Below are 1093873 nucleotides of genomic sequence, written 5' to 3' on the forward strand. Positions count from 1 at the left end.
GAGAGAAAACCTAGTACCAACACTACATTTGTAACTGTAATACGAAATTTAACTACTGAATATTCACCCGCTTTTCCGACATTCCTTCTCTACAAAATGAATTCTGACTATTCAGTACTCTGTTTAATGTGGACGCCAATACCATTGCCTGAAAATTTCAAATGGGCCCTTCTGAAATGCGATGCAGTTGAATTGAATGACAAATTTCATATAAAGAGTATATCGCTGCATGACTTTGACAACGATTACGTTCTTGAAATTGGTCTTTATCCCAGCTTGACTATAGCAATGCAAAAGAAATTGCATCGATTTTTGGAAGCACGTACGCATGCGAACAATAGTTTTGAACAATGAAATTCACGAAGAGCAAGCTAAGATCACGTATTTCGGACGTCCAGTTTGAATAGGGTCTGATTCTTGTTTCATCTGACTTGTTACCAGAAGTAGAAAACCTTTCACAAAGCAAGCTGCGTCAACTGTCACAATTATTCTCTGTCATTGAAGTGTAAATACATGTGTCTTCGGATTGGTATGATTGAGATTGCAGCAATGTAGGTTGATATACCGAAGTGAGCGTAAAATATAGTACTAAGAAAAAATCCGGCCCGCCAAAAGGTTGTACACCCGAAATTTGGCCCGTGACTAGCAAAAGGTTGCCGACCCCTGGTTTAGACGAAACAGTCGCAATTTTGTGCTCGATCACGGAAGTGCCACACAAACGACCATCAGAGCCATAAAACACGTCTTGAAATTCACTCGAGAGGGTGAATTTCAAGTTGGAAATTGTTGAGATCTTCCACGCCGTCGACCAGACACTCTAGATGAGGAGGTAGGGAGTCAAGATGATGGGCGATATCCTGAACAAACGTGGGAGCGCAGTATTCCTTAGGCTGACACTCTTGCGGACACAAAACTCCCAGTAACAAGGCAGCTGGCAACATGATGTCATCACCACCAGAATTAACCAACAGCAAGCGTATCCTATCCAATTCTTGGTTAACCAATCCAGGTACCAAATACAGACCCCTCGACTGATAACACTGCATGGTCAACACATATTTTAGGCAGACCAAGTAAGAGCGGTTATGGTGGTTCTGAAGGGCGCTGATTCCGAATATGACCTTAGTTATTTTCAAATAGGCTCTAATTTTGGAGATAACCCATGCGGCTATTTTAACCAAAATCTCCCATTTTCGCTGTACAATGGCTAGATAGAAAATCGGCTCAATCGTACTACAAAGTTCACAAATTTAGTCTACTTGTTATTTTTACACACAGAAGACTCTTTTATATAAAAATACAGCATAAGCACTATATTACGGGTATTAAGATTGATCATAGTGGGAGACTTTCACAGATATCATGCACATAAATAAACTCCAGCCATATATAAGTATTTACCTATATGTGGCAATAATTCAATCCGTTTACGTCAACCACGTATTGTATATTTAAAATAAACAGTTGGAATATAATATTAATAATTTACATTTCAAGCACAATTGTTTTTTCGTACGATTTTTGCCTGTAAGCAATTTAGTGCAGTTTCTCGAAAGGTTCCAGCAATGGTCCGCCATAATATGTTCATTGTTCATCTCATCCACCGGCGTAGCCAGGGAGGGGCGAAAGGGGCGGTCGCCCCCCCCCCCAAATTTTTGGAATTTTTTTTAAAAATCAATAGATATTACAGTATTTTGGCGTAGATGTATGTAACCTCAAATTTTTCTTCGCGCGATTTATTGTCCATTCATGTCTTGATTTTAATATCGGTATCACGAAAAAAAACTCTTCCGCAAATACCCATTATTGAATTTAGCTATTATTTAGAATTCTCTATTATGAAAATACAACAGTACCAGTAGATACAATACAGTAGCCCGAGGTCGTTGGGTTGATTGAGTCATAGGAGTGTCAGTTCAGTATGGGGTTGGGGACTGATAACTCCGGCAACTTCCGTTCCGGGACACACGAATATATAGAAAGTATAGGCTACATGCGACTCCGCAAAGTGCGCTTCCAAAATGATTGACGGCCATAAAACCGACCCATGTATTCCGAAAGCCTTCGAGAAACATTTTCTGGTGCTTAAATGGCTGCATGGCGCCTAATGATCCTGTCCCTGCAATCAGACCCCTACAACATAAATGCGACTGGAACAGGAAAATATCACCACCTCACGTTAAAAAGTGCTGATTTGAAATTGAACGAGTCTGATCAAAGGAGTTTTATTATTTGGTCTGATTTGTATCAGCGATTCCAATCTTTAAAGTATAATAGCGTCAATCTGTACCAGAGGTTACGAACTAACCGCGTGCTTCAACGAAGTGATAAGAATGGACACCACTTACTCATATAGACGAACCAATATTATTGATCAAATTAATCTTTCATTTATTAAAAAAAAAACATTTACGTTCTGCGCGACTATGGCCGAAATTCAGACTGATTGTTCATCACTTAGGGTGGATTGCACAGATGTCGATTAATCCCTAATCGACGATTAAACGTCAGTAATCGGTTGGCTTCCGTGGCACAGATACCGATCTGCCACTAATCGGTGAATTTTAATCGGCCAAATGTTATCCGCCGAGCGAGGTGTCTAGAAAGTTAATCGGCTGCGTGCTTCGCGTTGACTGCGGTCCGGGCTGGCTATAGGTACACTAGTATTTGGTATTGAGATGGTGTTAACTGGATGTTCTGACGCGCAGTTGCGGTATTAGCTGAAAATATTGTACTCAGACACTACTACAACTGTTGGCGCATATTATCGGCGTGGGCCTACCACAGCCGATAGTAACTTATGCTATGATTATTGGTATGACATTTTTTACAGACTGTACACTAGGGCTCTTCAAAAATGACTTTTTTTCTCAAATCGTACTGGCTACTTGATAAAATTGTTAGGTTACCTAATTTAAGCCTACACACAAAATTTGGTTCAATTCCAGCCGGTAACCGCTTTGCTACAGGAGAATAAAGTTTCTATTTATTATAAAAAAATAAATATTAAAAAATTTGAAAATTTTCTGTTCACCCCATGAAAGTGTTAGGCTGTCTATAGAAACGATGCTCACCAAATTTGGTTCAATTCCAACCAGTGGAAGCGGAGTTATGGCCGTCGAAAAATTTGGATTTGAATAAAATAGTCTTTACGGTGACCGATTCTTTGTTTATTTATTATAGTTGTGCTCACCGTAAATACTATTTTATTCAAATCCAAATTTTTTGACGGCAATAACTCCGCTTCCACTGGTTGGAAAAGAACCAAATTTGGTTGGCATCGTTTCTATAGACAGTCTAACACTTTCATGGGGTGAACAGAAAATTTTCCAATTTTTCATTATTTATTTTTATATAATGAATAGAAACTTTATTCTCCTGTAGCAAAGCGGTTACCGTCTGGAATTGAACCAAATTTTGTGTGTAGGCTTAAATTAGGTAACCTAACAATTTTATCAAGTAGCCAGTACGATTTGAGAAAAAAAGTCATTTTTGAAGAGCCCTACTGTACACTGTACAGAATTCGATAGTATACTTCGGAAATAAAATACGAGGACGGAAAATTGCAACAGACAGGAAAAGTTTAGAATAATTGAATTGATAGAAGAATATATTGAAACCAAGGAAGACAAAAAGACTGATGGCAAAACAAAAAGATGCGGCCTGAGATGTAATCAGTAAGAAATATGCAGCTATGAATACTGGTCCTGCGCGTGCAGCCGTACAACTGGCCAAATCCAGAATGTATTGAAAAATTTGAAACGAAAAGCAAAAAAAATATATGCATCACGACGCGTCGAACGGCCCGGACCTCCAGTTGACGAACTCCTTGGAAAAGGTTTTCAATAGGTAATTTTACTGGCAGTTCTTTAAAATTCGCAGGAGATGTATTGTTTCCATCTGTGTTTATCGTGACTCTCTGCGTGCTTCATACTCACGTTTTCACGCTCGTTTTGAACTGAATAGACAAATTTTGATGATCATGAAAAACATTTTTGTAATGCCCAACAAACCAACGATATCCAGAGACTGTTGCACGTCATCAGCTATACGAAAACGACACATGGGGAACACTGCTCGGCAAATTCCTAATCTGAACCACTCCTTGATCAATCTGCAATTGATTTTTATAGCACTGGTATATTTATTATCACTTTTCAGACCTTATTCCATCTCAAATTGAATGTTTGAAACATCGGTATGACTACGATTGCGTATTCGATAGTCACACGAACAATGGTGAGTGCATTTAGGACATAAACTTTTTTAATATGTTACAACCAACGGCAGAGGAACTTGCATCCAATTTTAACTTGCAACAGTCTGGCTTTGCTACTGTGCAGTGCAGGTGCCTGAGCAGTATCGTCGGCCATATTATTGTTAGGCTTGCAACTTGACTTGAAGATTTGACTTCGAGTCAGGATTTCTCATACCGTATGCCATATTGAAGCAGTGACTCGAGTCAAATCCATTCATCCTATTCCAACTCGAGTCAAGTCATGATTTTAGTCATCCATCCTTCCTATGTTTCGCGAGGTTAAGATAAACCATGAAAAAATAATTTGAAAGTAACTTTTCTAATGTATTTCTCTAAAATTTTCAAATAAAATGTTTATTCAGATGCATATTCTAAAGATTCAGTTTGCACCTTCATCATCGACGAGGATGGGAACACAGAGGCGGGTTCTTCATGTCACAACAGCGATGGTAAGTTGAGGTACTAATTTGAAATCCATATGAATCGTGTTGGTACTAACATAGCCACACGAATACTTCAAATAGAACATTGCGGGTTGTTTTGATTGACATTGTCATTAACATTGCTCTATTGAATTTGAACTCTATTGAATCAATACAACTGTTGTTAACCATAGTTTTCTTGCAGCCAATGAAATTGCTGCCCTTTCGTTGTTGATGGCGATGTGACGCTTCCTTCAGTTCCCTCGACAGACTTCAGGATAGAACACCAGACCGGTAAGTGTTAGCATACAATGATGGTGATGCAACCCACAGTTTATTCATTACTACATTCAGACATGCAAGATGAAACAGAGAACACAAAAAGCTCAACGCCAATTGTCTTGAAAAAGAGAGCCAGGTGTGTTGATGAAAAAATTCTTATTTTAACTATAATGTTGGTGATCAAAATGTGGTGTTCAGAAATGAGCGTCCTGGAAATGGCAAAGGAGCAGCATGATATCAGAATGAAATATTTTGACTTACAGATGCATATCAAGTACCAGAAACTGGAAAAAGAACTGCAAAATTGAGAAGATACACCAACGAATCGAAATAGCACAAAAACCAAACTTGGACAACTAGTTAATTGGCTGTATATAATTAGAATAGTAAGTGCAAAATGCCAGCAATATATTTCTAACTTAATTTCTGGTTTTGCTGAAAATTCTACAGTAGAACTCTACAATACTAAGCGAGTTGTGCAGATTCAATTTCCAAATTTTCACATATTCAGTAATCCCTATTCTGATTTAATTGAAAAATAACCACGGTGTCTATAATTCTATTCTAATTTGTAAAAATATGCAGCCATAATTATCATCATAGTCTAATTTTGAAAAGCTGATTTTCTAGTTGTCCAATTCTGACTACAGCATAGGCTACTGGATCTCGTAATAAAAATAATTGACGAGGAATTGAATGTGTGGTTATTGTGTTCAAACACCAGATGAAATACTCAAGACATTCCAGAGAAGTGATTTTGAACAATCTGTCTGCGCTGAAGTTGTGCTCGGTTGTGCCGTCACGTTATCGGTGTCGCTAACCTCCAGGGTATATTCCAACGGATTGATTTGCTCTGTCTTTGACCAATCTACTGGCACTCTCTCTTCTGCTAGGCTCTCTAACATCTGGAGGGTAGCAAGAACATCGAGGTATGGATCCATTGTTATTCTCAGTCGATATTGCACTATATTAATGTAGCTCTCTATAAAACAGGTTGTATTGAATTTTATGGTTGACCAAATTCTTGATAAACTGAAGTGGGGTTTGGCTGTCAACAAACAAGATTACTCGAATGGGTAACAGCAGATAACTTTGCATTGCAAAATTGTAACATAAATGTATTACAGCACTTGAGCACATGTATGCATATGACTTATTATATGATAACATCGTCACATTGCACAACAGTTAGATCCTTGCAATGGCTGAAATTTACTTCTACACTCCTGCAGAGCCAATTATCATAGGTTGGGAGAAATCAAAATCGTATGAAAATGTGTGTGTATGAGCTCACTTTGTATATAATCACATTGGTGAAGCGGCTATCATGACTAATGCATCAATAAACGGAAAATAAAATTATATCTGAAAGTATCTATCTAGTTCTAGATATCCCTGAGTAATGAGATAAATGTCCTGCAATATACGAAATTTGCAGTAGAGTTTCTGGCACAGCAATACCGGTATAAGACGATGATTTTGGTACGCTATTCCTACAATACCTCTTTTCATAACCTCAAAACGTTTGTTCTGACGTTCATAATCTTACACTGTGCAGTATCAACAGTTTAGTTAGCTGCTATACGCACATGACATCAACTAAACATTCATATCTATGAAGAGCGCATCTCTCCCTTATGACGACACAGTTCATATCGCCACCGACCGAAAACAGCTGATTGCTAACGTACGTCATTTGCGTCGATTTGCGTCAGTAATCCGCGATAAGATAACTCACAGGCGAATCCGTATCTGTACCACAGAGTCACCAGGTGACCTTGCTCGCTGATTAAATTATCGCCGATTAAGGCAATCGGTGATTACTTTTCAATCGGCATCTGTGCAATCCACCCTTAATGTCAGCGATTTGGGCTCGTCCGCGAAACGACCACCTAATACAAGCTTAGTTGGCAACTGGAAACTTCCACCGGATATATGTGTGTGTGCGTCTAAGAATCGCATGTATGAAATTTCCCATGGCAGTATGTACGGTTCTGCGACATGTTCCCACGGGAGAGCTCCCCTAAAAAATTGTTTTTCTGGCTACGACCTTACGTGCAGCGTGATCTCTTGAGTGGTACGTGATCTCTTGAGATTTTGAGTGGCCCGCGGGTTAATTCTCGAAATTACTAATATTATCAAAAAATAAATTACCAAAAACCAAATAACCAAATTTTGTTTAGCTTGACCGCGAAATTTAGGATTTCACGACTAAACAATCAGTTTCGGCGAATTGGCGTAGCCAGGGGCCAGCCACATTTTTCGTAGATCGTCCTATATAATGTACAATATTTCGCGTGGCTAGGTCGGGGATCAACCAGAAGTCTTCATGTCATAATTGTTATTGATTTTGATACGTATTAATATAAGTATTGTTTTCACCGTTACCTATTATCCGGTACTCTCCTATCGGAAGAGTCAAAAAAGCTCATCAACATTCATATATAGTTCATATGGAACATATAGTTCAAGATGTATATTGTATAATTAAGTGCCCCTGAATGTTTGATGACACCACTTCTATCAGCACTGCCAGTAAATCTGATAATGAAAACGTATTTGCAATATGCAAATAACAATAGAATGAACCAATTTCATTCATTAACCAAGAAAATTTTTCGCGCTTCGCGCGAAGGTGTTGTCATCGGGGTTTTCCACAATCATCATATTATCACATCATGTCTGTGAATGGAATATATATATAACGATCGCCCCAGATGTTGTGTTAATCATCCAATAAGGGCCAAAGTCCATCGTTTTTTTTTTATCTATTTTTCTTTATCTTTAAGGTTGATTTACGTCATCGAATTTTTCGCCCCCCCCAAATATTTTTTCTGGCTACGCCCTTGATCTCATCTGCCCTGATATCTTTCTTTTGTTGTTTTGACGTCTTGGTGGAACCTCTCCCCTTGTTTATCAACAAGATGATCAGGAAATATATCAAGATGAGTGAACACGAAATGAACTTGAATGATTTTTTCCAAGTTTTCCATATGCAGATACGAATTTTCGGATCTACTGTTTGTAGTTCGGTGCTGTGTGATCATCTAAAAGTTTTATTTACTACATTTTAGAAGAAATTCCATGCAGTGAACTCTTCCCTGAGACGAAATTGGAATCATTCATCAGTCTTCAAATCTGAAATCTATCAAGGATATCAGATTTAAGCTTTTCGTTTAATAGGAATACTAGGTATATCCACTTTGTTGACTATGCGGCAATTATCCATTAACAAGTCAACAGAAATGAGACGCATATGAGTATTGTAGTAAAGCTTTTCAAAGACAAATTTATAGCTTTATACTTGTCTTTAATATTGGTAGAATGACCAATTAATAGGGGAGACCGGGGACAATTGTAACACTTTTTGTATTTTCTAACATTACGTGTTTTTTTGTCGTGGAAATTTCACTTCCAAAGTTTTATATAAGGAAGCCAACAACTCGATAGTTGATATAAAAACTAAATTGGAACTCAATCAACAATCAATCATGGAAATTTAGAGTCACAAAAATCGCTGCTCAAATGTTAGGGTATACGTATTTCCTGAACACGAGCCAATCCAGCAAAACTAATGTGATATTCGTAATCAGCAACCTCAAAGACCCCGGAAACGGCTGTCAGATGCTGTGTCATTTTTTTTTCATTTTGTTGACCAGTGTTATATACAGGATAGTCCACAAATTTACGGAGGCACATGTGCAATTATCATTTTCTGTTAACTGCTCTGGAATGTATGTATCGAAAATGACATTGCGCGTTGTTCACAAAGACTCATTTTTAACTCTGGATAACCAATGATGGCGTCACAAACGCATCCAGCACCACCAGTATGACGTGTAATAACGCTTTCGCCAAATTTTGAGGTTACCGGTATCGGTTCAAAATACGTTTCATGTTGCAGTTATAGGCGGCTGTCAGCGTACTGGTGCGGTTGTGTGTCTTGTCTACTCAAACAAGCAAATAGCTGCTCCGTAATGACAAAAGTTTTGAAAAAATACGACGATAAGTTATGGTATTGGGGAATGAAGGCTCGGAGTACATCTGAAGTGGGTAATGAAGGCAAAAAGGTTGGGAACCACTGGTCTATAGTAACCGATATCAAATTTCGTGCAATATGAATGGCTGACCACATCCCGTCGTAACATTATCGGCATCATTGCAGTTCAGCAAAATCTATTTTTGGGACAATGTTGAGCTACTAAGACGTCTCGTATGTTCACAGTAAATGCAAACCAATACAATAGAATTTCGGAGTTTGCGAAACGACCACTAATGTAGCAATTACGAGCTCACTCATGCTACTTACTGAAATACGGACATGTCAAATCGATAGTCGCATAGGAAGTTGAGTCTAACAATGTAACGCAATCTTTGAGTTTCGTTCAATTGTGGTACACAATAGATATGGTGTAGTCCTTGAAATTTATATAGTCTGACGATGGCACTTGTCGGTGGTGGAAGTTTCTGCTAGGTTGGATTACTTGTGATCCTCTTATGAAGATAGCGAATAAGGTAAAGGAAGGTTTATCTGTTAAAAAATAAAGTTACATAAAAGTGATGTATATCATGTAATACTATTTCATATGTGCAAGATATAGCGAGGTAGGGTTTTATACCAGTTCTCTCCATATGCGAATCGTCCATAGGCAACTTTCCTGATCGTTATTTAACATCGTTTTCAAATGAGAATGTTGTACCAAACCTATTATGGTATAGTAACGTCTTCCAACTTGGATGCCACATAATTCACATGCTTTCATCCGTCCGCGTTTCTCGTAAAAGAGTGTGAAAACTCTTTCTCTCGGTACTTGTATGCGTTGTATAATAAATTTTAGTTCATGACTCGTGGAAATTAAGCCGTATGTACTAGGCCAGGGTTTTTCAAACTTTCTCATACTTTCAAACCTTGTCTCCAGCGCCCCCAGGGTGCGGAAACGCTCAGGGGCGCAATGGGGGGTGCTGAAGAGAAATGGCCTCGCAGTAGATGGTGTAGTATATATCAGAGTTGGATCAATTGTAATTTGTAATTGAGCTGAATGTAATTAATTACATTTTTCAATGTAATTGTAATGTAATTGTAATTGAAGCATTTTCATTTTGTGTAATTGTAATTGTAATTTGACAAAAATTTTGCTCAATTACAATTTCAATTACATTAAATTGCTATTGAGACCTGACAAGCACAACATAAAATAATTGACTTATAATGCATTCTCTTTAAATGTCGACAAGGAATTTGGTGGATCCATTTGCGGAAGCCCTTGACTGCGCCCTTGCGGGCGAAGTTTTTTTATTTTTACCGCTATGCTGGCCTCGGCTGCCATTGTATACAATTATTAGATTACTAACCAACGGATGGATTCGCAACACGTGACTCAAGATTGAATACGCCGAGAAGCGAACTGCTGAGCCGGCTAAAAGCAGCAGAATTGATAGTCCCATAGCTGGCGATCCAAGCGTCGAAATTTGATATGTATGGTCCTAATCGAAAGCTAGTGTCGCACTGATTCCGCAATGAAAGTATATTTCCAGGCAATGGTACCATCCCAAAATAGTCGTAAAAGTCTGGGAATCGGCATTGTTCTGAACAATCGCCGGGCGTAATTGGTCATTGTTGTGGTCATGCTGCTGCGGCGCTCTCACTTTTCAGAACAGTCGGCCTTAAACGGCTATTTTGGAGCAGTTACATTGCCCTGACAAGATTTTAATTTGTATTTTCGGAATTAGTGCATCAATAGCTTACGATAAAGAACAGATGCATCAAATTTGGACGCTTGGATCACCAGCTTTAGGACTACAAAGTTTGCTGCTTTTAGCCGGCTCTGCAGTACGTTTGTCGGTGCATTCATCCGTGACTCACATCTTGCGCATCTATCCGTGGGTTGGCAATCTACAATACAATTTCAGATCACGATGCTGCATCGTTACATCGTCTGGCTAACTAACCAGACCACTGGATATTATATAACGTCTTATCTGACAAAGCACGGTTTTGTTTTTACTCCTCATCCTAATTCCTACGTCCCTCGATAAAAATAATATTATTTCTTTAATTATATACTATATACGCAAATCCAACACGTGCATATATTATAATACTTTTTTCAACGACATACTGCACCCTATCCTTAATCCTACTTAGGTAAATAACATTTTACATTTCCAGTTACGTGAGCCATAATTACCGAGCATACAAAACACGCTTATATTACGTCGAAATGACATCTTACATAGCATACTATGTACGCACATTAACGCATTTATTACTACACAATCTGAACTAGACTTGAATTGTTGTTAATTACGACGCTACGGATGTCAAGGAGCACGGTTGAATTTATGATTATTCAATTACATGTTCAACAGCAGCAATTGTAATTGTAATTGTAATGTAATTGAAGCATGCAAGGAGTAATTGTAATTGTAATTGTAATTTGATATTTTTAGCATGGAGTAATTGTAATTGTAATGTAATTGAAACATGCATGAAAGTAATTGTAATTGTAATTGTAATTGAACTGAAATAATGTAATTGATCCAACTCTGGAATATATAGTAGATTATAGTATATACATGGGGTCACCAACTTTTTTGCAGCCAAGAGCTAGTTCTTGGGTACTGATTGAAGCGACATGTTACCATTTGCTCCCGCCGTCTCGTCATTTATTCAGTTCAGCAAGACTTCTTTTAGGAACAATGTTGCGCTACCAGGGCACCTCGTATGTTTGAGTAAATACATACGAGACAGCTATAAACCTTATAATGCTGACGTGGGTATTGTCCATGCATATGGAGACTCATGAGGGAGATATTAACTATTTTTAAAGCTATCTAGAACCAACAGAGACAGAATGCAACATATCGTAGGCCTATTTCTATATTTGTGAGCAATGTTCCCTCTAATTTTTGACAAGTCTGCGCATACTCATCAACTCACTGCGCAGACCCTTGGACATTACTTCGGATTTTTTTGTGCGCAACTTAGAGATTTTCTGTGCGCAGAGACCGTGTCAGCGCTGCGCATTTGCGCACGTGCGCTGCTTTGAGCGAACATTGTTCGTGAGCGTATTTTCAAGGAAACACAAGGTGATACGTCATCACCAGTATAAGTACAGCCAACACATACATGGCAAACCGAATTTATTGTTGGTTATAACCTCGATGATATCGTTGTCAAATATGATAGATTATTTTTGATCCATGTGATGAATTCAACCCTCCTATTGCTCGGAAAATGAAAATCGTTGTGACATGTTTCTGGTCATCACACGGATTTTGTCTTAATAGTTTTCCCTGATGATTCAGACTTTGAATAGTGTAAGTTTTGCATTTATTGTGATGTGAAGTTCAATAAGTGAGTATAATCTGGGTTCCGTTGGTTTATCTCGTCGGACTCCATATAATGGAGTATTGGGCACGCTCCATACCACAGCTTTCCTGGGTGATGATAAACAGTGAATTTATGTTTTGAGAAATTTCTGTTATATAATGCATCACGGCCCGAAACTGCCAGAAATAAATCTGATCGCTTCGAGCATAATTGGTGTATTTTATTACATCAAATCCCATTTGTTCACATGGTTTTTGTGTGTTCAAAATTTGTGGATGTTCACAGCTCCTGAATCAGAGTAATCGAATTGAATCCTTTAGTCACGATGCGTTATTCAAACAAAATTTCTCAAATATTGTAGGCTATTTACTGTCCTTGCATTCTTAGTACTGTCTGATAACATTAACTTAACATTAATTTAACATTACTTGATCGTTATCATGGCGGAAGGGGGTGAAGACCGATATTCTGGTGACGCTGATGTGCCTTCATCATTATTATCCGAGAAAAGCAGTAAGTAATTACTGGGATATTTGAGTTCCTATTTGTTTCCTCAATATTATCCATATAAAATAATGTTTAAGTAATTTAATGTAATGATGTTGGTGCGCTGCATAATCTAATATTAGTAAGACATTGTGGAAAGTTTCCATAATCGTAAGTCGAAACTTGATTTACAAATGCTTACAAATGAGCATGTATCGTAACATCGGACGTTTTACAATATTCTCGCGCACCCCAGGATCTGCAAGGTTGGCAGAAGGCGAAAACATCAATCAACGGATCATAAACAGCTCGGTCAACGTTGTGGCAAGAGATCAAATTCGCAATACCACCATCAACTACAATATGAATTCTGGAATTGAAGCAATTCCAACAGACCAACGTGAGTGCTTAATCCGGAACTTTGTAGTGCAGCCTGTTTTATTGATTCAATGGTCTTAGTCGTCAAATGTCCCAGAATGCAGCTCCAGCACAAAGCAGAGATGAGCATCAGTGATGAGCATCGGACGGACTCGGATAGCATTCGGACCGGATATCAGTTAATGTTGTGGCAGTCGGATGGGATTCGGATATTATCGCAGATTTTTTTGGATATAGTCGGATAGTTGTTACTTTTGATACGGATATTTCCGGATAGTTGTACCCAGATGTGAGATTTGATTACAGGCCCATAGAAAGAAGTCAACAATTCAATAACCAAATACAGAGAGCCGATACCGTGTGATAAGACTGGTAGCAGCCTAAAAAATGTTTGTCAAGACTCCAAGAAAATATCAATCAACTAACGCCACTACCATTCAAGAGAAGACAATACTATAAAGCCAGCCATGTTATCACATTTATTTGCTAAAACAGATCGAGTATACCATACTTGCCAGTCTAACGATATATAATATGTGAACTGATAAGTTGGTATGATTAGACACGAGCTCTCCTGACCAGGGCTTTGGAGCAACCCTAAATTTACATTGCTCCAGCTCCGGCTCCGGAGCTTTCTTCTATCATACATTAGCTCCTGCTCCAGCTCCGGAGCCGCATTATTACAACTGCTCCAGCTCCGGCTCTGAAAACTATCGAAGGTGTCTGTCGATATCAGGGGTGGCAACCCGCAGCCTGCGCGCCATATGTGGCCCGCGAGAAGGTTTTGAGTAACCCGCGAGCTAATTTCCCATTATATTATCGAAATTCTTTAATATTATCGAAATTGAATTGCTCAGATTGTGAACTTGCAAGGCCAACCAAAAATATAATTAGTATAGCCGCGACACTTGGGATTTTGATGACTAAAATATCAGTTCCGACGCATTGGCAGATCCAGGGTCCAGCAGTCACATTTTCAGTAAATTTTCGTACATTACAATAAACTAAAAAAGTAGTAAAATTTTTATTCACGCTTCGCGTGTTCAATTGTCACACGATTTCTTTCTCTGTAGCCTAACCCCACTTGAAAATGAAAAAACGCCTGATTAAGCCGAGTGAGTATAACTATATTAGCAATTACAAGAGAAAGTATATTCGCGTTTGCGCTCGCGGAAAGCTCGTCGACGATGAAATGTAGGCACAAAATGATTGTCGGAAATGTTTGATATCGTTATGTCCAGATGCCGAATAGTCATGTCCTGGCAAACTGAGCCCAGCGGGCGGTATACAGTCGACCGGCAATATACCCAAGTGATAATGATATTAACTTTGAAAAAGTTACGCGCCTGGCGCGGCTAGTGGCAATTCACTCGTTCGTCAATTTCATGTAGCCCTTTAGCCGAAAAGGTTGGCGACCCCTGGTCTATATAGATTACTAATTTACTCGTAGGTTAGTTATCTATAGCAGTGCTTTTCAACCTGTGTGACGGTTCGCACTGGTGCGAATGAAAAAAATTGCAGTGCGAATGACGAAGGTGGTGCGAATGGTGCGAATGAAAAATCTGGATGAGTGCGAATGAAAATCGTGAATAATTGTTAATTTTATTTTTCTGACGTGGAATGATTCAAATAAACCTAGTAGGAAATTCAAGAGCAGTGTGTGTAACTGTTGTAGTTGAGACGCAATTGTAAAACATATTTTAACTTGACGCACCGTTATTCGTAGCTCTCACAAGCCGTGGTGAATGATTATTTTCGCACTATAATTATTACGTAATAAAAAGCCTGCTTTGGGAGCTAGTGTAGTTGCTGACATACAGTATATCAGCCCGTCAAGCCCCAAGGTCACTGTGTTGGGTACTGTAGGCAATAAGGGAAACACGCAGAAAATATGACTTGATCATGAGAATCAGCCGACCTTTGGTTTGAATTCATGATAAGATTTGTCCGAATGTTTTTTTCTGGAAAACATGGACGAAGACCGTTGGGATGAATTAGTGCAGGGGTGTGCAACGAGCGATTTGAGGCCTATGAGACTCATACATTTCGGGGTCAACACGTTTTGCGTCGGGGCACATGAAGATGTAAAGTTTTGGCCAACATACCGGTGATGAAATGAGGGGCCGCTGATAAAATGGGGCGCCAAAAACATCAGCGGCGACAAAACCTTGGCCAAAAAGGACCGTCACTGGATGGGTAACCGTGCGATATGGATATGCTCCGTGCACCGAATTGTGCTGTTATTACAATCTGAGAAGACAGTAGTACAAAGGCGACACGCTGAGGAATTTACTTCCCCTTAATTTGAAATCGCGTGCGTCAGACATATTGTATAGAGCTGTGTTGGGTAATTGTGGTGTGCACGTTCTGCATGTCACACATGGCCGTCAAATCGTATTATTCTATACTGCAATCCTAAAAATGAATTCCTTATCATGAGTGCGGGTCGGGTCGCGAGATGCCACAAAAACTCAGATTTTGGTGATAGTCTAAAAAGCTTGCCTTAAAGTTAATAAACTGTTATGAATTTTCAAACTAGATTGAGCTGAAGAGCCGACCAAACAGTATCGTGACTTTATTTGCTCTTCTCATATAGGCCTAGTCGTGAGACAGAAAATGGGAAATCGAAAAAAAAGTTGGAGCAACGTATCATAAGGTATAGCGAGCTCTAATCTGCCTACTCTCCTTGGTGGTATTTGACCTTATTTTGCAAGACATAATGCGCAAGCCTCAATACAAGATGTTACTTCTTCACCCTTTCGACAAACTGGAGCCTTCGGGACCATAGTGTCATCTCTGAAAAACGATTTCTGCCAGCAAGCGTTTTTCACTTGCGGAAAATACGCTGTATTTTGGATAGGAGTGCAGAACAGTTCTTAAGACCTGGCCATCAAAGCACTATGGTAGGCGGTATTGTACAAAGCCCAACAACTTGTTTGGCCGAGAAACGTTTTAGTGAAATAGTTGAAATCGAAACGAGGGAAAAGAGTTGCCGTTTCAATGAGACACTTCATGGCGTAAAAGCTATAGTAGCCAAATAGTTGCACATCTGAACAGAATATACTGAAGTATCTTCATCTTCTTTTTGTATAACAATTTTCGGTTGGCTTGTGCGAATGAAATGTATTTTTCAAATAAAGTGCGAATGAAGCTCAAAAAGGTTGAAAAGCACTGATCTATAGTAATCTAGAGTCCATCAGCCGTCAGTAACATCGGATGCAGTAACGAAGACATAAGTGCCGCCGTGCCGCATTGTGACGACATAATGAATACTTGTCAATTGTCGATAACATCATAGTTGCACTAGAACGCGCTTTACTCCATGCCATTGCTGTGTACAGCATTAAAATTCTGATGCGGCGTTTTAACACTGGCACCGTACTCGTTAACATTAAGCCATACAGCTCAATTCAATCTTTAAATGTGCGATTATTATTCAACTGTAACTGTAGTAAGAGCAATATGGGCGGATATAACGACGTGATCACTAGAAATTCGATTTGTACCAAATGGCCAATGGTTTGACGTTCGATATTGGTGCACTCGTTACCAGTCCATCCGGTGTCGATCAATTTTATCGGAATATAATATTTCCCCGTTGAAACGAATCGAATAATCGAATTAAACACTGTGTCATGCATATTGCGCCATGCCCATAACGAATTAAACTATAATGCAGTATGCACATTGCACATTTACAAGTTTACGAAACAGATGATTACAATTTGGAAATCGCGTATCAAATCAGTAATTTGTCTCCAACATAAAATGCCATGGGGTTTTGGGCTACTCTTCTGAATGACGATGATGCGCTGTAATGAATTCCAATTAGCATGCATAATTGCATACTCAGTAACACTGTCCAATTTCGCAGTCCGATTAAAGAACTATCACGAGAGAACGAGTATCTGCTCATACGATTCATAGCAACGATGAGATGGAATTTCTTTGCTCGTTCTCGTCATATCGACATGTGCAACGAAATCGCGTTTTTATCCACTCTCCCATTTCGCGTAATACATAGTGATCATTATTTTCGAACCGTATACAATTGGCCAACAAGGTTGTGCTGATGATGAAATTGCGGGTATGCCGAATACCCACAATATTCACAGGCATATTTCGCATACCGAGGTTTGGCACTAATGTATGAAAATTGAACATTGAACATACGACTGCTCTGCTGTTAAATCCCCAGGAACATGGTTAGTCGGAAAAGGTAGCGCCAAAGAGGAAAATATTCTTAATTTCGCGAAGGCCTGCTGTTGAATTATGTGAACTCAGCGGATACTGTTGTTGCGCATATAATAGCATCTTATGAAATATGTCGGAGCCGGAGCTACCCCTCAAATAACTGGCTCCAGCTCCGGCTGAATTTTATGTAAAGCTCCGGCTCCAGCTCCGGTAAAATACACTGCTCCGGGGCTCCGGGCTCCGGCTCCAAAGCCCTGCTCCTGACATAGTTATCATCAGTAAGGTATTCTCGCAGGGCAGTGTCTGAAGTTCGAAAAATTGAAGGTATTGTTTCAATATCAGTCACAGAACTGCATTTGCTCCCTGCCTTGACATGTAGTTTTTAAACCCAGAGCTGACGAATGTCACAATAGGGCATACAATCTCCAGAATCATCAAAGTTGTTGTCGTGGAAGTATTCTGTAGAATAATATAAGTCACATCCCCCTTTGGGTACTTGTTGCATGACTGATTTTTATTCTACCACAGTAGTTGTATGATAACTTTTCAATCACCACTATAAAGCGGTGCTTGTGCTATGGCACAATCTTTAACTACCATGAATCTTCCGGCAGTTCATGATCATAAAGGAATATATTCTGATGACGTTCAACAATGTAATAACGCCATTTTGTTAGAAGGTATTTCCGGTGTTGACTTGGACTTCGCGTCAGCTTGGCACTTCGAGTTAACAGCGATTCACACACTTGCAGCCGGGCCAATGAAATAAGAATATGCATACAAACATATACAAGTAACTCTCTGGAGTCAGATAATTATATAGAAAGTTATATAAGAAGATATATACACAGATAAAATGTATGATAATTATTATAATGATGCCTTTACGATACAGTAGCCGACCAGTAATTATATGCTCTTTGAAATCATTCAAGATAGATGCATACCTTACTAAGGTAAACTAATACCATATACCAAGGCTATAAAATCCAGAATTCCTATATACAGTTACAACGAAACGCAAACCTATTTAACTCCTGCTAGTGCTTACACTTCCCTTCCTTCAGCAGCTATATTTTCTGCAATAGGGTTGACGGAATCAATCATCCAGAACCACTGAGCCATATAAACAAATGCTGTTAATTGGTTTTTGTCAAGCAATGGTATGTTCAAGTAAATTTGATTTCAGTTGAAGAATTGTGAAAAAACCTTTGGCGTGATTATGGTGCTTTTTTATATGATTTAAACAAGAGACCGTGTAAACAGTTTGAAAGTCAACGCCAAGGATTGGTGATCAGTGCGTTAGACATGCGTCATGTCTCTTGAGTGGAGCTCCACCAACTGTTCGCAGTGTAAACTGTACTGTTTACGATCAGGGAGGTAATCCTTGAAAAGATCCAGCACAATTCCTCAAATACCATAGCACTCAGGTTTATCAATTAATATACAATGATTGACCGTATCTAATGCTTTCCGCAACTCAAGGGAAATACCTATTCCGTAAGTATGTGTAGCTTTCACATTGTGATAACTAGTGAGAATGTTGAGGTGGGCATGGATGGTTGAATGAAGGCATTGGAAGCCATATTGACGAACATTGATTACAGCGTGTTTCGACAAAAACACCATTAACCGAGAATGCATCAGTTTTTCAAACAGTACCGCAATGCTAGACAGTACAGATATGGGTCTATAAATGTCAGTAAAGTATCTAGAACAGAGGTGGGCAAACGTTTTAGCTCGTGGGCCGCATTTAACATATGAATCCATTCGCGGGCCGCATTATAGTATAATCGGAATTATAATACAAGATGCGAACTTTTATTTGATATTATAGAAAACATGGAGACATGGATATGGATTAAAACAATTCAAACATTGATTTGATGATAACGCAAATGGGTCAGAAACATTGACGAGATTTTACAAGCCGGCCATATTCAATCAATTCTTCAAAACTAGGGATGGTAGTAGGTTGCGCCGATTCTTGATACAGGACGGCAATTTGAATATGTGAGCAACGATCGATTCATATAGATATGATGATTCTGCGTTTGGTTCAGTTTCAGAACGCACAATACCAGTGTTGGGATGACTCGAGTCAGATTTTTCGCATGACTTGACTTGACTCGAGTCACTTCGCTAAAATGACTTGACTTGACTTGACTCGGCGTATCAGAAATGTGGATTGACTCGTGACTCGGAGCAAAATTCACGAGTCAATTTCAAGTCATCAAGTAATCGATGTCGATAAAAATCACTGTATCTTGCATATGTTCGGAGTGTTCGCGAAACGCTGGTGTAACTCGTGAGAGCGACCAATCATTCAATGATCAATTGATCATGTGTTTCACAGAACCTCGATTGTTCTCTCACAAATAAATTGACCGCGAACGTAGTGATCGAAGCTTACAGCTTACGTTGTCGTAACTCTAGTAGTAAAGTATAGCGAAATGTTTATTTCTGTTCTCTGTTCTTACCTTAACCAAACCTAATGTTTTTTTGAAATTGAATTCGAATATTGTTTATATAATTCTGAAGCTCTACCATTGGCGCAGGCTCGAATTCTATCATGTCTTTTTGTAAATGGGTAATGTATTGCAACTTATCAATTTGTTTCTCTATTCTCTATTTTGGCTGGTAACTATAAACTGAGGCTATGCAATTACGCAGTTCAACATTTCTACGTATATGTGAGCGATGCAGCGCCCTTCTTGCGTTTATATTTAACTCTATATTCGTTCATCGGTTCGGAGTCAATGACCACTTAATCTGCAGTTCAGACAGCTAGCAAATTGCAATGACGTAATCATGTCTCATACTGCGAAAAGCCAACTTGACTTGAAATGTGACTTGACTCGTGACTTGACTTGACTTGACTCGAGTCACCTTTGAAAATAGATTGACTTGACTTGACTCGAGTCAAAATGTGCAATGACTCGAAATGACTCGTGACTCGAAGGTAGTGACTTGATCCCAACACTGCACAATACTGACATCATCATGACAAGCATGTTACCTTTAATTAAAAATTTGCAGAAGGCTTACATTATTAAACTTGCCTTTTTCACATTCTTTTATGAGGACGACTTCAACATAATTTAGTGATTTCTATCATTTGATTAATTCGGTTGATTTATTTGGCACTTCATAATTTGATACATTCGGCCTAGAATTAGGATGTTCGAATTTCAGTGATGCTTCGAATTATAGCAACAAATTCTTACAATATTTTCATATTTTGACAAAATAGATATTGCGTTACCTCCGACACCGAAACAGAAGTACCTATCAATTGATTCTTTATTGATTGCAAAGCATTCATCTTCCACTTATCGCTTTTTCTATTGATTAGGACAACTCGTTATGAATTAATTGATGCCGCAGTTATGAATAATTTGCACCTAACTGTGCATAGGAAGAATATACCCAACACACGCTCGAAAGGTTTTTTCCAGGTACACCATAGAAAGTTGTAGTTCTAAGTTCTAACCAAAAATCACAATTTTTATTAGAACTAATTACTTTTCCGTTTCGATTTTCTTCGTTGTTTAGCAACCGAAACATTTCAAAATGCGTGAGTCCCGTCCCGAGGTCGGGCTACTTCGCCAACCATAAAATCAAAATATACAATATCAAGATTATAACTTGATCAATATCATGATGAAATATTTCCTCTAGTAATTCCTCTAGTAATTAGATTTGTAGTGCGCAGTTTATATCAATATCTCTATTACATTTCTCGATGCCTTCGCGGGCCGCACATAATGTCATGACGGGCCGCCTGCGGCCTGCGGACCGTAGTTTGCCCACCCCTGATCTAGAGCCTGCTTTATGCACTGGAGATATTTTTTCTATTTTCAAGCACTCAGGAACACAACCTAAATTGACACACTTACTGAAAAAGCACCCGCAATGTCTTTCAGGTGGTCATTGGGGATTTGATCATGTCTTGTTGCTTTTCCAGATTTAAGAGAGTAGATTAGAGCTTCAACTTATTCTGGTGATGTCGGTTCGAAGAACATGGAAGAGCTAACCCTTGTTAGGTATTTCCTCGGATTGACCCCGGACGCCGGAATTGTGGAGGCAAGTCTTGGTGCAATGGATGAGATGAATTCGTTGAAGCAGTTGACAACCTCTGTTGGTTCCTTAACTGTACTGTTATCATCATCAGAGCGCAGATAAGATGTTGGTGAAGATTTCTTTTTGCTAATTAACCCTCGGATAAGTTTCCATGAATCTTTCTGATTGCCACGGCAGTTAGTGAATAGATTCCGATAGTAGGATTCATTTTTCCCTTTTCTTTATCAAGGATAACTTTTTTGCGTATTGTCTATGCTGTTCCACCTCACACGATGCTCTACTTTTAATAAACTTGCGATAAAGATAATTCCTGGTTTTGATAGCACGTAGGATGCTTGGTGTAAGCCATGGTTTTAGATGGAGTTTTTGTTTGTGCCTTGTAATTCTTTGAAGAGGAGCATGAATTGAATATCAATGAGTGTTTTGACATCGTGGACAAAGTTGTTGAACTTGAGGTTGAGTCAGCAGTGTTAGGGACATCTACAAAATTACCAAACTTGTTGCATGCATCAAGAAACAGGTTTTCGTTGGATATTTTACTCCGATCCCTTCGTAATGTATGGTTGGGGGAGGAGTCTTCCTCCTCAGGAGGTCTATTTCACAGAGAATTGGGTAATAGTCGCTTATGTCATAGGCAAGGGTTGCTGGCCCAAGTTCAACATCGGTAACATTTGTGATGATATGATCAAGTAGTGTATGGGAGTGTGTGGTAACCCCTGTCGGCAGTGTTATTAGCTGGGCTGCTCCGAATAAGTTGATGTTATCCGTATACCGTCTGGTATGCACCGTTATCTTCACAATATTCAAATTAATATCGCCCAATATGATGAACTTTTGTCACTTAAGGGTTAGATTTTCAATTGATTTTTCAAACAGGTCTAAAAAATTCGTCAAGCAACAGGAAGGGTGTCGATAAAGTACACCAATGACATAGGACCACAGTGCCGTTGAGGTTTAATGTAACGTCAGTCCATACTTCATCAACAGATGGGAAGTTGAGTTGGTATGAAGTACTGCGAACGTATGTATATCCATCTTCCACATATATACCTAATCCTCCTGCATTTGTACTGGAGGGAGAGGGCTGAAAAGTGAAGTTGGGTAGATCAACATTTTCAAATTAGTTCGCTTTAAGTCTAGTCTCAGTTATAGCAAGTATGCACGGTGGTCTTTGCATGGAGGATAACATCGTACAAATAGGCCCTATCAGCGGGTTGTTTTAGCAATGATCGTACATTCATATGCACAATAGTAAGTGTTCTTTCAAGTTGTCCGGAGATATTTCGCGGCATGGTAAGGAATTTATAAAAGTTTTTTTCGGTATCATTTTCATTAGTACCTGGATCAGGTAAATGACGGGAGAAGCTATTGCATGTAAAGTAAGCTTCAAATATTTTTTCTCCGGATGTAGAGGCTTTAGTGATTCAAATTCTTGTCACACATCGTATTCAAGTCCTCTGTATTGTTGACTTGTAGAGTAGGTGTGTTTTCATTCAGCCGCATAAGCACTTTACCGTTGTTGGTCCAGAGATAAGCATATCCAAGATCTTTCTTCAGGTCCCTTGCAGTAAAACGTAAGTTCCTGTGTTTTTCTGTTAAGTTTTCAACAATGTAAACCTTATGTGCATGTGGAATCTTTTCAGATGACTGGAGATTGGAGCGGGATTCATAAATTCCGTTTCTAATTTTGCGCGAAGTAAATTTAGCAACGATTGGTGGAGGCTTTGCTTTAGGGTCGTTCGATTTGAATTTTCTGTGGGAAAAGCTGATACAACTACTGTCGTACATGAGGTGATTTTTGATATGACCTCCTTAACCGGAGAGTCTGTGTCCTCAGTCGAGCACAGGAATACCATGGAATTTTAGCAGGTCCGATCTTGCCTGTTTGTTCATTTCTTCAGTTCTCCCCATAAGGTATTAGATCTCTGTTTTCTGGTGATCAATAATCTCTTCATATTTTTAATCGTTACGGTGTTTTTCTCAAATTGTTTTTCGAAGTCATCAAACTTTGCAGCAATGAACTCTTGACTTTCTTGGACTTTTAAAGTTCCTTCTGCATTGAATCTAATGATGTCTGACAGAGTAGTTTTCAGAGCAGCAGATTCAGAGGCATTCGCTGAGTTGATCTCAGCGAGACATTACTTGACGATTGCTGGAAGTTGGTTTCGAATCTGTTCAATTATAGCTTGCTGGTCGTTTCCTGATCGCGTTATCATCAGAGAAATATTTCTAGTTATATTACTATAGTATAATTTAAATCTTAATTCAACCACTGCTCTAGAATAAGAGGTAGGCCACACAACGCTTTCAAACCTGAAAATGGGCCACGGCTGAACAAAGGTTAAGAACCCCTGCACCAGATTCTGCGCAGATAATATAGCTTTATTCACAATCTAAATATATATATATATATATCTTGAATATATAGGTTATATTAGGCTTACCATACGACCTCTTTTAAGAGGATTTGTCCTCTTTTTTGACTTTATTGAAAGTGTCCTCGGAGGACGCCCTTTTGTCCTGAGATTTGAGATTTTGTCCTCTTTTTTAAAAGTTTAGGTCAGATTCAGAGCAAATTGCGAGTGATATGCCGCAAATTAGCACAGAAGTGAAGCTCCTGCGGCTATTTTGGAGTGAAAAACGGTGATTATAGCTCTGAGCGAAAAGATGACCTATTTTGTTTTAGTCATCCACCTGGTAACGTGGAGAGTAAAGCGGTATTTTGAGCTCTGAGCGGAAAAGATGACTTTTTTTTTTGGTCAACCGATCACTAATTGGGAAAAATTCACCGGTTTTTGAGAATTCTTCTCCGATTTTGCAAGTCTGAAATTTCTGAAAAAGTGTCCTCTTTTTAGATTTCCAAAATATGGTAAGCCTAGGTTATATGAAATATTACCAAAGGCGGTAATAGCTTTTGTACGATCATTTATATTAATAAAATATCATGAAGAAAGAATATTTTTTTCTTCCAGAGAAAGCTTTGGCTCTGCTCAAACGCATAAACGACAATGCGTCCCAAAAGACGGCGGACAGAATTCTCGAAGACATCGGTGCCGACGACGACCTCAGCAAACCTGATTTCCAAGTACATCCCCAGATGAGAAGGGTCACCAAGTCAGAATATTTCAAAGGCAATTATGTAGAGGTGCAAGGAATGAAAGTCGCAGTAAAAAGAAAATTATTCTTCTGGCAAAAGAAAGAGATTGTAAAAAATCAATTTAGAAAAGAATTCGGATTCCTCCGACAAAAAGTTGACGACAACAATTTCATCGAGCTAGATGAAGTTCTGCAACAAGTCATCAACGGGAAAAGTTGTATCACCGCTATAGTTGCGTCTGCGGGATCTGGGAAAACCACTCTCATGCGCAGAATCGCCGGAAAATCTTTAGGTCATTCACTTACAAATACAGAAGCCGTCGCCAGCTCCTCTCAGTTGAAGTACAAATTAATATGTTATATAGAAATAAAAGGCATGCGAGATGAAGGTTTGATCAAACCATCAAAATTTCTCTTCGGTGGCCTATTTCAGAAGGATATCGACGAGGATCATGCATATCAGTGGTTGCTCGAACATCAATCAGAGGCAGTTTTATTTTTTGACGGCTTGGATCAGGCTACGTGGAAAATCAACAGAGATGGCGACAAGAAAATAAATCCCTATACTCCAGCTGAAGCAGAAACAATCATGTACAATATCCTCTCACGTAATCTACTCGGTAATACAAAGATCGTCATCTCTTCCCGGGAATTCCAAGTCTCGGATTTACCTGCGGAAGCGCGACCTGCCGACATCATCACACTTTCTGGTCTGACCCTAGATGACGCAAAAAAGCTTTTTGTGTTTCTGATACGTCAGCAAGGGGATGAAGCATGAGCGAAGATAGAACAGATGTCACCAAGGCTGATCAATTTAGTTTCCATTCCCGTTTTTCTGGTCTTAACGGCGGTGATAATGGCCAAGAATCCGAACGAACCCCCTCCTAAGACGGTCACAGGACTCTACAAAAAAATTATATCCACTCTAAGCAGCGTGAAAAACATTACTCAAGCTGACGCTATCGCCGGAGTTATCAATAAATTGAAAGCGATGGCATATCGGGGCATGGAAGAAGGGAGAGTGACATTCTCTGAAAATGATTTGAAGAAGTTTGAACTTTCAAAAGAAGAAGTTCAAGATCTCATGATGAAGGTTCCAGGAAATAATCTTCTCGGTTGCAATCTGTTGGACGGCAATTTCATTTTCTTTTTCTGTCATCAAAGTTTGCAGGAGTTCCTTGCAGCGGGTTTCGTGGCTGAAAAGTCGCTTCCAAAGTTCATGATATTCAACTATGAGGACCTTCACAAAGAGCGATGGTCTGTCGTCCGCAGATTCGTGTGCGGCATCATTTACGACGACACCTCGGATAGTCTTCATGATGGTAAGTCTCATCGGAGAATATAGTTTTACTTGATTTAGGCTACTTTTCTCGAAAAGTTATCGTATTCCCGCTACCTTAAAGACTCTAAAAGTCGTAAAACGGATAGTTATGAAACATATTTTACCGTATTATAATTATCCTGATGCGTTGGCTTGATTTACCGCAGAAGGATCATATTTATCTCCGAAATACGTTTACCGAAAACATTATCGAATCAATTTTAAGGGGGATGGAATGCATTAAAGCCATATTCGTCACAGGTCAATTGAAAAACCCGCAAAACAAAATTATATTACAGTGATACTTTCACGGACACTTTTCATGACTATGTCATATTTTCCTATTTTTTGGGAGTATACTACATAACTCTTTCAACAAACGGACATTGATGACTGTCATTTCCACGAGATATCAATGATGAGCCTCACAGTTAGATCACATCTTGGATTGCCGACATTCAGTTGCTAGGTACATAACGACAAAAGACGCTGGCGAGTTACTTGCAAAATTATATGATAAAATATGAATCCACAAGAAAACATCCAGTCAACGTACAGGGCTGGGAATTATCCGTCTCTAGGAGCGAGTGTGGTATGGTCATTTGGTCATATATTAACTAACGGAGTGATTCAATTCTGAATTGAGTTTTAGGCTTTGAGTCCAGTTTTAGATTACAAACCGCGATCGCTCATTGTTCCGAACGATCTCTCGACGCAATTGGCCATTGTCATGGTGTCATGGCGGTTGAATTGTTCGAATAATGCCGATTTCATGACTTTTAGGGTTATTTTGGGGTGGTTCCATTGCCTTGATCATACTTTGATTTATATAATTTCAATAGTTTTCGATTAGGATCAGTTTCAAGAGGTGGTCAAAGTAGTCGAGAAAGCGACGGAAAGATCTACTCAAGTACGAGTAGAAGTACTTCTTCCATAAGCCACCTAAAACTACTTGAAGTAGACGTAAACTACTGACTTTGAATATACTCAAGTAAGTAAGGACTGCGACGTTCGCATAGACTGTAAAAAGCTGCAAATAGAGCTATGCGGAAGGTGTAGAGAGTTTGATTCGTATTGATGCATTTCAGGAGGTATCAATTTTCGATAGAATAAGCATTCTTTCGCATCATGAGTTGCAAATTATAGTATTCAAAGGTGATCTGCAAAAACAGGTGTAACGTTAAAAAAAGCGGATTCTCCAGATTAACAGGAGATGTCATGGGCTGCTAGATTACGATATGATAGGTAGTCTAATTGCTAGATGGCGAAACGGTAGTTTCAAACGTTATGGTGGGTCATATTTACTACGACAAAATATTTGTTATGGGTGACAATGCGGTATGAGCGGAACCAAGCAATCCGGGTACTGAAATTATATTCACTGATACTTTATTGAAAACATATTTGTCACTCCACAACTACTGTGCGCGAAGCGGAACAAAATTTCTGGGGTTCACTTGACTTTGAATATTGAATGTTGGTACTCCGTGAAAGCAGCCCCGAAATTCCTCAGGCTATCTTTCGTATTGGGGGATTAAACCACTTTTACTTGACAAACTGAAAATAGCGAAAATTAAGTAAGTAGAGCACGAAATATTACGAAATAGAAGTAGAGAAAATCAGATCTACTTGAAAAAGTATCAGGAGTAGAGAAAAACAAATTGAGTACTTCCAAAAAGTAGAAGTACTTCGGTCCTGACCACCTGTGGTTTTAATGTAATTATATATTCTGCAAATTCTAGCAAACTAAAATCTGGTTGACAGGCAAATTATCATGAAATTTTGATGATTTCAAATGAGGAAAAATCATTCTTGACCGCATGACAGTATGATGGGTATGACTGTCTGTTTGTATTTGACCAGTATTTTTAATGTATGCTCGTGGTGGATTTTATTATAATAAACACGATATTGAAAACATTTTGTCAAAGTGTCATGTCCTGAAAGATAAGGTTAATATATCTGTCAGAAAGCAACAATGATTCAGGCAGAGAAAATGGTATCTTTTGAAACATCATCTCGACATCGAATGCGCATGATATGCCGCGTGATCGCTTTCCATTTTGTTGACTGGGTAGTATTGTGGGACACAGGGGAACAGCATTTTCAACAACAACAACAATATATGTAAACTACGAATTCAATATCAGCATTTCAAAATGCCTTACCAAGCACCCTTCCGAAATCTCAAATCAGGTCGCGGGCCGCAAAATATGACCTCGAGTGTTGGTGACCCCTAATTGATGCTCTGCCGCACTGCTGTCACAGTGCAGTAAGAGATCAATCTAATCAGATCTTCTCCGTATCTGCCAGTCTGCGTACACAGTTTGCGTACGCACGTCAGCCACAAATTTGTGATGGGCAATAAGAATTTTTAACGACACGGCCATAGGTGTTACAGTTTACAACAATGACATCAACGTCATGGATTCATTGTGTCGCTGTGAAAACATACGTCCGAGTCGAACATTTGTGGGCAAATAGGCCTTCAATTCGTCTACTTGGCTGTGCCTCTGTGAACTGAACGCTGTGGTTTCTCTTTGCTCAATTGAAATGTCATATGATGAGGTGCATTATTCGCCTAACAGTCTCAAATCGATGGCTGAAAAAACGAATTCTCGCTGGATCGATTCGTTCGCAACTCAAGGAGTATGTGCACAACGACCACTTTCGCATGGAACTGTATATAGCAATCTATGAATCAGGAGACGGCGATCTTATGAGAAAAATATCCGAAGTCAATGCATCTGGCATCTCATTGAGTCACGACGAGGCTCATATCGTTGGATCGCTTGTAGCAAGGAGTAAAAGTTTGGAGTGCTTGGATTTGTCCAACTGCAACATCAACGATGAGCTTTTGGCGATCATTACGTGGTGTCTAGAAAAACGAACACAAGTGAGTTCAAGCACAAAGCACTTCGATTGATATGTCGCTCGGTAGGCAAATAGCAAATCGCATGTCTGGCCCTAGTGAGTGCTATGTCCACGGACCGCATATTCAACATGCGAGTTCATGGTCGTCCACTATAAGTAGCGCGACTTCCAGCGGTATATAACAAGTGACTTGACAAGAAAAGCAGTAGCCTATTCGTCAAATAAAATCGCATCGTGCATCGAATCTCAATTTTCCCATCTTCGTCCGTAGACATATTTTTTTATTACTTGCTGGCGTCTGAATGAAATCATTTTGATATGAGGATAGGATTTAGATCAGGGATGTCAAACTCAACTTGCGTCGCTGGCCGGATTCAAACCTTCAGATCACTCACGGGCCCGACCAGTCCAATTATTTCAAAATGTTCCCAGCAAACACCCGATGTCCAGTTGACTTCCTGCGGAAAAGACGCAGGACGCCCAGTGTTACTTCCATGGAGTGGATTTGTCGACTACTAGAAGCGTCCTAAACACTTCCTGAGTTGGTCTACTATGGACGTGAAGCGACTCCATATGGACTCATTGGATCTGCTGTGAACGTGGCGTGACTCCCTATGGATGCGTCGGACCTACTGTGGACGCGACGTGACTCCCTATGGATATGTCATTTACCACCTGTTCTATTCCTCAGGATTACCGTATCAGGACTCCCCTCCTAACCTGGTGCAATTACATGGAATTCAACATCATATAAACTAACGAACTGTTTATATTGGGTTACTGTAAAACGACAATTGCAAAATACAAGTACAACATTAACTAATGAACTATTACTGGTAAACAAAGTTCAGGCTTACGTGAAAAATCGATCAGGAAATCACTACGATTAAATGTGTCAGTGGGATTTTGCATATAACAGCAAGTTCTAAGTCAATCTTATATTACCCTTACAAACATTTCAATTGAAGTGCATCATGAAATTAAAAATAAACGTGTCACATGACTTTGAAAAAGTACAACTGCTAATACAACTAAAACAGGGAAGAGCATGGAGCAATCATAAGTAAAATTTACATTGCATATTATAAAACGATGCATCATTTGCACCGCATCATGTTAAGAGCGCGAGTGCGTATTCGCAATAAACTTGGTTGCAACAACAGTTTTCTTCTTGGTCTTTGTTTTGCCTGAAACATATACAACAATGTCAGCAAATCATTTGTAGAGCCACTCTGCTGACATAGCACATGAAATTTGCGTCAGAGCTGCTTCAATTTCTATTCCCTCATGCATTAATTGTGATCCGCTACTTTTACTTGTGCTGAGTGATAATTTATGACGATACTACAATGTCTACTCGAGTACGGGAGCTTCTGACGTTGTGATACAGAGTATGAAACCCGTCAATCAAATTATATTGTGGAAACACCTCAAGTACATACTTCAGTACTTTCCAGAACTTCTACTTTACCTAAAATAGTTTTGATAAGCCATGTATATCGCTGCTTGAGTGCTTGAACCCGAGTAGAAATACATTGCGTTACTCTTACTTGTACTAGACTACTGACGCTACAAATATTTCTAATTGAGTGCTGAACATGATTGCTTTCCTTATCTCTGTTTAAAAGCATACAACTACGACATTCCTCAAGTCTCCATATTTTGACCATGTCGACACTTGGAAGTAGTTTGATGTCTTGTAAATAGCTATTTATACTATTTAGTACGGTACTAACGATGAATACTTTGACCACCTTTATTTGGAACTTATCACCTACTACAACTAGGGCTTGCCACGAATCTGAATAGAGCAACGATAAGTCGAAACAGATGATCTTTTAGGGTACATAAATTGTATTGAACAAGAATTAGAATTCCGATTCTATGTACCACTGCGAGGCCTAAAAACATAGATTCGTCATATCGCAGAACACGGCACATGTAGGACGTAGCTACGCACGATCGTGTGAATGACAAATGTATTGTCTCAAAGTACCATAAAATAGGAATTATCTTAAATCTAAAAAACATTCTTCGATATGATGTAGAGCCGGTATTCATTTTCTTCGAATTCGCATACGAGATAGATATTTCAACTTTTCCTTGTTCATAATGTTGTCACATCATATAGAGCAGAGGCTTCAAATTCAAATGTGGTCGTAGGTCAATTTCCGGATTTTTGACGACGCAGCAAGATAGGGATATTCAATGTATAATTTCCATGTAGGCCTTATTTGACGGGAGCTTGCAGACAGGCATTCCACAAACATCTCGAGAATGTAATTTACTATTGTATTATTCACGTTTGACACGAAAAAAATCACAGTTTGAATATTTCAATAAAATTATTTTTGTGCTGGGCATAATTTGTTAAAATAATGAGTTATAGAAATGATGCAATAGGATGCATCATGACATCATCAAACTCTGGGTTATACTATTTCAGTTGGTGGACCTTTGACGTGTCACAGTTGTATTTTAAAATCTACTGAAATTTGATCTGGTATCAGAGCATTTGAGCGGTGTAGCCTAATCCGGGTTTTGATATAGTCGTGATAAGTAGGCTGTTGCTACTGTCATTACCAAAGTCAAATTAATTCAGAATTAGATGTTGGCTTCGATTATTATTGGAACATATCAACAACTTTAGCCATAGTAATAGCATTGTTTCTTAGCCTTAGCGATCGCACACTTCATGCTACTCATAAGATTTCTAGCAGCCCAAAATTTATTTTCAACACAATTTCTGATGGTACCTATATTAAAATCAGATAGTCAATTCACATAAAATTGCGCATAGCACGAGAACCACAGCATATAGGTCTAATTCCACGATGCATATCGTACCACAAAAGGGTCTACGGGCCCTGTTCAAGAACCCCTGGGATAGAATAGAGCACAAAATCTTCTTTTAGAACTTTTTACTTCATTTTGAAGTGAATTTTACAAGCCTAATAAATGGCTAATTGTACAGCAGAAATTCAAGGCGTTGCAACTATTTAAACTCCGGTGCAAACAATATGTACTTTGACCACCAACTATGATTAAACGCTAAGAATGCCTACGCAACACCTTGACCAAATCTACTTTTTCAAACTTATTATTTGTATACTTTCCAGAAGTGCATTATCTACTTCCATTTCGAGTAGATCTAACGCAACTTTAAAGTTGTTACCTCTAGGTGTGTATAAATCCATAACATTACATCTACTTCAGTTCAAAAGATGATTACTTTCACAGCCTCTGGTTTCCATGAAGTGTATTCAATGTTTTATACCTTTTGACTTTTTCCTGAGGATGACGCAGCACCGATTTTACTGCAACGCTTGTTCCATGTGGCAGTAGTTCTTCCGAACGTTTTTGGTTCCAGTCATCAAGACATACTTTGTCCAGTGTTCTTGACGTTGTTGAACACTATCAATTGAAGACATTGCCGATCTAAATAATCAAAGATAATATAATGTTTGTAGTGAAGCCATTTGTCAAGAAGCCAAGCCAGGAATCTAGAATATCCAGTAAAAAAAAAAAGACAATGAAGTTCAAGCTGGACCATTCGCACATTCTACTCACTACAATGACTAATCAGTAGGGCTGAGCACATTGGTATGGTTACTCAAATCTCGAACGAGTATCAATTCTTATGATTCGAGCCAAGTATGTGACTATTTTCAAGACAGCCTACTGAAATTACACGCTCTGTGCCACTATAACAATGCAGTTTATAATAAAATTATAGTTCCACCCAGCAAGTTTTAGCAGCCCGATTGCGAACCACCGTCAATTGTATATTTCCGCATCATCGATGGCACTTTTTTCAGGGTAATAAATTGCTAATTAATGAAATATCATAAATCATCATATATAGTTCGTAACTTCAACTTACATAATTTAACATCTTGATCCATGAACAATGCACCACTGCGGCGCCTTCCTCTGACGTTTAGAACTACATAACATTGCCTGTTCAATATCTAGTCTCCTGGTAGAAATGAAGTAACTTTGTATACACAAACACAGATATGTCCCATCCATATATAGTAAGAATCCATTGATAATAAGGTTGTGTTTTCTTATCGACGGCAAGATGACCATGAGCAATCAGCCTTCCTTAGGGCCCATCCATAGCCTACTTTTTTGATACTGCTGCAATGTAGGCAATGTTTCCGTGTATATATACTAATATCGAAAGTTATAATCAAGCAATAAAAGTATGCACGGAGGCCGTGCCAACATTGCGGTAACATTGCCAACAACCCGTCTGCACCAGGCCATGAACATGTTAAGTTTATAGAGTTTATAATTGGTTTAGTGTTTGAGTATCCTTTGATTAGAGCGAGGTTAAAGATGGGCTAACAAACTATTATAATGTTGTTCCTAAAATACCCTAAATATAAACCAATATTGCCAAAAATTCTTACATGTTCACTGAAAGCCTCAATTATTTTATTAACGCTATTATAGATGGTTATGGTTATATACTGTTGTGGACACAAGAATACGAAAATGGATGTTAATGTGATGCAACAATCTTCATGCATCCACAAATTCAGCAATCACACATTCCATAAAGGAACATTCCACATTTCTATAAGCCTATACATAACATTTCAAAATTCAGTATATACCGATATGTTATAAAATACCGGTACATTACTTTATGCGGCATCTGGTTTGCTGATTGGGTCCTGCAGTCCTAGGAAATCCTTGTAAAACTTTTCACAGGATGCACATGAAATGGCAAGTTATTGCTTGTGAGACATTATGGAACAGAGCACAATAAATCAGACTTCTATGATCAATACATTATCATATAGTATCAAATGTAGCCTACTACAAGAATTATCAGCTTGCATGAGTTACCGATTAGCAGCGGGTCGATCAATTCCGTCTGTAGGTGATATTACAGCCGTGTCACTATAATCATATAATCGAATTCATTATATCGCATCAGCAGTTCATGATGATCGAGACTATTGCTGTTTATTAAATATAGCACTCAAATACTGAGCTCCCTGCCCTTCCGGTACTCATGATAGAGACATCTCACAGTCCACGCTGTTAACGTTTCCAATTATGAACTAAACCATTACTGTGATAATTCGTCCCTCCGCCATTGCTACATACGGTGATCAAATTGAATTACACGCGCGGCGCATGCGCGATGCTCGCCAAATAGAAGAAGGCAGGCTTCTGGTTTTATGGTTGGATGAATCTGAAGCAACAGGCGTGTTCGACTCCATTATCGAAATAGCCGAGAGGATTGCTTACTGCGTTGTTCCGTGATTGGAATAGTCATCACAATCCCATCATGACGATTATCAAGTTCTGATATCGGAATATTTCACATGCATTACGAGTATTTGCCCCTGATGTGGGCATTTTCGACCCAGTAATGTCACAATAAAATAAGCCACTGTGTCTCTGTATCGCGCATTATATCGAGCCTCTTTAGCACTGTGCGACCGCAATGATCGACAGCCGGGCTAGTGAAGTTCCACGCGATGAGAAAGTCACACCATATCAACATTCACGGCTTCACTCCACTAGATTTCACTTGTATCATGACTGTATACAACACAACTTATTCAGCATTCACTGCAGAATAATGCACATTTGAGTTCATAAAAACGATTTCCCAGTAAGGACATCCAAATCAACTCCTGTGTTGGTGGCATCCAGGCATCACACGATTATGACATCCACTGGAATGGTAATTGGTGACTGGCATAGGAGCACTCTTAAAGTTACTTCCTCTGGGGGTCTCTTGGAGTTACATAATTGGACGTCAATTTGTGACCTACTGAGCAAGTCCTCAGTTACTAAAAGTAGGACGTGGGACGACTGGGCACAATTGTGGACGTACCCGTAAGTCCGTGGGAGATCGGGTGTTTGCTGGGTTACCTCAAAATCCATGCCATTTTTGTTCTGTAATGCTGTATTATGAAGCCGGTTTACATGATAGTATATTACATTATTTGACGAATCATATGGATTCTAATCTAGTAACAGCTTTATTCGCAAACAATCAGTTTGGCAAAAGTACGATTTACCAGTGGAATAGATATATAAACCGCTAAAGCAGTGGCTCTAACGACGGTATAAGTTGGTATGCTTCTATGCTCTCTTACTGTTATAGTCCTAATCTGGTGTTAGCCCTGACTATACGTTGTGAAAAATAAGATAGATTTAACTTTAAATGCTGACGTTGGAATTTGTTTCATCAATATTAAATCCCGTTTCTTGTTTCTGTCGAGGCTGAGAACCTTTTCACCCAAAATTGACACACCGGTGCGAAAACATATATAGGAATTAAATTCTGGTCACTGTTTTTCTCCGTGCGACTTGTGTACAACGGTTTCGCATTGCACTTTCGCTTCTGTGAAGAACTACGTTTCGGTTCATTTTTACATAAACCTGTGAACTCAGTGCGCACTTTTTGCCACTAGTTGGTTATCATGTGACCTATGGATATAACTCAACATTTGTTTTTTTGACGGATTATTTATTGGAAGTAGCATTGTTCTTACTAAAAATCTAAACATTTTGTTATAAATGTGATTTATATTACAAGCATTTTCCGATTTACTCAGAATTGCTTTACGGGACGGATGAAATCGTCTTGCGGAACGGATGCGTCCCGCAGGCCGTCTGTTTGACACTCCTGATTTAGGCCATCGCAGTGCTCTGTTGGTATTTTCCGAACGCATTGTTACATCACAGTAACACTGCTTTTGTCGAAAAATTCGTGCATGGATGATTGTCCGAAATTCTCAAGGTATTTAGAGTAGGACGAATGTTCCCCAACCATTGAACGTTTATTGCAGGGATTGTGGATTGCGGTATACATTAGAATTGAAGTAGGTTCAAAATATTTTCCTAATCAAGATAAACAATAATAGCAAATTTATATTACTCAAGTTTTTTGTACGCGCTGTGCTCGACGTGGTATATTTTGTTTTAATTTTGATATGGGGCCACCTTCTTCGCAAAAAATGCAATCGAAAGTTAATAACAATAACCACCATTTACTGAAGTCAAATTGTAATCACAATTATAAGAGAACAGTGTATTCCTGGAATCGGTTGAAGCCGTTTGGATGTTTTAGTAAAAGGCAGTGGTTCTAAACATGAGGGTCGTTTGTTTTTATTATGGGGATCACAAAGATGTTGAGCGTAATCAGCTTCCAAAATAAGCCCTGAGTAAGTCCGGGCAAAGCTTTAGTAGTTTGATGGCATATTGACAGAGATTGTGCTCATACCTCATTGTGAAACCCGCTAGTAGGTGCTGATGACTGTCACAACTCACAATAATATTGTAACACTAGTAAACATTAGGGTGGTCCTTAAAAAATGAATTTTGGAAAGTTGTTGGTCTGACCCTGCCAAAATGTTCCATGATGACCAAAATCACTTTATTTTGCTAAGTAAGCTCTGTTTAAATGTGTTGGCGAGGCACATTTTGCGGAGGTCAGCAACAACCCCAAATGCCAACTGCAGTTGCTCCTCGTTTTTTTATTGTGAGATGGGCAAAAACATCCTGAGGCATTGCGTTGCACGTTCTGTGTGGTCGTTGGAGACGAACAATGTGAGTGTGAGTGCGAATAATGTCAACATATCTAAAACTACAGAGTGGAGGATTGTAGGGAAACAGCGTAATTGACTGGCGTGGCGATGTTTGATGAAGATCTGGACAAGGGCACCGACCATAATATAGTTGTTGCTATAAAAGAGACGGACTATGAGAGTATGTATTAACTACAAACACATTTCATGGAAGACTTAAATCTAGGGTTACCATATTTTGGGATCGGGAAAGGAGGACACTTTTTCAAAATTTCCAGACTTGGATTTGCGGAGTAAAATTCGCAAAAAATGGTAAATTTCCCCCAACCTTGTGGTTGGTTGACTAAAAAAAGGTCAACTTTCCGGCTCGAGTCCGGAACTACAGTTTTTCTTTCACATTCTCTATTGGTTGACTAGAAAAAGGTCGTCACTTACGTTCGAACCGCGAATTTCCTGTTTAGCGTCATTTATGCCCATTTTCACTCCAATCTATCCATCAACTTAGCTTAAAAAGCTGTAAAGGAGGATGAATTGCCAAAAAGGGTGACATTTAGGCGAACTCGGAGGACATTTTCAAAATCCCGAAAAAGGAGGACAAATCCTCCTAAAGGAGGGCGTATGGTAACACTACTTAAATCGACAGAGAATACAACACTTATTTTGAGAAAACCTGCGACTTTCCGACAGTGTTGGGATGAATCGAGTCAGACTCGAGTCACCTTTTTACTATGACTTGACTTGACTCGAATCACTTTGCTAAAATGACTTGACTTGACTTGACCTGGCGTATCAAAAATGTAGATTGACTCGTGACTCGAAGCAAAATTCACTAGTCAATTTCAAGTCATCAAGTAATCGGTGTCGAAAAAATCCCTGTGTCTTGCACATGGTCGGATTGTTCGCGAAACGCCGCTATTCTAACCCGTGAGAGCGACCAATCATTCAATGATCGTTCGTTCTACTGAGCCTCCATTGTTCTCTCACAAATAAATTAACCGCAAACGAAGTGATCGCAGTTTACAGCTTACGTTGTCGTAAAACAGTATAGTAAAGTCATTTAATAGCAAAATGTCTATCTCTGTTCTTACCTTAACCTCTTGTTTTATTGAAATTGGATTCTAATATAGTTTATGTAGTCCTCAACATTGGCGCAGGCTCGAATTGTTTCATATCAACTTGTAAATGGGTAACGTATTGCATGTTATCAATTCGTTTCTCTATTCTCCATTTGACTGGTAACTATAAACTGAGGCTATGCAATTACTTACGTAGTTTAGAAGTTCTACGTGTACGTGAACGATACAGCGGCTTCTTGCGTGTATATTGAACTCTATATTTATTCATCGGTTCAGGATCAATGAGCAACTGACCACTCAATATGTATTTCAGACAGCTAGCAAAATGCGATGACGTTATCTTGCCTCATGCTTCGAAAAGACAACTTGACTTGAATTGTGACTTGACTCGTGACTTGACTTGACTTGACTCGAGTCACCTCCAAATATCGAGTGACATGACTTGACTCGAGTCAAAATGTGCAATGACTCGAAATGACTCGTGACTCGAAGGTAATGACTTGATCCCAACACTGCTTTCCGATGGTGCCTTGAATGTCCGTCAGTTAAGTGGAAGGGCAGTCTGGTTTTATTACTGAAAAAGCTTCACACTCACATTGTTTGTCTCCAACGCAATGCTTCAGGATGTTCATGCCCATCTCACAAAAAACGAGGAGCAACTGCAGTTTGCATTCGGGGTTGATGCTGACCTCCAAAAAATGTGCCCCAGCACCCTCAAGCAGGGCTTACTTGGCAAAATGAAATGATGTTGGTCATCATGGTACCTCGACCAATTATCAGCTATTAACCAGACGAGGAAATCCAGGCTTTCCAGCGTTGACCCAATGGCAGCTATGAATTTACTATGTACGCTCCATAGCTTACATAGGTAAAATTTCGGATCCCTTGAGCCACCTCTAAACATTAATGAATATCAATAAAATTTTACACATTGTGTTTTTTACTCAAAGGGAACATTTTGAAAGGGTCATATCAACAACTTTCCAAAATTCGTTTTTTAAGGATCACCCCAGTAAACATGCATAAATATATTAATCTGGAAATAATTAATATTCTTGCAATCCAAATCCGTGTCGATTTTAAAATTATTGGAAATAACGGCAATGAATTCGCATCATATTGCTTCGTGAAATATGTATCCAAGGAAATTTTAATTTGCTGACGAATTTGCTGATGTCACGAACTATCAACATTGGTTTTGTAATGCACGTTGTATTGAATATCCTTCGCCCTTAACGTAAATAGATTCTGGCTTCAATACTGTCTTTCACGATCCGTTCTCTTCAACGTTCCACAAAATATTTCCAATGTTCCAGCTGAAGGAAGTGAATTTGTGTGCCAACAATTTCTCAGCAAAAGCACTACGTTCACTTCTCGGACATCGTCGGATTGAATCGCTATCTGGAAAATCGGATTGGGAAGTGAGGTCGAATCTATGATTTATTTGTGTATTAACGAGAATATATAGGCGACTATATTTGCGTCTGTGGCACACAAGACTTTATCAGGTGATACGTGCCACTGAAAACCTTTAATAATAATAAGAATAAGAATATAGGCGACGAACTATAATTTTATGTGGGTGTGCGGAGACTTGTGGCGTGAAAATCGCTCGTGATCCGTGACGTCATAGTCATGAGAGAAAGCATTATACTACATGCCATCTGTATTCATTCCGAAGCCGTACAGCAGGGCAGTCAAACTCAAATTGCGCCGCGGGTCGGATTCAAGCCTTCAAATCGCTCGCGGTCCGGACTAGTCAACGGATTCCAAAATGATACCTCGTTCTCCTGCTTTTCATTTGAATACCTTAAAAGCAGATATAGATAATACACGGATCATAGGATTTTCAAGTAGAAAGTCGCAACATCGTTCGCTGTTCGTAAACTATGGAATTGGCAAAAATACGATGATTGTCCGGTTGAATACAGTTAATAACCGCTAAAACAGTGGCGTTAACGACTATTTAAGTTGGTATAATCTATTCTTCCTTTGATTTAGTCGTGTTCTGGCGTTAGCCCTGCATATGCGTTGTGAGGAATACAGGGTATTCAATTGTAATTTGGTTTATTATTACTACATCGCGAGTCCGTTTCCGTCATGTCTGGGGATGTATTGGATCTATAGTGACACAGCTGTGCGACCACAGATACTTCAATTATACATTTGTGCAACTAATTTATTTTCCATGTAAACTGCATATAACGGTTCCGCATTGGCGTTCTCGCTTTTGTGAATAACTACTTTTTGGTCCGTATTTTTGTGAAACTCTGAAATTGGTGTGCACCTTTTGCCGTCTTGAAATCGGATGTCGATTTCACCGAGTTGCTACAAGTGGTAACTAAGTTGAAACCACAGTTCCGTAGTCAGGTGGTTATAATGGAACCTATGAACATAAAAGTATTTCCCGAAAAAAATCTCAATATTTGTTACAAATGTGCTGGAAAATATAAGAAATTTTTCAAAAATAATAAGAATTACTTTGCGGGACGGATGAAACCGTCTGGCCGGCCGGATGCTTCACACTCCGGCCGTACAGTATTTACCAACTGATAAGATGTTTGAATATCCGCACCAGACATAGGGTAATCGCGATTAGTAATCATAATCGATTACGACGATTACAACATTTTGAAGTAATCGTAATCGCAATCGATTACATTCGAAAAAAATCCGAAGTAATCGTAATCGTAATCGACTACTTCCTGATTTTGCTGTAATCGTAATCGTAATCGCGTGACTCAGAAGTAATCGTAATCGCAATCGATTACATTCGTGAAGTAATCGCCCCATGTCTGATCCGCACTGTCATATTAACATCGGATTTAGTGAAATGTTGCATTAGGTAGCGTAGTGGCAGCAATGACAACGCTGGGCTAATGTCACGACCTCATCAACAAAAATCCGCTTTCTACTAAATTGATAATGAATTAAATGAATCCAATGCAATGAAATTCGATATTGGTGCGATCGATACCAGTCAGTCTGGCGGTGATCAATTTGCGCATCAATATTTTGATAAAATATCTCACATTTATGTAATCAAACACTGCGTGCCGCTACAAAATTCACTGCATGAGTAACAAGTAACATTGAAAGCATCGTTACAATTATGGAGTGCGAATGTACAGGCCGATTTAATATATCGCAATGCGATATTGCGATATATTACTTAAAATATCGCAGATTAGAGCCCTTAATATATCGCAAATATCGCACCCCATATAAACCCACCCAAAAGCATTGAAACCACTGGTTTTGTCAGGGAAAGTATCGTATATCCCACTACTCGTGTAAACAAGCCAACAACGAATCGAAGTCCTTTCCTTGTCGAGCAAACAAGACTCCTTCAAGAGAAAAATCAGATATTGCAGAGTTGAACTCGTCTTTGCGGTAGTTGATGAAGGAGAAGTCTGCTTCCACACGAGATGTGGTGGGCATGACCGTCGCTAAACCAGCAGCAAACTGACGTAAGGATGCAAAACGCTGTCCAACGGTGGCCCACACCTTGTTGAAGGACGCACTGTTCCCCACCTTCAGCAACGAAGCCTTGAATCTGGGCTCCTTGGCAACGGCCTCTTGCAACAGAAGGTGCTCATCTGTGATCCTCTTGAGAAAGTTGTCATCGAAACTATGCTTGATGAGAGGCATGTGCTTTTTCACGAGATGCACGAAGTCAACTGTAGAAGTCTCAATCAAGGCCAAAGGTGTTTGGGAGACACTTCATCAAATTCTTGACCATAGCAGTTTCTTTCAGCCTTCATTTCCATAATTCCATTCAAAGCGACAAGATACAAAACCGATACTGATCGAAGTACTGAATTCCTTTCTGCCTCCCGTTCACGTCGTCCTTCTGAAAAAGAACGCTTGCAGCTGAGCCTGAGAGAAAAACTCTTTGAAAGTGTCCGGCATTGCTTCCTGATTATCTCTTGCTTTAATGTACTCCTTCCACTTATTGGGATGCTGTTGTTGCATGTGGTTGAGAACGTTTCCTGGGTTGAACTTGTCCTTCGTGAACGTTTAGAACGCTTTGATCTTCTTGCGTTTCCGAACCGCTGCATCAGTTGGATGGGTTTCACGACCAAACACTTGGCAGAAAGAACACACAACGGAATCAACGACGCCTCTGGCATCACGGCTTGCAACGCGTATGCCGAATCGCTCAACGTAGGCCTTCTGAAATGGATACCTGCGTTTAGGAGGCATGTTGTTATATGCGGTCCCGCAGACGTTGTGTCGTTCTTGCCACGTATAGCCACAGTCACAGTGGCACTTATACTCACATAGATTGCATTGCTTTGTTCTTTCCTGTGTCGTAACACTTACTGACCGCAGAAACCGATCGTTTTTAATGAGGGTGGAAATAGGACGTAGTATATAATTCGCTGATCGATATTTCGCGGCTTGCAACGCCTATGCCGAATCGCTCAACGTAGGCCTTCTGATATGGATACTTGCGTTCAGGAGGCATGTTCAACAAGGCAAAATAAGGAATGGCAAGTGCCAGCAGCTGCTCACGGCCTAGGAAGCGCCCACGGCCTGCCGTACGGCAGATTAATATATCGCACTTTTCTAGGCTTAATATATCTCATTGCGATATATTAAGGCAATTGCGATATATTAAATCGGCCTGCGCATGTAGACATGAATTATTACGCAACAATCGATTACAAGTCCTAATCAACATAATGCGCATCTGGTTTTTAGGGCAACACAAAGAGTTTGACATCGTATAGCGAAATTGGTTACTGATTATAACAGCGTATTATAGGAGTCAACATGATGTGTTTAAAGTAATTCTGAGTTACATGCTCACAATAGCAAACTGTCCGATTTCGCGCTACCGCTAAAAAAGACGAAAACTGCTCGTGAATTCGTGTAAATGCAGAAATGCGGTTTCGGGTGCTTACGATTTGATTGATGGTCAACTATATTGACCAAAATAAATTTGTCTAAATTCGTACATTTTCCCCCCTCATTCTGCCAATATACTTCTCACTTCATATAAACGAGTATTTTCGGAGATATCGAGCCGCAAATGTCGCAAAATGCCAACACCGAAAAAACGCCTGTTAAATCAGTGTACCGTGTGGATGACTCATATCACATGATAATCTGTTATGCTGCGGCCATCAATGTATCTGTGATATGACGTTACGATATTTGGTGGATGAGCGATACAATGCACGATCTCAAGTTTCCCATTTAAACAATATTCAGGTTGTCAAGCTGGCTGTAGCAGGATGGGATGTTGAATTGAAGAGCAAAGAAGATGTCATCAAGATAATTGGTGAAAAGGTTGAAGGTCACTTCGATATCAAGGTTGAATATCAAGATGATGCAACTTCGATACCGAGTCCGTACAAATTATTGGAATGTACTTTCGCCTATTCCACTGAATTTACTATTTACCTAGCTGTAAACTCCACTAGGCACGTAAAGCGTTTACTTTGCGTTGTAGTGTAGCCAGAGGTGGTCAAAGTAGTCAGGAAAGCTACTCAAGTAGAAGTAGAAGTAGCGTCGGAAAAATCTACTCAAGTACGAGTAGAAGTCCTTCTTCCATAAGCAACCTAAAACTGCTTAAAGCAGAAGTAGAATTGACTGACTATAAATCTACTCAAGTAAGTAAGTAGTTGTTAAAACGATCGTAATTCCTTCGCATTGATTGTCAAAAGCTGCAAATTGAGCTATGCGAAAGCTGCAGAGCTTGATTCATATTGATCCATACCAGAAGGTACCCAAATTTCGACAGCATAAGCGTTCGTCCACATGATGGGATGAAAATGATCGTATTGATATGGAAATGCGATACTAATCCTCTGTTTACTCGAACTGCACGTTTTAGAAAATATCATGGTATAGCACCCTCACCCATATTATAAAGCTACCCGCTACCGAGATTGTATTCACCGATACGTTCATGCAATCATATTGGTCACTCCATATCTACTGTGTGTGGAGTGGGACGAAAATACTGGACGTTACTCAACTTCTATATAAATAAATGTTGATACTCCGTAAAAACAGCCCCGAAATTCCTCAGGCTGTCTTTTGGATTAGAGAACTAAACTACTTCTACTTGACAAACTGAAAATAACGAAAAGTAAGTAAGTAGATCACAGAATATTATGGAGTAGAAGTAGAAGTAGCAAATTTTAGTTCTACTTGAGTAAGTACTGGAAGTAGAAGAAAACTACTTGAGTACTTCAAAAAAGTAGAAGTTCTGCGTTACTGACCACCTCTGAGTATAGACAGGCATAGCCTTATTATGACCGTCATGAAGACGAGATGCTTTTGTTGAGAATAGTAACAACTTATGCTGATATTATAAGTAAAGTGTTTTTTTCGTGCTGAATTTATATTCTTTTATCGGCTCTGTCCCTTAATATTCAAGTCCATTCTAAATTTTAGGTTGCATAGCTCAAAAATAGAACGATTGCCGATAGCGGTTCTTGCACATCGCAAAAAGAAGCATCATAGCAATCGCCTTGCTCCCTCAAGCCATTAAGTGACATTAATCTCTCATGCTTGATAGTATCTCCGAGAGTTTCTTGTTGGTGAATTGTGACGTAACTGACAGCATTTTATTTTTACAGGATTCCAACCTATCTTTCAACCGGGTTCATACCGTAACAGAAGTTGCATTTCTTGGAATACTTTTTGATACAGAATTTATCCAATTCGAAGAACAGAAACAACTCTTGGCCAAGCAGGATGATTTGCGGAAGATATCTGATCGTAAATTAGAAAAAGTATTAGATATATCTTTCTTCTACTATTTATTAAAAATATTTCCTATTCAATTTCCATGGCACTTTTAAACAAATTTCAGACGTTATCAGATTTGGATTAGGATGTAGACTCGAGACGAAATTAATTCTGGATTTGGAGAGGATTTTGATTTTGAAATTTCAACTTCGCGCACCTCTCGTCGACAAAAATTTGTACTCTCAGTTTCTACTCAACTTGCGTGTCTACTATTGCGAGTCGAGTCTCAAGTGCACGCAGATGTGATTAAAATAGTCAGCCTTGCTAATCGAGAAGAAATAGAAGTAATGTTTCAAATTTATACGCAATTACAAGAGAAAGTAGCTGCTTCCACAACGTGTTAAGACTAGTTCAAGTGGAAGTAGGAAGTTTTAAATATGAAAAGTACCGAAGTAAGTATAGTTTTGATCGTTGGTTTGTAAATGTTTGGTGATTTATGGCTAGCGGTCACTAGATAAATTTCAAGATGCGTCTCTGCGAGCAATTCAAAATGGTTAATGTTACAAATTTGTACAATGCTGGAAATTAGATTCCACAGTCACGATCATGTCGATTTCGATTTCCTACGACGATTTCACATATCACAGTGATACAAACGTAACACAAAACTACTTTCTATTTTTCAAAATCCAATGCATGAAAAGTATGAAATTTATCGTGGAAGTAGTCTAAAATCACAACCAGTAGTGCCAGCAAGGAAAATCTACTCGTGTACTCCAGAAAATTGAAAGTAACCCGTTGATGAATCTGGTCAGTTGGGAAGTGCTTCAACTTTTCCGGAGTACTCAATACAGATTAGCTACTTGCACTACCTCCTCTCGCGGTTATATTTTAAAACTACTTCCATTTCTACTTGAACAGTTTTTCGAATAATTCACTTACTTGTTACAATTTGGATTCTCAAAATTACAAAGTAGTTTATGGATAATTTCTCATCAATTTTGGGAAAGAAATTGTCATATTCAGCACGTGCGGTGCCTAGTTTAGACAGAGCTGGTCAATGTAGTTGTCCACACTACTCAAGTAAAAGTAAAAGTACGTGTTACAATTATACGCAAATACAAGTAAAAGTAACTGCTTCCAGGTCGTGTAAGACTACTTCGAGGGGAAGTAGCAAATGACAGGTCTGAAAAGTACTTAAGTAAGTATCTTCAAAAAATAGTTTCGGTGGAGGGGTCGCAAATGTGTGGGTGTTTATCGGTTGTGGTTACTTTTTGAATTGCAAGATGCGTCTTTCCGACGAACGCAAATGGACTAGTAACGTCACAAGTTGGACCAATGATGAAAATAGTTTAAACAGGTACGATGATGGTGATTTCGATTTCTTATGAAGATTCCACGCATCAAAGTGATACGAACGGATCATAAAACTCCTTTTTAGTTTTCAAAATCCTATGCGTGAAAAGTCTGTATTTTGCCTGAAAACTGTCCAAGTTCAAGTAGAAGTGTAAGTAATCTAATAGCATAACCGCTCGAGTACGTAGCGCAAGTGAACAAAACCTACTCGAGTACTCTGGAAATGTAGAGGTAACTCGTTGATAGATGTAGTGAGTAACGAAGTAATTCTACTCTTCAGGAATCCTCGAGTAAAGTTTACCTACTTGCACTACTTACTCAATAGGTTATGTTTTAGAGTACTTCCAGTTCCACTTGAACAGTTTTGTGACACAAAACTACTTACTTCGTACAATTTTGATTCTGAAAAGTGTAAAGTAATTGAAGGATGATTATTTTTCATCGAATTCATAAGTGAAATTGTCATATGAACCACGTACTTTTAAAAAGTAGAAGTCGATCGTTGCTGAGCGTCTCGCAGTGTACGCTCAGGCATTGGTGTAGTAGGAGATGTAAAGCAACAATGCCTGCTCCATATCGTGGTTTTCGAATTCAGATAGTTAAAATTTAAAATATGGTATGCTTCTGTTGGTGCCCAGAATTTATGCAGGTTTCAGTATGTTCTCCTGTTCGGGTAAGATTTAGCCTTCGTGTAAACATACCTGACAGCGTTATATAGCATGCGTTTCTAACAACATATGTACAGTAGTACGGTAGTCAGTAACGAAGTAATTCAACTTGTAGCACTTCAAGTAGACTCTTCATACGTGTACTACTTACTCAAGTGGTTATGATTTTAGAATACTTGCACTGCAACGTTTTCATATTTTGGCACAACTAGGCTTGGAATACTTAATTGTTTATCGCTACTTCTACTTTCACATGAGTAGAAATTGACCGGGTTACTTCTACTTCTACTTAAGTACCGACGGTAATTACTTTGACCACATCTGCCTGTATAATATGTTTGTACAGTAACTAGAATATTGATAGAATATTCGTAGGTAGATTGTGTCAAGAAATCAAAATTGGGAATGTGTCTGAAACCAATGTAGTATATGCATTACGTAGAATCACATATTTCTAACGAATCTCTATCATATAAACTATATGATGAATCATTTCAATGGGTCATCATCATCACAAATAAGTCATCTTACCTCACGAAATCAATATTTTGCTCAGATAAGCAAGATCTTGATCGATTGCACAGAAGAACAAAGTATCGATTGGTCGTTGATCGAAAGTTCCTGGAAAAAGTATCAAGTAAGATTCTTCAGTCGATTTTCTAAATGTTTTAAACGCATCTATACTTCCGTATCATTATATCTGACATCGAACCCAATGATCCTTTCGGCGGCTATCTTACCGACCGGGAATAACTGTCTTTAATTGAATTTCCGTATCTTATAGTAAAATTGATCAACATATCTCATTCGCATTTGAGGTGGAGCACTTGCATATCGCTGTGAATGGCAAGATACCCGTCGATGATTACAACCGAATTTTGGAGCCCGGGAGAACAATTTCCGATTCTTTGAATATCCATGCGATGTTTTACGTTGCGAAAGAATTCAGGAAGACTCTAGAAGCTTGTCAGCAAAAGAAGGTAGTACTTGTCATCCGGTATTAGTTGCATATATTGCATATTCTTCTCCCACCATCGCACCTTTAATATCGAATTCTATCGTACAATACAAGTCCCCTTCACATTAACTTATATTCAGGCCGTGTTATTTTTGGCATATGCCAAAACTGCCAAAAATAACTTATTTTTGGCATTTTTCGATTTTTATTTTTGGCAGTTTTGGCATCGTCCTCTAAATAGATAGTTTCAGCCTCGAATTAGTCACAAAAACGCTTTATTTGGGCTAGTTTGTCAAAAGACACCACAACATGTGCAGCATTCACGTATAATCAGTGCCAACAAACAATAGGAAGAAGAAAAAACCTAACGATTTCATAGGTTAATATCAAACGAAACCACAAAATGTGCAGTAGGCCTATCCATCGGAATCGGTGCCAATAAGCAAAAAAAAGGAAAGAAAAGCCAAACAAACACGCGCAACAGCTGATTGTTACAGCTGTTGAATAGACTTAAATCGTTTGCACTGTAACAGTGCTTCCAGACTCAGGTCAGCTAAGTTTCTCCTAAATTCATTTCTCGCCCAGCGAATCTGGGAAATATCGGCTTCAACAGTAGTCGATGAGGGAAAGAATGTTGCCAGTCATCCACAAAAGGTTTTCATAGCTTCAAAATCTTTGGAGGGCCGAACCGGCTTCCATGCATCATGAAAAGAGATCACTTCGCCAGTGCCATCGATCTCATCGCGGAAAGAATTTTCTTCCCGATCCTTTTCCAGGAGTTTCCTGTGTTTGTCTCTCAACACATTTTATTTAGTAGCCCGACTATCATTTCTCCTTCAGTCTACCGATATATTTTGAGAGGACTTTTGTCACTTCAGGTGGCTTTAATATTACCAACTCGCATGGAAGAGTCCTGGGAAGATTAGCTTGTTTAAGAACATTGACGCAACAAGACTGTCTGGCAAAACGAGACTATGCAGCTCATCAATAGCCAGACAGTTTGTTGCGTCACAATGTTCAACTCGATCACAATGCAAAAATCGTGGTTGATTTTGGGGGTTCCAGTTCCATGAGCAGAATATAATTTATATTTTAATAATCAGTACTGCGGCAGCTTCTCATTGATACTCGTTTTATTAAATTTAGCGCTCGACAAGCCGGTCAAAAATGGTCGTAAAATTGCCTTTGGACAAATGGAAAGTAACACGCAAACCAAATGCAGCCAGCCGTTTAATCTCGCTGTGCCCACACCATTTAGGACACCATGCATTCACCCCTAATGAGTGGGCTGGACCCAGATTAAGAAACCCGTCTTTCACAAACGCTCTTCTCGCTTGTAACGCGGTCCTGTTAACACAACACCATGAACGAAATACACTATTTGGCAAGTCGTGTTATTTTTGGCATATGCCAAAAATTGCTTATTTTTGGCATTTTCAAATTTTTATTTTTGGCAGTTTTGGCATCTGGCTCCTGAAATGCCAAAAATAACACGGCCTGCTTATATTTCTTTCCCTAGATATGCACTGCAGTTGCAACGTTAGTGATTCTTGGTAATAAGTTTATCAGAAGTACCTTGAAATACATCACGGTCCCTGGTGAAATGGTCAACAATAGCGGAAAGCATCATTCTATATACAATATCAATAGTAAATATTTCTCACCGCAGATCGAATATATCAGATGCATACTCCGACGTGGATATCGTGCTTCACTCGATGACATTTCGTCCCTCATCAACAACGCTAATTTGAAGAAAGTAGCATTCATATACTTGGATAAAGATGATATGTTGAAAGGAGACGAATTGAAGAAAGCCCAGAAGATGGCAAATGATGTCGATGCTGAGCTGGAAGTTTTATACAGTGAGTTACTGTTTGGTTGCATCGTATCTTAGATACGTTATATAAGGTATTTCAAATATGCGCGATCGTTTTGCATGAAATGGTCATTTCAGACAACAGGCCTAATTTGTTGCTAACGCAGCTAGAAGTCCTGAGTTTATAGTGTAATGCATGACGTAGCGTCGCGTCGTTACCAGGGTTACGTGATTACGAACGGTATTAGTAAATTTAAGTTTAATTCGATATCCCATAATTAATGGAATTAGAAGAGCTTCTTGGAGGTACAGCACTTCAATATACAATTGAATAATATATTCATATTGAAATGAACCCGAATACTTTCGGCTGGCATGATTACCCCTGACGACTGTCAGCCGAAAATATTCGGGTTCATTTCAATATCAATATATTATTCAATTGATAGGATTAATTCTCGTACGACATTCCGGCATGACTTCTCATACGTTGCTGATTGTGAACTTGTTCAGGTATTCTATCAATCTGGAAGCAAGGCGTCGTTGAAGTGCAAAGAAATAGTATTTCACCATTTACTGTTGACGTAAAAGTAGTATGAGAACAAAATTACTTGAGTAACCGAAACAAGTAAATAATAATAACATACTCGAGTACCACAGGAAAGTATACGTACTTTGCTGCTGATGATACCTTCACCTTTTAGGAGTTTGGTAAAGAGATATCGAGCTTGATAAGTGGGTGATGAGTTAAAGAAGTTTGTGCACCACTTTCATGTACTTTTATAATTATAGGACAAAATTGAATACTTCATGTATCTTATTTGCGACATCTGGTGGCCATGCAGACTCCGATTGTTTTTGAGAGTTACTAACACGAGTTTATGAATGATCAGAAGTGGTCAAAGTAGGCAGAATCAATACTCAAGTAGAAATAGAGGTAGTGCAGTAAGCTACTACTGAAATACAAGTAGAACTAGCAATTTCAAAGAAATATCAAAATTACTTCAAGTGGAAATAGAAAATGTAATAGTCAGAAATGTACTCAAGTAAGTAGTTTCAAATAGTAAATTTGATCGAAGCGTCGCATGATGTTAGCAGGAGATATCTACTTTCGAAATTACAAGATATATCTTCGCAGCTACTGCAAATCGACTAATGACACTGCAAGTGAGCAGAAACGTCGAAAATATGCTCATGCAGTTACCGTGATACATGGGATATTTCACACGGTTTCTATATATGACACTCTCACTTGGACATGACGTAAACTCATCCCGGAACTATTTGGATACTTCTTCGAAATCCAAATTGTATCAAGTAAATATTTCTTCTAACAACTGTTACAGCAAGTAGAAAGGGAAGTAGTCTAAAATTGTAACTCTTGACTAAGCAGTGCAAGAAGGAAACACTACTTGTGTAGTCTGAAAAAGTAGAAGTAGATCATCACAGACCGCCTATTTTCTGTCATACTACAGCATCTCACATATCATATTAGCAGTGACATGTACCATTTTATTATCGGGTAGCACCGTCACTAAAATTTAAATCCCAGGAATGCACATTGATGTACGTTGTGCATGTGCGTGCATTCTTCATGTAGAACTGAATTATAATAAGCAACATTGCAACGATTCCGAAAACGTTTTGTCCAACCTAATTGATATGACTCATTCCTTTCGTTTCATTTCGTATCCTGCAACCGCCGCGCTCGCGCGCTGATCAACCAGCCGTGACACACGATGATGAAGATCGACTAGCAGCAAGGGAGTCGGCGCGCGTTTACCTATATTTAGATCTCTTTTCATCACAGTTGCCGTTGGGGTTATCAGTCATAACCTAATAAAATATTGAGCTGCTGTAACTTGTGCGTTATTCCGCAGGTTTTAACACTAATCAACAACTATAATTCAGGAAATAGCATTCGAATTACTTTGTTCGATTTTACTTTGACGTGTAAGCAAATACGCGAGTTCATATTCGTTTCGGGAAAGTATCTCACAGAACGTGGAACCGGTGCAAAATATTCATCCAATATAAATTTTGGTGATTTAAATCGATTATATCGACAATACGTAAATAATTAGCTGCATATTACAGGAATGTTTTTCAAATAAGACACAGTTATTTTCACCCATCATGCCATCGTGGGCATCATATTGTATGTGATTTCTCGTTTCATTGACCAATAAGATAACTGTAGCACATTAAAAGGGCACTGCCCTCTAAATATGATGTTGTATGAAACGAAAGTTAAGAGTGTGAACAACATTTTGGCCGCAGCAATTTTCCCTTGAAAGTCACCATTTTCAAACGAAAACTAGAACAAATAGTATCCCAATTTTTACTACTCCACTTCATACATCTATATGGTATTGAGGCAGCGTGTCATGCCTTCTGCCCACTTTTTGATCGGATGTTGATATATGATCCGCAGATGGATTTGCATCTGTACTTTGACATAACTTTCCATTTTCATCAAGTGTCGCCCATTACCGGATTGGACATGGATATGGATGCGATTCAAAATTAAATATGGATTTGTACTTGGACTGGATCCCTCATCCGGAACAGGATTTGGATTTCAAAATAGTAGATAAGCGCAGGTGGAGTACGCCTAAATGCTATAACTAAACCGCCGTGTATTTTAAGACACAATTCATTTATTTTATTTTATTTCATTTATTATATTATATTTTTCAACTCGCTTCGAGCCTGATGACTGTTTCAGATATTACGAAATAGGTTCAGCAATTAAACACAATTCATAGGATGCATTCATATTTTACTAACAAGTATTTTATATTTGGTAAATTGTTTCTCATATCAGTGCTCCGAGAAGAAGGTGCCTGGCATCGACTCGACGGGGATTTTTATGTGAGGTGAGTATAGATGTTGCGAAGTCTGACCGTTGTAAAATGTGAGTTGAGATTTATCCTTCCATTTCATCGTCGATCCATACTCATACACATCCGGTTTCAAACAACAGCCTAGAAAAATTGTGTTGCAATCTGTGTATTAATCATATTAATATACATTATTAACTGTTTTGATGCTGGATGGTGACGTGATACCGATGCCACACGGGGCATCAAACGAAACTTCGGTGAAAAAACTTCGTTTATTCTGCAAGAATATAATACCGCTGTCACTCATCATTTCAGATCGAGTTGCAACAAATTTATTACGTTATTCCTAGTCTTGCGAAAAATTGAAGATTGTTAATAAAAGAAAATAAAAGTAGTCTGTATTAATACCTGCTTCAATAAGTAGTGAAAGTGGGCCAGAAGTACTTTTGTAATTAAAAAAATAGAAGTACTTGGTCAGTGACCACCTCCATCAATGTATAATACCAAAGTAGATCTTCGGCAGTACTGCGTCACACCAATGCATAATTACTAGGGCAAGTTTTTGTTGCACTAAAATGGCGAGAAAGTTGCATTTAATTTTAACAAAAGTTGCAGTAAAAAGTTGCAATTATAATTTTTGTCACATTTTCAGGGTATGAGATACTTGAAAGGTTTCGCTGTATAGCATATAGTTCCTTCAGGGCTGTCAAATTTGTTACTTCGTCATTTAACGAACGGTCTGGCGACACCGCTATAAATTACATTCTTTCCCGGCACACAGCAAGGAAATTACACAGTGCATGAATAATTTCCCCCACAAAAACAAAACAGCATAGCGATAACCCTTTCCCCAAATAAGTCGAATAACACACCCCAAATCCCCTAGGTCTGCAAATTTGACCAACGGCATTACAAAAAACTCACTCTCAGCGACTTCAACAGAATCAATGGCCTGAAAAAGGTGATCCAGGGAAAATATAATTTTCGGCGGTCAAGCCTGGGCGTTCGTGAGATTGGAAACTCTCAAATTTAAACGACAGAATTAATAAAGCGACATATTTACATATTGTTCGGGCACAATTGTGCTTTGCGGGGGTAGTTGCAATTCTTGCTTGCAATTCATTGTGTAATAGATAAAAGCAGTGAGATGCAGCTGCTGACCCATCATATAGTTCTTTGTTATGCAAATCAAAGACAATAAAACCATTCTATAAGTAGTTTGTAGTATGATTTTAAATCAATCCTTTAGATTTGTACGCAATATCTGATAAAAGTTGCAGTGAAAGCTGGCATGAAAAACAGAGAAAGGTTGCGAAAGGTTGCACTATAAAATCCCTCCAAACACCTTAACACATCATTGTATATATATTCCGAGTATCTAGGAAGCTGCGGGAAGCTGTAAAAAGTTGCAAAAGTTGCAAACGCTTGCCCTAATGATTACCAGTTGTATTCAGATGAAGTTGATCACATTTTCTTGGAAAAATATTGGATTTTATTAAGTGAGATCCGATGAGATACTCGCAGAATGAAAACTTTGATACGGCGGATCTCGAACAATAACACTGGTCCACACATATTTTTAGGCGGACAAAGTAAGAGTGGTTTTTGGAGTTCTGAAGGGAGCTGATTCCGAATATGACCTTAGTTTTTTTCAAATTGGCTATATTTTCGGAGATAATCCATGGGGCTATTTTGACTAAAATCTTATATTTTCGCTGTATGGGCTGAATAAAAAATCGGCTCAGTCGTACTATAAAGATCAGAAATTCAATCTACTTGTTATTTTGACACGCTGAAGACCATTTTAAATCAAAATACATCAACTCAACGGAATTATATTTCGAGTATTAGACTTATCATAATTGGAGACTTTCACGGCTATCGTGTACAATGTACATAAATAAACCTCAATTATGTAAGTAGTAGGGTTTGGTCAAATATACCCCCGCCAATCCCAGAAGGCCACGTCGCCTTAATTGCCACGCCTACATTGCCACATCATCCGAAGATATTCTAATGTTTTGTGAATTTCAATACCGATTTTCCATGCGTATTTAGCAATATGTATTGTATAACTTCCTTCCGAGAAATATACCGATTTTCCATGTATATTTAGCAATATGTATTGAATAACTTGAAATGTATCATCACTAATTAATTAATATAAAATCCGATTTTGAGCGCTGCGACTTGAAAATATTAATCCCTACGCTTCTGATGAATGATTTTATGTGATAAGGAGCTTGGTAACATTCAGATTCTGCAACGATTGTTTGGATATACATTTTAGCAATACCCCGCTAAACTATAGGCGGTTATATTACTCTATTGGTCGGAGATAACTCATCCATCCATATTTTTAAACTTGATTTATGTGTACAAGTTACGGTTTCTGCGGTCTCCACATTTATGACTTATTTTGATTAGACGCAGGTAAGCGATTCTCAAGTTCGGAGCTATGGAAACAAATCAGTCGCTTGTGCTCGTTCCGAAGTCCAAACAGCTTACTGAGTTTAGTAGCATATACGCGAATCCCAAGGCGAAAATAATCGAACGAACTATAGCCGCAGGCGCGCGATTCTCAGGGCTGTAATTATACAAACACTTTATCTGCATATACGCGAACCCCAGCGTTATAACGACAGGGACTAATTAACGCGTGCTGAAGCCGTAAATTTAGTCAACTTCAATGAGATAGCCATGATTTAAAGATGGTAATATCTCTTAATGACTTTAACACTCTGAATTTTAAATTTTCCACACCTATGAGTTGAAATGTTGTTAAGTAACTAATGTTTTCAACATGACCAAAACGCAAAGTGCACGATTTTCCATGTTGATCAAATACCACAAAGCGAGTCATTTAAACCTTGTTGCTAGATAATACCGCTTTCGGCTACAACAAAGTTGCTCTGCAACAAAAAAAAAATAGAAGCCCTAATGATCATGCAGAGGAAAAGTTCAATTATACATCGAATTATTCGAATAGACTATCTACATTGTATAGGTATGAAGTGAAATAGAACGGGTTTGACGCAAAAGTTGCTATTGATCATAGACCAAGCTTGCTTTCAGAGTTGGAACCTAAATGCATATGAAAATTTAACTAGGTTTTCCCCACACGCATCAAATGTAGGCCTACTCAAGTGTTTATGAGGTGGCGAATAGTTCGAAAGTTGTTAGTATGCAAGGATATCACATAGAATTGTGGTGTTTTCTGTAAACTATAATCCAGTGATCTATTTTCAATGGGCTAATTCATGCTTAATACTCGAATCTCGCTGTGGTTACAAATTCGGCATGCTAATGCACTGAGTTTGAAGCTAAAACATCTTTTTTCACGCAGCCAAGCAAGCCCGGAACAAGCATATAGTGACAAGGCAGATTACGCAACACTAAGGTTGGCTAATTCATTTCTTGACTATATTGAAAAATCGACAGCGTTCTGCGTATAGCTATAATTTTTTCGATGCAGCAACGCACTTCAGATTAAGATATATATAGCAACGTACATGTTTTATAGAATATATTAGATCCAATACCTATACTAAAGCCGCAAAACGCATTGGGGCATACATGGATAATGTGCGCAGATTGAATTACACCGAGATTTCCCCTATATCGCATCATTTTAAATAGCTAATAACGTAATAATGAGTTCTGTGCACGACTATAATGTTAAACGAGGATATGGCTGAATTCGGATAAATTCGTATGCAAGTTCCCTCCCTTATTACTCGTTTCGCGCAGTGTGGTTACAATATTATGAATTAATTAGCTAGAGCAATAGTTTATCACCTATATTTAAATTCGCTCATTTCATTTCAGATCAAAACGCCGACATCGCATATGCGCAATTTACGCTCGGAAAATTTCACATTTATCACAACTATCGCGATATGCACTTCACCTAATGACGCAGGTGAGTTAGGCTGCGTTTCCGTATAGATTCGCACTAAATTTGGTTATAATTACGCGGGTATGCACTTCAGATTTGAGATGGATGTTAGTCTATGAATTCTTGCTTTACTCACGACCTAAAGTTGATAAATTGCGAGTTGTAGCAAGCATCTAACTACTGAGATTATGCTGATTTTACAAGCCCATAAGCCGCTGATTTTAGATACGTAATGGAGCTGATTTAATAGGTAGTGCAGTGATGCTTTATCTTACCATTTCTGATAGTGAATAAAATATAAAACCAATATAAACCTATGCTTATAGTGGTACGAATAGCATAGCTATATAATTTATCGGCTATTCTAAGATTCGCTACGCTTACTCGAGTATTTGGCTCAATTATACTATCGGGTAGTTATAGCCAGAGGGATTCGATGGTGACGTACTAGTATAATGCACATTTTGGAGAGATTAAGTAAAGCAATGATCTCAGATAAATCCGTTAAATTAAGGCAGAAGTAGCAATTTACGAAGAAAGTTAACATTCTAGGCCTATACTTCTGTTTAATACTGAAAATGTCGTGAAGTTGAAGCGAACTGAAATCATAAACACTTTAGTATTAGGTCCATATACGCGATAAGCTACTTTAGTATTCTGATGGTTTGGGATAAAATGTAATTTTTCGTGCTTTTTTATTTTTTTAATAAAATCAGTATTCATTTTACAGAAACGTCGTGTAAAGGTAAAGTACTTGTACATTTCGGAGTACTCAAGTATATGTTCTGGTTAGCTAAATTTCGATGTCATAGAAATACCACAAACTGTGCTACTTGTACTTCTTCAGAGTACTCAATTAGGTTTTTAGCTATATGCAACAAATACTTTCGGGTGTTTTTGATATTGGACTGCTTCAACTCCATGATAATTATAGTATTAAGCAGAAATGAACCTACAATACGAACGTTTTACTTACTCGGAAATGGCTACTTGACAAAACCATGATCAAGGATTGAAAGATAATTTTTTGCTATTTTTCATTGACATAAGTCATTCTGGAACGCGAAAACGCATTGTACGATATAGATGAAACTTGAGCAAATCCTAGGATCCTCATTTCCAAAGTAGCTTAGATCTCGAAATAAGCTTTGACTCGCTATTCTCCTCAAGCCATGGAATCATCACGAGTATCAGCACCTTCGATCACTGAAGAAAAGGATGAAATTATATCCGAAACATATTCCTTGACCAGGAATTTTATCATGTACGAACTCGACGGCTCAAGCGTTAAGGTAAATACGAAAGCAGAGAGAACCTTACGTCAAGTTGGAGATGAAATGCTCGAGCGACATCGAACAGTCCTAAACGCAGTTTCCAAACGTCTCCGCTATAGTGATGTTGAAGTCAATGAAAAATATAAAGAATATTTACCCGATGAGCGGCTGTTCCTGATGCTAGCTGATGAAATTTTCAAAGATACCAAAGAAAATTGGGGGAGGATTGTCTGCCTTTTTGTGCTCGGTAGCATTCTTGCTCGCAAAAACGAGGATGAACATCACAGGGAGCATATAGAAGCTATCATACAGACAATTGGGAATTACATTGCTAGCAGAAGACTAAAGTGGATAGTGCGAAATGGAGGATGGGTAGGTGATTTACATGCTTCGCTTAGGATTTATAAATTATCTTCTATTTTTGTTACAGGATGGCTTTGTAGGATTTTTTGATAATGCCGCTTTCGACTACAATAAAGTTTGGAAGGGACTCGTGTTTGTTGGAATCGGACTGACATCTATAGCAATGGCATTATCAAGATAACGGATGTTCGCATGTTTTATCTCATGTAATATTTTAAGAATAAAATTCTTCATCGTTAATCGCATCCATTTTACTGTAGGATGTATACAGTTTCAGTATGAATGATGGGTCCTATGGTGCTTGACGAAAGAAGTTGGTCATCTATTCTATATTCCGAAATAATCAAGTTTGTGATTTTTTACCAGCACCTAGCCTCATATAAACTTTAATAGAATCACTTATAACTCATCAGTTTACTCAAGTAAATCTAACTTGATACTCGAGCACTGAACCTTAATTTTCCAGCAGTATGATAGACGCCCTCCGATGGTACTCAACATCGTGCAATTCTGCTCGAATACAAGTACAAGTAGAGATTTCAAAGTAAGTAAGTAACTGGTTATGTTTGTAGACTATAACTCCACTTCTATCGTTCAGAAAGGAAAGGACGTAGTTTATTTTTGTCCTTGAAGTTTGAGATGTTGAGCAGAGAAGTACATGTACTTCTTTAAAGTACTCAAGTAGGCTAAAATGCCAAGCTACCTTGTAACTAAGGCTACTATTTGTCATAATAACTACTATGAGCGCACAATTAGCTTGTTCAAAATCTCCAAATTTCAGGGATTCACTGATTGAATTGATATGTATTGAATTAAAATAATGCTGCCTACGAAATTTGCTAGATGTGAACGCATTTTTATCAAGATGTTCAAATTTCACTGACAACCTCTTGAAATTGTTACAGTGTCTAAAACAGAGATCTCAAACACGCGGCTCGCGAACCGTCAATTTAATAAACCGTCGAACAATCAGGGTTGGAGACAAGATTTTTCCGTTCTATGTCATGACAATACCAACAAACACCGTGCAAAGTTTCAAGGTTGTCATTCGATGATTAAGGAATTAAGAAAACTACTTCTACTAAACTTCTGGACTTTTACTAAACTTATACACTGCATCTGATCAAGTATAGATAGAAAAGCAAAGCTAATATAAAATTCCACGAAGTACCGATTCTGTAACTACTGTAAGTAGGCAAACCTTAGCTGAGTATACTCCGAAAAAACAGGAGTAATTCGTTACTCACCAAATAAATGGATATCATTCAATATGAGTGGCGTTAGGATATCCGTCAAATACTTTCCGTCATTCTATAGAAGTTGCGTTTCTGACTACTTAAAAGTTGCTAGAGCTCATGCTATTTTATCGTCGTATCGATGTTCGTTTTGAAAAGTACCATGCTCAATGGTTCATGTTCACATTATTCAGTTAAATTAGGTTTTGCGCAAAGAAAAAGGACTGTAAGTAGGCAATCCTTAGCTGAGTATACTCCGAAAAAACAGGAGTAATTCGTTACTCACCAAATAAATGGATATCATTCAATATGAGTGGCGTTAGGATATCCGTCAAATACTTTCCGTTATTCTATAGAAGTTGCGTTTCTGACTACTTAAAAGTTGCTAGAGCTCATGCTATTTTATCGTCGTATCGATGTTCGTTTTGAAAAGTAGCATGCTCAATGGTTCATGTTCACATTATTCAGTTAAATTAGGTTTTGCGCAAAGAAAAAGGACTGTAAGTAGGCAAACCTTAGCTGAGTATACTCCGAAAAAACAGGAGTAATTCGTTACTCACCAAATAAATGGATATCATTCAATATGAGTGGCGTTAGGATATCCGTCAAATACTTTCCGTTATTCTATAGAAGTTGCATTTCTGACTACTTAAAAGTTGCTAGAGCTCATGCTATTTTATCGTCGTATCGATGTTCGTTTTGAAAAGTAGCATGCTCAATGGTTCATGTTCACATTATTCAGTTAAATTAGGTTTTGCGCAAAGAAAAAGGACTGTAAGTAGGCAAACCTTAGCTGAGTATACTCCGAAAAAACAGGAGTAATTCGTTACTCACCAAATAAATGGATATCATTCAATATGAGTGGCGTTAGGATATCCGTCAAATACTTTCCGTTATTCTATAGAAGTTGCGTTTCTGACTACTTAAAAGTTGCTAGAGCTCATGCTATTTTATCGTCGTATCGATGTTCGTTTTGAAAAGTAGCATGCTCAATGGTCCATGTTCACATTATTCAGTTAAATTAGGTTTTGCGCAAAGAAAAAGGACTGTAAGTAGGCAAACCTTAGCTGAGTATACTCCGAAAAAACAGGAGTAATTCGTTACTCACCAAATAAATGGATATCATTCAATACGAGTGGCGTTAGGATATCCGTCAAATACTTTCCGTTATTCTATAGAAGTTGCGTTTCTGACTACTTAAAAGTTGCTAGAGCTCATGCTATTTTATCGTCGTATCGATGTTCGATTTGAAAAGTAGCATGCTCAATGGTTCATGTTCACATTATTCAGTTAAATTAGGTTTTGCGCCAAGAAAAAGAAAATTCACGCAAAAGTCGCTATTGCTCCGTGATGATTTTGATGTTGTTCCATACCGATTTGGGAGGTAGTACACCTAATTTCGTAAAGTACACAGAAAACTACTTCTACTAAATTCCTACACTTCTAAACTTCTACACTGAATCTTGTAAAGTATATAGAAAAGGAAAGCCAACGAATAATTCATGAAGTTCCGATAGGCTATATTTGAGGTAATGATTCCCATGCGAATGAAAAGTAAGTAGAGAAGCTTAGTATATCAACGATATCGTTGCCAGTCATTGCGTCGATTCGCTGCTTGAAATCCTCAAGATCGATTGATGTTTCGAGGTTTCGCGGTTTCGCTTTGCTATCATCCGTACGAGCAGAATGTCTGGATTAGGAACAACTACGCCAGGACCATTAATGCTTTCGATACAGTGCAATATGAATAGCGCTACGTTGATCAATTCAAATTCAACAATGGCTCCCGCGCACGATTATGTAGCCGGATTTTCGTTGAATATTGACGACACCCACAAACCGAAAGATCTCTTTCCCCTTCACATCTATGATAGAGTTATGACTCCAATGACTACGAATAACTTGAGATTCCGTCGGATTAATATCCGAATCAAATAATACCAGAGTATCTTTTCCGACTTTTAAAACCCGCACTGTCGCGTTCAGCCTATGTCGCAACACCACAATATGCGGCCATACAAAACGATGAATAGTAGCTTTTTGTAGTACCATATCTGCGAGATATTTTCAGTTGGGTGTAATTTCACGCTGCTCACCAATTTACAGCTCACAGTGCAACTGAATTGGCGTTCATACTAATTCTACATAATTTTTGCATGTCAGGCAATTACATCAGCAGTAAAACGCCGGCGGCTACTCATTTGAAGCTTGTTAGTATCTGAGATAAATGGCGCTCAAGCGTAGCATGGAATCGCTAATACACCATACCAAATTTCGTCAGACATGTCATGATGTAACACCTTTAAAACCAACGCAGTTCTATACAGACTTTTGATGCAATAGCGATTACACAGTAAGTAACTAACTGAATATGTTTGTAGACTATATCTCCACTTCTACCATTCAGAGATGTTGAGCACATAAGTATATGTACTTCTTCAAAGTACTCAAGTAGGTTTTTGTCTACACGCATCAACTAGTCAAGTGTTTATGACACGGAAATGATTCATTAAGTATAGCGCAAGCAGGCCAAACCTATACTTGAGTACCCCAAAATGTACAAGTACTTCCAAATGAAGATATTCATTGAGCTGAATAAACATAAAATATACTCTAGACTACTTTATCGATACTTTACAGTTTCAGTTTTAGATAAAATTTGTCCCTTTCACCTAATTACAACTCCTCGATATCTAAACATGTTTAGAATATATTATTTGCGATGATACGAACCCGTGAAGTACTCAAGTAGCTTTTCGTAGGATATAGATGAAACTGACAACACTCACCAAGACCACTGGTCCACTGAAAAAAGTACATTGTAGCAGTAAAGTCCTACTAAAGTACAAGAAGTAATGATTTCCCAGTTAGTTAAAAAGTAAGTATTGCAGGTATAGTTTGATCGAAAAAGCGAAAAACTCTGAAATAGAAGTAGATGCAGTGTAAATAGGTAAACACTTCATTGAGTATAGCGCAAGCAGGCCAAACCTATACTGGAGTACTCCAAAATGTACAAGTACTTCGCTAATGTAGTAAGCAGGCCGATATGAAGATATTCGTTGAGCTGAATGAACATAAAAATACTCCCGTGCCCCGAAATTTATGTATAATCTGAATTGTATTTTCTGGAGGGAAAGTATTATCTAGCGTATAATGAATGTTATTTATTTTTTGGAATATTAGTCCTAAATACACATAATAGAATATCTAAGGGAAGTATCGAAGTTTCATAATAAACATGAAAATACCTGGTGTCGTTGAGTTGAATAAACATAAAAAATATTCCCGCGCCCCTCGTTGTAGGATTAGAGGGAGTTAGAGAGTTAGGTTTAGGTGGGCGCGGGAATATTTTTTATGTTTATTCAACTCAACGACACCAGGTATTTTCATGTTTATTATGAAACTTCGATACTTCCCTTAGATATTCTATTATGTGTATTTAGGACTAATATTCCAAAAAATAAATAACATTCATTATACGCTAGATAATACTTTCCCTCCAGAAAATACAATTCAGATTATACATAAATTTCGGGGCACGGGAGTATTTTTATGTTCATTCAGCTCAACGAATATCTTCATATCGGCCTGCTTACTACATTAGCGAAGTACTTGTACATTTTGGAGTACTCCAGTATAGGTTTGGCCTGCTTGCGCTATACTCAATGAAGTGTTTACCTATTTACACTGCATCTACTTCTATTTCAGAGTTTTTCGCTTTTTCGATCAAACTATACCTGCAATACTTACTTTTTAACTAACTGGGAAATCATTACTTCTTGTACTTTAGTAGGACTTTACTGCTACAATGTACTTTTTTCAGTGGACCAGTGGTCTTGGTGAGTGTTGTCAGTTTCATCTATATCCTACGAAAAGCTACTTGAGTACTTCACGGGTTCGTATCATCGCAAATAATATATTCTAAACATGTTTAGATATCGAGGAGTTGTAATTAGGTGAAAGGGACAAATTTTATCTAAAACTGAAACTGTAAAGTATCGATAAAGTAGTCTAGAGTATATTTTATGTTTATTCAGCTCAATGAATATCTTCATTTGGAAGTACTTGTACATTTTGGGGTACTCAAGTATAGGTTTGGCCTGCTTGCGCTATACTTAATGAATCATTTCCGTGTCATAAACACTTGACTAGTTGATGCGTGTAGACAAAAACCTACTTGAGTACTTTGAAGAAGTACATATACTTATGTGCTCAACATCTCTGAATGGTAGAAGTGGAGATATAGTCTACAAACATATTCAGTTAGTTACTTACTGTGTAATCGCTATTGCATCAAAAGTCTGTATAGAACTGCGTTGGTTTTAAAGGTGTTACATCATGACATGTCTGACGAAATTTGGTATGGTGTATTAGCGATTCCATGCTACGCTTGAGCGCCATTTATCTCAGATACTAACAAGCTTCAAATGAGTAGCCGCCGGCGTTTTACTGCTGATGTAATTGCCTGACATGCAAAAATTATGTAGAATTAGTATGAACGCCAATTCAGTTGCACTGTGAGCTGTAAATTGGTGAGCAGCGTGAAATTACACCCAACTGAAAATATCTCGCAGATATGGTACTACAAAAAGCTACTATTCATCGTTTTGTATGGCCGCATATTGTGGTGTTGCGACATAGGCTGAACGCGACAGTGCGGGTTTTAAAAGTCGGAAAAGATACTCTGGTATTATTTGATTCGGATATTAATCCGACGGAATCTCAAGTTATTCGTAGTCATTGGAGTCATAACTCTATCATAGATGTGAAGGGGAAAGAGATCTTTCGGTTTGTGGGTGTCGTCAATATTCAACGAAAATCCGGCTACATAATCGTGCGCGGGAGCCATTGTTGAATTTGAATTGATCAACGTAGCGCTATTCATATTGCACTGTATCGAAAGCATTAATGGTCCTGGCGTAGTTGTTCCTAATCCAGACATTCTGCTCGTACGGATGATAGCAAAGCGAAACCGCGAAACCTCGAAACATCAATCGATCTTGAGGATTTCAAGCAGCGAATCGACGCAATGACTGGCAACGATATCGTTGATATACTAAGCTTCTCTACTTACTTTTCATTCGCATGGGAATCATTACCTCAAATATAGCCTATCGGAACTTCATGAATTATTCGTTGGCTTTCCTTTTCTATATACTTTACAAGATTCAGTGTAGAAGTTTAGAAGTGTAGGAATTTAGTAGAAGTAGTTTTCTGTGTACTTTACGAAATTAGGTGTACTACCTCCCAAATCGGTATGGAACAACATCAAAATCATCACGGAGCAATAGCGACTTTTGCGTGAATTTTCTTTTTCTTGGCGCAAAACCTAATTTAACTGAATAATGTGAACATGAACCATTGAGCATGCTACTTTTCAAATCGAACATCGATACGACGATAAAATAGCATGAGCTCTAGCAACTTTTAAGTAGTCAGAAACGCAACTTCTATAGAATAACGGAAAGTATTTGACGGATATCCTAACGCCACTCGTATTGAATGATATCCATTTATTTGGTGAGTAACGAATTACTCCTGTTTTTTCGGAGTATACTCAGCTAAGGTTTGCCTACTTACAGTCATTTTTCTTTGCGCAAAACCTAATTTAACTGAATAATGTGAACATGAACCATTGAGCATGCTACTTTTCAAAACGAACATCGATACGACGATAAAATAGCATGAGCTCTAGCAACTTTTAAGTAGTCAGAAACGCAACTTCTATAGAATAACGGAAAGTATTTGACGGATATCCTAACGCCACTCATATTGAATGATATCCATTTATTTGGTGAGTAACGAATTACTCCTGTTTTTTCGGAGTATACTCAGCTAAGGTTTGCCTACTTACAGTCCTTTTTCTTTGCGCAAAACCTAATTTAACTGAATAATGTGAACATGAACCATTGAGCATGCTACTTTTCAAAACGAACATCGATACGACGATAAAATAGCATGAGCTCTAGCAACTTTTAAGTAGTCAGAAACGCAACTTCTATAGAATAACGGAAAGTATTTGACGGATATCCTAACGCCACTCATATTGAATGATATCCATTTATTTTGTGAGTAACGAATTACTCCTGTTTTTTCGGAGTATACTCAGCTAAGGTTTGCCTACTTACAGTCCTTTTTCTTTGCGCAAAACCTAATTTAACTGAATAATGTGAACATGAACCATTGAGCATGCTACTTTTCAAAACGAACATCGATACGACGATAAAATAGCATGAGCTCTAGCAACTTTTAAGTAGTCAGAAACGCAACTTCTATAGAATGACGGAAAGTATTTGACGGATATCCTAACGCCACTCATATTGAATGATATCCATTTATTTGGTGAGTAACGAATTACTCCTGTTTTTTCGGAGTATACTCAGCTAAGGTTTGCCTACTTACAGTAGTTACAGAATCGGTACTTCGTGGAATTTTATATTAGCTTTGCTTTGCTATCTATACTTGATCAGATGCAGTGTATAAGTTTAGTAAAAGTCCAGAAGTTTAGTAGAAGTAGTTTTCTTAATTCCTTAATCATCGAATGACAACCTTGAAACTTTGCACGGTGTTTGTTGGTATTGTCATGACATAGAACGGAAAAATCTTGTCTCCAACCCTGATTGTTCGACGGTTTATTAAATTGACGGTTCGCGAGCCGCGTGTTTGAGATCTCTGTTTTAGACACTGTAACAATTTCAAGAGGTTGTCAGTGAAATTTGAACATCTTGATAAAAATGCGTTCACATCTAGCAAATTTCGTATGCAGCATTATTTTAATTCAATACATATCAATTCAATCAGTGAATCCCTGAAATTTGGAGATTTTGAACAAGCTAATTGTGCGCTCATAGTAGTTATTATGACAAATAGTAGCCTTAGTTACAAGGTAGCTTGGCATTTTAGCCTACTTGAGTACTTTAAAGAAGTACATGTACTTCTCTGCTCAACATCTCAAACTTCAAGGACAAAAATAAACTACGTCCTTTCCTTTCTGAACGATAGAAGTGGAGTTATAGTCTACAAACATAACCAGTTACTTACTTACTTTGAAATCTCTACTTGTACTTGTATTCGAGCAGAATTGCACGATGTTGAGTACCATCGGAGGGCGTCTATCATACTGCTGGAAAATTAAGGTTCAGTGCTCGAGTATCAAGTTAGATTTACTCGAGTAAACTGATGAGTTATAAGTGATTCTATTAAAGTTTATATGAGGCTAGGTGCTGGTAAAAAATCACAAACTTGATTATTTCGGAATATAGAATAGATGACCAACTTCTTTCGTCAAGCACCATAGGACCCATCATTCATACTGAAACTGTATACATCCTACAGTAAAATGGATGCGATTAACGATGAAGAATTTTATTCTTAAAATATTACATGAGATAAAACATGCGAACATCCGTTATCTTGATAATGCCATTGCTATAGATGTCAGTCCGATTCCAACAAACACGAGTCCCTTCCAAACTTTATTGTAGTCGAAAGCGGCATTATCAAAAAATCCTACAAAGCCATCCTGTAACAAAAATAGAAGATAATTTATAAATCCTAAGCGAAGCATGTAAATCACCTACCCATCCTCCATTTCGCACTATCCACTTTAGTCTTCTGCTAGCAATGTAATTCCCAATTGTCTGTATGATAGCTTCTATATGCTCCCCGTGATGTTCATCCTCGTTTTTGCGAGCAAGAATGCTACCGAGCACAAAAAGGCAGACGATCCTCCCCCAATTTTCTTTGGTATCTTTGAAAATTTCATCAGCTAGCATCAGGAACAGCCGCTCATCGGGTAAATATTCTTTATATTTTTCATTGACTTCAACATCACTATAGCGGAGACGTTTGGAAACTGCGTTTAGGACTGTTCGATGTCGCTCGAGCATTTCATCTCCAACTTGACGTAAGGTTCTCTCTGCTTTCGTATTTACCTTAACGCTTGAGCCGTCGAGTTCGTACATGATAAAATTCCTGGTCAAGGAATATGTTTCGGATATAATTTCATCCTTTTCTTCAGTGATCGAAGGTGCTGATACTCGTGATGATTCCATGGCTTGAGGAGAATAGCGAGTCAAAGCTTATTTCGAGATCTAAGCTACTTTGGAAATGAGGATCCTAGGATTTGCTCAAGTTTCATCTATATCGTACAATGCGTTTTCGCGTTCCAGAATGACTTATGTCAATGAAAAATAGCAAAAAATTATCTTTCAATCCTTGATCATGGTTTTGTCAAGTAGCCATTTCCGAGTAAGTAAAACGTTCGTATTGTAGGTTCATTTCTGCTTAATACTATAATTATCATGGAGTTGAAGCAGTCCAATATCAAAAACACCCGAAAGTATTTGTTGCATATAGCTAAAAACCTAATTGAGTACTCTGAAGAAGTACAAGTAGCACAGTTTGTGGTATTTCTATGACATCGAAATTTAGCTAACCAGAACATATACTTGAGTACTCCGAAATGTACAAGTACATTACCTTTACACGACGTTTCTGTAAAATGAATACTGATTTTATTAAAAAAATAAAAAAGCACGAAAAATTACATTTTATCCCAAACCATCAGAATACTAAAGTAGCTTATCGCGTATATGGACCTAATACTAAAGTGTTTATGATTTCAGTTCGCTTCAACTTCACGACATTTTCAGTATTAAACAGAAGTATAGGCCTAGAATGTTAACTTTCTTCGTAAATTGCTACTTCTGCCTTAATTTAACGGATTTATCTGAGATCATTGCTTTACTTAATCTCTCCAAAATGTGCATTATACTAGTACGTCACCATCGAATCCCTCTGGCTATAACTACCCGATAGTATAATTGAGCCAAATACTCGAGTAAGCGTAGCGAATCTTAGAATAGCCGATAAATTATATAGCTATGCTATTCGTACCACTATAAGCATAGGTTTATATTGGTTTTATATTTTATTCACTATCAGAAATGGTAAGATAAAGCATCACTGCACTACCTATTAAATCAGCTCCATTACGTATCTAAAATCAGCGGCTTATGGGCTTGTAAAATCAGCATAATCTCAGTAGTTAGATGCTTGCTACAACTCGCAATTTATCAACTTTAGGTCGTGAGTAAAGCAAGAATTCATAGACTAACATCCATCTCAAATCTGAAGTGCATACCCGCGTAATTATAACCAAATTTAGTGCGAATCTATACGGAAACGCAGCCTAACTCACCTGCGTCATTAGGTGAAGTGCATATCGCGATAGTTGTGATAAATGTGAAATTTTCCGAGCGTAAATTGCGCATATGCGATGTCGGCGTTTTGATCTGAAATGAAATGAGCGAATTTAAATATAGGTGATAAACTATTGCTCTAGCTAATTAATTCATAATATTGTAACCACACTGCGCGAAACGAGTAATAAGGGAGGGAACTTGCATACGAATTTATCCGAATTCAGCCATATCCTCGTTTAACATTATAGTCGTGCACAGAACTCATTATTACGTTATTAGCTATTTAAAATGATGCGATATAGGGGAAATCTCGGTGTAATTCAATCTGCGCACATTATCCATGTATGCCCCAATGCGTTTTGCGGCTTTAGTATAGGTATTGGATCTAATATATTCTATAAAACATGTACGTTGCTATATATATCTTAATCTGAAGTGCGTTGCTGCATCGAAAAAATTATAGCTATACGCAGAACGCTGTCGATTTTTCAATATAGTCAAGAAATGAATTAGCCAACCTTAGTGTTGCGTAATCTGCCTTGTCACTATATGCTTGTTCCGGGCTTGCTTGGCTGCGTGAAAAAAGATGTTTTAGCTTCAAACTCAGTGCATTAGCATGCCGAATTTGTAACCACAGCGAGATTCGAGTATTAAGCATGAATTAGCCCATTGAAAATAGATCACTGGATTATAGTTTACAGAAAACACCACAATTCTATGTGATATCCTTGCATACTAACAACTTTCGAACTATTCGCCACCTCATAAACACTTGAGTAGGCCTACATTTGATGCGTGTGGGGAAAACCTAGTTAAATTTTCATATGCATTTAGGTTCCAACTCTGAAAGCAAGCTTGGTCTATGATCAATAGCAACTTTTGCGTCAAACCCGTTCTATTTCACTTCATACCTATACAATGTAGATAGTCTATTCGAATAATTCGATGTATAATTGAACTTTTCCTCTGCATGATCATTAGGGCTTCTATTTTTTTTTGTTGCAGAGCAACTTTGTTGTAGCCGAAAGCGGTATTATCTAGCAACAAGGTTTAAATGACTCGCTTTGTGGTATTTGATCAACATGGAAAATCGTGCACTTTGCGTTTTGGTCATGTTGAAAACATTAGTTACTTAACAACATTTCAACTCATAGGTGTGGAAAATTTAAAATTCAGAGTGTTAAAGTCATTAAGAGATATTACCATCTTTAAATCATGGCTATCTCATTGAAGTTGACTAAATTTACGGCTTCAGCACGCGTTAATTAGTCCCTGTCGTTATAACGCTGGGGTTCGCGTATATGCAGATAAAGTGTTTGTATAATTACAGCCCTGAGAATCGCGCGCCTGCGGCTATAGTTCGTTCGATTATTTTCGCCTTGGGATTCGCGTATATGCTACTAAGCTCAGTAAGCTGTTTGGACTTCGGAACGAGCACAAGCGACTGATTTGTTTCCATAGCTCCGAACTTGAGAATCGCTTACCTGCGTCTAATCAAAATAAGTCATAAATGTGGAGACCGCAGAAACCGTAACTTGTACACATAAATCAAGTTTAAAAATATGGATGGATGAGTTATCTCCGACCAATAGAGTAATATAACCGCCTATAGTTTAGCGGGGTATTGCTAAAATGTATATCCAAACAATCGTTGCAGAATCTGAATGTTACCAAGCTCCTTATCACATAAAATCATTCATCAGAAGCGTAGGGATTAATATTTTCAAGTCGCAGCGCTCAAAATCGGATTTTATATTAATTAATTAGTGATGATACATTTCAAGTTATTCAATACATATTGCTAAATATACATGGAAAATCGGTATATTTCTCGGAAGGAAGTTATACAATACATATTGCTAAATACGCATGGAAAATCGGTATTGAAATTCACAAAACATTAGAATATCTTCGGATGATGTGGCAATGTAGGCGTGGCAATTAAGGCGACGTGGCCTTCTGGGATTGGCGGGGGTATATTTGACCAAACCCTACTACTTATGTATATAAGCATGTACCCAAATACTCAAATAACGTTGCAATATTTGAATCAGTTTTTTGTCAACCACCTATTTTAAATTCAAAATAATCAGTTGGAATATAATATTATTAAGTTATCTTAGACCAAAGTTCTTGTACTACACTGAAAAAAAAATTTACCTCGATTTACCGCGAAATGTCTGGAAGCAGGGTGGCCAGCCACTTGGCAGTAATATAACATTACCGTCACTCAATGTAAATTCAACTTACAACCGTCCGGTAATCTAACTTTACATGCCAGACTGTAATGTTACAGTCACCTCTGGTATATTCAATCTACATTTTCTTCTGTGTACTTTTACCACTGAGACTGTAATTTTACCGCCTTACCTACCTACCTACCTACCTACCTACAACCCTACATGCTGTCCTTGTAAATCAGATCACATGCCAGCTTGTAAATTCACGTCTCAGCCTACATCCATACCTATCCCAAAGCAACGCGATGCCAAAATACCGCAAAAGTTTCTTCACGCTCTCAAGACGACATTAGGACAACTGTATATTCATTCATGATTCACGATGAAAAAGTATTGCTGCTGGAGGTTGTTTAGGAGGCATGCAAATATGGCACGAGTGGTCCCAAGAAAAGATGAATTAATTCCAACGCCGGATAAACTTCCAATTGTTTCTTTTTCTCGTCTTCATTCCTTCTGTGTGACTAGTATCTTGCAGTTCCACTAAAAATAATTCATGCATAAGTCGCTATACTAAGCCAAGTTGCTAACTTAGACATGACTTGTAAAGACTAAGACAAATAGGCTAACAAAAATATAACAAGTTTTGAAGTACCGGTACTGGTACATTGTGAGTTGACGACTCCTCATTTGACATGATATAGCAGAGATTCATGACATAAATGATCAATGTATTGAAAGAAAAGGTGCCTCATTTGATGCGGCATGTGAGCCAAACATCGAGCAGTGGATGAAAACATATCTAAGCTATGACCCGATAAATGTCAATAACAAGCTAACAGTTTCAACTACTCCGCGGCAGAGTATGTGGTGTCACAGGTCATTATACAACTCGACTAATATCCCAAAATAGAACTGAGAATGGGGCGACTGAAATATTTAAATCATGAAACCAAAGTCATCCGGGTGGTGTGCACAGTCGTAGATATTCACGGATAATATACAGTAGATATTCACTAATACTATACAGTAGGCTACTGTACCTTTTACGATGCGTATCCCATTCATCAGTCCTGAGAATCTTCAACGAAAGTCTCTTCTTTCTTCAATCACAAGTCACAAGCTTCGCACCGTCAGCCTTTGCATGCAATATTGATGCATTTTGCAATATTAATGGCCGACCAGTCGGCTACTCGGCTCGACACGCAGACGACTTTGAAATAAGTGATATTCATCCGCTCACATATGCTACCAATAATATTTACTGTCCACGTTATAATGTTCAATCCAGTTTGGTTTTTCATACAGAAACATCCATCAACACCTATAGTCCCTTTCTTTTGCATCTAATTTCGTATATATTGATATTTATCGCTCCACGTGTGGTTGCCTACTTACTTAGCTAACCGGACGCTATTTGTGATGTCACAGTTGACTGTTGGTTGTTTACTACGAATCTCAGAAAAACCTGCAACGCGCAACCTAAGGTAACCTATTATAGGTTGCCGCGTCCGCCATTAAGAAATGGTCAACTGAGCCTGCTGCTGTGCTGATATTTCTAGTTTCAGGAATAAGATTATACATCCTAAACTGATTTTTGTAACTCATTAGCCCTATCTGTTACAACAAATCTAACCGCCGAGACCGACCGTGTAGCCATAGCCTTATAATATAATGTATATGGTGTAACTACATTGTCAGCTGCTTCTTGCACCCAACTATGCACTATACCGAAATTGGTACTAGCGTCAACCAGTTCCGTGTGACCTAATCCTGTCTCGCGAACGAGGTTGAATCAGGTCAAATCGCAACCAGAATGATATCACAGTGACATGCACTTCCACGTATCCACTGGTTGCTGGGGCTTGGAAGCTAATCAATTTTGCCAATAGCTTGGTAAAATGCCGTAGCGAGTAACTGTCAGTAACCTTGCGAAGAAATTCTGGTAACTTGACTTAGCAGCTAAATTAATGTAATATTACATATCAAAATGTAAAATGACAAACTACACGCTGCTATTAGCTGCGACCGGTAATTCGTTGTAAAATTTACAGAAATTTCTTTGTAAATCTACCAGATTTATTTGTGTGTATTTTCGGTTGTAGGCAATTTAGCGCAGTTTTTCGAACATTTCCAGCAATAATCTGCGATAATATGTTCGTCGCATTTACACTGATATCTTTCTTTTGTTGATTTGATGTTATTGGTGGAACCTTCTACCTTTCTATTTCCTCTAATCAACAATATTACCAGAAAGTATATCAAGATGACGAAACAGGAAGTGAGATTTAATGCTCATGTTTGCTCCACGGTTTCCATATACAGATACCAATTCTCGGACCAAATGTTTGTAGTTGGGTGCTTTGTGATCTTCCAAAAGTTTTATTTACTACATCCTAGAAGGGATTCCATGCAGTGAGCACCTTTCTTAATATGAAATTGTTATCCTCAGTCCGTATCCGAATCTGAGATCCATCAAAGATTCCAGACTTGAGCTTCTAATTTAATATGGATACAAGGTATACCCACTTTGTTGGCTTTGCGGAAAATTACCAATTTTCAAGTGAAAAGAGACGAGACGCATCTGAGTATTTAAATTATGCTTTTCCGAGACAAACTTGATAGCTTTATACTCCTCTTTCATCCTGGTAGAATGACCAATTGGTATAGGAGAAAATATATTTCCATTGTGCAAAAGTACAATTTTTAGGCTTGACATACTGCTTTTTAACAAACAGAGTTCTCGCATCAGGTCATGTTAATATGAATGGAATAACTGAGAACGACATGGGTGTTCATTATAGCCAATTATCTATTTATTGCGCCATATAAAAGTAGAAAAATCCAAGATTTACTTCCTACCAAGTGAAATATTCAAGGGTCAATACCAGTGGTTCCCAAACTTTTTCGGTGTGAGGGCCAAATTTAGAATTTCAGAGTACGGTCGGGGCCGCACGAATACTACGGCTATGAAACGGACCCAAACAGTCATCATGGGTATTTCGGAGTAGCTTTATTGCCCTGGCGAGATTTCAAAACTGTACACTGTTTACCGCTACTTATCTGCTGCATTGGGTGTCCGTTGAGTGAATCAGCTTTTCTCGTCGAAACGCGGGAAGCGCGAGAAATTTCTTTAGTTTCATGACTGAATCGGTCAATATGATCGGGAATTGCAAGTATTGCTATCAATTTTCATCTTGTCTCTGTTCACGTAATCTGATTTACCGGTAGAGCTGAGTGAGGTGTGTTTGTAAAGGTATAGGCCCCCTCAATAGGAATTAAACATATCCGGGGGTATACCCGTTGGCAGGAACGTAACGGCACTTCGTCAGGACCCCGGGCTCCCATAGGATGATAAACTGACCCCGCATGACGTTGTTCGCTTTTGCCACGAAATTAAAGTTGTACTGTGTATTGAGACAGCGCGACGCCCGAATATTTCGATAATTCAAGATAAAATCGGTGAGTAAGATCGGGAATTGTATCGTTGTCCTCTTTGCCCACGTAATCAGATTTACCGGTAGAGCTGAGTGAGAGGTGTCTTGAAACTGCAGACCCCGTAAAATTAAACATCTTCGGGCGGGCAGACCCCTAGGTATGACTTCTTCACATGATGTTATTTCGTGACATATTGATGTCTGCTATATCAAAAAATGTAGAATTGCCCAAACCTACTAAACTGGAAGATCACACGATTTCAGATTGGTATTTCTTCACTGGCATATCATTTTCTTTCCTGCAGGATGGTATTTGTCTTGTGAGGTTCGGATTGCCAAGACAAGAACATTCGGCGCCAGTCATTTAGGCGCCTATATGGACAAATAAACCGATATGTATTTTGTATATAAAACGAAGTTTTTCGTATTTCGAAGTTTATGGTCAGCATAAAAGCAGTCCTTTACGGTCAAGGCTTTCTCGCTGCCGATCGTTCACACTTCTTGGAGTCACATGTTACATGGCCTAAAACTTTATATGTCTTGGTGCGTTCTGGTGCGGTCATGGCCAACGCTGATATGCACATTTCTATAAATATTGCGTATTTTTTCCTGGGGGAGAGTACCAAATAATCAAGATATGCGGTGAATTGAAATCGCGCACCGCGCGAAAAATTTTTGAAGAAGTTGCATAAATTTTCAAAAAATACTCTATAATTTATGCCAATTCACGAAATAATTTTGGGCCCCCTCCGAGCTCGGCCCCCTCAATTGGGGGGTTTGGGGTGCGGCAGTTACGGCCCTGAATATAGGACTACCAATTATGCTGCTTTTAGCCGACTAATCAGTATGCATCTCGGCGTATTCAACCGTGAGTCACGTGATGCACATCTAGTTATCATAGGGTTACCATACGTCCTCTTTTAAGATGATTTGTCCTCTTTTTTGATTATTTTTAAAGTGTCCTCGGAGGACGCCCAAATGTCTTCTTTTTTGAGATTTTGTCTTCTTTTTTGAGGATTTTGGTTACGTATAGGGCCAAATTCGACTGATATACATTAAGTCAGCACTCTAGGAACGCTACGGCGGCTATTTCGGAGCTGGACAGGGAAGTTTTTTTTCAGTCAACCATCTGTTAATGTGAAAGAAAAACTGTATTTTCCTGGAGTTGAGCCTCTTTTTCTTTTTTAGTCAAGCGACCACGAGGAAGAGATTTTCCTCCGGTTTTGAAAGTTATCAATAACTATTTATATCTATACCTACTGCTCGTTCAACTGGAAAGTTAGGGCACATTGCATTGAAACAGCAGTGACATAACGTTAGCAGTCTATACTCACAACTTTCCTGCAATTCTATTATCAAAAACCACAGAGTTCAAGTCAAGCAAGAGTATTTTATAAATATATATTTTATTTTTGTCATTAATCGATTTCCTAATATATTTTTGGGGCTGCATGCGGCCATCAGGGCCGCACTTGGGAATCACTGGTCAATACGGTGATTTTAAGCTTTTTAGTGGTATAAATATCTTCTTTTTTAGAGCCAATCTGGCAAAACTAATGTTATATTCGTCATCAGCAACCTTGAAAACACCCAGAAATGGCTCTAACATGTTCTGCCAAATTCTTTTTTTGTTGATCAGTGTAATCTGTCCGGATTGGTTAAGTGCTGGAAGTGAAAAATACAGCTGCTGGTCGTAATATTAAGTCACATAATTTGTAAAAACTATTGAAATACCCACAGATTCAACTCGTACAGAAGTTTGAGTGATCTCGTCAATTTTTAACTAGTTTATAAGTAGAAGTTATGTTATTGTAAATGAAGGTTCGAAAAGTACTGAAGTATGTGAGGTTAGAATATTATTATTGGAACGGGTTGACGCATATGCAAGTGACAACTTATAAATTTGAGTATGCATCTCTTCAAACAACGTGTGCTCAAGAATTGTGGTCCAAATAGACACAATATTAGAATTATTACTGGTCAGACTCGAACAACTGGAAAATTTTCATATTTTCCCAATTCGATTAGAATTAGAACTATAGCTAAAGTTTTTTTTATTAAAATTAGAGTACAATTTGAATTAAAGCTACTTGGCAATTTCCAAATTAAATTAAAATTATAATTATAGCTGCACAGCTTTTATCCGAATCAGATTGGAATTAGACTTACTGAGTTCGCTAAAACTTGGACATTGAATCAATATCCGTTAATATCGAATTATCGTTCATTCTTATGAGCATGAGAATAGCAAATGTCTGTACCACAAGCTTGGCTCGTCTCGCACTACACAGTTTTCTCAGTAGCATTTACAGGAAAACAAGAAATAGGGTTAGCATAAAAATGAGAGCGCAGGGACATTAGACAAATTCGATTAGAATTAGAGTACAATTAGACAACTAGAATTATTCAATTACCGAAGTGTTATAGCAGTACGCTTATTGTCACTTATTTTAAGCTACCTTAATGAAGAAACGCACGTCCCTATTTTATGACGATTACACTCATACAGATGATCATAGTGGCATTAAAAGGATACTGTATATTGAACAAACTGTCGAGCTACTTTTCAAGTGTCATTGATACTCGATAGTGTTAACTGCGCCGCAATTTCCCCAATAGAAATGTAAACTGTCGACAAAGTCCACCAGCAAGTACACCGTCCCCGCCAATACCGCTCACTGAAATACGATGTGTTGCCTGCAGGTTTATGTTCATGAAATGCGTGTACTCAATAAATATGTTATCGTATATTGGACTTTGTACCGGTGATACCTGAGAACCGTCTTCCGAAGATATAAACGCACAATCCACATGTAGATTAAATCCCCAGAATACATCCGACTATGAGCCCAGGTACTCTACAAAAAGTCGAATTCTAATTTGTGCAGTGTAATTACGTACCAGCACGAACAGTCATCTACTCATCTCCGGCTCATAGTCCGAATAGTTTGCTATCGTGGTCTATTAACTAGGATTTTAATTTATTCAGAGGTTCCTGTTTTTCAGCGAGGAGAGAAGAAGAAGGCTGATGAAGCAACGTAATCGCGTACAAGAGCACCCAATTCGTCATCAAAAAATTGATGTCTACGAGCAGAATGACTGAGTTGCATTTTAGAATTCAAGCTGACGATGTCACATTCGATTGATGCAATTGACACGTGACCTATTTTATGATGTGATTGATATTGGTATTTTACATTTAAGTAACCAAAAATGATTGCCGACGAAAATAATGGTCATACCAAGACCGTCACTACAATTCTCGCTAATTTACGACGTAAATTACTGCTTTAATTAATTTGACCAAAACTAAATTTCACTGAAATGGAGATTAATTCGTCATCATGATGATATTTTCCTATTGTAATGATTGAGTCGCAAGTTAGAACGGAATGGCGCGATGTTAAAATGTATATCATTTCTTACGTGGTGGTGGTTTTCAGATTGTAGATTTTGTTGTAGTCACTAGGGTACTGTTTTTATATTGTACGGACCAAATATTTTGTTAAGGTCAGTATACATCTGATACTAACCTCCAGGATGGTTGTAGAACCCTGTAACTGTGTAAGTGTTGTAGTCACTAGAGTTATGTTTTTAAATGATACGGTCCGAATATTGAAGGACTCAATTATGCTTGAATTTATCCGTCGAATCAACAATCGTTGTCTAACTGTAATAAATAATATCAACCAGACATGGGGTTTTCGTGATTAGTAATCGTATTCGATTACAACGATTACAGCATTTTCAAGTAATCGTAATCGCAATCGATTACATTCGAAAAAAATCTAAAGTAATCGTAATCGTAATCGACTTTTTCACATATCTAATCAATTTCATTGTGAAAGAACGATTACTTTTTATTTGTACAAGGACTATGACATATGAACTCAGAGAGAGATGGTATTCTTTTTCGCCTGCACCATCGAGATGCTTTGACGACGGTGTTGCGATACGGCCCCATGAGGTCATATAGTATGCGCCCTCGTTTTTTTTTCTCCTCCATGCTATCCGTGATTGCTGAGCGCCTAGCAGAATAGCTGCGGATACCAATTTTCGAGTCTTTGGTATGACCCGGCCGGGGATCGAACCCACGACCTACTGTTCGAGAAGCCGGACGCATAACCATTACACTATATCGCTCGGTGAACAATGAACATTCTTGAGCAATGACGAGTCGGATATTCTACCAGGTTATTAATGCCAGAAAAGTCGGATTTTCAGATGCTACTGCCCATTATTATGTCACAAGTATTGGATTTGCTCGTCATTGCCTAAGGCAAGGGTCGGCAACCTACGGCCCGCGGGCCGGATCCGGCCCGCCAAGCGAAATCGTCCGGCCCGCGACATAATAATTAGTTATCACAAGAATACGGCCCGCCGCTTCGTAATGAGTTTCAATCTGCAGTGCAGCGCTGCATGAAAAAAATGCGGCATTGCTACGATATAATAGTAGAGCCTAGATCGTATTAGTATATTGCTACGCCATAAAACGAAAGTGGTTGAAGTAGGAGATGGAGATAGACTAGACTGCATCAGTGCTTATCAATCGGGTGTATCTCGCAACCGAAGGTGTTCCATGCTTTTTTAAAGGGTTAATCACTCTAACGGGGTGTGACAATAAACGTGTTCTTCCTTTGCTTCAAAAAACGCTTGGAGCATCTCTGACGCAATGACGGAATTTCAAACTGTTCAATTACAGATAACTAGCCTCCGTATGTTAGTGAGCCTGTCCATAGTTTGATTTTCCAGAAGGCATTGTGTGCCAAGACAAAAAACCTGAATAGTGTTTTGGCCGCAATGGTGAAAACTGTTAATATGATTTTTGTCTCATCAACTGAATCAGTTACGCCAGATATTACTAGAAGTAGAGAATCAATATGGCGATGTCATGTAGGCCTGTATCTGTCATGTTCGCTCATTGAGTCGAGCAGCTATGCTTACACGAGTGTATGAACTGAGAAATGAAATAGCAACTTTCCTCGAAAATACAAATATCGCCGACTCATAAATCTTGTAATCGAAAATGGGTATCTCATCTTGCTTTCCTGGTACATTTAACGTCACATCTGAACAAATTGAATTTGCAACTTCAGGGGGAAAACAACTACATACATGAGATGTTGAGGCGCATTCAAAACAAATCTGTGACTCTGGAAATGTCAACAGTACAAAGAAAATTATGCTCACTTTCCAATACTGGAGGAGAGAAAACCTAGTACCAACACTACATTTGTAACTGGGATACGAAATTTAACTACTGAATATTTACCCTCTTTTCCGACATTCCTTCTCTATACGAAATGAATTCTGACTATTCAGTACTCTGTTTAATGTGGACGCCAATACCATTGCCTGAAAATTTCTTATGCGCCTTTCTGAAATGCGATGCAGTTGAATTGAATGACAAATTTCATACAAAGAGCATTTCGCTGCATGACTTTGACAAAGAGTACGTTCTTGAAATTGGTCTTTATCCCAGCTTGACCAGCAATGCAAAAGAAATTGCATCGATTTTTGGAAGCACGTACGCATGTGAACAATAGTTTTGAACAATGAAATTCACGAAGAGCAGGCTAAGATCACGTATTTCGGACGTCCATTTTGAATAGGGTCTGATTCTTGTTTCATCTGACTTGTTACCAGAAGTTGAAAACCTTTCACAAAGCAAACTGCGTCAATTGTCACAATTATTCTGTGTCGATGAAGTGTAAATACATGTGTCTTCGGATTGGTATGATTGAGATTGCAGCAATGTAGGATAATATACCGAAGTGAGCGAAAAATATAGTACTTAGAAAAATCCGGCCCGCCAAAAGGTTGTACACCCGAAATTTGGCCCACGACTAGCAAAAGGTTGCCGACCCCTGGCCTAAGGAAATTAACACGCGGTATATAGATATTCGACGTACTTGTACATTTAGTTGTGTGAAAAAGCCACTACACCTCGCAGCAGGATAATAATCACAACTTTGCTTTGTTTCAAATAGTAACGTATGTATTGATGTTTGGTTACGCTTATTTAAATGTGGTTTGACTGTTGCTGCTTGACGAGCAGTGGGCCTATATACGTACACCGGACAAATATTTGAAATTTTATACTCGGCGAATTGAACATGACGATTTTCACATCAAAGAATTAACTATCAACGGTGCTGATATAAATCATGACCGAGTCGTTATTTTCCGTTACTCGCAATTCACACAATCTGTATTACATGCCGAATTTTATGTTCACTTTATCTTATTCTCATATCGCCCAACTTGAAACGGGCACCATTCATAATCTCGCAATTCTTTACTCGCCATATGGATCTGCCACCATAGCCATCCGCTTATACACCATGCTAGCATGGGTTGGAGCTAGAATCAGGACCGAAACAACACTTCGTACCCGAAACGTTGGTCTCGCGACCCCACAGGATAATCAATCAAACTTCTGACGGGTGAAGTCCACCTGACCCTTCTTGTACGACCAGGCTTGTAGCCACAACTGGTCGACACGTTTTGACGCGATGTGTATTCGCGCTGTGTAGGCCTATTTGCTTTCAAGTTGCGTCAAGTGTGAAAAATATTTCAAGTTCATGACTAAATTTCGTCTATAATATTGTTAATTGCATATATTACTATTCATTTGTGATCCTCTCTCGGCCATGGGGTCCGATATACCGGTTGAGCTGGGGGAGGTGGTGTGTTCGAAAATTTAGGGGACGCAATTCATAATCATAACATCTTCGGGCGGTCCTAATTCGTGACCTCCCGTCTGCTATGGTATAAAGTTAATGGATATTGGACTTACCCAAACGTAGCGGACTATTAAAAAAAAATCTTTCGTGAGACGCACACATAGATTGTCTTTTCACGCATTTCGCGCATTTTCCTCTATGGGTGCCCCGAGTGGCATTTGTATTGTGAGGCTCAGATTGGAAGGACAGGATCATTCGTCGCGCCCATCAAGCGCAGTTATGGACAATGAATACGTAGACAAAGTTTCGGCCAAAGCCTTTCTTTGGTAGCGTGAAGTCGCATGTTGACCGAAACTGCAAATGTCTTTGTGTATCGTGGTGCGGTGATGGCCTGCACCGAAATGCCTATCTCTATAAATTATGCATATTTTTTCTTGAGGTGAGAGGTATGCGTTTCAAAATCAAGATATTTAACGACATTAAATCGCGAAGCGTGAAGAAAATTTTCAAATTAATTTAATCTCTCGAAAATACTCAATAATTTATTTTGATTTACGAAATAATTTTGTGTCTGCTTCGAGCTCGCTCCCCACCCTCTTGGTAGGTTTGGCCAGAACGCAAATCGTTGGGTGCAAGAAATCGTCAGCTATAAAGTTAAGCAATATGGATATATTTTAAATGACGTAAACAACAAATGACGTCATCTAATTTTAAAAGAAAGTTGTTCTCTGATGAGGCCTTTTCATCACAATCGTTATTGTCTTTCAATATGTGTTCAAGGAAAATTCTAAGCTAGGCTAAACAAATGTAATCGTTAGTAACCGTGATTGCTTTTCCAATGTAATCGTAATCGTAATCAACTACTTCCTGATTTTGCTGTAATTGTAATCGTAATCGCGAGATTCAGAAGTAATCGTAATCGCAATCGATTACATTCATGAGGTAATCACGGCATGTCTGATATCAACCAGCTGTTACATACGCTATCATGAAAGTTTGGGATGTTATTTTGTTAAGGTCAGTATGCATCTGATACTAACCTTCGCGATGGTTGTAGGACGCTGTTATAGTTGTTCGCTCATGAGGCCTTTTCATCACAATCGTTATTGTCTTTCAATATGTGTTCCAGGAAAATTCAAAGCTAGGCAAAATTAATGTAATCGTTAGTAATCGTGATTACTATTCCAATGTAATCGTAATCGTAATCGACTACTTCCTGACTTTGCTGTAATCGTAGTCGTAATCGCGAGATTCAGAAGTAATCGTAATCGCAATCGATTACATTCATGAGGTAATCACGGCATGTCTGATATCAACCAGCTGTTACATACACTATCATGAAAATTTGGGATGTTATTTTGTTAAGGTCAGTATACATCTGATATTAACCTTCGCGATGGTTGTAGAACGCTGTTATATCTATATAGATACCAAAATCTCGATATGTGTTAGTGATCATGTAGTTTTATAGCTTTGGAATACTTGAATATAATAAAAAGTACAAAAAGAGCATAAATAAGACAGAAAAAAAGTATTTCGATGATCTTCAGTGTTGGGATCAGGTGACTACCTTCGAGTCACGAGTCATTTCGAGTCATTGCACATGTTGACTCGAGTCAAGTCAAGTCAATCGATTTTTGGAGGTGACTCGAGTCAAGTCAAGTCAAGTCACGAGTCAAGTCACATTTTAAGTCAAGTTGGCTTTTCGAGGTGTGAGGCATGATAATGTCATTGCAATTTGCTAGCTGTCTGAAATACAGATTGAGTGGTCATTGATTCCGAATCGATGAATGAATATAGAGTTAAATATACATGCGAGAAGGCGATGCATCGCTCACATATACATAGACCTGTTAAACTGCAAAATTACATAGCCTCAGTTTATAGTTACCAGCCAAAATAGAGAATAGTGAAACAAGTTAAAAAGATGCAATTCATTACCCATTTACAAATAGATATGATACAATTCGAGCTTGCGCCAATGGCTGAGTATTATATAAACTATATTCGAATTCAATTTCAATAAAACAAGAGGTTTGGTTAAACAGAAATATACATTTTGCTATGTTATTACTTTACCACTAGAGTTACGACAACGTAAGCTGTAAGCTTCAATCACTTCGTTTGCGGCCAATTTATTTGTGAGACAGTAATCGAGGCTCAGTGAAACGCACGATCATTGAATGATTGATCGCGAACAATACGAACATATGCAAGATACAATGATTTTTATCGACACAGATTATTTGATGACTTGAAATTGACTCGTGAATTTTGCTCCGAGTCACGAGTCAATCCACATTTCTGATACGCCGAGTCAAGTCAAGTCAAGTCATCTTAGCAAAGTGACTCGAGTCAAGTCAAGTAATGCGAAAAAGGGGACTCAAGTCTGGCTCGAGTCAAGTCATGACTCGAGTCATCCCAATACTGGATCTTAGATTTTCAGTGTGCAATGTCTTCACATTCTGCGTGATGGATTACGATAGAAACTAAATTCATAAAAAATTAAAAATATATATATATAAACTATAAAATTTTGTTAAAAATAAATGAAATCCATGGTAATGTCAATCATGTAGGATTACTTGTGTTTCATCATCATTTTGTGTTGTCTCTTCATATCTTCTGTTGACGTCAGGAGAATGTTGAATAATAATTTTACACTGTTCATAATTTTCAATACCAATATATTTCATGGGGAATTTTCATCAATAACGTTGATATTATTATGTTATTGAGTGACAATGGCTGGACTTCAGGACGAAGATTTTCTTTGCTTCTTTGCCGATGTCCACGTTTTTTGTTTCCTTGCTATTTTAGATAACAATCGTAATTTTTGATAACCGTATGAATGTGATTCATTATTCACTTGTTACTGAAATGTTACGATTCTTTATAATTGATATGGAATAACACTACGGCATTATCAACAACCAAGAATGTTGTTAATGACTGCTAAGTACCTCCAGTCCCTCCACCTTGGACCGAGAGTGTGGTGGTAGGAATTTCGGTTATTTTGTGTGGTTTTGGACTGCGTTTTCATGTTAATAAATGTATAGAATTGGTTTGAAAGAAAGATTAATTAGTCATTTGAGCTTCACATAATCGTTTGGTTTTCGGGATGGGAAGAGACTTATTCAAAGTATTTTATTATGCGATTGCGAAGAAGGCGAGAAGAGGTTGCACAGAACTGAGGAGAAAATGATTGACAATCGTTGTATATGTCAAAACTTGATTCGCAGGTGAGGTAGGTAGGCGTAGTGCAGATTATTATTAATATTATATTCTTTATTCACAGTAATATTATTATTATCCTTTATTCACAGTAAAACTGGTAAATACACACATAATCCGGGGAGTAACCTGCCCCCAAAGGAAAATGGCGAGATTGGAGTACATTTTTAAAATTTCAGTAATACATTCAAATTGTTATTCACAACAGTGGTGCTTTTAGCCTGTTTAAGGCTTTGTGCTTCACGACATTACAATTTGTACAGTACAACGAATGGCATTTCTTCGTGTCTTTAATGTTCTTGCACTCTCTCAGGGCGCTCTCTTTCACGCGCACTTCATCGTCGTCTCTTTTTGCTACCGACTTATAGCTCGGCCCACTGTGATTGGGCTTTTTAAGTCACTGCGACTGTAGTGAGGTTGACGATGGGGAGCCCATAAAACCTCCGACACGTAGAAATTAGTCCGAGCCGGGATTCGAACCACTGCCATTGGTGTCGTGACGCTGGCGCCAACTGCGCCACTCGCTTCACATGCGTCGTGCAGATGTGAGGATACATATCGCCATTTGTCACTCAAATGATGGAGTAAAATTGTATAACGTGTAGGTACTGCAAGTTGACAGTATCTACTTGAATAATCTGAAAAAGTTGATTTATTTCAAGAAAAGTTGAGTACCTTGAACCACGGCTTTGGAGCCGGAGCCGGAGCCCGCAGCCGTGCATTTTCCCCGGAGCTGGAGCTGGAGCCGGAGCTCTACATGAAATTCAGCAGGAGCCGGAGCTGGAGCCAGTTATTTGAAGGGTAACTCCGGCTCCGACGTATTTCATAAGATGGTATTATATATGCAACAACCATATCTGCTGAGCACACATAATTCAACAGCAGGCCTTCGCGAAATTAGGAATCTTTTCCTCTTTGGCGCTACCTTTTCCGACTAACCATATCTATGGGGATTTAACAGCAAAGCAGTCATATGTTCAATGTTCAATTTTCATACTTGAGTGCCGGACGTCGGTATGCGAAATATGCCTGTGAATATTGTTGGTATTCGGCATACTCGCAATTTCATCATCAACGCAACCTTGTTAGCCAATTGTACGGTTCGAAAATAATGATGACTATGTATTACGCGAAATGGGAGAGAGGATAAAAACGTGATTTCGTTGCACATGACGGTATGACGAGCACGAGCCGAGAAATTCCATCTCATCGTTGCTACGAATCGAATGAGCGAATACTCGTTCTTTCGTGATAGTTCTTTAATCGGGCCGCGAATTTGGACAGTGTTATTGAGTATGCAATTATGCATGCTAATTGGAATTCATTACTGCGCATCATCGTCATTCACTCCAGTAAGGATTTTCGAGCGTAAATAAGGGATGGCAGAAGAGTAGCCCAAAACGCCGTTACACTCAGCAAAGATTTGTCGCGGTTCGAGCTACTCAATGCGATGTCAGGACCCCATGGTATTTTATGTTGGAGACAAATTACTGATTTGATGGGCGATTTCCAATTTGTAATGATCTGTTTCGTAAATTCATTCTTGATGTCTGCTTGAAACTCTAGTATTCCCGGATTATCGCGCACTGTGACTTGTAAATGTGCAATGTGCATACTGCATAGCTTAATTCGTTATGGGCATGGCGCAATGTGCATGGCACAGTGTTCAATTCGATTATTCGATTCGTTTCAACGGGAAAATATTATACTCCGATAAACTTGATCACCACCGGATGAACTGGTAACGAGTGTACCAATATCGAACGTCAAACCAATGGCCATTTGGTACAGTTCGAATTTCTGTTGATAACGTGGTGATATCCGCCCATATTGCTCGTACTACAGTTACAGTTGAATAATAATCGCACATTTAAAGATTGAATTGAGCTGCATGGCTTAATGTTAACGAGTACAGTGTCAGTGTTAAAACGCCGCATCGGAATTCTAATGCTGTACACAGCAATGGCATGGAGTAAAGTGCGTTCTAGTGCAACTATGATGTTATCGACAATTGACAAGTATTCATTATGACGTCACAAGCCGGCACGGCGGCACCTATGTCTTCGTTGCTGCATCCGTTACTGACGGCTTACAGCAGGAGTCGCCAACTCAAAACGGGTCGCGGGCCACTTTTCAAATTTCGTAGAGGGCACGGACCGCATGAATTCGACATCGATGTAAAATAGGAAACCACGTTCTAAAACTCTACGTCAGTACAACGGTGAGCTACCTAACATATGCAATGGCCATATTTGACCACAAAAGAAATAATATTTCATTAAAGGAATACAAATACAACAAAAAAATCATTATCACCAATTATATTATATTTTGAACTGTGAGCTGTGCACGATGCCTGGAAACGCTTTTCAGCGACTAAGGAATCGATATTAGGAATAGCGAGATTCGTTACTACCCAGCAAACACAAAACCGTAAAAGGATCATCCGGGATCATCTCGATTAGGTTCTGATTTTCTAAGTGTCGAGGGAATGTCTAAAATACGTAGTAGGATGGTCTTGTGGTTATATTCAATCAGAATAAATTCATACTCGGTGTTGTTCCATCTCATGCATTAGGCTTCGTTATATCCGGTAGTTAACCTAATGCAAATTTTCTATCTCTCGCTGGTATGACTGAAATACGTAGAAAGGATGACTTTGTCGGTACATTCAATCACGATGAATTCCCATCCGGTTTTGTTCGATCTCATGCAGTAGCTTCGTTCTATCCATTAGAAAACATTGTTCTCCCTTCGTTTTATTGCGTGAGGATGTCACCGGTGTTGTATATTCGTGTTGTTGCTCTAAGGTCGAACAGTTTTGTTTTCTTCTGATATAAATGATCTTCATTATATATATATTCGCTCTTTCGGTAATCTCGCATGTTCAACGAGTATGGCTAATAGTTTTATTCAGAGAATAACTAAATAAGTGAGATGTTGTACGTTTAGGAATATGATTATCGATGCGTGACTTCTAGAATATTTCGGCGATTCAAATTTTACGTCATCGCGCGGGACAAAGATTTGATGCGCAACAGGTCGCAGCCAGACATAGTTCGCTCTTTCTGTATGGTAAATGCCGTAAATATATAGGAATTGTGACTGACTGAGGTAGCGGGTTAAAGGTATATACGCAGTAGCATATAGCTTATGGGGTATTTCGAATTGCCTGTAGTATATGACGCCTTGAGCTGTTTGACTTTTTGCAAAACAGGTGTGGACAACTATAGAAAAGTTTCAGCTTTTCCAGGCTAGAATTAGAGCTAAACCGTTTTTTTCCGAATTAGATTACAATTATATTACTGGCGTTTCGCTCTAATTTAGTGAAATTAGACCACTATAATTATCTAGTTGTCCAAGTCGCTTCAAACATCTGAATTACCGGTACCTATACCTACGGTATATCATAATATTTATGCTTGAATTTTCGGCACTTCTTCGATGGCAGTCAGAGATCGAAAAGTGTTCACCATGATCACCAATGAATGTTTTCCATGTACATGAATAAAAATTTATAAACGTCAAAATATATTGTTTTTGCGTTTGGAGTTGGGTCAGGGTTAGGGTCAAAGTTGGGTTTTGGGTATCCCTAGATTAGGGTTGGAGTATTAAGGTAGGGGAGGGGGACATCAGGGTTGCTGGAGGGGGATATTAGGGTTGTGAGAGGGGGAAATTAGGGTTGGGTTAGCGGGATATTAGGGTCGGGGTTAGGGGATATTAGGGTTGCGGGAGGGAGGATATTAGGGTTAGGGTTGGGGAGGGGGGATATTAGGGTTAGGGAAGTGGGATATTAGGGTTGGGGAGGGGGATATTAGGGTAGGGGTTAGGGGGAGGGGGACATCAGGGTTGCTGGAGGGGGATATTAGGGTTGTGAGAGGGGGAAATTAGGGTTGGGTTAGGGGGATATTAGGGTCGGGGTTAGGGGATATTAGGGTCGCGGGAGGGAGCATATTAGGGTTAGGGTAGGGTTATGGAAGGGGGATAGTAGGGTTGGGGAGGGGGATATTAGGGTTGGGGGAGAGGGAGATTGGAGGTGGGGTAGTGTATCCCAAGATTAGGGTTGGGGGGATAATAGGGTTAGGGTTGGGGGAGATGGGGTAGGATATACCAAGATTAGGGTTAGGGGGATAATAGGGTTAGGGAGGGGGGATATTAGGGTTGTAGGTGGGTTAGGTTCCAAGTTGGGGTTGGATTACCTCTAACCGGGGTTTAACCCACCTCCAATCTCCCTTTCCCCAACCCTAACAGCCCCTCTCCCACAGCCCCTATATATCCCTTTTCCCAACCCTAATCTTGGGATACCCTGCCCCAACTTTGACCCTAACCCACCTCCAATCCCCCTACCCAATCCTAATATCCTGCCAACTCCCAACCCTAATACCCCACCTCTTCCAACCCTGTTCTTAGGGTACCCTAGCCCCAACTTTGACCCTAACCCATTTCCAATCTCCAGTTCCCCCACCCTAATATCCGTCTCTCCAAAGGCACAAAGAAAACAATTTATTTTGACGTTTATAAATTTTTATTCGTGTTCATGGAAAACATTCATTGGTGATCATGGTGAACACTTTTCGATCTCTGACTGCCATCGAAGAAGTGCCGAATTTTCTAGGTATATAAGTCATATAGATACATACCTGTAGAACACTGATTCGTGATTTTATAAAAGTTGGTGCAAGAATGGACATTTTCAACTTGATGTTGATTAATGAAGCAAAATTTGATATTTCTGTGCAATTATAGCTCGAATCCAGTGACAAGATTGTTAATCGTTGAAACCAAACGCAGCTTGTTTATGTCGGCCCAGAGAATTTGGCTAGCCAGACCATATTGATAGAATATGGTCACAGTAAGATAATATTTTGGGCTAATTTACATGAACTTTCCAACATTTGATTTGATATGTCCGCTAAAACAGTTGTTATTCTGCTTTCGAATAAGACCTAAATTGCTGATTTCAATGGTAACTGTGTTTGTCAAAGGCTGTAAAGGTAATATCTTTTCCATGTTAGATGTTTGTTTGTTAGTTTGTGGTGTTCATGGTGGTGGTTCGACTACACTGGTCATTTTACACCAGGCCGGTTCTTATTATTATCATTCCGTATCTGCCCGATTACCAGTAAACTCGGCCGCACAAACTCGGCACTTGGTGAATTCGGCCGTGGTAGATCTGGTAGCGGTACCGGTCGCCATGATTGGTTACTGGAATGTTTGCCGGTGAACTTGGCGCTTTGAGTGGTTGTCAATGTTGTACGGGGTCAGGGCATGCGTAGATCACACAGTCACGGCATGATTAGATCACAGATTGCGTGATCGCGGGAAATAACGCGACGCTCTGCACTTGGTGAACTCGGCCCTTGGAGGAATTGGCACTAGAACACCTTCGCATTAGAAATGCATTTAATATGAATGAACAGTATCAAAAAGGAAATTTAAACGTGTCGTGGCTCGCGGTAGATCTCGTAATCTTGGGATCCTTCAACCCTGTTATCGAGACACCCTAACCCCAGAGTGGAATCGTCTCTCCAAAGGCAAAAAATAATTTATTTTGACGTGATCATGCGAAAAATTTGTTGATGAGGAACACTGGCTTGTCGTGATCGATAAACGAAGAAGCGCCGCTTGATCTTCCACATTTTCGATCTCACATACAACGCCAAGATCCATCTTCTCAAAACCTACACGACACAGGCCCGTCACTCACGCCATCGATTCCAAGCAGACCGCGCGTGGTCGGTATATGAGCGCTGCGTTATTTCCTGCGGCTACGCAATCCGTGATCTAATCACGCCGTGACTGCGTGATCTACGGATGCCCTGACCTCCTTACAAGATTGACGAATCACTTGATACTACTATTATTAGTTTAATAATTCATATTAATAGCTGTTAATACACTTCATTACAAAATTTCCCGAGGGCCGAATTCACCAAGTGCCGAGTTCATCGGCAACCATCTGCCCACGGCCCACTCCTAGGCTTTTTAAGACATGGCTATGCGGATCAGATGGCGAGGAGGAGCCTAGATAAACGGCCAACACTTCGGTAGGAATTATGGAGGCGACGTGTCAGGCTCGAACCCGCAATTCATTGGTGTTTAGCTATAATGGACCGTAAAATGGCAACGTAGCATTTGACATTTCGTGTGGCAATTGACTTTTGTGTGGAAAATTGTGTTCGTTTCAGAATTTATCCGAAACTTTTATTCCGTCATAGATTGTATATGATAAAACGATATCGTAATTGATCCTAGAAGAATTCCAAAGCCACTCACCACAAAGGAGGATTTAAAGAAGTTTGATGACATATTGAATGAAAGCAAAAGCCTTTGCAAGAGATGTGGTATGTTGAATCTGTTTTGTTATTTTCAAATGCTTGCCGATAGCAGACGGTATATATAAACGTAAGATGTGGAAGCTATCAAGGTGTTATGTTTATTATTTTTAGAAATTCAGTCAGTCAAAGTGGACGATCGTATTGCTTGGATTATATTTGGGCTTATTTTAGCATCTTTGAGATGCAACTCTGAACGTGGACGGTCATGAACAGTCAACTAATTCTGTTCCTATATTGACATATCAGACATTTGCACTCGTACCGTTGGCGGCGACAATATTGGTCAGTCAGCAAAAAGCATCATGAAGAAGGTTGCCAGTCTGGTGACATTATAGCAGAGTCGGAAAGAATGGGAAATACGTTTTCATCAACCTCCATTTGAAAAAGATCACATATAGTAAGAGACATTCATGATATGCTGTAAATGTCACTGTGTTCTTTGTCTAGTCACCCCACTCATGTAACTATTGAGGCTTCATGCCAGGGTTGTAACCAAGTCACAAGGCTCCGAGTCGCAAGTCAATCTCACTTTTATAGTTTTGACTCGAGTCATTTTCAATTCACCACCGAGTCAAGTCCAAGTCAGCGAGCATAGGGCCGAGTCCGAGTTATGGTATTATGACTCGAGCCAGAGTCATTGTGTTAGCTGCTCAGTTTCCAATTTAAGTCTTGTTAAACCAACTTTTTATATATTTTTTTGTGATATCGAGTGGGTCGCATTTATATTATACGAATTTTCCTTACTTTTAGCAGTTTCTGGCCGCATTTTCAAATACCAGTATCAATAGACGAAATCCCAATAGCGATTTGCTGTACTATTCTTTGAAATAATAATGAAATGTCGGTCTTGGCCGTCTGAGTCTCAAGTCATGCGCAATGAGTCGAGCCATTTCAGTACTTTGAGAAGATGACCTGAGTCAAGTCGAGTCAACAGAAAAACCTGACTCGAGTCTTACAACCCTGCTTCATGCAATGAGCATTTACTTTGAAGATAAATAGTAATTAAATAACTGGTTGGTGGTACAAAATTTTAATACCGCTTTCAAAAGTACCTTCATGATAAACGTTATTGAAACCCGAAGAACTTTTCGTGTGCCTATTAAAGAGCTACCGGCACCATAAAGGAAGCAAAACAGAGTTGAATTCAAAACCAGATGGAGAATTATGAAGCATTAATGTCGAATTTAGAAATAACATCAATGGAGCCAGAACACAGCAACAATGCAGTGCATAACAACGGTTGCGTAAAACAGTATGAAAGCGTGACACAATTCTTTAATTATTTATTATAGTGGTGCCCAACGTAAATACTATTTTATTAAAATCAGAATTTTTCGATGGCAATAACTCCGCTTCCACTTGTTTGAATCGAACCAAATTTGCTGAACATCGTTTCTATACATAACCTAACACTTTCATGGGGTGAACAGAAAATTTTCAAATTTTTTCTATTTATTTTTATATAATAAATAAAAACTTTCTTTTGCTGTAGCAATGCGGCTACTGGTTGGAATTGAACCAAATTTGGTGTGTAGGCTTGAATTAGGTAACCTAACAATTTTATCAAGTAGCAAGAACGATTTGAGAAAAAAAGTCATTTTTTAAGAGCCCTAATGTCCATGTCAGAGAAACGTTTTAGGGTAGGCCTACTCACATGTCTCGCAGCGTTCTCTACATAATTGTCAATTGCGATACAAACTGTTCGCTTGTATTGGTTAAGCCATCCAACTTCGAATTGTAAAATGTTGGGAGTCTTGATATCAAATTTTTGAAAGGTGCACTTTGAGAAGATTTCGGAATCTGTCAAATTATACAAAAAAATTTAGCAAATTCTTTGACATATTTCATCCATTTGGGACTCGATCAACGTAAAAGAATTAGTAATTATTTTATACAATATATTGTATTTGTAGTTGAAGTATAGTAATAATTCTTATGGTTACCGCACTTGTAACGATTCACGGCCATAACTGGAATAATTAGAATGATGTAACTTTCAAATTGTCATGCATTTTGCAACAACATTGTTCCCAATTTTCAAGGTGCTGACCATTGGAGGAAGAATCACCCTTAAGCCGGGAAATCACGATCCGTAAACGCGGCCGACTGTTTCTCTCCTCAAAAGGAAGGAAGAGAAAAAGGGAGCAGAAATAGCAAGAGTGTGACAAGTCGCGTCCATTCGCTTTAATGCGTATTTCCATCCGCGAAGCGCGCAGTAGTAGGTGGGAAAACTAATGGGCGTTTGGTTAGCGCTTTATAAGGTTGACTCCAGCGCTGTATTTGCTGAATGTTGCGGTGAAATAGGGGTGTTGTCATTTGGTATCAATATTGACTATTAAAAGACCATTTGTTAGTGGTCATGGATTTGTTCGGCCAGTATGCAATAATTTCTGATGGTCACTTCCCGGGCTTCTGTTCTCTAACCCCTCATGATTGTTATTCTGCTTCTAGTAAGACTGTCGATTCTAATGTTTTATCGTATCATTTGTCGGAGGTTTCGCTCGCTTTTTTACAACGTTTTGCTCTCTGCTAAGTCAATTACTGGCTGAGTATCACTACAGCCTAAGAAACTGCACTAATTCTCATTTTAATGTCTTGCTGGTTATCTTGCTGTCAATTCTAATAATTTGTTAATGTCTATACCAGTGCCGCCACTCAAATGTTTTGTTCTCTGTACACAATATTGTTAGGTCTTCAGCTTTCCAGGCAGAGTATCATTCCACTTTCTAGACTTGAGTATATATCTCTCCAACTAGCTGCCAAATAACTGATTCATTTGGATTGTTGAATTGATCATTTTTGACAGAATGTGAAGAAATTTTAGTCAAGAATTCTTGTTGTGTTAGTGGCTGTTTTCAAAGATTGCTGGAGTAGTCATCGTTGATCTTGATAATCAAGTAGAAGTGGCGATTGAAGTCATTTCTCTAGTCATATAATAATAAAAAATATAATAATAAAAACTGGAAAACTTGAGTGGAAATAGTCCAGAATCAAATCCATTTTAGTAAGTATGGGTGAAAAAAATGTAGGAGTCATTCGTTACTCGCTACCTCTGCCATTTTCGCAGTACGAATGTCTTAGCTAATAATCGTCATTTTCATTTTATTTCTACAGGGTGTTGAAAAGAAAACGCCAGAGGGATTATCATCATCAGACGATGAAACCTTCTGATTACTGACTGTTCTCATAGTTTCATTCATTGCTACTTGGCCCTACAAGTAATTTCGTTCGTTTCATTTTTTACACCGGCATTATTTACTTGCCAATTCGTTTTGAATTAAATTACCGCAAATGTGATTAATATGTAGTAGATAATGTGGTGTGTGTGTGTGTACGCAGCCGTGATCAGGTTATCCCCAGTGGTAGAAAACAGGTTATTATATCAGGATATTCTTTTAATGTAGGATCTACATTCTACTCACCATGTTTAAAGGCTGTAGCATCTGCATAATATTTACATTATTGAAGGACATGGAAAAGACATTGAATTGAGTCGACACAAAATCCCCCTTTCTACGACCTGCCGAGATCTAATATCTACTATATCAGGCTCGGCTTTCTACATCTTTGGTCTGTACTGTGTTTACTGGGTAGCTGAAAGACCATCGCCACGTAAAGCTTGATCTTGTGGGGAAGCCCTAAGCCAGTGGTCCTCAAACTTTTTTAGACACACACCTGAAAATTCGTCATATCACAAAATGCAACCAGAATGCTAGCAATCCCAGCGGCTAGTTTGATGGCATGGAAGGTCATGGCTGTTGATAACATAAATCTATAAGATGAATTCCGGACTATACACATAGCAATAACTACGAAGTAGAGGTAAATCACGCGGAGCGCGAAAAAAATTTCATTTGAGCGCATCTCCGTCTCCCCTTCAGATGCTTTCGCACCCCCACAAGGGGCGCGCGCTCCCCAGTTTGGGAACCACTGCCCTAAGCCGTTTTCTATGCGTCTCCGTCTTGGCAGTGTTTGGGCCGTTGCAAGTCAAGACAATATGCCCATTCACATCAGCTGATTCTCCCTCGATGGAACGCTGTTGCCATCACCGCAGCCGTTTTAGCTATAATGACGAATATTGATGTTGGGCACAAGAGAACAGCTTATTTTGAAACAACAACATGTTGAAACTGTAGTTAATTTCAGCATTTCAAAATGGTTTTCTTAGCTTTCTTCCTAAATCTCAAATCAGGTCGCGGGCCGCAGAATATGACTTGGCGGGCCGCGTGTTGGTGACCCCTGGCTTACAGACTCTAGATTACTATAGATAACTAACCTACGGGTAAACTAGTAATCTATATCGACCAGGTATGGCCAACCTTTTCGGCTAAAGGGCCACATGAAATTGACGAACGAGTGCGATGCCCACTAGCCGCACCAGGCGCGTAAAAAGTTAATATTATTATTACTTGGGCATATTCCGGGTCGACTGTATACCGCCCGCTCGGCTCAGTTTGCAAGGACAGGACTATTCGGCATCTGGACATATCGATATCGAAGATTTCCGCTAATATACGACAATCATTTTGTGCCTACATTTCATCGTCGACGATCTTTCTGCGAGCGCAAACGTGAAAAGACTTTCTCTCGTAATTGCGAATATAGTTAGACTCAATCGGCTATTTCAGGCGTTTTTTTTTCAGTTTCATTTTTCTTGCTACAAAGCAAGAAGTCGTGTGAAAATTAAACACGCGAAGTGTGAAGAAAAATTTTACTACTTTTTAGTTTATTGTAATGTACAACGATTTACTAAAAATGTGACTAGACCCTGGATCTGCCAATGCGTCGGAACTGATATTTCAGTCATCAATATCCCAAGTTCACAATATGAGCAATTCAATTTCGATAATATAACATAATTTCGATAATGTAATGGGAAATTAGCTCGTCGGTTACTCAAAACCTTCCCGCGGGTCACATATGGCCCGCAGGCCGCAGGTTGCCACCCCTGATATGGACAGATACATTCGATAGTTTTCAGAGCCGGAGCTGGAGCCGGAGCAGTGGTAATAATGCGGCTCCGGAGCAGGAGCTGGAGCTAATGTATGATATAAGACAGCTCCGGAGCCGGAGCTGGAGCAATGCAAATTTACGGCTGCTCCAAAGACCTGCCTTGAACTACAAGTACAACTCGGGGATTTCTAGAACTTCAGGATGCGACATGAAGTGCGTGACGTCATCCTCAGTGACCCGAAGCTGGCCCACGCATTTACACAATCAGCTGTCAGAAGCGAAGGAAGTGCTTATGCTTTGTATGATTTGCGCTATCTGTGTGTGCTTTTGTCGCTTTTGTTGACATGTGATCAGATCTATTCATACACGGTCAGCCGTCTGAAGTGAAGGACATGCCTGCAAGTTGTGGAATTTCCGCGATCTACATGTAGCTTTGTAAAGTGTATAAGAGCATGCACGATTTACCCAACAGGTGTATGTTTGCGAAGGTAATATGTCTGATATTCGTGTCATTTTAGATCAGCTTTCACCAGGGAATGCTTATATGGTGTTATTTCGCGCAATGCCGTTGATAATGTTCATTGCAACATTTTATTGCAGCACTATAATGTAATAGCTACACACTAACCCAACGTCTACGTAACGATTTTTCAGTAAGTAAGTAAGTAGTTATGTTTGTAGGCTATTTTTACTTCTATTTAACTGGTTTTCATACAAATCTGCTTGCCTTTAAAACTTGGTGAGGTTTAGGTTATGTCTGTATTACTTTGACGAGTGCTATTGTCACACTTGAAAATCACAGTACCATCTTTAAAACATGGCTATCTCAATGAAGTAGACTGAATTTACGGCCACAGAATGTGTTAATTATTCTTGACGACCGGAAATACGCGCGGAAGAAATAGGCAGCATCGACCTCTCAGTGGAGATATAATATCCGAGTTGGAGCTGCGTAAAGTAGATGTCTTCCCTCGAGCCGAGATCGATTTTTTGCAATTTCACCTATGGGAATGATGTATTTGGAAATTTCGCCTTGAGAGCCCCAATTACACTGGGTAGCGTGAAAAAATGTCATCAAAAACTATTGTTTTTCTGATTTTGCATGACCAAAACCAATACCAATTAGGATTCAAAAAGTTCAAATTTGGCTCTAACTTTATGAGAATAAATATAATTACTAATCATGGTACGGTGTTTTTAATGACGAAACTCGTTTGCAGCATAAGCTAAGTAATTTCATAAAAAATCACAACCTACTTGAATGAACTTGTAGAGGATTGTAAGATAGTCATGTCATCACCATTTGTATACCGCGATAAAATACCTATGACGCAGTCGATTTGTAAATATTTGTAGCGTTTTTATTGACCTAATGAGGCTCTAAAATAGAGTAAACAGAGCGACGGGTATTTCACGGATTCTTTGAGTTGTATGGTAGAAATGTATAACTGGTAGGTCATGAACAGCAATAGTCCTGTATCTCGACTACTAATATTTTCGCTTCAAGCCGAAAATTACATTGAAGCATATATACTAGGGATGGTGTGAACCTCTGAAAGGTTCAGGTTCGTGTGAACGCGAACCTTTTTGAGAGGTTCTATGTGAACGCGAACGTGAACCTCTTGACGTCACGTGACGTCATATTGCTAATTCCAACCTTACATTTCAGTGAAGTAATAGCCTATAATAATGTAATTGTACATGATACCTAGCGACGACTCGGGCCACAGAAATCCACAATGCTGAAGTATTTATTGTAAACGTTGCTTAATGTATCAACTGGGGCAATCAAATGATATAATAATCCCATAAAATCAATATCTTCCGTCGCTTTGACTACAATTTCGATGAGGACTTGCAAGGGACAGTATGCTTACGCCCTGGCGGTCTATGCCAGATCGGACAATGTATTCGGCGCCTGAGTATTGCCACGTTCATATTGAGCAAATTTAAAACGGGTTTCTATACTTGTTACCGATATTACCCCGATAACAAGTTATAATGCAGTAGCCATACCCCACTCACCCGGATTAGGTTTTTATGATACAATAAACATATGAAATCAAGATTGAACCGGTACGCCTGCTAAATTTTTTACATCAGACAACGATACCAATTTCATTGATTGCTTGAATAAGCATCATTTGCTGACTGCATGTAGTGTATTTCGCTCTTGATGTTGTGTGATTTCGGGTCAAGCTCACAGCAGAGAGTCGCTAAATATATTTACAAACGCAAAGCTGGATATTTCGAGCAAACTTCTGTAACAAAAAATGTAAAATTTTTGAGATTGTCAAGGTGCATATGCTCGTTTAGTGTTGATATTTTATGCTGTCAGCGCCATTGATAGAATGGACGGAAGTTGAAGTGAAAGAAATTTCATCAAAGGATGTTATATTGAAGTGAAAATTGTAATTTATGAAAAAGGTTCACAGTGCAGAGCCTATCAAGGTTCGCTTGTGAACGTGAACCTTTAAGTTCCGAGGTTCACACACAGAACGCGAACGTGAACCTCACGTTCATACCCTCCCTAAATTATATACGGTCCATTTCGGTTGAAGGTCAGCCATTTATATAGGCTTACCATATTTTGGAAATGTAAAAAGAGGACACTTTTCCAGAAATTTCAGACATGCAAAACTGGAGAAGAATTCTCAAAAACCGGTAAATTTTTCCCACTTCGTGATCGGTTGACTAAAAAAAAAAGGTCTTCTTTTCGCTCAGAGCTCAAAATAACGTTTTTCTCTCCACATTGCCAGGTGGATGACTAAAAAAAAAAAAATGGTCTTCTTTTCGCTCAGAGCTAAAGTCACCGCTTTTCCTTCCGAAATACCCGATGGAGCTTCACTTCTGCGCTAATTTGGGGCATATCACTCGCATTTTCCTCTAAATTTGACCTAAATTTTCAAAAAAGAGGACAAAATCTCAAAAAAGAGGACAAAAGGGCGTCCTCCGAGGACACTTTCAAAAAAGTCAAAAAAGAGGACAAATCCTCTTAAAAGAGGACGTATGGTAAGCCTACATTTATGCATATTTCGTTTTAAAGTCGTTGAAATACATACTACACTCCTTGAAATCACACAAAGCCAAATAATTCTCGAGAAATACCCGTTAAAAGTTTAAATATAAGGTTGACAAGCATAACGCCGATTGACTTTTGTGCGACATTTGCGCTCCATTACTCTCGTAACATTACGCTTATTAGTCGGACGACTTGTCATAGTTGAGTGAATTTGGGATTGAGTGACGACCGATTGTTCTCTATTTAGGCTTATTCCGCTCGAATGATTAAGAACAACTGGTTTCGCTGACGTAAACAGTATCAGTTACAGACATGGGGTGATTACTTCACGTATGTAATCGATTGCGATTACGATTACTTGTGAATCCTGCGATTACGATTACGATTACGATTACAGCAAAATCAGGAAGTAGTCGATTACGATTACGATTACATTTCAAAAGTAATCACGATTACTCACGATTACATTTGTTTTGCTTCTTAGAACTAATTTCAGAAGAGATATTGGAAGACAATATAAGGCATGCGATGAAAAGGTCTAATGAGATAACAACTTTCCTTATAAATCATACGTCATTTGCGTGTTACGTCATAATGCACCCATTGCCCAACTCTATACAGGCCTATTCGTCGCACCCAACGATTTGCATTCTTGCCAGGTCCGTAACTGCCACACCCCAAACTCTCTAATAGGACCGGGAGCGAGCTCGAAGGGGACTCAAAACTATTCCGTAAATCAACACAAATTATTATAGAGTATTTATTTTCAAGAGAGTTAGGTGCCTTGAAAATTTTCGTCGAGCTTCGGGATTTAATGTCTCTAAATAGCTTGATTTTGAAATGCACACCTCTCTCCGTCAAGAAAAAAAAGCATGCAAAATTCATAGGAATAGGCATTTCGGTGGCGGTCATTTCCCCGCCACGACACACCAAAAGACGTATGCAATTTCAACCAACATGCAACTGCACAAAGTGTGCTACCAAATAATGACCTTGGCCAAAACTTTGGGTATGTGTCAAATGTCAGTAGCCGCGCTCTGTGGGCGTGACGAATAGTCCGTTCCTTCCAATCTAAACCCCAACAATGCAAATACGACCCGGGGCACTCACAGAGGAATGAAGACATGACAATTTGTGTGTGCGTCTCACGAAAGTTTTTCTTTTAGTCTTGGGTGACTACAGTATCTTTTGATTAAATAGAGGACGGGAGGTCACGAATTAACAACATACAATAAAGTAATTATAACAACCTACCAGATGCTATAATTATGAATTACTTGCACCCAGCAATGTAATGCAATTACCAATATTATTGACAAAATTCAGTCATCAACTTGAAAACTGACCACCCTATTGGGGCTCCAATACCCAGGGTTGTAATGACTCGAGTCGCGATTTTTTGGTGACTAGACTTGACTCGAGTCATTTTTTAAATGCGTAAATTGACTCGACTCGAGTCAATTTTTGTATTGACTCGACTTGTACTCGAGTCATTTTGCATGACTCGAACTAAGTCATATGACTCGAGACTAGAACGGCCAAGACATACATTCCATGTAACTTCGAAGAATAGTAAAGTTACCACATGATTTGTATTTCGTCTATAAGTCCTAATACTTGAAAATAGGGCCGTAAACTGTGAAAACTGATAAAAATTATTATATTATGAATACGAGCCATTCTATATCACTCGAGAAGAGTTGAAAAAAGAGGGTTGAATCGGATTGATTTGAAAAAAGATCTGTGAACATAACGACTTGGCCTCGTACTCGAGTCAAACACTATGACTCGGACTCGACCCTATACTAGCTGACTTGGACTCAGACTTGACTCGGGGGTGAATTGAAAATGACTCGACTTGACTCGAGTCAAAACTATAAAAGTGAGATTGACTTGTGACTCGGAACATTGTGTCTTGGTTATAACTTTACCAATACCAACGTTTGGAGTGGGGGACGAATTGCTGTTTTGGTTCTGATTGTACCTACAACCCACGCTAACATGGTTTATAAGTGGATGGCAATGGCGACAGGTATAAATGTCGAGTGAAGAATTGTGAAATAACGATTGGAGCCCGTTTCAAGTAGAGTCATATGAGAATAAGATAAAGTGAACTTAAAATTCTACCTTCTACTTAATACAGATGCTGCAAATTGCCCTTACGAGAAACGGCAAAGAGTAGCTCGTTATGATATATATCAGCGGCTGTTGATTTTAACCATCGTAATGTGTTATTTGACGAGTACAAAATTTCAAATCTTTGTCCGGTGTACGTACAATACATACGTATACTACTACATAGATAGGCCTACTGCTCGCCAAGCAGCAACGGTCAAACTGCGTTTAACTGAGCATAACCACACATCAATACATAAGTTACTATTTGAAACTAGGCAGAGTGGTGATTACTTTCTTGCTGCGAGGTAGTGGCGTCTGGAGTGTATTAATAACCTGATATGCAGCATGGCTTATACTGTTCTAACAATCACACAACAATGTACATCGAATGTATATTTACTACGTGCGGACTGTGGATAATTCTTACGCAAGGACAAGCAAAGCTAATACTTCTGACGTAATAATGAGCAGTGGCGTTTGAAAATCAACCGTTTGCGATATAAATAACCTAGTATAATATCTCTTCCTCGTTCACGAATGTTCGGTTATGTCATATTCATTGTACAAATAAAAAGTAATCGCTCTTTCACAAAGAAATCGATTAAATATGTGAAGTAGTCGATTACGATTACGATTACTTTGGATTTTTTTCGAATGTAATCGATTGCGATTACGATTACTTGAAAATGCTGTAATCGTCGTAATCGATTACGATTACTAATCGAGATTACCCCATGTCTGATCAGTTATATCCCACGTACACTTCCGTTTTCTTCTACCCTACGTCGATGCCTCTGGATTTATTTATCAGCATGGTATGTTCTCTCAGAAGGAAAAGTATATACGTTAGTAGGGGAGACCGGGGACAATTGTAGCACTTTTCGTATTTTCCAACATTACGTGTTCTTCTCGTGGAAATTTCACTTCCAAAGTTTTATATAAAGAAGTCAACAACTCGATAGTTGATATGAAAACTAAATTGGAACTCAATCAACAATCAATCATGGAAATTTTGGGTCGCAAAAATCGCTGCTCAAATGTTACAATCGCCCCGTACCCAGGGGTGACCCCGTACCACGGTAGACTATAGTAACATTGTTCCAGCTACACATATTACGTTGTAACTACTTGAGGTACTATTCGTCCAGACAAATTATTCCAGACCAGAAAAACTTTACTCAAGGGTCAAAAATTTCGTTTTTTGCTAATTATTCCGGGGTTTCGCATAGTAGCTCAACGTAACTCCAGGTATAATAGGAGAGATAACTACTGCATGCGCACTTAAAATATCAAGCTGATTTCTCCATCCTACTAGCGGTGAGGTCGATTGTTACATTTGCCCCTAGTTACATCTGTCCCCGGTCTCCCCTATGTGACAGGGGTTCTCAAACATGGTCTCTGCCAACGAGAGCATTTGCTGGGGCAGGCTACGCGTGCGACAAATTTCTGCAACGGCGGTTTTGACATTTAAGTGACAAACATGAAAAACGCCGGCCATCCGACAGTCGACGAGCATGTCCACATTCATGTCGAAATACAAGCAATTACTACTAAATAAATACAGTCCATCCTGAAGATTACCGGACCACGACTGACCTATCGATCTCGCTTCCCATGACATGCCGCCCTATTTATTGTCGCTTTCTTTTTCTATACTGTCTTCTTTGCTTTCATTCAGTGTGCATGCCTCCTCTTTACATCGCCTAGGCCAAGGTGAGTGTCAGATTCCATAGACTGCTCCTTGTCGCTTCGACATCTTCCTGTCTTTTCATTGTATCGCATTTTTTGTGGTGTATTGAACTGATAAAATTGCTAATAAACCAATGATGATGATGATGATGACGTTTGAGCTTACCAAATGCAGCGTTTATTCTGGCTTCACCCCCCACTCTTTTACAATGTCGTGTAATTTTACTGGCCACAGCTGTATTAAGTATAGTGAATTTCTGTTTCTCTAATGTCCAAGTGATGAGAGTTGCTTCGTATCCTATACTGTATAGCTGGGATGGATTAGTTCTCAGAGCCAGTGTTATCAGCTTATATGAAGGGTAAACGTGATTAGCACAATTGCAATATTCATTGCAATGCATACGTATTTTGGAGGTGACGCGAGTCAAGTCGAGTCAAGTCAAGTCAAGTCACGAGTCAAGTCACGGTTGAAGTCAAATTGAATTTTCGCAGTATGATTGAGGGCAAGTTTTTGTTGCAGTTTAATCCGTGGAAAGTTGCATTTATTTTTGAAAAAAGTTGCAGAAGTTGCATTTTGACCACATTTTGCTCGGTTGACTAAAAAAAGATCAACTTCCCAGTTTGACTAAAAAAAACAAGGTCAATTTTCCGGCTCAGCTCCCAAAATACCCGTAAAAGCCTTACTTCGGTGCTGATTTACGGTGTTTCAGTCGAATTTGGCCGTGTATTTCACCAGAATCGAAAATACTTCCATGAAAAATCGAGAAAGTTGTGAAATGTTGCAAAAAGTTGCATGGAAGAAATAGGCAAAAGTTTCAAAAAGTTGCACTAAAAGAATCCTTCAAACAGCTTGAAACAGCATTCTACATATCTTACGAGTATTTAGGAAGCTGCCGGAAGCTGTAAAAAAAGTTGTAAAAGTTGCAAAAACTTGCCATAGTGATGATGCAAAGTCATTGCATTTTGCTAACTGGGTGAAAGACAGATTGATTGACCATTTATTTTGAATCAAATAACGAATATAAGGTAAATAATATACGTGCAAAAAGGCGTTGTATCGCTCAGGCACACTTAGTAACTGCTAATACAATGCGCGAGTAACTGCTATAGCTACATGCTACAGTCTGTTATTATCAGCCAAAATAGAGGATCGAATAGGAAGCCTCGAGAAGTTGAACCAATTGATATGGTAAAATACACTACCCATCTACACATCCGCGAGAATATAAACGCATAAACTATGTTCGTTCGAATTAAATTAAACAAGAGGGTTGGTAAAGGTGAGCAATGCGTAATGCAAACACTGAGCAGCCTAAGAAACAAAGACACTTTGCTATTAGATTCATCTACCACTAATACTACTACTGCGACGTAAGCCGTGATCGTTTCGTTCAATTTACAATAAGTGAATGACTGGTTGTCATCACAATTGACATCGGCGTACCGCGAACAATCCGAACATAAGATAGGATGATTTAATCGACACCGTATACTTGATGACTTGAAATTGACTCGTAAATTTCGCTCCGAGTCTCTAGTCAAATGACATTTCTGAAGCGCCGAATCAAGTCAAGTCAAGTCATTTTTACAAAGTGACTCGAGTCAAGCCAAGTCATACGAAAAAGTTGACTTGAGTCTGACTCGAGTCAAGTCGTCACTAGAGCCATCCTAACCCTGGATACCAGGTTGTAATTCTATTAGAAACGAGCAAGTTGAAGCCCAAAGGCTCACCTTCCATAAATATTATTCCCAATTTAGTGCGAAAATGACACTAGAAAAAAACTTCATGAAATTTTGACAAGCTTCATCATATCTATACGGGAAGTTAAAAGGGGGATAAGATAAAATTGATACGACACGGACGGTTTAGTCCAGAGGTCTCAAACTCAACTGTGGTCGCGGGCCAATTTTCCAGTTTTTGACGGCGCCGCGGGCCGCAGCATCAATGAGGCTATTCCATGTCTTTCCGAGTAGGCCTTAGTTGACGGGATGAAGTTGTGCTATTAAAAGTCAGCTGATACAGCAGACTGACATTCAACACACATCATAAAAATGTGATTTACTCTTGCATCAATTTAGGCCTGGCATGAAAAATCATCACATTAAGAACTATTTTAATAGAAATGTTGTTGTACTTGATATATATTAATTATAAGATATAGACGCCATGTGAGCGGAAAAATATATAATGTTATCATAAAAGCTATCACGTTATAATTTTGCAGCTACTATGAATATTGTGAATTCAACAGATTGATAATAATAGAGATTGATCTGATATCACAGCATTTGGGGTTCAGCAGTGTAGCCCAATCCAGGATTCGGGTATACTCCTGATAAGTGGGTTATTAAGCTCATGGTCAATACCTTCGAATATAGAGCAGAAAAATATTAATATAAATATAATAATGAATGTGTCATAGGTATAGAAATGTCGGAACGCCGAACTACCCATTGTTATTACATCTTGGAGCGTACCACTACGGCACTCGTACCTTTCAGTAGCCTAATAACATGATTTAGTGACCCAAGATGTAACTAATAGATTGCCAATGGTTGCCAAAACTACTTGCTTAGTAAGCGAAATACCATGCTGCGACCTTCTGGTCCATTACTATTCCCATGACTCCGTGTCCACTCGGGTCATTTTCATGTAACCATTGAGTCAGCCCGAGTTAGAGTAATTCTAATAAAGGTCGCGTCCAAGTCTAACTCACAAATTTCAGTCACGCATCGTTTAAGCATAGTGCTGTAAACGATTATCGTCTAAGGGTCAGGGTTTATCATCATGAATTGGAAATGTGGCGAAATAGTGAAACTTCTACTGCATGGACGCAAATAGCGAAGTTTAATGAAGAGTTGAAGGCTTTCGGAGCAATAGAGCGAATTTTCACTTCAAAAGATATATGTGCCACTTATATATTGTAAAATTATTTAAAATCCAAAATGTCGTCGCGGGCCGCACAAAATGATCTGGCGGGCCGCATGTGTTTGAGACCTCTGGTTTAGTCGCAATGAAGCGAATGCAGGATTGCAAAAGTAGTTAAAGCTGTCAAATTGTAAGACAGAAAGACAGGGACATATTTAGATTCGAACCTCTTGATTTAACTCAAACTGCCTTGATTAATTTACCTATATTCGGAGATGGGATAGTCGAGAGTAGGCCTTTTAAGTCCGGTGGACGAATTGTTACAGTTCAATGATTTTGTACGGCACCGTCAAATCGGTTGATACTTCTGAGGAATCTGACGGCACTACTCATTGTTTATTTTGTTAACATGAACTTATTCATGCTATCGGTTACGGCTTATTGAGAGTACGCTCGACTTCATATCATCTATCTACTATATCAATTTGAGCTGTTAAGATTTGACTAACTTAAAACTTAGTGGTTTTTAGTCCGATTCGCTTTCCCAATGTCCCAAAGCTAGTAAGCTACCTAGCTACTTTATTCCTGATATGATCCCTTGTATTTATCTGCAGTTTGAGCTGTGAAAAAGTCGAAAGAAAGTAGGATAGCCATATACGTTTACTGTCGCGATTTTACTTTATCCAACAAATGTAATGAAAACATTGATTTCTGCAGCTGGGTATATGGGATGGTGCAAAGCCGCCCTATAGAAAAGTGTTTTGAGTTTAAATCGTTAGTGAGTTGGCTTCAATGATGATTAGTCGATCCGGTGATCATTTCTCTTTTTGTTGTTATTAATGGTATTCACAGTGTTTGTCGACTACTATGGTCCTTTACACCAGGCCAATAATATTCATCTTGTTTCATAGCTGCCGCAAGGCCCACTTCTATGCTTTTATAACACACGTCTTGTACGGATGAGATGGCGAGGAGGAGCCTATAGATAAACATCCAACACTTAGGTAGGGATTCTGGAGTCGACCTCGGTGATCATTCCTAATTACCATAAAACCATTTCTTGATTGGGTTAACCTGTCAAAGAATTAAAGTGTTGGTTGTCATTTCGTTACTCTTCTTTCATGTTGGTGTTTGATAATAATCTATCATAACTGAAGTCCTAAATGCGTAAAATTATTTTCAATATGAATCTACGCTCAGTGAGTCGACAATATTGAGTATAGCGTTACATTTAAAACAAAAAATATTTAAAACGAACATGTTGAAATCCACTTTAATTGTTTTTATTGTTGTTTTAAGACATGATTTTTAAGAGACGAAAAAAATATGAAATTACAAACAATGGTTCGTGCGAGTGCAGGGCGTAAAAATGCGCTACAAAATAACTTGGAGGAGTACATGGATTAGTGCGCTGCATAGAAATGCTTGACATTTCCCACATTCTCGTCATTGTTATCCATAAATAAGTGATCTCTCCGTCGTAAGGGGATTGAAGGTACTATCCAAACGGATTTAGAGTCACAAGGTATTCGTCAACGTCGATTTCATCCTTTGGTATGGCATCGGGTTGAACAATATTTCATCAATACTTTCTTCAGATTTCCCCCGAAAATTCGATCCAATTTCAGTATTAAGTCCTGCGATTTCTGAGTGCTAGTCGTTCCAGGCGAATAGTGACCATTGTCAAGAGCGTGACCAACAAACATATAAAATATGGGGAACAATACAAATTCCGTACATGGTGAGCTTCGATTTTATGCCACCATGACGCAGTGTTGGGATTAGGACTGCATTAGAACAAAAACGAACGTCACGTATTTTTAAGTGTGATGTCACATTGGATTGGCATGACCAATTGAAAATATCAAGTGAGCATGACTCCTTCGACGAAAAGGGCTCCCGACCACTCTCATAAACGTACCAAAAACATCTTTAATAAGGGCTACATCGTTATGCACCATTTTTACGGTCGGTGGGCATCATCATCAGAACACTCATTCCGTACCACTGATCTATATCTACTTACAATAACTGTAGAACTGAGGACGATTTCAAGGGTTCCAGTCTTTCCATATCGTATGCGTCGATTGTATTGGGGGAAAATCATCCGTAGGTTCATACTGCATGTTTTTTAAAGCATTTAAACCAGATCTGGGCAAAGTGTGGCCCGCGAGGAGTTGCTTCGAATTCAAAACATAAAACCTACTTTTTAATGTTGCTGTGGGGACTAAAAGGATAGGCTGTATAAAAAACTGTAGCGAAAATTCGTTGACTTTCAAGCCTGTTCATTAATAATATGCTGTGATTACGCAGTCTATAGGTACCTCGCATGTGTAATCCAGATTCAAAATAATGTCAGTGTGGCAAATTATGCCGTGACAATCAAAGTCACAAGAATTCACCAGACCTTTGTTGGCATTGTCGCATTACGCATTACACTAGTGGTTCTCAAACTACAGCGCGCGCCCGCCTTGCTGACATGAAAGCATCTGAAGGAGGGCAACAACTGGGGACAACTGGAAATTTGTTTCGCTCTCTGCGCGAGTTATCCTCGATTCATGGTTATTGCTCTGTGTATAGTCCGAATTTTGTATTTGAGAATTCTCACATCAACAGTTATAACCTTGCATACCGTCGACCTATCCGTTGTGATTGTCAGCATTCTAATTGCATTTTGTGATATGACGATAAGAGGGGGTCACGGAATTTTTCCCTTTCCTAAAACCCCCTGACTAAAAAATGTGAGAACCACTTCATTACACGGTATGCGTTTCAAATTGTTACGTGATACGTTTCCAAATCTCTCATTCGTAAAACAAAGTCAGTCGGTACCCATGATTACTATGATTCATCATCACCCATAAAGGGTGAACGGAAATGATCAAAAAAAGAAAGTCGAAACCTGAAATTTAAAAAATATTTGTAGCAATAAATATTTGTTTACCGAAGTTAAGGGTAAACCATTCTTTTTAGTAGTTAGCGCCGAACAGGTATATATGAGTTATATATCAGGAGTATAATTTAAGTCGGTCTTCTGACAAAAACACGAAGTCATACACTCGGTCAAGGGAAGGCTAATTTCAGAAGAACTGCAAGCTTCGCTCCACAACGAGGCCAAATAATAATTTTGGTAAGTCACCGTCGCTTTCTGATTCCCTAATATCAACACATCCACTGAGCTACATGTATTAACAATGTAATGCTTTCAATTTGGAAATAAAATTAATGCGCTGGAGCAGGCATATAAATTTTTTGACTCGGCCCGCCAAAGTATATTTTGCTTCTTATTTAGCCCGCGGAGAAAAATAATTGCCCGACCCTGATTTAAACAATTATGTCATGATTATACAACGTTTAAAAAATACACAATTAATTTTAAAAAGTCGTTAGTTTAAAACACTGTTTAAAACGTGTTTAAAAGAAAGTGTCTGTTTTAAATGCATCGCTAGTTGAGATCCAGTCTCTAACTTCGAGTCACAAGTCATATCGAGTCATTGCTCATTTTGATTCGAGTCAAGTCAATTCATCCGATTTATGAAGGTGACTCGAGTCAAGTCAAGTCAAGTCACAAAGTCGTGCCGAATTTTCGTGGCATGATTCAAGTCACTTCGTTTTGTAGATGATTGAAGAACAGATCGACTCGCTAATAATTCTGAATCGATTAAAAAATATCCAGTTATGTATACCTTCAACTGGGCGTGGTATATGTGAACGAAACCTACACAGAACTGCTAAACTACGTTGATGCAAGCCAATTATATGATAGTTGACTGGTCGACACATATTTTTAGGCAGACAAAGTCAGAGTAGTTTTGTGGGTTTTGAAGAGCACTGTCGTCCTATAAAGTTCGGAAATTCAGCGGAAAATTACCCATTTACCAGTCAAAAGAGATGAGACGGATATTATTATTTTAGTTAAGCTATCTGAAGACAAATTTGGTAACATTATACTCCTTTTTCATTTTGGCAGAATGACCAATGGGTACATGAGTAAATAATTTTTGTTGTGTAAATAAAGTACAGTTTTTAGGCTTGACAAACCATGCTTTTTGACTCATAAGGATCTCGCATCAAGTCATATCAACATTGATGAAATAACCGAGGACGACGTGAATGCTCTTCATAGTTAATTACCTATTTATGCGCAGTATAAAAGTAGAAATATGTACGATTTACTTCTTACCAAGTGAAATATTGAAGGATAAATACAGTAATTGTGGGCTTTTTAGGTGTATAAGTATATTTTAAACTCGAGCCAATCTGTCAAAACTACTGTGATATTCGTAATCAGCAACCTTGAAAATCCCAGAATCGGCTCCTAGATGTTCTGCCATTTTCTTTCTTAAATTTGTTGACCAGTGTTATGAAACGTCAGAATGTTAGAACAAATTGATTTGATGTAATAGTAATACACCTACCCATTCATACGGTACAATTAAAGCCTCCACCATATTGATGAATGTATCTATCATAATACTAACTCTAAACTAAATCTTACATGAGGTTTGTCAAAGTCGGCAGTCTATTAACTACTATATATAGACTATGCTACTAGGCTACAACATAAGCTTTAATCACTTCGTATGCGGTCAATTTATTAGTGACCTATATCGACGGATGGTCAGTAAGATCAGGCCGCGCCATCGGTGAATATACTGGTTGCTCACACCGGTCATACAATAATGTCGAGAACATGAACGTACAGGTACAGCGACTTAGTGGACACCGATTATATTTGATGACTTAAAATGTCATGAGTCAATCCAGATTCATGAAATACCAAGTCAAGTCATGTTTCGAATTGCCCCAACACTGCCATGACGACAGGAATCTTCAACTATGTAACTTCACGGTTGATTGAGATTTATTATAGTTCCTTGTGACTTACAAATGAAGGTATAGGGAAATTATGGCTTCTTTGAAATAAAATTCCCGACCCAGTCTTGAACTGACTGAAGAATATTTTTGACCAGGACTACATCGCTATACATTTATTTGTAAGGTGGGAATCATCATTATCAGAATTCACTATTGATTCGTGGGCCGACTGAAAATGTCAGGCGCACCTGATCAGTCCCATTGGACGTATGTTTGACCTGGTGGAAGGTGACATCTGCCGATCCAATTTGACCGCGACACGGCAGATTGCGAGGCCAGCCCTGTAATGACTGAGCTATAACGGCTTACCAACTTGTCGTAAGCCGTACAGTACATACGAGATATTTTACATCGCTGACTTTAGATATCATAAGTAATGCTGTTTTGATGTATATGCAATTATATCTCGAAACCTCATTCGGCTTGAGACGTCGTCGCGTGCGGACCTCTTGCTGCGCTTCCTAACTGAGTAGTCTGAGATAGACAAGCGCTCTATAATAATTAGTGATCTACAACGCCAGTATCGGATGGAAGTCTCTTCCTCTGGCAAACGCAAACTGTCGTGTGTTTCTACGGACGTGGTCAATAGTGATAGTGATAGCGATGCTCGTGCTTCTTTAGCGAAAGTCTCCGCTAAGGATTATGCTAGTCAGCCTACGAAGCAACCTCCTAGCACCCAGGAACCGGAATTGAGCGAGCGACCTCAGGATGGAGCAGGTCAACAACATAGTAGCCAAATGAGAGTCGTGGTATCAGGTGAAGGCCTTTCGTTGAAGCGCCTCCATCCTACAGTAGTGCATAGGGCACTCTATTCATTGATCGGCGAATATGAGGGACCTCGTCCTCTTCGGTCAGGAGACCTTCTAATCACATGCACTAGTCCGAAACAGGTTCAAGCTCTCCTCCAGTCTGACTGTTTGACAGACAAAGTTTCCGGCTCTAAAATTAACGTAAAAACCTCTCTGTACCCCGAAAAATCATTTGCTAGCAGAGCTGTCATTTCTGGCGTGCCCCTAGATATCAAGGAGTCAGAACTACTCGACAACCTTAGCGGTGTTGGAGTATCAGCCGTAAAACGCCTTAAGAGGAAAGTCGACAAAGGTTACGACTCCTGTTCCGCCGTTCTCCTCTACTTCCGCTGTGACAAGGTACCCGAGAGTGTCAATTTCTCTTACCTTCGGTTCTGGACTAGGCCTTATAATCCTCCCCCTTTGAGATGCTATCGCTGCAATAGGTACGGCCACTCCAAAGAATCGTGTAGAGGAAAAGCAACTTGTAGTAAATGTGGTAGTTCTGACCACGAACATGCCTCGTGCACGAAGGAAAAATTTTGCATCAACTGCAAAAAACCTCACAGTGCCGCATATGGCGGTTGTAGCGTATATAAAACCGAAGCTAAACTGCAAATTATCAAAGAACGTACAAAAATCAGTTATTCCGAAGCGAAGGTCGTGTTGAACTCTGCCACCGTTGCTACCTCTTTGCCTACTTCTCATATGGACAGGACTTTTAGTGAAGTCCTTGCTAACGACTCTTCATATTTTCGACAACCACGACCTCGTCGCACCAAAATCAGTTCGATCCTTAGCAAACATACCATTTCCGCTCCTGCTCCCAATGACGGGGATTTGCGACATTTCAGTCAGACCAAATCGAAAGAAAATACTGTTAGCGATGCTGCTAGCCATAGGCCTACCGAATTGGAAGAGAATACCCCTATGTCTTCGTGTCAAACATCCACCCCAGATCTTTCGCAGTTACTTTCCCTACTTGTTGGAATCGTTGAATATACGATGGAGGCTGTCAAATCAGGTCAATGCAATGCGCTTGAAATCGTTTCCAGAGCATGCCTTAAGCATGGTTTTTCGGCTCCTGCTCCTAAAGTAAATGTCTAATCAAGCTCTTCGTTTCATCCAATGGAATTGTAGAGGTATTTATCGTAAACTACCCGAGCTTAAACAATATATCAATAACCTACCAAATACCCCTGATGTGATATTGCTTCAAGAGACTCATCTCATCGATAAGTATTCCCCCAAGCTGACGGGTTTTCGGGTCTTTCGTAAAGACAACTCGCTTCATTCCGGTGGTCTGGCCATTTTCGTGCGGGAATCTCTCCCCGCGACTGAGATTCAACTTGACACCCCATCTTGCATTGAAGTGTTATGTATATCCATCTGTCACCTACGCATCTGCAACGTCTATATGAGCCCTACCGCAATTTCAGAAGATAGCGCTTTTGTTTTCCTTGAATCGCTGTCACGTCGTGCACTAATCTTCGGGGATTTTAATGCCCACCATCTTTCCTGGGGGCAACGAAATAACCGACGGGGCCGCCTCCTATTTGACGCTTTCGACCAAAATGGATTGGTGGTGTTGAATAGCAGCTCGCCAACCCATCTTAATATTGCCTCTAACGCCATAAACCGATACTCGCTACTAGATTTATCCATCGCGTCAGCCGACGTATCCTCGAAGTGCCGAACCGACGTCACGGATCGTTTACTGGGAAGCGACCATTTTATTGTGATAACTACTTTCAAAGAAACGTTTTCAAATGAAACAAACAGGAAAAACTCGTGGAATTTTCGCAGAGCAGATTGGGCGGCCTTTGAAAGAAAAATCGATAGGAGCTTAGAATCTTCGGGCTATGAAGATGTAAACTTTTTGAACAAGAATTTCTCAGAATGCGCACTGGACGCGGCGCATTCGTCAATTCCAAAATCTCATTTCTCGAACCGAAAACCTTCTGTGCCATGGTGGAATGCGTCTTGCGATAGAGCCGTAAGACGCAAGAGAGCTGCTTTCCTCAAAATGAAACGGACCTTCTGCATGAATGATGTAACCCGATATAAACGCTTGCGGTCGGAATGCCGGAAAATGATTCTTTCTTCTAAAAGGGCAAGTTGGGAAAACTTCTGTTCTTCTCTGAATGATTCCAGTAATTACTCCAAAGTTTGGAAGGTAGTTCGCTCCTTTTCTGGTGTTCGTTCCTACAATATCATACCTCCGATCACTATTGGTGGCGTCGTTACCGGTAGTGACGACAGGTCGAAGGCTGACGCTCTAGCCTTGCACTTTTCGTCGGTTAGCAGTGATAGCAATTACACGTCAGCATTCCGAACAAGGAAGGAAGCGGTTGAGAATCAAATATCCTCCCGAATCACCAGTCTCTCAGCGCCTAACAATGATATCATTAACGATCCTTTTTCCATGGCCGAACTGAAATCAGCCATTTCGTCGCGAGGAAACACCAGCCCGGGCTTGGACGATATCGCTTACCCCATGTTAAAGCACTTGTCTGACAAGTCTCTAACATATATCCTCCGTTTGATCAACTCTTCTTGGAGTAATGGCCTTCTTCCCGACACCTGGAAACACTCTGTTGTTGTCCCCATATTGAAAGGTGAGAAAGACCCAGCTGCGGCTAAATCCTATCGTCCCATTTCGCTGACTAGTCACCTATGTAAAGTAATGGAGGTGATGGTAACGAGGCGCTTGAGATGGCACTTGGAATCTAACTCCCTTCTCAACGCCGCTCAGTCCGGATTTCGTCATGGGCGTAGCACCATGGATAACATCATGCAACTTCATGATACCGTGTACAAAGCGGTCAACAATCGGTATTCCGTGATTGCAGTCTTTTTGGACATCCAATCCGCGTATGATATGGTATGGCGCAACGGTCTTTTGTTCAAACTAACAGAGCTTGGAATAAAGGGCCAAACGTTGAATTGGATAAATAATTTTCTGTCACACCGATCTTTTCAAGTTCGAGTTGGTGGTTCTCTCTCCAACGTTCATTTTTTAAAAAATGGCCTGCCACAGGGCAGTGTCATCAGCCCTCTGCTCTTTGCAATCATGATGGCCGATCTTCCCCTGTTGGTAAACACCTCCCATGCCCTATTCGCCGACGACCTCTTACTTTGGGACTGCGGTCTCTCCATCCCAGACCTACTTCTGTCCATGCAGCGCTCTCTGGACTCCATACAAGAATGGTGTGACAAGTGGGGTATGCTCTTGTCCAAATCCAAAACCGTCGCAATGTTATTTACACGAAAAAGAAAAATACCTCCTCTTGCTCTCCAACTGGATGGTTCGAATATACCGTTCGTGGAAACATTCAAATATCTCGGCGTCGTTTTTGATAAGAGGCTATCCTACAAAGCACATATCGAATACATTTCCTCTAAATGTAGTAAAAGATTGAATTTGTTGAGAGCTCTAACTGGGACAAGTTGGGGAGCCAGTAAGAGGAGTCTCCTGTGTGTCTACCGTTCCCTCGTTCGCTCCATCATGGAGTACGGAATGCCGGCGTACTTTTTTGCACCGGTCACGCATCTGAAGAAGATCCAGGTTATCCAGAGTAAAGCTTTACGGATCTGTACAAATGCCATGCGCAGCACCCCGATTTGCGTGATTCAAGCCGAATGTCGGGAAATGCCTCTGCATCTGCGGCACAAGTTTATTTCAATGAATTACCGGTGCCACCTGATGAACCAGGACCCGAGAAACTCGTTCATCAGCCAAATTATTGAAGATTCCTGGCATGACATTTACTGTCTCACAAATCCAAGCTTTCAGACATTCAACACCTATACTAAATCACCGCTATTCAATGGCTTCATATTGGACAGGTACCGGCTTCCCTCGTCTCCTCCTTGGTTGTTACCTCAACCACGTGTTGATTTATCTCTCCTCTCGGAGAATGCTTTACGTGGCGTTATTGAGGCCTATAACCAGACTTGTTTAAGTCACGTTGCCGATAACTACGATGCACACACGCTAATATACACGGACGGATCTAAATCGCTTGTTGGAGGGGGAGCGGCGTTTTGCATCCCTTCGCTTGACGTTTCAGTTGCCCAGGCTTGTTCAGCCGAGCACTCTGTCTTCTCGACTGAAATGATAGCGATCGACCTAGCGCTGAGTTGGATTACACGAAATCGCAACTCGTCAACCGAATATCTGATCATGTCAGATTGTTCGAGTGCCCTGGCTTGCATTCGTAACTTCAACATGTATCCTCGCCATAAGCTGGTTTATGATATTTTATTCTCCCTGTCTCGATTGAGGGAACTCGACGTCAACGTATCATTCCTTTGGATTCCCGGCCATGTGGGCATTCACGGCAATGAAGAAGCTGACAGATTGGCAAAGAATGTCTCCACCACTCCGTCAATGTCCGAAGATATGCCGACGCTCTCCGAACAAGAAACCCGGCACATAATCCGTCGCCACTGCATGGCATTGTGGGATCAAGAATACCAGAGCTCCGAAAACGGCCTACGTTACAAGTCCTTCAACAGTTCTGTTCTACATCCTTCCCCTGGTTATGGTAATCGCCTTTATGATAGTATAATCCTTCGATTGCAATCAGGTCATTGTCGATTAAATGGCCATTTGTTCAAACTTGGAATGGTAGACTCTCCTGCGTGTTGTTACTGCCGCTACCCCGAAACTGTGGATCATTTCTTAATTAGTTGCCCTAAATATGACTTTCATCGTTCATTTCTTATTGATAAATGTGTTCAATTAAAAGTGAATTTCTGTATTGATGATTTGCTCACTGATTCTCGTATAGTCCCGTATGTCGTTGAATTTGTGTTATCGTGCAACCGCTATTTATAAACGTATAGTCTGTAATTTATTTCTGTAATGTTCGTGAGTGAATCAATTTTTGGAATCGCCTTATCTCACTTGATTGATTCGATGTCATTGTGCTATTGATCATTATTTCGTGTTAACTCCCTTATCTGTGTACTATGCTCAATGACTGTGGTGCAAAAGGCCGTCAGGCGATAAGCGCCAGTTTTTTGTTTAATAAACAACAACAACAACATCTCGAAACCTCTGTGTTGGCTGATGTTATCTGATGTCCCGTAATCAAGATGGCACCAGCAGAAGCAGAAATTTATACGCTCATAGCCGCGTCGGATGATGACAAGGTAGTTGAACGTCTTGAGAACCTGCTAAAGGCAGTAGATATACCAGACAACAAGAATTTTATATCTTTTGCCGAATCGCTGATCAAAGACAAGATTCAAATAAGGATTCGTAGCATTCTGGAACCGTATTTATCTCCCAAAAATGCCATCGGGGTGACAATCCTTTCCCATCAATGTGGGGACAATGATTTTTTGAGATATACTGATGATTTTGTTAATCAAAATCTGGACATGGTTATTGATAACAAGTCCTTCAGAAATTTGGATGCTGAGGACATTCAGCTGTATTTAATGAGCACCACACTTGACATATCTGTTACAGCGAGTGTCTTCTCAGCAAACCGAAAGTTCAACCAAACAATTCCACATAACGAAAACGTGAAAGCACTGACTGCAGCAACGCAAACAGCATTAATAAGCAAAGCTGTTTTTGATGACAATTGCATACTTGATCTTTTAGAAATCGTGAAGGGAACTTCATGTCATGAAATCGGATGCATTCTTGCACCTTTAATATCCCCCAAAAATTGTCTAAGCATTGCAATTTTGGCGAAGGAAATTGGTAACAACTCTTTACTGAGTTTTGTCAGTGTCTACATATGTAAAAACACCGACGTGATAGCATTCGGAAACCCTCTGAAAGTAATGACAATGACAAACTTCTGTAGATTTTTTTTGTCATTTAATATCGATGATTCCACCAAACTTCGACTGCTAGATGCAAAGTTAATACATTATTCTACTAACACGGAAAATAAGGACAGCCCTAAACCCGCGGAAATGGAACATATCGCTGCAATCTCAACAGCTGTGACAATACCATGTGAAGAGGTTGATTGTGAAAGGTTGGGCAAATTTTGCCATTTCAAGTTGAAAAATATTATTGATGATTTCAATTGTCTTGATATTGCCGTAATTGCCCATGAAAACCGACTCGATGAATTACAAATATGGACTGAACACCACATTATCAACAACTTTCCTCGAATCTTGTCCGGAGTTTCCTGCGGAAATTATTCGAAAAATATGCTTCGGAGATATATTGACATATCTTCACTGAGCTTTGTGAAACATGGTATGATGCTCACGTACTTACTTGATCACATAGGCCTATTCGGCGCCAGGAATTCAAGAAATGAAAATACCCTAATCTCAATAACTGAATCACGGGCATTAAGAGGACTGAAAGAATGCATGCGGAGATTTCGAAGCATTATTGCACGTGAATGGTTGCTAGCAGAATTGAGAAAACTGCCGTCCATAAAGAAACAGTTAATTGGGAGGAGCGGTGGTATGATTCAGCTCGACGGATGTAGTTTGACTTTTCCAAAAGATGCCTTAACAGATAATACACAGATAACAATGACCCTAAATACAAACGAAGATAAGCATCCTGAAACAGGAATTATCATAACACCTATTCTAAGCGTTGAACCATCCATGTCATTTCTAAAGCCTGTTGTTGTGAAAATGGAAACTTGTTACGCTGCATCCACGGTAATACAAGTATCCGTCGTACTCTTCAGCAAAACATCTGAATCTGAATGGAAGATGGAACAGGAAATTGATATGACTAGCGAATATCAAATATCATTCTCCACAATGCATTTCAGTGACAAAATTGGGAAGCTGCGCTTACATGATACTGAAAATGGGAGGTTTAGACTTAAAAACGACGTCTTCATACAGCAAGACACTGGAACGATTACATCATATTTTTACTGCTTTGAGAAGGATCGACTTGATATAAAACGCGTGATGAGAATGAGCAACTGCGCCTGTTTCACTCCTCACGCTGTTAGCGTGCGGGGATTGGGAGAAGACGATATAGAACTGGAAATTGTCCCTCACAAACTTGAATTGAGTCCATCTCTTATCTTAAAACGGGACGCATGGATACCTGATAAAGTTGCAATTGCAGACGTAATCGCAAATGGTAACTACCAACTTGATGCCGACCCGGGTACTGTGGTTACTGACCTCGCTGCAGGATCTTTCGTTTCTGGTAAATATCGAATTCTTGTCAACCACAAGCAAGCTGCGCTAGCTCTAGTGAAGCGAGAATGGCCTGTCAAACTTGATCCGGAATCGAGAGGTTGGTAGTTTGCTACGTTGCCGATCGTGCATGTTCAAACAGAATGATGTACACTGTAAAGCAGGGGTCACCAACACGCGGCCCGCGGGCCGCATGCGGCCCGCGAGGTCATATTTTGCGGCCCGCGACCTGATTGGGAGAAATTTCGGTATAACGCTTGCTAAAGCATTTTGAAATGCTGAAATTCATTTCAGTTTCAACATATTGTTGTTGGTGTTCAAAGTAAGCTATTCTACTATTCCCAATATCACTATTCCTCGCTATCTGATACAGTTTCGGCATGGTAATATCATTTCATGGAGGAAGAATTTGTTGATATAAATGGGCATATTGCCTTGACGTACAATGGCCCACCATTGCCGAGACTAAGACGCTTGAAAAACGATTTCAGGCTCTCCAAAAGACCATGCTTTACGAGGAGATAGTTTTCCAGCTAGTAGCGCTACCGTGTCCAGCTATCCCCAATATCGATACTTTAATCCAGGGGTGGCCAATCTCCGGCATTAGAAGGAAAAGTATGCGGCCGTCGACACTTAATTCAATTAGGATGTGTTGGCGGCCGTCAATATGCAAATTGAACTTGCGAATTGACTCCCTAATTAATGAGAGGTTTGAGCGATTCTTGAAATTTTCTTCGCGCTAAGCGCGGTTTAATGCTTGTTAACTTTCGATTTTAATATAGTAGTGTCCTTTGTAATTTGAGTCCCACAGTACAGATGCAAACAGCTGAGGAAAGTGATGCATGCGCCCCATAATGAAATACAATTTTTATTCGTGTTCTCCTCATCATGAATGAAATTTTTTCGGGTAGGCCTGCATCTGGGCGAATCAAATAGGCTATATCTGCACTATACCGACAAATCTGATGGGAGGTCAAGAAATAACTGCATGCAACAAAGGGAAGTAATAAGAATTGGCACACCCAAAGATGCAGCACAGCATTAATAACTTTCCTAAGTTTTCCAATACATCGCCCGCATCAACTCTACCGGTGAATCTGATCACATGGTCCGAGAAAGAATAAATATTTGATAGTAATATGTCAAACTATGCTAATAATTATTGACAAAATTCACTAATGAAAATGAAAAAATTTTCGCTCTTGGCGCGACTACAGAACTAATCCCTGTGGCTCTTCATAACATTACTACTCACAATTTCGGTGCGCATAGTAAACCGATATGAGTAAATAGATTACTCCGGAGTATACCGGCAATGGACATGGACAATTTAACGTGGATATTTAGCCCCAGTTTATTCATTATGCGGCCGCAAGCTACATGAGCAATCGAAATGCGGCCGTGAATAGCAAAAAGGTTGGTCACCCCTGTTATAGTTGCTACAGAGTGTTGTCAGGTATCGTGCGCAGCTCATAGTTCAAAATAGAATGAAATTGATGATCATGATTTTTTTGTTGTATTTGCGTTTGTACAATAAAATATTATTTCTTTCGTGGTGAATATGCCCGTCGCCCATGTTAGAGAGCACAGAATTGTACTAACGCAGAGTTATATGAAACGTGGTTGTTAAACTGCGTTGCCTATTTGAATCTCCATATTGAAGTCTTGCGGCCCGCGGCCTCCAGGAATTTTGGAAAGTGGCCCGCGACCCATTTTGAGTTGGCGACCCCTGCTGTAAAGAATACTATTACCATCAGTCTTCTAGTACCTCCAAAAACAGTCATCAGTAATCACGCCCGAGTATCTATATCACATTATATAGTCGTATACTTTATTCAGAATATATACAGTTGCAGTATTAATTACACTGTAAATCCAAGGGTGGGAAAATAGGTGTATTTATTACATTTCCACCGTAGCGTGTGGTGTGAGTCGGATAAACGGAACTTTCAGGTATCAAATTGTGCTTCCATACCCCTTCCAATGGGTTAAAATGAGCTAAAAGATGGTAGACGAAAACAGAGTTGGGAGTATACTCCGCTGAGTGGATATTGAAATAGCAATAACCAGAGGTGTTCAGTAACTTTACTGAAGTAGTTTTCCTCTATTGTCAGTACTTACTTAAGTAAATCTAGTTTTCCGCTACTTCTGCTTGGTCATATTATGTGACTTACTTAGTTTCGCTAAGCACAATTTGTCAAGTAGAAGTATCATGAGAGAGATAGAGAGACCAAGACGAGAAGGCGAGGGGCTGTTTTCGCAGAGAGTCCTGGATTTTCGTCTTGCGAAAATTTTCACTATCATCAAGGGCACGTGTCGAAAAAAAATTTGAGTTCCACTGTTCCAAACAGTGTTTCAAAAAATGCCACTTGAAAGTTAACTTGTATTTTTTGACGTTGTAAAATTATTCCACAATTGTGTAAATACATTCGAAAAACATGTAGTGAGAGGCTACGGCCGATTTGCACCCGACAACCTCAAAATCTCGAAAGTTTTTTGTGTCAATGGAGCCACATTTACGCAATATTGTCAATTTCAATCCACTGTGACGTCGTAAATAACGATTCGTGACGTCATAGCTAAAAAACAACAAGAAATATGTTATAAAAACGTAACATGCTTTGAATATGTTTGCTTTAACTTTATTTTTGTCCTAAATGCTACGCTATCTGTATCGCAAAAAGAGGGAAATGTCGCAAAAAGGCTAAGAAACACCATTCTATAGCAAAGCTATCATTTGCATCACATGATGCAGTCGAACCCTTATGCTGTTGAAAATATATATCTCTTAGGATGTAGCAACATGAACCCAGCTCACTGCACTTTCCGCGAAAGTCAGTTTCCAGGTTTCAGCTGTCATTGAGGTATTGCAGGGTGTTCATCGGTGCCACTTTTCAGAACTACTTACTTACTTGAGTGGTTTTGGACTGCTTCAAAAACAACTTCTACTTCCACAATGCTGCCCCGCTACTTCTATATGAGTAGCTTTCTTGACTACTTCAACAATAATCCAAATATTTTACGGGAACGTGCATGTAGTTTATGTTGAACGGGGTGATTTATAGTGATTTTAGGCTGAATCTTCTCATTAGCTACCCCCCTCCTAATACATTAGGCCACTTCTCTACACCTGTGATTTAGCCGTCTGGAATGTCGCTATCATTGATAGCTAGGGCTGGGCAAAATCGAGTACCTGAGTGATTCGATTCTGAATCACGTAAAATGCTTCGAGTCGAGTCGAGTCGAGTCGAGTAATCGAGTATCACTCATTATGACGCCGTAACAGAAAGTAATATGTCAAGGTTCAAATATGTACCTTTCATGCGACCACAGAGAATATTATGCCTGTTATCAATCACATTGAAGATACTTTGGTATTTTACGACCATACCGATTTCACTGCAGTTGGTGACAATGTTGTGGGATGATCATGACTTCGGAAATGTGCTATTTCCAGTGACGTTCCTAGCTTTGTACTATATGTTACGCATGCTACGATATGGCGAATGAATCTTTCAAGGCTTCAACAGCGAAAATTAGTATCGAAACTGTAATTATCGTTGATAAATTAACATTCAGTGGCGAGGAGCGTATAATTTCAGTACTCGAAAAAATCGTCATTTACTACTAGACTCGACTCGAATCACTAAAATTATTACTCGATTCAGCTTCAAGTAATCGAATCATTGTGCCCAACCCTATTGATAGCCAATAGCCTACATTGGCGTACTTTTGAAAACATATCTCTTGCAACGAGCTGGTGAACACGGCTTCAAATCTAGATTGCAAAGACAAGTATCATCTCGTGATCTGCAGTCTCAATCACAAAAACATTGCCCTAATGAAAATATAATATATGGAACTGTGTGTCGTACCGCATCTGACGATAAGGATTAATCTGCATACCGGTATTATGTTTGCTTCGTTACGAACCATATGAATATACCGTGTTCTCCACGTAATTCCGACGAGTTAATTCTTTATAATTATCACAATAAGGTGAAATTTTGTGTTTCAGAGCCTCCTCGTTATCTCGCTGTTGGGAACGCTGTCTTGGCAGGAGGAATCATGAATCAAGAAAATAAAGACTGCAATAATTCGATCGGGTAACGGAAACCTGAACCAGTTACCCGATGAAAATGTTTGTGTACACAATCATGCAGTGTTCGGTTCAAGTCACTACCTTCGAGTCACGAATCATGTCAATTCATTGTACATTTTGACTCGAGTCAAGTCAATCACGAGTCAAGTCACAATTCAAATCAAATTGAATTTTCGAAGTATGAGTGACGATTGAAAGTCATTAAATTTTTCTAGTTGGACTGACAAACATATTAATTGGCCTTTTATCTCGAATCAAACAACGGATATAAAGTTAAATATACATGCAAAAAAAACTTGTATAGCTGCATGCTACAGTCTGGTATTATCAGTTCAAACAAGAGCAGTGGTCCTCAAGCTGGGGGTGGGGGCGAAGACACCGTCAACTGAAAAATTTTTCGCGCTCGTCGCAATTTACCTCTTGCTCGAGGTATTTACTCTGACTATGTTTAGAATTTATTAGTGGAGAATTCTGTCATCAATAGCCATAGCTTTCAATGCCATCAAACTATCCCTTGGGATTGCTAGCATTCTGATTTATCTCTGTAATATTTTGCTATATCACAATAAGGGGAGGCGTGAAATTTTCACTATCAACAAAGGGGCGTGTCTAGAAAATTTGAGAACCACTGAACTAGAGGATCGAATACGAAGCCCCGGGAAGTTGATTTCCTTGTGTCGGCACCATATAGGACACTATGGTTGAATGCAGCCATAAAACAATAATTATGCGACCCTCGGCACATAATAAATTAGCGTGTGTTGGCAACCTTCAATATGCAATTTGACTTGACGAATGGTTCCCAAATCTTTAAGAGATTATGAACATGAAAATGTTATTCACACTTGGCGCGATTCAGGGTGAGTTGGATTTGTCGTATTTAAAATAATAGTGTAGTCAATCTCATCTATAAGTCCCACCGGACAAATGCGAACCGCAGAGGAAAATTAAGCGCCCCATAAAAAATACCAAGTCGGAATCGTGTGCGTCTTACGATTGCAGGTTTTTCCCGTACGTTTGGCTGATTCCAATATATATTTCGAATATGCCTACAATCCTGATGGAAAATCAAAAATAACAACATGCAGCAAAGGGATTAATAAGAGACGGAAGATGCATCATCAACGATTTTGTGCCCAAAATTTTCGAATAATAAGACACCGCCTCGATCAACTCTATATCGGTTAATCTGATCACATGGACTAAGAATGGATAAATATTTGACTGTAATATATGAAACAACCAATATTGTTGACGAAATTTATTTTCCTGACGGAAATTGTTTTTCGCATTTCGCGTGACCACAAAGGGAATCCGGATACTTTTTCCGAACATTTATACTCGTGATTTCGGCGAAGAGATAGTAAGCCTGCGGGGTGTTCTGCTACTACAATTTAAAACTTTTATACTCAACGTATATTTCAAGAAATCGGTGATGGCACAGAACACCACGAGGGCTCTCCGCGGTGCGAAGTTCCCTGCAGTAGTCAATTTAACATGAGTATTTGACGTCCAGATGGGCCATGACGACACTCCGCTGGAATACGGCCGTATGCCATGTATGGAATCGAAGCATGGCCGTGAATAGAAAGGAGGTTGAACACCCCTGGATTAGGCTTACTATACGGAATCAGTGAGTTATGCGGTCAGGGTTGTACGAGTTTCGAGTAATTAATAAAAGGGTGTACCACGACGAAAAAGGTTGAAGAGCACTGGTCTTTGGAATCAGACACCCACCTTGGGCTAGGCGATCTATAGAGGAGGCCTGCACACTGAATGAAAAGTAAAAAAAAAGATAGAATAGAAAAAGCAAGCGACAAAAATGGGGTGGCGTGTCATGGAAGAAAAGATCGATAGGTCAGGTAGTGGTCCGGTAATTTTGAGGATGGACCAGTGTTTATTTCGTAGCAATTGCTTGTATATCGACTCGAATGTGGACATGCTCTTCGACTGTTGGATGGCCGGTGAGATTCTGTTCCACACGTCAGGTCCGGCATATTTGATAGGGTGATGATCTTTTCGGTCGATCATATGATATTTGGACGACGTGGATGTGCGTGTGTTGTACTTGTGCGCTTTTGATTCCGAGGTGAAGAAGTCATTTAAATATTCGGGGCAATGACCACAGTGGAAATGATACATAAACTTGGCGATTTCTGGATTCCGCATATCCTCTATGTTTAGGACACCGAATCTCTTAAGCAGCGACTTGTTGAATGGACAATAGGGTTGTTCAAACATACCATTTTTTTCCAAATTTCACTCGCTTAGTGATAAAATTGTCATATTGCCAAAACAAGACGCTACACACCAAATCTGAGTCAATTCCGACCAGTAAAGGGCATGCAATCTTAAATTGAAATTTCGACCATTTTTGAATTTATAGTATTTACGGTCAACAATTTCGACACTTCGATATGACCAAATATCGTGTTCCAGGCATGCCTGAAGGGAAAGTGATGCTTTTTTCACGGGCTTACATATTTATACTGGGCTGTGATAGAGTTGAGATAATCAAATTGCTAATTAATGAAAATTAATTTGACATTGCTTTGCTGGAAATGAGTCAACGAAATTGAAATAGTGTCGTTACAACGATAGTGATATATATTAGCAAATAAAATACTTTCAAGGCTGTAATCGGGCGCCATGAAGAGAAACTGAACGGACGCACAGGTAAAATACAGCAAAATATATTTCCCAGGTTAATATCGATACCCGAAAGTATCTTTTGACGTGACGATGTAGATTTGACGACGTTTTGGCTGTGTTTTTCGCGATGCGTTATGAAATGTGCTTTTCACGACTCCCATCAACCCCCACAAGGCCAATTACAAATGCTGAGCCATTATTTTCGAATTTTAGCTGATCTACATCATCATCGGCCAGTTATATGTACCGTAGTGAACTCGCGCCAACCAACAATGGAATGCTTGAGGTATGTCATGTTACCAGTTGGTTGATAATAATGATGACATATACGTCCTCATATCAACAATTCTTCTGAACCACTTCATATCATCATCGAGATTTGGTGGTGAAAAAAGACCCGATGAAATTAAGCACTCGAAAGGAATGGGAAGAGCTAGAACGAGCCACGGCATAAAGTGCAACATTGAAAATGAACTGTGACATTGGGCACTAGTCCGAGGTAGATGTTAGTTTAAGAGACCGCAACTGCGCGTCGTTCGGCATCCTCCTATGAGTTCATTACATCGCAAGGTGTTATCGCATTGTGTAAGTCTTGATCCGATAAAAATATAATCTCCAGATTATTGATCATTGTCTTTCCATACAATTGTCTTTACTTAGCCTAGTATTACGACAATGTGCTTCATTGCGGAGCGCGGAGTACTGTTATCCACAAGCTCAATTGCTCCTAATACGTGAAATTCACACTGGTGCGACAAAAGATATCGCCTCTAGTCTGGGAAATATATTTTACTGTATTTTACCTGCTTGGAAATTCATTTTCAGTGCTAAAGTACTCATATGCGATGTTTATCACTATCGTTTTCACGGGGCTCTTTCAATGTAGTTCGAGCTTCTAGGATACTGTTTATTTTTATCTGACAAAATTTTTAATCAGGCAAATATTTATTTATTATTCATTAATATAGCGTAACTTGAAGATTGCTTGTTTGCAAATTTATTAATGGCCTGAATCATTATTCTTGTGGTAGATGGACTTTATGTGCGTTCAATATGTTGGCGTATTGTTTCATAGGGTTTCGGAACCTCCCCATTTTTCCTCGTTCTGTGGCCATTTGCCCCGATGTTCTCTACCAAGATTCAAAATGTATCATATCTCTAGCTCGATGAATAATACATTTTATATTTTTTTAGTGAAGAAAAGAGAAAATTTGGGGTTCGCCGAAGGATCGGAGATTAGTTAAACGCCTGGTTTGTAAAAGTAACGAAGCACTGCAGTACACTCAGGGTTTCTGTCACAGTTTAACAAGACTTTATACTCATTGTTTTTACCTATGACATCAAATACTTATGAAACAATTCCTACCGAATACCTGATGAATGTAAAACTGCAAAGTGGTGGTCAGTATATTGTAGCCGTTCGGTCGTAGTCCTCGCTATCTAACTGAATGCGGCTATATTACTTCAGGTTCGACTGGATCCAGAGACACATTGCAGATTCGACGGATATATTACAACGAAGGCAGGCACAATAAACACATCAATACTTCCAATCCAATCCAAGACTTAACACAGTAACAACTCCACACAAAGATACTCCAAGACCAACTCCATCCAACTACATACCAAAGACTCAACTCCTATCCAACTACATACAAAAGACTAACTCAAATCACTTCCTCTTTTCCAATACCGCATGTTACCCTACGCATGACTGGTCTTACAACCAGATAGTCCGGAGTCATTATGGCTCCGGAACCGAGCGGTTACACAATTCTCTTTATGCTTGAGCATTGAGCGTTCCAGGTGCCGATATGATGGAAAATATTAGTGCGTTCAATTCTTAATGACTACCTTCCGCAAGCCTCTTGCATGCAGGTCCAAGTCAACTATAAGAAGATCGATGTACAGAATTATATCACGGTTATAAATCATATTGTCTATGTGCATACCTTCCTACGTCCCTCCGTGCAAGTATCATGATGATTAAAATGTTGTGTTAGATTTATTCGGTAATGTAAGTCTAATCTGAGGTATAGATCCTGATTTCCTGTACCAAGGGTGTTATATATTCACATTAGGGTTGTCCAAAATTTGGAAAATCTTAAAAATACCCGTGATGGTGTCTCATTCCATAGATTATTGATAAAAAACAACAATGAGTCTGAAAGAAGCTCACGGGAAAGGCGTTAAGATTTCGGGCAAAGCGTTTGAAAGTAGCTGTCCAAGAATGGGCGTGCCACCGACCATAGAACGGCGAGAAGACTAGTAATCAAATAACCACGGCTCTTGATTGGGTAATCGGCTATGCTTCAATGATCACCACAGCAACAGCTTGCTGCTTATGTGTCCAAGGAGTCTGCTACCTGTGGGGATTCTGAAAGCGCGTTGTTGGTAGGTTGGCAGACGATAATTTAAGATTAATTAGGGACATGTTGAGGTACGAAATACATGATGAACAAACAACAGCTGCTTCACAAAAACTTTTACAGCATGACTGCTTTATTGTGAAAGAAACGGCTGTAGCCTACAAGCCGCGTTTTCATCGAGGGAAAGCAAAAACTCTTATGCAAGTGGTGATCGAATTCCCCGTTTCAGAAGGGATCCATGATCAGTGAATACAAATATAAAGCTTGACAATGACACTATATATTGTGTGATCTTATTGGACCCAAGTTGTAGTATATAGTTGAAGTTTTGAATGCTCTAGGGGTCGACTGAATCAACCGGTTATGCTTGGTTGAATTCACATGTAAGTGTTATCAAAGTTAATGATGCTGCAGAAAAGAGGTGTAAAGTAAGCACAGACTTTGCTGGATATGATATCCTAACTATGCTGGATACTATGCAGCATAGTCTGTGCTTTTCTTCACGCCTATTTTCTGCGGGATCGATAAGGACTTTGATATACCACATCCAGCATAGCCTGTGCGAGTGTGCGTTATCATTAGGGACTTTAGCAACACTTACAAGTGAATTAAATTTACTGTAGGCATCTGATGAATGCCAAGCATAACCCGCTGATTCAGCCGATCCCTATGGCATTCAAAACGTCACCTAAGTATTACAGCTTGAGCCTAATAAGATCACACAAAGTACGGTATCGTGTCATTGTTAAGCTTTATATTTGTATTCACTGATGATGGATACCTTCTGAAACGGGGAATTCATTCACCACTTGCATAAGCGCCTTTGTTTTCCCTCGATGAAAACATGGCATGGAGGCTACAGACGTTTCCTTCCAATAAAGCAGTCATGCTGTAAACGTTTTTGTGAAGCAGCTGTTGTTTGTTCATCATGTATTTCGTACCTCAACATGTCCTGAATTAATCTTAAATCACCATCCGCCAACCTACCAACAATGCGCTTTCAGAATCTCCGCCGGTAACGGACTCCTTGAACACCTAATCAACAAGCTGCTGCTTTCGTGATCATTGAAGCATAGCCGATTAGCCAATCAAGAGCCGTAGGTGTTTGATTACTAGTCTTGTCGCCGTTCTGTGGTCAGGGGCACGCCCATTCTAGGACAGCTACTTTCAAACGCTTTGCCCGAAATCTTAACGGCTTTCCCGCGAGCTTCTTTCAGGCTCATTGTTGTTTTTTATCAATAATCTATAGAATGAGACACTATCACGGGGTATTTTTAAGATTTTCCAAATTTTGGAGAACCCTAATTCACATACGTAGGCTAGGGTTGTTCAGAATTGACCGACTTTCAAAAAGTCTAGGTTTTCAGTCCGTTTCCCATGCCTTATACTTTAAAAACAAATTCTGGCTACTTTTTTTTGTAATTCATCCCCTGCATCCGTGTGCATTTTGCCGTTTTTTCATGCACCAAAAAAATTCTTCGGAATTTGGGGATTCCCCCGTTGTGAGTGACTCGACAGCAATCGCATTTGTTCTCGTTGACGTGAAGCGGATGTTCTAGCGTTGATGACGCGCTAGGCACGGCGGTGAAATGGGGATCATTGATTACTCAGGTGTTTTGCTGCTTTGTTGTTGAAGAACTGTGTTTACGATTGAGGTGCACGACTTACCAGGTAGCTTTTTAACTCATGCTGTTAGCGAGTCTAGCGCAGGATTAGTGATCATAGTATTGTAGCAGTATTGAATTATTCGATCTAATGGACCTGATACTCTTTCTTGTCTACTGAGATAGAAAACAAAGCTTGTAAATGTCTTTTCCAGTGACTGTGGAAAACAGCCAATCGGTTGCTCTGAATTTTATGTTATTTCCTAAGATAGCAATATACTTACTGGTCGGAGTATTTCCAATTTATGAATCATTATCTTCCAGAATCAATAAGTGGATCTAATCCGACTATTCTTGCTCAAGTTGTGCAGTATGTGTTTGACCTTAGAGAACTGAAATGTTTCCAACTATTCTTCGTTGCTTGGCTGAGTTGATGTATATTTATTTTTCTAGGATTAGCTCTAGTGCGAAATATCTAAAAAAAAAAGAAAATTGCCATCTAGTGATATAGTATCAAAGAAAACTAGAAGATCACGGTCGCAGACACAGCATTTCCTAGCTGGGCCCTCTGAGGAAACATTACGAGATCGAAGCTGCTTACTCTTAGGAAAGTTATGCAGTATGTGTGACACCTAAGAGAGCATTCACATGCGAAAAATGAACCAGTAAAGTTACACATCCAGGAGGTAGGAGATGAAGTACGGTAATAGGTTTTTGGTTGCTGGCTGCGACAAAGACCATCACACAAGTCAATGCCATTGAAAGATTAGAGACAGTGTGAAAACAGAAACCAAATGGCTGTCACTAAAGGCCAGCAATATGTATCAAGAAAACAAAGTGACTTTGAAGCCAAGTTGAGTAAGCTATGGGCATAGAGGAGCTCCTGACGCGATGAAGACAATTGAAGCAAGTACACTTCTCTCCGGCGATAAGAAACATGAATACAAAACATTTTATCAGGATCAAAGGGGTCCGTGATTAGCAACGATTGGTGGCAAAGATACAGTGTCGAAAGTGAAAACCATGCAACAAAAGAGACGGACCATGAGTGCGAGAGAGTGCACCAGCTTCAAGTAGCGAAGGTGAATTTACAGAGAGCTCATCTATATCTTCGCAGGTAGATGACACTTCCCACAGCAGTGATTTTGAAGTGGCGCAGTCGACACCGGGTCATTGCTTTAAATTTGTGACTCTAAAAGCGCCTGTAAACCTGTTCAACGACAAAGACATATGCCAGGTTTCCGATCGCTTGAAAGTCAGCCATAATGCTGCTACCATGATAACTGCAGCACTGATTAAAGCTTGCGATGGTGACCCTAATGACTTTCATCCTTCAAGATCTGGAATCTATCGACGACGCATTGCAAATCGTTTTAAAATTTCTGAGTCTATTGTTGAAAAAATAGCAAACGATCCACCAAAGCACATCACATTGCACTGGAATGGAAAGCTCACTGGGAGTCGTTTAGGAGAGCAATTTGAGGCCTTGGCAGTGCTGGCATCGTCTACGTGTTGTAACGCATTTGAGAAGGACAAACTTCTTGGCATTCGAACTCTGGAGAGTGCTACAGGAAAAGCACAGGCTCATCCGTCATTTGAACTGCTGGAACTATATAATTTAACAGAAAATGTCAGAGCTCTTGTGTTTGACACAACATCCTCAAACAATGGAACAAATTGTTCTGTTACTTGAAGAATTGATAAACAGGAAAGTTTTCTACAGTCTTGTCGCCATCATATTCATGAACTAGTCATCCGGGAGATTTGGAAGTGAAGTGTGTATTTGGATCGGCGACCACAGGCCCTGAAAACACAGATTTTAATACCTTCCAAGAAGTGGAAAGATATTGATCAATTAAGAAGCTCTAAAACACTTCAGTTTGATGAAGGCAGCGGGTTGGTGATGAAAGCTGATGAAGCAAAGCAAGAATAATTCCACTGATTAAGCCATATAATGGAAAGCAGAAAGAAGTATTGATAAGAGATGACTACAGAGACTGTGCAACAGGCGCCTTGGTGATTTTAGATGACCAATATGTTGATAATCGTTTTCGCAAGCCTGGTGCTACTATAGCACTGGATGGACGAGTCAAGTGCTGTACTGTCAAAAAATGTTCATGTGGAGTGAGCAAATGGGCTATTCTGTAGAGTTCATTAGAAAGTTGGTACGAATAAATATTGCCCAGTTTTCTGTCCCAGCTTAAAACTAATATTGCATGTGACGCACAGAGTAATGATCTCAAATTTCTTCATGACATGACAGACTTTACATCATGCGATTTCACAGTGGCTGATGTGGCATATAACAAGATGTGAAAACATCATTGGCATCTCACCGAGGAAACGGTGGTATCTGCAATGTTCTCGGCTAAACCAAAGATTCCTGACAAAGTGAAGGAAGCGATGGCTGCTAAATTGCTGCAAATGCCAATTCTTGAACAATTTCGCAGAGGTATACCTCTGAGTCTAATCTCTGACTCTGTCTCTGAGTCAATGAGTATGGTTGCTTTAATTGGACCGGAATCATGGTTTCTATTCGATGCTATACATGCCGAACATGATTAGTTGAGTCTTCCAGTTTCGGAATGGCATACAAATCCGCATTTTGTGACTGCTCAAGAATTTGTGAGTAGTGTTGAAGTAGTTAAAGACGCAGCAAAGCGTTTGGTAAAATTGAATACCGACTTTGATGCTTTAAAAACAGATGACAAAGAACAGCGGACGAGCCTCTTACAAGCCGTGGAAGATCACGGGAACAGATATGCCGATTTCTCTAAAGCAACCATTTCATCCACCTGATTTAAGTAGTATTTGCCGAGTTGATCTATTTCTTTTCCTTATTGTTTCGTTTCCTTTGAACAATGTGATGTTTAAAATGTGGCTGTGAGTGAATGATACATTCACAGTTGTATTGTTGCACATGGTGATCCCGGAAATTGATGGACAATCTCAGGTGGGGTTGAGGAGTGTAGGATATGTGATCCAACAACATGACTATCAGTCTTAGGCAGTTTTGAGGAGTTCTAAGGGAGTGTAGGACATGAAAATGGTGTCCTGAACCGGCAATACTTTCTTTAATAAGGTTATGTAGCACTCCAAACCGCAATAGCTGCATAAACCCAGCTTATATATGACTTTTACTAGCCTAGTCCGAATGGCGACACTCAAATTTTAGGGGAATCCCCTATTTTTAGCCGATAATTTTCCAGCTCAAAATGCACACGGATGCAAGGGATGAATTACGAAAAAAAGTAGCTAGAATATGTTTTTATGGTATAAGGCATGGGAATCGGACTGAAAGCCACGACTTTTTGAAAGTCGGTCAATTCTGAACAACCCTAACGTAGGCTATATCACGGGTGGTAGACATGTGTGAATACACACGTTGAGTTTTTAAATCCACAATACCTTCCTGATCATCATCGCGTAACAAACTCTCTTTGGAGTGACACTACTGAGTAACTACAAATTCAAATTACAAACATACCCATCCCCACTCCAGTTTATTAGGTATCTTGCTGACTCTGCCGTTCAAATCTAGGCTTGTTGTGTTGTCATCGAAGGATTTTATAATTTAAAAGAAATGATATCAAAATTATATCATTTAACTATTCTTCATCGCATAAGTTATCATTCCGATTTAGAGAAACTCATTCAACCGTGTATGACTGTCAGTAGAACATGCCACAGATGACGTCGCGGATGCCTTAGGAAGCCGCTTAACTGTAAATGTTTGTTACAGAGGAGGCAGTAAATTCACACGTTTGCTGTTGTCTACAATTGTTCGTTGAGCGTTAATATGTAGAATGTAGGCCTACATTTAAATTGCCTTAAGTTTCGAAAAAAAAACATCATATGGCTCTCACGGAAATAAAATTGAAATTGGGAAGCTTGCAAAAGTTTACCGACCTCTACGGCTAAGCTTAATTGCCCCTGCTCAATAGGGGTGTTCAAAAATCACTTTTTTTCAAATTGTACTTGCTACTTGATAAAATTGTTAGGTTACGTAATTGAAGCCTACACGCCGAATTTGGTTGAATCCCAGCCAGTAGCCGCTACAGGAGAAGAAAGTTTCTAATTATTATAATAAATAGTAACTTTCTTCCCCGGTAGCAATGCGTCTACTGGGTGGAATTAAACCAAATTTGGTAACATAACAATTTTATCAAGTAGCTAGTACAATTTGAGAAAAATAGTCCTTTTTGAACACCCCTACTGCTCAACTATTGTATTCCATTATGTCGCATGCTCAAACGTAGAACAACCGGTTTGAATATTTTGTTGTGGTAATTCATGGTTGGTGTCAACTGCTATGGTAATTTACACCATGCCATTTGTTCTTCATTTTTATTCCGTAGATGCCGACATGTAACACGACCCACTTCTAAGCTTTTATGAGACACCACTTACGCCAGTGGTTCTTAACCTTTTTTCCTCCAGCGCCCCCTTTCAAAAATTATCGTGCTCCAGCGCCCCCCAACCTCATATTGTAAGTAATGTAATAAAGACTATGAGTAAGAGGGAGGGCCGTAACAGCACTTCGTCAACCCCCCTAAAAACGATTGCCTTGCGCACCCATAGCGTGATAAACCAAACTTCTGAAGGCTTCACCCCCTAGAACCCCGTAGCGTGATTTCGATGGTCAGCAAAGTTTGTGTGGCCTGGTTGCTCTAGGTACCCAAATTTTCTATAATGCCTGAATGAATAGGTGGTAATTACATATTTAAGTCGCTATAAGCTTTTTATCCTCTCAGCCTACGTAATCAGATTTACCAGTAGCGCTGAGTGAGCTGTTGTATGTGATTGTGATAAACCGACCGCCCCTCATCACATTGTTCGCTTTTGCCATGAAATCAGCGGTACTGTTTAGTGAGCCAGTCCGAAGCGCGAAAACTTTCGTTAATTCATGATAAAATCGGTCAGTAAGATCGGGAATTGCATATATATAGCTATCAATTTCTTGTCCTCTCTGCTCACGTTACCAGATTTACCGGTAGAGCTGAGTGAGGTGCAATGTTCCCTCTAAGCTGCGCACGTGCGCAGTGCTGACACGGTCTATGCGCACAGAAAATCTACGTTGCACACAACAAATCCGAAGTTATAACCTTTTTTTTAGTCGTTACGCACTGTTGTCCAAGGGTCTGCGCAGTGAGTTGTTGAGTGTGCGCAGACTCATCAAACGTAGAGCGAACATTGTGAGGTGTCTTGGAAACTGTAGGGCCCGTAACTAATAATTAAACATATTCGGGCGGGCGAACCCGTTGGTACGACTTTGTTGCATGATGTTATTTCGTGACTTCCTGTCTGCTATATCAAAACATATAGAATCGCCCAACAGAAATATCTAGTTTTAGATATCCCTGTCGCCCAATCGTACTAAACTAAAAGACGCACACGATTTCAAATTGGTATTTCTTCACTGGCATATAATTTTTCCTTGCAAGATGGAATTCGTATTCGGGGGTTCAGATTGCCAAGACAGGAACATTCGGTGCCAGTCATTTAGGCGCCCATGGACAATTAAACCTATATGTCTTTTGTAGGCTATATATAATGAAGTTTTCGATGTTAATTTGCTCTGAATACTCATTAAGGATATGTCCTACCAGCACATCATCTACTGCGAAGCCATTTTTCTCCAGCGCCCCATGCCGCCCCCCTGAGCCCAGCGCCCCCCATGTCGCCCCCTGAGCGTTTCCGCCCCCTTCAAAATCGCCCGCGCCCCTTGGGGGGCGCTGGAGGCAAGGTTAATAACCACTGGCTTACGCGGATGAGATGATGAAGAGGAGCCTAGCCAGTGTGAGTAGCACAGGCTTTATAACTTCACATCACTGTACTGTACTGTACTGATGCAAACCTAAGCGTCAAGTTCGTTTTCGGTGCGCTAGTGCCAATTAAATCGTTCTCGCTCGCATTGACGTGAGGATGAGGGTTCTTTGAACAAAATAAAAACAATTTTTTTTATAACATCCTTGTTTAATTTCGTGGCATTTCAACTACAACTTACTTTTTTGGTGTCACCGGCATAGCAAAAATTACCACTAGACAAAATCCAATATCTTTCTATCTTATATTAACATAACAGAGCGGAAATATGCTTGAGGAAAAGAAATGGTATTTATACTAGGTCCATATTCATGTTTAATAGTATACATAAAATCATTATACTGTTTGATGAAATCAAACACCTTGCTTTGTAACAGAAACTTGAATTTTGTTGCAGTTTCAAAATCGATCGCGAACCATATCATCATGGACATAATTTGAATGTCACTTCACAAAAGTTGCTCGGAATGTAGGAAGAAAGCGTGTAACAATTTTCTAACATTATTTTGTAACGTATCTTGTGTGATGTTCGTCACGGGCCTGGTACTTTGACAGAACGCGTTTGGGCTATGTTATTACAGAACCTAACAGAATCTATTTTGAACACTTTATCGTGAATGCTAGCGTGCGATCTACGTAAACAATTTAATGGGCGTATCACATCAGCTATTGTATGCCTTCATAAAGCGACGACCATGAACCGGGTATATACACAAATAGTGATGATATTGTCGCAGCGTTGAAAGCTAAAGATGAGTATAAATTATATTAGACATTGGTTAACTATTTAGCGACGGTGAGAGGGAGATAGGTAATTACGCAGTATAGCATCTCCCAATGTATATTTTGATGTTATTGGCTGCGAATATAAGCGCGATACTATAACCCACTGAACGTCGAAAGCCTAATAAATTTAAGCTTTGCTCGCAGCTTTGACCCATGTATTCTTTTGCTGAAACATGATCTGAGCTGAGTCACTACACAAATTACCGTGGTTTCGTGATCTGTCCAGTTGGTTTTTCATTACACTCTCTCATACCTCCAACAGTGGAGAAAGTTTTTGCGATGGTCATATGTTTTTTTTAATATTCTTGATTTTTGACCAGTGTTTCAAGCAAGTCACAAGGTTTCGAGTCACCAGCAAATTCTTCTTTTATAGTTGTGACAAATCGAGTAATTTCTGCTTCATCGCCGAACCATAAGTCTTAGTTCAAATCAGGCAGCAATAGGTCGAGTCCGAGTCCAAGTCGTACAGTACATTGTTGAGATCAAGACTGCTTCAACTTACTTATGTGAAACTCATGGATGATATAGAAGGCATTCATAATATACCAATTTTTCTCAGTCTTACTTGGAGGTTAATCTCGGCTCGCCCGCACCCGCTGATCTGCGTAACTTTGTTGTAAAAAAGTCCCATCGAAAGTGGATCCTGCTATAAATTGGCGACTCGGGTGTCTTAGTAACCAATTTTAGGTCTATCTCCATGGTGTAAAATGACCACAGTTTTCGAAATACCACAAACATTAAATAACAATAAGTAGGCTACGCTGAGTTCAGGATTTATGACAAGATGATGATTAAAGAAGGAAAAGGGGAAGGGAGGCGAGCTGCACAGTTGGTCAAGTGCCAGCGTCACGACACCAATGGCAGTGGTTCGAATCCCGGTTAGGACCAACTTCTATGTGTCGGAGGTTATATGGGCTCCTCATCGCCGATCCCGCTGTAGTTACAGAGTATTGATGAGCCCAGACACAGAGTTATAAGCCACGCCCTCAAAAAAGTCGGCAGCCGAGAATCGGAATCGGACGCATACAAGAGGATATGCCTGAAGCGTGAATGGAAGAGTGATTAAAAGTCGTCCCGTGATTAAGCTGAAGATGAAGATTCTTGCATGTACAAAGTCACTGCATCTGAACTGTATATTATATGTTTTGTGACACACAAGGCCTAAACGGCGATAAGCGTCACCGTCACACCGTGTGTAATAATAATAAAGGAAAAGGGTAATCTAGTTACGCCATGTCATTTAGCGGTGACTAGAAAAAGGTCAACATCACCTCAACATTTCGACCCAATTACCCGGGGTGCGGAGCTTTTATTTAGTTATCGCCCTCTTGAATGCTACTACATGTGGGTGACTTGGCGTTCTACCGCCATTGACAGCGGAGGTCCCGGTTTCATTGATCGGCAGTATAGCACGTTCTGAAGCGTCGGAGACTCCATTCCCCCGATGTCGCTGAGGTTACTTCGGAATTATACCTAAGGCCCTGAGATATAGCAGATCAAGGACGATTTCAAGTATTACCGAATGAAAACAGTAAGGAAGCCTAAAACAAGAAAAATCAAGATAGAACACCGTTATATCTGGCATTAGGCTAATGGGGGAGGGGGGTGCCGGATTGAGGGATTGTGTTTGGTCGTTTCGACATCGTCCTCTTATCTGTTAATCACATCACAGTGTGTGGAAAAAAAATTAGAACCACCGTTTATGCCGTACTCCGAATAGGCGTGCTGGTTAAGCGCGAATTGTCATATCACCCAGAATTTTCAAAGTAAACAGAAGAGGAGGCCTCATATACTCGTTGCGTCGAATATAAAAGAAAAGATGGATTGTAACACGTAATTACACGTGGTTAATATGTAACAACGGAACAAATGTGGAATTCATTCAGTTTCGTATTGGTTCATTGACCATTTGGCCAATATTTGGAGATGTCTCGTTTTATATCGGTAAGCTATCGAGAGGGCGAACTGTTATATTTCAGTGAGTTCGTATACGACACCATCGAATCGGCTGATACTTCCACTAACTGGGTGATTCTATTGCTGGTTTATTTGGTCCACATTTACTGTTCCATTCTTTCCGATATAGGCTTATTTACAGTGCATTCTAGTTCTTATCGACTTTCGAATTATAAGGCTATATTGATTTATTTAGGGTTGCATTTAAAACAAACGGTGTTTTGAAAATTTTTGTTCAAAACATGTTCCCAGCAATGTTTTAAAGAAACGTTGTTTACTGATGCCATAATTGTGTAAATATTTTCGAAAAACATGTAGTATGAGCCTGCGGACGATTTGACCCAAATAAAGTCGACGTATACCATATGGAGTGGCTGGAACACTCAGAATTGTCGTTGGGCAAACAGTTATACTAAGTAGATATGGATCAGAGATCTCAAACACGCGGCCCGCGGGTCGCATGCGGCCTGCGAGAACATTTTGTGTGGCCCGCGATGGCATTTTGGAATTTCAAGTATTCAACAATATATTCAAGTGCCATAAATATTTTTTGGATAAAAGAACTTATAGTTCACCCTAAAACTACTATAAAAATCACTGAAATCTGAACAAACTATGCACTATCACTTCACTTTTAAAAGCTACGATGCGGTAGAGCAGGGGTGGGCAAACTTTTGAGCTCGCGGGCCGCATGCAACTTCTGAATCCATTCGCGGGCCGCACTATATAAAATTGGGATTATAAACCAAAACGCAATATTGATATTTGATTATATCGCGAGGACATGGAGATATGTGTCAAGTCAAACATTGCTTTGATGATATCGTACATGCATCAGAAACATATATAGTGGCTAGATTTCATAGGCTGGCGGACCTCAATAACCAATTTGTCAAACCTATAGAGATGAAAGTCTGTTGGCCCGAATCTTAGAACAGGATTGAAATTTAAATCTGTGAGAAGTGATCTATTCATAGATTTACTAATTCCACTTTTGGTTCAGTTCCAGGACACACAATGCTGACAACATCATGACCATGTTAGCTTCTACTATGTGTAGATGAAATATATGTACCCTCATTCTATGCATACAGACAACGAATCTACCTAAGACACGCTCGAATCGTTTTTATAAGCACATTACTGAAATAATTAAAAATGTAGTGGCCAATCTGAAATTCCGCTGGTGATCCAAATTATGTCAATCTTGTTGCAGCTATCCCGCTGTGATATTAAGTATTTACTTTAGATCAGTGGTTCTCAAACTTTTTAAGACACGCCCTCCCCCTTGTGGTGGTGAAAGATTTCGCGCCCCCTTACCGTCATATCACAAAACGCAACCAGGACGCTATGCAAACCTAACGGGTATAGTTTGATGGCAATGGAAGGTTACGACTGTGGATGAGAGGGTTTTCTACATGTAATTCAGACTAAATGCAGAGCAATAACTGCTATGAATTGGATGTGAATCATCGCGCGAAGCGCGCAGTTGAGCTCAGTTTCGCGCCCCCTTCAGAACCACTGTCTTAGAAATGGTTAGAATTATCACGGTGAAATATACTAAGAAAAAGGTAATCAAGTCCCTGCAATAATTCGATTTTTAGTACGCATTTTATCAATATTTAAAAAAAGTTTCTTTAGACTCTCGCAGGCCGCACAGAACGGTGTTGCGGGCCGCATGCGGCCCGCGAGCAGTAGTTTGCCCACCCCTGCGGTAGAGGGTAGAAGATCAGCTATTACGTCACGATTACGTTCATGATGATAAAACATGACCCGTTGATGATTTGTGACTGAAAATTGTGAATTGGTTTGGTGCGACCTTCCGTAAAATTACTCTATTTCGGAATGACTGGGTGATTAAATAAAAATGACTCCAGTTGAGTCTGGTCAAACGGTAAATTTAGAGAAGGACTTGCGGCTCGGAACGGTGACTTGGTAATCCTACGGACGCAAAAATCAATGAAACTGTCATGGGGAATAGTAATATATCAAATCGTCGTAGCTTGATTTGCGTAGGGTATAGCTATCAAATCTGGTCAGTATGGCAGCCATTGCCACCCACGTAACGTATATTTGGTTACATGTTGGGTATTGTTTGTTCTCATTATCCATGTTATTATCGGTGGCGAGTAAGGGAGTACTACGCTCCACAGCTGTAACACCAATGAATTCTTCGCTGATTGGACATTTCTATTCCAGTGGTTCTTAACCAGGGTCCGTAAACCCCATTGGGGTACGAAGCACCTCACCAGGGAGTACGAGAGGCATTGTGGAATTAGGCCTATATGCTGTGGCATATTTTCTTGGCCGATTCATTCCACTGGAAAATAGTCTTTGCGCTACGCGCGATTTTATGAGAATGGGCTTTCCGATTTTAATATAGGTACCATCAGAAATTGTGTGGAAAATGGACAGGGGCTACGAGAAATCTTATTGGAAGCACAAGGCGTACGATCGCTAAAAAGCATATGAAGCAATGCTATCACTATGGCACAATAATGATTATATTTAAGTTGTTATTGATATGTTCCAATAATAATCGAAGGCTAAATCTAATGCTGATTTGATTTGACTTTGTCAATGAAAGTAACAATAGCCTATACTTATCACGACTATATCAAAACTATGAATAGGGTACACCTCTCAAATGTTATGATATCAGATTAATCTTCAGTATATTTTAAAATATTCTACGTAAAATTGTAGCACGTCAAAGATCCACTAGCTGCAATATTATAACCCGACAGTTTTACGATGTCATGATCAGACATGGGGTAATCGCGATTAGTAATCGTAATCGATTACGACGATTACAGCATTTTGAAGTAATCGTAATCGCAATCGATTACATTCGAAAAAAATCCGAAGTAATCGTAATCGTAATCGACTACTTCCCATATCTAATCGATTTTTTTGTGAAAGAACGATTACTTTTTGCTTGTACAAGGACTATGACATAAACTGAATATTCGTGAACAAGAATGAGATAATATACCACGTTAGCGATAGCACAGACGTCTGTTTTCAAATGCCACTGACTCATTATTACGTCAGAAGTATTAGCTCCGCTCGTCATTGCGCAAATGCGCACACATAGTAAACAGACATGCGATGGACATTGTAGTGTTATTGTAAGAACACCTCCCGTGGTGTATATCAGGTTATCAATACACTACAGAAGCCCCTACCTCGCAGCAGGATGTTGACCGCCACTCTGCTTATAGTTTCAAATAGTAACTTATGTATTGATGTTTGGTTGTGCTTAGTTAAACGCAGTTTACCGTTGCTGCTTGGCGAGCAGGAGGCCTACGTACGCACGTGCACCTGACGAAGATTCGGAATTTTGTACTCGTCGAATAAAACATTGCAGTTTCCACAACGAAGCATTACAAATAAACAGCTGCTGATATATATCATAACCGAGCCGTGCTTAGCCGTTTCTCGTAACAGCAGCTCGCAGTATAAGTATTAAGTAGAAGGCAGAATTTTTATGTTCACTATATCTCATTCTCATATAACTACTTGAAACGGGCGTCAATCGTTATTTCACAGTTCGTTACTAAGCATTTGGACCTGCCGCCACAACCATCCGCTTATATAGCCTGACGTGTTAGCGTGGGTTGTAGCTAGAATCAGCAATTCAGCCAAAACAGCAATTCGTTCCCCTGTCCAACCGTTGGTTAATTTTCAAAACTGAATTCGTCAATAGTATTCGTAATTGCATTATATTACTATTCATTTATAACCTCTCTCAGCCCAGAGTGTTAGATTTACCTGTAGAGCTGGGGCACGTAATTCATAATCGTAGCATCTGGTATGGTATTATATTTACTTTATTGTATGTTGTTAATTCGCGACCTCCAGTCTGTTGTATAATCAAAAGATATTGTTCTCGCCCAAACGTAACAGACTAAAAGAATACCTTTTGTGAGACGCACACACAAATTGTCATGGCTATATTCCTTTGTGGATGCGCCGTGTGACGTTTGCATTGTGGGCCCAGATTGGAAGGACAGGAGTTATAAGTCACGCCCACCCAGCGCGGCTATTGACAATAGACGAATACCCTAAGTTTCGGCCAAGGTATTTCTTTAGTATCACATCCCTTAGAGTTTCGTGTTGTCCGAAACTGCATGTCTTTTGGTGTGTTGTGTGATCGTGGCGCGGTAATGACCGGCTCCGAAATGATTGTTCGCATAAAATAGCCTATGAATGTTTTTTTGAGGGGAAGAGGTATGCATTTCAAACCCAGCTATCTACTGGAGCAGGGGTCACCAACCGTTTTGAAACAATAAGCTACTTCTTGTGTAGTGTACTGATTATTGCGACGACCGACGGGTTACCACTTACTCCCACCGTTTATCCGTGTTCAGTTGGATTTCGTCACTTAGAGTAAGACAATCAGAGCACTGGGCCGGGTTTCCGCCCCTTACCAAGAACAAAAAACGCTCACTCGCCGGAACTCACACCAGCTCCTCAGGGCTCAGTTGCGTTGCTGCAGTGCGCGCCGAAGCGCCAATCTCCGCGTCGAGACTGGGGAATATTAACTATAGATTCCCGTTGAGCCGCCGCGTGGGCGAAGACAAGTAATGCCCCGAGCGACTGCGTTCGTAAGTTCCTTGGGGTCGGCCGACCCATGTTCAACTGCTGCTCATATGAAACCAGCTTCAACTTTCAAATCTCTCATTTGGATATTTGCTACAGCGACCGCGGGCGACTCATTTGGTCCGCGTTGGTGACCCCTGTACTAGAGACATTTGAAACGCAAAGCTCGAAGAACATTTTCAAGAATTAATTAAATTCTCGAAATTTATGTTGGTTTACGAAATACTTTTGAGTCCCCTTCGAGCACGCTCCCCACCCTATTAAGGAATTTGGGGTGCGGCAGGTAAAGACCTGGCAATAATGGATGCGATAAATCATCCACTATAAAGTTGGGCAATTGGTATATTATGACGTATGAAGCAAATGACGCATGATGTATGAAGAGAGTTGATATCTCATTAGGCCTTTTCATCGCAATCCTTGTATTGTCTTCCAATATATCATTTAAGAGTATAGTTCTAAGAAGCAAAACAAATGTAATCGTGAGTAATCGTGATTACTTTTCCAATGTAATCGTAATCGTAATCGACTACTTCCTGATTTTGCTGTAATCGTAATCGTAATCGCGTGATTCCGAAGTAATCGTAATCGCAATCGATTACATTCATAAAGTAATCACCCCATGTCTGGTCATGATGCATCCTCTCGCATGATGATGTCTATAACTCATTAATTAAAAAAATTATGCCCGGCACAAAAAGAATTTTATTCAAATATTTGAAAACATGATTTTTTATTCGTGTCAAGCGTGAATAGTACAATATTAATTACATTTCCACGATGTTAGTGGAATGCATGTCTGCAAGGTCCAGTCAAATAAGGCCTACTTGGAAAATATACATTAAATATCCCTATTATTGATGCTGCGGTCCCCGTCGTCATAAAAAACTAGGAAATTGGCTGGCAAACACATTTGAGTTTGTGACCTCTGAATAGATCATTGGTACGGAATGGATGTTCTGATGATGATGACCGCCGACCGCATAATGCTGCAGAGCGGTGTAATCCTGATTAAAGATATTTTTCGTCTGTATATGAGAGTGGTCGGAAGCCCGTTTCGTCGAATGAGCCATATTGACCCTATATTTTCAATTGCCAATGCCAATCCACTGTGACGTCACAAAAAATATTCGTAATGTAATGGCTTGAAAAAAATACAAATAAGGACATGTTTTAAACATGTTTGTTTTAATTTGATTTTGATTTTATATGCAACCCTACATTTATTTGATTTAATATACTTTGGAATCAAATATTCAGTTTCAGCATAGGCCCAAAGCTTTATGGGAATACCGTTTTCAAAACTATCATATATGGACGAAGACCTCATGCTGTGTATTTGCAAGGATGAGGGAGGAAAATGTGGGATAAGACCGGCCGGTAAGATGAAAATAACGCTTTTTCATCAGTTAGCAAGATCAATGAACATCTGAACGAGTTGGGTAAGAATAAATTTATCATGGTAGTGTCTATAGTTACGCTTGTTACCATAAAATGTACATTAGGGATGCTCAAAAAGTTTTTTTCGAAGTTCACGGGACCACTTTGCTAACCAACTTCGACACAATTCGAATCAGCAGTAGTAGACCAACCAGACCCAATTTAAATTTCGACTATTTCTGGATATATAACAGCAATCACGGTGGAAAAGTTCGTCACTTCGACATGACCTAATATCGCAATCAACGTTGCCTGGCGAGAATCGTTTCCACCTTGACTGGGGCTTGTGATAGAGTTTGAATTAAGATATCGTGAATTAATGAAAAAATATTGACATTGATTGTCTGGAAATTACTCCGCTTCATTGTAATAGTCATGTGAAACGATGGTGATTTAATACCCAAATAAAATACTTTCCACACTGCAATTAGCAACCACGAAAAAGAGATCAACTTACAAGCAGTTAAAAGACAGCTATATATATTTATCAAGTCATATTCAATATCTAGAAGTATACTATATTTTGGCGCGTGTTATACACACAAAAAAAAAATTACCTCGATTTACCGCGAAATGTCTGGAAGCAGGGTGGCCAGCCACTTGGCAGTAATGTAACATTACCGTCACTCAATGTAAATTCAACTTACACCCGTCCGGTAATCTAGCTTTACACGCCAGACTGTAATATTACAGTCACCTCTGGTATATTCAATCTACATTCTCTCCTGTACATTTACGAGCGAGTCTGTAATTTCACCGCCTACCTAGTACCTACAACCCTACATGCTGTCCTTTGTAAATCAGATTACTAGCCAGCTTCTAAATTCACGTACATCCATACCTATCACAAAGCAACGCAATGCCAAAATACCGCTCTTAAAACGACATTGGGGCAACTGTATATTCATTCATGATTCACGATGAAAAAGTATTGCTGCTGGAGGTCTAATTCTTCTTTACGAGGAATGCAAATATAGCACAAGTGGTCCCAAGAAAAGGTGAATTAATTCCACCGCCGGATAAACTTCCAATTGTTCCTTTTTCTCGTCTTCCTTCCTTCTGTGTGACTAGTATCTTGCAGTTCCACTAAAAAGAACTCATGCGTAAGTCGCTATATTAAGCAAAGTTCCTAACCTAGACATGACATTACAATAACTACTAAGACAAATAGGCAAACAAAATTACAACAATTTTTGAAGTACCGGTACATTGTGTGATGATGGCTCCGCCTTTTAGATGATATAGCAGAGATTCATGACTTACTTTACCTAATGCAGCGGTTCTCAACCTTTTTGGACATGCGCCCCCCCCCCCCCCTGCACTTATCGTCACGTCAAAAAGAGCACATCATCTAATACAGAGATAGGCAACTTTTTTGCTAATCACGGTCACATTTCAATTACTTAGGTAGCCTAAGGCCGCATTCCGGGGCATAGCAACCTATATTGCATCTAAGTCTGTCTTAAGCAGTGCAGTTCGCCAACTATTACCAACAGCTACCCAGCGCACTGAGCTTTAGGCTACTGCCAAATCTATGAAGTAATGAATGACTTACACGTGGGAATTGTTCTAAATTTTCAAAGAATATCAAAAATTTGCTCAAATGAAGTTGAGTGCGACTGCTGGAGTTTGAATTTGGCGAGCTTTCTTGAATACGAAATAAGTTTCTTCTTCAACAATCGTCTTCTGAAAATGGTTGTGAAACACATGTTTAGTCAGAATTCAGACAAACTTATTCAATTTCTCGCGGCCCCCAGGTTGAGAACCACTTATCTAATGTATTGAAGCAAAAGGTTTCTTATTTGAGGTGGCATGTGTGCCAAACAAATCCAGCAGTGGATGGAAACATCTCTATGCTATGGCCCGAAAATGACATTACCAAGCCAACAGTTTCAACTCCTCCGCGGAGGAGTATGTGCTATGTGGTCGCTATATAAGTCGACTAATATTCCAAAATAGAACAGAGAATGCGGCGAATGAAATATTTCAACCATTAAATCAAAGTCATCAAAGGCTGGTGCGCTGAGTCAGATATTCACGGTAACAAATACTATGTAGTACCACTGGCGTAGCAGCATGCGGTGCCGCCCCTGGCTCTCGATTAAAATGCCGCCCCCCTAAGTAGACCGCAGCAAATTTCGCCATAGATTCCAGTTCAAGCAATCTTATCGATAAAAATAATTACAAATAATACGCCGCGTTTCAGCGTCACCGTCTCAACATTGATAAGGCCACAAATAATCAAGACAAGAAATAGCGAACGAATGTATTGTGCACATAGGGGAGGCGAGTGGCGCAGTGTGTAAATCAACTGCGCTGCGGCACCAATGGTGGTTAGTCCGAACCCATGTTCAAGCTAGTTTCTATGTGTCGGAGGTTTATCTGGGCTCTTCATCGCTGATTCCGCTGTACTAACAGTGTCTTGAAAAGACCCAGAAACGCAGTAAGCCACGCTGCACAAAGTCGGCATCCGAGACCAGAAGTTGAATGCATGGGAGAGTGAAATGAAGAGTGAATAGTGAAATGAAAGTGAACGATCGCGAAGCGCTTGAAGAAAGACGCAAATATCAACGATACTTAAAAAGACAATGACACTGAACTGTATAATTTCCATGTCGTGATGCACAAGGCCTAACAAGCGTCATTGAAGTGCCTTGAATTCATAATAATAATAATAATATTGTGCAAATAGAAAATCAATAGCCACCTTAAAACATAACATTTCGGGCTTTCGCCGAAACAAAATCAGCGATAATATCCTCAAATTCAAGTTTTTGAACGTAGTCTCTTTCTATAGACAGACTGGATAGAGCTGATAGGCGATCATCATTCATGGCAGAACGTAAATACGACCTAATCAGTTTGAGCTTTGAGAAGCTCCTCTCACAGCTCGTATTTGAAACACCAATGGTCAGATAAAGTTACAGACACGAGCATAAATACGGTGTCGATTCAAGTAGCTTTGCATTAACTAACACCTGTAAAACATCAAACGCTGTTGCACTATACGATCAAACGTGGTTTCACTGCTCCGCACCAGCGTCTTAAATCTGTCAATTTCCGCAGCCTACTCCATAAAGTCCACCTCGTCGTCATGAGTGCTTTTAACCCTTTGTAAACGCAACGAGTCGGATGAACATACGCAGCCACGATTTTCACGTAATAAGGTATTGCTTTCTTTCACGTCAATTTGAAACATCTTCTACGTGCTAATCTTCGATATAAGGACTTTCTTAGAATAGCATGACCAACACAAGTCATAGAAGGTAACTGTAATTGGTTATATGACGTCTAGAACGGACGATAGAATGGTTTATATTCCAGGCGTTCATTCACGCAAACCTCATTACAAATTCAATTTTGCGGGAAACATTTTTTGCGTGTTCAATCTCCATTTCAAGCAGGATATACATTGATATAATAGGTTCTACATGGTCTTATGTATGCGTATTCATAATAGCTATCCATATAAATCGATTGTTACAGTTTAGAAACTAATGGAGGTGGAGCTATCTTAGAATAAATAACGACTCCTCCGGGTTAAACAATCGCGGTCCAGTATACTGGTGAATAAATTGGGACTTTCGCTTTGCAGCAGCGCCTGGGGATTAAAAATCAAAACATATCATTTAAGTGGTGTATGCCGGTAAACCTAGTTTCAGCTTCAAGTTTAAATCTGCTTCTGTATTTCTGCTTGTCTTGCTTTCTTCTTCTTTCTAAAGAAAGCTCCACTCTCTTGACACGTTTTATTTTCGAGTCTTAATTAACACTTGTATAAATTGAAGCGCAATCTGTCAATCTGCCAATTATTACCATCCTAAGCAATTCCTAGGACTGGTTTACCTTCACAGCTATCTCGGTCTGCTGTACCAAATCGTAACCCAGAGTATAGATCACTAACCTACGAATAGATGCGCAACTTAGTTCTCACACTTGAATACGCAGACAAGCCTACTGCTGAGCCAGCTAAAAGCAGCATTATTGGCCTTGGTCATCCTATAGTTGGCAAGGCCCTCCGAGCGCTCAAATGTAACAATACTGATCTTAAAAGCTATTGGTGCCCTGATACCGGAAATACAATTTAAATGCTAGTCTGAAAATCGGCGTAGTTCCGAATAATCGCTCGATATAATTTCCATTATCATGGTCAATTGGTCATTGTGTTGCGATTGTCAGGAACAACCGGCCATGACGGCTATTTCGGAGTGGTTCCATTGCCATGTTAACTTATTAATTTGTGTTTTCGGAATCAGCGCAACACTATAGCTTTCGATTGAGACCAGTTTGATTAAATTTAACTCGCGGGACGCCAGCTATAGGACTACCAATTACGCTGCTATTAGCCGGCTGGTGCAGCCTCATTTTGCCGCCCCCTTCGAGCCTGCCGCCCCTGGCGCAGAGCCAGAACCGCCAGGTGGCTGCTACGCCAGTGTGTAGTACTTTACCTTTTACGATGCGTATCTCATTCAGCATTCTTAGGAATCTTCAACGATCCACTTTCTTCGAGCACAACAAGCTTCGCTCCACCCGGGTTGGAATCCCGGTACGTTTAGCGAGACACAGATTCTATATTGGCGCTCCACCCTTTGCTCAAATCTCAATAATGGCCAGACGACGATACGATAATCGAATGATTTCAAAATGGGTGGTATTCATCCGCTGACATGCAACCAATAATATTTACTGGCCACGTTATAATGTTTGATTTTAGGTCGTCATTTTTCATACAGAAACATTTATCATTACATATAGTCCCTTTCTTTTCCATCTAATCCCGTATAAATTGATATATATTCCACGTGATGTTCACTACTTACTGTACTTACTTAACCAGACGCTCCTTGTGATGTCACAGTTGTGCGTTGGTTGTTTACTACGAATCTCAGAAAAAGCAGTAACGCGTAACCCTAACCTACTGTAACCTATGACAGATCGCCATGTCCGCCATTAACAAATGGTCAACTGGGCATGCGGTGCTGATATTTCTAGTTTCCCGAACAATATTATACATCCTAAACTGATATTTTAACTTATCAGTCCTATCCGTTGTAACCAACGAGACCGGCCGTATAGCCATAGCCTTGTAATATAATATAGTGGCTATGGTGTACCACATTAGCTACGGTTGTCTTTTACCCTAGTATGTACTTTACTGAAATTGGTACTAGGGCCAACAATTTCCGTATGATAGACCCCAGTCTCGCGAACGTGGTTGAATCAGGTCAAATCGCACCACAAAAATGATATCAGTAACATTCAGTTCCACGTATAACATTGGCCGCAGCGATTTTGAAGCTAATCAATTTTGCCAATAGCCTGATAAACTGCAGGAACCAGTAACTGCCAGTAATTTTGCGAAGAAATTCTGGTAACTTGACTTTACAGCTAAATTAAGGTAATATTACATATCAAAATGTAAAACTACAAACTACTCACAGTTATTGGCTGCGACTGGTAATTCATTGCAAAATTTACAGAGATTTCTCAGTAAATCTACCAGATTTTTTTCAGTGTAGGTAGTTTTCACGAGGTTAAAACGAAGCTGAATGCTGAATTCTTCACAATGCATTGTCATATTACGATATCATATTATTTGCTGTATGGGGCTCCACACTCGTCTCTGAAGAGAATTACGACTTACGGGTAATAATTTCTACTTTCGGTGAAAGCATATTATTCTTCGGACATTTATATGTAGTGACCTCGTTTCATCTAACGATATAATTAGAATTGCATTTCAAACACTAGTGCAGAGGTTCTGAACCTTTTCGACCTCTCGGCACCATCTCACAGGGAAATATAGTTCGCAGCACTCCATAGCACTTAGAATACCCTGAGTGGTGAGTAGTGTACATTACACCACTGCACCAAAAATAGCTCGCGCATTCGAATAAGGAATCGCGTCCTTCAGATAAGGGGTCGGGTTTGATATGTTAGTTTTCAATGTCCTGTTTGCATTGTTTGAATGAATATTCAATGAACCATCCTGTATGCAGATAATTATTATCGGATATTTTCGGACGGGATCACGGTCATTTCTAGAATCTGGCCTAGGAAATGGATTGGAATCGGAATATAGAGCTTTTAAAAACAGGATCACCGTAGGACCAGAGAATTTGTCGATCCACTCCTCACTTCACTGTATAGACCTAGCCTACTGGCCACTACACCCGATTTCGAACCACACTTTGAATTACGTAATAATTATAGTTAGCAAATATTAATTCACTACGGCTGGTTCGAGACTAAGTTTATTGGGATTATTCTATGTCAAATAAAGTAACAATTTTTTACGATTTTCATCCGCACCCATACGGATTCTCATTCGTCTCCTTCACACAAGTGCGTGCCATCCCACGGTTTGAATGGCACTGGTATAGTATATAGGAGGTGTTAGTCTTTACGTTCACTTGTATATTCTTCGTGCGTGAGTGATGACTGAAGTGAGATTATTACCTAACAATGCTTCCGTACTGATTTATTGAGGATTGATCTCAGTTAGGCCACTTGTTTTCATAGTGCAGTGTTGATTGACTGTTGTTATCTTTTGAATGCAACTTTTAATGCCAATTTAGTTAGAATCAAGAGCAAATTTCTCAGGATTTGGATGCGGAAAACCCTCCCCGTTTGTGAGTCATAATTAAATATTTTTTTAAATTTGCAAACACTTGATTTTTTCCAAGATTTAAAAATTGACCTTCAAAATTTGAAAACTGGACATAAGTCACTTTGATCGACTGCGACGATATGCTGTCACACTATACTTTCATAGTTATTATATACAGCTTCTGACGAATTATTTTCGCTCTAGGCCTGACGAAAAAGGCGACGGGGAAGTTACTGAATCACACCGAAAGTGAGCAACAATGGGAATGGGAAGAAGTCAGCAATTGCAAGATGTATTATATTATGATATACGATGATGATGGACAGCGCGCTTACGATCAGGAGATAATCGCATCCCCCAAAACAACCACACATACGTTTCGAACTTCACGCGAGTTCGCACATTTAAAAGCTTTGCCGTTATTTCTGGTAAGCAAACAAAAACGAGGAAATAACCAAACTTCACATGGCTTTGTTGGTGTTTACAAGGCACAGGGTATCACGAATGTCGATCTTGTAATAGATCTTTCCCGGATGGAAAATATGAATCGGAAAACGAAAGATCCTGAGACGGGAAAGGAGACTTGGGTAACAAAGAGAAAGACGCCGGTCCATTTTGGATTTTCATACGACAGCGAAGGAGACATCGACGATCACACGAGGATCGCGGTGAAACGTTTTGCCGAAGATAGGCCCGAGGCAGAGATAAAGAAGCAGATTGAATTGGCTATACAGGTTGGAGGAAAATACTCCGTGAAGTATCTCGCATCCACCAAAATTGACAAACACAGAAAAAAGCCTACCTGGATAGCAATAAAGGGTTCCATCCTTGGAACGCTGGATGTATTCATTGATAAAAAATATTATTATCTTATAGGTGACAACATTAAAATTTGTTTCAAACAAATTCTTTTAGGTTTGAAGCATATGCATGATCAGAACATTATACATGGAGACATGATACTTGAAAATATTCTCATGTGGTCAGATGGCAAACGATTGAAGATAGCAGAATATGAGGAAATGAAACAAGTTGCAGACAATGAACTGAAAACCGGGATAAGGGGAGACTTGCAGGCTACCGCTAAAATGTTTTACAAATGTTTGAAAATGAATTCGAAATGTGACACAGTACCAGTCTTCGACAAGTACATTGGACCCCGTCAATCGGGGACGGTTTCAAATGAATGGTTGCGTCTACTCGATGATATGGCGACGAAGCACTTGGTACCTGGAGATTGCGACACATACTTGGGCGCGTACCTTATTCTGCACATGTATTTTGATGGGCCATGCACTGCAGAAGTATTGAAACATCCATATTTTTGGGATGAACACAAAACGATGTTATTCATCACTCGCATGGAGAGCTACCTTCATAGCTGTAAACCACCAAAAATATCATCCAATGACAAAGATAAAGGCGCGACTGGGAGCAGTGTTGATAAGCCACTGACAAATTGCAACGAACGTGAGCTGGTCGCATGTATTCGGGAAGATAAGAAGGAAATGGAAGTCATGGAGAAAATCGCTGCTACGTTTGGCAGGGCATGTGAAGTTATGAATTATCCCAAACTAATAAATTGGAAAGAGAAATTACGAGTGTTTCTAATCAAACATTGCAACACTCCCGTAAAAAGGATGCCTTTAAAAACGATTTCTCAATATATTGAAGTCAAGGCCGAAAAAAAGACGAGTTATGACGAATCAGATCTGACTTCCTTTCTCCGTTACATCAGAAATACACATGGGCACTACAACGAGAATAAGCCAGTGAAATTCTTCAGTTCGGATAGTGATGTATTAAATGTGTGCTCCAAAGTATACCCATGGATGCTTTGCTTGCTACATAGATCCTTATGGGAGCACCGTGATGAACAGTGGTTGCCGCGTGACCTTCATCAGTTCTTCGTGACGCCTCAATTACTCGAAACCTTGGATTATATTGACTGCAAGTAATACAAACGATTAGGATCTGCCCTTCAGTTGAAGTTTTCTGAAGTATTCGTAATTCTGGTCACATTGTATGATCATGTGAAGGCCTAGTGTAGTTTCGAGGATATCGGCATCGTAATCAATTATGATATTATTGCAACTAATTATATTAAACGAATTATTATGTTTATATTGTTTAGTCATTTGCTAAAACTTTTCGGCTGGCTTTTATTAGCAGTAAATTTCAGAACATACATGTATCAATCCATTTCGAAATTTAAGAAATATTTCGTGTACGTGACTTAATATTCACAAACACTAGAGTAGACATTGTGTCTGATTCTCTGTCTTTTATTGATTACAGGCGATCCGACCTAAACACAGAGTTGCCAGATTTGCCGATGTGAGGCAGTTGAGCCCAAAAAATTAATTTGAACCCTTGACCCTTCATTATCAATAGGCCTATTTAGCTTTTTTGGGAGCAGTTAAGACGTACCATCAAACTCATCAGAAGTTATTCATATAAATGTATCTCGCAAATTGAGCTGACAATGTTATGCTAATGTCAAAGATTCGAGTGGAAACACTGTATGTAGAAGATGAAGATTTGGAATTGTTGTAGAATGTAGACTGTGTCGGAATCGTAAATACAGATTTGTGAACAGGTGGACGAAAAAGCATCTAACATGGCTGGAAGCTAAGTAGCAGAAAAAGTCTGTAAAATAGTACCCTTATAATACTTAATGATTGGTCGAAATTTCAAAGAAAAATGCATTAACACAACCGGTGAAAAACCTAAAAATTAAGTATATAAGCTGGTTGAGTTTCAAATGTAAAGAAAATATTCTCAATTTTTAATTAAAATTCATAAAATTTAGTCAGTCCCATCTTATAGCATGAAAGGTTTTCTTTTACGATTTTATATTCAGCTGGAAAAGTCTTGAAATAATTTCAGTTATTGTAGTTGCATCCGATTTAGTTGAGGTAGTGAATTTGGTGTCCTAAAACAGTATAAACGGTATAAAACTGAAATTCCAGATGATTGACAAAAGGTCTACGGGTAATGTTGCAACGCCATCAACGTTATTGAACAATTTGGCCCTTTTCGGCGTTTTTTGGCCCTCTCTCTCAAAAGATTTCTTGCAACCCTGCCTAAACAGTGGCGGAATTGTGAGTGGTGGTAGCCTACTTCGCTTGCAGTGGCGTAGGCCAGGAAGATTGATAAAATCGAAAAATCGAAAAACCGTCCTACTGAAATGCCAATTTTATCTCCTATTATTATAAGCTCATGCGTGTGCTCACGCTCGTGCGCAGCTCATAGTTCAAAATAGAATGCAAGTGACGATCATGATTTTTTGTTTCATTTTTTTTTTTTTTCATTCTATAATTATATCTTTTGTGGTAACTATGCTTGAGAGTACATTGTTGTACTGACGTAGATGTATCAAAACGTGACTGTTTTATCTCGATATTGAAGTCATCCGACCCGCGGCCTCTACGAATTTTGAAAAGTGGCCCTCGACCCGTTTTGAGTTGGCGACTCCAGAAATTCATAGTGGTGTACACCACGGAACTCGCGACCATGACGTCACGTAACTTCAATTGTAACGGAACTGTCAATGGAAAGCATTGTATGTTTCTTTCTTAATTATAATTACAGGGTCAATATGGCTCTTCGGACGAAAAAAGTTCCCGACCCCTGGTGTAACGCTAGAAATTGAGAACATTGAAACAATCCATTCATCATCAGTGGCGTTGATTGACACAAATAGATGTGATAAAATTATGACTAATATCCAATGATTTAAATTCTCATAGGCCTACGTCACGGGAGAGACGAAGCTTCATCGCCAATTTTCCTGCCATTACCAAGAATCATTAGAGATTTTTGAACAGTTTCTGCAAAAAGGAATCGGCCATCTCAAACGGTCAGCACGGGTCCTTACCGGACGAAGGGCCATTATTACTACAGACTGAACAGCTCTCCTTATCCAACACCAATCCATTATTTGCGAGGGTCTGTCACAAAGATTGCGTAATTCATCAACGTAAGAAAACATTCTGAATAATCCTGTCATGCATCACCCCATCCACATGACATGGGAGTGATTACTGACGATAAAATCGCCGTGTACGTTTACAGATGCCTCATTTATTTCATCGGCGTAAAGAAGAATGTGAAGTTCAGTGCACCAGATCCTACCAGTAACATAGTTCGTGTCTTCATCAATAAACCGTGAGCCTGTCATTTGGAAAATTAATAAAATGGGCCTCTTTGGGTAGTACATATGGAATCATGCAAACCTTCGCGTCAAGTTCGTTATCGGTGCGCTAGCGTCGCAAATTAACTCGTTCCCGCTCGCAAATAACGTGAACAACGTGAGGATTCTTTGAACTGAGTTTTTTTTAAATATGGCATCCAGGGCTTATTTTGTTGCATTTCAACTCCAACATACGCTTTTGTGAAGAAGACGAAATCCAGTTGATTTCTGTCGACTTAATCCCATATTAACATAGCATAGCGGAAATGTGCTCGATGAAGAGAAATGATATTTATGTCAGACTCGCGGGCTACCTGAGGCCCGCGGGCACCGGGTTGGTGACCCCTGTTGTATACTCTCAATAAAAAGTGGCAATTGAAGCAATTACGCACTAAGAAAGTAAGGCAATTTCTGATTGAGCGAAGTCAAACTGTAAGGTTAGCCTACATCAGATTACAGTCGCAGACATATGAGGTCACACATTGCATTATGAGGTCACACATTGCATTGTGTTGCTACACAATCTGTTTTACTTCTCTACACTGAAGTGGGACGTCATTTGAAGTTCAGAGACTTCCACAAGTGAAAGAAATAGTCAACACACGGGAAGCTGAAGGCGTTATTGTAAAGAGCGTCAAAGATTCAGTGAACGATCCAAAGTTGGCGAGTCAGTTAACAGAAATATGCCTCCACTACAAAAATATTTCAAACTTGATACTGAAAATGGAAAGTTGTGCGTACACTATCAAAGAGGCTAATGCTGATTTAAATGCCCTCGATTTTCGGAAAAGATCCGCTTGAGCTCAAAAATTACATTAAGAAGCGATTGGACAAAACATGAAACAAATTATGGAGCTACAAAGACAAGACATTTCAGCAGCGCTGTATGCAAAACTGCAGAAGTGTCAACCAACATCAGCGTCTGTAGAGAGCTCATTTTCCTCACTTAAGTCATTTTTACGTCCAAATCGTAACTTTAAAGACTCCAATATTCCACACTACATAAAACTGTACCACAAAAGTGGTTTAAAATAAAAATGGATGTGTATTACTTTTATGTTGTTCATGTTTTACTCGTCATTTCCATGAGGGACGTTGGTTACATGTAAAAATACACGATTTTCGCATAAAGTCATATAAAGTCATATTTTCCCAAATATAAAGTCATATAATTGATTTTTACGACACATGATATAAAAAAAGGTGATATCATTGGTGCATCAGGGCTGTTTAAATGGATAATTTCATCCAAATAATTAGAATAAAAACACCGCAACATTTCAACATATCAAAAATAGAATATCACTTGAGAGGTTGGGCTGGTTGCGAAAGTATGTGAAAAGTATTAAATATGGTATGGAAGAATGTTACTATGGTATGGAAAATTTTCCGGTATGGTATGGAACGATTGGACGGGTATGGAGTATCGAAAATTTCAATTCCATTCCATACCATACCATGCTGCCCTGCACATGGTAGCCCTATTACCCACAGGGGGAGGTTGATGGCGGTCTCTCCAGACCCTTGAAAAAAATTCTTGACATGACTTCGGCATTGTTACTTCTTGTAACTTCGTGACCATTTACGGCGGTACTGATAATTATACTTCAGTAGCAACGTTTACTACTTTGACCACCTCTGGTTGTTTGTTGTCAGCTAGCTGACACGTGACTCAACAGCATGTGCACTGGGCTAGGTTGTAATCGGCATGGATCAAGAAATAAATACAAGCGAAATCAAACCATTCGAGAGATCCATCATGAGATTTAACAAGAATTGCGAAAATATAGGCAGCTATATAGAAGACATCTTTTTATGCTGAGTGGTGAGGTTCTGATCAATTTAAAATATATAATTGCATGATGCGAGTGCCTACAATTCGCTGAAGCACCTACTACAAGTTTGTTTGGGTCGTTCGTAATGAATGACCGCTGTCTTGCTGGAAGATCTATACTAATGAGAAAAAGGAATCCTAAAACGCCTTTATGCTTCGTTACATTGATTCGCAAACTGTGTGTCGCGGCACACTAGTGTGACGCCACATGATTCTCAGGCGTGCCGCGAAATATTTGGCAATTTTTGAAAATAGTTGGTATATATTCTAATGAATCAACTCATAAACCAGAAATCCTTACGCAAATAATGAGCACATTGTGTGGAGTTCCCTTGCACTAGCACAGCAATACTGGACAGTAACTGCTGTCAACAACTTTGGGTATTAGGTAATCAATATATAATTCCATATATTTGCAGAATAAGAACAGATCTTTCATTTACGAATGGAACCGTGTGAAAAATTGAAGATATTGAACTGTCTGCTTTCCGATCGTATTCCATGCGCGGAATAGCATAATTTTATTATATCTAGCCGTTGCATCTTCATAGCTATGTGAACGGGGCCGTAATTGCCTCGAAGGATCCAAAAATCATTTCGCAAAGCAACATACAGTAAAATATTTTCGGCAGATACACACAACTGGAATATTTATTTGCGCTGCGCGTGATTTGTTTTAACTGATTTTCATGTTGTCTTCTTTTAGGGGTACCACCCCTTCCAGGAGATGAAAATATGTTTTAAATATCCATATCCATAATTTACAGTGGTGTTGATGCAATAACCGCATTCGCAATTTTAAGAGGACCAATACATTATTGTTGCAGGTAACGGCATTTCAGCTCACGAATAGCCTTGACCGTGCGGCATTGCCAATTAAACATGGTGATGTACGATTACATGCCACAAAGTTTCGAATTCATCACCTCCATAATCTCTACCAGTGATTACGACTCGTTCATGAATCGCGTATTACCGTCATTCGTTCGCTACGGCTTGAGTGTGTGTGTGTGTGCGTGCGTGTGTTTGTGAATTGCATGTTTAAAGTATCGTGACGTAAATACCCGTAGAGGTAAGGGGGGCGTCAGCTTGAACAGTGAACACCCAATGCAGGCCCGTGATCAACTTTTTTGGGGGGAGGGGGGCGAGGTTGACAAAATATTATACGGTATCGGTCCTAGGCTCTTTGAACCTGGCATGAACATGTTGTAACCCAGAGAGACCGTTTGAAATTGACGACGAAATGCTCGTATGTGTGGCAACAATGCAACATCGTTTTAGTCGTATAAGTGTGCCGCGATCGTTTTAGAATTTTCCTATTGCCGCCAGCTGCAAAAATTCGGGAACCACTGCTCTATTGACATTGCTGTGGCGTTGCCAACTCACCAATGTAACCATACGTTGCCAATATAACAGTACATTACCTAAAGCTGAGTTGACAAACTTTTATTGGTATTTATAGTTGGCATTTGAAATTGGAAAACTTGATGTCCCGGAGCGGAAATTATGGTATATAATGAAATATCAAGTCCCCTCAAGCAGTGTTGGGATGACTCGAGTCAACTTTTGCGTATGACTTGACTTGACTCGAGTCACTTTGCAAAAATGACTTGACTTGACTTGACTCTGCGCTTCAAAAATGCAGATTGACTCGTGACTCGGAGCAAAATTTACGAGTCAATTTCAAGTCATCAAGTAAACCGTGTCGATCAAATCACTGTATCTTGTGCATGTTAGGATTATTATTCACGATACGCCGGTGTCACTTGTGAGAGCAACCAGTCGTTCACTGATTGCACATTTCAATGATCCTCCATTGTTACATCACAAATAAACTGACCGCAAACGAAATGATCACAGCCTGCGCTGTCGTAACGGTAGTGGATTAATCTATTAAGTCTCTGTCCTGACATTGCACAGCACCCCAGCTGTATAAAATACAAGAATTTTTTAAGGTCTACTCAGAATTGCTTCGCGGGCCGGATGAAAATATTTGGCAGGGTCGTATGTTTGATACCCCTGATGTATGTAGCTATACACAGGGCCGTAACAGCACTTCGTCAGGCCCCCCCCAAAACTTTGGTCTTGGGCCCCCCATAGGGTTATAGACCGAACGTCTGGGGGGCTTCGCCCCCCAGACCCCCCTCCGCCGATACACTGTATACCACTATTCATCATATTCATTGGGAGTTTCTTTAGTGGATCAGCTTTTGTCGCCTAAGCGCGCGAAGCGCGCAAAATTTCTAGAAATCATGATTTCATCGGGCAGTATGATCGGGAATTGCATACATTGTTATCAATTTTTATCTTCTCTCTTCTCACGTAATCAGATTTGCCGGTAGAGCTGAGTGAGGTGTGTTTGAAAAGGTAGGACCACTCAATAATAATTAAACATCTTCGGGCGTATACCCATTGGCAGGAACGAAACAGCACCTCGTCAGGCCCCCAAAAACGTGGGTCTTGGGCTCCCATAGGGTGATAAAACGACCCCCCCTCCATCACGTTGTTCGCGTTTGTCACGAAATTACCTGTACTGTATTGCGAGCCAGCGCGAAGCGCGAAAATTTTCGATAATTAATGATAAAATCGGTCAATCAGATCGGCGATTGCATATATAATATGCTATCAATTTATTGTCCTCTCTACTCACGTAGCCTAATTAGATTTACCGGTAGAGCTGAGTGAAGTGTCTTGAAAACGTGAGGGCCCGTAAATAATGATTAAACATCTTCGGGCGGGCGGAACCGTTGATATGACTTCGTTACATGATGTTATTTCGTGACTTCCAGTCTGCTATATCAAAAAATATAGAACCGCCCAAACGTAGGCTTCTAAACTAAAAGACGCAAACGATTTCAAATTGGTATTTCTTCACTGGCCTAAAATTTTTCCCAGCGGGATGGTATTTGTCTTGTGAGGTTCAGATTGCAAAGACAGGGACATTCGGCACCAGTCATTTAGGCGCCTATGGACAATTAAACCTATATGTATTTTGTATATATAGCGAAGTCTTTGGTCTGCATAAGGGCATAGACCAGGGGTCGGCAACCTTTTGCTAGTCGCGGGCCAAATTTCGAGTGTACAACTTTTTGGCGGGCCGGAATTTTTCTTAGCACTATATTTTACGCTCACTTCGGTATATTATCCTACATTGCTCCAATCTCAATCATACCAATCAGAAAACACATGTATTTAAACTTCAACAACACAGAACATATGTGACAATTGCCGCAGCTTGCTTTGTGAAAGGTTTTCAACTTCTGGTAACAAGTCAGATGAAACAAGAATCTGACCCTATTCAAAATGGACGTCCGAAATACGTGATCTTAGCTTGCTCTACGTGAATTTCATTGTTCAAAACTATTGTTCACATGCGTACGTGCTTCCAAAAATCGATGCAATTTCTTTTGCGTTTTTGGTCAAGCTGGGATAAAGAACAATTTCAAGAACGTACTCTTTGCCAAAGTCATACAGCGATATGCTCTTTGTATGAAATTTGTCATTCAATTCAACAGCATCGCATTTCAGAAAGGCAAATTTGACATTTTCAGGCTATGGTATTGGCGTCCATATTAAACGGAGTACTGAAAAGTCAGAATTCATTTTGTAGAGAAGGAATGTCGGAAAAGCGGGTGAATATTCAGTAGTTAAATTTCGTATCACAGTTACAAATGTAGTGTTGGTATTAGGTTTTCTCTCCTCCACTACAGGAAAGTGGGCATAATTTTCTTTGTAGGCCACTGTTGACATTTCCAGAGTCACAGATTCGTTTTGAATGCGCCGCAACATCTCATGTATTTAGTTGTTTTCCCCCTGAAGTTGCAAATTCAATTTGTTCAGATGTGACGTTAAATGTACCAGGAAAGCAAGATGAGATACCCATCTTCGATTACAAGATTATGAGTCGACGATATTTGTGTTTTCGAGGAAAGTTGCTACTTCATTTCTCAGTTCATACACTCGTGTAAGCATAGCTGCTTGACTTAATGCGCGAACACGACAGATATATGCCTACAGGTCATCGCCGTATTGATTCTCTGCTTCTAGTAATATCTGGCGTAACTGTTTCAGTTAATGAGACAAAAATCATATTAACAGTTTTCACCATTGTGGCCAAAACACTATTCAGGTTTGTTGTCTTGGCACACAATGTCTTCTGGAGAATTAAACTATAGATAGGCTAACTAACATACGGAGGCTAGTTATCTATAATTGAACAGTTTGATATTCTGTCATTGCGTCTGAGATGTTCAAAGCGTTTTTGATGCAAAGGAAGGACACCTTAATTGTCACACCCCATTAGAGTGGTAAACCCTTTAAAAAAGTATGGAATACCTTCGATTGCGAGATACACTCGATTGATAAGCACTGGTCCAGTCTAGTCTATCTCATCTCCTACTTCAACCACCTTCCTTTTATGGCGTAACAATGGACTAATACGATGTAGGCTACTATTTATAATAGAATGTAAACGTTTACATTCTATATTTATATCGTAGCAATGCCGCATTATTTACATGCAGTGCTGCACTGCAGATTGAAACTGATTATGAAACGGCGGGCCGTATTCTTATGATAACTAATTATTATGTCGCGGGCCGGACGATTTCGCTTGGCGGGCCGGATCCGGCCCGCGGGCCGTAGGTTGCCGACCCTTGGCATAGACCTTTTCGGCCAAGCTTTTCTCGCTGCCAATCGTTCTGGCACACTTCTTGGAGTCGCATGTTATATGGCCTGAAACTTGATTGTATGTCTTGGTGGGTCGTGGCGCGGTAATGGCCCAATACCCAATAATAAAGAGAAATGGCTACTTGAATTCGCGCGCAGCGCGAAAAAAATTTGAAAAAGTTGCATAAATTTTCAAAAAATACTCTATGATTTATGCTAATTCACGAAATAATTTTGGGCCCCCCATCGAGCTCGGGCCCCCCCCAATTGGGGGGTTTGGGGTGCGGCAGTTACGGTGCTGGCTATACATATACAGTTATAGAAGAATTTTATTAGCAGTTCTACGTGTGCGTGAGCGATACAAAGCATTTTTGCATGTATATTTAATTTTATATTCGTTATTTTATTCAAGATAAACGGCCAATTAACCTGTCTTTAACGCATCTAGAAAAATGTAATGACTTTGAATGATCACTCATACTTCGAAATTTCAATTTGACTTGAATTGTGACTTTGACTCGTGGCTTGACTTGACTTGACTTGACTCGAGTCACCTCTAAAAAACGAGTGACTTGACTTGACTCGAGTCACCTTCAAAAATCGATTGACTTGACTTGACTCGAGTCAAAATTTGCTACGACTCGAAATGACTCGTGACTCGAAGGTAGTGACTTGATCCCAACACTGCCCTCAAGTTGGGCGGTGTATCGAAACAAATCTTTCGTAGCCTACAATAATAGCGAATGTATCCAAATCGCCACAGTGTTTGGAGCAATAGCAACGAAAATGCAGGATCGAGAATACACAAAACGTCACTTTGCTCTAAGCAACAGTGCTGAAAATACGCAAGGTCTCTTCAAATAAGGAGAGTTGCGGCCATCTGAATCTGTTAGCAAATATTCTCATTCGATGTCGTAGCGTAAATATCGTTAGTTAAACAAGTGTACATGACGAGTGAATCTTATATGTATGCATTCTCTAGTATAAACGTACTCAGGCAACAGAATTAAATGAGCAGATTACTGCAGTGCAGGAGTTCTATTAACGCCCCACCGTGCCTACAGAGAAAACAAATCTCATTAAATTTGTGGAAGGTATCCTGTAAATATTCAGGGATAGTTTTCAGAAATTTGCACTTCAGACCATGTCCTGACGATAAGCACTGGCTACAGCAAGAAAGAGTTATAAAAGTAGTATATTGAATATATTATGTGGATTTGCCTGCATCGGTGCTATTATTTTACAGGCGTCGGTTAGGCCCACTTAAAGCGTGCATGTTAGAAATCGATTCACTCTCCACGCTATTTTTGAATCCAGAGATATTTATCCTTGTCATTTTGTCGTAGGATATCTCATGAGATAGTCCTCAAGTGCATGCGAAAGTGTGCAACGGCATACGCGTTCTATACTGCCATTCTTCGGTATAAAAGTTCTTTAACGTTAGCAACCGCGCGCTGTCAGAAGATAACAGGCATATGAAAATAAATTGACCTCGCCCTGACGACAGGCCATAGACGCCAACGAGATCGCCGCGCCTCATTCTTCTTCCGATACTATTCAACATTCCCTTATTTGTTCCTATATTGTTCCTATTTTGTTCTTATACGGTGCTTGAAAGAGAACAGGCTATCTCAGGAAAATGCGAATCTTATTTCGATTCCGATCAATTGTAATGACAACATCTGTTATCATCTGCTGCTTTCCCCCTTTATTGATGCAAGAAATAAATGAAAATATTGTAAGCATTTCGAGCAGCTTCTCCCGAACGTCACAAACATGCTAATCGTGACTGTATGACTCACGACTAAGCTTGGTTAAAACAAGCGATTCAGTTTCTGGGATATTTTGATTGTAGAGTGTACGCATCTCCCAATAGGCCTAAATAAAATTAGGTACGATGCACAGAATTGAAACTATCTCTATTCATGTGTGCTGCCTGTGGTCACGGGACTATTAGAGACCACCCTTTTGGCGCCAAAAGACACACAGAGGCTGATAAAGTTTTAGCCAACATGAAGCTCGATCCAAGAAAGATCGCCGGCGATAGAACGTTGGCCTGAGATCACTCGAGATGGTTCTGACCTTGCAATAATAGTCCCACGGTACGAACGCCGACAGCAGCGGGAAATATTGCGCAGTGAATAAATGCAAATTGGGAATCGCACGTCTCACCAAAAAAGATTTTCTTTTGTATTGGTGCCTGTGTACGTTCTTATGAGTGACGACAACTTTCTCCGGGGGTCACGACATAACAGCATGCTTCAACCATGTAATATTTTACAATTGGCCTGGCCAACGTTTACCCTCCAGAACCTCCTGAATAGTCTTACTGCATGACATGAACAGATAGTTAAAGATGTATAATTACGTGACTTCTAAGTTTTTGAAGACACCACTCTTATCATATCTACCGGTAAATCCGGGGTTGTAACCAAGTCACAAGGCACCGAGTCACAAGCCAATCTCAGTTTTATAGTTTTGACTCGAGTCAAGTCGAGTCATTTTCAATTCACCACCGAGTCACGGTATTATGACTCGAGTCGAGTCCAAGTCATTGTGTTGACTGCTCAGTTTCCTGTTAATGTCTTGTTAAACCCACCTTTTATAACTCTGTTTGGTGATATCGAATGGTTCGCATTTATAATATAATAATTTTCATCACTTTTAGCAGTCCGTGGTCGCATTTTCAATTACCAGTACCAATAATAGACGAAATCCCAATAGTGTGTTTACTTTACTATCCTTCGAAATGACTATGAAATGTTGGTCTTGGCCGTCTGCGCCTCGAGTCATATGACTTGGCTCGAGTCATGCGCAATGACTCGAGTCCAAGTCGAGTGAATACACAGATTGACTCGAGTCGAGTCGAGTCATTTCCGTATTTTGAGAAAATGACTCGAGTCAAGTCGAGTCATCAGAAAATCGTGACTCGAGTCGAGTCATGACTCGAGTCATTACAACCCTGGGTAAATCTAATATTGATGACATATATGCAATATGGAATTTATAATATTATTGACCAATTCACCCATTATCTTCGAAAATGTTCGCCCTTCGCGCCGCAGTAAAGGAAAAGGAAAGGATGTAGTTTATTTTTGTCCTTGCTGTTTTTGCGGCATATACACCGACTATTGATAGTGGCGAGAAATCGTAGTTGTATAACCCGCGGCTGCAACATCAATGGGCGCGGGTTCGAGTCCGACCGAGGTCGACATCCGAATTACGATACCTAGGTGTTGGAGGTTTAACTAGGCTCCTCCTCGCCACCTCATCCGCGTCAGCGGTGTCTTACAAAAGCCTAGTGGTGGGCCGTGCTATAAGTCGGCAGTTACGGAAAATAAGAAGAATATCGGTCTGGTGTAAATGACCATAGTAGTCGACAAACACCATGAACAAAACAAACAAACAAAAACCGACTGTTGATATACATATACACGATCTGGACATGTGAATATCATGAGTGCATGATGTGCATATGCCGCTGGACATAAGGAATGTGCCGATATAGCCTTGTACGGCCTTCTAAGTCTTTCACCACCCCTAAATGCTATCCCAGTAACGCAGGAGCGCCAAGCGGGGAAGTCATGGATAGTGGATACCAGTGTTGCTAATCAGGTCTTTGGTTTGACCCACCGTGGGTTCGTTTCTTCATTCTAATTCTGTAGCTGCCACCTTGTAGCACGGCCCTACTTCAGGCCTTTATACTACACCGTTGCTAAGCAGGTGTGCAGGTATTGATGTTGAAAGCTTCCGTCAGGGCGTCCATCACGTTCGGAAATTAGCCCGCACTGCAAAATACGAGTCAATTGTGCTATAATGATGGTCTGATCACGGACATCACGAAATATGCAACTCTATGTACGTCACTCATACATATACGGTTAAGATAATTTGGATTGATCTGACAAAATTCATCGTTTTTGGGGAAAGAAAAAAAATACTATCAAATTCACGGAGCGTACCAAATTATAATTACATCAGCAACTGGTACATATATAGTGAGGACGTCATAAACACCGGACCCTAATGTTCTTTTTCACAATGGGGTGGCGTTATAATGTGGCAAAATTGATAATTGTGCTATATGTAAATGCCAAATATATATTATCATAGCGACTAGTTATCGATCGTTTAAATCGCCAAATACTTATAGTCGCTTGTATATGGCGACAAAAATAGCATAATATCAAGCAGGCGCGTACCCAGCCGAGCAAAAAGGGGGTTGAAAAGAACAGGAGAATTGAAAACGTTTCATACTTACCAAGTACCAGGTATTTAATAGGGTCCAGTCATGCTAATCATGTCTATATTCATAAATCAGACAAGCCTACTCGTCTTGATCAACTTACATATACAAGTTGTATGTATATATTCCCGCTACCACCGTCGCACGTATACAGTCTAAACTCGAAGAGAAACAATGAAGAAATTTTATTTGGACATCAGATTACCTGCGAGATGGAATGTTAATAATATGCCGTGCGCATATCGATTTACAAATATTTGCTCCATTTTCCTTGCAAATGAATACACATCTCAGCGGGTGATCGCGATCGTCCAGTGCACCTTTGATCTTGCTAATTGAAAACACAGATGCGGTCTCGTAATCTTCATTAATGTGTCGCTTATTTTATCACAGGGTCATACGTCATACCATACGTCCTCCATTAGGAGGATTTGTCCTCCTTTTTCCGGTTTTTGACAATGTCTTCCGAGGACGCCCAAATGCCCTCCTTTTTGAGATTTCGTCCTCCTTTTCGAGAATTCTGGTCACACATTAGGCAAAATTCTACCGATATACCATACTAACGTTCAGGCGGGTATTTCGGGAGCTGAGCGAATGTTGAACTTTTTTTGTTATTTTTTAGTGAACCACATGATAAAGTGACGGAAAAAAAAGTATTTTGGGCGCAGAGCGAGAAAGTTGACCCTTTTTTAGTCAACCGGCCACGAAGTTGGAAAAATTTTCCATCTTCAAAGATTTTCCTCCGGTATTCTAAGTTTGAAAATTTTGAACAAGTGTCCTCCTTCCTCAATTCCAAAATATGGTAACCTTATTTTATCACTAAGCAACAGCATGCAAATAGTGATACATACCAGGAGCATGTAAATGTAAATACATTTCTCATTTCAAAATTGCGCAATTCACCAACTCTGAACGCAATTGTGGGTAGAGGTGGTCAAAGTAGTCAAAGAAGCTGCTCAAGTAGAAGTAAAAGTAGTGACGAAAAAATCTACTCAAGTACGAGTAGAAGTACTTCCTCCATGAGCAACCTAAAACTACTCGAAGTAGAAGTAGAATTGACTGACTTTAAAAGTAATCAAGTAAGTAAGTAGTTGTGAAAACGATCCTAATTCGTTCACATGGATTGTGAAAAGGTGCAAATTGAGCTATGCGAATGGTGACGAGCATTAAGGCATTACTACACTTGCTTTTAGCTTTCAATACAACATCCATTGTAGCAGTATATTAATTAAACTCGAAGACTTTTCGGGTGCCTCTTTTCAAGAGTTATCGGCACACTAAAGGGATTTAAACTGATTTAAAAGCAAAACCAAAAAGGCAAAGTATGACGCAACAATCAAAATCACAGACCATGAATTCGCATTGTGTCAATGGCAACAATAACAAACTACGAAGTATACGGACATACGGTACTATAGTAGCAGCACAATTTGTAAATAAACAGTTACACGCACGGAACAACACGCACTAATGAGAAATTTGTAGGTTATAGAGGAAATCTTTCTGTCTGCATAAAATAGGTTTGCTCAACTGAATAATAGTAGACTCCAACACTTTTAAATGAAACACAGACCTACCACGCGCAATGACAGTGAACATATTGTCATCATAGTGCTGTGCACAGGCAAGGTTTTCGCTCAGATGCTGACCGATTGACGAAGCATATGCTTGGTAATCATCATAGCAGTCTGTTTTTGCAGCCAATTTGCACTGACGTGCGAGCTCCGTGCGATCATTTGCGCATGTTTTTGACCGAATCAATTTTTGGATATGCTGCTTGATACGCTCAAACAATCTTTGAGATGTACGTCCTGCATACCTACTATCACAGTGGCACTTGTATTGGTAAACAACATTACTTGCATCAAAGGCAGGAAGTACATCTTTTCGAGAGTTGGGTAACAAGGGTTTCGTCGTGTACACCAGTGGTTCTCAACCGCCGGTCCGCGACGACATTCCTGCCGGTCCGCCAGGTATATTACAATTTTATACCTTAATTCCAAGATGCAATGGTGAAGGTTTGTCCATTGATAAAATAAATGAAACATCAAATTTTAAACTGATTCATAACTTCGGGTGGTAAAATTAGGTTCAAGATGTGTCATTTGAGGACATGCGAGCGACAAGTACAGAACAGATACAAGCTGATTCATCGCTAAACAGCGCAGTTTGCGCGATCATTCGTTTTCGATTCATTCATTTTGTACAGGACCGTACTTGGGACAGCCCAAACCGCCCAATTGGAGAGGGCCGAGCTTGAAAAGGGCCCAAAATTCTTTTGCAAATGAACATATATCATAGTGTATTTTTTGAAACTTTTTGAAACATTTTTCAATTTCTTTTCGCGCTTTGAGCGATTTAGTGTCTATAATTGTCTTGCTTATTAGGTGCCCTTCTCCTTGGAATATGCATGATTTATAGAAACAGGCATTTTGGCGTCATCCATTACCGCGTGACGACGTACCAGCACACAATGAAGTTTTGGTTAACATGAGACTCCGAAAGTTCTGCCAAAAATGCGACAGTTAGAAAACCGATTCAATCATGAATGAAAATCTTCCCTATTGTCACGATTAAGCTGCATAAACTCTCTGCTTACACCGAGTGGAATGAGTGTTCTCCCAAGTACTGGTGAAGCATCCATCCAACTGTCGGGTCTAGGCGGGGACGAAGCCCCTGGAAGTTCGGCTTAACGCCCAGTGGGCTGACCAACGTTTTTGGGGGTGGCCTGACGAAGTGCATTTTCGGCCCGGATTTGCGGATTGCCGGTAAAGCTGCTGCCTGCTGTATAAGGTGTTTTCTTGCGGCACGCATTGTATTCGTAGTTGCCAGAGTAGCCTGCGTCTAGACTCTAGTGGCAGTGAGCAATGTGCAAGGTAGCACGACAAGGTTCTTGGTTCGACTCCGAAACACTTCTTTGCTCGATATTATCAAAGAGAAGGAGAGTATTCGAGTTGGCGTGGTCGGTTAAACCCTCGGCCTTCGGTGCGAAAGACTGTAAACGACTCTCGGCGGTAGCAGCACGTTTGTCTGGATAAGGCAATTTTACCTCAACTCAGCAGCCTCACTTCCATAAAATAACATAGATGCCATCATGGAGATAATTAATTACGATCCAAACCCTCTAAATGTCACTCTCTAGCACCATAAATTGCACAAAAAACGGTTGCATACTATACATTTTGGCTTCATTTCCGTCTTGAAAGTTCACCGGTCCGCCAGACATTTTTTGAAATTTTACCGGTCCGCGAGGTGAAAAAGGTTGAGAACCACTGGTGTACACTACATGCGTGTTAACGCTGTAGTAGCAACGGTGAACAGCCGATTTAATAAGCTTTTCAAATCGGCTAGACACGTTACCTAGCCAAGGTAGGTGTAAAAATGCCGGGCATTTTTCTGGGCCATATTTTGGAGCTGTATCCGATTTTTTCAATACCCTAGAGATGGAGCATTTTAATATGTGGTCCGGATAGCCATTTTTGGAGAGAATCAAGTGGATATCATCCAATTCGCGTGACAGTTTTTCCGGTGAGCAGAGGCGCAAGGCGCGATTAACGAGAGATGAAATGAGGTTTAATTTACGCCGCTTCGGGCAGAATGAATCCCAACGAATATAATGACCAGTGAAAGTAGGTTTTCTGTACACCGACGTTGAAAACGTTTGTCCTGATATCTCTACTAAGACGTCTAAAAAGGGAAGGGCAGCATCAGTTTCCTTTTCCACGGTAAATTGTAGAGCTGGATGGAGACAATTCAATTTTTCGAAGAAATTATTACACTCTCGCTCATTTTTAAAGGCAACAAAGGTGTGTACCACGAACCAGCTATTTAAACACTTGCTTTTATGCTTCAAACCTTCGTTCGTATCGCCAGCGAGTCGTCTCGTCTCGCCCACTACAACAAGCGCTCGGCCATCAGCAGCCGCGAGATCCAGACCGCCGTCAGGCTCTTGCTGCCCGGCGAACTATGGCTAAGCATGCCTTGTCTGAAGGCACCAAAGCCGTCACCAAGTACACCAGCTTCAAATAGATGGTCATTGGTCCATGGTCGACGCCGAGAATCGACAACAACGGCCCTTGTAAGGGCCACCCGCTTTGTGCGTTTTGGCTTGCCTGCTCTCGCGAGCGTTATCAATTCAGTTGTTGTGCCGTACTCAGTCATTTACGAGAAGCGTAGGTAAGTTGCGTTTCCGGTACCGGTACTGTGGTGACTAGCTTATCTGTTGCGCGAGCAACGAGACGGGTTCGCGCATTACAAAGTAGTGCGTGCGCGAGGTATGAAACTATAGATTACTAACCTGCGTAGGTTAGTAATCTATAATGAAACACAGCGAGACGGACGGCGGCATGCCGCGATCACAATAACCACAAAACTTGTTAACAGAGCGCCGATTCTTAACCCTATCGATCAGTGGCGGCTCGTGACAATATCGGGTGGTGGGGCAAGGGCTGCAAGCGACTTTTATCAAGATGACGTCACAATGGCGTTTTCCAACGTAAACAAGTAACTTAATGATGGTACGGTGACATGAATTTCCCGGCAACAGTTATTTTAACGTATGTGCCACGAGAGGTCTGCTAGTGAGCTGTGACTTGAAGTGTAGTAACTGCGTAAACGGCGTACGGAACAAAGATTCAACACGGTTCATGTTCGCATTAGACCTGACTAATTATCTGCAGAAATGGAAATGACTATTACTCGAGAGATAGCGTAAGCCTAATTGGAAAGGTCAACGAATTCGGACAGATACGCAATTGTTATCTCATAGATTGGGCCTGTCCTATTGAATCCAAAACATCATTCTAAAGAACTAAGAATAGCAGCCTCGGAAATTTGGTCTCGGTAGTCGGTACAGCATAAGAGATTTTGGCCTTGAAACTGGAGACTGTAACACGACACATACGTTTTTATTACTGTCTTATAGGTCTGCTGCGAAATCGCCTTTGGAAAATATATTACCGAATAAATACGTGGATGAAAGCCTTAAACTTGGTACACTGTTACATGACATTATCGAGAAGTGGCCTCATGGCCCTTTTCGGTATGGTACACTGTCAAAATTAATGCGAACAGACCAACACCGAATTTTGCGTAAAATTTACTGAGGAATAGGCTGATCAAGTGATCAGCTGTTAGCCGCCATCGAAAACGAAATAACTATCGCGCTTGACAGGGGGTTGTAAGCAAATGGCTTGAAGGCCACAATTTCACGGTGAAATTGACATTGGAGAATATAATATCAAAGTAAATATTTGAATGCAAACTGAGAATGATATCATCATCTCTGTTAACGTTACCGCAGATACACCGGCTTTTGCGTGAAATCCGCAATGTGTTGTAGGTCAAAGTGTCAGATCGGAGCACATCTTTACCACACTCGACCTTGATAACGAAATTACTGCCCTAATCGTTGAGTGTCAACCTTGAGACTTGGCACAGCGTTCGATACTAAAATCAAGACATACATACCGTGCAAAAGCTTATGACGGATCTAGGTAAGGAGCATCGTTAAAATCAATAGAGACCAATACCGGCTTTGCGTATAATCTGTTAGCGATAAATGACTAGTCAGCTCTCACTCGAATTAGGAAGCCAAATTACCACTAACACAGTTCAGTGACAAACTTAAAACTTGGTACAGCGTTCGATACTAACATTAAGACTTTCTGTGCCAAATGTCATAACCGATCTCGGTATTGAACATCGTCAAAACCAATGGATACCAATACCGGCTTTTGAGTAAAATCTGTTTGCGATACATGACGGATCAGCACACACTCAACTTCGGAAACGGAATTACTACCCTAAACTTTAAGTAGAAACCCTGAAACTTGGGGCAGTGTTAAATACCACCATCACGACATGACAGAACAAGTTTCAAGAGTTTTCATGGTGTGAAACTCCATTAAAATCGACCTATACCAGCAAAGGTCGACTAAACGCAGATGACGGTAACAGAGTTCAGCTATAGATACGATTGTTACATCACACCTTAAGGGCACAGAGCTGTCGTGCCCCGGTTGCTCGGTAATTTTATGAATAGGAGAGAGTAAATCACCGTTTCTTTATACGGCCGTAAACCAAACTTTACGCTGATTGGTCGAGAGACAATGGCCATGGATACGACGCAGCAACGGAGGACGCTGCATTTACCTAAACCTATAGTCGGCACTACGATGTATTCCTATCGCCGTGTAGACTGTATAAAAACGACAAGATTACAGTCAAATGTTTATTTCTTTATCCATAATAAAATTAGGAAAGGAAAGGAAATATTTAATAACATATACTGAAATATAATGCCGAAATACTGCTGTGTTTATGAATGCAGTGCCACCAATGACAATGAACTGGGGAAGAACAGATCTTTCCATTCATTTTCTTTCAACGTAAAGGACAGGAAGGCTTGGGAATGCCGAGTATAAGAAGGCAGGACTATTTGTGACATACATTTGGGCCTGAATTTGATGCCAATAAGAGTGATTTACTTGTAATTATCTAGCAGCAGTCAAATATAAACTAATTTTCTGTGATTTCTGCTCAAGTTCAAATTTCATGAGCTCATCGCATGTGCTGTTACGATACCTCAAGCACACCAGTGTGGATGAGGTCTGCTCAGCTAGAATCACTCTATCATGTGAAGCACCCAGATATCCATATGGAAAAAGAACAAGACCGATCTTTGCTACATTCACATGAGTGATGCTTAGTAGTCTTGAATGGCCCTTTCTTCGTGCAATAACCCGCACGATATTGAATACCTGTTCATACTGTACTCAAGGGCGTAGCCAGAAAAAATATTTGGGGGGGCGAAAAATTCGATGACGTAAATTAACTCCCCCCTTAAAGATAACGTAAAAAACGATGGTCGTTGGCCCTTATTGGATGATTAACACAACATCTGGGGCGATCGTTATACATATATTCCAGTCACAGACATAAAGTGATGTGACAATATAATGATTGTGAAAATCTTAGGCGTCAAGGCTTTCGCGCGAAGCGCGAAATTTTTTTTATGGTTAATGAATGAAATTGGTTCATTATTACGTTTTGATTATCATATTCACTGGTAGGGCTGATAGAAATGGTGTCATCGAACATTCAGGGGGCACTTGAACATATGTTAAGAGCACATGCACGGCAAAACTATTTAGAGTTTCTAGAGGGCGAGCGCCCGACGGGACAGTTGTTATTATTGCTGTTACTTCATGACTTGCAGAGAAAGCTGTCACCACTCGAAAGATCGCTCACACGCAAGGTCGTAGCCAGAAAAGCAACTTTTTATGGGGGGAGGGTCAAATTGCTCATGAGTTTAGGGGAGCTCCCTCGTGGGAACTCCTCGCAGAACCGTACATCCTGCCATGGGCAATTTCATCACTACCCTTTATACATACGATTCTTAGACGCACACACACACACACCATATGAAAGCTTCCATAGTTGCTAACTATAGCTTGTATTAGGCGATCGATTCACGGACGAGCACAAGTCGCTGACATTAAGTGATGAACAATCAGTGGTAATCTCGGGTCTAGTCGCGCGGAGCGTAAATTTTTTTTAATAAATGAAAGAACTTGGTCAATAATATTGGTGCGTATGTAATCTATGTATGAGTAAGTGGTGTACATTATTAGCCTATTAATTACTTCGTTGAAGCACGGTTATTTAGCAACCTCAAGTAAAGATTGACGCTACTTTATAGATTGGAATCGCTAATACAGTCTGGTATGTATTCGTACCGAATTAAAAAACTCCTTTGATCAGACTCGTGCGATTTCCAATTAACGCTTTTTAACGGGAGGTGGCGATATTTTCCTGTGCCAGTCGCATTTATGTCGGAGAGATCTTATACAGGGACAGAATCATTAGGCGCCAGCCATTTAAGCACCCGAAAATCTATATCGAAGGCTTCGGAATATATGTGTCGGTTTTATCGCCATCAATCATTTTGGGAGCTCACTTTGCGGAGTCGCATAGCCTACTTTATATGCCTTCGTGCGTCCCGGAACGGAAATTGCCCGAATTAACACTCCCCAACCCCCATACTGAACTGATACCCCTGTCAATCAACCCAACTACCTGGGTTACTCTAGTGTATATACTGGCGTTGTTGTATTCTCATAATTGAGAATGCAGCTAAATTCAATTAGGGGTATTTGTTTCGGGATACCGATAATAAAATCACGTCGTGAACGGACGCTTAATCGCGTGAAGCATGGTTGCATTCATTTTCCCCAAAATTCTGTAAGACTTATTGATTTTACGAAAATTTTCCTGAAATTTGGGGGGGGGGCGATCGCCCTTTTCTGGCTACGCCACTGACTGTACTGTCCTTGAAGTGATTTGAAAAGAGATGTTGCATATGGAGTAGGCTATCTGCTGTCTTGTTCCCCTCAAAGCACTCCAAAACCCTACCAAAATTGCTATTTGTGAGTCGAAGAGCCCTATGTATTTACCCATTCTGCACATCCTCTCTGTTCTGATGTCCTCTGGGCTTAGGTAGCTAATCTGCATATGACTGACTTCGTTGGCTTCTAACCCTAAGATTCAGGTGATGGATTTGAAGATTCCATTTCAAGACTACACGATGGCGATTCTAAATCATGATCACCCGATAACAATGTAAGATTTGCATGTGCAGCATCCGCAACATTGGAGGAAGACAGTTGACACGGCATGGAGTTCAGGGTCCGCCTCTTTGCAATGCGCATATCTTCTGCTTCACCACGGAGATTGCGACTGGGAATCGCACCTCTCTTTAGACGTGACTGTATTGGTGTATCTATAATGCACTAGCAGCAGAATCTTCCTTGCAAAAGTGGTGGGAGCAAATTATTATTATTATTGTACACAACAGTGGTGCTTTTAGTCTGTTTAAGGCTTTGTGCTCCACGACATGACAGTATTTGAACTGATCAATGCATTTATTCTTGTCTTTGACATTCTTTCCACTCTCTCACGCATCGGCTCGCGATTCATCGGGTCGTTAGCTGCCGACTTGTATCTTGGTTCACTGTGATTTCTGGGCGATGAGCAGCAAATGAAGCTTGTGGAAGTAGGATTGAAATCCTGCCTTCTTACTCTGCATTCCCAAGCCTTCCTGACCTTTGCGTTGGAAGGAAATGAATGGAAAATCTGTTCTTCCCCAGTTCATTGCCATTGGTAGCACTGCATTTATATACTCAGCAGTATTTCGGCATTATATTTTAGTATACGCTACTAAATTTTTAATTTTCTTTCCTAATTTTAATATTGATGACGAAATAAACATTTAACAGTAATCTTGTCGTTTTTATACAGTCTAGACGGCTATAGGAATACATCGTAGTGCCAACTAGGCTTAGGTAAATGCAGCGTCCTCCGTTGCTGCGTCGTATCCATGGTCATTGTCTCTCGACCAATCAGCGTAAAGTTTGGTTTACGGCCGTATTGTGCGCGGCTTTGAGAGAATAGACAGTGAAAGCTTGTTATGAGCGCTACCGGGGCAAGCCCCGGCTAGGCATTCGCAAAGCGAAAACACAGAAGAGAATTCGATTTTCGCAGAGACTTCGCTATATATGGGCATTTACAAGCGAAAGGACAAGAAGTATACGATTTTCGCTGTGATTTCGGTTTATATAGATAGGTGTGCGTCTATAAATGGTGAAGAATTGTTATTGAACAGAATTTTAGGTGGGGCAATGCCCCAGTTGCCCTATAGGACGAGCCGCCACTGCTATCGATATCGTAAAGTTCGGGTGGCTCTGAAAAGAGCCGTTTCTTTTGCGTCGTGCCACTCACCGGCAACTTAAGCTCTCTCATCACGGATGCGTCTGGCGAGCTGGATGGGATGTCGTTCGGCATGTTGGTGACGCGCTTGTCGTGGATCGCGCACAAGTTGGTGTCTTCGAACAGGCCGACGAGGTAGGCTTTGCTGGCCTCCTGCTGCAGAGCCATCACGAAGCTAATCGCTATGGGAGCGGAGGTCGGTCTTAAAGTCTTGAGCGATCTCGCAGACCAGCCTCTGGAAGGGAGGCTTGCGGATGAGCAGCTCGGTCGACTTTGGGTAGCAACGGATCTCACGAAGGGCCACTGTTCCGGGCCTGTGACGATGATGTGTAAATGATCGATGCGTGATGCTGCTGAAATTTTACGTGGAGGGATGGTCGTCTCATTGGCGTCCGCTCGATTTGCGTTTTAGTACAATGGCTAATGGCTATGTGAGTGGCAGAGACGCCGTCACTTACTCAGAGCACGCCAAGAGAAAGACCATAGTCTACGCTTTGAAACGCCAAGAACGAACTCTGTAGAGGTTCGGCGGTTGAGCGACTCGCTACTGCGATCACAAGAGAATAACGGCTCTTTTCAGAGCCACCCGGACTTCATGAAACCGAGTAGAGAATATCTCGCTACCTTCTTTCGGTCGACCGAATAGTCATCAATTAATTTATGGAATAACTAACTAACCAAACGAGTCGAATACACATCTTCGGCGATGTCCGATAAACTGAACTGATCAGACTTGATCTAACGGACGAGGGTGAAGGGGTCAGGGTAAGAATAAGTGTTGTGCTGTGTGTCGCGTACGGGCTTCATCCCGTTGTTCACCCGTGAATTACTACCGTCGTTTACCCGTGTCACATGAAACGCAGCAGAGCACGTATGTCATTCATTTGTCGGAAAAGAGCAGAGCGCACTCAGCAAAGGAGAGTAAAAAAATCGAAGATACACACATCTACACTACAACTTCACTCAACTTCACTCAACTTCACCTTTTATCCACTACTTTTCCAGATTTTATGTTACATCAAATCTACCCAAAATACCAATCTTTGGATTTTTGTTGGTAGGTTAAGCCCACCTATGACAGCTTACGGAGGAAGATCCTTTGGCTAAAACACCAATGCCCGTATTATGAAAAAACTCATAACACGAGAGTTACGTAGTACTCGTATTAAAACGCGATTTAGGACTTACGGAGTTTGGTATTACAAAAATAAACTTATTCGGCGCCTATCAAATACTCGTTTCAGCGTCAGAACCGGGAAATCGCGTCGGAAAGGTGAGTAATACCAGCGGTACCGGTTCGGCACCCTAGTTTATGGTTACTCGAGCGGCTTATTTTTGTATTTCCGGACAACAATGGTCGCTCGCCTATGAAACATAAGCGAAGCATGTCATTTGCGGATTATATCAGTTCTAGTTCAGTCAGAGTCATACACGCAATCTTATCAAATGGATTCTGAGAAGAGGGGAGAGAAGAGAGTCAACTATTCCGAATATGAAAAGGAATTATTGATCAATTTGGTGGCCAGAACACCGATTTTGTTGGATAAATCGACTGCTCGATCCATATGCAATGTCAAGGAGTCAGCTTGGAAAAAAGTTCAAATGGACTTCAATATCGATAGAAATACAAGAAATGTCAGTGATTGGACGAAGCTCCGAGTTCTATACAAAAACCTCAAGACAAAGGCGGCCAAAAAAATGACGGATATCAATAAAGAAAATTTCAAGACTGGAGGTGGGCCGTTCAAGGATCACGAGTTATCTCCTATTTCAAACAAGGTTTGTAGACCAACTTTCCTTCTTTCTGAAAATTGCTAGTCTAGTTTCTCATTTTAAATGGTGTGATTCCATTTCCAGCTGCTTGCAATGGAGCCTGCTCAATTCAATCCAATATTACCAGACTCCGAGTTGGACACAGAAAGAGCTTCTTTTCCACAGTTTGGTGGGTTTATTGCAAGTACAGAAAAAGGTTGGTCGTATTACTCTTGTGTGCATCTGCTGTTCAACTCACATCGCGAAACCCATTGATCCAATCCCCAATACCAACTATATGGTGGGGAATAATATAACCATTCTGGACCCGCTTCAAACAATTCTTTTGTGAATGGGATAGCCTACTACAGAGAACTGGAGAAAGAATTGTGCATAGTATATGCCTTGTACCTATTATAGCTGCCATGTCAGAACAGTATGATATAGTCAATTCATGCGACTTGTACATTATGTACAACGATTGCAAGGCCGAACTTTTCATACTGACTTCAAAGATTAATGTGCTACTAATAACTCCCTATACGGTCGAAAAATACAATCACGGATGTATCTTACAAATTATCACGACAACGACTTCAAAAAAACTCTATCAATCCCACCTGAACTAATAACTCCCTTCGGTCGAAAAAAAAACAGAATCTCCTCGCGTACCACCTGGATGACCGCGTACCACAGGTTGAGAACCACTGCCCTAACACATCATTTATCTGTTCATCTCATGGAAAATACATGCGGCACCAAGTATGTCTTGTTTGAATTCAGATGAATTGATCACACTGACAGCTGAGGTATTGTCTCCCTCGAGCACAGCACCTGTTGACGACTCGCTACTATCTGCTGAATCAAGCAGACATCCCCTCTCTTCGAAATCATTAAGAATGTATGCCACTACTCCTGAGAAACAAGCTTCTCACAAGACACCAGGTATAGTAGCCAGAGCCGTAACAGCACTTCGTCAGCCCCCCCCCCAAAAAAAACGTTGGTCTTAGGCCCACGTTATACGCGGTGATGGTCAACGCCGATAATCCAATTTCTATAAATGTTGTGTATTTTTTCTTGGGTGAAGAGTACCCTATAATCAAAGCTTGAGTTCGCATAGGGCACGAAAAAATTTTGAAAAGTTTTCATAAATTACTCTAATTTAAGCTAATTCACGAAATAATTTAGGCCCCATTCAAACTCGCCCCCCCCTGATTCGGGGGTTTGTGGTGCGGCAGTTACGACCCTGATAGTAACCTATTCTTGTAACTATTTAGCTATGTGTTGTATTGCTGTTTGTCTGGATGTCCGTAGCTGAAAACTACAAAGAGATATTTTTTCCTCACTAACACATAGTTGTTAAATATAATTATGTTTTTAGATGATACTGCAACTGTATCTGTACCAAGAGATTCTGCACACGGACATCAACCACTACTAGCTTCGAAGTCAAGTGGAGGCCCACATGCTCGTTCTGCGAAGAGAAAACTCCATATTGATGAAGAGTCGGAATCAAGAAATGAACTTTACAAATTGCAAGCCATCAAACTGCGAAAACAGATAGAGCTGCTCGACAAACAGCTGCGTTTGGCAGATACTCAACTGGAGCAGTCTTGCAACAAAAAATAGATGTTGATGAAATTGATAGTATGCTAATTCATCATGGGTTTGAGCATATGCTATTTTTCATAGGTCAGTTCTTCACATTTTTTTGCAACCGCGGTTCTTTTCCAATCTAATATCTCATTCGTTATCATGCGTAATGGATGGAGGAGTATCACAAACCATGTTACTGCTCCACATGAGGTAGATACATATCTGTAATGATGCCTGATTAATAAGGTATCCTTTTGTACATATGTTTGTATTCAAACTGTTTCCTGCCAATTACTTCATGTATTTTTGTTCCTGCTTCATGTGTTACCGCTGACTTCCTCAGTTCATGCTGTGCTTGCCGCTATGTGTTTTTGTTGATGCTGTTCTATGTTCAATTCTTCCTGTTGCCTATGACGCTTGCCCCATGACACTGAATAAAAAATGCCTGTTCGAAGATGCATATGTCTCCATTGGTTGGATCACGATGCGATTGGCTTTACTATGAGTGCCATATATATCAGTAATAGGATAGCTAACGATATCTTTATCAGTAACATACCACCAGAGGTGGTAGCTAGGTCATGAGTTTGCATTGAAGTACCAACCACCATTTTGCTGCTGTAAGTATGCTATTCTCCAAGGACATTTTTCTACCTATCTCAGTATGAACATCCTGATATTACCATTCTCAGGCGACCATTGATTTCACATCAATATTTCTCCAGGAAAAATCATTGTATTGGAAATTAGAATAGCATGAATCGCAACAGCATCAGGTCATATTTAGTTCTGCACAGATGTAAAGTGCAATCTTATCAGTTGCTGACGGATGGCTGAAGCTCGTGCATAATCTGCACGTTGGCCTTGCGGCGAAAAATCACTATCGTCCACCTCGTCATCCCTTAATTCATCAAATGATGCCTCAATCATGCCACGTTGCCTGAGGAAGTTATACATGCAGACACAAGCTGGAATTACATGCAGAGTTGTGCTGACTTTCAATCTCAGGCCTGTTTTTAGGCAAGAAAATACTCTCTTCAAAACACCAAATGCACGTTCAATTGTCAATCTGGTTTTTTTGTGGCTTTTGTTATATGACAGTTCAGGCTGACGCAAGGGATTGCGTAATGGTGTCATCAGGTAACTAGTCAATGGATATCCTTGGTCCCCCAGCAGCAATCCATTTGAGGTCGACTGATTTTCCAGATATCCATACAATGAAGAGTTATGGAATATCCTCGAATCATGTGCAGAGCCGTACCATTTGGCATAAATGTTGGTGAAGATAAGTCGTGCATCACATACAGCCTGAAACAGAAATGCATGTATTGGTATCGTGAATTACTATTGTATGCAATACATGCACTTCACAATGGCAACGTGGACAAGGTGTTTATTACTAGAAATTAGTTCATTGAATAATAGTTTCAAGAAATCGTCCACACCTGCATCAAGTTGTATGATGTAATATATCTATTGTCATATAATATTGCAACATGAGAAAACTTAATATATTTATTGATAGATATTGGGCTTGAAGCAGGTGTTGCCTATATCGCTTTAGCTTAAAAATCACAGTTATGATATTCACCTGGCAGTTTATGGAGAAGTAGCCTTTTCGGTTTCTGAACCGTTCTGCATTCTCACCACCTGGACTCTGAATACGAACATGTGTGCAATCAATTGCACCTATCACATCTGGAAATGATGCGATTGCAAAAAATTCCTCCTTCACACTCCGTAGGTTGGAATGAGGCCATCGTACGAAAGTGCCGAGGTTAGCAACTATGACTTTTGAAACCTGTAAATGAAAATGACTTGATTAGCAAAAGGGCAAGCAATCGACCACCATCACTTCCTTACCTCCCTGATAACATTTGATACTGCTGGCTGCGAAATGCCTTCCAAATCACCAGAAATCAGTTGAAAAGAACCGCTGCTCGTGAAGCGCAAGAATATCAACATTTTATGCAGTACTGGTAGAGAAACCCCTTTACTAGGTTGTCTGAAGTCATTCTGAATGATCGCAATGAAGTCATGAAGGCCTTGTTTTGTGAAGCGATAGCGTGCTCTAAATTGGTCGTCAGAGATATTTTCCATAGGGTTTTGCAAATCTGCCAGTCGACGTTTCGGTACTCTTTCATGAACTATATCCCGATCATACTCTTCCCCAGTCCACCTCATAAACTCTAAAAAGTCCATCTTTTCATAAGCAGTCGCGCAGTACAGCTTCCACGAACCAAGCAAATGAGAGATAATTCCCCGTTTTCGGCGACTTACATTTTACAAGAAAACGAGTCTTACCGAGCGAAGAAATTCGTTCCGTGATACCATCACGGATCCACTGGTTTCATTCTCGAATTACGCTCGGCATCACAAGAATCGGCGACGCGTGACCATAAATAATTCCCGTCTTATGAAATAGTTGTTGTGATGCGAAACAGAGATAATTCGGCGAATTATCGTTAATGCGAGTGTTACATTGGTTTCAAAATACGGGCACAAATGTCTTGTTTATCGCTGTATTTTAACGACATATCTACAATTAAAACTTCAACAATGACTTTGGTGGATCAATCGCGCTTTCTCTATACTGCGCCCTTGCGGGCGCAGCTCATAGTTTTTATCACATTTTTCAAACTTCCGGACATGAAGGCATAATTAGCATTCCTCCTTGCCCCAGTTTAAACACTATATCCCAGATATCTGGGAATCCATGTTTATGGCAACCCTGAAGACTAGCCGTCCGAGGATGAGGTTCTGCATCGTCCATTTTTCTTGTATGAACACAAACTGATTTCCTTCGTCATCCGCATGAATGAGTACATGTGTCGTGTTAAAAAGGGCCAAGACCTCAACAGTCGAGGTAAATAATACTAGCGCCAAAGTCATTGAGCACAGTGTGTGATTAAGTCGAATGACATTTTGACAAGCCCAATTCAATGAACTTTGTGATAGATTGACAACGTGAACAACTTGACAACTTCTGTAACCGCAACGGTTGTTTTTAGTTTGGTTCGATTAAAAAGTACGTGGAGTCGGATCCAGAGTCAGAGCATTTCAACATACTGCCACTCCGGCTCCAGCCAGTATGCGCTTCCCCAACTCCGGCACCGGCTCGCATGAGCGCTTCAAAAATAAAATTGACTCCGACTTCGACAATACAATCTCAACGCTCTAAAACATTGACTTACCCTATGGCTATTCGACCCTAAGGATCAATATTGATACTCGATTTGGCTTCGAGTACCCGAATCGTTATGGCCGGTTCTAATTTTACCATAACACTCCTAGTGATCGTCATTCGACTATTCATGTTGTTAAGTTCGACATCATAAAGTTTGGCCAATGACGCAAATCAAAACTGAATATTGTGATTCCATGTTTGAATGTATAAATCAAAGTGCGTCGGTCAATGTTTCCAAGTTAGAGTGTAAATATGGACTTTGTTTACCTTATAAGTCACTATTTGCACTTATGCTCAATGTATAGTTGTATACAAAGCAGAATTGTAACAGACGGGTTAGGTTTTTAGGTCATGACTCATGAGTCGGCGGGGCAGACAGGTCGCGCGATATCTGTTTTCACACCAGACAGTTTACATGACTGGTCAGACAGTTAGATGCGGTTAGTAAGTTTTCCCAGTTAATTTTTATCCTTAAGCGAATCTATTAGGCTTGGAAACTGAACTCGGTACTTGGTATTATGGATGGTGCGAAAGTGAAGTTCACCTTTGCGTTCCATGTGAACCTCAGAAATTTAAGAGGTTCGCGTTCGCAAACGAATCTTGGTAGGTTCTACACTGTGAGCCTAGATATTACACTTATTCAACGTTATTTCAACTTCATTGACTGAAATTATTTCAGTTTCAACTTCGGCTCACTATCTACATGACGCTGGAAGTATGGAATGAAATTCATCACTAAATTGGACCTTGCTAATTTCAGAAAATATTTGCCGTGGTAAAAAAGTTTGATTGAGGTATTCAGTTTTTCCGTCAGTGAACATCTAAAGGGGCACTACACTCTAAATACGACGTGGCTTCAAATAAAGATAAAATCGGGAGAAAAATTTGGCCGTAGTCAATTGCTCCAGAAAGCCACCGTGATGGAAGTGCAGCTGAACCAAAACTCCAGCTATCCCATTCGACGCCAGTTGAATAAATAATTTCTGCGGTGGCGCGGTGGCGACTCTCCGCTACTTAACCCGTTGCGAAATTGCAGGTACGATATGTTCACTTTCGCTTTTTCGGCCCGTTTTTTTCGGCGCGAGCTCAATATTCTAGTCTCGTCATTTCTTAATGTAGATGCATAGTCCTACGCATCACGTACTACCTAAAGAAATGATGTGACTTGAATATGGAGGTCGTATCGAGCAAGTGCAAGTAAAGACATCGTGCCTGCAATTTCGCAACGGGATGCAACGGAGACTTGTATCAATGCCACCATAGAGATTTATTTATTGAACTGGCGTGGAATGGAGATTGTTAGAATTTTCGTTTAGCTGCAGTTCCTTTACAGTGGTTTTCTGAAGGAAATGGCGCCGGCCAAGGTGTTTTCTCGATTATATCTTTAATTTGAGACCTCATCATATTTAGAGTGCAGTGCCCTTTAAGACACTCTACGGTCATTGCTGTTAGATTTTCCCGCAATCACAAAACATCGCGAACATATTACATTGCATGTGGGACGCAGTAACTCAGCGAACCGCGCTGGTTCAACCAATCAATTGACAATTTACCGACATTACGAGAATGCATCGTTTTTCAAGGTGAAAAGTTGTGTTAGTACCATGTGTAATTGTACCAATGTACGTTGTACATGCATACAATACACGCAGATATTTGAGGACTTGAATATCCTTCGGACAGAGGCACAAGACGTTTACAGTACTACTTTTTTCGAAAATGACAATTAAGAGAGCTTGGTTGCTTTCACACCATATTTAACGTCCACCTGAAAAGTAATATAAAAAAAAATCAGAAACAATCAATCCAGATCGATGCTAATTTCAACAAGCGGATTCAACAATGCAGGCTTATATCCAACAATACAAATGACTATACACAATTACACATAGTTGTTGACATGTGAATACTTTTCTACAATGTACAATTGTAGAAATATACATGCGTTACTGTAGTCACTGGTAATGTGACGAGCAATGTTACCTCTAATCTGCGCACGTGCGCACGTGCGCAGTGCTGACACCGTCTCTGCGCACATAAAATCGAAGTTACGCACTATTGTCCAGGGTCTGCGCAGTTAATTGGTGAGTGTGCGCATAGTATCGTCAAAAATTAGAGGGAACATTGGAGACGAGCGTGACTGCTGTCCAGATTTCACATTTCCAGTTTCCTGGATATTTTACATCTTCAATCTTCAATCTACTATTATTGCGTTCCAAAAAACTAATTCAATTGGTTCCTCAAGTATTGTGCAATGTGCACGTGCACAATTATATCCTTACGCAAATATCGTGTTTGAAATTAGAATTGTGACCTCACGTTACGTCAGAGGTTCGTGTTCAAGTTGGCGTTCACAACAAACCTTTTGTAAAGATTCTTGTTCACACGAACCAGAACCTTTCATGGGTTGGAACCATATCCTTACTTGGTATACTAAATTACTACATGGATATATAGATCTGACTTATATAATCATCTTCGTATCAGGTTTAGCTTAAGGAAGCTAAGGAACCGAATAGACTCATTTTTAATTTTAAAAGATGTCGCGACGTCGGTATAATGTTTTCTAAAAGTCAAACTCGGATGGATATTATGACTGTGTAGGACTTACGATAAACATTATACTTATACAACTTTGTTACAAGAACTATGATATTTCTGTAAGTATTATAGTTGTGTGTTGGATTATTTGAATATTTAGATGCGTGGCCATTTGCGTAAAAAAGTTCTTGTGATACCAAAACAGTTTGTAGAGTGTACGCAATCATTTGGTTTCGTAGTGTGAGGATATTGAGTAAAGTCGATTACTTTGTGTGATGTAAATATCCTTCGTACTTTTGTAAGAGTGTTGAGGATGATCATTCGTATCCTACAAAGTAACTAGTTGATGCAAACAAAATAATGAATGACCGCTAACGCATTGAGTTCATAATCCAAGATAGTGAAAATTGTTTACTGTTACACTAACATAATTCGTATCCAGCAAAAGGATAGACACCAAAGGGTCGATGGAGTTTAAATCTAGATTGTATTAAGCGAAGTGATGAGTACCTCCAGTAATAAAATCGAAACGGACAAAACAAATTTTCTGCGTCTTGGTTGTTGTGAATAACTATTTGGTATGACATTAGTTGAGTGTGTGACAATTCGTATCTGTCGAGGTTGAATGTTTAACCATATCGAAATGAATCCAGAACACATATAGTATACATTGATCACAATAGAATCGATGAGAATGTTAACCACATAGAGTGTCTTCGTAAGAAAGTCATTTCCAACACGGTTACTTCGATCGGTATTAATTCCATGTCATACAAAAACATTAAACCTTTGTATAGTTTCGTTTTACGAGAGCATCAAGTGAAGTTGATTATTTTTTGTGTGAGGAAAATATCTTGTATTGATATTGCACACTGGTTTCATTACCCAAGTGAGTGAAAATTGTTTTCGGCTGGACAGATATGATTTGTATTTAGAAAAAACGACCCACACCGATTAAGCGACGCTGTTTAATATCCAATGAGTGAGTGAAATTTCTTAGGGGTTTGATTTGGCTAGGTAATTGTCGGTGATTCAATCACATACAAGTATTTGGTCTTTCAGTGACTGAGTATTGTGACGACATTTACTTTGACGAATGACAATGGGACAATTTACAATTTCTCTGATCGTGTGTGTTGCACAAATAGTTCTAGTATGCAATCAGTGAACATCATACAAATTGACAACGACTTTCAGTAGTTTGGTTAGATGATGACAATTATTCTGGAGGTTCAAATCCATATCACTACTACGAACAGCAATACAAACACATTTTTGTAGATTTCGGTGTTGCACATACTGTGATTTTATTATTGTTATGAGTTTTGTATTAACCAAGGTCGGTTGAATAGGATCCATCCAGTAAAGACATTCAAAATTGCTTCTCTGCTGATCAAAGTCTTAGAGTGTAACCTCGTAATGTTTAACATTTCATGCATTCGACAGAGAGTGTGAACAGAGTTTAACACGGATTAAATGACACCGCCCGGAGTCCAAAGTGATTTATTCGTACTGAGTAAGGTTCGTATGTTTCAATTCACTGTCACAGATTATGACAATAATGTATTGTACCGGTTAACCAGCAAACGAAATTGTTGTTTCATCTTTAGTCTTGGTAACTGGAGACAATTATATACGCAGAGTGATTTGTACCAAGATGAATAATTTTCCAATCAAGAACATTTCAGACAAATATAGTTTTACAACTCAACATGTTAATAACCATGGTAGTGAAATTTTGTTGCTGTCATAATAACCTTTACCACAACGACGGGTCTAATTAACGCGAATAATTTAATAATAAATTCATGATCAACTATTACATATGTCACATCAATGTATCAATCCTTATGTTTACAGAATGATAACTTTCGATATAACACCAGCTTTCGATTGTAAGAAATGAATTCTCAACTACGTTGGTCAGACTTTCAAATCTCGTATACTGAAACATATTATGTTAATCTCAAGTCGTCAGCACCGAAGAGTAATTACTTTTGACGTACAAAATACACCGAGTAATAATTACTTTGTCTTGCAGAATATACCGCGTAGTAATTCCTCTATCTTACAGAATAGTAACGACTTTTAAAGTTGAATAAAAAAGATGCCCTCGTAGGGATATGAATACAACCGAACTTGTTATGGATTTTAGGTTTTAGTGATTGTATGAACTCGTGTATGCTTGGCTGTTTTTCATACTGATACTGTTTGAGTTGGTCGGGTAAGTTACAAACGGATTTACTTGACAAAATTTTTGCGGTTGACTCTTTGAATATGGTAAGATGGTAAGATGTCGAGACGTAATACTATTTCCGTACACTCAATTACAACAAAACATAACCCGCATTCAAATAATCCGTAAGCTACAAGTGGATTTAAAACTTGATGCTGTTTTGTGGTTAACTCAAGTCAGTGGTCATGTTTGTGTTGATTTCAGGAATGATCATGACGAGTTGGCCGGGTAAATTAAGCAATGCGGTAGTAACTATGACCGTACAGAGTTGCTGACATTCCAATATCTTTTACGCTGTAATATACGGATTCACTTTGATAATTTAATTCTCAGTTATTGTTCAGACATTCAAATCTCGTATACTCAAATTATAATAGGTTTATGTCAAGTCGTATATGCACCGATTAGTAAATACTTTGTCTTACAGAATAGTAACGATCTTTACAGTTGAATAAAAATTATCGGTCATATGAATACAACCAGGATGAATTAATTCAAGTTTGCGAGTTGTAGTGATATAATCAAGTAAGTGAAAACTATATTTTTAACACCGGTTAATGTTGTGAATAATTCTTTTGAGTATGGTAAGATGTTAAAATGTCTATTTGACAAACGGAAAGCCGAATCGTGAATAGATTGTAATGTTTCATTACTTGTTTCAAATCAATGTGCGTATAATATCGAAATGGTCCTATAAAAGATGGTAGTCATGTTTGTCAATCCTATTTCAATTCACACTACACCAAGTCAAAATATTTCGTTTCGGATTACCTCAATTTACATATAGAACATCTCGCGAATGGATTCCGACACCGTGCTATAACTAGATCGCTATGTCTGATGCATTATCCTGTAAGTGACGTAGGGTTTTACAATTATTTCACACCTTTTTGAATAAGCGTCAACTTCGCAAAGATTAGGGTTGGATCAGAAATAAGTGAGAATTTGTCGGTATTCGAATCACCGTCTGCGACGGTTCTGTTATTCGTTACTTATTAAATTTTACCAGTGAAATCCAGTTCTGTGACATACTGATTATCAAAATATTACACTGTAGCGATTGGGATGTAAGTAATGGTAAGACGCGAGAAATGGCTATGTCTGAGGTGTTATCTTGTCAGAGATCGTGGGATTTGTAATATATTTCACACCTTTTTGAAGTGTTAGTTTGTGAGCGTGGTTATTGTTGGTATTGGAATCACCGTCTACGCCGGTTCTGAGACAAACTAATTACCAAAATATTACTTGTCTGTGATTCCTACCTCTGTAACACCAAAACACGAGTGATGGGTATGTCTGATGTGTTATCATGTGAGCACTCGTAGGATTTTACAAATATTTCACACCTTTTTGAAGTGTTAGTATGTGAACGTGGCAATTGTTGGTATTTGAAGCGCCGTCTACGCCGGCTCTGTGGTAAACTAAATACCAAAACATTACCATGCGACTGAATCCTAGATTTAGCAAACTATTTCACACCTTTTTTGCTGAAAGTACGACATGTCACCGCAGTCTATACCCGAAAGTACGAATCACCGCCGCGGCCATAAGAATAACGATATACTGAAGTCGCACTCACTGTAAACGTTGGGATTACCTCAAATTGGTCATATATAATAATTTGCGATATACATACTAACTAAGGACCAATCACGTGATCAATATACCTGATACTCATTCAACACCGTGCGAGAGATGCCCATACCCGAAAGTACGATATGCCGACGCACCCATAAGAACACATGGCGAATCACCACCACAGCCTAAGAGCCTATACGCGAAAGTACGTCATGTGAAAGTACGACGTGCGAGAGATGCCTATACCTAAAAGTACGATGTGCCAACACGAGTTTTCAATACGATGTGCGAGAGATGCCTATACCTAAAAGTACGACGTGCGAGCGCACCCATAAGAACACATTACGATGTGCGACCGAGAGGGGGGGTCAAAAAGTACGATGTGCCGCCCCGAGTTTTCCATACGATGTGCCACCAAGCCCATAAGAACCAATGGCCGCTCGCGACCGATCATACTAACTACTCACAAAAATATTTTAACAAATTATGCCCGACACAAAAATATTTTAACACATTATGCCCGACACAAAAACAATTTATTCATATATTTGAAATATGATTTTTTCCCGTGTCAAGCGTGAATAGTACAATAGGGAATTACGTTTTTACGCTGATAGTGGAATGCCTAGTCCGCAATGTCCCCTCAGATAAGGCCTAGTTGGAAATTATACATTGAAAAGCCCTATTATTGATGCTGCGGCCCGTGGAGTCATCAAAAACTAGGAAATTGGCCCGCGAGAACATTTGAGTTTAAGACCTCTGATCTAGTGAATTTTGTTCTTGCTATTGTGCGATTGCAGTCAAAGCCCACTACCGAAAGTAATCACAATCGGAAAGCTGAACATTCCAGGCACAGTCTCTAACAAATTAGATAATTTTTCTTAAACTGGTTAAGGTGCATGCTATAGTTTAGTGCTGAATTTCTTTACATGTTGCCAGCCCCATGCGGAAAAAGATGCTATGTCGAAATGAGAAGAATTTCAACCAAAGATGTTATAATGACGTGGAAATTTGTAATATATGAAAAAGGTTCGCATTGCAAAACCTACCAAGGATCGTTTGCCAACGCGGAGAGGTTCTGAGGTTCACACACCGAACGCGAGCGTGAACCTCACGTTCACACCATCCCTAATAATTACATTTCCTAACAAAATATTGCAACGCATGGATGCGAGACCTGAAATACGGTGTACACGCCTATGAGGGCCACAGGTGTGCTATCGACTTTCAATAACTATATGTTCAAGCAAAATCGTGAGTGGAACAAGTTACGCCTCACTTTTCTATTACATTTGTGGCGAGCTCTAAATTAGGAAACAACTAAATATAGAACCATCACATATCCTTATTGTTAGGTCAATATACCGTGACGGTAGTCATGCAACGTTGCGTAGTGAATAGCGATACAATCGAGCAACACCGACCTTATCTCTTTTATTTCAATACGGCGAAAACCTAGGCTACGTTTGGGACTTGAAGCTGTTTTCCAAGTTCTGTTTTTTGCTGTAATTCACAATTCCTCACGCATGTATACACATTCCACAATGCACACGATGTCAATGTTGACTGAGTGAGAAAGCGGTATTGCACCAATCCCCAAGGGGTAATCGCAATTGGTAATCGTAATCGATTACGACGATTACTGCATTTTCAAGTAATCGTAATCGCAATCAATTACATTCGAAAAAATTTCGAAGTAATCGTAATCGTAATCGACTGTTTCACATATCTATTCGATTTCATTGTGACTTGTGACATTGTGAACGATTACTTTTTATTTGTACAAAGACTATGACAATAACTGAACATTCGTGAACAAGGAGAGATAGTATACCAGGTTAGTGATGGAACAAACGTCTGATCTTCAAACGCCACTGCTGCTCATCATTGCATCAGACGTATTAGCTTTGATCGTCATTGCGAAAGAATTATTCGCACATAGTAAATAAATATCCAAGGTACATTGTCGTGTGATTGTTAGAACACCCGCCATGCTGTATATCAGGTGATCAATGCAATCAAGACTCCACTACATCGCAGATGGATAAAAATAATCACCACTCTGCTTAGTGCCAAATATAGTAACTTCTGTATTGATGTTTGGTTAGGCTTTGAAAACGCAGTTCGACCGTCGCTGCTTGGCGAGCAGTAGGCCTGTGCACGTACGTTATGACTGCACAAGAATAATTTTTTTCCGGATTTCAGCCATTCACTGATTAAATTGCCAGATTACCCTAAAAAACGCTGCATGCACACCAAATTTGGTTAAATTCTAACAAGTATAGGACTCCGCAGATCCAAGTAAAACATATTATTTATTAGGAATTTTTTATTGAAAAATCAAATTTTTCTGTCAACGCCGTGGAATTGTTGAGCTGTCTTTAAAGACGATGCAAAACAAATTTGACTCAATTCCAACTAGTAGAAGCCGAGTTATTTGGGATTTTCGTTGATAATTCTCGGATTATCCGTCAATGGCATTTCGAAAACGAATAGAATAGGCTCGTTATACGTAATACAAATGAATTGATGCACACCTAAGCGTCAATTTCGTTAGTAACAATGTCAACTTCATAGAGCTAGCGTCAATAATTAAATCGTTCCCGCTCTTGATAACGTGAGCATTGAGCAACGTGAGGATACTTTGAACATAATTAAAAAAAAATATGGCATCCTGGGTTAATTTTGTTGCATTTTCCCTCCAACATATTATGTCGCCGGCATGGCACAAATGGAGTAAATGTGCTTGAGCAAGAGAAATAATATTTATGTCAGATCGGATTGATCTAGACCCTGGCTGCAAGCGGCTCACGTGTCGACATTTGCGGCCTAGATTTATGTTTAATGGTACATCTAATCACTATAATGTTATTTTGATGACGATAGAAACTTTGTTCCATATTTAAAATCGATCGCGTATCTTATCAACATGGACATAATTTGAATGTCACTTCGTAAAAGCTACTCGGAATATATAAATAACGTGTGTAATAATTTCCTAACGTTGTAATGTGACGTATATTGTGTGATGTTTGTTACGGGTCAAGTGCTTTGACAGAACGCGTTTCGGCGATGTTATTACAGAACCTAACAGAATATTTTTTCAGCATCTTATAATGCCTGATGCACGTTCTGCTACAGCGATTTAAAGTCATTGTGCGTGCAATCCACCTGAACAATTTAAAGGGCGTATCGCATGAGCCAGCGTAGGCTTTCAGAATGCGACGACCATGAACCAGGTATAATGTATAAACACAATCACTGATGACGTTGTCACATCGGAGAAAGCTAAAGACGAGTATAAATTAAATTAGACATTTATTGAATATCTAGCAATGGTGAGAGGCAGATGGATGATTGCGTAGTACTAGACTCAGTACAGCATGTCCCAATGTATATTTAGATGTAAATACAAGTGTGATACTATGACCCGCACTGTACGCCGAAAGCCTATTAAATTTAAGTTTTACCCGCAGCTTTCACCCATGTATTCTTTTGCTGAAATATGATCCGAGCTGAGTACGCAATATGTTTGTATCAGTATAAGCTATTAGCAATTTGGAAATTTAAATGAGTTAACGCAATAGAATATTTCATCTCAGACTGCCATTCTGTTTCTTTGAGATAGAGCGAAACAGCTTCGTGGTTTCTCCAATTAAAAAAGGCTTTCAACCAGTTTGCAAATTTGGAGATTTGGCGGCACCCTGAAAATGCTTCGCGGACCCCCGGTTAAGAACCACTGCACTAATATCATGAAATTGTGAAGTTGAATATAAATCCCTCACAAATTTCGGACCCAACTCTGTTGTTTATTTTGTAATTGCATGTATGACAGTGGTCGGGAACCTATGGCTCGCGAGCCATATAAATACAAGCAAAAAGGTATTCTACGTATCATGAATGAAACAGGAATAGCTTGAGAATGTTGCTAATTATGTCGCTACGGTTGTCTACCGATCAATTACATGTTTAACAGTAATTGTAATTGTAATTTGATATTTTTGCATTGACTAATTGTAATTGTAAAGTAATTGAAACATGCAAGGGAGTAATTGTATTTGTAATTGTAATTGTACTTGGCACGCGTGCCGGGGTTTGCCGACCCCTGTCTACATTACAAATGATTTAGCATTAAACTGCTCGTCGATATTTGGTTTCCCAACCTATCAATCGTATACATAACTCCCGTTCCACCGGGACAAAGAAAATTGAGAGATATGTACCTATTACTATTTTTGTCAGCGTCAAAGCCAATTCCTGATGTATGATTGGAATTGCGTCACGCGCGCGGTATTGTTGCAACCGTAGCAATGTAAGGGATATCTCTATTCAGGCGTCGACACAAAATTCCAAACCAAAACACGGCCCCGCGATAAGGATAATGATCGACTCCTCAAATTGTTGAGGGGTAATAGCTTTAGGGCAAATTAAAGGTAGTCTATACGCTACTGTTAGTGCATTGACATGGGTCATTCGGGCTAGGAGTGATCGAATTATCGAAAGAGTTCATAGATAAACTCAGTGGTTCATAAACTGGCGTTGCATCCCAAGGAGGAGGTAGTGTACGATTCTTTTCAAGGCGCGAGCCGTGCTTTGATCTGCAACTTAATCTCGAGCAAATGGACTAGTCAAGGGGTCGGAAGCCTATCGTTCACTGGCAGTATATGGCTCTTTTGATGACAGGATACTACTTTTCTGACAAAAGAATTAATTAGTCAAATAATGATATATATGATTTATTAATATGGCGTGACTTGAAGATAGCTTGTTTGCAAATTTTCATAATGGCCTGGATCACTGTTCCTTTGGTAAATGAAACATATTTATGTGCGTTCAATACATAGGGGTATTTTTGCATAGAGTTTCGGAACCTCCCCCTTCTAAAATCTTTAGCATTGATGTTAAATATTGCCTGATAATAACTGCTCATTTATCATTCAACTACAGTATAGTTTTGTTTTTTATTGAAGAACTGATCCAGTAACTGTGTTCCAACGACATCATTCTGTATACCGCAGATATGGCGTTTGAGAGGAATCCCATGCAGTTAACGATTTGACTAGCGATGGAAATTGAGTTCGACTCCCCTACTTATAGTATGTACATGGTACGGTCGGCATCACATTGTTGAATGGGGCCGGTACTAACATATTGTTCCACATTTTAAGGGATTTAGCTTTAAACTGCTCGTCGATATTTGGTTTCTCAGCCTATCAATCGTATGTGTAACTCCCATTCAACAGGGATAAAGGAAATTGAGAGATATGTACAGATTACTATTTTGCAACGGCGACAAAGTCAATAAGTGATGAATGATTTGAATAGCGTCACGCACGCGGTATTGTTGTAACCATACCGATGTAACCAATATCTCTATTCAGGCGTCGATATAAAATTCCAAATCAAAACATGGCCCCTTGATTAGGACAATTATCAACTCCTCAATACAGTTTGGGATCACAGCATTAGGATGAATTAAAGGTAGGCGATACGCCGCAGTTAATGCATTGACATTGTTCCTTCGGGCTAGAAGTGATCGAATTAGCGACAGAGTTGTTGGATAAACTCAGCGGTTCATAACCTGGGGTCGCGTCCCAAGGAGGAGGCGGTGTACGGTTGTTTTCAGGGCGCAAGCCGTGCTGTGGAGTGCAACTTAATCTCGAGGTTTCATTCATGAGCCCATTGACTAGTCGCGTGGTCGGAAGCCTATCGTTCACTGGCAGTTTATGACTCTGGGATACTGTTTTTATTTCAGACAAATTTTTTAATCAGGCAAATTTTGAAACATTAATTACTAATATAGCGTAACTTGAAGATAGCTTGTTTGCAAATTTTTCTAATGGCATGAATCATTATTCTTGTGGTAGATGAAATTTATGTGCGTTCAATATATTAGAGTCTTTTTGCATAGGGTTTCGGAACCTTCTCCTTCTGAAATCCTATGCATTGATGGTAAATATTGCCTGATGATAAATGCTCATTTATCGTTCCACTTCAGTATTTGTTTTCTATAAAAAAGCAAATACAGTAACTGTGTTGTGGCGATTTGCACCGATTTTCTCTACCAATAATAATCAATGTGTATCAGATCTGTAGGTAAATGAGTCATACCATAGCCTAGTACAGAGGTCTCAAACTCAAATGTGCTCGCGGGCCAATTTCCTAAAATGTGATGACCCGCGGGCCGCAGCATCAATAAATAGGGGTATTCAATCTATAATATCCAACTAGGCCTTATTTAACGGCACCTTGCAGACAGGCATTCCACAATCCTCGAGAAAATGTAATTTACTGTTATACTATTCACGCTTGGCACGAAAAAAATCACATTTTCAAATATTTGAATACAATAGTTTTTGTGCCGGGCATAATTTGTTAGAAATAATGAGTTTAGACATCATGCGAGAGGACGCATGATGATATCGTAAAAGCTGTCGGGTTGTAATATTGCAGCTATTGGATCTTTGAAATGCCACAATTTTATGAACAATATTTTAGAATTCACTAAAGATTGATCGGATATCAGAGCATGTGAGCGGTGTAGCCTAATCGAGGTTTCTGATATACTCGTGATAAGTATAGGCTATTGTTACTGTCATTGTCAAAGTCAAATTAAACCAGCGTTAGGTTTTCTTCGATTAATATTGGAACAGATCAATAACAACTTAAATATAATTATTATTGTTCCGGGCCGCGTGTTTGAGACCTCTGACTTAGACAGATACCTTTACAAGCCGAACTCGAAGTGTATTCCCTCAGCAGACTACATGCATGTCTGTTATCAAAACAATACAGGAACCCATCGCTGGGCTCAATCAAGCATATCATAACACCACAGACGGTAAGCGTCCTAGAGAGCTTTGACCTTCTCCGGATCTGGTTTAATACCTTTACTAGTCACTATCATACCCCAGAAAGGTATCTCTGGCTTCTTGAAAACACACTTGTCAGCGTTCAGGGTCATTCCAGAGTCCTGGATGCGTTTCATGACTTTTTCATGAGCTAGGTCATGTTGCTGAGGAGTCTCTCCAGATATGATGACGTCATCATGAATGACATGGGCCCCTTTGATATTAGCAAAGAGCGGGATCAGAGATCTCGTGATTTCGCCTGATGCTGGTTTTGCACCCATTGTGAGTTTTCGGTAACGCATGAGTCTATGGCCAGCATGGAATACTGTGACTACTCTCGACTGCTCATCTAGCAACAATTGGTGGAAAGCTGATTTTAAGTCCAGTTTGCTGAATACTTTGCTGCCTGCCAGCCTTGCTTTGATTTCCTCCACTCTTGGTATGGGAATGTTAGTAGCCTTGATCGCCTGGTTGACTTGCCTCAGGTCGATCGTCACGCGTAGGCTGCCATCGCTCTTCGGCGTAAGCACAGGATTGGAAACCCCTGGCGCTGGACCTGTGTGTTCAGTCAGTCAGTCAGGTTTAATAACATTGTTCTTTACCCGTTTTAGCGATCGTACCCCCTGTACTTTCAATTAGATTTCCAGCGACCACTGTCAATTTTCAACACAATTTCTGATGGGACCTATATAAAAATCAGGAAGCCCATTCACATAAAATCGCGCGTAGCGCGAAGAATATTTTCCAGTTGAATAAATTAGCCCAGAAAATATTCCACAGCATATAGGCCAATTTCCACAATGCATCTGGAACCCCCTGATGTGGTGCTTTGTACCACGAAGGGTCTACGGACCCCTGGTTAAAAAACCCTGGAATATAAATGACTAATCGCCGAAGAATCCATTCGTGTTACAACTGTGGAGCGTACCACTACCTTACTCGCCACCGATAATAACATGGACAGAGAGAACAAACAACATCCAGGATGTAACCAAATCTACTTCACGGGGGTCACAGAGCGCCAATGGTTTCCATACAGACCTGATTAGATTTCTATATTCTATATACCCTACGCAACGCAAGCTACGGGCTTTTGCTATATTACTATTCATTCCCCACGACAGTTTCATAGATTTTTGCGTCCGTAGAATTGCCAATTCCAAGAGGCAAGTCCTTCTCTGATTTTAACGTTCGACCCTGCTCAACTCGAGTCATTATTAGTTTATCAGCCAGTTAATCCCAAACCGAGTAATTTGACGAAAGGTCGCACTAAACAAAATCACGATTTTCAGTCACGAATCATCAACGGGTCATGTTTTGTCATCATGAACCTGAAATGTGACGTAATAGCGATCTTCCACTTAATGGTAGATTTTAGGAAGTGATGTGATAGTGAAGTTTGTTTAGATTTCAGGTTTTTGTAGTAGTTTTAGAGTGAACTTTAAGTTCCTAAATCAAAAAAAGATATATGACACTAGAATATATTGTCGAATACTTGAAATTGAAAAATGCCTTCGCGGGCCGCACAAAATGTTCTCGAGGGCCGCGTGTTTGAGACCTCTGGCCTAGTAGAACCACTGCTCTTTCCCATGTTTTAGTAGTGACGCAGTGTTGACCCGCCTTAAGTATGCGTTGCGAGGAAGACAAGAGTTTAACTGTGAATCCGAACGCTGGTATTTGGCTGGTTCGTCATTATTTCATAATCTTCGGGGTTTCTACGGAAGCGAGGAATCTTTTAAAATAAAAATTATACAAAAGACGAAAACACATATTGTCATTGTATTGTTTGCGTAACCATCTTCTTTATGTAACTTGCATAGAAAAGTTTTGCATTAGCGTTTTCGCCACTGTGAATTGTCCATTTTCCAGAAAATTGAGAGTCAACTGTTTCTATCACCTGGAATTTCAAGACGATTTCGCCAAATTGGTACTAATAGTGACTAGAGTGGGATAATTACAATGTGGTAAAGTTAATATAAGTCTCATACAAATGTGATATATAATACAAGTATTTTTTCATTGATTCAGAATTGCTTCACGGATCGGATGAAATCATCTGAGGGGCCGGATGCGGCCCGTAGGTCGTATGTTTGACACCTCTGGCATAGTTTAATTATTATCTGAGCATCAGAGACGTCGGATCTCATGTGGGCCTATATCTTAAATTGTAGATATGATATGAATATTGCATGTATTAGCGATTAGGACATGAAATATTATGGAGGATTCCATTTTAGAATAACAATATGTCGTCACATTATTTCGGAAGTCGGTCGTTGAACTAGAATCCACACTGAAGGCCACGATGGTGTTCGAAAAACTACACAAATGTATTCAACATTAAGTGGAATATTTTATGATTGTTGGCCTTTGTAGCTAATCTTACAAAATGCTAGCAACAATAGAACCCAGTGATGTGCGGTGAGGTTCATGGTTGATGAGGCACTCACCCTCTATAGCAGTGATTCTCAACCTTTTTGGAATATTCACCACCAATGTTCCCTCTAAGCTGCGCACGTGCGCAAATGCGCAGTACTTTCACGGTCTCTGCGAACAGAAAATCTAAGCTGCGCACAAAAAATCTGAAGTGATGACCTTTTTTTAGTCGTCACGCACTGTTTTCCAAGGGTCTGCGCAGTGAGTTGGTAAGTGTGCGCAGACCCGTGAAAAATGAGAGGCAACATTGATCACCACCTTATCACGCTAAGCACAAGTTTGCGGCCCCCAATATTTAGGGACCCTAAAAAGAGGACATATATACGGGAATAGACTAAAAATAAGGTCATTTCCAGAGGTGCGCTGAAAAACGGTTTGCGCGTCCACTTTCCGATTAGTTATGTCTTGGGCGATATTTTTTACCAGAAGCAGGGAAGATTTTGACCAAAAAAATCAAAATTTTCACATTTTTTATCGTAAAAACTTATTTTTTGTCCAAATTTTGACCTTATGTATGTAAATTAGCTGCTTTCCCACATAATGTTAGAATTCTACTACTCAATCTTAATTTCTGGTTAAAACTGTCTGTCCTTATGAAGTAGTTTTGCCGAAAATAAAACTTATTTGATTTAGAAACTGACAACTCTTTCCACGAAAAAAACTTTATTTTAACGAAATCCGGACCTATGAAGAATTCCAGTAGTTACATCGCTCATTATGGAGGAAATAAATAAAATTTGTTATGCTGCAACGAAAGACACTTTCCTACATGCTCGGGTCGAAAGTGCCTGTCCTCACTAAATAGCTTGCAAAAAATGGAGAAAGAATGTTCAACAGCAGCAGTTGTTGGCTGGCAACACTGAGGTTATCCTACGCGTACACTGCTGGTGAGTGGTGACACACCGTGTTGCTTCATTCTGACAATGTTGTCTATACACCACAATCTTTCATCACGCACTTCTTGATATAAGAAGCAGTGCACATGCAGTTTGCTTCAGTTAGGATAAGGTCATTTCATATATACCATGCATGATATGCCTTTTGAATATAAGATATGAGGATCGTTACGTTACCGTCTCAAAGTAGCCGTTCTGAGTGTACTCAATTAGGACGCATTTTGTATGAAATATACCTTCACTCATCCCCTCAAGATTGATGCTGAGCAATCAAAGGCCATTAACTCTGCCATTGGCAAACATCTTGTGGATATTTCCGCTTGTCATAACATTATCAAGACAACAGATTTCGCTTCGTTGGGAGGCGTCGCTCATAGACTTTCATTTGTGAACCTTGAGATCGACTTTTATTAAAATACACCACTCAAGGCTGTGTCAACAAGAGAGGTTCGTGTATCATTTTGAAATGATACATTGAGCGGTTCTTATTCGAAATTTCATGCTGGTGACCTGGTATGTTGTGATACGATTGATGATGTAGGCATACAGTATTCGTTCCAATTCTATACTAGTCGATAGCTATTACCCCTGACGAGAGTCAGCCGAACATATTCGAGTTCATTTCAATATGAATATACTATTCAATTGGATATTTTACCTGTATACTGTGCCTCAAAGAAGCTGTTGAATTGAGAGATAATATAAATTTCATATACAAATATTGAGCACGAATCTACCTAGCAATGGCGCGAATCGGTTTCTCATCCTTGGCAAAGTTAGTTGAACTGGATATTTATAGAAGAACATTCGTTATTTTGCAAATAAAAAGCGATAGCGCGTCACGCCACACCACGCCACTAGCCACGCAAAACGCGAAAAATTTTCAAAGTTTATTATTATTATTAATATGGTTAAAAGTTGTAGTGATGCTTATCTCCCTTAAGGGTCTGGTGCACCACGGTCTGAAGTTACCTACTGGTATAAGTACCCTTGCAGTGTATTTCAATCTCGTCTATATACGTTCAAATCTTAAAGGATTCTACGACATGATAGCACGAATTCACCCACAGGGGTTAATAGCTCGGGCTGGACTAATAGGTTATAAGTCGTGAATGGGATGTCATGATTACGGCATGACTCAATGAGAAAGGACCGTTGAAAATCGTATCTTGCACAATTCCGTAGAAAATGGTCGACAGTTTCGGCGATATTACAATGGAGACATAGCGGAGTATCTGAACATCCTATTTTGAACGAATGGGCGTTAAGCCTACAATGGCCGGAGCGCAAACGGAACATGATCACCTCGAATTGCCGACATGCATGCTTTGACGGGAATTTATTTGAAATGCAACTATGGAAACGCTTATAATGCTTATAATCAATGTTCCCACTAAGCTGCGCATGTGCGCAAATGCGCAGTGCTGAATCGGTCTCTGCGCACAAAAAATCAGAAAGGATGTTTTTTTTCTAGCTGTTGCGCACTGTTGTCCAATGGACCACGCAGGCGCGCAGATTCGTGAAAATTAAGATGGAACATTGCCAGGGCCAAATAGTGCTATCACTGAAGTCAGAAACCGAGGTACAAGTGCGCCCCGCAAAGGTAACTATTGCGCTCCGTGAAGAAATTAGAGTTCACAATCACCTGCGCCTCACGGAAGATATTTCTTTTGGTGTGGTATCGTACACGTGAGCGATACTGATATCATTTCAATAGCGCATTATTTTCTGGGAATGGCGAAATAACATGGTTTAACAAAGTTATAAATAACAATGGGCTAGCTCGAAGTTAATCTGCGAGAAACTAACGAATGATAGTCTTCTTCGCGTGGCATGAACATTGCGTAAGATTTACTCAGGACCGTAACTTTCGCACCCCAAACCCCCAATTGGAGGGGCCGAGCTCGAAGGGGGTCCAAAATTATTTCGAGAATTAACATAAGTTTGAAATTTTTTGAAATTTTTCATAAATTTTTTTTTCGCGCTACGCGCGTTTTATTATTGTAAGATATCTTATTATTGGGTACCCTTTCCCAGCAGAAATTAGGCATGATTTATAGATATGGGCACTTAGGCATCGGCCATTACCGCACCATGACGCGCCAAGACATATGAAGTTAACGGCTATATGAAACATGCGAATCCAAGAAGTGCGCCAGAACAATCAGCAGCGAGAAAACCGTGGGTGAAAAAGACTGCCCCGGTGCTGACCGAAAACTTCGATATATACAAATATATGTGTAATTGTCCATGTCCATAGGCGCCTAAATGGCTGGCGCCGAATGTTTCTGTCCTGGCGATCCGAGTCCCACAACAAGACAAATGCCATATCGAGGGAACATTGTTTTCCAGTTAAGAAATACCAATTTGAAATCGTGTAAGTCTTTTACTTTGGTACGTTTTGGCGATTTCAATATCTTTTGACATAGCAGATAGGCCGCAGTGGTTCTTAACCTTTTTTCCTCCAGCGCCCCCTTTCAAAAATTATCGTGCTCCAGCGCCCCCCAACCGCATATTGTAAGGAATGTAATAAAGAAAATGAGTATGAGGGAGGGCCGTAACAGCACTTCGTCATTCCCCCTAAAAATGATTGCCTTGCGCACCCATAGCGTGATAAACCAAACTTCCGAGGCCTTCGTCTCCAAGAACCCCGTAGCGTGATTTCGATGGTCAGCAAAGTTTGTGTGGCATGGTCGCCCTAGGTAACAAATCCTTCTATAATGCATGAATGAATAGGTGGTAATTACATATATAAGTCGCTATAAACTTTTTATCCTCTCAGCCCACGTAATCAGATTTACCAGCAGTAGCGAAGATTGAGCAGTTGTATGGGAAGATGGAGGGCACGTAATTGATAATTAAACATAAACGGGCGTGCCCGTAGGTAAAATTAATTCGTTACCAGGGCCGTAACAGCACTTCGTCAGCCCCCCCCAAAAACGTTGGTCTTAGCCCGCCCCCATCGGGTGATAAACCAAACTTCCGGGGGCTTCGCCCCCAGACCCCCTTTCGGCTATCCACTATTTGCTGATACTAGTCATCTACATTGGGTGTCAATTTACTGAGCCAGGTATTCCCGCCTAGACGCGCGAAGCGCGAAAAATTTCAATAATTAATGATTGAATTGGTAAATATGATCGGGAATTGCATGTATATTGATATCAAATTTTATTCTCTCTCTGCTCACGTAAACAAATTTACCGGTAGAGCTGAGTGATGTGTGATTGAAAAGGTAGGACCCCTCAACCTCAATAATAATTATACATCTTCGGGCGTATACCCGTTGGCAGGAACGAAACGGCACTTCGTCAGGCCCCCCGAAAAAACTTGGGTCTTGGGCTCCCATAGGGTAATAAACCGACCGCCCCCATCACGTTGTTCGTTTTGACACGAAATCAGCTGTACTGTTTAGCGAGCCAGTGCGAAGTGCGAATACTTTCGATAATTCTTGATAAAATCGGTCAGTAAGATCGGGAATTTCATATATGTTGCTATTAATTTCTTGTCCTCTCTGCTCACGTTACCATATTTACCGGTAGAGCTGAGTGAGGTGCAATGTTCCGTCTAAGCTGCTCACGTGCGCAGTTCTGACATGGTATCTGTGCACAGAAAATCTACGTTGCGCACAACTAATCCGAAGTTTTGACCTTTTTTTAGTCGTTACCCACTGTTGTTCAAGGGTCTGCGCAGTGAGTTTATTGAGTGTGCGCAGACTCATCAAAACGTGGAGCGAACAATGTGAGGTGTCTTGGAAACTGTAGGGCCCGTAACTAATAATTAAACATATTCGGGCGGGCGAACCCGTTGGTATGACTTCGTTGCATGATGTTATTTCGTGACCTCCTGTCTGCTATATCAAAAAATATAGAATCGCCCACCAGGGATATCGCCCAACAAGAATATCTAGATTTAGGTATCCCTGTCGCCCAATCGTACTAAACTAAAAGACGAACACGATTTCAAATTGGTATTTCTTCACTGGCATATAATTTTTCCCTGCCGGATGGAATTCATCTTCTGGGGTTCAGATTGCAAACGCAGGAATATTCGGTGCCAGTCATTTAGGCGCCCATGGATAATTAAACCTATATGTCTTTTGTAGGCTATATATAACGGTGTTCATTTTCTCTGAATACTCATTAAGGATATGTCCTACCACCACATCATCTACTGCGAAGCCATTTTTCTCCAGCGCCCCCCATACCGCCCCCCTGAGCCCAGCTCCTCCCATATCGCCCCCTGAGCGTTTCCGCCCCCTGGGGGGCGCTGGAGGCAAGGTTAAGAACCACTGAGATAGGGGGTCACGAAATAGCATCATGTAAAGAAGTCATTATTTCAACGAGTACGCCCGAAGATGTTTTATTATTATTTAGAGGGCCTATCTATTCCAACACACCTTACTGGATCAGCTCTACCGGTAAATCTGATTATGTGAGCAGGAAGAGGATAAAAATTGATAGCAATATATATGCAATTCCCGATCATATTGGCCGATGCAATCATGAATTATCGAAATTTTTTCGCGCCTAGCGCGTTTAGGGACACTACTACTAAATGAGCACCAAATGTACGTGATAAGTACCGGAAGAAGCCTAGAGCCGTAGGGGTGTCTGGGGGGCGAAGCCCCCCAGTAGTTAATTTTATCATTCTATTGGAGGGTGGTTGCGCACTGTTGTCCGAGGGCCTGCGCAGTGAGTTAGCGTGTTTGCGCAGACTCTTGAAAAATTAGAGGGAACATTGCTTATAATGCAAAGTTTATAAATCAACTAACTCAATGTTAGTATTACTTGAGTATATTGAGGTCTATTGTATACCGCCTGCAGGGCTCAGTTTGCAAGGACAGTACTGTATGATATCTGGACACATTCACAGCGAAGGTGTCCCCTAATATGCGACAATCATTCTGTGCCTACGTTTCATCGTCGACGATCGTTCTGCGAGCGCAAACGCAAAAAGACTTTCTCTCGTAATTGGTAATATGGTTACACCAAATCGGGTAAATTAGGCATTTTTTCCTTTTCAGGAGGGGTACCAACAGTGCTGGCCCAACGATTGGTGGGGCCTGGCCGAGACTTCCGGGGGATCATGATCACGCGGAGCATGAAGTAAAACCACGGAGAGCCCTTGTGGTGTTCTGTGCCTTCACTTATTTCTTGAGATATGCAACGCGCAAATTTTCTTACTGTAGAAGCAAACCATCCCAGCAGGCTTACAATATATAATTTATGTACCAAAATCGCGAGTATAAATGTCATGAAAAGACACTAGGATTACGTGTGTAGTCGCGCAGTGCGCGAAAATATTGCCCCTTTAATAGATTTCATCGAAAATGTTGGTAGTTTCACATATTATTGTCAAAAATTCATTAATTCTCAGCTCACGTGATCAGATTAACCCGTAGAGCTGATGGAGGGTGTTTTCGAAAATATTGGGTACAATATTAATGATGATGCATCCTGCGGTTCCTATTAATCACTTAGTTGCATGTTGTTATTTCTTGGCCTCCCATCAGGATTGTTTGTATTATTATTAATAATATTTTATTACACATCAATGACAGTGGTGATAATCGCCTGTTTAGAATTCGTGCGCCACGACAGTGCATTTCCTAAAGTTTAGTATTTTTGCTTTGGGTAATGAGGACGACTTTTGCTTGCACGCGCACTCCCAATCTTCATTCTCTCTCGCTAACGTGCGTCCACTTTCAGGACTTTGCTGCTGACTTTGAAGCTCGGTTAACTCTTCTTCTGAGCTTTTCATGACGCTACGTTAACAGGGGGTCGGCGACGAGGAGCCTAGATAAACCTCCGACACATAGAAACATGGCAGAGCCGAGACTAGAACCAGCAACAATTGGTTACATAATGACGACCGCCAACACACGCTAATTTAAATATGTGTAGAAGATCGCAAAATTATGGTTATGCGGCTGAATGAGGCCGTACGTCCGCAGGTTGAGCACCCCTGACGTAGCCGAAATAAGGATGGACATTTGAGCAAGGCTGCAACGTATAGTAAATGATAATACGAATAAGGGCTCGAGGTTACTGGACCACCATCGCAAACTCGCAAACTCGCAAACTCGACCCCGTGGCTGCGTAAGTAGGCTATGTATTCTGCACTATTCATAAGCTGGCCGCAGGAAGCACAAATTCAAAATGTCCGAGATTTAGCGGTGATTTCCTCGAGAATCATCAGACAAATATCGCAAGCTGAACACATGCTACCTCCACCCTGCTCTACTCGAAAAGGTAGTAATAAGTCCATTACCAAAGGTTGAATGATGAGAAACATTTGCTTATGACATCACACTGTACGACATTACACATCCAGTCATTCTGTTTTGAAGCATAAACTGGCGTATTTTGTGATAGCTATAGTCATCGTATCATCGGTTTATCATAATGTGGATTTGGTACACCGCTGTACACCCCATCCGAGTGGCACACCCTTTGAAAATTCTGGTACACCCTAGGGTGTACGACAACCCCGGTTGAAGAGCATTGGTTGATTGTATCAACTAATTCGTGTGATTGGGGTCGAGACTACTGTATATCTTGTTTATGGGGTAATATTGGTAGCAAGTATGGAAACCCGTGCTCAATATCAATGTAACAATAGTCAGAAGTCGAAAATCCTCGTCAAAATTGCTGGCAAATCGACGGAAGATATTGATTAAGGGATGATTGTAACATTTAATTGCTTCAATCGATACATTGACGTTTACAAAGTCTCCATGTACTTCGGCATTGTGGTATCATGTGACCTGAGTCGTCGCTAGGTGTCGTGTAACATATTATGTCATTTAATCGAAATGTAGGGTTAGAATTAGCAAGCACACGACGTCATAGGTTCACGCTCGCGTTCACACAGCACCTTTCAAAAAGAAGCGTCGAAGATTTCCCTCCTGAACGTCGCTGAGATTACATCAAATTTACAGCCAAAGCGCAGAGATATACTAGAATCTAGATCAGTAGTTCTTAACCTTGCATCCAGCGCCCCCCTGTTGGGCGATTCTATATTTTTTGATATAGCAGACAGGAGGTCACGAAATAACATCATGCAACGAAGTCATACCAACGGGTTCGCCCGCCCGAATATGTTTAATTATTAGTTACGGGCCCTACAGTTTCCAAGACACCTCACATTGTTCGCTCCACGTTTTGATGAGTCTGCGCACACTCAATAAACTCACTGCGCAGACCCTTGAACAACAGTGGGTAACGACTAAAAAAAGGTCAAAACTTCGGATTAGTTGTGCGCAACGTAGATTTTCTGTGCACAGATACCATGTCAGAACTGCGCACGTGAGCAGCTTAGACGCAACATTGCACCTCACTCAGCTCTACCGGTAAATCTGGTAACGTGAGCAGAGAGGACAAGAAATTAATAGCAAAATATATGAAATTCCCGATCTTACTGACCGATTTTATCATGAATTATCGAAAGTTTTCGCACTTCGCACTGGCTCGCTAAACAGTACAGCTGATTTCGTGTCAAAACGAACAACGTGATGGGGACGGTCGGTTTATCACCCTATGGGAGCCCAAGACCCAAGTTTTTTCGGGGGGCCTGACGAAGTGCCGTTTCGTTCCTGCCAACGGGTATACGCCCGAAGATGTATAATTATTATTGAGGTTGAGGGGTCCTACCTTTTCAATCACTCAGCTCTACCGGTAAATTTGTTTACGTGAGCAGAGATAGGATAAAATTTGATATCAATATACATGCAATTCCCGATCATATTTACCAACTCAATCAATAATTATTGAAATTTTTCGCGCTTAGCGCGTCTAGGCGGGAATACCTGGCTCAGTAAATTGATACCCAATGTAGATGACTAGTATCAGCAAATAGTGGATAGCCGAAAGGGGGTCTGGGGGCGAAGCCCCCGGAAGTTTGGTTTATCACCCGATGGGGGCGGGCTAAGACCAACGTTTTTGGGGGGGGCTGACGAAGTGCTGTTACGGCCCTGGTAACGAATTAATTTTACCTACGGGCACGCCCGTTTATGTTTAATTATCAATTACGTGCCCTCCATCTTCCCATACAACTGCTCAATCAGCGCTACTGCTGGTGAATCTGATTACGTGGGCTGAGAGGATAAAAAGTTTATAGCGACTTATATATGTAATTACCACCTATTCATTCATGCATTATAGAAGGATTTGTTACCTAGGGCGACCATGCCACACAAACTTTGCTGACCATCGAAATCACGCTACGGGGTTCTTGGAGACGAAGGCCTCGGAAGTTTGGTTTATCACGCTATGGGTGCGCAAGGCAATCATTTTTAGGGGGAATGACGAAGTGCTGTTACGGCCCTCCCTCATACTCATTTTCTTTATTACATTCCTTACAATATGCGGTTGGGGGGCGCTGGAGCACGATAATTTTTGAAAGGGGGCGCTGGAGGAAGAAAGGTTAAGAACCACTGATCTAGATCAATGACGAATTCAAGGAATGCCGCCTGAAACAAGAAATATCAATATATAATACGTTACATCGGGCATTAATAGGCTGAGGGGGGTGCCAGATTGAGAGATTGTATTTGGTGGTTTCGACATCGTCCTGTCTGTGAAAAAAATAAAAGAAAATATGGGCGTGTTAATTAAGCGCAAAGTATCATGTCGACAGTATTTCTCAACGCAGACAGAAGTGGTGCTCTCATCGTCTTGTTACGCGGAATAGAAAATAAAACAATTGATGCTAACACGTTTTTATAAATGCTAAATACGTAAAAACAGAACAATATTGGAATTTATTCAGTGTTTTAAACCAACGCCTTTTTAGAAAAACAATTAAGCATTTCTTTGGAAACGTTGTATAATTATGCAATAATTGTGTAAATACTTACGAAAAACATGTAGTATAATCCAAAGGACGCTATGCCCCTTAGGAGGTGGGGCCATATTTTGCATAATTGACCTTCACTTTTCAAATTCTCACCGTGACCCCACCAGGTCTTGAATCAGGGCCGTTCCAGTTTAAAAGTGGGCGGAGTATAGCCCTCTACCGATTCCACCCTTGATCGACACCCCATGACATGTCTGAGGTTTTTTAATCAGTTTAAATAAACAAGCTTTCCCCCCAAAAAAATCTTTCTCTCTCTAAATTTTCAAGGCTGACCCTCAGGATGGCGTCCGAGAGTGGAATGTGATGCTTCAGTGCGTAGCCACTGTTGCCTGGTTTCAACAAGCCGTCAACCATGGTTGTAAACCGCGCGGTTCGTCAGATATCGAAAAATGGAAAATACATATAAAATTTACAAATGGGCGTGGTCAGTGAGTGGTCATCGAGGTCAAGTTCATGATCAAGACTCAATCGGCCCCTACAGTCCGGTTTATGGCATAAAACAACGCGATATGCTTTCTTTGTCATATCCAACCATTTGCAGGCACAGTAAACCTGTTTATGACTCTTATGCCGACTGAATTTGCACTTGAACTTGACCTAGATCTTGAAAATCACTGAAGCGTGACCAAAATTTACAAATCCCCCTCAGAAAACTCCCCAGAAAACGTTTTGATGTTTGAAACGGTGAAAATTTACACAGAAAACCGTACGTGTCGACTTCTGATGTTCTGACAGATTTTCCGACAATATTTCCCACTCGGAAAATATCCGGAAGTTTTAAGTGATAACCATATTTTATTTTATTTTTAATTTTTTGTTTATTTTTATAAACTAAAATTTTTGAGTAAGGTACCAAATACATCGAAAAAGTCTCAGCTTTTCAAAAAACGTAGTACCCGACGTCTAGGGCGTGTCAACATGGAGAAATCGGTGTCGGAGACATGCCATATCAAATATGATACGCCCACCTCGAAAGGGTTAATAAAGTCGACGTGCACCACATCGAGTGTTTGGAACACTCAAAATCGTCGTAGGCTCGACAGTTATAGCAAGTCAATAAGGATAATTGGTACGGAACGGGTGTTCCGACGATAATGACCGTAAAAATTTTGCATAACGATGTAATCCTGGTAAGACATATTTTCGGTCTGTTTAGGACATTGTTCGGAAGCCCGTTTCATAGACGGAGCCATATTAAACCAATATTTTCAATTGCAGTGGCAATCCATTGTGACGCCACAATTAAATATTTGTGACATCATTGCTAGAAAAAAATATAATAGAAAATAAAAATATCGACCATGTTTTATACATGTTTCGTATAAATTGATTTTTGTTTTAAATGCAACCCTACATTTATTTGATTTAATATAAGCCTACTTTGAAATCATAAATTCAGTTTCAGCATAGGCCCAAAGTTTTATAAGATCGCCATTTTTATTACTCTCATTGGTTGGTGAACAGATATGGATGAAGACATCATATTGTGCATTTGCCAGGATGAGAACAAAAATTGTGGAATAAAACTGGATGAAAAAGCTGAAAATAATGCTTTTGCTTCCGTTGGCAGTATTGATAAGCATCTGAAGGACTTGGGTGAGCATTTGACAATGACTAGTTACACTTGTTCCCATAAACAGATGACGAGGACTATGTTCAATACAGCAGATTACAAAATAGGTCGTCTTATATAGCCTATGCGCATTATGGGCGTTCAAAGAAGATTTTTATCCAACTTTCACGGGACTGCGTGTTAAATCGTCAGGTTGTCTAGAGAAGATTTTTCAAGCGTCTTAAAACTATGCCAAAATTGTGTGAAAACCATCGCGACTGCTTCGGTCTAAATATGCAGTGATTTTTGTAATTATGTTTAGAGTCCATCCTGTAGTTTAGACGAAGAGCAATAAGCAATACGAGTAAGTTGTATTGGATACCGTGGTACCGTTTTGCATGAGTACATATTGATAGAAAATATGATGGATCGTAAAATTGTTGTTAGTTAGTTAGTTATGTTGCTGGAAAATATAGGCAATACTGCACTTGGTTTGAAATTCAAATTCCACTTTCACAAGTCCAAAGAACACAAATTAATAGAAAGAATTAATAAAAGAAGTACAAATATCAATCCAAATTCTAGAATATACTAGAAATACATTTGCCATTTCTGAAAAGCGGAAACTATATTTGATATCCTTCGTTTAGAAAGGCGGCCTGTTAAAACATTGTCTCGCGGTTAAAAAACTCAGAGACCACTTCAGCAGATTATGACATGCCATGTGCTGCTAGATTACGGTACGATAGTAATGTGCGAAATTGCTAAACGGTAATTCCATACGTTTTGTTTAGTCCTATTTAGTTTAATGAAACATGTCACATAGGCGACAATGGGTTGTGAACGAAACCACGCAATTCATCACAAACATTAAATTCAACGATATACATCTGCCACTCCATATCCACTGTGCATCCACTCGAAAAACTGTAAATACCGACGTAAGTAGGTCACAAAGTATTACGAAGTAGAAACATAGCAAAAAATTGATGTACTTGCAAAAGAACTGAAAGTGGAGGAAAACTACTTAAAGTACTTCGAAAGAGAAGAAGTATCTTGGTACTGTTGTCTATGAAATGCTGCATTAGCGTCGTCGACAACATCAGCTTCACTTTTAGCGGGGATCGTGGAAGTTTGAATGTTGTCTTGTCATTATAGCAGAGTGGCCTCGCTATCCACAGACAGGATGTAGGATCGTTACGAAATGTTTAGGATCGCTGTTTTAGTCGGTGATTTCGTATGGATACTTAGGAACGAGTAAAATGTAATTATGTGGTGATCGTCATTCAGAAATTAAACAGTGTGTGCGGCTCCCGGTTGGTTTGACGAGATCGAAAGTAGGTTCGAATGGCTCTCTGCATGATAAAGGATGCCAACCCTTGCTATAGGAATAATAACGCGAGCAATTCACAGATACTGCGTAGCACAGCGAAATATATACTTTATGTTGTCACAAGATATATCCTGAAACAGTCCACATAACCACATAATCGAATACAATAAAGGAAAATTAAGAGATTCCCAACTGGCTGTTGTCAAACGAATTTTTTTAATCACCGTCCGTCACACTCCACTGCACATAGGAAACCATTGGACATTCCGTTTGGATGCTTTACATACCCGCTGATCAGTGCTAACTATGCTACTATTTATCGTATATGGATCTTATTTGTTTGAAAATAATTATTGTCGAAGTCCTAATCACGTCATCCTACGACAATTTCGGTTCTGGCTATGAATGGTGGTCAGCACTTTGTAGAAGACATGACACTTTACTTCAATTGTTATTATATGCAGCTTACGACGAATTGTTTCCGCTCTAGACCTGGATGCGAATTATGCGAAAGGGAAGTTACGGAATCGCAGCAAAAACGAGCAAGTATGGGAATGGGAAAAAGTCAGCAGTTACAAGATGTATTATATTATGATATACGACGATGATAGACATCGCGCTTACGATCAGGAGATAATCGTATCAAACGATAAAAATATACTCATACGTTTTCAACTTCACGAGAGTTCGCACATTTAAGAGCTTTACCCTTATTCCCGGTAAGCACACAACAAGAAGGAGATAACAAAACCCAACATGGCTTTGTTGGTATTTACAAGGCGTACGGTATCACGGATGTCGATCTTGTAATAGATCTTTCTAGGATGAGAAATATGAATCGGAAAACCGTAGATCCTGCAACGAAAATAGAGACTAGTACAATGAGAAAGACGCCGGTCTTTTTTGGATTCTCATACGACAGCAACGGAGACATCGACGATAACACGAGGATCGCGGTGACACGTTTTGACAACGATAAGCCAGAGGCAGAGATAAAGGAGCAGATTAAATTGGCTATACTGGTTAGAGGAAAATACTCCGTGAAGTATCTCGCATCCACCAAAATTGACAAACAAAGAAAAAAGTCTACCTGGATAGCAATAAAGGGTTCCATCCTTGGAACGCTGGATGTGTTCATTGATAAAAAATATTATTATCTCACAGGCGACAACATTTAAATTTGCTTCAAACAAATTCTTTTAGGTTTGAAGCATATGCATGATCAGAACATAATACATGGAGACATGATACTTGAAAATATTCTCATGTGGTCAGATGGCAAACGATTGAAGATAGCAGAATATGACGAAATGAAACAAGTTGCAGACAATGAACTGAAAACCGGGATAAGGGGAGACTTGCAGGCTACCGCTAAAATGTTTTACAAATGTTTGAAAATGAATTCGAAATGTGACACAGTACCAGTCTTCGACAAGTACATTGGACCCAGTCAATCGGGGACGGTTTCAAATGAATGGTTGCGTCTACTCGATGATATGGCGACGAAGCACTTGGTACCTGGAGATTGTGACACATACTTGGGCGCGTACCTTATCCTGCACATGTATTTTGATGGGCCATGCACTTCAGAAGTATTGAAACATCCATATTTTTGGGATGAACACAAAATGATGTCATTCATCACTCGCATGGAGAGCTACCTTCATAGATGTAAATCACCAAAAAGATCATCCAATGACAAAGATAAAGGCGCGACTGGGAATCGATCGAATGATGAGAGCAAAGGAGTCAATTCGATATTAGTCAAAAGAAATGATGATACGCCAATGCCAAATTGCAATGATACTGAGCTGGTCCCATGTATTTGGCAAGATAGGAAAGAAATGGAAGTCATGAATAAAGTCACTAGTACGTTTAAAAGCGCATGCAAAATTCTGAACCATTCAAATGTCATAAATTGGAAAGAGAAATTACGAGTGTTTTTAACTAAACATTGCAACACTCCCGTAAAAAGGGGGCCTTTAAAAACGATTTCTCAATATATTGAAGTCAAGGCCGATAAAATGACGAGTTATGACGAATCAGATCTAACTTCATTTCTCCGGTAGATCAGAAATACACATGGGCACTACAACGAGAATAAGCCAGTGAAATTCTTCAGTTCGGATAGTGATGTAATAAATGTGTGCTCCAAAGTATACCCATGGATGCTTTGCTTGCTACATAGATCCTTATGGGAGCACCGTGATGAACGGTGGTTGCCGCGTGACCTTAATCAGTTCTTCGTGACGCCTCAATTACTGGAAACCTTGGATTTTATTGACTGCAAGTAATACAAACAATTAGGATCTACCCTTCAGTTTACGTTTTCTTAAGTATTCGTAATTCTGGTCGCATTGTATGATCGTGTGAAGGCCTAGTGTATTTTGGAGGATATCGGCATAGTAATCGATTATGATATTATTACAACTAATTATATTAAACGAATTAATATGTTTATATTGTCAAGTCGTTCGCTAAAACTTTGCGACTGGCTTTTATTTGCAGTAAATTTCAGAACGTAAATGTGTCAATCAATTTCGAAATTTAGGAAATATTTTGTGTGCGTGACGTAATATTTACAAACACTAGAGTAGACATTGTGTCTGATTCTCTGTCAGGCGATTCGGCCTAAACACAGGGTTGCCAGATTGACCCTTTTTAGAGGCAGTTGGGCCCAAAAAATTAATTTGGCCCCTTGGCCCGTCATTTTCAATATTTGACTCTTTTTGGAAGCAGTTACGACATACTATCAAACTCATCAAAAGCTATTCAAATAAATGTATCTCGCAAAATGAGCTGACAATGTTTATGCTAATCCCAAATATTCGAGTGAAAACACTGTATGTAGAAGATGAATATTTGGAATTTTTGTTGTAGAATGTAGACTGTGTTGAAATTGGAAATACAGATTTGTGAACAGGTGGACTAAAAAAGCATTTAACATGGCTAAAAGCTAAGTAGCAGAAAAAGTTTGAAAAAGAGTACCCTTATAGTACCTAATGATTGATAAAAATTTCAAAGAAAAAAGCTTTAACATAACCGGTGAAAAACCTGATAATTAAGTATATAAGTTGGATAAGTTTCAAATGTAAAGAAAATGTTCTAAATTTTTAATGAAAATTCCTAAAATTTATAGCACAAAAAGTTTTATTTTACGATTTTATATTCAGCTGGAAAAGGCTTGAAATAATTTCAGTTATTGTAGTTGGATCCGATTTAGTTGTAGGTAGGTATAATACTGGAATTCCAGGTGCTTGACAAAAGGTCTATATAGGTAATGTTGCAACGTCATCAACGTTATTGAACAATTTGGCCCTATTCGGCGTTTTTCGGCTCTTTCTCTTAAAAGATGTCTGGCAACCCTGCCTAAACAGTACTGGAATTGTGAGTGGTGGTACTTCGCGTGCAATGGCGTGGGCCAGGAAGATTGAGGTTCGAAATCGAAAAACCGTCCGGAAATGCCAATTTTATCTCCTATTCTTATAAGCTAATTTTTAATTATTGAATTGGCATCATTCTGTTAGGTTTCAACCGAACAATACGATGCCTCGTATCGGAGAGACAACACCGGAAGTCACACTGATTTACAATAAATATTCATTATAATGCTGTTGTTTTGTTTGGAATTCATATTTTGGTGATTTTATTCTTTTAACACTTTGTCGATGTACAGTTGATGTTGTGCAACAATAATCCATCGTGATGTATTACATTTATGACAGCGATAATTTGGGGTTCTGCGTATGCTTGCAGATTAGCGTAAGTCAGTGGTCCTCAACCGGGTCCGCGAAGCATTTTCAGGGGGTCCGCGAAACCTCTAAATTAGAAATATGGTTTGTAAGCTTTTTTTTATAATTAGAAAAATCAAGACGTAGTTTTGCTTCATGAGTCCTGAAATTGCAGTACTCACATTAACAGAATGGCCGTTTGAAATGAAATATTCTACTGTACAAACTCAATTTATCATAATTGCCGAATTGACAACAGCCTACTGATGCAAGAATGTTGCTGTTTGGAGATGTTTTGTTGGCGTTTTGGAAATAATTTGTTTCCAAAATCCATATCTCGTGTGATATACATAACCGCTAGTCCAGAAAAACTTCAAGACGAGCTGTTAGATAGAAATGGCTATAGGCTGGACGTTAATTAGAAATATATTTCTCAATTTTGCTGCCATAAAGCCCTATATGTTGCGATCATACCAAAGATGTCGTCGAAAATATTACGCATTATTATTACGTTCACCACCACCTATCTCTGTGGAAATGATTTTTGGCACTCGTTCATATCAAATCCACGAGACGAATTTTCAGATTACGAGCGCTATTTCAAGAAATGCTGCTATACAGAATTCGATTTTAAATTATGAAAGGCTTCCCAAGTTTTACATAAAGAATGATGTTATTATCAGGAAAAGTCATTTTGTTCTTGTTTATCACGAGCTTTCAGTTACTATTTGCACTAGACAGGTCGCGGCTGCACGATAATTTAGCTATAATCACTTAGTGTGTGTAAGTATGCGGGGTCCGTGACAGTACAAAAGGGGTCCGCGAAGACAAAAAGGTTGAGAACCACTGGCATAAGTGCTTCACGGGCTGGTAACGGTTGCCAATCACTGTTTGTTGTTTGTAATGTCATATTTGAATCCATAAAACGATATTGTCGGTCGATATTTTCAAGTTACTGCGCAAATATGTAGGCTACTCAGTTTACTTTGAAAATAAACGTGTGACTTGGTACTATAACATGATACTAACTAAATGTAACTATTTGACTGATACAGCCGTGTTTTCCCAGGTTTAGCCTGCCATATACGCCAAGCTAAGGAACCTAAAAACTTCATTGATCGATTATCACTGTATTGTGGTGTTGTAATCACGACAAATGGGTTTATTGAAGAGCAACGAGGAATACATCACATTATGCGTGTGCAACAAAGGGGGTGATGAATGCCCAATTAAAGAACCGGAGAACAATATGTTCGGCAGATGTGATGAGATTGATGATTGTCTGGAAGAATTAGGTGAGAGCTATTAAGACCTGGGTTTCTCAAACTTTTCCCACTGCGTGCACCTTACAAATTATCTGCTGGTATGGCGTACCCCTTGGGACAGGGGTCTGCGAAGCATTTTCAGGGACCCGCGACCCATGGTTGACAACCTAGTTTGTATTTTTTAATTAAAGAAAACAAAAAAAAACGTTTTGCTTCAAGACTCACATAAACAGATGAATATTCTATACTGAGCAAACTCGTTTTAATGGCCTATAGTGACACGAACATAATGCTGTTTAGAGATCTTTCGTTAAAGTTTTCAAAAGAGATTGCAAAAATTCATTTTCCCGTGTGATATACATAACCGCTTTTCCTGAATAACTACAAGATGACTTGCTAGTTAGAAATTACTAGCCTGGACGATATATATTCTGCTTCTCAATTTTGGTGACATATTTAACATAGCCAATATTGTATTCTGAAGCGTTGTGGGCAATTATTACATTCGCTACCACCCATCTTCGTGGAAATGGGTTTTCTGCACCTTTACATATCAAATCGATGGCGTGGATTTTCAAGACACAAACGCGTAGCCTATTTCAAAAATGCAGCTGCAGAATTCTCTACGGAAATCTTTGCCAATTTATACATAGACAGTATGATGTTATGTTCAAGGATCAATTTTGCTCTTCATCCCTATCCTGCATGTAATATTAGCACTATACAGATAGCGGTTGCACGATAATTGAGATTGTTCGTGGTATGCATGGTATTTTTCGACTACTATGGTCATCTACACGTGGCCAATATTCTTAATTTTTATTCGTTGCTGCCGACTTGTAGCAAGACCCACTTCTACGCGGATAAGATGGTAATGTAGACGAGGCGAGTAACGTTACACGACAATGCAAGAGTTCGGTTGGTACCGAGCCGCAATTAACGGTGTAGTTGATGAGTTTAAACTTTATTCTCGATTGTCGCATAATTTGTAAAGTCGGTGTTGTAGGAAATTGTCACAGTGCCAGAAAATTGACTTTGCTCGCATGACTTCGAAAATTCTCCCGTGTACCCCGGTATGAAAACTCTGGGTATAAAAGACCATCATTAAAATTACCATGATTATGAAGCTTCAGCAAAAATGCCGTAAGCCTTGTTCGAAAATTGTAGTTTGAAAAATCAAAATGTTCACAACCTACGAACCATCCGTCCCTACGCCTGGACACCCTCGCCGAAATTCAGATCTACCTTTTAACTATAGTAGTATATGCAACTATCGAGTGTTTTTCGAACGTATAGTTCCGAATCCTTGTCGGCCATTCTCGCCATCTAAGACTATGGTTCTCAAACTGGGATGTGCGCCCTCATAGGGAGGATGGGCTGTATAACCATCCATAGGGAGATAAAGAGAGAAAATTGATGTTTCTTGCACTAGGAATGAGTTTTTGCGCTGAAACTCCCAACTTTTACCAACGGCAATATTCCTAATCGTATTAATATATAAATATTATAATTGCGTCATTTGAGTTGTACCCTCGCTGCACCGATGCTAGATTTTTATCTAATACCGCACAGTGCACCGAGTAGAATATGTATCTGAATGTGACTGGCGAATGCGTGTAGCATTTTTGATTTAGTTTATGGTCAGAGTTACGTTTGACCTAAGTTCAAGTAGGGTAATAGAAGGGTTTAGACCAGTGGATCTCAACCTTTCGTGTTTGCGGACCCCTTAGAACCGCCTCGGACCCCCGCGGACGCCCAAGTTTTAGTTCAAAGTTAGTTCTATTATCGTGCAACTGTCATATCTGTCTTGTGAAAATTCTAAGTGTAGGTTAGTGATAAACATCAACAAAATAACCTCTCTTAAAAAAAAACATCGGACTATTTATGCGTAAATTGAGAATAATGTTATTATTTTGAAGCGAAATATAGTCTTGATATATAAGGCCACGTCTTGAAAATCCACACCGTCAATTTGACGTGAACGAGTGCCGAAAATATATTATTTTTTACAAAGATAGCTGGTGGCGAATGTAATAATAACGCTAAACGGTTGCAGCGATGGTGTTTGTCGACTACAATGGTCATTACCCCAGACCGATATTCGTTATTTTGGATTCAGTAACTACCGACATGTAGCACGGTCCACTTCTAGGCTTTTTATATGACACCGCTTACGCCAGCGTTTCCCAACCTTTTCCCACCCACGTACCACTTCGAGGTTTTATACAGTGCTCGCGTACCACAGATATAAGTTACGCGCGCCGAAGGCGATCACAAATGTTTCCACCATTTATGACGTCATTATCACGTACTTGACCTATGTGGGTGTAATAGCTATGGCGATTTTTTTTTCTGACTTAGAAAATGGAGGATTTTAACCTAAAAATCAAAATTTTGACATTTTTGACCTAAAAACAACAACTTAATTTTGACCAAATTTTGACCTCACGTGTTATGCAAATAAGGTGTTTTCGCACATGATGTTAAAATTGTACTACTTATATTCATTTCTGGTTTGGAGTGTTTGTCCTTACGAAGTTGTTTGGCCTGAAAAAGCGTTTTTAAGTTAAAAAATGACAAATATTTACATGATAAAACTTTATTTTAATGATATCTGGCCCTATGAAGAATCCCAGTAGTTCCACCACGTATTCTGGTAGAGGTAATATAAACTTGTTGTAGTACAACAAAAGATACTTTCCTACACTCTGGGGTAGAAAGTGTCTGTCCTTACTAAGTAGCTTGTCAAGAATGAAGGAAGAACGTTCAATAACAGCAGTTGTTGGCTGACAACACTGAAATTGTGCGTACACGGCCGGAGACACACCGTGCCGCTTCATTGTGACAATGTTGCTTACATCATAATTTTTCATCATGCGCTTCTTGATATAAGATACCCAAGCAGTCTTGCTTCAGTTAGGATATTGCGGTACGTTGACTATGACACCATGTCAATTATCAACCTTGTTTCGATTGACCGCTTCATTCACGATAAGGAACCAATAGGCCAAACCTGGGCAAAGTGCGGCCCACGGGCCAAATGCGGCCCGCGGAGCTATTCTGTGCAGCCCGCGAAAGGATGCTTGAAATTCAAAACATAAAACCTGCCTTTTGAATGTTGATGTTTGGAGCTCAACTAGACAGGAAATTCGTTTACTTTGAAGCCTGTAATTAATACGACACGATTACGCTGTCTACGTAGGCTACCTCGCGTGCGTAATCCAGACTCAAAATAAAGTCTATGTAGCAAAGTATGGGTAGCAATTAATGTCACAAGAAATCATTCTTACAATATAGTTTAGTCCAAACCTTTTTTTGCTGTCATTGTCACATTACGCATTATACGGTCCGTGTTTCAAATTGTTACGTGATACGTTTCCAAATCCCTAATTCGTAAAGCAGATGAATCAGTGCTCGCGATTACTGTATGAATCATCATATCTATCATCACCCATAATGAATGAATGGGCATGTCAAAAAATGAAGCTGAAATACAAAGAAGGTTAGAGCACTGAATATTTGTATACTGCAGTCCGAGGTAAACCTTTTAGTTTGTGCCGAGCACGTCGCCAAGATTTTGGATTTTAATTAAAGTAGGTCCTATGACAAAAACATGAAGACAGACACTTGGTCAAGTAAAGGCGAATTTTAGAAAAACTGCAAGCTTCGCTCAATATTAAGGATATTTAAGCTGCACATTGCTCAAAAGGCAGCGACCAAGATAATTAGCTTTGTAGTCCTACCATCTCAAAGACATTTCAGTACTGTGGTTCTCGAACCCAGAGGCGTGAAAGCATTTGTAAGAGCGCAAAACCGAGGTTAAATGAAGAAATACCCCCAGCTCAGTGGCTCTCGAACCGGAGGACGTGACAGCATTTGAAAGGAGCGCGAAACCGTTGGTAAATGAGAAAATACTCCCCTCTCATAGTTATTGCACTGTGTATTGTCCGACTTTGATATTTCAGAATTCTCCCATCAACAACCATCTCCTACCATGCCATCAAACTATCTGTTGGGATTTTTAGCATTCTGGTTGCAGTTTTTAATATGTTTTGATATCATGATAGGGGGCGCGAAATTATTCATTATCATGAAAGGGGGCGTGCCGAAAAAGTTTGAGAACCACTGTTTCAGTGTCTTAATAGCAGAACGTGTATACAGGTTTAAAGAGAGTTGAAAATGTATCACGTTTAACATTGTTTAGAATCATGACAGCAACCCTAATATCCCCCTAACCCCAACCCTAATATCCCCCGTCCCTAACCCCAATATCCCCCACCCTAATACTTCACCGCTAATCTTGGGATACCCAAAACCCAACTTTTACCCAAACCCTCTCCAAACGCAAAAACAATGTATTTTGACGTTTATAAATTTTTATTCGTGTTCATGGAAAACATTCATTGGTGATCATGGTGAACACTTTTCGATCTCTGACTGCCATCGAAGAAGTGCCAAAAATTCACCCTATTAATACCAAATTCTATTAAACTAGGCATTATAAGCCAGGGTTGATGGAATGCAATGAATTGTTTTTTCACCATTAGTCAAAAAAACTTGAAAAAATTCAAAATCAACCCTATCTGAACTAACTCCGTTCGGTCGAAAAAAAAAACAGAATCTACTCGCGTACCACCTGGAAGACCTTCGCGTATCACTAGTGGTACGCGTACCACAGTTTGGGATCCACTGGCTTACGCGGATGATATGGAAGAGGTATGATCGCAAATAGTATGGCACCAACCAGAGTTGGATCAATTACATTATTTCAGTTCAATTACAATTACAATTACAGTTACTTTCATGCATGTTTCAATTACATTACAATTACAATTACTCCGTGCTAAAAATATCAAATTACAATTACAATTACAAGTACTCCTTGCATGCTTCAATTACATTACAATTACAATTACAATTGCTGCTGTTGAACATGTAATTGAATAATCATAAATTCAACCGCGCTCCTTGACAACCGTAGCGTCGTATTTAACAACAATTCAAGTCTAGTTCAGATTGTGTAGTAATAAATGCGTTTATGTGCGAACATAGTATGCTATGTAAGATGTCATTGTGACGTAATATAAGCGTGTTTTGTATGCTCGGTAATTATGGCTCACGTAATTGAAAATGTAAAATGTTATTTACCTAATTTCTTATAGGTTAGGATTAAGGATAGGGTGCAGTATGTCGTTGAAAAAGTATTATAATATATGCACGTGTTGGATTTGCGTATATAGTATATAATTAAAGAAATATTATCATTTTTATCGAGGGACGTAGGAATTAGGATGAGGAGTAAAAACAAAACCGTGCTTTGTCAGATAAGACGTTATATAATATCCAGTGGTCTGGTTAGTTAGCCAGACGAAGTAACGATGCAGCATCGTGATCTGAAATCGTATTGTAGATTGCCAACCCATGGATAGATGCGCAAGATGTGAGTCACGGATGAATGCACCGACAAACGTACTGCAGAGCCGGCTAAAAGCAGCAAACTTTGTAGTCCTAGAGCTGGCGATCCATGCGTCCAAATTTCATGCATCTGGTCTTTATCGTAAGCTATTGATGTACTAATTCCGAAAATACAAAATAAAATCTCGTCAGAGCAATGTAACTCCTCCAAAATAGCCGTTTAAGGCCGACTGTTCCGAAAAGTGAGAGCGCTGCAGCAACATGACCACAACAATTACCAATTACGCCCAGCGATTGTTCAGAACAATGCCGATTCCCAGACTTTCACGACTATTTTGGGATGGTACCATTGCCTGGAAATATACTTTTATGGCGGAATCAGTGCGACACTAGCTTTCGATTAGGACCATACATATCAAATTTCGACGCTTGGATCGCCAGCTATGGGACAATCAATTCTGCTGCTTTTAGCCGGCTCAGCAGTTCGCTTCTCGGCGTATTCAATCGTGAGTCACGTGTTGCGAATCTATCCATTGGTTAATAATCTAAAAATTGTATACAATGGCAGCCGAGGCCAGCATAGCGGTAAAAATAATAAAAAAACTTCGCCCGCAAGGACGCAGTCAAGGGCTTCCGCGAATGGATCCACCAAATTCCTTGTCGACATTTAAAGAGAATGCGTTATAAGTCACTTATTTTACGTAATGCTTGTCAGGTCTCAATAGCAATTTAATGTAATTGAAATTGTAATTGAGCAAAATTTATGTCTAATTATAATTACAATTACAATTACACAAAATAAAAATGCTTCAATTAATTACATTCAATTATAATTATAAATTACAATTGATCCAACTCTGGCACCAACCAGCCCAGTCATTTCTGTAACACGAGAAATGTTCAGTGTCCGTGAGCCTTGGAGCTCAATAGTGACTTTAGCGGTCATCCGTACCCGCGTGCTTTGTTATTCAGTTTGAGTATAGAAATTAAACATGGAACGGCAACGACCGATTTTGCAGCTTCGTTCCGCTTCGCCGAGGCTGGAGTGGAGAGTTGTTTTGCGTAAGCGACTGTAGGATTTCTGACAATCCAAAAGCTGTCTTCCCGAGCGCAGAAATTATTGAATCTGGTCTTGATCGAAAGCTACTGTTGCACCGATTCCGAAAATATAAATTAAAATAATGAACAGGCACTGATCCACCTAGAATCTGTCCTCCAAGTCTGAAATATCGGCATTGTTCAGAACAATCGGGTAACCGCAACACAATGACCACAACAATGACCCGTTGCGACTATCCGATTGTTCGAACAATGCCGTTATTTCAGACTTAGAGGACGGATTCTAGGTGGATCAGTGCCTGATCATTATTTTAATTTATATTTTCGGAATCAGTGCAACAGTAGCTTTCGATCAAGACCAGATTCAATAATTTCTGCGCTCGGGAAGACAGCTTTTGGATTGTCAGAAATCTTACAGTCGCTTACGCAAAACAACTCTCCACTCCAGCCTCGTCGAAGCGGAACGAAGCTGCAAAATCGGTCGTTGCCGTTCCATGTTTAATTTCTATAGTTTGAGGCTTGGTGCTGGTGATAAGTTTTGGTCAGTGATTCAAATTAGTCAAAATTAGGGGTATAGGCCTAAGGGATTCGATTATTGTATTGTTTGGTGCATCATTGAGGTAATTGTCGTTATTCATTTAGATTATCAGTTTAGCCTAGAGAGTTAACTGTTGTTAACCGATTTGTAACCGCTGCCTTGAAGTTGACGTGGACTTTCATTTGATAAATTTGTGATCCTATTTCTGTAATTGCTTGAATTACTTTGACCGTGTCTCAGGGGTAGGCTCGGATAATAGGACGCATAGAAACTAGGTAGTGGTTGGAATCGAGTTAGCAAGCTACTCGATCAGTCTAAGTTGATACAGCCAAGTCTCTAATCGAGCCAAATATAACGTACTATCGTAACTAGGCTACGATCAAAAGTACGTTACAATTTCTATGTAACAGCTCGTTTTGAAGTTATTCTTGAACAGCCGTTTTGTATATCAAAGGAGAAAACGGGGTTCTGCTTACAAATTTTCGCTAAATCCCAACAAAACATCTCTAAATAGCAATGTGTCTGTATCAGTAGGCTATTGGCAATTTGTCGATGAAAATGAGTTTTCACAGAGGTGGAATATATCATCTCAGATGGCAATTCTGTTTATGTGCGTCCTAAAGTTTTACCAGATAAACGAAAATGCTTCGTGATATAAAAAAAATACTAATTAGATCATCAACCAATTCGCGAACCCCCTGTTGAGAACCATTGTATTAGACACGCACGGTTATTTTTGGCGAAATATACCTGTGGAAATGTTTTAGCGCTGGGAGAGATTTACCTCCAGCTCTTAATTCTTGCTCTGCGTATAATCTGAATCTCGTATGTCGTAATTCTCTCATCACCCATAACCGTCTATAAACGATGCGTGGAAATTGCAAACATTCTGGTCGCTCTTTTCAGCATGTTTTTGCATCTATCTACAAGGTGGCATGTCTAATAAAGTTTGAGAGTCAGTGATCTAGGAAATAACTTTCTTGCTGCAGGTATTTTACCAAAGGCAAAAGGACGACGGATCAACGAATCCTGGGAGTGGGATAAGGACGACAATTGCATTTTATATTACGTGTTATTGTATGACAATTTTGGAAATCGAATTCGCGATCAAGAGACTATCTTGCATCGTAAAACAACTTGTTTTAATACTACCAGGTCCTCACCTGCAGTGGACTGTATCCGAATTTTAGCTTTATATAAAACAACAGAAGAGCATGGTTTCGTCGGTATCTACAGGGCGCACGGACTCGAAGATGTAAAGCTTGTAATAGATCTTTCGAGGATGACTAATACGAATCGCGAAAGCAAGAATAATAGTAGAAGGCATATCCATTTCGGATTCTCATGTGACGGAGAGGAGGATTTCGAAGATTGTACGAGGATTGCAGTGAAAAGATTTCTTCCAGGAGAAGATGAGTCAGAAACCGAAAGAACCAAAAGAATACATGATCAAATTAATTTAGCAATATTGGCGGGCGGGCAATATACCACAAAATACCTCGCTGCCTCAGAAATTAAGGCAGGAAGGGACATCTGGATAGCAACGGAGGGCTGCTCTCTCGGCACGCTAGATGTGTTTATTGACAAAGGGGGAAAGTTTCGCATTAATCATGAGAACGTTAAAATTTGTTTCAAGCATATTCTTCTAGGTTTGAACGATATGCACAGTAAGTCCATTATACACGGAAACATGACACTCGACAATATGCTCGTGTGGCGTGATGGGAAACGTTTGAAGATTGCGGAATATGATGAAATGCAACGGTGTCACAAGGGAGATGACATGGAATCAAAGATCGATAAGGAAATAAGAATGACTGCCAAAATGTTTTACAAATGTTTTAAAGGGAATTCGAAAGCTGATATGGAAGAAGATGAAAAACCCTCAAGCTTGGGTTCGGGTGATGATTGCGAATCGATATCGGATGTGAATTCCATGAAACATGACGGAGCTTTACCGGAATCCTGGATAAGTAGACTTAGGTTCCTGGCGTGTGGATGTTTCACGGGAGACTGCGATGCGTACTTGGGTGCATACCTTATGATACATATGGACATGGATAAGCCACAAACAGTAGATATATTGAAACACCCCTTCTTTTGGGATGAGCACAAAGCGATGTCTTTCATCACTCGAATGGATGGCTACTTGTATAGAGTTCGGATGGTAGAAGGAATAGAATTGCGGGGAAATGCCAATGCAGGTAATACGTCTAAGAGGCCTGAAACGAATGCGGGGAAAACCGCAGAAGAATCTGTGGTGAAATCCGATGGAACTAGAGATGCACCGGATAATCGTTTTGGCGGCTCGCACGATGAAATGAATGTTTTGAAAACAATACTACATAGGTTCAGGAAGGCTCGGGAAGAAATATATCCAGATCTGTCTTGGGTGAAAACTCTGAAAGAATTTTTGAAGCGTCGTAATTCACGACGAATGAGGCCGACAGCTCTTAACCGGATGTTAACGGATATTGATGAAAAGGAAGGCCAGGAGGAATACATTTCATCAGATATGACGACATTTTTACGATGTATCAGAAACATACATTACGACTACATGGAACCTGATGTGAAATTCTTTGACTCGGATTCAGATCTCTTGAAGTTCTTCAACGGTATTTACCCGGGGATGACGTGCTTGTTGCACCGGGCTTTATGGCATGAACGCGACAACGCTCATCTGCCACGAGACCTTCGTCAATTCTTCGTGACGCCGGAATTCCTCGAAACCCTGGACTTATTGGGGCAATGAGGATAAAGCTACCATTCAGGGTACTTTCGAGGACAATGATAATGACACTTGAAACAGTTGTGCCATGGATATTGTATACATGTATGCCTATATCAACGGTAAAGGGAATCATAAACGATAATGGATATCTCCTTATTCCGTTCATACCAAGTGTTGCATTTAAGACATAGTTGTTTTAAAACACTTTGTTTAAAGCATGAGGCTTTGTAAAATAATGTTTGTTTCTAAGTTGTAACATTATGACATAATTCTCAAAATACTTGCCACAAACATGTTGTATGAGCCTACAGACAATTGCAACCAGATATAGCCGAAGTAATATGGATATGGGATTGTTGGAACCCTCAAAATCGTCGGTTCAACATTAATAGAACAGATATTTCGTCAAAGGAGCTATATTTACCCTATACTTTCAATTGTTAATGTCATTCCACTAAGACATCACAATTGAGTATTCGTCAGGCCATCGCTTGGAAAAAAATGTTTTGAATTATAAGCCCTTGTTTTAAACATGTTTGTTTTAAATTGATTTTTGTTTTATATGCAACCCTATTCATTCCGCAGTGGATTGAAAGTAGGAAGATAGCAATGCCGGAACGAATGGAATGTTCCGAAATTTCCTGTACGTGACTCATCATCAAGCTCCAAGTGCAAGGTGGTTTTGTTTCAAAACAGAATTGGCATAAGCTCCTTTCAGTGATGCGGATTGATAGTATACGCAAATACCATGCAGTGTAAAGGTGTGAAGAACAAGATTGACTGTTAGCACTTAGCACTGACTGACATTCAAAGCATCAATTTAAATAAACATTTTCGTTTCTCTGAGCCCACAAATCCGCTTCCATATAGTAGGCCATGTAGCTAAGGGATGATAATGCACTTATGCAAGAGCGAATTTTAATATCGCACTTTACAGTATGTGGACGAGGTAGAGTACGTAGTGTGCATATATTTATATGTTTATGTTTGTTTATATATTCTGAATATATTGTTGATAAAGAATCAAAATAGAGTTACTCAATAATAAATGTAAACGCATTACAGTTGTAAGTTGTCAATGAAAGAACTAAAGCTCTTAGGTTGGTAGTATCCTGAATTTACGGCCAATCCGTGAGTTGACTGGTGCAACGATTACGAAGTAGGATTTTAATATAGCCTATGGTAATCAGCATATTTTGAAATCCGTGAATAATACTATAAATTACCCTGTTACTCCTGTTATGGTGGACCGAAAAATATTTTTCTGCGGGCCGCATTCGATCCGCACGCCAAGGGAGTACAGTCTGCGTTTAATTCGCCATTGGAAATCTGCATACAATCTTACACCAATCAGGTTAGCACCAGGGCTTTGGAGCAGGCACAAATGTTAAATTGCTCCAGCTCCAGCTCCGAAACTCTCTACTATCGTGAATGAGCTCCGGCTCCAGCTCCGACTCCAACTGTTGTTATGAGTTTTGAATTAACCAAGGTCGGTTACATAGGTTCCATCCAGTAAAGATATTCAAAATTGCTTCTCTGCTGATCGAAGTCTTAAAGTGGAACCTCGTAATGTTTCACATTTCACGCATTCGACAGAGAGTGTGATCAGATTTTACCACGGAGTCCGAAGTGATATATTCGTATACTGTGTAATGTTCATATGTTTCAATTCGATGTCGCAGATTCCGACAATAAAGTATTGCACCGGTTGTTAATCAGCAAACGAAATTGTTGTTTCATCTTTAGTCTTGGTTACTGGAAACAATTACATTTGCAAAATATTTTGTGATATCCGCGATACGCAAAGTGATTTGTATCAAGGTGGAATAATATTCCAATCAAGAACATTTCAGACACGCATAGTTGTACAACTCAATATGTTAATAACAATGGTACTGAAAAGTTTGTTGCTGTCATAATAACCGTTACCATAACGCCGGGTATACTTAACTCGAATCATTTAATAATCAAGTTATGATCAACTAGTGCATTCCCTGAGCAACCTAAATCTACTTGAAGAAGAAGTAGAATTGACTGACTTTAAATCTACTCAAGTAAGTAAGTAATTGTGAAAACGATCGTAATTCGTTTGCATTCATTCATCCCCCATATTATATGGCCCGTCGTTTAGTTGAAGAGCAATACGGAGAAGTTGTATCGGATACGATGTAAACACTTTGCGCGATTAGTAAACTTCAATAAAAAATATGGTGGATCGTGAAAATGCCATATTGTGTAGCTTTATTTCTGGAAATTAAAGGCATTACTACACTTGCTTTTAGAGGTGGTGTGATAGGGTAGTGGTATAATCCACGGCTGCAACACCAATCAGCTGCGGGTTGAGTCCTACCGAGGTCGACTCCAGAATTACTACCATAAGTGTTGGAGGTTTATCTAGGCTCCTTATCGCCATCTCATCCGTGCAAGCGGTGTCTTATAAAAATCATGGAAGTGGACATCGCTACAAGTCGGCAGTTACGGAATATAAATGAAGAATATCGACCTGGTGTAAATGCCTATAGTAGTCGACAAACACCATGAATATCACAAACAAACAACACTTGCTTTTATAATTCAACATGTATGTTCTCCAGACAAGAGAACTGATACCAATTAAAATTCAAAGTATGATACTGGGAATTGAAGCTGAAATGTGAATAAAATCTTCGTGGTATTTGTACAGATGGAGCGCCTGCAATGCTAAGTAACACAAATGGCTTTGTGACAAGATTTTCAGAATTTGTGTCGAAAAAGTACGATGATAAGCAGCTCACAAACCTTCATTGTATTATCCACCAAGAAACCCTTAGTGTCAAATCTGTTGCCCTAAATGACACATTGAAAGACGTCAATCGCATCATCTTGTACAATGTACATTCGTACAAATGGTCTTCATTATAGGCAATTTCAAGAACTTCTGCAAGAGCGCGGAACGTCGGCAGAAGACATTCTCTACCACGCCGCAGTTCGTTGGTTGTCCCAAGGAGACACATCTCGTCGTGTTCTACAGTTGCGAAAAGAAATACTGGAATATTATTCCACAATAAATAAAGACTGCCCCTTACAAAATGAGAGCTTTCTCATATATTTGGCGTTTCTTGTGGATTTTCTGTCGCATGTTAACATTTTAAACCGAAGCCTGCAAGGAAAAGAAGCAACGATATGCACCATGCGGTACAAAAAAGTATCGGATTTTCGTGACAAATGTCGTCTCCTTAAAAATCATATTCAGAAGCGTGATTTTTTCCAATTTACACAACTTGAGTCTCTCATCAACAGCTGCGAAATAAAGGTAGAAAAGATTACGATCACTTTATTTTCGGGGGTTTTTGATACAGTGTTGCAGGATTTCGCAGATAGTTTCAAAGATTTCCAAAAGATCTCACATACATTACGACTTGTTGCCTTTCCACACCTGTTGGAAACGGAAAGTGCTCCGCCACACCTTCAGATGGAGCTGTTGGAATTGAAGAATGATGAGCAGTTGGTGACAAAGTTCAAGTGCGAGGAAAATTTGATTGACACGTGGAAAATGGCCCATGGATATCCACGTTTGCGAGAATTGGCTAGAGAAACTCTTGTTATTTTCGGAAGCACTTATACGTGTGCGAGTCTGCCTTTTCGCAAATGAAATACCTGAAAAACGAGTACCGAACTCGATTGCTGAACGGAAACCTAGAGTCGCAACTAAGACTTATGGTGTCGCGTGAGGTTCCCAATTTTCCAAGTTTGTCTTCTCGTATGCAAAATCAAGGAAGTCACATTATTACAATGTTAGAGACTTTCCTTAAATAAATTCGTTTCAAAATATGTTTGATATTAACAGATATGATAAGATTAGTAGATATCAAGTTTTTAAACAAAGCTGAAATGTATTCTGAGGGCGGCCAAATTTCTTCGATTTAAGCAATTATACCGTCTTTATGCTAGTGGATTGCACTAAAGTTGCGTGAAATGTGAATTTCGGCATTAGCAAGGGCAATGGGCATGGCTGACTTTATCAACCCAAATAACGTTGACTTGGGAACAGGTATTTCGGGATTCAAAACGGAAAAATAATATTGTTTTAGTCAACTCACACATGGCGGCTGGCGGCCGTATGGCGTCGAAGTATTCGAAATGCGGCCGTGGACACCGAAAAGGTTGCCCACCTCTGTACTAGACTAACGACGCACGCGATTTCAAATTGGTATTTCTTTACGGGCATACAATTTTTTCCTGCGGAATGGTATTTGTCTTCTGAGGTTCAGATTGCCAAGACAGGAACATTCGGCGCCAGTCATTTAGGCGCCTATAGAAAATTACACCTATATGCATTTTGCATATATAACGAAGTTTTCGGTCAGCGTAAGCGGGAAGTCCTTTTTTGCCCAGGTTTTCTCGCTGCCGATCGTTCTGGCACACTTCTGGGATTCGCATGTTACATGTTCTAAAACTTTAAATGTCTCGCCGATATGTCCATTTCGATAAATCTTGCGTATTTTGTCTTGGGGAAGAGTAGGCTACCAAATAACTAAGAAAGTTGGCAACTTGAAATCACATGCAGCGCGAAGAATTTTGGAAAAGTTGCATAAATTTTTGAAAAATACTCAATAATTTATGCTAATTCGCGAAATAATTTGATACAATAGTTTGCTCGAAATATCCAGCTTTCCTTTGGGAATAGACTATTTAGTCACACAACATCAAGAGCGAAATGCGCTACATGTAGGTAGCCAGCGAATGAGCCTTCATTCCACCAATCAATGAAGTTGAAATAAAGAATACATCGCTGTCTACTGTAAAAAATTTGACAGGCGTACAGGATCCATGTGTATTTTATATGTTTATTGTATCATAAAAACCAAACCCATGCGATCGGGATGTGGGCTACTGCATAACGTGTTAATGGAGTAATATCGGAAGCAAGTATACAATCCCGTTCTACACTTTGCTCAATATCAATATATCAATAGTCAGTGTCAGACATTGTCCGGCTTGTATAATCCCTTGCAAGACGTCGTCGAAATTGTTGGCAAACGACGGATCGAAGTGATTTTCCGGGATCATTATATCAGTTGATTGCTCCAGCTGATACGTTTGGTTACTTTTAAAATGTCAGCTTGCACTTCAGCATTGTGGCATGATGTGGCCTCAGCTGTGGCTGTACATTAATATATCACTTCACTGAAATATGTAAGGTTGGAATTTGCACGTAACGTCATAGATAAACGTTCGCATTCACACATAACCTTTCAAAAAGATTCGCGTTAACACGAACCTGAACCAGGGGTTCATACTAGGGTTAGTTCGGATATCAATAATTTTCGCTATCCGGATAACGGATATATCCGGATATTTTGGAATTTATCTAACCGGTTAACCGGATAATAACTGCTAAGTGAGACAATCGATTTCATTAGGTTTGCATGTAAAACGGATCGCAAAATCATTACACAGTGTTATTGTAGAGTACCTACCTACGCGCGCAGTATGAACGAATACGAGAAAAACCACGCAAATTTTATGTTCACTGCTTCTGCAATGCCCTCTTTATAAAGCACAGATGCATCAATTGTGGGATCCTGTAGCCAGGACCGGAATTTTGTAACAAAGAGTCAACATTCATTGAATGCTTTTTCAGCTTCCACAGAAGTGGGCTGAATAGAAAGCAGCGCTTCGTAGAGAGTCAAAAGGTTGGCAGGTCGTACGCCAAAAACTTCAACGGCTTTACATCCTTTTGACCATCCTTATGTTTAGGTTTGGAGTACTAGAAGGACGACTAGCTGATACTGGAATTGATGCCGACATGATACCTCGCTCTAATTCACGTGATCAGGCACGCAGCCAGCCGAAAATGTAGGGGGATTGAAATAAAATCAGGGGGTTTCGATTTTTCTTCGAATTAATCATCAGCGGAAATCAATTACGCTTGCACGCACGCACATTATTGCGAACATTCGATGTCATTCAGTTTCGCGGTGTCACTCTCAGAATCACTAATTAGAATACACTTAACGACATATCGTCAACAAGACGTCGAGAGATAGGAGCCAATGCATGCTGGGTCCGAGATGGTTAGGCCAGCGATTATATCGTTCGTAGGCCTATTGCAGATGCGATTGTGTAGGTCAACGATAACATCGTGTGCACCAAGCCAATGAAGATGCGATTGTGCAGGCCAGCGATGGAATAGTGTCTGTGGCCTATTGCAGATGCGATTCTTCAACCCAGTGGAACTATCGGCTTGTTGAAGACGCGATAAATCAGGTCAGAGACGATAGCCGAGCGCGCGGCAATCAATGACCTAATTTAACGATCTTCTCAGCAGGAGATCGCGCAACATTACATTGTGCTATAAGTACAGACGCATCTCGCTAGTTGGCAACACGCTTATCGTTAATCGGCCGCGCCAACACTGATTACGACTTATTGAAGCTTACTAAAACGTGTAAAATGCATTAGCCACGATTCTTTTTTATCCGGTTAACCGGCAGAAAAATATCCGGATATCAGATAGTGAAAATACCTGCGGTTAACCGGTTAACCGGTTAACCGTTATCCGGATAATCCAACCCTAGTTCATACCATCACTGCTATGAATGCAATATGCGCCGCGCCAAAACACCTGACTGCAGCTATACCTGGCCATCCACATTATCAGGCCCGATCGTCAGCCTAAATGCCGCAAAGCTGTAGTCTTGGGCCCCATAAAGCGATAAACCAAACTTCTTGCTAGGGGCAATGTTCCCTCTAAGCAGTGTTGGGATGAATCGAGTCATGACTTGACTCGAGTCAGACTCGAGTCACCTTTTTTGTATGACTTGACTTGACTCGAGTCACTTTGCTAAAATGACTTGACTTGACTTGACTCGGCGCATCAGAAATGTGGATTGACTCGTGACTCGGAGCAAAATTCACGAGTCAATTTCAAGTCATCAAGTAATCGGTGTCGATAAAAATCATTGTATCTTGCATATGTTCAGATTGTTCACGAAACGCTGCTGTAACCCGTGAGAGCGACCAAATCATTCAATGACCGTGTGTTTCGCTGAGCCTCGATTGTTCTCACATAAATTAAATGACCACAAACGTAGAGATTGAAGCGTATAGGTTACGTTGTCGTAAACTAGTAGTAGTGAAGTATCTTAACAGCATAATATTCATTTCTGTTTTCTGTTCTTATACATTCTCCAAACCTCTTGTTTTATTGCAATTGAATTCAAATTTAGTTTATATAATCCTCAACCATTGGCGCAGGCTCGAATTGCGTATCATATCAATATATAAATGAGTAATGTATTGCATCTTATCAATTCGTTTCTCAATTTTGGCAGGTATCTATAAACCGAAGCTATGCAATTACTAACGTATAGTCCAGAAGTTCTACTTATATGTGAGCGGTACAGCGCCTTCTTGCGTGCATATTTAACTCTATATTCGTTCATCGGTTCAGAATCAATGACCACATCAATCTGTATTTCAGACAGCCAGCAAAATGGAATGACGTAATCATGCCTCATACTTCGAAAAGGCAATTTGACTTGAATTGTGACTTGACTCGTGACTTGACTTGACTTGACTCGACTTGACTCGAGTCACCTCCAAAAATCGAGTGACTTCACTTGACTCGAGTCACCTTCGAAAATCGATTGACTTGACTTGACTCGAGTCAAAATGTGCAATGACTCGAAATGACTCGTGACTCGAAGGTAGTGACTTGATCCCAACACTGCCTCTAAGCTGCGCACGTGCGCAGATGTACCATGCTTTCACAGTATCTGTGCGCAGAAAATCTAGATTGCGCACAAAAAATTCGAAGTAATGACCATTTTTAGTCGCTACGCACTGTTTTCCAAGGGTCTGCGCATTGCGTTGGTGAGCGTGCGCAGACTCGTCAAAAATTAGAGGAGACATTGGCTAGGGGGCATCGCCCCCAGCCCCCACAGCTGGTTGGTTGTTTCGTCAGTAGTTGTGAACACTTTCAGTCTACTGAGTGTAGGCCAAGAGTTTTTTAGGGGTAATTCATGACGGAATCGGTCAATTAAATTATAGATCACTAACCTAGATACGCAACACACGTCATCACGCTTGCTTGCTCGGAGGAAATTACTGCTCAGCAATCTGAACGCAGCATAATTGCAACCCTGTTCATACGACACACGAAACTCATATCAACGATGCTCACAAACACATATAACGGAACCCACACGATATGCAAAACTGCACTGCAAAGTGTAACGACTCTCCACGTAGCACGCACAGCCAACAGCCTAAACCTAGCCCAGCAGCAGCCTTGCCATCTACAAGCGAGTGCGAACTACCAACGGGGCAACATCACTCCCTGGGTGCTCGCGCAGCACCGTCAGTGACTAGGCCGTGCTCCAGCCAACCATCCGCCAGAGATTCCGGTCGGTACGTCCAACTCAAGCCTGCAAACAGAAGCCCAACTACCCACTATACCTCACGCCCTAACCGCCTCACGCCCGGAGCATATTCGGAATACTTTTTATAACGTGCAACGGCAAAGTAATGCAGCAACAGCGATCAGAACATGGCATGTAACTACCAGCAGTACTCGCACGCATATTGCGCCAGCGGAGTGTTAGTTTCCGACTCAGTCCGCAAGGTGAGTTTATTTGGATCGGCCCCAGAATAAGTCGAAGCGGCTGACGTAGATATGACCCCTTCAACAGTAACGCCGGCTTCTTCGACGTAGGGCATGGTCGCCCCATCATACCCCACGACCCAAATTACTTCTTCGACGGTGGAGTCTTCGTCGTCGGCCAAAGGCAGCCAAACGTCGTCATCGACATTAAATCCGAGAAGATCGACGAACAACGCTCTGGAATTGGAACAGGTTTCATTCACGGCATGACGTCAAACAGACTGCGTCACTCACTTGCGATCAGCCGCGGTCCTCGCGTTCTGATTGGCGATATAAAGGCTTAGGTCATCCTCGTCAAAGCAAGCACCAGTTGCTCCGTCCAACGTAGCAAGGCCGGCCCCGGCCTGGTAGCAACATCCTTTGTATTTGAGCCAACCCTGAACCACTTCCTGAAACAGAGCAGTCGCACCGATCACGAAATCCAGAGGCAGACAGAAACCGTATTTACCGAAACTCCGGATAATCCGCTACACGTCTCCGGCTCCGGTTCTGGCGTCGTTGACGTCGTCGTTGACGTCGTGGTTGACGTCGTGGTTGACGTAGAGGTTGGCGTCCCTGGCACCACTGCAGTCGTCCGTGGTGAGAACAGACCTGCAATGGAAGTTGTACCTGACGACGCGAGGTGTCACAAGAGGCTCGGCTCACGCTCGGCAGCGACAACATGCGGCAGGCAGCTAAATTTATGTCCGGAATGGTTGGATACGACAGGACAAAGTTTGATCTTCGTTCATAGGCCCGTTTGCATACGCTACTCACTCAGCCAAACTCGCGCCCAGAGATAGTCCAACAGCAAACTCTGTAAGCGGCTCTGTGGTCTGCGTACGGTTGAACCGTATCGATAAGCCTGGTTGTATCTTGGAGCCGCAATGTACTGGGACGGAGGCCATACCGCCGTGTACGGGGGAGGGTATCTTGGAACCGCCCTGTACTGAAATGAGTCGTTCATTACAAATCAGAACTTGGGTCAGGCACGCGCTAGAACACTCACCTCCATTACTGTCTGCCTGATTTCCGGTTCATCTGGTTCGTTGCTAGAGACGAACTCGAAAGCGACAAACGCCACCGCTGCCATGATGATGAAACCTGCCACGGATCTCATGTCGGACGAAATCTCAACTTGACGATTTCAAACCTGACTCTGCGTCAAACTGGCAAGTCGAACAGCCAGCAGCTTTCAAGTGAGTTTGAAATTATCGTGCTGCAGATACTAATCAGACTCTAATCATATCGTTTAACGGCTTTTCTGATGAAATGTCTTGAACTGCCTGGCGGGCGTATCGTGCAAAATGCCAGATATCGCAGAAATGTTCACGCGAGTCTGCAAACATGAAACACAACGGGACGATACACAACCAACAGTAGATGTGAACGCCGGCGGCGATAATTCCGCAACGTACTCGCGTCATAAACAATCGACTTCCTTAATTCAAACCTCCATGCCCGATAACATAGGCCGGATATGCATGGAATATACAGCACGATACCGCAGATGAGTCTGGTTTGTGATTGAAATGCGTGGCCTGATAAATGGTCAGTAACGTGGTACGAGGAGAAAGACATAAATCACGTGATATACGGATGTGAGAGAGAGCCCGGGCGTCACATCGCCTCTAATAAAGGGCGTGATTAGCGACAACACAAAATGACATTTAAATGAATTCAATAGCAGTACCAATACGAAACATAGTAATTGGAACATGAACACATAGCGTGTGGTTTAAGGTGGTAAGACCTAATTATGCAGTGAATAAAGTATTGGTAGAAAGGCGATAACATCAATTTAAAATGCGATATTGTAGCCTGATGTTGCAATATTTATACAACATGATAGCAATGAAACCGTATGAGACAGCGTGACGATAACACGTTAAGGGTAAGATTAATTATAGTCAAAATGGCGAATTGGTTATCTGAGGCAGTTTTTTATTTTAATAAAAGAACAATAGACGAAGGAAAAAGTATGTATACAAAGAAATTGACATTAGGTTTGGCGAATGCGACATACGCTAGAACAAATTGGTGGTAACTCGAAAATGAGTGTCTGTAATTTGTAAATGCAAAATCCTCTGAGCGGAATCTAGTGTCTGGGTTTTCTAGCGACCAGAGTCCTTATGTTTACAGCATGATAACTTTCAATATCACGCCAGCGTTCGATTGTAAGAAATGAATTCTCAACTACATTGGTCAGACTTTCAAATCTCGTATGTTCCGAAATATATTATGTGAATCTCAAGTCGCCTGCCCCGAGTAGGATTTACTTTTGTCTTGTAGAATATATCGAGTAGTAATTACTTTATCTAGCAGAATAGACCACGTAGTAGTTACTTTATCCTACAGAATAATAACAACTTTTACAGTTGAATAAAAAAGATGATTCGTCGGCCTATGAATACAACCGAACTTGGTATGGATTTTAGGTTGTAGTGATTGTATGTACTCGCGTAATCTTGTTTACTTTTCATGCGGATACTGTTAACTTGGTCTGGTAAGTTACAAACGGATCGACTTGACAAGGTTTTTATATTTTACTCTTTTGCGTATGGCAAGATGTTAAAATGTTGAGATGTCATAGTGATCGTATTTCTGAAACTCTCTTTGACAAACGTAAAGCCGGCTCGCGAATAGAGTTGTAATGTTTCATTACTTGTGATAGAGTTGGTAAGTGATAAGATGCGTGTTTTTGTTAAGAGTTTGATTTCAAGTTGATAAATACAATGACTGTATAATGTGCATACTTGTGATTCTTGATTCTTGTAGAGCTAGTTGGTATTGATTTTATAAGTGTGAAAACAGCGGCGCGGAATGTGTGAATAATCCGATGTGTTTGAAAGTTGGTGTCAGTAATATTCAGGTTACGTTCGATTCAACAGATCGCGTTAAATGGATTTCTCAAAGGATTAGAGTTGTGCCGAATCAACACATTGAAATACATATGAACTTGATTTGTGTGGGGAGTTTAATTTCAAGTTGACAAATTGACACATTGATTGAATATTCTCATGATTCGTATCACGCAACTAAAGTCAAACACTATTCCAGAGGTGGGAAAACACTGACATAGAAATCGCCGGAAAGTGTCAAATTGTTGGTTTTCGAATCACCGTCTGCCGCGGTTCTGTGACAAACTAATTACCAAAATATTACCATAAGAATGATTTCTACCTCTGTAACACGAAACCACGACAAATGGCTAGGGGGAGAGGAGGCCAAGATGAGACACTTTTCTGATAATTCAAGGCCACTCAAAGAGTAATGCCTTCTGAGGGTTAATTTTGGTAACAATGGAAAGCCTGTGATCTGTACTTTCTATGACGATGGCTTGAGTTATATTGAACAACATACTGATGGATTTCTTGGCCCTCAAAAATCCTTGCTCAAATGTCTCAACTTACCCCCAGGTGAGGGTAAGATGAGACACACTGTGTTAAAGATGAGACACCAACCAATTCCTGCTCATTACACCACCAATTCATCCCATATGACGAATCAACTAGCAACATCGTGAATAAAATATAATAATCATGAAATAATTCATTTTTAAAAAGAATTGGTACATCATATACAAATATAAATGACATCGAAAACCAATTAACCATGAGATCCAGCAACAATAAGAGTTTCGTTATTATTTTGTCTTGTAACAAAGTACTAGATAAATAATGCATTTTGTGTGCCTTCAACAGTAAATTTTTAATCTTCCGAGGCCTTCAATAGAAAAGCCCTCTGATACCCATGTCTCATCTTACCCCCATGATTTTGTCTCATCTTACCCACACACCTAAATTAACATATAAATTTGAATTAAAAAAATTCTGTCCGTTACTTTTCAGAGGTAAGTGCATGATTACACTGCCAATATTGCACTCAACCAGCTCCAGTATTCTTGTTTTATAATATTAAGTAGGCTACTATGATAGGTATGCCCTTACAAACATGAATTCACATAACTGACATAGACCATGAAAATATAGTTTTTGACATTTTTCTGCCCAACCTCAAATCTGTTTGCCTTGTTAATATGGTAGGACTATGGAATGGCATTCTGGGAACAACATAGTTGAAGGAATCTGTCCATCTGAAAATTTTTCTTTGAAAAAATTGCATGTCTCATCTTGCCCCGTGTCTCATCTTGGCTTCCTCTCCCCCTATGTCTGAGGTGTTATCTTGTGAGCGATCGTAGGATTTGCAATTTATTTCATACCTTTTTGAAGTGTTAGTTTGTGAGTGCGGCTATTGTTTGTATTCGAATCGCCGTCTACGTCGGCTCTGTGGTTAACTAATTACTAGGGCAAGGTACTGGTTGCACTAAAAACCTGAGAAAGCTGCATTTATTTTTTTAATTTTAACAAATGTTGCAGAAGTTGCATTTATACGATTTTTTGAAATCTTGAGGGTATGAGACACTCTAAGGTTCCCGCAGTTTAAAATTTGCATGGTGTCTGCTTGTTCCGTTTCTTCCTTCGCTATTCAATCGATCATGGTTACATTTTTATTTACATAGGGTTTGCACAATTTACCAGTTAGTTCAGGGAGTTTCATGACTAATGGAAAAGTGGGTGTGACGCATATACCCGTAAAAATTGCTAGGTAAACTCGGCATACCCAGTATACCTGCGTCCGGCGCCTATGGTGGGCTGCATTGTCACTTGAAATCCATTAATTTAGTCTTTATTATAGTTTTATATCATATTTTGCGCAATACTTAATAAGAGTTGCATGAAAAATATAGACAAAAGTTGCAAAAAGTTGCAACATAAAACTCCCCCAAACATACTACACCATACTACATACATTATGAGTATTTACGAAGCTTCGTGAAGCTGTAAAGAAAACTTGCCTTACTAATTACCAAATATTACCTTTCAAGTGATTCCTAGATTTAGCAAACTATTCCACACCCTTTTACTGAAAGTACGACATGCCGCCGCGCCTATTTCAACTACGTTAGCATACGACCGTAAACGTTGGGATTAACTCGAATCGGTCATATATAATATATAAATTAAGTAAGGATCAATCACGTGACCATTTACCGTACCTGATACATAATCAACACCATGCGAGATGTGCCTATACCCGAAAGTACGCGCAACGCGCCCATAGGAACACATGGCGAATCATCACCACAGTCTATAGCAAAAAGGGCGAATCACCAGAGATCTCGTAAGAATACATGACAGGTGAATCACCGCCACAACCTATAGCAAAAAGGGCTAATCACCTCCACGAGTTTTCACGGCGATTCTACCACCACGACCTACACCTGAAAGGACGAATCCCCGCCACGCCCATAAGAATTTATGCCGACTAGTGGTTCCGTGAATTTAGAAATATGTCTCGTCTCTGTTCGCACTGGCTTGGCGGTTACTTGGGTGTTGTTGGTTCGTAGATAATTAGTTACAAACATCATGCTTATCCATACAGATTCGGGCCTTATCAAAGAAGTGCTGATCCGGCTCCGGTCGTATCAGAAAAAGTACTGATCCGACTCCGATCCGGTTCGGCCTAAATTTAAAAAAAAATCCGGCCGGATATCCAATCTGACTCCGGTCTATGCTCCGCACTGATGGCGACTCACCCCCGAGAGGGGGGTCTAAAAAGGCGAATCATCACCACGAGTTTCCAGACGAATTACCGCCGCACTCATAAGAGCCCCAGGCAAATCACGAACCATCTACTATACTACTCACGTCAATCGATTTTCGACGGTGCCTCGAGTCAAGTCAAGTCACTCGATTTTTGGAGGTGACTCGAGTCAAGTCAAGTCACAAGTCAAGACATTATGCAAGTCAAATTGAATTTCCGTAGTATAGTGATGATGCAAAGTCATTACATTTTGCTAGCTGTGTGAAAGTCAACTTGATTAGCCATTTATCTATAAATAATATAAAGTTAGGCTACATATACATGCAAAAAGGCGTTGTATCGCTCACACACCCGTTGAACTGCTAATAAAATACGTGAGTAACTGCATAGCTATATGCGACAGTCTGTTATTATCTGCCAAAATAGAGGATCGAATACGAAGCCTCGAGAAGTTGCAACAAAATGATATTGTACAATAGACAATACAATACACTGCCCATCTACAAAACTGATTCGATTTAAATTATACAAGAGGGTTGGTAAAGGTGAGCACTGCGCAATGTAAGCACTGAGCCTTCTATGAAACAAAGATACGTTGCTATTGGATTAATCTTAGGCTTACCATATTTCGGAAATGAAAAAAGAGGACACTTTTTCAGAAATTTCAGACATGCAAAACTGGAGAAGAATTCTCAAAAACAGGTAAATTTCGCCCGCTTCATGATCGGTTGACTAAAAAAAAAAAAAAAAGGTCATCACTTCCGCTCAGAGCTCAAAAATACGTTTTTAACTCCACATTGCTAGGTGGATGACTAAAAAAAAAAAAAAAAAAAAAAAAAGGTCTTCATTTCGTTCAGAGCTGAAATCACCGCATTTTCCTCCGAAATACCCGCCGGAGCTTCACTTCTGCGCTAATTTGCGGCATATCACTCGCAATTTCCTCTATATCTGACCTAAATTTTCAAAAAAGAGGACAAAATCTCAAAAAAGAGGACAAAAGGGCGTCCTCCGAGGACACTTTCAAAAAAGTCAAAAAAGAGGACAAATCCTCTTAAAAGAGGACGTATGGTAAGCCTAATTAATCTGCTGCTACTACTACTACTACTACTACTACTACTACTACTACTACTACTACTACTACTACATAAGCTGTGATCGTTTCTTTTCCGGTCAATTTATTTGTGATGTAACAATTAAGGCTCATGAAAGGTGCAAAAGTGAATGAATGACTGGCGCTGGTTTCACATGTGGCACCGGCCTATCGCGAACAATCCGATCATACATAAGATGAGGTGATTTAATCGTTACCATTTACTTGATGACTTGAAATTGACTCGTAAATTTTGCTTCGAGTCACGAGTCAATCCACATTTCTGAAGCGCCGAGTCAAGTCAAGTCAAGTCATTTTTGTAAAGTGACTCGAGTCAAGTCAAGTCATACGAAAACACTGACTCGAGTCTGGCTCAAGTCAACTCATGACTCGATTCATCCCAACACTGGTGTATATTAACATGAATAGATAGAAATATAAGCAAGAGAATTTTTAGTGCGGTCCGTAGGCCTACTTGCCATAGTTCGGACATATCTGAATATGTTTGGCCATTAATTGCTCAGTCAATGAATGGTTGCGCGTTAAAAAGCACATTATTTAGTCACAGGCAACTTTTTCAGTGGGGGGGAATTTTAGCTCAAATATCGGCCAACGGGGGCACGAGACGAAAAAAGGTTGGGAACCACTGGTCTAGGCCTATCTATTTCGACCTCACTCCCCTCTCTCTCTCTCTCTCTCTCTCACTCTCTCTCTCCTTCTCTCTCTTTCTCTCTCTCTCTCTCACTCTCTCTCTCTACTTCTCTATCTTTCTCTCTCTCTCTCTCTCTATTTCTCCCATTTAACGTTATATCCTTTTGCTTTCAATTTATTACGCAGTACTCGGGTTACCATACGCCCCCTTCAGGAGGATTTGTCCTACTTTATCGCGTCGAAAGTCCGACTTGGTTTTTCGGTTGTGGAGTTAGAAATATGCCCTTTATTGATAGTCAACAAAGCAGTTTTAGCCTAAGTTAAAGCGGATCTTTTTAATCAACAAAACAGTATTTTCCGTAAAAATCTCAAATTACCCGTATTCTCGTAAACCAATATAAATTTTGTAGAAAGTGTCCTTTTCCGGATTACAAAACATGGTAACCCTATTCAGTACTTATCATTTAGACGTTCTACAGCAGCCAAAGGCGGATGTTCCATTGAAAAACTGCTCCAAATCTTCTCATGGACCACATGCAGTCTTTCAATCTCACATGCACCTCGGACTAATGCTCGATATAACCGTGTTCGATCTTCAACTTTCGACGGCTTTTCTTTTCCATCCTCTGTTCATTCGTACTTCATAGCAGTGTTGGGATGACTCACTTTTTTCGTATGACTTGACTTGTCTCGAGTCACCTTGCAAAACTGAGTTGACTTGACTCGGCGTTTCAGAAATGTGGATGTGAAATGTGACTCAGAGCAAAATTTACGAGTTATATATTCAGATTGTTATCGCTGGTGTGACTTGTGAGAGTGAGCAATCATTCAATGATTTTTCGTTTTACCGAGCCTCCATTGTCCGATCACAAATAAATTTACCGCAAACAAAGTTTTCGCAGCTCGTAAACTATGTAGTGAAGTCATCTAATGACAAAGTATATATCTATAGAATGTATATAGAATGCTCATAATTGCGGTCGGTACCCACCTTAACCAAACCTCGTGTTTGGATTTGAATCGAATTTTTATGAAATTAATAAGTTTATATTACTCGTCAACCATCGGCGCAGGCCTAAATTGTATCTCACAGATGTGTAGGTGACCAGTGTATTGCATCATATCAATTCGTTTCAACTTCCGGAGGTTTCCTATTCTCTATTTTGCAGGGTTGTAACCAAGTCATAAGGCTCCGAGTCACAAGTCAATCTCACTTTTATAGTTTTGACTCGAGTCAGGTCGAGTCATTTTCAATTCACCACCGAGTCAAGTCCGAGTCCAAGTCATCGAGTAGAGGTTTGAGACCGAGTCATGGTATTATGAATCGCGTCCGCGTCCAAGCCATGGTGTTGACTGCTCAATTTCCATTTGAAGTCTTGTTAAACCCACTATCATAACTCTGTTTGGTGATATCAAATGGTTCGCATACTAATTTTCCTCCTTTTTAGCAGTTGCTGGTCGCATTTTCAAGTACTAGTACCAATAGACGAAATACCAATAGGGTTGTTATGTTACTATTCTTCGAAATTACAATGAAATGTCGGTCTTGGCTGTATGAGTCTCGAGTCACATGACTTGGTTCGAGTCATGCGCAATGACTCGAGTCCAAGTCAAGTCAATACATAGATTGACTCGAGTCGAGTCATTTCCGTATTTTGAGAAAATGACTCGAGTCAAGTCGAGTCATCAGAAAATCGTGACTCGAGTCGGACTCGAGTCACTACAACCCTGCTATTTTGACTGATACATAGACTTGAGGCTACACAGTTACTTCGGTAGTTTAGAAGTTCTACGTATGCCTGAGCGATACGAAGTCTCTTTTGCATGTATATTTAACTCTATATTCGTCGCTCGATTCCAAATCAATGACTACTTTCAAACGGTTATCAAAATGCAATAATGAAATTATTCCTCATACTTCGAAAAACCATCTTGACTTGAATTGTGACATGACTTGACCTGACTTGACTCGAGTCACCTCCAAAAATCGAGTGACTTGACTTGACTCGAGTCCCCCTTAAAAATCGATTGACTTGACCTGACTCGAGTCAAAATGTGCAATGGCTCGGGTTGACTCGTGACTCGAAGGTAATGACTCGATCTCAACACTTTTTCATAGGGTCTTTCTCCGTACTTTTTTGTAAAGACTCCGCGAGAACAGTAACACAATCTAGCACATTTCGACAATCACCGCTGTCGAGACGGGAACTAGGATTTTTCTAGTTTATGGATTAATCCACAACTCTCTACTATTCCGTTCAATATCTGATTCTAACCAGATATGGCCGACTTGCTGATCCCTAGATATGGTTGAAAAATGACATCCTAATTCGGAGCCTGAGAAGAATACTGCAAGTAGTACTATAGCAAGTTTGAATACATCTGATGTGACGGCCAGAAAATGAACCCTGCTGTATGTGGCGCATAAACATTATTTCGGGACAGCAATACAATCAATATTTTTGCACATGTCTATTTCTCAGTATCCCCCCGCTAGCTTTGAGAGGAGTTGAAGGTAGTGATTGTTCTTTCGTCCTGGTGCTGAACAATTGATTCATAGGTGGCCTGCATTACCAACACATTAAAAATTAGAAAACAAAAAACTTCTATGATAGTGTGAAATTGTCACGACAGCCGGGCAAACATCCCGTGTATTGAGGCGACTGGATTTACTATAGAAAGTCGCACCTATTTGTGTTGTCACACCCCACATTTTAAGAACCCGTGAACTAGAATAAGCCAAACCATGTTGCTGGTGGTAAACAATTTTCGACACATCATAAACGAGGAGCAGACGAGTTTGAAGAATTCAGTTTCGACAAGCAGAATATGCTTGCTACCCAGAAAAATTGAGGTGAAACGGCAGCTGGCAACTTGCAAAAACTCAGAAATACAATTTTAAAACATTCCGGATATTTGGTCATATTTTAGCCTCCGCAGTTTGAACACAATCCAATTTTTATTACATTACACTGGGCAACAATTTTGAACGAAAAATTAGTTGACTTCGATTTTGCACTTGATTTAGGCTATATTTGGGGTGCTATTTCCATAAATGCCACTGGGCTTCTTCTATCAAGTTAAGTTTTTGCTCTACGACAAATGCCCAAAATATGCAATTTTTCACGAATTTATCCATATTGATTTTTCATACCACCTAGAAATCAACACTTTTATCATAGAATACGTTATATATCCAAAGGGTCAATTGAATTACTAGGAAAAAAGGTACTGGTATCGATCTAGCTAGACCGATGCTTTCATAGATTTTTGGTTGGAAGATGCAATCATCCGAGGATATTACAGACACATATTTGATGCAAACTGCAGGATATGGAAATAAAAATAAACATTAGATTTACTATCAGCTATAGGTCCAATGCCCCATTCAGCTTATCCAGTGTAACTTTAAACTCCTCTACGCTCGATAATTGGGATCAAGATGAAGGTCGTAGGGATAGCAGGCCTAACGATGAAAATTTTGAAATCGAGGATGATTCTGAACGCAGAGTAGTCCATCAACACAAGCTAAATGATCTGACATAGGCTTTGGGATTTGGAGGAGAAATATTCGGAACTTTTAGCATCCTTGCGAATTGAGAAAAGATTACTTGGCAAGAGATAGACGATATCTCACTTCCGATCATGAGAAACGGCGTTTTCATCGTAGGGCTACTATCGGTATAGCTCTGTGAATTGCCGTGACACTGGCATTGGTAAAATACTGTTACCAAGGGTTGCTGGAGGAGTTGGGAGTACAGATTTACAACTCAAAAGACTGGCAAATGTCAACTGGTAACTACAAAAGGATCCCATAGTGTGGCATTCTCCAAAATGGCAATATATTAGGTGCATTACCAGTAGCACACTCAGATAGTCATCCTGAATGATACATAAACATTGAGAATAATACAGAAACATTGAATTGTTGCAATGTCACAAGCACGATTGGATCATACGTGTCAGCTTTGAAATATTGTGTTTCTTAGTGGTCCGACAATAAGGATGCACATGTAACCCTGATAAATATCTCCCACTGCCATATGTTTATGTCGGACAGCAGACATTTAAAAAAGCCAAAATATCTCAATAATTTACCGGAAAATTTTGGCATAGTCTGCGAGGGGAAAAGAAAAAGTGGCCTACCGCTCCTATCTGAAAATGATGAGGGTAAGATACCAGAGTAGATTGCAGCTTCGATATTTTGGCTGAATACTGCTCGGGAAAACCCATAGAACTATGAGTTATTAGCGTACATTCGGACCGTGAAACTCGAACTTTATTAGTCATGCAGATGCAATATCAGCTTGAATCAACCAAATAAATCAGTGCAAATTTTTAATTAGAGTCTATTGATCTGCTGTCGACTACTTGTGGTTTTTGAAACGTTTCATTAAAAAGTAGTACTTTTATGAGGGTTGAGAGCCTATGTGGTGGGTGCCTAACCCAAAAACTTGACGTGATAGAGAAAAACCAAAGTCATTTTTTAATTCAGCATCCAAAAGTTAGTAAAAAACAACTGTCAGATCGAAATCAACAAAAGTTGTGTTGACCAGTGTTATCTTAATAAAATATTGCAAAATATCAGAGTCTACAATAAGCACGTGCACTTCGCACATATATGACAGTTGGCTGCATATCCGCCATCATTTCAAGAATCAAGACATCCTTGCTCACAAACGCACAAGTCAGTTAACGATGCCTCACTCATGCAGGTTTTCTTCAACTTTCAAGATTCTATTCGTACGACATCAAAGACATTCAAATAGATTTTGAAACATTGTCCAACTCTACAAATATTCTTTGATATTGCTCAAGGCCCATCCCTAACAATCCCTCATCCTCAACTCTCGTATCGCCCGCTTGATCTAGCTGTCTCCTGTCGAACAAGGCTTCAGTGAAAACGCAAAGCTCGCTCTCATGATCTCCCGGTCTCCTCACTGGTTCGGCCATCAAAACAGATATTTACATTGGGTCAGAGGTTCTTAACCTATGCTCGCTGGAGGTCACGACACACATTCGACTCATGCGTACGATTTGCGATGATACGCCCGTCTCAACCATAGTAGGTTGGATGCAATTATAGGCGTGATCACTGGTCGAAGTGCGACTGTTGTGGTGGCACGCTGTGTGCAGTGGTGTAGGCAGGAGATGCTGGGGTTCATATTTGAAACGCCGTTCTTATGACATGCCGATTCTATCTCCAATATTTACTTACTAATTGGCAAGTGCGCCGTTGATATCCCGCTGTTAAGTTACGATCGAACAATGCGACGGCACGCATTTCTGAATTGGTCGCTAAAAGGAACAGCGGAATTCACTCTCATTGGCAACAAATATTCATTATATGGTGCGTTTCGTGTTAAAATCATGTTTTAATATGGTTGTGTTTCTTAGATACTCTCTTGATGTACTGTACATTTCGTGTACCAGTGATCTGTAGTAATGTTTTAGAAGTGTAGTTTGATGTGTAAGAGGTAGGATATTTATTGTTGTGACTTATTCAAAATTGTACTCTCCGACGGCCTGCAGGTTAGCGTATGGGTTCCCCGGGTCATTGAAGGTTAAAAAACAGTGCATTGGATGTATTCCCATAAAACGAGTGAGCCTGACATTCACATTTGCGCATCGACTAATCATATCTCCCTGTTAATTCCACATAATACGTACTCTCATACAATAACGTCAGCTGTACCGTAAGTGTTCTTGATTCTGTTATTATTTCATAATGGTTAAGTGAGTGTCCTTCAGAAAAGATCAGTGCCGTGATTTTATCGAGGACCCATTACATAGTAGGGGAGATGTGGTACCGATGGACAAAAAATCGGAAAATGATCGCTGACCCTGAAATGTTCAGCCGAAAACAGCAGATCTTTTGCTGGCTCAGCACTTTGATACAAGCTCTACCTATCGCGCACATATACATGAATATCCGTCTTCTCAAAAAATATTAATGGACGTTCAAAATTTGTTGCTCGAACGTGTCATCGGTTCCCACCCGGTGGGTCCAATGACACACGACCCGGGGACCTATGACACATATACCCTAAAAAACTCAAATGTGACTACTTTTCTTTCTCAGTAATATAATCTAAGCTACAGCAAGCCAAAGAAGAATGTTTGGTCGCAACTGTCAAAAAATAGAATAAATATTAACTCAAAAGTTGTCATAAAATCACGTTTCGATTTAGGCTCGGACTTATAAATTTGAGGGTACATACATATTGCCTGAAAATCGACAGTGTGACTTCCAAATACCTCGTCATATAGCGATAAAACATCATATGAAATTATTACATAAAGATTTTTTATACGTAGGCATGTTTCATTTGTTTCCTGATTAGTATGCTTGATTATTTTGCTTGATTTGGCTATTGTATCATCGGTCCCCACCCTACGAATTTTATACATAAATCGAAAAAAAGTCCACTCAAGGAAAGTACTGAAAAAAAATAATAGGTGCCATTATATAGCCTGATACAAGCCCTACACTTCACAATAAAATGATTGCTGGTTTGTTCGTGTTGAAGGTTACAAAGAAAAATTTATATGTCGATCTAAATTTAGTTTACACCCCCTAAAACAAAAATCATCTGTGAGAGACTCCATTGCTCGCGCACGTCGAATTTTTTTGTACGTGAGGAAAGATTTTGCCAGCATGCAATTGTAGACAAGTTCACGGAGAGCAATCATGGAATTATCATAGAGAATTTTCAAAGTATTTTCGGTCCCAGTGATCCATCGGTACCACATCTCCCCTACTTGTCGCCGGTGGCTCGTAATTTAGAGAATAATTTGAGAACAAAAGCGAAGTGTGGTTATTGTATAAGAGTCTCGAGGAGCTATAGTTTCGTCCATTGAAATAATTCCACTTACGAATCTGACTATACATCGCTCTGGTACATTTACTGACTCAAAACGCCCTTAACATGTCTCTGATACGTCATTTTCGGACGATGAGTTAATGATTTATTGCTTTTGTTCACTGTATTTCGACCTATTTTAAGAATAGTGCACCCTTTATAGTTGTAGCTCGGGCCCATGTACCCGGTTACAATTACCGTCATCGCAAGCAGTTAGATAGAATGAAAAAATGGCTCATCAATTCTGTATGTCTTTCAATTGTCAAATCCCGGTGTTTGTCCTCATTAATTTATGGTACCGACTAAATAAATCTTATAAATATTGGTCCAATAAAGAGCATGATATCCAAGACACGGTCGGAGCTACCTCAGTTTCACTCACAGTATAAAAACACTGTCTTGTGGTGTCTTGTTTCTCATGCATCACGCTCCTCCGTAATGGTGCGCCCCATGCAGATTTTTATGCACCCTAGGAAGCACTGATGTACAGTTCTGCCTGTTTTCTTTCCCTGTTCTATTTTTGTTGAATATAAAAGTAGTTGATGTGAGATGTAGTGTTGCCATTAGTGTCGCTAATTGGACGCTACATTTGATATCGACGGAAAATATTTTTGCATGGTTGTATAGAATTTAAAATCGACAGCACAACGTAGCGATAGAGTGGTCAGCCTCTCGGTGACTATAGAACAGCGGTTCTCAACCTTTTTTTACACGCGCCCCCCTTGGCGATGGTAAAAAAAATCGCGCCCCCTGACCCCCCTTACATTTCTCATCATGTCAAAAAGAGAACATCATCTAATACAGAGGTGGGCAACCTTCTTGCAAATCATGACCGCATTTCGATTACTTATGTAGCCAAAGGCCGCACTCCAGGGCATAGCCGCAATGAACGATCTGGGCGCAGAATACCTATGGTAAACTGTCCATATCCATTCCCGGTGAACTCCTTACTATTCTACTGTTCACAACGGTCTACTGTACGCACCGAAATCCGGAGTGGCAACGTTATGAATAGTGCATAATGTCGCGCGGATCGCGAAAATCTTTCAGAGCCGCGAATGAATTGTTATTTCTAGAGGATTCCCATTCCTGCTCCAATTAAAAAGGGCGCTACTGCATTAAAATCGAAAAATGAAGTCTTGTTGAATTGCGCGGAGCGCGAAGAAAATTTCAAGATTAAATAAAATCTCTCGAAAATTTGGGAGTGAATTCGTAATTGCAATTTGCATGTCTACGGCTGCCAACACATATTAATTGAATTAGGCGTCGACAGGCGCACAAATTCCCTTCTACGGCCGCATGCACCCGTACGGGCTGCCCACCCCTGATCTGGTAGTATCCATAAGGTATATTTTACGCCAATTTTGAATCCGCATTCCAGTTGTTTAGTCTTTTACATTGCTGAATGCTGACAAACTTCCCTAAACTTGTTTGAAAATACCATAAAAAACATTGAAAAGGACATCAATTAATTTCAATGTAGTTTGCACTGAGACAAATTATGATGCTGGTAGTGACTACAGAGAGCACGGCGTCGTTCTGTCCTGCCATGCTAAATTTGATCAGTTTTGGAAATGAATTCAATTGTGTTGATTTATAGCCAAATTGAGGGCGAAACCGGGCAACCTATATTGCATCTAAGTCTGTCTTGGGCAGTGCAGTTAGCCAGCTATCAACAACAGCTACCTAGCGCATAGAGATTTAGGCTACTGCCAAAGCTATAAAGTAATGAATGACTTGCACGTAGGAATTTCTCTAAATCTTCAAAGAATATCAAAAGTTTGCTCAAATGAAGTTGAAGTCAGCCTATACTCCGTTGAGCGCGACTGCTGGAGTTTGAGTTTGGCAAGATTTATAGAATACGAACTAAGTTTAATCTTCAATAATTGTCTCTTCAGAATGGTTGTAAAACACATGTTTAGTCACAATTTATGCAGACATTGACAAAATTGAAAAAATATCTCGCGCCCCCCAGGTTGACAACCCTTGCTATAGAATGTTCGTTAGTTAGATCACTCTCCGGGCCAGTTCAAGACCAGACCTGACCGTTGGCTGGCCAACTGGTATCCACTGATTCCACGCCATAGGATCGGGTCGACGATATGGTGCGATTTCCAGAGTTGATAAAATTATTATTGTCACTATGATTGATATTTAGAAAATTAAATGTTTTAGTTCACGCTATTGAAGTTGCATTTGAGGAACAAAAATGCAAAGCGATTGTAATTTTAATCCTAGCTTTTCGAAGCAAGCACATTTGAGGTCTCGAAATTTGAACCGCTTTTTTGTGGAAGGCGAAGCGAAGCACTCGCTTGGCGGTCCCGTTTGCAAAATCGGAGTCCAGGCCACTGTCATTCGTCGACGTACCAAAGAATATCGTTGACCAGGACTGCATCGTTATGCTGCCTATTTACGGTCGACGGTCGTAATCATCAAACATTCATTCTGTTCAAGTAATGTATGACTTATGTGTTTCAACTAATGAATCGACGACGATGTCGCAGTCGACTAAGATAGGGTCACCAATCACCATATATCCTATTTCAAGAGGATTTGTCGTCTTTTTCAATAAATTGAAACTGTCCTCGGAGGACGCCTACATGTCCTCTTTTTTCAGAGAAAAGTGTTGCAATGCGATCAAAAACTGGACTCCGACGCACCTGACGCCAGTAGTATAGTAGATCGCTCAACCATTGCTTGGGGTTCTTATGGGTGCGGTCGCTTATCGTATGGAAAACTCGTGGTGGCACATCGTACTTTTTGACCCCCCCTCTCGGTCACACATCGTAATGTGTTCTTACGGGTGCGTTCGCATGTCGTACTTTCAGGTATAGGTATCTCTCGCATATCGTATTGAAAACTCGTGTTGGCACATCGTACTTTTAGGTATAGGCATCTCTCGCACGTCGTACTTTCGCATGTCGTACTTTCGCGTATAGGCTGCGGTGGCATGGTTACCCTTTCGGGTATAGGCTGCGGCGGCACGGTGCCGTGAAAACTCGTGGTGGCATGGTTACCTTTTCAGGTATAGGCTGCGGCGGCATGGTGCCGTGAAAACTCGTGGTGGCATGGTTACCTTTTCAGGTATAGGCGCGGCTACATGGTGACCTTTCGGGTATAGACTGTCGATGATTTGACTAACGTTGCGGGTATAGGCTGCGGCGGCATGGTGTTGAATATGTATCAGGTATGGTAAATAGTCACGTGATTGGTCCTTAGGTAATGTGTATATTCCAAATTATTATATATGACCAATTCGAGGTAATGCTAACGTTTTTGGTGAGTGCGACTTCAACATATCGTTATTCTTATGACCGCGGCGGTGATTCGTACTTTCGGGTATAGACTGCGGACGGCATGTCGTACTTTCAGCAAAAAGGGTGTGAAATAGTTTGCTAAATCTAGGAATCACTTGCAAGGTAATATTTTAGTGATTACTGATTAGTATGTCACAGAACCGGCGCAGACGGCGATTCGAATACCAGTAATAACCGCGTTCGCAAACTAACACTTCAAAAACGTGTGAAATATTTGTAAAATCCTACGAGCGCTCACAAGATAACGCATGAGACATAACCGTCTCTCGTGTTTTGGTGTTACAGACATACCGATCGCTCACAAGGTAATATTTTGGTAATTAATCGGTCACAGAGCCGGCGTAGACGGCGATTCGAATACCAACAATAACCACGCTCACAAAGTAACACTTCAAATAGGTGTGAAATATATTACAAACCCCACGATCGCTCACAAGATAACGCCTAAGACATAGCCATTTCTCGCGTCTTGCCATTACATACATCCCAATCGCTACAGTGTAATATGTCGATGGTTTTTTACTATCAAGTAATAAGTAATGAATAACAGAACCGGCGCAGACGGTGATTCGAAAACCAACAATTTGGCACTTGCACGCGATCGCTATATGTTTTGACACTTCGGAACAGTGGTTGACTTCAGTAGCGTGATACAAATCATGAGTATATTCAATCAATGTGTCAATTTGTCAACTTAAAATCAAACTCACTACACAAATCAAGTTGATTCGTATTTGGATGTGTTGATCCGATACAACTCTAATCCTTTGAGAAATCCATTTAACGCGATCAGTTGATTCGAACGTAACCTGAATATTACTGACTCCAACTTCAGCCGCATCGAATTATTCACACATTCCGCTGTTTTCACACTATATAATCAATACCAACTAGCTCAACAAAAATCAAGGATCACAAGTATACCCATAAAATCATTGTATTTATTACCGAGAAATCAACTGCTTAACAAAAACACGCAACTTATCATTTACCAACTCTAGCATTACCAAAAAATTCAGGTATTGTTGATTGAAAATCCTTGAGTCCTTATCATCAAAAATGTTATAGTGCGGCATCGGAATCCATTCGCGAGATGTACTAAACGTAAATAGAGATCACCCAAAATAGAATATCTCGACTTTGACATAGTCTGAATTGAAATAGATTGACAAACATAACTACCAACTTTCACCCAGTCACATTTCGAAATTATACGCACATTGATTTGAAACAAGTAATGAAACATTACAACGATTCCGTTTCCGTTTGTAAAATAGAGTTTCAAAAATACTATCACTATGACATCTCAACATTTTAACATCTTGTCATACGCAAAAGAGTAAAATACAAAAACCTTGTCAAGTCAACCCGTTTGTAACTCAGCCAACCAAAGCAAAAAATGTCCGTACGAAAAGTAGACAAGACTACGCGCGTAATCACTACAACTCGCAAACATATCAAGCTCAGTTTATCCATATCCCGTCTTTTTTATTCAACTGTAAGATGAAGTAATTACTACTTCGTGCGCGACTTGAAATTAACATATGCTTCTAGTATACAAGCTTTGAATATCTGACCAACGTAGTTAAGAATTCATTTCTTACGATCGAATGTTGGTGTTGCATTGAAAGTTATCATGTTCTAAACATCCTTATTAACACATTGGTTTGACATACGAGATTTTGTAATAGTCGATCATGACTTGATTATTAAAGTGTGACGTAATTAAACCGGTGTTGGTTATTGTGATATCAACAAACTTTTCAGAGATATTTTTATTAACATATCAATTTGTAAAATGAGAATTGCATGTGTGAAATGTTCTTGATTGGGAAATTATTCCGGGCTGGTACAAAACAATCGTTGTATTGCAGACAACAGAAAATACTTTACAAATGCAATCGTTTACAATAATTACGACCAATGATGAAACAACAATATTGGTATTATTACATTCAACAACCAGGACAATTATTAAAATCTATCGTTTGCTATAACCGGTGCTAAAGATGTAAAAATTCCATTATTCATACATTGAACACCCGATACAAAATGCTTTATAATCACGATTCGTAACGAGTAATTGAAACGACTACGTGTGGAGTTAGTATATCACAATGTCATATCGTTACTATTGAATCCAACAACAACGAAACAAGATCGTTCTTCAAATTTGAATGCGTGTATTTCGATTACCGAGTTGCTGTATAGGAGAGAAGAGTCTACAGTTAGACCATGTTGTATGCTTCGATTAAATCCACAAGACCACATGTAAATCTATTCACACAACTCGATGACATTCATATAGTGTTACTAAAATTAATTATTACCTATTTACACAACGTTAAAATAACAATTCATGTCGTAGTAAGTAAGTTACTTGAACTCGTGCTCGATGAAAACGAATGGTGACAAGTATACTTTTGTGTTTGAGTGAAAAATATTTATTTAGAGTAGGGACAGTTTGTGACCAACGAATGCAAATCGATCATGATATTACAATAGGCTATACGCTTTCGTCAACATAACGACCTGGCGCAGGAGAAACACTTCAACGTTTTTTCAATAACCGGAATCTTGAAACTTGTTACTTGTGTGATTTACAGCTGGCGCACAAAGGTTAGCAACATTTTTAATATAGCAGCACCTTGTAGTTGTTTTGATGTATGGAAAATCATCCGATTACTTGTCACTTCTCGTTAGTAAAGTAAATTGTTTTGCGCGTTAGATTTGCGGAACGTAAGTCGAATACATACTCTTTTATGGAAGTAACTAGATTACTGTCATGACATTGATAGGTCTATCAAACAGGGACCACGGTTTTGTTTTTGAAATACGTCAATATGTCGATATAATATTTTCTAAAAGTCTAACTCGGGCGGACATTATGAATGTGTAGGACTCACGATATACATTGTACACATACAACTTTGAAGATCTTCTTGGAGGTAGAAAACTTCAATATACAATTGAATAGTATATTCATACAACTATGTTACAAGAACTATATGATATTTCTGTAAGTACTATAGTTGTGTGTTGGATTATTTGAATATTTAGATGCGTGAGCATTCGTGTAAAAAACGATATCAAAACATTTTGTAGAGTCTGACCAACCATTCCACAGCTAAGTATAGTATGGGAATATCAAGTGGAGTATTTTGTGTGATGTAAATATCTTTCATATTGTGATCTGAAAAAGCCGCGGGGGTATCAGTCGTATCAAGCAAAGTAACTAGTTGACACACAAAAAAATATTGAAGGAAGACTCGTCTGTTGTTTTCATAAGTCAAGAGAGTGAAAATTGTTTTTGTTACACTAAATTATTTTCCGCTACACTAGTATAGTTTGTATATAGAAAAAACGATACACACCGACGACGTGATGTTGGTCAAATCGTTATGTAAAGAGTGAGTAAATCCTCTTCCATGTTGGCGTGATTCAAGTCGATAGCATGTTACACATAACCATCATTTGTATTGCGTGTGATATTGTGAAGATGATACCGCAACAACACAACAAGTAATATTTTGTGTCGCGTGTTTGCGCTTTAGGAACAGCGAAGTGTGTGATATTTTGGATATGCGTGCTCAGTTGAAACTAGGGTTGTTTTCGGGTCTTGTGTCGGACAAATCAGAACTATGTCTAGAATTCAAGCACGTCCAACTAAGTTCTTTAGTGACTATGATTACATCTACTTTGACGAAAGGAAATGGATACTATACTAACGAACAAAAAGTGCAATATGGTTTTACCAGATTTAGGTGTAGGATATCTTTTCGTCGATTTCTTTACCGGAGTCTGTTTTCAAATATTTCTAGTACACCTAACTATAGGACGCATTTAGCAAACGTCGTACAAATTGTTTATGTGACGGTAACGACTTTGAGTGACTTGGTTTCGATCCTTTTTGTAAAAGATTGTCGGACAATGGTGTTATACTTTTCTGTAATGGTTGAGGTAATGAACAAGTTCCCAAGCAACTATTAATCGGCCGTACGACGTTGGTTTAACAATTCATAATATGTCTAAAATGCTTGCTGGTGTCATAAGACACAAATCGAAATGCATATCAATCAAGACCTTTGCATGCTCTGAGTTTCGTGATGGCATTTATTTCGCCCGATAGAAATGAACTTGTATCAATAGTAACGCGAAACGCATTGATCATTTTCGGTGTTGGTTGTGCTCCTGATTTCTTTGTCGTTATGCACTCTAAAAATAATTTCTGCATACTGAGTTAGGATGCGTTTGGTGAATATCATACGTATTGTTTTCATGGTGGTAATGACTTTCGGTTGTTTGGTTTTATGATCACAATTACTTTAGACGATTCAAATGATAATGAATGATCACTACTAACAACAATACAAACACATTTTGTAGATTTAAGTATAGCTCATATTTTGATTTTATTAATGTTGTGGGTTTTGTCTAGTAGAATAGGTTGCAGCCAGTAATGATATTCCAAATTACTCTTGTGCTGATCAAAGTCTTAGAGCAGGGGTTCTCAACTTTCCTTGTATAACGGGCCGCATTTTAACAGCAAAAGACGCTGCGGGCCGCAGAACAATATTACCTTGTATTCATGGGCTACTATTAAATTTAGGCTATTGTAGCCTATTTACCAGTCGTATACGGGCATTTAGTACATTTTTATGCATTATAAAGCATTAATGGACAGCGTTCGTAAGTTTGCATCTGCTGCTTGTGAGAATATGTATCTTTTAGCGGCGCATGTAAATCCCTTCATGGAGCGTGCATTACATTCGTGGCCAAGTTGGTATGGTATATGGAACTTCAAATCCTTCCACCAGAGAGCCGAACTCTCTGTTCCAATGCGTGGGCGAGCAAGTATAAAATTACGATAGCTTTTCCGTTACAGAGGCCATTATCACATTGAGCTCTGAGTGATATGAGAATACGTCTATTGTTTGAGGCCATTTCTGAGCAAACCAATCAACCCTTCTCCTTTCCGCCCATGCCTGGGGCCCTGCACCAATAGTTACAGAAGTCATATTTGTCAAGTTGATATTTTTCGTTGGTTCCCTCCCCACGTTTGCCCAGCCAGTATGTCCTCTGTATATATGTCCACTCTGATAAAATTCAACCAGATAATTATAATTAGTTATGCAATGTCGGTGGATTCGTCCAAGGCTGGGTTAAAGTAGTCTACGCGGCAACGTGTTTCAGAACATGCGATAAAAGATTGACTGATATTTGATGTTACTCGTCTGGTCACGATTGAATCAGACGACTGTATCTTCGAAATTTGTCAGGTGATGTTGTCCTTGCTGCTAAGTTCCGCAAACAGCAAATATTCGCAAAGTATGTTACGGTTTTATTGAAGTCACACCTTATATATCAGATTTCTTGGGTTTAGTGATATTCGAAGCAATTTTAAACGATGCGTCTGTAACGTCGTCGGCAATCTCAACAACCGTTCGCAGGGAGTCAAACACTCTTTAAAAGTGTAGGCATACTACGTGGCGGGATTCTCTTGAACCAGAGTCAAGCCGAATAACGATTCAAAACAATAACAATCTGAAGTCGAGCATATATCAAGAAACGAGAACGCATTAAAGCAGTGGTTCTCAAACTTTTTTCAGACACGCCCCCCTTTTTTTATAGGGAAAAATTTCGTGCCCCCTTATCGTCATATAGCAAAATGCAACCAGAATTCTAGCAGTACAAACGACTAGTTTGATGGCATGGAAGGTTATGGACGTTGATTAGAGAATTCTCAAATATGAAATTCAGACTATACACAGAGAAATAACTATGAATTGGGGATAATTTGCGCGCAGCGCAAAATTTCTTTCAGTTCACCGCAGCTTTGCGCCCCCTTCAGATGCTTTCACGCCCCAAAAGGGGCGCGCCCCTCAGTTTGAAAACCACTGCCTTCAAGAATGAGCAGTCAAACGAAACAAAGACGGTGCGATAAAAGAGCTTAAGTATCAAAATTAATTTGTAACAATACCGTGTCATTTGTAATTGCGTTTATAATGAAAGATGTCGCGGGCCGCAAAATATACGTCTGCGGGCCGCATGCGGCCCGCGGGCCGCGGGTTGAGAACCCCTGGTTTAGCCGCTTCGACTGGTACTCGATACCAAAAGTGATATTTTCACACTCTGTAAGGTACGGATGTTTCAATTCACTGTCACAAATTCCGACAATAAATCGTATCAATTGTTGGATTCAATGGTAACGATATGACATTGTGATATACTAACTCCACACGTAGTCGTTTCAATTACTCGTTACGAATCGTGATTATAAAGCATTTTGTATCGGGTGTTCAATGTATGAATAATGGAATTATTACATCTTTAGCACCGGTTATAGCAAACGATAGATTTTAATAATTGTCCTGGTTGTTGAATGTAATAATACCAATATTGTTGTTTCATCTTTAGTCTTAATTATTGTAAACGATTGCATTTGTTAAGTATTTTCTGTTGTCTGCAATACAACGATTGTTTTGTACCAGCCCGGAATAATTTCCCAATCAAGAACATTTCACACATGCAATTCTCATTTTACAAATTGATATGTTAATAAAAATATCTCTGAAAAGTTTGTTGATATCACAATAACCAACACCGGTTTAATTACGTCATACTTTAATAATCAAGTCATGATCGACTATTACAAAATCTCGTATGTCAAACCAATGTGTTAATAAGGATGTTTAGAACATGATAACTTTCAATGCAACACCAACATTCGATCGTAAGAAATGAATTCTTAACTACGTTGGTCAGATATTCAAAGCTTGTATACTAGAAGCATATGTTAATTTCAAGTCGCGCACGAAGTAGTAATTACTTCATCTTACAGTTGAATAAAAAAGACGGGATATGGATAAACTGAGCTTGATATGTTTGCGAGTTGTAGTGATTACGCGCGTAGTCTTGTCTACTTTTCGTACGGACATTTTTTGCTTTGGTTGGCTGAGTTACAAACGGGTTGACTTGACAAGGTTTTTGTATTTTACTCTTTTGCGTATGACAAGATGTTAAAATGTTGAGATGTCATAGTGATAGTATTTTTGAAACTCTATTTTACAAACGGAAACGGAATCGTTGTAATGTTTCATTACTTGTTTCAAATCAATGTGCGTATAATTTCGAAATGTGACTGGGTGAAAGTTGGTAGTTATGTTTGTCAATCTATTTCAATTCAGACTATGTCAAAGTCGAGATATTCTATTTTGGGTGATCTCTATTTACCTTTAGTACATCTCGCGAATGGATTCCGATGCCGCACTATAACATTTTTGATGATAAGGACTCAAGGATTTTCAATCAACAATACCTGAATTTTTTGGTAATGCTAGAGTTGGTAAATGATAAGTTGCGTGTTTTTGTTAAGCAGTTGATTTCTCGGTAATAAATACAATGATTTTATGGGTATACTTGTGATCCTTGATTTTTGTTGAGCTAGTTGGTATTGATTATATAGTGTGAAAACAGCGGAATGTGTGAATAATTCGATGCGGCTGAAGTTGGAGTCAGTAATATTCAGGTTACGTTCGAATCAACTGATCGCGTTAAATGGATTTCTCAAAGGATTAGAGTTGTATCGGATCAACACATCCAAATACGAATCAACTTGATTTGTGTAGTGAGTTTGATTTTAAGTTGACAAATTGACACATTGATTGAATATACTCATGATTTGTATCACGCTACTGAAGTCAACCACTGTTCCGAAGTGTCAAAACATATAGCGATCGCGTGCAAGTGCCAAATTGTTGGTTTTCGAATCACCGTCTGCGCCGGTTCTGTTATTCATTACTTATTACTTGATAGTAAAAAACCATCGACATATTACACTGTAGCGATTGGGATGTATGTAATGGCAAGACGCGAGAAATGGCTATGTCTTAGGCGTTATCTTGTGAGCGATCGTGGGGTTTGTAATATATTTCACACCTATTTGAAGTGTTACTTTGTGAGCGTGGTTATTGTTGGTATTCGAATCGCCGTCTACGCCGGCTCTGTGACCGATTAATTACCAAAATATTACCTTGTGAGCGATCGGTATGTCTGTAACACCAAAACACGAGAGACGGTTATGTCTCATGCGTTATCTTGTGAGCGCTCGTAGGATTTTACAAATATTTCACACGTTTTTGAAGTGTTAGTTTGCGAACGCGGTTATTACTGGTATTCGAATCGCCGTCTGCGCCGGTTCTGTGACATACTAATCAGTAATCACTAAAATATTACCTTGCAAGTGATTCCTAGATTTAGCAAACTATTTCACACCCTTTTTGCTGAAAGTACGACATGCCGTCCGCAGTCTATACCCTATACGAATCACCGCTGCGGTCATAAGAATAACGATATGTTGAAGTCGCACTCACCGTAAACGTTAGCATTACCTCGAATCGGTCATATATAATAATTTGGAATACACACATTACCTAAGGACCAATCACGTGACTATTTACCATACCTGATACATATTCAACACCATGCCGCCGCAGCCTATACCCGCAACGTTAGTCAAATCATCGACAGTCTATACCCGAAAGGTCACCATGTCGCCGCGCCTATACCTGAAAAGGTAACCATGCCACCACGAGTTTTCAAGGCACCATGCCGCCGCAGCCTATACCTGAAAAGGTAACCATGCCACCACGAGTTTTCACGGCACCATGCCGCCGCAGCCTATACCTAAAAAGGTAACCATGCCACCACGAGTTTTCACGGCACCGTGCCGCCGCAGCCTATACCCGAAAAAGTTAACCATGCCACCGCAGCCTATACGCGAAAGTACGACATGCGAAAGTACGGCGTGCGAGAGATGCCTATACCTAAAAGTACGATGTGCCACCACGAGTTTTCCATACGATGTGCGACCGCACCCATAAGAACCCCAGGCAATGGTTGAGCGATCTACTATACTACTAACGCCAGAGTTGGCAACACAATAAACTAAATATACGGCGCGACGTCTATCCTGGGAGTATAGAGATAGGAAAGCTGGCCTTTCTATGGTTAACACCGTACTATTGCTTGAAAAATTTCAATATCACCCGTTTTCTTTCCTGGTACTAGAGCTTTCAGACTTTGTGTCCTTTTTTGAACAAATAGTTTGTTTTGGAAAATCGCAATTGTTTAAAACAATTAGGCCTATTCAAAACATAGTTTGAAAACAAACCAGGAGAACAAAACCACCTGAGACTGACGTGGTGAGATAGCGTAGTGGTATAACCAACAGCTGCTCAGTGTTGGGATGACTCGAGTCATGACTTGACTCGAGTCAGACTTGAGTCACCTTTTTCGCATGACTTGACTTGACTCGAGTCACTTTGCTAAAATGACTTGACTTGACTTGACTCGGCGTATCAGAAATGTGGATTGACTCGTGACTCGGAGCAAAATTCACGAGTCAATTTCAAGTCATCAATTAATCGGTGTCGATAAAAATCACTGTATCTTGCGTATGTTCGGATTGTTCGCGAAACGCTGGTGTAACCCGTGAGTGCGACCAATCATTCAATGATCGTGCGTTTTATTGACCCTCCAATGTTCTCTCACAAATAAATTGACCACAAACGAAGTGATTGAAGCTTACAGCTTACGTTGTCGTAAACTATTAGTAGTAAAGTAATATAATAGAAAATTATCTATTTCTGTTCTCTGTTCTTACTTTATAAACAAACCTCTTGTTTTATTGATTTTGAATTCGAATAGTTTATACACTCCTCAACCCTTGTCACAGGCTCGAATTGTATCATATCGATATCTAAATGGGCAAAGGGTAATGTATTGCATCATATCAATTCGTTTCTCTATTCTCTACTTTGGTTGGTAACTATAAACTGAGACTACGTATATGTGAGCGATACAGCGCTTTCTTGGGTATATATTTAACTCTATATTCGTTCCTCGGTTCAAAATCAGTGACCACTCAATTTCTATTTCTGCCAGCTAGCAACATGTAATGACTTAATCATGCCTCATACTACGAAAAGGTTACTTGACTTGAATTTTGACTTGACTCGTGACTTGGCTTGACTTGACTCGACTTGACTCGAGTCACCTTCAAAAATCGAGTGACTTGACTTGACTCGAGTCACCTTCGAAAACCGATTGACTTGACTTGACTCGAGTCAAAATCTGCAATGACTCGAAATGACTCGTGACTCGAAGGTAGTGACTTGATCCCAACACTGCAGCTGCTACAAAAAAGGATTGTGGATTCTAGTCTGACCGGGGTCGACTCCAAAATACCTACGCCAAGTGTTTTAGGTATGTTTAGGCTCCTCCTTGCCGTCACATCCGTGTAAGCGGTATCTTGTAAAAGCCTAGAAGTTTGCCGCGATACAAGTCGACATCGACTGAATAAAAACGAATAAAATTGACCAATGACCATGGTAGTCGACAGACTGCTGCATTACAAAAACTACCCAAAACCTAGCACTATCCCTGCCAGCGCGTGTGCCAAGCCCGTGATAGGCGTCATTAGGGTTTCCGAAGAAATGACATCCGGCGTGCAAGATTGTTCAGATTACTGGTTCACCGTGACACGGATTGCCAAAGAAAAAGTTTACCAAATTTACTCTGTTGCTATATGTGTAAAAGCTGTAAATCTGCGAGTGTAACTCGAGTAGCCTTTCCAACTTCGAGTGTTGCTTTTCAATCAGGTCTCTCAAAACATTTGGAGAGATATCACCCAATTACTACATGGTGGCTGAAAAATTTCCGTTGGATCATACGTGATCGATGATAATTTAATTAATCTCGCCGAGACTGCTGTTGATATACTGCGTTAGCATGATAATGAGCCGCTAACGAATTGGTGAGAATTCACTAGTGTGACAAAAGTGTCCATGGTGTTACTGTTGTTCGCTTAGATCAGTGAACGACAACCTATATGACTCGCAGAACAAGTGAAAAAATTGGAAACTTAGGGTGGTAAGATATATACGCTGACCAATAATGGAGAATTCTGATTCATATCAAATTCAAATCCACGGTTATGCTATACGCTGCCCGCTTCAGTGACATACACAGTGATGTTGCTTCACGCTTTTCGGCAGAAAATTAGTACTCTGAAAATTTGATAATGCGAAATATGAAGGGATTCAATGGGGCGGTCTTCGAAATGAGCAAAATGTTATTCAGATTGGAATCAGTTACTTGATATCGGAGGCTATTCTTTGCCACGCTGTTTTTTTTGTGTTTCTGCTAGCCAACGGTGCGATTTAGCCTTATTCCTGAGCTTGATGGCCATCTCTCGTTCTGAGCATTTGTGAAACGGTTGATACGTGGATGTGACGCGATGAGACGGACTGGAAAAACTAGTTCCTTATAGTTGTATGATTAAACTAAAAATGAAATGTCTTCATCTAATTCTAATGAAATCCAAGGTTGCAATGATTCGAGTCGCAATTTTTTGGTGACTTGAATTGACTCGAGTCTTTTTCTTGTAAATGGAACATGACTCGACTTGTCTTGAGTCAATTTGTGTGTAGATTCGACTTGTACTCGAGTCATTGTGCATGATTCGACTCATTCTATATGACTTATTTTAATCTCGTAGATCAGGAGCGATAATATTGAAAAATAGGCCCAGAACCTATCATTTATATGTTTGACTAAACATGTTAAGAGTGAGAAAAATTAGTATATTGTGAATCCGATACCTTCGAGATCACCTAAGACTCCCACAGAAGTGAGTTGAACCCGACTTGAACTCGATAATTAACATGAACAGTCATCAATATGACTTGGACTCGGATTCGAGTCTTAACACTGTGACTCGAACTAGGCCCGTGGCTTCCAGACTTGGACTCGGGCTTGACTCGTTGGTGAATTGAAAATTACTCGACTTGATTCCAGTCAAAAGTATAAAAGTCAAGTTCACAACCCTGATCAAATTTGTGAAATGTTTCTATTTGCTCTAATGGTAATTCTAATACAATTTCTGGTTTTCCTGAGTTTGCTACAAGAGAACTGTGTATCGCAAATCGAGTCAAGCATTGCGAACAGTCATATGTCATTATCAAGCTTATGAGAGTGACTTCACATGAACTGAGCTTATTTTTTGTATTTCTTTGTTATTTGGAAAAAAGTGTACAGATTTAATTGTAATTGTTATCTAATTTGGAGTAGTGGAAATTCTTTAGTTGTCTGACTCTGCCATGAAACCTTGGATTGGTGGGTGGGTTGGTTCGGTATGTATGGTGTTGTGACTGCATTGGCTGTAGAAATGTACATCTAGCCGATATTTGGCAACATGATTCCTGGTGGGGTGATCCGACTATGAGCGATAGAAACTCAACAATTGACTGCGGTCGAAAACCAACCCGCAGCCATCATTTTTAAATGCCTTCGTGGTGTCACGTAAATCTTTAATTGCGAATTATTTATTCTTATTATTTAGTGGCGGCATTATTTTATATATATTTTTCATTATCGAAAAAGACAGGGTTGCATGTAAACCCTGATCTCATAACCCTTCAAGTTGGGGTATCTTCTTAAAAAGATTGCCGACCACTGTTCACGGTTGTAATCAAGTCACAAATACGCTAATTACCGATTATACATTACCTTTGCTGTGGGAATTCACAGCGAAGACAGAGAGACAATACTAACTAGTATAGTAGACTTTATTCAATTATCGCCATATCTATTCGATCACCAACTGCACAGTTGCGACGCAAAAGACCATAGATGTTATAGGCGTCACTCAAATTTTCTTTAAATATAATAATAATCATGTCCCAAGGATCTGAGTCACAAGGCAATCTCACTTTTATAATTTTGATTCGAGTCAATTCGAGTCATTTTAATTCACCGCCGAGTCAAGTCCGATGCAAGATGGGAGGTAGAGTGTCGAGTCCGAGCGCACAGACAAATGTGTGGCGCATACAAAAACTCCGAAGTGGTGACCTTTATTTAGTCGTTACGCCCAGACTCTTGAAAAATTAGAGGGAACCTTGGTGATATCGAAGGCTTCGTGTTCATAATATACTAATTTTGCTCGCTTTTAACAGTTTCTGATAGAATTTTCAAGTACCAGTACTTGGGTTACCATACTTCTAGAACCGAAAAAGAGGACACATTGTGAAAATGACATTAACATACATGAAAATGGGCAATTTGCAAATTTATACAAATAGTCAATTTTCACGAGTAATTTTTGGCGATTTGACCTTTTTTTAGTTATCTCTTTAGCCTAACACGAATTGGCAAATTGCGAAAAAAGAGGATATTTTTGCATACTCAGAGGACATTTTAGTTTTCTTGAAAAAAGAGGACAAATTATCTTGAAAGAGGACATATGGTATTCTTAACACAGGGGCGGGCAACCTCTCCGGTTGGCGAGCCGGATATGGGAAAATGAAGCACTTGGCGGGCCGGATTACAGAATTTAGACATTATGCGCGTATTTATTCACCTACAGAAGGAATCAATCGTATTTAATGTAAACTTGATGTTTGAAGCATATAGACACCAATAACAGTGTTTAATGAATTTATTAACATTAGCTGTTAAATCAATCAGACATCTGTAGTCAGTCAGAGTTGTCAACAAGTTTTTTCAACTCTGGCTGAATATCCTATGTATAAACCAGGGGTCACCAACACGCGGCCCACGAGGTCATATTGTGCGGCCCGCGACTTGATTTGAGATTTCGGAAGAAAGCTAAGAAAACCATTTTGAAGTGATGAAATTGACTACCGTTCAACATATTGTTGTTTTTGTTGTTTCCAAATAAGCTATTCTCCGTTGCTCAACATCACTATCCGTCACAATAGCTAAAATTGCTGTGCAACAGCATTCTATCGAGGGAGAATCAGCTGATATGAATGAGCTATTGCCTTGACGTGCAATTGCCCAAACACTGACAAGACCGATGCGCTTAGAAAACGGCTTAGGGCAGTGGTTCTTAAGCTAGGGGCGCGTCCCCCTTGTGCAAGCGTGAAAGCCTCTGACGGAGCCACGGAGCTGCGTCCAGCTGTTTTTTTTTTCGCGCTTCGCGCGATACCTCATTCTCGTAATTGTTGCTCTGCGTATAGTCCGGAATTCATATTATAGAACTCTCATCAACAGTCATACCCTTGCGTGCCGTCAAACAATTCGTTGGGATAGCTGGCATGTTGGTTGCATTTTGTGATATGACGATATGGGGGGGGGGGCGCGAATTTTTTCAATATCACAAATGGGGGCTGTCTAACAAAGTTTGAGAACCACTGGCTTAGGGCTTCCCCACTATTTCAAGCTTTATGTGGAGATGGTCTTTCAGCAAGTAACGTATCTTGATGATCCCAATATCGATTCCTTAGTTGCTGAAAAGCGTTTCCAGGTATCCTGCACAGCTAAGAGTTCAAAATCAAATAAAATTGATGATAATGATTTTTTGTTATATTTGTATTCCTTCAATAACATATTACTTCTTGTAGGGTCACTATGCTGTTGTTAGGTGCATATAGTTGTGCTGAAGTCGAGTTTTAGAACGTGGTTGCCTATTTATAGAGATATCGAGTTCATGCGGCCCGCGATCGCTACGAAATTTGAAAAGTGGCCCGCGACCCGTTTTGAGTTGGCGACCCCTAATATAAACCCTTAGTAAACATGAACATCAGTGGAAATCAGTTATATTGGAACGCAGCCCTGTCTCGTTAATGTTCATGGACAAAATATATGCAGCCTTCAGTATGTAGCCACACCCGAACAGAGCAAGTAGGCCTACTTTCATGTCCATCCTTCTCCAGTTGGCAAACTTGGATTCATTCTGTGACGCATAAAATTTGTCAATTCTTCCGGAATAGAATTTCACTTTCAGGGTGGAAACTCTCTGCGGGCCGGTCAAAATCCCTTCACGGACCAGATCCTGCCCGTGGGCCGTATGCTGCCCGTCCCTACCTTAACCAGTGCTGATAGACGAAATACCAATAGTGTGGTAACTTTACTATACTTCGGAATCACAATGAAGTGCCTGTATGGGTTAGGCTTACCATATTTTGGAAATCTAAAAAGAGGACACTTTTTCAGAAATTTGAGACTTGCAAAACCGGAGAAGAATTCTCAAAACCCGGTGAAATTTTCCCACTTTGTGATAGGTTGACTAAAAAAAAAGGTCATCATTCCGCTCAGAGATCAAAATACCGTTTTTCTCTCGACATTGCTAGGTGGATGACTAAAAAAAAGGTCATCTTTTCGCTCAGAGCTAAAATCACCCTTTTTCACTCCGAAATACCCGCCGGAGCGTCACTTCTGTGCTAATTTACGGCATATCACTCGCAATTTGCTCTAAATCTGACCTAAATTTTCAAAAAAGAGGACAAAATCTCTAAAAAGAGGACGAAAGGGCATCTTCCGAGGACACTTTCAAAAAAGTCAAAAAAGAGGAAAAATCCTCTTAAAAGAGGACGTATGGTAACCCTAGTATTGGTAGTCCCAGTCTCGAGCCATATGACTGGGTCCGAGTCATGCGCAATGACTCGAGTGCAAGTCGAGTGACCAAAAATCCCGACACTATTCGAGTCGAGTCATATTAGCAGTTTGCCAAGTTAGTAAATGTTATGGACCCCGGGTCAAGCATTATGCATCATGGGATCGGTTCCAGTCTGTCTGAATTGCGGATAACTTGCGCCATCTGCGGTGCCAGGTCGTCCGGTTTCCATTACGGAATCCACGCTTGCGAAGGGTGCAAAGGTTTCTTTCGCCGAACCAACCGCTTGAAGCTGACGTACAAAACTTGCTACGACTCGTGCAAGGTAACTGTGAAGACCCGCAACAGATGCCAATATTGCAGATATGGCAAATGCATTAGCGCCGGAATGTCGCACAATGCCATACGCTACGGTAGGTTATCCCGGCTGGAGAAGCAAAGGCTCGCAAACAGGTTTTCCGGACGGAACTTTTACCGAGCAATACCGCCTCCAGATCCGTCGGCCTTTCAACTGGTCCAATCCATTGCGTCGTCGTTTCAGCTGCACATTCGCACCACGAACCGCAATATGGATAAAGTATGGAATTTACTGAACAGTCATCAGTTGCCATACCATCACATTGACTCGGTACATGGTCTTCAAATGCTCCGTCAATGGCTACACGCGCCTTGGGACCAGTTACTACAATTCAATTGCAGACAGCACAATGAATGTAACAGAGAAAACAAGCAACAACATTCAGATACCGGTGGATTCAGCGATAGATCCCAATGTGCTTTATTTCGCGCGAAAAATGCAATTTCAACTAGCTGATGGTGTCGCCGAAATATCGTACTTTTTGAAAGGCATATCGGGTTTCCGAGACCTGCCTGTTCCAGATCAAGTGATCCTCTTGAAATATGGCTCCTGCGAGGCGGCCTTCTTACTGCTGTCAACATGCATGCGAGAACAAGGCATGCTGCTACCGACTGCGAAGATTTTCTTTACAACAAATATTTTGGAAAGTACGGGCGTACTTAATTCCATTATGAAACCGAAATTGGAATTCGCCCGGAAAATCGCTGCCTTCAATCTAAACGATAAAGAGTTGGCCCTGTACACTGCCGTGATTCTTCTCAGCAGCGACTGTCCTTCTTTATCATCCGTGAAGAAAGTCGAATCCATGCGTGCGAATGTACTGCAGGCACTTGAAGCCGCGATAGACGACGCCAGACACGAGCAAGTACAAATTTTCGCGATGCTTCTTCACGGAATCGCTGATTTGAAACATATGGTTTTCGAACGAGGGTGGTAACGACGGAGGGCTTGATAGACTTCTTGACGCCATTGGTGGATGAAATATTCGACTATCAACTCTGAGTGTGCTGCGTTGGTAACCAGCACTTGGTGAAATCTTCAATATAACTGGGAAAACTATTATTATTATCATAGCGATGCATCAATATAGTATTAATAAATTCGAAAATATATATTTCACTAAATTTTCGATGAACGGCACTATAGGTTTATTTGGCATGTGGAATTCAAAACATGATGAATTCGGCACTTGGTAAATTCAACACCTTCAAAATTCGGCCCTGTTGAATTCGGCATTTGTTAAATTCGGCACATGGTGAATTTGGCACTATACACACGTGGTATATGTATATTTATATTTACGTCATTGCAAATGTATTTGCTGATATTGATGTAAACTGATATTGTTATAAAAGCGACGTATCAATCTTGTATTACTAAATTCTACAATGAAAGATTTACCGAGTGTGGGCGTGAATTGTGATAAGCCTACACGAAGGCCAGGGAATGACTTCAGCACCGATATGGTCAACTCATCATTAGAAAGATATTACTAATTGGTACTATTTTATTATCAAAGCGATTCGCTGGTATTGTACGGAGGTTCGGGCAATCACGTAGGTACGTGGTCGTAAAAACACCAAAATATCTTTATGTGGTGTAAAACTAGCTTATTGTCTTTGTGCAGTGTTGGGGTGACTCGATCGAGTCATGACTTGACTCGAGTCGAGTCACCTTTTTCGTATGACTTTACTTGACTCGGCGTTTTAAAAATGTCGAGTCCGACTCGAGTCGCATTTTTTTGACTCACACTTGAATTGAGTCAGGTTCTTGAAATTCGGAAAGCGACTCGACTCGACTTGAGTCAATCTGTGTATTGATTCGACTTGTACTCGAGTCATTGTGCGTGACTCGGACCACAGTTTGGGAACCACCGATTTAGATCGTTCTGTTTAATGATGGAATCTCGTAATGTTGATCCAGTGCTGGGGTGTCGATAACCACAGTAATACACCAAGATATTAATAGACATCGATTATTCGGCTCATGTTCGGGGCTTTGTAAACTGTTTCTTACGCATTATACTTACTGAGCCTCAACGAACGAAGTGCTGCCAGTAGGGCTGTGGAGTCGGAGTAGGTGATTGGCTAAATTTTTCCTCAGTTGAATCGCAGTCTTTAAATTATTACCACGCTTCGGAGTTGCGGAGGTGAAAAAAAAATCTGGCGGAAGTCGGAGTCGTTAAAAAATTACTGGCTGGAGTCGGGATTGGAGTTTGTGAGAATGCTCCTGACTCCGGGCGGCCCATGAGGTTTGATTCCGCGTCGGAGGTTATACTGGGCTCCTCTTTCCAGGGTTGTAACCGAAGTCACAAGGTTCCGAGTCACAAGTCAATCTCACTTTTATAGTTTTGACTCGAGTCAAGTCGAGTCATTTTCAATTCACCACCGAGTCAAGTCTGAGTCCAAGTCAGCGAGCAGCGGGTCAAGTCCGAGTCATGGTATTATGACTCGATTCCGAGTCCAAGTCATTGTGTTGACTGCTCAGTTTCCAGTTAAAGTATCGTTAAACCAACTTTTTATAATTATGGTTGCTGATATCGAGTAGTTCATCGCGTTAATATTAAAATAATTTTTTCCCAATTCTAGCAGAGTCTGGTCGCATTTTCAAGTACCAGTACCGACAGACTAAATGCCAATAATGTGGTTACGTTGCTATTCCTCGAAATTACAATGAAATGTCGATCTTGGCCGTCTGAGTCTCGAGTCATATGACTTGGTTCGAGTCATGCAAAATGAGTCGAGTCATTTCCGTATTTTGAAAAAATGACACAAATCAAGTCATCAGAAAATCGTGTCATTACAACCCCGCCTCTTCCCTCGCGTCGCTGTTCTTCCGGCGGCAAAAAAGCTCAGAAAAGGAGCGCACTTACAGGGAATTGAAAGAGCTACAAAGCGCCGATGAATAGCGACAAAATATCGAAGAAAGAACCGAGCGTAATGGTGATGCGTCCGGCTCGTTTGTCGGTAGGTCGTGGATTCGATCCCGGTCAGGTCACACCAAAGACTCGAACTTGTTTCCATAGCTATTCTGCTAAGCGCTCAGCATCCAAAGATAGCACAGAGGAGAATAAACGAGGATGCAGACTAGATGACCCAGGGATTTCTAGAAACTAGTTTCTAGATATCCCTGGATCAACTTTCGGTCCTATCGCATCTCCGTCGTCAGAGCATCTCGATGGAGCAAACGAAAATGAATATGATCTCTCTCTCTCTCACACACACATCGGGCAACTACGTCGAGGTGGATGCCAGCTCAAGAGACCGCGACTGATCGGTCGTTCGGCATCCTCCTATCTGTTAATTACATCGCATTGTAATCGTGCGGGTCCTGTTCTGATAAAATATAATCTGACGATTATTACGATATCACTGGACTGGTTATTTTAGCTGCAAATAGAATACAGTGGATTTCCAAGGAAGATAACTGCTGCCAAATTATTTTCACACCTTCAAATTTAATTGAGACCCCGCCATATTTAGAATGCAGCGCCCCCTTAAATGTAACAATATTTAGGCTTCATATATATATAATACTCAGAACCGTAAATGCCGCGCCCCAAACCCCCAATTGGGGGGCTCGAGCTTGAAGGGGGCCCAAAATTATTTCGCGAATTAGCGTATATTATAGAGTACTTTTCAAAAATTTATGCAACTTTTTCAAAAATGTTTCACGCTTCGCGCGATTTCAAATTGCCAAGTTTATTAATTATTTTGTAACCTACTCTTCCTCAAGACAAAATACGGAAGATTTAGCGAAATGGACATATCAGCGAGACATTTAAGGTTTTAGGACATGTAACATGCGAATCCAAGAAGTGTACCAGAACGATTGGCAGCGTGAAAACCTGGGCCAAAAAGGACTGCCCTCTTACGCTGACCGAAAACTTCGTTATATATGCAAAATACATATCGGTTAAATTGTCCATAGGCGCCTAAATGACTGGTGCCGAATGTTCCTGTCTTGCTAATCTGAACCTCAGAAGACAAATATCATTCCGCAGAGAAAAATTATATGCCAGTGAAGAAGTACCAATTTGAAATTGTGTGCGTCGTTAGTTTAGTACATTTGGGCGATTCTGTATTTTTTGAAATAACAGACAGGAGATCACGAAATGGCATCATGAAACGAAGTCATACAAACGGATCCACCCGCCCGAATATGTTTAATTATTATTTACGGACCCTACAGTTCCCAAGCCACCTCATTCAGCTCTACCGGTAAATCTGATAACGTGAACAGAGCGGACAAGAAATTGATAGCAATATATATGCAATTCCCAATATTATTGACCGATTTTATCATGAATTACCGAAAATTTTCGCGCTTCGCGCTGGCTTACCAAACTGTCGGCCTTATCTCGTGACAAAGGCGAACAACGTGATAGGGGGGTCGGTTTATGACCCTATGGGAGCCCAAGACCCAAGTTTTATTGGGGGGCCTGGCCAAGTGCTGTTTCGTTCCTGCGAACGGGTATACGCCCGAAGATGTTTAATTATTATTGAGGGGTCCTACAATTTCAAACATACCTCACTCAGCTCTACCGGTAAATCTGATTACGTGGGCAGAGAGAGGATAAAAATGGATAATAATATACATTCAATTCCCGATCATATTGACCGATTCAATCATGAATTTTGAAATTTTTCGCGCATGGCGCGTCTAGACAATAAAAGCGGACCCACTAAACCAGTGTCTCCCAAACTTTTTTTTAGCTACCGCCCCCCTGGACAACGAATAAAGCGCCAGCGCCCCCCGACACCCCCCTCACACCACGCCTAAATGATAAAACGAAAGTTGTTCTGCATTTATTACAGATTATAATGAGACGGATGAAGCTGTTGTATTATTATCATCATCCTCGACATATTGGGTTTGAGTCGTGATAAGAACAATCTTATTCTAAAATCTCCAGGGTTCACGTCCCGTACTGTCAAATCGATTTCTGGTGTGAGCCTTATCACCTTATCACGGCACTTAAAACACGTTCTATCAAATATGAGCGGGGAAGGGCAATGACGAAAAACTCTAACCGACTCCAGTGATAGTATTGCTATTTGATTCAATTGTGTATCAAGAACGATTGATTGGAGGTACTGAACTTTGGGTTGAACTCAAACTTGTTCTACACTGCAATGTAATCAGCTCCTCAATCATTTCATGCTCGTAAACTTCACTGAATGGATTGAATATCCGGAGAGGAATTTCCTATTGGAATATATCCTGGAATCAAATCACCATCTCCTCGTGCAATTTTCCGAGTTGATTGCCTTATGTGTTTCCATCAAATTACGGTGAAATATCACGGGCTTATCTTTGAATCCGGACAGTGCCATTTCAACCTTTATCAGGTTCATCATTGCTAAGAACGGATGTATTCTACTCATAAATTTTGGAAAATATGCCCGTCAAGTGGAAGCGATATAGTTTCTCGCAACCAGAAACGCTGTGTCGAAGGCCACGGTCGCGGCACTGTGGTAAATCCACGATCGTTTGAGACAAAGCAAAATCACGCAAGGAAGTTTCTGTAATGCCATCACACCTTGCAGTGAGCAATACCTGCTCAAATTCTCACAACAAACAGTGAACCACGCTTTCCAGGGATACTGCCGTCTGCTAAATTAGTCCATTGATGGGCAGGTTCAACATTGTGAAGTAACAATGGACTTCTCCGGTACAGCTGAATAGATAGACGGACGACCCTAATTGCCCTGGCGTAATCGATTCCGCATTTTTACTGCGAATTTAGCTGCTTTATTTATCAATAGTTTCAACACTACGCAGCAGTTGTCTTCTAAACCTACACCGCCCCATTTTCTCTCAGCGCCCCCCTACCGCCCCACTTTTAGAGCCAGCGCCCCCCAATCACCCATTTCGTGGCCAGCGCCCCCTTCAAGCTTGGGAACGCCCCCAGGGGGGCGCTGGCGCCCACTTTGGGAACCACTGCACTAAACGGACGCTCAACACAGTTGATGAGTAGCGGTATACAGCGTGTAGCCAAAAGGGGTCTGGGGGCGGTTTATGACCCTATGGGGGGGGGGGGGGGGCAAAATCAACGTTTTTTGGGGGGGGGGGGCTGACGAAGTGCTTTTACGGCCCTGATAATACGACATCTCAGCGAGACCGTGAACGTTATCGCGCTGATGTTAGTCATACAGACCCCAGCACCACGGGTATAACGACAGGTGTCTACGGTTGCTACTTCCAAATCCGAACTATTGCAGTAGACGTGGATTATATCGCACCATCTGCTCGTCCACTGAAATAGGCTAGAGCTTGCTTTGGAAATGGAAATAGACTCCTCTGACCTACAACACTTCGTATCAATCGCTAGTTATTGCAACGAGACCAGCGTCATAGCTACACAAGGCTCCAACACAATAACACAACCCAATATTTTCGCACACGTTTATTATTCAACATCCCAACGCGGGCTTCAAGAGGTCGGTTAAACCCACGGCCTTCGGCGCGAAAGACTGAGAACGACTCTCGGCGGTAGCACATTTATCTGGACAAGGCAATTTTACCTCGACTCAGCAGACTCACTACCATAAAATCTCTTGGATTCCAACATGAAGATAATATAATTACGATAAAAACCCTCTAAATGTCACACTCCAGCACCAGATAATTGCAAAAAACGGTTGTATACTTTACATTTTGGCTTCATTTCAATTTTTGAAAGTCCCCCGGCCGCCAGACATTTTTTTGAAATTTTACCGGTCCGCGAGGTGGAAAAGGTTGACAACCACTGGTATATCAGTCCTGATACTTGAGAAATATAGGGCCAGAAGCTGTCGAGAATGAGGACAATTCAGAGGTGGTTAAAGTAGTCAAGAACGCTACTCAAGTAGAAGTAAAAGTAGCAACGAAAAAATCCACCCAAGTACGAATAATTTAAAACTACTTGAAGTAGAAGTAGAATCGACTGACTTTAAATCTACTCAAGTAAGTAAGTAGTTTTGAAAACGGTCGTAATTCGTTCGCATGGACTGTTACAAGCTGCAAACTGAGCTGCAAAAGGTGCAGAGCTTGATTCATATTGATGCATCACAGGAGGTATAAATTTTCAGGAACATAAGCATTCGTCCGTATCATGGGATGAAAATGAGAGCATTGATATGGGAATGCGATACTAATCCTCTGTTTACTCGAACACCCTGATTTAGAGAATATCATAGTGTGGTGCTCTCCCCTGTTGTTTGGTCGAAGAGCCATACGAAGAATTTGTGTCGGATACGGTGTTAACACTTCACACGATTATAAAACGTCAATAAAAAATATGGCTGATCGTAAAAATGCCATTAATGAAGCTTTATTGTCGGAAAATCGAGGCATTGCTACATTTTCTTTTATTCTTCAGCATGTATGTTCTGCAGACAAAAGAATTGAAATTAATTAAAACTCAAAGTATGATACTCGGAATTAAAAGAGAAATACTCAAAGCGGAAATATATTTACCGTCTTTTGTCCAGAAAGGGGATCTGCTAAAACAGGTGTAACGTTAAAAAAAAAACCCGGAGTCCCCTTTTCCAGATTAGGACACGTCATGGGGTGCTAGACTACGATGTGATAGTCAATTGCTAGATTGCGAAACGGTGGTTTCAATCGGTATGGTGGGCCATATTTACTGTGATGAAATATTATATTTGAAATGGCGACAATGCAGTGTCAGCGGAACCGCGCAAGACGGTGCCTAAATTATATTCACCGATACTTTCGTGAAAACATATATTTGACACTCCAAAGCTACTCTGCGCGAAGCGCGACAAAAGTTCTGGGCTTTACTTGACTTTTATGAAAATTAAATGTTGGTACTTCGTGAAACAGCCCCGAAATTCGTCAGGCTATCTTTCTTATTGGGGTTAAAAACGACTTCTACTTGGAAACTGAAAATAGCGAAAAGTAAGTAAGTAGATCATACGATATTACGTAGTAGAAGTCGCTAAAATCAGATCTACTTGAGTAAGTACTAGAAGTAGAGGAAAACTACTTGAGTCCTTCGAAAAAGTAGAAGTACCCCGTTACTGACCACCTCTGGGAAAATTAGTATTGCGGATCCCTGGCTCCCTCTCTCCTATCTGTATGGAGCAATACTACATCACGGTCGGTTCAAAACGGGTCCGCGAAGACAAAAAGGTTGAGAACCACTGCTCTATATGGACTACTGACTTGGACTAGGACTTGACTCGGTGTTGAATTGAAAATGACTCGACTTGACTAGAGTCAAAAGTATTGAAGTGAGATTGATCTGTGACTCGGAACGTTGTGACTTGGTACAACCCTGTCCTGTTGATTTTTTCTACCACTTTTGCATTACATATGCAGCATCATAAACATTGCACAAAAAATGGAACAATTTTACATCCAGCGAGCCGACCTGCTTGATGTTAATTTTCTTCTTCGTGAAATACTCAACCGCTTCTGCCTTCTGGTAGTTTGCCACCTCCCGGGTTACCGTGGCCGAGAATGAAATTGTCGTTTACTCCCCACGTGTACACTTCTGACAGATCGGCTACGCTTAACACGCACGGCATCTGTAACGTTGATCATTGCCGCATGACTAGAGATGGGCAAATGATTCGAGTTTAGTAATGACATTATTTGTCTCGTTTATACGAAGACTACTAAGTCAAAATTTTGTCAAATTTGTAGCGCTAGGTCAAATACTGTGAAAATTGTTTGAAGGCAAAAAGTTTTTGCAACCTGAATTTCGTTTGTATTGTAAATGTCTGCACTTTCGATGAACTTATCATTAGACATTTTATATCTTGTAGCCTACTTGATAGGCCTACCGTCGTAGACGGCCCGCTGTATGCTCAGTTTAAATCGCAAACGGTCAAATGAAACATATAGGGATACATGGTGTTATGGTCAACGTACTGCAATATCCAAACTGAATAAAAGACTGCGTGGGCATTGATTCTTACATCAAGAGGCGCATGATTAAAAATTGCGATGTAGAGATCATCAAAAGAATGAAGCAGCACACTGTGTCACCAGCAGTGTGCACAGGATTTCAGTGTTGCCAGCCAACAACTGCTGCTGTTGAACGTTTTATTTTCATTCTTGGCAAGCTACTTAGTATAAGGACGGATACTTTCTCCCGAAAATTTAGAAAAGTATCTTTCGTGGTACTATACAACATATTTTGATTATTTATACCATAATGAGCAATGTAACTACCGGGTAGGCTATACTAGAATTCTTCATAATATGTCCAAATTTCTTTAAGTAAAGTTTTTTCCTGTAGAAATTCGTCAGTCAAAAATGTTTTTTCAGGCTAAACTACTTCACAGTTTCTTCTAACAGTAGCAAGTACAATTTTATAAAAAAAAATTTTAGCACACCTAATTGCACATAAGACAATACCCAAGCAATAAAACATACATGCCTCTTCTAACTAAAACCCTAACTGTAAATATAACCATTACAGCACCTCATAAGTTTGCCTGTAAAATACCAAAGATTTGACCCACGGTGTCCAATCCATCATGGAGATATCCAAAGCTGTAATTCCGTCCTTATCTCTGATCCACAAATTAGCACCATACTGAGAATACAATAATGTGACGTCAATAACGGATTTACATGATTGCAACTGTTGATACGGAGCCGGATTCAAGAAAAAATATATTTGAAATGGAACTCTGGTTCTTGCATAGATATCTCATGTAAATTTCACATATTGCCAGAGTGCCCTAGATATGGTACAATCGTTAACTATCAATGGACACAGGACAGCACAACGGTAGATGTTACTGTATCACAAGTAAGCCATTCGTTATAATTATGTCATTTTTAAAACTACCTCCATATTTGAAGCAGAATGTGATGTTAAACAATAGTTTTGCAGGCCTCAACACATAATTAAATTAGCGTGTGTTGGCGACCGTCAATACGCAATTCGAACAGACGACTTGGTTCCCAAATCTATGAGAGAATTTAAACTTGAAAATTTTATTCACTCTTGGCACGATTCAGAGTGACTAGGATTTTTTGTTTTTAATATAATAGTATAATATGACTCCCACCGTGCAAATGCGTGCAAATGGGATTCCTCGAGTGCGCCTCTGTAAAAACTGGTATTTATTGTTCGAAAAAAGCTCGAAACGAGTGGTAAGGAACAGACGGGCCAAGCCTCACCATTGATAACTCAATTCATCGTAAGTAGCTTAAAATTTCTTAAAACTGATAATAATCGAATGTGACTGTCACACTGATTCCGAACATCTGAATGCTGATAGACTTCTCAATTCTCAAAGTATTCGGCGATAACATAACGTTGCGCTATACGCATACATTTTATCGCCGGTTGTACATAGAGCTATATACTTACCAATCAAGAACGTGGATTGGATAGCTATGGCGTTGTTTGAAATCCCAGTTTGTAATCGTGAATGTCACATCCACAACTACACTCTAAATTCGAATGCGTGCAGCGGAACGCAAACTTACATGCCAAATCCATTTTTTTAAAACTACCACACAACGTGCTGGAGCCGATGTGTGCCTGGCTATCCTGTGTTTCGTGGTGGTGTGTTCATGCTGACTCGTGCAGAGCTCGAAATTAATACCAGCCATCCATGAACTTTACTCAACTCAAAAAACATTATATTGCAACGAAAGATGAATACAGAACATTCATTTGCAAACGAAAATGTGTGAATTTCTAGCTTGCACAATTGTAAAATTTAAGATTTTCCAAGTACAAATAAGAATTACAGCTTCAAAGTTATCATAAATCAGATTCTAATTAGAGCAAAGAAACATTTCACAAATTGGGGTCGAATTACAATCATAGCTACACAGTTTCTTTCACAAATTAGATTCTAATTAGAGCAAAAAAACATTTCACAAATTGGGGTAGAATTGGAATAATAGCAACACAGTTGTTATTACAAATTAGATTCTAATTAGTGCAAAAAACATTTCCCAAATTGGAGTAGAATTAGAATCATAGCGACACAGTTGTTATCACAAATTAGATTCCAATTAGAGCAAAACACATTTCAAAAATTGGAGCAGAATTAGAATTATGGTAACACAGTTGTTTTCACAAATGAGATTCTGATTAGAGCGAAAAAACATTTCCCAAATTGGAGTATAATTTGAATTATAGCGACACAGTTGTTATCACAAATTATATTCTAATTAGAGCAAAAAACATTTCAAAAATTGCAGCAGAATTAGAATTATGGTAACACAGTTGTTTTCACAAATTAGATTCGAATCAGAGCAAAGAACACATTTCAAAAATTGGAACAGAAGTAGAATAATTACTACAGTATATTTTCAGAATTAGAGTAGAATCAGAATTATAGGTAGTTTTTATTTCAAATTTGAGTAGAATTAGAAATATAGCTATAGTTGGTTTCTAAATTAAATTCGATTGAGAGCAAAGAAACACTTCACAAATTAGAGTAGCATCAGAATTTATAGCTACACAGCTTTTTTCAAATTAAAGTAGAATTATAATTGTAGCTCGTTTTTTTTTCGAAATTAGAGTGGTATCAGAATTATAGTTGCGTTCAGTTTTTTTTTTCAAATTATAGAGTCGAAATAGAACTATAGCTACACTGTTTTTCCAAATTAGAGTACAGTTAGAACTATAGGTATAGTTGTTTTCACAAATTAGATTCGAATGAGAGAGACGAAGCACTTGACAAATTAAAGTAGAATTATAATTATAGCTAGTTTTTTTGTTTCAAAATTAGAGGATAATCAGAATTTTAGGGACACATTTTTTCACTCTAATTAGACCACTAGACTAGTACTAGAATTGTATGGTTCTCCAAGTCAGCAAACGAAATCAAAATCATTCCTGGGATTTCTGAAATCTGCTCATAAAACAGAGAAGCTTGTTTGATTGAAACCCAAATTTTTGTCTCCAAATCAGGACATACAATTAAATAGTATATTCATATTGAAATGAACCCGAATATTTTCGGCTGACACTCGTCAGGTGTAATCGTCAGCAACTAGTAGAGAATTGGAAAGAACATTGTATATCACAGCCGAAAATATTCGGGTTCATTTCAATATGAATATACTATTCAATTGTATATTGAAGTTCTGTACCTCCAATAAGCTCTTCAAATCAGGACATACTGTAAAATTGACAATATTTGGAAAACTTTTGGATATGCGAGGTTCCAAACATAACAACACGCGAGAAGATCCAGCACCATCTCAAATGGTTCCGCTTTATTGTGAGACGATCCCTTTATGCGGATGCCATTCGCCACGATCCATGACTGCAAGTCACCATTTTCATGGTGCGCTAGTACGAGTTGCCGGGACTCGGCTTTGTGGCCGTTAATTCGACTGAATTGGCCTGGAATTGAAAAAACATATCAAGTAAAATTATATTGACAATGATCCATGTGTGAATTGAAAGCACAAGATTTAGATTAGGTAGAAATGCTTTTATGGAACTTCTGCACAATGAATATGTAATAAAGATAGAGCTGAATGGGTCAATATACTTCTGTGTCAATATGGTTTAACAAGCTTAGCTCATGGGAACAAGTGATAGCAAATTCTGTCGTCACGATATGCTGTCTAATCGTTGACACGTATGGATTTTTCCACATAATCAGATATCTTCTGCAAATCAGTACTTGATCATATGAAGTTCTGATTACTATCGAGGGTAAACCATAAACTAGTAAGTTTACTAACCTTTATTGATCCAATCAGATTTGATCAGAATACCATCATACAGGTTCCTTTTGGAACGACACAAGAATTATGGACTCATCATGAACTCAAAAGTCAGGTCAACCAAAAATTACATTAGCAGCAGAAAACATTTTCCAGGGTATGGGACGAATGGGAAAACGAATTTACACCAGATCATTCTATCTTAGACTTGTAGCCTTATGAAAAAGATGATGTAATACAAAAATATTTAATAATCATTTATTGTTTCGAGGCCTTTTTTCAGTTCGAGTGTGTTTATTGAACCGTCATAACGTAAACAATCAAAACATAGGCCTCGCATACCATATTTTCAGCACATAAAAACAATTGTGTAGCATTTTTGCAGCACACGTCTGAACTCAACAGACCCCGAACTAGAACACATGTTTATGGCGCAACAATTAACTCAACATGCGCCGATGTTAGGTCACGAAATTTTCAGACAACTAGCGGTACTTTTGTGATGGTCTGTTAAGTTCGAACTTGTGCCAGATTCTGGCATGCAAAACAATCCAGATGTTACGGATAACGCTGAACAATGTTTGCCGAAAATCAGGTCAAGAGTAAAAATCGGTACAAATCTGACAAATCAGGACATTATGGTACATCTACGTTCATTGTTCACAAAGTACCAGGTTAAGCAAGCAGCAAATCTTACAACTCACCTCATAAAGCCTAATCGCCCTCAAATCATGCTGTGCCCCTATTCTCCTTTCAGTTACTGCATTTTGTAACTCCGTCAGGAGTATAAACTCATCGGCTTCTTCTCCCTAAAAATAAATATAATCATAATAGCCATGCAGAAGATTTGGTTTTGGGAAATTCCAGTTATTGCATTCCGGTTGATATGAAGGCAAGAGTTGTGCCACAACAATCTTTAAGGTATAGGCTACAATATAAGATTGCAACAAAAATAAACATGACTATCACAACCAATATTCATTCTAGAATAGTTAGCCATTACTAACCTCTGCATCTGTCTCTACTCCAAATATTTTGTCATGAGTACCGGTAGTAAGCATTTCGCAATACTTATTACGCATCGCTTCGACACTCCTCGGAATGAGCATTTGAAACTCCGGTCTGATCTATTGCAAATGCAAAGTGTTACTATGGAAGCGGTCAGTAGTGAGCTGAGCATGCATACACACTTCTATAGGTTATATAGAGGCAGTGGCGGCTCGTCCTATAGGGCAACTGGGGCATTGCCCCACCTAAAATTCTGTTAAATAACAATTCTTTGCCATGTATAGACGCACACCTATCTATATAAACCGAAATCACAGCGAAAATCGTATACTTCTTGTCCTTTCGCTTGTAAACGCCCATATATAGCGAAGTCTCTGCGAAAATCGAATTCTCTTCTGTGTTTTCGCTTTGCGAATGCCTAGCCGGGGCTTGCCCCGGTAGCGCTCATAACAAGCTTTCACTATCTATTCTCTCAAAGCCGCGCCCAATAAAGAAACGGTGATTTACTCTCTCCTATTCATAAAATTACCGAGCAACCGGGGCACGACAGCTCTGTGCCCTTAAGGTGTGATGTAACAATCGTATCTATAGCTAAACTCTGTTACCGTCATATGCGTTTAGTCGACCTTTGCTGGTATAGGTCGATTTTAATGGGGTTTCACACCATGAAAACTCTTGAAACTTGTTATGTCATGTCGTGATGGTGGTATTTAACACTGCCCCAAGTTTCAGGGTTTCTACTTAAAGTTTAGGGTAGTAATTCCGTTTCCGAAGTTGAGTGTGTGCTGATCCGTCATGTATCGCAAACAGATTTTACTCAAAAGCCGGTAATGGTATCCATTGGTTTTGACGATGTTCAATACTGAGATCGGTTATGACATTTGGCACGGTAAGTCTTAATGTTAGTATCGAACGCTGTACCAAGTTTTAAGTTTGTCACTGAACTGTGTTAGTGGTTATTTCGTTTCCTAATTCGAGTGAGAGCTGACTCGTCATTTATCGCTAACAGATTATACGCAAAGCCGGTATTGGTCTCTATTGATTTTAACGATGCTCCTTACCTAGATCCGTCATAAGCTTTTGCACGGTATGTCTTGATTTTAGTATCGAACGCTGTGCCAAGTCTCAAGGTTGACACTCAATGATTAGGGCAGTAATTTCGTTATCAAGGTCGAGTATGGTAAAGATGTGCTCCGATCTGACACTTTAGCCTACAACACATTGCGGATTTCACCCAAAAGCCGGTGTATCTGCGGTAACGTTAACTGAGATGATGATATCATTCTCAGTTTGCATTCAAATATTTACTTTGATATTATATTCTCCAATGTCAATTTCACCGTGAAATTGTGGTCTTCAAGCCCTTTGCTTACAACCCCCTGTCAAGCGCGATAGTTATTTGGTTTTCGATGGCGGCTAACAGCTGATTACTTGATCAGCCTATTCCTCAGTAAATTTTACGCAGAATTCGGTGTTGGTCTGTTCGCATTAATTTTGACAGTGTACCATACCGAAAAGGGCCATGATGCCACTTCTCGATAATGTCATGTAACAGTGTACCAAGTTTAAGGCTTTCATCCACGTATTTATTCGGTAATATATTTTCCAAAGGCGATTTCGCAGCAGACCTATAAGACAGTACCAAAACGTATGTGTCGTGTTACAGTCTCCAGTTTCAAGCCCAAAATCTCTTATGCTGTACCGACTACCGAGACCAAATTTCCGAGGCTGCTATTCTTAGTTCTTTAGAATGATGTTTTGGATTCAATAGGACAGGCCCAATCTATGAGATAACAATTGCGTATCTGTCCGAATTCGTTGACCTTTCCAATTAGGCTTACGCTATCTCTCGAGTTATAGTCATTTCCATTTCTGCAGATAATTAGTCAGGTCTAATGCGAACATGAACCGTGTTGAATCTTTGTTCCGTACGCCGTTTACGCAGTTACTACACTTCAAGTCACAGCTCACCAGCGGACCTCTCGTGGCACATACGGTAAAATCACTGTTGCCGGGAAATTCATGTTACCGTACCATCATTAAGTTACTTGTTTACGTTGGAAAACGCCATTGTGACGTCATCTTGATAAAAAGTCGCTTGCAGCCCTTGCCCCACCACCCGATATTGTCACGAGCCGCCACTGTATAGAGGGAGCTTGATATGAATGCAATAAGATTAATTTCACTGGATAATAATAATATTGTCATGAAAGAAATGTCATGTAATTGGATAAACATGTGAGTCAACTGCAAAACAAGATGTACCGTACACAACTTAGTCAAGAATTGTAGTTGTATCACTAGGTATAAACCCAAATTGCGTCAACTTAGAGCAGTGGTTCCCAACCGGTGTGCCGCGGCACACTAGTGTGCCAATTGGACTGCTCAGGTGTGCCGCGAGCAAATGTGGTAAACTATGTCGAAGTATATCAAAAATCCTCATTTTGAGTGTGTCATTGTTGGTTTTTCTATTGAATTTACCCGATCAAGACACGCGATGCACAATCTGATGCAGTGAACAGATATAAGGATGCCGAGTCGACCGTAGTTACTGTATCTCAATCTAGTATTTCAGTCTGGCATCTCCATTAGGTCATGGATTGGGTCTTTTTCTGGGCTTTTTATCATAAAGACGCTCTAAGCACAGCAACGTATAGGGGCGGATAATCTAATAAATCTGCAACGCTTTGTAACTTGCTACTGCACTGCCATGAATCAAACTGGCGCATCCACCGTCAATGGGTGTGATCTGCTAGTTTGCCCACATACTAGCATCAGTAGCATTTAGGACGGTGATAACTAAACTCGGGGAATTGGACCGTGATATTGAGGTGTGGCCGAAGTGTTCACCTTTTACTTGTCTCCCATCAGAACCGTAGGCAGAACAGGGACATGACGGAGGTTGATGGCCTTTTTATGTTTCAATTTGTAGTCGTATTCTTGCCATGTCTTCGTCATCGATGATCATTTTACACCATGCCGATATTTCATATTTTGATTCTTGAGATGCCAACTCATAGCACGGCCCACTTATTGTAAGACACTGTTTTTGCAAATCGGAGAACGAGTAGGAGCCTACATAAACCTCCAACACCTAGGAAGACATTCTCACCATCGAGAAATGAACTCATTTGAAAGTGATGTTCACGTTTAGAAATTAGAATTGTCAACATTGCCATTTGCATTGCGTTTGTTAGATAGCATGCCAGCACTGCAGGTAAAATGTAGGCTCAGTGCGCAATGTTATGTTGCAGGCGACAAATTCGAGAATTGAGAAGTGAAGTTGATCAAATTATATCAGTTACAAATTTCCCCGCCGCTGAGGTCTATTATCCCGATTGGCTGGAACTACAATTAAACTGCGGGTGGCTGCCAGTTAGACTATTGAGGTATACTATCCTCACAGGTGCTTTTACACGGTCTGCGTGGAAATGGGTTTGGCATCCATGTATATTGTATAATACACCCCTGTATTTGTTAGTAGCGATCGTGATGGACTCTTCGATGCGACGGTTGATTACACCGACAATGCGGTAGTGGGCAGACGTTATTGTCAAGTCAATCTTATGAAATTAAGCTGAACCTTAAGTTTAAACGAGATCACAGCAGGCAAGTTATGTGGTAACAGAGGTAATAGCTGATAGTTCAAAACTTCACACGGAAACGGAGGAAGCTCTTCATCCGGTCTGCAATAAAATTGTAAAAAAATGCTTGGGAAGAATTGAAAACGATTCCCATGTCAAATGATATCATTTGTAGACGTATTTGTGAGATGTCCGCAGAGATAATAGAAAACTCAAGCAGAAAAACGCCTACTTGAGTGCTCCGAAAAGGTAGCAGTACTTCGTCAATGACCACCTCTGTAAAACTATGGTTGCTGCTATATACGCATTTTGGTAGTTTGCCTCTGCTGTAAGCCAAAAGAGTTCGGAACCACTGTGCTAGTGTGCCGCGAACTATTTTTAATTTTCAAAGTGTGCCGCGAGGTCAAAAAGGTTGAGAACCACTGAGATAGGGAATTGCATATATATTGCTATCAATTTCTTGTCCTCTCTGCTCACGTTACCGGATTTACCGGTAGAGCTGAGTGAGGTGCAATGTTTCCTCTAAGCTGCGCAGGCGCACGTTCGTAGTGCTGATCAGAGTTGGATCAATTACATTATTTCAGTTCAATTACAATTACAATTACTTTCCTGCATGTTTCAATTACATTACAATTGCAATTACAATTACTCATTGCATGCTTCAATTACATTACAATTACAATTACAATTGCTGCTATTGATCATGTAATTGAATAATCATAAATTCAACCGTGCTCCTTGATAACGTAGCGTCGTAATTAACAACAATTCAAGTATTCATGCTTCATTCATGATACGCAAATACCCGTTAATTATTAAAAAGAAAAAACGTTTTCGAACTATTCCAGTATGCAGTATGTCGTTGAAAAAAGTATTATAATATATGCACGTGTTGGATTTGCGTATATAGTATATAATTAAAGAAATAATATTATTTTTTTCTAGGGACGTAGGAATTAGGATGAGGAGTAAAAACAAAACCGTGCTTTGTCAGATAAGACATTATATAATATCCAGTGGTCTGGTTAGTAAGCCAGACGAAGTAACGATGCAGCATGGTGATCTGAAATGGTATTGTAGATTGCCAACCCACGGATAGATGCGCAAGATGTGAGTCACGGATGAATGCACCGACAAACGTACTGCAGAGCCGGCTAAAAGCAGCAAACGTTGTAGTCCTAGAGCTGGCGATCCAAGCGTCCAAATTTGATGCATCTGGTCTTTATCGTAAGCTATTGATGCACTAATTCTGAAAATACAAATTAAAATCTCGTCAGGACAATGTAACTGCTCCAAAATAGCCGTTTAAGGCCGACTGTTCTGAAAAGTGACAGCGCCGCAGCATAGCATGACCACAACAATGACGAATTACGCCAAGCGATTGTTCAGAACAATACCGATTCCCAGACTTTCACGACTATTTTGGGATGGTACCATTGGCTGGAAATATACTTTTATTGCGGAATCGGTGCGACACTAGCTTTCGATTAGGACCATACATATCAATTTTCGACGCTTGGATCGCCAGTTATGGGACTATCAATTCTGCTGCTTTTAGCCAGCTCAGCAGTTCGCTTCTCGGCGCATTCAATCGTGAGTCACGTGTTGCGAATCCATCCGTTGGTTAGTAATCTAATAATTGCATACAATGGCAGTCGAGACCAGCATAGCGGTAAAAATAGTGTGGCGAGACATCGCAGTGGTTTAATCCGCGGCTGCAACACCAATGGATGTGGGTTCGAGTCCGACAGAGGTCGACTTCCGAATTCGATACCTAAGTGTTATAGGTTTACCTAGGCTCCTCCTCGCCACCTCATCCGCGTCAGCGGCGTCTTACAAAAGCCTAGAGGTGGGCCGTGCTATAAGTCGGCAGGTACGGAAAACAAGAATATGTAAATGTGTATGATATGTGTAAATGTGTAATATGTAAATGATCACAGTAGTCGACAAACACCATGAATACCCTAAAACAAACAAAAGCGATAAAAATATAAACTTTCGCCCGCAAGGGCGCAGTCAAGGGCTTCCGCGGAAGGATCCACCAAATTCCTTGTAGACATTTAAAGAGAATGCATTATAAGCCAATTATTTTATGTTGTGCTTGTCAGGTCGCAATAGCAATTTAATGTAATTGAAATTGTAATTGAGCACAAATTTTTGTAAATTACAATTACAATTACACAAAATAAAAATGCTTCAATTACAATTACATTACAATTACATTGAAAAATGTAATTAATTACATTCAGCTCCATTACAAATTACAATTGATCTAACTCTGGTGCTGATACGGTCTCTGCGCACAGAAAATCTACGTTGCGCACAACAAATCCGAAGTTATGACCTTGTTTTAGTCGTTACACACTGTTGTCCACGGGTCTGCGCAGTACGTATGTGAGTGTGCGCAGGTTCGTCAATACGTAGAGGGAACATTGTCAGGTGTCTTGGAAACTGTAGTGCCCGTAACTAATAATTAAACATATTCGGGCAGGCGGATCCGTTGGTATGACTTCGTTGCATGATGTTATTTCGTGACCTCCTGTCTGCTATATCAAAAAAATATAGAATCGCCCAACAGGGATATCGCCCAACAGGGATATCTAGTTCTATATATCCCTTTCGCCCAATCGTACTAAACTAAAAGACGCACACGATTTCAAGTTGGTATTTCTTCACTGGCATATAGTTTTTCCCAGCCAGATGAAATTCGTCTTCTGAGGTTCAGATTGCCAAGACATTCGGTGCCAGTCATTTAGGCGTGAATGGACAATTAAACCTATATGTCTTTTGTAGGCTATATATAACGAATTTTTCGGTGTTAATTCGCTGTGAATACTCATTAAGGATATGTCCTACTACCACATCATCTACTGCGAAGCCATTTTTCTCCAGCGCCCCCATATCGCCCCCCTGAGCCCAGCGCCCCCCATACCGTCCCCTTAGCGTTTCCGCCCCCCTTTAAAATCGCCAGCGCCTCTTGGGGGCGCTGGAGGCAAGGTTAAGAACCACTGGTTTATGACAATGGTCGGAGGGCCTTTTCGTCTATGGAACCATCTTTACCCTATCCTATATCTTAAATAGTCAATGACAATACACTGTGACGTCACAATTAAAATTTCATTGCAGAAAAACAAGGAAAAACATGTTTTAAGCAAGGTCCATGTTTAGACATGATTATTTTAAATTGGTTTTTGTTTTAAATGCAGCCCTATACATATGCATCACACCATACTCCATAACCCCCCACAATAAATATTGTCGGCGCAACTTCAATAAATGCCTGAGTTAATGCCGCCAGGTTTATAAGCTCTTGTTACAAGCTTCGTGAATTGCGTAATGGAATCGATTTTTAAACTCGTTCAACTATGAATGCTTTACTAGTCGGATAAATGATTCTCATTATGTTTGGAAGGTAATTTCCAAAGTGCCGTGTCGCTGATTTCATATCGTAGGCTATATGCTAGTTTACGAATCTCTAGTCAGCATAATGTGTAGTTTGATCATGCACCAATGAAATATTTATCATTTATTGTAATTTTCTTACAGCCTGGTCTAAATGTTGATGCTGAGCGACTGCCAAAGATTGAGCCATACCTTCTGTCAGAAACCATAAAAACGGAAACTGAAGGTATTGTGATAACATTGGACTAGGATTGTACGTACGAATGACTAGGGAGAAGCGAGTGGCGTAGTGTGCTAAGCGACACCGCCACGAGACCAATGGTTGTTGGTTCGGGTCTCTACTTGCAGTGAGTCCCACTTTTAGGCTGTTTTACGACATCGATTACGCGGATGAGATGGCGATGATAGCAATGATCAACGCACATCAGGGGTTTTCAACACCGGGCCCCGCAGCATCTTTCATCACGAAAGCAGTTACTACTGATGTGGTATTGTTACATATTAATTTAGCTACTTCGCTCTTTCGTCGCCTCATCTCTGTTTTGCTCATTGGTGACTCAGTCTCTGAGTGATACAATCACGACTCACCCTGACTGACTTGAACCAGGCCTGTACAAACTACTGGATTTTCAAAAGGCGTAACTATAACCATAACTATAACTATAACTAGTACTAGTCAATTTTTAAAACGTGCAACTGTAACCAGAACTAGAAATACCAAATTTTCAAAATCCACATGTTGAACTAACTACAACTACTCAATATTAAAAATCATCTACTAGAACTAACTACTACTAGTAAAGATTCAAAATAAGCAACTAGACCTATACACAAGGTTGCCATACCGTCCTTATTTCTAAGATTTGTCCTTATTTTGAAGGTCCACGTCTTAGAAAACTCAACTGTCCTTATTTCTAAGAAATGTCCTTATTTTTGACTTGCGTCCTTATTTTGTCTTATTTTCAACCACTACAGAACTTCGATCGTTTTCCTCCGGTATTTGTGCTGCATAATATTCATAAATTATGCTTTTGCGTCGAGATTTTATGACATCATAGAGGAAAGGAACTCTCGTGACGTACACACCATAAGATTAGACTTTTAAGTGGTGAGATAGCTCGGGCCGTGAGTGGTTTCGTATGTACCAAGTTACCATGGCGGACGTCATTTTAGCAGTAAACAGCATTACCAGGTTCCTGCTGTTTGGTTTACAGCAGAATAAGCTTAAGCTGTGGGGAAGGCAGCATTTCTTGAGTATGGAAAAAAGGCGCAGTGCAGTCGATACGGTGGTCAAAAAGTGGTAAAGCTAATAATCATTGATAAATTTTGCACTTGCGCACATAGTTTTAGCTACTAATAAGGCTAAATCTGATTAGTAAAAATGAGCAGGCGTAAAATCGTTTTTCGTGACGATTATGAGAGAGAATTCAAAGATATCTAACGAAGTTTGAAGGGCGAGTGTTTCGCACATAGCAATATCTGCAATTGTGACATCGATCTGGATGCCATAGGAAAGACCGCTATTTCAACTCACATTGATACCCAAAAACACAAGAGGTGTGTCATAATGAGTAATTTGAGCCAGTCGATGAATAGTTTTTCCACAAGTCGATCAGCACCAACGACCACAGACGACAAGGCAGCTGCTGCAGATGGTACCTGGGCATTCCATACTGTCAAACTCCAGCAATCATTCCTCACCAACGATTGCACATCGCAATTGTTCGAAACAATATTCCCCGATTCCAACATCGCAAATAAGTTTTATTCGGTCAGGACCAAGACTACAAGCATTGTTACTCGAGTTCTTGCTCCATTCGCTCAAAAATATTTTGTCTAAACATGGTGTACGCCTACGGCCTTTCCATTTTGGTTGACGCCTCTAATCACAACGAGGTGGAGTATTTTGGTTTATGACCCTCTGGGGTGGGGGGCAAGACCAACGTTTTTTTAGTGGGCTGACGAAGCGCTGTTTCGGCCCTGAGTAAAGGTTTGTTTGTTTTGGGGTATTCATGGTGTTTGTCGACTACCATGGTCATTTACACCAATCCGATATTCTTCTTATTATTATTCCGTAACGGCCGACTTATAGCACGGCCCACCTCTAGGCTTTTATAAGACACCACTGTCGCGGATGAGGTGGCGAGTAGGAGCATAGGTAAACCTCCAACACTTAAAAGGTATCGGAATTCGGAAGTCGACGTCGGTCGGACTCGAACCCGCACCCATTGGTGTTGCAGCCGCGGATTATACCACTGCGCTATCTCGCCACCTGAGTAAAGGTAAACCGAGATCTGAGCTCTCGTGAGATCCATGAACCACTTTCTAATAACAAGGAGTTGCTGGAGCAGATTGTTTCCGGCGAAAAGTATGGAATGTGGTATACCACGGCTCGTATAAATACAAAGTATGTTCAAAAACGTTTTTCATGCTAATATAATTTTTCGACTGTCCTTATTTTTGGGTCGATGTCGATGGCAACCCTGCCTATACAACTACAACTAGGCCTACTCCAAAAACCGGTAGTTAGTTGACCATCAACTAACTAAGTGAGCAGCTTGTACACGTCTGTCTGGCTAGCTCTACCGGTAGCCTATGCACAAATGTGGTAGACTTTTGTTTTGTAACTCACTGAAAATTAGGGGTTCCTCGAAGGCTTGTGGATTAGCATAGAGCAGCCACATAAGGAATGTACGCGGGAAGTGCAGAAAAAAATTGAATAAGAAAAATCTGTCTCAAAGGACCCTACTTCATGTTGATTTACAAAATAATTTGGATTCACCTTCGAGCTTTGTGTTTCACTTTTTGCAAGAAACAAATTTATGATAATGCACGCAATTAGCGTGTTATGAAAAATCATCTTGCGTTCCACATTTTGCACGCGTGCCAGGGGTAGCCGATCCCTGGCGCAATATTCAGAAGGAAGTCGATATAAAGTGGATTAATTAAAGTCGGGATTATGACATAAGCACGTAGCATTCGGCTGAGCTTGCGAGAAGACGAATTTAGAAATCCTGCCAGCGAAATTACCAAAACAACAGGACGATTTTTCCAAGCTAAACACTGCTCCATATAATGACCAAGCTGTAACATCCGAAGCATTTTGGTGTCTTATTAGAAAGACGTATCTAGGGGTTGGTGTGAATAAAAAGAGGTAAAAATGTTTCTTGTTTACCATAGTTTTAAATAATTCCGTGGGATAAATATTATTATGGAACTTTACCTCTACATTCCTAATTGTCTAATAGTAACACATCCACTCAGAAGCGCGTGCTAACCACGTAGTTCCCTGCTTTCAATTTATAAATTACCGGAATTTAATACGACGCTGAATATAGTGCAAACTTTTGACTTAGCTCAGTAACGTAAAGTTTTTTTTTCGGCCCAGATTTCGTTGATGATCAGGTGTTTTCGTGCCGTGCAACTAGTGGTAGTTGGCAATGAGCAGGATAGCACAAGGTGTTTGGTTTGACTCCAAAACTCCTCTTCTCTTGTTGTTTGTGGTATTCATGGTGTTTGTCGACTACTATGGTCATGTACATCAGGCCGATATTTTTTATTTTTATTCCCGGCCCACTTCTAGGCTTTTTGTAAGACATCGCTTACGCGGATGAGGTGGTGAGAAGGAACTTATAGGCAGGGCCGTAACAACACTTCGTCAGCCCCCCCCAAAAAAAACGTTGGTCTTGGGCCCCCACATGATGAACCGAACCTCTAGGGGGCTTTGCCCCCCAGCCCCATTCTTACGCTATCCGCTGTTGACCGTCATACTTGTCATCTACATTGGGCGCCTTTGGCTGTGCCAGCTTTTCTTGCCTAGACGCGCGAAGCGCGAAAAATTTCTATAATTCATGATTGAATCGGCCAGTATGATCGGGAATTGCATATATATTGCTATAAATTTTTATCCTCTCACTGCTCACGTAATCGGATTTACAGGTGAGGTGGGCTTGGACAGGAAGGACCCCTCAATAATAATTAAACACCTTCGGGCGTATACCCGTTGGCAGGAACATAACAGCACTTCGTCAGGCCCCCTAAAAAAAACTTGGGTCCTTGGCTACCATAGGGCGATAAACGATAAACGTACACCCAATCACGTTGTTCGCTTTTGCCACGAAATTAGCCGTAGGCTACTGTGCAGTGAGGCAGCGCCAAGCGCGAAAATTTTCGATAAATCATGATAAAATCGGTCAAAAAGATAGGGAATTGCATATCTATTGCTATCAATTTTATGTCCTCTCTGCTCACGTAATCAGATTTACCGGTAGAGCTGAGTGAAGTTTCTTGGAAACTGTAGGGCCCTTTAGTATGACTCCGTAACATGATGTTATTTAGTGACCTCCTGTCTGCTATATCAAAATAAATAGAACGCCCAAACGTAGGCGTAAAGTAAAAGACGCACACGATTTCAAATTGGTATTTCTTCACTGGCATTCATTGGTATTTGTCTTGCGAGGTTCAGATTGCCAAGACAGGAATATTCGGCGCCAGTCATTTAGGCGCCTATGGACAACTAAGCCTATTTATTTGTATTTTGTATATATAACGAAGTTTTCGGTCAACATAAGGGCGGTCGTTTTCGGCCATGGTTTTCTCGCTGCCGATCGTCCTGGCCCACTTCTTGGAGTCACATGTTACATGGCCTAAAAGTTTATATGTCTTGGTAAATCATGGCGCGGTAATGACCAATGCCAACATGCCTATTTCTATAAATCTTGTGTATTTTTTCTTGGGGGAAGACTACTCAAAATTCAAGACATTTGGCAACTTGAAATCACGCATTACGTGAAAAACTTTTGAAAAAGTTGAATGAATTTTCAAAAAATACTCTATAATTTATGCTAATTCACGAAATAATTTTGGGCCCCCTTCGAGCTCGCCCCTTCGACACCAATTGGGGGTTTTGGGGTGTGGCAGTTACGGTCCTGCCTATTGGTAAACCTCCTACACGAATCCGCAATCCATTGGTGTCGCAGTCGCGGATTATACCACTGCGCTATCCCGCCACACCTCTTCTCTCGATATTGTCGAAGAGAAGAATATTATTCGAGTTGGCATGGTCTATCAAATCCGCGGCTTTCGGTACGAAAAACTTTGAGGACTCTCAGCGGTAGCACGTTGCTAAAATCACATGGATGCCATCTTGGACATAATTGATAATAATATTATTAATAATATTCGTTGGGTTATAATTTTCCTCTGACCAAGTAACACACAATGTAGAATGCGATACGAAACAATGCGATGCAACGAACAGATTGGAGGATGTCGAACGACACCCATCTGTAGCGATCCTTTACTCTAACATCCACCTCGGCCTAGAGTGCCCGATGTCACAGTTCTTTTCGATTATGATCTTTTTGAAGCAGCGGCCCTTTCTACTAGTTCTTTCCATTCCTTGTGAGTGCTTTCTTTCTTCGGGTCTTTTACTGAGCTTTTTTCGCCATAAGAACGGCGACAGCGGGGGAACAGGAGCCCAGATGAACCTTCGACGATAACCGAACCGGTTCCAAGAGCTTAGTAGGCGCTTATCGTTACCACTACGATCAACACCCTCAAACATCACTCTCTAGCACCATGTATACTTGCATGTAAACGGTGGAATATAGGCTACTTCACATTTTGGGTTAATTTTATTTTAAAATCCCACCAGTACGCCAAATACTTTCTAAAATGGTTTGGCGGACCGGTGGGTCTTTAAAAATTGAAATAAACGTCAAACGTAAAGTACACTGTAAATTCTGAAGTGTTGCTCAACCCGGAAAATTGAACACGAAACGTGATCCAAAAATTGAACGCCTAGAAGTGTTGCGAAGTGTTCAAATTTAAGGTGTTTACCTAAAAAGTGTTCAGTCTCAAAGTGGCTGGTTGACTAGTCACCGGAACGCAGGGCTCAAAGTAAAATCAGATTTTATTGATTAATGAATAAATGACGCTTATAATACCCAACCTGGGTGATTAAATACGTGCAAACATTGAAATTTCCAATAGCTGCTGTGACAGGGTTTCATAAATTCAGATCAGCAGTTGAAACCGTTCCCGGAAGAGTCGATGAAATCACGAGCATCACAAATGATTAAGAGCAAACTTACTACAAATATCATGCAAATCGCTCAATGATGAAAATGAATGCATAGGGAATTAGGGATAGTGATTGATAACAAAATATCATTTAGTATCCTGAACTTTCGTGACGGGGGCATGGAATCAAATTCATTGGTTACGTCCGTTAGCGGAAAACATGATCAACACAAATCATTACAACTTATTTAAAACTGTTCAAATTACGGCTTGTAAATTTCTAATTTTATTGTAAACAAACAAACAATGAATGTATCAGTATCACTACCACTACCACGATAAACAACCATAAGTATTTTTTCACTCTTAATGAAATTGGGCCTGCTAAAAATATCCTAGGGCTTGTATTAGAAGTATTTATATCAGCTTAATGCCAATCACTTTTGTTTAAATAACAAAGAAATCGTTTCTTTGAGTCCATACAAATTTTGCAGATTTACAGAAAAGATTTTGTTGTTATTTACCAGTCTGCTGCAAAATATGAAATATGGAAGTCATTAGGGCAGTGGTTCTTAAAAATTTTTGGACACGCTCCCATATGATAGCAAAACATTTCACACACTCCTTGTTGTCGTATAATAAAATTTAAAAAAGCAACCAGAACGCTAGGAATCCCAACGGATAGTTGGATGGCAGTGACGGTAATGGTTGTTGATGAGAGAATATTCAAATATTAAATTCTGACCATACACAGAGAAATAACTACAAGCTGCCATGCATGCATGTGCGAAAAAGATTTTAGTTTACAGCGGCTTCACGTCGCTTCAAATGCTTTCTCCTGTTTGAGAACCACTCCTTTAGGGTATGACAATCCAATGCGTAGCAGCTAAAAACGTCAAGAATGTTTCTGAATACTCCATTTTCACTGAAGCAGTTTTATATTCTTGCCAACAGCTGCAATCCAGGCTCGGCCAATCTCTGATTCGTGGCGTGCCATGGCGTTTGTTTCTTTTGTACTGGTCGACTCCAAGTTGTGCTCCTTGAAAATGTGAATAAATTCCAAAGTTTTGAATATGTCAATGAAAATTCTAAATTTTATGCAGAAATAAATATAAAGATTTCACACACGCAGGTTACACAAGCTTAGGAAAGGCGCTCGGATACGTGTAAAATAGGGTGGAGTGAAAAAAAGAAAAATTTGAATTTCAAAAAGTGCCTTTGACATTTGGTCCCAAATCTTAAATGAATCACTTCTATCATAATTTCAGGTTTTTGCACCCTCTAGTGGCCGTGCAATTTCACCGAACGAGCCGAAAATAGCTGATTTTGCCATATCTCAATAACCGCTTATGCTAGAAAGCTAGTTTAGGGCTTAAAAGCTGCGGAAGCACCATGTTTCTATCTCACTGCCATAGAACTTTGTCTTGAAAATGTACAGAAAAAAAGTTATAAGCAAATTATTGATTTTTATAGCGCCATTAAAAATGTTGGTTAGTTTTACCAAGTTTGCAATGCCAATTTGCATGTTACAATTTGTTACATTGCTGCTTCAACAACAAAATCATGTTCGGCGGGATCTATCAATTAATTTCTATATGAACGTAGCACAATTATGATGAGGAAGAGAGAATGATTGAACTTTCATCATAGTACATCATCACAAACCTTTATGTCATGAACTTGGTGGAACGAGTATCTTCCTGTTCAACACTACAACAAACGATAGGCCTGGATTGTTCCAAAAGTGAATCAATTACAGCAATTCAGCTATATAATTCATATCTACCTCATAACTGTATGTTTTGTTGAAGATGATGATTTTCATGTCACTTGAGACATTGTTAAACTGTTTTATACATTATACATATTGTACAAGCTGCTGTACTCATCTTTGGAATATTCTAGAACTTTGATAGTCAACCTCGAGTCTTCCAGTAAGAGTGATGATAACTCATTTTGAAAGTGTTCCGGTTTCTGGTGTATCTTGGAGTTGATCATATAATAACTCTTGTATATTGGTTTCAAAACTGACTCCACCATGTGCAGTGGTTCAGGCCGCTGGCTGTATGAACAGGTCACTGTAATACACTCTGCTATGTCTGCGAATTGAACTGTCATTGTCTAGTAAAAGTACAGATTCAGAATTTCATCATGTTCGACTTACTGCAGATTGTGGTTTATCATATGTACAAGTTATTGAAGTAATGTTAACAAAAAAAGATCCAAGACTGTTGTTGCTTGCAAGAAGTTGCATATTGGAGAAACTTTTCAAGGTGTTGATGGTTTTCCTTCTGGAATACGCCCAACTAAAAGACAAGTGACTGAGGGTATGCTCAACTTTGATCACTTTAGTTCTGATCAAACAACTCTCTTTATCTGTCTACCAGAAGGAAAACCATCACCACCTAGAAAAGTTTCAACACTGTGCAACTTCTTGCAAGCAACAACAGTCTTGGATCTTTTTTTGTTAACATTACTTCAATTACTTGTACATATGATAAACCACAATCTGCTGTAAGTCGAATATGATGAAATTCTGAATCTGTACTTTTACTAGGCAATGACAGTTCAATTCACAGACATAGCAGAGTGTATTACAGTGACCTGTTCATACAGTCAGCGGCCTAAGACACTGCACATGGTGGAGTCAGTTTTGAAACCAATATACAAGAGTTATTATATGATCAACTCCAAGATAAACCAGAAACCGGAACACTTTCAAAATGAGTTATCATCACTCTTACTGGAAGACTCGAGGTTGACTATCAAAGTTCTAGAATATTCCAAATATGAGTACAGCAGCTTGTACAATATGTATAATATATAAAACAGTTTAACAATGTCTCAAGTGATATGAAAATCATCATCTTCAACAAAACATACAGTTATGAGGTATATATGAATTATATAGCTGAATTGCTGTAACTCAGTGGTTCCCAACCTGTGGTACGCGTACCATTGGTGGTACGCGAAGGTCTTCCAGATGGTACGCGAGTAGATTCTGTTTTTTTTTCGACCGAAGGAAGTTATTAGTCCAGGTGGGTTTCATTTTGAATTTTTTGGGAAGTTTTTTGACTAGTGGTGAAAAAGCAATTCCATGCATCTCATCAACCCGGGCTGATAATGCCTAGTTTAATAAAATTTGGTATTAGTAGGGCTATTTTTTTACAAAATTGAGCGTTAAGTCAAAAAATTGTCAAAACTGTTTACAAAGTCAAAAGATTTTTGACTCCTCCATTTCGTTTGTATCGTAGATTCGATATTTTAAATCTTGAAGCCTATACTTTATAGGCCTACCGTTGTAGGCGGCCCATTGTCTGCTCATCGTGGATCATAAATTGTCAAACGAAACAAATAGGTTGACAATTGACATGGTGTTATTCTCAACGTACCGTAATATCCTAACTGAAGCAAGACTGCTTGGGCATTGCATGGATGTTTTATCAAGAAGAGCATGATGAATAATTGTGATGTATGAATGACAACATTGTCAGAATGAAGCACCATGGTGGGTCACCAGCAGTGTACGCACAGTTTCAGTGTTGTCAACCAACAACTACACCGCTGTTAAACGGTAGGCTATTTCTCCATTCTTGGCAAGCTACTAAGTAAGGACAGACAATTTCCACCCGAGAATATAAGAAAGTATCTTTCGTTGTACTACAACAAATTTTAATTAACTCCTCCATAAAACGTGGTGTAACTACTTGGCCGGATACCGTTAGAATAATGTTTTTTCATGTCAAAATTTGTCAGTTTTTAAGTCAAAAAGGCTTTTTCAGGCCATACTACTTCGTAAGGACAGACAGTCCGTACCAAAATTGAATATAAGTAGTACAATTTTAACATTATGTGCGAAAACACCTAATTTGCGTACGTGAAGTCAAAATTTGGTCAAAATCCTCCAATTTTTAGGTAAAAATCGCCCTACACCCCACATATCCAATTACGTGATTATGACGTCATAAATGGTTAAAACTTTTTTACCGCCTACGTCGTGCGTAAATTATGTAGGTGGTACGCGAGCACTACATAAAACCTCGAAGTGGTACGCGGATGGAAAAAGGTTGGGAACCACTGCTGTAACTGATTCACTTTTAGAACAATCTAGGCCTATCGTTTGTTGTAGAGTTGAACAGGAAGAAGGACTAAAATTAGCATAACGACTAATAAAAACATCTTGAATCAGGTCTGCGTTTTTTTCGATTCGGCCATTTTGACATTTACATTGACATTCAGACGCACATGCAACAGTAAGAATGCAGAACTGTAACTCAAAATGACAGTTATAGCAGAACGTCGCAGGTCTATGTAAATTTGTATGGTCAACAAAAAAGAAAGATTACGGTACCTGTTTCAATAAGACATGCGCTTGGGTCCTGGATTATATTCGTTTGTCTCTCAATTTGGCTTTGAGATGACAGTTGACTTCATCAACCTCGTTTCGCTGAAAATGTAATTGATTGCAAACAAGATCCAACAATAAATGTAGTAGAATTGTTATCCCTATGGGTTCGGTTTTACATTATTATAATTGACATACGGTAGGCTTTACATATAACTTTGATTCCAAGATTTTATAGGTGCTTCGAATTGAGACGAGAAAATATACCAGACAAAGGACACATTGATTGTCTTTAGTACAAAAACTTTGTGACATCTTATCAAAGGTGTTGAATACTTTTCCTTCATTGCGGTAATTGTAACTGTTCTCAATCTTTCAAAATCCTTCATTCCTGATTAAATTTAACTAACAAAATTAATTGGAATTAGCACGACATGGGAAATGATCTCCATTTGATGTTCCAAGTATAGTTCAGTAAGCGGTAGTTTAAATACAAGTTACACCAGCTCTTCACATTCAACAACACCTCTGTTCAATGTACACAGATCAAGCCTCTCTTCAGCTCATATAGCATATATAGATAGTTTTTGAGAAAATTGGGACTGCAAAAACCAGCACATTACATAATCAATGGTGATATATGAAATGAATAAATAGACTTACATAATCACATGTTTTCATGGGTTCTTGAGGCAAAAGTAGGCCATGTATCACAAAAGATGACTGCACCGGTACAAAATCCGTTCAGATGACTGCTCACGTCACTATCAACATTGTCTGTTAGCAGAGGCACGGTGAAACCAGGGTTCTTTTCGAAGAGTCGACATCAGTTGGATGAATTTGAGGATCAATCTAAGACTGTTGAAAAGAAAATACTTGTTTTAAAAATTTTCAATACAAGGGAACTATTCAATATTCTAACAGCTTCTTCGAGGTACAAAACTTCAATATAAAATTAAATAGTATATAATATAATAATATATAGTATAATCGTCAGCAACTAGTGGAGAACTCGAAAGAACGTTGTACATCAACAATATTATCACAAAATATGACATTACCAGCATTCAGTATTTACTTACGCAGATATCAGACTGGATGTATTGTATGTGACAAATGGGTGTCTTTCATAGAACAATTATTTATTGTAATGGAAAGTTGCATGTGACCTTAACACCAATTTTACTCCAGCCCGAGTACCATACTTTCCTGGATTGTTAATCCTTTTAGTGAAATTTTACCAGCAAACATTCATAAAAATAACCGAATGCAGCTGAATCAAATTCATTATCTAAGGATATACCAGTTTACTTACGAAACATGGCGATGCTTACCAGTATTTCAAACAACAAATCTATTTCAAAAAAGTGCCATTTGCAATACATACTACCTGCACTTTAGGGCATTTTTCATATTCTTTCCATCAGCTGCAACCCAGGCTTGATGAGTCCCTGATTCGTGGCATGCCATGGCGGCTCTTTTTCTGTACTGGTCAAATCCAATTGCTGCTCCTAGAAAATACAATAAATACCAAAGGAAAATTGTAAATTTTATGCACAAGTAAATATAAATATTTCACACAGGTAGGTTACAGAAGCGCAGGAGAGGTGCTCAACCCCCAGGTTGAGAACCACTGACCTAGTCCATTATAGTTCAGTAAGCAATAGTTAAAGTACAAGTTACACGAGCTCATTACTTTCAACTACATCCCTGTTCAGTGTTCAGAGTATACAGTTCACTGTACACTGTACAGTGTACACAGATGAAGCCTTTTTCAGCTCATATTGAATAGTCCGTAAGCTACTCTGCGAGATAGTTCGTGAGAAAAGTAGGACTGCAAAAACCAGCAAATTACATAATCAATGGTGATATATAAATTGAATAAATAGGCTTACATAATCACATGTATCCATGGGTTCTTGAGAAGGTCTGCATCGCATAAGATGACTGTGCTGGCACAAAACCCGTTACGAACGAATCCTCACGTCACTGTCAACATTGTCTGATAGCGCAGGTACGGTAGACCCAGGGGGCTCTTTTTAAAGAGTAGACATCAGTTGGACGAATTTGAGGATCAATCCAAGACTATCGAAAAGAAAATATTTGTTGCGAAAATTCGCAATACAAATGAACTGCTCAGTAATCACGCAGATATCATACTGGATACAGTTGTTATTTTCTGCAATAAGTTGTGCATGACTGAACGGTGTCTTTCATAGAATAATTAGGTAATGGAATGGAAAGTTGCACATGACGTTACCATCAATTTACTCTGGCACAGGTAGTATACTTCCTGGATTGTTAACAATTTTAGTGAAATTTTATCAGCAGACACTCATAAAAATCTTCATCACAAAGATAACCGAATGCAACAGAATCAAATTCATTCTCTACGGCAGTGGTTCCCAACCTTTTCCCACCCACGTACCATTTTGAGGTTTTATGCACTGCTCGCGTACCACCTATATAAGTGACGCGCGTATCCACCATTTATGACGTTATACTCACGTATTTGACCTATGCGAGGTGTATTAACAAATTCTATTAATCTAGGCCAGGGATGTCAAACATACGGCCCGCCAGACGATTTTATCCGGCCCGCATAGCAATTCTGATTACATTGAAAAAAGATTGTACTATCCATCACATCCACAGTAATAAACCAAATTACAAAGTCCGCGTTGACAGTTAAATATATCATATTCATCACAACGCATACGCAGGGATACTAGTCGCGCGAAGCGCCAAAAAAATTCAGATTCACCGATGAATTTCGTCATTGATATTAGTAGTTTTACATATTACCATCAAACATTTATCCTTTCTCATCACTTGTGATCAGATTCACTGGTATAGAGCTGATGTAGGGGTGTTTTCCAAAATTTAACGCAAGTTATAAATTATGATACATCTTCGGGTGGGCCAATTGGTTAGTCACTTTGTAGCAAGCTGTTATTTCTTGACCTCCCATCAGGATTGTTAGTATAGTGAGGAGCACACGATTCCGAGCTGATATTTCCATGTGAGGCGCATCATTTTCCATTGATGTTCGCATCTGTATTGTGGGGCTCTGATTGCAAAGGGTGCTACTATATCAAAATCGAAAAATGTAGTCGCATTGAATCGCGCGCAGCGCGAAGAAAATTTCAAGATTAATTAAAATCTTTCAAGAAATCGGGAGTCAATTCGTAAATTCGAATTGCATGTCGACGGCCGCCAACACATACTAATTGAATTGCGTGTCTACGGCCGCACAAATTCCCTCTTACGGCCGCAGGTTGGCCACCCCTGGACTAAAGCAAAGTGAAAACTGAAATATGTCTACTGGTATCGCCGGTAATGCCATTGTATTCAACCGGACAAACATCGTATTTTCGCCAATGTTATTGCTCGCAAATAATGGTGTTGCGACTCGCTAGAATGAAACCCCTACGATCCGTGTATTATCTATATATGCTTGATAATAAAGTATTCCAGCGAGAAGCAATGGCACGAGGCAACATTTTGGATTCCGTTGACTGGTCCGGCCCGCGAGCGATTTCATGACTTCAATCCGGCCCGTGATGCATTTTGAGTTTGACACCCCTGAACTAGGCATTATCACCCAGGGTTGATGGGATGTATGGAATTGTTTTTTCACCACCAGTCACAAAAAGAACAACATAATAAAATAACAATACACATTCAAAGGTCAATTTATTTAATGCGATGGCTGCATTTGTTTATTTTTCACTAGGTTGTCGATGCGTGGTATACGTTTGCTTACAGCGCATCGGAAGTCATGTATGGGCGCAACAAGTCGGTTTCGTTTCTTCGACTTGATAGTCATCAGGGATGAAAATCCTTGCTCGCATTCCCACGTATAAGGGAAAATTAGCAGCTGATGGGGAATAGCGTGAGACGACGGCTTCAAAAAAACTCAAAATCACCCTCACCTGAGCTAGTAACTCCCTTCCGTCGAGAAAAAAAACAGAATCTACTCGCGTACCACCTGGAAGACCTTCGCGTACCACTAGTGGTACGCGTACCACAGGTTGGGAACCACTGCTCTACGGATATTCCAGTTCACTTACAAATCACCGCGATGCTTACCAGGATTCCATACAGCAAATGCATTTCAAAAAGGTGCCAATTTCAATACATACTACCTGCGACATAGAGTTTAGTTCAGTTACCATATCATAATATAAACTCAGAAAAGTCAAATTTGGAAATTGGGCGAAACCAATACTACCCCTTTTGATCCATGGTTTGTTGAAAAGATTGTTTGTTTTGCTGTGCTATTATTAGGGCGATTTTTTGGACTTAAAAAGGGAAATTTGACTAAAAAATCCAAATTCAAACATATTTTGATGATGAAAAACTTAATTTTTACCCCATGTACTTAAATTAGGTGTTTCTTACATAATGTTAGAATTGTATTACCGGTACTTATCTTCATTTCTGGATGGAGCTGTCTGTTCTTCCGAAGTAGTTTGACCTGAAAAAATCTTATAGCATGAAAACTGACAAATTTTTACATGAAAAAACCTTATTTTATCGAAATCTGGACCCGTGGAGAATTCTAGTATTAGTTACATCTCGTATTATGGTAGAAATAATTAAAACTTTGGTGTAGTACAACGAAAGATACTTTCCCACATTTTCGGGTAGAAAGTGTCTGTCCTAACTAAGTAGCTTGGCAAGAATGAAGAAAGAACGTTCACCAGCGGCAGTTGTTGGCCGGCTACACTGAAGTTGTGAGTACACTGCCCTCTCTCTCATTATGACAAGGTTGACTACGTCACAATTTTTCGTCATACGGTTTCTAATGGAAGAAACAATGCTCACGCAGTGTTGCGTTAGTTAGGATAGTGCAGTAGGCTACGTTGAGCATTTGTTTCATTTCACAGTATATGATTCACAATTAGCAGACGATGGTCCGTCTACAACGGTAGGACTATAAAGTAGGCTGCAAGATGTAAATTATAAAATGATAAGTTCACCAACGGTGCAATCATCTATGATACAAATGAAATGCAAGTTTGCCAAAAACATTTTGATTTTGTAAACAATTTCGGCAATTTTTGACCTGACGGTACAATTTTGACAAAATTTTGACCTATTTTGACATGTCACAAAATCGCTTCAGTAAGCAGTACAGTGTAAAATGTGTACAGTTGAAAAACAATCAAAACCGTTGCATGACTGTCATACCGGTATTCAATTGCTGATATTGCAGTACTTGTCCATAATGGACCACAATATCGCCTACATAGGGTTATTTCAGTGTGGATGGAAAGAACATCCCTTTATCTATATATCAAAAAAGTTAGTTCGATAGCAGCTTCCCATCAGTACCTTGTACTTGGTCGCAGCCTGGTATATTATCAGATTCGAAGCTCGATCCTCCAGCAATAAGATCAGACGTATTATATACTACAAAACATCTAAAGAACATTCATATGAATAAGGGATATCAGTAGCCTACAAAAACATCTAAAACAAACGACCTTACTGTGCACAATGGCAAAACGAGTTCATTTTATGACTATTCTCACATTACATATATTCAATAACATTTACCGCATTTCCATACCTTACAGTACATGGACGTTATGATCCTTTACGCTACCAGGTAGCAGGAACTGCTTTAATATATCCATTCTGCCATTCAGTTTTCCATGGTGTACCCTACTCTCTGCTTGAAGCCTGACGAACCACCAATTCAAATTCGAAACTGAAATCGAGCGCGCTCTACCGTAACGAAGGTGGCGACCCCTCTGCGTCACAGGGAAATATGTATATTTTATTGTAATATTACCCCTAAACTTGATGGTTTGGTCAGTTGAATAACATTATTATACATATACCATGATTTTATGTTATCTCCAATCCCACCGATACTTTACGAATGTGAAATTGACGATAAATTACAAAGTATAAATTTTCTTGAAAATAAGCCGCAGTGGCGAAGTGTTACATATGAACGGAGAAATACGCAGAAGCGTTGCGACGATAATGGCCCAATGCGTTTATATGCCCAAAAAGTGTGTCTGTACGCAGAAAAAAGTGTTATGAAGTGTTCAATACGACCTTGCGGATTTACAGTGTAAAGCTATCGTTTTTTGCATACTAGAGCAGGGGTGGCTAACCATTTTGCTTTTATGACCGCATTTCGATTACTTGTGTAGCCTGCGGTCGCATTCCAGGGTGTGTTCGTGATGAACTTAGTGGATGCTGCTTTCTGAAATAATTCTGGACTCCCTTCGAGATCGCCAGTGCGGCATTTGCGGTTCTGGTTAAATCACACCTACTTGATTTGACACCATATTTATGCTTTTATCTGAAACTTTATCTTACCATCGGTGGCTCAGTTGTGAGCTGTGAGAGGAGCATCTCAAAGCCCCTCAGTTGAATTGTAATTTGAAGTGGGCCACAGAGCTATCTGGAGAATTGTAGAATTAGTGAAAGTTTAGTTGCATTTTTTATGTTCATATATTCAAAATTATATTCATGTTATCGAATCATACGTATGCTACACAAAGCTGATGAGATCTGATGAGACATGATGTCACGTTGGTTGTTTGGTTCGTATGGGTTTTCATTGGTGCCCGGCTACTGTGGCCCTGTGCACCAGCCCGAAAGTTCGATTAGAACAAGTCTTTTAAATTATTCGACTCGACAGGAGTGCGAAATCTATAATAGGCGTTGCAGTGAAAGGGCTCGTCAGAATTTCTGATAATGCAATGTTAAGGCAATGATTCCTTGCAGCTTCGATGATATATTTATATTCTATTAGTTGAGTATCCCGGACATTTTAGCAGGAAATGTTCCACTGATTCCAACTGTGCGCACAGTTCACATAATCCATTTTCATGGCATCCGATTCTGTGCAAATGTTCGTTCAGGCCGCAATGGTCAGTTTGGAGTCGGATCAAGATCGACGAGTCTCGTCTTGAGAGGCACGAAATTCCGCGAAATGCTGCATTAATGCGCATGAGACCTTGGTATTGCGAGTCTTTGTTGACTGCGGGTCATACTTCCACTTATTCCAGCAATAGTCAGTAACGATGGATTTGCATTCGTTTGGAGATAGATTTCGGGTCTGTACGATGTCAGAACATTCATCTGGTGCTGCGGAATTTGCGAGTCGATCTGCCTCTTCGTTTCGACCAACGCCCCTGCGTCCTGGAACCCGGATAAAGTTGACTCGTATTGAACGCTCAGAAAGGCTTCTGCAAAGCAAAATTATATAGGATACCATTTGATTATCACGTTGTTGAGATCGTAGAGCGAGAAGGGCACTTAGACTATCCGATATTATAGCTATATTTGACTGATCTGGACGCTCGCTACGCACCCCATTTAGGCTATTTAGAATCGCAATGAGTTTTGTGGAAAAAACTGATAGATTCCCATCCAAGGCAATGCGGAAATCGACTCCGAATCCTTTTACGTGGATACCTGTTCCACATCTAAATAATGGCTCGCATGGAGTCACAAATGTACAAGTCGAAATGGGATAAGGGATACGGCGACTTTAATCCCCCCCAGCTATGACAATCTCCGGCCAACAGCAATGAAAATAAATTCGATTACATGATAACTGAAAGTTAATGCTGAAACAACCAAGTCTTCTAGTAGGATCATACGTCGTGTGCCCTTGAAAAGTGTGTGAATTGAAAAGTAACCACAATTGCAGTTTTTATCAATTTTCAACTTCCTGTAAAAGTATGCGGCACCAACGCAACGAATCGTAATGGGTTGAGGAGTTGACGCAGCTCATTAATCTTTGGAGTCGGTCTAATAATGTCCGGCCATGAAATCATTGTACATAATGTAAGATTCACATGAATTCTGGTTTCATTGCATTAATGTTATGACCAGGGCTTTGGAGCCGGAGCCGGAGCCCGGAGCCCCAGAGCCGCGCATTTTCACCGGAGCTGAAGCCGGAGCCGGAGCTCTACATAAAATTCAGCCGGAGCCGGAGCCGGAGCTGGAGCCCGTTATTTGAGGAGTAGCTCCGGCTCCGACGTATATCATAAGATGCTATTATATATGCAACAACCACATCCGCTGATTTATCATAATTGAAGAGCAGCCCTGAATTTTAATGCTGCTGTGCACAGCAATGGCATAGAGTAAAGTGCGTTCTAGTGCAACTATGATATTATCGATGATTTACAAGTATTCATTATGACGTCACACGCCGACACGGCGGCACCTATGTCTTCGTTGCTACATCGGATGTTACTGACGGTTGACAGACTCTAGATTACTATAGATAACTAACCTATGTGTAGATTCGTAATCTATATAGACCAGTTATGGCCAACCTTTTTGACTGAAGGTGAAGGGGCACATGCAATTGACGAACGAGTGCGCGGTCAACTAGCCGCGCCAAGCGGGTAAAATTTTCAAAGTTTATAAATAAACTAGGTCAATAATATTATTACCTGAGTAGTGAGTATATTGCGGGTCTACTGTATACCGCCCACTAGGCTCAGTTTGCAAGGACACGACTATTCGGCGTCTGGCCACATCGATTTCGAAGGTCTCCGATAATATGCGACAAACATTTTGTGCCTACATTTCACCGTCGACGATCTTTATGCGAGCGCAAACGCGAAAAGACTTTCTCCCGAAATTGCGAATACAGTCAGACTCAATCGGGTAAATTAGGCGTTTTGATTTCATTTTCAGTGGGGGGGTAGGCTTCCAAGCAAGAAATCGTGTGACAATTAAACACGCAAAGCGTGAAGAAAAATTTCACTACTTTTCTAGTTTATTGTAATGTACGATGATTAACTGAAAATGTGACTGGACCCTGGATCTGCCAATGCGTCGGAACTGATATTTAAGTCATCAACATCCCAAGTGTCACAGCCATATTTGTAATTTTAGGTTGCCATTGCAAGTTCACAATCTGAGCAATTAATTTTCGATAATATAATAGGAAATTACCTCGCGGGCCACGCAAAACCCTACGCGGGCCACATTTGGTCCGCGGGTTGACCCATTCGATAATTTCAGAGCCGGAGCCGGAGCTGGAGCCGGAGCAGTGGTAATAATGCGGCTCCGGAGCTGGAGCTGGAGCTAATGTATGATAGAAGAAAGCTCCGGAGCCGGAGCTGGAGCAGTTTAAATTTACGGCTGCTCCAAAGCCCTGGTTATGACATCGCAACTTCAATAGGTAGAGGCATATACCATGTACAATTAGCAATATTACTAGTAATAAAAGCATATTAAAATAGTCTTTCTCCACTTCTATGTAGTACACGACCATTCACCAAAGAATTGTTTGAAGCGGGTCCAGAATAGTTATATTGTTTACCGCCATAGTGGAACTAAAACCCGAATCACACAGTGAGGGACCGGTTCATTGAGCTAAACGACTTGAGTTGAACAGAGGATGTACTGTACACAAGGGTTATATGATCTTGCAGGGCCGTAACTGTCGCACCCCTAACTCACAATAGCGGGGAGCTCGAAGGTGCCAAAAATTATTTCGTTGGTTGTCTATTGGAGATTTATTTACTTTGAACATTTTGTCGCACATATGGCGATTCCATGTTCTCGCAGGTCTACATTTAAATATGAACAATAATAAAACAAAAATGCGCATATTTTAGAGAAATAGCCATCTTGGCGGCGGCAATTAGCCTAGCACATATTGAAATGGACTATGACTTCATAAGAGGTGGGCCACTGAACATTTTCAAATCGGAAAATAATCCACAGCCAAGAAATGGCCGAGAACCCCTCCACTAGCCGTATTATACCAGGGGTGGTAACACTAGGTGAAAAATCTCAGCTGTAATAACGTACAACCCCACGGCGGAGGCAGGCTGTGGCATCTCCGGACCCCTAAAAACAAGTCATTCGGTCATTTTAAGCTACGTCGAGTCAAGTAAAATTACGTTATTTTTGGTGGTGACTCAAAGTCTGTTCAGGTCAAGACATATCAGCGTATTTTCGTAATATGGAGCATGATTCAAGTCATAGCACTTTTCAAGAAGAATATAGCACAAATTGATTGACGAATATATAGTTCATATACTAGGCTTACCATATTTTGGAAATGTAAAAAGAGGACACTTTTTCAGAAATTTCAGACATGCAAAACCGGAGAAGAATTCTCAAAAACCGGTAAATTTTTCCCACTTTGAGATCGGTTGACTAAAAAAAACAGAGCTCAGAGCTCAAAATACCGTTTTTCTCTCCACATTGTCAGGTGGATGACTAAAAAAAAAAGGTCATCTTTTCGCTCAGAGCTAAAATCACCGGCTGTCACTTCGAAATACCCACCGGAGCTTCACTTCTGGGCTAATTTGCGGCATATCACTCGCAATTTCCTCTAAATCTGACCTAAATTTTCAAAAAAGAGGACGAAATCTCAAAAAAGAGGACAGAAGGGCGTCCTACGAGGACACTTTCACAAAAGTCAAAAAAGAGGACAAATCCTCTTAAAAGAGGACGTATGGTAAGCCTATTATATACAACATGCAGAACTGGTGCTGTATCGCTCACGCATATTAAGAGCTGTACTACACTACGTAGGTAATTGCCTAGCCTCACTCTACAACTATGAGCTATATACGAGGGCAGCATAGGCTATACTACACCTCCTAATCCCATTGCACTGGGAATGTGAATTACATTTAGTGCAATTAAAACCAAACATGGTTTTGACATACTCGTGTTCTTCACTCTTTCAGGTCGAACAAAATATCCTTTTAAACAAGTCACGAAAAGTATCAGCAGTGACGGCGGGATAATTGAAATTACCGACTGTTCCGTGACATTTCCACCGGGGTGTTTTCTACAGACGCAACAAGTATCAGTAACAGCGGAGATTAATCCATACAAATGGCCAAGTGGGAAAATTGGAATCACTCCAACATTAGATGTCTCCGCTCATTCCTTATTGAAGAAAGCGGAAGTTAAACTGACGACATGGCTTCTTTCTGATGACGACGCTAAACAGTCGGTCGACGTGCTTGTTAAAAAAAATATGAAGTGGAGTAAGATCTACTCTTGTTCGGTGGATGCATCAAGAATTATCAAATTTGAAGTCCAGCATTTCTGCCGTATTGGGTCTTTTCTGCAAAAGCTCATGCCGCCACCTTGCTACGCATTGCAGTCGGTAGTTTACTGCAGTAGGAATAGTTTTGCCGTTGCTGTGATGTTGGACAATGAAGAAATTAAAGGTAGCTGCCTCCAAGATATCACATCATTTTTCGACAGCTCCATTGTGAAAGAAAAGAGGTTTAGTGTATTTTCCTGTACGGAAACAACTGTAGTAACGACTTATCTGTTTTGCGCCCGTCCAAGTCCGGGCTTTATTTTCCTTCCTGCAAAAGAATACCGCCACCACATCTCCGACGTTTTTCGTTGCAGAGCTCCTTCAATCTCCCATTTGTCAGTAGAAAGCAAAAAGAAACGACAGACAATAACGATCGGATTTCAACTGAAGAGAGACGGTCACAAACAAGATCACTCATTGGTTTACGACTGGGAGCCTGAAGCGACTGAAGATAGAAGCCATTTCCCCAACGACACATCGCGCATTACATTAAAAGATTGTGCCATAAACACATTACTTTGGAAAGGTGGAACATGCCATAGTGACAGCAAGGGTGATGCTGTGACTCTCAACGCGCAAAGAAGTCGAAGCACGTCCATTTAATCATATAGCATACGATCGTTGGGCATGTTGTTTGTAGCCACATGAACTTGGTATAGAAGCACTTCTGTTTGTGCACACACGTATATATATGTGTATATTGTATAATTATGTATTGAATTGAATTCTGTCGTCGTTTTGCTAACTCGTCGATCAGATTTATGGCGATTTTGATTTAACAGTTATCCCTGTTATCAGATGGATTTTCTACGTCTTCAACCCAGCCAATTCTCGGTAGATGGCATATCATTTCAACTGGTGTCAACCCGAAGGAAAAGAATGCGACAGGAATTAAATTATCGGAGTAATTGTTCCTTCAAATCATGATGCAGATATCTGATCCGATGTGGAACCCCTAACACCGTCAGAGTAGAAAATTGTAGCCTACTAGTTTCCTCATTTGATGTAGGCTACTTTATGGAATGCATTACATCATTCAGTCAGACAAATTGTCGCCACTGCAGGGCAATAGCCCAAACGTACTACCTAGGTTTGCATTTAAAACAAACATGTTTAAAACAAGGCCCTTGCTTAACACATGTTTTAACCCTTTGCGACCGGCAGACCAGTATACTGGACCGCGATTGTTTAACACGGAGGAGTCGTTATTTATTCTAAGATAGCTCGACCTGCATTACTTTCTAAACTGTAACAATCGATTTATATGGATAGTTATTATGAATACGCATACATAAGACCATGTACAACCTATTATATCAATGTATATCCTTCTTGAAATGCAGATTGAACACGCAAAAACGTTTCCCGCAAAATTGAATTTGTAATGATGTTTGCGTGAATTCCATTGTATCTTCCGTTCTATACGTCATATAACCAATTACAGTCATCTTCTATGACTTGTTGTTGCTCATACTATTCAATGAAAGTCCTTATATCGAAGATTAGCACGTAGAGATGTTTCAAATCGACGCAAAAGAAAGCAATACCTTATTACGTGAAAATCATGGTTCCGTAAGTTCATTCGACTCGTTGCGGCTTCAAGCAGATGTACAATTGCTTCAGGCAATTGCAAATTGTACATATGGTTGGCCATTATCCTGGCATATTCATCCATATCCCTATCATGGGGTTTAGTATTGTATAACAAAGCCGACACCAGCCCTAACACTACACAAATAAGCGTGAGAGTTAGGCTATTTTGGTACCAGAGCCTGTAATAACAACATCATATAGTGGCAGTTATATATCGGTTTAGATGGCACACGAAGTTACCGTTGGCTTCTATGACTACTGTTGATCATACATGGGACATTAGCCGTGCAGATGACAGTTCAAATTGATGTGAAATAAAGCAATACTGTATCACATGAAATGACTTCTCGAGCGTTTATGGGCACTGGGCAGTGTCGAATAAGCCAATATGTGTATACTTACGAATCCGTTATGCAGTTGCAAGTTACATATAACAAGCCACTGGGGTTGATACCACTTCAATAGCATGGAGATGGAGATATATAATATAGTTACTATGTTATGAAGAATTGGAAGTGAATTGCCTTCCGCGAGATTGCGCGATTACGTAATCGATTACTCATCGGCGGCGGCCGCGTGATTCGTGGTTATCATGTCTACCTTTCCAAGATCGTAGCGCTGGGCTATGAAGCGCTATAGAAGCGTGTAATGTCTCGTTTGAACGTAGAGATTCATGCGAAACGCAATCAGGTGGTCATATACCAAGAGAGGGCCTAAGTATGACGTCAGGAGATATAGAAGAACAAAATTGTATTTTATTTTCAAGAAATCGAGAACATTTTCTCGCACACCGCTATTCCCTCTGGCGTATGAGCCGTAAGAGTATCTCAGACCGCTAGGCGGCTACTTCAGGTTTACGGCAATATATTGGGCGTCGATTTAAACCATATGGTTGACATTTTATCGTCTTTTTTGTGGATGCAGTAACATTTTGGTCAGTTGGCCGGCGATTAGAAAGGGTTAATTGTTTTTTGCTTGTTTTTTAAGTATTGTCGTCACTGAAGATCGAGTGTGACGTCATAGTCGATCGACATTGATAATTGAAAATATAGGGCAAATGTCGCTCCTTTGACGAAATAGGCTTCCAATCCCTGTCATATACGGAGCAAAAATATCATTGACCAGGACTACATCGTCATGTAGCCTTTTTACGCTCAGCGGTCGTCATCATCAGAACATTCATTCCGTGCAATGATCTATTTTTACGTACTATAGCCAGTCGCAGATTCCAACCATCCCATGTCGTATGCGACTGATATTTCAGGTGGTAATCGTATGTAGGCTCATACAACATTTATTTTGGAAAGTATTTACACAATATGGCATAATCATCTATCTTTAAAAAAAACATTTATATACGCTCAGTAGGATTGTTCAGAATTGACCGACTTTCAAAAAGTCTAGGTTTTCAGTCCGTTTCCCATGTCTTATACCTTAAAAACAAATTCTGGCAACTTTTTTTTGTAATTCATCCCCTGCATCCGTGTGCACATTGCCGTTTTCTCATGCACCTGAAAATTTCTTCGGAATTAGGGGATTCCCCCGTTATCAGTGACTCGACAGGAATGGCGTGTGTTCTCATTGACGTGACGCGTATGTTCTAGCGCTGATGAAGCGCTGAGCACGGCTGTGAAACGGGGATCATTGATTAGTCAGGTGCCTTGCTGCTTTGTTGTTGATGGACTGTGTTTACGATTGAGGTGCAGGACTTATCAGGCGGCGTTTTGACTCATGCTATTAGCGAGTTTAGCGCGTGATTAGTGAACATAGTATTATAGCAGTATACAACTATTTGATATAATAGACCTGATACTCTTTTCCTTTCTACTGGGATAGAAACAAAGCTTGCAAATGTCTATTCCAGTGACTGGGGAAAACCGCCAGTCGGTTGCTCTAAATTTTTTGTTATATCCCAAGATATCAATATACTGGTATGAGTTTTTCCAATTTAGGAATAACTATCTTCGATAATATATAACTGGATCTAATCTGGCTACTCCTGTGCAAGTTATGCAGTATGTGTTCGACCTAAAACTCTAAAAGAACTGAAATGTTTTCCACTATTCTTTGTTGCTTGACTGAGTTTATGTATATCTGTTTTTCTAGGATTAGCTGTAGTGCGAAATGTCTGAAAAAAAAATCGTCATCTAGTGCAGCAGTACCGAAGAAAACTAGAAGAACACGATCGCAGACACAGCATTTCTTAGTTGGGCCATCTGAGGAAGCCATTACGGGATCGGAGTTGCCCACTCTGAGGCAAGTTATGAAATATGTGCTACACCTGAGAGAGCATTCATTTTTAAAAAATAAACCAGTCAAGTCGCACATCCAGATCGCAGTAGATGAAGTGATTGGTTTTTAGTTTGGCATAAAGACTATCACAAAAGTCAATGCCACTAAAAGACTGGAAACAGTATGGAAACAATGGCTGTCACTAAAGAAAACTGCAGGCCGGCAATATGTATCAAAAAAACAAAGCGACTTTGAAGCCAAACTGAGTAAGCTATGGGATATAGGAGCCCCTGACGCGATAGCGACAATTGAAGCAAGTAGACTTCTTTCTGACGATAAAAAACGTGAAGACATAGCATTTTATCAGGATCAAAGGGGTCCGAGATTAGCAACGATCGGTGGCAAAGATAAAGTGTTGAACGCGAAAATCCTGCAACAAAAGAGACGGACCATGAGTGCAAGAGAGTCTGCACCAGCATCAAGTAGCGAAGGTGAATTTACAGAGAGCTCATCTATATCTTCACAGGTAGCTGACACTTCTCACAGCACTGATTTTGAACTTGCACAGTCGACATCTGGTCATTCCGCTAAATTTTTGACTCTAAAAGCTCCTGTAAACCTATTCAGCGATGAAGACCTATGCCGGGTTTTTGATCGCTTGAAAGTCAGTGATAATGCCGCTACCATGATAACTGCAGCACTGATTAAAGCTTGCGATGGCAACCCTAATGACTTCCATCTTTCAAAATCTGAGACCTATCGACGACGCATTGCAAATCGTTTGAAAATTTCCGAATCTATCTTTGAAAAAATATCCACCAATCCACCAGAGCACATTGCATTGCACTGGGATGGAAAGCTCACTAAGAGTCGTCTAGGATATCAATTTGAGGCCTTGGCAGTGCTCGCATCGTCTGCGTATTCCGGCGCATTTAAGAAAGGGAAACTTCTTGGCATTCAAACTCTGGAAAGTGCTACAGGAAGAGCACAGGCTGATGCATCATTTGAACTGCTGGAACGTTGAAATTTAACAAAATCTGTTAGAGCTCTTGTGTTTGACACAACATCCTCAAACACTGGTAAAAACAAAGGTGCGGTTCCGTTACTTGAAGAATTGATTAACAGGAAAGTTTTCTACAATGCCTGTCGCCATCATATTTATGAACGGGTCATTCGAGAGGTTTGGAAGTGTTTGTTTGGATCAACAACCACAGGCCCTGAAAACACGGATTTTAATACCTTCAAGAAGAAGTGGAAACATATTGATAAATCAAGAAGCTATAAAACGCTGAAGTTTATTGAAGGCAGCTGGTCGGCGATGAAAGCTGATGAAGCAAAGCAAGAAATAATTCCACTGATGAAACCCAATGATGGAAAGCAGAAAGAAGTCTTGATAAGAGATGACTACAGAGAATGTGCAACAGGCACCTTGGCGATTTTGGATGACAAATATTTTGATCATCGTTTTCGCAAGCCTGGTGCTACTCATAGCGCTAGATGGATGAGTCAAGTCCTGTACTGTCAAAAAATGTTCATGTGGAGTGAGCAAATGGACTATTCTGAAGAGTTCATTGAAAAGTTGGAACGAATCAATACATTCATTGCTTTGTTTTATGTTCCAGCTTGGTTGAAAACTGGTATTGCATGTGACGCACCTTGGAATGATCTCAAATTCCTTCATGACATGAAAAACTTTTCATTATGCGATCTCACTGTTGCTGATGTGGCATACAAGAAATTGGGAAAACATCATTGGTATCTAACTGAGGAAATGGTGGTATTTACCATGTTCTCGGCTAATCCAAAGATTCCTGACAAACTGAAGGAAGCGAGGGCTGCTAAATTGCTGAAAATGCCAATCCCTGAAAAATTTCGCAGAGGTATGCCTCTCAGTCTGATCTCTGACTCTGTCTCTGAGTCAATGAGTATGGTCGATTTGATTGGGCCAGAATCGTGGTTTCTATTTGATGATTGGTTGAGTCTTCCAGTTTCGGAATGGCATACTGATCCGGATTTCGTGACTGCTCAAGAATTTGTGAATACTGTTGAAGTAGTTAATGATGCAGCAGAGCGTATGGTAAAATTGAATACCGACTATGCTGCGTTCATAACGGATGACAAAAAACAGCGAGCGAGTCTCCTACAAGATGTGGAAGATCACCGGAACAGATATGCAGATTTCTCGAAAGCAACCATTTCATCCACCTGATTTATGTAATATTTTGCCAAGTTGATCTCTTTCTTTGCCTTATTTTTTCGTTTCCTGTGATGTTTATTATGTGGCTGTGAGTGGATGGTACATTTACAGTTGTATTCTTGCATATGGGGATCCAGGAAATTGATGAACAGTGCTGGGTAGGTTTGAGGGGTGTAGGATATGTGATCCAACAAAATGACTATCAGTTTTAGGTAGTTTTGAGCAGTTTGAGCAGCCGTGTGGGACATGGAAATGATATCCTGAACTAGGAATGCCTTATATAGTGGGGTTTTGTAGCACTCCAAACCGCAACAGCTGCATAAATCCATGTTATATGTCACTTTAACTAGGCTAGGTAAAATCGTGACACTCAGATTTTAGGGGAATCCCCTATTTTCAGCTGCTGTTCTTCCAGCTCAATGTGCACACGGATGCAGGGGACGAGTTACAAAAAAAAAGTAGCCAGAATATGTTTTTAAGGTATAAGGCATGGGAATCGGACTGAAAACCTGGACTTTTTGAAAGTCGGTCAATTCTGAACAACCCTAACGCTCAGCCATCAATATATACGGAAATCACGGCAAAATTTCTTCTTGTGCTTTCCCCGGTAGCTCTCATAACAAGATTTCACTGCCTGTACACTAGGGTTGTCCAAAATTTCTAAAATCTTAAAAATACCCCGTGATTGTGTCTCATTCTATAGATTATTGATGAAAAACAACAATGAGCCTGAAAGCAGCTTACATGAAAGCCGTTAAGATTTCGGGCAAAGCGTTTGAAAGTAGCTGCTCAAAAATGGGCGGGCCGCCGACCATAGAGCGGCGAGAAGACCAGTAATCACGTAACCACGGCACTTGATTGGCTAATTGGCTAACTTATTACCAGGGCATTCTAGTTCTTATCGACTTTCGAGTTATAAGGCAGGGTAGCATTTAAAACAAATGGTGTTTATAAACTCTTTGTTTAAAATCTGTTCTCAACGGTGTTTTAATCAAACGTTGTATAATAATGCCATAATTGTGTAAATATTTTCGAAAAACATGTAGTGAGAGCTTGCGGATGATTTGTCCCTAATATAGTCGACGTATACGATATGGAGTGGCTGGAACATTCGAAATCTTCTTTGGGTCGACAGTTATAGAAAGTAGATACCCAGCAAACACCCGATGTCCAGTTGACTTCCTGCGGAAAAGACGCAGGACGCCCAGTGTTACTTCCCTGGAGTGGATTTGTCGACTACTAGAAGCGTCCTAAACACTTCCTGAGTTGGTCTACTGTGGACGTGAAGCGACTCCATATGGACTCATTGGATCTGCTGTGAACGTGACGTGACTCCCTATGGATGCGTCAGACCTACTGTGGACGCGACGTGACTCCCTATGGATATGTCATTTACCACCTGTTCTATTCCTCAGGATTACCATATCAGGACTCCCCTCCTAACCTGGTGCAGTTACATGGAATTCAACATCATATAAACTAACGAACTGTTTATATTGGGTTACTGTAAAACGACAATTGCAAAATACAAGTACAACATTAACTAATGAACTATTACTGGTAAACAAAGTTCAGGCTTACGTGAAAAATCGATCAGGAAGTCACTACGAATAAATGTGTCAGTGGGAATTTGCATGTAACAGCAAGTTCTAAGTCAATTTTATATTACCATTACAAACATTGCAACTGAAGTGCATCATGAAATTAGAAATACACGTGTCACATGACTTTGAAAAAGTACAACTGCTAATACAACTAAAACAGGGAAAAGCATGGAGCAATCATAAGTAAAATTTACATTGCATATTATAAAACAATGCATCATTTGCACCGCATCATGTTAAGAGCGCGAGTGCGTATTCGCAATAAACTTGGTTGCAACAACAGTTTTCTTCTTGGTCTTTGTTTTGCCTGAAACATATTCAACAATGTCAGCAAATCATTTGTAGAGCCACTCTGCTGACATAGCACATGAAATTTGCGTCAGAGCTGCTTCAATTTCTATTCCCTCATGCATTAATTGTGATCCGCTACTTCTACTTGTGCTGAGTGATAATTTATGACGATACTACAATGTCTACTCGAGTACGGGAGCTTCTGACGTTGTGATACAGAGTATGAAACCCGTCAATCAAATTATATTGTGGAAACACCTCAAGTACATACTTCAGTACTTTCCAGAACTTCTACTTTACCTAAAATAGTTTTGATAAGCCATGTATATCGCTGCTTGAGTGCTTGAACCCGAGTAGAAATACATTGCGTTATTCTTACTTGTACTAGACTACTGACGCTACAAATATTTCTAATTGAGTGCTGAACATGATTGCTTTCCTTATCTCTGTTTAAAAGCATACAACTACGACATTCCTCAAGTCTCCATATTTTGACCATGTCGACACTTGGAAGTAGTTTGATGTCTTGTAAATCGCTATTTATACTATTTAGTACGGTACTAACGATGAATACTTTGACCACCTTTATTTGGAACTTATCACCTACTACAACTAGGGCTTGCCACGAATCTGAATAGAGCAACGATAAGTCGAAACAGATGATCTTTTAGGGTACATAAATTGTATTCAACAAGAATTAGAATTCCGATTCTATGTACCACTGCGAGGCCTAAAAACATAGATTCGTCATATCGCAGAACACGGCACATGTAGGACGTAGCTACGCACGATCGTGTGAATGACAAATGTATTGTCTCAAAGTACAATAAAATAGGAATTATCTTAAATCTAAAAAACATTCTTCGATATGATGTAGAGCCGGTATTTATTTTCTTCGAATTCGCATACGAGATAGATATTTCAACTTTTCCTTGTTCATAATGTTGTCGCATCATATAGAGCAGAGGCTTCAAATTCAAATGTGGTCGCAGGTCAATTTCCGGATTTTTGACGACGCAGCAAGATAGGGATATTCAATGTATAATTTCCATGTAGGCCTTATTTGACGGGAGCTTGCAGACAGGCATTCCACAAACATCTCGAGAATATAATTTACTATTGTATTATTCACGTTTGACACGAAAAAAATCACAGTTTTGAATATTTCAATAAAATTATTTTTGTGCTGGGCATAATTTGTTAAAATAATGAGTTATAGAGATGATGCAATAGGATGCATCATGACATCATCAAACTCTGGGTTATACTATTTCAGTTGGTGGACCTTTGACGTGTCACAGTTGTATTTTAAAATCTACTGAAATTTGATCTGGTATCAGAGCATTTGAGCGGTGTAGCCTAATCCGGGTTTTGATATAGTCGTGATAAGTAGGCTGTGGCTACTGTCATTACCAAAGTCAAATTAATTCAGAATTAGATGTTGGCTTCGATTATTATTGGAACATATCAACAACTTTAGCCATAGTAATAGCATTGTTTCTTAGCCTTAGCGATCGCACACTTCATGCTACTCATAAGATTTCTAGCAGCCCAAAATTTATTTTCAACACAATTTCTGATGGTACCTATATTAAAATCAGATAGTCAATTCACATAAAATTGCGCATAGCACGAGAACCACAGCATATAGGTCTAATTCCACGATGCATATCGTACCACAAAAGGGTCTACGGGCCCTGTTCAAGAACCCCTGGGATAGAATAGAGCACAAAATCTTCTTTTAGAACTTTTTACTTCATTTTGAAGTGAATTTTACAAGCCTGGTAAATGGCTAATTGTATAGTAGAAATTCAAGGCGTTGCAACTATTTAAACTCCGGTGCAAACAATATGTACTTTGACCACCAACTATGATTAAACGCTAAGAATGCCTACGCAACACCTCGACCAAATCTACTTTTTCAAACTTATTATTTGTATACTTTCCAGAAGTGCATTATCTACTTCCATTTCGAGTAGATCTAACGCAACTTTAAAGTTGTTACCTCTAGGTGTGTATAAATCCATAACATTACATCTACTTCAGTTCAAAAGATGATTACTTTCACAGCCTCTGGTTTTCATGAAGTGTATTCAACGTTTTATACCTTTTGACTTTTTCCTGAGGATGACGCAGCACCGATTTTACAGCAACGCTTGTTCCATGTGGCAGTAGTTCTTCCGAACGTTTTTGGTTCCAGTCATCAAGACATACTTTGTACAGTGTTCTTGACTTTGTTGAACACTATCAATTGAAGACATTGCCGATCTAAATAATCAAAGATATTATAATGTTTGTAGTGAAGCCATTTGTCAAGAAGCCAAGCCAGGAATCTAGAATATCCTGTAAAAAATAAAGACAATGAAGTTCAAGCTGGACCATTCGCACATTCTACTCACTACAATGACTAATCAGTAGGGCTGAGCACATTGGTATGGTTACTCAAATCTCGAACGAGTATCAATTCTTATGATTCGAGCCAAGTATGTGACTATTTTCAAGACAGCCTACTGAAATTACACGCTCTGTGCCACTATAACAATGCAGTTTATAATGAAATTATAGTTCCACCCAGCACGTTTTAGCAGCCCGACTGCGAACCACCGTCAATTGTATATTTCCGCATCATCGATGGCACTTTTTTCAGGGTAATAAATTGCTAATTAATGAAATATCATAAATCATCATATATAGTTCGTAACTTCAACTTACATAATTTAACATCTTGATCCATGAACAATGCACCACTGCGGCGCCTTCCTCTGAAGTTTAGAACTACATAACATTGCCTGTTCAATATCTAGTCTCCTGGTAGAAATGAAGTAACTTTGTATACACAAACACAGATATGTCCCATCCATATATAGTAAGAATCCATTGATAATAAGGTTGTGTTTTCTTATCGACGGCAAGATGACCATGAGCAATCAGCCTTCATTAGGACCCATCCATAGCCTACTTTTTGATACTGCTGCAATGTAGGCAATGTTTCCGTGTATATATACTAATATCGAAAGTTATAATCAAGCAATAAAAGTATGCACGGAGGCCGTGCCAACATTGCGGTAACATTGCCAACAACCCGTCTGCACCAGGCCATGAACATGTTAAGTTTATAGAGTTTATAATTGGTTTAGTGTTTGAGTATCCTTTGATTAGAGCGAGGTTAAATATGGGCTAACAAACTATTATAATGTTGTTCCTAAAATACCCTAAATATAAACCAATATTGCCAAAAATTCTTACATGTTCACTGAAAGCCTCAATTATTTTATTAACGCTATTATAGATGGTTATGGTTATATACTGTTGTGGACACAAAAATACGAAAATGGATGTTAATGTGATGCTACAATCTTCATGCATCCACAAATTCAGCAATCTCACATTCCATAAAGGAACATTCCACATTTCTGTAAGCCTATACATAACATTTCAAAATTCAGTATATACCGATATGTTTTAAAATACCGGTACATTACTTGATGCGGCATCTGGCTTGCTGAATGGGTCCTGCAGTCCTAGGAAATCCTTGTAAAACTTTTCACAGGATGCACATGAAATGGCAAGTTATTGCTTGTGAGACATTATGGAACAGAGCACAATAAATCAGACTTCTATGATCAATACATTATCATATAGTATCAAATGTAGCCTACTACAAGAATTATCGGCTTGCATGAGTTACCAATTAGCAGCGGGTCGATCAATTCCGTCTGTAGGCGATATTACAGCCGTGTCACTATAATCATATAATCGAATTCATTATATCGCATCAGCAGTTCATGATGATCGAGACTATTGCTGTTTATTAAATATAGCACTCAAATACCAAGCTCCCTGCCCTTCCGGTACTCATGATAGAGACATCTCACAGTCCACGCTGTTAACGTTTCCAATTATGAACTAAACCATTACTGTGATAATTCGTCCCTCCGCCATTGCTACATACGGTGATCAAATTGAATTACACGCGCGGCGCATGCGCGAAGCTCGCCAAATAGAAGAAGGCAGGCTTCTGGTTTTATGGTTGGATGAATCTGAAGCAACAGGCGTGTTCGACTCCATTATCGAAATAGCCGAGAGGATTGCTTACTGCGTTGTTCCGTGATTGGAATAGTCATCACAATCCCATCATGACGATTATCAAGTTCTGATATCGGAATATTTCACATGCATTACGAGTATTTGCCCCTGATGTGGGCATTTTCGACCCAGTAATGTCACAATAAAATAAGCCACTGTGTCTCTGTATCGCACATTATATCGAGCCTCTTTAGCACTGTGCGACCGCAATGATCGACAGCCGGGCTTGTGAAGTTCCACGCGATGAGAAAGTCACACCATATCAACATCCACGGCTTCACTCCACTAGATTTCACTTGTATCATGACTGTATTCAACACAACTTATTCAGCATTGACTGCAGAATAATGCACATTTGAGTTCATAGAAACGATTTCCCAGTAAGGACATCCAAATCAACTCCTGTGTTGGTGGCATCCAGGCATCACACTATTATGACATCCACTGGAATGGTCATTGGTGACTGGCATAGGAGCACTCTTAAAGTTACTTCCTCTGGGGGTCTCTTGGAGTTACATAATTGGACGTCAATTTGTGACCTACTGAGCAAGTCCTCAGTCACTAAAAGTGGGACGTGGGACGACTGGGCACAATTGTGGACGTACCCGTAAGTCCGTGGGAGATCGGGTGTTTGCTGGGTATATATACGGAATGGGTGTTCTTATGACGATGACCTCTGACCGTAAAATTGCTGCCTAGCGATGTAGTCCTGATTAAAGATATTTTTCGTCTGTTTATGACAGCCTATAGCGGAAGCCCGTTTCGTCGACTGAGCCATATGTACCCTATATTTCAATTTGCAATGCCAATTCACTGTGACGGCACAATTAACGATTCGTGTTGTCATGACTAAAAAAGAATACAAATAGTTGCCGAGTTTTAAACATGTTTGTTTTAATTTGATTTTGATTTTATATGCAACCCTACATTTATTCGATTTAATGTACTTTGGAATCAAATATCCAGTTTCAGCATAGGCCCAAAGCTTTATGGGAATGTCGTTTTCTATACTCTCATTCCTCAGTCAGAAGATATGAACGAAGACATCATTCTGTGCATTTGCACGGGGGAGAATGTGGTATAAGACTGGACGAAAAAGCTGAAAATGATGCGTTTGCTTCAGTTAGCACTATTAATAAGCATCTGAAGAAGTTGGGTGAGCATTTATCTGATTTGGCGACGTCTATTGAAATTTATATTTCACACCTCCAGAACATAAAACATCTGTTAAAGACTCCATATCTCGCGCACGTCGAAGTTCTTTGTATGTGAGGACTGTAATCATAAAATTATGATGGAGAATTTTTCAAGTATTTTCGGTCCCAGTGATCCATCGGTACCACATCTCCCCTACTATTTCTGAAAAGCGGAAAATATATATCATGTCTTTTGTTCAGAAATGTGATCTACTAAAACAGGTTCTAACGCTTAAAAACTCAGAGACCACTTGGCCAGATTAGGTCATGCTATGTGCTGCTAGATTGCGATACGATAGTAAGATACTAAGTTGCTAACGGTAGTTCCATGCGTTTTGTTTAATCATATTTACTGTAATGAAACATTCCATAATGACGACAAAGCGGTGTAAAAGTAACCACGCAATTCATCAACAAAATTAAATTCGGCAAAACTTCTTTTAAAAATCATGTTTGTCACTCCATATTCACTGTGCGCAAAGCGTGACGAAAATCACGAAATCACCAGTGTTGCGATCATCCCCGCTATAACTACCAAAGTACAGAAGTCGCCGGGCAAGCAGCACACAGTGGCGTAACTTTGGCGAAAGACGCGAATGCCCTCTTCGAACTTTCGACATAGACTTCGTTCATATTCACTACGTAACAGAATATGTTGTTTGGTATGGTTGTACACCTAAAATTTAGGGGATGATTCATCACCTCATGAGAGGCCCACGTTTAGGAGTTTGTTTTCTTTTTTATGAGGCAGTTTCGGTTTCGGCCATGAATGGCGTTCAGAAGTTTTTATATGTCGTGACACTAAACTTTCATTGTTATTATCTACAGCTTCCGACGAATTGTTTTCGTTCTAGGCCTGAAAGATAACGCGAAGGGGGAGTTACTGAGGCGCAGCGAAAATGAGCGACAATTGAAATGGTGAGAAGTCAGCAATTGCAAGATGTATTATATAATGATATACGACGATGACGGACAGGGTGCTTACGATCAGGAGATAATCGCATCCCCAAAGATAACCACACATACGTTTCCGACTTCACGCGAGTTCGCACATTTAATAGCTTGGCCGTTATTTCCGATAAGCAAACAAACCCGAGGAAATAACCGAACTCCACATGGCTTTGTTGGTATTTACAAGGCGCAGGGTATCTTGTAATAGATCTTTCTAGGATGAGGAATATGAATCGGACAACGAAAAATCCTGTGTCGGGAAAAGAGATTTTGATTACGACGAGAAAGACGCCGGTCTATTTTCGATTCTCATACGACAGCGAAGGAGACATCGACGATCACACGAGGGTCGCGGTGAAACGTTTTGTCGAAGATAGGCCCGAGGCAGAGATAAAGAAGCAGATTGAATTGGCTATACAGGTTGGAGGAAAATACACCACCAAGTATTTCGCATCCACCAAAATTGACAAAGACGGATATAAGCCTACCTGGGTAGCAATAAAGGGTTCCATCCTTGGAACGCTGGATGTATTCATTGATAAAAAATAATATTATCTCATTGGTGACAGCATTAAAATCTGCTTCAAACAACTTCTCTTAGGTTTGAAGAGTATGCATGACCAGAACATAATACACGGAGACCTGATACTTCAAAATATTCTCATTTGGTCAGATGGCAAACGATCGAAGATAACAGAATATGACGAAATGAAGCAAGTTGCCGACAATGAACTTAAAACCGGGATAAGGGAAGACTTGCAGGCTACCGCTAAAATGTTTTACAAATGTTTTGAAAATGAATTCGAAATGTGACACAGGACCAGTCTTCGACAAGAACATTGGACCCCATCAATCGGGAACGGTTTTAAATAAATGGTTGCGTCTACTCGATTATATGGCGATGAGGCACTTGGTACCTGGGCATTATGGTATCTACTTGGGCGCGTATCTTGTCATGCATATGTATTTTGATGAGCCAGACACTGCAGATACATTAAAACATCCATATTTTTGGGATGAACACAAAATGATGTCATTCATCACTCGCATGGAAAGTTACTTGTACAGAGTTAAAATATGGCTAAGACGGACTAATTACATGGATGAACGCGTGGACGAAATTCGAATGGAAGATGCGACTGACATCGAAAGAGAGGGTTCGATTGCACAGACGATCGACGTCGAAACGGACGATGAGCCTCGGTCTCATTGCTATGAAAAAACAGGAAAGGAGATAAGCGGGGGCAATGTACCAAGTCAAGCGGCTGCCACCAAAAATATTGTGGGATCTTGTGATTTTGATGAAGAAAAAAATCCGAATAAGACTCACTCGATCAGGAATCGCGATCAAATTGAACATGTAGAAACAGGAAATGAGATAGACGGCGACAGTATAATAAGTCACGTCGCTGATAACAAAGATGAGATCATGAAATCTTGTGATACTGCCGAAGACAAAAAACCTAATGAGTCTCAGTCGAGCAAAAATTAAGAGTCAAATGCGGACAAACAAAAAAGTATTGGAAACAAAACAATAAGTCAAACTGAGGATGATGTTGCTGAATCTCATATAATCACAAACTCCCTTGATAATGTTAAACGAACAATTGCTCATAGGTCTCAGTTGAATAGCATTGTCAAAACGGATGATGGTACATGCATTGGGAGGACAAGAAGGAAATGGAAGTCATGAAAAAAATTAGTGATACGTTTGCAAGCGCGTGTTGCGATATAAATCGGCAAGAAATAAATTGGATAGAGAAATTGAGAGTGTTTTTAACCGAGCATTCCAGCGATCCCAGAAAAAGGAATCCTCTAAAGAATCTATCCAAATATCTTGAAGGCGAAGTCAAAAAAGGGGAGAAGTATATAAAATCAGATCTAATATCATTTCTTCGTTTCATCAGAAATACACATGGGCACTGCAACGACAAGCCAGCGAAATTCTTCAGTTCGGATAGTGATGTATTAGATGTGTGCACCAAAGTTTACCTGTGGATGCTTTGCTTGCTACATAGATCTTTATGGGAGCATCGTGATGAAGAGTGGTTGCCGCGTGACCTTCGTCAGTTTTTCGTGACGCCTCAATTACTCGAAACCTTGAATTTCCTACCAGAAAAGTAAACAATTGGAACAGTGGAAATGTGACGATTTTTTCGTCGCACGGCACTAAACGTATGCAGGCCTAGTATAGTTCAGAGATTACCCATATTATGATATATTAAATTATGACATTAATCCAACCATTGACATTGAAGCAATTTGAGTGACGATAATGGTGACTCTCGTTATCGCAATTTCATTTAAATGCAGTGCGGGGTTTTAAAAGAAAACAATATTACGTATATATATATAGCCCACATATACATAAATATTGGAATTGCCGAGACGCACCTGAAAAACCTTCATATTTGAGACGCACACGATTCAAAATTGTTTTCCGTTTTGGTTCGAATCATATTCCTCTGCGGTGTTTTAGTTCGAATTTTACTCAATTATCGTGCAACCTTCATATATCAGGTGCCAATATTTACTGCGCGAAAGTGATAAACAGCAACAAAATGACTTTTCTTGAAAATAACGTCCTAGGCCTACTACTTATGTATGAAAATTAAAAATTATGAAGATTTTTATTATTTTAAAGCGAATTCCGTAGTTGCATTTCTTGAAATACCCGTTCGGGTCTTGAACACCCGCGCCGTCGATTTGATATGAATCAGTGCCAACAATCCATATCCAGAAATATAGGTGGTGGCGCAAGTAATAATAACTAGGGATGGTGTGGACGCGACGTTCACGTTCGCGTTCTGTGTGTGAACCTCTGGAATTTGGAGGTTCGCATTCACAAACGAACTTGTGTAGGTGCTGTATCGTGAACCTCTTTCATGTAATACAATATATCATGTCATTATGTATTAATGTATTTCGTTGAAAGTCTTCATTTTAACTTCGGAACACTCTCTGCATGGCACTGGTAGCATAAAAAAAAATTCAGCACTAAGCGAGCATGCAGAGTAGCAAGAGCGAAATACACGACATGTAGGATGTCAGCGAATTGCGCTGACATCAGTCATTTACATCAACGAAACTGATATAAAGAATGCATCGATATCTAATGTAATAATTATTGATCAGGCCCACAGGATCTATCTTGGTTTGATATCCTCTCCGTATTATTAAAATAAAATCTGTCCGATTGGGGTGTTGGCTACTGTATATCTATAGTTTTTGAGACAATGTCTGGTGCAAAAACCGGCGTTTCACCCTTAACAATACATATGTCCTGTCTAGCCGAGTTCTACGGCTGCAGATTGGCCACCCATGGACTACAGAAATTGTAGGTGTACACTGGACAGGTATGAAATATTTCTACATTCACCCGAGTACTTAAATAGGCCTGCCTACATGTAGTAAGCACCGAAATATTAAAGCAGTGATTTCAACCTTTTCGGATGTTGGATTTCATCACGATTGAGTCGAAATTTACTCTTCACAGAGAGAATATATAAAGGTCTATGCCCAGCGGAACTCAAGATATATCCTTGTCAACGGGTATTCATTTCCTCCATGCGTTTGACGCTGTAGTCTGAAAGAATTCTCTGTCCGGTTTTCAGAAGCGGGCTTGGACGGCTTTAGGTATAACAAATATCCCCCATTTTTGCATTCGAACGCAGAAATAGACTACAAATTTTCCTAGAAACGAACAACAACTCTCGCCTATTATGTCTTTGTAGCATATTCAGTGGTCAATGAGAGCCGCAAGAATGGTAGGGGAGATGTGGTACCGATGGATCAAAAAAGTGCAAAATGAAAAATGACCTTCTGCCCCTCAATTCTTCGGCCGAGACTTGCAAATCTTTTGCTGTCTTTTCACTTCGATACAAGCTCTACCTATCGCTGACATTTACATGAATATCCGCCTTTACAACAAATATTCATAAACTTTTAAAATTTGTTGCTCGATCGTATCATCGGTCCCCACCCACTGGGTCCAAAGGCACACCACCGTGGGACCTATGAGACATACGCGCAAAAATTCAAATTTGTCAACTGGTTTTGTTATGTACTATAATCTAAGCTACAACAAGCCAATGAAGAATGTTTCGTCGCCACCTTCGAGAATAAAATAGATTTTATCCACTCAAATGTTGGCATAAAATCACTTTTTGATTTACTCCCAAACTTACAAAATTATTGCCACATACATATTACCCGCAAATCGACATTTCGACTTTCAAATACCCCGTAATAGCGATAGAACATCACAGGTAACTATTATTTACTGTATCTATATATGTAGGCGTGTTTCGGTTGTTAAGTGATTAGTTGGTCCATCTATTCTGCTTGATTTGGCTATGGTACCATGGGTCCCCCACCCTATAAAAATTGTAATTGAATTGAAAATATTTCACTCAAGGATGTTATTGATTCGAAAAATATGTGCCATTATATACCCTGAGACAAGTCCTATTTTTCACATCAAAAATTATGGCGGGTTTGTTAGTCGGGAATGTGATATAGAAAAATGTATATGTCGATCCAAATTTACATTACACCCCCTGAATCATAAATCATTTGTCACAGACCCAATAACTCACGCAGGTCGAAGTTTTTTGCTTGTGGGGAAAAATTCTGCGAGCATGCCATTGTAGACAAATTCGCGTGTATGGGATAATGACAGGAAATTTTTCAAGTATTTTCGGTCCCAGTGTCTCATCCACACCACATCCCCCCTACGTTGAAGCCGCGGTTGGGAATCGCTGGATTAAGGTAAGTATCTCATGTAACTTGATATTCAAAAGATTGTCCGATCAAGGAAGGGCTGGCTTTCTACATTGAACCGCCATTTCTCCAATCACCGGGATTCTTGACATGAATCAAGGCATCCCAACATAGTCCAGATGGCCGCCGATGCCCCTCAAAGCATGCCTATGCCAGGTTTCCGCAACACAGGCAGGGTTTACGCCGGGTTCCCTGTTTTCACGATCAACCTGACTGATGGTCGAACCTGGAGAGACTGAGAAGTAAAAATGAGGAAACTAAAACGGTGCCGTGCACCCACATAGTGAAGGCACGGTATGGTATGGTATGGAAGTATGGTATACTATGGAACGAAATTCGGTATGGAATATGGAAGAGTGCAAGTATGGTATGGAATGTTCTTTCCATACTTCCAAACTTTTTCCATACTTTGACAGTTTTGCCAGAATCATTACAATGCTCCTACTTTCCATTTCATAAAATGATTGCATACCTCCAAAAATCACTCCCTGTCAAAGTCCATATCTCAAATTGTGATTCTTGACTCACCCACCCTGGTCAAAATCTAATTAAAGACAACAAAGTAGCGCTACGTGCATATGAAGGAAAATAATATTAATAATGAATATTCAAATCAAATCTAAATATCTCAAAAACGAATGATATTCGACCGCTGTCGCGTTAACTTGCATTTCGCTTATTGTAACTTCCACTCCGTAAACTACCGAGAAGTTTTAAAATCGCAGAGTCTGAGAATGTAAAAGTTACATGAATGTTCTTATCAATTTGTTGAACTTGGAAATAATTTCATGCGCTCTGGTAGGATGATCGTCACGCAATATCTATTTGACACAACCATCATTGTAATTCAAAATATGTAGCTTGTCTTGGAGCCAGGGCTTTGGAGACGGAGCCGGAGCCGGAGCCCGGAGCCGGAGCCGTGTATTTTCGCCGGAGCCGGAGCTCTACATAAAATTCAGCCGGAGCCGGAGCTGGAGCCCGTTTTTTGAGTAGTAGCTCCGGCTCCGACGTATTTCATAAGATGCTATTATATATGCAACAACCACATCTGCTGATTTATCATAATTGAACAGCAGGCCTGAATTTTGTTGCTGTGCACAGCAGTGGCAGAGAGTGAAGTGCGTTCTAGTGCAACTATGATGTTATCGACAATTGACAAGTATTCTTTATGACTTCACAAGCCAGCACGGCGGCACCTATGTCTTTGTTGCTACATCGGATGTTATTGACGGCCGACAGACTCTAGATCAGTGCTCTTCAACCTTTTTGGACGTGGTACACCCTTTTAACGTTTTCTCAAAACTCGTACACCCCTGTTCATTAGGGGTCTTCAAAAATAACTTTTTTCTTCAAATCGTACTGGCTACTTGATAAAATTGTTAGGTTACCTAACTTAAGCCTACACACCAAACTTGGTTCAATTCCAACCAGTAGCCGCATGGCTGCGGGAAAAGAATGTTTCTATTTATTATATAAAAATAAATAACAAAAAATGTGAAATTTTTCTGTTCACCCCATGAAAGTATTAGGTTGTCTATAAAAATGATGTTCTTAAAATTTGGTTCAATTCCAACCAGTAGAAGCGGAGTTATTGCCGTCAAAAAAATTGGATTCGAATAAAATAGTATTTGGTCACAGAGTCTATTCGCAGCCAGTTAGGCCGCCCGCCACGCAAATTGGAATTTATTTCGTGTCAGCGCCAAAACAGCATGACATTACGAACGATAATCAACCTAAATGTAACAGTATTGGGGAGAGAGTAGGTAAAGCTACTGCTGCAGAAGCGGTAATTCAGATCAGCGATGATAGCAGGCGCACCAGCCGACTGCGTATCAGGCCTGCCTCACACCACACACAGTCGATAGTAGCACATGCGCTGGAAGAGATGTCAGTAACCTCAGATCGTATGCCGCTATACACAGTCTATTGTCGCTAATTGGCATCACTAACAACAAAATACTAAATTGCAAATGTATGGCGAAATATTGGACATAAAATCGGCATTTTAAAACAAAAGGGTTTCGATTTCAACATGGAAGCTGTTTCGACCCTGGCTGGCTACGTCACTTCATTTATGTGCATTGCGGTATTTATTAACGTCGGGTAGGAAGTACCGATTCAAGAAGTCTGAGCTATCGCGGCGGTTTCCACAAAAATCACTAAAAGACAAATGACTATAGCTGAACACATGTTTGTTAACCGTCTAACACCAAACGGAACCATTGGTCTATTGCCGACGGCTAAATGAATAGGAGAAATATTTGCCTATGACATCACAATCAAGCGGTGTACAGTATTACCTTTGAGATAACATCGTACCATATTGCTCATTAACCTGTGCGTCAACCTGTACTGACCCATAAACCTGCCTTTGTGGTAGCTAGCCATCGGCTCTTTGTAATTCGGGTCTGGTACACCCCTGTACACCCCATCCGAGTGGTACACCCTTTGCAAATTCTGGTACACCCTAGGGTGTACGACAACCCCGGTTGAAGAGCACTGCTCTAGATTACTATAGATAACTAACCTATGGGTAGATTAGTAATCTATATAGACTTCGAATGACCAACCTTTTCGGCTAAAGGGGCACATGCAGTTGACGAACGAGTATGCGGTCCGCTAGCCACGCCAAGCGGGTAAAATTTTCAAAGATTATAAATAAACTAGTTCAGTAATATTATTACTTGAGTACGTTGCGGGTCTACTGTATACCGTCCGCTAGGCTCAGTTTGCAAGGACACGACTATTCGGCGTCTGGCCACATCGATATCGAAGGTCTCCGATTATATGTGACAATCATTTGGTGCCTCCATTTCACCGTCGACGATCTTTACGCGAGCGCAACGCGAAAAGACTTTCTCCCGTAATTGCGAATACAATTAGACTCAATCGGGTAAATTAGGCGGTTTTTTTCATTTCCAGTAGGGGGTAGGCTACAAAGCAAGAAATCGTGTGACAATTAAACACGCGAAGCGTGAAGAAAAATTCCACTACTATTTTAGTTTATTGTAGCCTAATGTACAACGATTTACCAACAATGTGACTGGACCCTGGATCTGAAAATGCGTCGGAACTGATATTTTAGTCATCAACATCCCAAGTGTCGCAGCTAGACTTGTAATTTTTGGTTGGCATTGCAAGTTCACAATCTGAGCAATTCATTTTCGATAATATAATAGGAAATTACCTCGCGGGTCACGCAAAACCCTCTCGCAGGCCACATCTGGCCCGCAGGTTGGCCACGCCTGATATAGACAGGCCCACTCGATAATTTTAGAGCCGGAGCCGGAGCTGGAGCCGGAGCAGTGGTAATAATGCGGCTCCGGAGCTGGAGCCGGAGCTAATGTATGATAGAAGAAAGCTCCGGAGCCGGAGCTGGAACAGTTTAAATTTACGGCTGCTCCAAAGCCCTGCTTGGAGCGAAGGTACGATATGCCGGCCTCCAAACACGAATTAAACTTCATGAAATTAGGTTATCTCTGATAAAAGAATATAAACCCTGATCTTAGCTAATGAATCTAATGTGTGGCCAACAGATTGGCGGGAAAAATCGACATTTGATCCGCTGTAACAAAATGATTGTAGTGATGTAAATATATATTCTAAGATATATTCCAATCCAGTGGTTTCGAATAGGTGGATAATATAGGGGTTTCTGGTCACCTGTACAATAAATCACATTATTAACCTCGTTTATTAAAGGTATGTATGAAATGCTGATCGTATCTCTAATATTTAGGCCTGTTAGCTCATTTGCAATTCAGCAATTCGTATTACCAGTGTCTCCAATTAGCGAGAATCGACTGGACGCCACGCGATCTCCGCATATACGATGTTATTCAGTCGCATGCGAAATGGTGTGATTGAAATCACATTATTCGTTATAATAAGAGTTCATATGTATGTGAATATGTATTCAGGGAGATCGAGGACCCGCTAATTGATAGCATAGCCGGACTTGTTACATATGAAATGACATAATTCTTTTCGAGTTATGTAGCGTGCGAAAGTGTAGACTTATGGAGGCTTATATCTAACAGCAGCAAGTTTATCTGGCCCATGCATTGTTTGGCATTTACACATATAATATGATGCTAACTCGCTACATTTGGAGATATTTCAAACCCTTCCTATTTTTCTGTCGGCTTACACATACATTTGACGGAAGCGCAACATTAAGTTTACGGTTACCAGTTAACTGCTCATTCATTTCATTGCGTGCTGTTCAATTCCGGGGGGTCTTAACTTGCACAATAGGCAAGTATTTACAAAACAAAGTCTTACCGAATTATATTAGAGGGAGCAATTTTAACGGGTGGAAATATAGATTTCAGGTTGTGGGCAACGAAGAAAAAAGGGTTGGGAAACACTCTTCTAATTTCACAATATACCTCTGGTCTATGTAATTTTGTAGATGATGTTACTGCTAGCAGTCCGTTACCACACTAGATTTACATGTCATGAGATTCTGCTGCTGTGATTTCCAAATAGTCTTGTGTGTAGGTCTATATATTATACGTTCCTTCTTCGATGATAAGGCAACATACATTGCTGACGACATATGATATAAAGAAACTGGGGATCAATGCTCCCTCTAAGCTGCGCACGTGCGCAAATGCGCAGTGCTGAAACGATCTCTGCGTACAGAAAATCTACGCTGCGCACAAAAAATCAGAAATGATGGTTTTTTTTTGTTACGCACTGTTGTCCAATGGACTACGCAGGCGCGCGGGTTCATGAAAATTAAGATGGAACATTGTCAGGGCCAAATAGTGTTATCACTGAAGTCTGAAATCGAGGTACAAGTGCGCCCCACAAAGGTAACTATTGCGCTCCGTGAAGGAATAAGAATTCACAATCACGTGCGCCTCACGGAAGATATTTTTTTTAGTATGGCCTCGTACGAGTGAGCGATACTGATATCATTTCGTTAGCGCATTATTTTCTGGGAATGGCGAAATAACATGGTTTACCGAAGTTATAAATATTAATGGGCTAGCTCAAAATTAATCTTCGAGAAACTAACGAATAGTCTTCTCCGCGTGGCATGAACATTGCGTAAGATTTACTCAGGGCCATAACTTTCGGACCTAAACCCCCCAATTGGAGGGGCCGAGCTCGAAGGGGGTCCAAAATTATTTCGAGAATTAACATAAATCATGGTGTATTTTTTTGGAATTTTTCATGAATTTTTTTTCGCGCTACACGCGTTTTATTATTGTCAGATATCTGATTATTGGCTACCCTTTCCCAAGAAAAATTACGCATGATTTATAGAAATGGACAGTTCAGCGTCGGCCATTACCGCACCGTGACGCGCCAAGACATATGTAGTTAAAGGCTATTTAACATGCGACTCCAAGAAGTGCGAAAGAAAGATCAGCAGCGAGGAAACCTTGGGCGAAAAAGACTGCCCCGGTGCTGACCGAAAACTTCGATATATAGGAATATATGTGTAATTGTCCATGTCCGTAGACGCCTAAATGGCTGACGTCGAATGTTCCTGTCCTGGCGATCCGAGTCCCACAACAAGACAAATGCCATATCGAGGGAACATTATTTTCCAGTCAAGAAATACCAATTTGAAATCGCGTAGTCTTTTACTGTAGTACGTTTTGACGATTTCAACATCTTTTGACATAGCAGATAGGGGGTCACGAAATAGCATCATGTAACGAAGTCCTTATATCAACGGGTACGCCCGAAGATGTTTCATTAATATTTAGAGGGCATATCTATTCCAACACACCTCACTGGATCAGCTCTAACGGTAAATCTGATTATGTGAGCAGGGAGAGGATAAAAATTGATAGCAATATATATGCAATTCCCGATCATATTGGCCGATGCAATCATGAATTATATAAATATTTCGCGCTTCGCGCGTTTAGGGACGCTGCTACTAAATGGGCACCCAATGTAGATGATAAGTACCGGAAAAGCCTAGAGCCCTAGGGGAGTCTGGAGGGCGAAGCCCCCCAGTAGATACTTTTATCACCCTATTGAAGAGTGGTTGCGCACTGTTGTCCGAAAGCCTGCGCAGTAGGGCTGTTCAAAAATAACTTTTTTTCCTGAATCTTGCTGGTTACTTGATTAAATCGTTAGGATGCCTTAAAAAACGACGCATACCAAATTTGAATTCTTTCCGACAAATATTCGCGGGTTACGTAGAGTTTGAAAATTTTGGATTTGCCCAAAAACGCAAAAATTTTTTTTTTCAAATTTTTCTGCCAACCCCATGAAATTGTTGGGCTGTCTTCAAAAACTATGCAAAACAAATTTGACTCAATTCCAAGCCGTAGAAGCGGAGTTATTTCAGTTTTTATTCGATAATTCTGGGATTATCCTTGATTGGTGGATAATCCAACAATTATCACCGAAAAACTGGAATAACTTCGCTTCTACGGCTTGGAATTGAGTCAAATTTGTTTTGCATAGTTTTTGAAGACAGCCCAACAATTTCATGGGGTTGGCAAAAAAATTTGAGAAAAATTTTTTTTTGCGTTTTTGGGCAAATCCAAAATTTTCAAACTCTACGTAAACCGCGAATATTTGTCGGAATGAATTCAAATTTGGTGTGCGTCGTTTTTTAAGGCAACCTAACGATTTAATCAAGTAACAAGCAAGATTCAGGAAAAAAAGTTATTTTTGAACAGCCCTACTGCGCAGTGAGTTGGTGTGTTTGCGCAGACTCTTGAAAATTAGAGGGAACATTGCTGGGGATATCATTGGTGCATCAGGGCTGTTTAAATGGATTATTTCATCCAAATAATTAGAATAAAAACACCGCAACACTTCCACATATCAAAAATAGAATATCACTTCACTTGAGAGGTTGGCCTGGTTGCGAAAGTATGTGAAAAGCATCAAATATGGTATGGAAGAATGTTAATATAGTATGGAAAATTGTCCGGTATGGTATGTAACGATTGGGCGGGTATGGAGTATGGAAAATTTCAATTTCATTCCATACCATACCATGCCCTGCACATAGTAGCCCTATTACCCACAGGGGGAGGTTGAGGGCGGTCCCTCCAGACCCCTGAAAAAAGTCATGACATGACTTCGGCATTGTTACTTCTTGAAACTTCGTGAACATTTACGACGGTACTGATACTTATACTTCAGTAGCAACATTTACTACTTTGACCACCTCCGGTTGTTTGTTGTCAGCTAGCTGATACGCGACTCAACAGCATGTGCACTGGACTAGGTTGTAATCGGCACGGATCAAGGAATAGTTACAAGCGAAATCAAATCATTCGTGAGATCCATCATGAGATTTAACAAGAATTGCGAATATATATGCAGCTATATAGAAGACATCATTTTTTGCTGAGTGGTGTGCTTCCGATCAATTTAAAATATATAATTGCATGATGCGAGTGCCTACAATTCGCTGAAGCACCTACTATAATTTTGTTTGGGTCGTTTGTAATGAGTGACCGTTGGCTTGCTGGAAGATCTATACCAATGAGAAAAAGGAATCCTAAAACGCCTTGATGCTGTGTTGCATTGATTCACAAACTGTGTGACGCGGCACACTAGTGTGACGCCACATGATTCTCAGGCGTGCCGCGAAATATTTGGAAATTTTTGAAAATAGTTGTTATATATTCTAATGAATCAACTCATAAACCAGAAATCCTTCCGCAAATAATGAGCACATTGTTTGGAGTTCCCTTGCACTACAGCACAGCAATACTGGACAGTAACTGCTGTCAACAACTTTGGGTATTAGGTAATCCATTAAAAAGCAATATATCATTCAATATTTTTGCAGAAGAAGAACAGATCTTTCATTTACGAAAGGACCCGTGTGTAAAATTGAAGATATTGAACTGTCTGCTTTCCGATCGTATTCCATGAGCAAAATAGCACAATTTTATTATATCTAGCCGTCCCATCTTCGTAGCTATGTGAACGGGGCCATAATTGCCCCGAAGGATCCAAAAATCATTTCTCAAATCAACATAAAGTAAAATATTTTCGGCAGATACACGCAACTTGAAAATTTCTTTGCGCTGCGCGTGATTTGTTCTAACTGATATTGTTGTTTTCTTCTTATAGGGGTACCACCCCTTCCCGGAGATGAAAATATTTTTAAATATCCATAATGTACAGTGGTGATGATGCAATAACCGCATTCGCAATTATAAGAGAACCAATACATTATTGTTGCAGGCAACGGCATTTCAGCTCACGAATAGCGTTGACCGTGCAGCATTGACAATTGAACATGGTGATGTACGATTACATGCCATAAAGTTTCGAAATCATCACCTCCGTAATCTCTACCAGTGAAAACGACTCGTTCATGAATCGCGTAGCCTATTACCGTCATTCGTTCGCTACGGCATGAGTGTGTGTGTGTGTGTGTGTGTTTGTGAATCGCATGTTTAACGTATAGTGACGAAAATACCCGAAGAGGTAAGGGGGCGTAAGCTTGAAGAGTGAACACCCAATGCAGGCTCGTGATCAACTTTTTTTGGGGGGGAGGGGGCGTGGTTGACAAAATATTATACTGTATCGGTCCTAGGCTTTTTGAACCTGGCATGAACATGTTCTAACCCAGAGAGACCGTTTGAAATTGACGACGAAATGCTCGTATGTGTGACAACAATGCAACATCGTTTCGGCCGTATATATGTTCATGCAATCAAGCCCATTAGTACGTGAAGATATATTTACAGCAAATTTTCTTCTGTAAGTGTGCCGCGATCGTTTTAGAATTTTCCTATTGCCGCCAGCTGCAAAAATTCGGGAACCACTGCTCGATTGACATTGCTGTGGCGTTGCCAACTCACCAATGCAAGCACACGTTGCCAATATAACAGTACATTACCTAAAGCTGAGTTGACAAACTTTTATTGGTATTTATAGTTGACATTTGAAATTGGAAAACTTGATGTCCCGGAGAGGAAATTATGCTATATAATGAAATACCAAGACCCCTAAAGTATGGCGGTGTATCGAAACAAATCATTCATAGCCTACACTAACAGGCGAATGTATCCAAATCGCCACAGTGTTTGGAGCCATAGCAACGAAAATGCAGGATCGAGAATACACAAACCATCACTTTGCTCTAAGCAACAGTGCTGAAAATACGTGAGGTCTCTTCAAATAAGGAGAGTTGCGGTCATCTGAATCTGTTAGCAAATATTCTCATTCGATGTCGTTGCGTAAATATCGTTAGTCAAACAAGTGTACATGACGAGTGAATCTTACATGTATGCATTCTCTAGTATAAACGTACTGAGGCAACAGAATTAAATGAGCAGATTACTGCAGTGCAGGAGTTCTATTAACGTCCCACCGCGCCTACAGAGAAGACAAATCTCAATAAATTTGTGGAAGGTATCCTGTAAATATTCAGGGATAGTTTTCAGAAATTTGCACTTCGGACCATGTCTTGATGAGAAGCACTGGCTACAGCAAGAAAGAGTTATAAAAGTAGTATATTGAATATATTATGTGGATTTGCCTGCATCGGTGCTATTATTTTACAGGGGTCGGGTAGGCCTACTTAAAGCGAGCATGTTAGAAATCGATTCACTCTGCACGCTATTTTTGAATCCAGAGATATTTATCCTTTTTATTTTGTCGTAGGATATCTAATGAGAAAGTCCTCAACTGCATGCGAAAGGGTGCAACGGCATACACGTTCAATACTGCCATTCTTCGGTATAAAATTTCTTTAACGTTAGCAACCGCGCGCTGTCAGAAGATAACGGGCCTATGAAAATAGATTGACCTCGTCCTGACGACAGACCATAGGCGCCAACGAGATCGCCGCGCCTCATTCTCCTTCCGATACTATTCAACATTCCGTTATTTGTTCCTATATTGTTCCTATTTTGTTCTTATACGGTGCTTGGAAGATAACAGGCTATCTCAGGAAAATGCGAATCTTATTTCGATTCCGATCAACTGTAATGACAACATCTGTTATCATCTGCTGCTTTCCACCTTTATTGATACAAGAAATAAATGAAAATACTGTCAGCATTTCGAGTAGCTTCTCCCGAACGTCATAGACATGCTAATTGTGACTGTATGACTCACGACTATGACTCGTTAAAACAAGCGATTCAGTTTCTGGGATATTTTGTTTGTAGCTACACCGTTGGTAAGGTGCTTATCAGGTGTGCAGGTATTGATGTTGAAAGCTTCCGTCAGCGGCGTCCATCACGTTCGGAAATTGGCCCGCACTGCATTATGAGTTAGTGAGCCCTACTCTATATTAAAATACGATGTGTTGAGTTCGAGTCAATTGTGCTATAATGATGGTCTGATCACGGACATCACGAAATATGCTACTCTTTGTACGTCACTCATACTTATACGGTTAAGATAATTTGGATTGATCTGACAAAATTCATCGTTTTTAGAGAAAGAAAAAAACTATCAAATTCACGGAGCGTACCAAATTATAATGACATCAGCAACTGGTACATATATAGTGAGGACGTCATAAACGCCGGACCACAATTTTCTTTTTCACAATGGGGTGGCGTTATAATGTGGCAAAATTGATAATTGTGCTATATGTAAATGCGAAATATATAATATCATAGCGACTAGTAATCGATCGTTTAAATCGCCAAATACCTATAGTCGCTAGTATATGGCGACAAAAATAGCATACTATCATGCCGGCGCTTACCCAGCCGAGCAAAAGGGGGGTTGAAAAAAAGAGGAGAATTGAAAACGTTTCATACTCACCAAGTACCAAGTACCAAGTATTTATTAGGGTCCAGTCATGCTAATCATGTCTATATTCATAAATCAGACAAGCCTACTCGTCTTGATCAACTTACATATATAAGATGTATGTGTCAGAGTTGGATCAATTACAAGATTTTAATTCACTTACAATTACAATTACAATTACTTCCTTGCATGCTTCAATTACATTACAATTAGAATTACTCAATGCTAAAAATATCAAATTACAATTACAATTACAATTACTGTTAAACATGTAATTAATTACAATTATAATTACAATTACAATTACTTTTAAACAGGTGATTGATTCTGTAAAGAGGTGTTCTTTGACTACCGTAGCGACGTAATTAGCAACAATCTCAAGCTATTCATGTTTCATTCCTGATATGTAGAATACCCTTTATTTAAAAAACTCGAACGTATTCGAACTATTCCTAATCCTAAGTACCGAAAACTACAAGCACAGAAAAATGTTTCAAGCGACTGTTAAGAACCAAAGGTTTGAGCGACTAACAGCGAATAGGCTGCAGGACAGTCAATGAAATGCAATCAAATGATTAGGCTACTCAGAGCTGAGTGAGGATAATGAAATGTAATTCGTAAGGCGTCAGAGATAAGGATGATACCGATCAGGTGCGTGAAATTAAAATGAATGCAATAGGAAAGAACCCCCTGATAACTAAGAATTAAAATATTTTGGTTAACATTTACATTTTCACTTGCTCGGAAACTGTTAGATTGCATTTGATAAACATGCGGGTGCGAAAAGTTTCTGGTCCCATTAAATTTGGCCAAGATTGGACGTAAGATTGGAATAACATCTCTACAAATGCGTGATTAAGTTTGATGAAGTCTTGGTTGGAAACTTGAATTTTTTTTTTTGCTATTGTTACAAGCCTCGGTAGTGGTCAGAGATTTAAAAAAAACTTAGACCGCGGTGTAGGAAATGGTTCAGCACAGGTTTCAGACGAGTTTATTTGCTGTTCATCCATTTTTGAAATATTAATATTTAATTTGGCCCGCAGGTTCTCTAACTTTTATAGACACGCCCCCCTTTATGACAGTGAATATTTCGTGCCCCCCTTATCGTCATAGCACACAATGAAACCAGAAAGTAAGTAATCCTTACATATAGTTTGATGGTATGGAAGATTATCACTGTTGATGAGAGAATTCTCCAATACGAAATTCAGACTATACACCGAGCAACAACCATAAAACGGAGGTGAATCGGGCCAAGCGCGGAAAATATTTCAGTTCACTGAAGCGTCGCGCCCCGTTCAGATACTTTCACGCCGCCCAAGGGGGCACGCCCCCAGTTTGAGAACCACTGGTTTAGCATATATTGTAATTCCCAAAGTTTTCTGTTGCTTCTGAAATATGGGAAACAGTTTAGCATGACTGAATTATCTAGTTATAACGCAGCACGCATAGAACACCGATGTAAATAGGCTAATTATTACATGTGGTAACTGTTTACTAAGCCCTTAAGGCCCATCATCGTCATCCTGGTTCGTACCGGATTTTCACTGGTGCGACGAATAAATGATTGATTAAATGATTATTTTATGTTGTGATTGTCAGGTTTCCATGAAAATGCAATTGAGATTGCAATTGAGCAAAATTTTGATCAAATTACAATTACAATTACACAAAATAGAAATGCTTCAATTACAATTGCAATTACAATTACATGAAAAAATGTATTCAATTACATTCAGCTCAATTACAAATTACAATTGATCCAACTCTGGTATGTATATATTGCCGCTACACCGTCGCACGTATACTGTCTAAACTCGAAGAGAAACAATGAAGAAATTTTATTTGGACATCAGATTACCAGCGAGATGCCATGTTAATAATATGCCGTGCGCATATCGAATTACAAATATTTGCTCCATTTTCCTTGCAAATGAATACACATCTCAGCGGGTGATCGCGATCGTCCAGTGCACCTTTGATCTTGCTAATTGAAAACACAGACGCGGTCTTGTAATCTTCATTCATGTGTCGCTTATTTTATCACAGGGTCATACGTCCTCCATTAGGAGGATTTGTACTCTTTTTTCCAGTTTTTGAAAATGTCCTCCGAGGACGCCCAAATGTCCTCCTTTTTGAGATTTCGTCCTCTTTTTTGAGAATTCTGGTCACACATTGGGCAAAATCCGACCGAGCTACCATACTAACGTTCAGACGGGTATTTCGGGAGCTGAGCGAATGATGACCTTTTTTTATTATTTTTTAGTGAACAACATGATAAAGTGACGGAAAAAGCAGTATTTTGGGCGCTGAGCGAGAAAGTTGACCCTTTTTTTTAGTCAACCGCCCAAGAAGTTGGAAAAATTTACCATCTTCAAAGATTTTCCTCCGGTATTCTAAATTTGAAAATTTTGAACTAGTGTCCTCCTTCCTCGATTCCAAAATATGGTAACTTTATTTTATCACAAAGCAACAGCATGCAAACGGCGATACATACCAGGAGCATGTAAATGTAAACACATTTCTTATTTCAAAATTGCACAATTCACCAACTCTGAACGCAATTGTGGGCAGAGGTGGTCAAAGTAGTCAAGAAAGCTGCTCAAGTAGAAGTAGAAGTAGCGACGAAAAAATCTACTCAAGTTCGAGTAGAAGTACTTCCCCCATGAGCAACCTAAAACTACTTGAAGTAGAAGTAGAATTGACTGACTTTAAAAGTACTCATGTAAGTAAGAAGTTGTGAAAACGATCCTAATTCGTTCACATGGATTGTAAAAAGGTGCAAATTGAGCTATGCGAAAGGTGACGAGCATTAAGGCATTACTACACTTGCTTTTATGCTTCAAACCTTCGTTCGTATCGCCAGCGAGTCGTCTCGTCTCGCCCACTTCAACAAGCGCTCGACCATCAGCAGCCGCGAGATCCAGACCGCCGTCAGGCTCTTGCTGCCCGGCGAACTATGGCAAAGCATGCCGTGTCTGAAGTCACCAAAGCCGTCACCAAGTACACCAGCTTCAAATAGATGGTCATTAGGGTTGTTCAGAATTGACCGACTTTCAAAAAGTCTAGGTTTTCAGTCCGTTTCCCATGCCTTATACCTTAAAAACAAATTCTGGCAACTTTTTTTTGTAATTCATCCCCTGCATCCGTGTGCACAATGCCGTTTTCTCATGCACCTAAAAATTTCTTCGGAATTAGGGGATTCCCCGTTGTCAGTGACTCGACAGGAATGGCGTGTGTTCTCATTGACGTGACGCGTATGTTCTAGCGCTGATGAAGCGCTGAGCGCGGCTGTGAAACGGGGATCATTGATTAGTCAGGTGCCTTGCTGCTTTGTTGTTGATGGACTGTGTTTACGATTGAGGTGCAGGACTTATCAGGCGGCGTTTTGACTCATGCTATTAGCGAGTTTAGCGCGTGATTAGTGAACATAGTATTATAGCAGTATACAACTATTTGATATAATAGACCTGATACTCTTTTCCTTTCTACTGGGATAGAAACAAAGCTTGCAAATGTCTATTCCAGTGACTGGGGAAAACCGCCAGTCGGTTGCTCTAAATTTTTTGTTATATCCCAAGATATCAATATACTGGTATGAGTTTTTCCAATTTAGGAATAACTATCTTCGATAATCTATAACTGGATCTAATCTGGCTACTCCTGTGCAAGTTATGCAGTATGTGTTCGACCTAAAACTCTAAAAGAACTGAAATGTTTTCCACTATTCTTTGTTGCTTGACTGAGTTTATGTATATCTGTTTTTCTAGGATTAGCTGTAGTGCGAAATGTCTGAAAAAAAAAGAAAATCGTCATCTAGTGCAGCAGTACCGAAGAAAACTAGAAGAACACGATCGCAGACACAGCATTTCTTAGTTGGGCCATCTGAGGAAGCCATTACGGGATCGAAGTTGCCCACTCTGAGGCAAGTTATGCAATATGTGCTACACCTGAGAGAGTATTCATTTTTAAAAAATGAACCAGTCAAGTCACACATCCAGATCGCAGTAGATGAAGTGATCGGTTTTTGGTTACTTGCTGGCATAAAGACTATCACAAAAGTCAATACCACTAAAAGATTGGAAACAGTATGGAAACAATGGCTGTCACTAAAGAAAACTGCAGGCCGGCAATATGTATCAAAAAAACAAAGCGACTTTGAAGCCAAACTGAGTAAGCTATGGGATATAGGAGCCCCTGACGCGATAGCGACAATTGAAGCAAGTAGACTTCTTTCTGACGATAAAAACGTGAAGACATAGCATTTTATCAGGATCAAAGGGGTCCGAGATTAGCAACGATCGGTGGCAAAGATAAAGTGTTGAAAGCGAAAATCATGCAACAAAAGAGACGGACCATGAGTGCACCAGCATCAAGTAGCGAAGGTGAATTTACAGAGAGCTCATCTATATCTTCACAGGTAGCTGACTCTTCTCACAGCACTGATTTTGAACTTGCACAGTCGACATCTGGTCATTCCGCTAAATTTGTGACTCTAAAAGCTCCTGTAAACCTATTCAGCGACGAAGACCTATGCCAGGTTTTTGATCGCTTGAAAGTCAGTGATAATGCTGCTACCATGATAACTGCAGCTCTGATTAAAGCTTGCGATGGCAACCCTAATGACTTCCATCTTTCAAGATCTGGGACCTATCGACGACGCATTGCAAATCGTTTGAAAATTTCCGAATCGATCTTTGAAAAAATATCCACCAATCCACCAGAGCACATTGCATTGCACTGGGATGGAAAGCTCACTAAGAGTCGTCTAGGATATCAATTTGAGGCCTTGGCAGTACTCGCATCGTCTGCGTATTCCGGCGCATTTAAGAAAGGGAAACTTCTTGGCATTCAAACTCTGGAAAGTGCTACAGGAAAAGCACAGGCTGATGCATCATTTGAACTGCTGGAACTTTGGAATTTAACAAAATCTGTTAGAGCTCTTGTGTTTGACACAACATCCTCAAACACATGTAAAAACAAAGGTGCGGTTCCGTTACTTGAAGAATTGATTAACAGGAAAGTTTTCTACAATGCCTGTCGCCATCATATTTATGAACTGGTTATTCGAGAGGTTTGGAAGTGTTTGTTTGGATCGACAACCACAGGCCCTGAAAACACGGATTTTAATACCTTCAAGAAGAAGTGGAAACATATTGATAAATTAAGAAGCTATAAAACGCTGAAGTTTATTGAAGGCAGCTGGTTGGCGATGAAAGCTGATGAAGCAAAGCAAGAAATAATTCCACTGATGAAACCCAATGATGGAAAGCAGAAAGAAGTCTTGATAAGAGATGACTACAGAGAATGTGCAACAGGCACCTTGGCGATTTTGGATGACAAATATGTTGATCATCGTTTTCGCAAGCCTGGTGCTACTCATAGCGCTAGATGGATGAGTCAAGTCCTGTACTGTCAAAAAATGTTCATGTGGAGTGAGCAAATGGACTATTCTGAAGAGTTCATTGAAAAGTTGGAACGAATCAATACATTCATTGCTTTGTTTTATGTTCCAGCTTGGTTGAAAACTGGTATTGCATGTGACGCACCTTGGAATGATCTCAAATTCCTTCATGACATGAAAAACTTTTCATTATGCGATCTCACTGTTGCTGATGTGGCATACAAGAAATTGCGAAAACATCATTGGTATCTAACTGAGGAAATGGTGGTATTTACCACGTTCTCGGCTAATCCAAAGATTCCTGACAAACTGAAGGAAGCGATGGCTGCTAAATTGCTGAAAATGCCAATCCCTGAAAAATTTCGCAGAGGTATGCCTCTCAGTCTGATCTCTGACTCTGTCTCTGAGTCAATGAGTATGGTCGATTTGATTGGGCCAGAATCGTGGTTTCTATTTGATGCTATACATGTGGAACATGATTGGTTGAGTCTTCCAGTTTCGGAATGGCATACTGATCCGGATTTCGTGACTGCTCAAGAATTTGTGAATACTGTTGAAGTAGTTAATGATGCAGCAGAGCGTATGGTAAAATTGAATACCGACTATGCAGCGTTCATAACGGATGACAAAAAACAGCGAGCGAGCCTCCTACAAGCTGTGGAAGATCACCGGAACAGATATGCAGATTTCTCGAAAGCAACCATTTCATCCACCTGATTTGTGTAATATTTTGCCAAGTTGATCTCTTTCTTTGCCTTATTTTTTCGTTTCCTGTGATGTTTATTATGTGGCTGTGAGTGGATGTTACATTTACAGTTGTATTCTTGCACATGGGGATCCAGGAAATTGATGAACACAGCCGGGTAGGTTTGAGGGGTGTAGGATATGTGATCCAACAAAATGACTATCAGTTTTAGGTAGTTTTGAGCAGTTCTAAGGCAGTGTGGGACATGTAAATGATATCCAGAACTAGGAATGCCTTATATAGTGGGGTTTTGTAGCACTCCAAACCGCAACAGCTGCATAAATCCATGTTATATATCACTTTAACTAGGCTAGGTAAAATCGTGACACTCAGATTTTAGGGGAATCCCCTATTTTCAGCTGCTATTCTTCCAGCTCAATGTGCTCACGGATGCAGGGGATGAATTACAAAAAAAAGTTGCCAGAATTTGTTTTTAAGGTATAAGGCATGGGAAACGGACTGAAAACCTAGACTTTTTGAAAGTCGGTCAATTCTGAACAACCCTAATGGTCATTGGTCATGCTCGATGCCGAGAATCGACAACAACGGCCCTTGTAAGGGCCACCCGCTCTTGTGCGTGTTGGCGAGGCTGCTCTCGCGAGTGTTATCAATTCAGTTGTTGTGCCGTACTCTGTCATTTACGACAGGCGTAGGTAAGTTGCGTTTACGGTACCGGTACTGTGGTGACTAGCTTATTTGTCGCGCGAGTAACGAGACGGGTTCGTGCATTACAAAGTAGTGCGTGCGCGAGGTATGAAACTATAGATTACTAACCTACGTAGGTTAGTAATATATAATGAAACACAGCGAGACGGACGGCGGCATGCCGCGATCACAATAACCACAAAACTTGTTAACAGAACGCCGATTCTTAACCCTATCGATGCCGTAAAGTTCGGGTGACTCTGAAAAGAGCCGTTTCTTTTGCGTCGTGCCACTCACCGGCTACTTAAGCTCTCTAGTCTCGGATGCGTCTGGCGAGCTGGATCGGATGTCTTTCGGCATGATGGTGACGCCCTTGTCGTGGATCGCGCACAAGTTGGTGTCTTCGAACAGGCCGACGAGGTAGGCTTTGCTGGCCTCCTGCAGAGCCACCACGGAGCTGCTCGCTCTGGGAGCGGAGGTCGGTCTTGAAGTCTTGAGCGGTCTCGCGGACCAGCCTCTGGAAGGGAGGCTTGCGGATGAGCAGCTCGGTCGACTTTGGGTAGCAACGGAACTCACGAAGGGCCACTGTTCCGGGCCTGTGACGATGATGTGTAACATGATCGATGCGTGATGCTGCTGAAATTTTATGTGGAGGGATGGTCGTCTCGTTGGCGTCCGCTCGATTTGCGTTTTAGTACAATGGCTATGTGAGTGGCAGAGACGCCTTCACTTACACAGAGCACGCCAAGAGAAAGACCGTAGTCTACGCCTTGGAACGCCAAGGACGAACTTCGTACGGGTTCGGCGGTTGAGCGACTCGCTACTGCGATCACAAGACAACAACGGCTCTTTTCAGAGCCACACGAACTTCCTGAAACCGAGTAGAGAATATCTCGTTACCTTGTTTCGGTCGATCGAATAGTCATCAATCAATTAATGGAATAACTAACTAACCAAACGAGTCGAATACACATCTTCGGCGATGTCCGATAAACTGAACTCAGTTACACTATCAAGAGCCTGCAACGCGTCCCCCTGATCGTTGCGTTTTAGCGCCAGCGTAAATCAATCACGCCGCCAGATGATGTCTGATCTAACGGACGAGGGTCAAGGGGTCAGGGTAAGAAAAAGTGTTGAGCTGTGTGTCGCGTACGGGCTTCATCCCGTTGTTCACCCGTGAATTACTCCCGTCGTTTACCCGTGTCACATGAAATGCAGCAGAGCACGTATGTCATTCATTTGTCGGAAATGAGCCGAGCGCACTCAGCAAAAGAGAGTAAAAAAAATCGAAGATACATACATCTATACTACAACTTCACTCAATTACATCTTACCTTTTATCCACTACTTTTCCAGATTTTATGTTACATCATATCTACCCAAAATACCAATCTTTGGATTTTTGTCGGTAGGTTAAGCCCGCCTATGACAGATTACAGATGGGGATCATTTGGCTGAAACACCAAATGTCATGTTTATCGCTATATTTTAACGACATATCTACAATTAAAACTCCAACAAGAACTTTGGTGGATCCATCGCGCTTTCTCTATATTACGCCCTTGCGGGTGCAGCTCGTAGTTTTTATCACATTTTTCAAACTTCCGGACATGAAGGCATAATTAGCATTCCTCCTTGCCCCAGTTTAAAGACTATGTCTGGGAAATCCATGTTTATGGCAACCCTGAAGACTAGCCGTACGAGGATGAGGTTCTGCATCGTCCACTTTTCTTGTATGAACAGAAACTGATATCCTTCGTCATCCGCATGAATGAGTACATGTGTCGTGTTAAAAAGGGCCAATACCTCAACAGTCGAGGAAAATAATACTAGCGCCAAAGTCATTGAGCAGAGTGTAATTAAGTCGAATGACATCTTGACAAGCCCAATTCAATGAACTTTGTGATGGTTTGACAACGTGAACAACTTGACAACTTCTGTAACCGCAACGGTTATTTTTAGTAACATTTGGTTCGATTAAAAAGTACGTGGAGTCGGAGTCAGAGTCAGAGCATTTCAACATACTGCCACTCCGGCTCCAGCCAGTATGCGCTTTCCCAACTCCGGCACCGGCTCGCATGAGTGCTACAAAATAAATTGACTCCGACTTCGACAATACAATCTCAACGCTCTAAAAACTTGACTTACCCTATGGCTATTCGACCCTAAGGATCAAAATTGATGCTCGATTCGGCTTCGAGTACCCGAATCGTTATGGCCAGCTCTAATTTGACCATAACACTCCTAGTGATCGTCATTCGACTATTCATGTTGTTAAGTTCGACATCATAAAGTTTGGCCAATGACGCAAATCAGAACTGAATATTGTGATTCCATGTTTGAATCTATAAATCGAAGTGCGTCGGTCAATATTTTCAAGTTGGAGTGTAAATATGGACTTTGTTTACCATATAAGTCACTATTTGCACTTATGCTCAATTTATAGTTGCATACAAAGCAGAATTGTAACAGACGGGTTAGGTTTTCAGTTCATGAGTCGGCGAGGCAGCCAGGTCGCGCGATATCTGTTTTCACACCAGACAGTTTACATGACTGGTCGGACAGTTAGATGCGGTCAGTTAGTTTTCCCAGTTAATTTTTAACCGTAAGCGAATCTATTAGGCTTGGAAACTGAACTTGGTACTTGGTATTATGGATGGTGCGAGCGTGAAGTTCACCTTTGCGTTCTGTGTAAACCTCAGAAATTTAAGAGGTTTGCGTTCGCAAACGAATCTTGGTAGGCTCCACACTGTGAGTCTAGATATTACACTTATTCAACGTTATTTCAACTTCATTGACTGAAATCATTTCAGTTTCATCTTCGGCTCACTCTCTACATGACGCTGGAAGTATGGAATGAAATTCATCACTAAATTGGACCTTGCTAATTTCAGAAAATATTTGCCGTGCTAAAAAAGTTTGATTGAGATATTCAGTTCTTCCGTCAGTGAACATTTAAAGGGGCACTACACTCTAAATACGACGTGGCTTCAAATAAAGATAAAATCGGGAGAAAAATTTGGCCGTAGTCAATTGCTCCAGAAAGCCACCGTGACGGAAGTGCAGCTGAACGAAAACTCCAGCTATCCCATTCGACGCCATTTGAATAAATAGTTTCTGCGGTGGCGCGGTTGCGACTCTCCGCTACTTAACCCTTCGCGAAATTGCAGGTACGATATGTCCACTTGCGCTTTTTCGACCCGTTTCTTTTCGACGCGAGCTCAATATTCTAGTCTCGTCATTTCTTAATGTAGATGCATAGTCCTACGCATCACGTGCTACCTAAAGAAATGATGTGACTTGAATATGGAGGTCGTATCGAGCAAGTGCAAGTAAAGACATCGTGCCAGCAATTTCGCAGCGGGATGCAACGGAGACTTGCATCAACGCCACCATAGAGATTGATTTATTAAACTGGCGTGGAATGGGGATTGTTAGGATTTACGTTTAGCTGCAGTTCCTTTACAGTTTTCTGAAGGAAATGGCGCCGGCCAAAGTGTTTCTCGTTTATATGTTTAATTTGAGACCTCATCATATTTAGAGTGCAGTGCCCCTTTAAGACACTCTACCGTCATTGCTGTTAGATTTTCCCGCAATCACAAAACATCGCGAACATATTACATTGCATATAGGATGTAGTAACTCAGCGAGCCGCGCTGGTTCAACCAATCAATTGACAATTTACCGAAATTAAGAGGATGCATCGTTTTTCAAGGTGAAAAGTTGTGTTAGTACCATGTGTAATTGTACAAATGTACGTTGTACATGCATACAATAAACGCTGATATTTGGGGACTTGAATATCCTTCGGACAGAGGCACAAGACGTTTACAGTATTACTCAGGGTTGTAATGACTCGAGTCATGACTCGACTCGAGTCAGACTCGAGTCCCGATTTTTTAGTAACTCGACTTGACTCGAGTCAATTTGCGTATTGACTCGACTTGTACTCGAGTCATTGCGCATGACTCGGACCAAGTCATATGACTCGAGACTGGGTCTACCAAGACAGGCATTTGGTTGTAATTTCGAAGAATAGTTAAGTTGTCACACTAGTATTATTTCGTTTATCAGTACTGGTGCTTGAAAATGCTACCGGAAACTGTTAAAAATGAGGAAATTAATATATTTTGAGTGCGAAGCATTCGATATCACCGAGCAACGTTGCAAAAAAGTGTGTTTCATATGACATTAACTTGGAACTGCACAGTCAACACAATGACTTGGACTAGGACTCGAGTCAAAATACTATGACTCAGACTCGACACTCTACTCCGTGACTTGGACTCGGACTTGACTCGGTGGTGAATTGAAAATGACTCGACTTGACTCGAGTCAAAACTATAAAAGTCAGATTTACTTGTGACTCGGAACCTTGTGACTTGGTTACAACCGTGGTACTACTTCTTTCGAAAATGACAATTAAAAGAGCTTGGTTGCTTTCACAACATATTTAACGTCCCCCTGAAAAGTAATAAAAAAAATCAGAAACAATCAATCCGGATCGATGCTAATTTCAACAAGCGGATTCAACAATGCAGGCTTATATCCAGCAATACAAATAGCTATACACATAGTTGTGGACATGTGAATACTTTTCTACAATGTACAATTGTAGAAATGTACATGCGTGACTATTACCACGATTTCACATTTTCAGTTTCCTGGATATTTTACATCTTCAATCTACTGCGTTCCAAAAAACTAATTCATTTGGTCACTCAAGTATTGTGCAATGTGCACGTGCACAATGATATCCCTACGTAAATATCGTGTTTGAAATTAGAATTGTGACCTCACGTTACGTCAGAGGTTCGTGTTCAAGTTCGCGTTCACAACAAACCTTTTGTAGAGATTCTTGTTCACACGAACCAGAACCTTTCATGGGTTGGAACCATATGCTCACTTGGTATACTAAATTACTACATGGATATATAGATCTGACTTATATAATCATCTTCGTATCAGGTTTAGCGTAAGGAAGCTAAGGAACCGAATAGACTAATTGTTCGTTGTCACTTTATCGATGCTGTGCAATCGTGCTGCATGGAATTATTTGACAGGGAAGAAGAATGTGTCAAATTGTGCGTGTGTAATAAACATAGCAATGAATGTCACGTAGCACCGGAGGATAATATGTTCGAACAGCTTGGCCAGATTGATGATTTTCTGGAACAAACGGGTGAGAACTGTATTGACTATAATTAGAATGACCATTATCATGAGCCTTATTCGACAATTTTAATTTCTGAGAAGAGCCATTCCCCATTGCGTGTTTTACCTGCAACCAGCACACGGAATTTGTTAACCGAAATATGAGAAAGCCAATAAATCCGCCACCTGCCTTGGTGCGGATCGGAGTCATTTTTTGGACCTGACAAGTGGTTCGAACAAGCGGTTGAACACTGTGCCGGCTATTGACAACTCGCTAGTGAATATATCATATGAAATTTCTCGGATATATATACGAAAAATCAGAATGTTCAAAGGTTCGCCCCGAACCTACGCACCAGCCGTCACTATACTTGAACCCCAGTAATAACCTCCACCACCCATTTTCGACCTTTCGGACCTCGTCGCACCCTCTTATAGGGAAATTTAATTCGCGACACACTGGCTAGCACTTCGAACACCCTGGAATACGAGTAGTGTAGTGTTACGTTACACCACTGCAACTCAAATGGGTTGCGGGGTCGCATCCAACCAAGTTCGACTCTGTAAACCCTTACTAAGTGTAGGAGTTTATCTATCTTAACACCGTTTTGTGCGGACCGCATAAGCCCCAAGAAACGTGGCAAAATTATTGATAAAATTAATGTGGGTAATCAATCAAACTTTCTTAATAAAATTCATCATGATAATGATGCGTTGTTTATTTTCTTGTCATTATATTTTTCATTTCACTGATGGGGCGACAGTCCGGCCTCTAGGCACATGCATTTTGAAAGTTTTCGATTGCTAAACATCATATATAGTCTAAACAAATAACCATATTGGATTTTGGCTAAGTATTCCAAGTTTATATAGTGCGACCCGCGAATGGATTCAAATGTTGAACGCAGCCCGGTTTCTAAAAAGTTTGTCCACCCCTGATCTAGGCTCATCATCCCCACGTGAACTGCTAGGTGATGTCACAATAAAACTGGAGGGAAAGTGGGCCGTGCTATATGTCGGCAGTACAGGAATCATAATAAACAATGTAAAATGATCATGTCGAAATAGGATGAATAAAACAACGAGTACCCTTAGTGCAATATTTGGCAAGAAGAAGACTGAACATTAATAGAAAAAGGTCGCCAACCATATCGTGTCACTATTCAGACCTTGATTCTGATGGGGTGACTAGAAAATGGTCAACACCATTGGTCAAAACCTCAACTTCGCGGTCGAATTTCCCGCGTGGTGACCTTTTGTCTAGTTATCAGCCTTTCAAATGATATTATTTATAGGGGTTCGCGTTCCACTGCCATTGACGGTGGGTGCCCTCCCCCCGTCGCTGTGCTCGCAATCTAATTGCAAAAAAAAACAGACGAATACCCGAATAATGACGAATTCAAGGAAGTAAATGAGAAGGAGTGAGGAATTCTAAAAAATGAAGAGAAATAACCAACACTGCTGTATCGGGCATTAGGCTGGGTTGATGCGTCATTGAGAGACCGTACTTGGTCGTTTCCACACATTCCTTCCCTACCCGTTCATTACATCGTATGGAACATTGTGTGTCCACTGTCCATAGCGAGAAAATTAATAGAACCACCGACAATTCCACAGTCATGATTAAGATCCCTGATTTTAGTTATGTGTCGACTTTATTTACCCCATTTTAAAGCGGCAATCTTAAGCTTAGTCTAGTTGCCACACCAGTATGCCAAACCGGCTGAGAGCCACTACCCTGATCTCTACCAAAGCGGTTCACAAACTTTTTACACACCCTTTTTTATGATAATGAAAAGTTGCGCACCCTCTTTATCGTCATACTGTAAAATGTAGCCAAAATGCTAGCAATCTCAACGGATAGTTGGATGGCGTGGAAGGTTATGGCAGCTGATGAGAGAATTATCAAATATGGAATTTGGACTCTGCACAGAGCAATGACTATGAATTAGAGGTGAATCTTGCGGAGCGTGAAAAAAAATCAGTTGACCACAGAGTCGCGCCCCCATTCAGATGCTTTCACGCCCCCATCCCCCAAAAGCCGATATTTCCACTGTTTCAATAATGATTTCTTTTGCTACAGGTCTTCTACCAAAGGCGTCGATCGGTCGAAAGACCAACGAAACCTCCTGCAGGGAGTGGGACTGGGAGGAGGTCGAAGGGTGCTTTTTGTATTATGTGTTATTTTATGACAAGAAGAAAAATCGGATTCATAATCAAGATATGATCGTATCTCCTTCAACAACCAACATCACTCTTAAATGCTCCCCGCGTGAAGCAGCCCATATTAGAATTTTAAGTTTATATCAAACACACAAAGAGCATGCTGGTTTAGTGGGTATTTACAGGGCGCGTGGACTCAAAGACGTAAGCCTTGTGATAGATCTCTCAAGGATGACAAATCCGAATCGCAAAAAAAAAGTAAATAAGGAGAGGCACATTCATTTCGGATTCTTATGGGACAGTGAGATGAAATTTGAAGATTGTGAAAGAATTGCGGTGAAAAGATTTTTTCCTGGGAAAGAATTACAAAGAATACATGAACAAATTGATTTAGCAATAAGAGCGGGTGGACAATACACTACGAAGTACCTCGCAACAACGCGAATTGAAAAAAACATTGATATTTGGATAGCAATGGAGGGCTGCTCTCTCGGTACGTTAGATTTGTTCATTGACGAAAAGGCGACGTTCAAGATTAATCAAGAGCACGTTAAAATTTGTTTCCAGCATATTCTTCTAGGTTTGATCGATATGCACAGTAAGTTCATCATACACGGAAAGATGAAACTCTGGAATATTCTCGTGTGGCCTGATGGGAGACGTTTAAAGATTGCGGAATTCGATGAAATGCAACATTATGACCAGGGTGATGACATGAAATCAAAGATCGATAAGGAACTATGCCAAACTGCCAAATTGTTTTACAAATGCTTGAAATGGGATTCGAAAGCTGATATGAAAGCAGAGCATGAATGTATTGATGCCAATGTGACCCGCATGAATTATGAAGGAGTCTTCCCGAAAGCATGGATAAGTCGACTTAAGATCCTAGCGTCTGGATGCTTAAAGGGGGACTACGATGCGTACTTGGGGGCATACCTTATCATGCATATGGACGTGGATAAGCCAGAAACAGCAGATATACTAAAACACCCGTTCTTTTGGGATGAGCACAAAGCGATGTCATTTATCACTCGAATGGATGGCTACTTGTATAGAACACGGAGGGGAAATGAAGCAGCAGCGAATAATCCCAATACAGCTGATGATCATTCGCATGGTGAGCGTGAAGCTACAAAAGAAAGATTAGAAATGGATGTTATGCGAACAGTACGAGATAGTTTCAAGAAAGCCTGTAACAAAATGTGTAAAGACCTATCTTGGGTGGAAACTCTGAAAAAACGTTTGAATGATTATCGTAATAATAGTTTGCGTAAGAATCCAACTCTTGAGAGAATGATAAAATATATTATTGAAGGAGAAAAAGGAGGACAATACGTCCCAAATGATATGGCGACATTTTTACGATGGATCCGAAATATACATTGTCACTACATCGATCCCAAGGTGAAATTTTTTGACTCAGATTCTGATTTCTTGGAATTCTTCAACAACGTTTTCCCTTGGATGATGTGCGTGTTGCATCGAGCTTTATGGTATGAACGCGACAGCCCTCATCTGCCAGAAGACCTTCTCCAATTCTTCGTGACGCCACAATTCCTTAAAACCCTGGACTTATTGGGGCAATGATGATAAAGCTACCATTCAGGACACTTTCGAGGATGATGACATTTGAAACAGTTGTACCATGTATATTGTAAAAATGTATGCCTATATATGAACGGTGAAGGGAATCATAAACGATCATGGATATCTCCTTTCGTTCATACCGTAATGTAGACAGACAGCAGTGACGGAACGAATGGAATGTTCGGAAATTTCCTACTGGAGACTCATCAAGCACCAAGGTTGATTTGTTTTGTTTCAAAACAGAACTGACATAAGTTCATTTCATTTCATTGACAGTACCCGAATATCATGCAGTGTAAAGCTGTGGACGAACAAGAGTGAAATTTAGCGATGACAGAGACATTCAAAGCTTCAATTAAAATAAACATTTTCAATTCTCTGATCCCACAAATCCAATTCCATATATTAGGCCATAACAAAGGGATGGTAATGCGGCACCTATGCAATGGGGAATTGTTATCTCGCACTTCACAGTATCAGTGGCTAATGTAGAGTATGTACATATATTTATGTTTGTTTATATATACTGAATATATTATGTAGATATAAAATAAAAATGGAGTTTATCTATAATAAAAGTAAACGCATTGCAGTTGAATGTGAACAATGAACGGCCAAAAAATATAAGGGTGGTAGAGTCCGGAATTCACGGCCAACCGTGGGTTGACAGGTGCAGCGAATTCGAAGTAGGATTTTCAAGATAGTAATCAGCGGATTTTGGAATCCGTTAATAAGATCCCAATATGTGGATATATCAGAATGGCTATAAATTTTCCTGTTATTCCTGGTATGGTGGACCAAAAAATAGTTTCCCATGCGCCGCATTTGACCCGCACGTTGTGGGACGTACACCCCGCGTTAAAGCAACTCGCCATTGAAACGCTCCATACAATTTCACACCATTCAGGTTAGCAACAAAGCTGGAGCATGTGTAAATGTTGAATTGCTTCAGCTCCAGCTCCAGCACACGAGAAGTCTTTACTGCAATGAATGTAGTTGTGAAAGCTATAATCTCTACTATTATAAATGAGCTTCGGTTCCAGGTCCGGAGCTCATTGTTACCACTGCGCCAGCTCCAGCTCTGGCTCCGACCTTGGCTTCGAAAACTATCCAATCGGTCAGTCAATATTCAGTAGCATCGGTTGCAGCAATGGGCAGTTGAACACAAAGGCACCGCCACGTCCAGCTGTCGTTTTCCGAGGGTTTGTTTGTTTTTGTGGTATTCCTGGTGTTTGTCGACTATTATGGTCATTTACACCAGGCCGATGGTCTTCATTTTTTTATTCCGTATCTGCCGTCTTATAGCACGGTCCACTTCTAACCTTATTTTCAAATTAAATTAGAAGTAGAACTAGAGCTACACATTTTTTTCAAAATAGATTAGAATTAGAATTACTGAGTTCGCAAAAATTATGAAGGAGAAAGAACTGCAGAAACAAATCAAGTTCGTTTCATATCAAATCACTGTGCATTCCGCTAAGCATGAGAATGGTTAAGGTCTGTACAATGAGCTTGGCTCGTTTGGCACTATATACCAGGGGTCACCAACACGCGGGTCGTTTATGGTCATGATATTTCTTGTTGTATTTGTACTTCCTTAATCAAATATTACTTCTTTTGTGCTGACCATGTTCATCGCCCATGTTAGTGAGCACGGCGTTGTACTAACTTAAAGTTTTAAAAACGTAGTTGCTCAACTGTGTGGCATATTTTGTTTCAGTATTGTATTCTTGTGACCCGAGGCCTCAAATTTGAAAAGTTGCCCGCGACGCGTTTTGAGTTGGCGACCCCGTGCACTATAGAGTTCTCCGCATGGCTGAAAACTCTTTCCATCGGTGCTGATGTTGCAGACTACGAGATCTCCAGCAGCTGTCTTGAGATGAGGAAAACGAGTTATACTCTTTTGCAGTAACTCAAAACATCACAGTTCATACTCTCACGCTCTGCTGCGAACTATCTTTCCACTTCACCGTCTAATATATTTTCTTTGGTTCTATCTGAAGCAATCACCCTCTGTCTTCTTGATGTAGATCAGGAGGGCATGAAAGTGAACAAGCCTGTGTTAACTATCTTTTTTTTTGCTGATGTTCTGTTTGTGATCGAAACTTGACGGTTGTTAGCAGACTACAAGCTACTATGCTGACATGGTTATTATTCGTCACAATAACTACTAATACTGTACCACAGTGTAAGTACTGTGATGGCGGCTTGGCATTGGATTTCCCTGCGCGAGAGGGATATTCTTGTTTACTCGCTGCAAAATGCCGCGGACAAAAGAGGCATTTTACGGAAAACAATTAGATTAGAATAAAAATTATAGTATAGAAACATTCCACAAATTAGATTAAAATTGGATTACTGGCATTTCGCTCTAATTTAGTGAAATCAGACAACTAGAATTATCTAGTTGTCCAATCTGTTCCTTTGCGCATCATTAAAACACTGATATGACGTAATACCGACAAAACACTCGGTTATATCAACATCAAGCCATACAGTTAGATTTAATCTCGAAACAGTGCGATTATTATTCAAGATAGCTACAGCATAAAAGCAATACGAGCATATTTCGCGACCTTATTAGCAGAAATCTGCTTTCTACCAAATACTCAATGGTTTGAAATTTGATATTGGTGCGCTCGTTACCATAGCAGTTCATCTGTTGTCGATTATGTTTTGGGACATGAAAAAGTCCCGTACGAACGAATTTAACAAAATCAAAATTAGCGCCGCTGCTAGTATCTGGCGTTTCATAACTTAATTCAACATCGCACACAGTACAATGCAATGTGTCAGTATGACAAATTAAACTATACACGCTTGCAAGTAACATTGCCCGACAATTCGTCGACATTTTGGATTTGAAGTAGGCTATTCGACAATATTTAACTGACACATATCTTTTTTTGCGAATTGAGAACTTAACAATCGCTCTGAAACTACTCCAAAAACCGGAAACAACTCATCAACCTTCATTATCACATCCCTTTCAAAAGTTAGGGCAGTGGAAGATCTCATATATTACGTCACGTTGCCTGTTTATAATGGTAAAACATGACCTGTTGATGATTCGTGACTAAAAATTGTGATTTGGATATGGGCGCGACCTTTTGTAGTCAAACGTAACAATCGGAGAAGGACTTGTGACTCGGAATTCCGTGACTTGGTACAACTACGGACGCAACAAACTATTAAACTGTTATGGGGAATAGTAATATATAAAAAGTCTTAGCTTGCGTTGCGCATTTAGCTGTCTAAGCGCAGGTCGGTATGGCTACCATTGGCATTCTATTTCCCCCTGATGTATAGTTGGTTGAAACCTGCGTCATCTTGGTTCTTTGTATCCATGTTATTATCGCCAATTAATGTTGGCGAGTAAAGTAGTGGTAAGCTCCAAAGCGGTAACACCAATGGATTCTTCTTGGATTGGATATTTCTATCACTATGGCACATCAATCATTATATTCAAGTTGTTATTTATCTGTTCCAATATTCTAAGGCAGGGCTCTTCAACCGGGTGTTTCGTACGCCCCAGGGTGTACCAAAATTGTTAAAGGGTGTACCACTTGAATGAGGTGTACCGGGGTGTACCAGATTCGCATTAAAACGGAACGAAGACTAGCTATCACAGGCGAGTGTATGCTTCAGAACATGTTGACCAAGTGCGCAATATCGTTCAATGTCCATTGTTCTTATCAGCTGTACGCAGCTTGTAAATTACAATTATTTTGTGATGTCATAGGCACATGAGTTTCATCTTTAAATAGTTGGTAATGGAGTGATTGGTTCATTTTGGAGTAGAAGAGGGGGGAGTTAACATGTGGTCAGCTTTCTGTCTGTCATGTTTCTTGGGGAAATCGCCGCGAGAGCTTAGACATTTTGAATTGATACCCCCTACGAGAGGCTTATAAATAGCTCATAGCGTACATAATTGTAGGAGCGTAGCCATGGGAGGTCGAGTTTGAGAACCATGTGCTAGATTGTGGTCAGGTAACCTCGAGCCCTAATTGGTATTTAGCACTTCCAATACGTTGCAGCCTTCCTCATCCTTATTTCTACCGACCAGAGGTGACCAACCTGCAGACGCACGGTCGCACGTAGCAGTCCTACACACATCATTAAATTAACGTGTGTTGGCGGCCGTCAACATACAATTTGGATGAACGAATTGGTTCCCAAATCTTTGAGATATTTTAATTTAACCTGGTTATTTTATTCACGCGCGATTCAGTGTGTTTTGGATTATTCGTTTTTAATAGAACAGTGTAATCTGAACCCCACGCATACAAATGCGAACCGAAGAGGAAAATGACGCGCCCCATACAGAAATACCAAGTCGGAATCGTGTGCGTCTCACGAATGAAGGTTCTTCTGGTACGTTTTACCGATTCTAATATATGTTTTTACTATGCCTACGATCCTATAAGTGGTTCTCGACCAGGGGTCCGCGAAACCTGTGAATTTGCAAAATTATTGATAACTTAACAAGTTTTTTAAACCATAGGGCAGTGGTCGGGAACTTACGGCTCGCGAGACATTTACGGCTCCTTTGGGTCGCCGATCCCGCTTTCGTCTCCGATCCCGCTGTAAATACAGCGCCTTCAAAAAGCCCAGAGGAAGAAAGAGCCGAACTCTTGAAAGATGGCAGCAAAAGATCACGTTAGTAGTTAATATGATCGGTCGTGACTTGGTGTTTTTAACATGGGGTAGTATAGGCCCCGCTCACACGGTGCCTCGAAACTCGTGTTGGCACGGTGACCCTTTTGACCCCCCCTTCCGCTCGCACGGTGCCATTGTGTCTTATGGAGCCTCTCACACGGTAACCCTTTTCGGTATAGGGATCGCTCACACGGTGCCGTGAAAACTGGTGCTGACATGGTTACCTTTTCAGGTATAGGCATCTCTCACACGGTGACTCTTCTAGGTATAGCCATCTCTCTCACGGTGCCTCGAAAACTCGTGTTGGTGAGTCGTACTTTCAGGTACAGGCATCTCTCACACGGTGACTCTTCCAGGAATAGGCATCTCTCACACGGTGCCTCGAAAACTCGTATCAGCAAGTCGTACTTGTGGGTATGGGCATCTCTCACACGGTGTTGAATATCTATCAAGTAAATAGTCACGTGATTGGTTCTTAGTTAATGTGTATATTACAAAATATTATATATGACCGGTTCGAGTTGATCCTAACGTTTACGGTGAGTGCGACAATGATATACCGTTATTCTTATGGGCGCGGCGATGATTCGTACTTTCGTTGATAGAATGCGAGCGACATGTCGTACTTTCACCAAAAAGGGTGTGAAATAGTTTGCTAAATCTAGGAATCAGTCGCTTGGTAATTAGATTACCACAGTGTCGGCGTAGACGGCGATACGAATATCAACAATAGCCGCGTTCACAAACTAACACTTCAAATAGGTGTGAAATAGTTTGCAAAACCCCGCAATCGCTGACAAGATAACGTCTAGGACATAGCCATCTTTCGCGACTTGGTGTTACATGCATGCCGATCGCTCACGCGGTGAAAATTTAGTATGCAGTTTGTCACAGAACTTGATTTCACTCGTAAGATTTAATAAGTAACGAATAACAGACCGTCAGTGTCGGTAACTTGAATAGCGACAAATTTTCACTTATTTCTGCTCTAACCCTAATCCTTTGTGAAGTGAACGCTTATTCAGAAAGGTGTGAAATAATTTTAAAATCCTACGTCCGCTCACAGGGTAATGCTCCAGACATAGCGATCGCTCACGATTTGGTGTTACAGACATACCGATCGCTCACAAGGTAATATTTCGTAATTAGTTTGTCACAGAGCCGTCGCAGACGGTGATTCGTAAACCAACAATTTGACACTTTCTGGTGTTCGCTATATGTTTTGACACTTCGGAACGTGGTTGACTTTAGTTGTATGATAAGAATCATGCGAATATACAATTAATGTGTCAATTTGTCAACTTGAAATGGAACTTACTACACAGCTCAAGTTGATTCGTATCTGAATGTGTTAATTCGGTACAATTCTAATTATTCTGAGAAATCTTTTCGTGATCTTTTGATTCGACCGTAACCTGAATATTACTGACGCCGACTTTCAGCCACATCGAATTATTCGCACATTCCGCGCCGCTGCCTATAGAATCAATACCAACTATAAGTCTACAAGAATCAAGAATCACAAGTATGTGCATTATACAGTTATTGTCTTTATCAATATGAAATCAAACTCTTAACAAAAACACGCAACTAATCATTTGTCAACTCTAGCATTACCAAAAAATCAGGTAGGTCTATTATTGATTGAAAATCCTTGAGTCCTTATTATCAAAAATGTTATAGTGCGGCGTCGGAATCCATTCGCTGGGTGTACTAAAGGTAAATTCAGATAATCCAAAATGAAATATTAGGACTTTGACATAGTCTGAATTGAAATAGATTGACAAACATAACTACCAACTTTCGCCCAGTCACATTTCGAAATTATACGCATATTGATTTGAAACAAGTAATGAAATATTACAACTATATTCGCGATCGAACTTTCCGTTTAGCAAAAATAGTTTCAGAAATACTATCACTATGATATCTAAACATTTTAACATCTTGCCATACACAAAAGAGTAAAATACAAAAACCTTGTCAAGTCAATCCGTTTGTAACTTACCCAACCAACTCAACAGTATCCTTATGAAAAGTAGACAAGACTACGCGAGTAATCACCACAATCCAAAATCCATAGCAAGTTCGGTTTTAGGCATATACCGTCAACTCGTCTTTTTTGTTCAACTGTAAAAGTCGTTACTATTCCGCGAGACAAAGAAATTACTACGCGGTATATTTTGTAAGACAAAAGTAATTGCTTCTCGGTGCCGGTGACTTGAGATTAACATAATATGTTTGAGTATACGAGATTTGAATTTCTGACCAACGTAGTTGAGAATTCATTTATTACAATCGAACGCCGGTATCATGTCGAAAGTTATCATGATGTAAACATAAGGATTGACACATTGGTTTGACATATGAGATTTTGTAACGGTCTATCACGACTTAATTATTAAATTATTCACGGTAATTAGACCCGGTGTTGTGGTAAAGATTATTATGACAACAACAATCTTTTCAGTACCGTTGTTATTAACATATTGAGTTATAAAACTATACGTATCTGAATGTTCTTGATTGGAAAATGATTCCACCTTGGTACAAATCACTCTGCGTACCGCGGATATCTGAAAATATTTTACAAATGTAATTGTTTCCAGTTACCAAGACTAAAGACGAAACAACAATTGCGTTTGCTGCTTAACAACCGGTACAATACTTTATTGTCGCAGTACGAAAATATCACTTGGGAACTCGAGGGTATCATTTAATCCGTGTTAAACTCTTTTCACACTATCTGTCGAACGCGTGAAATGTACAACATTACGAGGTTACACTCTAAGACTTTGATCATCAAGAAAGTAAATAGAGGTATGCTTGTTGGATACGTCCTATTCAACCGGTCTTGATTGGTACAAAACTCATAACAATAATAAAATCGAAGTATGTGCTACACTGAAATCTACAAAAATGTGTTTGCATTGCTGTTCGTAGTAGTGATATGGATTTGAACCTCCAGAATAATTGTCATCTTCTAACCAAACTACCGAGAGTCGTTGTCAATTTACATGACGTTCACTGATTGCATACTAGAACTATTTGTGCAACGCACACGATCAGAGAAATTTGAAATTTTCCCATTGTCATTCGTCAAAGTAAATGTCGTCACAATACTCAATCACTAAAAAAACGATATACTTGTATGTGATTGAATCACCGGCAATTAACTATAGCTAAATCAAACCCCTAAGAAATTTCACACACTCATTGGATATTGAACAGCGCCGCTTAATCGTTGCGGGTCGTTTTTCTAAGTGCAAATCATATCCACCCAACCGAAAACAATTTTCACTCACTTGATTAATGAATCCGAGGTCGACATTCGATATTTTGTTTGCGGGAAATACTTTGCAATAAACACACTGGAGTGGCCGAGCTTTAACATCGTCAAGCTGTCATTTGTATCGTTTAATTAACCGACATTTAGCGATTGGTGAACATACCGAACGATACACAGTCACTTCGAAATACTCCGTTGATCGTAATTTCCATCATCGTAATAATCGAAGTACATTTGTTTCGAATCGCTGGAGTAGTTGAGCTTTACATCATCAGACTGCCATCTGTACATCAGGAATACATCCGACTTGTAACTGTACCGTTTACCTAACCGAGTTGTATGCACAGTTTGATATTTAGCGATTGCTGAACATACCACTTCGAAATACTGCGTTGATCTCAATTCCTTTGTCGTGATAATCGAAGTTTATTTGTTTCGATTTCATAAAAACCGACTTTTCTATGACATGATAAATTTTTGAAAAGTTCTGCTTAGAAGATTGGTTGCATACCGCGAAAAATAATATACCACTCATATTGATAGTGTTACTCCATTCATCGGTATTTTTTTCCGTTGTCGATTTTCAAACGAGTAAAATTTATTACTTGAGTTGTTCTGCTTACTATATTTAAATGTAAACTCACCCATCTTTCAACAACAAACAATGATAAAAAAAAGTATGCAATCAAACACAACAAGTTTTACTGTAGGACACTAATTATTATCCCACATAACTCATTTCTTACCGAAGACATATGAAATATATTCATGTTACACGAAAATACTCGATATTCCGATGCTACAAACCTGTACAATGATTGGTGGTGCTTTCAAACTGTTTCGATACCTCATGAACTTTATTGTCTGAATGGTTGTTCATGTATCTCAATAATCAAGTAGTTCAACACAGAACTAGTACGAACAGAAACACCAGAGTTGTTTACACAAAAGTTTGTATGTGCACAGTATGCGAATACCATGTGCAAGTCCAGCACAATTGTGGTATCCATCCGGGTTTAGTTAACACAATTTACGACACCGAGGTCGCCTCATCTTTCGTAAGACAACAAACCAACCAAGGCTTCAGGATATGTCCATGTCATAGCAATAAATCAGCTACTCCAACAACAGAGTACATATGTTTTCTAGTTACGGTGCTTACATCTTACACACAAATCAATCTACTTTGATAACGAAAAGTACTGAGTCATCACATGGTTGTCCTCACAACAATACAACTAAACATACTATCATAAAAAATGGTCGTTATAGTTTGCACACCAACGGTACATCGTACAAGTAGCAAGTCTCGAGAATCCAGTTATTCAAAAAACGTGCAAGTGTTTCTACGCCAAGTCGTTATGTTGACGAAAGCGTATATTGTAAAATCATATCGATTTGCATTCATTGGTCACAAAATGTCACTCCTCTAAATAATTATTTTTCACTCAAACACAAAAGCATACTTGTCACCATTCGTTTTCATCAAGCACGAGTTCAAGAAACTTACTTACTACGACATGAATTGTTATTTTTATGTTGTGTAAATAGGTAATAATTAATTTTAGTAACACTATATCAACATCATCGAGTTGTGCGAATAGATTTACATGTGGTCTTGTGGTTTTAATCGAAGTACACAGCACGGTCTAATGTAGAGTCATCTCTATTGTACAGCAACTCGGTAATCGAAATGCATTAACATTTAAACAGCGATCTTGTTTCATCACGCGAAAAATATGTTCACTATCGCGATACTCTGCACAGGACGTGTAAATCCTTTTCACACTGGTGATAGTATCCCAACGGCTACCGGCGACAACGTTTAACAGCACCAACGACACTAAACATGCGATACCTACCCAAGTAAAATTTCCATTTTCACCTGGAGGTCGGTCGTTACCTGAGTAAAAATACCATTATTCTTAGGAGATTTATCGTTTAATCAGAGTAACAAAACATTTTCACTTGGGGGTCTATCGTTTCCAAGAGCAACAAGCCCCCTTTCCTTTGGAAATCGATTTTTCCCTGGGTAACAAACCCTTTTTCACTTGGAAATATATTTTTTCTCCGGGTAACAAACCTTTTTCCCTTGGAAATATATTTTTTCCCTGGGCAACAAACCATTTTCACTCGGCGGGTCGTCGTTTACCTGAGTAAAAACATTACTTTCCTTTAGAGATCTATCGTTTACCCAGAGTAACAATACATTTTCACTTAGGGTTCTATCCTTTCCTAGACTAACAAAACCCTTTTCGTTTGAAAATTTATTTTTTTCCTACAACAACAAACCATTTTCACTTGGAAAAATACTTTTACCTAAAGTAACTATCCATTTTCTTTTGGAAATATATTTTCTCCCTGGGTAACAAACCTTTTTCGTTTGGAAAACTATCATTTACCTGAGTACCAATACCGTTTTCACTTGGAAATCTATCTTTTCCCTGGGTAACAATACCATTTTCGTTTTGAAAACTGACCACCACACCGGCCAATTTGATATTTTTGTATATTGTTACAACAGAAAGTGACAAAATATGCACCAACAACGACTCCGATACATTTGTGTAATCGCATACTCACTTGTTCTGGTGCATCCCATCAAAATCGACGGTTAGCCACACACACACACACACACACACACAATAACAATGCGCTATTTCGATATGACTGCGATGTCCGGGTTCGTGCTTTAGATTTGCCAGAATCAATCCGTCTAAAGTTGTAAGCCCCCGACTTTGTTAACTGGTTGATACACGGATAACAATCTTCGGAAAATGTAGGAATGCATGCTACCCATCGTGCTAACGATTCCAGGTTACTTGTAAATAATTTTCTTGCTCACCCTATACAGATTATACGTACAGGGCTATGTAGCGGTAATCGGTTTGGTCAATACATATCGCCCCATTCAGTATGGAATTACAAACCCAATACAGGTCAGTTCATAACCGGATCCGGATATTCAATGCAAAGCGATAAAGCAGAACCAATGACCAAATGTAATTAAACATGTAGATTCACAACCCTTGATTTTTTTTCGTGAAAAATGACAATACATATCGAATATATTTTACGATTGTTCAACCCTACCAAGTATTCACGTAAATGTGGTTTATGACATTACATACAATGTGTCGGTGTACAAATGTTGGGTGTTTATGCACACATCGGTATGACCTATAATAGACAACATCATCATACCCTCCAGGACTTCGTTATTGCATCGCGAGGTCAATAAAATCAATTTTGTATATTCAATCGGTGGCATAGACGACGGAAGGCTTGGAGATCCAATGTAAAATTAGGACAAACTTACGGGTATATTTGTCCATCTTGGTTATTCACTCAACTACCATTGATGCTCTCGATACAGCGAACGGTACAGTATGCAACGCATATCATTAGAGTGATATAACCACAGATAAATATGGGGACCGGCCGCAATAATTGTACGATGCCGACAAATCGATGCACGCAAGGTGTGGTTGATAATAATTGTTTCATGTGTCAAAGAGACAGCACTCTCTCGTAAAGGTTAGCAGATCCCACAGAAACACACCTTGGATTACATGATAAATATGGGGACCGGCCGCAATAATTGTATCGAGATTTAACCGAGATTACTATCCGTTCACTGATTCACTCGATGGTTTTAGCAACTTGTAACAACACAAGATAGATACGACTGGAATTACTAATATTCATAATGTTCATGATAAGTGTCGTTACCGATCGTTCACTAAGTCGATATGAATATTCGAAAAATCGGATATCACTACTCTCAACACCAGTGATTCGGTTTAAGTTTGAAATCGATTTGATAATGTAATCCAAGGTGTGTTTCTGTGGGATCTGCTAACCTTTACGAGAGAGTGCTGTCTCTTTGACACATGAAACAATTATTATCAACCACACCTTGCGTGCATCGATTTGTCGGCATCGTACAATTATTGCGGCCGGTCCCCATATTTATCTGTGGTTATATCACTCTAATGATATGCGTTGCATACTGTACCGTTCGCTGTATCGAGAGCATCAATGGTAGTTGAGTGAATAACCAAGATGGACAAATATACCCGTAAGTTTGTCCTAATTTTACATTGGATCTCCAAGCCTTCCGTCGTCTATGCCACCGATTGAATATACAAAATTGATTTTATTGACCTCGCGATGCAATAACGAAGTCCTGGAGGGTATGATGATGTTGTCTATTATAGGTCATACCGATGTGTGCATAAACACCCAACATTTGTACACCGACACATTGTATGTAATGTCATAAACCACATTTACGTGAATACTTGGTAGGGTTGAACAATCGTAAAATATATTCGATATGTATTGTCATTTTTCACGAAAAAAAATCAAGGGTTGTGAATCTACATGTTTAATTACATTTGTTCATTGGTTCTGCTTTATCGCTTTGCATTGAATATCCGGATCCGGTTATGAACTGACCTGTATTGGGTTTGTAATTCCATACTGAATGGGGCGATATGTATTGACCAAACCGATTACCGCTACATAGCCCTGTACGTATAATCTGTATAGGGTGAGCAAGAAAATTATTTACAAGTAACCTGGAATCGTTAGCACGATGGGTAGCATGCATTCCTACATTTTCCGAAGATTGTTATCCGTGTATCAACCAGTTAACAAAGTCGGGGGCTTACAACTTTAGACGGATTGATTCTGGCAAATCTAAAGCACGAACCCGGACATCGCAGTCATATCGAAATAGCGCATTGTTATTGTGTGTGTGTGTGTGTGTGTGTGGCTAACCGTCGATTTTGATGGGATGCACCAGAACAAGTGAGTATGCGATTACACAAATGTATCGGAGTCGTTGTTGGTGCATATTTTGTCACTTTCTGTTGTAACAATATACAAAAATATCAAATTGGCCGGTGTGGTGGTCAGTTTTCAAAACGAAAATGGTATTGTTACCCAGGGAAAAGATAGATTTCCAAGTGAAAACGGTATTGGTACTCAGGTAAATGATAGTTTTCCAAACGAAAAAGGTTTGTTACCCAGGGAGAAAATATATTTCCAAAAGAAAATGGATAGTTACTTTAGGTAAAAGTATTTTTCCAAGTGAAAATGGTTTGTTGTTGTAGGAAAAAAATAAATTTTCAAACGAAAAGGGTTTTGTTAGTCTAGGAAAGGATAGAACCCTAAGTGAAAATGTATTGTTACTCTGGGTAAACGATAGATCTCTAAAGGAAAGTAATGTTTTTACTCAGGTAAACGACGACCCGCCGAGTGAAAATGGTTTGTTGCCCAGGGAAAAAATATATTTCCAAGTGAAAAAGGTTTGTTACCCGGAGAAAAAATATATTTCCAAGTGAAAAAGGGTTTGTTACCCAGGGAAAAATCGATTTCCAAAGGAAAGGGGGCTTGTTGCTCTTGGAAACGATAGACCCCCAAGTGAAAATGTTTTGTTACTCTGATTAAACGATAAATCTCCTAAGAATAATGGTATTTTTACTCAGGTAACGACCGACCTCCAGGTGAAAATGGAAATTTTACTTGGGTAGGTATCGCATGTTTAGTGTCCTTGGTGCTGTTAAACGTTGTCGCCGGTAGCCGTTGGGATACTATCACCAGTGTGAAAAGGATTTACACGTCCTGTGCAGAGTATCGCGATAGTGAACATATTTTTCGCGTGATGAAACAAGATCGCTGTTTAAATGTTAATGCATTTCGATTACCGAGTTGCTGTACAATAGAGATGACTCTACATTAGACCGTGCTGTGTACTTCGATTAAAACCACAAGACCACATGTAAATCTATTCGCACAACTCGATGATGTTGATATAGTGTTACTAAAATTAATTATTACCTATTTACACAACATAAAAATAACAATTCATGTCGTAGTAAGTAAGTTTCTTGAACTCGTGCTTGATGAAAACGAATGGTGACAAGTATGCTTTTGTGTTTGAGTGAAAAATAATTATTTAGAGGAGTGACATTTTGTGACCAATGAATGCAAATCGATATGATTTTACAATATACGCTTTCGTCAACATAACGACTTGGCGTAGAAACACTTGCACGTTTTTTGAATAACTGGATTCTCGAGACTTGCTACTTGTACGATGTACCGTTGGTGTGCAAACTATACCGACCATTTTTTATGATAGTATGTTTAGTTGTATTGTTGTGAGGACAACCATGTGATGACTCAGTACTTTTCGTTATCAAAGTAGATTGATTTGTGTGTAAGATGTAAGCACCGTAACTAGAAAACATATGTACTCTGTTGTTGGAGTAGCTGATTTATTGCTATGACATGGACATATCCTGAAGCCTTGGTTGGTTTGTTGTCTTACGAAAGATGAGGCGACCTCGGTGTCGTAAATTGTGTTAACTAAACCGGGATGGATACCACAATTGTGCTGGACTTGCACATGGTATTCGCATACTGTGCACATACAAACTTTTGTGTAAACAACTCTGGTGTTTCTGTTCGTACTAGTTCTGTGTTGAACTACTTGATTATTGAGATACATGAACAACCATTCAGACAATAAAGTTCTTGAGGTATCGAAACAGTTTGAAAGCACCACCAATCATTGTACAGGTTTGTAGCATCGGAATATCGAGTATTTTCGTGTAACATGAATATATTTCATATGTCTTCGGTAAGAAATGAGTTATGTGGGATAATAATTAGTGTCCTACAGTAAAACTTGTTGTGTTTGATTGCATACTATTTTTTATCATTGTTTGTTGTTGAAAGATGGGTGAGTTTACATTTAAATATAGTAAGCAGAACAACTCAAGTAATAAATTTTACTCGTTTGAAAATCGACAACGGAAAAAATACCGATGAATGGAGTAACACTATCAATATGAGTGGTATATTATTTTTCGCGGTATGCAACCAATCTTCTAAGCAGAACTTTTCAAAAATTTATCATGTCATAGAAAAGTCGGTTTTTATGAAATCGAAACAAATGAACTTCGATTATCACGACAAAGGAATTGAGATCAACGCAGTATTTCGAAGTGGTATGTTCAGCAATCGCTAAATATCAAACTGTGCATACAACTCGGTTAGGTAAACGGTACAGTTACAAGTCGGATGTATTCCTGATGTACAGATGGCAGTCTGATGATGTAAAGCTCAACTACTCCAGCGATTCGAAACAAATGTACTTCGATTATTACGATGATGGAAATTACGATCAACGGAGTATTTCGAAGTGACTGTGTATCGTTCGGTATGTTCACCAATCGCTAAATGTCGGTTAATTAAACGATACAAATGACAGCTTGACGATGTTAAAGCTCGGCCACTCCAGTGTGTTTATTGCAAAGTATTTCCCGCAAACAAAATATCGAATGTCGACCTCGGATTCATTAATCAAGTGAGTGAAAATTGTTTTCGGTTGGGTGGATATGATTTGCACTTAGAAAAATGACCCGCAACGATTAAGCGGCGCTGTTCAATATCCAATGAGTGTGTGAAATTTCTTAGGGGTTTGATTTAGCTATAGTTAATTGCCGGTGATTCAATCACATACAAGTATATCGTTTTTTTAGTGATTGAGTATTGTGACGACATTTACTTTGACGAATGACAATGGGAAAATTTCAAATTTCTCTGATCGTGTGCGTTGCACAAATAGTTCTAGTATGCAATCAGTGAACGTCATGTAAATTGACAACGACTCTCGGTAGTTTGGTTAGAAGATGACAATTATTCTGGAGGTTCAAATCCATATCACTACTACGAACAGCAATGCAAACACATTTTTGTAGATTTCAGTGTAGCACATACTTCGATTTTATTATTGTTATGAGTTTTGTACCAATCAAGACCGGTTGAATAGGACGTATCCAACAAGCATACCTCTATTTACTTTCTTGATGATCAAAGTCTTAGAGTGTAACCTCGTAATGTTGTACATTTCACGCGTTCGACAGATAGTGTGAAAAGAGTTTAACACGGATTAAATGATACCCTCGAGTTCCCAAGTGATATTTTCGTACTGCGACAATAAAGTATTGTACCGGTTGTTAAGCAGCAAACGCAATTGTTGTTTCGTCTTTAGTCTTGGTAACTGGAAACAATTACATTTGTAAAATATTTTCAGATATCCGCGGTACGCAGAGTGATTTGTACCAAGGTGGAATCATTTTCCAATCAAGAACATTCAGATACGTATAGTTTTATAACTCAATATGTTAATAACAACGGTACTGAAAAGATTGTTGCTGTCATAATAATCTTTACCACAACACCGGGTCTAATTACCGTGAATAATTTAATAATTAAGTCGTGATAGACCGTTACAAAATCTCATATGTCAAACCAATGTATCAATCCTTATGTTTACATCATGATAACTTTCGACATGATACCGGCGTTCGATTGTAATAAATGAATTCTCAACTACGTTGGTCAGAAATTCAAATCTCGTATACTCAAACATATTATGTTAATCTCAAGTCACCGGCACCGAGAAGCAATTACTTTTGTCTTACAAAATATACCGCGTAGTAATTTCTTTGTCTCGCGGAATAGTAACGACTTTTACAGTTGAACAAAAAAGACGAGTTGACGGTATATGCCTAAAACCGAACTTGCTATGGATTTTGGATTGTGGTGATTACTCGCGTAGTCTTGTCTACTTTTCATAAGGATACTGTTGAGTTGGTTGGGTAAGTTACAAACGGATTGACTTGACAAGGTTTTTGTATTTTACTCTTTTGTGTATGGCAAGATGTTAAAATGTTTAGATATCATAGTGATAGTATTTCTGAAACTATCTTTGCTAAACGGAAAGTTGGATCGCGAATATAGTTGTAATATTTCATTACTTGTTTCAAATCAATATGCGTATAATTTCGAAATGTGACTGGGCGAAAGTTGGTAGTTATGTTTGTCAATCTATTTCAATTCAGACTATGTCAAAGTCCTAATATTTCATTTTGGATTATCTGAATTTACCTTTAGTACACCCAGCGAATGGATTCCGACGCCGCACTATAACATTTTTGATAATAAGAACTCAAGGATTTTCAATCAATAATAGACCTACCTGATTTTTTGGTAATGCTAGAGTTGACAAATGATTAGTTGCGTGTTTTTGTTAAGAGTTTGATTTCATATTGATAAAGACAATAACTGTATAATGCACATACTTGTGATTCTTGATTCTTGTAGACTTATAGTTGGTATTGATTCTATAGGCAGCGGCGCGGAATGTGCGAATAATTCGATGTGGCTGAAAGTCGGCGTCAGTAATATTCAGGTTACGGTCGAATCAAAAGATCACGAAAAGATTTCTCAGAATAATTAGAATTGTACCGAATTAACACATTCAGATACGAATCAACTTGAGCTGTGTAGTAAGTTCCATTTCAAGTTGACAAATTGACACATTAATTGTATATTCGCATGATTCTTATCATACAACTAAAGTCAACCACGTTCCGAAGTGTCAAAACATATAGCGAACACCAGAAAGTGTCAAATTGTTGGTTTACGAATCACCGTCTGCGACGGCTCTGTGACAAACTAATTACGAAATATTACCTTGTGAGCGATCGGTATGTCTGTAACACCAAATCGTGAGCGATCGCTATGTCTGGAGCATTACCCTGTGAGCGGACGTAGGATTTTAAAATTATTTCACACCTTTCTGAATAAGCGTTCACTTCACAAAGGATTAGGGTTAGAGCAGAAATAAGTGACAATTTGTCGCTATTCAAGTTACCGACACTGACGGTCTGTTATTCGTTACTTATTAAATCTTACGAGTGAAATCAAGTTCTGTGACAAACTGCATACTAAATTTTCACCGCGTGAGCGATCGGCATGCATGTAACACCAAGTCGCGAAAGATGGCTATGTCCTAGACGTTATCTTGTCAGCGATTGCGGGGTTTTGCAAACTATTTCACACCTATTTGAAGTGTTAGTTTGTGAACGCGGCTATTGTTGATATTCGTATCGCCGTCTACGCCGACACTGTGGTAATCTAATTACCAAGCGACTGATTCCTAGATTTAGCAAACTATTTCACACCCTTTTTGGTGAAAGTACGACATGTCGCTCGCATTCTATCAACGAAAGTACGAATCATCGCCGCGCCCATAAGAATAACGATATATCATTGTCGCACTCACCGTAAACGTTAGGATCAACTCGAACCGGTCATATATAATATTTTGTAATATACACATTAACTAAGAACCAATCACGTGACTATTTACTTGATAGATATTCAACACCGTGTGAGAGATGCCCATACCCACAAGTACGACTTGCCGATACGAGTTTTCGAGGCACCGTGTGAGAGATGCCTATTCCTGGAAGAGTCACCGTGTGAGAGATGCCTATACCTGAAAGTACGACTCACCAACACGAGTTTTCGAGGCACCGTGAGAGAGATGGCTATACCTAGAAGAGTCACCGTGTGAGAGATGCCTATACCTGAAAAGGTAACCATGTCAGCACCAGTTTTCACGGCACCGTGTGAGCGATCCCTATACCGAAAAGGGTTACCGTGTGAGAGGCTCCATAAGACACAATGGCACCGTGCGAGCGGAAGGGGGGGTCAAAAGGGTCACCGTGCCAACACGAGTTTCGAGGCACCGTGTGAGCGGGGCCTATACTACCCCATGTTAAAAACACCAAGTCACGACCGATCATATTAACTACTCACGTTGAAGAAGCAAAAGCAAAAAAGACATCTGATTTTAATGAAATTCATGTACTGGGAGCAAATGACTATAATAGCGATAAGCGCCAATGATGTCCTAATAAAACAAACAAACAAACAGCCTACAAGTGGGCCGTGCTATAAGTCGGCAGTTACGGAATAAAAATCAAAAATATTGGCCTGGTGTAAATGACCATAGTAGTCGACAAACAGCTTGAATACCACAAACAACAACGCGGCGAGAACAGTGACACAAGCTACCACACTTCGAAAATCACCGCTGTCGAGACAGGAACCATGATTTCTCTAGTTGATGAATTAATCCACAACCCTCCTGTACCGTTCATTATCTGATTCTAATCAGCTATGACCGACTTGTTGATCCCGAGACATGGTAGAAAAATGATATCCTAATTAGGAACATAAGAAGATACCGCAAGTAGTACTAACAAGTTCGATGACATCTGAAGTGACAGGCCTGAAGATGAACCCTGCTTATTTGGCGCATAAACATTATTTCGGGACAGCAACACAATCATATGTTTGCACATGTTTATTTCTCAGTATCCCACGGCTAGCTTGAAGAGGAGTTGAAGGTAATGATTGCTCTTTCGTCATGGTGCCGAGCGATTGATTCATAGTTGGCCTGCAATAACAACACATTGAGAATTAGACAACACTAGACTTCTATGATAGTGTGAAATTGCCACGACGGCCGGGCAAATAGCGGGTGTACTAAAGCGACTGAATTTACTACATAAAGTCGCACCTATTTGTGGTGTCACACCCGTCAGTTAAAGAACCTTTGAACTAGAATAAGCCAAACCCTGTTGTTGGCCTTCTTTAAAGAGGGTAAACAATTTCCGACACGTAATAAACGAGTAGCAGACTATAGGTTGAAGAATTGAGTATCGACAAGCAGACAATGCTTGCTACCTAGAAAAGTTGGGGTGAAATGGCAGCTGGCAACCAGGAAAAACTGTAAAATGTAATTTTAGAACATTCCGGATATTCGGTCCTATTTTAGCCTCCGCAGTTCGAACACAATCCTATCTTTATTGCGTCATCGTAATAATATAGTGCAAAATAGCAGTGTCTACAATGAGCAAGTGCACTTCGCACATGTATTGCAGTTGCCTGCGTATCCGCCATCATTTCGAGAATCAAGACATCCTTGAGGTGTGATGTAGGCCTACTCTCACAAACGCAGTCAGTTAACGATGCCTCACTCATGCAGGTCTCTTCAACTTTCAAGATTCGACTCGTACGACATCAAAGACATTCAAATAGATTTTGAAGCATTGTCCAACTCTACAAATATTCTTTGATATTGCCCAGGGCCCATCCCTAACAACACCTCATCATCATCTCTCGTATCGCCCACTTGACCTCTCTCCTGTCGAACAAAGGCGTCAGTGAAAACGCAAAGCTCGCTCTCATGACCGCACGGTCTTCTCACTGGTTCGGCCATCAAAAAGATCTTTTAATTGGGTCAACACACACATATTCGACTCGTACGTACGATTTGCGATGATACGCCCGTCGTGACCACAGTTGGTTGGATTATAGATTGCTAACCTACGGATAGATATCAGAGATGAGCGGATTTGAAATTTCTATGTCCTAATCCAATACAAATCCGAACCTTCAAATCCAAATCCAATTCCTAATCCATAACTTTTTCATATTCAAGTCCATGTCCAATCCTAATCTGATTCCAACTGGAAATTCAGAAAAAATACTAATTTATGCAATGGAGGGATTCGAAAATTTTCTTTCACAGCCAACGATTCACTTGATTCAAGATAACTTAGTAACCATAAGTACATTAATAACTGATCTGAATAAAGTTTGTCGCCATTCGCCACACGACATTTCAATCTCCCAGAAAATAGGTAAATCCAATCCAAATCCTAATCCGTTCTGAAAAAAATGTCTAATCCAAATCCAATCCAAATCCGACAAAATTTCAAAAATCCTGTTTTTTCAAAACCTAATCCTAATCCATGCTCTTCTCTGATAGATATGCAACTCCCGTCGTTACGCTCCGGCAAACAGTTACGCTTATTGCTGATCAATCTAAAAGCAGCATAATTGGTGGTGATATAACTTGCAACCCGAGGGCTGAAAGTTAATGAAACTGGTCTTAATCGAGAGCTACTGTCGCACTGATTCTGAATACAAATTAAAATCTTGCCAGGAAAATGGAACTACGCCAAAACAGCCCTCAAAGTCTGAAAATCGGCATTGTTCTGAACAATCGCTTGACGAAATTGGCCATTGTTATGTTGATCGTGTTGCGGTGGTGCCATTGTTAGACCAATGCCAATTTTCAGATTTTTGGGGCTGTTTGGAGGTGTTTCCATATCCCCGGCAAGATATTAATTCTTTTTCGGAAACAGTGCGGCAGTAGCTCTCGATTAAGACCAGTTTCATTACATTTCAGCTTTCTGGTCGCAAGCTCCACCAATTATGCTGCTTTTAGATTGCTCGGCAACAAGTGTAACTGCTTGCCGGAGCGTAACGACGGGACTTGCGTATCTATCCGTAGGTTAGTAATCTATAGTTGGATGCAATTATAGGCGTGATCAATAGTCGAGGTGCGACTGTTGTGGTTGCACGCTGTGGGCAGTGGTGTAGGCAGGAGATGATGGGGTTCATATTTGAAACGCCGTTCGTATGACATGTCGAATCTATGTTTCTATCACCAATAATTACTTGCTAATTGGCAAGTGCGCAGTTGATATCCCCCTGTTATGTTACGATGTAACAATACGACGACACGCATTTCTGAATTGATCGCTAAAAGGAACAGTGGAATTCACTCTGATTGGCAACAAATATTCATTATAATGGTGCGTTTCGTGTTAAAATCATGTTTTAATATGGTTGTGTTTCCTAATTACTCACTTGATGTACAGTACATTTCGTGTACCATTGATCTGTAGTACTGTTTTAGAAGTGTAGTTTGATGTGTAAGAGGTAGGATATTTATTGTTGTGACTTATTCAAAATTATATACTCCCCGGCGGCCTGCAGATTAGCGTATGGGTTCCCCGGGTCATTGAAGGTTAAAAACCAGTGCATTGGATGTATTCACATAAAACGAGTGAGGCTGATATTCACATTTGCGCATCGACTAATCATATATCCCTGTTAATTCCGCATAATACGTACTCTCAGGGCCGTAACAGCACTTCGTCAGCCCCCCCCCCCCATATGGTGTTAAACCTAACTTCTGCGGGGCTTCGCCCCCAGACCCCCCTCAGGCTATACGCAGTTTACCGCTACTTGTGATATACCTTGGGTCTCCCTTTAGTGAGCCTTTATCGCCTGAACGCGCGAAGCGCGAGAAATTCCTACAATTCATGACTGAATCGGTTAGTATGATCGGGAATTGCATATATATTGCTATTAATTTTTACCCTCTCTCTGCTCACGTAATCTGATTTACCGGTAGAGCTGAGTGAGGTATGTTTGAAAAGGTAGGAACCCTCAATCATAAATAAACATCTCCAGGTGTATACCCGTTGGCAGGAACGAAACAGCACTTCGTCAGGCCCCCCGAAACAACTTGAGTCATGGGCTTCTATTAGGTGATAAACCGTACCCCATCACGTTGTTCACTTTTACCGCGAAATTATAGTGGTACCGTTTCGTTAGCCAGCGCGATGCGCGAAAATTTTCGATAATTCATGATAAATCGGTCAATAAGATCGGGAATTGCATATCATATATATTGCTAGGAATTTCTTGTCCTCTCCACTGATATTTACCGGTATAGCTTATTGAGGTGTCTACGAAACTGTAGAGCCAGTAAATATTAATTGAACATATTCGGACGGGCGTACCCGTTGGTATGACTTCGTTACATGATGTTATTTCGTGACCTCCTGTCTACTATATCAAAAAATATAGAATCGCCCAAACTTACTAAACTAAAAGTTCACACGATTTCAAATTGGTATTTCTTCACTGCCATAAATTTTTCTCTGAGGGATGGTATTTGTCTGGTGAGGTTCAAATTGCCAATACATTCGGCGCCAGTGATTCAGGCGCCTATGGATCATTAAACCTATTTGTAATTTGTATATATAACAAAGTTTTCGGTCAATATATATATGGGCAGTCCCTTTCGACCGAAGTTTTCTTGCTGCCGATCGTTCTGGCACACTTCTTGGAGTCGCATATTGAATGGTCTAAGACTTTATACGTCATGGTGCGTCGTGGCGCGGTATGGCCAACGCCGATATGCCACTTTATATAAATGTTGCGTATTTTTTCTTGGGGGAAGAGTTCCGAATAATAAAGAAATTTGGCAACATGAAATCGCGCCCAGCGCGAAAAATTTTTGAAAACGCTGAACAAATTTTCAAAAAATACTCCATAATTTATGCTAATTCGTGAAATAATTTTGGGACCCCTTCGAGGTCAGCCCCCCCCAATTGGGGGGTTTGGGGTGCGGCAGTTACGGCCCTGCGTACTCTCATACAATAACGTCAGCTCTACCGTAAGTGTTCTTCATTCTGTTATTATTTCATAATGGTTAAGTGAGTGTCCTTCAGAAAAGATCAGTGCCGTAATTTTATCGAGGACCCATTACATAGTACTTGTCGCCGGTGGCTCGTAATTTAGAGAATAATTTGCGAACAAAAGCGAAGTGCGGTTATTGTATGAGAGTCTCGAGGAGATATAGTTTCGTCCATTGAAATAATTCCACTTACAAATCTGACTATATACATCCCTCGGGTACATTTACCGACTCCAGCTATACTCGAAACGCCGTTAACAGGTCTCTGATACGTCATTTTCGGACGATGAGTTAATGATTTATTGCTTTTGTTCACTGTATTTCGACCTATTTTTGGAATAGTGCACCCTTTATAGTTGTAGCTCGGCCCATGTACCCGTTTACTATTACCGTCATCGCAAGCAGTTAGATTGAATGAAAAAAGACTCATCATTTCTGTATGACTGTCAATTGTCAAATCCCGGTGTTTGTCCTCATTAATTTATGGTACCGACTAAAAAAATCGTGTAAATATTGGTCCATTAAAGAGCATGATTACTAAGACACGGTCGGAGCTACCTCAGTTTCACTCACAGTATAAAAACACTGTCTTGTGGTGTCTTTTTTCTCATGCATCACACTCGTCCGTAATGGTGCGCGCCGTGAAGATTTTTATGCACCCTGGGAAGTGTTATGTTCATGCATTTTACGTTGGTATCGTTTGTCTCTTATTTGTCTAGGATAAGTAATTACCGCCAATCATTATTTCCTCGTGTGTCGCGCTTTGTATTTATACCCTGTGTTCTGTTCTCTCGTGGTCTTTTCATTTAACTGCACTCTGGATCGTGTCGCTGCCGTAAAGTTATTCTGCTGTACAATATACTGATTTCGTATTGCAACCTCGTCGCATTGAGTTATTGTTCAAACAAGATCTAGAACAGTGGTTCCCAACGTGGGTGATATCGCCCCCCAGGGTGCGATTTGGCGGTCTAGGGGGGCGAAAATGACGAAGGGGGCGACAGGGGGGCTAAAATGGACAAAGGGGGCGACGGGGGGCGAAAATAGCTAAGGGGGCGATGACGCGTCAAAACGGCTGACCTTTTTTTTTTTTTAGTTAACCCACGGAATTTTAGTTGCAAAAGTGTGTCAAATTGGACATCGAGCCGAAAATTTGACCCTTTTTTTTTTTTTTAGCCAACCCGATGGTGATTACAGTTTGTATGCCCAGCTTTCGGTACACAAAATTTGGGGGGCGATGATCGGTGTTGACCTTGAAAAGGGGGCGATAGGTCGAAAAAGGTTGGGAACCACTGATCTAGAACATAACAATTGGTGTCAGAAGTCGGATTCAAAGTTATTTCTGCGACGAATATATATCATGGAATCGGGTATTTTGAAAATTCTTGAGAAGCAGCATGAGATGATGGAGCAACAACAAGCGAAGCAGCAAGAGATTATGGCGCAACAACAAGCGAAGCAGCAAGAGATGATGGTGCAACAACAAGCAAAGCATGACGAAGCAATGGCAAAAGTCATGACAGAAATGGCGCAATTAACGCAGAGGTTGAATCCCGGTGCGTCAACATCTGAAGCTACCGCTCCCAAGTTTGATTCTTTCGTAAAATCAAAGGAGAAATGGGCCCAATATCTTCAGCGATTCAACCATTACCTAGCAATATACGGCATTTCCAACATGGAGAAGAAAAGAGCGTGTCTACTCTCATGGGTTGGACCTGAAACGTACTCGCTCCTACGTAATTTGTTTGGTGCTGCTGATGTCAGTGCGCAAACTTTCGACGCGTTGACGGAGAAATTGTCTACACACTTCAAGGACTCAATTCATGTGCAAGCAGCCAGGTACGAATTTTACAACTGTAAAATGCAACCGGGACAATCGTACGCCGATTGGATCGCTACTCTACGCGGAATCTCCAAAGATTGCAACTTCATATGCTCAAGAGATGGCTGTGATCAGAGCTACGTTGATGAGCTAATGCGCGATCTCATCATTAAAGAAACTCCGCACGCGGATGTGAGACGGCATTGTCTAACACAAACCAATCCATCCCTTGACGACGTTCTCAAAGTAGCCGCAACATACGTGAGAACGCTGGAAACTGATAGAGTTATCCAAGGCGAGAGTAGCGGTAAAGACACTTCCGTCGTCAACAAAATGACGGGAAGTTATCAGAAGGGGAAAAAACCTTCCAAATCCAACCAAGGCAACTTCCCAGAAAGACTGAAATCCTGCAGCCGCTGTTTCATCGATCACCAGAGAAAAGACTGTCATTATCGACATTCAGTATGTCAGAAATGTGGTCGTAAAGGTCATATCAAACCTGTGTGCATGTCTACCAAACCTAGTATCACGGAACAGGTCACATCCGTCAATTTCTGCTCAGTGCCACTCCTCTCCTTCGACATCGATCAACTATATCGACGCGTAGGAAACCAGCTCTGGATCAACTCCAGCATCAACGGCATTCCGTTGCCGACACAGTGGGACACTGGTGCACCCTCCGCCATGGTGGGATTGACTGGGTACAAAACTTTGGGCTCTCCGAAACTCTCAGCATACCATTGCTCTTTCGTAGCGTACGGCGACAAGCCACTGAAAGTGAAAGGTATTTGCACTGTAACCGTGCAGGTGGGTTCTGAAGTTCGAGTTGGCTTAAAATTGGTAGTTCTCGACGAACACCGTGGGCAAAACATTTTTGGTCTCGATTGGAGCGATGCTTTCTCCATGACCGCTAAGGGAACGTCTGTTTTGGATGCAATTTCCTCGCAGATGGTCAAATCGCAATCATGTAATACTATTGACATTTGTGATTCGAACGACAAATTGGTATCTATTCAGTTCAAATTTCCCTCCGTTTTCTCTAATGTATTAGGGCGATGCACCAAGACAAAGGTGACAATTCACTTGAAACCTAATGCCAAGCCCGTATTTAACAAGCCACGCCCTTTGCCTTTCGCAAGGCAAATCGCTGTTCAAACCGAATTGGACAGATTAGTCAATCAAGGTATCCTCGAACCAATCAATTACAGTGATTGGGTAGCACCAATTGTTGCCGTCACTAAGTCTAATGGATCAGTACGCATTTGTGATGACTTCAAAGCATTGAATCAACAAATTCAGATCAACATCCCCTGCCCTCTTTAGATGAAATTCTTCACAAGTTACAGGGTGGTTGTATTTTCACGAAAATTGATCTTGCCGATGCTTATTTTCAGCTAGAATTAGATGATGATGCGAAGAATTTGTGTGTCATCAACACGCAATTCGGTCTATTCCGTCATCGACGCATGTGTTTCGGAGTCGCATCTAGTCCCGCAAATTTTCAACGCTGTATTGATGCCATGATCGCCGGCTTACCCGGTGTTGCTAGTTTTATCGATGACATAATCGTTACTGGCATTGATGAACGCGATCATTTTCGCAACTTATCGCTACTCTTTGAGCGCCTCACCGAATACGGTTTCACCGTCAACTTCGCTAAATGTGAATTTTTCAAAAGTAGTATCGAGTACCTTGGTCATATAATCGACAAGGACGGCAAACGCCCGTCCAACAAATCCGTTGAAGCAATCAAACAGTTGCCTAAACCTCAGGATGTTCGCCAGCTACAGGCATTCCTGGGCAAAGTCAATTATTATCGCGCGTTTATTCCTAATTTTACGAATAAAGCCGCTGCCTTGTACCGTCTTCTTCAAAAAGACGCGAAATTCATTTGGAATGCGGACTGTGATGCAGCTTTTCGCATTCTCAAAAACGACGTAATCGACGCTACGCAGTTAGCTCATTATGATGTAAACAAGCAGCTCATTTTGTCAACGGATGCTTCTCAATTCGGAATCGGCGCCGTCCTCTCAATCGAGCACAATGGCGAAGAGAGACCGATCGCGCACGCGTCGAAAACACTTTCTGATTCGCAAAAATCCTACTCTCAAATCGAGAAGGAAGCTCTGTCAATCATTTACGGAGTCACAAAATTTCGTCAATTCTTGTATGGTAGAAAATTTACGCTGGTAACGGACCACAAACCGCTTTTAGCTATTTTCTCGACGGACAAGAAAATTCCCGTGATTACAGCGCAACGCTTACAGCGATGAGCACTAACGCTCATGGCTTACCAATACGATATTCGCTATAAACCGACTAATCAGCACGGAAACGCCGACGGTTTATCTCGCCTACCAAAGGGTCCAGACCCTGAGTTTGACGAACTGGAAATTCGTGAAAACGCGGAGATCGTTCACGCTATTAATATGACATTCGATGGCTTACCGTTAACTCGCAATGAAATTCGCGACGCGACGCTGAAGGACAAAACCATGAAGCTAGTAAAATTATCTGTCACTCATGGTAATTGGAATCCAAAGGTGCACATTGATGATTTTTCTTGGTTTTCGACTCGCAAACATTCGCTTTCTCTGCACGAAGACATAGTCATGCTCAATATTGATGGTTTTCAGCGCGTAGTAATTCCGCAGTCACTTCGCTCGCGAGTCTTATCATTGTTGCACGAAGGACATTGGGGTATCGCGAAAATGAAGCAGATGGCTCGACGTTACATCGCATGGCCTTCCATTAATCGCGACATTGAAAATCTCGTTAGGAGTTGCGACGCTTGCCGTAAGGTAATGAAAGCGCCTGATCGTCAGTATCGCGAATGGCCAAAAACTTCTGAAAGCTTTGAACGGATTCACTTGGACTTCGCAGGTCCAATAAACAATAAAATGTTTCTTGTCATCGTCGATGCGCATTCGAAATATCCTTTCGTTAAAGTAATGAATGTCGGTTCTACCACGACCTTGTGTGTCGTCAACGCTTTGAGGGAAGTCTTTTCTATCGAAGGCTTGCCCATAACAATTGTCACGGATGGCGGGCCGCAATTCACATCGAATGAATTCGATACGTTCTGCTCTAATTTGGCAATCAACCATGTCGTATCACCGTCTTTTCACCCTGCCTCGAACGGGGAAGCGGAGCGTTTCGTCCAGACTTTAAAAGCTGGATTAATAAAAAATTGCGACGGGGGAAAACATCTCAACTTCGCGCTCCAAACACTTCTCGCTACGTACCGATGTGCACCGCACCCGGGCATAGACTGGAAAACGCCTGCCGAGATTTTACATGGTCGACAGCCGCGCAATTTGTTAAGTCTGTGCTCGCCCTTCGATAAATCGAAACCCGTTACGCCTGGACAGTAGGGCTGTTCAAAAATAACTTTTTTCTCCCGATTCAAGCCGGTCACCTCTTAAATCGTCAGGTTGCAGTAGAAAACCTTGCTCACCAAATTTCACTCGATTCCAACCAGTAAAGGCCTCCGCAGATCCAATTAAAATTTTTAATTTATTATGGAAAATTAAAAAAAAAAAATTCCAAATTTTTCTGCCAACCCCATGAAATTGTTGAGCTGTCTTCAAAGACGTTGCAAAACAAATTTGAGTCAATTCCGACCAGTAGAAGCGGAGTTATGTGAGTTTTTCGTTGATAAATCGCGGATTATCCACCAATCAAGGATAATCCGAGAAATATCATCGAAAAACTCACATAACTCCGCTTCTAATGGTCGGAATTGACTCAAATTTGTTTTGCAACGTCTTTGAAGACAGCTCAACAATTTCATGGGGTTGGCAGAAAAATTTGGAATTTTTTTTTATTTATTTTCCATATTAAATTAAAAATTTTAATTGGATCTGCGGAGGCCTTTACTGGTTGGAATCGAGTTAAATTTGGTGAGCAAGGTTTTCTACTGCAACCTGACGATTTAAGAGGTGACCGGCTTGAATCGGGAGAAAAAAGTTATTTTTGAACAGCCCTACTGGACAGTCACTCATTTCGAGATTGGTTCCTTGGTTTACGCTCGCAGTTACCGAAGCGGGCCAAAGTGGGTTGCTGGCGTGGTGACGGAAATACTGGGACGTGTTGTGTACATTATAAAAACAGATCATGGGTATTGGAGAAGGCATAAGAACCAATTCCAACCACGCTTGATTTCAGCTGGCAATAATACAGCCACACAGGAGGTTGCTCAGCCTCAACAGTCCCAAGCTGAGCAACCATTGGCCAGGAATAGGGCACAACGCCCTGCAGATAGTCCTGCTCGAACGTCGGGCAGACGTTATCCGGTTAGAATAAGGAAGCAAACTGATTTCTATCGGCCAACGTAAAGCACCTTGTACCTCCTAACTTACAGGGGAGGACTGTTATGTTCATGCATTTTACGTTGGTATCGTTTGTCTCTTATTTGTCTAGGATTAGTAATTACCGCCAATCATTATTTCCTCGTGTGTCGTCCTTCGTATTTATACCCTGTGTTCTGTTCTCTCGTGGTCTTTTCATTTAACTGCACTCTGGATCGTGTCGCTGCCGTAGAGTTATTCTGCTGTACAATATACTGATTTCGTATTGCAACCTCGTTGCATTGAGTTATTGTTCAAACAAGATCTAGAACATAACAGGAAGCACTGATGTAGTTCAATAACAGTTGAACAGCTTTACCTGTTTTCTTACCCTGCTCTATTTTTGTTGAATATAAAAGCAGTTGATATGAGATGTATAGTGTTGCCATTACTGTCGCTAATTGGACGCCGCATTTGACATCGATGGAAAATGTTTTTGTATGGTTGTATGGAATTTAAAATCGACGGGATAACGTAGTGGTAGAGCGCTCAGCCTCTCGGTGACTATAGAATGTACGTTAGTTAGATCACCTTCCGAGCCAGTTCAAGACCAGACCTGACCGTTTGCTGGCCGACTGCTGGTATCCACGGCTTCCGCGCCATAGGATCGGGTTGACAATATGTGGGTGTTGCCAGAGATGCTAAAATTATTATTGTAACTATAATTGATTTGGAAAATTAAATGTTTTAGGTCTCGTTCCTGAAGTTGTATTTGACGAACAAAAATGCAAAGCTATTGTAATTGTAATTCTAGATTTTCGGAGCAAGCACATTTGGAGTCCTGAAATTGGAAACGTTTTTTTATGAAATGCGAAACGAATGACTCGCCTGGCACTCACGTTTGCCATACCACCAGAGTCCCGGCCACTGTCATTCGTTAAAGGGTTTTATTACCAAAGAATATTGTTGACCAGGACTAGGCTACATCGTGATGCTGCCTTTTTACGGTCGACGGTCGTAATCATCATAATATTAATTTAGTTCAACCAATGTATGGATATGTGTTTCAGATAATGAAGCGACGACGATTTTGTAGTTGATTATGGATAGGTTACCATATCTCCTATTTCAAGAGAATTTGTCTTCTCTTTTCAATAAATTGAAAGTGTCCTCGGAGGAAGCCCACAGGCTACATGTCTTCTCTTTCCAAAAAGTGTTAAAATGTGATCAAAAACTGAACTCCGACGCACCGAACGCCAGAGTTGGCAAGACAATAAACTAAACATACGGTGCGACGGCTATTCTGGGAGTATAGAGATCGGAAAGCTGGCCTTTCTATAGTCAACACTGTACTATTGCTCAAAAAATTTCAATATCACCCGTTTACTTTCCTGGTACTATTGCTTTCAGACTTCGTGTCCTCTTTTGAAAAAATAGTTTGTTTTGGAAAATGGCAATTGTTTAAAACAATTTGAAATGGCAATTATTCAAAACATAGTTTGAAAACAAACGAGAAGAACAACATCACCTGAGACTGACGTGGTGAGATAGCGTAGTGGTATAACCAACAGCTGCAACAAAAAAGGTTTGTGGTTTCTAGTCCGACTGAGGTCGACTCCAAATACCTACGCCAAGTGTTTGGGGTTTATTTAGGCTCCTCCTTGCCGTCACATCCGTATAAGCGGTATCCTGTAAAAGCCTAGAAGTTTGCCGCGATACAAGTCGGCAGCTACTGAATAAAAACGAATAAAATTGACTTGGTGTAATTGACCAAGGACCGTAGTAGTCGACAGACTGCTACATTTCAAAAACTACCATAAACCTAGCACTATCCCTGCCAGCGCGTGTGCCAAGCCCGTGATAGGCGACATTAGGGTTTCCGAAGAAATGACATCCGGCGTGCAAGATTGTTCAGATTACTGGTTCACCGTGACACGGGTTGCCAAAGAAAAAGTTTACCGAAATTACGCTTTTGCTATATGTGTAAAAGCTGTAAATCTGCGGGTGTAACTCGAGTAGCCTATCCAACTTCGAGTGTTGCTTTTCAATCAGGTCTCTCAAAACATTTGGAGAGATATCACCCATGTGGCTGAAAAATTTCCGTTAGATCATACGTGATCGACGATAATTTAATTATTCTCGCCGAAACTGTTGATATACTGCGTTAGCATGATAATGAGCCGCTAACGAATTGTTGAGAATTCACTAGTGTGACAAAAGTGTCCATGGTGTTACTGTTGTTCGCTTAGATCAGTGAACGACAACCTATATGACTCGCAGAACAAGTGAAGAAATGGGAAACGTCGGGTGGCCAGATATATACGCTGACCAATAATGGAGAATTCTGATACATGTCAAATTCATATCCACGGTTATGCTATACATTGCCTGCTTCAGTGACACACACAGTGATGTTGCTTCACGCTTTTCTAGTACTCTGAAAATTTGATAACGCGAAATATGAAGGGGTTCAATGGGGTGGTCTTCGAAATGAGCAAAATGTTATTCAGATTGGAATCAGTTAGCCTACTTGATATCGTAGTCTATTCTTTGCCACGCTGTTTTTTGTGTTTTGCCATCTCTCGTTCTGAGCATCTGTGAAACGGCTGATACGTGGATGTGACGCGATGAGACGGACTGGAAAAACTAGTTCTCTATAGTTGTACAATTAAACTAAAAGTGAAATGCCCTAATCTTATTCTAGTAAAATGCAAGGTTGTAATGACTCGAGTCGCAATTTTTTGGTGACTTGAATTGAGTCGAGTCTTTTTCTTGTAAATGGAACATGACTCGACTTGTCTTGAGTCAATTTGTGTGTAGACCTGACTTGTACTCGAGTCATTGTGCATGATTCGACTCATTCTATATGACTTATTTTAGTCTCGTAGATCAGGAGCGATAATATTGAAAAATAGGCTCAGAACCTATCATTTATCTGTTTGACTAAACATGTTAAGAGTGAGAAAAATTAGTATATTGTGAATCCGAGACCTTCGATTTCACCTAAGACTCTCACCGAAGTGGGTTGAACCCGACTTGAACTCGATGCTGAAGAGTTATCAATATGACTTGGACTCGGACTCGACTCTCAGCACTGTGACTGGAACTCGGCCCGTTGCTTCCTGACTTAGACTCGGGCTTGACTCGTTGGTGAATTATAAAATACTCGACTTGATTCGAGTCAAAAGTATGAAAGTCAAATTGACTGTAACCTGGTCACAACTCTGATCCAATTTGTGAAATGTTTCTATTTGCTCTAATGGTAATTCTAATATAATTTCTGGTTTTCCTAAGTTTGCTACAGGCGAACTGTGTAGCGCGAAACGAGTCAAGCATGGTGAACAGTCATCTGTCATTATCAAGCTTATGAGAGGGACTTCACTGGAACTGAGCTTATTTTTTGTATTTCTTTGTTATTTGATATTTAATTCGATTTTTAAGTTCTTGCGAACGAGTAATTTTAATTCCAATCTAAGTTGGAAAAAAGTGTACAGATTTAATTGTAATTGTAATCTAATTTGGAGTAGTGGAAGATCTTTTAGTTGTCTGACTCTGCCATGAAACCTTGGATTGGTGGGTGGGTTGTTTCAGTATGTATGGTGTTGTGACTGCATTGGCTGTACAAATGTACATCTGGCCGATATTTGGCAACATGATTCCTGGTGTGGTGATCCGACTATGAGCGATAGAAACTCAACAATTGAATGCGGTCGAAAACCAACCCGCAGCCATCATTTTTAAATGCCTTCATGTAGTCACGTATATCTTTAATTGCGAATTCTTTACTCTTATTATCTAGTGTCGGCATTATTTTATATCTTTTTTCTCATTATCGAAAAAGACAGGGTTGCATGTAAACCCTGATCTCATTTCCCTTCAAGTTGGGGTATCTTCTTAAAAAGATTGCCGACCACTGTTCACGGTTGTAATCAAGTCACAAATACACTAACTACCGATTATACATTACCTTTGCTGTGGGAATTCACAGCGAAGACAAAGAGACAATACTAACTGGTATAGTTGACTTTATTTAATTATCGCCATATCTATTCGATCACCAACTGCACAGTTGTGACGCAAAAGACCATAGATGTTATAGGCGTCACTCAAATGGTTCCTAAATATAATAATAGTTGTTACGCCCAGACTCTTGAAAAATTAGAGGAAACCTTGGTGATATCGAAGACTTCGTGTTCATAATATACTGATATTGCTCGCTTTTAACAGTTTTTGGTAGATTTTTCAAGTACCAGTACTTGGGTTACCATAGCCTACTTCTAGAACCGAAAAAGAGGACACATTCTGAAAATGACATTAACAGACATGAAAACGGGGAATTTGTAAATTTATACAAATAGCCAATTTTCACGAGTAATTTTTGGCGATTTAACTTTTTTTTAGTTATCTCTTTAGCCTAACACGAATTGGCAAATTGCGAAAACAGAGGATATTTTTGCATTACCAGAGGACAATTTAGTTTTCTTGAAAAAAAGAGGAAAAATCCTCTTGAAAGAAGACATGGTATCCTTAACACAGGGGCGGGCAACCTCTCCGGTTGGCGAGCCGGATATGGGAAAATGAAGCACTTGGCGGGTCGGATTACAGAATTTAGACATTATTCGCGTATTTATTCACCTATAGAAGGAATAAATCGTATTTAATGTAAACTTGATGTTTAAAGCATATAGACAAGACACCAATAACAGTGTTTAATGAATTTATTAACAGTAGCTGTTGAATCAATCAGACATCTGTGGTCGGTCAGAGTTGACAACAAGTTCTCTGAACTCTGGCTGAATATCCTATGTAAAACCCTTATTAAACATGAACATCAGTGTAAATCAGTTGTATTGGAACGCAGCCTTATCTCGTTAATGTTCATGGTCGAAAATATGTGTAGCCTAAGCCACACCCGAACAGAGTAAGTAGTTTCATGTCCATCCTTCTCCAGCTGGCAAACTTGGATTCATTCTGTGACGCATAAAATTTGTCAATTATTCCGGAATAGAATTTCATTTTCAGCGTGGAAACTCTCTGCGGGCCGGTCAAAATCCCTTCGCGGGCCAGATCAGGCCCGTAGACCGTATGCTGCCCGTCCCGACCTTAACCAGTGCTGATAGACGAAATACCAATGGTGTGGTAACTTTACTTCGGAATTACAATGAAATGCCTGTATTGGTAGTCCCAGTCTCGAGCCATATGACTGGGTCCGAGTCATGCGCAATGACTCGAGTGCAAGTCGAGTCACCAAAGATCCAGACACTATTCGAGTCGAGTCATGGCTAGAGTCATTACAACCTTGCCATTGTTCCGTGCATGATATGGTAGATTTTTGCTTCTGTGATTAGGAAAAAATTTGAGGTTCGCCGAAGGCTTGCATATTAGCAGTTTGCCAAGTTAGTAAATGCTACGAACCCCGGGTCAAGCATTATGCACCATGAAACCGGTTCCAGCCTGTCTGAATTGCGGATACCGTGCGTCATCTGCGGGGCCAGGTCGTCCGGTTTCCATTACGGAATCCACGCTTGCGAAGGGTGCAAAGGTTTCTTTCGCCGAACCAACCGCTTGAAGCTGACGTACAAAACTTGCTACGACTCGTGCAAGGTAACTGTGAAGACCCGCAACAGATGCCAATATTGCAGATATGACAAATGCATTAGCGCCGGGATGTCGCACAATGCGATACGCTACGGTAGGTTATCCCGACTGGAGAGGCAAAGGCTCGCCTACAGGTTTTCCGGACGGAACTCCTACCGAGCAATACCGCGGTCATTTTCAAAACCGACTCCGGACCCGTCGGCCTTTCAACTTATCCAATCTATTGCGTCGTCGTTTCAGCTGCACATTCGCACCACGAACCGTAATATGGATAAAATATGGAATTTACTGAACAGTCATCAGTTGCCATACCATCACATTGACTCCCCAGCAAACACAAAACCGTAAAAGGATCATCCGGGATCATCTCGATTAGGTTCTGATTTTCTAAGTGTCGAGGGAATGTCTAAAATACGGTTGCCCGACATATGAGCATGCGACACAATGCAAAACGACAGTTGAGCATGCGACGCTACAGCATGGGGACACATTAGCATGGTAACACATGAGCCTAGGGACACATGAGCATGGGGGCACATGCGCATGGGGACATATGAGCATGTTGAAATATGAGCAAGGGGACACGTGGGCATGGGGACAGTTTAGCGTGCGACACTTGAGCATGGTTACACATTAGCATGGGGACTAATGACCATGGTTACATATGGGCATGGTAACACGTGAGCATGGGGGCACATAACGATTGGGACACTTCAGCATGTTAACACTTGCGCATGGTGACATATTAGCATGGTGACATATTAGCATGGTGACAAATGAGCACGCGGACACTTGCGCATGCGACACTTGGGCATCAGACACTTGAGCATGCGACACTTGAGCATGCGACACTTGGGCATGCGACACTTGGGCATGCGACACTTGGGCATGCGACACTTGGGCATGCGACACTTGGGCATGCGACACTTGGGCATGCGACACTTGGGCATGCGACACTTGGGCATGCGACACTTGGGCATGCGACACTTGGGCATGCGACACTTGAGCATGCGTCACTTGGAAATGCCGCAATTGAGCATGCCACAATTGAGCATGCGACACTTGAGCATATGCGACACTTGAGCGTGCCACATTTTAGCATGTGCCACATTTTAGCATGTGCCACATTTTAGCATGCGTCACTTGAGCATGTGACACTTGAGCAAGTTAGCTTGTGTTAGTGATGGAATTTGTTGTCACGTGGTGCAAAAAACCACGCTGTTATAAGCACCACAACATGCTTTTATTAATAAATAAAATTACTCGATTTCACGGCTAGCTTCGACTGCGGTTAGTGAAACATGACATCAGTGGAAATTGCAGTCTGTATATTTCAATCCTGCACATCACAAGACTGTGCAGTGTGCATGTGCAATTGTGCATACCCATGTAGAATGAAGTTTGTTGTCGATGCGGGGACGCCACGATACTGGATATAGCGTTTGTTCTGAAATTAGATTCTAAACCAGTGATTCCTAACCCGGCTAACCTTCTTGCGGCTCTGATAGACCCCTGAATATGCCACTAAAATATTATAAACAGTTGCTGATGTTTGCCAAAGGCCTCTTCTGAAAACGGAGAAAGAGAATTTTTGCAGAATAGCGTCGAAATCATGGATTTATTATACCCGTCAGAAAATGATATATCCTGAGTTCTGATGGTCATAGACCTTTACAGATTGTCTCTGTGAAGAGTAACTTTCGACACAATTTTACTGGCATCAAAGTATCGGCTGATAGTCAAGTATAAATTGCAATATTACCAATATTACTCAGCCTATAATCCCAATCAAACTTGTGCATTAACTGCTGGAATGTATGAAGAGCTATTACATAACGTTATATATAGTATACTGTAGTGATGATATGCATTTTTAGTATATTTCAATGTATAGCACTCGCCAGTCTTTATCTAGCAATGCTAAAACAACCGATATAGCATCTATAGAAGTCTATATGTGCATCGTACATGCCTTTGAATTAGCTGGACGGTGAGATCCAGAGGTAGGCTATAGCTATACCATTAAATTTTCTTCATAAGCAGGTTTGCCATCGACATGGACCCAAAAATAAGACAATCGAAAAATTAGATTAGCATGAAAAAGCGCTTTTGTTCATTGGTTGGTCTTGGGCTTCCCATAGGGTGATAAACCAAACTTCTTCACCTCGTTGTGATTGGAGGTGTCAACCAAGTTGGTAGGATTTCGAGCGTTGTTCGGTTTCGAGTCTTTACTCGATAGATTAGACAGCTTGATGACTGCTTGCAGACGTCTGCGGTTTTGTTAATTTCTCGCGATCTGGCAATCCGCGGGTGTGGGTGTGATGTTGGTTGCCTAATATTGCCTTCAATTACGTCAACACATTATATTAGAATTATACGCTGGATGTATAGACGAAATAACACCGCTCAATAACATGACTATTTGACATACTGTAGTAGCCAAAGCAAATATTTTCAAATAATGAAACACCAGACTTCATCCTGAAGTTTTCAGGCATAAGCACAAGCTATTCATTGGATTACTGATGATGGGTATTGGTACCGCGTTGTTGCTATTTCCGCCATACACAGGGACGGACGGTTTTATCAACTGTATTGCGATGATCTAACATTGCGTACATTCATAAAGCGCCAGGTCATCTACCATCGACCATCGTGTATTGCATTTGTCCGCATCGCCGAAGATTCGGTTCTTGTTAGGATTAGATGATCGCTATTGTAGACAACAGCTTGTGTGTGGTTTTTCAGTAACAGTCATCGTCCATTCGTTTGTACATATCCTGATGCTACATTTTATATTAAGTGATAAAACAGAGCGTTGTGAGGAATTAACCGATTTTGCGAATCAATCGGAAACCTTTCTGGTGAAAAATGTCCGCCGATTTGGGAATAGCCTACGCAGCCTACGCGCTAGAACAAGATTTCCTTCTTATAACGGTGCTATATATTACAGTTGAAATTGTGAGTGCAGGCACCAAACATGCTCACAGCGCAATTTCCGCAATATATTCAGGGCCAAACCGTAAAAAAGGGAATGAGTAAGGCCTTGAGTCTGCCCACGGTTTGACTCGGAAAACGCTTGCTCAAACGCCGTATTTCAAGATCGACTGGCATTTCGGCGTTTGGCATTTTCACACCACGAGACCCACGTTTCGGGCAACACGCGACTCCCTGTAGGTACTGACGGCGATAAAACCTTGAAATAAAATAACCGCCACATGTTGACCAAAATGTTCAACATTGATATGACCACTGTCCAGGCGCCGAAAAGACCAGCGCTCGCAGCTTGAACCTCACGTATAAATTGAGACCCACAAAATAAAATAATAAGTCCCGTGTCGAATTGCAAATTTGGAATTGCTTTCGTCTCACGAAAGGATATATCCTTTTAGTTCGTCTGGTGTAAACGATTCCAATATATGTGGAGCAATGACAACCTTTATCGCTTTACCCCGATCTTTGGAGCTTTTCAGACAAATCCATATAGTCACAGACCATGCACCCACCCACTCAATCAATTTGCCACTTTCCTCGCGCGGCAATCAAATTGGTTACTCGCTAATATATGGTCACATGCCCAAGTGTCGCATGCCCAAATGTCGCATGCCCAAGTGTCGCATGCCCAAGTGTCGCATGCTCAAGTGTCGCATGCCCAAGTGTAGCATGACCACATGCCCAAGTGTCGCATGCTCAAGTGTCGCATGCTCAAGTGTCGCATGCCCAAGTGTCGCATGCCCAAGTGTCGCCAAGTTTCGCATGCTCAAGTGTCGCATGCTCAAGTGTCGCATGCTCAAGTGTCTGCATATCCACGTGTCCCATGCCCAAATGTCGCATGCTCAAGTGTCGCATGCTCAAGTGTCGCATGCTCAACTGTCCCATGCTCAAGGGTCGCATGCTCAACTGTCGCAGGCTCAAGTGTCTGCATATCCACGTGCCGCATGCTCAAGTGTCTGCATGTAGACGTGTCGCATGCTCAAGTGTCGCATGCGTACATGACCCCATGCTCATGTGCACCTTTGCTCTTATGTCCTCATGCCCATGTGTCCATATGCGCATGTGTGCCCATGCTCTTGTGTACCCATGCTCATGTGTCGTCAAGGCTCATGTATCGCATGCTCATGTGTCACCATGCTCAAGTGGCACTCATTAAATTGTCACCATGTTGATGTGTCCCTAAGCTCACGTGTATCCATGCTCGTGTGTCCCTATACTTATGTGTCGCCATGCTAATATGTCCTCATGTTAATATGTCCCTGTGCTGATATGTCTACATGCCCACGAGTCGCCATGACCAAAAGTCGATATGCTCAAGTGTCGCATGCTCAAGTGTCGCTTGCTATTGTGTCGCATGCTAATATGTCCACGGACCCTAAAATACGTAGTATGATGGTCTTGTGGATATATTCAATCAGAATAAATTCATACTCGGTGTTGTTCCATCTCATGCATTAGGCTTCGTTATATCCGGTAGTTAACCTAATAATGCAAATTTTCTATCTCTCGCTGGTATGACTAAAATACGTAGAAAGGATGACTTTGTCGGTACATTCAATCACGATGAATTCCTACCCGGTTTTGTTCGATCTCATGCGGTAGCTTCGTTCTATCCATTAGAAAACAATGTTCTCCCTTCGTTTTATTGCGTGAGGATGTCACCGGTGTTGTATATTCGTGTTGTTGCTCTAAGGTCGAACAGTTTTGTTTTCTTCTGATATATATGATCTTCATTATATATATATTCGCACTTTCGGTAATGTCGCATGTTCAACGAGTATGGCATATAGTTTTATTCAGAGAATAACTAAATAAGTGAGATGTTGTACGTTTAGGAATATGATTATCGATGCGTGACTTCTAGAATATTTCGGCGATTCAAATTTTACGTCATCGCGCCGGACAAAGATTTGCCGCGCAACAGGTCGCAGCCAGGCATAGTTCGCTCTTTCTGTATGGTAAATGCCGTAAATATATAGGAATTGTGACTGACTGAGGTAGCGGGTTAAAGGTATATACGCAGTAGCATATAGCTTATGGGGTATTTCGAATTGCCTGTAGTATATGACGCCTAGAGCTGTTTGACTTTCTGCAAACAGGTGTAGACAACTATAGAAAAGTTTCAGCTTTTCCAGGCTAGAATTAGAGCTAAACCGTTTTTTCCGAATTAGATTACAATTATATTGCTGGCATTTGGCTCTAATTTAGTGAAATTAGACCACTATAATTATCTAGTTGGCCAAGTCGCTTCAAACATCTGAATTAGCGGTACCTATACCTACGGTATATCATAATATTTATGCTTGAATTTTCTAGGTATATAAGTCATATAGATACATACCTGTAGAACACTGATTCGTGATTTCATAAAAGTTGGTGCAAGAATGGACATTTTCAACTTGATGTTGATTAATGGAGCAAAATTTGATATTTGAGTGCAATTATACCTCGAATCCAGTGACAAGATTATTAATCGTTGAAACCAAACGCAGCTTGTTTATGTTGGCCCAGAGAATTTGGCTAGCCAGACCATATTGATAGAATATGGTCACAGTAAGATAATATTTCGGGCTAATTTACATGAACTTTCCAATATTTGATTTGATATGTCCGCTAAAACAGCTGTTATTCTGCTTTCGAATAACACCTAAATTGCTGATTTCAATGGTAACTGTGTTTGTCAAAGGCTGTAAAGGTAATTTCTTTTCCATGTTGGATGTTTGTTTGTTTGTTTGTTTGTGGTGTTCATGGTGGTGGTTCGACTACACTGTTCATTTTACACCAGGCCGGTTCTTATTATTATCATTCCGTATCTGCCCGATTGCCAGTGAACTCGGCACTTGGTGAATTCGGCCGCACAAACTCGGCACTTGGTGAATTCGGCCGTGGTAGATCTCGTAGCGGTACCGGTCACCATGATTGGTTACTGGAATGTTTGCCGGTGAACTTGGCACTTTGAGTGGCTGTCAATGCTGTACGGGGGTCAGGGCATGCGTAGATCACACAGTCACGGCGTGATTAGATCACAGATTGCGTAATCGCGGGAAATAACGCGACGCTCTTCACTTGGTGAACTCGGCCCTTGGAGGAATTGGCACTAGAACACCTTCGCATTAGAAATGCATTTAATATGAATGAACAGTATCAAAAAGGAAATTTAAACGTGTCGTGGCTCGCGGTAGATCTCGTAATCTTGGAATCCTTCAACCCTGTTATCGAGACACCCTAACCCCAGAGTGGAATCGTCTCTCCAAAGGCAAAAAATAATTTATTTTGACGTGATCATGCGAAACATTTGTTGATGAGGAACACTGGCTTGTCGTGATCGATAAACGAAGAAGCGCCGCTTGATCTTCCACAGTTTCGATCTCACATACAACGCCAAGATCCATCTTCTCAAAACTTACACGACACAGGCCCGTCACTCACGCCATCGATTCCAAGCAGACCGCGCGTGGTCGGTATATGAGCGCTTCGTTATTTCCCGCGGCTACGCAATCCGTGATCTAATCACGCCGTGACTGCGCGATCTACGGATGCCCTGACCTCCTTACAAGATTGACGAATCACTTGATAATACTATTATTAGTTTAATAATTCATATTAATAGCTGTTAATACACTTCATTACAAAATTTTCCGAGGGCCGAATTCACCAAGTGCCGAGTTCATCGGCAACCATCTGCCCACTTATAGCACGGCCCACTCCTAGGCTTTTTAAGACATGGCTATGTGGATCAGATGGCGAGGAGGAGCCTAGATAAACGGCCAACACTTCGGTAGGAATTATGGAGTCGACGTGTCAGGCTGGAACCCGCAATTCATTGGTGTTTAGCTATAATGGAGGGTACCACTACGTTACCTCGCCATACCTTGTAAAATGGGACCGTAGCATTTGGCATTTCGTGTGGCAATTGACTTTTGTGTGGAAAATTGTGTTCGTTTTAGAACTTATCCGAAACTTTTATTCCGCCATAGATTGTATATGATAAAACGAAGCCACTCACCACAAAAGAGGATTTAAAGAAGTTTGATGACATATTGAATGAAAGCAAAAGCCTTTGCAAGAGATGTGGTATGTTGAATCTGTTTTGTTATTTTCAAATGCTTGCCGATAGCAGACGGTATAAATAAACGTAAGATGTGGAAGCTATCAAGGTGTTATGTTTATTATTTTTAGAAATTCAGTCAGTCAAAGTGGACGATCGTATTGCTTGGATTATATTTAGGCTTATTTTAGCATCTTTGAGATGCAACTCTGAACGTGGATGGTCATGAACAGTCAACTAATTCTGTTCCTATATTGACATATCAGACATTTGCACTCGTAACGTTGGCGGCGACAATATTGGTCAGTCAGCAAAAAGCATCATGAAGAAGGTTGCCAGTCTGGTGAAATTATAGCAGAGTCGGAAAGAATGGGAAATACGCTTTCATCAACCTCCATTTGAACAAGATCACATATAGTAAGAGACATTCATGATATGCTGCAAATGTCACTGTGTTCTTTGTCTAGTCACCCCACTCATGTAACTATTGAGGCTTCATGCCAGGGTTGTAACCAAGTCCGAGTCCAAGTCAGCGAGCAGAGGGCCGAGTCCGAGTTATGGTATTATGACTCGAGCCAGAGTCATTGTGTTAGCTGCTCAGTTTCCAATTTAAGTCTTGTTAAACCAACTTTTTATATATTTTTTGTGATATCGAGTGGGTCGCATTTATAATATACGAATTTTCCTTACTTTTAGCAGTTTCTGGCCGCATTTTCAAATACCAGTATCAATAGACGAAATCCCAATAGCGATTTGCTGTACTATTCTTTGAAATAATCATGAAATGTCGGTCTTGGCCGTCTGAGTCTCAAGTCATGCGCAATGAGTCGAGTCATTTCAGTACTTTGAGAAGATGACCTGAGTCAAGTCGAGTCAACAGAAAATCCTGACTCGAGTCTTACAACCCTGCTTCATGCAATGAGCATTTACTTTGAAGATAAATAGTAATTAAATAACTGGTTGGTGGTACAAAATTTTAATACTGCTTTCAAAAGTACCTTCATGATAAACGTTATTGAAACCCGAAGAACTTTTCGCGTGCCTATTAAAGAGCTACCGGCACGATAAAGGAAGCAAAACAGAGTTGAATTCAAAACCAGATGGAGAATTATGACGCATTATTAATGTCGAATTTAGAAATAACATCAATGGAGCCAGAACACAGCAACAATGCAGTGCATAACAACGGTTGCGTAAAACAGTATGACAGCGTGACACAATTCTTTAATTATTTATTATAGTGGTGCCCACCGTAAATACTATTTTATTAAAATCCGAATTTTTCGATGGCAATAACTCCGCTTCCACTTGTTTGAATCGAACCAAATTTGATGAACATCGTTTCTATACATAACCTAACACTTTCATGGGGTGAACAGAAAATTTTCAAATTTTTTCTATTTATTTTTATATAATAAATAGAAACTTTCTTTTCCTGTAGCAATGCGGCTACTGGTTGGAATTGATCCAAATTTGGTGTGTATGCTTGAATTAGGTAACCTAACAATTTTATCAAGTAGCCAGAACGATTTGAGAAAAAAAGTCATTTTTTAGGAGCCCTAGTGTCCGTGTCAGAAACGTTTTAGGGTAGGCCTACTCACATGTCTCGCAGCGTTCTCTACATAATTGTCAATTGCGATACAAACTGTTCGCTTGTATTGGTTAAGCCATCCAACTTCGAATTGTAAAATGTTGGGAGTCTTGATATCAAATTTTTGAAAGGTGCACATTGAGAAAATTTCGGAATCTGTCAAATTATACAAAAAAATTTAGCAAATTCTTTGACATATTTCATCCATTTGGGACTCGATCAACGTAAAAGAATTAGTAATTATTTTATACAATATATTGTATTTGTAGTTGAAGCATAGTAATAATTCTTATGGTTACAGCACTTGTAACGATTCACGGCCATAACTGGAATAATTAGAATGATGTAACTTTCAAATTGTCATGCATTTTGCAACAACATTGTTCTCAATTTTCAAGGTGCTGACCATTGGAGGAAGAATCACCCTTAAGCCGGGAATTAACGATCCGTAAACGCGGCCGACTGTTTCTCTCCTCAAGAGGAAGGAAGAGAAAAAGGGAGCAGAAATAGCAAGAGTGTGACAAGTCGCGTCCATTCGCTTTAATGCGTATTTCCATCCGCGAAGCGCGAAGTAGTAGGTGGGAAAACTAATGGGCGTTTGGTTAGCGCTTTATAAGGTTGACTCCAGCGCTGTATTTGCTAAATGTTGCGGTGAAATAGGGGTGGTGTCATTTGGTATCAATATTGACTATTAAAAGACCATTTGTTAGTGGTCATGGATTTGTTCCGCCAGTATGCAGTAATTTCTGATGGTCACTTCCCGGGCTTCTGTTCCCTAACCCCTCATGATTGTTATTCTGCTTCTAGTAAGACTGTCGATTCTAATGTTTTATCGTATCATTTGTCGGAGGTTTCGCTCGCTTTTTTTACAACGTTTTGCTCTCTGCTAGGTCAATTACTGGCTGAGTATCACTACAGCCTAAGAAACTGCACTAATTCTCATTTTAATGTCTTGCTGGTTATCTTGCTGTCAATTCCTAATAATTTGTTAATGTCTATACCAGTGCCGCCACTCAAATGTTTTGTTCTCTGTACACAATATTGTTAGGTCTTCAGCTTTCCAGGCAGAGTATCATTCCACTTTCTAGACTTGAGTATGTATCTCTCCAACTAGCTGCCAAATAACTGATTCATTTGGATTGTTGAATTGATCATTTTTGACAGAATGTGAAGAAATTTTAGTCAAGAATTCTTTTTGTGTTAGTGGCTGTTTTCAAAGATTGCTGAAGTAGTCATCGTTGATCTTGATAATCAAGTAGAAGTGGCGATTGAAGTCAGTTCTCTAGTCATATAATAATAAAAAGTATAATAATAAAAACTTGAGTGGAAATAGTCCAGAATCAAATCCATTTTAGTAAGTATGGGTGAAAAAAATGTAGGAGTCATTCGTTACTCGCTACCTCTGCCATTTTCGCAGTACGAATGTCTTAGCTAATAATCGTCATTTTCATTTTATTTCTACAGGGTGTTGAAAAGAAAACGCCAGAGGGATTATCATCATCAGACGATGAAACCTTCTGATTACTGACTGTTCTCATAGTTTCATTCATTGCTACTTGGCCCTACAAGTAATTTCGTTCGTTTCATTTTTTACACCGGCATTATTTACTTGCCAATTCGTTTTGAATTAAATTACCGCAAATGTGATTAATATGTAGTAGATAATGTGGTGTGTGTGTGTGTACGCAGCCGTGATCAGGTTATGCCCAGTGGTAGAAAACAGGTTGTTATATCAGGATGTTCTTTTAATGTAGGATCTACATTCTACTCACCATGTTTAAAGGCTGTAGCATCTGCATAATATTTACATTATTGAAGGACATGGAAAAGACATTGAATTGAGTCGACACAAAATCCCCCTTTCTACGACCTGCCGAGATCTAATATCTACTATATCGGGCTCGGCTTTCTACATCTTTGGTCTGTACTGTGTTTACTGGGTCGGTACATGGTCTTCAAATGCTCCGCCAATGGCTACACGCGCCTTGGGACCAGTTACTACAATTCAATTGCAGACAGCACAATGAATGTAACAGAGAAAACAAGCAACAGCATTCAGATACCGGTGGATTCAGCGATAGATCCCAATGTGCTTTATTTCGCGCGAAAAATGCAATTTCAACTAGCTGATGGTGTCGCCGAAATATCGTACTTTTTGAAAGACATATCGGGTTTCCGAGACCTGCCTGTTCCAGATCAAGTGATCCTCTTGAAATATGGCTCATGCGAGGCGGCCTTCTTACTGCTGTCTACATGTATGCGAGAACAAGGCATGCTGCTACCGACTGCGAAGCTTTTCTTTACAACAAATGTTTTGGAAAGTACTGGCGTACTTAATTCCATTATGAAACCGAAATTGGAATTCGCCCGGAAAATCGCTGCCTTCAATCTAAACGATAATGAGTTGGCCCTGTACACTGCCGTGATTCTTCTCAGCAGCGACTGTCCTTCTTTATCATCCGTGAAGAAAGTCGAATCCATGCGTTCGAATTTACTGCAGGCACTTGACGCCACGATAGACGACGCGAGACACGAGCAAGTTCAAATCGTCGCGAAGCTTCTTCATGGAATCGCTGATTTGAAACAGATGGTTTTCGAGCACACGAGAGTGGTAACGACGGAGGGCTTGATAGGTTTCTTGACGCCGTTGGTGGATGAGATATTCGACTATCAAGTCTGAGTGTGCTGCGTTGGTAACCAGTGAGTTCGACACATGGTGAACTCATCAAACTGGGAAAACTATGATTATTATGATAGCAATGCATCGATATAGTATAATTAATTCGAAAATGAATATTTTACTAAATTCCTCATAAACGGCACTAGCTTATTTTGGCATGTTGAATTCGACACATGGTGAATTCGGGACTTACGGTCAATTCAACATCTTCATAAATTCGATGCTGTTGAATTCGGCATTTGTTAAATTCGGCACCTGGTAAATTTGGCACTAGAGAAACTCGGTATGTGAATTTATGTATTTATGCTCCAGTCACTGGAAATGTATTTACTGATATTGATGTAAAATGATATTGTTATAAAAGCGATGTATCAATCTTGTAACAATAAATTCTACAATGAATGATTTACCGAGTGTGGGCGTGAATTGTGATAAGCCTACACGACTTCAGCACTGATATGGTCAACTCATCATTAGAAAGGTAGTACTAATTGGTACTATTTTATCATCAAAGCAATACGCTGGTATTGTACGGAGGTTAGGGCAATCACGTAGGTGCGTGGTCGTAAAAAGACCAAATTATCTTTATGTGGTGTCAAGCTTATTGTCTTTGTGCAGTGTTGGGGCGACTCGAGTCAATTCATGACTCGAGTCGAGTCACCTTTTTCGTATGACTTTACTTGACTCGGCGTTTTAAAAATGTCGAGTCCGACTCGTGTCGCAATTTGTTTTCGACTCGGACTTGAATCGAGTCAGGTTCTTAAAATTCGGAAAGCGACTCGACTTGAGTCAATCTGTGCATTGATTCGACTTGTACTCGAGTCATTGTGCGCGCGTGACTCGGACCACAGTTTGGGAACCACCGATTTAGATCGTTCTGTTTAATAATGGAATCTCGTAATGTTGATCCATCAGTGCTGGGGTGCCGATAACCACTGTACTAGAACAAGATATTAATAGACATCGATTATTCGGCTCATGTTCGGGGCTTTGTAAACATTCTTACGCATACTTACTGACTCTCAATGAACGAATTGCTACCAGCAGGGCTGTGGAGTCGCGGAGTCGGAGTTTGGCTAAATTTTCCCTTAATTGAGTCGACTTTTTTAGCATGCCTTGGAGTTGGGGTGGTGTAAAAATCTGACTGGAGTCGGAGTCATGACAAAAATACGTACCGGAGTCGGGATTGGAGTTTGCGAGAATGCTCCTGACTCCGGGCGGCACAGGTTCAATTCCGCGTCTGAGGTTATTCTGGGCTCTTTTCCACTCCCGTCGCTGTTCTTACTGCGGCCAAAAATCTCAGAAAAAGAGCGCATACTTACAAGGAATTGAAAGAGAGAAGAACCGAGCGCAATGGCGATGCGCCCGGCCCCTTTATCGGTAGGTCGTGGATTCGATCCCGGCCAGGTCACACCAAAGACTCGAACTTGTTTCCATAGCTATCCTGCTAGGCGCTCAGCATCCACAGATAGCACAGATGAGAATGAACGGGGATGTAGACTAGATCACCATCCGGACACATCTCCGTCGTCAAAGGATCTCGATGGTGCAGACGAAAATGAATATTATCTCTCTCTCTCCCTCTCACACACATCAGGTAACTATAGGTCGAGGTGGATGCCAGCTCAAGAGATCGTAACTGTTCGGTTGTTCGGCATCCTCATATCTGTTCATTACACCCAGTGGTGGCTTTTGAGGTGGGCGGTCGCCCGGGCCCCCGGTCGAAGCCCCCCCCGCCCTATTCGGATTATGCGCTTTTTTAAGGATAATAACGAATAAACATGGAAATCCGTGTACCCAGCAAGAATATGATTCCATACGGATGTGTCAATCATCATCAAATCTCTGCATTTGTTAGAAAAATCCCGTACCTCGATGATCAACACGCCTCTGCATGCGGTAGAATTACTTAGTCTTGATGCAGTCTATCCTTCGACACATGCAATAATATACATAGATGAATCCAGCACCTGGCCAAAGCTTACCTCGGGAAAGGGTGGTCTGGAGTCCCTCAGAAGTTACATTTAGATACTTATAGCCCCCCCCCCCAGATAGTCTCGCCCAGCCCCCCGTTCGTAAGGCCACCTGCTGTGTGTCTTGTTTAGATAAAAATATAATCTGACGATTACGACGATATCACTGGACTGGTAATTTTAGGTGCAAATAGAAATACAGTGGCTTTCCAAGGTCAATACCTCCTGCCAAATTATTTTCACACCTTTCAAATTTAATTGAGACCCTTCCATATTTAGAACGCAGCGCCCCCTTAAATGTAACAATATTTAGGCTTCATATATATATATATAATACTACATCGCAGAGAGACGTGGAGGTTATCGCGCGGATGTTGTCATACAGACCCCAGCACCACAAGTGTAGCGATATGTGTCTACGGTTGCTACTTCTAAATCCGAACTATTGCAGTATAGACGTGGATTTTGTCGCACCATCTCCCCGTCCATTGAAATAGGCTAGAACTTGCTTCGAAGTGGAAATAGACTCCTCTGACCTACAACATTTCGTACCAATCGGTAGTTATTGTAACGAGTTCCAGCGTCCTAGCTTCACAAGGCTCCAACACAACGCAATATTTTTGCACACGTTTATTATTCAACATCCCGCCGCGGGCTTCAAGAGGCGTCGACGGGAATGATTGCTCTTTCATCACGATGCTGAAGGAGTGATTCGAAGATGGCGGCCTGCAATAAGCACACGTTTCAAATCAGTAGGCACTCAATTTCTAGCACACCATATTAGGATATGGTACAGCGGCCATGCATTTTAGCAAACAGTTTGGCAGACTCGGTCACTCCGAACTCACGCTAACACGCCACACACCAATGTATGGTATTGTTCTGAACAATCTCAACGACGCAACACATTGACCATAACAATGACCTTTGCGGCGATGCGATTGTCGGAAAAATGCGGATTTTCGGACTTTGAGGGTTATTTCGAGGTGGTTCAATTGTCCCTATCAAATTTTATGGCGTATTTTCGGGTCGCCAGATTAGCAATTATGTTGCTTTGAGATTGCTAAGCAGTAAATTGCACTGCGCTAGCAAGCGTGACATAAGTTACTTATTTATCCGTAGGTCAGTTGTCCAGAGTTCAACTAGATCAAGAGATAATTATAATTGAATGAAACCCCGATTCCACAGCCCTGGTACTAACCCTGAAAACTTTGACCACCACCGCCATCAAGACCTCGACAATAAATCCAACGGATTCATTTGATAGCTCACCGATTATAGCAGCGCCCCAAGGGTTCTGGGTTGCTTTTCCGCGCTATCCGTCAAACTGGCTTCTTGCGTTAGACGCTTCCTCTGTTTTTGCGACAGTTTTTTTGGCTTCACAGAAACCTGCTTAGCAGGCGATTGCCGTACAACATCCGCACTAGAACGCGCGGCCCACACCGTACCCTGAGTCGGAGTCGCGACTGACATCTTCAACGGGACATTACGAGTTTGAGAATCCACGAATTCACGTAAACTTGGGCTTGCGTAGCAGTTTTCACTGTTAGGCGAAGTAGCCTACTTTTTGGGCGATTTGATTCGATGCCCGTTAGTCACAGATTCGGGGACTTTCGAGGATTTTTGGCACGTTTTATCGCGTTTCTCAATCCGCAACTTCTCGACATTTAAATCTTCTGGTATGCCTTTCAAAGAAGATTCTAACTTGTCAGGTTTCACGTCGGCAGTAGCGGTAATCCTGCTCATTAACGAGTCTCGATTTTCGTCCTTTCTCGCTAATAATTCCGATAATGTAATTCCGCCGTGCTTCGAAACGGACCTCCTTTTCGTACCTACGCTTTTACTTCTCGGCGTGTTCTGTCTTTTTTTCGGAGATGACCCTTGCTGGCAAACGGTGACATAGGCTGGTAGACTGGCGACTGCGGAACGCCGTTTTCGTCGGACTCTATCTCTGGTAGATGGGGAGCTTCTGAGCTTGGGGTAATCTTGCGTAGGAACACGTACTTCATGTTGGGCCTATTATTGGGAACATGTAATCGGTCAAACAATCGCATTTCTGCCAGACTGTGATCGAAATGAGAAGGCTTTTCAAACAGGGACGGTATAATCAATTTATATTTGAATTAGTTTCCGCTTCCACGACAGAGTTGAATCACTATTTCTCAACTATATATCAATAAATGGCGAGAAACGGAGATGGCCGAAGTCGTGCCGTTGTGCAGCGTTGGTACTGAAGCAGAAGTAGCGATTTTAATGATGTCAAAACTATTTTATGCGGGAGGTCTTAAAATGACTCAAGCAGTTTCAAAACAGAGTTTTCTTTGCGGTTCACACACTTTCAGCTGTTAAATAGGGGGGGGGGGGTAACCTTCGAAGCTGCAGTGTGCTTCTTTACGACTATATAAACAGTGCATCGAAAATATGTGTCATCTACAGTGATGAAAGGACTGTTTAGCCATTTAGCCACATTCACTCATCAAAGTGAACCTAACATATTCCAAACATGCTTTGTACTTTACAAGATACAAAGGGTTATAAGCAACAGGTTTAGGCTAAAAAAATATAAAGTAGAAATGAAAATAGTCTGTGAACAGAACTACACGAGTAAGATGTGCACTGAGTTCTCCAAATAAGTACTTCATCAGTGCACGCACAGCGCTGGAAAAAATATCACTGACTTTCTCAGTTGAATGGTAGGACTGCAGCATGTAGGTGCACACTACAAAGCACAATATAATTGTAGAAATATTAACGCTTGAGAAGAGATTTTTAAAATCATAGCTATACCTGTAAAACTCGTTGTAATCTTCCAGGGTCTTGTAATCGACAGAGTAGAACATCGGAGTGTTGATCAGAGAAGGGAGATTTTGGCAAACGAATTGCTGGCACGGGGCGATGAGTTGCTCGCAAGTGAATGCCGAAGAGAATTCCATGATCGCGGCCACATTTTTCAATGTCAGCATTGATGCCACCTTCGCAGAATGAAAGTCGAAATTAGGTAATTTTAAACAAGCAGTTGTACAGTTTCTAGCAAAATACTTTTAGCAGTCATTTTTCCAGCGATGTGATGACTAACACCAACAGTGTGAGAAGACTTACATTATATAGAGTATAATATGCTATTTACCCGAGTTTGAAATCCGAGATGATCTGGCACGAAGAGCTATTAATTCCTTGGGTACTAAAGGAGGTTTTGCAAAATTGTACCGCTAACTTAAGTTCCACTATTCCCACATCTATTTAAAAGCTTTTAGGCATTACTACTTGTTTGTAGACCGGATTTTGTGAAGTCGAAAGCTGTTTTTTGAGTAAGTTTGTCATGACAACTGCTATACTTACGAAAATTGCACCTATTCGGAATATCAATGATCAATATGCGTTAATCGCAAAGATACACCACACAATTTCTAAAGCAGCCGCCTGTTATAAGCCGTTAGAAATATGTGATTCATCTACGAAATCTATTCTTCGAAATTTTTCTCCGAATTTTTTTCCAACTTTTTTTTCCAGATTTCACTGTCAAGCCCATGAAATTGCCGAGCCTTTTACAAAAACGATGCAAAACAAATTTGACGTAATTCCAACTCGCAGAAGCGGCGGTATTCGAGATTTTCATGACTCATAATTCTGGGATTGTCCACCGTCCAGGCTATTTTTGCGAATCAAGAATTTTCAACTGCAATAACTTGGCTTCTACCGTCTGGAATTGATCAAAAATCCTATTTTAAGCATCATTCTTTTAGAAAAATTTTCACGGGTTTAAAGTAAAATTAGAAACAAATTTGAATTTTTTATAATTAATTCCTGTGTATTTGAATTATCTCACGTCAGAAAAAGTAACAATTATTTACGATTTTCATCCGCATTCATCCGGATTTTCATCCGCATTATCGGCACTACGTTCATCACCCGCACTGCACATTTTTTCATCCTTACAAGTATGCACCATCCCACAGGTAGAAAGCGCACTGTTAAAAGTATAAAGTCGTTTTTGAATATGATTTCATCACTCTCTGAAACTGTAGTGTGAGCCGTTACAAATAGCATTGTGTCAAGGTAACAGAGATGAGCGGATTTGAAATTTCTATGTCCTAATCCAATCCAAATCTGAAGCTTCAAATCCTAATCCAAATCCTCATCCATAACTGCGGTATATTCATATCCTAATCCTAATCCGATTCAAACTTTGAATTCCACTTGGAAAGCTATAGCCTACAGCTTATGCCAATATAATTCTGTAAAAAGAAATAAAACGCTCAATGAGTGTCAATGTACAAGAAGTAATAACTTTGCAAACTTTGTAAAATCGTGATAGGACTAGAGACTTTGCCGCCATTCGCCACAGGACATAAATCTCCCCGAAAATCGGTAAATCCAATCCTAATCCTAATCCATTGAAATAAACTCAAATCATAATCCCATCGAAATCCTTCAAATTTTCACAAATCCGGTTTTTCCAAATCCTAATCCTAATCCATGCTCATCTATGCAGGGTAACTAAATTATTATTAAGACTCAATAGCGCCTACTTAGGTGTACACTGTACATTGCCATTCATCATTTTGTAATCTGGGTAGACTTCCATATTATAGGCTTACCATACGTCCTCTTTTAAGAGGATTTGTCCTCTTTTTTGACTTCGGAGGACACCCTTTTGTCCTCTTTTTTGAGATTTTGTCGTCTTTTTTGAAAATTTAGGTCAGATTTAGAGCAAATTGCGAGTGATATGCCGCAAATTAGCACAGAAGTGACGCTGCGGCGGATATTTTGGAGTAAAAAACGGTGAATTTAGCTTGGAGCGAAAATATGACCTTTTTTTTTTTTTTTTTGAAGTCAACCGATCACAAAGTGGGAAAAATTCACCGGTTTTTGGGAATTCTACTCCGGTTTTGCATCTTGCAAATTTATGAAAAAGTGTCCTCTTTTTACATTTTCAAGATATGGTAAGCCCACCATATTATAGACAGGTATTTCATCATTTTCTCACACGAAGTCACGGTTATAAAGACCACTACAATAGTGCTACCACGGAAAGATACGATCAACTATCGAAAATATATGATCGTCAAATGGGTGCCAGTGTGCAAAAAGACAGAGGCAAAACGAAAAAAGGAGTACGTGCGAGTACGAGTACGATTACTTACCACCACCCAATAGCAATCTAACTGAGACATCTATCTCCTACTAATGACCTATTATCAGGAATGCATCACATCATTTCCGTGAATTGCATAATATTCGATTTTAATGAGACCTACTTGATTATCTCTTGTGAGTCTTGTCGTTATACTAACATTTCCTCGCCCAGACATTACGTCAGTAATTTGCTGCCATATCGGCTCATTTTGCCTGTTTAATTTCTTTTTTTAGCAAATGTTTGTTACAGCCAAACGACGTAGAGACGAGTGCACCTGACTGATGTGGGTGATCAGACTGGTTGACCTCGAAGGTCGTATCGATCACTCCTTTCTGATTCCTGTAACACCATTATTGCGGTCTGTTTGTATTTCCATCGAATCTCTCTCTCTCTCTGTCTTTCTCTCTCTCTCTCTTTCTCTCTCTCTCTTTCTCTCTCTCTCTCTCTCTTTCTCTCTCTCTCGCTCTCTCTTTCTCTCTCTCTCTCTCTCTTTCTCTCTCTCTCTCTTTCTCTCTATATCTCTTTCTCTCTCTATGTCTCTCTCACACACATTTTTCCTTAGCGCCAAGTTAGTGGCATGGTAATCTCGCCGATTCTGCGCGACAGTTGATGCTTCCTTGGTTCCGAAGTTCCATAGCATGAGAATCTGCACCTCTAAGGTATAGACATGATCACTTGGTCAGTAACAAAGTACTTTTACTTTTTCGGAGTAGGGGAGACCGGGGACAAATGTAACTAGGGGCACATGTAACAATCGACTTCGCCGCTACTAGGGTGGAGAAATCCCCTTAATATTTTGAGTGCGCATGCCGTAGTTATGCCTCCTAACATAGGCCTACCTGAAGTTACGATGAGCTACGACGCGAAACGATTGAATTTTAGGAAAAATGAAATTTAGGACACTTGATTAAATAGTTTCTGGTCTGGAATAATTTGTTCAGAAGAAAAATACCTCAAGTGGTTACAACGTAATATATGTAGTTGGAACAATGTTGCTGCCATAGTCTACCGTGATGATAGGAAAACTAGGAATTGCATCGCCGGGAAAGTAGCATACTGAGACTGTAGTCATGCTTGAGCGTGTCAGAGGCAGTCATAACTAAAATGCAACGGACGTATGAAGTTCTGAGTAGATTTACAGTAATGGTGGTGTCGGAGCTCCGTGAAGAAAATACTAGAAGTCAAATCTGGAGTCGGAGTCGGTGGTAAAATGAGCCAGCTCCACAGCCCTGGTCGGCAGGCCCTTCCGTCGCAGTCCAATATGTTTTCTAAGTAGAAAAATGAATATAATCGTGAGTAATCGTAATTACTTTCCATTATAATCATAATCGCCTACTTCGTGATTTTGCCGTAATTGTAATCGCGTCATTCAGAAGTAATCGTAATCGTTATCGATTACCTTGATAAAGTAATCATTCCATGTCTGGAAGGGATTAAACATCAAAATCGCTGAAATATCTATATGCAAAGTGATACCATTGCACATGATTATTTCTGACAAACTATCCAACTGAAGATATCGGTGCAATTTACATGTAACTCACAAGATGGTTCTGTGCATAGTCCCAACATCATATTTGAGAAGTTACTTAAATGTCATAGCCTTCCGTGCCAACAAACTTTGCGTTGGGATTGCAAGCATTCTGGTTTCTCCATTTATTATTATTTTGATATGACGATAAGTATAGACGTGAAATATTATGCTATGGGCGGATCTTTTCAATAGAAATATTCTGACATATGGAATTAACATTGTCGCGCCCATGTTTGTACTCTTCTCAACATATGTTTGGGTCGCGACTAGGAGTGGCACGAACCCTTCAAAAGTTCCGGCTCGCGAACCTTTTTGAAAAGTTCCATGTGCACGCGAACGTGAGGAATAACATGTGACATCACGTGACGGCATATTACTAATTCCAACCCGACATTAATGTACACGAGAGGTCTCAAACTAAAATATACCGGCGGGCCAATTTCCTAGTTATTGATGACGCTACGGGCCACAGCATCGATAAGAAGTGTGTTCAAGGTATTTGCAAGTATAGGCCTTATTTGCAGAGGTGGTCAACCAATCGGCGGTTCACACACCAAACGCGAACGTGAACCTCACGTTCACACCCTGCCTACTAATTACATTTGCTAACAAAATGCTGCAACGCATGGATGCGAGAATTAAAATACGGTCTACACTCCAATTAAGGCCAGTGCTGTGCTACCCACTCTTCATAATTATATGTAGAGCAAAGTCGAGAGTGGAACGAGTTACGCTTCTATTTTGAATTACGTTTGTGGTGAATTCTAAATCAGGTAACAACTGAATGAAGTACCATTACATATCCTTACTGTCATTATACCGCAACGGTAATCACGTAACGTTGCACAGTGATACACTCCAACCGTGTCGACCATTTCTGTTTCATTTCAATGCGTTCACACCATCCTTACTAATTATATTTATTAACAAAATGTTGCAACGCATGGATGTGGGAATTAAAATACGGTCTATACTCCTATTAGTTAGGGTTTCAGCTGTGCTACCGACTCTTCACAATTATGCGTAAAGCAAAATCGAGAGTGGAACAAGTTACGCGTCGATTTCGTATTACTTCTTGTATTGCCTTATTGTTAGGTCAAATATACCGTGACGGTTATCATGTAACGTTGCATAGTGATAAAATCCAACCGTGTCGACCATTTCTGTTTCATTTCTATGCTTTCACACCTTCACACTATCCCTAGCTACTAATTACACTTCGTGACAAAATGCTACAACGCATGGACGCGAGATCTAAAATGCTGTGTACAATTCTATTAGGGCCACAGCTGTGCTCCCGACTCTCCATAATTATTTGTTTAAGCAAAATCGAGAGCGGAACAAGTGACGCCTCGATTTCATGTAAGGTTTGTGTCGAGCTCTAGATTAGGAAACAGCTGAATGGAGAACCATCACATATCCTTATTGTTAGGATAATATACAGTGCCGTTGCATAGTGACATAATCCAACCGTATCGCCCAGTCCCGTTTCTTTTCAATGTGGCGAAAGCGTAGGCTACATTTTCGACTTCAACCAGTATTTCTAAAATAAATTCCTAGTTCTGCGTTTGCACAATCGCACATGGAATCAAATTTGACTGCGTGAGAAAGTCCTATTGCACAGATTCCCCTCGTAATTAGGTAAATCAGGAGAAATTGAGAAACTTTCGACGCTTCGTGCAACGCAGGGGTGGCCAACCTTTTTGCTATTTACGACCGCTTTTCGATTACTTATGAAGATTTCGGTCGCATTCCAGGGCATAGTCGTAATGAATTAACTGTAGGACTGTCCAGTGTCCATGTCCATTTCCGCTGATCTTCGGGCTAATCTACTTTTTCATATCGGATTACTATACACACTGAATTTGTGAGTGGTCAAGTCATGAGTCGTTACCGAAATACGTTATGGTCGCTCGAAGCGCGATAATTTTTATCAGATTCACGATGTTTGGTGACTCGATCTGACACGAGTCAATTTTTGTATTGACTCGACTTGTACTCTAGTCATTGTGCATGACTCGAGTCAATTCATATGACTAGAGACTATAGGACTACCAAGACAGACATTCCATTGTAACTTCAAATAATAGTTAACGTTGCCACATTATTAGTATTTCGACTATCAGTCCGGATACTTGAAAAGTAACATCACAAACTGAGAAAATTCGGAAAAATGACTATATTATGCAGGTGATCCATTTTATATCACTCTGGCAGAGTTGAAAAACGTGGTTTGAACCGGATTGAACTGAAAACTGAATAGTGAACTCAAGTCAAAACACTATGACTCGGACTCGACCCTCTACTAGCTAAATTGGACTGGGACTTGACTAGGTGGTGAATTGAAAATGACTCGACTTGACTCGAGTCCAAACTACAAAATTGATATTGACTTGTGATTTGGAACTTTGTGACGTGGATGCGATTTAATGAACAGATATGAGGATGCCGAAACGGCAATTACGGTCTCTTAATCTGGCATACCCTCAGCCTCGAGCTCGATGCCATAACTGTTCGATATTACAAGATGACTTTCATCGGGATTGCTGGACACTATAAGCAGCAGCGTGCAAGTACATATCACATCTTATAGCGGCTGGTGATCCAAGTATGTGAGGGATGTTTGTGGGGGTATTTATATACTGTAAGCCCCTGCGAATTTTGATGGCATTTAGTGGAAATGAAGTTCTGCTATCGCGTTAATGAAAGAAGTCCGCGAAGTAACCGTTCATTTTTATTAATTTATCTGATCTTAATCCGATATAAAACCTTTTGAGTATAGTGGGAGCTAGGGACCTTGATAGAATTTGTTGGTAATAGTGCTTTATATTACGTATTTTGTATAGGTGTCAAAAGTCCGCTAACGACCCGAATAATTTTTGTCAGTTATCTGACTTAAATCTGGATGATTTTTATTTAGCTCAGTGGTCTGCGAAACTTGCGATTTCAGTTTTGATGGAATGGAATGGACAGGCGAAAAGCGTCACTCTATTTTTCATCAAAATGAAACTGTAGCAATTCTCGTGTCCGGCTGTGGTGCACTTGAAGCTACCGAATACACATGGAGACACAATAGGATTGGTCACTACATTCATCCTGAATTATGCAAACATTTTAAAATCACCACTTCGACAAAAATTGATACGATTACAGCCCAGCACCAGTGACAGAAAACGACCAGGTAAAAATTCTGTGGGATGTACCAGTTATAACTGACCGCGAAATCAGAAGCAACCGCCCGGATATGATTATCAAACTAAAAAAGAAAAGAGAATGCTTATTCATTGAACTGGCTGTCCCAGCTGATCACAATATACAACAAAAAGAATCAGAAAAGCAGTCCAAATACGCAGATCTCAAAATGGAATGTGAGAAAATGTGGCGGTGCAAAAATAAACATTGTACCGATGGTCATTGGCGCTACAGGGGTCGTAAACAAAAAACTCATGAGAGATATCCAACAGATTCCGGGTAACGTTCGATTCGACATGATCCAAAAGATCACGTTATTGGGCACTGTGCATATTCTTCGGAAGGCCTTGAATGCACCACTGGACTAAAATTATACTAGTGAATCACAACATCGTTTCTGTAATTTCAATTCTTCATTTTCAATCATCTATACCTCTGCTCTGTAACCCTTGCCAATTCTTCATCTACTGCAATTCTGTAATCTGACTTCTCCATGTAGCCTATTGCATAGGAATAACAATTCGACTGCATTACTGAAATTTTAAAAATCTACTCCAATCTCACCATTTTCCTTTGAGTGCAGGTTACTCCCCGGATTATGTGTGTATTGACCAGTTTCTTACTGTGAATAAAGAATATAATAATAAACAACAATCAACAACCAAAATGAAACCGTAGCACATCTCATGTCTGGCTGTGGCGTAGCCTACTTGCACCTACCGAATACACACGAAGACACAACAGGATCGGTCACTATACATCAGTGGTCGGGAACCTATGGCTCGCGAGCCATATATGACTCTTTTGGGCATAAGATATGGCTCTTTTCAAAATTTTTGTTTTTGTGCCTAATTTATCAAAACTGCAACAACTTGTTATTAAATCTTCAGCACCACCAGTATAATTATTCTTGTGGTGTTATAAACATGTCTTCGAAAGGTTTATACAGGTGTGTAATCAGGGTTTCGGGCTCGGACCCTTTTTTCAAAATCCTATTTTTGAACAATTTGGTAGTAGAAATGTTCCAAATCTAGTAGACAGGTGAGGCGCTGGCTCACTTGCCTCCCCTGACCCCACGTCACTGACACACAACACACGAAAGTGGGTATGTATACTGCTGTATAGTGACCATGTATGGCTCGACCTACGTATATCATCATGGGTCTTCGCATCTAAGAGAAGCATCAATACGAACCTACGATCTCGTATAACTGAAGAAAGTCTCAAATTTTGTATGAACATTTGAACAACAATTATTAACCAGACTACAAAGCCATCAGGAATAACATGCAACACCAAATGATGCATTAACTGTAAAAAGCGTGTAAAAGTATATTCATATTGACATTCATACTTTTACTGCTGTCTCCGTCTGTTGGAATTATAAATGTTATGATTGTCTTGAGCTTCAAAAAATATCACGAATAAAAATATACAACTTACAATAAAAGATCTATGTAACTCAAGTTTGGTATGCTCATTATTCAAATATGACGATCAGCATGATAAGTACGAGTTTTTACCGAGGAAATAGGTGCAAACGACGAATTCCGTGTAGTGATTTCGAATTTGTGCCCCTATGACGGCACCATTTTTCAATTGTGACGTAATATTTGATTGAAATTTATGGCTCTTTGGGAGTTAAAATGGAAAAGATAGGGTCAATATGGCTCCTCGGACGAAAAAGGTTCCCGACCACTGCTATACATTCATCTCGAATTATGCAAACACTTCAACATCACCACTTCGACAAAAAAAGTAGTATGACTACAGTCCAGCACCAGTGACATAAAACTACCAAGTCAAAATTCTGTGGGATGTACCAGTTATAACTCACCGCGAAATCAGGATCAACCGCCCGGATATGATAATCAAACTAAGAAAGAAAAGAGAATGCGTATTCATTGAACTGGCTGCCCCAGCTGATCACAACATACTACAAAAGGAATCAGAAAAACAATCGAAATATGCCAATCTCAAAATGGAATGTGAGAAAATGTGGCGACGCAAAATAAACATTGTAATGATAGTCATTGGCGCTACCGAGGTCGTAAACAAAAACTCATGAGACATATCCAACAGATTCCGGGTAACGTTCGATTCGACATGATCCAAAGGATCACGTTATTGGGCACTGGGCATATTCTTCGGAAGGCCTTGAATGCACCACTAGACTAAAATTACACTTGTGCGCGCGAATCACAGCATAATTTCTGTTATTTCGATTCTTCATTTTCAATCCTCACTACCTCTGCTCTGTAACCCTTGTCAATTCTTCAACGACCGCAATTCTGTAATCTGACCTCTTCATTGCATAGGAATACCAATTTGACTGTACTACTAAAATCTTAAAAATTTACTCTAATCTCGCCATTTTCCTTTGGGGGCAGTTTGCTCCCCCGATTATGTGTATATTTAGCAGTTTTACAGTTATTAACTGTGCATATTCTTCGGAAGGCCTTGAATGCACTACTGGACTAAAATTACAATTGTGAATCACAGCATAATCTCTGTAATTTCGATTCTTCATTTTTAATCATCTCTATACCTCTGCTCTGTAACCCTTGCCAATTCTTCATCTACTGCAATTCTGTAATCTGACTTCTTCATGTATTGCATAGGAATAACAATTTGACTGTATTACTGAAATTTTAAAAATTTACTCCAATCTCGCCATTTTCCTTTGGAGGCAGGTAGCTTCCCGGATTATGTGTGTATTTACCAGTTTTACTGTGAATAAAGAATATAAATAATAATTATAGCCAACTTTACTCCCATGATCAGAAGACAAAAAAGGCGTTCATACTTCATATGCATGTGTGCTACCTGAACGCTAACACGTAAACGTGCATGTTTTCTGCTCAAAACTGGTAGATTTTAATTATTTTTGAAAAAAAAATCGCTAAATAGTTTTCAAAAGTCGCTAGATTTATCGCTATTCGCTAGATCGATATTTTTGTGGCTATACCTAACGAAAAATCGCTAGATCTAGCGTTAAAATCACTAAATTGGCAACACTGACAAAGATACAATCAAAATCACGGGAAATTTGCGGTCTGCATTTATGTTTCTATAGATATAATAATTATAATGCTATATTGATGAAGTCAAACACGTTGCTTTTGTAATAGAAACTTGAATTCTGTGCCATATTCAAAATCCATCGCGTATCGTATTAACATGGACATGCTTTGAATGTCACTTCGACAAGTTGCTCGGAATAGATGAATATCATGTGTAGCTATTTTTTGACTTTGTTTTGTGACGTATTTTGCGAGATCTTCGTTACGCGCCAGGTGCTTTGACGCCTTACGGCTTTGTTAATACAGAATCTAACAGAATCTTTTTGAGCACCTTATATTGCTCGATACACGTTCTCCCGCCGCAATTCAAAATCATTGTGCATGCAATCCACCTGAACAATTCAAAGGGCTTATCGCATGAGCCTTCGTAGGCCTTCATAAAGCGGCGACCACGAACCAGATATACCAGATATGAATTACGGATGATGTTGCTTCATCGAACAAAGCAAAAGACGAGTATAATTTGAATTGGACATTGATCTATTATTTAGCTATGGTGAGAGGGAGATATGTAATGGCGTAGTAATAGACTTGGTACAGCATCTCCCAATGTATTTTGATGTTATTGACTATGAATATGAGCGTGATGTTAAGGAACCCGATAAGCGTCAAAAGCCTAATCAATTTAAATTTGTTTCATTCACGAATATAGCTCACGATGAAGTACTGCGTGCCTTCTAAATCGCTTCTATCAGCTCTACCGGTATATGTTATAAAGATAACTTATATTCGGGGCCATAACAGAGTCGCACCACAAACCTCCAAATTTGGGGACCAGAATTATTCCGTAAATAAACATAAATTTATAAAATAGTTTCTAGCAGAATCATGAAACTTGCAATTTTTCTTCGCGCTCTGCGCGATTTCATCTCGCGCTACACGTCGTCAATTTTGTATAAGTATTGAGTACCCCATCATCCAGAAAAAAAATGAATTTAGTTAAATATTTAGAAATAGGCATTTTGGCGCCGTCGATATATATTAGTGCAATTGTCAGTTGTTCATGTTGGCTAATGCGTGCCCAAATGGTCTGCACCTAATAGTCCTCTCTTGGCAATCTGACAAAATGCCTCACCCCGTTACTTGGAGTCGCATGTTACGAAAGACGTTCTTCTTCTCGTTTAGTCATGTACATTTGTACTATTCCAATATATCTTTTAACTACAGCCGGAAGGTCACGTAATAAGAAATTGCAATTGAATAATTAATAACAACGCCCACCCCCATAGATGTATGATTCATTAATTGTATATCATTGCGGTCCCCTACACTCTCGAAGACCTCCCTTAGCTCTACTGGTAAATCTGATCATGTGAGCAATTATATGATATCCAACACTAATATTATTGACAAAATCCAGTCATTACGAAATTTCTCCACGACACTGTATAAGCCATACACAGTGTGCCTCATGATATTGAAGTCGGGCTTTTGAGAATAGTCATAACATGGCGGTCTAGCAGACGAAGCGCCGCAGATGCTCGGTTGATCGCCATATAGGGTGCCCAATATCAGTGCAAGTAGCAATGAGATTGACCAAATTCAACCATTGACTTTCCAAAAATAAAATTCGCCTTGGCGCGGAAGGGGAGGCACACTACCATGCCATAACATTGTGGAAGTGGGTGAAAGATCCCCCTAAAAGTTGTATCAATTATCCAGTAAAGACCCAAGACCCTATGTTTTTTTTACTATATGTGTTCACATTTCTAAATCCCCCTTTTTCTGGCTACGTCCTTGAGTTGAAAACTTTCGAGTGGAATAAATTTGACAATATGAACGTATTGTTTTTCCTGCAATATTGTTGAAGATTCACATCAAGCAGTATGTCGCACCCATAATCTAGTCGTAGCCAGGGAAGCGGCGAAGTAAATCATGCGATTGCACATTTCAATTGTGTATAGGTGGGATTTGTGGAGCCACGCGAGTTGTAAAAGACGCAATGTATCAGTGAAGTAACGCTAATTCGGTGCCTATCATTTTACTAATCCGGATGTATGCGCGCGTCTGTGTGTGAGAATTATTGAGACCGAGAGGGGGAAAGAGATATAGACATAGAAAGAAAAAGGGAGAAAGAGAGTTAGAGAATGAGAGAGTGAGAGAGAGGGAGGGATAGAGAGGGATGCAGACAGAGTAGGAGGGATATCAATATTAATTATAGGGGCTGGTGCTGGTTAGTCGACCATAACCTAGCATTAAAAGCATCGTAGCTTCTTGTAATTATTATTCCGACTCGTTTTTTGTCCACACAAATAAATTATATTATTTTAATCAGGTCATTAGACACTGAATTACCAATACCAACGGGGTGAGAAGACTGGAAGGACGTGTGTGATATCCATAATAAGCGGAAGAAATTATTCTTCTGGTGAAGAAGATAGACTTTTGAGCAGGAACGTCATGAATCAAAAGCAACCTACATCAGACAGAGATCCAGCTACATCTCGTACTGGATATACTGGCTGTGTGTTCATATTAAGCAATCAAATCGAGGAACAGCCAGCAATACACGAAGAATATGCGAAGCAAATGCGAGATTTATGGGAATTTAAAATTGGCTGTCATCTCTTCCAGGACCGCACTCACCTGAATTTAAGTAGAAATGACATTAGACAGGCGTTCGAAGAGCTGTCAACTACGGATGAGGCCTCTCGGTTTGACTACTTAGTTGTCGTGATCAGTGCGACAGGGCGCTTAGGCAAGGACGGAAAGAATGGATCTAGTCCATATATAATGGGCAGTGACGAAAAATGGTTTTCGGAATCGCAAATGCTTGCCTCCTTTTTCAATGACAATGACCAATGGAAGGGAAAACCGAAGCTTTTCATTTTGAATTACTGTCGTTACGCAGCAACTAGCGACGGGTATGACGCGAATAAGACCAAACAACAGAGTCCCCCCAAAAAACAAAAGAAAACATCAGGGAGAGATATAAGCCAGAGAATCCCTACGATCAGTGATTTCACATTAGTTTATGGCTCATCGTCCCGTTTGCTTTCAGAGATAAAAGACGTATTCTCTAATCAGTGGAAATCAAAATCCATTTCCCAAATGCTTACAACGGTGAACGAGAAAATGCGGAATCGTCAGTATTGGAGTGTATTTGAATCAAGTCAAGAATCAACCTTCATGTTAACTACAGATATTGCTAAGAAGCCGCGGACGTTTGAAGATCTTTTAAATGGGGACGAGAGGAAATCTTTTACGCGTGCTGAAGTTTAAAGTTGCATAACAGTTCCCAGTCTCGCAGATCAGGAGCAAAACTTTCGAAAGGATGTTTGTTGTTAATCAGCAATGCTCTGACACCAGCAGATAAAACGCACAAAATGGATGAAAGAGCGATGCATCGCCTGTGGATCAGGAATCGTCTATGTCATCTCTTCGATGGACAATCACACCTCAACAAAAATGGTGCCGAGATGAAGGATTTATGTGAAAGGTTCTCTACTATGCAGAGCGTTGGTTACGACTACGCTGTTGTCATCATTAGCTCTCATGGCGGACTGCGACCAGTTCAATCTGAATCCAAAGAAGGCTCTTCTGACCCAATTCAGAGTCAATACATGGAAGGATATAACAAACAGGGCGTATTGTTCGAGCGTGAGCTTCTTGAATTATTCAATCGACCGAAGTCACCCTGGCGCAACAAAGTTAAAATCTTTATACTTGATTGTTGTCGCGGATTTGATGCAGACCCTGGCTGTACTAAAGCGGAGGGGATTACAGAACCTTCCGTAGGACAATTCAATGATGTGCAATTTCAATATAACCCAAGCGAGTTGCCTCCAAGCATATCGACTGTCGTAGACGATAGCATCATTATATATCCCACACATGCATCATACGTAGCTTACCCCAATGGACTTATCCCTACTATAAGCTATGTGTTTGATAAGCATTACGAGAAAGAATCCATTCTGAAGATGCTCACCAGGGTGAATTTTGAGATGAAGCAGCCGGAAGATGAGAAGATAGCCATGAGTTTGTTCAAGTCGACATTAACTGACGATTACCATCTCTCTGGGATGGAGGGTACACAGTAACAATGAATAATTCCCGTCACTAATCAGGATTTCTGCATCAAAGACTCGGGCGTAGCCGGAAAATAATTTTGGGGCGGGGCACATTTTTTTTATGAGTTTCGGGAGCTTCCCCGTGGGAACGCCTAGAGATCCGTCCATCCTTCCATGGGGAATTTAATCACTACCCTTTATACATACGATTCATGGACGCACATACACATAATCTTCCCATTGAGAACCCTGTCCGGTATTAGGCGATCAATTCACGGTCGATTCCAAATCACCGATAATAATGCGATAAAAAATGACTGCGAATTTTGCTTCTGGTCACGCAGAGCACAAAGTTTTTTGAATAGATGAATGAATTTGATCAAGTGGTGCCTTCAATAATTTACGGCACGTAATTATAATTTTGAACAATGTTCATGCCTTAGGACTATATATTCCCGAGGTTTTTACAGATTATTGTCTTCGGGCTGGTCCATTCTTATTAGTTACTTCGTTGAAGGAAGGTTAACCTCTGTTAAAAGATTGACGCTTCTTTAAAGATATTGGAATCGCTGACACCTACTAGACAATATTAGGAAAAAACTCCTTCGGTCAGACTCGTACTATATCTAATTAGCGCTATTTACGGGAGCAGGCGATATTTTCCTGTGCCAATGACATATATGTTGGGAGGTCTGATTGTAGGGACATCATCATTCGCCGCCAGTCATCTAGGCACCCGGGCATATTTATATATACATCGAAGTCTTCGAAAACCATGCGTCGGTTTTATCGACGTTAATCATTCTGGGAGCGCACTTTATATGTCGTCGTGTACCCCGTCACAGAAATTACCGGCGACTGAGAGTCCCCACCCCATTATACTAAACTTACACACCTAAACTATATAGGGTTATCATAGGGTTACCATGCGTCCTCTTTTTTGAGAATTTTGGTCAAACATAGGGCAAAATTCGACCGAGATACCATTAAATAGCACTGAACTAACGCACAGGCGGGTATTTCGAGTGCTGAGCGAAAGTTTATTTTTTTTATTGTTTTTATTTTAGTCAACCACCTGATAGAGTGAAGGAAAAAACAGTATTTTGGGCGCTGAGCGAGAAAGTTGAACTTTTTTTACCATCTTCAAATATTTTCCTCCGGTATACTAAGTTTGAAAATTTTGAAAAAGTGTCCTTCTTTCCTGATTCCGAAATATGGTAACCTTCGGTTATCATAATTTGGGAATATGAAAAGAGGATACTTTTTAAGAAAATTGCAGACTGGTTTATTTATTTAACACATACAACAGTGGTGTTTATCGCCTATTAGGGTAATGAACACCACGACAATGATATTAGTAATGTTCAGGATCTTTGCTTTCGTATTCTTTCCGGATGACTTCCACACTCGCGCGCTCCCAACTTCAGTCTCTCTCACTTTCATGCATCCGGACTCGTTCTTTACTGCCGGCTTCTTACTGGCGCGGCTCACTATCATACTGGGCTTTTAGAGACACTGCTATGGCAGTGAGGTTAGCGATGAGGAGCCCAGATAAACCTCCGACACATAGAAGTTGGTCCGAACCGGGATTCGAACCACTGCCATTGGTGTCGTGACGCTGGCGCCTGACCAACTGCGCCACTCGCTTCCCCGAAAAAAAAAGTCAGACTGATAAGTAAAATCCTTGAAAAATGGTAAATGTATTTTGAGTTTGCAGTTAAATTTTAACATAACCTTGACCATAATTTCGAAAAAGCGGACAAATCTAATAAAGGCGGCATTTGGGCGTCCTCCGACGACACTTTCAAATATGTCGAAAAAGAGGACAAATCCTCTTAAAATAGGACGTATGGTCACCCTACTATAGCTTACTAAAGCAACACAACGTCCTCGGCCTATACTAGTGTATATCTACAGATATTACTCAATTATGGGTATTTTTGAATAAAATTCTATTCGGGAGTGGCTACACTCATAGTAAATCAAGACATGAAGGGACACTAAATCTCGCAAAATGAGAAAATTTTAGGTTTAATTCATGTAATCAAAAATACTCTACTATATACTGATTTGACGAAAATTGTCCCCCTGGCTACGCCAAGGATCAAAGTGCAAAACTTAGTCCCGTGGTTACCACTTGCAATCCTAGGCTGCGTGTATTTCACGATTGGCAGCACATATATATTATACTGAAAACGCCTATTTAATCGCATGATATGTAGGAGAATTTTTAGATTAAGTAGCCTATGTATACTATATTTCGTGGAAATATTTAGTATAGGCTTACGTAAATGATAAATGGTACGAAAGTAACGCCATGTATAGATATATACGCTGAAGCAGAGGTTAGCAATTTTTTTTACCTTGCGGACGGTAAACGTTCAAAATTAAGATTAACCCTCAATTATGACAAACGTATGCAACTGAAATGTAATATTGGAAAATATATTTATTGCTGGCATTTCATAGTTATTCTATTGAAGATGGTGGTTCGAATGAAGTTTCTGTCAGGCGAAGCTCGCGATGTTCTGTTGTAGACTCTGAGAAACACAAGTTCCTCTCACCATCGGAAGAGCAAGTTCACGTTCCTCCTCTCTAAAGTATATTGTATTTGCACCCATGAGCGTCGAATTTTCTGTTCAAAATAATTCGTGAGTGATTTTCAGGTTAGTCTTTTAATTGGAGTTAGAAATCGGACTGTTAGTGTGAACATGCCTGCGAATTGCAGTTAATTGCTGCTCACAATAGCTGTTCAACAGGGCTTTGCAAACGTTGATCGTGCAATGATGCAACTGTGCAGTGTGCACTGTGCAGTGAGGAGCGTTGAATTACATCAGCTTCTCAGCAGTGGAATTGTGATTTTATTCGATTTGTTTTAACGGGAATCTTCTACATTCTAATTAACTTGGCCGCCGCTTGACAGACTGGTAACATATGCATAGCGTTACCATACGTCATCCTTTAAGAAGATTCCTCCTCCTTTTACTAGTTTTTGGAAATATCCTCCGAGGACGCCTAAATGCCCTCCTTTTTGGCAATTCGTCCACCTTTACAGTTTTTACAGCTAAGATAATGGACAGATTCGAGTGAAAACCGGCATAAATAGCAAAGACGGACGTTCGAGCGGGAATTTCGTGGTTCGATCCAAAGTGACGACCTTTTTATTAGTCAACACCGCTAAATTTAAGCAAAAAGTGTGTAAATCGGGCGGGAGTCGAACGACAGTTTTTATAGTCAACTCACCAAATTTTTACGGCAAAATATCGAAATTGGCTGTTTTCAGTCTCGACCAACTAACTTTTCTGATTTGGTCAGAGTGTCCTCCTTTAGCGATTCCAAAATAAGGTATCCATGCATCAATATACCTCAATGTCCAATTTCAACTAATTGCACATTTGGCAGAAATCAAATTTCAATTGATAAGACCATACCCTCGTCGCTCGATATGTTGGTGAGACGACTTGACTCGAGTCATTTTTAAATGCGTAAAATGATTCGACTCGAGTCAATATTTGAATTGACTCAACTTGTACTCGAGTCAATGTCCATGATTCGAACGAAGTCATGTCACTCGAGAATGGCTCGGCCAAGACGGTCATTTCATTGTAACTTCGAAGAATAGTTAATCCACCACATTTTGGTATTTCATCTATCAGTCCTGATACTTGGAAAATAGGACTGAGGAAAATTACGATATTATGAATGCTAGCCATTCTATATCACTCGAGCATAGTTGCAAAAAGTAGGTTGAACCGGATTGAACTCAAAATTGAACAGCGAACGCAGTGACTTGAACTAGGACTCGAGTCACAACACTATGACTCGGTAGCGACCCTCTACTCACTGACTTGGACTCGGACTATGTGGTGAATTGACACTGAGTCGACTTGACTCGAGTCCAAACTACAAAGTGAGATTGACTGGTGACTCGGAACCTTGTGACTTGGTGACAACCCTCTAGTTCTTGCTTCAGTCACAATTGAATAAACGTGACTTAAATCTGACCGTGTGTCCTGATAGTATTGAGTGCATTGCCGGTATAATAGGGCATAACATCAGTGTTTCACGCAGTAGGCCTACATCAGTGGCTGGGCAACCTGCAGCCGTAGAAGGAAATTTGTGCAGCCGTCGAAATACTAATTTAATCTGCGAATTGACTCACGATTTATGTATTTTGGTTTGATGAAAAAATAAAGACTCACTCCCTCTCCCTCTCTCAATGCAACTTCATTTTTCAATTTTAATATGATAGCGCACTTCGCAATCTGAGCCTCACAGTAGAGATGCGAACGGTGCCTAAATAGTCTAGTGGTACCTGGTACGTTCCACAGCCGCAACACGAATGGGTTGCGGGTTCGAGTCCAACCGAGGTCGACTTCAGAACTCCTATCCAAGTTTCGTTTTAATGTAGGCTCCTCCTCGCCATCCCATCCCCGTCAGCAGTGTTTTATAAAAAGTCAAGAAGTTGGCGGTGCTACAAGTCGGCAGATACTGAATCAAATGGTGTTAAAATTACCATTGTAGTCGACAAACACCACGAATACCACGAGAAAACCATGAATATGAAACACAACAATAAGAAAAACAGCAACAACGGATGCGAACAGCAGAGGAAAATGGTGCGCCCTGTATATAAAAATATCATCTTGTAATCTTGTGCTCCCCACCAAAGAAATTTGTTTCTCGTACGTTTTTGCTTTTCCAATAGATTTCCATTATTGCGACTATCCTGATTGGGGGCCAAGAAGTTACAACATGCCACATAGTGACACATTTTGGCAGCAGTTGTGTTCTTGAGAATGCCAACGTATTCGAACTGCACCTGAAAGGAGTTTCAAAATATGCACCATAGCTCACATGTAATATCCGTGATCTTGAGGTTTATCATCATCGTGCGTCATTGCTTCTTAACCCTTTGCGACACCACGGAGTCGCACGTGTGTTATGGTGCATATTTTGAGAACCTCTCAGATGCAGTTCGAATACGGTAGTTTTTTGAAGAACATGGTTTCAATGGCTTAGCTTCAAGTTGAGACGGCATCATCTTTAGAGCGCAGTTCCCCTTCTTCATTTATAATGTGATTATCTGGTGTCGTGTAATAAAATGAAATGAAATAGCTTTAATTTGATTCTATCAATAAATCATGTGACTTGAATGGATGCACGCATGTCTGTGTATGTACCTACAGAATTCGCTTCGAAATAATAAAAGTCTACAAATTTTTCATAAAAATAGGATGATGTTATTTTCAAGAAATGACATTTTGTGGCTGTTCATTACTAGCCCACAGGTAATATTTGCACAGGCAATATGACGGCTGCACGATATTTCAGCAAGATTGCAACTAAAACTTCGGGGTCTGCGAGGTTTCGTGACGGTCTGAAAAGTGTCCGAGAAGACCAAAAAATTGAGAGCCACTGCCCTAGATGTTCGGGTAGCATCGTCAATGACCATTCCATGCCCTAGCCAATCTATCGGACCAGAGATTCCGACAACGGTTACATCCAACGCAAGCCTGCAAATACAAAGCCAACTGCAACTACCTACTACTTCACGCTCTAACTAACTTTCTAATATTACCAGTACTTCATGCTGCAGCTCCCGACTACTAATACATCACGAAACCAAACAGAGACATAGGCCTACTCACTCGAATCCATATCTTCAGCCTCACTCTCAGCCAACTCCTCAATCAACAATATCTACACGCGGCCTACTGCCATTCCCCGCTTAGGAACAGGAAGCTTTGTCAGACTGAAATCACGCGGAAATCGTGATTATTGATGTTTCCAAACGTCATTGGCGTTCTTTGTCCAGTCTCGCCGGGCGCAATGATTTTTCTTACCCTCGTAATAATATTTTTATTTGCACAATGTACGCACATATTACAATCAAATATTTATCCTTTCACAGCCCATGTGATCAGATGTATCGGTTAGGGCTGGGCAAAATCGAGTACCTGAGTGATTCGATTCTGAATCACGTAAAATGCTTCGAGTCGAGTCGAGTAATCGAGTATCACTCATTAGGACGTCATAGCAGAATGTTATTTGTCAAAGTTCAAATATGTACCTTTTAAGCGACCACAAAGAATATAATGCCTGTTATCCATCATATTAAGGATACTTTGTTATTTTTTTCGACCATACCGATTTCATTGCACTTGGTGACAATATTGTGGGATGATCATGACTTCGGAAAAGTGCTATTTCCAGTAGCGTTCGTAGCTTTGTACTTCATGTTTCGCATGCTACGATACGGCCAATCAAGGCTTCAACTGTGAAATTAGCATAAAATCGTTGATCGTTGATAAACTCCTCGTTGATAAATCAACTTTCCGTGGCGAGGAGCGTATAATTTCAGTACTCGGAAAAATCATCTTTTACTACTCGACTCGAATCATTAAAATTAATACTCGATTCAGATTCGAGTACTCGAATCATTGTGCCCAGCCCTAGTATCGGTATAGTGTGAGATGGAACGGGTGTCTATGAACTTTTTGGTCACAAAGTGAATTATGATGCATCTTCAGTTTCTTATTAATCACTTTTTAGCAGGGTTGTAATGACTCGAGTCATGACTCGACTCAAGTCAGACTCGAGTCACGATTTTCCGATGACTCGACTTGACTCGAGTCATTTTCTCAAAATACGGAAATGAATCGACTCGAGTCAATCTGTGTATTGACTCGACTTGGACCCGAGTCATTGCTCATGACTCGAACCAAGTCATATGACTCGAGACGCAGACGGCCAAGACCGATATTTTATAGTAATTCCGAAGAATAGTAAAGTAATCACCCTATTGGGATTTCGTTTATTGGTACTAGCACGTGAGAATGCGATCAGAACCTGCTAAAAGTGAGGAAAATTACAATATTATAAATGCGAACCATTCAACATCACCAAACAGAGTTATAAAAAGTGAGTGTAACAAGATTTTAGCTGGGAACTGAGCAGTCAACGTACTGACTTGAACTCGACTCGAGTCATAATACCATGACTCGGACTCGACCCTCTGGTCGATGACTTGGACTCGGACTTGACTCGGTGGTGAGTTGAAAATGACTCGACTTGACTCGAGTCAAAATTTTAAAAGTCAAATTGACTTGTGACTCGGAGCCTTGTGACTTGGTTACAACCCTGCTTTTTAGATGTAATTGTTTTTCAACATCCCTTTAGTATACGGTATGATCAAAATATATGTATTGGAATCTCCCAAACGCACCTGAAAAACCTTCATACGTGAGACACACAAGATTTAAAATATTTATTCTGTTCTGGTATGCATCATTTTCCTCTGCGGTAATTTTAGTTCAAACTTCACTCAATTATCGCGCAACCTTCATCAGTCATGTGCAAATATTCACTACAGGATGGTGATAAACAGCAGCAAAATAACTTTTCTTGAAAATAACATCTTAGGCCTACAATCCTCAGGCCCAAAATCCATATCCACAAAGATAGGTGGTGGTGCAAGTAATAACAATTCGGGATGGTGGGAACGTGACGATAGCGTTTTCGTTCTGTGTGTGAACGTCTAGAATTTGGAGGTTCTCGTTCACAAACGAACCTGGGTAGGTTCTGTATGGTGAACCTTTTTCATGCGATACAATTTACCACGTCGTTATAGCTTCTTCCGTGGATAGTCGGCATTTCAACTTCGTACCACTCTCCACATGGCGCTGGCAGCATGAAAAGAAATTCAACACTAAACAAGCATGAACCTTGCCAATTTAAAAAAATACTTTTGGTCGGAATATTCAGCTTTTCGTTTGTGAATCTTAATGACTTTCTGCTGTGAGCTTTGCCCGCAATCACACAATGGCAAGAGCAAAACACACTACATGTAGGAATTTAGCGAATAGCGCTTAGTTAACCAATCAGTTATTTACATCAACGAAAATGATATAAAGAATGCATTGATGTATATTGTAAAAAATCTGTCAGGCGTAAAGGATCTATCTTGATTTGATATCCTTATTGCATCATTAAAATAAAATCGGTCCGGCGGGGGTGTTGCTACTTCATAAATAGTTTTTGAAAGAATATCTGGCGCAAGTATTGAAATCGGTGTTTCACTCTTGAGAACACATTTGTCTGGTTAAGTCGAGTCCTCGTCGAAATTTTGTAGAATTATTACAGCATTTGATTGTTCCAGTTGATACATTTAGAGGTCGTTTAAAAATCAGGAAGTACTTTAGCATTGTGGCATAATAAGGCCTGAGTCGTCGCTAGTTATCATGCACAATAATATACTAGTTTACAGGAATGTAGGATTGGAATTAGCGATATGTCACGTCATAGGTTCACATTTCGTTCAGATATAACCTTTCAAAAAGGTTCGCGTTCACATGAACTTGCACTTTTCAACTATTCGCTCCATCCCTAAAACGCGTAACGCTTCCGACAATATCTTTGGATATTATCGCAGCATAAATGACGCCAAAATTGCGAAACAGATTTAATTGAACATATAATGTCAAAAATGGCTATTTCCTTTTAGCAGCTCGTCTTGAAGTTATTCTGCTATAGCGGTTATTTGAAGAGCTTCTTGGAGGTACAGAGCTGCAGTATACAATTGTATAGTATATTCATATTGAAATGAATCCGAATATTTTCGGCTGACACCCGTCAGGGGTAATCGTCAGCAACTAGTACAGAATGGGAAAGAACTTTGTATATCAACAACCGTATCACAAAATATGACGCCACCAGCATGAAACTTCAAAGGAAAGAGCGTTCAATGTACTATTTTTAGGTCGAATTTTTTAATTTTATTATTTTATTTTTATATTATTATTTTATGTTTTTTTATATTTGGTTGAATTAAGGCAAGCATCGCCTCTCTGGACGCTGGGCGATGCGAAACCCTAGCGGTCCAACCTTGAATACTGTCCAATCACTCATACTACCCAGGACGAGTATGGCCGCCAGGCCTTCATAGTCCGACCCGGATTCATGCCGTGTACGAGCCTGTCATCCTGGGGCACAAGTATGGTGGCGGAGGGATCAGTGGCCGCAGACGCCCTCTCTAAAGCCTGCTTGTGCCAACCGTTTGAACCCCAACAAGAAAATAAAGGGAAGTAAAATGGAAGCAACCTGAGATGGGTGCTTTTTGTCCCCAGACACAAAGGGCCCTATTACGGGCGCTCGTGGCACATAGTGCAATGGTGTAATGCCACAGTGCTGTCACAAGCTTCACGGGGGGAGGTTTACTGCGGTTCCTCTGGACCCCTAAAAAAAACTAATGTTTTGCACATTCTGGGTATTTCTTTCTATATTTCGAACTTGGTTTACCTCATTTACTGGCGGTCACTCCTGATCAGGGCCAGTCGAAAGGCTTCGAATGGAATAAATTTGCAATATGAACGTACACTTTGCTGCAATATTGAAGTTCTGTACTTTTCAGGATTGTGTGTCAATTAAGGTTACCATACTTTTTCCTTTAGAAAGATTTGTCCTCCTCTTTCACGAAATCGGAAATGTCTTACGAGGACGCTGAAATGTCCTACTTATTGGTATTTAGTCCTCCTTTATAGACTGAAGAGCCAGTCGATTATATACGGTCAATAAAAAATTACTATAAATGACGCGAAGTCTAGATTTCGGCGGCAGTGAGGACAAAGTTGACTAAAATTGGTCAGCGTCCATCGATTGTATGTGAGAGCACATATTTCGAGCGTCGAGTTGGAATAATGACTTAATTTAGACAACCCTATAATATTTTCCGATTTTTTAAATTTAAATGACCCGTTTTTTGGTCTGGTATCGTATTTATAGACCCACAAAACCCGACCAATCCACCCACAACATATCCCAACCACTCTAACCTCCCATCCAATCCCACTTTATCCCACCCCCTAAACCCTTCCCCAGCCCATCTACCCCCCCCCCCCACCTCCCAAACCCCACCACCACTCCGCACCGAATACCCAGCACCCAACCCAATCCACAAACGCAAACGAGCGCCAGATACCGGCGGCTCCTACCACGACCACGACTACAACGACTACAGCGAGATGAGATGAACCGAGCGGCTACGACCTCGACTACAAATCCAAATTCGGCGACGGCTGAGACGAGATGACCCGATGAAAGGGAAAGATTTTCTTTATGAAATTATTGATATTTTATGTACATACTTGAATAAAAATCACTCAAAAGGTATCATATCTTTTGTGACGAGCAAGTAGTAGGATGAGCTGGGTTATAGACCCGCCATAGCGACACCTTGTGATTCAGTGGTGCGAAAACTATGATTTCTATGCAAGGCTATATTCTCGGGATAATATTATTATGTGTATTTAGGACTTTATATTTTCGCGGATAATATGAGCTCTCAGAAAACACGTTTTTGTGAATGTGAATTTGAATTCAATTGATTTATGTGCGAATTTATATCTGCAATAACACTTTGCTATCGGAAACCAGTTATTGTCATGATAACCAAAAACTATGATGTCTTTGCAAGGCTATATTCGCCAGATATTATATTATGTGTATTTAGGAATTTGTATTTTCACGGATATTGTGAACAACGCTGAACTAGGTGTGGTTTTATGATGATATATCAAAATTCTACACATCATCGCTAATTAATTATTATACAATGCGATTTTGAGCGCTGCGACTTGATAATATTAATCCCTGCGCTTCTAATGCATGATTTTTTGTGATAATGACCTTGGTAACATTCAGAGTCTGTAACGATTGTTTGGATATACATTATAGCAATACCCCCACTAAACTATAGGCGGTTATATTACTCTATTGCTCAGAGATAACTCATCCGTCCATATTTTTAAACTTATGTATACAAGTTACGGTCTCTGTAGGCTCCACATTTTACGACTTATGCGAAAACTATGATGTCTATGCAAGGCTATATTCTGCGGATAATATTATTAATATCAAAATTCTACACATAATCACTAATTACTTAATATAAAATGCGATTTTGAGCGCTGCGACTTGATAATATGAATCCCTACGCTTCTGAAGAATAATTTTTTGTGATAAGGACCTAGGTAACATTCAGAGTCTGCAACGATTGTTTGGATATACATTATAGCTATACCCCACTAAACTATAGGCGGTTATATTACTCTATTGGTCAGAGATAACTCATCCGTCCATATTTTTAAACTTGATTTTATGTATACAAGTTACGGTCTCTGCAGCCTCCACATTTTACGACTTATTTTCATTAGACGCAGGCAAGCGATTCTCCAGTTCGTAGCTACGGAAACAAATCACTCGCATGTGCGCGTTCCGAATAGTCTTGTAGAATTTTCTAAAGTCGTAACAGCTTAGCAGCATATACGCGAATCCCAAGGCGAAAATAATCGAACGAACTATAGCCGCAAGCATGCGATTCGCAGGGCTTTAATTATATAAACACTTTCGATACCTGTACGCGAACCCCAGCGTTATAACGATTAGGTCTAATTAGCACGTTCTGAAGTCGTAAATTTAGTCAACATCATTGAGATAGCCATGATTTAAAGATGGTAATCGAGTGTGACAATAGCACTCGTCAAGGTTAGACAAACATAACCTTAAACTACACTCTACTTCACAAAATATAAAGTTATAAAAGTGAGCAGATCTCTATGAAAACCCGTTAAATAGAAGTAAAAGTAGCCTAGAAACATAACTACTTACTGAAAATCGTTACGTAGAAGTGGGGTTAGTCTACGAACATAACCACTTACTTACTTTGAAATCTCTACTTGTATTCGAGCGGAATTGCGACCGATGCATTAAATGACTTTAATACTCTATATTTTAAATTATCATCGCAAAGTGCACGAATTTCCATGTTGATCAAATACCACGAACTTTGCTTGCTTTCAGAGTAGAGCTTTGTAAAGTAGATCTTTTTGGTGTTGGACTCAAGTTCCAATGAACAAGTGTTCACGTAGCTTCGAGGTCTGAATGAGTCTTTTAAAGTAGATGAAAACGACAAAAACTAACCGAAAGAATTTACGAAGTTTGGATGCGCCATATTTAGGTTTTTAAAAATTATTCATACCCATGATTCGAAATATTGTTAACTAACTTATGTTTTCGACATAGGAGAAGCGTGAAGTGTACAAATTTCGATGTTGCGCAAATACCACAAACTTTGCTTGCTTTCAGAGCCGGCAACTAAATGCAAGACAGACTTTACGCAAAAAGTTGATATTCTGAAAATTTTATCAAGTTAATAGTTTAAAAACTTATACTTGAGCACTACGAAATGTACAAGTACTTTACCTTTACACGACGTTTTTTGTAAAATGAATACTAATTTTATTAAGAAAACTATGGGAATGAGGTATTAGAAAATACCAATTCGAGAGGTTCTCTACTAGATAGTGCATAGCTTTCTCCATCGCCTATACCTGATGCTGTCGGATAAGTTTATGAAACTGACACCTCTCATCCAGAGCAATGAAAATAGTACATTCCAACATTTTATTATCACTAAATTTCTACTAAAGTACAGGAAGTGCAGATCTCCAACAAGTGAAAAAGTACGTATTAAAGGTATAGTTTGCCAGATAACTGAAAATAATAAATAAAATTAAAAAATTAAAAAGCGCGAAATATTACATTTTATCCAAGAACGCAACAAGAAAAACCGTACGAGTTTTGTAAAGTAAATAGAAAACTATGCCTGATAACTGAAAATAATAAAAAATAAAATTAGAAAGCGCGAAATCTACATTTTATCCCGGAACGCAACACGAAAAATCGTATGACTTTTTTAAAGTAGAAAGAAAACTACACTATTCCGATGCACTAAAGACTTTTACACTCCGGATTTTGTATAGTATATAATAATTTTACATTACGGGGTATTCAGTAAACTTTAATCCAGTGATCCTCCGTCTATTTTCAATCACGCTCCTCTTATCAGTATAGGTTTCGAACCACACATCCAGTACGTTTTATGGGGATTAATATTTTTAGACTCAAATACATTTCCAACGTACCAAAGCCTTACAGTACAGATTTTGTAGAGTAGTTAGAAAACTACCTTTTGAGTCGATAGCGAAGTACTTGTTCATTTTAGAGTACTCAAGTATTGGTTTGACCTTGGCAGCAATATACTCAATCAAGTGATTATCTATTTACAGCGCACTAAAAATTTACTGATACTAAAATGTTAAAATGTACTTTTCCATTGGCCTTGATGAGCGGGCCCAGTTTCATCTATATTGTACAATGCATTTTCACACTTCAGAATGACTTATCGCAATGAAAAATAGCACAAATACATCGAGAATTCGCGAACCATCACTATACGATAATTGAGTTTTACAAATTACCCGTCAAAGTGAACCTACATGTTGGGTATTATCCAAAACCTCGTAGAATTTTGCTCCGAGCGACAAATCCTTTGAATTAAGGTGGAAGTACCTATTTCCGACTAAGTAAAACGTCAGTATTCTAGGTCTATTTCTGCTCAATTCTGAAACTATAACGGATTTGAAGCAGTACAATATCATAAACACTTGAGAGTATTTGTTGCATGTAGGCAAAAAACGTACTTGAGTACTCGGAAGAAGTCAATACTTACTTGTTTAGCCGCTCGGACATCGTCACTTCTTGTACTTTAATAGAAATTTACTGCTGATAAATGAGTAATCGACTTTACTCGATATTCGCGTACTATGAAACTGAAGAATGAATAGACGCGTTTTCTAACTATAGAATGATATAGTCTCTACAAAATGTTTTTGATATCAAGATAACTTTTTACATGAATGGTCACGTATCCTAATATTCAAATACCCCAACACAGAGCTCGTACTTACAGGAATATCGTAGTTCTTGTAACAAAGTTGTATGTGCACAATATATGTTTAAGGTAAGTCCTACAATTCATGATTTCGTCCGATGAATAGACGCGTTTTCAAACTATAGAATGATATAGTCTCTACAAAATGTTTTTATTATCAAGATAACTTTTTACATGAATGGTCACGTATCCTAATATTCAAATAACCCAACACAGAGCTCGTACTTACAGGAATATCGTAGTTCTTGTAACAAAGTTGTATGTGCACAATATATGTTAAGGTAAGTCCTACAATTCATGATTTCGTCCGAGTTTGTATTTTTGAAAATATTATACAACAATTTACTTTACTAACGAGAAGTGCCGAGTTATCGAATGATTTTCCCTTCCGTCAAAACAAATAGAATGTGAAACTGTATTGCTAACGTTTCTAGCCCTTTGCACACCAGTGGTAAATCACACAAGCAACAAGTTTCGAGAATCGAGTTATTGAATAACGTGAAAGCGTTTTTCCAGTGTCAAGTCGTTATGTTGATTAAAGCGTATATTTTAATACCCCGAAGTGAGACTTCGAAACTATCGTCAGTTCTCCAAGAGCAAATATCGTGCTCCACAAGCGTTAAGTTGTTGTATTATGTAGCTGGTAATTGGTGCACGTAAGCCAAGGATCGAACCAACTTGTGTTAACTTGCGTTATTATGTACCTAGTAATTGGTGCGAGTAATCCCGCAACTGCTGCTGTTCAATGGCTTTACCGCGTTCTTACCAAGTACCTTAATAAAAACATTCCCGCGCGCGTCTTAGGATTAGGTGGTAGGGTTAGAAAAAATTAGGTTTATGAGCGCGCGGAAATGTTTTTTATGCTTGTACAACTCAAATACCCATCGGTCTGCTTACTACATTTTAAAGATTCTCTCCGCTATTGTGTATACAAGAATATACTTCTCTTATAACCAATTTCTCGTTAATTCCGAACCACATTGACGTGTGTTAACTTCTGGTATTAGGTGATAATATCATTTTCATGTCTGATGATGCCACTTGTCAAGGTGATACAAACGTAAGTTCAAGCTACTTTAATGTTAATTCATTCAATTAGCTTGTGTTTATCATGATATTACTTGGATTATGCTGAGTTTCGCTATTAAAAAACACTGCAACATGATTGAATTAATCAAACACAGCGCAAATAATTACAAATCGCCTGCAGTAGGTATTCTTTTATGATATAAGAAGGAGGATGACACGATTATCTTATAATACTCTAGTAATTCATTTATTTATCTTGTGTTAATTATGAAATCACTTGGCTCACGCTGTAAATTACACTGCAACGTGAAAAGTTATTATATTTATTCTCATAAGTTAGAGCTAAATTTGAACTCGTTGGAAAAATAAGATTCAGTAGGCCTACTTGATTATCAAATTAGATTTACTTGAGTAAACGTGTGGAGTTGTAAGTTATTCTACTGGAGTTTCTACGAGGTGAGGTCCTGTCAAAAACCACTAACTTGATTATTTCGGAATAGAATAGACGATCAACTTCATTCGTCAAGCGGCATAAGACCCCTCATACATACATACACAGTACACACTTACATTAGCTGATTGGGGCTGTCTATCCTTACGAGGATGCTTGGTAAAAACGAGGAAAAGGCCTTGAACAGTAGTTGCGGACTTACTTGCACTGATTACTAGCTACATAATACAACAAGTTACCACTCGTTGATGTAACTGTCCTCATTTGTATGCATAGCCTACGAGAAATTGCTTACTGAGGGAGGTACTTTTTTGAAGATTGCAACAACATAGCCATATATGTATTTATCCCGTATACACAATATTTGTATAACACGATATTTGAAGGTGGAGATGAACTAACGAAATTTGGTGTCCTGGTAGATAATTTGGTACTTGTGAAATAAGTACCCGGAGGTCTAGGCGGCAATAGTTGTTGCACCATAATGTGGGTGTGTTGTAGGATTGGAAGTGTTTTACATGTACATTGAAATGGGGGTAAAAAAATCACCAGGTCTGGTAAGGAACAAGTGAAAAAAATGACCCTGCCATATGAATAACACGGGATTAAAATATGAGAGAATCAGTACATATGAGGTATCAAGAAAAAGAAGGTTTGACCCGCAAAGGACGGTAAAGAGTTGATGGACGCCACATACTGTCTTGTTTACTTGTGCAGATACGTTGGGAAGAACATACAATGTGTTGAGTTTGATCGAATCGGGTGCGCTTCTCAACACACGAGACTGTGTGCTATTTCTGAGAAATCACGGGTTGTTGGTGCGAAGGATGAAATGCAAGCGATGTAGAAAAATAATGAAAGAGCAAAGTACGTCGACAGGTGACGATGGGTTTAGGTGGCGATGCAATCCCTGTGATACTACGGCGACTATACGGAAACACTCGATATTCGCGGGAAGCAAGGTAGAACTTCCCAAATTATTAATATTATTCTACTTTTGGGCCCGTGACGCGTTGCAAACTCAAATTGCGCATGAAGCTGAGATTAGCCAGCGTTCAACGGTCACCTGGTGCGGCCGTTTGCGAAAGCTTTGTACGGCCGAATTTCACAGGAATAAGCGACTTTTGGGAAATAAAGGCGGTTGTGTGGTCATTGATGAATCGCACTTAGCTAAGCGCCGGGTTGCCTCAGACAAAGGACCAGCCGTTAAAGCCATTTGGGCGTTCGGGGGAATAGACAAAGCCACCGGAGAAATGTTCATTGAAATAACTTCTGACAGGACTGCTGAAGTATTTCGAAAACTCATATTAGAAAATGTGGCAGAGGGGTCCACAATTCTAACCGATGCCTACCCTTCTTACAAGGGCATAGAGAGCTGGGGGAAGGGTTATATACACGGTGTAGTGGACCACTCCCGCTGGTTTAAGGACCCTCGGACAGCTTTTTGTACTAATGAAATCGAAGGGGCCTGGGGCCAGCTCAAATATCATTTACATAGGTCTCGTGGTTTAGCACGTCATCTTTTGGCCGATTACGTAGGGGAGTTTTTGTGGAAACGTCAACATCAAAAAACTGACCGATTCTTGGCACTTCTGCGCACCATACACAATGACCCACAGTATAATTTTGACAAATTTGATGGGTCTCCTGCATTACCACAATTTTGAACCCCGCTATAGGGTTCTAAGACGGAAATGACGATATCTGTTATTTTGTGTTTTTACAGACGATAGTCTAGGGCTAGTGCGCGTTTATATTTAATTTATGACGTGGCGAGAACAACCACTATCCGTACCATGGACCTCCTTCCTCATTCTCTGTCTATCCTTGTTGGTATCATTTGTACATCTGATTTGTTGCTGCATACGGCGACGAAAGGCATGCGCGGACTCGCAGATCCTGTAACAAGTAGAGCACGATCTTTCACTCAGGGGACACTAGGTGAACTACGGGGACCCCTGCCTGATGAATGGGTCACTTTAAATGATACACAATGGGAGGACTATCACTTGATGATCATATTCAATAAAACTGCGGAGCGACATGTATATAGACGGCCTGAGTTGTTTTACAGTAAGTCATTTGGTTACGTAGTGGCTGAGCGATTTTCATTACAACAAATGGCGTTTCCACATGGAAGATATTGGACAAGTGTACAAGAATTTGAACGCACCTGTCTATGTCATCGGCGCCTGGGCCAAATTTCGCCTAATCTTTCCTATGATGTCCTTCATCAAACAAATACGTTCATTCGTCCGATAGGACCTTATAGGATCCGCTGGTTTTGGTCTGGACACGAATACTTGTTTAGGGAAGTTGGAAGGAATTACTCTATGTTTGCGATGACCAAATTTAAATTAATTAAGCTACGGGTCTTCGAAAGGTATTCAGCTGTCGAAGCTTCGTGTCGCAAAGATCGAATGACAGATCAGGACATGGAAAAATGGGTGAATTAAACAAGTACAATGCAAGTAGCAATAGCTTTACACAATGCTGGCACAAAGTAAAGGATGGCTCCCACCGGTGGGTCAACGTGGTCACGATTGGAATCTGTACGAGATGCGAAATTAAGGGACTAATCTCGGCTCTTGAACCAAATAAGGCAGATATAATCATCCAAGAAGTAGTAACGGAGAAGTTTACGGAGTGGGAGACGGTGCATCGGCCAATAGTACCATGCAGAAGGTCCTATGGTACTATGCAGGGATGGATCGATCAAGAATATTACGAAAACAGGTGGCCCCAGAATAGGTTCTGGAGAATGCCAAAATATGTATGGGAGGCCTACAATATGGCTCACTCATGTAATTTTTGGCCAGGAACAAATGTCACCCTGTGGGGCGATCTACCAATGACAAATTTTCCCCGCAGAGTTAAATGGATATTTCCATCTTTTCCGAATCCAGGCGATTCTATCTATCGTAGGCTGGAACGATTTGGACTGTGGGATAACTTTTATGATGGTGTGCCACTTAAGACTGATATCATGCCTCTATGGTTAAGATTTCCCTCCCTAATAGAATCGGACATGGCGTGTAAAAGAAGGATAACACGTAACCAGGATATTTGCCGTGACCCCGTAGGAGGACCTGCTTTAAAAGCAGCCTTTTGGGACCATATTCATTTTGATCCGGAACGAAACCGACCACGTTTCCCAGGAGGTCCAATAGAAATTAAAGGCGATTTGGTATTGAGAGATAGGGCCAGACAGGGGCCCCGTCAAAGACGTAAAAGGTTTCTGTCCGGATTATTGTGTCTAATATTCGGCCTGGTGTCAGCAGTAGCCGTCGTGGCGTCAGTTTCATCCCAATTGCATGAAGAAACGGTAGATCTGACCAGACAAATCAATGATAGAATGACGCAAGCTACGCAGAGGTCCACTGCACTAGGAAGGAAGATTAACGAGCTCTCTCGGCTCCAGATAGCTCAACAACAAAAATTGGACCAAACAGTGGCCACCATGGAAGTGAGGTCATCACTAGTAAATAAACGCCTAGTATTATTGGAAAAATACATAGAGAGGAATCGACAGATGATAGTAACACAAGCAACAGCCTCTCTGACCTCTTTTCAAAACTATAAAGAAATGAGTGATGCCGAACTAGCCATCGATCGATTGGTTTTAAATGAATTGGCTAATTTGACTGGCAAGTTAATATTTGACTCCAGCAAGGTATATCTCACGAAAATCCGACAAGGAACGTTACGGATAAAAGAACATGCTCAACAATTAACAGCCTATAGAGACGCTTACATCAATGAGACGAATGACATCGGAGTGGAACTACGTGCTAATCGTATCGGTCTAGATCAAGCCCAACAAAATGTAGAGTTCGGTTTGCAAGTTTGGAGAGAAGATCTGAATAAGAGTGTGTACATGAACATTTCTGATTGGCGATATGAGAATATTACAGTGAAGCCTTTCGAATTTGTTGGAGGAAAAGAATTTATGAAGAACTTTGGCCAAACGATAGAAGAAATGGCACATGCTTCCGGAAGCTTGATAAAATCAGTTGGAGATAGTGCAGGAGATCTACTACAAGACGGATTAGGTGCGGTCGGAGGAATATTCAGTAAGGGATTGAGTGGAATTTTTTCCGGCCTGGGGTCGGTTTTAATTCCCGTAATTTTGATATTGGGGGCTGGGATCATCTTGTTTTGTTGCTGTCGTTATAGCAGTCTCTGCTGTCCTAAGTTAAAACCTAAGGTACAAAGGCGAAACGCGAACACTCAATTGACAATGTACATATCACCGGTGCCTACCTACCCGAAAACAGCCAAGTCGACAAGGATATAGCACATACATATGTACTCAAAGGATTTTACTTTTATAAAATTTATCTTTTTCCTAAGCCCACAGATATACTAACTTATTTATAAAACTATGAACTGTTGCCAGAAAATATGGATTGTGCTGGCAGTAGCCTTAATACTGCACCGAAGGTATCTGCAAACTCATGGCGAATTATTTCCCCTATCTGCTATGAGAGTAGTGCCCAGGATCACATTTAATCTTACAGGATGGACAACGTTCCGGTATCAAGGTCTCTGATACCTCCGCCTTAATCGGCTATTCAAATTAAATGAGAGTTGGCCAATAGGTGAAACGGAAAATAATTTTCCAATACACGAAGAAACACCCGAATTTGGTCCAACACGAGCTGGCAAAGATCAATTGTATAAGGTATTTGCACCCTCAAGGACTGAGAGGCGGTATTGGAACAATGTTAGGCAATACGAAAGAGAATGCGGATGCAATCGAAAACTATCACGAGTATCTCCCGATATTATGTTATCGGCCTTGACCAGAACCATAACGTATCGACGGAAAAATAATTTCGGATTAATACATACATGGAAATATGTTGTAGGGCGAGAATCACGTTTTCCAATAGTCGTTCCTAGAAATCTCCGTCGAGTAATCTCTCCTAATACAACCCCAGAAGTTACTATACACCAGCTGTTGACCGTTTACAAGTTATCAGTGATGAACCACTTGGCACAATATGCAACAGTAACAGCAAGGTGTCGACAGCATTCGGAAGGAATCGAGGGGTGGAAGGCCAACAAAGGCGAATTTAGTGTATGTATATTCGAAAATACTAGCGGAATGCAATGTATAGGATGTGCATTTTATACAGACAATCGGGCAGTAAATACACTGTCCAGGGACTTTGTGTTCATGGAAATAGATAACAGCATTAGAGGACCAGGAACAAGAATGCAAGAAACCTATTCCTACAGTCAATGGCCAGCAGGAGTCAAACTACCCAGATTACATCACGACATCGTGTGGTTAAAGGCTCGAAATGAAACCGGGCCCAGAGAGAGGCCAGCGAACTTTGATGGTCATACTTGGTTTAGATTGAGGATTTACGCCCTTCGCGAACATCTAAATAATGAAACTCAACGGATAATGGGGAGGAAAAATTTTCCGACTATGTTGCTAGGCAGCATAGAATGTGAACGTAAGAAAAATAGGAAAGTTTGCCGTAATGCAATAGGAAGTTTGAAGACGGCTTTGGCCTTTAAGGAAGTGTTATATGACCCATACACAAACCAATCCGTGTATGCAGATCATAGCAATGGTCGATTAAAAATTGCATCTCGAAGACCTACAGGTCAGGAACCTCCACTCGAGGCATGGCCCAATAATCTATCCTATTGTAAACAACCCGGGAGATTAGGCAATTTTGTTCTGACTGCATCACTTCAAAACAATGGACAAAACACAAGAAATATTGATTATTATCTAGCCCGCCTAGGAATGTTTTATGTAGAAGTAACGAAAAGACGATTACGCCAGTTGTCGCTTCCCATATACAAAAAGCGAAAAAATCTAGAGAGGCTGGAAAGACCAATAACAATAGCTGAAATGGATTCTTTAAGTCAGGAACTAGGATCAATATTGACGCAACGGAAACTGAGTAGGGTAAACGAGGGGCTATTAAGCTACATGTCGACGAAAAAATTGAGAGAGGCGCCACTTCAAGATGATATGCGGCTATTTCGACCTAGCGTTGCCTACAAAGCTATAATATGTGCGGGTATATTGGTATATACACCTTATGCCTATAAGGAGAATATCAAAATGAATACGAACTCCGTACGGCCATCAAGTATTGTAAAAGTAATAACATCAAGGCCTATCAATCATGAAGATACCACTCGAATGGCGGTCCCCAATAGCGAGTCTAGCACATTGTATAATTTCACTCCTATTGAAATAAGTCAACAACCAACTATGAGAACGGGGGAAACCATCACAAACACTGAGGGGAGTGTAAGAATGACGAGTCAATACGATACTAACCGCTATAACTACGATTATATAGAAGGTTATGACGAAGGATTTAGCTATGACGGATATGACAATAATACTAGTTTTCAAGACTCTGGAAATTACTACTATGATTACTATGACGAAGACGGAGAATATGATGGTTCACTTAAACGAAGGCCCCTACCCGTAGCTGATACTATGGATTCCACAAATATTATTGAAACTACAATGGTGTTACCAATGATTGAAACTCCAACATCGACTAAAAATACTCAATATGCAATCAAGTTAACAATGGATACAACAATTCCCACGCCAGGAACGTCTGCAGATACGTCAGGTAGTATTACGTCCACACGAACAACTACTGCGATCACACCATATACCAGAGGTTTGACATCGGCCATTATTAATGCCGGAACGACTTCATCGACACCACTTCCAGCCATATTAACGACTGTGCATTCCTCGCGCGAAGATAACACCAACCCAAGATCAACTGCATCAATTACTACATTCTTAGCTACAGTGAAAACTATGAGTGAACAAGAAAGACGTGGGACGAGCCCCACAACTATATTCACAACTTTGAAACTGTCTACAGCTATATCAACAGAGATGGACGTTCAGAAAAGCATTGGTATTGCTACAACAGGACTCACCTTTTCTGAAAGTAAGTTAACAACGCTTACAACAATGGAGAGAACTGCAACCGCAAAGTTACAATGGAATACCATGGCTTATCAAATATCCACAAAAAACGGTGAAATGTTAAGCTCTATACCCGTGCCAATAAAGAAAACACCCAAGATTACGCAAATACCTAAGTCTTATATACAATTAAGTCATCACACAAATCAACTCATGGGCACAACACCGCCAATAGCGCATTTCAATATGTTGTTTGATACAACACAAGTAGCAACGACGGTCGAAACGCACCAATATTTCGTCACCAGCAAGTCCCGCTCTAATGCAGAACCAGATAATTTAAGCAGAGAGCAAGACCTACAGGTAAGAACTAAATCAACATCAATGCTTTCATCAGGGGACTATCAGAGCGAACCCACTTCAGTAAGTAAAAATGATGTGATCAGAAGTCGGAAGATTACTTCCAATAGTGCACTTTCTTCAATTACGCCCGCTGTCAAAGAAGAAGGAAAAACTACACTCAGTATACCGCCTACCTTACCTACGGCCAAATATGACAAACTGGACCGAATTACATTTGACTTCTATGGACAATTGCACAAACTACAAGAAATGGAACAAGGATATGCAGAAGGTAGAATTATTGTTGATATTAATAATAGAAAGGATTTAGAAGAATCACTTAACAATTATGCCCTGATTTTTGCGGTTAGCGTAACAGCAATGTTAGGATGTATGTATTTATGTTATGCGAAATATGGGAGAGTCGCTTCAAAAAATTATCTTAGGGAGGTTATTCGACGGAATAACCGAAAGACGTATATTACAGCAGTAACGTTGCACGAAAAACAGAGATAGGTATTGCAAAATAATTACTGAATTATTGTGAGTGTTGTTACGTGTTGTGTTCGGTCCGTTTGCGCGGTTTAGAGTCCATGTGAAATTAACCAAAAACCTAAATTTAATTTTGTTTAGATAACAATGTTTAGAACTTGTACTGTAGTTGCTTATGGAAGCCTAAAAAAGTGCGGGATTTAAGAATGTACGAGGCAAATTCGCAGTATTAACAATTCTTATGCAACGAATATCATTGCGAAATACATAATTGCGAAATTTTCGGATGATATTGCTAAGCCAAATCAAGGACTGAGTAATACCTTAGTTTGTAAAACATGGAAGCAGATGGCGTGATTTTTGTAAAATAATGACTGTGGGAATGTAAATGTTGCAATGGCAAATTGACGCACAGGAAAATATAAACTTCGACAGAAACGGCAAAATACGACCTCAATTGGTGGGTTGATCAAGCCATTGCGAAATTCTTGCACAATAGGGCCATGAATGATGGTGGGAAAGGAAACGTTGCAGTGGTAAATTGACTCATAGGAAATAATTGACTACAGCAAAATGGCGAAATTTGACTGCAATTGGGGGTTTAATCACGCTGTAGTACGAATGGTAGCGACAAAAATCTGCTTGATGAATGTTCGGATGTGCGTCACTCCCTACTTTACGAAAATAAGGAATTGCTCCTGGTGCTGGGGGGTGGAAGCATGCGCGTTAACGATCTTCCGCTCAAACCTGGATATAACTCGGAGCGCAGGAACAGAAAATTCATTTCACTCTACGCAGAGCTGAAAGGCATGAAGAGTCTAGGAAGTTAGCAGAGTTTGAAATGAAGATGACTAAGATGAATGACAAGTTAGTCAAATCTTATAGACAATAGCATTAGGACAATTAATGTTGGTCGTTTTAATTTGACTTAGCAATTGATTGTCATCTTGGTAAGTCACCTAACAGATTAAAACTCTTGTTAATACGTGACTTTATCAGTTATATAATCCTACGTCACATAGCTATAGGTAGGGGATGGATTCGACCCCTCAAGCGCAATCACCTGGCCCAATACTTTTGATGATACAAGACTATACTCTACATCGTATCACCTTAATGGACGTCATAGAACAAAAAGACGTTGAAATAGGTGATGAAGTATATCGGGGTAAAATATAATATATCGGTGCTAACCAATCAATAAAATGATGAAAAATTTTGTCTGACTAACTGAATCGCCGGCAATGTTATGCTAAATAACCAGAAGCATTTAATCATTAGAACGAAGAAATGAATATCTTCCCTGTTCGCGTAATAAATCAAGTAACTATACTTGCATAAAGCAATGAACTATGAAATAAAACGGCAACTTTTCTTGAATTATAAACATCTCGGACCAATATTTCCTCTAATTTTTCACAAGTCTACGCAGAGCTGTCAACTCATTGCGCAGGCCCTTGGACAACAGTGCGTAACCATAGGGTGATATAATGGACCTCTGGGGGGAGCATTGGCCCCAGACTGGCATTGTCCCCAGACTCCCTTGGGCTATACATTTTTTGCGGCTGCCTATCATCTACATTGTAACTCTGTTTGGTGGGTGCGTCGCCGGAATTTGCGAAGCGCGAGAAAACTGTAATTTATGTTTGAATTGGTATATTGCTATCACTTTTTATGCTCACTCTGCTCACGGTAACTAGATTTACCGGTTGAACTCATCGAGTCAGGTGTGTTGGAAAAGGTATAGGACTTCCGATAACTGGGCTATTAATCTTATGATTGTCCTTGGTCAAATAACATGGAATATTGGGGATACTATTCCCCATGACACGTTAATAGTCTGTTGTTTCCATATATTTGTGACCAAATTACGACGTTCCGAGTCAACTTGAGTCAATTCTCATTTTGTCATCGAGTCTGCCGGAGTCCGAGTACTTCTACGCAAGTTTGCGTCCAAGTCACAATAAAGTAACAAATTCAGTCAGGAATCATCTAAGGGTCCTGATTTTTCTTCATGGCTTCGAAAAGTGGCAAAGTATTGTATCTTTTACAGCATGGTATTGTTTGCAATGGATGTGATGGTTAAGCTTGATGAATATTCTCACGCTCTCTAAGTAATTTGAGAAGAAATCTTAACTTTCTAACATAAAAGGATATATGTCTGTCACCTATATATTATCAAATACTTGAAATTCTAAAATGTCTTCGCAGCCCGCCATATTATTCTGTGCCAGTCAAAACATTTGTAGCAACACAAATGGACGCCTGTAACCGCAAGTACTATAGACCGCGAATCGTAATTTTAAACGACCATATGCGACGTCACAATAAACCAGTATACGTACCTGGTACCTTTAGATTACTAGTAGGCATATACAATACACACCTGACGGGCACAAGAACGCACTTCAAATCAATACATGCGATCAATGTAAACCGACCGCGTCAAAACACGGATGTGACGTCTTCTGCAATTCACTCATTACTATCAAGACATATAGTAATTTATAATGATACGAATATTCAAGTCTGACTGAAGCAAGAACAACATTAGTATAGGACTCTATCGACTGAACATTCCCGTTCAAACGAATTGAATAAAATCAAAATTTATGATGTTGCGAACCTGATTCAACGTTGCGCCGTGGAAGCATATTCCGATCTGCGTTTTCAATAATATAAGTGCTCATAATTACACCGGCGCCTAGTAACATTTCGACAGTAAAAAAAAAAAAAGAAACTGATGCTCACTTTCCTATAGAGGGGAGAGGGAAAATCAACGTGGCATTTATAACTATGGTATAAGACTTAATTATATTCAATCATTTTACTAACACATCTACTATACGAAATAAATTCTAAACGCTCGGTACTAATTCAATATGAACGCTAATAACTGGTCCATAAAATAAAAATGAGCCTTCGGAAAGGCTATGCAGTAGATTAAATGACAAAAACAACACAAGGAACACATTACTATAGAAAGTACGTCCTTAAAATCTATCCTTATCACGTGAACAACAATGCAAACGATATTACATTGATTATTAGCAATATGTATATGTATGTGATCAATATTTTGGAACACTAAAATTATGAAAGAACAAGCTAATATCACGAAATTTGGAAGCCTATATGGAATATGGACTGACCTATTGTCAGAAGTTGACGATCCTTCGTAAAACAAGCTGCACCAATTATTGCATTTATTTTGCGTTTCTGAAGTATAAATGCTTGTGTTTTGCGGTTGGGATGATTAAGGTTGCATCGGATAGTATAATATACTGATATAAGCGTGAAAAATACTATGAAATAAAAATCACGACTCGCTAAACATTCGCTTAATCATAATTTTGCCTATGTCTAAAAAAGAAATACTGCTAATCCCTGCTAAAGGCGTGTACAAATACAATCAATTGCGGCATATAATGAAAGTAGAACTGGAAATTTAAGGTTTATGGCATCAGCCTGCTGTCGACGCGTTTTGCTAGTGTAGCTGTTCCTTACATATAAAATGAAAATGGCATACTCGCTGTATGATTTGGGCATCGGATTCCAATACCCTTTGGGCATTACTTACAATGAAATAATATAACGCATTTCAACGTATTGATTGAAATAGCCATATTAGGGGATTGGAGTCAGTTGATGGCAAATTACTGTATTTTATTTTTAATAAAATACATGTGACAGTTTCCATGTCAAAAACTTGAATCTAAAATAACAAAATTTGATCGTAAAGTCTATCCGCGGCTAATTGAGACGCCATCAATAAAAATAAGCATATACTTCGTGGCAGCTCCAAAAACAGCGGGAAGTTACAAGTAACTGCTGCAAAAGTGGGAATTTCAATCGGCTATAGCACAAGCACCAACCTATTGCGTATCAGGGCTGCCCCGCATTGCGTATTGCGTAATGCGCAAGGTTGACAAAAGCAACTAGGCTACCAGAGTTACCAATAATCTCGTACTATTTACAGCTATACATAAGTTTATGGCCTCTCGAGTCACTGGCTTCAAGCAACTAGATATTATCTGAATTGATTCGGTATATAAGAAATATGAATTGAATTTTAATTAGGAGTGAAATTAGTGAGCCAATTTTAAGTCATCCAATAATCAAATGCAGACGAAGATCACTGTATATAGCATATGTTTGGATTTTTCGCGCAACGTTGGTGTGATCCACGAGAACGATCTATCATTTAATGAGAGTGCGTTTTGTGGGGCATCCATCTAGCATAGTGTAATGAACACATTGATCGCGGACTACGGACTAAGAAGTCAGAGATTATAGCCAACGCTATCGTAAGCCATAGTGTTTTATTCAATCTTCTATTTCGGCTTGGGAAAATAAAATGAGAATGGCACGTTTACTTAAATAGAGCATTGATCCATTGATACGTGAACATTACAGCGCATTATTTGGGTGCCTATTTAACTCAAGGTATCTTCATGCAGGGAATGCCAATCCAGGAAATCTGAGCTATCGTATAAATGACTAGCTTAAAACATGTCTACTAACCTTATTTACTTTACAATATTTAACTAGACTATTGGGTTAGGCTGACGACTAAAATTACTTGTGACATCGCAACCAAGTGGAATACATTATTACATTTGAGACAACATTGTACATATACCTACCTTGGTGATAGCTGGGCGTCGGTTCATGTTAATTCTGGTCGGGTATATCCCTATATATTCCATAGGAAAGGTGCACTTGTTGTAAATTCCGGTATATCCCAAAAAGTACGTTTATCCCAGTTGAGAAACACTAACTTATAAGTTCCAAAAATTAACTATGCTTATAAATACAACTCGCTTTGTCGATCCAAACTTAAACATTGCGGCAAAAGTAATTCAATAACAAGCGTTTGCCACAACAAGGACGAGTCACACAGATAGCTTCCTGTACTGTCAAACTCATATTACGCTGTGAGCCGGATAATGGTTGAATAATAACAATTCTGCCCGAGACGCAAAGTGATTGATCCACTTCAATGTTTTAGGCTACCATGACCATAATATTGGAACCGTTCTTAAAGCTCCCTTGGGTGAAGCATTGCTTATATGTGCATGGTACCTAAATCTGTATGACAGGAGCCGCCCCAATTAATTGGTCCACCTAGAATGTTTGACATGATGGAACAATATTTGGGGTGGGTCTAGTTATGCGCATTCGTATATATAAATAATAAAGGAATATATTCAAGTCATAACGAGTTTCCATTAGCACAATAAGGACCTGTATACTGAACATTGCCTTGCTTTTTTTAGTAACTAGGGCTCGCGCAAACACTGGATATGTGCGCTCGGCGACTTGATATGGGAGTCTAAAAGATCGTGATGAAATGATGAGATTGATTTTGATTTAATATTATTGTTTCTGGTTTCAAAAATAATCTATCCGCACATGCTCGACAATACTATTCAGTATTAGCAAAAATGACTTCGACGCCGCACTGAACCAGCTATAGGGGTGAGAGGGATATTCCCATAAGCTGGCTGCGAAATGCTGCGTATAACGAATTAATATTGGAAAAATAATAAATTGTAACAGAACTAGACCACTTGCGTTTTGCTCTAATTTAGTGAAATTGGACTACTTGACCATTCTGACATCAGATTTGTACTGCACCACGCGCAAGTTCATCTGGGCATGTAAGCTGAATGAAGTATCAAGAAAATCATATCGTAGGCCGTTGTGCACATTCTATTATCATTTCAAATGCATAGGCGATACAGGGTTAAGAAATAGATAGTCTAGATAAAACAGATCAATTTCGATATAAAAGCTATTTTAATCCTGGCTGACTGCGTTACTTTATTTACTATGATTACTGCATTGCGTTCTACTAATATAGGGTAAGAAACAGGTGTCGAATAAATCACTGTAGCATATGTATACTCGAACTATTAGATCAGGTCATAAATAAATTAACCACAAAATGAAACGAACGCGGCTGACGCTGTCGGGGTAGTTATAGAGGACTATTGTAAATAACAACATCTTTCTGTTTCATTAGACGGCTCAATACTTACGTTGTGTAGTGCGTATCTTTCTATATCTTGGTCGATGATATCTGACTGCAGCATTTGGCCATACAATTGCTCACGTATTTTACAGGCGAGTGACTGATACAACATCTGTTTGCATATATAGTTGACTGCATATTTGTTATTTAATTTAATATAGATGCCAAAATCCAGGTCGACTTGAATTGTGATTTAACTCGTAACTTGACTTGACTTGATTAAGGGTCTGCTATGACTCGGGATGACTCGTGACTCAAGGGGAATTGATCCCAACACTGGTGCAAAGTATTGTTTCAAAAAGATCGGTGCTGAAACGTCATGCTCTTCAAAAATTAATTATATTTTTGAAAACCAAACGAAACCATTGTTTTATCGCCGACGAGTAAATGAGCAAGTGAAATATCGCAATCCAAGGGTATACAGTATCACACTAAAATAACATTATACCATGTTGCTCGCTCGTCTATGTGCTAACTTATACTGAACCATAAGCCTACACTTGCGATAGCTGGCCTTCGGTTCATTGTATTACGGATTTGGTACATCTCTTAAAATCCCATTCTAAGGTTGCACCATGTTTCAAGTTCTGATACATCCCATATTGCGCGTTAACCTTGTTTGAAGAGCTCTGGTCTATAATTCTAAAACTAAATTGTGCTTTTGCGGACAACTTGGTTTGCAACAATATGATGCCAAGCATGTATGGAAGCAAGGCCTAGTCGCATAAAATGACTTCCTTAATTGACGAACTCGTATTGCAATGCGAGGCAAATGTTATTGATTACTGACAATTGCGTACGTTATAAACTATAAGAGCTATGAAATTTTAAATCTACTTTAAGCTATGACAAACCTCGGCTTTGACAAATTGTACCGTTTTCAAACCTTTCTTACGTGCTAAAATACTGTTCAGAAATAAGTGTGCTGGCTCGTGCCATGTTGGGGACGTCCATTTCAAAATTAGAGCGTCGTTAATCTCTATAATATTAACTCAAATGTATTCGTATTGTCAGGACATGATTAAAATTCACTAGAAAATGTGGTGCAGATATGGTGATTTGTGTGACGGGAGCTGCCTCCGTTAGTTAGTCTATTCAAAATATTGGAAATAATGGAAAAATTGCTTGGTGCAGTTCTAATTATAAGTGTTCATTGATAAGAATAACAATAAACGACATGATTTATTACGCTAGGTATTTTTTGGATTAAATTGATGTAGGGGTAATAAGTTGAAAAAAAGACGTGAAAGGTATTTTCTCATATCACGTTTTTAACTATAGTATAATTACTCATATGTAAGTACTATTAAGAAGCAAAATGCAAAGTTTGTGTCCCTAATAGAAGTGATCAAATTGGTCAAATATCCTTAAAAAAGAAGTAAAATCGGCCAGATTTAAATCTCAATTGATATATTACTGATTAAAGCTTGAACAGGGATGGATGTGTTTGCCGCGATGGCTATTAGCAAGTATACAGAACAGATATATTGTTTAAAGGAGCTATTGTTGCATGTCTACATCTACAAAAGCACGTTTTAAGTATTGTTGAAGGCGGAGTAGGAGTTATAGATATTTCGGCAGACTAAACACTGGCCCGCTAATATTAGACAATTGTGCGAAATTGTTTATTATCATAAATGAAGCACATGATATGACTATAATGGTTCTTTGGCTTTTGCGGGCAGTAAAACCTACATTTTTAAGTCGTATTTTGCAGAGGTAGTTACTCAAAGCAGGTTGGTCTGGTGGAAAGATGAATAATTCATTAAGAGAGTATTAGCATTGGAGACACAGATTATTTAAAAACATATGTAGTAGTGCGCGTCGGTTATTGTGTCGTCTAGAAAGATCAGTGAGTATGGACCAAGATTGGCCCGCCATGGTCAAAGTCTAGATGTGACCGCGTGGCAAATTGAATTGATGTAAGGTGCATTGAAAATGGACCATAAATAATCGAATCAAAATCAATCGGAAAGTGGCAATTTAAAAAGCAATCACATAACAAAGCTATGCTAATTGGAACATGATTTTGCAATTTAAAACACTTGGAGGAGCGAGATTTGATCCGTGAGTTAGCGGCGCCACTATGCGGCTGGTTTAAGCCAAGTAAAAGTATGTAATCAAAATGGCGCAAAATCGCGCTTGTAAAATGGCGCATGTAGTTTTTTTTAACTACATGCCATGTGAGCACTTGATTCATGTCGGTTTTAAACGTTGATATCAAGTTTTGAAAATGAATGAATGCCTATTGTAATGTACGAGTTAAATTGAATCAGTAAAATAAAATATATTTTTGTACAGCCCGCAGCCTTTTGTGTAGTGCTCGTAGAAGGACTGTTGACGGTGGAATGCGAGCAAGAATTTTTGATGTATGAGGGTCGTTGTTTATTAATTAAAATATTCAAACAGCCTAATATCTGGAAATATACAATAACTAATTTGCTATGAAGTAAGAGCGCATCTAATCAGTACTTCCTCAATTTGCGTGCCGCACATAAAGTTACGAGCTCGAAAATTTGACTTGATCTTTGGGATTTCCGCGTAAACACTGATCAAATACGCCCATCCGAGGCTAGTTACTATTTATTGTGCAGATTCAGAGTTATCAAATTTTCCATTGTCAATCCTAGAAAATGGCGTCGCGCGCTTTGTGTTAAGTCTCTATCTCGTATGACTGACAGTTCACGATTATTTTATGGTGAGCCGTGTCTGCAAAGAAAGTTGGTGATTTGTTGTTTTGATAAGACAGGAAGGATAAGGTTCAATAAAACTTGTTACAAATCATGCAATAGTTAAAAGCCAGGAATATACTTCACGCAAGTCCTGGTCAGTCAGTCGGATATTTAGTGATCCATTACAACCTTAATGATACATTATTTCCACGGCCTGATCAATAGAAATAGTAATATCCATGGGTTAGTATTCGATCCGCAAAATAATTTAGTTTAATAGTGGATGTACAGCCACAAAGTAGATTGTAGCATAATAAAACCTCGCTTAAATTGAGGTACGAATAATGGACAATGGAATCTGATGACTTGTACTGCATGACGCGGTATGTGAACATCGACTTTTGCACAAATAGGTGTAATTCTTTAACTATACAATGGTGTTCAGATTGTAATTGCTATAAACCAGACTATAATTACGGCACTCCATGATCATAAATTGAACGGATGGCTAGGCTCTAAAGGGCCCAGAATCATTTCACGAATTATTATTCATCATGGCTCCCACATTTGGAGCCCGTTTTTCTTCCGCCGCAATTTGCCTTCGTGTGACCAAATCGATTGCATCGGTGGCACCTCAATGGGGGAGGATTATAGGGATTGGTCTTGAATCGAAGATATCCAATATACAACTCATCTGGAGGTGTTGGAACATTAAAACCGAGCAGCATTGACAAACTAGCAACATAGCCATCAGCGGACTTGCGTTTTAGACGTTTAGCAAAGCACACGTGTGATTCGCTGAGGAATTCAACAACTTCGTATTCTGACATGTCAGCTGGCACACCTCGAATAATGGCCCTAGACGCATGCTGATGCAGTTTACTCTCATCGTAACATCCCGCATTAATTGGAATTGACACTACTCCGTCCGTAAACATATCTAGAGATAGGAGCTTATCGGCCTGCATGCGATTGTGGCAGGTGACGAGTAAGTCTCCCGACGGGAAGACACGGATCCCTTCATAATTACCAATCACTGCGTGTAAGCACTTGTTCACTGTGGTAGGATGATAGTGTTTCATCTTCCTATCTTTACCCTCAACAACTATTTTCAAATTTTCGGTGCGAGCTGGATCGGCTGAGCGGCCAGAATAGTCTGCATCAGACTTATTATTCATTGCTTTCAATGGCGGACTATCACAATCAGACTCGCTTTGTGAACCCCTTTTACTGCGTTTTGACGTGACAACAGTAAATTCCATGTCATCGTTACCAACATCCGCTGCCATCAGGCGGGATGGTGGCTTATACAGCAATTAACTTCTCAGTGCACGTAATCCTATCCGAGTACCGCTAGAGTATTACTACAAGTAAGCCTTTACACCAGAAGACCAAAACCTCGCAACAAGCTCTCGACGCTGATTGCAGGATGAGCTGCTCAATCTAGACACGTCCGCACACCTCGGCGGTCAGACGCGAATGTGGGGTATTCAGTAAACTTTAATCCAGTGATCCTTCGTCTATTTTCAATCACGCTCCTCTTATTAGTATAGGTTTCGAACCACACATCCAGTACGTTTTATGGGGATTGATATTTTTAGACTCAAATACATTTCCAATGTACCAAAGTCTTACAGTACAGATTTTGTAGAGTAGTTAGAAAACTACCTTTTGAGTCGATAGCGAAGTACTTGTTCATTTTAGAGTACTCAAGTATTGGTTTGGCCTTGGTAGCAATATACTCAATCAAGTGATTATCTATTTACAGCGCACTAAAAATTTACTGATACTAAAATGTTAAAATGTACTTTTTCAATGCCCTCGATGAGCAGCGCCAGTTTCAACTATATCCTATCATGCATTTTCACACTTCAGGATGACTTATCGCAATGAAAAATAGCACAAATACATCGAGAATTCGCGAACCATCACTATACGATAATTGAGTTTTACAAATTACCCGTCAAATTGAACCTACATGTTGGGTATTATCCAAAACCTCGTAGAATTTTGCTCCGAGCGACAAATCCTTTGAATTAAGGTGGAAGTACCTATTTCCGACTAAGTAAAACGTCAGTATTCTAGGTCTATTTCTGCTCAATTCTGAAACTATAACGGATTTGAAGCAGTAAATATCATAAACACTTGAGAGTATTTGTTGCATGTAGGCAAAAAACGTACTTGAGTACTCGGAAGAAGTCAATACTTACTTGTTTAGCCGCTCGGACATCGTCACTTCTTGTACTTTAATAGAAATTTACTGCTGATAAATGAGTAATCGACTTTACTCGATATTCACGTACTATGAAACCGAAGAATGAATAGACGCGTTTTCAAACTATAGAATGATATAGTCTCTACAAAATGTTTTTGATATCAAGATACTTTTTACATGAATGGTCACGTATCCTAATATTCAAATAACCCAACACAGAGCTCGTACTTACAGGAATATCGTAGTTCTTGTAACAAAGTTGTATGTGCACAATATATGTTTAAGGTAAGTCCTACAATTCATGATTTCGTCCGATGAATAGACGCGTTTTCAAACTATAGAATGATATAGTCTCTACAAAATGTTTTTAATATCAAGATAACTTTTTACATGAATGGTCACGTATCCTAATATTCAAATACCCCAACACAGAGCTCGTACTTACAGGAATATCGTAGTTCTTGTAACAAAGTTGTATGTGCACAATATATGTTAAGGTAAGTCCTACAATTCATGATTTCGTCCGAGTTTGTATTTTAGAAAATATTATACAACAATTTACTTTACTAACGAGAAGTGCCGAGTTATCGAATGATTTTCCCTTCCGTCAAAACAAATAGAATGTGAAACTATATTGCTAACGTTTCTAACCCTTTGCACACCAGTGGTAAATCACACAAGCAACAAGTTTCGAGAATCGAGTTATTGAATAACGTGAAAGCGTTTTTCCAGTGTCAAGTCGTTATGTTGATTAAAGCGTATATTTTAATACCCCGAAGTGAGACTTCGAAACTGTCGTCAGTTCTCCAAGAGCAAATATCGTGCTCTACAAGTGTTAAGTTGTTGTATTATGTAGCTGGTAATTGGTGCACGTAAGCCAAGGATCGAACCAACTTGTGTTAACTTGCGTTATTATGTACCTAGTAATTGGTGCGAGTAATCCCGCAACTGCTGCTGTTCAATGGCTTTACCGCGTTCTTACCAAGTACCTTAATAAGGATAGACAGCCCCAAGCAGATAATGTAAGTATGTATGTATGAATGATGGGTCTTATGGTGCTTGGTGATAGAAGCTGGTCTTCTATTCTATATTCCGAAATAATCAAGCTGGTGGTTTTACCAGCACCGCGCCACATAGAAACTTTAGTAGAATCACTTATTATAACTCCTCACGTTCACTCAAGTAAATCTAATTTGATACTCGAGTACTGAACCTTAATTTTCCAGCAGTGTGATAAACGCCGTCAGATGGTACTCAACATCGCGCAATTCCGCTCGAATACAAGTAAAAGTACAGATTTCAAAGTAAGTAAGTAAGTGAGTAACTGGGTATGTTTGTAGACTATATCTCCACTACTATCGTTCAGAGATGTTGAGCAGAGAAGTACATGTATTTCTTCAAAGTACTTAAGTGGTTTTTTTTGCCTACATGCACCAACTACTCAAGTGTTTATGATATAGGCCTGTTTCAAATTCAAGACAGTTTCAGTATTAAACAAAAATGGACCTTGAATATTAACTTTTACAATGTGAAATTGTATATGCATAAACTAAGAAACGTCACTTTTACAATGGTTCGGTATGATTTCTATATTATTCCACTCTCGTTATTGGACCGCGGTGTGACGCCGAGCTATATTTCGATGCCTAGGCTTCCGCATTTATTGTTTTTTCGATTTATTCTGCCCTATGTAGATTTAAAATAAGGAAGGTTATTTCACTCATAAAATTCGGAATACGTATTTGCTCGAGTTAAAGCCATAACGTTTGGAGTGAAATTTCCCATGGTTTTCGTTGATATCCAACTGGGCTAATTTCGAAATGTAAATTGAAAAACTCAAATATCGCATAGTAGGACTTCCCAAATTTTCGGTATATTTTTACTATTTTTTCACGGTGATGATAAGTCATTCAGGACAGCGAAATGCATTGTAGGAAATAGATGAAACTGGTACAATTCATCGAGACCCCTGAAAAAAAAAAGTACATTTCATTTCAACATTTAATTAGCAGGTAATCGAAATACCACAAACTGTGCTAACCTTTGGAGTTGTTAAGTAAAGAAGTACTCGTACTTTTTCAGAGTATACCAAGTAGGTTTTTTGCCTACATGCACCATATACTCTCAAGTCCTTATGATATCGGAGTGCTTCAACTTCATGATAATTATAGTATTAAGCAGAAATATATCTGGAGTACTAACGTTTTACTTACTCGGAAATGACTACTTCTATCTTATTTTGAAGGATTCCTCGCTCGACGCGAAATTTTATGAGGTTTTGAATAATATCCAACATATAGGCTCACTTTGAAGGGTACTTCGTAAAACCTAAATATTGCACAGTGAGAGTTCGCAAACTCTCGATGTATTTTTGGTATTTTTATTGCGGTAAGTCATTCTGCGGCGCGATAATGCATCGTAGGATATAGATGAAACTGACACCGCTCACCAAGGCCACTGAAAAGAAGTACATTTCAACATTTTAGTAGCAGTAAATTCCTAGTAAAGGACAAGAAGTGATGATTTCCGAGTGAGGTAAAAAGTAAGTATTGAAGGTATAGTTTGCTCGAAAAACCGACAACTCTGAAATAGAAGTAGATGCAGTGTAAATAGTTAATCACTTGATTGAGTATAGCGCAAGCAGGCCAAACCTATACTTGAGTACTCCAAAATGTGCAAGTACTTCGCTATCGACTCACTCCACGTAAAAAGTGACTTGGTTTTAGAGTACTTTATCAGTTCTTTACAGTTTCAGTTTAAGACAAAATTTGGAATAAAAAACTAGCTCATTCACCCATTCGGAAATCTTTTCTTCAACCTGTACTTGAGTGTAGCAAGTAAATCTCATTTATTATTAATTCTACATGTACTTGTACACTTGACCATGTGGTATGACTTACATAATTACTTTTCGCTATATTTGAAGTCTGTCAAATAGCAGTATATGTTACGGTGAGCTTCTATTCGTTCTGTTTGATCATCTTGACTAACGATATTCATTCGACGAGCTCTTCAGTGATAGTCCTGAGACTTGGAACAGTGTTATATGACATCATAGCGATACGAAGTCACGACAGTTTAAAATTATCGGAACTAGTGCAGTATATGCCCGCTTTACTCGTGTGTTTATTTGACGTCATTCATCATGACTCCCCATGATCATTTAATTCAATTTCCTTATTCTATCATTTTAATACCTTTTTTCTTATCGTTCTCTCGTTTTTCTCGCACGAGTCAAAAAATGCTAACTCAGCATTTTTCCCTAGTTACGAGATTTCAGTTTTGTCCGTTTTCCCTCATCATATCACCTATTTACACTCTGCCAAATACAGCTCTAAATCTCTTGTATGACTGTGGGTGGGATAGGGCCTTCGCACAACACCACTTCTTGTACGTTTGATTGCAGCAATACGAGTCCCTCATTCCTTAGATCTGCTGCTTTCATGCAAATAACCACATTCCGCCTTTTGCTTTTCTTCGTTAGCGTTTTGCTCAAATGAATGAATCTCCTGTTCATCCGTTCAATGCCTGCGGACATTATCTGTCTTGCATTGTTTTCGGTAGTCATGTGGTACAACACCTCGTTACCTTCATATTTACAGTATGGAGGGGGCGTCCCTTTTGTATGTCCATGGGCGGCCGCCAGACCATATTCCGAGGTTATTGCTCTGTCGCACCTTTGCATGACACTCTGTATTTCGTCCATTTCCATTTGTTCCCCAGTTTTCTTTTGGAGGACACCGCTAATATCTTCCCAAGGATGGAACCCGTCCACCGATTTGTCACAAACTTCATGTCGACAATGATACATCAGCGTCTGCTGTGTTTTTTCCGGTCGGAGCCTTTTCTGTCGGTACGTAACACTCTTTTTCTTGGGAATTGTCGCCCAAACATGTGGATCATCTTCCCCCGCAGCCATTTCCATCCAATAAGATCGAGACAATCCATCTGACGTAAATACTTGCATCGTACTTAAATGAATTACCTCTTTTATTTGGAATCCTGCGAGATGATTGAGCCACCTCTGAATCAGGGGTTTTGGGCTTGGATTTTTCGCTTTGTCCGTCATTCTTTTGAGGAGCCCAAATACCCCAGTATTATCAGTGATTATTGTAAAGGGTAAGGCTCTCAACATTGATTGCCATTTTTCCACCGAATCCTTTAAGGCTTTCAATTCCTTTGTACATGGATCATAAGCTTTTGCCGTTGGAGTCGCCCACTTTTGACTGTAGTAAGCAATTGGGTAAACCTTTTCGAAAGGCGGATTGCACCCCTTCTCCGTCTGAAAAATGATTGATCCAAACCCAATATCTGAAGCGTCTGTTTCCACAAAGATGGGAAGATTTGGATCCAGATGGTACAGAACCTTAGCATCATCGATGGCTGCCTGTGCCGTTTTGAAATCCTGCAGTAATTCGTTGGTCCATAGCACAGGCGTCACTCGTCCTTGTGTCGCAGGAACCTTACCTGTCAGCGCATCGAATTTGGCCAGCTTCAAACTTAACTCAGGTATATGCTCCGAGATATAGCGAAGTGCGCCAATCCACCCCCTTAACTCGTATACATTGTGGGGTGGTGAGAGTTCGCGTAAAGCCCTTATTCTTTCGGGCTGAACCTCAATTTCTTTCCCCGTCAAGGTTGCCCCCAAAAGATTCACCCTTCGTTTTCCAATGAAACATTTATTGATGCTAACCGTTAGCTTCATCTTGGCAAGTTGTTCAAATACCATACGTAGCAGTAGCAAATGGTCCTCCACCGTTTTTGTGCTAAGAAAAATGTCGTCTATGTAGGCCTCCATAGGCGTCGCATTCTCCTCATCCGACCGACCATTTTGCTTCATGTATTTACGATAATTTTCCGTAATTGGTTTCACCACGCATTCCTGCATATTCGCGCTCCAAAGAGCCACAGCAGTTTTAAGCCCCATCGGCATTTTACGCCATCTTACATGCATCCCTTTGATGGCTATACCCACATATTGTTTAGATCTTTCCGTTACATCCATGTGGAAATAGGCCTTCTTCAAATCGAGGAGAGAAAGCACTTCTCTGCCTTGGGCGAGCTGCTTTACGTCCGGTACTAGGGGTGGAGGTACTTCTATTGACTTTATGGCTGCATTAAGGGGTTGGAGATTCTGTACTACTCTCCAGGCTTGCTTCCATCCGTCCTCCTGTTTTTGTCTCTCATTCATTTTCTGAGGGACCACAAAGATAGCCAACTTCCATTCGGCAAAACCTCGTTCAATGACGCCCAAGTCCAGGAAGTTATCTACCGCTTCTTTCAATGCCTTTGCCTGGCCCTCCCCCTTCAGATTATAAGGCCCAGACACAAATGGTTTAGTCGAGGGATCCTTAAGTTCGATGTCGCATTTGTATTTCATGCTTTGCGGGCCGCCAAGATGGCCTCGCAGATCTTCGAGTTCGGACGCAAACGGTGCGTAGACTCCTTGTCGGACATGTCCGGACGTGTATCCAGTTGACCGGCAATTGCTGCTTCATTTGAACCGTTTGGGAAAGTACTCATTACTATGGCTGTCGTCATGCAACTATGGGCCGAATCCTCAAGGCCATTCGGACAAGTGCATCCACGAAAGTTTTCGGGATCAGTTTTCTCGTGCAGTTCCATTTTTACGCCAGCGGGGATTCCACGCTCGACGTTTTTATTAATGGTGTAGAGAGGCATTCCTGTCTCAACACCAATAGTTTCCCGTGGTTTAGGTATGACGTTAGTTGCTATTTTCAACTCGTCGTTCGCACCAGTGGTTAATTCCATCTCGGTACTCGCGCCAGCGGCCATTTTCCGCTCCACGCTAAATTGTTTTGCAGCATCCATCAACCCATCGTCGGTTACAGTGTAGCTAATACTGCTTCCAACTTTGGTTCCGTTACCTTGATCACAATGATTTTCTCCTTGTAGTGATGCTAAAGACAACTCCTCATTTGCGTTGGACGGAGTTTTGAATTCCGTAGTTATGCCTGGTAATTGTTGGATTTCCTCAATCCATTTCAGCCCTATGATATTAAGTGGGACTCCTGATCCGGTCACAAATGGAACGGACAGTCCATCAAAATCAATCACTACAAAGGAGTCCACTTGGGAAGAGCCACCTATTCCAGTCAATTCCATGTCTATTGGTTGACGGTCCTCCCAGCTTTGTGGGTATTTAGTTATAACGACCTTTTTCATTATTAAATTGGGGATGCTCCCCGTGTCAGCTAGGAATTTCGTACCAGTTGCTGTATCAACCAAATACAACAGTTGGCTGCCAAACAATTCCGTAAAATCGGGCTGTAGGGGGTCATCCGGCATATCAAGAAATGTAAATAATGGTAAAGAAGAGTTATGTACAGTTTTTATGTGTTGAAATATCAATTTGTCTGGGAGCTGATTCACCGGATCAATCAGCACCCCATGGCGTTTTTTGAAAGTCGCACACCTTGATTTAGCTCCTCGTCCGTCCAATATGAAGCATCATATCGACGCGGGCGCTCATGATATTGAGGTTTCGCCCAGGCCACGTGGGTATTTCCCCCAGATGGACGTGCAGGTGGTCCATGAGGACCCCATTGATCCCTATCATGCCAGTGGGTTCTATCACGATTTTTTGGCCTGGTATCATAATAGGATTCGCACAGAGCGGTTCTTTGTGTAAATGAGGGTGAACCGTGAGCAGCAAGATATCGGTCAAGACCCTCAATTGTAAGTATGTTATTTCTTGCAAGAAAAGGTTTCCAGTTTCGTTCGGCAGACTCTTTAACATGAGGGGGTACAGGTCGTGCTCGCCCACGAATTATCCATCCTAATTCCTCATCTCTGGCAAGAACCTTATCGTTTAGCCACAGTATGAATTTAGCCACGCAATTTCGGGATTGATGTCCCGGTGCCTTACAGTAGTAACAGACGGACAGGGATTGTCCCTGGGTGGGATTTAGATACAAGCCTAGAGGGGCAAAAATATTCGGATTTCCAAGAAAATTGTATCGCTCACCTTGACTATCAGCAATGTTGCGGGCTTCCTGGCTGCTGGAAGGCGTAATCTGTGAGCTGTCTGCACCCATCCCGGAGTCTTGTGTATTCGCCATTCGTGGACTTCGGTTCGAGGTTCCCGGTCCTGGATTAGCACGTGAAGACCTTGTTATTCTCGTTGTCTGTCCGTTAGGTATCGATGATGCAGTGCGCCCATTCTGTTGTTGTACTGGCTACTTGCTACTGCTACGTGTGGTATTTGAACAACTTGCCAAGATGAAGCTAACGGTTAGCATCAATAAATGTTTCATTGGAAAACGAAGGGTGAATCTTTTGGGGGCAACCTTGACGGGGAAAGAAATTGAGGTTCAGCCCGAAAGAATAAGGGCTTTACGCGAACTCTCACCACCCCACAATGTATACGAGTTAAGGGGGTGGATTGGCGCACTTCGCTATATCTCGGAGCATATACCTGAGTTAAGTTTGAAGCTGGCCAAATTCGATGCGCTGACAGGTAAGGTTCCTGCGACACAAGGACGAGTGACGCCTGTGCTATGGACCAACGAATTACTGCAGGATTTCAAAACGGCACAGGCAGCCATCGATGATGCTAAGGTTCTGTACCATCTGGATCCAAATCTTCCCATCTTTGTGGAAACAGACGCTTCAGATATTGGGTTTGGATCAATCATTTTTCAGACGGAGAAGGGGTGCAATCCGCCTTTCGAAAAGGTTTACCCAATTGCTTACTACAGTCAAAAGTGGGCGACTCCAACGGCAAAAGCTTATGATCCATGTACAAAGGAATTGAAAGCCTTAAAGGATTCGGTGGAAAAATGGCAATCAATGTTGAGAGCCTTACCCTTTACAATAATCACTGATAATACTGGGGTATTTGGGCTCCTCAAAAGAATGACGGACAAAGCGAAAAATCCAAGCCCAAAACCCCTGATTCAGAGGGGGCTCAATCATCTCGCAGGATTCCAAATAAAAGAGGTAATTCATTTAAGTACGATGCAAGTATTTACGTCAGATGGATTGTCTCGATCTTATTGGATGGAAATGGCTGCGGGGGAAGATGATCCACATGTTTGGGCGACAATTCCCAAGAAAAAGAGTGTTACGTACCGACAGAAAAGGCTCCGACCGGAAAAAACACAGCAGACGCTGATGTATCATTGTCGACATGAAGTTTGTGACAAATCGGTGGACGGGTTCCATCCTTGGGAAGATATTAGCGGTGTCCTCCAAAAGAAAACTGGGGAACAAATGGAAATGGACGAAATACAGAGTGTCATGCAAAGGTGCGACAGAGCAATAACCTCGGAATATGGTCTGGCGGCCGCCCATGGACATACAAAAGGGACGCCCCCTCCATACTGTAAATATGAAGGTAACGAGGTGTTGTACCACATGACTACCGAAAACAATGCAAGACAGATAATGTCCGCAGGCATTGAACGGATGAACAGGAGATTCATTCATTTGAGCAAAACGCTAACGAAGAAAAGCAAAAGGCGGAATGTGGTTATTTGCATGAAAGCAGCAGATCTAAGGAATGAGGGACTCGTATTGCTGCAATCAAACGTACAAGAAGTGGTGTTGTGCGAAGGCCCTATCCCACCCACAGTCATACAAGAGATTTAGAGCTGTATTTGGCAGAGTGTAAATAGGTGATATGATGAGGGAAAACGGACAAAACTGAAATCTCGTAACTAGGGAAAAATGCTGAGTTAGCATTTTTTGACTCGTGCGAGAAAAACGAGAGAACGATAAGAAAAAAGGTATTAAAATGATAGAATAAGGAAATTGAATTAAATGATCATGGGGAGTCATGATGAATGACGTCAAATAAACACACGAGTAAAGCGGGCATATACTGCACTAGTTCCGATAATTTTAAACTGTCGTGACTTCGTATCGCTATGATGTCATATAACACTGTTCCAAGTCTCAGGACTATCACTGAAGAGCTCGTCGAATGAATATCGTTAGTCAAGATGATCAAACAGAACGAATAGAAGCTCACCGTAACATATACTGCTATTTGACAGACTTCAAATATAGCGAAAAGTAATTATGTAAGTCATACCACATGGTCAAGTGTACAAGTACATGTAGAATTAATAATAAATGAGATTTACTTGCTACACTCAAGTACAGGTTGAAGAAAAGATTTCCGAATGGGTGAATGAGCTAGTTTTTTATTCCAAATTTTGTCTTAAACTGAAACTGTAAAGAACTGATAAAGTACTCTAAAACCAAGTCACTTTTTACGTGGAGTGAGTCGATAGCGAAGTACTTGCACATTTTGGAGTACTCAAGTATAGGTTTGGCCTGCTTGCGCTATACTCAATCAAGTGATTAACTATTTACACTGCATCTACTTCTATTTCAGAGTTGTCGGTTTTTCGAGCAAACTATACCTTCAATACTTACTTTTTACCTCACTCGGAAATCATCACTTCTTGTCCTTTACTAGGAATTTACTGCTACTAAAATGTTGAAATGTACTTCTTTTCAGTGGCCTTGGTGAGCGGTGTCAGTTTCATCTATATCCTACGATGCATTATCGCGCCGCAGAATGACTTACCGCAATAAAAATACCAAAAATACATCGAGAGTTTGCGAACTCTCACTGTGCAATATTTAGGTTTTACGAAGTACCCTTCAAAGTGAGCCTATATGTTGGATATTATTCAAAACCTCATAAAATTTCGCGTCGAGCGAGGAATCCTTCAAAATAAGATAGAAGTAGTCATTTCCGAGTAAGTAAAACGTTAGTACTCCAGATATATTTCTGCTTAATACTATAATTATCATGAAGTTGAAGCACTCCGATATCATAAGGACTTGAGAGTATTTGGTGCATGTAGGCAAAAAACCTACTTGGTATACTCTGAAAAAGTACGAGTACTTCTTTACTTAACAACTCCAAAGGTTAGCACAGTTTGTGGTATTTCGATTACCTGCTAATTAAATGTTGAAATGAAATGTACTTTTTTTTTTCAGGGGTCTCGATGAATTGTACCAGTTTCATCTATTTCCTACAATGCATTTCGCTGTCCTGAATGACTTATCATCACCGTGAAAAAATAGTAAAAATATACCGAAAATTTGGGAAGTCCTACTATGCGATATTTGAGTTTTTCAATTTACATTTCGAAATTAGCCCAGTTGGATATCAACGAAAACCATGGGAAATTTCACTCCAAACGTTATGGCTTTAACTCGAGCAAATACGTATTCCGAATTTTATGAGTGAAATAACCTTCCTTATTTTAAATCTACATAGGGCAGAATAAATCGAAAAAACAATAAATGCGGAAGCCTAGGCATCGAAATATAGCTCGGCGTCACACCGCGGTCCAATAACGAGAGTGGAATAATATAGAAATCATACCGAACCATTGTAAAAGTGACGTTTCTTAGTTTATGCATATACAATTTCACATTGTAAAAGTTAATATTCAAGGTCCATTTTTGTTTAATACTGAAACTGTCTTGAATTTGAAACAGGCCTATATCATAAACACTTGAGTAGTTGGTGCATGTAGGCAAAAAAAAACCACTTAAGTACTTTGAAGAAATACATGTACTTCTCTGCTCAACATCTCTGAACGATAGTAGTGGAGATATAGTCTACAAACATACCCAGTTACTCACTTACTTACTTACTTTGAAATCTGTACTTTTACTTGTATTCGAGCGGAATTGCGCGATGTTGAGTACCATCTGACGGCGTTTATCACACTGCTGGAAAATTAAGGTTCAGTACTCGAGTATCAAATTAGATTTACTTGAGTGAACGTGAGGAGTTATAATAAGTGATTCTACTAAAGTTTCTATGTGGCGCGGTGCTGGTAAAACCACCAGCTTGATTATTTCGGAATATAGAATAGAAGACCAGCTTCTATCACCAAGCACCATAAGACCCATCATTCATACATACATACTTACATTATCTGCTTGGGGCTGTCTATCCTTATTAAGGTACTTGGTAAGAACGCGGTAAAGCCATTGAACAGCAGCAGTTGCGGGATTACTCGCACCAATTACTAGGTACATAATAACGCAAGTTAACACAAGTTGGTTCGATCCTTGGCTTACGTGCACCAATTACCAGCTACATAATACAACAACTTAACACTTGTAGAGCACGATATTTGCTCTTGGAGAACTGACGACAGTTTCGAAGTCTCACTTCGGGGTATTAAAATATACGCTTTAATCAACATAACGACTTGACACTGGAAAAACGCTTTCACGTTATTCAATAACTCGATTCTCGAAACTTGTTGCTTGTGTGATTTACCACTGGTGTGCAAAGGGTTAGAAACGTTAGCAATATAGTTTCACATTCTATTTGTTTTGACGGAAGGGAAAATCATTCGATAACTCGGCACTTCTCGTTAGTAAAGTAAATTGTTGTATAATATTTTCTAAAATACAAACTCGGACGAAATCATGAATTGTAGGACTTACCTTAACATATATTGTGCACATACAACTTTGTTACAAGAACTACGATATTCCTGTAAGTACGAGCTCTGTGTTGGGGTATTTGAATATTAGGATACGTGACCATTCATGTAAAAAGTTATCTTGATATTAAAAACATTTTGTAGAGACTATATCATTCTATAGTTTGAAAACGCGTCTATTCATCGGACGAAATCATGAATTGTAGGACTTACCTTAAACATATATTGTGCACATACAACTTTGTTACAAGAACTACGATATTCCTGTAAGTACGAGCTCTGTGTTGGGTTATTTGAATATTAGGATACGTGACCATTCATGTAAAAAGTATCTTGATATCAAAAACATTTTGTAGAGACTATATCATTCTATAGTTTGAAAACGCGTCTATTCATTCTTCGGTTTCATAGTACGTGAATATCGAGTAAAGTCGATTACTCATTTATCAGCAGTAAATTTCTATTAAAGTACAAGAAGTGACGATGTCCGAGCGGCTAAACAAGTAAGTATTGACTTCTTCCGAGTACTCAAGTACGTTTTTTGCCTACATGCAACAAATACTCTCAAGTGTTTATGATATTGTACTGCTTCAAATCCGTTATAGTTTCAGAATTGAGCAGAAATAGACCTAGAATACTGACGTTTTACTTAGTCGGAAATAGGTACTTCCACCTTAATTCAAAGGATTTGTCGCTCGGAGCAAAATTCTACGAGGTTTTGGATAATACCCAACATGTAGGTTCAATTTGACGGGTAATTTGTAAAACTCAATTATCGTATAGTGATGGTTCGCGAATTCTCGATGTATTTGTGCTATTTTTCATTGCGATAAGTCATCCTGAAGTGTGAAAATGCATGATAGGATATAGTTGAAACTGGCGCTGCTCATCGAGGGCATTGAAAAAGTACATTTTAACATTTTAGTATCAGTAAATTTTTAGTGCGCTGTAAATAGATAATCACTTGATTGAGTATATTGCTACCAAGGCCAAACCAATACTTGAGTACTCTAAAATGAACAAGTACTTCGCTATCGACTCAAAAGGTAGTTTTCTAACTACTCTACAAAATCTGTACTGTAAGACTTTGGTACATTGGAAATGTATTTGAGTCTAAAAATATCAATCCCCATAAAACGTACTGGATGTGTGGTTCGAAACCTATACTAATAAGAGGAGCGTGATTGAAAATAGACGAAGGATCACTGGATTAAAGTTTACTGAATACCCCACATTCGCGTCTGACCGCCGAGGTGTGCGGACGTGTCTAGATTGAGCAGCTCATCCTGCAATCAGCGTCGAGAGCTTGTTGCGAGGTTTTGGTCTTCTGGTGTAAAGGCTTACTTGTAGTAATACTCTAGCGGTACTCGGATAGGATTACGTGCACTGAGAAGTTAATTGCTGTATAAGCCACCATCCCGCCTGATGGCAGCGGATGTTGGTAACGATGACATGGAATTTACTGTTGTCACGTCAAAACGCAGTAAAAGGGGTTCACAAAGCGAGTCTGATTGTGATAGTCCGCCATTGAAAGCAATGAATAATAAGTCTGATGCAGACTATTCTGGCCGCTCAGCCGATCCAGCTCGCACCGAAAATTTGAAAATAGTTGTTGAGGGTAAAGATAGGAAGATGAAACACTATCATCCTACCACAGTGAACAAGTGCTTACACGCAGTGATTGGTAATTATGAAGGGATCCGTGTCTTCCCGTCGGGAGACTTACTCGTCACCTGCCACAATCGCATGCAGGCCGATAAGCTCCTATCTCTAGATATGTTTACGGACGGAGTAGTGTCAATTCCAATTAATGCGGGATGTTACGATGAGAGTAAACTGCATCAGCATGCGTCTAGGGCCATTATTCGAGGTGTGCCAGCTGACATGTCAGAATACGAAGTTGTTGAATTCCTCAGCGAATCACACGTGTGCTTTGCTAAACGTCTAAAACGCAAGTCCACTGATGGCTATGTTGCTAGTTTGTCAATGCTGCTCGGTTTTAATGTTCCAACACCTCCAGATGAGTTGTATATTGGATATCTTCGATTCAAGACCAATCCCTATAATCCTCCCCCATTGAGGTGCCACCGATGCAATCGATTTGGTCACACGAAGGCAAATTGCGGCGGAAGAAAAACGGGCTCCAAATGTGGGAGCCATGATGAATAATAATTCGTGAAATGATTCTGGGCCCTTTAGAGCCTAGCCATCCGTTCAATTTATGATCATGGAGTGCCGTAATTATAGTCTGGTTTATAGCAATTACAATCTGAACACCATTGTATAGTTAAAGAATTACACCTATTTGTGCAAAAGTCGATGTTCACATACCGCGTCATGCAGTACAAGTCATCAGATTCCATTGTCCATTATTCGTACCTCAATTTAAGCGAGGTTTTATTATGCTACAATCTACTTTGTGGCTGTACATCCACTATTAAACTAAATTATTTTGCGGATCGAATACTAACCCATGGATATTACTATTTCTATTGATCAGGCCGTGGAAATAATGTATCATTAAGGTTGTAATGGATCACTAAATATCCGACTGACTGACCAGGACTTGCGTGAAGTATATTCCTGGCTTTTAACTATTGCATGATTTGTAACAAGTTTTATTGAACCTTATCCTTCCTGTCTTATCAAAACAACAAATCACCAACTTTCTTTGCAGACACGGCTCACCATAAAATAATCGTGAACTGTCAGTCATACGAGATAGAGACTTAACACAAAGCGCGCGACGCCATTTTCTAGGATTGACAATGGAAAATTTGATAACTCTGAATCTGCACAATAAATAGTAACTAGCCTCGGATGGGCGTATTTGATCAGTGTTTACGCGGAAATCCCAAAGATCAAGTCAAATTTTCGAGCTCGTAACTTTATGTGCGGCACGCAAATTGAGGAAGTACTGATTAGATGCGCTCTTACTTCCTAGCAAATTAGTTATTGTATATTTCCAGATATTAGGCTGTTTGAATATTTTAATTAATAAACAACGACCCTCATACATCAAAAATTCTTGCTCGCATTCCACCGTCAACAGTCCTTCTACGAGCACTACACAAAAGGCTGCGGGCTGTACAAAAATATATTTTATTTTACTGATTCAATTTAACTCGTACATTACAATAGGCATTCATTCATTTTCAAAACTTGATATCAACGTTTAAAACCGACATGAATCAAGTGCTCACATGGCATGTAGTTAAAAAAAACTACATGCGCCATTTTACAAGCGCGATTTTGCGCCATTTTGATTACATACTTTTACTTGGCTTAAACCAGCCGCATAGTGGCGCCGCTAACTCACGGATCAAATCTCGCTCCTCCAAGTGTTTTAAATTGCAAAATCATGTTCCAATTAGCATAGCTTTGTTATGTGATTGCTTTTTAAATTGCCACTTTCCGATTGATTTTGATTCGATTATTTATGGTCCATTTTCAATGCACCTTACATCAATTCAATTTGCCACGCGGTCACATCTAGACTTTGACCATGGCGGGCCAATCTTGGTCCATACTCACTGATCTTTCTAGACGACACAATAACCGACGCGCACTACTACATATGTTTTTAAATAATCTGTGTCTCCAATGCTAATACTCTCTTAATGAATTATTCATCTTTCCACCAGACCAACCTGCTTTGAGTAACTACCTCTGCAAAATACGACTTAAAAATGTAGGTTTTACTGCCCGCAAAAGCCAAAGAACCATTATAGTCATATCATGTGCTTCATTTATGATAATAAACAATTTCGCACAATTGTCTAATATTAGCGGGCCAGTGTTTAGTCTGCCGAAATATCTATAACTCCTACTCCGCCTTCAACAATACTTAAAACGTACTTTTGTAGATGTAGACATGCAACAATAGCTCCTTTAAACAATATATCTGTTCTGTATACTTGCTAATAGCCATCGCGGCAAACACATCCATCCCTGTTCAAGCTTTAATCAGTAATATATCAATTGAGATTTAAATCTGGCCGATTTTACTTCTTTTTTAAGGATATTTGACCAATTTGATCACTTCTATTAGGGACACAAACTTTGCATTTTGCTTCTTAATAGTACTTACATATGAGTAATTATACTATAGTTAAAAACGTGATATGAGAAAATACCTTTCACGTCTTTTTTTCAACTTATTACCCCTAACCCTAGAGAGCAAGACCTACAGGTAAGAACTAAATCAACATCAATGCTTTCATCAGGGGACTATCAGAGCGAACCCACTTCAGTAAGTAAAAATGATGTGATCAGAAGTCGGAAGATTACTTCCAATAGTGCACTTTCTTCAATTACGCCCGCTGTCAAAGAAGAAGGAAAAACTACACTCAGTATACCGCCTACCTTACCTACGGCCAAATATGACAAACTGGACCGAATTACATTTGACTTCTATGGACAATTGCACAAACTACAAGAAATGGAACAAGGATATGCAGAAGGTAGAATTATTGTTGATATTAATAATAGAAAGGATTTAGAAGAATCACTTAACAATTATGCCCTGATTTTTGCGGTTAGCGTAACAGCAATGTTAGGATGTATGTATTTATGTTATGCGAAATATGGGAGAGTCGCTTCAAAAAATTATCTTAGGGAGGTTATTCGACGGAATAACCGAAAGACGTATATTACAGCAGTAACGTTGCACGAAAAACAGAGATAGGTATTGCAAAATAATTACTGAATTATTGTGAGTGTTGTTACGTGTTGTGTTCGGTCCGTTTGCGCGGTTTAGAGTCCATGTGAAATTAACCAAAAACCTAAATTTAATTTTGTTTAGATAACAATGTTTAGAACTTGTACTGTAGTTGCTTATGGAAGCCTAAAAAAGTGCGGGATTTAAGAATGTACGAGGCAAATTCGCAGTATTAACAATTCTTATGCAACGAATATCATTGCGAAATACATAATTGCGAAATTTTCGGATGATATTGCTAAGCCAAATCAAGGACTGAGTAATACCTTAGTTTGTAAAACATGGAAGCAGATGGCGTGATTTTTGTAAAATAATGACTGTGGGAATGTAAATGTTGCAATGGCAAATTGACGCACAGGAAAATATAAACTTCGACAGAAACGGCAAAATACGACCTCAATTGGTGGGTTGATCAAGCCATTGCGAAATTCTTGCACAATAGGGCCATGAATGATGGTGGGAAAGGAAACGTTGCAGTGGTAAATTGACTCATAGGAAATAATTGACTACAGCAAAATGGCGAAATTTGACTGCAATTGGGGGTTTAATCACGCTGTAGTACGAATGGTAGCGACAAAAATCTGCTTGATGAATGTTCGGATGTGCGTCACTCCCTACTTTACGAAAATAAGGAATTGCTCCTGGTGCTGGGGGGTGGAAGCATGCGCGTTAACGATCTTCCGCTCAAACCTGGATATAACTCGGAGCGCAGGAACAGAAAATTCATTTCACTCTACGCAGAGCTGAAAGGCATGAAGAGTCTAGGAAGTTAGCAGAGTTTGAAATGAAGATGACTAAGATGAATGACAAGTTAGTCAAATCTTATAGACAATAGCATTAGGACAATTAATGTTGGTCGTTTTAATTTGACTTAGCAATTGATTGTCATCTTGGTAAGTCACCTAACAGATTAAAACTCTTGTTAATACGTGACTTTATCAGTTATATAATCCTACGTCACATAGCTATAGGTAGGGGATGGATTCGACCCCTCAAGCGCAATCACCTGGCCCAATACTTTTGATGATACAAGACTATACTCTACATCGTATCACCTTAATGGACGTCATAGAACAAAAAGACGTTGAAATAGGTGATGAAGTATATCGGGGTAAAATATAATATATCGGTGCTAACCAATCAATAAAATGATGAAAAATTTTGTCTGACTAACTGAATCGCCGGCAATGTTATGCTAAATAACCAGAAGCATTTAATCATTAGAACGAAGAAATGAATATCTTCCCTGTTCGCGTAATAAATCAAGTAACTATACTTGCATAAAGCAATGAACTATGAAATAAAACGGCAACTTTTCTTGAATTATAAACATCTCGGACCAATATTTCCTCTAATTTTTCACAAGTCTACGCAGAGCTGTCAACTCATTGCGCAGGCCCTTGGACAACAGTGCGTAACCATAGGGTGATATAATGGACCTCTGGGGGGAGCATTGGCCCCAGACTGGCATTGTCCCCAGACTCCCTTGGGTTATACATTTTTTGCGGCTGCCTATCATCTACATTGTAACTCTGTTTGGTGGGTGCGTCGCCGGAATTTGCGAAGCGCGAGAAAACTGTAATTTATGTTTGAATTGGTATATTGCTATCACTTTTTATGCTCACTCTGCTCACGGTAACTAGATTTACCGGTTGAACTCATCGAGTCAGGTGTGTTGGAAAAGGTATAGGACTTCCGATAACTGGGCTATTAATCTTATGATTGTCCTTGGTCAAATAACATGGAATATTGGGGATACTATTCCCCATGACACGTTAATAGTCTGTTGTTTCCATATATTTGTGACCAAATTACGACGTTCCGAGTCAACTTGAGTCAATTCTCATTTTGTCATCGAGTCTGCCGGAGTCCGAGTACTTCTACGCAAGTTTGCGTCCAAGTCACAATAAAGTAACAAATTCAGTCAGGAATCATCTAAGGGTCCTGATTTTTCTTCATGGCTTCGAAAAGTGGCAAAGTATTGTATCTTTTACAGCATGGTATTGTTTGCAATGGATGTGATGGTTAAGCTTGATGAATATTCTCACGCTCTCTAAGTAATTTGAGAAGAAATCTTAACTTTCTAACATAAAAGGATATATGTCTGTCACCTATATATTATCAAATACTTGAAATTCTAAAATGTCTTCGCAGCCCGCCATATTATTCTGTGCCAGTCAAAACATTTGTAGCAACACAAATGGACGCCTGTAACCGCAAGTACTATAGACCGCGAATCGTAATTTTAAACGACCATATGCGACGTCACAATAAACCAGTATACGTACCTGGTACCTTTAGATTACTAGTAGGCATATACAATACACACCTGACGGGCACAAGAACGCACTTCAAATCAATACATGCGATCAATGTAAACCGACCGCGTCAAAACACGGATGTGACGTCTTCTGCAATTCACTCATTACTATCAAGACATATAGTAATTTATAATGATACGAATATTCAAGTCTGACTGAAGCAAGAACAACATTAGTATAGGACTCTATCGACTGAACATTCCCGTTCAAACGAATTGAATAAAATCAAAATTTATGATGTTGCGAACCTGATTCAACGTTGCGCCGTGGAAGCATATTCCGATCTGCGTTTTCAATAATATAAGTGCTCATAATTACACCGGCGCCTAGTAACATTTCGACAGTAAAAAAAAAAAAGAAACTGATGCTCACTTTCCTATAGAGGGGAGAGGGAAAATCAACGTGGCATTTATAACTATGGTATAAGACTTAATTATATTCAATCATTTTACTAACACATCTACTATACGAAATAAATTCTAAACGCTCGGTACTAATTCAATATGAACGCTAATAACTGGTCCATAAAATAAAAATGAGCCTTCGGAAAGGCTATGCAGTAGATTAAGCTTTATGATAAGCCGACGATCACACTCCGGAAATCTGTTTATAATTGCGTGCTGGCAGAATCTTTCCTCACATGCAAACAACTTTGACCTGCGCTAGTTATGGGGGTCTGTGACGGATACTTTATGTTTCGGGTGGTGTAAAATAAATTCCGATCGACGTGTACATTTTCTTTGTAACCTTCCACACGAATAAATACCAACAATTGAGTTAATATCTATTCTATTTTTAAAGATGGCGATCGAACATTCTTCTTTGACTTGCTGTAGCTTGAATTATATAGAGTTGGAACATTTGAGTTTTGTGCGTACGTCTCATCGGTACCGAGGTCGTATGCCTTCAGACACACCTGGTGTGGACCGATCATACGTTTGAGCAACAAATCTTTGAATGTTAATAAATATTTGTTGAAAAGGCGGGTATTCATGCATCTATCCGCGACAGTTAGAGTTTGGAGGAAAAATTAGCCTAATGCTATCGACTGAAGATTTAGGGGCGAGAGATATTTTTGCAATGTTTATTCTATCTACATCTCCCCTATCTGCTTGTACTAATTTACGGTATCGATTTGAGTTTTTTCACAATCAGAGTGACATTTCGGGTAGCTTCATCTGTTTTGTCAGCAAAACACTGACCTTAAAATGTTTTCACATTTTTATTGGTATTTGAACGGTAGTCGATTAAGGGCGAAATAGCATTTTCATGGTAATGACCAGCGTTCAACTACAGCTTGAATCTATGATGTAAAGAATCAATTAGCCGATCCAAAAATAAAATAACCTCATATACATTATGGCAACTGGTGGATTTTTCACTTCCACGTATTTATTCCAGCAAAGTGCGTGTGTTGGTTGCATGTAAAATATTCACCGTGGGATGCGAATTGTTAATTTGACGATATGTCACTTATTATGACTGAACGCGAACTCAAACGTGAATGAACATTCTCTCAAACTACAACTGTCGAACAAGGCTTACTGCATTTTAGCTGAAGCTTCATAATCATGGTCATTTCAATGATGGTCTTCTATACCAAGGGTCTTCAAACCGGGGTACACGGTAGTATTTTCGGGGGTATGCGAGCAAAAACATTTCACTGGCACAGTGACAATTTCCTGCAACACCAACTGTATAAATTATGCGACAATCGAGAATAAAGATTAAACTCATCAACTACAGCAGTATTTCAGGCTTCATACCCAACATACTCTTACATTGCCGTGTAACGTTACTCGCCTCATTTACATCACCGTGTTATCCGTGTAAGCGGAAGTCTAGAAGTGGGCCATGCTACAAGTCGGCAGCAACGAATAAAAATGGAGAATATCGGCCCCGTGTAAATGACCATAGTCGACAAATACCGTGAATACCACAAACAACCTCAATTATCGTACAACCGCCATCTGCATTGTGTAAATATTACCTATAGGCTAGTGATAAAGAGCAAAAAATTGACCATTGAAAACAATGTCATACTGTTTATGTATAAATTGGGAAAGACTTCTGTGGCGAATTCTGTAGCTGCATTTTTTGAAATACGTGGCCGTGTCTCGAAAATCCGAGCCATCGATTTGATATGAAAGGATGCGGAAAATCCATTTCCACGAATATGGGTGGTGGCAAATGTAATAATCACCCGCAACGCTTCAGAATACAATTTGGTAAGGTTAAATATGGCTCCGAAATTGAGAAACAGGACATATATCGCCCTGGCTAGTCATTTCTATTTAGCAGATTATCTTTCAGTTATTCTGGAATAGCGGTTATTTATATCACTGAAGACAAAGAATTTTTGCAAACATTGTTTTTTGGAACTACAGCAAAACATCTCTAAACAGCAATGTGTTTGTGTCACTAGGCCATTGGCCATTAAAATGAGTTTGCTTAGTATATGGAATATTCTTCCGTTTATGTGAGTCTGGAAGTTTGAACAGTTTTAAAGCGAAACGTTTCCTAGATTTCTCTAATTAAAAAATACAAATTAGGTTGTCAACCGCGGGTCTCAGGTCCCTGTAAATGCTTCGCATACCCCTGTTCCATACCTGCAGATAATTCGTAAGGGACACGCAGTGGGAAATTGTAGAGAAACCCAGGTCTTAGTTGTTCTCACCTAATTTTTCCAGACAATCATCAATCTCATCACGTCTGCCGAACATATTGTTCTCCGGTTCTTAGTTGGGCATTTATAGCACCCTTTGTTGCACACGCATAATGTGACGTATTCTTCGTTGCTCTTCAATAGACCCATGTCTGGTGATTACAACACCACAATACAGTGATAATCGATCAAAGAAGTTATAGGTTCTTTAGCGTACGCATATATAACAGGCTAAACCTGGGAAAACATGGCTTTATCAGTCAAATAGTTACATCTAGTTATTTTATTTACTATGTTATAGGACCAAGTTACACGTTTATTTTCCAAGTAAACTGACTAGCCTATACATTTGCACAGTAACTTGAAAATATCGACCGACGATTTCATTTTTAGCGATTCAAATATGACATTACAAACAACAAACAGTTATTCGCAACCGCTACTAAGTCGTGAAGCACTTACGCCAGTGGTTCTCAACCTTTTAGTCTTCGCGGATCCCTTTTGTACTGTCACGGACCCCGCGGACCCCCCCACGCCCACAAACACTAAGTGATATTTCAAATATAGGTAAATTATCGTGCAACGGTCACCTGTCTAGTGCAAATATTGACCGAAAGCTCGTGATAAACAACAACAAAATGACTTTTCCTGATAATAGCATGATACTTTATGCACAACTTGGGGAGCCTTTTATAATTAATTCTGTATAGCTGCATTTCTTGAAATAGCGGTCGTGTTCTGAAAATAAGCCTGGTCGATTTGATATGAACGAAGGTCGAAAAACATTTTCACAGATATAGGTGGTGGTGAACGTAATAATAATGCGAAACGCTTCCGGCGACATCTTTGGGTATGATCGCAGCATAGGGCTATATGGCACCAAAATAGAGAAACATATTTCTAATAAACGTACAGCCTATGGTCATTTCTATCTAGAAGCTCGTCTTGAATTTTTTCTGGACTAGCGGTTAGGTGTATCACACGAGATATGGATTTTGGACGCAAATTTTTCCCAAAACTCCAACTAAACATCTCTAAACAGCAACATTCTTGTATCAGTAGGTTATTCAAAATTTGGTAATTCAATTGAGTTTGCACAGTAGCATATTTCTTATCAAACGGCCATTCTGGTAATGTGAGTACTGAAGTTTCAGCAGTTATGAAGCGAAACTGCGTCTTGTCATTTCTATTTAGAAAATTTAAATTAGCTTATAAACCGTATTTCTAATTTGGAGATTTCGCGGACCCCCTGAAAATACTTCGTGGACCCCCGGTTGAGAACCACTGACTTAAGCCGATCTGCAAGCCTACGCAGAACCCCAAATTATCGCTGTCATAAATCTACCACAACACACATCTAACAAAACATCTAATACACTGTGGAATAATGGTGGACAACATCCACGGTACATCAATAAATTTTTAAAAGAATAAAACCAACAAAATATGAAATTCACACAAAACAACTACATTGTGATGAATATTTATTGTAAATCAGTGTGACTTCCGGTGTTGCCTCTCCGATACGAGGCATAGTATTGTTCGGCTGAAACGCAACAGAATGATACCAATTCAATAATTACAAATGAGCTTATAAGAGTAGGAGACAAAATTGGGATTTCAGTATGACGGTTTTTCGATTTTGAACCGCAATCTTCCTGGCCCACGCAATTGCACGCGGAGTACCACCACTCACAATTCCACCACTGTTTAGGCAGGATTGTAAGACATCTTTTGAGAGAAAGGGCCAAAAAACGCCGGAAAGGGCCAAATTGTTCAATAACGTTGATGACGTTTCAACATTACCCATAGACCTTTTGTCAGTCACCTGGAATTCCAGTTTTATACCGTTGATACTGTTTTAGGACAACAGATTCACTACCTACAACTAAATCGGATCCAACTACAATAACTGAAATTATTTCAAACCTTTTCCGGCTGAATATAAAATCGCAAAATAAAACTTTTTGTGCTATAAGATTGGAGTGATTAAATTTTATGAATTTTAATTAAAAATTGAGAATATTTTCTTTACATTTGAAACTTATCCCACTTATATACTTAATTTTTAGGTCTTTCACCGGTTATGGTAAATCCTTCTCTTTGAAATTTCTATCAATTATTAAGTACCATGAGAGTACTATTTTTCAGACTTTTTCTGTTACTTAGCTTTCAGCCATGGTCGATGCTTTTTCGTCCACCTGTTCACAAATCTGTATCAACAATTCCAACACAGTCTACATTCTACAACAACAATTCCAAATCTTCATCTCCTACATACAGTGTTTCCACTCAGATCTTTGACATTAGCATAAACATTGTCAGCGCAATTTGCGGGATAAATTTATTTGAATAGCTTTTGAGTTGTTTGATGGTATGTCGTAACTGCACCCAAAAAGAGCCAAATATTGAAAATGAAGGGCCAAGGGGCCAAATTAATTTTTTGGGCCCAACTGCCTCTAAAAAGGGTCAATCTGGCAACCCTGTGTTTAGGCCGAATCGCCAGACAGAGAATCAGACACAATGTCTACTCTAGTGTTTGTGAATATTACGTCACGCACACAAAATATTTCCTAAATTTCGAAATTGATTGTCACATTTACATTCTGAAATTTAGTGCTAATAAAAGCCAGTCGCAAAGTTTTAGCGAACGACTTGACAATATAAACATATTAATTCGCTTAATATAATTAGTTGTAATAATATCATAATCGATTACTATGCCGATATCCTCCAAAATACACTAGGCCTTCACACGATCATACAATGCGACCAGAATTACGAATACTTAAGAAAACGTAAACTGAAGAGTAGATCCTAATTGTTTGTATTAGTTGCAGTCAATAAAATCCAAGGTTTCCAGTAATTGAGGCGTCACGAAGAATTGATGAAGGTCACGCGGCAACCACTGTTCATCACGGTGCTCCCATAATGATCTATGTAGCAAGCAAAGCATCCATGGGTATACTTTGGAGCACACATTTAATACATCACTATCCGAACTGAAGAATTTCACTGGCTTATTCTCGTTGTAGTGCCCATGTGTATTTCTGATGTAACGGAGAAAGGAAGTCAGATCTGATTCGTCATAACTCGTCTTTTTTCCGGCCTTGACTTCAATATATTGAGAAATCGTTTTTAAAGGCCCCCTTTTTACAGGAGTGTTGCAATGTTTGATTAGAAACACTCGTAATTTCTCTTTCCAATTTATGAGTTTGGGATAATTCATAACTTTACATGCGTTGCGAAACGTAACAGCGATTTTCTCCATGACTTCCATTTCCTTCCTATCTTCCTGAATGCATGTGACCAGCTCACATTTGTTGCAATTTGTCAGTGGCTTATCAACACTGCTCCCAGTCGCGCCTTTATCTTTGTCATTGGATGATGTTTCTGGTGGTTTACATCTATGAAGGTAGCTCTCCATGCGAGTGATGAATGACATCGTTTTGTGTTCATCCCAAAAATATGGATGTTTCAATACTTCTGCAGTGCATGGCCCATCAAAATACATGTGCAGAATAAGGTACGCGCCCAAGTATGTGTCACAATCTCCAGGTACCAAGTGTTTCGTCGCCATATCATCGAGTAGACGCAACCATTCATTTGAAACCGTCCCCGATTGACGGGGTCCAATGTACTTGTCGAAGACTGGTACTGTGTCACATTTCGAATTCATTTTCAAACATTTGTAAAACATTTTAGCGGTAGCCTGCATGTCTTCCCTTATCCCGGTTTTAAGTTCATTGTCTGCAACTTGCTTCATTTCGTCATATTCTGCTATCTTCAATCGTTTGCCGTCTGACCAAATGAGAATATTTTCAAGTATCATGTCTCCATGTATTATGTTCTGATCATGCATATGCTTCAAACCTAAAAGAAGTTGTTTGAAGCAAATTTTAATGTTGTCGCCTATGAGATAATAATATTTTTTATCAATGAATACATCCAGCGTTCCAAGGATGGAACCCTTTATTGCTATCCAGGTAGGCTTTTTTCTGTGTTTGTCAATTCTGGTGGATTCGAGATACTTCACGGAGTATTTTCCTCCAACCAGTATAGCCAATTTAATCTGCTCCTTTATCTCTGCCTCTGGCTTATCGTTGTCAAAACGTTTCACCGCTATCCTCGTGTGATCTTTGATGTCTCCGTCGCTGTCGTATGAGAATCCAAAAAAGACAGGCGTCTTTCTCTTGGTCGAAGTCTCTTCTTTCGTCACAGGATTTACCGTTTTCCGATTCATATTTCTCATCCTAGAAAGATCTATTACAAGATCGACATCCGTGATACCGTACGCCTTATAAATACCAACAAAGCCATGTTGGGTTTTGTTATCTCCTCCTTTTTGTTTGCTTACCGGGAATAAGGGTAAAGCTCTTAAATGTGCGAACTCTCGTGAAGTTGAAAACGTATGAATTTTTCTTTTGTTTGATACGATTATCTCCTGATCGTAAGCGCGGTGTTTATCATCATCGTATATCATAATATAATACATCTTGCAACTGCTGACTTCTCCCCAATCCCATTGTTGTTCCTTTTCGCTGCGCCACCGTAACTTCCCTTTCGCGTATTTTTGCAGGTCTAGAGCGAAAACAATTCGTCGTAAGCTGTATATAATAACAATGGAGTAAAGTGTCACGTCTTATAAATAGTGCTGACCACCATTCATAGCCAGAACCGAAATTGTCGTAGGATGACGTGATTGGGACTTCGACAATAATTATTTTCAAACAAATAAGATCCATATACGAAATATAGTAGCATAGTTATCACTGATCAGCGGGTATGTAAAGCATCCAAACGGAATGTTCAATAGTTTCAACATATGTGCAGTGGAGTGTGACGCACGGTAATAACAAAAATTCGTTTCACAACAGCCAGTTGGGAAGCCCTTAATTTTCCTTTATTGTATTCGATTATGTGGCTATGTGGCCTGTTTCAGGATATCTCCTGTGACAACATAAAGTATATGTTTTGCTGTGCTACGCACCATCTGTGAATTGCTCGCGTTATTATTCTTATAGCAAGGGTTGGCATCCTTTATCAAGCAGAGAGCCATTCGAACCTATTTTCGATCACGTCAAACCAACCGGGAGCGGCACACACTGTTTAATTCCTGAATGACGATCACCACACAATTACATTTTACTCGTTCCTAAGTATCCATACGAAATCGCGGACTAAAACAGTGATCCTCAACATTTTGTAGCGATCCTACATCCTGTCTGTGGATAGTGAGGCAACTCTGCTATAATGACAAGACAACGTTCGAATTTCCACGATCCCCTCGAAAAGTGAAGCTGATGTTGTCGACGCTAATGCAACAAGCATACCATTTCATAGACAACAGTACCACGATACTTCTTCTCTTTCGAAGTACTTTAAGTAGTTTTCCTCCACTTTCAGTACTTATGTAAGTGCATCAATTTTTTTTGCTATGCTTCTACTTCGTAATACTTTGTGACCTACTTATGTCGGTATTTACAGTTTGTCAAGTGGATGCACAGTGGATATGGAGTGGCAGATATGTATCGTTGAATTTAATTTCTTGTGATTAATTGCGTGGTTTCGTTCACAACACATTGTCACCCACGTGATATGTTACATTAAACTAAATATGACTAAACAAAACGTATGGAATTACCGTTTGGCAATTTCGCATATTACTATCGTACCGTAATCTAGCAGCACATTGCATGTCATAATCTGGTGAAGTGGTCTCTGAGTTTTTTAACCGCGAGACAATGTTTTAACAGTCCGCCTTTCTAAACGAAAGATATGAAATATAGTTTCCGCTTTTCAGAACTGTCAAATGTATTTCTAGTATATTCTAGAATTTGCATATATATTTATATTTCTTTTATTAATTCTTTCTAATAATTTGTTTTCTTTGAACTTGTGAAAGTGCAGTTTGAATTTCAAACCAAGTGCAGTATTACCTTTATTTTACAGCAACATAACTAACTAAATAACAACAATTTTACGATCCATCATATTTTCCATCAACATGTATTCATGCAAAATGTTATCACGGTATCCAATACAACTTACCCGTATTGCTTATTGCTATTCGTCTAAACTACAGGATGGACTCTAAACATATTTTGTTTAAATTACAAAAATCTCCTCATATTTAGACTGAAGCAGTCGCGATGGTTTTCACACAATTTTGGCATAGTTTTACAACACTTGAAAAATCTTCTCCAGTCAACCTGACGATTTAACAAGCAGTCCCGTGCAGAGTTGGATCAATTGTAATTTGTAATTGAGCTGAATGTAATAAATTGCATTTTTTCATGTAATTGTAATTGTAATTGAAGCATTTCTATTTTGTGTAATTGTAATTGTAATTGTAATTTGATGAAAATTTCGCTCAATTACAATTCCAATTACATTGTTATGGAAACCTGACAATAACGACATAAAATAATCAATCAATCATTTATTCGTGACACCAGTGAAAATCCGGTACGGACCAGGATGACGACGAGGGGCCGCAAGGCCTTAAGGCCTTGGTACACAGTCGCCATCTGTAATAATAAGCCTATTTACATCGGTGTTATATGCGTGCCGCGTTGTAAGTAGTTAATTCAGCCATGCTAAACTGATACTTCACTAGCAACAGAAAACTTTGTGAATTACATTATAGGCTAAACCAGTGGTTCTCAAACTGGGGGACGTGCCCCTTTGGGCGGCGTGGAAGCATCTGAAGGGTGGCGCGAAGCTCCGATAAACTGACATTTTTTTCCGCGCATGGCGCGATTTACCCCTATTTTATAGCTATAACTATTGCTAAGGGTAGAGTCCGAATTTCATATTGGAGAATTCTCTCATCAACAGTAATAACCTTCCATACCAGCAAACTGTCTGTATGAATTGCTAACATTCTGGTTTCATTATGTGATATGACGATAAGTGGGGCACGAAATATTGCAATGTCATTAAGGGGGCGTGTCTAAAAAAGTCAGAGAATCAGTGGGCTAAACTATATCCTAATATTTCAAAAATGAATGAATAACAAATAAACTCTTCTAAAACCTGTGCTGAGCCATTTCCTACACCACGGTCAGAGTTTTATTTTTTATTCTCTGACCAGTACCGTGGCTCTCTGCAACAGTTGCAAAAAGAAATTCCAGTTTCCAACCAAGGCTTCATTAAACTTGATCACGCATTTGTTGAGATGTTATCCCAATCTTACCTCCAATCTTGACCAAATTTACTGGGGCCAGTAATTTTCGCATCCTAATGTTATCAGGAGATTCTTTCCTTTTTTAAAAAAATTTTTTAAACATCTTATCGGTATCATCCTTATCGCTGACGCCTTACCAATTACATTTCATTACCCTCACTCAGCTCTGAGTAGCCTAGTCGTTTGGTTACATATGTCATTGACTGTCCTGTAGCCTATTCGCTGTCAGTCGCTTGAAACATTTTTCTGTGTTTGTAGTGTGCAGTAGCCTACTCATGATTAGGAATAGTTGGAATACGTTCCAGTTTTTTAATTAAGGGTATTCTACGTATCATGAATGAAACATGAATAGCTTGAGATTGTTGATAATTACGTCGCTACGGTTGTCAAAGAACACCTCTCTACCGAATCAATTACATGTTCAACAGTAATTGTAATTGTAATTAATTACATTTTAACAGTAATTGTAATTGTAATTGAACTGAATTATTGTAATTCATCCAACTCTGGTCCCGTGAAAGTTGGATAAAAAACTTTTTTGAACACCCTTAATGAGCATAGGCTATATGAGACGACCTATTTTGTAATCTGCTGTATTGAACATAGTCCTCGTCATCTGTATATGGGAACAAGCGTAACTAGTCATTGCCAAATGCTCACCCAAGTTCTTCAGATGCTTATCAATACTGCCAACGGAAGCAAAATCATTATTTTCAGCTTTTTCGTCCAGTTTTATTCCACATTTCTTCTCGTCCTGGCAAATGCACAATATGATGTCTTCATCCATATCTTTCAACCAACGAATGAGAGTAATAAAAAATGGCGTTCTTATAAAACTTTGGGCCTATGCTGGAACTGAATATTTGATTTCAAAGTAGGCTTATGTTAAATCAAATAAATGTAGGGTTGCATTTAAAACAAAAATCAATTTATACAAAACATGTATAAAACATGGCCGATATTTTTATTTTCTATTCTATTTTTTTCTAGCAATGATGTCACAAATATTTAATTGTGGCGTCACAATGGATTGTCATTGCAATTGAAAATATAGGGTTAATACTGCTCCATCTATGAAATGGGCTTCCGACCAATGTCATCAACAGACCGAAAATATCCTACCAGGATTACATCGTTATGCAGAATTTTCACGGTCATTATCATCGGAAAACCCATTCCGTACCAATTATCCTTATTGACTTGCTATAACCATCGAGCCTACGACGATTTTGAGTGTTCCAAACACTTCATGTGGTGAACGTCGACTTTATTAGGGGCATAGCGTCCTTTGGCCTATACTAAATGTTTTTCGTAAGTATTTACACAATTATTGCGTAATTATACAAAGTTTCCGAAAAAATGTTTGTTTGTTTTTCTAAACAGGCGTTCGTTTAAAACACTGTTAAAAACATGATTTAAACACCCTGAATAATCAATATAGCATTTAGACTCAAAATAAGTCGATAAGAAGTATGAAGCAATGTTAATAAGCCTACAGCGGATATAATGGAACAATAAATCAGGATAAAATAAACAAGAAACCGAATCACCCAATTAGCGGAAGTAGCAGTCGATCCCATGGTGTCGTATCTATACTTATACAATTCACCCTGTCGATAGCTTACCGAAATAAAAAGTGACATCTCTAATTATTGACCAGATGGTCAAGGAACAGATGCGAAACTGAGTGAATTCTGAGTTTATATTGTTTTTACGTATTTACCATTTATAAAAACGTGTTGGAATACATTTTTTTTATTTTTTATTCCGCGCAACGAGACGATGAGGGCCCCAATTCTGTCTGCGCTGAAAAATACTGTCGACATGATAATTTGTGCTTAATTAACACGCCCATATTTTATTTTTTTTTTCACAGACAGAACGATGTCGAAACCACCAAATACAATCTCTCAATCTGGCATCCCCCTCAGCCTATTAATGCCCGATGTAACGTATTATATATTGATATTTCTTGTTTTAGGCGGCATTCGTTGAATTCGTTATTGATCTAGATTCTAGTATATCTCTGCGCCTTGGCTGTAAATTGGATGTAATCTCAGCGACGTTCAGGAGGGAAATCTTCGACGCTTCTTTTTGAAAGGTGCTGTGTGAACGCGAGCGTGAACCTATGACGTTACGTGATTTCTAATTCCAACCGTACATTTCGATAAAATGACATAATATTGTACACGACACCTAGCGACGAGTCAGGTCACATTATACCACAATGCCAAAGTACATGGAGACTTTTTAAACGTCAATCTATCGATGGAAGCAATCAAATGCTACAATCATCCCATAAATCAATTTCTTCCGTCGATTTGCCAGTAATTTTGACAAGGATTTTCGACTTCTGACTATTGCTACATTGATATTGAGCACGGGTTTCCATACTTGCTACCAATCAGACATGGGGTGATTACTTCAAGAATGTAATAGAGTGCGATTACGATTACTTATGAATCACGCGATTACGATTACGATTACGATTACAGCAAAATCCGCGTGTAGTCGATTACGATTACGATTACTTTGGAAAAGTAATCACGATTACTCACGATTACATTCATTTTTCTTCTGTAAATTTATCTTTGGAAGACAACAATGCGATGAAAAGGCCTCATGAGAGAAGGTCTTTATTTTTAAATGAGACATAATGACGTCATTTCCTGTGTATGACATAATATGCCATTGCATGATTCACACAGAAATAGGTATTTCGATGCCAGCCAATACCGCGCCGCAACACCCCAAGACATGCTACATTGGCCGAAACATTGTGTATTTCTCCATTGTCCATAGCCGCGCTGGATGGTCGCGACGAATAGTCTTCTCACTCTCAGCCCCACAATACAAATGCCATGCACCGGGGGCACTCACTGAGGAAAATGATGAGTCACGTGCATAAATGACAATTTTGGGTGCGTCTCACGAAAGTTTTTCGTTTAGTTTTCTTTTCGTCTGCTACTTTTGGGCGACTCCAATATATGTTGACTATATAGCAGACAGGAGGTCACGAGTTAACAACATACAACAAAGTTATAGTCGTAAATTATGAGCCTAAATTTTCGCGCTTGGCGCGACTTGACAGAAAATGCACAGCGGATCCATCGCATCAAATCGCGTTTTCCAGTTCTTGTGAAAAGTCTGGTCCTTAAGGGGGGTCTGGGGACTTCGCCCGCCCCAAGCTCCATTGATCGCCTTATGGGGAGCCCAAGATCACCATTTGTGAGAATGGCGGTGGCGAAGTGCTGTTTCAGTGCTGATTCTAGCTGAAATCCACGCTAGCATAGTGTGTAAGCGGATGGCAAGTGGCATATCCGAATGATGAGTATAAAATTGCGAAAGAACAATTGTTGCCCGTTTTAAGTAGGGCCGTATGAGAATATGATAAGGTAAACATCAACTTCTGACTGCAATCCACTTAATACAGATATTTCGATCTGCCGTTATACGAGTAACGGAAAATAACGGCTCGGTTGTAATTTTTTTTATCAGCAGCCTGGTTTTTAATGCTTCGATGTAGAAATTGTCATGTTTAATTTGACGGGTACAAAATTTCAAATCGCTGTCCATTGTATACAGGCCTACCGCTAGCCAATCAGCTACGGTCAGATTGCGTTTACCTAAGCATAACAAAACATCAATACATTGTACAATGTACAATTTGTACATATACGTTACTATTCGAAACTAGGCCGAGTGGTGATTATTATCCTGCTGCGAGGTAGTGACGTGTGCAGTGTAATAATCAGTGCAGTGACATAATCCACAGCGGGTGTTCTTACAATCACAGTACTGCATTATTTACATCGAATATCTATTCACTACGTGCGGATAATTCGCTACGTAATCAAGAACCATGCTAATACTTGTGACGCAATAATGAGTATAGAGGCGTTTGAAAACCCGACATTTCTGCTATCCAAAACCTGTTTTAAATCACACTCTTCGTTGCTCATGAATGTTCATTGTTCAGTTTATGTCATGGGCATTGCACTAATAAAAAGTAATCGTTCTTTCACTAAGAAATCGATTAGATATGTGAAGTAGTCGATTACGATTACGATTACTTCTGATTTTTTTCGAATGTAATCGATTGCGATTACGATTACTTGGAAATGCTGTAATCGTCGTAATCGATTACGATTACTAATCACGACTACCCCATGTCTGCTACCAATATTACCCCATAAACAAGATATACAGTAGTCTCGACCCCAATCACACGTATTAGTTTTTTTATGATACAATAAACAAAACATATAAAATTCAGATGAGGGAGTACGCTTGTTACATTTATTTCACATTAGACAACGATGTATTCTTTATATCAATTTCATTGATTGGTTGAGTAAGCATTGAAACCTACATGCAGTGTATTTCATTCTTGATGTTGGAAAGGTATTTTGATAAATCCATAGTACATCGCATCAAAAAGTGGAAGCACAATTATAGTCTTACCCAGGAGTGGCCAATCCGTGGCACGAGGGGCACATGTGGCCCGTGAGTAGGATTTGAGATCCCCGCGAGGTAATTTTGAAAATTAAATTTATCATCCAAAATGAAATGCTCAGATTGTAAACTTGCAAGGCAAGCCAAAAATATGTTTACTCTGATCGCAATATTTGGGATGTTTATGACTGAAATGTCAGTTCCGAAGCATTTTTAGTAGATCGACGTACATTACAATAGGCCAGGCCAGGCCCCACCAATCGTTGGGCCAGCACTGTTGGTACCCCTCCTGAAAAGGGAAAAATGCCTAATTTACCCGATTTAGTGTAACCATATTACCGATTACGAGAGAAAGTCTTTTTGTGTTTGCGCTCGCAGAAAGATCGTCGATGATGAAACGTAGGCACAGAATGATTGTCGCATATTAGGGGACACCTTCGCTGCGGATGTGTCCAGATACCATACAGTCCTGTCCTTGCAAACTGAGCCCTGCATGCGGTGTACAATAGACCCCCAATATACTCAAGTAATACTAACATTGAGTTGGTTGATTTATGTACTTTGAAAATTTTTTCGCATTTTGCGTGGCTAGTGGCGTGGCGTGGTGTGACGTGTCAAAGCTATCGCCTTTTATTTGCAAAATAACGAATGTACTTCTATAAATATCCAGTTCAACTAACTACGCCAAGGATGAGAAACCGATTCGCGCCTTTGCTGGGTAGATTCGTCCTCAATATTTGTATAGGAAATTTATTTTATCCCTCAATTTAACAGCTTCTTTGAGGCACAGTATACCGGCACAATATCCAATTGAATAGTATATTCATATTGAAATGAACCCGAATATTTTCGGCTGACTCTCGTCAGGGGTAATAGCTATCGACTAGTATAGAATTGGAACGAATACTGTAGGCCTACATCATCAATCGTATCACAACATATCAGGTCACCAGCATGAAATTTTGAATAACAAACCGCTCAATGTACCATTTTTAAATGGTACACGAACTCCTCTTGTTGACACAGCCTTGGGTGGTGTATTTTAATAAAAGTCGATCTCAAGGTTCACAAAAGAAAGTATATGAGCGACGCCTCCCAACGACGCGAAATCTGTCGTCTTGATAATGTTCTCACAAGCGGAAATATCAAGAAGATATTTGCCAATGGCAGTGTTAATGGCCTTAGATTGCTCAGCATCAATCTTGAGGGGATGAGTCAAGGTTTATTTTCTACAAAATGCGTCCTAATTGAGTACACTCAGAACGGCTATTTTGAGACTGTAACGTAACGATCCTCCTATCTTATATTCAAAAGGCATATTATGCATGGTATATGAAATGACCCTATCCTAACTGAAGCAAACTGCGTGGGCATTGCTTCTTATATCAAGAAGCGCATGATGAAAGATTGTGGTGTATAGACAACATTGTCAGAATGAAGCAACACGGTGTATCACCACTCACCAGCAGTGTACGCGTACCTTCAGTGTTGCCAGCCAACAACTGCTGCTGTTGAACATTCTCTCTCCATTTTTGCAAGCTATTTAGTAAGGACAGGCACTTTCGACTCGAGCATGTAGGAAAGTGTCTTTCGTTGCAGCTGTATCCCAGAGCAATATACTGCCAGTGAACGATAGGCTTCCGACCACGCGACTAGTCAAAGGGCTCATGAATGAAAACTCGAGATTAAGTTGCACTCCACAGCACGGCTTGCGCCCTGAAAACAACCGTACACCGCCTCCTCCTTGGGACGCGACCCCAGGGTATGAACCACTGAGTTTATCCAACAACTCTGTCGCTAATTCGATCACTTCTAGCCCGAAGGAACAATGTCAATGCACTAACTGCGGCGTATAGCCTACCTTTAATTCATCCTAATGCTGTGATCCCAAACTATATTGAGGAGTTGATCATTGTCCTAATCGAGGGGCCATGTTTTGATTTGGAATTTTATATCGACGCCTGAATAGAGATATTGGTTACGTTGGTATGGTTCCAACAATACCGCGTGCGTGACGCTATTCAAATCATTCATCACTTATTGGCTTTATCGCCGTTGCAAAATAGTAATCGGTACATATGTCTCAATTTCCTTTATCCCCGTTGAATTGGAGTTACATATACGATTGATAGGCTGAGAAACCAAATATCGACGAGCAGTTTAAAGCTAAATCCCTTAAAATGTGGAACAATATGTTAGTACCGGCCCCATTCAACAATGTGATGCCGACCGTACCACGTACATTCTATATAGTAGGGGAGTCGAACTCAATTTCCATCGCTAGTCAAATCGTTAACTGCATGGGATTCCTCGCAAACGCCATATCTCCGGTATACAGAATGATGTCGTTGGTACACAGTTACTGGATCAGTTCTTTAATAAAGAACAAAACTATACTGTAGTTGAATGATAAATGAGCAGTTATTATCAGGCTATATTTAACATCAATGCTAAAGATTTTAGAAGGGGGAGGTTCCGAAACTCTATGCAAAAATACCCCTATGTATTGAACGCACATAAATATGTTTCATTTACCAAAGGAATAGTGATCCAGGCCATTATGAAAATTTGCAAACAAGCTATCTTCAAGTCATGCCATATTAATAAATCATATATATCATTATTTGACTAATTAATTCTTTTGTCAGAAAAGTAGTATCCTGTCATCAAAAGAGCCATATACTGCCAGTGAACGATAGGCTTCCGACCCCTTGACTAGTCAATGTGCTCGAGATTAAGTTGCAGATCAAAGCACGGCTTGCGCCTTGAAAAGAACCGTACACTACCTCCTCCTTGGGATGCAACGCCAGTTTATGAACCACTGAGTTTATCTATGAACTCTTTCGATAATTCGATCACTCCTAGCCCGAATGACCCATGTCAATGCACTAACTGTAGCGTATAGACTACCTTTAATTCACCCTAAGCTATTACCCCCAAACAATTTGAGGAGTCGATCATTATCCTTATCGCGCGGCCGTGTTTTGATTTGGAATTTTGTGTCGACGCCTGAATAGAGATATCCCTTACATTGCTACGGTTGCAACAATACCGCGCGCGTGACGCAATTCCAATCATACATCACGAATTGGCTTTGACGCTGACGAAAAATAGTAATAGGTACATATCTCTCAATTTTCTTTGTCCCGGTGGAACGGGAGTTATGTATACGATTGATAGGTTGGGAAACCAAATATCGACGAGCAGTTTAATGCTAAATCATTTGTAATGTAGACAGGGGTCGGCAAACCCCGGCACGCGTGCCAATTACAATTACAATTACAATTACTCCCTTGCATGTTTCAAGTACATTACAATTACAATTACTCAATGCTAAAATATCAAATTACAATTACAATTACTGTTAAACATGTAATTGATCGGTAGACAACCGTAGCGACGTAATTAGCAACATTCTCAAGCTATACCTGTTTCATTCATGATACGTATACCTTTTTGCTTGTATTTATATGGCTCGCGAGCCATAGGTTCCCGACCACTGTCATACATGCAATTACAAGAAAAAAACAGAGTTGGGTCCGAAATTTGTGAGGGATTTATATTCAACTTCACAATTTCATGATATTAGTGTAGTGGTTCTTAACCAGGGGTCCGCGAAGCATTTTCAGGGTGCCGCCAAACCTCCAAATTTGCAAACTGGTTGAAAACCTTTTTTAATTAGAGAAACCACGAAGCTGTTTCCCTCCACCTCAAAGAAACAGAATGGCCGTCTGAGATGAAATATTTTATTGCGTTAACTCATTTAAATTGCCAAATTTCTAATAGCTTATACTGATACAAACATATTGCGTACTAAGCTCGTATCATATTTCAGCAAAAGAATACATGGGTGAAAGCTGCGGGTAAAACTTAAATTTATTAGGCTTTCGGCGTACAGTGGGTCATAGTATCACACTTGTATTTACATCTAAATATACATTGGGACATGCTGTACTGAGTCTAGTACTACGCAATTATCTATCTGCCTCTCACCATTGCTAGATATTCAATCAATGTCTAATTTAATTTATACTCCTCTTTACCTTTCTCCGATGTGACAACGTCATCAGTGATTGTGTTTATACATTATACCTGGTTCATGGTCGTCGCATTCTGAAAGCCTACGCTGGCTCATGCGATACGCCCTTTAAATTGTTTAGGTGGATTGCACCCACAATGACTTTGAATCGCTGTAGCAGAACGTGCATCAGACATTATAAGATGCTGAAAAAAGATTCTGTTAGGTTCTGTAATAACATCGCCGAAACGCGTTCTGTCAAAGCACTTGACCCGTAACGAACATCCCACAAGATACGTCACATTACAACGTTAGGAAATTATTACACACGTTATTTATATATTCCGAGTAACTTTTACGAAGTGAAATTCCAAATTGTGTCCATGTTGATAAGATACGCGATCGATTTTTAATGTGGAATAAAGTTTCTATTGTCATCAAAATAACAATATAATGAATATATGTACCATTCAACATAAATCTAGGCCCCTAAATCCTACGCGAGAGCCGCTTGCGGCCAGGGTGTAGATCACTCCGTTCTGATATAAATATCATTTCTCTTGCTCAAGCATATTTACTCCATTTGTGCCATGCCAGCGACATAATATGATGGAGGGAAAATGCAACAAAATTAACCAAAGATGCCATATTTCTTTCACTTCTGTTCAAAGCAGGGCTTTGGAGCAGCCGTAAATTTAAACTGCTCCAGCTCCGGCTCCGGAGCTTTCTTCTATCATGCATTAGCTCCGGCTCCAGCTCCGGAGCTGCATTATTACCACTGCTCCGGCTCCAGCTCCGGCTCCGGCTCTGAAATTATCGAATGGGCCTGTCTATATCAGGGGTGGCCAACCCACCGGCCAAATGTGGCCTGCAAGAGGGTTTTGCGTGGCCCGCGAGGTAATTTCCTATTATATTATCGAAAATGAATTGCTCAGATTGTGAACTTGCAATGCCAACCAAAAATTACAATTCTGGCTGCGACACTTGGGATGTTGATGACTAAAATATCAGTTCCGACGAATTGGCAGATCCAGGGTCCAGTCACATTTTCAGTAAATCGTCGTACATTACAATAAACTAAAATATTAGCGAATTTTTTCTTCACACTTCGCGTGTTTAATTTTCACACGATTTCTTGCTTGGTAGCCTACCCCCTTCTGAAAATAAAAATAAAACGCCGATTGAGTCTAACTGTATTCGCAATTACGGGAGAAAGTCTTTTCGCGTTTGCGCTCGCATAAAGATCGTCGACGGTGAAATGTAGGCAGAAAATGATTGTCGCATATTATCGAAGACCTTCGATATCGATGTGGCCAGACGCCGAATAGTCGTGTCCTTGCAAACTGAGCCTAGCGGGCGGTATACAATAGACCCGCAATATACTCAAGTAATAATATTATTGACCTAGTTAATTTATAAACTTTAAAAATTTTACCCGCTTGGCGCGGCTAGTAGACCGCGCACTCGTTCGTCAATTTCATGTGCCCCTTTAACCGAAAAGGTTGGCCATTCCTGGTCTATATAGATTACTAATCTACCCATAGGTTAGTTATCTATAGTAATCTAGAGTCTGTCAGCCTTCAGTAACATCCGATGTAGCAACGAAGACATATAGGTACCGCCGTGCCGGCTTGTGACGTCATAATGAATATTTGTCAATTGTCGAAAACTTCATAGTTGCACTAGAACGCACTTTACTCTAGTCTATGCCATTGCTGTGCACAGCATTAAAATTCAGGCCTGCTGTTCAATTAGGATAAATCAGCAGATGTGGTTGTTGCATAAATAATAGCATCTTATGAAATAGGTCGGAGCCGGAGCTACTCCTCAAATAACGGGCTCCAGCTCCGGCTCCGGCTCCGGCTGAATTTTATGTAGAGCTCCAGCTCCGGCTCCAGCTCCGGTGAAAATGCACGGCTCCGGGGCTCCGGCTCCGGGCTCCGGCTCCGGCTCCAAAGCCCTGGTTCAAAGTATCCTCACGTTGCTCAATGTCCACATTATCGAGAGCGGGAACGATTTAATTAGTGACGCTAGCGCTACGAAGTTGACGTTGACACTAACGAAATTGACGCTCAGGTGTGAATCAATTCGTTTGTACTACGTATAATGAGCGTATTCCAGTCGTTTTCGAAATGCCATTGGTGGATAGTCCGAGAATTATCAACGAAAAACTCTTAATAACTCGGCTTTTACTAGTTTGAATTGAGTCAAATTTGTTTTGCATCGTCTTTAAAGACAGCTCAAAAATTTCGTGGGGTTGACAGAAAAAATTTGATTTTTTTTTCAATTTTACCTGATAAATCAAAAATTATAATTGGATCTGCGGAGTCCTATACTTGTTAAAATTTAACCATATTTGGTGTGCAGCGTTTTTTAGGGTAACCTGGCAATTTAATCAGTGAATGGCTGGAATCCGGAAAAAAAGTTATTTTTGAACAGCCCTAACGTACGTGTATATGCCTACTGCTCGCCAAGTAGCGACGGCCAAACTTCGTTCAAAGCATAACCAAACATCAATGCACACGTTACTATTTGAAACTAAGCAGAGTGGTGATTATTAATATTATCCAACTGTGAGGTAGTGGCGTCTGGATTGTATTGATAAACTGATATACAGCATGGCGGGTGTTCTTACAATCACACTACGATGTACCTTGAATATTTATTTACCACGTGTGAATATTTCTTACGCAATGACGATCAAAGATAATACGTCTGATGTAATAATGAGCAGCAGTGGCGTTTGAAAATCAGACGTTTGTTCTATCACTAACCTGTATTATATAATTTCCTTGTTCACGAATGTTTAGTTATTGTCATAGTCTATGTACAAATAAAAAGTAATCGTTGTTTCACAAATAAATCGATTAGATGTGTGAAATAGTCGATTGCGATTACTTTAACTTCGAAGTTTTTGCGAATGTAATCAATTGCGATTACGATTACTAATTGCGATTACCACATGTCTAGTATAGGTTCGAGGGTGATTTGTGCGATAGGGCTTTCTCACTCAGTCAACATTGACTCCGTGCGCATTGTGGAATGTGCATTCATGCGTGAGGAATTGTGAATTACCGCAAAAACAGTACTTGGAATTTACATTAGAAAAACAGCTTGAAGTGGCAAATATAGCATAGGTTTCCGCCGTATTGAAATGAAAGAGATAAGGTCGGTGTTGCTGGATTGTATCGCTATTCACTACGCAACGTTACATGATTACCGTCACGGTATATTGACCTAACAATAAGGATATGTGATGGTTCTACATTTAGTTGTTTCCTAATTTAGACCTCGCCACGAATGTAATAGAAAAGTGAGGCGTAACTTGTTCTACTCACGATTTTGCTTGAACATATATTTATGGACAGTCGGTATTACACCTGTGGCCCTCATAGGCGTGTACACCGTATTTCAGTTCTCGCATCCATGCGTTGCAACATTTTGTTAAGAAATGTAATCAGTAGGGATGGTGAGAACGTGAGGTTCACATTCGCGTTCGGTGTGTGAGCCTCAGAAATACAGATCTCCGCGTTCGCGAACTATCCTTGGTAGGTTTGGCACTGCGAACCTTTTTCATACATTACAAATTTCCACGTCAATATAACATCTTTGGTTGAAATTCTTCTCATTTCGACATAGGATCACTTTCCGCATGGGGCTGGCAGCATGTAAAGAAATTCAGCACTAAACTATAGCATGCATCTCACCAGTTTAAAAAACCATCTAATTTGTTGGAGACTGTGCCTGAAATGCAATCACACAATGACAAGAACAAAATTCACTAGATGTAGGTAGTCAGCTAATTGTGCTTAATCTACCAATTGGTCATTGACATCAACTAAATTGATACAAAGAATGTATCGTTATCTAATGTAAAACATTTAGCAGAAGAACGGGATCCATCCATATTTGATATGTTTATTGTATCATATAAACCAGGGGTCACCAAACCGCGGCCCGCCAGGTCATGTTTTGTGACCCGCCCTCTGATTTGAGATTTCGGAGGACGATAAGTAAAGCATTACAATTGTCGAATTTATTTCAGTTTCAAAATGTTATTGTTTTTTAAAAATAAGCTATTCACCTGTACCCAACATCAATAATTTTCACTAGCTGAAACGGCTTTGACGCTGCCAACAGCATGCCATCGAGGGAGAATCAGGCCAGCCGTTACGAATGGACATATTGCCGTGACGTTTATTGATCCAGATGCCAAGACCCAGACCAAGACGCTTAGAAAACGGCTTAGGGTTTTCCCACATGTTCAAGCTTTATGAGGAGACAGTCTTTCAGCTATGCTAACGTGACTCGCCAGCCCAAACATTGATTCCTTATTGATTAGTCGACGAAAAGCCCTCCCGCAGGTATCGTGCGCAACTCATAATCCAAAATAAAATGAATTAGATTATGATGATATTTCTTGTGGGATTTGTACTACTTTTATAAAGTATCGCTTCTTTTGTGGTGATGATGACAGTCGCCAACGTTAGGGGGCACAGCGTCGTACTGGGGTAAAGTTTTTAAAACAGGGTTGCTAAACTGTGTGGCATTTTTGTCTCAATATTGCATTCATGCGTACCGCGGCCTCTGCGAAATTTGAGAAGTGGTCAGCGACCCGTTTATAGTTGGAGACCCCTGATATAAACCAAAACCGTCCGATTGGATGTTGGCTACTGTATAACTTGTTTTTGAGGTACTATCAGTAGCAAGTGAAAAAAACGTCTTTCCACTCTGTTCAATATCAATATAGCAATAGTTTTATCACGGAATTATTATGGCTTCTGGTTGTTCCAGTTGATACATATGAGGATGCTTAAACAGTCAACCTGCACTGTAGTATTGTGGCTTAATGCGGCCTGATTCGTCGCCAGGCGTCGTCTACATCAGAGGTCTCAAGCTCAAATGTGCTCGCGGGCCAATTTCCTACTTTTTGATGGCACCGCGGGCCGCAGCACCAATAATAGGGGAATTCAATGTATTTCCAAGTAGGCCTTATTTGACGGGACCTTGCAGACTGACATTCTACATGCATCGTAAAAATGTGATTTAGGATTGTGCATTCACGCCTGGCACGAAAAAATAACATTTTTTGGATATTTGTATAAAATTGTTGTTGTACTTGGCATAGTTAGGCAAAATAATTAGTTGTAGACGTCTTGTTAGTGTAGAAATGCATCAGGACATCATAAAAGCTGTCGCGTTATAATTTTGCAGCTATAGCGGACATTTGACGTGCGCAAGTATAGGTAGAATTTAGAATTTTACAGAGATTGATCTGATATCAGAACATGGGAGCAGTACAGCCTAATCCGGGTCTAGGGTATACTCCTGATAACTATAGGCTATTACTCATGTCATTACCAAGGTCAAATTAAATCAGTAAATGTAAACGCATTACAGTTCTAAGTTGTCAATGAAAGAAATAAAGCTCTTAGGTTTGTAGTATCCTGAATATACGCCATTCCGTGAGTTGACTGGTGCAGCGATAACGCAGTAGGATTTTAATATAGGCTATGGTAATCAGCATATTTTGGAATCCGCGAATAAGATCCCAATCTGTGGATTTATCACAAAGACTTTAATTTCCCTGTTACTCCTGTTATGGTGGACCGAAAAATATTTTTCTGTGGGTCACATTCGACCCGCACGCCAAGGGACGTGCACTCTGCGTTCAACTCGCCATTGGAACGCTGCATACAATTTCACACCAATCAGGTTAGCACCAGGGCTTTGGAGCAGGCACTAATGTTAAATTGCCCCAGCTCCAGCTCCGAAACTCTCTGCTATCATAAATGAGCTCCGTCTCCAGCTCCGACTCCGATTGTTGCTCCGAAAACTATCGAATTGGTCTGTAAATATTCAGTAGTATCTGTTGCAACTATGAGAAGTTGAACACAAAGGGACTGTCGCTCCAAACTGACATTTTCCTAGGGCAGTGGTTCCCAACCGGGGAGGAATTCCCCCCTTGGGGGGAATTTTGCAATTTTTAGGGAGGAATTCCACTTTAGAATTGTAACGGATTTCCCAAATTGTTCATGTCCGAACTGTCATGTAGTCAACCAGTTATATCCGAATGTATGCTCCTCATGGCTGTTTTTTGTTTGCTGAAAGTATGTTCAAATGCTATTTGAAATCTCTTTTTCACATACAAATTCCCCTCCTTTTTTCAAACTAGTTCAGATGTGCTGCAGTTCGCAAGACAATTTTGTAGGCCAGCGACGGCCTCTCAATCAAATATATCCTAAGCGAGCAAATGTTCTGCCGAATCTATCATAAATAGGCCTCTAGTGAAAGTATTTATCTTATATTTTCAAGTCAACATTTTCAGACAGTGACAAAATATTCCAACGTCATCGACTCAAGTCAAAGAACAGCCACCCGATCGAAAGAGACATATTAAACTTGGTGCAATGTTGCCGAAACGTAATGGGTGTCCTAAATTTCAATGAGCTCCAGCAGGGAATCTGATCACGTGTATGTTATATATCAGGACTCTAACTAAATCACGAGGCTCCGAGTCACAAGTCAATCTCACTTTCATAGTTTTGACTCGAGTCAAGTCTAGTCATTTTCAATTCACCATTGAGTCAAGTCTGAGTCCAAGTCACCGAGCTGAGTGTCGAGTCCGAGTCAACACTGTTTGGTGATATTGAATGATTTGGATTTATGATATACTAATTTTCCTCACTTTGAGCAGTTTCTTGTCACATTGTCAATTACCAGGATCAATAGACGAAATTCCAATAGGGTGGTCGCTTTACTGTTCTTCGAAATTACAATGAAATGTCGGTCTTGGCCGTCTCATAGTCTCGAGTCATATGGCTTGGTTCGAGTCATGCACAATGACTCGAGTCCAAGTCGAGTCAATACCCAGATTGTCTCGAGTCGTTTCCGTAATTTGAGAAAATGACTCGAGTCTGGTCCACCCTCCTATATATGAAAGTGCCAATATTATTGGCCAAATGCATGGGCCAACTTAAAAAAAAATCGCGAGACCAGCAAATTCATGCATACTGACTTTTCACAACAGTTATATTAGCGATTGGTGCATGGTAAGCCGAAAACACAAATGGAAGTGTGGGGGATTGTTGAGTCAAGCGTTCCAAAATTTGTTTGATTGGGACCAAGACCATTGTTTTTGGAGGTCTACAAAATGTTATTACATCACTGCTAGAAACAAACACTCGGTACCGCCCGTCTTATTCTCTCAACAGGTGTTAGCGCGGTAAAAATGACCTTTTTTAATCATCGGCCAGATTTATCCTAAGGGGGGAATTTTGGCTTAAATTTCGGCCAAGGGAGGCACGAGATGAAAAAGGTTGGGAACCACTGTCCTAGGGTATGCGAAGTCATTTGACGTCATAACCATTCAGTGTTGAATTTCGATGACGTAATATTTTGTACGCCTACACCAGTGGTTCTCAACCTTGTTATAGACACGCCCCCTTTATGATAGTGAAAACTTTCGCACCCCTTATCGTCATATCCCAAAATCCAACCGGGATGAACCGGGATGCTAACAACCCCAACAGATTGTTCGATGGCATGGAAGGTTATGACTGTTGATAAGAGAAATAAAAAATATGAAATTCGGTCTATATATAGCGGAACACGCTTGAATTGAAGGTAAATCGCGCAGAGCGTGATAATTTTTTCAGTTGAGCGCTTCTTCGCGCCCCCTTCATGCCCCCCCCCACACACACACACAAAGGGGACGTGCCTCCCAGGTTGAGAACCACTGGCCTACACTGTCGTTCATGTCACATTGCTGTACACAGCACGGATATGACGTGATACTGACAGAACACTCGGTTACATCAAGACATACAGTTGGATTTAGGCTAATCTCGAAATGGTGCGATTATCAAGTATAGCTACAGTAAGAGCAATATGAGCGCATATTGCGATCTCATTAGCAGAAATCGGCTTTCTACCAACTACACAATGATTTGCAATATTTGATACTGGTGCGGTCGTTACCAGTCCGCCTGTTCTCGATTATGTTTCGTAATATGAGAAATTCATGTGCAAACGAATTTAATAAAATCAAAATTAATGCCACTAAGAATCTGGCATTTCAGTAATATTTAACTCCTTAATTCAACGCCGCACACTGTACAATGCAACGTGTTAGTATGACAAATTAAGTACACTTGCAAGTAACATTACGCGACAATTCCGGAAGACGAGAGTATCAAGCAGATAATAATAATTAAAGGAAGCAGAAGATTACAACTGGAAAGTCCCTTGGGGGGATTTTTCAAATTTGTAATGGGGAATCTGATTATAGGGTTGTATCTGAAACTCACTGGGTTCACAAGGTTTTTATATTTTTATGGTAGGACTGTTAAGTATGAAACTAGTTAATTACAATTGTATTTTTCTTGGGCGGATTGTTTAGCTAGATCTACGTTTAAATGCTTTCCGCAGAAATTGGATGGACACCCTGATGAGGTGAGGCTTCTGAGCCGATTTTATCAGGCCCGTGACAGGCTCTTGACCACGGTGGTACTAAGCACGGAAAAGCCGCTGGTGGAAATGTTTTCCTTTTTTAAACCAACATTTGAACTAATGTGAAAATATACGAAATCCATAGATTCAACTCTAGTCTATCGCAAGCGAACTTGGTGATATATTTTTTCGTCAGCAGCTATCCGACCGGCAAAAAACAGGCCAAAATTAGCCCAATGTTGCCACAACAAAACGTGAATACCTAATTTCCTTGAATTTAGTTATTTTCTAAATAAGTGTTAAATAAATTGATACCGAAGTAGGCCGCGGTACTTAACCAAAGTGTAATGCATTCGTCATCGTTGGGCATATCTGAAATTGTTTGAGCATATATTGTTCAGTCAACAAATGGATGTGCGTAAAAAGCACCTTTTTTAGTCACCGGTTAATCTTTTCTCATTGGTAAATTTACCTCAAATATCGGTCAAAGGGTCCACGAGACGGAAAAGGTTGGGAACCACGGAACAATATGAAATCCTGATATTTCATTTAGTAGGTGTAGCTTCGCATACTGGCAAATGTTTGCTGAATGTAACGACATTGTAGGCTACTCTGTTGTATTTCCGTATTTTCGTTCGCAAATAATTACTGGAGTAGGCCTATCGACAATGCGCCTTGGTGAATTCCCATTCGAAGGCGTAGGCCTACACCGGTGTCCAATTTCCTGGTCCGATAAAAACATAATCACCAAAGATCGTTTGATCGTCTATTTCAGAAAGGGAGCGGACTTTCTCAGCGCATTTAAATCAACAAGTGTAACGAGGTCACGTTTTTATCCTCTGGAGTCGCCCATTCTGATTACCGACTAGTTAATTTGCTCACATAAACATCAATCCCGTTTCGCGAAATACATAGTATTCATTATTTCACAAACCGCCAAATTGGCCATCAAAGTGGCGCCGATGACGAAACTGTGGGTATGCCGATGCATATTACAAACAATACTAATTACAGAGTATGCGAGGCATATTTTGCATACCCAGGTTTGGCGCCTATGTAAGAACTATGGACATATGACTTATATGCTTTAAAATCTCCGGGAACTTGGCTAGTTATAACAGGTGACAACAATTGTTGTATCGGGTTTTGTTTTGTTTCATTACTTTGTGCGACTACCAATTCAACTGTAAATGTGGATCATCCCATATGCTCACATGACATTTAGCTCTGTAAAGTAGAGGTAATACCGGGCCCACTTGTTGACATCAATGTGCAGGGTTTTCTAAAACATGTCTCTATATTTTGGTCTCGACCGCACCAGAGCAATCGCTTTATATGTATGTGATATTTGCTAATGAATTTCTCGCAAAAAATATTTTGTCAGTAGGCTAGTTTATAAATGCCCGAGCAGACTGTGTTGGGTACTACAGCCAATGAACGACACGCGCTGAAAACTGGGTATATATCAGTGTTGGGATTAAGTCACTACCTTCGAGTCACGAGTCATCTCGAGCCATTGCCCATTTTGACTCGAGTCAAGTCACGTCAATCGATTTTGGATGGTGACTATAGTCAAGTTAAGTCACTCGATTTTTGGAGGTGACTCGAGTCGAGCCGAGTCAAGTCAGGTCAGGTCAAGTCAAGTCAAGTCAAGTCACGAGTCAAGTCACGATGCAAGTCAAATTGAATTTCCGAAGTATAGTGATGATGCAAAATCATTACATTATGCTAGATATGTGAAAGTTTGTTTATTTGGCCATTTATCTTGAATAAAATAAATAATATAAAGTTAGGCTATATATACATGCAAAAAGGCGTTGTATCGCTCACACACACGTATAACTGCTAATAAAATACGTAACTGTATAGCTACATGCTACAGTCTGTTATTATTAGCTAAAATAGAGGATCGAATACGGAGCCTAGAGAAGTTGCAGCAAATTGATATTGTACAATACACTACCCATCTACAAAACTGATTCGATTTAAATTATACAAGAGGGTTGGTAAAGGTGAGCACTTTGTAATATAAGCACTGAGCCGTCTATGAAACAAAGATACGTTGCTATTGGATTATTCTACTACTACTACTACTACTACTACTACTACTACTACTACTACGACTACGTAAGCTGTGATCGTATCGTTTGCGGTCAATTTATTTGCAGAGATGGTCAAAGTAGTCAAGAAAACTCCTCAAGTAGAAGTAGAAGTAGCGACGAATAAATCTAGTCAAGTACGAGTAGAAGTACTTCTTCCATAAGCAACCTAAAACTACTTGAAGTAGAAGTAGAATTGACTGACTTTATATCTACTCAAGTATGTAAGTAGCTGTGGTTGGTTGTTTTGGGGTATTCATGGTGTGTCGACTGCTATCGTCATTTACACCAGGCCGATATTCTTCTTATTTTCCGTAGCTGCCGAATTATAGCACGGCCCACCTCTAGGCTTTTGTAAGACACCGCTGACACGGATGAGGTGGCGAGGAGGAGCCTAGGTAAACCTCCAACACTCAGGTATCGGAATTAAGCAGCTGTGAAAACGATCGTAATTCGTTCACATGGACTGTCAAAAAGGTGCAAATTGAGCTACGCGAAAGGTACCGAGCTTGATTCATATTGATGCATACCATTACCAGGAGGTATCAAATTTTTGACAGCAAGTTTTCGTCCGCATCATGGGATGAAAATGATAGTATTGAAATGGAAATGCGATACTAACCCTCTGTTACTCCAACAGCACGTTTTAGAAAATATCATGTTATGGCGCCCTCCCCCATATTATACGACCTGTAGTTTAGTCGAAGAGAAATACGGAGAAGTTGTATAGGATACCGTGTAAACACTTTCCACGATTACTACACGTTAATAAAATAAAAGATGATGGATCGTAAAAATGCCATATTGTGTAGCTTTATTTCCGGAAGTTAAAGACAGTACTTCACTTGCTTTTATGCTTCAACATGTACAATTAAATAGTATATTAATATTGAACTCTGTGTGCCTTGGAATCAACTTTTATCAAAATACACCAACCAAAACTCTGTCAACAAAAGGAGTTCGTGTACCACCTAAAAATAGTACATTGAACGCTCTCTCATTCGAAATTTCATGCTGATGACGTCATATTTTGTGATACGATTGTTGATATACAATGTTCTTTCCAATTCTCTACTAGTTGCTGACGATTACCCCTGACGAGTGTCAGCCGAAAATATTCGGGCTCATTTCAATATGAATATACTATTTAATTGTATATTGAAGTTCTGTACCTCGAAGAAGCGCTTCAACATGTATGTTATCCAGACAAAGGAAATGATATTAATTCGAACTCAAAGTATATAATACTGGGAATTGAAAGTGAAAGATAATTACTATACTTCTAAAAGCGGAACATGTATTCCATGTCTTTAGTCCAGAAAGTTTCGAAGGTTGGTATGAAAAAACAGCTCTGAAACAAAAAAAAATCAGCGTCCACTTTTCCAGACTAAGACATGCCATAGACTGCTGGATTACGATATGATAAGTAAATGCTAGATTGCGATACATCAGTTTTAAACGTTATGATGAGCCATATATACCAGGGCCGGGCAACGTACGGACCGCCAGATCCGGCCCCCGACAGCATTTTGTCCGGTCTGCGAGCAGCTTCCCGTCTCACATGATAATGTGGCCCGCGGCCGATCAGTCTGCTGAGATTCCCCACTACTTGCTTACTACGTCGAATTTTAGTGACTGTATGTTAATATATTCGTGTGTGCGCACTGCGCAGCGAGCGAGAGTGGAGCTTACGGGTAAATTCGTCGAAGCGAGAACGCTTGCATTGTCAGCAACCCCAATGTTGTTTGTATGGTAATCATGGTGTTTGTAGACTGCAATGGTCATTTACACCAGGACGATATTTTTTGCTTTTGATTTCGTAACCGCCAACTGGTAGCACGGCGTGCGTCCAGGCTTTTGTGAGACATCGCTTAGCAGTGGAGTCGAGGCGAGGAGGAGCCTAGATAAACCTCCAACACTTAAGTAGCAATTCTAGAGTCGGACTCGAACCCACAACACATTGGGTTTTGTAGCTGTGGATTATACCACTGCACTATCTCGCCACCTACTCAACCCTAATGAATTGATATTTTGGTAAATTTGGGGTACCGGGCTTATCGAACAACTTAAAATCTTAATTAGGGATTGCACCGTGTGTTGATTGATCGGAGAGAAGCAGACTTGGCGGTGCATGTATCAGAGTGGTTCTGAAGCTAGGAGGCGTGAAAGCATCTGAAGGGAGCGCAGAGTCACAGTTACCTGAATAAAATATTCGCGCTTCACGCGATTTAGGCTACCTCAAGCTCATGCTGTTTACTCTATCTATTGTCCGAATTTTATATTTCAGAATACTCTCATCAATAGCCATAACTTTAATGAGAGAGCCACATGACAAGTCTGTTATCAAATCCACATTCTCTGCGTCATTATCGGCGACAAATTGCTTTGAAATAACCTTGCTTCGTTACAATACTATCATTAAATACGATTGATTCCATGTATAGTGTATATATGAATAAATGAGCAAATAATGTATCAATTCAGCAATCCGGCCCGCCAAGTAGCCTACCTAATTTTCCGCCTAATCGGCCATCTAGTGCGCCATCAAGACGAGCAACCAGCAGCCGCCATCATCGATCACATTCCCACGGAGCCATGGCGCAGAGGTGGCTGGAATCGGAAAACATGGCGCTCGACAATGGAGACTGATCTAGCGCAACGCGGGCTGTCGCTTGAAGACGCCCACGACCGCCTACGTTGGAGACGCTTAACACGAGCCCAAAACTGATTATCTCGATGTTCTTTTGTTTCCTGTTTTCTTTTGCCCTTTTTATTTTATCGAATTGGAAAGTCGATATATATATATATAATTTTCCTTTATCCGGCCCGCCGACCGAAGAAGTTGCCCGCCCCTGATATATACTGTGATGAAATATTTCATATGAGCGAAGGGCGACAATGCGGTGTGAATGGAATCACGCTAACCCGGTACCTAAATTATATTCATCGATACTTTCGTGATATCATACTGGTCCCTCCGTTACCACTGCACGCGAAGCGCGACGAAAATTCTGGGCTTTATCAAACTTTTATGAAAATTAAACGTTGATACTCCGTGTAACAGCCCCGAAATTCCCCAGGCTATCTTCCTGATTGGAAAATTAAACTATTTCTACTTAACAAACTGAAAATAGCGAAAAGTAAGTAAGTAGATCACAAAATATTACGAAGTAGAAGTAGAAGTAGTGAAAATCAGATCTACTCGAGTAAGTACCAGTCTGAAGAGGAAAATTACTTGAGTACTTCGAATAAGTAGAAGTACATCGTTACTGACCACCTCTGTTTATTTGTGATGTAACAATTGAGGATCATGAAAGGTGCAATGAGTGCATGACTGGCGCTGGTTTCACAAGCGGCACCGGCGTATCGCGAACAATCCGATCATACATAAGATGAGGTGATTTAATCGACACCATTTACTTGATGACTTGAAATTGACTCGTAAATTTTGCTCCGAGTCACGAGCCAATCCACATTTCTGAAGCGCCGAGTCAAGTCAAGTCATTTTTGCAAAGTGACTCGAGTCAAGTCAACTTTTACGAAAAAACTGACTCGAGTCTGACTCGAGTCAAGTCATGACTTGATTCATCCCAATACTGGTATATACTAACATGAATATATAGAAATATAAGCAAGAGCATTTCTGCTGAATAAATAGGCCTACTAGTCACCCCTCACCATTTACCGGACCACGACCTGACATATCGATCTCGATATCGATCTTTCCACCTGATTTTATCGCTTGACAGTTTATAGTATCTTCTTTTACTTTCAGTCAGTGTGCATACCTCCTCTTTACATCGCCCAGACCCCTGATCTTTAGACTAATTCCAGTCGTTTCGGCATCATCCTATCATTCATTGTAATGCAGTTTTGTGATGTTTTGAAGTGATGAAATTTTATGACTAAACTTAAACGCATCACCATTACACTATCTCACTCGGCACAGTGTACACAGCCGGCTAAAAGAAGCGTAATTGGTAGTCCTATAGCTGGCGTCTCGTGAGCTAAAATTTAATCAAACAGGTCTCAAACGAAAGTTAGTGTCGCGCTGATTCCGAAAACACTAATTGATATGTTAACATGGCAATGGAACCACTCCGAAAGAGCCGTCAAGGTGGATTGTTCGGAGGGTTCGAAGAAAAAGAAGAATGCCTGGCGAAAAATCATAAGATGCTGGCCTCAGTGTTGTCGAAGAAGTTAGACGATGCATGTTTCAAGCTTTGGACATATTTAAACTTGAAGCTGGAACGGGGCGACGAGGTGGACTTTTAGGAGTTAGCTGCGAAAATTGTCATACCTTTTACCTTCGAATTAGGGATCATATAAATCAGATGATTGCTAGATTTTCGTACAAACCAATATGAGGCCTCTAGGACGTACACAAATTAAGATATGATCATATGAAGTTGTTCAACTTGAGATTTCAAAAGGGATAGGAGGCTGGTGCGGAGCAGTGAAACCACGTTTGATGTTTTACAGTTTTATATTGGTGTTTCAATTGCGAGCTGCGTGAGGAGCTTCTCCAAGCTCAAACTGATTAAGTCTTTTTTACGTTCTACCATGAATGATGATCGGCTATCAGCTCTATCCATTATGTCTATATAGAAAGAGACTAGCCTACTATCAAAAACTTGAATTTGAGGATATTATCGCGGATTTTGCTTTGAGGCGGCTATTGATTTTCTATTTGCAAAATACATTCGTTCGCTATTTCTTGTCTTTATTATTTTGGCCTTATTAACGTTGAGACGATGAAGCTGAAACGCGGCATATTATTTGTAATTATTTTTATTGACAAGATTGCTTGAACATGAATATATGTCGAAATTTGCTGCGGTCTACTTAGGGAGGGGGCATTTTAAGCGAGAGCCAGGGGCGGCAGCACATGCTGCTACGCCAGTGATTGGAGTGGTCATTGATTCCGAACCGATGAACGAATATAGAGTTAAATACGCACGCAAGAAGACGCTGCATCGCTCACATATACGTAAAACTATTAAACTACGTAAGTAATTGCATAGTCTCAGTTTATAGTTACCAGCCAAAATAGAGAATAGACAAACGAATTGATAAGATGCAATACATTACCCATATACAAATAGATATGATACAATTCGAGCATGCGTTGAGGACAATATAAACTATATTCGAATTCAATTCAAATAAAACAAGAAGTTTGTTAAAGGTAAAAGAACAGAGAACAGAAATAGACATTTTGCTATTTTATTACTACTAGAGTGAACGACAACGTAAGCTGTAAGCTTCGATCACTTCGTTTGCGGTCAATTTATTTACGAGAGAACAATCGCGGCTCAGTGAAACGCTCGATCATTGAATGATTGATCGCTTTCTCGGGTTACACCAGCGTTTCGCGAACAATCCGAACATATGCAAGATACAGTAATTTTTATCGACACCGATTACTTGATGACTTGAAATTGACTCGTGAATTTTGCTGCGAGTCACGAGTCAATCCACATTTCTGATACCTCGAGTCAAGTCAAGTCAAGTCATTTTAGCAAAGTGATTCGAGTAAAGTCAAGTCATACGAAAAAAGCGACTCGAGTCTGACTCGAGTCAAGTCATTTAGACCAGGGGTCGCCAACACGCGGCCCGCGAGGTCATATTTTGAGGCCCGCGGTCCGATTTGGAGATATTTTGGAAAAACGCTCAGCGAACCATTTCGAAATGCCGAAATTGATTTCGCAGTTTAAATATATTGTTGTTGTTGTTCAAAGTAAGCCGTTCTTCTGTGCCCAATATCACTATTCCTTCGGTTCGGCATGGTAATATCATTCTATGGAGGAATAATTTGCTGATATGAATGCGCATATTGCCTTGGCGTGCAATGGCCAACCACTGCCAATACCGGGAGGCTTGATAGACGACTTCGGGCTCTACAAGAGACCATGCTTTACGAGTAGATAGTTTTCCAGCAAATAGACTACCTTGTGTATAACTAACCCCAATATCGATTCTTTAATCCTGGGGCGGCCAATCTGCGGCAGTAGAAGAAAAATTATGCGGGCGTCGAAACTCAATTCAATTAGGATGTGTTGGTGGCTGTCAATATTATGCAAATTGAATTTACGAATTGAGAGGTTTGAATTATTCTTTAAATTTTCTTCGCGCTGAGTGCGCGTCAATGCGAGTTGATTTTTGATATTAATATAGCAGTGTCCATTGTAATCTGAGTCCCACAGTACAGTTGCGAACAGCAGAGAAAACCAGTATATTTCCACTATAGCGACAATTCTAATGGCAGGTCAAGAAATAACTGCATGTAACATAGGAAACTAATGCGAATTGGCCCACCCAAAGATGCACCACAGCAATAATAACTTCTCTACGATTTTGGAGACACCCCCTGCATAAACTCTACCGGTGAATCTGATCACATGGGCCGAGAAAAGATGAATTTTGATAGTAATGTGCGAAACAATACTAATAATACAATGACGAAATCCACTCATGAGCATGAAAAAATGTGCGCGCTTCGCGCGACTACAGTATGCGAATCCCTGTTTCTCATCTTCACAACATGACTATATTAACGATCTCGGTGCCAATAGCAAGCCTATATGAGTAAATAGATTTCTCCGGAGTGTACCAGCAATGGACATGGTGAGTTTAACGTAGATATTTGGCCCAGCTTGTTTATTACCACCATGCACCGGAATGCGGCCGCGGGCTACATGAGTAATCGAAATGCGGCCGTGAATAGCAAAAAAGTTGGCCACCCCTGTTTTGGTTGCTACATAGTGTTGTCAGGTATCGCGCGCAGCTCATACTTCGAAATGTATTGTAATTGAGGAGCATGATTTTTTTGTATTTATTTATGTTTGTTCAATCAAATATTATTCATTTTGTGGTGACTATGCCCATCGCCCATGTAAGAGAGCACAGCATTGTACTTACGTAGAGTTATCACACGTGATTGATACGCTGCGTTGGCTATGTTAATCTCGATATTGAAGTCATGCGGCCCGCGGCCTCTAGGAATTTTGAAAAGTGGCCCGTGACCCATTTTGAGTTGGTGGCCCCTGATTTAGACGTTCTACAGCAGCCAAAGACGAGTGTTTGATTGAAAAACTGCTATAAATCGTCTCATGTACCACAACCAGTCTTTCAATCTCACATGCACCTCGGACTAATGCTTGATATAACCGTGTGCGATCTTCAACTTTCAACGGCTTTTCTTTTCCACCCTCTGTTCATTCGTACTCCATAGCAGTATTGGGATGACTCACTGTTTTGGTATGACTTGACTTCATTCGAGTAACTTTGCAAATACGAGTTGACTTGACTCGGAGTTTCAGAAATGTGGATTGAGTCGTGACTAGGAGCAAAATTTACGAGTCAATTTCTAGTCGTCAAGTAACGGTGTCGATAAAAATGGCTGATCTTGCATATATTTATATTATTCTCGATATTGGCTGGTGTGACCTGTGAGAGTGAGCAATCACTCAATGGTTTTGCGTTTTACTGAGCATCCGTTGTCCGATCACAAATAAATTGACCGCAAGCAAAGTGATCGGAGCTCATAAGCTATGTAGTAATGTCATCTAATGACAAAGTGCATATCTCTTTTCTATAGAATGCTCATAATTGTGGTCGGTACCCACCTTAACCAAATCTCGTGTAGCCTATGGATTTGAATCGAATTTTAATGATGAAGTTTATATAAGTATATATTACTCGTCAACCATCGGCGCGGGGTAAAATTGTATCTCACAGATGTGTAGGTGGCTAGTGCATTGCATCATATCAATTCGTTCCAACTTTCCGAGGTTTCCTATTCTCTATTTTGACTGATAATTATAGACTTGAGGCTACACAGTTACTAAGGTAGTTTAGCAGCTCTACGTATGCGTGAGCGATACGAAGTCTTTTTTGCATGTATGTTTAATTCTATATTCGTCCCTCGATTCCAAATGAATGGCAACATTCAAACAACTATAAAAATGCAATGACGAAATTATTCCTCATACTTCGAAAAACCTACTTGACTTAACTTAATTTACTCGAATCAACTCAAAAAATCTATTGACTTGACCAGACTCGAGTCAGAATGTGCAATGGATCGAGTTGACTCGTGACTCGAAGGTAGTGACTTGATCCCAACACTGCTTCATAGGGTCTTTCTCCGTATATTTTTTGTAAGGACGCCGCGATAACAGTGATACAACGTAGCACACTTCGAAAATCAGCACTGTCGAGACGGGAACTATGATTTCTCTAGTTGATGGATTAATCCACAACTCTCTTGTACCGGTCAGTATCTGATTCTGATCAGCTACGGCCGACTTGCTGATCCTGAGACATGGTAGAAAAATGATATCCTAATTAGCAACATAAGAAGATACTGCAAGTAGTACTGACAAGGTCGATGACATCTGAAGTGACGTGCCTGAAAATGAACCCTTCTGTATTTGGCGAATAAGCATTATTTCACGACGGCAACACAATTCGATATTTTGTACATGTTTATTTCTCAGTATTCTACCGCTAGTTGTGAGAGGAATTGAAGGTAAGGAGTGCTCTTTCGTCATTGTGCCGAACGATTGATTCATAGGAGGCCTGCAATAACAACATATTGAGAATCAGAAAACCCAAAACTTCTATGATAGTGTGAAATTGTCACGACAGCCTGGCAAATTGCGCCTGTATTACGGCGTGTGAATTTACTAGTGAAAGTCGCACCTATTTGTGATGTCACACCCTACAGTTAAGAACCCCTGAACTAGAATGAGCCAAACCCTGTTGCTGGTCTTATTTTAAGATGGTATAGAAGTATCGACACGTCATAAACGAGTAGCAGACGAGTTTGGAGAATTCAGTTTCGACAAGCAGAGAATGCTTGCTACCTAGAAAAGTTGGGGTGAAATGGCAGCTTGCAACTTGGATAAACTCTAAAATACAATTTTAAAACATTCCGGATATTTGGTCATATTTTAGCCTCCGCAGTTTGAACACAATCCAATTTTTATTACATAATCGTAATAAATATTGCAAAATAGCGGTGTCTACAATGAGCACGCGCACGTTGCACATTGATTGTAGTTGCCTGCATATCCGCCATCATTTCAAGAATCAAGACATCTTTGAGGCGTGATATACTCTCACAAACGCACAAGTCAGTTGACGATGCATCACTCATGCTGGTTCTGGTCAACTTTCAAGATTCGATTCGTACGACATCAAACACATTCATATAGATTTTGAAGCATTGTCCAACTCTACAAATATTCTTTGATATTGCCCAGGGCCCATCCCTAACAACACCACATCCTCATTTCTCTTACCGCCCGCTTGACCTCTCTCCTGTCGAGCAAGGCGTCAGTGAAAACGCAAAACTCGCTCTCATGACCGCCCAGTCTTCTTACTGGTTCGGCCATCAAAATAGATCTTTACATTGGGTCAGAGGTTCCTAACCTATACTCGCTAGAGGTCAACACACCAGGGTTGTAACCAAGTCACAAGGCTCCGAGTCACAAGTCGATCATACTTTTATAGTTTTGACTCAAGTCGAGTCATTTTTAGTTCACCACCGAGTCAAGTCCGAGTCCAAGTCATCGAGCAGACTGTCGAGTCTTAGTCATGGTACTATGACTCAAGTCCAAATCCACGTCATTGCGCTGGCAGCTCACTTTCGAGTTAAGTCTTGTTAAAACCATGCACTCTTTATAACTCTCTCTGGTGATCTCGAATGGTTCGCATTTAAAAGATACTCATTTTCTCACTATTAACAGTTTCTGCTCGCATTTTCAATTACCACTACCAATCGGCGAAATACTAACAGTGTGGTTGTTTGACTATTGGTATAAATTACAATGAAATTTCGGTCTTGGCCGTCTGGCACTCGTGTCATAGGATTTGGTCCGAGTCATGCGCAATGACTCGATTCCAAGTCGAGTCAATACACAGATTGACTCGAGTCGAGTCGAGCCATTTCTGTATTTTGAAAAATGACTTGGGACAAGTCGAGTCATCAGAAAATCGCGACTCGAGTCGAGTCATGACTTGAGTCATTACAGCCCTGCAACACACACATTCGACTCATACGTACGATTTGCGATGATACGCCCGTCTTGAATGCAATTATAGGCGTGATCAATAGTTGAATTTCGACTGTTGTGGTGACATACTGTGTGCAGTGGTGTAGGCAGGAGATGCCGGGGTTCATATTTGAAACCCCGTTCTTATGGCATGCCGATTCTATCTCCAATATTTACTTGCTAATTGGCAAGTGCGCAGCAGTTGATATCCCGCTGTTAAGTTACGATCGAACAATACGACGGCACGCGTTTCTGAATAGGTCGCTAAAAGGAATAGCGGAATTCACTATGATTGACAACAAATATTCGTCATAATGGTGCGTTTCGGGTTAAAATCCTGTTTTAATATGGTTGTGTTTCTTAGACACTCTCTTGATGTACAGTACATTTCGTGTACCAGTCATCTGTAGTAATGTTTTACAAGTGTAGTTTGATATGTAAGAGGGAGGATCTTTATTGTTGTGACTTTTTCAATATTATATACTCCCCGACGGCCTGCAGATTAGCATATGGGTTCCCCGGATCATTGAAGGGTAAAAACCAGTGCATTGGATGTATTCACATAAAATGAGTGAGCCTGATATTCACATCTGCGCATCGACTAATCATATCTCCCTGTTAATTCCACATAATACGTACTCTCATACAATAACGTCAGCTCTACCGTAAGTGTTCTTGATTCGGTTATCATTTCATAATGGTTAAGTGAGTGTCCTTCAGAAAAGATCAGTGCCGTAACTTTATCGAGGACCCATTACATAGTAGCCTACTTGTCGCCGGTGGCTCGTAATTTAAAGAATAATTTGCGAACAAAAGCGAAGTGTGGTTATTGTATAAGTCTCGAGGAGCTATAGTTTCGTCCATTGAAATAGTTCCACTTACGAATCTGACTATACATCGCTCTGGTACATTTACCGACTCCAGCTATACTCGAAACGCCCTTAACAGGTCTCTGATGCGTCATTTCCGGACGATGAGTTAATGATTTATTGCTTTTGTTCACTGTATTTCGACCTATTTTGGGAATAGTGCACCCTTTATAGTTGTAGCTCCGGCCCATGTACCAGTGATGAGCATCGGAGCGGAGTCGGAGTGGATTCGGGGTGGAGTTTTGCCGATTTTGTGACAGTCGGAGCGGAGTCGGAGTTTACTACAATATTTTTCGGAGAATTTCGGGGTATTGTAACTTTTGTCTCCGACATTTTTGGATAGCTCTGACCAGAATACACTATTGATTATGATTACAAACCAAAACATTGACACTTGACACTTTGTAAAGTTGTAATATGACGGGTAACATGCAAAAATGATTGCCAAATGCATAAAAATCACCCATCTGCTCTGCAATTAGGGGCTGGAGAGTAGACAATACTATGAGTCCAACAATATTATCACATTAATCTAGTAAAACACATGATCAAGTGTACCGTGCTTTGCCAATGTTTCGGATACTTGACGAGATTCATCGAAGTATCTTGGAGTCTGGGATTGAGCTCTTCGGAGTCGGAGGGTGTTTTCCTCAGACACTAAAGCTGTCGGAGGGATTCGGAGTCTCGAAAAGAACTATCCGCTCATCACTGCCATGTACCCGTTTACTATGACAGTCAACGCAAGCAGATAGATTGAATGAAAAAAGGCTCATCATTTCTGTATGACTGTCAATTTTCAAATCCCGGTGTTTGTCCTCATTAATTTATGGTACCGACTAAATAAATCGTATAAATATTGGTCCATTAAAGAGCATGATTACTAAGACACGGTCGGAGCTACCTCAGTGTCACTCACCGTATAAAAACACCGTCTTGTGGTGTTTTTTTTCTCATTCATCACCCTCCTCCGTAATGGTGCACCCCATGCAGATTTTTATGCACCCTGGGAAGCACTGATGTTGTTCACCAACAGTTGAACAGTTCTACCTGTTTTCTTTCTCTGCTCTATTTTTGATGAATATAAAAGCAGTTGATATGAGATGTAGTGTTGCCATTACTGTCGCTAATTGGACGCTGCATTTGACATCGACGGAAAATATTTTTGCATGGTTGTATAAAATTTAAAATCGACAGGACAACGTAGCGGTAGAGTGGTCAGCCTCTCGGTGACTATAGAATGTACGTTAGTTAGATCACTTTCCGGGACGGTTGAAGACCAGACCTAACCGTTGGCTGGCCAACTGGTATCCACTGATTCCTCGCCATAGGATAATGTATGACTATGTGTTTCAACTAATGAATCGACGACGATGGCGCTGTCGACTAAGATAGGGTCACCAATCAAACACCATATATCCTATTTCAAGAGGATTTGTCCTCTTTCTTCAATAAATTGAATGTGTCCTCGGAGGACGCCTACATGTCCTCTTTTTCCAGAAAAGTGTTACAATGCGATTAAAAACTGGACTCCGACGCACCGGACGCCAGAGTTGGCAACACAATAAACTAAACATACGGCGCGACGTCTATTCTGGGAGTATAGAGATAGGAAAGCTGGCCTTTCTATGGTCAACACTGTACTATTGCTCGAAAATTTTCAATATCACCCGTTTTCTTTCCGGGTACTATAGCTTTCAGCCTTTGTGTCCTCTTTTGAACAAATAGTTTGTTTTGGAAAAACGCAATTGTTTAAAACAATTATTCAAAACATAATTTGAAAACAAACCAGAAGAACGACACCACCTGAGACTGGCGTGGTGAGATAACCAAAAGCTGCAACCAAAAAAGATTGTTGGTTCTAGTCTGACCGAGGTCTACTGCAAAATACCTACGCCAGGTGTTTGAGGTATATTTAGGCTCCTCCTTGCCGTCACATCCGTGTAAACGGTATCTTGTAAAAGCCTATAGAAGTTTGCCGCGATACAAGTCGACAGCTACTGAATAAAAACGAATAAAATTGACCTGGTGTAATTGACCAATGACCATAGCAATCCACAGACTGCTACATTACAAAAACTACCCAAAACCTAGCACTATCCCTGCCAGCGCGTGTGCCAAGCCCGTGATAGGCTTCATTTGGGTTTCCGAAGAAATGACATCCGGCGTGCAAGATTGTTCAGATTACTGGTTCCACGTGACACGGATTGCCAAAGAAAAAGTTTACCGAATTTACTCAGTTGCTATATATGTAAAAGCTGTAAATCTGCGAGTGTAACTCGAGTAGCCTTTCCAACTTCGAGTGTTGCTTTGAAATCAGGTCTCTCAAAACATTTGGAGAGATATCACCCAATTACTACATGGTGGCTGAAAAATTTCCATTGGATCATACGTGATCGACGATAATTTAATTAATCTCGCCGAGACTGCTAGTGATATACTGCGTTAGCATGATAATGAGCCGCTAACGAATTGTTGAGAATTCACTAGTGTGACAAAAGTGTCCATGGTGTTACTGTTGTTCGCTTACATCAGTGAGCGACAACCTATATGACTCGCAGAACAAGTGAAAAAATGGGAAACGTAGGGTGGCCAGACATATACGCTGACCAATAATGAAGAATTCTGATTCATGTCAAATTCAAATCCACGGTTATGCTATACATCGCCTGCTTCAGTGACACACACAGTGCTGTTGCTTCACGCTTTTCGGCAGAAAATTAGTACTCTGAAAATGTGATAATGCGAAATATGAAGGGATTCAATGGGGCGGTCTTCGAAATGAGCAAAATATTATTCAGATTGGAATCAGTCACTTGATATCGGAGTCAATTCTTTGCCGCGCTGTTTTTTTTTGTTGTGTTTCTGCAAGCCAACGGTGCCATTTAGCATTATTCCTGAGCTTGATGGCCATCTCTCGTTCTGAGCATTTGTGAAACGGTTGATACGTGGATGTGACGCGATGAGACAAACTGGAAAAACTAGTTCTCTATAGTTGTATAATTAAACTAACAGTGAAATGCCCTAATCTAATTATAGTAAAATGCAAGGTTGTAATGACTCGAGTCGCAATTTTTGGTGACTTGAATTGACTCGAGTCTTTTTCTTGTAAATGGAATATGACTCGATTCGTCTTGAGTCAATTTGTGTGTGGATTTGACTTGTACTCGAGTCATTGTGCATGATTCGATGCATTCTATATGACTTATTTTAGTCTCGTATATCAGGAGCGATAATATTGAAAAATAGGCCCAGAACCTGTCTTTTATCTGTTTAACTAAACATGTTAAGAGTGAGAAAAATTAGTATATTGTCAATCCGAGACCTTCGATATCACCTAAGACTCTTACAGAAGTAAGTTGAACCCGACTTGAACTCGATACTGAACAGTCATCAATATGGCTTGGACTCGGGCTCGAGTCTTAACACCGTGACTCGAACTCGGCCCGTTGCTTCCTCCTGGACTCGGGCTTGACTCGTTGGTGAATTAAAAATTACTCGACTTGATTCGAATCAAAAGTATAAAAGTTAAATTGACTGTAACCTGGTCACGGCACTGATCGAATTTGTGAATGGTAATTATAATATAATTTCTGGTTTTCCTGAGTTTGCTACAGGACAGCTGTGTAGCGCGAAACGAGTCAAGCATGGTGAACAGTCATATGTCATTATCAAGCTTATGAGAGTGACTTCACTGGAACTGAGCTTATTTTTTTGTATTTATTTGTTATTTGAAATTTAATTCAATTTTCAAGTGCTCGCGAACCATTAAATTTAATTACAATCATGTTTGGAAAAAGTGTACAGCTTTAATTGTAATTGTAATCTAATTTGGAGAAGATGAAGATTTTTTAGTTGTCCGACTCTGCCATGAAACCTAAGATTGGTGGATGGGTTGTTTCGGTATGTATGGTGTTGTGACTGCATTGGTTGTACACCTGGCCGATATTTGGCATTGTGATTCCTGGTGTGGTGATCCGAGTATGAGCGATAGAAACTCAACAATTGACTGCGGTCGAAAACCAACCTGCAGCAATCATTTTAAAATGCTTTTGTGAAGCCACGTATTATCCTTAAAAGTGCATTCTTTATTCTTATTATTTAGTGTCGGCATTATTTTAAATATTTTTCTCATTATCGAAAAACCAGTGTTGTAAAATCCTGATATCATTTTCCTTCAAGTTGAGGTCTCTTCTTAATAAGATTGCCGACCACTGTTACGGTTGTATTCAAGTCCCAAATAAACTATAAATACCGATTGTATATTACCTCTGCTGTGGGAATTCATAGCGAAGACAAAGATACAAGACTAAATGGTTTAGTTGACTTTATTTATTTATTGCCATATATCTATTCGATTAGCAACTACACATACACAGACGTGACGCAAAGACCATAGCTGTTATAGGCGTCACTCAAATTGTCTTAAATATAATAATGATCAAGTCACAAGAATCTGAGTCGCAGGGCAATCTCACTTTCATAATTTTGATTCGAGTCAAGTCGAGTCATTTTAATTCACTGCCGAATCAAGTCCGATGCAAGACAGGAAGTAGAGTGTCGAGTCCGTGCGCACAGACAAATGTGTGATGCATACAAAAAATCCGAATTGATGACCTTTTTTAGTCGTTACGCCCAGACTCTTGAAGAATTAGAGGGAACCTTGGTGATATCGAAGGCTTCGTGTTCATAATATACTGATTTTGCTCACTTTTAACAGTATCCGCTAGAATTTTCAAGTACCAGTACTTGGGTTACCATACTTTGAGAACCGAAAAAGAGGACACTTTCTGAAAATGACTAGCAACCCAAAAAATCAAAATTTTCGATTTTTTTTTTCTGGTAGGAAATATAAACATTGTATCTCTGCTGTCACCTCATGGCCTTATTTTACCTAAACAATAACTAAAAAATGCAAAATTTCAATTTTATTTTTCTTTGATAATAAGGGGGGTTTCAAGTTCCAACCAAAAGATCGCATTTTTGTCTGATAACTCTATAAAATATGTGGTTTGACCGGTATAAAATATATCTATCTATATTATCTCCGGGTAAAAAATTGTTAGATTGTTGTCAGCTGTCATTCAAGCATTCTGGCGCTCATTCTTATCATTACATCGGTAATAATTGTTCATTGACTTTTTGCTTTGCAAATGTTTGTAAGTGTTTTTCTCAATTATAAAATTTTGTTACGTCGCATCAATGTAAACCAAAAATTTGTATGAAATATTTGTCCTAAATGATTCACTCAAGGTTTTTTGGAAAGCTGACATTCAGACCTGTGCTACGCTAAAAGTTTTTTGACATATGTTAACCATGCTAAGAGTTACAGAACTTCAAAGAAAACTTATAGCCAACTTACAGCCAATTTATGACAAAAATTTGAATACTTAATTTTGAAATAAAATTTCTTCGAGAGTGGTATCACATATTCCTTCAAATTTTATCATAGCACAGCACTGTCCAAGTACTTCCTAGAGAAGGCATTAGATCGGAAAAAAAGCTTCACAATTTCGAGATTTTGCATTCCCCGTGTCGGTGCATTTTCTGTCCTTCGAATCCACTATATGCCACAACATGCAGAGTAGAATCAAATTTATTGTTTTTTTTTGTATGTAGCATAGCGACATCTAGCGACTGTGAAAATTTCATGGGGATTGGGGTAGCCATACGAAATTTAGGTTTCTGGGTTGCTTGCTATTCCCCTTACAGACATGAAAACGGGCAATTTGTAAATTAATACAAGTAGCCAATTTTCACGAGTAATTTTTGGCGATTTGACTTTTTTTAGTTATCTCTTTAGCCTAACACGAATTGGCAAATTCGCACATTTTTTCATCCTCAGAGGACATTTGAGTTTTCTTGAAAAAAAGAGGACGAATCCTCTTGAAAGAGGACATATGATATCCTTAACCCAGGAGCGGGCAACCTCTTCGGTCGGCGAGCCGGATATGGGAAAATGAAGCACTTGGCGGGACGGATTACAGAATATATACATTATTCGCGAATTTATCTAGCTATAAGGAATAAATCGTATTTGATGTAAACTTGATGTTTAAAGCATAGACACCAAAACAGTGTTTAATGAATTTATTAACAGTAGCTGTTGAATCAATCAGACATCTGTGGTCGGTCAGAGTTGTCAACAAGTTCATTGAACTCTGGCTGAATATCCTATGTATAAACCCTTAGTAAACATGAACATGAACATCAGTGGGAATCAGTTATATTGGAACGCAGCCTTGTCTCGTTAATATTCATGGTTGAAAATAATGTAGCCTACAGTATGTAGCCACACCCGAACAGAGCAAGTAGTTTCATGTCCATCCTTCTCCAGCTGGCAAACTTGGATTCATTCTGTGACACATAAAATTTGTCAATTCTTCCGAAATAGAATTTCACTTTCAGGGTGGAAACTCTCTGCGGGCCGGTCAAAATCCCTTCGCGGGCCAGATCCTTCCCGTGGGCCGTATGCTGCCCGTCCCTACCTTAACCAGTGCTGATAGACAAAATACCAATAGTGTGGTAACTTTACTATAGCCTACTTCGGAATCACAATGAAATGCCTGTATTGGTTAGGCTTACCATATTTTGGAAATCTAAAAAGAGGACACTTTTTCAAAAATTTGAGACTTGCGAAACCGGAGAAGAATTCTCAAAACCCGGTGAAATTTTCCCACTTTGTGATCGGTTGACTAAAAAAAAGGTCATCTTTCCGCTCAGAGCTCTAAATACCGTTTTTCTCTCGACATTGCTAGGTGGATGACTAAAAAAAAGGTCATCTTTCCGCTCAGAGCCAAAATCACCCTTTTCAACTCCTCCGAAATACCCACCGGAGCGTCACTTCTGTGCTAATTTACGGCATATCACTCGCAATTTGCTCTAAATCTGACCTAAATTTTCAAAAAAAGAGGACAAAATCTCAAAAAAGAGGACAAAAGGGCGTCCTCCGAGGACACTTTCAAAAAAGAGGACAAATCCTCTTAAAAGAGGACGTATGGTAACCCTAGTATTGGTAGTCCCAGTCTCGAGCCATATGACTGGGTCCGAGTCATGCGCAATGACTCGAGTGCAAGTCGAGTCACCAAAAATCCCGACAATATTCGAGTCGAGTCATGGCTCGAGTCATTACAACCCTGCCACTGTTCCGTGCATGATATGGTAGATTTTTGCTTCTGTGATTAGGAAAAATTTGAGGTTCGCCGAAGGCTTGCATAGTAGCAGTTTGCCAAGTTAGTAAATGCTACGAGCCCCGGGTCAGGCAATATGCATCATGGGACCGGGTCAAGCCTGTCTCAATTGCGGCTACCTTGCGCCATCTGCGGGGCCCGGTCGTCCGGTTTCCATCACGGAACCCACGCTTGCGAAGGGTGCAAAGGTTTCTTTCGTCGAACCAACCGCTTGAAGTTGACGTACAAAACTTGCTACGACTCGTGCAAAGGTAACTGTGAAGACCCGCAACAGATGCCAATATTGCAGATATGACAAATGCATTAGCGCCGGGATGTCGCACAATGCGATACGCTACGGTAGGTTATCCCGGCTGGAGAAGCAAAGGCTCGCAAACAGGTTTTCCGGGCGGAACTCTTACCGAGCAATACCGCGGTTATTTTCAAAACCGCCTCCCGACCCGTCGGCCTTTCAACTGATCCAATCCATTGCGTCGTCGTTTCAGCTGTACATTCGCACCACGAACCGCAATATGGATAAAATATGGATTTTACAGAACAGTCATCAGTTGCCATACCATCACATTGACTCGGTACATGGTCTTCAAATGCTCCGTCAATGGCTACACGCGAATTTGGGCCAGTACTACAATTCAATTACAGACAGCACGATGAATGTAACAGAGAAAACAAGCAACATCATCCAGATACCGGTGGATTCAGCGATAGATCCCAATGTGCTTTATTTCGCGTGAAAAATGCAATTTCAACTAGCTGATGGTGTCGCCGAAATATCGTACTTTTTGAAAGGCATTTCGGGTTTCCGAGACCTGCCAGTTCCAGATCAAGGTATCCTCTTGAAATATGGCTCATGCGAAGCGGCCTTCTTACTGCTGTCTACATGTATGCGAGAACAAGTCATGCTGCTACCGACTGCGAAGCTTTTCTTTACAACAATTTTTTTGGAAAGTACGGGCGTACTTAATTCCATTATGAAACCGAAATTGGAATTTGCCCGGAAAATCGCCGCCTTCAATCTAAACGATAAAGAGTTGGCCCTGTACACCGCCATGATTCTCTTCAGCAGCGACTGTCCTTCTCTATCATCCGTGAAGAAAGTCGAATCCATGCGTGCGAATTTACTGCAGGCACTTGAAGCCGCGATAGACGACGCCAAACACGAACAAGTTCAAATCTTCGCGAAGCTTCTTCACGGAATCGCCTATTTGAAACAGATGGTTTTCGAGCACACGAGAGTGGTAACGACGGAGGGCTTGATAGATTTCTTGACGCCATTGGTGGATGACGATGAGATATTCGACTGTCAACTCTGAGCAATGATATATATACAATGATTGGAAACTCCAGTGAGCTCTGCGTTTGAGCGCGTCGCGAGTCATGCTTCACTACAGGTCTGAAATCGATGTAAACAAGCGGTTCGCCAGCAATCTTTCTTCAGGAACTGGCGTTAAAACATCATCATCATTCATCTTCATTGGTTTATTAGCAATATATATCAGTTCAATACACCGCTAAAATGCGATACAATGAAAAGATAGGAAGGTGTCAAAGCGACTATGGAATCAGTCACCCACCTTGGCCCATAGGCGATGTAAAGAGGAGGCATGCACACTGAATCAAAAGTAGATAAGATAGTATAGAGGATGAAGTATTACTTTGGTAGTAATTACTTGTATTTCGACCTGAATGTGGACATGCTCGTCGACTTGGAACGCTTGGGAATGTTATGAAAACATATTTAAGAATAAGTATTTTGCGATGATCATGGGTAGAAAGTATTTACCACTGTCCATTTCATAGTAATTTACGTGATACATATATCATTTTGCCTAGCTATAATATGACCACCCCGGCCAGTTTTTCGAGCTTAACAGTAATAGTTGACTTGGAAGATGCTATCGGGGACGAAATAGGGACAGCAATAGACGGAAGCAGGTTATTATGCAATTTAGGACACATGCATTCATTCAGCCACACTAAACAATTTTCAGACTCACACAGCATCATCTATTTGAAGAAAATATCCCATCAACTACAGTTGAGGTGATCATGGACGAAGCAATGTAATTCTAGCCTATCCTAGAAGAAACGAAGTTTACAAATTTATTTACATTTTTCCTTGCAGTTCAGTGCCGAATCAAATGATTGGGAAGGCCACTACGAGTTCAGAGAAGTATGAATGTAAGTAAAACACCAATTAAGGTAGTAATTGTTACTTGGTTGAAATCAACTACTTTTAGGGCAGTTTCATAAATATAAGAAATCCAGAGCTTTTGGAGTACTATTTGTGTGCTATGTATACAGAGTAGGAGCTAAAACAAGACCACATAGTCGGTCAAGCCGTTGTTCTTCCTTACATGATACACATATACCAATATTTGAACTGATTTATGGATTTCATCTCACAAATTGTCCATCCATAAGCCTGAATTTACTGAATAGTTTCAGATGCTGAAATCAAAAGTGCTTGGAGCAGTAGCACCAATGGTCAAGAACTACCAGCAAATTTATTTGAGTATTTGAAGAATACAATTAACAAGGCCAGTAGTGGAAGTCAGTCGATGCACATGTTCAGCTGTGATGGTATAACACTTCCAGAACATTTCTCAAATCTGCCAAGAATATTTCTTCTCCAAAGTGTACGAAGGGTGTTCGACATAGCGTCATCGATATTTCAAAAAAGGAAATCCAGTAAGAAGGAAGTCAAGTGTGAGTTGACCGAGGATGAAATGTACATAATACAGTATATTGCCGGGTATATACTACAGAAGATGAAAAAACGTTGCCGAGATGCAAAGGAGTTTGACTTGATATGTCAATTGATTGACACTGAGCCCAATAACAACGTGTCGCCGAATTCATTGATATCCGTACTCCAGAAGAAGGATTTTGGCCAGTTGACAGTACCTGTCCAGTGACTACTAAATGCACTGATGGTCGTTGAGACAAAATTTAGATCAGGTTATCAACACCATAATATTATTGAAAATTTAATGCAGGATATAGATCTGACAACATTTACCATAGCAATTCAAAACTCCATAACAAATCAGTTACTGGAAAAAATCTTCCGTTACTACATCAGAATTCGTTGCTACCAAAAAGCAAGAGTTATAAACTCAGAACTTCAAAATAACAAGGACCAAAACATTAGTCAACGCAAGGCACTGAAGTCTATTAGTAACAAAAAGTGATTTGTACTAATGCGGAGAAATTTTCCTCTTCAATTATCGAAAACTCTCCTATCATTATTAAATGAAGGACTGTACCTTGTAACGTGAATGCAGTGGATCAATCTTCTTTTCCAATCTCTGTAAACCGTTCTATTATGATTTGACGAATAACTGTGCCATTTTGTTTATATGCAGTTGTTCAATTTTCCATCTCCGTAAACTGATCTATTAGAATTTCCCGAATGACTGCGCTATTTTTCTTATTAAATGCAATTGATCAATTTCCGTAAACTGTTCTAAATAGTATTATTAGGATTCAAGATTTGCTTCCAAAACTACATTCATTGCAGTGAAGAATTTATCAACTCGGAGACTTTCTGTGTGCCCCTTTCGGCACAATAACAAGCATATAGAAACAGATTCAAACAAAAATCAAATTGGCAAGTATGACGTTATAATTCAATGACAAACACGAACACTAGGCAAAATCAGCTGTACTGGTGGTCATTGAAAAATGGGAAAAAATCAAATTATATACTTACTACAGAATATTGGGCAACAATAAGTCTTCGAGTTGATAAATTCTTTATTGCGATGGATATAGTTTTGGAAGATATACTCAAGTTCAGTACCACCAGCCATATATTCACATATTATGATTCAACGAAAAACTGTGTCATTTTCCGTACAGTGGATCAATTTACGAAAGCTGTCCTATTATGATTTCACGAAAAACTGTCATTTTACTTAACAGAAATTAAAAAAAAAGCTGAACCACTGCTAACTGTTCTATTGTGATAAAGAAATGTGCCATTTAATTTAAAGACAGTGGATCAATTTTATTTTACAATTTACGAAAATTGTCCTAATATGTTTTCATGATACACCGTGTCATTTAACTTGCAGTGGTTCCATTTTCTTTTTTAATTTCTGTTAACAGTGCTTTTATGATTCATCAACGAACTGTTTTATTGAACTAAAATAAATATGCTCAAATGGCATTTTTCCAACGTTTCTGTTCAGTTCATACCATAAAAAGCACCAAAAATAGGGATTTCACAATCATATTTCAGACTACTCAGGAAACTTTTGACGCTTAGCGTCAGAGTGCAATGAATCATCAATTAGGACATTTGAACCCTTGGTATGCTTCAAGTCTTTTCTGACACCAATGATTCTTTGAAAATGGCCATACCGCTCCAGGTCAGGGTTTTCGCAAGTACCACCGGATTTCCTGATTTGGCCAAAAAAGGCCTCCAAAGGATCCTGATTCAGTCTCTTGGTGATAATGTAATAATCCGACGGTAGGATTGGCAGGAATGTCTGAATCAAATTGATGATAGCCATTGTAGTTATCTCGAGACCCTCATAGGTTTGCCAGCTCAAGAAATTTCTTGCTTTGTCCGTTGCAGTAGCTCCAGCACATGAATCTTTCCAATTTCGCAGTTGAGGTAAGAAATCATTTTCCAGCCAGTCCAAGCGTGAATCGTCTGTTCTGGAATATGGCTGCAAGTCGCTGTTATAGCTCAACTTGGTTGTTGTATTCATAAGGTCAAACCATTTGTTGAAGATATCGGCAAACCATGCTGAAGCTTCCATCTCGTCACCTCCCCGCGCTCTCATGATACGTGCAACACTATTAGACAGAAGCTGAGCAGCAAAAATCACACGCATCTTCGCAAAGCTTTGCATACGAAAATGTGCATCCGTCAATTTGCAGTATCTCAATTCTGTTGTTTCAAATAGTTTGGGAACTGCTGTGTGTAAAATGCCGCCAACGTATAACTTTACCATCTTTGGCGAGAAGTTTAGTACCACCACTGCGACTGGCGTATAGGTTGTTGCGTACGGTTTTCAACAAATGGGGAGGGTCAAAAATCAGAAATATTTCATTTCCGGCGTTGAATATATTTCTGCATTTGTATGGATACTCCAAATTCATGTTATTGAGCTCTTGGAACATCTTGCGATTCGCACTTGGTCCATCAGCAACAAACGCAGCTACTCGAAATCCACAATCCTCCAAGATGCCGACACATTCCCAAAATATACTGGAAAGTTGAAATGAGGCCACAGACTTTGTAGCGTAGTATGTCAAGGGCTTGGAAAATGACGTTACAAGGCCCCTGGCATAAACTTGAAGAGCGTGTGTAGCTGCTTCACCATAATTTGCAGGTCTCGACTCTCCAAGATCGACGAATCCTACCATTCTGTCTTGAGTCTTGCTGAATACAATATTTTCTTTCACTGAAAATGCAATATTCAAAAGTAATCAGCCACATGGAAGATTACATTGGATAGCAGTGCAAAAAGATCAACTGTAAAGTCTGGTGCAGTGCACTGCACTGCTACAAAGCATTGATAACAAAATATATCCATATAGTACCTTTAATCTCATCCATTGATAGTACAAGAAGACGTTCATGCTCCTCCATTGATCTTGATTTCTCCTTTAGCTCTTGTATAGTGCTGTCCAGAAATCCGGGTGACGAGCTATGGACACTTCTATTACAACAAAAGTGAGATATGAAATTGGATCTGGGTTTGGGCCCCGAACCCAACTTTTTATGAGTAGAAAACGAACCTGTAGTTGAAAAGAGTCCTTCTACTAGGTAGCACTAGCAAACCAGCATCACGAAGCTGTTCGTATGCCCCACTGCTTTTCATGGCCAATGTGAGACAAAACCTGTTAAGGACACATCAATTATTAGAACCAAAGGCACACTAACAGCCGATGTAACAAATCTCAGCTCCTATGATAGGCCTACCTTATCAGCTCTGGATGAAACCTCCTGCCTTTTTTTGATGTTTTGTTGATTTTTGCTTGCTCTTTCCAGAATAGTTGATAGAATGGGGAAACTTCATTTTTCCGCAACCCTAAATGATGAAGGTGAGATATAACTATAAGTTTAAAAAAAAAAAACTACCACATCCAACCTTCTGAAAATATTGTATCCATGTCCACACATAGGCCTGAATCAAGGCCCAATTGCAACTTTTCATTTTCAAGGCGACTACTCACAATTTCTTCCAGCTCTTCTATCCTTGAAAGTTAAGAATTTACAATATTTCAAGAGCAAATTCTAAACAATGTAGCCTATTGTATATATCACACTTTTGTTCCTGTATCCTAATTGTTGCAACAGTCCTGCTAGGGAGGCTTTTTCTTGTTGCACGAGACAGCGGCTTATTTTCAAGCTCTTCCATGTAACGAGTCTTTCTTGTTTCTGTTTGTCTCAGACGTCGCTCAGCATCAAGGCATGGTTTGCATTTATTGCCATGGCAGAGGAACACCTCACAGCTTCGTGATCTTAAAGACAATTATTCCAGATTTAATTTGGGAGGCAAGATCAAGAAATTGTGCGGGGACTTACATACCTTAGAGCAATTTGGTAGGTACTTGGTGGAGGAGGAACTGTAAGCATTTCCGACGAGCAATCATAAGACATTCTTTGGTGCTTGATAATATCAGCATTTTCAATATTGCAATTGGTCTTAGGCATGATCCCTTGGCACACAGGGAAGTCGGATACGGTACGTATGATTCCAGTCAGAGTAGTTTTCTCCACATCTAACGATCCAATGGCAGTCCCGGCATTTGAAAACCAACCATGGTATGCAGCATGAATGGTCAAAGCGTTATTTATTTTGATGACTATATTCGGAAATATTCCAATATCCGAAGCGGAATGGAGCATGATATGGCCGTTTCTCATCTGGAACTGCCATGAATCAGGAAGATAACGAATTGCACTTTTTTCAAGATCGTTTAAACTTTTGTGATATGCAACAAGTTCCAATTTCCTCTCAGTTGGAGGTGGCCTTTGCCGTTGTTTAATTATATGGCAACTCTTTTCCGGCAAGTTCAAAGTTGGAATAGCACCAATTTTCAATTTGGTTAATGTGTGCCCTGTGAACAAAACAGATGCATCAGGAATTAGAAAACGGATCTTGCTATCAGTTTTACCATCAAATACTATTGAAATAAAGGTAAACATTCTAAATATACGAGTGTAAACTCCTTTGAAGATATTGTAAGATAAGTTGTATAACTCCGGCATTTTGAGGCACTATATCTAAAATATTACATCAAGTATTGAATATACACATGGAATGGCAACGACCGATTGTGCAGCTTCGTTCCGTTTCCCTGAGGCTTTATTCAGAATTGTTTTGCGGCCGCGACTAGGATTTCTGACAATGCAACATTTATCTTTCAGGACGCCAAATTTACTGAATCTGGTCATGATTGGAAGCTACTGTTGCAGTGATTCCGAAAAATAGTAATTGAAATATGGTCAGGCTACGCACTTGAACGAAAAATCATGCTCAGCATCTAAAATCTGCTTTGTTCAGAATTCTATGCTTAATTTCGATACATGAAGTAACGTAGACTTGTGTAATGATAAAGGGTACAAAATCGTTTCCTCACCTTTCAAGAAATCAGAGGACGTAAAATGGTGCTCGCAAATTTTCAATTCATCTTTTTTGTACAGGTCATCGAGACATTGATCTTGGCGCATGCTCCTTATCAATCGTTCAAGCTTTTCAGCCCATTCATATTTGGCACCAGCGTAAAAACGTTTAGCCGGTACTCTGAATAGACTAGCATTGGAAGAGGTGTTAGAAAACCCGGGTATGCAACAATGCTTCACCATGCCAGCACAACAAACTTTTGATCTACCAGCTAGTGATAAATACCTGCCGAAGGATTAATGTAGAGTATGACAAAGACTACAAAAAAAAGTTATCCAAAGACAAAGATCAAACACTGGTGCACTACAGCACTAGGCTGAGTTGGATGCTAAATCGAGAGAGCATTGCAACCCTTCTCTTTCAATAAATCAGGTAGCGTAAGTGATGCCTTAAAATTTTCAAATCCTCGTTCAACAATCCTTTCAGGCTCTACACATCTATGCTGACGTTGACGCACGGTCTCCGTTGTTTTTTAGGCTTTGTCGTACATGCATATATGCCACTGATGCCAAAATGCTAGACAGCTATCAGTACTTTGATAAATGTGCACCGTTTAAAGTTACATTACCTCCTAGTATGAAGCACTGCCTCACTATGCTCACGAAACCAACTAAAACCCAACCAAATCACTGAAATATTACGCCAGCAAGGTCGATTACATAGAATGTTGCTCGTAAATGCATAAATCATCCATTTTGTACAATCCTTCCAGCTATCAATCTTCAAGGTTTACATGCAATTCATGGGGAACACTTCACAACGTGTAGTTAATATCGAAGAAGTGCCAAAACGTTTATCAGGTATATTTTGAATAAATGGGCATTGGTAGATGTTTTCGGACACCACGGTGTGAAAGATTCAACTATTGAGAGAAGTACGACATATCACGCCAGGTCGATGTGAACAATACTAACTATGGAGTGATTATCCTAAATGTCATTCTAGTGCAGTGGTTCCCAACCTTTTTCGACTCATCGCCCCCTTTTCAAGCTCAACGCCGATCATCGCCCCCCAAATTTTGTGAACCGAAAAACCGGTATGCAAACTGTAATCACCGGCGGGTTGACTAAAAAAAAAAAAGGTCAACTTTTCCGTTCCATGTCGAATTTTCCACTTTTGCAACTGAATTTTCGTGGGATGACTAAAAATTAAAAAAAAGGTTATTTCTCTGACTTGACTCCAACATAGCCGTTTTAACTCGTCATTGCCCCCCTATCGCCCCCTTCGCTATTTTCGCCCCCCCCCATCGCCTCCTTTGTCCATTTTCGCCCCCTTCGCCATTTTCGCCCCCCTAGACCGCCAAATCGCCCACGTTGGGAACCACTGTTCTAGTGCATTGTTTTGCCGATGGTATATTCTTTGGAACAATGCCGATTCTCATCATTGATGTGAATTCAACGGCCTGATCCGGTAAAAAGTTATATATGTTAGCATTTTAGCAATCAGTACAATGATAGTTTTCGGTTAGTTCCGATTTTATATTATGAAGGTACAATCGCTATATTGGTACAATAGTTGCCAGTTAACTCGGCCCTTGGTGAATTCGGCCTCACAATATTACAATATATACAATCTAAAACAACGTAGTTGCTCACACAATTATCGTAATCAACCCTTCTCTTTTAAAAAATCAGGTGACGTAAATGCTGCCAGAAAAATTTCAAATCCTCTTTCAACAATCCTTCCAGGTTCTCCACATCTATATTGACGCTCACCCACAGTATCTATAAATTCTTTAGGCTGTGTCGTACATGCATGGTTGCAACTGATGCTAAAATGCCTCGCAGCTAGTCTGTACTTTGATAAATGTGCATTGTTAAAAGTTGTATTACATCCTATTATGCAGCACTGCCTCACTATGCTCAAGAAACCAACAAAAACTAAACCGATTGGGGAAAATCAGTGAATTAGTATGCCAGCAAGGCCGATCGCAGCACCCCACCACAGTCGACATACGCAATCCCGTTTCTGTACTCAAGCATATCCCGCGACGGACTGATTTCGCCGGGAAACTATCTTATAGCGTTAAGGGGCGTGGCAGTTTCCAATCATTGTATATATATCATTGGAGGAACGCACTTCTAAAGCTATACAAAGTGTCCGAAATCGGTAAGTGAAAATGTACTGTGTCAGCTATAGTTTTGTAAGAGTGTAACTAACCGCTTATAGTAGTATTGACTGTGGTATGGTAGTCATCGAAGTATTATTATTGTTTACACTCAAGTGCATGTGCAAATAACTGAAATATATATGCCTTGAAAAACTTGTAAGTAGAAGTGTACGTAGTGTGAAATAAAAACACTTGAAAATCAATTAAGAAAAAAAGATCTATAAATGCATTAGTTACTATAAAGGGAGTTCATAACCTGCTGACTTCATGACGTATAATGGTTATATATCGCTGACCTCCTATTAATGGAAGAGTTGCTATTACTTTTGAAAATACACTTCTTTTTGTGTACGGTACATGTGCGGTCATGAAATCATATTAGTTACTTTAGTTATTGAATGAGGAGTGTCAGATATCTGTGACTGAACCTATCAATATTGACCGCTCAGTAAAAGATGAAAACTTATCACTATCATCATAATAGTCGTGAAGTTAGGTAGGATGCAGTTGGCCATCCTGTTATGTTCTTGATCTTGTTTGAACAATAACTCAATGCGACGAGGTTGCAATAAGAAATCAGTATATTATCAGCAGTATAACTTTAAGACAGGCGACACGATCCAGAGTTCAGTTAAATGAAAAGACCACGAGACAACAGAACACAGGGTATAAATACAAGCATGACACACGAGGAAATAATGATTGGCTGAAATTACTAATCCTATAGAAAGAAAGAGTTCTACGACACCGAACGTAAATGCACGAACATAACAGTCCTCCCTTGTAAGTTAGAGGGTTGCCCACATTTACGGTCTATAGAAATCGGTGGGTTTCCTATTTCTAAGAGGATAACGTCTGCCCGACGATCGAGCAGGACTAGCTGCAGGACGTTGTGCCCTATTCCTGACCAATGGTTGCTCAGCTTGGGACTGTTGAGGCTGAGCGACATCCTGTGTGGCTGTATCATGACCAGTGGAAATCAAGCGTGGTTGGAGTTGGTTTTTGTGCCTCCTCCAATACCCATGATCTGTTTTTATGATGTACACAACACGCCCCAGTATTTCCGTCACCACGCCAGCAACCCACTTTGGTCCGCTTCGGTAACTGCGAGCGTAAACCGAGGAACCAATCTCAAAATGAGTGACTGATTGTCTAGGCGTAACGGGTTTCGATTTGTCGAAGGGCGAGCACAAACTTAACAAATTGCGCGGCTGCCGACCATGTAAAATCTCGGCAGGCGTTTTCCAGTCTATGCCCGGGTGCGGTGCACATCGGTACGTAGCGAGAAGTGTTTGGAGCGCGAAGTTGAGATCTTTTCCCCCGTCGCAATTTTTTATTAATCCAGCTTTTAAAGTCTGGACGAAACGCTCCGCTTCCCCGTTCGAGGCAGGGTGAAAAGACGGTGATACGATATGGCTGATTGCCAAATTAGAGCAAAACGTATCGAATTCATTCGATGTGAATTGCGGTCCGCCATCCGTGACGATTGTTATGGGCAAGCCTTCGATAGAGAAGACTTCCCTCAAAGCGTTGACCACACACAAGGTTGTGGTAGAACCGACATTCATTACTTTAACGAAAGGATATTTCGAATGCGCATCGACGATGACAAGAAACATTTTATTGTTTATTGGACCTGCGAAATCCAAGTGAATTCGTTCAAAGCTTTCAGAGGTTTTAGGCCATTCGCGATACTGACGATCAGGCGCTTTCATTACCTTCCGGCAAGCGTCGCAACTCTTAACGAGATTTTCAATGTCGCGATTAATGGAAGGCCATGCGATGTAACGTCGAGCCATCTGCTTCATTTTCGCGATACCCCAATGTCCTTCATGCAACAATGATAAGACTCGCGAGCGAAGTGACTGCGGAATTACTACGCGCTGAAAACCATCAATATTGAGTATGACTATGTCTTCGTGCAAAGAAAGCGAATGTTTGCGAGTCGAAAACCAAGAAAAATCATCAATGTGCGTCTTTGGATTCCAATTGCCATGAGTGACAGATAATTTTACTAGTTTCATGGTTTTGTCCTTCAGCGTCGCGTCGCGAATTTCATTGCGAGTTAACGGTAAGCCATCGAATGCCATATTAATAGCGTGAACGATCTCCGCGTTTTCACGAATTTCCAGTTCGTCAAACTCGGGGTCTGGACCTTTTGGTAGGCGAGATAAACCGTCGGCGTTTCCGTGCTGATTAGTCGGTTTATAGCGAATATCGTATCGGTAAGCCATGAGCGTTAGTGCCCATCGCTGTAAGCGTTGCGCTGTAATCACGGGAATTTTCTTGTCCGGCGAGAAAATAGCTAAAAGCGGTTTGTGGTCCGTTACGAGCGTAAATTTTCTACCATACAAGAATTGACGAAATTTAGTGACTCCGTAAATGATTGACAGAGCTTCCTTCTCTATTTGAGAGTAGGATTTTTGCGAATCGGAAAGGGTTTTGGATGCGTGCGCGATTGGTCTCTCTTCGCCATTGTGCTCGATTGAGAGGACAGCGCCAATTCCGAATTGAGAAGCATCAGTTGACAAAATGAGCTGCTTGTTTACATCATAATGAGCTAACTGCGTAGCGTCAATTACGTCGTTTTTGAGAATGCGAAAAGCTGCATCACAGTCCGCATTCCAAATGAATTTCGCGTCTTTTTGAAGAAGACGGTACAAGGCAGCGGCTTTATTCGTGAAATTAGGAATAAACGCGCGATAATAATTGACTTTGCCCAGGAATGCCTGTAGCTGGCGAACATCCTGAGGTTTAGGCAACTGTTTGATTGCTTCAACGGATTTGTGAGACGGGCGTTTGCCGTCCTTGTCGATTATGTGACCAAGGTACTCGATACTACTTTTGAAAAATTCACATTTAGCGAAGTTGACGGTGAAACCGTATTCGGTGAGGCGCTCAAAGAGTAGCGATAAGTTGCGAAAATGATCGCGTTCATCAATGCCAGTAACGATTATGTCATCGATAAAACTAGCAACACCGGGTAAGCCGGCGATCATGGCATCAATACAGCGTTGAAAATTTGCGGGACTAGATGCGACTCCGAAACACATGCGTCGATAACGGAATAGACCGAATTGCGTGTTGATGACACACAAATTCTTCGCATCATCATCTAATTCTAGCTGAAAATAAGCATCGGCAAGATCAATTTTCGTGAAAATACAACCACCCTCTAACTTGTGAAGAATTTCATCCAAGGAGGGCAGGGGATGTTGATCTATCTGAATTTGTTGATTCAATGCTTTAAAGTCACCACAAATGCGTACTGATCCATTAGACTTAGTGACGGCAACAATTGGTGCTGCCCAATCACTGTAATTGATCGTTTCGAGGATACCTTGATTGACTAATCTATCCAATTCGGTTTGAACAGCGATTTGCCTTGCGAAAGGCAAAGGGCGTGGCTTGTTGAATACGGGCTTGGCATTAGGTTTCAAGTGAATTGTCACCTTTGTCTTGGTGCATCGTCCTAATACATTAGAGAAAACGGAGGGAAATTTGGACTGAAAAGATACCAATTTGTCGTTCGAATCACAAATGTCAATAGTATTACATGATTGCGATTTGACCATCTGCGAGGAAATTGCATCCAAAGCAGACGTTCCCTTAGCGGTCATGGAGAAAGCATCGCTCCAATCGAGACCAAAAATGTTTTGCCCACGGTGTTCGTCGAGAACCACCAATTTTAAGCCAACTCGAACTTCAGAACCCACCTGCACGCTTACAGTGCAAATACCTTTCACTTTCAGTGGCTTGTCGCCATACGCTACGAAAGAGCAAGGGTATGCTGAGAGTTTCGGAGAGCCCAAAGTTTTGTACCCAGTCAATCCCACCATGGCGGAGGGTGCACCAGTGTCCCACTGTGTCGGCAACGGAATGCCGTTGATGCTGGAGTTGATCCAGAGCTGGTTTCCCACGCGTCGATATAGTTGATCGATGTCGAAGGAGAGGAGTGGCACTGAGCAGAAATTGACGGATGTGACCTGTTGCATGATACTAGGTTTGGTAGACATGCACACAGGTTTGATATGACCTTTACGACCACATTTCTGACATACTGAATGTCGATATTGACAGTCTTTTCTCTGGTGATCGATGAAACAGCGGCTGCAGGATTTCAGTCTTTCCGGGAAGTTGCCTTGGATGGATTTGGAAGGTTTTTTCCCCTTCTGATAACTTCCCGTCATTTTGTTGACGATGGAAGTATCTTTACCGTTACTCTCGCCCTGGATAACCCTATCAGTTTCCAGCGTTCTCACGTATGTTGCGGCTACTTTGAGAACGTCGTCAAGGGATGGATTGGTTTGTGTTAGACAATGCCGTCTCACATCCGCGTGCGGCGTTTCTTTTAATGATGAGATCGCGCATTAGCTCATCAACGTAGCTCTGATCACAGCCTTCTCTTGAGCATGTGAAGTTGCAATCCTTGGAGATTCCACGTAGAGTAGCGATCCAATCGGCGTACGATTGCCCCGGCTGCATTTTGCAATTGTAAAATTCGTACCTGGCTGCTTGCACATGAATTGAGTCCTTGAAGTGTGTAGACAACTTCTCAGTCAACGCATCGAAGGTTTGCGCACTGACATCAGCAGCACCAAACAAATTACGTAGGAGCGAGTAAGTTTCAGGTCCAACCCATGAGAGTAGACACGCTCTTTTCTTCTCCATATTGGAAATGCCGTAAATTGCAAGGTGGTGGTTGAATCGTTGCAGATATTGGTCCCATTTCTCCTTCGATTTTACAAACGAATCAAACTTGGGAGCGGTAGCTTCAGATGTTGATGCACCGGGACTCGACCTCTGTGTTAACTGCGCCATCTCTGTCATGACTTTTGCCATTGCTTCGTCATGCTTTGCTTGCTGCATCGCTTGTTGCTTCAAATCTTCTCTGTGCTGTGCGTGTTGTTGCTCCAGCTGTGCTTTCTGGTTTGCCATTGTTTCATGTAGGCTTGCCATCATTGCCTGCTGCTTCTCGAGCAGCTTCAATATACCTGAATCCATGCTTTATCTTCGTCGCAGAAATAACTATGAATCCGACTTCTGACACCAATTGTTATGTTCTTGATCTTGTTTGAACAATAACTCAATGCGACGAGGTTGCAATAAGAAATCAGTATATTATCAGCAGTATAACTTTAAGACAGGCGACACGATCCAGAGTTCAGTTAAATGAAAAGACCACGAGACAACAGAACACAGGGTATAAATACAAGCATGACACACGAGGAAATAATGATTGGCTGAAATTACTAATCCTATAGAAAGAAAGAGTTCTACGACACCGAACGTAAATGCACGAACATAACATAGTCGTGAAGTTAGGTAGGATGCAGTTGGCCATCCTTCATTTTTATGATACTTACGAACAGCATTTGGTATAGGCCTACTGCCTTCGATTCGAATTTGTTATAAAACTCAGTGATATTTTTACTCCTGCTCTAGATTCCTGCAATGATGAAGTTGACGCATTCATTAAAGCAAGACCAGAAACGGCCGAGTCGACCAAGTCTATTGTGATGATTCATCCTCATTCGACTAACGGCATCGTCAAAATTAGTTGAAAGAAGCTATTGCTGGACACAAAACTCTATATTTCTCTCCCTGACACAGTAGTACTGTTGATGGATTGGTTATGTTGCATTTATTATTTTCAATACAACTATTCCTTCACGAAGCATTGTAAAATTGAAATCCTTTGAAAGTACTGGATTTGATCGGATGCGCAGACAGGATTTTTCGTTGGCTTTTGTTGCAGAATCCCAGTGGCCAGCAAACAAAATTTCCGTGTACAGTTTTCTCAGCTTCCTGAAAAGCGTAATTGTTATGTTACTGACGGGTAATTATTTGGCACCCGACTCAACATTTCATGTGAATGAGACTCATTCGCTCATGCATCAAACTGGATGTTATAATTATATGACAATATTCCTGATATCTAAAGCGAGACAATCTCCAATACATACTACTGATTGAGATCCTGATAATGCTGTGATGCACTAATAATTCATTAGTTGCTCGAGGGACCTGTTTGCAGCACTTCAACTCTCCCCTGATAGTTTGCATAAGTTGGCAACCTCCATCCTCTCAACTGATACCAAGATTAATAACTGGAAGGAGGTTCTCCACCAAATTACACATACCGGTGTATTTCATTTGGTCTAGACAAGCGGCTTAAGCTGAACAAGCTAGGCTGATCATACTATATATCACTAACATCCTTAGGTTAGTCATCAATAATCATACTCAAACGACCCCTCGTTTTCGGAGCAGCAAGAAGTTCCACTGATATGGGATCGAGCACATCAACACTTGAAACGTGTCCTCGTTTCAACATTACTTTCGTAAGTGAGAGGAAAAAGCATACTTACATTCGACATCTGAGTACTCGGACTCGCCTGGTGAATCCATTACAAGCGAAACCTCCGCCATAACTAACTAAAATAAGCGCCCTGCTACTGCAAGACCGCCAACCCTATAGCATACATCTGCAGCGGCCAGAAGAGATGTCAACTACATGACGTCACAATGAACATTCCGCTTTTTCTGTAAACATACCAATATTGGGACTTTCGGTCCAAATTACGGCAATTTCCGATTAGTTTGAAATACGGAAAGTCGGCAATTTCGGTATGAAAAAAAATTCTGAACATGATTCCGCAAAGTTGTCTATGAAGATGCAGTTGACCTTTAAATTAAAGGTGTTTACCTAAAAAGTGTTCAGTCTCAAAGTGGCTGGTTGACTAGTCAGGGCAGGGCTCAAAATAAAATCAGATTTTATTGATTCATTAATAAATGACGCTTATAATACCCAACCTGGGTTATTAAATACGTGAATACATTCAAATTTCCAATAGCTGCTGTGACAGGGTTTCATAAATTCAAATCATCAGTTGAAACCGTTTCCGGAATAGTCCATGAAATTACGAACATCACAAATGATTAAGAGCAAACTCACAACAAATATCATGCAACTCGCTCAATCATGAAAATGAATGCATTGGGATAGTAATAACAAAATATCATTTAGTATCTGAAACTCTCGTGACAGGGGCATGGACTCAAATTAATTGGTTACGTCCGTTAGGGAAAACATGATCAACAGCGGAAAATATGATCAACACAAATCATTACAACTTATGTAAAACTAATCAAATTATGGTTTGTAAATTCTCAATTTTATTATAAACAAACAAACAATGAATGTATCAGTATCACTACCACTACCATGATAACCAACCATAAGTATTTTTTTACTCTTAATGAAATTGGGCCTGCTAACCAGTCATCAAAAATATTCTAGTGCTTGCATTACAAGTATTTATATCAGGTTAATGCCAATCACTTTTGTTTAAACAACAAAGAATTGTTTCTTTGAGTCCATACAAATTCTGCAGATTTATAGAAAAGATTTTGTTATTATTTACCAGTCTGCTGCAAAAAATGAAATCTGGAAGTCATTAGGGCATTGGTTCTCAAACATTTTTGGGCACACCCCACTTATGATAGCAAAAAATTTCATACACCCCATATCGTCGTATCATAAAATTAAAAAAAGCAACCAGAAATCCCAACGGATAGTTGGATGGCAGTGACGGTAATGGTTGTTGATGAGAGAATATTCAAATATTAAATTCTGACCATACACAGAGAAATAACTACAAGCTGCCATGTGCGAAAAAGATTTTAGTTGGCTGCGGCTTCACGCCCCTTCAAATGCTTTCTCCTGTTTGAGAACCACTACTTAAGGGTGTGACAATCCAATGCATAGCAGCTCGAAACGTCAACAATGTTTCCGAATACTCCATTTTCAATGAAGCATTTTTATATTCTTGCCATCAGCTGCAATCCAGGCTCGGTGAATCTCTGATTTGTGGCGTGTCATGGTGTTTGCTTCTTTTTACTGGTCGACTCCAAGTTGCGCTCCTTTAAAATGTGATTAAATTCCAAAGTTTTGAATATGTCAATGAAAATGCTAAATTTTATGCAGAAATAAATATAAATATTTCGGACATGTAGGTTACAGAAGCACAGGAAAGGTGCTCGGATACATGTGAAATCCAATCACTGAGCAGGACTAAAATTAGCCAAACGACTAATAAAAATATCTTTCATTAGGTCTGCGTTTTTTTTAAATTCGGCCATTTTGACAGTTACATTGACATTCAGACGCACAGGCAACTGTGAGAATGCAGAACTGTAACTCAGAATGAAATTTATAGCAGAACGTTGCAAGTCTATGTAAATTTGTTTGGTCCACAAAACAGAAAGATTACGGTACCTGTTTCAATAAGACATGCGCTCGGGTCTTGGATTATATTCGTTTGTCTCTCAATTTGGCTTGGAGAAGGAGACAGTTGACTTCATCAACCTCGTTTTGCTGAAAATATAATTGATTGCAAACAAGATCTGACAATAAATGTAGTAGAACCATTGTTCCTATGGGTTCAGATTTCCATTATAATAATTGACATACGGTACGGTAGGCTTTACATATAGCTTTGATTCTAAGATTTTATAGCTGCTTTGAATTGAGACGAGAAAATATATCAGACAAAGGACACATTGCTTGTCTTTAGTACAAAAACTTTGTGACATCCTATCGAAGGTGTGAATACTTTTCCTTCATCTCAATTTGATGTTCACCTAGTCCTAGTATAGTTTAGTAAGCAATAGTTTAAATACAAGTTACACCGGCTCTTTACATTCAACTACACCTCTGTTCAATGTACAGTATACAGATCAAGCCTTTCATCAGCTCATATGGCATATATGGATAGTTTTTGAGAAAATTAGGACTGCAAAAACCAGCACATTGCATAATCAATGGTGATATATGAAATGAATAAATAGACTTACATAATTACATGTTTCCATGGGTTCTTGAGACAAAAGTATGTATCGCAAAAGATGACCGCACCGGCACAAAATCCGTTCAGATGACTCCTCACGTCACTATCAACATTGTCTGTTAGCGCAGGCATGGTAGAACCAGGGGCTTTTTTCGAAGAGTCGACATCAGTTGGATGAATATGAGGATCAATCCAAGACTGTTGAAAAGAAAATACTTGTTTTAAAAATTTGCTATACAAGGGAACTATTCAATATTCGAACAGCTTCTTCGAGGTACAAAACTTCAATATAAAATTGAATAGTATATGCATATTGAAATGTGCCCAAATATTTTTGGCTGAGACTCGTCAGGGGTAATCATCAGCAACTAGTAGAGAATTCAAAAGAACGTTGTATATCAACAATCGTATCACAAAATATGACGTCACCCGCATTCAGTATTCACGCAGATATCAGACTGGATACAATTGTATGTGACAAAAGGGTGTCTTTCATAGAACAATTAATTGATGGAATGGAAAGTTGCATGTGACCTTTCCACCAATTTTACTCCAGCACGGGTAGCATACTTTCCTGGATTGTTAATCATTTTAGTGAAATTTTACCAGCAAACATTCATAAAAATAACCTAATGCAGCAGAATCAAATTTATTATCTAAGGATATACAAGCTTACTTAAGAAACACTGCTATGCTTACCAGTATTTTAAACACCAAATGCATTTCAAAATGGTGGTAATTGCAATACATACTACCTGAACATTAGGGCATTTTCATATTCTTTCCATCAGCCGCAACCCAGGCTTGATGAGTCCCTGATTCGTGGCGTGCCATGGCGGCTCCGTCTTTTTACTGGTCAAATCCAAATGCTGCTCCTAGAAAATATGATCAATACCAAAGGAAAATTGTAAATATTATGCAGAAGTAAATATAAATATTTCACACAGGTAGGTTACAGAAGCGCAAGAGAGGTACTCAGCCCCCCAGGTTGAGAACCACTGACCTAGCCCATTATAGCTCAGTAAGCAATAGTTAAAGTACAAGTTAGATGAGTTGATTACGTTCAACTACATATCTGTTCAGTGTTCAGTGTACACTGTACAGTGTACACAGATGAAGCCTTTTTCAGCTCATACCGAATAGTCCGTAGGTTACTCTGCGAGATAGTTCGTGAGAAAAGTAGGACTGCAAAAACCAGGAAATTACATAATCAATGGTGATATAAAAAATAAATAAATAGGCTTACATAATCATATGTATCCATGGGTTCTTGAGACAAAGGTCTGTAGCGCATAAGATGACTGTGTCGGCACAAAACCTGTTACCAACGACTCCTCAGTCCTCACGTCACTGTCAACATTGTCTGATAGCGCAGGCACGGTAGATCCATGGGGGCTCCTTTCAAAGAATCGACATCAGTTGGACGAATTTGAGGATCAATCGAAGACTATTGAAAAGAAAATATATCTTTCAAAAATTTGCAGTACAATAATGAACTACTCAGTAATCACGTAGATATCATACTGAATACAGTTGTTGTTTTCTGCAATAAGTTCTGTGTCACAGAAGGGCGTCTTTCATAGAATAATTAGGTAATGAAATGGAAAGTTGCACATGACGTTACCACCGGCACGGGTAGTATACTTCCTGGATTGCTAACAATTTTAGTGAAATTTTATCAGTAAACATTCATAAAAATCTTTATCACGAAGATAACCGAATGCAACAGACTCAAATTCCTTAAGGATATACCAGTTCACTTACAAAACACCGTGATGCTTACCAGTATTCCATACAGCAAATGCATTTCAAAAAGGTGCCAATTTCAATACATACTACCTGCAAAATAGAGTTTAGTTCAGTTACCGTATCATAATAAACTCAGGAAAGTCAAATTTGAGGATTGGGCAAAACAAATATTACCCCTTGTGATCCATGGTTTGTTGAAAAGATTGTTTGTTTGGTTGTGCTGTTATTGGGGCGACTTTGTGGACCTAAAAATGGAAGATTTTGACCAAAAAATCTACATTCACACATATTTTGACGATATAAAATTTAATTTTGACCTCATGTACTTGAATTAGGTGTTTCTGACATAATGTTAGAATTGTACTACCGGTACTTATCTTTATTTCTGGCTGGAGCTGTCTGTTCTTCCAAAGTAGTTTGACCTAAAAAATATCTTTTGGCAAGAAAACTGACAAATTTTTACATGAAGAAACCTTATTTTATCGAAATCTAGACCCATGAAGAATTCCAGTATTAGTTACATCTCGTATTATGGCAGAAATAATTAAAACTTTGTTGTAGTATAACGAAAGATACTTTCCCACGTTTTCGGGTAGAAAGTGTCTGTCCTTACTAAGTAGCTTGGCAAGAATGGGGAAAAACGTTCACCAGCAGCAGTGGTTGGCCGTCAACACTGAAGTTGTGGGTACACTGCAGGTGACACACCGTGTTGGTTCAATGTGACATAGTTGTCTACATCGCAATTTTTCATCATACAGTTTCTAATAGAAGAACCAATGCCCACGCAATCTTGCTTCAGTTAGGATAATTCAGTAGGCTACGTTGAGCATTTATTTCATTTGACAGTTTCTGATTCACAATTAGCAGACGATGGTCCGTCTACAACGGTAGAACTATAAAGTAGGCTACAAGATGTAAATTGTAAAATGATAAGTTCACCGACAGTGCAATCATCTATAATACAAACGAAATGCAAGTTGCCAAAAAAAAATTTGACTTTGTAAACAATTTTTGCAATTTTAACCTAACGGTACAATTATGACAAAATTTTGACCTATTTTGACATGTCAAAAAAACTGTCTTAGTTAAAACCTTACCACTTGGAATAAACAGTAGTGTACAATGTGTTGCAGTTGAAAAACCATCAAAACCGTTGCATGACTGTCATACCGGTATTCAATTGCTGAGATTGCAGTACTTGTCCACAATGGACCACAATATCGCCTACATAGGGATATTTCAGTGTGGATAGAGAGACCATCCCTTTATCTATACGTCAAAAAGTTAGTTGGATATGAGCTTCCCATCAGTACCGTAGTACTGGACCTGGTCGCAGCCTGGTATATTATCAGATTCGGAGCTCGATCATCCAACAATAAGATCGGACGAATCATATACTAGAAAACTTCCAAAGAACATTCATATGAATAAGGGATATCAGTAGGGATGGTGTGAACCTCTGGAAGGTTCAGGTTCGTGTGAACGCGAACCTTTTTGAAAGGTTCTGTGTGAACACGAACGTGAACCTCGTGACGTCACACGACGTCATATTGTTAATTCCAACCCTATCTTCCAATGAAGTGATAGCCTATATTAATGTACACGATACCTAGCGAAGACTCGGTCCACATAATGCCACAATGCTGAAGTACATATCGGTGTTTTAAACGTCGCTTAATGTATCAACAGCGGTAATCAAAGGATATAATAATTGCGTAAAATCAGTACATTCCGTCGCTTTGCCAACAATTTCGACGAGGACTTACCAAGGAATATAAGCTTACGCCTTAACGGTCTTAGCCAGGCCGGACAATGTGTTCGGAGTCTGAGTATTGCTACTTTGATATTGAGCAGAGTGCACAACGGGTTTCAATACTCGCTACCAATACCACAATGAACAACAAGTTATGCAGCAGTAGCAAACACCTTAATCGCACGGATTTGGTTTTAGTGATACAGTAAAGATATGAAGTCAAGATTGACCCCGTATACGCCCGTTCGATTTTTTACATTAGAAGACGATATCAATGTCATTGATTGGTTGAATAAGCATCATTCGCTGACTACGTATAGTCGTATATCGCTCGTGATGTTGTGTGATTGCGGGTCAAGCTCACAGCAGATAGTCACTAAATATTCACAAACGGAAACTGGTTATTCCGAGAAAATTTTTGCAACAAAGCAACTAAAACTTTTAAGGTTGTCAAGGTGCATGGTGCATGCTCGTTAAGCGTTGATTTTTTATGCTGCCAGCACCATGCATGGAGTGTCCCGCAGTTGAAATGCAATAAATGTGAGCCAAAGATCTTATAATGGAGTGAAAATTACAATTTATCAAAAGGTTCACAGTGCAGAACCTACCAAGGTTCTGTTGTGAACACGAACCTCTAAATTTCCGAGGTTCACACACAGAACGCGAACGTGAACCTCACGTTCACACCATCCCTAGATATCAGTAGTCTACTAAAACATCTAAAACAAACGACCTTATTGCCATGTAAAAACGAGCTAATTTTATGACTATTCTCACATTACATATATTCAATAACATTCATCGCATTTCCATACCTTACAGTACATGGATGTTATGATCCTTTACGCCATCAGGTAGCAGAAACTGCTTCAATATATCCATTCCGCCAAGTCTGTTCGTGTACGCTACTCTCTGCCTGAAGCCTAACGAACCACCAATTCAAATTCCAAACTGAAATCGAGCGCGCTCTACCGTAACGAAGGTAGTGACCCCTCTGAGTCACAGGGAAATATGTATATTTTGTTCAAATATTACCCTTAAACTTGGTGGGTTGGTGAGTTGAATAATATTATTTTACATACACCATGATTTTATGTGATCCCCGAACGTACCGATAGTTTATGAATGCGAATTTGATGATAAATTACGGAGTATAAATTTTCTTGAAAGTAAGCCGCAGTATCGAAGTGTTACATATAAACGGAGAAATACGCAGAAGTGTTGCGACGATAATGGCCCGATGCGTTCATATGCCCAAAAAGTGTGTCTGTACGCAGAATAAAGTGTTATGAAGTGTTCAATACGACCTTGCGGATTTAGAGTGTAGTTTTCATGCAATCGACAATTTAAGTTTTTTTTCGTTTGTGGCACATATTTAGTGCATAAATCTGATCTGCATCGAACAATTTTCATCTATCCAGTCCTTTTTCTTTTTGTATACATCATCTGAACCATTATGAACATTTGCTAGTCATTGCTGACTGACTTGCACATGGTGGAGGAGTATTTTTGCAGGCCTGCTTGCTCAACAGCATGTTTTACTGCTACTCAGGTTTTCAAAGTTAGGCTATTTGCGTGTGCGTTGTCTGTACTATGGTACAGTACCAGTGTTTCAGATAGAAGCTTTCAGCTCTTTTAAGTTGTAGCCTACTGCTGTTTAAGGCCATTTGAAGAAGTTAGGCAACATGATTATAGTGAGGTATTGCGGATAGATGCTGTAGGATATTCTATAAGCTCTATTTTACACTCGTCTGCAGGTAGCCTTAATTAGAACCATGGTTTTTTATTCTTTTTGGTTGTGTTAAGCACATAGATATCACCAGACTTTCTTTCTATTCTGAACTTTTTCAGATTTGGTCATGGCTTCTTCTAGTAGACGTAAATGCAAAAATAAACCTGATTCATTTTGTTATATCTGTGGTGTGTACACGCTTTCTCGTCAAAGACGAAATATAACATCGTTCGTGAAGCGTGCCTACAGACCTTACTTTGGCATCCATCTTGGCGATCAAGATAAGAAATGGTCTCCACATGTTGTGTGCCATAACTGCGAAGAAATGCTCAGAGACTGGACAAAAGGAAAGCGGAAGAGTCTGCCTTTTGGCATTCCAATGGTGTGGCGTGAGTAGTATAGTAGATCGGTCGTGACCTGGCTGGGGTTCTTATGGGCCCGCTCGCACATCGTATTGAAAACCCGTGTTGGTGACCACACCCTTTTAGACCCCCTATCGCTGGTGACTTGCCATTGTTTCTTATGGGATCTCTGGTGACCCCACCCTTTCGGGTATAGGGCTCGCTCATGACCTGCCGTGAAAACTCGTATTGATGATGGTACCCTTTCAGACCCCCTATCGCTCGTGATGTGCCAATGGTTCTTATGGGATCTCTGGTGATGTGTCATTGTTTCTTACGCGGTCTCTGGTGATGTGCGATTGGTTCTTATGGGATCTCTGGTGATGTGCCATTGTTTCTTATGGTATCTCTGGTGACGGCACCCTTTCGGGTATAGGCTGCGTCGGTGATGTACCTGTCATGTATTCTTACGGGATCTGTGGTGATTCGCCATGTGTTCTTATGGGCGCGGCCGTGAATTGTCCTTTCGGGTATTGGCATCTCTCGCACGTCGTACTTTCGCATGCCGTACTTTCGCGTATAGGTTGTGTTGGTGATTCGCCATGTGTTCTTATGGGTGTGGCGGTGATTCGTACTTTCGGGTATATAAATCTCTCGACCGGTGTTGAATATGTATCAAGTAAATAGTCATGTGAATGAATCTTTGTTAATGTGTATATCGTGCCGCACAAACGGAAACGCTGTTTGTTGTGAGGATTAAGCAGTGCGACCTATATTTCGAATGACCTGCGCGCTGAATTGTTTCACGGCCAACCGCGTGCTACTATCGATTATTACACTATTCCATTCAGTGCGAAATAGTTTGATCGTAAATTATTATATATGATGTCGTAGTTTAGTCGTGTCAAATGTCCGATCGTGTTCTCTTTCCTCGCTATTGATTGCTAGCTGAATAATACTTTCGGATTATTCACACCGCTGTTTCGCACCTACAAAATAGTCTGCTGTTGACAACCACAACTTCATCGCGATAGCACAATTTTCACACCTCGATCAGTAGAACAACACCGCGCTAACCCAGTTGTCGAAACACATAGGTCATACATTTTACGTGAAATGAAATATTGTATGGGGCATCTCTCACACGGTGTTGAATATGTATCAAGTAAAGAGTCACGAGTATCGCTAGACAGGAAATTCACTAAACCGCAGTGCAATGCGCGATTTTGAAAAGGATTATCGCGACCGCGTTTTGATATGTGTGACCCACTAAATACATCCGTTTTGGAAACGCGACCTGATATGAGGATTTCGAGCGCGCACTATCGTATCGATTATTACACTAATCCAGTCAGTACTATCACATTCAGGAGTATTCAGTATTCAGCAGTGACACAAAAAGCAACCAACAAATAACCACGCTCGTAAATTAACACTTCAAAAAGTGTAAAATAGATTGCAAATCCCGCGATCGCTAACAAGATAATGTCTCGGGTATAACCATTTTAGTGACTTGGTGTTAAAGACATACCGATCGCTCACAAGGTAATATTTCGGTACTTAGTTTGTCACAGAGCCGTCGCAGACGGTGATTCGAAAACCAACAATTTGACACTTTCTGGTGGTCGCTATATGTTTTGACACTTCGAACAGTGGGTGACTTTAGTTGCGCGATAAGAATTATGAGAATATTCAACCAATGTATCAATTTGCCAACTCGAAATGAAACTTACTACACAAACCAAGTTGATTCGTATCTGAATGTGTTAATTCGGTACAATTCTAATTATTTTGAGAAATCTTTTCGTGATCTTTTGATTCGACCATAACCCGAATATTACTGACGCCGACTATCAGCCACATTGAATTATTCGCACATTCCACGCCGCTGTTTTCACACTTATAGAATCAATACCAACTATAATTCTACAAGAATCAAGAATCACAAGTATGTGCATTATACAGTTATTGTCTTTATCAACACGAAATCAAACTCTTAACAAAAACACGCATCTTATCACTCGTCAACTCTATCATGAAAATCCTCGAGTCCTTATCATCAAAAATGTTATAGCGCGGCGTCGGAATCCATTCGTGAGATGTACTAAAGGTAAATCATATTTGGACTTTGACATAGTCTGAATCGAAATATATTGATCAAAGTTGGTAGTCATGTTTGTCAATATATTTCGATTCAGACTGACTACCAACTTTGATCCAGTCACATTTCAAGATCATACTTTGAAACAATCCTTGAAACTTACAGCTCTATTCACGACCGAGTTTTCCGTTTATCAGTTTCAGTAAATACTATCGCGATATTTTAATGTGTTACTACACACAATAGAATCAATCAATGAAATAACACCTGTTGTAAATATTTCTAACTTGACAACCACTTGTGCATACCACGATCGACTTGTGACGCGATGAGTTAAATCGGAATATTTCAATCTATTTGTCGAAACCTTGAACAAACTATCAGGTTATTTTTTGTTGCAATCGAGTGAACGGAAATAGTATTACATCTTCCCATACACAAAAGAGTAAAATACAAAAAAACCTTGTCAAGTCAATCCGTTTGTAACTTACCCAACCAAAACAAAAAGTATCCTTATGAAAAGTAGACAAGACTACGCAAGTAATCACTACAACCAACAAACATATCAAGTTCGGTTTTAGGCATATACCACCAACTCGTCTTATTGGAATGTCAGCAACTCTTTACGGTCATAGTTACAACCACATTATCTAATTTACCCGACCAACTCGTCATGATCATTCCTGAAATCAACACAAACATGACCACTGACTTGAGTTAACCACAAAACAGCATCAAGTTTTAAATCCGCTTGCAGCTGACGGATTATTCGAATGCATCGATGGAGAATATTATTGAACTCGTCGGTATTGTTACTTCAACAAATTACACCGACTGCGAAAGTTAATATCGAATGGTAAGACTTGATCACATATTTATTGATCACAGACATGACAACATTACCGAGATTTTATAAACTAGTCATATTACTCTACACATCTATCAATATCAAAATGCGAGTCATCCAATTTTTCTACTAAAGTAACATTTCACTTTCGGATTCGGATTCGGTATAGTCATACAAATTGTATTAAATCCAACATCAAAACAAAAGGACTTTTTTAGTTCATTGAAATCAAATCATTCGTCTTCGACTTGTGCTTTTTTAGATTACCCGCGACAATTCGTTTCGAGTGAGTTGCAACCGAAGTCAAGATATCTTTGTGTCCACAGATATGGAAGATGAATATAGCTAACACAATCACGAATCGACGTTTCAGAGTATTTCACGGATGTAATAAACTTGTTAGTGTCGCCTATCTAAAAGTACGCACGCGTTCGATTTCCATACCGACTGTTGCGATGTTTAGGATTCACTTACAATAACCACGGGTGAGGATTTAACATCAATGTCGTTACTATCGGAATTCACAACAGGGAATTGAAACATTGCACAGGGCGAAAATATCTCTTTGATATCAAAACACTACACCAAGTACACGATTAATACTCAACTCCGCTCACACTTTTCTATAATACATGCTAAATGTAAAATATCACGAGGTCGCACTCTAAGACTTTGATCATTACAAAAGTAAATTGGAATATGTTTGCTAGATGCATTCAAATCAGCTAGAAATGTCTGGTGCACAACAATCGTAATATCAAGGAAGTACTTGCTACACTATAATTCACTAAACGTGTTTTGTATTGTTGTTCGTTTGTAGTATTGATTGTTTTTGAACCCTCAAATAATAATTCCCGACATGAAACTAAGCCGCCGAAAGTCGTTACCATCACAAAGAAACAATTTACACGATGTTTGCCAAATGTATCCTATAGTTAGGTGTACTGGAATTATTTGTAAAACACACTCTGGTAAAGAAATCGAAAAGATATCCTACACCTAAATCTGATAAAACCATTTTGCACTTTGTGTTCGTCAGTAGTATCCATTTGAATTTTTCCATTTCCTCTCGTCAAAGTAGATGTAATCATAGTCGCTAAAGAACTTACTGGGATGTGTTTGAATTCTAGACATAGTTCTAATTTACTCGACGCAAGACCCAAGAACAACCGTAGTTTACAACCGTGCACACGTATCCAAAATATCGCACACTCCGCTATTCCTAAAGTATACAAACACCCGATACAAAATATTACTTGTTGTGTTGTTGCGGTATCATCTTCACAATATCACCCTCAATTCAAATGATGTTTATGTGTAACATGCTATTGATTTGAATCACACCCACCTGGCGGAGGAGGATTTACTCAATCTTTACAAAATGGATATTGACCAACATCACATCATCGGATTGTATCTGTTTTGCTGGATATGAGTTATGTTAGTTTAACAGTAAACAAATTTCACCCTCTTGGATTATGAACTCAATGCGTTAGCAGTCATTCAATATTTTGTTTGTGTCAACCAGTTACTTTGTATGTTACTCCACGACTCTTACAAAAGTACGAAGGATATTAACATCACATTAAGTAATTAACTTTACTCGATATTCTCGCATTACGAAACTAAAGAATGGTTGGTTAGACTCTACAAACTGTTTCGATATCACAAGACCTTTATTGTCTGAATGGGTGTTCATGTATCTTAATAATCAAATAGTTCAACACAGAACTAGTACTAACAGAAACATCAGAGAGTTGTTTACACAAAAGTTTGTATGTGTACAGTATGTGAATACCATGTGTAAGTCCAGCACAATTGCGGTATCCATCCTAGTTTAGTTAACACAAATTTATTACAACGAGGGCACGTAAACTTTCGTGAAAGAAAAGCATACTCACTCCCAGAGGGTTATGTCAATGCCATAGCAGTACCCCAACAACAAAGTACATATGTTTTCTAGTCACGGTCCTTACATCTTTCACATAGATCAATCTACTTTGCTAACGAAAAGTGCTGAGTCATCACATGATCACCCTCACAGCAAAACAGCTAGTAGATATTATCATTCAAAAAATTCCTAACCCTTTACACACCAGTGACAAATCATACAACGAATATGTTTTGTGGGTCGAATTGTTGTTCAGTGTCAAGTCTATCTGTTAAAACTTACATTAAAACAACACAGTCACAATTCAATTAAAACCTCGAATCTATTTTCATTTCGTCACATACAGAAAAATAAATTTTCTTTCCCCAACACATACTTGTAACCAATCGCTTTCATTAAACACACAACTTCATAAAAGTATTTACTTTCTACAACATAGACATTCCGATGTAGTCAAGAAATATTTTTATTAATCAAAATCATCGACTTCTGTTTACGGTGTTAGTGTGTGCATGTCATACACGTGGGGCCCGTATTAAAATGGACACGACACAACTGAATGTAAGGAGATAGAAGTCTATCGCATCGATTTACATGTGGTCTTCGCTACGGTTTCAAAAAACGAATCATCTCTTTTGCATTGATCTAGACCGAGCAAGTTAGTTAATGACCATGATTGTGTTTGTCATATTCGAATGATAGGGTTACTGTCAAATCTACATACAACAACCTTCTGGCACTCATAATAGCAATTTCATTCTCTCCCTTCGTAGTCATATACCCCCCAACTCGGCTTTTTTGTTCATCGACAGCTGCGTTTAACAAGACCAACGACACTGAACCCACGACGTTTACCTATGTAAAATTATCATTTTCACTTGGCGATCTATCCTTTCCTAGAGTAACAAACCCTTGTCGTTTACAAATCTATTTTTTTCCTACAGCAAAAAACTATTTTCACTTGGAAAAATACTTTTACCTAGAGTCACTAATCATTTTCTTTTGAAAATATATTTTCTCCCTGGGTAACAAACCCTTTTCGTTTGGAAAACTATCATTTACCTGAGTACCAATACCGTTTTCACTTGGAAATGTATTTTTTCCCTGGGTAACAAACGTTTTTCACTTGGAAATATATTTTTTCTCTGGGTAACAAACCTTTTTCACTTGGAAATATATTTTTTCCCTGAGCAACAAACCTTTTTCACTTGGAAATCTATTTTTTCCCCGGGTAACAAACCTTTTTCTTTTGGGGATCTGGCGTTTACCCAGTGTAACAATACATTTTCTCTTGGTCATCTAGCTTTTCCTAGAGTAACAAAACCATTTTCATTTTGAAATCTGACAAACACACCTGACAATTTGATATTTTTGTATATTGTTACAACGGATAGCGACAAAATATACACCAACAACATCTCCAATACATTTGTGTAATCGCATATTCACTTGTGCTGATGCAACCCATCAAAATCATCGGTTACCCACATACAATATGCTGCTGTACATCGACGTTTATGTTTTTGGAAAATTGGACAATAGGCTTCGATAGTTCTGTGATGTCCGGGTTCGTGCTTTGGATTTTCCAGAGTCAAAATGTCTGAATAAAACACCTCCTTGACGATGGTTGGTATGTGGATAACGGTGTTCGGAAAACGGTTGGATTTATGTCACCCATCGCGATAACAATTCCAGGTCGAGTTTTCCCCCCGCGTGTTTACTATATTGTGTCTTTATTGGTCATGTATGTCTCGACATTCAGTTTGAAATCGGAAACCCTGATAAAGTATGTAACCGGATCCGGATATCAACTCTGAATCGATAAACCAATGAACAATATTCAAAGTAAACATGTTACACCCTGTGTTTCCACGAAAAAATACCATCCAGACATACGTCGCGCTTGTTTGCCCACATCAGTATACGCGTAAATGGAGGTGTGTGACATTGCATGCAATGTGTTGGTATACAAACATCGATCCACAGACATTATCATAGCCGGTAGTTTTGATGTAGATCGAATGTCATCACACCCGATAACAATGTCATACCAATAAGCCACATTGCAATGACTCTGAGTCAATCTGAAGCGTGACATACAGACACACAAACATCGAACCGTAACATGGGTTATTCGCACGACGGTGAAAGTGAACTATACAGCATATACCAATAGAGCGTTCACAGTCGAATATGCGAACCACGCACAATAACATACCCTGGTTTTTGTTGGATATGTACGAAACCAATAAATCGACACATTTCTGTTCCTTCTACGTCAATAATGCAAGCGTCATTCCAATGCATCGCTCGAATGTAAGGTTCGTCGGGTGTAAAATCCATGTCAAATAACACCAAAGTGTGCTTTCTGTGTTTTATTATTTCTACCGACGCTTCTTGTCTGTGTCGTAACACTATGGTGCGGGGAGTTGAAAAACGGTGGATTGTGAAACGGATTGACATGACCAACAGAATCGACGTCAATAGACTTGTGACGATGTCGTTTCAAAATGATACCGATCTCTTGTGGCGACGACCGTTTCGAAATGTCACCGGACGAACTGGACCCTTACGATGATGTGTTTTATGATTGCGTGTGAAATCGCAAGGTAGTGTTCTATTGTGGTGTACGATTGCAGTCTTCATTCCACAGAAACACACCTTATTGGATCACAGTATCAGTCCGAGATTTGCAGAATCACTGTTCACGATATTTATCTGGAGTCGTTATGTGGGAGTAGTGACATCCATGCATCGTGATTTAGTGAAAGACTGATCGCAATCATTTCGAGCACCCGTGATTCGATAGTTCACGTTGGTCAAACGCTGCAGTCTCAGCAGAAAACTTCGGTGTCGACAACACGATGGATATTGACCGATGTATCCAATTGGTCTGGGTGGTCTGTCCGGAGATAGGGCCATGACTATCTTGTAATGTTACTATCTTGTAATGTTACAACACGATAACACCATCGAGTAAATCAGTGAACGGTGCCGAAATATCGATGTAATAGCGCGGACTCAAGAGTCATTGCAATGTGGCTTATTGGTATGACATTGTTATCGGGTGTGATGACATTCGATCTACATCAAAACTACCGGCTATGATAATGTCTGTGGATCGATGTTTGTATACCAACACATTGCATGCAATGTCACACACCTCCATTTACGCGTATACTGATGTGGGCAAACAAGCGCGACGTATGTCTGGATGGTATTTTTTCGTGGAAACACAGGGTGTAACATGTTTACTTTGAATATTGTTCATTGGTTTATCGATTCAGAGTTGATATCCGGATCCGGTTACATACTTTATCAGGGTTTCCGATTTCAAACTGAATGTCGAGACATACATGACCAATAAAGACACAATATAGTAAACACGCGGGGGGAAAACTCGACCTGGAATTGTTATCGCGATGGGTGACATAAATCCAACCGTTTTCCGAACACCGTTATCCACATACCAACCATCGTCAAGGAGGTGTTTTATTCAAACATTTTGACTCTGGAAAATCCAAAGCACGAACCCGGACATCACAGAACTATCGAAGCGTATTGTCTAATTTTCCAAAAACATAAACGTCGATGTACAGCAGCATATTGTATGTGGGTAACCGATGATTTTGATGGGTTGCATCAGCACAAGTGAATATGCGATTACACAAATGTATTGGAGTTGTTGTTGGTGTATATTTTGTCGCTATCCGTTGTAACAATATACAAAAATATCAAATTGTCAGGTGTGTTTGTCAGATTTCAAAATGAAAATGGTTTTGTTACTCTAGGAAAAGCTAGATGACCAAGAGAAAATGTATTGTTACACTGGGTAAACGCCAGATCCCCAAAAGAAAAAGGTTTGTTACCCGGGGAAAAAATAGATTTCCAAGTGAAAAAGGTTTGTTGCTCAGGGAAAAAATATATTTCCAAGTGAAAAAGGTTTGTTACCCAGAGAAAAAATATATTTCCAAGTGAAAAACGTTTGTTACCCAGGGAAAAAATAAATTTCCAAGTGAAAACGGTATTGGTACTCAGGTAAATGATAGTTTTCCAAACGAAAAGGGTTTGTTACCCAGGGAGAAAATATATTTTCAAAAGAAAATGATTAGTTACTCTAGGTAAAAGTATTTTTCCAAGTGAAAATAGTTTTTTGCTGTAGGAAAAAAATAGATTTGTAAACGACAAGGGTTTGTTACTCTAGGAAAGGATAGATCGCCAAGTGAAAATGATAATTTTACATAGGTAAACGTCGTGGGTTCAGTGTCGTTGGTCTTGTTAAACGCAGCTGTCGATGAACAAAAAAGCCGAGTTGGGGGGTATATGACTACGAAGGGAGAGAATGAAATTGCTATTATGAGTGCCAGAAGGTTGTTGTATGTAGATTTGACAGTAACCCTATCATTCGAATATGACAAACACAATCATGGTCATTAACTAACTTGCTCGGTCTAGATCAATGCAAAAGAGATGATTCGTTTTTTGAAACCGCAGCGAAGACCACATGTAAATCGATGCGATAGACTTCTATCTCCTTACATTCAGTTGTGTCGTGTCCATTTTAATACGGGCCCCACGTGTATGACATGCACACACTAACACCGTAAACAGAAGTCGATGATTTTGATTAATAAAAATATTTCTTGACTACATCGGAATGTCTATGTTGTAGAAAGTAAATACTTTTATGAAGTTGTGTGTTTAATGAAAGCGATTGGTTACAAGTATGTGTTGGGGAAAGAAAATTTATTTTTCTGTATGTGACGAAATGAAAATAGATTCGAGGTTTTAATTGAATTGTGACTGTGTTGTTTTAATGTAAGTTTTAACAGGTAGACTTGACACTGAACAACAATTCGACCCACAAAACATATTCGTTGTATGATTTGTCACTGGTGTGTAATTCGTTGTATGATTTGTCACTGGTGTGTAAAGGGTTAGGAATTTTTTGAATGATAATATCTACTAGCTGTTTTGCTGTGAGGGTGATCATGTGATGACTCAGCACTTTTCGTTAGCAAAGTAGATTGATCTATGTGAAAGATGTAAGGACCGTGACTAGAAAACATATGTACTTTGTTGTTGGGGTACTGCTATGGCATTGACATAACCCTCTGGGAGTGAGTATGCTTTTCTTTCACGAAAGTTTACGTGCCCTCGTTGTAATAAATTTGTGTTAACTAAACTAGGATGGATACCGCAATTGTGCTGGACTTACACATGGTATTCACATACTGTACACATACAAACTTTTGTGTAAACAACTCTCTGATGTTTCTGTTAGTACTAGTTCTGTGTTGAACTATTTGATTATTAAGATACATGAACACCCATTCAGACAATAAAGGTCTTGTGATATCGAAACAGTTTGTAGAGTCTAACCAACCATTCTTTAGTTTCGTAATGCGAGAATATCGAGTAAAGTTAATTACTTAGTGTGATGTTAATATCCTTCGTACTTTTGTAAGAGTTGTGGAGTAACATACAAAGTAACTGGTTGACACAAACAAAATATTGAATGACTGCTAACGCATTGAGTTCATAATCCAAGAGGGTGAAATTTGTTTACTGTTAAACTAACATAACTCATATCCAGCAAAACAGATACAATCCGATGATGTGATGTTGGTCAATATCCATTTTGTAAAGATTGAGTAAATCCTCCTCCGCCAGGTGGGTGTGATTCAAATCAATAGCATGTTACACATAAACATCATTTGAATTGAGGGTGATATTGTGAAGATGATACCGCAACAACACAACAAGTAATATTTTGTATCGGGTGTTTGTATACTTTAGGAATAGCGGAGTGTGCGATATTTTGGATACGTGTGCACGGTTGTAAACTACGGTTGTTCTTGGGTCTTGCGTCGAGTAAATTAGAACTATGTCTAGAATTCAAACACATCCCAGTAAGTTCTTTAGCGACTATGATTACATCTACTTTGACGAGAGGAAATGGAAAAATTCAAATGGATACTACTGACGAACACAAAGTGCAAAATGGTTTTATCAGATTTAGGTGTAGGATATCTTTTCGATTTCTTTACCAGAGTGTGTTTTACAAATAATTCCAGTACACCTAACTATAGGATACATTTGGCAAACATCGTGTAAATTGTTTCTTTGTGATGGTAACGACTTTCGGCGGCTTAGTTTCATGTCGGGAATTATTATTTGAGGGTTCAAAAACAATCAATACTACAAACGAACAACAATACAAAACACGTTTAGTGAATTATAGTGTAGCAAGTACTTCCTTGATATTACGATTGTTGTGCACCAGACATTTCTAGCTGATTTGAATGCATCTAGCAAACATATTCCAATTTACTTTTGTAATGATCAAAGTCTTAGAGTGCGACCTCGTGATATTTTACCTTTAGCATGTATTATAGAAAAGTGTGAGCGGAGTTGAGTATTAATCGTGTACTTGGTGTAGTGTTTTGATATCAAAGAGATATTTTCGCCCTGTGCAATGTTTCAATTCCCTGTTGTGAATTCCGATAGTAACGACATTGATGTTAAATCCTCACCCGTGGTTATTGTAAGTGAATCCTAAACATCGCAACAGTCGGTATGGAAATCGAACGCGTGCGTACTTTTAGATAGGCGACACTAACAAGTTTATTACATCCGTGAAATACTCTGAAACGTCGATTCGTCATTGTGTTAGCTATATTCATATTCCATATCTGTGGACACAAAGATATCTTGACTTCGGTTACAACTCACTCGAAACGAATTGTCGCGGGTAATCTAAAAAAGCACAAGTCGAAGACGAATGATTTGATTTCAATGAACTAAAAAAGTCCTTTTGTTTTGATGTTGGATTTAATACAATTTGTATGACTATACCGAATCCGAATCCGAAAGTGAAATGTTACTTTAGTAGAAAAATTGGATGACTCGCATTTTGATATTGATAGATGTGTAGCGTAATATGACTAGTTTATAAAATCTCGGTAATGTTGTCATGTCTGTGATCAATAAATATGTGATCAAGTCTTACCATTCGATATTAACTTTCGCAGTCGGTGTAATTTGTTGAAGTAACAATACCGACGAGTTCAATAATATTCTCCATCGATGCATTCGAATAATCCGTCAGCTGCAAGCGGATTTAAAACTTGATGCTGTTTTGTGGTTAACTCAAGTCAGTGGTCATGTTTGTGTTGATTTCAGGAATGATCATGACGAGTTGGTCGGGTAAATTAGATAATGTGGTTGTAACTATGACCGTAAAGAGTTGCTGACATTCCAATAAGGCGAGTTGGTGGTATATGCCTAAAACCGAACTTGATATGTTTGTTGGTTGTAGTGATTACTTGCGTAGTCTTGTCTACTTTTCATAAGGATACTTTTTGTTTTGGTTGGGTAAGTTACAAACGGATTGACTTGACAAGGTTTTTTTGTATTTTACTCTTTTGTGTATGGGAAGATGTAATACTATTTCCGTTCACTCGATTGCAACAAAAAATAACCTGATAGTTTGTTCAAGGTTTCGACAAATAGATTGAAATATTCCGATTTAACTCATCGCGTCACAAGTCGATCGTGGTATGCACAAGTGGTTGTCAAGTTAGAAATATTTACAACAGGTGTTATTTCATTGATTGATTCTATTGTGTGTAGTAACACATTAAAATATCGCGATAGTATTTACTGAAACTGATAAACGGAAAACTCGGTCGTGAATAGAGCTGTAAGTTTCAGGGATTGTTTCAAAGTATGATCTTGAAATGTGACTGGATCAAAGTTGGTAGTCATGTTTGTCAATATATTTCGATTCAGACTATGTCAAAGTCCAAATATTTCATTTTGGATTATCTGGATTTACCTTTAGTACATCTCACGAATGGATTCCGACGCCGCGCTATAACATTTTTGATGATAAGGACTCGAGGATTTTCATGATAGAGTTGACGAGTGATAAGATGCGTGTTTTTGTTAAGAGTTTGATTTCGTGTTGATAAAGACAATAACTGTATAATGCACATACTTGTGATTCTTGATTCTTGTAGAATTATAGTTGGTATTGATTCTATAAGTGTGAAAACAGCGGCGTGGAATGTGCGAATAATTCAATGTGGCTGATAGTCGGCGTCAGTAATATTCGGGTTATGGTCGAATCAAAAGATCACGAAAAGATTTCTCAAAATAATTAGAATTGTACCGAATTAACACATTCAGATATGAATCAACTTGGTTTGTGTAGTAAGTTTCATTTCGAGTTGGCAAATTGATACATTGGTTGAATATTCTTATCGCGCAACTAAAGTCACCCACTGTTCGAAGTGTCAAAACATATAGCGACCACCAGAAAGTGTCAAATTGTTGGTTTTCGAATCACCGTCTGCGACGGCTCTGTGACAAACTAAGTACCGAAATATTACCTTGTGAGCGATCGGTATGTCTTTAACACCAAGTCACTAAAATGGTTATGCCCGAGACATTATCTTGTTAGCGATCGCGGGATTTGCAATCTATTTTACACTTTTTGAAGTGTTAATTTACGAGCGTGGTTATTTGTTGGTTGCTTTTTGTGTCACTGCTGAATACTGAATACTCCTGAATGTGATAGTACTGACTGGATTAGTGTAATAATCGATACGATAGTGCGCGCTCGAAATCCTCATATCAGGTCGCGTTTCCAAAACGGATGTATTTAGTGGGTCACACATATCAAAACGCGGTCGCGATAATCCTTTTCAAAATCGCGCATTGCACTGCGGTTTAGTGAATTTCCTGTCTAGCGATACTCGTGACTCTTTACTTGATACATATTCAACACCGTGTGAGAGATGTCCCATACAATATTTCATTTCACGTAAAATGTATGACCTATGTGTTTCGACAACTGGGTTAGCGCGGTGTTGTTCTACTGATCGAGGTGTGAAAATTGTGCTATCGCGATGAAGTTGTGGTTGTCAACAGCAGACTATTTTGTAGGTGCGAAACAGCGGTGTGAATAATCCGAAAGTATTATTCAGCTAGCAATCAATAGCGAGGAAAGAGAACACGATCGGACATTTGACACGACTAAACTACGACATCATATATAATAATTTACGATCAAACTATTTTGCACTGAATGGAATAGTGTAACAATCGATAGTAGCACGCGGTTGGCCGTGAAACAATTCAGCGCGCAGGTCATTCGAAATATAGGTCGCCCTGCTTAATCCTCACAACAAACAGCGTTTCCGTTTGTGCGGCACGATATACACATTAACAAAGATTCATTCACATGACTATTTACTTGATACATATTCAACACCGGTCGAGAGATGTATATATACATATTCAACACCGGTCGAGAGATGTATATACCCGAAAGTACGAATCACCGCCACACCCATAAGAACACATGGCGGATCACCAACACAACCTATACGCGAAAGTACGGCATGCGAAAGTACGACGTGCGAGAGATGCCAATACCCGAAAGGACAATTCACGGCCGCGCCCATAAGAACACATGGCGAATCACCACAGATCCCGTAAGAATACATGACAGGTACATCACCGACGCAGCCTATACCCGAAAGGTTGCCGTCACCAGAGATACCATAAGAAACAATGGCACATCACCAGAGATCCCATAAGAACCAATCGCACATCACCAGAGACCGCGTAAGAAACAATGACACATCACCAGAGATCCCATAAGAACCATTGGCACATCACGAGCGATAGGGGGTCTGAAAGGGTACCATCATCACTACGAGTTTTCACGGCAGGTCATGAGCGAGCCCTATACCCGAAAGGGTGGGGTCATCAGAGATCCCATAAGAAACAATGGCAAGTCACCAGCGATAGGGGGTCTAAAAGGGTGTGGTCACCAACACGAGTTTTCAATACGATGTGCGAGCGGGCCCATAAGAACCCCAGCCAGGTCACGACCGATCTACTATACTACTGGCGTGAACCCCAAGATCACACGACTGACTGCTACTTTTGCATGGTAAATACAAAAGGTGTTGGCAGGAAGAGCCGACAAATGCTTTCTTATCCAAGTATACCATCAGCTATACGACCTGTTCCGCACTCTGATAGATTCCCTCCTCCAGTTTTTAGTGGTTTTACATTTTCTGAAGATGAGGAAACTGAATCGCAAAGGGAAGAGGTTATGGAAATGGAGTATAAAAGAACAGATACAGGATCTGAATCTGAACACTCTTCTTGTCAAACCAGAGTAGCTGTTCAGCAGTTTAATCAATCAGAACTGAATGACTTCGTACGTGATTTAGATTTGTCCAAGCAAGCAGCTGAGCTCTTAGCCTCCAGACTCAAAAACAGGTTCTGGATCAATCTGTAAAGGTATCCTTTTTTCGAAAAAGAGAAGAACTCTTTCTTCCCTATTTTTCAGAGGAAAATAAGCTGTTTTTTTGCAACGATATACCTGGTCTTCTCGGACAATTGGGTATCTCCTCGTATGATCCAGGAGAATGGTGATTGTTTTTGGACATGTTCCAAGCGAAGCCTCAAGTGTGTCCTTTTACACAATGGAAATGTTTATGGAGCTGTTCCAGTTGGTCACTCCACTGTTTTGAAGGAACGGCATGATGACATTACAACTGTTATGGGTTTGCTCAGATATCATGAGCACAACTGGATCATTTGTGTTGACCTCAAAATGGTTAGTTTTCTGCTAGGTCAGCAAAAAGGATACACTAAATTTCCATGTTATCTATGCATGTGGGACAGCAGAGCACGTGAACAAACATTGGACACAGAAGGAGTGGCCCTTACGTGAAACATTTCAAGCTGGCATGCCTAATGTAACACACAACCCAATCGTAAGCAGACACAAAATTGTTTTTCCACCCCATGCACATCAATCTAGGTCTCATGACACAGTTTGTTAAAGCTCTAAATCCTGACAATGAATCCTTTCGTCATCTTCTTCATACTTTCCCTGCTTTGTCATATGATAAAATTAAAGCAGGATTGTTTTATGGACAACAGATACGTACACTTATTCACGTACACTTATTCGTGACCAAAACTTCATTCAGAAAATGAATGTCAAGGAGAAAGCTGCATTGGGTTCGAAAGTCACGTGACTTGAGGTTCGCTGGGGCCCGTGTTAATGTCCGATATTGGTCTGTTTTCAATTCGTATTTTCTGTCTTAGTGAGGTTGTTTGTAGTACAGTTGGAGGTTTTATGGTATCATCGTAGTACAATTAGCGAGTTTCAGGGTTTTTAGATGGTTACTAGAATGGTTTATGTTGTTTTGCAGTAGCTCAAAATGCCACAGTGTGGCGTGCCACAATGTCGTAATAGAAGAGAAACCAATCCAGAGTTGTCTTTCTATCGACTTCCGAAATGCAAGAAAGCAATGGGAAAGTGGCTGAAATTAATAAGGCAAGGGGTGGATGATAAATTGTATTTAAATTGAAGGCTCTGCTTTTTGTAAGTCAAGACTGTGTAATCAATGGCAATAATTTTTGAGATGAACCACTTGAATTACATTTTTGTAATGTATTTTGGGAGAGAGAAAGGGTTTACGCCAACGACAAATACAAGAATATGCAGCTGGCATTTTCCAATGGGCTAGGTGGTAGGACCTACTAGATTTGAATAGAACGAATGCAAGAGAATAGACTGCAGTGGCCCTGAGAAAAGAATGAGGATATTCACCCCCCCCCCCCAAAAAAAAAAACATTCAGATTTGTTGACCACAAATAGTGAATGTGCTACCTACAGGGATACATGCAGAAAATGATGGTGTGGAAGAAATGAAAAAACAAATAGCTATTTTCAGGAAACGTGTGTTAGCTCTTGAGAAAGAAAAAGAAGAATTACGTTCAGACAATATAAAGTTGAAACAGGCCAATCACAAGCAATTCATCGACAGTTTTAAAGATAGTGCAGAGAAGATAGCTATGTATACTTCGTTACCGGACAAAAAAACTTTCGACATAGTTGTTGCAATGATACAGCGATTTACGGTCAAGTATCAATACAACTGGAATGTTAAAATCCTCTCAATCGAAGACCCAGTGTTGCTAACTCTGATGAAACTAAGACTCAACTTGCCAAATCTAGATTTGGCTGTTCGCTTCAATGTTAGTAGGGGGTCTGTTACCAATGTTTTTCTAAGTTTGATTGAGGTCATGCATGCCATTTTCCACACAGGTATGATGGTCAAAAAGTTTCCGTCATTGCTCAAATGCCAGATGAGTGCTCCAGAGTGTTTCCGTAGTTTTCCTAACTGCAGAGTAATTTTAGATTGTACTGAAGTACGAACAGCCAAACCCGATGATCTTGGCAAAAATTGTCAAACGTTTAGCCACTACAAAAAAGGTAACACACTGAAAGCATTAGTTGGAGTCGCACCTAATGGAACGACAACGTTTGTGTCAGAACTTTATGCAGGCTCCACGTCAGATAATGCCATTACAAAAGATTGTGGAATCCTTGACTTATTGGAACCTGGGGACTTGATTTTAGCTGACAAGGGGTTTGCAATTCACAGCATACTTCCTCCAGGAGTTACTGTGAACCTTCCATCATTTTTAAGCAATCCTCTCAATTCACTCCTCAGAAAGTATCAGCCAACAAAGAGTTATCGCGAGCCCGTATTCATGTTGAAAGGGCGATACAGCGAATTAAAGTTTTTCGTATCTTGGAGTTCATTCCACACCATTATCGCCACCTATCCAGAAAGATCTTTCAGTGTGCTTCATGTTTGGCAAATCTGCAGACCCCGATCATCCAAAATGCTTATTAATATTCATAGTATGTACCTATTGTTTTTAGGCAAAATTCTTTGTTTAGTTGATAACAATCCTACTCTTTCTTTAGATACTTATGCTTTTGAGTATATAATGAATCAAGGTAACGATGGATGCAAGACTGCGGTGTCAAACTGTCCTGTATTGAATACTTCAACTTGGCAAAAGGTTGGCTGCAATATAGCCTGGCTAACACAGAAATCATAGAAGATAACTTATCTGGATCATCGCGACATATTGCATGATGTGCTTGGCGACTCTGTCAAGAACTGCACTCTGGAAGACATTTTCTTCTTTATTGCCATTTATTGCCATAAAAACACACTCGGCTGCTCTGCACCCCAATGGGAACTTGCTATGGCGTGGGGTTATTGTATGGAAGTGGTGCGAACAATTCAAGCCCCTACCAACTTTTGAAGTCGTCCCCATGTGCAGTTGCTATGGCGTGGGGTTATTGTATGGAAGTGGTGCGAACAATTCAAGCCCCTACCAACTTTTGAAGTCGTCCCCATGTGCAGCTGCAGAACTTGGTAGGCAGACCGCCGCGATGTCAATAAGAAGCAACACCACAGCTACTACATTTCAGGACTCAGTGACAGCCACATTGCTCGGAACTGTGCTCGCTTTCACAAACCTGCACTGTATAAACAGTCCCTTCGTTCTTGTTATGTTCGTGCATTTACGTTTTAGTGTCGTGCAACTCTTTCTTTCTATAGGATTAGTAATTATCGTCAATCATTATTTCCTCGTGTGTCGTGCTTGTATTTATATCCTGTGTTCTGTTGTCTCGTGGTCTTTCATTTAACTGCACTCTGGATCGTGTCGCTGCCTAAAGTTATTCTGCTGTACAATATACTGATTCCGTATTGCAACCTCGTCGTATTGAGTTATTGTTCAAACAAGGTCAAGAACATAACAATTGGTGTCAGAAGTCGGATTCATAGTTATTTCTGTGACGAAGATAAAGCATGGATTCAGGTATACTGAAGCTGCTCGAGAAGCGGCAGGAAATGATGGCGGAACAACGCGCACAGCATGACGAAGCAATGGCGAAAGTGATGGCTGGGTTGGAACAGCAAAAAAACCAACACAAAGAAGACATGAAGCAACAAAATGCTCAGCACAAAGAAGAAATGGCGCAATTAACGCAGAGATTGAATCCCGGTGCATCAACATCTGAAGCTACCGCTCCCAAGTTTGATTCGTTCGCAAAATCAAAGGAGAAATGGGACCAATATCAGCAACGATTCAACCATCACCTTGCAATTTACGGCATTTCCAATATGGAAAAGAAAAGAGCGTGTCTACTCTCATGGGTTGGACCTGAAACGTACTCGCTCCTACGTAATTTGTTTGGTGCTGCTGATGTCATTGCACAATCCTTCGACGCGTTGACTGAGAAGTTGTCTACACACTTCGGAGACTCCATTTATGTGCAGGCGCAGCCAGGCACGAATTTTACAACTGTAAAATGCAACCGGGACAATCCGTACGCCGATTGGATCGCTACTCTACGCGGAATCTCCAAGGATTGCAACTTCACATGCTCTAGAGAAGGCTGTGATCAGAGCTACGTTGATGAGCTAATGCGCGATCTCATCAATAAAGAAACGCCGATGTGAGACGGCATTGTCTAACACAAACCAATCCATCCCTCGACGACGTTCTCAAAGTAGCCGCAACATACGTGAGAACGCTGGAACGCGTGAACAAAATGACGGAAGGTTATCAGAAGGGGAGAAAACCTTCCAAATCCATCCAAGGCAACTTCCCGGAAAGACTGAAATCCTGCAGCCGCTGTTTCATCGATCACCAGAGAAAAGACTGTCAATATCGACATGCAGTATGTCAGAAATGTGGTCGTAAAGGTCATATCAAACCTGTGTGCATGTCTACCAAACCTAGTATCACGCAACAGGTCACATCCGTCAATTTCTGCTCAGGGCCACTCCTCTCCTTCGACATCGATCAACTATATCGACGCGTAGGAAACCAGCTCTGGATCAACTCCAGCATCAACGGCATTCCGTTGCCGACACAGTGGGACACTGGTGCACCCTCCGCCATGGTGAGATTGACTGGGTACAAAACTTTGGGCTCTCCGAAACTCTCAGCATACCATTGCTCCTTCGTAGCGTATGGCGACAAGCCACTGAAAGTGAAAGGTATTTGCACTGTAACCGTGCAGGTGGGTTCGGAAGTTCGAGTTGGCTTAAAATTGGTAGTTCTCGACGAACACCGTGGGCAAAACATTTTTGGTCTCGATTGGAGCGATGCTTTCTCCATGACCGCTAAGGGAACGTCTGCTTTGGATGCAATTTCCTCGCAGATGGTCAAATGGCAATCATGTAATACTATTGACATTTCTGATTCGAACGACAAATTGGTATCTTTTCAGTCCAAATTTCCCTCCGTTTTCTCTAATGTATTAGGATGATGCACCAAGACGAAGGTGACAATTCACTTGAAACCTAATGCCAAGCCCGTATTTAACAAGCCACGCCCTTTGCCTTTCGCAAGGCAAATCGCTGTTCAAACCGAATTGGATAGATTAGTCAATCAAGGTATCCTCGAACCAATCAATTACAGTGATTGGGCAGCACCAATTGTTGCCGTCACTAAATCAAATGGATCAGTACGCATTTGTGGTGACTTCAAAGCATTGAATCAACAAATTTAGATAGATCAACATCCCCTGCCCTCCTTGGATGAAATCCTTCACAAGTTACAGGGTGGTTGTATTTTCACGAAAATTGATCTTGCCGATGCTTATTTTCAGCTAGAATTAGATGATGACGCGAAGAATTTGTGTGTCATCAAAACGCAATTCGGTCTATTCCGTTATCGACGCATGTGTTTCGGAGTCGCATCTAGTCCCGAAAATTTTCAACGCTGTATTGAAGCCATGATCGCCGGCTTACCCGGTGTTGCTAGTTTTATCGACGACATAATCGTTACTGGCATTGATGAACGCGATCATTTTCGCAACTTATCGCTACTCTTTGAGCGCCTCACCGAATACGGTTTCACCGTCAATTTCGCGAGATGTGAATTTTTCAAAAGTAGTATCGAGTACCTTGGTCATATAATCGACAAGGACGGCAAACGCCCGTCTAACAAATCCGTTGAAGCAATCAAACAGTTGCCTAAACCTTAGGATGTTCGCCAGCTACAGGCATTCCTGGGCAAAGTCTAATATTCCTAATTTCACGAATAAAGCCGCTGCCTTGTACCGTCTTCTTCAAAAAGACGCAAAATTCATTTGGAATGCGGACTGTGATGCAGCTTTTCGCATTCTCAAAAACGAGGTAATCGACGCTACGCAGTTAGCTCATTATGATGTAAACAAGCAGCTCATTTTGTCAACTGATGCTTCTCAATTCGGAATCGGCGCTGTCCTCTCAATCGAGCACAATGGCGAAGAGAGACCGATCGCGCACGCGTCGAAAACACTTTCTGATTCGCAAAAACATTTACGGAGTCAATAAATTTCGTCAATTCTTGTATGGTAGAAAATTTACGCTCGTGACGGACCACAAACCGCTTTTAGCTATTTTCTCGCGGGACAAGAAAATTCCCGTGATTACAGCGCAACGCTTACAGCGATGGGCACTAACGCTCATGGCTTACCAATACGATATTCGCTATAAACCGACTAATCAGCACGGAAACGCCGACGGTTTATCTCGCCTACCAAAGGGTCCAGACCCCGAGTTAGACGAACTGGAAATTCGTGAAAACGCGGAGATCGTTCACGCTATTAATATGGCATTCGATGGCTTACCGTTAACTCGCAATGAAATTCGCGACGCGACGCTGAAGGACAAAACCATGAAACTAGTAAAATTATCTGTCACTCATGGTAATTGGAATCCAAAGACGCACATTGATGATTTTTCTTGGTTTTCGACTCGCAAACATTCGCTTTCTCTGCACGAAGACATAGTCATGCTCAATATTGATGGTCTTCAGCGCGTAGTAATTCCGCAGTCACTTCGCTCGCGAGTCTTATCATTGTTGCACGAAGGACATTGGGGTATCGCGAAAATGAAGCAGATGGCTCGACGTTACATCGCATGGCCTTCCATTAATCGCGACATTGAAAATCTCGTTAAGAGATGCGACGCTTGCCGCAAAGTAATGAAAGCGCCTGATCGTCAGTATCGCGAATGGCCAAAAACTTCTGAAAGCTTTGAACGAATTCACTTGGATTTCGCAGGTCCAACAAACAATAAAATGTTTCTTGTCATCGTCGATGCGCATTCGAAATATCCTTTCGTGAAAGTAATGAATGTCGGTTCTACCACAACCTCGTGTGTGGTCAACGCTTTGAGGGAAGTCTTCTCTTTCGAAGGCTTGCCCATAACAATTGTCACGGATGGCGGGCCGCAATTCACATCGAATGAATTCGATACGTTTTGCTCTAATTTGGCAATCAGCCATATCGTATCACCGTCTTTTCACCCTGCCTCGAACGGGGAAGCGGAGCGATTCGTCCAGACTTTAAAAGCTGGATTAATAAAAAATTGCGACGGGGGAAAATATCTCAACTTTGCGCTCCAAACACTTCTCGCTACGTACCGATGTGCACCGCACCCGGGCATAGACTGGAAAACGCCTGCCGAGATTTTACATGGTCGGCAGCCACGCAATTTGTTAAGTTTGTGCTCGCCCTTCGATAAATCGAAACCCGTTACGCCTGGACAATCAGTCACTCATTTCGAGATTGGTTCCTCGGTTTACGCTCGCAGTTACCGAAGCGGACCAAAGTGGGTTGAGCAACCATTGGTCAGTAATAGGGCACAACGTCCTGCAGCTAGTCCGGCTCGTACGTCGGGTAGACGTTACCCCGCTAGAAATAGAAAACAAACAGATTTCTATCGGCCGACGTGAATCTCCTTGTACCCTTTAACTTACAGGGGAGGACTGTTATGTTCGTGTATTTACGTTGGTATCGTTTCACTCTATTTTGTATAGGACTAGTAATTAGCGCCAATCATTATTTCCTCGTGTGCCTTGCGTTGTATTTATACCCTGTGTTCTGTTGTCTCGTGGTCTTTCATTTAACTGCATTCTGGATCGTGTCGCTGGCTAAAGTTATTCTGCTGTACAAATATACTGATTCCGTATTGCAACCTCGTCGTATTGAGTTATTGTTCAAACAATATCAAGAACATAACAGTTCTATTGCTTGGCCAATTCCATGCCAACTCTACCCTAGTAGTCCACCTTGTCCATTCCTTAATTCATCGAGCAGACCTAATCTGTGACCAATACTTCATTCTTGGTATGAAGCAAATACATTTTCACGTTCCTAATTTGTTGTCAAATTTATCACGCAACATTTTTCCAGCACTCATAGGCCCGTATTCAAAGAGACGCCTCGAACTCAAACTCGGCTTGCTCGACGGAGTAAAGGCTGAGTTCGACTCCATTGGAGTAGCTCCTTGGTATTCAAAGACATTTTCTAGCTTTGCTCAATTTCGAGTCTTACTCGAAACGTCTGGCATCATTCGCAACTGTGCGCTCGCTCGGTATGAACTGTTAAGATGCCGGGTTGGAATCCCGGTACGTTTAGAGTAATGTATTTGGTGTGCAGTATCACACCGCGAGGACAGTTAGTAGAATGTTTAGTGTGCACGAGACACCGATCCATATTGGCAGATAGGTATACGGTACGTGTTTCATTCCTTTCAGATGAAATAGCTATTGACATAGATATGTTAGAATATTACATGCAAGTGAATGGAAACAGCCTGCAGCAAGTACGGAAGTACCTTACAGATTTTGATAATCCCGTGGAATACATCACTGAGGAACTGTGTTCTGATCGCTATAGGCTTACGAAAGCCGGTGTTAGTGGATGATGGAGATCCTACATGACCTTACCAGCCCATCCAACAAAGGCCTGCCCCTGCCCCCGTTATTGAAGTTCCTTGTTGTTTTGCGCTTTTACGCCACAGGAAGCTTTCAAGTTGTTGCTGGGGAACTGGAACATGTGTCCCAGCTCACCGTTGGTTGGTGGATTGGTGCAGCTGGACAGTATTGCCATCTCATAAAAGCTCAGCTTCAGCATACATCAAATTCCCACAAGGTGAAGTCGCAGCCAATGAGGCCACACGATTTTACGACAAACAGCTGCCGAACAAGCTTCTAATATCCTCCAGAATAACTATAGAGAGGACTTTTGGAGTGTGGAAGAGCGTGTTCCCCTGCTTATCACTGGGTCTACGGGCGACACATCAATGACTGTGGTTGATGTTCACAGCAGTGTTATACAACTATGCCAGAAAGAACAGGTAATATATTTCTTGATTTTTTTAATAGCAAGCGCTTAACTCCCTTCAAATTTAGGTGCATCATCAACAATAAAACAAATCTCTCTGTCATCCCATAAGAAGTTGTAGAGGCACCGAGAGATGTACGAGGCTCCCTGAGAGGCCTAGCTCGGAGACGACGGATCGTAGAAACCCACTTTACGAATGAAATTTAATTTGTTATCACAAATAAAGAAACTGCGGTATCACTTGTATGGAACCGAACGAAATGGTACAGTGTAGAAAGAAAAGAAGTGGAACAGTAACTATCAATAATCCACGGTTACATGAGCATTGAGCATAGCGAAAAAAGCATAAATATCACGGTGCGGTGTTGCAAGTCAAGGCTTATGCAGTTGAACGGGCATAGCAAAAGAAACGTATTGATGTCACGGTGCTGCAATTAGAGGCATAGTAACTATCAATAATGCACGGTTAAAAGGGTATGGCACAAGAAAAGCATTCATGTCACATTGCTGCAAGTACAAGCATAGTAATTAGTAACTATCAATAATCCACAGTAAAATGGGTATGGCACAAGAAAGCATTCATGTCACATTGCTGCAAGTACAAGCATAGTAACTATCAATATTCCACAGTTAAATGGGTATGGCACAAGGGGAGCATTCATGTCACATTGCTGCAAGTACAAGCATAGTAACTATCAATAATCCACAGTTAAATGGGTATGGCACAAGGAAAGCATTCATGTCACATTGCTGCAAGTACAAGCATAGTAACTATCAATAATCCACAGTTAAATGGGTATGGCACAAGGAAAGCATTCATGTCACATTGCTGCAAGTACAAGCATAGTAACTATCAATAATTAACAGTTAAATGGGTATGGCACAAGGAAAGCATTCATGTCACATTGCTGCAAGTACAAGCATAGTAACATCAATAATGCGCAGGTAAATGGCACAAAAAATATTTGCATCACGGTGCTGCAAGCAGAAGCAATGAATCTTAAATTGAAAGCTTTTATAAAGTAGGTAGACCAGTTTCTAGTGGGACTGGTGAAGGCAAGCCTTCAAGCTTTTGCCTTGCATCTGCTATCAACAGCTGCTTGGTCACAAGTACCGACTGCAGATCAGCAACGGACTGCTGCTTCTCTACTAAGAGCCTTTGCTGTTGCAAGCAGTCCATTTCTAATTTCCTCTTCTTTTTTCAACTCATGCTCCAAGAACATGGCATCCGATATGAAGTTGTTAACTTCAGCTCTTTTTGGTTTCTTTCTTGGCATCTCTGTCTTTTCCGTTTCTTTCACCACCGGCCTTGAAGCCGGAGTTGCAGTCGTGAAACTTACATCTGAAATTGGGATATATGATATAGAAAGCACTCATTGCATAGCAAATGCGTATAAATTCTAAATAACTTATATATGCTTATAAAGCTTTGCTCAGAATGTTAGTCATGACATATATGTATCTGTATATATTTACACAGATTTTAGTTAACGCTCATTAATAATAAACAATATCGATGTCAACATCACATCGTGGATATGCCCCAGACCCTGATCACCATTGACTGGCTATAGTCCTCAACCTCATGACTATCAATCAATGCGCAGTGCTAATTCTGGTCAGTGTTAGCTTTCGGGTTTGCGAATATAAGGTTTTACAGTTATTATTCGGAGCGATTTTGGAGGTAAGGCACAAATTTGGTATGTACAGGAGTTGCAGCTAAGCGGTAACCCAACACGCAGCAAAACCTACATTACCAGAGTCAGCGATGCTCAAATATCAACAGCGAATACCGTTGACTACTAATAGTGGGGATCACGGAGTTGATATGGTGCTTTTATCAATGAAGTGTCCATTATTATGGAATACCGTCTCCGTACCTGAAGATGTCGATGCTACGGAAACGTCCACAAACACCACTTGGTCAGAATCAAAATCATTCTGGAGTGGCTCGAGTTGTTTCCGGTATCATGCTATGGATCATCTGTGACATCTCTGGTACTGCCTTGGTTGGAGGACCTCCGCCAGTTGCAGCCAGGTGGGCACGTTCCTCTGTTATATCTTCTTTCGATCTGTTGAAATGCATACGCTATGCATTAGAACTGGCCTCGGCATATTCCTAGAATTTCATCAAAAATCTTACCTAGCCTTCATGTTATTCCAACATTTTTTAAGCTGCTTGGATGATACCTTTTGAGCATCCGGGAAGGAATTGTAATGAACGGCAAGATCTTCCCATGCAGCATTTTTCCTTTGGATAGAATTTCCATCATTTCTTTTATCCTCAAGTACATCCAGCTTTGCGCTTACAAGAGTCATAAGACGGCTCTTGTCAGCCAAACTAAACCTTAATTTTAACATACTGTAATTGTAACTGGAAAAATGTTTCTGTTGAAATCCAACATTATAGTTTGCTTTACCTAAACATTATCATGTGGCAGACACATCGAGAAAACTGCGAAAAAGCAAGGCTTGTATGAATACTACCACATCACTGCCATACTTCACAACTACCATTTCATTGATACACAGTACACTATTATAGAGCTTACTAAAGACAGATATTACATGAAAATGATCGAACTCTGTGGACTTTACAATGTTCTATACCGGTATAGTTTACCATTAAGATCATAAATACGATTAATATATGTGTACAGCCCATCATCCCGCAGCATACTACCAGAAAAGTCAGTGCAAAGCGTTCGAGTAAAGCCTTGAGACTGCCCCCGGCTCGACTCGGAAAACGCACACTCGACAGCCAAATTCTCAGCTCGCCAGCTACCGCGCATCGTCTCTGAATACCAAACAGCTCGAAGTCGAGCTCGACAGACCGCGAAGTCCGTCTCCAGCCGTGCTCAAACTCATTCTCGAGTTGCGCTCTCTGAATACCGATTGTTACGCAATTTTGACGCAAAGTGAGTTTGAGCACTGAGTAAGGTTTCTGGAATACGGGCCATAGAGTTCAAGCGATAGCATGAGAGGTAAAAAGGTATTTCTATAAAAGTCTCAAGAGAATTAAGTTGTTCTCCCAGTCACTATCCTTGGGTATTCTCTGGACCAACAGTTCTGTTGGTGTCCAAACCACAAAATGGGATAACTCCGCGTTTGCCAAGTGTAAGCCGCCCTGCACCTGGTCATAATACTCGTGATTTTTATCGAGTACCAAATCATCCCCAGCTATTTTCAAAAAAGTCCTTCTTCGTCATCCATCAACGAGGTTGATTTCGCGGAATAGGGACACTTCACCTCTATTAATTCATTTTCATTAATGATGCCGTCGAGTGATGCTCCAAGCATGCCAGTGGGATCTATAAATAGCCAACATTGTGATATTTCACAATTTACTTGCTGGGCATATTGATGCAAGGCGTCGGATTCGTGCACGACTCCCCACTTTATATCCTGTAATGATATTGTCGAAGGTTTACAGCCTGCAACTTAACCTACGTTATCTTAAGGTTATCTTAATTTGTGTTTAAACTAAGTGTTATAATACTTATTGGAGCGTTGGCTGCGGACGAATATTGACCAAGGAGAGTCTTCATCAATGAGTCGGAGTAACGACCTCTTTTAATAGACCGAAGTACCTTTCCAAAGTTGCTTGATGTAACTGTGCCTTGTCTCATTTGGTGCCTGCAAATTTGTTGAGAAATCCTGAGTGTTCACTCACACGATGAAATGGTATGCGCTATGTGAAACAGCTTAGCAATATAGCTCAATGGCCCGCCATTACAATTGGGTGAATAGAGCAAAAGTTATTCATTTACCAGATCTGGCTGTTGCGTTGGCCTTTCGTCAAAGTTAACACGGAAGTTTGCTCATTACCGTCCAAACAGAGAAGTGATAACATTAAGCCTATTCGCTCCTTCTCGTTGTCGACACTGTAAGTTTCCTGCAGAGAATGTGCATCTGTTTTGTCATTCAATGTCTGCAAGAGGTGAGAAAATAGCATAAAAACTGCACCATAAAACATAGTACTTACAGCAGCAGGTTCTTCGGATAAGAGCCAACCAAATCCTGTAGGTCTATTCAAATTTGCTAATCCCTCTATGAAAAATAGGATGCCATCGTCGTTGACGTCACAATCGGTAGTAGCTGAAATATATTGTTCACGTCGAAATACAATGCTGTTGCCATATAAAAAAAACACTTATACCTTGTCCTTGATTTGGCCAGATTTGAGAAATTCTTTTACCAGCGCTTTCAATTTGATTTCTCGGCTTTATCCACTGGCATTCAATATCGGTGCGTGATATATTTTTGCATAGCGAAAGAAGAACCGCAGCCATATGGTGGCAGTGGAATTGGCCATTTGGACAGCCGCAATGTGCGCGACAAATCTTCTGATCAGTAATATGGATCTGAGACAAAAACATGTCATAAGAGAGTGAGAGATAGATATGGTATTCTTTTTCGCCTGCACTATCGAGATGCTTTGACCACGGAGATGTGATACGGCCTTTATAGTAACTAGTAAGGTCATCTAGTCTGCACCCCCGGTTTTTTTCTCCTCCATGCTATCCGTGATTGCCGAACGCCTAGCAGGATAGCCACTGATACCAGTTTGAGAGTCTTTGGTCTGACCCACGACCTACCGACCGAGAAGCCGGACGCACAGCCATTACACTATCTCACTCGGTATGAGTCAATAAGATGCCAGAGGTGTTGTTACTCAAGTACAAGAAATGCTGTAAATTTCCACTGAATTTCAAGTAGAGGTAATCTTTCACAAAGCTTTCTAGTAATTTACGATAGCTGTTACCAACCTCAATTTCGTAATCTTTCTGCTCGTAGCTGGACTGAATACGGCCCACCGCTCTACCGTCACCACCATACTTCGCTGATACTAAATGATCGCTGTCTACTCTAAAGCATTTTGACCTCTTCTAACCAGATTCGGGTCAGTTTTAAAGAAATCACTGTCGTAAATGTAGTAACCAAATCCATCTGAAAGGAAATACATTGTATCACTTATACTGATATACTATACCAGTGGTTCTCAACCGCCGGTCCGCGGACCGGTGCCGGTCCGCGACGACATTCCTGCCAGGTATATTAGGATTTTATACCTTAACTTCAAGATGCAATGTTGAAAGATTGTCCATTGATGAAATAAATAAAACATCAAATTTTAAACTGATTCAGAACTTCGTGAGGTAACATTAGGTCTGGAAACAAGTTCGACTTGACTTGAAGTTCAAGACGTGTCATTTGACGACATGCGAGCGATAAGTACAGAACAGATACGAGTTGACTAATCGCTAAACAGCGCAGTTTGCGCGATCATTCGTTTTCGTTTCATTCATTTTGTGCAGGACCGTAACTGGGGCACCCCAAACCGCCCAATTGGAGAGGGACCGAGCTGGAAAGGGCCCCCAAAGCTGTTTTGCAAATGAACATAAATCATGGCGTATTTTTATTTTGCAACATTTTTCAATTTCTTTTCACGCTTTGCGCGATTTAGTGTCACTAAATGTGTTGCTTATTAGGTGCCAGTCTCAAAAAATACGCATGATTTATAGAAATAGGCATTTTGGCGTCAGCCATTACCGCGCCACGACGTACCAACACATAATGAAGTTTAGGCTAACATAGGAGTCAGAAAGGTGTGCCAAAAATTCCGATTCCGATTCAGTCAAGAATGATCGAAAATTTTCGCTATTGGCGCATTTTAGCTACATAAACTCTCTGCTTACACTGATTAGAATGAATGTGGTCAAAAGTACAGGTGAAAGCAACCACCCAACTGTGGGGTTAGGGGGCGAAGCCCCCGGAAATTCTGCTTAGCGCCATGTGGAGGCCCAAGACCACCGCTTTAGGGGTGGGCTGTCGAAGTGCTTTTTCGGCTAGATTTGCAGATGGCCGATTATAGCTGCTGTAAAGTGTTTTCGTGCGGCGCATTGTATTCGTAATTGCCAGAGTAGCCTGCGTCTGGCTGTAGTGGGCAATGAGCAAGGTAGCACGGCAAGATGCTTGGTTCGACTCCGAAACAATTCTTCTGTCGATATTGTCAAAGAGAATAATATTATTCGAGTTGGCGTGTACGGTTAAATCCACGACTTTCTGCGCGAAAGACTGTAAACGACTCTCGGCGGTAGCACGTTTATCAGGACAGAGCAATTTTACCTCGACTCAGCAAACTCACTACCATAAAATCACATGGATCACATCATGAAGATCATTATTCACGATCTTAACCCTCTAAACGTCGCTCTCTAGCTCCATATAATTGCAAAAAACGGTTGCATACTTTACATTTTGGCTTCATTTCAATTCATTGGTCCGCCAGACATTTTTTGAAATTTTACCGGTCCGCGAGGTGAAAAAGGTTGAGAACCATTGTACTATACGATAATGTCAGTGTTACTGTTGCTAAATGTCTAATCCTATAATAAACTACCGTCTGTCTATACGTTACCCTCCATTTGTAAGTAAATAAATTCTTCTTGCAGCTAGCACTTTCGTTACACGACCACCAGAATTGATGAGAAACTCCGAACAGTGGCACAATCAAATGCGTTCACAGAATACCACAACGAGCGCTTGGCCCCAAACGGCGGTTGTTATGAAAAAAAGTCACGTGACTTTCGAGCCCAATGGCTATCTTTTGTAGATGTTATAAAGGACTTTCTTGGCAACAGAAAGGCTCCAAACTATGAAGCACTTGTATCCAAGATGCTCTCAGGGTTTCGTGATTTAGGATGCAACATGAACATAAAAGTACATTTCCTGTACAGCCACCTGGACAAATTCTCTGAAAACCTTGGGGCTGTCAGTGATGAACAGGGAGAGCGTTTCCACCAGGATCTCATGACAGTGGATGAACGCTATCAAAGTCGGTGGGATCGACATATGATGGCGGATTATTGTTGGGGCATCAAACGTGACTGTCCTCAAAAAGCGTACAAACGCAGAAGTTATAAGAGCAAGAACGTCATTTGACAAATCATGTAATTTTTCAGAAAATTTGAATTTAGTAAAAATAAAATATTAAATCTCGATTTGCAAAAAATCTAGACCTTACAGAAAAAAACTAAGGTCAGATTCGGATTCAGCGCCCCTAAATTAGGTAAGAACCAGTGTTGGTAGAAATGCAACAAAATTTTTGTGGACCAGTGATATATTTAAGTTGTTATTGATATGCTCCAATATTAATCGAAGGCAAAATCTAACGCTGATTTAATTTGACTTTGGCAGTGACAGTAACAATAGCCTTATACTTATCACGACTTTATCAAAACCAGGATTAGGCTACACCGCGCAAATGCTCTGATATCAGATCAATCTTCAGTAGATTTTAAAATACTCTACATAAAATTCTGGCACGTCAAAGGTCCACTAGCTGCAATATTATAATTCGACAGTTTTACTATGCATGTTCTCATGATCATGATGCATGTTCTCGCATGATGTGTATATCTCATTATTTTAAAAAAATTATGCCTGGCACAAAAGCTATTTTTTTCAAATATTTGAAAATGTGATTGTTTTCCGTGTCAAGCGTGAATAACATCCTACAATAGTAAATTACATTTCCACGATGTTTGTGGAATGTCTGTCCGTCTGCAAGGTTCCGTCAGATAAGGCCTACTTGGAAACTATATATTGAATATCCCTAATATTGATGCTGCGCCCGCGGAGTCATCTAAAACTAGGAAATTGCCCGAAAGGCTTCGACGCTATTCTCTGACTGCCTGCTAGCATTGGCGTGCTTTGCTCATTTAATATATCATCGTAATTTTCAAAACACGCATATATGGTATTGTTGTTGAATGTGTTTAGCATTCGTGCTCGACACCTATTGGTCTTTTGCACCAGATCTATGCTTGATTGTTATAGTAATTTTATTTCCTTATATTTTTCAGCCGTTGACGAGTAGGATATATTCGATCAGAGTGAAAATGTTGAGAGTATTGACCAGTAATGATTCCAGCCGGAAAGAAACGGCATCTCATATTTGGTCCCGTATAGATACTACCGATGGCCTTCATGACGTAATATTCGACTTGTTCTGGTACGCCTCAGATTTCAGGCTGTCCAGTATCGTGATTCCCCATTCTCCGCAGATGCGAGTTCTGTTTGCAAACGAGTCTAGCTAGAGCTATAACTAGCTCGTGATTCGGAAAAAAATTGGGGAAAAAGGAATTTGTCATATTGCCTAAAACTATGATTTCCATTTGGTATTGCAATGCTGTTGAATACGGGGCTCACTTCCCGTAGCTGTAATAAGTAATCTCGATAGTGCACGAATGCCGCTCTCATTATTGCCAGCTTGCCAACGGCCTTGTTAACTAACGGTCATGCCTTTGTGGCTTGCATGGGATCCAAATTAAGTAGATTGAGATACCATTGCAAGATAGCTTCTCGAAATATATCGTTTTAGGTATGGCTATTTTCAATGTCCATTAATCAATCGCATTGTAGATGCGCTATCAAAATAGATCAATTCATGAGCGTATTGCATAGACCAGTGCTCTTCAACCTTTTTCAACGTGGTACACCCTTTTAACGTTTGCTCAAAACTCGTACCCCCTGTTCATTAGGGGTCTTCAAAAATGACTTTTTTTCTCAAATCGTACTGGCTACTTGATAAAACTGTTAGGTTACCTAGCTTAAGCCTACACACCAAACTTGGTTCAATTCCAACCAGTAGCCGCATTGCTACGGGAAAGAAAGTTTCTCTATTTATTATATAAAAATAAATAACGACAAATTTGAAATTTTTCTGTTCACCCCTTGAAAGTATTAGGTTGTCTATAAAAACGATGTTCTTCAAATTTGGTTCGGTTCCAACCAGTAGAAGCGGAGTTATTGCCGTAAAAAAAATGGATTTGAATAAAATAATATTTGGTCACAGAGTCTATTCGCAGCCAGTTAGGCCGCCCGCCACGCAAATTGGAATTTATTTCGTGTCAGCATAAAAACGGCATGACATTACGGACGATAATCAACCTAAATGTAACAGTATTGGGGAGAGAGTAGGTAAAGCTACTGCTGCAGAAGCGGTAATTCAGATCAGCGATGATAGCAGGCGCACCAGCTTACTGCGTAACAGGCCTGCCCTACACCACACACTGTCGATAGTAGCACATGGGCTGCAAGAGATGTAAGTACTCTCGGATCGTATGCCGCTATACACAGTCTATTGTCGCTAATTTGAATCAGTAATAACCTCATCGCCTCCTCATCGCTGACCTCACTACTACGGTAGTGCATTGAAAAGCCCAGACTGAAAGTGAGCCGCGCTATAAGTCGGCAGCAGAGGCCACGATGGGGACGCATGGGAGCGAGAGATGATGACCGCGAGAGAGAATGAAAAATACGTTCCCAACAAGACAAAAAGCAAAAAGACCAGTGAACTTTATGAAATTCATGTCGTGGAGCACAAGGCGATAAGCTCCACTTTGTCGTGCTGATTAATACAATAATGCAATACTAATAACAAAATACTAAATTGCAAATGTATGGCGAAATATTGGACATAAAATTGGCATTTTAAAACAAAAGGGTTTCGATTTCAACATGGAAGCTGTTCGACCCTGGCTGGCTACGTCACTTCATTTATGTGCATTGCGGTATTTATTAACGTCGAGTAGGAAGTACCGATCCAAGAAGTCAGAGCTATCGCAGCGGTCTCCTCAAAATTAATAAGAGACAAATGACTGGCTGAACACATGTTTGGTCACAGCACCGCATACTTTCCAACACCAAACGGAAACATTGATCTATACGGCCGTAAACCAAACTTTGCGCTGATTGGTCGAGAGACGACGGCCGTGGATACGGCGCAGCAACGGAGGACGCTGCATTTACCTAAGCCTGGTTGGCAGTACGATATATTCCCATAGCCGTGTAGACTGTTTAAAAACGACAAGTTAAACAGTTAAGTGTTTATTTCTTCATCAATAATAATAAGAATTAGGAAAGGAAATAAAATATTTACGAACACATACTAAAATATAATGCCGAAATGCTGCTGTGTTTAAAATAGCAGTGCCACCAATGCAACGCAAAGGACAGGAATGCTTGGGAATTCAGAGTAGGAATACAGGAAATCAATGCTACGTCGATAGCCTCATTTATTCCTACCACTTTTTCAAGAAAGATTTTGCTGCTAGTGTATCAGATCAGAGGTCTCATTTTTCTTCTGTTCTATTTTTTTTTAACTATTGCAACCTTTTTTTACAGCCAGACTGCTTAGAGCAGAGGTTCTCAACCTGGGGGGCGCGCCCCCCTTGGGGGGCGCGGAAGGCTCTCATGGGGGGCGCGAGAAATTGACAAAGTCAGTATAAATTGTACGTGTCCGAACATGTGTTTCACATCCATTATGAGAAGACGATTAATGAAGATGAAATTTATTACATATTCAAGAAAGCTTGCAAAATACAAACTCTAGCAACCGCGCTCAACGGAGTATAGTCTGATTTCAACTTGATTTGAGCAAATTTTTGAAATTCTTCGGAGATATAGAGAGCAATTCCCACGTGTAAGTCATTCATTGCTTGATAGCTTTGACAGTAGCCTAAAGCTTGGCGCGCTGGGCAGCTCTTGTTAGTAGCTTGCGAACTGCACTGCCTAAGAGAGAATTAGATGCAACATAGGTTGCCCGGTTTCGCCCTCAATTAGGCTATAAATCAACACAATTTAATTAATTTCCAAAACTGATCAAATTTAGCCTGGCAGGACAGAACGACACCTTGCGCTCTGTACTCACGACCAGCATCAGGATTAGACTCAGGGTGACCTACCTTGAAATTAATTAATGGATGTCTTGTTCAATGTTTTTTGTTATTTTCAAACAAGTTTGGAGAAATTTGTCATGTAAAAGACTAAACAACTGGAATGCCGATTCAAAATTGGCGTAAGATATACCTTATGTATACTATTAGATCAGGGGTGGGCAGCCTGCGGCCGTAGAAGGGAATTTGAGCGGCGTTCGACGCCTAATTCAATTAGTAGGCTATATGTTGGCGGCCGTAGACATGCAAATTGCAATTACGAATTCACTCCCGCATTTTCGAGAGATTTTAATTAATCTTGAAATTTTCTTCGCCCTCCGCGCAATTCAACAAGACTTCATTTTTTGATTTTAATGCAGTAGCGCCCGGCTTAATCTGAGCCGGAATGGGAATTGGCAAGAAATAACAATTCGTTCGCAGCCCTGAAAAATTTTCGCGCTCCAAGCGACAATATGCACCTCCCGGCAACTATTCATAACATTGCCACTCGCGATTTCGTTGCGTACAATAGGCCATTGTGAAAAGTAGAATAGTCCGGAGTTCACCGGGAATGGATATGGACAGTTTACCATAGGAATTTTGTGTCCAGATCGTTCATTGCGGCTATGCCCTGGAATGAGGCCTTACGCTACCCCGTACATAAGTAATCGAAATGCGGCCATGATTATCAAAAACGTTGCCCACCTCTGTATTAGATGATGTGCTCTTTTTGACATGACGATAAATGCAAGGGGGGTCAGGGGGGGCGCGATTTTTTTGACCATCTCCAAGGGCGGCGCGAGTCAAAAAAGGTTGAGAACCACTGGTTTAGAGTCAAGTGTACCTGTTTGATGCTGGTGTGATCAGACTATATGACCTTCACGGTCTTATCGATCATTCCTATCTAATACCGAATACTGTGCATTTGTGCAAGCATATTTTCTGTACCACCATCACTGCCGTGTGTTATGTATTTTGGTTGGATAAAAATAAAGACTCCCTCTCCCTCTCCCTCCCCCCCCTCTCTCTCTCTCTCTCTCTCTCTCTCTCCCTCTCTCCCTCTCTCTCTCTCTCTCCCTCTCTCTCTCCCTCTCTCCCTCTCTCCCTCTCTCCCTCTCTCCCTCTCTCCCTCTCTCTCTCTCTCTCTCTCTCTCTCTCTCTCGGAATTAACGAAAAATAATCATTTGACTGCTATGCTGGATAATTACAACTAGCCTAAATCACTCTTATTGGCATCAAATTCAGGCCCAGATGTATGCCACAAAGAGTTTCTGCAGCACATTTTTTTATTTGGATTACACAGGGATATTCAGATTTGCAAACTATCAAGAGACCCCTGAATGGAAACGAACGTTCCAAAACTCCAGGAATTTCATCTGGATCTCTCTCATCCAACTACTCAAGTCAAAATTGCATTAATTGCATTTCCCTATTTTTCACTGTCAAAAAATTCAATGTATAATTCGGAACGGAACCGGACTAACATATCTCTATCTTCAAAAGAACTACTGTTCCTGAATAGGTATAATACACTACATTGGAGGAAGACAGTTGACACGGCATGGAGTTCAGGGTCCGCTTTTTGCAATGCGCGTATATTCTGCTTTACCAAGTAAATTGCGACTGGAGATCGCACCTAGACGTGATTTTCGAAACTGTATTGGTGTATCTAATGCACTATAGCAGCAAAATCCGTCTTGCAACAGTGGTAGAAACAAATGAAGCTTGTCGAAATAGCCCTGAAGTCCTTTCTTCTTATAGTCTGTATTCTTAAGCCTTCCTGTCCTTCGCGGTGGAAGGAAATGAATGGAAATATCTGTTGTTCCACAATTCATTGCCATTAGTGGCATTGCATTATCAACACAGCAATATTTCGGCATTGTATTTTAGTATGTATCAGTAAATATGTTATTTCCTTTCCTAATTCTTATTATTTTTGATGAAGAAATAAACATTTAATTGTAATCTTGTCGTTTTATACAGTATTACACGGCCATAGGAATACATCGTACTGCCTACCAGGCTTACGTAAATGCCGCGTCCTCCGTTGCTGCGCGGTATCCATGGCCATTGCCTCTCGACCAATCAGCGCAAAGTTTGGTTTACGGCCGTATTGCCGACGGATAAATGAATAGGAGAAATATTTCCTTATGACATCACAATCATGCGGTGTACAGTATTACACTTGAGGTAACATCGTACCATATTGCTCATTAACCGGTGCGTCAACCTGTGCTGACTAGAGCCCGACCGATATTGGATTTTTGAGCCGATACCGATAAGACCGATATCCAGTACCTCCACCGATAACCCCGATATATTCAGCCGATATTCAAAAGGTATGGAATCTAGCTCAAGGCCCAATTTTAACAACTCAAGAGCATTTATTTCAACAGCTTTACAGCCACTGATATGCTTGAACATGAAATAAATGATCTAGGGGCTATAAAAATATATCAAAAGCACCAATCCAGCAGTTGCAGATTACAGTTCACGAAGCAAAATTTCTCGGCTCTTTCTCCAAGGAATGAACTTCTGTGGTCTTCCATAAATGATGTATATAGTACTAAACATAGTGAGCAGTCTTTCACTTGGTACCATAGTTAGTGGCACAGCAAGAATTGGAAATCGTTCTTCATTTCGGTTCCACCGCTCCCTTGCAGGGGATCTTTCCTTCAATGGTTTCACCAAATCTTGATATTAATATTCTTCTGGCAGTGCACCTGGAGCATTCAGCACATCATTAACAAATAGCTGAAGAGAATGTGTAAAACAACTGAAATTGTCCACGTCTGCAACTGTTCCACCAATCCCCGTTGGGCCTTGACCATGACCAGCATTCAAACAATCAATTGATCAATATTTTACGCTCTTTTGTCAGAATTGGCCTATGTCATCATGGAATTAAAAATTTTCGTATCAATTATCGGCTTTACTCAGCGTTTGCTTGATTTTATTGCCCTCTATGCTCGCATATTTCCTATCATGGTGGCCCCGAAGGCCTCAGTCAGACGACTTCATACATTACTGGTAGCTCTGTTGGCACCGAACCAATAGCAATATCTCCCGAGATCGATTACTGCACGGGGATTCCCACAAAGTCAGTGGGGCATAACGGTGGTCAGTATTCCATAATATTTTTTAGATAGGCACGCCTACTGCCTGTATGGAGTATGCACTATGTGCAGCTTGGCCATTTATTTTTTATAATTTACCGTCCTCACGTCTTCTATCGACTTCTCTGACTCCCTGCCACCATGTTGTGACGTCACGAGAATGGCCGATATTTTTTTACCTTCAACGGCCGATACCGATATTTCTCTCCAAGCGTGATATCGACTCGATATTATCGGCCAGCCGATAATCGGTCGGGCTCTAGTGCTGACCCATAAACCTGCCTTTGTGATAGCTAGCCATCGGCTCATTGTAATTCGGATCTAGTACACCCCTGTACACCAGTGATGAGCGGAGTCTGCTTTTCCAGACTCCGGGTCCCTCCGACAACTTTGGTCTGTGAGGCGAAGTCCCTCCGACTCCGGGCAGCTCAATCCCAGACTCCGAGATAACCCGAAGAATCTTGTCCAGTCTACGAAACATCCATAACGGTAGAGGTAGTTATTAAAAAACATTGTCGAAGAATCCCAATGATAGCAACGCTTGATAGCAACTCTTAGTTCCTCTGTCAGTGTCAGCTTCCGCTTCAAAGATGAAGCCTCCTCATCCAACTTAGGTTTCACCGTAAATCTGGATGGCAAAACGTCGTCGGCACTCACTTTGCCATGCATTGCCCCAATTTCGATCAAGGCATCAGCCATCTGCTTGACGTCCTTCCCCTCAACAGAGCTCAGTGGTCTGATATCATGGGATACAAAGGAGACAACCACAACACCACGGCAAAACTTCTCCTTTGCTTTCTCGCTTACTTTTTTGTTGGAAGAAAGAAAGGAACTTATCTTCAACTGCGATCCATTCTTCTTACATGCTTCGATATGTCTTCGAAGATGCGACGTACCACTTGTCATTTGTCAACATGTGATGCTTTAGCTAAACATTGCAATTTTGACATCTCGCAAACCCAGTATACTGGCCATTATTATAATGCTTCAGAGTGAAATCCTTCCACACGTCACTCTTTTTCTGCATCTTTGTGGGTAACCCACTTGACGTCGACGGAGGAAAACCAGTCAGTCCGAACCACCTACCACTTACATCGACGATCACATCACAGGTTTCAGTAACTTAAGTTCAGTTCCGCATCGCCATGAAACAGTTGATGGAGCTGCACTAAACAGACTTGATGCATCACTCACGCACCGATCGACGCTCCTTGGAGTTGACTAAATGACTATTGACTTCCAATTTTAAAGCTGCTACATGATATCTGGAATTTGGAGTTTGAGACAGACCAGCAGCAGAATCTTGTTTGCGGTGCTGATTTTTCTCATCACATCAAAGTCATTTCTCAATCAAAACAAACATTACATGACGCAAATTCAGAAGAGTTCTGGATGACTGATTACGTCAATCAATATTGAAGGAAGCGTAGTTGATGCGAGTTGCGAGCAGAGCAAAGCAGACGGTTGTAGTTATTTAGTGTGGCTGTTCTGAAATTCAGAATATTTTGTTTTTACTGGGTAAGATCAGCTTACCTTAGTGATTTATGTATTGGTAAAATCTTTGAAGCGGGCTTAGATGCTGGTATGCCCATGTAAGCGGATCTTACTAGCGAAAATTCGTCGCAACGTCATTCAATCATTATAACACATTGTATAAGTTTTTATTGTTTCAATCCAGAAACTTGCTTGTTGTATGTATATTTCTCACAGATATAAAAGTAATCTTGATGTAACACTTATTATCGATATCTCTCACTGCAGAGTAGTAAAGTAGCGAAGTACGATGAAAGTTGCGAAAAGTTCTCACAAAAGTGGCATCACATATTATCTTGTTTCAACTGATACCAACGTTGGGAATACATTTTCACAAAATGGACCTATTACTACGTTGAATGTCATCAGGATAATGGGATATATTCCGTTATGATCATGAACTTGCTGGAAGAATCAGGGTAGCTAAAGGTTGTACCATTGGGAAGCCCCGCTGTATGTTGCTGATTGTAAATGTTTCGCACAATTACTGGGGTAGCATGAAAATCAGTCACGAAACAAATACGCAAGGAGGAATGTGACTATAGAAGACTGCAATGACAGCAACGTTGAAGATTCTGGAGATCTTATCTCATAATATGGTGACATTCAGCTGTGGATTCAAAGACTGCATCTCAAGGCAGGGAGCAAATGATGCACTGCGGATGATATTGGGCGCCTTTAATTTTGTGAACTACAGACTCTGCTCAACGAAAATGCCTTGCTAGATCACTAGGTTACTCTCCAGTCCCCAATTACAGTGCAGATGGCTGATTGCTACGCACTTGGCAATCATTTTTGCATGTTACCCGTCATATTACAACTTTACAAGGTGTCAACTGTCTGTGTTTTGGTTTGTAATCAATAGTGTCTTCTGGTCAGAGCTATCGAAAGATAACGGGGGCAAAACTTACAACACTCCGGGAAACTCCGGAAAAATATATGTAGTAAACTCCGGGTCCACTCCGAGTATCACAAAATTGGCAAAACTCCGCTCCGGATACACTCCGACTCCGCTCCGATGCTCATCACTGCTGTACACCCCATCGAGTGGTACACCCTTTGCAAATTCTGGTACACCCTAGGGCAGGGGTTCTCAACCCGCGGCCCGCAGACGATTATTTTGCGGCTCGCGACATCTTTCAATCAATAGTCACGCAATTACTACTGGCATATATATAGAGAGAGAGAGAGTTCTTTTATTCGTCAACCATGAAATATGGTAAAGGCAATGTCCACAAACATTCACGTCCAATAGTGTACATTTTTTTAAATTTTCCTAACTATAATTTACACGGTATAGACTGGGAGACCCGATATGACCGAAGTCTTCTAGGCCGGAGTCACCCAAGCATATTGGCAGTATTAATTATAATATGGATCAATTTCTTCTCTCAGTCAAGTAGCACCGCAAAGAGTAACGAAATAAACAAAAGTAAATAAAAGACAGCAACACTAGTGAAGGACGGTTACCATAGTTAACAGTGTGATCAGAAAATAACAATTTGACCCATGTACACAGTGGTAATATTATTGTAGCATATTAAATGAATCAAAACAACAAACAACATCACTGTGGTCATGTGATATGTTCTTCTTAGTACTTGGATAATATAAATTTGCAATAGCGAGCTTTAAATGTATTGTGAAAACCCGGTATTTGACGTCTTGATATTTTCCGGTTGTAAAATTTTTGGTGAAACTTTCCGCGCGCTTTCCTTTGTTAGTCTGTCGACGGGATTGGTCTTGGGTTGGAGTGAGCACTGAGTACGGAGTAAGTTGCTGCTTTTTAATTAAATGTTACTAAGATAATACGACTGGAGTCTGTGGCTGCATGAAGCGCAAATCAGCAGTATATGAAGGAATCGGACTATTGAACCAGACCAGGAAAGGGACGCTACAAATTTGGCGAGCACGCCAGGACATACTGTACTGATTTGTGCTATTGGAATAACGGCGACGCTACGGTACCGAAAGGATGACAAAAACCAGAAGTAGAAAGACCAGGCGCGAATCTATTGAGAAGTATGAGGCAAACGATCAGGAAAGTGAAGAACAATATTCTGCCTTCGTCAGTAGAGCAGTGGGGGAATTGAAGGAATATCTAAACAGAAAGATTGCAATACAGGAAGAAAGGCTGTTAAAAACGGAAGCTCGACTGAGTAATAGAATTGATGGTCTTGAACAAGGACTAGCCGAGATTATGACTTTTATTCGGACGGTAACCGGCGCTACACTGCCAGCTCAACCTGCCGCGGCGACTGCTGAACGTGAGTCGGTTGAGCAAGAACAGGAAATTGTGACCTCGTCAGAGCCGGTTGTTGAAAAATTCCCGGAACCAGTCAGTCCATCATCAGGAAAGTCAGCCGTAAGTGATGGTATTTCTACGCCGAGAAATTTAGCCCCAGTCATGGAGCAACATTTGACCAATAATTCTGGTCGTTATAGACCTAAACGGCCTCAACCGTTTGACGGAACTAGCTCTTGGAATAGTTATATATGCCATTTTGAAGCGGTGGCCGATTATAACAGATGGGATGACTATGAAAAGGGCTACGAATTAGCAACTTGTATGCTAGGGCAAGCTCTTGACTTACTCTCTGAACTAGCACCGTCAGATCGGAACAACTATGCGATAGTCGTGGCGCATATGCAGAATTTCTTCAATCCCACTGGGGGAGAAATGGCCTACCGGGCAATGTTTGACAATAGGGTACGGAACAATGCCGAAACTCCCATGGAGTATGGAGCCGCTTTAAAGTTACTGGCAACAAAAGCATTTCCATCGCTGGATTTGCCTGGGCGGGACGTGATGTTGAAGACGCAATTTTTTAGGGGAATTGCTGACAGCGAAATGCGCAAGCTTGTTGCCATGCAGCAGCCGAAGTCATTAGAAGATGCAATAGCACTCGCCACTCAATACTATTACCTCGATGCTATGGACAATACCGTTAAGAGAGAGGGCAAGCCGCGTGCTGGCATCGCTTCTGTGACTAGGAACGAATGTCATTCGTCGTCGGATGAGCCGATTCCCAAGATGGATGATACTCTGAGTGAGCTCAAGGATTTGCTGCTGAAGCTGGTACAACAGAATACGCCGACCAAACCTTGTCCGCTATGTAAACAGCATGGTCATTGGGCCAGGCAATGCCCAAATGTACCGCCAGGAGCTCGCCGTTGCTTCAACTGTCGTGAAGAAGGGCACATGAGGAGGGACTGCCCAACACTCGGTGTTACAATGCCGAACGACCCTGTATCAAAAAACGCGATGCAGCAGGCATGAGGTCCTCATCGCCTGCTACTGCGATTGTTGATGATGAAAAGAAAATGGACCTGTTTTTGAGACCATGGATTTCAGCTATCCAGTGGGAAGATAGCTGGTATGCTAAAATTGAGGTGAATACTCAATCGATATGGTTTATGGTGGATAGTGGCGCTGGTACGACATTACTAGATAAATCACTTCTAGAATCGATTGGTAGTGTTCTGAATCCGTGTATGCGTTCGTTCGATGCGGTGGGAGGATACCCACTGGACATCTCTGGTACCGTGGAGGTGGAGCTCAACGTTGGCTTGGTGGCGGCTCGACAGACGGTGGTTGTAGCGGATTTGGGTGTGCCAATCGGACTTCTTGGAATGGACTTTTTGAAGAGTCACGAGTGTGTCATGCATCTCTCTTCCGGAATACTGGACGTCGCAGGAGAAGAAGTGAAACTAACCAGTCATGACAGGGTACCTTTCTGCCAGTCAACCATTGACGATGATGTTGAAATTCCACTGCTGCACGAGAAAAATACTCCGTTTAAAACAGTAAGAAGAGAAAGTTCTGATTCACAGCACAAAAGTAGGCCTACGGGACAGCCAGTAAAGGGAGCGTCGTCTGAAGGAGGGTCCCCGGTGCTGGGGAGGAGAGGCTCATTGCGACACACACCGAAAACCGGCTACTGCGAAGAAATGAAAATTGTAGCTGCAAAGTTTGACAGCAAGGAAACTCCTGTCGATAAGGCAGAGAACCCGTGTTGCACCCGACGTAGATCCGGGGCCAATTCTGCGATCATGGGCATTCCGAGACAGAGTCTGAAAAGACGCAAGAGCAGGGTCCTGCTCTGGTCCGACGTTGTCAAGAAGAATGCGAAGAAAAAGACAAAACCCGCTAATGTAAATGTCCAGCGTCAGAAACCTGCCAAAATCGATCGTAGATTTGTTGGAACGACTCCGAAGCAGCAATCCTTGTCGCATCATGTGAACTCGCCTGTGACGATGTACATTGGGAAACGAGCAAAATCCAGGAGATTGAAAGTGACCGTTGTCGATTGGCCGACCAATCAGCTCAATTCTGGTATGAGTTCGGGGACCACTACCTCGGGGGGTGAGATAATTGAAGGCCAGCCTACCCAGAGTGAGGTGGCAGTCCAACGAAAGACTCGAGGCAGTAAGATTGTAGAAAAACGTGTTGCTCCCAAACCCACAGTCGTCGAACCCCAGAAAGTGGGTGAGAAAAGACGAAGTAAGACGGAAACTGCAGTGGGAGAAGTACCGAAGAAAATGAGATCACAGAAAACTGCAGATGCAGAAACAAAATTTCGCTGTCGGAGTAACCCCAGTAATAAGAGAATACAGCCAAAGGTTGGTGAAAAAAAAAAAAAAACTGGTTTTACGTGTCGTCAACTTGCGACATTACTTGCATGAGGCTGACCTCGCGCAACCTTGATGAAGAAATCCGATCCGGAGGTCGAAGGTTAGAATGTAGATGTTAAGACGCCTGATACTTCCCGCGGAGATGCAGACTTCGAATCTTGTCAGTGACGTCTTCGCGTTAACTTGAACGTTTTCTATTTGATGCCCTAAGCATTTAGCTCTTGTTTAGTATGTTTATGTTGTTGTTGCTTCTTTCTTGCTAACTCCGTTCGCTCGACCATATTGATTTCGATTGCTATTAAGAGAATCTCCATCAAAAATACGAGGGGGTAGTGTGAAAACCCGGTATTTGACGTCTTGATATTTTCCGGTTGTAAAATTTTTGGTGAAACTTTCCGCGCGCTTTCCTTTGTTAGTCTGTCGACGGGATTGGTCTTGGGTTGGAGTGAGCACTGAGTACGGAGTAAGTTGCTGCTTTTTAATTAAATGTTACTAAGATAATACGACTGGAGTCTGTGGCTGCATGAAGCGCAAATCAGCAGTATATGAAGGAATCGGACTATTGAACCAGACCAGGAAAGGGACGCTACAGTATGATAAGGAAGAGTACGGTAGAAAGTTGGTACATTGTTCCAAAATTTCACACCTATATAAGATAGGGAATTTCTTGACAGTCTTGATGAATTCAATTTAACAAATAGGGACTGATTCTGTGAGAATCTTGTGTTATAATGGTGAATTGAATTGGGGCATTGAAAAAAGTTGTCGAAATATTCAGGTAATGTTCTTTCATTATATTGTTTCATGATTTTTACAATTTCAAATTCATACAAATCCGAGACCTTGAGAATGCCCAATTTTCTAAATTCAGGACTGACACTGCTACGTGCAGGTATATTTGATATAATCCTAATGGCTTTGTTTTGTAATACCTGGAGCTTGTTGATATGCTTCTTGTAAGAGCAGCCCCACACTGTTATTCCATATGTAAGATGGCAGTGGACGAGCGCATGATAAACAGGTAAGAGAAGTGATATTGGAACCAGCTTCTTCAGGCGATAGAGTGCACCAATGCCGCGAGATATTTTGCTTGCTATGTAGTCGATGTGATGGTCCCATACTAGATTATCATCAATAATAATACCTAGATACTTGACAGATTGACTGGTTTTAATCAAAGAGTCCTTTAGTTTGAATTCTGCGATCGCATTGTTGAGAGATCCTTTAGAGTCAAATACTAGAATTTTGGTTTTGAGGGGATTGATATGTAATTTATTCGAAGACACCCAATCGCTAACGGAGGCTAGTTCAGAGTTAGTATTGTCAATGGCAGATGCATAGTCAAATCCAGATGTGACAATACTAGTATCATCTGCAAAGAGTGTGATATTTCCTGGGGAGGAGTAGACAATATCATTTATAAATATGATGAATAATAGTGGCCCCAACACAGAGCCTTGTGGAACACCTGTAGTTACTGGTAGTTCCAATGACTTGATTGAATTGATTTCAACAAATTGGGATCGATTTCTCAGGTAGGAACTGAAAAGTTTTTCTGCAATTCTACGAACACCGTAATACTCAAGTTTTTTTTAATTAAGATAGTATGATCAGCAGTGTCAAAAGCCTTTTTCAGGTCGAGAAATACTCCACCTCCAGTTTGCTTCGCACACAGTATATCCTATAGTTTCGAGGTCATATGAATAACAGCTTGAGAGGTAGTATGATTCTGTTGAAATCCGAATTGGCATTGATTTAACAATTTTTTGTGGCATAAGAAATCATTTAGTCTTTGAAATAATAGTTTTTCAAAGATAATTGCAAAGGGCGACAGGATAGATATTGGCCGGTAGTTTGAGATAATGTCTCTGTCACCATTTTTGAATATGGGAATGACTCTAGCTATTTTGAGATAGTTTGGGAAGATTCCTAGATTTAATGAGTGGTTATAGAGAGTAACCAAACTATCACTAAGTTGATTGCCAATTAATTTAACAATATAATTTGGTAGCATATCATAACCTTGAGACTTTTTGTTTTCTAGTGATGCAAGAACAGTTATGACCTCAGCACTTGTGATAGGTTTCATGAAGATGGAAGATTCTGGTGAAAGGCCATAAGTTCGCTGTGATGGAGCAGTTTGGTTGGCTAGTTTGCAACCTATTGATGAAAAGAAATGGTTAAACGCTTCACATATTTCACGTTGATCAGTTTTGGTTTGACCAGTTTCCGAATCTATGATTTTGTTTGGTATGCAAGTATTTGTGCCACGATTTATTATTTCACCAATCATTTTCCAGGCGATTTTTGGGTTATTTCTATGTTGTGCAAATTGCTTTTTGTAATAAAGTTCCTTGGCTTTTATTTTGACTTTGGAAAGTAGATTTGCATAGGACTTGTAATGAGAGTGGTTGCAAGCAGAAAAATTGAGTAATAAATACTTATGCAGCTTATTCCTATTACGGATAGATGTCAAGATGCCCTTGGACAGCCATGGTTTTGCAGAGAGTCTGCGTTCGCGTTTTGATTGAATTCGCAATGGGGCATGTTTATCTACAACATCACATATATCGTGCATAAATTTATCAAAAACTAAATCATCGTTTTTTTCATCAATTTCTGTTCGGTACAGATTGGCAGATATTTCCTCGATATCATCCGTAAAACTGTCGTAGTCCATACTACCAAAATCCCTACGCTTGTATCGGCTATTGATAAATCGGGTGGTGGTTTCCAAGAGACAAAATATAGGGTAATGATCAGTCAGGTCTGAATTAATTATAGAAGGCGTTAAACGAAGATCGACGATGTTAGTATACATATGATCCAATAAAGTAGACGATGCTCTGGTCACTCTAGTAGGTTTAGTTATCAAGGGAATACAGGCATGGTTGGTAATCATATCTAAGTAATCATGTACAGTAGGGGATAATCGAAGAAGGTCTATGTTCATGTCACCCATCAATAAGAATTGTTTCTCGTCTTTTGTTAATTGGTCAAGACTAGATGAGAGATTATCTATGAAGTTCTTCAAGTTGCCTTTTGGGTGTCGATAGATCACACCGCCGACTATGTTTTTGAATCACTGTTGGATCCTTCAAACTCAATCCAGAGTTGTTCAATATTGCATTCTTGAAGAGCATATTCACTCAACAGTTTGTAAGAAACATTATTATTGATATAAAATCCCACTCCACCAGCATTGGATTCAGTGGGACTATGAATAAATGTATAGCCGTCTATAGTTATATTGTCTATTGGGTCATTCTTTAGTTTGGTCTCAGATATACCAAGAATTGAAATAGGATAGTCAAGGGAGCAAAGAAAATTGTGTAATTCGTCAAAATTCTTCTGTATTGATCTAATATTTACATGGCCCAGGAGCATTGCATTTTGGTCAAAACTTCTGAGTTTGAAATATGGTGGACCACGTTCTGTATCCTGGTATTTACAGTCCTGTACATTCAAAAAATCAATCTTATTAGTTTTGAGGTTATGTGATTTTCTGGTGTCAGAAGTTAGATAGGGTCTGTTATCACAGGAAAATCAATTATGAAATTCTATATTACCGAGGTGTGAGAAAGGAAACACTTTTTCCAAATTAAACTGCTGGTTAAGCATTATAATAGAGACAGAAGTTCTGATAGCCATATAACAGGAATTTACCTCATCTTTACTAAATCTTGTTCATTCTCGATGACAAGTATGTCGGCGTCGGAATTTTTTCTTGCAAGAATTTTGCCATTTCTTGTGCAGAGAAAGGAATATCCTGATTTCTTTTTTTGGTCTTTTGCCTTGAAAAGCAGATTCAGTGCTTTTGGTGTGAGATTTTCCACAACGAAAACTTTCGATACATCTGGTATGTTTATGGAGTTGTGAGCCGCTTTGAGGTTCGAGCGAGAAGACATGATGTGGTTCCTAGTTTTGCGGGAGATAAATTTAGCAATAATGGGACCAGTTTCTTTATTTTTAATTTTTCGTCTTCTAAATGAGTAATCAATGTCATTTTCCGAAATATCAATGTTCATGAGAGAAAGTAATTCTTTGATGAGGCTATCAGTGCTTTCATTTTCCTGTTCTGGAATGTTGTGAAATTCCAGAATTTCCATGCGAGAGAGTCTGTCAAATTCCTCCAGTTTTCCTTCCAATTGTGTAGAATATTCTTTGTACGAATTGATTAATTCGGTGATCTCTCTTATGTTTTCAGCATTTGCTTTCGCCATCTTCTGGACCTGAGTAATCTCGTTCATTAATTCATCAAATTTTTCGCTTTGAAATTCCTGTGCATGTTCTACTGTCTGGATATCATTGTTCAGTTCTTTGATTGATACATTTATCGCATTAAGAGAATGTTGCAATTTGGAGGTATCATACGATCTTGATTTAAGAAGTTCCTGTAGACATAAATTGATGATTGATGGCAGGTCATCTTTTATCCTGGCAAGTAGTTCATCTTCGAATCTTGGAAGCAACTTGCGAATGGCATCAGCTCCAATTTGTTCAGATTTCTTGGGAGGCATCTTGTGTGGCATGTTGCAGCTATAACTTATGATGTATATGCTACTTTTAGATATAAACCTTAATACAACCAAATACTAGTAGTACTAATGGTATTGTTATGGAAGACCGATGTGTCACATTTGTCGAAGAAAAGTTGTTGTAACGAAGCGTAAATCCTTGAAATGAAACCACGATAGTTTCTTCTGGAGTTGTACTGCCTGATCTGGGAGAAAACGTTGCTAGCTATAGGTTTCAAGCCCACCAATCCATATTTCGAGGCATTGCTAAAATTGCCGAATACGTTACAAATGCACTGTTCAAAATCGCTTGGAATATCGCTAAACCAAGGAATCTGTTTGAAGGTTTGACTTCAATAAAACTTCAACGTACTGTGCAGATATTCGGTGTTTCCGGAACTTTGCAGCAGTGTTGGGATCAAGTCACCACCTTCGAGTCACGAGTCATTTCGAGTCATTGCACATTTTGACTCGAGTCAAGTCAAGTCAATCGATTTTCAAAGGTGACTCGAGTCAAGTCAAGTCACTCGATTTTTGGAGGTGACTCGAGTCAAGTCGAGTCAAGTCAAGTCAAGTCACGAGTCAAGTCACAATTCAAGTCAAGTTGCCTTTTCGAAGTATGAGGTATGGCTACGTCATTGCATTCTGCTAGCTGTCTAAAATACAGATTGAGTGGTCATTGTTTTTGAACCGATGAACGAATATAAAGTTAAATGTACACGCAAGAAGACGCTGTATCGCTCACATATACGTAGAACTGCTAAACTACGTAAGTAATTGCATAGCCTCAGTTTATAGTTGCCAGCCAAAATAGAGAATAGCGAAACGAATTGATAAGATGCAATACATTACACATATACAAATTGATATGATGCAATTCGATCCTGCGCCAATGGTTGAGGTCTACATGAACTATATTCGATTTCAATAAAACAAGAGTTTTGGTTAAGGTATGAACAGAGAACAGAAATATACATTTTGCTGTTAAATTACTTTACTATTTACGACAACGTAAGCTGTAAGCTTCGATCACTTCGCTTGCGGTCAATTTATTTGTGAGAGAACAATGGATGCTCAGTAAAACGTATGATCATTGAATAATTGGTTGCTTTCACGGGTTCACCAGCGTTTCGCGAATAATCCGAACATATGCAAGATACAATGATTTTTATTGACACCGATAACTTGATGACTTGAAATTGACTCGTGAATTTTGCTCCGAGTCACGAGTCAATCCTCATTTCTGATACGCCGAGTCAAGTCAAGTCAAGTCATTTTAGCAAAGTGACTCGAGTCAAGTCAAGTCATACGAAAAAGGTGACTCGAGTCTGACTCGAGTCAAGTCATGACTCGAGTCATCCCAACACTGCTTTGCAGCAAGTCCAACATCACCTGACAAATTTCGGAGCTATAGATTTGTTTGATTCAACAGTCACCAGAAGAGTAACAGTCAGTCGATCTTTAATTATCGCATGTTCTGAAGCACGTTTCCACGTCGACTACTTTAGCTTAGCATTGGACGAATCCACCGATTGCACACGCGTGGCATAGCAAATTATCCATGTATGTTTTATCAGACTGGACATTTTTCCAGAGAAAGTGCAGACGGGGCAAACGTGGGGAGGGGACCAGTGAAAGAAACCTCAACTTTACAAAGCTTACTTCTGTAACTATCAGTGTAGGGCTCCAGTCATGTAAGGAAAGGAGAAGAGTTTATTGGTTTGCTCAGAAATGACCCCGAACGCCTGACTTCTTGGCATATCACTGAGAACTCAAAGTGATATTGGCCTCTGTAACGAAACAGTTACCGTAATTTTATGCTTGCTCGCTCACGCATTGAAACAGAGAGTTCGGTTCTCTTATGGAAGTGTTTGAAGCAGGAGACTACTAGTTTTAGATATCCCTGGGTTGAAAGGTGCAGATACCAACTTGGCAACGTATGCAATGCACGCTCCGTGAAGGGATTACTTGCACCACTAGAAGTTAGATTCTTTCACGAAAAACTGAACTGCAATGCTTGAAATGCATAAAAATGTACTAAATGCCCGTATAAGACTGGTAACTGGGCTATAGTAGCCTAAGTTTAATAATAGCCCACAAATACACGGTGATAATGTTCTGCGGCCCGCAGCCTCTTTCGCTGTTAAAATGCGGCCCGTTATACAAGGGAAGTTGAGAACCCCTGCGCTAGGGTGTACGACAACCCCGGTTGTAGAGCACTGGCATAAACTACTTATAATCGGTATAGACCCTTGTACAATAATCGGTATAGACCCTTGTACAAACTACTGTCTTTTCAAAAAGCACCACTAGAACCGGGCCTAGAACTAGGCTACTGAATTTTTAAAATTTGCAATTTAGAAATGCTAATATTTCAAAATCAAATGGACACCACCGAGAATGGACCTTACCGAGAATGGAGACCACAGAGAATGGACACTACCGATAATTGACACCACAGAGAATGGACACTGCCGAGAATTGACACGACATAGAATGGGCATTACCGAGAATTGACACAACAGAAAATGGACATTGCCGAGATTTGACACCATAGAGAGAGGACACTACCGAGAATTGACACCACGGAAAAGGGACACTACCGAGAATGGACACCACCGAGAATGGACATTACCAAGAATGCGCACCACAGAGAATGGACATTACCGAGAATGGGCACCACAGAGAATGGACATTACCAGGAATGGGCACCACAGAGAATGGACATCACCGAGAATATAGACACCTCTGAGAATATTGACATTACCGAGAATATGGTCGCCACCGAGAAAGGACATTACCGACAATGGACATTACAGGGAATGGACATTACGGAGAATGTATATTACCCGTCGCGCACAGCAAAACCGGTGCCGCTCACAAAAAGCCGTAGTGGTGACCTTATTTGTTAGTTGTTACGCCCTGTTGTTCAGGGACCGCGCAGTGAGTTGATGTGCACGCGCAGCCTCGTGAAAAATTAGAGGAAACCTGAGTGATAGACATACGATTTGTGCATGTATGTGCATTGTGAAATGTGCATTGTACGATAGGCAAATGCTAGGGTTATCATACGTCCTCTTTTAAGAGGATTTGTCCTCTTTTTTGACTTTTTTGAAAGTGTCCTCGGAGGGCGCCCTTTTGTTCTCTTTTTTGAGATTTTGTTCTTCTTTTTTAAAAATTTAGGTCACGTTTACAGCAAAATGCGAGTGATATGCCGTAAATTAGTATAGAAGTGACGCCCCGGGGGGTAATTCGGAGTGAAAAACGGTGATTTAGGTTCTGAGCGAATAGTTGACCTTTTGTTTTATTTTTAGTCAACAGATCACAAAGTGGGAAAAATTCACCGATTTTTAAGAATTCTTCTCCGGTTTTGCAAGTCTAAAATTTCCGAAAAAGTGTCTTCTTTTTAGTTTCCCAATATATGGTAAGCCTAGCATATGCATACCATGCGTGCATGTTAGGCATTGTGCCTATGCCGCTGGACAGAAAGGCGGTAATCGAACCCGTTTACAGTCTAATGCCACGTACCATTTTCGGCCGCGGCGCACCAGACCGATAAGGTGATAAACGTCACATTGTTTCCTTCCCAACAACTGACAATTAATAACAACAATATGCCGCTGGACAAGGAAGGTGCAGAATAGCCCTATAAGACTTTCTAAGTCGACCAAAGTAGACATCATTGAGAGGACATTACCAATAGCCTAATGCAGTGCTTTTCATTTTGTGTGACGGTTCGCACTAGTGCGAATGAAAAGAATTTCAGTGCGAATGACGAGCGTGGTGCGAATGGTGCGAATGAAAAATCCAGATGAGTGCGAACGGCAAGCGTGGTGCGAATGAAAAATCCGGATGAGTGCGAATGAAAATTGACCATGTTTCTCACTTTTTCCGATGTGGAATAATTCAACTAAACACGATATTAAGTACAGTGAGCCCGTAAATTTTGTCATTTGGAAGCAATTCTAAAAACTTGTTGGTAGCTAGGCTTTTCTAGTTCACAAGTGAGGAACTCTCCCGATGCGTGTATAATGCAAAGTTTTAGATAATATTTCCGCGCGAGAGGATTACGTCACTGCGTGGAAAAAAAGAAGGAGTTCAATCGGTATCAGTTGCTCACCCACTTGCTCGGAAGCATCCACCGTGTATGGATTACGGACCTTATTTTAGGAACGTAGGTAATAGAGGCTGATGCCAGTGTTGACATCTGGCATATTAGAATGCAAAATATTGGAATTTTGGCACACATTCATGTTGGTTAACAGATGAATTTAGCGTTTCTTCAACTATAACAACTAGCACATTAGATCTATAACCAGGGTTGCCATACCGTCCTTATTTCTAAGATTTGTCCTTATTTTGAGGGGCCACTTCTTAGAAAACTCAACGGTCCTTATTTCTAAGAAATGGCCCTATTTCGACTCGCGTCCTTATTTTGTCATATTTTCAACCGCTAAAAACTTACATCGTTTTCCTCTGGTATCTATGTTGCATAATATTGTAAAATTATGCTTTTTCGTCGAGATTGTATGACATCATACGTACCGCAAGATTTGACTTCTAAGTGGTGAGATAGCTAGGTCAGTGGGAGGCGGTACAGCAGTTTCGGCTGTACCAAGCTACCGCAGCGGACATCATTTTAGCGGTAAACATCAATACCAGGTTACTGCTGTTTGGTCTACAGCAGAATAAGCTCAAGCTGTTGGTAAGGCAGCATTTATTGTGTGTAGTGACAAAAGGCGCAGTGCATTCGACACATTGGTCAAAAAGTAGTACAGCTATAAATCATTGATAAATTTCTCCAAGTTATATTGCACTTGCGCGTATAGTTTTAGCTACAAATAAGGCTAAATCTGATTAATTTAAATAAACAGGCGTACAAACGTTTTTCGTGACGATTATGAGAGAGAATGCAAAGGTATCTAGCGAAGATTGAAGGGCGAGTGTTTCGCCCATAGCAGTATCTGCAATTGTGACATTAACCCGGAGGCCATAGGAAAGACCGCTACTTAACTTACATTGAGACCCCAAAACACAGGAAGTGTGTCATGATGATTAATTTGAGCCAATCGATGAATATAATTTTTCCACTAGTCGATCAGCACCAACGACCTCAGACCTGGGGCATTCCATACTGTCAAACACCAGCAATCATTCCTCACCAACGATTTCAGATCACAATTGTTCAAAGCAAGATTCCCCGATTCCAACATAACAAATAAATTTTCTTCGGCCAGGACCAAGACTACAAGTATTATTACTGCAGTGTTTGCTCCATTCGCTCAAAACCGATCTTGTCTAAACTTGGTGTACGGCCTTTTTCCATCTTGGATGACGCCTCTTACGAGGTGAAGAAGTTTGGTTTATCCCCGAGGTGTCAAGACCAACGTTTTATTTGGGGTGGGGGCTGACGAAGTGCTGTTTCGGGCCCAAGTAAAGGTAAACCAAGAACTGAGCTGTCGCGAGATCCATGAAGCACTTTGTGATAAAAAAGAGTTGCTGGAGAAGATTTTTTCTGGTGAAAAGTATGGAATGTGATATGTCACGGCTCGTATAAAGACAAAGTATGTACAAAAACGATATTTCATGCTAATTTAATTTTCCCACTGTCCTTATTTTTGGGTCCATGTTGATGGCAACCCTGTCTATAACAAGTGTTGTTTACTCGTGTACCTAACCAAGGATTATAGGCTGTTGTAAATAAAATTAGTGTAGGCACATTAACGTCTTACATCCAATGAATATTTATCTTGCATGACATCGAATTATTAAGTCACTGGGCAGTTTAACTATACTGGCCAGTGCAATGGCCTGTTTGTAATGCGAACTCCAGAATTTAGGCTTAGACACGCTTTCCTGTTCTTGGACTTTTGATCTCGGGCCAAGTTTAGATCGTAAAGGCCTATAGGCATATAAATTATATAACATATTGGTGATTCCACTAAGCTTGCTGATCCATAGGAAAAGTTTGCCTAGTTCGTGTTCGTACCGCCTTTGTACTACAAACTTTGTAATACTCCGAACTCTACCGGTTTAGCTTGAGCAGTGAGCACCCTCTGCAGAGCAAAATCAAATCCACCAGGCCGTATGTCTCACGATATTCCTTATGCAGCCTAATTTAAGCTTAAGTAGACTGTTGAACCTTATGACTCTTTATGTATATGGATATGTGGGATAGTAAAGATAATTTGACATTATTTCAGTCAGTTTTCCAATATTGTACGATTGACCTAAAAGCCATCTCGCAGTTGGCTACCCGGGCCGATATAACGGTGTGTTAATCATGAATCTTATCTGTGAAATAATTATTCAAGAAGGTGAAAGTGTTGGCTTTGACAACACAAGGATGCCGAACGTTGTTATTGAAAGATATGTTGATTTGCGTACTGCATAGATAAGAAGTGAATGAAGCCTAAGCGTATCCATAAACAATAGTCATCAATTACTCGGATTGTGTGGGTTTGTATAGCAATGGATTCCTGATTTTACCGCCCACCGTACCATCCAATCGTCTAACATTAGGGTTACCATATTTTGGAATCAGGAAAGGAGGACACTATTTCAGAATTTTCAAACACAGAATACCGGTGGAAAATCCTGAAAAATTGGTAGATTTTTACCAGTTCGTAGTCGGTTGACTAAAATAAAAAAAAAAGGTAAACTTTCGCTCAGTTCCCGAAATACCCTCTGATGCGTCACTTCGGTGCCGATTTACGGCATATCAGTCGAATTATGCTATAAATTTGACGAAAATTCCCAAAAAAGAGGACAAAATCTCAAGAAGGAGGACAGTTAGGCGTCCTCGGCGGACATTTTCAAAAACCCGAAAAAGGAGGACAAACACATTCACAACGCTATGACGTAACATGTGGATTTAGTGGCAAAGTGATATTGTTGCGAGTGAATATTGTTCTTGGGTCGCCCTTTAAGCTTCCAAGGAAATCACTGCACGATACCCCCAGAAAATGCAACGAGCTTCTTGAGAACAACGGGAGTGCGATATCTGTGATTTTTCTACTGCAGTGATTTTAGTGCTTGATTAGTCAATAATACGATAGGCTGAATGCAAAATAATGAAGCTCTGTACCTCCAAGAAGCTCTTCGAATACAAAAGTGATAAGTTTCTTCATTTTATTTTCGTGTACTAAATTTCGGCTGACTGGTGCGAATGAAATTATTTTTCAAAAAAAAGTGAGAATGGTGCTCAAAAAGGTTGAAAAGCACTGGCCTAATGTATACTATGGCCAACCGTCTACTGAAAATTACTAAGTAGCATCAACGGAAAATGTAGGCCACGATTCGCCGGAATACTTGTCTATCCCTTTTCTAAGATTTGAAATAATTGATGTCTTTGTGGTGTTTTATGCATCTACTAGGTGTCTATCTTTGCGTCATTTCCTTTCGTAATTATTTCGTCTGTTTGTCCTTCAGTTAGTTGATCATTCTGGTTTAAGCCGTTTGGAGAGTAGCACGTGTTTCCTGATTTACCTGTATTTAAACGTTTCTATTCTTTGTAGCTTAGTCTACACTTTTAGTCAATAAAAGCCTAGAAAACCGTGTGCAAATCAAGAAGGTTTTTCTCGAAAGGTCACGACAAAATCGGAAATCCTGTCCCGCGAAAGATGCTTCATGCTTTCATTGTGGCGTGCGAGGACACTATGCGAAAGTATGCAGATTGAATTATGAATGCTATATCAGTGAATCTCTCTCGAAATACCTCGGCCTTCGCCTGTTTAGTCGCAAATACCCCATCACACTCGCAGAGAAAAATTCCGTAATAACTGTTCTCGGGTGCATTGAAGCTTCACTCGAGATACCGGGGTGGAATTACAGCAAAGTCAAATTCAGAGTCGTTAAAGATCTTATTGCTGATGTGATCCTGGGATTGGAATTCATGAAGCAGCATGGGAAAGTAGTATTTGAATTTGGGGGACCATCGAAGGATCTGATCATTTCTAATGCTTCACATTGCGCCGTAGCCGCTGCGAAAGTATCTGCACCTCCTCAAATATTCAAATTCGTCGACCCCGAAGTGCGACCCGTGGCTGTCAGATCAAGATATTATAGTTCAGATGACCGCAAATTCATTGCGAGTGAGTTATCGAAGCTGCTGTGCGATGGTGTGGTAGAACACTCCGTGTCTCCCTGGCGAGCTCAAGTCTTGGTAACTAAAGATTATCCGCACAAGAGCATTTTTCGTGATTAGGCGTCGTCGTGAACGGTCGTCTCCAGAGTAGCTCGAGCTAATCAACGAATTCTCGCAGGTTAACAGTACGCTTGACTCAGTCGCTTAAGCAGCAACGGAGTTCTTTATAATAGGCTTGTTTAGGAACTACTTTCCGTCTGTAGATATTGTTCATGAACACAATTAATTCGCCTTCTGCGGGTAAGCGCGTGTCGTCCGAAGCGTTCAGTTCAGCAGATGGTGATGATAGTGATGACTCACCAGGTCGAGCAAAAGTAGCGGCGAAATGATACGCCGTAGCAGGAGAAATTAGCAATACCATGCCATTGAATGAAGTTGCGGATACTATAGACGCAAATACTGAACCGATGATCTGTGCCACATCCCAAGTTATCCCTTCAGTTCCTGTATATAGCGCACCATCTATTCGTGACCTCGCATACTCAGGCAGTAGCGCTAGCTCACCGAACGCTCTGAGCTCTAGCAGCACTAATGAATCTCGTAAAGACGCCTCGTTACAGGTAGTACTATCCGCAAATGGCGAAGGTAGGAAACTCAAACACTATCGTCCCAATGTGATAAATTCTTGGCTTCATAAAACAATTGGTCCCTACAAGGCCATCCGGGTTTTCCCTTCGGGTGATTTATTAATAACCTGTAATAACAGCAAGCAGGTTACCAAATTGGTTACCAGCAACTTGATAACTGACGGTAAAACGAATATAGAAATCAGGGCGTCACAATACCCTGCTCGATCTTACGGCAGTCGCGCGGTTATTTCTGGTGTTCCACTAGAGTTCACTGATGATGAATTGAACGGAGATCTCTCGGAATTCGGGGTCAGCTCCGTGAAAAGACTCACGAGAATGAATAGTGAACGTAAGAAGGTGAAGACAATGTCTGTATTGCTCCACTTCCAGTCAGAACAGTACCCCCGCTCTGTATCGATTGGTTACTTATCTTTCCGGACGAGGCCGTACAAACCACCTCCATTACGTTGTTGTAAGTGCAATCGTTACGGGCACACCAGCGACAACTGCCGTGGGAAAAAATGCTGCACAAAGTGCGGTAGTCGAGACCACGAATATGAGCAATGCCAAAACGACAAAAAATGTGTCACAGCGCAGCATATGGCGGATGTCCCGTATATAAGGATGAAGCCAAAATCTTAGCAATAAAAGAAAAGACCAATGTGCCATTCGAAAAAGCAAAAGAAATGTTCGCAGAGAAAGTTGTTCTGTTGGGGAAAATGATACGATGCCTAGCCAGACCGTCGGTTCAGTATCACGGAATACACGATGCACGAGTAGGAACTGGCGATCCGAATACCAAGCAGCATATCCTGCTCTTAACGATGGTGACCTCCGAAACGTACACAGCAATCAACAGCAATCCACACCAGTTAAAACGCCAAACTGCGCAAATCCTTTGAATAGTACAGGGCAATAAATCCTTTAAATAGTACAGGGCAATTCGACACCGTCCGTCTTTTAGCGCTAATAGCCGAGATAGTCAACATTACCATATCTGCCTGTCGTTCTGATGATCATGATGTTTTCAACATCGTCAGTGAAGCTTCCTCCAAGTATCTTAGAATGTCCATTGAACCTCAAACTCTGAAAAATGTCCTCAAAACGGCTTCCCGATGAAGTGCTCTTCCGCGATATCTTTCTTACAATGGAACTGCCGTGTAATTTATAGAAAATTACCCAAATTTAAACATTATCTCACCACTCTCCGACCACCACCGGATATTATTCTGATCCAAGAAACCCACCTCATCAGTAAATATACTCCGCGACTTAACGGCTATACCCTCTATAGGAAAGACCGAACCCTGCACTCGGGAGGTGTAGCAACCTCTGTTACAAACTCGTTGCATTCATCATGCCACCGAATTAGGACTCCACCAGAAATCGATGCCATCCTAGTACAGGCGGGTGGTCTGAAATTATGTAACGTGTACATATCCCCGAGCTATCAACTGCAACCAAGAGACCTGGAGTTCCTTGAAGGGCTAACTTCAAAGTCCATCGTGTTCGGCGACTTCAACGCACACCACTCATCTTGGAGCCCATCTTTACGATGTCATAGGAAAACATAATTTCGATTTCGTGCTTTTGAACACCTCGATACCTACCCGTCTTAACTTAGCATCCAATGCCAGATCACGGGGGTCCCTTCTTGACCTGACTATCACTTCGCCAGATGTTGCCAGTAAATGTCATTCGACTGTTACCGATCAATTGCTGGGAAGTGATCATTTCGTGGTACGCACTTCTTACAATGTTAGGACAATAAAAACTTCAGTGACGATAGATTCGTGGAATCTAAATAGAGCCGATTGGAATAGCTTTTCCGGACTCGTGGATTCCGAGATCATATCCACTTATCCCGGTGATGTGGAACGAACTAATGAGGGCATCAGGCATGCGATCGTATCAGCAGCGAGAAGGTCTATACCCCGGTCAAAACACTGTGGTAAAAGACCAGTTACCTGGTGGAACGATCTTTGTAACTGAGCGATCAGGCGTAAACGGGCGGCCTACATGAAAATGAAAAGATCGTTCAATATATTAATGATATTGTATCCTTCAGAAAAATGCGAGCGGAGTGCCGTAGAGCTATTCTACAAGCGAAACGAGCGAGTTGGGAAAGCTTTTGCGGATCATTGGATCGGAAAACGAACCTATCAAAAGTCTGGAGAGTAATTCGGTCAATTTCTGGGGGCAGCTCGTACGACACATCAAGTTCGTCATCTTCAAACAGTTTGACTATGCTCGACGATAAATCGAAAGCGGACCGGCTAGGTCTTCACTTTGCTACGGTGAGCAGTAACGAGAATCACAGTGATACTTTCTCGCAACTCCGATTAAACTTCGAGGCGGACGAGATGCAAGCGGTAATGTTTCAAACCGACGTCAAGAAGGATTACAACGTCGCTTTTTCAATAGACGAGCTGAAAGGTGCTGTACATTCTCGCCGGAGCACATCACCCGGTGAGGATACCATATGCGCGCCAATGTTGAAAAATCTTTCCCCTAGTGCCTTGAACCACCTTCTCTCTTTATATAATGCTAGTTGGGACCAGGGTACTATCCCACCTGAATGGAAAAATGCAACGGTCGTCCCTATACTCAGAACAGGAAGGACCCATCATTACAGGAATCGTACAGGCCAATTTCTCTAACAAGTAACGTCTGCAAAGTAATGGAAGCAATGGTGACGAGTAGATTGAGATGGTATCTAGAAACAAACGGACTATTTGACAACTCGCAGACAAAAACGGACTATTTGACAACTCGCAATGCGGTTTTAGACAGGGTAGAAATACCCTGGACCATATTTTGAGACTACACGACTCGGTATATAAGTCTATTAACAGCCAAAGGTCAGTGATAGCGGTGTTTTTAGATATTGAACGCGCGTACGATATGCTATGGCGGAACGGGCTATTGTATAAATTGTCGCAACTAGGCATATGTGGGAAAATGCTCTCTTGGATTCGAGCCTTTCTAGATGAAAGGACTTTTCGAGTAAGGATAGGAGGCGCATTATCCAAATCGTATGTTCTCGAAAACGGTACTCCTCAAGGGAGTACAATTAGCCCCCTCTTATTTAATGTCATGATTAACGACCTTCCGTCGAGCGTACAGTGCGAACAGCAGGCACTTTTTGCCGACGATTTCGCGATGTGGGAAAGTGGACTATCCATCGAGTCACTTCTCACTTCGACGCAATCATTTCTGAGCCACGTGCATGATTGGTGTACGAAATGGGGATTCAACGTATCGATGAGTAAGTCAGCCGCCATCTTGTTCACTCGGAAACGTAAACCCTGTCCGCTCTCGCTTAGCGTGGGCGGCGTGGAACTTCAATTCGTTCAGTCGTACAAATATCTTGGAGTCGTTTTCGACACATCCTTATCCTACAAACATCACGTCGACCATATCATTTCAAAGTGCTCAAAGCGGCTGAATATCCTTCGACTTCTTACAGGAACGTCGTGGGGTGCCTCCAAAAAGTCACTCCTTTCTATATACAGAACTACCATTCGCTCAGTAACAGATTAATTACGCACTACCAGCTTATGGCTTCGCCCCAAACCGCTACCTTGAACAAATACGCAGTATGCAGAACATGGCTCTACGCCTTTGCTGTGGAGCCATGCGCAGTACACCCATCTGCACGCTACAAGCTGAATGCCACGAAATGCCCTTTCATATTAGACATCAATACCTCTGTTATAACTACCGCAGTCACCTATTGAGTAAGTGTTCTGCCCACCCGTCTCTTTGTCTAACCGAAGATTCCTGGCATGAAATCTACTATCTCATGAACGACAGATTGAATTCATTCAACACGGTCACTAAATCATTTTTCAGAGAAATCTCGTTGGATGCGCGTGAGGTACTCGATAGTTCTCCGTGGATCATGCATCGGCCCCACGTAGAGTGGCATCTCTCAACTGAAATTGATAGACACACGAAACCGAATTCGATGCATGTTTGCCTAGACTATGTTTTGGAAAGCTGTGCAGATTTAATTCCCGTGTGCACTGATGGTTCAAAATCGCGTGGTGGCTGTGGGCTAGCAGTGTGGATTCCATCCCATAAAACCATTTTATCAGAACGATGCCCTAGTGAACTGTCTATTTTCACTATCGAGCTTTTGACCATATCTATTGCGTTGCGATGGATATTAGAACAGAATGCACCGTCGAAATACGTGATACTTTCTGATTGCCTGAGTGCTCTAAAATTAACAAGTTCTTGCCCTTCCAGACCAATCGACGGATTCCTTGCAGAAATTTTCTCGCTACACGTGCGCATTACGGAAATAGGTGCCAGCGTCAAATTTGTATGGATACCAGGACACGCGGGGATACCTGGAAACGAATACGCCGACGAGCAAGCAAAGAAAGCGATACAGAAAATAACAACTGCGCGATACCCAGTTCCTCAAAAAGACGTTAAAGCACTTGTCCGCTATCACTGCGAAAGGGCGTGGAACATTGAGTATCAATCCGATACCAGAGGTTCCCACTATAAACAGTTTGTGGAATCAATTTTCGTATTACCGCCTCAGGCATCCATTCGAGTTTACGACCGTATATTATTCCGTCTGAGGACGGGTCATTGTCTCCTGAACTCGCAGTTATACCGTATCAACTGCTCGGATACCCCCAATTGTGGAACATGCGGCAATCCAGAAACAGTATCGCATTTTATATTATATTGTTCTCGATTTGATTTTCATCGTCGATTTCTAGTTGAATCGTGCAACTATTACGGCATCGTATTTTCACTTGAGAATGTTCTGACGTCTCCCCAACTGGCAACCCCGGTGGTGGAATTTGTTCTGTCGTGTGCGAAATATCTGTGAAATATTGTTTTCGCTAATCATCTCGTACGTGGTGCAAAAAACTCATGAGACATATCCAACAAATTCCGGCATATCCAACAAATTCCGGGTAACGTTCAATTCGACATGATCCAAAAGATAACATTATTGGGCACTGTGCACATTCTTCGGAAGGCCTTGAATGCACCACTGGACTAAAATTACACTTGTGAATCACAGCATAATTTCTGTAATTTCGATTGTTCATCTTCAATCATCTCTACCTCTGCTCTGTAACCCTTGCCAATTCTTCATCTGCTGCAATTCTGTAATCTGACTTCTCCGTGTATTGCATAGGAATAACAATTTGAATGTATTACTGAAATTTTAAAAATTTACTCCAATCTCGCCATTTTTCTTTGGGGCCAGGTTGCTCCCCGGATTATGTGTGTATCTACCAGTTTTACTGTGAATAAAGAATATAATAATAATCCGCACAAGAAGAGGTTGGTAATCGATTATTCACAAACAATCAATAGGTTTACTCCTCTTGATGCGTACCCGTTGCCAAAAATAGAGAATATAGTGAATGAAGTGGCGAAAGGGATGGTATATAGCACTATTGATCTAAAGTCTGCTTGCCACCAGGTGCCACTATCTGTATCCGATAGGCCATATACTGCTTTTGAAGCTGATGGATCATTGTATCAATTTTGCCGTTTGCCCTTCGGAATAACCAATGGTGTAGCTGCGTTTCAGCGTTTCATTGACAATTTCATTGCTGAACACGACCTAAAAGGTACCGTTGCTTATCCTGATAACGTCACAATTTACGGAGAAAATCAAAAATAGCATGATGAAAGGCTTCGGGCTTTCATGTTGGCTGCGACGAATTGCGAATTAACACTCAATCGTGATAAATGTCTGTTCTCTGTTTCAAAACTTTCGTTACTTGGACATTGATATCACATAATCGAATTCAGCCAGATCCTGAACATCTCAAACCATTACTTGAAATGCCAGTTCCTAACGATAATCGCAGTTTGAAACGCTTGATGGGAATGTTGGCATACTATTCAAAGTGGATTCCCTCTTTCTCCAGTAAAATCAAACCACTATGTCAAAATTGCGAATTTCCGTTGATTGGTCTTCAGCTTAAAGCCATCAGTAAACTGAAAGGTGACTTATTACGAGCCTGTCTAAGTTGTATTTATGACGATGAACCTTTCCAAGTCGAATGTGATGCGTCAGATCTCGCGATCGGGATCGGAGCTATCTTAAGCCAGCGGGGCAGACCTGTCGCTTTCATGTCCCGAACATCGTCTAAAAGCGAGATGAAATATCCAGCTGTAGAGAAAGAGGCGCTGGCAATTATAGAATCTGTCAGAAAATGGGGATATCTTTTGATTAGAAACAAGTTTCGCTTAATCACCGACCAGAAGGCGCTTTCATTTATATTTCGAAAAAACTCACCCGAGCAAAATCAAGAACAGCAAGTTATCTATTTGGAAATTAGAACTCAGCTCGTTCAAGTATGAAATTTTTCATCGCCCCGGTGAGGAACATGTGGGGGCAGATGCTCTTTCTCGACTGTGTTCCATTTCATCGTCGTCTGGAATGTCGTTACAGCAGATTCATGAAGCTTTGAGTCACCCTGGAGTCCGCAGGCTTCATCACTTTGTTCGTGCTAAAAACCTGCCCTTTTCCATGGAGGATGTCAAAAACATCTGTTCCAATTGTTCTGTCTGCTCCGAATGTAAACCGCGTTTCTTTAAATCCAACCAAGTGAATCATCTAGTCAAAGCCACGAGACCCTGGGAGCGTATAAGCATTGATTTCTAAGGTCCAGTCTCAGGACCCAAACGTTATATACTCGTTATAATCGACGAGTATAGTCGATTTCCATTCACCTATGCGTGTCATGACATGACTTCTGCGACTGTTACCAAGTGCCTCTCTTCATTGTTTTCCCTTGTTGGACTCCTCGAATACGTTCACAGTGATCGAGGTACATCATTTCTATCGAAAGACGCAACGGTATTTCTGACTCGTAAAGGTGTTGCGACAAGCAAATCAACACCCTATCATCCAACTGGCAATGCTCAATGCGAACGTTTGAATCAAACCCTCTGGAAAGCAATTAAACTCCGTTTAGCAACTCAAAAATCACCTGAACGTTTGGGGGAACAAGTCCTTCCTGATGCTTTGCATTCGATAGCATCGTTACTCTGCACCTCTACTAAATGTTGTCCTCATGACAGATTTTTCATCTATGAACGGAGATCCATGTTAGGTGTGTCGATACCTGATTGGCTCCTGGGCGGTGGCACTGTGCTGCTTCGGAAATTCGTTCACAACAAGAGTGATCCTGAAGTCGTCAGAGTAGAACTTCTAGATGCTAACACCAACTATGCTTTGATTCGTTACAGAAACGGGACGGAATCAACGGTATCGGTCAAGGACCTGGCCCCTTGTCCACCTAAAGAGGACACGGATACGTCTGATTTCTCCTCTGACGAACCTGTGGTCGACATGAGCCCTGAAGAATTCAGTGATCAGAATCGTTCAGCTCGGGCACCCTCAGATCAACATCCTAGTTCTCCAGTCGCTGTTCGAAAGGACTCTTTCGATACGTCTATCGGTGGATATGACAACGATTCTCATATATCTGCTGAGGAGCCAACTGTCAGGAGGTCGTCAAGAATAAGACGTACGCCGGACTGGTACGGTGATCGCAGAACTTGACTGCTTTACATGGGGTTAATTATTTAGGCCGGGGAGATTGTGGTGTTTTATGCATCCACTAGGTGTCTATCTTTGCGTCATTTCCTTTCGTAATTATTTCGTCTGTTTGTCCTTCAGTTAGTTGATCATTCTGGTTTAAGGCGTTTGGAGAGTAGCACGTGTTTCCTGATTTACCTGTATTTAAACGTTTCTATTCTTTGTTGCTTAGTCTACACTTTTAGTCAATAAAAGCCTAGAAAACCGTGTGTACATCAATAGGGTTTTTCTCGAAAGGTCACGACAGTCTTCTTGCTTTAAACCAGTCACAACAGCTGGATTAGCATAGGTAGGCCTATTAAAGATATCCGTTCCTTCGAAGAAAACTATTATGTCATAGTATGCATTTTCGCTTTCAAGCAGATAAAACGAATTTAGATACGAATCGCAGCAGGTTGATGGGTTATTAGAGATATCCATGCCAGTGAAGCGACGGTATTCAATATCGTACCATAGTTTCTTTAGTGGCTCTTAACCGTATTATGCTGGTTTGAGATTCGGAACACAGCAGGTTGTTACAGATTTGTGCACAAGAGAAGCGAAAATGTTCATTGTTATGCCGTAGTTGGTATCTTCATTACACGAACGTGGAGTATTCGAGACAATCAGCTGATATTGTTGAGCTACTTTAAAACCAACCCTACCGGACTATCACATGCTTCACGAATAAACGTCATGATAGATAATGGTCAGCTAATAGAGGTGGACGGCGAAATGACAGAACAATCAGGACCTAATGTATTAGAGAAAAAAAAACATTCTTTCGACGCCAGGAAATACGTTAATCGCTGTCGGCGAGTTCGTATTCAAGAGATTGAAAGTTTCGAATGATAGGCAACTTCGTACTCGATATAGGCACGCATTATGACAAAAATCTCGGTGTTCATTGAAAGTACTTGAAGGATCAGACCCATCAATCGTTCTGAAGCAATCTCAAGAACACAATCACTGTGCTACGTTTGGCATAGCACTTTTTAATCAACCCGACCTTATTATCTACGCCCTACATTAAATTATGTTTGCACCCAGAATCACCGCAAGACACCATCCCTTACAATATTTCGTGAGCCGGATTTTCGTAATGACATGTGGACTATAAGTCTATGGACTATGGACTATGGACTATAAGTCCACATGTCCAATTTATACATGCACTCATGCAGGAATGTCATGCATATGTAGTAGGTACAGATCGCGTGTATGTGCAATTGTGCATCATAACGTTGCCACATTCGGTGTCAATTCTCAGGTATAATTTTCCCGACAACGTCCGTCTCAATAAGTTAGATTCTCGACATTTGACATTCTCGGTAATGTCCATTCTAGGTAATGACAATTCTCGGTAATGTCCATTCTCTGTAATGTCAATATTCTCGGTAATGTCCTATCTCTGTAATATCGATATTCTCGGTAATGTCCATTCTCAGTAATGTCCATTCTCGGTACTGTCCATTCTCTATAATGTCAATATTCTCGGTAATGTCCATTCTCGGTAGTGTCCATTCTCGGTAATGTCTATATTGTCGGTAATGTCCATTCTCGGTATTGTCCATTCTCTGTAATGTCAATGTTCTCGATAATGTCCATTCGCGGTACTGTCCTTTATCTCGGTAATGTCCATTCTCTGTAATGTCAATGTTCTCGATAATGTCCATTCGCGGTACTGTCCTTTATCTCGGTAATGTCCATTCTCGGTAATGTCCATTCTCTGTGGTGTCAATTCTCGGCAATCTCCATTCTCTGTTCTGTCAATTCTCGGTAATGTCCATTCTAGGTGGTGTCGATTCTCGGTCACGTCCATTCTCGGTGGTGTCCATTCTATGTAGTGTCCCTTCTCTGTGGTGTCAATTCTCGGTACTGTCCATCAGTGGTGTCAGTTCTCGGTAATGCCCATTCTCGGTAATGTCCATACTCGGTAATAGCGTTCTCGGTAATGGCCCTTCTCAGCAATGGTTTTCTCGGTATTGGTATAGAACCAATTGAAAGTGAGTCGATCCAACATTCTGCAGAAAAAGGGAGACAAGATACGGCCGCACGAAAACCGAGAAAGATCGATGGTATGGGTGGGCGCGTTTCACTAAATTACAGAAAAATGCCACTCATCTAATTCTAATTCAATTCGTGAAATGTTTCTATGCTCTAATTCTAATTCCAATTTAATTTGTGAATTGTCTGGCCGATTGCCCATAGGTTGGAGCCTAATTAATATTGTCATGCCATGTTTGAATCGATAAAAGGAAATGCGTTGGTCGATATCTCCAGACAGAGGGTAAATATATCCTCCAATGTTTACTGACTGAGACTCTGTTTGCACTTATGCTCAATACACACGAACGAGAATAAAAACATAACGGTATACAGGTCATTGGTCAAACATGGTATGAGAGTCAGAGAGGCTGTGCCATATGTGTTTCACATAAGGAAGCATATATGAGCGCTAGAATGGAGAGTTTTCAAAGACAAGTTTTAGCGAGAAAAGAACACTGCTCTAAAAATATAATGTATCTCAAAGTAAAGTTCGCCTGAAAAATATGTTGGCGCCAGTCCGTTTTCTTATGAAACGATCGCATCCGAGCTGCCGCTAAGAGATTTTGACGAAAAATTCCATTGCACTCAAGCTATCTCTGGGATATCAAAGTCACGCGTCATTTCTTCTTTACCGTTAGCGAAATTTCTGACACGCATTTCTTGACTACTGTAGGCCTACTTACTCGACGCGATCACGGCAAAGCATTCGTTCGCTGATATCGCTGATATTCTGAATTAGGTGTACCTTACGAATCCCGGTGGTTTAGTTGTTTTAGGCGTGCGGTAGCGACGAATAACGGACGGCGTTCTGCCAGGTACATATGTGTGTGAAGCTTGTAGAATTATATGCCCTGATTCTCGAAGTCATCACCGCCACCAACTCTACAAATAAATCTGTTCACGAGGGTTGCGAGAGAATAATGTACTGATAGCAATATATATGCAAGTACCAAAATTATATTAACAAAGGAAATTCATTTCTTTGCAATTGCAAATAGAACGTTTGCTATTTTTAATATTTTTTGATATGACGATAAGTATAGGCGTGCAAATAGCTCACTATCGTAAACGGCGTGTCTAAAAAAGTTTGAGATACACCGTTCCAACTAATCCTCAACATCAGTAACGTAACTCATACATTTGCCCTTTCCGTGATCATTTAAATCAGTGGTTCCCAACCTTTTTTCACCCACGTACCATTTCGAGGTTTTATGCAGTGCTCGCGTACCACCTACATAAGTTACACGCGCTGAAGGCGGTAAAAAATGTTTCCGTCATTTATGACGTCATAATGGCGCAAATTGCAAATACTATTAACCTAGGCATTATCAGCCATAATAAAATAACAGCAAACAGCAAACGTCAATTGATTTAATGCGATGGCTATATTTGCCTGTTTTCCACTAGCTCAGCGGTTCTCAAAGTTTTTAGACATACCCCGTTTATGATAGTGAAAAATCCTCCCCCCATCGTCATACCACAAAATGCAGCCAGAATGCTAGCAATCCCAACGAATAATTTGATGGTACGGAAGCTTATGACAGTTGATAAGAGAATTCCCAAATATGCACACAGAGTAAAACAATGAGTGGAGGTAAATCGCGCGAAACGCGAAAAAAAATTCAGTTTCACGCAACTTCGCGCCCCCCAATTTTTAGAAACACTGCACTAGCTAGTCGATGGGTGGCATATGTTTGCTCACAGTGCATCGAAAGTCGTGCATGGGTGCAACAAGTCGGTTTTGTTTCTTCAACTTGATAGTCATCAGAGCTCAAAATCCTTGCCTCCACTCCCACGTAGAAGGGAAAATTAGCAGCTGGGGAATAGCGTGAGAAGTTATAGTCGAGTATGAGGATGCCATGCTAAGCCTGAAGTTTATTGGTGAACAATCTTTGTGTTCAACTCCGATTTAGCTAATAACTCCCTTCGGTCGAAAAAATAACAGAATCTACTCGCGTACCACCTGGAAGACCTTCGCGTACCACTAGTGGTACGCGTACCACAGGTTGGGAACCACTGATTTAAATCAATGTGTTCAAACTTTTTTTAAACTATACTTCCCCCTCGGACAACGAATAAAGTGCCAGCGCCCCCTGACCCCCTCACGATCAGGGCTTTGGAGCAGCCGTAAATTTAAACTGCTCCAGCTCCGGCGCCGGAGCTTTCTTCTATCATACATTAGCTCCGGCTCCAGCTCCGGAGCAGCATTATTACCACTGCTCCGGCTCCAGCTCCGGCTCTGAAATTATCGAATCAGGGGTGGCCAACCCGCGAGAGGGTTTTTTTGTGGCCCGCGAGGTAATTTCCTATTATATTATCGAAAATGAATTGCTCAGATTGTGAACTTGCAATGCCAACCAAAAATTACAGGTCTGGCTGCGACACTTGGGATGTTGATGACTAAAATATCAGTTCCGACGCATTGGCAGATCCATGGTCCAGTCACATTTTCAGTAAATCGTCGTACATTACAATAAACTAAAATAGTGGTGAAATTTTTCTTCACGCTTCGCGTGTTTAATTGCCGCACGATTTCTTGCCTACCCCCTACCGAAAATGAAAAAAACAACGCCTAATTTACCCGATTGAGTCTAACTGTATTCGCAATTACGGGATAAAGTCTTTTCGCGTTTACGCTCGCATAAAGATCGTCGACGGTTAAACGTAGGCACAAAATCATAGTCGCATATTATCGGAGACCTTCGATATCGATGTGGCCAGACGCCGAATAGTCGTGTCCTTGCAAACTGAGCCTAGCGGGCGGTATACAGTAGACCCGCAATATACTCAAGTAATAATATTATTGACCTAATTTATTTATAAACTTTGAACATTTTACCCGCTTGGCGCGGTTAGTCGACCGCGCACTCGTTCGTCAATTGCATGTGTCCCTTTAGCCAAAAAGGTTGGTCATTCCTGGTCTATATAGATTACTAATCTACCCATAGGTTAATTATCTATAGTAATCTAGAGTCTGTCAACCGTCAGTAACATCCGATGTAGCAACGAAGACATAGGTGCCGCCGTGCCGGCTTGTGACGTCATAATGAATACTTGTAAATTGTCGATGACATCATAGTTGCACTAGAACGCACTTTACTCTATGCCATTGCTGTGCATAGCATTAAAATTCGGGCCTGCTGTTCAATTATGATAAATCAGCAGATGTGGTTGTTGCATATATAGTAGCATCTAATGAAATACGTCGGAGCCGGAGCTACTCCTCAAATAACGAGCTCCAGCTCCGGCTCCGGCTCCGGCTGAATTTTATGTAGAGCTCCGGCTCCGGCTCCAGCTCCGGTGAAAATGCACGGCTCCGGGGCTCCGGCTCCGGGCTCCGGCTCCGGCTCCAAAGCCCTGCTCACGATCAATGTTCCCTCTAAGCTGCGCACGTGCGCAAATGCGCAGTGCTGAAACGGTCTCTGCGCACAGAAAATCTACGCTGCGCACAAAAAATCAGAAATGATGTTTTTTTTTATAGTTGTTGCGCACTGTTGTCCAATGGACCACGCAGGCGCGCAGATTCGTGAAAATTAAGATGGAACATTGCCATGGTCAAATAGTGTTATCACTGAAGTCTGAAACCGAGGTACAAGTGCGCCCCGAAAAGGTAACTATTGCGCTCCGTGAAGAAATTAGAGTTCACAATCACCTGCGCCTCACGGAAGATATTATTTTAGTATGGCTTCGTACACGTGAGCGATACTGATATCATTTCAATAGCGCATTATTTTCTGAGAATGGCGAAATAACATGGGCATAACAAAGTTTTAAATAACAATGGGCTAGCTCGAAGTTAATCTGCGAGAAACTAACGAATGATAGTCTTCTTTGCGTGGCATGAACATTGCGTAAGATTTACTCAGGACCGTAACTTTCGCACCCCAAACCCTCCAATTGGAGGGGCCGAGCTCGAAGGGGGTCCAAAATAATTTCGAGAATTAACATAAATCATGGTGTATTTTTTGAAATTTTTCAGTAATTTTTTTTCGCGCTACTTGCGTTTTATTATTGTAAGATATCTTATTATTGGGTACCCTTTCCCAACAAAAATTAGGCATGATTTATAGAAATGGGCAGTTGGGCGTCGGCCATTACCGCACCAAGACATATGAAGTTGAAGGCTATGTAACATGCGAATCTAAGAAGTGCGCCAGAACGATCAGCAGCGAGAAAACCTTGGGCGAAAAAGACTGCCCGGTGCTGACCGAAAACTTCGATATATACAAATATATGTGTAATTGTCCATGTCCATGGGCGCCGAAACGGCTGGCGCCGAATGCTCCTGTCCAGGCGAGTCGAGTCCCACAACAAGAAAAATGCCATATCGAGGTAACATTATTTTCCAGTTAAGAAATACCAATTTGAAATCGTGTACGTCTTTTACTTTAGTACGTTTTGGCGATTTCAATATATTTTGACATAGCAGATAGGGGGTCAGAAATAGCATCATGTAACGAAGTCATTATATCAACGGGTACGCCCGAAGATGTTCTATTATTATGTAGAGGGCCTATCTATTCTAGGGTTGCCATACGTCCGGAATTTCCCGGACATGTCCGGAATTTCACTGTTTTTACTGCGTCCGGGAGGAATTTCCAAAATATGCCCAAATGTCCGGAATTTTGAAAAAAGCTCATAATTTTTTCGTAAATGAACATAGACAAGATTGTTTTTGGGCAGATTTATGAAATTTTTCTTCGCGCTGCGCGTGATTTAGTATCACATATCTTCGTTTGGATATCGGGACTACCACCCTCTCAAAAACTATGATAAAAAATATAAAATAGCAATTATTTACATAAATGAGTCTAACTGTAATCGCAATTACAAGGTAACGGTATATTCATAGAGTCGGTTGAGGCCGTTTGGATGCATTATTCAAAGATAGTTTGCCTTTATTCTGGGGTTTACGAAGGGTTGAACGTAATCAGCTTCCAAAATAGGCTGTGAGTATAAATCTGGGCAAATTTGCCGACCATTAATTAGTAATCAGCTGGGCAACGCCAAGTTGGAAATGGAGTCGCGAAGCCACCGAATGTGCGGTATTTATGTAGCTCAGTGGTACAGGCTGATAAATGATCTTATCGGTGTGAGATGATCATGACGTACAATTACGCTACTTGCATTTTCGAAGTCGTCATCCTCCACCAACTTGACCGCTAACTCTGATCATGTGGGCGGAGAGAGGATCAAAATTATATAATAATATATGGAAGAACCAATATTATTGACATAATTCCACTATACGCGAGGGAGATAGCGTAGTGGTGACGATAAGGGCCCACTAACCGGGCGACCCCGTACGATTCCCGCCGGAGGCTTATCTGGTCTCCTCTTTCCCCGCCGTAAAAAGCCCAGAAAAAGATCCGACGACAGAAAGCACTCACACGGAATAGAAAGAACTATAAAGGGCCGCGGCTTCATAAAATGTCAACATCGAAAAGAACTGTGACGTAGGGCACTATAGGCCTATCTGTTCATTACAACGCATTGTGTCTTATCGCATTGTAGGCTACCTTGTGTGTCTTGTTCAGATAAAAAAAAAGTATCCCAACGATAAATTATTATCATTATCGATATTGATTATCGATTATCGAAGAGGATTAGTTCTCCGCACTCTTCTGTAATTCATTCAAATCATTTACGACCAGATGCATATAGTAAGCCCCCAGAAGTTGCATCGATTACCATACGGTGGGCCGATCAGTGTTTATTCGTGCGGGAGGTGAAAAAATGTGGCTTCGGCCGTGATTACAACTAACAACACACAGCCACATACTCCTGAACCGGATCGTAACCACCTCTAGTCGATAGACAAAGCTTTGCTGGTGTGACGTCATATTGATCGAAATGTGCTCATAACTCATTTATAATCCGCTAGTGGGCGCTACAGAGCGTCCGGAGTTTGGGTCACAAAAATATGGTAACCCTAATCTATTCCAACACACCTCACTGCATCAGCTCTACCGGTAAATCTGATTATGTGAGCAGGGAGAGGATAAAAATTGATAGCAATATATATGCAATTCCCGGTCATATTGGCCGATGCAATCATAAATTAGAGAAAACTTTTCGCGCTTCGCGCGTACAGTGACGCCACTACTAAATAAGATATATGCAATTCCCGGTCATATTGGCCGATACAATCATAAATCAGAGAAAATTTTTCGCGCTTCGCAGTGACGTCACTACTAAATGGGCACCCAATGTACATGATAAGTACCGGGAGAAGCCTTGAGCCGTAGGGGGGTCTGGAGGGCGTAGCCCCCCAGTAGTTAGTTTTATCACCCTATTGGAGGGTGGTTGCGCACTGTTGTCCGAGGGCCTGCGCAGTGAGTTGGCGTGTTTGCGCAGACTCTTGAAAAATTAGAGGGAACATTGCTCACGATGCCTTAATCTTAAAACGAAAAAAAAACAATCTCAATCATGGCTTTCCTGCTTAGCGCTCATGCATTACTAGGTTAGCATGGAGGGGTGGTGCAAGACTTAGAAAGCCATGAAAGACTACATCTGTACCTTCCTTGTCCAGCGGCATATGCACATCATGCACTCATGATATGCATATATATGCGCAGATCGTGTGTATGCGTATCATGAGTCGGTGTATATGCCGCAAAAACATCAAGGATGAAAATTAATTACGTCCTTTCCTTTCCTTTCCTTTCTAAAATCTCTAGTCTCCACGTCCCGTACTCTCAAGTGGGTTTCTGCTGTGACTAAGAAACTTGGCTACGGGCTACGGCACTGAAAACACGTTCCATCAAAATCGTTCTACACTACAATATAATCATCTCCTCAATCATTTCATGCTCGGAAACTTTGCAGAATGGATTTATTATCCGGTAAGGAATTTCTAATTAGAATCATGCACCATATCCTCGTGCTGTTTTCTGAGATGATTGAGTTATGTTTTTCCATCAATATCGGGTAATCGAGCTATAGACAGGTACCTCGTGCAAGCTTGAGACTTGAAACAGCTCACGTGTCGCAAAAATTCGGGGAAATATTACGAGTGTAACACTGAATCCGGACAGTGCCATTTTCACCTTTATCAGGTTTCATCATTTCTAAGAACGGATATATTCTACTCATTAATTTTGGAAAATCTGCCCGTCAAGTAGAAGCGACATAGTTTCGTGCAACCAGAACGTCGTGTCAAAGGCCAGAGTCGCAGCACTGTGGAAAACCCACGAGCGTTTGAAACAGTTATAAAATTCACACAAGACAGTTTTTCTTATAAAGCAATCACAAATAGCAGTGAGGAACAACTACTCGAATACTTTGTAATTCTTAAATCACACAATGAATCACGCTCCTTAGGGATTCTGCCGACCATTAAATTAGTCCATTGATGGACATGGACAGGATCAACATTGTCTTGTAACAGAGGACTTTACCGGTACAGCTGTATAAATAGACGGAAGACTCTTAATTGCCCTGACTGAATCGATTTTGTGTATTTAGCTGCTTGATTTATCAATCGTTTCAACACTACAGAAGTTGCCTTCTAAAGCAACACCTCCCATTGCTCGCAGCGCCCACCAACCGCCTGACTTTCTAGCCAGCGTCCCCCAATCGCCCATTTCATGGCCAGTGCCTCCATCACGCTCGCGAACGCCGCCAGGAGGCGCAGGCGCGTAATTTGGGAACCACTGATTTAAATGTTCAACGCATGATGTCTGCATGTTATATGATCAATCCAGACACGCCGAAATCTGCATCCTAAGAAATCTCCTTCCTAAGTCAGAACGCCTGTCTGTTAACATTCTCATGAGACCAAGCGCCACAGTTATACTGAGGGTTACATTTAAAACAAAAATCAAATTAAAAAAAAACATGTTTCAAATGTGGCCCAAGTTCAGAACATGTTTTTTTTTCATTGTTTTTGTCGGTTTTTTTGCCATGGTTATACGAATCTTCAATTATGGCGTCACAGTGAAGTACATTGACAATTGAAAATATAGGGTAGGTATGGCTGTCTGTCATAAACAGACCAGAAATACCCCCATCGTCATACATCATTTGTACGGTGGGTGGTCATCATCATCAGACCACCCATTTCGTATCAATGGTCTATATACATGCTATAACTGTTGAAACGACGACGATTTCGAGGGTTCCAGCCAGTAGGCTCTGTTGACTTTTCTGCATTAAATTGCGTTACTTTCCTCTCTATGCCGCGGTTGATGACATGTTCAGGGTAACCGTTATCAAGTTTGTGATTGTGGGTACGTGGGAAGAACGTCAAAGCGCTTACAGGAAAGCATAAATCAGCATGTCCCTAGATTCATTAGAACACACTCGGTGAAAAGCTCACCCTTAACTCATCCGCTCAAGATTGATGCGGAACAATCAAAGGCCATAAATTCTGCAATTGGCAAACACTTGTTGGATAATCCCGCCTGTCGAGACGATAGATTTCCCATACTCGGAAAGGGGCGCTCACTTTCATTTGTGTGCATTGGAGTCGACTTTTATCAAAATACACCAGCCAAGGCTGTGTCAACAAAAAGAGTTCGTGTATCATCTAAAATTAGTACATTGAACGATCTCGTATTCGACATTTCGTGCTGGTGACGTCATATTTTCTGTTACGATTGTTGATATACGCTGTTCTTTCGAATTCTCTACTAGTTGCTGACGATTACCCCTGACGAGTGTCAGCCGAAAATATATTCAGGTTCATTTCAATATGAATATACTATTCAATTGTATATTGAAGTTCTGTACCTCCAAGAAGCTGTTCTATAGTTTTACTGCATAAATTAAACGTTTCACGAAAAGTATGAAATATTTTGCATACGACTAGATTCTTGAGGCGAAATCTGCATGATTTAAATCAGCAATAAGATCAGGAGCACGCCGGACTCTCCAAAATCGATTTACGCTGTTTTGGAAAGGACCATCCGATATTTTATAACTGAATACAAGAATCGAATCATGTCGCTAAAATCTAGCACTGTGTTTTTAAAATAAAAGTTGTTTCTTTACATTTTGTAAAGAACCTTAAATCTTAATTTCGCACATTGGAAAGTAATTATCTGATAATGACCTGTAATTTTTTATTACAAGTATTGCTACGCCACATATGCCACTGAGTATAGGCAATGCCCAACCAAGCCTATATGAAAAAATACGCCAGTTGTCAAATCTAAACGACAACTTTCGAAGATAACATTTTATTTTATACTTTTTCGGGAGGTAAACTTAGCTGCAGCGGATATGCACGAAGACGGCGGAGGTATCAAACTATGCATTTGCAAAAAAGAAGGTGGCTGCCCCATCAAGAAGCTAATTCCTAATATGTTGAAAAGTCGCAGGACAATTGATGACTATCTGAACGAGTTGGGTGAGAATTATTGTGATTAAAGTAATACATGTATGTTATATTGCAGTGGTTCTTGACCTTTTTAGACCGCGACCCATATCTGGATTTTATAGACATTGTTATGTTCGTGTATTTACGTTGGTATCGTTTCACTCTATTTTGTATAGGACTAGTAATTAGCGCCAATCATTATTTCCTCGTGTGCCTTGCGTTGTATTTATACCCTGTGTTCTGTTGTCTCGTGGTCTTTCATTTAACTGCACTCTGGATCGTGTCGCCTGTCTTAAAGTCATACTGCTGTCAAATATACTGATTTCATATTGCAACCTCGTCGTATTGAGTTATTGTTCAAACAAGATCAAGAACATAACAATTGGTGTCAGAAGTCGGATTCATAGTTATTTCTGCGACGAATATAAATCATGGAAGCAAGTATTTTGAAAATTCTTGAGAAGCAGCAAGAGATTATGGCGCAACAGCAAGCGAAGCAGCAAGAGATGATGGTGCAACAACAAGCAAAGCATGACGAAGCAATGGCAAAAGTCATGACAGAAATGGCGCAATTAACGCAGAGGTTGAATCCCGGTGCGTCAACATCTGAAGCTACCGCTCCCAAGTTTGATTCGTTCATCAAATCAAAGGAGAAATGGGACCAATATCTGCAACGATTCAACCATCACCTAGCAATTTACGGCATTTCCAACATGGAGAAGAAAAGAGCGTGTCTACTCTCATGGGTTGGACCTAAAACGTACTCGCTCCTACGTTATTTGTTTTCTGCTGCTGATGTCAGTGCGCAAACTTTCGACGCGTTGACTGAGAAGTTGTCTACACACTTCAAGGATTCAATTCATGTGCAAGCTGCCAGGTACGAATTTTACAATTGCAAAATGCAGCCGGGACAATCATACGCCGATTGGATCGCAACCCTACGCGGAATCTCCAAGGATTGTAACTTCACATGCTCAAGAGATGGCTGTGATCAGAGCTACGTTGATGAGCTAATGCGCGATCTCATCATTAAAGAAACGCCGCACGCGGATGAGAGACGGCATTGTCTAACACAAACCAATCCATCCCTTGAAGACGTTCTCAAAGTAGCCGCAACATACGTGAGAACGCTGGAAACCGATAGGGTTATCCAGGGCGAGAGTAACGGTAAAGATACGTCCATCGTCAACAAAATGACTGGAAGCTATCAGAAGGGGAGAAAACCTTCCAAATCCATTCAGGGCAACTTCCCGGAAAGACTGAAATCCTGCAGCCGCTGTTTCATCGATCACCAGAGCAAAGACTGTCAATATCGACATGCAGTATGTCAGAAATGTGGTCGTAAATGTCATATCAAACCTGTGTGCATATCTACCAACCCTAGTATCACGCAACAGGTCACATCAGTCAATTTCTGCTCCGTGCCACTCCTCTCCTTCGACATCGATCAACTATATCGACGCGTAGGAAACCAGCTCTGGATCAACTCCAGCATCAACGGCATTCCGTTGCCGACTCAGTGGGACACTGGTGCACCCTCCGCCATGGTGGGATTGATTGGGTACAAAACTTTGGGCTCCCCGAATCTCTCAGCATACCATTGCTCTTTCGTAGCGTATGGCGACAAGCCACTGAAAGTGAAAGGTATTTGCACTGTAACCGTGCAGGTGGGTTCTGAAGTTCGAGTTGGCTTAAAATTGGTAGTTCTCGACGAACACCGTGGGCAAAACATTTTTGGTCTCGATTGGAGCGACGCTTTCTCCATGACCGCTAAGGGAACGTCTGCTTTGGATGCAATTTCCTCGCAGATGGTCAAATCGCAATCATGTAATACTATTGACATTTCTGATTCGAACGACAAATTGGTATCTTTTCAGTCCAAATTTCCCTCCGTTTTCTCTAATGTATTAGGACGATGCACCAAGACAAAGGTGACAATTCACTTGAAACCTAATGCCAAGCCCGTATTTAACAAGCCACGCCCTTTGCCTTTCGCAAGGCAAATCGCTGTTCAAACCGAATTGGATAGATTAGTCAATCAAGGTATTCTTGAACCAATCAATTACAGTGATTGGGCAGCACCAATTGTTGCCGTCACTAAATCAAATGGATCAGTACGCATTTGTGGTGACTTCAAAGCATTGAATCAACAAATTCAGATAGATCAACATCCCCTGCCCTCCTTAGATGAAATTCTTCACAAGTTACAGGGTGGTTGTGGTTGTATATTCACGAAAATTGATCTTGCCGATGCTTATTTTCAGCTAGAATTAGATGATGATGCGAAGAATTTGTGTGTCATCAACACGCAATTCGGTCTATTCCGTTATCGACGCATGTGTTTCGGAGTCGCATCTAGTCCCGCCAATTTTCAACGCTGTATTGATGCCATGATCGCCGGCTTACCCGGTGTTGCTAGTTTTATCGATGACATAAACGCGACCATTTTCGCAACTTATCGCTACTCTTTGAGCGCCTCACCGAATACGGTTTCACCGTCAACTTCGCTAAATGTGAATTTTTCAAAAGTAGTATCGAGTATCTTGGTCACATAATTGACAAGGATGGCAAACGCCCGTCTCACAAATCCGTTGAAGCAATCAAACAGTTGCCTAAACCTCGGGATGTTAGCCAGTTACAGGCATTCCTGGGCAAAGTAAATTATGATCGCGCGTTTATTCCTAATTTCACGAATAAAGCCACTGCCTTGTACCGTCTTCTTCAAAAAGACGCGGAATCCATTTGGAATGCGGACTGTGATGCAGCTTTCCGCATTCTCAAAAACGACGTAATCGACGCTACGCAGTTAGCTCATTATGATGTAAACAAGCAGCTCATTTTGTCAACTGATGCTTCTCAATTCGGAATCGGCGCTGTCCTCTCAATGGAGAAGAGAGACCGATCGCGCACGCATCGAAAACACTTTCAGATTCGCAAAAATCCTACTCTAAAATAGAGAAGGAAGCTCTGTCAATCATTTACGGAGTCACTAAATTTCGTCAATTCTTGTATGGTAGAAAATTTACGCTCGTAACGGACCACAAACCGCTTTTAGCTATTTTCTCGCCGGACAAGAAAATTCCTGTGATTACAGCGCAACGCTTACAGCGATGGGCACTAACGCTCATGGCTTACCAATACGATATTCGCTATAAACCGACTAATCAGCACGGAAACGCCGACGGTTTATCTCGCTTACCAAAGGGTCCAGACCCTGAGTTTGACGAACTGGAAATTCGTGAAAACGCGGAGATCGTTCACGCTATTAATATGGCATTCGATGGCTTACCGTTAACTCGCAATGAAATTCGCGACGCGACGCTGAAGGACAAAACCATGAAACTAGTAAAATTATCTGTCACTCATGGTAATAGGAATCCAAAGACGCACATTGATGATTTTTCTTGGTTTTCGACTCGCAAACATTCGCTTTCACTGCACGAAGACATAGTCATGCTCAATATTGATGGTTTTCAGCGCGTAGTAATTCCGCAGTCACTTCGCTCGCGAGTCTTATCATTATTGCACGAAGGACATTGGGGTATCGCGAAAATGAAGCAGATGGCTCGACGTTACATCGCATGGCCTTCCATTAATCGCGACATTGAAAATCTCGTGAAGAGTTGCGACGCTTGCCCTAAGGTAATGAAAGCGCCTGATCGTCAGTATCGCGAATGGCCCAAAACTTCTGAAAGCTTTGAACGAATTCACTTGGATTTCGCAGGTCCAATGAACAATAAGATGTTTCTTGTAATCGTCGATGCGCATTCGAAATATCCTTTCGTTAAAGTAATGAATGTCGGTTCTACCACAACCTTGTGTCTGGTCAACGCTTTGCGGGAAGTCTTCTCTATTGAAGGCTTGCCCGTAACAATTGTCATGGATGGCGGGCCGCAATTCACATCGAATGAATTCGATACGTTTTGCTCTAATTTGGCAATCAGCCATATCGTATCACCGTCTTTTCACCCTGCCTCGAACGGGGAAGCGGAGCGTTTCGTCCAGACTTTAAAAGCTGGATTAATAAAAAATTGCGACGGGGGAAAAGATCTCAACTTCACGCTCCAAACACTTCTCGCTACGTACCGATGTGCACCGCACCCGGGCATAGACTGGAAAACGCCTGCCGAGATTTTACATGGTCGGCAGCCGCGCAATTTGTTAAGTTTGTGCTCGCCCTTCGACAAATCGAAACCCGTTACGCCTAGACAATCAGTCACTCATTTTGAGATTGGTTCCTCGGTTTACGCTCGCAGTTACCGAAGCGGACCAAAGTGGGTTGCTGGCGTGGTGACGGAAATACTGGGGCGTGTTGTGTACATCATAAAAACAGATCATGGGTATTGGAGAAGGCACAAGAACCAACTCCAATCCACGCTTGATGTCAGCTGGCAATAATACAGCCACACAGGAAGTTGCTCAGCCTCAGCAACCACAAGTTGAGCAACCATTGGTCAGTAATAGGGCACAACGTCCTGCAGCTAGTCCGGCTCGTACGTCGGGTAGACGTTACCCCGCTAGAAATAGAAAACAAACAGATTTCTATCGGCCGACGTGAATCTCCTTGTACCCTTTAACTTACAGGAGAGGACTGTTATGTTCGTGTATTTACGTTGGTATCGTTTCACTCTATTTTGTATAGGACTAGTAATTAGCGCCAATCATTATTTCCTCGTGTGCCTTGCGTTGTATTTATACCCTGTGTTCTGTTGTCTCGTGGTCTTTCATTTAACTGCACTCTGGATCATGTCGCCTGTCTTAAAGTCATACTGCTGTAAAACATACTGATTTCATATTGCAACCTCGTCGTATTGAGTTATTGTTCAAACAAGATCAAGAACATAACAGACATCTCGCGACCCAAGCCTCACACAACGAAATAATGTATTTTTAGCACATTTTAAGTGGATGTATAAAATAGAGAATATGGAGACAGTCGGTTGTACGAAACGCAATTTCATGGAAAATGTGTGGCACACGCAATTTTAAAAGGGAATGCAATATATTCCTTGCGGGCTGCATTTGTTTGGCGGGTCTCAGATTACAAGGACATTGATATTCGGTGCCGACCATTTCGACGAAAGGAGGTATTGACGAAGGTTTTGGCCAACCAGCGAGGTTCATATTGGACCAAGGTTGTATCGCCGCCAACTTTTTGGCACCGTACTTCACCAAGCCGCGTGTTGGTCAAAATTTCACGTCTTCAAGTGTACTGGCACAAACATGGCCCCGAAGTACCTGTCTCCATAATGGCCCCACACCCGCACCGTAGACTAAAGCATCCAAGCGGCCTCGGAAAGCGTTAGGCTGTACTAGGAATACACCTCTCTCAGAATTACGAATAAAACAGTTGGACTCATTTATCTAAGTTATGCGTATTCACAAAAACGCATCAGGGGCCGCAGTCACGTCCCCCTTCGCCGCTCTTTTCCTCCCTACCCTCCGAGTATTGCCTGTGAAAATTAGAGCTTACCAGAGAAGCCTTGTTTAATACCAGGGATTCAAACATAGCCTACCCCCGCGGTCCGCATATGGCCCGCCCGACGATTTCATCCGGCACGCGGACATTGACATTGATGATTGATTTTTCGAATAATTCACTCTGAGTTGAGTTTTAAGGAAAATTGTGTCAAAAAGTAGTTATTCACAGAAGCGAAAACGCCAATACCAGACTGTTATATGCAGAATAAATTATTTACACAAAAAATATAATTCAAATATCAGTGGATGGTCGCGCTGCTGTATAATTTCCGACTCAAAACGGCTGCACGATCCATAGTATAGAATTAGGATTCAAATAGTTGTCCTCGCGAGAACAAGCTACAACCGATTTACATTGTCGTTTACGTGATTCAATAAAATTTCCACTTCCTACGCACTGGACTTCTTCGAGAAATTACGCAAGTCATTTATTCTTATGAAGCATGTTATGGAAAACAACTAAGTGAACACTGCAACTCAGGTAGCATTTTTGATATGCCGCTATGCGCTCCAAGTCACGTGATCGAATTCCTGCAAACAGCCTTTTCGGCGCTATCAGTAGTCGAATTGGGACTGATATTATCCGATATCAAGGTGTCGTATGCAGAGATGGTTCGGGTTCAAAATCGAAACCCTATCCTTTTGAAAAACCGATTCTATATCCTCAATATTTTAGCTCAACAGCAATTCAGCAAATTGTATAACGCTGTTGCGTCTCTCTCTTTTATCTAACCAGTGGTGTCAAACATACGGCCCGCCAGATGATTTAATCCGGCCCGCGAAGCAATTCCGAATATTAAGAAATTCGTATATTTCCCAGCACCTTTCTAAAAATGTTGAGATATTTTTCACGAAATATTTCCGATAAAAATCCCTCATGACAGCAAATGTCGAGTATCGTTCATGGGGCGCATTAAAACAGTGGTTCTCAACCTTTTTGTCTTCGCGGACCCCTTTCGGAACGTTACGTACCCCGCGGACCCCCACCAAGTTTTACTTCAAATCGTGCAATCCTCATCTCTGATTTGTGCAATAGGCCTAAACAAGCAGGAATGGGCGACTTAATATGATACTGCAAACTACCTACTACAAGACGGACCTACGGGGCTAGTTCACTTTCGGACCAAAAACACATTTTCTCCGTCAGGCTGTAGTCAGTTTGGTCCGAAAGTGAACGAGCCCCGTCATGGTCCGGTTTCGTCAAATTCCGATTGGATTATTAGGCTTCAAGTACTTCGGATATGCGACTATCTTACCCGTCAATCTATTCGATACACACTGACATAGGTCTGTTTCATAACTGAAAGTAATTGAACTACTGTGGTGCAATTACTTGAAAGTTGGGATGTAGATGAAGCCATACGAGCAAGTCTATAGCTAGCATCGTATTATCTATCGAACATTCGTATTATTTGAATATGTGAGTGGCGGTAATAAACTTCAATATTGCTTTCAGATCCACATTGATCGCAGTGGAATTTATAACTCCAACACTTTTCGTGTGCACCTTATCAAGAGTTAACGGCGCAGGAATGATTGCTAAATGTAGATCTGCTTCCCATCTGTCTCTGTCTCTAAAATTGACCAATCCTTATTTATGCCGGCAGGAGTAGTTTCTATACAATCTTAAAATTGTCCATTAATATATAGGCTACCGCTAATTGTCCGTGTATATTATAATTTGATTTTCTGTCGTGTCTTTATTATGATTACCGGTACAGCTGATTTGCCTAGCGTTCCGTTTTATTATTGCATTGTTACGCCACACTTTGCCAATTTACCTTTCGTTTGGATCTCTTTCCATAATCTAATCATGCTTCATATTGTGCCGAATAGGCACACGAAAAGTCTTCGAGTTACTAAATTCTACTGCAATGAATCTATTCTGAAAGCAATATTAGTATTTTGTCGACTATCTGTGCATCAACTGCAAATCGTGTTAATAATAACGGATTTTGCCCAACGTTAGGACATTTTCTAAAGCGACCTTATGATTCAAATTTCATAAAGATCGATTGATTTATTCGTTTCAAAATCATGGGTGTATGACTGATTTTCCAATACGAGGGGAGGGGTGGGGTGCAGTGTAGTCTATTCCCTTACGGATAACTGGACAATGCAAAATCATCAGATTATATATACCTGTCCTAATTTTTCACAAATACAGTCTTCAATTTGAAAAGTTCAATTTCTCGGCTTTTCAGTTTGCGCATATATGGTTCAGCTGCGGAGAGAAATTATTGTATCAAAAGACCTTCAATCTCGATCGAACTTGCCTCCAAACCAGACGTAGGCGTGTTCTACGTGGTAGAATCATAGAATTCAGAGGAAGACTGTTAATTTGCTAGTTAGTAGTTTTTTTTTATGAAATCTGATGGTCCTATGGACATTTCATGAAGCATTATTTGGAGTGTACAAGAACTCCTTGAAGAAACAGGCTTTTCAGCGTACCAGCCAAGAATACCAGACAAGAATTCCCTCATTTTTGTCCAATGAATTATTCTGAGAAACCAAAATTGACGTATCATAGAAAGAATATAGTACATTGAAGTCATACACGAAATTGTGAGAAGCTTGATTGTCACTAGTAGGTTGACTTGTGACGCTCGTTACCACGCATAAGAACTCTCAGTAACTCAGTGAGTGAATCCGAGCGCTGTGTAACGTATCCGGCAAGATTATGATAAACGCTCTAAGCACCGCCGAGATCTCACCCCTTAGAGACGTTACAAATGCATGGTCTTGATAGTCGCCCTTTACAAAGTTGCCCGAAATGGCGAGGAACTTGCCATAGAGCTAGAAGCGCATATGATATACAGCGCAGAGTATGCATGTCAATCGGGCAACATCTCGAGAAAGTGACCGGGCAACATTCGGCCAAATGATTACTGTAGGCATAGTGATAAATAGTCACAAAATGACTTTTCTTGAAAATAAGATCATACTATTCATGTAGAGCTCGGGTTGACTTCTATTGTTTCAAATCGAATTTTGCAACTGCATTTCTTGAAATATATGTGGTCGTGTCTTGAAAATTTGCGCCTTCGATTTGATATGAACGAATGCCGAAAATCCATTTGCACAAATGTATGTGGTGGCGAATGTAATAATAGCACATAACGCTTCCGACGACGCATATGGGTGTAATCGCAACAAATATGGCACCAAAATTGACAAACGCATTTTTTAATGAATATATACCGTCAAGCCTCGTCTTGTCTATCCAGGATTCTATCTTGAAGGTATCACGGAAAAAAAGGCTATGTATATCACAGGAGAGAAACGATTTTTGTAAACATTTCGAAGTCGCCATGATTGACCTTACTCATCCACCTTTTTTTCCACAATTCCCAACAAAACATTTCTAAACAGCAAAATGTTTGTATCAGTAGGCTAATGGCAATTAAAATGAGTCTGCACAGTGTCGGATATTTCATCTCAGATGGACATTCTGTTAATGTGAGCTCTGTAGTTTTACTAGTAATGAAGCGAAACTGCATGCCTCGTGATTTTCTGAATTTAAAACAAAATTAGTTTATCATTTATTTTGAGGCTTCGCGGACCCCCTGAAAATGCTTCGCGGACCCCCAGGGGTCCACGGACCCCCGGTTGAGAACCGCTGCATTAAAAGGACCCGACAGCAGTGTTGGGATGACTCGAGTCATGACTTGACTCGAGTCAGACTCGAGTCAATTCTTTCTTATGTCTTCACTTGACTCGAGTCACTTAGCAAAAATGACTTGAATTGACTCGGCGCTTCAGAAATGTGGATTGACTCGTGACTCGGAGCAAAATTTACGGGTCAATTTCAAGTCATTAGGTAAACGCTGTCGATTAAATCACCCTATATCTTGTGTATGTTAGGATTGTTCGCAATACGCCGGTGTCACTTATGAGAGCAACAAGTCATTCCCGATTCTACGTTTCCCTGATCGTGTATTGCTTCATCACAATTAAATTGACCGCAAACGAAACGATCAGAAGAGTAGATTAATCTAATAGCAACGTTTCTTTGTTTCTTAGACGGCTCAGCGCTAACATTGCGCAGTGCTCGCCTTTACCAACAATCTTGTATGATCTAAATCAGAGGTCTCAAACACGCGGCCCGCAACGACATTTTGAAACTATTCATCAAACTTCACTATCACATCAATTGCATGCGCTACCATGCAGTGTGGAAGATTCACAATTTCGCCACATTTCCAATTCATGATGACAAACCCTGACCCTTAGACGATCCGTGACTGTAATTTGTGAGTTGAACTTGGGCGCGACATTTCTAAGAATTAATCAGACTCGGGATAACTCGATGAAAATGAAAATGACTAGAGGGGACTCGAGGTGACTCGGAATGCCGTGAATTTGGTAGAACCATGGACGCAACAAACTAATTGCGTATCAGGGGAATAGTAATAGATCAGAAGGTCGCAGCTTGATGTTTCGTTAACTAAGCAAGTAGTCATGGCAACCAATGGCAATCTGCTAGTTACATCTTTGGTCGCTGAACCATGTTATTAACGCCACTTAAAGGTACCGAGTATTGTAGTGGTACGCTCCAACGATGTAACAACAATGGGCCGTTTGGCGTTTCGACATTTCAGTCACCAGGACACATTCAATAATATATTTATATTATATTCATAAATTTTTTCTGCCCCTATATTTGAAGATATTTGGCCATGAGATCAATTTAATGCTGAACTTAAAAATGTTTTGATATCAGAGCAGTCTCCATCATCAATCTGTTAAATTCAAAACATTCATAGTAGCTGCAAAATTATAACCCGATAGCTCTTATGATGGCATCATACATTTGTCTGCCCACATGGTGCCTATATCTTATAATTAATATATAACAAGTACAACAACAATTCGATTCAAATAGTTGTAAATATGATGATTCTTTTCGTGCCCGGCCTATATTGATACAAGAGTAAATCACATTTTGACGATGTGTGTTTACTGACAGTCTGCTGGATCGGCTCACTTTCAATAGGACAATTCATTCCCGCCAAAAAAGACCTACTTGGAAAGACATCGGATATCCCTATAAATGCTGCAGCCGGCGGCGTCGTCAGAACTGGAAAACTGGCCCGCGAGCACACTTGAGTTTGAGACCTCTGCTCTAAATCGAAGGAATTTAGTTTATGCGTTTATATTCTCACGGATGTGTAGATGGGTAGTTTTCTACATCAATTTGTTCAACTTCTCGAGGCTTCATAGTCGATCCTCTATATTGGTTGATAATAACCGACTGTAGCATGTTGCTGTATACAGTTACTCGCGTATTTTTTAGCAGTTCTTCGTGTTCGTGAGCGATACCACACCTTTTCGCATGTATGTTTAACTTTATAGTCGTTATTTGATTCAAGATAAATTACCGAATAATCTGTCCTTCCCCCAGTTAGCAAAATGTAGCGACTTTGCATTTTCACTCAAACTTGGAAAATTCCAGATGTCTTGAACCGTGACATGACTCGTGACGTGACTTGACTTGACTCGTGTCAAAATGTGCAATGACTCGAGATGACTCGTGACTCGAATCTAGTGACTTGATCCCAACACTGCCCGACAGCGGTGTAGTGGTTTCTAGTTACCATTAGAAGCAATGCGCTGACATTGACACCCAATTGCAAAACGTGCATGTTGGATTCAGAGTTTTATGGAAGAAGCGACCAAAATCTAGTTATTCCCAGAAGTGAAAACGCCAATGCGAAAGTATTATATGGAGGTTTCATGGATAAATATAATTCAAATATCTGTGATCCCTCTGCTGCATCACTTTTAACTTAAAGGGTCTCCGGCTCGAGGAAAACCCGAATCACAATATAATAATAATAGGAAACAAATTCGAACGTCCGCGATTACAGTTAAATATTTTATATTCCTCACAACGAAAACCCAGATTGATGCCATATAGTAGTTCAAGTTTACTCATAAAATTTAATAATTTCAGAACATCACAAGACTGCGATACGACGAAAGCTATAGGGAAGGGGCCGAAACGACTTGGAGTAGTCTTTGAGATCAGACACCCACGACTGAAATAAAGGGAGAATAGAAATATGCCGACTTACATCATCGTTAGAGTAACTGTTTTGTCGGTTTTTAACTGTATTCTGCCGCCAAATCATCGTTCGATTGCCATTATAGAGTCATACTATCCATCGAATGTGACTATGGAACGGAAACTCCCGTTTCCCATTGTTAAGTCACGCTCGACTGAATCTAGAGCAGGGGTTCTCAACCTGGGGGGCGCGCCCCCCTTGGGGGGCGTGAAACATCTGAAGGGGGCGCGAAGAAGCGGTCAGCTGAAAAAAAAATTCACGCTCGGCGCGATCTACCTACAATGCACGCGTGTTTCTCTCTATATAGACCCAATTTCATTTATTTTTATTCTCTCATCAACATTCATAACCGTCCATACCACCAAACAATCTGTTGGGGTTGCTAGCATCCCCGTTGGATTTTGTGATATGACGATAAGGGGGGGCGCGAAATTTTTCACTATCAAAAAGGGGGGCGTGTCTAAAAAAAGGTTGAGAACCACTTATCTAGAGGCTTTGGTCAATCGCAGCGCAACAATCGAACAATTTGCCTTAGGTTAAATGGCATATCACACTTATAGATACTCGACTTTGATAACGAAAATACTTGACTAATTAGTTAGTGGTAGTCTTGAAACTTGCTACAGTGTTAGATGACATCATTAACATATACAATTCGGAAGCTAGTCGCTCATCTGGGTATGCAACACAATCAAAATCCACATAGACCGAAAGCGGCTTTTGCGAAAAATCCGTTACGCGCTAGGCTAAGCGCACCTTATACTCGATTTCGATAACCGAAATTACCAACCTAATGATTTGGTGGTAAACTTGAAATTTGCTACAGTGTTAGATGACATCATCAATGTATACAATTCGAAAGCTAGTCGCTCATCTGGGTATGCAGCGCAATTAAAATCCACATAGACCGATACCGGCTTTTGCGAAAAATACTTTGCGCCCTAGGCTGCGCGCACCTATATCCTCGTGTAAAATCTATTATGCCATAGCGCACTTTGCGCAAACCTATGCAATATACAAATACACGCATTTCGACGTCGGCCATTAGTTATCACCCTATGGGGGGCCCAAGACCAACGTTTTTGGGGCCTGCACTTAAAATATGTATTAGTCGCGGAATACTCCTGCATAAAGGTTTACATGAAATACGTTCGAAAGACTTTACGGGGGGAAATTATCCATTCGTTTCGTTCTTGGGTCTATGACAGGCGAATGATTTCCATTTCCCTTAAATAAGTGTCACGTACAGGACGGGAAGCGTATGATATAGATACTGATAAATCATTCCTGGAGTTCAGATCGTTTTAAATATCTTTTTTAGACCTGCTCGAGAAAGCAAAAGGTAAAAAGCTTGAAAAAAAACCGGAATTAAACGGAGATTGCCAATACTGGGGATGGGAGGAAGTGAATGACTGCAAATTCTATTACGTTTTGTTATATGACGAGAATGACAGTCGCATTCACGACCAAGAGATAATCGCGTCGAACGACAAAACAAGCTACGAGTTTTCAGCTGCACGTGAGCTGAAACATATTCGAGTGTTAAGTTTGTATGAAACCCAAGTACCAGACCATGGCTTCGTCGCTATTTACAAGGCGACTGGACTCAAAAACGTCGATCTTGTGATAGATCTTTCCAGGATGAGGAATGAGAATCGTCAACACAAGGATATCAAGAAGACACCTGTCTTTTTTGGATTTTCCTATAACAGTGAAGATGATATTAACAAGAATACACGGATCGCTGTGAAAAAATTTTCTGGCGAGAAATCTGAACAGCACCACACTGACCCCCTTGGAAAGATAAAGAAGCAAATTGATTTGGCCATAAAGGCAGGCGGACAATACACCACCAAGTATCTTGCATCTACTGTACTTGATGCGGATAATCATGAGCCCTTCCCGATATGGATTGCTATGGAAGGCTGTACACTCGGAACCCTGGATGTTTTCATTGATAACAAATGGTGGGTTTTGACTGGCGATAGCATTAAGATCTGCTTCAAGCAGCTTTTATTGGGTTTGATCGATATGCACAAGCAGTACATAATTCACGGAAACATGACGCTTCATAATATTCTTGTCTGGCGAGGTGGGAAAAGTTTGAAGATAGCGGAATACGACGTAATGAGGGAAGTCACAAAGATGGAAATAGACACAGAGGCTGTTAAAGACTTGCAAAGTGCCGCCGTGATGTTTTACAAGTGCTTAAAAATGAATTCGAAATGTGACGACGAAATCATAAAAAATCTTAAAGCTATGGAGGTCGAAGGTGATCTTGGAGCGATTCCGGAGCAATGGGTACTTGATCTCCGAACATTGGCAACGGAATATTTACGTGGCGATAGCGACGCGTATCTAGGAGCATATCTCATCATGCACATGTATCTAGATCACCCTAAGACTGCTATCGTACTGCAACACCCGTTTTTTTGGGATGAACACAAAATGATGTCTTTCATCACCCGTATGGATGGATACTTATATGGAGTTGGTAATAAATCTAAAAAGAGTACCGGCACCAAACAAAGCAAATCCAGTAAAAATCAAACTTTAAGAGCTGACAAGCCTGACGTTGATCCGGAAGCGACATCAAATAATAGGCGTCGAAGCGACATAAAACCGACTAAACCTGGTGAGACAACATTCAATGATGCTGGTGATAAAGATATTACCCAGTCAAGTCCCCAAATTCATGCGAAAAAAGAACCAAATGACGCTCCGCAGGATGTGGACAGTGCAAAAATTCACGACGTCGGTGATGGCTCAAGGGAATCAGAGTATAGAATGGACAACACAACACTAGACCGAGAATCGAACGAAAGGAAAGTCATGGAAGTGATTTGCGAAAGGTTTGGTAGAGCTTGCGGCATGATATGTAAAGATATACAGTGGGTGGAAAATCTGAAAGTGGAATTGACCAAACGCTGTGTCTCACCGCATAAAAAGCCTGCCCTCAAACGCATGTCGGAAGATATTGTGAGAAAAGTAAGACAGGAGAAATACGTCACTTCAAACATGATCACATTTCTGCGTTATATTAGGAATATGCACGGTCACTACAACGACCACGCAGTAAAATTCTTCAACTCTGATTCTGATGTACTGAATGTATGCACCAACGTTTACCCGTGGTTGGTTTGTTTACTACATAGAGCTTTATGGTTGGAGCGTAATAACGAATGGCTGCCGCATGATTTTAAACAGTTTTTTGTTACCCCTCAATTACTTGAAACCCTTGAATTTTCCTAATCAATAGCGATGGGAATTTGGAGTCGTTGGCTAGTGATGCTTGTGCCAAGGATTTTTATGCGTATAAACGATTGTGGTTGCACAATAGTAATGAATGTTTGCTGATGAATGGCATCTTAGTAATTAAATATTAGAATAGCGAATCAGTAGTGTTAATGCCATCGACACGATTTTTTCTGCACTGGGCGTGGCGTCCAGGAAATTATGTTTACATGTACGTACGTATTTATTATATATAGATCTATGTGAATGCAAATATTTATTCAATCGCTAAAACAATTCAATTTTAGTGAACATAGCTGTGGGTTATATTACTGCGAAGCAGCTTCATTACCATTAGGATTCCTACACATTGTCAACAACTGATATGCTGACGCAAAATAGATATCGTCGAACCGGCTTAATTCAGACACCACGAAATCCACACAACCGCTTTATTCGGCTACAATTATCGGGACGAAAGAAGAGTAAAATTTTCACCTGAGTCACTCCTGTTATGACGTGACTCAACTTGACGAGAGTCATTCATTCGAAGGTGGGAATTGAGCCCACATAATTTCTAATTTGGATTATAATGCTGTTCTCGATTTATACCGAGATATAAGTCTGAGGTAGGATCAGGTTTCGTGTATCATGGGTGTATACTGTATATATTCATACCCGTATATCAGCGGTGGTACACCGGTGGATATAAACACTCTTCGCTATGGGTGATACTTACCTGGTCAGTTTTCAGGCCTAACGTTTACTATACTTCCGCTGAGGTAGTTTTGACAAGTTTTAGAATTATTACCTCTATACTTGTAATTGTTTAGAAATAATTGACGACGTTACTTCCCCCTGAGTAGAAGCGCTGAGTACTTTGGTCACTTCTCTGAAATAAGAAATGAACAAATGTAAGTGAATGAATAGGATAGGATAGTTTGAGCTAGCTCGCATATCTTAGCAGAATACAAAATACAAAGAATAACGAAGATGTTATGAGTAGGTGGAAACGAGCGCAGTCACCACATGGCCAGTGACCACATTAGCAGGGCTTTGGAGCCGGAGCTCTACATAAAATTCTGCCGGAGCCGGAGCTGGAGCCCGTTATTTGAGGAGTAGCTCCGGCTCCGACGTATTTCATAAGATGCTATTATATATGCAACAACCACATCTGCTGATTTATCATAATTGACAGCAGGCCTGAATTTTATTGCTGTGCACAGCAATGGCATAGAGTAGTGCGTTCTAGTGCAACTATGATGTTATCGACAATTGACAAGTATTCATTATGACGTCACAAGCCGGCACGGCGGCACCTATGTCTTCGTTGCTTCATCGGATGTTACTGACGGCTTACAGACTCTCTAGATTACTATAGATAACTAACCTATGGGTAGATCAGTAATCTATATAAACCAGGAATGGCCAACCTTTTCGGTTAAAGGGGCATATGCAATTGATGAACGAGTGCGCGGTCCACTAGGCGCGCCAAGCGGGTAAAATTTTCAAAGTTTATAAATAAACTAGGTCAATAATATTATTACTTGAGTATATTGCGGGTCTACTGGATACCACCCGCTAGGCTCAGTTTGCAAGGACACGACTATTCGGCGCTTGTCCACATCGATATCGAAGGTCTCCGATAATATGCGACAATCATTTTGTGCCTACATTTCACCGTCGACGATCTTTCTGCAAGCGCAAACGCGAAAAGAATTTCTCCCGTAATTGCGAATACAGTTGGACTCAATCGGGTAAATTAGGCGTTTTTTTTTTCATTTTCAGTAGTCGGTAGGCTACGAAGCAAGAAATCGCGTGACAATTAAACACGTGAAGCGTGAAAAAAAAAGTCACTGCTATTTTAGTTTATTGTAATGTACGACGATTTACTGAAAATGTGACTGGACCCTGGATCTGCCAATGCCTCGGAAATGATATTTGGCCCGCAGGTTGGCCACCCCTGATATTGACAGGCCCATTCGATAATTTCCGAGCCGGAGCTGGAGCCGGAGCAGTCGTAATAATGCAGCTCCGGAGCTGGAGCCGGAGCTAATGTATGATAGAAGAAAGCTCCGGAGCCGGAGCTGGAGCAGTTTAAATTTACGGCTGCTCCAAAGCCCTGCACATGAGGGTGCCGATGTTGATTTGGGCGGAATGAGGTATATAAATCACTGACGTGGTCGTAATGATTTTTCGTTATTCAATGAAGCTGGGAGTCTCATTGTAGCATTCAGTTGTACTAAGCGGGTTTTAGAAGCAGTGATATACTCAGTCGAACATGGAGAGCAAAAAAGTCGGAAGTCGGAAGCAACAAATATTTATTTTTCAACCTGTTTGCACGTGAATTCGTAGAATATGAATATGAACATATGGGACACGTCAGAGTGCTTTCACTTTTCCAATATACAAACTCATCATTAAAGAGATGCGTAAAGACTCACGGCTGACCTACCGCATTGTTTCTGTGACGTATGTTAAAACCTCTTTAGACAATTCGTTTGCTTGATCATGAGTGTGTTGTGTACAGTGTTGTGCGGGATACGTAGTTTACTATTTAGATATTTACAGTGTTTTTGATATATGCAATATGACAACAGAATCGTGAGAGTCACAAGGTTATTCCTATGACAATCGCCCAACTTTTTACTGTCACACAAGGAACCGCAACATTCTCAGTATCAGTATCAATTAATTACCTATTTCATCATTTCAAAACACCACAAAAACTGCGATACATGGAAAAGATAGGAAGGTGCCGAAACGACTTGGAGTTATCTTTGAGATCAGACACCCATCTTGGCCTATAGGCAGAAGCAACACTTATTAAATAAAGGTAATTCGCGGTCAATATACTTAGAATTATTACATAAGCGCAGTGTCGTTGTTGTTTTATTCATGGTATTCAGCTGGTAATTTTACAACAGGGCAACATTCTTTATTATGGTTCCTCAGCTGCCGATTTATACCACGGCAACGGATATACCGATTACTATGGGTATCTTCGTCATTGTCAGACTAGCTAAACTTGATGCCATAAGCGGGACAGTTTTAGATCACCAATTGACATGATCACGGTTGGTCTACTATAACTACCATTCTCTCAAATACAGTTAAAATTGAAATTGTTTGTCAAAAACATATTGTGAAGGTGATTACACCTAAATTTCATTTGCAAGCTTATCTTCATCCGCTTTGGAATCCGGAAAGGAGGACACTCTTTACAAATCTCAAACGTTAGATTACCGGGCTAGAAAACTGTTCATTACAACCGACTCGACTCCCGATTTACTCATTTCAACGACACTGATGTGGTGTTTACTCCCAAATGACCGACTCGAACGTTCATTGTAGATTTCGCGACAGTTACGGCGTTATTTAGTTCAGCCTGTCCATTAGCCTGGCTCCTAAAACTATAACGGAGGACATTTAGGCGTCTTTGGAGGACATTTTAGATTTGCTGAACCAGGAGGACAAATGCTCCGAAAGGGGGACATATGGTAAATCTAATTGAGGCATCATATATATTACGTTAAATCCGCCACTATATAGAACCGAGGTCGCTGAGCAGAATAATCCTGTCTATAATGCTATCGACTTAGGGTAGGCATTGTTTATCATTAGCACTTCACTATATTTAGTTGTGCCATGCGGAGAAGAAATTGGCTATATATATATAATATGAGAGTTGGTTGGGAACCCAATACGTCATGGCCTAACAACACAGACTTGCTGTTTTTAATTCAATGCGCAATGTGCAGCGTCGCGTTGGCAACCAATCGTGCGAATTATAGATATCAGGCTCGCATCTTGGGGGAGTTGGGGTGATCATCAACCCCAGGATTTTGTCAGTGGCGGCTCGTCCTATAGGGCAAGTGCGACATTGCCCCACCTAAAATTCTGTTCAATAACAATTTACCCATTTATAGACGCACAGCAATCAGTATATACCGAGATCACGGCGAAACCCGCATTATTCTTGTGCTTTCGCTAACAAATGCCCATACATAGCGAAGTCTCTGCGAAAATCGAATTCTCTTCTGTGTTTTCGCTTTGTGAATGCCTAGCCGGAGCTTGCCCCGGTAGCGCTCATAACAAGCTTTCACTATCTATTCTCTCAAAGCCGCGCACAATAAAGAAACGGTGATTTACTCTCTCCTATTCGTAAAATGGCCGAGCAAGTGGGGCAACTATGCCTGTCGCCCTTAAGGTGTGATGTAACAATCGTATCTATATCTGAACTCGGTTACCGTGATATGCGTTCACTCGACCTTTGCTGGTATATGTCGATTTTGACGGTGTTTCGCACCATGATAATTCTTGAAACTTGGTACGATATGTCGTGAAGGTAGTATTTAGCACTGCTCCAAGTTTCAGGCTTGCTACTCAAAGATAAGGGTGGTAATTTCGTTTCCGAAGTTCAGTGTGTGCTGATCTATCATGTACATTGTACAGCAAACAGATTTTACTCAAAAGCCGGTATTGGTCTCCATTGATTTTGACGATGTTCCATACCGAGATCGGTCATGATATTTGGCACAGTAAGTCTTAATGTTAGTATCGACCGCTGTAATAAGTTTTAAGTTTGTCACTGAACTATGTGGGTGGTAATTTCGTTTCCAAAGTCGAGTGAGAGCTGACTCTTCATTTATCGCTAACAGATTTACGCAAAAGCCGTTATTGGTCTCTATTGATTTTAACGATGTTCCATACCTAGATCTGTCATGAGCTTTTGCACGGTATGTCTTGATTTTAGTATCGAACGCGGTGCCAAGTCTTAAAGTTGACGCTCAATGATTGCGGCAGTTATTTCGTTTTCGAGGTCGAGTATGGTAGAGATGCCCGCTGATCTGATACTTAGCCTACCTACATCATTGCGGATCTCACGGAAAAGCCGGTGTCTGTCTGTGCTAATCTAGTCTGCGTTCCATAACGAGATCGGTGATGATATTTCCAATGGTATATCTCGATGATCGCATGAAACAGCTAACTAAGATTCTCGGTTTGCATTCAAATATTCACATAATTTTATGTTCGCCAATGTGCATTTCACTGTGAAATTGTGACCTTCAAACCATTTGCTTACAATCCCCTGTCAAATGCGATAGCTATTTCATTTTCGATGTCGGCTAACAGCTGATCATTCGATCAGCCTATTCCTCGATCTATTTTACTCAAAGTTCGGTGTTCGTCTGTTTGTATTGATTTTGACAGTGTACCATGCCGGAATGGGTTATGAGATTGCGAATGCTACTTCTCGATGATTTCATGTAACAGTATGCTAAGTTTACGGCTTTCATTCATGTATTTATTGATTAATATATTTTCCAACGGCGATTTGGCAGCAGACAGTAAGCCGTATGTGTTGCGTCACAATCTCCAGTTTCAAGGCCAAAATGTACTATGTTGTTCCGAGACCGAAGTTCCGAGGCTGCTGTCCTTAGTTCTTCAAAGACCATTCAAATTGATGTTCTGGATTCAATATGACAGGCCCAATCTATGAGATAACAATTGCGTATGTGTCCGAAGTCGTTGACCTTTGCAGTTAGGCTTACGCAATCTCTCGAGTTCTAGTCATTGGAATTAGTCTGGTCAAGTCAAGTGCGAACATGAATCGTATTGAATCTTTGCTCCGTACGTAGGCTAGTTTACGCAGTTGCCTTTAGAGCGAAAATTAAAGGTCTAGAAGACTACTCCTTGTCGCTTCGACATATTCCTGTCTTTTCATTGTATCGCATTTTTGTGGTGTATTGAACTGATAAAATTGCTAATAAACCAATGATGATGATGATAGAAATTGTCCAGTCCATTGATCCAATCGTACGCCGGGTACCTCCGCTTTGGTTGCCTATCACCTGGTCGTAACTCGTAACCACCAGCTCAGTGGTCGTAACACACCAGGATCGTGTACGAAACACTTTCGGACGGCCTATCGATTTGCGTAATCTCTAACTCTACCATGAAATCATAACGCATGCTACTAAGGATGACCTGATAATTGATTCGTGGCATAGGGACGATTCTTAGTTCACGTACATTATGTAAAATAATCCTTTGATTAAAAAAAAATGAATAAAACATTTGTTACCACACTTCAAGTCACGGCTCACCGGCAAACCTCTCGCGGCACCTACGTTAAAATCACTGTTGTCGGGAAATTCATGTGACCATCATATTAAAGTTACTTTTTTACGTTGGAAAACGCCATTGTGACGTCATGTTGATAAAAGTCGCTCGCAGCCCTTGCCCCACCACCCGATATTGTCACGAGCCGCCACTGGATTTTGTGTACAATACCATTCATATACAGATCAAATAGCTTATTTCAATTGCCGCTATATACATCACTGTTTCATTATTCTGTTAATGTTGCTACAGTGGGCGACATCGGCAAGCCAGAAAGGAAGCTATTGTTGTTGTTGCGTTTTGTTGTTGCTGTCAGGGGCTGCCAGTAATGAAGTAGCCTAGATCTGCATCCAACGAGTACTCAAGTAGGTTTTGCCTACTTGCATCACATAGGAAAGTGATTGTGTGTATAGACTACTCCCACTTCTACCCAGTGTTGGGATGACTGGAGTCATGACTTGACTCGAGTCAGACTCGAGTCACTTTTTCATATGACTTGACTTGACTCGAGTCACTTTGCTAAAATGACTTGACTTGACTTGACTCGGCGTATCAGAAATGTGGATTGACTCGTGACTCGGAGCAAAATTCACGAGTCAATTTCAAGTCAACAAGTAATCGGTGTCGATAAAAATCACTGTATCATGCATATGTTCGGATTGTTCGCGCAACGCTGGTGTAACCCGTGAGAGCGACCAATCATTCAATGATCGTGCGTTTTACTGAGCTCTCACAAATATATTGATCGCAAACGAAGTGATCGAAGCTTAGAGCCTACGTTGTCGCAAACTATAGTATAGTAAAGTAATTTAATAGCAAAATGTATATTTCTGTTCTGTGTTCTTAACTTGACCAAACCTCTTGCTTTCTTGAAATTGAATTAGAAAATAGTTTATATAGTCCTCAACCATTGGCGCAGGCTCGAATTGTATCATATCAATTTGCAAAAGGGTAAAGTATTACATCTGATCAATTCGTTTCGCTATTCCTTATTTTGGCTGGTAACTATAAACTGAGGCTGTGCAATTACTTACGTAGTCTATTAGTTCTACTTATATGTGAGCGATACAGCGCCTTCCTTGCGTGCATATTTAACTCTATATTCGTTCATCGGTTCAAAATCAATGACCACTCAATCTGTATTTCAGACAGCTATCAAAATACAATGACGTAATCACGCCTCATACTTCGATAAAGCAATTTGACTTGAATTGTGACTTGACTCGTGACTTGACTTGACTTGACTCGACTTGACTCGAGTCACCTCCAAAAATCGACTGACTTGACTTGACTCGAGTCACCTTCGAAAATCGATTGACTTGACTTGACTCGAGTCAAAATGTGCAATGACTCGAAATGACTCGTGACTCGAAGGTAGTGACTTGATCCCAACACTGCTTCTACCTAACAGTTTTTAAGACAAAACATCTTCCTTTTTAGACGTTTGACTTTGTTAAGTAGAATGTAGGTTAGAGCGATAGTTGCATCACTTTTTTATCTGACGTTCTATGAGCACTATGTGAAAGAGCCCTTGTATCATGGCATGTATTTTCGAATATTGCAGCGACTTGTAGTCTCATTGGTCATTTGGGTGATACCCATCGACCAAATCTTTTTGAAACTACTTACCCGAGTACTTTCACATTTTTATTTTCCGCTTGCACTTGAAACAGTCTTGGCATGCCTTTGGAATTGGTACTTTTACTTGTAATTTCGTGAAAATTTACGACAGTATTGTTACTTCTATTCGAGTACAAACGCTGACTTATTTGACAACATCTGGCTGTTTGTTGTCAGCTAGCTGGTTTTTCTAAGCTATCTGACCGCATGAGCACCTGGCAGGGTTGCCATTGATATGGATAAGGAAATTAGTACAGGCGAGATAAAATCATTCAAGATATCCATCATGAGATGGAACAGTAATTGCGAAATAAGTCGGCTGAATGAAAAACATCTATATGTACTGAGTGACGTGATTTCGATATATGTATATTATATAATTCAGGGGTCACCAACACGCGGGCCGCATGCGGTTCGCAGCCTGATTCGGAGAAATTTTGGAAGAACGATTAGTAAACCATTTCGAAATGCCGAAATTCATTTCAGTTTAAACATATTGTTGGTGTTGTTCAAAGTAAGCCATTCTACTGTGTCCAATATCAATTTTTCTTCGGTTCGGCGTGGTAATATCATTCTATGGAGGAATAAAAATTATGCGTCCGTCGACACTCAATTCAATTAGGATGTGTTGGCGGCTGTCAATATTATGCAAATTGAATTTACGAATTGCCTCCCTAATTACTGAAAAGTTTGAATTATTCTTGAAATTTTCTTTGCGCTAGGCGCGCTTCAATGCGAGCTGATTTTAGATTTTAATACAGCAGTGTCCTTTGTAATCTGAGACCCACAATACAGATGCGAACAGCAGAGAAAAATGATACGCCCCATAAAGAAATACCAATTCTTCTGTTCTCCTCAGGGTTGTAACCAAGTCACAAGGCTTCGAGTCACAAGTCAATCTGACTTTTTTTAGTTTTGACTCGAGTCTAGTCGAGTCATTTTCAATTCACCACCGAGTCAAGTCCGAGTCCAAGTCATCGAGCAGAGGATCGAGTCCGAGTCATGGTATGATGACTCGACTCCAAGTCCAAATCATTGTGTTGACTGCTCAGTTTCCAGTTAAGGTCTTGTTAAACCCACTTTTTATAACTCTGTTTGGTGATATCGAATGGTTCGCATTTATATTATACTAATTTCCCTCACTTTTAGCAGTTTCTTGTCGCATTTTCAAGTTCCAGTATCGATAGATCAAATCCCAATGGTGTGGTTTCTTTATTATTCTTCGAAATTACAATGAAATGTCGGTAGTGGCTGCTTCAGTCTCGAGTCATATGACTTGGTTCGAGTCACGCGCAATGACTCGAGTCCAAGTCGAGTCAATACACAAATTGACTCGAGTCGAGTCAAGTCGTTTCCGTATTTTGAGAAAATGACTCGAGTCAAGTCGAGTCATCAGAAAATCGTGACTCGAGTCGGACTCGAGTCGAGTCGAGTCATGACTCGAGTCATTGCAACCCTGGTTCTCCTCATCCCGAATTATTATTTTTTTCTGGTAGCCTGCGTTTGGACGAATCCAATATATTTCCATTATAACGACAATTGTAATGGGAAGTCAAGAAATAGCTTCATGCAACATAGGGGACTAATGAGGATTGGCCCACCCAAAGATGCACCACAGCATTAATAACTTCTCCAAGTTTTGATGAGCATGATATATTTTGTTTCATTTGTGTTTGTTCAATAAAATATTATTAATTTTGTGGTTACTATGCCCATTGTCCACGTAAGAGAGCACAGCATTGTACTTACGTAGAGTTATCATACGCTGCGTTGGCTATGTTAATCTCGATATTGAAGTCATGCGGCCCGCGGCCTCTAAGAATTTTGAAAAGTGGCCCGCGACCCATTTTGAGTTGGCGACCAATGCTCCCTCTAAGCTGCGCATGTGCGCAAATGCGCAGTGCTGACACGGTCTCTGCGCACAGAAAATCTAAGTTGCGCACAAAACATCCGAAGAGATGACCTTTTTTTAGTCTCTACGCACTGGTGTCCAAGGGTCTGCGCAGTGAGTTGGTGAGTGTGCGCAGACTCGTCAAAAATTGGAGGGAACATTGTTGGCGACCCCTGATATATATCATAGTACGATTACGTGCTATTCACTGAAGCACCTACAACGGAAGTTTGTTTGCGTCGTTCATAGTGACTGTCGGATTGCTACAAGATCAAGAGAATGAGTGAGGGGGCCATATAACTACGTAATCGTAGCTTCTGTTATTACCAACTGTTATTACCAACTTAATATTGTATTGTATATTGTAAGTGTTCCGTATGGAACGGAATTACGTGATGTGTATTTGTAGGCTTACCATATTTTGGAAATCTAAAAAGAGGAAACTTTTGCGAAAATTTGCAGCTTGCAAAACCGGAGTAGAATTCTCAAAAACCGGTTAATTTTTCCCACTTTGTGATCGGTTTACTAAAAAAAGGTCATCCTTCCCGCTCAGAGCTCAAAATACCGTTTTTCTCTTCACATTGCCAGGTGGATGACTAAAAAAAAGGTCATCTTTCCGCTCAGAGCTAAAATCACCGTTTTTCACGCCGAAATACCCGCCGGAGCTTCACTTCGGGACTAATTTGCGGCATATCACTCGCAATTTGCTATAAATCTGACCTAAATTTTCAAAAAAGAGGACAAAATCTCAAAAAAGAGGTCCAAAGGGCGTCCTCCGAGGACACTTTAAAAAAAAGACAAAAAAGAGGACAAATCCTCTTAAAAGAGGACGTATGGTAAGCCTATGTATATGACACAATAACACTTCTTTGAAGCAGGCTTAAATTTTGAATTTACCGCCCGCCCCCCTTCCCCACTGAACTATAGATCATGCCTTCATGTGGAAGATGCATGGCATGTAGCGTGACATAATAGATTAGAAATACTCATGCTGCAGGCTAAATGGACCACACTTATCTGGAAAGCTATCGGCTGCATGATATTAGTAATATTCCAGCACACCACGTATAGTCTTGAGCCAGGCGTTGGATTATGACATATCTATTATTGCATGGTTCCAGGGATAAACTACATTAACACTAAGTAGGCTACCTCTGCCGCATGCAGAGACTTAATGATTATCAGGATATATACGGGAATTTTCTAACAAATGCAGAGATTTGATGATTGCCAATCTGTACGGAATCATCTTTTTGATTGGTAGGCGGATTCCCACGTTTATTCGCTATAATCCTTGAAAAAAAGCGCTTAAACCAAAGAGGGGGGCTTCGACCGGTGGTGCCGGGGCTACCGCCCACTTCGCCCACTCCTAAAGTCACCACTGGTTACATTGTTCTAAGCAACAGTAAAAGTAACGAGAATACATAATGTGTATGACGGTTTGAGTTTATCGGCATCTGTTAATGGTAGCACATATACAATATTCTCATTCGATATCGTTGCGTGAATATCGTTAGTCAAACAATTCTACGTGTCAGCAGAAGCTGATATGTCGTGTATTCTCTATTATAAACGTACAAAGGGTGCATACATCAACGAACTGATCAGTGCGAAGCAGGAGTTCTAACTCCCTCATATGGAGGATAAAAGTCAGCACAAATTTGTGAAGATTTCCTGTAAATATTCAGAAATTATATTAAGAAACAAGATTAGGAAACTGGCAGTACACTTCAGTACTGACGAGAATTACTTGCGACAGTAAAAAAGGCTTAGAAAAGTATCCTATTGATTTCATTTTATAGATATGCCTGCACCTGTGACATCCGTTTACAGAACACCTATAGGTACATGAGAGCGAGCATGTCAGTAATCGATCCGTTCTCTACGCAATTTGTGAATCCAGATATTTCAATTCTTGTAATTCTGTCGTAGGTGGTTCCATGAGAGGGGTGTTCGAGGTTGTATATGCAAAATTCTTATAACATCGTGATTATATCGGAGGCTTTTCGTAACGACACCTCGACGTGTCATTGCGTTAGATTGTTACTAGGGAACGTTTTTGTTGCACTAAAATCGTGGGAAAGTTGCACTTAATTTTAACAAAATTTGCAGAAAAAGTTGCATTTATAATTATTCGGGTATGGGATATACTTGAAATGTTCCGTTGTATCATCCAACAGTTCCAGATTTGCAGATTTGCTTGTTCCCTTCCTTTCTTCGCTATTCATTCGATTACGCATACATTTTTATGCACTTTAAAATTGCAACCTACATAGGCTTACCATATTTTAGAAATCTAAAAAGAGGACACCTTTTCAGAAATTTGAGACTTGCAAAACCGAAAAAGAATTCTCAAAACCCGGTCAATTTTTCCCACTTTGTCATCGGTTGACTAAAAAAAGGTGATCTTTCCGCTCAGAGCTCAAAATACCGTTTTTTTTCTCCGCATTGCTATCGACTTTCTGCGCCTCGGATAATAACTTCGCGTGCTGCAGAATGGCACCCCTCGCGGTGCCAGAGGGATTGAAAGTAGGGTTATGTTCACCTTCGATTTTCAAGAAACGCTTCGAAGTGTGTCCGATTGGCTTTGTTACTGAGCCGCAGGATATGTTGATTGGGCAGTGGCGACTTTTATCAACATTACGTCACAATGGCGTTTTCCAATGTAAAAAAGTAACTTTATGATGGTCACATGAATTTTCCAACAACAGTGATTTTAACGTAGGTGCCGCGAGAGGTTTGCCGGTGAGCCGTGACTTGAAGTGTGGTAACAAATGTTTTATTCATTTTTTTAAATCAAAGGATTATTTTACAAAATGTACGTGAACTACGAATCGTCCCTGTGCCACGAATCAATTATCAGGTCATCCTTAGTAGCATGCGTCATGATTTCATGGTAGAGTTAGAGATTACGCAAATCGATAGGCCCTAATTTTTCGAAGCCCGTCCGAAAGTGTTTCGTACACGATCCTGGTGTGTTACGACCACTGAGCTGGTGGTTACGACCAGGTGATAGGCAACCAAAGCGGAGGCACCCGGCGTACGATTGCATCAATGGACTGGACAACTTAAACCTCTAATTTTCGCTCAAAAGGCAACTGCGTAAATTACGTACGGTGCAAAGATTCAATACGATTCATGTTCGCACCTGACTTGACCTGACTAATTCCAATGACTAGAACTCGAGAGATTGCGTAAGCCTAACTGGAAAGGTATACGAGTTCGGACACATACGCAATTGTTATCTCATAGATTGGGCCTGTCATATTGAATCCAGAACATCAATTTGAATGGTCTTTTAAGCAGGGCATGGTATGGTATGGTATGGAACGAGACTTTTCCATACTCCATACTTGCCTTACTCTATCCTTACGATACTTGCAATTTTCCATACCATACCAACATTGTTCCAAACCATACTTGATACATATTCCATACTTTCAAATACTTCAATATCATAAGTATAGTACCTTTTCTAGCACCTATATTATTGATATTTAGGATGTCGTTATTGCTTAAACTAGCCATGATGCGAATCTAACTCCTGGTAATAGTTTTACAGAGTCTGTTTTGGTGAGGTTTAGTTCACAGTTGTGAGGTGCCATGTACTTATACTCGACAGCTTCCGCGAGCAAAATGAGATAGTCAGCAGATTGTTATCTAGGAATGTCCACAAAAGGAACTGGCAACATACGACCCGCAACGAGATTTTGTCCGGCTCGCGGACAGTTTCCCGTCTTACATGATCATGTGGCCCGCGGCCCCAATCTGCCGAGATTCCCCACTACTTGCCTAAACATCAAATTTCAGTGACTGCATGTTATTATATACGTCTGCGCACTGCGCGACAGTGGAGCTTAGGGGTAAGTTCTTCGAAGCGAGAAGACTTTCATTATCGGCATTTACGATGTACTCAACCCTAATGAATTGATATCTTGGTACATTTTGGGTAAAGGGGCTTTTCAAATGCTTTGAAATCTTAATTGAGGATTGCACTGTGAGTTAGTAATCAGAGAGAAGCAGACATGGCGGCGCCTGTATGACAATTCTCAAATCCACATTGTATTTGCATTATTGGCGAGAAATGGATTTGAAGTGACATTTCTGTCGATAAAATACAATCAATAAATACGATTTATTCCTTGTATATATGAGCGAATAATTTATCCATTCAGCAATCCGGCCCGCCAAGTACTTAATTTTCCTATATCCGGCTAGCTGACTAGAGAAGTTGCACGCCCCTGCTCCATAAGATATCAGCGCATTTCCGGTACATTGGCATGAGGCACATGCAGGGTTGTAATGACTCGAGTCATGACTCGACTCGAGTCAGACTCGAGTCACGATTTTCGGATGACTCGACTCGACTCGAGTCATTTTCTCAAAATACGGAAATGACTCGACTCGACTCGAGTCAATCTGTGTATTGACTCGACTTGGACTCGAGTCATTGCGCATGACTCGAAGCAAGTCATTGACTCGAGATTCAGACGGCCAAGACCGACATTTCATTGTAATTTCGAAGCCAACACACTATTGGCATTTCGTTTGTTGGTACTGGTGCTTGCAAATGCGACCAGAAACTGTTAAAATTGAGGAAAATTGATATATTATAGATGCGAACCATTCAATATCACCAAACAGAGTTAAAAAAGTGGGTTTAGGAAGACTTTAACTGGAAACTGAGCAGTCAACACAATGACTTGGACTCGGACTCGAGTCATAATACCATGACTCGGACTCGATCCTCTGTTCGCTGACTTGGACTCGGACTTGACTCGGTGGGAATTGAAAATGACTCGACTTGACTCGAGTCAAAAATATAAAAATGAGATTGACTTGTGACTCGGTGCCTTGTGACTTGGTTACAACCCTGGGCACATGCAAGTTTGAAGTAAATATACTCGCAAAATAATTTATAATATAGGCGCACCGATAAAATATTCCAGCTGCAGGCGATCAATACTGCAGCGATCTGCGTGATTGTTAGTTCATTATTTGGTTGCGGTTAGTGTGGCGAGAATTTCAAACTAGATCTACCTCACTCCCTGATCTATAATCCTAATGCGAGAGCGTTTGAGATATGACCAATAAGATAGCTTGGTATGTATATAGTATAAATGTGCGGATAATGTTCAGAAGAAATGTAATTATATATCAATCATATTGAGCATTAACTACGTTGCATCATGATTGCTTGTAAGCTCTCGTCACTCAAGGAATGAGGTAGTTTGGAGTAGCCAACATTACCAATTATTGCGTCACATGATAGACTATGCTCGGAGACGTCGTGTCTACGCTAAATAGAATATCGGATCAATACACGCATTCGTGTTGTCATTATTACATCACAAAATCATGTCATTCCAAGTGCTCGTAAAACCGTTGCACAATCGTGTATTTTATCCTACACAGCGTTCAATAGTTCAAGTTCACACATGACAAAAGCGATCATATTCCGTGACCAGCGAACAACGTACGCTTCTTGAAGCTTGCACAGATCACGATAAAATGTATAAAACACCAAAGTATGGAAGTATGGAAATGTCGTTCCATACCATAGATTAAAATCTTCCATTCCATACCATACTTGCATTGTTCCATATTCCATATCAAAATATCGATACATACCATACCATACTTCCATACCATACCATACCATACCATACCATGCCCTGCTTTGAAGCACTAAGGACCTCAGCCTCGGAACTTCGGTCTCGGAACAACATAGAATATTTTGGCCTTGAAACTGGAGACTGTGACACAACACATACGGCTTACTGTAAGTCTGCTGCGAAATCGTCGTTGGAAAATATATTAATCAATAAATACATGAATGAAAGCCGTAAACTTAGTATACTGTTACAAGAAATCACCGAGAAGTAGCAAACGCAATCTCATAACTAGAGCCCGACTGATTATCGGCTCGCCGATAATATCGAGTCGATATCACGCTTGGAGAGAAATATCGGTATCGGCCATTGAAGGTAAAAAATATCGGTCATTTCGGTGACGTCACAACATGGTGGCAGGGAGTCAGAGAGGTCGATAGAAGACGTGAGGACGGTAAATTATAAAAATAAATCGCCAAGCTGCATATAATGCATACTGCATACAGGCAGTAGGCGTGCCTAACTGCCTATCTGAAAAATATTGTAGATAACTAACCACCGTTATGCCCCACTGACTTCGTGGGAATCCCCCTGCAGTAAACGATCACCATGAAGACAGAGTGCAGCTCAGTGATGAGCACCGGAGCGGAGTCGGAGTGGATTAGGAGCGGAGTTTTGCCAATTTTGTGATACCCGGAGTGGAGTCGGAGTTTACAACAGATATTTTTCCGGAGTTTTCCGGAGTATTGTTAAGTTTTGCCCCCGATATCTTTCGATAGCTTTGACCAGAAGACACTATTGATTACAAACGCAGACAGTTGACACCTTGTAAAGTTGTAATATGACCGGTAATATGATTGCCAAGTGCACCAAAATCAGCCATCTGCACTGCAATTGGGGACTGGAGCGTAACCTAGTGATCCAGCAAGGCATTTCCGTTGAGCAGTGTCTGTAGTTCACAAACTTGAAGGCACCCAATATCATTCGCAGTGCATCATTTGCTCCCTGCCTTGAGATGCAGTCTTTGAATCCACTGCTGAACGTCACCATATTATGAGATAAGATCTCCAGAATCTTCCACGTTGCTGTCATTGCGGTCTTCTATAGTCGCATCACATTCCTCCTTGCGTATAGTCACATCACATTCCTCCTGGCGTATTTGTTTCGTGACTAATTTTCATGCTACATCAGTAATTGTGCGAAACATTTACAATCAGCAACATACAGCGGGGCTTCCCTATGGTACAGCCTTTAGCTACCCTGATTCTTCCAGCAAGTTCATGATCATAACGGAATATATCCCATTATCCTGATGACATTCAACATAGTAATAGGTCCATTTTGTGAAAATGTATTCCCAACGTTGGTATCAGTTGAAACAAGATAATTTATCCGATACCACTTTTGTGATAACTTTTCGCAACTTTCATCGTACTTGCAATTTGCAGTAAGAGATATCGATAATAAGTGTTGCATCAATATTACCTTTATATCTGTGAGAAATATACATACAACAAGCAAGTATCTGGATGAAAACAATAATAACTTATGCAATGTGTTACATGATTTAATGACATTGCGACGAATTTTCGCTAGTAAGATCCGCTCACAGAGGCATACCAGCATCTAAGATTAAAACAATACATAAATCAGTAAGGTAAGCTGATCTTACCCTGTAAAAACAGAATATTCCGAAATTCTGAACAGCCACACTAAATAACTACACCCGTCTGCTTTGCGCTGCTCGCATCAACTCAAGTACGCTTCCTTCAATATTGATTGACGTAGTCAGTCATCCAGAACTCTTCTGAATTTTCGTCATGTAATGTTTGGTTTGATTGAAAAATGACTTTGATGTGATAAGAAAAATCAGCACCGCAATCAAGTTTCTGCTGCTGGTCTGTCTCAGACTCCAAATTCCAGATATCATGTATCAGCTTCAAAATTGGAAGTCACTTAGTCATTTAGTCTACTCCAAGGAGCATCGATCGGTGCGTCAGTGATGCATCATGTATGTTTAGTGCAGTGCAGTTCCATCTACTGGTTCATGGCGGTGCGGAACTTAATTTACTGAAACCTGTGATGTGATCGTCGATTTCAGTGGTGTTAGTGGTAGTAAGTTCGAACTGACTGGTCTTCCTTCGTCGTTTTAATATAATGGCTGAAGCACCGTCGACTTCAAGTGGGTTACTCACAAAGACGCAGAGAAAGAGTGACGTGTCGAGGGATTTCACTCTGATGCTGCATGATAATAACGGCCAGTATACTGGGTTTGCGAGATGTCAAAATTGCAATGTTCAGCTAAAGCATCACAAGTTGACACGTGGTACGTCGCATCTTCGAAGACATATCGAAGCTTGTAAGAAGAATTGATCGCAGTTGAAATGCATGTAAGCGAGTAATCAAAGGAGAAGGTGATCATTGGGAACACTGATCGCCGGGTGGAGAATACCGAAGAAGTGCCGGTTTGCCGTGGTGTTGTGCAGAAGATGTTTTGCCATCCAGATTTACGGTGAAACGTAAGTTGGATGAGGAGGCTTCATCTTTGAAGCAGAAGCTGTCAGAGGAACTAAGAGTTGCTATCAAGTGTTATGAGCTGGCTGGCATCACCTCAGATATGTGGACCGATCTAAAGGGTCGCAGTTCTATTAGCTTGACTGTCCATTTTGTTGGAGAGAACTTGACTCTCAGAAGTAATGTTGCGACTGTTCGGCAATTCACGGATACTAAAAAAACTGGTATGAATATCAGACAGGCTATCGAAAACATCGATTGGGATTCTTCGACAATGGTCTGGATATATTTCGATGACTGGACAAGATTCTTCGGGTTATCTCGGAGTCTGGGATTGAGATCTCCGGAGTCGGAGGGACTTTGCATCAGAGACGAAAGTTGCGGGAGGGACTCGGAGTCTCGAAAAGCAGACTCCGCTCATCACTGGTGCAGCTGGATGGATAGTTGTCTGCGGAAGATTTCAATCAGTTAGAGAAATGAGAACTTCAATCATGCTGGACCGACCCTCGTGATGATAGAGAAAACCGTCGCGTCGAAACATTTCTCTGAAGATAGTGCTATTGGTTCGGTACCAAGACTAACAGAGCTAATTATACCAGTAATGTATGAAGACGTCTGACTGAGGCCTGCGGGGCCACCATGATAGGAAATATGCGAGCATAGAGGGCAAGAAAATCAAGCAAACGTGGAGTAAAGCCAATAATTGATACGGAAATTTTTGATTCCATGATGACATTGGCCAATTATTATTGATCAATTGATTGTTGAAATGCTGGTCATGGTCAAGGCCCAAGGAGATGGGTGGAGCAGTTGCAGACGTGGACAATTTGAGTTGTTTTGCTCATTCTCTTCAGCTATTTGTTAATGATGTGCTGAAGGCTCCAGGTGTACTGCCAGAAGAATATCAATATTTAGTGAAACCATGAAGGCAAGATCCCATGCAAGGGAGCGGTGGAACCGAAATGAAGAAAGATTTCCAATTCTTGCTGTGCCACTAACTATGGTACCAAGTGAAAGACTGCTCACTGTGTTTAGTACTATATACATCATTTATGGAAGACCACAGAAGTTCACTCCTTGGAGAAAGGGCCGAGAAATTGTGCTTCGTGAACTGTAATCTGCTACTGCTGGATTGGTGCTTTTTTGATATATTTTTATAGCCCCTATATCATTTATTTTATGTTCAAGCATATTGTCGTCTCCAAGTAGAGACTTATGAAGAATGTGATTGGAGTAGGCTGACTCTGGATCTCCTCTCTCAACTGGTACGAAACAAGAACTCCAAATGGACGAATATCTTATTGAAATACCGTTGAAAAATTGCTGGTAATATCCTGGCAAGATCAAATACTCCAGTAAATACACAATAAATGAACGGACCAACAACAACAAAACAAAGCTGGCTACTTTCACCACGTCGCTCACGAAATGAGTGCACGTGCGCTCCAAAGCAGTCCAAGTGGCGAGTGAGCCATAAAGAAAATAATATCCACCGTGACACATATCAATGGCTGTAAAGTTGTTGAAGTAAATGCTCTGAGGTGTTAAATATGGGCCTGGAGATAGATTCCACATCTTTTGAATATCGGCGGAATATATCGGGGTTATCGATGGAGGTACTGGATATCGGTCTTATCGGTATCGGCTCAGAAATCCAATATCGGTCGGGCTCTACTCATAACCCATTCCGGCATGGTACACTGTCAAAATCAATACAAACAGACGAACACCGAACTTTGAGTAAAATAGATCGAGGAATAGGCTGATCGAATGGTCAGCTGTTAGCCGACATCGAAAATGAAATAGCTATCGCATTTGACAGGGGATTGTAAGCAAATGGTTTGAAGGCCACAATTTCACAGTGAAATGGACATTGGCGAACATAAAATTATGTGAATATTTGAATGCAAACCGAGAATATTATAGTTAGCTGTTTCATGCGATCATCGAGATATACCATTGGAAATATCACCACCGATCTCGTTATGGAACGCAGACTAGATTAGCACAGACCGACGCCGGCTTTTCCGTGAGATCCGCAATGATGTAGGTAGGCTAAGTATCAGATCAGCGCGCATCTCTACCATACTCGACCTCGAAAACGAAATAACTGCCTCAATCATTGAGTGTCAACTTTAAGACTTGGCATACCGAGCAAAACCTCATGACAGATCTAGGTATGGAGCATCGTTAAACTCAATAGAGACCAATAACGGCTTTTGCGTAAATCTGTTAGCGATAAATGAAGAGTCAGCTCTCACTCGACTTTGGAAACGAAATTACCACCAACATAGCTCAGTGACAAACTTAAAACTTGTTACAGCGGTCGATACTGACATTAAGACTTACCGTGCCAAATGCCATGAGTCATGACCGATCTCGGTATGGAACATCGTCAAAATCAATGGAGATCAATACCGGCTTTTGAGTAAAATCTGTTTGCTGTACAATGTACATGATAGATCAGCACACACTGAACTTCGGAAACGAAATTACTACCCTTATCGTTAAGAAGCAAGCCTGAAACTTGGAGCAGTGTTAAATACTACCTTCACGACATATCATACCAAGTTTCAAGAATTATCATGGTGCGAAACACCGTCAAAATCGACCTATACCAGCAAAGGTCGACTCAACGCATATTACGGTAACCGAGTTCAGATATAGATACGATTGTTACATCACACCTTAGGGGCAACCAGGCATATTTGCCCCGGTTGCTCGGCCATTTTACGAATAGGAGAGAGTAAATCACCGTTTCTTTATTGTGCGCGGCTTTGAGAGAATAGATAGTGAAAGCTTGTTATGATCGCTACCGGGGCACGCCCCGGCTAGGCATTCACAAAGCGAAAACACGAAGAGAATTCGATTTTCGCAGAGACTTCGCTATGTATGGGCATTTGCAAGCGAAAGCACAAGAAGAACGCGGGCTTCGCTGTGATCTCGGTATATTGAGCGCTGTGCGTCTATAAATGGTTAAATTGTTATTGAACAGAATTTTAGGTGGGGCAATGCCCCAGTTGCCCTATAGGACGAGCCGCCACTGTGATTGGGATACCATTGGAAAGAGGAATCGAAAATGCCCTGGTGGTTTTCTTACGACATATCTTCTGGTGAGTTCGAAACAATAATATTTAAAATGTAACGTATCGGTATAGGCTAGGGGCGGGCAACTTCTGCTGCCGGCGGGGCAGATATGGAAAATTTAAATACTTGGCGGGCAGGATTCCTAAATCGGTACATTAAACGCGTATTTATCCACCTAGGAATAATCGTATTTAAATGTGAACTTCAAGTTAGAAGCATAGAGACCAGTTTAGCATCCAATGAATTGTTTAATAGCCGTTTAAGTCAATGTGACGTATGTTGTCGATCAAGTTGTCAAAAAGTCCTTTGTATACGAACGAGCGTTTGTATTATTTTCAAATTTACCAAGATATCATTCATGAGTTCATGCGAAAATGTCGGTAATGCAAGAGTGCCCATGTTGACGAACATATGCGATACGCGTGCGATTCATTCTCGCACGATACACACACACACACACACACACGCTGAAGAATAACGTACAGGCGATTTAAGTCGCGACATGTGTTTTATTCGTAGATTTTCATATGTTGGGTAAAATCGGCTGAAGAGCACTGATCTGAGCTAATGTCTGGTAATATCTTTGGCAAACCACTATTATCAGCTATTATCAGATGAGTGATGATGCTCGGAAATCGCGACACGGAAAAGTTGTCGCGGGATTCTTTTGTGCCCGAAAAAAGCGCCGTTATCCTACAATTATAAACGTTTGTATGCATAATATTTCACAAGAAAACAGTGATGGCACATAAGCGACAAGGACTACCAAGTCGCCAAGTATACTTAACAGGGGTATCTGGCGTTCTGGTGATACTTCACAACCGTCCGTTTGCACGCGGCTACACGCTATAGATGTTACAGAATCGCGGCCGTGAATGACGAAAAGGCTGGACACCCTTTGTCCGACAGAGATATAAAATATAGTCACCAAAAACACATCAACTTACACTACACGACTCGAATTATCAAAATCTCATGCTAGATTCGGTTTCGAGTACATTTAAATCGTTGTACCCGACCCTAATTTCAATCATAGTGTGTTCATGCGGGGCCTACGATATTTACGGCCTTATCTGGTACATTACACTTGCAAGAGCTAACAGGCCGATGCTCACAAAACAGAAATTCGCTATTTCTCTTGACGTAATAATGGGCGAAAGTTTTGATAGGACGATTACTCTCAACGTGACAATCGACGATTGTCTCGATTTCGCTTCTCATACTGGACTCTTCGCATTTTGAAGCGAGTTTTCGAGTTGAAGGTTGACAGCTATGTTTTGAGCTGCCGTTCTTACCGTCTTATACTATTAGGCAGGCTACAGTAATGCGATTGAAATACTCTGTAGCAGACCCCTCAAGTTTGAGTTGAAGTTTTTGAGGTCGTCGCCGCGTTTGAAATGTTACAAGATGATGCCGTGATTAGCTAAATGCTCCAGGGACGATATTCCGTATAGTGTAGTGGAAAACGTTTAGCTGTCGTTTTGACCGGATTACAGCGTGACGTAGGATACCGCTATGCAGTGGTATAATAATTCTTTATGGTGCGTATTATGTATGTGTTGAAGAATTGGTGGCGGAGAGCTTCAGGTGGGGTTTCTTCCAGTTAATTTTGACTGATTGTATAATGTATATACTTGGTGACTCAGGTTTAGCTTAAGGTAAAATAATGGATAGTGGTCAATAAATGCTATGCTTATGGTTGTAGCCAATGAAGAATTCTGTAATTTGTGCGTTGCACTTCGAAGAAGCAAAGTACATTAAAGACTGTGGCTTTCGAAAAAAACTGCACTTGGATGGAAAACCAGTTCCTACCATCCGATCGGAGCTGAGCTGCAACGGCCTTCATTGATCCCGACTATATCGTCGCAGTGGAATCAAAGTATCTTATGTCTATTTTACAGATTTTGGAAAAATTAACTTTGAGTGAAGTTTTCATCTTCTTTCAGCCATATATTGACCCCGATTAACTTTGATACACTGAAACAGACATAACCATGGCTAAGATATGACCGAAAGAAATACAAAAATTTTCGAAAAGTATATTTCTCTCAAGTTTAAAAAAGGGAGCTTTAAAATTTGAAAACTGGACATAAGATACTTTGATTCCATTGCGACGATATGACCCCTTGCAGAAAACCACCGAAGAGAAGGATATTTCAGAATGATCAGTTGAAAGATTTTGAGCTGTCTGATAAAAAGAGCAGTCTAAAAGATTTGACCGAGTCCCACACCCCAGAAAGCTATATACCATGTACAGAAGAGGGTAATCAATATGTAATTTTCTACCGTATGGAATTCAATGATGACTAGGTGTGGCGTGGCGTATTATTCAACTTCCCGAAATATCTCAAAAATGTATGAGACAAATCCGGGCACAATTTACTGGAAGAACTTTTCGAGCCAAGAAATTTGTCTTTCCTCCATTCTCATTCGCTGATGATTCTTCAGGTGTATCATCACTCGGCGGATTTATTGCATGGAGCGATCTTCACAAAATCATGGAATCTCATGATAATGATTCGAATTTGCGGAAAGCGCCAAAAGTGATATCTGCCTTGTTACATCTAAGTAATAACAAGCAGAATGTGAACTTAGCTCTTGCTCCATTCTATGAGTCGACTATTGCAGCTTGCAAAAGTTACTTGCCTTTCATGGAAGATATGGCTTCATTCTTAAACCTGATTAATGCTTGGTTGACGATTCTCACGGTATAGGCAAATGTGTGGGGGGAGGTTTTTGGTTGGTTCAGCAGAAGTTACCAATTCTGAAAAGATAATACTGCTCTGTTCCATCCTAAAAATTGACGTCAAGCTCAAGTCATTTTTACCATTTCAAAAAAGTCATTGAAGAAGTGGCTATTGAAATTACCGAATCATTTCTATCTCCTTACAGTGAGACGGTGTCGTGCGTAGTTGCTGGGTAAATTGTAAAGCAAGTTCACGCTATTCCGACTTACTCGGTCGTGGGGGCCTGCTTACTCCCCCAGAACCACTTGCCGAGTTTGTTTCATCCAGTTTTTTAATCCTAGATTGTTCTGATAAAATCATCTGTCCTCACCCTAAGTCTCAGTGAATAAGTTTTGCATCGTTTTCTATTTGGGGGGGGGGGGGCTTTGCACTTTGCATGTTATGATCATCGAGATCAAGCTTTGAAATTGGCGACAAAAACATTGTGAATATATATTACAATAAGAATCAGAAGCTAGTTAATGCCTCTGTGAGAAAAATGCTTTAAACACGGACTTTAAAACAACGACAGTTTTTTTTTATTATTAATGAGGAGTTTTAAGTGGCGCGTGTCGCTGTTTCCGGCCTTGTGCACCACGGACAAAATATGCTATCAAGGATCGAGTTTTCGTGCTCTGGGACATAGGCTAAACAACGACAGTTGAGCAAGACGTAGCTTGCATTCTTCGGTGATGCATTTCATTCTCATTACCGGTACTTATGGCCGTAGCTTGTATGCTGCAAGTTTGTTTGTGATACAATTTGGTTATTGCAAGTAGTTTCTAATATACCAATGCTTCTTCACGTGCTTGAATTGATTTTACCATGCAATAAAATGGTTTACATGAGCATGTCGGTGTTTTCTCACTACTTAGCCTACTTCTGCAATCGGTGGATAACTGCATCTACGAGGCTGTCTCTTGTCACTTTCTGACGGTAAGGTACTGATTTGACCTGTTGTACGAATACATACAGCTTATCTGAGGCGATGCGTCTGGTAGCGAGAAGCGAAATCGCGCATAATCGCGAATTTCTGTTTTGTGAGCATCGGCCTGTTAGCTCTTGCAAGCATAATGTACCAGACACGGCCGTGAATATCGTAGGCCCCGGTTCATGTTATTGAGTTCCACATGGTACGGTCTAGCCGATTGCCCATACATAGGTTGGAGACTAATTAATATTGTCGTGTCATGTTTGAATCGATAAAAGGAAAGGCGCTGGTCGATATCTTCCAGTTAGAGAGTAAATATATCCTCCTATGTTTAGTGAATGGGACTCTGTTTGCTCCAATGCTCAATACACACAAATGGGAATAACAACAGAACGGTACACAGGTCATTGGTCAAACATGGTCTGTGAGTCAGAGAGGCTGCGCCATATGTGTTTCACATAAGGAAGTAGATATGAGTGCTAAGATGGAGAGTTTTCAAAGACAAGTTTTAGCGACAAAGGGACACAGCCCTAAAAATATGATGTATCTCAAATCAGAGTTCAGGTGAAAAATATATTGGCACCAGTCGATTTCCCTATGATGCCATCGTATCCGAGCTGCCGCTCAGAGATTTTGACGAAAGATTCCAGTGCACTCAAGCTATCTATGGGGTGTCAAAGTCACGCGTCATTTCTTCTTAACGCTTGGCGAAATTTCTGACACGCATTTCTTGACTACTGTAGGCCTACTTTCTTGACGCGATCACGGCAGAGCATTTGTCCAATGATATCATGAATCATGTGTATCTTACGAATCACGGTGGCTTAGTTATCGTAGGCGTGCGGTAGCGACGAAGAACGGACGGCGTTCTGCCAGTTATATATGTGTGTGAAGCTTGTAGAATTATATGCCCTGCGTATTCGAATTCATCACCCCCACCAAGTCTACCGGGAAATCTGTTCACGTGAGCTGCGATTAAATATTGAATTTATAGTAATATCTGCTATAGGGTTGTTCGAAAATAACTTTTTTTTCACTTGCGTAGTGGTAAAATTGTCAGGTTGCCTAAAAAACGCAAATTTGGTTCAATTCCAACCAGTAAAAGCCGAACTATATTAAATTGAAATTTCGACCATTTTTGAAATAATAGTATTTATTGCGAAAAATTTCGACACTTCGGTATGACCAAACATCGCCATTTTGAACTTACACTGCAATGTTTGCTTATCCTTGGCACAGGATTGATTCTTACTTTATACTGATTTCAAATTCGCATTTCCTAACAGTTCCAAAAGCATTAGCATCGGTCAGCGACTCAGTACAATGCTACTGATTGCGATTGGGAATAGTACCCTTGCCATTTTTTGACACGTCAGGCAATTAAGATCTGAATTTTTTTCGCTTAAAACTCAGGTCAACCAAATATTCACTTTATAAAGTTTACTAGGCACATGCGTCATCTGGGTGATAGAAGTTCAGAAAATCGGAATCTGAGATTTTATGCCAAATATTGGCTGATGATAATTGCTAAAAATCAGTCCACTATAATAGATTTTTCGGCAACAGCGAACATGCGGTACCTTCAATTTATTTTAAGGATGGTGTGAACCTTCTAAAGGTTCAGGTTCGCGTGAACGCGAACTTGAACCTCATGACGTCACGTGACGTCATTTTGCTAATTCCAACCTTACCTTTCCGTGAAGTGATAGCCTATATTAATGTACACAATACCCAGTGGCGACTCGGGCCTCACCTGCCACAATGCTGAGTATTGCTACGTTAATATTGAGCAGAGTGTAAGACGGATTTATATACTTGCCACCGATATTACCCCATAAACAAAATTATAGAGCAGTAGCCATCACCCAAATCGCACGGATTTGGTTTTTATGATACAACAAACACATGCAGTCAAGATTTACCCTGTACGCCTGACAAATTTTTTTGCATCCGACAACGATGTTAATTTCATTGATTGGTTAAATAAGCATCATTCGCTTACTACCTATGTCAGGGCTGGCCAACCTTTTCAGCCAAAGGGCCACATTCGATTGACGAAATATTGCGCGGGCCACTAGCCGCGCGAAGCGCGAAAATTTTTGGAAGTTCATAGGTCAATAATATTGTCACTTGACTATATTGCGGGCATGTTGTATATCGCTGGGCTAAGTTTGCGAGGATTGGGCTATTTGGCGCATGGACATATCGATATCAAAAGCTGCGACCAACATGCTTCAATCATTTCGTGCCTAGGTTTCATAGTCGACGGTCTTACTGCGAGCGCGAACGCAATGTCGCATATGTTGAACGACACTTTGTCTCGTAATCATGAATATAGCTAGACTCAATCTAATACATTAGGTATTCTTCCATTTTCACAAAAGGGCAACAATATTAAAAATAAGAAATCGAGTGACAACATGTTGCGCCAAGCTTGTTACAATTTTTTTTTAACTTTGATAAATCTATCGCAAATCATTCTGCTTTATTGTAGTGTACGAAGATATAACGATATGTGAATAGCTGATGGATCTTTCAATGCGTCGGAACTGATATTTTAGTCATCACATCTCAAGTGTCGCGGCCAGATTAATCAAACTTTTAGTTCGCCTTGCAAGTTCACAATCTGTGCAATCCATTTTTGATGATATTAGAAATTTCGGAAATTACATCGCGGGCCACTCAAAACCTTCTCGCGGGCCACATGTGGCCCGCGGGCCACGGGTTGGCCGGCCCTGACCTATGTAGTGTATTTCGCTTTTAATTTTGTGTGAATGGGGGTCAAGCTCACAGCAAAGAGTCACTAAATATTCACAAACGGAAAGCTAGGTATTTCGAGCAAACTTTCGTAACAAAGCAAGTAACATTTTTGAGATTGTCAAAGTGCATACTCGTTTAGTAGTGGTTTTTTTATGCTGCCAGCACCATGCAAAGAGTGGCCCGCAGTTGAAATGCAATAAATTTCAACCAAATATGTTACAATGAAGTGAAAATTGTAATATATGAAAACGGTTCACAGTGCAGAACCTACCAAGGTTCGTTTGTGAACGTGAACCTCTAAATTTCTGAGGTTCACACACAGAACGTGAACGTGAACCGCACGCTCACACCATCCCTAGATGCATCGGACATGTACATATTAATTGCCTCAAGGTTCGAAAACATCATATGGCTCTCATGGAAATAAAATTAAAACTGCGAAGCTTGCAAAAGTTTACCGACCTCTGTAGCTAAGCTTTAAATTGTCCTCTGCTCAACTATCGTATTCCATTATGTCGCATGCTCAAACGTGGAACAAACAACCGGTGTGAGTAGTTTGTTTGTGGTAATTCTAAGCTTTTATAAGACACCACTTATACACGGATGAGATGGAGAGGAAGAGCCAATAGCCGGCCTCAGTAGTGCGGACGGTATAACTACACATAACTGATGTACTGCAGTGAAGTGCGGACAGGGGAGGCAGGTGAGGCACTGCCTCGCCTGTCGTATGGATGAGTAAACAAAAATGCGGTAACCTTTAATTATTAATGTTTACGCTCGATGTCCAGGAATAACTAAATTGGATATTATTTCGTCCAACATCAACAATATCGATATTTATTGTTCAAATTTACAGCGCGAAAGGAGAGGTGACGCACTGGTCGGTCGTGACTCAGCTGCGACAATGCAATCCATCATAAACAGCTCGGAATTCGTAATAAATGGTATCCATCATATGCTATTGTGGCACGGATTCCGAAAATTTGAATATTAACTATCTTAAAGCACTGCAACCCCGTCATAATCTACAAAGAATGTGAAATTCGGATTTAATTACTTACAATGACAACAACTCAATCAGCTTCTTTGTTAGGTTTTATATATTTTCGAATCTTCATCCAAGAAAATCGACATCCCCAATCAAAGTCCTGAATCTAACCATGATATCCCACAGTCTGAAAGATTTCTTCAAACAAGTTTGATTTTAGTGAGTGACATATTTAGATTTCCTAGTACAGTGTCCAACTGGCCTTTTTAATCTTGTAAAAAAGTAGATTGGACGAGCAAAGGGCAATAGAGACTATAAAACCGTAATTAGGACCTTAAATAAAATATTTTTCTTGTTTTTGTTTAATCATTTTCGTTGACCAATCTGTATTAGATAACTGAATATTTCACTAAAGGAAAATATTTAAACATGTATTGTAGAATATAGAATTGCAACAGCTAATCTGGTGCAGAGAAAACGCACTCGCCTAGTCGGTTCTCTTGTTGTTGTCCTGTCTATTTTTATCAGATACTTTACGCGTGTGTGTTGGTGGAGGGTCAGTGCCTCACTAGCCATTAACCTCACCAAACGTCACTGTTGTACTGTCACTGTTATACTAATGCAGACCTACGCGCCAAGTTCGGTGCGCTAGCGTCGGTAATTGAATCGTTCCCACCAGGGCTTTGGAGCCGGAGCCCCGGAAGCGTGCATTTTTACCGGAGCTGGAGCCGGAGCCGGAGCTCTACATAAAATCCAGCCGGAGCCGGAGCTGGAGCCAGTTATTTGAGGGGTAGCTCCGGCTCCGACGTATTTCATAAGATGCTATTATATATGCAACAATAATATCTGCTGAGTTCACATAATTCAACAGCAGGCCTTCGCGAAATTAGGAATCTTTTCCTCTTTGGCTCTACCTTTTCCGACTAACCATGTTCCTGGGCATTTAACAGCAGAGTAGTCGTATGTTCAATGTTCAATTTTCATACATGAGTGCCAAACCTCGGTATGCGAAATATGCCTGGGAATATTGTGGGTATACGGCATACGCACAATTTCGTCATCAGCATAACCTTGTTGGCCAATTGTATACGGTTCGAAAATAATGATCACTACGTATTACACGAAATGAGAGAGAGGATAAAACGTGATTTCGTTGCACATGTCGATATGACGAGCACGAGCCGAAAAATTCTATCTTATCGTTGCTATGAATCGATGAGCAAATAAATACTCGTTCTGTCGTGATAGTTCTATCGGGCCGCGAAATTGGACAGTGTGTGCAATTTTGCATAATATTTGGAATTCATTACTGCGCATCACCGTCATTCACTCTGGTAAGGATTTTCGAGCGTAAATAGGGTATGGCAGAAGAGTAGCCCCAAACCCCGTGGTATTTTATGTTGGAGACAAATTACTGATTTGATACGCGATTTCCCATTTGTAATCATCTGTTCCGTTAATTCATTCTTGATGTCTGCTTGATACTCCAGCATTCACGGATTATCGCGCACTTTGACTTATAAATGTGAAATGTGCATACTGCATAGTTTATTTCGTTATAGGAATGGCGCGGTGCAAATCGAATTTCTATTGATGACGTCGTAATATCCGCCCACATTGCTCTTACTACAGTTACAGTTGAATAATAATCGCACATTTAAAAATTCAAATGAGCTGTATGGCTTAATGTTAACGAGTACAGTGCCAGTGTTAAAACGCCGCATCAGAATTTTAATGCTGTACAGTACACAGCAATGGAACGGAGTAAAGTGCGTTCTAGTGCAAGTATCACGTTATCGACAATTGACAAGTATTCATTTTGTCGTCACAAGCCGGTGGGCGGCATCTATGTCTTCGTTGCTGCATGGAAAACTGAATGTTTGCTGCATCTGATGTTACTGACGGCTAACAGACTCTAGATTACCATAGATAACTAACATACGGGTAAATTCGTAATCTATATAGACCAGGGAGGCAACCCTTTTCGGCTAAAGGGCCACATGAAATTGACGAACGAGTGTGCTGCCTACCAGCCGCGCCAGGCGCGTAAAATTTTCAAAGTTAATATTAATATTACTTGGGTTTATTGCGGGTCGACTGTATATACCGCCCGCTGGACACAGTTTGCAAGGACAGGACTATTCGGCATCTGGACATATCGATATCGAAGATTTCCGCTAATATACGAGAATCATTTTGTGCCTACATTTCATCGTCGACGATCTTTCTGCGAGCGCAAACGCGAATATACTCTCTCTCGTAATTGCTAGTATAGTTAGACTCAATCGGCTAAATCAGGCGTTTTCTCATATTCAGGTGGGGGTAGGCTACAGAGAAAGAAATCGTGTGACAATTAAACACGCGAAGCGTGAAGAAAAAAATTTTTACTACTTTTTAGTTTATTGAAATGTACGACGATTTACTCAAAATGTGACTGGACCCTGGATCTGCCAATGAGTCGGAACTGATATTTTAGTCATCAATATCCCAAATGTCGCGTCCATACTATTTATATTTTTGGTTGGCCTTGCAAGTGCGCAATCTGAGCAATTCAATTTCGATAATATAATGGGAAATTAGCTCGCAGGCCACATATGGCCCGCAGACCGCGGGTTGCCACCCCTAATATAGACATACACCTTCGATAGTTTTCAGAGCCGGAGCCGGAGCTGCAGCCGGAGCAGTGGTAATAATGCCGGAGCTGGAGCAATGCAAATTTACGGCTGCTCCAAAGCCCTGGTTCCCACTCGCAACAATGAGAGCAATTTGAGGATTCTTTGAACAAAATAAAAACAAAAATTTTTTACAACAGCCTCGGTTAATTTTGTTGCGTTTTAACTCCAACTTACTTTTTTTGATGTCACCGACATAGCAAAAATTACCATAAGACGAAATCCAATCCCTTTCTGCCGACGTATTCCCGTGTTAACATAACAGCGGAAATATGCATGAGAAAGAAAAATGATATTTGTACTAGAGTTCAGAGTGATCTACACCCTGGCCGCACGCGTCTCAGGTGTCGACTTATGCGGTCCAGATTCATGTTTAATAGTATAGATAAAATCATTATACTGTTATTTTGATGCAATCAAACACCTTCCTTTTGTCATAGACACTTGAAATTTATTCCATATTCAAAATTGACCGCGTACCTTATCATAATGGAGAATCTTTGAATGTCATTTCACAGAAGTTGCTCGGAATATATGAATAACGCGTGTAACTATTTTCTAACATTGTTTTGTAGGCTAACGTATCTTGTATGATGTACGTTACTTGTCAAGTGCTTTGACAGAACGGGTTTTGGCTATGTTATTATAGAACCGAACAGAAGCTATTTTGAGCACCTTATCGTGCTTGATACACGTTCTCCTGACGCGATTCAAAGTCATTGAGCGTTAGGGCGGCTCTGACTATTTTGGCTAGTAACTATAAACTGAGGCTATACCTAGTTTAGCAGTTTTACGTATATGTGAGCGATACAGCGCTTGATTGCGTGTACATTTACTTCTATATTCGTTCATTGGTTCAGAATCAATCACCACTCACTCTGTATTTTACACAGCTAGCAAAATGCAATGACTTAATCAAGCCTCATCCTTCAAAAAGGCGACTTGACTTGAATTCTGACCTGACTCGTGACTTGACTTGACATGATATTACAATATACGCTTTCGTCAACATAACGACTTGGTGTAGAAACACTTTCACGTTTTTTGAATAACTGGATTCTCGAGACTTGCTACTTGTACGATGTATCGTTGGTGGGCAAACTATAACGACCAATTTGTATGATAGTATGTTTTAGTTGTATTGTTGTGAGGATAACCATGTGATGACTCAGCGCTTTTCGTTAGCAAAGTAGGTCGATTTGTGTGTAAGATGTAAGCACCGTAACTAGAAAACATATGTACTCTGTTGTTGGAGTAGCTGATTTATTGTTATGACATGGACATATCCTGAAGCCTTGGTTTGTTGTCTTACGAAAGATGAGGCGACCTCGGTGTCGTAAATTGTGTTAACTAAACTCGTATGGATAGCACAATTGTGCTGGACTTACACATGGTATTCGCATACTGTACACATACAAACTTTTGTGTAAACAACTCTGGTGTTTCTGTTAATACTAGTTCTGTGTTGAACTACTTGATTATTACGATACATGAACAACCATTCAGACAATAAAGTTCTTGAGGTATCGAAACAGTTTGAAAGCACCACCAATCATTGTACAGGTTTGTAGCATGAGCGAATATTTTCGTGTAACATGAATATATTTCATATGTCTTCGGTAAGAAATGGGTTATGTGGGATAATAATTAGTATCGTAAAACTTGTTGTGTTTGATTGCATACTTTTTTAACATTGTTTGTTGTTGAAAGACGGGTGAGTTTACATTTAAATATAGTAAGCAGAGCAACTCAAGTAATAAATTTTACTCGTTTGAAAATCGACAACGGAAAAAATACCGATGAATGGAGTAACAGTAATAATATGTGTGGTATCTTATTTTTAGTGATATGCAACCAATCTTCTAAATCTTCTAATTTATCATGTCATAGAAAAGCCGATTGTTATGAATTCAAAACAAAAGTACTTCGATTATCAGGACAAAGGGAATTGAGATCAACGCAGTATTTCGAAGTGGTATGTTCAGCAATCACTAAATGACAAAAATATCAAACTGTGCATACAACTCGGTTAGGTAAACAATACAGTTACAAGTCGGATGTGATTTCGATTTACAAATGACAGCTTGATGATGTAAAGCTCAACCACTCCATTGTGTTTATTACAAAGTATTTGACACAGACAAAATATTGAACGAAGGCCCACCACTTGGTTTCATTACAAGGTGAGTGAAAATTGTTTTCTGTTGGTCAGGTATGATTTGCATTTAGTAAAACGATCTACGCCGATTAAGTGACGCTGTTTAATATCCAATGAGTGAGTGAAATTTCCTTATGGTTTGATTTAGCGAGTTAATTACCGGCGATTCAATCACATACAAGTAAGATCTTTTACGGGATGAGTATTGTGGCGCCATTTACTTTGACGAATGACAATGGGAAAATTTCCAATTTCTCTGATCGTGAGCGTTCTACAAATATTTCCGGCATACATTTAGCAAGCAACCTACAATATTCTTTTGTTATGGTAATGACTTTCACAAGTTTGGTTTTATGATTACAATTACTTATTTAAATGATAATTTATGATCACTACTTTGAGTAACAATACAAACACACTTTGTAGATTTCAGTGTAGCGCCTATTGTGATTTTGTTAATGCTATGAGTTTTGTGTATTACTCAAGTCTAGTAGAATAGGATGCGTCCAGTAAAGATATTCCAAACGAAATTGTTGTGTCATCTTTAGTCTTGGTTACTAGAAACAACTACATTTGTAAAAATATTTTCTGATATCCGTAATACACAGAGTGATTTGTACCAACACGGAATATCTTTCAAACCAAGAACATTTCAGACAAGTATAGTTTTACAAATCAATATGTTAATAACCACGGTGGTGAAAAGTTTGTTGCTGTCGTAACTTTCAACACAACGCCGGGTCTAATTAACGCGAATAATTTAATAATCAAGTCATGATCAACTATTACATATGTCAAATCCATGTGTCAATCCTTATGTTTACAGCATGATAACTTTCAATGTAATACCGGTGTTCGATCGTAAGAAATGAATTCTTAACTACGTTGATCAGACATTCAAATATCATATACTCAAAACATATGTTAATCTCAAGTCGCCGACACCGAGAAGTAATTACTTTTGTCTTACAAAATATACCACATAGTAATTTCTTTGTCTTGCGGAATAGTAACGACTTTTACAGTTGAATAAAAATACGAGTTGGTGGACTATGAATACAACCGAACTTGCTATGGATTTTGGATTGTGGTGATTACTCGCGTAGTCTTGTCTACTTTTCATAAGGATACTTTTTGCTTTGGTTGGGTAAGTTACAAACGGATTGACTTGACAAGGTTTTTTGTATTTTACTCTTTTGTGTATGGGAAGATGTTAGAATGTTGAGACGTAATACTATTTCCGTTCACTCGATTACAACAAAAAAAAATAACCTGATAGTTTGTTCAAGGTTTCGACAAATAGATTGAAATATTCCGATTTACGATTTAACTCATCGCGTCACAAGTCGATCGCGGTATGCACAAGTGGTTGTCAAGTTAGAAATATTTACAACAGGTACTATTTCATTGATTGATTCTATTGTGTGTACTAACACATTAAAATATCGCGATAGTATTTACTGAAACTCTATTTGATAAACGGAAAACTCAGTCGTGAATAGAGTTGTAAGTTTCAAGGATTGTTTCAAAGTATGATCTTGAAATGTGACTGGATCAAAGTTGGTAGTCATGTTTGTCAAAGTCCAAATATTTCATTTTGGATTATCTGGATTTACCTTTAGTACATCCCGCGAATGGATTCCGATGCGGTACTATAACATTTTTGATAATAATGACTCAAGGATTTTCAATCAACAATACTGGAATTTTTTGGTAATGCTAGAGTTGCCAAATGATTAGTTGCGTGTTTTTGTTAAGTGTTTGATTTCAAGTTAATAAAGACAATAACTGTGTAATGCACATACTTGTGATTCTTGATTCTTGTAGAGTTATAGTTGGTATTGATTCTATAAGTGTGAAAACAGTGGCGCGGAATGTGCGAATAATTCGATGCGGCTGAAAGTCGGCGTCAGTAATATTCGGGTTACGTTCGATTCAACAAAAACGCGTTAAGGGATTTGTCAAAGGATTAGAGTTGTACCGATTTAAAACATTCAGATACGAATCGACTTGATTTGTGTAGTGAGTTTCATTTCAAGTTGATAAACTAACACATTGATTGAATATTTTCATGGATCTTATCACGCAACTAAAGTCAGCCACTATTCTGGAGGCGTGAAACATATAGCGATCGCGGGCGAGTGACAAATTGTTGGTTTTCGAATCACCGTCTGCGACGGCTCTGTGACAAACTTATTACCGAAATATTACCTTGTGAGCGGGTATGAGGGATTGCTATATGTCTGAAGCATTATCCGGTGAGTGGTCGTTGGATTTTAAAATTATATCACACCCTTTTGAATAAGCGTTCACTTCACTAAGGATTAGGGTTAGAGCGGAAATAAGTGACAATTTGTCGCTATTCAAGTTACCGACACTGGCGGTCTGTTATTCGTTACTTGTTAAATCTTACCAGCGAAATCAAGTTCTGTGACAAACTGATTACTAAAATTTCACCGCGTGAGCGATCGGTATGGTTATGACACCAAGTCGTGAAAGATGGTTATGTCCGAGACATTATCTTGTCAGTGATCGCGGGGTTTTGCAAATATTTCACACCTTTTTGAATAAGCGTTAACTTCACAAAGGATTACGGCTAGAATAGAAATAAGTGACAATTTGTTGGTATTCAAGTCTCGCCGGTGGTGTATTTGTTATTCGACACTTATTACACTTATCACGAAATTAGAGTGAGAACATAAAGCATCAAGTTGTTGTTTTCGAATTTTGATGTCGAGGTGATAAATTTACGCATTCAATTACAATTCAACTTCGGTTGTGTATTGAGTGATAGATCGATATGCCGGAAGTGGTATCTTGTGAGCGACCGTAGGATTTTACAAATATTTCACATCTTTTTGAAGTGTTAGTTTGCGAACGCGGTTATTGTTGATATTCGAATCGCCGTCTACGCCGGCTCTGCGGTAAACTAATTACCAAAATATTACCTTGGAAGTGAATCCTAGATTTAGCAAACTATTTCGCACTGACTGGATTAGTGTAATAATCGATAGTAGCACACGGCTGGACGAGAAATAATTCAGCGCGCAGGTCATTCGAAATATAGGTCGCACTGCTTAATCCTCTTGCAAGCCACGTTTCCGTTTGTGCGGTTATTGTTGGTGACTATTCAACACCACGCGAGAGATGGTTGAAAGTGCGAATCACGACCGCACCCATAAGAACACATGGCGAGTCACCACATATCGCGTAAGAATACATGGCACCTCACCGCCGAGAGGGGGTCTAAAAGGGTGCCATCACCAACACGAGTTTTCAAGGTATATCATCGCCGCAGCCTATACCCGAAAGGGTGTCATCATCACCGCATCCATAAGAACACATGGCACCTCACCACCCCCGCCATAAGAAATAAGGGTCACCTCACCACCCCCGGTTTTCAGGCACCTCACCACCCCGCCCATAAGAGATAAGGGTCACCTCACCACCCCCGCCATAAGACACAATGGCACCTCACCACCCCCGCCATAAGAGATAAGGGTCACCTCACCACCCCCACCATAAGACACAATGGCACCTCACCACCCCCGCCATAAGAGATAAGGGTCACCTCACCACCCCCGGTTTTCAGGCACCTCACCACCCCGCCCATAAGAACCAACGCTAGTTCGCGAGCGATCGTATATACTACTTCCGAATCCTAGTCCAGTGGTTCTGAACTCGGGCTCCAGTGCCCCGGGGCGATTCGGATGTTGCAAGAGTAGGATATTCTCAGGGATGATTTGCAGGGTGCGCTATGCAGACTTGGACAACTAGATAATTCTAATTCTAGTTGTCTAATTTCACTAAATTAGTAATCAGTAATCTAATTCTAATCTAATTTGTGAAACCTTTCTATGCTCTAACTCTAATTCTATTCTAATTTTTGAAATGTTCTTATGTTCTAATTCTAATTCTAATCTAATTTGTGAAATGTCCCTATTCTCTAATTCTAGTTCTAATCTAATTATTGTTTTCCTGAGAATGCCTCTTTGTCCGAGGCATATTGCACTATTGCAGTGAGTTAACAGGAATATCTCCTCTTCCGCGGGGAAATCCAGTGCCAAGCCGCCATCGTCTTACTTACACCGTGCAGTCATAGTAGATATTATGACGAATAATAGCCTGCTAGATTAGCTTGTAGTCTGCGAACAACATTCTAGTTTTTAAAACTTTACGTTAGTACAACGCCGTTCGCCGATGCCAATGTACTGGTTACCATAAAAGAAGTAATATTTCATTAAAGTATAGTAAAAATCGAGCTAACCTTGGTGTACAGAAGTTAGCCATTCTCATCGGTATGTACTGTTGTTGTTGTTGTTGTTGTTGTTGTTGTTGTTGTTGCTGTTGTTTATTAAACAAAAATATGTGGCGCTTATCGCCTGATGGCATTTAGCACCACGCACTGTAATTTGATATGAATTGAATTTTGCAGTATTCATTTCCCATAAACAATTTTATTCAATTTCCAAGTTTTTGCGAACTGAGTAGGCTACCTCTAATTCTAATTCTAATCCAATTTTGAAAAAGCTTAGTAGCTCTAATTCTAATTCTAATCTAATTAGAAAAAACTGTGGAGCTCTAATTCTAAATATAATCTAATTCAGAGAAGCTGAAAATTTTCTAGTTGTTCAAGTCTGGCGCTATGAGCTCAGTGGGCTGAAGATAAATGTCATCGCAGTAGATTGTGTTGTGGATACATGTGATTAATGATTATATATTATCACAATAGTTTTATATATTCCTGAGTTCTCATTGCAAATTAACAGTCGGCAATATCTGTCAAATCTCGAGATTTTTCGTCGCGCTGTGCGCGAATATTTATTTAGGCGATGTTTATAACGTATTTCCATGAATGCGGTGGTTTATTAGAATCATGCAAAAGGAATTGCGAGTACTTTTAGATCGGCAATTCCACTAGATCGGGTTGGTTATTTTCCGCAACATGTTTCGAACTCGATATTGTAGCAACGCACACCGTGTCGAAATCGAAGAGGCACTGTACCGCTTTCGAGAGTGAAATCCCCTGTGTATTTAAAGGTGCTCTGAAGCTCAAAATGATTGACTAAATATAGGCCCCATGTATTTGTGAACTACAAAATTAAATCGTCAGAATATTTCTTCATCGTATCATATAAGGATGATAGGGTTTGATGCTCAAGAGCATGGTTCAGCACTTAATTTACTGGGAGCAAAGATATCTACCACATTCTCAGTTGATTTACTGGTAACAAAGCATTCAAATAAAACCTAATACAGGTAACTGTCCCGTCTTGCCGACCGCAAAAGTGAATTTGGGATTTGTAGGCTACGTATATCGGGCTCTAGCCAGATGTTATGAGCCCGTACCCGATGGTTCTTATAACAATCTTGATTCGATCCCAAATATAGCCCATACATTTATTATATTGATGATTCGTCGAATGGTCCTTGCGAGCGATTCAAGAGCGAAATAATTCCAATAGTAAAGTCCCAACCCGGAAGGAACGGCGGGACTTCGTCCTTATACCCGTTTTTTTTACTGCAGTCCTTAAAATAGTCGGTGCCAGGCCTATGCAATTTTGAAAAGGGACGCTGGAGAAAAAAGGCCAATAAACCGTGGTTATAGACAAAATACCAACAGTGTGGTAGCTTTACTTATTTTCGAATTTTAAATGAAACGTCAGTTTTAGCCGTCCCAGTCTCGAGTCATATGACTTGGTACGAGTCATGCACAATCAATCGAGTAGCCTACAAGTACACTCATCAAAATCGCGAGTCGGACTGGAGTCGAGTCATGAGTCGAGTCATTACAACCCTGGTATCTTTCATGCGTCCACAAAATAAATTATGCCAGTTACGTTTCATCAATATTAATTTAAAATCTTTCCACTCTACTGGTTGGAATTGAGCCAAATTTGTTGTGCGGTGTTCTTTAGGCAACATAACAATTTAATCAGTTGGCCCCGTATGATCGTTTCGGAATACTTTTGTGTCGCATTGAGAGCATTAAAACCTCGTCCGGCCATACCATCTGTTTCAAGACGTGTGGCAGAAGGTAACGCATGGTCATGGTAATGCCATTTCTGTGAAGTAGTAGCCGGAGGCAAGGTTAAAAGGAACCACTGGTCTATCATATCCAGCCAGCGTGTCCATATGGACTCTGTTTACCATTGCAGCGCCCGAGTCTCTCCGATCCGTTATGGAATATTACCACATAACGTAACTTATATTCACCGTTGGTATAAAACCAAGTGCATATCGTATATTGATCCTTGAGAATATGAGACTTATGTATAATACAAAACCTACTGTTTGATGTATCCGCACAATATATCTGGAGAAATACCTCATCCGCGTCAGCGGTGTCTTACAAAAGCCTAGAGGTGGGCCGTGCTATAAGTCGGCAGTTACGGAAAATAAGAAGAATATCGGCCTGGTGTAAATGACCATAGTAGTCGACAAACACCATGAATACCCCAAAACAATCAAACAATATCTGGAGAAATGGTCGTCTGTTGAACTGCTAGTCAAGAACTCATTCGTCAGGACATTCGTATCAGCCATAGCCGTCAGCCGCAGTTGGGTATTTTTGTAAGTCGTTATCCGTAGACAACGGACTCTCTGTTTACCTCACAGGCTATTGGACACGACAAACGCTCTATACCATATAAAACTCTATTTGCACTTATGCTCAGTACATACGAAGCAGAATAACAACACATGGGTTAGGCCGTGTGTGGGTTAGGCGGAGAGGTGTAGTACAATCTGTTTTCAGTTAACATCAGACAGTATACAACTATAAGGAGATGTCAGATAGTTATTTACTTCGTCCAATTTTAACTTAGTAAATCTAGAAGAATTGGAAATGGAACTCTGTACTTAGTATACTGTTTTACTATTATACAACATATACCTGGACATACATATTTGACTTATAAAATGATATTGCCACCAGTTTCAGCCTACCATACATCCGTATGCTAAGGAACCGAAGAAGCCCATTGGTCAGTTTTCGCTATATTGTTCCGTTGTATTGAGCGGCATGGAGATATTGGACTGCGGAGAGAAATATGTCAAATTATGCGTGTGTAATAAAAGTAGCGATGAATGTCCCATTAGAGAACCGGAGGGCAATATGTTCGAACAACTTCACGATACTGATAATTTTCTGAAAAATTTGGGTGAGAATTACTTTGATTATATTAGAATGACGATAATTATAAAGTTTTATTTGAAAAGTAGTAAGCTTAATTCGTAGGCGTGTGTGTGAAAGTGAGATTCGCGTTCACAAGCGAACCTTGGTAGGTCCTGCACTGTTAACCGTTTATTTTTATGTATTACAATTTTTCGCGTTATTATAACGTCTTTGGTTGTATTTCCTTGCATTTCTATTTCGCACCAGACATGGGGTAATCGTGATCAGTAATCGTAATCGATTACGACGATTACAGCATTTTCAAGTAATCGTAATCGCAATCGATTACATTCGAAAAAATCCAAATTTATCGTAATCGTAATCGACTATCTCACATATCTAATTGATTTCTTTGTGAAAGAACGATAACTTTTTATTAGTACAAGGACTATGACATGAACTGAACACTGTGAGCGTTCTTGAACAATGAAGAGTGTGATAATATACCAAACTGAAAGTGATGGCAGAAATTTCTGATTTTCAGAAGCTACTGCCCATTTTTATGTCACAAGTATTCGCTTTACTCGTCATTGCGTAACGTATTGTCCACCCGTAGTAAATAGATATTCGATGTACAATCTGTACATGTGTTTGTGTGATTGTATAAGAGCAGCCACCCTGCCTCATATCAGGTTAGCAATGCAATTAGAAACCACTAACTCACAGCAGGATAATAATCACAACTTAGCCTAGCTTCAAATAGTAACGTATGTATTGAGGTTTGGTTACGCTTAGTTATAAAGCAGTTTGACTCTGGCTGCTTGACGAGCGTCGAACAGCATAGGCCGATTTACGTACATCGGACGGAGATTTGAAATATTCTACTCATCAAATTAAACTTGACGGTAACAACATCAAAGAATTAAATATCAGCAGCTAGATATCGATATCTTTAGTGTAGGCCGAATTTGATGTTCAAATTGTCTTATTCTCATATGGTCCTACTAGACACGGGACCAATCGTTATTTCGCAATACTTTACCGAACATTTGGAGAGGAAGCGAGTGGCGCATTTGGTTAAACACTGCAGTCACGACATCGATGGGTGATGGTTCGAGCCTCGGGTCTGCCATGTTTCTATGTGTCGGAGGTTTATCTGGGCTCCTCATCGCCGATCCCGCTGTAATACAGCGCATTGAAAAGCTCAGACGAAGAGAGAGCCGAACTCTTGAAAGGAGGCAGCGAATGAGCCGGTAAAAGACTCAAGTCAAGTGGACAAAAAGACATTATGAAATTTACTGTGCGGGCGCAAATGACCAAGTTGTTGAAAGCGCCAATTTTATGTGTCAATAAAACAAACAAACCGAACATTTGGATCCGCCACCATATAGTAGTATATATGATCTCTCTGGAGGTGCCTGCGGCTCTTATGGGCGCGGCGGCATGGTGCCGTGAAACTCGTGTTGGCACATCTTACTTTTAGACAACCCTATCGCTCGCACCCGTAATGTGTTCTTATGGGTGCGCTCGCAGGTCGTACTTTCAGGTATAGGTATCTCTCGCATTTCGTAACGAAAACTCGTGTTGGCACATCGTACTTTTGGGTATATGCATCTCCCGCATGTCGTAACGAAAACTCGTGTTGGCACATCGTACTTTTGGGTATATGCATCTCTCGCATGTCGTAACGAAAACTCGTGTTGGCACATCGTACTTTTGGGTATATGCATCTCTCGCACGTCGTACTTTCGGGTATAGGCATCTCTCGTGCGGTGTCTTATGACTGCGGTGGCAAGCAGGGCTGTGGATTCGGAGTCGGAGTCGGTGGAGTCGGAGTCGGGGTAATTTTCGCTTGATGGAGTCGGAGTCGGAGTCGCGAAAACTATAATAGCTGGAGTCGGAGTCGGAGTCGGAATCGGTGGGAAAATACTGACTGGAGTCGGAGTTTGTGAGAATGATTATGACTTCGACTCCGACTCCGACTCCAACTTCTCTATCATGAAAACATTTGCTTTCAAAGAATTTTCAATATAATTTTTATGTACCACCAATCACTGTTATTAATAACCACACAGATCAGGTGCGGCCAGCCCGTGGCACGCATGCCAAATTTGGCACACGAGAAGGTTAGGTGTGGCCTGCGAGGTAATTCTCGAAATTATTTACGACATCAGGTACAATTGCAAGGCCAACCAAAATTTGATTAGCATGACCGAGAAATTTGATGATGACTAAAACAACAGTTCTGACGCATTGACGTATCCAGGGGTCAGCCACATTTATCCCAGATCTTCGTATATGACCATGAAGTAGAATATTTCAAAGCAGATTTATTTGACTTGAAATTTTTATCGGTACTTCGCATGATTCATTGTCACTAGATTTCTTGCATTCAGTATTTGAGCCCCCTTCTGAAAATTATAAATACATATTATTCACAGAATTGAGTCTAACTATATTCGCAATTAGGAGATACGGCTTCGCTTGTGCACTCGCAGCGAGATCGTCGACAAAACATTTGCACAAAATGATAGAGGCATGTTCACTGATACCGTCGATTTTTCTATCTCTAAACGTCGAATAATCCTGTCCTTGCCAAATGAGCCCAGTGGTATACAGATGCGACCCCCAATGTATGTTAGCGACATATTTATTGATATAGCTATAGCCTAATTCAGTCGTTATCTTGCAAAAAAAATTTCGCGCTTCGCGCGACCAGGGCCTGATTGCGCACTGCACAGTTGCATGACATATTGTTATCAATTTCAGAGCGTATTAAGTAGCCTAAGTCTTGTTTGCAATGTTACCTAATTCGGTTCGCTCCTAAAAAAAGGTTAGCAACATTCCAGTAGCCCGCGCAATGGTTCGTAAATCTCAGGTGTCCCTTTCGACGAAAAAGTTGCCCACCCCTGATATAGATAAAATTAGACATTACTTGCAAATTACAACTCAGTTGCAGGGGGGAAGAAAATCGCAAGATGCGTTTTCGCGATGCAGTCAAAATTGATGCAATTTTTGGAATTATACCATGATACTGTGACAGAGAAAATGCATCGGTTGGTTTTTTAAAATTGTAAAAATGATGGAAATATGACCAAACGATGCTTCCCACTGGACAAAATTAAAAATATTTGTAGTGTAGCTTAGCTGTTTGGGTCGAACAAATGATTAAGAAAGACTGCAAGTCCCAATCCTTGAATGCTTGATTAAGTAGCCTACATGTAGACTAGACATAGGGTAGGCTATGGTCTTTGACTACTTAACTAAATTCCATTTATGACCAATGTCTATTATTAGTAGTAAGAGTGTTTGTGCTTGTAATCATAGGATAGTGTGCAATGACAAAATTAGTAAGTTCAATTTCTTCATTAGTTCCTGAGTCATACACAAGAGCTACACTTGGATTTTTTATCTACATTTTTGTTATGCAGGATTGGATATCTGCCATATTTGAATGATTCATACATTTCAGGATATTAGAGAGTCCATGCTATAAAAAGTTGAATAAGGAAGGATATTTACCAAATCTTTATTTCATGTTAATTGCATAGTGGATAATTCGAGCTGTGCCACAATGAAACAATTTAGCATGCCACAGTTAATCACATGTTTGCATATGTTTAATGGTTGTATGATAGTCATTCAATCGACAATGTGGCATATAATTTTCGAAGTAAATTGGTAATAATGCTGGAGTCGGGAGTCGGAGTCGGTACGTTTAAAGACCCAGGAGTCGGAGTCGGAGTCGGAGTCGGTGGTCAAATTTACCGACTCCACAGCCCTGGTGGCAAGTCGTACTTTCAGGTATAGTTTGCGCTGGCATATCGTACTTTCGGTTATAGACTGTGTTGATGATTTGACTAACGTTGTGGGTATAGGCTCCGGCGTCGGGCTGTTCAAAAATAACCTTTTTTCCTGAATCTTGCTGGTTACTTGATTAAATCGTTAGGATGCCTTAAAATACGACGCACACCAAATTGGAATTCATTCCAACCAATATTCGGGGATGTCATAGCGTTTGAAAATTTTGAATTGGCCTAAAAATGCAAAAAAAAATTCAAATTTGGTTCAATTCCAACCGGTGGAAGCGGAGTAATTGCCGTCGAAAAATTTTGATTTGAATAAAATAGTATTTACGGTGACCGATTCTTTGTTTATTTATTATAGTTGTGCTCACCGTAAATACTATTTTATTCAAATCCAGATTTTTCGACGGCAATAACTCCGCTTCCACTGGTTGGAATTGAATCAAATTTGGTGATCATCGTTTCTATAGACAGCCTAACAGTTTCATGGGGTGAACAGTCAAATTTTTTATTATTTATTTTTATATAATAAATAGCAACTTACTTCTCCTGTAGCAAAGCGGTTACTGGCTGGAATTGAAACAAATTTTGTGTGTAGGCTTAAATTAGGTAACCTAACAATATTATCAAGTAGCCAGTACGATTTGAGAAAAAAAGTCATTTTTGAAGAGCCCTAATACATACCAACCGACGATAAACCTGAACCCTCGCTATTAACCTCCACCTCCAAAGTAGAAGGCCTGTATGCGACTACTGAGTGTTTATCGAATGCGTTCCCAAACTTTCAGCGATATTCTCGCCATTTTCTAAATGACATTTTGCTGCAGATCTTCTACCAAAGGCAAAGGGTCGAAAGGTCAACGAATCCTCCTGGGAGTGGGACAAGGTCGAAGAGTGCATTTTCTATTACATGTTATTGTATGACAACAAGACAAATCGGATTCGTGATCAAGAGATGATTTTTTCACCTCAAAGAACTCATCATGATATTACCAGCTCCTCACGGGCAGTAGCCAATATCAGAATTTTATGTCTATTCAAAAAAACTGAAGATCATGGTTTCGTCGGTATCTACAGAGCGCGCGGACTCAAAGACGTAAACCTTGTGATAGATCTGTCGAGGATGACCAATACGAATCGCAAAGGAAAAAAGAATGAAAAGAGGGACGTTTATTTTGGGTTCTTGTGTGACAGTAACTGGGTGTTAGAAGACTGTAAAAGAATCGCGGCGAAGAGATTTTTTCCTGATAAAGATGGTACTAAAAGAATACATGATCAGATTGATTTAGCGATACTGGCGGGCGGGCAATATACAACGAAATATCTCGCTGCCACAGAAATTACAGAGGGAAGTGACATCTGGATAGCAATGGAGGGCTGCTCTCTCGGCACCCTAGATGTGTTCATTGACAACAAGGGGGCGTTTCTGATTGATCATGGGGACGTTAAGATTTGTTTTAAGCATATTCTGCTTGGTTTGATCGATATGCACAGCAAGCTTATCACACACGGAAAGATGAAACTAGGAAATATTCTTGTGTGGCCTGATGGGAAACGTTTGAAAATTGCGGAATTCGACAAAATGGAACATGGTCGCAATGCTAATGACATGGAATCAAAGATCAATAAGGACGTAAGCATGACTGCCAAAATATTTTACAAATGCTTAAAAGGGAATTCGAAACCTGATATGAAAGCATATGAAAAAACCGCCAGTGTGGATTCAGGGGATGATTTCAAATCGATATCGGATGTGGCCGCCGTGGAACACGATGGAGCCTTCCCGAAATTCTGGCTAAGTCGACTAAAGATCCTAGCGTGTGAATGTTTAAAGGGAGACTGCGATGCGTACTTGGGTGGATACCTTATCATGCACATGAACATGGATAAGCCAGAAACAGCAGATATACTAAAACACCCGTTCTTTTGGGATGAGCACAAAGCGATGTCATTCATAACCCTAATGGATGGATACTTGTATAGAGCTAGGATGTTCGAAGGAACCGAATTAAGGGAAAATGCCAATACAGGCAGTACATTTACGATGCCTAAAACGAAACCGATGAAGCCCGTAAAAGAATATGGAGGGAACTCCGATGGCACTAGAAATGCAGCTGATAATCGTTCCTACGGTTCGGACGATGAAATGAAGGTTTTGAAAACAGTGTTACATAGGTTCAGGATTGCTCATAAAGGAATATGTCCAGATCTATCTTGGCTGAAAACTCTGAAAGAATGTTTGACGCATCGTAATTTACTACGAAGTAGGCCGGCGGCTTATAGCGGGATGTTAGCGGATATTGAGGAGAAAGAACGTCAGAAGAAATACATTCCATCAGATATTTCGACACTTTTGCGATGCATCCGAAACATACATTATCACTACATCTACCCTGATGTGAAATTCTTTGACTCAGATTCCGATATCTTGAAGTTCTTCAACGACGTTTACCCGTGGATGATGTGCCTGTTGCACCGGGCTTTGTGGTATGAACGCGACAACGCTCATTTGCCCCGAGACCTTCGCCAATTCTTCGTGACGCCGCAATTCCTCGAAACCCTGGACTTATTGGGGCAATGATGATAAAGCTATCCTCATGAGCAGAATGACACTTAAAACAGTTATATAATGACATCAGGGGTGTCAAACTGAACTGACATCGTGGGCCGGATTCAAAACTATATTTCGCTCGCGGGCAGCATCAGTCAAATGATTCCAAAATATCACCGAAAAACCCATGCTCTGTTTTTAATTTTGAATACTTTATCATGAAGACTATAAAAACAGTAGCATATTACATCATAATACGGAAAATAGTACTTATATCCAAGCTACACCTTTATTAACAAACAATAGAATTGGGAATAATACGATTGAGCGTCAGGACACTGTTATAAATAACCGAGAAAACATTGAATCAAACGATGATATAAGTTGGCATGTTTCTATTCTTCCTTTGTTTTAATCGTATCCTGACGACAACCCTGCGTATGCGTTGTGAGAAATATAAAAGATTTACCTGTAAATTAAACCCTCAGCTCGATATGCATTTTGTTGGCCTATCGGAATTCGGTGTCAATGGTGTGTCCTTCTCTTAATGGTGACTAGAAACCACAGCACCGGTGTCGGGTAGTTATAATTTGTCCTTCGCACACAGTCGACATTCGCTGTCTTGAAGGGTTATGCAATGAACATAATTCTTACTGAAAATCTCAAAATTTGTTACAAATATGCTGGACAATACTCGCATTCTGCTTCGCAGGCCGGATGAAATAATCTGGCGGGCCGGGCGCGGCCCATGGGCCGTATGTTTGACACCCCTGATGTACATTGTACACTCATCATCAAGCACCAATGTGGTTTTGTTTTATTTCAAAACAGAACTGACAAAAGTTCATTCCAGTGATGCGAACTGATAGTTCGCAAATATCATGCAATGTAGTGGTGTGGACAAACAAAAGTGAAATTTCGTGCTGACAGTGACATTCAAAGCATCGATTTGAATAAACATTTTCATATCTCTGAGCCCACAAATCAGATTCCATGTATTATGCCATGTATCCAAATGATGATAATGCACTTATGCAATAGCGAAGTCTTATCTCGCACTTTACAGTAAGTGGCCGACGTAGAGTTTGTAGATATATTTATGTTTGTTTATATATACTGAATATATTATTGATATAAAATAAAAATGGAGTTTATCCATAATAAATGTAAACGCATTACAGTTGTAAGTAGGGCTGGGCACAATGATTCGAGTACTCGAATCTGAATCGAGTATTAATTTTGATGATTCGAGTCGAGTAGTAAAAGACGATTTTTTCGAGTACTGAAATTATACGCTCCTCATAACTGAAAGCTAATTTACTAACGAGAGTTATACTTTTGATACTATTTTCCACTGAGGAAGCCTTAAAACCTTGATTGGCGGTATCGCAGCATACGAGACATAGTACAGAGCTAGGAACATTACTAGAAATAACACATTTCCGAAGTCATGATCATCCTACCACATTGTCAAGAAGTGCAATGAAATCGGGATGGTCGAAAAAATACCGAAGTATCTTTAATGTGATGGATAAGAGGCATTATATTCTTCGTGGTAGCATAAAAGGTACATACTTGACCTTTGACATAGTACATTCGGTTGTTACGTCATAATGAGGGATACTCGAATACTCGACTCGACTCGAAGCATTTTACGTGATTCAGAATCGAATCACCCAGGTACTCGACTTTGTCCAGCCCTAGTTGTAAGTGATCAATGGAAGAACAAAATCTTTTAGGTTGATAGTATCGTGAATTTGCGGCCAATCCGTGGGTTGACTATAGTGCGGGGATACGAAATAGGATTTTCAATATAGTCATCAGCAGATTTTGGAATCCGTGAATAAGATCTCAATCCGTGGATTTATCACAATACCTGTAAATCTTCCTATTACTCCCGTTATGGTGGACCAAAGAATGGTTTTTCCTGGACTGCGTATGACCCGTACGCCACGGGACGCACACCCCGCGTTAAAACAACTCGCCATTGAAACGCTGCTTACAGTTTCAGACCACTCATATTAGCACCGAAGCTGGAGAAGGCGTAAATGTTCAATTGCTCCAGCTCCGGAGCTCCCTACTATCATAAATGAGCTTCGGATTCGGCTCCAGCTCCGGCTCCGACTTTGGCACCGAAAACTATCGAATCCGTCAGTCAGTAGTCAATAGCATCGGTTGCAGCCATGAGCAGTAAAATAAAAAGGCGCCATCGTGGGCGAACTCTCATTATGCGAGGGTATGCCAAGTCATATAACGTTATAATCACGCAGTGTCGACTTTCGATGATGTCATATTTTCGTAGGCGTGCACTATATTTTATGCCAGTGCTATTCAACCTTTTTGAGCCCCATTCGCAGTTTTTTTTAATTTCATTCGCACCAGCCTACCGGATCTTATAACACAAAAATAAAATATCTCTCTCTCTCGGATCTTGCAGGAGTCGAGCTAGGACCCCCTTTTTTAATCAACAACACAGTATTTTCCGTAAAGATTTCTAATTACCCGTATTCTCGTGAACTATACTAAATATTGTGTTTTGTAAAAAGTGTCCTTTTTTCGGATCTCAGAATATGGTAACCATATACAGTACTCATCATTTAAACGTTCTAAAGTGGCCAAAGACGGATGTTCCATTGAAAAACTGCTCCAAATCGTCTAATGGACCACATGCATGCAGTCTTTCAATCTTACATGCACCTCGGACTAATGCTCAATATAGCCGTGTTCGATCTTCAACTTTCGACGGCTTTTCTTTTCCAACCTTTTTTCATTTTCATTCATAGCAGTGTGGGGCTGACACACTTTTTTCGTAGGACTTGACTTGACTCGAGTCACTTTGTAAAAATGACTTGAATTGACTCGGCGTTTCAGAAATGTGGATTGACTCGTGACTCGGAGCACTGGTGTGACATGTGAGAGTGAGCAATCACTCAATAATTTTGCGTTTTACTGAACCTCCACTGTCCGATCACAAGTAAATTGACCGCAAACAAAGTGATTGGAGCTCATAAACTATGTAGTAAAGTAATCTAATGACAAAGTATATATCTATTTTCTATAGAATGCTCATAAATGTGGTCGGTACCCACCTTAACCAAACCTCGTGTTTGGATTTGGATCGAATTTTAATGAAGTTAATAAGTTTATATGACTAGTGTATTGCATCATAACAATTCGTTTCAACTTTCTGAGGTTTCCTATTCTCTATTTTGACTAATAATTAGAGAATCGAGGCTACACAGTTACTTAGGTAGTTAAGCAGTTCTACACGTATTCGTGAGCGATACGAAGTCTTTTTGCATGTATATTTAACTCTATATTCGTCGCTCGATTCCAAATCAATGGCAACTTACAAACAGCTATCAAAATGCAATGACGAAATTATTCCTCATACTTCGAAAAACCAACTTGACTTGACTTGTGACTTGACTCGACAGTGACACAACCTAGCACACTTCGAAAATCACCGCTGTCGAGACGGGATCGATGATTTCTGTAGTTGATGGATTAATCCACAACTCTCCTGTACCGTTCAGTATCTGAATCTAATAAGCTACGACCGACTTGCTGATCCTGAGACATCCCAGCAAACACTCGATGTCCAGTTGACTTCCGGTGGAATAGCTGGCAGGACATCCGGTTACTTCCGGCCGTTACCTCCCTGGAGTGGGTTTGTCGACAACTAGAGACGTCCTGTCCACTAGCTGAGTACGTCCGCAATGACGTGTTGTGGACATGGAGAGACTCGTCATGGACACGTCTGACCTAGCCTGGACGTCACGTGGTTACCTATGGACGCGCCTGACGTACTGTGGACATGACGCCACTTCCTATGGACACGCTTGACGTACTGTGGACATGACGTCACTCCCTATGGACACGCCTGACGTACTGTGGACATGACGCCACTCCCTATGGAAGTGTCATTCGCCCCCTTTATCATCTCCACTCCATACCTGGTTCAACGCCTCACGACTAACAACATGGGATACAATATCATATCAGCTCACACACAGCGTATATTGGGTGAGTGGGGAATGAAACTGGCAAAATATAAATACGATATTGGTTATTATCAACGAAACTACAACTATCTAATTTACGAAACACAAAATGTGAAATAAGGCGAGAACTACTACCACTTAACACAGTCTAGGCTGAAGTAAAAAATCATATTGCGACAAGCAATCACAGAAAATGTGTCACAGGAGTTTAGCAAACAGCAACTGCTAATACCACTCAAACTAATGACAAATAGTCAAAGTAAAAAAGCATTTTAATTACATAAAAAAGGTGTCACAGGAATATAAGACACTGCAACTGTTGGGACTGCAACTGTTGGGACAACTCGAAGCTAATGGAACAGTTCATGTGCAAAAGATTGATGAAATGAAAGAATGGTATCGCAGGAATAAAGTAACCGCAACAATTTAAAACGAGCATTACAGAAAGCGTTCAGTAAAAATTCACTCTGCAAGAATTAAATCAATGCACCGTTTGCAGATGTCGAGTGCCTATTCTTTTTTTTCGTCAATCACAAGTGGCTGCACCAAAACGTTTCTTCTCGGCGCTTGTGGCTGAAATATATACAGCAATGTCAGTGAATTCCGTATGTTGCCTATTTCTGCTCGAAGTAGTTATACAACGCCTTGGAAAGTGCTACATATGCTTCACTACAGATTTACGTTACTTACCGGTACATGTCTGCTTGAGAACTAACTCCTGTTAGACGAAGACCACTTCTCGAGTACTTATCAACTTATATTTCTACTTCCACTTGAAATAATCTTGACATACCTTGAAAATTGCTACTTCTACTTCACTTGAAATTTATGATGTTACTTCTACTTCAGCTTAAGTACCAAAAACGACTACTTTTACTTCGGCTACCCATGTTCGGACCATTACATGGTAAAAGAATGAAACATTACAACCAAATCTACCATTTTCAAACAACTCGAGTACCTTTCAACTTCAATTCCAACTTGGAGTAGTTTTAACATACTTCGTAAATCATTACATACTCCAGTATAAATTCCTGTTACTTCTACTTCCACCAGAGTCCCAACGTTGAATACTTTAATTTGTTAAATGCCACTTACGGTTATATGCAAAAATCAAGCGACACCTCGACCAAATTTACGACATCACACAAACGGCTTCCTTGAGGTAGGTTTAACATGTCTTGTAAACCACTACATATACTTCACTAGAAATTATGTATTACTCGAGCAGTACTGACTACTTTTACTTCGACTACCCATGTTGGCAAGAAGCCAAATTCCATTACATCAGGGCTGTCAAACATACAGACCGCCCAGCAATTCTGCATAGATTGAACAATGCTTGTTTGATGCAATGCAACGTTTGAAACTTCCGTAAGAAATATTTCCATTAAATAATCCCTCAACACTGCAAATATCGACTGCGGAAAAAATGCATATTGCGTTCCGAGTTGTATGAAAAAATTACCAAAAATAGAAGCACAAACACCAAAACGGAACTGATACAAGCAAGTTACATGGTGAAGACAATAGTTTCACAAAAATATAATTACAATATCTGTGGACGCACTAGTGCAGGGCTGGCCAACCTTTTCAGCCAAAGGGCCACATTCGAACGCCGAAATATTGCGCGGGCTACTAAGTTTTCGAAGTTCATAGCTCAATAACATTGTCACTTGACTATATTGCGGGCCTGCAGTATATCGCTGGGCTCAGTTTGCCAGGACTGGACTATTCAGCGCCAGGACATATCAATTTCGAAAGCTTCGACCAACATGCATCAATCATTTTGTGCCTAGGTTTCATAGTCGACGGTCTTTCTGCGAGCGCAAACGCTAGGTCGCATATGTTGAACGACACTTTGTCTCGTGATCGAGAATATAGTTAGACTCAATCTGATACATTAGGCGTTCATTCATTTTCAAAAAGGGGTAACAATATTAAAAGCAAGAAATCGAATGACTACATGTTGCGCGAAGCGTGTAGAAAATATTTACTTTTCATAAATTAATCGTTAATTATTCTGCTTTGTAGTGTACGAAGATCTACCAAAGTGTGACTGGCTCATGGAAATGCCAATGCGTCGTAACTGATATTTTAGTCATCACATCTCATGTGTTGCGGCGAGACTAATCAAATATTTGGTTGGCCTTGCAAGTTCACAATCTGTGCAATTCATTTTTTTTTTATAACATTACCAAGTTCGGAAATTACCTCGCGGGCCTCTCAAAACCTTCTCGCGGGCCACGGGTTGGCCGGCCCTGCACTAGTGCATCACAAAAGACTCAAATGATCCCTGGCCTTGAGGGAAACCTGAATCACTATTTAAGACGATGAAGAAAATTTCAACGTCCGCGTTTACAGTAACATACTTTGTCTACCTCAACGCATACCCAGGTTTGCCGCAGTGTTCGAGTAAATTATAGGTAGCATAGAAAAATACCGACTTACATCATTGTTAGAAGAGCTACTGTTTTATTGATTTTAACTGTATTTTGCCGCCAAATCACCATATTATTGACAATTCCATTGTTTGCGAATATAGGTGCAGCTAGAATAGAACTTATATGATCTGAAATCGCGAAATTTTTTCAAAGTTAATGAATGAATTCTGGCAATAATAATGTTGCATATATTGTGGGTCACCTGTGTATACCGCTGGGCTCAATTGACCAGATCTGTGTACCGCAGGGCTTAATTGACCAAGACACGAATAATCGAAGATTTCAGTGAACATGTGTCTATCATTTTGCGCAAAGGTTTCATCAACGACTATTTTTCAGCGAGTGCAGACAACAAGTTCTCACATAATTGCGAATATAGTTGAGCTCAATTCCGTAGATTGGGCGCATATGTAATTTTCATGAGGGAAACAATACTATAAAAGCTAGAAATCGAGTGACAATAAATCGCGCAAAGAGCTAAAAAAAATATCAAGTCAAATAAATCTGCGACAAAATATTCTACTTTATGTTCATATACGAAAATGCGGATGGCCCCTGCCTACGCCAAATGCGTCGGAACTGATATTTTCGTCATCAACATCTCAAAGTTTGCGGTCAGGACAATCAAATTTTCGTTGGTCTTGCAAGCTCACAATAAATTACCTGCCTAATTTATTTTTTGATATTGCAATTTATTTCGATAATCAACTCGCGGGCCACTGAAAACCTTTTCGCGAGCCACGGGTTGGCTACTCCTGACCGAGATCAAATCTACTCTATGAAACAAATTACAAGATTTCTTTCTAACTCAATTTTCTGCTTGTAGTGGAAGCAGCTTTTACATGCCTTATAGATCTCTACATACACTCGATTAGAAATTTGATGCTTTGCTTGGGTTCCAATGCTGATCATCTTCAACATAAAGATACGCGCTAGTCAACATGGATATACGTTGACTGCCTATATTCAGAAATAGTTACGATTTCGTGGCAAGATGATGGTAAAACCTTGACCAAATTTACCTTTCAAAATTTCTTGAAGACTTATCAACGCAATTTTTTATTTCCGCTTGTAGTTTCAACAGAAATTTAGGATATTACTTTCACCTTGACTATACCTATATTCGGAAATGGCCACTTACGATTACACTCTAAAGAATTCCACAATTCAGGCTAATCCACTTCTTGATGCTCGTGCAATTTTCTTAATTTTCTATTTCCACTTGAGCAATCGCTCACTACTGCTACTTGAACTTGAGCAGAAATGTATGATATGATGCTACGACTGATTGAGTACCAACACTAAATTCTTTAACCACCTTCGGTTTTTGCAAATTGTATCGAAGCTATTTATTTTACCATCGTTTGCTCTCCAACTTTCATGCCTGGGCCTGGCGCCACACTTCGCATTGATGATGAATGGATTTCGCATCCGGTGCCTGAAAATAGATTCTGATTTTGAACATTGATTTTCGCATATGATAGGTAGGCCTACCATTCAACTTACAGAAAATGATACTATACAGGCACCACTTGTTCCGTGCTCTTTTTTGTCAAGTTGAAGCCCATGATGTATTTAAGTACTTCATTATGTTGACGGTACACTACACACTTTATAATGCATTCTTCGTGCAGTCTGCTTGACGTGGTCATCACCAACGGCGGACATTGCTGATATCTAGGTAAAAAATCAGAATGGTTGTATTCAAGTCATCTGACAGTACGAAAAACAAAAACAAACCGATGCGGGTGCAAGCATGCTGCCTATAGTGTTGCGGTCGCTGAACTGCCTATGTGATTCTGTGTAAGCTGTCTTCCCTTGAACTTACAGCGCCGCAAAGTCCTATATAAGTTTCCCGATGTAAATATACGCGATCTTGAAGTACGGTAGAAAAGTATATTGCTTGAAGTTCCAAGTGATCGAATTTCCTTATATCCAAATTATAATACGACACAGTAGTAGCACGAATAAGATATTGTCCCAACAAGATCGGTAAATACAGTGGGGGAACGTCCGGTGGGCCAATTACTATTGACAAACTGTACCCTATCACAGCTATATCCAGAATATTCCCTTAGACGAGACCAGGAAGTGTCATCAAGCATACGCCATCTAGCGAGTACAAGTATGGCTCCTAAATTATTGAACCCTCTAAGATTAACATGAAATGCCCACAGTAACAATCCCCACCAAAAAAGTTATAAAATGACAAAGAACTTTTTTGTAAATTATGTAAAACATTAGTCCATTAGTGGCTCCTCGTCGGTGGAATCCTCGGTAACTTCCTCTGCAGCGAGAAGCACGACCAATTTGTGGATAGGTCGCTCCAAAAACTGCACATCGTTGATTCTTCTTCCGTACTGATCGATAGTACGGTCAGCGATGCGTATCTTGGTCTTTCGCACCAGCCCATCTGTCGAACTAAAAACCGAGTGTACGATTCCCAATTTCCAAGAGTTTCGCGGAAGGTCATCATCATGAACGATAACAATATCTCCCACGCGAACATTTCGACTAACTTTGCTCCATTTAGTGCGTTGTTGCATGCCAGGTAAAAACTCCCTTCTCCATCTGAACCAAAATTGATTCACAGCGTACTGTGTTCTTCTCCAGCGCCTTCTTGCATAGAGATCTGGCTTGCCAAATTCCCCTGGAGGTGACAACAAAATTTTTGGTTTCATCGTTAACAGATGATTCGGTGTCAATGGTTCTGGCGCATTGACATCACCCAAATTGATAACAGTTAGTGGTCTTGAATTTACCACATTTTCCACTTCTGCGAAAAAGGTTCTGAGTGATTCATCATCCAAATGTGAACCTATTTGACAAAGCAATGGTTCCAAAACACGACGCACCGTAAGAATTTGGCGTTCGACATTCCCATTCATATGACTAGCTTTTGGCACGTGAAAGTTGAATTCTATCAGATCACAATTTTCAGACAAGAGATAATCTCTGACCTTTTTCTGATTCATCTCACCCATCGCCTTTTGGAAAGCATTCTTTCCCCCAATGATATTGCTTCCGCAATCACTCAACAGTGATTTTATCGGCCCTCTCCTTGCAAGAAATCTTCTCAATGCATTAATGAATGAATCCAAGTCCATAGAGTTAGTCGTCTCCAAGTGTATAGCTCTGGATGACATACACGAGAAAATAACTCCGTACCTTTTCAATACGGATCGCCTTTCTTTGATTTCAAATGGCCCGAAGAAATCGCACGAGCAAAATGTGAATGGACCTTGCTCAGCCATTCTCGACTCTGGTAAATCGCACATCTTTTGTGCCGATAATGGTTTCCGTAATTTCCGACAAGTTATGCATTGGTGGATGTGCTGAGAGACAGCGCTCACACCACCTATAATCCAATATCCATGTTGACGTATCTCATTGTGCGTAATTCCACGTCCCATATGATTGACCTTTCCATGAAAATGGCGAATGATCAAGTCCGTTACATGAGATTTCCGAGGCAGCAAAATTGGATTCTTGACTTCAGAAGACAAAGAGCTATTACGGATTCTTCCGCCAACTCTTATCAAGCCATCACAGTCCACAAATGGATCTAGTTTGTACAAAGGACTGTCTTTCTTTACAGTAGAACCCTTCGACTTTGATGCAGGATCAAGACGTTCCATTTCATCCGGAAAGAATTCGCTCTGTAAGTCTTTCAAGATGATCCTTTCTGCCATTGACAACCTTTCAACAGTGAGAGAACTGTTTATTGGCAAACCCTTCAATCTGTCTTTAAATTGCAGGCAGTTTGCAACAGCCCGTTTTGCCTTAAACCACGACGAAAACTGTTTCAAGTTCGTATTCCAAGATTTAGATCCCGAATTTTCATTGGAAGTTGTACAGAATGACACAGTCTTCCTGACTTCCACATCTACCAAGTCATCCACAGATTCGCCTGATGGACGAGCGTCCTTTGGTATTTCAAATTTTCCCTCTTTCCACAAGAATTGCGGTCCATCCCACCATAACGAAAGTGATAAAAGTTTTTCCAGCGACATACCTCTGCTTGCAATGTCACTTGGATTATCATGTCCTGCCACATGCATCCATGCAGAAGAGTCTGTCAAATCATGTATCAGTTGAACTCTGTTTGCCACGAAAACATGAAATCGCCTCGCTACGTTATTTATATATCCCAAAACAACATTGCTGTCAGTCCAAAAATACTCTTTCAAATTTTCATACCGCAACTCTGTGTTGAGACATTTGCTCATCTTGGCGGATACCACAGCCGCAGTCAGTTCCATCCTAGGAATTGACACTTGCTTCAAGGGTGCAACTCTCGATTTTGACATAATGAGAGTGCAATGCACTTTCCCTTTATCACTAACCAATCGGAGATATGAACATTGCCCGTATCCATACTCACAAGCGTCCGAAAAATGATGAAGCTCCACTTCCTCAATAGTACCGAATTCATCAGGTTTCACACATCTTTTGATTTGAATTTTATCCAAATTATTCAAATCATTTAACCAATCTTCCCATCTACGAGCATAACTTTCTGGTAGCGCAGTGTCCCAATCTAGTTTCATTTTGCACAATTCTTGCAATAATACCTTTCCAACCAGAAGAACAGGGGCCAGAAAACCCATCGGATCGAAGATAGATGATACGACACTCAATACCGTTCGTCTTGTTACTGGCTTCTCCACCAATTCCCTGTGGAACCGAAACACATCCAATGATGGATTCCATAAAATTCCCAAAGACCTCTCTGTTAACGACGACATAGTATCGAGGTCAATGTCCTGTAATCCCTTCGCCCTTTCCGATTTATCAATCGATTCCAATACTTGCATTTTGTTCGACACAAATTTATGCAGTCTCAATCCAGCCTTTCCACATATACCCACGCTGTTTTTCACCAATTCAACAGCTTCGTCCACAGTCTCTACCGAGGTTAATCCATCATCAACGTAGAAATTGGATCGAACAAATTCTGCAGCCTTGCAGCCGAACTCTTGGTCTCCATCATCAGCGGCCAACTTCATGCCATACATGGCCGCGCCTGGCGATGAGACACTTCCAAAGGGAAATACCTTCATACGATACTCTAAAAGTTCCTTTGAAAGATCTCCATCTTTCCACCACAGAAATCTCAGCATATCACGATCCTTTTCATTGACATAAAATTGAAAAAACATTTTCTCAATGTCCGCCATGATGGCTACATCGTTTTTTCTAAATCTCAACAAGATTCCCGTCATATTGTCCATCAAATTTGGTCCGCTCAATAGTACGTCATTGATGCACAGACCACCGTACTTGGCGCTCATATCATTTACAATACGAAGACTTCCTTTCTTGTTATGAAATACAGGAGAATGAGGTATGTAGTTGATACGACCATTCTTTAAATCAAGTATGTTTTCTGGAACCTTTTCCGCGTACTTTTCAATTGTCAGATTCATTTGATCCTTATACTCCTCATGAAGATTCTGGTTTTTACCCAATCGTCGTTTGACCTGCTCTGCTCTTTTCTCCGCCAAAGGCCTGTTGTTTGGCACTCTAACATTGTCGTATTTCACTGGCAGAGGGAATTCGTAATGCCCGTCCTCTCTCCTTGAAACACCGTTTGAGAGGATGTCCATAAAACGCTTGTCCTCAACCGACAAAGAAGCTTCCAAATTCCTATGTTTGATGAAATCCATTTCTAGCAAATGATTGATATTCTGTGGACACATAATTTCCTTCGTCTTTGTCATGTATACAAAGGCGGTATTCCCTTCAGCAACAACTTCTGAAGTTTCGAAGCCATCTTCCATCTGTGCATCTGTCACAATAGTATGATGCGATACCACACTAGATGATTCACCCTTCAAGTCCATACAAACATTACCAACGATTCCCCAACCAAACATAGATAGTTGACCATACGGATCCTCATCATCACCGGCTACAACCTCACGAGGACGTAACGCGTTAGGAACATCAGTGCCAATTATTATTCCAACTTTCATAGATGGGTCATAGGGCATAATTTTATCCGCAATGCTCCGAAGATGAGCCCACTCTCTTGCAACCTGAGGTTTAGGAATTTGTGAAATTTTAATTGGAATTTTTGCTCTTGTGTACACTTGAGGAATAGTGACAGAAGAGGTTTCATCGATACTTGAGACTTTTATTCCAGTGATCCTGCTTGAGTTAATAACTGCATCAGATTTATACAATGTGGACATCTGTAACTTAGTATTGACAGATTCCAGTCCTAAGGTTTCCTTTAGATCATCAATGATGAAAGTCCGATTACTTTGACCATCTAGTGCACAATAACATTTGACTTTCTTGGAAGGATTGGCAGCAGTACTCACATATACCGGAACGATCATAGAATTTTGCTTACCTTCCTTCTGTCCTTCCTTGGAGCACACTTGCGTACATTTCGAGTCCACCTCATCAGGTTTAACATGCAGAGATGTCAAATGCCTCCTTTTGCATATCCTGCAAGTTATTCTTGCTGTACAGTCCTTGGCCATGTGGTCTTGCGATGAGCCACAACCAAAACATAGTCCTCGTTTCATGATAAATTCCCGTTTGTCGATATGGGATAGCTTTCCAAAGCCTTCACAATCATCAATGTGATGTGGTTCTTCACAAAAGTAACACTTTGTCCTTGTAACACTCGTGTCGTCCTGACATTCTGTCGAGAACGATGTGACCTTAAATTTTCCCTTGTAAGAGTCTCTATTGCTCACTACTTCAGGAGTGCCAATTTTTCCTTTGTCATTTGGCGAATCCAGATCATCCAATTCTGGAATATTCATCTTTTCGGCACAGACATCGACAAATCCTGCCACTTCTTTCAATGGTGGATATGACGCCTCACCATATTTACTTCGCCATTTGTAAACTTCATCCCGCCATTTACCTCTCAGAAATTGCGGTAGTTTTCCAATGATTTTATTACTTTCAATAGCATAGTTCAAAACACCAAGAGCAGGTATTTTCTGCACAGCTGCTGCGATTTGATCCAAAAAATCTGCAAATTTTCTCAGACCAATCCCATCTTTGACATTGATTTTTGGCCAAGAAGATAGTCGATTCAAAAATGCATTCCCAACTACATTGTCGTTGCCGTATCTATTTTTCAATCTCTTACGTGCCTTTTCATAGGCATCTCTACTCTGCAAGAGCAGTAAACCTTTTATCATTTCCTTAGGCTCACCAGATAGATGTGACTCTAGATAGTTCAAGAGCTCATGCACATTGCATGTCTTCGACTGAATCAATGCATCAAACGAAGTTTCCCAGGCTAAATATTGCCATCAAAAACACCAACCTTAATTTCTGGTAGACCACACGATCGCGCCAACATGGCATTCGAAACAGCCAATTCCTTCAAAACCTGATCCAGGTTTGCATTACCATGATATATCCCATGAGCACCATCGTTATTAGGTGCTCTATCCATTACATTTTCGGTGTTATCCAGTACACTACTCGGTGTCGACTTCCGCCCTCTATCAATTAGCCTTTGCAAGTCTCGTTGATTCTGAGCCGATAGGTCTTTCATCTTCTGCTCGTTGTCCCGTTTCATTTGTTCAACCAGCAGAGCAGTCTCTCTTTCGGGAGAGTTCGAATCTTCTAGTACAGCGAACCTATTCCGTCTTGGAGTGGGCTCAGAGAACTTCGCCTTCACTTCGCCGTTGTATTCGTCCAGATAATCCTTTGCGTCGTAGCCAGTCTCTTCTACACGACCTTGTATATCCTTGAATGAACAAGAAATTGCATTCGATTCCTCTGGCCTAAGACGAGGCTCAAGATCACTCCAAAAATCTTGCAGTAGAGCAAACTTCTTCTGCATATCTAAATATGTTTTTAAAACATATTCCCGATCGTCCCGCGACTCTAGCAGGTCATTCAAACATCTGCACTGTCGCAATACCTCTTTGACATGGAAGTCAAACTCTTGCTTCATGTTTTCAATAACTGCGGAGGTTCCTCTAGTTCTCCTGTCCGATATCACGGTTTGGCCACGCTTGTAATCCTCATGCATAATTCTATTAGGATCCGAATCTACGTTATCTTCACCCACCAAAGTAGAATTACTTGAATTAACACCTTTGCGGCCGTCACCAGAAGCCTTCGCCGACTTCTTCCTATTTCTGCCAGGAGTCATTATGAAACCAGAGTACACCAACTTACTGTTTTCTCCAACAGAAGTGTGTCCTTTCTCCAATGTCAGTATAAATGAAGCAAGTCCTATTACCGGCACCAATCCACACAATATGGAATTGTCCTTTACTTATGTACCGATAGTCGTCCTGTGTTACTGTTCCGCTTCCTGGCGTTGAATTGTATATTCCAATACAATACTCCACCAAGGGACCTTTGTTGTGTTTACTCCACGACCGGACCTTTAGCTGTATTTACTGTTGCGGTCGCTGAACTGCCTATGTGATTCTGTGTAAGCTGTCTTCCCTTGAACTTACAGCGCCGCAAAGTCCTATATAAGTTTCCCGATGTAAATATACGCGATCTTGAAGTACGGTAGAAAAGTATATTGCTTGAAGTTCCAAGTGATCGAATTTCCTTATATCCAAATTATAATACGACACAGTAGTAGCACGAATAAGATATTGTCCCAACAAGATCGGTAAATACAGTGGGGGAACGTCCGGTGGGCCAATTACTATTGACAAACTGTACCCTATCACAGCTATATCCAGAATATTCCCTTAGACGAGACCAGGAAGTGTCATCAAGCATACGCCATCTAGCGAGTACAAGTATGGCTCCTAAATTATTGAACCCCCTAAGATTAACATGAAATGCCCACTAGGGCTGGGCAAAATGATTCGAGTACTCGAATCTGAATCGAGCATTAATTTTAATGATTCGAGTCGAGTAGTAAAAAACGATTTTTTCGAGTACTGAAATTTTATGTTAGTTGCAACGGAAAGTTAGTTTACTAACGAGAATTAGAGTTTTGATACTATTTTCCACTGAGGAAGCCTCGTAACCTTGATTGGCCGTGTCGCAGCATACGAGACATAGTACCAAGCTACGAACATTACTGGAAATAACGCATTTCCGATGTCATAATCATCCCACAACATTGTCAATAAGTGCAATGAAATTACTATGGTCGAAGAAATACCAAAGTATCTTTAATGTGGCGGATAACATGCATTATATTCTTTGTGGTGGCATGAAAGGCACGTATTTGAACTTTGACATAGTACATTCTGGTGTGACGTCATAATGAGTGATACTCGAATACTCGACTCGACTCGAAGCGTGATACGTGATTCAGAATCGAATCACTCCGGTACTCGATTTTGCCCAGCCCTAATGCCCACAGTAACATATAGTACATTTACACACTAATCAGTTATCAGGTTACTGTTGACGAGAAATTCTCGCCGAGAATATTGGCTACTGTGAATCACCCAGAATATGATTACGTCATCAATGGTAATTCGATAATTCATTTTGATAGCCGAGATTCACTGGGCGATACGATAAAGGCCAAACCGCGGCTCTGAGTTGAGGGTTTGATTGCGGCACATGCATTTCCTCAACTTGAAGAGGGAGTCAGCATAATCTTAAATAATGCCTTCTATCACGTTTAGACAATATGCTTGTATATTAACATCAGTTGTCACGCGAGCATTTATATCTGATCACGCCGATTGATGAATTATGCTGACGTCACAAAGCGATATCATAGTCCAGTTGCAGAATAAGGCGCTTGCGCTTTACAATGAACGCAAGCTACCGTGGCATTTGCGCAACAGCGAATATACGGTGTAACTTTAGTCCGGTGTATACCAGGTCTATTTCAGCACATATTGTCGTTCAAAAGTAATTCAGTATCGAATCAGAGCGAAAAATATTTCCGCCACACGAATGAAATTTTTCGATCACGCGAGAATTCAGTCTGGGGTGCGGCTATATATACAGGGTGAATTTGGCCACGGCAAGAGCGTATCATGTACTACAAAGGGGCATAGTCATTAATAATGAACTACATAATAATCAATCATGGTATCCTATCAAAGTATAACTTGCACTTCTCCATAATCAATTACTCATATAGGTTGTATATGGGACATACTTTAGAGCAAATGTACTCATTTTATCAGGTTTTTGAAGGAAAAGTCAGCAGAATACTTTCAGGAAGAGTTGTAAATTGGGAATAATCCACAATGGCGGCAATCAGTCTCAGGCGCAACCAAACTAGTACAATCCATATAGAGTTAGCCAGTGATCAAGCAATATATAAATGCCTTATCACATAAATTACTATGATATGACCGCGCAAATACATGAGATATTTTTATCACTATCTTGAGGAACATTCAGTCTACCGACCAAGCAAAACATGCTATTGGAATGAATCAGCAAATAGGTATTCATGGCGTTTCAATCATACTGCAGCGTGTTCACACTTCACAGTATGGCTTATCTGCATTCCAAGAAATAACGAGGCTTAACAAACAATGAGTGTTCTACCATATATCGATATTGAACACAAACTATCAACGAAAAATGAGAAGCTAAATTACGCTCACAAGAAGTGTATACGGTGGTTAAGTCTATTTACGCATCATTCTATATCATTATTAATTAGAACTCTTACCATTTCAAACTGTTTCACTGTTGGAGCGGTTCGGGTAGAGTTTCTGAATCAACAACACTATAACAACAGACAGCAAGTCTTCAACTTTCGCTTCGTACAGCTTCTCAATCTAATCAATGACTAATGACTGTTTTGTCTGCGTCCATTATCTCTAAGAAACTCGTCGCATCAGTCACACAGACATCAACTCAGATTCAAATGCCAGAAGCACGCGCCGTCGCGCTGCACTGAGCAGGTATCACGTGACGGAGAAGGAAGAAGGCTGTCTGGGCCGCGATTGTTGAGATACCAGACTTGACGTGTTGTGTGCTACGAATGGTCAATTGGTCATGGCGTATCATGCTTACTGAATCACGTTGTGATGCCGCCACATGCATCACAATTTCACCTTGATGCTCACATTTGTTCTTGTATTTCACCATATTGGGATGGTATACATATTCAGAACACGTATTTCGCCATGATGTGCACGGTGCAGTGTGCAGTTGTGCAGGTGCAGGTGCACGCCTGGGTCCTGCTATATGCCTCTTTAGGCCTATAGTTCAGCTTATTAACAATTTCATTAAATCAATACAAAGCAGGATTGCGATATATTAAAAAAAACAGTACACCAATAAATGGCTATATAGCCTATATGTCTTACGATTTCGTCCGCGAGATGTGCATGTGCATCCCACGTGGGGATGAATAATGATAATATGCCATTTTGAACAGAGAGAGAGAGAGTCTTTATTTTGAACAAGCCAGCTGGACTCCATGAAAACGATATTTAGGTAGGGGCATCCTGATGAACTCCCATGTACGTGGCATCCAGGTGACTGACTGCCATGACATCCTCTGGAATATTCATTGGTGACGGGAATAGGAAGATTCTAAAAATTTCTTCCACTGGAAGTCACCTGGAGTTACATAACTGAACGTCCAATTTGTGACAAACTGAGCAAGTCCTCAGTAACTAACCTTGGGAGGTGGGACGAGTTGGAACAATTGTGGACATACCAGTAAATCCATGGGATATCGGGTGTTTGCTGGGATGGTAGAAAAACAATATCCTAATTAGGAACATTAGAAGATACCGCAAGTAGTACTAACAAGTCCGATGACATCTGAAGTGACGGGCCAGAAAATGAACCCTGCTGTATTTGGCGGATAAACATTATTTCGGGACAGCAACACAATGCAATATTTTGGCACACGTTTATTTCTCAGTATCCCGCCGCTAGCTTTGAGAGGAGTTGAAGGTACTGATTGCTCTTTCGTCATGGTGCCGAACGATTGATTCATAGGTGGCCTGTAATAACAACACATTAAGAATTAGAAAACACAGAACTTATATGATAGTGTGAAATTGTCACGACAGCTGGGCAAATAGCTGGTGTATTGAAGCGACTGGAGTTATTATAGAAAGTCGCACCTATTAGTGGTGTCACACACCTCAATTTAAGAACCCCGGAACTAGAATGAGCCAAACCCTGTTGCTGGCCTTCTTTTGAGAGGGTCAACAATTATCGACACATCATTCAGTTTCGACAAGCAGAGAATGCTTGCTACCTAGAAAAGTTGGATTCCGGATATTTGGTCATATTTTAGCCTCCGTAGTTCGAACTCAATCCAATTTTTATTACATCATCGTAATAAAATGCTGCAAAATAGCAGTGTCTACAATGACCACGTGTACTTCGCACAGTATTGCAGTTGCCTGCATATCCGCCATCATTTCAAGCATGAAGACATCTTTGAGGCGTGATATAGCCTATAACTCTCACAAACGCACAAGTCAGTTAACGATGCCTCACTCATGCTGGTTCTGGTCAACTTTCAAGATTCGATTCGTACGACATCAAACTCATTCAAATAGATTTTGAAGCATTGTCCATCTCCATAAATATTCTTTGATATTGCCCAGGGCCCATCCCTAACAACATCTCATCCTCATCTCTCGTATCGCCCGCTTGACCTCTCTCCTGTCGAATAAGGCGTCAGTGAAAACGCAAACCTCGCTCTCATGACCGCCCGGTCTTCTGACTTATTCGGCCATCAAAACATATCTTTATATTGGGCCAGAGGTTCTTAACCTATGCTCACTGGAGGTCAACACACATATTCGACTCGTACGTACGATTTGCGATGATACGCCCGTATCAACCATAGTAGGTTTGATGCAATTATAGGCGTGATCACTAGTCGAAGTGCGACTCTTGTGGTGGCACACTGTGTGTAATGGTGTAGGCAGGAGATGCTGGGGTTCATATTTGAAACGCCGTTCATATGACATACCGATTCTATCTCCAATACTTACTTGCTAATTGGCAAATGCGCCGTTGATATACCGCTCTTAAGTTACGATCGAACAATGCGACGGCACGCATTTCTGAATTGGTCGCTAAAAGGAACAGCAGAATTCACTCTCATTGGCAACAAATATTCATTATAATGGTGCGTTTCGTGTTAAAATCATGTTTTCACATGGTTGTGTTTCATATATACTCTCTTGATGTACTGTACATTTCGTGTACCAGTGATCTGTAGTAATGTTTTAGACGTGTAGTTTGATGTGTAAGAGGTAGGATATTTATTGTTGTGACTTATTCAAAATTAAATACACCCCGACGGCCTGCAGATTAGCGTATGGGTTCCCCGGGTCATTGAAGGTTAAAAAACAGTGCATTGGATGTATTCCCATAAAACGAGTGAGCCTGATATTCACATTTGCGCATCGACTAATCATATCTCCCTGTTAATTCCACATAATACGTACTCTCATACAATAACGTCAGCTCTACCGTAAGTGTACTTGATTCTGTTATTATTTCATAATGGTTAAGTGAGTGTCCTTCAGAAAAGATCAGTGCCGTGATTTCATCGAGGACCCATTACATAGTACTTGTCGCCGGTGGCTCGTAATTAAGAGAATAATTTGAGAACAAAAGCGAAGTGTGGTTATTGTATGTGAGTCTCGAGGAGCTATAGTTTCGTCCATTTGAATAATTCCACTTATGAATCTGACTATACATCGCTCTGGTACATTTACCGACACCAGCTATACTCGAAACGCCCTTAACAGGTCTCTGATACGTCATTTTCGGACGATGAGTTAATGATTTATTGCTTTTGTTCACTGTATTTCGACCTATTTTTGGAATAGTGCACCCTTTATAGTTGTAGCTCCGGCCCATGTACCAGTGATGAGCATCGGAGCGGAGTCGGAGTGGATTCGGGGTGGAGTTTTGCCGATTTTGTGACAGTCGGAGCGGAGTCGGAGTTTACTACAATATTTATCGGAGAATTTCGGGGTATTGTAACTTTTGTCTCCGACATCTTTGGATAGCTCTGACCAGAATACACTATTGATTATGATTACAAACCAAAACATAGACACTTGACACCTTGTAAAGTTGTAATATGACGAGTAACATGCAAAAATGATTGCCAAGTGCATAAAAATCAGCCATCCGCTCTGCAATTAGGGGCTGGAGAGTAGACAATACTATGAGTCCAACCATATTATCACATTAATCTACTAAAACACATTATCAAGTGTACCATGCTTTGCCAATGTTTCGGATACTTGACGAGATTCATCGGAGTATCTCGGAGTCTGGGATTGAGCTCTTCGTAGTCGGAGGGTGTTTTCCTCAGACACTAAAGCTGTCGGAGGGATTCGGAGTCTCGAAAAGCACTATCCGCTCATCACTGCCATGTACCCGTTTACTATGACAGTCAACGCAAGCAGTTAGATTGAATGAAAAAAGGCTCATCATTTCTGTATGACTGTCAAATGTCAAATCCCGGTGTTTGTACTCATTAATTTATGGTACCGACTAAATAAATCGTACAAATATTGGTCCATTAAAGAGCATGATTACTAAGACACGGTCGGAGCTACCTCAGTGTCACTCACCGTATAAAAACACCGTCTTGTGGTGTTTTTTTCTCATTCATCACCCTCCTCCGTAATGGTGCACCCCATGCAGATTTTTATGCATCCTGGGAAGCACTGATGTAGTTCACCAACAGTTGAACAGTTCTACCTGTTTTCTTACCCTGCTCTATTTTTGTTGAATATAAAAGCAGTTGATATGAGATGTAGTGTTGCCATTAATGTCGCTAATTGGACGCTGCATTTGACATCGACGAAAAATATTTTTGCATGGTTGTATGGAATTTAAAATCGACAGGACAACGTAGCGGTAGAGTGGTCAGCCTTTCGGTGACTATAGAATGTAGGCTACGTTAGTTAGATCACACTCCGGGCCAGCTCAAGACCATGCCTGCTTATTTACGGTCGACGGTCGTTATCATCAGAACATTCATTCAGTTCAAGTAATGTATGACTATGTGTTTCAATTAATGAATCGACGACGATAGCGCAGTCGACTAAGATAGGGTCACCAATCAATCACCATACATCCTATTTCAAGAGGATTTGTCCTCTTTTTTCAATAAATTGAATGTGTCCTCGGAGGACGCCTACATGTCCTCTTTTTCCAGAAAAGTGTTACAATGCGATTAAAAACTGGACTCCGACGCACCGGACGCCAGAGTTGGCAAGACAATAAACTAAACATACGGCGCGACGGCTATTCTGGGAGCATAGAGATCGGAAAGCTGGCCTTTCTACAGTCAACACTGTACTATTGCTCGACAAATTTCAATATCACCCGTTTTCTTTCCTGGTACTATAGCTTTCAGACTTTGCGTCCTCTTTTTAAAAAATAGTTTGTTTGGAAAATGGCAATTGTTTAAAACAATTTGAAATGGCAATTATTCAAAACATAGTTTGAAAACAAACCAGAAGAACACCACCACCTGAGACTGACGTTGTGAGATAGCGTAGTGGTATAACCAACAGCTGCAACAAAAAAGGATTGTGGGTTCTAGTCCGACCGAGGTCGACTCCAAAATACCTACCCCAAGTGTTTGAGGTTTAGGCTCCTCCTTGCCGTCACATCCGTGTAAGCGGTATCTTGTAAAAGCCTAGAAGTTTGCCGCGATACAAGTCGGCAGCTACTGAATAAAAACGAATAAAATTGACCTGGTGTAATTGACCAATGACCAATGACCATAGTAGTCGACAGACTGCTACATTACAAAAACTACCCAAAACATATAGAACTATCGCTGCCGGCGCGTGTGCCAACTCCGTGATAGGCGGCATTAGGGTTTCCGAAGAAATGACATCCGGCGTGCAAGATTGTTCAGATTACTGGTTCACCGTGACACGGGTTGCCAAAGAAAAAGTTTACCGAAATTACGCTGTTGCTATATGTGTAAAAGCTGTAAATCTGCGAGTGTAACTCGAGTAGCCTTTCCAACGTCGAGTGTTGCTTTTCAATCAGGTCTCTCAAAACATTTGGAGAGATATCACCCGATTACTACATGTGGCTGAAAAATTTCGGTTAGATCATACGTGATCGACGATAATTTAATTATTCTCGCCGAGACTGCTGTTGATATACTGCGTTTGCATGATAATGAGCCGCTAACGAATTGTTGATAATTCAGTAGTGTGACAAAAGTGTCCATGATGTTACTGTTGTTCGCTTAGATCAGTGAATGACAACCTATGACTCGCAGAACAAGTGAAAAAATGAGAAACGTAGGGTGGCCAGATATATACGCTGACCAACAATGGAGAATTCTGATTCATGTCAAATTCAAATCCACGATTATGCAATACATTGCCTGCTTCAGTGACACACACGGTGATGTTGCTTCACGCTTTTCGGCAGAAAATTAGTACTCTGAAAATTTGATAATGCGAAATATGAAGGGATTCAAAGGGGCGGTCTTCGAAATGAGCAAAATGTTATTCAGATTGGAATCAGTTACTTGATATCGGAGTCTATTCTTTGCCACACTGTTTTTTTGTGTTTCTGCAAGCCAACGGTGCCATTTAGCATTATTCCTAAGCCTGATGGCCATCTCACGTTCTGAGCATTTGTGAAACGTGATTTGTGATACGCGGATGTGACGCGATGAGACGGACTGGAAAATCTATTTCTCTATAGTTGTATAATTAAACTAAAAGTGAAATGCCCTAATCTAATTCTAGTAAAATGCAAGGTTGTAATGACTCGAGTCGCAATTTCTTGGTGACTTGAATTGACTCAAGCCTTTAGGAGCGATAACATTGAAAAATAGGCCTAGAACCTGTCTTTTATCTGTTCGACTAAATATGTTAAGAGTGAGAAAAATTAGTATATTGTCAATCCGAGACCTTCGATATCACCAGTTTGTTTGTTTTGGGGTATTCATGGTGTTTGTCGACTACTATGGTCATTTACACCAGGCCGATATTCTTGTTATTTTCCGTAACTGCCGACTTATAGCACGGCCCACCTCTAGGCTTTTGTAAGACACCGCTGACACGGATGAGGTGGCGAGGAGGAGCCTAGGTAAACCTCCAACACTTAGGTATCAATATCACCAGTTGAACCCGACTTGAACTCGATATCACCAGTTGAACCCGACTTGAACTCGATACTGAACAGTCATCAATATGGCTTGGACTCGGGCTCGAGTCTCGGACTCGAACTCGGCCCGTTGCTTCCAGACTTGGACTCGGACTTGACTCGTTGGTGAATTGATAATTACCCGACTTGATTCGAGTCAAAAGTATAAAAGTCAAGTTCACAACCCTGATCAAATTTGTGAAATGTTTCTATTTGCTCTAATGGTAATTCTAATATAATTTCTGGTTTTCCTGAGTTTGCTACAGGAGAACTGTGTAGCTCGAAACGAGTCAAGCATGGTGAATAGTCATCTGGCATTATCAAGCTTATGAGAGTGACTGCCTATGAACTGAGCTTAATTTTTGTTGTATTTCATTCCGTTCGAAATTTAATTCAATTTACGAATGCTTGCGAAATCAATAATTACAATCTAATTTGGAAAAGTGTACAGCTATAATTGTCATTGTAATCTAATTTGAAAAAGATGAAGATTTTCTAGTTGTCCGACTCTGCTATGAAACCTAGGGTTGGCTGCTTGCTTCGGTATGTATGGTGTGGTGACTGCATTGGTTGTAAACCAGGCGGATATTTGGCATTATCATTCCCTTTGTGGTGGTCCGACTATGAACCATCCCGCAGCAATCATTTTGAAATGCTTTTATGTAGCCACATTTATCTTCAATTGTGCATTCTTTATTCTTATTATTTAGTTTCGGCATTACTTTAAATATTTTTTTCCGTATAAAAAAACATGGTTTCATTTAAATTCTGATCTCATTTGCCTTGACATTGCGGGCTTTTCTTAAAAAGATTGCCGACCACTGTTACGGTTGTATTCAAGTCACAAATAAACTAACTACCGATTGTATATTACCTCTGCTGTGGGAATTCATAGCGAATACAGAGAGACAATACTAAATGGTTTATTTGACTTTATTTATTTATTGCCATATATCTATTCGATTAGCAACTACACATACACAGTCGTGACGCCAAAGACCATAGTTTAGGCTTACCATACGTCCTCTTTTAAGAGGATTTGTCCTCTTTTTTGACTTTTTTGAAAGTGTCCTCGGAGGACGCCCTTTTGTCCTCTCTTTTGAGATTTTGTCCTCCTTTTTGAAAATTTAGGTCATATTTAGAGGAAATCGCGAGTGATATGCCGCAAATTAGCGCTGAAGTGAAGCTCCGCGGCGGGAATTTCGGAGGGAAAAGGGGTGATTTCAGCTCTGAGCGAAAAAAAGACCTTTTTTTTTTTTTTTTTTTTTTTTAGTCATCCACCTAGCAATGTGGAGTGAAAAACGTGTTTTTGAGCAAGTGATGACCTTTTTTTTTTTTTTTTTTTTTAGTCATCCGATCATGAAGCGGGTGAAATTTACCTGTTTTTGAGAATTCTTCTCCAGTTTTGCTTGTCTTAAATTTCTGAAAAAGTGTCCTCTTTTTTCATTTCCGAAATATGGTAAGCCTACCATAGTTGTTATAGGCGTCACTCAAATTATTCTTAAATATAATAATAATCAAGTCACAAGGATCTGAGTCACAAAAGGCAATCTCACTTTCATAATTTTAATTCGAGTCTAGTCGAGTCATTTTAATTCACCGCCGAGTCAAGTCCGATGCAAGACAGGAAGTAGAGTGTCGAGTCCGAGCGCACAGACAAATGTGTGGCGCATACAAAAAATCCAAAGTGATGACCTTTTTTTAGTCGTTACGCCCAGACTCTTGAAGAATTAGAGGGAACCTTGGTGATATCGAAGGCTCCGTGTTCATAATATACTGATTTTGCTCGCTTTTAACTGTATCCGCTAGGATTTTCAAGTACCAGTACTTGGGTTACAATATTTCGAGAACCGAAAAAGAGGACACTTTCTGAAAATGACTAGCAACCCAAAAAATCAAAATTTTCGATTTTTTTTCCTGGTAGGAAATATAAACATTGTATCTCTGCTGTCACCTCATGGCCTTATTTTACCCAAACAATAACTAAAAACTCCAAAATTTCAATTTTATTTTTCTTTGATAATAAGTGGGGGGTGTTTTTTTCAAGTTCCAACCGAAAGATCGCATATTTTTTCTGATAACTATAAAATATAAAATATATGGTTTGACCGGTATAAAATATATCTATCTACATTATCTCCGGGTAAAAATTTGTTAGATTGTTGTCAGTTGTCATTCAAGCATTCTGGCGCTCATTCTTATCATTACATCGGTATAACCAGTTCATTGACTTTTTGCTTTGCAAATGTTTGTAAGTATTTTTCTCAATTATAAAATTTTGTTACGTCGCATCACGGTAAACCAAAAATTTGTATGAAACATTTGTCCTAAATGATTTGGAAAGCGGACATTCAGACCTGTGCTATGCTAAAAGTTTTTTGACATAGGTTTACCATGCTAAGAGTTACAGAACTTCAAAGCAAACTTACAGCAAATTTATGACAAAAATTTTAATTCCTAATTTTGAGCTGAAATTTCTCCGTGAATGGTATCACATATTCCTTCGAATTTTAGCATAGCACAGCACTGTCCTAGTACTTCCTAGAGAAGGCGTTAGATCGGGAAAAAAGCTTCACAATTTCGGGATATTGCATTCCCCGTGTCGGTGCATTTTCTGTCCCTCGAATCCACTGTATGCCACAACATGCAGAGTAGGATCAATTTTTTTTGTATGCAACATAGCGACATCTAGCGACTGTGAAAATTTCATGGGGATTGGGGTAGCCATACGAAATTTAGGTTTCTGGGTTGCTTGCTAGTCCCCTTACAGACATGAAAACGGGCAATTTGTAAATTAATACAAGTAGCCAATTTTCACGAGTAATTTTTGGCGATTTGACTTTTTTTAGTTATCTCTTTAGCCCAGTGGTCGGGAACCTTTTTTGTCCGAAGAGCCATATTGGCCCTATTTCTTCCATCTCAGCTCCCAAAGAACCATACATGTCAATCAACTGTTACGTCACAATTGAAAATTCATGACGTCATGATAGCACTAATTCGAACTCACTACATGGGATTCCTCGTGTGCGCCATATTTTCTCTGTAAAATCTGGTATTTATTGTTCGGAAATAAAGGTCGAAACGAGAGGAACAGATGGGTCAAGCCTCACCCTTGGTAACGCAATTCATAAGTAGCTTAGAATTTATTATAACTGATATTAATCGAATGTGAATGTCACACTGATTACGAAAATCTAAATACTTATCGACTTCTCAAAATATTCGGCGGTAACATAACGTTGCGCTACACGCATACATTTTATCGCCGGTAGCCTACTACACAGAGCTATATTTACAGATCAAGAACGTGGATAGCTATGACATTTTTTGTAATTGTCAGATTCACAACAGTTCATTTCGCGACGTAGAACAGGAAGACAATGCGTATTTGAAAACTGCGTTTTGAAATGGGCGGCGCCGTGTCTGCTGTGCTCTTTGATTAATCAACGTATCGCACAATTCAAGATTTCGAGTCGGGTACATAGAGTTCGCGAGTGATATCGGCCGCCGGCGTTTCTCAAATTTGATGATTTCGAAAAGAGGGGGTCCGAGCCCCTAAACCTGAAGACGACATTGTCTTTACCTCTCAACGACATGTTTATACTGCCACGAGAATAATTATTTTGGCCGTGATGAAAATTTACCAACAAGTCGTTGCAATATTGATCAATTCAATATGTGGCAAAGAGCCATATCTTATACCCAAAAGAGCCATAGGTTCCCGACCACTGTTAGCCTAACACGAATTGGCAAATTGCGAAAAAAGAGGACATATTTTCATCTTCAGAGGACATTTGAGTTTTCTTGAACAAAAGAGGACGAATCCTCTTGAAAGAGGACATATGATATCCTTAACCCGGGGCGGGCAACCTCTCCGGTCGGCGAGTCGGATATGGGAATATGAAGCACTTGGCGGGCCGGATTACAGAATAAATACATTATTCGCGTATTTATCCAGCTATAGAAGGAATAAATCGTATTTGATGTAAACTTGATGTTTAAAGCATAGACAGCAAAACAGTGTTTAATGAATTTATTAACAGTAGCTGTTGAATCAATCAGACATCTGTGGTCGGTCAGAGTTGTCAACAAGTTCATTGAACTCTGGCTGAATATCCTATGTATAAACCCTTTGTAAACATGAACATCAGTGGAAATCAGTTATATTGGAACGCAGCCTTGTCTCGTTAATATTCATGGTCGGAAATAATGTAGCCTACAGTATGTAGCCACACCCGAACAGAGCAAGTAGTTTCATATCCATCCTTCTCCAGCTGGCAAACTTGGATTCATTCTGTGACGCATAAACTTTTTCAATTCTTCCCGAATAGAATTTCACGTTCAGGGTGGAAACTCTATGCGGGCCGGTCAAAATCCCTTCGCGGGCCATATCCGGCCCGTGGGCCGTATGCTTCCCGTCCCGACCTTAACCAGTGCTGATAGACGAAATACCAATACTGTAGTATCTTTTACTATACTTCGGAATTACAATGAAATGCCTGTATTGGTAGTCCCCCTCTCGAGCCATATGACTGGGTCCGAGTCATGCGTAATGACTCGAGTGCAAGTCGAGTCAACAAATATCCCGACACTATTCGAGTCGAGTCATGGCTCGAGTCATTACAACCCTGCCACTGTTCCGTGCATGATATGGTAGATTTTTGCTTCTGTGATATAGGAAAAATTTTGAGGTTCGCCGAAAATTTGCATATTAGCAGTTTGCCAAGTCAGTAAATGCTACGAACCCCGGGTCAAACAATATGCATCATGGGACCGGTTCCAGCCTGTCTGAATTGCGGCTACCTTGCGCCATCTGCGGGGCCAGGTCGTCCGGTTTCCATTACGGAACCCACGCTTGCGAAGGGTGCAAAGGTTTCTTTCGTCGAACCAACCGCTTGAAGCTGACGTACAAAACTTGCTACGACTCGTGCAAGGTAACTGCGAAGACCCGCAACAGATGCCAATATTGCAGATATGACAAATGCATTAGCGCCGGGATGTCGCACAATGCAATACGCTACGGTAGGTTATCCCGGCTGGAGAAGCAAAGGCTCGCAAACAGGTTTTCCGGACGGAACTCGTACCGAGCAATACCGCGGCTATTTTCAAAACCGCCTCCAGACCCGTCGGCCTTTCAACTGATCCAATCCGTTGCGTCGTCGTTTCAGCTGAACATTCGCACCACAAACCGTAATATGGATAAAATGTGGAATTTACTGAACAGTCATCAGTTGCCATACCATCACATTGACTCGTTAAATGGTCTTCAAATGCTCCGTCAATGGCTACACGCGCCTTGGGACCAGTACTACAATTCAATTGCAGACAGCACAATGAACGTAACAGAGAAAACAAGCAACAGCATTCAGATACCGGTGGATTCAGCGATAGATCCCAATGAGCTTTATTTCGCGCGAAAAATGCAATTTCAACTAGCTGATGCTGTCTCCGAAATATCGTACTTTTTGAAGGGCATATCGGGTTTCCGAGACCTGCCTGTTCCAGATCAAGTGATCCTCTTGAAATATGGCTCATGCGAGGCGGCCTTCTTACTGTTGTCTACATGCATGCGAGAACAAGGCATGCTGCTACCGACTGCGAAGCTTGTCTTTACAACAAATTTTTTGGAAAGTACGGGCGTACTTAATTCCATAATGAAACCGAAATTGGAATTTGCCCGGAAAATCGCCGCCTTCAATCTAAACGATAAAGAGTTCGCCCTGTTCTCCTCAGCAGCGACTGTCCTGCTCTATCATCCGTGAAGAAAGTCGAATCCATGCGTGCGAATTTACTGCAGGCACTTGAAGCCGCGATAGACGACGCCAGACACGAGCAAGTTCAAATCTTCGCGAAGCTTCTTCACGGAATCGCTGATTTGAAACAGATGGTTTTCGAGCACACGAGAGTGGTAACGGTGGAGGGCTTGATAGGTTTCTTGACGCCAAGTGGATGAGATATTGGACTGTCAACTCTGAGTGTGCTGCGTTGGTGACCAGTGAGTTCGACACTTGGTGAAATCGTCAATATAACTGGGAAAACTATTATTATTATTATTATCATTGCGATGCATCAATATAGTATTAATAAATTCGAATATGAATATTTCACTAAAATTTCTGATAAACGGCACTAGGTTTTTTTGGCATGTGGAATTCAAAACATGATGAATTCAGCACTTGGCAAATTTGACACCTTCAAAATTCGGCCCTGTTGAATTCGACATTTGTTAAATTCGGCACATGGTATGAATTTGGCACTATACAAACTTGGTATGTATATGTATGTTTACGTCATTGCAAATGTATTTACTGATATTGATGTCAACTGATATTGTAATAAAAGCGATGTATCAATATTACATTAATAAATTCCACAATGAAAGATTTACTGAAGGTGAGCGTGAATTGTGATGGCACGAAGGCCAGGGAATGACTTCAGCACCGATGCGATTCGCTTGTATTGTATGGTGGTTAGGGCAATGACGTAGGTGTGTGGTCGCAAAAAGACCAAATTATCTTAATGTGGTGAAAAAGCTAGCTTATTGTCTTTGTGGCAGTGTTGGGATGACTCCAGTCATGACCTGACTCCAGTCATCTTTTTCGTATGACTTGACTTGACTCGAGCCACTTTTTAAAATTACTTGACTCATCGGCGTTATAAAAATGTGGATTAACTCGTAGCATAATTTCCGATTCAATTTCAAGTCATCAGGTAATCGGTGTCGATGAAAATCGCTGTATCTTTCATATGTTCGTATTGGTCTCGATACGCTGGTGTGACCTGTGATAGCGACAAATTTCATTCATTCAATGATTTTGCGTTTTACTGAAACTCCCTTGTTCTATCATAAATAAATTGACCGCAAACGAATTAACTGGAGCTTACAGTAGAGATTACTAACCTACGGACAGATGCGCGACTTATAGATTTCGCCACACTTGAATACGCCGAGAGGTGTACTGCTGAGCCGGCTAAAGCCATCATCATAATTTGTAGTCCCATAGCTGGCGATCCGAGCGCTCAAATGCAATAAAATTAGTCTTAATCGAAAGCTAGTGTCGCACTGATTACAAATATGCAAATTAAGATATGGTCAAGGCAACATTGGAAACACACCGAAATAGTATATGATTCAAATTGAATTCGAATATAGTTTATATTACTCGTTAACCATTAGCGCTGACTTAAATTTTTCCACCACGGAAATGTATAACTAAGTAGAGCATCATATCAATTCGTTTCAACTATTTGAGGTTTCGTATTCTATTCTCTATTTTGGCGGATAATTATAGACGGCGGGTATACAGTTATACTTACGTAGTTTAGCAATTCTATGGAAGCGTGAGCTATACAACGTCTTTTTGCATGTCTATTTAATTCTATATTCGGTCCTAGATTGAAATAAATGGCGAATACAATGACTTAATCATACCTGGTATACTTCGAAAAGACAGCTTGACTTGAATTGCGACGTGACTCGTGTGTGACATGAGTCACCTTCAAAAATCGATTGACTTGACTCGAGGCATAATTTGCAATGACTTGTGTCTCGAAGGTAGTGATTTGATCCCAACACTGCTTTGTGGTCGCATAAAAGGTACGTAGGCTATTTGAACTTTTTATTTGAATAATCCTCTTATGACGTAGTGATGAGTGAAACTTGAATACTCGAATAGTCATCGAATCACTAATTCATGTGCATAATTTTGCTCAGCCCTATTCTTATGCAGCAATAGCGTTGCGTACAGCGCGGGAATGAACATTATGGGTCATCCATCCACAATCCCCATACAGGGTATATGCTAGGGATTGTGTGAACGTGAGGTTCACGTTTGCGTTCTGTGTGTGAACCTCAGACATTTAGAGGTTCACGTTCACAAACGAACCTTGGTAGGTTCTTTACTGTGAATAATACAATTTTCCATGTCATTATGATATCTTTAATATTAATACTAATAATAATCGTTAGGTTATATTTTTCATCTGTACAAATCACACACAATGTACAATGCAATAAGACACTATGCGATGTCATGAACAGATAGGAGGATATCGAACGACACGCATCAGTAGCGATCCTTTTAATCTAACATCCACCTCGGCCCAGAGTGCCCGATGTCAGTGTTCTTTTCGATGTTGATCTTGTTGAAGCCGCGGCCCTTTTTACTAGTTTTTTCCATTCCTTGTGAGCTCTTTCTTTCGTCGGGTCTTTTTCTGGGCTTTTTTGTCGCCGTAAGAACGGCCCAGATTAACCTCCGACGGAAATCGAACCGGATCCGCCAGATTTGTAGGCGCTTATCGTCACCACTACGCTATGTCCCCCGCAAATTGAAATTCTTTGCATTTCAACTGCGGGTCACTTTATGCATGGTGCTGGCAGCATAACAAATCAACACTAAATGAGCATGCACCTTGACAATCTCAAAAATGTTACTTGCTTTGTTACAAAAGTTTGCTCGAAATATCAAGTTTTCCGTTTGTTAATGTTCAGGGACTCAGTTGTGAGCTTGGCCCGCAATCAGACAACATCAAGTGCGAAATACGCTACGTGTAGTGTGTAGGTATATACAGTGGCGTAGCAGCCACCTGGCGGTTCTGGCTCTGCGCCAGGGGCGGCAGGCTCCAAGGGGGCGGCAAAATGAGGCTGCACAGTGCACACCAATTCTTTGATTATGTATTATAGTGGTCCCCACCGTAAAAACTATTTTATTCAAATCCAAATTTTTCGACGGCAATAACTCCGCTTCCACTGTTTGGAATTTAACAAAATGTGGTGAACATCGTTTCTATAGACAACCTAACACTTTCATGGCGTGAACAGAAAATTTTCAATTTTTTTGTTATTTATTTTTATATAATGAATAGAAACTTTCTTCTCCTGTAGCAATGCGGCTACTGGTTGGAATTGAACCAAATTTGGTGCGTAGGCTTAAATTAAGCAAGCTAACAATTTCATCAAGTAGTCAGTGCGATTTGAGAAAAAGAGTCATTTTTGAAGAGCCCTAGTGCACAGTGTACACTACACAGCCGGCTAAAAGCAGCGTAATTGGTAGTCCTATAGCTGGCGTCCCGGGAGCTAAAATTTAATCAGACTGGTCTCAATCGAAAGCTAGTGTCGCGCTGATTTGGAATATGTTAACATGACAATGGAACCACTCCTAACAATCGGAACACAATGACCAATCGACCATGATAATGGAAACTATATCGAGCGATTATTCGGAAAATTGCCGATTTTCAAACCAGGATTTAAATTGTATTTCCGGAATCAGGGCAACGATAGCTTCCGATTACGATCAGTTGTTAAATTTGACCGCACGGAGGGCCTAGCCAACTATAGGATGTCCATGACCAATTATGCTGCTTTTACCTGTCTCATCAGTGGTGTCTGGGTTATAGTGGGTATTCAAGTCTGACAACTAAGTTTCCCACCTATCCGTAGGTTAGTGATCTATACTTTAGGTTACGATTGGGGTTTGGCAAAATCGAGTACCTGAGTGATTCGATTCTGAATCACTTATTAATAATAATATGCTTCGAGTCGAGTCCAGTCGAGTCGAGTCGAGTATTCCAGTATCCCTCTATATGAGGTCAAAACAGAATGCCATATGTCACAGTTAAAATATGTACCTTTTATCCCACCACAAAGAATATAATGCCTGTTATATATCACATTAAAGATACTTTGGTATTTTTTCGACCATACTGATTTCATTGCATTTTGTGACAATGTTGAGAGGTGATCATGACTTCTGAAATGTGGTATTTCCACTAAACTTAATAACTTTGCACTATATGTTTTGCATGCTGCGATACGGCCAATCAATGTTTCAAGGCTTCCACAGCGGAAAATAGTATCGAAACTATAATTATCGTTGATAAATTAACATCAATGGCGAGGAGCGTATAATTTCAGTACTCGAAAAAAATCGTCCTTCACTACTCGACTTGAATCATCAGATTAATTGGAGTACTCGAATCATTGTGCCCAGCCCTAGTTACGATTTGGTACAGCAGACCGAGATAGCTGTGAAGGTAAACCGGTCCTAGGAACTTTATAAGTTGGTTATAATTGTCAGATTGACAGATTGGGCTTAAATTTATACAAGTGTTAATTAAGGCTCGAAAATGAAATACATTCGTTCGCTATTTCTTGTCTTTATTATTTTTGGCGTTATTAACGTTGAGACGGTGAGGCTGAGACGCGGCATATTATTTGTAATATAGTTTTTGAAAAGATTGCTTGAACATGAATCTATGTAGAAATTTGCTGCGGTCTACTGAGGGGGGCGGCATTTTAAGCGAGAGCCAGGGGCGGCAGCACATGCTGCTACGCCAGTGGGTATATAGTCAGCGAATGATGCTTAAATTCAACCAATTGATGAAATTCATGTAAAGAATACATCGTTAAATAGGTAAAAATCAAGCAGGTGTATGGGGTCCATCTTGATTTGATGTTTATTGTATCATAAAAACCTAATCCGTATGATTGGGGTGTTGGATACTCCTGTATAACTTGTTAATGGGATAATATCAGCAGTAGCGTAGCAGCCACCTGGCGGTTCTGGCTCTGCGCCAGGGGCGGCAAAATGAGGCTGCACAGTGAGAGAGATGCCTGCATCATCGTGATGCTTTGACGACGGAGATGCGATACGGACTTTATAGTAAGGTCATCTTGTCTGCACCCCCGTTTTTTTCTCCTCCGTGATTGCTGAGCGCCTAGCGGGATAATCGCGGATACCAGTTTTCGAGTCTTCGGTCTGACCCGGCCGGGGATCGGGCCCACAACCGACCGATCAAGAAGCCGGACGCATCACCATTACACTATCTCGCGCGGCGTGTAGACAGCCGGCTAAAAGAAGAGTGCTTGGTAGTCCTATAGCTGGCGTCCAGTCAGCTAAAATTTAATCAAACAGGTCTCAATCGAAAGCTAGTGTCGCGCTGATTCCGAAAACACGAATTAATATGGTAACATGGCGATGGAATCACTCCGAAATAGCCGTCACGGCCGATTGTTCGGAGAGTTCGCAGAAATAGGAGAATGTCTGGCGAACATACAGAAGATGCTGGCCTCAGTGTTGCTGATGAATTTAGACCAGTGGTTCCCAACCTGTGGTACGCGAAGGTCTTTCAGGTGGTACGCGAGTGGATTTTGTTTTTATTTTCGACCGAAGGGAGTTATTAGTTCAGGTGGAATGGATTTTGAGTTTTTGAAGCCGTCGTCGTCGTGGCAAGATACGTCCGTGGTAAGTTACGTCTTTATTCTCACGACTGTGAGGTTATAGAATGTCTAGGTTAGACGCGCGCGGTGCGAGCGCTGCATGTATTGTACTATGACAGTGGTTCCCAACCTTTTTCGTCTCGTAACTCCCTTAGCCGATATTTGAGCTAAAATTCCTCCCCTATGAAAAAGTTGCCTGTGACTAAAAAGGTGCTTTTTAACTCCCAACCACTTGTTGACTGAGCAATTAATGGTCAAACATATTCAGATATGTACGATTCATGTCGAATGCGGACCGAACTACACCTTGGTAAAGTACAGTTAAAATTGACCTGTTTTTTTACCGGTCGGGTAGCCGCTGACGAAAAATAGATCACTAAGTCCGGTTGCAATGATGAATTTGGTTTGTTTTTCACGTTAGCTCATATGTTGGCTTAAAAAGTTAAACAATTCCACCAGCGGCCTTGTGCTGAATTCGGCTTGACTTTTCCTGCTTAGTAGCAATTTGGCCGAGAGGCTGTCGCGTGCTCAACGAGATCGTCTCGCGAGCCTCACTTTATCATGGGGTGTAATCAGGGTTGTAACCAAGTCACAAAGCTCCAAGTCACAAGTCATTCTCACTTTTATGGTTTTGACTCGAGTCAAGTCGAGTCATTTTCAATTCACCACCGAGTCAAGTCCGAGTCCAAGTCATTGAGCAGAGGTTCGAGTCCGAGTCATGGTATTATGACTCGAGTCCGAGTCCAAAGTCATTGTGTTGACTGCTCAGTTTCCAGTTAAAGTATTGTTAAACCTACTCTTATAATTCTGTTTGGTGATATCGAATGGTTCGCATTTCCAATATATTAATTTTCCTCACTTTTAACAGTTTCTGGTCGCATTTTAAAGTACCAGTACCAATAGACGTAATCCCAATAGGGTGGTTACTTTACTGTTTTTCGAAATTACAATGAAATGTCGGTGTTGGCCGTCTGAGTCTCGAGTCATATGACTTGGTTCGAGTCATGCGCAATGACTCGAGTTCAAGTCGAGTCATTACGCAGATTGACTCGAGTCGAGTCGAGTCATTTCCGTATTTTGAGAAAATGACTCGAGTCAAGTTGAGTTATCAAAAAATCGTGACTCGAGTCGGGTCATGACTCGAGTCATTACAACCCTGGGTGTAGTATCTACGGAAGACATTTGAACATACACCTAGATTAAAATCCGCCAAAGAAATGTACAATTGTAAAGAAATAGTTTCTATACTTAACAGTTCTATATACCATGAAAATCTATGAACCATGTGAATCCAGGGTATTTTCCGATACAACGCCGAAACCAGATTCCCCCCTAAAAATTTCAAAATTCCCTCAAGGAGAGAATTCCTCCCCGGTTAGGAACCACTGGACCATCTGGTGGAAAATAAACAAATGCTGACATCGCATTGAATAAATTGAGTTTTGTTGTATTTCATTAAGTTGTTCTTGTTGTAACTGGTGGTAAAAACATTTTCATGCATCCCATAAACCCTGACTGTTAATGCCTAGTTTAATACAATTCGTTATTAAACCTCGTAAAGGCCAAATACGTGATTATGACGTCATAAATGGTGAGAACATTTTTGACCACCGTCAGTGGGCGTAACTTATTTAGGTGGTACGCGAGCACTGCATAAAACCTCGAAATGGTACGTGAGTGGAAAAAGGTTGGGAACCACTGATTTAGACGATGCATGTTTCAAGCATAGGACAGATTTAAACTTGAAGCTGAAACTAGGTTTACCGGCATTCACCACTTAAATGATATATTTGGATTTTTGAATTCCCACGCGCTGCTGCAAAGCGAAAGTCACAATTTATTCACCAGCGCTTTTGGGAGCACTTATGACGACGAGGTGGACTTTTTGGCGTTAGCTGCGAAAATTGTCATGCCTTATACCTCGAATTAGGGATCATATAAAGCAGAAGATTGCTAGCTTTTCGTACAAACCAAAATGAGGCCTCTAGGGCAGGGGTTCTCAACCTGGGGGGCGCGCCCCCGTTGGGGGGGGGGGGGCGTGAAAGCATCTTAAGGGGGCGCGAAGAATCGGTCAAATGATTTTTTTTCGCGCTATGCGCGATTTACCTCCAATTCACGCGTGTTTCTCTATATATAGACCCAGTTTCTTATTTTTGAATTCTCTCATCAACAGTCATAACCTTCCATGCCATCAAACAATCTGTTAGGGTTGCTAGCATCCCGGTTGGATCTTGTAATATGACGATACGAGGGCGCGGAATTTTTCACTATCCTCCCAGTAAACACAGTACAGACCAAAGATGTAGAAAGCGGAGTCCGATATAGTAGATATTAGAGCTCGGCAGGTAGTAGAAAGGGGGATTTTGTGTCGACTCAATTCAATGTCTTTTCCATGTCCTTCAATAATGTAAATATTATGTAGATGCTACAGCCTTTAAACATGGTGAGTAGAATGTAGATCCTACATTAGAAGAATATCCTGATATAATAACCTGTTTTCTACCACTGGGCATAACCTGATCACGGCTGCGTACACACACACACATCAGATTATCTACTACATATTAATCACATTTGCGGCAATTTATTCCAAAACGGAATTGGCAAGTAAATAATGCCGGTGTAAAAAATGAAACGAACGAAATTACTTGTAGTGCCAAGTAGCAATGAATGAAACTATGAGAACAGTCAGTAATCAGAAGGTTTCATCGTCTGATGATGATAATCGCTCCGGCGTTTTCTTTTCAACACCCTCCAGAAATAAAATGAAAATGACGATTATTAGCTAAGACATTCGTACTGCGAAAATGGCAGAGGTAGCGAGTAACGAATGACTCCTGCATTTTTTTCGCCCATACTTACTAAAATGGATTTGATTCTGGACTATTTTCACTCAAGTTTTTTTTATTATATTTTTTATTATTATATGACTAGAGAACTGACTTCAATCGCCACTTCTACTTGATTATCAAGATCATTGATGACTACTTCAGCAATCTTTGAAAACAGCCACTAACACAAAAAGAATTCTTGACTAAAATTTCTTCACATTCTGTCAAAAATGATCAATTCAACAATCCAAATGAATCAGTTATTTGGCAGCTAGTTGGAGAGATATATACTCAAGTCTAGAAAGTGGAATGACACTCTGCCTGGAAAGCTGAAGACCTAACAATATTGTGTACAGAGAACAAAACATTTGAGTGGCTGCACTGGTATAGACATTAACAAATTATTAGAATTGACAGCAAGATAACCAGCAAGACATTAAAATGAGAATTAGTGCAGTTTCTTAGGCTGTAGCGATACTCAGCCAGGAAAGTAATTGACCTAGCAGAAAGCAAAACGTTGTAAATAAAGCGAGCGAAACCTCCGACAAATGATAAAACATTAGAATCGACAGTCTTACTAGAAGCAGAATAACAATCATGAGGGGTTAGAGAACAGAAGCCCGGGAAGTGACCATCAGTAATTACTGCATACTGGCCGAACAAATCCATGACGACTAACAAATGGTCTTTTAATTGTCAATATTGATATCAAATGACGCCACCCCTATTTCACCGCAACATTTAGCAAATACAGCGCTGGAGTCAACCTTATAAAGCGCTAACCAAACGCCCATTAGTTTTCCCACCTACTACTTCGCGCTTCGCGGATGGAAATACGCATTAAAGCGAATGGACGCGACTTGTCACACTCTTGCTATTTCTGCTCCCTTTTTCTCTTCCTTCCTCTTGAGGAGAGAAACAGTCGGCCGCGTTTACGGATCGTGAATTCCCGGCTTAAGGGTGATTCTTCCTCCAATGGTCAGCACCTTGAAAATTGAGAACAATGTTGTTGCAAAATGCATGACAATTTGAAAGTTACATCATTCTAATTATTCCAGTTATGGCCGTGAATCGTTACAAGTGCGGTAACCATAAGAATTATTACTATACTTCAACTACAAATACAATATATTGTATAAAATAATTACTAATTCTTTTACGTTGATCGAGTCCCAAATGGATGAAATATGTCAAAGAATTTGCTAAATTTTTTTGTATAATTTGACAGATTCCGAAATCTTCTCAAAGTGCACCTTTCAAAAATTTGATATCAAGACTCCCAACATTTTACAATTCGAAGTTGGATGGCTTAACCAATACAAGCGAACAGTTTGTATCGTAATTGACAATTATGTAGAGAACGCTGCGAGACATGTGAGTAGGCCTACCCTAAAACGTTTCTCTGACATGGACATTAGGGCTCTTAAAAAATGACTTTTTTTTCTCAAATCGTTCTTGCTACTTGATAAAATTGTTAGGTTACCTAATTCAAGCCTACACACCAAATTTGGTTCAATTCCAAGCAGTAGCTGCATTGCTACAGGAAAAGAAAGTTTCTATTCATTATATAAAAATAAATAGAAAAAATTTGTAAATTTTCTGTTCACCCCATGAAAGTGTTAGGTTATGTATAGAAACGATGTTCATCAAATTTGGTTCGATTCAAACAAGTGGAAGCGGAGTTATTGCCATCGAAAAATTCGGATTTTAATAAAATAGTATTTACGGTGGGCACCACTATAATAAATAATTAAAGAATTGTGTCACGCTGTCATACTGTTTTACGCAACCGTTGTTATGCACTGCATTGTTGCTGTGTTCTGGCTCCATTGATGTTATTTCTAAATTCGACATTAATGCGTCATAATTCTCCATCTGGTTTTGAATTCAACTCTGTTTTGCTTCCTTTATGGTGCCGGTAGCTCTTTAATAGGCACGCGAAAATTTCTTCGGGTTTCAATAACGTTTAGCACGAAGGTACTTTTGAAAGCAGTATTAAAATTTTGTACCACCAACCAGTTATTTAATTACTATTTATCTTCAAAGTAAATGCTCATTGCATGAAGCAGGGTTGTAAGACTCGAGTCAGGATTTTTTGTTGACTCGACTTGACTCAGGTCATCTTTTCAAAGTACTGAAATGACTCGACTCATTGCGCATGACTTGAGACTCAGACGGCCAAGACCGACATTTCATGATTATTTCAAAGAATAGTACAGCAAATCGCTATTGGGATTTCGTCTATTGATACTGGTATTTGAAAATGCGGCCAGAAACTGCTAAAAGTAAGGAAAATTTGTATATTATAAATGCGACCCACTCGATATCACAAAAATATATATAAAAAGTTGGTTTAACAAGACTTAAATTGGAAACTGAGCAGCTAACACAATGACTCTGGCTCGAGTCATAATACCATAACTCGGACTCGGCCCTCTGCTCGCTGACTTGGACTCGGGCTTGACTCGGTGGTGAATTGAAAATGACTCGAGTCAAAACTATAAAAGTGAGATTGACTTGTGACTCGGAGCCTTGTGACTTGGTTACAACCCTGGCATGAAGCCTCAATAGTTACATGAGTGGGGTGACTAGACAAAGAACACAGTGACATTTGCAGCATATCATGAATGTCTCTTACTATATGTGATCTTGTTCAAATGGAGGTTGATGAAAGCGTATTTCCCATTCTTTCCAACTCTGCTATAATTTCACCAGACTGGCAACCTTCTTTGCTGACTGACCAATATTGTCGCCGCCAACGGTACGAGTGCAAATGTCTGATATGTCAATATAGGAACAGAATTAGTTGACTGTTCATGACCGTCCACGTTCAGAGTTGCATCTCAAAGATGCTAAAATAAGCCTAAATATAATCCAAGCAATACGATCGTCCACTTTGACTGACTGAATTTCTAAAAATAATAAACATAACACCTTGATAGCTTCCACATCTTACGTTTATATATACCGTCTGCTATCGGCAAGCATTTGAAAATAACAAAACAGATTCAACATACCACATCTCTTGCAAAGGCTTTTGCTTTCATTCAATATGTCATCAAACTTCTTTAAATTCTCCTTTGTGGTGAGTGGCTTCGTTTTATCATATACAATCTATGGCGGAATAAAAGTTTCGGATAAGTTCTAAAACGAACACAATTTTCCACACAAAAGTCAATTGCCACACGAAATGCCAAATGCTACAGTCCCATTTTACAAGGTATGGCGAGGTAACGTAGTGGTACCCGCCATTATAGCTAAACACCAATGAATTGCGGGTTCGAGCCTGACATGTCGACTCCATAATTCCTACCGAAGTGTTGGCCGTTTATCTAGGCTCCTCCTCGCCATCTGATCCGCATAGCCATGTCTTAAAAAGCCTAGGAGTGGGCCGTGCTATAAGTGGGCAGATGGTTGTCGATGAACTCGGCACTTGGTGAATTCTGCCCTCGGGAAATTTTGTAATGAAGTGTATTAACAGCTATTAATATGAATTATTAAACTAATAATAGTATTATCAAGTGATTCGTCAATCTTGTAAGGAGGTCACGGCGTGATTAGATCACGGATTGCGTAGCCGCGGGAAATAACGCAGCGCTCATATACCGACCACGTGCGGTCTGCTTGGAATCGATGGCGTGAGTGACGGGCCTGTGTCGTGTAAGTTTTGAGAAGATGGATCTTGGCGTTGTATGTGAGATCGAAAATGTGGAAGATCAAGCGGCGCTTCTTCGTTAATCGATCACGACAAGCCAGTGTTCCTCATCAACAAATGTTTCACATGATCACGTCAAAATAAATTATTTTTTGCCTTTGGAGAGACGATTCCACTCTGGGGTTAGGGTGACTCGATAACAGGGTTGAAGGATCCCAAGATTACGAGATCTACCGCGAGCAACGACACGTTTAAATTTCCTTTTTGATACTGTTCATTCATATTAAATGCATTTCTAATGCGAAGTTGTTCTAGTGCCAATTCCTCCAAGGGCCGCGTTCACCAAGTGAAGAGCGTCGCGTTATTTCCCGCGATTACGCAATCTGTGATCTAATCGGTTGCCGGAGAACCCGGCCCTTGGAGAACCCGGCCCTACCAACCCGGCCCTTGGAGAACCCGGCCCTCGGTGAATTCCTCGGGAAATTTTGAAATTAAGTGTATTCACAAGTATTAATATGAATTAATAAAGTAATAATGTTATTATCAACTGATTTGTCAATCTTGTAAGGAGGTCAGGGCATGCGTAGATCACGCAGTCACGGAGTGATCAGATCACGTGATCACGCTTGCGTGGTCGGCTCAGTGTTGAATTGACTTGGCGCGGGGCGGACGTGCGACGTTCGACATACTCGTATCTGTTCATGACATCGCATTGGGTCTTATCGCATTGTATATTGTGTGTGACTTGTTCAGATGAAAAATATATCCCAACGATTGTTATTGCTCACATATCAACCACTCGTGGTCTGCTCGTTATTGCAACTGTAGGTTGAGGTGGGGCGTTAGGGTTGGGTAGGGTAGTTGGGAAAGGAGACATTAGGGTTCGGGGAGTGGGACATTAGGGTTGCCGGAGGTGGGATATTAGGGTTGCCGGAGGTGGGATATTAGGGTTGGTGGAGGTGGGATATTAGGGTTGGTGGAGGTGGGATATTAGGGTTGCCGGGGGTGGGATATTAGGGTTGCCGGGGTGGGATATTAGGGTTGCCGGGGGTGGGATATTAGGGTTGCCGGGGGTGGGATATTGGGGTTGCCGGGGGTGGGATTATTAGGGTTGCCGGATGTGGGATATTAGGGTTGGGGGAGCGGGATATTAGGGTTGGGGGAGGTGGGATATTAGGGTTGCCGGAGGTGGGTATTAGGGTTGGTGGAGGTGGGATATTAGGGTTGCCGGGGGTGGGATATTAGGGTTCCCGGGGGTGGGATATTAGGGTTGCCGGAGGTGGGATATTAGGGTTGGGGGAGCGGGATATTAGGGTTGCCGGAGGTGGGATATTAGGGTTGCAGGGGGAGCGGGATATTAGGGTTGGGGGAGGTGGGATATTAGGGTTGCAGGAGGTGGGATATTAGGGTTGCCGAAGGTGGGATATTAGGGTTGCCGGGGGTGGGATATTAGGGTTGCCGGAGGTGGGATATTAGGGTTAGGGTAGGATATTAGGGTTGCCGGAGGTGGGATATTAGGGGTAGGGTTAGGGTTGCCGGGGGTGGGATATTAGGGGTAGGGTGAGGATATTAGGGTTGCCGGAGGTGGGATATTAGGATTGCCGGTGAATACTCCGAGGGCCGGGTTCTCCAAGGGCCGGGTTGGTAGGGCCGGGTTCTCCAAGGGCCGGGTTCTCTGGTAATCATCTAATCATGCCGTGACTGTGTGATCTACGCATGCCCTGACCCCCGTACAACATTGACAACCCCTCAAAGTGCCAAGTTCACCGGCAAACATTCCAGTAACCAATCATGGCGACCGGTACCGCTACGAGATCTACCACGGCCGAATTCACCAAGTGCCGAGTTTGTGCGGCCGAATTCACTAAGTGCCGAGTTCACTGGTAATCGGGCAGATACGGAATGATAATAATAAGAACCGGCCTGGTGTAAAATGACCAGTGTAGTCGAACCACCACCATGAACACCACAAACAAACAAACAAACATCTAACATGGAGAAGAAATTACCTTTACAGCCTTTGACAAACACAGTTACCATTGAAATCAGCAATTTAGGTCTTATTCGAAAGCAGAATAACAACTGTTTTAGCGGACATATCAAATCAAATGTTGGAAAGTTCATGTAAATTAGCCCAAAATATTATCTTATTGTGACCATATTCTATCAATATGGTCTGGCTAGCCAAATTCTCTGGGCCAACATAAACAAGCTGCGTTTGGTTTCAACGATTAATAATCTTGTCACTGGATTCGAGGTATAATTGCACTCAAATATCAAATTTTGCTCCATTAATCAACATCAATTTGAAAATGTCCATTCTTGCACCAACTTTTATAAAATCACGAATCAGTGTTCTACAGGTATGTATCTTAGTATCTATATGACTTATATACCTAGAAAATTCAAGCATAAATATTATATGATATACCGTAGATATAGGTACCGGTAATTCAGATGTTTGAAGCGACTTGGACAACTAGATAATTATAGTGGTCTAATTTCACTAAATTAGAGCGAAATGCCAGCAATATAATTGTAATCTAATTCGGAAAAAACGGTTTAGCTCTAATTCTAGCCTGGAAAAGCTGAAACTTTTCTATAGTTGTCTACACCTGTTTTGCAGAAAGTCAAACAGCTCTAGGCGTCATATACTACAGGCAATTCGAAATACCCCATAAGCTATATGCTACTGCGTATGTAACTTTAACCCGCTACCTCAGTCAGTCACAATTCCTTATATTTACGGCATTTACCATACAGAAAGAGCGAACTATGCCCGGCGCGATGACGTAAAATTTGAATCGCCGAAATATTCTAGAAGTCACGCATCGATAATCATATTCCTAAACGTACAACATCTCACTTATTTAGTTATTCTCTGAATAAAACTATTAGCCATACTCGTTGAACATGCGAGATTACCGAAAGAGCGAATATATATATAATGAAGATCATATATATCAGAAGAAAACAAAACTGTTCGACCTTAGAGCAACAACACGAATATACAACACCGGTGACAACCTCACGCAATAAAACGAAGGGAGAACATTGTTTTCTAATGGATAGAACGAAGCTACTGCATGAGATCGAACAAAACCGGATGGGAATTCATCGTGAATAAATGTACCGACAAAGTCATCCTTTCTACGTATTTTTGTCATACCAGCGAGAGATAGAAAATTTGCATTATTAGGTTAACTACCGGATATAACGAAGCCTAATGCATGAGATGGAACAACACCGAGTATGGATTTATTCTGATTGAATATAACCACAAGACCATCCTACTACGTATTTTAGACATTCCCTCGACACTTAGAAAATCAGAACCTAATCGAGATGATCCCGGATGATCCTTTTACGGTTTTGTGTTTGCTGGGGGGGGGGGGCGTGTCTAAAAAAAAGTTGCGAGCCACTGCTCTGGGACGAACACAAATTAAGTTATATTCATATGAAGTTGTTCAACTTGAGATTTTAAAAGGGTTAAGAGGCTGGTGCGGAGCAGTGAAACCACGTTTGATTGTAGTGCAACAACGTTTGATGTTTTACAGTGGTTGTTCAATGCAAAGCTACTTGATTCGACACCGTATTTATGCTCGTGTCTGAAACTTTATCTGAACATTGGTGTTTCAACTGCGAGCTGTGTGAGGAGCTTCTCAAAGCTCAAACTGGTAAAGTCTTATATATTTAGTATCATGAATAATGATCGGTTATCAGCTCCATCCATTCTGTCTATAGAAAGAGACTACGTTCAAAAACTTGAATTTGAGGATATTATCGCTGCTTTTGCTTTGAGGCGGCCATTGATTTTCTATTTGTACAATACATTGGTTCGCTATTTCTTGTTTTTATTATTTTTGGCGTCATTAACGTCGAGACGGTGAGGCTGAGAAGCGGCATATCATTTGTATTTATTCCTATTGACATGATTACTTGAACATCAATCTATGTCGAAATTTGATGCGGTCTACCTAGGGGGGCGGCATTTTCAAGAGAGCCAGGGGCGGCAGCACATGCTGCTACGCCAGTGAATATCAGTAGCAAGTATAGAAACCCGTTTTACAGTCTGCTCAATACCAATGTAGCATACTCCGACCCTGAATACATTGTCCGGTATGGCCTAGACCCGGGGCGGGCAACTTCTCCAGTCGGCGGGCCGGATATAGGAAAATTAAGTACTTGGCGGGCCGGATTGCTGAATCAATACATTATTCGCCCATTTATCAACATATAGAAAGAATAAATCGTATTTAATGAATGTGTTTTAACGACAGCAATGTCACTTCACAGCCATTTCTCGCCGATAATGACGAAGACAATGTGGATTGAGAATAGCGTTGTCATACAGGCGCCACCATGTCTAGTTCTCTCTGATCAATCTACACACGGTGCAGTCCTTACTTAACATTTCAAGGCGTTCGATGAATTCAGTTCCCCAAATTTACAAAGATATCAATTCATTTGGGTTGAGTAGGTGTTGAGATAGCGTCGTTGTTCAACTGTGGCCTAATTAATCTCGATATTGAATTCGTGCGGCCTGAGTCCTCTACGAAATTTAAATAATGGCCCGCGACCCGTTTTGAGTTGGCAACCACTGGCATAAGCGGTGTCTTACAACAGCCCAGAAGTGTGCCATGCTACATGTCGGCAGTCACAGAATCAAAAATAAGAAATATCAGCCTGGTGTAAATGACCATTGTAGTCGACAAACAACATGATTACCACAAGCGACATTAGGGTTGAGTATACATCGTAAATGCCGATTATGCAAGTATTCTCGCTTCGACGAACTTACGCGTAAAGCTCCACTCTCGCACGCTGGTCATCCACGTATATGATAACATACAGTCACTAAAATTGGACCTAATAAGCAAGTAGTGGGGAATCTCGGCTAACTCGGGCCACATCATCATGTAAGACGGAAGACAGTCGGCAGGCCGGACAAAATCCCTTCGCGGGCCGTATGTTGCCCACCCCTGGCCGAGACCGTAAGGTTTCCTTTTGCAAGTCCTCGTCGAAATTGTTGGCAAAGCGACGGAAGATAGTGATTTAATGGGCTTATTATATCACTGGATTGGTCCAGCTGATACATTTGGCGAAGGTTAAAAAATCAGTAGCCTACTTCAGCATTGTGGCGTAATGTGGACCGAGTTGTCGTTAGGTATCGTGCACGTCGTACATTGATGTATCAATTCACTGAAATTTAGGGTTATTGGAATGAGCAATATGACGTTACGTTAAGCCATGAGGTTCACGTTCGCGTTCACACAGAACCTTTCAAAAAGGTTCGCGTTCACAGGAGCCTGAACCTTTCAGAGATTCACACCACCCCTAGTAGGCTATATGCAATGATATATTAGTTCATCATTTGTATATGCTAGGGTTGCCATACGTAAAATCGTAGCACACTATTGTTAAAAATGCATTCATTTTAATGTCCGTGGCTTGGGTCACGAGTAGGGCTGGGCACAATGATTCGAGTACTCGAATCTGAATCGAGTATTAATTTTAATGATTCGAGTCGAGTAGTAAAATACGAATTTTTCGAGTACTGAAATTATACGCTCCTCGCCACTGAAAGTTAATTTATCAACGAGAATTATAGATTCGATACTAATTTTCACTGTGGAAGTCTGGAAACCTTGATTGCTCGTATCGTGGCGTACGAAACATATTGTACAAAGCTACGTACGTTACTGGAAATAACACATTTCCGAAGTCATTATCATCCCACAATATTGTCACCAGGTGCAATGAAATAGGTATGGTCGAAAAATACCAAAGTATCTTTTATGAGATGGATAACAGGCATTATATTCTTTGTTATTACATAAAATGTACATATTTGAACTTTGACATATCACATTCTTTTATGACGTCATAATGACTGATACTCGAGTACTCGACTCGACTCGAAGCATATTACGTGATTCAGAATCGAATCACTCAGGTACTCGATTTTGCCCAGCCCTAGTCACGAGATGCCACTAGAACTTTTGTATCGGTCAGAAAGCATTTGCCAATTGCCACTCGCGGAGAATACCGTGGATTATGGATAGGAGTGTTTGGTGGTTCTTGCAAAGACCGGGCGTGGCCATCAAACACCAGATGTTCAAGTACAAAACCCAACAGCTTATTTGACCGAAAAGGATTTTAGTGCACTATGGTTGAAATCAAAAGGAGGAAATGGAATGGTCTTTTTTAAGGAGACACTTAATGGCCTGAACCGGTAGCCTACTCGTTGAAAATCCAAACACCGAACAAAATATAGATACGTATCTTCGTTTTCCTTCTCTATAACAATTTTCGGTTGGTTTGTGCGAGTGAATTTTTTTTGTCAAAAAGAGTGAAGGGTGCTCAAAAAGGTTGAAAAGAACTTGAACTAGACCTTGCTTTGGAAGTTGAAATAGACTCCTCTGACCTACAACACTTCGTATCGATCGCTAGTTATTGTAACGAGTTCCAGCGTCCTAGCTTCACAAGGCTCCAACGCAATAACACAACTCAAATACTTTTGCACACGTTTATTATTCAATATCCCGCCGCGGGCTTCAAGAGGCGTCGACGGGAACGATTGTCCTTTCATTACGATGCTGAATGATTGATTCGAAGATGGCGGCCTGCAAAAAGCGCACGTTTCGAATCAGTAGGCAAGGCAATCAATTTCTATCACAGCCTATTCGGATATGGTACAGCGGCCATGCAATTTCAGCAAGCGCTTTGGCAGATTTGGTCACTTCAAACTCACACCCTGACATGTATGGTATTGTTCCAAACAATCACAGTGACGCAACACATTGATCAAAACAATGACCTTAGCGTCGATGCGATTGTCAGAACAATGCGTATTTTCGGATTTTGAGGGCTATTTCGAGGTGGTTCCATTGCCCCGATCAAATTTTATTGTATATTTTCGGAATGAGTGTGGGTGTAGCAGTAGCTTTCGAATAGTTCAACTATATTTAATTGGAGCGCTTGGATCGCCAGCTATAGCTTTAGCAATTATGTTGCTTTTAGATTGCTGAGCAGTAAATAGCTTCGTGCAAGCAAGCGTGACGACAGATGTAAGTATGTATCTGTAGGTTAGTTGTCCAGAGTACAACTAGGTGAGAGATGATTGAATGAAACTCCAATTATACAGCCCCAGCCCTCAAAACTTTCACCACCACCGTCACCAAGACCTCGACAATAAATTCCACGGATTCATTTGATAGCTCACCGATTAGCATTGCCCCAAGGGTTTGGCGCTGCCTTTTCCGTGTTACCCTTCAAACTGGCTTCTTGCGCGAGACGCTTCCTCTCTTTCTGCGACAGTTTTTTGGGCTTCGCAGAAACCTGCTTAGCAGGCGATTGCCGTACAACATCCGCACTAGAACGCGCGGCCCACACCGTGCCCTGAGTCGGATTAGCGACAGGCGTCTTCAACGGGACATTACGAGCTTGAGAATCCATGATTTCTCGTAAACTCGGGCCTGCGTAGCAGCTTTCACTGTTATGCGAAGTAGTCTCCTTTTTTGGCGATTTGATTCGATTCCCGTTAGTCACAGATTCTGGGACTTTCGAGGTAGTCTTTTGGCACGATTTATCGCGTTTTTCAATCTTAAACTTCTCGACTTTTAAATCCTCTGGTATGTCTTTCAATGAAGGTTCTAATTTGTCAGGTTTCACGTCAGCTGTAGCAGTAATCCTGCTCATTAACGAGTCTCTATTCTCCTCTTTTCTCGCTAATAATTCCGACAATGTAACTCCGTCATGCTTTGAAAGAGACTTCCTTTTCGTGCCCACGCTTTTTCTTCTCGGCGTGTTCTGTCTTTTTTTCGGAGATGACCCTTGCTGGCCGGTGTTGAACGAGTCAAACGGTGACATAGGCTCGTAGATTGGCGATTGCGGAATGCCGTTTTCGTCGGACTCGATCTCGGGTAGGTGGGGAGCTTCTGAGCTTGGGGTGATCGTGCGTAGAAACACGTAATTGATGGTTGACCTTTTAATGGAAACATGTAATCGGTCAAACTATCGCATTTCTGCCAGACTGTGATCGAAACGAGTAGGCTTTTCAAATAGGGACGGCATAATCAATTTAAATTACTTTCCAGTTCCACGCCAGAATTGAATCACCATTTCTCAACTACATATCAATAAATGACATAAAAACAGAGATGGTCAATGTCGCCTTTGAACGTTGGTACTGAAGCAGAAGTAGCGATTTTTATGATGTCAAAGCTATTTTATGCGGAAGGTCTTAAAATTAATTAGGCAGTTACAAAACATAGTTTTCTTTGTGGTTCACACACTTTTAGCTGTTAAATGAAGGTGGAAACCTTCGAAGCTGCAGTGTGCTTCTTTAGGACTGTAACAAACAGTTCATCAAAAACATGAGTCATCTACAGTGATGCTGATGTAAGGGCTGTTTAGCCAGTTACTACGACATTCACTCATCAAAGTGAACATAACATATTCCAAGCATGCCTGGCACTTTACAAGATCCAAAGGGTTATAAGCAACAGGTTTAGGCCAAAGAACTGTATAAAGCAGAAATGGAACTAGTCTGTAAACGGAACCACATGAGTAGGCTAGTAGGCTACTTCGTCAGTGCACAGCGCTGGGAAAAATATTATCTCAGTTGAATGGTAGGTCTACAGCAGTTGTAGGCGCGCACAACACAGCAAAATATAATTGTGGAAACATTAACGTTTGAGACGACATCAGATCCCATTTAAAAACATAGCTACCTGTAAAACTCGTTGCAATCTTCCAGGGTCTTGTAATCGACAGAGTAAAACAGCGGAGTGTTCATCAGAGAAGGGAGATTGTGGCAAACGAATTGCTGGCACGTGGCGAAGAGTTGCTCGCAGTTGAAAGCAGACGAGAATTCCATGATTGCGGCCACATTTTTCAAAGTCAGCATCGACGCCACCTGTCAGAATTGCAGAATAAAAGTTGAAATTAGGTTATTCTTAAGCGAGCAGTTGCATAGTTCAGGGGTCAGCAACCTTTTATGCTCGGCAGACCCCGGACCGGTATTCATAAAGTAAAAATGTTCAACTTTGAAAATTGATTGCTCTTCATACAGTAAAAAGTCAGTAAAGGGTGCACAGTAAGTCGGTTACGCATGTTTTGATTTAAGAGCTTCACTTGATTCTATTTTTTATCAGTGATCTTGACCTTGACCACTATGCTAAAACATACTGAATTTTCGTCGACCGGTAACGACCTTCCCGCCAGGATTGTAATGTCTCAAGTCATGACTTGACTCGCAATTTTTGGTGACTCGAATCATTTTTTAACTGCGTAAAATGACTCGAGTCAGGTCAATTTCCTTGTCGACTCGACTTGTAATCAATTCATTATGCATGACTCGAACCAAGTCATATGACTCGAGACTAGGACGGCCAAGACAGACATTTATTGTAACTTCGAAGAATAGTTAAGTTACCACATTATTGGTATTTCGTCTATCAGTGCTGATACTTCGAAATAGGCCTAGAACCTGTTAAGAATGAGGAAAAATAGTATGTCATGAATACGAGCCATTCTTTATCGCTCGAGCAGAGTTGTAACAAGTATGTTGAACCTGATTGAGCTTAAAACTGAGCAGTAAACAGACCGACTTGGACTTGACCCGGTTGTCAATGGAATATGACTCTAGTCAAAACTATAAAACCGAGAATTCTATTACCGAGAATGGACATTACCGAGAATGGACACCACCGAGAATGAAATATATGCAATGCAGACATGTTATGCATATGAACAGGGCGTGTGCATCACGGCGTTGCCACATTCGGTATCGATTCTAAGGTATAAATTTCTCGACAATGTCCGTTAGGCTACATTCTTGACATTGGCCATTCTCGGTAAAGTCCATCTCGGTAATAGTATGGAACCATTGCGACTTGGTTACAACCCTACTAATGTACCCTTTACAAGACCACAAAGGATGTAATGCTAGCCCTTTATCACATTGAATACAATTTAGGTTTTTTTCAACCACATCTGTATCATTTTACTTTGCCACAATTCCGTGACTCGATCACGACGTCACAGATATGTGATTTCCACTAACGTGCGTAGCTTTGCACCAAACGTCTCTCGTATGTTGCTGTACGACCATTCGAGTTTACAATGCTGTCACAGTGAAGAATAGCATTGGAACTATAATGCTAGTGGATACATAAACTCTTAGTGACAAGGAGCCTCAGTTACTATAAGATTGCTACAGTACGACAGCTTCACAACTGCACCTTTGCTTGCGCCACATCCTTCAATCTCCCCAACAGCATCTGGTCGGCCGCGGCCATCACATCGCAGAGCATTTCCACAGATTCCAAGTCGTCCAAAACCTCTGCTGTGTCACCGTAAACGTAATCCAGCACGCGCCCAAAAACTTTCGAATCAATCGGGACTTTTGAGAGAGAACTCTCCGTTTCGGCCCAGCGCGAAAATAGCATGCTGCGGAAAAACTCGACCCTTGCCACCAAGACGCATTTGTGAGCTTCCAACACCACCCCGTCCGAGCATTCCAGCTTTATATCGTAGAGTTCACGCAATTTATACCGGTCGAAAGACAGCGAGTTCGAACACTTTACCACGTTTGATTTGTTAGACACGGTCCCTTCGTCGTAGAAAAAGCAGTCAAAAATCGACCGATTAACGCCTAAACTTTTCGCCAACGATTTAAATTGCGACAAAACGTTTTTAGTGCCGCGCTTGCTCTTGAAACTACTTTTCTTGCTACTTTTCGGCTGATTCTGATACGCAGAAAAAGCTGATATTTTACCATTGACTGGTTTTGGTTCCGTTGAGCCCGTTTCTTTACAATTTGAAACATTGTTGTACCAAGAAACAGATACATCGTTGATGTGAGTGCCAGAAGTTAAGCGCTGTGGCTTGAAACCGTCTCGTAGTACGTCGCATTTTTCGCTATAAATAAATTGCACCATATTTTTTAACACGACAGGGTCGCATTCTCGGAAAACGATTGCGTCTAAACTATTATCGTCGCCGAGATACTCCAATCTTTCCTGTATCATTTTCCTTAGTTTCGCCGATCTCGAGCACACTACGTATTTATGACAAGGTATCGCGACCAATTTGTTTCCGTTAGCGTCTGTCGCGATCAGTTTCAAGTCGCAGATTCCGTCGTTTTCGTGCATTTCTCGGAACAAGACGTCCATGTCTCGTGCCATAGCGCTCTCTGGAATCATGGGTATGTCCGTGATGAAATTACACGGTTCGCATTGCAGTAACGCGCCGGTTTTGCCTTTCGGGCTGAGCGTGCCCGAGTTGGCGCGGAATACTCCGCTGACCTGGAAAACAATTAAAATATTTGCTGTAACAGCACACGTTAACAGCATAGATAAAATAAAAGTAGTGTCTGTCTTTACTAAGTAGCTTGTCAAGAATTGAGAAAGAACGTTCAGCAGCAGCAGTTCTTGGCTGGCAACACTGAAGTTGATTTTGACTTTGTAAACAATTTTGACAATTTTTGACCCAACGCTAAAATTTTAACAAAATTTTGAGTTTGGTAATGTCGAAAAAATCACCGTACTGATCGCCAGGGTTGTAACCAAGTCACAGGTTTCCGAGTAACAAGTTAATCCCGCTTTTATTGTTTTGACTCGAGGCAAGTCGAGTCATTTGCAATTCACCACCGAGTCAAGTCCGAGTCCAAGTCCAAATCATTGTATTCACAGTTCAATTCGACTCAACCCACTTTTTTCAACTCTTATCGAGTGATATAGAATGGCTCGCATTCCTGATACTCAGATTTTCCTCAGTCCTGAGAGTTTCTGGCCCTACTCTCTAAGTATCAGGACCAGTGATTCCCAACCGCGGCCCCCAGCTAGCCTTCTTGCGGCCCCCACAAAAATATTGAGAAATCGATTTATGAAAAAAAATTATATTTATAAAATACTCTTGCTTGGTTTGGAGTCTGGAGTTTTCAATTAGGATTGAAGGAAGGTTGTGAGTAGACTGCTCAGACTACGTCACTGCTGTTTCAATGCAATGTGCCCTAACTTTCCAGTTGAACGAGCAATACCTATAGATATAGGTATTGAGAGGACCGTAATAACATCACGAAATAACACACGAAATAATATCATGTAATGAAGTCTTACTAACGGGTCCGCCCGTCCGAATATGTTTAATTATTATTTACGGGCCCTACAGTTTCCAGGACACCTCACTCAGCTCTACCGGTAAATCTGATTACGTGAGCAGAGAGGACAAGTATTGATAGCAATATATATGCAATTCCCGATCTTATTGACCTATTTTATTTTGAATTATCGAAAATTTTCACACTCCACTCTGGCTCACTGAACGGGGATCTTGACTTCGTGGCAGAAGCGAAAAACTGTACGGGGGTCGGTTTATTACCCTATGGGAGCTGACGCATGAGCATGACGAAATGCTGTTTCGTTCCTGCCAACGGGTGTACGCCCGAAGACGTCCAATTATAAATCAGTGGTCCTACCTTTTCAAACACAACTCACTCGGCTCAACCGGTCAATCTGATTACGCGAGCAGAGAGAGGATAAAAATTGATACCAATATATATGCAATTCCCGATTAAATTGACCGATTCAATCATGACTTATAGAAATTTTTCGCGCCTTGAACGATTAGCCGAGAGATGCTGCCTAAAACGGACACCCGATTTAGATGATAAATAGCGGTAAACAGTCAGAGCCTGAGGGGTCTGGAGGGCTTCGAAGTTCGGTTTATCACCCTATGGGGCCCCAAAAACAACGTTTTTTTTGGGGGGGGGTGACGAAGTGCTGTTACGAACCAGGGTATTGATAACTAATTTACGGATAGATGTGCAACAAGTGACTCACGATTGAATACGCCGAGATGCGTACTGCTTAGCCGGCAAAAAGCAGCATAATTGGTAGTCCTATAGCTCGCGACCCAAGAGTCCGCATAATTTGATATGTCGGTGTTTATCGAAAACAAGTGTCGCACTGATTCCACGAATACGAATTGAAATCTCGCCAGGGCAATAAAACTACTCAGAAATAGCCAGCAAAGGTTGATTGTTCTGACCAACCGGAGCGTGGCAACACAATGGCCAATGGCGTCAAGCAAATGATCGGAACAATGCCAATTTTCATATTTTGGTGACTATTTTGGGTTCCTTTCATTGCCCTGGTATTCGTGCGGCCCCAACCGTACTCTGAAATTCTAAATTTGGCCCTGCCACCGAAGAAGGTTGGGAACCACTGATCAGGACGGATAGATGAAATACCGATAATATGGTCACTTTACTATTCTTCGAAGCTGCAATGAAATGTCTGGCTTGGTCGTCCTAGTCTCGAGTAATATGAATTGGCTCGAGTCATGCGCAATGACTCGAGTACAAGTCGAGTAAATAAACAAATTGACTCGAGTCAAGCCATTTTACGCATTTGAAAAAATGACCTGAGTCAAGTCGATTTATGACTCGAGTCATTACAACCCTGCTGATCACATGTGGTAGAATGTAGCCTCATATCACATTGCAAGGTAGTGAAGGCAGATCTTGTCAAAATGTCTGAGTTCAAAACTTTATTCTCCTATGCCCAATATCGCTATGCCCCACTGACTGATACGGTGCTGGCGATGGTAATCGCATTCCATGGAGGAAGTCTTGGTTGATATGAATAAACACATAGCGGTAAAGTGCAATGGCCCAGATACACTGTCACGCTTAGAGAGAGAATTAGGGCTTCCCCACGAGATCAACCTCTACGATGAGATAGTGCTCCAGCAGCTACCTTGTCTAGCTAACCCCAATTGTACTACTTTAATTATATTATATATTATGTTTGTGGTAACTATGCCAGTCGCCCATGTTAGAGAGCACAACCTTGTACTGACGTAAAAGTTTTAAAAACGTTGCGGTTAAACTGTGTGGCCTATTTATCTTAAAATTGAATTGATGCAGCCCTCGGCCTCTACGAAATTTGAAAAGTGGCCTGCGACTCAGTTGAGTCGGCGACCCCGGCTTTAGATGTTGCTAAACTGTAAATGAATGTTTCAAGGATTCGCCATTGGAAAATATTGAAACTATAATTTCCATTGATAACAGTACTCTTAGTGGAAATGGATATGACAGTTCAAAACAGATTGCACAAATGCAAAATGTGACATACCTGTTCCAATACGAGTTCCTGTACCGCGTCTGCATCGAGCATATCCAAGCAGCTATCATAACCCTGCAATGGAACAAATGATCAGCAAATACCACCATCACGACACACATCTTAGCAACTCTCCCAAATTACAATAGGCATACATTTAATATTTTTACAAAAACTTTCAATTCAGCTGGAGTTTTTGTCTACAAATTGCGGTAGTTGTAGTTGACAACTGTTCGGTGTGTGGTCCTGGCATAGATTTCACGACTGGTCCAACTAAGGTTCACTTCAAACTGGAATTCCAGAGCTCCCTGTATGTTAGTAAGGGCCACAAGTCCGTCTCATTGCAGACCATTAGGATATTAGCAACTTGCGAAAGATCTTATACTAGTAAATTTACAGTAACATAAGATGCAGACCAGATCTGATTGTAGTCCTTGCGTGTAGAAGTCATCTATCTGCCAGAATGTAGCATGATCCAAATTCAGGGATTGTGAACTGAACAGTTCAGGATTTACAAATCCGCCAAATTGTCTCATAAATAGAACATGGCAATTTGATTACATCAATTTCCTTTGCAATTATAGAACAAGGTAGCAGAACCCAAGAACGAGTCCCAAATCCATTAGAAATTATGTATAATTTCTGTATCTTGATTTTCGGACCGGAAACATGCAAACTCTTTCACCAAAGACACAGAAAGATTATTATCGCTATACTTAGTTGTGGTTGCCAGCAAATTTGGTACTCCAGGGCCCTAAATTCCTAATTCCAACAGTAACGTATAAACCCTAATAGCCTACATACCGTATATAATAAGCAGACTTGGACAATTAGTTAATTAAACTAGTGACAGCTCTAAGTTCAACTGTATTCTGAATATTGGCTTCCCTGAAAAGGTTGCAGGATAGCTGTACAGCGCAAAACGAGCCAAGCTTGGTGCAAGGGCATTTTATATTCTCATGCTTATGAGGATGTACTCAGAATTTATATGAACTGAGCTTGATATTTGTAGCATTTATTTTGCGAAAGCAGTAATTCTAATTCTATTCTAATTTGGAAATAATTGTGTAGGTCTTTATAATTATAATGTAAGTGTCAAATTCACCAAGCAATACATCAGAATTAAAGGTTCTATTTGATGAAACATTCCATTTAAAATTTATGAATTCAATATCGGTACCTCAGTTTCATAATAATTACACTTTAGGCTATTACATATATTGCAAAATTGATCAAGTGCTTAATGCAACATGCGGAATTCACTGGCAAACTAAATTCATTCATTCTCGCCATACTTTGGACATGGACGAAGAGGAATATCTTTTAGGCGGTTTCGGGGCCTTCCAATGTCCAAACTTCGTCATGAAAGCTTGCCCGCCGTTCGTGATCAGCAGTGCGGTGTGACCGTGGTTGCACAACGCAATGTCTTTGATCAGAAGAGGCTGTAGCGTACATAACTGCATGTCAGATTCGATTTGAACATGATGTAGACCAGGGGTGTGCGATCTTTTCGGCATGAGACATACATGAGATAAATATTTAGGATATAAAAGATATAAATACTGCTTCTGTACTACTAGCATTCTATAGCAATTGCAAATATGAAAAGGGAAATATGGTTATCGAATAAATCTTGTCAAAACATTCAAGCTAAACTAGGTGTTAGCATATCTTGGTGATTTTAATGTTATTTGGGCCATTCTCATAGTCTTGAGACTAGCTTAAACGTGCCAGACAATTACAAAAAACTGAAAGCAAATTTCACGGGCAGCGCACATTCAAAATCCCCAATCCAAGATTCCTTCGCAGGGAAAACTTGGAGCATTGCAGATTGCATACCTCTGCTCTAAGGCAAATTAGCTCTAAGAAAACTTTCAGGGTAGGTATCGCGGTTACTGTTATTTTTTGAAAATGACACCTTTTCAAAGTGAAAAAAACATTTCCAGTCAGTTTCAAAGACGTACGCTACAATAAACTGCCAAAAGTATGCTACCCTGTTACAAAATCTACATTTTTAAGCCAGTACTTGAAGAGCGTAGTATGTTTTGTCCTCACTGTTTTTACAGCATATACACCAACTTACAATATACACAAGATCTGTGCATATTCATACCATGAGTGCATGATGTGCATATACCGCTGGATAAGGAAGATGTAGATATAGCCTTGTAAGGCTTTCTAAGTCTTGCACCACCCCTCCATGCTATCCCGGTAATGCATGAGCACCAAGCAGGGACGCCATGGATACCAGTGTTACTAATCAGGTAACACAACCTACTGATCAAGAAGCACTACCTTGTTGGGTTGAGTGCAGGCTAATACTACCTGTAATTAAGTTGAAATTCGGGACAATGTTTCCTTTACCGCAGCACCAATGCTTACAACTTAAACAATCTCTCGAATATGATACCTACCCCGCATTGAGCAAGTGCCGGGATAATGGTATGCGACATTGATGTCCAGCATTCACAAGATTTTGTGTATCTGAAATTTACCCCACCTGCTTCACGCTGAACCTGCACCGGTCCAACGTTCCGTGCGCTTTGCTCCACGACAAGACATCGCCAGACTTCTTCCTCAACAGCACACGCAGACTTTCGTCCTTGATCAGACTGTGCGTGGCGTGCAGCCTTTGATCGACCTGACAATTCAATGTTACAGCTTACAGGCATTTAGAAACGTTAGCAATGCAAGGTGTCAAATGTGAATATGGAGTTTATCTAGTATTCCAGCTTGATACAGTGTATAATGTGTATAGGCAAGATTGTCATCATGTCCTGAATTCCAAGGTAAATCTTTATTTTGGAGGGCACTGTCTGACAAAACGACATTGTCCTTATTTTTAACATTTTTCATTCGACTTGTGTCCATATTTTGAACATATTTGTTGACAAGTTTAGTCTACTTTTTGGCAATGAGGCTGTGATGACCTCATTTTTAAGTACCAATTTTACTGAAAAGCCCATCAAGATGGGATATTACGATTGGGCAAAAGCGTGTTGATGTTTTTTAGTCAAGAGTTTAGTAATTTCGCGTTTTTATTGGCCATCTCCACTTTCCAACCGATGTCAATGGCAACCTTGTAGGACTGCTGTAGTGACCTTTTGAGGAAAGTATGGACAAACCTGGTTGATACCTTTATAGATTTTATCAACTAAAATTCGGCTACAATCAATTACATGTAGCTAAGAAATGCACTTCCAAGCACAGAAAAAAGCAACTGAGGTACAAACAGAATGAATAAAACGAAGCAAAGTAATTAAAATAATCACCAAGTGTCTTGGACAATCACCACACAGGCCGCCTATAGCAGCCACAATCGCATGAGCTAGGTTACTATATCCCATTATTAACGACGTGAATCATAAACGGCCTTCCATAACTTCAGATAAATACTGTGCTAAAATGATACATGTTCTGGTTTCATACTTATCACTGCATTAGTGACTTTCATACACGTTTTCAAACGTTAAAAATCCTTTTTGGGGACTCTGGCTATCATTCGGTTGAAAACAGCGTGAGTGTCGTGGTTACTTCAATGCTGTCTCACCACTAGGGCTGGGCACAATGATTCGAGTACTCGAATCTGAATCGAGTATTAATTTTAATGATTCGAGTCGAGTAGTAAAAGATGGTTTTCGAGTACTGAAATTATACGCTTGTCGCCACTGAAAGTTAATTTATCAAAGAGAATTATAGTTTCGATAGGCCTACTATCTTCCACCGTTGAAGCCTTGAAACCTTGATTGGCGGTATCGTAGCATAGGCCTAACAAACATATGGTAAAAAGCTACGATGGTTACTGGACTTGGCATATTTCAGAATTCATGATTATCCCACAACATTGTTACCAAGTGGAATGAAATCGGTATGGTCGAAAAATACCAAAGTATCATTTATGAGATGGATAACAGGCATTGTATTCTTTGTGGTGGCATAAACAATACATATTTGAACTTTTCCATATTGCATTTTGTTATGACGTCATAATGAGTAATACTCGATTACTCGACTCGAAGCATTTTACGCGATTCCGATTCAATTCACTCAGGTACTCGACTTTGCCCAGCCCTACTCGCCACCTCCATGAACTGTAACTAATAGCTTTTGGAAATCCGTTTACACATGAAATCGTCGTTTCCTGAAAGTTGTGATCGAGCCTGATTTGATTCCATTGCGATGAGGTTGCGGTCAAATTTTCATCCACCTACTGATGTAGATTTCAACTCAAAACACACGTTGTCCAGTGTTTCATAATTGATTGATAACACAGCAAATTCGATAAAGCATTAGATGTCAGTTCAGAATATCCGTGAGAAATTACATGTGGCATGCTGCAACGCTGCATGCACACTGCGCGCTAGCCGAAAAGAGAAGCTACAGCAGTTTACTTTATGAGCTCAATAACTGTTTACTTTCACGTGAGCCGGAAACGCGAGAAGTTTCTAGCATTCATTTTATGTGGAAAGGAAAGCTATTCCTGTCGGAGATGGGAATTAGAAAGGTCTGAACACGCAATCACAATGTTTGAGACCTTACTGTAACTGTTGTAATTAATTGCTTATTTCTAGCCATACCGTATTATAGTTGACTCTTTCTGTAAACGACTTGTTTCACGTGTTGGAAGAGGAAATTCCAAATGCTTTTTCACAAGTTACCCAGTTCCACGCTAGCTATACAACATCTACTATACTTTCTACTTAGGAAAATCTGGTGGCTAGAAAGCAAGAGTTGTATATTAGCAGCACCAACTGGAATTCACAACCCATATAAACCACAATCCATGCAATCTAGCTTCTTGACTGAGCTTAATGATGGACTTCCCACACAAAGTCTTATAAGCGAGCAATTGCGGTACTCAATTAACTTGTCAAACACTACGGTCATCTCTCTAATTTGCTGGAAAATTGACCAATCAAAGTGTTGGAAAGATGTGAAAGCAACCGGTATACCTGCGTCAAAGCGGACGTATCCAGCCTTCCACCACCGACTTGCACCTTTTCGATGTCGAGTTGTTTTGAAATGATCTTGCGACAAACGTAATTTTGTAGAAGATAGACGGTTCCCTGGACAGTGCATATGACATGTATTCAGCCTTTTCAAAGGCACAAATAGTTACAGAAATAATAAATGGTTCTAAAAGGGCCTGTGGTTAACTAATCTATTTTCAAGAAAACCACTATCGCGATCAGAACTGAAATAAACAATCAGTTAAGTACTAAGTTCCATGTTTGAGGCAGAGCATAACCTGGTTAGCTAGGTTAGGGGCTACGACAACGTTGTCCATGGAATGAAATTTCATTAATAAAAAGTACAAACCTGACTGGTAGCTACCACAGTCGCGGAATCGCAAGCGTGCACCGATGCAATTTTATCTTCTTCGCTATAAACGCCGGAAACTTGGCGTGGCTTTTTAATATAAAGGTCAGCTTTCGAATGACCTGTAAATAAATATTTTCATTAACATTCTGACTTGGTAGCTGTATCAGAGAGATTTGACACTTAAAAATCTCCACTGAAGAGATCATGATACAGTCATGGAAGATATGTCTGGTCAAGAACATAAGGGTGACATGTGGAGTAATTCCTAGAGCTCCTGTCCGGACAATCAATGATGGAAGCTGATATTTCAAATAGTACTCAGTATCACAGGAAAATTGAAAAGCTGTGGGTGTACAGGGCCCAGATGTGTTCATGATTTTAGCGCTCTTGCCAAAATCTCTCTCTGGCTACATGAATTTTTGAAAGCTTAACACATCTAAACAAACCTGTGGGTGATCACAGATCACTTTCTGCTACGAAATCCTCATGGTACCCTCAGTATGAGATCTATTACATAACGACTTCGCCACAAATAAGTGCAGATAAGATACATATGTTTCTCGTCAACTCAATGAAACAGGTGTCTTTCAGGCATTACATTTCAATTGATCTTATTGACTTTTCACATAGAAAAACCATTAGGAGATCAAGTTATCCCGATTCCCAATAAAACTTGGTTAATAAGGTTAGGGAATAAATTTCGACATTGGTTGTTTATCCCGGTGATTGTTAGGGTAGGTACTAACAAGGATTACTTGACGAAGGTAACATAATTCATTAACAACACAATTGTCTCGGGGAACGAATATCAAGTGACATACAAGATTGAACTGCAAACAATGTTCCCACGGAGTATTTTGTTTACCTAAAGCTCTACAATTTATTGGTTATCATCACTAGGTCGAGTTTATGAGCTATCCAAAAACTCGCAGTTGGAAAGTCATTTGAAAGTAAAATCCACAGACGGCAAGCAAATCAGCTAATCGGTACACGCAATGTGAAAAACATCACATCGTACTTATTAAAATCACAGGCATACACTGTTGCAACAACTTCACTGGACAAACGTTGACACTAGCCTGTAAGTTGAAATAGTATTTATCGAACTAAGAATAAAATGACATACCTAACTGCCCGGCATTTGTTCCGAATGTAAACACGGCGTGATTATCAGTCCACACGACAGAATGAAGCCTTCCGCTGGCACATCCAACCACTTTCGCGGATCGCAACGGACCTTGTATACGTACTGGCGATAATTCCCGATCGTTGCTACTAGCGCCACCGAGAACATGGTATTTGTTTAATCCACAACCGTACACCTGAAAATATAAAGCCAGTCATATCTCAAAATATGAAATCAAGCTATGGACATGATATTTTCGGCTTTCCACATTAGCATTGGTTGATAAAATTCAGTCTGAATCTGCCCTGAATGCTCGGAATGAATAGATCAATTTCCAGAAATTTGCGAGAGAAAATTTACCGACTCAATCACACAGTGTAATAGGTATATTGGGTGGTATTTTCGACAGCTCCACTTTTACAGTGATGATGGTTATTGCGTCCACACTGTTATACACATGTCGTCATTAGCAACGTACTTATTACTATGCGCAATGTAGTCAAGTAGGTGAAGTGGTTATGTTTTTTTGTTTAATTCCTCTTGTACAGGGGACTAGCAATTCTGCGAAATTTGAAAAAGTATCAAGATTTCCAAATTGTATTTTTGGTCAGAAATATTAACATGGGTCCTTTGTTTTTACATCATGGCCTTATCTCCCTTTAAAAAATAACTAATAACTAAATTTCAATTTTACTACGCTAAGAATTGGTACTTTCTTTTACTGCGAATATGTTCAATATTAGCGTTCTTTTCCACTGTAATATTTCGTTATATCGCTTCATCAAAAACCAAAAATTTGTACGAAATTTTTGTCGTATTTTTCAAGGCCAACATCCAGATCTATATTTTGCTGACTTCTGTTTGGCCAAGGTATAGCATGATCTGAGTTACAGAAGTTCACAGCACAATATCGAAAGAAAAAATTTAAAATTTCAAAACGAAATTTCTTCAAGATGAGTTGCACAAAATCCAGCAAAATTTTAGCAAGATGTAGGACTGTCCTATTGCTTCCTAAAACAGACATTAGACCAGAAAAAGGCATCGCAATTTTGAGGTGCGGTGATTCGCGTTTCGGAGCACTATTTCTCTTGTCAAATCCGAATTCTGTGAGCTGGAACTACAATTCGTCATATTTTGTTTACAGCATAGTGACACCTGGCTGCTATGAGAATTTCATGGTAATGGGCAGGGTTGTAACTAAGTCACCAGGCTCCGAGTCACAAGTCAATCTCAGTTTGGTAGCTTTGACTCGAGTCAAGTCGAGTCATTTTCAATTCACCACCGAGTCAAGTCCGAGTCCAAGTCACCGAGCAAAGGGTCGAGTCCGAGTCATGGTATTATGACTCGAGTCGAGTCCAAGTCATTGTGTTGACTGCCCAGTTTTCAGTTAAAGGCTTGTAAAATCCACCTTATGTAACTCTGTTTGGTGATATCGAATGGTTCGCATTTATAATATACTAATTTTCGTCATTTTTAGCAGTTTCTCGATGCATTTTCAAGTACCAGTACCAATAAACGAAACCCCAATAGTGTGATTACTTAACTATTCCTCGAAATTACAATGAAACGTCGGTCTTGGCCTTTTGATTCTCGAGTCATATGACTTGGTTCGAGTCATGCGCAATGACTTGAGTCCAAGTCGAGTCAATACACAAATTGACTCGAGTCGAGTCATTGCCGTATTTTGAGAAAATGACTCGGGTCAAGTAGAGTCATCTGAAAAACGTGACTCGAGTTGGACTCGAGTCGAGTCATGACTCGAGTCATTACAGCTCTGGTAATGGGGGTCGCCCTTTCCGAGATAACGCTGTTGAGTTGCTAGTCACCTTAACCAACACTTCCCAGTGCTCCAGATTAAAGGATGTCAGTAGTCAGAGTAGGCCTACTCAATGTAGATTTGCCTACTAGTACTATTTACACAAAGGTTTACGCTTTTGAAGAAGGCCTATCCCCACTTCTACAGTTCATGTACCTATTTTGTAGGAAAAACTACTCATTTTCTTACACTTTGAATTTTATACATTTTGCGCTTTGAATTTTTGTAGTTTTATAAAGTGGAGAGCAAGTTGTAATGACTCGACTTGATTTTTTGGTGACTCGACTTGACTCGATTAATACACCAATACATCACCGTCACCAGTCAAAATAAAAGTTGGACAAAACAATAAATGTCTGTCCGTCTGTCTTGAGTACTTTTCACACCTTTATTTACTATTTCAGCTTGGGGTAGATTTGAACAACGCTGTCTACTTCTCACCACTTCTGCTATTATAGGCCTACCGGAAAAATCCGAGATGTCATACCTGCCCAGTATCAGTTACAAACAGAGTATGGTTGACAGCTGCAGACACAGATGTTATCTTCACCGTTTGGCCCAACGACACTACTGTCGGCTCGAGGCAGACGGCTTGTTGACCGTTTCCCAGTCGGCCACCCTCACCGTGCCCGCAAGTATACACTGTCCCGTCCACGGCAAGGAAGACTGTATGGAACTTTGCCATTTCCACCTAGGGCGATTAGTAGACGTGGATTAGTTTTAAAAATTGTCAGAATGATCGAAGATAGAAGCACTGAATTTTGGAATTCTAGCAAATTCAACAAACACAAAACAAACACAATATGATGCAGGACAGATAGCACTATTATTGAAGCTTGATGCCCTTAATTCATCATAGTTAATACAAAATGAAAAACAGGAAGCTAATGAAGTACACTAGTTAACTTGAGCAGTGCTTTAGCAGTCCTCACTTCTACAGTTGTTCCAAGTAAATGGGTCTTGCATTGAAATTAGAATTTCTAGTTGAAATTAAGTTTTGATTTCACATCGTTATACTTTGGCGATACCAATATCTGCTTGAAATTGTAGTATCAATCGAGTTGTGCTTACAGGGGAAGGGGTCGCCATCCAACTTGACTTGAGACTAGGTTATATATCAATTTCTAAATTTAAAAGAGTATGGTGCTGTTAGGAGAACAGATTAGGTTGCAAAACATGACCTCACAGCTCACCATCCTTACTTTACATATTCAGAAATCGATCTCTTTCATTTCGAAAACCTAGTTGACAGGGACTTGTATTGCGCTGAGTGGCACTGGACAATCGTGAGGGCAATTGAGATTATTTGGTACGACAAATGGTATGCCTGCCACAAGCCCGAAAGTAGCCTACTTTATTAGAATTGTACAGAGTACAGACTTCACATGATAAATAAATAATGTTCAAGTTCAGTAAATTCCAGAGGTGGTTAGCAGGGTTGCAATGACTTGAGTCATTTTTTCAAATGCGTAAAAGGACTCGTGGCTTGGACGGCCATGACAGACATTTCATTGTAACTTTCAGGGTTGTAACAAAGTCACAAGTCAATCTCACTTTTGTAGTTTTGACTCGGGTCAAGTCGAGTCATTTTCAATTCACCATCGAGTCAAGTCCGAGTCCAAGTCAGCGAGCAGAAGGTAGAGTCCGAGTCATGGTATTGTGACTCGAGTACGAGTCCAAGTCATTGTGTGGACTGCTCAGTTTCCAGATACAGCCTTGATAAACCCACTTTTTATGACTTAGTTTGGTGATATCGACTGGTTCGTATTTATAATGTTCTAAATTTCCTCACTTTTATCAGTCTCTGGACGCATTTTCAAGTACTGGTACCAGTACCAATAGACAAAATCCCGATAGTGTGGCTACTTGACTATTCTTCGAAATTACCATGGCCGAATGAGTCTTGAGTCATATGACTTGGTTCGAGTCACGCGCAATGACTCGAGTCCAAGTTGAGTCAATACATAGATTGACTCGATTCGAGTCATTTCCTTATTTTGAGAAAACGACTCGAGTCATCAAAAAAACGTGACTCGAGTCATGGCAACCCCGGCAGCATCATAAATATCGCACAAATATATCGAACAACGCAACAGCCGACGAGCCGACCTGTTTGATGTTAATTTTCTTCCTTGTGAAATACTCGACAGCTTCTGGTAGTTTGCCACCCCTTGGGTTACCGTGGCCGAGAATGAAATTATCGTTAACTCCCCACGTGTACACTTCCGACGGATCGGCTACGCTCAGCACGCACGGCATCTGCAACGTTTGACAATGCCGCATGGATAGGATTAGGCACAATGATTCCAGTAGAGTAGTGAGGGATATGATTGTTTCGTGTACTGAAATTATAGTACGCTCCTTGCTACTGAGAGTTGATTTATCTACGAGAAGTATAGTTTCGATGCTATTTTCACTGTGGAAGGCTATAAACCTCGATTAGTCATAACACAGGAAACAATGGAATACCAAATCTGTAAAGTGTGGCTATGCTTCACTGGCAATCCTACTGAATTGTCAGAAAGTGTGATGAAATAGGTACCGGTACAGTAAAAAAAAACATCAAATAATCTTTAATGTGATGTGGAACAAGCATTATATTCTTTAGGTCACGTAGAAGTAGCCTACATATTAGAACTTTCCACATCATTTATACCGTTATAACTAGGCCAATTTATTTTTGACATGTCAAAAAAGGTGAAAACTTGGTTAAAATTGTAGCGGGTCTAAAAATGTCAAAATTTTTTACAGAGTTAAAACTTCTTCGCAGCCTGCATTTCCTTTTGTATCATAGGCTAGATTTTTCACTGTAAGTGAACTTATCATTTGACATTATACAGCTTGTAGCCTACTTTATAGGCCTACCGCTGTAGATGTTTCATTGTCTGCTCATTGTGAATCGTAAACATTCGAATGAAACAAATAGGTTGGCATGGTGTTAGGCTCAACGTAACGCAATATCACAACTGAAGCAAGACTGCGGGGCATTGCATGGTTCTTATATCAAGAAGCGCATGATGATAAATTGTGATGTGGACACCAGTGTCCGAATGAAGCAACACCGTGTGCCACCAGGTAAATGTACGCAAAACTTCAGTATTGTCAGCCAACAGCTGCTGCTGTTGAACATTCTTTCTCCGTTCTTGACAAGCTACTTAGCATTTCTACCCGAGAATGCAGTCGATAGTATCATTCGTTATACCATACAACATATTTTATTTGATGCGCAATGTGACTACCGGGTACTAGGATTCTTAATATGTCCAGATTACGTTATATAAAGTTTTTTCAGGTAAAATTTTGCCAGTTTTGAACTCAAAAATGTTTTTTCAGGCTAAACTAGTTGATATTTTCTTCTAAAAGTAGCGAGTAAAATTTCAAAGATAAGTTATTTTTGAACAATCTAATGCACACGAGACAATACACAAGTAATAAAACAGATGCATCTCCTAACTAAAAGCCTAACTCTAAATATAAACATCACCGCACCTCATAAGTTTGCCTGGAAAATTCCAAAGATTTGACCCACGGTGTGCAATCCATCATGGAGATATCCATAGCTGTAAGTCCGTCCTTATCTCTGATCCACATGTTGGCTCCATACTGAGAATACAATAATGCGAAGTCAATAACCCATTTACATCATTGTAACTGACGCTACAGAGCTTGATTAAAGGAAAGTTGTAATTGAAAAGGAACTCTGCTTCTTGCATTGATATCTTATGTCAATTTCACATATTTCAAGATTGCCCTAAACATGGTAGCCTATATATAATTGCTACCTATCCATGGACAGTGGACACCGGACAGCACAACAGTGGATTTGACTGTCAGATCAAAAGTACGCTATTCGCTATGTGCCAATTCTAATATTCCCTCCATATTTGTAGTAGAAGTAGCCTACTAGACAATAATAGATGAAATTAATAACCTAATTGATTCGCACGAAATAAGTTTGCTCATGAATATAATTCAAATGGTGAAGAATGGCATACTCTCAGTGCATCTGAAGTAATTCTCATCGAAACATGTAGTTAATTATCATTGAACACTTACTCACCTCTATAAGGAGAATGGCGCACGCCAGCCTCCCGTAGTACACAGCTCTGTGCAGAGCAGTCCATCCGGATTCTTCATCTTGCACATTCAATTCGCATTGAAAGGTTGAGATAAGCCAATCCAGTATTTCAATTTTACCGCAAGAAGAAGCCATGTGTAATGGATATCTGCCATAGCTATCGTGTCTTAAGCACGAACTGGGGCACCGACTCCATACATATTCTGGAAAATTGGTCAAACACTTGAAACTGGGTAATTCCAGCCCAAATCAACTGAGGCAGATAACCACGTGTTTCAAAATAGACATCAAATGCAATTCCTAAGCAACATAGATCAATTTCAAACTGAACAAAAGTTATTTCGCAGAAATACATTCAGCGGTTTTGGATTTATGGGGATTTGAAAAAGTGCACTTTTCGTGCTCAGTCAACCGTTAAGAGGTATCATTTTTTAGATCAGGAACTTTAGAATTTTACTGTAAATTAGTCTTTCTCTGTGGCTTTAAATGGAGTACATTTTCAGAAAGTACATAGCCTAACACTAATTTTGAATATTTTTATTATGATAATAACCTAGCCGTTTGGGGTTGAAATGGGGGCTAAAGGTAATGCTGGAGTAAAATCAGTCATGCGTGATGACATTTTTCAGGTTGAATTGTGAAAAAAGTTATGCTTCAAATTTATTGAGTAAGGTATCATATGAAAGCTAAGAACGAGCACTGTCCAATAAAAGCAATGCCAATAGTGATTTCAAGGATCTGAGCTGCGTTATAACAAGAAAACTATATTCATATATCTCCCATGTGTCTAAAGGTATTTTGGGTTATATATTTTTTTATTACACCTTGATATATTATAGATTATTACTTCATTAAGCATATGTAATAGCTTGGGCCAGGGCTTACTTTATATTCCAGCTTTTTATATTTCATATTTTGGTGAGTGGTGCATAGATTATTAATGTTCAAATAGTCGGGCGGTATAGCAGCTGTGCATGGTTGAAAAATATAATTTTGATAACTGCACTATGCACATATGATCTGGTTCCATAGGAATTATTCTTTTTAAGTGGCAAAGATTCATCTTGAAAGCTCAATGTCACATGTATGCGTCACCCATCCAAGTGCATAACTGAAATTGTTTGCAAAATTGAGATTTGTGACTGGCATTGGTAGGGGCATGCGGTCAAAAGAGACAGTGCCTCATCAGTCATTCAAGCAAAACAAAACTTGAAACACGAAGTACATGTTCATGTTCATAGTCACCCACAAAGTTTATGAATTATAATTGATAATTATCAATTGTAGAGACATTTTCCAAGTCCAGAACGTCTAATTTCCATTTTTCGTATTCAAACACAGTAGTAAAATTTGCGGGTTGATCACAAGTATATCGTCTTGCAAGAATTCACATTCTCCACCCTCATCATGAACCAGATAGATACATCAATCACAAATCAGGCTGTGCCATCTCTGCATCGCATCAATGTAATATAGCCTATCATGTATGCTGACAAGTTTATAATATATCCTGACTTGAACACTCAGTGTGATTACCATATTTGTTGGACCATTTAAGTTTGATTGTTTTCTATCAGTAAGGATTAAAATGACCAAATTAACTACTTACAGATGATTTTTAAACTAATGGAGACAAATAGTCGAGAATTGCGGTTTTAAAGATAATGTACAAGAATGACGAACTGTTCAAAGAGAATGGCCAATATCGTATCACCACCCTGCCCAAACCATATTTTATCCAAAATGACGTATCATTACAAAATTTGGTGTCAAATCCAAATACAATGACCTAGAAGATTGATTGTATTGATATTAGTTTGCCAAATGAGACGCTACCTCGTGAGCTAGAATATAAATATATTTCACCAAATTGTGACAAGATGCAGATGGAATTTGGGAGCACATGACTAACCAATCTCACCCTACGTTCAGTTCGTTTTGTGACATTACAGCAACAAGTGACGTGCGAAGAAAAGTAACATAAAAGCGCAACAAAGTAGGCCTAATATAATTCTTTTTCTGATATTAACCAGTAGCTGGTAATTTAATCTAAGGATAGACGAGATGCTCAAAGAAAGAACGGTTGGATACGAATTATGACACGAATTACAAAGCAATATTTGCAACTGATTGTGCTTTGAAAAGCAATCCTATGATATTTTCAATGATTCAAAATTTTGCATTCCGAAAATGCACCACACTCAACTTCATGAATTAAAATCTTGTGTTACGAAACAACAATACCCCAAAAGGCACACTCAGGGGTTCTGTCTATGACTGTCTATGTATTGGTTACTCGGACATGTTAGAGTGAAATGTTATGTATAATATAGAACTAGGCACTTCCATATATCTTTGACTGAATAATAGCTTGATTAAATGTTTGATATCACTTGCACCATGGAAGGAAATGGACAGTGCTAGCTAATTAATATACTTAATCACGTAACCAAAAACCAAGCAGCTGTATAAATTATACCCCCCAAAATACCTTCAGACACGGGGGAAATATCATGACCTTAGTTTTCTTGCTATAACACTGCTTAGATCCTTGAAATCACTATTGGGATTCCTATTACTGCATTGTATTTGTTCTTAGCTTTCATTTGATACCTTACTCAATAAATTTGAAGTATACCTTTTTTCACAATTCGGCCCAGAAAATTCCGTCATGCATGACTGATTTCTTTGGGGGCCCAACCGTCTCTGCTCATTTGACCTATAAACTTTCGAAATATCCAGCATATTATTGTTCACATTCAAAGTTCACGTAGCAGCGGTCTCAAAAACGTTGATTCACCCACGAAAACTCAAGTCCATCATGTATAAAGATCCATGCAAAATAAGTTGTTCAGAAATGCCATTTCGACATGGTTCAATGAACGCAAAAAGTGGTATTTTTCTCACTGCGATAAAATCTCAACGACTTATCCGATTTCGATAAAATCAATTTTTTTCTGATCAGGAGATCACTGTCTCCCTTTGTGTGCGATTTGAATAAAATCCATGACCATAGGGTTATCTTTTGGAAAAAATTTGGTTGATTTGGCAGGGAATGACCCAACTGTGAATGTTCTTAAGTGCTGATACTAATAGGCCCTATAGGCCCACTACTGATAGAAATGACTAATGGATGTAAGCAGGGATTTGGAGTCGATTTTAAAATATGTATTACAAAAGATGCTATTACTACTAGGTCTATTGGCTGAATTCACAGAATTTAACAGCAGCATAGTAGCCTGCATAGTACAGTAGCTGTCCTTGAACCCCAGTATTTGATGTCTTGGGGTTGGAGTTCGAGACGGAGCTTTAGTAGGCTATTAATGAGTTCTGTACCACGAGTTAGTTAATGATAAAAGAGAGCGCCAGAGCTCAATTTTAAAAGTTACAGCCCCTCTGAAGTGTTGTTTTAACAGTTATTTGTTCAGTAGGCTAATCCTCATGCATGAAACTTTTACACAAGAACATATTAAGCTATTATACGAAATATTCATAGCCTATCCACACAATATAGGCTACGCAGATGACACTGTGACTGTGTTATAACTGAATATTCAGTTCCATGACATGGGCCTGTTTGTAGTTGGTACTGCTGCCCAAATATTTATATCATCAATACATCGATACACTACTACTTGTTATTTCTAATATCTTGTCAAGCAATAAGTTTTTCGTTTCCCAATCCTTTAAAGTCTGTAGGCAATGCAGCAACACAAGACCGCTGTAGGTTACCGTAAAATTTTAACTTATAACAATCAATTGGTTTTGTAATAGCCTTGATAAAGTCGTATTGACAGGTAGGCCTTCTCGACAAGTGGAAACAACCAGAGAGTGCTTAGTACTGTACAAAGTAGGATGGTGTTACGCAAACTCAGGGTTTTAAAGACTTGAGTCAGGGTTTTTTGGCGCGTATTCGAGTCATTGTGCATGACTCGAGACTAGGACGGCCAAGACAGACATTTCATTGTGACTTAGAAGAATAGTGAAGCAGGGTTGTAACCAAGTCGCACGGCTCCGAGTCACAAGTCAATCTCAGTTTTATAGTTTTGACTCGAGTCAAGTCGAGTCATTTTCAATTCACCACCGAGTCAAGTCCGAGTCCAAGTCACCGAGCAGAGGTGCGAGTCCGAGTCATGGTATTATGACTCGAGTCGAGTCCAAGTCATTATGTTGACTTCCCAGTTTACAGTTAAAGTCTTGTTAAATCCACTTTTTATAACTCTGTTTGGTGATATCGAATGGTTCGCATTTTTAATATACTAATTTTCGTCATTTTTAGCAGTTTCTGGACGTGTTTTCAAGTATATATATATATATATATATAAATCGGCTTTCAATTAAATAAAAGGGCAAAAGAAAACAGGAAACAAATGAACATCAAGATAATGAGTTTTGGGCCCTTATTAAGCGCCTCCATCGTGGGCGGTACCAGTACCAGTACCAATAGACGAAATCCCAATAGTGTGATTACTGTACTATTCCTCGAAATTACAATGAATCGTCAGTCTTGGCCGTCTGAGTCTCGAGTCATATGACTTGGTTCGAGTCATGCACAATGACTCAAGTCCAAGTCGAGTCAATATACAAATTGACTCGAGTCGAGTCGAGTCATTTCCGCATTTTGAGAAAATGACTCGAGTCAAGTCGAGTCATCTGAAAAACGTGACTCGAGTCGGACTCAAGTCGAGTCATGACTCGAGTCATTACAACCCTGTAGTGAAGTCACCACATTATTGGTATTACGTAGCTATGAGTCCTGATATTTGGAAAATAGGGCCAACAAACTGTTAGGACAAAAGAGAATCACGTTATTATGAATGTGAGCCATTCTACATCACTCGACCCGAATTGAAAAAAGTGGGTTGAACCGAATTGGACCCAGTGACTCAGACTCGACCCTCTACTCTACTCACTGACTTGGACTCGGACTAGACTCTGTGGCGAAATGAAAATGACTCGACTTGACTCGAGTCGAAACTATAAAAGTGAGATTGACTTGTGACTCGGAACCTTGTGACTTGGTTACAGCCCTGCATATGCTGTGTACCCAATACTTAATACGGTACAGACATTACTAACTATGTAGCCTAATCATTAGGGTCGACTTTGACAATGCCATGCCACACACTCCAGAGCTATTATGTCAAATATGCCATACCATCATGCTTAATCTCATGAAGTTTGTTAATTATGGTAATTTTACTCAACTAAGCAGGCTAGTTTCAGAATTTTTCGCACCAGGAGGCAAATCGTCTCAATGGGAGCGAAGGAAAGTAACGTCCATATGGATCTTGTGTTTGCCATTTACCATATGACACATATCTTTAATATGCAATATAGTGCACTTACCTCTACACTGGAGAATGTTTGCCTTTGTTATCACTGCGTTCAGTTCCTTAACACAATTTACGCTTCTACACTTCGACCCACAGTCTGATTTGGCGAACCAAGCTTCATTGTAATTCACTGGCATCCTGCCGAGCTCTGCAATGTACAAATTTCTCAAATAGGAGGCAGAAAATATGCAAATGTCTTTTTTACGCCGAAAGTGACCAGGTTAACAATAAACTTGACCTCTAAAATCGAAGAAGCGATAACTACCATGAAGCTTGTATACCTGAGCACTGGGTTTGAGGGTTTCCCTTTAGTTTTGCTGGATTATTCCATTCTGTCTTTGCTGCGGTTGATGTTATGATGTGAGATTTTCAATAAAAATGTTAGTCAAAAGCAGCAAGCGGCAATATTCAGAATCCATTCAATTCACACGCTAAAATCCGGCAAAATTGTATCCTTGCAAAACGGAGATCCGCAATCTGTTGGTCTTCGTGTCATGTCTAAATTTGCACGCATTGCATAAACAGCACTCTCTCGCCCACGTATGGCATGGCATGAATTTCTCTGATACGAAGGGGGATCATCATCGTTGGTATATTAGCATCAGGGCTGTGGAGTCGGTAAATTTTACCACCGACTCCGACTCCACACATTTTCAATATACCGACTCCGACTCCGACTCCGACTCCTGATTCTTTAAACGTACCGACTCCGACTCCGACTCCTGGATCTTTAAACGTACCGACTCCGACTCCGACTCCCGACTCCGACTCCAGCATTATTACCAATTTACTTCGAAAATTATATGCCACATTGTCGGTTGAATGACTATCATACAACCATTAAACATATGCAAACATAGGATTAACGGTGACATGCTAAATTGTTTCATTGTGGCACAGCTCGAATTATCCACTATGCAATTAACATGAAAGAAAGATTTGCTAAATATCCTTCCTTTTTCAAGTTTTTATAACATGGACTCTCTAATATCCTGAAATGTATGAATCATTCAAATATGGCAGATATCCAATCCTGTATAAGAAAAATGTAGATAAAAAATCCAAGTGTAGCTCTTGTGTATGAGTCAGAAACTAATAAAGAGATTGAACTTACTAATTTTGTCATTGCACACTATCCTGATTACAAGCACACACACTCTTACTACTAATACACATTGGTCATAAATGGAATTTAATAAAGTAGTCAAAGACCATAGCCTATGTCTAGTCTACATGTACTTAATCAAGTATTCAAGGATTGGGACTTGCAGTCTTTCTTAATCATTTGTTCGACCCAAACAGCTAAGTTACACTACTTATATTTTTAATTTTGTCAAGTGGGAAGCATCGTTTGGTCATATTTACATCATTTTTACAATTTTACAAAACCAGCCGATGCATTTGCTCTCTGTCACAGTATCATGGTATAATTCCAAAAATTGCATCAATTTTGACTGCATCGCGAAAACGCATCTTGCGATTTTCTTCCCCTCTGCAACTGAGTTGTAATTTGCAAGTAATGTCGAATTTTATCTATATCAGGGGTGGGCAACATTTTCGGCGAAAGGGACACCTGAAATTTACGAACCATTGCGCGGACAACTGGAATGTTTGATAACCTTTTTTTAGTCGTCGACAGGAGCGAACCGAATTAGGTAACATTGCAAACAAGACTTATATTAATACGCTCTAAAATTGATAACAATATGTCATGCAACTGTGCAGTGCGCAATCAAGCCCTGGTCGCGCGCGGCGCGAAATTTTTTTTGCAAGATAACGACTATAGGCTATATCAATAAATATGTCGCTAACATACATTGGGGGCCGCATCTGTATACTACTGGGCTCATTTGGCAAGGACAGGATTATTCGACGTTTCGACATAGCAAAATCGACGGTATATCAGTGAACATGCCTCTATCATTTTGTGCAAATGTTTTGTCGACGATCTCGCTGCGAGTGCACAAGCGAAGCCGCATGTTGGACGACACGTTCTCTCCTAATTGCGAATATAGTTAGACTCAATTCTGTGAATAATATGTATTTATAATTTTCAGAAGGGGGCTCAAATTCTGAATGCAAGAAATCTAGTGACAATGAATCATGCGAAGTACCGAGAAAAATTTCAAGTCAAATAAATCTGCTATGAAATATTCTACTTTATCGTCATATACGAAGATCTGGGATAAATGTGTCTGGCCCCTGGATACGTCAATGCGTCAGAACTGTTGTTTTAGTCATCATCAAATTTCGCGGTCATGCTAATCAAATTTTGGTTGGCCTTGCAATTGTACCTGATGTCATAAATAATTTCGAGAATTACCTTCTCCTGTGCCAAATTTGGCCTGCGTGCCACGGGCTGGCCGCACCTGATCTGTATGGTTATTATTAAAAGTGATTGTTGGTGCATAAAAATTATATTGAAAATTCTTTGAAAGCAAATATTTTCATGATAGAGAAGTTGGAGTCGGAGTCGGAGTCGAAGTCAGGGTGAATCTCACAAACTCCGACTCCGACTCCAGTCAGTATTTTCCCACCGACTCCGACTCCGACTCCGACTCCAGCTATTATAGTTTTCACGACTCCGACTCCGACTCCGACTCCATCAAGCGAAAATTACCCCGACTCCGACTCCGACTCCACCGACTCCGACTCCGACTCCACAGCCCTGATTAGCATGAATACATTTTCTAATATTACTCGGCTCTGAAGACTATGTCATATCAAGCCTCCCGTCTACCTTGCATGTCGCATTTCACTGTTACATTCTTGCAGTGTTATGTTGATATGTAATGTATACGAATAAAGATTCTCTCTCTTTCTCTCTCTCTCTCTCCTTTATCAGAAGGAAAATTCGATCACTTCATCGAGGAAAATGCAAGTGCAACAAAACTTTTCGATAACATCTTCGATCCGAAGTGCAACAGAGTTATGGACTGATTTCCCCCGCAGCGAAGTCTGTTTTCTTTCTTGTCATCGTCGTTTGTTCTTCGTCAAGTCTAGTGGTGTGTTTCAATCCACTGAGCTATATAAACATCGATGTAAAATCATAATAAGTGAATAACTAGGGTTGAGTTCGCTGGCAGAACCTGCTGGCACACAATTGAAGGTACGGAATGATCATCATTATCACAGCCAACGCAATGTGGCGAGATGGCGTAGCGGTATGATCCACAGCTGCAACACCAGTGTAGGCCTATAAGTTGCGGGTTTGAGTCCGACTGAGGTCGACTCCAGAATTATCTAGGCTCCTCCTCGCCAAGCGAGCCGCGTAAGTGGTGTCTTGTAAAAAGCCCAGAAGTAACCGTGCTACAAGTCGGTATTTCGACTAAAAAATAAGGAGTATCGACTATCGGTCTGGTGTAAAATGACCAATGTAGTCGAAACACCACGAATATCGAACAAACAAACAGCCAACGCAATATTTCACTACCCCATCGTTGTAGTAAATGTTGACACGCGACCCAGCCCAACCCAATCAATCTGAAACGGTCCGGCACAGAATACAGATAGTGCTATAGTGGCAGCCGGATTCACTGAAGATATATTTACCAAAATTTCCATTGGTGGAGAGAGGAAGGAAGGCTAATTTGATACGACGCAAGACCCGCAAACATGGAAAATTGAGATTCATTACGATCTTGTGATCCGAAAAAACTCTCAAACAATTTGCATACAATGACATCGCCGAATTTCACAAATGTCCACCAATGTCAATTACTGGAATTGTCATACTTGTAATGAATCATGTTGATATGACCAAATAATGTTGAATGTACATTGGATATGACAAAACAACCAACTCCGGAATGCGTATGCAATGGAATTGAAAAGGCGCAAATCCCAGCAATGCCAATGGAGGCTGCAGTCGAGAGAGAGAGAGAGAGAGATATGATATTCTTTCTCGCCTGCACCATCGAGATGCTTTGGCGACGGAGTTGCGATACGGCCCCATGAGGTCATCTAGTCTGCGCCCCCGTTTTTTTTTCTCCTCCATGCTATCCGTGATTGATGAGCGCCTAGCAGGATAGCTGCGGTTACCATTTTTCGAGTCTTTGGTATGACCCGGCCGGGGATCGAACCCACGACCTACCGCTCGAGAAGCCGGACGCATAACCATTACACTATCTCGCTCGGCACGCATGGATTCAGTTTTTCAGTATGGAATGTAAAATTTCTGTAGTAGCAGTTAAGCAGCTTCGTTATCGGTTCATCCAATTCAGTGTCAAAAGGCGACATGAAGCGTTCGATTGTCTATATACCGAACAGATTGTCCATGAATGTATTGCAGTTGCTACGCAAAAAGCAGCAACCCTGCCAGTAACTTGACGAAAAGTTACTGGAAAGACAGAATTGCAGCTTTTGTTGAGGTTATTATTGTACTAAATGCTTTTTTAAATTTTGTTCAACCGATATTACAGTTGATGATGGGTAAGAATAGTGATATCGGTAGTGATAATTTTGATGAGAGGTTGGTGCGAGAGGTGAAATTGAGGCCTTATGTCTGGGATTCATCTTTGGACGATTACAACAACAAACCCAAACTTTCTTCAACTTGGCGAGAAATATCAGCGGCCCTATCTGCGACAGGTATAATTATTATAGTTTTACTATGCTGTAGTATGCTGCATGTGGTGGTTATATGCGAAAATTGATCGACTGAATTGTAGAGGATGCGGTTCGCAACAGATGGAGATTTCTATACGATAAATACCGGGATTACTACGTCAGGTACCGCTGCTCCGACGAACCAAGTGAGAAAGCTGCTAAGAAAAACGATGTAGGCCTACTGTCAGATCGGGAGTACAATGCAATGAGATTCTTGGACCATTTCGAGGAAATACCGCGGTCAGTATCTACTCGCATAGCTCAGACGCGGTATAACGTAAACAATTTCAGATAATAAGGAACTTTTTCCGTGATCATCGCTTTATCAAATATGCCGGACCTGATTTTTGAACAGTATCTCGCCGGCTATCCGACAGTCATCGCGCATGTCCGCATGCAAGTCGAAATACAACAATTTCTACTGAATCAATACTTAGGGCTTAGGCACTTTACTTTACCAGACCACGACCTGACATCGATCTCGCCTTCCGACGCATGCACCCTTTTTTGTTACCTATCCTTTTATATTATCTTCTTTTACTTTTCATTCAGTCAGCATGCCTCCTTTTTTACATGGCCTAGGCCAGGTGGGTGCCTGATTTCGGAGATTACTCCAAGTCGTTTCGACACCTTCCTAACTTTCATTGTATCGCAGTCTTGTGCTGTATTGAAATGATGAAATTTTTAGCAATAAACTGACTCGAATTGAATGTTTTGGAACAGAAAAAAAAGAGTCGAATTTACAAATATTTTTGCTTTGGTTGAAGTTCCTATGCTTTGGCATGCATAGTTCAGCTCGATTAGCCCTTTGCGAGTTGTACACTGTAAAAATAATTCTTGTAAAATATCTTGTAACGAGCTAATAAATGCTTGATACAAGCTCGATGGAGCTTGTAAATGCCAAATGCAAGCATATAACAAGCTGTCATACGTCGGTGCTTGTAATTGTGCTTGTAAATTGTTTATATTTTCTGCAAGAAGAATGAACAAAAATAGCAGTCTGTACTCACTCAAGATTCGTCACAGACACGATAACACACCCCAGACACCATAACACACCACAGACATGCCCAGACACGATGTCCGAGTGTCAACACAGTTCGCACACGCCCCCCGACATGCCCCAGACATGTCCCAGACATGATGTGCGATCGAAAACGCAGTTCGAACTTACTCCAGACATGCCTCAGACATGATGTCTTACTGTCAACGCATTTCGAACACACCCCAGACATGTCCCAGACATGATGTTCGAGTGTCAACAACAGTTCGAACACACCCCTGACATGATGTTCGATTGACAACGCAGTCCGAACCTATCTCCAGACATGCCTCAGACATGATGTCCGAGTGTCAATACAGGCCCAACACACCCCAGACATGCCCTAGACATGACCCAGACAAGATGCTCAAATGTAAAAACGCAGTCCAAACACACCCCAAACATGATGTTCGATAGACAACGCAGTCCGAACCTGTTTCAAACATGCATCAGTCATGATGTCCGAGTGTCAACGAAGCTCGAACACCGCCCCCCCACCCCGTCGACATGCGCGGACATGTCCCAGACATGATGTTCGAGTGTCCACCGCGCTACAAATACCCCCTGACATGATGTGTGATTAACAACGTGGTCCGAACCTATCTCCAGACAAGCCTCAGACATGATATCCGAGTGTCAATATACAGGCCGAACACACCCCAGACATGCCCTAAATGTGTCCCAGACATGATGCTCGAGTGTCATAACGCAGTCCGAACACATCCCTACCATGATATTCGATAGACAACGCAGTCCGATCTTACCCCAGTCACGCCTCAGACATGATGTCCGAGTGTTAACGCAGTTCGAACACACCCCTGACAAGCCCCTAAGACATGTGAGTTGAAACGTTGTTCAAAAACACCCAGACATCATATCCGGCAATAGGAAAATGGACAAGACACAAAATACGATGCGATTCCAATGTTACTATTTTTCATTATCATCCTTTTGGTCATTATATTTCAATATAAACTCCCAATTCACCCTGTTTGCACAAAATAAATTCGCCGGTTTTGGTTGAGCGGTTTATCAAAAAGGCGCGAGATCAATACGAGGAAGGATTTGGATTTCGATTTCAAATAATCGCAATTAATAATTTTTATCTGATTCAAGAACAATGGATATCGAATTTAGATTAATTTTACGATCAATATATGTAGAAATGAACTTGAAATGTCACATAACTTTACACTTCAACGTGTTATTCGGATCAGATGCCTACCTTTTATTGATTTGGACTTGGATTTCAATCTCGAATTCGTAACAGGATTTGGATTTTACAATATTATATCCGCCCATCTCGGCGCGAACGCGAATGGCGGATCCAGCCATTGAGAAAACTGCTGATGAACTAACACTTTGTAGAATTGAGTATATATTGTTTGTCAATGCCGAGTGCTTCTTTTGTACTAAATTGATAAATTCTATTCAGTTTATCAAACACTTTCATAGTTACTCTGTTAAAGAAGATGGCGTTCGTGTTTTTCGTCCTACAGACTTGATGTATCATGAACAGCAGCAGATGTGTGTAATCAATGACATTAACCTGATGAGGTTACGTCGCGGCGTATATAACTGATCAATATTTGTGATTTGATGTATTTCAGGTTATTGAAATAGTCTTGATTGCTATGGCTAACGCTGAAGCACAGTTAAAGTTGAAGGTGACCTATGGTGACCGTTCAAAAGTGTTTAGAGTATTAGAAGTGAAAACTGCTGTATTACATAAATTTCCTGAAGTTCCCGCTGACAATGCCAACATTGAGTACCATGACAAAGATTTTGGCTGCGCTGAATTTGATTCTGAAGTGGAACTACGCAGTGGCGATATTTTGAAATTGAGTGAAAAAAAAATCAGGTAATTTAGTCTCATGGTTATACAATTACTATAATATACATGCTTCGTTACTTGATATTTTTGCCTTGCAGAGCCTTCGAAAGTGACAGATTTGCTTGGTGCTGGTGTTCGTAATTCAAATTGCACCAGTAATGTGGATGTATCATTGACTGAAGAGCAGACAAATAGTAAGTTTTATGTCACCTACTGCAGGACCGGCCAACGGCCAACCCGTGGCCCGTGGGCCACATGTAGCCCGCAAGAAGGTTTTGAGTGGCCCGCGAGGTTATTTTCGAAATTAATATTATCAAAAATGGATTGCCCAGATTGTAAACTTGCAAGGCCTACCTAAAATTTTATTAGTCTGGTTGCAACACCTGGGATGTGAAGACTAGAATGTAAGTGACATTCACAATTACAAATTCAAATTACAAACCACGCCATAGTATAATCAAGAATATGAACACTGACAGCTATGGCGTTGTTTTGAATTTGTAATTGGGAATGTCACTTACACATTGTGTAAGAATGTATTTGGGAACACTGATATACACCGTCACGACTACATTTTAACGCCGGAACTAGAAAGCTATACTATAAGAAAGCTATAATCAAGAATATAAACACTGACAGCTAAGTATAGCTTTCTAGTTCCGGCGTTTAAATGTAGTCGTGTTGCGCAACGTTATCTTACAGCCGAATACTTTGAGAATGGAGAAGTCAATCAATATTTAGATTTTTCATTTGAATTTATTAATATCAATTATTTTAACATTTATCCCCCACCCCCCACCCAGTCGCCTTGTTTGTAGCTTGCGCTTCCTTTGGGAACCAGAATTTTGTCTCATAAGTGATATTTTGATTGCAGGAGATATGTGCAGTGGTCTGCGAAATTAAGAACAAGGCGTTGATGCTTCATCATTCATGAATGATCTGGAGCCCTCTACACCTATAACTGATACGCCATTGATGGATGCTGAAGAATGTACTAAAATTCCTCAAAGATGGTCTGACGGCAAGTATAAGGTGTGCCTTCCTGCTTATCTGCACAACGAGGTGGAAAAACTGGAGTCAAAAAGCGACTTGAGGCCAAGATTAAGAAAAGCAATTGTGGACCATCTGTTCCAAGATCTAACGAAACACTTTGGGTATGTATTGGCTGTTGAAGTGATCTATATTCTAGTGCAGCGTTTTTCAACGTGTGGGATGGGTCACAAAGGGTATAATTTTGGGCCATGCACAGCATCAGGTCGGTTCTATTACGTCCTTATTCACAGACTAACGCTTTGTGACAACCATAGTCCTCTGTACTCAGGATATACTGAATGAAAATACTGGAGATGACCCGATACCAATTTTGGTGCATTCAGCTTCTTGACTATGTAACTTTCGTCCACTTTTCATTCAGACTTGACGTGCCACCGTATACAAGAACACTGGTATGTACAGCTCTAGTGCAAGAATATACAGTTCTGAGATCAAGCTTGGCAGATGAAGATCATTATCTTCCTGCATGGGTGAGTTTTGAAGCTTGAAGTATGGTAGTGCTACACCAGGGATGGGCAAACTACGCCGTTCTGTGCGGCCCGCGAGAGTCTAAAGAAACTTTTTTTAAATATTGATAAAATGCGTACAAAAAAATCAAATTAATGCAGGGACTTGATTAAATTTTTCTTAGTATATTTCACCACGATAATTCTAAGACAGTGGTTCTCAAACTGGTGGGCATCTGAATGGGGGCGCGAAGCTGAGCTCGACTGAAAAAAATTTCCCCGCTTCGCGCGATTTGCATCCCATTCATAGTTATTGCTCTGTATTTAGTCTCGATTACATATTTTAAAATCTCTCATCCACAGTCGTAACCTTCCATGCCATCAAACTACCCGTTAGGTTTTTTAGCATCATGGGTGCGTTTTGTGATATGACGGCCCGCGAATGAATTCAGATGTTGAATGCGGCCCGCGAGCTCAAAAGTTCGCCCACCCCTGTGCTACACTATCTAAAATCCGTAACATTTTAGCACGCTTGGAAAAAGAAACTCGATCACAAAATTTTTAAGGAACGTCGGAAAGTAAAAAAAATGCAGACGATCCGGTTCTCATCGCAAATAGAATAAATTATGGAAGACCTGGTCCACGGAGACGGCTCCATACTGAAGAATCCGACACGAGCAGCCCTCGATGCAAGAAACCCCGAAGTTCTGGTCTTCCTGCTAACGAAGTAGGAAATTACTATTTTCGTGGCTTGTCAGTCGGGAACCGCTGATTCATATATTAATTGAAAATTTCAGGTCCGAGAATCCTCGAACAATGAGGAAAGCTTCGCCGAACATAAGTCAATCATATTGTCAAAATCAAGTTCATCTAACCCAGCCAAGGCAAAGCTTATGAAAGCAATGAAAGCCACTTTCAAAAGGCGTCGGTTAGATATAGAAGACGGGAACATGCCAACTGCTGACATTCTTGTGGAGTATCCCCTTATCAGAAATTCATATTAGGTAAGAAGCAATATCATTGGTTTGATTTCTATTTAACGGTAACTGATAATGTTTCAGCTATCGGAAGAAATGAAGCTGATTAACAATGGTCTAGATATTCTGGACAAGATCAAAGAAAATAAATTCTCCAAGCATGCAAGAAGAATCAAGTGGGATCGCTTGTCAGCCAACATTGTAGATGTGATAGGTACAATGCTTTGAATATACAAATTATTGGACAACTCAAAATATGAATTTGTTTTTTTTTTCATATTCTGCAGAACTCAATTGGATGCTCGGTATACCTTCAATGTTCAACGAATCCTATGACAAATTCTTGGTTCTAAACAAGGTTTGTACCAAGTACATGTCGACATTGCATTGCTATAAAATATACTTTACTGCGCTGATAATAGGCTCACAGCTAGATATGTCAGTATAAGTCGGTGTCGGCTAACCTGTGGCTTGCGAGATGGTTGTGTATGGCCCTCGAGGTAATTCTCGAAACATCGGGTAAAATAGCAAGGTCTGCCAAAATTTGATTGGTCTGACCGCGAAATTTGATGATGACTAAAAAATCAGTTCCGACGCATTGGCGTATTTAGGGGCCAGCCACATTTATCGCAGATTTTCGTATATGACCATTAAGTAGAATATCTCGCAGCAGATTTATTCGACTTGATATTTTTCTTGGCACTTCGCATGATTTATTGTCACTCGATTTTTTGCATTTAGTATTGGAGCCCTCCTGAAAATTATAAATACGCGTCACTTACAGAATTGAGTCCAACTATATATTCGCAATTAGGAGATAACGTTGTGTCGTCCAACATGCGACTTCGCTTGTGTGCTCGCAGCGAGATCGTCGACGATGAAACTTTGCACAATAGGACGGAGGGATGTTCACCGAAACCTTCGATATTGCTATATCTAAACGCCGAATAATCATGTCCTTGCAAAATTAACCCAGTGGTATACAAAGGCAACCCTCAATATTTGCAAGTAACATATTTATTTATCGAATTCATTCATTGTTTTTGAAAAAATTTCCCACCTAGCGCGATCACGACATGAATGCCCACAGAGTTCTCATGACATAATGTAAAACGTAAGTCTTATTTTTAATGTTACCTAATTCGGTTGGCTCCTATCGGACGACTTAAGAAAGGTCATTAACATTCAAGTGGCCCACTCAATGGTTCCTAAATCTCTTGTGTCCCTTTGGATGAAAAGGTACCCCTGGTATAAGTGCTGTCATAGTCATAATTTTGACCTAATACATCAGCCATTATTACTCTGATAGTATTATTGGCTATATAAGTTCATACTCTCTTTGCCTTTCAGTATACAGTTGTGTGCCCTCTTTTTTCAGGATAATCCAGAATCACCGCACCCAGTTATACATCTTGACACTCGACAAACCAATTGGATGGTGCACTTCGACGGGCTAGTGATAAATGACGTAGTAGATGTCACACATGCTTTAGCTCTCATTCTGTCAATACATTGGGTATTCAATATCCAGTTCGCGCGTGGTGTGGATAAGACTCTACATTTCTTGTCCATCTGCATTGCAAAAATCAAAGGGCTGCATATGCCGTCTGCGGTCGCTTCAATGTGTGAAACAAATTGATTTGCAGTTTTTAAATTAATTTGATCATTGATATACAATGGTAAGTGTAAATAGTTTTGCTTTTTTGGGAGTGCTGAAGTAGATTTGGCCTCAAGTGATTATATTTTCAGCATACTTCATTACTTGACAATTCTGACGTTGTAATGTAGAAAATAGGTTTGTACTGGACCTAATGATACTTTAGGAACTACATCAGTGCTTGTCAAGCCATTCAAGCTGCACTCCTGTGGAGTATGCTTGGTCTGCTGCACAATTTCTTTTTATACATGCTGCTGTTGATTTTCATATACTGTGCTTGAGCCTGCTCTATATTTCCTGCTGATCTGCTGCTGTTAATCGGCTTTAAATAAATGAGCCTTTTCGCTATATAGTTTTGTGAACAATCATGGCCGCCGAATGCATTGGGTCTTTCTGCCAGTTCAGGTGCAAGATTTGGGTATAATAAGAGAGAGAAAAAGAGAGTTACAAGATATATCTTGTACTGAGTTTACTAGATTTAGCTTGTCAGCTTGTAACGAATTACAAGAAAAATACTGTAAACTAATAATCGAATATACCATATTTTTTCCTGTAATTTTACAAGAATAATTTTTACAGTGTAGAAACAATAACACATAAAGCGCGGGAATATTTCGATCGGTTGCATAATAACGTAAAATATTGAATATATCTAATAGTTTCAGTCTCACGCCAATCCATAGCACACCCGAATACACGACAGACAGTAGTAATAATAATTGTATTTCCAGCGATTCCGATTGCTCCAGCGAGGAATCCTGCAGCGATGCCGATGACTCTGTTCTTTCCCCGCCATCTCAGCAGCCATCAACTCGTAAGTAGCCTAATACTTTCAATTGCTAATATTGTATCTGTTGTCGGTGGACTTTGAATAGGACTCTACATTGTAGCACGGGAGGAAGTTAGCAGGGGAGATCGGAAGAGAAAAGCTCGCGACACTGGCTCGTCCGATATTCGGGCGGTTTTAAGAGCACGGGGTGTGTGATGTGATGTCGATTTTGCAATCGTGTTTTCGCCATACAATTGAAAATATCTTCGCAGAGCACAGGCGAACTAACCGCTTGATCGGCATCATCGTAGCCAAGGAACTGGACAAGATCACGGACCCGATTCTGCTAGAGCAAGTGAAGATCGAGATTTACCAATTGCTATTGGAAGCTGTACGAACCTATAAGCAATCTCGAGCTCACGATTTAACAAATCCCTGATGGAAAAGTGTCTATATTCTATCTAGACATACAGTTATATTTTGTCTATGTACGCTGAGCTGATATGAATGTATCCTAGGATTACTGGCGCCTGTGTATATCGCGATTTGCCTTCAGCACATGTAGCTTGAAATATGATCGTAGGCACGACATATTTTTATAACCCGCCTATCACGCAAATAATAATTTCTAATCGACGAAAAATGCTTCATGTATAGACCATACATAAGTCTTTATTTGGAATATGTGTCTTTTATTCAGAGGGCAACAGTGTCTTATAAAAATATATACTGTCCTTGTTTTGTTTTATTTTCATCGACATTATTGAATATTTTTCAGTTCACTACTCCACAAATTTTGCAGTCGATCTATTTCGTTAACATGTTACCCATAATGTTCGGTGGTGTTGTCATTTTTCGATCCGGCACGCCCGATGCCCGTAGTTCACGTGCTCAATCCTCGATAAATTGCTAATTTATTTCTTGTTTGTTATCCTTTATTTGCTATGACTGAATAAATTCTCTCATTCTTTATTGACGTCAATGTGATATTGAACAGAAAATACTAACCTCGTTTACCCGTGAAGCAGGGTAGCCAGAGAACACGAGCTATATATAGATGTATGTATATTAGGGCTGTTCAAAAATAACTTTTTTTCCTGATTCCAGCCATTCACTGATTAAATTGTCAGGTTGCCACAACAAAGGCTGCACACCAAATTTGGTTCAATTCGAACATGTCTAAGCGTCCGCAGAGCCAATTAAAATTTTTAATTTAATACGTAAAATTAAAAAAAAAAATTTCAAATTTTTCTCTCAACCCCATGAAAATGTTGAGATGTCTTCAAAGACCATGCAAATGAAATTTGAGTCAATTCCAACCAGTAGAAACGGAGTTATTTGAGTTTTTCGTTGATAATTCTCGGATTATCCACCAATCAAGGATAATTGGAGAATTATCAACGAAAAACTCCAATAACTCCACTTCTACTAGTCCGAATTGGGTCAAATTTTATTTGCATCGTCTCTGAAGACAGCTCAACAATTTCATGGGGTTGACAGAAAAATTTGAAAAATTTTTTTTTTCAATTTTCCTGTATAAATTAAAAATTTTAATTGGATCCGCGGATCCCTATACTTGTTAGAATTGAACCAAATTTGGTGCGCAGCGTTTTTTAAGGTAACCTGACGATTTAATCACTGAATGGCTGGAATCCGGAAAAAAAAGTTATTTTTGAACAGCCCTAATGTATATAGAAACTGAGCCCGATCTATAATCTTAATTCGGCAAATGATAAGACTAAATAACGATTATATGATGCATACTTGCTGACGGAAAAATAGGTGAGCCAGTTTATTGCCAGCAGCAGTCGATCATAGTGACCGATTGGAGTATTTCAAGATTTATGTAAAATCATCCATTTGACTATAAATATTACACTCTTTATCTTATGTTTCGTTTCACTATAGTTTCGCTTCAACAAATATACTATTCTCATTTATTGGTAATCCGTCTGTGATTGATGGTTCCCTAACATATAGATCCAGCCCGCGAACATAAGGCAAACCTGAGGGTTTCTAATGGCGGTGAGCGATATGAAAGTGACCTCCTGAACTTCGAAGTTTCGCCATTTCGAGGCTTCGTAGCACTGTATACCATGCCAGCTGAAGAAATACTAGTGTATGTAGGATATATTACAGAAGGTTTAGGGGTGTCGAGAAAACGGCTACAGGGCCGGAAACGATTTTATGCGGCACGCGAAGCAATATGTGGAGTAAATGAAATTGAACGCATGTCTTATCGAACACATTTCATCATATTTTTGGATAATTTCACTGATTGGCCTGCGACTTAAGTTGAGTGTAATAACACCGCTGATGTAGGGTGGCGAGATAGCGTAGTGGTATAATCCACAGCTGCAACACCAACGGGTTGCGGGCTCGAGTGTTCGAGTCCGACCGAGATCGACTCCAGAATTCCTATCTAAGTGTTGGTGGTTTAGGCTCCTCCTCGTTATCTCATCCGCGTAAGCGGTGTCTTACAAAAAGCCTAGAAGTTGGCCAAATGACCATGCTACAAGTCGGCAGTTACGTAGAATAAAAATGAAGAATACCGGCCTGGTGTAAATGACCACAGTAGACGACAGTAGTATAGTAAATGGGCGGAACTCGCGCATGCACCCTATTTACTTAAACAAACAAAGATTATCAATATATTAATTAATTAAAGAATTAACTCATTCTCAATTTTGCAGCAATACTTTTATGACCCTGTGTGCGGCAATAAAAAAGGGGGAATAATTAACGATAGAGAGAAAACGAACAAAGAATCTGGATTGACCTTTGTACACAGACATGAGACTTGAGTCATTCTACTTGTACTTATTGACCTTTGTACTCAGACATGAGACTGGAGTACTTCTACTTGTACTTTTCCACTCCTGATTCTACCTCGCCTCAGGACACGAGACTTGTGTATTTGATATTTATTATATTTTCCCTCGAATAACAATGGATCGGCTTTTAATTTCAATGGTATGCACGCCGACGATACGCTCGGCTAGGCAAAGCGACGTCCACGGCCTGTGTCATACTGGACTCGTAACAACCTCGCTCGACCTCTGGTCAAGGACATGAAATTACAGCTGACTCCGGTCATACGCGACGGGGCTTGGTAATAGTTGCCTGACGACATATCGTCCTGACCTATCGTTTTGTGGTCCAATTTCGTGACGTGTCTTGGGAATAATTCCCCGTCAAACCCCCTGGCTGACTTGTCGTCCCGTGGTTGACTCGATTTCATGTACGGTGGGGGATGGGAATAATTGCCGGTGCTGACTTCGGTCGTGTACGACGAGGCTTGACCATAGTTGCCGGCCCTGACCTGTCATCCCGTGGTCCAATTTCGTGGCTCGGGAACAATAGAGCGTCAAGCTGGTTGACTTGTCGTCCCGCGGTTGATTCAATTTCGTGTACGGTGGGTCATAATTACCGGCCGTGACGTCAGTATAGTTTCTTCTGATCCATGAGATCCTGGTGCGTGTTTTAGGTGTCCATACGTTCGGCTATGTAAAGTGACGCTTGTGGTTTGTGTCTTGTGTACTGTTGTGCTTGAACCCTTTTTTGCTTTGTTATCGACCCAGACAGTAACGAGAAACGATCTGTTACGATTATAAATATGTATACCATTTCGAGTCATATCGAGAATGAGAATGAATGTCGTAGTAGAAATGTGTATTAGGCGACCCGACATAGATTAACTTAAATAAATTAACATTATAAATACAATAAGTAATTGAGCAAATAGCTGATTCTCAATTTTGCTCGCATCAACATGTTAACCCCCCGGTATTACGTACCTAGTAATCGGTGCAAGCAACAAATGTGTCTGTTCCATACCTATACCTCGTTCTAGCGTATTCATAAGGACAGACAGTCCCGGGCAAAACAATGTATTTATGATGGGTTCTTTTTACTGCTTCATGGTTGGTCAAGCGTAATCATCCCGGTGTCTGCAAATGATATTCAATTTACCACGGGATATTAATTTTGTATGCTGTACATGATATACAACTTGAATCGATCTGTTGGCGAGCTAATGCTTTGCCCGTCTGTAACATACACATATCGATCACGAGCTCACCACGCACTTTTCGTTCGAGGGCGACTCATTTCGCTGCAGACAATCAGTTGTGTTCGCGTGTATCGTAACATATCCTCAACACGTGTTATGCCAACACCTCCAAGTATATTTGTAGCATCATACTACGGATATATTGACTCGGCAGAGTGTTACCGTCAGAGAATTGCTGTGTCACGCCTTCGGGCCTTGCATTTTCCGCTCGGTAACTGCGAGTACGATGTCAGATTCAAGTGACGAATCGGGGTAGCTCGTTTCATCGGGGTGGGCTGACCTTATTTGGCTGAAACGCGCTCGGTGGTGCAATAATGGGGATGAATTGTGGTAGATCATATTAATTTTGTATGCTGTACAGTGTACATGATGCACATTGCACAACTTGAATCGATCTGTTGGTGAACGAATGCTTTGCCCGTCTGTAACATACACATATCGATCACGAGCTCACCACGCAGTTGACGTTCGAGGGCGACTAATTTCGCTGCAGACAATCACTTGTGTCCGCGTGTCCCGTAAAACATCCACAACACCTGTTATGCCAACACCTCCAAGCATATTTGCGGCATCATATATCCTCAACACATGTTATGCCAACACCACCAAGCATATTTGCGGCATCATACTACGGATATATTGATTCGGGGGGAGTGTCCCCGTCAGAGAATTGCTGTGTCACCCCTTTGAGCCTCGCATTTCCCGTTCGAACTCGGTAACTGCGAGTACAATGTAAGATTCAATTGTACAGTGACGAATCTGGGATAGCTCGCTTTATCGGGGTGGACCGACCTTATTTTGTTGAAACACGCTCGGTTGCGGTGGTGCAATAATGGGGGATGAATTGTGTCAGATCATACGTGATGCGATCTAGCCTGCTTTCGGTGAGGTGTAAAGATGAGCGAGAGATTTCGAAATCTGACTCCACCCCGACTCTGGTTGCCAAATCAAAGTCCAAAAAATCCGGCTAGCACGTAAAGTCCTGTTATTTCCACATGTTGTACGGGCAAAATACAGCATAAATCCGACTCTCAAGGCCATTTGGCTGCATCCAGTCTGGCTTCGCTGAAAACTGATGAAATCTGCGCCGGGTCCGGAGATGTTTCGTCACCTCCTCCGTCCAGACAAGATTGTTCTGCTGTAATATGGGTGTCGTTGTATAATAATTTACGTACAAGGAGACTTGGTATCGCCCCTTTGGCGGAATTCTGTTTGATTCGTCTGTACAGGTGTTATTAGTGCGATCAGATTTGGCACCTCAAGGAGTATATTGTTAAAAATCACACAACGATGACAATAACTTTACCGGTCAACAACCCCGACGGGATATAGCCATGTAGATTTCATTCATATTATTATTAGGAGGTATTCCACCACGTTCACACGATTATCACGTACGATTCCTTTGGCATGGTTGTTTTTGTTAGTATTGTAGCATGGTGATCACTAACAGGGGATGATAATCCATGTCCAAAGAGTCTGGAAATACGTTAGCAATACATCCGTCGGCGGCAGGGTATTAGAGAGAATTGCCTATTTTTTTCGACGGGAACGGTGATCACACTGACTGGTTCTCATCACTCGTCGTTGGAATGCTTGTAATTTCGATGCGGTGTGGTGTACGTGAATCAGCTGTGATCAATCGACCGTGACACAATCGCTGCCAGTCATCAATCTACGACTTGACAAAACTCGCGTTTTCGGGTTGACAGCAACACAGTGCGATATATTTGATGTCCCCATCGACCCTCCTACTTTAATAGGGTTACCATACGGCCTCATTTAGGGGAGCATATGTCCTCCATTTTCCAGATATGTTCTCCCCTTCGACCAAATGTACTCTCTTTCTGTCAATTTGTCCCCCTTGTTAGCTTAACATAGCCAAAAAACACCACGAGTAACGCAAAATGTAGGCCTAGATTACGAAAGTCGGGTATTTAGGTAGCCAAATCGAAAAAAATGACGCTATGATGGTATTGTGCAGGCTATTACGTGGATACGGGGCCGTAGCCGGGTGGTGGTACATCATTCTCACAAGATGTACTTTGGAATGCGTGTGAAATCGACATCGTCCGTTACTCGACTGAAGCAAGTCGCCACTGCAATCCCTCTCTGTGTATACACAACGTACTAGGTACTGCAGATCCAGACGAGACTACGCATTCTGGCGAGGTTATCGAGATAGCTGGAGCGCTTTACAACACATGCTACATTTGCTTCAAATGAAAGCACAAAATATAGCTTTGAAGTACTCAAGTAGAAGTAGTTTAAAAGAAATGTCGGTATCGTGAAATCGCTTTTCTATCCTAATGATAAAGAGTAGGTCCCCATAAAACTGTCGAGCCAAAGGTAGTTTCGAAGCAATCCAGTGATTTGTAAATCTTATTTATGGGTTGAACGGTGTGTTCATTGACTAGAGAGAAGGAAACACGGCGGTGCCTGTATAATAAGGCTGTTCTCAAACCCACATTGTCCTCGTCATTATCGGCGAGATATGGCTTTGTAGTGACATTGCGGTCGTTAAAATACATTGATTAAATACGATTTATCCCTCGTATATGGGCATCAGTGGGCGAATAATGTATCGATTCAGCAATTCGCCCCGCCAAGTACCTAATTTTCTCCGGCCCGCCGACTAAAGAAGTTGCCCGCCCCCTTGTATAACACGTAAATGGTGCAATAGCGACAGCTAGCGGTTGTCAATCATCCATAAAAATACTAACCAGTAATACAGTCCTCAAGGATAAACTAGGAATATCTGTGTGAGTCGCCTCGATTGACCCATGGGGCAGGTTTAGACACGAACGAATTTTGAGGTGTGATATAACCCTGGTAATTGTACTGTATTTTTCCACGCACACATACCACAATCGAAAACAGGGTTCACTGACGGGCTCACTTGTCGTACGAATGCTTGTAATTTCGGTGTGATGTGCGCAAATCAGCTGCGATACTTGTCTATTCACTTCCGTAGACTGACTTTTATAACACATTTTACACAAATACACATGTTCAGTTTATTTGAAGTAATAACGGGCAAGCACATTACCTAATCGTCCAGAACAAGGTGTAGAGCTTCTTTCAGATCTTGGCATACTTTCTCGATATCAGAATCCTTTTTTTTTTGATTTGCGATGTAAAAGCAATACTAGCTTCGCATACATGAGCATATGATTGCGTATAAACCGATATTGAAGTCTTCTGAGAGCATCTTCATTATTCTCCAGTCTACACAATATTATTTTCCTCTCAGTACGTTATGTCTCTCAATCCAACAGAACAGTTGAATTGCTATTCGAAGGTATCTGATCCAGACAACTGTAAACTAATTCTTTAAGTTTGTTCATCACAGCGTAACGACCATAGAGAGAGAGAGAGAGAGTCTTTATTTTCATCCAACCAAAATACATAACACATGGCAGTGATGGTGGTACAGAAAATATGCTTGCATAGTATTCGGTATTAGATAGGATTGATCGATAAGACCGTGAAGGTCATCTAGTCTGATCACACCAGCATCAAACAGGTACACTTGACTCTAAACAGTCTGGCTGTAAAGGGTGACGGCAATGCGATATATTTGATGTCCCCATCGATCCTCAAACTAATGGGGTTGGCGTACGTCCTCCTTTTCCCGGAAAATATCCTCACATAAATGTACTCCTTTTTGTGAATTTATCTTCCGTTTTAGCTTAAAATACCCAAAAAGACCGTGAATAACGCGAAATAGGGACCTACGAGAAGCGGGTAGGGTCTATCTTGTTGTTTTCGCATAATCCTGTTATTCAAATGTAGGATTTTGGTGTAGGTCTGATTTATAACTTTGTAAAAGTGAGGTAAACCCATCACAAAATTACTTTCTGCTTTTAAAGTCAAACGTGTAAAGAGTAAGTAATTTCACCTGAAACGATTGAGGAGTAAGTTACAACGACTTGGATATATAGCACTAGTACCGGGTACTCGAATCACTAGCGTCTTTTTACACCATTACTCAACCCAAGTCCACAACATACCTAAAACGTGGTATTGTTTTGTGTATTTCAGTGAAGCAAATTCAATTTAAATCTCAAACCACTTTATCCTGTGACCCGACCTCATTAAAAATCGATCAACACCTGATCACCACCTGCGTAATCAATCCGCTGTGTGTAAAATGGTATACCATGTTCGTGTCGATCGTATATTAATTTTGCGATTTGCGTCGATCTGCTGTCGAACAGATATACTTTTGCCTACCCCTGAAGTATACAGTATTACCACGTTGTCTATATTACGACTCTGCGGTTAGACAATACAGATTAGAGACGCCCCGGACTGATCAATATAGTCGGATACTCCCAATCTGCTCAGTCGTGGTTCTTGACCCTCCAAGACCTCTGTTAGCATCAGTCTATCTCACTGTTTGTAGTGCCAATTTCAAACGTCGTAATAGCGATCACTCGGTCATGTGTAGAATATAGAAATTGACGCCTGTCCTATTTACACGACCTCGTGGCTTTGGTAAACTTACTAAAGCGGAAAGTCACTACCAAGTTGAACATTGACTGATCGTTTTCTTGTTAGCGTCGATATTCGTTCGTACGTTCTTTCATGCCTTAGAATTTTTGTTATCATCGAGTGTGGTCATAAATAGACAGGGGGGACAAATTCGATGCGTTCAACACAATACGCGTTTGTCACATCTCAGCCCGGACCGTAACCGATCGTTTACCGCACCTACGATAAATGTCGCTTTTTACTCATAGGTAAGCCGATGATCTGTGAAAACACAGGCGCTAACGTGCCATTTCGTTATTCCTTCAACGTCACATGACCGCCTATGAAGGCTTTTTGGGTGCCCACCAATGCAGTGTTGAAACGTGATCCATAGGGCCCCCACTGCGTGCTATACGCCGCAATAAATATGTTTACTCGGGTTTACACCTGGTGTGGAGCAGTGAAGCGGGGGCAGAAAGTAAATTAGACAACACAAACCAGTTGACTACATCGATTAATATACGAGGGCTCATCAATTTTGTCAAGTGACTTTTGAATGGATGTTATTTGTTTGTTGTTTGATGGATAAGATTGTATTCAATCATAAACTTCTAATATACTTCTTGTGGTGCTAAAGCTGAATATACAAATGAATCAAACAGTATTCCGCCAATTGGGAGTAGTTGCCCGTCGTCGTGATTGATCTCCTAGTTCGTGGTGGTAACAAAAAATGTATAACACAAAGTGTAAATCGTACAATAGCGACAACTAACTGTTTTCAGTCGCCCACAACAATACAGCTAACCAGTAATCTATAGAGCTTTCAAGAATAAACTAGGAGTATAAACGGTTAGCCAAACTTGTCGTTCGACGACTGATTAATCCGATATCGTCACGACGGGGCTCGGTAGTAGTTGCCCGTACGATATAGTAAATCAATCTCAAAACCTAATTCAACCTAATCCAGAAAAATTTCACAAATATGTTGTTTTTTTCTAAATCCTAATCAATACTCATCTCCGGCGTATACGCACAAGTTTTGTCGAAACAACAGATTGATCGAGCGTGGCTGACATTGATTGCGACACACGACCACAGCTTCTTCTGGTGAAATTTTTCAACGGTAAATTCAAGGCTAGGTCGAGGGGGTCAAACAGCATTTTTCTCACGGTAGCATTACGCCGAGTCAATACGTCCATAATATGATATTTGTCGCAACTATGTTTTGTTGAGGGTGTTGAGGATATTTTGCGGTGTATGTTTTTCACAGGCTACAAGTTACGATAGGGGAGGACGTATTTTTATATTTATACCGCTAATTTCATTAGATTGACTAGAAAACAATGTCATTTCTTCTGACTTGACTACCGAAATACCCGTCAATTAGTGGGGGCCCTATGGATCACGTTTCAACACTGCATTGGTGGGCACCCAAAAAGCCTTCATAGGCGGTCATGTGACGTTGAAGGAATAACGAAATGGCACGTTAGCGCCTGTGTTTTCACAGATCATCGGCTTACCTATGAGTAAAAAGCGACATTTATCGTAGGTGCGGTAAACGATCGGTTACGGTCCGGGCTGAGATGTGACAAACGCGTATTGTGTTGAACGCATCGAATTTGTCCCCCCTGTCTATTTATGACCACACTCGATGATAACAAAAATTCTAAGGCATGAAAGAACGTACGAACGAATATCGACGCTAACAAGAAAACGATCAGTCAATGTTCAACTTGGTAGTGACTTTCCGCTTTAGTAAGTTTACCAAAGCCACGAGGTCGTGTAAATAGGACAGGCGTCAATTTCTATATTCTACACATGACCGAGTGATCGCTATTACGACGTTTGAAATTGGCACTACAAACAGTGAGATAGACTGATGCTAACAGAGGTCTTGGAGGGTCAAGAACCACGACTGAGCAGATTGGGAGTATCCGACTATATTGATCAGTCCGGGGCGTCTCTAATCTGTATTGTCTAACCGCAGAGTCGTAATATAGACAACGTGGTAATACTGTATACTTCAGGGGTAGGCAAAAGTATATCTGTTCGACAGCAGATCGACGCAAATCGCAAAATTAATATACGATCGACACGAACATGGTATACCATTTTACACACAGCGGATTGATTACGCAGGTGGTGATCAGGTGTTGATCGATTTTTAATGAGGTCGGGTCACAGGATAAAGTGGTTTGAGATTTAAATTGAATTTGCTTCACTGAAATACACAAAACAATACCACGTTTTAGGTATGTTGTGGACTTGGGTTGAGTAATGGTGTAAAAAGACGCTAGTGATTCGAGTACCCGGTACTAGTGCTATATATCCAAGTCGTTGTAACTTACTCCTCAATCGTTTCAGGTGAAATTACTTACTCTTTACACGTTTGACTTTAAAAGCAGAAAGTAATTTTGTGATGGGTTTACCTCACTTTTACAAAGTTATAAATCAGACCTACACCAAAATCCTACATTTGAATAACAGGATTATGCGAAAACAACAAGATAGACCCTACCCGCTTCTCGTAGGTCCCTATTTCGCGTTATTCACGGTCTTTTTGGGTATTTTAAGCTAAAACGGAAGATAAATTCACAAAAAGGAGTACATTTATGTGAGGATATTTTCCGGGAAAAGGAGGACGTACGCCAACCCCATTAGTTTGAGGATCGATGGGGACATCAAATATATCGCATTGCCGTCACCCTTTACAGCCAGACTGTTTAGAGTCAAGTGTACCTGTTTGATGCTGGTGTGATCAGACTAGATGACCTTCACGGTCTTATCGATCAATCCTATCTAATACCGAATACTATGCAAGCATATTTTCTATACCACCATCACTGCCATGTGTTATGTATTTTGGTTGGATGAAAATAAAGACTCTCTCTCTCTCTCTCTATGGTCGTTACGCTACGATGAACAAACTTAAAGAATTAGTTTACAGTTGTCTGGATCAGATACCTTCGAATAGCAATTCAACTGTTCTGTTGGATTGAGAGACATAACGTACTGAGAGGAAAATAATATTGTGTAGACTGGAGAATAATGAAGATGCTCTCAGAAGACTTTAATATCGGTTTATACGCAATCATATGCTCATGTATGCGAAGCTAGTATTGCTTTTACATCGCAAATCAAAATAAAAAAGGATTCTGATATCGAGAAAGTATGCCAAGATCTGAAAGAAGCTCTACACCTTGTTCTGGACGATTAGGTAATGTGCTTGCCCGTTATTACTTCAAATAAACTGAACATGTGTATTTGTGTAAAATGTGTTATAAAAGTCAGTCTACGGAAGTGAATAGACAAGTATCGCAGCTGATTTGCGCACATCACACCGAAATTACAAGCATTCGTACGACAAGTGAGCCCGTCAGTGAACCCTGTTTTCGATTGTGGTATGTGTGCGTGGAAAAATACAGTACAATTACCAGGGTTATATCACACCTCAAAATTCGTTCGTGTCTAAACCTGCCCCATGGGTCAATCGAGGCGACTCACACAGATATTCCTAGTTTATCCTTGAGGACTGTATTACTGGTTAGTATTTTTATGGATGATTGACAACCGCTAGCTGTCGCTATTGCACCATTTACGTGTTATACAAGGGGGCGGGCAACTTCTTTAGTCGGCGGGCCGGAGAAAATTAGGTACTTGGCGGGGCGAATTGCTGAATCGATACATTATTCGCCCACTGATGCCCATATACGAGGGATAAATCGTATTTAGCCGTTTCGCACCGGCGTGTCTATTTTTCGACATGCCGGTACGAGAGAAGGGTGCCGTAATTGAAACCACGATATATTACATATTAATCGTGCTAGGTCGTTGTTGTTCATTTCTGTGAATAGATATTGTTCGTACAAGTTCATTGATACCTTGTTATTTGATATTTATTATATCGAAGACGTCAAAATCGTATATCAAACACCGTGGATAATTATGTTGCAAAATGCACTGTGTCGGCAATTCGCGCGTCATTGACCACAATCAGATAACGTTCTGTGTTTCGTTCTAGCCGCCTTCGGGCATAGTTTTTTCATTATGTCAATAGCTAGTGTCCATACAAGTCCACACATATCTTCATATCTGATATTAGTTACATCTAAGCTGATCAAAAGCTATGTGATAGGCCGCGTGACAAAAATATCCGCCGAAGCATCATTTCGCAGACACGCGCGTTCCTCGTACCCGCCATACACTGTCGTTTAGTTGATTTTATTCGTCATAACCAGCTGTAGTTTGTTGCTATGAATAGCGATTGTCAGTTTCTGTTTATATTGTGCTAAAGCAACGATACTAGTTAGTTCTATACCGCTCAAGGTTTCATTTGAAAACCGGGAAGCGAATTCCGTCAGACTACCGTACCAGCCTCAAGCACATGGCTGAATACCCGTCACATAACGTGAAATATATCGTGTTCGAATAGGCATACACCTTCATAGATTGTGTCTGTGAATTGTTGTTGTCTATATGATTCTAAATAACGGCTAATGGTAAAGTATAATTCGGAATACATACAATATTACTCAGCGATTATACCTACGCAAAAGCGTGCGTCTGGGTATACAAAGAGCTGTCGTACATCGATATATATCTTACGTTGTAGTAATGATAAGCATTTGCAGTAAATCATTATGGTAAGGACTGTAAATATCCGTCTACGAACACTAAAATTACTAATATAGGGTCACAACAGTTAGAGTTATAAGACTTCAAAGTTACCCAGAGATATCCCTGGAAGTTACCATACGAGCGCGAATGACGCACCATGACTCACTCTCTCGGCGGTCTGCCGCGAGCTGACTAAAACGGTCGGCATTGTTTTGATTAGAAATTAGCGCCTGCTAGACGTAGACCGTCGACTCAGGGCTCTCTAGAACGATGAATTCTGAGCATATACAATACACCAGACTGTATGGTCGTCGAATACCTATACTAAGGTTCATAAGGTCCGCAATTTAGCATTTCTGTTTCCAACCAACGTTTTCACGGCTTGCTCTTGATATTAGTGGCCAGACACAGAGCTCAAAATGATTTGAGTGGCGCAATCGGATCCGCGTGGAAATTCTGAATCGAACGCTACCTTGTTTACCGGGCTCCAATCCCATTAAGGCACAGTTTTTCGATTTTGAAAATTGAAGTAAAATTTTTCGAAAATTGCAGCCGTTGCCATTCGGTTAATCAATGTATTTTAACGACCGCAATGTCACTACAAAGCCATATCTCGCCGATAATGACGAGGACAATGTGGGTTTGAGAACAGCCTTGTTATACAGGCACCGCCGTGTTTCCTTCTCTCTAGTCAATGAACACACCGTTCAACCCATAAATAAGATTTATAAATCACTGGATTGCTTCGAAACTACCTTTGGCTCGACAGTTTTATGGGGACCTACTCTTTATCATTAGGATAGAAAAGCGATTTCACGATACCGACATTTCTTTTAAACTACTTCTACTTGAGTACTTCAAAGCTATATTTTGTGCTTTCATTTGAAGCAAATGTAGCATGTGTTGTAAAGCGCTCCAGCTATCTCGATAACCTCGCCAGAATGCGTAGTCTCGTCTGGATCTGCAGTACCTAGTACGTTGTGTATACACAGAGAGGGATTGCAGTGGCGACTTGCTTCAGTCGAGTAACGGACGATGTCGATTTCACACGCATTCCAAAGTACATCTTGTGAGAATGATGTACCACCACCCGGCTACGGCCCCGTATCCACGTAATAGCCTGCACAATACCATCATAGCGTCATTTTTTTTCGATTTGGCTACGTACCCGACTTTTGTAATCTAGGCCCACATTTTGCGTTACTCGTGGTGTTTTTTGGATATGTTAAGCTAACAAGGAGGACAAATTGACAGAAAGAGAGTACATTTAGAAGAATTGGGTGACATATCTGGGAAATGGAGGACATATGCTCCCCTAAATGAGGCCGCATGGTGACCCTATTAAAATAGGAGGGTCGACGGGGACATCAAATATATCGCACTGTGTTGATGTCAACCCGAAAACGCGAGTTTTGTCAAGTCGCAGATTGATGACTGACAGCGATTGTGGCACGCTCGATTGATCACAGCTGATTTACGTACATCACACCGCATCGTTGACCGTTGACCGCATGTTGACCGGTAAAGTTATTGTCATCGTTGTGTGATTTATACCAATATACTCCTTGAGGTGTCAAATCTGATCGCACTAATAACACCTGTACAGACGAATCAAACAGAATTCCGCCAAAGGGGCGATACCAAGTCTCCTTGTACGTAAATTATTATACAACGACACCTATATTACAGCAGAACAATCTCGTCTGAACGGGGGAGGTCACGAAACATCTCCGGACCCGGCGCAGATTTCATCAGTTTTCAGCGAAGCCAGCCTGGATGCGGCCAAATGGTCTTGAGAGTCGAATTTATGCTGTATTTTGCCCTCACATCATGTGGAAATAACAGGACTTTACGAGCCAGCCGGATTTTTTGGACTTTGATTTAGCAACCCGAGTCGGGGTGGAGTCAGATTTCGAAATCTCCCCGCTCATCTTTACACCTCACCGATAGAAGGCTAGATTGCATCACGTGATCTGGCACAATTCATCCTCATTATTGCACCACCGCATACAAAGTTTCGCTGTACGCAAATTAATGTACAACGACACCCCCCTTACAGCAGTGTCTTTGAGAGTTGGATTTATGTTACATTTTACCCACCCTAATATATGGAGAAACCAGTACTTTACGTGCTAGTCGGATATTTTGGACTTTGATTTTGCAATCCTATAGTCGCAGTGGATTCCGATTTCGAAATCTCCCACTCTACTTTACACCTCACCTCAGGCTATAGATCGCATAACTTATGATCTACCACAATTCATTGCCATTATTGCACCACCGAGCGCGTTTCAGCCAAATAAGGTCAGCCCACTGATCCCAACGGGTCATTGTTATGGCAATTGTGTTGCGGTTACCCGATTGTTCTAAACAATGCCGATATTTCAGACTTGGAGGATATATTCTAGGTGGATCAGCACACGATCGATATTTTAATTTATATTTTCGGAATCGGTGCAACAGTAGCTTTCGATCAAGACCAGATTCAATAATTTCTGCGCTCGGGAAGATAGCTTTTGGATTGCCAGAAATCCTACAGTCGCTTACGCAAAACAATTCTTCATTCCAGCCCCGGCGAAGCGGAGCGAAGCTGCAAAATTGATCGTTGCCATTCCATGTTTAATTTCTATAGTAACACTCTGTCGAGTCAATCTATCCGTAGTATGATGCTGCCAATATGCTCGGCGGTGTTGGCATAACATGTGTTGAGGATATGTTACGGCACACACGAGCACAACTGATTGTCTGCAGCGAAATGAGTCGAATTCGAACGACAGTGCGTGGCTGCCGAAGCAATAGTTCCTTAGCATGATATTGTAAATATGCTTGGAGGTGTTGGCATAACAAGTGTTGAGGATATGTTACGGTACACGCGAACACAACTGATTGTCTATAGCGAAATGAGTCACTCTCGAACGACAAGTGCGTGGTGAGCTCGCGATCGATCGTACAGACGGGTAAAGCATTAGTTCGCCAACTGATCGATTCAAGTTGTACCTCGTGTACATTATACAGCATACAAAAATAATATGCCGCGGTAAATTGTATATCATTTACAAGCACCGGTACGATTACGCTTGACCAGACGTGAAGCAGTAAAAGAACCCATCATAAATACATTGTTTGGTTGGGACTGTCTGTCCTAAGACGCTTGAACGCGGTATAGGTATGGAACAGCCACATTTGTTGCTTGCACCGAATACTAGGTACGTAATACCGGGGGTTAACACGTTGATATGAGCAAAATTGAGAATCAGCTATTTGTTTAATTACTTATTATATTCATAATGTTACTTTATTTAAGCTAATCTATGTCGGGTCGCCTAATACAAATTTCAACTAGGACATTCATTCTGATTCTCGGTATGACTCGAAATGACACACACATTTATAACAATAACAGATCATTTCTCGTTACTGTCTGGGTGGACAACAAAGCAAGCGGGTTCAAGTACGACAGTATGAGACAGACCACAAGCGTCACCTTACACAGCCGAACGTATGGACACCTAAAACACGCACCAGGATCTCATGGATCAGAAGAAAACTATACTGACGTCACGACCGGCAATTATTCCTATGACCCCTCCGTACACGAAATTGAATCAACCGCGGAAGTCAACCAGTTTGACGGGCTATTGCTCCCAGGTCATGAAATTGGACCACGGAACAACGGGTCAGGGCAGGCAACTATTATCACCGTCGTGTACGACCGAGGTCAGCTATGGATTGTGGAAAAATACAGTAAAATTACAATGTATTATAATCAGGAGGCGAGTGGAAAAGTACAAGTAGAATGACTCATGTCTGGGTACAAAGGTCAATCCAGATTCTTTGTTCGTTTTCTCTCTATTGGTAATTATTCCCCCTTTTTGATTGCCGCACAGTCAGAAGGGAATTCCCCTCGAGTATTGCTGCAAAATTGAGAATGAGCTAATTCTTTCACTATCTATATATATTCATAATTCTTGTTTGTTTATTATAAATCGTGTTTTGGCACGTCGTGCACATTTACCTAACTACTGTCGACAAACACTATGAATACAACAACAAACAAACAAACCGCGTGTGTTGCCGTCTAGAACACTAGTTATAGTCCAAATAATGCACTAAATCTAGAGCAGCAACACTAGGAGCGACACCACTGGCCAACAATAACAGAATGCAATAAAGTGAGAGAGAGATGACAGGGTCACCATCAGTGTTCCCTCTAAGCTGCGCACGTGCGCAAATGCGCAATGCTGAATCGGTCACTGCGCACAGAAAATCTACGCTGCGCACAAAAAATCAGAAATGATGTTTTTTTTATAGTTGTTGCGCACTGTCGTCCAATGGACCACGCAGGCGCGCATATTCATGAAAATTAAGATGGAACATTGTCAGGGCCAAATAGTGTTATCACTGAAGTCTGAAATCGAAGTACAAGTGCGCCCCACAAAGGTAACTATTGCGCACCGTGAAGAAATAAGAATTCACAATCACGTGCGCCTCACGGAAGATATTATTTTTAGTATGGTCTCGTACGCGTGAGCGATACTGATATCATTTCAATAGCGCATTATTTTCTGGAAATGGCGTAATAACATGGTTTAACAAAGTGATCAATAATAATGGGCTAGCTCGAAGTTAATCTCCGAGAAACTAACGAATAGTCTTCTCCGCATGAACATTGCGTAATATTTACTCAGGTCCGTAACTTTCGCACACAAACCCCCCAATTGGAGGGGCCGAGCTCGAAGGGGGTCCAAAATTATTTCGAGAATTAACATAAATCATGGTGCATTTTTTTGGAATTTTTCAGGAAATTTTTCGCGCTACGCGCGTTTTATTATTGTCAGATATCTGATTATTGGGTACCCTTTCCCAACAAAAATTACGCATGATTTATAGAAATGGGCAGTTGAGCGTCGGCCATCACCGCACCATGACGCGTTAAGACATATGAAGTTAAAGGCTATGTAACATGCGACTCCAAGAAGTGCGCCAGAACGATCAGCAGCGAGAAAACCTTGAGCGAAAAAGACTGCCCCGGTGCTGACCGAAAACTTCGATATATACAAATATATGTGTAATTGTCCATGTCCATAGGCGCCTAAATGGCTGGCGCCGAATGTTCCTGTCCTGGCGATCCGAGTCCCACAACAAGACAAATGCCATATCGAGGGAACATTATTTTCCAGTTAAAAAATACCAATTTGAAATCGTGTACGTCTTTTACTTTAGTACGTTTTGACGATTTCAACATCTTTTGACATAGCAGATAGGGGGTCACAAAATAGCATCATGTAACGAAGTCATTATATCAACGGGTACGCCCGAAGATGTTTTAATATTATTTAGAGGGCATATCTATTTCAACACACCTCACTGGATCAGCTCTACCGGTAAATCTGATTATGTGAGCAGGGAGAGGATAAAAATTGATAGCAATATATATGCAATTCCCGATCATATTGGCCGATGCAATCATGAATTATACAAAATTTTTCTCGAATCGCGCGTTTAGGGACGCTGCTACTAAATGGGCACCCAATGTAGAAGATAAGTACCGGAAAAGCCTATAGTGCTAGGGGGTCTGGGGGGCGAAGCCCCCCAACAGTGTGTTTTATCACCCTATTGGAGAGTGGTTGCGCACTGTTGTCCGAGGGCTTGCGCAGTGAGTTGGCGTGTTTGCGCAGGCTCTTGAAAAATTAGAGGGAACATTGGTCACCATGTGTCCTTTTTTAAGGGCTAAGAGGACCTCTTTTGGAGACCGCGAGGGGGCGCTATTAAGCTCAATCAAATCTGCCGGGCTACGATGTGACGTCACGTTCACTTGGGAGACATGCTCATGCTCATGATGTGGACACCAGTGTCCGAATGAAGCAACACCGTGTGCCACCAGGTAAATGTACGCAAAACTTCAGTATTGTCAGCCAACAGCTGCTGCTGTTGAACGTTCTTTCTCCGTTCTTGACAAGCTACTTAGCATTTCTACCCGAGAATGCAGTCGATAGTATCATTCGTTATACCATACAACATATTTTATTTGATGCGCAATGTGACTACCGGGTACTAGGATTCTTAATATGTCCAGATTACGTTATATAAAGTTTTTTCAGGTAAAATTTTGCCAGTTTTGAACTCAAAAATGTTTTTTCAGGCTAAACTAGTTGATATTTTCTTCTAAAAGTAGCGAGTAAAATTTGAAAGATAAGTTATTTTTGAACAATCTAATGCACACGAGACAATACACAAGTAATAAAACATAGATGCATCTCCTAACTAAAAGCCTAACTCTAAATATAAACATCACCGCACCTCATAAGTTTGCCTGGAAAATTCCAAAGATTTGACCCACGGTGTGCAATCCATCATGGAGATATCCATAGCTGTAAGTCCGTCCTTATCTCTGATCCACATGTTGGCTCCATACTGAGAATACAATAATGCGAAGTCAATAACCCATTTACATCATTGTAACTGACGCTACAGAGCTTGATTAAAGGAAAGTTGTAATTGAAAAGGAACTCTGCTTATTGCATTGATATCTTATGTCAATTTCACATATTTCAAGATTGCCCTAAACATGGTAGCCTATATATAATTGCTACCTATCCATGGACAGTGGACACCGGACAGCACAACAGTGGATTTGACTGTCAGATCAAAAGTACGCTATTCGCTATGTGCCAATTCTAATATTCCCTCCATATTTGTAGTAGAAGTAGCCTACTAGACAATAATAGATGAAATTAATAACCTAATTGATTCGCACGACCATCACAAAACCGACAACAATCATTCGTACCGACAGGCTAGGCTTCCCGTACATTTTTAACCGCGTACTGCGTACCCCTTCACTTGTTCAACAAAAAGTCTGTGATTGAATCTGTTCCTCGTAATACGTATACTTAAAAACCCTCCTCACAGCTGTAAGTGAAGCGGTACAGCAAAATACTCTACGAATAATTTACAACCTTACCATACTAGAACATACTAGAACCTCTTTTAGATAATCAAATGGTATTCATAATAAGCAGATGACACTGGTTCTGTGCAGAAACAATGAACGGTCTACAGTAGGCTATGCAGTAACTCTAATGGCCGCGGTAGTATAAAGAAAGAGAAATACACTACAATTGATGTACATGAGGCGAATAACGGGACACTGCCTTATAAAAGCATGACTGATTGAGCTTAATGAACATTACATTGAGTAAGCGTAAAGTTTTTTCCAGCATGTCACATAAATATTAAAATCTCTGTTGCCAAACATTGCAACAGTGCCAGAAAAATGAGGTTGTTCGGGTCTTCGGGAAAATTATCACGCACCTCAGTCTGAGAACCCCTGCAATAGGGTGACATGACGTCATGTCATTTTAATGATACTCATTTGTTTAGACTACTGATTTATGATATTATGATTTCACTGACCTCACTGACTAAAACTCAGAACAGTAACATTTCGTAAAAAGGTCATGTACAGCTAACGTAAAGGGCAGGGCTGTGGAGTCGATAAATTTTACCACCGACTCCGGCTCCGACTCCGACTCCACACATTTTTAATATACCGACTCCGACTCCTGAGTCTTTAAACGTACCGACTCCGACTCCTGGGTCTTTGCACGTACCGCCTCCGACTCCGACTCCCGACTCCGACTCCAGCATTATTACCAATTTACTTCGAAAATTATATGCCACATTGGTGGTTGAATGACTATCATACAACCATTAAACATATGCAAACGTATGATTAACGGTGGCATGCTAAATTGTTTCATTATGGCACAGCTCGAATTATCCACTATGCAATTAACATGAAAGAAAGATTTGCTAAATATACTTCCTTTTTCAAGTTTTTATAACATGGACTCCTCTAATATCCTGAAATGAATGAATCATTCAAATATGGCAGATATCCAATCCTGTTTATTATAAATGTAGATAAAAATCCAAGTGTAGCTCTTGTGTATGAGTCAGCAACTAATAAAGAGATTGAACTTACTAATTTTGTCATTGCACACTGTCCTGATTACAAGCACACGCATTCTTACTACCAATAGGCATTGGTCATAAATGGAATTTAGTTAAGTAGTAAAAGACCATAGCCTATGTCTAGTCCAGTGGTTCTCAACCACCGGTCCGCGGACCGGTGCCGGTCCGCGACGACATTCCTGACGGTCCGCGATGAATATTACAATTTTATACTTTAATTTCAAGATGCAATGTTGAAGGCTTGTCCTTTGATAAAATAAATAAAACATCTAATTTTAAACTGATTCAAAACTTCGTGAGGTAACATTAGGGCTAGGAACATGTTCGATTTGACTTAAAGTACAAGACGTTTCATTTGACGACATGCGAGCGACAAATACAGATACGAGCTCACTCATCGCTAAGCAGCGCAGTTTGATCATTGTTTTTTCGATTCATTTATTTTGCGCAGGACCGTAACTGGGGCACCCAAAACCGCCCAATTGGAGAGGGGCAGAGCTTGAAAAGGGCCCAAAATTATTTCGCAAATGAATATAAATCATAGCGTTTTATTTGAAACTTTTTCCAACATTTCTCAATTTCTTTTCGGGCTTTGCACGATTTAGTGTCCCGAAATGTCTTGCTTATTAGGTGCCCTTCTCCGAGAAATACGCATGATTTGTAGGCATTTCGGTGTCAGCCATTGCCGCACCACGACGTATCCACACATAATGAAGTTTAGGTTAACATATGGGACTCCGAAATTTCGACCTAAAATTCGACCGCGAGAAAAGCGCTTCAGTCGTGAATGATCGAAAATTATCGCCATTGTCGCGATAAGCTACGCAAACTCTCTGCTTACGCTGAGTAGAATGGATGTGATCACAAGTACAGGTGAAAACATCCACCCAAGTGTAGGGTCTTGGGGCGAAGCCCCCGGAAGTTTGTTTTATCGCCCTGTGGGGGCCCCAAGATCAACGTTTTGGGGGGTGGGCTGACGAAGTGCTTTTTCTGCCCGGATTTGCGGATGGCCGGTATATAGCTGCTGTAATATGTTTTCCTGCGGCACGCACTGTATTCGCAGTTGCCGGAGTAGCCTGCGTCTGGTGGCAGTGGGCAATGAGCAAGGTAGCACGACAAGGTGCTTGGTTCGACTCCGATACGCTTCTTCTCTTGATATTGTCGGTCGGTATTGAGTTGGCGTGGCCGTTTAAACCCACGGCCTTTTGCGCGAAAGACTGTAAACGACTCTCAGCGGTAGCACGTTTATCTGGACAAGCCAATTTTACCTCGACTTGGCAGACTCACTACCATAAAATCACATGGATGCCATCATGAATATTATTAAATACGATCAAAACCCTCCAAATGTCACTCTCTAGCATCATATAATTGCCAAAAACGGTTGCATACTTTACATTTTGGCTTCATTTCAATTTTGACAGTTCACCGTCCGCCAGACATTTTTTGAAATTTTACCGGTCGGCGAGGCGAAAAAGGTTGAGAACCACTGCCCTACACCGTATGCCGGTTTGATAATGAAGGATGAAGGATTAGGATGTTTGGCAAAATCGCTTTAGGTGGGTTACCCGGGTCACGAAATAACATCATGTAGTGAAGTCAGTCTATCAACGGGTCCGCCGAAGCTTACCCATGTTTAAAACATGTTTCTAGTTTTTTTCAAGCCATGACGTCACGAATATTCAATTGTGGATTGACATTGACAATTGAAAGTAGGGTAAATATAGCTCCTTTGACGAAATATCTACGTACCAAACTATGTTGAACTGACTATGTTGAGGGTATTGTATACGTCTGCTATATCGGGTGAGAATCATGCGTAGGCTCATACATCATGTAGCCGCAACCCGCAGATCGCGCCACAGGGTGGATTGAAATATCTGGCTGCTTATAATCCCTTTCGGCACAGAGAAAAAGACTCGCTTTGTTGGTGCGTGTTTTCTATTAAAAATGAAATACAGTAAGCATTGGCAAGTACGTACTAAGCTATCAAATACAAAGCATCTTACTTAACAATGTGTCTTCTGGGTTTTTTAGTTTATTTTATTTATAGGTTTACTTTGACTGTAACAAGACATCAAAACAGTGAGACAATGAATGAATTAACCTAACCTAGCCCTAGTCTAGCAATGCAATAAACCTAACTATTCCTATTCTATTAACTGAACTAATGCCAAAACGATCCTACATCCAACGCACGTGCACTAAACAGTGAATTTCACCACGATACGTCAGACCTAGTTACCGCTATGAGGTAACAATGACACTGAGTCCACTTCCTTGTTCGGCGGGAGTGTGAAGGAGCCACAGCGACACCTTAGGGCCGTACGGCGGCTACATCCTGGCCCCTTGGAAATTCAAAATTTGTTCCGAATTTGGAGATTTCCACACATACACACACTCACGCAGTCAGCAGGTTCAACCAAACGAAATGGTAATTATTTAACGAAATCAAAACAAAAGTTATTCTCTCTTATGCAAGAGGGCAAGCTTAGAAATACAACGGGTGTATTTTGAAAGTTTAGTTCACAGTGGCTGGCCTAGGAGCAACTGTGGATTGTTTGACAAAAGACAAATTTAGAAGTGTATCAGCAGAAAGGCCTCTCAAGGCGATGTCTGCAGGGATTCAACTTGGACGGTACATTCCACCATCGATATGGGTTGGACCCAACTTTGATTTGGTTAACAAGGTTAAAAACGTATGCCTTGAAGATTTTGCAGAAGTTTGCAAAATACCACATTACAGTTATGCAGATCGTCCATAGAAGGGAGAGACTGATTGGGAATGTCGTGTCTTTTTGAAAGTACTTGTTATTGTTGACCGTAGAGTTTGAGTTCACTTCAGAGTAAGGGAAATCTTTCTTCCATAGGAGGCGAAACAGATCCTTGTCTTCTTCACAAGCCTTCGCTTGGTGAATCACAGCTCGAACATCTCCTTGGATGCCGACGATATGTTTGTGGACACTGAATGAGACTTCAACCAGGTCCTTTGTCAAATCTGGCCCCTGTAACAGACCATCATTAAGTGAGATGTCATTATACAGTTCCATTGATTTTTCTGCAGATTCAAGAGACAGTTTATCATTTTGAGACAGTTCTTGTTTCTCGTTCTTCTTCGAGTCGACAAAATCCCGACACAGCTGATATAGGGATTTCGGCGAATTTGTTGCAGGCTTTGAGAAAAATACCTTTTCTGTTCCGCCTGCCAATTTGGCCGGGCAGTTTATCATCCAGCCTGCAAACGTTCTGGTTGCATAATAGTCATTTGGACCATGAATTACCTCCAAGGGCTTGTGAAACCTTCTGTTTTCTTTTCCAATTAATAATCCAACTTCGGATGCTAGTTTTGGAATACACACGTCTTGGAATTCCGAAAACTGGTTGACGTCTTCTTGTCTAGGAATGTCAACGTCCTCGACACCAATACTGTCAGTTGATACTAATGGTGCGAGCGGAGCATATTCAGTGCCATAGAAGTCGGACAACTCAAGATTATCGAATATGCTACCTTTGTAACCGGATAATCCTGCCAGGGTGCGAAGATCAAATTCTGTTTGACCGCCTTGGAGGCAAAGTTCATTTGCAAGATTTTCACTGATGAAGGAAAGATGACTTCCGTTGTCAAAGAAAGCGTGTGTAGCAATATAGCAGTTTGTTCCTCGAATTCTGACGCGGACAGGTGCCACGTTGAGTAACACATTTTCTTCAGGTAATTTGGCGAATGCATTGAATTTCACAGGTCCTTGAGCCTTTGGAGCGTTTTCTTGGGCGACAGTTGAAGCCGCAGAATTTTGGACGACGGGTTTGTTCTCATCGTTTGTGGACACTGGATTCACATGCAGGAGTGTTGTATGTTTTCCATTACAATGTTGATACTTGCATGGTTTTTCTCTAGTACAGTTGTCGGACCAGTGTCCGGGTTGCAAGCATGAGAAGCATAGCTCATTACTTTTCACGAAATCTCTTCTACCAGCAACGTCCATATCGCGGAACTGCTGACACTGATTGAGAAAGTGTTTCTTCTTGCATTTTAGGCACGATGACCCACAGTCATCCTTGGTGCCTTTATTACCGGCACAAACAGAAGTTGCAAAGTTTGATTTTGTTTGCCTTACAACCACTGGATTATTCTTTGTACTTTGTTCTTGGGAAGGAACGTTCGACGCTTCACGTACCTTTTTTCGCAGGTAAGCAGATATGTCGCTCACTTTCACATCGCTCTTCAGTTCATGAAGGATATGGTCCATGACACTAAGCCAGCCTGACCTCCATTGTGACGGCATTCTGAGTGCGATTTTATCAATTGTCTCCAGCGAGACGGATTGGTAGTTAATACCTTTGAGAGTATTTACACAGGATATAAGATCGGCGGAAAGAATCGCCAAGCCATCTTGATCATGCAACTTTACTTGAGGACCAGAAGATACTGAGTTTAAGCAAGAAGGTCCGATTCGGAACTTTTGGCCATACGTCTCTTGTAATAGTTTCAGGGCTTCTCTGTAGCAGTTATCAGCATCAAGGTGTAGGCAGCTCTTGACGAGAGTATTTGCTGGTCCTTTGGTGTAACGCATCAAGTAGACCAGTTTTTGTTTTGGTTCAGTAATTTTGTTTCCAATCGTCGTTTCGAAAATATCCATGAAACTATTGAAATCACTGGGGTTACCAGAAAATATTGGGGGTTCGAAAGGTGGCAAAAGGTTTTGTTGAATTACTGGCGGAGCTACAGAATACACAACGTTGGCGGGCGAACGAGAGTCATTTTTTATCGAATTCAAAATCGAACTAGGCACTACTTCTGGGTCAGGTGGCCTTCTCGCATCGAAAATAGGCTTATGATTCAAAGCAGTGAGCGGAGAAGTTGTAGCTACCAAGTTTGTTAGATTTGACATGATGGGACTATTTGACCAAACCAAGTTAGAAGGTTGATGATAGACGTTAGTGCCAGATATCACAGTACTAGGGCTACTTATACTCGTACTGCTGGCGTTCGTTGCACTCACACTACTGGCATTCATAGCACCCACACTGCGAATTGGTAAGGAACAGTATGAACTTCCAAGGGGTGAGAAAATAGCCGACGTACCTGTTTCTGAGAGATTTGGAGTCACCGACGATTCTCGAAGTTGCTGCGGTTCTGGTTTCACCACTGGTGCCAGTGGAACGTCGGCGTTCTCGGATACTGTGACGGAGTTCGAGCTTGATGTTGGTTGATGCACATTTTGTATGCTTTTGGAGCCGTTATATAGTCCCCGCTCAATCATAATTTCCTCGAATTGAACTTCTGATTGCAGCTTTTCTCGCTCAGTTCTATCGTCAATTTCTTGTAGGTTATTCTTCAGTCTTTGATTTAAAGACCTTCTGCCTTCGAGAGCCTTCAATCTATGCATTTCGAGTTTTCGTCGTAAACCCATTTGACGCTTCCGATCTTCCTCTTCTCTACGTCTTAATTCCAATTGACGACTCTTTTCTTCTTCTTGACGTCTCATTTCTTCTTCTTGACGCCTCTTTTCTTCTTCCTCTTGACGTCTCTTTTCTTCTTCTTCTTGAAGTCGTAATTCCTGGAAGATCTGTTCCTCTTCAGATCTTATCTGATCTTCGAAGGCGTCATTTTCTTGTTGAAAGCGATGCTGGACGTGTTTTTTGTCCATTTCAGCCTTTTTGTCACGGTTAACATCCCGTGAGTGTTGTAGACTTAGTATTTGAGAGTTACTCATGTAGCTTGATCCTGTTGCAGTGCTTGAGACGGACGATCGTGATTTCAGTGATTTGACGAGTGCCGGTAGGGTTTTTGGCTTGTTTGAGCAGTGGCTCGATGACAAGGACGGCCTACCTTTGGTCGGCAGGCTCCTTAGAGTCATAGAATGTGACCTCAGTAACTTTGATTTGTGAATAGTCGACACAGCTGACTTTGACTTTTTGTTTTCTCTTTGTTTGTCAGTGTTCGACATTCTTTGGATTTGTTCGAGGCCAAAAGAACCACTGCTTGTGCCGGCCTGGGCATTGTTTGATTTATCATTACGTACCGGTACCGTAGTTTGCTCTTCAGTCTCCACTAGCAGCAAGTTTGAATTAGCTTCTTCAGCCATTTTGGTTTTCTTTGTTGATAAAGGTGTTCCAACGAACAGATTTGAATATTGTCAAAAAACTAATGTAGCCGCAACCCGCAGATCGCGCCACAGGGTGGATTGAAATATCTGGCTGCTTATAATCCCTTTCGGCACAGAGAAAAAGACTCGCTTTGTTGGTGCGTGTTTTCTATTAAAAATGAAATACAGTAAGCATTGGCAAGTACGTACTAAGCTATCAAATACAAAGCATCTTACTTGACAATGTGTCTTCCGGGTTTTTTAGTTTATTTTATTTATAGGTTTACTTTGACTGTAACAAGACATCAAAACAGTGAGACAATGAATGAATTAACCTAACCTAGCCCTAGTCTAGCAATGCAATAAACCTAACTATTCCTATTCTATTAACTGAACTAATGCCAAAACGATCCTACATCCAACGCACGTGCACTAAACAGTGAATTTCACCACGATACGTCAGACCTAGTTACCGCTATGAGGTAACAATGACACTGAGTCCACTTCCTTGTTCGGCGGGAGTGTGAAGGAGCCACAGCGACACCTTAGGGCCGTACGGCGGCTACACATCATATTTTTGGAAAGTATTTACAAAATTCTGGCATCATTATAGACCTTAGAAAGACAATTTTTTCTAAAGGCCTTTGTTTAAAACACTGTTTAAAACGGGTCACCAACACCCGACCCGCGAGGTCCTATTTTGCGGCCCGCGACCTGATTTAAAATTTCGGTAGAACGCTTTATAGTAAAGCATTTTCAAATGCTGAAATTGATTTCAGTTAAAAAAAATGTTGATGTTGTTGTTCAGAGTAAGCTATTCTCCTGTCCCCAATATCACTATCCCTGACTAGCTTATACGGCTTCGGCGATGGTAATATTATTCCATGGAGGAAGAATTTGCTGATATGAATTGGCATAGTGCCTTGACGTGCAATGGCTCACCACTGCCAAGACCGAAACGCTTAGAAAACGACATTGGGCTTCCCAAAAGACCAAGCTTGGTGATGAGATAGTTTTCCAGCAAGTATCGTGTCTAGTTCACCTCAATATCGATAGTAATATTATTGACGAAATTCACTCATAAATACGAAACAATTTCGCGCTTCGTGCGACTAGATGGGCTAACGAACCCCGGTGCCTGTTCATAACATGACTACTCACGATTTCCGTACGCATAGTAAGCCGAGATAGTCTTTTTATTTTCATCCAACCAAAATACATTACACGGCAGTGGTGGTGGTACAGAAAATATGCATGCACAGTATTCGGTATTAGATAGGAATGATCGATAAGACCGTGGAGGTCATCTAGTCTGATCACACCAGCATCAAACAGGTACACTTGACTCTAAACCAGTGAATCCCAACCGCGGCCCTGAGGGTTGGTAGTAAGAAATCGATTCATGACAAAAAAATAAAACTTATATTCATAAAATACTCTTGCTTGGCTTGGCCTCTGTAGTTTTTAATTATAGAATTGCAGGAAAGTTACGAGTAGACTGCTAAAGTTACGTCACTGCTGTTTCAATGCAATGTGCTAAAACTTTCCAGTTGAACGAGCAGTAGCTATAGATATATATAGGTATTGATAACTTTCAAAGCCGAAGGAAAATCTTGAAATAATGTTAAATTTTTCCCACTTCGTGGTCGCTTGACTAAAAAAGAAAAAGAGGCTCAACTCCCGGAAAATACTATTTTTCTTTCACATTAACAGGTGGTTGACTGAAAAACGGTCAACTTTCCAGCCCAGCTCCCGAAATAGCCGAATAGCCTACAGTGCTGACTTAATGAATATCAGTCGAATTTGACCCTATATTCAACAAAGAGGTAATTTGGACGTCCTCCGAGGACACTTTCAAAAAAAAAATCAAAAAAAGTGGACAAATCCTCTTAAAACAGGACGTATGGTAACCCTATGATAACTATGTGCAACACGTGACTCATGGTTGAATACGCCGAGATGCGTACTTCTTAGCCGGCTAAAAGCAGCATAATTAGTAGTCCTATAGCCAGGGCCGTAACTCCCAAAATTATTTTGTGAATTAGCATAATTATAGAGTATCTTTTGAAAATTTATGCAACTTTTTCAAAAAATTTTCGCGCTTTGCGCGATTTAAATTCGCCACATATCTTGATTACTTACTCTTCCCCTTAAAATAATTAGGCAAGATTTATAGAAATAGGCATATCGGCGTTCGCCATTACCGCACCACAACGCACCAAAGACGTATAAATTTTTAGGCCATGTAACATGTAACTCCAAAACGTGTGCCAGAACGATCGGCAGCGAGAAAACCTTGGCCGTAAAAGAGTACTTTTATGCTGACCAAAAACTTCGTTATATATACAAAATATATATAGGTTTAATTGTCCATATAGGCACCTAAATGACTGGCGCCGAATGTTCCTGTCTTGGTAATCTGAACCTCACAAGACAAATAACATGCCGCAGGAAAAAAATGATATGCCAGTGAAGAAATACCAATCTGAAATCGTGTGATATTTCAGTTTAGTAGGTTTGGGCAATTCTACATTTTTGATATAGTAGACACAAGATCACAACATAACATCATGTAAAGAAGTCATACCAAGGGGTCCGCCCGCCCGAAGATGTTCAATTTCACGGGGTCTACAGTTTCAAAGACACCTCTCACTCAGCTCTACAGGCAAATTTGATTACGTGAGCAGAGAATGTATTATCGAAATATTCGCGCTTCGCACTGGCTCACTAAACAATACAACTTTAATTTCATGACAAAAGCGGAAAACGTGATGCGGGGCCAGTTTATCACCCTATTGGAGCCCGGGGGGCTGACGAAGTGCTGTTACATTCCTGCCAGCAGGTATAGGCCTACCCCCGGAGATGTTTAATTATTATTGAGCAGGGCCTATACCTTTTCAAACACACCTCACTCAGCTCTACCGGTAAATCATATCACGTGAACAGTGACAGGATGAAAATTCATAGCGAAATATGCAATTCCCGATCATATTGACCGATTCAGTCATGAAGCAAAGAAATTTCTCGAGCTTCGCGCGTCTACGCGAGAAAGGCCACTCAACGGAACCCAATGCAGCAGATGAGTAGCGCGGTAGCGGTTAACTGTACAGTTTTGAAATCTCGCCACGGGGCAATAAAACTACTCCGAAATAGCCATCAAAGGTCGATTGTTCTGAACAATCGGATCGCAGCAACACAATGACCATAACAATCGCTAATGGCGTCGAGCGATTGATCGGAACAATGACAATTTTCATATTTTGATGACTATATTGGGTCCGTTTCATTGCCCTAGTATTCCTGCGGCCCCGACCGTACTCTGAAATTTTAAATTTGGCCCTCACACCGAAAAAGGTTGGGAACCACTGCAGTCTAAACAGTCTGGCTGTAAAACATGTTACGGTAGTTAAAAAAATAAAATAGAAGAAAACTTAAACGACGGTAGCAAATGATCAATAATGAAGCAATGTCTGGGCGAAGTAGGGGAACATGAGTAAATATATATATGAGTAAATAGATTAGTCCGGGGTTCACTGGCAATGGATAATTATGGACATGGACAGTTTAATGTGGGTATTTGGCCTCCAGTTAGCTCAACACGGATATGCACTGGAAAGCGGCCGTAGGCTACATAAGTAATCAAAATGCGACCGTGAACAGGTTGCCCACCCCTGCTTTAGTTGCTGAAGAGTGTTATCAGGTATCTTGCGCATCAGCCCATAGTTCAAAATAGAACGAAAGTCATGTTCTTCATATTTTTTGTTCTATATATTTGTATTTCATCTATAACATATTATTTGTTTCAAATGCAACTCTGAGTACAATAATATTTATAGGGTATATCCCAGGGTTGTAATGACTCGAGTCACGATTTTCGGATGACTCGACTCGACTCGACTCGAGTCATTTTCTAAAAATACGGAAATGACTCGACTCGACTCGAGTCAATCTGTGTATTGACTCGACTTGGACTCGAGTCATTGCGCATGACTGAAAGCAAGTCATTGACTCGAGATTCAGACGGCCAAGACCGACATTTCATTGTAATTTCGAAGCCAACACACTATTGGGATTTCGTTTGTTGGTACTGGTGCTTGAAAATGCGACCAGAAACTGCTAAAAGTGAGGAAAATTGATATATTATAAATGCGAACCATTCAATATCACCAAACAGAGTTAAACAAGTGGGTTTAGGAAGACTTTAACTGGAAACTGAGCAGTCAACACAATGACTTGGACTCGGACTCGAGTCATAATACCATGACTCGGACTCGATCCTCTGTTCGCTGACTTGGACTCGGACTTGACTCGGTGGGAATTGAAAATGACTCGACTTGACTCGAGTCAAAAATATAAAAGTGAGATTGACTTGTGACTCGGAGCCCTGTGACTTGGTTACAACCCTGGTATATCCACACTCCGCCGACAAGATAGCGTAATGGTGAAGCGTCCGGCTTCTTGATAGGTAGGAAGTGGGTTCTATCACCGGCCGGGTCAGACCAACGACCTGATTAGTAAGACTGGTATCCATGACTTTGCGATAGCATGGATGGGGTGGTTCAAGACTTATAAAGCCGTAAAAGGCTATATCTGTAGGTGTCACGGTGGTTTTCCGCCTGTATCTGTGATATCGTCACACATGATTGCCTCGCATCATGAGGCCAAGTGCCTTGGCACGTGCTCAGTCTTTCTGTAGTCTTCGCAGTGTAAACAGGGCTTTGCAACGCTGTTAGTTTAAACTGGTATTAATGTAATTTCTCATTTAGAGTATATGCCAGCGTATTTTTTAACGGTATGATATAGTCTGGGTTGTTTGATCGACATTCTACAATACACACAAGAGGAAACTTACTGTGTCCGGACTTATTAGCCAGTTAATTATACTCAGTCAGTCATTACTCGCAGCGATTGCTCCAGTCCAACTCGCCGTCGAGTTGTAACAGTTCTGTGAAGGACTGAATGTGTCTTAATAAGGACATAAGTTAAAAAATACGAGAGCTGACTGACATCGATATGGATCGAACACTGCAAGCTGCCGGTCGACAGGCGTTAAGCAAGCAGCAGCATATCGACGACGTCATCCGAATTTCCAACATCAATCACTATTGCATTAAACCTCAAACTGTAAAGAAATCACCGAGTCTTCATTCCGTCACATCGTCAAGAAAAGCAGCCAAAGACCGCAAGGCTGCCCTGGAACTTAAGAAAATCGAACTTGAAGAAGAAGCCACAGCTGCTGTTTTAAAACTCAGAGAAGATGCTGCAAAAACAGCATTACATTTCAAGCTCAGAAAACTGGAAGCTATTGAAAAATTGAACGCTGCCATTAAAGAAGAAGCCATGTTACAAAGCTTGGGCTTTCTCGGATCACCAAAGCCGAACACTCTAATTGACAAAAACACTACTGTGAGTACTGAACCCTTACCTTCGCCCACTACTCAAGCAATGACTTTCGCTACCTTGCACACGCCTGCATCTGTACCAGTCCGCAGTACTGGGCAGAGGCTCGTTTCTGAGCCGGCGATAACCCAACCGACCACTCGTCAGTTAACCGCATCAGCAATCCCATGTCATTCCCAGTCTATCCATTCTCATAGTCTCACTGCCGGTTCCAGGCCGGTCATTCCCTTGTATTCTCAAAGCACTCAGCAGTGCCAGAGTGGCCTTAGATCTAATGATATACCTCCTCGTTCTCGCGGTCAATCCGCCGATATTCCTTACGTGCCAAATGCGCACAATGATGTCATTCCTCGTTCTCGCGGTCAATCCGCCGATATTCGTAGTGTGCCAACCGGGTACAACGATGTCATTCCTCGTTCTCGCGGTCAATCCGCCGATATTCGTAGTGTGCCAACCGGGTACAACGATGCCATTCCTCGTTCTCGCGGTCAATCCGCCGATATTCGTAGTGTGCCAACCGGGCACAACGATGTCATTCCTCGTTCTCGCGGTCAATCCGCCGATATTCGTAGTGTGCCAACCGGGCACAACGATGTCATTCCTCGTTCTCGCGGTCAATCCGCCGATATTCGTAGTGTGCCAACCGGGCACAACGATGTCATTCCTCGTTCTCGCGGTCAATTCGCCGATATTCGTAGTGTGCCAACCGGGCACAACGATCTTATTCCTCGTTCGCGCGGTCAATCCGCCTATATTCGTAATGTGCCGAATGCGCGCACTGATCTTATTCGTAATGTGCCAACCTGGCACAACGATCTCGCTTCTCGCTCTCGCGATAAACTCGCAAATCATCGTCGTACATACGATTTCAATGCCAATCTCGTGCCCTTAGCGCACAACAAATACAGTTCTCATGCTCGCGATAAAGTCGCTCCTACTTTTAGTTTTATCTACGAACCCGAGTGCGTCCTTGAGCCCGTAAATGTAAATCCTATCAATAAGCACTCCGCTCGAACCGAGACCACATCTTATCCTCGCAAGCTTTTCGAAAGCCTCACGCCTGCGTCTGACACACCACACAGTGGTGTCGGTCAGAGGCCCATTAAGGGGCCGGCGCCCGCACCGACAAGTTATCCAAACCCTAAACCTAGTCCATGCGACTCCCCTAATCATGATACTGCTGTAACCATCAAACTCTTCGGGGATGTAACCATGAAATTCTTCGGGGCTGTTCCCAGAGCCCAATTCCGAACAGTCATTCCAAGTAGTACCAATGTCGCTACTGTGCCTGTCATATCTGCAAACGACGAAGTCCCTCCGCAGGGACAAAAAGACCTGATACCTGTTACTGTAAGTGACAGTCCGACTTGCTGTGTCCCTGGTTATGGCAAACTCTACATTTCTGGAAACTCTGATGCCGACACGCAAGCTGAACTCGATGATTCTGAAGACTCTGACGCCAACGTAGAAGACGCTGTGCCTCCGCACACCACAAACATACGTCACGAAGTGTTTCCTCTCAAGAAAACGGAAACCGTCAAACTACCCTACAACGGAGAAGCTACCAAGAAATCGCTCGAAAACCAACGCTTGAAACTCGCGGAAGAACCCGAGTTCTTTCGAAAGTACGAAGAGAAAGTCAACGAGTACCTACCTCGGTGGTACGCTCAAGCTGTTCCGCCGGACTTGCTGCCATCCTCCGAACGAACTCTCGACCCTATCAGTTTCCGTACCCAACAACGAAAGATGCTGAGCAGCCGCAAACCGCAACTTGCCGCAGCCGTATCCGACAACAAACTTGCTACAGACGTTGTAGAAGGTTTCAACTACGATATCGACTCCGCTCGCTACTGTACCGACAGCACCGAAATGCTCCGAAGCATTCGAACGACCTCTGCTCGATTCAACGCCTCCGTCCGCCAACGACCGCCTTGAAGCAGGATCGCTCCGCGCGCGCGTTACCTGACATGTTTCATTTTTTATTCTGTCATATGTTTCTTTTCTGTCCCGACTTGAATCGTTCTCAGTTTTCTTGAGAAGCATAAAAACCCATACTTTGACCGCACAATGTCACTCGCTTTGATAATACATCACTATCCTGCTACTGCAAGTTCTGTCCCTAATTTTAAGAAAAAATTCTGGATCATGAGACCAGACTTCCACTCGTAAACTTACTGTTTTGTACACAACTGGTACTCGTCGTGGCATCCGAAATAGTGTTGCCTTGAATTAAATAACTTTTGCCTACTCATATTGCACGTTTTCTGTACATTGCCTTAGCTTACTGACGCTGTCTCCGCTTCCTATACATTGCATTTGCCATGCATATTTCTTCATTCCCCGATCGTCTTCATAATCCGAAAAACCACCATTCCTTCATTTTTTCTGTGGCTCAACGATAACTGCCTTTTTGCAATTACGTTTCGCCACGGGGGCGGCTATGTCACGGTGGTTTTCCGCCTGTATCTGTGATATCGTCACACATGATTGCCTCGCATCATGAGGCCAAGTGCCTTGGCACGTGCTCAGTCTTTCTGTAGTCTTCGCAGTGTAAACAGGGCTTTGCAACGCTGTTAGTTTAAACTGGTATTAATGTAATTTCTCATTTAGAGTATATGCCAGCGTATTTTTTAACGGTATGATATAGTCTGGGTTGTTTGATCGACATTCTACAATACACACAAGAGGAAACTTACTGTGTCCGGACTTATTAGCCAGTTAATTATACTCAGTCAGTCATTACTCGCAGCGATTGCTCCAGTCCAACTCGCCGTCGAGTTGTAACAGTTCTGTGAAGGACTGAATGTGTCTTAACAAGGACAGTAGGCCTGCCTTACTTTTCCGGCGGCATATGCACATCATGCACTCATGCGCAGATCGTGTGTATGTGTATCATGAGTCGGTGATTATGCCGCAAAAACATCAAGGACTAAAATAAACTACGTCCTTTCCTTTCGATCCTTTCCTGGTTACCGGAGGCTCGTCGTTCTGATGGCATATTAATCGGAAGATTAATATGCGGCATATATAGATATGCGGAAACTAGAAATCGCCAAGAAGTTCTATATATCCCTGGTTTCACTGCGGTCGTTGCGTCGAGATAGTGTAATGGTTGTGCGTCCGGCTTCTCGATCGGTAGGTCGTGGGTTTGATCCCCGACCGGGTCAGACCAAAGACTCGAAAACTGGTATCCGCGGCTATCCTGCTAGGCGCTCAGCAATCACGGATAGCATGGAGGAGAAAAAACCGGGGGTGCGGACTAGATGACCCTACTATAAAGGCCGTATCGCATCTCCGTCGTCAAAGCATCTCGATGGTGCAGGCGAAAAAGAATACCATATCTCTCTCCCCGAATATTTCAATGACTTCTTTACCTCGGAAACAAAAGCGCACAAGTCCAACACACGTCGTCCAAATATCATATGATCGACAGAAAGATCATCGCTCTATCAAATATGCCGGACTTATTGTGTGGAACAGTATCCCACCGGCCATCCGGCAGTCGACGAGCATGTCCACATTCAAGTCGAAATACAAGCAATTACTACTAAATAAATACAGTCCACCCTCTAGATTACCGGACCACGACTGACCTATCGATCTCGCTTCCCATGACATATGCCGCCCTATTTCTTGTCGCTTCCTTTTTCTATACTATCTTTCTTACCTTCATTCAGTGCGCATGCCTCCTCTTTACATCGCCTAGGCTATAAGGTGGGTGTCTGATTCCATAGACAATTCCTAGTCGCTTCGACATCTTCCTTTCTTTTCATTGTATCGCATTTTTTGTGGTGTATTGAACTGATAAAATTGCTAATAAACCAATGATGATGATGATGATGAATTCATTAATTTCAGACAATCGCAGGGGAAGATCTCAGAGGTCTTCAAAGTACCGACTTTGCCGACCTACAAAAGCTGAATTTCAGTTTGTAACGTTGCATAACGTGTGACGCGGTTCGGCCCAACGCCGGGGTCACCAACATGCGATCATATTTAGTCATATTTTGCAGCCCGCGATCTGATGTGAGATTTCGGAAGAACCCTAAGTAAAGCATTTTGAAATGGTGTATTTGATTGCTGTTTCAAAATATTGTTGTTGTTGTTTAAAAATAAGCTATTATTCGCCTGTGCTCAACATCACTATTCCGCACTAACTGAAACGGCTTCGGCGCGTTAGCAATATCATTCCATCGAGGAAAACTCAGAATCGACTGATATATGAATGGGCAATTGAGCAATTGAGCATATTGCTTTGACGTGCTGTGGCTCAGACAATAAGACACGTACTGACAAGACCGATACGCTCAGAAAACGGGGTTTGGGGCGTCGCCACTAGATCAATTAAGGTTTAAGAGGAGATAGTAGGCCTAGATATATATCATAAGTTAGGCTTACCATATTTTGGAAATCTAAAAAGAGGACACTTTTTCATAAATTTCAGACATGCAAAACTGGAGAAGAATTCTCAAAAACCGGTAAATTTTTCCCACTTCGTGATCGGTTGACTAAAAAAAAAGTCATCTTTTCGCTCAGAGCTACAATCACCGCTTTACCCTCCGAAATACCCGCTGGAGCTTCACTTCTGCGCTAATTTGCGGCGTATCACTCGCAATTTCCTCTAAATCTGACCTAAATTTTCAAAAAAGAGGACAAAATCTCAAAAAGGAGGACAAAAGGGCGTCCTCCGAGGACTCTTTCAAAAAAGTCAAAAAAGAGGACGTATGGTAAGCCTATCATAAGTGAGCCCTAATATCGTTGAAATGCGTTGTCAAATTAAAATGAAGTTGTGATCATGATGTTTGGTATAGGATTAGTAAGGCTGCTGCACACTGGCTCTCGCGACACGACAAAACGAGAGAATCGCGCCTGTCTGTGACAAAACCATGCACACCGCGTCGCCAGACTACGTAACAAGGCGTCGGCGAGCGGGCTACGCAACTCGCCGACAAAGTTGAAAAAATCCAACTTTGTCGCGAGTTGCGGGCTCAGCCGCCGTAGAAAATAAGCACGCGCTCTTATTGCGACGGTGCTGTTGCAATCTTTTCTAATCGTTCAACTTCCTAATTTAACATACTCGTGTACCAGATGCGTAATTTATCTTGGGATTGACTCAGGGCGCTGTATGATATCCAACAAGCCCAGAAAAAGAATGATTCAACCTCAAGTTGATAACTTGAAGATGGATGAACGAAATGAAGATATATTTGATAATTAAATTACAATATGTTCACAATACAAGATGAATAACAGAGAACATGACCGCTAGCCCGCCAATACCACTGACATGCTTGACATTACGAAAGTACCGGTAGGCCAAGAAGAGTAGCCCTATGTATTATAAAGATATCTGATTGATGGAGTATGTTAGGGCGTATCCACGATTAGACACCTTCTTGTTTATATTCTTTGTATCTTGGGTACTGTATATTGGGCATCTGCGTCTTGAGTTGAAATGATAAACTGCTGAGTTTTCGAATTTGAGAATATCTTAGTGGCATTATGGTGTATTCCTTATCAAAATTCGGAGCATCAGCAAAATGCTGTCAGTACACATAGAAAACACATATGTGTAGGAAGTATCTTGATGTGTTCTTCAAAAGTAATAACCAAGAACCTATACTGTTACGAAATCATTAAGCTGGTTCAGAACAGATAGGCCTACGTTACGAGTGTACGACTCGGTGTCCCAGTGTGCAGCAGAACGCAACTACCGCGATCGTGAGCGCGACACGATCGGGGAATTACCTGTTTTAGTCGTGTCGCAAAGCCAGTGTGCAGCAGCCTGTAGGCTACTTCTTCTTTTGTGGTAACTAGGGTTGCATTTAAAACGAATATCAGTTTAAAACAAACAGGTTTAAAACAAGGCGCTTGTTTATAACATGTCTTTTACTGTTTTTTTAGTGACGTCACCAATACTCAGTTATGACGTCATATTGGATTGACGTTGACAATTAAAAATACAGGGTGAATATAGCTCCCTTGGCGAAATATCTACGTACTAAAGCTGTTGAACCGACTATTCCATATCGTGCACGTTATGGGAGGTGTGTCGTCTGATAACCTGCTAGAGTTGTAACATGAGTCCCACGTAATGTGTGGCTGGGTAGATAATACTTATCTCGCGGTATTAGACGCACGCTCCTGCGTTAGTCCTTGATCTGACGACATTCAACGTGAATGCAACGACCGTATTGCCTCAGATAGATGTATTGGTCGAATATGCATGGAATATACAGTAGGATATTGCAGATGAGTCTAGCTTGTAATTAAAATGCACGGGTGTAGGAACTCGTTTCCTACTGAGTAGTTAACTAACTACGTAACTCTCATTTCGATACTGAGAACGCCAGACAAGTACAGCTAAACTCAATCTGTAATCACAACAACAATAATATGAACATGCTCTCTGACTGGCACCTTTTGAGCGTGCAAGTCAGAGCGGTACGAATGTATCAGAATGTTAATATTCGAACGGTAACGCGTCAGGAATAAGCGTAATACATTTGTGAGTCGCGATCGCTTGGATATAGTTTGTAGGTGTATTATGTGCAGCTACACCACCCTCCACCAGATCGTGACTAGCCTTTTCATGCTCGGAATCGAGGGGGCACGTTAATCATTCTTCCGAAGCGAGTCTTCATCTGCTTGTTGCGCGTAGACGTCGTGTCGTCCTGTTCACGTTGGGAGCTTTCGGGTGATCGTTGCTCATGATCTGGAGATGGTATCGAACGATCACGCAAGGGCGGTCTACCTCTTGTAGGTGGTTGCGCCGCCACGAATGGATGCTCTTTGTCAATGTAGGCTGGCTTGAGTCTGTCCGCCGAAACAAGTTCTTCGCGCAAGCCAATCCTCAGTCTGAAGACCTTCTCTCCTGGGGAGATTACCTCGTATGGTCCGTCATACGGTCTTGTCAGCGGGTGCCCATGTGCGCCTCTTCGCACGAAAACGAATTTACTGTTTGATAAGTCCGAAGTCACATGAGCTCTTGTGTTTCCATGAGACGAGGTAGGGGTTGGGCGCAAACTTCCGGCAGTTTCTCGGAGGCGGTTAAGCAGTGGATTGTAGTTTGTAAAGGTCTCAGGCGTGGCCATGAAATCTGCTGGCACTGCTATTGTCTCACCGTACACAAGCTCCGCCGAAGTCGACCCTAGGTCCGCTTTTGGCGTGGTTCGAAGTCCAAGTAAAACCCACGGTAGCTCGTCTACCCAGCCTGGATGCGTGCATCGAGCACGCAAGGCAGCCTTCATAGAACGGTGGAAGCGTTCCACCAGTCCGTTGGCTTGGGGATGGTACGAAGTGGTCCTGTGAAGTTTGGTGCCAAGAAGTTCACAAACTGCGTCCCATAGTCTGGAAGTGAACTGAGGCCCTCGGTCAGATGACATATCTGCCGGAACGCCAAATCTCGCCACCCAATTATACAGCAGTGCGCGGGCACATCCGGCGGCGGAAATGTCGGAAATCGGTATGGCTTCGGGCCACCTGGTGAACCTATCGACAATTGTAAGGAGATACGTGTATCCCCGCGAGTGAGGCAAGGGGCCTACGAGGTCGATGTTCAGATGACTGAAGCGCTTTTCTGGTACACGAAACGTTTCAAGAGCAGTTTTCGTGTGTTGAGTGACTTTCGACCGTTGGCAGGCGATACAAGACCTGCTCCACTGGTTCACGTCTTTCGCAAGACCCTTCCACACATATTTGGCACTTACCAAATTCTTGGTGGTCCTGATGCCAGGATGCGACAAGGTGTGTACAGCGTCGAAAACCCGTCGTCGCCAAGATGGAGGAACCACCGGCCTCGGTGTCCCAGTGCTGACGTCACAAAGCAAGGTGGACCGCCCACCGTCAAATGGAATCCTCTGTAACTCAAGGCTGGTATCGCGTAGATCAAGGTCCGTTTGTTCTCGTGCCATCGCTTGGAAATCAAGGCCGTCGTCGATAGCGTTGACGGTGGCACGCGACAGTGTGTCCGCTACCGAGTTGCTTTTCCCAGAAACGTGCCGTATGTCAGTCGTGTACTCACTGATTGCGGCCAATTGTCTGGATTGCCTGGCCGACCACGGTACAGATTTCTTCGCCATAGCAAAAGTCAACGGTTTATGGTCGGTGTAGACGGTGAAGTGACGTCCTTCCAGAAAGTAGCGGAATTTTCTGATGCTCAGATGAATCGCCAGCAGTTCCCTATCAAAAGCACTGTACTTTCTTTCAGCATTATTCAGTTGACGGCTGAAGAAGGCTAACGGCTTCCAAACACTCCCCAACTTCTGTTGGAGGACGCCTCCAACAGCCACATCCGACGCGTCTACTGTTAAGGCGGTTGGCGCGTCTGTTTTAGGATGCACCAAGAGCGTGGCCTTGGCTAAAGCAGCCTTAGTAGCGTTGAAAGCCGTGGTCATGTCTGTTGACCACTGGACAGTTTGAGTCTTGGATTTACGACCTGCGGTTGCTCTGTATAGAGGCTGCATAATTTCCGCAGCACTCGGTAGAAATCGGTGGTAAAAGTTCACCATTCCATTGAATTCCATAAGTTGCTTGACCGTCCGAGGCGCAGGAAAATTGCGGATTACCTCCACCTTCTCAGGAAGAGGCTTGATGCCGCTGGCTGAAACTCGATGGCCGAGGAAATCGAGCGTGGACCGGCCAAATTGACATTTGGTGGGGTTTATCACAAGCCCGTGTTCACGAAAACGGGAGAATAATGTCCGTAAGTCTGCTAAGTGCTGTTCTTGGTCTTGGCTCGCAATTAAGACGTCGTCAAGATAAACAAACACGTTTTGAAGCCCTTGACAGACAGAATCCATCAAGCGTTGGAATGTTTGTGCCGCGTTTTTCAAACCGAACGGCATTCGTAGAAATTCAAAGAGTCCGAACGGCGTTGTGATTGCAGTCTTCGCCACGTCCTGTGGCCTGACGGGGATTTGAAAATATCCCTTCACAAGGTCGACTTTTGAAAACACCGATTTTCCATCCAAGTTGTGTGAGAAATCTTGAATGTTAGGGACCGGGTAACGATCCGGTGTCGTGGCATCGTTCAAGCGCCTGTAATCGCCGCAGGGGCGGCTTTCGCCATTGGCTTTTGGAACTACATGCAGAGGAGACGCCCACTGGCTGCTGGACCTGCGTATAATCCCCAGTCTTTCCATGTTGTCAAACTCATCTTTCGCGGCTTTGAGACGGTCAGGGCGCAATCTGCGTGGGCGCGAAAAGACGGGTTGGCCGGTCGTTACGATGTGGTGTTCCACACCGTGTTTCGGCTGTTGTAGTTCAAAAGACGGTTTGGTAATCTCGCTGAATTCATCGAGAAGCTTCGAGTATACCGTATGTGGATGCTTTTCGACTACATGGAGTTGCATGTGACGAGACCATGACAGGTGGCCTACGACAGCTGTACGGCATGTAGAAGCTTCAAGGAGCCGTCGCCCACCTATGTCAACTAGGAGGCTATGCCGCAAAAGGAAATCTGCTCCGAGAATGGGACGAGAAACGTCCGCGAGGACAAACCGGCACTCATACGTCTTGGTGCCGATGTGCAGTACTTCCGTTCTGTATCCATAAGTCTTGATCTCTGAGCCATTTGCAGCTACCAGAAGGGGACCGGTATTGCGAGAGAGGCGATCAGAGCGTAGAGCGGGAAGGATGCTAACCTGGGCTCCTGTGTCTACCAGGAACCCGCGGGCGGATTTGGCATCGTTGATGATCAAGAGGCAGCTACGAATTCCACCAACCGCGTCAGCCTCTAACCGCGATCGGCGTCGTCGTTTCCCTGTCGGGTCTTTCTGCGACGGGCGTAGCGCACCGTGTGCGGTGCCGAAGATTCACTTTTCTGCTTAGACACCAACTGGGCAAATGTGCACCCTTGTTTGCAGTTCGTAGCCTTCATACCGAAAGTTTTATGGTAGTGACAGATGAAAACTCCGGTTGCGCTGTCCACTTCTGCCTGTGAGGCGATATCCTGCGCGTCATGGCGTAGGGCGCTCACGTTGGCTGTCTGAGTTGCGAAAAACACTCTATCCGCAACTTCTGCCAGTTTTTCAACATCTGTTTCTGCGGATGTGGCCAGCGCTGTTCGCACTGCAGCAGGTAGCTGGGCCAACCAGAACGCTCGCAGTAATGTCTCTTGACTGCCACCTAGCGCACGCATGTGTCTCAACAAACCAGACGGCTTTCTGTCTCCTAAGCCGGCTATGTTAAGAAGTTCAGAGTCCTTAACTTCTTGTGGCTTGCCATATACTTTGATTAGCGCTTTTTTGATAGCAGGGTACTTTTCTGTTGCTGGCGGTTCAGTAAGGAGAGAGGAAATTTCGCTAGCAGTGGCGTTATCTAACACCGAGACCACATGGTTAAATTTCGTATCATCTCGAGTGATGCTTGCAGCCTCGAACTGAGCTTCAGCTCTAGCGAACCACAAAGTAGGGTTGTCAGTCCATAGTGACGGAAGTTTAACGCTTACCGCATTAGCTGACGAAGGGATGACGAGAGTCTTCAGTGCGTCGGTCAATCCCTGCATAGCGGCGGTATCCATGTTGGAAAGCGTCAGTATAATCCTGGCTGTGCACAATACTTGTGGTCTTCTGGAGTCTTCCAGGTAGTTCGGGGTCACCAATGTAGGAACTCGTTTCCTACTGAGTAGTTAACTAACTACGTAACTCTCATTTCGATACTGAGAACGCCAGACAAGTACAGCTAAACTCAATCTGTAATCACAACAACAATAATATGAACATGCTCTCTGACTGGCACCTTTTGAGCGTGCAAGTCAGAGCGGTACGAATGTATCAGAATGTTAATATTCGAACGGTAACGCGTCAGGAATAAGCGTAATACATTTGTGAGTCGCGATCGCTTGGATATAGTTTGTAGGTGTATTATGTGCAGCTACACGGGCTGATAAATGGTCAGTCACGTGGTGCGAGAAGAAAAACAGAAATCACGTGATATACAGATATGAGAGAGAGCTAGAGCGTCATAACGTAGGCTTTATCGGGTGGTAATCGTCCGTAGGCTCATATCATGCATTTTGGAATCTATTTACACAATTATGGAAAAATTTTCAAATTAAAAAAAACTCAATTTTTTGAAGGCCTTTGTTTAAAACATGTTTTAAACATAAGTGTTATAAAACACCGTTTATATTTCACAGCTGCTTTACATTACATCACACTGCGTCTTGGGCAACTGGATCATGTTATATTGTACACATACGATACGACACTATTTACAAAATTGCGACCTGATTAGACTTTTGAAATTACATTTTGTTTCGATTGCAATCCTCCGACCAGCTGCTAAAATAGTTCGTGAAAATTTGATCAAACCCTTTAAACTGCGCACTCAATCTCTTCAGACCTTCCTTATGTGCTTCCCAGGGTTGTAATGACTCGAGTCATGACTCGACTCGAGTCAGACTCGAGTCACGATTTTCGGATGACTCGACTCGACTCGAGTCATTTTCTCAAAATACGGAAATGACTCGACTCGACTCGAGTCAATCTGCGTATTGACTCGACTTGGACTCGAGTCATTGCGCATGACTCGAAGCAAGTCATTGACTCGAGATTCAGACGGCGAAGACCGACATTTCGTTGTAATTTCGAAGCCAACACACTATTGGGATTTCGTTTGTTGGTACTGGTGCTTGAAAATGCGACCAGAAACTGCTAAAAGTGAGGAAAATTATTATATTATAAATGCGAACCATTCAATATCACCAAACAGAGTTAAGAAAGTGGGTTTAGGAAGACTTTAACTGGAAACTGAGCAGTCAACACAATGACTTGGACTCGGACTCGAGTCATAATATCATGACTCGGACTCGATCCTCTGTTCGCTGACTTGGACTCGGACTTGACTCGGTGGGAATTGAAAATGACTCGACTTGACTCGAGTCAAAAATATAAAAGTTAGATTGACTTGTGACTCGGAGCCTAGTGACTTGGTTACAACCCTGGTGCTTCCACTTGAAGTGTTTTCAGCCTGTATTGTAATCGTTACTTCCATTGGTAGGCCTACTCGAGTATAGATTTACTTCGGCGTACTTATACTTCATCCCTGCTGCTGACTACTTTTGACCATTTCGGTTCGAAACTTCTGGATTAGCTTAGTCTCCGCTGCCGACCTTCCTTATGTGCTTCCACTTGAAGTGTTTTCAGCCTGTATTGTAATCGTTCCTTCCATTGGTAGGCCTACTCGAGTATAGATTTACTTCGGCGTACTTATACTTCATCCCTGCTGCTGACTACTTTTGACCATTTCGGTTCGAAACTTCTGGATTAGCTTAGTCTCCGCTGCCGACCTTGGTCTTGTCTCGGTGCACGCAGGCTACTCAAGAGCGTTCACTGTTACCCTTATCCGAGAAAATTATCTGCAGATCCGCATGAATACCACAGGAACAGTACAGCGATTGAATTGAGCAGCCGAGTGTATATTTACATTTTGAAAGGCAGAATACAGACATAGACAAGAAACGATCGAGGTAACACTACGTACACTGATACGAAGTATGTGTAATTTTAAGGCATGGTAGGCTTCGTACGACTCACCACAGTAAATTAACGAATGCAATCATGCTGGAACTGAACGCTACACTAGACGGAATACAGTCTAAAAATATCAAATTCAAAATACCAAAACCCCAGGAAGAAATCAATGTCGATCTAAAGCAGTCTGGGACGTCTCTACATAGATAGGTAGCTAGCTACCATATAGATTTTCATTTGTTGGCCACGACTCATTTTAACAAGCGTTAGAAAGAACAAGCAAGTTTGTAAATGGAAAATAAAGAAATATTTTCGAGAAATCGCGAAAGCATACATTCAAGGGGCATACCAAGTACCTCTCTCAGTAGGTAGAATCAGTAGACTGAATCAAAGCTTGAAGCTTACAATTTAAGGTTGCCATCGAAATATTGAGGTTTCTAAATCACAATTCGACAATTTCACGGGTAACACATCCCAGGTGTTGGTTCGAGACTGTAAAGGATTATATTCTTATATTCCGAAATAGACTAATCGAGGCTAAAGTTCCAGCGGAGGAAAATATCACAGCGAATGTGCATTGAGCGGTTCTACAGAAACATCACAACCTAAGTGAATTTGGGGTGATATTCAGGAACCTTATCCATTGCCACATAAGAATAAGCCATCAAAGCTATTTATTTGCAACAGCAGGGGCTCAAGAAACTCATCAGAAAATTGTGGATATCAAGTTGACCAGCCATTGCTTGGTCACACATCAGCACAGATTTTGAAATATACTCGGAGAAAAAAATGAAATCATTCATTTTGGCAAGAAACTACCTTTCCGTTAAACTAGATTTCACGATGAAGCACGAAATCGTACAGCAAGTTCGTCTTGTTGGTATTCAGCCATTGCTGCTTAATCAGAAATCTGACACTAACCGTTGTACATACCGTCACCAATATATCAATCACCGAATTGGCGTATATTTATAACATTGGCGGATAAGTTCGAAGACCAAAGCTGTTGCCGCAATAGATTGCATCGTCTTGAAATTGTAATCAAAAGTTGTCTCCGCTTGACCATTTTCGTATCAAAATGAACCTTCATGCTTCAGAAACCTACTCCGATAGGCGTCGACATGTTTGCGAGAGGACAAAAGCACAGTGCGGTCCGTTCTTATCATGTAACCTGCGTGTTGGTTTTGGGACTTCTGAAGTACGCCGATTTTGGAGCTGTCGTTTTCGAAGAGGGCTGACCAGGGTGGCCGTGGGGCTTCAAATTGATTCCTAACCGCGGAACCGTGGCGTTATGCAATGCCTGAAACACGCGAGTTAGGACTTGAAAACGCAATACGACGCGAGTCTCAAAATAAGATGGAATAATCTATTCATAAGGGTTGTTTGAAAATAACTTTTTCACTGGCTATTTGATTTTTAGGTCGGCTAAAAACGCTGCACGCTAAATTCGGCTTAATTCCAACAAGTAGAAGCGAAGCTATTATAGTTTGAAAATTTTACATTTATTTGAAAAATTTAATTTTTTTTAAATCAATTTTACGGTTGAACCCAATGAAATTGTCCAAATGTCAAAGAAAACGATGCGCAACAAATTGGGCTCAGTTCCAACCACTACAAGCAAAGCTATTCGAGGATAAAATATAGGATTTCAATTAAAAAGTAACGGCAGCAAATTCCTCAAATATTAATTAGAGATCTACCCAACATAAATACAACTGTGCCACATCCAACATTTTGAACATCAAAAACTTTGTTTCATCTGGCTGGAATTGAGCTTAATTCGATGCGCGTTGTGTTTGAACACAACTTAACAATTCCAAGGGGTTGCCAGTCAAATTAGAAAACAAAATTTAGATTTTAAAAAATAAATTCAAATTTCTTTTACTCCAATACCGTCAGTTCTACAGGTTGGAATATTTAACGAAATATATTGTTCATGCCATTTTAAGATTTGAGCAATAGGGAGTGTTGTGAACCTTACCTAATTCCCTGAACTGAAACCTGATAATACCTTTGTGAGTCGTATAATTTGTCGTGTGAACGTAGATAACGAAATATGAAATCGTACGACGTTGGGTTCATTTCGAGATATACGTGTGTAATACCACGTAGAGACATTGATGCATGCAATGGTGATTATTAGCTGGTTCGGAAGTTGATATACATTCATGATTATTAGCCGGTTCGGAAGTCGATAGACATTCATGATTATTAGCCGGTTCGGAAGTCGATAGACATTCATAAGTACTTCGCCAATTGCGAGAAAGATATATCGCATTTTGGGCCGTACATGATTGGCAATAAAATTACGAGTCGTGGAGACAGAACAAAATATATTCGTCAGTGTGATCCATCGAATACGTGTGCAAGAGACAGGCTTCGTGGTACGTCAACCAACAAGGTCGTACAGCGTGGTTACGCCGGTCGTCGAACGAAAGAAGAAACACACAGCGAATTGTAAACGCAACCTTTCTGGAGTCAGATATACAATTATACAACTACAAACGTTCGCTCTGCGTTAAAGAATAGTCGGTGGAATTTGAAGGTTAAATTTATGTTCGAGCCCTAATAGTAATATTTATTACATAAAGGTTCGAGTGGACACTCATCACCAGAGGTGTAGTTGTCAGACCTTCCGTCAACAACTTACACTCCAAGTAGATTGAATACATCTCGGAAATTGCTACCTCTCATGCTTGAACGTCTACTTCTACGACCCCAAGCATGACTACTTCGACCAAGTCTGTTGAGAAGCACTGCGTCAAACTGAGACACACTGGTAGTTACACCTACCCTTTCGACTACCAACATTCAAACCGAATAGCCTTACCTGTTGACTGATTCTGTTGCCGTGCGGCAGAGACGTCGATATCTTGCTCGGAGCGGCGGATGTTATCGCTTTGTTATGACCCGGGGAGTTGCTGTTATCGCTGCTGCCAGTAGAATTCCTGGCCTGTGCGTCACTGCTGACCAAATACTTTGGATCGATGCCGTCCACTGGGCTGGAAAAGTATCCGCGATTTTCATACAAAATCAAACGAACGGGGTCAAACTAAAAAGAGACGATTTCGCCCAATCGAAGCTGCAACGTTTTACGGGAGTACCAGTAATTTTGAGGCTGACCACAGCTATACATCAAGACACATTTGTTCTAGTGCTTTTTTTCCAATTGCCAACCAATGATTTGGAAAACTGACGCAATACAATGTTTTTCTGCCTTATAAGTCATTACCAGAGATAGTCAAAGTTACTATGGAACAGTGAGACGTGAGATCGACTTGGCTTGTGTTGGAGATGAGGTTAGTGTTAGATCCAAAGCCGGCATAGCTTAGAGATGAGAGATGATATTAGCTTAAGGTTTAAGGTCAGCTAAGCTTAGATGAGGGATAAGATTAGGCTTAGGTGTAAGGGCAGCCTACTTTGGGTTAGAGATGGCTATAAGGATACGTAGCAAGATCAGGCTTAGGTCCGAGGGCGAATTAGCCGACAGATGGAGGAGCATTGAGCCTGGATTTGGAAAATCCAGTTTGAAGATTTCGGCCAGATAAGGATCGGTTTTGGATACGAATTTTCTCAAGTTAGATTTGGATTTGGACTCGAGCACAGAATTAATACAACCAATCTGTCTTATTGCACTATTAGACTAAAATTCAAGCCATTATCGAACTTGGGGCACAATAAGAAATGAATTCTCGGTTCAAAATAGAATCTCAAACAGGGAACGAAATGCAGAAATATCATTGCCCAGAAAGATAGCTGACCTGTGCATCAAAAATAACAAGGTCCACACGAAATAAATCTGCCACCAACAACAACTGCAGGTACCTTGCGTCTCTTTTGGTCTTTGGAGACAAATTCTCTTTATTACCGGGGGCCGCCCCAGATCCGGGTTTATAATGAATCTGAAGTGACGCGGGCGCAGTTTCTAATCTCGGAATTCTCGAGTCCACCGCGGCCCCCACTTGAATGGGTGGACGAGCGGCGGGGGGCAGCATCAATGGACTGGCCCCCATCCCGGGCGTTATCGTCGGGCCCGAGATGTGCAAGGCTTGCGGGGTAGAGCCAAGTGGCGTGCTGTAGGTTGGCTGTAAGGATATTTAAAAATTATAATGATAAAAACGTAACATAACATAAAAAATTCGAATAATGAAGGCCTCTAATATAATCGGGAAAAAAATGTTTAGTTTTAATCCTAATTCTACTATACACTGTAATTTGGAAAAAACTGTAGGTATAATTCTAATTCTTATGTTATTTGGAGAAAGACTGTTAAAATCCTAATACCAGAACCTAATTTGGAAAAAACTGTAGGTATAATTCTAATTCTTATGTAATTTGGAGAAAGACTGTTAAAATCCTAATACCAGAACCATTTCGAAAAAAACTTTTAGGTATAATTATAATTCTTACCTAATTTGGAAAAACTGTCCAGTTATCATTCTAATTCTAGTATGATTTGGAAAAAAAAACTGTAGGTGTAATTGTAATTCTTATTTAATTTGGAAAAGCACATAATTTCTAGTTGTCCAACAAGAGTCTTTTCATACATCAAAATGTGACCTAGTTCAACTGGAGCTTTGATAATTAAAAAATAAATTAAATTCATACAAATTCAACAATTTTAAAACAATTCAATAACAAAAAAAGTTGATTTCAGTTCGCCGTTATCAAATCGTGAGCGAGCCGTCCTACAGCAGGCTTTTGCCAAAGCTTACCGGTCGCGAATTTCCCATCTGCTTGAAAGAGTTTGTAGTCGCGGCATCGTTGGTTCCATGCGCGTAATGATTTGAAGTCGGAACACTGGCCGATGTCCTCACGGCCCCTATTTGCCGTTCGTTAAGTTGCTTGTTCAACCAGTTAATGACTGTAAAAAAGAAGTAATGTTATAGTCGGACTGTATCAAAATTTATAGCCTACCTAAGAAGGCCTTAATTTCTACACATTACCAGCCATCAAAGTTGATTGAAATATTGCTAACAACGGTGGCCTGATATTAAATTTAGTGATGCGGGCGTAGGCTAATATTTCTGAACATTAATGGCTCATATTCGAATCGTAAACGCCAAAATTTTGGTTCCAAACCGTCACATTTTCTGTCTGTCCACCGAATATACGACAATTTCAATATCTCGAATTGGAAGCGTGCCCATTAGTACCGAGAAATCAAACGTCAAATTTTAAATGGATTTAGAAAGGATGAGGGAATTTTTCTGTGTCGTGTCCTAATAGAGTTCATGATGTACGTTGACTCAGCATACATCGCAACGACAGAAGTGTTATACCAAATAGTTGAAATGCTCACAACTCGTACAGATCAGTTAAATGGTAAAGTAGAGGAAACTTTCTGGACAAAATTCGGCAAATTTTGACGGTAAAATTTAGCAACATTTGCCAGTGCAATAGATCATAGCAAACCGCAAAGTCGTGGTTCTTTAAAATGAAAAAGTAGTGCATATATTCAGTGCTTTCTAACTGTAACCACTAGAGAGTCTATGTGCAGGCCCACAGTCCACTTTATTATCACATCTTAGCCGCTTGTCAGAATAGTTGCACACCGCCGGTCTAAATTATCAATCTATTCAAGCGTTAAACCGCCATCACCAACCATTTTCATTGGTCTTTAGCAAGCCTCGGCTTTCATCCAATTTCGCGACAGTCGCTTCCAACTGACCCTTGAGCTTTTCAATTTCCTCTTCCCGTGCCTGGCAAAAGGTATAATCATGATCAGAAGAGGTTCTATCGCTTTTATACGCTCAAGACACAAAATGTACAACATGAAACACAGATAGCAGGATGTCAAAATTACCAATTATAGCCTCTTGGTCAATAACAAATAGAAAGTGTGTTTGTGATAGGGTAACGAATGCAAAATGACCAAACATCAATGCTTGGGGCTGTTTATAAACTACAAAACGATGACTTTTCGAAGAGATGGTTTCGCTGTAATCGTGCTGACAGAAATAACCCATTCACAAAGTCAACCAAAACACCATCACCGAGCCAGACATTTAAATTTCAAACGCACAAAAGTCCATTCCGAGACATTTGCAGGCGGAGAAACAGGGGCACTACAACACAGACAAAATTGTTTACAAACACAATCCGCTCATTCAAAGCTACATTTAAAAGAGTGCCGAATGACAACCCGTCAACCATGGGAAGTCGATTACTCGGCTATTGTTTTTAAACAATAAGAAAGCAATCGCTGTTGGCACTAAGTGACCCGCCGGGGCGCAATCGGACACCTGTATCTTTTGGACGACACAAGTATCATTGTGCCACAGCAAAAAACGTCGACACATCGGAATTCCATTCTCTCACGAGTCATCGTTGGAGAATTCGCACCTAAGGTCCAGTAATATTCCACAGTGATTTTGCCAGACTAATTCCATGTTGTGTTTTGAAATCAAAGAGCTACAAATATGATCGAATTACCTACGATTTCATAGACTTCATTTCCACTACAAACACAGAACAGAGCTTGTATCAAGTGGCGTTAACTGGCACTGGGCAAGTTCTACACAATATAAACTGACAAATATAACCGTACTGTATATTATTCAGTGACCACAAGGCATTATTATTATTATCAGGCTCACAAACATAACCTGATAAGAACGTTGAGCTGGAATCAGACACTATGGGTTTTACTTCAGGCCTAGTTGAAACTGATGAGCTGAAACCTTGTTACTTAGCGAGAAGTAGGCTACAAGACAGATTCTTGAATCAACCATTATAAAGCAGCAATATGTGCCTTCAGATAGAACATATCTATACTATGTGGATATTTTATTAGATCTGTCTCATTATTCAGTTATACTTAAAGCCAAATTTGTCCGTTGCACCGTAACTGTGCACAAGGGTTGTTCAAAAATAACCTTCTTTCCGGATCCCGGGGATTAACCGATTAAATTGTTAGTTTGCTTACAAAAATGCTGCTCACCAAATTTGGCTCAATTCCAACCAGTAACGCCGACGCAGAGCCAAATGAAATTTTTGAATTTATTATAAATAAATTATATTAAATTATTTTTATATTAAATTATAAATAAAATAAATTTTACTGTAAACCCCATGAAATTATTTAGCTGTCTACAAAAACGACGCAAAGTGAATTTGACACAATTACAACCCGTAGAAGCGAAGTTATTTGAGCTTTTCATTCATAATATTGGGATTTTTCACCGGCAATGCTATTATTTCAAATCCAAAACTTTCAACGGCAATAACTTCGTTTCCACATGCTGGAACTGCGCCAAATTTGTTTGCCGACCTTCAAAAATAAAAATTAACCCTAAAGTACAAATTTAATATTGAAAAACTTCATTTAATGTGGTTATATGTGGTGCCATTCATGTTTCTGCAAGCAGAGGCTTGCGAAATTATCTTAAAGTCTGTTAACTTAATTGTGATTGATTACTGATGTTTAGAAGAAATGGAATTTGATGCCAACCATAACCTGTATTGATATACTGACAGGTGTCGCATAATTTCACTGTCAGAATTTAACGAAGTTCCTTTAACCGTCTCCATAGATTTCGTGTATATCTTGTTCAAATCGAGTAGTGTACTACTTTAAAACAGTAACGTACAATGCTGCACCATTGCAACGTAACCTCAAAGGTGACCATGAGCTCTCTGTTACGACACCATGTAGAAAATACGTTCAGAACCTCTGAATCCATTTCGTATTTGATGTTCTATTGAGCTAACTAATGGACAGGCGTTCCAACTTTATGCATTTAGGAATTGAGACAAAATATTCTGATATATTTGGTGGACAACACTTCTGTTGATTTCATAATTTCCCAGATAGCACCACCGCGCCGTAAAAAGAGACAGATAATTACCCGTGATTTTTCGGAGGCGGTCTCCAAGTCTCGTTTCAACTTGTCCATGGTCTGTTCCTTTTCGCCGATCAGCTTCTCCTGCCTGGTGGTGACTTCGTTGCGGAGCTTGACTTTGCCGATGTAGCCGCGCAGTTCCCCTTGCAGACGTTTGATAATCTCGTTTCCCTGAGAAGGAACAAGTGACTCAGTAAAGCAGGGCTGGATATGAAAATGAAATTAACATTTATATCGCCATTATCAGTTGATCGGAGGCCGCTACACATAAAAATACAACATAAACCCTCGCGACCAATGAAAACTGACTAAGCACATCCCAAATATATGTGTGCTTTCTGAAAATAATACACCGCGTCTAAAATGTCACCTATCGTACCAGAAATGACTTTCTACTTTTCAAATCACAAGGAGGGAAAAGTAAGTGGTTTTGTGTCAAAAAAAACTTGCCTACAAAAGTGAAATTATTCAAAGAACAACACCACTCGATGAAGAGTTAAATTAGTTAAAACCAAGTTGAACATTTAAAAAAAAGTTGGAGCACTTTGTTACTGAACATCTCTAGTTACAATGTGCATTACCCAACTGGAAATAGATTAGCGCAAAAGCTCCTTCATATTGATAAAAATGCAAATGATTCCCACTATGGTCCAATTAGCCAGCAAAGCTTGAGTAGGGTACCGGTATATTTCAAATGTTGATTCCTCACACCGTGGGGAAAACATTCAAACAATCTATGCGCCAAACGTACCTTCAACAACTCGTCAGACATGGTCTTGACCGTTCCTTCCAACTTTCTTATCTGATTTTGCTGATCGTTAATTCTCTGGTCGGATTGGGCCTGGATAGAAGTTCAACAGAATTATTCACTTTGCCAACACGCGATTTGCCTCAACTGTGAGTAGCTGACGAACACCAAACCCCTGGGGTTATGCTTGACACAATAATATGTGCGCTGAATCAGAGTAAAGCCAACAAATTTTGTGGCGGATTCTTTCTACAAGCTTCATAGTTTTTTGAAAGGTCCACGACGAGAAAAAGATAGAACCACAAGGCTAAACAAAGTCAGTAAGTTAGTATATTGATTCGTAATCGATATTTAGTTTTCACTGATACAATTCCACAGCGCAGGGGCACCTCAATCACACTAATGTTATTCAGTTACTTCAGCGTTTAGAGCTGAGTAATTGGAGTCAGTGTTTGAATATCAGTCGTCGGAGAGCGCAAGTAAAATTTGGCATTTTCAATTTGGACTCAGATGCAAATATCTGATGGCAAAGGATTTGTGAGAGACTGATATTGGAAAGTTTGTACCGCAGGCTCTGAAAAAAGGAAGAGATTGGAACTGGCCAGAGAGTAATTCTACCTATCACACAGGAAGAGCAGCCTTCAGACGCCACTACTAAGTCATGACTGTAGGGTTTAATTTGATAATTGCATTATCAAATTATGAGCACGGCAGACATGGATATCAAGTCATAATTTTGTACCTTCATCTCTTGAGAATTTTCCAACGAATTCGATATCCTGGATACGAGCTGTTCCTTATCGAGTAATTCCTGTTCGATTACGGCGATTCTCGTCTTCAATTGCTGCAGATTTTTGTCCTGGATAAAACGGTTGAGGATTGGGGTTGATATTAATTTGTCAAATTTCTGAACTATCCTAAGTAAATAACGAATATGTCTCAAACCTGATGCCCACCAAGGAACGAGGTTGGCAGTATTTGCTTGCTAGGATCTCTTAGAGTCTCGGCTTTTGATCTACATCTTTACCATGCCCTAGCCCTACTGGCGAGTGGCGAAATGGCCACATTAAAAATAGTGGGTGTCAAAACAATTAGCGTCAAAATCGCAAGGCATTTAAACTGCAAGTGTCATGACAGCGATACATTAAAAATTGCAAATTTATTCAACATAGCATGCTACGGTTAGATTTAGTTTGGGTTAAGATCATGTTATGGTTACGGCTACTTTGAATGACTTGTTATCATGAGACTTGCTATTATGATGTTCGCAATATTACGAAACCCGCCGCATTGACACTCACTATTATGAACGCAAGCCCTTTGCTATGGCCTGAGACGTTTATACTCAGCAGACCAGAAGATATATCGCAGAATGACAACACAACGCGAGGGTGGTGAATGGTAGCATACCCAAGATAAAAATGGACTGTAAAATGTTGTTACAACACATTATGTCAATGCGCGATGGAGTGTTCGAGAAGCCATGCTCCACAGTTATAATTTCTAAACAAGGGTCACTTTTTGTACCCAAAACTGAATCGGCCACGACAGTGCTATACACTTTAACTCGCTTTTGACATGCCATAGTAATAAATAGCACTTCTAAAATCAATTCGACAAACCTGATTATGCCGTTCCGCATCAAGAGCGTTATTTTCCCTTCTAGTTTGCTGCAGATCGTTCCGACACCTTCTCACCTCCTCGTCCATCCCCACAAGTTTGGCTTTTTGCTCCCGGATCGTCGCCTCGGCCCGGTATCGCCTGTCGGTCAATTCCTAACAAGAACAAGTCATTTGTTGTTTGTGATATAGAAATAGAAATTTACACGCGATAACAGAATGGCTCTGAAACACCGGGCATCTCAAAATTATTGCCAACACAACGAGTGGATGCCCATAGGTTATGCAAATGTTCGAAGCTGATCTTGCAAACGCGATATCGACACAGAATAAAACAGAACCAGAGAACTACATTCAGGCTTGCCATGGCGTTCTCATTTTTAAGACATGTCCTTATTTTGAAGTGTGATGCCTTATAAAACTACAGCACCCTTATCTAAGAGGATTTTTATTATTTTTCACTTAGCCTTTGAAGTCCTCAAATTTGTCTCATTTCCGGCCAAAGAGGAGGGTGATTAGGACTGGGACCGATGAACTTTTTATTATTCATCAGCCCAAGACAAAGGCCATGGACAGGAAATATTAAGACTTTTTGGCTGACTGAAAACTTGACTTTGCCAGAAACTTGAAGCCTGAAGACTTGGCATTTTGCCCCCTTCAATTCCCCAATGATTTATCTGAAATTTTACCCTTTACTACTGATCTAGATAATACTAACGGTCCGTTGATCTTTCGCACTAATTTCATGCTTTCAAGCGAGCCCCAGAAATCATCAGCATTCTACGATTACCTTATTCACATTTTCTACATCGGAGAGCCTCTTTTCCAACTGTTGGACCGTCTTTTTATACCCGGACTCCATGTCGCGTTTTTCAGTGTCATGTCGTTTCTGCATTTCGGTTTGAATCTGAAACAGGACCAAACAGGGTTAGCAAAAATCCTGCTGCTTTTTCGTTTGATAAAATATAGATTATAACAGCTTTCAACGTAATGATATGGGGTGAAAGTATTGTAGAGTCTATGATTTGATGTAAGTTCAGGAAGGATCAAAGTCAATTTCATTCGTGTGAAGGTACATCTGAGTGAAAATACGACATTTTTGGTGAATTGACTTGACTCGAGTCAATTTTTGGATTGACTATGACTCGTACTCGAGGTATTGTACATGACTCGAACCAACTCGTATGACTCGAGACTAGGACGGCCAAGACTGAGGTTTCATTGTCATTTCGAAGAATGGTAAAGCCACCGCATTATTGGTATTTCGTCTATCAGTCCTGAGGAACATTAAAATATTATGAATGCGAGCCATTCTATATCACTCGAGCAGAATAAAGTGGGTTGAACAGGAATGAACTCAAAACGGAACAGTGAACACAAATGACTTGGACTCGGGTCGACTTGGACCTGACTCGATGTTGAATTGAAAATGACTCGACTTGACTCGAGTCAAAACTATAAAAGTGACATTGACTTATGACTTGGTTACAACCCTGGTAATAAGTGACAAATAATCAAAGTTAGGTAATCCTACAAGTATGGACGATTTGAAAAGTGGAAATATCCACATTTTGTGTGACGGCAAAGGTAACGATGCAAGTTCTCCACCAGATTAAATATAATTTATCATATCCAAGCATATCTATTTCACCGCATTTCGTGACAATACTATGTCCATCATGTTATCGTAGAAATGTCGTCTCCACTCTACACCCACACGAGTAGCTTTTTACTACAGATTCTGGATGCTGTGACACGGCCTATAACGTTCTCTAGGGACTGTGAAACCAAAAAATAAATACCAATGACTCGACTATTACGAGAACGTACGAATTAACAGGCTGCTATCAGCAGCTCCTTTCTGAAAATGCAAGGTCATTTTCCAAAATAGAAATTAAACGACATTTGAGGAACAAGGATATCAGGTCAGTCCAAGTGTCATTATCAAGCACCACCTACTATAACGCAAGGTTGGTGTCTGGTATTCAACATGCGAGGATAAACGAATCGGGCGCATAGAAAGACAGAAATCGTTCCAAAGTATCTACATGCGTTGCTATAGTCTTGATAGACGTGGTTTTACGAGTTTATAATTGAATAATTGCATTATAATTAGGTATGTCTTCTGAAATCCAGCTTGAACCATAGTAATAAGTAGGCTACTTGACTTTGTGCATGTTTCTACGTATTATATTATGCAAATTAATAAATAAACTCTCTCTGAATATCACACATCGCATACCTTCAGCGCCTTCTCTCGCTCGTTGTTGATGTCCTGAGCGTGCCTCGTGCTCAATTTTTCCGTGTGTCCGGTCGCTTCTGTTCTCAATTTGTCGAGATCTTTCGTCTTCTGAGCGAGCTCGCTCCTCGCGCTGTCAAGCATCTGACCCAGTTCGCGTTCCGTCGACGCCAGCCTCGACTCTAGCCTGTCGCGATGCTCCTGAAACAGCAGACGAAGTTGAAATATCGCAGACTAGACCGAGCCCGTACGACTGGCTGAAGGCGTTTCGGTTCGCGGAATTCCAACCAAAAATGCCTGCCTTTTTCAGTACAACTCGGCAGATCGGGCACGATATTATTACAACTCTTATCAGGGGCTGAGCAAAATCGAATAGTTTGAAGCCACCAGGAAAATGATGGAAATTATTCCCTATTTCTGGTCGATTATTACTCAATGAAAATTTTTTTGGTCTCAGCTATTTTTTTCGGAAAGTCACCGGAGTGGAACTGCAACTAAATGACTTTTGGATAGCCCCCCCGTTCCACTGCAGCTGCTACGCGTCATCATTTCTTAAACCGCCATCCAAAAATCATTCAGTTGCAGTTCCATCACGACGTCTTTCTGAATAAAACGGACGCGCCTAAAATTTCATTTCAATCCGTTCTTCAATTTAAGACTACATCCCTTTTTGAGCGCAATGCCCCTTTAACAGAAATGTCGTTTCATGAATATTTGTGGCCTTGTGTAGGAAGTTTTTTGATGCTGAGATAAGGCTAGCCGCGGTTCTAAGGCTTCAACGGTGTGAATGAAGTAATGAAACTGATATTTTTTGTTGATAAATATTACTTCTGGTGTGAAGGTGTGAATTCTTTTTGCTCGAAAACATCGAATCCTACTGCTCGACTTGGGGCAGCCTACAGTGTCCAGTCAGTAACAAGTTACTGCTATTTTAACCACTTGGGCTACTCAAGTGGCGCTTCCACAGCTACTTCTCAGTTTATTTTTTCAGGTAAAATCAGTTCTATGGTTGAGTACAAACCATGACAAATCCACGGAAGTGAATGAAGCTCATCAAGTTTATACATTTTGTAACGTTTTATCAAATATCGAATATCACACAAACTTTCTTATACCATAAATTACTATGCGACTCCTTGGTTGTCATAACTTTACTGTCAAGGAATAGGCCTAGTCACTTAATCCGGGACTAAAGAGTAACAGCTTGTCACTACAAAACATCTAGCTGTACGGTTCTGTCACAAGGTTTTGATGAATCAATCCTAATTTCGGGATAGCAAAGATAAATGATCATAAGATTATTTGTTGCCTGATTCCAGTAGTAATGAAGTTTCAAGTTCTCTAGAAATAAAATTATCTGTCGACACCAAAGTGCAAGTAGTGTATAAATGAAAACAGACATGAAAAAAAAAACAGTGACGAGGGTGATAAGTAGGGCCATTTTTATATGACCGTAAAAAATCAATTATATGACTTTATTTTATGGAAAATATGACTTTATGTGAAAATAGTGTATTTTTACAAGTAACCAACGTCACTCATGGAACTGCGACGAGTAAAACATACATAACATAACAGTAATACGCATCCATTTATATTTTAAACCACTGTTGTAGTACAGTTTCATGTAGTGTGGAATGTTAGAGTCTTTAAAGTGACAATTTGGACGTAAAAATGACTTGAGGAAAATGCTCCACAGACGCTGATGTGGGTTGACACTTCTGCAGTTTTGCATTCAGCGGTGGTGAAATGTCTTGCCTTCGTATAGCTCCATAATTTGTTTCACATCGTTTTTTTCCAATCGCTTCTTAAAGGGGCACTGCGCTCTAAAAATGATGTGTCTCAAATTGAAGGGCAAAACGAAAGAAAAATTTTGGCCGCAGCCGTTCTCTTCAGAACGCCACCGTAATGGAGCTGTAATGTATTGAAATTTCCAGAGTTGCAGCACGCTCCAGCAGTCACGCAGAGATCGAACTTTATATAGTTGTCAGCCGATGTTATGAAGGAAATATGTCGTACACGCCAAGGTGGTTTGGATACCGCGTTCAACGGAAGATGTCCAGTCAGGAGATTTATGTCAAAATCGGGCCTAGTGTATTCTATTTCCTTCATAACATCGGCTGACAACCATACAAAGTTCGATCTCTGCGTGACTGGACTGTCGGAGCGTGCTGCAACTCTGGAAATTTCATTACATTACAGCTCCATTACGGTGGCGTTCTGAAGAAAACGGCTGCGGCCAACATTTTTCTTTCGTTTTGCCCTTCAATTTGAGACACATCATTTTTAGAGCGCAGTGCCCCTTTAATGTAATTTTTGAGCTCAAGCGGACCGTTTCTGAAATCAAGGGCATTTAGATCAGCATTAGCCTCTCCATTTTCCGTATCAAGTTTGAAATATTGTTGTAGTGGAGGCATATTGCGGTGACCAATTCTTCAATTATTTATTATAGTGCCCACCGTAAATACTATTTTATTCAAATCCAAATGTATTTGTATGTAAAAAAAACATGGTAGAGCTTTTTAGCCTGTCTGCCCACTGACTGAATTTCAAATGACTTCCTACTTCAGTGCGCAGAAGTAAAACAGATTGTGTAGCAACACAATGCAATCTGTGACCTCATAATGCAATGTGTGACCTCATAGTTCTGTGACTGTAATGCGATGTAGGCTAACCTTACAGCTTGCCTTCGTTCAATCAGAAATTGCCTTACTTTCTTGGTGCTTAATTGCTTCACCGCTTATTGGCACTTTTTATTTAAAGTATGACTTTATAACTCAAATATGACCTAACCAGGAAAATATGACTTTATAACTTTCTTAATATACCCCATAGGGACGTGGTTTTCGCGTTAAAATTGATTTCACGACTAGCTGATGCATAGACAAAAATATGACTTTATTGACTTTAAATGGCCCTAGTGATGAGTGATGACTATCTCATTCTTACCATTGTCTTCTTGAGGCACGAAGCCAAATACTTTTTGACGTCTGCATCGTTGCCGGGTACAAATTGCAACGATAGGTGGGTCAAATGCTTGAAAGGGTTGGTTTCGACCACGCTCAGTTGTCCAGACCCTTGCGGGGATGCGCCAAAGTTCGACTTGAAGTGAGAGCTGGATCCCGTTTCGAACTAAAACGGTAATTACGGTTTTCTAGGTGGCTTTTAGAACTGGCTAATTGATAAAATTGTTAGGTTTATATATAAAAAAAAAACTGCACACCAATTTTGGCTCAATTCCGACCCATTATGGCATTGCTATAGAGAGGATTTTTTTATTTTATTTATTAAAAAGAAATATAATTTTTTCAAATTTTACTGGCTACCCCATCAAATTGTTTGATTGTCAGAAAAAATGACGCACAACGAATTTGACTCAGTTCGAACCAGTAGAAACGAAGTTACTGATGTTCAAAATTTTAGATTGCAAGTCATAGCATTTACGGTGGGCAGGACTATAATAGATAATTAAAGAATTTGTCACCTTAAATACTATTTCATCCAAATCCAAATTTTGCAACTACGATCACTCCGCTTCCACTGGTTGAAATTGAGCACAATTTGATGAGCATCGTTACTATAGACAACCTAACAATTTCATGGGGTGGACAGAAAATTTATTTATTCATTGTTACCGTAAACCGGGGTAACTTTGGACAATTTTCAACAATTCCGCTTTGTATCTTGGAAATGCTAGGGTGTAGGGGAGGCAAGTTTTGTGTTTTTCATGGGTCATGGAGCAAAGATTAGAATTACCTGATCCAAAATCTTCATGGTCATAAATAAGTACCTTATTTTCGTAAATTATCCGTGTCCAAAATTACCCCTATTGCATGATTTTCACCTAATCCACCCCCCCCCCCCCAAAAAAAATAATAATAGGTAGTGTATGAAGGGTAATGCCCCCTTATTCATCCCTTATCTCAATTTCCCCTCATGCCTTCACCAATTGGGACTTATAAATAACATATGGTGATGAGGGGTATAATGGGTATCATACTGGCAGAGTGGCAGTGTCAGCAATCGACAGCAAACATTAAGCATGTTACCATGATTTATTGCCGATTTCAAATATGTCACTGTTCTTTAAAAGATACACTTTCCCTTTCTTATGTACTCTGATGGATATATTTGTCATAATTTACGATATTCCATATTCAGCAGGCACATCTCTAGGAGTATGTGATAAGTTTTTCAAGTAGCTTACACCTGATTACAATCTCTCAGCTCATTGCCTACCCATTTTTCATATTTCGGCAAACTCTTAATTTGTTAACCGTCTCATTCCATTTTAAAAAGCCATCAGGCCGGTCATAAGGAATATAGTTGACGATACACTTTGACACAGATGAAGAAGCCACTTTCCGGAGCTCTAAATATCACATTTTGCACTGTCCAAAGTTACCCCGTTCTGATAAAATTTGACGGGGCAACTTTGGACATCACATTTTCTTGTATTGATCTAAGAGTGAACCCACTGAGATTTTTGCCATGGATTAAGACTACTTAGAGGTATCTGCTGCCAAGTTTTGAATCTATGAATCACATGCTATCTATGTTTGGTTGTAAGAAGTTAAATGGCCATCAATTTTGACGAAATTGACCCCCGCCATTAATTTATCAATGTTAGGTCAAGTTTAACTGGTATTGAAATGAATCCACCTTTTATTGAGACTACTTGTGGTACTCTTGCCTCATGAAAAAGAATTATACATCCAGCGGCAACCCTTTTCCATCAATAACCATTCAAATCTTTTACTGCTTAGTGTCCAAAGTTACCCTTAAGTCCAAAGTTACCCCGGTTTACGGTATATAATAAATAAATCGTTTTTTTCTCTTGTAGCAATGCGGCTAGCGGCTACTATTTGGAATTAAAACAAATTTGGCGTGTAGGCTTTAATTAGGTTTCAACCTAACAATTTTATCAAGCAGACAGTTAAATTTGAGAAAAAAAGTAACTTTTGAACACCCCTACTACGTATTGCGACACATTTTTTACGTCGACTTTACTGCCCAGAGAATAAAGTCTTACCGGCATTCAAACATATGTTTGTTTCACTGTGATATAAGAGATGTAGCATAGGCTACAGTTGGAAAACTAGAATATTGTCAACATTTTAAAATTAGATTAGGAATTATAGCTGCACGGTTTTTTCCTAACTAGAATAGAATTGGAATTACTGAATTCGCAAAAGAACCACAACAAAAATAAAGTTCCGTTCATATGGATTCCGCGTTCATTGCGAATGTCTGCACACCAAGCTTGGCTTGTTTTACACTATACGGTTATCCTGCAACATTTTCACGACCGCAAATTAGATTAGAATTTAAATTAGAGCATAAAAACATTTTATCAATCAGATTAGAATTAGATTACCGGCTTTTGGCTTTAATTCCACTCTCGCGTTCTTAAAAAATTAGTCCAGTGGTTAGCAATTGAAAACAGCCTCTACAAGTGAGCAACTATAACAATTAGATCATATCGGGTCAATATAGCGTAGGCTACTCATCTTGTCATCCGTTGCCTTATCATTTATTGAATAATTGCTGCTCATACCTCCGACATGACAACTTAGGCTACCGCATAACATAACCGAAAACACTATTACCTGTAGCAAGAACTTTGGTACGTCCCTGCTCTGTTCCAGCCGACACTGTTGCAGGAGGCCGGTAAATTTCTGAGGGAACGCTCCGAAATCAACCAGCAGACCTTGCTGGGACTTCAAACTGCAAAGCAACATACAGACATCACACAGCACACAGAACATAGCCTACTGTATTAGTGGTTTACATCAGTAACAAGAATGAATAAACAGGGGTACTTGAAGATGGTCAAAACAGCCAGCGTTGGTATACTAATCAATAAAAGTAGAACGCCACAAATACAAGTAGAAGTGGTAGAAAATGAAAGTCTCAAAAGTACTCGCAACAGTATCGCAAATAAGATTTGGCCAGGGGTTTACATACTTGAAGAGCTTATCGGAGGTGTCTTCTTTCAAGATTGCAGGGTGTTCCTTAGTTAAGGCAAAATCACTAATTGCCAGCCAGAGGCAAAGTTGCAATTTTTAAAAATATATTCAGTTACTGCGATACCACTTGGTTGTCTAGACAATTTCACATTTAAAACCAATTTCAACTTTACAAAATCCCAAGCTTGAAAAAGTAAGTAGTTTTCATTCAATGAGTGTTGATTAGAAGATAAGTAGTCTATTAGCATTTATTCACTTGAGTAACCAGAATTGTTAGTTTCGATTCGCAATTTTGTCGTGACTCGACTTGACACGAGTCATTTTTTCAAATGCCTAAAATGACTCGACTCAATTTTTGTATTGACTCGACTTGTACTCGAGTCATTGTGCATGACTTGAACCGAGTAATTTGACTCGTGACTACGACGAAGAAGACAGACATATTTCATTGTAACTTCGAAGAATAGTAAGGTCACCACATGATTGGTACTTCGTCTATCAGTCCTGATACTTGGAAAATAGGGCCAGAAGCTGTTAAAACTGAGGAAATTACGATATTCTGTATGTGAGCCATTCTATATCACTCGAGCAGAGACGAAAAGAGTGGGTTGAACCGGATTGAACTGAAACCTGAATAGTAAACATAATGACTTGGACTCGACCCTGTACTCACTGGTGTGGACTTGACTCGGTGGTGAATTGAAAATGACTCGACTTGACTCGATTCAAGACTATAACAGTGAGATTGACATGTGACTCCGAACGACTTGTGACTTGGTTACAACCCTGTGAGTAACCAGAGCAAGTATGCAAAGCCTATGCCTACTACAAAAAAGTAAAAGTACATCATTACTGACAGCCTTCCTAAAGTATGTAACATTGAGATTACCAGGGCTGTAAACAAGTCTCAAGGCTCTGAGTCACAAGTCAATCTCACATTTCTAGTTTTGACTCGAGTCAAGTCAAGAAATTTTCAATCCACCGCCGAGTCAAGTCCGAGTCATGGTAATGGTATTATGACTCGAGTCCGCGTCCAAGTCATTATGTTGACTGCTCAGTTTCCAGTTGAAGTCTTGTTAAACCCTCGTAGGCCTATCTCTGCTTGGTGATATCGAATGGTTCACGTGTTTAATATATATACTAATTTTCATCACTTTTACCAGTTTCTGGTCGCATTTTCAAGTACCATTACCAATAGGCCTAGACGAAATCTCAATAGGTTGGTTACTTTACTATTCTTAGAAATTGAATAGTAGGCCTATATTCATATTGAAATGAACCCGAATATTTTCCGCTGACACTCGTCAGAGGTAATCGTCAGCAACTAGTAGAGAAATCGTATCACAAAATATGACGTCATCAGCATGAAATTTCGTGAATGAGAGAGCGTTCAATGTACTGGTGGTACACGAGCACCTTTTGTTGACAGAGTTTTGGTTGGTTGGTGTATTTTGATAAAAGTCGACTACAAGGCACACAAATGAAATTGTGAACGGCCTCGCCCAACGATTCGAAATCGGCCGTCTCGATAATTATTCGCACAAATCGGATTATCTAACAGATGTTTGCCGATGGCAGAATTAATGGCCTTTGATCGATCAGCATCAATCTTAAGCAGATGAGAGGGTGAGCTTCGAAATTAAAATGAAATGTCGGTCTTGGCCATCTGAGTCTCGAGTCATATGACTTGGTTCGAGTCATGCGCAATGATCCGAGTTCAAGTCGAGATATGACACAGATTGACTTGAGTCGAGTCATTTCCGTATCTTGAGAAAATGACTCGAGTGAATAGTCACCAGAAAATCGTGACTCGAGGGGAGTCATTACATCCCTGGAGATTACGGGTATAATCCCGAGCATAGAGATAACATCTTGCTTCAAGATTTCGATGCATTACCAATTCTTGAACTGGGAAACTGCCAAAACAGCAATCTTTTTGAGCCGAAGAATACAATATATAATTATATCCATCAACATTAAAACATAACGTCTGATCATTATCCAGACAGAAAGAAATGGCTGTTTACATAAAAGCATTCCGAATCCTATTCTTCTCAGTCATCACTTTGATTAACTTGCATTGATTAGCTGACGAAATGCATATTCTCTGATGACAAATTGCAAGTGTACTGAAAGCATCTTGTAAACTACTATGGTAGTAATCGTAAAGCAACAATGTTTGTTGCATACCTTTGGAAATCTTCTTCGCCGAGGCATAAGTTGAACAGAAAAAAAGGATCATTATCGTCGGTCAGACGAACGAGCAAATCTTTGCGGTGGAGAGGTGACGTTGTTGTTTGGATTTCGACAGTGATCTTAATCGACACTTGCCTGAAACGACAAATTTGCATCTCTGCATCCACTCTTCCCTAGTAGCCTATAGCAGAGAAAGAGCTGATTCAAAAGTAATAACACAATAGTCAATGACTTGGAAATATATTTTGCCAGTGACGGCCGTTCAAAACTGGTTGATAGTGCAAGTCTTGACTTCACCGTTACGTGTTATACCGGTAGATTAAATGTTGGACCTTATCAATATTTCAGTATGAACCAATTTGTTGCCTGCAGCTATATTAGAAAAACTATCCGGCCAACTTGTAATAAAGGCTTCATACCACACAATACATAACGTACCGGTCTTAAATATATACTGTAGCCATCCATAAAGCAGTAATTCAATAATGAACACTAATCCCTTCAGAATCATACATATTATATTTTTATTTGGTGCTGTGATTTTTATAGTCCGATTGATGATCTCAATACTGTCCTACATTATCTCAAATGAATAAAACTCAGTTTCAATCACAAAACAACAACCTCATGAAATGGCCTCAGAGCAAAGACAGCCATCATTATGTGATCTAAAAGCAAATTACTATATTACATTAAACACTTTCAGATGCACAAGATGAATATATAAATTACAATCGGGACTGGTACCGGCAAGCCCAAACTCAGATTCATTTTTACAACTGATGCAAATTAAGTTCGCGTTTTTCAAGATGGCTGCATGGGTTGTATAGGAAAATGTCAAAGCGACAATATAAAATAGCATCGGCTGTAATAGGGAGTCAATAATTCAGGGCCACTACAGAACATTTATGTTATCATATAGTCAGACGATGGTAGGCCTACATGACCGCGGCCTGCGGGCAACAATCGACGAATGCTGCGTATTGCTTATACATTATACTAAACACATGTATTTCATACTGGCATATCATGACACATAAATATAGAGGCAGTGCAGGTGCAGTGCAGCATGCATGTGCAACATGCAGGTGCAGTGCTGTACTGACAAGTGACAACATCATTTTTCAATCAATATATTCTCCAGTTGACAGAATCTTATTTAGTTAAACAAAACCATCGACAACTGTTTTGAGTCGATAGTTAGCAGTGTCGTTGTGTGTTAAGCAACCCTCGACACGCGGCCTATACTTCATTTGATGGAATAATGGCTTAACAAATACTTCGAAATAGAAGTATATATGAAAACGAAAAGCAATAATAAAACACCCTAAATCGACGGAAGCGTACTATATAGCTTGCAGAACCGCAGAACTCCACTTAAATGTAAGTACGATATATGTGGTACGGTTGTTATCGAGTGCAAATCAACAATTAGAACACACCTGTCCTCCGTGTCTGGAGATTTATACCGAACATTGTGTAGCTCAGAATACAGAGTCTCAGTCATTATATCATTATCTGAAAAAAGACAGTCAAAATTACGGTGACTACCGCTGTCTACGAGCAGTAACGATTAATTTTTTCAGCAGATTATCATAGACATAAGTCTTTTCCCTGTACAACCATAGCAAAAACTATTATACATGTAAATGAGGTTCAAGACCTTCCTGAAATTCCTGACCTCGGTGCTAATCGCCTGCATATGCGGCGTGTTCAGTACACCAACTGAACGATCCTAAAACTGTATAGTGACTAACTGCGCTCTAATACAGATGCTCTTAGTGTGGCTAGTTATAAATTCAAGAATGCAATAATTACTTGTACAACTAATATTTCGCAGACTTTTGTAATCACCGCCAGAAAAATACCAACGTTTTCCTACGCTTGAATGAGCTCCATGTTTATGTTTAGAATAATGCTGTACCATTGAGGATTGCGAAAGATGTTTATGAGGAGGTTAAAGTTTTCATTATATACGCGTTCCCTCAAGACAGAAAATGCCGAGCATGTTCAATAGGTCACATTATAAGCACCCGACTATGGCGTTGTGGTTTCACTCTAGTAAACACTGGCAACAAGTCGGGAACATTGACACCCAATTGCGAGAAGGCAAAAAGTGCGCACTCAGTTCAGAGTTTTATGGATGAATGGACCAAATGCAGCTGCACAGTTATATGCAGCTTACATGGAGAATATATCAGCCCCACAAATATATAATTCAAATATCTATGGTCGCACTGCTGAGTGACTTTCAACGCAATAAGTCCCCGGACGAGAAACCCGACTCGCGATTTAACAATAATAAACCAAACTACAACGTCCATGTTCACAGTTAAACGTAGCATACGCATACAGCATACGCAGGGCCAACGCCGAATTATGACTAAAGCAAAGGAAACACCGAAATAGGTCTACTTATTGTATCGTCGGTAATGCCACTGTTTTAGCGGTTCCTAATTGTATTCAACCGGACAATCATGAGTTCGACACCCCTGATGTACACGATACCTGGCGACGACTCAGCCCACATGCCATAATAATGCTGAAGTACATGCTGACTTTTTAAACGTCACCAAATGTATCAACTGTAACAATCAAGTGCTAATCCCATAAAATCAATATCTATCGTCACTTTGCCAACAATTTCGACGAGGACTTGCAAGGGAATATAAGCTTTCGCCTTAACTGTATCGGTCAGACCGGATAATGAATTCGGCGTCTGACTATTGATACACTGATATCGAGCAGAGTATAAAACGGGTTGCTATACTTGCTACCGATAGACGAGTTATTACAGTAGCCAACACCTCAATCGTACGGACTTGTTTTTTTCATGATACAACCATAGTCTTTATAAGATAGTCGTTACACTCCATTGTTCCCGGTGGTAAGTATTGGCGGGACAGCAGCACCTAGCGGTGGTTGTGTTAATCTTTATTTTGGGCGACGGTTGTCCTTGTAACGGCCCTGTGGATATACAGTTGTATCAGCTGTATCACTCAAGTACAAGCTGTATCACTCAGGTATCAGCTGTATCACTACAAATATCGCCCAGGTATCACTCTGCAATAAGTTTCACTGCGTCTGGATGCGCGAATTAGTCTGGTATCTCTCAAATATCAGCTGTATCACCCAGGTACCTCTCTGCATAAAAAGTATCACGTCAAGACTACGTCGGGGATGCGAAATAGTCGGGTATCAGAACAAAACGATATCGTCTTTTATCGAATTCGTGTCTAATATCGAAAATAATGCTGTACTGAAAATAACCGAGAATTCCTTTCAACCTCCACAATTTGTATTCTGTTCATTAAAGAGATTCGCTTTGATTCCGTTTCATTTATAACCATATGTCTCGTATCAGTACAGCAGCAATAGTAGCAGCAGATATTTCCGAGGTACAACATCCGTGTATAAACTACACTATGTAGCATACACCTGGCACCATTTCGAGCTTGAAAATATGGTCCAAGCGAAGACTCAAGTTAGGTATGTTGCAATGACCCGATCATGACAAAGTCATCTTTGTACCAGGACTTCAGAGAATATAAGCTCCTACTGAATTATATTTCCTGATCACAGCTTTATGGTGCCCTTTTACATCATAATATTTTTCACACAGGATAGTGGACAAATCAATGAATCTGGCAGGCAAGTGATTTCGGAAATATAATTCCACATTGTTTTTTAAGAAAGTTAGTTCTGGATAAAACAGGACAGCATTTCTTCGGCAGACGATTAACCTCCGTCTATTCAACAAGGCTATATGAATAATAACGATTTTGACGTTTTCTTGAATACTCAAGCACCACCGATTGCTATTGCTTTGCATCTCACGCAGCATTCAAGAACGTGTCACACATATTCTAAAATTTCATAATGGAGATAGGGTGTTAATGGTGACGTTGTTTATCGGCATAGGACTGGACGTGTTGCAGGCAATCAAAACTTCGACAATGTCGCAGAGTAGATAAGCAACGTCTTCTGCAGAATCCGAAAGTTCACCAGTTCGTCGGTCCCCAGACAAAGGTCTCCTTTGTCCTGAATGTGAATATTATATTCTTCGACGATTTACGACGAGATGGGTAACATCTGATGGCCCTAAAATGAATGACCGAGCATATTAACAACAAAAGAGGCTATATTATTTGGTAGAGTGATTGCATCTTTATCGGAACTGTAAATGGGAAATGGCATGAATACTCATCGTAAACACGAAAAGCTGTTTCGGCGAACGGCGCCATGATAATACTGTGGCTAGATAACGCATATACACGCAGTCCTCACGTTATCGAACAACTCAATTAGCTCTTCATCTGATATATCCATCGCAGACATTAAGAATCAGTCTCTGGCAATATGTAAATAATGCTTGATATACAAATGCATTCTTCCTCTTCGTCCTAAAATCGAAAATGTTCGGTGAATGCAGGTATAGTTACATTCTTCTACGGTTAATAACCGCAAGGAGAAATGTACAAAAATCAAGTAGTAACAGATAATATCAGACAACTCCAAATAGAATGACCAGCAATAGCAACAACATAAGGGTACACAACAGTTGGAGATGGTATATGATCAGTACTGACATACGGTAGCATTACTCGTTGTAAAAACAACAAATTTACAATATTTTGGCGATGGATGCCTTCACATTATTGCTAAATAACGCATTATTATAATCAATACTTACATTACAAAACAATTCCATAAGCTCTTCATCTGATATATCCATCGTAAATAGTAAAGATCTATCTCCGGCCGTAGGCAAATAATACCGAGTTGTATGAAACTGCTTCGATGTACCTTACCACCACTAGGTGCTGCTGTCCCGCCATAGTTAACAATGGAGTGTAACGACTATCTTATAAAGACTATGATACAACTAACATATCAAATCAAGATGGATCTCGTACGCCTGCTATACTTTTGGTTGAATAAGCATTATACGCTAGCTACATGTAGTCTATTTCGTTCTTGCTGTGGCGTGATTGTGGGTCAAGCTCACAACAGAGAGAGTCACTAAATATTCATAAACGGAAGGGTGAATATTTCGAGCAATCTTTTGTAACAAGGCAAGTGAAATTTATGAGATTGGTGGAGGTGCATGCCCGATTAGTGTTTCTTTTTTATGCTGCCAGCGCCATGCATAGAGAGGTCCGAAGTTGATGAAAAGAATTTCAACCAAAGACCTTAAAATTACGTGAAAAATTGTAATACATGAAAAGGGTTCACAGTGTAGAAGCTACCAAGGTTCGTTTGTGAACGTGAACCTCTAAATCTCTAAGCTTCACACACAGAACGCGAGCGTGAACCTCACGTTCACTTCACACCATCCCTACTACGTACCTCACATGCGTAATCCAGATTCAAAATAAAGACAATGTTATAAATTATGCCGTAAAAATTGAAATCGCAAGAAAGTCGCCTAATATTTTTTGTTGCCATTGTCACATTACGCATTACATATTCTGTGCTTCAAATTGTTACGCCGCTTCGGGCAAAATGAATCCCAACGGATATAATGGCCAGTCAAGGTAGGTTTTCTGTACACCAACGTTAAAAACGTTTGTCATGATCTCTCAACTAACACGTCTGAAAAGGAAGGGTCGCATCAGTTTCCTTTTCCACGGTAAATTGTAGAGCTGGGTGGAGACAGTTCAATTTTCCGAAGAAAATGTTACAATCTCGCTAACTTTTAAAGGCAACAAAGGTGTCATCGACATACCTAAAATAGAGAGGTTTTGCGATATTTTCAAACAATTTCTTTTCATGGTATCCACGAATATATGCCAAACTAGGTCCCAAGTGAGAACCCATGGCGATACCATCAATTTGTCGGAACATCATGTCATTGAAGCTGAATTCAACGCAACTAGTAGAAGTTTGCAACAATTCAAGAAACATTTCATGCGGTAATTTCGGATGTTTAAGCGTGCCATCATAAAGCGCGTCTGCGCAGATTTCGAAAGTTTTTGACAGTGGTACGTTGGTAAAAAGACTTTTCACATCAAATGAGCTAGGGGAGGCGAGTGGCGCAGTGTGTAAAAACGACTGCGCTACGACACCAATGGTGGCTGGTTCGAACCCCGGTTCGGGCTGTAGTTTCTATGTGTCGGAGGTTTTCTGGGCGCCTCATTGCTGATCCCGCTGTACTAACAGGCTAACAGTGTCTTCAAAAGCCCAGACACACAGTAACCCACGCTGTACGGAGTCGGCACCAGAGACCCGTTGGATGGATGTGAGAGAGTCTGTGACTGTGAAGCGCTTGCAAGCGAATGAAGATACGAAGTCATTGAAACTGAACTGTTACAACACCAATGTCGTGACGCAAAAGGCCACAAATGGCGATAAGCGTCACTGAAATGTTGTGCATTAATAATAATAATAACATCAAATGAGCTAAGAAATACATTGGACGGCTTTAATTTAGCGCGCTTTAATTTGTCTACAAACGTGAACGAGTCGCGAAGACAGTGGTGCGTATACAAGGATCGAACTGGTTCAATGACGGTGTTAAGCCATTTGGCTAAATTATGTTGTGCCGATCCACACATAGACAATATGGGGCGAAGAGGTACGTTATCTTTATGCGTTTTCGGTAAACCGTACATACGCGGCCGTTGCGATCCCGACGGACGTAGAGACTCGTATATTTGAAGGAAGGACTCCATCCTTCTTCAGTTTCAGAAGGCGACGTTGCAGCTTTATTTTTAACTTGCGCGTGTTGTCGTTCATATCGGCAGGACCCGGGTTGGGGAACTTGGACGAATCTTGGAGAGCGGATTCCATTTTCATGTTGTAATCTGCCCCGGTTCAAAATCAAAACTCCAGAACCTTTGTCAGGTTTTGTGATGCAAATTTTTTCGTTTGAACGTAATGATTTGATGGCTTTAAGACAATCCCTGTTCGTCAGAAAATCACCGGCGTCCACGATGGTGCCACAATACGCATGTGCAAGATCACTGACTTTACTGTTTCGTGCGTGTAACTATGTTTATTTACAAATTGCAACATCTACTCTCTAGGCATCCCACTATGCAGTCTATAACGTGTTAACTACTTGGATTCTTTCGCTATAATAATTGAAATATGTATATTAACCGATTCATGGTATCGACACTATCACATTATTCATTTATATTGGTATACATGGTAGTAGATGGTACCCCGGCATCAGTGTCATAATAATTATCGAATGAGCACGTTGAGAACACCCACATTTGAGGTGTGTATACCAGTGTTGGGATGACTCGAGTCATGACTTGACTCGAGTCAGACTCGAGTCAACTTTTTCGAATGACTTGACTTGACTCGAGTCACTTTGCAAAAATGACTTGACTTGACTCGGCGCTTCAAAAATGTGGATTGACTCGTGACTCGGAGCAAAATTTACGAGTCAATTGCAAGTCATCAAGTAAACGGTGTCGACTAAATCAATGTATTCTGTGCATGTTCGGATTATTCACGATACGCCCTTGTAACTTGTGAGAGCAACCAGTCATTCACTGATTGTACGTTTCGCTGATCCGACATTGTTACATCACATATACACTGACCGCATACGAAATGATCACAGCTTGCCTTGTCGTAGTAGCAGATTAATTTAATAGCAACACATCGCTGTTTATTGGACTGCTCTGTCCTTACATTGGATGGTGCTCACCTTGACCAACCCTCTTGTATGATTTAAATCTAACAAATATATTTTATGTATTTATATCCTCGCCGATCTGCATAGATGACTAGTATATTGTACGATATCAATTTCTTTCATCTTTTCGAGGCTTCGTATTCAATCCTCTATTTTTGCTGATAATAAGAGAATGAAGAGCATGTCGCTCAGAGTTGTCAAACTCAACTGACGTCGCGGGTCGAATTCAAATATACAGATCACTCGCGGGCCGCACCAGTCAAATGATTCCAAAATATTACTAACTCTTAACTCAATATATGCACTTTTTCGCATTCTCGGAATTGGGTGTTAATGTCAGCGATTTTCTCCTGACGATAACTACAATCACAACTCCGCTGTCGGGTTGTTATAATGTGGCCTATGAACAGACTCGAAATTTGCTATCTAGAAGGAATATTTATTAGTAGTATTTCTTACTGCAAATTCGAGAAATGTGTTGGATAAAATCACGCAATTTTCACCATATACTCAGAATTTCTTCGCGGGCCGAATGAAATCATTTGGCGGGTAGAATGTTTGACACCCCTGATGTAGCTATACAGTTACTTAGGTATTTTATTAGCAGTTCTACGTGTGCGAGAGCGATACAACGCATTTTTGCATGTATATTTAACTTTATATTCGTTATTTGATTCAAGATAAATGACCAATTGATCTCTTTAACATAGCCAGTAAAATACAATGAATTTGAATGATCACTCATACTTCGAAAATTCAATTTGACTTGAATTGTGACTTGACTCGTGACTTGACTTGACTTGACTTGACTTGACTCGAGTCACCTCCAAAAAACGAGTGACTTGACTTGACTCGAGTCAAAATGTGCAATGACTCGAGATGACTCGTGACTCGAAGGTAGTGACTTGATCCCAACACTGGTGTATCCTAGGGATGGTGTGAACGTGAGGTTCACGTTCGCATTCTGTGTGTGTACCTCGGAACCTTGGTAGGTTCTGCACTGTGAACCTTTTTCATGGATTACCATTTTTCACGTCATTATAACATATTTAGTTAAAATTCTTTGCATTTCAACTTCGCGCCACTCTATGCATAGTGCTGGCAGCATAAAAAATCAACACCAAACGAGCATGCACCTTGCTAGTCTCAAAAAGTTTAATTGCTTTTTTACAAAAGTTTGCTCGAAATATCCAGCTTTCCATTTGTGAATATTTAGCGACTCACTGCTGTGAGCTAGACCCGCAATCACACAACATCAGGAGCGAAATACACTATACATGTCATTGAACAGTATATTCATATTGAAATTAACCCGAATATTTACCCCTGACGAGTGTCAGCCGAAAATATTCGGGTTGATTTCAATATGAATACACCATTCAATAGTATATTGAAGTTCTGTACCTCCAGGAAGCTCTTCAACTATACATATCATGAACATAAATCAAGAATACACCACACAGTCAGGGAATAATGCTTTTTTAATCTAATCATTGAAACTGATATCGTTGTCTGCTAAATAATCTAGCGTACAGGGTCAATCTTTATTTCATATGTTTATTGTATCATAAAAACCAAATTCGTGCGATTGGGGTGTTGGCTACTAGAGATGGTGTGAACCTCTGAAAGGTTCAGGTTCGTGTGAACGTGAACCTTTTTGAAAGGTTCTGTGTGAACACGAACGTGAACCTCATGACGTCACGTGACGTCATATTGCTAATTTCAACCCCATATTTCAATTAAGTGATTGCCTATATTAATCTACTGTACACGATACCGAGCGACGACTCGGGGCCACATAATAGCTCAGTACTTGAGTACATATTGACGTTTTAAACGTTGCCAAATGTATCAACTGAGGCAATCAAATGATATAATAATCCCATAAAATCAGTATCTTGCGTCGCTTTGCCAACAATCTCGACCTGATCGGATAATGTATTCGGCGCCTGAGTATTGCCACATGGATATTGAGAAGAGTGTAAAATGGGTTTCTATACTTGCTACCGATATTACCCCATTAACAAGTTATACAGCAGTATAGCCAATACCCCAGTCGCACGGATTTGGTTTTTATGATACAGTATACGTATATGTAGTCAAGATTGACCCCGTACGCCTGCTAGATTTTTACATCAGAAGACGATATCAATCTCATTGATTGGTTGAATAAGGATCATTCGCTGACAAAATACAGTGTATTTCGCTCTTAATGTCATGTGATTGCGGGTCAAGCTCACAGCACAGAGACACTAAATATGCACAAACGGAAAGCTGGATATTTCGAGCAAACTTTTGTAACAATACAAGTAAATTTTTTGAGATTGTCAAGGGCATGCTCGTTTAGTGTTGAATGTTTATGCTGCTAGCTCCATACATAGAGTGGCCCGCAGTTGAAAGTCAATAAATTTGAACCAAAGATGTTATAACGAAGTGAAAATTGCAATATATGAAAAAGGTTCACAGTGCAGAACCTATACCAAGGTTCTGTTGTGAACCCGAACCTCAAATTTTCCGAGGTTCACACACAGAACGCGAACGTGAACCTCGCGTTCACACCATCCCTATTGGCTACTACTGTATAACTTGTTAATGGTGTAATATCGGTAGCAAGTATGGAAACACGTTTTACACTCTACCCAATATCAACGTCGCAATACTCAGACGCCGAATACATTGCCCGCTCTAGTCTAGATCCGTAAGGCGTAAGCTCATATTCTCTAGCACAGAGGTTCTCAGCCCGTTCTTGGCCGTGGTCCATTTTCCGATTTAAAAATGTGCTCTGGCCCACCTGATATCTTGGGAGTCATAATCCTGTTTAATTCGTGGTCACCGACAGAGCCCATTTCTCTAAAATATGCGCATTTTTCTCTGACTGATGATATTTAAATCTTGATCTCCCGGGATATGAAATCGCGCGAAGCGCGAAAAAAAACTCAAGTTGAATAAATATCCTTCAACAAACGACCAATGAATATTCTTGGGCACCTTCCAGCTCCCCCAATCGGGGATGTGGGTGCGGAAGTTACGGCCCTGGTACATCATAAGCTAAAACTCCGAAGTAGTTTTCGCCCGCTGCTCCATTCGCGTCGCGAAACACAATGATCAGATCCCCGCACTGTGTGATTGGGACTTTAGTGATACTATTGTTGGGAAAATTATTTTCATTCTGGGCCAGCATCGAACAATTCATTGGTAAATGGGGTACTACAGAGAAGTGGAGAAAGATATTTCAATATTCATGATGTACTTTGTATGTCTTGTACCAAAACAACTGAAGTTGCGATGTCAGAATATTCAATCCAATGATACAATCAATTCCTGTGACTCTTTCAGCATGTACTGTGATTTCCAGGCCAGACATTTTAAACCGACTTCAAAGATTGAATCACCCCGATAAATCCTCAATCCATTAAGATTCGTTGTTGCGGTGGTGCAGTATACCTCCGCCAGAAGTTGCTAATAATGTGCAATTATGGCTATGTTTAGCTTGCAATAATACGGCCTGCCGAAGTACTCTAAATCTGTACATCAATTGCACGTCATTGCGAGTTCATTGCATACCCCTTTCAACGAAATACGACATATGACCGTGCATATAGCCAGTAGAAAAAGCCACCGTTTCTCCCTAACGTTTTCGATTTGTACATGCTGACTTCATGCGTGCCACTACGTCTAATCAGAGTCGAAAGAAAAGCTTTATGTAGCCTACGTATAATTAGATAATACGAATATATTTTTTGCGAATAACATAAGAAATATAACTAAACTTATATTAATCCTGAAATTTTCTAAATGGCTCTGTGGCCCACCTCAAAATGCTCTGTGGCCCACCCTTTGAGAACCCCTGCTCTAGCAAGTCCTCGTCGAAGTTGTTTGCTAGGTGACGGTAGATATTGATTTTATGGGATTATCATATCGTTTGATTGTCCCATTTGATACATTTGGCGACGTTTAAAACGTCAATATGTACTTCAGCATTGTGGCATTATGTGGCCCGAGTCGTCGCTAGGTATCGTGAACATTATTATAGGCAGTCACTTCACTGAAATGTAGGGTTGGAGTCAGCAATATGACGTCACGTGACGTCATGGGGTTCACGTTCGCGTTCACACAAAAAGGTTCGCGTTCACACGAATCTGAACCTATCACTTCGCAGTGGAATCAAAGTGACTTATGTCCAGTTTTCAAATTTTGATGGTCCATTTTTAAAACTTGAAAAACTTCAAGTTTTTGAAAAATTTCCAATTTTTTCGGGCATATCTTGGCCATGGTTATGTCCGTTTCATTAATTCAAAGTTAATTAGGGCCAATATATAGCTGAAAGAAGACGCAAACTTTACGTAAAGTCAATTTTCTAAAAATGTGTAAAATGGACATAAGTCACTTTGATTCCACTGCGACGTCAGAGGTTCACACCATCCCTGGTGTATACTGTACTTGCATGCGCTATTGTTTCCAGCTGATGGTGTTATCCGAGAGCGAGATCGCCACGAATACATCAGTTTACAGTTATATCTCATTGTTTTTGGAAACTGTCAATCAAAACTGCTTTCGCAAATGGCGGAATACCATGCAACCTATCCACATTGTGTTCAATAATCATTCCTGTTGATTCGATTCGATACGACTGATTCGAATCACACTGCGAGCAAAATAATTCGATTTGATTTCAAATGATTGATTCGTTTTACCTTGCGTATTATGCGTATTGTCTCAATATATTTGAAATAACCTCGTTTTTTTACGCAGCGATCAACAGTCGAACGTTTATTAAATCGATTATTCCGAATATCACAAAACTGTAAATTAACTGCAAATTACCACAAATGTCATAAAGTGTCATACTGTAGGCCTAGTTGAAATCCACCGCATATTTTCTGTACACTAAAGGCTCTTCATAACATTGTCAGTGCAATTCAAATTGCGGAGCTTAATCGAGTTTTATTTCAACGTAGTAGTGCATCGATCTCGAAGTCCTTTATTAACTGTCATATAATGCAATTGATACAGCAGGAGTATAGGCTCAGTCAAATTGAATGACGGTGTATAGGCCTACACGGTGCGGAATTCGGCTGCACTGGGTCAGCTAGTGGCGCCGAGATGACCGGGCGTTGAATGTTCCACTCTGAGTCTTCGGCCGTCAAATCTACTGGTATGGAAATGCACCGACAAGGACCTATAGCCACTGCATCTAATGAGGTCGACTTCGCTGGCATTACCCCACTCACAGGTATAACTATCGCCGATACCACAGTCTTTCCAATATTCGAAGCTGAATGGAGGCAGCGGGTATCTGCTGCTACTGCTACATCGGTTTCACTGCGTCTCGCGTCAGTATTGTTCCGTTGACTGTGTGTGTACTGGTCGGCCTCCACTTGCTGAAATTGACGACTGGCTGTTGCGTGACTATTTGATTGATCTGCGGCCTGTATGCGAGTGGATATGGCGTCCTGAATGTCTTTAATCAGTCGCCGGCTTTCCGTTTTGATATCATTAGATGCTATATAGTAGAGAAAGGGATCGAAACACTCGCAAAGGCGAAGGATACCGTGAGTCGTCAAGGTAAGCGGCAATAAAACGCTTTCGGGGATCGATAATTTTTTACCCACAATATATGCCTTGGCCATGAAATCAACAGAGTATCCAACTACATAAATGGATACAATTGCAACCAATTGAATCAGGGCTTGCTTCTCCTGTGTACGGGGCGAAGATGACGATGACATTCCGTCTGATCGGCGATGTACAAGAAACATAATTAGCACAAAACAGAATACTAATATTAGAACTGATGGGATGATCATTCCGAATACATTCGACAACATAATCGCAATAAAACACCCTTTGTTCATCTCCTTTGTAAGAAGGCAGTAATACGTGTCCCCACTCTGATGATATTCGGTAATGCAAGTGGTCAAGAGTATGTGTACGAGAAACGTGGCGACGTATGTAGATACGACAAAAATGCAACATCTCTTTGGTGACATGTTCATGGTGAATCCGTTATTTTTTGTGATGCTCACAAATCGTATGAGACTCAACAGGAAAACGTGATGAGCGGTGATGTAAGATGTAGCAGTTTCTGTTGGTAGCGAAATGAAACAAAAAAGCCACGGCAGTCTGTAGTCCAACTTGTAGAGTATCGAGTAGACATACAGTGGGCTGTTTAAGCCGGAAATAAGATCGGATAAGCAAAGTCCGATTAGGATGACAGTGAAGAAAGTCGGCTTCATACGAGACAGAACAACGATCATTAGTGTTGTTACGATCGATCCAAATATGGACAAAAAGGTGAAATTTGTCCAAATGCCCGATTCCTGTGTTGCAGTAAGATTGATGGTGTATTGCGAAATATCCAGCGACGCCATCAGTCACTGCTCATCTGAGAGACGCGAATATCCACGAGCTATAAATTCGCGAATGCACACAAATTTATGATACTGTATGTATTCCTTAGTTATATTCCTGAAGAAAGTGATGGAAGAAATAATATATTTCTTCTGCTTATATAGTGAATCATACGTTGGTCTGCCTACGGATCGCATACTCAGTTAATATCTGATTTGCAGGACCACTATACTTTCGCATCCCAAGCGGATGAATGGGAAATCTCGAAAAAGACCAACATGTATTCCATTGTACTACACTGACTTGCTAATCTGTTTCCAGTTTCTAATCTGTTACGTAGCAAGGGAGATGGAGGGGAAAGAGGGTTTATGCATGACCCCTAATTGTTCGTGAATTTTCGTAAATCAATACTAAGTATAATATTCACGGCTATGGTTATTCACTAGAAAATTATGCTTCGCGTTTTGAGCGATTTAGGGTGTCTACATTTCTTAATGACGGTGAACTCAAGAACAGACAACTGAAATAAGTTACGAACCTTTGCAAATATAGAGAACGTGTCCTCCTGGTAACTGGCAGCACACGTTCGATTTTCCAGCAAGCGTTTGCAGATGAAAACGTCGCACATTAACTTGTTCTGTTTTGTTCTCTCCGCACCTATAGTCAGGGCATGGTATGGTATGGTATGGAACGAGAATTTTCCATACTCCATACTTGCCTTACTCTCTCCATACCATACTTGCAATTTTCCATACCATACCAACATTGTTCCATACCATACTTTCCATACATTCCATACTTTCAAATACTTCAATATCATAAGTATAGTACCTTTTATAGCACCTATATTATTGATATTTCGGATGTCATTATTGGTTAAACTAGCGAATCTAATGCGAATCTAAGTACTGGTAATAGTTTTATAGAGTCTGTTTTGGTGAGGTTTAGTTCACGGTGGTGAGGTGCCGTGTACGTCTATTCTACTGCTTCCGCGAGCAAAATGAGATAGTGAGCAGATTGTTATCTAGTACTGTCCATAAAAGGGGCCTGCAACCTGCGGCCGGCGGGCCGGATGCGGCCCGAAACAAGATTTTTTCCGGCCCGCGGACAGTTTCCCGTCTTACATAATCATTTGCCTAAACGTAAAATTTTAGTGACTGTAATCATATAGGTGTGCGCACTGTGCAGCGTGCGATAGTGGAGGTTACGCGTAAGTTCGTCGAAGCGAGAAGACTTGCATTATCGGCATTTACGATGTGCTGAACCCTAATGAATTTATTCTTGGTAAATTTTTGGTACCGGGCTTATCAAACGCTTTGAAATCTTAATTAAGGATTGCACCGTGAGTTATTTGATCAGAAAGAAGCAGACACGGCGGTGCCTGTATGACAATGCTATTCTCAAATCAACCTTGTAGTCATTATCGGCGAGAAATGGCTTTGAAGTGACATTGCTGTCGATAAAATACATTCATTAAATACGATTTATTCCTTGTATACATGGGCGAATAATTTATCCATTCAGCATTCCGGCCCGCCAAGTACCTAATTTCCATATTTCCGGCCCGCCGACTGGAGAAGTTGCCCGCCCCTGCTCCATGCATATCATCTCATTTCCGGTACATTGGCATGAGGCACATGCAAGTTTGAAGTAAATACTCGCAAAATAATTTATAGTATAGGCGCACCCATAAAATATCCCAGCTGCAGGCAATCTGCATGATTATTAGTACAGTATTTGGTCGGGGTTAGCGTGGCGAGAATTCCAAACTTACATCTACCCCACTCCCTGATCTATAATCCTAATGCGAGATCGTTTGAAATATGACCAATAAGACATATTTGGTATGTAAATAGTATAGATGTGCGGACAATGTTTCGGAAGAAATGTAATCATCAATCACATTGAGCATTTAGTTCGTTGCATCATCATTGCTTGTAAGCTGTCGTCACTTAAGGAATGAGGTAGTTGGAGTAGCCTACATTACCAATTATTGCGTCACATGACAGACTCTACTCGGAGACGTCGTGTCTCTCGACTTGAGAGAATATCGGATCAACTTTACTGCTGTCATTATTATTACATCACAAAATCAAGTCATTCCAAGTGCTCCTAAAACTGTTGCACAAGCGTGTATCTGCTCCTACACAGCGTTCAATAGTTCACGTTCACACATAACAAAAGAGATCGACGATCGTATTCCTCGAACAACGAACAACGTACGCTTCATGAAGCTTGCACAGATCACGATAAAATGTATAAAGCACCAATGTATGGAAGTATGGAAATGTCGTTCCATACCATAGATTAAAATCTTCCATTCCATACCATACTTGCATTGTTCCATATTCCATACCAAAATATCGATCCATACCATACCATACTTCCATACCATACCATACCTTACCATGCCCTGCCTATAGTGCTCTTGTATTTTAAATTGAGAAATTCAGACTGTGTGACGTCGTAATCAGCGATATCGATCGCTGTTGATCATAGTTTTTGGAATGTTCGCATTATCGCTGACGGTAGCCGAAAAGCTTCAGGAATAAATATCAATTTATTATTGACATGTATGATGAGGTTCTGTACCTCGAAGCATGATTGCTACTTCTACATGTAATTGAGTAGAAATTTACTATAATATATCCCCTGCTAATTGAGTGGCAACATCGACTACTTTGTCCACTTCTTAACTTTTACTTCAACAATTTATTACTGATAACAATCTAATTTGGCCTTGCCGATATTTTTCAGTTAAAATTACATTTCGGGATGCAATTCGACAACGCGTTGCTACGAAGTTGGGAGAATTCACAAAGAAGTTAAATATGTGTCATGTGATTCCACTATCATTATTATATCTTATATTATCCCTATTCAGGCACCAAATCGATAATTCGGTGATTCCTAACCTGTGCACTGCCCTAGAATCTCAGACGTAACGCCAATCTATATGGAAATTTGGAACAGTACATTATAAATATTTAAAATAGGACATGAGTCACTCAAAAGCGCCATAACCGCTCAAATAGTTTATAAATAAGTACATCTGACGATGAAAAAATGGCATTCTTTGTATAGAATATGGTAGTTGTCACTTCATCATTGGGCTGCTATATTATGAGCACATTGTCTGGATTTAATCATGCGCTGCAACTTTACTTCAAAATTTTTACTTGAAACAACTTCAGATGCCTATAGGTAATTCATGAAGCGATGAATCCTACAATATTTCTGCAGAAGAAGATTAACGGCTCATTGATTTAGGAAACAGCCTATTGTATTTAAAACGCTGTCCCTCCTAATATGGATGAGTTTTTAGCTGTATCCATCCAAATCCCATTCTATGATCGGAGCAAGAGCAATGTAAATTATATTCTATCTGCATCATTCTGGCTAGATATGGGATTAATAATCTTCTGTTATGACTGAAATTAAAAGCTTCGAAACAGCGACTTCTAATCTGTGAGTCGCGAACCTAGGGGGTCGTTTGCATCTTATGTGGAGATCGCGAAGGTACTGATATTAATTTGATACTCAGCTTCCCGAGTAGGCCGTGTGTACTGTGTAGATCTGATCGACTGTGCTGACGTTTTCGACGTTGCTGACGAGTGATCGACATACCAAATTCAAAGGTGTGTCACGGAACATCTTGAAATTGGAAATTGGTCACGACCAGATATAGGTTTGAAACCAATGCTGTAAATAAGTGATTCTCAAACTTAAAAAAAAATCACGAAAAGGTCCCTTATAAATTTTTTAAATGTTTCAGGGTCTCTTACAAAATCTGCAAAAACAGCATGTTGGATTTTATGGTTTCAATTTAACGGGTGTAGCTGATTTTTGCGACCACCTCAACTACGTTTGGTCGCGATTTGGACTGCGCAACCATAATATCGTGAATCACATCCAACCAGTCCAAAGTAACATTCTATCTCCCAAAACGCTGGTCTTGGCCCATATAGGGTGATCAATTTAATCTCTGGGAAACGCGTCCTTCAGACTCATATTACGTCCACGGGTAATTTCTAGGGATGGTGTGAACGCGAGGTTCACGTTCGCGTTCTGTGTGTGAACCTCGGAAATTTAGAGGTTCACGTTCACAAACGAACCTTGGTAGGTTCTGCACTGTGAACCTTTTTCATGTATTACAATTTTCACATCATTATAACATCTTTGGTTGAAATTTATTGCATTTCAACTGCGGACCACTCTATGCGTGGCGCTGGCAGCATAACAAAAAATGGACACTAAACGAGCATACCTCTTGATAATCACAAAAATTTTACGTGCTTTGTTACAAAAGTTTGCTCGAAATATCCAGCTTTCCATTTGTGAATATTTAGTGGCTCTCTGCTGTGAGCTTGACCCGCAATGACACAACATCAAGGGCGAAATACACTACATGTAGTCAGCGAATGATGCTTATTAAACCAATCAATGGAATTGATATCGTCGTGTGATGGAAAATATCTTGCAGGTATACGGTGTCAATCTTGACTTCATATGTTTATTGTATCATAACAACAGAATCCACGCTATTGGGATGTTGGTATGCTACAGCTGTATAACTTGTTAATGGGGTAATATCGGTAGTAAGAATAGAAACTCGTTTTACACTCTGCTCAATATCAACGTCGCAATACTCAGACGCCGAATGCATTGTCCGGTCTGGCCTAGACCGTTAAGCTTATATTCCCTTGCAACTCCTCGCCGAAATTGTTGGCAAAGCGACGAAAGAGATTGATTTTATGGGATTAATATATCATTTGATTGCCCCAGTCGATATATTTGGCGACGTTTAAAACGGTAATAGGTACTTCAGCATTGTGGCATTATGTGGCCCGAGTTATCGCTAGGTATCGTGTAGAATAATATAGACTATCACTTCGCTGAAATGTTGGGTTGTAATTAGCAATATGACGTCACGTGACGTCATGAGGTTCACGTTCGCGTTCACACAGAACCTTTCAAAAAGGTTCGCGTTCACACGAACCTGAACCTTTCAGAGGTTCACACCATCCCTAGTAATTTCATCACTATTACGCTTCATGGCGAGCCGAGTCACTAAAGGTATTATGCGATTCAAGAACGAGCCGAAATAGCTATACCAAACAGTGTTATAGAAAATCAGTGTGCATGTGCAATGTGCATCTATTTTCTAATCGCTCGAAGCGCGGAATTTTGGTCTGACTGGACAAGGCTACTCAGTACTCAGTGCCTGGATATTTTCATATCGAACGTTTTGGCCATCATGCGCCAGTGTTGGGATGACTTGAGTCACCTTTTTGGTATTGTTTGGAAGTGTATATTACTCGTCAACCAATGGCGCAGGAATAAATTGTATATCCCATGGATATGTAGTTGGGTATTGCATCATGTCAATTCGTTTCCCCTGAGGTTTCGTATTCTATTCTCTATTTCGGTGTATAATTATAGACTGCGGTGACGTAGTTTAGCAGTAATACGCATTCGTGAGTTATAAGACGCAATTTTACATGTATATTAAACTCTCGATTTAAACTAAATCGTATGTCTCAATCTGAATTTCAAACAGCCAGCAAAATGCAATGGCTTAACTATGTCTCGTACTTCGAAAAGTCAACTTGACTTGAACTGTGATTTCACTCGTGACTTGATTTGACTCGACTCGACTTGATTCGAATCACCTCCACAAATCGAGAGAATTAACTTGACTCGAGTAATATTTAAGAAGCGATTGACTTGACTCGAGTCAAAAAGTGCAATCACTCGACATGACTTGTGACTCGAAGTTAGTGACTTGATCCCAACTCTGTCATGCGCCTAGATCATTTTGGGCCACAGTTATATGGCCACTGGCCTTTTTGGTAGAACACTTCCTGGAATCGAATGTTGACGAAACCTTCAAATGTCCGGCTGTGTCCAAAACGAAACTGCATGGCCAGCGTCGAAATGCGGATGATGCATCCGCAGTTAGCAGACCCCTATTAAATCCAGAACTGCAGTGATACTGAATCGCGACTAAAATTTCAATGCGAATAGATCTGAACCAAAAGTAGTCTACTGTAAGTTGACCGAAGTAATGTTGGGTCTCCCTCGAGTTCGGTTTCGAAAATAAGACGCCTGAAAATTTTTATGTTCCAAAAAAAACCAAAATTCTAGTAATTTCTGGATCGCTTGAAGTTTTAGTAGGCGGTTCGCGGTCCTGAAAAATTGTCTCGCGGACCCCAAAAAGACCGGGGATCCTGGTTTGAGAACCACTGCTGTAAATGATCAAGACTGCTTGAATTTGACGACGAATTGCGAGTAGGCCTATATCTATCAACAATTCAAACCTCGTCTGCATCGAATCTGTTCATCACATTAAAAGGTGAAAATATATTTGTTTCAGAACAAAGTTCCTTCCATTCTATGAGTACGCATCGATTATAAATTTAACTAACCAGGTGACCAAACAATTGATGAAATAAAATTGACTAGCTGCCGACTCTCAAAATCGACTATTGATATAAGTAATATTTCATAAACCGAGCTGATGTCATTTTGAAATCTTGGAGTGAGTCGATCATTGGCTAACTATTATCCCGCTCTTTACGAAATTTAATTGAATACTGCATTAAAATACCGGATTCACGCATTCCGAGTAAGCACCGGTGTTGGGATCTAGTCACTACCTTCGAATCACGAGTCATGTCGAGTCATTGCACATTTGACTCGACTTGATTCAAGTCAAGTCAAGTCAAGTCACGAGTCAAGTCACATTCAAGTCAAATTGAATTTCCATAGTATGAGTAATGATGAAAAGTCAATACATGTTACTCGCTGCGTGAAGAACAGATTAATTGCTCATTTATCTTGAAACAAATAACGAATATAAAGTTGAATACGTGCAAAAAGGTGTACTTGTACAGCTAAGGAAACACGTTAGAAATTATATAGCTATGCTACAGTCTGTAATAATCATCCAAAATTGAAGATCGAACACGAAGTCTCGAGAATTTGAAACAAATTGATATCGTACAATACACTAACCCACCCGTGAGAGCATAAACACATAAACTATGTTCGGTCGGTTTAGATCATACAAGATGGTTGGTAAAGGTGAGCGCTGCGTAATGTCAGCACCGGGACCGCTAAGAAACAGAGATACGTTGCTATTAGAGAAATCTACTACTAATACGACAACGTAAGCTGTGATACTTTCGTTTGCGGTCAATTTATTTTCGATGTAACAATGGAGGATCAATGAAACGTACTATCACAATAGACACCCGCGTATCGCGAACAATCCGAGCATACACAAGATACTGAGATTTAATCGCGACACCGTTTACTTCATGATTTGAAATTGACTCGTGTACTTTTCTCCGAGATACAATCAATCCACATTTCTGAAGCGCCGAATCAAGTCAAGCCAAGTCATTTTGCAAAGTGACTCGAGTCAAGTCAAGTCACACGAAAAAGTTGACTCGAGTCACCCCAACACTGGTAAGCACACGATCAGTTAACTTGCAGTTTTTCAAATTAGATCATGACTTTGCACGCAATAAACTGTTGCCTTCAAGCCTGAACGATCCAACACGAGTAAATCTGAAGTTCTATCCAAACGCTTTTAACGGAAGTTACTCACTACAGTCCATTTCCAACCTATGTCTTTATCGGTGAGGATATTTCATCCATTAGAATGACATTGGTATTTGTAGGGTTTATGCAACTCCTCAATCTTGCGTAATGGTCCATTAGGAGCACAAATTGATTGCACTTCTGATTGGAACCATTGAATCCACTTATCACGCTATGTAATTCTGTAGAATGTAATCTTAGATGTCGAAATGCGTGAGTGTACGATGTGCTTGTACAGTGATGTGATATTGCCTTTTGATTTTAAGTTAGACCGCATAATGAATAGAGTCATGCTCTTGAAAACGGGGAAATGAACTCTCTTGACGTCAACTAAACAGGTATGGACTACTTTCTAGAGATTGGACTCATTGCTATCGATTGATCACAGTTCGTGAATTGAGATGTTTTCGTCATATTAGGTCAGGGGCGAGCAACTTCTGCAGTCGGCGGGTAGGATATGGGAAATGAAGTTCTTGGCGGGCCGGATCCCTAAATCGATACATTAAACGAGTATTTATCCACCTAGGGATAATCGTATTTAATGTAAATGTTTGAAGCATAGAGACCAACACGGTATTCAATGAAATTATTAACGAAATGTACTTCAATAGCTGTTGAAGTCAATGAGACATCTGTGGTCTATCAAAGTTGTCAACAAGGTCTTTGAACTCTGGCTGGCTGCATGTAGGACACAAAGAAAACAAAGAACTCCAAGTAAAATTAACAATCACTAATATTTGTGTCGAAAAAAGAAAGAATAACGTACAGTCACCATAATTGACGCGGTAAGCAATTAAGTAGTGGCGAATTGCGGCAGACTGTGATCACATTATCACGTAAGACCGACAACTGTCTGCAGGCCGCTCAAAATTCCTTCATGCATCGTATATTTTACGCCTCTTGTAAAATGTATTGTACACGAACGAGGGTTTGGATTTGTCTTTTCAAATTTACCGATAATGCAAGCCTTCCCGTGTTGACGAACATACGCGCAAGATCTACTCTCGCACGATATTCACACACGCACGCTAAAGAATAGCATGCAGTCACTGAAATTGGCAGAAGACACACTGATTCACAAAAAAATTCATATTAATGTTTTCCTTTTGACGCAGTGATTCCCACCCGTGGCTCAAAGGTAGCATTATTGCGACTCTGATTGACCTCTAAATATACCAGAAAATATAACAGACGACAGTTGATTATATTTTTCTGGCATATTTTGAGGTCAATCAGAGCCGCAATAATGCTACCTTTGAGCCGCGGGTGGGAATCACTGCTATTCATAGAAACCACTATTCATAGAAACAAATATATTCACCACTATTCATACAAACAAATATATTCACCACTATTCATAGAAACAAATATGAATAGTGGTAATCAATTACTGTATATGAATCCTAAAATGAATGATATAATTTATGTCTAAAGCCGTCCATGACCGCTGCTTAAAACCGGGAACGAGAATTCGTGAAGACTAGCGTCAAACGCATCGACCAATACTCGTCAGACAAGAGTTCTGCTGGTCATAGACATTTATCTATTGTCTCTCTGAACAGTAAATTTCGACACAATTTTACTAACATCAATATAACGGCTCGTTGTCAATAATACCAATATTACTCAGCGTATAATCCCCCCGCAAAATTGTGCATTAAGTTCTGGAGAGAGCTATCCAAAACCACGTAATAGTATGTTGTAGTAATGATATGCATTTTCAGTTTATTTCAATCTATAGCACTCGCCAATCTGCGTCTATTAATGCTAAAATAACCGATATACAAGCTGTAGAATTCTATGTGCATGCTTTTGAAATATCTGGATGGTGACATCCAGATGTAGGCTAGCAACCTCTAAATATTCGTTATAAGTAGTCAACTCGAGTGTTTTCATGCGTCGTCATACGTACTCTGGAGTTTGAAATGCGACTCCGACAGCCAAAAAGGTTGGGAGCCACCTTGAGTGAAAATTATGTTTCGCTGGCTTTGTTCTTTTACAACTCTGTTGATACAGACTGCATTTTGTGCGCCATCAATCCATAGAAAAAATGTATTAGACATAAAGTTAGATGTTTTTTTCTGCTACATTTTTATTTGTATGACTAAACGAAAAATTTGGGGCTTTGAGAAGGCTTGCAGATTAGAGTAAGTGTTCTCCAGGTTAGTATGAAGGTTAGGCATCACTGTTATAGCTGGATGGATTGATGCATTAGCAAATGCGAATGATCTCATTAGCCGTTTCATGGAGAGTAAATAGAAAAAAAATCGTCGAGCGAACTACAACGAATCAACGGAACAACGAAATCAGCGAAGTAACCAATGGCAACATGACTACAATATGGCTAATTGAATCAAGGCTGGACGCGATGAAACATGGTGTGGAGATTCCATGAAATCACCGACGAACAATGTATATTGTATATAGTAAGTGCAAAACAGAATAACTTCTGGAACATAAATATTCATGATATCCGTCTATCGTAAGCAGTCGACCATTCTTGTTAGGCTATATATATACTGTATATATTGGGATAGTATATAAGGACGGTGTGAACGTCTGGTCCACGTTCGCATGGGAACCTCGATGAGTCGGAAGTTTGCATTCCCAAACGAACCATGGATGGTAGGTACTATTTGAAATACTATTAATAAATACTATTTGAAGTACTATTTGTAATACCATGCTTTTATGTTACGGGTCACTTTATGGATGATAAAACGACTAGTTTCCGTACCGACAAGACAGCGTACTGGTGTAGCGTCCGGCTCTTTTATAGTTTGGTCGTGGGTTTTATCCCCGGCAGGACCTGTCGTAAAACTGCTGGCGCTCTTGGCGCTCAGCGTTTCCGGGGGTGGTGCAAGACTTAGAAAGCCGTACACGACTGTATCTGTACTTTCCTTGTCCAGCGGTATATGCACAGATCTTTTCCTGTGTGAGACTGTGTATATGACGCAAAAATATCAAGGACAAAATATATAACGTTTTATTCCTAATCCATCAGCACTATATACGTGCCTGACCAATAGACAGGAAACCACCGTACACCGTTGTACAAAATGTTCTCCAAATGATTTAGTGATGTTTGGGAAGTCACACATTACAGTATTGAATGAGAGGCGCAATCTTACTGGCCAAATTAAAGTGATCTTATATTTATTGAAATGCTGATCCTCCCGACACCCCTGATCAGCCCAATCGGCACCTGGTTAAGAACCACTGTGCTAGCCGATAGTAACTGATTAATAAGTAGGCCTATCGCTTGCTCGGTTAGTAATTCTCACTTATTAAAATATCCGTAATCATGCGGGTGTGTGCAATGTTTCAATAACTAAATAAATAAACCTGACCTCCTGAAATTTCGACTCTGAGCCGTGACTTGCGATTTTGACGTCACATTATACGTCACTTCGGAACATCTGTCACACGTGCCTCAGGCACCTGCCCCGGATCTACCTTTCCATGCATTGTTCGCTATATCCAAGAAATCGCATCAAATACTCACTGACATATATACATAGGCCTGGGGCGGGCAACTTCTCCCGTCTGCGGGCCGGATATAGGAAAATTAAGTACTTGGCGGGCCGGATTGCTGAATCGATACATTATTCGCCCATTTATCCACGTATATAAGGAAGAAATCGTATTTAATGAATCTATTTTAACGACAGCAATGCAACTTCAAAGCCATTTCTCGCCAATAATGACGAAACCAACGTGGATTTGAGAACAACATTCTCATACAGCAGGGGTGACCAATCTTTTTGCCAGTCACGGCCGCATTTTGACTACTCATGTAGCCTACGGCCGCATTCCAGGGAATAGTCGTAATGAACTAGCAGGACGCCAAATAGGCCTACTCATGTTAAAGTGTCTATGTCCATTCCCGGTGAACTCTGTACTAATCTATTAAATAATGTAGGCTGTTCACAGTCGCGCCAAGCGCGAACATTTTTTCAGATTCATTCATGAATTTCGTCATTAAAATTAGTAGTTCTACATATTATTTCTCATCCCATGTGATCAGATTCACCGGTAGAGTTGATGGAGGGCTGTTTTCGAAAATTTAGGGCAGTTTATGAATGATGATGTATCTTCGGGCAGGCCAATTATTATTAGTCACTTTGTTGCATGCTGTTCTTTGCATGTCTTCACCTCCCGTCAGGATTGTCGCTATAGTGAGGAGCTCACGATTCCGAGTTGGTATTTCTATATGAGGCGCATCTGTTCGTAACTGTACTGTGGGGCTCTGATTGAAAAGTGCGCAACTATATTAAAATCGAAAAAGAAAGTCGCATTGAATCGCGCCCTGCGCGAAGAAAATTTCAAGAATAATTGAAATCTTTCAAGAAATCGGGAGTCAATTCGTAAATTCAAATTTCACGTCAACGGCGGCCGACACCTACTAATTGAATTACGTGTCCATGACGCACAAATTTGCTTCTACGGCCGCAGGCTGGCCACCCCTGTCATAAAGGTACCACCATGTCTGCTTCTCTCTGATCAATCAACACACGGTGCAATCCTTCATTAAGATTTCAAGGCGTTCAATAAGCCTGGTACTCTAAATTTACCAAGATATCAATGCATTAGGGTTTAGCAGGTGACGATATAGCGTGGTTGTTAAACTGTGCGGTCTGTCTATCTCGATATTGAATTCATGCGGGCCGCGGCCTCGAAATTTGAAATTGGCCCGCGACCCGTTTTCAGATGGCGACACCTGGCATAAGCGGTGTCTTACAAAAGCCTAGAAGTGTGCGCCGTGCTACAAGTCGACGGTTACGGAATCAAAAATACGAAATATCGGCCTGGTGTAAATGACCATTGTCGTCGACAAACACCATGATTACCACAAATGACATTAGGGTTCAGTACTTCGTAAATACCGATAATGCAAGTCTTCTCGCTTCGACGAACTTACGCGTAAGATCCAGCCTCGCTCGCGGCGCATGCTTGTGTGTGTATATAATAACAAACAGTCACTAAAATTTGATGTATGTGAGCAAGTAGTGGGGAATCTCGAAAGACTGGGGCCGGCGGGCCACATTATCATGTAAGACGAAAAACTGTCCGCGGGCCGGATCCGGCCCGCGGGCCGTATGTTGCCCGCCCCTGACATAGGCGATGTATAGATAGGCTACATGCATTCCTGACATGTATTTATGTTCATTGTTTATTAGGGTGGAGTGAAAATGACTTTTTTTTCAAATCAAAAAAGGGCTTCCTCAATCCTGACAAATGACCTAAAACTTCAATAAAAAGTGACTTCAGGGTATTACCCCCATTTTCCAGCCAGCAACCCCCTAATTTCTGCGCGTGGGGGGGGGGGGGGGGGGTAAAATGGCCCATCTCGGCAACCGCTGGTCGTAGAGTCATGATATATAGCTCAAAATCTGCGGAAGCATCATGTTTCTATCTGTCTTAGGAAAAAAGTTTTCTCTATTGTGAACACAAAATGAGTTATAGCCAAAAAACAATATATACGCACATTTTTGTTGAAATTCCGCATTTATTCTGACGAATTGTGATCTGTCATCAGTTTTTTTGAATCTAAAAGTAACACACTGACAATACCGAATATTGGGCCCATAATACAAATATATTCACAACACAGTCCTTTTAAAATCGGTTCAAAACATCATAATGAAACACTCACATTTAACGACTTATTGAAAATGCATTTTTGTGTCAAATTTTTTCATCAGTTTACGAGACTTAATTTTTTGGCAATTGAGAGGCCATCTCGTCTTTCAAATCCCGAAACTTGTGCTGATGCTTATGTTACGAGCTTTACATGTCGCTCCACTGTTTGATTGTAGCATGGATGAAACAAAATCAGAGGCTTCTCGCGGCATTCTTCCAACTCTGCATCAGTAAGGTTCAATATCAACCAACTCGTGGTATGCCTTTGCTTCCAAGTTCAACTTTGTGACACAGAATAAACGAATAGGACCCCAGTTCAATTGCTTGGAACTGCTATGACTTTCAATGTCCACAAGTGAATTTTATTCAGCGGCATGTTTTCGGAACGCAAACACCTTGGTCACACCCTTATTTCGTATGTCTTCATTATCATCTACCAGCATTGCAATCATAATATTTTCGGGGTGTGCGAAATAACCGTTTCTTATCACCACATTCAAAGCAATTTTCCGAACGTTTCGGTCAGAAAAATTCAAAACCTGTTGAATCAAGTTGAAGAAGTTTCTGGATCCATGTGTTATATGTTTGTTTCGCTTGATCTCAAACCAAGTCGGAAAATATACTTCAAGGCAAAAACGAACCAGAATCTCCAGGTTCAAAGGCGGTTCATCAACTGTCACATAATACCGTAAAACTCTGCACTGCATCCTAAAGTTAGCCATCTTGAATGCACAACTGGTCCAACCTCCAAATAAGCCAGATCATCATCAGCATTTCCCTGAATAATTGCCCAGCACATTTATAAACATATAACTGGTCCTTACTTAAGTCATTCACAATTTCCGATGGGAGCTTTGGAAAGGCCATATAAGTGGTGGCAAGAGCTTTTTGAATTGAGTAACTGGCCAACAAGATACACTTCCACATAGTTTTCTTCCAATTGGGTGTGACCAAGATGCTGGCGATTCGAAAACATGCCGCTGAACAAAATTCACTTATGGACATTGAGAGTCATAGCAGTCCCAACCAATTGAACTGGGGTCCTATTCGTATATTCTGTGTCACAAAGTTGAACTTGGAAGCAAAGGCATACCACGAGTTGGTTGATATTGAACCTTATCAACAACTTCCTCCAGCGATTGAGCACTTAACTGATGCAGAGTTGGAAGAATGCCGCGAGAAGCCTCTGATTTTGTGTCATCCATGATACAATCATACAGTGGAAGGACATGTAACGCTCGTAACAGAAGCATCAGCACAAGTTTCGGGATTTGAAAGACGAGATGGCCTCTCAATTGCCAAAAAATTAAGTCTCGTAAACTGATGAAAAAATTTGACACAAAAATGCATTTTCAATAAGTCGTTAAATGTGAGTGTTTCATTATGATGTTTTGAACCGATTTTAAAAGGACTGTATTGTGAATATATTTGTATTATGGGCCCAATATTCGGTATTGTCAGTGTGTTACTTTTAGATTCAAAAAACTGATGACAGATCACAATTCGTCAGAATAAATGCTGAATTTCAACAAAATGTGCGTATATATTGTTTTTTGGCTATAACTCATTTTGTGAAACAATGTTTATTGTCTTGAGCATTCCAATCCGACATAAATCCCTTCATACCTTCATAAAGCAAGTGACTTATGCTGAGTCGAGTCACCTTCAAAAATCGATTGACTTGACTTGAATCGAGTCGAGTCAAAATTTGTAATGACTCGAGACAACTCGAGACTCGAAGGTAGTGACTTGATCCCAACACTGCCATGCTGTCAGCCATAAGTTGCGTTTAGTAAAAATACGTAATCTGCTGATGGTACGTAGCCTACTCGTCCCGTTCCAAAGCGATATGTTATTTTAAATGTTGTGGCGGGGTAGGCTAATACTAATATACGCTTACAGATACAGCGTTTCGAAGCTGAGATTGTCCGGCACATATGATAACATGAATATGCAATTCATCATTGAATCGATTGGTGGCGAATACGCGACGCTCAATCGTCTGGGATGGAGTGATGCAGCCCAAAAGTGAGACCCAGAGGCAAGACCCCCGCCTCTGAATCCACGCCTACAGAATCACCGTGTACGGAGAAGTACGGCCTAGAATCGATCGCTCGGCGACGATTGGACACTGGACAGGCTTTGCCGCGACCACAACCGCGCAAGTATTCGAGCCGATGTCAGACGAAGATTTATCCGGCATCTCTGAAAAATCCGTCTCGCTATTCGTCACGCTTGCTTGTTTCCGTTGATGGAATTGTGGTAGACCAGCACTCATCTGAAGTTCATCACTGGCTGTGGTTTTCGCGGATCGAAAGCAGTCGACGATTGCGTTCCTGACGTCTACGATCAGACTATTTTTACATCGCTGAATGCGAGATAATAGACCAGTGGTCGGGAACCTATGGCTCGCGAGCCATACATGGCTCTTTTCGGCATATAATATGGCTCTTCGCGACTTTTTCATTTTTGTGCTTAATTTATCTATATAGCAGCAACTTGGTATTAAATCTTCAGCACGACCAGTATAATTATTCTTGTAGCAGTATAAACATGTCTTTGAGAGGTTAATACAGTGGCGTATTCTGGGTTAGGGGCTCGGACCCCCTTTTCAGAATCCTCAAATTTAAGTTGCTGTCGAGCCGGAGACCAATATCGCTCCCGAACTCGATGTACCCTACACCAGTGCTCTTCAACCGGGGTGGTCGTACACCCTAGGGTGTACCAGAACTTGCAAAGGGTGTACCACTCGGATGGGGTGTACAGGGGTGTACCAGATCCGAATTACAATGAGCCGATGGCTAGCTATTACAAAGGCAGGTTTATGGGTCAGGGCAGGTTGACGCACAGGTTAATGAGCATGCAGCACCGTAACTGCCACACCCCAAACCCCCCAATTGGGGGGCTGAGCTCGAAGGGGGCCCCAAATTATTTCGTGAATTAACATAAATTATGGCGTATTTTTTGAAAATTTATGCAATTTTTTCCAAAATTTTTCGCGCTGCGCGCGATTTAAAATTGCCAATTATGCTCATTATTTGGTACTCTTCCACCAAGAAAAAACACGCAACATTTATAGAAATGGACATATCGGCGTTGGCCATTAACACGCCACCACGCACCAAGATATATAATGATTTAGTACTTATTACATGCGACTCCAAGAAGTGTGCCGGAACGATCGGCAGCGCGAAAAGCTTGGCCGAAACGGACTGCCCTTACGCAGACCGAAAACTTCGTTATATATACCAAATAATAGGTTTGATTGTCCATAGGCGCCTAAATGACTGGCGGGTAAGATTATGTCAGGTGCTCCAGAAAAATTTAAAATGTGCCCCCACAATCTCAGATTTTCATGAAAATTGGTAAGCCTGGAAAACTTTTCTTTCTGATATCAGAAAAACAAATTTTATAAAAATCGGTTAAGTATAGCCGAAGATGTGGACGTTCAAAAATTGCTGTTTTTGTGCTCGCTCAAACGGAAAAAACGTCAGAAATTTACACATGCAATTTAAATTTGCTATATTTTGGTCAAATTAGGGTAGTTGAGGTTGACACTTTCACACTTGTTCATTTACATCATACTTAATACTTTGTCATCTTCTTCGACACCTGGGGTTGCATAGTCTGACCTTCAACCCCATGATTCTGTTCATGTCTTCAAAAATCGCTCACGCGTGACGTCATTTTTAATTGCAAATATATTTTGGCTAAGAGGTGGTGTCATCAAGTGTAAGGTGTCATTGGAAAGCTCTTGACAAGGACTATCAAATTCAACAATAAAATTACTGGATATTGGATATTTCGAAATTCACAATTTTTTCAACACTTGTCTACAACAAATTTTTGTTAATGTGACGATAAAATATCCACTAATTTTATTGTTGATTTTGAAAGTGCTTTCCAAGAGCTTTCCAATGATATCTTACACTTGATGATACCACCTGTTAGCCATGAGATATCTGCAATTAAAACAGACGTCATGCATGAGTGCATTCAAAAGTTATTATTAAAAGCATGGGTTCAAAGGTCAAGCTAGGCAGCCCCAGGTGTCAAAGAAGGTGAAAATGCATTAAGTGTGCTGTAAATGACTAAGTGTGAAAGTTTCGCCCTCAACAGCCCTAATTTTATTGAATTATGGCAAATTTAAGTTACATGTATATATTTCTGCCATTTTTTTCCGCTTGAGCAATCACAAAAATGGCAATTTTTGGACGGTCATACCTTCGGTTCTAGTCGTTCTTTTTTGATGAAATTTGGATTTCTGAAATCAGAAAACAAAGCTCTATAAGCATGCCAATTTTCATCACGTTTCGAGAAGGGGGGAATATGGCATGGAGCACCTGAAATGTACTGACCCTGGCGCCATATGTTCCTGTCTTGGCAATCTGAACCTCAGAAGACAAATACCATCCAGCAAGAAAAAAATATATCCCAGTGAAGAAATACCAATTTGAAATCGTGTGCGTCTTTTAGTTTAGTACGTTAGAGCAATTCTATATTTTTCATATAGCAGACAGGAGGTCACGAAATAAAATAATGTAACGAAGTCATACCAAAGGGTCCGCCCACCCGAAAATGTTTAATTATTATTTATGGGCCCTACAGTTTCCGGTAAATCTGATAACATGAGCAGAGAGGACAAGATATTGATAGCAATATATATGCAATGCAATCTTATTGGCCGATTGTATCATGAATTATCGAAAATTTTCGCGCTTCGAGCTGGCACACTAAACAGTGCAGCAAATTTCTCGGCAAAAGCGAACACTGTGATGAGGGGTGGGTTTATCACCCTATGAGAACCCAAAACCCAAGTTTTTGTGGGGGGGGCGGGGCTGACGAAGTGCTGTTTCGTTCCTGCCAACGGGTATACGCCCGAAGATGTCTAATTATTATTGGGATGTCCTACAATTTTAAAACAGACTTCGCTCAGCTCTACCGGTGAATCTGATTACGTGAGCAGAGAGAGGATCGAAATTGATAGCAATATATATGTAATTCCCGATCATATTGCCCGATTACATTCTTGAATTACTGAAATTATTCGCGCTTCGCGCGTCTAGGCGGGAAAAGCGGTCTCACATAACGTACACTAGGCTTACCATATTTTCAAATTTTTCTTTATTTATTTTTCCCGTAGCAATGCGGCTACTGGTTGGAATCGCACCAAATTTGGTGTGTATAGGCTTAAATTAGGTAACCTAACAATTTTATCAAGTAGCCAGTACGATTTGAGAAAAAAAGTCATTTTTGATGACCCCTAATGAACAGGGGTGTACGAGTTTTGAGCAAACGTTAAAAGGGTGTACCACTCCGAAAAAGGTTGAAGAGCACTGCCCTACACGAAATCTTGGATCGCACGTTACGTTGATTGATCAACGAGAGTAGGATACGTGGCGGCACCTGTATCACAATGCAGTTTTCGATTAGCCTTCACTTTGTCTTCCTGACGTACGGCGAGAACTTAACTTACCGTGGAAGTGACATTCACAATTACAAATTCAAATTACAAACAACGCCATAGCTATCTACGTTCTTGATTGATAACATGGCTTTGTAGTCGCTGTTAAAATGTAGGCGTGTGGCGCAACGTTATGTTACCGCCGAATACTTTGAGAATTGAGAAGTCGAATCGGAATCAGTGCAACAATTCCATTCGATTAGTATCAGTTTTTATAAATTTTATATTTACGATGAATTGCGCTATGACAGGTAAGACATCGCCCAGCCGTGTCTCACCTATGCCTTACCTCTCCATTCACACTTTATTTTCGAACAATAAATAGGTAATTTGCAAAAATGGGTAGCAAAATGTTCAAAATCTAGTAGACAGGTGAGGCACTGCGTCACCTGCCTCCCCTGACCCCATGTCAATGATCCATCACACATTACAGTGGGCATGTATACTGCTGCATAGTGAACATGTTTGGCTCCACCTACGTATCACGGGTCCTCGCAATTAAGATAAGCATCAAGACGAACCGACGATCTCAAATTTTGTATGAAGCTTAACCTCAACAATTACCAACCAGACTACAAAGTCACCAGGAATTCTATGCAACAACAAAAGACGCATCACCTGCAAAACCGTGTAAAAGTGGATTCATACTTTTACTGTTGTCTACGTCTGTTGGAAATCTAAATGTTAATTGTCTTAAGCTTCTGAAATATCATATGCCTCTCAGTGCAATACAATTAAATAGATATAACTTGCAAAAGATCTGTGTATCTCAAACTTTTGCATATACTTACTCATTACTCAAAGAAAGGCAGCCAGGATGATTAGTGCGAGTTTTTTTAGATAAAGTACGGTGTAAACGACGAATCCCATGTAGTTATTGCGAATTTGCGCTCCCATGACGTCACGATTTTTCAATTGTGACGTAACAGTTGATTGACATGTATGGCTCTTTGGGAGTTTAAATAGAAAATATAGGGTAAATATGCAAAGCTATTCGGAACCAGGAATATCTCGATCCGGAAAATGGAAGCCATTACAAAATCTTTCGACCAAATCTGGAGGTGAAATTACCATCAGTCCCACCACGACGCAACGAAGCTATGTTTTTGCGACAATACGCACCGGTCACGGTGAACTCAATGCCCATCTCTACCACATTGGCTGCTCAGACTCACCATTGTGCGAGCAGTGCGGCGAATTAGAAACGATCGAACACTATATTATGACCTGCTCACATCTGAATGAGATAAGAAGAAAGCTACAACGTTTCGCGTATAGACAAAGAACGTCCCGTTACAGCCATATAACCGTTTAACGGACAGCAACATTATCGCCGACCTACTGGAATTTATACGGAATTCAAAGCGTCACATTTAACTGCTCATTTTGTGTTTTTTATGAAATTTCCTGGAATCATATTGGTAAAATGTCTCAATCTCCGTGGCGCTAAAAGCCTCTGATGCGAAAAGCAGCACTAAATGTTTTTATACATATTAATAATAACTAGGGATGGTGCGAACCCCTGAAAGGTGCAGGTTCGGGTGAACGCGAACCTTTTTGAAAGGTTCTGCGTGAACACTAACGTCAACCTATGACGTCAGTGACGTCACATTGCTACTTAAACCCTACATTTCAGTGAAGTGATATACAAGATACCTGGCGACGACTCAGGTCACATTATGCCACAATGCTGAAGTACATGCTGACTTTTTGAACGTCATTAAAGGTATCAACTGGAGCAATCACATGATATAATATTTCCCATGAAATCAATATCTTCCGTCGCTTTGCCAACAATTTCGACGAGTAGGCCTACTAGTATGGTAAGATAAGCTTACGCCTTAACGGTCTAAGCCAGACTGGACAATGTATTTGGCGTCTCACTATTGCGATATTGATCTTGATCAGAGTGTGAAACGGGCTTTATGCTACCGACATCATCCCATAAACAAGTTATACAGTAGCCAACACCCCTTTCGCACGGATTAGGTTTTTCTGATACAATGAACATATTAAATCAAGATGGATTCCGCACGTCTGCTAGATTTTTTACATTAACAACGATGTATTCTAGATAACCAATTCATTAATTGGTGTAACAAGCATTATTGGTATTTCGTGCTTGATGTTGTGTGATTGCGGGTTAATCTTACAGTAGAGAGTCACTAAATATTCACAAACGGAAAGCTGATTATTACGAGGAAACTTTTGTAACAAAGCAAGTAAAGTTTTTGAGATTGGCAAAGTGCATGCTTGTTTAGTTATGATGTTTTTATACTGCCAGTGCAATGCATAGATTGGTCCGAAGGTGAAGTGCAAAGAATTTCAACCAAGTATGTTACATTGATATGGAAAATGAAAGGTTCACAGTGCAGAACCTACCAAGGTTCGTTTCTAAACGTGAACCTTTCATTTTCCATATCAATGTGAATAAATCTGTGAGGTTCACACACAGGACGCGAATGTTAACCTCACGTTCAAACCAATCCCAGATATAACCCCCTATCAACCCGCTCACTCAGGCCTGGCGCACGAAGCCCTAGTTGCTGAGCGCCATAATATTCCATACGCACCACCACCAGAACTACATACGCTGAGTCTGCGTACTCAATGAGAATCAATGAAGTAATAATTGGAAACTACAGATAAGAAACAGTTCAATGACCATAGTAGTCGACAAACATCATGAATATATACCACAAACAAACCCAAGCAAAGACACAGCTTACTCTTACTAGGATGAGATGGCGAGGAGGAGCCTAGATAAACCTCCAACACTTTGGTAGGAATTCCGGAGTCGACCTCGGTCGGACTCGAGCCCACGCCACAACCGATTGGTGTTACCGTCGCTGGTTACACCACTACGCTATCTCGCCACATCGAGGAGGTGTCTTTGAAAATTCAGAATACATAATTAATTAATAATTAATAATAGTAATATTAATTACATTTTCCGGGGATTGTTATTTTGTTATCACTTTATTGCATGTTTTTATTTCGTGACCTCGGGTCTGCTCTAACGTGCAAATATATTATCATAATAAAAGAAGGAATTTTTCCATGTGATGCAGATTGCAATCTTGCGTTTTATCACGAGGAGAATGATTTTTCTCTGCGGGTGACATTTCGTTCGGCGGGGTTCAGATTGCCAGGATAGCAATATTTGGCAACATCCAAGTAGGCGTCTATAGTCAACATACAATTCGACATATATACCGGTAGGTTTCGGTCGTTTTCAGCCAAGTTATGTTCGCTGTCTATCCTTTTGGCAGCGCACTTTTGCGGAGTCGTATGTTGACCGAGACTTCATGTGTCTTGTGTGTGTCGTGGCGCTGTAATGGCCGACTCCAAAATGCCTATTGTAATAAATTAGGCGTACATTTAGTTAGGCGAGAGGTATCCATATTGAAGTCAAGACTTCTAACGATGTTAAATCGCGCAAGGCCCGAAGAAAATCTGAAAAAGTGTAATAAAATTCCAACAAATACTCCATAATTGATCAGGTCTCATCTTGATTCATGAGCTAATTTTGCCTACTTCCCTTCGACTTTTCCTTGTCATCCGATTTGCGTAAGCGGTGTCATAAAAAATCCTGGGAGTGGTTCGTGCTCGACGTCTGCAGATGAGGAAGCATAATAAAAAATATCGGCCTGGTGTACATGACCATTGTAGTCGAAAAACATCATGGATACCCCTCAAACCACAACAAGGAGAAAGCGCATATCCAATCAGGAATTCGTCTTTTACGTCGAACACAAAGGAGTTGCGAGTAGCCTGCATTGAGACAATTGTTTGCTGATTAAAACGGCAAACCAGGCTAGATCGCTGCCTTGCTCCATATACATTGGAAATGCATTTGGAAGAAAGAATGAATTCCAACTCTCAAGCATACACAATAACGTACTGTTCAATGTCTGCTGCGAAAATCTGGGTCATGAATTATTGTAAGCACGGGAAAGTGACTTGGCGCGGTCATGGACGCAACAAAAAAATAATTTAGACAACCTATATTCGCTCGTCCAATCTTGAGAAGATAACGTGTTTGGAATATTTGTGAAAGTGAACAGGTAACTGTAACATTCAAAAATGCTTCACGACCCACCTGAACTGGCTTCGCGACCCACCGGTTGGAAAGCACTGGCGTATGGTAATGGAAGTAATCTAAAACATAGTAAGACGTGTATAAGTAGTGCACATACGCAAATCCTTTATGAGAAGTCCATTAGCTGAACGAAACTCTTGGTAGAAACGGAAGGATGAATATGCTCTTAGCACAGCCCTTGCCAATAAGAGAGCATCCGGGTTTGCAAAACAGCGCAAGTGTAATTATGTGAAAGTACAGTGGTGGAAAGTCATAATTATTAAAGCATTAAAATGCCTGTTGTATACTTTAAACGTATGCGCTAAAATGAAACTTACATCAACTCAGCAATCACCAAACCTTTTAGAGAAAATCTAAAATCAGAAATGCATTCGCCGAAATATGCTGGATCATCAATTATACCTCGAAAATACACCTTATCAGCGCCAGCTGCGTTCATGAACACGCAAAATCGGCTTTTATCCAGCACTTGGTTTATATACACGGATAAAGAGCGTCATTCTGCGGGTTATGGCGGTTCCTCGACCTGCAGTTCAAGCGTCTTTTCATGGGCGCACCTTGTAGCCTTGTGATAAATTATATAAAGGCGATTTTTAAAGAAATGAAAAGTGTTATTGTCTTAGTTTTCTGTAACGTTGATAAAGCTGGAACATTGTTCGCTGAGCAGTTAAATGTCACGAAGCGTTAGGTTTATTAGATAGAACATTGAGGTTGCTACATAAAACTATTTTTATTCCATGTCGCAAGGAAAAATCGGTTGGTGAACAGACGTTGTTGGAGACCGTGTCAGCTTTACAGGATTGTGTGTGCAGTGCGGTCGTACAGGACAAGTTTTATTTTCATGTATAACTGGAATTAAATATATCACAATACCTATCTACCACTTTTCCTAATAACAAGTTATCTGAAAAGTACAATCGGTCGATATACTGTTGATTGAGCATTCGTTAGTTGTTTTCTCCAATATGTTTGACATTTTATTTCTTATACAACTTCCACTTGATGGCCTTCAAATCCAAACGTGTTCAGTTCAGGACTTTCAGTTCAATTATTTCATATTTAGTACAACGATGAACAGAAGTTTGAACATGTACTGATGCACTTCAAGTAGTGTTTTAATAAATACGATAGTTGGTGGTGCATCAAAGCTTTTGTACTGTCAACAGAACAGCCACTTTATTGTTTATTGAAAGAAAAATTTGGCGCTTACCAACTATTGGTGTTTTGCATCACGGTTAATAATGAGGTAAAAAGAAACCATAATTCTCGAATTTTATCATATTCATTTCGGTAAAGTAATATATTAATGTACAAGATAACTGCCGACGACTCGGGTCACATTATACCAAAATGATGAAGTAGGCTGCAGACCTTTCAAACATCAACAAACGTATCAACTGAGAAAAATCCAATTCTATATTTATTCCCTAAAATCTGTATCTTCAGTCGCTTTGCCAACAACTCCGCAAACCGACGGTGTAGCATAAATCAGTTAGTTGCGACTGCCAACATGAAGTACAGACTAGGGACGGTGTGAACGTGAGGTTCACGTTTGCGTTCTGTGCGTGAACCTCGGAAATTTCGAGGTTCACGCTCACAAACGAACCCTGGTAAGTTTTACACTGTGAACCTTTTCATATATTATAATTTTTCACGTCAGTATAACATCTTTTGGGTGAAATTCTTTGCATTTCAACTATAATATAAAGAATACACTGTTGTCCAATGTTAAAAATCTATAGCAGACGTATGCTACGGGATACATCTTGATTTTATTTGTTTACCGACGAAATAGCGTAATGGTGAAGCTTCCGACCTCTTTATAGATAGGTCGTGGGTTCGATCCCCTGGCGGTCAGACCTCAAATCCTGATTAGTAACAAGGTATCCATGACTTCCCCGCATGGAGCGCTCATGCATTACTGGGATAGCATGGAGGGGTGGTGAAAGACGTAGAAAGCCGTTTAAGGCTATACTTGCATCTTCCTTGTTCAGCGGAGCGGCATATGCACAATTGCACATCATGCACTCATGGTATGAATATGCACAGATCGTGTGTATGAATATCATGAGCCCGGTGTATATGCCGCAAAAACATCAAGGACAAAAAAACTACGAGTTTTCCTTTTCTGTTTATTGTATCATATTGTTGGCGACTGTGTAACTTGTTTATAGGGTATTATTGGTAGCAAGTATAGGAACCCGTTTACATTCTGCTCAATATCAATGTAGAGATAGTCAGACGCCGAATACATTGTCCGGACTTGCCTAGACCGTTAAGGTGTAATCTAATATTCCCTTGCCATATGACGTCACGTGACGTTACAGGTTCATGTTCACTTTTAAAAAGGTCCGCGTTCACACGAACCTGAACCTTTCCGGGGTTCGCACCATCCCTAGTATAGAGCAAATTATTTCACTTACTGACATAGCTATTATATATATTCCATCCAAACCTTATAACTTTAATTCTGGATATGTATAGTAGGACTATAGTTTCTTACATACCTGCGTGTGAAGAGTGCCACTGTGATAAGAAACAAGTTGCCAACTGAATCAAACCACTTTGGGTTTATATATTTGTAAATCTGACTCGAAAGGCTGCCAGTGCATCACCAACCACATGACACGCCACTGCTTCGGGAGGAAAAACCTTTTTATATATATGGGTTTCTTTGTTCGTGGTATTCATGGTATTTGTCAACTACTATGGTAATTTACAACGGTGCGATATTATTCATATTTATTCCGTAACTGCCGAATAGAAGCACGTCCCACTTATATGCATTTTGTAAGACACCGCTTACGTGGATGAGATGACAAGCAGGGGCCTAGATTATAAGGATATGCAGCCCGCAGATGCGTAACTACTAGGTGAAGTAATTTCGTCAAGACATAAAAGTTTTTGTCCGACACGCGACACTGCAAAGTGACCACCGCATACTGGCTTAAACCTTCGATATGTAAGTGCCTATTATCCACAAGCGTCTATATCACTGGCGTCGAAATGTAATTTTCCTGCAATCTGAGACTCACAGGAACATGGAAAGAGGAAGGCAACAAATGAGAAATAAGATAGAGAGAGAGAGAGTGTTTCATCCAACCGAAATACATAACAAACAGACGGCAACGATGGTGGTACAGGAAGTGCGCAACTGCGCATACACAGTACTCGGTATCATAGATAGGAATGACTGATACGACCTTGACCAGAACAAATGTCGACGAGATTATTTCTTTACTTTGATAAAAGGGGGAGCGCGGCTTTACAATGACTCACCACTCATGAAATCGTACGCCGATGTCATCCCTGGATCGCGTGATCCATATCAGACTTACTTCAGCACTGATATAGCATGCGAGAGTTTTAGAATGGTAAGCACGAAACATAGGAGCAGCCGTTCGTCAAAAGCCCGTTATGAGAGCCAAAGATTATTTTTTAAAGGAGTCAGGGGCTTTCGTTGTGCTGTTTTGATTTTATTTCTACTGCTGTAGGTAGCGGGATGCGTGGTTCCTTTCATACCGCATTGTCGTACATATGACATGTTTCATCACAGTAAATGTCCCAGCAAAACGTTAGAAACTCCCGTTTCGTAATCTAGCATCTACCTATCGTATCGTAATCTAGTAGTACATGGCATGTTCTAATCTGGAAATATGGTATCTGACTTTATTGAGCATAAGACCTGTTCTAGCAGACAGTAATATAAGCTTTTTGGACAAAAGACCTGAAATAGATTTTCCCTTTTTTAGAAATAGTATTGATATTTCTCTTTTAATCATTACTTTGGGATCTACTAATTAATTTCAGCACTTTTGGCTGGAGAATATAGTTGGTAAAGTTTAAAACCACGTGTAGTATTGCCTCTATTTCCCGGTAATAAAACTAAAATATATGATATATTTACGATCCGCCATAGACTTGTATTCAGGTATATCTTGATCACGCAAATCGTTAGCACCATATCCCATACAATTCCGCCGTTTTCCTCTTCGGCTAAACCAGTGAATCTCAAACTGGGGGCGCACCCCCTTGCGGGCCGTGAAAGCATCGGAAAGGGTGAGCGAAGTCGCCAGAGATAAATTAAGTTTCTTGAACTCGTAATGAGTTCAATTATTGCTAAAACACTCAAGTTTTAACAACGGCAATAATCCTAATTATATTACGATTTCAAACACCATAGTTGTTTCGTACCATCCATACACCGATGCTAGATTGTGACTGGTACCGGTCTATGCCCCGATCAGAAGATGTATCTGAATTATTAGTAACTATGTTGAATGCGTGAATGTAGGTGTTAACCGATGATTTTAGGATCTGTCTGTCAAGCAACTGTGCAGAGTGCGTAAGAAGACACGACACAAAGTTATGAAGAAATAAGAAATTTCCATGTATAAGGCCATGTCATTGCCATGAAGATTTGGATCAATTACAATAATTCAGTGCAATTACAATTTCAATTACAATTACTCAATGCTAAAAAAATCAAATTACAATTAGTGTTAAACATGTAATAAATTACAATGACTGTTAATCACGTAATTGACTCGGTAAATAGCTGTTCATTGACAACCGTAGCGACGTAATTAGCAACAATATCAAGCTATTCATGTTTCATTCAATTCAGACATGGGGTAATCGCGATTAGTAATCGTAATCGATTACGACGATTACAGCATTTTCAAGTAATCGTAATCGCAATCGATTACATTCGAAAAAAATCTAAAGTAATCGTAATCGTAATCGACTACTTCACATATCTAATCGATTTCTTTGTGAAAGAACGATTACTTTTTATTTGCACAATGAATTTGACATAACCGAACATTCGTGAACAAGGAAGAGATATTCTACCAGGTTATTGATAGCGCTAACGGTTGATTTTCAAACGCCACTGCTCATTATTACGTCAGAAGTATTAGCTTTGCTCATCCTTGCGTTAGAAGTATCTACTCGTAGTAAATATATATTTGGTGTACATTATTGTGTGATTGTTAGAACAGTATAAGCCATGACGTATATCAGGTTATCGATACGCTCCAGACGCCACTACCTCGCAGCAACATGATAATCACCACTCTGCCTAGTTTCAAATAGTAACTTATGTAGTGATGTTTGGTTACGCAGTTTGACCGTTGCTGCTTGGCGAGCAGTTGGCCTATCTATGTAGTATACGTATGTGTTGTACGTATACCGGACAAAGATTTGAAATTTTGTACTCATCAAATAAAACATTAAGATGGTTAAAATCAACAGCTGCTGATATATATCATAACCAAGCCGTTCTTTGCCGTTTCTCGTAACGGCAGTTTTCTGTATCTGTATTAAGTGGAAGGTAGAATTTTAAGTTCACTTTATTATCTTATTCTCATATGACTCTATTTGAAACGGGCGCCAATCGTTATTTCACAATTCTTCACTCGACATTTATACCTGTCGCCATAGCCATCCGCTTATACACCATGTTAGCGTGGGTTGTAGGTACAATCAGCCCCAAAACAGAAATTCGTCCCCCACTCCAAACGTTGGTATTGGTAGGGTTGTAACCAGGTCACAATGTTCCGAGTCACAAGTCAATATCACTTTTATAGTTTTGACTCGAATCAGGTCGAGTCATTTTCAATTCACCACCGAGTCAAGTCCAAGTCCAAGTCAGCTAGTAGAGGGTCGAGTCCCAGTCATAGTGTTTGACTCGAGTACGAGTCCAAGTCGTTATGTTCACAGATCAGTTTTCAGATCAATCCGGTTCAACCCACTTTTCTCAACTCTACTCGAGTGATATAGAATGGCTCGTATTCATAATATAGTAATTTTCATCAGTTTTCACACTTTACGGCCCTACTTCCATGTACCAGGACTGATAGACGAAATACAAATAATGTGGTAACTTTACTATTCTTCGAAGTTACATGGAATATGTCTGTCTTGGCCGTTCTAGTCTCGAGTTATATGATTTGGTTCGAGTCATGCAAAATGACTCGAGTACAAGTCGAGTCAATACAAAAATTGACTCAAGTTGAGTCAATTTACGCATTTAAAAAATGACTCGAGTCAAGTCTAGTCACCAAATAATCGCGACTCGAGTCATTACAACCCTGGGTATTGGGGCCCCATGGTGGTTAGTTTTCAAGTTGATGACTGAATTTCGTCATAATATTGGTAATTGCATTATATTGCTATTCATTCAGATTTACCGGTAGAGCTGGGGGCACGTAATTCATAATTATAGCATCTGGTATGTTGTTATAATTACTTTATTGTATGTTGGTAATTCGTGACCTCCCGCCTTTCATATAATCAAATGATACTGTAGTCGCCCAAACGCAGTAGACTAAACGAAAAACTTTCGTGAGACGCACACACAAATTGTCATGTTTTCATTCTTCTGTAAGTGCCTCGGCTAGCATTTGCATTGTTGGGGATCAGATTGGAGGGACCGGACTATTCGTCACGCCCACAGAGCGCGGCTACTGACAATGGACACATACTCAAAGTTTTGGCCAAGGTCATTCTTTGGTAGCACACTATGTGGAGTTGCGTGTTGGCCGAAATTGCATATGTCTTCTGGTGTGTCGTGGCAGGGTAATGACCTCCACCGAAATGCATATTCCTATAAATTATGCATGCTTTTTAGCTTGAGGGGGAGCGGTATGCATTTCAAAATCAAGCTATTTAGAGACATTAAATCCCGAAGCTCGAAGAAAATTTTCAAGGTAATTAACTCTCTTGAAAATACTCTATAATAATTTATGTTGATTTACGAAATACTTTTGAGTCCCCTTAGAGCTCGCTCCCGGTCCTGATGGGGACTTTGGGGTGTGGCAGTTACGGACCTGGCAAGAATGCAAATCGTTGGGTGCGACGAATAGTCCTGCATAGAGTTGGGCAATGGGTGCATCATGACGTAACAAGCAAATGACGCAAGATTTATAAAGAAAGTTGTTATCTTATTAGACCTTATATTCATCGAAAGCCTTATATTGTCTTCCAATATCTCTTCCAATATATTAGTTCTAAGAAGCAAAACAAATGTAATCGTGAGTAATCGTGATTACTTTTGAAATGTAATCGTAATCGTAATCGATTACTTCCTGATTTAGCTGTAATCGTAATCGTAATCGTAATCGCGGGATTCACAAGTAATCGTAATCGCAATCGATGACATTCGTGAAGTAATCACCCCATGTCTGCGTAGAATACCCTTTAATTAAAAAAAAAACTCGAACGTATGTGAACTATTCCTAATCATAAGTAGCCTACTGAAAACTACAAACACAAAAAATGTTTCAAGCGACTGTTAACAACCAAAAGTATGAGCGACTAACAGCGAATAGGCTACAGGACAGATTAGGCTACTCAGAGCTGAGTGAGAATATTATATGTAATTCGTAAGGCGTCAGCGATAAGGATGATACCGATAAGGTGTGTAAAATTAAAATTTATGCAAAAGCAAAGAACCTCCTGATAACTACGAATTACAAAATTTTGGTTCGCATTTACATTTTCACTTGCTCGGAAACTTTTAGATTGCATTTGATGAACATTGGGCGGCGAAAAGTTTCTGACCCCAGTAAATTTGGCCAAGGTTGGAAGTAAGATTGGGATATCATCTCTACAAATGCATGATCAAGTTTGATAAAGCCTTGGGTGGAAACTTAAATTTCTTTTTGCAATTGTTGCAGCAAGCCTCGGTACTGGTCAGATATTTAAAAAAAACTGTTACCGTGGCGTAGGAAATGGTTCAACACAGGTTTCAGAAGAGTTTATTTGCTGTTCATCCATTTTTGAAATATTAAGATTTAGTTTAGCCCCCTGGTTCTTTAACTTTTTTAGACACGCCCCTTTTTATGACAGTGAAATATTTCGTGCCCCCCTTATCTTCATATCACGCAATGAAACCAGGATGTTCGCAATCCTTACGGATAGAGTGATGGAATGGAAGGACTGTTGATGAGAGAATTCTCCATTATGAAATTTGGATTATACACAGAACAATAACTATGAAATGGAGGTGAATCGCGCCAAGCGCGGAAAAAAATCAGTTTACCGGAGTTCGCGCCCCCTGCAGATACTTTCATGCCGCCCAAGGGGGGCACGCCCCCCAGTTTGAGAACCACTGGTTTAGCGTATATTGTAATTCACAAAGTTTTCTGTTGCTACTGAAGTATGGGAAACAGTTTAGCATGGCTGAATTATCTAGTTATAACGCGGCACGCATAGAACACCGATGTGAATAGGCTAACTATTACAGGTGGCGACTGTGCACTAAGGCCTTAAGGCCTTGCGGGTTGCGACCCCTCGTCGTCATCATGGTCCGTACCGGAATTTCACTATTGTGACGAATAAATGATTGATTGATAATTTCATGTTGTGATTGTCTGGTCTCCAAAACAATGTAATTGAAATTGTAATTGATCAAAATTTCTATCGAATTACAATTACAATTACAATTACACAAAATAGAAATGCTTCAATTACAATTACAATTACATGAGAAGATGTAATTAATTACATTCAGCTCAATTACAAATTACAATTGATCCAACTCTGTTGCCATGTATAAGTGCTTTTTGAATCTGCGAAACAAGGATTTAAATCGAAGTAGCTTACTACGTAGAAGTAGCCAAAATAAGTATACTCAATTAGGACACATTTTGTGGAATGCCACTCCTAAGAAGCGCATTGTTTTGGCAGCAGAAAATTAATCAATTCGATTATTTCTTTGCAGAACACGTGCTACCGGCTCGGAAATTTTGTTTCTCCCCTGAACAATTGCCGAGTTTGAATATCGTGCAGCCCCGCCATTGCTTGGGTTTTCTTTATTTAGCTTATGGCCAGATACGTTTTAGCGAAGTCCAAGTCAGGATACAGAAGGTATTAGACACCAAAATCGGTAATATATATACATGCTATGTGCTACGATTGCATATAATTATTTTGGGCAAAGTTGATGTTGTTGTTCATTAAACAAAAATATTTGGCGATTTTCGCTGGCGATTTTCGCCTAACGACTTTTTGCCCCACGGTCAATAACATTGTACAATGTATGAAATACTAACGAAATAGCGGAATAAAGTGGAAACAATCACATAGTAAAAGGCGGTTTCCCTAAAACAAGGTGGTAAGGCGGTTACATAAAAACACAAATCAAATATCAGAATAGTATGACAAGCTCAAGTAAGAAATTGCGGTTCACACAAATTCAACGACATAAGGAGTTATTTTAGAATCAAGAAGCAATCGGCAATAAAAAAGTCACTTTCCATTGGGCAGATTTATCGATAAGAAATTTTCGATGAAAATCATATTTTGGACAACTGGTTGTAAAGTGGTCCACGGTTTCAGGGTAGCGGCAGCAACTACAACAAGGATATTCTACTATTCCAATTTTAAACAAATGGATCTTTAATCGGCAGTGTACAGATTTCAAACGAAAAATGATGCCATCCATGAGCTGGTTTCCACAAGCAGAGGGAGAATCACGAACAGAGGTGTTGAAGAATTTATATATTCCAACTTTCACATTTCAGAGGTCTCTCAACAGCTATAAACTTCCGTGCCATAAAACTATGCGTTGTTGGGAATGCAAACATTCTGGTTGCTCATTTTAATATTTGTTGATATGACGATAAAGGGGCTCGAAATTAGTCACTATCATCAGGGGGAGAGGGGCGTCTTTGCGAATCACTGGTCTGAACAACGGGACTTGTAATGCAGGGAAGGGCACCATGTGATAACATTCTCTGAAGCGGGATGCTCGGTTAACCAAGAAATATGGATCGCTTTCCAATTGAAAAATTACCGTTTTCATCTCATGATGTGGTCGAATGCTTATGCTGTCGAAAATGACGAATGAAATGAATGGTGCCGCATTTCAAACGCAAGAGTACTAATGGAACCGCATGAAAACACTCGAGAAATTTAAAGGCACCTAGCACACCCCTGGATCCCACCATCCTGCTAATTCAAAAGCATGCACATCAACTTTTATAGATTCTATGTCGATTGTTTTAGCATTGTTAGACGCTGATTGGCGAGTGCTATACATTGAAATAAACAGAAAAAGAAAATCATCACTGCAGCATAGGCCTGGTATATATGCCGTTACGTGATAACTCTTCAGTCTTCATATACATTCCAACACTTAACGCACAAGTTTGAAGGGCATTATACGCTGAGTAAATTCGACTTATTGTAGGGTTAACTTACGTCCTCCTGTAGAAGGATTTGTCCTCCTTTTTCAGGTTTTTAAAAATGTCCTCCAAGGACGCCTAAATGTCTTCCTTTTTGGCAATTCGCGCTCCTTTATAGCTTTTACAGCTAACATAATGGACAGATTCGAGTGAAAATGGGCATAAATGACGCTAAGTAGCAAAGACGGACGTTCGAGCGGGAAATTTGTGGTTCGATCGAAAGTGACGACTTTTTTTTCAGTCAATACTACTAAATTTAAGTAAAAAGTTTGTAATTCGTGAGTCGAGCGAAAGTGATGACATTTTTTTAGTCAACTCACGAAATGTTACTGCAAAAATAAAGAAACCGGCTGCTGTTTTTAGTCTCGATCAACTAACTTTTCTGATTTGGTTAAAGTCAAAGTCCTGCTTTCCCGATTCCAAAATATGGTATCCTTAACTTATTGCAATTTATACTTGACTATGAGCCGTTACTTCGATGTTTGTAAAAAAATTTCTGAAGTTACTCCTGCACAGAGACGATCTATAAAGGTCTATGAATACTGATCAGCAGAACTCAAAATATATCCATGCGTTTGACGCTAGTCTGCCAGAATTATCTCTGCTGGTTTTCAGAAGCGGCCTCGAGCGGCTTCAGACATAACTATAATATCCCTTATTTTTTCGCATATAAACAGAAATCGTAAAATAATTCATAAAACACACAATAACTGTTGTATATATTTGTGGCATATTTCGAGGTGAATCAAGGCCGTAAGAAGGCTAGCCTGGAACCACGGTTGACAATAAGTGCTTTAGAAGCATGCAGAGATAGCTCAGAAATCACACGGGCTGACCATGACGTGAAGTTCCGTAGTATAGTCAATCTAACATGGATATTCAGCGTTTTGGAGGTACATTGCTGTTGTACGCTATTCCGTGGCCGCGAATAGAAACCTAATTGAGCTATCCTGTAATCTAACCCAATGAGGAATTTAATATGTGCATTTGGGTCCGATCGTATCTTTTCATTTTCATCACTACAGCTACCAAGATTGTATTTGAGTATAGGTTACTTTAACAGGCGGCCACTTCATACCAGAGATGAGCGGATTTGAAATTTCTATGTCCTAATCCAATCCAAATCCGAACCTTCAAATTCAAATCCAAATCCTAATCCATAACTTTTTCATATTCAAGTCCATGTCCAATCCTAATCCGATTCCAGCTGGAAATTCAGAAAAAATACTAATTTATGCAATGGAGGGATTCGAAAATTTTCTTTCACAACCAACGATTCACTTGATTCAAGATAACTTAGTAACCATAAGTACATTATTAACTGATCTGAATAAAGTTTGTCGCCATTCGCCACACGACATTTCAATCTCCCAGAAAATAAGTAAATCCAATCCAACTCCTAATCCGTTCTGAAAAAATATATAATCCAAATCCAATCCAAATCCGACAAAATTTCACAAATCCTGTTTTTTAAAAACCTAATCCTAATCCATGCTCATCTCTGCTTCATACTAAGCCAAGGCCTCACGGCCCATCCTTCAATAGTTCTCGCTTGATCCGTAATTTTTCTCACTTGAGTGATGAAATCAATAAATATACAGCTCTAATGAAATCAACCATTCAAAGTGTTGTATCGTTGGAAAACGTTCATAATATGCAATGGCGTTACTGAACGAAGCAGCCGATGCATAGCTTTTTAGTGCTTTCTCATTCGATTCGTTCAGGACTCTAGGTCTGTGAGTAGCCACATACATACACAGTACCGCGCAAGATGGATCAAGCCCATTTCACTGACTCACTTCAGGATTTTTCATTGACAACGACGAATCTTTCGGAACACCGGTTCATTACAAATCGTACGGTGCAAGAGCAAGTTATTTGGGCTGCTTTCATTTTCATGACTATGTTGGGATCAGTCGTAAATACCCTGATGATTATTATTTTGTTACGTATGAAGTCGAGCTTTTTTACTGTCATTACAACCGGATTGTGCATCTCAGATCTCATATCCGCCATCAACAGTCCAATCTACGTCTACGCACAACTGCGCCAATTCGATTTCAGATTACATTGGACTTTATGTTTCGTCTGGTTGCCCGTGGAAACCGCTACGTCCTACATCACTACTAATCACGTTTTCATGCTGAGTCTCATTCGATTTTTGACCATTGCAAAAATCAAAGGATTAACAATCGACATGACACCCACGAAATGTCGAATTATAGTCACTATCTCATATGTTGCCATATTCATTGTGCACGTAATCCTCGCCGTTAACATAATGGAATGGCATAATATCGAAGACAGTCGTTACTGCGGTATCGTGAAGGGGTTCGGCGAATGGTACGTGATACTGCCAATGTTGTGGCAAGTAATTGGTATGGTCATTCCTTCCATACTTATAATGGTATTCTGTGTTGCTCTCATTATAATCATCGTCCATCGTAGACTGCATGGGATCTCATCATCATCGTCAGCAAGTCGAAGAGAGAAACAAGCCCTGATTCAATTAGTGGCAATTGTAATCATGTATGGTATTGGATACTCAGTTGATGTTGGCGTCAAGACATACTTGATACTAAAATTGGGTTTAGTTACGGTAGATGTTCTAGTATCACTTAACCTAATTGCTCATGGGATCCTTCGAGTTTGCGAATGCGCAAATCCCTTCATCTACTATCTCGCGTCAAGCGATATAAGAGACGAAACTAATCGTCTGATTGCAGCTAGGAATGGTGCGACTGCTGATTGCTTACGGTGTGCGACCTGTAAAACTGAAGCCAGTCATGAAACTCGGGTGCAGGCAGGTTCACCACCATCCAGTGGACACGTCGCCGACACGTCGCAGAATGAAATTGAGCCGACTAGCGTCCATCCGGCGGAAGCGATAGCGGACGGTTCTTCGACACGCATTTCCGTGCTAGTACATTCTGGTGGAGTGGATTACTCGGAGGGAGGGACGTCACCTCCAAGTGTCAACTTTGTGCTACCTCATTCGGTCGAAGACGACTGCACATTCCGTATGCACCGTCATTCTGTTTGACGATAAATGACATATTCCAGTGATTATTAACACTTTCAACACTTCAAATATCATCCCGGTTTGGAACGAGGCCAGCATGTATCATCTGTGTATTATCCGATTTCTGCAACTGCAGCTGTAAACCTCCTCGCTATATAATCCGTGTGAGCGGTGTTTTAAAAAATTCTAGAAGTGAGCCGTCCTACAAGTCTGCAGCTGCGGATTAAAAAGGAAGAGAATGGTCCTGGCGCTGGGCTCAGGAGGGGGGCTGAAGAAAAATGGCCTCACAGTAGATGGTGTACTATAGGGTTACCATATTTTGGAATTCTGAAAAGGGGACATTTTTCGAAATTTTCAGACTTGCAATACCGGAGTAAAATCCTGAAAAAATGGCAAATTTTTCCCACTTCGTGGTCGGTTGACTAAAATAAGGTCAACTTTCTGGCTCAGGCCCCAAATTTCTTTCACATAAATAAGTTGATTTGTTGATTCACTGAAAATGGTCCACTTTCCGGCTCCGCTCCCGAAATAGCCTCCGGAGCGTGACTTCCGAGCTGAATTCCCGTATCTCGCTCCAATTTTATCCTATATTTAAACAAAATTCTCAAAAAAGAAGACATTTGGGCGTCCTCCGAGGACACTTTTAAAAAAGTCGAAAAGAGGACAATTCCTCTTAAAAGAGGACGTATGGTAACCCTAGTGTACTAAAGACATATGATTATATAGTAGAACAATAGTTTCGATATATCCATGAGTTCTGATTGCAAACTAACATTCGACAAAATCAGTCAAATCACAACGTTTTTCGTTACGCTAATCGCGAACTATCCCCCGACCATGTTTCCATTAATTCAGTGGTTTATTTTATTTTAATTCATGTAATATGAATTTGGCGTACTTTTGGATTGCCGATTCCCTGTTATAACACTCCCGTCACGCTAGCTACTCGACACCTTCCTATATTTTCACTGTATCGCAGTATTGTGGTGTTTAGAAATGATGAAAATATTAATAAACTGATACTTATACTGATAGCTCGGGTTATTTTCCACAAAACTATATGAACTTCGTATTTTTATCCTGCAGCGCACTGTGTCTCTACATTGGAAAGGCACTGTTAGGCGACGGTACAAATTTTGAGAATGATGCCCTTTGTACATTAAGGATGTTTTGAAGCTTTTTGGCCAAAATAATTAACTGAATATACTTGTATTTGAGAGCTGAAAAATAAATTCGTCAAAACATTTCTTCATCGATGATACTGCTAAGTGTGGTAACCCCCATTCATGTTAAAGTTAAGAGCTTGTTGCAGGACGAAATTTCCGTGAGCAAATCTCTACCACAATCTGAATTGATTTAGTACTCATACAAAGCAATAAAACAAGACGTGATACGATCATCTTACCCGTATTGCCGATCGCAGAGGAAAATTCGGGATGTCTACATCGATCTCGAACCAAATGCTATGAGCCAGTAGGCCTTACCCGATGGTTGTTATAACCAGCGGTGGCCAAAGTTATCAAAAAAGCTACTCAAGTTGAAGTAGAAGTAGCGACGGAAAAATCTACTCAAGTGCGAGTACAAGTACTTCTTCCATGAGCCACCTAAAACTACTTGAAGTAGAAGTAGAATTGACTGACTTTAAATTTACCTAAGTAAGTTTGTAGTTTTGAAAATAGTATTAATTCGTTCGCATGGACTGTCAGAAGCTGCAAATTGAGCTATCCGGAAGGTGCAGAAAACTTGATTCGTATTGATGCATGTCAGGGGGTATCAATTTTCGACAGAATAAGAATTTGTCCACATCATGGGATGCAAATTATAATTGTTATGAAAATGAGATACTATCCCTTTGCTTACTAGTAGGCCCCGTTTTAGAGACTATCATGGCATGGCGCCCAACCTCATATTATAAGGCCCCAAGTTTAGGCGAAGAGCAATACGGAGAAGTTGTATCGGATACGGTTTCAACACTTTGCATGATTAGTATACGTTAATAACGAATATTGTGGATCGTAAAATTTATATTTAATGTAACTTTATTTTCGGAAAATAGAGGCATTACGACACTTGCTTTTATGCTTCAACATGTATGTTCTGCAGACAAAAGGAATGGGAGTTATAAAAACTCAATGTATGATACTCGGGATTGAAAGTGAAATACTAATAGCACTTCTAAAAAGCGGAAAATATATTTCATTTTTTGTCTATAAAGCATCAACAGTAATCTGCTAAAACAGGTGTAACGATCAAAAAAGTCGTCATGGGCTATGAGAGGTAATTGCTAGATTGCGAAACGGTAGTTTACTGTGATTTACTGTGATGAAATATTTGATACGGGCAACAATGCGGTGTGAGCGGAGTCAAGCAATCCGGTACCTAAATTATATTCACTAATACTTTTGTGAAAACATATTTGTCACTCCATAACTACTGTGCGCGAAGCGGAACAAAATCTCTGGGCTTTACTTGACTTTTATGAATATTAAATGTTGGTACTCCGTGAACACAGTCCCGAAATTCCTCAGGCTATCTTTCGTATTGCGGGATTAAACTACTTCTACTTGACAAACTGAAAATAGCAAAAAGTAAGTAAGTATATCACGAAATATTACGAAGTAGAAGTAGATGTAGAGAAAATCAGATCTACTTGAGTAAGTACCAGAAGTAGAGGAAAACTACTTTAATACTTTTAAAAAGTAGAAGTACTTCGTTGCTGACCACATGCAATTATACCGTCAATTAGTCGAATAGTCTAATAGTGAAGTCCCAACCCTAACCCGGACTTCGACCTCATACCCATTGTATTTACTACAGTTCTTGAAACAGGTAGGCGCCAGACCCAGACAATTTTTGAAAATGGGCGCTGGAGAAAAAAAGTTTAAGAACCACTGCTATATTCGAATCATGGTATGGCCATTTGCTTAAAAGCTAAGATAACGATTGGCCATTGTGAAATTGTGAAGGATTCTTTTACCTATATAGCAGTGGTCGGGAACCTACGGCTCGCGAGCCATATATGGCTCTTTTGGGCATGAGATATGGCTCTTTGCGAGAGTTTTATTTTTGTGCTTAATTTATCAATATTGCAGCAACTATTGTCATTAAATCTTCAGCACAACCAGTATAATTATTCTTGTGGCAGTATGAAGTGTCTTTGAGAGCTTAATATAGTGGGGTATTCAGGGTTAGGGGTTCGGGCGCCCTTTTCAATATCCTCAAATTTCAGTTGCTGTCGCGCCGGCGACCAATATCACTCCCAAATTCGAAGTACCCGCCACGAAATCTTGGATTGCACGATACGTTGATTGATCAGAGAGAATAGCAGACATGGCGGCGCCTGTATCGCAATGCAGTTTTCAAATACACATTGTCTTCCTGATCTACGGCGAGAAATGAACTGCCGTGGAAGTAACATTCACAATTACAAATTCAAATTACAAACAACGCCACAGCTATCCACGTTCTTGATTGATAACGTAGCTTTTTAGTCGATGTTAAAATGTGGGCGCGTAGGCGCAACGTTTTGTTACCGACGAATACCTTGGGAATTGAGAAGTCGAATCGGAATCAGTGCCACAATTACATTAGATTATCATCAGTTATTATAAATTCCATGATATTTACGATCAATTGCGCTATCACGGGTACGGCATCGCCTGGCCGTGCCTCACCTATGCCGTACTTCTCCTTTCACGCTTTATTTTCGAGCAATAAATCGGCAATTTGCGTGATTTTGGTGGTAAAAATGTTCAAAATCTAGTAGACAGGTGAGGCACTGCCTCACTCCCCTCAACTGACCCCACCTCACTGACGCATCACACATTACAGTGGATATGTATACTGCTGTATATTGACCATATTTGGCTCCAGCTACGTATGTCATCATGGGTCCTCGCATTTGAGAATAGCATCAAGACGAACCTACGATCTCGTATAACTGACGAAAGTCTCAAATTTCGTGTGAAGCTTAACCTCAACCAGACTACAAAGCCATCAGGAATACCATGCAACACCAAAAGACGCATTAACTGTAAAAAGCGTGTAAAAGTAGATTCATTCTCTTGTTGTTGTCTACATATGTTGGAAATTTAAATGTTAATTGTTTTAAGCTTCTAAAAATATCATATGTCTCTCAGTGCAATACAATTAAAAATGTATAACTCGCAAAGGATCTATATGTAACAGAAGTTTCGCATACTCATACTCAAATAAGGCAACCAGTATGATTAGTACGAGTATTACAGAGAAAATACGGTGCAAACGACGAATTCCATGTAAAGATTTCGAATTTGCACTACCATGACGTCACGATTTTTCAATTGTGACGTAGTATTTGATTGAGATGTATGGCTCTTTGGGAGTTAGAATGAAAAATATAGGGTCAATATGGCTCTTCGGACCAAAATGGTTCCAGACCACTGCTATATAGCCTATATTTCTGATCTGTTCAACCATAAACCAGTGGGTTGATTCTCGCAGAACCTGGGTTTCATGTAGGCTAGCTCATCAAAACAAAAACAACAACTCTGTTGCCTACTCAAAATCGTCACATGACTAGGGTTGCATTTAAAACAAACATGTTTTTTTAAGCCATGACGTCACTAATATTCATTTGTGACGTCATGGTAGATTGACATTGACAATTGAAAACATAGGATTAATATAGCTCTTTTGACGAAATATCTATGTACTACTATAGCTGTTGAACCGACTATTTTGAGGATATCAGCCATCCGATATGGCAGGGGGCGGGAACCTTTTTCGTCCGAAGAGCCATATTGGTACAATTTTTTTCCTTTTAACTCTCAAAGAATCATACATGTCAATAAACTGTTTCCTCACATTTTAAAATTCGTGACGTCATGGTAGCACTGATACAAGCTCACTACATAGGATTCATCGTGTGCGCCTCATTTCCTCTGTAAAAATTCGTACTAATCATACCGGTAACTTTATTACAGCATGCGAAACTTGAGCTACGAGAACGTATAGCTTTGTCCTGATGCTCCTTTTAAATGGGAGAATCCATGGTCACATGCGTAAATGGAGCCAAAAATGGTCACTACAGCAGTATATACCCTATGAAAGGCGTGATACATCAGTGACGTGGAGTCAGGGGTGGGAAGTGAGGCAGTTCGTCATCTGTCGCCAGGATGAGTGAACGAAAACTGTGAAACCTTCAATGACTAATGGTATTTTCGATCGATGTTCATGAATGACTGAATTTTGAGCATTTGCCTCCCAAAATTAGCAGATTTGCATTTTTATTATTCGACAGTAAATCCCAAAACGATAAAAATCTAAATACTGATCGACTTCTCAATTCTCATAGTATTCGGCGGGAACATAAACGTTGCGCCACATGCCTAAATTTTATCGCCGGTACTTCAAAGCGTCTTACCAATCAAGAACGTGGATAGCTATGGCGTTGTTTGTAATTAGAGTTTGTAATTGTGAATGTCATTTCCACGGCAGTTCATTTCGCGCCGTAGATTAGGATTTGATAACTGCGTTGTCCAATGGGCATCGTCTTGTCTGCTATTCTCTTCGATCAATCAACGTATCGTGCAATCCAAGATTTCGAGTCGGGTACATCGAATTCGTGAATAATGTTGGTCACCGGCGCGACAGTAATTTAAATTTGGGGATTTTGAAAATGGGGGTATGAGCCCCTGACCCCGAGGACGGCATTGTCTTTACCTCTTAAAGTCGGTCACGATAATAATTATTCTGGTTGTGATTAAAATTTACGAACAAAAGTTGCTGCAATATTGATAAATTCAGTAAAAAAATTAAATATATGGCAAAGAACAATATCTTATACCAGGGGTCACCAACACGCGGCCCGCCGGCCGCATGCGGCCCGACAGGTCATATTTTGCGGCCCGCGACATGATTTGAGATTTCGGAAGAAAGCTAAGAAAACATTTTGAAATTCTGAAATTGACGTGCAATGGCCCAAACACTTCCAATACCGAGATGCCTAGAAAACTGCTTAGGGAAGTGGTTCTAAAACTGAGGGTACGTCCCCCATATGGGGTCGTGAAAGCATCTGAAGGGGCCGTGGAGCTGCGTTCAACTGCGAAATTTTTCGCGCTAGGCGCGATTTTCCTCGAATTCATAGTTATAGCTAGTGCTCTGTGTATAATCTGGAATTCATATTATAGAATTCTCTTGTCAACATTCATAACCTTCCATACCATCAAACTAGCCAGCATTATGGATGCATTTTGTGATATGACGATAAGGGGGCGCGAAAATTTTCAGTATCATATAGGGGGGCATATATCAAAAAAGGTTTGAGAACCACTGGCTTAGGGCTTTCCCGCAAGATTAAGCTTTCAGTGGGGATGGTGTTTCAGCTAGTTAGCCTACGTATCTCGCTAGTCCCAAAAAGCGTTTCTAGGTATCGGGCACAGCTCGCAGTTTAAAATAAAATGAAATTGATGACAGTAATACTTTGTTGTATTTTTAATCCTTTAATAAAATATTACTTTTTTTGTGGTCACTATACCCATTGCCTATGTTAGGTAGAACAGCGTTGTACTGACATAGAGTTTTAAAACGTTGTTGCCCCCTTTATATCGATCTTGAATTTATGCGGCCCGCGGCCGCTACGAAATTTGAAAAGTGGCCCGCGACCCGTTTTGAGTTGGCGAACCCTGTCTTATACCCAAAAGAGCTATATATGGCTCACTAGCCATAGGTTCCCGACAGTTGTCATATCATATACGTCGGCTATATCGGGTGGTAATCGTCCGTATGCTCATACAACATGTTTTTGGCAAGTATTTACATAATTATGACATTATTATACAACTTAAGAAAAAACACAATTTGAACACAGCCTTGGTGACCTCTGATGTACAGCATGTTGATAGTATGTATTTGCAACGTTCTAATCTAGAATAAACATACCATCATTGGTAGCAAGTACGCATGAGCATGGTGTGTCCAAATGCAAGAATTTTTGACAACTTTTCAGATGAAGCAACCATTGCTGCATTTTCTAATTCGTATACTATCAGATAGTCATACCGAATAGCATGTACGAGCAGGATCCACCAGCACGCGGCCCACTAGGTCGTGTTTTCCGGCCCGCGACCTGAATTGAAATCTCGGAAGAACTATTTGCAAAGCATTTTTAAATGTTGAAATTGATTTCAGTTTAAACACATTGTTGTTGTTGTTGTTGTTGTTGTTGTTGTTGTTGTTAAAAGTAAACTATTCTCCTGTAGCCAATGTCACTATTCCTCACTGGCTGATACGGTTTCGCCGATGGAAAGAATTTACTGATATGAATGGGCATTAGGGCTCTTCAAAAATGACTTTTTTTCGCAAATCGTACTGGCTACTTGGTAAAATTGTTATGTTACCTAATTTAAGCCTACACATAAAATTTGGTTCAATTCCAACCAGTAACTGCTTTGCTACAGGAGAAGAAAGTTTCTATTTATTATATAAAAATAAATAACAAAAAATTTGAAATTTTTCTTTTCACCCCACGAAAGTGTTAGGCTGTCTATAAAAACGATGCTCACCAAATTTGGTTCAATTCCAACCAGTAGAAGCGGAGTTATTGCCGTCGAAAACTTTGGATTTGAATAAAATAGTATTTACGGTGAGCACAACTGTGATAAATAAACAAAGAATCGGTCACCGTAAATTCATTACATATTTGTTTTCAATTTCAAAGCGCAGTGATATAAATGTTGTTTTCAACGTTACCTAATTCAGTTCGATCCTATCGGACGACATAAAAAGGTCATCAACATTCAAGTGGCGCGCGCAATGGTTCGTAAATCTCATGTGGCATTTTGGCCGAAAAAGTTGGCCACCCCTGATATACATCTACCCTCGTACAATTGATAGGTTAGCAAAAATGGAAATAATGGGAAGAGAGAGAGAGAGAGATATTTATTGATTTATCCAACCGTAAAGAAAACATCATTGGCACATGAAACAACAATAAATGAACTTAACGGTATAGGACAGGGTGTGACCGATATGACTCTGGGTAGGGTCAACTAGTCTGATCACAGCCTGCATTAACAAATACAGATATTGTGTCATAAATTTGGATGCATTGGTTGGGATCAATCAATTCAGCTCAGCATAAAAATAAAATACTAAAGAAACTACAAATTGGGTGTGACACAAGCTAGTCCTGTAGAATTTGGTCTAAAAATGGGTCAACCTAGAAAAAATTCTTATAAAAACGTATTATATACTGTTGGAAAGGTAATTTTACCAGCTTTTCAATGATAGGTTTTGTCACTTTTTTTACCTTGGGGAAAAAAGTTATGACCAAAAACGTGCCTAGGGGTAAAAATTGAAATTATGGTAAAAATCAACATATAGATATGAACAAAAGGCTAGAAACTAATGAATTATCAACAGAAAAGCAGGATATAGCTGCAAAAGGAATATAGGAAAATAAAATATAATTATTATAGATCTGTTTCAGGGATTAAGAGTAAGCAAGACAGGAGGATGGGGGGAGGGAAGTAGAGCTGTCGTTGTTCGTTATCACTTCATTATGTTATTGTTTACTTACTATGGTCTGTTTAATTTACCTTGCTTGTTTGTTTAGATAGTGATTAGTCAAAAAGAAACAGCAGTTTGTGTTAAGTGTAGAAAAGGCTACCGGACTGGAGATTCACTGTGTCATTTGGGAGCTTATTTCTGCGAGAGTGATAGTACCACACACCCTTTAGAGCAGGGCTGGCCAACCTTTTCAGCCAAAGGGCCAAATTCGATTGACGAACTGTTGCGCGGGCCACTAGCCGCGCGAAGCGCGAAAATTTTTCAAGTTCACAGGTCAATAATTTTGTCACCTGACTATATTGCGGGCCTGCTGTATATCGCTGGGCTCAGTTTGCAAGAACTGGGCTATTGGCGTCTGGACATATCGATATCGAAAGTTTCGACCAACATACGTCAATCATTTTATGCTTAGGTTTCATAGTCGACGGTCTTTCTGCGAGTGCAAACGCAAAGTCGCATATGCTGAACGACACTCTGTCTCGTGATCGCGAATATAGTTAGATTCAATCTGATACATTAGGCGTTCTTTCATTTTCACAAAGGGGCAACAATATTAAAAGCAAGAAATCGAGTGACAACATGTTGCGCGAAGCGTGTAGAAAATTTTTACTTTCGATAAATCTATCGCAAATTATTCTGCTTTATTGTAGTGTACGAATATCTACCAATATGTGTCTGGCTCATGGATCTGCCAATGCGTCGGAACTGATATTTTAGTCATCACATCTCAAGTGTTGCGGCCAGACTAATCAGATTTTTGGTTGACCTCACAAGTTCACAATCTGTGCAATCCATCTTTGAAAACATTAGAAATCCCAGAAATTACCTCGCGGGCCACTCAAAACCTTCTCGCGGGCCACATGTGACCCGCGGGCCACGGGTTGGCCGGCCCTGCTTTAGAGTTTAGACTAAGATTGCATTTAAAACAAAAATCAATTAAAAACAAACATGTTTATAACAAGACCCTAATTTAAAACATGTTTTTCATTGTTTTTTGTTTTTAAGCCATGGCGTCACGAATATTCAATTGTGACGTCATAATGGATTGAAATTGACCATTGAAAATATATGGTAAATATAGCCTCTTTGACAAAACATCTGTACTGCAACTGTTGAACCGACTATTTTTGAGGGTTCCAACCATCCCTTAACGAAATACGTCGGCTAAATTGGGTGATAATTGTCCGTGTGCTCATACAACATGTTTTTGGAAAGTAGTTACAAAATTATGGCATAATTTTATACCTTGAAAAAATACAACTTTTATTTAATAAGGCTTTTGTTAAAAATATGTTTTAAAAAAAGTGTTTCAAAACACCGTTTGTTTTAAATACAACCCTACTTTGTACACTACAATTGGTCATGCTTTGAAACTGAATTGTGAAACGTTGATCGCAACTTTTCAGAAAAATTAAGAAAATGGCCGTAATTTATTGAGAAACCATGCGAGATCCAAGAAACGTTTGTGGAGGCTTTATCGAAAATTCGTACTTCTTCACTGGCAAATAATTTTTCTCTGAGAAATGTTGTTTGACCTGTGGGGTTCAGATTGCCACGATAGAATAATTAGACACGAGCCATCTAGGCAGCTATGGACAATTAGATGGGCTTATATTTATTTCGAATTTCACGGTCAACATAAGGGCAATCCTTTTCGGCTAAGGTTTTCTCGCAGGCGATCTATAGGCACACTTTTCAGAGTACCACATTGGCAAATACTTCGTATGTTTTCGTGCATCGCGGCGTGGTAATGGTCGACGCCGAAATGCTTATTTTTATTTTCTATACGTCATGCTTTTTTCGTGGGGGAAGGGTACTCAATAATCAAAAATTTGGCAACATGAAATCGCGTCCACCGCGGAAAAAAATTGAAAAGAGTTGCATAAATTGTCGATAAGTGATGAATAAATAATTTATGTTCATTCACGGACATAATTTCGGGCCCCCTTCGATCTCGGGATCCCCAATTGGACGATTTGGGGTGCGGCAGTTACGGTCCTGGTAAGAGGTCAAAGTCGTGTCGCTGTTTTCTGGTTGAGATTTTACTATTGGAAGTATTTTGCGCTTCAATCGCATATATATATATTAATTGCATGTGGTATATTCGGAGTCAAATCAAGGTTGTTATAACAGCCATCGGGGAAGGGTTCATACCATGTGCTTCGAACCAGAAGTACGCAATCCGAATTCCCATTTGTGATTGGCGATACGGGGAATTAATTGTATTGGGTTTTGTTTTAGTGCTTTGTGTGACTAGTAAATCAACTGGGAATGTCATGGAGATATTTGCCCACATTGAATTTGGTACTGCACCCAGTTATTAATTTTAACACGAATGTATTCCAAACAAAGCTCCGCTCCGCGACGATGTTAGCTGCAAATGATTTCATAAATATACACTGTAAAAATTATTCTTGTAAATTTACAGGAAAAAATATGGTATATTCGATTACTAGTTTACAGTATTTTTCTTGTAATCAATTACTAGTTTACAGTATTTTTCTTGTAATTCGTTACAAGCTCTACAAGCTAAATCTAGTAAACTCAGTACAAGCTATATCTTGTAACTCTCTTTTTCTCTCTCTTATTATACCCAAATCTTGCACCTGTACTGGCAGAAAGACCCAATGCATTCGGCGGCCATGATTGTTCACAAAACTAGCGAAAAGGCTCATTTATTTAAAGCCGATTAACAGCAGCAGATCAGCAGGAAATATACAGCAGGCTCAAGCACAGTATGAAAATCAACAGCATCAGCATGTATAAAAAGAAATTTTGCATGACTTAGCCTGCAGCAGACCAAGCATGCTCCACAGGAGTGCAGCTTAAATGGCTTGACAAGCACTCATGTAGTTCCTTAAGTATCATTAGGTCCAGTACAAACCTATTTCCTACTTCACAACGTCAGAATTGTCAAGTAATGAAGTATGCTGAAAATATAATCACTTGAGGCCAAATCTACTTCAGCACTCCCAAAAAAGCAAAACTATTTACACTTACCATTGTATAATATACAATGTATATCAATGATCAAATGAATTTAAAAACTTCAAATCAATTTGTTTCACACATTGAAGCGACCGCAGACGGCATATGCAGCCCTTTGATTTTTGCAATGCAGATGGACAAGAAATGTAGAGTCTTATCCACACCACGTGCGAACTGGATATTGAATACCCAATGTATTGACAGGATGAGAGCTAATGCATGTGTGAAATCTACTACGTCATTTATCACTAGCCCGTCGAAGTGCACCGTCCACTTGGTTTGTCGAGTGTCAAGATGTATGACTGGGTGCGGTGATTCTGGATTATCCTGAAAAAAGAGGGCACACAACTGTATACTGAAAGGCAAAGAGAGTATGAACTTATATAGCCAATAATACTATCAGAGTAATAATGGCTGATGTATTAGGTCAAAATTATGACTATGACAGCACTTATAAGGGGTTCCTTTTCAGCCAAAGGGACACAAGAGATTTGGGAACCATTGAGTGGGCCACTTGAATGTTAATGACCTTTCTTAAGTCGTCCGATAGGAGCCAATCGAATTAGGTAACATTAAAAATAAGACTTACATTTTACATTATGTCATGAGAACTCTGTGGGCATTCATGTCGTGATCGCGCTAGATGGGAAATATTTTCAAAAACAACGAATGAATTCGATAAATAAATATGTTACTTGCAAATATTGAGGTTCGCCTTTGTATACCACTGGGTTCATTTTGCAAGGACATGATTATTAAACGCAATATTGATATTTGATTATATAGTGAGGACATGGAGATAACATATGTGCTTATTTAAAACAAGCCAAACATTGCTTTGACGCTCACGTGTCAGAAACATATAGTGGCAAGATTTCATAGGCTGGCGGACCTCAATAATCAATTTGTCAAAACTATAGAGATAAAAGTCGGTCGGCCCGATTCTTAGAACAGGATTGAAATTTAAATCTGTGAGCAGTGATCTGTTCATAGATTTACTAATTCCACTTTTGGTTCCGTTCCAGGACACACAATGCTGACAGCATCATAACCATGTTAGCTTCAAACACGCTTCTACTATGTGTAGAATGTAGATTCTACGCATACACACAACGAATCTACCTAATACACGCCCGAATCGTTTTTTATAAGCACATCACTGAAATAATTAAAAATTAAGTGGCCAATCTGAAATCCCACTGGTGATCCAAATTATGTCAATCTCGTTGCAGCAATCCCGCTGTGATATTAAGTATCTACCTTAGATCAGTGGTTCTCAAACTTTTTAAGACACGCCCCCCTCCTTATGATGGTGAATGATTTCGCGCCCCCTTATCGTCATATCACAAAACGCACCCAGGATGCTAAAAAACCTAACGGTTAGTTTGATGGCATGGAAGGTTACGACTGTGGATGAGAGATTTTAAAATATGTAATTGAGACTAAATACAGAGCAATAATTTTTTTCAGTCCAGCTCAGCTTCGCGCCCCCATTCAGATGCTTGCACGCCCCCACGGGCGTGCCCACCAGTTTGAGAACCACTGTCTTAGAATTATTGTGGTGAAATATACTAAGAAAAATTTAATCAAGTCCCTGCATTAATTCGATTTTTTTGTACGCATTTAATCAATATTTTTAAAAAGTTTCTTTAGTCTCTCGCGGGCCGCACAGAACGGTGTTGCGGGCCGCGTGCGGCCCGCGGGCAGTAGTTTGCCCATCCCTGGTGTAGCACTACCATACTTCAAGCTTCAAAACTCACCCATGCAGGAAGATAATGATCTTCATCTGCCAAGCTTGATCTCAGAACTTTATATTCTTGCACTAGAGCTGTACATGCCAGAGTTCTTGTATACGGTGACACGTCAAGTCTGAATGAAAAGTGGACGAATGTTACATAGTCAAGAAGCTGAATGCACCAAAATTGGTATCGGGTCATCTCCAGTATTTAGCCTACATTCAGTATATCGTGAGTACAGAGGACTATGGTTGTCACAAAGCGTTAGTCTGTGAATAAGGAAGTAATAGAACCGACCAGATTGTGTGCAGGGCCCAAAATTATACCCTTTGTGACCCACCCCACACGTTGAAAAACGCTGCACTAGAATATAGATCACTTTAACAGCCAATACATACCCAAAGTGTTTCGTTAGATCGTGGAACAGATGGTCCACAATTGCTTTTCTTAATCTTGGCCTCAAGTCGCTTTTTGACTCCAGATTTTCCACCTCGTTGTGCAGATAAGCAGGAAGGCACACCTCATACTTGTGGTCAGACCATCTTTGAGGCTTTTTAGTACATTCTTCAGCATCCATCAATGGCGTATCAGTTATAGATGTAGAGGGCTCCAGATCATTCATGAATGATGAAGCATCAACGCCTTGTTCTGAATTTTGCAGACCACTGCACATATCTCCTGCAATTGAAATATCACTTATGAGACAAAATTGTGGTTCCCAAAGGAAGCGCTAGCTACAAACAAGGCGACTGGGAGGGGGAGATAAATTTTAAAATAATTGATATTAATCGAATGTTACTGTCACACTGATCCCGAAAAATCTAAATATTGATTGACTTCTTCATTCTCAAAGTATTCGGCTGTAAGATAACGTTGCGCAACACGACTACATTTTAACGCCGGAACTAGAAAGTTATACTTAGCTGTCAGTGTTCATATTCTTGATTATACTAAGTATAGCTTTATAGTTCCGGCGTTAAAATCAAGTCGTGACGATGTATATCAGTGTTCCCAAATACATTCTTACACAGTGTGTAAGTGACATTCACAATTACAAATTCAAATTACAAACAACGTCATAGCTGTCAGTGTTCATATTCTTGATTATACTATGGCATGGTTTGTAATTTGAATTTGTAATTGTGAATGTCACTTACATATTGTGTAAGAATGTATTTGGGAACACTGCTATACACCGTCAAACAGTAGGTCAGGCGTGGCCAACCTTTTCGGCCGAAGGGCCACATGCAAGCGACGAACCGTTGCGCGGGCCACTATCCACACTATTCACATGTAGCCCGCGGGCCACGGGTTGCCCAGTCCTGCAGTAGGTGGCATAAAACTTACTATTCATCTGCTCTTCAGTCAATGATACATCTACATTACTGGTGCAATTTGAATTACGAACACCAGCACCAAGCAAATCTGTCACTTTCGAAGGCCCTGCAAGACAAAAATATCAAGTAACGAAGCATGTATATTATGGTAATTGTATAATTATGAGACTAAATTACCTGATTTTTTTTTCACTCAATTTCAAAATATCGCCACTGCGTAGTTCCACATCAGAATCAAATTCAGCCCAGCCAAAATCTTTGTCATGGTACTCAATGTTGGCATTGTCAGCGGGAACTTCAGGAAATTTATGTAATACAGCAGTTTTCACTTCTAATACAGAGTTTATTCTAAACACTTTTGAACGGTCACCATAGGTCATCATCAACTTAAACTGTGCTTCAGCGTTAGCCATAGCAATCAAGACTATTTCAATAACCTGAAATACATCAAATCACAAATATTGATCAGTTATATACGCCGCGACGTAACCTCATCAGGTTAATGTCATTGATTACATATATCTGCGGTGGTTCATGATACATCAAGTCTGTTGGACGAAAAACACGAACGCCATCTTCTTTAACAGAGTAACTATGAAAATGTTTGATAAACTGAATAGACTTTATCAATTTAGTACAAAAGAAGCACTCGGCACTGACAAACAATATATACTCAATTCTACAAAGTGTTACCGTAGTTCATCAGCAGTTTTCTCAACAACATAAATATCTTGAACCTGATATTTGTACACCATCGCAACATTCGGTAGGACACAGCCACAGACGCAGCCACAGACTCATCCTAAGTTGCAATAAACGAAGAAACCAAAACGTAAGAAACCTGCACCACCGCAAAACTGGCTGGTTTCGCCATTCGCGTTTGCGCCGAGATGGGCGGATATAATATTTTAAAATCCAAATCCTGTTACGAATTCGAGATTAAAATCCAAGTCCAAATCAATAAAAGGTAGGCATCTGATCCGAATAACACGTTGAAGTGTAAAGTTATGTGACATTTCAAGTTCATTTTTACATATATTGATCGTAAAATTAATCTAAAATCGAAATCCATTGTTCTTGAATCTGATAAAAATTATTAATTGCGATTATTTGAAATCCAAATCCAAATCCTTCTCGTATTGATCTCGCGCCTTTTTGATAAACCGCTCAACCAAAACCGGCGGATATATTTTGTGCAAACAGGGTGAATTGGGAGTTTATATTGAAATATAATGACCAAAAGGATGATAATGAAAAATAGTAACAGTGGAATCTCATCGTATTTTGTGTCTTGTGCATTTTCCTATTGCCGGATATGATGTCTGGATGTTTTTGAACAACGTTTCAACTCACATATCTTAGGGGCTTGTCAGGGGTGTGTTCGAACTGCGTTAACACTCGGACATCATGTCTGAGGCGTGACTGGAGTAAGTTCGGACTGCGTTTTCTATCGAACATCATGGTAGGGATGTGTTCGGACTGCGTTATGACACTCGAGCATCATGTCTGGGACACATTTAGGGCATGTCTGGGGTGTGTTCGGCCTGTATTGACACTCGGATATCATGTCTGAGGCTTGTCTGGCGATAGGTTCGGATCACGTTGCTAATCACCCATCATGTCAGGGGGTATTTGTAGCGCGGTGGACACTCGAACATCATGTCTGAGACATGTCAGCGCATGTCGACGGGGGGAGGAGGGGGGCGGTGTTCGAGCTTCGTTGACACTCGGACATCATGACTGATGCATGTCTGAAACAGGTTCGGACTGCGTTGTGTCTATCGAACATCATGTTTGGGATGTGTTTGGAGTGCGTTTTTACATTTGAGCATCTTATCTGGGTAATGTCTAGGGCGTGTCTGGGGTGTGTTGTGCCTGTACTGACACTCGGACATCATGTCTGAGGCATGTCTGGGGTGTGTTGGGCCTGTATTGACACTCGGACATCATGTCTCGAGATAGGTTCGGACTGCGTTGTCAATCGAACATCATGTCAGGGTGTGTTCGAACTGTTGTTGACACTCGAACATCATGTCTGGGACATGTCTGGGGTGTGTTCGAAATGCGTTGACAGTAAGACATCATGTCTGAGGCATGTCTGGAGTAAGTTCGAACTGCGTTTTCGATCGCGCATCATGTCTGGGACTTGTCTGCAGTATGTTGGGGGGCGTGTGCGAACTGTGTTGACACTCGGACATCGTGTCTGGGCATGTCTGTGGTGTGTTATGGTGTCTGGGGTGTGTTATCGTGTCTGTGACGAAGCTTGAATGAGTACAGACTGCTATTTTTGTTCATTATTCTTCTTGCAGAAAATATAAACAATTTACAAGCACAATTACAAGCACCGACCTATGACAGCTTGTTATATGCTTGCATTTGGCATTTACAAGCTCCATCGAGCTTGTATCAAGGATTTATTAGCTATTTACAAGCTATTTTACAAGAATTATTTTTACAGTGTAGTAGCCTTAACAGCCCCGAAAGCGCGGTAGCTGAATATATTTTCGAATATTCTACCAATGGGTATTGTGACATTATAAACATTTTGCGTTTCCCGAGAAGATACTTGTTGTGATTTCGTATGTAGCCACCTCCGACAAAATGTCGAAAGTATGCGACCACCCCCCCCCCCCCCCCCCCCCCGACCAAATATACGTAGATATTTCTGCCACTTGAAATAGTTTTCACGTGTCTTAAAAATTACTACTTATACTGTTAATTGAGTAGAAATATAGGGAGTTACTTACGATACTTGAGTAGCAACGCCCATCACTTCTACAAACTCTAGTTCATTGGTTCTCAACCGGGGGTCCGTGAGCATTTTCAGGGGTCCACGAAGCGAAGCGAATTTACAGAATAGTTGATAGCCTAATTTATATTTTTCAAATTAGGAAAATCACGAGGCAGTTTTGTTTAATTACAGTAGAACTCACATCAACGAAATGGCAGTCTGAGATCGAATATCCTGCTGTGTGGACTCATTTTAGTTGCTAAATTGCAAATAGCCCACTGATACAAATATTTGGCTGTATAGAGGTGTTATGCTGGGCATTGTGTAAAAAATAAATGGTTGGATACGTAGCGTCAATCACGGAGACTTCGAAATGTTCGCAAAAATCCGTTTTCTCCTGTGATATAGGCCTACATAACCATTTCCCTAATAACTTCAAGATGAGCTGCTAGATATAAACTAACATGCTTGACGTTATATGTTCGATAAAAAAATTGTATGTCAATTTTGGTGTCATCATTGTTGCGATAATACCCAAATATGTCGTCGGAAGCGTTATGCCTTATCATTACATTCGCCATCACCTTTCTCTGTCTAAATGGATTTTCAGCACTCGTTGATATGAAATCGAAGGCGCATATTTTAAAGACACGACCACTTATTTCAAAAAATGCAGTTGAATAATTAGTTTTGAAATAATAAAAGTCAACCCAATTTCTACATAAATAGAATGCTGTTCTTTTCAAGAATAGTTATTTTGTTGCTGTTTATCACTAGCTTACAGTAAAATATTATGGCAAATCAGAAACCCGCAAAATGTAAAGCTTTTTGTATATAGAACTGGCGTTTAATATTGCAAACCACAAACAAAAAGCCTCGATACCCTTTAAAAACATCTCTGCCTCTGTTCCAGTATGGTATTTGGTGTGGTTTTTTGAATTTCTGGACCAGTGTAAATGTATGGGTCGAAAAGAGCTTCTTATTGAACTATGATAGAGAATCACTGTATTCAAGTTCACCGAAAACTCACTCATTCTGTATTACAACAACCCAGGTTTCATGACAGATGATTTCAATAACAATATTTGATCTGTTGCTATTGTATGCTAACCGTGATGTCACTAACGAAAGCTGAAATTTGATTAATTTATGAAAATGAGAAAAATTATTACGGAAAAAATCTGACGTGACGGATAAATTATTAGCACAGAATCAGATTCAGCAACCATAAATTAGCCTAAATCAATCAGTAAAATTTTTGACGCTAATTATTTTTCGAAATTTGTAAACCAGTGTTATCTCCGTCTCGGTCAACTTTTGCCCCCTTAACGTATGATATATACCTCTGAATAAAGTTATGTTTCATTTTTTTGCTGTTCGATTGTTAGTTTGCTTTCCTGAGAGTAATATTCCAATTTATGGTGTTGTATTCTGTTACGAATGTATCGTGTTTTAGCTTATAATTGTATTTTATTGTTACGCAAAATAGTGCTTTACCCCTGGCACGTTTTGGGTCATAACTTTTTTCCCCGAGGTAGAAAAAATGACAAAACCCATCATTGAAAAGCTGATAAAATTATCTTTCCAACGGTATATAATACGTCTTTATAAGAATTTTTTCTAGGTTGACCGAAAATTCTACAGGACTAAGCGGATCATTGGTAATGGGAGATGAGGTGACTGAATAATTCCTTTTTGAAGGAGTGGTATGGGAGGTCCCGCATTGATGAGGGTATAGCATTCCATATGACAGGACCGGCATAGTCGATCGATTTCTTTGTAAGGTTACTGGTGGGTCGATGAAAATAGATGTTGCCCTGGGAAGAAAATCTGGTATTGTGTGAGTGAACAGTTTGAGCAAGGACGAAGAAATCATTAAACACAGGAGGCAATTCATTTGAAAAATATTGATGCATAAATTTAGCTACTTCAAATGTAAAAATATCATCAAATTTTAGAATTTTGTATTTACGGTAGTACTGGGATAATTTTGTTCGATGGGGCAAGCCAGCCATCAAACGCATGGCTCGGTTTTGCAGGGTACGAATTTTAGAACAATGTGAAGTACAAGCATTCCCCATACAATTATGCCATACTGTAGATACGAGTAAAAAAGCGAAAAGTAAATTGTCCTAAGCACAGATCTAGGAACTATGTGCTTGAGTTTTGTCATTACACCTACACATCTAGAAAGCTGTGTTATGGTATGAGCAATATGCGGTTTCCATGACAATTTAGAGTCAATGATGATTCCAAGATATTTTGCTGAGTCACACAGTGAGATACAGTTATTATTTAGATTCACAGTAAGGTTATCAGAAGCAGTATTAAAGAGCATCATCACAGTTTTATCGGTATTTAAACTTAGTTTGTTAGCAGCAAGCCATTGAGAGACTTTTGTAAGTTCACTCTGCATAGAACTTTGTAGATTGTTTATAGTATCGGATGAAAGAAAAAGATGGGTATCATCGGCAAACAGTGTAGTATAAAAGGAGGAACAGCTAATAATATCATTGATGTAGATCAAAAATAGGGTCGGTCCTAAAACTGAGCCCTGAGGCACTCCACACTCTACATCCATTTCTACTGATTTTGACAGACCCAATTTCACAAACTGCTTACGGTTTGCAAGGTAGTTCGTGAGCAGGGACTTGGCAATCCCTCTAATTCCATAATGCTCTAGTTTTCGTATCAGTATCTCGTGGTTCACAGTATCAAAAGCTTTCCGAAGATCAATAAAGATACTACAGCCAACTCTTTTATCTTTTATAATTTTGTAGTAATTTGTTACAATTGGTAGGGTGGCATGCTTAATTGGTTATCGTTATGACCCGATCTAAAGCCAAATTGGGATGGAGTGAATTGCTTCTTACGAACCGGTCATCATCATTCTCGATGTGCAGTGGCGGCTCGTCCTATACGGCAACTGGGGCATTGGCCCCCCTAAAATTCTGTTCAATAACAAATATTTATCATTTATAGACGCACAGCAATCAATATAGGCTATACCAAAATTACAGCGAAAATCGCATTCTTCTTGTGCTTTCGCTTTTAAATGCCCAATGCCCATATATAGCGAAGTCTTTGCGAAAATCGAAATCTCTTCTGCGTTTTCGCTTTGCGAATGCCTAGCCGGGGCTTGCCCCGGTAGCGCGCAAAACAAGCTTTCACTGTCTATTCTCTCAAAGCCGCGCACAATAACAAAACTGTGATTTATTCTCTCCTATTCATAAAATTACCGAGCAAGTGGGGCAACATTGCCTTGTTGTTTCATCGGCAGAATCCATGCGTGGTCTCAGCACATTAAAACGCATCGAGACTTCTCTTAGAATCGGGATGTGTAAAGTTATAGACTCGATGAGTTAGTAGATGTGCTCAGGATTCTCAGCGCTGTCATTATGGCCTATGGGTATTTCAGATTTCAATGAACTTGTCATTGAAAATTTTTCAACTATGAAATCACGCCGCGAGCAATACGCCTAATGATACAAACGTTAAAATATGCAGGTATGAACTACTGTACTTCATATTTTCTTCCGAATAATTTGAAGAGCGTAAGCTCGAAAAGCTTCGGGTCATCAACGTATTATTAAAATTTGAAATGCATAAGCCTAGTTAACCATGCCTAATGTCTATTCACCATACAAACTGTGTGTGACCACCACGAAGTCACATTTCCACGTCGGAATACACTGTCGTGACGTCATTTAGATTATTAAAATCGCGTTGACCCCTTGGCCCACCACCCGATATTGTCACGAGCCGCCACTGATGTGGTCCATGTATCGAACAAGTTCTCATTGCTCTCTCGTAATATATTAATTACATAGCTTTCAATACAATATCCATTGTATAATAATATTTATTAACTCGAAGACTTTTCGGGTGCCTCTTTTCAAGAGTTAACGGCACACTAAAGGGATTTAAACAGATTTAAAAGCAAAACCAAAAAGGCAAAGTATGACGCAACAATCAAAATCACAGACCATGAAATTCGCATTGTACCAATGGCAACAATAACAAACTATGAAGTATACGGACATACGGTACTAAAATAGCAACGCAATTCGTAAATAAACAGTTACACACACGAAACACATGCACTAATGGGAAATTTGTAGGTTATAGAGGAAATCTTTTTGGCACTTCTTCGATGGCAGTCAGAGATCGAAAAGTGTTCACCATGATCACCAATGAATGTTTTCCATGTACATGAATAAAAATTTATAATCGTCAAATATATTGTTTATGCGTTTGGAGTTGGGTCAGGGTTAGGGTCAAAGTTGGGTTTTGGGTATCCCAAGATTAGGGTAGGGGGATATTAGGGTTGTGAGAGGGGGAAATTAGGGTTGGGTTAGGGGGATATTAGGGTTGGGGTTAGGGGATATTATGGTTGCGGGAGGGAGGATATTAGGGAAGGGGGATATTAGGGTTGGGGAGGGGGGATATTAGGGTTAGGGAAGTGGGATATTAGGGTTGGGGAGGGGGATATTAGGGTAGGGGTTAGGGGTCTATTGGGGTTGCGGGAGGGAGGATATTAGGGTTAGGGTAGGGTTATGGAAGGGGGATAGTAGGGTTGGGGAGGGGGATATTAGGGTTGGGGGAGAGGGAGATTGGAGGTGGGGTAGGGTATCCCAAGATTAGTGTTGGGGGGATAATAGGGTTAGGGTTGGAGGAGATGGGGTAGGATATCCCAAGATTAGGGTTAGGGGGATAATAGGGTTAGGGAGGGGGGATATTAGGGTTGTAGGTGGGTTAGGTTCCAAGTTGGGGTTAGATTACCTCTAACCGGGGTTTAACCCACCTCCAATCTCCCTTTCCCCAACCCTAATATTCCCTCTCCCACAGCCCCTATATATCCCTTTTCCCAACCCTAATATTGGGATACCCTGCCCCAACTTTGACCCTAACCCACCTCCAATCCCCCTACCCAATCCTAATATCCTGCTAACTCCCAACCCTAATACCCCACCTCTTCCAACCCTAATCTTAGGGTACCCAAACCCCAACTTTGACCCTAATCCCCCTTTTCCCCAACCCTATAATCTTGGGATACCCTACCCCAACTTTGTCCCTAACCCCCTCCCCAACCCTAATACCCACCTCTCCCAACCCTAATCTAAGGGTACCCTAGCCCCAACTTTGACCCTAACCCACTTCCAATCTCCATTTCCCCCACCCTAATATCCGTCTCTCCAAAGGCACAAAAAGAACAATTTATTTTGACGTTTATAAATTTTTATTCGTGTTCATAGAAAACATTCATTGGTGATCATGGTGAACACTTTTCGATCTCTGACTGCCATCGAAGAAGTGCCATCTTTTTGTCTGCATAAAATAGGTTTGTTCAACTGAATAATAGTAGACTCCAGCACTTTTAGATGAAACAAAGACCTACCACGCGCAATGACAGTGAACATATTGTCATCATAGTGCTGTGCACAGGCGAGGTTTTCACTCAAATGCTGACCGATTGACGAAGCATATGCTTGGTAATCGTCATAGCAGTCTGTTTTGGCAGCCAATTTGCACTGACGTGTGAGCTCCGTGCGAGTATTTGCGCATGTTTTTGACCGAATCAATTTTGGGATATGCTGCTTAATACGCTCAAACAATCTTTGAGATGTACGTCCTACATACCTACTATCACAGTGGCACTTGTATTGATAAACAATATTACTTGCATTAAAGGCAGGAAGTACATCTTTTCGAGAGTTGGGCGACATGGGTTTCGTTGTGTACACCACATGCGTGTTTACGCTGTAATAACAACGGTGAACAGCCGATTTAATGAGTTTTTCAAAACGGTTAGACACGTTACCTAGCCAAGGTAAGTGTAAAAATGCCGGGCATTTTTCTGGTCCGTATTTGGGAGCTATATCCGATTTTTTCAAAACCCTGGAGATGGAGCATTTTAATATTTGGTCTGGATAGCCATTTTTGGACAAAATCAAGTGGATATCATCCAATTCGCGTGACAGTTTTCCCTTTTTAGACGTCTTAGTAGAGAGATCAGGACAAACGTTTTTAACGTCGGTGTACAGAAAACCGACCTTCACTGGTCATTATATTCGTTGGGATTCATTTTGCCCGAAGCGGCGAAAATTAAACCTTATTTCATCTCTTGTCAATCGGGCCTTGCGCATCTGTTCACCGGAAAAACTGTCACGCGAATTGGATGATATCCACTTGATTTTGTCCAAAAATGGCTATCCAGACCAAATATTAAAATGCTCCATCTCCAGGGTTTTGAAAAAATCGGATCTAGCTCCCAAATACGGACCAGAAAAATGCCCGGCATTTTTACACTTACCTTGGCTAGGTAACGTGTCTAACCGTTTTGAAAAACTCATTAAATCGGCTGTTCACCGTTGTTATTACAGCGTAAACACGCATGTGGTGTACACAACGAAACCCATGTTGCCCAACTCTCGAAAAAATGTACTTCCTGCCTTTAATGCAAGTAATATTGTTTATCAATACAAGTGCCACTGTGATAGTAGGTATGTAGGACGTACATCTCAAAGATTGTTTGAGCGTATTAAGCAGCATATCCCAAAATTGATTCGGTCAAAAACATGCACAAATACTCGCACGGAGCTCACACGTCAGTGCAAATTGGCTGCCAAAACAGACTGCTATGACGATTACCAAGCATATGCTTCGTCAATCGGTCAGCATTTGAGTGAAAACCTCGCCTGTGCACAGCACTATGATGACAATATGTTCACTGTCATTGCGCGTGGTAGGTCTTTGTTTCATCTAAAAGTGCTGGAGTCTACTATTATTCAGTTGAACAAACCTATTTTATGCAGACAAAAAGATTTCCTCTATAACCTACAAATTTCCCATTAGTGCATGTGTTTCGTGTGTGTAACTGTTTATTTACGAAGTGCGTTGCTATTTTAGTACCGTATGTCCGTATACTTCATATAGTTTGTTATTGTTGCCATTGGTACCATGCGAATTTCATGGTCTGTGATTTTGATTGTTGCGTCATACTTTGCCTTTTTGGTTTTGCTTTTAAATCTGTTTAAATCCCTTTAGTGTGCCGTTAACTCTTGAAAAGAGGCACCCGAAAAGTCTTCGAGTTAATAAATATTATTATACAATGGATATTGTATTGAAAGCTATATTCAAGTTCTGTACCACGAACCAGCTATATAAATTACATAATTGACTTTCTCCAGTAACTATGGCCATTACTGTGGAAACACTTTAAAAATGATGTTCAAGTGGCTGAATCTGTGCTGGTATGACTGTAATAACCAATAATAAATTTTTATGCCCCATATTACGGATATGATTATTATTGACAAGCTCATCTTTAAATAGCACGGTCACCGGGTCAGATGCCATATCTGCAGTTACTCCTCCAGTTGAATATTTGAAGGCCTTCTGGCATTTTCAGTTTTGGCATTTTCTCTTGTTTTTGAAGCAACCTTCAATTGTTTTCTGTTTCATTGCCATGTTTGGTGAGCTAGCGTATCACGGCGTTGTTAATTGTAATCAATGCAAGAGAACGGGTAAACTCATTTATTCCATGATTTGTATGCTATTATCAATAAACAATATATAGAACCTTTCATAACATGATCATCCGTCAATAAGGATGAAGCACATATTGAGTATCGGTGACAAAATATCTCCGACATGTAGTCTTCACTACTATCTTTACGACAAACCTCAGATAAGCAAAGCATATCTACAATGTCCTAACTTGGGTTGCATTTGAAACAACAATCAATTTAAAACAACAAACATGTTTAAAACAAGGCCCTTGTTTATAACAAGTTTTTCATTGATTTTTATTTTGTTTGTTTTTTGGATTTATGGGATTGCGTCATGAATATGTAATTGCGACGTCATAGTGGATTGACATTGACAATTGAAAATATAGGGTAAATATAGCTCCTATTCGACGAAATATCTAAGTACTACGGCTGTTGAACCGACTATTTTGAGATTTCCAACCATCGCATATCGTATACGTCGGCTATATCGGGTGGTAATTGTCTGTAGGCTCATACAACATGTTTTTAGGAAAGTATTTACACAATGATGACATGATTTTACAGCTTGAAATAAAATTTACTTTTCATGAGGCTTTTTTAAACAATCATTTGTTTTAAATGCAAGCCGAGTCTTGATTATTACAAACCTCGACAGATTTGGATGTGTACCCTGATCCCGGTGCCTTACAGGATCAAGAAGCAGCAGTATATACTCAGTAGGTTCTGGCAGAATCATACTAATCTACTTTTCTGGTCGGCAGAAAATACAACTATGTGCCAAATCCACAGATCTATTACGTGATCTATGTTTTTGGCCTTCACCCATAGTGTAGTAGTGTGCAACGAGCGGGCGCGGAAATATGATATACAGGTATTTAGAGCCCAATGCCTATCCTTTATGACGTCATATATTGTAGTAGTGGCGTCACTTCAATAGATTCCCTATATACCAGTGGTCGGGAACCTTTTTTGTACGAAGAGCCATATTGGCCCAATTTTTTCCATCTCAACTCCCAAAGAGCCATACATGTCAACCAATTGTTACGTCACAATTGAAAATTCGTGACGTCATGTCAGCACTTATTCGAACTTACTACTTGGGATTCCTGGTGTGCGCCATATTTTCACTGTAAAAACTGAGATTTATTGTTCGAAAATATAGCTCGAAACGAGAGGCCGGGCACACATGGACCAAGCCTCACCATTGATAACACAATTCATCGTAGGTAGTTTAGAATTTATTATAACTGATATTAATCGAATGTGACTGTCAAACTCATTCCGAAAATCTAAATACTAATCGACTATGACGATGACGATGTCCGTAATTCGAGTTTGTAATTGTCACATCCACAACAGTTCATTTCGTGCCGAATATCAGGAGGACAATGCGTATTAGAAAACTGCATTTTCAAATTGGCGTCGCCATGTCTGCTATGCTCTTTGATTAATCAATGTATCGCACAATTCAAGGTTTCGAGTCTGGTACATAGAATTCGCGAGTGATATTGGCCGCCGGTGTAACTTAAATATGATGATTTTGAAAAGAAGGGGTCCGAGCCCCTAAACCTGAATACGAGATTGTCTTTTCCTCTTGAAGACATGTTTATACAGCCACGAGAAGAATTATTCTGGCGTGATGAAAATTTACCAACAATTCGCTGCAATATTTATCAATTCGGTACAAAAAATAAATATTTAGCAAAGAGCCATATCTTATACCCAAAAGAGCCATATATGGTTCGCGAGCCATTGGTTCCCGACCACTGCTATGTACATTTAGCTACCAGTATTTTAGTCCTGACTTTTCACCGGCTCTACTAATGTCCTGGTAAGGCAAATCATTATATAGGTGTTTCTATCTTCCTAGAAACGAATCAATATTCCGTAATTCATAGGGGTGGGCAACTATTTTTCTTCGCGGCCCAAATGAAAAGCGAAAAATACGTTTGCTGACTGAGTCATATATTTTAGCTGTATTCTCCAGCGTATCAATTTTATTTTTAAACTGAAAGCAGTGAATTACACTGTTAATAAATGCCAGTCGACGTGTTGATATTAAGGAATGAGAATGTGACAGTTAATTACCAAAAATATTATCTATTTGCCGTCATATTTCAAATTATGTGAAACGTGATACATTTTGAAATCTCTTTTAAACCTCTATCTGCATTTTTCTATAAAGATATTATCATGTATTTGGGATAGCTTATAGCTTATTGTCTTGGCAGCTGCCATACGAGCAGTGTGCAGCTTGGCAAAATAGCCTTGTAGTCGAGCGAAGCTTGCAGCTATTATGAAATTCGCCTTCCCTTTACCGAGTGCATGTCTTCGTGGTTAAATTAAACTCCTTAAACACGGTGACATCTCGGCACTAACTACCAAAATGACGGGTATACCCACGGCCGAAACAGTACTTCGTCAGCCTTCCCAAGAGTGTTAACCCCATAGAGTAGGCTTACCATACGTCCTCTTTTAAGAGGAATTGTCCTCTTTTTTGACTTTTTTGAAAGTGTCCTCGGAGGACGCCCTTTTGTCCTCTTTTTTGAGATTTTGTCCTCATTTTTGAAAATTTAGGTCAGATTTAGAGCAAATTGCGAGTGATATGCCGCAAATTAGCACATAAGTGACGCTCCGGCGGGTATTTCGGAGTGAAAAACGGTGATTTTAGCTCTGAGCGAAAATATGACCTTTTTTTTTTAGTCATCCACCTAGCAATTTGGAGAGAAAAACGGTATTTTGAGTTCTGAGCAGGAAAGATGACCTTTTTTTTAGTCAACCGATCACAAAGTGGGAAAAATTCACCGTTTTTGGAGAATTCTACTCCGGTTTTGCTAGTTGCGAATTTCTGAAAAAGTGTCCTCTTTTTAGATTTCCAAAATATGGTAAGCCTACCATAGAGTGTTAACACAAACACAAACACAAACCCTATACCCGACAACGCGATGCCATTTTTAACCGCTGCAGGCGTGCCAGATTCCTTATACTCTGTAATCAGTGCCTTTATGTGACCTAATCACGCAAGCCGGTCAATGATGTTGGTAATTGCATACATATTGCTATAAATTTATTTTGTCTTCGAATATTTGTGGCACTTAATAATTAAAAATGAAACATAATCGGGCGAGCCCGTCGGTATCAATTACACCGTTACATGTTGTTTCTTTGTGACGTCCTGTCTGCTATATCAAAAGATATTGATATCGCCCAAACGCACTAAACTAAAAGATGGACTCGATTTCAGATTGGTATTTGTTCACTGCCAAATATTTTTACTCTTCGGGATCACATTTGTTCTGTGGGGTTCAGATTGCCAGAACAGGAAGATTCGACACTTGTCATTTAGGTGCCTATGGACGATTAATCATAAATATACCGAAGTCTTCGGTCAACATGCGGGCAGTATTTTTCAGCCAAGGTTTTCACGCTGCCGAACTTTTAACACACTTATAGCAGTGCCATGTTGGAATAAACTTCATGTTTTGTTCCGTCGTGGCGCGGTAATGGGCGACGCCGAAATGCGTATTTCTACAAATCACTGAACGTTAAATCGCGGTTAGCGTGAAAAAAGTTTGAGTGGAGTTATAAGAGATCTTTTTAAAATCAACATTTTTGTTCTTTCACGCAATAATTTTGGGCCGGCCCATTCGAGGTCGCTCCCCAATTAGTGGGTTTGGTGTGAAGCAGTTACGGTCCTGGGCTTACCCCTGACCCCAGAAAAAATGACTTTGGTTCTAAAAACCTTCTTTCCATTTCAGCTTTCGGCTGACACGCCCGCTCATCATTTATGGAGGACGATGACTCATAGTAATCACGGTCACTGATTGACTTGTTTTATGACGCAGGGATTTGAAACCGTATCACGTAAAATTTGAAGCACAGTCCGTGTATAATGCGTAATGTGGCAATGGCAACAAAGTAGGTTTGGTGACTTACTGAGACTTTCATTTTCACGGTATAATTTGCTACATTGATTTTATTTCCTATCTGGACTACGCATACACGGTACGTTGGCTGCGTAATCGCGGCATGATAATGAAGAGGCATGAAAATAAACGAATGTTCGGTTCATTTTTTATACTATATACAGCGTATATGGTTTTAGTCCCCGCAGCAACATCATAAAGTAGGTTTTTTATGTTTTGAGTTCCAAGCAACTTTTTGCGGGTCGCTCAGAATAGCTCCACGGGCCGCACTTTACCCAGGCCTGCTCTAATTCAAGCATGGCCATAATTGACAGAAAGCGTTTACTACGCAGAATCATTTGACAACAGATTACAAATATGATTCCTGAGAATAAATGTCTATATTCACGCAATAACCATATGCATATTTAATATTTCGTGACACAATGTAAAAATAATGAGATGTGTTCTGTATTTATTACCCTATTTTCTTTTTAATGGACTCGACCGCAAAAAGTTTCACCATGATTCGAACATTGGAAGATGTCAATAAATCCTGGTGAAATAGCGTCAACCTCAAATTAGAGACACAGTGAACCACGCAGTAAAAATGACGGCTTCAGAGACCCGAAATCGGATGCATGCGAGAATGAGTGCCTGAAGAGCGAAAGTTAGCGATCGAAAGCGATTGAAGTTTACAATTGAAGAAAAAATACCAATTATCGATGCCCTGTTGTGCAGAGCCTAATAATGCGAAAACCTTAACTGAAATGCGATGAATTGATAATAACATTAATAATATCAGTGCTTTTATCCTTCTTATTCTAACCACCTAATTTTAAAATGTTTCATGCCCAACTTACAAGTTTAGTGTCTGATTATTGAAAATAAGGTCACTTCCTTACCCTGAAGCACCAATAAAAACTCCGTACCGACACCTTCCCCAGGAAGAAGGAAAACGACCCTCAGGTTGAAAACCACTGAACTAAACGAACACATGAAATTTCTGTCAGTGGTTCGCAGTGGCGGCTCGTCCTATAGGGAAACTGGGGCATTGCCCCACCTAAAATTCTGTTAAATAACAATTCTTTACCATTTATAGACGCACACCTATCTATATAAACCGAAATCACAGCGAAAATCGTATACTTCTTGTCCTTTCGCTTGTAAATGCCCATATATAGCGAAGTCTATGCGAAAATCAAATTCCCTTCTGTGTTTTCGCTTTGCGAATGCCTAGCCGGGGCTTGCCCCGGTAGCGCTCATAACAAGCTTTCACTGTCTATTCTCTCAAAACCGCGCATAATAAAGAAACGGTGATTTACTCTCTCCTATTCATAAAATTACCGAGCAACCGGGGTACGATAGCTCTGTGCCCTTAAGGTGTGATGTAACAATCGTATCTATAGCTGAACTCTGTTACCGTCATATGCGTTTAGTCGACCTTTGTTGGTATAGGTCGATTTTAATAGGGTTTCACACCATGAAAACTCTTGAAACTTGTTATGTCATGTCGTGATGGTGGTATTTAACACTGCCCCAAGTTTCAGGGTTTCTACTTAAAGTTTAGGGTAGTAATTCCGTTTCCGAAGTTGAGTGTGTGCTGATCCGTCATGTATCGCAAACAGAATTTACTCAAAAGCCGGTATTGGTATCCATTGGTTTTGACGGTGTTCAATACTGAGATCGGTTATGACATTTGGCACGGTAAGTCTTAATGTTAGTATCGAACGCTGTACCAAGTTTTAAGTTAGTCACTGAACTGTGTTAGTGGTAATTTCGTTTCCTAATTCGAGTGAGAGCTGACTCGTCATTTATCGCTAACAGATTATACGCAAAGCCGGTATTGGTCTCTATTGATTTTAACGATGCTCCTTACCTAGATCCGTCATAAGCTTTTGCACGGTATGTCTTGATTTTAGTATCGAACGCTGTGCCAAGTCTCAAGGTTGGCACTCAATGATTAGGGCAGTAATTTCGTTATCAAGGTCGAGTATGGTAAAGAGGTGCTCCGATCTGACACTTTAGCCTACAACACATTGCGGATTTCACGCAAAAGCCGGTGTATCTGCGGTAACGTTAAGTGAGATGATGATATCATTCTCAGTTTGCATTCAAATATTTACTTTGATCGTATATTCTCCAATGTCAATTTCACCGTGAAATTGTGGCCTTCAAGCCATTTGCGTACAACCCCTCGTCACTTGATCAGCCTATTCCTCAGTAAATTTTACGCAAAATTCGGTGTTGGTCTGTTCGCATTAATTTTGACAGTGTACCATACCGAAAAGGGCCATGAGGCCACTTCTCGATAATGTCATGTAACAGTGTACCAAGTTTAAGGCTTTCATCCACGTATTTATTCGGTAATATATTTTTCAAAGGCGATTTCGCAGCAGACCTATAAGACAGTAATAAAAACGTATGTGTCGTGTTACAGTCTCCAGTTTCAAGGCCAAAATCTCTTATGCTGTACCGAGACCAAATTTCCGAGGCTGCTATTCTTAGTCCTTTACAATGATGTTTTGGATTCAATAGGACAGGCCAAATCTATGAGATAACAATTGCGTATCTGTCCGAATTCGTTGACCTTTCCAATTAGGCTTACGCTATCTCTCGAGTTATAGTCATTTCCATTTCTGCAGATAATTAGTCAGGTCTGATGCGAACATGAACCGTGTTGAATCTTTGTTCCGTACGCCGTTTACGCAGTTACCACACTTCAAGTCACAGCTCACCAGCGGACCTCTCGTGGCACATACGTTAAAATCACTGTTGCCGGGAAATTCATGTTACCGTACCATCATTAAGTTACTTGTTTACGTTGGAAAACGCCATTGTGACGTCATCTTGATAAAAAGTCGCTTGCAGCCCTTGCCCCACCACCCGATATTGTCACGAGCCGCCACTGGTGGTTCGTAAGATTAACTCGTCGGCGTTAACTGGTAGATCATATGACCACTTTGGGTGGGAAACAGAGCTGCCGTGCTACTGTTTTGATGAATGGCATGATTAATGGTAGAAGAAACCTTTACAACTTCACAATGGCCAAATCTTTATCACAGCATTTGAGCAATTGCCTCTATACCTACACCTTGATACTAATAGCGGCTACTTCAGTGCTATAAAATGCTACAGATCAAGTGATTGATTAGAAAAATACAATAAGTGAATAGTGAAGCAGCAACATATCAATATAAACAGCATTGAAATTATATTTGTATGTGTCAGATTATTGGAATTACGAAACTGCCGAGCGACTGTGAGTATAGATCTTGCAGTATCATTGTAGTTGTGACTATACAAGAATAGCGTTTCAACAATGACATATAGCACTGGCAAAATTCATTCAAATCGGCTACATATCGCTGTCGAATCTGTTAGAATACGGAAAATCATACATATACGGATTGAGGCGGAAGAATTGAGGTGCAATTGCCGAAACCGGGTGATGCACAGATAATACGTCATCAAGCAGAATGACGGCGAATACACTATGCGTAGTGGTCTTCGACCCAATGAGGCGGCACAAATGTGACGCTTGGATGTGACAACCCAGCCTCCGAGTAATCCACGTCAGCAGAGTCGACTGGTACGGAAATGTGCGTTGTAGGACCGTCCGTTATGGCTTCACCCGGGTGCAAGCTAGTCGGTTCAATTTCATTCGGTGACCTACCGCTCGACGTTTCCAATACCCCAACCTCACAAATATTCGAGACTATGCCAACCATAAGGAAATCCGGCACTCCCATAACAATCCTCTCACGAATTCCCACGTGAGCTTGTCCTCGTTGACTGGATGATGGTGGGCCTGCCCGCACCCGCATTTCATGAATGGCCTGAGTTTTACAGATCGCACGATATGTGGACCGCAAGCATTCCGCATACGCACTCCTTGTAGCTGCAACTAGACGATTGGTTTCGACTTTTATATCACTTGAAGCAAGATAGTAGATGATGGGATTCACGCATTCGCACACGTGGAGGATGCCGTGAGCCGTTAGGTGGAGTGACACTGATCTTCCGTAACTAACCCCATTTTTACTATCAAGTATGTCTTGACGGCGAAATTAACCGAGTATCCAATACCATACATGATTACAATTGTCACTAATTGAATCAGGGCTTGTTTCTCCTTTCTACGCGATGTCGATGATGATGATATTCCATCAAGTCGACGATGAACAATGATTATAAGAAGCGCAACACAGAATACCATTATAAGTATGGAAGGAATAACCATACCAATTACTTGCCACAACATTGCCATTATCACGTACCATCCACCCTTCACGATACCACAGTAATTACTGTCACCGATATTCTGCCATCTCATTAGGTTATAGGCGAAGAGTAGGTGTACAATGAATATGGTAACATATGAGGTGGTAACTAAAATTCGACATCTCTTCGGGGTCATGTGTGTGGATGAATGTGGATCCTTTAATTTTTGTGATGGTCACAAATCGAATGACACTCAACATGAAAACGTGATTAGTAGTGATGTAGGAGGTAGCGGTTTCCATGGGTAACCAGACGAAACATAAAGTCCAATGTAATCGGAAATCGAATTGGCGCAGTTGTGCGTAGACGTACATTGGACTGTTTATTGCGGAAATGAGATCAGAGATGCACAATCCGGTTGTAATGACAATAAAAAAGCTCGACTTCATACTTAACAAAATACTTATCATCAGGATATTTAAAACTGATCCTAATATAGCCATGAAAATGAAAGCAGTCCAAATAAATGGCTCTTGCATCGTCGAACGATTTTCCGCGAACCGGTATTCTGAAATATTCATCAGTGTCGGTGATAAATCCACGTGTGAGGTATTGAAATAAGCATGATCCATTTCGTGATACAGAGGTGGTCAAAGTAGTCAAGAAAGCTACTCAAGTAGAAGTAGAAGTAGTGGCGAATAAATCTACTCAAGTACGAGTAGAAGTACTTCTTCCATGAGCAACCTAAAACTACTTGAAGTAGAAGTAGAATTTGCTGACTTTAAAAGTACTCAAGTAAGTAAGTAGTTGTGAAAACGATCCTAATTCGTTCACATGGATTGTAAAAAGGTGCAGATTGAGCTATGCGAAAGGTGACGAGCTTGATTCATATTGATTCATACCAGCAGGTATCCAATTTTCGATAGCATAAGCATTCACCCACATCATGGGATGAAAATGATAGTATTGATATGAAAATGCGATACTAATCCTCTGTTTACTCAAAGAGTACGTTTTAGAAAATATCATGGTATTGCGCACTCTCCCATATTATATGGCCTGTCGTTTAGTCGAAGAGCAATACGGAGAAGTTGTGTTGGATACGGTGTAAACACCTTGTGCGATTAGTAAACGTTAATAAAAATGTGCTGGACCGTAAAAATGCTATATTGTGTAGCTTTATTTCAGGAAATTGAAGGCATTACTACACTTGCTTTCATACTGCAACATGTACGTTATCGAGACAAAAGAAATGCTATTAATTAGAAATCAAAATATATGGTGCTGGGTTTTGAAAGTGAAATATAAACCTTAAAACGGAACATGTATTTAAAGTCTTTAGTCCGGGAAGTTTGGAAGGTTGATATGCTAAAACAGCTCTACAACTAAAAAAAAGTTAGAGTCCACTTTCTCAGATGAGGACACGCCGTGGACAGCTAGATTACAATATGATAAGTAAATGCTAGATTGCGAAACATCATTTTCAAACTTTATGATAAGCAATATATACTGTGATGAAATATTTGATATGGCGAGGGGCGACAATGCGGTATGAATGGAACCACGCCAACCCGCTACCTAAATTATATTCGCCGATACTTTCGTGAAATCATATTGGATACCCCGCATTCAGCGCGCGCGAAGCGCGACAAAAATTCTGGGCTTAACTCAACTTTTACGATAATTAAATGTCGATACTCCGTGTAAACAGCCCCGAAATTTCTCAGGCTATCTTCCTGATTGGAGGATTAAACTACTTCTACTTGACAAACTGAAAATAGCGAAAAGTAAGTAAGTAGATCACGAAATATTACGAAGTAGAAGTAGAAGTAGTGAAATTCAGATCTACTTGAGTAAGTATCAGAAGTAGAGGAAAACTACTTGAGTACTTCGAAAAAGTAGAAGTACTTCGTTACTGACCACCTCTATTGTGTATATATTATGCTACTCATAGACCTAGAGTCCTAGACGAGATGAAAGAAAAAGAATTAACAAAGCAATGTATCAGCTGCTTAACGTTCAGTAACAGATCAGTATATTCAAAACGTTTTCCAACGATACAGCACTTTGAATGGTTGATTGCATTAGAGCAGTGCTTTTCAACCTTTTTGAGCTCCATTCGCACTTTTTTTTGAAAAATAATTTCATTCGCACCAGTCAGCCGAAATTTACTACACGAAAAGAAAATGAAGAAAATTATCACTTTTGTATTCGAAGAGCTTTCTTGGAGGTACAGAGCTTCATTCTTTTGTATTCAGCGTATCGTATTATTGACTAATCAAGCACTAAAATCACTGCAGTAGAAAAATCACAGATATCGCACTCCCGTTGTCCTCAAGAAGTGCGTTGTATTTTCCGGGGGTGTCGTGCGGTGATTTCCTGGGAAGCTTAAAGGGCGAACCCAAGAACAATATTCACTGGCAACAATATCACTTTGCCATTAAATCCACATGCTACGTCATCGCGATGTGAATGTGTTTGCATTTAGAACGCACAAAATAGTGAAACTACACTTGAATCGTAGCATCAATGTTGCGACTAGCACCTTTGGTTCATTTTTCTGACAACATTCGAAAAGATGCTTCGCGTACTAAGGTATGTTAGATAGGGTTACCATACGTCCTCCGTTAGGAGGATTTGTCTCTTTTTCGTGTTTTTGAAAATGTCCTCAGAGGACACCTAAATGTCCTCCCTTTTGAGATTTTGTCCTCTTTTTTAGGAATTTTGGTCAAAGTTATAGCAAAATTTGACTGCGATGCCGTAAATCAGCACCGAAGTGACGCTCCGGCGGCTGAGCGAAAGTTGACCTTTTTTTTAATTTTGTTCAACCTACTACGAAGTGGTAAAAGTTTACCGATTTTTCAGGATTTTCCACCGGTATTCTGAGTTTGAAAATTTTGAAATAATGTCCTTCTTTCCCGATTCCGAAATATGGTAACCCTAATGTTAAACGATTGGGTGGTACGGTGGGCGTTAAAATCAGGAATGCATTGCTATACAAACCCACACAAGCCGATCACTGTTGTTTATGGATAAGCTTATAGGTTTCATTCACTTCTTATCTATGCAGTACACAAATCTAAATATCTTTCAATAACAACGTTTGGCATTCTTGTGTTGTCAAAGCCAACACTTTCACCTTCTTGAATAATTATTACTCACATAAGATTCATGATTAACACACAGTTATATAGGCCCGGGTACCCAACTGCGGGATGGCTCTTAGGTCAATCGTACAATATTGGAAAACTGACTGAAATGATGCCAAATTATGTTTACTATCCCACAAATCCTTATACATGAAGAGTAATAAGGTTCAACAGTCTAATCAAGCTTAAATTAGGCTGCATAAGGAATATCGTAAGACATACGGCTTGGTGGATTTGATTTTGCTCTGCAGAGGGTGCTCACTGCTCATCTGCTCAAGCTAAACAGGTAGAGTTCGGAGTATTACAAAGTTTGTAGTACAAAGGCGGTACGAACACGAACTAGGCAAACTTTTCCTATGGACCAGCAAGCTTAGTGGAATCACGAATATGTTATATATAGGCCTATGCCTTTACGATCTAGACTTGGCCTGAGATCATCAGTCCAAGAACAGGAAAGCGTGTCTAAGCCTAAATTGTGGAGTTCGCATTACAAACAGGCCATTGCACTGGTCAGTAGTTAAACTGCCCAGTGACTTAATAATCCGATGTGATGCAAGATAGATATTCATGGAACGTAAGACACTAATGTGCTAACACTAATTTTATTTATCACTCTAATCCTTGGTTAGGTACACGAGTAAACAACACTTGTTATAGATCTAATGTGCTAATTGCTATAGTTGAAGAAACGCTAAATTCTGCTGTTAACCAACATGAATGTGTGCCAAAATTCCAATATTTTGCATTCAAATATGCCAAATGTCAACACTAGCATCAGTTACTATTAACTACATTCCTATACAAGGTCCGTATACAATATCCATACACGGTGGGTGTTTCCGAGCAAGTGAGCAACTGATACCGATTCAGCTCCTTTTTTCCATGCAGTGACGTAATCCTCTTGCGCGGAAATATTATCTCAAACTTTGCATTATACACGCATCGGGAGCCTAGCTACCAACAAGTTTTTAGAATTGCTTTCAAACGATAAAATTTACGGGCTCACTGTACATAATATCGTGTTTATTTGAATTATGTGACGTTGGAAAAAGTGAGAAACGTGCACAATTTTCATTCGCACTCGTCCGGATTTTTCATTCACACCATTCGCACCACGCTCGTAATTCGCACTGAAATTTTTTTCATTCGCACTAGTGCGAACCGTCACACAGGTTGAAAAGCACTGCATTAGAGTTATAAGTTTATTAATTTCGTCACTCCGATAAGAAAAATTACGGATCAGGTGAAAATGATTGAGGGGAGGGGCCGTGAGGCCTTAGATTTGTATGGAGTTGTCACCAGTTAAAGTAGCATACTCAAATACAATATTGATATATGAAGTGATGATAATGAAAGAGGACGAGCTTACCCAAGTGCAAATTATAAATTCGTCATGGGAATAAATTGCAGGGTTTACTAACGATTTTGCTATTTGTGGCCACGTCATGAATTGCAAACAATTACCAACAATTGCGACGAGGACGTGCAAATGAATATAAGCCAGTGGTTCTTAACCTTTTTTCCTCCAGCGCCCCCTTTCAAAGATTATCGGGCTCCAGCGCCCCCCAACCTCATATTGCAAAGAATGTACCAAAAACAATGAGTATAAGAGGGAGGGCCGTAACAGAACTTCGTCAACTCCCCTAAAAACGATTGCCTTGCGCACCCATAGCGTGATAAACCAAACTTCTGAGGGCTTCGCCCCAAGAACCCCGCCGCGTGATTTCGATGGTCAGCAAAGTTTGTGTGGCCTAGGCCTGGTCGCTTTAGGTGCCAAAATATTCTATAATGCATAAATGAATAGATGGTAATTACATATATGTCGCTATAAACTTTTTATCCTCTCAGCCCACGTAATCAGATTTACCAGTAGTGCTGAGCTGTTGTATTGGAAAATAAACGGCACGTAATTAATAATAAACATATTCGGGCGTGCCCGTAGGTACAATTAATTCGTTACCAGGGCCGTAACAGCACTTCGTCAGCCCCCCAAAAAATGTTGGTCTTGAGTCCCCCGTAGGGAGATAAACCAAACTTCCAGGGGGCTCCGCCCCCAGAGCCCCCTTCGGCTATCCGCTATTTGTTGATACTGGTCATCTACATTGGATGTGCATTTACTGAGCCAGCTATTCTCGCCTAGACGCGCCAAGCGCGAAAAATTTCAATAATTATTGATTGAATTGGTCAATATGATCGGGAAGTGCATATATATTAATATCAATTTTTATCCTTTCTCTGCTCACGTAAACAGATTTACCGGTAGAGCTGAGTGATGTGTGATTGAAATCATAGGACCCCTCAATAATAATTATACATCTTAGGGCGTTTACCCGTTGGCAGGAACGAAACGACACTTCGTCAGGCCCGCCGAAAAAACTGGGGTCTTGGGCTTCCATAGGGTGATAAACCGACCGCCCCCCATCACGTTGTTCGCTTTTGCCACGAAATCAGCTGTACTGTTTAACGAGACAGTGCGAAGCGCGAAAATTTTCGAGAATTCACGATAAAATCGGTCAATAAGATCGGGAATTGCATATATATTGCTATCAATTTCTTGTCCTCTCTGCTCACGTTACCAGATATACCGGTAGAGCTGAGTGCATGAGGTGCAATGTTCCATCTAAGCTGCGCACGTGCGCAGTGCTGACACGGTCTATGCGCACAAAAAATCTACAACAAATCCGAAGTTATGACCTTTTTTTAGTCGTTACGCACTGTTGTCCAAGGGTCTGCGCAGTGAGTTTGTGAGTGTGCGCAGACTCGTAGAGGGAACATTGTGAGGTGTCTTGGAAACTGTATGGCCCGTAAGTAATAATTAAACATAGCCGGGCGGGCGGACCCGTTGATATGACTTTGTAGCATGATGTTATTTCGTGACCTCCTGTCTGCTATATCAAAAATATATATAAATCGCCCAACGGATACCTGGGGATATCGCCCAACGGGGATATCTAGTTCTATATATCCCTGTCGTCCAATCGTACTAAACTAAAAGACGCACACGATTTCAAATTGGTATTTCTTCACTGGCATATTATTTTTCCCTGCCAGATGGAATTCGTCTTCTGAGGTTCAGATTGCCAAGACAGGAACATTCGGTGCCAGTCATTTAGGCGCCTATGGACAATTTGAACCTATATGTCTTTTGTAGGCTATAAATAACTAAGTTTTCGGTGTTAATTCGCTCTGAATATACTCATTAAGGATATGTCATACTACCACATCATCTACTGCGAATCCATTTTTCTCCAGCGCCCCCATACCGCCCCCCTGAGCCCAGCGCCCCCCATATCGCCCCCTGAGCGTTTCCGCCCCCCTTCAAAATCGCCAGCGCCCCCTGGGGGGCGCTGGAGGCAAGGTTAAGAACCACTGATATAAGCTGACGTACTAACTGTCTAGGCCAGGCCGGACAATTTATTCGGCATCTGAGTATTGCTACGTAGATCAAGAACAGCGTGTAAAATGGGTTTCCATACCTGCTGCCGATGTTACAGAATTGCCAAGTTATAGAGCAGTAGCAAACGTCCCAATCGCACGGATTTGGTTTTTATGATACAATAAACATATGTAATCAAGATTGACCCCGTACGCCTGCTAGATTTTTCACATCAGACAACGAAATCAATTTCATTGATGGGTTGAATAAGCATCATTCGCTGACTACCTAGGCCTACATGTATAATATATATTTAGCTCTTGATGTTGTGTCATTGCGGGTCAAGCTCACAGCAGAGAGTCACTAAAATATTCACAAACGGAAAGCTGTATTTTTCGAGCAAACTTTTGCAACAAAGGAAGTAAAATTTATGAGATTGTCAAGGTGCATGCTCGTTTGGTGTTGATTTTTTTATGCTGCCTGCGCCATGTATAGAGTTGCCGGCAGTTGAAAAGCAATCAATTTCAACCAGTAGAAGTACTTCTTTTCTGCCCATCTATCCCAGGGGTGGCCAACCTTTTTGCCATTCAAGGCCTCATTTCGACTACTCATTTAGCCTATACCAGTGGTTCCCAAACTTTTTCGGTATGAGGGCCAAATTTAGAATTTCAGAGTACGGTCGGGGCCGCACGAATACTACGGCTATGAAACGGACCCAAACAGTCATTATGGCTATTTCGAAGTAGTTTTATTGCCCTGGCGAGATTTCAAAACTGTATACACTGTTTACCGCTACTTATCTACTGCATTGGGTGTCCGTTGAGTGAATCAGCTTTTCTCGCCTGAACGCGCCATGCGCGAGAAATTTCTTTAGTTTCATCACTGCATCGGTCACTATGATCGGGAATTGCATGTATGTCTATCAATTTTCATCCTGTCTCTGTTCACGTAATCTGATTTACCGGTAGAGCTGAGTGAGGTGTGTTTGAAAAGGTGTAGGCCCCCTAAATAGTAATTAAACATCTCTGGGGGTATACTCGTTGGCAGGAACGTAACAGCACTTCGTCAGGACCCCGGGCTCCCATAGGGTAATAAACTGACCCCGCATCACGTTGTTCGCTTTTGCCACGAAATTAAAGTTGTACTGTTTAGTGAGACAGCGCGACGCGCGAATATTTCGATAATTCATGATAAAATCGGTGTATAAGATCGGGAATTGCATGGTTGTCCTCTTTGCCCATACGTGATCAGATTTACCGGTAGAGCTGAGTGAGAGGTGTCTTTGAAACTGCAGACCCCGTAAAATAAAACATCTTCGGGCGGGCGGACCCCTAGGTATGACTTTTTTTACATGATGTTATGTCGTGACCTCCTGTCTGCTATATCAAAAAATGTTGAATTGCTTAAACCTACTAAACTGAAAGATCACACGATTTCAGATTGGTATTTCTTCACTGGCATATAATTTTCTTTTCTGCGGGGTGGTATTTGTCTTGTGAGGTTCAGATTGCCAACAAGAACATTCGGCGCCAGTCATTTAGGCGCCTATATGGACAATTAAACCTATATGTATTTTGTATTATTAACGAAGTTTTTGGTATTTGTAAGTTTTTATTCAGCATAAAAGCAGTCCTTTACGGCCGAGGCTTTCTCGCTGCCGATCGTTCTGACACACTTCTTGGAGTCACATGTTACATGGCCTAAAACTTTATATGTCTTGGTGCGTTGTGGTGCGGTCATGGCCAACGCTGATATGCCCATTTCTATAAATCTTTCGTACTTTTTCTTGGGGAAGAGTACCCAATAATCAAGATATGCGGCGAATTGAAATCGCGAATTGAAAAAGTTGCAAAAATTCTCAAAAAAGACTCTATAATTTATGTTAATTCACGAAATAATTTTGGGCCCCCTTCGAGCTCGACCCCCCTCAATTGGGGGGTTTGAGGTGCGGCAGTTACGGCCATGACTATTGGACTGCGAATTATGCTGCTTTTAGCCGGCTAAGCAGTATGCATCTTGGCATATTAAACCGTGAGTCATGTGTTGCACATCTAGTTATCATAGGGTTACCATACGTCCTCTTTTAAGATGATTTGTCCTCTTTTTTGATTTTTCAAAAGTGTCCTCGGAGGACCCCAAAATGTCTTCTTTTTGAGGACTTTGGTTACATATAGGGTGAAATTCGACTGACATACATTACGTCAGCACTGTAGGAACGCGACGGCAGCTATTTCGGGAGCTGGACCGGAAAGTTGACCTTTTTTTCAGTCAACCACCTGTTAATGTGAAAGAAAAACTGTATTTTCCGGGAGTTGAGCCTCTTTTTCCTTTTTAGTCAAACGACCACGAAGTGGGATAAATTTACCATTTTTCAGGATTTTCCTCCGGTTTTGAAATTTATCAATACCTATTTATATCTATAGCTACTGCTCGTTCAACTGGAAAGTTAGGGAACATTGCATTGAAACAGCAGCGACGTAACGTTAGCAGTCTAATCTCAGAACTTTCCTGCAATTCTATAATTAAAAACTACAGAGGCCAAGCCAAGCAAGAGTTTTTAAAAATATAAATTTTATTTATTGTCATAAATCGTTTTCCTAATATATTTTGGGGGCCGCAAGAAGGCTATCTGGGGGCCGCACTTGGGAATCACTGGCCTATACGGTCACATTCTAGGGCATAGTCGTAATAAACTAGCTGGATGCCAAGTGTACATGTTAGAGTGCATATGTTCATTTCTGGTGAACTCCGGACCAATCTTTATAGTCATAGGCTTGCTGTACGCACCGAAAGCGCGTGTGGTCACTGGTCATGTTCTGAGTCTGGACAATGTCGCGCGAAGCGCGAAAATGTTTCCATATTTACTGATGAATTTCGTGATTAATATTAGTAGTTTTCCATATTAATATCAAACATTTATCCTTTCTCAGCCCATGGATGTGATCAGATTCACCAATATAGTTGATGGAGGGGGTGCTTTTGAAAATGTTGGGCATGTTATAAATGATGATGCATCTTCGGTTGGGCCAATTGTAATTAGTCACTTTGTTGCATGCTGTTATTTTGACCTCTCATATAGTGAGGAGTACACGATTCTGAGTTGGTATTTCTATATGGGGTGCATCATTTTCCTCTGCTGTTCGAATCTGTAATGTGGGGCTCTAATTGCAAAGGGCTAGAAGTCAGATTGAATCGCGCAGCGCGAAGGAAATTTCAGGATTTTAAAAATTCACTTCGTAAATTCAAGTTGCATGTTGACGGCCGCCAACACATACAAACGTAATTACGTGAGACGGCTGAACAAATTTACTTCTACGACCGCAGGTTGGCCACCCCTATTCCAACAATCAGTATCGATGACAAAAATAAAAACTTTAGCCCTCATAACTCCCTTCCTACGAATGCAACACTCAGATTCGCTGTTTTTTTTTCTCTTCATGGTAGTAGTAATATAAATGTGCACGACGCGCCAATTAGCGATTTATAATAAACAAACAAAGATTATCAATATAATATGTAATTAAAGATTTACCTCATTCTCAATTTTGCAGCAATACTTTTATGACCCTGTGGGCGGCAATCAAAAAGGGGGAATAATTCCCGCTAGAGAGAAAAAGAACAAAGAATCCCGATTGACCTTTGTACTCTGGCCAGACACAAAACTTGGGATTTATTATAATACATTGTAATTTTACTGTATTTTTCCACGATCCACAGCTGACTTCGTACACGACGGGGCTTGATAATAGTTGCCTGCCCTGACCTGTTGTTCCGTGGTCCAATTTCGTGGCTTGGGAGCAATAGCCCGTCAAACTGGTTGACTTGTCGTTCTGCGGTTGATTCAATTTCGTGTACGGGGGGTCATAGGAATAATTGGCGGTCGTGACGTCAGTATAGTTTTCTCCTAATCCGTGAGATCCTGGTGTGTGTTTTAGATGTCAATAGGCTCGGCTGTACAAAGTGACGCTTGTCTGTCTCATACTGTCGTACTTGACCCCTTTGCTTTGTTGTCGACCCAGACAGTAACGAGAAATGTTCTGTTATGGTTATAAATATGCGTGTCATATCGAGAACAACAAGGAATGTCGTGTAGTGGAAATGTGTATTAGGCGCCCCAGCATAGATTAACTTAAATAAAGTAACATTATGAGTATCATAAGTAATTAAAGAAATAGCTGATTCTCAATTTGGCTTACATCAACGTGTTAACTTCCGATATTACGTACCTAGTAATTGGTGCAAGCAACAACTGCTGTTCCACACCTTCTAGCGTCTTCATATAGGACAGACAGTCCCAACCAAACAATGTATTTATGAGAGGTTCTTTTTACTGCTTCACGTCTGGTCAAGCGTAATCATGCCGGTGTCTGTAAATGATATTCAATTTACCGCGGCATATTAATTTTGTATGCTGTACATGATATACAACTTGAATCGATCGGTTGTCGAACTGATGCTTTGCCCGTCTGTACGATAGATATGGATCACGAGCTCACCACACACTTGTCGTTCGAGAGCGACTAATTTCGCTATAGACAATCAGTTGTGTTCGCGTGTACCGTAACATATCCTTAATACATGTTATCCCAACATCTCCAAACATATTTGCAATATCATACTACGGATATATTGATTCGGCGGAGTGTTACCATCAGAAAATTGCTGTGTCACCCTTTCGAGCCTCGCATTTACCGTTCGAGCTCTGAAACTACGAGTACGATGCCAGATTCAGTCGTATAGTGACGAATCGGGATAGCTCGCTTCATCGGGGATCAGTGGACTCGCCTTATTTTGCTGAAACGAGCTCAGTTGCGGTGGTGCAATAATGGGGATGAATTGTGTCAGATCATACGTGATGCGATCTATCCTGCTTTCGGTGAGGTGTAAAGATGAGTGAGAGATTTCGAAATCTGACTTCATCCCGACTCTGGTTGCAAAATCAGAGTCAAAAAAATCCGGCTGGCACGTAAAGTCCTGTTGTTTCCAAATGCTGTGAGGGCAAAATATAGCATAAATCCGACTCTCAAGGCCATTTGGCTGCATCCAGTCCGGCGATAGCACGCTTCACCGGCGATCAGCTGACTGACCTTAATTTGCTCGGTTTCGGTGGTGTAATAATGGGGGGATGAATTGTGACAGATCATACGTGATGCAATCTAGTCCACCTTCGGCGAGGTGTAAAGATGAGTGGGATATTTCGAAATCCGAATCCACCCGCCCCGACTCAGACGTTCAAATTGGAGTAAACCCTGGCTGGTGCGTAAGGTCCTGTTACTTCCACATAAAATAGACCATAAAATAGAGCATAAATCTGACTCTCCAAGACACTGGACCGTATCAAGCCCTGGCTTCGCTAAAGACCGATGAAATTCGGGTTTCGGAAACGGTTAAGTGACCACCCCCTTCCAGACATGATAGTTCTACTATCTTTACACGATATGGAGATGACGTTGCATATTCATTTGCGTACAACGAAGCCTTGTATCGACCCATTGGCGGAATTATGTTCCACTTTACAGGTGCTATTAGTGCAATCAGGTTTAGCACCACAATAAGTATATTAGAAAAATCCTATCCACCACAAAACGATAATAACTTTACCCCGTCAACAACCCCCACGGTCATCACTTGTCTTTAGAATACTTGTAATTTCGATGTGGTGTGACGTACGCAAATCAGCTGTGATCAATCGAGCGTGACACAGTCGATGTCAGTCATCAATCTGCCTGTTTGACCAAACTCGGGTTTTCTGGTTGACAGCAACACAATACGATACATTTGATGTCCCCATCGACGCCACCCTATTTTAATAGGGTTACCATACGTCCTCACTTAGGGGAGGATATGTCCTCCATTTTCCAGATATGTTCTCCCTTCGACCAAATGTACCTCTTTTTTTGCCAATTTGTCACCCTTGTTGGCTTAAAATATCCAAAAAAGCACCACGAATAAAACAAAATGCGGGGTTAGTTTATGAAAGTCGGGTATTTAGGTAGTCAAGTCGGAAAAATGACCCTACGATGGCATTGCGCAGGCTATTACGTGGATACGGGGTCTTTGTAAACATGTGTTGGTGAATAGTTAAAGCGACCCAAGCTATCATCACATGATAAAATCGATCGTACTCGACCGTCCCTGTCGGGATCTACCCACCGTTGTACAGCCAAATGATCCAATGTCGTACCGAGAATATACGGGGGTGCTGATACATAATTCTCACAAGATGTACTTTGGAACGTGTGTGAAATCGGCATCGTGCGTTACTCGACTGAAGCAAGTCGCCACTGCAGTCCCTCCCTGTGTATACACAACGTGCTGAGCACTGCAGATCCTGACGGGACTACGCATTCTGACGAGGTTATCGAGATAGCTGGATCGATTTACAACACATGCTAAATTTACTTCAAATGGAAGGACAAAATATAGCTTTGGAGTACTCAAGTAGTTTTAAAGAAATGTCGGTATCGTGAAATCGCTTTTCTATCCTAACTATAAAAAGAGTAGGTCCCCATAAAACTGTCGAGCTCATAGCACGTTGGTGACTGTGATAGTACAAGGAGACAAAACTGACTCTCGAGTACCTCAGAAATAGTGACTGTATACTTCGTTGCTGACCACGCGCCTGCTTATTCACACCGACTGATCCGCGTAGTAAGCAAGTGCGCCCCCGTCATCTTCTTATTACTCAAATAATTTTACAATGAATATACACGAAATCCATTCTAATTTGTCGGTAGTGTTATCAGCACAAAAGGCACAGTTACACAAGTCTCGCAAAAAGGTGTTGATGCACTACAATCGTTTTATCACCACTATTTAACTCATAGCTCGATCGCATGACTGACGTTTTCTCAGATCAATTTTTGACGTTTAATCAACTCTTGCCTGGTTATGGGGTTTCTAATCACAGGACGATTGAGATTCGGGTGTGTCTTTTCGATACGTTGCGCAAACTCTATACCTTTCGTTCGGATTACGTATTCGCACTGCGGAAACCATTTTGCATGTTCTGTCCAAACCTCATCTTCCCGGTCCCAACGAAGCCCGCCGTCACAGTAAAAGCATTTGGTTCTGTCCGAATCAACGTAGTAAAACCCCGCTTTTGCTAACTGTTCAACACTAGCCTTAATTTTATTCGGTTCCCAGCCCTTGTCGAACGTTGCGATTCTTTTTGACAACGACGACATGAGAGGATTCGCGGGGTTAAGACAATGAAATAGTTGCTCAAGACATCGCTTTTCGTCCTCTGAGGGTTCCTCTGGTTCTTGTAGATGTAAAGTGAGACGTCGTATTTTGTCGCCAAGCAACTTATCCAAATTGTCTCGTTCGTGCTCGGTTAGCGCCTCATTCCCCGAATCGTCGCCACGTGCGAAACAACAATCCGGGTGATACGTCAAGTGTATTTCAGATACATCGTCTGTATGCCTCCAATTGCGGAGAACGCCGGAGCAGTTGAAGCAGTGCGTTCTGTCCAGGTCACCGAGGTAGAATAAACGTTGTTTTGCCAACTCGCCGACCGCCCGTGGTATGGGATAGCTGGGCCATTTCTCAAAGGTTTCGCGACGCGTCGACTCCTTTCGCAAGTCGAGATTCCTAACCCGATACTCGTGCTCTTGATCAACGATATTCGCAATGTTGATGTTGGCGTTTCAAGCGGCTTTAAAACTGTCTCAGTAAACTGTTGAAATTCGATTTCACAATAGGTATGTTCAACGCGTCTCGTACACAATTCGCGTCATGACGCCGTGCACTCGACCCGGTTCATCTTTCGAGGTACACACTGCACCCAAAGCATTTGATTTTGTCTTCAAATCCTAGCCAGTAGTATCCCTCAGACGCTAAATCGGTGCGTGTTGCGTATGATACTTTAGAGAATTTTGCGAACGTGGCGAGTATGTACAATTCACTACGGTGAGAGCCGGAAGCGATATACACGCGTTTCTGTCCGGGTGGATCAGAGTATCTCTCCATTCACGTGATGCCAAGCTCTTTCATAAACATGAAGTACTAACACAGAGATTTTTGTGTCTAGACCTGCCCCATAGGTCAACCGAGTCGGCTCATACTTATATTTCTAGTTTATCATTGAAATTTGTATATATTACTGGTTAGCTGTACTTTTATGGCTGATTGACAACCGTTAGCTGTCGCTATTGCACAATTTACATATGTGTTTACCAGGAGCGGGCAACTTGTGCAGTCCGCGGGGGCGTGTATAGCATAGTACCTCGGCGGTGCGAATTGCGGAATCGATCCATTATCGACCACCGATCAGCATATGCGAGGATTAAATCGTATTCAATCAATGTATTTTAACAATAGCAATGTCACTACGAAGTCGTATCTCGCCGATATTAACGAGGACAAAGTGGATTTGAGAACAGTATTTTTATACAGGCACCGTCATGTCTGCTTCTCTCTAATCAATTAACACACGGTACAATACTGGAATAAGGTTTCATAGTGGTCTATAAGCCCGATACCCTAAATTGACAGGGATATCAATTCATTACAGTTGTTTTCTAACGACGCTACAGACAAGTACCAGTAAACACAAGACGAATTGTCACACTGTTGCGTCAATTCCACGACGACTCAGTATGAGACACTCTCGACCAACGAATGTGCATTGGGCAACCGAAACATGTGACCTTGCGTAGGGAGTATTTTCGATAACAACGATACGGCAACTTTATTCTCTCTACTGGCAATGTGATGGAGAGCGGGTTAATTCATCAGACAAAGACCTGAAGCAACAATTAGCAGACACAAATCTAATGGCCACACCGACATTCACAGGTATTCGATAGACCCGATAATACCGAGGTCACCCAACTTCTGTAATCACAGGTATTCGATAGACCCGATAATACCGAGGTCACCCGACTTCTGTAATCACAGGTATTCGATAGACCCGATAATACCGAGGTCACCCGACTCCTGTAATGACACGGGTACGAAGCGGATACGAAGCATTTTGACCTGTGTTGCTCAGTCGCGGTTCTTGGCCTTCCAAGACCTCTGTTAGCATCAGTCTATCTCACTGTTTGTAGTGCCGATGTCAAACGTCGTAATAGTGATCACTCGGTCATGTGTAGAAAATAGAAATTGACGCCTGGCCTATTTGCACGACCTCATGGCTTTGGTAAACTTACTAAAGCGGAAAGTCACTGCCCAGCTGGACATTGATTGATCGTTCTCTTGTTAGCGTCGATATCCGCTCGTGCGTGCTTTCATGTCTTTGAATGTTTTTTTTATCGTCGAGTGGGGTCATAAATAGACAGGGGGACAAATTTGATGCGTTCAACACAATACGCGTTTACCACATCTCATTCCGGACCGTAACCGATCGTTTACCGCACCTTCTATACGATAAACGTCGCTTTTTACTCATAGGTAAGCCGATGATATGTGAAAACACAGGCGCTAACGTGCGATTTCGGTATTCCTTCAACGTCACATGACCGCCGACGTAGGCTTTTTGGGTGCCCACCAATACAGTGTTAATCCGTAGGGACCCCACTGCGTGCTATACGCCTAAATAAATATGTTTATTCGAGTTTACACCTGGTGTGGAGCAGTGAAGTGGATGCAGAAAGTAAATTAGACAACACAAACCAGTTGACTACATCGATTAATATACGGGGGTTGATAAATTTTGTCAAGTGACTTTTGAATGGGTTTTATTTGTTTGTTGTTTGATGGGTAAGATTGCATTCAATCATAAACTTCTAATTTACTTCTTGTGGTGCTAAACCTGATTATACAAATGAATCAAACAGTGTCCCGCCAATTGGGAGTAGTTGCCCGTCGTCGTGATTGACCTCCTAGTTCGTGGTGGTAACGAATAATGTATAACACAAAGTGCAAATTGTACAATAGTGACAACTAACTGTTGTCGTTCGTCCACAATAATACAGCTAACCAGTAATCTATAGAGCTTTCAAGAATCAACTAGGAGTATAAGCGGTTAGCCCTCACTTGACGTTCCACGACTGATTAATCCGATTTCGTCACGACGGGGCACGGTAGCAGATGCCCGTACGATATAGTAAATCAATCTCAAAACCTAATTCAATCCTAATCCAGCAAAATTTCACAAATACGTTTTTCTAAATCCTAATCAATGCACATCTTTGTCATATACGTACCAGTTTTATCAAAACAACAGATTGATGGAGCGTGGCTGACATCGATTGCGACACTCGATCACAGCTTCTTCTGGTGGAATTTTTGACCGGTAAATCCAAGGCTAGGTCGAGGTGGTCAAACAGCATTTCTCTCACGGTAACACTCCACCGAGTCAATACGTCCATAGTATGATATTTATCGCAAATATGTTTTGCTGGGGGGTGTTGGGGATATTTTGCGGTACACGTTTTTCACAAGTTGCAAGTTACGATAGGGGAGGACGTATTTTTATATTTATACCACTAATTTCATTGGATTGACTAGAAAACAATGTCATTTCTTCTGACTAGACTAGCGAAATACCCGTCAATTACTTGTGTTGTGCGAGTTAACTAAATGAAAGGTCACTCACCGAAATGGACCAGACCTACATTTCGCGTTATTTGCGGTGTTTTTTTGTTATTTTAAGTTGAAAATAAGGATAAATTTACAAAAAAGGATGAAATTTGGGTGAAGGTTGTATATATTTGGGAAAAGGAGGGGGACAACCCTATAAATATAGGGATCGATGTGAACACCAAATGTATCGCATTGCTGTCAACCCACTCGAATATGCGAGTTTAGTCAAACAGGAGATTGACGACTGACACCGTTTGTGTCACACTCGATTGATCACAGCTGGTTTGTGTACATCACACCGCATCGAAATTACAAGCATTCGAACGACGAGTGATGACCGTTGGGTTTGCTGACAGTGAAGTTGTTATCGTTGTGTGATGGATAAGATTTTGCCAATATACTTCTTGTGGTGCTAAACCCTACTGCAATAACAACACATGTACAGACAGATCAAACAGAATTCCTCCAATGGTTCGATACAAAGTTTCACTGTACGCAAATGAATATGCAACGAAACCCCGCATATCGTGTAATGACAGCAGAACCATTTTGCCTGGACGGAGGTGGTCACGAATCGGTTCCGGACCCCCGAATTTCATCGGTTTTGAGTGAAGTCGGGACTGGATACGGCCACGTACCTTTGAGAGTCAGATTTATACTAGATTTTGTCCTCACAATATGTGGCAATAACAGGACTTTGCGTACCAGCCTGGATTTACTCCGATTCGCAGTGCAAACAGGCTTTCGGTACACCCGATAACGCGCGTCCACCCCTCCAAACACATAGTTACAGGGGTATGGCGGGGTCGCGGAAACTCGGGGCATAGCTTATTAGTAATTTTACCGGTTGACTTATTTTAGCACCGGTTGGATTTAATGCTTTACCGTTGTCGTGTTTTATCAGACGAGTGTAAAATTTCAACTAGATGTACGCTGTGCAAATTGTACACTATGCATACCACCGACCAAGCAGCAGCGTTCAAAGTAACAAAGTAATAACATCCATTCAAAAGTCACTTGACAAAATTTATCAACCCCCGTATATTAATCGATGTAGTCAACTGGTTTGTGTTGTCTAATTTACTTTCTGCATCCACTTCACTGCTCCACACCAGGTGTAAACTCGAATAAACATATTTATTTAGGCGTATAGCACGCAGTGGGGTCCCTACGGATTAACACTGTATTGGTGGGCACCCAAAAAGCCTACGTCGGCGGTCATGTGACGTTGAAGGAATACCGAAATCGCACGTTAGCGCCTGTGTTTTCACATATCATCGGCTTACCTATGAGTAAAAAGCGACGTTTATCGTATAGAAGGTGCGGTAAACGATCGGTTACGGTCCGGAATGAGATGTGGTAAACGCGTATTGTGTTGAACGCATCAAATTTGTCCCCCTGTCTATTTATGACCCCACTCGACGATAAAAAAACATTCAAAGACATGAAAGCACGCACGAGCGGATATCGACGCTAACAAGAGAACGATCAATCAATGTCCAGCTGGGCAGTGACTTTCCGCTTTAGTAAGTTTACCAAAGCCATGAGGTCGTGCAAATAGGCCAGGCGTCAATTTCTATTTTCTACACATGACCGAGTGATCACTATTACGACGTTTGACATCGGCACTACAAACAGTGAGATAGACTGATGCTAACAGAGGTCTTGGAAGGCCAAGAACCGCGACTGAGCAACACAGGTCAAAATGCTTCGTATCCGCTTCGTACCCGTGTCATTACAGAAGTCGGGTGACCTCGGTATTATCGGGTCTATCGAACACCTGTGATTACAGAAGTCGGGTGACCTCGGTATTATCGGGTCTATCGAATACCTGTGATTACAGAAGTTGGGTGACCTCGGTATTATCGGGTCTATCGAATACCTGTGAATGTCGGTGTGGCCATTAGATTTGTGTCTGCTAATTGTTGCTTCAGGTCTTTGTCTGATGAATTAACCCGCTCTCCATCACATTGCCAGTAGAGAGAATAAAGTTGCCGTATCGTTGTTATCGAAAATACTCCCTACGCAAGGTCACATGTTTCGGTTGCCCAATGCACATTCGTTGGTCGAGAGTGTCTCATACTGAGTCGTCGTGGAATTGACGCAACAGTGTGACAATTCGTCTTGTGTTTACTGGTACTTGTCTGTAGCGTCGTTAGAAAACAACTGTAATGAATTGATATCCCTGACAATTTAGGGTATCGGGCTTATAGACCACTATGAAACCTTATTCCAGTATTGTACCGTGTGTTAATTGATTAGAGAGAAGCAGACATGACGGTGCCTGTATAAAAATACTGTTCTCAAATCCACTTTGTCCTCGTTAATATCGGCAAGATACGACTTCGTAGTGACATTGCTATTGTTAAAATACATTGATTGAATACGATTTAATCCTCGCATATGCTGATCGGTGGTCGATAATGGATCGATTCCGCAATTCGCACCGCCGAGGTACTATGCTATACACGCCCCCGCGGACTGCACAAGTTGCCCGCTCCTGGTAAACATATGTAAATTGTGCAATAGCGACAGCTAACGGTTGTCAATCAGCCATAAAAGTACAGCTAACCAGTAATATATACAAATTTCAATGATAAACTAGAAATATAAGTATGAGCCGACTCGGTTGACCTATGGGGCAGGTCTAGACACAAAAATCTCTGTGTTAGTACTTCATGTTTATGAAAGAGCTTGGCATCACGTGAATGGAGAGATACTCTGATCCACCCGGACAGAAACGCGTGTATATCGCTTCCGGCTCTCACCGTAGTGAATTGTACATACTCGCCACGTTCGCAAAATTCTCTAAAGTATCATACGCAACACGCACCGATTTAGCGTCTGAGGGATACTACTGGCTAGGATTTGAAGACAAAATCAAATGCTTTGGGTGCAGTGTGTACCTCGAAAGATGAACCGGGTCGAGTGCACGGCGTCATGACGCGAATTGTGTACGAGACGCGTTGAACATACCTATTGTGAAATCGAATTTCAACAGTTTACTGAGACAGTTTTAAAGCCGCTTGAAACGCCAACATCAACATTGCGAATATCGTTGATCAAGAGCACGAGTATCGGGTTAGGAATCTCGACTTGCGAAAGGAGTCGACGCGTCGCGAAACCTTTGAGAAATGGCCCAGCTATCCCATACCACGGGCGGTCGGCGAGTTGGCAAAACAACGTTTATTCTACCTCGGTGACCTGGACAGAACGCACTGCTTCAACTGCTCCGGCGTTCTCCGCAATTGGAGGCATACAGACGATGTATCTGAAATACACTTGACGTATCACCCGGATTGTTGTTTCGCACGTGGCGACGATTCGGGGAATGAGGCGCTAACCGAGCACGAACGAGACAATTTGGATAAGTTGCTTGGCGACAAAATACGACGTCTCACTTTACATCTACAAGAACCAGAGGAACCCTCAGAGGACGAAAAGCGATGTCTTGAGCAACTATTTCATTGTCTTAACCCCGCGAATCCTCTCATGTCGTCGTTGTCAAAAAGAATCGCAACGTTCGACAAGGGCTGGGAACCGAATAAAATTAAGGCTAGTGTTGAACAGTTAGCAAAAGCGGGGTTTTACTACGTTGATTCGGACAGAACCAAATGCTTTTACTGTGACGGCGGGCTTCGTTGGGACCGGGAAGATGAGGTTTGGACAGAACATGCAAAATGGTTTCCGCAGTGCGAATACGTAATCCGAACGAAAGGTATAGAGTTTGCGCAACGTATCGAAAAGACACACCCGAATCTCAATCGTCCTGTGATTAGAAACCCCATAACCAGGCAAGAGTTGATTAAACGTCAAAAATTGATCTGAGAAAACGTCAGTCATGCGATCGAGCTATGAGTTAAATAGTGGTGATAAAACGATTGTAGTGCATCAACACCTTTTTGTGAGACTTGTGTAACTGTGCCTTTTGTGCTGATAACACTACCGACAAATTAGAATGGATTTCGTGTATATTCATTGTAAAATTATTTGAGTAATAAGAAGATGACGGGGGCGCACTTGCTTACTACGCGGATCAGTCGGTGTGAATAAGCAGGCGCGTGGTCAGCAACGAAGTATACAGTCACTATTTCTGAGGTACTCGAGTCAGTTTTGTCTCCTTGTACTATCACAGTCACCAACGTGCTATGAGCTCGACAGTTTTATGGGGACCTACTCTTTTTATAATTAGGATAGAAAAGCGATTTCACGATACCGACATTTCTTTAAAACTGCTTGAGTACTCCAAAGCTATATTTTGTCCTTCCATTTGAAGTAAATTTAGCATGTGTTGTAAATCGATCCAGCTATCTCGATAACCTCGTCAGAATGCGTAGTCCCGTCAGGATCTGCAGTGCTCAGCACGTTGTGTATACACAGGGAGGGACTGCAGTGGCGACTTGCTTCAGTCGAGTAACGCACGATGCCGATTTCACACACGTTCCAAAGTACATCTTGTGAGAATTATGTATCAGCACCCCCGTATATTCTCGGTACGACATTGGATCATTTGGCTGTACAACGGTGGGTAGATCCCGACAGGGACGGTCGAGTACGATCGATTTTATCATGTGATGATAGCTTGGGTCGCTTTAACTATTCACCAACACATGTTTACAAAGACCCCGTATCCACGTAATAGCCTGCGCAATGCCATCGTAGGGTCATTTTTCCGACTTGACTACCTAAATACCCGACTTTCATAAACTAACCCCGCATTTTGTTTTATTCGTGGTGCTTTTTTGGATATTTTAAGCCAACAAGGGTGACAAATTGGCAAAAAAAGAGGTACATTTGGTCGAAGGGAGAACATATCTGGAAAATGGAGGACATATCCTCCCCTAAGTGAGGACGTATGGTAACCCTATTAAAATAGGGTGGCGTCGATGGGGACATCAAATGTATCGTATTGTGTTGCTGTCAACCAGAAAACCCGAGTTTGGTCAAACAGGCAGATTGATGACTGACATCGACTGTGTCACGCTCGATTGATCACAGCTGATTTGCGTACGTCACACCACATCGAAATTACAAGTATTCTAAAGACAAGTGATGACCGTGGGGGTTGTTGACGGGGTAAAGTTATTATCGTTTTGTGGTGGATAGGATTTTTCTAATATACTTATTGTGGTGCTAAACCTGATTGCACTAATAGCACCTGTAAAGTGGAACATAATTCCGCCAATGGGTCGATACAAGGCTTCGTTGTACGCAAATGAATATGCAACGTCATCTCCATATCGTGTAAAGATAGTAGAACTATCATGTCTGGAAGGGGGTGGTCACTTAACCGTTTCCGAAACCCGAATTTCATCGGTCTTTAGCGAAGCCAGGGCTTGATACGGTCAAGTGTCTTGGAGAGTCAGATTTATGCTCTATTTTATGGTCTATTTTATGTGGAAGTAACAGGACCTTACGCACCAGCCAGGGTTTACTCCAATTTGGACGTCTGAGTCGGGGCGGGTGGATTCGGATTTCGAAATATCCCACTCATCTTTACACCTCGCCGAAGGTGGACTAGATTGCATCACGTATGATCTGTCACAATTCATCCCCCCATTATTACACCACCGAAACCGAGCAAATTAAGGTCAGTCAGCTGATCGCCGGTGATGCGAGCTATCGCCGGACTGGATGCAGCCAAATGGCCTTGAGAGTCGGATTTATGCTATATTTTGCCCTCACAGCATTTGGAAACAACAGGACTTTACGTGCCAGCCGGATTTTTTTGACTCTGATTTTGCAACCAGAGTCGGGATGGAGTCAGATTTCGAAATCTCTCACTCATCTTTACACCTCACCGAAAGCAGGATAGATCGCATCACGTATGATCTGACACAATTCATCCCCATTATTGCACCACCGCAACTGAGCTCGTTTCAGCAAAATAAGGCGAGTCCACTGATCCCCGATGAAGCGAGCTATCCCGATTCGTCACTATACGACTGAATCTGGCATCGTACTCGTAGTTTCAGAGCTCGAACGGTAAATGCGAGGCTCGAAAGGGTGACACAGCAATTTTCTGATGGTAACACTCCGCCGAATCAATATATCCGTAGTATGATATTGCAAATATGTTTGGAGATGTTGGGATAACATGTATTAAGGATATGTTACGGTACACGCGAACACAACTGATTGTCTATAGCGAAATTAGTCGCTCTCGAACGACAAGTGTGTGGTGAGCTCGTGATCCATATCTATCGTACAGACGGGCAAAGCATCAGTTCGACAACCGATCGATTCAAGTTGTATATCATGTACAGCATACAAAATTAATATGCCGCGGTAAATTGAATATCATTTACAGACACCGGCATGATTACGCTTGACCAGACGTGAAGCAGTAAAAAGAACCTCTCATAAATACATTGTTTGGTTGGGACTGTCTGTCCTATATGAAGACGCTAGAAGGTGTGGAACAGCAGTTGTTGCTTGCACCAATTACTAGGTACGTAATATCGGAAGTTAACACGTTGATGTAAGCCAAATTGAGAATCAGCTATTTCTTTAATTACTTATGATACTCATAATGTTACTTTATTTAAGTTAATCTATGCTGGGGTGCCTAATACACATTTCCACTACACGACATTCCTTGTTGTTCTCGATATGACACGCATATTTATAACCATAATAGAACATTTCTCGTTACTGTCTGGGTCGACAACAAAGCAAAGGGGTCAAGTACGACAGTATGAGACAGACAAGCGTCACTTTGTACAGCCGAGCCTATTGACATCTAAAACACACACCAGGATCTCACGGATTAGGAGAAAACTATACTGACGTCACGACCGCCAATTATTCCTATGACCCCCCGTACACGAAATTGAATCAACCGCGGAACGACAAGTCAACCAGTTTGACGGGCTATTGCTCCCAAGCCACGAAATTGGACCACGGAACAACAGGTCAGGGCAGGCAACTATTATCAAGCCCCGTCGTGTACGAAGTCAGCTGTGGATCGTGGAAAAATACAGTAAATTACAATGTATTATAATAAATCCCAAGTTTCGTGTCTGGCCAGAGTACAAAGGTCAATCGGGATTCTTTGTTCTTTTTCTCTCTAGCGGGAATTATTCCCCCTTTCTGATTGCCGCCCACAGGGTCATAAAAGTATTGCTGCAAAATTGAGAATGAGGTAAATCTTTAATTACTTATTATATTGATAATCTTTGTTTGTTTATTATAAATCGCGAATGGGCGCGTCGTGCACATTTATATTACTACTCATGGTTTTGTCGAGTACTATGGTCATTTACACAAAGCCAATTTTCTGCATATGTTATTCCGTAGCTGCCGAGTTGTAGCACGACTAACGTCTAGATCTAGGCTTTGATAAGACACCGCTTACAAGGATGAGACGGCGAAGAGAAGGTTAGATGAACCTCTAACACTCAGGTAGGAATTCTGGAGTCGTCCTCTGTCGGAATCGCACCCGCAACTCATTGGTATTGCAGCTGCGGATTATACCATGTCGTCATCTCTCCACAACACTTAGTTTTCTGCCTATCATTCTAAATCTCAGGCATACTATATCACTACTGAACCAAGCTCCATATGGGCTACGCGAGCTTGTGCTTATCATGCAATGACTTGGGAAATACTTCTGTAATTCATTCGAAATAGATTGATATTTGCTCCAATAGTCTTCAAAATGTTTCGAGACAATTTTCAACTGAATCTGATAATTGACGGAGAGCAAACCTGATTTTTTGCGGATTTTGCGCAATTTTTACATCATAGTCAGAATGTTGCGACGCCCAAGTTTAGTACACAGCTGCCACCAGTTGAAAGACACACTGGGGCGATTACTGCTTCAATGTAATACATTTGAATATAATCATAGAAGCACTATTACGATTTGCAGGAAAATGTCGCAATGATCGATTACAACGAGTTCGAAAAGTATTTACTAGGAAACAGTTACACTCATTTCGCTTCATTGAAAGTGGCCTTGGAAATATAAGAGGACAACTAAGCCATGAAATCAGAGTGCATCAAAAGAGAGTAAATGTCTGAGCATATTAACGGCAGTTGCTATTACGCCACAATATATAAGCTACAGACTTCACGTTGCAGCGGCCGTAAGCTGCCCACATTCAACGACGCAGTGAGATAGCCTAATGGCAATGCGTCCCGCTTCTTAATCGGTAAGTCAAGGGTTCAATGGTCTCCCGGGTCGGACGAAAGAGTCGAAAACTGATATCTGCGGCTCTTCCACTCTGCGCTGAGCAGTCAGGGATAACATGGTGGAGGAGAAACATCATAGTGGGGCAGACTAGATAACCTTGTCCATGGCAGTAACTGCAACATCCAAGCCCCCCCCCCCCCCAATTGGGGGGGCGAGCTCGAAGGGGTCCCTAAGTTATTTCGTGAATTAGCATAAATTATAGAGATTTTTTTGAAAATTTATGCAACTTTCTCAAAATTCTTTCGCACTACTCGCGATTTCAAGTTGCCAAATATCTTAATTATTGCGTGCGATAAATAATTCGAAAGATTTATAGAAATGGGCATATCGGAGTTAGCCATTACTGCGCCACGACGCACCAAGACATATAAAGTTTTAGGCCAGGTAACATGCGACTCCAGGAAGTGTGTCAGAACGATTGGCAGCGAGAAAACATTGGCCGCCGAAAAGGACTGCCGAATGTTCCTGCCTTGGCAATCTGAACCTCACAAAACATATACCATCCGGCAGGGGAAAATTATATGCCTGTGAAGAAATACCAATCTGAAATCGTGTGATCTTTTATCTTAGTACGTTTGGGCGATTCTGTATTTTTTGATATAGCAGACGGGAGGTTACAAAATCACATCATGTTACGGAGTCATACCAACGGGTCCGCCCGCCCGAAGATGATCAATTACACTGGTCAACAGAATGAAAAAAAAAATGGGCAGAACATCTGAGAGCCGTTTCTGGGGTTTTTGAGGTTGCTGATTACGAATATGACATTAGTTTTGTCAGATTGGCTCTTTGTCGGGATATATTTATACCCCTAAAAAGTCTATAATTACTGTATTTAACCTTAAATATTTCACTTGGTATTATGAAGAAAATCGTAGTATTTTCTAATTTTATACTGCGCATAAATACATAATTGACTAGGAAGAACACTCATGTCGTTCTCAGTCATTCTATCAATATTAACATGGCATCATGCGAAATATTTGTTTGTCAAAAACGCAGTTTGTGAAACCTAAAAATTGTACTTATTCAGAGTGGGTGTACCCAGTAACCCTTTTAAACGAGAAGCTTAAATTTGGTATCTGCCAGTGTTGGGATGACTCGAGTCAGACACGAGTCACCTTTTTCGTATGACTTGACTTGACTCGAGTCACTTTGCTATTGACTTGACTAGACTCGGCGTATCAGAAACGTGGATTGACGAGTGACTCGAAGCAAAATTCACGAGTCAATTTCAAGTCATGAAGCAATCGATGTCGATAAAAATCACCGTGTCTTGCAATCAGATTTTTCGCGAAACGCTGGTGTAACCTGTGAGAGCAATCATGCCGACCAATCATTCAATGATCGTGCGTTTTACTGAGCCGCAATTGTTCTCTCACAAATAAATTGACGGCTAACGAAGTGATCGAAGCTTACAGCTTACGCTGTCGTAAACTAGTATAGTAACGTAATTTAATAGCAAAATGTCCAACACTGTTCTGTGTTATTACCTGAACCAAACCTCTGGTTTTATTGAAATTGAATTCGAAGATACTTTATAGTCCTCAACCATTGGCGCAGGCTCGAATTGTATCATATCAATTTCTAAATGGTTAATATATTGCATCTTATCAATTCGTTTCTCCATTCTATATTTTGGCTGCTAACTATAAACTGAGGCTATGCAATTACTTGCGTAGTTTAGTATTTCTATTTATATGTGAGTGATATAGCGCTTTCTTGCTTGTATATTTAACTTTATATTTGTACAGCGATTCAGAATAAATGACCACTCAATCTGTATTTCAGACAGCTAGCAAAATGCAATGGGGTAAGCATGCCTAATACTTTGAAAATGCAACTTGACTTGAAATGTGACTTGACTCGTAACTTGACTTGACTTGACTCGAATTGAGTCGAGTCACCTCCACAAATCGAGTGACTTGACTTGACTCGAGTCAAAATGTGCTATGACTCGAAATGACTCGTGACTCGAAGGTAGTGACATGATCCCAACACACATCTGGTATATTCAAATACCGATGAAATATTTCAATTTCACATTAGTAAAGAGTTCACTGCATGTAATGTCTCCTAAGATGCAGTAGATGCAGTTGGTCCGAAAATTCGTATCTGCATATCGAAAACTTGAGCACAAATATGAGCATAAAAGTTCACTTACTGTTCAGTTATCTTGATAGATTTCCTGATCATATTGTTGATTAGTAAGGGCCAGTGTTGGGATCAAGTTACTACCTTCGAGTCACGAGTCATTTCGAGTCATTGAACATTTTGACTGGAGTCAAGTCAAGTCAATCGATTTTTAGAGGTGACTCAAGTCAAGTCAAGTCACTCGATTTTTGGAGGTGACTCGAGTCAAGTCGAGTCAAGTCAAGTCAAGTCACGAGTCAAGTCACAATTCAAGTCAAGTTGCCTTTTCGAAGTATGAGGCATGATAACGTCATTGCATTTCGCTAGCTGTCTGCAATACAGATTGAGTGGTCATTGATTTTGAACCGATGAACGAATATAAAGTTGAATATACATCGAAAAGGCGCTGTATCGCTCACATATGCGTAGAACTGCTAAACCTCAGTTTATAGTTACCAGCCAAGATAGGGAATAGATAGGAATTGATAAGATGCAATACATTTCGCATTTACAAATCGATATGATACAATTCGAGCCTGCGCCAATGGTTGAGGACTATATAAACTATATTCGAATTCAGTTTCAATAAAACAAGAAGTTTGGTTAAGGTAAAACAGAGATCAAAAATTATTTACTATACTGGTTTACGACAACGTAAGCTGTAAGCTTCGATCACTTTGTTTGTGGTCAATGTATTTGTGAGAGAACAATGGAGGCTCAGTAAAACGTACGTTCATTGATTGATTGGTCGCTCTCACGGGTTACACTAGCGTTTCGCGAACAATCCTAACATATGCAAGATGCAGTGATTCTGATCGACACCGATTACTTGATGACTTGAAATTGACTCGTGAATTTTGCACCGAGTCACGAGTCAATCCCCATTTCTGATAGGCCGAGTCAAGTCAAGTCAAGTCATTTGAGCAAAGTGACTCGAGTCAAGTCAAGTCATACGAAAAAGGTGAGTCGAGTCTGACTCGAGTCAAGTCATGACTCGAGTCATCCCAACACTGGTAAGGGCAGAGGTTCTACCAATACATCAGAACAACAAACGATAGATATCAGGGCAGATGAGATGAAAACTTGAACAATAACATATTATGACAGACCACTGCCGGAAACCTTTCGTGAAACTGCCCTAAATTGCTTACAGGCGATAATCGTACAAAAAAACAATTGTGAATTAAAATAAATTAATAATATTATATTTCAACTGAATATTTCAAATTAACAATAGGTGGTTGACGTAAAACCGATTGAATGAATGTCACGTTATTTGAGTATCTAGGTAAATAGTTAGATACATGACTGGAGTTTATATAAGGTAGGCCACATGATATCCGTGAAAATCAGTAACTATGAGAAATCTATCACCCCTAAATATAGTGGTGTTACTGTATTTTGATTCAAAATAGTCTTCTGTGTGTAAAAATAACAAGTAGATTGAATTTCTAAACTTTATAGTACGTCTCAGCCGATTTTAGATCTAGTCATTACCGCAAAAATGGGAGATTTTGGTCAAAATAGCCCATGGGCTATCTCCACAACAAGAGCCAATTTGAAAAAACTAACATATTCGGAATCATTGCCCTTCAGAACCCCCAAAACCACTCTTACTTTGTCTGCCTAAAGATATGTGTTGACCAGTGTTATTATTTACGGGCTGTACAGTCTCAAAATCATCTCACTCAGCTCTACCAGTAAATCTGTTGACGTGAGCAGAGAGGACGAGAAATTGATAACAATATATATGCAATTCCCTTATTTACCGATTTTGTCATTAATTATCGAAAATATTCGCTCTTCGCGCTTGCTCACTAAACAGTACAGCTATAATTTAGTGACAAAAGCGAACAACGTGATGGGGGTCACTTTATCACCCTATGGAGGCCCAAGACTCAAGTTTGTTTTGGGGGGGGGGGCTGACGAAGTGTTGCTTCGTTCCTGTCAACGGGTATACACCTGAAGATGTTTAATTAATATTGAGGGGTCCTACCTTTTCAAACACACCTCACTCAGCTCTACCGGTAAATCAGATTTCGTGAGCAGAGAGCGGATAAAAATATATAGCAATATATATGCAATTCCCGATGATATTGACCGATTTAGTCATGAATTATATTAAGTTATCGCGTTTAGGCGAGATAAGCTGACTCACTAAACGGACATCCAATGAAGATGATAGGTAGCGATAAGCAGCATATAGCGTGAGGGGGGTTTGAGGGCCCCAAAGAAGTCCGGTTCATCACCATATGGGGGGCCCGGGACCAACGTTTTATTTTTAGGGGGGGGGGCTGGCGAAGTGCTGTTACGGCCCTGACCTTACCATCGTCGAAGCTTCTCAATGGGACAGATGAGAATTGATCTGAACTCTCTCTCTCTACTACTCTCTCTCTACTCTACTACTCTCTATTTCTCTCCCCCTCTCTCTCTCTCTCTCTCTCTTGGTTGTATACCCGCGGTCTATACGGTATCGCAAACGATATATGTCGTGGGTCGGGTGCCACAAAGTGACGAAAGTGAAGTGACATCTGGCGGATATGTTAGGAATATCGCCGTATATATGTTCATCGGTATAACCGAATATATTGTTAGTGCCATTTTAATATTTGATTAAGGAGAATTATAACGAAGCAATAGTTAATTCCATGAAGTGAAAAGCCGATAAGAATCCTGTGAGTGGTCTGAAAGTCGTGTGAAATAGATATACGAGGCACGACACGAATCGTCCGTGCCTCACCTGTGAACACCTCCCCTATCGATCTATATTGGTGAACATTGAATATAAAAATTGGTGATGTTGGGTGTAAAAATGATCAAACTTAGTTATTCGTGAACTTCGATGGAATATATTAATTTATTTTTAATTTTTCTGTACTCACCCAGCCCACAAGTGACTCACTGCATCCCTTGCCACACCAGTACTGCACGTCACTGTGATGAATTCGAATCCGGCCTATATCTCCACATACAAAGATGTAATGATCTCAAACGTCAATTAAATTTCACAATGCCTTCGCAAACTTAGGTACATTATTTTTGGATTATTATATCGACCGAACACTTGTGAAACGTTCGTAAAACTGCCGTCTACACATTACTTACGAAATATCGCTCGCTAAAATTCCCTGGTTTAATCAATTGAGCTTCAAACTACCGGCGTCACTCAATACCGTCATGGATTACATCGGCGCCACAGTCCATACATAACCTAGACTGCTCGATGCAATCTGATTGGCATGTGGCTAATTGTCAATTAAACCCGAGATAAATTCCACGCTGACAGCATGCACCTGGACTGCTTCACAAGAAGGGTTCGATAGTGTTACCGCCAGTCACAGTATCAATATCTTTTGGGAACAAAGAAGATTCTTTTTACATTTTAATTCCATTCCTAGATCAATTCTAAGCTGGCAGCATGCATTAAAATAGCTATTACCGTCATTCATCGTATCAATTGTGTAAGAAAACAAAGTCACACTAGTATTTGACCTGTTATTTTCACAATTCCGAATTGATCAAGCTCACAAAGAAAGAATCGTCTGTAATTTCGTGTATGATTGCCTTCAACTCGTACAGGGTTGTGGCATTTTTCATCCGGGTCAATCAGAATGCTCAGTGCGTAGGACAAAAGAGAGCATATGAAATAAGTATCAAATTTCAGGCTTGAATATACATATTCAAATTTACAAATATTTGTTATTGGATGATGCAAATTTGACAACGAAATGAGTTTCGCAAAGGAGTTTGCACTGAGCCAATGAGAACAAAAATATTTATTTTAATTGGTAACATTTATCGATCGGAAATCTTCTATGAGGTAAAGAAGTAATCAATGAATGAATGATCGACCGACAGTTTAAAGATAACACCGTTAACTACAAAGAGGAAGATTTACTAATACAATTCTATATAAGCTAGCATTTTATGACAGGGGTGTCAAACATACTACCCCCCCCCCCCCAGACAATTTCATACAACCCATCACGAAGCCATTCTTAGTAGATTAAGAAATGTGCTACCTAGCACATTTCAAACAAATGTTGAAATCTTTATAGTAGGGATTAGGCCTCCTTCCATCAATCATCCATGAAATGTCGAGCGTGAATTGGCCACATTATAACCATCCGACATTGGTATCGTAGCTCAACTCTACTCACCATTAGGAACAAAGTTTGCGAAATTAACAGCCAATTCCGAGAAGACAAAAATTCTGAATTGGATTCCGAGTTTTATGCACAAAATTACCGAGGAGTGGGTTATTCACAGAAGCGAAAACGCCAGTGCAAACTGTTATATTCCGGTGAAATGAAGAATATAATAGTTACGGAAAAGTATAATTCAAATATCCGTGATCTCAGTGCTGTATTATTTACCCACATTTGCCCAAATGCAGCATGGGTCGCGCGTGTCGGCTATATACCTGAGGTAACAAAATGGATGGGCCGTGACAACAGGAAAACACCTAGTCATTGAGCTACATCCGTAATTGCTGGATATCATTTACTACCCGGGTTGATCAATCCACCAGGAAATTCAGATTTCAGTACTCAACTTTTTGACCTTGACACTAAGATTTTCCGTCACACTACATAGAGATCTCTTGGACGGTAGACCGCGGCCTTCCGAAAAGTTGATCGACCTCAATTTAGGAACTTAGTATTACACACTTGTTTTGTCGTTTCACTCAGACTCATTTCAATAATTGTTCACATTTCTACCTAAAACTTTCATGAAAATGTTTATTCTCACAAAAGCCTCATTTTTGACATTTTAAAATATTTATTGTTGGCAATTTTGGAATTTGGTTCCCGAAATGCCAAAAATAACACGGCCTGGAAATAAAGAAAATGCATCGAAGCAGCCCAGAAAGCCAGTTCAGTCCGCAACCAATTGTCGCGATGCGAGCCCGTCAATGCAATGTCCATACCACCTGCCCCCGGTGTTAGAAGAGGACAGTCAGTGATTGGATGCGCTATTTCCAATTTGTGTGTTCAAGTTCATTCTTTTGTCTGCTTGATACGCTCGTATTCTTGAATGTTTGCGCAATTTCACTCGTGAGCTAGTAGTTTGATTCATTTAACTTGTGAACTTGTCGTTAAATTCGTTGCTAACTTGTACCGTGCCCGGCGTTGAATAAAGTTGTCAATTATTGATGCAACATCAGAGCCCCAGTGGTACTAATTCTGAATTTATTCGATTCTTTTGAACGGTAACCTTTTTATATTCCACTAAACTTGATCGACTACGGGCGGATATCAAATTTCAAATCGATGGGTATATGATAGAAATTGGATTTCTGCTGACAAGGTCGCGGCATGCGCTCATTTGTCTACATAGCAATGACATGGACTAACGTGCATTCTTGTGCAGCTATGACGTCATGTACAGACGACACGAAGTAATTATTACGTTACAGGATTTTGCGTCGAATCATGAGGGTTATAAGTGCATGCGTAAATGCCGATTATACAATCTCCTCGTGCTAACGAATTTGCGCGTATGATAAGCTTGTCAACGAGTCCGGAAGTGTTGTCAATTAGCGTGATCGGCAGCGAACAATTGAATACGCCGCTTATAAATGCGTATTACGTAACCTCGGCGACGATTTCCGCAAGGCAAAATGTGCGAGATGTTATGGAATCTGTTGTGTAATTGCACCGATTTCAGGTTGTTCAAACCTTTATCGTCTTTTACAACTCAAGCCTTGACAAACATCTTCTGATGGTTATGTTCAAGTATTAGCATAATTCAATTACACATGCACGGCGCACGTACAATCGCACATGTCTGCGGACATTCGATGTCATTCAGTTTGACGATGTCAGTCGATCGCTAATAAGCAAACACCTGACTGTCTCCAAGCCATCATGAGCCAACGCATGCTAGGCTTGAGACGCGATAGTTTGGCCAGCGATGATATCTCTCGTACCAGGCCTGTAGCAGATGCGATTGTGTAGGCAATCGGTGATATCGTGCGCGCCAATGTAGTGTAGATGCGATAGTGCAGGCTAGCGATGGTATAGTGCGCACCGGGTCTACTGCTGATGTGATTGTTCAAGCCAGTGAACCTAGGCTTGTTGGAGACGCGATAAATCAGCCAATGGTCCCAAGTGACGATTGCTGAGCGCACGGCAATCAATAACATAATTTAACGATCATCTCAAGCGGGAAATTACGTCGCGTTACATTGTGCACAGACGAATCGCACTAATTGGCCTCGCGCAACGGGTTACGTCGCTCACATAGCGGCAGCAGGTAATGTCGTAAACGGAAAGACATTGCGATTTGTTCTAAATAACACAATCGGGGTTTATGCCGATACATGCCAAACCGAACTCTATATATGCCGCATACCTAAGAAAATGTCTAGGTATGCGTGGCATACCTTGCATACCCAGGTTCGGCGCCTATGCCGAGAAGCAAGGTTCCCCATAATTTTTCACAAGTCTGTGCCACACATTTTTCTGTGCACGCAGTCTTTCTTAGCAGTGCCCATTAGGGTTGTCCAAAATTTGGAAAATCTTAAAAAGTCTCCGTGATTGTGTCTCATTCTATAGATTATTGATAAAAAACAACAATTAGCATGAAAGAAGCTTACAGAAATGCCGTTAAGATTTCGGTCAAAGCGTTTGAAAGTAGCTGCTCAAGAATGGGCGTGCCACCGACCATAGAACGGCGAGAAGACTAGTAATCAAACAACCACGGCTATTGATTGGCTAATCGGCTATGCTTCAATGATCACGGCCGCAGCAGCTTGCTGATTAGGTGTTCAAGAAGTCTGCTACCGGCGGGGATTCTGAGTGCGCATTGTTAGTTTTTTGGCAGGTCATGATTTCAGATTAATTCAGGACATGTTGAGTTACGAAATACATGAGAAACAAACAACACCTGCTTCACAAAACCTTTACAGCATGACTGCTTTATTGTGAAGGAAGCGGCTATAGCCTACATGCCGTGTTTTTACGAGGAAAAGCAAAGGTGCTTATGCAAGTGGGGAACGAATTCCCCGTTTAAGAAGGGATCCATCATCAGTGAATACAAATATAAAGCTTGACTAATTTGTGTGATCTTATTGGACCCAAGTTGTAGTATACAGTTTAAGTTTTGAAGGTTCTAGGGATAGACTGAATCGGCCGGTTATGCTTGGCAGTTATACTTACTGCAAATTGAATTCACTTATAAGAGTTGTCAAAGTCCTTACTGATGCTGCAGAAAAGAGGTGTAAGGTAAGCACAGGCTATGCTGGATATGATATCCAAACTATGCTGGATACTATATGCAGCATAGTCTGTGCTTTTCTTCTCACCTCTTTTCAGCGGGATCAATAAGGACTTTGAGATACCATATCCAGCATAGCCTGTACGAGTGTGCGTACATTACCACCTCTTTTCTGCGTTTTCATTAATGACTTAAACAACGCCTACAAGTGCATTCAATTTGCTGTAAGCATCTGATAAGTGCCAAGCATAACCGGCTGATTCCGCCAATCACTAGAGCATTCAAAACGTCACCTATATACTACAGCTTCAGCCCAATAAGATCACACAAAGTATAGTGTCATTGTTAAGCTATATATATTTGTATTCACTGATGATGGATGCGTACTGAAACGGTGAATTCGCTCAACACTTGCATAAGCGCCTTTGCTTTATCTCGATGAAAACACGGCATGTAGACTTCAGCCCTTTTCGTTTACAATAAAGCAGTCATGCTGTAAAGGTTTTGTGAAGCAGGTGTTGTTTGTTCATCATGTATTTCGTAACTCAACATGTCCTGAATCAATTTTAAATCACCACCTGCCAAAATACTAACAATGCGCACTCAGAATCCCCGCCGGTAGCCATCTTCTTGAACACCTAATCAGCAAGCTGCTGCTGGCGTGATCATTGAAGCATAGACGATTAGCCAATCAAGAGCCGTTGTTGTTCGATTACTAGTCTTCTCGCCGTTCTATGGTCGGTGGCACGCCCATTCTTGAGCAGCTACTTTCAAACGCTTTGACCAAAATCTTAACGGCATTTCTGTAAGCTTCTATCAGGCTAATTGTTGTTTTTTATCAATAATCTATAGAATGAGACACAATCACGGACACTTTTTAAGATTTTTCAAATTTTGGACAACCCTAGTGCCCATGCTTGCAGTTTAGAAGGTACATTGCCAAGAAGTAGTACCGATACACCGATAACCGGCCATGTTTTAATAAAGATCTATTTTGTCTTACAGAGTCAGAAATTATACCCTAGAGAAGACGAGCGCAGCATCGAGGTACACCAAATAGCAATAAGAACCGATACGTCAAAAGAGTACCTGACAATAAAACAATATTAGATCGGATGAGAAGAACATTCCAATCGCGTCGCGAGGCCATCCTGAATGGGATGTCAACACAGAATCTGTTGGAGATTTATCCGGTTCTGATTGGTGCGCATTGGGTAGGTATGAACAGGGATATCTAAAACTCCGGGATGACGCACTCTCTCGTTATCACTCTCGGCGCCGAGCGACAGGAGTGCCACATGTTCTTTGTTCAGAGTTCACTCTCGCTGAGCTCTTGAGTCGGACGGTTCTCGCGGTTAAGGAGATGTTGCAGTGTTTATTTTACCTAGATTTAGATCAATTTTGAGGATGTAGACTAATATATGGTATGTGATGGATGATCAGATATCCATATTCTAGTGTGCCGGCAATACCAGTATAAATTTCCGGTATTGTGCTACATTTCGTGCAACTGTTTTGATATATTATTAGTTGTCAGGAACACCTGTACTAGTGGGGCTCTTGGTTGTATTCGAAGCATGTTTAGTAGTTTATCAAGTCATTTAATTGAAAGCATAATTCCTCATATATAAAGGCTTCCTTGTATTGTATTAGTAGCTTGAAATACCTGCCCAGGCAATTCATCCGATTTGTATATTTTTACTAAGTTGTTTCTTTATATGAATAACTACTACTAAGTCATTTAGCTGCCTTTCTATCGGTTCACATTATTATTTTAACTTTGTTAACCCAGGGACAATGACTATCACTGATAATTAGGATGGGGTATACAATATGCATGTTGCATTCCTGGGTGCAGCACAGAGTACAGGTATAGTAGTAAAACTGGTGCGACTGCTACACTGTTCAAGTTTCCACGGGACGAAAAATCTAAGGAGAAATGGATCAGGGCGATACCGAGGCAGACCTGGACACTGTCGGTGAACCACAGGGTTTGCTCAGAACATTTCACTCGGGACCATTTTGTAACAAGTAGGCCTACCTGTGACAAGACAGAGCGCCGTGCTCGCAAGCGTAAATCAGCAGATTTATTAAGACTTCGTCTGAAACCGAATGCTATTCCTAATATATTTCCAAAATTGCCAAGTTATTTGAGTAGAACTGCCCCATCTCCTCGAAGCAAGAACACTGGTTCATCAGCTCGTCTGTATCCAGACAATGGGTGCCATTATTGACCTCACGAGTTATTTGGTGGGCAAATATGGTATTGAATACATACTCTCAGGAAAAGTGATGTCCGATCCGACAGAAGCAAGATTTGGGATGTACCGCCAGTCAAATGGTGGCAACTTCTTCATGTCAGTGAAACAGTTGCTTTCGGCAGTGAAAAAAATTCGATGCTTAAGTTTACTCCAACAACGAGGATTGTGCATCGCATGACGTCTCGATCAGTCTGATCATGGAAATTATCATGAGGATGATGCACCTTAGGAGTATTTGGTTGTATTAAGTCTTTAGAAACTAACTGTAGCCTACTTTATGATGGAGAACCCTGAACAACGTGATTGGACATCCAGAATATACTCCATGGAAAAAAGAATAACAAAAAATCTTGAAAGCATGCTGCAATCCATCATCGAAAAGGCCTTTCAAAACTCGATGACAGAATTTCAAAAATCGATCAACGATGGAATCACCAAGCTATCTACTCGTATCGACAAGCTATTTACCAGATCTGACTTGATGGCAAAAGAGATGAAATCCCTTAATGACTCCATGGAGAATATCTCGTCTGAAATGGCAACATTGAAGACGCAAAACTCAATGCTGGATAAGAAAATTGAAGATATTGAGCAAAGTCAAGTTTTTATTTGCAAGGAATATGAAGACCAGAAACAAAACATGAATAAACTTGAAGGATTACTAAAAGATCTCGAAACATGGAAATCATCCGTTGAGGAAGATGTGAGACAACTAAAACAGACCAGTGCAGAAAATTCATGTAGTACGGATGAAATTGACTTGCATATGAGGCGAAACAATCTTGAAGTCCATGGGATACCTTTCACCGCCAATATTGTTTTGTGTTGTGTTTAAACGGAGCCGAATGTTGGCTCCTGTTAATTGATTGTCCGCTGATTGCGATTGATTGGTGTCATCACATAATTACTTTATATAACGGTTGCTCGCGGTGTTGGGTTCTCTTTTGCTGCAATAAACTTCTGTCGTAAGCCGACATCGTTCTTGGTGCCTATAGGGAATACAGGCTCTATACTGGCGTGGTGGCAGCGGTCAAGGAATCGAAACTCTCACCAAGGAAACGAAAATGTCAGCCTCGGCGCGTGCACCGAAGCAGTGGTGTCTAACAAAATCGGAGACGATCACATCTTTTGAAAGCTGGAAGAGCAATCTCAAATACTGCTTGAGCATGGACGCTAACTTTGCACCATTCCTCGCCGAAAACGCAACGTGGCAACGCTACACGAAAGCCGATGCTACACGTGGTTTCACCGACGACGACGGAAATGCTCCGGAGGACCGAAGAAAAACGGCCCATCAAAAAGTGCAATTGTTGGAACTCATGCTTGGTCAAGTAGCAAATTACTGCCCGATCATCTCCAGAAACATGTTTATTCAGAAGAGCACTTCTATGGAGTCGATTTGGCAAACTATCAGGTCTCACTTCGGGTTCCAGCGAACAGGAGCCCATTTCTTGGATTTCGCAGAAATTCAACAAGAGCCAGATGAGAAACCTGAGGATTTGTTCCAACGTATAACATCATTCATAGACGACAACCTGTTGAAAGCTGGCGACAACATCAGCCATCATGGGACCGACGTGACAGAAGACGAGGAAACCTCTGCCACCGTCAGTAGTTATATAGATCTCTCGTGACGCGCCATTGTGGCTTATGGGATCTCTGGTGAGGTGCCGCGAAACTCGTGTTGGTGATGGCACCCTTTTGACCCCCCCTTCCGCTGGTGAGGTGCCATGTGTTCTTATGGGATCTCTGGTGATGGTACCCTTTCGGGTATAGGCTTCGTCGGTGATGTGCCGTGAAAACTCGTGTTGGTGATGGAACCCTTTCAGACCCCCTATCGCTCGTGATGTGACATTGTTTCTTACGGGATCTCTGGTGGTGTACCATTGGTTCTTATGGGATCTCTGGTGAGGTGTCATGTGTTCTTATGGGTGCGGTCGTGACTCGCCTTTTCGGATATAGGCCGCGGTCGTGATTCGCCGTGAAAACTCGGGGTCGTGACTCGCCTTTTTTGCTATAGGCGGCGGTGGCATGCTAACGTGAAAACCGGGGGTGGCATGCTAATGTTTTTAGGTATACGTGCGGCGACATGCTAACAACGATAATGTGTCTGTCATGTATTCTTACGGGATCTCTGGTGATGTGCCATTGTTTCTTATGGGTGCGTCGGCATATCGTACTTTCTGGTATAGGAATCTCTCACACGGTGTTGAATATGTATCAAGTAAATAGTCACGAGTATCGCTAAACAGGAAATTGACTAAACCACAGTGCATTGTGTGATTTTGAAAAACAGATGTTCGCGACCGCGTTTCGACATTTGTGACCCACTAAATACATCCGTTTTGGAAACGCGTCCTGATGTGAGGATTTCGAGCGCGCACTATCGAATCGATTATTACACTAATCCAGTCAGTACTATTACATACAGGAGTATTCAGTATTCAGCAACGACACGAAAAGCGACCAACAAATAACCGCACTCGTAAATTAACACCTCAAAAAGTGTAAAATAGATTGAAAATCCCGCGATCGCTAACAAGATAATGTCTCGGGTATAACCATTTTAGTGACTTGGTGTAAAAGACATACCGATCGCTCACAAGGTAATATTTCGGTAATTATTTTGTCACAGAGCCGGCGCAGACGGTGATTCGTAAACCAACAATTTGACACTTTCTGGTGGTCGCTATATGTTTTGACACTTCGAACAGTGGCTGACTTTAGTTGCGCGATAAGAATTATGAGAATATTCAATCAATGTATCAATTTGCCAACCCGAAATGAAACTTACTACACAGCTCAAGTTGATTCGTATCTGAATGTGTTAATTCGGTACAATTCTAATTATTTCGAGAAATCTTTTCGTGATCTTTTGACTCGACCGTAACCCGAATATTACTGACGCCGACTTTCAGCCACATTGAATTATTCGCACACCAGCGCCGCTGTTTTCACAACTATAACTCTACAAGAATCAAGAATCACAAGTATGTGCATTATACAGTTATTGTCTTTATCAACATGAAATGAAACTCTTAACAAAAACACACATCTTATCCCTCGTCAACTCTATCATGAAAATCCTCGAGTCCTTATCATCAAAAATGTTATAGCGCGGCGTCGGAATCCATTCGTGGGATGTACTAAAGGTAAATCCAAATAATCCAGAATGAAATATTTAGACTTTGACATTGTGTGAATTGAAATAGATTGACAAACATGACTAACAACTTTCAACCCAGTCATATTTAGAGATTATACGCACATTGATTCGAAACAAGTAATGAAACATTACAACTCTATTCGCGACCTGTCTTTACGTTTGTCAAAGAGAGTTTCAGAAATATTATCACTATGACATCTCAACATTTTAACATCTTGCCATCAACAAAAGAGTAAAATCCAAAAACTTTGTCAAGTAAATCCGTTTGTAACTCACCGAACCAAAGCAAAAAGTGTCCATACGAAAAGTAGACAAGACTACGCAAGTAATCACTACAACCCACAATCATATCAAGTTCGGTTTTAGGCATATACCACCAACTCGTCTTTTTTGTTCAACTGTAAAAGTCGTTACTATGCCGCAAGATAAAGTAATTACTACTCGGTATATTTTATAAACCAAAGTAAATACTACTCGGTGCGAGGTTTGAGATTACCATATTACATTTTAGTATACGAGATTTGAACGAACGCACCAACGTAGTTGAGAATTCATTTCTTACAATCGAACGCAGGCGTTATATCAAAAATTATCATGATGTAAACATATGAATTGACACATTGATTCGACATATGTAATAGTTGATCATGACTTGATTATTAAATTATTTGCGTTAATTAGACCCCGCGTTGTGGTAAATGTTATGACAGCAACAAACTTTTCAGTACCAATGTTATTAACATATTAGGCTGTAAAACTATACTTGTCTGAAATGTTCTTGATAGGAAAATTACTCCACCTTGGTAAAAATCACTCTGCGTATCGCGGATATCAGAAAATATTTCCAGTAACCAAGACTAAAGATGAAACGACAATATCGGTATTATTACATTCAACAATCAGTACAATTATTAAAATCTATCGTTTGCGATAAACAGCACTAAAGATGTAATAATTCCAGTATTCATACATTGAACATCCGATACAAAATGCTTTATTATCCCGATTCCCAACGGGTAATTGAAACGACTAAGTGTAGAATCAGTATATTACAATATCGTTACTATTGAATCCAACGATTTATTGTCAGAATTTGTGACAGAGAATTGAAACATATGCACTTTACAGAGTGTGAAAATATCACTTTGAGTACCGAGTACCGTTCGAAGCTAGCGATCAATTCTTAATCATTTCAGTAACTCCCCATTGTGCGTGCTAAATGTAAAATATCGCGAGGTTATACACTCTAAGACTTTGATTATTGCAAAAGTAAATTGTGATATGTTTGTTAGATGCATCCAATTCAACTAGAAGTGTCCAGTGCCCAACACTCGTAATATCGAAAAAGTACTTGCTACACTGTTATTTGCTAAACGTGTTTTGCATTGTTGTTCATTTGTAGTATTGATTGAAATTGTTCTTGAACCCTCAAATAATAATTCCCGACATGAAACCAAGCCACTGAAAGTCGTTACCATCGCGAAGATACAATGTGTACGATGTTTGTCAATTGTGTCCTACCTGGCCAACAGAAAACAATTTTCACTAGCTTGGTAATGAAACCGAAGTCTCCATTCGATATTTTGTTTGTGTCAAATACTTTGCAATGAACACATTTGCGTGGTTGAGCTTTACATCATCAAGCTGTTATTTGTAAATCAAGATTTCGGTAAACTTGTAAATGTATCGTTTAACTAACTGACATTTAGTGATTGGGAACCACACCAAACGATACACATCCATCTCCGAAATACTGCATTGATCTTAATTTCCATCATCGTGATAATCGAAGTACATTTCTTTCGAATTCATAACAATAGGCTTTTCTATGGTATGATAACTTTTTGACAAGTTATGCTTAAAAGATTGGTTGCATATCACTAAAAATAATATACCACACATATTATTACTGTTACTCCATTCATCGGTATTTTTTCCGTTGTCGATTTTCAAACGAGTAAAATTTATTACTTGAGTTGCTCTGCTTAATGTAAATGTAAACTCGCCCGTCTTTCAACAACAAACAATGTTAAAAAAGTATGCAATCAAACACAACAAGTTTTACGATACTAATTATTATCCCACATAACCCATTTCTTACCGAAGACATATGAAATATATTCATGTTACACGAAAACATTCGCTCATGCTACAAACCTGTAAAATGATTGGTGGCGATTTCAAACTATTTCGATACCTCAAGAACTTTATTGTCTGAATGGTTGTTCATGTATCGTAATAATCAAGTAGTTCAACACAGAACTAGTATTAACAGAAACACCAGAGTTGTTTACACAAAAGTTGTATGTGTACAGTATACAAATATCATGTGTAAGTCCAGCACAATTGTGGTATCCATACGAGTTTAGTTAACACAATTTACGACACCGAGGTCGCCTCATCTTTCGTAAGACAACAAACCAAGGCTTCAGGATATGTCCATGTCATAACAATAAATCAGCTACTCCAACAACAGAGTACATATGTTTTCTAGTTACGGTGCTTACATCTTACACACAAATCGACCTACTTTGCTAACGAAAAGTGCTGAGTCATCACATGGTTGTCCTCACAACAATACAACTAAAACATACTATCATACAAAATGGTCGTTATAGTTTGCACACCCACGATACAACGTACAAGTAGCAAGTCTCGAGAATCCAGTTATTCAAAAAAAACGTGAAAGTGTTCCTGCGCCAAGTCGTTATGTTGACGAAAGCGTATATTGTAATATCATGATCGATTTGCATTCGTTGGTCACAAAATGTCACTACTCTGAATAATTATTTTTCACTCAAAAGCATACTTGTCGCCAATCGTTTTCATCAAGCACGAGTTCAAGAAACCTGCTACGACATGAATTCCGATTTAGTTTTACAAATATTTTATAATTGTTTTTAGTAACACTATATCAATGTCATCAAGTTGAGTGTTTACGATATTAGTGTGTAGGTGTGTGTGTCATACTTGGAGGATCCGTATTACAATTGACTCGAATTGACTAAATGTAAGAAGGGTTGAAATGTTTCGAATCGATTCATAAGTGGTCTTCGTTGTGGTTTTCGTCGGACATACAGCACGAACTAACTGTCGACTCCTCTCTGTTGTACAGCTACTGGGTAATCGAAATGCATTAACATGTAAACAACGATCTTGTTTCGTCACACCAAAAATATGTTCACTGTCGCGATACTCTGCACAAGACGTGCATAGCCTTTTCACACTCGTAATAGTAAACCAACGTCAAGCGATAACTTTTAACAAGACCAACGACACTGAACCCACGACGTTTACCTATGTAAAATTACCACTTTCACTTACCAGTCCATCGTTTACCTGACTAAACATATTATTTTCCTTTGGAGATCTGACGTTTACCCAGAGTAAGAAACCATTTTCACTTGTAAATATATTTTTTCCTTGGCTAACAAACCTTTTTTCACTTGGAAATATATTTTTTTCTCTGCGTAACAAACCTTTTTCACTTGGAAATATATTTTTTCTCTGGGTAACAAACCTTTTTCACTTGGAAATATATTTTTTCTCTGGTTAACAAACCTTTTTCACTTTGAAATATATTTTTTCGCTGAGCAACAAACCATTTTCACTGAGCAACCAACCATTTTCACTTGGTGGTCCGTCGTTTAGCCGAGTAAAAATATCATTTTACTTTGGAGATCTGGCGTTTACCCAGTGTAACAATACATTTTCACTTGGAAAAATACTTTTACCTGGAGTAACTAATCATTTTCTCCTGGGTAACAATCCCTTTTCGTCTGGAAACTATCATTTAACTGAGTACCAATACCGTTTTCACTTGGAAACACATTTTTCCCTGGGTAACAATACCATTTTCGTTTTGAAAACTGACAACCACACCGGCCAATTTGATATTTTTGTATATTGTTACAACGAACAGTGACGGAAATATACACAGACTACCGGTTTCAGAGTATACCTCCATCAGTCGTATCACATCAATATCATCGGTTAACCACATACAATATGCTCTTGTACACAGAAATGCGTGTTTTCGAAAATTGGACAATAGGCTTCGATAGTTCTGTGATGTCCGGGTTCGTGCTTTGGGTTTTCCAGAGTCAAAATGTCTGAATAAAACACCTCCTTGACGATGGTTGGTATGTGGATAACGGTGTTCGGAAAACGGTTGGATTTATGTCACCCATCGCGATAACAATTCCAGGTCGAGTTTTCCTCCCGCATGTTTACTATATTGTGTCTTTATTGGTCAATGTATGTCTCGACATTCAGTTTGAAATCGGAAACCCTGATAAGTATGTAACCGGATCCGGATATCAACTCTGAATCGATAAACCAACGAGCAATATTCAAAGTAAACATGTTACACCCTGTGTTTCCACGAAAAAATACCATCCAGACATACGTCGCGCTTGTTTGCCCACACCAGTATACGCGTAAATGGAGGTGTGTGACATTGCATGCAATGTGTTGGTATACAAACATCGATCCAGAGACATTATCATAGCCGGTAGTTTTGATGTAGATCGAATGTCACCCGATAACAATGTCATACCAATAAGCCACATTGCAATGACTCTGAGTCTGCGCTATTACATCGATATTTTGACACCGTTCACTGATTTACTCGATGGTTTTATCGCGTTGTAACATTACAAGATAGTTATGACCCTATCTGCAGACAGACCACCCAGATCAATTGGATACATCGGTGAATATCCATCATGTTGTCGAGACCGAAGTTTTCTGCTGAGGCTACAGCGTTTCACCAATGTGAACTATCGAAGTACGGTGCTCGAAATGATTGCGATCAGTCTTTCACTAAATCACGGGATGTCGCTACTCCCACATAACGACTCCAGATAAATATCGTGAACAGTGGTTCTGCAAATCTCGGACTGATACTGTGATCCAATAAGGTGTGTTTCTGTGAAGTTTACAATCGTACACCACACTACCTCGCGATTTCACACGCAATCATAAAACACATCATCGTAAGGGTCCAGTTCGTCCGGTGACATTTCGAAACGGTCATCGCCACAATAGATCGGTAACATTTTGAAACGACATCGTCACTATTGACATCGATTCTGTTGGTCATGTCAATCCGTTTTACAAAGTACCGTTTTTCAACTCCCCACACCATAGTGTTACGACACAGACAAGAAGCGTCGGTGGAAATAATAAAACACGGAAGGCACACTTTGGTGTTATTTGACATGGATTTTACACCCGACGAACCTCACATTCGAGCGATGCATTTGAATGGCGATTGTATTATTGATGTCCAGGGAAAAGAAATGTATCGATTTATCGGTTTCGTACATATCCAGCAAAAACCTGGGAATATGATTGTGCACGGTTCGCATATTCGACTGTGAACGCTCTATTGGTATATGCTGTATTGTTCACTTTCACCGTCGTGCGAATAACCCATGTTACGGTTCCATGTTTGTGTGTCTGTATGTCATGCTTCAGATTGACTCAGAGTCATTGCAATGTGGCTTATTGGCATTGTTATCGGGTGACATTCGATCTACATCAAAACTACCGGCTATGATAATGTCTGTGGATCGATGTTTGTATACCAACACATTGCATGCAATGTCACACACCTCCATTTACAGGTATACTGGTGTGGGCAAACAAGCGCGACGTATGTCTGGATGGTATTTTTTCGTGGAAACACAGGGTGTAACATGTTTACTTTGAATATTGCTCATTGGTTTATCGATTCAGAGTTGATATCCGGATCCGGTTACATACTTATCAGGGTTTCCGATTTCAAACTGAATGTCGAGACATACATTGACCAATAAAGACACAATATAGTAAACATGCGGGAGGAAAACTCGACCTGGAATTGTTATCGCGATGGGTGACATAAATCCAACCGTTTTCCGAACACCGTTATCCACATACCAACCATCGTGAAGGAGGTGTTTTATTCAGACATTTTGACTCTGGAAAACCCAAAGCACGAACCCGGACATCACAGAACTATCGAAGCCTATTGTCCAATTTTCGAAAACACGCATTTCTGTGTACAAGAGCATATTGTATGTGGTTAACCGATGATATTGATGTGATACGACTGATGGAGGTATACTCTGAAACCGGTAGTCTGTGTATATTTCCGTCACTGTTCGTTGTAACAATATACAAAAATATCAAATTGGCCGGTGTGGTTGTCAGTTTTCAAAACGAAAATGGTATTGTTACCCAGGGAAAAATGTGTTTCCAAGTGAAAACGGTATTGGTACTCAGTTAAATGATAGTTTCCAGACGAAAAGGGATTGTTACCCAGGAGAAAATGATTAGTTACTCTAGGTAAAAGTATTTTTCCAAGTGAAAATGTATTGTTACACTGGGTAAACGCCAGATCTGCAAAGTAAAATGATATTTTTACTCGGCTAAACGACGGACCACCAAGTGAAAATGGTTGGTTGCTCAGTGAAAATGGTTTGTTGCTCAGCGAAAAAATATATTTCAAAGTGAAAAAGGTTTGTTAACCAGAGAAAAAATATATTTCCAAGTGAAAAAGGTTTGTTACCCAGAGAAAAAATATATTTCCAAGTGAAAAAGGTTTGTTACGCAGAGAAAAAAATATATTTCCAAGTGAAAAAAGGTTTGTTAGCCAAGGAAAAAATATATTTACAAGTGAAAATGGTTTCTTACTCTGGGTAAACGTCAGATCTCCAAAGGAAAATAATATGTTTAGTCAGGTAAACGATGGACTGGTAAGTGAAAGTGGTAATTTTACATAGGTAAACGTCGTGGGTTCAGTGTCGTTGGTCTTGTTAAAAGTTATCGCTTGACGTTGGTTTACTATTACGAGTGTGAAAAGGCTATGCACGTCTTGTGCAGAGTATCGCGACAGTGAACATATTTTTGGTGTGACGAAACAAGATCGTTGTTTACATGTTAATGCATTTCGATTACCGAGTAGCTGTACAACAGAGAGGAGTCGACAGTTAGTTCGTGCTGTATGTCCGACGAAAACCACAACGAAGACCACTTATGAATCGATTCGAAACATTTCAACCCTTCGTACATTTAGTCAATTCGAGTCAATTGTAATACGGATCCTCCAAGTATGACACACACACCTACACACTAATATCGTAAACACTCAACTTGATGACATTGATATAGTGTCACTAAAAACAATTATAAAATATTTGTAAAACTAAATCGGAATTCATGTCGTAGCAGGTTTCTTGAACTCGTGCTTGATGAAAACGATTGGCGACAAGTATGCTTTTGAGTGAAAAATAATTATTCAGAGTAGTGACATTTTGTGACCAACGAATGCAAATCGATCATGATATTACAATATACGCTTTCGTCAACATAACGACTTGGCGCAGGAACACTTTCACGTTTTTTTTGAATAACTGGATTCTCGAGACTTGCTACTTGTACGTTGTATCGTGGGTGTGCAAACTATAACGACCATTTTGTATGATAGTATGTTTTAGTTGTATTGTTGTGAGGACAACCATGTGATGACTCAGCACTTTTCGTTAGCAAAGTAGGTCGATTTGTGTGTAAGATGTAAGCACCGTAACTAGAAAACATATGTACTCTGTTGTTGGAGTAGCTGATTTATTGTTATGACATGGACATATCCTGAAGCCTTGGTTTGTTGTCTTACGAAAGATGAGGCGACCTCGGTGTCGTAAATTGTGTTAACTAAACTCGTATGGATACCACAATTGTGCTGGACTTACACATGATATTTGTATACTGTACACATACAACTTTTGTGTAAACAACTCTGGTGTTTCTGTTAATACTAGTTCTGTGTTGAACTACTTGATTATTACGATACATGAACAACCATTCAGACAATAAAGTTCTTGAGGTATCGAAATAGTTTGAAATCGCCACCAATCATTTTACAGGTTTGTAGCATGAGCGAATGTTTTCGTGTAACATGAATATATTTCATATGTCTTCGGTAAGAAATGGGTTATGTGGGATAATAATTAGTATCGTAAAACTTGTTGTGTTTGATTGCATACTTTTTTAACATTGTTTGTTGTTGAAAGACGGGCGAGTTTACATTTACATTAAGCAGAGCAACTCAAGTAATAAATTTTACTCGTTTGAAAATCGACAACGGAAAAAATACCGATGAATGGAGTAACAGTAATAATATGTGTGGTATATTATTTTTAGTGATATGCAACCAATCTTTTAAGCATAACTTGTCAAAAAGTTATCATACCATAGAAAAGCCTATTGTTATGAATTCGAAAGAAATGTACTTCGATTATCACGATGATGGAAATTAAGATCAATGCAGTATTTCGGAGATGGATGTGTATCGTTTGGTGTGGTTCCCAATCACTAAATGTCAGTTAGTTAAACGATACATTTACAAGTTTACCGAAATCTTGATTTACAAATAACAGCTTGATGATGTAAAGCTCAACCACGCAAATGTGTTCATTGCAAAGTATTTGACACAAACAAAATATCGAATGGAGACTTCGGTTTCATTACCAAGCTAGTGAAAATTGTTTTCTGTTGGCCAGGTAGGACACAATTGACAAACATCGTACACATTGTATCTTCGCGATGGTAACGACTTTCAGTGGCTTGGTTTCATGTCGGGAATTATTATTTGAGGGTTCAAGAACAATTTCAATCAATACTACAAATGAACAACAATGCAAAACACGTTTAGCAAATAACAGTGTAGCAAGTACTTTTTCGATATTACGAGTGTTGGGCACTGGACACTTCTAGTTGAATTGGATGCATCTAACAAACATATCACAATTTACTTTTGCAATAATCAAAGTCTTAGAGTGTATAACCTCGCGATATTTTACATTTAGCACGCACAATGGGGAGTTACTGAAATGATTAAGAATTGATCGCTAGCTTCGAACGGTACTCGGTACTCAAAGTGATATTTTCACACTCTGTAAAGTGCATATGTTTCAATTCTCTGTCACAAATTCTGACAATAAATCGTTGGATTCAATAGTAACGATATTGTAATATACTGATTCTACACTTAGTCGTTTCAATTACCCGTTGGGAATCGGGATAATAAAGCATTTTGTATCGGATGTTCAATGTATGAATACTGGAATTATTACATCTTTAGTGCTGTTTATCGCAAACGATAGATTTTAATAATTGTACTGATTGTTGAATGTAATAATACCGATATTGTCGTTTCATCTTTAGTCTTGGTTACTGGAAATATTTTCTGATATCCGCGATACGCAGAGTGATTTTTACCAAGGTGGAGTAATTTTCCTATCAAGAACATTTCAGACAAGTATAGTTTTACAGCCTAATATGTTAATAACATTGGTACTGAAAAGTTTGTTGCTGTCATAACATTTACCACAACGCGGGGTCTAATTAACGCAAATAATTTAATAATCAAGTCATGATCAACTATTACATATGTCGAATCAATGTGTCAATTCATATGTTTACATCATGATAATTTTTGATATAACGCCTGCGTTCGATTGTAAGAAATGAATTCTCAACTACGTTGGTGCGTTCGTTCAAATCTCGTATACTAAAATGTAATATGGTAATCTCAAACCTCGCACCGAGTAGTATTTACTTTGGTTCATAAAATATACCGAGTAGTAATTACTTTATCTTGCGGCATAGTAACGACTTTTACAGTTGAACAAAAAAGACGAGTTGGTGGTATATGCCTAAAACCGAACTTGATATGATTGTGGGTTGTAGTGATTACTTGCGTAGTCTTGTCTACTTTTCGTATGGACACTTTTTGCTTTGGTTCGGTGAGTTACAAACGGATTTACTTGACAAAGTTTTTGGATTTTACTCTTTTGTTGATGGCAAGATGTTAAAATGTTGAGATGTCATAGTGATAATATTTCTGAAACTCTCTTTGACAAACGTAAAGACAGGTCGCGAATAGAGTTGTAATGTTTCATTACTTGTTTCGAATCAATGTGCGTATAATCTCTAAATATGACTGGGTTGAAAGTTGTTAGTCATGTTTGTCAATCTATTTCAATTCACACAATGTCAAAGTCTAAATATTTCATTCTGGATTATTTGGATTTACCTTTAGTACATCCCACGAATGGATTCCGACGCCGCGCTATAACATTTTTGATGATAAGGACTCGAGGATTTTCATGATAGAGTTGACGAGTGATAAGATGTGTGTTTTTGTTAAGAGTTTGATTTCATGTTGATAAAGACAATAACTGTATAATGCACATACTTGTGATTCTTGATTCTTGTAGAGTTATAGTTGTGAAAACAGCGGCGCTGGTGTGCGAATAATTCAATGTGGCTGAAAGTCGGCGTCAGTAATATTCGGGTTACGGTCGAGTCAAAAGATCACGAAAAGATTTCTCGAAATAATTAGAATTGTACCGAATTAACACATTCAGATACGAATCAACTTGAGCTGTGTAGTAAGTTTCATTTCGGGCTGGCAAATTGATACATTGATTGAATATTCTCATAATTCTTATCGCGCAACTAAAGTCAGCCACTGTTCGAAGTGTCAAAACATATAGCGACCACCAGAAAGTGTCAAATTGTTGGTTTACGAATCACCGTCTGCGCCGGCTCTGTGACAAACTAATTACCGAAATATTACCTTGTGAGCGATCGGTATGTCTTTTACACCAAGTCACTAAAATGGTTATACCCGAGACATTATCTTGTTAGCGATCGCGGGATTTGCAATCTATTTTACACTTTTTGAGGTGTTAATTTACGAGTGCGGTTATTTGTTGGTCGCTTTTCGTGTCGTTGCTGAATACTGAATACTCCTGTATGTAATAGTACTGACTGGATTAGTGTAATAATCGATTCGATAGTGCGCGCTCGAAATCCTCACATCAGGACGCGTTTCCAAAACGGATGTATCCAGTGGGTCACAAATGTCGAAACGCGGTCGCGAACATCTGTTTTTCAAAATCGCACAATGCACTGTGGTTTAGTCAATTTCCTGTTTAGCGATACTCGTGACTATTTACTTGATACATATTCAACACCGTGTGAGAGATTCCTATACCAGAAAGTACGATATGCCGACGCACCCATAAGAAACAATGGCACATCACCAGAGATCCCGTAAGAATACATGACAGACACATTATCGTTGTTGGCATGTCGCCGCACGTATACCTAAAAACATTAGCATGCCACCCCCGGTTTTCACGTTAGCATGCCACCGCCGCCTATAGCAAAAAAGGCGAGTCACGACCCCGAGTTTTCACGGCGAATCACGACCGCGGCCTATATCGGAAAAGGCGAGTCACGACCGCACCCATAAGAACACATGACACCTCACCAGAGATCCCATAAGAACCAATGGTACACCACCAGAGATCCCGTAAGAAACAATGTCACATCACGAGCGATAGGGGGTCTGAAAGGGTTCCATCACCAACACGAGTTTTCACGGCACATCACCGACGAAGCCTATACCCGAAAGGGTACCATCACCAGAGATCCCATAAGAACACATGGCACCTCACCAGCGGAAGGGGGGGTCAAAAGGGTGCCATCACCAACACGAGTTTCGCGGCACCTCACCAGAGATCCCATAAGCCACAATGGCGCGTCACGAGAGATCTATATAACTACTACCGTCGAAAATCTTATCGTCGTTATGTGGCTACAGACCCTACATAGAGATTTACCGAGACACGTGAAGCAGCGTTACGGCACAGAACTACGTAGCCGCACTCTTGCCTCAATTAAACCGGAAATATCCCAGGCGCTAAGTTCCTTGATGGACGAAGTGAATGCTGCAAACGAAACACGCGTTATGCGTTCTTACCAAGCTCCATCAAAAACTGCGGGTCAGGACAGACGACAACGCAACAAGGTGTGCCCGTTGTGCAAAGCCGCAAAGCGTCGGGTTACAGGACACTATCTCAGCCAGTGCCCATTCTTGCCTAACGACGATAGGCGATTCATCAACTCGCACTCGCTCGTTGTTAACGACGGAGAAAAGCCGATCGAAAATACCGACCATATTGACACAGTAGACTGTATTCACCCTGTCAGCCGTGTATCCATAAAATGTTCTCCATTCCTACAGGTGTACCGCAACTCGCTATGCATCAACTTGACTTTGGATTCCGGCGCTACTGCAAATCTTATTCGAGAGTCGACAGCCAATCGTTTGAAGATTCCGATTGTCAAAACATCTCACCAGGCCTTGCAAGCAGACGGAGAAACTCGTCTACCAGTTGTTGGAGAGATCTCGACGACATTCAGGTTAGGAAAACATAAACTTGCGTTCCCCCCCCTGGTTGTGCGAAAACTAGGTTCTGGCGCCCTGGCTGGGATGCCATTTTTCGTTCAAAATGACGTTGGCATACGGCCAAGCCGAAACGAGGTTACTTTGGGCGACGAGAGGGTGAAGTGCCGGGATATCGAATTACTACGAACATTCAGTAAGACACAAGTTCTGCGAACGAAGTGCACTAAGACTATATGGCCCGGCGACAACCTCGAACTACAGGTAAATACAAATTCGTCGCTTATTGTAGAGCCGGTTTCGTCGCACAGGATCACCTCACAAGAATACAGGTGGCCGAGCACCCACGTTGCGGACATTAAGGATGGTAAACTATGTCTTGTAAACGACACCGACCTTCCCATTAATGTCTCCAAACATGGTCACGTGTCAAGAATAGTACCTTTGGGGGACGCCCCCGAGGCCCCGGAAACCTTTCTCCCGGACACTCTATCCAACACGCTCGACTACCAACTAAGAGGTACTGTACCTTGCGTCTCGATTGACCCCGATGGTATTTTAGACGATGATATCCGCAAGCGGTTCTCCGAATCGATAAAACAACACGCTGGCGTCTTTAAAAAATCGATTGGTCTTTACAATGGGTCTCACGGAAATTTTGAGGCAGTCGTGAATATGGGCCCTACATCCCCACCTCAGCGTAAAGGGAGAGTCCCTCAGTATTCTAGAAACCGCCTCTTGGAATTGCAGCAGAAATGTTATCTGCTCGAGTCCCAAGGTGTTCTTCGTAAACCGGAGGAGTTGAGTGTAACAGTCGAGTATCCAAACCCTTCATTTCTCGTTAATAAACCCAGAGGGGGTACACGTCTAGTTACGGCCTTTTCCGACGTCGCACAGTATTGCAACCCACAGCCCTCGCTGATGCCCGACGTAGAATCGACTATTCGAAAAATTGCTGGCTGGAAATATCTGATAAAGACTGACCTAACTAGCGCGTATTACCAGATACCATTGTCAAAATCGTCAATGAAATATTGTGGCATCGTTACCCCATACAAGGGAACCCGCGTATACACTCGTTGCGCTATGGGCATGCCAGGGTCCGAAACGGCTTTAGAGGAACTAATGAGTCGTATCGTTGGAGATTTATTACAGAACGGAAAGATCGTGAAAATCGCCGATGATTTGTACTGCGGCGGAACCAACCCAGTTGAAGCATTGGATAATTGGGTATCCTTCTTGAAAGCCTTGGCACCTTCCGGTTTGCATTTATCTCCCGACAAAACCGTGATTTTGGGATGGGTGTGGCAAAATGGAAACCTTCGAGCAAGCTCGCATCGAATTTCCTCGCTAAGCAGTTGCGAACCACAGAAGACTGTGAAGGGACTACGCTCGTTCATAGGCGCGTATAAGGTACTTTCCAAGGTAATACCGCAGTGTTCTTCCTTCCTAGCACCGTTCGATCATGCCGTTGCCGGCAGAGACTCGTCGAACACCCTGGAGTGGTCGGAGACATTACTGGGCCAATTCAAATCCGCTCAACGTCACCTCAATACAAACGAAACGATCCCGCTACCGGCACCCGATGATGAGCTATGGATAGTTACGGATGCTTCACCAAAGGATAAGGGCTTAGGCGCGACGTTGTATTCGGTCAGAAACGGGAAAAAGTATTTTTCCGGTTTCTTTAGCGCTAGGCTTAAAGGTCATCAACATTCGTGGATACCTTGCGAACTCGAGGCGCTGGGGATAGCTGCGGCACTGAAGCACTTTGGGCCATACGTGCTACAATCCAAACACGCAGTAGGTATCCTAACTGACAGCAAGCCATGTGTGCAAGCAGTCGAGAAGCTACGACGCGGCGAGTTCTCCACTTCAGCCAGGGTATACTCTTTTCTAGCGACAGCATGCCAGTATCGATGTTTCGTGAAACATTTACCTGGCTCGCTTAACCAACTATCTGATTTTTCAAGCAGGAACGCTTGTAACCGCAGAAATTTCAGGCCTAATCTGGGTACACGACGTAGCACTGTCAGCTGTCTTCGCTCTGGTTGAAACTTCAACACGCGTCTTCTTGGGTGAAGTACGGTTTTTAATGATCCAAATTCCCAGCGATTATACAACTGACCAAATAATTTATAACAATCCAAATTCTTAATACAAACAAATAATACGAATTAAATAACATCAAAGCCAAATAGAGCCCTAACTACAATAATACGTCCCTAAACTAAACGATTCAAGCCAAAGCATAATATGCGACCGATATCACGCAGTGCACCACGTGAAGTGATAGATCCATGGCGCCAATACCATCATTCATGCGTCATAAAGAATCATTGGTCCATAGCGAAGGTGGTATTCTGCGACAACACCCTTACCCCCCAAAATGGGAAATTTATTACGATAAATTTATACACATTTTTTCACAGGTGAACCAGCAACTTCCCAAAACCATGCGAAAAAACAAATGCAACAAAGCAACGAATCAATTAAATTGTATTGAGCCAAAGTGTCACTCTAGGCATTGTGACGCAATCAATAACGAAAACACATACTGTAGTAAACAACGAGTGCCGTAGTAAACAATGGGTACCACAGTAGTGAATAACAAAACACCGAGTATTGAACAAGCGATGTTCTAGTGAATGAAATGAGATCATGTTGACGAGCTCTGAATAAGCACCAACTTAGTAATGGGCCTCTCAAGCTCAGAATTTTTTGTTTTGATACGAACCGACCTTACCAGGTCGTCTTTGCCAGGAAATACTTGTGTGACACGGCCCAGAAGCCATGTATTTCGGGGCAGGTTATCGTCCATGATTAGGACAATATCATCGATTTTTAGGTTACATTTACCATTAATTCATTTGGGCCGTTTTTGGAGCCTTGGCAAATACTCTAGGCGCCACCTCCTCCAGAAAACGTCAGCCAAATGCTGAGCCTGTCTCCAGCGTCTACGGGAATAATTGTCTTTTTCATTAAATATGCCTGGGGGTAAGACAGGACCTTGTTTCAAGAGAAGCAGAGAGTTTGGAGTTAAGGGTTCAAGATCCCAAGGATCATCAGATACCGTTGTGATTGGACGATTGTTCACAACTGACTCACACTCACTCATCAGGGTTGCTAGGCACTCATCTGAGAACACTTGACCATTGCAAATTGCCCGTAGGATTTGCCTCACCGTCCGAATTTGACGTTCAAAAATACCACCATGGTGAGATGCCCTGGCAGTTTGAAATATCCATTTGATATTTTTCTTAAGCAAGCATTCATTAATTTGCACTTGATTCCATTTGTTGACAGATTGTCTAATTTCTCGCTCCGCCCCAACAATGTTTGAGCCATTATCTGATCGAATTTCAAGAACTTGACCCCGACGGTTAGTGAATCTTTCCAACGCCATTATAAATGAATCGGTTGTCAAACTGTGGGTCAATTCAATATGAATTGCCTTTGTATTCAAGCAACAGAATATCACCCCATAACGTTTCTCAATGCTACGCCCTCTTTTAACGTCAAAATGACCAAAGCAATCCAAAGCCACATATGAAAAGGGTGGCTCATCCGGAATGAGCCGATTTGCTGGAAGATTTGACATTTGCTGCGACTCTGGCTGTCGCTGCCGTTTGCGACATATCACGCAATCATATATTATTTTTCTCAATTTGGGCTGAGGGCGCACAATCCAATATTTTTTACGGACCATTCCCAGGACATGCTCACGACCCGAATGCCCTGATAATTTGTGATGCCATTCAAAAATGGCAGAAGCAATCATGCTATCTCTTGGCACTACAATTTGGTGTTGATTTTCATAAGCAATGGGGGCTTCCATTATTCTGCCACCAACCCGCAGTAACCCATTTTCTATAAAAGGCTTCAACCTGCACAAAGTACTTGCAGGTCTAAGATTTTGACCACTTGCAATCGCATGCATTTCTGTAGCATAAAATTTTGCTTGCTCATGTTTGATAATTTCTCTTTCCGAACGCAACAGTTCATCTGTTGTTAATAGCCCTGCAGGGAGCGATTCATTACCGCCAGATGTTCCTCTAACCTTAGAGAGCAACCTATCTTTGTATCGTAACACCCAAGCAATCACCTTCTTGAGTTTGAACCAATTACAATGTTTTTTTATTGCCTCATCCATGAATTCAATACCAGGTGTAGGAACATCACTCACTACAGTTGCAAGACATGTTTTTTTAGTTTTTACTGAATCAATTACGTCCGAACACATTTCACAGACACTGTCTGTGCTGACCTTTGTAAAGTTGCAACTGACGGGCAATTTGCCATTGCCCTTTATTTCACTTCTCTCACACGCCACGGCCCAACCAATCAATGTGCGAACGGCGTAGAAATCGGCCAGCCCATCAACCACTTCTCTTGGTCGATGAATACTTCTATTATCAAAGCCGATTAACAATTCAACATCACAGTCCACATCAGGAATTGCAATTCCATTGAACTCAGGAAAATCTTGGATATCTTCCTGGAGTGGCATTTCATATTTACCCAAAGGTATCTCTTCGGTAGATACCAGCGTTGAAAGGGACACCCAATCATTACCATTATATGCCGATACTTATACATTGTCAATTAAAGTTTCTGTTTTGTGGCAACCAACGCCATTGAGAGTTTTTACAGCCACGCTGATATCCCTACCTTTAACACCCATTCTTTTGAGCAATGAATGAGTAATGAATGAATTTCTACTTGCTCCATCAAGCAACGCTTTGGTGGTAAAAACGTTTCCACCATTGCCGACACGCACTTTTACCGGCAACCCAGGCAATAATGCACCTGCTTCCTTTTGAATACTACTAGCAAAACTACTCGTCGTTTTGTCAGATTCCGAATTTTGTTCCGATTTAATCAATTCAATTGGCTTATGACTTTGGGAAGGATTGCTATCAGGTGGATGAAGTAATGTAGTGTGCTTACCGAAACATTTTGCCTGAGAGCACGGCTTTTTACGGTAACATTCTTTACTGAAATGCCCTGCTTGAAGACACGAAAAACACAGCTTGTTTTGCTGAACAAAATTATGCCTTTGTTCAAAATTCATTGCTCGAAAGATATTGCATTGGTTGAGAAAATGAGTTTGCTTACATTGCGGACAACATGATGCAGTTGAACTCTCCATCTGTGTAACAAAACTGGTTTTGCTTCCTTTAGGATTAACAAACCTTTCGTTACTCAAGGACCAATTTATTTTAGGCTTTGTTTCCAACTCTCGAGATTTCTTTCGAATGTAATTTGACAAGTCAAGCATGGTCAATTTTTCCCTTTTTACATTCACAATATTATCCACAATGGATCTCCATCCACTTCTCCATCCTTCCGGCAATCTATCCTCAACTTTGTCAATTACCATAATGTTGTCAATTTCATGCAAACTATTTGTGCCCATTAAAGTTTCTCTGCATGAAACCAGTTTCGCCCAAAACATTGCCAAACCATCCCTATCGTTTTCAGAAAAACGAGGACCTCCAAGTATGGACTCCAGGCAACAGCGACTGATTTGATGTTCTTGCCCATAATTTTCATTCAATATTTTCCATGCCTTATCAAAGCATGAGTGTGAATCAGCATGCAAACAACCTTTGATCAATACATGCGGGACACCCTTTGTATACTTCATTAGATATTGAAGCCTATGTTGTTGTGTTAACGCATATGGCTCTACTAAAGAATTGAAAGCCATTTTAAAATCATAAAAATCACTGGCGTTTCCTCACTGTAAAAATTATTGTTGTAAATTTACGACAAAAAGCCTGGTGATTTCCAATACAGGCTTACAACCATAAGCTTGCGAACTCATTACAAGCTAACAGCCATAAGCCTGTAAGCTCACTACAGCCATAAGCCTGTAAGCTCACCATACAGCCACAACCCTGTAAGCTCACTACAGCCATAACCCTGTAAGCTCACTACAGCCATAACCCTGTAAGCTCACTACAACCATGAGCTTGTAGCTCTCTCTCTTTTCTCATACCTATAATCTTGCACCTGATACTGGCAGTACTCGACAGTACAACTATCATGATGCACGGTGGTCATAATTGTTCACAAATCAATAGAAAGAACAGGCATTTTGTATACAGCAAATGAATATGAAGCAGAAGCAACACATGCAGCAGGAACAGTAGTAACACCAGCGGTCAGCACAGTATGGAACAATAACAAAAGTGTCACGACTTGGCCATCAGAGACCTATGTTAATAAGATTGAAGAGGTCAAAGTAAAGGCAAGATCACATTATTCAGCATGGGAACTTGGGTAAAACCTAATGTCATAATTTATTGCTCAGGGGCAGCAATTGCCACGTGCTGATACTTCTCGTAGTATAGTAAATGAATGGAAAGTACTCAAGTACTCTGAAACAGTTAATTTGGCCAGATACTAACTTATTCCACTTCTATTTGTACTTTACAGAAGTAGCAGAGTAAAAATTAAGTTCAGAGCAGTTCAAAATGTGATTTAGCACTCCAAAAAAGCTAAATTTTCTTGATAACCGATCATTCTTTACATCAATGTCCATTAGTTGTAAAATCAGTCGAATCACTTTCTATATCACATTTTATCACAGATTGAAGTGACTGCAGATGGTACACGCAGTCCCTTGATTTTACCAATGCAGATGGATAAGAAATTCAATGTGTTATTCACACTGCGCTCGAATTGGATATTAAATACCCAATGCAGGGATAGAATGATAGCCAAAGCATATGCAAAATCTACAAGGACATTAATCTTAATCCCATCAAAGTGTACCGTCCATATCTTTTTCCCAGTGTCCAAATGTATGATTGGGTTTGGTGATTCCGAATCATCCTGAAAAGAAAGGTACATCTGTATATTGAAAGGCAATGAGAGTAGTACGACTACGAGAGTAATTTTTTATCAAACAGGTGTAATTGGTCCAACAATGACGGGTACAGCACTTACTAACACACTGGTTCCCAACCGTTATGCCGCGACACACTAGTGTGCAATTTATGTCTCGCAAGGGTGCTTCAAGAGATTTCTTCTACATTAGGAAATTATGCGCGAAATACTTCCAGTCTTTATACAGCAAATGATCATTAATCTAAATCGGCTCTATCTGACAAATCAAAATTGCTGTCATGCCCAATGTTCCCTCCAAGCTGCGCACAAAAAATTCGAAGTGATAACCTTTTTTTTCGTGGTTACGTACTGTTGTCCAAGTAACCGCGCAGTGAGTGTGTGCTGACTCGTAAAAATTAGAGGGAACATTGGGCCCGCCTGCAATCAATACCCCGCTTGAATTCGCTTTACTTGGCATATCCTCATCGTCTTCCTAATTACCAGCGAGAAATGAACCCACTTGGAAGTGACGGTCCCGTTCAAAAATTTGACGAACATAGCCATCCACATTGCGATTGTTAGGTAGCGTATCAGTACTGCCGTTAAAATGTAGGCGCAAAGTGCAACGTAACGTTATGTTACAGGTGCCGAATATGAGAATTGAAAAGTATAGTTGATCAAATTATATCAGCTAACAAATTTCCCCGTCCCAGTTTGTTGGAACTATAATTGAGCTGCAGGTGGCTGCCAATAGAACTACAGCAGTGGTTCTCAACCGGTGTGCCGTGAAAATTTTAATTGATATGAATCAGTGGTTCTCAACCTTGAGGTTCCCATGAAATAGCAGTTTCATACTTCGCCCGCAACATCAGAACTTCTGGGTTTCTTGCATCGTGGGCTTGCCGTAGGCGATTCTTCAGCAAGAAGCCGTCTCCGCGGGCCAGTCCGTCCGAACTTTTTTCTGTTTGCTAGGAGAACCGGGTCGTCTGTGTCTTTCATTTTCCGATGCTCGTTATATATTTTGTCGTTGAGCCTCGTTATCCATGAGTGCTAAAATGTATCGAATTTGACAGAGTGTGATATTTCCAAACTGCAAGCCTCAAAACTTACATATGGCGGAAGAAAATTATCTTCATCAGCCGTAACTAATTTCAGAATTGGATATTTCCGAATTAGAGCTGAACATGCCTCTTTTCTCGCATGCGTTGGCGGAGAAAGTCTGAACAAAAAGTTCACGTATATAATCAACCTGATTGCACTAAAATTGGTACACAGTGAGTTGGGCTGTGGAAGTAACAGAGCTGAACTGGAGTAAAACATGGCCATAGCATCTGAAGGGAGCACAAAGCCACAATCGACGGGAATTATTTTGCGCCCCTTGCGATTTGCCCCACAACTCATAATTAATTATTGCCGCATATAATTCTAATTCAACATTTGGAAATTTTCTCAGCAATAGCCATAACCTTCCTTACCATCAGACTATCCTTGTCCATGTCTGATAACCACTGCACTAGTATATATAGATCACTAGAACAGCCATTTTCTGCACCCGAGCTGAACTTGCCTGTGTTCTTGATACGAGGGCGGATAATGTCTGAATGGAAGTTTGCATGTTTTATGTTATCAAAATCAACGTAAATGCGCCAAATATCAGTTTGGCACTCAGCGCTCAGCCCGGTGTGAGCATGTAGGTTATAGTTGTCACAAGTCACAATGTGCTTCGGGAAATAGTACCTAATCACACTGATGGGTAGTGAGTAATGAAATACTTATAATTTTTCAAATAAGTTGAGGTAGCGTTGGTACAACTTTGTGTCACTTTCTGAGTGAAACAGCATGAAATAACCATCACAGTCACAGTCATTTTCCATTGGTCGTGAATAGGCATCTTGCAATTTCGAAAGCAGTCAGTACTGAAATCTTGTTAAACGTTCACCAAACACATATCTTACAAAATTTAAAATACTTACTCGACTACATCTGTTCATTTTCTTCCGCAGTATAGAGGCTACGAGATCAGTCATGATTGATGGAACATTGTTGCGTTGTTCGGACTTTTGCAGACCACAGGGTAGGCCTACATCTCCAGCACTTTGACATATCACCTGCACGATAAAATTGTGCTGAATTCTACACCATCAAGTATATCCGATGGCAGAGTATCTTACCAATCTTAAGTGTCACTAATAGATTCACAATGCTGACACATCAATTGGAATTACACAGACCATATACAAGGCAAATCTGTCACTTTTGAAGCATCTGTAACACAAATATGCCAAGTAATTAATCAACTAGACCTGTGAGGCCGAAATTTACCTGAATTTCTCTTTAAATTCAATTTTAACTGGCCGTCGTTGGAATCAGCCATCCCAGACAACATCTTAGTAACAGTAACCAATGCTGACATCGTCTACTTCATGGAATACGTCCGTAATAGCAAACAGGACTAATTCTATATTCTGCAAAGTCACCAAATCACATATAATTCTTCTACGTACCAATCTCTTGACTGCAGTTATCAATTGAGCACGACTGCACAAGAATATATAGGCTATATAATATAGCCATCGCAGCGGTGGAATCCCTTTCAATAAGATAATACTGACTGAAAAACTTGCCAACTTTCCGGAGGAAGGTTGGTTCGATTGGTTTGAAATAAGGACAGATTTGTTTGAAATGAGGAGAGTCTCATGTTTGAAATGAGGATAGTCATGTCAGAAATAAGGATAGTCATGTTTGAAATGAGGATAGTCGCTATATTCACTATAAAGTCAGTTGCAGTACCAGGCACGACTTCCCAGTGGTAACAAAGTCCGAACACATCCCAGACATGATGTCCGAACACGCCCCAGACACGATGTCCGAATGGCAGCACAGGCCGAACACACCCCAGATGATGTTCAAACACGCGCCAGACACGATCTACGAGTCTCAATACAGGCCTAACACGCCCAAGACACCATGTCTGAATCGCAACACAGACCGAACACGCTCCAGACACGATGTCCTAGTGTCAACTCAGATCCGAAAACAACCCAGACACCATGTTTGAATGGCCGAACATGCCCCAGACAAGATGTCCGATTGGCAGCACTGGCCGAACACACCCCAGACATGATGTCCAAACACGCCCCAGACACGATGTCCGGTTATCAACACAGGCCGAAAACGCCCAAGACACCATATCCGAATGGCAACACAGGTCGAACACACCCCAGACATGATGTCCAAACACGCCCAAGACACCATGTCCGAATGGCAACACGGACCGAACACGACCCAGACACGATGTCCGATTGGCAGCACAGGCCGAACACACCACAGACATGATGTCCAAACACGTCCCAGACACGATGTCCGATTGGCAGCACAGGCCGAACACACCCCAGACATGATGTTCAAACACGCGCCAGACACGATGTACGAGTGTCAATACAGGCCTAACACGCCCAAGACACCATGTCTGAATGGCAACACAGACCGAACACGCCCCAGACACGATGTCTTAGTGTCAACTCAGATCCGAAAACAACCAAGACACCATGTTTGAATGGCCGAACATGCCCCAGGCAAGATGTCCGATTGGCAGCACAGGCCGAACACACCCCAGACATGATGTCCAAACACGCCCCAGACACGATGTCCGGGTATCAACACAGGCCGAACACGCTGTAACAGAAGGCTCGTGGTGCCTGAAGCTAATGCGTAGCTGATGGCGACTTCCTATCCTGTCGTTGTGAGTATTCTTAGCCGGGCAGATGCACTCGTTACAGATGTATTTCGGAGAAGCGTACGTTGCGTAGATGAATCTCAAGTCTCAAGGGAAGACTTGAGAGAAAACGTGGGTTTTTATACCCGTAAAATTCGTAACAATGCAAGCGATTGTAAGGCTTTAGTTAATGAGAACGGACTATTAAAGTTGTAGCACAGGAAAAAGGCAGCACTATAACTAGGACTGTTTGGCGTAACAATGCCTACGGAGCTTGCGCAATCTAGAAGAGATAGTAGCGTTCTAATGGTTGCTGATATAGTGAAATCCTAATAAGAGCACAGTAGCCTATATTTCCTTCATAGCAGATACCAGGCGTTATCTAGGGACATTGAATCAAAAGGACCAGCGGTCCGCTACAACGCCCAAGACACCATGTCCTAATGACAATACAGACCGAACACGCCCCAGACACGATATCCGAGTGTCAACTCAGTCCGAACACAACCCAGACACCATGTTTGAATGGCCGAACACGCCCCAGACACGATGTCCGATTGGCAGCACAGGCCGAACACACCCCAGACATGATGTCCAAACACGCCCCAGACACGATGTCCGATTGGCAGCACAGGCCGAACACATCCCAGACATGATGTCCAAACACGCCCCTGACACGATGTCCGAGTGTCAACACAGGCCGACACGCCCCAGACATAATGTCTGAATGGCAGCACATGCCGAACACAACCCGGACATGATGTCGGAACACGCCCCAGACACGATGTGCGATTGGCAACACAGTCCCCCCCCCCCAAGACACGATGTTAATAAGGTTGGTCATGTTTGAAATAAGGTCAGTCTCGTGTTTGAAATAAGGATAGTCATGTTAGAAATGAGGATAGTCATGTTTGATATAAGGATAGTCATGTTTGAAATGAGGTTAGTCTCATGTTTGAAATGAGAATAGTCATGTCAGAAATGAGGATAGTCGCTATATTCACTATAAAGTCAGTTGCAGTACCAGGCACGACTTCCCAATGGTAACCCAGTCCTAACACACCCCAGACATGATGTCAGAACACGCCCCAGACACGATGTCCGATTGGCAGCACAGGCCGAACACACCCCAGACATGATGTTCAAACACGCGCCAGACGATTACGAGTGTCAATACAGGCCTAACACGCCCAAAACACCATGTCTGAATGGCAACACAGACCGAAGACGCCCCAGACACGATGTCTGATTGGCAACTCAGATCCGAAAACAACCCAGACACCATGTTTGAATGGCCGAACATGCCCCAGACACGATGTCCGATTGGCAGCACAGGCCGAACACACTCCAGACATGATGTCCAAAAACGCCCCAGACACGATGTCTGATTGGCAACACAGGCCGAACACCCCCGGACATGATGTCCGAACACGCTCCAGACACGATGTCCGAGTGTCAACACAGGCCTAACCCGCCCAAGACACCATGTCCGAATGAATAATTGACCACGATATTGGGAATTTTATCGAGCGATCATTCGGAACTATGCCGATTTTCAGATTTCAGACTTGGACGGCTATATTTATGGATGGTTCCGTTGACCTGCTAGCTTTAAAATTGTATTTTCGGAATTGTAAATCCGGAATCAAGATCGGTATTGTTAAATTGGAGTTTCAAAGTTAATACATGAGTTCGTCCAATACTAATGTCCCTTGCATTTATTGCGGGTCGCCTGTGTTTGCCGCTGGGCTCATTTGACAAGGACAGGAATATCTCCTTTATTCGAAAGAGAGAATCTCTCATCCTGGTCTGGATCAATATTTATTGGAACGTCCAGGGATCCAACTTCGGACAAATCGGCAGTGACTTCAGATGCATCTCCTTTATTCGAAAGAGAGAATCTGATCTGATCGCCCGCTGCTCCACTCGCATCGCGAAACACGATGATCAGATCCCGGCATCCACTGTGTAATTGGGACTTTAGTTCCACTATTGTGTGGAATAATGATCTTCTGGACCAGCTTCGAACAATACATGGGTGAATGGGGTGCTACAGTGAAGTGTACATTGTATGTCTTGTACGAAAACAACTGAAGCTGCGATTTCAGCTTCAATCCAATGATAAAATCAATTCATACGACTCCTACACAAAACTATAATTCAAATATCAGTGCATGGTCGCGGTGCTGTATCATTTCTGACTCAAAAGGTCCCCGGAATATAGAGAAACGTGAATCGTGATTTATTAATACAAATAAAATACAACAAATTCAAAAGCCCGCGTTTACAGTTCAATCTCTTGAATTCCTCAATCCTCACAACGCATACATACGGTTAACGCCATATTACGACTCAAGTAAATGGAGCATAGAAATAAGTGAACTTGTATCGTCGTTACCGCCACTGTTTTAGCAGCGGTTCATAAGTTAGGCTTACCATATTTTGGAAATCTAAAAGGAGGACACTTTTTCAGAAATTTGAAACTTGCAAAACTGGAGTAGAATTCTCAAAAAACGGTGAATTTTTCCCACTTTGTGATCGGTTGACTGAAAAAAATAAGGTCATCTTTTCTGCTCATAACTCAAAATACCGTAGGTCATCTTTTCGCTCAGAGCTAAAATCACCGTTTTTCACTCCGAAATACCCGCCGGAGCGTCACTTCTGTGCTAATTTGCAGCATATCACTTGCAATTTGCTCTAAATCTTACCTAAACTTTCCAAAAAGAGGACAAAATCTCAAAAAAGAGGACAAAAGGGCGTCCTCCGAGGACACTTTCAAAAAAGTCAAAAAAGAGGACGAACCCTCTTAAAAGAGGACGTATGGTAAGCCTATCATAAGTGCATTCAACCAACCAATCACCATCGTCAATTCCATCGTTCGTGATCAAAGTGTTGCTATACTTATTCTTGCTAGCTTGTTAATAGTATGTTCAAGTAAAAAGCAAAGCCGGTGGCCCGCGAGCATTTCGAATGTTTGAATCCGGCCCGCGACGTAATTTTGAGTTTGACAGCCCTGATCTACACCGCAGGATATTTGTGGCCAGATTGTTATTGTTTTAGTTGCTTGCTGATGTTGTATAGTAGAGCGATGCAGTGAAGGAATATGAAATTGCTATAGTTGTTGAAATTTACGGACGGGTGATCAGAACAGAACCCCGGGGAAGTATCTGGCAGATGTTCAGTACGTTATCGCAAAGTATTCGAAGAAATAGTGCGACTGTGATTCCGATTTTGGAAGACACAACTGCCCAGCATTTTGGCATATTAATATTAAATAATGAAGATTATGCTTTTGGAGATGCTGTCAACTGAGGACTTACTTATTCACGCCACTATTATGGTCAAGAACATTGACCGAAAAAAGTCACTATCGTTTACATACATAATGTTACCCTCTCTGACATAGAGCACAGTGCTTTCGGTGTTGAAAAAATATCTCGTGCATTGCCTATATTCAAGGAAGAACCTCAGAATATAATTGTGACAATAGCTTGCCTCTGCCTTCACAATCTAGCAATTCAGACGAGGAAGATGGAGCTGAATTTGATGAAATACTTCAACTGGAAGCGTTGAACGCACTCGCATGGTGTCGACTCCTACAGACTACAGAGAAATATGCACGACAACGCATGATCTTGAGATTTTTTCTAGCTAGCATTCATGAATATTCTTGTTTGCAATACATTTGATTACGGTACATTCCAAAACATACTTGTGCTTTATTGCTTGCGACACGTAAAAATGAGGTAAAATGTCCATTATGGCTGTATTAAGTAAGTTCAATCTTATAAATTTGCGACACAAGATAGCGAAGTTATTGGGGCGTGTTCGGTTTGTGTTGCCATTCGGACATGGTGCCTTGTGCGTGTTAGGCCTATGTTGACACTCGGACATCGTGTCTGGAGCGTGTTCGGACATCATGTCTGGGGTGTGTTCGGCCTGTGCTGCCAATCGGACATCGTGTCTGGGGCGTGTTCGGCCATTCAAACATGGTGTCTGGGTTGTGTTCGGACTGAGTTGACACTCGGACAGTGTGTCTTGGGCGTGCTGGGTCTATGTTGCCATTCAGACATGATGGCTTGGGCAAGTTAGGCTTGTATTGACACTCGGACATCGTGTCTGGGGCGTGTTTGGACATCATGTCTGGGGTGTGTTCGGCCTGTGCTGCCAAGCGGACATCGTGTCTGGGGCATGTTTGGCCATTCAAACATGGTGTCTGGGCTGTGTTCGGATCTGAGTTGACACTAGGACATCGTGTCTGGGGCGCGTTCGGTCTGTGTTGCCATTCAGACATGGTGTCTTGGGTATGTTAGGCCTGCATTGACACTCGGACATCGTGTCTGGCGCGTGTTCGGACATCTTGCCCGGGGAGTGTTCGGACATCATGTCTGGCGGGTGTTCGGCCTGTGCTGCCATTCAGACACCATGTCTTGGGCGTGTTCGGCCTGTGTTGACACTCGGACATGGTGTCTGGGTTGTTTTCGGATCTGAGTTGCCAATCAGACATCGTGTCTGGGGCGTCTTCGGTCTGTGTTTCCATTCAGACATGGTGTTTTGGGCGTGTTAGGCCTGTATTGACACTCGTACATCGTCTGGCGCGTGTTTGAACATCATGTCTGGGGTGTGTTCGGCCTGTGCTGCCAATCGGACATCGTTTCTGGGGCGTGTTCTGACATCATGTATGGGGTGTGTTAGGACTGGGTTACCATTGGGAAGTCGTGCCTGGTACTGCAACTGACTTTATAGTGAATATAGCGACTATCCTCATTTCAAACATGACTATCCTTATTTCTGACATGACTATCCTCATTTCAAACATGAGACTAACCTCATTTCAAACATGACTATCCTTATATCAAACATGATTATCCTCATTTCTAACATGACTATCCTTATTTCAAACACGAGACTGACCTTATTTCAAACATGACCAACCTTATTAACATCGTGTCTGGGGGAGGGGGGACTGTGTTGCCAATCGCACATCGTGTCTGGGGCGTGTTCCGACATCATGTCTGGGTTGTGTTCGGCATGTGCTGCCATTCAGACATTATGTCTGGTGCGTGTCGGCCTGTGTTGACACTCGGACATCGTGTCTGGGGCGTGTTTGGACATCATGTCTGGGATGTGTTCGGCCTGTGCTGCCAATCGGACATCGTGTCTGGGGCGTGTTTGGACATCATGTCTGGGGTGTGTTCGGCCTGTGCTGCCAATCGGACATCGTGTCTGGGGCGTGTTCGGCCATTCAAACATGGTGTCTGGGTTGTGTTCGGACTGAGTTGACACTCGGATATCGTGTCTGGGGCGTGTTCGGTCTGTATTGTCATTCGGACATGGTGTCTTGGGCGTGTTTTCGGCCTGTGTTGATACCCGGACATCGTGTCTGGGGCGTGTTTGGACATCATGTCTGGGGTGTGTTCGGCCTGTGCTGCCAATCGGACATCTTGCCTGGGGCATGTTCGGCCATTCAAACATGGTGTCTTGGTTGTTTTCGGATCTGAGTTGACACTAAGACATCGTGTCTGGGGCGTGTTCGGTCTGTGTTGCCATTCAGACATGGTGTCTTGGGCGTGTCAGGCCTGTATTGACACTCGTACATCGTGTCTGGCGCGTGTTTGAACATCATGTCTGGGGTGTGTTCGGCCTGTGCTGCCAATCGGACATCGTGTCTGGGACGTGTTTGGACATCATGTCTGTGGTGTGTTCGGCCTGTGCTGCCAATCGGACATCGTGTCTGGGGCGTGTTCGGTCCGTGTTGCCATTCGGACATGGTGTCTTGGGCGTTTTCGGCCTGTGTCGATAACCGGACATCGTGTCTGGGGCGTGTTTGGACATCATGTCTGGGGTGTGTTCGGCCAGTGCTGCCAATCGGACATCTTGTCTGGGGCATGTTCGGCCATTCAAACATGGTGTCTGGGTTGTTTTCGGATCTGAGTTGACACTAGGACATCGTGTCTGGGGCGTGTTCGGTCTGTGTTGCCATTCGGACATCGTGTCTGGGGCGTGTTCGGACATCATGTCTTGGGTATGTTAGGACTGTGTTGACGCTAGGACATCGTGTCTGGGGCGTGTTCGAACATCATGTCTGGGATGTGTTCGGACTGGGTTACCACTGGGAAGTCGTGCCTGGTACTGCAACTGACTTTATAGTGAATATAGCGACTATCCTCATTTCAAACATGACTATCCTTATTTCTGACATGACTATCCTCATTTCAAACATGAGACTCTCCTCATTTCAAACAAATCTGTCCTTATTTCAAACCAATCGAACCAACCCTGTAGACTTTCCGGGCTCTGCTCTACTCTCACTACATATTCGCGCCATCTACTACACAAAACGAATTAAGCCGGATATGACGTCAAAGGGTACTAACTAAAGGTGAATGATGCACTACCTCATAATCTGCACGTCGATACTACATCTCTAACACTTCCTATCTACAAATGACGCGACACATAGCAGCCCTCAATAAGATTCGGCCTGACTATGATCTCGACTCAAGCTGCAACAAACGCTACAGCTGACGGCAAAGCTTCTGCTGTCCAGTGAAGTCGAAACGAAAGGAATCGGCAGGCAGCATTTTGGCGGACTTTTACCGAACTGTTCAAGGTTCAACCGCGGCCGTGTCTTTATTTTGTACAATATGCATTGACGATCTGTGACTAAAGTAATAATGATGAAAAATAATGACCATTATACTTCTGTTGTCTTCAGTATGCCTGCGGTATGTATGGAGTATGGACTACGTTTCCAGTGGGACATCAAATCTGGGGCGTATCTAGGGTGTGTTCGGATTATGTTGTCAATCGGAAACCATGTCTGCGGTATATCTGGGGTGCGTTTGGGCTGTGTTATTTCCACTCGAACATCAAGACTAGAGTGTGGCCTACGTGTCCACTTAATCATCTTCATGTCTGCGGTATGGCTGATGTATGTTGGGGCTGCGTTGGCCCCCGTGGATCAGATCTGGGTCATGTCTGGGGTGTGTTTGGACTGCTTAGACACTCCGACAGCATGTCTGCAGCATATCTGGAGTATAGGCTCGGACTTCGTAGTCAATCGGACATCATGTCAGGGGTGTTTACGGAGTGCCTCGACACTCAGACATCATGTATGGGGCATGTCTGGGGTGAGTTTGCAATGCGCTGACACTATGACATCGTGTTTGGGGCATGTCTGTGGTGTGCTATAACTGTGTTGTCACTCGGAAATAATGTCTGAGGCATGTCTGGGACGTGTTCGTTATTCTCTGTCGACACTCGAAGATCATGTCTGGGTCGTGTCGGGGGTGCGTTCGGACTGCGTTGACGCTCTGACATCATGTCTGAGGCACGTCTGGAGTTGGTTCCGACTTCGTTGCCAATCGAACATAATATCAGGGGTGTTTTAGGACTGCTTTGACACCCAGACATCATGTCTGGGGAATGTCTGGGGTCAGTTTGAACTGCGTTGACACTCTGATATAATGTCTGAGGCATGTCTGGAGTAGCTTCCGACTTCGTTGCCAATCGAACATAATATCTGGGGTGTTTTAGGACTGCTTTGACACTCAGACATCATGTCTGGGACATGTCTGGGCATGTCTGGGGTGAGTTTGAACTGCGTTGACACTCGGACATCATGTCAGAGGCATATCTGGAGTAAGTTCGAACTGCGTATTCTATCGGACATCATGTCTGGGATATGTCGGGGGCATGTTGGGGGTGTGTTCGGACTGCGTTGATAGTCGGACATCATGTCTGGGCATGCCTGGGTGTTTTATCGTGTCACTCGGAAATCATATCTGGGATATGTGGGGGTGAATTCAGTCTGCGTTATCGCACGAATACTATGTGTATGGGACATAATGTGTATGGGACATATTATGTCTGAGGTGTGTTCCGACTGCGTTGACACTCGGACATAATGTCAGAGGCATGTATGAAGTAGGTTCAGACTGCATTTCAACTCCGACTTCGTGTCTGGGCATATCGAATGTGTGCTCGAACTGCGTTGTCACCGGAAAATCATGTCTGGGATATGTGTGGCGTGAGTGCTGCGGTCTTCGTTTGAGACACGAACATCATGTATGGCAAAAGTCTGGGGTGTGTTCGGACTGTGTTGACACAGGACACCATGTTTAATAAATGTTTGGAGTATGCTCGGACAGGGTTGCAGATCGAACATCATGCCGGGTGAGTTTGGACTTCGTTTCAACTCAAACGCCATGTCTGGGTCATGTCTGGGTCATATCCGGGGGTGTTCGACCTGCGTTGCCAGTCTGACATCATGTATGAGGTATGTCGGGAGTATACGTTCAAACTTCGTTGTACATTATTGGACATCATTTCTGAAGCATGTCAATTTACAAGCACGACAGCTTGTTATGTGCCTGCATTTGGCGTTTACAACCTCCACAAGCTTGCAGTCCGCCATTACAAGCTGATTACAGGGTACTTTACAACAATAATTTTTACAGTGCAGCTGTAAAGATGGGAGGTTCCGTGAGGGGTAATAAAGAAGGTTGGGGAACTTGGGCATACATAACCTTGGGTTCCGAATTACTGATTTGGTTTTAGGAGCAAGGAAACAAGCTTCAGCATTGGCTGGTGTCGAAATAAGAGCAGCGGGTTTAGGTTCCCGTTCATATTTTGGTAACTTAGTAGGTTCACTACGGCCCTGTAAACAAGGGCTATCAAAATCAATCAGATCTAGCACCGAGTTAACAGTATTTGAACCCAAAGGTTGCGAACTACCTGGAATGGATGGACAATTAACCTGAGGAACGAATTCGATGGCAGTTTCCTGCTTGACTACAGGACTCAGTCTAGTGCTAAAAATTGATTGTCGGGTTTCTAGGGACTGAGGAACAAAAGGAATTTGAACGTCGGTGCGATTCATACCTGAAGCATTAACAGTAGGAAGCTCAAAACCAAGCACCTTTCTCTCTGCACGAGTTTCCTCAAGCGCAGATGCGATTTCGAATTGGTCCCTCTGATGCCTCATACTGAGTTCATCGATCTCTCGTTGTCTAATGCAGTGCTCTTCAACCGGGGTGGTCGTACACCCTGGGGTGTACCAGAATTTGCAAAGGGTGTACCACTCGGATGGGGTGTACAGGGGTGTACCAGATCCGAATTACAATGAGCCGATGGCTAGCTATCACAAAGGCAGGTTTATGGGCCAGTACAGGTTGACGCACAGGTTAATGAGCAATGCCATATGGTACGATGTTATCTCAAGTGTAATACTGTACACCGCTTGACTGTGATGTCATAAGCATTTCTCCTATTTATTTAGCCGTCGGCAATAGACCAATGGATCCGTTTGGTGTAGGAAGTATGCAGTTAACAAACATGTTTTCAGCTAGTCATTTGTCTTTTAGTGATTTTTTAGGGAACCGCCGCGACAGCTCAGACTTCTTGAATCGGTACTTCCTACCCGACGTTAATAAATACCGCAATACACATAAATGAAGTGACGCAGCCAGCCAGGGTCGAAACAGCTTCCATGTTGAAATCGAAAACCTTTTGTTTTAAAATGCCGATTTTATGTCCAATATTTCGCCATACATTTGCAATTTAGTATTTTGTTATTAGTGATGCAAATTAGCGACAATAGACTGTGTATAGCGGCATACGAGCTGAGGTTACTGACATCTCTTGCAGCCCAAGTGCTACTATCGACTGTGTGTGGTGTGGGGCAGGCCTGATACGCAGTAGGCTGGTGCGCCTGCTATCATCGCTGATCTGAATTACCACTTCTGCAGCAGTAACTTTACCTACTCTCTCCCCAATACTGTTACATTTAGGTTGATTATCGTTCGTAATGTCATGCTGTTTTGGGGCTGACACGAAATAAATTCCAATTTGCGTGGCGGGCGGCTTAACTGGCTGCGAATAGACTCTGTGACCAAATATTATTTTATTCAAATCCAAATTTTTTGACGGCAATAACTCCGCTTCTACTGGTCGGAATTGAACCAAATTTGAAGAACATCGTTTTTATAGACAACCTAATACTTTCATGGGTGAACAGTAAAATTTCAAATTTTTCGTTATTTATTTTATATAATAAATAGAAACTTTCTTCTCCCGTAGCAATACGGCTACCGGTTGGAATTGAACCAAATTTGGTGTGTAGGCTTAAGTTAGGTAACCTAACAATTTTATCAAGTAGCCAGTACGATTTGAGAAAAAAAGTCATTTTTGAAGACCCCCAATGAACAGGGGTGTACGAGTTTTGAGCAAACGTTAAAAGGGTGTACCACGTCGAAAAAGGTTGAAGAGCACTGGTCTAATGCGTCTCAAGGTTTCAACCACGGACTTGTTTTCCCGTTCGAGTTCTTCTGCTTCGAGCTTTTGCTGTCGAGCAATTTCTTCCCGTCTTGATTTAATCTTTTCAAGCATTTCTTCTTCTTCTTCACGATGATGCCGCAACATGAGTTGCTGTTTTTCCAGAATATGACGTTGTGAGGATGAAGCAGATCTGGCCTCCAGAACCGCTTCTTGTTGCATCAATGTCATACCTATATCTGAGGTAGACCTTGTTGAGCCGGAGCCATGTGATTGAGTAACATGACTTTTTGATTTAATACTCGATCGACTGCCAACCTTTGCATTTGATCTGGTAGTCATCATATGTAGACTGTCTTTGGTTAGCAATGCACTTTTGGTGCTTCTTTTCACATGACGCGAAACCATGCCAGCAGACACACAACTCGAACTTGTTTTAGTCTTTGTTTTGTTCAAGTTGTTTTTTGGCTGTGCTGCAGCTCCTATCGCGCCATAAGCTTTGACGTGCGTTGCTAATTGTTGAATCGGGCCTTCCAGATTATCTTCGGATAACACCAGGGCGTCAATTCCATGTTGATTAGATGCTAGTTGATTGGAGACCGCAACATCTTTCAACAGCTCCATTATGAAATATCCTTTGTCGTTTAGTGCAACGTTTCGTTTGATGCGATGTGATCATTAAAAACTTGTGTAACCGCAGAAATTTCAGGCCTAATCTGGGTACACGACGTAGCACTGTCAGCTTTCTTCGCTCTGGTTGAAACTTCAACACGCGTCTTCTTGGGTGAAGTACGGTTTTTAATGATCCAAATTCCCAGCGATTATACAACTGACCAAATAATTTATAACAATCCAAATTCTTAATACAAACAAATAATACGAATTAAATAACATCAAAGCCAAATAGAGCCCTAACTACAATAATACGTCCCTAAACTAAACGATTCAAGCCAAAGCATAATATGCGACCGATATCACGCAGTGCACCACGTGAAGTGATAGATTCATGGCGCCAATACCATCATTCATGCGTCATAAAGAATCATTGGTCCATAGCGAAGGTGGTATTCTGCGACAACAACGCTTACGAATGCAGGGAAAAGTCCTGTCAAATTTGCAGATATGTGGAAGAAACCAAGTTAGAACCAGTCGTCAATCACATCGACGTTGACGATATCGTTCGTAACAAGGTGAAACTGCCGTACACCAACAGACATCCGTGGTACAATATACAGTCGGAGTGCAGCAATCTGAGACGAACACATGCGCACCTGAAACAAGGCACTCGGCCCTCGAAAAAGGATGCGAATGCAAAAGATGTGAAAAGGTATCTCAGGGAAGTAACCATTTCCAATGACGGTTTATTGGTCGTACAGGTTCGTACACCGCTATCTCCGATCAAAGAAAGGATCGTCATCCCGAGAAAGGTACTTGCGGGAGTGCTGATGGCGCTTCACCTAAAACTCGATCATCCTTCGATCCACCAGTTAAAGCAAGTGGTCTCCAGATATTTTTTCGCGCTAGACCTTCATCGCGCCGTGACGGAAGTGAACGAACGTTGTCATACATGTTTATCCCTGAGAGACATTACTCCTGCTTTGACCCCTCAGTCAACGTGTCCGCCACCCTGTGCCATTGGAGAAAGGTTTGCTGCCGATGTCCTGAAGCGTGAAAAACAGTGCATTCTCGTGGTGCGCGAAACAGTGTCTTCATTTACCAAATCTATTATCATTACAGACGAAAGAGCGGAGACTCTACGTAGCGCACTGTCCACTGAACAGCCCGAACTCGGTCATCAGGACGGATGGAGCTACATCGTTTTCAGCGCTGAAGAACGACTCGCTCCTCTCTACCTACGGCATGGCTGTGGAAACGGGAAGGGTCATGAACGTTAATAAAAATCCCGTCGCCGAAAGAGCAGTTCAAGAACTCTCCAGCGAGATACTGAAGCTTCAGGGATCGGGCTATCATGGAGGTAAAGTGACTCCTCTACAACTTCAAATCGCCACTTGTAACCTCAACAACCGTATCCGCGGAAATGGCGTCTCGGCAAGGGAGATCCTGCTTCAGAGAGATCAGTTCATCAACTCCTCTCTCCCCATCGATGATGAAGAGCTGATAAAGAAACAACAGGAACGTAGGGCCGCTAATCATCCGGCAAGTGAAGTTGCGAAGGCCCCTAAACGAGAAACGAGGAAATCGCGGTTCCTGTCGGCGTTGTAGATATCGTTTACCTATACAACGATAAGAAAAAGCACCGAAGCAGGGACCGATATTTGGTGTTGTCAACCGAAGGCGAGTGGTGTAACATATCTCGATTTGGAGGCAAACGACTTTCGTACGGGACTTATCGCGTGCGTCAAAATGACTGTTTCTTGGTACCAAACGAAATTGGACCAAAAGATCGAACTTCGAATTACTCTGATTCGGAGTGCGAATCTATCGAGCATGAGCCCGAGATTCTCGACAATGCGTCGATCTCCGACGAAGGGCGCTTGGAAGCAACTCCCCCCGAACGGCAATATCCGGTAGATCCTGTCTCCGAACCAGACTCGCAACAACGCCTACCTGACCTCCCATCGGAGAGTCCACCAATACGACCTCGTCGGTCTCTGAGAGTTAGAAAACCTCCTGTCTGGCATAAAGATTATGTCATAGACAAATGAAGGAGAAGACGTTGCGCCAATATTGTTTTGTGTTGTGTTTAAACGGAGCCGAATGTTGGCTCCTGTTAATTGATTGTCCGCTGATTGCGATTGATTGGTGTCATCACATAATTACTTTATATAACGGTTGCTCGCGGTGTTGGGTTCTCTTTTGCTGCAATAAACTTCTGTCGTAAGCCGACATCGTTCTTGGTGCCTATAGGGAATACAGGCTCTATACTGGCGCACAAAAAAAGAAAACACTGACAATCTAATCATTCGTGCTGTCGCAGTTCTTGGGATAGATGTCACAGCCAACGACATATCCATTTCTCACCGCTTGCCTTCTAAACACCAGAGCCTACCGCCGCCAATACTGGTCCGATTTACTTCATTGAAAATGAGGAATCTCATCCTGAAAGCACGAATCAAACTATCGAAAATTAAAGATTTTGGGATCCCAAAAATGACTTCACTGTTTATCAATGAACATTTGACCAAGAATGCTCGTGACCTGCTCACCGCTGCCAAAACTTTCAAAAAGAAACACGACTATGATTATTTATGGATAAACAATGGCCGCATATTCCTAAGAAGAGCTCCTGGTGGGGAAAAAATTCATCTTCGTTGTCAAAATGACCTTGACCAGCTGCAATAATTCCTCGCTATCATCTAGGCCTACTCACAGTCTTCTCACATCACTGCCAATATGGCGAGACGACGCTGCAAAGCATGCTTTGAATATTGCGAATCTGATGACCCAACCCTTAAATGTGTTATCTGTAATTGCTGGTTACACCAGAGATGTGTGAGTGCTTCTAATTTTCATCCTAATAATACTACAGCCATACAGCATTATTGTAATGTTTGCCTAAACAATAATCTTGCTCTTGGTCATTCTTATGAAACATTGTGCCAAACCACTACTTCCCCTGCAGAGATCACTGATAGTAACAAGTTATCAACTAAACAAGTAGAGCTTAACAACCTAAATGCATGTAAATGTATTTATTTTACAGCTGATTCTATTCAAATACCCAAGACCAACCATTTTGCTATTGGTCATGTAAACATTGTATCTTTGCAGAAAAACTTCGACAAGCTTCATGAATTTCTATGCTCACTGGATATCCCAGTTACATTACTTGCAGTCTCTGAGACCAGACTTCAGAGTGACCCAATTAGTAACATAAATATTGATGGCTATTCTTTTATTCATAGCCCAACCAAATCCAAGGCTGGTGGAGTGGGTTTGTATATACATTAGGGTTGTTCAGAATTGATTGACTTTCAAAATGTCGTGGTTTTCAGTCCGATTCCCATGCCTTATACCATAAAAACATATTCTAGGTACTTTTTTTCGTAATTCATCCCTTGCATCCGTGTGCACATTGAGCTGGAAGAATATCGGCTAAAAATAGGGGATTCCCCTAAAATTTGAGTGTCGCTATTCGGACTAGGCTAGTAAAACGTCATATATAAGCTGGTTTTATGTAGCTATTGCGGTTGGAGTGCTACATAACCTCACTATAGAAAGTATTGTCAGTTCAGGACACCATTTTCATGTCCCACACTGCCTTAGAACTCTTCAAAACTGCCTAAGACTGATAGTCATTTTGTTGGATCACCTATCCTACACTCCTCAACCCTACCCGAGATTGTTTATCAATTGCCGGGATCACCACGTGCAAGAATACAACTGTAAATGTATCATTCACTCACAGCCACATTATAAACATCACATTGTTCAAAGGAAACGAAACAAAAAGGCAAAGAAACAGATCAACTTGGCACATTGCATTGCACTGGGATGCAAAGCTCACTAGAAGTCGTTTCGGAGGGAAATTTGAGGCCTTGGCAGTGCTGGCATAGTCTGCGTATTCCAACGCATTTGAGAAAGGCAAACTTCTTGGCAATCGAACTCTGGAGAGTGCTACAGGAAAAGCACAGGCTGATCTGTCATTTGAACTGCTGGAACTTTATAATTTACCAAATAATGTCAGAGCTCTTGTGTTTGACACAACACCCTCAAACAATGGAAAAAATAAAGGATGCGGTTCTGTTACTTGAAGAATTGATAAACAGGAAAGTTTTCTACTTTCTACTTCTGCTTGTCGCCATCATATTTATGAACTAGTCATCCGGGGAGGTCTGGAAGTGAAGTGTGTTTGGATCTGCGACCACAGGCCCTGAAAACACAGATTTTAATACCTTCCAAGAAGTGGAAAGATATTGATCAATTAAGAAGCTCTAAAACACTTCAGTTTGATGAATGCAGCTGGTTGGCGATCAAAGCTGATGAAGCTAAGCAAGAAATAATTCCACTGATGAAGCCATATAATGGAAAGCAGAAAGAAGTCTTGATAATAAATGACTACAGAGAATGTGCAACAGGCACCTTGGCGATTGTAGCTGCCCAATATATTGATAATTGTTTTCGCAAGCCTGGTGCTACTAATAGCACTGGATGGATGAGTCAAGTGCTGTACTGTCAAAAATGTTCATGTGGAGAGAGCAAATGGGCTATTCTGAAGAGTTCATTAGAAAGTTGCCCAGTTTTATGTCCCAGCTTGGTTGAAAACTGGTAATGCATGTGGCGCTCAATATATTGATCTCAAATTCCTTCATGGCATGACAGACTTTTCATTGTGCGATTTCACAGTTGCTGATGTGGCATATAAAAAGATGCGAGAACATCATTGGCATCTCACCGAGGAAACGGTGGTATCAACAATGCTCTCGGCTAAACCAAAGATTCCTGACAAAGTGAAGGAAGCGATGGCTGCTAAATTGCTGCAAATGCCAATCGTTGAACAATTTCGCAGAGGTAAGCTATACCTCTGAGTCTAATCTCTGACTCTGTCTCAGCGTCAATGAGTATGGTTGCTTTAATTGAACCGGAATCATGATTTCTATTCAATGCTATACCTGTCGAACATGATTGGTTTAGTCTTCCAGTTTCGGAATGGCATACTGATTCGCATTTCGTGACTGCTGAAGAATTTGTGAGTAGCGTTGAAATAGTTAACGGCGCAGCAGAGCGTTTGGTGAAATTAAATACCGACTTCGATGCTTTCAAAACAGATGACAAAGAACAGCGAGCGAGCCTCTTCCAAGCCGTGGAAGATAACGGGAACAGATATGCCGATTTCTCTAAAGCAACCATTTCATTCGGACCTGATTTAAGTAGTATTTGCCAAGTTGATCTGTTTCTTTGCCTTTTTGTTTCGTTTCCTTTGAAAAATGTGATGTTTATAATGTGGCTGTGAGTGAATGATACATTTACAGTTGTATTCTTGCACGTGGTGATCCCGGCAATTGATGAACAATCTCGGGTAGGGTTGAGGAGTGTAGGATAGGTGATCCAACAAAATGACTATCAGTCTTAGGCAGTTTTGAGGAGTTCTAAGGCAGTGTGGGACATGAAAATGGTGTCCTGAACTGACAATACTTTCTATAGTGAGGTTATGTAGCACTCCAACCGCAATAGCTACATAAAACCAGCTTATATATGACGTTTTACTAGCCTAGTCCGAATAGCAACACCTAAATTTTAGGGGAATCCCCTATTTTTAGCCGATATTCTTCCAACTCAATGTGCACACGGATGCAAGGGATGAATTACGAAAAAAAGTACCTAGAATATGTTTTTATGGTATAAGGCATGGGAATCGGACTGAAAACCACGACATTTTGAAAGTCGATCAATTCTGAACAACCCTAATATACATGATGACATAACTTACCAAGAGAATCAAGACTTTGAAATAAAAGGCTGTCAATGTGAACAGCTATGGATTGAAATTTCTGGTATACCAACCTTCCCAGACTCCATTATTGTTGGATCAATCTATAGACACCCAAGGGATAATGTTTCCAATTTCATGGAACAATTTTCCTCGACCTTACAGTTATTGAACAGTAAAGATAAAAAATTCATTATCACCGGTGACTTCAACATCAACCTATTAGATGCATCACCCATGGTCAGAGAATATCTAGACATGATATCAAGTCACGGCACTGCTCAAATTATAACCCATCCGACAAGCGTCACAAGAACATCTAAAACACTCTTGGATCATACCTATACAAATATTGCTGGTCAATCAATATCCCCTTCTGTTGTGGAATGTAACTTGAGTGATCACTATCCAATATTATGTCAATTTGGATCTCGTCTTAAACGCTTGAGACCAAAGTACATGCGCAGAAATCTGCACAAAATTGACCTGACCTCCTTCTACTATGACCTTGACTGCCTGGCAGATAAAACCGATGCTGTGATCCTCCGTGATAACAACTTTAATGAAACATTTGATTACTTCATGAAAGAAATCTCTTGTATTGTAAACAAACATGCACCTTTAAAATCTCTATCAAAGCGTCAACAAAGATTATCAAATAAACCTTGGTTATCTCTTGGCATACTGGTATCCATTAAGCACAGAAACAGACTCTACAGATCACTGAAAAATAAATGGTCAGAATTTAGACGATTGCAATTCAAAAAATATGCCAACTTACTCTCTCAAATCAAAACGAAAGCTCTCTCAAATCAAAACGAAAGCAAAGGAACTATATTTTAAGAAACACTTTTCTAAACATCAAAATAATCCACGTGAAACATGGAGATCCGTAAATCGTATTATCAACAGAAAATCCAACTCCCAGGCACCTAACAAAATAAAAGATTTTGTTTCTGATCAAATGGTCTCTGATCAGTCCCGGATGACTGAGATCTTTAATAGTTTCTTTTCTACCATCGGCACAAAACTCTCGGAATGTTGCTCGAATGAAGATGTCGATCACCATCATATTTTTGGAAAACGCCCAAGTTCATCATTCTATTTTCAACCAACGTCACCAAATGAAGTCATAAGTGTTCTATCTACACTGAAAAACAATAAAGCTCAAGGTCACGATCAACTATCTGTCATTATTGTCAAACACATAGGAATTCACATAACAGATACCATCGCTAAATTATTCAATTTCTCATTTTCTTCAGGGATATTTCCTGATTACTTGAAGATTGCACGTGTGATACCTGTATTTAAATGTGGGGACAAAACCAACGTAAGCAACTATCGACCCATTTCGATATTGTCACCGTTTGCCACTCTGCTTGAGAAAATATTATTTGAGAGACTTAACAGTTATCTCAATAAAATGAATCTCCTAAACTCAAATCAATATGGTTTTAGAAATAACCACACAACCTCTCAAGCTATATTACAGGTTACCTCAAGGATATATGAGCTCATTGACTCTAAAAATGTTGCCACTGGTGTGTTTTTAGATCTGAAAAAGGCATTCGACTGTGTCAATCATTCCAAACTAGTGGATAAACTTGAATTCTATGGTATACGTGGACTTGCAAAAATGTATTTCGAATCTTACTTAAATAATAGGAAACAATTTGTTCATATTGGAACAACGCGTTCACAATTACTACCCATACAGACTGGTGTACCTCAGGGATCAGTTCTCGGGCCCCTGCTGTTCATAATTTACATCAATGATATTGGTCATTTATTTGACAATGACATCACACTGTTTGCTGATGACACCAGTCTAGTTATACCCGGTAAAAATTTATCTGATGCATTTGCCAACATTAACACTAAGCTATCGACAGTGTCAAAATGGATGGCGTCTAACCAACTTCAGCTCAATGCCTCCAAAACCAAAACTCTCGTGTTTCATACACAAGTGAATCGCAGTGGAATTATAGTAAATAACGCACATCTTGATACACATAAAACTGTTAGATATCTTGGCATTATCATTGATGATAAACTCGGATGGTCTAATCATATCAACAATATAAAACTAAAATCTCGCGTGGTGTCGGGGCTCTCTATCGCCTTAAAAATTTAATTCCTCATCAAACTCTCAGATCAGTCTACTATGCCTTAATTCACTGCTATCTCATTTATGGGATCCTAGTTTGGGGACCTGCTGCGAAAAAACATCTGCAGAAATTGCAAGTCTTGCAAAACCGAGCCATACGAATTCTCTGTCGGAAATCTAGATAGGCTATGAGAATTGTAATAGCATGTATCGTAGCGTTAGAATGTTGAAAGTGGAAGATATTTTCAAATTCGAGGTAATGAAATTCATGCATAGCTATCATCAGGGTGAACTGCCACTATATTTTGATAATCTGTTCAAGATACCTTCAGATACCCACCAACATCATACCAGATTTTCTTCTAACTTGTCTCTGTCTGTGCAACACCACTCTACCAGTCTAGTACAAAATTCAATCAGTTTTATTGGTGTCAATGTTTGGAATAAGCTGCCACCTAATCTCCGCAATTCAGACTCTTGTGCTTTTAAAAAACAATGTTTTCATTCTCTTATATCTAACTACCGGTAAATTGTATTTGCGTTGTATTTCAAATTGGTCCATGATACTGTGTCTTATTTTTCCTTTCGTTCGTTAGTTTATTTTCTTTTTCTTTTCATTAGTTATCGACTGTGAAAATTGCTCCTGTCCCGGGTGGCTCGGCCCTGAAGACTATGTCATATCGAGCCTCCCGTCTACCTTGCATGTCTCATTTCACTGTTACATTTTTGTAGTGTTATGTTGATATGTAATGTATACGAATAAAGATTCTCTCCCTCTCTCTCTCTCTCATCCCAGCTCTCGTGGTTAGTTGAATACTTGAGTAATGTTGCCATTGACGAGGTGACTGATAGTGATGCGGCTGTTTCTTTCTATGAAAGTGGTTATATTGGACGGTCCATTACCAGGCGAAGGCATTGTGGCAAATGCAGTAATTTACTTGGTAAGAGCATTGCTGTTCCGCCACTGTCTGATTCTATACCAGACAAGTACAAATCAGTGCTGCAAATTGCAAACAGGGGTGGTCTCTCAGGACCATCTAACTATTGTTATGTCTTGACAACCCTTGCTGTCCAATATTACACAGCTCTAGCCAACGACAGTGATGTTATGAAAAAGTTCATAACCTGTCCTAATCCAAGAAGGGTTTTTGTATCTGCCATTCGCGAAATTTTGAAGTCAACTTTTCTGTGCAATCTCACATCTGTTGTAGGCTATGTGAGAATGAGAAAGATCCCCATAACAATTTTGAATTGATCATGCAAACGTCATTTAACTGCTTTGCAAAAAAACAGTTGAAACGCTTCAACAGCAAGACTAGTTCCAAGCTGCCCATGAGCCAAAAGCATCAAAAGATCAGGAAACTTAACTCCAAGGGTTCCAGCAAATCTTAGTGATTTCTGGCTGTATCTGCTTTAAAGTATGTTATTACACCTGCTCTGTATCTTCCTTCGATAAAAATACCTTTGTGTTCAGCTAGTGATTTCTTATTCTATCTGCTCTGTATCTTGCCTTGATTAAGTTGGTGATGTTTGGTAACTGCTGTGTCTCTACTAACCTGGATTAAAATATGCTTGTCATCAGCTAGTGATTTTCGGTTGTATATGTGCTCTGTACCTTGTCTCGTTAAAACAAATACGTTTGTTTCTAGCTAGTGATTTTTTACTATATCTACTCTGTAGCTAGCCTTGATTAAAATACTGGAATCTGCTGTGTATCTAACCTGTATTAAAATGTTTGTCATCAACAAGTGACTTTTAGTTGTATCTGCTTTGTAACTTGCCTTGGTTAAAAAATACGTTAGTTATCAGCTAGTGATTTTGATTGTATCCGCTCTGTGATTTTTGGTTGTATTTGCTGTGTATCTTGCCTTGATTAAAATGCACATGCTTTCAATTACTGGTATTTAGTACATTCGTTTTCCGCTCTGTATGAGATAACCATAATGTCTGCTTGGCAGTTTTGATTTTATCTGCTCTGTGTTTTTTGGTTATATTTGCTGTGTATCTTGCCTTGAATAAAATACCCGCCTTGATTAAAATACACATGTTTTCAGTTACTTATATTTGGTACATTTGGTACGTTTTTAGCTCTGTATGAGATAACCAGAATGTCTGCTAGGCAGTTATTGGAGAACCAAGAAAATTCATGTCAGTCAGCAGTAGTGGGATATTCACAGTAATCGCCAACAGTATTATCTACGCTATCGATGCGTTCGAGGTGGCACTCCTATTGCACGCCTCTAAAACGAGAGATACATCCCGGTGTTTAGATATCCCTGGGTATGAAGCAGTGTTAGGATCAAGTCACGACATCAATCCCTCGGTATTTGTGGCACGCGAAATCATTTTTCATGTCATGACAAATGATATATCATAACTATGTGTTAGCAAAAAGTGGAAAAAGTTTTTGAAATGTATAATCTAATAGGCGACCCAAACATGTTTCCAAAACTAGCATACGGTATTCGATTTGAGCAGATTTTAGTTATCTACGCTCACGCGTCTTATCGGAACCAGATTTCTTGTTTATAATGTGGGAACCCCACATTTTGGCACGCTGCATACAAAAGGTTGCCAACCCCTGCCCTACACGCTCATGTGATAGGCCCACAGCGCACATAAGTTTTTTGATCTGCTCGGTTGTAAACATTTCCAAATGTTTAGATGTTGGAATAAATGCAAATGATTTGCAAGAAACAAGGCTTGTCTGATATGTACATCGCTGCAAAGATAATGGAAAAAAGTTGCAGCTCTGCGTTATGCCTCTTATGCAACCGCAGAGGATTTTGCTAGTTGTGTGAAGGACAGATTAATTGGCCATGTACAGGCCGTGTTATTTTTGGAATTTCGGTAACCAAATGCCAAAACTGCCCCAAATAAAAAAATTGAAATGTTAAAATTGGGACATCTTAGAAATATAGATTTTTATGTAAGTTTTAGATAGAAATGTCAACAAGTATTGAAAGGCATCTGCATGAAGCGACAAATCAAGTGTTTAACGCTAAATCCCCATATTGAGGTCCGTGAACCCTTGGGAATGCCGCGGTCTACCGTCCAAGGGATCTATGTAATGCGAATAAAAATCTTAGGGTCGAGGCCAAAAAGTCAAGTAATGAAATATGGATTTATGATATACTGTGGATTGATCAACCGGGATAGTAAATGATATCCAGCAATGATGGATGTATAGCTCAATGACTAAGCATTGTCACCGCTCGTGTATTTTGTTACCTCATGTACTCAACAAGCACGACATATGCCTAAAATCATTTCATTACAATTTTTATCAAATCAATAGACCACAGCATTGCGATATAATGAAAAGATAGGAGGTGCCGAAACGACTTGGAGAGTAGTTTTCCAATGAGACACCCGCCTTGGCATTTCGGTCAATGCGTATATATTATTCCATTTTCTTCCAAATTGTTGTTGAAAATGTCAGTATATGGTGCAATCACTGATAGACTGTGTCCCGTTGGACGAACGGCATATAGATTTATCAATCAACAATTGAACATACGCACTTACCCAGTGTCAAATTCCTCAGTCGCCAAAAAGTAACCTCCATCAATGCGTATACCATATACACGCCTACAAAGATTCGGTACTTTCTGTTACTTTTGTTTGCCCGTTGGATATTTGTTCATATTAGATTGAATATTAAAGCCATTCGTGATTCAAACGCGTCAGCAACGATTTCGAATTCTCATCACAAGTTGTATTGGGATATGTGTGGATTACGGTTGTTCAGGTTTGAAAAATTTTCCGGAAACCTCGTTCGCCGTATTCCTAATGATAGTTGGGTATATAAAAATACTTTTATACGCGATTTTGGTCATCTTCATCCTGATCTTCCTTTCCGTCAAAGCCCACAAAGATCCACGGGTAAATTCTCCTTATTACGGGATATGTAGTGTTGATCATGTCACCGATTTATTGCTTTGTGACATTATCAGATGAAAACGGCCGTGTAGAGATGGGATTTCGCAATAAGATGTTTTCGAACTTATACTTAAATGTAGTCATATAAAGGCCATATGTTTCCCTGTTTTGCTTCAGCACAACCTGTATATCATGTAAATGGGAAGCATGCATTGGTTGCACGGTTAACGTCGACTTGTTTTGAATCGTACATTGAACAAGCGGCGTCGGGTTGCAAGTTAAGAACAAATGCGGATATTTCCTGCTATTTTCCAGCCAGAAGATATTATTTAATGTCAGCAATACTTTACTGAACTTTAAATAATCTTTAAAATACCGAGTCATCTTATTTTATCGTAGACTCAGCACCGTAACTGCCGCACCCCAAACCCCCCAATTGGGGGGGGGCCGAGCTCGAAGGGGGCCCAAAATTATTTCGTGAATGAGCATAAATCATAGAGTATTTTTTCAAAATTTATGCAAGTTTTTCAATTTTTTTTCGCGCTGCGCGCGAATTCAAGTGGTCATTTGTCTTTAATATTGGGTATTGGGCTATTACCGCGCCACGACCCACCAAGACATACAATCAAGTTTTGGGTCATATAACATGCGACTCCAAGAAGTGTGCCAGAACGATCGGCAGCGAGAAAACCTTGGCTGAAAAGGTCTAGGCCAGTGGCTCCCAACGTGGGCGATATCGCCCCACCCCCAGGAGGCGGTTTGGTGGTCCAGTGGGGCGAAGGGGCGATAGGGGGGCGAAAACGGAAGAAGGGGGCGAAAACAACGAACGGGGCGATAGAGGGGCGATGGCGCGTTAAAACGGCTATATTGGAGTCGGGACCGTCACTACCGCACCGCAAACTCCCCAATTGTGGGTGGGGGCCCGAAATCGAAGGAAGTCCAAAATTAATTCGTGAATTAACATGAATGATAGAGTAATTTTTTAGAAATTCATGTGACTTTTTCAAAAATTTGCGCTGGGCGCGATTTAATATTTTCATGTGTCTTGATGTTGGGGTCCCCGTCACCCAACAAAAATGCGCATGATTTATGGAAATGGGAGACTTCGGCGTCGGCCATTACTGCTTCACAACGCACCAAGACATATGAAGTTAGAGGCCATGTAATATGCGACTCGGAGAGGTGTGACAGAACGATCAGCAGCGAAAAAACCTTGGCCGAAAAGGAATGCCCTTGTGTTGACCGAAAACTTCGATATATACACATATATGTTTAATTGTCCGTAGGCGCCTCAAGGGCTGGCGGTGAATGTTCTTGTCCCAGTGAGCATAACCCTACAGGACAAATGCCATCCCGCAAGGACAAAATATCGGCCAGTAAAGAAATACCAATATGAAATCATGTGCGTCTTTTAGTTTGGTACGTTTTGACGATTTCCATATCATCTGACATAGCAGATATATAGGAGGTCACGAAATAGCATCGTGTAACGAAGTCATATCAACGGGTCCGCCCGCCGAAGATGTTTAATTATTATTTGCGGGCCGTCTGGTTTTTGAGACACTTCACTCGGCTCTACTGGTGAATCTAATTACGTGAGTAGAGAGGACAATAAATTGATAGCATAATATATATGCAATCGCCGACCTGATTGAGCGATTTTATCATAAATTATCAAAAATTTTCGCGCCTCGCGCTGCCTCAAAATACAGTACACATATGATTTAGTTACAAACGCGAACAACAACATGATAGGGGGAGGGTCGTTTTACACCCTATGGGAGCCCCAGCCCCTGTGTTATAGGGGGCCCGACGAGGTACTGTTTCGTTCCTGCCAATGGGTATACGCCCGAATATGTTTAATTTTTATTGAGTCGTCCTATACATTTTCAAACACACCTCACTCAACTCTATTGGCAAATCTGATTACGTGAGCAGAGAGAAGATAAAAATTGATAACAATATATATGCAATTCCCGATCATACTGACCGATTCAATCATGAATTGTAGAATTTTTGCGCGCTTAGGCAATAAACGCTAATTCAGTAAACCAAGTCCCAACAATGCTAGATATCGGTAAACAGGGTATCGGCAATGGGGGGTCTGGGGGGCGAAGCCCCCCAGAAGTTCGGCCTATAACCCTATGGGGGGCCCAAGACCAAAGTTTTGGGGGGGGCCTGACGAAGTGCTGTTACGGCCCTGCGGTAGACTGCAATTCCGTTGATGAACAATGTGTGAAACAAAGCCGAGAAGGGTTTTTCCGGACCCACCCTGAACAAAATTGAAGTCTGCTCACTATCTGGTCCGATGTTCTGGTCTCTATGAGGTCGGATATTCATCTGAACGCATTAGTCACTTTAATTTACCGACTCTAGATCAGGTTCTACAGTATTTGCTATATCTGAAAGAACATTGTCGTAAAACTACCACAACGCAGGACTGTGTTCTTCTAGTTAGAAGTTCTAACTGTTAAAGATGTTGCCAAAGTATAGAATATGACAAGAATACCTACAAGGCCAGCGCAGGACATTGTGTTGATGCTTTGTTTCATACATTCTTCTCCAACTAAATTGCAGTCTACCATAAAATAAGGTAACTCGGTATTTTACGGATAATTTGAAGTTTAGAAAAGTATTACTGACATTAGATACCTTTAAATAATATCTTCTGGCTGGAAACTAGCAGGATATATCGGAATTTGTTCTCGACTTGCAACCAACGGCGCTTCTTCAATGTACGATCCAAAACAAATCGATGCCAACCGTGCGACTAATACATGCTTCCCATGAACATGAAAGACATGTTGTGAAGAGCGAAATGGAGATGAGTAGTGAGGTTTGGTCAAATTGGTACCGTCCAATCCCAGAAGGCCACGTCGCCTTAATTGCCACGCCTACATTGCCACATCATCCGCCCATTGCCACACCTATGGGACGCCTATTGCCACATCATCCACCCATTGCCGCACCTATAGCACGCCCATTGCCGCACCTATAGCACACCTATTGCCACATCATCCATCCATTGGCACATCACATACCACATTCATCTGTGTCACATCATCAAGCGCCACACCTATAGTGCCACATCATCCATTGCCACATCATCACCGCATTGATTGCCGCATCTATATTGTGCACAGCGCCGCATCAACCAGCGCGATGTCGATTGCTGCACCTATAACACTCATTACCACGCCAAAACTTACCTTAGCTAGAATCGAACCTGGCTTGGATGGGTATAATGTCACGTCGCTCACCACCAGGCTATTGAGCAAACTACCCGTATTGAGCTGTTTTGAGAATATAACCGCCGATTCTCTCTTAAATTCCGAGACAACACCTTTTTCGAGTTATTACACATAAATGTAAGACTATAACAGCTGTGTCATCATTAATTAGTCAATGATTTCGGGGAATTCTGCAAATGCAACTTAATAATACAGATATCGCAACCATAAAGGCCTACGATCACGCAAAGCTCATGCACCGCGCATATTGCCGAGTACTATTCCAAGAAATTGACGCGTGTAAATGCGGCACGAATATAGTTGCTTACGATTCCAAGAAGTCGGATCACATCGACAATATGAATTAGAACATTCTAAATATAGTTGCGATTCCAAAAAGTCGGGCCACATCGATAATGGGAATTAGAACATTCTAAATATAGTTGCGTTTCCAAGAAAACGCCGCGCTGGCGTTACGAATTAGAATGTTTAGTTCCGACGTAAAGCAATTCGCATTCTGAAAACTTCACATTTCTATTACAAGTATTGCCATGTGCGCAGGGACGCAGGTATCGCAGCCGAGGTAAGACCAATGTATTTTCGTGTCAATTTAAACTCAATTTAGCTATAATTTCTCGATGCAGCATTAGCTTACGCGAATTGTGAACGCAGATTGATTTACGTTGAGATTTCTCCAATAGCTAACGTAATGGTGAGTCCTGCGCGTGGCTATAATGTTAACCGGCAATATAGCCGAAGTCGCACAAATTCGAATGTATACGCAAGTTTTCTGTTAAAGGTAGACTATCTAGGCTCGCTTATTACTCGAATCTCGGTGTGGTTATAATAATTAGCTAGAACAATAGTTTATCACCTATATTTAAATTCGCTCATTTCATTTCAGATCAAAACGCCGACATCGCATATACGCAATTTACGCTCGGAAAATTTCGCATTTATCACAACTATCGCGCTATGCACTTCACCTAATGACGCAGGTGATTTAGGCTACATTTCCGTATAGATTCGCACTAAATTTGGTTATAATTACGCGGGTATGCACTTCGGATTTGAGATGGATGTTAGTCTATGAATTCTTGCTTTACTCACGACCTAAAGTTGATAAATTGCGAGTTGTAGCAAGCATCTAACTACTGGGATTATGCCGATTTTACAAGTCCATAAGCTGCTGCTTTTAGATATGTGATTTTAATAGCTAGTGCACTGATGCTTTTCCGATAGTGAATTAAATCTATAGCTAAACCTATGTCTATGCTATAATTTATCTCCCATTTAAAAACGCTATGCCACTGCAGGTTGAAGCTATAACATTTCAGATCACTGACATCACATCTGTTCCAGACGGTAGCGTTCAAGGCTACATCTTTGCGCAGCTATATCTATATCGAAGAAGTGTGCCGAGGTCGTATCATTTCAACTCGCTCAACTATAGCATAGATTGTGCCCACAAAATGCAAATTCGTATTAAGTGTAGGCTGGCTAGCTTCGCTTATTACTCGATGTTCAGTAACGCCGTATTAATGTAAGCTGCGTTTGCCGGGGCTATAGGAACGAAGTCACTCAATACAAATTCCTGGCTCTTGCTAGATGATGATAATATGAAGCCACTACTCCATAAGCTGCTGCTTTTAGATATGTGATTTGCATTATGCCGATTTTACAAGTCCACAAGGTGCTGCTTTTAGATATGTGATTTTAATAGTTAGTGCACTGATGCTTTTCCGACAGTGAATTAAATCTATAGCTAAACATATGTCTATGCTATAATTTATCTCCTAAAACGCTATGCCACTGCGGGCTATAACATTTCAGATCACTGACATCACATCTGTCCCAGACGCTAGCGTTCAAGGCTACATCTTTGCGCAGCTATATCAAAGAAGTGTGCCGAGGTCGTATCAAAGTCGCTCAACTATAGCATAGATTGTACCAGCAAAATGCAAATTCGTATTAAGGGTAGCCTGCCTAGTCCCGCTTATTACTCGATGTATAGTAACGCCGTAATGTAAGTTGCGTTTGCTGTAGGAGCGAAGTCACTCAATACAAATTCCTGTTTCTTGCTAGATGATGATAATATGAAGCCACTAGCCCATAAGCTGCTGCTTTTAGATATGTGATTTGCATTATGCCGATTTTACAAGTCCATAAGCTGCTGCTTTTAGATATGTGATTTTAATAGCTAGTGCACTGATGCTTTTCCGACAGTGAATTAAATCTATAGCTAAACCTATGTCTATGCTATAATTTATCTCCTAAAACGCTATGCCACTGCGGGCTATAACATTTCAGATCACTGACATCACATTTGTCCCAGACGCTAGCGTTCAAGGCTACATCTCTGCGCACTGCGCAGCTATATCAAAGAAGTGTGCCGAGGTCGTATCAAAGTCGCTCAACTATAGCATAGATCAGTGGTTCCCAACGTGGGCGATATCGCCCCCCAGGGGGCGATTTGTCGGTCCAGGGGGGCGAAAATAGCCAAGGGGGCGATAGGGGGGCGAAAACGGACGAAGGGGGCGATAGGGGGGCAATGGCATGTTGAAATGGCTATATTGGCGTCCATGACCGTAACTGCCACACCCAAGCTCCCAATTGAGAAATTGGGGGCCCGAACTCGAAGGGGGCCCACATTTTTTCCAGAATTAACATTAATTATAGAGTATTATTTTGGAAATCTAGGCAACTTTTTCAAAAAATTTTCGCGCTGCGCGCCATTTCGTGGTCACGTATTTCTTGCTTATTGGATACCCTTCCTCCAAAAAATAATACGCATGAGTTATAGAAATGGGCATCTCGGCGTCAGCCATTATCACACCAGGACGCACCAAGACATATGAAGTTTCAGGCCATGTAACATGCGACTCCGAGAAGTGTGCTAGAACGAGAAAACCTTGGCGGAAAAGGACTGCCTTTATGCTGACCGACTTCGATATATATACGATATAAATATATATCTAATCGTCCACATGTGCCTGGCTGGCGCCAAATGTTCCTGTCCTGTCCAATCAGAACCCCCCAAAAAATGCCATCTCGCCGAGAAAAATTAATTGCCAGTGCAAAAATACCAATTTGAAATCGTATGCGTCTTTTAGTTTAGTACGTATGGGCGATTTGAATATCTTTTGACATAGCAGACAGGCCATGAAATGTCATTACGTAACGAAGTCGCCGGTGATTTCAGTCTGTATGCCCATTTTTATGTTCCCAATATTTGGGGGGCGATGATCGGTGTGAAGTTAGAAAAGGGGGCGATGAGTCGAAAAAGGTTGGGAACCACTGGCATAGATTGTAGCAGCAAAATGCAAATTCGTATTAAGGGTAGCCTGCCTAGTCCCGCTTATTACTCGATGTTCAGTACCGCCGTAATGTAAGCTGCGTTTGCTGTAGGAGCGAAGTCACTCAATCGGGGCTATAGGAACGAAGTCACTCAATACAAATTCCTGGCTCTTGCTAGATGATGATAATATGAAGCCACTAGTCCATAAGCTGCTGCTTTTAGATATGTGATTTGCATTATGCCGATTTTACAAGTCCATAAGCTGCTGCTTTTAGATATGTGATTTTAATAGCTAGTGCACTGATGCTTTTCCGACAGTGAATTAAATCTATAGCTAAACCTATGTCTATGCTATAATTTATCTCCTAAAACGCTATGCCACTGCGGGCTATAACATTTCAGATCACTGACATCACATCTCTCCCAGACGCTAGCGTTCAAGGCTACATCTTTGCGCAGCTATATCAAAGAAGTGTGCCGAGGTCGTATCAAAGTCGCTCAACTATAGCATAGATTGTACCAGCAAAATGCAAATTCGTATTAAGGGTAGCCTGCCTAGTCCCGCTTATTACTCGATGTATAGTAACGCCGTAATGTAAGTTGCGTTTGCTGTAGGAGCGAAGTCACTCAATCGGGGCTATAGGAACGAAGTCACTCAATACAAATTCCTGGCTCTTGCTAGATGATGATAATATGAAGCCACTAGTCCATAAGCTGCTGCTTTTAGATATGTGATTTGCATTATGCCGATTTTACAAGTCCATAAGCTGCTGCTTTTAGATATGTGATTTTAATAGCTAGTGCACTGATGCTTTTCCGACAGTGAATTAAATCTATAGCTAAACCTATGTCTATGCTATAATTTATCTCCTAAAACGCTATGCCACTGCGGGCTATAACATTTCAGATCACTGACATCACATCTGTCCCAGACGCTAGCGTTCAAGGCTACATCTCTGCGCAGCTATATCAAAGAAGTGTGCCGAGGTCGTATCAAAGTCGCTCAACTATAGCATAGATTGTAGCAGCAAAATGCAAATTCGTATTAAGGGTAGCCTGCCTAGTCCCGCTTATTACTCGATGTTCAGTACCGCCGTAATGTAAGCTGCGTTTGCTGTAGGAGCGAAGTCACTCAATCGGGGCTATAGGAACGAAGTCACTCAATACAAATTCCTGACTCTTGCTAGATGATGATAATATGAAGCCACTAGACCATAAGCTGCTGCTTTTAGATATGTGATTTGCATTATGTCGATTTTACAAGTCCATAAGCTGCTGCTTTTAGATATGTGATTTTAATAGCTAGTGCACTGATGCTTTTCCGACAGTGAATTAAATCTATAACCTATGTCTATGCTATAATTTACCTCCTAAAACGCTATGCAACTGCGGGCTATAACATCACATCTGTCCCAGACGACGACGTTCAAGTCTAGATCGTTGCGCAGCTATATCAAAAAAAGTGTGCTGAGGTCGTATCAAAGTCGCTCAACTATAGCATAGATTGTACCAGCAAAATGCAAATTCGTATTAAGGGTAGCCTGCCTAGTCCCGCTTATTACTCGATGTTCAGTACCGCCGTAATGTAAGCTGCGTTTGCTGTAGGAGCGAAGTCACTCAATACAAATTCCTGGTTCTTGCTAGATAATGGTAATATGTAGCCACTATCACCTAACCGAAAGCAAGTCGCTACTGCTGATTGAGATGATTGCTATAATGAACGTAGCGAATATCGCCCTTAAACGTACTAAGCAAACTTTGAAACTATTGATTTTATTCGCATATACATTTACACAATTTCATATTCTTGCTTCAGCTCCTTGACGAAGCGTCGCACGATCGAATCATTCTTGCGATGATCTTCACCGAAGGAATTTAAATAACGTTCCGTACTCCATCCGCGCGCCTTATGGACGATGAAGCTTAGACAATGATGACCGCACGCTCTGGAACGTTTGTGCTGCAGACGCTTTATAGAGCAGGTATAATTTTCTGGTTCTATAAAGCAGGCAATCTCGTATTTCAGTGGCATTAAGCCAAAACTATCGTGAAAATGTGTCTCATCCTCATCCGCGTAAATGCATATCCAGTGACTTCCGATTTTTCGAGCTTCGTCATAATTGATCACGATAGCATAAGGAGGAGGGGGTCGTCTCGGCAGTCGATCGATAGGAAATGTGCCAAGGAAAATATGTTTTGTTGACTCGCAGCACCACAATATTTGGTCTATTTCATCCCCGTTCATAGCACGGTCACTTTACGACTGCTACTGATTTGCAATAGCTTCTGGAATTCCATGAAACAGAGCAAAGTAGTTTCCGCTGTTAGCCCGCCAGCAGGAAATGTGATCCGTAAACTTAAGGTACCACTCTTTTGTAAGTCAAAGCAATCATCCAAATCATCAGGGCGCAAATTATAAACCAGTAGACAGAAACCACTAGCGAACTCTTCAGGTGTTAGGAGTCCTGTGTTTCTCTCCATTGCACCCGTACCCTCAATCAGGTTATGGTAAAGCTCCGTGTAATGACCCTTATCGAAATCTAGCTCATAACCTCCCTCCGGAATCAGAAATCCGTTCAGTTTCAGTTCGAGTCGTTGCATATTATTGTGTATGAAATTATAAGGATTTTTCGTAACATCTCCTTGAAAGGCTTTCGTAGCTACCATTCCGATGATTAGGCGAGAAGGTAGAGTCCCGCTATATAGATTCCCGATATCTATCTGCGTCGTAGCAGCCGCAAATGTTCGGGTGATCAATTTCATGTCGATATACGGATATTTCGCCTGGGCATTAACCATCATCGCTGTCTTCACATCGTCGCTGACTCGTACGCTACATAACTGTAATTCCTTTTTCGTTAAGGTGAATTGACCGGTAGCATCTCCCATCATGAAAAAGCTTTTCGGATTCAAGGTAAGCTCAAACTCGAGAGGCACGTCATGTAGGATGTAGCGGTCTTGCAGACATAGTCCGTGATGGATTTTTGCACGTATTTCCACCACGTTATCATCCTTATAGGCTTTACTCCTGTTGTAATATCCTTTGTTAGCCGAGGCGTTAGTTCCACCGATCGTATCCATTTTTCCTAAAGTATCCTTTCTCCATCCTGAGGCCCTCAGTGTGGTATTTTGCACGTCAAGCGGAGTGAATAAATTGTGCAGATAGGACGAATAACACTGTACTTTTATATCTTGTTTCAAAGTTTCGTTAGCGACTTTAATTTGTAGTTGAGAAATCAAGGAATCCAAGATATTATTTACAACTCCAACATCATCATCGGCACCAATTGCTTCGCCACCTTTCTTTAATTGTAAATGAAATAAGAAATAGCTCTCGCTCAAATCGATAAAGTCTTCTGACCCCTCAAAGCGGAATGTTATCACGCTGGAGTTGTTCGAAATCGGTGCTATCTTGATGATTCTTTTCTTTTCAACGCTAGTCTGTGTCGCGGGAATGTGAAATAAATCCAATGAGGGATGTACCCCCTCTGGGGACTGTACATGAATTAACTCCGCCATCTATCAAGTCTCAAGTAACAAATGATGCTTATCGTCGTGTAATATATATTTAATCGAAAATATCTTTGCGACGTCTCTTTTTCGTGATCTTACGACTCCGTCTTGGCATTTTTCTTTTTCTCAGTAAAGAATCGAGAGCGTTCCCAGCGGCTTCTTTTCCGCGTATTTTAAGACTATCGCCGACATTCTCTCCATTAAGAACATCAGAGGCTACTTGCGCACCGGTATGTAGTAGACGCTTCCCGAGTGATTTTGCACCTTTCGAAATTAGGGGCATAACGCTTCTTCCGAACGAACGAAATAAGTTTCCAAGTCCATGACCTCTCTGCACTTTACCCCGAAAAAAATTGATATCACCACCGCTCTGTTGGTGATAATAGTTTCTGAACGCCTCCCGATCACAGCAATAATGACTCCTCATGATGTCCTAAAGCAAGTGTGAGATGAAGAGGTGCGTTCCCAAACTTTATAGCTTCGCCTTTATCATTACGAAGCATAACGCGTATCTCGCTTACTCGCTCCGTATTCAGAGGAAAGAAATATATTTTTTTGAATAGCATATGCTGATATTCATCTATTCCTGTCGTAACGCGGATATTGCGTAGTAGAGGCGCACTCGTATCACCTACAATTTGAGGGGTGATGACATCCGTATAAACTAAAACGTTGGTCACGGACACAGGTTCCCCTTGAAAGTGAATTTTTCTTCGTCTATGTAATCCACCATCTAGCTCTACCTCCGAACGAGCGCCTCCTCTGAGAACGGGGTTTCTATTATCCATAAAAAGTCTCGGACCGCTAGAACTCTTGTAAGGTCCCGCTATCAAGACCGGACCAGAACCATCTACCCAAATAAATCGTGCTTTTTTCTGATCGTGATTGATACGCTTCATCAAACTAATTTTATCATGATAATCACCAGCCGGGAAATAATAAAAATTATTATCGCCTTCCGCATCATTCACGTACCATAATAAGCCGTCGTAAGGCTCGAACGTGGGCTGAAAATTATTTTTAAAAGACAACTCGGCAAGCCCTATCTCCCATTCACCAGAATCTATCGGTTTCGCGAGATCGATAGTAAAATCAGACTCGTGTGACGTAATATAAATATATTTCATAATGCAACTCCCCGTCTATGAAAATGCAATACAACACTCGAAGGAGAACTTCGAAAGGGTATTTTCTCACCCTTCTCATCAAGTAGCGATATTTCGACGCGTTCTAGCCTATTTATATTAACAGGGAAATAAAAAGGCTTCGTGTAATATTTCGAAAATGATTTACGATTGTTCACCTGTACGACGCGTAACAACGGTAAGAGCCTACCGCTATCTTCTTGTGGCTCAATGATATTACAATGAACATAAACGAAATCGATAGTCGGATCATGTCGCATGCGAAAGTTCAAATGAATGATACCCTCGGTGAAAAAATAATTCCACAATGTACAATTAGTATTCGGGAAATGAAACACCAATAACTCCTCCCTCGTTTCCTTATGCATAAGAGCACCGTACAATTCTCCGAGGCGTAGCAAGCTACTATGCCCTATGTCCGTCTCTGGTCGCAATTTGTCGGTTACCTCGTTATGAGGTATAGAGATAGACATACTATGATTTTCAGGGAAACATGTTACTTTTGCATCAGGATTGTCTCTTTCCAACGATCTATACATGTCATATAACGAGTCGTATTCTCCCAATTTAAAATGAAATTTTCTTGTTCTCTTTTGCGATCTGATCCCATACCTATTCTTCGTGATCCTATACTGTTTTTGATAATCCGTAGGGAAGGAGATCTCAGCCAGAGAAACTTCTGTATCTTCCACGTTTTTCGGGACGTCCAATTCAACGCAATAACTCGCTGTTGTATTATCAGGAAATTTATCCATGGAAGCGTTCGAAAATAGCGTGACGTAGCTCATATTTTGAGCTTGGGATTCGGAAGCATATAACCAACGCAAGAGGAGAGCAGTGATATCCAAAGCTCTTTGTTCCCATTCGAAATGGTAAGATTATAGAGAGAGAACGATACGATGACCAGTATGATTACTAGTTGCGCCAAAAACTGATAAAGGTTCCGACTAGACGATATCCTTCTTATCGACCCAGCTGTCGAATCCACTTCCATATCCCAACCAGCGCACTAAATACTGTTCTCGTCCCGCGCGTTTACGCCTTCTTATAATCTTCTCGACACGCCAAGCTTGCGGTTCTTTTACGCGTTGGAGCTCCTCTCTATAAAATCTACCCTGGATGACTTCACCACCGTAATCACGTAAGCGATACATTGGGGGATCCCCCTTTTGGGCGTCTGCGATATAGAAAATTTCCCGTTGCCAGTTGGGTAGGCTGCTTTTCTCAAAAAGATTTCGAATTTTTGATATACGGACGGGTACTCCTACAGCGAGGTCGGGTTGTTTAGCTTCTTGAAACCCGTAAAGTCTTCTCCAAACCGATTCCTGATTAGACGAATTCACTTGGTTTGGGGCCATGGCAATGCTACGATGGTACGTCCTGTTGTAGGAGTAAGTAAAGTCATCGAGAGCGCTCACGTAATTCCTCGTGTTATTTTTTGTGAAAAATCGATACATAATCGCCTTCATAGTACGAATCACCCTTTCAACGACAGAGGATTTTAATTCGCTCATCGTATAGAAATATCTAACTTTGTTCTCCTTTAGATAGTTCTGGAAAGCGCGATTGGTATATTCGCTACCTTGATCGGTTTGTAACACTAACGGTACGCGTTCACGAAACACACGTTTGAAAGCAGAAATCATACTTGAAGCAGTTTTATTTTTAATCGCTATCATCCAAAGGTATTTGCTAAAAATATCAATCACCACCACCACAAAACGAAAACCGCTATTGTACTTTGAAATAGATTGCAGATCCATCAAATCGCTCTGAAACTGAGCATTGATACCGGAGACCACTACACGTTCACGCCTAAATTTCTTACGTAACGGAAAATGAAAAGTATAAGTATCTTGTCCTTTAAGCCATTCTTTTTCCTTTTGCAAATAAGCGCCCCTATACGATTTGGGCTGTTTCGGATCAAAATAGTCTACGTCTCCCATTCTTTCCCGTATATACGGGGATTAGGCTTACGCTGTCTCTTATAAAGCCAGGGAAACGAAGGTTGTGGAATCCGGCGCGGGCGTTTCTTTTGCGGGCGCTTTTCTTTCGCTACGGGGCTCGCGAGCCCCGTGTGTGCGGCGGGAGGGCGAGCGGTCGCTGCGTCTACGTCTTTTCTCAAGTTTCTCAGTTGAGCAATACCATGCCTATACAGAGCTAGTTTCTCGGAAGCATTCAATGGAGAGCTTTTAATTTTCGATATATGTTTATCAAATTTCTTTTCCCATTCGTCCTTGCTTCGAAATGCGGGGAATTGTAGTTCATGCATTCTTTCCGAAAAGTTTACCCAACAGACTCCCGATGACGGGGATTGCAGCGCCTAATATAGCTAATACAGACTAGTTAGAAAAAAGTTGCTATTTTATCATAATCTTTATACCTGAGAGGAATCCACCCTTTTGTAGCACCCTCCGTTGACCTCTGCGAGTTTTTTGCGCCAGCAATTGTCTGATATCGGATTTGTGTTTTCCAAGCCTCAACTTTCTAGACGGGGAGATACGTAGTGTCCCTGAAGCCAAGTTATGAACGCACTGGCAAACGCAACTTAAAAATTGATTGTTCGATAAAAGTTCTTTTCGTTGTTTCCCTTTAGCGTTTTTCAAAAGTTTTAATTTAACGTGATAGTCGCTCAATCGTTTTCGAGATATGTTACTTCCCCTCTTCGACATGTTGAATGCCCTAAAATCTGCAGCGCGAGCTGTATTTATTGTTGATATACCGTCAACTTTTGATGTGGGAATATTTTGCTGCGAAGACGATAATTTTCGTCTGTCTCTTGCGTCACGTCAACCAGTATGTACGAGAACGGTTTTCGAGTTGCCTTTTTATAAGCCTCCGTAAGGAATCCGGCTTTATCCGGGAACATTTGACGTGAAAGAAAACTGATTTGACTCGCATCACGGGGATTTTTAAATATCACGATATAGCTCGCGCTCAAGGTCATATCCCGAAAGCCTTGACCCCTATAGAATAAGTTCTGACAGATGAACACGACACTGATCTTTGCGTGATGGCTGTATCGAGTGAATAGATCTCTGGCCTCTTTCGCTTCCGTCATCATGTCATCGATCACCAAGAGAACGTGCCTATTTCCTTTCTGTAACTTTTTGAGCTCGGAGAGCCCTTGCGAAAATTCTACCCCTTTCATTTTATCGTACAACGCCTGATAATTATTATACAGCCATACAATTTTTTCAGGAGCCGGTCTAATCATCTTCTCTGCGTTCTTCACCAACTCATAAGTAAAATAACTCTTCCCGCTACTGCTCGGACCAGCTACGATCATCCGAAACGGAGCATGCAATGTACGTATTCGATCCATTTATTACAGAGATAAAGGCAATGTATGAATTCCATCATCAAGCACAATCCTTTTATAATAACCATAACTCAAAGCACTTCGATATTGCTTATACGTAAACATATCGCTGCCATAGCAACGAAAACCACTATTGACGCCACCCGTGATCGATCTATTTTGAAGAATGCCTTTGAAATCTTTGAAAGTTTTGTTGGCCGTTTTTTGAAGCCCTTTCGAGCTGTACTTATCGGTGTCGCCTTTGCAATAATAGGTCTTGGAATTTAGGCCTATAAACCCGTCACCGACCCATTCCTCTTTGAATAAGCCCGGTATACGTTTCGAGTAATTGCGAACCTCAATGCAGCAAGCTTTATCAGTTTTAAAGCCAACGGGATCTCGTTCAAAATCACATTTATGCTCTGCACATGCGCGAGACACGAACCATTTGTCGTGATTTTCAAAAAATTGTTTTTTCATGGAAGGCTTGATGAGAGAATAGATCGTATCGGAGCTTAAGCTTATATACGCCGAATCAGTATCTGTTTCGAGGAAAGCCCAATCGCTATCGTCCAAATACACATGTAGGCAGTCATATAGGAACTGGAGCATTCTCAGCTTGGCACAGCAGAATATAAAGAAGCCCACTATGATTGGGTTTTCGTGACAAATGTTAAGGGGGCGTGTAGCCACTTCGAGCAAGCCTTCCTCGCTGTTATCAATTTCAACAGCATCGACAAAAAATTTTTTTTCAACGCGCGATGGTAATTCTTCCAACGTAACGTATTCGTGTTCCCTATATTTATTAGGGTTTTAAATAGTACGACCGAAAGCACTATTTCCGATCGTCTTCCAGGTCAACGCTTCCATTTCACGGGCCGGATCTTTTGGGAGGACATCGCCTTTGCGACGCTCAGAGGATACCCGCTCAACGAAGGGTGTGAAAACTTGTTTTGGTTCATATTCAACAGCTTGGAATACGCGAGTCACGATCATGCCACTTTTCAAGTACCACTGAAGCAAATCCGTGTTAAACAACTGTTTTTTCGTGAAATAACTAGAGCCCAGAAATTTTTTTGGAAACTTAATATTGTTTTCCTTGGCGTATTCACGCATATGTTCACCGATATCGCACTCGTTTACTTCCATATGCTTGAAAAAAGGAGGTAACTCTTCGAATTTCGATTTTAAATGGTCGGGACAATGAATGTCACACTCGATTGCACCGAAAAATGACCCGTCGAGCGTGCGCTTGAGCAACTGCGCCTCAGTGAGATAATAAGCTTTCGTGACTTTACGCTCGAACTTTGAGACAAATTGCGCAATTTCAGGGTCTCGTTCCATATTCGTCCAAACGCACTCCTTCATACGGATAACGGTATATCCCAATTTTTCCAAATACTCCGTGTTTTGTTTGGTGAGTTCACGCCTCTCGGTGTTCTCTTTATTAGGGAAGCAGCTCCTACAAGCGTGGTAATAGCACCCATCGTACTGAAAGATGAGTTTACCGGCGTTCCCGTCGACAAATAGGCGTTTATTTCCGATTCTCACTTGACTACCGTTCCACGCGTGCTGAATTTTGATGTCACGAACGTGACTTTCGTATTCCAACCATTCGCGCTCCGCATGAGTAGGCCAAACGCGCTGTTTATGGAATTTTTGCTTTTCCTCATCATAAATCCACCTTATAGGGTAACCCGTTGGCATATTTTGATTTATGCATTGCAAATAGAGGGCATTTGCGTCATATCCTACTACTTTCTTGACGGTTTTAGCACTGTCACCATAGCGAAGACTGCGTATTTTCGTTTCATCTGCCATAGCGTACCGTGACGTAATCTGTGATAAACCTCCTACCAAGTTGTTCAGAATCGTTTCGTGAAGGTCAGCATTGGCCTTATTCAGAAGAGTAATATCGTAGCAATCACGAAACATCAGTCTACTGGCTATATTCGGAAGGCTCACGTTACCCTTGAACATATCGATGCCAAGCGTTTTGTAAAATTCGAAATTGTTAGTTAGCGCAGTCAGGAAGCCAATGACGTCACCTTCGTTGTAATATCGGAGAAAATCACGGAATGTGGTCATACCCTCGCGTTCCCATACAGCGACGCATTCTGCGTATTGCTCTTCCGTTATATTCGAATTGCGGAACGCGTTGTAAAACGATTCATGACTCGGTAGCGACGTTTCGTCGAGGCGTTCGATGCTATCCAGATATTCATAGGGGAAATAAAATTTTGCGTTCACCCCATCCCCGTATAGCTTCATGTAAGCGTCCAAACTATAACCCGGACTCAGGAATAGCGAAATGTCCAGAAATTTTAATCTGTGCGTTGCGATTGTCAAATAGGCGCTGTTCCTTTTCAAAACGAAGAATCCGCTTTCCTTGTGCAATGATTTGATTAGATATTTCTTGCATAAATTCAGATCATAGCGCGAGGAATTGAAACCGATTATGGGTATCTGATCAAGCCACGTATGAAAGCGATGCGAGATATTATCCAAATAGGATCGCCTATTGGTGGGATCGAACAATTTCCGTTCTTCAATCAAATTCTCAAGTTCGATTATTTCATTGGCGAAAGATTCTCGCATTTCGGCTGAGGCGAGTTCCTGTACGCGATAAATTTCCCCGATCATTTCATCGACCAACGTCTGCGGGCAACCCTCGGATATGAAAGTTTTTGTTTCGTTGGTTACGTTATTCGATAAGGAAACTGAGACGGGAACGTGTCGATTAACGTATTCTACTTTTGCAGAATTAGCTCTGAGCTCATCCTTCACGAGCATGGATTCAAAGTCAAAACACATACGATACGGGAAGAATCTCTTTTGGTTCTCAACGAAAATGCCTTCGGATTCCAATTGCTCGAATACGGTGGGTTTAGGACGGTATACGCCGCTAGCATATTTCCGAGTCTGGGACGTTTTGCATTCGCGTTTTTGATGTCGCTTCAAATGTCCCTTGGTTGAAAAGAAAACTTTACATGATTCACAGAAAAATGTCTGGGAATAAAGTTCGATATTTGTGATCAGACAAGAATGAGCACTTTCCATGTGTATATGAACCACTGGCCCATCCGCTTCGGATTGCCGCAACATAAATGCTTGATGATCTCGTTTTTCATAAACAAGTATCTTCACGTGAAAACATTCCTCGACTTTGCTTAATTCATCAAGTGGTATACCATCATCAATAGGGATGCGATAACGTTCACGGAATTGAGATGCCAATTGTGCGACATGCTTCTCGTCTTGTTTTTTCCCAAAGAAACGGGATAAGCAACGGAACAGGCATAGCGAATCGTTAAGAGGTACACCTTGCCTATTTCGAATAAACGCATTTATATGACGACATTTTTTCAGCTCCTTAGATATCGATGCGCTAGGGCAGCCTAATAATACTCGAGGCATTTCGTACAAGAAAAATTGGATATGTAATATAGCAACGCAATAAAACTTGGTGTCTGGTCTCGCTTGTCTCGCTTGCTCGTAAGCAGCTGATAAATCGATTTAGTTGATGAAACGATCAAAGTCCTCACGTGAAAGTATAGGTCTCGGGAGATCCAAAACAGCATGGGTCGATTGCGGATGAAAATAACTATGTCTTTCTGTCTCTCGGTTATACAGCAAGAAGCCATATGCATAGTTCACTTTGAATTGTCGTAATCTTCTCGGGTATATCGATGACATGCGCGCATGAATATCATTCATACCTCTCCCGATCAGACGTACATTGATCACCTCTCTCGCACCTCTTGCAACCCTCCTGCTGTTAATCCATTCGGAATCGATAATCGAGTTGGAGTGCGATTGCAAAACCTCTGTTGCGTCGTTATTAAAACCGAGCGAATCATCGATGATGAAGCTGGCATCTTCTTCGTAGCGTCTTCGACGAGCCATATAGTTTTAAGTATATTCTGCAAAAATACACATTCACAAATTTATTCCATATTTCAAACGCAATTTACACTTGAAAGCTTCATAAAGAAATAGAAATTTGATATTTTCCAAGTTACGCAGTTCATCGGCATTGGGACCAAATTTATCGATGTCTTTGAGCACATTTTTTGCTATAACGAGAAAATCTTTTTGCCATTCCCCATATCCTTCCAGTGAGACCATTTTTCGCCAAGTGGCAACTCTCTTGATATCGTCATCAATAAAACCTTCAAAGGTAGCAGTCGTAGCATCTCGCGTACGTCTTGTCTCTCCCGGGCCGTATTGTTGTAACAACATATTTAGATCTTTACCACAATTAAAAGGTTCCATATTAATCTGAGAAAACAAATCAAATATACCAGTCATTGTACTGTCGTTTGAGCTCATCGAATTTAGCGTAAAATTCACGCGCATGCACATCGTTTTCAACATAAGAGGAATCACTCTCAAATTCGGAATCTGACGGTATGAATGTACGAGCAAATATATCATGTATAATTTTACGGCGAGCATGCTTATTCATCTCAGGCAAGTAGCAAGGATAACACTGATTACCGAAGCGAATAATCACTGTGCTAGACTGAAACATCCCACCCAAATTGCGTAACATAACATCACTGCCATTCTGAATTTCAGATACGAGCCAAAACGACGACGGCTTTACTTGTCCGTAAGCGGACTGCAAATGATTGCGATGAATGTACATAATAGCTTCTTGCAACACCTTGTTATCGAAAAATAGAGACCCGCAATTGCGCATCACTGAAATAGATTTCTCGGTACTGTGAAATTTGAATGCCTCTAGATTCGGATGAAAAGGATCTAGGAAGTTGGCGATATCGTCAGATAGCAACAAATCGATCAACACTTCTTTCCCTGTTTGATTTTTGCCTTCGATGAAGAAGTGAGGTGCAAAATATTTCTTATGCATATGACCCTCCATTAGAGTGATAATGAACACGGCACGGAGAAAATTAGGGCTCCGTTTTCGATCAACAAACAACACCTCCTCGATATTCTGCTCGAGAGAACGGAAAAATATTATACCATCATCAATCGTAAGTAGAGGGTAATCCAAATTATAAATCAGACCATCAAACTTTTCCTCGTCCAATACGTTATTAGCGATACGACGTCGCTTATTGCGAAAAGGGGACGAATAAACTCTCCATGGGGCGATGATCGGTGAGTGAGGCGGGCTTTGAGCGCTGGTCACAGCTGTCGAGTTATCAGTACTCTGCGGAGGCGTAAATTGAACACCAACTGGTAGTATGCTCTTATCGAAGTCGAGTCTGCGCTTAGATTTAGGTTCACTTGGTTCCGGTCGTGGTATACCGATATTGATTGGAGTCATCACGTCAGTCGAGGGAGCCTCATCAGATTGGGCCACTGCCTCATCAATAATTGTTACGTCATCATCACTAGCTTCCGCCTCTTTACTCTTTTCAGCTGCAGTCGTAACTTCGATCAATTCTGCATCGACATCGGAATCGAAATCACCAATCGGTAATGTATCTGCTTGATTATCAGGAATCATAGTTGTTGATTCGCTAACTACGTCGCTTGCTTTCTCCATTGTCGACATCCTTTTTGCAGTATAGTTTAGTTCGTATTCGAGCCTCTCTTATATAGTGAACTACATGCGCTTTGCACGCGGAGAGCGCGTGATTGTACTCGTGGCATTCTTACTAGCATTCTAATTAATGATAGTACGTACCAGGAACGGATATGAGCTACGTGTCTTTTTCAGTGAGCAGTCGACGTTCTAATTTCCGTGATACGACCTCGGGGCCTATCATTCGATCGGTACCAAGTACATTTTTCAATGGTACATAGCTCAATATCTATATAAAGCATACTGATCATGAGAGTATATCAATTCGGATAGCAATGTCGAACATTGATCAAAGCGATTCGCTACCTAAGCGTAGTGTGGATCCTACAAATCACGCTACATTCAACTGCTCTTGCATCGGTACCACGAGTAGCATAGAAATAAGCGAAGATGAAACTCGGATGGGTCCCATTGAGCAGTACCAAGCAAGTACCAAGAGGGGAAAAGATTTATGAATGCTATGCGAAGCATAGAGATGTAACTGTCTCCCCGTTGAATGATCCCGTTTTCTATAACATGATACGCTATGCTCGTAGACTAAGCACATTTATGCGGTGGCCGGATAATATCAATACCTCTGGAGCCGAGCTCGCAGACTGTGGATTGTTCTATTTGGGCTATAAGGATCATTTAAAGTGTTTCTCGTGTGGCGGGCTGTTTCAAAATTGGTTGCCGTGCGATGATCCCTGGCTCGAGCATGCAAAGTTTTATCCTACGTGTCCTTTTCTCATAAAGCGCAAGGGGTTGCAATATATTCGTAATGTCTGTTATGCGACACCTAATATAAGAAGATGCTCGACTAAATTTGATGGCGAGTTGGAATTGCGTGATGACTGTTGTACTTATGTTTGATATTTCTTTTCAAAGAATGAGTCTAGCAATCCGTGGAGATACTATTCTGGCCCAGGGGCCCTATAGAAAAGACTTGTATCTTTTTAATGACATCACAAAATTACGTATCGAAGCTTCGAATGGAGCAGAATTGACCTCGGATCAACTCTTTGTACATTCCACAAACGGGACCATTCAGAAATATCGAGCCACTCTGAAGCATGAAGGAGGTCTGGTCGTTACGTATACTCGCGACGGGATCGAGCATTATCAACCTCTGAATCCAGCTGACGAATTCGTCATCTATTCGCCCAGCGTAGTTGTTCCTAATCCCGACCTTCCGCTCGTATCGTATATACTACAAGCCAGTGATCGCTACATCAAACAAAACGGTCAGATCGAACGCAAGAACTCGGATCGCAGCGTCGGATGGCAGCAAAGCGGTGTACCTCGAAACATCAACCGATCTGGAGGATTTCAGCACGCGAATCGACGCAATAACGATCAACGATATCATTGATATGCTCTTTTTTCGAAATAAAATGAACTCTTACACTATACAATGCTATTTCAATGAGACTGAGTAAAGTGTTAGGAGATATGAAAAAGCGCTAAATCGTATGAAATGCGGTGAGTACAGGGATCGAACCTACAACCTAGAGCAAGATAGTTAACTTATTCCTCGGTGATGACGTTATGAAATTTAGTTCAACGTTTAGTGTATTACGCGAGAATTCGTATTCTCAAAAACAGCTCAGTACGCATAATCATGATGATGTAGCGATGGCGTTATATAGGCGGATGATTTGGCAATGGGCGTGGGTGATGACGTAGCAGATGATGTGGCAATGGGCGGATGATGTGGCAATAGGTGTGCTATAGCTGTGGCAGGTGACGTGGCAATAGGCGTCCTGTAGGTGCGGCAATGGGCGTCATATAGGCGCGGCAATTAAGGCGACGTGGCCTTCTGGGATTGGACGGTACCAATTTGACCAAACCTCACTACTGAGATGCATATGGCTTTTATGGGATTTGCATTTAGGTCGTGTTTGGGATTGGGAGAATTGAATCTGCACCACTATTGTAAATTCGGTTTTTACTCTCGCTGTTTGATGACACAAAATGGATACTGCACGTTTCGAGAATTTTGTTTGATAGGGAAAATTAAACTATATATCGTTTCACGTCGTTAATTCGAGTATACAAATATAACTTCCTGGCGATGCCAAAACTGCTTAAAACAAAATCTGAAAAATGCCAAAAATAACACGGCCTGGCCATGCATCTTGAGTCAAACAACGAATATAAAGTTAAATATTCTCGCAAAAAGACGCGGTATCGCTCACGCATACTCAGAACCCCTAATAAAATACCCGAGTAACTCTATATCGGCATGGTACAGTCTGTGGTATTTTCAGTCAAACTAGAGGATCAAATACGAAGCCTCGAGAAGTTGATACAAATTGATATGGTACACTATACACCAGGGCTGTGGAGTCGGTAAATTTTACCACCGACTCCGGCTCCGACTCCGACTCCACACATTTTGAATATACCGACTCCGACTCCTGAGTCTTTAAACTTACCGACTATGACTCCGACTCCTGGGTCTTTAAACGTACCGACTCCGACTCCAGCATTATTACCAATTAACTTCGAAAATTATATGCCACATTGTCGGTTGAATGACTATCATACAACCATTAAACATATGCAAACATATGATTAACGGTGGCATGCTAAATTATTTCATTGTGGAACAGCTCGAATTATCCACATGAAAGAAAGATTTGCTAAATATCCTTCTTTTTCAAGTTTTTATTACATGGACTATTTAATATCCTGAAATGTATGAATCATTCAAATACACTACAAATTTTGTCAAGTGGGAAGCATCGTTTGGTCATATTTACATCATTTTTTACAATTTTACAAAACCAGCCGATGCATTTGCTCTGACACAGTATCATGGTATAATTCCAAAAATTGCATCAATTTTGACTGCATCGCGAAAACGCATATTGCGATTTTCTTACCCTGTGTAACTGAGTTGTAATTTCCAAGCATTGTCTAATTTTATCTATATCAGGGGTGGACAACTTTTTCGGCCAAAGGGACAGATGAGATTTACGAACCATTGCGCGGGCAACTGGAATGTTGACAACCTTTTTTTAGTCGCCCGATAGGAGCGAACCGAATTAGGTAACATTGCAAACAAGACTTATATTAATACGCTCAAAAATTGATAACAATATGTCATGCAACTGTGCAGTGCGCAATCAGGCCCTGGTCGCGCGAAGCGCTAATTTTTTTGCAAGATAATGACTGAATTATATCAATAGATATGTTGCTAACATTGGGGGTCGCATCTGTATACCACTGGACTCATTTGGCAAGGACGGGAATATTCGACGTTTAGACATAGCAAAATCGACGGTGAATCGTGAACAACTGAACATGCCTCTATCATTTTGTGCAAATGTTTGGTCGACGATCTCGTTGCGAGTGCACAAGCGAAGTTGCATGTTGGACGACACGTTATCTCCTAATTGCGAATATAGTTGGACTCAATTCTGTGAATAATATGTAGTTATAATTTTCAGAAGGGCCGGGGCTCAAATACTGAATGCAAGAAATCTAGTGACAATGAATCATGCGAAGTACCGAGAAAAATTTCATGTCAAATAAATCTGCAATGAAATATTCTACTTTATGGTCATATACGAAGATCTGGGATAAATGTGGCTGGCTCCTGGATACGTCAATGCGTCAGAACTGTTGTTTTCGTCATCATCAAATTTCGCGGTCATGCTAATCAAATTCTGGTTGGCCTTGCAATTGTACCTGATGTCATAAATAATTTCGAGAATAACCTCGCAGGCCACACCTAACCTTCTCGTGTGCCAGATTTGGCCTGCGTGCCACGGGCTGGCCGCACCTGATCTGTATGGTTATTAATAACAGTGATTGAAGGTAAATAGAAATTATATTGAAAATTCTTTGAAAGCAAATGTTTTCATGATAGAGAAGTTGGAGTCGGAGTCGGAGTCGAAGTCAGGGTCATTCTCACAAACTCCGACTCCGACTCCAGTCAGTATTTTCCCACCGACTCCGACTCCAGCTATTATAGTTTTCACGACTCCGACTCCGACTCCATCAAGCGAAAATTACCCAGACTCCGACTCCGACTCCACAGCCCTGCTATACACTACCCATCTAGACACCCATAAGAATGTAAACACATAAACTATATTCGTTTGATTCAATTATACAAGACGGTTGGGAGCACTGCGAGATGTAAGCACGGAGCAGTGAAAGAAACAGAGATACGATGCTATTAGATCAGTGTTTCTACCTTGTCGCCAGCGCCCCACAAGGTGCGTTTTGGATTGCGAAGTTGGCGGAAACGCTCAGGGGGCTCAGGGCAACAGCTTCACAGTTATTTCCAAACTATATTAAAATTAGAATTATAACAAGTTTTTTTTCCAAATTGCATTAGATATAAATTTACCAATTACGCGAAAACTTGGACAGAAAATTAAATGTATATAATATCGAATCAGAGTTCGTTCTAGTATGGAGTACGGCAAATGTCTGATCAGCAAGCCTGGCTCGTTTTGCACAATACAGTTCTCCCGTAGCATTTACAGGAAAACCAAAAAATATATTAGAATTAGAATAAGAGCAATAAAAGATTTCACAACCATATTGTATTACCGGCATTTCGCTAAATTATAATAGAATTACAACTACAACTATCAAGATTTTTCCAAATTGGAGTTAAATCAGAATTGCAGCTCAACAGTTATATCCAGATTGGGCAAAAATTAGAATTATGACTAGTTGTTCGTAATTAGATTAGAATTAGAAATACTGAAATCACGTAAACCTCGACCTGTCTCGATTCGTACTATATGTTTCTACTGTACCATTTAAATTAGAATTAAATTACTGGAATTTACCAAATTAGACTACACTGTCAATTTGAGATCCCAGAATCGCGAAATTATCCGCTTGAGGCATCACAAAGGAGAGCTTTCAGCGCATGGCCGCAAAAAAAGCTAGGCGCTATAGAGAAAATTTCTCTTTTTTTCCGCTTTGCGTAAGTTCTGTGTTGCCCGTCTCGCTCTTTTTCGATTCAACGTGCTGGGAACATGACAGGAACTGATTGTGCTGCAGATTTCAAAACTTTCTTGGTGAGTAACGGTGTTGCATCGCGCCATATCAAGAAAGGTAGGTAAATAGCTTCAGCATTAATGTACCCTGTTATATAGATATCTGATATAAAGTACGATCCTAATCTGTATATAGCTCACGCATAGCTTAAGCAATATGCCAGGCTGTTATAACAGCTATAGCTATAACTCTCCGCTTTAAACTTGGAACATTGCGTAACTAGCGATTAGGGCTGGGCACAATGCTTATAGTACGCGGATTTTGAATGAGTATCAATTAACTCTTTCGACGCCGCGTATCCCCATATGTTCGCTAGAGATTGTCTTCAAAACGCCGCGTATCCCCATATGTTCGCTAAATCGAGAGAGCGTATTTTTGTCTCGAAAATCTGACATGCCGTTTTGCGTCCATGGCAGTCGGGGCATTGTGCGGTAATCAATTGAAAATTCAAGACTTGCTACTAAGAAACAATTTTGCTGGATTACCTGTTCGGAATAGTAACTTTATTTGATATATATTTCCACGACGGTAATGATTTTCAACAGATGCCAATACCTAAAGACATTTTACATCATTATCGCCAATCTTTAGCGACACATCGCGCGTTAAGTTAATATACGGATCTACTGAAGCCACCAAGTCAGTACATGTACTGCGACAACACAGACTTCACACCAATATATACGTATTTATTCATGTTTTTCAAACGTAAAATTGCATCGGGAGATGACGAGGACTCAACGGAGACAAATAATGTTTTTGTGCAGATCGTTGCTAGTAATAGTACACAAATGGGCTCCGTCGGTATGTTACTGCGCCTGAAAAACTAACTTGAGTACCGGTACTAGCAGAAGTCAAATTTTCGAGCCATTATTGCGGATTTGACGTCACAATGATAACCTTGAAGCATCGACGGCCGAAGATCATGTCGGCAGCAGTATTTCACGACGGTTCTGAACCCCCGCATTGCCATTGAAAAGGAATTAACGATTTAAGGATAATATATTATCAATATATAATATAATAAGAATATTCTGTGAATTTTAAAACGTCACAGCTAATCTATAAGTACCATAGAAACACCAACAGGCAGCAGCGCGCCTGAAATCAGCCAAACTTCAGTTCGTACCGAAGCCTGTCCTAGCAACACGACCGGATCAATCAAGGCACGTTACGCATCATTAGATAGATATCGTTCGCGGCTACAATACAGACGTAGGTACGTCTCGGTAACTAAGGTAGCGACGAAGTTACGATCGGTTGAAATTGCGGTTATTTGGTGAAAATCGCGGCGTTTTGAAGACAATCGTCAAATTTAGCTCGGCGTCGAAAGAGTTAAACTGATTTAAGTGTATAGTGGTAAAAGACGATATTTCGAAGTATGAGACGCTCTTTCGCCATGAGTATCAATTTTTCAACGGGAATTGAAGTTGTGATACTTATTTCTACTGTGTTAGCATTGATTGGCCGTATTGCAGCGTACCAAACATAGTAAAAAGCTTTGAATCTTGTCAATTTACATTCTGTTATGTTGTCATAATGCGTGGTTCTAGAATACTCGACTTGAAGCATGAGTCGTGATCCATCAATGCACTATGGCACTCGATTTCGCCCAGCCCTACTAGCGTTGGTAATCTACACAATTTAGTGAGCAGTTGTGATCGATGCATCTTGTAGGGGGTTAAATGGTGTTACGAATTGTGATCTAGAATGTTTTTCTTTTCATTTTGTCTAAAAATAATTATATTAGAGTCGTAAATGTCAAATGAAAACTCATGTTGGCAGTGCCCATTTCGTTGGGAGTTCAGATCGGATTACAAAACATTTCTTGTAACGTCACATATAAAACAGTTCTTGTAACGTCACAAGGACCATCCAAGATTGATTTATACATGCAAGCTTGTGATAAAGACTTTTGGCAAATATTCACCATTGGTGTGACGCGCCATCTGTTAAATCTGCAGGAAGTAAGAAGCTAATCAACTGAAATGTGATCACGCAACTAAGTCTTGTTGTTTCAATTGTGGAAAAAGTTGTCAACAAATCAAGGTCGAAACAATATATCCGATGAATCAGCCTCGATTGCTGAATCGGATACCACCTTGCCGGGAGAAGCGTCGGTTGATGAGGATTTAGATACCACCATGCCGGTAGAGCCGTCAGTCAATGACGATTTAGATACCACCGTGCCCGTAGAGCCGTCAGTCCGTTGTGATTTAGCTTCTTCAGAAGCAGCTATGCCAGTAAGTATTTGATAAAATTTTGCAATGAATTTAGCCAACCTGTCTGCCTCAGCAGTCCATACTTCCTCGAAAACGACAACTCGACAGATCTCCTTATTCTAGTACAGTGGTTCTTCAGTTCTTGAAGGATGGGTCGCGACCCAAACATAGGTCGCGAAGGGTATAATTTTGTGGCGCGACGGTACCAGAGCGGTCTTTTAATATGTATGTAATGTTATATGAGGTCATTGCAACAACAAAAATATCTTCGCTTTTCACGCGATTTACTGTAGTTGGTTTGAGCATATCAGAGGTCACTGAGTTTGGTACCACGGCCAATAAGCGAGACACGCGGAGAAGTGGCCACCACAACATGACTTGATCATGAAAATGTGCCGACCTTTGTATTAAACAAATTGGTTTGATTTCATGATGAGATTTTTTTCAACATTGGTTTCTCTGGAAAACACCGTCAGAGACCTGGGACGCTCAAGTGTAGAGTTGTACAACGAGCGGTTGCCGGTTTATGGGGCCAAAACCCGTCCACGCTTGGACACATGAATGTATGACGTTGGGCCAACATACGGCTGGGCAAAGTGCGGTGCCAAAAAGTTCGGTGGCGATAATTGACCGTCGTTGGGTGGCCAAACCATTCGTTATTGATATAATTGGTCGGCACCCAAATGCATTCATTTTGGTGTGTGTTGCTTGGGTCGCGAGATACCACTAAAAGTCAAATTTGGGTCGCGGTCTAAAAAGTATTAGAACCACTGTATCTAGTAGGACACCAACTCATATTTTCATCAATTAACAGCCACCATGCAGTATCAAGCACCTCGATCCTCCGATGCCCTTGCCGGAATTCAGTGTGAAAGTTGAACTAGCGCTGAAGCAACGTACAGCTTATGAAGTCTTCAACCTCGTAGTGGAGCAGTGTGTAAATCACATCCTGAACAATGGTGACATGACCAATAAGTCATCATATCGAAAGTTTTGGGAAGGCACTTGTGGAAAAGTATCCGTGCTTAGGATCTACCTTACAGAACCCCCCTGGGTAAAGTAAACTGGTCTCATTGGTTCAAATTCATTTGCACTGATCATCTCATTTTTTTCTAGAAAAATATCAACACGAAACTGTCTCAGAAATTGAGAGCGCTCAGACTTCTCAGACAACGTCCTGCTTCCTTTGAAAACGCTTCCGTGTCAGCAGTGTCAGGTAAATTACTAAATAGTATGTAATGTGTGTATAGAAGTACATAGTTTGTACTGTGAGTATATAGAAGTAGTCCTGTGACGTGCGCCGGTTTAATTACAACGTAGTTTGTACTGTGAGTATATAGAAGTAGTCCGGTGATTTGCGCCAGTTAAATTACAACGTAGTTTGTACTGTGAGTATATAGAAGTAGTCCGGTGATTTGCGCCAGTTGAATTACAACGTAGTTTGTACTGTGATTATATAGAAGTAGTCCGGTTTAATTACAGCGTAGTTTGTACTGTGGGAATAGAAGTAGACCTGCATTGTTCATGGGCATAAGAGCGTTGTGGGTAGGAAATTAGACCAGACCCTGTTTGCGGTAGCACCAAGCCATTTGAGTATTGTGTCCCTACTAATATTTACACATTCAGGTGGATTCAAGTTGACTTTTAAAGAAGCGACTCGTCAGCTGCAAAAGAAATTCGACAACGAGGACTGCAACTGGCAGAAAATCGTGACTCTTTTCAAACAATTGTACGGACACCAGCGTGCTCAGCTAACGAAGAAAGGGACCCCTCAATGAAATTCTGCAAACGTTCCCTTCCTTGGGTGATATCAGACTGGTGAGTGAACGCATGTATGATTTATCATTAGGCCTCTGCGATATCGAGTGCGGGTCAGTGTATTGACTCTGAATTGAGTATTAGGGTCGAGACTAGCATTCCTGTATCACTCATTCTGATGTCACCAACATGAATGATGTGGGATAGGAATTATGTGCCTTTTATACGGCCACAAAGAATAAAGTGCCCGTTCTTAATATAATACTCGAAAAACTCGTATTTTTACAGGTCAGGGAAGATTTCTGGAAGTTGATCGCACCAATTGATGAGATGAGAACTAATTACACAAAAATGATGCATACATTGGATAAGATATTTAGGGTGAATTGGGACTTGCAAAGCTATTATGATTTAGAACTGATTGATAATAACTTCTCGATTTTTTGTTTTTCAGTTCAGTGTGAATGATCAACTGAAAAATCTGCTGAAAGTACAATCGCAACTCGCCGATGGCAGAGTAAAGTGGAAGAAGACCGACGCCAGCCTGAACTCTAAGAAGAAGTCCACAGTATCTGCATTGTCAGTGGAACAGGTACTTGATTATAACTAAGTTTATATAATGATGTCAATCACTGATACATGCAGCTGACTTGTGCGGCAGTGGTGAACGAGATAGTGTAATGGTAATGCGTCCGGCTTCTCGATCGGTAGGTCATGGGTTTGATCCCCGGCCGGGTCATACCAAAGACTTGAAAATTGGTATCCGCAGCTATCCTGCTAGGCGCTCAGCAATCACGAATAGCATGGAGGAGAAAACAAACGGGGGTGCAGACCAGATGACCTCGCGGTCGTATCGCAACTCCGTCGTCTAAGCATCTCGATGGTGCAGGCGAAAAAGAATACCATATCTCTCTCTTAAACTGAGGGGCATGAAAGCATATGAAGGGGGGTGGAAAGCAGTGGTCAACAACAAAAAGTTATCTCGCTTCTCGCCATTTACGTAAAATTCATAGTTATTGTTCTGTGTATACTCCGAATTTTGTACTTGAGAATTTTCTCATTACCAGTCATAACGTTCCATGCAATCAACTTTTGTGACATCACGATAAGGGGGCGTGAAATTTTACAAACTTATTGTGTGGCGTGTCTAAATAACTTGGTGAATTACTGGTGTAGAGATGTTACCCCTGTTGTTAACAGTCGTATGCATTGTTTGAATTTTTTTTAAATATTTCAATTTCAGGCTCAAGATACTCAAATCCACTGCAAAAGATCACAACCTCCGCATTTGATTGTCGCAAAGCACGAGGATGGGAAGATCCAGGGCTGGATTCTGGCTGATGGCCACAGAATTTCGTGTCAAGAATATGATACGGTCTTTGATATGCTGATTAATATCATGGCATGCTATTATGCCTGGGACCTATCGTATCCGAAAGATTTTCAGCTTCTGGCTTTCGTCCAGCATGTCGTAATAGGTGACAAAAGTGCTCAATATGTGTCTACCAAATTGGCCGATTTCTTTCTAAGATTTCAACAATATGCTCCAGAATAAGACTTTCTAAGAACGGATTTCTCCCTACATTCGTTTTTTGAGTAGTACTTCACAAGTACTACAAGTTCGTTACATGGCACAAATCCTGTATAAGGTCAATTTTCTCACTACATTTGTTTAGTGAGTTATACTTTCAATTAAGTAGCATAATAACAAATTCTGTAATAAGTTCAAGTAATTTTTACAAGCTGGGCTTAGCATGTGGTTTATTTCAATGCGGGTACTCACTACATCTGTTTAGTGAGTTGTACTTTCGATTAGGTAGCATAATAACAAATTCTGTCAATTAAGTAGCATAATAACAAATTCTGTAATAAGTTCAAATAATTTTTCCAAGCTGGGCTTAGCATGTGGTTTATTTCCATGCGGGTAGGGCTGCGATATTCTAATTAAAAAATTCCGGCTACGATTTATGCTGCATGTCCTATTTCTTGATTTCAATTTATTTTAGTGCAGTATGTTCATTTGCATACACGTTCATTTTTCCGTTCATAATAAAATGTCCCATGCGGGATTCAAACAGTTTGATTGTCGAGTACACCAGGTGATTTTAGCGTTATTGAGAGAACAGAACGGAGGTCGACATGTACGCCAGATTATTTAGTATTCTATATCAGGCCGCAGTGAGGTATCACCTAGATCGGAAACACCTAAATACGGAAACACCAAAATATGAAGCACAATCGACATCATCTAGGACATTTTACGTGGGATCTTTTTTGACGAAAAAAGTGTTGTCTTTTCTGATTTCAACGACATGAAAAAAATTACAGTGTAGAATTATCTAGTTGTCCAAGTCTGTATCTGGGTAATGTTAATCAATTTATATTCTCACGGAAATCAAGAAAGCGTTTCCCAAAGTCTACAAACTTGGCAGATTTATAAAAAGGGATTTTGCCATCCTTCACAACGATCTGCTGCAAAATGCCCAAAATCTCGAAGTCTTCGGATATGCCAAGTCCAGGTCATAATAGCAGCTGAAAAGGTCAAGGACCATTCCGAAAACACTGCCTCCTCCCAAGCACTGGATAATCTTTCCATCAGCTACTACTCAGCCTTGATGACTTCCTGATTCGTGGCACGCAAGAATAAGGTGTGGTGGTTCCATCTTCCTGCTGCTCAAATTCAAATCGAGGGCCTCGAAAAATATAAAGAAAAATTTCAAATTTGACACGAAAACAAATATTCGAAATAGTTTATAGAATCTCATTAGATGCACTGTCTGTCATATGTAAAATTCTACCATTGCCGGTCAGATCTGTAAATTTTGGCCATTCGGACATGATTTATGTTAAAACTAGTAATAATATGGGAAGGAGTAGTTCATAGGAAACGTTTACAAAAAACCACAATATGATATCGAGATGTACAAGCATAGGTATCCGGCTCAGTGGGAATTGAAGATTTAGCACTCTATCAACAACTATTGCAAAAATACTGCATCAAATTGATATAGTGCACAACACTGAAGATAATATTACCTGGTTCAGTGAGAGTAGTGATTAGGACTTTCGAATTAAACTCACTTTCAGGTGCTATAATTTTATGTAAATCACGAACCTACTTATAAAAAAAAGTGATGGTAAAATATAATTCGGTATTATATTGAAAGTTAGCCGCAGTATTATAGATGAAGGTTGAAAGCTCGAACGCATTGCGCAATGAGTCCAACTTATTAAACTTACTTGCTGTTGTTATAGCAGTCCACCGCCACCGAAGCAAGTTATTCTCATCGCTATACTGAAGACGGCGCACGCACCGTGTTTCTTGCAAATGTCATCACTGGCGCTTATGCTCATGGTGCTTGTGGAATAAAAGCAGCCCCGAAGAGATATAATAACGACTGGTACATCAGTTTGGGGGACGATATCAACAAACCGACGATGTATGTCGTCTTCAAGGATGCCAGTGCTTATCCGACTTATCTTATGAAATATAGTTAATGCTATGGATAATATCTTTTTTCTGAATTATTGTGATGCTTAATTTAGGCTTCAATCAACGCGCAATCCATTTTCCGTTAAATGCAATTGCAATTAAGCTATGGATGTGGTACAACAGTACTGGATCGCTGCCATATAAAATTTAGAATTAATATATTCACACACCTGACGGAACAATATTAAATACCTCTGATTGAATATTCCAAAAGAAATGCGCAATTCGTTGGTTTTATACGATCAGCTGCTAGTTGTGAGGCGTCGGTTCAATTTGCCACCGATTTCGGCTCCCTTTAAGTTCAATATATAGACTTTCACTACCGAAATTCTAAACCAGTGGTTCTTAATGTTTACTGACATGGAGCGTCATTTGTGCGTCGTGCGCCAATTAGAATAACGCTACATTTTTGCCGAGGGACGAAAACCAAATCACATATCCATAGAATCTGTCATTTCGAACCCCAACCTCCTCTAGGTACGCCACTGCACTGTGCGCACGACATACAACAACATCAGTCGCGATTCGAGTGATCATCGCGCCCAATTACACCCATCCAATGATGGACAAAACGACCAATCGACCATCTCGTTACGAATCTTATGTTTGATTCGATTGTTTGCCTTCACCCCTGGGAAGCCACTGAAACTGCCAAGGGTTCCCGGAAACCCCGATTAGGTAGCACTGCTGCAGACACTGTGAATCTATTGAGAAATTGACACGTTTATTACAGCAGTAATTATGCCTTTACCGTATTCAGTTGCAAATATGTTTTTGTTTATAGATTCCGTCATTTACAACAAATCGTTAAAAGTAAGCGATGTTTTACTCGTATTACGATCACAGCGGGTCATTTACCAAGTACTTTATGAAGTACTCAAGTTGTTTTCCTCTACTTCTACTTAGTAATATTTTGTGATTAAGCTAATTAATTTTCGCTACTTTCAGTTTGTCAAGTAGTAATATTATATTCCTCCAATTAGAACGTAGTCACGAGCTCGAGGACATCATATTGTACGTGACGATAGCTTGTGAGGGTATGCAGCAGAGGCGGGAAACTTTTGCTGTCGACTGGCCGGATTCCTGAAACGATACATTAATCGCGCATTTATTTACCTATACAAGGGATAAATCTTATTTAATGTAAAAGAGAGAGAAATCAGAATGCCAGCAATCCTAATGGATAGTTTGATGGCATTGAGGGTTATGAGGGTAGACGAGAGAATTGTCAAGTATGACATATGGACGATGAACAGAGAAATAACCATGAAATGAGGCAGAAATCTCAGTTTACTGCGGCTTCGTGCCTCCTTCCAGTTGCGCCCACGCCCCCCCCCCATACGTTTGAGAACCACCGTGATATAGTGACTGCACTCGGATCGCTATATCCGCAGTTTCCCCACCCCTGGTAGATAGGCTACCACCCGTCTATAAATAATCATCCGCCGCAAATAGAGAATAAACAGTTGGTTTGTGGTACAGAACTTGAAGATAGCTTTCAATACAACATCCATTGCAGTAAATTATTTATTGAACTCGAATACTTTTCGAGTGCCTCTTTTCAAGAGTTAACGGCACACCGAAGGGATTTAAGCAGAATGAAAAGCAAAACCGGAGCGGCAAAGTATGACGCAACAATCAGAAATTACATACCATGAAGTCCGCAATGTAACAATGGCAACAATAGCAAACTTTGAACTGTACGGTACTATTATAGAATGTAAACGTGGAATGGCAGCGACCGATTTTGCAGCTTCGTTCCGCTTCGCTGAAGCTTTACTCAGACTTATTTTACGGCAGCTACTGTAGGATTTCTGGCAATCCAAAAGTTGTCTTCCAGAGCTCAGAATTTACTGAATCTGGTCTTGTTCGAAAGCTACTGTCGCACTGATTCCGAAAATGTAAGTAAACATATGATCAGGCACTGAACCGCTTAGAATTCGCCCTCCAAGTCTGAATTATCGGCATTGTCCGAACAATCGAAGAGCCGCAATGGGTCATTGTTATGGTCATTGTTTTGCGGTCATCCGATTGTTCTGAACAATGCAGATTTTAGATGTTGAGGGTGGTTTATCATCTCAGTACGGTGCTTCATCATATTTTGATTGATATTTTCGAAATCAGTGCGACAGTAGCTTTCGATCAAGACCGGATTCAGTAAATTCCGAGCTCTGGAAGACAACTTTTGGATTGCCAGAAATTCTACAGTAGCTGCGGTAAAATAAGTCTGAGTAAAGCTTCAGCGAAGCGGAACGAAGCTGCAAAATCGGTCGCTGCCATTCCACGTTTACATTCTATAGTACTATAGACGATTTCCAGCGCTCTGGCGCCAGTAGTGTATGACTGACCAAGTTCAGAACCAGCCACATTTTGCTCCCCTGACGAGGTTATTCGCCGACGTTTCTGAATACCGCGCCATTGAAATGTAAGGAAGCCGCGTATATATAAGGTGATTTAATATTAGTTTATGCTAATATCTTGTAAGAAGTTCAGCTTGGAACTGTAAAGAACGTAGTTCTTGGCTTCTTGTTGTCGCGAACAGATGCATGGCTACCGGTGTAGCCTATGCATATTCAACAGTTTTTACGTTTGTGGACACTGGACATTGAAACGTTTGCACTGAAATTCACTTGATCTTGAAATAATAGAATATTAGCAATGTACCCTCGAAGTTTCGCACGTGCGCAGTGCTTACACGGTCTCTGCGCACAGAAAATTCGAGTTGCGCACAAAAAATCTGAAGTGAGGACCATTTTTTTAGTCGTTACGCACTGTTGTCCAAGGGTCTGCGCAGTAAGTTGGTGAGTGTGCGCAGACTCGTCAAAAATTAGAGGGGACATTGATTATTAGGCTACAAAATGTTTGTAGAAAACATGGATTTCAGTATTCTCATTTTCTCAGACACAGCACCGGTACATATTAATTTACTGTGTTCGTTTATTGGCATTAATGCTGCATGAAACTTATTTGGAGATGATTACCTATCTTGATGTGGCATACCCAAAACGGCATAACAATATTGACTCCTATATGCTCATTCAATCTTTAGTTTGCAAAGAATCCAAAGATGAAGACATACATGATTGCAGCCAAGTGCCTGACAGTCAGCATTCAATGAAGCTCCATCGCATCGCAAGGCATCTCATTTTAGTAGTGAAACTATCGAATGTAAACAGTCTCTCAAGACTCTCCCGTTACAATAACAGCTGAACCCATCGACAATGGCGAACTCGAACTGAAGGACGTACATTTCACGACATAATGATCTTACTGGTCTAATAATTGATTTTCGAGCGTAAAATTGACCTGACGAACACTCTGATGAACCCAGTGGATGCTCGAAAACCACAGATCTGGGTGGAAAAACCCAGGGGTGGCCTGTCTCACTAGCTGAATCAGCTTCGGCGATGATAACAGCATTTAATCGAGACAGAATGGGGGGGGGGGGGGGGGTATCTTGGCTTGACGTGCGATGGCGCAGATACTGCCAAGACTGAGAGTCTTAGAAAACCACTTTCCCACAAGATTAAGAGATGTCTTTCAGATAGTACTGTTATGCAAACTGTTGTCAGGTATCGTACGCAGCTCATACTGTAGAATAAAATGACATTCGTGGTCCCGATATTCTTAGTTATATTTATATTCCTTCAATAAAATACTAGTTCTTTTGTGGTAACTATGTGTGACTTATTTGGTATCGATGTTGCCTTGAGACTGGTATTGAGTTGGCGAGCCCTGCTGTACGAACTGGTTGGATCTGTCTCTATGAGTAGGCTATATAGAAAAATATCCACGTCAACACAGTCTGTCAGAGATTCTCTTCACTCGTTGTTGCTCGACTGAAATCTTTTGCCACGGAAATTTAGATGGGACAGAGCGATATCTCGTATTCTGCCAGGACAGAGCCATATCTCGTATTCTGTCTGCAGCAATGCGTTAGCCAGATGTTATCATCGCGGAATTGTCTTCCATATACTTTTGTATTCCGAGAGCTCTAGTAATGTAAATCACTGACTGAGACAAGCCTGATATCAGGAAAGGAAAAGAAAAGGACGTAGTTTATTTTTGTCCTTGATGTTTTTTTGCGGCATATACATCGACTCATGATACACATACACACGATCTGCGCATATGCATATCACTATCGTGGAAATGTCTTTCGCAGACTCTTATATTCTCTGAGTGATCTAGAAATGTAAATCACAAACTACAGACATATTGACAATTTATTGCTTCGTCAAAAATAAACAAATTTGACTGGAAATCATGAAATCACATGTAAAGGTCTTATACTACTCGTCGCAACTATTGCAGTGGACTAATACAGTGCACTCATTTTTATAGAGGATATAGCTCAGTGGAGGTAACAGAAGAAGAAACACAAATAGGAGTCGAGGCAATAATAATATGCAGATTGTCATAATAATATGATGTTTATGATAGAAGTATGTGGAAATAAATGTTATAAATAACAAGTTTCTCACAAATATGCCAATGTTAGACAAACCTTAAATAAAATCCTTTCCACAGTAACCTCTCCTATGTTCCAACGAAATACAATCTTTCTATATAGCTTCTTGTCCTTTGCGATGGAAGCTATGCCGGTACCATTCACCACTCTCTCATTACTGCATAATGCACGTAAGGACGCAACAATGAGGGTGTGAGACACCACTCGGCTTCGTTTTTACATGCTATATGCAGGCACCGGCACATATAGATCTACAACTATAATGACCTACGTTACGCCCCTTCAAAACTCATCAAAAGTGATGGGGTATCAAAACCTCCGATCCGACATCTGGCCAGCCTTTCGTAACAATGGCGCCACCCATGCGCAGCCAGTGGAAATCGTCTATAGTAACATAGCAGTTGGAAACTAAACAATAAAAAACACGAATTAGAACGCACTAATGGGAAATTTGTAAGTTGTACAGAAAATCTTTTTGTCTACATAAAATAGGCTTGGTCAATTGGATGATTGTTGATTCTAAGACTTTCAAATGAAAATGCGCATGTGGTGTATACAACCAGATCACTTCTGCCAAACTTCCGAAAGGATGTACTTCATGCTGTAAATGCAAGTAACGTCGTCTACGAATTTAAGTGCCACTGTGATAGTAGGTATGTGGGACGTACATCACAAAGATTGTTTGAACGGATAACGCAGCACGTTCCCAAATTGATTCGCTCAAAAACTTGCGCAAATGACCGTACGAAGTTCGCACGCCAATGCAAATTAGCCGCAAAAACTGACTGTTATGACGATTATCAAGCATATACTTGATACTTCGTCAATTGGCCAACATTTAAGTGAGAACCTTTCTTGCGCTCAAAACTATAATGACCAAATGTTTACTGTCATTGCGCGAGGTTGATCCTTGTTTCATTTGAAAGTCTCAGAATCAACAATCATCCAATTGACCAAGCCTATTTTATATAGACAAAAATATTTTCTGTATAACCTACAAATTTCCCATTAGTGCGTTCTAATTTGTGTTTGTTATTGTTTAGTTTCCAACTGCTATGTTACTATAGTACCGTATGTAACCGCGAAAGAGGGGTGGAATCTTCCACGTATACACAGTAGAGATATAACTGTCCTATCCAACACCCCAAGATGACGCGTTTCTGCCTGCTTCGTTGGTTTTTATTTTATACAGACGAAAAACGGTTTTCTGAAAGCATTAATACACAGCGAATTAACACAAATTGTTTAGTACCGGATAAATCAATATATACTTACTTGACGGTGTTTCCTTGAGGACAGTTACAAATTTCGAATCAGACTATTCATAATAATTATTTTAGGATCTATAAAAATTGCGAGGTAAATACGATTGAATAAGATTGATAGTCGAAATATTAGCAACTGATACAAAGCAGGCAACGAGGGCGAAACTGAACGGCAGTGAACTATATAACAGTTACGTCACAAAGGTCGTACAAGGTTTATTGAACCGTGATGTTTATGGCTCTTGAAGTCTGAAATCGCGACTTCATCCTGGCCCTTTAAAAATTGAAAATTTGAATTTATGCAAGTTTGGCAATTTTTACACAACTGCAAATTCACAATAAAAACACAAAGAAACGAAAGGTTACAATACTCAAAAAACTGTAACAAGTTTCAGCTCTCAACAGTCACGAGCTTCACAGAGAAGCACCAATTTGTTTATGGGTCGTTTCAAAATATTCGTTTTGGTAAACACTCTCGCGCTTCTCACCAACCCAGACTTGTCAGGTAGGGTCTCAATCACACGACCTAGCAACCACATGGTACGAGGTAGGTTTTGATCCGACACAAGCACAACTTCACCTACAGTGATATTTCTTTTCTTTTCATTCCATTTTTGGCGAATCTGAAGTAGTGGAAGGTATTGTTTCCTCCACCTTGTCCAAAAAAGATCAGCCAAGTACTGGACTTGTCTCCATCTTTTTCGAGAGTAAACATCTTTGATATTGAACACACCAGGTGGTAGCATGGGTTTATCTTTCAACAACAATAGACTGTTAGGGGTTATTGGGGTCAAATCATGAGGATCACTAGACACGGTTGAAATGGGGCGATTATTCATAATTGATTCACATTCGCACATCAATGTTAATAGAGATTCATCAGACAACATTTGTTCATCACACAAAGCACCCAAAATCTTTCGCACTGTTCGATTTTGTCTTTCAAATACACCACCATGATTGGATGCACAAGGGGTCTGAAAGAACCAAGTTATTTGTTTTTGCACCAAAAAATCTTGTATTTTTGTTTGATTCCAAGTTAAAATGTTTTGTCTCAACTCCTTCTCACCTGATGTGAAGTTGCTGCCATTATCTGACCGTATCAAACTGATTTGTCCACGGCGTGCAATGCAGCGACGCAGTGCCATAATGAAAGAATCAGTGTCCAAACTATTCGCAATTTCAATATGGACAGCGCGAGTGGTTAGGCAAGTGAACAAAACGCCATATCGTTTCAATTCAGATCTACCACGCTTTACCAAAAACGGACCAAAACAGTCAACCGCAACTGCGTGGAACGGCGGATCATTCGGAGTTAATCTATCAGATGGTAGATCAGACATTTGTTGAGATTCTGGTTTTCGTTGACGTTTCCTACATGAGACACAATTTTTCAGAACGGATCGTACTTTGGAATTGATTGTGACAATCCAAAATCTTTCTCTGACTTGGGCTATAACATATTCCCGGCCACTATGGCCACATGAAACATGAGCATCTCGAATGACCAATTCTGCAATTGGACTCTTTTTTGGGATGATTATCGGATGTTTTGAGTCGTAACCAATAGGAGCATTTTGATTTCTGCCTCCAACCCGGAGGGTCCCATTATCCAGAAATGGTAGCAATTTGTAGATCGGGCTGGATCTTTTGATTTGTTCATCAGTCTTCAGTCTTTCTATTTCTTCAGAGAAGTGCTTTGTTTGCTCATGACGTATAAGCATTTCTTCAGCAGCTTTAACTTCGGTTAAAGTCAATGCCTTGTTTGTCAGCTTTGCATTTGGTTGTTTGTTTCTCGCTTTGGCAAGAAGATTATTTTTGAAGCGCAAGACCCATGCCAGCACCCTTTTCAGTCGAGTCCAGCATGAGATCTTGGAGATGAGTTCATCAAGAACAGAATTTGGAGTGGTAATTGTAAGAAAACACAATTTGTTTGGCTTTTTGATTTCAGGGTCATCACAAGATAACTCCTCTAGAAATGTTGGTTGTTGAGGCCACTCCGAGGAATCTTTCCACAAGAATTCTGGACCGAATTTCCACATGTCGCAAGTCAAGAATTCAGAAACAGTCTGGCCCCGAGAAGCAATATCAGCAGGGTTTTGTTTTGAAGGTACATATCTCCAGTCTGATAATTCTGAAGACTCTTTGATCATATTGATTCTGTTCGCAACAAAGGTTTTGAAAGCTTTGTCTTTGTTTGTGAGATATCGCAAAACAGTTGTGCTGTCAGTCCAGAAGTATGAATCGTCAATAGGCAGGTCCAGCTCTTTTAGCAGAAATTTGTTATTACTGGCAGATATTGTTGCAGCGCACAACTCCATTCTCGGAATGGTAGAACCTTTGATGGGGGCGAGTCTTGTTTTTCCACAAACAAAAGAACAGTGAATCTCCCCTGCATCATTCACATATCTCAGATAAGATACTGCACCATAGCACAACTCGGAGGCATCTGAGAAGTGGTGAAGTTCGATTCTTGTCACCTGTCCAAACTTTGACGGTTTGAAACATCTTGGAATCGTAAAGTTTTCAAGCTTCTGTAGTTGAGATAACCAGTCGCACCAAATCTTTCTGGCTTCTTCAGGTAACGGGTCATCCCAATTGTAACTATTTTTGCATAAGTGCTGCATCAATACCTTCATTGGTTGCACTATAGTTTGCGCCATTCCCAGCGGATCAAAAATTGAGTTCACGATACTCAGAATTCCTCTTCTGGTACAGGGTTTGTGTTTTTCTTTGACGCGGAAGCACCACGAATCATCTTCTATATTCCAGGCAAGCCCCAATGTCTTCTCTATCGGTAGCTCATCAGTTAACAAGTCAATATTTTTCAGGTTTTTGGCTCTGTTTGATTCTGGTATTGCTGCCAGTACTTCTCTGCAATTGCTTGCCCATTTTGTCAGTTCAAATCCACCTTTGCTTAGCAGAGAGCTGACATCTTCCACACGACGAATTGCAGCAGGAGTATCCTCACAGGAATCAAGAAAATCATCAACGTAGAAGTTCTTTCGAACCGCATTTATGACATCAATGTCATAGGCATTTTTGTTGTCTTCAGCGACAGTTCGTAGAGCAAAATTGGCACAGCTAGGGCTGCTCACAGTCCCAAATAAAAACACAGTCATGCGGTACGTTTCAAGTTGTTGGTTTGGGTCATTATCCTTCCACCACAGGAAGCGTAACAGGTCTCTATCAGATTCATCAACCTTAACCTGGTGGAACATTGATCGAATGTCACCTTGGATCGCAACTTCATTTCTCGCATTCCGATCCGACCTTCGTCGAGTGAGGACGTCTCGAGGTAGCTCTGATTAATGCACGGGGTTGGCGCTCGACTTGAATAATCAGCGGTGAGATCGTTTCATTGTACTATAGTTTAGTACGCAGTGAAGTGTAGAACAGTACTATTCATACAGATGTTACGTATGCCGAATAGATAGATAGGTCAATATACATAGAGGGTCCAAGAGGTAGCTCCCTCTCTACCACAGCGTGGTAAATGGAGGGCATACAACATACGAGGGTAAAGCGCAAACTGACCGATCCTATATCATCGGATAGCGACGAGCCTAGTGCTGGCGTTAGTGACCGGCTTCAACCGAGTGTGAGCAAAATCCCCGCTCGAAATTATGCAGTAGCGGATGAGAATTCTGTACTACAAACTAGCACTACTAATGTTAATGCAAATATTGTTTGTTCTCCCACGTCCGGGAGTGTCTCCCGACCTCCTGCAAACACAGTTTCTCCGCCAGCGGCACAAACTAGCATTGTTTCCGATAACAACGAAAATAACATAGATATGAAAGTGGTGATTTCAGGACAACAAAGGTCTATTCTGCGCTATCACCCAACAGTGGTGAACAGGGCGTTGTCCGCGTTGATCACCAATTATCAAGACATCAAACCTCTTCACAAATCCGGTTCTTTGCTCATCACCTGCCACAATCACAAGCAGGTTACGCAGTTGTTGTCATGCGGTAGTCTAAGCGACCCAGTGACGCATACCGATATCCCAATCGAAACGTCGAAATTTACACCGAGGCCGTTCGCCAGCAGAGCCGTTATTACGGGTGTTCCGTTAGACGTAACGGACGCCGAGTTGTTGGACAGCTTCGCCACCTATCATGTAACTTACGCCAAGCGACTCAAGAAGAGAAGGCCAGAAGACGGAGTCTCCGACAGCCTCTCGGTGTTACTTTGTTTTAGTACCAGGGAAGTGCCAGAATTCATTTCATTCGGATATCTTCGCTTTAGGACAAAACATTATAATCCACCCCCGACTAGGTGCTTTAAATGTAACCGCTTCGGTCACACCGCGAATTCGTGCCGCGGTAAACTTACTTGCGCGAAATGCAGCAGTCGTGACCACGAATACAAGGATTGCCCTAACTTGAAAAAATGCGTTAATTGTAACCAACCGCATAGCGCTGGGTATGGAGGATGCCCCGTCTACAAAGAGGAAGCTAAAATTCAAATTGTTAAAGAACGCACAAACGTGTCTTTCACAGAGGCGAAGGAAATCGTACGATCTCGAACCCCTGAAACCTCTCAGACCACTTCTGCTAAGACACTGTATTCCGAAGTGCATCATCGTCGTAAAACTACAGCCCGGTCTTCAACAAACAATAAGAAACCAAGTTGTTATACTACACCTGCCCCAAACGACGGCGACCTTAGATATCTGCCAAACTCAACTGTCGTCCCCAGCCAAATTAGTGAAGATCGACAGAAACAAACCACATCCATGTCCAGCTTGAATATCAACCCAATACAGCTATTGGCGCTTGTTGCGGAGGTTGTACAGCTAACGGTATCAGCATACAAAACTGGAAACAGCAACATCTTCGACATCGTGGCTAAGGCATCGAGTAAATACTTCGGCTACTCTGTAGAATCCGATCTATTGCAGCAAGCATCAAACACATCAGATCCCTCCGCCGATAAATCTTCTCCGGTCTCGCAAGGCAGCAAAGTTCAATAGAACACTCTCGATTCTCCAATGGAACTGTCGCGGCATATATAGAAAATTGAACGAGTTCAAACAATTTGTATCCACCCTAACCATTAAACCGGATGTTATACTTATTCAAGAGACGCACCTCGTTGCAAAATACTCCCCGAAGCTACGGGGATACCATCTGTATCGACGAGATAAGACATAACACTCCGGTGGCCTCGCCACATTTGTGCACGAGTCATTGTCATCCTCGATTTGCTATGGTTTTCAATCGGTGTGTTTTGAAATGTTATGCGTCAACGTTAGCGGAATAAACATTTGTAACGTTTATATGGCCCCCGACGTTGTTATCGGCAGCAACGATCTTGCATGCCTTCGTCACTTTTCTTCTCGGTCACTCATTTGCGGCGATTTCAATGCCCACCACCTACACTGGAGCCACTGCTCGAACGCAAGAGGCAAAGCGATCTACGATTATCTCGATCAACACAACTTGTTTCTGCTGAACTCATCCCAGCCCACTCGTTTGAACATCTCCACAACGGCTGCTATAGGATTGCAGAAGCGAGACATAGCAATGCAAAGTTTTCACCTATATGAAAGGAGGGCATATTGAGAAAGCCTACGATGCGTTGTAGTATAATTTCTTGTCTGGCTGTCATCAATTACCGCCTCAATTCAAGCGTTTATCAAAATACTTGAAGGACATCGATATTGCAAAATGTCCTAGCTAGATGATCACCGATCAGTTCAGTATTTTTATAATTGCAACTGTTTTATTTGCATGCGCACGTACCAATATTAATTGAATCATTTGCTGGCCGCCGCTTATTTCAATTATGAAGTCGCGCGCAATTTGTGTTTGTAGTTGTACTAGGCCGAACACATTTTCATGATATCAAAATCTCGTGCTGTTTCGACATGACGGAAAGTGCAATAAAATATAACTACTCTGACAGACTCTTTTGGACTTGACCCTAGCCTCTAGTGATATTGCCGCGCGATGCAACACTTCCGTTTCCGACGCCCTAATAGGAAGCGATCATTTTGTTATCTTTACGACAATCAATGACAGAATAACTCGCTCCTCGCCTAGACCCCAGAAGTGGTTGCTTGGGAAAGCTGATTGGGAGAGGTTCTCAATCTGTGTCGACGATTCGCTGTCGGGTGTACCCGAGGATGATGTGGAAACATTAAATTCCACTTTTGTCGACGCTTTAAAGCGCGCAGCCACCGAAACCATTCCGCGTTCTAAATCCACAGAAAAGATCCCGGTACCGTGGTGGACATCGGAATGCGCTCACGCCATCCGCCGCAAAAGAGCAGCTTTCAAAATGATGAAACGTAGTTTCACCCCACGTGACGTCATAGAATATAAAAAACGCCGCTCCGAATGTCGCCGAACTATATTGCGATCAAAACGCTCAAGTTGGGAACGTTTCTGCGATACCCTCAACAGTCATTCGGGAATGGCGAAGGTCTGGAAAACGATTGGTTCGATTTCGGGTAAATACAGCTCCATGTCTATACCATCCCTTATCTCGAATAACAGTAACGCCATCGGCGACTTGAGCAAGGCAAATATGCTGGCATCGACTTTCGCTTCTGTTAGCAGCTCCGAAAACTACGACCCTGACTTCCTGCTCACGAAAAGCGATTTCGAAAAATCACACCCCATCAGCGACATGGTTAATGAAAATAATCCAAATAGTCCCCTCGATAGACCATTTACACTACAAGAATTTAATGTTGCATTACGGTCACGCAAAAGCACGGCACCCGGAGATGACTCCATCTGCTATGAAATGATCAAACGTCTATCATCAGCTGCGGCTGTCAAGCTTCTTGCCCTGATAAATAGCTCTTGGGGAACTGGATGCGTTCCGGGGGCCTGGAAGCACTCCATCGTCATCCCAATCTTGAAAACAGGCAAGGAGTCAACTAGACCGGAGTCCTATCGCTCCATCTCACTCACAAGTCACATCTGTAAAATCATGGAAACTATGGTCACAAACCGATTACGATGGTTCTTGGAATCCAAGAATCTGCTAGTCAGTGGTTCTCAACCTTTTTGGCTTCGCGGACCCCTTTTGACCGTCACGGACCCTCGCGGACCCCCTCAAGTTTTAGTTCAATTTTAGCTCTATTATGGTGCAACCTCTATCTGTCTTGTGCAAATATGAGCTGTAAGCTCGTGATAAACAGCAAAATCATGATTTTTCTTGAAAATAACATCATACTATTTATGTAGAAATTGGTAGACTTTTATTATTTCAAAGCTAATTTTGCAAACCATTTTCGCAAAGATAGATGAAGGCTAAGGCAGTATTAACGCAAAACGCTTTCGACGATACTTTTGGTGTGATCGCAACATTTATGGCACCAAAATGAAGAAACATATATTTTATGAACATATCACGTCCAGCATCTAGCGCAGGGACGGGCAACATACGGACCGCGGGCCGGATTCGGCCCGCAGAGAGTTTCTACCGTCAAAGTGAAATCCTAATCTAATAGCATAGACAAATTTTATGCGCCAAATAATGGAACCAAGTTTTCCAACCTGAGAAAGACTGTCATGACTGTTCGGGTTCACATATTTATTTACGAGCAAACATTTTCGACCATGAACAATTGAACATTAATAAGACAAGGCTGCATACCAATATAGCTGGTGATATAAATTTCAGGGCTGGAGCGTAATGCTTTGATAGCAACGTAACACTCCTTGCTCATCAAAAAATCAGCTTTGTCGATAGGGCATCCGCAATAAGAATGCGCTAAATCTGATAGCCGAGCTTTAAGACCAGGTATACCGTCGTCCGATTTATGACGAGTGTCAGCCGAAAATATTCGGGTTCATTTCAATATGAATATACTATTCAATTGTTTATCGAAGATTCTGTACCTCAAAGAAGCTGTTCAATTGGTGGTTATGTGTATCACAGGATAAAATGGATTTCGTGGCGAGGTTTCAATCCCTGCATTGGGACAAATTAGGGAAATACTTCGAAATTTTTATTTCAAACGACTGTTCACTAATTTGATGAAACTGACAACTTCAAGTCGAGAAGACATTACGAAGCCACCCAGATTGACGTTACTATCTCCATATTTTTATTTTTTCAACAAACCCCAACAAAACGTCTCTAAACAGCAATATGTTTGTATCAGCAGGTTATTGGAAAATTGGCAATGAAAATGAATTTCCACACTACGATAGTTCATGTCACACGATTATTATGATGATATGAGTCATGAGGTTTTAGCAGCTGTGGTGCGAAACTGTCTCATGCTTTCTCAATTCAAAAAATAAAATAAAAATTACGTTATCAACCATTTTAAAAATTTAGAGGTCTCGCGGACCCCTAGGGGTCCGCGGACCCCCGGTTGAGAACCGCTGTGCTAGATAGATGTCAATCGGGTTTTCGCCATGGTCGCAGCACGCTCGACCATATTCTGAGAGTCCATGACACTGTTTATAAAGCGTTACATAAAAAACGATCGGTGGCGGCAGTTTTTCTTGATATAGAACGAGCATACGACATGGTTTGGCGAACTGGCCTCATCCACAAGCTTTCACAAATGGGGGTAAAAGGAAACATGCTTAGGTGGATCTCAGAATTTCTAAAAAACAGAACCTTCCAAGTCCGCGTTGGTAGCTCGTTGTCGCGATATCACATTCTAGAAAATGGTTTACCCCAAGGTTGCGTTATTTCGCCATTACTCTTCTCCGTGATGATTAATGACCTTCCTACAGTTATTCAGTGTGAGCATGCATTATTCGCGGACGATTGCGCTATATGGGAAAGTGGATTATCCGTGGAATCCAACATCTCTGCGGTCCAGTTAGCTCTAACATCGATTCAACTGTGGTGTGAACAGTGGGGTTTCAAAATATCGCACACGAAATCGGTGGCGATGCTATTCACAAAAAAGCGATCATTGCCATCCGTGTCTCTACGCATCGGCGACACGCAACTCAGCTTTGTAGACAATTTTAAATATCTTGGGGTTGTTTTTGATAAATTGTTATCATATAAATGCCATATAGAGTATCTCGAGAAGAAATGTAGCAACAGATTGAACGTTTTGCGTCTTCTGACTGGAACCTCGTGGGGCGCTGGCAAGAGTTCGCTACTGAAAATCTATAGGACAATGATACGATCACTTACCGATTATGGAATGCCAGCATACTTCTTCGCCCCGAAATCCCACCTGATGAAGGTGGAGAAAATCCAAAACAAGGCACTTCGAATTATCTGCGGAGCTATGCATAGTACACCGATTTGCGCATTGCAAGCATCCTGTTGCGAAATGCCTCCGCACATTCGCCATAGGTACCTAAGCCTAAACTACCGATGTCTTCTGCTTAGTCATCCAGCGAGCAGTCACTCATCTCGGGACATCATCGAAGACTCGTGGCATGAAATATATCGTGTTATTAATCCGAGATTCAATACTTTTAACACGCTAACGAAGGCAGCTTGTTTTGAAAACATGGTGATCGAGCGATTCGATTCCCCTTCCCATCCGTGGGATTTACCGATTCCATGCGTTGATATCGACCTTTCTAGGTTAGTCTCGAAACAGGACGTACCCCAGTACATCAAATGTAGATGTCTCGACTTTATATTTGAAAGATACGACGAACACGTCCATATATTTACTGATGGTTCAAAGACTGAATATGGTGCTGGACTTGGGGTCTACATCCCAGAATATTCGTATTGCTATAATCGGGCTTGCCCGACTCTATTTTCCTCATTCTCAGCCGAATTGGAAGTTATAGTCTTCGCGCTGATGTGGATATTACAACACAGCAGTTCCACGAATCGACGCTATGTGATCTTTTCCGACTGCCTGGCAGCCCTGCGGGCGTTGTCATCCCCGCATACTCGTAAGCCGCATAAGGAAATCTCTCTCTCATTTGATATTCTTTCACAGATAAAGACCACGGGTGGCATGGTAACATTTGCCTGGATACCAGGTCATGCCGGAATAGAGGGCAACGAGAAGGCTGACCAACTGGCTCGTGCTGCATCAAGTCAATCGCGGGAACCCGGTATCGATATCCCAACCGTAACATTATCAGAGGCAAAAGCGGTCACCCGTCAGCTCTGCAGAGACCAATGGCAGGCCGACTTCACTGCAGAGGAGAGAGGGCACCACTATCGGATGTTGCGACCATCTGTAGAAACAGAGGCGCCATATTCCTGCCGAAATCGCCTATTTGAAAGAATCCTGTTTCGCCTCCAAACCGGTCACTGTCGCCTGGCGGCTCACCTATTCAAAATAGGTTGCGCCGACTCCCCCCTATGTAATGTGTGTTACGTACCCGAAACGGTTGACCACATACTCCTGCATTGCGAAAAATATGACTTTCACCGAACATTTCTTGCCGACGCATGTACCACGCTCAATGTACCGCTTACTTTAACCAATTTACTTACTATGCCGCAATTAATTACGCCGGTCGCCGAGTTTATTATCGCATGTAACTTGTATATATAGTTTGAAATTTATTATAAGCCTATGACCCAGAGCACCAAAACTCGATCCTTGATCACATATTTTGTCCGTGGTGCACAAGGCCGGAAACGGCGACACGCGCCACTTAAAACTCATCATTAATAATAATAATAATAATAACTTCATTTCTGCGAAAGCGCGATAAAACACCAACAAGGTTGTTTGTTAGGTCTGGCCCCTGTAACAGAAGGTCGTTCAACGCCAGGTTATTGAATTTCGCAGATGCATCGAAAACAACGCGGATAGTCTTCTTTTCAGGGTGATACACACCGTGATGGCTCAGGTACCAGGTTTTACCAACTGGCCCATCATTGTGAACCTTCTCGGCATATCCATTTGTGATCATGTCAGACATGAAAACTTTGTATTCATCGAAGAACTTTGGATCCTTTTGGAATCTTTTCTGCAGATAATTGATTCTTTGTTTTGCTTGATGTTTGTTGTCGGGCAGTGTTAAATCCGGATGTTTCAATGGTAATTCCATTTGGTAGTGCCCGTTCGAGTCAAGTAGGATTGTCGATGACACCTTTTCCATAAATAGTTTATCATTTACAGAGAGTTCAGTTTTGTCATTTGCTATGGAATTGACATCATCGTGACACATCCTGCACAAAGGGTTTGGATTGGTTTGAATGAAATATTGGTGAGGTTTGAAAGGTTCGGATTGTTTTGGGCATGTAAACATCCATCCGATGGCACTTTTCACTGCGAAGTAATCCTCAGGTCCATATATAGTTTCCAGAGGCTTATGAATTTTGGGGTTGTTTTTACCAATCAGCAGACCTACGTCTCCAGAAAGATCTGGGATTGGAATGTCTTGAAATTGTTGAAATTGATGTACATCACTTTGTGTTGGCCGCAGGTCGTTGTCCAGAGCGATTTTCTCTGTAGATATCAGTGACTTCAGAGGTACGTATTCTGATCCCTCGTAGTCAGAAATCTCTAAACCACGAACAATGGTTGACTTCTTGGTATTTTTAGATGGTTCGATTGTTTGGAAAGTTACGTTTCGCTCGGGCCCAGCGAGACCGAGTAATTTCACGAGTTCTTCAGATATGAATGAACAATTGCTTGCATTATCAATCAATGCCAAGGTGACGATGTATTTGTCAGTGCCAACGATCCGTAGTCTTGCCAGAACTACATTCAAAGTCACACATTCATCATCATCATATTCATTGTCATCGCAGGAAGCACTGAAGAAAGAGGTAGCTTCTTTTGAATCAGAAATTTTGCCTTGGCCTTCAATTTGTTCATTTGCCGAATCCAAGGTTTTGTTAGCAACCTCTTTTATCTTTTCTTCAGGTGGGTGAAGAAGTGTTGTATGATTGCCTTTGCAACCAGGCCTTATACAAGCTTGAATGCGTTTGCATGCTTTTCCAAAGTGTCCCGACTTTAGACACTTTAAGCAGAGCCCTTTGGTTTTGACGAATTCGCTGCGATCAAGATACTGCATTTTGCGGAACTGGGTACATTGATTCAAGAAATGCTTTTCGTTGCACATGAAGCAAAGTTCCAATGTTGGAGTCACAACTTGTGTGCTGAATGATGCCTTGGGCTTGCCAGCTTTGAATACACCCGTAACTTGCTTCTTGGATATTTCATGATTAGGGTTGGTATATTTACTAGTGATTTCTCTAATTTTCTGGCGAACATAGTCATTTACATGTTCAACAGTCAGTTCGGTTTTCAGGTCAAAAGTGACCTCTGCCACTAAGGTTCTCCAACCAGGCTGCCAGGAAGGGGGAAGTCTCTCGGCAATTTGTTCAACCATAGAGCGTGAAACATCACGAATTCTTCCAAATTTGGTTAACTTATTTGTGCAGGCGGTTAACGATGCATGAAATAAGAGGAGAGAATCGTTGTCACCTTCTACGAGTTTCGAGCCATTTATAACAGTGTTTATGTAGCGGTCACTTATTTGGAACGGTTGACCAAAATTGTCTCTCAATACTGCAAGAGCTTCATCAAAGCAGTTTTCCATATCCTCACAAGCTTTAACAAAAGTATTGGCAATACCACGGGTATATTGCAAAAGATGCATCAACTTCTGCTTTTGCGACCATGGTTGACGATTCAAAGTAGCATTTATCATTTCCTTGAATGTATCAAATTCAATTGGGTCGCCACTAAAACATTTTGGTTCCAACTTTAATGGAACAATTTGATCACTGGATTTAACCTGGTGAATGACATACGGATTCTCACATTGAATCAAGTTTGTCGGTTGGTTAGGCTTTACAATGAGATCAGAGTTTGCAGTTGTTTGAACTGCGCAGCCTGCTGTTGCTGCCTGATTTGAATAAGCTGGCACAAAGGGTTGTACGCTACCAGATGCAAAGGAACTAGGCAAATTAGGAGTTATTTGTGTATCAATCATGGGAGGTGCTACAACAAGGCGACTATTTTCGTCATCAATTACAGGCGATTGATTTTTGGGTGCAATGCATGCGTTCAAACGAGCAGTCACACAGTTACTGTTAGATCTTTCACGCACACAAACATTCTCATTCATAGCATTAGACATTTGGCGAGAACTGTGAGACATGATATTAAAAGGAATAGCCACACCTGCGTATGATGTATTCGAAGATATCGGTGGAGTTACATTTGGAGCAACACTTGCAGACGCTTCAGCAATTGAAGTTATTACATTGTTCGTAGGTTGAATAGTTGCACTGGCTAGTTGTAGTTGCTGTTCCGGAACAATGCTTCCTTGAGGAGCCAGGCTCCTGTTTTCAGATGGCTGCAGTTCTGCCGCTGTCAGTTGAGGTGAACTTTGCGTTGATACACCCCGTCTAGTGAGTTCTAGTTCTAGTTCACATGTATTTTGCAAATGTTCTCGTCTTACACGGCGAGCTGTTTCGTCAGCGTTTTGCTGCATCCTCTGTTTAATCATTTCACATTGTTGATTTTGCCGTCTTTGTAGTTCTTGTTCTTCTTCCTCCAACTTCCTCTGTTCTTCCTCCAACTTCCTCTTTTCTTCGTCTAGTTTCTTTCGTAGAACTTCTGCTAACTTCTTTTTTTGTTCTTGTAGATTGGCTCGGGCCAAAGCAGTTTGATTTTGAATTGATTGTATTTCAGTGTTCAATGAAGCCTGAATATCTTCAATATCCTGTTTTGCTCGTGCAGAGCTTATTTCTTGCAGTTTCCGGTGATAATTTACGACATTTTCAACATTCATTCCACTATAGCGAGATTTAGTTGAATGATTTGATGTAGAAGTACCGGTACCTGTTGATGATCGATGACTTGAACTTGATTTGCTCGAACTTTTTGCTTTCAAGAATTTGTGCTCTAAAGCCTTTGACATGGATCTCGTTTGAACTGATGATTTATTTGATCTGGCACCATGAGACCTTGAAGACTTTGGTTTGTCTTTTGTTTTGGTGACTTTGTTGTCTTCGTCGCATCTCGGTGTAACATCCAGATCAGGATCTTTGGTTTGGTTGTTGGAATCCATGACAATGACAGTTGAGTTTTCTTTGTTGATTGGTGCACTTGTTGAATGGATGCGTCAAAAAACTTTATGTAACCGCGAAAGAGGGGTGGAATCTTCCACGTATACACAGTAGAGATATAACTGTCCTATCCAACACCCCAAGATGACGCGTTTCTGCCTGCTTCGTTGGTTTTTATTTTATACAGACGAAAAACGGTTTTCTGAAAGCATTAATACACAGCGAATTAACACAAATTGTTTAGTACCGGATAAATCAATATATACTTACTTGACGGTGTTTCCTTGAGGACAGTTACAAATTTCGAATCAGACTATTCATAATAATTATTTTAGGATCTATAAAAATTGCGAGGTAAATACGATTGAATAAGATTGATAGTCGAAATATTAGCAACTGATACAAAGCAGGCAACGAGGGCGAAACTGAACGGCAGTGAACTATATAACAGTTACGTCACAAAGGTCATACAAGGTTTATTGAACCGTGATGTTTATGGCTCTTGAAGTCTGAAATCGCGACTTCACCTTACAGTTCAAAGTTTGTTATTGTTGCCATTGTTACATTGCGGACTTCATGGTATGTAATTTCTGATTGTTGCGTCATACTTTACCGTTCTAGTTTAGCTTTTCATTCTGCTTAAATTCCTTCAGTGTGCCGGTAACTCTTGAAAAGAGGCACCCGAAAAGTCTTCGAGTTCAATAAATAATTTACTGCAATGGATGTTGTATTGAAAAATAGAGAATAGGATAATAAACCTCAGATAATTGAAACGAATTGATATGACGAGTAGCCTAACGTAAACTGTATTCGAATTCATGCATATAACTGGAAAAATATGATTTATGTAAATATTTCGAAGTCTCCGTGATTGACCATTAGGGTTGTCCAAAATTTGGAAAATCTCAAAAAGTCTCCGTGATTGTGTCTCATTCTATAGATTATTGATAAAAAACAACAATTAGCCTGAAAGAAGCTTACAGGAAAGCCGTTAAGATTTCGGCCAAAGCGTTTGAAAGTAGCTGCTCAAGAATGGGCGTGCCACTGACCATAGAACGGCGAGAAGACTAGTAATCAAATAACCACGGCTCTTGATTGACTATTCGGCTATGCTTCAATGACCACGGCAGCAACAGCTTGCTTATTAGGTGTTCAAGAAGTCTGCTACCGGCGGGGATTCTGAGTGCGCATTGTTAGTAGTTTGGCAGGTGACGAGTTAAGATCAATTCAGGACATGTTGAGGTACGAAATACATGATGAACAAACAACACCTGCTTCACAGAAGCTTTTACAGCATGACTGCTTTATTGTGAAGGAAACGGCTGAAGCCTACATGTCGTGTTTTCTTCGAGAGAAAGCAAAGGCGCTTATGCAAGTGTTGAGCGAATTAACCGTTTCAGTACGGATCCACCATCAGTGAATACAAATATATAAAGCTTAACAATGACACTATACTTTGTGTGATCTTTTTGGACCCAAGTTGTAGTATATAGTCGAAGTATTAAAGGTTCTAGGGATCGACTGAATCGGCCGGTTATGCTTGGCAGTTATACTTACAGCAAATTGAATTCACTTATAAGAGTTGTCAAAGTCCTTAATGGTGCTGCAGAAAAGAGGTGTAAGGTAAGCACAGGCTATGCTGAATATGATATCCAAACTATGCCGGATACTAAATGCAGCACAGTCTGTGCTTTTCTTTACACCTCTTTTCTGCAGGATCAATAAGGACTTTGACATACCATATCCAGCACAGCCTGTGCTAGTGTTCGTACATTACCACCTCTTTTCTGTGTTATCATTAAGGACTTTAACAACGCCTACAAGTGCATTCAATTTGTTGTAGGCATCTGATAAGTACCAAGCATAACCGGCTGATTCCGCCGATCCCTAGAGCATTCAAAACGTCACCCCTACTACAGCTTCAGCCCAATAAGATCACACAAAGTATAGTGTCATTGTTAAGCTTTATATATTTGTATTCCCTGATGGTGGATCCGTACTGAAACGGTGAATTCGCTCAACACTTGCATAAGCGCCTTTGCTTTCTCTCGAAGAAAACACGACATGTAGGCTTCAGCCGTTTCCTTCACAATAAAGCAGTCATGCTGTAAAAGCTTCTGTGAAGCAGGTGTTGTTTGTTCATCATGTATTTCGTACCTCAACATGTCCTGAATTGATCTTAACTCATCACCTGCGAAACTACTAACAATGCGCATTCAAAATCCCCGCCGGTAGCAGACTTCCTGAACACCTAATAAGCAAGCTGCTGCTGCCGTGGTCATTGAAGCATAGCCGAATAGCCAATCAGGAGCCGTGGTTATTTGATTACTAGTCTTCTCGCCGTTCTATGGTCAGTGGCACGCCCATTCTTGAGCAGCTACTTTCAAACGCTTTGGCCGAAATCTTAACGGCTTTCCTGTAAGCTTCTTTCAGGCTAATTGTTGTTTTTTATCAATAATCTATAGAATGAGACACAATCACGGAGACTTTTTGAGATTTTCCAAATTTTGGACAACCCTATTGACCATACTAACCGATTTTTTAATTTTCTTCCACAATCCCCAACAAAACATCTCTAAACAGCGGAGTATTTGTATCAGTATGCTATTGCCCCTTTCGCAATTAACAGGAGTCAGCACAGTTTCATCTCATACGACCATTCTGTTGATGTGAGTTTTCTAGTTTTACTAGTAATGAAGCGAAACTGCCTCGTGATTTTCCCAATTTATAAAATACAAATTATGTTATCAACTGTTTTGTAAATTTAGAGGCTTCGCGAACCAGCTCCATCACCCATGTTCGCTATCCGCACTGGCAGACATGATATCTCAGAAAATGAAATGGTCTAAAGTGATGGTATAATTAACATGGTGCTGTAGCGTGGCCAGGCCGTAAAAGCATGGAATGAAATCCCATCAATATGCTACCACGTGAATTATGATGATATGCATGAAGACCAGAAATGATTTCATGTTGTAATAAAATCATAATAATTTGCTTTTTCATGCTTTAGTAGTGCCAGTAATTGATTGTTAACTTCACGACGGGGGTGTTGAATTGGTATAAATTCGTTCAGACGGTTTAGTTCTCACACGCTGTTATAGTCCATCTCCAATCCAGAATGTCTGGGAACAAAAAGATGGATTTACCCTTGCTTCATTCTCGCTCGTAATTATTTCGTCCGATTGTTTTCTACTTCTCAGTATGGCTCTCAATTTTTTTCAGAGACGACGCTTTGATGGTAGTTTAAAATTTCTCGCCCCTTATCGTCAAGTTAAAATAAAATGAAAAGAATGATTAGACTCTTCAAAATCAGGGATATCTAGAACTATAGTCTATCAAGGACCATATATAGTTCTGGATAAATCACAATGCATAGTTTAATGGCATTTAAAATTATTCGAGTGACATATCGCAGACTCATCAAATAATAATTTCGGAATATACAAAGAGTAATAATGACGGGCTGGAGGTAAGTGGCCCACAGCACTAAAAATTTCAATAGGTTATTCTATCAAAAAATACTTCCGCAATGGTAGCACGTAGTTGAGGTATTTTTGCGATTTAGGAGTACAATCCAATGATATATATACAATGATTGGAAACTGCCACGCCCCTTAACGCTATAAGATAGTTTCCCGGCGAAATCAGTCCGTCGCGGGATATGCTTGAGTACAGGAACGGGATTGCGTATGTCGACTGTGGTGGGGTGCTGCGATCGGCCTTGCTGGCATACTAATTCACTGATTTTCCCCAATCGGTTTAGTTTTTGTTGGTTTCTTGAGCATAGTGAGGCAGTGCTGCATAATAGGATGTAATACAACTTTTAACAATGCACATTTATCAAAGTACAGACTAGCTGCGAGGTATTTTAGCATCAGTTGCAACCATGCATTTACGACACAGCCTAAAGAATTTATAGATACTGTGGGTGAGCGTCAATATAGATGTACAGAACCTGGAAGGATTGTTGAAAGAGGATTTGAAATTTTTCTGGCAGCATTTACGTCACCTGATTTTTTAAAAGAGAAGGGTTGATTACGATAATTGTGTGAGCAACTAAGTTGTTTTAGATAGTATATATTGTAATATTGTGAGGCCGAATTCACCAAGGGCCGAGTTCACTGGCAACCATAGTATCAGTAGAGCGATTGTACCTTCATAATATAATATAAAATCGAAACTAACATTGTACTGATTGGTAAAATGCTAACAGATATAACTTTTTACCGGGTCAGGCCGTTGAATTCACATTCCACATCAATGATGAGAATCGGCATTGTTCCAAACAATATTCCATCGGCAAAACAATGCACTAGAATGATATTGAGGATAATCACTCCATAGTTGGTATTGTGCACATCGACCTGGCGTGATATGTCGTACTACTCTCAATAGTTGAATCTTTCACACCGCGGTGTCCGAAAGCGTAGCTACCAATGCCCATTTATTAAAAAAAAACCTGGTAAACGTTTTGGCACTTTGATATGAACTACCCGTTGTGAAGTGTTCCCCATGCATTGCCTGTAAACCTTGAAAATTAACATGGAGTACTCGTTAAGATTGATAGCTGGAAGGATTGTACAAAATAGATGATTTATGCATTTGTGTACGTCTATGGTTTTTTTATGTATAACCTTCATAACTTTTCGCCATTTGCATCACGCTTTATGACCTGAGCATGAGCATCAACTTGCATTGTATGTGCTGCTACCCAGGTTATTTTTCCAGCAATGTAACTCCACAATCATCCAATGCCAAATCTCTCTCTTGAATATGCACATTGCTCATATATATTGCATATGCGGCAGTACGGAAAATACTTGACGGATTGAATAAATAACTTGATTTCAATAGTAGTTGACTGGCAAAACTGTGACATAACAAATTCCCATTCTGTAAATGTCTAATGCATAAATTTTTTACAGGATCGTTAACATTTTTTTATAAATTATAGTCCATTCTAACTTTCAAGAAAAGATTGTTCGTGTATTGAAACAGCCGCAAAGCAACCCACAGTCGCGAGGAAATTGAAAAGGATTCAGGGATCCTAATAAAAGTGCAAATCATTATCTTATGGGATTTCGGCACGCCAGGCCGTCCATGAGAAGCAACCATTTCATGTTCCACTTTGCTTCAGACATTGAGATATTTCCAAAGATTGTAGTCAATATGAATGTTACTTTGACGAATGGTGCCGGATTGGATTGATACTCATTGGATCGATTGATGCAGAGAAAAATAGTCTTGCTGAAAGACTATGCATATTATTCGAGTACGATAGAGGTGAAGAGATGGACACTACAATGCAACCTGTGGATAATTTCGTGTGCCTTGTGAATATGACAACCAAGTTCAGCTACAACTGCCATTTAAGCCATATTGCATTCCAGATAATATTTCTTCACTTGTACTAGCTGGAAAAAGATATGCCGCTACTGCAAAACTGGAGATATTCTTATGCCCCAGAAACAGCAACGAAATTCGTGAGCAGGAAAGCTTATCAAAGAGACAAGAAAACAACATCAATGATAAATTTGATACGGACATTTTTGCCAATCCATCGAGCAGACTACCTCATTATCACCAAGAGATTGAGTCTTGATCCGTTATTGGAATCATTTTTATTCTGATCAGGAAATCTGGCCGCACCTGCGATATGGTAATTTTCAAAGAATAATTGATTTCTAAAGAGGCTTGAAACATACTAGTGTTCAAATGCCATGGTACTTGATGCTTGAATGCCCTCCGATGTTCAACGTCATGTGAGATCGCTGCTCTACCATCTAACTGCTGTCCTGATATTGTCATTAAGAGAGGATAAGAAAGCTCGAAAAAATAACATTTGAGAATATATATTTTTGTTACGTGACAAGAAACATTGACGTTATCAACTACTAGGCACAGTTATTCGATTGTTCGTAATAGCACAGCACAGTTTCATAAATTACGACAAAAATAGATGCAGACAGTACATTTATCGAATGGCTTAAACATAGGTATATCTGATATTGTAATTTGCATAAATATGAAAATCCCTTTTTGCTACATATTCACTTGACTTAAATGCTTTCCGTTAACTAGGATTTTGGTTCTTGTTATTCTGAATTTAGATGACAACAAGTCTGACATGATAACAAAAGTTGTTTATGCAGTTTTCAAGTGTTATAGTAAATGAAATACCCATACCCCGTATAAACTTCTCAATGATATTATGGTGTTGGTATCGTCATTGAAATTTAGACACGACTAGTATCAGAGCATTAAGGAGTCCATGAAGAGGTGAGGTATTTAAGCTGTTTAAAATCCTGCTTCTGTAATACCCATGCGATGACACATTGTTATGATTCTCGGATTCGATCAACTTCTTCCATGATCACCTGGACCGTTGAGGGAATAGATGGTGATGTGTAAGTTCGGAGATTTGTTGAGTGAAGGGGATTGTTGGATAGCCTCTATTCCGTCCCATTCTTCGAAGTCACCATCTCGCAAGTCAGCTATGATTGTAAGAGTTGACAGACAAACTGGACTGGACATGGACAACATTACAATTTAATGACTATACAAAGTATATGCTGTGAACAATCATTTATAGATCATTGGCTGTGTACAAGTCCATCAAACCTGACATGGACAATGGCAGGAACTTCCTACCTATTGTGGGTCGCTCTTGCGCACACATACACTTATAAGATATACCATCATATCATGGTAAATTGTACTCATGAAGTACCGTAGTTTGAAAAAGTAGGTTAAGACCAGGTTTTGCAGACGTTTCTTAGTCAATTGGATATTGAAATCTACTTATTGAAGCAGAAAATGAACGGTCTGAAAAGTACACGAGTAGTATGAAGAAATGAGTTAGACTTTACTTTGTATACATCTGTTAGTCAATTGTATACTGTATCTAAAAGCTGCTGACGATTACTCCTGATATGTATCAAACAAAAATATTTTTATTTTTATTCATTTGTATATATGAGCATTCGGATCACAAGATGAATGTCCGTAACAAAGGAATAATGACTATTATTACTTCAAAAACGTGATGCTTTTTGCGATATCCTCAAGTAGGTTTTGCCAACTTTCACAACTTCAGAAGGCCTGACTCCAGAGTCAGTTTTAGAACCTGCCTGAATTGACTTGAAAAAATTAGAAATGACTTCGTGACTTGATTAAAAATTTGTAATGACTTGAAGATAGTGACCTGATCCCAACTCTAGCTCGTACTATGAAGTATCCACCTTTATTTGATACTGCGAGACCACCTCCGATCACAATGTTCATCACGTAGGCACACTGGTACATCAGTTTCGTCTGAATATTAAGCCATGCTACTGGTATAGGCCAAAACCTGTACAGTATGCACACAATTCACGTGCAAAAGAGGTCTCGATAAAAAACTTTTCACTACGTTAACGCCAGTTCCTGAAGAAAGATTGCTGGCGAACCGTTTGTTTACATCGATTTCATTCCTGTAGTGAAGCATGACTCGCGACGCGCTCAAACGCAGAGCTCACTGGAGTTTCCAATCATTGTATATATATCATTGTACAATCTAATAACATTGGTCCAAACAATTTTTGTTGACATCGATCTGACAGTTGTTTTTGACTAACTTTCGGGCTATACATTCATAAATGACTTCAGTTTTTCTCTATCACGTCAAGTTTTTGGGTTAGGCACCCACCAAATGGTCATATTTCTTTTATAAAACGTTTCAAAAACCACAACTAGTCGAACGTAGATCAATAGACTCCCAAAAAACATTTGCACTGCTTTATTTGATTGATTTAAACCAGTGGTTGTTAACTTTTTTCTTCGAGCACCCCCTTTCATAAATTATCGTGCTCTAGCGCTTCCCACCCCCTATTTTATGGACTGTAATAAAGACAATTGGTAATAGGGAGGGCCGTAACAGCACTTCGTCAGACCCCCTAAAAAACGATTGTCTTACGCATCCATAGTGTTATTAACCAAACTTGTGGGGGCTTCACCCCCATAACCCAGTTGCGTATTTCGATGGTCAGCAAAGTTTGCGTGGCCTGGTCACCCTAGGCGCCAAAATGTTGTATAATGCTTGAATGAATAGGGGGTAATCGCATATATATGTTGCTATAAACATTTTAGTCCAGGGGCGGGCAACATACGGCCCGCGGGCCGGATCCGGCCCGCAAAGTGATTTTGTCCGGCCCGCCGATAGTTTTCCGTCTTATACGATAATGTGGCCCGCGGCTACAATCTGCCGAGATTCCCCTCTTCTTGCTTACTACGACATATTTTAGTGACTGTATGTTATTATATACATGTATGCGCACTGGGAAGCGTGCGAGAGTGGAGCTTACGCGTAAGTTCGTCGAAGCGAGAATTAAGACTTGCATTATCGGCATTTACGATGTACTCAACCCTAATATCGTTTGTTGTAATCATGGTGTTTTTCGATTACAATGGTCATTTACACCAGGCCGACATTTCTTATTTTTGTTTCCGTAGCCGCCGACTTGTAGCACGGCATACTTCTAGGCTTTTGTAAGACACCTCTTATGTCAGGGGTCACCTACTCAAAACGGGTCGCTGGCCACTTTCCAAATGTCATAGAAGCCGCGGTCCGCATGAATTCAATATCGAGATAAAATAGGCCCCACAGTTGAACAACGACGCTATCTCGTCACCTACTCAGCCCTAATGAATTGATATCTTGGTAAATTTGGGGTACCGGGCTTATCGAACGCCTTGAAATCTTAATTAGTGATTGCAACGTGTGTTCATTGATCAGAGATTAGCAGACATGGCGGCGCCTGGATGACAATGTTGTTCTCAATCCACATTGTCTTCGTCATTATCGACGAGAAATGGCTTTAAAGTGACTTTGCTGTCGTTAAAATACATTCATTAAATACGATTTACACCTTGTATATGTGGATAAATTAGAGAAAAATGTATCGATTCAGCAATCCGGCCCGTCAAGTACTTAATGTTCCTATATCCGGCCCGCCGACTGGAGAAGTTGCCCGCCCCTGTTTTAGTCTCTCAACCCACGTAATCAGATTTACCAGTAGCGCTGAGTGAGCTGTTGTCTTGGAAAATGAAGGCCACGTAATTAATAATTGAAGATATTCGGGCGTTCCCGTTGGTACAATTACTTCCTCACGTGTTGTTATTTTGTTAACTCTTGTCCGCTATACAGCCAAAAGATTTCGGAACGCATGAACGTATTTAACTAATCTAAGCACACGATTTAAAAGTGGTATTTCTTCTCTGGCAAATAATTTCTCCCTAATTTAATGTTATTTGTCCTGTGGGGTGCAGAATGCGACGACATGATAATTCGGCACGCGCGATTTAAGCACCTATATCAGGGGCAAGCAACGGATACAGCCTGCGAGGGGATTATGTGCGCCCAGCGGACAGTTCCCCGTCTTACAGTCTCCAGTCTGCCGAGACTCCCCACTACTTGCTTAAACGTCAAAATTTCTTGACTGTATGTTATTATATACGCTTGTATACCGGCAGCTGAACGACGCTTCCGCCTAATCGGCCATCTAGTGTAGGGTTGCCATATTTTTGTGAAGCAAATTCCGGACACCCTTTAGCGCCAACTAGCGGATTTTAAAATGAGTTGTAACACATTGACCGTCAATATGACGTCACACTAGCAAAGCATTTCCCATCGGCTATATACACCAGTGGTTCCCAACCTTTTTCGGTGGCAGGGCCAAATTTAGAATTTCAGAGTACGGTCGGGGCCGCACGAATACCAGGGCAATGAAAGGAACCCAAAATAGTCACCAAAATATGAAAATTCGCATTGTTCCGATCATTCGCTTGACGCCATTGACCATTGTGTTGCCGCGCTCCCGTTGTTCAGAACAAGCAACCTTTGCTGGCTATTTCGGAGTAGTTTTATTGCCCTGGCGAGATTTCAATTCGTATTTATTGAATCAGTGCGACACCTCCTTTCGATAAACGCCGTCATAACAAATTATTTGGACGCTTGGGTCACGAGCTATAGGACTACCAATTATGCTGTTTTTTGTCTGCTAATCAGTACGCATCTCGGCGTATTGAATCGTGAGTCACTTGATGCACATCAATCCGTAAATTAGTTATCAATACCCAGGGCCGTAACAGCACTTCGTGAGCCCCCCCCCCCCAGAAAAAAACGTTGCTCTTGGCCCCCTCAGGCTAGATGGCTGTTTACCGCTATTTATCATCTAAATCGGGTGTCCGTTTTAGGCACTTCTCTCGTCTAATCGGGAATTGAAAATATATTGGTATCAATTTTTATCCTCTATCTCCTCACGTAATCAGATTGACCGGTTGAGCCGAGTGAGTTGTGTTTGTAAAGGTAGGACCACTCAATAATAATTAAACATTTTCGGGCGTATACCCGTCGGCTGGAACGGAACAGCACTTCGTCAGGCCCCTCAAAACACTTAGGTCTTTAGCTCCCATTGGGTGATAAACCGACCACCCGTCCCGTTGTTCGCCTATGCCACGAAATCAGCATCACCGTATAGTGAGCCAGCGTGGAGCGCGAAAATTTTCGATAATTCAAAATAAAATAGGTCAATAAGATCGGAAATTGCATATATATTCCTATCAATTACTTGTCCTCTCTGCTCACGTAATTAGATTTACCGGTAGTGCTGAGTGAGGTTTCTTGGAAACTGTAGGGCCCGTAAATAATAATTAAACCTATTCGGACGGGCGGACCCGTTGGTACGACTTCGATACATGATGTTATTTCGTGATCTCCAGTCTGCTATATCAAAAAATATAGAACCGCCCAAACGTACTAAACTAAAAGATGCACACGATTTCAAATTGGTAGTTCTTCACTGGCATATAATTCTTCCCTGCGGGATGGTAGCCCATTTGTCTCGTGAGGTTCAGATTGCCAAGACAGGAATATTCGGCGCCAGTCCTTTAGGTGCCTATGGTCAATTATACCTATACGTATTTTGTACATACATAACGAAGTTTCCGGTCAGCGTAAGGGCAGTCCTTTTTGGCCAAGGTTTTATCGCTGTCGATCGTTCTGACACACTTCTTGGAGTCGCATGTTATATGGCCTAAAACTTTATATGTCTTCGTGTGTCGTGGCGCGGTAATGGCCAACGCCGATATGCCCACTTCTATAAATCTTGCGTATTTTATCTTGGTGGAAGAGTATCTAATAATGAAGGTACTTGGAAACTTGAAATCTCGCGCAGCGCGAAACAATTTTGAAAAAGTTGCATAAGATTTCATGAAATACTCTATAATTCATGCTAATTCACTAAATAATTTTGGGCCCCCTTCGAGCTCGTTCCCCCCAATTGGGGGACTTGGGGTGGGGCAGTTACGGTCCTGTCAATACCTATATCTATGGGTCCTGCTCGTTCTACTGGAAAGTTAGGGCACATTGCATTGAAACAGCAGTGGCGTAATCTTAGCAGTCTACTCACAACTTTCTTGCAATCCTAATTGAAAACTCCAGACTCCAAGCCAAGCAGAGTATTTTATAAATATAATTTTTTTTTTCATAAATCGATTTCTCAATATTTTTGTGGGGGCCGCCGAAAGGCTAGCTGAGGGCCGCATGCGGCCCTCAGGGCCGTGGTTGGGAATCACTGATATACACTATACAGGAATGAAGTGGAACATAGGTCATGAATTGAGCCATCTGTAATGTGAGCTCTGGTGATTGCTACTTGCTAGGATTTGCAATAGATTCCTCCACGGATGAAATCATCTGGCGGGTCGTGTCTGGCCTGTCAGGATTGGGTTTGACAGCCCTGCTATACAGTTAGGTCGGTGCGGCTATCTGCTCATGTGTTTTAATCAGGTCCGAAACAACATTTTTTTCCACCCCTTCCGCCCAAAAAGCACTGATCTTGGGCCACCATAGGGTAGTCGATGTACCTTGTTGGGCACTTACTATATGCATTTAACTGTTGAATTTTATGTAGAATTCTGTCAATAATATTGATTCTTCGATATATTAGGCTATTATAAAATGCACCAGCAGGTTGCACATCCGGTGATTTCCAACCTTTTATGCTCGCGACCTCGTTTTCCACTTGAAAATGTTCCGTGGCAAAGCTCAAAACTTGTGAAGCTGATTACTAAAAAGATTCAGCTTGCCCAAACTTACTAGCCTAGGAAGCTGATTACGTCCAACATCATTGCGATCTCCAGATAAAGGCGGACGATCCGTAGATTTGGAACCACTGTCTGTGATTGAAGCATCCAAGCGGCTATAACCAACTCTACGAATATACCGTTAGCTTATAATTGCGATTACAACGAATATACCGTTAGCTTATAATTGCGATTACAATCAGACTTATTTCAGTAAATGATGGTTATTTATACTTATTTTGATTGCATTTTTGGCGAGGGTGGTGCCTGGAGCCCATACTAATATCATTATACGTTGCATCAACTCGCGCGCGGCGCGAAGAACAATTTTGAATAGCATAAATCTGCTTGAAAATAACATTGTTTATGTTGATTTACGAAAAACTTTGGAGCCTGCTTCAAGCCTTCAAATTCCGGACATTTAGGCATATTTTAGAAATTACTCCCGGACGCAGATTTTTCGGTGAAATTCCGGACGTATGGCAACCCTAATCTAGTGCGGCATCAAGACGAGCAACCAGCCTCCGCCATCATCAATCACATTCCCACGGAGCGATGGCGCAGAGGTGGCTGGAATCGGAAAACATGGCGCTCGACAATGGAGACTGACCTAGCGCAACGCGGGCTGTCGCTTGAAGACGCCCACGACCGCCTACCTTGGAGACGCTTAATACGAGCCTAAAACTGATGTTTTTTTTGTTTCCTGTTTTCTTTTGCCCTTTTCATTTTTATTTTATCCAATTGAAAAGCCGATATATCTATACGCTTGTGCGCAGCGTGCGAGAGTGCAGATTACGTAGGGTTACCATTACCATACGTCCTCTTTTAGGAGGCTTTGTCCTCTTTTTTGATTTTTTTGAAAGTGTCCTTGGAGGACGCCCTGATGTCCTCATTTTGAGATTTTTTCCTCTTTTTTGAGAATTTTGGTTAAATATAGGTCAAAATTCGAATGAGATACAGTATATCAGCACTGAAGTAACGCTCCGGCGGCTATTCCGGGAGCTGAGCCGGAAAGCTGACTATTTTTTAGTCAACCGACCACGAAGTGGGGACAATTTACCATTCTTTTCAGAATTTGACTCCGGGATTGCAAGTCTGAAAATTTTGAGAAAAGTGTCCTCTTTTCAGATTTCCAAAATATGGTTACCCTAAGCTAGGTTACGTGTAAGTTCGTCGAAGCGAGAAGACTTGCATTATAGGCATTTAAGATGTACTCAACCCTAATGTATTGATATCTTAGTAAATTTGGATGACCGGGCTTATCGAACGCCTTGAAATCTTAATACGGATTGCACCGTGTGTAAATCGACCAGAGAGAAGCATACATACATGGCGGCGACTGTATAACAATGCTGTTCTCAAATCCACATTGCCTTCGTCATTATCGGCGGGAAATGGCTTTGAATTAACATTACTGTCGTTAAAATACAGTAAATGCGATTTTTTTTTATGTGTGGATAAATGTGCGAATAATTTATCGATTCAGCAATCCGGCCCGCCAAATACTTAATTTTCCTATTTCCGGCCCGTTGACTGGAGAAGTTGCCCGCCCCTGACCTATATGGACATGGACGATTAGACTTATATACATGTATAGGTTTACGGATAACATGAGGGCAATCCTCTTCCGCTAAGGTTTTCTCGTTGACGATGTTTTTGGCACACTTCTCGGAGTGCCATATTGACCGGAACTTCATGTCTTAGTGCATCGTGGCGTGGTAATAGCCGACGCCGAAATGCCTGTATACTTTCCATAATATTGCGTATTTTTTCGTGGGGGAGCCGTCAAAAAATGATGTGTAATTTTTCTTCATTCACCGAAATAATTTAGGGCACCCTTCGAGCTCACTCCTTCACCGATTGGGGGGTTTGGGTTGCAGCAATATCGGTCCTGGTAAGAGGTCAAGTCCGGTCGGGTTATTTGGGGAGTTTAGTATTCGAAGTATTTCGTGCTCGAGGATCACTCGACTATAATTAACCATATAATAATCGTATATGGGATAGTGGGGGTAAAATCAACGTTTTTTGTAACCACAATCGGGTACGGTCCCATACCCTGTGGTTCGAACCATCCGGAATTCACATCTGCGATTGGTAATACGGGGAAATTGATGATATTGGATTTCGTTTTAGTGCTTTGTGTGACTAAGTAAGTCAACTGAGAATGGGATCCATGTATCTTCTCACATAGAATTTAGTACTGTACCCAATTTTAACGTGAATGTATTCCAAACAAAGCAACACATATTATATCATGTCCACGTGAGGTTGTGGACCACAACACCAGATAGTATCATCTTCTATGATACGATGAAGAAATATTACGATGAAGAAATATTTTTACGATTTAATTTTGTAACTCTCAAATAAAAGTATATTTAGTTATTTATATCGTGCATAAAGCTTCAAAACATATTTTATGTACAATGGGCTGTCACTCTCAAAAGTGATATACAGATGTCTCATTCTTCGATTTCCACACGCTGTGCGCTGCAGGATATGATACCTAGTTCGAAACATTTTGTTCACAATAACCGTAGCAAGCGTGGCGGCAGTGTTTTAACGGGGAATTGGCGCAATTCATTTTACATGAATTATAATAACCCGCTTATGAAAACATATGTAGCAAACATCGACGGGTAGCGCGACCAAAAATTTTGGGATTTGATATGTTTTGTTGAATGTTAATTTGCTGTGAATACTCGTTAAGAATAGGTTCTACTACTAGATCATCCACTGCGAAGCCATTTTCCTTCAACGCCCCCAATATCGCCCTGAGCCCAGCGCCACCCTCCATATCGCCCCTTAGCGTTTCCGCCCCCTTCAATTTCGCCAGCGCATTTTTTAGGGGGGGCTGGAGGCAAGGTTAAGAACCACTGTCATTATTGCATCTGCAGGACTATTAAAGTTCGAGTTTCAGGGTCCAAATTTACGGTAATAACTCATAATTCTGTGGGTTGTATCGAGCAATAGTCAGTCAACATATGTATAGGGCTACAATCTAGTCTGTTATTTTTCCCCGAATCATCGTCAGATATTAGGGGGTTGGCTACTTCCTCTAATTGCCCCTCGATGACTCTGCAACGGTTTTCCGGTAAGTTGTTTAAATATTTTACCCGTTTTGGATGTCTGTTGTCGGACATAAACATATGACAGTGGCATATATCAGGGTTACTCATGTGCATCCTTATTGTCTGATCATTAAGAAAACACAATATCTCAAAGCTTACACATATTGCAACAATTCAATATTTATGTAGCTTATTGTTCTCAATGTTTCTGTATCAATCAGGATGTCTAACTGAGTGTGTATTTGTTAATGCGCCTAATATTATGTCATTTTGGAGAAAGCCACACTGGGATCGTTTTGGAGCTACCAATAGCCATTTGCCATTCTCACTTGAGTTGTAAATCTGGATTCCCTACTCCTCCAGACACCCATGGTAGCAGTAATATACCAATCCCCGTGTCACGACAATATACAGAGCTATACCGAAAGTAGTCATACGATGAAAACGCCGTTTCCCCTGATCGAAAGTGAGATATCGTCTTTCACTTGCCAAGTAATCTTTTCTCAATTTGCAAGGATGCTAATAGTTCCTAATATTTCTCTTCCAAGTCCCGAGGCCTATGTCTGATCATTTAACCTGTGCTGATGGACTATTCCACGTTCTGAATCATCTTCGATTTAAAAAAAATTCATCATTAGGCCTGCTATACCTAGGATCTTCATGTTGATCCATATTATCGAGCGTATAGAGGAGTTTCAAGTTACATGGGGTAAGTTGAATGAGGCATTGGACCTGTAGATGATAGTAAGTACGCTAAATGTAATGCATAATTTGTTTTAAAGAGACTTTTGGGGGTACAGAACTTTAATATACAATTTAATAATATATTTATATTAGAAATATATTTATACCCGAAGCTTTTCGAGCCAACACTCTTCAGGGATAATCGTCGGCATAAAGAGAATTTCAAAAACTTGCAAATAACTACATTGCATACAGCCAATTGTGACGTCATAGGAACAAAACAACATCAAGTGCAGACAAACCGCGAGCGCAGCTAGTGGCCAATTTTTAGCTGAAGCAAACGTTCCTGCTGCTGCAGAGATGAGCATGGATTAGGATTAGGTTTAAAAAAACAGGATTTGTGAAATTTTGTCGGATTTGGATTGGATTTGGATTAGACATTTTTTTCAGAACGGATTAGGGTTTGGATTGGATTTACTTATTTTCTGGGAGATTGAAATGTAGTGTGGCGCATGGCGAAAAACTTTACTCAGATCAGTTATTAATGTACTTATGGTTACTAAGTTATCTTGAATCAAGTGAATCGTTGGTTGTGAAAGAAAATTTTCAAATCCCTGCATTGCCTAAATTAGTATTTTTTCTGAATTTTCAGTTGGAATCGGATTAGGATTGGACATGGACTTGAATATGAAAAAGGTATGGATTAGGATTAGGATTTGAAGGTTCGGATTTGGATTGGATTAGGACATAGAAATTTCAAATCCGCTCATCTCTGTGCTGCTGGCATAAACGTGGTTGATGGATCTTAATGAATGTTGATTCCAGCGCGGACAAGTGGAAAAGTGTGCGGCCTCTACCCAAAATTGAGAATCTGTCGTCACTATAGTTATTGGCGCAAGTAGCATGCTCAGCTAAATGCCTGCCAATGGCAGAGTTCATTGCCACGGCCTGATTGTGTTCCAACACCCTTAGGTCAGTTTCAGTTTCATCGGCCTGTCCGTGGGAATTTAATGTACGTAGTCTAATAACGCGCGGTACATGTTGTTTGATACGTTCCTGCAAGCGCTGAGTTGTTCTTCCTACGTACCGACAATCACAGTGGCACTTAAATTCGTAAACTATATTGCTTTGTTGAGAAGCCGGAAGAACATCTTTGCGCGTTGCAGGTAGTAGTTGTTTGGTGGTGAATACAACATTCGTTTTGACGTTGTCGTAACAACGATCTACGGCGGAGATCAACTGTTTCTCAAAACGAGAAGAGATGGGACCCAACCACGGTAAATGTATGTATACATTGAAGTCGCGATTTCAGACTTCAAGAGTCATAAACATCACGGTTCAATAAACCTTGTATGACCTTTGTGACGTAACTGTTATATAGTTCACTGCCGTTCAGTTTCGCCCTCGTTGCCTGCTTTGTATCAGTTGCTAATATTTCGACTATCAATCTTATTCAATCGTATTTACCTCGCAATTTTTATAGATCCTAAAATAATTATTATGAATAGTCTGATTCGAAATTTGTAACTGTCCTCAAGGAAACACCGTCAAGTAAGTATATATTGATTTATCCGGTACTAAACAATTTGTGTTAATTCGCTGTGTATTAATGCTTTCAGAAAACCGTTTTTCGTCTGTATAAAATAAAAACCAACGAAGCAGGCAGAAACGCGTCATCTTGGGGTGTTGGATAGGACAGTTATATCTCTACTGTGTATACGTGGAAGATTCCACCCCTCTTTCGCGGTTACATAAAGTTTTTTGACGCATCCATTCAACAAGTGCACCAATCAACAAAGAAAACTCAACTGTCATTGTCATGGATTCCAACAACCAAACCAAAGATCCTGATCTGGATGTTACACCGAGATGCGACGAAGACAACAAAGTCACCAAAACAAAAGACAAACCAAAGTCTTCAAGGTCTCATGGTGCCAGATCAAATAAATCATCAGTTCAAACGAGATCCATGTCAAAGGCTTTAGAGCACAAATACTTGAAAGCAAAAAGTTCGAGCAAATCAAGTTCAAGTCATCGATCATCAACAGGTACCGGTACTTCTACATCAAATCATTAAACTAAATCTCGCTATAGTGGAATGAATGTTGAAAATGTCGTAAATTATCACCGGAAACTGCAAGAAATAAGCTCTGCACGAGCAAAACAGGATATTGAAGATATTCAGGCTTCATTGAACACTGAAATACAATCAATTCAAAATCAAACTGCTTTGGCCCGAGCCAATCTACAAGAACAAAAAAAGAAGTTAGCAGAAGATCTACGAAAGAAACTAGACGAAGAAAAGAGGAAGTTGGAGGAAGAACAGAGGAAGTTGGAGGAAGAGCAGAGGAAGTTGGAGGAAGAAGAACAAGAACTACAAAGACGGCAAAATCAACAATGTGAAATGATTAAACAGAGGATGCAGCAAAACGCTGACGAAACAGCTCGCCGTGTAAGACGAGAACATTTGCAAAATACATGTGAACTAGAACTAGAACTCACTAGACGGGGTGTATCAACGCAAAGTTCACCTCAACTGACAGCGGCAGAACTGCAGCCATCTGAAAACAGGAGCCTGGCTCCTCAAGGAAGCAATGTTCCGGAACAGCAACTACAACTAGCCAGTGCAACTATTCAACCTACGAACAATGTAATAATTTCAATTGCTGAAGCGTCTGCAAGTGTTGCTCCAAATGTAACTCCACCGATATCTTCGAATACATCATACGCAGGTGTGGCTATTCCTTTTAATATCATGTCTCACAGTTCTCGCCAAATGTCTAATGCTATGAATGAGAATGTTTGTGTGCGTGAAAGATCTAACAGTAACTGTGTGACTGCTCGTTTGAACGCATGCATTGCACCCAAAAATCAATCGCCTGTAATTGATGACGAAAATAGTCGCCTTGTTGTAGCACCTCCCATGATTGATACACAAATAACTCCTAATTTGCCTAGTTCCTTTGCATCTGGTAGCGTACAACCCTTTGCGCCAGCTTATTCAAATCAGGCAGCAACAGCAGGCTGCGCAGTTCAAACAACTGCAAACTCTGATCTCATTGTAAAGCCTAACCAACCGACAAACTTAATTCAATGTGAGAATCCGTATGTCATTCACCAGGTTAAATCCAGTGATCAAATTGTTCCATTAAAGTTGGAACCAAAATGTTTTAGTGGCGACCCAATTGAATTTGATACATTCAAGGAAATGATAAATGCTACTTTGAATCGTCAACCATGGTCGCAAAAGCAGAAGTTGATGCATCTTTTGCAATATACCGGTGGTATTGCCAATACTTTTGTTAAAGCTTGTGAGGATTTGGAAAACTGCTTTGATGAAGCTCTTGCAGTATTGAGAGACAATTTTGGTCAACCGTTCCAAATAAGTGACCGCTACATAAACACTGTTATAAATGGCTCGAAACTCGTAGAAGGTGACAACGATTCTCTCCTCTTATTTCATGCATCGTTAACCGCCTGCACAAATAAGTTAACCAAATTTGGAAGAATTTGTGATGTTTCACGCTCTATGGTTGAACAAATTGCCGAGAGACTTCCCCCTTCCTGGCAGACTGGTTGGAGAACCTTAGTGGCGGAGGTCACTTTTGACCTGAAAACCGAACTGACTGTTGAACATGTAAATGACTATGTTCGCCAGAAAATTAGAGAAATCACTAGTAAATATACCAACCCTAATCATGAAATATCCAAGAAGCAAGTGACGGGTGTATTCAAAGCTGGCAAGCCAAAGGCATCATTCAGCACACAAGTTGTGACTCCAACATTGGAACTTTGCTTCATGTGCAACGAAAAGCATTTCTTGAATCAATGTACCCAGTTCCGCAAAATGCAGTATCTTGATCGCATTGAATTCGTCAAAACCAAAGGGCTCTGCTTCAAGTGTCTAAAGTCGGGACATTTTGGAAAAGCATGCAAACGCATTCAAGCTTGTATAAGGCCTGGTTGCAAAGGCAATCATACAACACTTCTTCACCCACCTGAAGAAAAGATAAAAGAGGTTGCTAACAAAACCTTGGATTCGGCAAATGAACAAATTGAAGGCCAAGGCAAAATTTCTGATTCAAAAGAAGCTACCTCTTTCTTCAGTGCTTCCTGCGATGACAATGAATATGATGATGATGAATGTGTGACTTTGAATGTAGTTCTGGCAAGACTACGGATCGTTGGCACTGACAAATACATCGTCACCTTGGCATTGATTGATAATGCAAGCAATTGTTCATTCATATCTGAAGAACTCGTGAAATTACTCGGTCTCGCTGGGCCCGAGCGAAACGTAACTTTCCAAACAATCGAACCATCTAAAAATACCAAGAAGTCAACCATTGTTCGTGGTTTAGAGATTTCTGATTACGAGGGATCAGAATACGTACCTCTGAAGTCACTGATATCTACAGAGAAAATCGCTCTGGACAACGACCTGCGGCCAACACAAAGTGATGTACATCAATTTCAACAATTTGAAGACATTCCAATCCCAGATCTTTCTGGAGACATCGGTCTGCTGATTGGTAAAAACAACCCCAAAATTCATAAGCCTCTGGAAACTATCTACGGACCTGAGGATTACTTCGCAGTGAAAAGTGCCATCGGATGGATGTTTACATGCCCAAAACAATCCGAACCTTTCAAACCTCACTCCTATTTCATTCAAACCAATCCAAACCCTTTGTGCAGGATGTGTCACGATGATGTCAATTCCATAGCAAATGACAAAACTGAACTCTCTGTAAATGATAAACTATTTATGGAAAAGGTGTCATCGACAATCCTACTTGACTCGAACGGGCACTACCAAATGGAATTACCATTGAAACATCCGGATTTAACACTGCCCGACAACAAACATCAAGCAAAACAAAGAATCAATTATCTACAGAAAAGATTCCAAAAGGATCCAAAGTTCTTCGATGAATACAAAGTTTTCATGTCTGACATGATCACAAATGGATATGCCGAGAAGGTTCACAATGATGGGCCAGTTGGTAAAACCTGGTACCTGAGCCATCACGGTGTGTATCACCCTGAAAAGAAGATTATCCGCGTTGTTTTCGATGCATCTGCGAAATTCAATAACCTGGCGTTGAACGACCTTCTGTTACAGGGGCCAGACCTAACAAACAACCTTGTTGGTGTTTTATCGCGCTTTCGCAGAAATGAAGTTGCGATCCAAGGTGACATTCGATCAATGTTCCACCAGGTTAAGGTTGATGAATCTGATAGAGACCTGTTACGCTTCCTGTGGTGGAAGGATAATGACCCAAACCAACAACTTGAAACGTACCGCATGACTGTGTTTTTATTTGGGACTGTGAGCAGCCCCAAAGAATGTAGAAGGACAAGAAGTGCGAGGTCATTGTGTCGTCATTTGATTGTTACGTAGGGCGTCCGCCATTTTGGTCCTGAAGCTGCAGCCGTCTATCGTTAATTTGCCTATTGCGCCGCTCTTCGGTTCTATTGAAATTGACTTTTCGAACGATTTCTCCCTCCTTATTCATAAAATCCAAGTAATAGTGTTTAATTTATAATCTTATTAATATTCTGAAACGAACCCTAACCAGAAAATATACCCAAATTAAAAAGCAGGTTGGTTAGAATAAGTTGAAGATTTGTTTCATCACAACACCGACTACAATAATACATTTAGTGTTTGAGTAATATTAAATGTGATATCATAATAGATGTTGTGATAAATAAATTAAAAAGGATTGCATTATAACATAAACAACAATCATGTAATGTACCCAAATTAGAAAGCAGGTTCGTTAGAATAAGTTGAAGATTTGTTTCATTACAACACCCACTACAGTACTACATTTAGTGTTTGAGTAATATTAAATGTGATACTACAATAGATGTTGTGATAAATAAATTAAAAAGGATTGCAATATAACATAAACAACAATCATGTAAATTATTTCGAATATAAAGCCATCATATCAAAAATAATACAATATTTAATAATATAATAATAATTGTAATATATATGCTAAATAAAAATGATATATATCTATGTAATGTCGAATGGCAGCAATTTCAAAAACACTCACAAAGGAACACTACTAGGAATGAAGGAACAATAAATATATGACAGTACTAGATTTAGAAATCCATGGTAGAAATACTAGCCGAAAAAGTATAACGAAAAGTATTCTCAGTAGTAGTTGAAAAAAATCAGCTCCTATACAGTAGAAAAGCGGTAATTTATATGGTAGTGTTCAAGGTATATGTTGTCTCACTTGATATTTGAACGTGTGGCCAATTTACCTGCATGACTGTGTGCATTTGATTTCCCCGATACATTTCTTGCATATGCATGCAGTCTTAGTTGAATATATCGGTGCGCCATTCTAGAAAAGGCGACATCAGCATGACACGGCGGGAAATCGTTTTGTTTCGGAAGTTTTTCAAATATAAACTGGTCGGGTGAGTTTTCGAACCGTGCGACATCTATGTTATTGCGAAAAATTGTTTCGATAACCCGAAAAAAACGGAGCATTGGCGGGGTCGGGTGGGTTAAATATTCATCCTCATTTGCTATTGATAAATTTCCATCTTTCGTGTAGGACCGTATGACTGTTAAATTTGAAGAAATGTTAGATGATCGGAGAACCGGCTCTTGTACGGAAAACTGCGAGCGGCAAGTCTCGCACTCCGAAAGCGTGATTTCTTTTGCGATAACCCAGCCGCAAACGTAATAATGGGCGTTCGATTCTCCTTCGTCCAGACATGCGTTGGCCAGTAATTTCAAATTTTCTTCCGCTTCGAGTCTCTCCTGCCCCTCCCGTTCTTGATTTTTATGGTTGTCCACAGCCGATTTCAAAAAATTGATCAAATTCGCTGAATCATCTTGCTCACAATTCTCCCCTCTGATGCTGCCCATGTACTGCGATACGCAAATAAGTTTCAAGGCATTGCGGAATTGTATCGCCTTCGGGTGTGATTGACCACGACTTCTTATCTGCAAAATATATAGGCTAAAGTCAAGCACATTTCTGTTACTTCAACTCAGAAAAGATGACACCACACAATAGCATACCTGTGCAAAAAGATTCTCTACGGCATCTTGCGTGAGGCGGCCAGTGAGGAGGTATTTCAGCTCACCTCCGATTACCATCGTGTGATGCAGATATAGCACGCTTTGTGTGGACATCAATATCCCGGTCTGGACTGGCTTCCATCCTTGCTTCGAAAATGTGAGGTCCCCAGTCATTTTGATAGCCTTTGATAAATTACAATAAGAGGATAATTGTGACGCGCCTTTGCCAAATATCAAGGTACCATTTCGAGTGATTGTATTTTTGCATCGGAAGTGGCAAATAAACCTTCTACTGGTTTTCGAGCATTCATCACATCGAACCAGTTATTATAGAATTCGCAAAAGAAGGCCGTTGTCTCTGCCTCTTTGGCAACAGCACCGCAAGCGTGCATTGCCCGTAGAGCAGACGCGGTGCTGTGACTGAGTACCTGAAATACAGATGACATGGTATGCATAAAACCGATGGACGCATAGCATACACCATAAATACGATATCACGACGAATATGTAGGCTATCTCACTTGAGCAGCGGTGCAAACTCTCATCTTTTCGAGTTTTGTTGGCTTCACGTGTTTGCGAGTGAGTTTTGGTGCCATTTTAAGTTCTTTACCCTCCTGGTAATCAATTAATGCCTCGACGTGAGATGAAGAAACCTAAATTACGGGGATGATTGTGCTGGTTTAAAGTGAGATTCATGAGTGCAGGATATCATACCCACCCTTGCGGAAGTTAATGGGACATTCGGTATTGTTAATGCGTATTCAGGCAAATAAATCTCATTGGACAAAAATGATGAGCGTAGATTTTTTATAAGATGGGGGACATCAGCCAAGAAACATAACTTCGCACCAGCAAGATATGGATGATCAACAACTGACGATACTTGATTTCTGGTTGAATAGAACGTCGGTATAGTAAGTGACAATGGCACTCTACCAACCTTTCGTCATCAAACCTTCCGGTTTTAATATTGGCAGATCGCCACATTGCTTGATTGGATGGCGCCATGTCGCTTACGACAGCTGCAACGAACATTCCTCGTCGACCCAACTCGTTGATCAATATCTTTGTTACCTCCCACAATTGCAAGCCAGACACCGAATTTCCCGTGAAATAATACGCTGTTAAAATCAATGCTATTTACCTCGGGTGCGCATTTGAATGAACACAAGTAGGCCTATTATAAATACCTATTACTTGCTTCCACTTTGTGGCGAGACCTTTCAGCATGAAACACAAAGCGTGAGACGCGAATTCTTCTCGTTCGCCCGACCTAAACTCGGGGCTGACGTACCCCACGAACGATTTCAACCCAGTGTCGAATTCCACGCTCTCGGACAACTGCATTTCATCCAGGGCTAAAATGCAGTTCCTGTCCCAGTCATGCAGGCTGTCTACTTTTTTTGCAATCCAATCCAAGACAATGTACTGGATTCCAGCAGCAAACTTGAGCGATACCACCCGTTCACATAGCGTGCGATAAGACGGGAGAGGATAGGAGGATTTCCTCAAGTATTCATATCTGAAGATCGGTTATACTGTTGGCGCTCTAAGACTAAAAAACTCCTTTAGTTATCTACCAATGTTTTCCAGATGAGAACCTGATTTTCAGCGCTGACATAATTGTATCATCACTCCATTTGTATCCAGAGGCCTGCCCTTCTCTTTTCAAAACTTGAATCTGATCCTCGTTAAGAAACCTTCCTACCACCTTCTCCATTCGCTCCGTGGTATCGGAGTTCATATTCAACTACCAAAATGATCGTACATTATGTACAATTCCGTTATAGTCACATTTGGATATCTTGCATCATATGGTTCTCGTTGTTTATTTGAAACGTTTAAAAAGGGCTACAATGAATTTGACAAGGATTTCGAATTACCTGCGATTTCAACCGCGCAATTTCTGCATCTTTCTCCCGACACTGGCCTTGGAGCTGCAATTGATAAGATTAGTGACTTTACATCCTAGTCGGTGCTATGCTGCGTAAAGTTATGGACCAATCGGCAATATTGAATCTTACTAGCTCCAGCTCCTGCTTTAACAGGGCACAATCCTCGCAAGAAGCCTTTTGCTTGAGATTCTAAATAAAGGGATTAATTGTACAGACTTGGGTATATCGGCAAATCATGTGAAAGAGGAAATGTAGGCCTACCTGTGATTCTCCGACAATTTGTATTTCATCAAGCAAATCCACGCGATCATTGCAATCCGTTTCTGTGACAACATAATTTTATAGGCCAGGAGAATTTTATCTACCTGTACGCAATGTCATCTCGTACCTTCAGTTGATACCGGTATTGATCTTTTGAGAATCCGCCGAGTGCCTTCCAGTTTACGCGGGGGATTCGGTACATCGAATAACGTTGGGATTGCGTTCGGCTTCAATTTCACGCGACCGTCAATGCGCTTCCTTTCAAATTGATTGGCTTCGAAGTGTTTCTAGAGTTTACTTGAGTTCATCAAAAGCTATTTTAAATCAAAATTTCAATATAGCAACAAACTTCGCAAATTCGAGAACTCTGTGTTGGCGTCCATTGATCTCGCCTGCAGTTGATTTTCCATCTCCGCCTCCTCTCTTCATCCGCTGGAAAACGGTATACAGCATCGCGGGATGTGCAATTCGGTGCAGCACAGTAAGGCATTTTGTTGTGGTAGTCCGGGTAGATCTGAAATAAAAACGACCCGCAGACAACAAATATAAACAAATTCACCTTGGTGTCGATGTCAAATGTCCAAGCCTCCAAGCGTAATCCCATAAATAGCACTGTCAATAACGCCGAAAGAGCTGCCGTAGTCCAACAGGTTCAGGTCGTTCGTTGTGGTCTTTCAGGACCAAAATGGACGCCGCTTCGTTACAATGCGGTGACGTAACAATGACCTCGCACTTCTTGTCCTTCTACATTCTTTGAGCAGCCCTAGCTGTGCCAATTTTGCTCTACGAACTGTCGCTGAAGACAACAAAAATGCCTATGACATTGATGTCATAAATGCGGTTCGAAAGAACTTCTACGTTGATGATTTTCTTGATTCCTGTGAGGATACTCCTGCTGCAATTCGTCGTGTGGAAGATGTCAGCTCTCTGCTAAGCAAAGGTGGATTTGAACTGACAAAATGGGCAAGCAATTGCAGAGAAGTACTGGCAGCAATACCAGAATCAAACAGAGCCAAAAACCTGAAAAATATTGACTTGTTAACTGATGAGCTACCGATGGAGAAGACATTGGGGCTTGCCTGGAATATAGAAGATGATTCGTGGTGCTTCCGCGTCAAAAAAAAAACACAAACCCTGTACCAGAAGAGGAATTCTGAGTATCGTGAACTCAATTTTTGATCCGCTGGGAATGGCGCAAACTATAGTGCAACCAATGAAGGTATTGATGCAGCACTTATGCAAAAATAGTTACAATTGGGATGACCCGTTACCTGAAGAAGCCAGAAAGATTTGGTGCGACTGGTTATCTCAACTACAGAAGCTTGAAAACTTTACGATTCCAAGATGTTTCAAACCGTCAAAGTTTGGACAGGTGACAAGAATCGAACTTCACCACTTCTCAGATGCCTCCGAGTTGTGCTATGGTGCAGTATCTTATCTGAGATATGTGAATGATGCAGGGGAGATTCACTGTTCTTTTGTTTGTGGAAAAACAAGACTCGCCCCCATCAAAGGTTCTACCATTCCGAGAATGGAGTTGTGCGCTGCAACAATATCTGCCAGTAATAACAAATTTCTGCTAAAAGAGCTGGACCTGCCTATTGACGATTCATACTTCTGGACTGACAGCACAACTGTTTTGCGATATCTCACAAACAAAGACAAAGCTTTCAAAACCTTTGTTGCGAACAGAATCAATATGATCAAAGAGTCTTCAGAATTATCAGACTGGAGATATGTACCTTCAAAACAAAACCCTGCTGATATTGCTTCTCGGGGCCAGACTGTTTCTGAATTCTTGACTTGCGACATGTGGAAATTCGGTCCAGAATTCTTGTGGAAAGATTCCTCGGAGTGGCCTCAACAACCAACATTTCTAGAGGAGTTATCTTGTGATGACCCTGAAATCAAAAAGCCAAACAAATTGTGTTTTCTTACAATTACCACTCCAAATTCTGTTCTTGATGAACTCATCTCCAAGATCTCATGCTGGACTCGACTGAAAAGGGTGCTGGCATGGGTCTTGCGCTTCAAAAATAATCTTCTTGCCAAAGCGAGAAACAAACAACCAAATGCAAAGCTGACAAACAAGGCATTGACTTTAACCGAAGTTAAAGCTGCTGAAGAAATGCTTATACGTCATGAGCAAACAAAGCACTTCTCTGAAGAAATAGAAAGACTGAAGACTGATGAACAAATCAAAAGATCCAGCCCGATCTACAAATTGCTACCATTTCTGGATAATGGGACCCTCCGGGTTGGAGGCAGAAATCAAAATGCTCCTATTGGTTACGACTCAAAACATCCGATAATCATCCCAAAAAAGAGTCCAATTGCAGAATTGGTCATTCGAGATGCTCATGTTTCATGTGGCCATAGTGGCCGGGAATATGTTATAGCCCAAGTCAGAGAAAGATTTTGGATTGTCACAATCAATTCCAAAGTACGATCCGTTCTGAAAAATTGTGTCTCATGTAGGAAACGTCAACGAAAACCAGAATCTCAACAAATGTCTGATCTACCATCTGATAGATTAACTCCGAATGATCCGCCGTTCCACGCAGTTGCGGTTGACTGTTTTGGTCCGTTTTTGGTAAAGCGTGGTAGATCTGAGTTGAAACGATATGGCGTTTTGTTCACTTGCCTAACCACTCGCGCTGTCCATATTGAAATTGCAAATAGTTTGGACACTGATTCTTTCATTATGGCACTGCGTCGCTGTATTGCACGCCGTGGACAAATCAGTTTGATACGGTCAGATAATGGCAGCAACTTCACATCTGGTGAGAAAGAGTTGAGGCAAAACATTTTAACTTGGAATCAAACAAAAATACAAGAGTTTTTGGTGCAAAAACAAATAACTTGGTTATTTCAGACCCCTTGTGCATCCAATCATGGTGGTGTATTTGAAAGACAAATTCGAACAGTGCGAAAGATTTTGGGTGCTCTGTGTGATGAACAAATGTTGTCTGATGAATCTCTATTAACATTGATGTGTGAATGTGAATCAATTATGAATAATCGCCCCATTTCAACTGTGTCTAGTGATCCACATGATTTGACCCCAATAACCCCTAACAGTCTATTGTTGTTGAAAGATAAACCCATGCTACCACCTGGTGTGTTCAATGTCAAAGATGTTTACTCTCGAAAAAGATGGAGACAAGTCCAGTACTTGGCTGATCTTCTTTGGACAAGGTGGAAGAAACAATACCTTCCACTACTTCAGATTCGCCAAAAATGGAATGAAAAGAAAAGAAATATCACTGTAGGTGAAGTTGTGCTTGTGTTGGATCAAAACCTACCTCGTAACATGTGGTTGCTAGGTCGTGTGATTGAGACCCTACCTGACAAGTCTGGGTTGGTGAGAAGCGTGAGAGTGTTTACCAAAACGAATATTTTGAAACGACCCATAAACAAATTGGTGCTTCTCTGTGAAGCTCGTGACTGTTGAGAGCTGAAACTTGTTACAGTTTTTTGAGTATTGTAACCTTTCGTTTCTTTGTGTTTTTATTGTGAATTTGCAGTTGTGTAAAAATTGCCAAACTTGCATAAATTCAAATTTTCAATTTTTAAAGGGCCAGGATGAAGTCGCGATTTCAGACTTCAAGAGTCATAAACATCACGGTTCAATAAACCCTGTATGACCTTTGTGACGTAACTGTTATATAGTTCACTGCCGTTCAGTTTCGCCCTCGTTGCCTGCTTTGTATCAGTTGCTAATATTTCGACTATCAATCTTATTCAATCGTATTTACCTCGCAATTTTTATAGATCCTAAAATAATTATTATGAATAGTCTGATTCGAAATTTGTAACTGTCCTCAAGGAAACACCGTCAAGTAAGTATATATTGATTTATCCGGTACTAAACAATTTGTGTTAATTCGCTGTGAATTAATGCTTTCAGAAAACCGTTTTTCGTCTGTATAAAATAAAAACCAACGAAGCAGGCAGAAACGCGTCATCTTGGGGTGTTGGATAGGACAGTTATATCTCTACTGTGTATACGTGGAAGATTCCACCCCTCTTTCGCGGTTACATACATTATTCTCATGGCGTTCGTTTGTGTTTTGGGTATTGCTGACATCGAAATTGTTGAGTTTTCTGTCCACAGAGCGCTTGATAATATGTTCCGGGTAACCATTATCAATTAAAATTTTCCGGATATATTCGAGTTCCGAGTTTAATTTTACATCCGAACAGATCATCAATGCTCTATGTACCAATGTTCCAATTAAATTCAGTTTACGGCGGTTTGGGCTGAACGAATTCCAACGCAGATATTGTCCGGTAAATGTTGGTTTCTGGTACACCGAAGTAACGATGTTAATACCCCGTTTCTCCACAAGAATGTCCAAGAACGGCAACGAGCTGTCGCACTCTTTTTCAAATGTGAATTTCAATGTATGATGTAGCGCATTCAAGTTATCCAGAAAATCGTCAAACTCTGCCTCGTTATCGCAGATGACGAAGGTGTCGTCCACATATCGACGATACATAGAAGGTTTTTTGATTGTATCAGCTGTGAATAATTTGTTCTCATGGAATCCCATAAATATATTTGCTAAAATCGGGCCGAGAGGGGATCCCATCGCTAAGCCATCGGTTTGTCTGTACATAGTATCATTAAAACTAAATTCAACAGAGCAAGTGACCATATTCAAAAGTTCAACCAAAACTTTACGCGAGAAAGGGGGTGGTGGCAAATCGCTATCGTATAGCGCGCAAGCACAGATATCAATTGTCTCTTTCAACGGTAAGTTCGTGAAAAGACTAATGATATCATAAGACCCGAGGAACATGTTCGAATGCGGCAGGTTGGCGGTTTTCACCTCGCGCGCAAACGTAAATGAATCGGTGGCACAGTGCGAGCCATGCAATGAATGCACTGGTTCTAAAATATCAATCAGCCACTTCGCGAGCTTGTGCTGAGCCGATCCAATCATGGAAAGAATCGCCCGAACGGGTATGTTGGGTTTGTGCGTTTTCGTGGCAGGGGCCACGAATGTATGGACTTCCGAAAACGCACAAACCCAACGTGCCCGTTCGTTGGAACACAATCAGGCCGTGGCAATGAACTCTGCCATTGGCAGGCATTTAGCTGAGCATGCTACTTGCGCCAATAACTATAGTGACGACAGATTCTCAATTTTGTGTAGAGGCCGCACACTTTTCCACTTGTCCGCGCTGGACAATTTATTGCAGTGAAGAATTTAAACAACGACAAACAGTTCTGCACTTGTTCGTCAGTGTAGGAAGACTCTGGTTCCAATCACTGCATTCAATTCAGCAATCAGTCAATATCCAATGAACTATCCGGTCTGTGTCAGTCTTTTCTATGACGACTTGTTTACTTTGATTGCCATATGAGGATCTGCCTTCCATATGTCTGTGTTGGAGTCGACTATCAAAAATTTAAACATTCCTGAATTATGCCGGTAAAAGGAGTTTGTATACAATCTTAAAATATCACAATAATAATGCCGCTATTTGTCTGTTTCACGTCTTACGTTTATTGTATAATTTGATTTATTCCCGTCTCTTTGTTATGACTATAGTAGGGTTGCCATACGTCCGGAATTTCCCGGACATGTCCGGAATTTCACTGAAAAATCTGCGTCCGGGAGGAATTTTTAAAATATGCCTAAATGTCCGGAATTTTGAAGGCTTGAAGTTGGCTCAAAAGTTTTCCGTAAATCAACAGAGACATTAACATCTATTTCAAGCAGATTTATGCTATTCGGAATTCTTCTTCGCGCTGCGCGCGAGGTAATGCAACGTATATTGATATTAATATAGGCACCAGGCACCACACTCGCCAAAAATGCAATCAAAAATAAATATAAATAACCATCATTTATTGAAATAAGTCCAATTGTAATCGCAATTATAAGCTAACGGTATGTTCCTAGAGTTGGTTAAGGCCGATTGGATTCTTCAGTCACAGACAGTGGCTCCAAATATTGGGGTCGTTTGTCTTTATCTGGGGATCGCGAAGATGTTGGACGTAATCAGCTTCCTAGGCCGTCAGTAAGTTTGGGCAAGCTGAATTTATTTAGTAATCAGCTTATTCAAGTTTTGAGCTGGGCCACCGAACATTTTCAAGTTGGAAATGAGGTGGCGTCCATATAAGGTTGGAAATCACCGGATGTGCAATCTGCTGGTGCATTTTATAGTAGCCTAATATACGGAATGATCAATATTATTGACAGAATTAATTTATAAAATTTAACAGCCAAATGCATATGGTAAGTGCCCAAAAAGTTACATCGATTACCCTACGATGGGCCCAAGATCAGTGTTTTTGGGAGCGGAAAGTAGCAGAAAAAATGTTGTTTCGGACCTGATTAAAACACACAATCAGATAGCCGAACCGACCCAACAGTATAGCAGGGCTGTCAAATGCAATCCCGACAGGCCAGACACGGACCGCCAGACGACTTCATCAGGCCCGTGTATAAATCTATTGCGGACCCTAGCAAGTAGTAATCACAAGAGGTCACATTACAGATGGCCCAATTCATTACCTATGTTCCACTCCATTTCTGTATAGGCCTACAGTCGACTGGCAATGCTTTGCTAGTGTGACGTCACAATGTGTTATACATCATTTTCAAATCCGCTAGTGAGCGCTAAAGAGTGTCCGGAATTTGCTTCACAAATATATGGTAACCCTAGACTATAGGTGCAGTTGAATTTACCCTGCTTACCTTTTCTTATTATTGCATTGGTACGTTATACTTTGCCAATTTGGTTTTCGTTTGAATCTCTTTCTATACTTGTTATTGTGCCGTTAACTCTTGATAAATGGCACACCGAAAGTCCTCGAGTTAATTGTCTTTGCACAGTGAACGCTGTACAATACAATTTGGCTGGCAGTGACAGTTAATTTTCATTAGTATGCCAAACATTGGAATAGTGCCTTCACAGCAAGTATGAATCACACATCAAAAACCGATAGCATGTTTTTATGTATCTCGTATATCATGTGTGGGTTGGGTGTGTATGCCGCAAAAACATGTAGGGCTAAAATAAACTGTGTCCTTTCCTTTACTGATTTTATGAGAGGTAAATGGATAGCGATTAAAAACTTTACAGACCCATTATATAAATGACATATAACGGGGTTTGTGATTGTGCTTAGTACACTTTCAATATTTGATCGGCATAGTTTGTTTTGAGCAAACTTATACAAACTGATTACGACAACAATATCTGTACGTTGCTAAGGATTGTGAAATTCCGTTTGCTAGCTATGCGTGAGTCGAGTTAATATTTACAGATATATACCGACTTGCGCCCGGAAGATCATCGAATAGTCAGTAGCATAGTGTTGCAACCCATACGCGATAGTACGTTTTAAAATGTATTATTATAGGTACCGCTTATCATTCTATTAGTAGTTACAGGCCGACTGCGGCCGTGAAAGAAGATCAGTAATTGCAGTTAAGAGTTTTCACGACTGGCAACAAGTTTACAGTCCGTAGTGTCTAAAGTAGCGCTGCAGAGCATTTTGAAGTGTGTCACAACAACAATATAGATTTGAAAGCTACAATGTCTTGGATTGAAATCCTACTATTCAATGAAATATACCAGAGAACCCGAGGTCGCGGGCTCGCAATATTCTTTTCTACAGAGATTAGTTGCTATATGACGGATCTACGGCCTAAATATCAGTGTTGGGATGACTCGAGTCATGACTTGACTCGAGTCAGACTCGAGTCACCTTTTTTGTATGACTTGACTTGACTCGAGTCACTTTGCTAAAATGACTTGACTTGACTTGACTCGGCCCATCAGAAATGTGGATTGACTCGTGACTAGGGCTGGGCAAAATCGAGTACCTTAGTGATTCGATTCTGAATCACGTGTTATGCTTCGAGTCGAATCGAGTAATCGAGTATCCCACATTATGACGTCATAACAAGATGTAACATGTCATAGTTCAAATATGTACCTTCTATGCCACCGCAAAGAACATAATGCATGCTATTCATCACATTGAAGATACTTTGGTATTTTTTCGACCATACTGATTTCATTGTACTTGGTGACAATGTTGTGAGATGGTCATGACTACGGAAATGTGCTATATCCAGTAACGTTCGTAGCTTTGTACTATATCTTTCGTATGCTACGATACCGCCAATCAAGGTGTCAAGGCTTCAACAGAGAAAATTAGTATTGAAACTATAATTCTCGTTGATAAATTAAGTTTCCCTGGCCAGGAGCGTATAATTTCAGTACTCGAAAAAATCGTATTTTACTACTCGACTCGAATCATTAAAATTAATACTCGATTCTGATTCGAGTACTCGAATCATTGTGCCCAGCCCTACTCGTGACTCGGAGAAAAATCCACGAGTCAATTTCAAGTCATCAAGTAATAGTTGTCGATCAAAATAACTGTATCTTGCATATGTTCGGATTGTTCGCGAAACGCTGGTATAACCCGTCTGGGCGACCAATCATTCAATGATCGTGCGTTTGACTGAGCCTCCATTGTTCTCTCACAAATTAATTGACAGCAAAGAAGTGATCGAAGCTTACAGCTCACGTTGTCGTAAACTAGTATTGTAAAGTAATTTCTTTTCTCTGTTTCTACCTTAACCAAACCTCTTGTTTTCTTGAAACTGAATTCGAATATAGTTTATATAGTCCTCAGCCATTGGCGAAGGCTCGAATTGTGTCGCATCGATTTGTAAGTGCATAATGTATTGCATCTTATCAATATCGTATCTATTCTCTATCTTAGCTGGTAACTATAAACTGAGGTTTAGCTGTTTTACGTATATGTGAGCGATAGAGCGCTTTCTTACGTGTATATTTAACTCTAGATTCGTTCATCGGTTCAAAATCAATGACCACTCAATGTGTATTTTAGACAGCTAGCAAAATGCAATGACGTTATCATGCCTCATACTTCGAAAAGGCAACTTGACTTGAATTGTGACTTGACTCGTGACTTGACTTGACTTGACTCGACTACCTCCAAAAATCGAGTGACTTGACTTGACTCGAGTCACCTTTGAAAATCGATTGACTTGACTTGACTCGAGTCAAAATGTGCAATGACTCGAAATGACTCGTGACTCGAAGGTAGTGACTTGATCCCAACACTGCTAAAGATACGAATTTCATATACAATAGCAAGTACCCTAAATAACGACGATGTGAGACTATTCACTACTCCGGGGTACAAATTATTACGATAAGTTAGTAATGACATAAAAACGATACTCACATTATCGTGCGAACTCGGGAGACGGATTTCAACCCGCTCTTTTTAGGCTCTTAATCTAACTCGATCCGCATGTCAGCTAGGGTATAACTTTCAACGATTCGGCAGATCGACATTAGGAATGCCGGTCAAAATCAGATGACAGATCTCAAGCATATCCTGCACATGGGAGTGAGGTAAAAGGTCTCGGTTGTCCAGATTACATATTCGCGAAGTCGATCGGAAAATATTTCTCTGATGCGTGAATGTGAATATTAAGGCCCAACCAAAAGTGTCCAGTTGAAATGCAACAGTGTGATAGCTATTGCTTAATTACGGATGAAGTTATAAATATCGAAGACAAAATTGGCATTGCACAAGACGTATCAATCGCGTCAGTAACAAGTCGATTACAGATCAGCCATATTGGTTAGCCAGAAAGGTCTAAGTCAGTGGTTCCTACCCTTTTTGTATGTCGGAACCGCATTTAAAGCTTCACGAGTATGTATGGAGCCGTATGAAAACACTCTAGCACAGTGGTTCTCACCCGGATGTCCGTAAAGCATTTCCAGAGGGTCCGCGAAGCCTCTAAATTTGCAAAATAATTGATAACATAATTTTTATTTTGCTATATTTTTGCTTCATTAAGGCTAAAACTTCATGACCCACATCAACAGAATGGCCGTCTCACATGAAATATTCTACCGCGAAAACTCAATTTACTTGCCAACCTACTGATACAAACAAATTGATGTTTAGAGATATTTTGTTGGGGTTTGCGAAGAAAATAGAAGTTGGAGTTGTAAGGTCGAGAAGCGTGACAGGTACGGTTGCATTTGGAACAAAAGTCAATTTAAAACAAACATTTTTAACACAAGGCCCTTGTTTTAACATTTATTCTAGCCATGACGTCACGAATAGTTAATTGTGTCTTCACAGTGAATTGGCATTGAGAATTGAAAATATAGGGTAAATATGGCTCCTTCGACGAAAAGGGTTTCCGACCGCTGTCATAAACAGACCAGAAGTATCTTTAACAAGGACTACATCGTTGCAGCATTTTTACGGTAGGCGGTCATCATTATCAGAACACCTATTCCGTACTAATGATCCATATCTGCATGCTAATACTGTTGTGCCGACGGCGATTTCGAGGGTTCCAGCCCCCCACGTCGTATACGTCTACTATTTTGGGTGTAAAACGTCCATAGGCTCATACTATGTTTTTTCGGACGTATATACACAATTGTGACATAACTAGACAACGTTGCAAAAATAACTTAAAAAAAAACGATATATCTTTAAAACACTGTTTGAAACAGATTGTGCTAAAATACCGTTTGTTTTAAATGCAACCCTCGTGACAGGTGACTTCGAAATATTTTTAAAATACCATTTTCGCCTGTGTTATACATAACCGCTATTTCTGAATAACTTCAAATGAGCTGCTATATAGAAATGACTAGGCTGGACATTATATGTTCATTAAAAAATCTCTTTCCCTATTTGGTGCTATTGTCAAATAAGTTGCGATCATACATAAAGGTGTCATTGGAAGCGTTTTCCGTTATTATCACATTCACCACCACCTATCTTTGTGGAAATGGATCTTCGGCACTCGTTCGTATCAAATCGAAGGCGCGGAATTTCAAGACACGACCACGTATTAAAGAAATTCAGCTACAGAATTTGCTTTGAAATAATATAAGTCTACTCAATTTTTCACAAATAGTATGATGTTATTATCAAGAAAAGTCATTTTGTTACTGTTATAACTTGGCCTATACAGTTATATTTACACAAGAAAGATATGACGGTTTCATGATAATAAGGCTAAATTTGAAAAAAAAAAACGCGTGGGGGTCCACGGAGACAAAAAGGTTGAGAACCACTGTTCTAGCAGGCCAATTATACCGAAAATTCGAAGGTAGCAAGCCTACCTCCAGATTTCGCCATCCAGGTAATTCCAAAGCATGCACATAGACTTAAAGATTCTATATCGGTTATTTTCCCATAGATATTGCATATTATTACTGCAAAATACGATCATGACGTTATGTGATAGCTCTTCATTCATTAAAGCACTTAATGCACTAGTTTGCGGGGGATTATACGCTGGGTAATATTGGGCTTGACAATTGACTATGAGCCGTTATTTTGATTCTTATGATTCTTGTCCCACAACTAAACTAACCACTATTCCAGAGTGGTGAAAACATTGATATAGCGATCCCGAAAAGTGTCAAATCGTTGTTTATCGAATCACTGTCTACGACGGTTCTACGACGGTTCTGCAACAGACTATTATCAGTGATGGGATGACTCGAGTCACCTTTTTCGTATGACTTGACTTGACTCGAGTCACTTTGCTAAAATGACTTGACTTGACTTGACTCGGTGTATCAGAAATGTGGATTGACTCGTGACTCGGAGCAAAATTCACGAGTCAATTTCGAGTCATCAAGCAATCGACGTCAATAAAAATCATTGTGTCTTGCATATGTTCGGATTGTACGCGAAACGCTGGTGTAACCCGTGAGAGCGACCAATCATTCAATGATTGTGCTTTTTACTGGAACCTCCATTGTTCTCACATAAATATAGTGATCGGAAACGAAGTGATCGGAGCTTACAGCTTACGCTGTCGTAAACTAGTATAATAAAGTAATTTAATAGCAAAATGTATATTTCTGTTCTCTGTTCTTAACTTAACCAAACTTGTTCTATTGAAATTGAATTCTAACATAGTTTCTATAGTCCTCAGCCATTAGGGCAGGCCCGAATTTTATCATATCAATTTGTAACTGGGTAATGTATTGTTTCTCTATTCTCTATTTTGGCTGGTAACTATAATCCGAGGCTACGCTACTACTTATGTAGTTTAGCATTTCTACGTATATGTGAGCAATAAAGCGCCTTCTTGCGTGTATATTTACCTCTATATTCGTCGAGAATCAATGACCACTGAATCTTTATTTCTGACAGCTAGCAAAATGCAATGACGTAAGCATGCCTCATACTTCGAAAAGGCAACTTGACTTGAATAGTGACTTGACTCGTGACTTGACTTGACTTGACTCGAGTCACCTCCAAAAATCGAGTGACTTGACTTGACTCGAGTCACCTTCGAAAATCGATTGACTTGACTTGACTCGAGTCAAAATGAGCAATGACTCGAAATGACTCGTGACTCGAAGGTAGTGACTTGATCCCAACACTGACTATTATTACCAAAATATTACCTTGAGAGTGATTCCTACCTATGTAACACCAAACCAAGAGAGATCGCTATGCCTAAGGTGCTATCTTGTTGGTAACCGTGTGTTTTTGCAAACTATATCACACCTATTACGCATTCGGATACGATTCAACTTCAGTTGTGTAGGGAGCGAGAGATCGCCCTGTCTTAGGTATTATCTTGTCAGCAACCGCGGGATTTGTATTTTATTTCACACCTACTAGAATTGTTAATTTGAGAGTGCGGTTATTGTTGGTTTTCGAATCGCCGTCTGCGACGACTCTGTGGTTAACTAATTACCAAAATATGACCATGCGAGTGATTCCTAGATTTAGCAAACTATTTCACACCTATTTGAAGTATCGGTGCTGATTTACGGCATATCAGTCGCATTTTCCTATCACCTAAATTCTCCAAAAAGGGGACGAAATCTCAAAAAATAGGACAAAAGCGTGTCCTCCGATGACACTCTCAAAGTAGTCAAAAATGAGGACAAAGCCTCTTAAAAGAGGACGTATGGTAACCATACGTTATTACAATAAAGTCAACCAGGTTAATTCGGACACTATGATTCACCTCACCTTTATCCGAATAAAACGGAATCGACTGCATTCTAATTAAGAGACGGCTTTGTCCGAAATTATGGTATTGATAACAGAAAACGCCCGAGAGTTTCCTTCGGATTAGAACATTTGTTTGGCTATAAAGAACTTCAATATACATTTGAAAAGTATATTCATATTGAAATCACTGATACTCGTCAGGAGTAATCGTCAGCAGATAGCACAGAATTTGAAACAAACTTTGCACATCCGCAATCTTATAACGAAATATGACGTCACAAGCAGGAATTTCGCTCCGACCTTGAGATGTGAGCTCGGAGAACACGTGAGTAGTGTAGCTAAGGAATTTTGTTACGCACCAATCACAGAAGGCCACGTCGCCTTAATTGCCACGCCTACATTGCCACATCATCCGCCCACTGCCGCACCTATGGGACGCCCCCTTGCCACATCATCCACCCATTGCCGCACCTATAGCATGCTCATTGCCACGTCATCCGCCCATTGCCACATCATCTGCTACGTCATCAGCCACACCCATTGTTACATCATCCACCCATATAACGCCCATTGCTACATCATCATGATTATGCGTACTGAGCTGTTTTTGAGAATATGAATTCTCGCATCCCTGATCATCACTGCATTGATTGCCGCATCTTGATACTTTTCTCAGATATTCTATTTTGTGTATTTAGGACTAATGTCATCCGTCCATATTTTTAGACTTGATTTTGTGTGTACAAGTTACGGTTTCTGCAGTCTCCACATTTTACGACTTATGATTTCCACGTCAAAACTTACCTTGGCTAGAATCGACGGCATGATTTTTTGTGATAAGGACCTAGGTAACATTCAGAGTCTGCAACGATTGTTTGGATATACATTATAGCAATACCCCACCAAACTATAGGCGGTTATATTACTCTATTGGTCAGAGATAACTCATCCGTCCACATTTTTAAACTTGATTTTATGTATACAAGTTACGGTCTCTGCAACCGAACTTCAACGTAACGATTTTTCAGTAAGCAGTTATGTTTCCATGCTACTTTTACTTCTATTTAACGGGTTTTCATAGCGATTTTGAGTGCAGGCAGATCGCGGTTTCGATTTCCGAGGTCTCCACATTTTAAGCCTTATTATCAGCTCGCAGTACAACCGCTACCCGTATAATGTTTGCATGTCGAGTATGAGGGTATTTACCTCAGCACTAAAATGCCAACGGACTAGCCGCAGGGGCCCGGCTCTCGTCGCTATAATTAAACGAACACCTTCGCCGCAGGTACGCGATCCCCGACGGTATAATGATAGGGCCAAATTAGCCGCATGAAAGCGAGTCTAATGAATATAACGACAGACACCAAGTTAGTTGAAAAGTAAAACTAATCGTGACCGATGCAAGACGGATTGAAACAGCGCTTTCGCTCGATTCTTGTAGTGACCACATTTCATACGATTCAGTCCTTTTCATGTCACTAGAATAAGGGTGATTAAACCGACAGTGAAACGCCGCCGGCGTCTTATAACGTAATAATGTAAGCTGCGTCGGGTGCTGCTATAATGTTAGGAGCGAATGTAGTAGAAAGTCCACGTCTACGCATACTACCGTAGTAAAACGCAATTCACGCAAAAGTCGATATTGCTTTGTGATGATTTTGATGTTGTTCCATACCGATTGGGAAGATAGGACTCCTAATTCCTTAACTAACTACATAATCTCTAGTAACGTAGTCAGACGCATAACGGAATTTACGCAAAATCGGTATTGCTCTGCGATAATTTTGACCACTATGTTTTGATAATAACTTGCTTCCGAGAAATAGATAACATTCATTATACGTTAGATGATACTTTTCCTTTATATTCTATTATGTGTATTTAGGGCTAATGCGACATCACTATGTTGGCGACAGGCCTGATTTGAACACACTAATTTTGCAAATTAAACTTATCACCCACCACGAACACTCAATGAAGAGCACCCTGGAGCACCCTCATAAATGCTCCACAATTCGTGACGTATAATATACTGAGCATATAATAAGCTGACAAAACTGATACTTGAGTACTCCGAAATGTACAAGTACTTTACCTTTACACGACGTTTTTGTAAAATGAATACTAATGGTACGCGAATGATCATAGACTAAGCTTGCTTTCAGAGTTGGAAACTAAATGCATATGAAAATTTAACTATGTTTTCCCCTCACGCATCAAATGTAGGCATACTCAAGTGTTTATGAGACGGCGAATAGTTCGAAGGTTGTTGGTATGCAAGGACGTCACATAGAATTGTGGAGTTTTCTGTAAACTATAATCCAGTGATCTATTTTCAATCACTATACTTTTATTAATCTAAACTGAGTACTGTTAGTAGGCAAACCCTAGAAAAGTATCCTCTGATAAAAGCAGGAGTAATTCGTTATCTGTGAAATAAATAGATAGCGCGCAATATGAGCGGTGTTACGATGTCTGACAAATACTTGGAATTAATGCATAGAAGTAGCGATTTCGAACTACGTAAAAAGTTAGTCGAGCTCACGCATTTTCCATTTTCAAAAGTCAACTTACGACGTTTTTTGTAAAATGAATAATTATTTTACTATAAATTAAAAAAAAAAGAAAAGAGCGAAAAATTACATTTTATCCTGGAACGCAACAAGAAAAATCGTATGAATTTAAACTACTTATTCATGACATACTAATAACTACTTGTAAACTTTTTCACATTTTAAAACACTTTAGTAGTACTTGACAGTTTCAGTTTTAAATAAAATTCGGAATCTAAACTAATCAAATAATTCGGTAACCAATTTCGCGTAGGCTATGCATAAAAATGAGGAAAGTTACATCAGCGCGTGTTAACTAGTTGTATTATGTAGCTTGCAATTCATGAAAGTTTCGAAACTTCCACACTGAGTTTGTTTGTTTGTGGTATTCATGGAGTTTGTTGACTACTATGGTCATTTACACCAGGCCGATATTCTTCTTATTTTCCGTAATTGCCGACTTATAGCACGGCCCACCTCTAGGCTTTTTGGAAGACACCGCTGACGCGGATGAGGTGGCGAGGAGGAGCCTAGGTAAACCTCCAACACTTAGGTATCGAAATTCGGAAGTCGACCTCGGTCGGACTCGAACCAGCACCCATTGGTGTTGCAGCCGCGGATTATACCACTACAAAAAACGTCGTAATTTGACTTTTGAAAATGGAAAATGCGTGAGCTCGACTAACTTTTTACGTAGTTCGAAATCGCTACTTCTATGCATTAATTCAAAGTATTTGTCAGACATCGTAACACCGCTCATATTGCGCGCTATCTATTTATTTCACAGATAACGAATTACTCCTGCTTTTATCAGAGGATACTTTTCTAGGGTTTGCCTACTAACAGTACTTAGTTTAGATTAATAAAAGTATAGTGATTGAAAATAGATCACTGGATTATAGTTTACAGAAAACTCCACAATTCTATGTGACGTCCTTGCATACCAACAACCTTCGAACTATTCGCCGTCTCATAAACACTTGAGTATGCCTACATTTGATGCGTGAGGGGAAAACATAGTTAAATTTTCATATGCATTTAGTTTCCAACTCTGAAAGCAAGCTTAGTCTATGATCATTCGCGTACCATTAGTATTCATTTTACAAAAACGTCGTGTAAAGGTAAAGTACTTGTACATTTCGGAGTACTCAAGTATCAGTTTTGTCAGCTTATTATATGCTCAGTATATTATACGTCACGAATTGTGGAGCATTTATGAGGGTGCTCCAGGGTGCTCTTCATTGAGTGTTCGTGGTGGGTGATAAGTTTAATTTGCAAAATTAGTGTGTTCAAATCAGGCCTGTCGCCAACATAGTGATGTCGCATTAGCCCTAAATACACATAATAGAATATAAAGGAAAAGTATCATCTAACGTATAATGAATGTTATCTATTTCTCGGAAGCAAGTTATTATCAAAACATAGTGGTCAAAATTATCGCAGAGCAATACCGATTTTGCGTAAATTCCGTTATGCGTCTGACTACGTTACTAGAGATTATGTAGTTAGTTAAGGAATTAGGAGTCCTATCTTCCCAATCGGTATGGAACAACATCAAAATCATCACAAAGCAATATCGACTTTTGCGTGAATTGCGTTTTACTACGGTAGTATGCGTAGACGTGGACTTTCTACTACATTCGCTCCTAACATTATAGCAGCACCCGACGCAGCTTACATTATTACGTTATAAGACGCCGGCGGCGTTTCACTGTCGGTTTAATCACCCTTATTCTAGTGACATGAAAAGGACTGAATCGTATGAAATGTGGTCACTACAAGAATCGAGCGAAAGCGCTGTTTCAATCCGTCTTGCATCGGTCACGATTAGTTTTACTTTTCAACTAACTTGGTGTCTGTCGTTATATTCATTAGACTCGCTTTCATGCGGCTAATTTGGCCCTATCATTATACCGTCGGGGATCGCGTATCTGCGGCGAAGGTGTTCGTTTAATTATAGCGACGAGAGCCGGGCCCCTGCGGCTAGTCCGTTGGCATTTTAGTGCTGAGGTAAATACCCTCATACTCGACATGCAAACATTATACGGGTAGCGGTTGTACTGCGAGCTGATAATAAGGCTTAAAATGTGGAGACCTCGGAAATCGAAACCGCGATCTGCCTGCACTCAAAATCGCTATGAAAACCCGTTAAATAGAAGTAAAAGTAGCATGGAAACATAACTGCTTACTGAAAAATCGTTACGTTGAAGTTCGGTTGCAGAGACCGTAACTTGTATACATAAAATCAAGTTTAAAAATGTGGACGGATGAGTTATCTCTGACCAATAGAGTAATATAACCGCCTATAGTTTGGTGGGTATTGCTATAATGTATATCCAAACAATCGTTGCAGACTCTGAATGTTACCTAGGTCCTTATCACAAAAAATCATGCCGTCGATTCTAGCCAAGGTAAGTTTTGACGTGGAAATCATAAGTCGTAATATGTGGAGACTGCAGAAACCGTAACTTGTACACATAAAATCAAGTCTAAAAATATGGACGGATGACATTAGTCCTAAATACACAAAATAGAATATCTGAGAAAAGTATCAAGATGCGGCAATCAATGCAGTGATGA

General features: G+C 40.5%; 31 protein-coding genes and 19 long non-coding RNA genes across 70 annotated transcripts; 24 read left to right on the forward strand and 26 right to left on the reverse strand.

Moving 5' to 3' along the window:
* The first annotated feature begins 3369 nt into the window (after window positions 1–3369).
* LOC145435806 (uncharacterized) lies at window positions 3370–5654 on the forward strand. 4 transcript variants are annotated; one of them, XR_013914032.1, is made up of 5 exons: window positions 3370–4239; window positions 4621–4707; window positions 4886–4974; window positions 5035–5098; window positions 5161–5654. It is a non-coding gene; the product is annotated as an uncharacterized LOC145435806 (long non-coding RNA). The 4 variants fall into 4 exon arrangements; XR_013914033.1 differs by having other exon boundaries at window positions 5226–5654; XR_013914034.1 differs by having other exon boundaries at window positions 3370–3849; window positions 4162–4239; window positions 5035–5654.
* A 7026-nt stretch (window positions 5655–12680) lies between these two features.
* Window positions 12681–25488, forward strand: LOC145434911 (uncharacterized). The gene is made up of 3 exons (XM_080312142.1): window positions 12681–12808; window positions 13038–13181; window positions 24409–25488. Exons 1-3 carry the CDS (start codon window positions 12736–12738, stop codon window positions 25308–25310), a joined length of 1119 nt encoding a protein of 372 aa, XP_080168268.1. The 5' UTR covers window positions 12681–12735; the 3' UTR covers window positions 25311–25488.
* On the forward strand, window positions 25326–39204 carry LOC145434912 (uncharacterized). Its single transcript, XM_080312144.1, has 3 exons — window positions 25326–25854; window positions 28442–28749; window positions 38682–39204. The coding sequence occupies exons 1-3, from the start codon at window positions 25326–25328 to the stop codon at window positions 38802–38804; spliced, it is 960 nt and encodes a 319-aa protein (XP_080168270.1). The 3' UTR covers window positions 38805–39204.
* On the reverse strand, window positions 29479–33725 carry LOC145434924 (uncharacterized). Its single transcript, XR_013913633.1, has 3 exons — window positions 32611–33725; window positions 32005–32165; window positions 29479–29914 (listed from the first exon to the last, which is right to left on the reverse strand). It is a non-coding gene; the product is annotated as an uncharacterized LOC145434924 (long non-coding RNA).
* Window positions 39205–42486: 3282 nt separating the features above from the next.
* LOC145435387 (uncharacterized) lies at window positions 42487–46860 on the forward strand. The gene is made up of 3 exons (XM_080312661.1): window positions 42487–42687; window positions 43962–44117; window positions 46654–46860. Exons 1-3 carry the CDS (start codon window positions 42514–42516, stop codon window positions 46858–46860), a joined length of 537 nt encoding a protein of 178 aa, XP_080168787.1. The 5' UTR covers window positions 42487–42513.
* A 9771-nt stretch (window positions 46861–56631) lies between these two features.
* On the forward strand, window positions 56632–57876 carry LOC145434919 (induced myeloid leukemia cell differentiation protein Mcl-1 homolog). Its single transcript, XM_080312152.1, has 2 exons — window positions 56632–57264; window positions 57323–57876. Exons 1-2 carry the CDS (start codon window positions 56791–56793, stop codon window positions 57434–57436), a joined length of 588 nt encoding a protein of 195 aa, XP_080168278.1. The 5' UTR covers window positions 56632–56790; the 3' UTR covers window positions 57437–57876.
* A 7725-nt stretch (window positions 57877–65601) lies between these two features.
* Window positions 65602–66698, reverse strand: LOC145434917 (induced myeloid leukemia cell differentiation protein Mcl-1 homolog). The gene is made up of 2 exons (XM_080312151.1): window positions 66071–66698; window positions 65602–66012 (listed from the first exon to the last, which is right to left on the reverse strand). Exons 1-2 carry the CDS (start codon window positions 66542–66544, stop codon window positions 65899–65901), a joined length of 588 nt encoding a protein of 195 aa, XP_080168277.1. The 5' UTR covers window positions 66545–66698; the 3' UTR covers window positions 65602–65898.
* Window positions 66699–70190: 3492 nt separating this feature from the next.
* Window positions 70191–71111, reverse strand: LOC145434934 (uncharacterized). Its single transcript, XR_013913642.1, has 2 exons — window positions 70917–71111; window positions 70191–70416 (listed from the first exon to the last, which is right to left on the reverse strand). It is a non-coding gene; the product is annotated as an uncharacterized LOC145434934 (long non-coding RNA).
* A 16612-nt stretch (window positions 71112–87723) lies between these two features.
* LOC145434923 (uncharacterized) lies at window positions 87724–397782 on the forward strand. Its single transcript, XR_013913632.1, has 4 exons — window positions 87724–89574; window positions 394807–394957; window positions 396530–396709; window positions 397596–397782. It is a non-coding gene; the product is annotated as an uncharacterized LOC145434923 (long non-coding RNA).
* Window positions 114945–121443, forward strand: LOC145434901 (uncharacterized). Its single transcript, XM_080312131.1, has 2 exons — window positions 114945–117140; window positions 121059–121443. The coding sequence occupies exons 1-2, from the start codon at window positions 114989–114991 to the stop codon at window positions 121148–121150; spliced, it is 2244 nt and encodes a 747-aa protein (XP_080168257.1). The 5' UTR covers window positions 114945–114988; the 3' UTR covers window positions 121151–121443.
* On the reverse strand, window positions 125286–125561 carry LOC145434935 (uncharacterized). Its single transcript, XR_013913643.1, has 2 exons — window positions 125447–125561; window positions 125286–125412 (listed from the first exon to the last, which is right to left on the reverse strand). It is a non-coding gene; the product is annotated as an uncharacterized LOC145434935 (long non-coding RNA).
* Window positions 127488–130694, forward strand: LOC145435808 (uncharacterized). Its single transcript, XR_013914035.1, has 2 exons — window positions 127488–127774; window positions 128665–130694. It is a non-coding gene; the product is annotated as an uncharacterized LOC145435808 (long non-coding RNA).
* Window positions 174811–177504, forward strand: LOC145435809 (uncharacterized). Of its 2 annotated transcripts, XM_080313080.1 has the most exons (4): window positions 174811–175477; window positions 175556–175667; window positions 176234–176395; window positions 176832–177504. In XM_080313080.1, exons 1-4 carry the CDS (start codon window positions 175145–175147, stop codon window positions 177077–177079), a joined length of 855 nt encoding a protein of 284 aa, XP_080169206.1. In that variant the 5' UTR covers window positions 174811–175144; the 3' UTR covers window positions 177080–177504. The 2 variants fall into 2 exon arrangements, with proteins under 2 accessions (XP_080169206.1, XP_080169207.1); XM_080313081.1 differs by lacking the exon at window positions 176234–176395.
* On the forward strand, window positions 204765–227118 carry LOC145434903 (uncharacterized). The gene is made up of 3 exons (XM_080312135.1): window positions 204765–207223; window positions 209003–213538; window positions 221510–227118. Exons 2-3 carry the CDS (start codon window positions 213400–213402, stop codon window positions 223273–223275), a joined length of 1905 nt encoding a protein of 634 aa, XP_080168261.1. The 5' UTR covers window positions 204765–207223; window positions 209003–213399; the 3' UTR covers window positions 223276–227118.
* Window positions 231726–233298, reverse strand: LOC145434913 (uncharacterized). The gene is made up of 5 exons (XM_080312145.1): window positions 232890–233298; window positions 232658–232829; window positions 232350–232492; window positions 232136–232290; window positions 231726–232078 (listed from the first exon to the last, which is right to left on the reverse strand). Exons 1-5 carry the CDS (start codon window positions 232998–233000, stop codon window positions 231799–231801), a joined length of 861 nt encoding a protein of 286 aa, XP_080168271.1. The 5' UTR covers window positions 233001–233298; the 3' UTR covers window positions 231726–231798.
* On the reverse strand, window positions 276406–279054 carry LOC145435810 (uncharacterized). The gene is made up of 3 exons (XR_013914036.1): window positions 278858–279054; window positions 278555–278659; window positions 276406–277521 (listed from the first exon to the last, which is right to left on the reverse strand). It is a non-coding gene; the product is annotated as an uncharacterized LOC145435810 (long non-coding RNA).
* On the reverse strand, window positions 296925–298622 carry LOC145435811 (uncharacterized). 2 transcript variants are annotated; one of them, XR_013914038.1, is made up of 3 exons: window positions 298109–298622; window positions 297604–297724; window positions 296925–297071 (listed from the first exon to the last, which is right to left on the reverse strand). It is a non-coding gene; the product is annotated as an uncharacterized LOC145435811 (long non-coding RNA). The 2 variants fall into 2 exon arrangements; XR_013914037.1 differs by having other exon boundaries at window positions 297910–298622.
* Window positions 314779–319920, reverse strand: LOC145435812 (uncharacterized). Its single transcript, XR_013914039.1, has 4 exons — window positions 319295–319920; window positions 317911–319238; window positions 317306–317466; window positions 314779–315214 (listed from the first exon to the last, which is right to left on the reverse strand). It is a non-coding gene; the product is annotated as an uncharacterized LOC145435812 (long non-coding RNA).
* LOC145434907 (uncharacterized) lies at window positions 340131–532628 on the forward strand. The gene is made up of 2 exons (XM_080312139.1): window positions 340131–343516; window positions 532397–532628. The coding sequence occupies exon 1, from the start codon at window positions 341266–341268 to the stop codon at window positions 343048–343050; it is 1785 nt and encodes a 594-aa protein (XP_080168265.1). The 5' UTR covers window positions 340131–341265; the 3' UTR covers window positions 343051–343516; window positions 532397–532628.
* LOC145434920 (uncharacterized) lies at window positions 343643–344481 on the reverse strand. The gene has a single exon (XM_080312153.1). It carries the CDS (start codon window positions 344339–344341, stop codon window positions 344024–344026), a length of 318 nt encoding a protein of 105 aa, XP_080168279.1. The 5' UTR covers window positions 344342–344481; the 3' UTR covers window positions 343643–344023.
* On the forward strand, window positions 347002–353222 carry LOC145434906 (uncharacterized). Its single transcript, XM_080312138.1, has 2 exons — window positions 347002–348905; window positions 350961–353222. Exons 1-2 carry the CDS (start codon window positions 348770–348772, stop codon window positions 352628–352630), a joined length of 1806 nt encoding a protein of 601 aa, XP_080168264.1. The 5' UTR covers window positions 347002–348769; the 3' UTR covers window positions 352631–353222.
* On the forward strand, window positions 398155–398773 carry LOC145436498 (peroxisome proliferator-activated receptor gamma-like). Its single transcript, XM_080313859.1, has 2 exons — window positions 398155–398721; window positions 398765–398773. The coding sequence occupies exons 1-2, from the start codon at window positions 398155–398157 to the stop codon at window positions 398771–398773; spliced, it is 576 nt and encodes a 191-aa protein (XP_080169985.1).
* Window positions 401300–752317, reverse strand: LOC145434898 (inhibitor of Bruton tyrosine kinase-like). 3 transcript variants are annotated; one of them, XM_080312128.1, is made up of 16 exons: window positions 752093–752317; window positions 751807–751948; window positions 746440–746660; window positions 745869–745982; window positions 744489–744638; window positions 742867–743070; window positions 740564–740759; window positions 739435–739556; window positions 739068–739181; window positions 736616–736756; window positions 735411–735557; window positions 734128–734190; window positions 730231–731295; window positions 728719–728903; window positions 727209–727970; window positions 401300–401510 (listed from the first exon to the last, which is right to left on the reverse strand). In XM_080312128.1, exons 2-16 carry the CDS (start codon window positions 751928–751930, stop codon window positions 401321–401323), a joined length of 3798 nt encoding a protein of 1265 aa, XP_080168254.1. In that variant the 5' UTR covers window positions 751931–751948; window positions 752093–752317; the 3' UTR covers window positions 401300–401320. The 3 variants fall into 3 exon arrangements, with proteins under 3 accessions (XP_080168254.1, XP_080168255.1, XP_080168253.1); XM_080312127.1 differs by lacking the exon at window positions 401300–401510 and adding an exon at window positions 726355–726609; XM_080312129.1 differs by lacking the exons at window positions 401300–401510; window positions 735411–735557 and adding an exon at window positions 726354–726609.
* On the forward strand, window positions 518512–521317 carry LOC145434914 (uncharacterized). Its single transcript, XM_080312146.1, has 4 exons — window positions 518512–519127; window positions 519184–519255; window positions 519318–519373; window positions 519641–521317. The coding sequence occupies exons 1-4, from the start codon at window positions 519033–519035 to the stop codon at window positions 520108–520110; spliced, it is 693 nt and encodes a 230-aa protein (XP_080168272.1). The 5' UTR covers window positions 518512–519032; the 3' UTR covers window positions 520111–521317.
* On the reverse strand, window positions 521309–525023 carry LOC145434904 (uncharacterized). The gene is made up of 8 exons (XM_080312136.1): window positions 524798–525023; window positions 523744–524275; window positions 523481–523675; window positions 523303–523409; window positions 523134–523242; window positions 522950–523051; window positions 522752–522870; window positions 521309–522612 (listed from the first exon to the last, which is right to left on the reverse strand). The coding sequence occupies exons 1-8, from the start codon at window positions 525021–525023 to the stop codon at window positions 522104–522106; spliced, it is 1899 nt and encodes a 632-aa protein (XP_080168262.1). The 3' UTR covers window positions 521309–522103.
* Window positions 534055–535959, reverse strand: LOC145435813 (uncharacterized). The gene is made up of 3 exons (XR_013914040.1): window positions 535811–535959; window positions 535233–535331; window positions 534055–534877 (listed from the first exon to the last, which is right to left on the reverse strand). It is a non-coding gene; the product is annotated as an uncharacterized LOC145435813 (long non-coding RNA).
* Window positions 564328–565491, forward strand: LOC145435815 (uncharacterized). Its single transcript, XR_013914041.1, has 2 exons — window positions 564328–565260; window positions 565316–565491. It is a non-coding gene; the product is annotated as an uncharacterized LOC145435815 (long non-coding RNA).
* On the reverse strand, window positions 565437–568205 carry LOC145435814 (myb/SANT-like DNA-binding domain-containing protein 3). Its single transcript, XM_080313082.1, has 3 exons — window positions 567391–568205; window positions 567128–567319; window positions 565437–566589 (listed from the first exon to the last, which is right to left on the reverse strand). Exons 1-2 carry the CDS (start codon window positions 567606–567608, stop codon window positions 567184–567186), a joined length of 354 nt encoding a protein of 117 aa, XP_080169208.1. The 5' UTR covers window positions 567609–568205; the 3' UTR covers window positions 565437–566589; window positions 567128–567183.
* LOC145434928 (uncharacterized) lies at window positions 585850–587616 on the forward strand. The gene is made up of 2 exons (XR_013913636.1): window positions 585850–586273; window positions 587297–587616. It is a non-coding gene; the product is annotated as an uncharacterized LOC145434928 (long non-coding RNA).
* LOC145434905 (uncharacterized) lies at window positions 671777–679465 on the forward strand. The gene is made up of 2 exons (XM_080312137.1): window positions 671777–672459; window positions 677047–679465. The coding sequence occupies exons 1-2, from the start codon at window positions 672321–672323 to the stop codon at window positions 678798–678800; spliced, it is 1893 nt and encodes a 630-aa protein (XP_080168263.1). The 5' UTR covers window positions 671777–672320; the 3' UTR covers window positions 678801–679465.
* Window positions 682557–696252, reverse strand: LOC145435818 (uncharacterized). Of its 3 annotated transcripts, none has more exons than XR_013914044.1 (4): window positions 695822–696252; window positions 686725–686895; window positions 686577–686656; window positions 682557–683330 (listed from the first exon to the last, which is right to left on the reverse strand). It is a non-coding gene; the product is annotated as an uncharacterized LOC145435818 (long non-coding RNA). The 3 variants fall into 3 exon arrangements; XR_013914043.1 differs by having other exon boundaries at window positions 682557–683347; XR_013914042.1 differs by having other exon boundaries at window positions 682557–686656; window positions 695822–696247.
* Window positions 687390–692387, reverse strand: LOC145435817 (uncharacterized). Its single transcript, XM_080313083.1, has one exon. It carries the CDS (start codon window positions 692385–692387, stop codon window positions 687459–687461), a length of 4929 nt encoding a protein of 1642 aa, XP_080169209.1. The 3' UTR covers window positions 687390–687458.
* Window positions 717063–719870, reverse strand: LOC145435819 (uncharacterized). The gene is made up of 2 exons (XR_013914045.1): window positions 718967–719870; window positions 717063–717314 (listed from the first exon to the last, which is right to left on the reverse strand). It is a non-coding gene; the product is annotated as an uncharacterized LOC145435819 (long non-coding RNA).
* A 5778-nt stretch (window positions 752318–758095) lies between the features above and the next one.
* LOC145435820 (uncharacterized) lies at window positions 758096–763636 on the forward strand. Of its 4 annotated transcripts, XM_080313085.1 has the most exons (9): window positions 758096–759304; window positions 759376–759471; window positions 760152–760431; window positions 760692–760800; window positions 761304–761503; window positions 761574–761780; window positions 761838–761967; window positions 762041–762111; window positions 763132–763636. In XM_080313085.1, the coding sequence occupies exons 7-9, from the start codon at window positions 761850–761852 to the stop codon at window positions 763390–763392; spliced, it is 450 nt and encodes a 149-aa protein (XP_080169211.1). In that variant the 5' UTR covers window positions 758096–759304; window positions 759376–759471; window positions 760152–760431; window positions 760692–760800; window positions 761304–761503; window positions 761574–761780; window positions 761838–761849; the 3' UTR covers window positions 763393–763636. The 4 variants fall into 4 exon arrangements, with proteins under 4 accessions (XP_080169211.1, XP_080169212.1, XP_080169213.1 ...); XM_080313086.1 differs by having other exon boundaries at window positions 758096–759471; XM_080313087.1 differs by having other exon boundaries at window positions 760152–760800.
* A 23514-nt stretch (window positions 763637–787150) lies between these two features.
* On the reverse strand, window positions 787151–791975 carry LOC145435821 (uncharacterized). The gene is made up of 2 exons (XM_080313089.1): window positions 791645–791975; window positions 787151–791576 (listed from the first exon to the last, which is right to left on the reverse strand). The coding sequence occupies exon 2, from the start codon at window positions 791405–791407 to the stop codon at window positions 787910–787912; it is 3498 nt and encodes a 1165-aa protein (XP_080169215.1). The 5' UTR covers window positions 791408–791576; window positions 791645–791975; the 3' UTR covers window positions 787151–787909.
* Window positions 791976–796006: 4031 nt separating this feature from the next.
* Window positions 796007–799502, forward strand: LOC145435822 (uncharacterized). The gene is made up of 2 exons (XM_080313090.1): window positions 796007–797811; window positions 798079–799502. Exons 1-2 carry the CDS (start codon window positions 796421–796423, stop codon window positions 798740–798742), a joined length of 2055 nt encoding a protein of 684 aa, XP_080169216.1. The 5' UTR covers window positions 796007–796420; the 3' UTR covers window positions 798743–799502.
* Window positions 799503–809207: 9705 nt separating this feature from the next.
* On the reverse strand, window positions 809208–831840 carry LOC145435823 (spindle assembly abnormal protein 6 homolog). The gene is made up of 16 exons (XM_080313091.1): window positions 831717–831840; window positions 831341–831416; window positions 829893–830033; window positions 827343–827460; window positions 824683–824865; window positions 821737–821934; window positions 820285–820401; window positions 819498–819650; window positions 818618–818734; window positions 817879–817968; window positions 817134–817298; window positions 814889–814985; window positions 813999–814147; window positions 813109–813368; window positions 812114–812285; window positions 809208–810583 (listed from the first exon to the last, which is right to left on the reverse strand). Exons 1-16 carry the CDS (start codon window positions 831823–831825, stop codon window positions 810446–810448), a joined length of 2283 nt encoding a protein of 760 aa, XP_080169217.1. The 5' UTR covers window positions 831826–831840; the 3' UTR covers window positions 809208–810445.
* Window positions 831841–891144: 59304 nt separating this feature from the next.
* LOC145435824 (uncharacterized) lies at window positions 891145–895333 on the reverse strand. Its single transcript, XM_080313092.1, has 4 exons — window positions 894557–895333; window positions 893608–893887; window positions 893234–893342; window positions 891145–891800 (listed from the first exon to the last, which is right to left on the reverse strand). Exons 1-4 carry the CDS (start codon window positions 894561–894563, stop codon window positions 891540–891542), a joined length of 657 nt encoding a protein of 218 aa, XP_080169218.1. The 5' UTR covers window positions 894564–895333; the 3' UTR covers window positions 891145–891539.
* A 53436-nt stretch (window positions 895334–948769) lies between these two features.
* Window positions 948770–996581, forward strand: LOC145435844 (uncharacterized). The gene is made up of 2 exons (XR_013914065.1): window positions 948770–949688; window positions 995435–996581. It is a non-coding gene; the product is annotated as an uncharacterized LOC145435844 (long non-coding RNA).
* Window positions 950595–951394, forward strand: LOC145435388 (uncharacterized; the record flags this gene model as incomplete). Its single annotated transcript, XM_080312662.1, has 1 exon — window positions 950595–951394. A coding segment is annotated over exon 1 (543 nt), but the record flags the coding sequence as incomplete, so codon positions are not given.
* Window positions 971250–974517, reverse strand: LOC145435840 (uncharacterized). 4 transcript variants are annotated; one of them, XR_013914062.1, is made up of 6 exons: window positions 974357–974517; window positions 974008–974142; window positions 973510–973631; window positions 973145–973253; window positions 972858–973084; window positions 971250–972040 (listed from the first exon to the last, which is right to left on the reverse strand). XR_013914062.1 is itself a non-coding variant. In XM_080313108.1 (6 exons), exons 5-6 carry the CDS (start codon window positions 973031–973033, stop codon window positions 971780–971782), a joined length of 405 nt encoding a protein of 134 aa, XP_080169234.1. In that variant the 5' UTR covers window positions 973034–973084; window positions 973145–973253; window positions 973510–973631; window positions 974008–974142; window positions 974357–974513; the 3' UTR covers window positions 971250–971779. The 4 variants fall into 4 exon arrangements, 3 of the variants coding, with proteins under 3 accessions (XP_080169234.1, XP_080169235.1, XP_080169233.1); XM_080313108.1 differs by having other exon boundaries at window positions 972890–973084; window positions 974357–974513; XM_080313109.1 differs by lacking the exon at window positions 973510–973631 and having other exon boundaries at window positions 972890–973084; window positions 974357–974513.
* Window positions 996582–1002520: 5939 nt separating the features above from the next.
* On the forward strand, window positions 1002521–1019851 carry LOC145435826 (uncharacterized). Of its 2 annotated transcripts, XR_013914046.1 has the most exons (8): window positions 1002521–1002638; window positions 1006755–1006920; window positions 1007802–1007852; window positions 1010339–1010468; window positions 1012798–1012904; window positions 1013754–1013835; window positions 1015660–1018348; window positions 1019325–1019851. XR_013914046.1 is itself a non-coding variant. In XM_080313093.1 (7 exons), the coding sequence occupies exons 4-6, from the start codon at window positions 1012898–1012900 to the stop codon at window positions 1015871–1015873; spliced, it is 303 nt and encodes a 100-aa protein (XP_080169219.1). In that variant the 5' UTR covers window positions 1006833–1006920; window positions 1007802–1007852; window positions 1010339–1010468; window positions 1012798–1012897; the 3' UTR covers window positions 1015874–1018348; window positions 1019325–1019851. The 2 variants fall into 2 exon arrangements, 1 of the variants encoding a protein (XP_080169219.1); XM_080313093.1 differs by lacking the exon at window positions 1002521–1002638 and having other exon boundaries at window positions 1006833–1006920.
* Window positions 1019852–1024132: 4281 nt separating this feature from the next.
* LOC145435828 (uncharacterized) lies at window positions 1024133–1025013 on the reverse strand. The gene is made up of 2 exons (XR_013914047.1): window positions 1024548–1025013; window positions 1024133–1024282 (listed from the first exon to the last, which is right to left on the reverse strand). It is a non-coding gene; the product is annotated as an uncharacterized LOC145435828 (long non-coding RNA).
* Window positions 1025014–1025394: 381 nt separating this feature from the next.
* LOC145435827 (uncharacterized) lies at window positions 1025395–1029522 on the forward strand. Of its 5 annotated transcripts, XM_080313095.1 has the most exons (8): window positions 1025398–1025707; window positions 1026501–1026740; window positions 1026803–1026902; window positions 1027313–1027504; window positions 1027733–1027825; window positions 1027899–1028036; window positions 1028688–1029140; window positions 1029261–1029522. In XM_080313095.1, exons 1-4 carry the CDS (start codon window positions 1025609–1025611, stop codon window positions 1027462–1027464), a joined length of 591 nt encoding a protein of 196 aa, XP_080169221.1. In that variant the 5' UTR covers window positions 1025398–1025608; the 3' UTR covers window positions 1027465–1027504; window positions 1027733–1027825; window positions 1027899–1028036; window positions 1028688–1029140; window positions 1029261–1029522. The 5 variants fall into 5 exon arrangements, with proteins under 5 accessions (XP_080169224.1, XP_080169221.1, XP_080169220.1 ...); XM_080313094.1 differs by having other exon boundaries at window positions 1028688–1029522; XM_080313098.1 differs by lacking the exon at window positions 1027733–1027825 and having other exon boundaries at window positions 1025395–1025707; window positions 1028688–1029522.
* Window positions 1029523–1036565: 7043 nt separating this feature from the next.
* LOC145435838 (uncharacterized) lies at window positions 1036566–1039924 on the reverse strand. Its single transcript, XM_080313101.1, has 2 exons — window positions 1036684–1039924; window positions 1036566–1036615 (listed from the first exon to the last, which is right to left on the reverse strand). Exon 1 carries the CDS (start codon window positions 1039892–1039894, stop codon window positions 1037072–1037074), a length of 2823 nt encoding a protein of 940 aa, XP_080169227.1. The 5' UTR covers window positions 1039895–1039924; the 3' UTR covers window positions 1036566–1036615; window positions 1036684–1037071.
* Window positions 1039925–1046468: 6544 nt separating this feature from the next.
* LOC145435389 (uncharacterized) lies at window positions 1046469–1051141 on the reverse strand. Its single transcript, XM_080312664.1, has 3 exons — window positions 1050891–1051141; window positions 1047314–1050822; window positions 1046469–1046606 (listed from the first exon to the last, which is right to left on the reverse strand). Exons 2-3 carry the CDS (start codon window positions 1050620–1050622, stop codon window positions 1046469–1046471), a joined length of 3447 nt encoding a protein of 1148 aa, XP_080168790.1. The 5' UTR covers window positions 1050623–1050822; window positions 1050891–1051141.
* A 16665-nt stretch (window positions 1051142–1067806) lies between these two features.
* Window positions 1067807–1071905, forward strand: LOC145435390 (uncharacterized). Its single transcript, XM_080312665.1, has 2 exons — window positions 1067807–1068052; window positions 1068121–1071905. The coding sequence occupies exon 2, from the start codon at window positions 1068600–1068602 to the stop codon at window positions 1071903–1071905; it is 3306 nt and encodes a 1101-aa protein (XP_080168791.1). The 5' UTR covers window positions 1067807–1068052; window positions 1068121–1068599.
* Window positions 1071906–1074084: 2179 nt separating this feature from the next.
* On the reverse strand, window positions 1074085–1074657 carry LOC145435292 (uncharacterized). The gene is made up of 3 exons (XR_013913790.1): window positions 1074517–1074657; window positions 1074280–1074451; window positions 1074085–1074214 (listed from the first exon to the last, which is right to left on the reverse strand). It is a non-coding gene; the product is annotated as an uncharacterized LOC145435292 (long non-coding RNA).
* A 15-nt stretch (window positions 1074658–1074672) lies between these two features.
* On the reverse strand, window positions 1074673–1075640 carry LOC145435291 (uncharacterized). The gene is made up of 3 exons (XR_013913789.1): window positions 1075586–1075640; window positions 1075445–1075498; window positions 1074673–1075311 (listed from the first exon to the last, which is right to left on the reverse strand). It is a non-coding gene; the product is annotated as an uncharacterized LOC145435291 (long non-coding RNA).
* Window positions 1075641–1075669: 29 nt separating this feature from the next.
* Window positions 1075670–1076060, reverse strand: LOC145435293 (uncharacterized). Its single transcript, XR_013913791.1, has 2 exons — window positions 1075845–1076060; window positions 1075670–1075779 (listed from the first exon to the last, which is right to left on the reverse strand). It is a non-coding gene; the product is annotated as an uncharacterized LOC145435293 (long non-coding RNA).
* Window positions 1076061–1093873: the final 17813 nt, after the last annotated feature.

Source organism: Botryllus schlosseri, chromosome 3 (assembly GCF_051294905.1).
Source record: "Botryllus schlosseri isolate E-star chromosome 3, Bs_hap1, whole genome shotgun sequence".
NCBI classification, from domain to species: Eukaryota; Metazoa; Chordata; class Ascidiacea; order Stolidobranchia; family Styelidae; genus Botryllus; species Botryllus schlosseri.

Bases quoted from the DNA above. Each gene is read 5' to 3' on its own strand.
- LOC145434911 (XM_080312142.1), top strand. From the start codon at position 12,736: ATGGCGGAAGGGGGTGAAGACCGATATTCTGGTGACGCTGATGTGCCT. The intron at 12,809-13,037 runs GTAAGTAATTAC...CGCGCACCCCAG, and splicing joins ATTATTATCCGAGAAAAGCA to GATCTGCAAGGTTGGCAGAA. The intron at 13,182-24,408 runs GTGAGTGCTTAA...TTTTTCTTCCAG, and splicing joins AGCAATTCCAACAGACCAAC to AGAAAGCTTTGGCTCTGCTC.
- LOC145434912 (XM_080312144.1), top strand. From the start codon at position 25,326: ATGTCACCAAGGCTGATCAATTTAGTTTCCATTCCCGTTTTTCTGGTC. The intron at 25,855-28,441 runs GTAAGTCTCATC...TTCGCCTAACAG, and splicing joins CTCGGATAGTCTTCATGATG to TCTCAAATCGATGGCTGAAA. The intron at 28,750-38,681 runs GTGAGTTCAAGC...CCAATGTTCCAG, and splicing joins GTCTAGAAAAACGAACACAA to CTGAAGGAAGTGAATTTGTG.
- LOC145435387 (XM_080312661.1), top strand. From the start codon at position 42,514: ATGACGTTACGATATTTGGTGGATGAGCGATACAATGCACGATCTCAA. The intron at 42,688-43,961 runs GTTGAATATCAA...TTATTTTTACAG, and splicing joins AAGGTCACTTCGATATCAAG to GATTCCAACCTATCTTTCAA. The intron at 44,118-46,653 runs GTATTAGATATA...TATTTTGCTCAG, and splicing joins CTGATCGTAAATTAGAAAAA to ATAAGCAAGATCTTGATCGA.
- LOC145434919 (XM_080312152.1), top strand. From the start codon at position 56,791: ATGGAATCATCACGAGTATCAGCACCTTCGATCACTGAAGAAAAGGAT. The intron at 57,265-57,322 runs GTAGGTGATTTA...TTTTTGTTACAG, and splicing joins TAGTGCGAAATGGAGGATGG to GATGGCTTTGTAGGATTTTT.
- LOC145434917 (XM_080312151.1), bottom strand. From the start codon at position 66,544: ATGGAATCATCACGAGTATCAGCACCTTCGATCACTGAAGAAAAGGAT. The intron at 66,013-66,070 runs GTAGGTGATTTA...TTTTTGTTACAG, and splicing joins TAGTGCGAAATGGAGGATGG to GATGGCTTTGTAGGATTTTT.
- LOC145434901 (XM_080312131.1), top strand. From the start codon at position 114,989: ATGGCACCAGCAGAAGCAGAAATTTATACGCTCATAGCCGCGTCGGAT. The intron at 117,141-121,058 runs GTTGGTAGTTTG...TTTGTGTTTCAG, and splicing joins ACTTGATCCGGAATCGAGAG to AGCCTCCTCGTTATCTCGCT.
- LOC145435809 (XM_080313080.1), top strand. From the start codon at position 175,145: ATGGATTCTGAGAAGAGGGGAGAGAAGAGAGTCAACTATTCCGAATAT. The intron at 175,478-175,555 runs GTTTGTAGACCA...TTCCATTTCCAG, and splicing joins TATCTCCTATTTCAAACAAG to CTGCTTGCAATGGAGCCTGC. The intron at 175,668-176,233 runs GTTGGTCGTATT...GTTTGAATTCAG, and splicing joins TATTGCAAGTACAGAAAAAG to ATGAATTGATCACACTGACA.
- LOC145434903 (XM_080312135.1), top strand. From the start codon at position 213,400: ATGGGTTTATTGAAGAGCAACGAGGAATACATCACATTATGCGTGTGC. The intron at 213,539-221,509 runs GTGAGAGCTATT...TTCTTGCTGCAG, and splicing joins TGATTGTCTGGAAGAATTAG to GTATTTTACCAAAGGCAAAA.
- LOC145434913 (XM_080312145.1), bottom strand. From the start codon at position 233,000: ATGAGATCCGTGGCAGGTTTCATCATCATGGCAGCGGTGGCGTTTGTC. The intron at 232,830-232,889 runs GTGAGTGTTCTA...GACTCATTTCAG, and splicing joins TCAGGCAGACAGTAATGGAG to TACAGGGCGGTTCCAAGATA. The intron at 232,291-232,349 runs GTAAATACGGTT...GCTCTGTTTCAG, and splicing joins GCGGATTATCCGGAGTTTCG to GAAGTGGTTCAGGGTTGGCT.
- LOC145434907 (XM_080312139.1), top strand. From the start codon at position 341,266: ATGCAACAAAAGAGACGGACCATGAGTGCACCAGCATCAAGTAGCGAA.
- LOC145434920 (XM_080312153.1), bottom strand. From the start codon at position 344,341: ATGTTACACATCATCGTCACAGGCCCGGAACAGTGGCCCTTCGTGAGT.
- LOC145434906 (XM_080312138.1), top strand. From the start codon at position 348,770: ATGGAATTATTTGACAGGGAAGAAGAATGTGTCAAATTGTGCGTGTGT. The intron at 348,906-350,960 runs GTGAGAACTGTA...CTTTTGCTACAG, and splicing joins TGATTTTCTGGAACAAACGG to GTCTTCTACCAAAGGCGTCG.
- LOC145436498 (XM_080313859.1), top strand. From the start codon at position 398,155: ATGAATGTAACAGAGAAAACAAGCAACAGCATTCAGATACCGGTGGAT.
- LOC145434914 (XM_080312146.1), top strand. From the start codon at position 519,033: ATGACCACCCCGGCCAGTTTTTCGAGCTTAACAGTAATAGTTGACTTG. The intron at 519,256-519,317 runs GTAATTCTAGCC...TTTTCCTTGCAG, and splicing joins GTGATCATGGACGAAGCAAT to TTCAGTGCCGAATCAAATGA. The intron at 519,374-519,640 runs GTAAGTAAAACA...GAATAGTTTCAG, and splicing joins GAGTTCAGAGAAGTATGAAT to ATGCTGAAATCAAAAGTGCT.
- LOC145434904 (XM_080312136.1), bottom strand. From the start codon at position 525,023: ATGGTGAAGCATTGTTGCATACCCGGGTTTTCTAACACCTCTTCCAAT. The intron at 524,276-524,797 runs GTGAGGAAACGA...TTTTGTTCACAG, and splicing joins GTCCTCTGATTTCTTGAAAG to GGCACACATTAACCAAATTG. The intron at 523,243-523,302 runs GTTGGATGTGGT...TTCATCATTTAG, and splicing joins GGATACAATATTTTCAGAAG to GGTTGCGGAAAAATGAAGTT.
- LOC145435814 (XM_080313082.1), bottom strand. From the start codon at position 567,608: ATGTTAAAATTAAGGTTTAGTTTGGCTGACAAGAGCCGTCTTATGACT. The intron at 567,320-567,390 runs GTAAGATTTTTG...GCATTTCAACAG, and splicing joins TGGAATAACATGAAGGCTAG to ATCGAAAGAAGATATAACAG.
- LOC145434905 (XM_080312137.1), top strand. From the start codon at position 672,321: ATGGAGATATTGGACTGCGGAGAGAAATATGTCAAATTATGCGTGTGT. The intron at 672,460-677,046 runs GTGAGAATTACT...ATTTTGCTGCAG, and splicing joins TAATTTTCTGAAAAATTTGG to ATCTTCTACCAAAGGCAAAG.
- LOC145435817 (XM_080313083.1), bottom strand. From the start codon at position 692,387: ATGATAAAAGGTTTACTGCTCTTGCAGAGTAGAGATGCCTATGAAAAG.
- LOC145434898 (XM_080312127.1), bottom strand. From the start codon at position 751,930: ATGCCAGTGAATTACAATGAAGCTTGGTTCGCCAAATCAGACTGTGGG. The intron at 739,557-740,563 runs GTATGTCATTTT...ATTTATTTACAG, and splicing joins AACAAATGCCGGGCAGTTAG to GTCATTCGAAAGCTGACCTT. The intron at 728,904-730,230 runs GTGCAGTTGTGA...CAATTCTGACAG, and splicing joins AGGATGTGGCGCAAGCAAAG to GTGGCGTCGATGCTGACTTT.
- LOC145435820 (XM_080313086.1), top strand. From the start codon at position 761,850: ATGAAGCTGATTAACAATGGTCTAGATATTCTGGACAAGATCAAAGAA. The intron at 761,968-762,040 runs GTACAATGCTTT...CATATTCTGCAG, and splicing joins CAACATTGTAGATGTGATAG to AACTCAATTGGATGCTCGGT. The intron at 762,112-763,131 runs GTTTGTACCAAG...CTCTTTTTTCAG, and splicing joins AATTCTTGGTTCTAAACAAG to GATAATCCAGAATCACCGCA.
- LOC145435821 (XM_080313089.1), bottom strand. From the start codon at position 791,407: ATGGCTGAAGAAGCTAATTCAAACTTGCTGCTAGTGGAGACTGAAGAG.
- LOC145435822 (XM_080313090.1), top strand. From the start codon at position 796,421: ATGGATCGAACACTGCAAGCTGCCGGTCGACAGGCGTTAAGCAAGCAG. The intron at 797,812-798,078 runs CTCCGCTCGAAC...TCCAAGTAGTAC, and splicing joins GTAAATCCTATCAATAAGCA to CAATGTCGCTACTGTGCCTG.
- LOC145435823 (XM_080313091.1), bottom strand. From the start codon at position 831,825: ATGGTACAGCATTATTCTAAACATAAACATGGAGCTCATTCAAGCGTA. The intron at 824,866-827,342 runs GTAATAGTGTTT...TTACCGTTTTAG, and splicing joins TACCAAAGTTCTTGCTACAG to TTCGAAACGGGATCCAGCTC. The intron at 819,651-820,284 runs GTAATCGTAGAA...TGTTCTTGTTAG, and splicing joins ATGTAGAAAATGTGAATAAG to GAATTGACCGACAGGCGATA.
- LOC145435824 (XM_080313092.1), bottom strand. The intron at 893,343-893,607 runs GTATGTATTGGC...CTTTTCATTCAG, and splicing joins GATCTAACGAAACACTTTGG to ACTTGACGTGTCACCGTATA. The intron at 891,801-893,233 runs GTGAGTTTTGAA...CTCTTTTTTCAG, and splicing joins ATCATTATCTTCCTGCATGG to GATAATCCAGAATCACCGCA.
- LOC145435840 (XM_080313107.1), bottom strand. From the start codon at position 973,435: ATGAGTTGTGGGGCAAATCGCAAGGGGCGCAAAATAATTCCCGTCGAT. The intron at 973,085-973,144 runs GTAAGTTTTGAG...GATACATTTTAG, and splicing joins ATAATTTTCTTCCGCCATAT to CACTCATGGATAACGAGGCT. The intron at 972,041-972,889 runs GTATGAAACTGC...CTTTCTTTTCAG, and splicing joins GTTCTGATGTTGCGGGCGAA to GATGATTCGGAATCACCAAA.
- LOC145435826 (XM_080313093.1), top strand. The intron at 1,013,836-1,015,659 runs GTGTGAAAACTT...CTACTTTTGCAG, and splicing joins GGATACCCGCTCAACGAAGG to AATTAGCTCTGAGCTCATCC.
- LOC145435827 (XM_080313098.1), top strand. From the start codon at position 1,025,609: ATGCCGGTAGAGCCGTCAGTCAATGACGATTTAGATACCACCGTGCCC. The intron at 1,026,741-1,026,802 runs GTAAAGTAAACT...ATTTTTTTCTAG, and splicing joins ACCTTACAGAACCCCCCTGG to AAAAATATCAACACGAAACT. The intron at 1,026,903-1,027,312 runs GTAAATTACTAA...TTACACATTCAG, and splicing joins TTCCGTGTCAGCAGTGTCAG to GTGGATTCAAGTTGACTTTT.
- LOC145435838 (XM_080313101.1), bottom strand. From the start codon at position 1,039,894: ATGTTCCACCAGGTTAAGGTTGATGAATCTGATAGAGACCTGTTACGC.
- LOC145435389 (XM_080312664.1), bottom strand. From the start codon at position 1,050,622: ATGGATTCCAACAACCAAACCAAAGATCCTGATCTGGATGTTACACCG. The intron at 1,046,607-1,047,313 runs GTTGGTGTTTTA...CCTGGTATCCAG, and splicing joins CAGACCTAACAAACAACCTT to GCAAATGTTACCATGCCACC.
- LOC145435390 (XM_080312665.1), top strand. From the start codon at position 1,068,600: ATGAATGTTGAAAATGTCGTAAATTATCACCGGAAACTGCAAGAAATA.